The 1153433-nt window shown below is 46.3% G+C and overlaps 8 protein-coding genes and 1 pseudogene across 22 annotated transcripts; 5 read left to right on the top strand and 4 right to left on the bottom strand.

Annotated features, from left to right (window-relative positions):
- Window positions 1-228490: 228490 nt before the first annotated feature.
- C9H1orf94 (chromosome 9 C1orf94 homolog) lies at window positions 228491-263896 on the bottom strand. Its single transcript, XM_033115474.1, is given in 8 exon segments — window positions 228491-228728; window positions 234084-234280; window positions 238295-238372; window positions 243311-243486; window positions 244511-244768; window positions 248065-248753; window positions 263569-263872; window positions 263875-263896. Coding segments are annotated over 8 exon segments (1800 nt in total). The 3' UTR covers window positions 228491-228652.
- Window positions 263897-279403: 15507 nt separating this feature from the next.
- CSMD2 (CUB and Sushi multiple domains 2) lies at window positions 279404-859321 on the top strand. The gene is made up of 71 exons (XM_033115124.1): window positions 279404-279590; window positions 340638-340854; window positions 385219-385331; window positions 470225-470419; window positions 489995-490202; window positions 558049-558161; window positions 572955-573032; window positions 578140-578227; window positions 578922-579046; window positions 588250-588371; window positions 605120-605223; window positions 608403-608515; window positions 623466-623648; window positions 645858-646184; window positions 650114-650308; window positions 661871-662009; window positions 662956-663143; window positions 663967-664155; window positions 664354-664470; window positions 669728-669943; window positions 671361-671549; window positions 676517-676686; window positions 690460-690616; window positions 692414-692605; window positions 695964-696090; window positions 715771-715973; window positions 721228-721419; window positions 726153-726291; window positions 729992-730179; window positions 738991-739185; window positions 740162-740278; window positions 743087-743200; window positions 756812-756907; window positions 758373-758576; window positions 759035-759159; window positions 760037-760133; window positions 761666-761770; window positions 765668-765786; window positions 766259-766328; window positions 768342-768458; window positions 771367-771576; window positions 776621-776809; window positions 779277-779454; window positions 780814-780959; window positions 791662-791742; window positions 792226-792339; window positions 793536-793724; window positions 796125-796271; window positions 798936-799124; window positions 803675-803860; window positions 804675-804869; window positions 806475-806648; window positions 807926-808099; window positions 814896-815069; window positions 817784-817972; window positions 826154-826327; window positions 830321-830503; window positions 834032-834208; window positions 835431-835610; window positions 836017-836190; window positions 838731-838904; window positions 839223-839296; window positions 841267-841378; window positions 841945-842124; window positions 848796-848858; window positions 850144-850305; window positions 852111-852223; window positions 854021-854108; window positions 855654-855792; window positions 855973-856188; window positions 857407-859321. Exons 1-70 carry the CDS (start codon window positions 279404-279406, stop codon window positions 856130-856132), a joined length of 10821 nt encoding a protein of 3606 aa, XP_032971015.1. The 3' UTR covers window positions 856133-856188; window positions 857407-859321.
- LOC117027399 (60S ribosomal protein L9-like) lies at window positions 337370-337896 on the top strand (annotated as a pseudogene).
- On the bottom strand, window positions 539949-540657 carry HMGB4 (high mobility group box 4). The gene has a single exon (XM_033115123.1). The coding sequence runs from the start codon at window positions 540537-540539 to the stop codon at window positions 539949-539951; it is 591 nt and encodes a 196-aa protein (XP_032971014.1). The 5' UTR covers window positions 540540-540657.
- A 16562-nt stretch (window positions 859322-875883) lies between the features above and the next one.
- Window positions 875884-893018, bottom strand: ZSCAN20 (zinc finger and SCAN domain containing 20). Of its 6 annotated transcripts, none has more exons than XM_033115817.1 (9): window positions 892906-892952; window positions 889973-890303; window positions 886747-887273; window positions 883200-883386; window positions 882648-882724; window positions 882277-882361; window positions 880091-880777; window positions 878587-879015; window positions 875884-878018 (listed from the first exon to the last, which is right to left on the bottom strand). In XM_033115817.1, the coding sequence occupies exons 3-9, from the start codon at window positions 887161-887163 to the stop codon at window positions 876766-876768; spliced, it is 3135 nt and encodes a 1044-aa protein (XP_032971708.1). In that variant the 5' UTR covers window positions 887164-887273; window positions 889973-890303; window positions 892906-892952; the 3' UTR covers window positions 875884-876765. The 6 variants fall into 6 exon arrangements, with proteins under 6 accessions (XP_032971708.1, XP_032971713.1, XP_032971709.1 ...); XM_033115822.1 differs by having other exon boundaries at window positions 878587-879012; XM_033115818.1 differs by having other exon boundaries at window positions 892910-892945.
- A 26471-nt stretch (window positions 893019-919489) lies between these two features.
- Window positions 919490-1017793, top strand: PHC2 (polyhomeotic homolog 2). Of its 6 annotated transcripts, none has more exons than XM_033113636.1 (15): window positions 919490-920005; window positions 969174-969380; window positions 972330-972488; window positions 973565-973642; window positions 973889-974053; window positions 975830-975982; window positions 977137-977449; window positions 989472-989887; window positions 990171-990336; window positions 1007623-1007825; window positions 1009531-1009660; window positions 1010557-1010671; window positions 1011638-1011779; window positions 1012701-1012977; window positions 1016352-1016653. In XM_033113636.1, exons 2-15 carry the CDS (start codon window positions 969228-969230, stop codon window positions 1016504-1016506), a joined length of 2625 nt encoding a protein of 874 aa, XP_032969527.1. In that variant the 5' UTR covers window positions 919490-920005; window positions 969174-969227; the 3' UTR covers window positions 1016507-1016653. The 6 variants fall into 6 exon arrangements, with proteins under 6 accessions (XP_032969527.1, XP_032969529.1, XP_032969532.1 ...); XM_033113638.1 differs by having other exon boundaries at window positions 919495-920005; window positions 975896-975982; XM_033113641.1 differs by lacking the exon at window positions 975830-975982 and having other exon boundaries at window positions 919541-920005.
- Window positions 1017794-1020082: 2289 nt separating this feature from the next.
- A3GALT2 (alpha 1,3-galactosyltransferase 2) lies at window positions 1020083-1031095 on the top strand. 2 transcript variants are annotated; one of them, XM_033115916.1, is made up of 5 exons: window positions 1020083-1020206; window positions 1025956-1026039; window positions 1026245-1026334; window positions 1026619-1026756; window positions 1029042-1031095. In XM_033115916.1, exons 1-5 carry the CDS (start codon window positions 1020184-1020186, stop codon window positions 1029727-1029729), a joined length of 1023 nt encoding a protein of 340 aa, XP_032971807.1. In that variant the 5' UTR covers window positions 1020083-1020183; the 3' UTR covers window positions 1029730-1031095. The 2 variants fall into 2 exon arrangements, with proteins under 2 accessions (XP_032971807.1, XP_032971808.1); XM_033115917.1 differs by lacking the exon at window positions 1020083-1020206 and adding an exon at window positions 1025330-1025385.
- Window positions 1031096-1036094: 4999 nt separating this feature from the next.
- On the bottom strand, window positions 1036095-1075577 carry ZNF362 (zinc finger protein 362). Its single transcript, XM_033115420.1, has 9 exons — window positions 1075370-1075577; window positions 1060841-1060966; window positions 1055592-1055655; window positions 1055177-1055423; window positions 1051341-1051662; window positions 1050355-1050579; window positions 1041490-1041568; window positions 1041210-1041368; window positions 1036095-1037899 (listed from the first exon to the last, which is right to left on the bottom strand). The coding sequence occupies exons 2-9, from the start codon at window positions 1060876-1060878 to the stop codon at window positions 1037783-1037785; spliced, it is 1251 nt and encodes a 416-aa protein (XP_032971311.1). The 5' UTR covers window positions 1060879-1060966; window positions 1075370-1075577; the 3' UTR covers window positions 1036095-1037782.
- Window positions 1075578-1120870: 45293 nt separating this feature from the next.
- On the top strand, window positions 1120871-1151805 carry TRIM62 (tripartite motif containing 62). 4 transcript variants are annotated; one of them, XM_033114967.1, is made up of 6 exons: window positions 1120871-1120960; window positions 1121396-1121930; window positions 1135003-1135098; window positions 1139643-1139899; window positions 1140704-1140819; window positions 1149488-1151805. In XM_033114967.1, exons 2-6 carry the CDS (start codon window positions 1121523-1121525, stop codon window positions 1150036-1150038), a joined length of 1428 nt encoding a protein of 475 aa, XP_032970858.1. In that variant the 5' UTR covers window positions 1120871-1120960; window positions 1121396-1121522; the 3' UTR covers window positions 1150039-1151805. The 4 variants fall into 4 exon arrangements, with proteins under 4 accessions (XP_032970858.1, XP_032970861.1, XP_032970860.1 ...); XM_033114969.1 differs by having other exon boundaries at window positions 1120873-1120960; window positions 1121399-1121930; XM_033114968.1 differs by having other exon boundaries at window positions 1120874-1120960; window positions 1121496-1121930.
- Window positions 1151806-1153433: the final 1628 nt, after the last annotated feature.

Raw genomic sequence — 1153433 nt, 5'->3', positions numbered from 1 at the left:
AGCCCCTTGCCCACTAGGCAGTAGGGCTTCAGATCATTATTTGCCTTTACATCTGGTGCACCCAGTGCATAGGGGTATTTAGCTCTCTGGGTACCCAGGGGTGCATCACATGGCAGCTTCACTAGCCTGCACCTTGAGTCTAACTGCCCTCTGTCCAGCTCCCTGGTTCCTGATTTTACCCTAGGGCTGTAGCTTAGGTTCCTCATGTCTCTATCTTATGCACCACATATCTTATATATAAGATACAGCATCTCTCTGACCTGCATATCACATCGGCTGGCACTCGCACTTGTTCAGATGTCCCTCTCAGCTCTATGACTTAGATGCTGGTAGTTGGCAGAAAGTGCTGCTATGTAGAAAACCCATCCAGAGCCCTTGGAGATGATATAACACAAACCAGACTACATCTAACTACACCTGGACTTCATGGTTCGGGCTGCTAGCCTCTTCCTCCAGGAGCCAGCTCTCTCGTTTTGGATGGTTTCTCCAAGAAATGGCTCAGAAAACGCTTCTCCCTAACACAGGATTTTGGAATTCCTCATGGCCCTGTCAAGACATATAATTATACCATCTCCTTAGATGGGGCCTTTTTTTGGATGATTAAACTGTCAAATTTAACAAGAATGGGACATCAAATTTTATCCATCAGATTGGCAAAAATGATCATGATTGACAATGCTTGGAAAGGGTGTAGGGAAACAGACACTCTTGGACAGCAGTTGTGGGAGTGTATATTAGCACACCTTTTTCTGTTTTTGCAGGGCAGCTTGAAATATTTACCTCAACAATATTCTTTCTAAGATTTTATCAAAGGGTTAATTGAAAAACTTTTCAAAACCATATATGAGAGACTGCTCCTTTCAATAATATTTCTGATACCAGAAAAAGACATGGGATTTGTTAAATAATTTATGTGACGTTCATACATAGGAATATAGTGCAGCTGTTAAAGAGCTTGTTATAGAGCCACATGCATTAATACGGAAAGACACCTTATTGCTGAGAAAGAAGCAATTTACACAATAGCTTGTCTAAGATAATCTCAGTAAATGGATTTCATATATACCGGTGTGCCAAAAAAAAATGTATGCACATGACTTGTATTCGTCTTTTGTTATCGGTATATATTGAGTATGACAATTTGAATACAGTTTTTTCCTTTCTTAAAATATATATACATTTTTGGGCCCCCTCTGTATATGTGTGTGCATGTGTGTATATGTGTGCTTCAGGAAGCTCACAGTCCACTGGGAATGGTAGACACATGCACAAAAGATAATTATGAAACTGCGTGTGCCATAGGTCATCAGATAAATGCAGGGAGGAGCATCTAAGGGACTCAAAGAAGCTTTTCCAGAGTGACAGCTAAGCTGGGAACTGAAGGAGGAATAGAGAGGTAGGCAGGGGAAGACGCAGAGATCCAAGTCGAGGTGCCTGGTAAATGGTTTGGTCTGTGGGCCTCAAACCATAGCCATGGCCTAGGCCGAGGGAACCTTCTGCTCTAACCACTGAGTCCACTGGCCACAGAAGTTACAGAAAACCTCATTGAAATGAGTTGCATAGCTGGGCCTTTGGGCAAAAGGTAGACTAGGATGGGGACATTGACCTTCAGCCCCATGGTCACTGTCGGAGGCAGAGAGAGGCTCCACCTTCTGGAAGTGACTTTCCAAGTTCTCCTTCCCTTGCCTGCCCTGCTGTGCCCTACAGCAAAATGACACTTAGTCACACAATCCATTCCATAGTTAAACTTGCACTTTATTAAAATTGCTCTGAATAACTCTGGGGGGAAAATTGTATCTGTCTCCATTCATCTTCAATGGCTTTTACACCTCACTCGACATAACTGTCTCCTTTGATTAAATCTCCATTAGGGCTCTGTTCCATATTCAGCAGCTCTATAAGCCAATTAACCCACCGTTCCATAGGTTAAGACAAAGAGCAATGCTTCTTCAGAGAGAGAGAGAGAGAGAGAGAGAGAGAGAACGAGGAGGAGGAGGAGGAGGAGGAGGAGGAAGGGAGGGAGGAAGGGTGAGACAGGGAAAACATATCTTCCCTACTAGGGCTAAATTAATCAGTGTTTGTCATCATTGTCATCATTTCTTCACATTTAATCTAAAGGAAACAGCAGGGGCATTGCCAGCAAGATGTAACCTCAGGCCACGGAAGTCCAGCTTGGCTGACCCATTATGCCAGCCGCAGTAGAGGGAACGCAGATTTCCTGAACTGAGGGGTGCTTGGGGGTATTCGTGTACCTCTCAGTCCTTTCCTCTTCTTGCTCAGCCAGAATCCCTGAGGGTGCTCACCCCTGGGCTCAGCCTCCATACCCTGCCCAGGTCTATGTGTTAGAAACCCGACATCCACTAGCGTAAGTCTAGTCTCGTTTTATGACCCTAAGCCTTGGGTCTAGAGGCAGAGGGCTGGTTGTGCATGAATCACCGAGTGACTGCCTGTCCATGAATCCCTCCTTCATGCCCACCTTCCTGGAGCAGAGTGTGGGCCTGGCTTCCGTCTCAAGGCTTGTCTAGTGCTCTAATCCTCTCGAAGGGCTGGAGCCCTTATAAGCCTCTGATTCCCTGACTGGTTATCGGGGGCCACGTCCCCTACCTCATTCTGCTAGTTCCTTTCCCTAAGAAATGGACCCAGTTTCCCGCTCTGGCCATGGGAGGGAGTTCTGCCCCCAAGAGAGCATCTGTCTACATCTCGGTGTCACCTGAAGCTGGGGAATCCAACTGGTTCTCAGTGCCACACTGACTGCGTGAACACCTCTTAGTTGGGACCCTAAGCATCTCAATAACCTGAATCCATGGCTAGACTGAAGAAGTCACCTTGAACAAGAATTCATGTCAGCTCTTGCACTGAGCCCAGATGTTCATGAGTAAGATGAGGCGACTCAGAGTCAAAAGACAAAGGTAGGATTGGAGGTCAACCCAAGCCCAGGATGAGAGAAAAAGCTGATTCAGACATGAGTCTGTCCAGCAGGTTGGAAGGGATCTGCCATCTGCCTACCTTGCATCAGAGATAATGGGAGAAGAATCTATCTAGCAGGCTGGCCATAGCAATCTGTCCTTTAGCAATGGCCTTGGAAATATGCTTTCAGCCGTTTTGTGTAGAGGTGAGGTGTTAAGGGAGCCAAGGACCTGAACGGCTGGTGGTGACATGTGGTTAAATCTCCCTGCCCTCCCCGGAGGAGCTGGGTCAAGGGGGGTGGCGTAGGCATCTGAAATCCTCAGCCTAGTCCTCTGACTCCATGGGGTAGCCCAACAAGTGTCCCTAGCCCTGCAAGGGGCCAAGTACCCTCTCAGGGCCACCCAGCCCTTTCCCCAGGACTCCTTTGACTTATGCCTGCAGAGGTGTGGCTCTGCTCCTGGTTTTCTGGTCACCTCTGCTCTAACCTTAGGTTCTGCTCCCTGGGCTGTCCAGACACTGAGTTTGTCTGCAGTTGAGGACTTGTGCATGACCCTTTCCTTGGGGCTTGGGCATTTGTGTCCCTTCACTGGGATAGCACAGAAACCTCTCTCCCATTTCAGTGTTAGCTCTTCCCTCCCCTTGCAGACCTGATGACTTCTAAATATCATACATATCATACAGCACCTCCAGGGCTCAGCTCAACATCTTCCGGGGACCCATTCTGTCTGCTGTGGCTGCCCATGAAACCAAGGAGTTCAGAGGCAGCTTTAGAACAAGTACAGCTTCTGGAGTGAAGGAGATGACTCTCTTCATGCTGAACATTCCTGCTAATGGCTTGGCTGTCACATGTACCTAACTTTCCATCTCAGCTGTGCTGCACACCCGCCGTGTGATCTTGGGCAGGTGTATTCATCCCTTTGAGCCTCAGTATTCTCAGCCATAAAATGGGAGGAATAATATCTGCTTCACAGGGTTGTAGAGAGGGTCAAGTGAGGTCATATACATTATCTGGCACTTGGTAAATGTTTGGTAAGTGAGTCACTACGGTGGGGATGGCAAAAAGACTCAAAACCATTTTTATTAGAAATGTTTGGAAGGACTGGGATGATCGGTCTGGAAAAGTCCAGGGGGAAGTGATAGAGATATTCAAATACTGAAATTGTGCTCAGAGACAGGGATTAGAATCAGTGGAGTGTCTGGTCTAGTTGACATCCAGAGAGGATCACTGTTTAACAACTCTCTCCTCCATACAACAAGATTATTTTCAGTAACAAAATGAAACAAATAATAACAATGCTCACAAAAGAAAAGCAGACTGAAAATTTTCTCATATTAAACTTCATAGATATAAAATCATACCAGTAAAAAAATGCAGCACATACTACAGAATAAAAAAGGAAAAAAGCAATGGATTAATATTTGTTATTATATTGCTGTAGCTTTTGAGAAAAGGGAAAACATATCTATAGTGTTACAGTAATAAATAATAATATTACAGTTTTATTTTCGTGATTGATTCTTCATTTCAAAAACAATTAACTATTACAAGCGAAGGATGAAATCCAATATTAAGGATATTATTCAAATGCAAAATGCAGATGAATTAAAAATCACACGTACCAAACAAAAAACATTGCACTTTGCAGTTTTCAGTGTTTCCCAGTGTTAAATTTTAAATGCAAATAAAACTTCACACGGCCACATAGAATGTCAGCATAGGAGTAGCTCACTTTTTTGTTGTTGTTGTCTTTATCACTACTATGCTTATTTCTAAAAATTTACGATTTAAATGCAGGGCTATGCAGTGCCTCCGGGGTTGGAGACATGAACTGTGCTGGCAGAAAACTGGAATGAATCCAAACTTTAAGAATTTACTCTTGAAATGAACACGTGTAGCTGACTTTCCATGAGTTGGGGGCCAATTGTAAAACTGGGACGTTTCCAAATGAATGACCATATAGAATGCAATATTTGTTAAAGGATGAGGAATAAAAAAATATGGTAGCAGAAAGCTTATTACATACGTGTCATTGTTATTAAAACTCAAGTAACTGGAACAGTTGTTTAGAACTTGATCAACAAAAGCTTTTGTCAAAAAGGAGTATTTTACCACTTATGTTATTTAGATTGCTGGTGAGTGGCGAACGGTGATAATAAAAAGCAGATGGACTTTCAGCTGGTTTTATTCCTGTTTTTCTAGTCTCTCTAGACAATGTTCCCTCTTACTGTCTGCACCTGGGGCACCCTGCCGCCCTTGATGTGCTCTGATTAGAATAGGGGCCCCAATGAAGAGAAAAGCGCAGTTTGGGCAACGTGTGAGGAAGAGGTTCCAACTGTCATAGCTCTCCGAGATGGAGTGGTCTGCCTCAGGGGCTAGTAAATCTCCTGTCACAAAAGGTGCTCAAGCATAAGATGACCTTTAAGGTCTTTCCAACTCGAGAACTGTCACTCCATGAATCAGGAATGACAGAGCCTCCTTCAGTCTTTGGGAGAACTGGGGATTTAGGGGTGTCTGAGGCTTGTGTACCAGCTACATCCTCATAGGTATGACCCAAAACTCTAGAGTTGTTTCCACCCCCTCCCCCACCTCCAACCTTTGATTGTGTCAATACTGGCAATGGTGCCCTAGGGCAGAGACCAGACAATTCCTGAGTCCTGGTCAGAGAGAAGTGGGACACGCCAGAGCCTCTTGAAGGACTGTCATAACAAAGATGGCAAGAGGAAAGGCCTGGATGGGGCCTTCTTCTTGACTTAAGTTCTTCTGTCTGGAGCCCCTCCTCCCAGCCTCGGCCTTGGAGGGCTGGTGTGCACCCTGCTGTCTGCACCTCGGGGGATAAGGCAATTTGGAAGGAGTATGGACCCTAAGTTCTCGTCGTTCTTTACTCCCCCTGTGGGCGACTCCCATTATCTCTCTAGTAAAAAGTACATCATTAATGGATTATGCTTTCAGCAGGTGAAGGTCATTTTTAAATGCTTTTAGTGATTCCAACCTGGATTTTCTTTGCGGAGATAGTGTTTTCAAGGCTGTCATGCAAGGTGTCATGCGGGGTCTCTGGTCCCGCTCTCCACACAAGAACGCAGGATATGGCGAGGCCAAAAAGGAACACGCACAGAGCCATAGATAGGAGAGTCATACCACTACAATCTCGCTGTTAGCTGGGTTGGAGATGCAGGAAACAGGATCCACATGACCTGCAACCTGCTGTCTGCTTCTTTGTCAACCAGCCAACCCCACTTGCTAACTGCAATTCGCCCTGCCAACTGCAATTCGCTTTTGCTAGCTCAGCCACCATTTTCTTGCTAGCCCCCATTTGCTGCTAGGGTAGCCACAGCAGTTATATTAGTGGCCCATGGCTCACTGGTTACAGCTGACGGCCAACACGCCACGGCTGATGGCCATCCAATCACAGTTGATGGCCATTTACTACCCAAGTGAGCAACTTTCCACGTGAGGGTGAGAGCCTGGAAACTGCACTCCTGGCTCTGTCCCCACAAAGGCTCTGGTTGAGAATATCAGTGGACAGAGAATAGAGCTCAAGCAGGGGAGACACCCAAATCTGGCAGCCTCACCTTGGGGAAACACACCCATCCAGCGTTCACTTGGCAGGAGTTGGCTGACCCCACCCTGAGTCACAGGCAATGCTGGGCACAGAAGTCCAGAGATGCAAAACCAGCCTTTACACTCAAGGCACCCACAGCCTGCTAGGCGGCAGTCAGACCTGTGAACAAACAAAAGACCATATTGCAAACGGATAAATGCACAGATGAAGGTGTGGGGAAATGCTATAGGGGCTCACTGTGTTGGTTAAGTTGGCTTTATTCATGGAAGGAAATGAGAACGATATTGGAAAGAGTCAGTGAAGACACTGGGATATCTTTTGGAAGTTAAGAAAGGTCTTGATCATTGAGCGTATAGGACAGAATGGCTCTGGGGAACTCCACAAAGGGAATTCAAGAATTCCTCTGTAGAGAACTGCAATTTGTGGATTCTTTTCCAATGACCCCCCCATCCCACCCAGTGGCTGCGTCACTCAGTTAAAATCCCAAATCCTTGGAGAAGGAATCTGATCGGTCTAGCTGGGCTCAGGTTTTCTCCCCTATATACTGGAGCAGTTCTCAGAGAAAGCACCATTGTTGTGAGCAAGGCAGCCACCCCAGGGGTGAGAGAAAGCAGCAACTCATGTTTTCTGCAGGGTCAGAGAAGGCTGTTGGAGGTTCTACCATTGGCATTAAACCTTGAAGGACTGGACCAGGCAAAAGGAATAGTATGTGCAAAGCCGTAGAAGAATTAAAGATCATGGTGGGTGTGTAGAACTTTGCACACCCGTGTATTAGAGGAGCTACCATAGCAGAGTGCTTAAGAGTACACGAGACTCTGAAGTCACACGGCCTGGGTTTGGATCCTGCTGCCACCACTTACCAACTTTGAAAGCTTGGGTGAGTTGTTCAGCTCTTTGTGCCTCAGTTTTATCAACTGCGAAAAGGGATGGCAATAGGATTTATTCCAGAGAATGGTGGTGGAGATTGAATTAATCCATGTGAAGGATGTGGATCAGTGCTTGGTACATAGTAAGTGTTCGTTAAATGTTAGTTATTGTTATCATGATGGAGCATGAAGGGGAAGAGAAGGAAGGGGAACACAGAGAAGATCAGCTAATAGTTAGGACTTGATTTCTGTAGGCCAGTGGTCTCTGAAGCACCAGATGTCCTCTGGGATATGGGGAGAAAATAACAGAACCTTTCTTTGTTGTTAGGTCTCATTTTGAAAATGACAAAGACATTAAGCATAACTAGTATTTAATAAATGAAGTGACATTGTTATCCTCATTTATCCTTTCACCAGACACTTGTGTGTCTCCAGGGTACATGAGGTCTCCCGAGCAGGAGTGGGAGTTCCCCCATGTGGAAGTCTACGAAGGCAATCCTCCTCATTCACCTTCAGCTTTATGAGCCATGTAGCAGTTGCCATGGGCGGGTAGGGTATAATATTTTAAGTGGTAGAATCTTTCAATATTTTGTAATGAGAAGGGGAGTGATCTTGTGCCATCCAGCGGGTCTTGTGCCAGCTTATTGAACTTAACAATGAGAGATATAATTTTCTTCTACAAAAAGACAAGTTTTCCAAATTTGCTGACCTTTCCAGCGATGACAGTTAGCTGTTGCTAGTAGATATTTTCGAAAAGTAAACATCTGTAATCTGCCCTTTCAAGATAAAGGTGACGTTTTTAACAATGAGAGAGAAAGAAACTGTTTTTTGAAAGAGATTTACATGAGAGAAAGTACATTTAAAAACGGATGTTGGAAGTTTCCACCATTATGTGATCTTATTGCCTAAAATATTGCCAGTGTGTCTCTACAAAAACTGTCATATCTGCATTCTTTAAAAACTTGGAAACAGAATTTGCTAAAGTTTTTTTAAAAAATCTCCTAAATACAATGTTTTAGAGGACTTTGAACCCATTTGTTCAAAATATAAAAATGCCACACCTTCTGATTTGTTTGCCAAAACAGCTGATTGACATGTGGAATATGGAAACCCACTAGCCAAATGCCCACAACATCTACTGTGGAATGGGTAGGTGGGATTGGAAAACGAGTCTCATATCTAGAAAATGCAACTAATAATATACTTTTTCCATTTTGATCTCCATGTCTTTGGAACACCTTTCTGTCAACCTATGGAGTCACTAAAACCACGTACAAAATAAAGATCCTCTCAACTTGACCTTAAAATGATTCTATCAAAAAAGTGCTGAACTAAGAATTTTAAAAGTAATGAAGCATTTACAATGAACGATTCCTGTTCTCATTATTTTATTTAGTGGTACAAAATTTTTATATATAAAGTATATTTTATAATTTTCAACTATACATATTTTATCTTTGAACATTGTTCACATATACAAAATTTCCACAATGTATTATCACAGTACAGATATGGAATTTGTAAATGAATAAATGACTACATTTATGGTGAAGTTGCATTCTCAAGAAGTTTTTACTGGTGAGGTGTTGATCATAAAATTTGGAAACTTCTCCTAGAGGCGATGGGGACATCTTAAGGGAAATTCACATATGAGGGTGACGTGAATATATGTGTGTTTTAGAGAGGTGAATTTGGCAGCAAGGGTGGTGAATGACTGGAATCAGAAGGACGAAGGAGAAAGCTGCTTTGAGAACTCCAGTGCAAGATGATGAAGGACAGAAGCAAGGCTGAGAAAGTGGGAAGGGAGAAGGACGAGAGTTGGACAGCCCTTCCCCTTCAGTTCTGCCTGCCTAAGTCAAACAAGTTCTATTCATCCATCAAATCTCAGTTCTTGCCAGCTACTCCAGGAAGCCTTCCCTGATTCCCTGGACAGACATGGGTGCTTCTCCTCTGTGCACTAACCATACCTGTCCTTTTTACAGTATAGCTCTTATCACGCTGTTTTGAACTGTCTCTTTCCTTGTCTGTGTGCTACTCTGTCCACCATTGGTGGCTACTGGAACACAGAGATGGTGCCTGACTTTTATTTCCAACTCACTTCTTCTGAAGGAACAGCGTGGGATTTGACAGGACTGACTGGCTATGAAGAAATAAAGAAAAGTTGGGAATTTCTGAGATGAAATCCTTCAAAACAGAGGGGTTACACTGGTCCCATAGATACTGTTTTCTTCGTCTTCATGATGTCCTAAAATATTTTTAATTAGCTGCCAACTTCAAAAATTTGGAGGTTCTATGCGAATGTCTGGATTTCCAATTTCTTTTTTTTTTAATTTATTGGGGTGACAATTGTTAGTGAAATTACATAGATTGCAGGTGTACAATTCTGTATTACATCATCTATAAATCCCATTGTGTGTTCACCACCCAGAGTCAGTTCTCCTTCCATCACCATATATTTGATCCCCCTTACCCTCATCTCCCACGCCCCACCCCCCCTTACCCTCTGGTAACCACCAAACTATTGTCTGTGTCTATGAGTTTTTGTTTCTCATTTGTTTGTCTTGTTCTTTTGTTGTTTTTGATTTACATACCACATATCAGTGAAATCATATGGTTCTCTGCTTTTTCTGTCTGACTTATTTCTTTTGAAAACTCCAAAGAGCAGGTGACTGGATCCTACAAGACAGCGTCACCGGGCGTTGTTGCGCTGCTGCCCCTGTGACTGGGGCTTGCAGGCTCCTGTCCAACTCACCTTCTATTCCTTTGAGTTCGTTATCCCGCCCCATAGGGCTTTTAGTTGGTGATGTCAGCTTTCTAGAGGTGTACCTTGAAAAAGCGGCATTGCTTAATCCAAGAAAGAAAACTACTAACCAGGACATTTTAGGCACCAGTAGGAAAAAGGGGCCTCTCACTCCTAAAATTGCACTACAGAGATGATAACTTGTGGGTGAGACGAATCTGTTGATACGTATCCTTATGGTTTGTAACTACCCTTGCTTCTCATGGGGCCCCCAAAATCAAAATTGCTTCCTCCCTCCTAAAGAGTTACCTTGTCTAAATTGTTTCTCTCTACTGGAGTGAGCTGGTCACTCTTGGAATTCTCTAGTGGTGTGCGATCTCCCAACTCCAGGATTCCCATGCTTCCATCCTGACAAAAGAGAACCAAAGTCAGGGAAAGAAGACTGTCTTCTTCATCATTATCTGGTCCAGAGATGTCAGTGACCCAGTCTGGTTTTCAGAAAGCAGACCTTGCCATATAGGATTATGTATGTGGGTCCTTTCTCGAGGAATGTGATCCCAGAGAGCAGAAGTGAAGGGCAAGGAAGGGAAGCAGGGAAAGAGAGAGAGTCAGGATAAGGATGCATTATTAAGTTGCCATCACCATGGTTTACTAGTTGGTTGATCCTCCAAGATCATCAACAAACCATATGAAATACATCCTAGGACCATGTCCAGGGATAGAAAGAGGGAAGTATTTCACATTATGTTCTTGTCACCCGTTGGTTGAAAGTTGGCCCCACACGACATTAGCTCTGCCACACTTCTGTGTTGCACATGCGTAAGTACTGAGCACGGCCCCCCACTATCCCACACTGCAGCATCAAGAGAGAACCCCTGGATGGGAGGCAGAAAGTACATGGTGTGGGCCTGAGGTAAAGCACCCTTAAGTCGCGCTGTGTAAAGCTGGCTAGGTTCTGTGGGGTATCAGGACACATATGATCTCTTCTATAGGCAGAGATGCCAGTGAGCCCGTGAGCCAGTGACTGTCCTGCTGTCATAGCACAAGTGCACAGGTATTGGTGTCCTTCCCATCTAAAGGCAAACTGCTTTGATCACCCTCACTGATAAATATCCAGAATAATTTATTTGACAAATCAGTAATCATGTGCTCGATAACGTGTCGATCTGTGCAGTAAAGATACCACATGGCAGCTGTGATTGGGGCAAACTTCTGGATAAGTTTACGGTAGTTTACTTTCATCTGCCGTGATCCATTTGCTCTTTTATTTATTTATTTATTGTTTTAAATTAAAGTTTATTGGGGTGACAATTGTTAGTAAAGTTACATAGATGTCAGGTGTACAATGCTGTAATACATCATCTATAAATTCCATTGTGTGTTCACCGCCCAGAGTCAGGTCTCCTTCCATCACCATATATTTTGATCCATTTGATTTTTGTAGGAGCCATAAAATAGAATTGCAAAGGGAAACTCCTTTCAGTCTTTTGTGGTGGCACTGATCTCTGCTGTTCCTTCAAGGATGCAGGGTGGCATCTGATTTACGATCGTAACCGAGGAAATGGGGCAACAGTTTTAGGGGCTTCCACTTTGTCTTTCTTACCAACATGGCAGCTAATTTACAAGCTTGAGGACCAATGGGAGGACTAGTTCAGCTGCTAAGTATTCCAATTATATACTTGGGGACTGGGGAAATAATTAGATAGTGGGTCCAGGATCCAGGGTCCATTGGACCCTCTAGGAGGGAGACTTAGACCAGAATTCCATTGATCACCTGCCTTCTAATGTTCCCCACTTTAACTGGAGGGCCTTAATGGTGTTTCAGGTCATGTGTTAGTATCGCCTCAGCTTCCCAAATAGTCATCTAAAGATCTGGGAAGTTTCCTTTTCCTCAGTGCACAGCTACACTGACAACTAGCCACAAGTCCTTTAAGAAAGGATCGGGGATATATTTCCTGTATGTATGTTCAAAAGCATTGCACCAACCTTTCTCAAGGGGACCCAGCCTCTCCTTCAGTTAATAGATCCTGACTCCATGAGCTAACTCGATCTGAACTGAGTTAGACATTTGATTTTTCCATGGCAGTGGCTGATATCAGCTTTCTGTTCATAAGCTCTTGATTAAACAAACAAACAAAACCTCCCAAACAAACAAATAAAAAACACGTACAAATGAAGGCATACCTTACCCGTCTGCCCATCTATCTTGCCCCTTAAAAACACCTTGATATATTAGGCATCAGCACAGATCCCGATGGGTCAGGTCACTTTATTGCCTGCCCGGCCTCGCTGCCCATAACGGAGTTAACATTCATCTTGCGTCTGATGGGTAAGTGTTGACACCTGGCCTCTGATGCTGGGATCTCCTCAGCCTCATTGGTCCCAGGGATCCAAGTTCCATGACATTATTTCTCGCTGCCCACTCAGACTGAAAGAGGAAAACCACAGTATCTCCAAGATGATGATGCTATCCTTGCCCCAGGCATTTCTCATTGCTCTACTGGAAAGAGTGCCTGCTGGCCCACCCGGGGGCCAGGGCAGGTTCTTACTTGTCACATCATGTGGGAAGCTGCGGTGTGTGTGTGTGAGTGTGTGTGTGTACATGTGCATATGGTGGAGAGGAGAGAGCAGACGCAGAGGTCTTTAAAGGTGCCTTTGCCATGTGTCTAAAAACCCAATCAGAAGGAGACCTACAGAAGGAGGCTCATTAAGGGAGGCCTGTTTCCTACTAACAGGATCAGCCAATCGAAGTCATTTAGCCAGCACAGGGAGAACCCGTTCTTGTCTGCTGTTGCTGCTGCAGCAGCTGCTTTCAGAAGCTGAGTGACACTTTAGCCGTTTTCCTCCTGCCTGAAGCAATTAATGATAGTTGGGAATAGAACCTGGCAGAGGAGAATGGACAGAAGGTGGTCAGCTGTTGATGCTGAATGCTTTTCCTGGAAGGGTCATGAGATCCGTCTCCTTGCCTCCAATCATGCAGATACTCCAGAAGGGCAGCAGACTTCGGTTATATGCTGGATATACTATTGGCTTGGTGGTGGGAGAATAGGGGTGGGTGTGATTGAAGAACAAGATGCTGCCTGATGGGAGGTGTGAGCCCCGGACTGAAATCAGGAGCATGTCTTGAGCTGGACTACGCTCTTATTCTGGCTCAGCCACCCATCCATTGTGGGGCTGTCGCTGTGTCATTCTCCAATTTGGGTGGCAGTTTTCTCATCTATAAAATGAGGGTGTTGGTCTGTGTCAGTGGCTTTGTACCCTTTCTTCCCAGTGGCAGTGTGACACGATTTCTCAACACTCACGTAATAATAACAATCAGAGATCTACCCCTTGTGGAGTAGATCTTCCTTTGTCTGAGTCAAGCCCTGAGCTCACTTTGCACCTTATCTCATCTAATAATCACAGCAACCTTTAAAGAAATAGTCGGCTATCGTCTCCATTTTACAGATGAGAAGGCTGAGACTTGGGTAAATGAAATAGCTCAAGGTGAGTGTACTAGTTCAGGCTGAAGACCGTAGACTGGATGGCTTAAGCAATAAACATTTATTTCTCTCAGTTCTGGAGAGAAGTCCAAGCTCAAGGTGGGGGCAGTGTCTGGGGGCGGGTACTCTTCCTGGGCTGCTCGTCTTCTCATTATATCCTCACATAGTGGAGAGGGGTCATCTCTTTCATGTCTCTTTTATAAGGGCACTAATTCCATTCACCCCATGACCTAATCACCTTCCGAAGGCCCCACTTCTCAATACCATCACATTTGGGATTAGGCTTCAGTATACAAACGTGGGGGATAACAAACATTTAGTCCATAGCAGTCAGAGAGCAGGTAAATAACACCAGTAGGATTCCTCAAGCTCAAGTCTGTCTTGAGAGGCTCAGACCCTTTGACACTGTGCCAGACTGCTATGTCAGAACTTTGGAAGGTTGCTCATGATGCAATTGGCCAGTGTTTTTCAATCTTTCAAAACCCACTGTCCTTTTTTGTTAGATGTGGAAATTTCACACTGCTCACTCCTCTGAGATCCTTACAGGTTTTCCTAAAGTGGAGTGCTGGCTTGGCCAGAAACATTGGGCCAAATAATCTGTAAAGTCCATTTTAAACCTAATAATTCAATGAGAGAGTTTGCATAAAGCACACAGTCCTTGATACATAGTAGGTTTTCAATATCTGGCAGCTTTCGTGGCCTTTGCTGGCTGCCTCCCCAGCGTCTCTGCTCCCTCTTCTTAAAAGGACCCTATATCTTCCACTTGTCCATTTGTGGTGTATTTAACCCACTCCCACCTCAGGAGTTAAAATTAATAGTGTGATTTCATTCACATTTGCACATCACCCTTTTCCAGTCAGTTATTTGTTTAGGGATGGGCATGAGACCTAAATTGGTCAGAGAAAATCCCAGGATTTTGCTAAAAATCTCATGTTTGTAATATGAGTAAATATTATATATCATGATGAAATCTCTAAAGGAAAGATCAGAAAAACATTAGTGGGGCCCTTTGCTACTCAAATGGAAGGCAATGAACCCATGAGGAAATAACATGGGTCTTGCAGACCAAATGGGAAAGAGCCAGTTGGTGGGGGTGGGGGTGTCTTTTCCCTCTACCCTCTGTGTGTCCGCCGTCGCCCTCTGGCTCTCCTGAAGGCTGAGCCCACTGGTCCTCGCACGTACAGGTGCAGTGCTCATCTCTCCCAAAGTTCCCAGGCCAGTCTCAGCTGAAGCACGAAATATTTAAGAAGCCTTGGTTTCTCCTCACTCCTGGGAGGAGTGTGGGGTTGGAGTGGGGAGCAATAATCACGCATATCTCTCTTAGGCCACCTTCTAAGTTGGATTCAGAGACCCGGCGTTCACCCAGAACCCCTGAAATGTTCCCAGAGTTCCAGATCATTTCCTCTGGAGATCTCAGCTTCCCTGCCATAGTTAATAATGCCCCCCGCCTCCCCCCACCCCACCACAATGTACAACAAGGCTTCCGCTTGGAGCTCCTTTGAACTAAATTTCCTGGGGTTTTCCAGTTCCCCAGGCCCCGAGGGACTTGAGGAACGGCCTTGCCTAAGGCCCTGGTCCAGAACTGCGCCCAGTGCTTGCAACACGTGGACTAAGCTCCTGACGGTGGATGCCTGTGTGGATGTCAGCAACCCCTACCCAGTGCTTCTGGGACTCTCCTGATACTTGAACCACGACTGGACATTGCTATGCCCTGAGCTGTTGTATTGTCCCTCTTCCCCTGTCCCTGCACCCCAACATCTGTGGTTCCAAACTCCCTGCCCCCGCCCCAGGCCCTCAGTATCTCACTGTGGACACTCACATGCTTCCCCATGGCGGTGGGTGATGGCAACAGGTATAACCTGCCTAGAATGCACTGAGATGGGGGGTGGGGTGGGTTCGGGCATTTCTAGGTGAGCATGGGGGAGCTGACATGGGAAGGAGAAATGCTTTTGAAAGGAGGTGATAGATGCTGGTTTGGGGCGCCGGGGTGGGTAGTGTGGCAGCCTGTCTGAGCCGACAATAATTTTTCCTATTCCCCTGGCTTCAAGATGACAGTCTTGAAACATGGCCTGACACAGTGGCTGGTCAGCTTGAGTGCTTTATTTTTGTTTCTTATTCCCAATCAACAATTGTACCACTTTTATTAGCAATCAGTGCCCTGACGGGAGTGCTGACAGCAAGAGGCCCGGGGTGTGTGGGAGGGTCAGCTCTCCAATAGCCAGTCGGCTGATGGGAGGAGGAGGCAGGATGATAAGGAACTGTATTCCATTCCAGGAGGCTGAAGAGAGCCAAGGCCTGTGGGGCTGCGAGGCTGGGAAGCTGGACGGGGGCCTGGTGAGTGGGGTGGGGCTGGAGGGACAGCCTGAGCATCCACCCCACCATTTCCCCCAATGTCGGCAGTAGGGTGATGGTTCTAGAATGATCCCTTGTTTTCTTTTCCCAGAATAGAGGAAGGAATATGGACACATTCTGATCAGAGACAACAAAATCCTGTTCATATAATTTGAAACGGAAAAGCTAAAGGGTGAAGAGGATATAACGCCTCCTTCAGGAGCCTGGGGCCCAGATGATGGCAAATTCTTAATGGGTCTGTTAACTTATTTTGAGGTCACAAATGGATCCCTAATTCTGGTTATAGCCCAAAAATGACCACTTGGGGCCTGCACAGAAATTCCTATTTTGCTGTAGAGCTGTTAAAAGAATGGACTCGGGGTTAGGCCCACCTCTGTGTGAATCCTGGCTTGTCCCTCACTAGCTGAGCGACCTTGCCCAAATAACTTAAACTCTCTGACCTGAACCCCTTTATTAGGGGAATGGGAGATTAAATGAGATCCAGGGGGCAAGCTGCCAGAAGAGCCTTGCGTATCCATGATTCAAAGACTGGCAAAGTTCCAAATCCCTACTCTGCTACTTAGTGGTATTGTGACCTTGGACAAGTCACCTAGTCACTTACTCTCTAGGCCTCAGTTTCCTTACCTGTAGAATGGGGCTGATAGTAGTAGTACCTCCCTCCTAGGGTCCTCGTGGGCTAAATGTCTGTGAAGCACTCAGGGTAGTGGCTGGCTCACAGTAAGCTCTGTCTGAGTTTAGCCAATTAGTAATCTCCTAATACCACTTCTGGCACGGTGGATATATGGTGGGTGTAACAGTAGCCATGGCATCATTGTCTAAGGCATTATGACCTAGGCTTAGCATCAGGAAGGGAGAGGCCAGCTGTCCTCAGTATAATGTTCTAGCGGCAAAAATCAATCAATCAACCAGTCAATCAATCATCAATCAATCAATCAATCCGCTGCCCCGCTGCCCTAGAGATTTACATCACTGACTGTTAGAAACGGTGGTCTTTTTAGAAATGCAGATTCTCAGGCCTTACTCCAGACCTACTGAATCAGAATCTGCATTTTAATAAGATCCCCAGGTGATTGGGTGGACATTAAATCTTACAAAGCACTGAACTAGAGCCTCTCAGAGGGAAGGCTCAGACATGTCAGTTTCCGGCACTCTCTATGAGCCGGTGCCCTTCTATGAGTTCCCATGGCACCTTCCATGCAGATTTATCCCACTCCGTCATCACTGCCCGTTTATTTGGCTGTCTACTCTACAAGCCTGTGGCCAACTTGGGGACAAAATCTGTCTCAGTCACCACAGAGATGTGGTAGAGCCAAGTGGTTAAGTACACCAGCTTTGGAACCAGACTGCAGGGCCCCAGTCCTGGCTCTGTCACTTCCTACGCGCACGACCTTGGCTGAGTTCTTTTACTTCTCTCTACCTCGGTTTGTTTATGCATAAAAAAGTGAAAAATACTAGTCTCTGTCTCACAAGGTTGTTGTGAAGATTAAAGGTTTAACTGAGAGCCAGGCATGTGGTCAGCATTCAATAAAAGTCCCTTCTACGGTTGCCTGTTGTCCTCGCCGTCCTGGTATCCCCATAGCACCTGGCCAGGCACACAGTGGACATTCAATAAACATTTATGGAAGGAACAAATGATCTCAGCTGGATGCACTTAATGTGTTTCACACCCCTGACATTGGCAAAGCTAAGATATCAGAAACTGAACTCTGCTTCTGTTGTGTGACTTGAATTCCCCAGAGAAGATGAGCGATTGGAAGCAGATTCTCAGCGTTCTCTGAAAAATAACCTGCTGAATGTGCAAGAATACATTGGCTTCTGTCATCAGGGCCAGGTTCAGAGTAGAGAAGCATTTTAAAAAATATGGTGATTTTGGTTGAAAAGGCAGACCTTTAGAGCCAAGGAAGTATGATCCAGGGAAAACAAATGCTGTTCATTTATATTTAAGGAGAACGCACGGGGCACAGTTTTGACCCAGCTTCCGGAAAGTATCCTCTTGCTCTTGAACAGATACTATTGTGCTTTCAAAACTTTGTCCTTTTTCACCCAGGATCAACAGCTGGAGAGGGGAAATAACAGGATCTCCATATTGAGTCCTTGGCCTCTATTTCCACTTCTTCTTGAGGTGATTGGAAACACAGATTCCTGATTCTGTGCCATCAGGGAATAGCACACAGCATGTTACAGATGGTAGAGGATGTTTGAGGCACACCATTTCTGGACAAAAAACAGTGTCTGCATTGGGGCGGGGTTGGGCAGGAAGCACAGGCATTGATGTCTACGCTCTTGAGTCGTCCTTGCAAGCTCGGACTTCTCTGTTCCTCCTAACTTGAGACAATGGCCACCCTGGACCTGGTTTTGCAAAGAACTTTGAGCTGAGGTTTCTTGCTGTGTCCTCTAGCTGGCTGTGAGAGCTTTGAAGACAAATAGTCTATCGTATCCAGCACTGTATTCCCAGAGCCCTGGATGGGGCCTGAGTAGGTGTCAGTAAGTGATATGAATTGAGTTTAGCGAGGATCTGCAGCCTTGAGGAGAGCGGGTACTTCTTGGAAACCACTGTGGGCTACGTTGAAAGGCAGGGACTTGACGATGGGATTCCAGAGTTACCCACGTTGTGAAAGCCTCCACGTGCCAGCCTCTGAGCTGGCCCATAACATGCATTACCTCTTGTCCCCACTTTACATATGAGGAAACTGAAGCCTCTGAGAAGTTAAATAACTTGCTTGAGGTCAAACAACTCAAAACATGGTGGAGTCAAATAAATGCATGTTGTTTTTTTTTTTTTTTTTGCATTTCCCTCATTTACTCTGCTCACGATAGTACTTAAACTGTAGACTAGAAATTAAAATCAAGGCAACCGGACTTGAGAGGGAAGAATGCCTGGTTCTGAAGGTGTGAAGTCAGTGGTGGGTAGAAGGAGCAGCCTTGTTGCAGAGCTCCAGGAAATGGGAGGCGCCATGAGCAGGTGGGCTTCAAGCCACTGTGAGAACTTTCCAGTAATGAAAGCAGGTCCACAATGCAATCAATGGATGTTATTGAATAACTTCAAAAAATTTGTGTTGCTAGGGACTCTAGACCTATCACATCCCTGGAAAAAGAAGTACAGTATAGGAGAGACGGGGAATTCTGCTATCAAATAGTTTGAGAAGCTGAATCCAATAATCCCTCTTGACAATTCACAACATGCGTTGGGCTGCTAAATACTCAGAGAAATCCTGCAGGAGAAATGATTGCTTGATCTTCTTGAATCCAGTGTTCCTCACATATATTTGACTAGTGAACATTTTTTTTCAAGTAACATTTTTTAAACATCTCATGGAACTACTCTTCCACTGAACATGTGGGGGAAACTCAGCTCTAGCTCTACACGTAGAAGCTTGGCCTGGAACACGCTCACCCTCTGCATTCCTTCTTGCTCTGTGGTTGAGTGAATATGCATAGAGCCCAGCGACAGAAAAGTCCCACTTAGACAATTTGTAATGATTTCCTAAATTGGGCAAATAACCTCATCCAAATGGCCGAGGTAATAAGCTCACAGGAGGAGAAGATGCCAGAGGAAGCGTGGTGTGCCTGGCTGCACGTGGGCAATGCGTCACCTCCCAGCAAGTCGGTGCTGCTAGCACTGTTTTCTTTCCTTGGGTGTTTGAGTTTCTCATCCCGCAATCATGTCTTAAGCTATAGATAAAATTCACATCCATATTTCATTCAAGATAAACCTAATATGACGATAATAATAATAATAATAATAATAATAATAATAATAATACAAAAAGATTAATTCTTTGGGGGAAAAGAGAAGGAAAAATGGCCTCAACTTAACGAGAAGTCAATACTCAAGAGCTGTCGACAGGCATACTCTCTGCACCGTACTCCACGCTGCACGTTGACACAGGAGCAGGCATGCAGTGCTCTTAGCACATACGTGTCTATGCATGTGTTACAACATGCATCCACCGACAGCCACAAGTGTGGCTGATAGAGGTCCACTTTTAATACCCCTCACCTCTAAGTCCAGCCCACTGTTTAGGACTCATTGCAGTCTTTTCTCTCTGAAGTCTTTTTTGACCTCCTAGGCAATTCTAACTTTTTTCTTCTGTGATCACCTTGGAGGGTGTGTCAGTTAGTTATTACCGTAGTCATGCTGCATAACCACCCTCTCCACCCCTCCACAACTCGATGGCAAATTATAATAAGCATTTATGACTTGCAGCATGTCATATCTACAGGTCAGCGGGGGTGTGGCTGATCTAAGCCGGGCTTTGCTCTACGTCATGGGTTTGGTTCAGATTTGCTTCACATCTCTCTCATTCTTTTGATGCCAGGAGGCTACCTTGGGCGTGTGTTTCAGGATAGGATTCCTCTTAAGGCCTGGGCTTTGACTCCTAAGCTGTTACTTCCACCCATGTTCCATTGACCAAAGCAAGTTATAACCAAGCCCAAGATCTGTGGGGTGGGGAAGAGCATTTCTCCCATGGAGGTCAAGGGGAAGGGAGGTAATGTATTTGATGAACCACATGTGATATACCAGAGAGGGTTTGTAGTCAGGTCCCTGATTTAGACACTTGCTTGGGTACTTCTGTACTTTGCAAACTGTGTCTCTGAGTCTGTCAGAGGTGGTAACATTAGAGCTGAGCCTTGAAGAACTAAAGTTTCCTCCAGCACCTCTGTGGTGTCTTATGTTCCCCACAGCAGTGCTGAAGGAAGGATGAAATAAAATGTAAAGCGCCAGCTGTAGATGTAGTCATGCATTCTGGCTCTGCTGTGTGCAGTAAAGATGACCCTAGCAAGCCCTTTATTGCCTCTTAGTGTTGGAGTTTGTAAGAGTCCTAGTTAATCATATTACTCTGTCCTCAAAGTTCTGAACCAGTTTAGAATTATACACGGGAGTTTGATGAGGATGAAAATATTGACTTCAAAACTTGCAAAGCTGAATTTGAGAACAGCTTGGACCTGAAGCTGAAGTGGTTTTCTTGAGACCTTCCTCTATATTTGGACTCTGGAGCCAACCTGAAGGTAGTTCTGTGTCTTCATAGCAGATGCATGAGGAATTGTGGCCAGGAGAGAGGCCACACCTGGGAGGGGTGTTACACATTTAAGAGACATGGACCAATGTGTGTCAGCCGCGTTCCATCTTAAAACTCACGCCAATCTCTTTCTACCCACATGAAAGAGGGAGTAAAGGGTGCAAGGAAAGATGGAACCATCTCTTCTCCTCCCTACCTTCTCTGATAGGGAAGCTATTTCTGTTGCGTGGCACAGCAGGAGGTGGGAGAAAGGAAGAATGGCTCCAATCACCCATAAAACGGGACCGATATTATACAGAAGGGGCCACTACTGAGTCAGAAGGCACAGGTATCTCTATGCCACTTGCTGTAGATGGGACATCAGTCCATTTCTAGTGTGTCTGGAGCAGCCCTCTTCTGCCAAGCCCAGAGGGGGAATATCCTAACTCCATCCCAAGTCCTAACCACAGTCTTCACCCATTTCCAACTGGACGAAGTCACCTGTGTTTGGGTGAGTTCCTCTGCATGTGCTCAGCAGCTCCTGGGATGGAGCATGTAAAGGGCAGGAGACTTGAATTCATTGTGCAGAACCAGATGCCGTCTTACATTCTCCCTTCTTATCTTGGATGCTAATTTGTTCTGCAGCTAATAAGAAGTTATAAATAAAGCATGGTGACCAATCAGAGATGAGAGAGGTTGTGGTTAGGCTGAGAGTAAACTTTCAGAGCTTACAAAAAGCTGCACCCTTGGTTGGGGACTGACAGTCATTCCTCCCAGGCAAGATGAGGAGTGACGTAGAGCTGGAGGGAGATACTGCAGAAAGGAGCTTGTATGTACGAGGACCATGGTGTCATTATTTACAGTGTCACATCTGTTCCTAGCAATAATCTCAGGTTTAGTGGTTAAGAGCACAGAATCTGGAGCTGGCTTCCAGGCTTCTTCATGTAACAGTTATATGACCTTGAGAAAGTCTCTGTGTCCCAGTTTCCTCATTTGAAGAATAGTGATATTACAAATATTAATGGAGGATATTAACAATACCTCTCACATAGCGCTGCTGTGAAAATAAAGTGACCTAACGTAGGTGGTGGGCAGCCTCCGAAATGGCTCCCAGTGACCCCCGCCTCTGGGCATTCATGCCCTTGTGCAATCCCCTCCTCTCGAGCGGGGGCTGGACCTAGTGACTTGCTTCGAATCAGAGAATAAGGCAAAATGGATAGGTGTCACTTCAAGATTAGGGTACAAGAGACCGTGACTTCCATCTTACTTACCTTCTGTTGCTCTCTTGCTTGTCTTGATGGAGACAACTGTGTGTGTGAGCTGCCCAGTGGAGAAGGTCCCCTGGGAAGGCACTGAGGGTGACCTCTGGTCAATCTCCAGCTAGGAATGAGGCGCCCAGTCTACCTGCGCATGAGGAACTGAATCCTGCCAACACCTCTGTGAGTGAGCTTGGAAGCTGATCCTCCTCCAGTGGTGCCTTGAGATGACTGCGGTCTCGCCTGACACCTTAGCTGTGGCCTGTGTGAGACCAAAGCAGAGGACCCAGCTAAGTCATGCCCATATTCCTGACACACAGAAACGGAGATAATGAATGTTTGTGACTTGAAGCCACTCAGTTTTGTTATTTGTTAGGCAGCAAAAGATAACAAATATAATACATGTACAATTCTTAGAACAGTACTTAGTGTATAATAAGCCCTCAATAGATATTGCCTATCTTTATTAATAGCTCCATGTCACAGATGAGAAGAGTAAGGGGCAGAGAGAGGTGATTTGCCCAGAGATATACAATTAATATGTGGCACAGTAGTGTCTCCACCCTTGTTCTATCTGATCTCAAAGCATTACTAATCGGAAGATCCAGCTCCTGAGGGTCCCTAGATGGAGATAGGGAAGAATAGAAGGCAGGTTTCCATGGGAAACTTCAAAGAGGAGAATAACCTCCTTAGGCTGCAGAGGGCCCAGCCCTGGACTGGAGAGAGCCATAACCAGCCCTGCATGGGGGAGAAGAACTAACCCCTGCACCCAGACTTAGCTAGAGGCTAGGCCTTTCCAGCATGTGGGAGAACCAACACATGGCTGAATCTGTCCCAAGTGTTTGCTAGAACCTGTGGACTGAGGGATAGAGCTCTGGTCTCTCCCTGCCTGTCTCATTTCCTCCAGGAGCTCATGCGCCAGTGCCTGAGATAAGCCCCACCCAGAGAGGTCCCATCTGTGCCAAGAGCATTCTCACTGCCATCTTGTCATGGTCCCAACAGTGATGATGAAGCATCTTAGTCGATTAGAGGGTGGTCATCACCACTTGGGACAACATGTTCTCTGAGCACAGGGCCTGCTGGGAACATCAGTGAAATCCCTAAGGATGTACCGTATGAGCAGCCAACACAGGGAGCCCACAGGGAGGCCGGTGGAAGAACTGAGATTTAGGGGGGTGGGCGGCAGGAAGGGTGCAGATTCAAGCATTCAAGCTTTGCCACGCAGACACCCAAAGAATCAGTCAGCTACATGGAGACACACAGACACCTGTATCAATATAATATACTCCCAGACACACAGCCACAGAAAAACACACATCCTCAGATATTCAGAGAGAAAGACAAAAATGCTCAGAGAAATGCCCCGATGTGAGGGAGGAACATTTATACCCCACGACTTGTGTCCATGGAGGGGAGGACATTTCTACTGCACCATCCAGGCGAGAAAAGTACAGAAGGAACTCTTCTTGCTTTTGTCCTTCTCCTCATCCATTTCTCTCCAGAGGATAAGTGACTTACCTGATTGATGAGCTTGGGAGAAGAACTGAGCATGCTCAGCTTAGCCCCTTCCAGGTCTTCTCTGTCTTCTGCTTTGGCCGCCTGCAGAGAGGAAAAAACATTCTGACAGTTCTCGGGTATTGGGTAACCTCTCAGGGCTGGCATTGTCTCTCTGGAGACTTGTGTGGTGTGACCAGTGCTGAGTGGATACGTCTGTCTAATTCGATGGTGAATGATTTGCAAACACATTTGGCTACAGATCTAAAGCCACATTCTCCACTTGACCTTACCTTATAGAGTTGACATTTCGATCTCCAACTTCTGTCTCCTGGGTCTTATTTCTCAGTTGGTGTCAAATCAGAATTCCCAGTCCCAACACCAGATATTCCCACTAAGAAAAAAGCAGAGACATGGACAGATATTCAAAGACACAAGCATGGGGACATAGATGAGATGGTACATAGATGAGATGGTACACCCCTCCTGGGTGGAGGGGAAGAAGTTAGAAGAGCAATTCTTAACCCTGCTGGGCATTAGAATCACCTAGGAAGATTTATAAATGTGTACTGATGCCTGGGTTCTACCCCCGACAACTGAATCAGAATCTACTGGGGTAGGGCCTGCAAAGTGGTGATTTTTTAAAGTTCTACAGTGATTCTAACAGGCAGCCGTCCCACCTCTCAACACTCAAAGGCTCATACATACTTTTCCCTCCATCAAGAACCTTAGTGCTCCCCACATCCTAATCTGTCAGCTGCAGACCTCTCTCTGACATCACTTGCTCTAAGGTACAGACATTCTGCAGATTCTGGCTGAATGTTGAGGGCTGTTTACTAAGCAGGCAATTGCAACTGCCTGTGGCTGCTGCTATTCCAACTCCCGTTACTCTTCTGATGGACCACAAGGGCCTTCTCACCACTCTTCAAACAGAGGTCTCCCTATCCTTGCCCCAGGTCCCCACCACACATGAATGCTCAGAAAAAGTTTGTCTTGTGGTTTTTCGCCTCTTGCTTCAGCCCTGCTTCCCACTGTGCCTCTGCCCTGCTACCCCCAGGCAGGGCAGGTGCACAGGATGCTAAGTAGAAAGCAGGCCCCAGTGACAGTGCTACAGCAAACACTGCTCTTCCCACAGCCAGCGGCACTTTCCTTGCAATGGATGGAGGCCAAACCGCTCCTCTAGCAGCAGAAAGGGCAGACCAGGATGTTGTCGCTGGACCTAGAGCTGCCCAGATTTTTTCTTTGCCTCTCTCTATGCATCAGAGGAAGCCGTTGGCCTTCCCACCAGGAATCTAGACTTCTCTACCTTCCCCTTCGCTCTAAGCTCAGAATTCTCAAATTTATGTGCATCAGAATGACTTGGAAGGCTCATTAAAATATAGATGGCTGGACTCTGTCTCCAGAGTTTCTGATTCAGCAGGTCTGGGGTGGGCCTGGGAATTTGCATCTGTGACAAGTTCCCAGGTGATGCTAAAAGTGCTGGGCCGGGAACCCCACTTTGAGAACCGCTGCTCTAGAGTGCCTCTCCCACTCTTGAGCCAGCTTGGTGGTACTTTTTTCTCCTGTCACCTGAGGGTCCCGGGTGTAGGAGGATGGCACTTAGGTCACTGCGTCTACGATAATGATTACGACCAAGCTCCTCATTCCTGGCCCTTTACTACAAGCCAGACACTATGCTGTTTTGCATGCATTATTTTACAGGGAAACTCAGGTTGGGTAACTGACCCAGGGTAACAAAACACAAAGGTACTAAGTATTAGGGTGGTGCAAAAGTAATTGCGGTTTAAAGGTAAAAAATAATGGCAAAAACCGCAATTACTTTTGCACCACCCTAATAGTTGAGTTGGGATGGGAAACCCACGCTACTCATGGTCTTAAAAAATTCATTCATTCATTCATTCACACACAACACATATATTTAACAAAAATATATTAAATATCTTCTATATCTTTAACGCTGTTCTAAGTCCTAATGACACAGCAATGAAACAAGGCCAGAGCAGATAATTGCTCTCGTGGAGCTTAAATTCAAGAGGGAGAGAAAGAGAGAACAGCTAGGAAAACAACAAATGCACGTGAATTTGTGTCAGCTCTTCCTTTGTGGCCCACAGTGAGGAGGACCTGACTCAGAGTGTCTTCAGGGTTTTGGGGGGGGGGTTTCTGGTGGGGGTGCAGGCCGTGTGGTCCTCAGTGCCTCTCTGTGTTCCCAGCTGAGGTCAGTGGGAAGGAGCCTATGGTTTTTGGAAGCGGGGCACAGCCTGGGGACTAGCAATTATCACCCCAAGCTCCCACACAACTCCACTGTGGGGACAGAGCCCAGAGAGCAGTTTCCAGGCTCTCGGCCTCACGTGGAAAGGTGCTGGCTCGGGTAGTCGATGGCCATCAGCTGTAACCAGTTAGCCATAGCCACTAATAAAACTGCCATGGCTACGCAAGCAAGCGTGGATCGCAGCTATCCAGTGGGGTTGGTTGGCAGAGAAGCGGACGGCAGATTATAGCCAGCAAGTGTGGTTAGTAAGAGGCTTACCTTGTGGATCGGGTTGATCCTACTTCCTGTATGTCACCCGGTCGCCAGCGAGACTGGGGTGCAGGAAGACCCCTTGTTGGGGTACTGGTGGAAGTTTGCTTTTGTATCTCGACCAGCCACCCGTGAGAATATAGTGGTTATAACTCCCCTATCTATGGTTCCGTTGTTGTTCCTTTTTGGCCTCACCATATCCTGAGTTCTTGTACGGGGAGCGCGAGCTGAGTCCCTGCATGTCACCCCCTTCCCCAGGGAGCCCCTCGGTTCCCTCCAGACTCAGGATACTTGTGCTTGGTAAGCAGCAGCCTCCGTCGTGGCGGGATAGCTCGGTCTGGGCAAAGATCACCTGACACTCCCTGTACAAAGGGAAATGGCTTATTGAGCCGCTTCACTGAACTCATTCAGGGTGAGCAGGTGAGGGGGCCTGACGTGCAGCTTATTATAGAAAGCAGCCAGCAGCCTAATCTTTATATAACTCATACTGAATAGCCATGCAGATGGCACGCGAACTGTCTCCTATCGGTTACACACACCATCGTCACAGCCACCGTCTAACTCTCCCCATCATGTATCGATACATGTCCTCAAGCTTACTGCACACTGTCAATTTAATTCAGTGGTAAGAGTCTGATGCTCACTGTTAAGAGTCTGGGGCTCCATGAAGGTACTGAATGGATCTGAAAAAAATCTTAATCTCTACACTACACAGCAGAGTGCCTGACACTTAGATTTCAGTAAAGGTTGGACGCACGGATGGGTGAGGAGGTGGTGAATGATACTCCCTGCCCCTCCACCTGTTATTGCTGGTCCCAGGCCTGCTCAGCTGCAGACACTAAAAACCTCCAACACATGGCTTCAGCCTCCTGACTCAGCCAGGCTGCATGTGACGAGCCGAGTTATACCCACAGCAGGAACTGGGGTGGCCTCTGCTGCTCCCGAGCGGTTATCTGGAAGGGGAAGGCGTGGCTGGACCTGAGTCCCCCTGAACCCCGAGCTGCCGCTGCTCTCCTTATCCACTGTACCTCCTTCCCCCAGCTAAGCCTTCTCTATAGGATTGCAGGCCTGCCTCCATTTCCTAATTGTCAACCAGTCCCCTGCGTGGACTGGAGCTTGCTTTGAATTTTCACCTACCTCTCTAGGACCCTACCACCCTGCCTAGCTCTTTCTAGCTCCCTCTCTCAGGGGTTGAACCCTGCCTCCTGGAATTCCAGCTGCTGGCTGGCCTGGACCTGATGTTTCTGCTCTTCTCTCTCTGGTCACATTGGATCCATCATCTATTAATACCTCCAGCCCAAGTTTGCTATGCTCCTTCAGATTCTGGCATTGGGACTTGCCTGCCCTTGCCTGCCAAGTTAGGCACCCAAGACACAGCTCCATGTGGTCCAGCTTCTCCCCTTTCCTCAATGACTCCCTGAGCCATCAGCCTCTTGGGTATGGCGCCAGTACATGTCAGGATGCCAGCTTTTCTCATCTTTAGCCTCTTTCATGAGTCTCCACTGAACCGGAGGGTCTGATGATCGTCTCCTTCTCGCTTCCTGCTCATTCTGGGCCGAGCCCTCTGCCTACTCCCTGGCCTTATGCTTCTGAGGCTGTAAACCATTCTCTTCTATCCCTCCCCCTCTTCTCCTCCTCATGGCACCTTCTCGAACCAGACCCCCATGGCCTCCCCGTGCAATAAGCCATTTCAGACAAGAATCTCATCTTCCCACCGTCTAACAGTATTCTACTAATCTGCTCACAGGTGCCGTTGGCAAACCCAGTGAGAAAAAGCTTGCTTTAAATATTTTAAGGAGAGCAGTTAATGTGTGCGTTAACAGCCCAACTTCTGGCATCAGACTACGAAGGTTCAACTCCTGGCTCTGCCACTTTCTAGTTGTATATCCTAAGGCAAGGAGAATGAGCCTCACTAGGGATTGGTTTCCCCATCTGTAAAGTGAGGATAATGGCAGTACCTGCTCTTAGAGGTTTTGTGAGAATAGAATAAATGAGTCAATATGTGTAGAATGCTACAAAGAAGATCTAGTGCATAATAATGACTGTGGCCAAAGAGCTATTCATGCATTCATTTATTTAAGATATAGTTACTAAGAACCTACTATGTGTCAGGCCCTGTGAAGCAGTCAAAGATGAATAAGACATGCTCTAGAGCTCCCAGGATGAAGGGAAGCAGGCCCGGGCCTGAACCAGAGAGGTGAGCGTGGGTTGTGTGAAGCGGAGTGGATGGGGCAGGCGCATAAGCCACTTGGAGGGTTGCACAGGGGGCTGCCTGGGGCTGGGCATGGAGGTCTCAGTTATACCCTGTCCTCGAGGGCAGTCACGAAGGTAGAGGAGTCCCCTCTGGGTCTTGTGACAGGAAATCAGGCTGGACTCAACTGTGACACATGAAGCACTGTCCCAGGGCTCCAGGATTCATAGATCCCACCATGTCACGGAGCCTCAAGCCACGGGGCATCTATACTGGTAGGAGCTTGTCAGTGTCACAGTGGGAATGTGTAGAATGGAGCCTCCTGGGGACAGAGGACCATCTGGTGTGCGGTTCTGCTATCCCAGGATGGGCTCCTTCCTCACCAAGGTTTTCTTGCGAGGGGCACAAACACATCCTTCCCCTGCTCTCACCCTCCCAGCACCAACGCTGAAAGAGGCTTTCTTTTATTTGCTTCTCATCCTCTTCGTGGAAGCTTCAGGTCTTAGAAGATTTTTGTTAGAATTTAGTGGGAAAACTATGACTATTGCTCTGCCTCTTCATTGTGTTCATGGTTTCAGTCAGATTGTTCCACAGCCTTTACTTTTCCCTGGCCCATTTTGTTCTGCCTTCTTGAGTCAGCCTACTCTGTTTCATCCCCATAGCAACCCCACGCCTGGATTCCTTTAATGGGCCTGGTTCATCTCAAAGAGCTCCCAAGAGAGGCTTGGAGAGTTACTCTACGTTGGGGCTAATTTCAGTTACCCACAAAGCTCCATCTTAGCTTTGTGGTTAAACTGCTACCTCCAATTTATCGAGAAGATACAGGATGTTAAGCACCCAAATAAACTCAGTAGACAGAACGCAAACATCTCAACAGACAGCTCACAAACACTTAAAGACTTCATTATCCTGAGATGTCCTGAGAGATACCAGACATCTGGTGGGAAACAGTTAAAAGCCTGTAATCGCCCATTGTCAGCAAATGAAGCTTGTAGTCAAGGGTAGACCACTCTTTCTAGAATTTTCTCTAGTGGAAAGAGGAGAAGAGTACGGTGGTAGCTTAAAATAAAGATGGAAAGAGGGTTTTCTTTGTGTAGGAAACTTAGGTCTGTCTGGAGACTGAGGGTCAGGATGCAGAAGAGAGGGAGATACTGAAGATACATGAATAGGGGTGGGGTAACAACGGAGGGTGGGCTCCAGGGCGCATGTGATGGACACCATCCCTGAAGAGGGGAAGGGAGGGCCGGCCACCGTTCTCATAAGAGGCCCTATTTATGGAGGGGTCATTATGCCCCAGACACCATGCTGAGAACTTCACGCTGATTGTGTCCTGTCACGCCTCAGACAGGTACTGTCATGTCCTCATTTTCCAGATGAAAAATCCAAAGGTCAAGGAGGTTAAATGACTTCCTCAAAGTCCCAAAGCTAAAAAGTGACACAGCCAGGACTTCAGAGTTCTCTGGATTTGCATGTTGGGCTGCTGCATACATAAAAATCCTCCTCCTCATCCCTTACATTCCTCAGTACACACCCTGTGAGAGACATTGGTGTCTATACGCTAACTCCTCCTTCTCTCCTCAGCGGAAGATACTACTGCGATCCCATTTTGCACATGAAGCGAGTCGCCTCAGGTCACAGAGCCAGTTAAGAGGCAGGATCCGCTCTTGACCCTGATGGACTGACTTCAGAGCCCAGGACTTGACCCGTGCTCCACTTCCTTCCCTGTTCTTTGAAAAAGAGAGATGGGGTGAAGATGGGCACAGAGAGGGGGAGTTCCCATCTAGTGGCCTTGATATCTCCTTGAAGACAAAAGTGAGAGAACGTGCGGGAGATGGGTATGGGGGTTGCGGAGATAGGCTGAGGGGGATGGAAGTGGTAAGACTCAGGAGAGTAGACGAGATATGGAGAACCCACCCCAGGACGTGTGAGTGGAGCGAAGGGACAAAATAAAGACTGGGCAATGAGGCACACCTAGTTGAAATTGTCCTGACTATCACAGCTTGAAGTTCCCTTCAAAGACCCCAGGGGAAAGCTCAGCTGAGATGATGCCCCTGGGCCTGAGCTGGGAGCCCAGGGCTGGAGCTCATGTGGTCCTGATTCACAGACACTGCTGGCTGGTGAGCCTCCTGGGGAGCTTGTGTTTGCTTTGAGAGTATCTGAGGGACACAAGGGCCTCCGCACCGAGAAGAAACCTGCTGTAGACTGAATGTTAATATGTTGAAGTCCTAATTCCCAATGTGATGGCATTTGGAAGTGAGGCCTTTGGGAGGGAACAAAATCGTGAGGATGAAGCCCTAATGAATGGAGTGAATGCCCTTATAAGAAGAGATGTGAGAGAGCTGAGCTCTCCCACCACGTGAGGATACAATGAGAAGTCAGCAATCTTCAAACCAGGGAAAGCGCACTCCTCAGAACCCAACCATCATGGCACCTTGCTCTCGGGCTTCTGGTCTCCTGACTGTGGAAAACACATATTTGTTTAAGCCACCCAGTCTATGTTGTTTGGTATAGAAGCCTGAGCGGACTACGACAAGACTCCATGGAATACAAGAGGCTCTTAGTTCAGAAAAGAGATCCCAGTAAGGTGCCCTTGAGGTTATGAATGATGGAGCCACTGAGCGGGTGTTTATCTTGGCGGAATCCATCATGGTCACCTCCAGCCCCAGGGAACCACCTGGGCATAGGCTCCCAGGCATTTTGAAACTGAATGCTTGGGGTGCTAAGTGTGAAAAATTTATTGTCTTTAAACCCTTAGGAACAAGAACAGACCCTTCAGAAGAGGCACTAGTAAGAAAGGTCCAGAGTTAGTCAGATGAGCACAGCCCCTTCTCCTATGTCCCACGGACTCTATTTCTGCCTTAGTTCTTTCTCCAGAGGCTGACCCCTGGATCTTGATCTTGACTGGTGCACCTCTTGGTGTGTCTGTCTCCTCTCTTCTCTCCTCCCGTCCCTTATTCTCTCTCTCCTCTCCCTCCTTCTCTCACTCCTCCTCCTCCCTCCCTACTCTCTCTCTCCTCTCTCTCTCTCTCACTCTCTCTCTTCCTCCTTCTCTGATTATTTCCTCTTATTGTGTTTGGTGGTTCCATGACCCTGATTTTAGAATTATGAACTGAACCTTTTTCAGAATTGGCCACTTCTTGGCTTTGATCTGACTCACCACAGCCATGCAGTGGCTCTGTATACCCTTTGCAACTCACTTCTATCAGTGTCCCAAGATACAACAAGCTGTGGGGGTTCTAAGAAAGGCTCAGGAAAGCTCTATCCAATAAGATGCAGCCTGTGGAAGTGCTCTGTGGACAGATGCAGACAGATGTGAGGACAGCGACTTTTCATTCATAGCTGTCCCCTAAAGTAGGAGGCTCGGGAGTCTTGCTCAGCTCTTGCCAGCTGGGAGGAAAGCCGAGCTCAGCCACATCCTTGAAAGAATCTCAGATGTGATGGCCAGAGGAAGCTGTGCTCAGGGATGTATCCGGATAGCTCAGAGGACTCATTAAAGCATCATCTTGCTCTTGTTAGTTAAAAGTTTACCTAGAGGTACTTTTATTGCATTCCACTGAGATTTCCTACCTCTTGCTAGGAGTGCATATTGAGAAGGAGGAATTTCATAGATGGTATAAATAGCTAAACATTCTAAGCATTAGTTATTCAAGCCGCACATAATTGTGCTCTTTGGACCTATAGAAACCCAACCCTGTGCTGACGGGGCGGTGATCACAGGAATAATGTTTGGGCAGAATTGGGAACAAACAAACATTGTGATGATAGTAACAGTAATAAAAATAGTGGCAGTAATTTATGAAGTTTCTATATTCCAGGCACTCTGTTTAGCACCTGCAGTAGGCTGAATAATAGTTCCTCAAAATATCCAGGTCCTAATCCCTGGAACCCGTGAATGTCACCTCATTGGCTAAAGGGATTTTACAGATGTGACTAAATTAAGGATCTTGAAATAGGAAGATTATCCTTGATTGTCTGGATGAGTCCTAAATGTCATCACGAGTGTAGGAAGGCAGAGAGAGATTTGGCACAGATGAGGAGAAGGGAATGTGACAGTAGAAGCAGAGAGACTGGTGTGATGTGGCCACAAGCCAAGGCATGCCAGCACCCACCAGAAGCTGGAAGAGGTAAGGAATGGATTCTCTTCTGTGGCCTCCAGAAGGAACCAGCCCTGCTGACACCTTGATTTTAGCCTTGTTTCAGGCTTCTGGCCTCCAAGACTGAAGAGAATAAATTTCTGTTATTTTGAGCCACTAAGTTTGGGGTAATTGGTTACAATAGCAATTGGAAACCAATGCAGTGCCTTGTATATTTTAGCTCATTCAATCCTTACGCATCCTATAAAGTAGGTACTATTATGATCTCTCTAAATGATGAAACAATAGCTCAGAGGGGCGGGCTGAGTGTCTTCTTCAAGGTCCCAGAGCTAACAAGTCGAAGAGCAGACAATCAAACTGAGGTTTCTCTCTTGAGCTCGTGTTCTTCACCCAGGCAGGGTACAGCCAGGGGGAGCGGTGCTACCCGTCTTGAGTTTGCTACCCCTCAAAAGGGTGACAAGCATCAAAATCTCAGTGGCCCTCTTGGCTACGACTGAGCCAGTGGTAAAGGTGTTGTTCCCAGGGAGATCCCCCCTTGGGAGGGGCTGGGCATGTGTGTGACGGTAGGCCTTTAAGTCAGCCAGGCACAGTGCTTCTCATCCAGAGGGGGCATGGTTCAGTCCCTGCCTGAGGGGGGATGGAGGCAAGACAGCAGGGCCAAGACCTTGGTAAAGGGATTGGAGGGAGGGCCCTAGTGGCAAGGGACCTGAGGTGCTGGGCCAGCAAAGCAAGGTTGAACCCAGCGACTAAGGCTGAACCCGCTCTGCAGGGGCCGGGAAAGCTGTGCCTCCCTGAGCAGGCAGATGCCCAGGGCTCATCTCAGGCCACCAGACTTCCCGGGCACCATATCGAGTTCAGCAGCGAGCTCCGCCAGCGAGGGAGGGGCTGGAGCTGGGGTTCTTCACGGGTTCGCAGCTGGGCTCAGCTCAGCGGAGGCTGCTGCAGTGGAGTGGGGAGGGGGCAGGCTGACAGCAGAGTCCCCTCGTACCAAACTCCTGAGTGTGACCGTTCAGCAAAGTTCCGGGCACTGATTCTTACAGCGGCCTCCCTGAGCAGCAGCGTTGGTCGGCGTCACTTGGGCATTTGTTACAAAAGTGGGTTCTCGGGCCCCACCCCACTTAATCAGAAACTCGGGTGGGGCCTAGCCACCTGTGTTTCCACAAGCCCTCCAGGTGATTCTGATGCATGCTGGAGGTCAAGGACCATGGGTCTAGACCACCAACGAGAATATCGTTGGGTTCCCCTAGGAAGATTAGGGTCACGGCCCAGTCCTTTGCATTTTCTCCCCCGTCCCCAACCCCCATGCCACGTACATTCGTAAGTGGCAGATTTTCCAAAGATGTTCACAGCTGTATCCAAAGCAATCCTCTGCATGAAAGGAGCCTTTTCTCCCCTTTTAGGGATGTGAATTCCATCAGCAGATGAGTGCTATTTTCACTGGGGCTTTTGAATTATACAGGACGCTGGGAGGAGTTCAGGGGATCTGATATTAACTAGATTTTGAAATATATTTTTCTTCCTATGGATGTGTAGTCTTTATTTAAGTGAAATGAATTTCTGGCTGAATTTGGTGGCTCATTTGTAGGAAAACCAGCAAAAAATCTGACTTCTGGGAGTCTGGATGATTTAAGGCCTGTTAATATTAGCTGATTCACAGAGAGAAAATCGACAGATTCATTCTCTTGGGAGCAGGGAGGCGAGGGAGCTCCCAGCTGAGCCAAGAATCTGCAAGTGCGCAGCTCGCCGATTACTGGCGTCAGAGCACGGTGCCCTCTTAGTGGTCCAGCCAGTGGCCTCAGGGAATCTTGCAGCATTGGCTTGTTTATATGAAGCAGCTCTGGAGCTGCTGCGCTGGGGATAGGATGTAGTGGGGGGTTAGGGAGGAGACCGAGGGGAAAGAAACCATCTCCCAATAAACTTGAATGTAAAAAAAAAAAAAGAAACCATCTCCATGTTCCCTCCCCAGCCGAGCTGCCTGCGGCCTCATGCACCATGAAAAAATGATGACTTGACTTCATTAAAGCCTTGTCATCTTTCCCCTACTGACAGTTTGAAAAGAGTGCTTTCACCGAGCAGAATGGGATTCCAGAGGCCACCTGGGGCACAGAAATCACAGACTGAACTTTCAGAAAGAAAACTCCTCATGTTCATGTTAAGCAAATGCTGATTAGGAAAACGAAGGGGGTGGGGAAACCTGTCCTCTGAGTTTAGGCAGTTCTGGGGCACGTACAGCAGCTGCAGCTGCGATGGTTTTAAGTATGTCCAGTCCAAGGGAACACCCTGCCATCAGGCCTGTCTCCTGCTCCGGCCATTTAGTGAGCGTCCTTGGGCATGGTCACCGTGAGAGGGAAGCCCCCAGGAGGGAAAGAGAAGAGCAGTTACAGGTGTCATAAGCAGCAAAAACCTGCCTTAGGTCTTATCTGGCTCTCAGCTCTCTGAAACCTGACCCTATCCCACCTGTTTCTATCTGCTTTCCCACCCACCCAAGTCATGGATATTTATTGAGCACTCAGAAGGCTCTACGGTGGGCACAGCCCGCAGTGTGACCCCTTGATGCCCCCGTTGAAGGTGGTATCACTGCCTTCATTTTAGAGCGGCACAGGCTGGGAGACGGGTAAGAGAAGTCATTGTTCAAGGTGATTCCATGATGGGATCAGGTCTGGCCTCCAGTGCCTCGCTGACTGTCACTCAGAGGATTAGTTGGGGGACAAAACCAGAACTCAGATCTTAGTACATGGCCTAGTGACCTTCTCATTTACTCATTCATCAACTTAAAAATATCTTAACTTCTAAATGTTAAAAAAAAAAAAAGCAATATATACCTGTGGTTAAAAATAAATAAAATAATAAAAAAAGGCTTATCATGAATAAAAACTGTCCCCGACCTACCCCACAATCTTCCCAGAGGAGATCATTTTAAACTCTTTTAGTTTTATTTTTTATGTTTTGTATTAACTGCAATTCTGTATTTCTACATTTATGCCTATTTGTCTATTTCTTGATTTGTGGGGTGGGAAAATGTAGCTTTCTTATAGCAGTTTTCCCCACCTCCACCCCGACATCTCATAGAGGCTTATCATTGTTTTTCTTTAAATAAGTGATCAGAGTTTACTGTAACTATATTTCCCTTCTTGAACCGTTATTGCTTTTCTTTAGAGTTAACAATTGCCTAGTTATTTCACTTGTGTATTTTTCTACACACACATATATATATTTTAAGTTTTTGAAAAAAATCAATTACACCTATTATCCACTTATTATTAGTTTTTTTTAAATCAAAATTCTATAATCACACTTATTTTATCATCTCCCCCTTTTTATTCCTGCAGACCTTCATTGTAAGGCATTTTTTTCTTTTCCCTTCCAATCGTACTGATTAATTTGTAGGCCTCCTGCACAGCTATTCTCCAGGGATTTCTTTCTCCCTGTCCTGGGTCAGGTCCACCCTTTCTTGATCCTTGTTTTTTTTTCTTGGATTGCTCCCTGATTTTTCTGGAGCATACCCTCCAGTAGCTTTTTATGGAAGATTGCATGAAAAATTTTTTCTGAGTCTTTATGTTAGAAAATATTTTTATTTTATCCCCATTAGATTTCTAGTTTGGCTGAATATAAAATTCAAGGCTGAAAATAGTATTTATTTCAAAATGTTATAGCATTCATTGCTTCATTGTCTTCTAGCTTCCAGTTCTATCCTTGGGAATTTAAAAGCCATTCTGATTATCTGTCTTTTGCATATGATATTTTTTTTCGTCTTTGGAATCTTTTAGGATATATTCTTTATTCTTAATGTTTTAAAATTTATATAAGCCCTAATGTAGAAGATGCAGTCTAGTTCCAGGAAATATTCTTAAATCAAGTTCTTTGACAAATTTCTTCCTCTCCTTTTTTCTCTGTTCTCTCTATTTTTCCTGTTAGCTAGATATTGAATTTCCAGATTGTTATGAAAAGCTCTTTGTATTTTCTTGTATATTTTCCATCTCTACCATTTTTTTCTGCTTTCTAATTGATTTCATTATCTTTATCCTCCAAACCTTTTATTAAATTGTTTATTGTTTTCTCTTTATTCTAAATTTCTAATAGTCCTTCTTGTTTCCTAATTGTTTCTTTAAAAAAAAAATAAACCCTATTCTTCTTTAATGGAAGAATATCTTTTCTTATGGCTCTGAGCATACACATTCAATGTTAGTTTTCTTCTGAGTCCTGCATTATCTTTATTTCTTCAGTTCTTTTTTTCCTATTTTGATTTTGGTGTTGTTTTGTTTCATTTATCTTATTCTTTCTATGTTATGTTTATTCTTTCTATGTTGGAGTCTTTTCTCAAGCGTCTAGTAATCCTTTGTTGTCCACTCATGAACCAGGCACTAAATAGATGATTGAAATCTCTGTGTGTGGGGCTGAAGCAGGAGGATTATCAACTGGGAGGTTTCACTGTTGAGTTATCAGACTCTGAACTGTTCCATTTGGAGAATCTCAAATGACAATGCGTGAACTCTTCTCTTTAGGCCATGCCATTTACTCAGATAAGAACTTTTCAATCTCTTGCTTGGTTGGTATAATCCCGGCTTCTAAAGAGTTGGACATGGGGCATGGAAGGGAGTCAGGGGATATCAACTTTCCATGTGCAGATTAAAAAATATTTTTATTGAGGTATAATTTATACATAGTAAAACGTAAAATCTTAATTTTACATTAGATGAATTTTTACATTCTCCTCCCCTGAAAGTTCCTTCATGCCTCATTGATGGGCAGAGTGTTACTTCCTGTTTTCGGTCTTGTACCTAGCTCCTCCCCTCCCCTAGCTCCTCCCCTCCCCTAGCTCCTCCCCTCCCCTAGCTCCTCCCCTCCCCTCCTCCTGATGCCCATGAGTGCCGATCCTCTTCCGTTTGCCTTCTCCAGAGAGTAATGCTCCCCCATCCCAGGGTGTATCTATAATCGACAGAGCCCTTGACTTTAATGGCTTAAGCAAAACTATTATCGCATATAACTAGAAGTTCAAAGATAGGGAGCGCTCCAGGTGTGGTAAAGATCAGCGGCCCAATGATGCCATCAGGGTTTGTCACATTCTTTGTTTTGCTTTCCTCAATATCTGATTCAAATGAGTTGCTTCCCTGCGCGACAATAAAACTGCTACTAGGAACTGAGCTATGCCTTTGCTATTCGAAGTGTGGTCCTTGGGCCGGAGCATGAGTGTCATCCAAAGCTTGTCATCGATTGCAGGAAGCCATGTCCTGTCCCAGAATCTACTGATCAGAATCTACATTTTAATAAGATCCCCAAACGATTCATATGCACGCGAAAGTTTGAGAAGCACTGGGCTGGTACAATTTCATGTCCATATCAACTGAAGAAAGCAAGAGAAGATCTCTCTCCTATGTACTTCGATTTTACTGGTCAACTTGGATCACGAGCCCACCCCTCGAGCCCTATGAACTTAGATATGGGGTTTCGAATCTTCCTTTGAAGCACATGCTTTGCGGAAAAGGGGTTGATACTCTAACAAAGGCAAGGTTCTGTTACAAAGGAGGGCGATAGTGGAACTGAAATGTAGGTGGACAACCCACATAGTCCACCAGAGAGTTTGGTCACTCAATTTATTGACTTGCGTCTCTGTAGCCCTGAGGTTCACCCCCTGCTCTCCCCAGTATCTAGTGCCTCCAAGTTCTGAACCTCCAGGTGCCCTGGAGCAGAGCAAGTCAGCTTTCTTTCTCTGCTCTCATCAGTACCTACTTCTGGACGGACTTTCAGGCATAGCTTCCTTCTCCCTGATAAAACAGTTACCGTATTTCCTGATCCATCTTCTAAAAATTGTTGAAATCTTTGTTTGTTGCTGTTTTTCTTCCTATTCTCTTTGTCCCTCAAAAAAAATGATTACTCTCATTTTAGTGGGGTCTGGGGAAGTAGAGAAAATAAACACGGTGGTTGAGCCACCATCTTCAACTGAAAAAATTCAACATGCATGGTGTTGATAGAGACAGTATTCCACATTAACTTTTCTGATTCAAACGACAACAAAAAGGAGACTGTGTAAAGATGGTGTGTGTGTATGGAGGGCATTGGATATGGAGGTAGGGTGGGGGGTTCGGGAGGTTTTAGGGAAGGCACAGAGAAAGAGAGATAAAGAGAAGGAGAATAAGGAGAACAGGAGAAAGTCTGAAGCTTACTTGCCGAAGTGTGGGCTATTCCATGAGCAGAAGAGATAATAGCCTTAAAATTGAGGGTCTAACTGCCTGAAGAGGGTCTGCCAAGCAATCGGGGCAGTTGGCCTGGGTGCTGATCCCTACCCTGTACGAGAAGAAACCAGCGAGAGAGTGGCACACTACCTAGCCACAGACCAGCAGGGTCAGGACCAGAGCAAGCAAGGGGCGTAGCTGACAGCAGGCCCCAGGGTACACGGGCACGACTGCAGACCAAGCCAAATGGGCCCTGCCCCAGGGGCCCCTGAACCACTGCCCTTGAAGGCCATTGCTAACCTTCTTTACATCCCTGCCTTGCAAATCTCAAAACCACTCTTCTTTCAAGTGCTTCAACCAAAGGAAATGTTTAAATAAATTATGCTTATGCACATATACGAGGAATAAGATTCATCTGTTAAAGTGGCAATGTTCATATCTCCTGATATGGAAAGACACGCGATCCATTGTTGAGGTGGTGGTGGGAAGCAGCTTTGGAAACAGCAGGTAGAGCACATTTCTACTTTTGTCAAATGTCTATTTGTAACCAGGATGTCTCAGACCATCACCAGCCTGTGGAGAACATATTTCTACTAATTCATAAATTACAAAGGCTCCACATCTTGAGCTGCTTGATTACAGGAAGAGAGCCTCCCTCGAAAGATCATCTGGTCAGTTCTGAGAGGTCCTGTCGGCCACTGTCGGCTCCCCTTGTCCGCTCACACTCCCCAACAAGCACCAGGATACAGGGCAGTGTCCTGTCTGATCCGGGACTGGTGACCTTCCACCAGCCCGAGCTGGCATCTCTTGGCTGGCCGTCAAAGGGCTACCATTGCTCTCTTGTCACCATTCTACGGTAACTCAAACACAGTAGAGACTCTTCCCTCAGTTATTCCTAATACAGCTAGCGTTAGTCCTCTGCCTTTTGACGAGATGTGGGGATCACTGAAGGAAGTACCGCCCAGAGCGACACTGACAAGCCCTACCAGAAATGACTGCTTTTGGAGTCTCCAGGCCCAGGGCTCACCCGTGGGGCTCCCCAAGGGATCCTCACTGCCTTGCTGCCACCTCGACCGAGCTGGAGGCCACCCCCCCACCAACCACAAGTCTTCTGAGATAGCTGGGCTCTTAGGTCCGCCCAATACTGTAGTGCTTATTTATACATACATTCTATACTTAGGCAGAGACTAAGTACAGAAAATTTGCACAAAAATGTTAAAAAGAGAGATTTTTTTTTCAGAATAAATAAATAAATATTGGGATGAAGAGTAATTTTTTAAAATTTTCCTTTGGCCTACCTGCTTTTTCGTAATAAATAAATATTATTTGTGAACATTTTTAAAAGTGAAAAAGAGATGAGAAGCCCACTGTTCATGTTCCTTCAATCAGATCCTTACTGAAGATGCTAAATGCAGCGAGGCTGGTCACTGCCTCTCATTAGCCCTACAAGAATCCTTTCCATTTCCCCACCCGTCACTTTGCAGGTAATTTCAGTCCATTATCATGTTCCAGCAAATACGAATGCATTTTCAAAGAAGACTAATATCAGCAAACGTGTCTAATATCTGAGTAGGAAGAGGGCCCCTAAGATGGAAGCAGTTTCCTCTCATGAGACCCCTGGCTCACTTCCCTGCCTCCTTGCCACCCCTGTCTTGGGAAGAGCCACTACTGGTGACGCACCAAGCCCTAAAGCAAGGACCCAACCTCGGGAGAGGCCCAACTCAGGCAGGCTCAGGCCTGCAACGACACAGGAAGCAAAGCAGAGGTGGCTTGAATGCCAGGAACAGAGCTGAGCCTTGTCGAGTCAGGCTCACAAGAGGCTGGAGGAAATGGCCAGTATTGCAGAAGAGCTTGCAAAACCTGGGACGGCAGAAACAGACAGAGCCAGAAGCCTCTGTACAGTTGGCGGCGGGGTGGGCCTCAGTTTGTGGGATCAGAGGATGAGTGTAATTGTGCTCCGGTGCTTGTGCTGGCCTTCCTCTCCCAGCCCCTTTGGGGGGTGGCTCAGAAACATGCACTGTCACTGGTGCCTTAGAACCTCGACCCCTGGGGGTCTCACCCCTGCAAAGGGTGGCTAGAGGGCAGTTTCCCAAGGCCCAACGCTGGTGTCTAGAGAGGTCTGGACAGTCTCACCTTCCTCACTGCTTCTGCTGCCCTTGGCTTTTTGATGTGAGCCGAGCCTGATGACATGGACCCGCATAGGACTGGGTCATCCAGTTTCCTCGTTCTGGGCTGACCAGGCCACCCAGCTCTGTGTCTGTAATCAGGTTTGCTTAGTTACTCTGAGCCTCAGTTTTCTCATCTTAAACATGGGAATAATACCACCCTAGGCATCACTGGTTTCTCTCTTATTTGCTTGTGTGCTCTTGGTTTGGGGTTCGAGTGCAGAAATGTTTATGGATCCTTGCTAATTATCCTTGCACTAAATTCAGTCCATCTATTGTTCCATACCTTTTGGGTCCCATGCAGAAGGGACTATGGTGGAGTGATATGAACAAATGAGATCGCCAGTACTAGGTGATACTAGAAGGTAGATGGGTACCGTCTCCTTGGAGCAGGACCCCAGCACAGTCTGGGAGTAGATTCAGTGCACCCCCACCCCGCCCAGCAGAGGGGCTGGTAGAGCTCAGGGTCCTGCCAATGGGGCCTGGGAGCAGGGGGACAGGGCAAGTACCCACCTTGAGTGGGTATGAAAAATGGGCAGGACACACAGGCAGAAGCTGGTCCTAAAGATCGCTCAACAGGAGTGGTAGTTACAGGAAGGGAAGTGACTGGGAGGTTTCTAGGAGCTGAAGCCCTTCCAAGGGCTTGAGGTCTCTCCGACTTAGGGAGGCCAGAGTCTCCTGGGTTTCTTGCACACCAGGCTTAGGGCATTAAGAATGATTCCAATCTCAGGCTGGCCTGGTGGCTCAGGCGGTTGAAGTGTCGCACTCCTAACACAGAACACCGCTGGTTCGATTCCCACATGGGCCAGTGAGCTGCGCCCTCTACAGCTAAGATTGTGAACAACAGCTCTCCCTGGAGCTGGGCTGTTGTGAGCAGCTGGAGGTTGGCGTGAGCTGCCGTGTGCTGTCGTGTGCCGCCATGAGTGGCTGGTGGCCAGCGTGAGTGGCCAGCAGCCGGCAAGAGCTGCCGTGAGCTGCTGTGAGCGGCCCACCGATGACTGGCGACAGCCGGGGGGAGCACAAGGCTCATAATACCAGCATGGGTTAGGGAGCTGTGTCCTACACAACTAGACTGAGAAACAAAGGCTTGAGCTGGAGGGGTCGGGGAGGATGAAGAAAGGGTGGGGAGGGAAGAGTGATTAAAATCTCTGCACCATTCATGGATGGCGATGAAAGTTCCAGTATATGCTTAACCCTATGGACCAGATAGAGCTGAATCATTTACTGAGCACTTACTATGTGCCAGACACTGTTCTAACTGCTTCACACGTATTAACTCATGTAAACCCACACCAACCTCATGGCATAGGGGATGTTATTATCCTCACTGAATAGGTGAGGAAACAGGGTCAGAGATGAAGAAAATGATTTCCTGCCCAAAGCGACTGCAGATAGACAATTCTGCCACCATGTTCCTTATAGTACATCTTCGCTCTCCTCAGTTCCCAGAGCTGGAATTAATGATGCTGGAGTGCAACCATCTTGGGGTAGCAGACATACCTGATTCCCCACCCTACCCCCCTTCCCCTGCAGTCACCATTTCCTTTTCTGGTAACAGTTTTCTACTGTGAGAACCTGGTCCCTCTACCTGCAGGTGTTCTGTTATCAGAGCAGGCTTGGCCACAGGGCAGCACTGCCAGGGAGTGAGCCCTGGGAACAGCCCTCCACCAGCCGCTGGAAAGGATTAGTAGATAAGAATACCCAGCTTCATTGCCCTCGGGTGTGACAACTTTAAGGCATGTTCTAAAGTATCCTAGGGCTTCCCCACTGGGCTGAGTCCCAGCTGCCAACATGGGAAGAAACCACAAAGACTTTCTTCCCTTCTCCACTCTTTTACCTGGAATCATCTCCCACATAAATCACTTACTTTCAAATCCTTGTCTCAGGGTCTGGTTCTGGGGGAACCCAGCCCCAGCTGTGTCTTCCTTAGGCCTGCCCATCAAAACTTCTTAGGTCACACCCATTGGAGTTGTCCTCTTTCTTTCCAGGAGCATTCTTGGGGGTGTTGAAGGATGGAGGAGCACAGCTTCTGGGGACCTGTCAGCTCCTGTCCCTGAGTTGAAAGGAACAATGGAACATTGTGCTGTCAGAGAGAGCTGCTGCTTTACACTTCAAAAGACAGATGCAGAAACGTCTCCATCTTCACTTGTCTTTTAGAAATACCAGTTCACAGCTGATTGAGGTGGTCCGTGAAAGATGTGTAAAGATGAGGGTGTAAAAGGTCTGCTCTGCCATTCAGCAATTTGGGAACGGTGAGCCGCCTCTTTACTGTGCATAACTCTCCTGGGACTCAGAATGACAAAGCCCAAAGCACTGGAGTTGGTCTTCTGATTTGCACGGGAGCTGTGGCATAATAAAGAAGGAATTATGGCTGCTTCTTTACTCTGGCCTCAGTTTTCTCATCTTAAACATGGGAATATGACCCACCCGAGAGCATTGTTTGATGGAAAAGTACGAGAGCATTTGGTAGATGGGTCTGTGTGTGTCGTTGTTTTTGAGACAGGTAAACAAGGTTGTCAGTTTATTTTGGAGGTCACTACAGGCACTCAGGGTCAGCTGGGGTTGCATGGGTTTGTGGGGTGAGAGAAGAGGGCTGTGAAATTGAAACCAGTGTTGTTAAAAAACCTCTGTAACTGCAGTCGGCTGTCCCTGAAGTTAGTTAGCAATGACAGGACATGGAAAAGCCACTCAAAGGCTCCTCATGCTTCAGTGTGATTGTTGCTTGCAAGGTCAAACCAAGAGAGTGGCATCAGTGTGTGTGTGTGTGTGTGTGTGTGTGTGTGTGTGTGTGTAGGAGGTGGTAGGAATCCTGGTCCTGAGCTTCCACTCATGGATTGTCTGTCTGGTTACCTAATACCCATGTCCCTCTTGTCCCCCCAGAGAGTCTCTGGTGGCCCATACATTTTTCTCACTGGCCATGGAGTGTTTTTTCCACTGCAGCCTTTGGGTTTAACTGGCGCTAAACCCATCATGACCTCGGCTGAGTCATCAGCATCTTTCTCATCCCCTCCGACGGCTACAGGGATGCCCAGCTTGCTCTCACTGGTGGAAGCGCCCCTTAAGCTCCAGTGTTTCTACTGGTCTTGCACTCATAGGTCCGGATTGGCCCTTTTCTTCGGGAACTTGGGGAAATTCCATCAAGGGCTGTGTTTGAGGACAGTCTATGTGGTACCACACCTGATCCAAATGCCCTCTCCGTGTTTAGCCAGAAACAGCTAAATTTTAAATGGCTTCCTCTTCACATAAAATCTACACACCCATTTGGAGATATACATTTCTAGGTCTAGTTAATATCTGACCCTTCGAACGCTTGTATAGACCAAAGTCGTAGTGCATGAAGATACTCTGTTCCAAGATTCCCACCTCTGTGCCTGGGAGGGTGACCTGTGTGAACCACAAGGGTTTGCCTTCTGACTTCCAGTTGGGTTTGGGCGGTGAGGAATGCCAGCAGGAGATCCCAGGGAGGGAGGAGGCTGAGGACAGGTAGTCTTCCCTGCTTCCTGCTTCTCTCCTTGTGCGGTCATCACGAAGGGGCTGACACCATGAAAGAAAACCACAGCTCTGTCTCCAGGTTCTTTTATGTGTCACCTCCCCTTTCTCCATCAGGCACAGCCTCCTGTACCAGCCTTTGTGAGGTCCCTACACCCTGCCCACCTTTTTACAAACTCTCCTAGCTTACCCAAGCGCAATGTGCCACCTATTTTCTGCTGGGATCCTGACTGATACACAGAGCTCAGACATTTTGACTGATTGAGAATCTTAGTGATAGGACTCAACCTTCAGTCTCAGTAAGGACACCATTTCTTCCAGAAGATTCTCCATTAAGAGATCACAAGTCCTGTGCCCCAGCACCTGAGATGGTATGAAAATTAGATCCTGGTGGCATAATTAATGAAATGACATCTTTACCATTTCATAACCATTTAGAGCTTTCAAAAAAAATAGTATTAATCATTTTGCTTTTTATTTGCATTTTCTTCTTTATAGATGTCAATTTTCAGGAAAGGGAATGTGCTAAGTCTTAGAACCTGGGAATAAGGATGCACTTTTTGACATTTTTATAACACTTAAAATGAATGGCTCTCTGTTAGTATTTTCAATCAATTTTATTTACCTTCTTGTATGTCTGTTTGAAAAGCCTCTTTTTCAAGATTGTTTTTCTTTTGCTTTCTTTTTCTTTTTCTTTTCTTTCTTTCTTCTATTTTTTTAAACCAGAATTGGACTCCCGAGAGTCCAGAATCTGGCTGGAGGCTGCTTGTGAAATTGGTATTTTTCTTTTTAAAATGTAACTTTTAAAAAATCAATATACCCATTGTAATACCTTTACGAGAGATTACACCAGCTTTTCTTTAATAAATATCAGCTTTTACCTCAGGATGCCTCAGAGTGATATTTGGACGTTGTACGGGACATGGACCATGTACCCTGTCCTGAAGGTCCTGAAATGTGCAGTGGGTCCCATGTGCCATCTGTAGACTCATGTCGGGCTGGGATGAAGTCTCACCAGGCATTGGCATCATTTCCTGATACCTTCCTGACTGTTCTGGATTGGCTGATCTGTGCTCCAGCTTGCATGGCCCTGGCTGTAAGCTGGGAGGGCCCCTTCCGGTAGCCCTTATGAGTCCACACACTTGGGCAGCCTCTAGCAGGGAGAAGGCAGAAGCCTCAGTGTCCCCATTGCACATCGGGGCTACTGTTTCCACCTCACAGGTTGTATCTTAAGGAGATAAGTCTTGACAATTACTGAGCATGTGACCCTCAGTTATTACTCAATGGATGTTTTCTATCATTATTGCCCTCGTGTTTTGAGTATAGATCCTCAAGTTGACACATTTATATTAAGAAAAAACATTGTCATGTGACATCATAGAATAAAATTCTACATTGTCATTTTCTGCATTCAAAAAAAAATTTATTCATAGACCGTGTAAATATCTGCCTGATCAACATGCTAAAGCTGAAGTAGAATAATATTGAATGTCAACTATAATTACACACACACACACACACACACACACACACATACACACACAGACACACGAGGTCAGACAATTAAGTTCACGTACTTGTTGCAACAATGTTGCTAACCTTTTTTGATATCAGAGGGATTATTCATTATGAATTTGTACCAACGGGATAAATAGTTAACCATGTTTACTATTTGGAAATGCTGAAAAGGCTCTGTGAAAAAGTTAAATGAAAATGACCTGAACTTTTCACCAACAATTCATGGCTCTTGCATCACGACAAAGCACCAGCTCACACGGCACTGTCTGTGAGGGAGTTTTTAGCCAGTAAACGAATAATGGTATTGAAACACCCTCCCTACTCACCCGATCTGGCCCCGAATGCCTTCTTTCTTTACCTGACGATAAAGGAAATATTGAAAGGAAGACATTTTGATGACATTCAGGACATCAAGGGTAATACAACGACAGCTCTGATGGCCATTCCAGAAAAAGAGTTCCAAAATTGCTTTGAAGGGTGGACTAGGCGCTGGCATTGGTGCATAGCTTCCCAAGGGGAGTACTTGGAAAGCTACCATAGTGATATTCAGCAATGAGGTATGTAACACTTTTTCTTTTTTTTTTTTTTTTGACAGATTGCTAGGCTCCCACCCAGGGTTGTTGATTCATTAAGTCTGGGATAGAGCCTAAGAATCTGCATTTCCTTTTTTTATTTTTTAAGGAGGGCACAGCTCACAGTGGCCCATGCAGGGATCGAACTGGCAACCTTCGAGTTACTAGCACCACACTCTAACCAACTGTGCAAACCGGCTACCCCTGTAACACTTTTTCTAGGATGAGTTAACGAACTTAATTGTCAGACATCATATATATCTATCTCTATCTCTATCTCTAGCTCTAGCTCTAGCTCTAGCTCCAGCTCTAGCTCTAGATATAGCCACAGGATGTAGAGTACAGCATAGGGAACAGAGTCATGGAATTGTAACAGCTACATACAATGGCAGAGGGGTAGTAGATTGGGGGAGAAAGGTTATCACTTTGTGAGGGGTATAAATGTCTAATTATTACATTGTTTTGTACACCTGAAACTACTAAACAAAATTTTAAATCCCAACTTTTTTGGGGGGATATGTTAATGTATGTTTGCCAGCTGTTTGTTAGTAGAAAGGACTGTTTATTCTGATAGTGTGTCCACCAGGTTTTGCTATTAAAATGTCCTTTCTTTGAAGAATTCATAACAGTAGCTGATTTTTAAAAATATCCTTGCTTGTCAAAATAAAATAAAGTAAGTGTAAGTCACCCTATTTTTAAACTTCTGATTTGGAGGGTGGATGTGTTTGAACTTCTGCAGTTGCCCATGAAGGGAAAAGAAAGGAGGTGGCCACAGGCTGCTGCATGTGAGTGGCTATTCTCAGGAGTGCGTATAAGAATCCCATACAGCCTTGAGCTGAGCCTCCGGCATCTTGGGCACAGGTGACATTTCAAACTGCTGTAGAATGTGCCTATTCACAATGGGGAGAACTATGGAAGGAAACGGCATTACCACATTCATTCACACCATAAATATTTATCGAGCACCTACTATATGCCAGCCACTGTCCTAGGGTTGGAGCAGTGAACATATCAGGCCAATTCTCTGCCTCCATGAAGCTCACATTATAAGGGGCCTGTCTCTCTGTAAGGTTTACAGTTCAATTCTCCAACAACCCTGGTGAAATGGGTATGAGGCCTCCATTCTTAAGTGAGAAGACAGAAAGTGAGAATTTGAGTCACCCGTGTCTCTAAAATTGTGTTCTTCCCAAGAAGCCAGTTCCCTCCTAGCGGTCACCACTAGGGGTGCTGTCTGACACCTGGACACTTCATTTCCCTTGTGAGTGTGGACAGTTTGGCCTTAGGAACTGAACTGCACTATGCACTTTTCACTCCAGAGCTATTGCATCAGCAGAATCATGGCCCTAATGAGAAGTGCATACTCCATCCCTTGAACTAAGCTTTGGTAGCCACAAAACGATGGAAAAACTCCTGGCTCCAACCACAGTTCTACCACTGACCTTGCGCCGCCATTTACCTTCCTCATTTTCACTATGGCCATGATTTTGCTCACTAGCAAAGCTTTTATAACTGTTCATAAAATAACATGTGGAAGCACTGAGCTCATTGCCTGGCAAATATAGTTGCTCAATAAACGTTAGTTGAATTAGAATCTGAAAAATTGAGTCAGAGGCAGTGAGCCTAATTCCTGAGCCTAGAGACTTCATTTGGCTCATTGATTTGCCCTTAAGCGATTGATTTTATATGCCAGGACACACATCAGGATGGTGCAGTTCAGGAAACACAATTTAGCAGGCTGGTTTTATCTGATGTGGATGTGATCTGGGATTGAAATAAGAAGTGTTTCCACACGGGGCATCCGAAAGCTCTATAAATGGATGGCTCAGCACTCACACCTGTGGACTGTGAGTACCTCAGTGCCAACCTCATTGGTACTTCAGTGCCAGGTGGGCCCCTCCCACCGCTCCTCGAGGAGTCAAGTACCTTCTCATCTTTGCTGCCTTCGCCACACTTAAGATGACAGCCTGATGCATTCAGTGAACGGAGAGCTCAGTACCTTTACAGATATCCCTATTTGGATCAAGGAGCAGGTTAGTCAGAAGCAACCTCCCTGGTCATTTTTTCAGATGTCAGAGAGGATGGCAGTGATGGTGCCAGTGGGGCTCCCAGCCAAGGTAGTGGACTTCATTGTCCTGATGCAAAAAAACAGGGTCTACTGTGCTACTGCTGGGTCAATCAGGAGTATGCAAAGGGACTGTATTTTTGGAAAAAAAGGTCACCCCCTGTTTCCCAATGGGGAGGCACATAGAAAACAGGCCCAGACAATCATTCCTTCAGGCAGACTGGAAAAAAGGAGTGCTTCTTATACACAGCTTTGGAGCTTGGGAGCGAGTACCAGAATGGAGTCTTAGGAGAAAGGGTCCAGGCTAGAGACAGGTGTCCAGAATGAGTCATCAAGCAGGTGTGCTGGAGGTGGATGTCAGGAGCTGAGGGAAAGAGCTGAAATAAGGAAGTGTGGGTGAGTATACCTGCACCTGGAGATGAGATGTGCCTATTCCCAGCTCCTGTCTGCCTCAGGGCATTAGGCGGGACAATGTCTGGCCACTGACCCGGACACAGGTCAGAGTGGGCATGATGGCCACACAGGCTGGAGGGGGAGGGCCCTGAGCTCCTGAACCAAGGTCCCCAGACTCCCCCTCATGGAGATCTGGATGCAGCCTGGGGGTTAGGCTGCTCACAGGGCCCCGGCCAAGGGGACAGCCAGGAAGTGAAGACCTGACAAATCAACAAGCACCGTGTCGGCTAAGGATCCTGTGAATTGTGGGCCCTGGTGACCTGGCCACCTCAGGAAGCTAAGGGGCTGTGGGGACAGAGTCTCAGAGAGCAGTTTCCAGGCTCTCGGCCTCATGTGGAAAGGTGCTGTCTCAGGAAGTATAAGGCCATCAGCTGTGACTAGTTGGCCATCAGCTGTTACCGGTTAGCCATTAGCCACTGATATAACTGGCTAAGCTAGCAAGCGCGGATTGCAGCTAGCAAGTTGGGTTAGTTGGCTGGTTTGTTGGCAGAGAAGCAGACACAGGCTGCGGATTGTGTGACTCCTGCTTCCTGTGTCTCCAACCCAGCCTCAGCGAGAATATAGTGGTACGAACCCCCTATCCATGGCTCCGTGGATTTTCCTTTTTGGCCTCAACATATCCTGCGTTCTTATGTGGGGAGCAGGACTAGAGTCCCTGCATGACAGGGGCCCACTTTCTGGGCCTGGCTGGAAGCCAGTGTGCTCCAGCTCCTGGGTGGCACATCTCCCCACCTGTCAGTCTCAGGCTTCCAAAACATGAACCCAAACGACGGATGGCTTATGCCAGCTTGTGACCAGACGGTGTGCTCTGATAGACTGGCACCTACATGACTGGTGGGTTTGGAAAAGCCTATGGCAAGAGACGTGTAAGAGGGTAGCTGTTGGTAGACTCATCGTTTGTCTATTGTTTGAGGCCAGTGAAAAGGTAAGATTCCCATTCTCCTTTGGTGCCCTGGGATCCCAGCAGGAGGCCCCTTCCTCACTCAGCCTGAGCAAACCAAAGAACTGAGGCGATTACTCAGATTATTCAGGCAAAAGTCTCACAATGCAACTATTAATATTAAAATGGGAAAGTCTAAGTGGCACTTTCCCTTTAAAAATCCTACCTTCTCTATTTCAGTTGCTTAAAAAAAAAAAAAAAAAAAAAGGAACCCCAAACCACCTATTGTATTAAAGTAACTTTCGATGTTGACTCACCTGGGACCTCATTGTGCTCCCCCAGGATTCCACATCAGCGTCAGCCTCCCCGCTCCTCCCAGGATGATTGCAGTATTGAGTGAAAATTGAACAGATTAGTAAATAGATTTCCATCTTGGTGCTCCACAATAAATAGCTTTGGAGAGAACACATGAAAGGATTACTGGATAAAAACCCTAGTCAATCTAGTCAGGAGGGAAGGTGTCTCCTGGACGGCAGCAGTGTCAGTAAACATCTGAAGAAGAGTGGCTACTGCTGCTCAAGGCCCCACTGGGAGCCACTGGGTCACCCCGCCATGAGCTGCAGCTCTTACTGGTCCCTGCACCTCCCTTTTCGGACCAGCAGCACACGCTGATGAGCTGTCCCCAACGGACCATGTGCACACTGACCATGCCCATGCTGACTCTGAGCTCACACCACCCATCCTGGCCTGGCTGAGGTCCACCAGGCGGCGAGGCCTAGATTCAGGCTGTGTTTCTGAGCGTGTGCCTGTGGAGTGGCACCTTCCGCTGCCTCAGCCTGTGTGCCTGGCCCGCACAACTGGCCCCTGCCTTGGGTCTCGGTAGACTTCCACGTGTCCCAATGTGTCTAGACTGGTACAGAGCACAGAGTAATTTTCCTTTTTGGATGATAGAGGGGGCTGCCTTCTCAGGGGACTTCTCTGTGTCCCTGTCAAGCCCCAACACGGGAAATCCTTACATTCCAAGCAGGTGGCCAGGGTGCTGGGTTTCAAACTCCATCCTAGGCACACAGGATCCTGGGCTGATCCAGGGGGGTTGACCCTGGATCCACCTGCTTGTGGGGTTCTCACTCAGGCTGGGTTGGGTCAGGATGGGCTCAGGTCCTGAGCAGTCAAAGCCTGCAGGGTTATTTGAGTCTAAACATAACTAGGAAGGTGGTGGGCAGGAGGGGACAGACCTGCCTGGGGATCATACAGGTGTGACCCTGTGGACCGCAAGCAGGACTTGAGCCAGCGTTAGTGACCCTTCCCATCCCAAAGTGCTGGCCCACATTTACCTCTCGTCACTTCCTCACAACACGGGAGCGTCATCCTAGACTCCTTCCAGCTTGTAACTCTGCAGACTGCGTTGGTTGAATGTATTTCTAGTCATCATTTTGTTTGCTAATTCTGGAGGAGTCCATTTTCCAGTACAAAAATACAAATCTTTTACTAGTGTAATAAAATTTAACTCAATACGACAATCCCCAGCCCAAAGCAAGCATTTCCTCTCTCTAACCCACAGATCTCATAAGCAATTGATTGGAAAGCGTGTCCCGGCTTCGGCTTCGGAGTCAGATGCTCAGCCTGATGCCTACCTTCCGCGTGACCTCCCCACCGGCGGGCGGGCATGGCCGGCAGAGCACAAACAGGATGCTGTGTCAGCACAATAATGAGAGAACACCGTCCTGTTGTAGCCTCCTAGAATCACCAGCTCATTGTCAAAGTGAAGCAGAATCAGGCCGTAGGTGATTCTACCGTTTTGTAAAAAAAGGGTCTCTGTGTTTCAGATGGAGCTTCTGGTTCACACAAACTGCAATTCTGAGGAAGAAGAGAGGAGATCAATACAGAGGGTGATCCCACCCTGCCTCCTGGGGTCACTCACACGGCTCTGTCCACGCCTCCAGGCCTCTTGCTCTGTAGTCGCAGCTCTCCTGTGGGAGTCACTTCCCATCTGTTGTTGGCATGTCACTCTGACAATTGTCAACCAGATGGGTGTCTAACAAGGGAGTAAGCCTAGCGGAGCAGACTAAGCAGTCTTGGAATTGGACTGTTTACCAGATGGAAAAACAACTTCTTCACTCCTATCCTAAACATTTATTTCAATACCTGCTACCCACAGGGGTCAGCTCAAGGCCAAGATGCCAGAGCTGGCAAATGTCTGCAAAAGAGGGAGCGTCATGCATTTCACGAATATGTACTGAGCACCCGTGATGCACCAGACTTGGCCAACAGCAAGCCTTTGATGCCACTTCCGGGATAAGGGGCTTATCCAACAGCAAACCTTTGATGCCACTTCCGGGATAAGGGGCTTATCCAAAATCTCATCCCTAGGCTGCCTTCCCTCTGGCCCTAGGCAAGAATTCTGCAGAATTCAATTTGCTTCCTGATGGAAGTGGATTTGAGGCCTTGGTGAAATAAACACACACATACACGCACCCAATACAATGCGCTTTGTCCTGTCATTCTTGGCTCTGCCTGGGCCTGGCTTGGGCTGTACAGATTGAGTCAGCTTTAAAATGACACGTGCAGTCCTGAGATCCCAGAGATACACTGGCTGCCCTAAACCTCGTTGGCAGGGGAGGCTCCCCGGTACTAGGAATGACGGGTCTTGCCATGTCTGTACCCCCTCTCTCCCACCCCATTTTATGGCCTGGGTTTGGACATCATCATCCTCACTCTGGAATAACCCGCAGGGCTCCATCCACTGGAACCTGGAAAAGCTCTTCGTTTCTGAGAGATGTTAAAATCTAGCTCACATAAGGCTCATCAGCAGTAACTGACTGCCTGTCCTCTCCCCATTTGGGCAACAGGAAGAGCAGGCCAGGTAGAGAAAAGATCTCCTCTGCCTGCACATCTGGGCGTCTGTGGAGGTCCATACCTACTGCCCAGCCCCTGCTGCCTGCCATAACCAGATACAGCCCTGTCCAGCCCACTGATAGGATGGCCGAAGCTTCTGTCCCTCTAGCAAGCAGGCTCTGGAATAGTCAAATGCCTGTGTCTGAGCCCCTGTTAAGCTGTTAAGCCCCTGTGTCCTGGACTAGGTGTGACCAGCCAAGCCACCTGTCAGGCCTCTGGCTAGAACCCTGTGTCCGGCCTTCCTTGCACCTTCCCTGCTCCGTCTTCCCCAATGCAGACTGGGGATGGTGGCCTCTTCTGGATCCTGGTGGCCCCTCTGCTGGAACTGGACTCCATTTTCAGGCCCTTCATCTATCTCCCAGTACACACTTAGCAGAGTAGAAATGGTCACCTACCCTACAATGAGTCCAAACACTGCCCAGAACTCTGGAGACCTCCCCTCACCCCTTTTCATCCCATCCACTTTGAACCAGAATCCTTACAAACCAAGGCTGAACTGAAGCTTGCCCTAGGTCCCTACACATGTAATTAGGAGGACCACAGCCATCTTTACGCTCCTCAAAGACCCAGTCCTGACTCAGGTTTCCCTGAGCTCTGAGCATCTGTGTAGGACCCAGTCCACAACCCCCACCCCTCCCATACCAGCTCCGAGCTACGGCTAGGTCACAAGTGCCAGTTAGGAAGGTGCGTCAAACCTCAGGAGAACTCCCCCCCCTCCCCCCGATTTGCCAAATTGCCCCCTGGCATTTCCCTTCAGAAGCCCCTGTGTCAGTGAAGTGGGGGACGTTAAGACTGTATGATTGGAGGCGTGTGGTGGTTGGGGCGGGGAGAGGGGCAAGCACGGATTTCAGACAGGCGTCTGGCCCATGAGATTTCCACAGAGGATAGATCACACCTTCCAGGGGAGCTTATGCCAAGAAGGAGGGGTCCTCCCATGAGGAACTGCATAGATGTTTCAGACTTTGATATAAAAGGCACACAGAATTTACACACGTGGATCGAAATGCCCAGAGGGCAAGAGTCCTGTCTTTCTTCAAAGAAAACTAGTCAGGTTTCCACCAACATGGGGAAACCCCAAACTGTGACATTATTTGTAGGAAGCAAACTGAACAGGTGAATGGCCCAGTGCAGGGCACTACCTTTATGACTGAGGCTGGAGGTGGGTACCTCTCTGTGGGCAGGTAGGGATTGGAGGGGATCGTGGCAAGCATTAAGAAGAATGGGCTCTGGGCCTCCATCCTGCCTGATCTTTCTCTGGTCTTTTGAGCTCAGGACATCTTCCCATCCTCTCTAGCCCTGCCCCCATCCCAATGCTCCGGATTGATAATTTCCATACCTCACTCCACCCTCACCGAAGCTGGCCTGACCTGTGTGTCCATGGACTGCAGCCTCCAGGTCTGCCCACCTCCGGGGTGCTTCCGCCAGGCCTCCCGACCTGATCACAGGCATTCACTCCTGTCCCACTAGTGGCCCCAGAAGCTGCTGACCTAGTGCCTTTCCCAGCAGAAAGCAGCTGGCCAAGAAACATGGAAATGAAGTTACATTTTAGATTCTGAAAACTAGTGGGGTTTAAGGCTCCTGGGTGAAAAATCCAGGAGAATAAGAGTGGCTATTTATGAAGCCAGGCACTGTGCTACCTGCTTTGTAGGCATTGTCTCATTTGATCTTCATAACCCAAGTATTCTTATCTCTGTTTTATAGATGAGGAGCTGGAGGGTTGGAGAGTTAGTGACCTGTCCATCTTTGTGGCACCATGTCCTCCCATGATCCCAACAGCCAGAGGTGAGATTGTCCCACTCAGCAGGCTCATTTGAGACTAAAAATCAACCAGTGAAACAAACAAACAAAAAATGGATCTCAGCTATAGAAATTACGTTAATCCTACTCCTCATGTCATAGCTTATTGTCAGAAAAAGTTTGTGCAAAGCCTTCCATTGCTTTATGGGCTTTTCCCACCTCATCCTCAGTCCTCACCCTTATTCCTTTTCCTCTCCCAGGTATTCACTCCAGTGTATTTGATATACAGCCTAATGTGGTCATGGATCCTTGTTAAAATCGAATGTTATTTTGCGGTGTGTATGTGTTCTTAATTTACACTAATGGTATTGTGCTATAAATCTTGTTCTATTCCTTACTTTTTTTCACTCTGCACTATGTTTTTAAGATCTATGCCTGTTGCTCTTTACATAGCTAACTCATTGCTTCAGATGCAGCCACCATCTTATTCTTATCCATTCTACCAGCTTCAGTTAACCCAAACCAGCACCGGGATGGTCATTCTGGTACCTGTGCTTCATGCATCTGTTCAGGAATGTCTCAGGCTCTATAACCAGGAAAGGATTGCAGGATCATAAAATTTATGCAAACTTAATTTCATGAAATATTTTCATAACACCTTCCAGAATGCCTTTACCAATTTATGCGGTACTAGCAAGGGTTCTCATCTCTCCATTTTTTGGGCCAACACTTGGTTTCACCCACCTTTCTAATGGTGTAACTCCCTTGAGATGGTTGGCACTCAATGGAGGGGATTACAAGACCCCAGGGTTAAGCCAGTCCCCTGCCTCCTGGCTGCGGGCATCGAGAACTGTCTAAGCATTGACGCTGCCATCCTCTGTACAGTGCATCTGTGACTCCCCCTCTTTCTCTGTCTGTCCTGATGTTCCTAGCCCTGTTTAATCAGTCACCCATCAGCATTGGGCAGAACTCAGAATTAGTTGAACTGTCTGGTGTTCTTGTGTCTGGGGATGTGCCACCATATAAATCTTCCTCTCAGCCCTTGCTAAGTTGGCTCCAATCATAGATGGGCTTTTTCCTCATTTCTAGTTCCAGTCCCACAGGGCCAGACCTACCACTGCCTCAGTTTCCCTAGTCCTCTCAATCTCAGCTACTTACCCTCCATCCTCCACTCACCTCAGCCTACCTAGGTAGAAATCCCAGCATTCTCCTCTCACATGATGCTCATTATGATTTCATTGACCAAAGCAAGCCAAGGGCATAGAAACAAGGCAGACGTGAAGATTTGGGGCCATTAATGCATTCTACGTCAGAACTTCCAGTTCCTGTGAGGCCTCGGTGTACTCCCTTTAGCTGAGTTTATTTGAGTGGGTTTTCTTTTCCTTACAACCAAACAACTCCCAGTTAAGGTGAGACTTCAGGATAGCGCCACGGTGACCAGCTTGACTTGTCCTTTGCTTCTTTCCTATGGCAGAGGGCATGAGGCCAGAGCATACTGGACACTTGATAAGGAGAAAGTGATGAATTTGATCAGCCTGGGAGAAACGGCTGAGAAGGGAGGGTTGTTCTTGGAAACTTGCCCAAATCACCACATCCTAGGAAGCCTGATACAAGACGGTGCCTGTAGCCTCTACTCCTGACTAGGCTGTTTTCAATGAGATTGTGTGCAGAGGTGGGGTATGGTGGGTACGGCAGCAGGGCTCCCAGGTAAGGGAGTTCTCCACATCAACTGGAGTGTCAGACAGGGAGGTCTGCATGGGCCAGTGTGAAGGACAACACAAGGACACTTGTCTCAGGGAAGGAGGAGGGACTGGCCTGAGGTAGACCCAGGGGTCAGAGTTCAGCTTACCAAGATGGAATTCAGCTTCAAGTTCAAGTCCAACAGAAGGCTGAAGTGAAAGCCAGGCACCAGGTCCTTGATGGCAGGGCAGTCACTGCAAAGGGAAGAGCAGCAAGAAAGGTTCCAGGTCCAAGCTCCCACAAGCATCTGAAGCTTTGCCTGCTCAGGCGTAAGAATGGGGCAGCATATTGTTCTCAGACATGGGGAAGCTCCAGATTTCCTTCCAGACCTGCTTTCCACTGGGCATGGTGTGGAGCGTGTGAGTGTGTGTGTGAGTGTGTGTGTGTGTCATTGTACTTGAATCGGCCTGGGACATGTAGGTGCTACAGACACAAGCATCCAGAAGCCTGAATATCCAGGCATGCACTTCCTCTCCCTTCTTCCCTTCCTCCCACCTTCTAGGAGGATGGGAGCAGTCTGGATTGCCCCTGCTGCCTGCTAATGCTCCTGCAGAGTTATTGGTGGTCCCAGGGGCCCCATCCTTCACTTACAACAACTGCTCAAGAGCCAGATCCTTGGGACTTTTATGGGTGATGAGGATGTATGAACCAGAATAAGTTTGACTCCCTGACCCTCCATTGAACTGGCAACAGGAGAAGTGAAATCAATTCTGGTAACCTGAGCAGCAGGAGAAAGCCGGCAGGAGTAACGGGAAACTGTCAAGGTCATTTTCTAACCTGCACAACAGGGAAGAGGATGGAAGAAAGAGCCTATCACACACGATGATTGTATATTGATGACTGCTACATGGCAGGCCCTGGGCTGAATAATGGGATGCAAAAGCACATGCGATACGGTTCCTGGTCTAGTCGATGTTGTAGGGGCACGCGTGCAACCATGTGAATAAAACAGGCAATGATGGGAGAAAAGACTGAGTGCTGTTTGAGTCTAGAGCAGGTGAGGCCAGCCAGCTCGGTCAGGGAGTATGTATCTGCCAGTATAAACTAGCTAATGCTGCAGTAACAAACAACCCCCACATGGTAGTCGTTTAAAACAAAGGTTTCCTTTTCCACTGGGGGTTGGCAGGGATCTCTGATCCACATTATCCTCCTTCCCCTGGGATCCAGGTTAACTGAGCAGCTGCTATCTGGGATGTTGCTGATTGCGATGCCACAGGGATACGAGGAAGCCGGAGTCTCACATGGCTCAGGCCCAGAATGGACACGTGTCACTCCTGCTTATGACCTATTGGCCAGAACTAGGCTCACGACCTCAAACACAAGAGACCCAGAAATGCCATCCTATCATGGGCCCGGCATGTGGGAAAAATGAAATCTCTGATGAATGGCACTCGTGACCACCACAGGATGTTGGAAATAAAATACTTCACAGCAGAGGAGAAGCTTCAGATGCTGGAGGGGCTTGAAGAAGAAGTCAGCGATGAGGCAGGGAGTAGGGAAGGATGATCCAAGCTCACAGGCTTCACAGAGACATGAGAGTGTGAAGCATGTTCTGGGAACCCTGAGGACACAGCAAAGTTGCAGACCAGGGGAGTGGGTGCTGGAGGGAGACGAGGGTGGGGCGGCCTCAGCATGAAGCTGCTGGAGCCTTGCGTGGGAGTTAGGAGTTTCTCCTCCAGCAACGTGCAGGCAGCAGCCATCTTTCAGCAGCACAGCACTGGGCGTGCTTAAAAGGGAAACACCCAGGAGGATTTGGGGAGAGCTACGTTGGGCACTCAGCTTCCCAGGCAGAGGTCTGCAGTCAGCTGGCCTCAGCCTTCATTGTCTTTGTTTCCCTGGATAATGCTTTTTTATAACTCTGCACTTGCTTTTATTTTAAAGGTTTTTTTAAACCTGCTGTTATGACGGGGGTGCAGTTAGACTGCCTGAGCTGGGATTCTTGGGGTGAATGAAATCATGATTTTTGTGGGACTCTGGAGACAACATATATAAACGCGATCATTGATGCCAAGAGCTTGGGATGTATTAGAAGTCGTTCCCTGTGCCCCGGTTAGGGCTGTACATCACAAATCGCCCTGAGACAAAAGAGGGCAATACGATTTTGTGATGAGTCTTCTGAGGACAAATGTCTGTGAAGAGGATGTACCACTGCATTTTCCAGTTGCCATCTCCCGTCTCTCTAGATAATTTCCCTGTAACATAAAGGGCAGAGGCTGGATGGAAGGGAATTGTGAAAGAAGTTGCAATGTGTGGAGGGCTTAGCCTTTAAATACCTTTGTCAAAGTTGAGTCCTTGGAACCATGTTTGAGGCATTGCACTGCGGCAAAGGCATGTTCACAGATGACGCTCCGTGTGGGGGAAAACTTTCTCATTGTCCCTGTGTCTGGCCTGCACAGATAGAAGACTTCATTCCTGGCTCCTAAGAGGGGTGATTGCTGCAGGAAGCACTCTTGGGTCCTCTTCCCTTCATCACCATGCTTCCTCTGGGAACCGCATTCTTTCTCCCGGTGAGCGTGACACCCACTGGCCACGTTTACTGGGGAGCAGGGTTGTTGCATTGCACAATGACATTGGTCTCTCACACAGACATGGCTTGCCTCAAAGATAAATCAGAAGACCTAGGCCCCCTGTTTTCTTCCTCCATGCCATCAGCTCGCCACAGTAGGTCTTCCCCTCCAGGAATAACATCTTCCATTCTGGAACCAGATCGAAAAATCAGATTGGTCCTTTGCGGTGGAGCTGGCTGTCTTCAATGAACAGGGAATTCATAGGGAATAGAACACACCATTTTGGCTTCAGGTCCACATCATCTTTTCCAAGGGAGCTGCTATTAGAGAGCCCCCAATAAAGCTGATAATTGGTTCCCCACTTGACAATCTGTTTTCCTTTTTCTGGAATTTATGAGGAAGGGGGAGTGCTTAGCACTTTTAGCCACCAGCATGCAGCATAAACAAGTTTCCTGAGGCCTGCAAGTCACAAGGTTCTGTCTTCTGTGCATTAGCCTTGGCAAACCCTCATCATGACTGTGGTAAGAACTGGAACCGAGAAACATTAGATTTGTGTTTAGAATGGGCCCTCTGGCCAGGCAGAAGGATGGATTAGAGGAGGAGGGTTACATACAGAAGCCCCGTAGAAGCCTATGGCAACAATCCAAGTCAGAGACGTTGCCTGGGAAAAGTGTGACTCGGTCAGAGTTCAATGAGAAAAGCAGAACCAGTAGGAGACGTACATGAAAAGATGTATTACGAGGAACTGGCCTACGTGATGGTCGGGGCTAGCTAGGCAGGAGAAGACCGAGAAGCACCAGCTGGCGCTCTCAGGCAGAGAGAGGTAAAGCTGTTGCCCACAGGTAGACTTTCTTCTTCCTCAGGGAAGCCTCGACTGCGCGTAAGGCCTTTCAACAAGTCACGCCCAACCAGATTATCTGGGGTAATCTTTCTTACTTCTAGTCAACTGCTTATGGATTATGAATAACATCTATAAAATACCCGGGGACCACTAATAGTTCTCACAGCAACACCTAGATTAGTGTTTGGTTGCATAACTGGGGACTGTAGCCTAGCCAAACTGGCTCCCCCAAAGGTCTTTGTTTTCCTTATAGCAGAGACTCCATTATTTCAGAAGACTCGCTAGAGAGACACACACAAGCCTTAGGCTTTGCCTTGTTCCCGGCCACGACAGCGTCACAAGCTCCACAATTGGCTTTTTATCAACTGTCACCTGAGACAAGGAGGAGGCTGGCTGAGGGAGCCTGGATGGCGTGTTGTGAATCCACCCAGAGTCTGAGAGGAGGACTCCTTATATCGCCTCCAGGCAGAAGCCCCCAAACTCAGCTTCCACGTTGCCTCCAGTGTAACATGGGGATCCTGATACTTACTTCAGGGGGTGTTTTGAGGATTAAATGAACTGGCAAAGACTTGTAAGCTGCAATGCACCGTACAGATGTAGCAGAGTTTCTTCCTCATACAGACTGAAAAATAATTTATCAGTACCAGCTTGTAGTCCTCACCGATAAGACAGGCGTTCCTCACCTGTGGCCAATCATCTATAGTTGTGTTCACATGCTAGATACCAACAACATAAACACAAACTTCAACTTTAAAAAGCACAAATCAGTATTCTAGAAAGTTATGTGATGCTCTTTTAAGAAGTGTGACAGAAATGACATTTATGTGACTCGTTCTGTATATAATCTTGGAAAACGCCCACTTACCTTCTCACATGTAACTAAAATGTCACCTCCTCCTTGGTGAGGGCTGCCCTCATCTTCCCAAGCCTGGTTATGTGCTTCACCTGAGGATGACCACTGATGCTGGAAATCCAAACACAGCCTCAGCTGCCTGCCTCTGCCATCCCTACCTACCACTTACCCCCAGGCTTCATCTCCAAACACTCCTCTGACATACATATTCCTGCCTGTCAATCTATTTGGAGCACTTCTTTCGTGGGTGAAGGGGATCTAGGAACCTGTTCCTATCACACCTGATCTCCACTGTCCCTGAGAAACTGAGTTACTGGGCACCTACGGCAACACTGGGCTGTACCTACTTCTCTTCTGTGGGTTGTCTACCATGTTTCAGGCCCTGAGCGGAACGCTTTACATGGACTATTTCAGTTATTCTTTAATACAATACTAATAGCAACTGATGTTTATATATTTATCAATGGCCTTCTGTATTTCAGGCACTTTTCTAAACACTTGCCATATATTAACTTACTCAATCTTCACAATAACTCTACGGATGGGTACTATTATGATCCCCATTTTATAGATGGTAAAGCTGAGTTTAAAAGACTTGCCCAGGGATCAAATATATCGTGATGGAAGGAGAACTGACTCTGGGTGGTGAACACATAATGGGATTTATAGATGATGTAATGCAGAATTGTAGACCTGAAATCTATGTAATTTTACTAACAATTGTCACCCCAATAAATTAAAAAAAAAACACACAAAACAAAACTTGCCCAAAGTCATACAGATTGATTAGTGACAGTCAAGTTCAACTAACTCCATAGCTGATGTCCTTCACCACTACCTTATATTGCCTCCATTAAAACAGCTTAGAAGTTCCTGTTTCTATCGCATTCTTTGCCACCTCCACTCCCCAAAACACACACACACACACACACACACACACACACTCAGGCCCTTAAGATGTTACAGTTAGCTGAAGTTTGTGGTAATCCCAACTTTGCAATCTGGGCCCCTGAGTCCTCTGGACCAGCTCAGTTAACGCCTTATCTTCTGTTTTCCTGTCTTAGCCCCACCCCCATCCCATCACCCTTACAGGAGCCACAGCCAAGTCCATGTGCCCTGCGACATGTGGTCCAGGCTTCTTGTCTATCATTTACTCCACTACACTGTCTTTATCTGACTGTGTCTCTGTCTCTTTACTGGTCTGTGGATTCCTTTAGGGAAGAGATTGTATCTTATTCACCTTCCTCTCATCAGATCCTGACTCGAAGTAATGAAAGAGTGAGTAGATCTGTAGCATTAAAACCCCTTTTCTGGAACAGGGTGGAAATAGGACCAATGGGGATAGTTAAGGGGATTAGACAGGTCTGGATGAGCCCCGTAGCTGCTGGCTAAACGGAGAGCAGCAGTCACGTTTACACTGAGAGCTGGAGGGACGTAAGGGGCTGAAGAATTCATATCAGGACTCTGGTTCTGCCCCGAGTTAGGGGAGCGATGAAATGGCACGGACAGGGCTGTCCCCAGCTTTTGTTCAAGTATCACTTTCAGGATTTCTCTGCCATTTGCATTTATTGAAATTCACTGTTATTTCCAGGGAAAGAATGACAAAGATAAAACAGCACCACTTTAAATAGCTTAGAGGAAGAAAATGAGGGGAAGAGATCCAAAGGAAGAAAGGGGTGAGGCAAGAAGAAAGGAAAGAGGACGGAGGAGAAGATGGGAAAAAAAGAATCACAGAGATAAATGAGAGGCAATATTTCAAAACAGACTTCAAGAGGCTCCATGGCTTGGCTGTTCAAACCAACAATCACAGATTAGTGGGTTCTAAACCAATCTCTACCATCTGTCTCCAGAGCCTCAGTTTTGCCTCCTGTGAAATGGGCAGTAACACTCTACATTCTGCCATGAAAAAGGACTGAGATATGATTTCAAGAATGTGGTGATTCCACAAGACCTTCCTCCCTTCCCAAGAATGTCACAAATCTTGTAAAATTGTTTTGCCAGATTTGAGAGAGCTTCGGACTGAGATGGAGAAATAATTATTCACCAGACTTCTGGGAAAGGGGGCTGTGGAAGTCAGATCAGCCTCAGACTGCCCTTGGTTTGGGAAGCAATTGGAGTAGGGTTCACTGGACCCCCCTCCCAGGGGACTGAATGGAAGGGCGAGGGTCTCTCAGCCTGAGCAGCAGGACCCGAGAGGATGCATTAGAGCAGTTTGGTGTCTTAGAAATTATCAAAGATCCCAAAGAACTTTTGTTTACATGCATTACATTTATTGATATTTACCATATTAGAAATTCAAACTGAGAACATTTTAAGACAACAGAATACACACTCCATCAGCCCTCAGAACGGTGACATGATCAGACATTATGTAGGCGCTGGAGAACTCCACTGTACACTTCAGAGGGAACAAGAGTGGAAAGGCAAATCACATCTTAGTGTGGTTATAAAAGGAGTTTTGATCTCAGAGATACCCTGGAAAGGCCTCAGGACCCCCGTGGGTCCCTCCTGGACCACATTTAGAGAACCTCTGAACAAGGGACACACGATGCTGTACGTGATGGAATTCCTGGGGTACCTCCTCAAGCCATCAGACAAGACAATGAACGATGGAATCACAACTGTGATTGGATTTCTTGAGATGTGTATCTGTTGATATGCAGACAAGTCAGGATGGTTCACCCAGGGAGAGGAAAAAAATCAGAGGGACCCAGGAAGAAGTATGGTGAGGAATTTGCATAAATCACAGGGAGAATTCACGTGAGCTGTGAAATTTGGGGGTTTGGACCCCATTTGTGTAAATCTGCCAGAAGCAGAAAGGCTTCATGTATCACTCAGGTTCAAGCTTGTTGTGAGGTCAAAAATGTAACTCCACTCAAAGACTATGAACCTACAGCAGCACCTGTCCCCCCTGCCCCCACCATGAGGTCAGTGTCTGCCCTCAACACCCCACCCCCTCCCCTTTCTCAGTGCTAGAGGGAGCAAGAAGCTGCTGCAATCAAAATGAAATGTCAAATTTTTTAAAATCTGAGAAATAGCTGTAATTTGCAAGGAGACAGAATGCAATTAGCATACACTTGTCACAATGGGAGAAGGTCCTGTGAGCCCTGTGTTGCCTCGGTTTTATTAAGACTGGGCTGATTCCTGCAGTTCCATTTGCTTTTTGCCCCAATGCGGACCAAACCAGTCCAATAAAGAAGAAATCAGTGGGGAGCATTTGTGAGCAGCATGGCATGGTTCTTGAGCATTTCATGGACGACGGAGAGGAATTAAGTGCCTGCATGTGCCTTTTTGCTTGGAACAAGGGGAACTCGGGGCCCCAGCCCCAAATCCTTGTGTAACCTTTGCTTTCCAGGTCACAGTGCTATGGGGCAGAAGGCAAGAAAATCAGGGCAGATGGTAAATAATAACAGTGTTAGTCTAGTAATCTACATGAGGCTCTGGGTGGGTGGGAGGGGGCGGGGAGATTACAGCTCCTCAGCAAGTTCCAGGGTGGCCTTTAAGGTGTTTCTGCTATGTGACATTGCCTTCCCCTACATGGCCTTGGGGTGGCCCTCAAACCTGTTGCTTCTCTGATCACTGCTGCAGCCTCTCCTGTGGGCTCTGCAGATCCCTGGGTCAGACCAGATTCCCTGGGCAGGGAGTAGGGATTGCCTGGCTGCTGGGCCCTCACGTGTGTCCACAGTCCTGCTGGGCCCTCTTCCCTGGGCTCCATCAACGGACATAGATCCTGCACGTGGAGTGAGCACGACCCATGGATCCAACTGAAGCACAGTTTATGTTTGCTCCCATTCTTGCTTTAAAATGTATCCAGTAAGGACCATTTCTCCCTTGCCTGAGGATGAAATCTGTGTCTCAGGCTTTTATCTCGGCTTTTCGGTAATAAAAAGATCTCTGGTCACTTTATACCACAAATATAGTCTCAATTCAGTAATTAAAATGGTCTAGTCCTAGATAATAAAAATTCAGAACCTGTTTGAAGGCTAGCTCTCTTCTACCCCCACCCAGCTCGGCCCACCCAAAGAAGCCTCTGCAGCGGGTAGGGGCAGGGTCTGTGTCCAGCTGCAGAGCTCAGCATTTCTCCTCTCCCAGCTGGACTGGTACTTCTGAGGTTTGTGACCCTTTCAGAATCTGGCTCAGGAAGAAAGGGGTTGGGGGAAGGGCGTGTTTTTTACAGGGCTGGAGCAGTCCATTCTCAGGCAGACGCCCCAGCCTCTGGTTTTGCAGTAGTCTCTGCCACACAATATCAGCTCACGGGAACCCCTTTGCCTGGGCTGATATTGGACAGCTCCAAGCCAGCACTCTGCTTGGGGAATGGTACACAGACATTTTGGGGATACCACCCTACCTCCTTCCTTAGCCATGTCTCTGGATAAGAGTTGACTTTATTCCAGCTCCAGCAGTGGGTCCTGCGGTCTTACGCCAATCAGCTTATTTGTCCACAAGGACTGGCTCAGCTATGGGCACCTAGCCAATCAGAGCAGGGAGGGAGAGGAGACATGCTGGGGATTCTGTACTGGAAAACGTGGTCTCTGTTCTGCACAAATAACCAAAAAAAAAAAATCCCCAAAAAACACCCACTTCTCTTCTCCTGGAGAGTGGAGTATGAGGCTGTGAGGTCTAGAATTGTGACAGCCATTTTGTTATAAGGATGTGGAGCTCCAGGGGACCACCAAGTGGGCCCTGGGGTTGAAGCCAAGGCCACAGAAGGCAAGTGCCTTGACCATGAGAAACCAAGTCCTGGTGACTTCATTGGAGTCACTCACTAGATCAGCTTTCCTAAATAAAGTAAGGTTTCTCGATAAGTGCGTAGGGATGGCAATTTTGCCCCCTGGGGGACATTTGGCAATTTCTGGAGGCATTTTTGGTTGTCACAACTTGGAGGTTACTACTGGCATCCATGGGTAGAGGCCAGGGTTGCAGCTCAACATCCTACAAAGACAGAGCAGGACACCCACCACGAAGAATCATCTGGCCCCAAACGCCAGGTGTGCTTGTCGGTAGTCAGCTGAGAAACCCTGGTCTAAAGCCAAGCTATACCTGGACATTTCCATGTGTTTCTTTTATTTTTTGAATGGCTTTGTGTGGGTTTTCTTGTGAGTTGAAGTTGAGAGGACCTTAACTCATGCTTTTAAAAAACAATGTGGATGGACCTAGAGAACATTATGCTAAGTGAAATAAATCAGACAGAGAAAGACAAATACCATATGATCTCACTTATATGTGGAATCTAAAGAAAAGAATAAATGAATGAACTAATCAGAAACAGTCTCAGAGACATAGAGGAAAAACTAAGGGTTGCTAGATGGGGGAGTGGGGTGGGGATAAGGGGGAAGGTGAGGGGATTAGAAAGCACAGTCGGTAACCACACGATTGCCACGGGGATAGGAAAGTCAGTTTGGGGAATATAATCGATAATGTAAAGATTTTGTAGGGTATCCGATGGACACTTGTCCCATTAGGGAGACCACCTCAGGGATGATGTAGCTGCCTGATCACTGCACTGTACACCTGAGCTGAAGCTGAACAATAATGAATGTCAACTATAATTACACACACACACACACACACACACACACACACAAATTTACAAGAAGCGGATTACAGCATTAGGAATAGAGACAGTGGAAATGTAATGGCTGTGTGCGATGTCAGAGGGGTAGTAGATGGGGGAGGGGGGTTATCACTGTGTGAGGGGTATAAATGATACATGTCTAACTATTACATTATTTCGTACACCTGACACTAATAAAAACAATTGCCCAGCTAGCAAACAGTAGTGATGTAAAAAAAAAATAAAAGAAAAATATGAATAGTTGTTAAGAACTCCTGATTTTCAAGAGTTTATGGATTTTAATGCGTGAGCTTTCTTCATGATTATTCTTCAGTTGCTTATTAAATAAACAAGTGAAGAATTAAATAATATGTACCCCACATTAGCATCAATCTTTAATTTTTGAGAAAAAATAAATATCGATTGACTAGAAAAAACAAACAAACAAACAAACAAACAAAACAATGCTACCCCTTCTTTCGTCCCCCAGGGCTCTCCTCTGTGCCTCTCCTCAGCCTCGCAGATTTCCTCCTGGGTATATTGACATAGCAGCTCCTTCTACCTCCTGGTCAGTCACCTTTGAGAAAGTGTCCTGTCCACCCCAGAGTTCCTGTCAAGAATCGCATCTCCTCAAGTCCTAAAGATAGTTGGGTGAAAGCAGCTACAATTTTGCTTAGAATTTGCAAGGTCAGCATTAAAAATCGTGAACTGTTTCAGACTGGAAAATGAGTGATATAATGAGCTCCTTCATGTATTTACCTTCTAGCTTAATACATACGTCTGCTGCCCCAACAGCACCTCCGTCTCCTTCCCAAAGAGAAACTGGTGCCCTACGTTTGGTGTTTACCTTCACATGCAGCTTTGTATTATGTCACCCATCTCGGTATTCCTAAACGGTGTGTAATGTTTCTTTGAATCTTTTACATGCGCTTATGTGAAACGATATCATATTTTATGTGTTCTCTCGGGACTTGTTTTCTTTGTGATGTTTCTCAGAATCCTGTAGGCTGTGTTAGACAGCTTTGGGTCTGCCAGGTCTGTGTGGTGTTCCATTGTGGGAATGTTTAAATCCACTTTCATGGAGAAACACATTCCAATGTTTTGCTAGTAGGAAAGATAGCCTACGTTCTAGGGCACACGTACGAGAGCTCCGAGCGGAGTCACCCAGGAGCGGAATTACTGAGTTGTAGGTATGTGCATCCTCAGCTCTCCAGTAGCCCCCTGCTTATCCGCGGTTTTGCTTTCTGTGGTTTCACTTACCAGTGGCCAACCGCAGCCTGAAAACATTCAATGGAAAATTCCAGGGATAAGCAATTTATAAGTTTCCAATCGTGTGCCATTCTGAATAGCATGATGAAATCTTGCCCTGTCTACTCCATGCCCCTCAGGACATGAATCACCCCTTGGAGTAGCATTTCTATGCTGTAGAGGCTACCTGCCTGTTGATCGCTGAGTAGCTGTCTCAGTTATCAGATCAACTCTAGCAGTGCTTATCTTCAAATAATCCTTATTTTACTTAATAGTGTCACATTGACATAGCTTTTATTACAGTATACTGTTATAATTGTTGTATTTTATTACTAGTTATTGTTGCTAATCTCTTACTGTGCCTAATTTATAAATCAAATTTTATTGAAGGTATGTATGTAGGAAAACACATTATATATATATATATATATATATATATATATATATATATATATATATATATATATATAGGCTTTGGTACTATCTGAGGTTTCTGCCATCCACTAAGGGTTCCTCTGGATAAGGGGGACGGCTATAGGTGTATTGGAGGTCTCAAATATTGTTGTTGGCCTTCATCCATCTCAATCACTCCTGAGATTCATGGGGTCTTTTGTACAAAAATTATATGAATAAGTGTGGTAGAAAGAATAACAACCCCCAAAGATGTCCACATTCTAATCTCTGGGACTTGTGAATATGTTACCTTACATGACAAATGGGACTTTGCAGATGTGATTAAGGATCTTGAGATGAGAACACAATGTCATCACAAGAATCTTCATAAGACAGAGGCAGGAGGGTCAGAGTCAGAGGAGCGGGGGTGGCGTGATACGAGGAAAGAGCCATTAGCCAAGAAAGGCCTCTTGAAGCTGAAAAAGGCAAAGAAACAGTTTCTCCCCGAGAGCTTTCAGAAGAAACACAGACCTGCCGACCTATTTTAGACTTCTAATCTCCAGAGCAGTAAGGCAATACATCTGTGTTGTTTTCAGCCACCAAGTCTGTGGTAATTTGTTACAGCAGCAATAGGAAACAAATCAGCAAGGCCAGCTCAGAATAAAATCGAGAAGGCAAAGCTGTCTCTAGTGACCCCACACACCCCCTCTAGTGCCTAAATTATAGTAGACATTTCACAAATGTCTTCCCTTTCCTCTTCCCTTTCTCCTCATTTTTAATCCATCCCCACTGCTGACCCTTCAGACTCACCTTTAGGTTCTATCAAAGGGGAAGCCTTCTAGTACAATTCTACTATGGGAAAGTCTGGGAGAGCCCTTAGCACCCTGGACCCAAGAAAATCGTATTTATTACATGTCAGGCACTACCTAAGGTGCTTTCTCATAGTAGCTCATTTAAACCTCACAGCAATAATAACAACAGCAATAATAACAGCTCCTTATTATTGAGAACTTGTTATTGGTTGCAGGATCCATTCAGAATCAGCTTAACCATTCTTCTAGGTGTGGTTGTCTCTTTTTTGCTGAGGAAGAAATTGAGGAAGGCTAAGTGACTTAACCAAGATCCCTCAGAGCTGGCATGTTGGGGAACAAGAATTTGTAATCCAGATCCAGGTGATCTTGAAATCTCTGCTTCTTTTATGATTTCTGAGAAGATAGCTGTAAAGTGTTTCCCTTCATGGCAGTCAGCTCTAGCCCTTTTCCTGCGCCTGTCCATGACATATGTCCACCATGAATCTCATCCTCTCCAATCCCAGGGATGCCTGTGTTCTGTGTGTATCTGTTATATTTGCTGAAAGAGGAATGTGGACCTGCTATCACTAAAACATGTTGGTAGGACACCCCAGGTGAATACAGTAGTGACTGCAGAAGATGGAACAGCTCTTCCTCAGTTCCAATTCCCCTGCAAACATTTCCTCTTCCATCCTCTCATGATAACCTCTGGTTTGCCACCTCTCCTATCAGAGGCAACTACCAGAGGGGATCTGTAAGCATTTCTGATGGGTTGCTATCCCAGGTTCCTAAATACGTGTGTGTGCTTGTGCATGAACACATGTGAGCGCTTGACTCCTGTGTGAGCCCTTGAATGAAGGCTGGGTGTGACCAAAGATCTCAAGCATGGACATCACTGCAGTCTTTGATCTGTCGATGAAGCCCGGAGACGAGAGTGGGGCTGTGCATGAATGAAGAGGCTCCAGTGGCCATTCCATTTTCCTGGGAATGGCAGTTTTGTGGGCCAGGAAAATGTCTCATCTCTGCTCAGGAAGGAAGTGGGCTTCAGTGGCAACTCAGGTTCCCCAAAAGAGGCAGATTTTTAGTTATTACCTCCCCCCCAATTCGCTTTCCTCTTCCTTCAAACTTCATTGCCTCCTCCCCAAATTTGTTCTCTTCTTCCTGAACACAAGTGCACTCGGAGACTATTTCCTCTTGCAGGTAAGTGTGATCACATGACTAAGTCAAGGCAGTGAAATGTGAGCAGAAGTGATAAGTGTGACTTTTGGGTCATCTCCATCCGAAGGTAAGCTGTTTTTCCTGGATGTGGTTCTGTTTTCCTTCCTGGAATCTGGAAGGCCAGGAACCCGGCTTTAACAGTGCAAATCAGGGGAAGATCTAGGGCATAGAAAAGCACCAAGACAGGTCCAGGATCCTGATGGACTTCAGGGAGCGGAGCTGCCCGTCAGCCTACAGTGTCTGGACTGTTACACAAATGGGAAATAAACTTCTACGTTATTTGGTAAGCCACTTTGTCTTGGGGTGTTTTAGTTATAGATGCTGAGTACTTTCACCTTAATTAATATAGCCACACTGGACACAGAACCAGGATTAAAATTATTTGGGGGAATAAACCCTGGTTTTTGACAGCATGGATTACAAACTGGATCATCCCGCCATGTCTACTTCACTTTTTGACTACTTGGTGGAATTGCATCTTAATTTTGGGCTAATCTCTAAAGTTGGAGCATAAAGTAAGAATGATTACTATTCAAAATACACTTTAAAACTCTCACTAAGTCCAATGAAGCAGAGTTTTCTTCCAGCATTGCAATATGGTTGTGTCTTTGGTTGAGCTCTTGATGAGGACTGACATTTAAGGACCTTATTTTTGAAAAATATGTTTGAAAACATGCTTAACTTTTCCTTTCGCCCCCAACTTTTTATTTTTGTCTAGCAAGTAGAGTTGAGTTCACTTAAGTTTAACGTGTGTATGAAGCAATTCAATATAAATACTGGTGGCCAATAATATATGGCTGCCGGGAAGGCAATGGACTCAGTGCTGGAGGCCAGAGAACTCGCAATCCATCTGGTTTGCTTCAGGTGCAGTCCTGCCTTGGGTTAGGGATCCGGACACAGTAATTTAGTGAGATTGCTTTGAGCAAAGACAAGCAGTCCCAGGAGTGGCAGGGGAGGCAGTTGCTTGCTCGGGTAATTCTTTCTCTTTTCTCATCCTCTCCAACATTTATCCTAAGTATATACTGATTTACACTTAAAATTCCACCATTAAAAGTCTCCTTACTTTGACTTAATGCTTTCATAGATGTTTCAACACAAATCCTCACAGTATTTTCTATTTTCATCATTTACACATCATTTTTGCAACCTGAGATCATTTACTAAATGTTCACTATTGGCATTTGGTAAAGGAAAAAAATAGCACTCAAGCTCCCATTGTCCTGCCCCAACTCTCTTCATTTTAGCACAATTCTTTTTAGCCTCTGTCCATATGGATACATTTTTCCTTATTTGTAATTGTATCAAACATACTGTTTGCTATTGGGCCTTTTTATTTAAAAACTTATTACGAAAATCTTTCTCTGTAGCTACATCTTTGTAATAATTTTGAGTTTTACAAAAGCCTATTGAAGTTGTGAACTGTATTTTACTGTACAGCTGCCACAATCCATAATGGAGAGAAGAATAGTTACTTCTCAGAGTTGTTGAGAGGATTTCATGGACATGAGGTGCTTATCCCAGTGCCTGGCATATCACAGGATTGGGGGAGAGCATAGCTTTTGAACTCATACTTCCTGGCTTGGAATCCCAGCTTCACCTCTAACTAGCTGTATAATGCTTGAGAAATTATCTAACCTCTCTGTGCCAGTTTCCTCAGCTATAACATGGGGATGGTAGTAATTTTAGATTATAGGTTTGTTGTCAGAATTAAATAAGTATTAGAATTAAATAAGAATTAAATAAGAATTAAATAAGAATTAAATAAGAATTAAATAAGTACATGTGTTAGTTGTTGTTGTTAGTATCATCGTTTTTATTCCTCTTCAATACACTTGGTCTTTTCCAAAGCCTGAGAACCAATCCTTTCAAGTAATTCAATTTCATGTCTTATTGCTTTATCTGAAACTCCCACAATAATAATAAATAATTATAAGGTTATCTGGCATAGTTGTTCTGTTTCTTATTTTAAAGTTGATAAGATTTTAGAATTATCATTAGGCATACAGTTGGGTTTTTATGTACAATGAGTATTATTTTTTATATAAAAGGGCATATTTCTATTTCTTTTTTTAAAAATCCTTAATATAAGGAATAGCTGTTAGTTTGTATTAAATGTTTTGTATCATCACCCATTGTAACTGTTGTGTTGTTTCTTACTTAACTATTGAAATGATGTGCATTTTTTCTTAATTAAATTTACTAGGTTAGGTTAAGTTTCCTTATCTTACTATTTTTTTTGTTATTCTCTTTCTTCTAATTTCTTGTGGGTTTTTGTTCTTATTGTCCTTTTCCTGCCTCTGCCTGTAGCTTTCATACATACATTACAAAAGCTTAGACAAATTTCCTCTAGGCACTGCAGCCATGAATGGACAAGGGCCAGGTGATGACATGAAAAGCACCCCTAACTTTTCAACATTTACATTGATAGATGACTAACAAGAGGTGACTAGTTAAAATAATTTAATGCATTTTGAGTGGTTATTTACTTAATATTTGAAAATTAATCTTAGCATTCCTACAATGTGTAACCTACTTAAATATTTAATTTAAATATTTCACCTATTTTGAACTTAAAAGGATTTCTTATATGTGGTTCTCTAACTGTTATAAGGACAGACTTTTGACAGAATCTGCTTATATCCTTGGAAATCTGTATTTAGTCACAGGAAACATTGCATGAGTCTCTCAGGAATTTTTTCCAGGACTCATTAAGTGTTGTATCTGGTAGAAATACAATTATTAATTGTGTTTACGATGGAATATGTGCATAAATAATAAAATAGGCAATATTAATAACTACTAAGATCTTCTAGAACATCATATGTTATACCAAGTATGGCTGATATAAACAGATTTTCTCATTATAAACCACTTTATTTTGCTGGAATAAATCATATATGCTTCTGGCATATTCTTCTTTTTCTGATTTTGCTTACTGATAATTTATTTAAGTACTTTACATCTGTACTGAAATGCAGTGTGTGTATAGATTTTGTGTTGTTATAATATCTTTATCAGATTTCAGGCTTTGTATCATACTGATCTCAACCTGAAATTCTTTTCTTTGTTTGGGAACAATTTATAGCACACAAAAATCATTTGTATTAGGAATAATTAGCAGCACGTTTTTATGGTCCTCGTAAATAATCTTCTATGAAAGCCTAATTCTGCTTTCCATTTTTCCTTGCATTGAGTTTGGAATGACATGTTTTTAAAGACATTTTTGTCCTATTTTATTGAGGTTTCAAATTATCTGACAATTTGGCATAATATACCTTCATAATTTAAAAAATTGTCTTATGTGGGTTGTTACAACAGCTTTCTGATTTTAATATTGTTAATTTGAATTTGTTTTGATTAGCTTTACTAGTTTAGGTTTCTTTATTTTGTAATTTACTTCAATTTTTCCCTTCTCACTTCCTTTGGGTTTCTGTTGCTATTACTCTTGCCAATAGCCTCCCTGTCCCATGTCACCCTAACTCCTTACTCAGCCACAGATCTTTGGCTCGTGCAAGCACAGGTCTTCCAAAAGGTAGGATTAACCATTCGGTTCTTACTCACTGGATATGCAATGACCAGACCCAAAGACTGACTGTTAATTATAGGGAACCAAGTTACAACATCAGAGAGGTAGAGACCAATATTGTCCAGCAAAGCCACATGCAAACTGAAATTAAGGGGAAAAGGGATACCAGCCTGCGCTGTGTAAAGCTGGTATGGAAACATATGTAGATGCACAGAGAGAAGCAGACATCAGGGACCATGTAACCACAAGGAGAGAAAGACAGAGACTATAGCTGCCTTTTGTCCTTCCAGTTCCTGCCTCACCATGAATTTCCATGAGGATACCCTCTATTTTTATATGAATCCATTTTATCCTTAAGCTAGAGTTTCTGTTTTATGCAACCAAATATGTCTTAAGATATTTTCTTATGTTTTTAAGCTTATTTGACTTGATTTTTTTAAATAATAGAAGAATTAAAAATAATTAAAAAGCTAAAGCGATGCAAATTCATGACTTCTCTCACTAATTGTTCAAAAGCATTCAGAACGCCTGATTCTTTGATAATCTTTGCTTTGCCCATTGTCCCATATGCCTAGCAGCCAAAACTAGGACACGGTTTATTCTCATAACGGTTGTCTTAAGTTTCTCCAAAGTAAGTGAGTACAATATCTCATCTCAGTCATTCTCTCTCTCTCTCTCTCTTTCTCTCTCTCTCTCTCTCTCTCTCTCTCTCTCTCTCTCTCTGAATTACAAACCCAAGTTAGGCAAAAAACAAATCCATATCTCTGTGAATATATATGTATATCTACATAGAGGGAAGAAAGGGAAAATAGACCAAAATATTATCAGTGGTTATCCACAGTTTTTATTTTCTTATTTGCTCTTTCCTGTTTTCTAAAAACAATGAGAGTGCATTATTTTATAATCTGATAAATGCAATTATATGATACTAAAAATGAACCATTAATTTTCTCTGAGTTTGCCTCAGCTGTACCGCAGAGATTTTTATATGCAGTGTTTTTATTTTCATTGATTTTCAGATTTGCTAATATTTGACTTAAGTGCAACTTTGCAAAGGATTTTTTCTCTGACAAGCTATAAAAATGTTTTGTCTGTTCTAACTTATATTACTAATAGAGTGTTATTTACCTGATCACCTGACTTGGAGGAAATAAGTCACCACACTTACTGTCGATTCTGCATCTGCTCTGCTAACTGGTTCTGACCTGTCTTTCCCAGGCACTGGTAGAATATAAAGGGTTGATGTAAGTACATTTATTCATTCATTGTTTTCAACAATTATTTTTATAGGGCTTATATTGTGCCTGGCACTGTTCTAGGGTCTGAGCACACAACTGTGCAGAAGACACCTAAAACCTGTTTTCATGGAGCTGGCATTCAACTGCCGGAGACAACACCATGAATCATAACGTAACAGACAGAAATAAGAGTGATCCAGAGAAAAAATGCTTCCAAGGGATATGATAGAAATTGGGTTTTCGGGAAGGTATCTTTTCAGTGGGCATATTTACAATGAGATCTGAAAATACAGAGAAATCTCTCCAGGCAGCAGGGGCAAAGGTTCTAATGCAGAATGAGCCCAGATATTTGAGAAAGACAAAGAAGGCCAGTTTGGCTGAGTAGACGAGAAGTGTGGTAAGAGATGAGCCTAGAGACGTGAGCATGGGCAGTTCATGAAGATGTAGACTAGGGGAAGGGGTATGGATTTTGGTTTAGTTTTCGTAGGAAGCCACTGAAGCATTTTAAGCAGGGAACTAACATGATTTGTTTTATGTATTATAAAGGACTTCTGCTCTGGGTGGATGGAATACATACACTTTTCCCTATTCCGTCCACTAAGTAGACATAAAAACTCTGGACGTGCTGTATACAACAAATATAAGAAGACTGAAAGGCATAGAGAAGTCAGGCTGGCTGGGGACTTCGGACCCAAGGAATGACACAATGGTGAGTTCCTTGTTTTTTCATTTTTGACTCATGTATCCCAGACATGGAGCTGAAGAAGCCAGCCATTCAGAAATTGCTTACTAGTTTCAGTTTTTGTTGAGTCTTTGGGATTTTCTACATAAACAACCATGTCATCTGTGAACAATGACACTTTTATTTTTTTCTTCCCAATCTGTGTATGTTTTATTTCCTTTTACAGTTTTATTTCATTAGCTAAGACTTCCAGTATGTTGTTGTATTAGGAGTGGTGACGGGAAATCCTTGCATGAAAGTGTATTGGATTTTGTCAAATGCTTTTTCTACATCTACGGATACCTGTTGATGTCGAAGATTACATTGACTGAGTTTTCAAATGCTGAGCCAGCTTTGCATACCTGGAATAAATCCCAATTGGTCATGGTATACAATTCTTTTTATATATTGTTGAATTCAAATTGTTAGTATTTTGTTGAGGATTCTGCATCTATGTTTGTGAGATATACAGAGGATACCAAAAAAAAAAAGACAGTATAAACATTTTTAGAAAGGAAAAAACTATTACAATTGTAATACTCAATATATACTGATAACAAAAGATGAATACAAGTCACATTTGACTTCTGCAATTACAAGAGGTGCTCAAAGTGGTTACCATCAGTGTCCAGACACTTCTGATTATGGTGAACTACTGCGTGAGTGACGCTGATCAAAGTGTCCACTTGTATACATTTTTTGGCACCCCTGGTATTTGGTCTATAGTTTTCTTGTAAGATCTCTATCTGATTTTGCTATTAGGGAAAGGCTGGCCTTATGAAATGAGTTAGAAACTGTACTCTTTGCTTGCGTTTTCTGGAAGAGATTCTAAAAGTTTGGTATCATTTCTTCCTTAAAAGTTTGGTAGAATTCACAAGTGAAACAACCTAGGCCTGGGGCTTTCTGTTTTGAAGGTTATTAATTATTCATTCAATTTCTTTAGTAGGTGTGGATGTATTAAGATTATATATTTCTTCTTGTGTGAATTTCTGTAGATTGTGCCTTTCAAGGACTTGGTTTATTTCATTTATCAAATTTGTGGGCACAGAGTTCTCATAATATTCTTTTATTATTCTTTATAGTTCATGGGCTGAGTACTGATGGTTCTCTTTTACTTGTCATACTAAGTAGCAATTTGTGTCTTTTCCCTTTTTTTTTCTTGGTTAGCCTCACTAGAGGTTTATCAATTTTAGTGATGTTTTCAAAGGACCAGTTTTGGTTTTGTTCTTTTTCTCCATTGTTTCCTATTTCCACTATTACTGATTTCTGCTCTAGTTTTTTTTTTTTTTTTTTTTTTTCCTGGTTGCTTTAGATTTATATTGCTCTTCTTTCTCTGGTTTCTTGAAATGGAAGCTTAGAAAACTGATTTTAGATATTTATTCTTGTCTAATATATACTTACAATGCTATAAATTTTCCTCTATGTACAGCTTTTGCTACATCTCACAAATTTTGGTAAGTTACAGTTTCAGCTTCATTTAGTTTATACTTTAAATTTTTCCTTTGAGGTTTCTTTTTTTGTGTCATTTTCAACCATGTGTTATTTAAAATTGTGTTGCTTAGTCTCCACATATTTTAAGATTTTCCAGCTATCTTTCTGGTATTGATTTCTAATTTAATTGCCAGCATTGGTGAACAGAAAGGGCCCAGTTCTTTTCCATGACAACACCTGACTGCACCTTACACCATCAATCCTTCAAAAGTTGAACGAATTGGGCTACAAAGCTTTGCCTCATCCGCCATATTCATCTGACCTCTCCCCAGCTGACTACCACTTCTTCTTCGAGCATCTCGACAACTTTTTTCAGGGAAAACGTTTCCACAAACAGCAGGATACAGAAAATGCTTTCCAAGAATTCGTCGAATCCTGAAGCATGGATTCATGCTACAGGAATAAACAAACCTATTTCTCGTTGGCAAAATGTGTTGATTGTAATGGTTCATATTTTGTTTAATAAAGATGTGTTTGAGCCTAGTTATAATGATTTAAAATTCACAGTCCAAAACCACAATTATGTTTGCACCAACCTAATAATTTTCCTTGTTCTGAAGTCTGCTTGTTTGAAATTAATGTAGCTACTTCCGCTTTTTTTTATTTGTGTTACCATGTATATCTCTTTATATATTCCTTTATGTTTCTCCCCTGGCTTCTTTGAAGATTTTCTCTTTGTCTTTATTTTCTGCAGTTTAATTACAAGATGCCTATGTGCAGATTTTCCAGTATTTATCCTACATGGTGTTTTTTAAGCTTCCTGGATCTGTTTGGTGTCTGTCATTAATTTTGGAAAATTCAGTTATTATTACTTCAAATTTTTTTATGCTTCTTTCTCTTTCTTATTTCTCATTTCATGTATGTTACCATTTTTTAATTTTCCCACAGTTCTGGGTAGTCTGTTAAGTTTACTTCATTTCATTTCATTTCTTTCCATTTCAGGTTTGGGAGTTTCAATTGACTTCTCTTAAAGTTCTTTTCTCAGCTATGTCCAGTCTATTGATGAGTCTATCAAAGGCTGTGATTCACTGTATTCCCCTGCCTCTCCAGTTTTTTGGGTTTCAGTTGACCCTGTGACCTTAATTCCACACAGATCTAAAAAAAGTTGTTGATTTTCAGGTTTTCTTCTTTTCAGCTTTTATCTTACTGTGAAGATGGGAGTGGTAACTTCCAAACTCTAGATGTTGGAGCAGAAAATGGAAGTCCCAGAATTTTTTTAAAAAAATTATGTTTACATGATTAAAAAATAATATGTATATAATCCATGAATATTGAAGGAAAAATTTTTTTAAACGGACAAAATTAATTCCAATTGTTTATTTAGTTAACAAGTATTTATTGAGTGTCTACTAGGTTCCTGACCCTGTACTAGACACTGGGGATACAATGATGAATTAAGCAGACAACCTTTATCCTCAAGGAACTAACATTTAAGTGGAGGGTGTACCTGATGAACCAAATTACATTTATTTAAATTATATAACGCCAGGTATTGATAAGTGCCGTGAAACAAGATAAGAGGATGGGTGGGGGGAACATGCTATTTCAAATTGAATGATCAGGAAAAGCCTTCTCAAGGAAGTAAAATTCAAACAGAAGTATGGGGGACTTTAGGCTATGACTTTAATGCTTCAGATTTTATTGTTAGTGTGATGGCAAGCCACTGAGCTTTGGAGCAGACAAGAGACATGACCTCACAAACCTGTCGAAAGGATCACCCCGGCTGATCTATGGAGAGTAGACTGAAAGGGAACCATGGACACCAGTTAGAAGCTATCACAGTCATCCACTCCAGAGCTGATGGCAGCTTGGACCAGGCTGGTAGCCACAGGGTGGTGAGAAGAGGTCAAATATGGGATGTATTTGGAAAGTTAAGCCAGTTGGAAAAATACAAACCAAGGAAAATTTAAAAATACTTCTAATCTCTTCATTCTGAATAAAAACTCTTGTTACCAGTGGTTTATCTCTCTTATTTTTTAAAATATCTATAATACTTTATTTGTTGATTTATCACTGATTACAAACATTTTTCCATACAAGTGAATTCTATTCTAAAATATAATTTTTAATAAATACATAATATTTGATTATGGAATGCACCAAAATTTACTTAACCTATCTTGTAATGTTGAACATTTCAGTTATTTTCCATTTTTCACCACTTTATAAACACTTACCACAATGTTTATTGTACTGGCAAAATGCACACATTTTTACTTATTTCTTTAGGATTCTTTCCTAGATGCACATAAAGGGTTTTTGTGTTCTTCAGGATTTTAATATGCATTTATTAATCACCCTCCAAATTATCCAACTACCAGCAGTTTATGAAACCCTCTCCATAGCATGTTTATTGAGCATTATCTATCTAGTTGCCACAGAGTGTTATAATTGCATTTAATCTTTGCCAGGTTGCTAGGCAAACAATGCTATCTCATTGTTTTAATTGGCTCTTCTTTGATTATAAGTGAGTTTGGACATTTTCTTGACTACATCAATTAACTCTTGCCTAGTCATTACTCTGGTCACGGTTCACCTGTGCTGGCATGAAGGCTGTACTAGTTGAGGGGGGAGGGGCATTTCTATTGCAAATGACAAACAACCCAACACACATAATTGAAAAGTCCAGGGGTAGAAAAGCTATCCGGGTTTAATTGGATTCAGGGCTCAACAGATACACATGGGGCTTCATTTCTCACTGTTGTCCTTAGTTCTGTTTTCCACTGTGTGGTTTTCTTGGTCTCAGGCTCCTTATGGTAGCTCCACGGTTGCAGCCTCTCCAGAGCTTACTACGCTCATTAAGCACAGCTGGCAAAAACACCTGTCCCTGCCCAGGAGTTACACCAAAAGCCTCAAGCATCCCATTAGTTCAGAGGGCCAACCCGCCCATTCTGAGCCAAGCCGGGGAGTGTGGGGCTCTCGAGCCTTGGACCTGAATCATGTATTCTGCCCCTGGCACTAAAGAGTCAGCCTCTTCTGAAATGGACTGAGAGGAGGAAGTGGGAAGCCTCAGCTGAACATTGAGATACTGTTATCCCTTTGGGGCAAAAATGGGAAACTTCCACAACAGCTTTTTATCACAAAGGAAGTAAATAACCCTTTTCTCTCTCTCTACTCCCTCATGTTCACTGAATTCAACAAGATTCTTTTTCTAATATGTATGGCCCTTGGCTGGACACCCACAGAGAATGGCTAACCAGACTCGTCTTCGGTGTAACGCAATGCAGTACACATTAATTGATTACATACAATAGGTAAAGAAATAACCAGGATGCTAGAGAGGAAAGAGGACGGTATCAAGAGGGTTTAGACGTGGTCTCACTCTTCAATGCGTTTTCACGGAAAGAGACAAGCAACCGTAATTCAAAGTAAAACCGAAGTGAGGACTAAATGCAGATGAAAAGACCCAGGGAGACTGGTTAAACTGGGGTGGAGGAGGGGCATTCCAGTGAGGCTCTGCAGGGCAGCACATGAGCTGCGCCCTCAAGACTGAGTCGGTTCTCCATAGGTGGAGAGAACGATGATGACACCCCAGAGCCCAGAGCATTCGATATACGGTTTCCAAACCCTTTCTCACAGAGCTCTGCGCAAAGGATGACTTGTGAATTATAGGGAATTAATAGCATCATTTATATTCCCTCCAGATCCAAGCCAGAGCTGGTCTCGGCCTCTTTAAAGCAAACAGCATGGCCACATTTCTCCCCTACAGCAGATGCTGTTTCTTTCCATTTTTGAAGCTCATTTGGACCCAATGCTGGGGTCCAGCCAATCAAACAGGCACTCTGGCCCACACCTCAGGTCACTAAGGGCAACAGGAAGGAGGTCAGGCAGCACCAGAGTGGCCTCAGCTGTGTTCAGTCTGATTCTAATCGGGAAAGACTTGTTAGTAAACAGCCTTCCTAATGGTCACCATTTTTAATTTCTCGTGAAATATTGGCAGGAGAAGGGCCCACAGAAGAAAAATGAACCTTGAGAGACTACTCCCTGACATGAGGTGCAGTCATGCTCACAGGGAAGCCAAGGTGCCTTATCAAGGGCTGCTCTATCCATTCCCTCTCCCAATTTTCCATCAATAACTCACTAACAATAACAAATTGCTACATGACACCCTCACCGTGCTGCTGGAACTAACCACCTGATGAGTGTTTGCAATAAATCCACCTCCTCTCCTTTCCTTTCCTAGTCGTATTTCATAGAGTCCACGGATATTTATGGTGTAGCCACCTTGTGCCAGGCATATAGTGAATAAGACTGGGGAGGACCCTCGCCACGTGATACTTACATTCTCTAAAGGGACACAGACCCCCAGCAAAAAATAAATAAGTAAACTCACGATTTCAGACAGTGGGAACTGCTACAAAGGAAACAAAACGGGCTAAAGTGATAGGAGGTACTTGGGAGAGGACTGTGTCCTACTGAGTGGTCAGTAGGAAGACCTCTCTGGGGAGGTGACATTTGAGTCACAATCTGAATGATGAACAAGAATCATCTATGTGAAGAACTGGGGAAAGAACATTCCAGAAAGAAGAGACAAGCCAGAACTATGGAGGGTAAAATCTGTAGGGCTGTAGGGTCATGAGCTGGGGGAAGGGTGGAGGTATATCTAAGTGCATGCTGTCTCTCTATCCGCTCTTTCTTTCATTTTCTCTCTAACGCCTCTTCTTGTCCTTGTTCCCTCCTTTGCCCAAGCCCACAGGATTTCTTTCTGTCAGCTCCTCAGTCTGGACCTTCCAAACTCATAGATTTCCAGAAGTCCAGGATATTGTGGTTTTTTTAAGGTTTGGCTCTTGGCAAAGAGCCAGTACTATTTCCATCTTGTGTGGAAAATATAGAATTACCATGAATTATATTGAAAAATTAGATTCATTCACTGCTGTGATAATTTATCTCCCAATCTGTCTCAGAGAGTTAGCAGCTGGTGAGAAAATAAAATGTAATTTAGGCAAAAAAAAAAAAATCACTTTTAATCTATGTCTGGCAGGGAGAGAGCTTATTAAGTGAGTTTACTCTTTGCCAATCAGGTGGTTTTCTGTAGCACACCCTCAAATGAAATGTTGTGATGGAGACTAATGGGTAGCTTGCTCTCCTTGGATGGGCCCTGCCAACCATGGGGTGAGAAGTCAGACCCCACTTAAAATGCAAAGCTTTCTAACTGGGGTTCCTCCCAGGGCTCATCCCCTGAGAGCCTACTGGACTTGCTGCTGCTCAGAGAAGGATATACTTTATAGCACTGGGGTTTTCCACAACAGTTTCTGCCTTGAAAAACAAGGAGAAACAGCCCCAATATTAAGCCTTATTGATTTAAGGTGTTTAAAACATTCCTCTCCGATTGGTAATGATGGCCATTTTTCTTCTCCAGAATGTTTGATTATGTGCCCTGGAATTGCCCTGACATCACTGCATGAGTCAGAACACTGAGCTAATGGTGATCTGCTCAGTCGAGTCCAAAGCCTGCCTCTGTGAGTCAGCCCCTCACAGAAACAAGACCAGCGAAGCCACCTCAGAACACCAGGCTTTATGCTGTGCCTTTGACTAGTGCCCCTCCCCTCGCTGCATCTTGCAGTATCTGAGCAGGCTCCGGCTCTCTCCTCGCAAGGGGTCCTGGTCTTGCAGGGCAGGGGGAATCAAGGTTAGTGTGGCCCACCTGCTTCCTGGGGAACGAATTCCCTGGTGGCCATGCTGGAGGAGTGGGGTGGCAGGCACGTGCTGCTTTCCATTCTTCCTGGCTTAGAATCCTGCATCTTTGGAAAAACTGAGGCACAGTGGAATGAGAATCCCCCAGAGTGGGGATGAAGTGGAGGTTCTTCTATTTGCTTAACATATGACCTTGGGGGAGGAGGGGCGGGGTTTCTCTTGGCTGGAACTGCTTTGTCTATAAAGTGGAGCCTGGGCACGTAGGCACATCCCCTCCAGCTCAGAGTTTATTCATCTGTGACTTTGGAATTCAGGAGACACAGACACGGTATGTGCTCAGCTCGTCTATACTCACTGGGCAGTGCGTAGACATTACATCTGGTCTTGAGCCTGCCCGGAGTCCTTGCTCAAAAGATGATGTGTCAGGTGACTTCAGAGAATGGCTAGGGGGGCTCTGATTTGGGGAGGGTACCAAGTAGAGGGTCACATCAATTTCTCATTGGTTACTTACACACCGGCTTCATCTGATTGGATGCCTAATCATGTAGCTAGTTGGCTTCTTCAAAGCTACCTGGGGACTCCCCTGCAACAGCTGATGGGATCCTCCTGACTGAGAACAGTAACAGGGAGCCCGGGTGTGGAGGGTCCCCGTAGAAGTCATCTGGCCCACCAGGTGTCATTCTAGGCAGAACTGTGCCTCATCCAATTCCCCAAAGATCTCTCTGATTTCTTTAACATGACCTCTGAGGTCAGGCAAAGAGAGAAAGGGTTTGATTTAGATTCAGTTTGAACTTCCAGAAAAGCCAGAGCTCTCATTAAAGATTCCACCTGTCCCTACCTCCTTCCCTCCACCTCTGGTCAGGTTAAAATTACCAGTAGAATATAAAAACAAGGAAGAGCATACACTCGCTGGTGTTGTAAAGTAGGCAAGGCTGACAGAAACGTAAGGCGATGTTTGAAAGATAGAAGGCAGGCTGGCCTGATGGAGGGAGGGCTGACTGCCTGCAAAGGAATGGGTGACATCCAGTCACACACCCCACAAGTACTTAACTGTGTGCCCCGCTCTGCTCTAGGTACTGAGGACACAGAGGACAGAACAGGAAAGATATGTTCCCTCTTCTCATGAAGATTACATTCCAGTTTGAGGAGACAGACAGAAAACTAATAGACAAAGACAGAAATCTAATAGACAAAGATGTAAACAAGAGATTTCAGAATTAGAACTGCGAGACTTAATGCAGCGCATGCAGGGGCAGGCAGGGGGCAGCAGGTTATCTCTACAGGTGGTTAGGAAAGCCTTTCAGGTGGTTAGGAAGGTGAGCTCTGAGCTAAGACCTGAATGATAAGGAGCCAGTTATGACTACAGCAAGGGGGAATCTTCCTGACAGGCCTTGACAAGCTGGGCAAGTGGGAAGACGGGCAGTGTGGCTGGGTGTGGGTAAGGAGGGGTGTAGCAGTACAGGAGGAGGCACGAAGGCTGCCAGGCAGGTCACGTAGGGCTCTGCAGGCCACAATGAGAAGTCTGGATTTTAAGTGTGATGGGGACACACTGAAGGATTTAAGTAGAATAACTTCACGCTGGTTGTTGTATTTTTAGAAGCACCCAGTCTATGGGCAATGGACTTTGGTGCCCTCCGAAGTTAAAGAAAGAGATCCTGGGAGAACTCCATTCTCACCAGCCCCTTCCGCCATCTCAAAAGAAAGGCCTGGAGGTGAGGGTGGGCTGTGGGCACATCAGGTGTACATATGGATCCTACCAGGGCCTGAGGAAGCATGGCGGGGGCACAGGACCCACGGAGCTGGGAGACACAAGTGACATCCATTCCTGACGGGCCAGGGGAAGCAAGAGCACTGCCCCACTGCTTTGGGACACCTCACCAGAAAGAGCCAGGCCACCTTTTGGTGCTTAGAGTCCAGAAACACCTGCCTCCCTTTCACCATGCGTCCTCCCTCAAACTGCTGGGCCTATGGGTTGTTCAGTGCATCCACAGGAAATTTAATCTTTCCTCTTCTCCCTTTTGCCTAAACCCAGCAGATATGAACAGTGGCCTATCCTGACCATCTCAGTTGGAACTGATTTGGACTCAATACTGATGGAACCAAATTTGCCCCAGGAGGGCAGAGGGGCAGAAAATAACCTGACATGGGGAAAAAAATAAAGTTCAAACATAAGGGGTCTATCTGCAACATCAGATAACATGTCTTCCTAAATAGATAAATTATGGAAAGAAGCAGGAGGTAATTTTGGACAACTTTTAATATTCCTCTCAACGAGATTCAAAATATCATTGCATTTATGAATCTAAAGCATACGCTCAGCCCTGAAAGTATGAAGAAAGGACCAGTTAGGACAAACTGGGCCGGAAGACCAGTAGGGTGAGGGTGAGGGTGAGGCGTCTTTGCTGAACGTCGGCTCCACACTCTCTGGCTGTGGTCCCAGGCAAGTGCGAGAGCCCATCACTTTCTTATAAAAAGGGGATTTAAAATAGTGCCTTCTTAACAGATAACATGTGTTGACAAGGAGTGGAGCGAAGGGAACCCTTATGCACTGTTGGTGGGACTGCAGACTGGTGCAGCCACTATGGAAAACAGTATGGAGATTCCTCAAAACAACTCATAACAGATTTACCACATGACCCAGCAATTCCACCTCCAGGAATTTATCCAAAGGAACCAAAAACATGAATTTGACAAGATATATGCACCCCTATATTCACTGCAACATTATTTACCATAGCCAAGATATGGAAGTAACCTGGGTGTCCACTGATAAATGAATGGATAAATGAGATGTGATATATCTATATAATGGAATATTACACAGCAATAAAAAAGAATGAAATCTTGCCATTTGTGACAACATGGACAGACCTAGAGTGTATTATGCTAAGTGAAATAAGAGACAGACAAAGACAAATATTATATAATTTCACTTATATGTGGAATCCAAAAAAAACCGAGAAAACCCCGAACAAACAAAAGACTCACAGAAACAGAGATCAAAGGGATGGTTACCAGGGGGGATGGGTGAAAAAAAGTGTAGGGGAATATAGTCAATAATACTGTGACAAGTTTGCATAGTGGCAGATGAATACTAGACTTAGTGGCATGATCACACTGTAGGGTATAAAAATGTCGAATCACTATGTTGTACACCTGAAACTAATATAACTAATATATTATTGTATACCAACTATACTTAAAATAAAACAGTGCCTTCTTCCCAGAGTGTCGCAGGCCTTAAACAAGATATCAATGTGTGATCAGTACTTAACACAATGCCAGGCACGTGAGAAGCACCCAATACACATTATTCTTCTGGAGAAAGTGCGTGAAAATGGAATGCAATGGCTAATTTACAGATCACAATGAAGGCAAAGAATAGCCAGTGAGATTCTTCAGGAAACCGAGAGCAAAGTGGAAATAAAGTTTGGGAAATTCTCCCCAATTTCCAAAGGAAAAAAGTAAGAAATGAAAATAATCAGGTTAAAAAGAAAAGGAGGCATATATCACACGGGCAGTAACTTCCAGACAGATAAAGGAAGTTGAATAGGTGAAAATAGCACAAATACAATTGAATTAAATATTTTTATAAAATAGGAAAACATTTTCTGCTATATCTGCAAATTGAAAGGACTGACTGAACAATAGGAAAGGAAACAAGACCAACCATGAGAAACATCCTCGTGAAAATTTTGAATCACAGGGGTGAGGAAAAATATTTGCCAAATGTAAGAGAAAATAAGTTTACTGCGAAGGGAGAACATCAGGCCAGCTTTGGATCCCCCCACAAAACCAAACACCAGAGGAGAAGGAGCAATACAACAGGAAATGCATAATGGAGAATTCTGATCGTCATCCCAGATGATCATTCCCGGGAGGGTAGCAGAAAGGTCTTCTCACATGTGAAAAAGCTAAGAAGTACATTTCCTGTGGGGCTGTGATGAAAAAAAAAATCACTTGAAAATATGGCTCAATGCTTAAGAAATGAATTAAATACAGAATTTAAGACTATGGAAACTGTAATTTAAAGAACTGAAGAATAAACTATGAGATGGAGCTCAAGCTAAATGGTTATCTTTTATAGAGTCTCATAATGTGCAAATATTTTTTAAAAACTTAAAAAAAATTAATACTAACCGAGGTGTAATACCCTGCATTTCTTTTCTTTTTCTTAACTGACAAACGGAGGTGATAGGACAGAAGCCAAAATTTACTAGATTTTTACTCTTTCACAAGGAGTATTGATAAAAGCTTCTTTTTGACATGAAGTACGGAGAATTTGGTCAGTTTTTAAAATTTAAAAACAATATTTTAGGAGAAAAATAGGATATAAACTTCAACTTCATCAGGCAAGAAGAACGGGAAAATTGCATTTCCAAAGAGCAGCAACAACAAAACAAAACAAAGAAAATAATAAGTAAGCATAAGAACAAAACCTTAAAATAACAGAAATAAAAGTCACCTATTTTTTCCACCTTTTTAAAATTGTGACAACAGATATGAATAAACTACTAAGTAAATAACCTCCCTTGTTAGAATTAAAAGACTCAATTAAATGATGAATTGAAATCTATTCAAGTGTATATCACAGGAAAGTTAAAACCTCACTCGAGGACATAGAAGAAAGTGAATTAATGTCAAAATAGACCATGTTTCTGAAAAAGAAGTCTCAACGTTTTAAAAATTCAGTTTAATTCTAATTAATTTATGAATAAAAGATAATTCTAATAATCATTCAAATAGAGTTTTTTTTGAAACTTGGCAAAATGGTTTTTAAATTATTCTAAAAGAAAAAACATAGGGGAAATCAAAATAAAAATTGAAGCAGTGGAAAAGAGGAGGCATTTATTTTTTGATGTTACAATGTATTTTAAAGGTGCGTTAAGAGAGTGTGGTATGGGTACGAAAATGAAGATATCACTGCAATATACTAGAAATCCCCAAAACTGATCCACATAAATAAGGTAGCATCTTATGCCATTGTGTAAAGAATAGATTATTCAATACATTGTGCTGAAGTAACGTGTTAATTTTTTGGAAATTAATAAAATTGGATCACTACATCATAACGCATATCTACATGAAGACCAAATTGATTTAAAAAATAAACGTAAAAGATAAAACCATAAAACGACTAAAATAAAGGTAAGGTAAAACAAGGATACATATTTGAGTTTTGGGCAGAGAAGGGATTTCTAAACCAAAAAGCAGAGGAAGAAAAGATGCAATAGAAGAAAATGTGGGACTTGACTACATCAATATTCAAAAAATAATAATAATAATCTCTCTCAAAAAAGTTCATAAATCAAGTTTAAAGGAGACAAACAAAACTGAAAACTGATCTCTCTCTCTCTCTCTCTCTCTCTCTCTCTCTCTCTCTCTCTCTCTCACACACACACACACACACACACACACACACGAGAGGTTCATGTCCTAACTATATAGAAATTAATATCAACTAGAAAAAAATAAGCCCCTAACAGGAAAAACTGTACAAAATATGCAAACAGATAAATTACAAATGAAGAAATACAAGTGGTCAATATAACATATGAGAAAAAGTTCAAACTTATTAGTAAATGAAGACATTCAAATTCAAACAACGCCTATTAAATGGAAGTAGGTTATAATATATACTAGTCCTGACTGCTGAAGAGGGTACAAGAAACAGGCACTCATGCCCACAGGATTTAGCAATATACATCACAGTCCTTAAAAGGGTTCAGAATCTTGTATCTACGTATCCCATTCCTAGGAATTTACTCTAGGGCAACATGCAAGGATTTACACTAAGATTTAGCTACAAAGATCATCTTTATAGCATCTTTAAGACAGTCAAAATTGATGATAATAAGTAAATCTAATATTCATTTATAGAGCACATAAAATGGCCAGGCACTCTGCCAAAACCTTCATATGCATTATCTCATTTTATCTTCAAACAGCCATGTGAGGTCCATCCAATTATTGCCTCTATTTTTCAGATGAGGAGGTAGAGGATTGAAACAACTCAAATGCCCAGCAAATAAGGATGGTTACATATCTCATGGAACAAAAATAATATGAATGCAGTAAAGCTGTGTAAAACCATATTTTTCAGAGAACATAGAAGGACAGAGTACATTTGTGTGTCTGTGTGTGTGTGTGTGTGTGTGTGTGTGTGTGAGAGAGAGAGAGAGAGAGAGAGAGAGAGAGAGAGAGAGAGAAAGAGAGAGCAGGGTACAAACATGTGGCTACATGATTTGGGAGAAAAACATACAGAGAATAGAATTTATGTAACTTCCTAGGAAAAAAAGGGGCTAGATGGCAAAAGAAAAAGGGAGGGAGAGAGAGAAAGAGCTGTTATAGTGGTCTTTTCTACTGAGGTTATAGAATGATAATAGTCTTAATTTTCTTTTTTAATCACTGTCTTCAAATTTGCTTCAATGAACATGCACTTTTGGAATTAAATGGAATTTTAAATAGAATTTTATTTAAGGGGGAGGTAATTGATGCCATTTCAAAGGTCTTCTTTTTAATAGAGAGGAAGGATTGTTCTCAGGTTTACAGCTGAGCCTGAACAGTTTATCCACAGTTGCAAGGGTCAGAGAAGTTTTCAGAGCTACCCAATCCCAGAAGAAGAACAGGACTGATTTACTTACCTTGGAACAATTCCACCCATTGGTCCAGAGAGACTCTGGCTTAAAAGACATTCCTTAAATCACCAGGTCTGTCCTCTGGCTAAGGGTTTTGTTCAGAGGCTGAAGCCCCTGTTCATTTTCCAGCTAAATATATTCATGCTTGCTTATTGATATGTCTAAGTGCTTCCAGCTCCATGCTAGCCTGGAATAGAGTGACAATTTCCACTGCATTGTCTCCTAAATTTTTACAAATATTTTCACTGATAGAAAAAAAAAGGAATCCTCTGAGTTCCTGGAGATGATTTGGAGAGAGGGCTTAAATGTGGAAGGGGATAGAGGGGTGTCTGTCAAGTATGGCTGATTTGGGGAATGAGAACACAATGATGACGACAGGTGGATGCGTCACAGCTATGCCTCAGCAAGGCCCACAGGCAGGAGGGCTCCGTCCAAAAGGGCAGAACTTCCAAAATCCAACAGGGTCAGGGAAATAAAAGGCTGCCTCTCCCGCAAATAAGACAAAGGAGGACAGAAAAGTCTCCTGCTGGTGGTATAGTTGTGCCTGTTTCTGTTTGATATTTTCATTCACTCTTGATTCATTCATTCATTCAGAAAATATCTATTGAACATCTGAAATGTGCCAGGCACGGGGGATACAGGGCTGAACAAAACAGATACAATCCCTGCTTTAATGGAGGTTTACATCCTGATGAAATTAGATACACAATAAACATATAAACACATAAACGAACAAGTCAACCAGAAAATAGAAAATAAGATAATTTCAGAGAGGGGTAAGTGCTCAAAAGAATATAAAACAGAGTAATAACATTGAAAGGGACTGGGGGACAACTTTTCTAGAGTGCTCATAGAAGACCATGCCAGGTGACAGTTGAGCTGAGATATGAATGAGCAGGAAAAGCCAGATACTCTAAATAGCACAAGACTTCCCTATTTTCCTTAGTCTGGCCACACCTATCCACCACACCCACCTCCTCCAGGAAGTCTTCCCTAGAGTTGCCCAGTTGCCCATTCCAGTACCATAGGCTGCATTTGCTCAGAGCAGGTACCGCTTCTACTGCTTGCTGTGGCCAAGTTCTCCCCTTACAGTGTGATTTTCCCCAGAACATCTTTGTATTCCAGATCACTCAGTATTTTCTCCAACCTTCTCCATTCCTTCTCTGCCCTTCAAGGTCACTCTCAAGTTCACCTTCTTGCAGGAGAACTTGCAGAACTCTGTCACATCTCTTCTGAAACCACAGTGCAGGCCATCTGCACTGCTCACACCTACATGGGTTTTGCCACCCCGTGAGTTTGTTTGCCACCCCGTGAGTTTGCTTGCCACCCCGTGAGTTTGTAAAGACTGGGCTGTGTGTCGGGCTTCAGGGCCTTGCATTAAGCAATGTAGGGATCATGGAAACCTCAAACATGCTGCCTCTCTCTGGGCATGGAATTCTCCTTGTGGCACGGTGTTTCTTAGTGTGGTCTCTGTGCCCGTCTGCATCAGACTCACCTACATGTTCCCTGGCCGCCTGGACATCCTGCATCAGAGTCTCTAGGGAGTGAGTCCCTGAAATGCGAATGACTAAGAACCTCTCAAGTGATTCTTATGCACACTGAGGTGTGAGAACCACTGCTTGCTTCCATTAAATATCCAGAGTAAAGAGAACAGTGAAGTGAGGGCCCAGGCGAAAAGGGGCCCTGTGGACCAGGTGGTAGGTCACTGCTCCTTGGATCTTCCTGGGCACCTCTTCAGCCCTCAGAGGAAGGATGAAGAACTATGAGTGCTGACTGGAGATCTTTCTGAATAAATGCAAAGATCAGGGATCAGAAGAGTATGTGCAATGCTATAATTTGGTGTCAAATAGTTAGGTGATGGATGGATAGATAGATGATAGATAGATAGATAGATAGATAGATAGATAGATAGATAGATAGATAGATAGATACACACACGTTTGTAAGTGCATAGAATATCTCTGGAAGGATACATAAGAAGCTAGTCTTATAGTAGAGTTTGCCTCTAGGACAAAGAACTTGTAGGGTGTGGGGTAGTGGAGAGAAACAGGTTTCCCATATACCTTTCGGAATACCATAGATGTGGGCTTGGGCTACGTATGGGATACAGTAGAGAATACTATAGCTATCAATTTTCGAAATGGCTACAAAATTTCAAAATGTCGCCCATGTTGTCATAGCAAACACTTATACAATGAGTCCTATGTGTCAGGCACTATGCTATGTGGTTTTAGGTATATTAACAAGCCTAAGAAATAGGTACTATAATTATTCCCATCTTATGGGAATTATTCCCATCTTATTCCCACTTCCCCAGCAAAGGAAGTTGCCCAAGTTCATACCAGCTATGAGAGAACGGGCATTCCAGTGTTGGCAATCTGGCTTCAGAAGCCATGCTCCTGACCGCTAGCATACACTGCTCCTCAGGCCTTCGACCCTCCATGGGTCCTTGGGACAAGCGCATCTGTACCTTGACTCTATCAGGATCCATAGGATCACTGACCCAAGCATCATCTTCTCTCTCCAGTCACAAGACGAGCTTGTAACTATTCCAGGTACATAACTCCAACGCAAGAGTGGAATATCGGAAAATGATCTATTGAATGAATGAATGAACCAATCAATCAATCAATCAATGGAGCAAGGGACTAATAAACTAATGAAGTAAGTTCTTTAAAAAGACCTTCAAAGTGGAAAGACCTCTGACAAAGAGGTTAGCCAAGAGAGGGTGAGTGGAATACATTCTGTGTGAAATGGAGGGAGTATAGAAACCAAGAAATGGAGAGAGAAGGTCAACGTGGCTGGAGCATAGTAAGGTGGAGAAGTAGGCAGGGGTCAGATTATACAGACCTTTACAGAGCGTTTGAAATATGTCCTAAGAGCCCGAGGCAGCCATTGAGGGATTTTAGCAGGACAATGACCTTCCCAGCAAAGCCAGCAGTGGGGTGAGGTGTTGGCAGCTGGACACTGCTCTGTTTGAAGGCTGCTTCCACTTCGGAGGCTCTGGGAAAGAAATGAATGGGAATCGTGAATGATTCTGTCCCTGGCAAGCAAGTGAGGAGCCTGGAGAAGGTTTTGAAATAGAATATACTAGAATTCCTTATGTTAACTCCTGTGATGGCTCGGGCCTCCATCCCACCCCTCTTGCCTAGCCATCCGTGACTTGGGACTTTTCTCCAGTTGGGAACTTCAGGCAGTGGCCTCATTCCCAGGGACTCTGAGTCCTGGAGGCAGCAGTGATGGGAGAGGTGAGGAGCCCAGGTATTTGTAGCCGGCACAGATGTGTCAGTACTTAACAGTTCCCTGAGCCTCCTGGGCCTGCTGTTTTTCAGCTAAGGTCATGAGAACAAAGAAATGAAGCACGTGGCAGCCCAGGGGAGGAGCCCAGGCTCCATGCAGCCCTTCGGCATGAAACACTGCACCGGCCTCCGCACTTAACCCAGACTCGTAGCTGTTCTCAAGGCCCCCAGTCATGTCAAAGAGCACCGAAGCCAACATCTTTAGTGTCCTTTCTCCCCGAATCACCTTGCCTGGCTCAGGGAGATGGGACCAGTTGTAGGCGTGTCCCAGGAAGAATTCGATTCAATTTATTGCCATGTCTGCAATAAGTCCCGGGGCTACAAAACACCCTCTCTGCCTCCAGAATCCGCAATCTATCTGAAGGACAGACCTAGGTGCAAACAATGCAGTGTGATGTGATCCTCTAACAGAAGTGAATAACAAGTGCAATGACAACCCAGGTGGGCAGCAAAGAAGTTCTCCAAGCAGGAGCCAGTGGGGGGTCAGGGGAATGTGAGAGAAGGAACTTTTGAACTGGACCTTGAGTAGGATGAGTAGAACTTTGAGCCATGAACAATGAGGGGAAATCATCCTAGGGACAGATGGAGAGCAGTATAAACAAAGGCCAGGAGGCACAGAAGTCCTGATTATGTCTCAGAAACAGAAGAGCAAAGTCATTAAGCCTTAGCATTCTGGAGCCAGTGTGCTCAGGCTGGAACCTGCCTCTCTCTGCCACTTGCTGGCTGTGTGACCCTAGCATATTACTCAACCTCTCTGTGCCTTTGTTTCTTCATCTACTAATATTTAAAAAAGCAATAATAATTGTACTGACTTCATAGGACTGGAGTGGAGATTCAAAAAATTAGTGTACTTAAAGTGTTTACGAGAGTGGCATATTGCAAGCACTACAGAAGCACTACCGTGTTTCCCTGAAAACAAGACCTAGACGGACAGTCAGCTCTAATGCGTCTTTTGGAGCAAAAATTAATATAAGACCCGGTCTTATTTTACTACAATATAGGACCGGGTCTTATATAATATAATATAAGACCGGGTATAATATAATATAATATAATACTGGGTTTTATATTAATATTTGCTCCAAAAGACACATTAGAGCTGATTGTCCGGCTACGTCTTATTTTAGTAACAGTAGTTGTTCTTATTATTACTGCTGCTTTTGTTATCACTGGGCATCTGCAGTGTGAACTCAGTGAAGCTGCAGGTGAATGAGTGATCAGTCTTGAGACTGCAAAGGGAAACCGGAGCCTGCCTGGGAAAGGTGGACACAGCAAGGATTCCAGTTTTTCTCTTCCATGGGTGGATTTTCATAAGCAGAAGCCCTGAGCTGCAATGACGGGGAGGCTTACACATGCCTGTGCCCCAGGTTCAGTCCCTGCTCTGGCCATCTCACAGGCTCAGTGTACACCGCAGAGATGACCGAATCCACCACAAATGCCCCCATCTCGGCCACTTGGGCCTGAAGGGAAAAGCACATATGGCTTTGTCCAAACTGGACAAACTAATGACTTTTCTCACGCCTGTCCTTTTAATCTCCACTTTCCTACCTCTGGGGTGATCTCACAATTTGGGCTGGTCACTCCTTTGTAATTAAGTCCTCTGGTCACTTTCAGGTGCCCAAATTACCACACTTTAATAATTAAAACACCCACTACAATATAATAATTAAAACTCAAAACTTTATTAAAGTGAAAGTTCTTTCCCCAGCTTGGGCCTGCTTCAACATAGTAGGGGCAGAAGCAAAATAGCATGGGATTGTCTTCTCTTTTCCTTCCTCTCCTAGTATCTCCTCTCCTCCTCTCCTACCCCCACCAGGCTGCTTTGACTCCTCCAGGGAGAAATCGGGAAGAGGGAGAGAAAGGAAGGGCAGGCAAGATTGGTTTGGACTTGATGCTGGATGCTAACTCCAGGGCCCCTCTGGGGTACGTTCCTTTTGAAAATGGCTCTAGGCCTGTTCTCACCCTGGATCCACTCAGCCCATGGGGACTGGCCTCCACCTCACTCTGCTGTTGGGGGAAGTGGAAGTAGTCCCTAGTGCAGTCTCACCTCTCTTTCCTTTACCCCATCAGCCAAATCTTGACCTCTTGTTTTAGATTTCTCTGATAAGTGTCAAACACCAAATCATTGTCTCCCCCTGTTTCCAAGGGACCCACATCGAGTTCTTCAAGAGATCCACTCAACGTTCCCTTCCCCACTTGGCTTAAGGTAAAGGGGACATCCCTCCCTTCCCCACTGGGTAGTGGTGGATGCTCAGTGCACTGCAGCTCACTCCAGTACATCACTCTGCCTCTCACCCTGCACGGTTGCAATGGACCTTTGACCTAGATGATGAGCTCAAGTTCTCAAAACTGGCTTGGCCACTCCTTCCCATTTGCAAGTCCCATGTGGGTGATCGTATTCTCTGCCTCCTTAGCAGATTGAGCACTCCTGAGGGCAAGGGTTGTATCTATTCAGAACTGTATTTTTCAGCTCCCCAAACTGCATAGGGCATCTAATTGGTATCATAGTCAGAATAGTGGTCCCCTCAAAAATGTCTGTGTCCTAGTCCTCAGAACCTGTGAATATGTGAAGTTATATGACAAAGGGCAATTAAGGTTGCTAATCAGCCGAACTTGAGAAGGGAAAATGATGCTGGATTTTTTTCAGGAGGGCCCAATGTAATCACAAGAGTTCATAGAAGTGAAAGAGGGAGGCAGAAGATCAGACTCAGAGACGAATTTGAAGATGCAATGCTGCTGGTTTTGAAGATAGAAAGAGACCACAGCCAAGGTATAAGGGCAGGTTCTAGAAGCTGGAGAAGGCAAAAAATGGATTCTCCTTTAGATCCACCAGAAAGAAAAGCAGCCCTGCTCACTGACACCTGATTTAGTCCAGTTGGGACCCATTTAGGACTTCTGATCTCTTGTGAACTTCTGTAAGATAATATATTTGTGTTGTTTTAAGCCACTAAGTTTGTGGTCATTTGTTATAGCAGCCATAGAAAACGAATACAATCAGTGCTCAATCAGCATCGGTTGAGTCATGAAATTATATTGAATCAGAAGGTTGCTCGAATGTGGAAGGAAGGACAAACATCTGGAGGGCTTTCTCCTCAAGGCCATGGTGAGTCTGCTGACCATCCCTGGACACTCCCTCTGCCCACCTCTGTAGGGACAGGTATTCGGGGCTCTGAGCTCAGAGGTGCTCCCCCACGGACAGTGCTAGATAAACAGTGCCAATTCCTGGTTTGCGAGCCTCACCTTTTCCAGTCTGCTTGCAGACCACACTCTTTTCTGCAATTTTGTTGTTGTTTTCAAAATAAACGAATATATGCACCTACTGAATGTTTTTCTTGCAATGCAGATGAGTATTATAACGTGAAAATAGAAGTTCCCTCACCCACTCCCAAGCTCTCATTTCTGACCTTCAGAGATAAATGACTACTATTTCTGTGGATCCTTACAGAATTTTTGTGCACATATGCCAGCACTTACATATTTACATGCATACACACACAAAGTATTTTGACACAAAATGAATCATACTGTAGATATTGTTCTCCAATTTCTTTGTGCATATAATAATATATTTTGGATGTCTTCTATTAGTACATATAAATACACTCCATTCTTTTGAATGGTTGCATGGCAGTCCACTGTTTACCATAATTTACATAACCACTGCCATAGTAGCATTTAAACTGCTTGGCGTACAATATAAGAGATTCTCGAATATGTAATCACAGTCTCTTTAGATCACATACTCACAGGCATTTTATGATTTTCATAGGCCCCAAGCACTCATTTTGGGTGTTTCTACCCCACATCATATCAAACATATTTAAGTATACTACATTCCTCATCAAATATTAATTTTTGTTGTAAAAATTGAAAAGATTCTTTTTTTATGATTTTACTTTTGAGATAATTTGCTCTGAGTAACTTATTTAATTTATGGTTGACTACAGTTTCTCAGCAATCATCATACATACTTAAGAATTCTTGCAAAGGGAGATAATTTAAACTGTAAATAGTTTGTAAGTGTAATGACATTTTTATGAACATTAAATTTATCAATTAATGAATGCAACCAAGTGCTGCACTTCACCGACATTTAAATAAACTTAATAATCTTTACTTTGCTTTTTTCTGTTTGTATTCTGGGTTCAATAGTTGTCTTTCTCAGACATATTTTTCTTAGGACTTTAAAAAGCTTGTAATTCCTAGAGATAGTGGCTAGAGTGCCCAGGGGATAAAATAGCCATGTACCCAGTACAGCCTGGTCAATCCTGGGCTTATTCTTGAGGTGAGTAGGTGAGAGAGTTGCTATGCTTAAGAAGGAGGCTCACCAGGGTCCCAAAACGGGTGTTTCCAAGGTGGTATGAGGCAGCAGAGCAGCGTATGGAACTGGAATGGGTCCAAAAGAAGGGCCAGAGTCACAGCTAAGGAAACAAGGGACATAGCCCAGGGTGGCCTTTTATGAAGGGAACAAGACTGGTCAGCACTTGGGTGCCCCCAAAATCCTCATCCACAGATCCCAAGGCTGCCTCTCAAAGGCTTGATTTTATTGGTTGTTATGAGGAAAGTCTTCCTTGTTTCCCTCCCAAAGTGTGGCTAAACCTTCAAGGTCTGGCAGTCTCTAACTCTGCTTTTATGTTCTGACTACTGTAAAAACAGAGCAGGTGATAGATGCTTAAGCAGAGCTGACAAATGGGCAAATGAGGGGTCTCCGTCAGGAGGTAAATTTCCCCATCTGCATTGCTGCATGTGAAATGTCATACTGATCAGAGCAGTAAGTGCTCAGGAGGGAAGGGCAACATAATGACAGAGACAATTTGGCATCTCATTTGATTTCCTCACAAAAAAAATTTAACATTTTTGAAAAGATTAACTTTCTCCACGGAAATTCCTCTCCAATGTAAGCACTTGCTCAATGATGGGCTATTATAAATGCTTATGATCGTAAGGATGAGGTTTCTATAGCATCTGATGCTGTTATTACTGTGAATGAAACCACTGTGAAGACAATTTCAGGTCCCACAAGCATCTCTTAGCTTTAAGAAGTCCCTGTGGATCCCAACACAATTTCCATAGCTCAGTAATACCGGCAGCCAAGAAGCTGGGGCCGAGTCACGGGGAGGCGAGGGAAGCTGAGGGTGTGGGATGCTATGTGACCAAGAAAAGCGTCAACTGGACAAGACAAAGGCCCGTAACCTTTGTCTCTTTGGTTATCTCCCCTGGGATAAGGAGGAACGCAGGATTGCAGACTCACACAGTATTTTGCTAGTTCGGTCTAATTCCTGACCCTCCTTCGAGGTGGCCTCCTTGAAAAGACTGAGAGCTGGATAGGCTTCTCGTAGTCATGCTGGTCTCCTCCGGCTAGAATTTCACAGGCCAGTGAAGAACACAACCATGGGTGTGGTTCTTTTTCCTGTTGTGACCAGGCAAGTGTGCTCTTGGTCGGTGAGTGCTCCTTGGTCAGAACTCTGGCGGTTAGATATTCATTCCACAGGTGATTTCTCCCTGTCACCCTACCTTCATGAGAGGAGAACAGACCCCCATCCCGAAGATATTAAGCTTGGCCATGACTTGCTTTGACCAAGCCTGTGGCTAGAAGTGACAATACACCAGGTCCAAGTCTTAAGATGAGATTCCTTAGGAGGCATCCCATGCTTATCCCACTGGGAACATCCACCTCACACTATGGAAAGAACATTCTGGGCTTCCGAATAAGGCACATGGAGCTTCTGCAGTGAACCTACAGTCTGTAGCAGGGGTACCCTGGCTGACCCACAGACCTGTGGGCTTGAAAATAAATGACTACTGTGTGAAGTTACCAGGCTTGGGGTGGTTTCACACAGCATGATTTCAGTAAAAGCCTCACGAATACATCAGAAGCCTCTCTTGTTCCTTACAGCATCTCTCACCTCCTCGGGTGGAAAAAGACCCTTCAGATCCCTGGCATGTGAATTCAGACCTTTGAACATGGACAGACGACACCCCAGCCTTTCCTTTGAATCTTGATTTCTCTCTTTCCTGAAAGAGAAAAGGAGTGGGCACACACACCTGCTTGGAGGACGGCCTCCTCCTCCTGATTTGTTGCTGGCTCCTTCCAAGACCCACCATCTCTAGTATGTTCTCTCATCAGCAATAGGTTCGTTTCAAACTCCGCTCTAAAACGTAGCCAGAGCTGTCATCTCCGCTGTTCTTTAGAACATCTTAACCGACCATGTCAGCCCGTGCTCACAAGCCTTCAGCAGCTCTCTATCCGTAGTGAAAGTTCCCATTTCTTAGCTGAAAGGACAAGGCCCTTCATAATCTGGCTCCTGCCAGGTGGCCAGCCCCTCCCCTCCCTGCCGGCCTGCCCTGCAGACTCTAGAGAGGGCCAGCGGTTCCCGAAGGCATCCTGCTGCCGCACACCAGTGCCTGCGCTTTTCACAGCTTGCACGCACTTCCCCCATTCCCTGGGGTCTGACTGTCTCAAGGTAAAAGTGACATGATTGATGGAAAGATGCCAGCAGCCACAGGGAAAGTAAATGACTTCCTTTAATATAAAGTAAAAAATACAGCTAACTACACGGAGCAGGAATCCAGCAGCAGGTCCCCTCTAAATGCACAGTCATCAGGATCTAGTTTAACTGCTGTCACAGAGAGACCTAAATTCCTAAGGCCTCCTTCAAGACCCAGCTCAAGTCTCACCTCTTCAGGCCTTCCTTGGTCTTTTGTGCCACTCGGTACATCCCAAATGAAGGGGCAGCAACCTGTAGCCCCTATATTACTCAACAGCTGACTGTCTAGATACCTTGATCTCTTTGTGGCCAAGGTCAAGAGAGGTTCTAATGCTGCCCCGTTGGGAGTGCCTTCCAGCTGGGGTGCTCATGCCCAGAATAGGAGTTCCCATTTCAGTTCTGCGTTACCATCTGCAAACCATGTTTGGCATCAAGCAAGTTACTTCTCTGCCCTGAATCCATCTGGGCTGTGGGGTCCTAAGATCCACCTGGATAGGATTAACTCCAGGATTGACTCTGGATAGGGGTGGAAGAGCCCAGCACATTGCAGGCACTCAGCAAATGCTAGTTTTCTTCCTTTCCCTCCTAGTAGGTTCACGAGGGCCTCTTTCTTTCAGAGAAAATGAAATGTTAGAAAGGACGTGACCAATACCTGGTCAGCTGGCATAAAGCTATATATTTTGGTTTCAGATCACAACCGGGAAATCCCACACTTTAAAGATGAGAGGGGAGAAAATGTGAAAGTGAGAGAGAGAGACTACATCCAAAGACTTGAGAGAAAGAAAAAAGGAACTGGCAGCAGTGGATCAATCATCAAGGTGAAAACTTAAAAGACGATTGATTTTCCTCGTTGATGTCCGCATTTCAAGGACCTTGTTGGATTCCTCCTGGGAAATCAACTTTGAGGATTGTCTGCCACAGAAAGTCATTTCTTCTGAGCTCTGTTTTCAGTGGTTCCCCGGGTTCTGGGCAGGGAGCAAACCCCAGTGTGCTCAAAGATCAGCAGCTTGACCTTGGGGCTATCCGTCACTCTTTCCCTATAGCCCAGATGGTACCCACAGCACTGGGCTTGGGCAGCTGCTCCCGGGTTCCATCCAGCTGCCCTGGTTGTGCGACATTGGGCGAGCCGATTAACCTGTCTGACAATTGCCAGATGACCTCCAGGAGGCACCAGTACGAGTCTTGAAGGTAAGTGGACAGGATGCGGATGAGCCAGATGATAGAAATACCGTATGTGTCCTTGGGACACTCAGAGTCAGAACAGAGCCATGTTTCCCAGGGCAGAGTTTAAGGGGTAAGCAAGGTAAGAGAGGAAGAGGTGGGTACGGAGTAAGAAAGGGTAGGATAAGGTGAAGAGGTCCATGCTGTCTGGGAGCTGGGGAAGGCACAGGGTGGAGGGTCTGGAATGCCCAAGGTCCAGAGTTATCTGTCCCTGGTTGAGGTGGACAAATCTGGTTTAAAAGCCCAGGGTCGAGGTTGACAGCTGCAACTCTAACCCTGCAAGGACGGCATGAGGGTTCCATGGGGTAATGGATGGAAAGCTCTGTCACAGAGGGCTTGATCAATGGGCTGAGTCAGCGGAAGAATATGAGTCAGGCAAAGCACAAAGGGATCAAAGTGAAATCTCTCTCCCCTGCCTCAAAGACCTGGGTCCCCACTGGACTCCTGGCTATTTCAGGGATCCCATGACAAGTGTGGCCAGAGCTAAACTGCCCCAGGCAGCAACGCAAAAGAAAGCCTTCCCCACCAGCAGCCCCTGCAGCAGTGTTGGGCTCTTCCTCTGCTTTCCTAAGGCCAGAAGACCAAATCTAACCCAACGCCTAGTTTTGCAAATAAAGTTTTATTGGAACACAGCCACACCCATTTGTTTACACACATACAGCTGCTTTCTCGATACAACAGCAGAGATGAGTCACTGCAACAAAGACCATATGGCCTGCAAAGCCGAAAGTATTTACTCTCTGGTCCTTTACAGAAAATGTTTGCCAGTCCCTGGATTAGATACATAAATATTGTCAGTGAGGCCAGACTGGAGACTTCCTATGCTACTCAGTTAAGTGTCTTTTTTTCTCAGAAGCCTTTGAGAGATGGCAGCTGAGATTTTGTTTCTCAAATCAGAGAAACAAGGAAAGAAGGAGAATTTCAGGGTTAGGAAGAGGAAACTATAGAGGTGGTAGAAAGATCTATGCTGGTCTGATAAAGACCCTCTACTCTGCTTTCAACGTGAGGGACATCTGGGAAAAGAGGCAAATAGAAGCTAATTGTTAAGAGCAGGCTGATCCACATTCAGTTCAGTTCTACCTCCTCCTGGCTGTGTGACCCTGGGCAAATCACTTAACCTCTCTGAGCCTCATTTTCATTTCCCATAAAATAAGAATAGTAAAGAATGAGAATAATAATTCTCTCAGACAAAAATTTAGAGAGATCATGCATGTGACATATTTAGCATAGAGCTTGGTAAGCATTTATATAAATACCATTATTATCATTATAAACAAGATGTGGGATGAAGAGGGGGACCTATGTCCCCTTCATTCCCAAAACCCCAAAAACAAACAATGTTTAAGTGTCAGAAACATGATAAAAATTGTTCTGGGTACAAGAAACCTGCTACAGAAATTTCAAAGCAGAAATTGTGCATCTATATATTCTACAGTAGTATAAATATTAATAACTGTCCATAATATTCCAAAATACATGTTACATCTATGTCTACTTCATTGGTGCCACTTGCTTTACCCCATTTTTAAAAATTGGCCTATGACAATTACTCAGCTCAGTTCTCAAGCTTGGGACTTCCTGGCGAGCACCAAGTAAGCTGCCTCAGTTTCTACTCCAGTCCCCACTCCAGCTCACGTTGGAGGACAAGGCTTTGTCCTGCCTGCCTTGTCTGTACCAGTGTCACTGCTATTGCTAGCTCTCCCCGGCCTGGCCCCGCCCCCTACACACAGGCCTGGCCTCTGGGATGGAGGAAGGCTCCAAGGCCTCCACATGTGGTGAAGATGATGGCGTCTGGGGGACTAGTCTGGAGTCAGCCTCTCTCTCATCACTTCCTCCCCACACTCCACCCTGTGATGTGCTGCTTAACTAGCTCTCTGGGGGAAAAGAAAGAACTCTGACTGGTAGCATTTGCCCATTGCTGTGGTAGATACTCCCACCGTGGCCAATTTCAAGCTGCAATGGCTTACAAAATTCCTGAGCCAGTATGAGCGGGTTCCTGGCCACCATTGTCTCCTCCTTACATGCTGTGCTTATCCCTGTTTTCCAGCTCTGGGTACCCTGTTTGATGGCACCTCTAAGCTATACCTCTGGGGAACTCCCTCCTGGCCCTGGGGTCCCCAGTGAGTTCCCCAAAGGGTCTGGGCTGTTGGGGAGTATACGTTCACCCAGGATCTACCCTTATACCACCTCTGCCCCTGAGTCTGGACGGGTCCTTCCTGTTCCTTACACCAGACTAGCCTCCTCTGAGACCGATCAGGTAACCCACCTGCTCACAGCCCACCCCTTCCTCACAGGTTCACTTGTCCCTCCCTGTCTTTGACTCCACCCTACCATGACCTTCATTCAAACCTTGCCATTAACCAATGGACTTGGCTGCAGCCTCCTCATCAGGCTCCCTAGCCCCAGACGTTCCCTCCCCCACCCATTCTCCACAGAGACACCTGAGACATGATTCTAAAACATAAATAAAATTTTATTACCCTCCTGCTTCAAACAACAAAAAATTGTTACGTGTCCTATCACTTACAGGATAAAACGAGGACTACTTTCTATTGTTAGTGTGGGAATTTTGCTTTGTTTTGTTTAAGGATCTCTTTTGGATCTCACATACAAAGGATCAAGCTGTTACACTCCTTGCTCAGTGGGATACTAACATTGTGATCCATACACAACCCTTCGGATTTAATTTATTTATGTGCATTTTCCTTGCTTACCATTCCTCTCATCAGAGGCAACCAGACAAATGTGTTGCATGTATATTCTTAAATTCACATATACCCTTGGGAAATCAGGATTGTTTTAATCTCCATAAATGGCACTGTGCTGAAGCTCGTGTCAGGTTTCTAATCTTTTCACTAGCACTGTGTTCACTTTGGTCCACTCTTGTGTGTGCCGTTGGTTTCATGGCTACCACTGTTTGGCGAGAGCACCTGCATTACTTCCGATCCCTCATCAAGAAGCCACGCTGCCAGGCGTATTCCTCTGGATATCCTGTGGACTGTCGGGAGAATTTCTTCGGGGGAATCGTGGGGTCATAGGGCATATGCTTCCTTACTGAACAAGTGCCACCACGTTGCTCTCCCGGGTGGCTGCCCACTTCAGATCCCAGCCGCCCAAACCTCATCACCACGTGACCCCTCCCCACCTCTCCAGCCCCGTCACCTGCCACCCCCATCCTAAGTTCTTGCCACTAAATGGACTCATTCATTCATTGAAAGTGAGTGTTTTGCAGATTGTCTAGTCCAACCCCCTTGGTTTACAGAATAGGGCGTTTGGATCCAGACAGGGGACAATAATGGCTCAGATTCACATAGCATCGACTGGCTTACTCAGAAAAGCCTGGGTCTCTTGACAGTTTGAGACTCTTTTCACTTTCCTCCAAGGTCAAATTTTACTCCCATTTTGCAGAAGTAGAAAAGAGAGTTCCAAACTTTGGGTTACATGGAAAATCAGAAGAGGGAAAAAAATCATGGCTCTTTCGTCCCTGAAATTATCTGCCTCCCGGATGTGGATCCAACCTAGAGAATAAGCAAGAGCCAGACACGTAAGTCAAAGGAGCCTGAGGGTTGTGCTGGGCTCACTCCAAATCAGGCAAAGTAGTGAGTGATTTCCAGGGCTCAGACAGCCGCCCCACCATGCTCTCCCACTCCTGGCACCAGCCTCTGTGGCCTGGACGATCAAATGGGTCTTTTATCAGCCTGATCTTCAGCCAGGGATAGTGCATTTAGAGCAAAGTTTGTTTGCATGTAATTGTCAATTATTCCAATGGATCGATGTTGGTTTGGGAAACCCGAGGCTACATTCAAAAGTCAGTTTAAGCTTATGAAATTGTTTGGGGACAATAACAATGTAAACAAGCAGGCTTTTTAATACATTTTAAATGAATTCATTTCATTTTTCATGGGATTTTCATCTCCTCTACCTTCTCCACCCCTCGGGGCATCATTCTTATACTGAGAAAAGGTTTGGGAGGGGGAAAATGGAGTAGAAAACAAAGTGATAGTGTGTCTGGCTTCGGGGAGGGGGTGGGGGGCTCTCCAGTCAGACCAACCCACAGGACACCCCCGGAGAGTGGTTCCCCCACTGAGTGAGGAAGGGAACTCCCATCTGGACCTGAGGCCAATGGGTGCCCACAGGCTGTACGCCCAGCTTCTGCTGTAGGAGTCAGGAAAGGGTCTCCTTTGGTACCCAGCGTATGCAAGAACAGCTACCTCTCGCCTCCACACCTCCACCTCCCCTTGGCTCCCCAGATCCACAAGTTACAGCCAGTTTAATAGGCAGATCTAATCTCACCAAGGTTTCAAAGCCATCCAGTCAATGCAGCCTAACCGGCTTTTCTCTGCCTGTCCTTGCCCTCCTCTTCCTCCTTCCCACCCTCACCCCCGACCACCCCCCCTCACCCGGTTAGAGGGCCCAGAGGCTCTCCCCCATTCAGTTTTGGTGCCTTCCAAAAGAATTCACAATGCAGGACTACAAAGTCTTCAGTATTTCTGATATAATGCAGAGTGAAGTGGCTGAGAGCATGAGCTTTGGAGGCAGGAAGCGTGGATTCTAGACTAGCTGTGCAAACTGGAGCAAGTTACTTAACCTCTCTGTGCCGAGGCTCCCCGGACAGCAAAATGGGAGCACTAATATGTATCGACCTATTCGTAGGATCTGCCCGTAGCCTTGTTTGTGAAAATTAAATGTGTTAATACCATTGGCAATATGCTAAGAATACTGCCTGGCTTACAGTAAGCGCAGTGTAAGTGTTTGCTCAAATGAGGGTGCTTGAGGATGGTAATTATGGTGACGATGGTGATGACGATGGTGGTGAACAACTTCGGAAGAGGAAAACAGATGGGAATTGGTTGACCTGATTATTTCCTCATTGTCCTTGCAGCTTAGAGATTCTACACATATATACAAAGGAGCCTCCGGGAAACCAGGCTCCCCGTGAAATCATTCCCGACTGAGGTTGGCGATAGGAAGTTCTGGACAGGTAGGCGCTCACACGTGGACATCTGATACAAGCCTGTGGCCAAGATAGCTGGGCTTTTATCTTCTCCCTCTGCCACATGAGGGGGTTCTAGTTTCTCGCTACTCAAAGTGTGTCCAAGAATAAACATCATGAGCTTCCCCGGGGAAGTTTATCAGATATGCAGAATCTCAGGTACGCCCCACATCTACTCAATCAGAAGCTGCTGTTTAATAAGCTCCCCGGGTGATTTCTATGCATATTGATGTTTGAAAAGGGCTCTTCTGGTCCAAGTGGTGGGGAAGGGTCGGTGGCTGTCTCCGGCAGTCCCGCTGGCCGGGGGCAGTGTGCGGGTAGGCATGTGTCTGTCGTATTCCCCACTGTATCCTCAGCACGTGGCCTCATTCCTATCACATAGGGAGCGCGCGTAAATATCTGGCATAGATCTCTTTGAATGAGTAACTGAACAGGTGCCTGCGTGGACAGATGGCTGCTGGGCTCAGAAGCTCTGTTGACTTGTTTGGGGTCCTCTGTGAAGAGTGCTGGGATCTCCCATCAGGAGGTGAATGGGTGAGTCAGACGGACCCCTGAGCAACAACTAATTTACTGCCGAGGCTAAGCAAGAGGGGCTTGAGGGACGTGAGGCCTTCTGTTTTGTGCATCTGGGCAGAGCAAGGGCCTGCAGCGCCTGACTTTGTGTCGACCACGTGTCCCCGTGCTCATCCTCGAGTGTCCCTGACAAAGAAGGAAATCAGGTCAGTCTGACATGACTTGTTCTAAATGTGCTTGTGCAGCCCAGCAGTGAACCTTGAGTCCTCATCTAGGCACTCGGTGTCCAGTCCCTACAGACACATGCTTTCCTGGGTACAAAGGCTTAAAGAACTCACCCTCTCCAAAGCTTTGAAAATATGAATGACATTTACCTGTTTCCAGACTTGCAGCCCCTATCAGACTTGCGTGGTTCCTCAAAGATCAACAAATCATGGTTGGGCAGTCGCCTTGCCAAAGCTTTTTAAATACCCTAGCACGTCATTTGTCTGGGTCAAGAGGTAAGGGACAAATAAAGCAGCTCAGTGTTTGATTGCAGTGACCTCTTCCTCCTCTTTTGGATGTCTTTTGTCCCTACCAATATTTGCTCTAACCTTTACAGCCTAAGGAGTATGCTAAAGATCTGTCTAAAGGAGGGGGGCTGTGTATGACAGGCCCAAGTCTTTGAAGATCTGTGGGCAGCTCAGAGAGAACCCTGCTGTTTAGGGTTCTCTTTATCTTGTTCCCTGCAAGCCCCTTCTCCCGTGATTACTGAACTATAGGAAATGCTTAAAGAATGGAGGCAGAGAGGGCTATGCTCAAGGTCTGTCAAACAGACCAGAGCTGGGATCCCAGTTAGTGAGGGGCAGACCAACGGGATGAGCTCTAGGCACAAGGAGAGGGCTGCTCCCTGGGCACACAGGCATCCTGGTCCCCACACACCTGAGAAGTGTGAGGCTCATCCTCTTTTCACCTTTCCACCCTGCCCTACACCTCTCCCCTGGACTACCTCAAAGCAAAACGTCCTGCTCCCCTTTGCCTCCCGAGCTGGTAAGTGTTTCAGGCATGGTGGTTTTCTACCCCTAACATCCACTTTCACCCCTGCCTTCCTCCTTCCTACTAGACCCCCCTGTTTTGTTGGATAGCCACCTTCCTCAGCTTGCCCTGTGCCCTGGGAGAGGTGGACACAGCCTCGGTAGTGCTTCCTGATGAGGCTAAAGCAGTCTTGGTTGTCCCATCCCGACTGGCAGTGACTGGGGATCAATTCTGGACAGTAAACTGTAAGGAAAATCTGCAGGGAAGCCTCTGGGAGAGATTTACTTTCTCTTGAAAATAGACTCACGGAAAAGATGGTGAATGTCAACAGGTTTAGATACGATGCCTGGAAAGGCTGCTGCTATGGAGAGAACCAGACTTAACACAAAGCCAAGATATGGTGGATGGCAGAGAAAATATGAAAAGGGCCTGGGTCCTTGATGACGTCTATAGACCACAGAATTAATCAACCCAGGGCCTACCCTACTTCTGGACTGGTTGTAACATGAGATGATAAATCTTTTTATAGTCTGGAGCTGTTGAGTTTGCTACAGCCAAATTGAAAAAGCAAAATGTGTGATTGGGTATAGCCATCTCAGGAAGAACTGTGGTGCTTCTGTCTCCTTTGTGGTGACTGATCTGAAGAGAAATCCTGCCCTCGATGTCAAGCTTTATGCCTCCTATAAACAAACATGCACGCTCACGGACACTCACACATGCACATGTCAACACAGCCAAAAAAATGGAAGCAATTATGTGAATATTATTACTAGAAGATTCTACTTAGGCTTAAAGCCTACAGTACAAGGGCCCAGTTTTGTTCAGATCAGGGAAATGAAGCACCACCAGGTGCGATTGGGTGAGAACAAACCAATTAAGTGGTGGCATTTATTAATATCTTGTCATTGAGCTCAGGGACTAATTGGTACAAGTTTGTCTAGGAGACGACTTTGGAAACCACGATTCTGTTGCTAAAGCTAAAACACATAATTTTGATGCTAAAAAGTCCTTTTCCTACTCAGAGCTCATTATGTAATTCAAGAGATATACAATGTCCTATGTATAAAGTTAGCAGGAAGATAAAAAAGAGGCGCCAAGCCTTGCGAGGTGAGCTTTGCCCATGCCAGCCTGCTGTGGCCCCAGGTGTCACCCTCTCATCTACCTATCACCTTCAACCAAGCAGAATCAGGACCACACACCTTGTCTCAGGAGACAGAGATTTGCATACAGGAAGTTTATTGTGCAAGAGTGGGTCATGGAGCGGTGGTGCTCTTAGAAACACCTGGAAGGGAATGAATGAGGGAAACAGATTTGGGCAGAGGGAGAGGTTGAGATGGGATGTAGTAGTTGTGACTGAGATCAAAGGAGATCCCGCAGAGAGATCTAGGAGAGGGGTGGCCCTTCGGAGCTGTCCTGATTAAGACAAGGGGACTGGTCTTTGACCCTACTCGTAGACCAGTTGTGGGATGTGGGCTGACCACCAAGGGGCATATGATCTTGGGAGAGACAGCACCCTTTGAGGGAAGGACGGAAATTCCCAGGGAGGGCATTGTAGCTGTCAGCAGCCAACTTTCCTGACCACTTGGGCAGGGTAAGTGCTTTAGTCTTGCAGGGGCTTTGGGTGGCACGCTACAGCATCCACTACACATCTGACATGGATCTTAGAAAGTGCTGAGCAGAAATGCTCTCCTCTATACCCAGCACCTCCCAGGATGCACATCACACATCACAGGCACTTCATAAATACTGTTGGATAAATAATAATGAACATGCAAAACTCCACTGAGGCAGAGGTGAACGCATCAGGCTCCCATCCTCTCTTTAGTCTACCACCCCATTCAGAGAGATCACTGTTACCTCTAGAGCTGTCAGATATTGTTTAAATTGCCTAGACCTGCTTCAAATAAGGGAAGAAAGGATGACATGGTACTGGGAGGGTATGCTAACTATTGGAAGAAAAAAGTTAAAGCATTATCGCATAGCATACAACAAAATAAAATTCAAGTGGTTAAAGAGTTAAATACAAGACAATTGAAACCATAAAAGAATTAGAGGAATTATTTTAGAGGAATGCTTATATAAACTTGGGGTGGTTGGGCCTTTCTAAGCATCACTAAGCATTCAAGCATTTCTAAGCAAAAACAGTAAAGGAAAAGATTGATGAATTTGATTACTTAAAAATGGAATGTTTGCTAGGTCCAAATAAATACCATAAGCAAAATTAAAAGGCAAATGATACACTGGGGAAAATATAATAAACATATATTATAGACAAAAGGTTATATATATGAAGAGCTCTCAGAAGTCCAAAAGGAAAAGATAAGCACCCCCATAAAAATGGGCAATTGACATAAGTAGGCAATTCACTAAAGAAAAATTACAAATATACAATAAACATATGAGAAAACATTCAGCCTCACTGGGAAAAAAGATATGCAAATTAAATCAATGAGTATGGGAAATTGGGCATTCTTATACCCTGCTGGAGAGAGTGCAAATTGATGCAATGTTTTTTTACAGGGCAATTTGGCACTATCTATCAAAAGTCTTAAAAATGTACATACATATCTTTGACTCAGCAGTTTTACTTCTAGGAATTTATCTGAATGATTAAAACAAATATAGGTGCAACTAGTTATGTATAAATATAGTCAATAAAGAATTATTTATGCTAATGAAACCTGGAAACAATCTGCATATCCAATCATAGGCAGTTGGTTAAATGAGTTATGGAATATTCATAATATGGGCTACTATGAGACCATTAAAACGACGTTATAGAAGACTTACAAACTGACATGTTTGTAAGATATCGCCTAGTGAAAAAAGCAAGGTGCAAAACAATATAGATAACACCATAAATGTGTGTATACTTAGAAATGTGCAGTTTCCAAATATTTACTTTTCACTGCGTGGTAGATAGCTAGGTTTTATCTCCTTTGTATTTTTCTGTGTGTTGTCCAAATTTTATGAATCAACCAAGGACCACTTTTGTATTTAGAAAGTGAAATGTCTTAAAATAATTGGATTTGGTAGAATTAGCAAAATTAATTGCATCGTTAACATTATGAGTATGCTAACAGTGAGGATGGACCCCTAACTCCAAGGTGAGTGAGACAGGTGTGGACCTGTCTCATTTTTGTTGTTTAAGGAGCTCACAATGGCCCCCATGGGGATTGAATCGGCAACTCTGGTGCTATTAGCACCGCACTTCAACCAACTGAGCTAACCGACCACCCCTCACTTTTGAAGTTGAGGATGGACAGTCAGAGAAGCTCACTTGAGTTTCACGGAAGATGCCCAGTGTGAAGCGATTGGTGGTATAAGACCAGCAGTGGTTGGAGCGCAGGGATGAGCCCCGAGGATCTCTGTGACCAGAACAGCAATGATGGTGAGTTGAATGAAGGTATGAATGAGTGCCATCATTGATAAACCTGACTTCTACCCCTCCTCTCTCATGCAAATTTTACTCTGTGTGAGAAAGAAAGCCCTGCTCCTTACTCCTGCAGGAAGCAGCAGAGTGTTCTTGCCATCAAGACAAGCTGGTTCTGAGCAGAGGTTGTAGCCCTGCAGAGGCCACCTTCCACTGAGGTTCTCTTCCCCATGCCTGTCCCTGCCTAATTCTCTCAAGAGACCTTCTGTCAGTCTCCAGGTAGAGACAGTTGACTCTCTACACAAGATGTTTGGTATTAAACTTGGACCTCAGGCACAGCTGCATGAAACTCCTCAGGGACCTGAGCACAGACTGCATTGATTTAGTTTTATGACTGGAATAGGTTGTGACACTAGTTAAACTTGGGTGGGTGGGTGGATGGATGGATGAGTGGATGGGTGGATAAATACTAGGTCAGTTTTATCTAAAAGCAGAGAGTAGAAAAGTTAAAAATTGGAAAGTAGGATAAGTCTGGAAGTGACTGGGAACGCTGACAAGTGAGGACAGAGGTGTTCTCCATTGTTCTCACTTCCAGTGACTTCCATGTGTCAACCCACCCCTTTCTTCAGGACTGAGTGCCCACCCCCAACCCAGACGCAGCCCTGGGAGCTCTGTCAGTCCCTGTTTATGTCCATGAGGGAAGCTACCACCTTCTGTTAGAATTTTGGTTTTTGTTTGCCTCCCCTTCTAGTCAGTGAAGTCTCTGAAGGCAGTGATTTTGTTTCAGTCAGTTCTCTTTCAGGTGCACGTTAAAGAAAACCCAATCCAAACTGGCTTGATTGAAATGGAATTTATGTCTCTTATAACTGTTAAGATTCAGGGAGTAGGGCTGGTTTCAGGTACAGTTTGGTTTAGGGGCTCAAGCATGAATGACCTGGTTTCTCTCTCCATCTCTGTGCTTTTTTTCTTCTGGGTTGGCTCCATTCTCAGACAGACCTTTCCCTGTGGTAACAAGAGGGTTGCAGCAGCTCCAGCAATCACACCCTCTCTGCTTCAAGCCTAGAGAAGGAAACATCCCAGAATCTCTCCAATAAGACTTATTGCACCTAGAGTTTCTGATTGGGCCTCATGCTCATCCCTGAGCCAATCACTGTAACCAGGTGAAGGCAGATTTCTCTGATTGGCTGAAATTTAGATTAGGAAAGGGGTTGCTCAGGGAGAAGCGGGGTGTCTTATCTGTAGAAGGGTGAGGATGCTGATTTGCAGAAGGAACAGGCGCCCAGGGAATACCATGTCTTCTTCTGTGCTGGGTCCCACCACCCAGCATGTGGTCACCATCACTACATGCTACTCCTATGACCCCAGCCCAATAGAAACACACCACGAACTTGTCTTGGAGGCCCTCCAGGACTTCATTAGGCCCAGCAATGGCTCTATGTCCACAAGGTTCATCTACCAGTGCTTCCCTCCCATTTCCTGTGCGCCTTCCTGCCAGCACCCAGCCTGTTATGCCTAAGCCACAGGCAGCTATCAGTGGCCAGCCCCCCTCTCCCCATTCCAGAGCACTGGGACGGAAATGTTTCAAAATGATGCAAACTTAGGAAACTGTGATTTGAGTTTCTCCTTCTTCCTGGCATGGTTTTTGCTCAGTCACCCAGAACTGGTGGCGTCCAACACCTGCTCAGATAATCACATTAGCAACAATAATAGCCACTGTTATTACAACTCCCATTTTAAGGGTCTGCAATGTACCAAGATGTTTCAACATATCATCACATGTCTGTACAAGAACTTTGCAAGGTATTACAACTAATATTACCACAGGCTTTGCCCACCTCTAAGTACAAATTTTTCACATTACTAACCATGACTCAAATTTCACAGAATTGTTGCCTCCCAAAACTGGGGTATAATTTCTACTCCCCCTACAACCATTTCTGCGTGTTCCCAGGAGTTACGTCCTGAGGGCTCATAGGCTCTGCCAGACTCCATGGCTTCCACTGCTGCTGCTTCTCCAGCACTAGGTCCCTGAGACGAGCCACCAGGCACCGGCGCCCCCACTGTGCCATTCTGCATGGTGGCAAGTTGGGGGAAGATGCCTCTCTCTTCCCCTCCATTCTATGGCACATGCTGTCAGTGGGGCACTAAAACAGTTCTGTTTGTGTCCTGGTATGTTAGACAGTTACTGAAATGGCCCCATCACAAATACACTTACCGCTGGACGCTGGCATGGGACCAGTGGGGACTGGGCGGGAAGACGAGTACGAGAGACAGAAACCATGCTGTGCTCACGCATCATACCACTCTGCCTTCCCCTGCCTTTTCCTCTTCCTCTCTCTCCCCCCTCCACCCTGCAAACCCAACCCAAGGCTGTTTGTCTGGGTCAAGTCCCTCATGTCTGATTCTCCTCCTTCGGGAGAGTTTCTCCTGACTGGCTGAGAGTAGGCGTTCAATAAACAGACATACAGATGGTCCCTGACTTACAATGGTTCAATTTAAAAATTTTCGACTTTACTATGGTGAGAAAGCAATGCATATTCAGTAGAAATGGTACTTCGCATTTTGGTCTTTTCCCGGGTTAGCGATACGCGGTACAATACTCTCCCGTGTGTGACGCTGGGCAGTGGCAGTGGCAGGGAGCCACCGTCCCCTCTCAGGCACATGATCACGAGGGCAAACAACGTACTCTACAGAGTAGTATCAAATGCATTTTCTACCTAACAATATTTTCCATTTACAGTGGATTTATTGGGACGTAATTCCAGCATAAGTCGAGGAGCATCTGTATGTTGAAGAGTTGATTGGATGGATGGATAAAATATTGCATCACTTCTGATGCCGACTAGTTCCTGGTGAACTCACTTTACATGTATCTGAATTTTATTTAGACTCAACTTGAGATCCTCGTTAAAGTTGGTGTGATTCTTCTCCATTTTACAGATTAAAGAACTGGGGCCCAGAGAAGTGAAGTCACTTGTCCAAAGTCACACAGCTAGCAAGTGGCAGAGCTGGGACTCAAACCCAGACCTAAGTGAGGTTCAAGTCCTCTCCTCTTTCCACTCCACTCTGCTATCTCCCCAGAAAGACGCTGGAATCTGTGGTGTGACTACTTCATACAGGAACCACATCATTGGGTGTCCCCTGTGGGGTAGGACATCCCAGAAACTGTTGGCATTGCCTGCTTCTCCATCACAGTCCTAGATGTAACAAATCTCGGCTAAAGGTCCCCATGGGTGGCCCACCCCAGCAGCTGGTGTTTGGGGGTGGAAGATGGCAGCTCCATTCAGCCGCGCCTGATTTTGCCTGCGTGTCAGCCACTTGCACAGCTGCATCCGAGAGGCCAACTCTGTTCTATGAGCTCCTCCTGACCCCACCAGTGTCCACATCTTTTCTCCACTCTCTGTGGGTCGGAGGAGCACTGGCACTAAGCAGCTTCTCCAGAACTTCCGGAGAAGATGGGTCAGCCCTTTGGGGTCAGTTCCACTAGTGAGGCAGGAGCCCTTTGGGGTTAGAGGGTCCTGGCCCTCTCGTGAAAGACGGAGTCCTGCCTGCCACGTGAGCTGGAGACAGGACCCATAAGACCCACACCACTGCCTTCTGGTCCTGGGTGTGCGTTCTGCCCTCACCGACAGGCTTCTGACCCGGCCTCTGTGTTTCCCTTCCTCCTGCTAATTCCCGAGTCCCCTGAAATCCCTCCATGCCTCTCCCCAGGCTGGCCTTTATCCCTGTGCTTGTAGCCACTGTCTGTCCCACAGGCCCATACAGTCCATTCTCAGCCTGAGATGACCAAGACCACCCATGGCTGCCTCCTTCCTGCTTCTGGGGCCAACTGTTTGGGAGTCAGCTGCAGCCCATCCCAAAGTCCACTGGGCTCCTTGAACATTGGAGTTTAGACTGCTCCCCCCAGAGTCTCTGCTGTAAATCGCTGCCTGGCACAACCCTAATCTGGGCTTTCAAGTGGACAGAAAGTGAACTGAAAGCCATGGAATTGATTTCCAGCGAGATTTTCGAGATTTTGGAGACAACCTGTTACAGTGGGGTAGGTGGATCCTGCATAAAGCTACAGAGCCGATTTTGTTGACCGGGGCCCAGACAACGCACAGTAGTAAATGCCAGGCTAGAGTTCAGCCCTGCAAGAATCACTGAACAATTGGAGAGCAGTTTCACAAACCGTATGCATGCGCCTGTCTGGGTGCATTTTACTAGCAGTGTTGCCACCGATGTTGTTAATAACAGCAAACATTTACTCAAACTTACTATGGGCCAGGCACTGTTCTACACACTAAGACATTTACATATATTAACTAATTTATTCCTTATCACACCTTATGAGATAGGTCCTTTGTTGTCTTCATTTTATGCATGAAGAAATTAAGGCACAGAGAGGTTAAGGAACATGCTCATGATTACACAGCCAGCAGAACGGGTATCGGAACCCAGATCTTTGTGAATCCCAAATCCACGCTTTCAACTTCTGCATTTTATTGTTAAACTCTCAAAGACATGCGTGGCCCAACAAAGAAAGGATAAGAGCCTTCCTACCAGGAGAAGACGCTGACAAAGTAGTAAAGAACCTTGATCGGATCAAATCGCAGGGCGAGGGAGCATTCGAGAAGCCAGCATCTCCCATGGGGCAGGCGGCGCTCCGCTCTCAGAGCTTCACAGAGTTTTCCACTCACTCCTCATGAGAACAGTGTGGAGCTGGCCTCCCAATCCCCGTTTCACAGATGAGTAAAGCAGCCTGCTCATGCACTGCTTACTACTAGTACATGGTGGTTTCAGATGCAAAGTCAGGTCCATTTAAATCTCCACCTGGTGCTGGGTGAGGCTTGGACTTCTCATCGTGAACTCGCCCACAAGGCACAGGGGTGGTGGTGAGAGGAGAAGGATCCTACGCTCCTCTTTCATCCCATCCCGCCTGTCTTCTTCTCTCCTCTCCTTTCCCCCCACCCGCTCCCCGTCCACCTCACCCACCCCTCTTCACTTGCTGGGGATTAAGTTAGGAAAACAAAACTGAAATGAACACAGCGCTGCCAATCCGTCCCTGGGGACGCCGACTTACACGGGCCTGATGCTGTTGATGATGTTGCATCGATTGCTCCTCTAATTGCTGCAGCTCGATCTATATTCCTTTTCTGTCTCCAACTTCTTTTGTTGGTTCAATCAGCTAAATGAAGGGCCCATTTCTCTCTGCTCCTGTCCTGAAAAGCCGAAGAAGTTTCAAATGAAGAGCTCTCTCAGGAAGTCAGTGAGGTCAGCAGACTGGGGACCGAGAGGGTCAGAATTGGATGACCTCTTTTGAAGACTTGGCAAAGAGCAAGCCTGGAAAAAGGGACCCAGAGACAGACCCGGCTGGCAAGAAGCAGAACTATTCCACCTTGAATTCACAGAGCAGTAGTCCATTCATTCATTCAACACGGTTACTGTGCACCTCGCACAGACTGGACCCCATGGTAAGATCTAGAAATATTCAGGACATAGGTCCCGTCCTCATGGAGTTCAATGTGAGATGGGCAGACAGATATTAATCAAATGGTGTCACAGAGAAATGATGGGTGCTATGGGAAATGTCTAGGTCAACTTCAAGGACCACAAGAGGAAAACAGAATTGGTTCAAGCAAGACTCAGCTTTCCCTTTGTTAAGTCAGCAGTCTTTTCAGATCCACTCAACTCAAGATGTACAATGAAGAGAGCAAAGTGCTGAGGGTGATCTCCAAGCTGGACAAGACTTGGTGCCTTTTTCCTAGATGCTCACCACATTGTGGAGAAGCTAGATGTCGCTTGCCACCTCTTTGAATATGACTTAGGTGGGGGGTGGGATGTATGCAAAATCAACCCTCTTTCTTTGTGATCTGCCTCTGGCTTTGGCCCTTTTGGTAAACCTTGCTCTTGGTGTTCACCCCTGACTGTTCATTGTTTGCTCAGTCCCCATTCTTGAAACTGGACAACACCTTCTCTTTCCAGCTCAGCCCATTGCCAGTTACTGGCCTTCACCTGGCCATTCTTCCCCTAACCTTTTAGTTCAGGTGAGTGTATGGTATACCGGGGCATTAGTCAGCATAGACTAGGTTATGCTGCAATAACAAACAAGCGCAAAATACCAGTGGCTTAACACAACAAAGATTTGTTTCTTACTCATGCAAGGTCTGCAGCAGGTTCAGTAGCTCTCCAGGGCAGTTCCCTTCTTTTTTTTTTTTTTTAATTTATTGGGGTGACAATTGTTAGTGAAATTACATAGATTGCAGGTGTACAATTCTGTATTACATCATCTATAAATCCCATTGTGTTCACCACCCGGAGTCAGTTCTCCTTCCATCACCATATATTCGATCCCCCTTACCCTCATCTCCCACCCCCACCCCCCTTACCCTCTGGTAACCACTAAACTATTGTCTGTGTCTATGAGTTTTTGTTTCTCATTTGTTTGTCTTGTTCTTTTGTTGTTTTTGATTTATATACCACATATCAGTGAAATCATATGGTTCTCTGCTTTTTCTGTCTGACTTATTTCGCTTAGCATCATACTCTCAAGATCCACCTATGTTGTCACAAATGTTCCTACATCATCTTTTCTTATCGCCGAATAGTATTCTATTGTGTATATATACCACAACTTCTTTATCCATTCATCTATTGAAGGACATTTTGGTTGTTTCCATGTCTTGGCCACCGTAAACAAAGCTGCAATGAACATTGGAGCACACGTGTCTTTATGTGTAGATGTTTTCAGATTTTTTGGGTAGATACCCAGGAGAGGGATTGCTGGGTCATATGGTAATTCTACTAGTAATTTTTTGAGGAACCTCCACACTGCCTTCCATAACGGCCAGGGCAGTTCCCTTCTAAGCAGTGTTTTACAGATCTGGTGGGCTTCCATCTTGTGACACTGACATCTTAACATGTTTGCCATAGTAGGGGAGAGGGCTGGAGAATCATTTGGGAGCTTTTTACTGCATTTTCCCACAATCGTGACCAGAATTAGTCACATGGCACCACCTAACTTCAAAATTCCCCAGGGAGAAGAGAAGACTCAGATGTTTATAATTTCTAGTAATATCTACCACAATTCGTCCAGCCTCTTTACAGACATTCTTATCTAGGGTCCCGGCATACTTGTCAGCCAGTAACTGGTACGCTATGATTCAAACTCATGTCTAGGAAAACTCACACCTTTCTGTCTACATTAGACTACTTCCCCTGGAAAAGTCCATGTCTTCAAAGCATTTCTGCTAAGATTGAGACAACAATATTGAGACCTACAATGAAGGTAGAATGGTTCAAGTGCAATGGTGAAGAACTTCATTTATGAGGTGAGGCACACATAGGTTCAGCTGTCAGCTTTGCCATTCATTATTTGAATGACCTCGACGAAATGGTTTAACCTCCAATTTGCACATCTGTAAAATAAAAATGCTAATAGTACTAATTTAGGGTGGTTGTGATGCCAAATGAATTAATGTAGTTAGCAAGGGCTCAAAAAAAGAGAAAAAAAAACACAGTAACTGCTATTAGTATTATTATAGATTTCTAGAAGTCAATATCTAATCAAGGGTTTGATGGCCTATTTCAGACTCAATGCTAGAGATGCTAGGAGAGGAGGGAGGTTGGGAAGCTCTGGCGATTTGAGTTTTCTGCTGCCTCCGTTAAGTTGCTGGACAATTAAGCTGCCAAGAAAGCCAAGATGGTAAAGATATTTCAGGCATGCACCTCAAGAGCAATGGGGCCTGGTGCTAGGGGTCGATAAATCTAAGCGGTTAGACGTATGCAGATACAACCTCCTTTCCTTATTCTGTAGCCTTGAATTTGGGCTGGCTCCAACATTGCTGGAATGAAATACCACCATGCTTGTAAAATGCTCGGCTCAGTCCAAGACCTATAGTTGATGCTCCATAAATAATAATTATTTTGATGTTGCTAATTATGATGGTCATTCCAGCACAGGAAGCTGGCACGTTGACGTGGGAGACCTTAACCGGGCAGTGATCTCTGAAGAGACCTCTATGAATTGTTGATCACCACCACAGCTTCTGCTCAGGCGCAAAACCTGTGAGCAACTAGTGTGAGTTTACAACTCAGATATGCATTGTTCCAGACCTCGAGGAGCTTCTGGGCTAGAAAGGCAGTTGGATACGGCACAATGACAACGTGTGTAGATCATCTTGTCCTACACTGTGCTCATCACTAATATTATCTCCAAACCTCGCAGCAGCGGAACGAGGTAGGTCTGATTCTCCCCGTCTTAGGGATGAATTGAATTAAGCCTCAATTTCTTTAGCCTTAAAATGAGTACAACAAGAAACTTTACTGACTTCCTCTGAAGATTAGAGATAGCACCTATGAAGGGCGTGGAATAATTCCAGGAACAAAAATGCTATGGAAGATAGTAGGGAAGTCTCCAGATAGTGACCAGGATGTGTGTGTTTCGTTGTTACCTGTCCTCAGAAGGTATGTGGGAGGGGCGGATGGTACCTGAGAAGCCTGACAGCTGGAGTATGCTATAGAAGAGCTGTGCTGAGTGAAATCATAGGCGCTGGAAGAGGATGGGGAAAAGAGGGACAGAATGAAGGAGCGAATGGGTAGGAATGAAGTGATATGAAACATGCCGACTCATCCCCAGGAAGAAGAATCTCAGACCCAGCAGCTGCCAGATGAGGGCATAGCAGGGCTAGCCCCGGGTATGAATATGGGATAGCTTGCTTCCTCCCTGTCCCCTACCTCCATCACCCCCAATCAGCTCCAACATAATCCAAAGTCTACATCCAGCCCCTGGCCTGAGATCTAAGGGCAGCGTGCAACTTGGGCATCTTGTGTCTCCCTTAAATCTCCTTTGTAACCAATCAGACCTAGAAGTCAATGTGCCAAAGATAAGCCTAGGGTGAGGGTAATGCCAAGTCTCCCCACAATCTCCCAACTTCTCCCACTGTATCATTTCAGAGTGTGAAGTGGAGGCCCTGGCTGTCACTCCCACGAGCAGCACTCTGGGTCCTGCTCCTGGGCAAAACACACCAGAGCGTGATCTGGTACTATCAGCTTCATCACACAAGTTCTGCTATACACATCTCTGTCCTCTCTGCCCATGAATGTTTGACTCAAGGTGGTATATTTACAGGACCACAAGGTATACCTGTGCAAGAATAACAGAGACACATGCTTCTCAGGATTAGCCACCTGTGGGGTAAACTTTTTGGAAGCCCCCTCCGTCCAAATCACTCCCTTTTATTAACAGACCGTAAATTCCACTCTCGGAGATATTTTATTTTGATTTGGATTAAGAATTCTTTAAAGTGCAAATATTCCTAATAAGGGTAACACATGATCAGAGTTCAGGCAAAGTCTTAAAAGCGGGCAGCTTCTGATGAGGTTGCCTGTGGCGCAGCCAACAAAGTGCTGGAGGTGGAGAAAGCAAAGTCAGTTTGAACTTCATGAGACCAGCACCATGGATAGTTCCTTTCTGGCTTCTAGCAATTTCAAGGAACTTTCCAGATCAGCTTCGTGTCCTGCAGGCACCTTTGCCTCCAGACCATCAGCCTCACTGGAGAAAAATTCTCTAGCAGAGACTTTAGACAGCAAGGCCTTCGTTCCTGAGAAAAGGGAAATACCCTTTCTCTGGACAGTGTTAGAGCGTGGCTTGGAGTTTGTGTTCAAGACATCAGATTGGGTCCTAAGGACACAGGCCATGGACTCTCCTTGGTGGTGATGGAGATGGTAATCATAATGACAGCTAACATTTATTGTACATTTCCAAAGTGTCAGGTACCATTTTATGCATTTCCCATGGATTAATTCACCAACACCCAGAATAAGCTCAGGAGGTGGGTGGTATTATCCTCATTTCACAGATGGTGAAACTGAAAACACAGAGAGGCTGGGCTTCCCCACGCCACTGCACTACACCACTCCAAGGGTGCCTGTCATTGTCATTGTGGTCTATGTGAATGGTGCCCCCTGGAGTTGTGTAGGGCACAACCTGTGCAGCCAGTCTGCAAAGAGGTTAAGTAAATTACCTGAGGTCACAAGGCCAGGAAGGGCGGGTTTAGAACCCAGGAAACGTAGTCCTAGCGTCCCTGTTCTTAACCACTCCACGCAATGGGGTCCTCTTTATCAGGGCTTTCTCTTCAGGTAAGCAAACTGTGGGCACGATGGGCCAAGTTGTATTTTTAAAAACCATTTTTAATGTTATTCCAAATATAGTATATACTCTCGTAGCAAGTGCAAACCTTCTAAGAGCAATCAGTGCCGAGTCCAAGTCTCCTCCCCACCCCTTCCCTGCCTGCACATTCCCCTCTCTGCCCCACATGCTTGCACCAGTCCCCTACGGACAAGAGAGAGGAAGGGAGGAGACGATGCTAGGTTGACTAGATTACTGTATAGGGCAGGGTGACACAGGAGGAGAAGGCACTAAAGCTTGAATTTCCTGACAACTTTTTGGCACTCGGGGTAGAGGTTCTGCCTGGATTTCTCCATCTGGAGGGATGAGATGGGGACTCCATCATACACACGACTTCAGAGTACATTTACAAGAGCTTAATGAATGGGGCTTTCAGAGCCGTTGAACCACCACCGATGAGACCCCTGCCAGGAGGACAGAGTGAGCACCCATATATTGTGTCAATAGCTAGATGCTTTCTGGTCTCATTTGACCGACTTTGAAGAGTGTGTGGCACTTCTAAACACTTTCTTAGCCAATTACCATAGCACCAACTGCTGGGACATTGCTAACCAAGGATTACCCGGACTAGGATAATCCTTTTAATCTTATAAACATATGCATTTATCCTTTATCCAAATGAGATCATACTATATTTGTGAACAGTCAGTTTTTCCGCTTGACTCAGTGTTACATTATGCACCTCTCCCCATGTCAGTACAAAAAAGCCTGCTGCTTCTTTCTAATAGGGGTGTGGTGGACCACTGTGCAGCTCGTACAATGTTTTTGTCAGCTTCCTGTTGATGGATATTTAGATTATTTCCAATTTCACTTTTCTTACTGTTGCAAGCCATTACAAATGTTCTCATACATATTCTTTCACCTCATGCTAATATTTGTGTATAAAAAGGAATTGCTGTGTCAAAGGATATGCAATTGGTGAGTTTTAATGATACAGCCAGATGGTGTGAGAAACAAAGGAGATGTGTTTTAATATGCGGGTAGAGGCATAATGGCTTGGAAGTGGTCATGAGGAGCGAGGCGAATGCTGACCTGAGTTTTTGTACCTTAGCAGAATGAACAGCCTCGATTTGAGAAGACTGCAGAGGCAGCAGTGTCTTCTGGGGAGATCTCATTCTCAGTTCAGGTGGGAGATACAAAGAGTGTTCCAGGAAAAGTTTGGGAAACAGACTGGGAAGGGCTGGGAGGGTGGGGGCTGTGAGTTTGGGTCAGGGGTGAGGGAGAAGAGAACAGCGAGGGAATGAGAGGGCAGGAAAAGATAGAGAGTGACAGAGTGAAGTGAACAGACATGGATGACAAAGCTGTGAGACTGGGGGATTGTCTGACTACAGAGTTCAAATGGATCTCAGGCGATAGTCCCTGAATGGTGGCCAAGGCTTAATGACATTTGCAAAACGTGGTCTTAGCGCAGGGTTTGTCTTAGGTCTGATTCCCTAGAAACAGATCCTGAGGGATTTGGATGCATAGGATGGTAGATAGAGGGCTCTTTAGGAAAAACTAGAGGAAAGCAGGTTGGGGAAGGAGAAAGAGTCAAGCAAGGAAGGCTGTGGCCTCAGATAAAGCCTGGCCTTTTCTCACCCATGGAGTGCTCCAGAGTGTAAACTACACAGCAGGGTGGTCATTCAGTGAGAAAGAGGGGCCAGGTAATTGCGCCCTCCGACCAGCCAGTTATTGGATGCCCCTGGGGAAGGAGTGTAATCCCCAGGCTTCTCCAGACCAGGGCTGGGGGTGGGGTGGTTTTCTATCAGCCAAGGGCAAATCTCCAGAGGTTACAGTCATAAGCCGTTAGCCCCAGCACTTGCAGCAGCTCAGGGAGAGGTGCATGAACGGCTGAAGGGATTTGGGATATCTGAAATGCTGCAAACCAGGGCGGAACTCTCCATGGTCCTGGTATTACAAAGTCCAAACTGATTTTGCCCTCAGGCGACACTTGGAGCAATCTAATGAGGATGCCCCCGAGACACGCAAGTCAGACATGGAGGAGAGCAGGGTGCATTCATTCCCAAGAAACTTGGCCTATAGCAAAACAGCAAAAATGCCAGCGGGTGGGAAGACTCAGACTTCTTCAGATGAACAGCTTGCCAAGGCCTGGCTTGGGCACACTTTTGAGGAACACTTTTTCAGTGGAGGAGTGTTTGTTCTGAGAAACAAGGCTGGTGCTGACTTATAGTATCTTGACCTACCATCACTGTTGCTCTGCCACAGCTCCCCCCAGATCCTTCAGCTATATTTTGTGCACTCAGCTCCCAGTGTTCTTTAACTCTCTCTCCAGCTCCTGCGTCTCTTTCTTGGAGGATTGCTAGGGGTTAGAGGAGCTCACTTTGCCTGTGCACACAGAGAGCCAGAGGAGAGAAACACTTCAGTTCCCTTGCCCTTGACTGAGGCAAGGGCCCAACCTCACATCCTGTGACTGTGATGTGATTCGCATAGTCTGTTCGGAGGCGTCGCTGAGGACAGATGAGGACAGTGTCTAGAAAAGGCCTGCGCAGTGAATCAGGGCCCAGCCAAGAGGGCGGGGATTTAGGACAAGGCTCCTGGCTCCGTGATAACTGTGAAGGAAAGAGGGAAACAGAGGCAGAAGCTTGCGTAGAAGGATAAGGACAGAATCACAGATATTAGAGTGCTGTGGGGAAGAATTATGAGAAGGTGGATTCACATGGGGTCTAATTCCAGCCCATATCTCCCCGGGGCTGAGGAGCCCCTGTAGCCTGTCAGGACGTGCAGGGCTTGGGAATGCTAAGGCTGTGGTTCCAGATACCAGCCCAGAGTTCTCTCTGGGCAGTGCGTGCCAAGGTGGCACAGACACATGCCACCCCAGCTTACCTCACTTCAGAAAGTATCATAGCCAAGAGGATGTCAGCTCACACTGGGAGGCCCAGAGTCTCTATTCAGCCAGAACCACCAGTGTTTTTAGCACTGAGCTTCCACGTAAGATTGCATTTGGACAAAGTGTTGCCAGGGAAGGATAAAGGTTGAAAATCATTGATGTGGTTCCACTCCCTCAGCTGAATCTCCAGACGAGATCAGTTTCTCTAGTACTCTAAAATTCCACCTGCACGTGTATTCCCTGCATTTTCCAACTTGATAAGTGAATCAAGATAAAAATAACACTTCAAGTCATGGCTCAAGGAGCCGTACGATTCAGAGTGGGGACTGTTCTGCAGAAGTGAGTATTCTTGGGTAATTGAGGCGGGATAACTAACCAGTGAAAAGTGTGGGCTCTGGGTTCTTCTTGTACTAAAAATTGTCCTACTGAGGGACAGGGAGTCAGCCTCTCTAAACCTCTGTTTCACCATTTATGAAGTAAGTAAAACCCATAAAATAAGACACATACCTAACAAATATTTGTTTAATGAAGTCTGTGAAGATTAGATGAGATGATGTCTATAAAGCACTCGGCAAAGTGCCTTACACATAGTCAATAGAGATGAAATCCAAAATATTTACCAGCTGCTACGGCCCTAATGTCAACCAATCAGCATGTTGCACTAATCAATCAGAGGAGACGTGCTGACCAGTCAGAGCAGATCCACTGTCCAATAAGAATGAGTGACTACCTGACACTTACAAAGCCATACCCCCTGGGTTCTCGCTATAACTCACGCAGTAGTTTTATAAACGGTGGCCAGCTAGCATGAACCCCTAAACAATTTTGCTTTGTCTCTTGCTATATAAACTCCAAAATGCTCTAGTTAATTTTTTTTTTTTTTTACCACAGTCAGGAAGGACAGAGAACGGCTTTGCTGAGTGAGGGTGATTTTCTGCCTCCCCGTTTCCTGCCTATCGGCCTCCAGTGAAGATGGAGAGGGGGGATCTGGATCACAGCCTCAGGCTCAGGCACGTCCTTGGCTGAACCAGGGCAGTGAGAGGAAGAGCAGCCACAGGAGCGCCCCCCGGGGACTCCTTCAGCTTCTGTGCTGGGAAGTTGACATCTGGATTCAACATCTCACTAGGAACAGTGTGTTCCATCTTGCGTCCTATCTCATGATTCAAGGTTTAGGGAGACAGCGTCTGAAGAGACAGGCTTTATTCATGGGTTTGCTTTTGACTGTACCAAGGCACTGAGTGGGAGGATCCACCAGGAGAGAATTCTCCAAAAAGCAATTGAGAAGGTGTTAGAAACGTGAGATAAACGCTGGTCAGGAAGACAGAGAGAGAGAGAGAGAAAGAGAGAGAGAGAGAGAGAGAGAGAGAGAGAGAGAGAGAGAGAGAGAGAGAGAGAGATGCCAACTACATAAAGAGACATATGACTCGCTCTTTAAGGGTCATCCTCTAAGTTATGACAAAATTGTAATTCACCAACTCCTTAGAAACCTTATTACACATACTGTACACTGTTCAACTCCATTCATTCCAGCAGTGGCGAGCAGGGGAAGGCAGGTAGGTGTCTGCCACCAAGATTTCCTAAAGGTGTTCAGGTCCTTTCAATTCCAGATGGGATTTTTTTTCACTTCTCTTTCAATTTCTGACCCTCTCATCCCTCATAGCTTTCTAAAAATTCCCTTTTTGCTTAAGTTAGCCAACAAACCTTAACTGAAAAGGTTGTAAATAACAATTTCCTTTTTGTTTTTCAATTACAGTTGACATACAATATTATATTAGCGTCAGGTGTACAACATAGTGACTGGACATTTTTATAACTTATGAAGTGACCACTCTAATAAATCTAGTACCTGTTTGACATAACAGGTTCTTTTTTCCCCTCCATCCTCAATGCATTTGCCGACGCTGCTCTCTCCAACCAAATGTCCTATGTCCTTGCAGCAGCCATCTCTTGGGGGGACACCAAGCCCACGATGACCCCTCTTCTTTGGAAAATGCCCTTCAGAGGCTGGGTCTGAACTCCATTAGCTGGATCTTCAGGTCCAGCTAAATAAACCAAGAATGGACCTCTGACTCAAGCTGGACCCATCAGTTTATTATAAGAATCTTCAATTTTGGCCTGAGCCCCAGAGATGAGGAGTTGGTGGAAGAGAGTAATGACCATGTATGCCCTCCAGAAAGAAGGATCATAGATTCCTGAGGCCAAGGTCTCCCACACTTCTGAGTTTTTGCCATTCTTCAGATTTACTTGTTCTCCTCTTTCTTGGATCGCTTGAAACAACACGACCTTTACAGTAACTCTCTTTTATTTAACCTAACCAGTTTATTTTTTTTTTTTTTTACTTATGACCAAAATAACCTTATTAACACACTCCTGATTTTCTGTGTGTTTCCTCAAGACTGCTATGCTGCTTTATCCATGAAGGCGTCTCTGAGTCACCATCCCCTGGCAGGCAAAATTTGCCCCTTTCCTCCTCTGTGTTCTCATAATACTTCATGCTCACTTCTGCTGTAGCATTTTGTACTTTATTGTGTCAATTATTGTGTATTTAGACCATGGGTTCCTCAAGGAAAGAAGCAGCCTTATTTATACTGGTGCGTTTAATGCTGATCTCAATACTTGCAACATAAGAAGTGTTTATTAAATTCTTCTTCATTAACTGATTAAATGAATGAATAATTAGAGCTAAATTGGAGACAGGCTCTGTGAAGAGTTAAACCTTATTCCTTTTTCGTGTGTAGGTGAGTGCTGCAGAGGGAGGTCAGCAGCAAACCAGCTCTGTTCATCTCACATCTCTACCACAACCAACACAAGCTGTCAGAATCCCTTTGTCCTGTTGGAATGTCTGTTTGTTGCATTTGCGTAGAATGAAAGGCCGTCAGACAGGGGGCCAGAGATTCCCATGGTTGTAGAGATTTCTTATTTCCACAGAGGCCTGACCTGGAGGACCTCCTTGCCATCCTATTGACCCCTAGCTGTCTGGAGTAAGTCCCTGAGGAGCAGGGAAGGATGGCTTTCTGACTGAGGGAGGAGGGTTGATGGGGAGCATCAGAGAGCCTGGCCAAGCTCCTCTCCTCCTTCACAGGGGTTTGATTCTGACAGGCTTCAGAGAGACTCCTGGCTCTGACTCTGAGCAGAAATTTAAAGACAATTGCAGCATGAGTGAACATGAAACTCCTGGCAAAGTAAGGATTTCCGGAATGACCTATCTAACAAATGTAACTCTGACCCAAGCTGCACAAAGCAAGTGCAATTATGGAAAAGTAGGGCAAGAGTGGACAGATGAATCTGATGCAGATCAAAGTTCAAGCACTCAGAACACATGCTATCTGAAAAGTCGGGCCACAAGGCCAAAGCTTGGATTTCAATTGAGCTTGCAGCATCTATAAAAAATATATATATATAATGTGCCTCAGGGGATGGTAGTTGTACCATTTGGGCACTGGTTTAGAAAGGTGGAAAATGCCTAGAAGGAAAAGTTCTCCTAACAAAGGACCGAGGCAAAGGATGGCTGATAAGTATGACAAAATAGTAGTGATAATAATAACAATAATGGCTAACATACCAGACATAGTCCTATGTGCTCTCGATGTGTTGTCTCATTCAATCCTTATAATATACTGACGAGATCAATGCCTCTGTTACCCTAGTTTACCGAAGTGCAAGCAGCCCTGGACATCATGGTACTCGCCCAAGCTCACACAGCTGGGCCTGGTGGACTCCAGATGCCCTCGCACTGAGCCTCCAGGGCACAGAGGCTCTTCAGCCACCTCAGCTCTTTCCTGCCTCAAGGCCTTTGCATATGCTGTTGCCGTCCCTGAGACACTCTCAATAACTGATAATGATAGTGTAACAAAATGGACATTTCCACCAAGCCTCTATGGAGCAGACTTCAGATGTCAGCATAGGTTGTGAGACAGACCAGTCAGTAGAACCTTAATAAGTGAAAAAACAGCCAAGTAGTGGGCAAATACATCTTAAACTTTTCACCCTCGTGGAAGAGATAATAGGATGGAGAGAAAAGGAGACTGGGGAAGAGGACACTTTGGAAAGAGAAAACTGAGGATAGTGATTTTCACTTACCCAAGATTACTCAAGAAACAGAAGTTGTCCTTATGTGGCCTGGGTCAGGCTAATGCTGACTTTCAATTTCTCCATTGTGGCATCCACTAAACTGCTAATCTGCAAAACTATTTTCTTTTCCTCCAAGGCATGTGTCTATATGGTATCTCCCGGCTTCCCTTGCTGCTATGTTCGATTCATGTGACTGAATTCGAGCCAATGACATGAGAGCGGGCACGTTTGCCACTTCCAAGCCTGCCTCATACAATCTTCCCATACATGATATTTGCTCTCCTTCTATGTCCACCAGAAGGGGTCCTGGGTGTGTGGAACCACAGGATGCTAGACCTGGGTCACAGAATTCCTTCATGAAAGAGAACCCTCCAAACATCTGACTGGACTTTCCCTGGATGAAAAATAAACTTTTATTTTGTTAAGCCACTGAAATTTGGAGGTCATAGCCAACACTGCCCAACACATCTCTGCCGGGACAAGAACACAGGTCAGCAAGCTCACCGTAATCCTAAAGGGCAATCAATTGGCTAAAATGCTAATTGCAGAGTCAGATGGTGAATCCTATTGCAGAACATCTCCCAGCACTTCATAGCTCTTACATTTTGGAACAATTTATCAACAAGCCTTTAGTATATGCCCAACTCTTACTACAACCACAGCATTCAGGGGAGAGCAGAAAACAAGAAAGTCTCCTTCCTTCCCACCAGAGGACTTTAAGGGAGATATAACATGCCCGTGGAGTAACATTCCACAGTGGTCTGGAGACCTCTGGCAAATGCTTGGTACACATACCATTCATTCATGAACCTTCTCCTACCTCAGTGGTGGTGGTCTCTGGAGTTATGTAAGTAAGACAGAAATGCTGGAATTGCAGAACCTCGGAAGACTTGACTGTCCTCATGGCCCAGGCCGACTCTTACGCTGTGACAGAGGATTTCATAAATAATTTATAAGCTACAATAGGGATCCCACCTCCCAGGTCCCTCTCACGGACCCCGTCACACGGCAGACCAGCACTAGCCTCTGCATGCCCATGACAAGGGTAGAAGTGTAGGTTCATTTTAATGTATCCATTCATTAAGCAAAGATTCTTCGAGAACTAAGTTTGCCAGGTTCTGGGGCAATCGCAGTGAACCAAAGAGATGAGAAGCCCTGCTATTGGGGACGTAATGTGGGGAGCAATGGAACAGAGTAAGATAATTAGGGAGCGACCGTGGTGAAGCAGCCGGAGAAGTTCTCTCTGAGGAGATGACACGTGCACAAAGCCTTGAATGACATAAATCCGGTGGACACCTGGAGGAAGAGCGTTCTAGGGAGAGAGCGTGCCAAAGCTCTGAGGTGGGTGCTTGCTTGATGCATTCACGGAACAGGGAGGCCATTGATGAAAAGCATCAATGTGGACAAGCGTCACAGGAGCTGAGGTCCTGAAGGCAGTGGGAGCCGCTGCCCTGAGAGGCCATTGCAAGGCCTTTGGCTTTTTCTTGAGGTGAAATGGAAAGCTAAGGGAGAGTTTGTAGCAGAGAAGTGCCATGATCTGATGTGTATTTTTAAAGGATCAAAAAGCCTCCTAGCTGCAATGTTGAGACTAGATTAGAAGTGCCATAGTGGAAGCCAGAGTACCAATTACAGATCAGTTTTTGTTTTAGTCAGTTTGGGTTGCTAAAACAAAAAATACCATAAACTGGATGGCTTAAAAACAATAAACATTTATTTCTCATGGTTCTGGAGACTAGGAAGTCCAAAGTCAAGGCGCTGGAAGATTCAGTGACTGGTGAGTGCCTTCTTCCTGGTTCACAGAATGCTGTCTTCTCACTGTGTTCTCGCATGGTGGGAGGGGTGCAGGAGCTGTCTGGGGCCTGTTTATCTTTTTTTATTTTTTTTTCTCTTTTGGAGACACAGTGTAGTAGGGTCTAAAAAAATTAAAATGTGTATGTTTTTTAACATAGCAATTCTACTTCTAGGAATAGAAATCTATTTCATAGAAATACTCACGCATGTTTACACAACTATCTACAAGGTATTTGCTAAAATCTTATGATAGAAAAATTGGAAATATTGATATTACTATGAATAGCTAATACTTACACAAGGCCTTCTCTGGGTCTGTACTTTTCTAAGCACTTTACACAAATGAGGATATGGAGGGTTGAAAGAGAAGAGTTGAGATAATTCCAAGACTTGGGGCCTGAACAACTGGAAGAAGAAAGTTGCCATTTTCTGAGACAGAAAGACTTTGAGAGGAGCTAGTTTGGAGATAGAAGTTAGGAGTTCAATTTTGGCTACTTTAGGTCAGAGATGTCATTAGATATTCCAGTGGAGATGTTCAATAAGTAATGCCTGGGTTGGAGACACACCTTTGGAAGTCATCAGCCTGGATGTGGTATTTAAAGTCACAAGACCAGATAAAACAACCTAGCTCAGACAGAGAAAAGTTTGAGACTGACCTCAACTGCACTTCAATGTTGAAAGGCAAGAGATAAGAAGGAGCCAGCAAAGGAAGTCGAGAAGACTTCTTGCCCAATAAGGTGAGAGGAGGAGCAGAAACCAAGAGAAGGACCTATTTTAGGAAGGAGGGAATAATCAGCTGTGTCAACCGCTGCTGAGAGGCGAAGAACAGTGAGGCCTGAGAACCGACCTGGATTAGGCAGCGGGAAGGCACGGGTGGCCATGACAAGTGCTGTTTGGTGGAACCATCGGAACGGGAGCTGGTCAAGCGAGTGCAAGGGGAATGGGAGGAGAGCACATGGAGCAAGTACAGGCGAATGCTCCTGAAAAGCTTTACTGTAAAGAGAGTGGAGAAATGGGGCAGCATCTGGGGTGAGAGACGTGTAAACAAGAGGGTTTTGGTTTCTTTTTAAATCAACGTTTGGATGCTTCTGAGAATGGTCCGAAAGAGAAAGAAAATTGATGTGAGGGAAGTAAAGGAGATATTTTCAGGTTGACAGACATCCTTCCCAGGGAAGAGAGGATGAGACCCAGCGCACGAGTGGTGGGTCCGCAGCCTAAGACAAAAGCCTGTGCAGATCACCAGTAGGGAGGGTGGCACGTAGGGGCAAAAATGCAGGTATCCATCAGGCTGTTCGCCGAGGCTTTGGGAAACTGTGACAGCTAACCTCTACATGCTTCCATTTGCTCAAGGAACGAGGAAGCGAGGTTATATAGGTAAGAGTGAGGAAGAGGAAAAGGAGGAGGAAGGAGATATAAAATAGTCTCCTAGGAGAGCGGAAGAGAACACAAGCCAGGAGCATGTAGGATATTACCAGGCTGCACTAAGGGCCTGTTTGAGGTTGGTGGACATAAACTGATGGGGAGAGCAGACAGCACGGTTTGGGGGTTTCCTCCAACCACATCCAGCTGAAATGGTGCAGGGGTGACATTGGGCAGGAGCCTGGGTTTCACGTGTGCTGGGCTAAGGCAGACAACTGTGACAGGGGAGGCCACCTCCTCTGAGAGAGAGCTCATCAACGCCCCCTCTGCCTCGTGTTCTTCCAAAAGGCCTCTCGTACTGGGGCGCCTTTGTGCTCTCGGAGTTTTATGAACTTGCATCACAGTAGGAGGGTTGTCCATGTTTGCTGAATTGCTCTGCCAGATGGCATTCTAAACACTTCACACGGATTATCTTATTAAACTTCATGACAACTGTATGAGGCAGGTGCTCTTATTATTCCCATTTTGCTGATGAAAATACTGAGACACACAGCGAGATTAATATACTTGTCCAAGGCCCCACAGGCAATAAATGGTGGAGTCAGAAAGGCGCCTCAGCAGTTACTGCGAATCCCAGAGTTTCCACCACTACCACACGCCTCTCAAGCACCATAAATCCTGCAGAAGACTGGGCTTTTCTGTGTATCTTGGTGCCTCATGCAAAATCTCAGATTCCTAAATTTGGATAGCAGATGGGGAAACATTCCAATTTATTGCCTAATTTATAAAGGGCTGTAACTTAGCTCGAGTTCTGGAGGCATGCTTGTTTAACAGAGGCATTGTAACCCAAATATGGGAGTTGGAAAAAGAAAGAATGATGGCTGGAGATTCACAGCCAGCCTGCCTTAATTGTCAGCAAATGCGGGTGGGAGAAAGTTTGCCTCCATTCCTAAACTTCCTCATAATTAACAACATTGTGACTCAGCATCACATCTACACACGCCCACAAATTTTTGCATTTTGGCATTCCAAGGGCGGATGCCATATCCACCGTGCTTCTCTGTCGGTAACCAGGTAAATAGCCTTGCTGGTCTACCCAAAGATATAGCAGGGAAATACCTCAGCTAAATGTCTAAAAAATCAGTATATTGTTTTCCTAAACCCTGTTTTCTTAGTTATCTTAATCCCCCAGTCCCCATATCCTTTGAGCCCCCAGTCATTCTGCCATTTCAGCAGCTACCCCCAGTCTTCCCCAGCTGCCAGAATCCAGTCCTGGCTGCCTCATCAAGGTAACCTATCTCTCTACCCGTGCATGATAGTTCAGGGTGTGACAAATACCTTTCTGGTGAAAAGCACCCAGGTTCCTCTCGTGTGAATGCTTGGGATTCTTAATTTTGCTCATAAGAGGATAAGAGGGGACACAAGGCCCCTACAGGAGGAACTAGGTCAGTTAGTGAGGGAGGAACTTCATGGAGATGCTTCAGGGCCCAGGGAAGTGCAGAGCCCCAGAGCGAAATCAGTTGGAGATTTAGATGAGATGGGAAGAAACAGGGCTACCTGGAGCGGATCGTTCATTTTCCTCAAGACCTGAGGGCTCTCCTCGGTGAAATGATGGCTAACGGGCATTTCTGAGTTTTAAAAACTCAGCCCCTCTCAATAGGATTGGGGTGCCATCTCCTTTCCTTTCAGGCCTGTGCTGTTGCTAGTGCTGCTCTCAACTTGCACCCTCCCTTGGTCTCAGGCTGTGAAACTGGAGCCCTACAGCCCATTGCTCCAGGCCCCCAACCCCCATCCACCTCCAAGGCCTGGGTTGCAAGCTTGGGCATCTGGGTCCAGTCCTTCTCCATCCATTTCTCGGGGTGCTTGGATGGGGAATGGGGCAGCCCCTAAAAACAGCCACCTCATCTCTCCCCGCCAACACTGACTTCATAGGGACTATTGGGGTGTTTTGAGAAGCAGGAAGAGGAATAAGCCAGTATAGGTGCCCTCGGGGGGAAACAGCCCCATAATGAGGGTCAGGTGTAAACTGCTGGAGTCCCTAAGGAACTCCTGGGGACACACCTCAGAAGCTCATGGAGGAGCCAGCTTCATCAAACCAGGCACCCAGCGCAGAGCCTGACATTAACAGGCCCAGAAACTCTTAACGCCGAGTTCAAGGCCTGCCTGGCACAGGGCATTGGTTCTGAAGCCTGCCTTCAGGGTGACTCAGAGCAACTCTCCCACTGCAATTATTTTTTAATTTAGTTTAGTAACACATTCCATTGTAGAGGAATTAGAAAAGCTAGGATAAAAGGGAGAGCGAATCCAGTCATCTCACATGAAGATAGACACATTAACAATTTTGTCTTTCTACCAAGATTTCTACGTAAATAGAAATATTCACACATAAAGAGTTTACATAGATGGCGTTGCACGATATGTACTATTTTGTAACCTTTTCCACTTGACAATACGTCATGTTCAGCGTTCAGTGTCAGCACGCACAACTCATCATGTTTAATGGCTACACAGCAATCCTTTGGTTCAATGTACTAAATTCATTTAGCCAACCCCCTATTGTTGGATATTTATGCTGCCTTCAAATTTTTTTCCTATTATAAACAAAGCTGCAGTGAATATTTTTGTACATACAGTCAATGCCCTAGAGGAACTTGCAGTATAAGAATTTGGGATGGGGATTCCATTGTTCTAGTTTCTGGCAGATGAAATAATGGCTCTCATTTTTAATGATAATACTGATACTAAACACCACTTTCATTAAGGGTTTACTTCATGCCACAATGGTGCTACGGGCTTTACACCCATACATCATTTAATCCTGGCAACAACTCTGTGAGGTTGGAATTATTAACACCCCTATTTTGTAGAAAGGAAAATGGAAATTCAAAAGGACCAAGTGACTCTCCCAAGGTCAAATGAAGAGTAAGTGGCAGAGACAGAATACAAATCTAGGTCTATAGACACCAAAGCACAAGCTAGAGGTGAAACACCAGACTTTCTCTTGACGATTACTTGGGCCCATGTCCCTGGATCTCAGCCTCAGACCAACTGCTTATCAGGTTCAAGTTGAAATAGTGAAAGAGCAATAACAGACCCCTTGTGGTAGGTGGTTTTTTTTCACTCCCTATATGCATGCCGTTTTGCAAGGTGAGTTCGAAGCTCCTCCCTTCGAGAGTGGATCCTGTTTCCCAGCCCTGGATTCAGCTCTGGCCACTGTGGTTTGCTTTAACCAATAGAATGGGGCAGATGGAAACTTGCTCCAGTTCCAGGCTTAGACTCAAGAGACCCTGCAGCTTCTTCCCTCACCTGGGAACCTGCCTCTGTCCTGTGAATGAGCTCAGGCTAGCCTGCTGGATATGTGTCTTTGTTGCTCCATGTTCCCAGCTGACAGAACCTAGCCCTCTGGCAGGTAACTGAAGCTGCCGAAGTCCAGCATAACCACCCATCCTATCGTGAACTCATAATTCTTACGTTTTAAGTCTATAAATTATACGGTGGTTACGATGTAGCAAAAGCTAATGGGTACCTGAGGAGTGACGTCATAGGAATGGCAGCAATGAGGAGGTCTTCTTGAGTTCTCCTCCTGAACTTACCACAAATGGAACATCTATAACCCATCAAAGGACTCTGCTCATCACACAGAACAGCTAAGAGACTCATACGAGGATTACTTGAAAGTGGGCAAACCGGCCAAGCAGGGGAGGAGGGAAGGGAGCAGAGTGGAGACACAGCCTGACGGTTGCGGAGACACATGGGGCCCCAGGACAAAACAGAGACCACAAGAGCTAGAAGGTGGGCTCTTTCCCTGCATCCCACAGCTGATCTCTCCTGCCGAGAGAGCAGCATATCCAGCCTTTGAGGCAGTAACCTCAGCTGGGCCCTAGGTTGGACAAAGGACGTAAACACCATAGCTGGGCCCCTCCCCAAACTCTCCCAATCCTACCCCTGCCCTTCCAGAGACTCAAGCTGGTCCATGAACTGAGGAGTAGTGTCAGATTACAGAGGAGCTGTAGCACGTTGTAGCACTCAGGATCTGGGAAGACCCAGCTTGCAGTTCAGACCCAGGGAAGAGGATGGGAAGAGTGTGACACTGCTGGGTTGGGAGAAAGAAGACTCCTCCATGCCCAGCTCCCACCTTTGCTAGCCTGCCTAGGGCAGGGCAATTACAAGTTCGGAGACACACCCTGGGGGTCATCGGCAGGTGGGAGAGGCGGCTCTGGGCTTTCAGCAGCTCAGAAATCGCACGCCCTCCACACACCCTACCCCCCGACAGAAGAAGTGCCCTAAGACTCAGGAGACCTGGGCACAAGAATGGCTGTGGTGCTCCCAGTGCGCGTATGTGCAGGCGAGAGCAGAAACTGCACTGACTTTGTAAATCTACCATCCACACCCCATAGCCCCACTCATCTAGAACTGCAGTGCCAGGGACACTCTGGGTGCCAGGTGGCCGGCTCTGCCTGCACAAGACTGTTCGTATAGCAAAGGACAACCTGGAGGTTGCTTAGTGGGCTTAAGCCAAGACTGGCACTGGTTTTTTGTTGTGTTTTGTATTTTTGATATTTTTGCCTGTGTTGAGTATGGGTTATTGGTTGTTTTTACATGTGAGTGTATTTGGTTTTTTCTTTGTTGTTGTTTTTGTGCTTGGTGATTTGCTTTGTTCTGAAATTGACCTATCCAGGGCTCAGCTCAAGAAGCACAAGATTCAACACACCCAGAGGCCAACTCCAGATCAAACCAGAGTATTACCAGGATAGACCTACAAGTGACACACCCAGAGGGAATTCTCTACAGGCACAAGAGCCCATAGGGGCCAAGCCTCATTTGAGCAGTCAACCCTCATGCAGCAGAACACCCTGCAGTGGGCAGAGCCAAGTCTCACAACTAGTCAGCCTAGGAGTCAATCCCACCTACTGACAAGCCAAAAGCAATTAAAGCTCAACTTTAACAAGAGAATACACACAACACAAGGGTCACCTTTGGAGCACACACCCAGGAGAATAGGGAAGTGGTGCAAGTCAAATTTAAAGGACACATACTACATGAGATCACCCAGCAAAGACCAAGAACCTTGGGGAATCTACCTAATACATCGAAGCAAACACAGAGAGTCAGCCAGAATGGGGAAACAAAGAAACATGTCCCAAATAAAAGAACAGAAGAAACCTCCAGAATTGGAACCAAATGAAAGAGAGGTAACCAACCTGTCAGAGACAGAGTTCAGAACACTGATGATGAGAATGTTTAAGGAGCTTAGAGACGACATAAAGAAAGATAGAGAAATCATAATGAACAACCAGTTAAAACTAAAGAGTACAATCACACTTGAAGGAATTACCAGCAGGTTAGATGAGGCAGAGGATTGAATCAGCGACTTAGAAGACAAGGTAGCGGAGATCACCCAAGCGGAACAACAACAACAAAAAGAATAAAAAACAATGAGGATGGCTTAAGAGACCTCTGGGATAACATCAAGCACAACCACATGCGCATCATAGGAATACCAGAAGGTGAAGAGAGGGAGCAAGGGATTGAGAACATATTTGTAGTAATAATGTCCGAAAACTTCCCTAACTTGGTGAAGGAAACCGACATACAAGCCCAGGAAGTGCAGAGAGTTCCAACCAGGATGAACCCAAACAGATCCACATCAAGACACATTTATAGTTAAAATGGCAAAGGTTAAAGACAAAGAGAGAATCCTAAAAGCAGCAAGAGAAAGACAGCAGGTTACATACAAGGGAACTCCCATAAGACTATCAAATGACTTTTCTACAGAAACTTTGCAGGCCAGAAGGAAGTGGCAGGAGATACTCAAAGTGATGAAATACAAAGGCCTACAATCTAGATTGCTTTATCCAGCAAGGCTATCATTTAAAATTGAAGGGGAGATAAAGAGCTTCCTAGAAAAGAATAAACTAAAGGAATTCATTACCACCAAGCCAGCATTGCAGGAAATATTAAAAGGGCTTCTGTAAGCAGAAGAAAGATGAAAACAATCTAACTACAAATAACAAAATGGCAATAACTATGTACCTATCAATAATCACTTTAAATGTAAATGGATTAAATGCTCCAATCAAAAGATATAGGGTGGCTGAGTGGATAAGAAAACAAGACCCTTGCATATGCTGTATACAAGAGATTCACCTCAGATCAAAAGACACACACAGGCTGTAAGTGAAGGGTTAGACTATGATATTTCATGCAAATAGAAATGAGAAAAAAGTTGGAGTATCAATACTTATATCTGACAAAATGACTTTAAAATGAAGAATATATTAAAAGACAAAGATGGGCACTACATAATAATAAAGGGATTGATCCAACAAGAGGACATAATCCTAGTAAACACCCAACATAGGAGAACCTAAATATATAAAACAGATACTGACTGACATAAAGACAGAGATCAACAGTAACACTATCATAGTAGGGGACTTCAACATACTTCTGACAGCAAGGGACAGGTCTTCCAGACGGAAAATAATTATGGAAACAGCGGCCTTAAATGTCACATTAGACCAGTTGGATTTAATCGATATTTTCAGAGCATTTCACCCCAAAGCTGCAGAATACAGGTTCTTCTCAAGCACACATGGAACATTTTCCAAGATAGACCACGTGTTAGGCCACAAAACAAGTCTTGATAAATTTAAGAAAAGTGAAATCATACCAATTATCTTCTCTGACCACAGTGCTATGAAAGTAGAAATCAATTACTGGAAAAAACTGGAAGACACACAAATACATGGAAGCTGAATGACATGTTACTAAGTAATGAGTGTGTCAACAATGAGACCAAAGAAGAAGTGAAAAAATATCTCGAGACAAACAAAAATGAAAACACATGACCCAAAATCTATGGGATGCAGTGAAAGCAGTCCTAAGAGGGAAATTCATAGCAATGCAGGCCTACCTAAAGAAACAAGAAAAATCACAAATCAACAGTTTATCTTTACACTTAAGGCATCTGGAAAAATAACAGCAAAATAAGCCCAAAGGGAGTACAAGGAAGGAGATAATAAAGTTCAGAACGGAAATAAATGGAATAGAGACCAAAAAAACAATACAAAAGATTAATGAATCCAAGAGCTGGTTTTTCGAGAAGATAAACAAAATTGACAAACCTTTAGCCAGACTCATCAAAAAAAAGAAAGAGAGGACCCAAATTAATAAAATTCAGAAATGAAAGAGAAGTGACAAAAGACACCACAGAAATACAAAAAAATTTAAGAAATTACTATGAGCAACTATATGCCAACAAATCAGACAATCCGGAAGAAATGGACAATTTTCTAGAAGCATACGACCTTCCAAGGCTAACTCAAGAAAACAGAAAACCTTAATAGACTGGTTACTACCAGGGAAATTGAATCAGTACCCAACAAGCTCCCAACAAACAAAAGCCCTCAAACAAATGGCTTTATAGGTGAATGTTACAAAACATTTAAAAAAGAATTATCACCTATTCTCTCAAACTATTCCAAAAAATCTGGAAGGAGAGAAGGCTCCCAAACACTTTTTACGAGGCCACCATCACCCTGATCCCCAAATCAGACAAAAACATTACAAAAAAAGAAAACTACAGGCCAATATCCCTAATGAACATAGATGCAAAAATCCTTAACAAAATATTAGCAAACAGAATTCAGCAATACATTAAAAAGATCATACACCATGATCAAGTGGGATTCATTCATGGTATGCAAAGTTGATTCAACATCTGCAAATCAATTAATGTGATACACCACATTAACAAAATGAAAAATAAAAATCACATGATCATATCAATAGATGTAGAAAAAGCATTTGACAAAATCCAGCAGCGATTTATTGTAAAAACTTTTAAGAAAGTGGGAATAGAGGGACCATATCTCAACATAATAAAGGCCATATATGATAAACCCACAGCTAACATTATACTCAGTGGGGAAAAGCTAAAAACCATTCCCTTTAAGATCAGGAACAAGGCAAGTTTGCCTACTTTCTCCACTTCTATTCAACATAGTTCTGGAAATTCTAGCCACAGCAATCAGACAAGAAAAAGAAATAAATGGCATCCAAATTGGTAAGGAGGAAGTAAAATAGTCATTATATGCAGATGACATGATACTATATATAGAGAACCCCAATGACTCCACCAAAAAACTATTAGAACTGATAAATGAATTTAATAAAGTAGCAAAATACAAAATTAATATTCAGAAATCAGTTGCATATATGTATACTAATAATAAAATATGAGAAGGAGAAATTAAGAAAACAGTCTCATTTATAATTGCTTCAACGACTATAAAATACCTAGGAATAAATTTAATCAAAGATGTAAAAGACCTGTACTTAGAAAATTATAAGACGCTAAAAAGAGAAATTAAAAAAGATACAAAAAGATGGAAACACATACCATTTTCATGGATAGGAAGAATTAATATAGTTAAAATGTCCATACTGCCTAATGCAATATACATATTCAACGCAATTCCTATCAAATTACCAAGGACATTTTTCACAGAAATAGAACATATAATCCTAAAATTTATATGGAACCATAAAAGACCCTGGATAGCCTCGGAAATCTTGAGAAATAAGAACAAAGAGGGAGGTATCATGATACCTGACATCAAATTATACTACAAGTCTACAGTATTCAAAACAGCAGAGGGAGGTATCATGATACCTGACATCAAATTATACTACAAGTCTACAGTATTCAAAACAGCATGGTACTGGCATAAAAACAGACACATAGATCAATGGAAGAGAATAGAGAGCCCAGAAATAAATCCATGCCTACATGGTCATTTAATCTACGACAATGGAAGCAAGAATTTACAGTGGGGTAAAGCCATTCTGTTCAATAAATGGTTCTTGGAAACCTGGACACATGCAAAAAAATGAAACTGGATCACCTCCTTACACCATATACAAGAATAAATTCGAAATGGATTAAAAACTTAAATGTGAGATTTGAAACCATAGAACTCCTAGAAGAAAATATAGGAAGAAAGTTTACAGATGTTATCTGGAGTAAGATTTTTACTGATATATCCCCTCGGGCAAGGGAAGTAAGAGAAAAAATAAACATATGGGATTACATCAAACTAAAAAGCTTTTTCACAGCAAAGGAAACCATCAATAAAATAAGTGATTCTACTGAATGGGAGAAGATGTTTGTCAGTGATATATCTGATAAGGGGTTAATATCCAAAATTTATAAAAAACTCATTCAACTCAACTCCAAAAAAAACAAACAACTCAATTAAAAAATGGGCAGAGGACACGAAGAGACATTTTTCTAAAGAGGACATACAGATGGCACACAGACATGTGAAAAAATGCTCAACCTCACTAATCATTAGAGAAATTCAAATGAAAACCACAACGAGATACCACCTCACCCCAGTCAAAATGGCTATTATAAATAAATCAACAAACAACAAGTGCTGGTAAGGATGTGGAGAAAAGGGAACCCTTGTGCACAGTTGGTGGGAATGCAGATTGGTGCAGCCACTGTGGAAAGTAGTATGGAGGTATCTCAAAAAACTGAAAATGGAACTACCTTATGACCTAGCAATTCCATTCCTAGGTATCTATCCAGAGAAATCCAAAACTCTAATTTGAAAAAAAACGTATGCACCCCTATGTTTATTGCAGCACTAAACACAATAGCCAAGACATGGAAACAACCAAAATGCCCATTGGTAGATGACTGGATTAAGAAACTGTAGTACATTTATACAATGGAGTATTACGCAGCCACAAAGAAGAATGAAATCTTACCATTTGCAACAATATGGATGGACCTAGAGAACATTATGCTAAGTGAAGTAAGTCAGACAGAGAAAGACAAATACCATATGATCTTACTTATATGTGGAATCTAAAAAAAAGAATAAATGAATGAACTAATCAGAAACAGTCTCAGAGACATAGAGGAAAAACTGAGGGTTGCTAGATGGGAGGGGGGTGGGGATGAGGGATAAGGTGAGGGGATTAGAAAGCACAGTCGGGAACCACAGGATTGCCACAGGGATACGAAAGTCAGTTTGGGGAATATAATCGATAATGTTGTAAAGATTTTGTAGGGTCTCCGATGGGCACCTGTCTCATTAGGGAGACCACCTCAGGGATGATGTAGATGCCTGATCACTGCACTGTACACCTGAAGCTGAAGCTGAAGAATAATGAATGTCAACTATAATTTTATATGTATATATATATACATATGTATATATATATATATATATATATATATATATATATATATATATAGTCACAAGAAGCATTAGGAATAGAGACAGTGGACATATAACGGCTGTATGCGATGTGAGTGGGGTAGTGGATGGGGGAGGGGGTTATCACTGTGTGAGGGGTATAAATGATAAATGTCTAACTATTACTTTGTTTTGTGCACCTGAAACTAATTACGAAATAAATAAATAAATAAAGCGAATGGGTACCTGGTTGGGTTATGTGTGGGTGATGCAGTCTGGGAGAGAGAGGGCTCCAATGGGGGCTGGGAGCCACGTGGCTGGGAAGACTTCACAGAAGAGGTGACAGCTCGTGTGTCGTGGGGTGTGCAATAAATAGCAAAGCCTCCTGAAGCAGAACAGAGAGGTGGGCCTACATGTACAATTAGATAAACCTAACCGCTGGGGCTGCAGGTTGCTGGGTTGCCTGAGACGTCTCTCCAGAGCCTGAATTACACAGAAACCTCCCTCTGGTCAGAAAAGCAGCTAGATGTTATTTACACACCAATGCGAAAAATGAAACACCTGGCAGACTCCCAGCAGCCTCTCACAGGTCTACCCGGAGGGCTGGCGCACAGATAAGTTGGATGATGGTCTCCCTTTCAAGTGGTCAATTGGAATTCCAGTCTCAGCCACAGGAAAATGTTGCTTCTTCTCCAGTGTTTCCTCCACCTGACTGGGTCTCGGTCCTGAGGCATCCTGTGCCCTGAGAAGTCCCGAAGCACAAGTTTCCTGCACCTCTGACAAGGCATGTAGTACAAAGTGTTTCCCCTACACACGTGGCCAAGCAGAGCAATGCTTAGCAGTGTCCTGATGAAAGAATTGAGCCAAAGCATCTGCCAGGGTGAAGGACTCAACAAGTCATTCATTCATTCATTCATTTCACACATATTCCCAACAGATCTAAGATGCCCTGGAGAAGCACACCGACCAGTATGAAGGCCAGACACAAGTGGAAGCCTGGGGTCCATAAAAATCTTACCTTCATTAGCCATTTCTTTCTTCTTTGCTTTCCCTGGTTACTCCATAAATGCATCTCTTGAACATTCTGTGCCTTGTCTTAACTAAACCTCGGTGAGAAAACAGGAGGTCCAAAAGGTGGACCAGGAGTTGCCCCTACCTGGTTTAGGTTAGTGATGGAAGCAGCGAGCTCTTTTCTCCAGCATCTGAAGGAGCCTGATGGGCTGAGATAGTGAGAAGAGAAAGACAGATGAAGCGGCATGTGTCCGGATGCTGAAACCCATCCACTTCCGGGTTTGGGTGTCACCTAGGAGGAGAGAAGGGACATGGGCAGAGTTGCTGAGGCTGCGTTCTTGTAGGAAACCAAGGTGACAGGTTGGAGTCCCAAAGGCACCGTTACCTGTATTGTGCCATCATAATAACAGTAATAATTTTTCATACCCAAGAGTGTTTTTCAGCACTTTTTTGTTAATGTCTCATAGTACTGGCCTTATGGGAGCTGATAGGGAGCTAAAGAGGACCCTGCCTCCAGGAGTTCCTGGTCTGTTGGGACAGATAGGTCCGCAGACAAATTGCTGCCTTCCAAGGTGACGAATGCTATAATGGAAACAAGCCCAGGAAGCAAAGGGAGCAGAGACAGGGGGCTGGGAGGGTCGGGGTGGGCTTCATGTTGGGCTGGATGAGGAATTTTCGGGTGATGAAGAGGCATTCCGGAGGAATAAAGAATCGAATACACCCAGGTGTCGCAGAATGAAAAAGCACGGAACACTCAGTGTCCCTGAGTGGAAGATGAACAGGTTCCGTGGGCAGCAGGCTGGAGAGAGGCAGGCAGGAGCCAGACTGCACAGGGATTAATAAGCCAGTTGGAGCAACCTAGACTTCATCCTGTGGGAAAATGGAGAGCCCTTGAAAGGCTTTGACCAGCTTTGTGATGTGATCAGAGTTGTGTTCTAGAAGGAGCTCTCTGGTAGCTGTGTGGAGGATGGTTTATAGAAGGGTAAAACCATGTGCAGTTATACCAGCGAGGAGATGTTGCAGGAATCTCAGCAAGAGATGAGGGTGGCAGGTGCAGTGGGAATGCAGTAGTCCAGTGGTTATGTGCAGAAAGCTCTGGAGTCAATCTCTGGCATTTAAAGCCTACCTGGATTCCTTACCCGCTGTGTGATTTTGGACAAGTTACTTAACCTCTCTGTGCCTCACTTCCCTCCTTCATAAACTAAGGCTAATAAAAGCAACTACTTCACAGGTAGTTTTTCTATGAATAAAATGAGATGATCCGTGTAAAGCACTTGAACCATCCCTCTGGTTCATGGCAAATGCTCCATAATTACTGATTATTCTCATTTAATTCATTAGACCTGATGATGATTGGCTGTAGATAGTGAACTAGAGAGTGAGTTTAGATTTGCTTCTACAGAGCTAGCGAGGATGGTGCCATTCCCAGGGGCAAGAAATATGCAAATACTGCAAAAAGTTTATTCCCCTCCAGGAGAATGGAAGTGGTACCCTGTGCACAGAACTAGGCTTCTACCCTCCATTTCTGTCTGAGGATCCCTGCTAATGCTGTTTTAGTTGTGTGTGAGTAGACTAGATTCCTGCTCAAGACGAGTAGCAATAATGTCACACCTGCTTGTCTTCTTCAAACCTCACAATAAGGTTGTAAGTAAGACAGGTGTACTATTGCCCCATTTTACAGAGGAAGAAACTGACACTCAGGGCCTTTGTCAAGGAGAGATGGATAAAAAGGGAAAAAAATCCATGAGTCTGGTGCTCTGGTCTTCTGACTCTCAAATCCAGTATTCTTCCCCTGACCTCACGTTGCCACCATCCTTTGGCTTCCTTGTGGCCCTCCCAAAGTGCATGTGACAGCACAGAGCCCTGCTGAAGCTCCAAACTCTGATTTTCCTGCCTCCCAGGAATAGAAAGGAGACTTCTGAGTACCACAGAGAGGGTGGAGCAGGTGGTGCCCCCAGCTTCGCTTGAGTTCCCCTAGAAGATGAGTTCCCCATTGCAGCCCTTGCTACAAGCCTGGAGATCTCTGACCACAGGGAGAAGAGGGAGGGAGAGATGGAGTACTTAGCCACGCTTTAGAGAGCGAGCCAAAGAAGGGCAGAGAGAGTGCGAAGAACTGTTATTCTTCTCTAAGCTCTGACATTCATCATCTCATTGACTGCTCCCATCCACCATGAAGTAATCAATATCATTTCCATTTTTCACATGGGGAGACCGAGAGCCAGCAAAGTGAGGTGCTCAAATTCTTCATCCTTCTGCTATGACAACCCTGCCTTCAGATGGAGAAATGCAATGGGATTCTGTATTAGGACGGTCTCTTCTCACTCTGGGTATATTTTCTTACCACCCTGGGAAGGTGGGAGTCTACCTGTAATCACTGCTCTTGTGAGGACAACCAGGTGAATTAAGTGCTACTAAAGGGGCCCCATGGAGCAGTCGAAGGGGGAAAGGGGCTTGTAGAGCTCAGTGTGTATCTGTATGTAGCCTGAGGGAACATTTAAATGAAACATAGCAACTGCCAGGAAGTGTGATCAACACTTTATATACGTTATTTCATTTAACACCCGAAAAACTCTCATGAATTAGGTTCTATAATCATCCCGTATTCTAGCCGAGAAACTAGAAGATCAGAGAGGTAGAGAGAACTCTTGTTCCAGGATTATAAGGCCACTAAATGACAGAGCCCAGTCCATGCTCTTAACCGCCTTTGATGCCACTTTCTGAAGAAGAGAACACCCCTGCTAGTTTCAGGACAAGATGGGCAGGATGCATAGACCATCCGTGACACGTGGATCCAGCTAGGAGGCCAGAGGGCAATCTCTGAGGTTAATCTCCAAAATGAGCCTAGAACTGGAGCTCTCGACCTGGGGTGCCCTCCCTGAATAGGGGCCCACAAGCTGAGAACCTTGTGTCATCCCCATAACTGCACTGCACAGACCATAAATAGACGGACAGTGACTGCATACAAACTGACAGCACAGGCCTGGTGGTCTGAGACCTAAGAGCCCAGTCCCACCATGGCTTAGCGCTTTGACTGTGGGCCAGGGATTTGCTTTGTTTGGTCCCAGATTCCCAGCTGTAAATCAGAGCCAATAACAACGCATATTGTTCTGGTTCTTATTACTTTGAAACAAACTATCCCAAAGCGCACATGTTTAAAATAAGCACCCAGGAGTTTGTGGGTCAGGAACTTAGGGAAAATGAGGCTGGGCCGACCTGCTTGGAGGCTCTCATATGAATGGAGTCAGATGACATCTGGGGCTGCTGCCATCTGAAGGCTCAGCTGAGCTGGACAAGCAAGATGCATGCTCCATGGGTGGCAGTGCCAGCTGTAGGCTGCAAGCACAGCTGGGTTTTTCCTTGGAGTGTGTATGCACAGCCTCTCCAGCTGAACAGTCTCAGGGTTGAACTCCTTACATGGCAACTCAGAGCTCCAGCAGAGATTCCCAGCTAACAAGGGGAAGCTGCACCCCTTTGTGGGACCGAGCCTCAGAAATCAGTCACTTCCACTGCACTCTACTGATTGCAAGCAGTCATGGGGCTGCAAGGCTCAAGGACAGAGAATTAAACTCCATCTTGTAACGCAGGAGTGGCAAGGGTCTAGAAGAGCATAAGAAACAGGAGCTAGGTGGTCACTTTTGCAAAGTGCAATCTGCCAGCCTTGCATTATGGTATTATACATGGATTAAATAAGGCATGGTATGGAAAGCACTTCAGACAATGCTGGGCATATAGAAAGTGCTCATAAAAGTTAGCTACTGTTATTAGATACAACATGTTTGGGAAATGTCTTTTAACACATCAGGATGGTGGAAAGGGTTGAGGGAAGAATAAAGGGCGTTACTGGTAGTGAAATGTTGGCAGCTATTGGTTCACAGCAATGGCGAAGACAAGATTTCCCCAAGAGACAGACCATTTAGCAAGTAAATGGGCCCCGGGGAGTGAAAAGGGACAGGACCTCTGGGAGAGTAAAAGAGTGAGGTGTCCGGCTTGTGCTGGCTGAAGGGCCTGAAGTTTTGTTCAGGGGACGTATGATCTGGATGGAGCCAGGCAGGAAGAGGGGAGAACAAAGACTGACCAAGCCTGAGGTGGGTGGAAGCAACACATCCTGGGCTCACAGTGCATAAGAAGAAGAAAAGACAAGTATTAGGAGGGAAAAAGAGCCCACCAAGCCTGGCAGGGGACCAACATGTAGTTTGAGGTCGTACAGCTTGGTCCCTGAAGGCTTCATCCTTCGGGCCTGTGTTTGGGCTGGTCCCTGAAGACCAAGAAATTGTCCTGCAAACTCAGCTAAGACGCATGGACTTTGTCTACTCTGTGGCCACCAAGCTCAGGTAGGTTACAACGTACTGAAATGTTGGAAGTGGTAGTGGCCGTGACCCCTCAGGTAAGAACCTGTGGGATGAGGGGCTGAGAGCCAAGGCCCCTCGAAGGTGGCTGTGCACGAAGCTGAACTCCCTTCCCCGGTGTGTTCCTTTTGAGATGGTTTTCCAGGAAACACTTTTTCTATGCGGATGATTTGAGTGTTTTCTGATCTCAGAAAATGAAAGCTGTCACCCGATGTGCTGCTGTTCCCAGGAACAGAGTCTAATTTATGGTTTGCCACTTGAGATGGGCTTTGCTAAGGGCCTCACATCACCTGCACACTCAGGTTAGACTTCGTTCCTTTGTCCTGAAACGTCCTTTCTTTATAATGAATCCTCGCAGAAGCCTGATTCTTAATTGGCCTAAAAGAACAACACAAATTCATTTGTATACATGCTTGCACACACACACACACACACACACACACACACACACACATTATAAACTCATCCACATGTACTATCATAAATAGTAAGATGGCAAAACTCATTTGACATGAATGCATGAAGCTCCTGCTATATTTGTGCCAAGAACGAGGATGGTTTAGGCCCTTTTTCGAAACAAGAAGACGTCATGTCTCCTGAGGTAAGTTTGCAAATCTACAATTATTTCCCTCCCTGCATCCATGCCTCTTAAAATGTGACTTTGCACATTTTCCCCACCTAGAAGTAGAATCTAGTTCCTCACCCCTTGAATCTGGACTGGCTTCATGAATTGCTTTAGCCAACGGAAAGGGACGGGAGTGAAATAGCACCAGTGCCAAGCCGACCTCTCAAGAGGCCTTGAACGTTTCCGTTCTCTTTCTTGGAAACTCGCCCAGCTGCCATGTGAACAAGCCCAGCTAGGTTTTCCTTCTGTAGAATGAAGACCACAAGAGCCCCTTCTAGACAACTCATTAGACAGCAGACATGTGAGTGAATGCTGCCGCAAGTGGCCTGGCCCGGCCCAGACCAGCGGAGTGGTCTAGCCAACCAATCATAAATGGGTTTTTTTGAAGACACTAAGTTTGAGGTGGTTTGCTACCTTAAAAAGCTAACAGATATACTTTCTACGTGAAGGACCAAATCTGAAGTTTTCCTGAAAGTAATATGACCTTAAAAGTCAGATGTTCAGACCTTGAAGCAATTCTATTGCTGATTATAAAGCCCTAGAGGATGTGATCAAAATGGCACTGCTTTGGAAGCAAGGAGACCTAAACCCGACTCTGCTACCAACTGCCTGTGTGACCTTGGGCAAGTGACTTGACATCTCTGGACTTTGATTTCTTTATCTATAAATTAGAAGAGTAAGTTTAGCTACTTTTAGGCCCTTCAGGCTCTGACACACATTCGGTGGTCCTGTAATTCTCAGTTTCTGTTTCTTTCATCTATAAAGCAAGAAAAGATAATTCCCAATTCTTTCTGTCTTGCAGGATAATCCAAAAGGTTGAGGTGCTATTTCCTGGGTGGTACCTCTGCTTCCAGACACTTTCAAGAATTTGAGTGTCTATACAGCAGGACAACCTTAGATGCTGGCTTTGTGGTAATTCACTGGGTTTCACTGACACGTGTGAGCACCCAGATGTTCGGCTCATATTAGAAGTTGGGATAGAGCAGGTGATTGTGACCCCCAGGCAGTCTCTGTCACATCTCCTAAAAGAAGGACAAGCACCCTATTCAAATGTGCACCCTGGCCCCCTCTTCTCTTCTCTCGGGTTCTCTCTGGAGGTTAATAAAACTTGATTTGTGAGGTGAGATTGGTTTCCCAGGCTCAAAGAGGTTCTGGACAGGCAAAAACATCTGTGCATACACAGTTCAAAGAGAAAGTTACTTGGAGCTGTTTGCCTAGTTCTGACAATACACAGATCACTATAAATGTTGAGTGGAGCGAAATTATTCCTGTGGATGATTCTGAATGAGTTCTAATAATTTTATTGAATTTTTTTCCAGATGTGGAATCTAGGGACTGCCAGGGTAGAAACCAAAATCTTGAGTCTGACAAGACAGAGTTGGTGACTCGGGAGCCAGCATTGCAGGTGGACTGTGGGATTGTGGGATGAGAATCAGGCATTCCCATGAGAGGACACCAAAATCAAACCCAGCAGAAAGCTATCACTCCGAAGTCCACAGGAAAATCGGAGTCAAGGACCATGCACAGCAGGTCAGCAATAATGCCAGCATACAACAGAAAACAAAGCAAGTAAGGAGACTTTTGCTGGGAGTGTTTACAGACAAAATAAATAGTAAATTCAGGATATTTTTGGCTGCAAGTCATAGAAAATCCAACCCCAAATGACTTCATCTGAAATGGAATTTAATGGATCACAAACTGAAAACTTCAGGGGATAGGATGGTTTTCAGCCATGGCTTCATGCAGGGTTAAAACAATGTCATCAAGACCCAGTTTTCTCCATTTCTTGGTTCAGCTGTGATCCCCTCGATGTGTTGTCTTTGCAAGATTCCTTATTTACATGCAGAAGAAGGCTACAGCTGCACCAAGATCTTTCGTCCACTGCAATCTATACCCAACAGGAAGACAGAGTCTCTCTCTCTCTCTCTCTCTCTCTCTCTCTCTCTCTCTCTCTCTCTCTCTCTCTGTCTCTCTCTCTCTCAACAGTGTACCCAAAGTCCTGAGTCTGACTCTTATTGGTCCGTGTGGACCATGTGATCACACTTGTATCAATCCCTGGGCCTAAAGTTATGCCGTATACTGATTAGCCTAGGCTGATTAGGGCCAACCCTGATGGCTGGCAGGGGTCAACCCCACCCAAACCACAGGAACTTAGAATGGAAAAAGAGTAACTCCTCAAAGGAAATTCAAGATTTTTTTGTTTTTTAAACCAGAAGATAGATCAATGGATTTGGGGGAAAAACAACCCACAGTTGTTCACTACAGGCAGCTGTGGATAGAAATATAGAACAAGAATCAGAAGCCTTCCAGCCTGAAAGTCAAAGGTTTTCTGAAAACAAAGAGTAAAAGTTGTTGCAAGCAGGCAAGTTTCTAGACAATAAATATTAGTAAAATAAGCCATATCCTTGCTAGAGATGAAGGAACAGGCTTGTTGGAGGACTCCTCCTGGGCTGGAGGGCTCTTGGGTTATAGGAGTTCAGCTCTCCTGGATATGAGATCCAGAAGACGGATCTGCCAATACGTCTGTTAGATAATACATCTGAAACTGTGAAACCAATCACGTGGGACTAATGTTTTCAGGACCAGGACTCAAAGTAAAGATAAGCTGCCCTGCAAGGAAACAGGTTGGAATTTTTAAAAAATCTAGACATATTTTAAAGCATATCAAGCAGAGCTCTGATTCTTTCATTCATTGTATATACCCCAAATGTAGCCTGCAGACACAAAGGAGGTCCCATTTAATGCTCAAATTGCCATAGCTCCAAGCTTTCACCTGGTGGATTACATTTATAAAACAGGATCACAGTCTTCTCTGTTGTACCCTGTCACCGAGGCCCAAAGCAGTTCTTCTTATTCCCCGGCTCTATGACATCTCTCAACAAAACAACTCAATCAGCTGTTGGTTGTAGCCCTCTAAACCAGAGAGGCTTAAACCTGGCACCTGGAATTAGGAACGAGGGAGGAACAGGTAGTACGGAATCTCTCCCTTCAGTTTCTCCCATCTCTATCCTGTACCTAGACTCCAAGAAACCGCCATGCTCCTCCTATAGCTTCTCAATAAGTGGAAATAAATATAACTGGGAAACAGTTCATTCATTCAACTAGTATTTATTGAGTACGTACATAGTAGGTGCTGAGTTTACAGTTCAGTGGGGACGACAGAGAATAAAAGGGGAACACAAGTGTGTGTGTGTGTGTGTGTGTACATCCAGTGATAAGTGCTATTCAAAACTATCTGGATGAAAATCAATTGATGTAATCCATCACATCCACAGGCTAAAGAAGAAAAACCATATGATCATATTGATAAATGCAGAAACACATTTGACAAAATCCCAAACACACTCGTGATAAATACTATTAGCAAACTGTAAATAGAGGGGAACTTCCTCAACTTGATAAAGAACATTTATAAAAACCTACACTTAACAATTACTTAACAGTGAGAAACTAGCTAACATCCTACTAACATCAGGAACAAGGCCAGGATGTCCCGTCTCACCACTCATTTTTAACATTGTACTGGAAGCCCTTTCTAATGCAATAAGACAAAAGAAGAAAATAAAATGTATACAAATTGGGAAGGAAGACATAAAACTATGTTTGTTCACAGATGACATAACTATAACTGTCAATACAGAAAATATCAGAGAATCAACAACAAAATACTCCTGAAATAATAAGTGATTACGGCAAGGTTTCAGGATACAAGGTGAACATACAAAAGCTTTTATATAGACAAACAATGAACAGCTGGAATTTGGAATTAAAAACACCGAATTGTACACCTTAAATCTATGTAACTTTGCTAACAACTGTCACCCCAATAAACTTTAATTTTTTTAAAAAACACAGTATCATTTATATTAACACTCAAAATATGAAATACTTTGATGTAAATCTAACAAAATATGTATAATATCTATATGAAGAAAACTACAAAACTCTGGTACTAGAAACAAAAGAAGGTCTAAATAAGTGGAGAGATATTCACATACATAAATAGGAAGAGTCAGTATTGTCAAGATGTCAGCTCTTCCCAGTTTGATATATAGATTCAATGTAATGCCAACCAAAATCTCAGCAAGTAATTTTGTGTATATAGACAAACTGATTCTAAAGTTTAGATGGACAGGCAAAGACCTAGAATAGCTAACACAATATTGAGGGAGAAGAACAAAGTCAGAGGGTTGACACTTTCCTCCTTCAAGACTTACTATAAAGCTACAATAAATGAGACACTGTCGGATTGGTGGAAAAACAGACAAATAGATCAATGGAACAGAATAGAGAGACCAGAAATGGACTCACACAAATAGTATAGTCAATTGATTTTTGATGAAGAAGCAAAGGCAATACAATAGAGAAAGGATAGTCTCTGAGACAAATGGTGCTGGAACAACTGGACATTCATATCATATGGGGGAAAAAAATGAATCTAGATAGAGATGCTACACCTTTCACAAAAATTAATTCAAAATGGATTATAAGCCTAAATGTAAGATGCAGATCTATAAAACTCCTAGGAGATAACATAAGAGTTTGTAAGAAATAAAAGATATATATTATAATCTTCAGGGAAATCACTATAAAATACTACATAAAGACATAGATAAAAAGCCAAAAGAGTAACAAAAATGGATTATTAAAATATTTAATTAACCCAAAATGACAGAAAAAAGTAACGGAAAAAAAAAAGATGAGACAAATGAAAATAATTAGCAGGACTTCCTGTCCACATACGAGTAGATGGAATAGACCAATTTTTCCCTGATCCTTCTCACTAAGTACAACCATAAACCCAGGAAATGGTGCAAGAGATAACCAAAGGAGAACTCTAATAATAATGAATAATTAGGTAGTAAAATAGTAAGAAGAAGGTGAGCTGGTATGCCATACCCCAGGACTAGAGGAACAGCACAATGGCAGGGTATCTTGTGCCCCTACCCCCACCTGGGACTCAACAAAGGAAGGCCATGCAGCCCAGCATTTCCTGACCTCCAATTTAACAACAGAAGTAAGTCCAGGTAGGCTCATTCTTCCTCTGGATTGAACAGAAGTCCCCTTGGGCAAAACCAGGTGAGCCTCACATCTTCAATAAGGGAGATTGATTGGCCAGGGAAGGAACTCTCCTAAATGGGTCGAAGTCTACCCTTTTCCACCAAAATATATTGACACCAGTGAGTAAAACATGGAGGAGAGATGAAGATACAGCAAGCGGAAAGCCTCTTTTCCCTTGGGTTGGAGATTCTCCTTCTCAAGGGTGGGCAGGCGGCACTAAAAAAAGGACTGAGTCATGGTGAATGGTGTGGTCCAGGAAGTCTCATTTCCCCCACAGGACCAAAACTCTTCTCACCTTCCCCCCAAAACCAGGAAGTTGGGGGATACCTGTAAAGGAATGCCACCACATCATTTCCTCACTGAAAGACACCCAGAGTGACCTGGGGAAATCCCTTTTTCCCCATCAAACAGCACCAGTAGGAGCCCCAACTGGTGCTGTTTGATGGGGAAAAAGGGATTTCCCCAGGTCAGTGGGAGCCCCAACAGCACGGAATAAACCAAGCAGACCAAAATACCACCACAAAGACTCTGCCAATTAAATTGCCATTGGAAGCATGGTCCAAAAAATAGGCCAAAGCCCACATGCTAACCCGAAATAAAGTGACTACCTGGTGAAATAAAACAGTTAAATAGGATCAAGAGTCTCCTAACATACTGGAAAAAAAATGTCTAAAATACAAATGAAAATTACCCATTAAACAAAAACCAAGAATATCACAACTTGAATTAGAAAAACCAACTGACGCCAACCTTGAGATGAGCTGTTGAAATTATATGAGGAAGATTTTTATGTAGTCATCAGAAAAATGCTTAATAATTAATCATAAATTTTCCTGAAACAAATGAAAAAAAAATCTAGGCAAAGAAATAGAAGTTAGAAAAATAACCAAATAAAAATTATGAAACCAAAAAATATAATAACAAATGAAAAACTTGCTGGATGGGCTCAACAGGATAGAATTCATGAACTTGAGGACAAAACAATAGAATTCATCCAATCTAAACAAAAGAGGACAAATAGACTAAAAATAATAATAAACAGAGCCTCAGTCACCTGTGGGATAATAAGATCCAACATCTGTGTGTGATCAGAGTCACAGAAAGAGAGGAGAGAGTTGTGTTGAAAGAGTATTTAAAGAAAAATTGACTGAAAACTCCCCAAATTTGGATAAATACACAAACCTACAGACCAAAGAAGCTGTATAAACCACAAACAGGATAAACCCAAAGAAATCCATGCCAGGGCACTTCATACCCACACTTTTGAAAAATTGAACAAGTCTTGAAAACAGCCAGAGGAAAAGGACACATTACCTATAAGAAAACACCAAATCGAACGCAGATTCCTCATCTGAAACCATGGAGTCCAGAAGGAAGTAGCACAATATTTTTCAAGTGATGAAAGAAAAGCACTGTTAACCATGAATTTTATAACTGGCAGAACTATTCTTCAGGAATGAAGAGGGAAATAAAAACATTTTCAGAAGGAAAATTAAAATGATTTGTCACTAAAAGACCTACCCTTGTAGATTGGAAAATGAAGTTCACCAAACAAACAAAAAAATATATTAAAAGAAGGAATTTTGGAGTATCAGGAAGGAAAAGGGAACAAGGGAGAAAACAGAATTATAGGCACACACAATAGACTACCTTTTCCCTCATATATCTTATAAATAATATATGATGATTAAAACCAAAATTATAACACCTGATACTCAAGACAAACATATATAAAAATAAGAAAGACAAAGGGACCTAAAGGAAATTGAAGTTTCCACATTTCACTCAAAGTGGTAAAATATTACCAGTAGACTAAGTCATGTATGTGTATTGTAATACCCAGAGGAACCACAAAGAAAACTATATAAAGAGATACACTTAAAAGCACTATAAATGACCAAGATGGAATCCTAAAAAATGTTCAAGGTCAAGAAGGAAAGAAAGAAAAAAGAAATAGAGGAATGAGAACCAAGGAAATAAACAGATAATAAAATGGCAGAGTTAAACACTAATTTATCAATAACTACCTTAAATGTAAATGGTCTAAATACACCAATCAGAAGATAGACAGAGATCGGTAGAGTGGATAAAAAAGACACGATCCAACTATGTGGTACTTATAAGAAACTAACTTCAAATTCAATGACATAGGTAATTTGGAAGTAAAGGCATGCAAAAAGTTATACCATGAAACACTAATTTTTAAAGGCAGGAATGGCAATTTTAATACCTTATAAAGTAGACTTCAGAGAAAAGAAAATTATAGAGACAATAAGGAAGATCAGAATACCACTATAAATGAACACAATTTAATTGATATCTATAGTACACTCCACTGGACAACAGAATACACATTTTCTTCAAGCATCCACAAGACATTCACCAAGATGGACCATATCCTGGGTCATGAAACAAATCTCAACAAATTTAAAAGAACTTAAATCATATAAAGAGCATCCTCTGACCACAATTGGAGAAAGGAAAATAATAAAGACAAAGGAAGACATCAATAACGTTGAAAATACCAAATGCTGGCAAGGAAGCAGAGAAATGATCATTCATACATTGCTAAGGGGAGTGTAAAATGCTGCAGCCACTCTGGAAAGCAGTCTGGTAATTTCTTTAAAAATTAAACATGTAACTATTATAAAACCTAGCAATTGCTCTCTTGGGCATTTATCCTAGAAAAATGAAATTTTATGTTCACACAAAAACCTATACATGAATGAACATAGCACCTTTATGTTTAATAGCCAAAAATTGGAATCAACCCAGATATGGTGTATATATAAAACCTGTAAGATTTTAACTAGATGATACTGCCAAACACTTTGACCTAATATGGAAGAAAACACATAATATTCAGGGCATGTACAATGTTCACCAAGATAGATAATATATTGGGCTAAAAACAAACCTTCAAAAAGTTTTGAAATATTGAAATCTTACCAAGAATATTTTTAACCCACATTAGAAATAACTAATAATAAGAGATCTAAAAAAGCCATAAAATATTTCCAAATTAAATAATACACTTCAACATTACCTGGATGTCCAAGAAGAAATCATAAGAAAAATTAGAAACTAGTTCACACTGAATGATAATGAAAACACAACCGATCAAAATTTATAGCATGCAGCTAAAGCAGTACTTAGAGGGAAATCTATAGCTTTACGTGCTTGTATTAGAACGATCAAAAATCAATTATCTATATTTACAATTTTAAAAGCTATAAAAGAGGTACCCGTTTGGGGTAAGATGGAGTTAGCACCTCCATCATGCCTCTCCCTCTGAATGCAGCTATGAAACTTGGGCAGATTATATCGAGCAGCAATTTGAGGACTCTGAAAAGAAAATAGTAGCAAGCAGATTGGGGAAGAGGACACGAATTCAAAGTACTACTGAATTGATGGTGAGTTTACCAGATTTTTTTCTCTTCTAGTATCCCCTGACTTAATCTCAATGCAACCCCCAAACCCAGAAGTGAGCACAGAGGTGCAAAAAGGGAGAGTTCCCAGAGAAGCTCTCTAGTTCTGGCTCAAAGAGGGGGGAAGGTAACTTCTAATACTCAGAATGAGCAAAGAAAGAACTGGTTTAGTCTCAGGAGGGTGGGGCAAGATATCACTGCTTTCCCCATTGTCTGTCTGTTTGTCTTCATGTACTTTGGCCTTGGATGTTGGTGCAGTTATAGAAGCATGTCGCAGAGTGGGATAAATAAAGCTCCAACTTGCTGGAGAACCAAAAATGAGCCTCAAATCATAGAGAGGGAAGAGCTAACAAAAGCCATCTCATAATGTTGTTTTGAACTCCAGGGCTCACCTGCAAATTGCACATATGTGAATCAGATGGTAACTGATCTGATCAGTATATCAAAGAATTTAAGAACTAAACTGACAAATAGACCAAACTCCAGGTCCAAGACTAGCCTCTGGATGGCACACATAGGGAGAAAGATTCAAATAGTACTGCCAATGTTTTGAAAGCTGAACTAAATTGGAACAACAGTCCACGTTCAGAAGGCCTGAATTTGAAGCCTGAAGTTATCCAGGTTAATTGCCTGCTAAAACAATAATATCAACATCTGCATAGGATTTAAATAAGATTCAAAGTCTAATAACATAATATTCAAAATGTCTAGAATATAATCCAAAAAAGCATTCATACAAAGAAAGAGGAAAATCTCAGATTTCATAGTAAAAGATAATTCACAGATGCCAATATTGTGAAGGCACAGATGTTGAAATTATCTGACAAAAAGTAGCTCTTATAAAAATGCTTCAACAAGTAATGTAAACACTCTTGAAACAAATGGAAAAACAAAAAGTCTCAGGAAAGAAACTTTCAACTGAAAAACATAATAACTACAATGAAAAACACAACAGATGGGTTCAATAGCAAAATGGAGAAGACAGGGGAAAGAAGGAAATTTGAGGATAGATCAATAGAAATTATCTAATCCAACCAACAGGAAGAAAGAAGGTTTAAAAAAAAATAAATAGAACCTCAGGAACCTGTAGGACAATAACAAAAATGTCTAACATCTGATACATACTATGATATACTTAATAGAAGAGCAAAAGTTCAAGATTGAAAACAAAATACTACCAAGGATATGAAGCAACCAGAACTCTCATATATTGCTAGTGGTGATACAAAATAGTACATCTACTTTGAAAAAAATTTTTGACATTTCTTATAAAGTTAAGCCTAGAACTTCCCGATGACCCACCAATTCCACTTTTCTTTACCGAAAAGAAATAAATGTCCATTCAAAAAGTTGTTCATGGAAAATTTATTCTAATAACCAAAACCCAGGAATAAAACAAATATATATCAGTATAAGAATGGGCTTTAAAAATTGTGATATATTCAAACAATGGAATACTAATCATCAATAAAAAGGTATGCCACTGATACATGCAACACAGATAAAAAACATAGATATTATACTGAGAAAAAGAAGTCAGACACGAAACTTTCATATTATATTAGCCTATGTATATGAAGTTCTAAAATAAACAAACCAATGGTGAAAAAGTCAGAACAGTCTGAAAAGTCTGAAAAAGTCAGAAAAGGTCAGAAAAGTCTGGGTTGGGGATAGGAATTGATGGTGAGAATACATGTAGCAACTTTCTTGATAGGGGTGTGGGTAACATGGATGTATCCATGTGTCAAAACAATACAGCTTATATTTGTTAATTTTAATGTATGTAAATTTTATTTTAAGAATAAAAACTATTTTAAAAAATATAAAGAAAACAAAAAATAAGGAGCCAGCCATGCAGAGTTAGGGGGCAAAGCCCGATTGTAACAAAGTACTTGTTCTGTTTGAGAAGGTAAAAGTTCAGTGTGCCTGGAATAGAACTGATGAGAAAAGAATGGAATGAGAAAATAATTGAGTTAGATATAGTCCAGGTCACATAGGCCCAGTTAAGTCCGCAGAAGGAGTGTTCATTTTATCTAAAGTGTAGTGGAAAGCTATTGGAGGTTTTAAGCAGGGAACATGGTCCAATTTGTGTTTTTTGAAAGATTACTCTCACTGCTATTACTCTCACCGGGGAATAAATTGGAGAAGCCAAGAGCCAAATCAGAAGAGGCCAGTGTAAGAAATGAAAGTTACTGGGACTAGTGGATGACAGCAGCAGAGAAAGGAAAGTCTACTGTTTCAGCTATATTTAGGAGGGGAAACAACCGAACTTGATAACGGATTGGATGTGGAGGAAGACTGAAAGAGAGAGAGAAGCAAGGATGGCCTCCAGGTTTCTGAACTCAGAAATTATGCAGAGGGTGGTGCCATTTGCAAAGATGGGAAGGACTAAGAGAAGTTCGGATGTGTGGGGAGAGAGGAACCTGAGGACATTTGGACAGGTTAAATCTGAGAGTCAAATGGAGGGATCAATGAGGTTGTCAGACATGCACGTGTGGAAGTCAGAGGAGAGTTTGGTGAGCGTATCAATTAGGGAGTCACCAGCCTGTGATGCGATCAACTCTGGAAATGGGTGAGAGTGTGAAGAGAGTGAAGAGAGAGCAAAAGTGCCAAGGTGAGTCTTGGGGACACAGAGAAGACCACACAGAAGTTCATCACACAGCAACCGGACTGAGAAGGGGAAACCTGTGAGAAGACTTAGAAGTAGCCAGAGGAATAAGGGAAAAACAGGAGGGAGAGAGACATCATCGATAGTGTTTGGAGGAGGAGGAAATAATCAACGGTGTTAAACGAAGCTGAGAGGCTGAGTAAGAGTAAAATGAGGCAGTGGTGTCTGCAGGATTTGGTAACAAGGGAGTTGCTGGTAACCTGGACAAAACTAGTTATAGTTGGAACAGTGGTAGCTAAACCCAGACTGCTCTGAGTAAAAGAATAAATGGGAGACGAGCAAGCATAGTGTATTATGTGGTCATCTCTTTCTAGAACTTTGCTAGGAATGGGAGCCAAGAGAATTGGAGCACAGAAGGTTTGCAAGAGGGAAAGCATGAAGCCAGCCTCTTGGAAAGTGGGAAATGAGGTGTCAGGAGAAGTGTGGGATCGCTGGCCACTGATGAGGGTCCTTCTAAAGACAGGCTGATTTTCATGTGGGATCAGTATATTTCTTAATGTAAATCTCAGTGAAGGAAGGGGTCAAATTAAAAATGAAACAAAGCATGGATGTGTTATGTGCTTAACCTTCTTGGATGCAGGCACGGAGAAGACACATGGCTGAGTTCATCCATAGTTGAAATTTCTCAGAAGAGTATAACAGATAAGAGATGAGCAAGGGAGTTGAGGCTCTTTGCAAGGATGTGGTTATAGCAATGGACCACAAAATCTCAGTGATAAAATCTCAGTGACAGAGGGATGCTGACAGAGGGTGGAAAAGTATGTGTGTGCTGGGGAGTGAGAATCAATAATTGGGTTTCAGAATAAATGAACAGTGGGGGGCACTTGAGAAAGTAAATGTAAGGATAGATTGTAATCAGAGGGCAGGGTGCTGGAATTATCATTTTGGAAGTAGCAGGTACCATTTGGGGTGATACTTTAGAGTCCAGGGGGAAGCTTGAGCATCAGTTTTGGAGTGGAAGAAAGTGTCTTTGGAGGATGAGGAGGTATAAAAACCCAAAAGATAGGTGTATTAGTTAGCGAGGGCTGCCATAACAAAATACCACGCACGAGGTGGCTTACACTGCAGAAAATTATTTTCTCATTGTTCTGGAGGTTACAAGTCTGAGATAAAGGTGTCAGCAAGGTTTGCTTTCTTCTAAGTCTGCTCTCTTTGGCTTGTAGATAAATGGCTATATCTTCACTGTGTCCTCACACAATCATTCCTTAGACTATGTGTTTATGTGTGTGCGCTCATCTCTTGTAAGGACACCGGTTATACTGGATTAGGACCCTTTCACCTGACTTCCTTTTAACTTAATTAACTCGTTAGAGGGCCTGTCTTGACAATGCGTCTCTCCTTGACCAAACTCTCGTTAGCTACTCTGAACTCTGTTCTCAAATAGGTCCTAGTTTTTGGACTTCCACATCCATCTCTGCATTGTCAAGTTTAGCAAGGATCCTGCTAAGTCATTTTTATCAGCATCTCCCACTCTCGACATCTGATCTTCCTCGATATCTGATGGGTTCCCCATCCTCCACCATCCCCCAGGTTGCCTGCAGCAAGAATCTCGTTAGGTCGGTTTAGACACGTGCCCCCCTTATCCCTGATGCTTCACCTTAGTAATTTTCCACCCACCAATCCCCCTACCTGGTTCCTTGGCTATAAAATCCACACTTTTTCTTGTATTCAGAGTTCAGCCCATTCTCTCTCCCCTACTGCAAAACCCCACGGCTCTTGTCCCTGTACCTGTCATGTAGTCCCCTTAAATCAAGTCTGCCTTATCATTCTTAACACATTCGTGTCATGAATAATTAATTTAACAATCTTCAAATGAGTCACATTCTGAGGTACTGGGGGTTAGGACTTGAACATGTGAACTTGGAGAAGGTCACAATTCAGCCGATAACAACTGGCTACGAGATGAGTCATTTATGTGGACTTTAGGGTACTCAGCCACTAGGACATAAAAGAAGATAAAGAACCAGCAAGTCTTCAGTAAAAGGGGGGAATCACCAGGCCAGTGGTAGCAGCAATGGGGTATGTGAGGGGAGCTGGGGATACCCTGATGCATGAGTCTCAAGAGAGCAGCCACTTTCGAAGAGAGACAGAGAGAGGTAGTCTAGAAGCAGCCCTGAGAAGTGAAAAAGACAACCAGATCTCCCTCCCTGGTCCCAAGGCCTTTGGAGATAATATTTTCAGGGTTGTAATAATAATAAAAATTAGTATTACTATTATTACAACAGTGAAAATACAGTTCCCAGATGAAAGAGATGCCTCAGCAGTGATCTCTTCGGGCAATAGCCATGTGTTTCCAAAGGCAGGAGGTGGATGGGATCTTGGGAGGAGAGGCTGAGGATCAGAGGAATTTGCTAATCAGAGCGGGAGTCTACGTCTACAGTGCCTGGGCCCCGTCCCTGTGTGCACCTGTGTGTGTGTATGTACGTGAGCGTGTGTGTGCGCGTGCATTCCATCTATTTCAAGGCTATCATTCACTCTTTCCCATCTCCAAAGCAATAACTCGCCCTGTCTACTGCCCACGTGGGATATTTTCACGACTTTAAATTTGTGGCTAGCAGAACCACGCTTACTCAATGGTAAGATTAATGAAATCTGCCACCTGTGAAATGGCAGCTGATTCGCCAATTGAACTTTCAAATTCATTTGTCAGTTCGTTCCTGGTGAGTAGTGCCCCCAAGAGCTCCCACAGTCAGCTCGTTCTCTGTTACTCCAAGGACAGCCTGAAGTTAAAGAATCCCATCCTAGGATTTGGTGTCTCTGTTGGCCTCTCTCATCAAAAAGATCGGATTAAAGTTCCAAGGGCTGAAATGCCTCCTTTTTTGATTCACGTAAGGCCAGGTGATTCCTCCTTTCAGCGTTGTATATTAATGTTCAAAATAAACAGTCAGCTGTGCAGTGGCTTAAACTAATCCTACAAGACACATTTAGCCAAATAAGCATGTGCAAATGCAGAAATGTGGGTTTTGAACTGGAACATCTGAAGGACAGGATGTGCCTGCACGTTTAGTGGAAGGAGCCAGGCACTTTAGGAAGATGATGCATTGCTGAAGACTGTCTAGAAACAGAAAAATGAACCCGAGCCAGGGCAGGCTCCCTCAGCTTAAGTAGACAGGAATCCATAATGAGGGCATTAAGGAAATGGGTTGCATTTGAACTATTTTAATCACTAAGAGGAAAGGAATCAGTACTTTTGAAAAGAAATTGAATATGTGAGACTATTTGGGCATCTCACTTTCAATAATAATAAATTCATCATGTAAATAATTTTATTTTCATTCATTCGACCAGAATTTTTTTAAATCTATTTTGTCTCATGTCTTATGCTAGGTGCTGGGGATATAAAAAAGGCGGGACATCCCTAAGAAGTCTCAGTCTAGGGAAAGACAGTCACAGATGGTATCAATTCCTATTAGAAAATGGCCTCAACCAGAACCTGACTCCCAGCTTGTAAACTCAGGAGCCCAGGGCAGAGGGCATCCAAATTTGCAAAGTTTTATTGCATCAGGTATTTTCTAGAAAAACATTTATTTCACATGGATGTGAGCTATTTTAAAGGAGAGTGAATAAAGTTATGATTAACAAAAAGAAAAGAAAATTTCAAAGCTTTTCTGAACTCATGGAGCTCCTAGCCATTGTGTACTTTCTCAGTCAATGGATACCAAAAGTACAGCTACATCTGGAAATCCAAGCATTATTTTGAAGGTTAAAAAGGGGCTTCAAACTAGAAAGAGCTGGTAACCACAGGTCTAGTCCCTGGCATGGGATCACTGCTTCCGAGTATAATCCCAGCCCAGTGGGAGTGCAGGACTAGAGGTTTCGTCTGACCCAAGGCTGACCCTCCACCTGGGTTCCAGATTCCATGCCCTTTTCCTCCTTGGGAACCACACTCTACCGATGACCTCTTCTCTTTGATATTTTCACTGTCGTCTTCTCTACTAGATCTTTTTCCTTTGTCCATATACATGCGCAAGTCTCTTTCACCTTTAGAAGAATATTCTCTATTGTGTCAGTGGTACAGAAACTTATTGGGCTTCTGTATAACTTTATCTGGAAAATCCTTGATAGAATAGCTGAGAAGGGGAAAGTTTATCTCAGAATAATGAGTAGGCATCGGCCAGCAAATATAGGAGCAGGGGATCCAATGGGAGTTCCAAGCCTTTTATCTTATCTCCTAAAATATCTCTTAAAACCATTCGCTTTTCTCCATCTTCAACATCAGCTAGCCCAAGCTGCCATCAGCTCCTGCCTGAATATTATAATGTTCTCATAACTGATCTAACTGCAGTTACTCTTACCTCTTAGTTGTCTGGTCTCCATACTACAGCCAGAGTGGTCTTTTCAAAACGTGACTCTTCCCAACTTCTTGCCACCACCTCTTACAAAGCTCTGGTGGTGTAGCCTCTGCCTAACTCTCCTGCCTCACTAAACATCCTTCATTCCCTCACACCTTCCTGTCTAACCCACATTGGCTTTGCAGTATTCCATATTTGCTCTGCTCCCTCCTCTTGCATTTTTCCTCAGCCTGAACTCAGTGTTGGGGAATTCGATTTCATTTTAAGAGCAATGGGAAGTCTTTAAGGATTTTTAAGCAGAGTGACAATATGTGATCTGACTTATATTCCTAAAAGAGCACCCTGCTTACTGCGTGAAGAGTGGATTTGAGGGAGCAGAGGATGAAGCAGAGAGACCAGTGGGGAGGCTATTTTAGAGGCACAGGTAAGAAATAATGGTGGTGTGGACCCAGGAGATGGCAATACAGATGGAGAGAAATAGGCTTACGAGATATTGGGAAGAGGAACCGATAGAATTTGCTGATGGATTCGGTGACAGAGAGTGAGGGAAGTGGGGTAACTTAAGGATGACCCTCGCAAGAGTTTTACTTTCGTGCTTGAATGACTGCTAGCTTCATTTACGGAGGGTTGGCTGTGAATGGTCACTGTCCTATGTCTACTGATCACCTGCTCTGTCCACCTCTTTATGGGCTGTGAGTTGTTAGAATAATTGGGGTGTAAAATGCTTGATTAGGAGCAAACTGAAAGATGCCAATGTATGGAGAAGATTTAGGAGCATAGCCTATTTAAAGCATCATGACGTTCACTCCTTAGAGATGAACTTGAGAGGTTACCTCGCTGGCCCAGGAGCCAGCATTCATTTATCTCCATGTGTCAGCCACTCCTGTCTGTACTTCCTGCCCTGGCCACTTTGATGCTATTTCTTATCACTTCAACCTCTCTCTTACCAATACCCTTGCCCCAGTGTTCCCCCAATTCAACTTCTGGCAAAACACCAACTTCAGATGAATCCAATTATTGTTCATATCTGGTTGCTAATCACTGCTGGAAATCCACAGATTGGTGCCACTATAAATCAGTAGTGCCACTCTAAATTTACGGTCTCCAATTTCAGATGGACCCTTAGTGCTTCTCTATTTCCCTTGTCATCTCTCTCTCATCCTCCAACTGGCTATTGCAGATTTTAACCCTCTCTTAAGCCCACTTCCCCCTTTCTCTCAGCAGATGACTTCATTCCTACTTCACAGAGACTATTCAAGCCCTCAGAAAGGAGAACTTCCTCAGCCTTCTTCCATCATTGATATCCTTACTCAAGTCTAAAACTATCCTTTCTGCAGGAAAAAAACACAAATAGGTGAAGATTAAACAACATGCTTTTAAAGAACAACTGGGTCAAAGAAGAAATAAGAGGAGAGATCATAAGATACATAGAAACAAGTGAGAATGAAAATACATCCTATCAAAATTATTGGGATGCAGTGAAAGCAGTAATAAGAGGGAAATTTATATCATTACACGCCTATCTCAAGAAACAAGAAAAATCCCAAATAAACAACCTCACGTTACACCTTGAAGAACTAGAAAAAGAAGAAAAAATGAAACCCACAGTCAGCAGAAGGAAAGAAATAATAAAAATCAGAGCAGAACTAAATGAAACAGAGAACAAAAAGATAATAGAAAAAACTAATGCAAAAAAGAGCTGGCTCTTTGAAAAGATTAACAAAATGAACAAACCCTTGGCTTGACTCACTAAGATAAAAAGAGAAAAGACACTAATAAACAAAATCAGAAATGAAAAAGGGGAAGTTATCACGGATGCCACAGAAATACAAAGGATCATCCAAGAATACTATGAAGGACTATATGCCACCAAATTCAATAACCTAGAAGAAATGGACAAGTTCTTAGAAACATATAGCTTTCCTAGACTGAATCATGAAGAACTGGAAAATCTACATAGACCAATAACAGTAAGGAAATTGAATCAGTCATCCAAAACCTTCCCAAAAGCAAAAGTCCAGGACCAGATGGCTTTACTTGTGAATTCTACCAAACATTCAAACAACATCTAATATCTGTCCTACTCAAACTCTTCCAAAAAATTGAAGAAGAGATAATACTCCCTAACTCATTTTATGAGGCAAACATTACACTAATGCCAAAACCTGGTAAGGATAACACACAAAATGAAAATTACAGACAAATATTGCTGATGAATACAGATACAAAAATCCTAAACAAATTTTTAGCAAATCGAATACAACAATGCATTAAAAAGATTATAGATGACGATCAAGTGGGGTTCACCCAGGGGCACAAGGATGGTTCAACATATGCAAATCCATCAATGTGATACATCACATAAACAAAATAAAGGACAAAAATCATATGATTATATAAATAGGTGCAAAAAAAATTTGACAAGATGCAACACCTATTTATGATTAAAACACCTAATAAAATGGGTGTAGAAGGAAAATACCTTAACATAAGAAAGGCCATATATGACAAGCCCTCAGCTAATCTCATAATTAACCGTGAAAAACTGAAGCCCATTGCTCTATGTTAAGGAACACGACAGGCTGTCCCCTATCACCACTGCTATTCAACATAGTGTTGGAAGTCCTCGCCAGAGCAATTAGGCAAGAGAAAGAAATAAAAGGCACCTAAATTTGGAATGAAGAAGTTAAATTGTCACTTTTTGTAAATGACATGATGCTATATAGAGAAAATCCTAAAGACTCCACCAAAAAGTTACCAGAAACAATAAACGAATACAGTAAAGTTGCCAGCTACAAAATCAACATACAAAATCCATTGTATTCCTATATACGAACAATAAAATCTCAGAAAAAGAAATAAAAAAGAAATTCCTTTTGCAATTGCAACAAAAAGAATAATATACCTAGGAATAAACTCAACCAAGGACGTGAAGGACCTATACACTGAAAACTATAAGACATTTTTTAAAGTCATTGAAGAATACACAAAAAAATGGAAAGACATTCTGTGTTCATGGATTGGAAGAATCAACATAGTTAAAATGGCCATATTACCTAAAGCAACATACAGATTTAATGAAATCCCCATAAAAATCACAATGGCATTTTTTAAAGAAATAGAACAAAAAATCATCAGATTTATATGGAACCACAAAAGACCCCGAATAGCCAAAGAGATCCTAAGGAAAAAGAATAATGCTGGAGGTATCACACTCCCTGACTTCAGCTTGTACTATAGAGTAAAACACCACGGTATTGGCAGAAAAACAGACACACAGACCAGTGGAATAAAATTGAAAACCCAGAAATAAACCACATAAATATGAACAGATAATTTTCAACAAAGGAGCCAAAAACATACAATGGAGAAAAGAAAGCCTCTTCAATAAATGGTGCTGGGAGAACTGGAAAGCCACATGCAAAAAAATGAAACTAGACTGCTATCTGTCACTGTGTACCAAAATTAACTCAAAATGGATCAAAGACCTACACATAAGACCTGAAACAATAAACTGCATAAAAGAAAACATAGGTACTAAACTTATGGACCTTGGGTTCAAAGAGCATTTTATAAATTTGACTTCAAAGGCAGGGCAAGTGAAAGCTAAAATAAATGAACGGAACTATATCAAACTAAAAAGCTTCCAATTCCGCACAGCAAAAGAAATCATTGACAGAATAAAGAGGCAACTAACCGAATGGGAGAAGATATTTGTAAACAATGCCTGTGATAAGGGGCTAATATCCAAAATATGTAAGGAATTCATACAACTCAACAACCACAACAAAACAAACAATCCAATTAAATCCTTTCTTTTCTCTTTCCAGTTACATGTTTTTTCTCCAGTCTCAAAGTAAAATTCAACTTGGTTCTCATTCCCTTCCACTTTTCAGGACTCTTCTTGATGTATCTCTTGTATTCCAATATTATTCAACCACTCCTTTCCAGGGTCCTCCCAGCTGCACTGAAACTTGCTCAGGTTCCTCCATTAAATAATAATAATAATAATTAATAATAATAATAATAATAGTAATTTGAGAAACCTATTTTTCCCTCTACCAGATCTCTTCCTTTCTTATTGAAATTTTCTGAAAATAGTGTCAACACTGTTTTTGTCTCCAATACTTACTGCTCACTCTCTCCAAACACCACTGTAGTCTTGCTTTCACCATGAGCCTGCTCTCATCATTGTCACCAACGACCTCCACTTGGAATTCCAATGGTCACATTTCAGTCCCTATGCCCCTTGGATTCTCAGCAGCCTTGATGCCGTTAACCACTTCTCCCTTCCAGAGACTCTATCTTCTTTGCTCCGGGAACCAAGCTCTCCTGGTTTTCTCATGACCTCTTAGGCTACTCAGTCTTCCTCTTCTTGACCTTGAATGACAGAGTTATATGCTGGGCTTTCTTCTCTTTTCCTTATATATCTTAATCTTAGATGGGTTCTGTGGCAGATTACTTGTAAAAATGGTCCCAATTATCTACCCCTCCTTGTGTCTATGTTTTTTGCAAAGTAACTTTGCAACTCATCCTATCAAGAGGTAGAATTTGTTTCTCTACCTCATGATTCTGGACTGGTCTTGGCTTACTTTGGCCAATAGAAGATGGCAAAGCAATGTTGTGCCAGTTGCTAACCTGGGCCTTACTGCCATGTAAGCAAGCCTGGGCTAGCCTCCTGGATGAGGAGAATCCTATGGCCCAGTCACCTCAGCCAATAGTTGATGAAGCAGCTGGCGAGTGAGGCTATGGGAGACCAGCCAGCCTCAGCCAACCTGCCAGACCATAGACACGTGAGCAAGCCCATCTTAGACCAGCGGAGCCCGGCCCAGATCACAGAACTTCTACACTCATGAACAATAATACATGGTTGTTTTAAGCCACTAAGTTTGGGGATGATTTGCTCTGCAGTAAAAACTAACTAATATAGTTTTACTCCCACCCATGCTTTAAATGGCCATTTTTATGTTAATCATTTCCTACACTTCATCTCTAGCATAGTTCTACCTGCTTATGGCCAGACTCACATTTATACTTGCCGACTAGACAATAGCATTTATTCAGCTTTTTATATGGTCCAGATGCAATACTACACACACATCTTCTTCATCCTCTCACCCACCCTATGTGGTGGATTTTTTTTCATTACCTTTCATTATCTTACAGATGAGAAAACTGAGGCAAAGAGAAGTTAATGGCATGCCCATAATCACACAGCAGAAATTGGTAGATTTAGGATTTAAATCCAAGTCTATCAGACTCCAAAGCCTTTGATTATCACCACTATATTCTCTAACCCCACTACTTGCAGGTGCAAGTACATATCCCACTCTCATGCCTGTAATTTTACTCATGTTGACTTTTCTTCCTTAATATGTTCTATTCACCTGCTCTTCCTGGCTAACTCCTACTCATTCTTTACAACTCTGCTTGGCTACTACCTCCTTAAGAAGTTCCTCTGACTTTCCCTCCTTCCACCAGAGTGGATTAGATGATTCTCCTCTCTGTCATCATAGCATATACTACATGTATCTACCTACTCTCACTGTATTATATTAAAGTTATGTCTCTCTCCCTAGACTGAAACTCTTAAGGACAGGGACTCTGGCCCCAGAAATGGGACCAGCGTGTACTAAGTGCTAGGTGCTGGCTTTACCCGACCAGGCACCATGACCCAAAATATATCGAAACAATGGTTGCTCAGATATCATCATGGCACAGCCCAAAGTCAGAGAAGTAGAGCTGGAGTACCCAAAACTGCTCAAAACACTATATGCCCATATAGAAATGGAAATTTCAGTCCATTTGGCAATTTCTAAGGTAATGGATCTTAAAATGAACTTTTTGCAACAAGGAATTTGCAAAGCCACTCACCCCAAACTCCAATATGCGGGCTTGATGAGAAACTGCAAAGTACAGTGTTCCAGCTCTTCCTTCTTTATTTCATTAATAGACACTTTATCATGAAAAACATACTCTAAAAGGTGCTAGAAATGAGAGATTTAAGGAATGGAACCAGTAACCCCAGCCATATCTCAGAAAACACAAGATTCAGATGGTCCCCAAAGGACACATTGTTTTTGACGATGAAAGCAGACCCTGTCTACGATGGGCGGGGCTTCCCCAGAGCACCTTGCTCAGAAGCTGCTGTCACCCAACTGGGGAAGAGAACATGTTATATAGTACAGGGCCATCCATTCCACTTCAGCCATCATTGATGTGATGAGACAGTGATGGAAAAAAGCTGCCTTCAGAAGAGGAGAGATTTTAGAGAACAAAATTCTGGGTTCCTGCAAGTGTCCCAAGCAATTAAAAAAAACCATTACAAAGTGCACAGGGAGTGAACACTGATATGGTGATAAGACATGTCTAGAGTACATTTTGCAAAGTGTCTCAGAGAAACACCAGGGAATCTTTAGCCATCTACCTTTTCAGAGCTTTCTCTTAAAAGTCCTTGATTCTAAAATTAAGTGCACACCAGCGAGGGGTTATGGAGCTAGCCCAGTCATGCGGGGCCGTGGGTAGTTGGTCTTTGAATTAGTGGTGTTTGCATTGTAATAATGGTTTGTTATTATTTTGGAATGTAGATACTGTTGTAACTAAAAGTGAGAAAAACTAATAAATTTCACCAAAAATCCATGTATTTCTTTTCTTGGTTACACAGCTATACTACATCTCCCAGTCTCCTTTGCAGTTAAGTGTGGCCATGAGACTAAATTCTAGCCATTAAAACATGAAAGAAATGATGTGTACCACTTCTAGGCTTGGCCCTTAAAAATTCCTACACATCAGTTTTACAAGATAAAAATAGTTCTAGAGCAAATGGTAGTGATGGTTGTACAACAATGTGAATGTACTTAATGCCATTGAACAGAACACTTAAAAATGATTAAAATGGTAAACTTTATGTTATGTATATTTTACCACAGTTTTAAATAAATTTAAAAAATTTTCATGCTCCATAACATTCTTGTTTCTTTCCAACAAGCTGAAATGGAGACAAACAACTTAAGGGGAATCTTGGAAGCCATTGAAAATGACTGAGTCTCTGTAAGCATGGTTACAAGTACTAGGAATAACCTTCTATTGTATCTGAGCCGCTGTAGGTATTGGGATCTATATTAATTATTTATTACAGTGTAACAAATTGTCCCAAATCATAGTGGCTCAAAACAACACTTATTATCTCACAATTTCTGTGGGTCAGGAATTTAGGTGCAGCTTAGGTGGGTCCTGTATTTCAAAGTCCCTCACAGGCTGAAAATAAGGTGTCAACCAGGGCCACTGTCATCTCCAGCCTTGACGGGAGAAGGAAGTATCTGCTTCCAGGCTCACTCATGTTTATTGGCAGAAATTAGCTCATTGTGGGCTGTTGGCTGGAGGCAGCCCTCAGTTCCTGGCTATGTGGACATGTCTAAAGAGCAGCTCACATGACAGCTTGCTTCATCACAGAAAGAAAGCAAGAAGAACGAGAGAGAGAGAGAGAGTGTGTGTGAGCAAGACAGAAATCACCATCTTTTATAACCTAATTTCAGAAGTGATCTCTCATCTTTTTGCTGCATTCTTTGCATTAGAAGCAAGTCACTGGGTCCAGCACACACTCAAAGGGAAGGAATTACACAAGAGTATGAAAGCTAGGGGACAGGGCTCATTGGAAGGCATTTCAGAGGCTTCGTACCACCAGGTCTATTTTTTACTGCAGCTAGCCTACCCTAACTATTACAACAAGTCTAATGGAGCAGTTTGCAGCTTTGGTATTGGTGAGACTTCAAAAGTTGTTTGAACATTTTACCCCATGCATTCTGTCTATTCCCTGGGAGCAGAGGCAGAAGTACCCAATTTCAGGTTATTCGTAACTGAAGAGATAAGTGATGACATTTCAAAGTGGACTGAGTTTCCTCAGCAGGATTAAGGTAAGCTTCATGACCATAGCTGACCAAATCCAAGACCAAATGAAGAATTAGTTCCCTCTCGCTGCCAGATGTGCCCAGTGACTAAAAACCATGGCACAGGACTTTCCCACAGTGGTGGTTTTGTCACCATGTTCTCTGAAAGGTCGGTCAGTTTCTAATACTTCCGAGGGTGGAGAGAGAGCGTATTGGTCTGGATTTCACAAACCATAGATTGAGGAGGGGCTGGCCAGACAGCTGTCAGATGCAAAGATCCTCGCTTTGTATATAGCTCAACTTAATTGCTCATCTGGCTAAGGCCCATTCCTCTCCAGATGTTGTATCACGGCACTGCTGGAATTGCTGCTTTCAGCCTCCTCTCATCACCCTAATTAAGCCAAAATAATAAGGCAACATGTTAGACATGATGATCAAGTTTTAATTAGACTTTGATAAACCCAATGTGAATTTGGTCTCATCAGGTGCAACATTTCTGATGAGCAGTGAGGTCAGTGAATCATGAGATGGTTTGGGTATAAATAGCAACTATAGTCTCAATCTCATCTGTGTGGAGGGAGGCCTGGGATTGGGTATTGTGCAACCATAATAACCCTTTACATCTGAGGAACACTTTACAGTTTGCAAAGTTCTTTCAGCTCGTTGTTATATGACTGTGTGAGCTGAGGCTCATTTGGCAATACGGTATCCAGGCCCAGATGGAGAGAAGAAGGAAGAAGCTAAGTTTCAGTTAATTCCTAAGACATGCCAGGAACTGTGCTAGGAGCATCATATGTGGAGTAAAAGTCAAATGTCTCACCCAGAGTCTCAGGACTTAAGAAGTGTCAGAGGGAGAACTTCCACCACATCTGTTCATTTCGTCTACACGATTCTCTTCTCCAATTCCTGCAGTCTTTCAAAGGCGACTGTCACAGAGGCAGAGCCACAGAATTAGGGCTGAAAGTGACCTTAGAGAGAGATCCAACCTCTTAACTGTACAGATGGGGAAACTGAGGCATAGAAAGGAGAAGGCATGCACCCTGGTTATACAATAATTTGATGGCAGAACCAGACAAGAGCTTAAGGCTAACACTCTCTCTAATTCATTTAATTCAATTTGATTCTACAAATATTTGTTGAGCATCTACTATGTGCCAAGCCCTGTTTTAGGCATGTATCAACAGATTAAAAGAGATAAAGAGCCATGTTCTAGTGGATTTCCGTTCTGGATAGTGAATGATAAATAAGTACATTATACGGTATGTTAAGAGAGAATAAATTCTATGAACAAAAAAAAAAATAAAAGAAAGAAAAAGCAATAGAGTAAGAGCAGGGTCCTGGAGAGGAGCAGAGCTGGGTGAGCATAAACTTAAAATAGGACGATTAGGGCAGGTCTTATTGAGACTGAGAACGCTTCTTAAAAGCAAAGTTTCCATTCATTTGTTCATTCACTTCTTCGTTCTTTGAGAATTTACTGAATACTCACATGTGCCCAGACTTGACAGAGGTGGGCAGTAATGTCAGTAGAACCCAGCTGAATTCCCAAGAACACTGCTGTGGTCTGAGCTCATGTTTCCTAGCAAATGGCATGCCCCAAGCTCCCTACCAGCCAAGTGGCTCCAATGTTACTGACCACTTCCATGTGGCAAGGAACCTGTGGACGCAACATGAAAAATGTGATAGCCAAGCAGTGGTCAGGCGCGGAAGGAAACAAGCCATTTGTCTGCAGAGCCCTTCCTCCCCTCCCGATAACTCACTACACATGGTACCTTTACAAGTTTCCTTTCCTGGAAAATGTCCCACCTAACTTTTGCCCACCTTTCCCCTCAAGGTTTCCCTGGACTGGAGCTAACCTCATGATCAAAGCTCTGTGTGAAGCCCCCAGGTGCCAACTAGTTACCCCATAAGCTAAATGAATCTGTAGATGCCTGTGTCTACTCCAGGCTGCTAATTGGGGTCTGCTGACCCCAGACCATTAATTTTCTCCTTCCTTTTAATTTGTTGAAGCAGCATTCTAGAGATAAGTGGTCTCTGCCAAGAGCCTTCATATTACACTATGTGAGAGCAATAACACTTTGCATTTGCTAGAATTTTACAATTGACAAGGCACTTCCACATCCATCATGTTATCTGAGCCCATGAAAGTGCTGGTTCATTATTCCTTTGTTTCCCCTAGATTGGTCAGCCTATGCTCTTAGAAATGAAAGATTTGTCCAACACTGCACATTGAAACACAAGTAAACGTCCAGCGCTCTTTTTAGAGCTCCAAGCTGGCTGGCCATGTGGACATTTGTTGACAGGCCGGATGGACAAAGCAGAGGTGACCCAGCCTCAAGTTGAACAGAAAAGTAATAGAGAGAACAGCATAAAATCCAGAAGCAATAGAGGGTACTATTTCCCGAACTTTAATGTGTCCCAAAATCCCCTGGATCTTGTTCAAATGCAGATTCTGAGTCCATAGTCTGGATCAAACGGCATTTCTTTAAAACTCCCAGGTGATGCCCATGTAGCTGACCCTCAGGTCACACTTTTGAGTAGCAAGAGGAGGAGCAAGTCCACACACTGAGTCGTTTGACTGCAAGGAACTCAGATCACAGTTCTGCCCTTTCGTTGCCCTGTGACTTGAGCCAACTGTTTTTACCAAGCTGAAACTCAGAGTAGTTGTTTTTTCCCCAAAACTTGGCAACAGAGAAATGCCATGGTGGGCACTCAAATTTATCCCAAACAAGACCTTGACTGACCAATGCCCAGAGACTGTCAGGTAGGGTTATCAAGATGTGCCCTGCACAAAGGCACCCACACGTGGGGGTGGGTGTCAGCTGAGAATGCTGACTCACCACGCAGCACCCCCTGCACAAGGCTATATCCACTTACAGGAAGGGGCACCATTTCTCTCAGTTACAAAAAGGCACCTCATGGACCAGTGGGGGTCTTACATACCTTCTCACCATTCTTGACAACTGCTCGTGGTCTAATTGATCTGCCTCTATAGGGCTTGATCTAGTTGCCAAGCTGCTCATCTATACTTTGTCTCCTCCTCATTCAAGTAATGACCTCTTTGCCTCCTCTTACAGGACTCCACTGAGTTCCACCCTCATCAATAGCTTTGTGGTAGGGCCCGTGTTCATTTATCACCATTCATTCATTCATTCAATAGCAAATGTTTATGCAGTATCCTCTGTGTGCCAAGCATGGTTTCAACACCAAGAATACAGTAGAGAATAAAAACAGACAAAGCCCCTGCTCTTACGAGTTACCATTCTCAAAGGGAAGAGACAATCCATAAATAATGTTTAAGAAAATGGCAGTAATACGTGTACTGAGGAAAATGAGGCAGGAGGTGACATCTGAGCAGAGACCTGAAGAAGGCAAGAGAGTAAGCCTGTGGGGTGGTAAAGAAGTGCAATTCGGGCAGAGGAATGGCTTCTGCAACAGGTTCTGAGGCAGCCACGTGCTTGGCATGGTCAAAGGAGCAGCAAGAAGGCCCACGTGGCTAGAGCCGTGCATCAGGGGACCATCCCATGGAGAACTTTGGATTTTATTCTAAATGTGACAGGATAATGCTGAGAGCTTTGTGCCGAGGCCATTGCTGCTGCTACAGTTATGCTCCCCTTGTTTCCAGTAATATTTTAAGGGGGTGGGCTGTGGCATAACTCATTCAACAAATCCTACAAATATATCTTGAGTCCCTAGCATGTGCCAGGCACTGTTCTAGGCCCCAATCTAGGTCCTGGGATAATTAGCATTGAGCAAGATCAGCAAACTACACCCTCTCTTGAGGGGCTTACATTCCTATCAATGGGAAGATTAATCTCCATGCTGCTCTCTTCTTGATGAGATCCACATGGGGATGAGGTATGCTGGCACTTTTTTCACGGACCCTACCTCTCTTTGGATTTGCAAGCTGGTTTGGGGTGGGATAAGCCAGAAAGGGTTGAGGGGCCTGCTGCTACCTATACACAAATGCTTTGTGTTGGTGACACTTGGGAAAAATCAAGAATCAGAGGCTGGCACCACATTGAGGTCCATATGAAGCAGAGGGAAAGGATAGGCCCAGAAAGGAAATGCTTGTGGGGCTGAGATTCCTGAAAGAGCTGGAACTGACCTTGAAAATAAACATAAACCTTGGGAATGCACTTAAATTCTGGGGAGAAATGGAAATGGTTTGGGAGGCTTGACCTTGTTTGTATTTTACATTCATGCACAGAAGCATTGTATTTGCCCAAATTGTATTTGTCCAAGAGCCAGTTTATAAACCATCTCCTTTATAGGACCATTCTTAAAAACCGCCGTTACTTCTGCCTTCCAACAATGCCTTGCCCTGTACCTACTGCAGTGCTTCCAGCGCCGATTACAGAACTGCGCTCACAGTAGACACTCAATAAATACTTGCTGTGTAAGTCAATGGATGGATGCATGGCTGGGTGGATGGATGGAAGCATGGATGGGTGTATGGATGGATGGATGGATAAGTGAATGGAGGACATAATGCCCATCTGGGTATAGTTTTATCTCAGACTAGCTTGTTGTCTCCAAGGTGTATGCATGTGGACGTGAGGGAGCCTGCAGGAAATATCTGAGACTGATTAATTAATCTATTTTTCTCCTGTAGCACCTAGACTGTGGCCTTGTACATAATAAGTGTCCAATAAATGTGCACTGAATGAAAGAAGATAAGCTTTGACCAGAAATATGAGTCTACGGGTTCAGTTTTTTCCATGAAACTTTAATGCCAAAAAAGGATTTCTGCATATGAAATTTACCCTTCTCTGCTCACCTTTACATAATTCAAGCAGCATGAGGTCCCTTGGGGACTTCTTTGGACATTAAGTTCTCTCTCAACAGTCCGAGGATTGAACAGCTGCATTTAAGCAATTACCATCGATTTGTCATTATGAGGGGGGTATTGGAGCAGTGGGAGGAAGGGCATGGAGACGAGACAGGGGTGCAGAAAAGCCCAGGGACAGAGGGGCCCAAGGACCAAGAAACATAGAGATTGCCTTTGTGGAGGCCAGGAGCTAGGAGAAGGCAGTGTCCCTGGAAGAACTGAATGCCAAACAAGGCCATTCATTCCCCCAGGGCATGGGAGCCTTGAAGCCGGTCCCTGATGTGCTTATTTCTTTCCCCTTGAACAGTGTCCAGGTCATGCCCCTCAACATCAGCTTGACAAGCACATCGCAAGGCAAGTCAGCCAAGTGAAGAGGCTGTCTTTGTTTCACAGCGAAAACCCAGGAGATGGTGAGGAAACATCAAGGTGCTCTTTGAAGATGGGAGTCTCCCAGGAGCTGTCAGAGGAGTGGGAAATGTCTCAGGCAGGGTTTGCAGGCTCTCCCACCCTTGGCTCCCAGGAAATCTGTGCTGATGACCTGATAAGAAGAGATGTCTGCATAAGGATAGGTCCCCATTGGAGATGATCAAGACTGCAGTGGGGCAACTGGCTGGGACCCTCGGGCAGGAAAGGCAATACATGTCTCCTGCATGGGTCCCAAACTCAGAAAGGGGAAGCCCTGAGAAAGAGGAGGAGACAGTTCCCTCCCCATTTCCTCATTAAAAGGAAATTGCCTCCAGTAGTGGTGGAGTGGGAGAAGAAAACCCTCAGCCCCTCCTGCGTCATTGTGAAAGCCCCGTAATGCTAAACCCTCTGCAGGGCAGCGACACCTGGAGAGAGAGGTGAAGAGAAAACTAACATTTAGCATCCACACCACTCTGAGACAGGCACATTTACACAGCTTGCTTTATCAAACCCTTACAACAAGTCTCTGAGAAAAGTTCTCTGATGCCCCTGTAGTGGGTCGAATTGTGGTCCTCCAGAAGATATGTCCTGGTCCCCAGAAAGGTATGTTATTGTGATGTTATTTGGGAAAAGGATCTTTGCAGACGCAATTAAGTTAAGGATCTTGAGATGAGATCATCCTGGGTTATCAGGTGATTCCTAAATTCAATGCCAAGTGTACTTATAAGAGACATCCAGAAGACGCCAACACCATGGAGACGGCCACGTGAAGATGAAGGCAAAGATCAGAGCAATGCCACTACAATCCAAGGGCTGCTTGGAGCCACCAGAAGCTGGAAGAGGCAGGAAGGAGTCTTCCCTGGAGCCTTCAGAGGAAGTGCAGCCCTGCTGACACTTTGATTTCATATTTTTGGCATCCAGAACTATGAGAGAATAAATACTTGTTGTTCTAAGCCACTACGTTTGTGGTAATTTATACAGCAGTCCTATTACTTCATTTCACAGATGAGAAAAATGAGGTCAACAATGAGCAACCTCTCTAAGGACACCTGGCTCGGAGGAGACAGGTCTGGGTTACAGACCTAGAAGCAGAGCAAAAGATTAGCGTTTGCCCCAGAGCACCTGCAAAAACAAGTCCAGAAAGACCACCGGAATGGAGTTCCATAGTCAAAAAAGTTGGGAAACACTCTGCCCTGTCCTCTCTGCTACCGTGCCTGGTAAAAGCTCTAAGAAACCCGCTTCAACTTCACTTCTTTAGCAAGACCCGTCCTCATGCTGGAGAAGGTTAGGTCCTTACCTGACCATTCATTCTCGTAGTACCTTCCCTGGGCTTCCGTCCTTTGCACTTACAATCATGAGCCCGAGGAAATGCATATTTAGAGTTTGTTTTTGTGAAACATCTTTCTCCCCACCTAGGTCATAAGCTCCATGACCGGCAGGACTGTGTCCGATTTCTTCCCTGTGGTACTTTTGGCCCAACACTGGGTATATGGCAGGTGCCCATGAATAACTACTAAATGGATGATCAAGAAAAAATTGTTTAACTTTAACACAAGGTTTTCCAAACTGATTTAACCATTAAACTCTTCCCCTATAACACTTGAGAACATAAGATTTGAAGAGAGGTGGGGGTCTCTGGCAACAAGTTTTCCCCTGAGGCAGGCTTGAGTTCAGACCTCTCCAGGCAGGAGAATCTGCTCTCTACTTGGTAAATCGAGATATTCATGAGGCCATGTAATCCCAAGGAGCATACCTACAGGATTTGGGGGATGGGGTGGGGTTAGTGAGGAACAGACAAGCTGATTTAAAGGCTACATGGGAAAACCAACATGTGATACTAGACAGAAAAATTCTGAAATTAAAAAAGGAATAAATAAAATGACAAATCTTGCCAGATATTAAAACATAATAAAAATCTACAATACTTAAAACTGGTACTAAGACAAGCCAGTCGAGTAAAGGAAAATAGAATCCAGATAGAAATCCAAGAATACACAGGAATTTCATACATGATGAATATGGTATTTCAAATCAGGCCAAAAGGATTCTTCCACAAAGGGAGTTGAGACAACGAACTTGCCATCTGGAAAAAAGTGAAGCTGGATCTTGTCTTCACTTCTCACATTAAAGCAAATTCCAGATGGAATGAGGATTTCAATATAAAAAAATAAACCCATAAAGATACTAGAGAGGAACATAGAAGGCTTTTTATGGCTATGGAGTAGAGCCAGACTTTCTAAGCAAGACAAACTCTAAGCTGAAAAAGTAAAGAATGGATTCATTTGAGTAGAAAAATTAAATTTTCTGAACTTTAAAAAGTACCAAAAGTAAATTCAAAAACCAACCAAAAAATTGGAGGGAAAAAATCTGCAACTCATGTGACAAACATAGGCCGAATCCACTTAATATATCAAAAGCTCCTAGAGATTGATAAGAAAATGACCAATAACTCAACGGCAGGAAAAATGGTCAAAAATCAAACCAAAACAAAAAACACAGAAAATTCAGAGAAAACACATGCAGATAGCTAATAACATATTTTAAAGATATTTAAACCACCTTTCATAATTAAAGAAATACACATTTAAAATGATAAATTATTTTTCACCTAGCAGATTGGCAAAATACAGAAATTTGGTAAGACACAGTAGCAGCATGGGGTAGGGAAATAGACACCCTCGTGCCTGTTGGTGGAAACATAAATTGGTGCAGGTTCTTTTCCGGGGAAATTGGCGACATCTATCAAAATGAAAAGAGTGGGTCAGATGCTGAATGGAAGCGATTCCTGCTTCAGGAATCCTTAGGTTGAGCCCTGGCCAGCCCCTCAGTGTCCCCAAGGCTACCTCTCCTCCGCCACCTGCCAGGATGCCACAACCACCTTGAACAACCACGAGCACTGGAGACCTCTGTCAACCCCACACCAGCCTGGAGCTCTGCGCCTCCTGCACCTACTGTCCACGTCTTACCACTTTGACAAGAATGATGTGGCTTTGAAGAACTCTGCCAGATGTTTTCTGATCAAATCCCATTGAGAGAGGGAACATGCTGAGGAACCAACGGCACTGCAGAACCTACAAGGTGGCCAATCTTCCTTCAGAACCCAAGAAAGCAGCCCACAGCCGATGGAGGGGGGATTGAATGCAGTGATGTGAGTTACACTCGAAGAAGAGTATGACTGGGGTATTATGGAAATTGCACAAACTAGCCACTGACCCACGTGACCCCACCTTGTGGTTTCTCTGAGATCCATTGCCTGATGAGTAGATATAATCCATTAAAGAATGGGGTGACCATGGAACCAGCTTCTTCACCACGGAACCAACTTCCACAAGATGCTGGCCCAGGACTCTGGCATGGTGGAGTATCATTTTGGCTAGCACGTGCTGGGAGATGGTGACAGTGAGAGCTAAGCCCCAGGCTGGCTTTCTCATAACCATGAGGATGGCTTCCCAATGCAGCATGTGTGTCCTTGGGTTACCTTTCACCTTTCTGTGTGGGGTACCGAAACACGTAAGTTTTCTTTGAATACTTCCACTGCTCCTTCTATAAATAAATCTTGTACCCAAAGAAATATTAAAACAGTACATATATTTTAACCCAGCAGTCTGTCATTTGGAATTTATCTTTCATATATGCTCACACCTGTGCTAAAGATATGTACGATTATAGGATTAGTAGTAATAGCAACAGACAAGAAATAAGTGTCAATAAATCAAGAACCAGTTAGATAAAGGATAGGAAATCATGCGATGGAAAATTTGGTACCCATGTAAAAGGATGACACAGCTGATATAGATACAGCTGAGCTACATCAATTTTTTAAAGAAAAAAACCAAGGTACTAAATGTTCCATCATTGATGCAGAAAAGGATTATATATACAGAGAATATTTCTAGAAGAAAAATTGTCAGTACAGAAGGTATAACAATAAGAAGGATTGCATCTCCCCATTGCAGGCCAACCTCACCCTAACTCTAAAGCAGGAAGGTGTATTCTCTGAAATGTGAGGATCTTCAGGTGTGGTCCTTCTCTCAACCCAGCAATGCAGATCACAGAATTGGCCACTCGTTCAGGTTTGTCATCCAAAATCGGCTTGACCGACCAGGCCCTCAGCAAGGGTGGGTGGGGTTGCTCTGTTTTGGCCAGGCCCCTGACATCTAGAAACTAGACACATTTCAAGAATATGTGTCTCCATGAACAATTGCCCATGACGTGTGGAGTATGTGGAATACCCAGCACCGTCTCCTGGAGTCCTGAGTCGTACGTCCTGCATGAACACTGCCTCCTGGAATATTTACAACTACACCTGCAGTATCAGGCACTGCTTCCTGAAGAGCTGGGCTTTACCCTCAGGAAAACCCGGTACTACCCCCTGGAGTCATCAGCCCCAACAGATGTCCACAGTCCTCAGTGCTACCTCCTGGAGTCCTGAGGGCTCTGCCTAGAGTGCTGATGGCCGTCTGTCTGGAGCACAGAGCACTGCTTACCTGGAGGTCAGAACACTTCAGCCCTGAGCCTTCGGTGCCAGAGACCTGGGCAGGGCCCCCACATGCTAAGGACCATGTGATGGACCATGGGTTCTAGTGTGGTGAGGATTTTGAGCACTGTCTTTGGAGATGCGATCATTGTGTCTGGCTGATTGGGAGGGATCCCCACCTCCACCCGCACTACCTCATCACAAATCACTACTGTCTCAGACTAGGTGTTTTTTCTTCCTGCAATCTGAGCTCCTATTCAACATCTTCCCCAGGATAGCTCTACTGTGCAACAATCGTAACATATTCATTGAACATTGTAGTGGGCACAGTGGTAACCTTGACCCCTACTGTGTGCTGGTTATGGTGGAAACTTTAACACCTACTCTGTGCTAGGCATGACAGATGTCATCTGGATTGGTAGTAATAGCAAAGACCGTCACCTGCTTCCTTGACCTTGGTCATGCTCAGATGCATGCAGGGTGGTCTGGCAGTTTTCTGAGCTGCACAGAGTGAGTTTAGCAGTCAGGATACAGATATTGGTTGGCCAAGTTCCCAGAAAGCTGAGGGCTAGAAAGATGGATTGACTTCATTTCAGGAGTGGCCAAAAGATCGGAGATTTGTTGTGAATGCTGATAGATTGGAGCCCAAGGTGTGCTGCATGAGACTCAGGATAGATCAGGAAAACCCATGTATGCCCGTTGAGTCAGAGATTAGACCAGGGGGGCCCAGGCTACTTGGCCCCTGTTTGGGGTCCACCCTTCTCCCCATCACCAATTTGGGCATAGTTATAGTTAAACCATTCCAAGTCATGAGAGCAGAGTTTGCCAGATGCTCCCTAGGAGATGGCATCAGCAGCTGGTTTGCCCCTGGGCTGCCAACCTGGGCACATGGTCAGTGGTTAGTAGTCAATTTCTGCCAGGGGTCACTTTCTCTCCCACTTTTTCGCCATGCTAATCTGTATCCCCAGTGCTGGCTCAGGCTTTCTGAAGAAAGATGTCTCCAGGCAGTCTCATTCCTGCTTGAGATACATCACACATTATAATATCAATCAGAAAGTTCTGCAACCACAACTATCATGTGTGACATCCTCATGGCATGCAGTGGTAACTAAGTATATGAGCGCCGAAGCCAGAGCACCTGGCTGTGAATCTCAGTCGCACGTTGCTTAACTTCTCCATACCTTAGTTTTTGCACTGGCAAAAAAGGATAAAACTCGTGTCTATTTCATAGGGTTGTGGTGAAAATTAAATGAATCAATATACCTCAAAGCACTTAAAACAATGCCTGACACACACTAAATGCTTAAAAAAATATTAGCTAATACCACTGCTAACAACGATATACTACTGGACATCAATAAGGTCCTTCACATGTGTTCTCTTATTTAATTCTCACACAGTGTTCAGAGGCAGGTATTGTCACCACCCCCTTTCATTGACAAGAAAACTGAGTCAAAGAGAAGGAAAGAAACTTGCCCAGGATCTGATGTCTAGAACATGGTCGGGCTGAAATGTGAACCCAGGCAGTTGGGCTCAGAGCCCATGTTGACTCTAAACACTGTACACACTGTCCAGCAGAAGCAGCCTTCTCGAATGGGTTTGTTAGACACATCATTGGACCCCAGGTTTTTTTTCAGAGACAAAAGACCCTGCAAAGCCTCCTACAGATATGTCAGGGACCTTTCCTTGTGGCACAGAAGGGTACCTGGCTGAGGTCACTTAGCAGTCGTCCTTGGTATAGGTGAGCTGGCTCCATGCAGCAAGTGCAAAAAAATCAGCATGGGAGTCAGCATTCACAAGAGCTAGTACCTACCCAGCACTGAGTTAAATACTTCATGCTCATTCAAGCTTCAAACAGCAGCCCTATGAATTAGGTCCTAATTTATCCCATCTCATAAGTGAAGAAGCTGAGACACAGACAAGTAATTTGCCCAAGATCCCATAGTTCAGAAGTGACAGAACCAGCATTGAACGCCAGACAATCTCGCTCTAGAGGCTATGTCTTAAACACTAGCCTAAACTGCATCGAAGTTGGTAGCCCAGAGCACATCCACAGAAGGTTAAGGGTTGACCCCGCAAGACTTCCTACACTTCAGCAAAGCGAGAAGGAGCCCAAACCCAGGGAGATCAAGGAAAATCGGACAATCCCACGGGAGCATATATTTGGAACGTGTCAGGAGAGGTGGGACTCCGGTCACTCCTACGTGTGGCTCCAAGAGCAGCGGGAAGGAGGCTGCAGAGCACAGAAGGACTATAGGGCTGGGGGGCGGGGGAGCTGGGTTCTGGCTCCAGATGCATGACCCCAGGCATCAGTTTCCCTCTCTGGACATCAGCATTTTTGTTTGTAAATGAAGGTGACCAGTTGATACGAATGCGAAAACTCTTTTGTTCCGACCTTCTTTGTTATGTCAAAAGAATTGTGTGGGTGACCCACTTGAGGCTGACACCTCCCAGAGGGTGGGGACTACCCCTCTACTCATCTTGGGAGTGGCCTGACTGGGTACAGCAAATGTCATTCGCACTGGCAGATGCTGAGAAGGTGATGTCTTCACTGCTGATATGAGTGGTCCCTCGAAAGAACCGGGAAGTGGAATGAATCCTGGGTCGCCTCCCAGGCCAAAGCTTAAGCCAAGGGCAGAAGCTGAAGAAGAATAGTACTCAGCTCTGTACAGGACAAGCAGCGTAATGAGTTGTCTTACGGAAGAGGGACTCCTCGTCACTGAAAATGTCTGTGCAGAGATACATGTTCATCCACAGGGGCTTTGGAGAGGGAGCTCCTTCCTGCCCCAGTAGATTCAGGATGTGCCACATTTTGGTCCATTTATGTATTGTCCACGTATTCACCCCGTGGGGAGTTAATGATCACCTACTGTGTCTCAGACACTGGGCTAGAAACAACTGCTATACAGATGAATAAGACGCAGTCTTACCTTTGACCGCAGAGGTGTCTTGTGATATCAGGGGTATTGAGAAAGACTCTCACCCACTGACTTGTGACATTTTGTGCGTCATGGACCACTTGAAGAAAGCTTTTTGACATGCTCACCTACGTAATATTTTATATCCACATTTGAAGACCACAAGGAAATGAGAGATTGTGTCCTAGAGTCCATGTTTCCAACCGATTAGCTCCCATGCCCATCCAGCTGAGCAGAGACTGGCTGGCTGCTGGCCGTGCTGGAAAGATGGCAGACACATCCAGGGACAAGGAGACGGGCTAGCAGGAATGCAGGGCAACTGCGGATTGAACTAGCATCATGGGAAGCCAGCCATGGTGACAGAATCCAGGCTCAGGGAGGGCGTGGGCAGATCTGCTGCATCAGCGCAGGGTCCAAGAGCAACGAACGCTTCTGGCAGGCTGATCAGGGAAAGATGTTTTGAAGAGCAGGCCAGCGACTAGGGGAGAATGAGATTCAGAGCCAGGTCTTTTCCGGAATTCCAGGAGGAAAATCAAACTAGGCTCATTCTGGGAGATAAAGTTAAAGAAGACCCAGGCAGAAAGCAGGGTACTGTCAGTCGCCCTCCAGTCCTTGGAAGGATTAGATGGGTTAGGTGTAGAAAAATACAACATATCCAAGGAGTCTGGTCAGAGAAGCACCAGGCAGCTACCCCAGTTTCCCACAGGGATTTCTCTGCTTTTGCTCTGCAAAGAGCAGCCAAGACTATTTCTAACTTCACTACTATTTCCAGGACAAAATCTCTTGCTGTTGGGCTCTGTGGGAGGTTAGGGCTGACTGCAGATCAAGTGTGTCCAGAGGGGTGGAGACTGAATGAGCAAGCGCTGCCAAGAACCCTCAGAAATGCCACTAGAATCTAGACCCCAGGGTCGGCCCAGGTCATGTGGGCAGTGGGGCTAGGGCCTCAACTTTCTCAGGGTCAATCCTAGAGAACAAAGGGGCTGAGACCTCCCCTGAAGAAGTCTTAGATGGCAGAAAACTAGATGAAAAGTTGGGATTAGAGGACCTCCTGCCTCTGAAATGAAGCTGACCATTGATTCATCTTCCATCAAGAAGGGGTTCAAAGAGCTTCTCCCGGGTGACATTTTCCCCAGCAGCGGGCTTTCATGATAAAAGCCTGAGGTAGCTGTTCTCATTGGCAGGAAGGCCCACGGGACAGAGGCGGCCTATCTCTACCCAACTTCCCATTAACTTAAAAAAGATGGAGCCCACAATCTCCTCCTACCGTGTGCCAGACACTTCTGGCCACATTGCCTGCACACCTTCTATAATCCTCAACAATCACCATTGTCTTTTTAGCCAGGTAGGGAAAAAAAAAAAAAAAGCTGGGATTTGGAGAGTTTCAGTAATTGTCCAAGGTCCCAAGTTACTAATGGTAGAGTTGGGATTCAGACCCAGTCAGTCTGGGAGTTGCACACGGGGCAACCCTGTCCCCTTGTCACTTGTCCTGGCCCAGCTCCTTCGGTGATGCCACAGAGGCATCTTCTTTCATCGCCTTTCACACTTTGGCTCTTCAACATCCCCAACAACCACACTCCTTGTTGGCGGCAATCTGGACTCAGCTTCTGGTTGGTCACCTCTCTGGCTTTCTCCCTCTGACGGCAGCATTAGCTCCAACCGGCTGGCACACCCACACTTCCACCTCTGTTCTGGCAACTGGCACCTCCATCCACGGCTCCTTAATGCCAGTGCTCCTCCTTTGGTAATATTTTACCAAACTTCTGCCTCGTTCTCACTCGCGTATCAGCTCGCCCACCACTCAGCCTGCTGAGACACTGGAGGCAGGCTGGCTGGACCTGATGCCATCCACTGTCTGCACCCCACTATGACCCCTCCATAAATATCTTCTGATTATTTCACAGGCTTTAAGCCTGTGCCTCATCCACATTTAGTGCAGCTTTCCTCAGCCACAGAAAATTATCTTTCTCCAAAACTGGTTCTGCCAGCTGAGATTTTCTGTCCTAAAATGGTCTTGCCCAGGATGTCCAAAAATCTGTCTCTAAGTTAACTGAGGTCTGTTCCATTACATCTCAGCCTAGGATAGATCTGGAAGTTCAGCAGATTGGCCACCATGATCGACGGGAGAAGCTGGACCCACTGCTCCATCTGGCCCATCTCTGAACAAGCATTTGGCCCTTAAACAAATGCCATCATGAGCCATGACTTAACTGTTTCTTGTCTTCTCTCCCCAACTCGACTCTAGTGTCTCACAGTTAGTCTCACATTACATGGTCAAAATAATTAATTTAATCAATAAGCGGAGGAGGAAGAGAGGGGTCCTCTCCTCCACTGGACACCGACCTTGAAAAAAGCACTAAGGAGTGGCCATGTACTGAATGTGTCCCCTCCTAAATTCAGATGGTGAAGCCCCAAATCCCACTGTGATGGCATCTAGAGATGGGGCGTTTGGGAGGTGATTAGGGTTAGATGAGGTCATGAGAGTGAAGCCCTCGTGATGGGATTAGACGGACACTGGACAGCTTTCTCTCTCTCCACACGCTCACAAAGAAGAGGTTGTGTGAGCACACAGAGAGCTCATGGCTGCCTGCAAGCCAAGAGAAGAGGCCTCAGAATGAAACCTACCGTGCTCCATCTTGGAATTCCCAGCCTCCAGAACTGTGAGATATGAATGTCTGTTGTTTGGGCCACCCGGTCTATGGTGTTTTGTTATGGCACCCTGAGCAGAGTAAACCAGGGCTTTCTGTCTTTCACTCTAACAACCTGTGAGGCAGTGGAGCACACACCTCTGCTTTCTACCCCAAGCCATTTCCCCTTCTTCCTTAGTTTAAAGAATCCCAGGTTAGCCTCTGTAATAGGCATGTCTAAGGCACTTGGGAAGGTAGGTCCCCTCTCCAGCCACAGGACCCCACCTTATGCTGAACAAGTGAACGTAACCTTCATTCAAACTCGTTATAGAGTCTGAGCGCGATAGACAAACTCCTTGGAGTTTGTCAAATTTCACCTCTGACGATTAATTACCTGCTGAGTAGCTTTGGGCAAGTTTCTTTTTTAACCTCTGTGCCCCTTAGAAATAGCACCCATTTCTTGGTATTGTTGTGAGTATTTAGTAAGGGAACCCACGCCTGCCATGCAGTCAGTACTCCATAAATGCTACCATCGTTAGTATCCTCATTACTACTGTGGTTGTTACCACGAGCTATCACGGGGAAAGCTCCTAGGTGTTCTAGGCAACATCATGCTCCTTGATAAAAAGGGAGGTGACAAGGAAGGCTGCCCCCTTCTTTTTGCCCTGAATTTGATTGGGATTGGGAGTTTAGAACAATAACCTAAGGATGAAGAAGCAAACGTGCTGGTACGACAAGACAGAAACTTAAAACAGCCTATTTTCAAATTTCTCTTTACGTGCAATAATGACTGGCATTCTATGTTATTGGTAACCCATTGTACCAATGGGGAAACTGAGGCTGGGGCTGGGTGCAGAGTGATTAAGTGATTTGCTTAGGATCACACGGCTGGATGGCCCATGTAGCCCAGGCTCTTCCCTTGCAACCAACAGGCCTGGAGGCTTGGAGAGAAGAGTACACACTTTGGAGAGGAAGTGAGGGAAGGGCGGCTTTGTCTGACTTCGTGCTTCCTTGGAAGAGGTGTATCGGAGCAGGTGCCTGCCTGCCTCCAGTGCCTCGGCTGTCAATAAAACCCCCAGCCTGGCTGTGGCAAGCTGCAGATTCATGCAAATTCAAGGCCTATATTTAGCAGTAATTTAGCTGTCATCAGTCAAAGGGAGAAGAAAAAGCCCTCCCCAATGTAATGGTTATTCATATCGACTACCTACTCCTCAGATGCCTTATAAATCCAATGGAATCTGACTCAAAGCAGCTGTGGCATGCAGGGGGGCTGGCTGACTTGGATTATTCTACCTGCCCCCCTGGGCAGAGATGATGGGTCAATGGCTTGAGTACCAAAGGAAGGAAGGTTCATTTTTCATGGAGGGTGATGATAAGGGAGAGAGATGGAGAAAGATGAGTCAGTCATAGAAATCTAATAAAAAACCTGAAATAAGAAGGATGCCAATGAGTCAGAGGATGTGGAAGCTGGGAACACCCTGGGAAATCAAGCAGGCCAGCCCTGAGGAAACTGAGACCAGAGAGGGCAGTAATCGTAATAACAGCTATCATAATTACCACTAATTGAAAGCTTGCTCTCCACACCAGGCACTGTACTGGGCACATTACAGGTGTGCGGTCCTTTCGTTCTCCCAGTAACCCTACAAGATCAGCATTATTGTCTCATTTTACAGACCCGAGACCTGCGATACAAAGAGATTTAGTCACTTTCTTTCAGTCCAAACACAGCAGAGTCAGGATTTGAACCCAGGTTGGTCTGACACCCTAGTCTTTGCTCGTAACCACTAATAATATTGTGAGATTTGTCAACCATTATTCATAGTTAATAAATGTCAAAGATGGACACAGCTTGACCCACTCCTGGTCCATTTTATTTCTCCTGTATCCTCCAAGTAGTAAAAAATGATGACTAGAGAATGGAAGAAGGAAAAAGTGAATGTGCTAGATGGAAGGGAGAGTGGGTTTGTGCTTAAGGTGGTTGGAAGTTTTTTGGGGAAAAGTGAATGTACTGCTTTCCCCCTCTAGTGTGCACTTATCGAGTTTATTTAAGGATGTTTTGAGGTGTCTGGAAAACTAGGAGGAGAGGCTGCTTTGGAAAGAGGTGCGGGGAACACGTCTGGGGAGGCATGATGATAGGGGATTTGGGCACCACGAGGGCATGCAGACAGTGGAGAGCTGGACACAGAAAGGGAAGGCGATGGAGTTAACTCTGCCTACCATTGCCGAAGAACTGCTCTCTTGCCTAAGGCAGACCAGGAGCCACTTAGCACGAAGAGCCTTCAGGAAAAGAAACAACCCCAGAAGGGAGTGAAATTCAGGCAATGTACTTGATCTAATAAGGGTTGGGCCAGGAAGGAGTCATGCCCCTGCTTTTGGCCCACAGAACCTGACCACAGATTTCAAAACAATTAAAAGAACCTCCTGAGTTGGTGCCAGAACCCCTCACAAACAGCCCCTCCAGGACTAGGAACATGGACTCTGGGACCAAAATTCCCTGGGTCCAAATCCTTATTAGCTATGTAACCTTGGGTAAGACACTTAACCTTCCTATACCTCAGTTTCCTCATCTATACAATGGGAATAATAATGGTCCTTACCTCTTAGGGTTGGTGTGAGGATGAAATGAGTCAGTATACATAAGGCGCTTAATGGTGCCTGGCAGAGCCAGTTCTGTGTAAGTGTTAGCTATTACTGTTGGTTTTGCTGTTTGTTCTGAGGTGTTTTTGTCTGCCAAAGCAGGTCTACAGGACTGAGCATTCTCCTTCTGAATACTCGGGATGATTAAATCACCCCCAGCCATGCCACAGAAGGTACGCACCAGTCACTCAGATAATATGCAAAAATATATTTCTCATCAGCATGTCCCCCAGCCTTCCCCCACACCCTGACACATACCACCTCGTCACAACTACATTTATCTGGATAATAGAGAAATAAATACCTGCTTTGTCCTCAAACTGTTCGGGGGTCTTAAGGCCAGTTCATTTGGGAATATTTTGGCCCAGGAGTAACTCTGGCCAGGCTCCTCTTCCGCCTGTCCCCCCACCCCCACCCTAGCCCCACCTGGGCTGCTACTACATCACATCCCCCCTGCCCCTGCCTCATGCTGCTCTGGTCCCCTGGGATAGAGACCATTATGTCCCTCCTTTCTATCCTGGATGTTTCAGACATCAAGTGCGGCTTCACCTTCAGCACTTTATATCTACCCTGAGAAGCCAGGAAGAGACATTGCCACAAATAAGTGTGCTAATGGAGGTAATGGAAAGAGGGACACTGATGTCTCCAGGTCACAGGGGAGCTGGTGGCACAGGCTCGCTGAACCAAGCCCCACCTGAGCACTTCCCCCAGCTGCTAGCTCCTTAAAGAAAAACACTGTGGACCAAGTTACCTGACTGCACCTCATGAAAGAGTCCCATGGGCCTCAGGGCTGGGGAACACGAAGAGAGGGCGTTCTGTTTATTCTCCTGCCTCCGAAAGACCAGCCCCAACTGTCCCTTTCAAAGCCCTTCACAGGAGGGAAGTGCACAGAGAGCAAATGGTATGGTCATCAGTGGCTCTCTGTTTGCAACCTTTGTCCCAGCAGCAGCAGCAGCAGCAGCACCTGGGAACTTGTTAGAAATGCAAACTCCCAGGCTCTACCCCACATCTACTAAATGCTGAAATAGAAACTCTGGAGGTGAGTCCCTGCAAGCTGAGTTGTAACAAGCCCTCTGGGGAATTCTGCAGCACGTTCAAGTCTGAGACACACTGGTCCGGTCCACTGTTCTCAAACTTTGCTGAATAGTAAAATCACCTGGGGAGCTTTTAAAACTCTCAATGACCTGGACACACTCCAGCCTCTTACATCAGAATCCCTCTGGGTGGGATCCAGACGTCATTGTTTCTAAGTTACTCTTCTGATAGACGTTGAGGGTGGCAAACCACCGATCTAAATATTTAACAGACAAATCCAACGATCTCCTTTTCCCATATCACTGTGCTTAGCGAAAGCCATAAGGACATTTTGCCTCTCTGCAAGCAAAAGGAAGTTAAGTTTATGATGCCTCTATTCACACCAGGATGTTTCTGTACCTGTTTTATCACGGAACAAAGGAAGGCATACATAATTATTAAGCAGCTTGTCCACAATCAGATGCAAGGCCACTATAGGCAGACTACACAGGGTGTAACCTGAGGCCTCAGGCTCGATCCCGGGCTGGGTCTGGAGCTAGACTCCAACACCCCATGCCGTGGAAAATGTGCACACCACTGCTGTCTCAACAAAAGCAGTTATTTCAAGTCTGCCTCAGCTCTTGTGAGTGACATCACCAGCTGACACCCCTCCAGTACATTCAACCAAGGGGAATTCAGCAAGGCCAAGATCACACACGTCAGACACACAGAGTCATTTGTCTACAGGACGGAGATTAGATTGTAGTTGTAGAGGGCGCGACATACTATATGAAACGTTACCTCTGGGTAGTACCTAAAAACAGAAATTAGAAATTTTCAACCACCACAAGTGGAAGACATCATGTCAGGATAAGAAATCTAAATCAGATGATGCAACAAAACCAAAACGGTGATTTAGTCATTGATTTCAGATACTTTCTGGCCTTGGGTTCCCCATCAGGTAAGTTTCAGAGCCAGAATTTGAATCCTCCTATGCCTGATCCTGAAGCTCAGGCACTTAACACTACTTTGGAGGATTAATCCTTAGGGAAAATTTCAATAGAAGTAAAAAACAAACAAAACTTCTATATAAAGATGTTTATTAAAGCACTACCTGTAATTGTTTAAAAAAAATCTGAAAACAAAAATGGTAACAATAATGAGTGTCTACCCTTACTAAGTGCTCCCATGTTCCTGAGACACTGTGCTAGGAACTTCACAGGTATTATTCCATTTTAATTATACGAAAGGTCAGACAATTAAGTTCGTGAACTTTCCACCAAGTAAGTGCACAGTGGGAAGTTCGTGAACTTAATTGTCTGACTTTTTTTTTTTTATGTTGTGGAACTAAGTGTAACAACATATATGTAATTCCACAATCATATGTTGTGGAAATTATCAAATGTTTCTAATTCTCCCTTTCTAAGACACAAGATAAGATTATACTTCTGGTCCCCTTTGTTGGTGGGTGGGGACATGTACTTCTGTCAAGATAGTTGTAAAACAGGTGACACATGGTTGCTTTGTCAGCCTGAGTTTCTAAGTAACTGGAATGAGCAGAACCACACGACCACCAACCCCCTTCCCCCACCAATTACCCATGATGCTCACACTAACATGAGAAAGAAATAAACCTTTGTGTCTTAAGCCACTGAGACTTGGGGGGTTGTTTGTTACATAACACACGGCCTATGCTGACTGATGCTTACATATTATCTCATTTTAACCCTGACAACATCCCTCAGTGATTAGTATTGATTCCATTTTTGTAGATGTAAAAACTGAGGCTCAGGGAGTTTAAATTACTAACTTGCCCAAAGTCACAGAGCTGGTAGGCTTTAAATGAGGCAGGCTAAGCCTGAGACCATGCTCCCAATCACTGCCCTAAGAAAATAGTATATCCACTACACAGGACTAGTATGAAACCATTAAGGGATCGATAATTTTAAAGATAATGCAAAAATAGAGAGAGAATGTGTCTGATGGAATAATAAATGAAAGCAGCAGATTACCACACGGTGGGAATACTGTGTGTGCAATTCTATGTATACGTGTGTGAGATGAACCAACCCAGGAAGGAAATCGGCAAAAGTGGAAGTGGCTGATGAATTAGAGCAGTGGGATTATGTGGGACTTGTCAAAACTTTCTCCAGTGTTATTTTAACCGCTTTTTCATTAATAAAACAAATCAGTCTTCTTTTTCAAATGCCTCCAGATCTGCACGATGTCAAACATGTGGGTGGAAGGTGAAGAAGTGCCATCCGTCAGCAGCATGCATCTCTTGCCCAACATTAGACATCTGGAAAGTCTGAATGAGCCAAATGACTGAAGTTTTCGTGCTTCACTGAAGGTTTTGGGGAGTGGGGAGGACAGCTCTCTCTGAATAGCTTGTGAGCGTCATGGAGAAGCCGACTTAGGTGGACATTGATATTGTGCTGAGGAAAAGTGTGGGAGGGAGAGGACACAGTCTCCCCAGCAACTCGGATGAAGGACTTTCCTGTTCAGCCACCTCTGCCTCAGCTCCTGCAGAAAAACATGGTTAGTGGGGAAACATGGTGGCTGGTGACAGATGCTGGGGTTTGTGGGAACAGGTCCTGCCTAGCCAGACCCTGTGAACCCCTGAATATGGGAAGCTCTGAGGATTGTTTCAATCTAACTGAAGGAAATGATAGCTAGGTCAATATTCATCAAACTACAGGCCAGCGGCAGTCTCCCAACAGTCATGCCCACGACTCCCATCCAGTGAAGTCCTTCTGCAAAAGTTGTACTGCTGATAATATGTGACCATCTCACAGATGCCACCACAAGAGAGCACCTAGGCCAAGGGGCAGGCAAGTGACAAGCTTGCCCATGGCCTCTGACTTGGTCTAGCCAGAAAGCTCTACTCAGAGTGATGCTGGAGGCTCCCAGGCGTGTCCCGAAGCAGACTCAACCTGGAGCAGAAACCAGGTTCTTGTCTTCTTGCAAGAAAGAATTCAAAAGCAGGACAAATGTAGGAAAACGTAGGGCATTTATTAAAGTGAAAGCACACACTTGAGAAGGAAGTACGGGCAAACTCAGAGATCAAGTCACCCCAAGAAGGTCTTGTTTAGGGTGTTCATCTCTCTTAGGGGCAAGAATTTGGGGACATCAGCCTGTCTCCTCCTCTCTAGGGACAGGATCTCTGTTTTCCTCCTTTTTGGCCTTATTTGGTTCCTCTGGAACTGTCATGGCGTCAGGTGCCTGGTGGGAGTCTCGGTAACCACAATGTAAATGAGATTATAATGACATTAAAATTAGCAAAACGTCAGGCATGAGTGATGGATACTGGCCCTGCCAAATGATACAAGTTCTTGTTTATCTCTAGCCGTGGGTGTCGGGTGTAGGTCCTCGTTTTACTTCCCTGAAAGGAGGGACCTCGTTCGGTATCCTGGAGGGGGTGTCGATGCCCTAGGCCATCTATCCTGCCTCATAAAGACAATGTCATCTCACAAGACCAACTGAGGCGGTAGTAACACGAGGCAGAGTGGGCAGGTGATAGCAGGAACCGAAGTGGGAAGACACACAGGGAGAAACAGAGATGCGCTTCCTGGTCCCCATCACGGTGGAGCACGGGACACGCTCTGACTTCTAAGGGGCAGACGGGCAGTACTAACTGACTGGGTGGTTTAGCAGTGGTGGAGCCTGGACGATCTTCCAGTTCCCTTTCAGTCTCCAGGTTCTGAGGCTACAGGGCTGGTCCTAGGATACTTTGTTTGAGAGTGTTTCCTCGGGTCATTCCTATAACATAGGGTCTCCTGGAAGGACAAGAAGCTTTGTCCAAGGAGCTGGGAGAGGGATGCCAGGGCAGCAATAAAGGGAAGTGACCACACAGTTCTGCATACATACTTCCAGGTCTAGTTGAATGGTCCGGGAGTCTGCAAAATTTTTCTCTAAAGGGCTGTCTAGTAAAGATTTTCATATTTGAGAGCCAAATAGTCTTTGTCACAATGATTCAACTCTGCTGTTGTGGCTTGAAGTCAGTCATAAACAATGTGTAAACAAATGGGTAAGGCTGCGTGCCAATAAAACTTCACTTACAAAAACAGGCAGCGGGCTGAATTTGGCCCCTGGGCTGTCGTTTGCCAACCCTGGGTTGGACCATCAGGTTCCTCAATCTGGTGGTGACATGTCCACATGCATCTCCAGGAGAGCATGTCCACAGAGCATTAAATGTCTTCCTACACACCGCAGCTGGTAATGGAAGTGGAGGGATTAGCTCAGGGGAGCAATGGCATTAGTCTCCAGCTAATGTCACCTTCTCCCCCTCTGTGACCTGTATGTCTTTTGAAGCTCCTGGATTCCAGGGGAAGCCTGATAATGAGAAGATACAAGGATGACAGAGGGCCCAGCTCCAGCACCCTGCCTCTTCTAACAACTTCTCTGCCTTCTGGGGAAAAACAGCCTCCTAAGGTGTGAGGAGACGGTGACTGTTTCAAGAAAAGAAAACACCATCTGTGAAAATAAGAAACCTACTTCTTGACTCCACCCATCTTTAAATAAATCCTCTTGCTCGTGGAAAAGCAGGTTTCTAACAAGGCCCAACCACTTCTATACCAATCATTTCTCCCGGGCACGCCACACTGTCTGCTTTCAAAGCCTCTGCCCTGAGCTCAAGATACGGGTAGACAACTGTCTCCACTTGGGTGTCCAGTTTCCATCTCCTGATTTCCACTCCCCATGGGCCCAGATCTGTTCTTCCTCTAGTTTTTCCACATCATTAAAATGTCACCTTCAATTACTCAATTGCTCAGATCTAAATCTGAGGAATTCTTGTTCCCTCTTACCTCATACATCCAATTCATCAACAAGTTTGATCAGTTTCACCCCTAAACGTTCTCAAATCTTTTCTCCTGCCTTCTTCCCCACTACCACTTCTGGAGTGCAAGCCTGACCATCACTCCGTGGAATAGCTTCAAACGTGTTCTTTTTACTTCTCTCCCTGATCCCTATCATCCTCTCCATTCATCAGCTAGAGTGTTATTTTTTATAACAGAAAGATGGGACTCAGGTTTTTATCCCTCAGCCCCCCGCTCAAACTCCCCCCTGGAATAATCTGACTCCTGCCCACTTCACTAATCTCATCCTGTAATATTCTCCTTGCTTACAACACTCCTCCTGTACTGGTCTCCTTTCTGTTCTTTGAATGCAACAAGGCTCCTCTAACCTCTAGACATTTACACTTGCTGTTCCCTCTGCCTGGAATGCACTTGCCCCAGTTCTCTGCATGGTTGGCTTATTTCCAGCCCTCAGGTCTCAGTTCAAATGCAACTGTCTCATAGAGGCTGCCATATCCACAATCCCACCCCAAGTTACTGTCATACCCTGCCCATCTATTTCCTTCACAACCCTTATAGCCTGAAATGATTGTTTGGGATGTTTATTTACTTGCTTATTATTGCTTTCCCTATTAGAATCTAATTTCTAGGAAGACAGGAATCTTATCTGTCTGCTCTGATTTTGCCTGTGTGAATACCTGGCACAGAGTCTGTGTTTAGTAAATACTTGTTGATTAAATGAGGAACCTCACTCCACAACATATGGGGGAAATCCAGTGGTCCTCCTCTCCTCCTTGTCCCCACTCACTCAGGACTCTTGGTCTTGATTACTTCAGCTACATTTCCAGCTCACAGGAGAAGGAACTCTTGTGTGTGTGTGGGGAGAACAGATAACACAAGATCTACTCTCTTTCCCTCAGGACTCTTCTCTCAGTGTCCAGCACAGTGTTGTGTATTATAACCACAGTGTTGTATAGCAGATCTCTAGAACTTGTTCACCTTGCAGACCTGACACTGGATACCTACCTCTTGAACAACTACTCTCTGTTCCCCCTCGCCCCCAGCCCCTGGAACCACCATTCTACTTTCTATGAGTTTGACTACTTTCGATTCCACATGTGAGGGGAACCATGCACTATTTGTCCTTCAGCAACTGGCTTATTTCATTCACACAGTATTCTCAGAGTTATCCATGTTGTCACGTATGGCAGGATTTAAGAAGGGATTTGTTTTGAAGTGCGCTCAGTCATGGGGGGCGGGAGGGCTGTACAGAGACTTTGCCTCACAGCCAAGAGCGGAAGGAGTTAGACAAGTGAGGACGTGTGAAGCACATGAGCCCAAAGGAGCAGTGGTCCCGCATCAGACTCTGATATCCTGTGCTCTGAGGGAAGCCCTTGACTGAGAGTTTCAGTCTCCTTGCTCTGAGATAGGATCAACAATAGCTCCCTCACAGGGTTGTTGTCAGGATCAAATGACAGAACACGCATGAAGCTAACTTAGTACAAAGGAACTCCAGAAACCGGGGGGGGGGGGGGGGAGGGTTTTAGAGCACCGCCTTCGTGGACATGTTGACCAGTGTCACATCAGAGGAGGACATCCAAAGACCCTCTAGAAGAACACAAGCTCCATGGAGCAGAAACTATGTTTTCTCATTGCTGTCTACCCGGTGCCTAGAACAGTGCCTGGCACGTAGCAGGCGCTCAAGATTCCAGGTGAATTTGTCAGTGGAGGCCAAGCGTTGTTGCTTGTTGTTAATCAAAAATGAGAGACACAGGAATCAGACAAATTAGTCTGAGTTAACACAGATGAAATCCTTTGTTCTTAGTTATAATTTTAAAAAGAAAAGAAATTAAAAATGAAAGAAAAGGGTAAAAAGTGTAGCTGGACATGGTCAGGAGGGTAATGAAATATCTTGAACCTGTTTGAGAGTTAACTACAGGGTTTAGCACTCAGGAACTTTGTTCTACTGGACTGTTATTTTGCCTCTTTCTCATCTCTCTCCTATTTGGACTCAATATATTTCCCAGCAGCAAGCCTTCCATATTACTTTTCTACCATGCTTCACTTCCCCCAGACAGACTCTGGGATTAACTTGGCCAATCCATTCTGTTCAGATGAGGGAACTCTTCATTTGGTCTGATGAATGCAGAAACAAAAAGTAAATTATTCACTCAGAATCAGTCACTCTTTGTCAACCGTGGTGAGAAGGCAGCAGCCTGGGTTCCAGCCTCTCTCTCCTGCCTCGGTGCCTGAGGCTGATGGTAGCAAGGCTCCTCCAAACTTATTCAGTCCCAGGACCCTCTACTTCCCTCCTAGGTCAGTTCCCAAAGCAAAGCAATTCACTGTAATCATTTGGGTGCCTAGACAGAGCCCAGGGCACCAACCAGGGGCTACTATTGACTTGAGGCCGTGCGTCTGAGCTTTCTTAGCAGAGTTCAGAGGATGGATGAAATTGAGAATGGAAGGAGCAGATTCTTAGAAGCCATCTGGTCCCAGCCCCATCCTAAGCAGCTCTCAGTTTGCCATGAGCCTCTGCCTGGGATGTTTCTTCTGCAAGAAAAACTTTCCTTCTGCCATTTGGTTTATTTGTCCCTTAAGATTTAGCACGGGTACCTCCAAGGAGTCCTTCATGATCTCACTGATGAGTCAGGGGTCCTTCTCCCAATACTTGTGCTGAACTCTGACCCAGACCTCAACTCCTATCTTCCCCACTACACTGTACCCAATCAGCTCCCTCATGGCAGGAACTTGCCTCATTCCTCTTTGATTAACAGTGTCCAAAACAGGACATATCACATAGTAGGCATCAGTGAATGATGGGGCGAATAAATGAAGCAACTCTCTGAAGATCACATAGCCCAGAAGTGGTGAAGACAGGTATATGGGGCAGCTTTAAAGTATAACAAACAACCCCCAAGCTCAAGGCTTCAAACAACAGACATTTACTTTATGCTCATGTTGCATGTCGGCAGCAGCCTGACAGCTATGGTTCTTCTTAGCTCTGCTTTATGTATCTTCTCATTCTGGGACCCAGGTGGAAGAAGCATCCTTTGTGTGACATACACCCATTCGCATAGTAGAGGGGAAGAGCAAGAGGCTGACACAAGCCACACATTTAAAGCTTCTGTTCAGACAAAGCATATGTCAACTTGGCTCACATTACTTTAGCCAAAGCAAGTAACATGCCCAAGCCTAACGTAAGTGGGCTGAGGAGATATGCTTCTCCTTCAGAGAATATTTAAGTAGAATGTAACAGTCTACCACCCCAGGACTGTATGTCCTCCAAGCGGCCCATCTTTCTTTTGTTGCCTGCCTTCTAGCTTAGAAGCCCCTTCCTAGACTTAAACCTTAGGAAATAAAGGATGGGGAGGGATCCAGATGTAGAGAGGGAGGCTGGTGGTGAAGAATCATCGGGGCACCTTTCTGAAAAAGTTGTGTTTATCTTCCATTTTGATGACAAATATGCAATGTTTACACCATCGTGGCACAGGTAGAACCATGACTTCCACAACTGACTGCATGCATTTTAGGCAGCCCTATCACGTTTCAAGGAATCATAAACTTTCTTTCTCCTCTGGGAACCATGTTTTCAAAATACAATGCTTAGAGAAATAATCATAGGAAACACATACAATATGAGCTCAATTCTCTTCCCAAGTCTACATTTATGAATCCCAAAATATCAGCCGATATAAGAAAGAGCTATACTGAGTTGGAGGCTGCATTTCAAGCCAGGATCATGACAATATCTGCCAATTGTGAGATGACATTTCTCCTCAGGAATATAGGCCTGACTTTCCCTCTTCCCATAATGCCCTGCCTCTTTGGGGCCCATGTGGCATCTGGGTGCCATTTAAACTTCCCAAGGAGCTGGGAAGGAGAAGAAAGTCAGAGAGAGGCTGATGCCTATTTGCAAATTAGACTCCAATTAGTGACAGGCAACACGAAAAAAAATCTGGAGATATCAAAATTCTATTATAATAGAATCAACCCAAAAATAGTAAAAGGAAGGAAATAACAAGAAGAACACAGTTATTAAAATTAGAAATATGTACAATAGAGGCAATCAGCAAAGTCAAAAGTAAATACTTCAAAAAGACTGAAAGAATTATCAAATATCTGGTAAGATTCTTACAGAAATTTAAAATACTAGATATATAAAAGGGGACACATCTAGGTATTACACAGAATTTAAAAGGCAATAAGAAACTGTTATGAACAACTGTACAGTAAATTTGACAATGTAGATAAAATGAAGAAATAACTAGAAAAAATGCAAAGCTTATAAAAAAAATAGATAACATGAACGGTTCTATAACAATTAAAGAGAGTCAGTAATGTAAAATTGTTCCATGTAGAAAATATAGGGCCAGAAGGTTATACCCATTAGTTTTAACAATCATTTAATAAACAGGTCATTCCAAAATTACACAAATTCTTTGAGAGACTACACAACGAAGGAACACTTCCCAAATCATATTATGAGGCTAATATCCTTCGATACCTAAAGCTAACAATGTCAACAAAAGAAAACAAAATCACAATCCAATGTCACTTATAAACGTAGATACAAACTTAAACAAAATATAAAATTACTATTGAAATATTATAATATCAATGGATGTAACTTACTCATTAACAAGTTAAAGGAGAAATAGCACATCATCTCAGGAGATGCAAAAAAGCTTTCAATAAAATTCAACATCCATTGATTTTTTTAAAAAAACATATACTGTTACCAGCTCAGAATAGAAGGAAACTTACTTAAACTGATATAGGGTTGACTATAATAACCTTATAGCAAACAGCATATGATTAGTGTACATTTTAAAAATTCTCTTTAAAATTAAAAATAAGTCTCCAGTCAAGATGGCAGGGTAGGTAAATGCTGTGCTCACCTCCTCTCAGGACTACATCAATTACAACCAAACTGCAGAACAACCATTATTGAGAATTGCCTAAATTCTAGCTGAACCACAGTCCTACAACTATAGACATACAGAAGAAGCCACCTTGAGACTGGTAGGAGGGGCAGAGATGCAAAATGGGCTGGTCCCGTACCCATGTGTGAACATTAAAAACTGGGAGAGATATCTCAGCTGCGGAGGTGCCCCCTCCCTGAGGAGTGAGGGGTCCCAGCCCAGGGTTTCAGTGCTGGGGAGAGAATTCCCCATAATCTGGCTGTGAAAACCAGCAGAGATTGTAGCTGAGTGAGACGGAGGGCAGCTTCACTCCCAGGTGTTCCTCTTAAAGGGAATGTGCATGGACTTACTCGCTAATGGACTCACTCACTCTGAGCTCCAGTGCTGGCGCAGCATCTTGAAAGGCATCAGGGACATACGGGAAGGAACTGAATTTTCTAGCTTCAGGGTAAGGACTGGAGGGGCAGCTTTCTTCTGGCAGAAGGAACTGGCAAAAGCCATTGTTTCTTTGCTGAGCCCTCCCCTTCCCTGCATGCAGATACAGGCAGACACCATATCTGAGTCTCCATCAAACTGGCTATCACCTTTCATCTGCCTCATCCTAGTTATTCCCTCAGACCCTGTCCCACCTAATTTCAGGCACACCCAAGCCAGTGGCTTTCCCATAAAAAACAGCCTGCCTTGGCTCATGCTGCACACTTTCCTAAAATCTCTCAAAGGTTCACAAAACCCAAATAAGCAGCATCTAGCTTCAGCATTTTCCAAACTCTGGCTGAGCAGCCCTAAGCCCAGCACTAGTTACAGCTGGCCTTGGTTCGTGCCTTGGCCTCTCAAGACAACTCCAAGTACAGTGCAGGTGGCAGCCATCTCTGGATGGTCCTGTGGCTCATGCCAGGAGGCTCCAGGCAGGGCACAGACTGTGGCTGAACTTGGCCTTTAGAGGGTGCCCCCTGGGAGGCCCAGGGCTGGCAAGCTCAGTGGTCAGCTTCAGACTGGGCCAGAGCATTACCGGCCACCTCCAAGGATGACACACCCAAAGGGTACACTGGGCAGGCACCAGAGCTCCACTAAGGCTAATTTTGCTCAGTAGGGTCACTCCTGCACAATAGCTCTTCCACTGTAGTCACAGCCAGTCCTCACAACCAATCAGCATGAGAGTGTATCCCTCCCATCAATGTACAAACAGCAATCAAGTCTCAACTACAAAAGGAGGGCACACACAACCCACACAAGGGATACACCTGGAGCACCCAGCTCTAGTAACCAGGGAGACTGTACCACTGGGTCCCACAGGACACCTACTGCATAAGGCCACTCTACTAAGACCAGGAGGCATAGCAGTCATACACAGAAACAAACATAGGGAGGCAGCCAAAATGGGGAGACAAAGAAACATGTCCCAAATAGAAGAACAGAATAAAGCTCCAGAAAAAGAACTAAACAAAATGGAGACAAGCATCCTTCCAGAAGCAGAATTCCAAACATTGGTTCTAAGGAGGATCAATGATCTCAGGGAGAACTTCAACCAAGAGATAGGAAACATAAAAATGGAGATTGAAAACATTTAAAAAGTCAGAAATGAAGAATACATTGGAGGCAGTCAACAGTAGATTAGGTGAAGCAGAGATTCAAATCAGCAATTGAGAAGATAAGGTAGCAGAAAACGTTTACCCAAACAAACATCTTAAAGAAAAAAAGAATCCAAAAAAAGTGAGGAGAGTTTAAGAGGTTTCTGGGACAACATCAAGCATACCAACATTTGCATCATAGGGGTACCAGAAAGAGTCGAGAGAGAGCAAGGAATTGAAACCTATTTGAAGAAAGAATGACTGAAAACTTTCCTAACCTGGTGAAGGAAATAGATATACAAGCCCAGGAAATGCGGACAGTCCCAAACAAGATGAACCCAAAACGGCCCACACCAAGACACGTCATAATTAAAATGCCAAAGGTTAAATAAAAAGAGAATCTTAAAGGCAGCAAGTGAAAAGCAGTTAGTTACCTATAAGGGAGCTCCTTGTAAGACTGTCAGCTGATTTCTCAACAGAAACTTTGCAGGCCAGAAGGAATTGGCACAAAATATTCTTTGTGATAAAAAGCACATTTGCTGGGTAATCTTGGTTGCAGGTCCTTACATAAGCACATTTGCTGGGTTGTAGCTCTACCCAGCAAAGCTATCATTTAGAATCAAAACACAGAAAAAGAGCTTCCAAGACAAGAAAAAGCTAAAGGAGTCCCTCAACACCAAACCAGTATTAAAAGAAATGTAAAAGTGACTTCTTTAAGACATAAACAACTTAATAAATAATAAAATAAATAAAATGAATAATAAAATGGCAATAACTACATATCTATCAACAATTACTTCAATAGTAAATGGATTAAATGTTGCAATCAAAATGTAGCATGGCTGAATGGATAAGAAAATAAGATCCTTACATACGAGGTCTGACAATTAAGTTCATGAACTTGGTGCACCGATGTTGCTAACCCTTTTTGACATCAGAGGAATTCTTATTATGAATTTGTACCAACTGGACAAACTGTTAACCAAGTTTATTATTTGGAAGTGCTGAAAGACTATGTGAAAAATTAGATGACCTGAAATTTTTGCCAACAATTCATGGCTCTTGCATCATGACAATGCACCAGCTCACCCGACACTGTCTGTGAGGGAGTTTTTAGCCAGTAAACAAATAACTGTATTGGAATACCCTCCCTACTCACCTGATCTGGCCCCAATGACTTCTTTCTTTACCCAAAGATAAAGGAAATATTGAAAGGTAGACATTTTGATGACATTCAGGACATCAAGGGTAATACAATGACAGCTCTGATGACAATTCCAGAAAAAGAGTTCCAAAATTGCTTTGAAGGGTGGACTAGGCACTGGCGTGGGAGCATAACTTCCCAAGGGGAGTACTTCAAAGGTGGCTGTAGTGATATTTAGCACTGAGGTATGTAGCACTTTTTCTAGGATGAATTTGTGAACTTAATTGTCAGACCTCATATGCTGCCTACAAGAGACTCATTTCAGATCAAAAAACACACAGAGACTGAAAGGGATGGGGAAAATAAACTTTTTGAAAATGGAAACAAACAACAACAAAAAAAGTTGTGGTTGCAATACTTATACCAGACAAAATAGATTTAAAATATAGGTTATAACAAGTGACAAAGAAGGACCCAGTAATCCCACTTCTAGATAATTATCCAAAGAACCCCAAAACACTATTTTGAGGGGATATGTGCATCCATATGTTCACTACAGCGTTGTTTACAATGGTCAAGATGTAGAAGCAGCCTGGTTATCTGTCAATGGAAGAATGGATAAAGAGGTGGTGATACATATATACAATGGAACATTGCTCAGCCATGGAAGGGAATGTGTTCTCACCACCTGCAGCAGCATAGATGAACTGAAGGGTATTGTGCTGAGTGAAGTATGTCAGACAGAGAAATATAAATGCAATGTGATTTTACTTACATGTGGGATCTAAAGAACAAAATAAACAAAGCAGAAACAAAGTCATAGAGAATACTTTGATGATTGTCAAACAGAAGGAGGGTTAGTAATGGGTAAAAAAGGGGAAGGGATTAAGAAGTACAAATTGGTTGTTAAAAAGTAGTCATGGGGATGTGGGTATAGCATTAGGAATATAGTCAATAATATTGTAATAACTATGTATGGTGTCAGATGGGTATTACATTTATTAGAGTGGTAGATGGGAGGAGGATTGAGGAACAGGGTGAAAAACATGAAGTAGTTATGAAATTGGTATCTACAAAATAATCATGGGGATGTAAACTAAAGCATAGGGAATATAGTCAATATACGGTAATAATTATGTGTAGTGCCAGTTGGGTACTAGACTAGTCAGGGGGATCACTTCTAAAATTATATAAATGTCTAACCACTATGCTGTACACCTGAAATGAATGTAAAATAATATAGACATCCAGACTGATAAAACCCTGAAGATTCCAAATAGGTTGAACTTAAAGAAGTCTACACTGAGACATATTGTAATTAAATTGTCAACAGTCAAAGATGAAGAGAGAATTTTGAATGCAGCAAGAGTAAAGCAACTTACCACATTCAAAGGACCGTCTATAAGACAATTAGAAGATTTCTTAGAAAAATCTAGCAAGGCAAGTTAAGAGTGGCACGATATATTCAAAGTGCTAAAAGAAAAACTACAAACCAAGAATACTATACTGTAAAGTAAACGTAATGCGAGTTAGGCGCCCCTTTGTGCCTTCCACTTGTTGCATCAGGGGAACTCTCTGCCCGGGTGGCACCCGGACATTGACTCCCCCACCAGTAGAAGTAAACTTGGGAAGGCCTTGTCAGCCTCCCTGGTTGGACAATAGCTGACCCACCAGTGGAAAGCATGAATAGGATCAGGTAGGTTGCCCTGTGGCCATAGTAACCTCATGTACATTGTGAAACTGCCGGAATCATGTCCCCTGCCTTCTACCCTAGATAATTACCCTGAAACTGGTGATTCATTGTCCCTACGCTTGCTGATTATAATCGCTATGGCCTAGCATTCTTTCCTGACTGGTAATCTGTTGAGAAAAACCCTATATAATTAGTGTCCTGGGGATTTCATAGTTGGAACTCTCCGACGGGGATGCTTGCTGGACACACCTGAAGCCAAGAGGCTGTCTTGGTTCCCCAGCGCCTTGGAAATGCTCTTTGGGTGGTGAGAACTCACTGTTGCTCTTTGTCTTACTTTGCTTTATTCTGTCTATCTTACTTATTGCCTCACTTAGTAAATAGTGTTTTGCTGCCTCAACTCCGTCTCAGTGTGCATGGTGAATGCGTATTGCACACCCAAATTCTGTGGCCACTTAAAATGTAGCTCCTTGCTGCTACATAAACCCAGCAAAATGGTCCTTTAAAAATGTAGGAGAGATAAAGACTTTCTCAGACAAACACTTGCCTTAAAAGAAGTGCTAAGGGGAATTCTTCAAATTGAAATGAAGGAATTCTTTAAAAAATACAAAAACATAAATCTCACTAGTAAAGGTAAATACATAGACAAATATGCAATAATGTAATATTGTGATGGCACTGTATAAATCCTTTTAACCCAAGTATAAAATTTAAAAACCAAAAATATTAAGAATAACTATAGCCACAAAAATGTGTTAATGGATACACAATATAAAAAGAAGTAAATTCTGATATCAATGACAAAGTGTTGCAAAGTAAAAATGTAGAATTTTTGTATATGATTGTTATCAGCTTAAAATAGATTGTCATAAATATAAGAAGTTTTATGCAAGCCTCATAACCACAAAGAAAATACCTATAGTAGATACCAAAAAGGAAATAAAGAAGAACGAACCAAAGTATGTTTCTACCAAAAAAAAATCACATCACAAGACAGCAAAACAGAAACAAAATAACCACAAAACAGAAAACAATGAACAAAATGGCAATAGTAAATCCTTATCTATCAATAATTACTTTAAATTTAAATGGATTAGACCATCCAAGACATATAGAGTGGCTGAACGAATTTTTTAAAAGATCTAACTATATGCTGTCTTCAAGAAACTCATTTTAGATTTAAAGATATACATAGCAGATACTGAAGGGATGGAAAAAGATAGTCCATGCAAATGGTAACCAAAAGAGAGCAGGGATGGCTATACTTATATGAGAAAAAATAGATTTTAAGTAAAAAAGTCACAAGAAACAAAGAAGGTCATTATATAACAATGAAAAATGCAATTCAACAGGAAGATATAACAATTGCAAATGTTCATGCACCCACCATCAGAGTGCCTGAATATATAAAGCAAACATTGTCAGAACAGAAGGGAGAAATAAACAGCAAAACAATAATAGTATGTGATTTCAATACCCCACTTTCAATAATTGAAGGATTACCCAGACAGAAAATCAGTAAGGAAACAGCGAAATTGAACAACACAATAGACAAATGGACCTAACAGACACAAACAGAACACTTAACCCAAAAGAAGCAGAAAATACACACTCTTCTCAAGTGCTCACAGAAAATTCTCCAGAATAAATTACAAGGCAAAGTTACCAAAGAAGTCTTAACCAATTTAAGAAGATCAACAGCATTCCAAGTCTCTTTCTCAACCATAATGGAACAAAACTAGAAACCAAAACAAAAGGAAAATGAGAAAACTAACAAACACATGGAAATTAAACAATGCACTCTTGAACAACCATTGGGTCAAAGAATAAATCAAAAGAGAAATTAGAGGGGCCGGCCCAGTGGCTCAGGTGGTTAGAGCTCCATGCTCCTAACTCCGAAGGCTGCCAGTTCAAATCCCACATGGGCCAGTGGGCTCTCAACCACAAGGTTGCCGGTTCAACTCCTCGAGTTCCACAAGGGATGGTGGGCAGCACCCCCTGCAACTAAGATTGAACACGGCACCTTGAGCTGAGCTGCCTCCCGGATGGCTCAGTTGGTTGGAGTGCGGGCTCTCAACCACAAGGTTGCCAGTTCAATTCCTCGACTCCGCAAGGGATGGTGGGCTGTGCCCCCTGCAACTGGACCTGGAGCTGAGCTGCGCCCTCCACAACTAAGACTGAAAGGACAACAACTTGACTTGGAAAAAAGGCCTGGAAGTACACACTGTTCCCCAATAAAGTCCTATTCCCCTTCCCCAATAAAATAAAATTAAAATTAAAAAAAATTTAAAAAAGAAATTAGAAAATATCTTGAGACAAAGAAAAATGAAAACACAAGATTCCAAAACTTATTGGATACAAAGAAAGCAGTGCTAAGAAGGATTTATACTAATAAATATTTACATTCAAAAAGAAGAAAGACCTCAAATCAGCCTAACTTTACACCTCAAGGCACTACAAAAATAAGAACAGACTAAGCCCAAAGTGACCAGAAGAAAGGAAATAATTAAGATTTGAGCATCAATGAATGAAATAAAGAATAGAAAAACAATGGGGGGAAAATCAATGAAACTAAGAGTTGGTTTTTTGAAAAGATAAACAAATCAACTAACTTCAGCTTGGTTAACTAAGAAAAAAAGAGAGAATAATCAAATAAAATCAGAAATGAAAGGAAGTTAAACTGACACCACAGAAATACAAAGGAACATAAGATACTACTATGAATAATTAGATGCCAACAAATTGGATAACTTAGAAGAAATGGATAAATTCCTAGAAACATACAACATATCAAGATTAAATCAAGAAGAAATAGAAAGCCTGAACACACCAATAAGAAATAAGGAGATTGAATCAATAATCAATAACCTCCCAACAAAGAAAAGCTTAGAGCCAGATGGCTTCACAAGTCAATTCTGCCAGGAATTTAAAGAAGAATTAATTCAAATTCTTCTTTAAATTCTTATGAAAAATAGAAGAGGGAATACTTCCAAACTCATTTTATGAAGCCAGCATGAGGCCCTGATGCTAAAACCAGAAAAAGACACCACAGGAAGGAAAAAAAAACTACAAAACAAATCCAATATCCCTGATGAACATGGATGCAAAAATCACTAACAAAATATTAGAAACCAAATTCAATAGCACATTAAAGGGATTATACACCATGACCAGCGATTTATCCCTGGAATACAAGGATGGTTCAATGCACACAAATCAATCAATGTGATACACCAAGTTAACAGAATAAGGGATGAAAATCACATGATCTGCAAACACACGGATGATATTTAAATGCATATCACAAAGTGAAAACAGAAAATTTGAAAAGGCTTCATACTGTACAGTTTCCAAAAATATGACATTTTGGAAGAGACAAAACGATGGAGACAGTAAAATGATCAATGGTTTCCAGGGGCTGTGGAGTGCGATGAATAACCAGAGCACAGAGGCAGTGAAAATACTCTCTATAATATTAAAATAAATACATATCACTATATATTTGTGCAAATCCATGGAATGTATAACACTAAGAGTGAACCCTAACGTAACCCACGGGTGTTAGGTGATTTTGCTGTGTCGATGTAGGCTCATCAGTTGTAACAAAGGTATCACTCTGGTGCTGGATGTTGATAATGGGGAAGGCTATACATGTGCGAGGGCAGGGAAGATATGGGAAACACCTGCACCTTCCTCTCAATATTGCTGTGAACCTAAGACGACTCCAAAAATTGTTTGTTTTTTTTTAAATAATAATAATTATAGTCAGAATTGATGAAACTTAGTGACCACTGGATGTTGGAGGTGAAGGAGATGAAGGAATCCAGGACGGCTCCAGGTTTTTGTCTCATAGTTGCTGAGGCCATTTATCAAGACCATCTACAACATGGCCTGTAATCCTATGATTAACTCCATTCGGGAGAAGCACTGGGCTCTGCATTTGGAAATAACTCAAGTCTGCATTAAAACAAAGAAAAGAAAAGAAAAAGTCATAAAACCTGACCAAGTGTTTGAGACAGAGGAGTCAAATGGAATAAAGTAAAAAGGTGTAGCTACTGATGAATCCTTACAGAAGAGCAAAGATTGAATGATACAAGTTACTAAATACAGGTGAGTAGTCATTATCTGGGTCATGGCCAAACAAATAGAAAACACAATAGCCAAACAAAATAGCCAAACAAATAGAAGGTTTGTCTTTTAACTGGTCCTGTTTGCTCATTGGAATGAATACTCTGCTGCAGGGTGACAGGAGGGTAGTTTTGAAGCTGGAGCTTAGATTAAATCACATGCACAAGGTTTCACAGGTGGTAAGTGGCAGGGAGAGGATTCAAATAATAGCTACCACATAGGGAACACTTTCTAAGTATCGAAAACTGTTCTCAGTTCATAACATGTATGAGTTCATTTACTAAAACTCCTAGTTCTCTAAGGTAGGAAATATTATTATTCCCATTTTACAGATAAGAAAACTGAGGCCTACGGAGGCTAAATAACCTATCCAAGATAGCACACATAAAAGGTAGGAACCAGACCCTGGCAACTTGGCACCAAAATTTGCTCCCTTGGTCACTACCAATATCCCAGGCCTGTCTGTCCAACGCTGGAGACTGAGTCACTATGATTTAACTATTGATCCATACTGTCCTGACATGGGAGGGAGTCTAAGCATAAGGGGAGATGGTTAAGAGTGTCTAGGTTCAGGGTAGTGAGAGGCTGGAAAAGTGAAGTAGGTCTGTGTGGGCTCCTGAATCCAAGAGACCTGGGATAGGGAGGGGGCAGCAGCAGGATTAATGGATACAGGCCACTCTGGACAGAGGCAAGTGAGGGATTGAGGGATTGCAAATTTCCATCCAGGCTGCAGTCAAGGCGTGGTGGTGGGAGGGCCTAGGAGACTGGAGGTACCAAAGCTCGGAGCTCGTTGAGATTCTATGAGGAAACCATACAAGAATCAGCCTTTCTGGGTCTTGTGAAATTGATTTTATTTTAATGTCTTAAGTTTGTGCCAGGATGTTATTTCTCAATTGAATTCCTTTGACTACTTCTATCTCCAAATTACACTCTCATATTCCTCCTGTAACTGTGCTTTCATTCCCACGTCCAACAAGGACTCTGCAAGCAGACAAGCCTTGTTTCCTGTAGCCAAGTATGTTGTCTGCATGTTGGCCGTGACCCAGAAAAGGAGCTCTTTCCGAGTCTAGTAACCTGTGTTAAGTCAGATTTTCTCCCTTAACCATCAGTGACTGGTTTTGTTTTATTTTCTTTCTTTTAGAAATGTTTTATTTACCTTCCCTTTTTTTCTCCAGGGTCCCTTTTTTCTCTTTTCTTTTTTTAACTGTAGAAATTCAGTGACCACCACAGTTTAAAAGTTTAAAAGTACCAGGAGCACTATCTTTTGCTTCTTGCCTTTGGCGCCAGCTAACAGGCTCCATCTCAACTTCAGTGCCCTTGGGCAAGGCTACGTCCTACTTAAGATTCTACTTTCCCCAGAGGCTCTTTCTGATAGAAGCATCCTCAAGAACAAGCAGAGGGGAAGGGGGTGGGGAAGCACGTGTACTGAGCCCCAATTCTGTACGTTGCAAATACTGGGCATTCTCCAGTTTAATACTAGGTGCCAGACTCCATGATAAGTGCTTTACAAAACCACGGCGGTCTTTAAAAATGCACATGCAGGCCTGCCACCTTCCTGCTAAAAACCATTTAAGGGATTCCTCTGAGGATGGCATTCAAAATGGAGTTCTTACCAAGGTCTACGAGGCTGTCTGTGGTCTGGTCCCTGACTACATCTGCAGCCTCGTCGCATCACCCCTTACTCCTTCATCTGCTAACTTAACTCTGCTATTCTTCCTCCAGACCTCAGCTCGAAAGCCTTAGTATACGGTAGGGAGGGGAGCCCACGGTTTCTGGGCGTGGTCTCTACAGCCAAACTGTCTGGGTTCAAATCCCGTCTCTGTGCCTGATTGGTCTAATTTGGATTATGTGCCCATCAATAAGCCAATCACTGGCCCAGGCAATGGAAAACTCAGTGCTGCCCCTGGATGGCCAGGAGTGAAATCAGCTTTCCTGGCAGCAGGTTGGGCTGAGAGTGGAGAACAGATGATTCACCACAACAAATCAGGAGGTATTGCCCAAGAAGGCAAAGCAGAGGCAGGAATGACGTATGTCCACTTCACTGTCATGCCATATTGTACAGACTTTGACTACTGTGTTTTTTCTCCATGATACTTGTCTTACTCATTTAATTAGCATTTTTTACCACTCCCTTTTTGTACTTAGAGCTTTATTTTAAAACAAATGTATTTATATCCCTGCTGTAAATGAAAACCAAGATGACTTGCCATAAATAGGAGGTAATCTCAAAGTTTTTAACAGTGAAAACAAAACAGTGTTATTAAATGCCAGCTAGAGACTGTGGCCTGCTAAAAATGCTCCAAAATTGTGGCCCTGTTCTCTCTTTGTTAAAAAGAGAGATTATCAAGTGTTCGAGAGGTGTAAAGACATGCTAACACCAAACGGAGCTTTTCTCCCCGATGTAATCAGAAGGCCTAAGAAAGAATTGAAAAGGAAATTACTTTCTCACTATGTGATTCAATGTGATGTGAGGCCGTATCCATACAGCATGGAAAAGTCATTTTCCATGCCACTTGCAATCATCTGGTATGCGACTAGGGTTATCTGCCCAAAGCTTTAAAGAACACTGTCTTAATGTTTGAAATTGGTCAAAATTGTTGAATGAATGGCCAAAGACAGAGAGTCTGAGGACCCGTTGCTTATTAGAGAGGGTGGGAGGTAAAACAGCCAGCACACTTTTCAACAGAAAATTATCTCTTTGTTTAATCAGTTCTTTCTGAGGAGATATGAAAGGAATTAGCTCAAGTCATCTTGTTTGCTCCTTGCTTCCCACTGAGCTGCCCCTCCTCTATGTCAGACACTGTCCTTCTAAGCTGGTGTCCACATAGACTTCCCAATGAATGACCCCTCCTTCTGCCCACTCAGAAACCTGGTGACACCTCCTATTCACTCAACAATTTCCCCAGCATATTCAGTCATTTTCACCTCCTACATGTGTTCGTAAATCTGTCCATTTCTATTCCTTGCTACTGCAATCACTGTTGTTCACACCAGCATTATCTGGACTACTACAATGGCCTTCTGTCATTCTGCTTCCCCAATCCACTTTCCACCAATCATCCAGAGTGATCGTCTCAAAAAGCGATTTGGAATGCTCCCTCCCCTGCATTAAGTCTTCAGTGGTTTATTGAGGGGAGAATAAAAGCTATAGCAAGGCCTGCCTGACTGTGTCATCTCGACATGCCTCCATCTCACCTCTCTCTACCCTCATCCCTCCCTGCGCCAGACACCTTTCATTCTCCTTCCTCGGGTCCTGGATCAGGGGGCTCCCTATCCCTGGAGCCATCACCCTACTCTCTGCCCCTGCTCCGACTCTGGTACGTTCCTTCTTATCCTTCAGTAATGCCTTTAATGCCTTCCCTGGCCTCCAGTACAAAGTATATCTCCTCATCTAAGGACCCCATTCTCTGTTTTCGTAGCACTTTTCGCTGCTTAACCTATTTATATAGTGTGTGCTTGCTTAATGTCGTTCTCCTCCATCAGACTAAAAGCTTCACAAGAGGAGAGAACAGTTCTGTCCTTCTTATTCCCTGATACATCCCCAACAATTAGCCTGGAGCCTGGCAATCATTCGTGTTTGTTAAAAAGCAGAAATACTTTCCATAAAGCAAATAATGTTTTTAATGTCTAAAATTCCATAAAGCAAATAAGGTTTTTAATGTCTAAAATTCCATAAAGCAAATAAGGTTTTTAATGTCTAAAATTGACTAAAAGGGAAATGCATTGCATTAGAAGAGAATTTGTAGTTTAAGCATTAAGTCTATTGACTGTATTTGGTAAGAGGTTTGGTAGCGGATAAAATAAAAATATGTAGCTAAATATGTTGAGGGATGACTTGTGTTTTATGTTTAGTTGGTGGAAAATTTACAAAGTCTATTAAGTTTTGGAATTCCAGAAACCCTGAAGAGTTCATTAAGACATTGGACAAAAGAGGCAGGACAGCTCAGAGGATGCTACATGTTCGTCTCCTTGAGGCCACAGGAGTGAGCTGAGCCGTGCTCATGGCCGGGTTCTAAATAAAGAGAAAAGAGGGTCCACCAAAGGCTAAACCATGTAGCCATCGCTCCATTTGCCCTGCTCCTCCTATTAATTACACCAGAAATAGAAAACTTGCCTGCAGATGGGGCTGGTACAACATGCAGTCAAGCTAGCTCGCTCCGCCTTGGAAGGCATTGGGTAGAAAGAGAAGGGGTTTGGGGAGAGGCTAAAATGTGACATCCTGTGGGATGACACTTCGGGGTGTTCAACAAAAGAATATACTGATCCTTCGTGCTTGAGAACACCTTGAAGAATTACCTTCCTGCACGTTTCACCTGCAAGCGTGTGGCGGTCGTTCATGAAGGATTTGTGAAGCCACATCTCCTCCCGTCCTGCTCTCCACCACTGCTGCTTGGAGCCGGGGAGCCGGGAGCCAGGCAAGGAAAAGCCTATAGTCTCCACCAGATTTTAAAAGTCAGATATCTTATTCCTATTACACTGCTAAGGCCAATAGCACGGGGAGACATGAAAGGTTGACAGGATGGGCTCTTAAGTGATCAGTACATACATACTGTATGTGTATGTAGTCAGTATATAATCCCCAGAACTTAGAAGTAACATAACTCTTTGTGAGTGAATCTGTCAAAAGTGTCTACTAGAAAGTAAGTCTGACCATCAACACACGGCTCCAACTGGGTAAACCAGTGGTGTGCTGGAGCCAGCTCACACCAGTTCTCAAGAGCCAATTAACTGTTAAACTTTCCCGAATTTGTGAACCAGCTGTTAGGCACAGACATTATTAAAATTTCTGTTTTGAAACCTACAATTAAAATACATTTTATTAAAAACCAAGATAACATACTCAAAACTCATCACTTCCTAATTATTTTACAACGTTTTGCTACAATCTATGCTCTTGAGGTTGTTTACTTCTATGGTATCTGTATGGTGGAAATACCACGTAACGGTGTACTACTGCGTACACATCTCTTCCCAACTCGGTATTCAGCGACATCACATCGGTGGCTTGAAACCGGCCAAGGTGGGAGTATTTATACCACGGAAATCAGAAAATGCTACAAATCAGGACTTGATGAATTGTTTTGTTGATTGTCTAGACTTAAGAAAGTGATGGAGGAAGCGTTAATGATGCAGATTAAACTTTAAAAGCCTGTTGTGTCTGTAAATGTTACATTGTGAATGGCACAAAAATTGAGGAAATATTCTTCCAGTATGTGAAAGCTATTATCTGGTTCAGCAAAGCAGTCACTCACGTCGCTGATGAGCAAGTGGAATTCCGGCATGCCTTCGTGGTCTCGCTTTTATTTTACTTGTTAATGTAAAGGAAAATATCAGCCAATGTTCATGTCAGAACTACACTCATTCACCAATTGCTTCTTTAGGTTGGCTGTAGGTACAAGTGCTCAGCAAAATTCAATGAAATCATTCTATGAGTATCAATTGGCTATATATGCAATTTATAAAAATATAGCGCTACGTATATTATTATTTGCAAATTGTCTGATATATCAGTGAAATTTCTATCAGTGAAATTTTAACAAACTTATGTGTATATGGACAGGACATACATATCTTTTTGAAAGCTAAGTGTTAAACATTGAGCACCATACCACCTGGTACCTCCCAAACCAAAGCAGGTGACTGAGCACAAGCAGTCACTGGGTTCTAATCGATGATGTTGATAGTCTTGCCAAAAGAAATGCCAGTGGAAGGAAGCTGAACTTTATGAAGCCCTGAGAGGATCCAGCAAAGGGAAATTTCCCTGTTTATTCAATGCTGCCCAAGTGAAAGAACACACGGAGGCTGAGGGTAACAAGCATTAGAGTCATTTTCTGCTGAGGAGAACAAAGGTTTCATCAGATCTCACCACTGTCTAGATCAGTTTCTCAATCTTGGCACTATTTTGCACCAGATAACTCTTAACTGTGAGGGTTGCCCTGTGCATTACAGGATGTTTAGCAACATCCTTGGCCTCTACCGATTAGATGCCAGTATCACCTCCCCAAATCAGGCAACCAAAAACGTCTGCAGACATTGGCCCTGGGGGGTAAAGTTGCCCTCGGTTGGAAATCACTAGCTTGGATGAAATATCACTTCAGTACCATCCAACTCAACAAATAGCTATTATCACCTACTATGTGTGAGGCACTGTTGCAGGCACTTGGGATCCATAGTGAACAAAACAAAGAGACCTGCTGTCATAGAGCTGCCAGGCTACATGCTTTTGGTGACCTCTGAGCTGATTTTCTCCCCCAGACTGTGAGCTCCTTGAGAGCAGAAATTGTGTCTTATTTATCTCTGGACCTCCAGCCTTTCATGGCACAAGGCCTGGCACCAAGGTCCTCAGTAAATGTTGAGCTGGAGTGATCTGAACACCTTGGCTGGTTGAACACACTGCCTACCTCTGGAACTCACCCCTGTTTTCTACACTGTGCTTTAGCCATGCTGAGCTATTTGGTTTCCCAATGTTCTCATGCCTTCTTTCCCTTTGAGATTTTTCTTATTGTTGTTCCCTGGGTGTGTTAGTTTTCAATTGATGCATAACAAATCACTACAAGCATAGCAATTTAAAACAACACCCAGTTATTATCTCACAATTTCGGTAGGTCAGAAGTCCAGACACAGTGGTGCCTGGGTTCTCTGCTCAGGTTCTCATGAGTCTGAAATCAAGGTCTCAGCTGACTGCATTCTCAGCGGGAGCTTGGGGGTCTTCTTTCAAGCTCATTCAGGTTATTAGCTGAATCCAGTTCCTAGCTGACTGTGGCGGGGGGGTAAGGGGGTGTAGAGGTCATGCTCACTCCCAAGAGGCCACTCTCCTGTCCTTGTCACATAGGCAACTCCATTTCCAAAACTAGCAATGGAAAACTCTCACATTAAATTTCCCTCATGCTTTGAATCTATCTGAGTTTTATCTCTTTCTCAAGAAAGGGTCTTGTCCCTTTTAAGGGCTCATGGGATTAGGTCAGGTTCACTGAGGATAATCTCCCTTTCTTAGTCAACTATGCCACAGAACATTATGGAAGTAACATCCCATCATACTCACAGGTTCCTTCCCACCTGGAGATTGGGGGCATTATACATGGAGTGGGATCTTGGAGATCATTTCATAATTCTGCCCACCATACTTGGACTCTCCACCATCCCCAACTCCACTGCGTCAGCCCTCTTCCCATTTAGATCTCGGCTTAGGTATCACTATTTAATAAAAATAGTAGCTTACTTTCGTTATTTCTAAAAGCAGTGCACCATGCTCTATGTATGAGATTGTATTTACATTTCACAACAATGATATGAAGTAGATTTCATTTTTATTCTTTGCACTTAAAGAGTTCTCTCTGCCTAACACTCTTCCACCTAATTTTCGTATTCATTCCTTCACTTCTTTTTGGTATCCACTCAAATAGCACCTCCTCAAAGAAGCCTTCCTTGATGACTCTATCTAAAGATAGCTCAGGGGCGGCCTGACGGCTCAGTTGGTTAGAGCGCGAGCTCTCAACAACAAGGTTGCCGGTTCAACTCCTGCATGGGATGGTGGGCTGTGCCCCCTGCAACTAAGATTGAAAGTGGACTGGACTTGGAGCTGAGCTGCGCCCTCCACAACTAGATTAAAGGACAACGACTTAGAGCTGATGGGCCCTGTAAAAACACACTGTTCCCCAATAAAAAAATAAAATAAAATAAAAAAATAAAGATAGGTCATAGTATTGAGAGATCCAAGATGGTGGAGTAGATAAATGCTGTGCCTGCTTCCTTCCACGAACAAATTAAAATTACAACTAAATTATAGAACAATCAACCTGGGGAACCATCTGAAGTTTGGCTGAACAGAAGTTTTATAACTAACGATATAAAGAAGCCACATCGAGACTGGTAGGAGGGGTGGATTTTTGAAAGGACTGGCCCCAAACCTCTGTGTGGCAGTTGAAAATACGGAGGGATATCTCAGCCACGGAGGTTCCCCCCAGACAAGCGAAAGACACCAGTCCCACACCAGTCTCCCCAGCCCAGAGTACTGGTGCTGGAAGAGGAACACCACAATACCTGGCTGTGAAAAACAGTGGGGATTCCGAACCTCTGGGTGAGAGGGAAGGCTGCGGGAAACCCAGAGGGCCTCCTAAACGGCCCACATACAGTCTCACTGGCTCGCAGGCACTCACCCTGGGCTCGCAGAAGAACGGTGACTCGGGGGGGCATCAGAGGCATACAAGAGGCAGGCTTAGATGTGTGGCTCTGAGGCAAGTGCTGGAAGGCCGTCGCCAATTTCCCTGAGACAGGTTCTCTTTCATGCAGCCGGCAGGCAGCCGCCATCTTTCCTGTGTTGAGCCCGCCCCCCACAGGCCAAATCTGAATCTGATTGGCCTGGTGAGCTCCACTGGGCCTCCACCCCAGCCAGCTCCCCCAACACCAGAGGTACTTTCTCATAAGCAGCCAGCCCTGCTTACATTGCACTCTTTCTTTGAAAACTCTCAGAATTTGAGGGCCCCAGGCAGATGGCAACTCACCTCTGTGTGCTCTGAGACTTCTGCTGAGTAGCTTCGGGCATAGCACTGCCACCAAACCAGAGTCTACATTAACCTGGCAACCACAGTTCTTCCCACTCCAGTGACTCAATGAGACCCTGCAGCACCCAACTCACATACTGCACCAGGCTTTATCAGGGGCTGAACCTTAAGGGAGCTGGCAGGTGGTAGCAGGCCTTGGGGTTCCTGGCTTTTTTTGGAGCTACCCCAGGCCCGGTACTGGTGGTAGCCATCCCCGGTTTACAGTGTAGCCTCTCCCATGTGTCTCCAACTTTAACATAGGCAGTGAACAACCATGGATCACTTTGTAGCTTCTACCAGGTAGTCCCCGATCTGGTCACAGGCAGTGGGTGACTTGGGCCTGTACCCAATCCCCTCCCAAGAGGCCCCAGAACAAATATACTTGGAGATTGGCTTCATACCACAGCAGAGCACCACCTAATTAGCGACACAAGCAGCATACGCAAAGGTGGTCTCAACAGGCACCAGAGCTCATTGGGGCAAATCCCACTCCATGGGGTAAGCCCTCCATAAAGCAGCCCGTAAGCTGTGGACGTGGCCACAGCCCACGGCCAATCAGTCTGAGGGCCAATGCCAAACACTGACGTGCCAATGGCAATCAAGGCTGAACTATAACAGAAAGGCACACACTCCTGGAGCACGTAAAACAGGTGACCAGGGAGACTGTACCAGGGCCGCACAGGGTACCTACTACATAAGACCACCCGGCCAAGACTGGGAGATATAGATACATCCAATACATAGAAAGAAACACAGAGAAGCAGTCAAAATGAGGAAACAAAGAAATACATGCTAAACAAAAGAACAGGAGAAAACTCCAGAAAAGGAATGAAATGAAATGGAGGCAAGCAACCCACCAGGGACAGAGGTCAAAACAATGATTATAAGGATACTCGAGGAACTTAGTGAGAACATCAACAAAAAGGTAGGAAATATAAAAATGGACATAGAAACCATAAAAAAGAACAAGTCAGAAGTGAAGAATACAACAAGTGAAATGAAGAATGCACTAGAAGGAATCACCAGCAGACTAGATGAAGCAGAGGATCGAATCAGAGATTTGGAATACAAGGTAGCAGAAAACACCCAATCAAAACAACAAAAAGAAAAAAAATGAGAATAGTTTAAGAGACCTCTGGGACAACATCAAGTGTAACAATATTTATAGGTGTACCAGAAAGAGAAGAGAGAAAGCAAGGGATTAAGAAGCTATTTGAAGAAATAATGACTGAAAACTTTCTTAACCTGGCAAAGGAAATAGACATACAAGTCCAAGAAGCACAGACTGCCAAACAAGATGAACCCAAATAGGCCCACACAAAGACATATTATAATTAAAATGGCAACGGTTAAAAACAAAGGGAGAACCCTAAAAGCAGCAAGAGAAAGGCAACTAGTTATTTATAAAGGAGTCCCCAGAAGATTGTCAGCTAATTTCTCAACAGAGACATTATAGGCCAGAAGGGATTGGCACAAAATATTCTATGTGATAAAAAGCAAAGACCTACAGCCAAGGGTACTCTACACAGGAAAGCTATTATTTAAAATTGAAAGACAGATAAAGAGCTTCCCAGACAAGAAAAAGTTAAAGGAGTTCATCACCACCAAAGCAGCATTACAAGGACTGTTATAGGGACTTCTTTAAGATGGGGTGAAAAAGATCAAAATCATAAATAATAAAATGGCAATAGCTACATATCTATCAACAATTACTTTCAATGTAAATGGATTAAATTCTCCAATCAAAAGACATAGGAGGGCTGAACGGATAAGAAAACAGAACCCTTACATAAGCTGCCTACAAGAGACTTACTTTAGATTGAAAGACACAGAGACAGAAAGTAAAAGGTTGGAGAAGTTATTTCATGAAAATGGAAATGAAAAAAAACCAACCAACAAACAAAAAGCTGTGGAAGCAATACTTATACCAGACAAATTAGACTTTAAAACAAAAGCTATAACAAGAAACAAAGAAGGACCCAGTAATCCCATTTCTGGGTAGTTATCCGAGGAATCCCAAAATGATACTTCAAGGGGACCTGTGCATCCATATGTTCATTGCAGCATTGTTTATGATGGCCAAGATATGGAGGCAGCCTGGGTATCCATTAATGGAATAATGGATAAAGAGGAGGTAGCACATATATACAATGGAATATTGCTCGGCCATGGAAGGGAATGGGTTCTTCCCTCTGCGGCGGCATGAATGGACCTGCCAGTTACTATACTGAGTTGAGTGTCAGACAGAGAAATAGAGATGCAATGTGATTTCACTTATATACGGAACCTTAAGAAAACTTATATATGGAATCTTATATATGGAATCTTAAGAACAAAACAAACAAACAAACAGAAGCAAACTCATAAATATAGAAAACATTTTGATGATTGCCCGGTGGAAGGGGGTTTGAGAATGTGGGTGAAAAAAGAGGAAGGGATTAAAAAGTAAAAAATGGGGTCAGCCCAGTGGCTCAGGCAGTTGGTGCTCCGTGCTCCTAATGCCGAAGGTTGCCGGTTCGATTCTCACATGAGCCAGTGCCAGATGGCTCAGTTGGTTGGAATGCGGGCTCTCAACCACAAGGTTGCCAGTTTGACTCTGGCAAAGGATGATGGACTGTGCCCTATGCAACTAACAACAGCAACTGGAGCTGGAGCTGAGCTGCGCCCTCCACAACTAAGATTGAAAGGACAACAACTTGACTTGGAAAAAGTCCCGGAAGTACACACTGTTCCCCAATAAAGTCCTGTTTCCCTTCCCCAAATAAAATAATAATAAATAAATAAATAAATAAATAATGAATAAAAAGTAAAAATTGGTTGCTAAAAAGTAATTATGGGGATGTAGAGTATAGTATAAGGAATATAGTCAATAATATTATAATAACTAGGTGTTGGATTGATAGTTGGGAGTGTGTAAAAGGTAGGGTGAAAAAGGTGAAGGAAATAAAAAGTACAAATGGGTAGAGTTACAAAATAGTCATGGGGATGTCAAGTAAAGCACAGGAAATATAGTCAATGATATGGTAATATCATTGTGCCAAGTGGGTACTAGACTAGTCAAGGGGACCACTTCTTAAATTATATAAATGTCTAACCACTATGCTGTACACCTGAAATTAATGTTAAATAGCATTAAATGTCTATTGTAATTGAAAAATTAGAAGGGGGGGAAGGTGAAGGGGAATAAGAGGTCCAAATTTCCAGGTATAAAACAAACAAGTCATGGGGATGTAATGTAAAGCATGGGGAATATAGTCAATGATATTGTGATAGCGTGGTACAGTGTCAGATGGTTGCTGGACTTACCATGGTGATCACTTCTTTAGGTATATAAATGTTGAATAACTATGGTGTACCCCTGAAACTAATGTAATATTGTATGCTAGCTGTATTTTTAATAAAAATCTTTAAAAAATAAAGATAGCTCGTAGTAAACTGCCAACTAATAGACTCAAAATGAATAATGGAATTAGAAAATCACCATTTTGCATCCATTACCATTGATTCAGAAAGAATCATCAATGGATGCTAAAACTAATGGGTAAAAGTTTGTTGAGAAACAGGATAATTATATAGGTTTAAAGTGTCTCCCCCCAAAAATACTTCTTAGTTGTAAAAGAAAAAACAGTGGCTTTATGATGGAGAAAGCTGGCAAACACTACCTTAATTAACGTCACCAGTAATGAGATAAAGCTACCCCACGTGTCTCCTAATATGATGATCTGAAACGGACACATTACTTGCATGGTTTTCCGTTCTCACCAGCTATGCCCAAACTGAGGGATCACTTTACAAAATAACCAGCCCGTCCTCTTCCAAAAGGTCAAGACAAAGAAAAGCTAAACAACTCTTCCCAATTAAAAGAGATTACAGAGACATAACAACTAAATGGAATGTGTGATCTTGATTGGATCCTAGACCAGAAAAAAAGGTTCTTTTCTGTTTTTCTTTTTCTTTCTTTTTTTTTTTAGTGTAAAGGATATTATTGGTATAGCTATTAAAATTTTAATAAGGCCTGCAGAATAGATAATAATATTAATTTCCTGAGTTTGATACTTGTACAGTGACTGTGTAAAGAAAATGTCTTTGCTCTCAGAAAATACACATTGAAGTATTTAGGAGGAAAGCGGTCTCATACTCGTAGCTATGCAATAAATATGTGTTGAATGAAACACCTCCATTTTGAAGAAGAGACTTCAGAAAAATTGTAGGCAAATTGCTTCCGAACTACTACTAACGACGATGTTCTACTGGCCCTGTTGTTCTAGGAAGTCCCCTAGCCTCCGCGTACTCCCCTCCCCTGGAGGGTGGGCTGGGCCTTGTAACTCAGCTAATGAGTAAAATATAGCAATCGTGATGGGATGTTACTTCTGTGATTGGGTTACTTACAAGAAGACTGTGACTTCCATCTTGTTCGTGGACTCTCACTGGCACTTTGTCTTGCCCTCTTGCTTGCCTGTCACCATGTTGTGAGGTGCTTTATGTAGAGGCCCATATAGCAGGCAACCAAGGGAGGCCTCCAGCCAATAGCCTGCAAGGAATTGAATCTTGCCAACCAACACAGGAGTACTCACTTGAGAAGTGGATCTTCCCCAGATCTTCTGATGAGACAGGGGCCCCCGTAGACACTTGGATTGCAGCTTGTGAGAGACCTGACTGAAGCAGAGGACCCAGCTGAGCCACAGCCAAGTTTTCCACATACAGAAATGGTGTTGTTTGAAGCCACTACATTTTAAAGTAATTTGTTACACAGCAAAAGATAACTAACGCGACAGCCCTCTGTATCTCCACAGCTAAGTTCTACTATTGTAGAAACAGTTTGCTTTATATTTATCTGTATCTTCCACTCTCTCTGTCACCCATACTGTAAGTTCTTTGTGGCCATGAACTGATTTGTTTACCATTTATTCCTTCTATAGTTCATAGCACAGTGCCCGTTTCACAGTTGGACCTCATAGTAAGTCACTTACGTGACTTAAATCTCAGCAAGGAGTGCCTCATTAGATATAAATTGTAGTTGGGTTTATACATCAACCTATGAATTTGGTCAGATCTAAGGATTCTGATAATGTTGTGAATTTGCAAAGCTCAGAAGCAGAGCCTGAACTGTGGGCACTTCACCAGGGCTTTGCCCGCTGTGAGGCCCCATCTAGGTGGCCAGTGGGTCCCCTAGACGACGTCTCTATCTCAGCTTCTTCACCATTATAATTCTTGAAATTAGAGTTTGTAACACTAAGCCACATGAGAGGACAAAGTGACCTGCCCATCCACCTATTCTAATTAATATACTTTTAAACCTTGCAAGGAAAATCATTTCTCTTCCTTACTTTTCACCAAACAAAGATTTAGCCATAAAATTTCAGCTTAGAGTAATCACATCCTGAATCGATGGATTCTTTTTGAGTTAAGAGGAAAAAAACCCTTCTAACATGTTCATTTTAATTTTAAAAATGCTATTTTAAATGGTAGGGAGCCTTTTAATTCTCTACTCTGGGTTATAAAAAAATAATAGATAGGCAGAAATGTGTTATTAAAGCTATTTTTCTTGGCGTTCTGGTAATTTAATAAACTGCTGAAGCTAAGCCTTGAGACTTTATGATGCAGCAAGAAGGCGACTTGCCTGTTGATTAATAGTTTCTGATCACCCCCCGCCCTCCCCCTCGCCCCCCCTTCACCCCCCCACCCCGTTCCTGGGATGATTCCTGAAGGACAATGGGTGATTTCTGAAGAATGAAGATTAGGAAAAACATTCTGTAAAAACGTCTTGTCCAAGGAATTTTAATCTCCAAGGATACCCACTCTCTTTTCTCTAAGACCCAGGGTTCTGATGAACTGGTTGCGGTTAGTCTCAGAAGATAACTCTTGAGGTGGCCACTTCTATATTTGACAACTTCCGAGCATTTCAGCAACCTTGAAAATGTAGTGTGTCAAGATCATCAGGGGTGTCTTTGTCTATTCAGGCTGCCATAAGCAACAGAAATTTATTTCTCACAGTTCTGGATGCTGGAAAGTCCAATATCAAGATACCAGCAAGGTATATTTTGTTCTGAGTCCTCTTTTCTTGGCTTATAGGTGGCTGCCAACTCTCTATGTGCTCACATGACCTCTTGTGTGTGTGTGTGTGTGTGTGTGTGTGTGTGTGTGTGTGTGAGCTCTCTGATATCTCTACTCATAAGGGCACTAATCCCATCATAAAGGCCCCACCCTCATGATTTCATCTAATCTTAATTACTCCCGAAGGGTCTCATCTCCAAATACCATCACATTGGGGGTTAGAGCTTCAACACATGAATTTGGAGTGGCGGTGGACACAAACATTCAGTCAATAACACGGCATATTCCAGTTCTGCCTCCATCACATGGCTTCAATCCCACACCTAATGATCTTGAAACTCTGCGAACCATATTTCTAATTTGCCTGCTGGCTCTCTCTTAGGCTCTGTCCACTAGGGGCACTAGAGGGAGACCCAAAGCTGGAGGAGGAAGAAGGGACCTGAGCTCTCCTGCTTGGCTCCCATTCTAGTCAGCCTTACCTTCGCAATGCCAATGTTTTTCAATAGTAGCAACTGTATCCAGTTTGCCATTTTCCAGCCCTTACAGAACCAGCCTCACTGTGCCTTCTTACAACACCCACGCCAGTAGGCTGGTGTCTCCTTCACAGACGTCTGCTACCCCATGGTGCCCCTCCTCTGAACCCAGAGACAGGGACCAACATCAGCCAGACAGTCCCCGCTCCCCAGCTGCAGATGTCTGAGATTCAGCTCCTCCAGGATTCTAAATTTTAATAATTCTTCCTTCTTCTCTTTGGATGGTAGCTTCTTTCTGCAGTGACTACTTCTTTGTTACCTTTGGGATTCTTTGCCTTTTCAGTTTTTCGATGTACAGTTAACAATTATTTATTTATATTAAATTTTTTTCTGTTAAAATAATTGCCTGAGCCATGACTAATAGTGAGGACTTGGACTCATTCATTTAACAGACAGATGCAATTCCCAAATTATATATAGGCCGCTTTTGAATTCTCGAGTCCTATTTCTCTCATTGTAAAGTGAATCAAATGGTGTGACAACATGGATGGTCCTAGAAGGTATTATGCTGAGTAAAATAAGTCAGACAGAATGACAAATACCATACCATTTCACTAATGTGTAGAATCTAAACAAAGTAAATAAACAGAAACAAACTCATAGATGGAGAACAAACTGATGGTTTCCAGGTGGAAGGGGAGTGGGTGAAAAAGGTGCAGGGATTAAGGAGTACAAATTGGCAGTTATGAAATAGTCATGGGGATGTAAGATACAGCATAGGGAATATAGTCACTAATATTGTAATAACCATGTATGGTGTTGGGAGAGTACTACACTTATGGGGGGATCATTTCATAACTTATATGAATGTCTAACCACTGTGCCATACACCTGAACCTAACATAATATTGAATGTCAACTGTAATTTAAAAATAAAAAAATAATAAAGTAAATCAAATGGTTTCATGTACAAGACTGACCTCACTAAGCCAATAGTATTTTTCTTTTGGTAATGTCTGGGCTCTAGGGTTGTTTATTAAATTATCAACCTTCCTTGTTGATAAGTTTTCTTCATTTATAGATAGACAACTCTATGAAGAAAGAGAATATGATTGTCCAACTATGTAACTCAGGACCTAGCCCAATGCCTGGTACAAGGAAGGCATTCAATAAATGTCTACTACGTGATGAATGAATACATAGAAAGATGGATAAATGCAGGATAGATAGGTGGATGAGGAATGCATGATGGATGGATGGATCGATGGATGATGTTACCTGATCTCAAGAACATCTAGTAGTAAGAAAAAGAAAGCCTTTTTGAAGGAACGGTTGTTTCATTTTTGAGGATGTCAATTAGGATCAGGTTTGACTATGTAGGAAAAAACCCAAATAACAATGACTCTTAAAAGGAGTTCACTTTCTTCTCACATAAACGTTCTCCTAGGACGGGCACTCCAGGGCTGGCCTGGCACCTCCACAATCATCACAGGCTCAGTTCTTTCCATCTTGGTTGCTCCACCAGCTTCATAACATAGCTTTGACCTCCAGAAATTACATAAAACACTTCTGCCTACATCTCATTTGGCCAGAAAGAAGCCACATATTCTAGGTGGTCATGTGCCAACCTGAAAAGTGGAGTCCTATTACTAAGGAAAAAGGGAGAAATGCATAGTTGGTGCAAAATCTGTCATACCAAGAAACAGGTGACACAAAGCTAGGGATAGGGATACCTTTCTGAAGGAGGGAGGCTTGGAGGAGAACTTAAGACCTGCAAGAGGAGTTTGAAGGTGAAGAACTGATCTCTTTTCTCCAGAGGACCCATCCTTTTCCTATGGCTCCTTTCTTCTCTGTCCTTAGCCCCTGCCTCCCACTGCTTGTGACAGTGGCTTAACACTGGAAAATGACTTAGAGGTTTTCATTGTCTGAAAACTTAATAGTCATTAACCATTTGATATAAGTTTCAACAAAGTTCATTCACTCTTTGCTGGTTACTAGAAAGAGGGAAGTGGGAGGAAAAGTGGGTAAGAATATTGACTTTGAGCCACTTACCATGTGACCTTAAATGCGATACTTAATCACTCTGAATCTTCGTTTCTGTATATGTAATAAATATATATATCACAGAGTTATTATGACCATTACGCTATATGACAAAGGTGATGTATACAGCACTGTGCCTGCTCCATTGTAAGTGCTCAGTGATTGGTAGCTGTTATTTGATTAAGTATTTCTGGAACCCACAGAAACATGCTACTCCTCAGTTTTGTTGCTTAAATCACACACATGGACTATTATTAGTTTTGAGATTTGCAAATAAAGTAGACTAGGTACTTGCAACTTGAAAACACATCAGATGAGAATTAGATGCAGGGACCAGAAATGTTACAAGAGCAGACATCACTTGTCTGACACTCTGAACCGGGGTGGGTGTCCTGCCATGTGCTCTCATATATCCCTTTAATGACCTCATCACCTTCCATCTGACTGTGATTTAATGTCTTAAGCTTAAAACCCGTGCCTTAATCTTCAAAGTGCCCACTGCTGTGACACTAAGAATGAGTCTCAGTGAGTATGTGCTGAATAAATGGAATGGAGAGGTGGTTGGAAGGAACAGAGGGAAGAGCTGGGGATTTCCAATCCCTTGTGAATCTGGACAAGCTCTCAGGATCCATGTTCCCACTGCTCCCCAAGTGTTTCTGGAATTCCCGGACAGGCGAGTGGAGTCAGGGAGTGCAGTGTGTTGGAAAAGCATTGGGCCTTGGCTCCAGCCCTCCCTTAACTAAGTTTCCCCCTAAAGAATTTTTTTAGGGAAAAATATTCATAGAGCGTCTGAGAATCTTGATTCTCAGACAACCCAAGAGGTGGGCTTCGGCGCTGGGCTCTAGCTGTGTCAGGATGCAGTGCAATAGGATGCACCGAGCATTTCTGACACCACCAATACCAGGTGCCCTACTAGACGGTGTTCTACACGCGATTTTTTTTTACATAAATGCTTGTTTTTATTAAAGTAATACATGCACATGGTCTAAAAGCCAAATAATGCTGAAAGGCTCATGAACAAGGCAGCGATCCTTGCACCACCACCCCTCACACACCCATCCTGCTTCTCACAGGCAATTCCTTCAACTCTCTTGTCTCTTTACGTGGGGATTTACTTACGGATTTCTACATAATTATGGGAATTCCACTTCCATTATCTCTCGAATCATCCATTTTAGATATTACCTAGTGACTTCCTATTAGGATAAATGAAGATTCTAGCTCTCTTCACACCCCTCTTCCTACTATAGTTATAATGCCATTTAGGTGAAATCCATATTTGTGCTTTTTATTATTATGGTCACATAAACATTACTCACTGATGAGTTAATAACAATTGTTTCATTTTATATTTGAATTTATTGCTAAATCTTCCCACCCCCACCAACCACTATAAAAGAACACTTGAATTTTCCACATAATCAACTCTGTCAGAATAATCAGTCATTTTCTTTTTGTTCCAGCCCCTTCCGACACCCCCCTGACACACCTCCTTTCTGAAGTCTCCAACTTCCTGCTCCATCTGGACTGGCGGTGCTTACTGGCTTTCCAGTCTCTGCTTCTTGGTTCTGTTCTTGAGCTAAGAACTTCCTGTTTCATCCCCTCAGGAGTCTCCTCAGCCTCCCTCCTGCTGAGTTTCCACTGGGTATCTACTTCCTGCACTCCGTGTCTCCTATCTTGGTTTCTTTGTCTTTGTAGAGCATCTCCTCCTTTAGCTTCCAAAGTTGTAAGGAGGTAAATTTTTTAAGACTTTGCATATCTGAAAATATCTTCATTCTACCTTCACAGATGTGAGCTTACTTTTCGAATTCTAGACTGAAAATCATTGCCATTCAAACCGATGACAACCCTGTCCCAAGGCCTTCTAGGTTCCCATGTTACTGTTGAGAAATCTGATGCCATTCTGATTCTCAAACACTTGTATGTGAGCCGGGTTTTCTGAAATTTTTAGAATCTTGCATTTATCCCTGATATTCTGAAATTTCACAGCGATATGCCTTGATGTAGATATTTTTCATTTATTTTGCTGAGCACAGGGCTGAACTGTTCAATTTGGGAAATTTTCTTGTGTTTTTCTGTTAATACTTCCCTCCCCTGTCCTTTCTCTGTTTTGCCTAGAACTACCATTGGCCAGATATTTGGCCTCCTGAACTGATCCTCTCATTCTCTTACCTTTTATCTCATAATCCATCCCATGTCTTTTTTGAATTCTCCTTTCCATGAGATCTCTCTGATGTTAGCTTCCAACTTTTCAGTGAAAAAAAAAAAAATCAGCTATCACTGTTTTAATTTCAAAAGGACTTTCTTGTTCTGATTTTTTAAAATAAGCGTATAACATGCTGTCCTTATTTTTAAAACGTACCATCTTCTCTTATCTCCCTGAGAGTATTATGATCTGTCTCTCTCTTCTTAGTTCCTTTTTTGTCTTTGTTTTGATCTGTTTCTTGTTGGAGGTTGTCCATTCTTATTAAGCATTGCGTCCTAAGAAGTTGATGGAAGCTGTTTGTGAGAGGGCATTATCCTACGGTAGTTTTTATTGGTACCTCTAAGTACCCTTGGGCAATTAAGTTTCTTTGGAGGACCCTCCAAACTCTTGCCTCTTGGTTAAAGCCTAGCTGCTGGCATTGGAGTGTGTGTATTTCATCTGGGCCCGCATCTTCACAATTCTTATGCTTACAACCTGTAAATTTGCTCCAGAGGAAATGCTTCCTAGCTCCTGTAGAACTCTCCAAGGTCTCTGGCTTTGTGGGCCAGGACAGAAGCTACCTCTTACATCAATCCCTCAATTTCATCTCTCTCCAGACCCACCTTCCATGGTGTCCAGCACCTGGCACTTCCGGTTCCTGAGAGCTTCAGGGCTCTGCACGGGAAAATGGTTTGTTTCATGTTCATGTATCTCCTTCAGCCGGCATTTCAAAGTGATCTTCCCCTGTTCTTCTAAGGCATTTACCATTTCTCCATCCTATTTCTGCTTTTGTACATAACGGAAGGGATTGCTGGCTTCTCCTAGTTTCATTGAGAATGAAGTTTGTATAGGATGTCTTGCTCTCCTTGTCATTTGAGGGTAAACTTTAAGAGAAGAGGGACAGCGATATCTTTATCCCACCGTCTTAAAACCACAAGAATACATGAGGTAGGCACTAAGTCTGTAGTAAGCCTACATTACCTTTTAATCTTCACAGCTATTAACATCAGTGGAACTGACCAAAGTCAAGTTGGGAAGTGGCTAAGAACCCGGTCTTGCCAGGAGGAAATTCATGCTCTTTTGCTTAGTCTTTTTTGCCTCCAAACACTCTGAGATCAAGAGAGGGTGGTAAACTATGGTCCAGCCTGGGTTAATGCCTGAAGTTATACTATGGGTGGGGGAGAGGGGTCCTTTAGGGAATAAAGGGTCTCCTGCATTTGTGAGAACTTCTAGGTGATGATTATCTCTCAGAGTCCTTGGAGACTCTAGACTGTTAACCAAGGTTAACAACAAGAAACATGCTATACCAAAAGTAGGGTCAGCCTTGGAGAAAGGGCTGAAGGACTCAGGGGGAATCCCAGACTTAGATCATGGAGAAGGAATACGTCCTAAGAGAACTTGAGAGAGAAATTGGTTTCCAGGGACCCAGAAAAAAAGGCCAGTGAGGCCAATGGTGTCACACTGTGAGGGCAAGAGAGATGCTTTTGTGGGCCCTGGACTTAAGCCAATCCCGAGACACTGGTGACTTCTAAACCCCAGCTTTTCATTGCTATCAGGATTAGGGCTCCTAATGTTCCCCAGACCTGGCTCTCCCCTCAGCCAGGCTGGGATTGAGCTTTCAGGTGACTAACAGGGTTGGGAGTAGAGTAACTTAGACCTGAAAACATTGGTCCCTCTGTATGTGCATAGCTCATTTTTTAGACCCAGTAGTAGGTCCTTACATTAACCCTCTGTTTAATTTCATCTTGTCAGAGTTTGCCAAAGGACGGCACATGGGTTTCATTTCACAGAGCGGCCCTGATCAGTGGACCACCGTAGAAAGAGTGGTTCTGCGGCTGAGGGTAACAGCGGCTTGGGGATGCCTGCCATGGCTGGAGAACAGGAGAGTTAAAGTACATGCGATCACTGATTCAGGTCATCTCCTCTTTCCCGATTTGTGTCCTCCGGACATGTGATCAGGAAGCTGTCAGTGGCCTTATTCAAGTCGCTGATAAAAGTCGATTGAAATGGATCCAAGGGGGGTGCCACTAGGTGCAGTTGTGAGATTGACCTGGAGCTTGGCACTGATATACAATCACTGGATATAGTCTGTCACATTTAGGATTATTTTTGGAATTGATTTCCGGCAACATTTTCCCATCTTGTGTCCAAGAGACAGTTTTCCTGTAAAACCACCACCTGGATAGGATAGAAGAGGGTCCACTTCTTTCACATCCATTCATGAGGGACATAAACTGGATGTTGAGAAGTGAGTGGATCACAGAAAAGAAGAGATAAGCCCTCAGAGGTAGGATCTCTGGGGTCCTATATTTAGAGAGCAGCACTCCAGGACTCCAGCCCGTGGTCTGGCTTCATGTTCTCAGTAAACACCGAGCCCCGTGGGGAAAACAAGCAGTGAAGATTATGCAGAACGTAACAAAAAAACCAAACAGGCACACTGCATTTCAAGCAGCTCATACTTTTATCATAAAATACAAACTTTCTAAAATTAAGTGTCTTACTTCTATTTTACCGACAACAACAACAAAAACAAAAACCACTCATGTTAGCTAAATACAGGTGCATAGGCGGTTGAGCAAGTGAGTATGAATCTGGGGGGCAGGGGAAGGGGTGTGCTTTGGGCTGTTGGTCAATAGATGAGTCTGGTCTTGCTGTCTTCTGTCCGTGACCTGATTGGAACCTTGGTTTTCCAAACTTCATGCCAACCTGTTGAAGAGTCTAGAATTCCAGAGCTAAGGCAGGAGGAGGGAGAAGGGAAGGAGACCTAAAAATTTATGCCATTCCCACTGGAGGAAAAATAGGGGCTATTCATCAGGGGCCCACCAGACGTTGAGCTGAACCTGGAAGAGAAAGAAGATGGACGTCGTGATGAAATTCCTGATATTAGAAGAGATATTAGGAAAAGCAACGTTTTAATTTTGCGGCTGTCAGAAACTGTGAAGGTCATGACAAGATTGGAGGCTGAAAGCCCTAGCATAATACAAAAAAAGCTTTGGCTCTGGGAAAATCAAATATTAAAATGATACAACTGGAGGACAACAAAGAGCTTCTTTCTGTCACTAACTTAGGTCAGGAAACCCCCGGCAGCCTGTAGGGATTATTTCTATGGGGCCTACACTCTCACCAGGTACAGGAACACAGAGCAGGGAGCTTCTCTGGATCTGAGCAACTCACCTGTGGGCCTGTGGCCACTCTACCTGCTTTAGAGGACCAGATGTGTTCTCCAGGACATTCCACAATATCAGAGAACTCAGTGCCATGTCCCAGCACGAGTCTGGACAATCCCAGGGCTCCTCCCCTTATCAGCACCAAGCTAGCTCAGGCTGTTTGTTTCAATGCCAGTGCAAGAAGCAAGCACTGAGACATCACTGAATGCCTGGGACTTAGCTAAGCCCTCAGGGATGGAAGAGCCAAGGAGATCTGAAGCTCACCCTCCAAGAGCAGAAATACACACGCTGCTTTTTCTCCCTGGCACACTCCTACTCATACTTGAAAAGAGAGTTCAAAAGCCATCTCCTCTGTGAAGCCTTCCCTGACCTTTCCAGATGGAATCATTTACTCATACTTCTGGGATCCTATTGCAATTTCGCCACCCATCTGCTAGGATACTTGGAATGAATGAGAGCAGAATTCTGCACAAATTGCAGCAGAGCAAATAGCAAGATTTAGTCTAATCCAGGGATTCTCAGTCACTTTTCAGCAGGGCAGATGCATCTTACAGATGCTCACGTTCATGGCACCCTCCCCTGAATTGATAAAATGAAAAAGGAGGGGCAGGGGAGGGAAGAAGCCATGGGAATAAACCACTGCATTAATTTGTAATGCGTCAGCTGGGGATCCATATCTGTTGCTCACTGAGTGTCTGGGGACAAACCAGGCTTCATGTTATGTTCGATTCCCTTCGCACCAAAATAGATTCTATGACAGCAGGGACATTATCTGGACTGTCCACCATTTTACACCCAGAGTCCAGCCCAGGACCTGGCATGAGGTAGGTGCCTGATACGCAATTAATGCCAGCAGTAACTCTACAGCTTTTTCTCTGTTTCAAAAATAGTATTGGGATATAAATGATTGAGAGTGATGTTCCTATAGAGATACCCTGGATTCCACTCTGATTTATAAAATAAAGGCCATAACCCATACTTCATATCTAGTAATTCCCAGTAACAAATTACTCAGAGCCTGCCTGTTATGTGATTACCATACCACAGGCCGCCGGGCCCTTCAGGTTGAGAACTTCTGATCGGATAAACTGTCAAGGGCATGGTCTAGACGGGATGAACACTAGAGGGCCGGGAAGAGGGGCAATCCATGTGGACCAGAGTTATCAAGGAACGCTTCCTGGAGGAAGAAGGTGGAGTTTGATCTGCCTCTTGAACATGGTGACCTGTTTTGCTTTGCCCGGGACAGTTTCTATACCGGGATTTCCAGTGCAATTATTATTTGTGCTCCTTTTAATTCTCAAACTTATTATTACTTGGAAGATCAATTCTGTGGTTTTCCTACCCTGATGAATGTATGCACATTGATTTGGCAGAGAGAAGAGAGGGCTACCCTGCTTCTTCCCTGAGGCCATGGAAGCCAGCTGCTCGTTCCTCTCCCACTTCATATATCGTCACTCGGTTCTCTCCTCTGCTTCTGACCCTGAGGAGGCACTGACCCTCCTTGTCTCCTGGACTAAACTCTTTCCCTGCTCAGAGAAGCTTCTCCTAGACCTTGTTCCACCCAGCACCACGGGTAATCCCCGGACCCAATGCTGCTGTTGTGCACAGTGCTCCCCGCATTCCATCCGACAGGGACTGGGTTTTCTTGCCATCACCCTGTGAGCCCTCCTTCTCCGCTCTCCACTTGGCTTCCTGAATTCTATACTCCCCTGTTTCACCTCCCACCTCATAATGCTCCTTCTTAGACCCTTTCCTCCTCATCTCCCCAAGCTCTCCACACGCTGGAGGCCCAGGGGCCCCAACCTTGGGTCTCCTCTCTTCTCTATATACCACACTCCCTGGGTGACCTCGTTCCATCCCAGGCCTTGAAAGGTCGGTCATCTATATGCTAATGACTCCCAGATTTATATTACCAGCCCCAACCTCTGCCCTGAGCCCCCGACTTACACATCCACCTGCCTCTCAACAGCTGCACTTACATGTCTAACAGGCATCTCAAATTTCACATATCCCAAACCAAACTTTTGATCAACAGGTCTTTGCTCTAGTCTTCGTGACCTTGGTGTTTGGACACTGTCACTTATCCAGCCATTCAAGTCCCAAACACCTAGGAATAAGGTTTTTTCCTTTCTTCCTCATTCCACATCCAGTGATGACAAAGTCCTGTCGATTCTGCCAAGACGATAAACACTCCAGATCTGTCACTTGTCCTCTTTCCCATGGTCACTGCCGGTGGTTCACACCACCAGCCTCTCTTGCTCAGACGGCTATAAAGGCTCCTACCCTCCTTCCCTGCATCAGCTCTGCATCCACAGTCCACTCTTCACACCTCAGCCAACGTCATCTTCCCCAGATAGAAAGTTGAAACATGTCCTCACCAGCCTCAAAGTCTTAATGGCTTCTCACTGCTCGTAAAAAAACAAAAACCTCCGTATCATGCCTTCCAGGCCCTATCTAGTCTGGCCCTGGCTACTCCTCTGATTTCAATTCCGCCCACTCTCTCTCCCCCACTCATTGTGCTCCAGTTATATTTCTCATCTCGGGCCACTGCACCTACTATTCTTTCTGCCCAGAGTGCTCGTCGCCCACATATATGCCTGGTTCATTCTCTCACATCATTTAGATCCTCAGCTCAAGAGACTTCCCTTCATTCCCTCTCCCCTTTCTCCCAGCACCTGGCATGTATGCTGCTTGTTTATTTTCTTCTTGTCTGTTTCTCCCCTTGGAATGAGAGAAAAGAAACTTTGTCTTGTTCACTCCAGTAACCAGTGCCTAGAACAGTGCCAGGCACATAGAAGGTACTCAGTGAATACTTTTTAAATCACTAAGTCATCCTTTCTTGGTGACACAGGCCTGTACCCCTTGCCTCACTTTTCTGACCTCACTTTCCTGGTCTTCTCAACCTCTCAGGTGACTTTTCCACCCTGCTGACTGCTACCACTCCTGTCACTCTCCTCCTTTGCCCATGTTGTCTCTGGCTGTTCCCAGGCTCCCTCCCACTGTCAAGATGGCTCCTTCCCGCTTGCTCCTTTTCCTCTCCCTGCCATTGCAAACAGCCAGAGACCAGGTCTCAAACCCCACCCTTCCTGCTCCCCAGGAGGACTCTCAGCTCCTGACTGATGAGACCTCAGGACCGTGCTCCCTCCCAAGTACAGCCAGTTTGAGCTTCTGCAGTGAGTCTCTATTCCCTTGAGCCCAGAGTCAGAGCGTCAAATGTGGGGAGTTTGCCTGCCTGCAAGTCGTCTGTCTTGATCTGCCTGCAGTCTCAGTTACTGCCACTTCCAGGGAGGTAAGAACCTCTCACAGCGACCCCTACAGTCACCTCCAGACTACACCTTCTTGCTTCCTGTTTCTCTCCCCTCCAGTCTTATCAATTCATCCTAATATGCACAAATCTGCAATGGATCCCCAGGCTAGCAGTCAGAAGCCTTTAATAATCCAGGTCCAAGCTCCTTTTTTTTCAATCCTATTTTCTACCTTTTTGGGGGACAAATCTAATAATTCAACCAGATGTCATTATTCCCCAGTTCTCAAGCTTGTCATGCATCTTCGCATCTGGGGCGTCACTTCTACTGCCTGAAATGCCCTTCTGCAATCACTGCGCACGGGGACCTCCCCACCCTGCAGTCCCCTCACTGTCCATTCAGCGGGCATCCTCCCTCTGTCCTCAGGCCACTTCCATGGTCTTTGTCACGGCGCTGCCGCTCTAACGTCATGATGCTTACGTCTCTCCCCCTCTCAGCTCTTTGAAGGAAGGACCCATGTCCTAATCATCTATGGCCCCCGACAGGCTAAAGTCAAGTGAAGTATGTAAATCAGTGCAGCGCTTTCCAGGGTGTGTTGGGTGGAACACACCATGATATGCCCTATAAGAGAAAGGAAGGTAAAAGGTGGAGGGAGGGAGGGAAGTGGGAAAGAAGGGAGGGAGGGAGAATAAAAGGGAAGAAGGCAGGGTAAGAGAAAAAAGGAAAGCAAGAGAAAAATATGGGGTTGTGTGTTTTATGTTCAAATAACACTATCGACCACCTTGGACATTTTCCTTGCATCCTTGGAAATTAAACGACGAGAATTCCAACAGTTAAGAAATGTGTTCATCTTTGTTTCTCAGCTTTTCCCAAACAGATCTCTCCCTAGCATGTATCCTTTAAATGAGACACTTTGGCGGTTTGGGGGGATGAGAGTTTGGGGACACACACCCCACTTCGGCGAGGCTCTGTGATGGGGAGCTGGGGAGGAGCGGAATCAACGTCAGGTTGGCACTTCTGGCCCTAAGTCTATAAACCGATTTCTCAAACTGGGGCACAGGTGTCCCAGTGTGTGCTCAGAGACTCGGAGTCACAGGAATGGCACACCTGCCTCTCGGAGCTTCATTACTAGTTGAAGATTTGGTGGGCGGGAATGAGCAGCTCTGCGTTGTTACATTAAAACAACAAACACTAAGTTAGGACTGACCAGCATGTAAAGTTTGTGTGGAACTTTCAGCTAAAATGTCGAGTGTGTGCTGGCTGTTTGCTGCTAAGTCCCTCTCCTCTGTTTGGGGTACTTGGGTGGAAAAGCGTGAGCAGCCCTGATAAGCAGCGGCAGGTCCTCCTCCAGGGCCGACCAAAAAGTCAGGGGGATGTTCGGGAGATTAGGCTGGCCCGGAGCTCAGGGGGCAGTGGGCGGGGGGACAGCTGTAAGAAGATTACCTGGCCATGTCCTGTTGTAAGCCAAGCAAGTGGGTAAAGACAAATATATCATGCTCTGCCACCTGCCACCTGCCACGATGGAGTGCCACCCACTACTGACTGCACAGTGGCATTTCTGCAACCAGACTGTAGGGCCCCAGCCCCGAAATGGGCCAAAAAAAGGGGCCCACCAGGGCCCAGACCCTGTTCACCTCACTAGGTGTGACCATGATGTACACAGCCTCCAGAAACGGGCACAGCGCCCTCCCTTCCCACAGCAGTGATGCCCCGCACACCCGCCCCCCACCCTCAGCAGCTCTTTGGACACAAGCTGGGTTTCCAGTGCGGGCTGAGGACTCACCTGTATGGCTGGGGGAAGAGGAACTGTGGCCCATCTCCTGCCATGGGCGAAGGCTCTCGGGGGTTGGTGGACAGCTTTGGAGGTGTCCTCTGAGGGTACGAATAGTTGGGCTGGACGAAGGGGATGTAGTTCAGCATGGGGGTGTAGGAAGAGCGGAAAATCTGTTGTCCCATCTGCTGTGGATTGTATGGTGTCACCTGCAGGTCAGACAGAAGAGAGGGGCGAGGTCCAGCAAAGCCCACTGCTTCCAAACACCACGGTTCCCCAACCCTAACTTTAATCCCAGGCCCACCCCTCAGCCCTGGGCCCCTCAGTCACTGTGGGGTACCTAGAAAGCAACGTGTTGGAATGGAAAAAGCACAGGGCTCAACTTTATGTGATAGTGACAAGTGACTGAATTCAGCTGAGCCTCAGTTTCCTCATCTGTAAAATGGGCAGATACTGTCTCTGTTATGTGGGAACTGAGTCAACTGATATAAAGAGAGTGGCACATGATGAAGAGCTAATAAATATTATTTCCATTTTCTTCCCTGCCTCCCTACCTTTCCTTCTGTCAATGACTATCCTCAAAGCCCCTTCTTAATTTTTAAGTCTTTTACTATCTCAAAAAAAGCTGTTGAGATTTAAACATCCCTGGCTTGTATCTCAGGATCTCAACAGGTTCCATGTCCAAGACAGCCCTGCCCAGGAAATTCCTGTGATGGATGGTGGAAATGTCCTTTATCTTCATAGTCAGATATGGTAGCCACCAGCGACATGTGGCTAATGAGTACTTGAAATGTGGCCAGTGTGAATGAGGAACTGAATTTAAAATTTTACTTAATTTTAATTGATTTAAATTTAAATAGCCACCCATCACTAGTGGTTATAGAATTGGACAGTGTGAGTCTAGGAGAAAAGGCGAAAAAAGGCATGAGATTCAGCTCAAACTCTAGAGAAAAATAGGAACCCAGTGTGGTTTCAGAGACCCCCTGGATCAGACTCCCACCAAGAACCAGAGCTCCCATTATCATGCCCCTGACAAGGCAGGAACCTCATCTGTCTTATTTACTGATGTAGTCTCAGCCCTAAGACAGTGCCTGGCACACAGTAGCTGCTCAATAAACATATGTTAAATGAACAAACGCAAGAAATAAAGAGAGAAGGGGCCGGCTCGGTGGCTCAGGCGGTTGGAGCTCCGTGCTCCTAATGCCAAAGGCTGCCGGTTTGATTCCCACATGGGCCAGTGCCAGATAGCTCAGTTGGTGGGAACATGGGCTCTCAACCACAATGTTGCTAGTTCGAGTCCTCGACTCCCGCAAGGGATGGTGGGCTGCACCCCCTGCAACTAACAACGGCAACTGGACCTGGAGCTGAAGTGTGCCCTCCACAACTAAGATAGAAAGGACAACAATTTGGAAAAAGTCCCAGAAGTACATACTGTTCCCCAATAAAGTCCTGTTCCCCTTCCCCAATAAAATCTTTTTTAAAAAAAAAAAAGAAGAAGAAAGAAAGAAAGAAAGAGAGAAAAGGAGGAGGAAAGAAGAGATCATTAAGTGTCTGCTTGCATACTTAAAATGACGGGGAGCTCATTACATTATGAGCATTGTATTCCAGCACTGACAGCTCCAAATGTCAGAGAACCCTCTCTCATGTGGAGCTGACATCCATCCTCTTGTGTGCTGAGGGGAGTTTCAGTCAAAACTGGAAAAGCTTCTGGATTTCCACTTTAACAGCAAGAGTCTGGGGTCTGAGCTGCTCAGGGATTCAGCACGCTGACAGCCTTCTCTCACCCTGCAGATCCTTATCTAATACAAAATTCACAGAGCCTAGTACTTATTGCTTGGGGTGTGCCAGGCCCTTCATATGGATTCTCTCATTTATGCTCCGAACTACCCTGTGAGATAAGACCATTAGTATTCCCGTTTTAGAAATGCGGAGACTGAGGTTCAGAGAAGTCAGGCAGCTTGCTTAGTGTTTCAAGCATCTGAGTTGTGGTCAGGACCCCAGCAGGATGAGCCCAGAGCCCGTGCACCTATGCTGTACTTTTGCGTTTGCTCCCCCTGGAAGCCGGAGCCCCTCCCCCTAGGCCCTCCCTATATTTCCCCCATTGGACATACGTGTATAGGATCTGGTGGTGCTGCACATAGGTATCCAAACCCCAAGATACAGGGTAAAAGGTCAGAAAGAGCCAAGAGCTTACAGAGCGAGCCCAGGAAGGCACCCCCTAGGACAGACGCCTGTGGGTCAGTGTGGCAGAAAATATCCCTGGTTTTCATAGTGGGGAGGTAGAGGGAGGGTGGATCTGGGAGTAGACTGACGTGAAAGAAAAGATTCGGGTCCTAGAGCTTATACAAGCTTTATTTAAAAATGCACCCTGAACTGCATGTAATGGATAAAAACCATAAAATAGAGCTGTGTATACTGTTCTGGAACTATCAAGATAGACTCCCTGCTGACAAAAGCAGTGATAGAGCAGTGTTCCCAGGATGCTACGTTTGTACAAAAACGTTTGTATAAGTACACATCGCTAGAAGGCTACCCAAGAAACCAGTAACAATGATGGCCTCTAAGATTCGTGTTGTACCATGTTCTTACATTACTTTTTCAAATATATGCACATGCATAAGTTTGTGTAAAAGCATTCTTTCTGGAGCTAGGTGGACGGCATCACTGTTTATGGGGTGGAGGTGAAGTGAGGGGAGGTGAAGTGAGGGGAGGTGAAGTGAGGGGAGGTGATGCCAGGGGAGGAGAATCTCCCCTGAGATTCGATGAGCCAGACTGTCACTCATCTCTCTTTCATCTTGGGATGCAAAAGCTCCCACTGCTGAAAAAGCAGCAGTCCTGGCCCACGTAATAAAGTAACCTATGGTCCCTTCTTCACCCTCTGCAATATTCTAACATACTTCAGATCAGAGGTGCAGTTTGCAGAGAAAGGGCGGGGCTCCCCGGGGAGCGAAAAGAGGCTGAACAGTCTGAGTCTGGGGCCTGTCCAGCTGTGTGTGAGGGTGCAAGTCCAGCCTAAGGAGGTAAGCAAGTCCTCAGCTCCTTTCCTTCCACCTCCACCCCACCCCAAGATACTCAATATCTCTGAGCATGCCTCTGTTTTGTGAGCACCTGCGGGCACACGCAGCTTGGTGGCATGTATATAACTGCATCTTTGTGTCTGTCTATGTGTGTTTGTATTTTTGTCTCTGCTGCCTTATTTCGATACTGCACTTTTGTGTATCTGTGTAGAAGGGGCAGTAACACACGGTGATTGGGTTCATGGAGCCTGAAGCCAGGCTAACCCAAGATCAAATCCCAATTCTGCTGTTCTGACATTGTCAAGCAGATATTCACCCCTAGCTTCCCAAGGGAGTGGGAATGCCAGATTTAGCAAACAAAAATACAGGCCATCCAGTTAAATTTGAATCTCCTATAATTTAATCCCAAATGGAACAATTAACAGTAAATATAAATATTTCCATGCAATATTTGGGACATACTGATACCAAAACTTTATTCACCGTTTATCTAAAATTTGAGTTTCACTGGGTGTCTTGTATTTCAACCGCCACACCGACGGGAGGAACATGATTCCCCGCCCCACTGATGCTGGGCAAAGCCGTGTGATTTGCTTTGGCCAATGGAAGGCAGGCACACTTCACCATATACCAGCTCTGAGCTGAGGTCCTAGAAGCACTGGCTGTTTCTGCTCACCCCTCCCGCACTCCTGCCGTCCGCTGTGGCAAGAGCAAAAGCTACTGTACCTTCAGCACATGGGACAGGCTTGCACACAATCCGAGCCCAGCTCGGCCAATCCATAGACTATAAGTGAAAAATAAATATTTATTGTTGAAAGTCTATGAGACATTGAGGCCGTGTGTTGCCACAGCAAAAGCTAACTTGTATATTAACGTTATGACCTTGAGCAAGTTATTTAACCTCTCTGTACCTCAGTTTCCTCATCTCTAACCTCACCTCCTAGGGTGGTTGCGAAGGTTAAATTAGTTAATGAGGTAAAGACCTTAGAGAAGGGCCTGGCAAACGGTGCGGGCTCCGTAAGGGCCAGCTGTTATTATCACCTAGGGACACTGGTTTATTTCTACACATGTGTTGGTATTTGTGTGGACTCTGGGCGAAGGGTGGGCCAGAAAGTTTGTCTGGTGACCAGGACATGGGAGCAGATGTCCTTCTGACCCAAAGGGCTTCGTGGAGCTGGGACAGAGGTGAGGGGGTCACCTACTCACCTGTTGGGAGTAACACCCCAGCTGGGGGTTCAGGGCCTGCTGATGGGGCATCCTGGCTGCCCGCTGTGGGTATAGGCCCTAGGGAGAGAATAGAGAACTCACTGCCATGGGGCAAAGGCCCTCAGCCAGAGAGTAGCCACAGGACTCAGCTTCCAGCTCACGTGCCTAGATCTCCAGACACAGCCATGTCCATCCCACTGCACTGCAAACCAGACCCACCAGTTGTCAGGTCCAGCTGGCATCAGGTCAAGCCAGCACATCTCACTCCACACAGGAAGCCTCTGTTTAGCAGGATTTACAGCCTTTTTCGTGAGTGTTTAAGATAAGAGCTTCAGGATCCTGACTGCTTCTTGAATCCCAGGTCTGCCCCTTACTGGCTGTGTGACCTTGGGCAAGTCACTTCAACTCTCTGAACCTCTTTTCCTTTGTCTGTGAAAGTCTGTGTCCAAGACTGCAAAGCCTGTGAAGGTAGCCAGATTCTCTTTGTTGCTGTCTACACCCCTTCTCTAAATTCCTTTCCCCAAACCCCATTCGTTGCCCCAAGACGTGAGGTGACCATGTACATCTATACGTACATGTGTTAGTTTGTACCCATGTTTATTTAATCACATCTGCACATGGACTGCCATTTGTGTCTGCAGCTGTGGGTTTCTGTGTACAAATATGCAACCGTGAACCCAGGTGCTTTAGTTTGGGCCTCTGCTGCTGTGGGTGTGTACGTCCACACATTCACTTGTGTCTGTGCCCTACGATGAGGATTGATGTGAACATAAATGAGTTAATGCATCGAAAGGGCTTAGAACAGTGCCCAGCACATAGCAAGGATTCTGCAAACGTTAGGCGTTATCAGTATCTCTCACTGTGCCCCCACTCCTTCTCTGGTAGCTCAGCCAAATGAGAAGTAAAAATTTTATTCACAACTCTGTCCAGGGTGGCCTTGGGTGCACACACACATACACAGACACACACACGCATGCACGCACACACATAACAGGATGGCTGCGGTGGGTGGGCTCAGCCTGTGACCCTTCAAGTCTCAGATTGTCTCTCCCTGCCAATCCAGAGTTACCTCCTAAGATGTAGTTCAAAGCCCAAAACACCTCTAGACCAGAAGACCAAAGTACCCCTACGTTTCTAGAAGATTCTGCACCTGAGACACTGCCTCGAGTCTGGTCATCAGCACAATTATCAAAGTGCTGATGGCTGACACTGTGCCCTTGATGACTTCCTCAGAGCCATGAGCTCCTTGTAAAAGACTCCGGATCCCTGACACAGGGTCTGGGGAAAAGTCTCCCAGCTTTCCTAGTGCCCCATCGTCCAGGTCCCCAAGAGCACACATCCGCTGAGAGCCCTTCCTTGCTCTCTGCTCCCATGTAGCTGACACTTGACTGTGGTGGGGCCCTTCCCACTTATACCAACCCCTTCACCTGAAACCAGTGCACCTGCTCCCCTTTTCTCCAAGCTCCATAACCCAGGACAGCCCCACTCACCACCATGACCACAGCCTGGTCCCTGCGACTCCAGCTGGGGCCCAAACCTGGCCAGAGAAGTCAGACAGATGGGGGCCGCCCTGCCTGTTCCCAGCCCTCAGTGAGCTCCAAGACCAGGGTCTAAATGTCACTCCTTTGTTTCACTCCCTCCCCCCCCCCCCCATTAGCACTCAGCTCTGCTTTGCACAGCCAACTCCCCCGGCCGCCATCCGCCCCCGGCCTTCTCCGGATCTGTGCAAGATAAACAGCTGCCCATCCCTGCTCTGTCCTGGGGCAAATTTTCAAGAGATGGTGCCATATTCATTAGTGTGAGCAATACTATATGACTGTAAGGACATTTCTAGTTGTTCCAAATTGCAATTCTGTAAAATCACAAGAAAGGGTAAATAAACGTTCATTCTTCTTTGCTTGCAGCCACAGCCTTCTCCCATGTACCCTCCTCCCTCCTTAATTGGGAGCAGAGTTTCTTTATGCCAAGTAGCCCAGGAGCCTCTGGGGCTCCTTGGTGCTGGGGACCTGGTCTTCCATGGCCTGTGTCCCTCCTCAGCGGAGCTCTGAGTAAATTGGATTTCAAACCTCATCTTTATTCCTCATGCCAAGCAGGAAAAGAGATTAGGATAAACTGCTCCCCATTTCTCTTCTCTGTCTCCTCAAGGTCTGCGGAGCTCCCTGACCCTGTTTCCTAGGAAGGTCAGGGCTAAACAATGACAAAAATCCACATCTGCATCATGCGTTAGATTTTACGAAGCCTTTTCCCACCCGTGGACTCGATTAGCCTTACAACCGGATCAAACGGATGCTGTTGCTGCTGTATTTCTAATGAGCCCATTTCACAAGTGAGGAAGCCAGGGCTCAGAGCATTTGGCTAACTTGCCCAAGGCCACACAGCTCGGAAGCAACAGAAGTCTGCTGATTCCAAAACCTGCCTTCTTTTTATTTTCCTAGGCCCCTGGATCATGAGAAGCTGGGAGAAGGAAAATTATGCCACTCTCCTTTACTACCTGGGAGGGTCAACATCTACCGTCGACTTCAGCTGGGCCCAGTCAGTGTCTAAACTGCCTCCCAGGACCCAGGGGTGCTACCAGCCAGGGCCCTGAACCGCTTCTGCCCAGAGGCCTGGGAACCTGGGAGTCACGCCCCGGATGCAGACACTGGCATCTCTTGAGAAAAAGGACCTCCTTCATGCTTAAAAGAAGCCAATGATTTCACTCATATGTGGAATATGAGACAGAACGCACCAAACGAAGGAGCAAAACAAACTCATAGACACAAACAGTATGGTGGTTACCAGAGGGGAAGAGGAGTGGGGGGAGGAGAAGGAAGAGGGTAACGGGGGTCAAACACGTGGCGATGGAAGGAAACATGACTCTGCGTGGTGAGCACCCAATGCAATATACAGATGGTATATTATAGAATTGTACACCTGAAACTTATATAATGTTATTAACCAATGTGACCCAATAAGTATTTTTAAAATATCCAAATCTCACCACCTCCAAAAAGTCAAGTCAGAAGAATTAAGATAGCAGAGAGATATTATCCCCTCTTTATTAAGCAAACCACTGTGAAGTAGCTTTACGTGGTGAGCCCTAGGAGTGCGTTTTACAGGGAATTGGTTTACACTAAATACAAGTATGCAATTGTTTCTCTTTCAGAGGTGGGCGTGCCCGTAGTGTTGGTCTGGGGTTCCTTCCTGGCTGGTACTGGACTCCAAGCTCCTCAATTACCTTTGAATCCCCTCAGCTAGCCAGTGCTCGGCCTATAGTCAGTGCACAGCAAAGGTTTTTCAAATGACTTAAATGAATGAGTAAATAAATAAATAAAAGAGAGGGCATCCGTGAGTAGGTGACTAGATGGCTGAATAGTGAATGAGCAAGTGCAGACATGGAAGGGTGAATCCGTGAGCACGCGAACGGGGCACTTCTCTCCAGACCGGTGTCGGGACAAGATATCATACATATGGACCGGACAGACTTTGATTTCCCCTTCGATCACGCTTCGTGACCCCCTGTCACCTCTGTGGCGGGGTGTGAGAACAGGGTGGGCACTCGTTCTCTTTCGCAAACAAAAAACGGCTTGGAAAGAAACCTTTGGAGAGCAAAAGAGATTTCGCTAAACTCCTTTAGCTCCTGTTTAAGATTCCGGGGCTAAGTCTGGTGGGCCAGCTCAGAAAGGCGTTAGATGGAGTAGAGAAGACAGCTTAATGCTCGGTTGTAAAGGAGGAAATGTATGGACTGAGGAGTGGTGGGAGGGGAAGGAGCACAGGGACAGGACAATAAAACTTTCAGGTGAAGGTCCTTCTCTACTCGCCCTCTCCCGGCTTTGCCAGGCCAGGCTGGGGCAGCAGATTCATAAGGACCTGGCCCCACAAGTTGGTGTGTGTTCTCGCCCTTCCTTCCATTCCCCTACATGCCCCCTTGAGAGGAGCCAGGGAGGGGAATAGAAGACAGAAATCTTTTTTTGTTGTTGTTAATTTATTGGGGTGACAATTGTTAGTGAAATTACATAGATTGCAGGTGTACAGTTCTGTATTACATCATCTATAAATCCCATTGTGTGTTCACCACCCAGAGTCAGTTCTCCTTCCATCACCATATATTTGATCCCCCTTACCCTCATCTCCCACCCCCCACCCCCCTTACCCTCTGGTAACCACTAAACTATTGTCTGTGTCTATGAGTTTTTGTTTCTCATTTGAGAAGACAGAAATCTTAGACACTGAGTGTCTGCCCTGGAGAAGCTGAGCACTACCTAGAGGGACTATTAAACTATTGGATTAGACAATGGTTTAAACCAGAGTGGACATTTATTTGATTTTTTTCTCCTTTCTACCCAGTGGGCAGCAGCTCTTCGGGGAGATTAAGTTGAATAGACAAAGTACAGAAAGTACATTTTCCCTGCATAAGTAAGTTCTGTGAGTAAAATTTCTAACCCTGCTGTAAGTGTTTCATCATCCCTTTGTGTCTGGCCACGTATTCGCTTTCAGCTATGGGCCCAAGACTAAGAATGAGTACCAAGCCACCTTAGGCAGGACAAGCTAAGACTGCTCAGATGAAGTTTAAATGAAGTTTAATTTGTCATCTACAGCAGGACACTTGAGAGTGAAAGAGGTGCTATTAATAATTATTCTGAGACAAAAGGCCTAAACTGGGACTGTCACAGGTAATCTAGGATGCATGTCATGTAACTATAAAGGAAGCCACAGGAGGAGGTGGGTGGGAAAGAAGGACTATGCCATCCCCCTATCCTGGGTGTCCCAGCCCTAGCAATGCAGCTCTGGAATGCACGGCTCAGAGTGCCCAAACAAAGGATATTAGAAATATATAAGCACATGCATGTGTGTGCCTCCGTGCACATGTGTGAATGTGTGTACCAAATAGTCGGTGGGATGTGGCCACAATGGAGCAATTAGGTAATGATTCTCAAGGATCTTTGTGAATTAGGCTCCCTGACGGCCACAGCTCCTCCGTAGCCAGAACCAGGTAGATGGCCTCTGGGGAGCCAGGCCCGGGACCCGGTCACTCACCTGGTACTGTGGGAAGGTGGAGTGATTTGTGAACACTGGCGGAGGTGGATAGTTCAGGTTGAGCCAGAGTGGCTGGTTCAGGGATGCTGAAGTTACGGCGGTGGCAAAGCGGGGGGTAAAGACGTTCCCTATGTACTTGAGGTTGTTTTTGTCGGCCACCGTCACAGGTGGGTTATCTGTAAGTCACAGGAGAGGTAGAGGAGTGAAGTGACAGAGGAAGGGAGAGGCGTCTTCAGCACCATGACTGCCCCCAGGGTTGATATTCTCAGAGCTCAGGGCTTGTAAGCTCCGAGAGTGTTCTTCAAATTCTGGTGAATTCCCAACTACAGGAAAATGTCATTAGCTCACACCTTGCCAGTTTGGAAGGTGAGAAACTCCCAGCAGGGCCTGCCTTGGAGCTTCTCTCTCCATCATTCACCAGTAAAGGAGGCAGTGTAGCAAGAGAATACAATAAACTAGATTGCTAGGGCTATATTTCACCTGCATTCAAAACCAAGTTCTTTCAATTGCTTTAGAAAAATCCAGTTTTGTACAAATAACTGGTATGCTATTAGAAGTCATTCTTATCATATTATTAAAGCAGCCCCCTGAGGATGTATGCTTGGCAACACCGAGGACCTTGCATATACTGATGTATCTGTATTGGAATCATTTCTTTAAAATAAATATTTGAAAACATTATATAATTCACCGTGTTATGACTCAAACTTAATCTGAATGAATGAGATTTAGTTGAGTTGTTTTAGGATATGAATCCTGGATCCTCTCCTTCGACAATAAGTCTTGTGGGCTTATAGATTCAGAGATGGGGCCTTAATTGGGATCCTTTTTGGGAAAGGAGGTTTGACTCAAACCGTTGTAGGAGGGCAAGGGAAAGAAAGCATGATCGTGAATAATTGCAATATACAAATAGTCTGAAGCATGGATTTTTCTGTGGCTTGGGCGGTGTTCAAATTGACCACAAAGAATGCTCGTGTGACCCCTGATAGCTAACATTTCTCTAGCAGTTGCATTCCCAATAAGGGACACAGGGAGAAAGTCATTTCTGCCATTTTATAGGTTTGACAACTGACACCCAGAGAGACACAGTGACTTGTTCATGGATGAGATGGCCATTTGATGGCAGAGCCACTCCCAGGGCCTGTGAGGTTTTCTGACACCCCTTTTTCTACAGACTCTCTCTAGGCAGGGTCAGCTTACGTTTTAGCTCCGGCCCATCCACCTCTTTGCTGCAAAGCCTCAGCTGCCCGCTTGGGTTCTTGGTGGCCCCAAGAAACTCACAGAGCAGGTTCTTTTCAGCTGGCCATGCAGGCTTCTTGGCTGGCTGGGCTATGGACATGGAGCCCACTGGGTCACTGCAACCCTCCTCACCGCAGATGTCCTTCCGGCTCTGGGGCCACTGACTGAGAAAGAGGCTCTCTCGACTCTTGGTTGGTTCCTTGGTGCCAAGGTTCCGTTCTACAGCAGGAGAGAAACTGAGTCAACAATTCTAGAAGGCCAAGTGTTGGATGCAGAGGGTACTTTCTTATGGACTAAGCGATGGATCTTCTACACACCTCAGGCTCAGACCACTCTGGGGTCTCTCTGCCAGCCAAATCCAATCCCAATCTCTTCCCTGAGGCCTTCACTGACCACTACCCATTCTGGTCTTCCCCTCTCATGCACCCATCCATGCATCTATCCGTTCTTTCCTTTCTTTCTTCTTTCCTTCCTTCCTTCCTTCCTTCCTTCCTTCCTTCCTTCCTTCCTTTTTCCTTCCTTCCTTCTTTCCCTCCTTCCCTTCCTTCCTTTTTTCTCTTCTCCCTGCCTCCTTTTTTCATCCCTTACCTTCTTTCCCACCCTCCATATTGCCAGGCTCCAGATAAGAGCAGTGGACATTGTTCTTGCCTCCAGGGAGCACCTGGAGACCCCATTCCCACAGACACATGGTTTAAACCACGTTCTGGTTCTTCAGCATAGACCAAGCCTTGGTGCTCACGGGCAGTTTAACTCACTCATCCGTGCCAGGCCCTGACCTGAGTACTGGGGACACTGCGATGAGTCAGAGCCAGACCCGGCCCTGCAGGAGCTCACAATAAGGAGGAAGAGAGAGACAGACCCAGAAATAGCTCTGGACAAAGCAGATGGGGACTGTGAGGGGACAGTGGGACACAATGGGCGAAGGTGGCTGTGACAGCTTCTATCCGAGAGGTTCAGAGGGCTTCCAGAAGGAAGTGGCCCTTCAGCAAGGCCTTACATCCAGAGGTACGAGGGAGGAGGGGATGGCAGGAAAAGGGTGCCTGTAGGCCAAGGCAGGGAGGCATCAGAGAGACAGAGTGAGTCATAGGATGTGGTCAGTGCCAGGCTCAGGTCTTTCTCCAAACAGACCGACTGTTCCCCCAGTGTGAGGACACTGTCTGGACACTCATGGGACCCTCCACATCAGTGGTTTTCACCCATATTTCCTTTTTAGCCATGGAACTCTTTCTCCAAACAAAATTAAGAAGGCACTGCTTGGTTGAAGGAGGGAAGAGGACTGGGCACCCCCAGCACCCTTCACTCCGTCCCCAGCGAGGAGGTCCTGTTCTCCATGGAGATTGGCTGGGAAATGGCACTGGACATACCTCAGGCACCACGGATCATTTGCAGCAGGCAGATCAGAGGGCCTTTGTCCACTTGCTGATCTCTACTTGTTGGGAGTGGATCTGATCATACCAGCTCTTGCCACATGGCCTTGGGGCTAAGTCTGGGCAGGACTGGACCTGCCCACCTAGCATCATCCCAGCAAAGGAAAGAGCTGCTTTAGCTTGAGCCAATTTAGGAGAAAATGACATTTTTAGCAAAATGTGTCCCTAGACTCTCTTCCAAGAGTTTCTCTTGTTGCTGAGTTTTGCCCCCAGCTAGTGTGCTGAAATAACAGTACACACTAATAATAACCTTTTCCCCAGAGACCCACACACCTGCAGTCTTTCACACACACCTTCAGTCACCCTAAACATGCTTGCCACTTACTCATTTCCAAAGCTCCCTCTTCCAACATCTGTGTACACAGTACACGCACATTCTTGCCTGTCATTCCTTTGACTCACTCACACGTACACAACTACACACACAGGACGGACACACACAGAAACATAGACACATAGACACACTCAGCTGAACCCACACCCACATTTTCTCTAGCAAACACACTCACACCTGTAAAGCTCCCTTTGGCTCACCTTTGCCCACACATTTGGACACACAGACACACGCAAATGGTGGTGAGGGTGGAGGAGACAGGACTAACTCCCAGCAGCCCCACTGGAGAGAGATATCCAGGCGTGCTTCCTGGAGAAGGAGGTGGAAGAAAGTGCCCTCCTTCAGGCAGGCTAATCCCCAAAGGGCCCTCTGGCTCCTAGAGGCCTGCCTGAGACCCAGAGTCCAGCGTGGTGTCCGCAGCTCTGATTCCTTGGCCTTCCCATAAAGCTCCGGCACACAGATTGTTCTCTAGGGTGACTCTGTTCCTATTTCCTTAGGGACATGGATTTGGGCTCTCTCAATAGAGGCATCTCTCAGTTATCCATCAACGCTCACAGACTGGGGGTATATTTCCTTTTGGTTTTCTCCTAGTGACAACTGACTATAGGCAAATGCCACTGCCATCAGTCTGCTTTCTTGGAACTATCCATTCTGAGTGGCTAAAGAAGAAAAGGCACAGAAATGCAGAACCTGAGGGTGGGGTAGCAGAAACTTGGGAGTGGTTGGATCTCTTAGGAAGGATGTGGGCTCCTCAGTTAGGGGATGGAAATATACTTTCCTAAGGGCTTAGAAGCCCCATAGTCTGAACTGCACCTGGAGAATTTAGACATTCATCCCCTGCCCCAGAGAGAGAACCAGGCTTCATGGTCAGAACAGGCACCTCCATCAGAAGCCAAATGACTCCAGCTGTCAATCAAATCTCTCTGCCATCCAGCTTAAAGTTCCCATGTTGCATTTCTACCCAGGACTCAGCTTGGGTAAATACTTCTTTTGGTGTACTCTGGATACCTGGTGGATTAAAAAATGAGCCAGGGGGGCTGGCCCGGTGGCTCAGGCGGTTGGAGCTCCGTGCTCCTAACTCCGAAGGCTGCCATTTCGATTCCCACATGGGCCAGTGGGCTCTCAACCACAAGGTTGCCAGTTCAACTCCTCGAGTCCCACAAGGGATGGTGGGCTCCGCCCCCTGCAACTAAGGTTGAACATGGCACCTTGAGCTGAGCTGCTGCTGAGATCCCAGATGTCTCAGTTGGTTGGAGTGTGTCCTCTCAACCACAAGGTTGCCGGTTCAACTCCTGCAAGGGATGGTGGGCTGCACCCCCTGCAACTAGCAACGGCAACTGGACCTGGAGCTGAGCTGCGCTCTCCACAACTAAGACTGAAAGGACAACAACTTGACTTGGAAAAAAAGTCCTGGAAGTACACACTGTTCCCCAATTCCTGTTCCCCTTCCCCAATAAAATCTTTTAAAATAATAATAAATAAATAAATAAATAAATAAAAATGAGCCAGGTACCAAATGTGCCTGCCCCTCTTCTCAAAGCAGGCTGGGATCAGCTGTGCTCTGTAGATGGGCACCCAGCACAGGGGTCCTGCAAGCACTGAAAACAGCTGCACCTAGGGGCTGCATCCACCAGAGAGACCACCTTGTCCTCTGCACAAAGATGATGTACGCACCACTGCAGCCCAAGTGGTTGTCTGGTAAGTTTCTACTCCCTGCAGGCCCTCCTGCTAGCCCTGCTCCCTGCCCCACTCACCTATCAAGTGGTGGCCCTCCACAGCAGGGTCTGTCTCGGATTTGGAGCAGATCTTGGCAAACACTGGGAGCTGCCTCTTCTGAGCAGGGAGCTCAGAGAGCTTATTGGAGGGTGCGGAGGGAGGCGGGGGAGGCAGCAGCAGAAACGGGCCCTTTGCCCCGGGCTCCCGGGGTCGGGAGCCGCTGAACATGCTGTTCTGCAGGAAGTCCTTGATGACCCTTGTCTCCTCCAGCATCACCTTGTTGTCAGCAGCCTTGGACATTTCCATGGACTTCAGCGGGAACTGGGCCAGGAGCTTGCTGATCTCCGAGTTGGAGGCACCGAGGCTGTGGCCCCCATCTTCTCTCCCCTTGGCACTCTTGACCTTGGTAGCACGCAGGATGCCTGTGACTGTCGACATGGCAGAATTGCAGTCCTGCCGGCTGCCGATAGCAGACACGGCCACATTTGGCTCCAGAAGCTTGTCACCGACAATGACAGAGGCTCCTGAGCACTCATTGCTACCTGCCACCAGAGGAGGCATGAGAAGGCAGGGAGCTGGTTGTCTAGGCCCCTTGGGAGAGCTGCTGGGTGCCTCTGGCTCCCCTGAACTCTCTGTGACCAGGATGAGGTGTTCTTTGGTCAGGCTCAAGAACTCCTGCTCCACCAACAGGGAGATCTCATCTTTGCCACTGCTGAGTGCCAGGGCTCTGTAAACAGGTCAGAAAGACAAGTGGCTTTAGTTCCAGCACATGAAGGGTGGCTCTGCAGCAGGGCCTAGGCCCCAAGGTGGCCCCCAGAGGAGCAAGGGACCCCAACCCCACACCAGTCTCCCCAGCCCAGAGCAGCAACACCCACAACATCTGGCTGTCAAAACCAGGAGAGATTCCAAACACCCGAGTGGGATGGGAGGCTGCAGGAACCCCAGATGTCCTCTTAAAGGACTCATGCACGGACTCACTCGCTCACAGGCACTCACTCTGGGCTCCAGTGGAGGGACGGTGATTGGGGGGGAGGGGGCATCGGAGACATAAGGGGAAAGACTGAGTTTTGTGGCTTCAGAGTCTGAAGGGACAGTTGCCATTTTTCCTGGGTGGATTCCTCCTCCCATGCATCTTTCCTATATTGCACCCCATCCCATACCCATGGCCAAATCTGAATCTGAATTGGTCTGGTGAGCTCCATGCGCTCCACCCTAGTGACTCACTGAGACCCTGCCACACCCAGCTCCCTACCACTCAAGGCTTTATCAGTAGCTAAACCTTATAGAAGCTGGCAGCTGGCAGCAGTCCTGGCTTTTTGCAGAACTACCCCAGAACTGGTACTGGTGGCAGCTGTCCTCAGTTCACAGTGTGGCTCTCCCCTGTACCTCCAGGTCCAGCACAGGCAGTGACCAACTGTGGATAGCTTTGCAGCTCCTACCAGGTAGTCCTTGGCTGGTCACAAGCAGGGGCTGACCTTGGCCTACACTGGAGCCCCTCTCAGGGAACCCCAGAAACAACATACTTGGAGTTTGGCTTCAGAGCACAGTAGACTATGACCCAATTAGCCCCACAAGTGGCACACCCAAAGGGTGGTCTCAATAGGCACCAGAGCTGGCTGGGTGAATCCTGCTCTGTCAGATAAGACCCCCATACTGCAGCCCATAAGCTGTGGATGTGGTCTAACCCTACAGCCAGTCATCCTGAGGGTCAATCCCACTGATGTGCCAATAGCAATCCAGGCTCAACTATAGCATGAGGGCACACACCACCCACACAAGGGACACCACTGAAGTACCCAGGACAGGTGACCAGGGAGACTGTGCCATTGTGCACCCCACAGTGCACCTACTACATAAGGCCATCTGGCGAGATTGGGACACGTATCTCATCTACGTGATACATAGAAACAAACACAGAGAGGCAGCCAAAATGAGGAAACAAAGAAATACGTCCCAAATGAAAGAAAAGGAGAAAACTCCAGAAAAAAGAACTAAACAAAACAGAGGCAAGCAATGTACCAGAGACAGAGTTCAAAACACTGGTTATATGGACACTCAAGGAACTTAGTGAGAACATATCACAGAGGTCAATGGGCCTGTCAGGAAGCTGGCATTCCCAGAAGGGACAGTACAATACCAACAATGGAGGACACCACTTTGGCTGTGCATCCTCCATGTGCCCCTGAAAGACTGCCCAGAGGACTTGGCCCTCCCTGGGACAGACTCTACAAAATTCTATTTCTGTGCATCTGCCACAAATCCACTACAGGCCAGACAGGAAGCCAGCATCCACATGCATGCTTGAATGCAATCCTCTCTGCACCCCAGGACAATAGACAGTATCATCCCTACTTTACAGATGGGAAAAGTGAGCCCGAAAGAGGCTAAGGACCTTGTCACTGAGAAAGTGAAGAGGTTGGTGTGGGGATGTGGGTGGGTCCAGCTGCCATCACCCCACCGGGCTTTCTGTCCAGGGATATCATCCAACGAGGTCTCCGAGCTTGCCCTGAGGCTGGGCTTTGTTCTCCAATCTGAATGCAGTCAGGGGTAGCGCTGGGCTCGTCCCATCACTCCAGCCTATGGAGGATCATTGCAGTGAATCCCAATACTGTTATCCGTGGCATTAGCTGTCCCTTACAGCTGCGTATCAGCTGCACAGCTGATGAACATGTCTTCTGGGTCTCCCACCAACTTGTGGATAGAAATGTTGAAAGGGAGAGAATCCAGGGCTGAGCCTTAGCGACTCTGCTGGAGACCCTCCCCGCAACCTAACGGTAATCCTGGATCCACACTTTGAGGGAATAAATCAATCAATTCAGTCACTATCATCCCATCTCCACTTCTCCAAAGCAGCCTTTGTCCAACACCTCACTACAATCAAGATTCAACACAGTAATTCTTGATGAAGGGTCTTCTGAACTGCCCCCTCCACCTCCAAGAAAACAAAATTCATTTGTTCTTATGTGTTCTAGAAAATCGTATATCCACAGAGCTAGGGCATTCTCAGAACTCTGATCAAACCATTTCCCCATTTAAACCCTCATGTGGATTCCCATTACACATAGAATAAAATACAAACTCCTTTTTGACCCCCAGGGCACTATACAAAATGGCCCGATGGTCCCCTCCCACCTTGACTTCCCCTTCTTCCAGCCACTGTGGCCTTATAAATATTTCTTGACATGTCAAGTTCATTCCAGCCCCAGGGCCTTTGCACATGGAATGCCAGCTCATTCCTTGACTGGCTCCTTCTCATCATTCATGCCTCAGTTCGAGTTTCATACTCTCAAGTAGCCTTTCCTACCTTTTTTTCTAAAAGTGTCCCTCCCACCCCGCCTTCCTGGGCACTCTCTGCTCCATCAATCTGTTTATTTTCCTCCTATCACCACCATAGAGTATCTTTCTTTTATGTCTTTATTCCCCGCAACAACATATCATCCCTGCGCAGGGGCTGTATCTCATTCACAACAGAGGCCTTGGGGACTAGAACAGGGCTTGGCACATAACTCCAGCTCAGTAAGTAGTCATTGAATAAATGAGCGAACTAGTTCATGAACTTGCCTTTACCCTTGTCCATTTCCAGAGCTCTTGATTTCAAGAGCTCCGTTGCCAAAGACTGCCCAAATTCTTGCACTAGTTACAACCTGTCTGGCTCTGATTCCATTTTCTGTCCTCTCGTCTCATGTCCCACCTCTGGCCTGGCATCCCCAGGAGCTGTTCACTAACCACCCTGCTAGGCCCAGTCCTGACCTCTGCAAGGCAGTCAGGTCCCTGGCAGACCCCACACAGAACCGCCTGACTGTTAGTAACCACGCTGGGGCTCACAGAAAGATTGTCCATTCTCCCTACAACTTTGCTGGGTTCAACATCAAGCCTACTCACCTGCATTTCCTGGAATCAATCATGTTTTCTCTCTTCCTAAGAAGTTTTGCCAACGTTGGCACGTCTCTCGTGCTACTTGCTTTCTCCTTTGAGTAGGTAAAAACCATAAAGTCTGCCACAGACTACCACAGTGAATCACTCAGGGAGGTTAACCCAGCTGCCGGGCGCTGACAAAGGAGCAAGAGTCAGAACCGGTGCCGTGGCTCTAGCTGCTGCCGCCACCTCTGCTTTGTCCAGCTCCAGAAATGAGAGGTGTCTGATGGTGGCTCTGTGCATGGGTGCTGGGCATTATATCTGTGTTCACAGTGTACAGAGTTATATAAAAATAAAGGCTATTGACTGGCTGGCACCCCTTCCCAGAATAATGACTAAGCAAGCATGCTGTTAGCTCCCCGACAGCAGTTCTGTGTACATGATAACACAGAGCAAAGATGAAAACTGCTATTCATTTGAGCCAAACAACAGAAAAATGCAAGCAGAAAATTGTTAGTGCTGGAAGAGGACATCAAAACAAATATTTTCTTCTTGCTATGGTATTTCAGACCATCCACAAACAGGGTTCCCAGGCCTGGTGCCCAGGCCACACGGCGGATTGAAGAGTAAAGCGAGGGAAGGGTTCAGAGTCCCGCACAGACCTGGGCTTGAATGGCGGTCTGTCCGCAGACTGACCTCATGACTGTGGGTGAGATTCTGACTTCTCTATGTGCCTGCATGGGTGGAACAGCAGAGCACAATGGCTAAGAGTTCAGTCTCTGGAAGGAGGCAGAAACTGGATTCAAATCCCCAGTGCTTCATGGAGGCCAGACCTTAAGTAAGCTGCCTCAGGTCCTAGCTCACAAAATAGGAAGAAGGATTCGCATTTATTGGAGTGCTAACCAGCTAGCCAGGCACTTTCCATGCAAAACTCTGATTTTCACCCCCACAGCAGCCCCAGTGGGGATTATACCATAGGAACGGCCCCAGATTATCACATCTTTGTCTTCCTGGATCCAGGTCCTTTGGTAATTCCCACCCATCTTAACTCAAGTAATAAGTAAAGTGCTTGGGCAGTAGGGCTTACTCCCATGTTTGTCTTGGGACTCATTTTCCTCCAGGTGAATGAACCCAGGAGAGTCCACTGGAGGATGACACATCCCCCAGAGGGAAACGAGCAGTGGGCCAGACCCAGCTGACTGCAGGCGTTGGGCGAGTATCAGCCACACCCATCCAAGCCCAGCCCCCACCAGAGAAAACACCCAGCTGAAGTCAGCCCGGACTACTGAACTACAGGAATGGAAGCTAAGTAAATAGCTGTTGTTTTGAGTCACTAAGCCTTGGGGTGTTTTGTTGTACATCAAAAGCTAACTGACACAGATAGATACCATTATTCCAGTTTTTAAAATGAAGAAGGCAAGGGGCAGAGAAGTTAAAGAATTTTCCCAAAGTCACAGAATTAAGTAGAGACAAAGTGGCAAACTTGCTCAGATGTCACTCTCTTAACCACTAGGCTACATGGCTCTGAAAACCCAAGTGAAATGCTGTATGTAAGAATACCAGGGGTACATACCTAAGTTAGAAGTGCGAGAAAGGGCTCTTTGAGGAGGTGTCATTTCAGCTGGGGCCTAATGGACAATAAGCATTTAGCCAGGTAAAGAACGCAAAGAAGAGCTTTCCGGACACAGGGAACAGCCTGTGCAAACACTGCAGGATAGGCAAGAGCTTGGTACATGGATGGGATTACGCTCAGGTGGGTGGGGTACATCGATTGGGGGTTGGGACGGTTCACAGCAGATGAGGTTAGAGATGGTAGAAGTCAGAAAGTGCCAGTTCTTAGAGTGATGCTAAAGGATTTCATTCTGAAGGAACAGGGAAGCCATTGGAGAGGTTTCAGCAGGGAAATGTCAGACTCTGATTTCTCCCAGGAAGCAAGCAGTCCAGAGAAATGACAGGAGGGGACTGAGGCCTGAGCCAGGACCTGTGCTCTGCCCGCCAGGTGCCAGGTGTTATACTTGGCACTTGTCTCCACAACCATGAGGAAGAAGTAACATCTTGATTCCCAATTTAGAAAGAGGAAACTGCGCCTCAGGAAGTATGAATGACAACTTCAAGTTCACCCAAGAGAATAAGTACTGAAGCAGAACTGGGTCTCAAGTCCACATGGCTCCAAGCCCCTCCTCTTAGCCACTACCCTACACGTCCCACAACAGGAGAAGTGGGAGAAAGAGCAGGGCCTTTACACTCAGGAGACTTGCATTCAAATCCCAGCTCTGTCCTTCCTGACGGGGTGACCTTAATTCACTTCCTTTCTCTGGGTCTCAGTTGCAGGAGGGCCAAAAACCAGGAACCAGCCAGGAACTAGGAGAATGAAGCAGCAGAAGACAGAACTTGGTGGGCAGGTGGGTGTCCAACTCAGGGATTTGAAGGAGCCATGGCTGTGAGTGAGTAAGGGTGGTAAGGAAGGATCAAAGGGCCCCAAACTAGGAGAGGCTTTCATCTTGGATGCAGAGGCTGTAACGCTCAGCCTGGCACCGGCCACCAGGGGGCCCAACCTTCACTTGACCCAGGCTGGTGGACATTTCTGGATCTTCCTGTCTGCATGGGACCTATCTTCTATTCCCCTGGTGCACGTCACAGCACCCAGGGTGGCCCCGGACCAATGTGGAGGGAAGGGACACAGCCATCTCTGTCAAAGATACCTTGTGTCTTCCTCCATCTTCCCTCTCTTCCAGATCCGTGATTCACTGGACTGCCCTGGGTCCTCCTTCCCATATACACACCACACTATGCACACACACACACACACCATACCCATGCACACACACCCCAACCTATGTGCACACACACACAGCACCGCTATGTACACACATGCCAAACTCATGAACATACACTCACCCATGCACACACACACACCAAACCATGTGCACACACACACACAGCACAGCCAAGCACACACACACTACACATATACACCACAGATAGGCACACACATGCATACACAGCACAGCCATGTACACACCCCTCAAACCATACATATACACCCATGTGCACGCACATGCATATACACACACGCATACACACATACACACACCCCACTATAGCCTTATGGAAAACCAGCAGGAAGAAAAGGAACCAGGGAAGGAGGGTGGATTTCACCTGTCTCCCAACCTGAGGGGTCTGGGCGGAGCTTTTTCATTTTGCAGATGGAATGGGCAGTTGAGAGAAGCTGCAGATTCAACTGCCATCCTAGGGCCTGTGCACCTGTGTCCTAAAGGTACCTGGAAACCCTCTGAGCTGGGACCTCTCTAGCAAGGGGTTGGGCAGAGGGCCTTTAGAAAGCTCTGGCCTTCCCAACCCGCCCCTCTCCTCCACTCTCTAGGCTGTGGTGAGGATTAAGTGAGATGATGAACGTAAAAGCAGTTGGTAAACTGTAGCAGCGCTATGCAAATGTTAGCAGCTCCGACTGAGAGAGCTGCATGGTGTGGGGAACCCAGCCTCTGACAGGCTTGGAGCCCCACTGACCCTTCAGAGCCCAAGACCGGGCAGGTTAGGGGTGGAAAGTTGGGAAACGTGCCAAAACCTTCTGGGGATGGTGGCACTACCGGGTGGGGTTAAAGGAGGTAATACTGTAAAATCCCTCAGCTCCCCCAATGCCAAACCTGGACTTCGCGTCCTTTACATTTTTTAGCAAAGGCCTTCATAGAAAGTAGAGTCAGTTTTTACACTGTCACTGGCATACACTTAGAACTCAGGAAAGGTCAGTCTCCTTCCTTCATGCTTTTCTTTGGAACAACTCCTTCTCAAAGCCATGTTCCTGTTAAGCCTGAGGTTCCATCATCTTTGACCCTCAAAGTATCAGAGAACTTCCTGTGCATATGCACACGAGTTACCTGCAGGGCTTGTTTCAAACACAGATTCCTGGGCACTTTGGGGGAAATGGCAGTTCAGCTGGTCCAGAACAGGGCCCAGGTACATGCATGTGAGCAGGTCTCTCCTCCACTCTCTGCTCCCTACTCCCGAGGTTTTGATGCCAATGATACTCTTGGAGGCACCCAGCCAAGTACTAATTTTCCGCCAGACATTCCAGCTTGTCCCTGCCTGTCTCTCAGGGGAAGTGGGACAGCCTTAGAAGGCAGATTGGCAGGTAGAAGTAAGACACCAACCACTCCCCTGACCCCCCATTCTCCTGGAAGGGAAAAGAGAGGCTGAGGATACAGGCTGCAGGTGTGAGTTGGGCCAAAGGCGGGAAGGGTTGAGGGTGTCAGGGATTCAGTGAAATGGGGAAGGAGACGGAAATACGGAGGAATAACTACAGCAATAAAAGAGGTTCGGCTGGGAGCTACAGAGTGATTCTTATTGTTCAAATTATCTTTAAAACTTTTCATTTGAATCTGTTTAATAAGAGAAGGCTTACCCTAAGGAAGAGGTATTTTTTTTAATGTGACTTGGGAGCCGAATTGGAAAGAACGTTGCAACCAAGATATTAAAAAGGGGATTAAACCAAACCACTGGTGGCCTATCTCTGCAGGCTTCCACAACCTGCGACACAACTCCTGAAACCATAAAATTAAATTAAAAAGGGGGACACGGGACATGGGACGTTAATCATGATTCGTCTTCCCTTCACTGCTCATGGTTCCCAGTGCTAAGCAGACTCGAAAGGGCTATTGTAAACGGCTCCTGTTGTCTCAGGGCTCTCGTCTTGCAACTCCACAGCATTCCCATTTCTGCTGTGCCCTCTTTGAGCTCCACGACTCTGAGCACGTTGCCTAACTTCTCTGAGCCTTGGCTTCGTCATCTGTAAAAGGGGAGTAATATCAACCATCTACTGGAAGGGGTTGCTAAGATGATGAGATAAACAGAAAATTAAACAGAGCCTGGCATATATCAGGTGCTCAAGAAAATGTTAGTTTCCTTCTCTGCGGCTTAAGGCAGGAGGGGGGAAGAAACCCCTGCAATGTGTCGGCTTATTGCTATTCTGTCCTGATGTCACTCAGTGCTTCCTCTGATGACTGTGACTCCTTGCTTGGATCCTGGCCACCTCTGGGCCTCACTCACCCTCCCTGCAGTGCCATTTTTATGGTTCATCCATCACTCACGTCCTCATTCATTCATATACACTGCATAGCCACCAATTGCCAGGAACTCAGCTGGGTGCTGGGGAAATGAAGATGAGTAAGACACAGCCCTTGCCCTTAAGGGGCCACGGTCAAGTGGGGGAGGAGAGTTGTTGCCCCAAGGCAGGGTACTTGTGCCAGGTGACTACCTCATCAGAAATCCCATGCCAGAACTGAGCCAATAAATCCAGTTGGGATGTTATGTCTTCCCCTCTGGCTAACGGTCAACTCAAGAACTGGTCCTAAACTGACTCTTCCATTCCATCACCCTCCACGTGGCCCTCAGCGCTAGGGAAGCATTTGTCTGCCCTGACGAGCTTGCCTGCTTTCTCTTATTAGATAATAGGAGTTACGGAAACAAACTGTTATGTTCCCTTTTTGCCCCAGCTGCCAAGAATCTCAAAGCAAAATGCTGTCCTCAGCTAAGTAGTTTCCCTTAGCTTAGGTTTTCCGGATACATAAATCTCCTCTCCTCATACCATTGTTGATTACTTAGCCCCTGTCATTTTATCCTTGATAATAACAATAATGATGGTGGTGATGGTGATGGTGGTGATAATGGTGATGATGATGAACTTGGAGGTCTTATGCCAGGTGCTGCGTGAGCTTTATAGACCTTATTTCATTAACCTCCACTATAATTCTTTAAGGTGGTCACTATGACTTTTTCCATGTTTCAGATGAGGGAAATGGGGCACAGAAAGTTTGAGTAACTTGGTTATAACTAGGAAGTGTGTTGGGATTCTAATTCACTTGTCTCCTTATTTTAGTGTTATCTGATATTGATATTGTTATTGCCTTTAAACCTTCGGGAAAGAGAGGGGATATAATTGCTTATTGCAATTGAAAAGAGGAACATGGAAGAGGGAGGAAGGAAAAAAATGCCAAATGGGGTGAGCAGCGAATAATTCGGAGGGTACCGCAGTTATTCCAGGTCTTTAAGGATAGGTCGGATTCAGTAGACAGAGTTCTGGAAGAAAGGCATTCCCGGTAGTGGAGTAACCTGAACAAAGGCAAGGAGAGGTGGCCCTGCTGGGACTTCATCTTGGTTTAGAGAGAGTGTGGGGAAGAGCAGCAAGATGTGCACTATGATAAAGGCAGGGCCAACCACCGAGACCCTTGAAACAAATCACAGGGTTCAGAAGACAATGAGGGAGACCTGGAAGATGCCTGAGCAGTGCTGTTGATGTGCTTCAGGAAGAAGAAGTTGGTGAAGGGAGAAGGCCATCCAGGAGGAAAAGGAACCGGGTGAGATGTCGTGAAGACGGCAGGAGAGAGACAGGCAGGGGGCAGGTGACTGGAGGATGTGAGGAGACTGGAGGAGGGAAGGGTCAGGGACCTTGGACTTCTGTCTGCTGGCACCACTTCATTCACTAATTCACTTGACCACCAGGATGGCGATGCATCAATGTCAGCGTGATTGGGGTCATAGCAGAGGCTGAGACCCAGCCCTGTGAAGCTCAAGGGAAGAAGACACTTCAATGCTGGATCCAGGAGCAAAAGGATTCCAACCTGGAGCCCAGGGGTCTCAGAAGTCATTCACAAAGTCGAGGGATGTAAGGACATGTTTCAGGCAAAAGGGTGCATAGCAGCTTTCCTCAGAGAGGCGTTTGATGCCTCAAAGGGGAGAAAACACACGCCTAGAGCATTAGATTCTGTTCTAGGGCATCAGTCTGAGTTTCCAACTGTGAGTCTTGTCTTTGCCACTCCTATCACCAGGTTTCAAGTTTTATTTTGTTTTGTTTTTAATAAAAGTGGGGATATAGCCCAAGCAAAGTATTCCAGATATATTCCAGAAAAGTGGAACTCATCCATTTGTTTAAATACCAGCAGCACAAAGAATTGGTTTGTTGCCTGGCACCGAGAAGGCAACTGTTGGTTGAATGAATCCATAAATGACGAATGAACAAATTTGGTCGGGGCAATGGAGTCAACAGCAAATCTAAAGCTCCCGCCTGAGACTGTGCGATTGTAGGGACCAGGGGAATGAATGAATAAGTAAGCAACCCTACAATATGAGTCAGTAAGTAGCTGGCCATAATTCTCTAAAACCAAATTTAAGACTAATTAAAAGATAACTGAACACGATTCTGGAGTGTAATTGACACTAGACGGAACTATTGACTTCTCCCCACAATTTTTCCCTGTTTCTTCTCCACCACTGTAAATGGCACCACCGCCCAACCAGTGGCTCAAGCCAAAAACCTTAAGTCAGCTTTGATGTTTCTGTTGAGTGCCCTGAAACCATCAGCAGGTCTGTTGGCTCCTCTCAAATACACACTGAGTCCCCTACTTTCTCCAGCCCCTCTGCAATCACTCTGGTCAAGGCACCACCACAGTTGTACCTCTCCTGGACTATTGCAGCATCTTCCAAGAGGTCTCCCAACTTCTCTCACATACTTACAAACTATCTCCACACAGCAGCTAAACGATCTTCAAAAATTACTGAATCTGACCATACTACACTCCTTCCCCCAAACACCAAGGGTGTGTGTAACATTAACAAGAAAGATCTAATCTATACAGATTGGATCATCCCTGGAATACCGTTCCTGGTTCTGGTTGCTGCACCACTACAAGGACCAGCGGTGTGGGCAGGAAATTGATCCAGTTGGCACATGAGGGAAAACTTAGAAAACCAGAGGTGTTTAGCTTGTAGAAACAAGAAATCCTGAGGAATATTGTTGCCACCTTTTAATATCTAAAGGGCTATAGAGAGAAAGAGGGGATAGACTTGGTTTGGAGCCCTAAGGGCCAAATCCAGATCAAGGGGTATGAGTCTGATAGAGACAGATTTCCATACAGGAAGAAAGTGGTCTTTTGACAGTCAGAGTCCCTAACAAGGGAAGGGACTACTTTATGAAGTGGTAAGCTCCCCATCTCAGAAAGTGTGCAAGTGGATAACCACTTGGCGAGGATGTTGAGGAGGGACTCAAGCAGCAGCAGATGGCCTCCAACATCCCTTTCAGACTTGAGATATCGGGGTTTCTAAGATATATAGGGACACAGCCCAGAAAAAAATGTCTGACTAACAAGAGTTCTAGAACGTACTGATGAGTCGCCTCATAGCAGAAAACATCACCAAACCAGGTCTACAATTAAGCAGAGGAAAGGTTAGCTGAGAGGGGTCTGTGGGCCTGAAGCCATCCCAGAAACACGCTGGACAGCTCCCTGGATTTAAAATCTGTTATTGATGTGTGATCATTCAGAGTATGGGCCTGCCAAATATTGGACTATCCAAAAAGATGCCTCAGTTCCTAGGGGAAGATTGCCACCACTATTGGGTAGAAGCTAAGATGGTCCTGGGTTTGCTCTCTGAAACTCCACCGCTGCTGCTGCTGCTGCTGCTGCTGCTGTATCTTCTTCTTCTCTTCTTCTTCTTTCTTCTTCTCTTCTTCTTCTTCTTCTTCTTCTTCTTCTTCTTCTTCTTCTTTTCTTCTTATTATTATTATTATTATTATTATTATTTTTACTACTACTATTATTATTAGTTTCAGGTGTACAAACCAATGTAACAGTTAGACATTTACATCCTTCACGAAGTGATAACCCCCCTGCCCCAATCTATTACCCCTCTGACATCGTATATACAATTCCATTGACTCTATTCCCTATGCTGTACTCCACATCCTGTGACTATATATATATATATATAGTAACCACAATATTGTCACCACTTCTTAACTGTAGGGCCTCGGGCAAAGAAATTAACCCCTCCAAACCCGTTACGTCCTGTGTGGAAAGGATTTCGTTTAAAAACAGGGGAGGGAGGAGCTGAAACAATAATGGCACAAATTTGATAATTAGTGAAAGTCAGCAACAGACACATAGACGTTGACGATACTATTCTATTTGCTGTGTTTGAAAATGTGCATAATAAAAGTAAAAAGAGGGGGAGTTCAAAATAGCACCTGCCCTGTTCATAATAATTGTAGGGCTTAAAGAAATCATCATCATCATTCCGAGGAATTTTTACAAATCTTAGTTATTATCAGGAGTGTTGAAATATCCCATTTAACCATCCCAACAACCCTGGGAAAAGCACAGTAATCATCTGCATGTGGCAGATGAGGAAACTGAAGCTCGCGTAAATTAGACAAACCCCACAGCTGGCACAGGGCTGAAGCGACATCTGACACCAGCTCTCTGACTCCATCATCACAGCTGCCTTTATTTCAAGAATAGCTTGTCGTGGGCCGGCCCAGTGGCTCAGGCGGTTAGAACTCCATGTTCCTACTCCAAAGGCTGCCGGTTCGATTCCCACATGGGCCAGTGGGCTCAGTCCCGCAAGGGATGGTGGGCTCCACCCCCTGCAACTAAGATTGAACACGGCACCTTGAACTGAGCTGCCTCCAGGATGGCTCAGTTGTTGGTTGGAGCGCGGGCTCTCAACCACAAGGTTGCTGGTTCGACTCCCGGTGGGCTGCGCCCCCTGCAACTAGCAACGGCAACTGGACCTGGAGCTGAGCTACGCCCTCCACAACTAAGACTGAAAGGACAACAACTTGAAGGTGAACGGCACCCTCCACAACTAAGATTAAAAGGACAACAACTTGACTTGGAAAAAAGGCCTGGAAGTACACACTGTTCCCCAATAAAGTCCTGTTCTCCTCCCCCAATAAAATCTTAAAAAAAAAAAAAAAAAAGACTAGCTCATCGTGCTCGGCTTGGTTGATACCTACATGATTATGATATCATGTGTGCATCTAAGTCAGTGGTTTCCCAGCTCTTTTCTCAGGAGTGAAGCCCCTTTTTTTTTGGTTTTCAAACGTAGCCTTTACTCAGAACTCCAGTAAGTAACACCCATAAAAGGTCTGGCTGAAGTGAGGGTGGGGGCCCAGCCAGCAGGCCACTTGAATGCAGGGTGACCCCTGAAGTACCCCAGGGTCTATGAGCACAGTGTGAAAACCCCACATGGAAGCCAACAACAACAACAACAACGACGACCAAAAAAAACCCCCAGCCCTGAGAATTACATTTAAGGACAGCCTCATTTGTATAATGCAGCTCTCAGTCTCCTGTCTCCCATCACATCTGATACCCATTATCAGCTCTGAGGTGTACAAGGCAGGGCATATCATCCTCAATTTGCAGATGAGAAAAATCAAGGCCAAATGGAGTTAAGCAAACCGGCCAAAGGTGCTCCAGTTCACTTTTCGGCCAAGTGCAGACTGGAAATCGAGTCTGTCTCCATTAACTTGGTGTGACCTGGCAGAGAGGGTGCCATCTACTGGAATTGACACTGACCCTGGTTCACAAAGTGGACAATCAGCTCCTTGGCCATTGAGAGCCTGAGCACAGCCTCACGGGCCCCCTGCCAAGACCTTGTCCCAGAGCAGATGGGATAGGGGAGGGGAGCGGGGCTCAGTGCCACTGGACGGCCAGACAGCAAGATTTTGGCACTAGTCAGGTCATTCCCATCCCAGCCATGTCACGCTGAGCACAGGGAAGAGGAAGCAATGAACAGCCCGTGACTTCCACCTTCCTCTGCAGCCCTAAAAGGGACAGCAGGCAGCGCAGACCTGGGTAGCAGATCTGCGTTGCCTTTCTTCCTACCTGTTGTCTAGCGATCCCTGAAGCCAGATGCAGCTGCTAAGTGCCTGAATGGTTCCCCCACTCCAGAGCAGCTCTGAACTGAGCTGGAGCATGTGTTGGAACAGGCAACACTTAATTATCACTTAGTCTTTAATTAAGCCCTTAATTATTAACACTTAATCCATCTGTAAAATGGGGACACTAATACCTGTCTCATAGGGACTCTGGAGGATTAATTAATGTGTGCAGCCCACTTTGAAGATGCAAAGCATTGAACAAGTACTCACAGTGGCACTGATAACCACGGCAAATTTACTTGCTTTTGCTAACAAGATCCCTCCTTCCTCTCCTTGTGAATATCCACCGCCAACAATATCTGAATAATTGCCCTGGTGCAGAAACATTTAGCTCTGTGTTTCCCAGAAACAGGATTTCCCATCCCGGAAACGGGCTATTTCCACCCATCTCCTCACTCTTCAATTTTCTATTATGTCCTCTAAATATGTCAATGCCTTTCCAGTAAATATTTTGATGTGTGCTCTTGCAGCAGCTTCTGTGGAGTCTGAATGGGACAGCTGCTCCCTATATTAGGGAATTCCAGATGTGGTTTAAAACCACCAGACTTATGTGCCAATGCCTAGCCTTTGGAGATGGGAGGGAGCAAGAATCTCCTAGTTACCTTTGGGGAAGCCATCGGCATCTAACTCTGGGCCTGCCTGGCTAGGGTGGTTTTTCAAGGTCCTCAGATCCACATCTGGTTGCCTTTAGGATGAGAACTGTCCACTTAGTGGGCTGGTGAAGAGGCAGCAGAAAGACAGCCCTTGATTGGCTCTTCACCCAGGTTACTCCATAGGAGTTATATAGTTATAACTCTCCTATAAAGATTGGACAAAGGACATGGAGGGTAGAGGAAAAGTACATAGCATTTAGGGTTTAACCATACCGAACAATGGGCCAGAGCCTTCCCCCAGAAGGTCAGACCTCATCTCCTCCCTTTTCCCTTGGTGCCAGCCATGGAGAGGGAACACTCACTCTTCTTGGAGGCTGAGCCCATTGTCTCTTGGAGTCCCAGCCATGGGGGCAGAGAGCTGTTCCTTCGAGGTCCTGGGCTGCAAGGCCTCTGGCAGGCTCTGAACTCTCTTCCAGATTTCATGACAAGTCTTGTCTAAGCTGTCTTGGGGTGTATCCTGGTGGACCCAGATGTATCTGGGGAATGGCCCCAGGGCAGACGGACGCTTGGCCATCAGGGCCGAGGACGAGGGGAGCCCATTTCCACTGGCCATCCTCCTCCTCTCTTTGTGGAAGCCCCTTTGTCTGCCCAGGGCTGGAAGTCGGGGGACCATCCACCACCACTCTTCATTCACCAGGAAGGGAGATGAGGATGGGGCAGAAGCTGGTCAGTTCTGTCCGGCTGTTGCTCCAACGAGGTGATTATGTTCAGAGGCCTCTGATTTGTGTGCCAGTGGTGGATGGAGGTCGGCTTTCTTTTGGGGAGGCGGAGCTTATTTTGATTTGTTTTTATTTGCTCTTTCCTAACTTTTGCGCCCCTCCCCCTCTCCCTGAGAAGAAAATATTTAAAAGTCAACAAAAACCAGTAGCTTAGTAACCTTGGAATCCCCCTGAACTCAGGAACCAGGCGCCTGGGCGGGCAGAATGACATCTGGGAACAGCTGGAGGGGGAGGGCTGGCTCTCCCCACGGTCCCTGGCAGTCCCCCGTAGCTACAAGCCCCTGACAGCCTACGGAGCCTGGGGCTCAGCCCATTCTCACCATCGAGCCTCGCGGATGACTGGTGAGAGCCTGGCACGGTGCTAGGCACAGTTGGGGCAGGAGCCGGCCATTGGGCTCTCACTCAGGCCTTCCCAGGGACCCCAGCGCACGCCGAGGGCCAACGGCCCCCCAGAGCTGGCCTTGCTCCGCCTTGCTCGCCCCACTCCCCCCTCCTGACCCCTCTCCAGCGCCTGGCAGGAAAGTGCCCCAGTGTCCAGCGCCTGCTGCCTGTCTAGGATCCCCTCGCCTTAAAAGGGTGCTGTCTTTGGTGGGGGGAGTTGGGGGGGGGTCTTGGGCAGATTTGCTTGCTGGGGGCTCCACACCCTTTCCGGTCCAGCGCTGGAAATTCCTCTGTGCGTTTCAAACGCAAACGGCTCGGCTCGGTGCGCTCGGTGCGCGGGGTGCCCCGGGTGGGTTCGGTTGGGCCGGGGTGGGGGCCGCAGAGGGTCCCAGCGCACTTTCACCTCTTTGAAGTCGTGGCACTGCACGCCTGCTTGTCGCCACTCCGCAGGAACCTCAGGGCCTGCCTGCAACTCGATCACCTGATTTTGCCCTAACTGCCGTTTTATTGGGCCCTTACATTTTGCCAAGCGCTGGGCTTTCTGTGTTTTATATTCAATCCTGACAAGCTCACAGGAAGTTAGTGCCATTGTTGGAAACCGAGTCTCAAAGCCACAAATGGGCGTGTCCAAGGTCCATTAGGAAGGGGAGGAGCTGGATTCAAACTCAGGCTCCCCAGGCCTGATCCCGTGCTTTCAGCCACTGAGAAAGACTGGTCCTTTCTGCGCCAAGTTTACGGGTCCCAGGGGTGGGTGGGCAGTGGGTGGGTGGGAGTGGGGGGCTGGCGAAAAGGTGCAGAGAGAAGGGCTCAGTTAGCTGTTTGCTGCCTGGTGAGCTCTTCCCCTCACGCTAGATTCTTCTTAAAACTCAGAATTGGCATAGTTCCTCTGCCTGCAGGAGATCTCTAGCCCAAGGCGCCAGCGGTTGTACCTCCACTATTTCTCCCAGAAAAAGAGATGGAGAGGGCGGGAAAGAATAATGGGTGTGACTAGAGGAGATGGCAGTCCATAGATGAGAGTTGAATCCTGACATTGCCACTTCCTGTGTGACGCTAACAACTTTCTTCGCTTCTTCCATCCTCATCCATTCATTTGCCAGATATTGATGAACACTTCCTCTGTGCCAGATGAGTTGCCGGGCACTGAAGAAGCCTGAAGGTGATCAAAATTGGCGGGGTCCCTGCTGGAGCCTATATATTCTAGTGGAGGGAGAGAGGTCAAAGCACGCAAAACAAGTAAATAAGTAGTGATTACAGATGAAATAGAACTCTGATGGAAACTTACCAACAAGGTGAGGCAATGGGGAGGGGAATAGTGGCAGCATACAATGACGGTCCAGGCAGGACTCTTTGAGGAGATGAGGTAACATTTGAGATGAAACAGAAGGATGAGAAGGAATTCTTTTCTGCAAAATGGTGTAAATAAATGATTATAAAAACCACATTTCTGGCACATAGTAGGCACTCAATAAATATGTGTTGGATAAGTTAATGGTATACTGTATGGAAAGGGCCTGGCATATAGTAGGTGCCCAATACACAACCTTGCTCTTTACAGGAGGGCCTAAGTTCCTAGAAATGTTGACTAAATTTGAAATCCAACCTCCATTCCCTTTTGATTTTCATTATAAAATTGAAGATGTGTTCCTTTGGGGAAAACTCCGAGGACCTGGACTGAATAAAATTATAGTTAAGAATGTAGAAAACCATTTAAAATAGTGTATTTAAAGGAAAAGTGATCATTTCTGATGAAATATTAATAGTTCTGAAAATGTCACTCAGTGTTTGTCCTGCTTGGCATTTGGTTGGCTAACACCCGTGCTTACAGCAGAATGCCTAGGACCGTGCACTGCCCAGGCCACAGCATTCTGGAAAGTTAGGCCAGCTCACTACAAAATACAGCAGGGATGGGGAACCAAGATAGGGGACTTTTCTTGGAGCACACAGTGGAAGTTTCTAGAAGATTCTACAGAACACTTAAGTGATGCACTTAGAAACAGTATAAAGCTATGTCCAATATTGGCCACTAGCCACTTATTTTTCATTTAATTTTAATATAAACAAAATTTCAGTTCATTAGTTACATTAACCACATTTCAAGAGCCACATTTAGCGTGTGGCTACCATACTGGACATACTGGAGAACATTTTCATGATCTCAAACCAAATAGACTATAGGGCCAGACTAGCCGGCTCAAATTCTGAGTTCATGTTTTCTGTTAATGCAGGCTTAGGTACTCTGTGCGTTAGTTTGCTAGGGCTGCCTTAAAAAGGTACTATAGACTGGGTGGTTTAAACAATAGAGATGTATTTCCTCACAGTTCTGGAGGCTAAAAGTCTGAGATCAAGGTGTCAGCAGGGTTGGTTCCTTCTGAGGCCTCTCTTGGCTTATAGATGCAATCTTCTCCCTATGTCTTCACATGGTCTTCTCTCTGCGCATGTGTATTCTAATCTTATAGGACACCAGTAGTATCGGGGTCCTCACTGTACCTTAAAACCACACTTTAAAGGCCCTATCTACAAATAGTCACATTCTGAGTCACTGAGGGTTAGGACTACAACATGTAAATTGGGGAGGGGGCAGCACTCAACTTGTAACACTTGGTCTCCTATCTGTAAAATGGGATGATGATAATAAAAACTTTTAAACAACACCTGTTGTGTAGACTTGCCGTAGATGTTCTATTACTAAGCAATTACTTAGCATTTGGAAAGTCCCTAGAACAATACCTGGCACATAAGAACACACAAAAGTGCTATCTATTAGTTTTCCTTGTCAATTACATTGAAATGTGTGCCACTGGAGTTTTTAAATAACAGAGTTTGTGCTATGTGTAGGGAGGGAGAACTTTAGCTGGACTGGGAATTTGTCCTGTGATGGAGGAATGGACTCAACTCATCAACTAAACCTTTCCATGAGCACCTACCACGGGCCAAGATTGTGCAAGGTGGCAGGGTTAGGAGATGAATAAGACCTCTAGCCTGGACATTGGCCACAGGCTAGTGAGGAAAGTAAAAACATTCCGTAGGTGCCTGGTACACAGCAGGTGTGGGAAAACTGAGCTTAGTCCAGTCTCCGTTCAAGCATGTAGTTTGGTTCTCCAGCACATATATACCTATGTGCCCAGTACCGTTCAGGTGCTGAAGACACAATAGTGAAGAAGATAGACCTGGTCGCTGCCTTTTTCAGAGCTGAAGTGAAACACTGAATGGCCATGGCCACCATTTCAGCTATGAATTATTTTAGTTGGAAAATTCTTAAATTACCCCTCATTGTTTAAACCTCTTGGACCTTAGGTAGGTTGTTTAACCTCTTAGACCTCAATTTGTTCATCTGTAAAATAGGGATAATAAAACACTGACCTCATAGAGTTGTTTTTGTGACAACGGACGCAATATATGTACAGTGTCGAGAATAGGTCTGGCACAGGCTTTGTACCCCCATGAATGCTAGCTATATTATTTAGGATTCTGGGATTCTGGCTGTTTTTTATTCAGAACCAGGAAAGCCTCAGGAGGGGGCAATTATCCCTACCTTTGTCTTGCACCAAAGCCTCTACTCACCTGGCTTCCACCGCTGACACAAACACCGGCTTGATTGGGGAACTCAGAAAGGTGAGCATGGGATAGGGCTCTTTCAAGATCTTCACAAGCTCTGAGTCAGCTTATTCGTGTAGGCCCTATCTTTCATCTAACATATTTAAAATATACCCATCTCCCACCATAAATACAGCTTTTCGGCTGTAAAGAAAATTGAAAGATTTTGCCATTTTGCTTTTGAAATTTTTGGCCATGAGTAATTTATTTAATTTATGGTCCACTCTGATTTCCCACCAATCTTGATGCCTACCCCGGGAAAACTTGCTCAGTGAGAAAACTCCAACCTACAAACTGTCATTAAATGTAGTAAAAATTTTATGACTATTAACTGCAACAGTTAATGGAGTTGACATAATGTTACATTTTGCATTTAATTAAATATTTACCGATTTCAGTGTTGCAGTTTTTTTCTTTGGATTGTGGAGCTAATACTATTTTCAGGCCACAGACTTTTTGTAGGCTCCTGAAAACCACAGAGACCTCTGTTACTGTGTTGCCCAATGGTTCAAAATGGCCAGAGGCAGACCCATGAATAGGGAAATCCCAGGCAATTGTTCTTCAGGGACTAATTATCAGAACCGGAGAAGAGGAGGGTGCAGCCATGAGTCATGGGAATGCGCCTCCCCTGGATTGTCCTAGCAACTGAATGAACCTCTCTGCAGAGCAGCTAGCCAATTCCAGGACTTTGAAAAGCACACTGGTGCTCTAGAAGCAAAGCTGTGACTCTGTGGCTCCTCTTTCCTGGCAACACCATCAGCCATCCGTACCATTTCCCAAGGATTTCAGCTCTTATTACTGCCCCCATTCGTTGTCCGTGTGTGAGGAGATTGCTAAGAGTTTGGGTGATAGCCTCTGACACCCTCGGACTTGAATTCCTGCTCTGCAACTTAGAAAGGGTGGCTTTGCACATGCTTAACGTCTCTGGCATTTCACCATCTGCAAAGTGATACAGACAATGGACAGGTTCGAAGAGGGAGAGGTTCAAAAAGGACATCCATGTAAAGTTCTCAGCACAGGCCCTGGATCACAGTTTGACCCCGTAAAAGATACCTATTACTGTTGTTTTTAGTTGTTAATATAAAATGGCAGCCTATGCGATCTCTATTTAAAGTTAGGGATCCAAGATCCAAGATGGCAGGGTAGATAAACACTGTGCCTGCTTCCTTCCATGAACACATTAAAATTACAACTAAATTACACAACAATCAACCTGGAGAACCATATGAAGTCTGGCTGAACAGAATTTTTTTAACTAAGGGCATAAAGAAGATACTTCGAGACTGGTAGGAGGGGCAGAGATGTGAAATGGACTGGCCCCAAACCTCCATGTGGCGGTTAAGAATCAGAAGGAATATGTCAGCCACAGAGGTTCCGCCCAGAAGAGTGAGGGACCCCCAACCCCACAATGGCCTCCCCTGCCCAGAGTACTGGTGTTGGGAAGAGGAGCCCCCACAATACCTGGCTGCGAAAAACAGTAAGAATTCCAGCCACCTGGGTGGAATGAAAGGCTACAGGGAAAACCCAGACATCCTCTTAAAGGGCCCACACAGACTCACTCACAGGCACTCACCCTGGGCTCCAGGGGAGGGATGGAGACTCAGAGGCATCAGAGACATACTGGGGGCAGACTGAGGTGTGTGCTGTGGGAGAGGGCTGGAGGACAGTCGCCATTTTCACTGTGTTGGATTCTCCTCCCATGCCAGCCAGCAGGAATGATTTTTCCTGTCTTGATCCCTCCCCCCACGCCCATAGCCAAATCTGAATCTGATTGGCCTGGTGAGCTTTGCTTGCTCCACCCTGCTGACTCCCCTGGGACGCCACCCAATAAACTCCTAAAATGCCAGAGGCACTTTCTATGTGTGTAGCCAGCCCCGCCCACATTGTACTCTTTCCTGAAAAACTATGAGAATTCCCAGGTCCCAGGCAGGAGGCAACTGGTCTCAGTGTGCTCTGAGACTCTTGCTGAGTAACGCCAGGCTCAGCACTGGCACCAAACCAGAGTCTACAAGACCACAGCTCTTCCCATTCTAGTGACTCCCTGAGACCCTGCCTCATCCAACTTACATACCTCACGAGGCTTTATCGGTGGCTGAACCAGAAGGGAACTGGCAAGTGGCAGCAGGCCTCAGGGTGTCCTGGCTTTTGGGGAGCTACCCCAGGCCTGCTACTGGTGGCAGCCATCATCGATTTGCAGCGTGGCCTCTCCCACCTTAGCACAGGCAGTGAACAACTGTGGATCACTTTGTAGCTCCTACCAGGTAATCTCCAGCCAATCATAGGCAGTGTATGACCAGGCCTACACGAGAGCCCCTCCCGAGAGGCCCCAGAACATACTTGGAGGTTGGGTTCAGACCACAGAAGACCAATTAGCCCCACTAGTGGCACACACAAAGGGCAGTCAAAACACGCACCAGAGCCTGCTGGGAGCAAATCCCATATAGTGGGGTAAGCTCCCACACAGCAGCCTGTAAGCTGTGGATGTGGTCAAAACCCACGGCCTGTCAGCCTGAGGGCCAATGCCATCCACTGACATGCCAATAGCAATCAAGGCTGCCTACAAGAGACTCGCTTCAGAATGAAAGACACACACAGATGGAAAATAAAAGAATGAAAAAAGTTATTTCATGAAAATGGAACAGAGAAAACATAAAAGATCTGGGATAGCAATACTTATACCAGACAAAATAGATTTTAAAACAAAGGCTACAACAAAAGACAAAGAAGGACCCAGTAGCCCACTTCTGGATATTTATCCAAAGTAACTCAAATGCTACTTGAAGTGATCTGTGCATCCATATGTTCATTGCATGTTCATTGCAGCATTGTTTATAGTGGCCAAGATGTGGAGGCAGCCTGGGTGTCCGTCGATGGAAGAACGGATAAAGAGGAGGTGATATATATATATATGATGGAACATTGCTCAGCCATGGAAGGGAATGGGTTTTTGCCATCTGCAATGGCATGGATGGACCCGGAAGGTACTGTGCTGAGTGGAGCGTCAGACAGAGAAAGACAGATGCAATGTGATTTTCCTTATATATGGAATCTAAAGAACAAAACAAACAAAACAGAAACAAACTCATAGACACAGAAATCATTTTGATGGTTGCCAGATGGGAGGGGGGTTGGAAGTGTGGGTGAAAGAAAGGGAAGGGATTAAGTACAAATTGGCTGTGACACAGAGTCATGGGGATGTAGGGTACAGCATGAGGAATATAGTCAATAATATCATAATAACTATGTATGGTTCAGCTGGGTACTAGATTTGTTGGGGTGATAGATGGGAGGGGTGTTGGGGGGCAGGGTGATAAAGGGGAAGGGATTAAGAAGTACAAATTGGTTGTTTACAAAACAGTCATGGGGGTGTAAAGTACAGCATAGGGAATATAGTCACTAATATATTAACTATGTATAGTGCCAGGTGGGTACTAGACTGGACAGGGGGACCACTTTTTAATCATACAAATGTCTAACCACTATGCTGTATACTTGAAATTATATAAAATAATATTGTATGTTAACTGTAATTGAAAATTTAAAAAGGGAGAAAAAGGTGAAGGGGAATAAGACGTCCAAATTTTCCAGGTATGAAACAAATAAGTCATGGGGATGTAAAGTACAGCACAGGGATATAGTCAATAATATTGTGATAGCATGATATGGTGTCAGATGGTTGCCTGACTTATCATGGTGATCACTCCTTTAGGTATATAAATGTTTGAATAATTATTGTGTACACCTGAAACTAATAGGATATTGTATGTTAGCTATATTTTTTATAAAAATCTTAAATAATAATAAGTTAGGAAAAGGAAGGCTATAGTTGGTGGAGGAAAAGAATATGATTTGGCAGTAAGGACAGCAACCGAGTCCGAATCCAGCTGGTCTTTCACTTCCTACTTGGCCTTCCTGCCAGACCCCTTCATGAGAGGCACCCCAAGAAATTCCTGGAGAAACTCTATATGGGGTCCCCCTCACCTAGAAGCTTGGTTTTCTGCCCTTCCTTCCATAACTGCCATGCCAGGACATTGGTCACCAACATGCATTCCTTTAAGATTTATACTAGCTGAGACTGCTGAGATGATTTGAGGCAGCTTTCAGATTAAAAAGTAAAAATTATGGTATCAAAGAATAAAGCAAAAGCTGCCTAAAGAAAGCAGAAAGAGTTGTGACTTTCAAGCACCTGAATTGGTCAGAATGCATGGTAGTAATAAGGTAATAAAACTGGGCATCCCTATTTGTCAGCGAAAGCAAAAATGGAAACACATTGAAAGGCAGAGTTTTTATTTTCTGACGGCAGAAAATACATGTCTTCATCTGCAGAGACAAAATGTTTCCTGGAAATAACCCCAAGCATGAATTTATTATGAGTCCTTGTATAAAGGACACTGAGTGACATAGTGGGCAATATATTCAGCTCTGTTTTCATAAAGACAGAAATGTCATTAAGTTGGTCAGTTTCTCACATCAGGGTTCTCAGAAGACAGCACAACGTTAAATCATAACTCAGAGAAGGCATTTCTTTAAGGAACTCAGACAATGAAGTCTAGGAGAGACACCTTTGGGTCCATTCCACTAATGTTACTGAGTACCTGTCAAGCATCCATCCATCCATCCATCCATCCAGCAAAGATCTACTGATGCCCACTATGTTCCAGGAACTCGGAATGGCACTGGTGAATACCGCTTATAAGAGCTGATACCTGGTCTGAGTTTTAAAGGACAAATGGGAAAATACCAGACACAGAAGGAGAAGGAGATTGTTTTAGGCAGAAGGAGCAGCATACACAAAGGCTCAGAGGGAAGGGAGAGAGAAGGCACAGCTCATTTTGGGAGTGCATGGGCCTCCAAATCCTGGAGCACAGGGCCTAGGAAGTGTGGAAACAGGAGGCTGGAGGGGCAAGTAGGGGCCAGTAATGGGGGCTCCTGTAGAGAGAGTCTAGCAGGGAACTTGGATTTCACTCCGTAGGCCATGGGGAAAGGCTAGGGAGGGCAACGGAACTGTAAAATCAGGTTAGTGCTTTAAAAGATGACTAGTAGCAAAGAGGATACGTTGACGGGGGCAAGAGCAGAATTGGGGCACTTGTTATGCAGTTGTTACAAGGAACCATAGAGACGATGGGGGCCCTGGCTAGGACCTGGGAGAAGTTAAGGAGGCAGAATTTAGAGGACTTGAGGACTGCCTAGATGTGAGGGATGAGGGAGAGGGGAGTCCGAGACCCCAAGGTTTCTGGCTCAGGAGTCGGGTAGACAAGGAAACCGTTTCCTGAGATGAGGGGCTGAGCAGAGAGGCGGGTTGTGACGAAGGGTTAGAAGTGGGTGAGTTCAGCCACGAGTAGGCTGGCACAGATGGTCTTGTGGGACATCCAAGAGGAGAGTATGCCAGATACCACACAGGCTCTAGGGATTCAGGAAACTTCAGGAGAGAAGTTTTCTGCCATTTAAGGAGCTCCAAGTGTGTGGGGGGGGCAGGGGGGCTAGCAAACAAGTGAGAAAGGCCACAATTACAGAGAGACTGGAGAGTCAAGAGAACAGACGTATAGTGTCCGTCCCGCCCTTCCGCCAGCACCCTGGGCCTCTGAATGCTGTAGATCATTTTCCCCGAATCTACCTCCTTGCACTTGACTACACTGCTTTTCTTCCTGGAAAGTTCCACTTCTCACCTGCCCCCTCTCCCCAGGTTGAGCTAGGAGGCCTTCTCCTTTCCATCACACCCTGAATTTCTGCCAGAGTAATTAATCATGCTCTGCTGTGAAACTCTCTTCTCAATAAACTGTCAGCCCCCTGAGGGCAGGGACTACTGGCATCGACTTGTTCTTCTTTATATTTGTTTCCTCAGCACCTAGCACAGAGCCTGGCATGCAGGCTAATGTTTGTGGCATGAACAAATGAATGAGTGAGTGAGGAGTAAGCGAATGACGACACGGGACACTACAGAATAAACATGGAGGGGTGAATAAGGGCATTGCTAGCGGTTGTAACACACCCTAGCGGCTTAACGGTGGTAAAGGCCATTTCTCATGTAAGGGTCCAGTGCAGGTGTCCCTAGTTGGTAGGTGACTTTCCTCCACAAAATGCTTTGGGATCTGGGCTTCTTTCATCTTAGGGCTCTGCCATCTCCTAGGACCCCAAATGCTCTGTATGCAGGCAGCAGACGGAGGAGCAAGGATGGGAGGATTTACAGGATAAGCCTTGAAGGCACACATACCACTTCTGCTTACATTCCATGGCTAGAACCTTGTTTTAAAAATGTACTCAACTGCAAAGGGGATTGGAAAATGTGGTCTTGGCTGGGTAGCCACTTCTCAGTGATAGTTCAGCACTATTCCCATTTTTGGCCAAGTAATTCTTTGGAGTAGAGGGGAGCTTCATTGGGCATTGCAAAATGTTTATCCATCAGTATCCCTGGCTTCTACCCCCTAGATGGCAATAGCACCCTCCAGCGGTGACAACAAAATTGTCTGCAGACATTGCCAAATATCCCCTTGGGGGTCAACATCAGCCCTGGTAGAGAGTCACTGCTCTATAGTATGGAAGGGCAAGCATATATTTTTGATGTCCAGCTTAGCTGTCCATGCTGTAAGGGGCATCTAATCCTGCAGGAAGTGCGGAGAGGATTTAGGAGAGGCTACCTGGGGGAGGTGACACTTCACTGAGTGACGATTAGGAATCGTTTACTGCACACATTACAAGAGGGAATGGTACTGCAGAGGAAACAGCCCTACTAAAGGCGTGGAGGCATGCTGGCTCAGCTGATTGGAGGGGCTTCAAGTACAGATGATAACTTAGGGTAGCCCCCCTCCTGTGAACTATGGCCTCTGACAAGCAGAGGAAATATTCAACCTCTCTCCCACCGACTGAGCTCTGTCCTTTTCCTTGTTTCACAAACGGAGAATGTTCTGCAAGATCTGTCAGAATCTGATGGCCTCCGCCTTTGGGAACCCTGGAGGAATGGTCCAGACTGGGGGCCTTCTCACTTTTCCCTCCTGGTTGTTGAGACCTACAGACTCCCTGTAGTTTGTTCGGTCTGTTTCTTCCTCAACCCCTTCTGTCACCTTTCTTTGGGAGGCAGATCCTTGTCATCTCTACAGTGACAGCCTCGCCCTTGGGAAATACTAGCTTCTGTCTGATCTTGCTCAGGATTTGAAATCTCCACCCTCCACTTGTACCCCACGCTTTTCCTTTGAACTCTGACCTTTGCTCTGTTTCCCTTCTCTGCACTCTTGCTTACCCCTCAGCCTCCGTTCCTGCCCTCATTGCTACAGCATCCCATTTGCTGGATCTCCCTCTCCCTCTCCTTCTCCCTCTCCTTCTCTCTCCTTCACAAAGCTTTTATTTTCTTCTTGAGTCAGAATAAACATTTCAGGGCATCAAGTCTACAGCCCCTACTTGAATCAGGCCAAGTTCTCCAGAGCCATCAGGCCTTGTTTTCTTTCTGAAACAAACTCTGATCTTATCTGGATATTAGGCTTATCTTGGTGAGTCACTATACCTCACTGGGCTTTTTGCAGTGTGCTGTGACCCTGTGGCTGCCTATTGCTCCTGGGGAGAACGGAAGGGGCAGGCAGGGAGCCAGCCCTGGGGGCTGGGCTGAGAGCCACATTCTCCTAGGCAAGGTTATCATCTCTTGGACTCCTGCCTCTCCCTTGCCCTGAAAAACTTTCCAGGGCTCCCATCTATACCTTTGCCCACATCACTCCCAGCTGAGACTATTGCAGTAACCTCGCAAGTGAGCTTCCCTTTTCCTGCCCCTTCCTTTCCTATCTATGCCCCACAGAGAAGTCAGAGTGTGCGTCAGGCTGTGCCACTTAGCTCCAATTTCCTGGAAATGAAAAATCCATGTCTCTTCTACCCACCTTTCCAGAGTCTCTCCTGCTAAAACAGTTACACTATACACAGCTTTAACAGATATCTTTTACAATATAAATTTTGACTATCATGCATTTGCTCTCTCTCTTCCACCTGAAAAGTCCTCCTTTCCTATTATGGGCTGAGTTGTGTACTCCCCCGCCCCCTACATTCTTATGTTGAAATCTTAACCCCCAGTACCCCAGAATGTGACTATATTTGAAGACGAGGTTTTAAAGAGGTAATTAAATTGAAATGAGATTAGGGTGGGCTCTAATCCAATATGACTGTTGTACTTTTCAAAAGAGAAAATTTGGACACCGACATGTACAGGGGCAACCATGTGAAGACACAGGGAGAAGACGGCCATCTACAAAGAAAGGTGAGAGGAGTCACAAAGAACCAACCCTGTCAACACCTTGATCTCGGATTTCTGGCTTCCAGAACTACGAGGAAATGAATTTCTGTTGTTTAAGCCAGCCAGTGAGGTGCTTTGGAACGGCAGCCCTAGCAAACTAACACACCTCCTATTCCCCACTGCCTAAGACTAAAGTCCAAACTCCTCACCAGCCCCATGAGACCCTTCTGCTCTGGCCCTGTGCCCACCCTCATCTCCTGGGTATCCCCTCTTGCTCATGTCCTCTAGCCCCACCCACCTTCTGTTGGTCCCCTTCCCTTTTCAGGGCCTTGCCCATGTTTTATATACCAAAAACCCTTTCCCCAACTCTTTGTGAGGCTGTCTTGTTTAATTTTCAATCCCCCCTTCAAGGTCAGCCCTCAGAGAGGCCTTCCCAAACCACATAGTTAAGGTACACACCTCCCCGTCCCATTCTTTCTCCCAGCACCATTAACTTTTCCTTCCTAGCATTCTTAATTAGTAACTTCATATATTTATTTATCTCCTGCCTTCATCAAGCCAGGGACTGGTCACTTGGGGGTATATTCATTATCTAGCAGAGTCCAGCACGTCGTGATCCTCAAGAAATATTTGTTGAGTAAATCAATCTTCACTTAGTCAAAGTCTCTACCTAGGCCTCAGGGTTCCTTCAGCCCAAATCTTACTCCCCTCCTTAAATTAGCCCTCGATGATCCCTGAGTCCAGGAAAATCTTACTGGCTTGATACGTCTCTCTGTAACATGCCCCTTCTGTCATGGTGATTTTCAGTGCCGGACTGTATGGGTTGTGTGGGAGGTTCCATTTCTGGCCCACATCCTCCCCAGCCAGACCATACACTGTGCATCTCTGCATTGCCCACAGCAGAGGCTGGCACAGGGTCCAGAGCCCAGGAGGCCTCAGTAAAGGTATGTGGACCCAAATAGATCAGAGAAGGAGAAATGGTGGGGGAAGTGAGTAATTGGGTCCTTTACAAGGATACGAAGGGTACCCCTGCCTTCCACAGCTCCCAGGGAGAAAAATGACAAATGTTCCTTTTGCCAGGGAGACTTTTTCCGGGGTAAACATCAGCTGCTGGTTATAGCCACACAGCAAAGTTCTGAGGCTGAGAAGGTGGTGGGGGAAGTCCACTGGCCTGGAGCCCCAGAATTATAGAGCAGCCCAGACTCTCTTATGCCCAGCTGTGGGCTGCAGGGGAGGGCTGGGCATCTCTGTCATCTCCTTTCTCTGGAGGAGGACTGGGACTGCAGGAGATGGGGAGGGCCCAAGCTTGGGAACCTGGGGGCCCACCCCAGGGAAGATCCTACCAACAGCCCCTCCCCAAGTCCACCACCCACTCACCACCCAGCCAGTCCCTCCACCCTCCCTCCTCTTCAGGGCTGGTAGGTCCTAGGCCAGTCGTGGCTGGCTGAGCCCTCACTTTGGGGGCTGGGCCTGGACAATGGGAAGCGACAAGCCCCCTCCCCGCTGCCCCAGGGACATAAAGCAGGCCTTTCACACTGGAGCTCTGGCTGCTGCGGTTGGTTCTTGGCACCCAGCGAGGCGGCGTCGGGAGGGGCCAGAAAGCAAGTGTGTTGGGGGTGGGAATGGGGCCGGCGATTCTGAAGCAGCTTGCGGGCCCAGGGGCCACCGGACCTGGTCCCCAGTTGTGGGGTGAGCTCTCGCAGGGCCACCGGAACAACTTGGGGTGGAGGAGGGAGAAAGGCATCAAGGAAGCCAGCAGATCGTGGCAATGGCCCTGCCGCGCCACACTCCTCACCCGGAATCGGCAACTCCTAGCCCTCTCCTCGCTCTTGCCGGGATATCCCCAGGCCCCTGCCCCCTGGGCTCACAAACTCCCGAGCCCCGGCTTGGCCAAATCCCAAAGTCCTGAGCGTAGCCGCTCTAGGGTGTCTGTGGCAAAGGTGGTGGGGTGCTCAACGGCTAATGCCTTTCCGCTGGGCGCGCCAGTGGGGGTGGGAGCTCCTCCCCGGGCCTTGCCCCTCCGGGTTCCCTCTAGACTCTGTCCCCCACCCCCAACAGCGTCTCTTTCCTCTCGCCGAGAGTTTGGCGTTGACAGCGAGGGAGCCGTCGAGACTGACGGAGGAGCCTAGAGGAGACGAGACAGAGACGGCGACCGAGTAGGGGTGGGGGATGGGGTGGGGACCGACGCTGAGCCCTTGGGGCCTGGCGGCAGCCGCGACGCGAAAGAGGTAGAGACCGGCTCTCGCCTTTGGGAGAAACTCGCCTGGTTTGGGGCCAAGGTTGGGAGGGTGAGGGTAAGAAACAAGCTCTGGTTATTTAATTTTGAGGATAAATTGTACAAGTAACTCTTGCACGTCCTTCAACAACCTCACCCGCCCCCACCCCCTCACCCCAGAGCACACATGCACTCGTTCCATCCTGAGATTTTGTCTTGGTAGGGGTAGGACAGTTCGGAGCCAGATGAACGGGTCCCCCACCCCACCTACCCTCCAATTCTCCACCCTGGGTCTACGCACACACGCCCATCTTTTGGGAAGGGTAGGAGGCTGCGAGCGGGGCTGCGTCGCCCCCAGTCCCAGATTTCAAGTTCAAAGCCACCACCCAGCCGTGACTTGGGGATCCGCGTCCTTCTTTGGTTACCTTTTCCCAGACTGTATTCCAATTTCCAAACGTGGAAGAGACGTGTGTGTATGTGTGTGCGGGCGCGCACCGCCTGTGTGCGAGTGCGTGTGCCTGTATCACTGTATGTGTATGGGGGGGGGTGTATTAATGGGTGATCTTATAAATGGAAACCAGAGAACTGAACTTAAAATAAACCGGTCAATTGTAAAACAAACAGGAATAAACAACCCTTTAGATGTAATTTGCGGTTTATGTGGAGGTGGAGGTGGCGCTGAAGAGGAACACCCACCTCCCAATATTTTTTCCTTTGCTGCGCCTCCACCCCCAGCGTTTGGAGCGGCGGAGAAGCGGCTCTGGAGTGATTAATCCGGGGATAATTCACCCCCCACCCCCCGGCGCGAACCCCGCGAAGCGGGATTGGAGCGAGTCATTTCCGAGAGCGCAGCGCGCCTCTCCCCGGCCGGGCGGACACTTGGTTCATTCCAGCCGCAGAAGCTCAGGGCTCCCGCGTACTGGGATTTTTTCCGACCAGAAAAAAGCTCCAGAGCTCTCCTGACCTCCTTTCTCCTCAGCGGCGAGTGGAGCCTCTCCCTCGGCGCTGCCGGCCGCGCCATGCCGCGCTCGCGGGAACCGGAGCAGGGGCGCTGCGGCTGCCCCGCGGGGAGGGCTCGCAGCGAAGCCGGGATTTCGGCGCTCGTGCCGGGCGCGGGGAGCCGCTGGGGCCGCCCGCCGCCGCCAACGCCGCCGCCGCTGCTGCTGCTGCTGGGCTGGGGGCTGCTCAGTGCCTCGGCCGCCGCGGGTAAGTCCGGCCGCGCCTGGGAGCCGGCGGCCTCCGCGCGCCCCACCCGAGCCCCAACTCGGTCCCTGTCCCTTTCCCCTCCCTCCCCCTTAACCTTCCACCCCCTCCCCCAGTTGCCCACCCTTAAGCTCATCTCCCCCCTCCCCTTCGCCCCAACCGTGTCCTCACCTCCACCCTCACCCTCACCCTCACCCTCAGTGCTGCCCACAACCCCAGCCGCAACTTGGCCGCATCTGACTGGTGTGGGGGTCTGGGAGACAGACATCCCTGCCCGGCGTTGCAGGGCACCTGGACCTTGGCTTCAGTTTCTTCAGCCTCCTAGCCCCCAAGGTGCCAGGCTTTTCCCCGATAAACTTTCCCGGAGCCCTTCCCCTTCCTCCCCATTCTGATGGGCACATCGGTCCTGGGGCCTGGAGAGGAATGGCGCCCCCTCCCCATTTCCTAGTCTGCAGGGTCTGCCCTGCCCTGCCCCCGCCCATTTTCTCGCGACTGAAGCCCGCGTCCCCGCTGGAGCCGCCCGGAGACTGCGGCCGCCATCCCCTTCCCCAAGAGTCCACCTCCCTCAGCGCTCTGGGTTTGGAAAGGGATCTGGTGGGCGCGGGCCCGGGGTGGGGGTCCCGAGCAAGCTTTGCCAGAGGATTCAGGTGGGGGCTGTGGGGGGCTGAGCGACGGGGAGGCGGGGGCGGGGGTTGTGCCCGGGGGCGGGGGAGGGAGTGTCACCGCCAGGCTCCGCGCCGCCACATTCCCCTCGGTTCCCACTCCGCGCCAAAGTGCCCTTTCCCGCGCCCTGCTGCAGCCGAGCGCCTGGGCTGCGGCAGCAGCAGCGCGGGCGGCGGGACCTGCTCCCGGTGACCGAGTCCGGGAGGGCGGCAGAGCTGGCGGGTGCGGCGAGTCCCGGAACTTCGCGGATGTCTGGCTGCAGCTTGCGGAGCCGGGAAGGCACGCGGCCCTTTGAGAGAACCCAGTCCCCAGTGGGGACCACTGGCTTGGACTGGTGCCTTCCCATTTTATCCCTTGTACTCCTCTGAGGCTCAGCTCTAGCCACAGCCTAGAAAGTTCCGTGTGACCGGGTGGGGACGGGTCCAACGGGCGATGCCCACATTTTTATTTAGCCCGGAGTATGACACCCGTAACACCTGCTGCCCAGGCCTGGACTCGGGGCACCTCCGGCCTGGAGCCGTGTTGGATTTTTCTGTTGTTTTGTTTTGTTTTTAAAACCACCGATTGAACCTCTGAAGGCTTCGCCTTGGCTACACCAGAATCCCAATGCTCCCTTCTTGGAAAGTGCGCCCCTTCCCTGGCGAGCTCTCCGGCCCCCTCTGGGCTCTAGATCTTGTGAGTGGGTCCCCGCAAACCGTGTCGCCAACTCCTTAGCCGGGAGTGCCAGGGTTGCTGGTCAGGGAGGGCGCCCCGAGCCTGCCCAGTTCTTCCGTCCCTACTTGACTGACTGGACTTTCTCGGGTTCTCTAGGAGTCATAGCGGCGGACACCCAGAGAGGGGCGCCCACGGTGCGCTCGCCTAGGAGCTCCGGCCTCGCGTACACCCACCCCTACTGGGTGGCTATGCTGTTCACATCGACGCCGCTGGTCATCCAGACTTGCTACACGGGCGGTGGGGGGACCCTTGCTACTGGCTGTCAGGCCTCTCGACCGTTAGTCCAGGTGTGGCCCCTGCTCTGGCTTAGCAGGTCTGAGATTGCCCCTGATGTGATCGAACTAATTTTCTCGCTCGATTTATCCCAGCCCCCATGGCTTATCCCCGGGGCTTGCTCACTGCTGGGCGCTGCTAGAATCCTGCTTTGTGGACATCCATCTGCCAGCAGCTCTTTGGTCAGTGGAGAAGTTAGGGTGGTGTTGGTGAATGATTTGGGGGAGCGGTGCTTGCTTTCTGGCAGGCCTGCTCTGGTTTCCGGTGCTTCCATTTCATTTCTTTTTAAACCTTTCCCACATTTAGATGTGCTGTTTGGCCTTGCAAACAACAAAGATTTCGAAATGGACTTGGTGACAGATAATTGCAAGATTTGGCACATTCGAGGAGGAAGCACATTCATTTTGTATTCTCTTCACACTGTTGACTTTAAAAGACGCTCAGGACTGAACTATCTCCCTTCCTTGGCCCAGTGATGACTGGATAAAATGAATATAAGGATTGAAAAGAGTAGCTTCCTCACCCACCTGTACTCAACCCCTCCCATCTGGGCCCTGCTCCCCCTGCACCCAGCCTCTTTGGAGACCTCCCATCACCTCCTCTCCCCACTGTCAGTCAGTCATTCTCTCTCAAGTTTCCTCTTGGCCTATAAGCAGCTTGACAGTTTAACATGAAACTAGCTAACCCGACTTCTTGGCCCTATTGACCTTTTAGTTACCATCCCGTCTCTTTTTCTCTTTTACAAGTCAGCTCTCTTCAAAGAGGTCTTCAACTCACTTTCTCTGTTACCATTCACTCCCTACAGTCTACCTTCTGTCCCCAGAACTGGAACTCTCTATGAAAGATCACTGATGACCACCCTAATTGCCAAATCTTTCTGTGGCTTTCTTTCCCTTCCCTTCCCTTCCCTTCCCTTCCCTTCCCTTCCCTTCCCTTCCCTTCCCTACCCTTCCCTTCCTTTTCCTTCTCTTCCTTCCTTTCTTCCTCCCGCCCTCCCTCCCTTTCTTCCTTTCTCTGTCTTTATCTTCCTTTATCTCTCTGTGACTTTGAATGTGTGGGGTTTTAAAATTTCTCTTCCTTGAACTTCGGGAACACTGCTTTGCCGGTTTCTCTCCTGTCTCCTGGCTGTCCTTTCCCAGTCTCTATAGTAGCACTGATCCCCTCCCTCTTGTAAGTATGGTTTCCTGCAGTGTTCCATTCTTGTGCTTTCCCCTTTCCTTTCACCACTGTCTGAGTGAGCTCATCCAGGTCCATCTCTTCCATGACCACACTCTGAAGCTTCCAGACAGATCTCCTGCCAAGATGCTTCTCCTGATCTATGTCTATTGGCTTCGTTGTCTCTGGAAACTCTGGGTCTAGACAGCCCATATATCCTGCAGACTCTTGGACATCTTCACCTCGATGTTTCCTTTCCAAAGTAAACTCCTTAGCTCCTCTTCTGAGCCTCCGGTATTCCCTATGTAGGCTGGTGGTACCACAGCCTCCCACTTAACTAGCTCAGAAAACTTAATATCGTCCTCAACTACTTCCTTATCAGGTGGTCATCGAGTTCTGTCAGTTTCACACTCTGTTGTTCTAAAACGTAGCTACTTTTTCTGGATTCAGAGGCTCTGAGCATTGATAAGCCTGAAATGCCTCCATCCCTTTAATAAGTAATTCAAAATGAAAACATTCTTAAACTATAAGTATAAGGAATTCTGACAAAGTGCTGATTTTCCCCCACACTACCTACATCGTTGCATTTAAAAAAAAAATCAAATACCAAATTATTTAAAAACAAAAATTCTCCCTGCTTTGCTTATTCTGTAAGTACTTGTTTTCAGAGGCCTCTTGTAGGCTGGAGCACTGACCATACTCAGTGTTTGATTGTAGTACTAACTGAATTGTATTCAAAGCTCGTGTTTATCTGCTCCCCCTGTATTGAACTATGAGCTTCCTGAAGGCATGGACAGTGCTTTGTTTCTCTTGTATCTTCAGCACCAGCTCAGCGCCTGGTTTAGAATTGGTGTCTGATAGATGGTTGTTACATCAGCGGATGATTAAACATTTTCTGTCCTCTTGGAGAGTTGACAGGGACTTGATAAAGTTAAACGAAGAGTCTCAGGGGTTAAAGAAGCCAGAGATGAAAAGGACACCTGATCTCCAGGTGCCTTCTCCCCAGACCTAAATGTTCCAGATTGGAAGATAGCTCCTTATTGTCTAGAAGCAATGTAACAACAAGCCCTCAGCATACAAACCCGCTTCCCCACCAAGAAAAGGCATTTAATTGCTCAGGCACCAATGTATGGATTTGAATTTCCATTCACAATTGAGCTATGGGTTTATGGTTTAAAAAGAATAAGTTGACTATAGCAGCCAATGTTGGCCATGTCTTGGGCTGGTGAGTGTGTGGCTTTGTTTCAGCCGAGGCCAGAAGCACGTGGCAAGGGGACTGGAGAACCAGACTGTGGGGTCTTGGACACTGCAAGGTTTGGGTTTGTCCAGAAGAGTCCAGCAGGTAGGTTTGGCAGTGACACCTTGACTCATGTATCTGACCTGCCCCTGTTTCGTCATCATTATTATGCCAGCAAATTAAGGAAGTCTGATTGCTCAGCAGAGCCCGATGTTCCTTGTTGGAGAACTATCTGGTAGTCAGACCTCTCTCCAAGGCTCAGGTTCCCCAGCTGCAAAAGGGACAAGTCCTTCCTCTGTTGTGGAGAAGATTAGACATCAGAGAATCAGTAGGCCCAGCACATACCTACCTCATTGAAGGTGCCCATTAAGTAAGTGGAAGCTGGGGTTGCAAAAGGAACACTGAGGACAAAGGACTCAGCCAGGAAATCTGTGTGCCCTCACATGTCCTCCCCCAGCCACTGTGCTCAGAAAGCTGTCTGGGTGCCTAGAGGAGTAACACTAATAGCTGATGTTCGTTGATTCCTCACCATGTGTTGGCCCTGTCCCAAGCACTTGCATGTATTAACTCAAACCTCACAGCAACCCGGTGAGGCCAGCGATAGACGATCCCCATTGTATTCATGGAGAAATAGGTTCAGAGAGGGCCCAGATCTTCCCTACGCAACAAGTCAGTGGCCCAGCCAGGATTTGAACCTAGTCCTCCTGACTCCAAATCTCTTACTCAAAACTGTTCTCTGACTTCTCAGGGGACCCATCCAGCTGGCATGAACCCGTGGAATCCTTCTGCCTGGGCTGCCAGCCTCTGCCCTGCTCTTCCACTGGGCCACCCCTTATCAGTTCTGCTGTTTTGCTTTTAGCACTTGAAGCCTGGATCCCAACCTTCCAACTCCTCAAGCAGCCATGATCTATCCATCTCCACCACAGCTCCTGGGGTGGGGGGGAGGGGGTGACTGCAAAGTCATCCTTGGTTTGCTTCTGGTCCCAAACACCCACCAAGACTGAACTCTGCTGTGGACTCTCCAACTCCCCCTGCTATAAAATCATCAGGACACATCGGAATGTCTTGTTTGATGAGGTGATGTCCGTCTTTATTCCCTAAAGGTCTGTAAAGTCAGGCAGGGCAGTGCAGCCCAGACCACAGCACATAGCAGACACTCAGTAAACACCTGTTGAGAAGATCAGAGGCAGTTTCTCTGGAACCCCAGGTGCCCTTTCCCTCAGACTGCCCCATTGGACATTCTCAAGATGGGGGTTTGGAGGAGAGGGAAGAGGTAAGGGGTCACCCCAAAGTGGGAGGTAGTCCATATTATGAATAATAGCTCTCCTTTACTGAGTGTTGGCTAATGCTTTATAGACAGTGCTGTTCTATTTGCACAACAACAGTCCAACCACTGTAATAGTTTTGAAGGGACTGAGGCTCAGAAATTAAGCAATTTGACTAAGGTTATAGAGAAAATAGGTGAAGGAGTCAGGATTGAACCTTAGGGTCACCTGACCCTAGGGCCCATCCTCTTAATTCATGGAAAGCATTTGCCACAGTGCGGACCCATTGTTAGCACCCTATATGTTAGATGCTACCTCTACTACTTCTGTTGCTACTACTGTCTGCTTGCTTTCTGCACTAGCCTCCGAGAATTACAAGAGAAAGAGTTCTAACCCTGTGCCACTCTAAGGTGCCACTATATGCATCAGCAAGAGTGTTTCCTCTTTGCTTCTTCCACTGAAAGGACATCCCTTAGATCCTGGCCCCTAACCCATCAGCTCATGCCTGTTACCTCTTCTCTTCCTAGAGTGGCAGAAGGGGAGGACCCTCTGTCTCCCCCTAGAGGTTGGAGAATGCCACTGACACTGCCTTCTTTGAGTTTCACCGCTTGAGTGGGATATGACCTCCCAACCATCCCCTCTCTGCCAGCTGCAGAGATTTTCCACAATAACTGGGGGACATCTGGATGAATCTGCAAATGGAGAATTATTTCAGAGACACTATCTCAGGCTTCCCTGGCCTCGAATAGAACTTGGCTCTCCCTTGGACCCACAGAAAGCAAAGGATGGCCATGCATTGTGGGGGTTTCTCACATTGAAAATGATGGTGTGGTTCTTAGAGATTTTTCCTGGCCCTTGTAAGTTAAGAGAGACAAAGGAAAATCATGTTTATTTTCCTTCTGGGCACTGGAGCACTCAACCTCCCAGGACTACCTTTTCATAACCCCACTTTAAAGAGGAGATTCTGTATCTCCTACCCAAATACGCACTTAGCCCATAGATCTTTGGGAGAGGGTGAGACCCTTTGTCTTTCTCATGTGGCTCCATGTAACATCAAGAATGGTTGTGTCCCTATATAAATCACAAATGAGAACTTTGGCCAAGCAGGGGATGAGAGGGGAGGGACTGCAATAGAAGATGATGGAGCGGGATGGGAGAAATAGGATAATTTGAGAGGGCCTGAGATCAAGTAGGAAGGAATGCGGGGCACAGGATCAAGAGTGCATTGGGATGGGACAGACAGGATGAGTTGAGATGGATTGAGATGGGTGGTGGAATGGAATGGAATAGGGTGGAGTATAATATGGTTTCGGGTGGGATTGAGAGGGCAGGATTTAGAATATTCAGGGGTTTGACTGGGATAGGATGGGGTGGGTGGTGTAGGAATGGGTTAGACTGGATTGGGATGGGATGGGATAGAGGGGTGGCACGGGACAGGTGGGATACGGTGGACGGGAGGCAAATGTGTCGTGTGGAATGGGGTGAGATGGAGGTGAGTCAGAATGGACTGGGGGGGCTTGCGATGGGGTACTGGGAGATGGGGTGGCGTTACATAGCCAACTGAGTGGGCCCTTGGAGAAAACGGGAAATGAAGAGGCCACCAGAAATGACGTACTTATTGTAGCATCTTCATCTTACTCCCCAGAACTCAGTTTCTTTTTTACCCGAATGGCGGAATCTCCAACGGATAGAAAGTTCCCATTATCCCTTGCTTCCACGCTGGCATGGATCCTAAAATGCTGGAGGCTCCACTCTCCTGCTCTAAAGGGGTCATTCTTCAGGGAGAAATTGGGAGTCCTGTGTGGCCACCAACACAAACCCTATCAGAGAAAAATATGCCGGGCACGTTCCAGGAGCCCCAGTGCAGCCCATGTCAAGCCCAACGTCAGAGAAGGGCTGTGTGCCCACCCTAAAGCTAGTGGGGTGACTGTACCCACAGAAAGCCAAGTCTTGGGGGGTGTAGGGATTCAGCTCTGTGGGCCTCCTCTTTTGGGGCATCTCCCCGCTGGAAATTGCCTTTTACTTTCTACCTATTTGTTTCTGTATTGCCAGAAAATTTTAAACTGAATTGATCTCTAAGATCAATTGTTAGTCCTCTCCTTGATAATCGTCATTATAAGGAACTGTTACAGTGCTAAAAATAATGTATGTATAGTTAAATTACTGAGAGCATCAAGATGACTCTTAGAAATTTATTTGAGAATCTCCCGTGTGGTCCAGAGCAGAAAATAAGGGCTCACATTGCGGCAGAAATAGCCTTCCTCCCTGCCAACGTCTAATTTATACTCAATTAAGTGCAATTATAATCCAGATACCTCAAAAAAAATTATGTGCCCATCTAGGTTTTCAAATAGGAAATAGAATAAGGTCCCTATTAAGTAGCTACACGTATTTATTGAATGAAAGTAAGCGTGTGTGACGGTTGTAACTTTGAAGGGAGAAAGCGGAGACTTTGAAATTTAGACCATTTGAGATACAAGTGTATTATCAGAGAATGCGCAGGCATTTTGTACGGATGATTGATGGCCCATTCTGAGATGAGCAAGCGTGGTAGAGTCGACTCAGGCCTCGGGAGGTTTGTGTACGTGCTGCTGCCTGACTCTGCTCCACCCCAGTCTGAGTCTCACTTGCCACCTACGGACCCTCACTGCTGCTTTCATCACTGTTTCAGGAATGGGGGTCAAGGATGCAGAGAAGCTCAGAAATTGGGTGAGGCTTAGTGATGATGTGTGTGGGCTTCTGGCACATTATTTGGCAATAAGAAGGTGCAAGGTCAATGGAAACAGCCACCTCAGATGGCATCCCCTCCTCCCAGGGACCTGTGTGGCCCTGCCCTCCTGGCCCTTGTCATTTGGGCAGCCCCAGACGGGCTGACCCACGGCAGCTCCATGGCTTGGAGGAAGACATTTTGATACATTTGATTTATGTCTTGAAATTTGGCCTGACAGTCGGGAAACTAGTCTTCCTGCTTTGGTGGTGCCTCTACAGTCTATGTGACATGAGAGAATTATTTCATCTTCCTGGGCCTCCATTTCTTTACCTGTAAAATGGGGATAAGAATACCTACCATGTCTATGTAATGCTGGGCTTGAAACCTCTTTAATCAACAAAACAAAAATGATCCAGCGATACTAGAAGAGGTCACTAGTCTAAGCCTCATATAATGCAAGATCCTGCCCCAGTGAGCAGGCGGGCTTGTTTTTCCAGGAATGTGAAACTTGCTATCTCCCTGAACCTGCCTGGCCTTCAGGGCACAGAAGTGGTGGGTGAAGGAGGGTGGACTCGCTGAACTTCCTGACCCTGAACCATTCTTACTCTCCAGTGGCCTGTGTGGCTGCTCCTGACAACTGGAAAGGGAGGACACGAGTGATTCCCGTCCACAGCCCATCAGACATCTGCCACCCACCCCAGGGTTCAGTTTGGGAGAGGTGACTGCTCAGGATTCACTTTCACTAACACATCCATCCGGGGACAAGACCTCCGTGGAGGCCTTTTAACTTTAGCAAGATGAACATTCCCCACGTTCGAGGACCACTGAGCCTCACATCTCCTATGACATTTTGTTTCAGGAAACTTGGACAGAGGAAAATCTTACAAGGATAATTTCCCTGAGTCATGTGGATGACACATTGGGGTGTTTTTGCTTTTTCCTTTTTTTTTTTTTCTTTTCTTTCCTGAGCTTGGGTGCATAACATTGAATTAATCCTACCCTTAGACCACGACACTTTGTGATCATCCGTCTATGCCAGGCTCCTCTCTTGTTTTATTTTAAATTGTTTCTTCCCATTATCCCCAGTCGTAAGGTGTCAGTACCCACTCTGATCTATTTGATTTATGTCTTGAAATATGCACGGATTCTTATAAAACATGTGAGGTTGTTTTGTGTGCGTGTGTACTTTTAATTCACATAAATGATTGTGAACTACATATTTCATCCAGTTTCTTACTGTTATTTACTCAACATTATATTTTAAGGATCTAGCCCTGCGCCTGGTGTGTGTCTAGTCCATGGTTTCTAACTGCTGCGTTTTATGATGTGTTGTGCATCCATCACATTCTGTATATCCATTCCCCTGCGGATAGACCTCTGGCTTGTCTGTAACACATCCTGGCCACACATGACGTTCTGAAGAACATCTTGTACATGCTCTCTTGGGACCCTGTGTGAGAATAACTCCGGGCTATACAAATGGAGGAATTGGATCCCTGAGTTAATATGTTAATTTTCTGTGTTCTGCCATAATGTTTTCTGGAACGGCTGTGCCAGAGTACATTTCCACCAAGAGTGCACAAGAGTTTCTGTCTCCCTATGTCATCACCAATACCTAGTATTATCTGCCTTTCTAATTTTTGCCATTCTGACAAGTTTACAGTGCCATCTCGTTGTTTTAATATACATTTCTCTGATTACTAGTAACTTTGAGTATCTTTTATGCTTGCAGTTGTTTGAACTTCTGTTTTTTGTAAATTGCCTATTCATAGTCTTTGCCTATTGTTATTTTATTTTATTTTGTTTATTTTATTCATTTTTTAATTAAGAATACAACTAGCATACAATATTATATTAGTTTCAGGGGTACACCATAGTTATTCAACATTTATATACCTAAAGAAGTGATCACCATGGTAAGTCCAGCAACCATCTGACATCATACTATGCTGTCACCATATTATTGACTATATTCCCCATGCTGTATGTTACATCCCTATGACTTATTTGTTTTATACCTGGAAATTTGGACCTCTTATTCCCTTTCACCTTTCCTCCCCTTTTTATTTTTCAATCATAGTTAAAATTCAATATTATTTTATATTAATTTCAGGTGTACAGCATAGTGTTTAGACATTTATCGAGTTTAAGACCTGATCCCCCTGACTAGTCTAGTACCCACCTGGCACCATACATAGTTATTATCATATTATTGACTATATTCTCTATGCTGTACTTTACATCCCCATGACTATTTTGTAACTACCAAATTGGACTTCCTAATGCCTTCACTTTTTCCATCCTGCCCCCAACCCCCTCCCATCTATCATCCCAACAAATCTAGTACCCATCTGACACCACAGTTATTATAATCTTCTTGACTATATTCCTTATGCTATACCCTATATCCCCATGACTACTTTTTAGTAACCAGTTTGTACTTCATAATCCCTTCCCCTTTTTTTCTCCCATACCCCCCAACCCCTCCGATTGGGCAACCATCAAAATGATTTCTGTATCTATGAGTTTGTTTCTGTTCTTTTTTGTTGTTGTTGTTCTTTAGATTTCATATATAAGCGAAATCACATTGCATCTGTCTTTCTCTGTCTGACACTCCACTCAGCACAGTACCTTCCAGGGCCATCCATACCGTGCAGATGGCAAGAACCCATTCCTTTCCGTGGCCGAGCAATATTCCATTGTATATATGTATCCCCTCTTCTTTATCCATTCTTCCATCAATAGACACCCAGGCTGCCTCCACATCTTGGCCATTGTAAACAATGCTGCAATGAACATATGGATGCACGAGTTCCCTTGAAGTAGTGTTTTATGTTTCTTTGGATAAATACCCAGAAATGGGATGACTGGGTCCTTCTTTGTCTCTTGTTATAGCCTTTGTTTAAAAGTCTATTTTGTCTGGTATAAGTATTGCTACCCCAGTTTTTTTATTTTTTATTTTTCATTTCCATTTTCATAAAATAAGCTGGAGCTACTCCGCAAAAGTTTCAGAGCACAGGAGTCCAGTCACCGCCTCCCTGGGGGCTGTGGATTTTAAAAGTGCAATGTGGGCAGGGCTGGCTGTTGCGAGAAAGTGCCTCCAGCATTGGGAGAGTTGGGTGGGGTCAGCAGACCTCACCAGGCCAATCAGATTCAGATTTGGCCTGTGGGGGCGGGCTCAACACAGGAAAAGATGGTGCAGGCCTGCACCTGCCCGCGGGCTGCACAGAGGAGGACCCCTCTCAGGGAAAATGGTGACTGTCACGCCTCAGTCTACCTGCCCCTATGCCTCTGATGTCCCCCAAGTCACTGTCCCTTCGCTGGAGCCCAGGGTGAGTGCCTGGGAGTGAGAGTCTGTGTGCGGGTAGTCTAAGAGGGTGCCTGGGTTTCCCACAGCCTTCAGTCCCACCCAGAGGGTCGGAAGCCCCACAGTTTTTCACAGCCAGGTGTTGTGGGGCTCCTTTTCCCGGCACCAGTAATTCAGGCTGGGGAGACTGGTGTGGGGCTGGGGTCTTTCATTCGTCTGTCTGGGGGGAACCTCTACGGCTGAGATATCTCTCCTGGTTCTCAACCGCCACACGGAGGTTTGGGGTTAGCCAGTTCAGCATCCCTGCCCTTCCTCCCAGTCTCCATGTGGCTTCATCTTTATAACCTCAGTTACAAAACTTCTGTTTAGCCAGACTTCAAATGGTTCTCTAGGTTGATTGTTCTATAATTTAGTTGTAATTTTAATGTGTCCACAGAAGGACACAGGCACAGATTTTATCTATTCCGCCATCTTGGATCTTAGTCTTTGCCTATTTTTAAATTGTACTTCTGTCTTCATTTATAAAAATTTTTGGTTGATTTACAGATTTTTTTTTTTGTTTATTCTAGATTGTGCCCTTTGTCACTTTTAAAGTTTATAGATAACCTCTCCCAACCTTTCATCTGTCTGTTTCATTTATGGTATCTTTCTTTGGACAGAAATGTTTCATTTTAATGTGGTCAGATTCATCAGTGTTTTGTGGAAAGCAGAAGTTGAGACATATAGGGGCTCTGATGAGCTAGGGGATAGGGTTTACCTTCCTGCAGGGCTGGCTCTCTCTGTGGAGGGCTTTCAGGATTTCCAGAACTTTCTTGCCCATACTGGACTTCCAAATCCTATAGGAGGTCTTTCATTTGGCTGAAGGCCCTGTAGTTCCCGAAGATGCCAGTTCAACACAAATCAATTACTTGATGGGTGCCACACTTGGAGACTGTGAGGGCTTACTCAGTCCTACAGCAGGCGTTTACTGAGGGCCCTGCTTTGCCTGAGCTCTCAGATGCACTGGGGACATAGACAAATTCCATAGATAAGGGTACATAAAAGAGGCAACTACATACACGTTCATAGCCGCATTATTCACAGTATCTAAAAGTATCCATCAATGGATACATTGATGAACGAAATATGGCATATGCATACAGTGAAATATCATTTAATCTTAAAAAGAAGGGGTGTCTACATGCCACAACATGGGTGAACCTTGAACACATTGTGCTAAGTGAAATAAGCCAGTCACAGCAGGACAAACACTGTATGATTGCACTTATGTGAGATACCTAGGGTAGTGAAATTCATAGAGACAGGAAGTAGAAGGGGGTTGCCAGGGGTTGGGGAGAGGGGGATCGGGGGAGTTAGTGTTCAATGGGCACAGAGTTTTAGTTCTGCAAGATGAAAAGAGTTCTGGAGCTGGATGGTGTTGATGGTGGCCCAACCATGTGCAAGTACTTAGTGTCACTGCACCAGACACTTAAGAATGGTTAACGTGGTCAATTTTGTGTTATATATATTTTGCTACAATTAAAAATAAAGAGGGGTATTTTATGGTTTCAGATCTTACATTTAAGTCTTTAAGCCATTTTGAATTTATTTTTGTATATGGTGTAAGGAGGTGGTCCAGCTTCATTTTTTTGCATGTGTCTGTCCAGGTTTCCCAGCACACCTGAAATCTATATAATTTTACTAACAATTGTAACCCCAATAAATTAAAAAATAAAATAAAGAAAACAAAAAAAAATAAAGTATGCAACAAATCTTAAAAAAAAAATAAATAAATAAATAAAAAAAATAAAGAGGGGTAACTGTCCAGACTCCAGGGTTTCAGGGAAGGCTCCCAGAACAGGTGATGTGTGAGGTGAGACTTGCAGGATAGGTAGTAGAGAGCAGACGAGGAGAAGCAGCAGGGGGAGATATTCCAACAGGGGAAACCTATTTGCATAGGCTCTCGGTTGCATGGAAGCAAGGCTTGCTCAAGGTCTGGGAGAAGCTCAGTGTGAAGTGGAGGTCTGCTAACTGAATAAGGGCAGGGAGGGGTCTGGAGGGTTTCTGAGCAGGGGCGTGGCCCGACTGGCTTGGTTACCAGGTGGCACAGGTCTCTGAAGGAAGGAGGTGACGATGAGGGCAGGTCCTGGGGCCAGAGCACTGCTGAGTGTGTGTGTGTGTGTGTGTGTGTGTGTGTGTGTGTGTGTGCTTAGAGCTCCACGGAGAGAGGTCAGCAAGATGAGAAGGAGGCAAGTCCTTTCCTTTCCATGTTTTTTCCACCCTGTTTCCTCCTTCCCAGAGAGCGTAGACATCTGATAAGCTGTGAAAAGTCCATGAAACTCATCCCATATACTGTGGGTCATAAAATTAAAGTTCTGTGAATCCTGTCTCAGTGAGAACAGTACAAAACTTTCATCAGGAAAGAAGATGAAAATAGGAAATCTATCTGCTTGGGGATTTGCCATTTAGTGTCCTGACTCGTGGGGAGACCGACCGCGTTCTGTCTTGTCCAAAGCACGTGTGAGCCTTGGTCATTCTGCCTCTCCTGTCTTGTCTCTCCTCTTCCAACCTCCTCCACTCACCTCCCTTCTTTTCCCCGGTCCTGTTATTTCCCTGGACACCAGGATTCTTTTCCCTCTGTACCCTCAGCCTCAGCATCCGTGTGAGCCTCTTTCTGCCCTTTGATCTTATTGTCTCCACCCACACCTTGCCCAGGACCCTCCCTCTTCATGGCCTTTCCTTTTGGGGTCAGCAAGGAGGATTTTTAAAGCCTTCGGCTGCTCCCATCTGCTTTGGAGCAGTGGGCCGGATCATTTGAACATCCGCTGAGTACCCAGCAGTGGCCCTGGGCTGGGGGCCATGGATACCAAAACCATTTAAAGCCAAGTGCCCTCCCCCAAAGACAGTTATAAGCTCCCAAAGGCTGAGGGAACTGAATAGAGGAGGGGTTGGGGCTGGCAGGGCAGGCTTTACCCAGAGGGACAAGCAGGCTCTCCATGAGTGAGCGGGTGTCCCTTGGAGGAGGATAATACGGGGTAGGAGGTCCCAGACAGACACCAGCGGCATGGACACAGGCTTAATGCGGCAAGCTACATCTGGGGGATGCCAAGTTTGCATTCTCCCTCCGTCAGCATCACCATCGTATTCACGGAGCTGGAAGCAGTCCTTTTAGGGGACACTTAAAACCCCGGGCGGAGAGCTACACATTCCTCTCCTTACTCCTTTGGACTCCTAACAAGTCAGTCATTCTGCCGTTGAGGAAAGTGATATTTAAGGAGATTAAGTTACTAACCCAAGATCACACAGCGAGGGAGGGGGAGAGCCTGGATTTAAACGTAGACAGGTTTTGGAGTCCACAGGCTGAGCCATGGCAGCCAAGTTTCCGAGTTACACCGGTAAGGCCCTCCCTGGTCTTCTGAGTCAGAGCATCGAGGAGCAGGGTGTGCGTCTGTCTCTCTAACCGCTGCCCGCTGTGATTCTGGTGGTGACGACGGGCGGTACGTGTGTGTGGAACCTCTTAGGTGTACTGCTCCCCAGGTCTGAAGGTGGAGCTCACAAGAGACGGGCCTTCAGCCACCTGTACTCCTTGGCACACCTGCCGATGGACCCTGCTCTTGTCTGCACCCAGGAGTGAACAGAGGCAGGGCCTTGGGCTTGGGTGGCTTGGGAGCAGAGGCTCCACCAGCTGGGCTGCCATCTGCAGCCCTGTCCCCCTGGCTTCCCGCCCTCCGCTCTCTCCTTTACTCTCAGTCCGGCCCCCAGGGAAGCCAGGACCTGTTCCCAGAGGCTGCAACACCCCAGAGATGACCAGATTTGTATCTATGAGGTGGTCCCCAGAGGAGACCGGGGCACTGTGTTAGCCCCCTGCATGAACATTTCTGAACTGCTTAACACACTGAACGAAAGGCCTGTTGGAAAGGATTGGCCTGACAGCTCGGAGCGCCTGAATCACCACCAAGTCCTCCCAGCCCTGGTTTGTTAGGTGAGGGCACTCGGGGGAGTCTTATCCTCAATTTCCTCCACATACTAATTCCCGTGATTCTAGATTTAATACTTGCGGAAGACTAGACACAAAGCACTGAAATGCCATTTTCCTGGGGTCTGTTGGTGAAAGGCAGTGAGCATTTTAGGACAGGCGTGGCAGGCAGGCTAAGGCAGGCTTAGCTGGGTGGGGTCAGGCCAGGCTGGGAAGGAACCCGAGGATGGGGCCCAGGAGTCCATTGGCCACCCTCACTTTGTTCCTGGCTGGAGCAGGACCCAACCCCTAGGGGAGAGGCATTTAGAGAGTCTGCAGTCCGAGGGAGGAGCCAGGGGGCTCAGCAGGGATACTGAGGCAAAGGGCCAGTTATGCAAATAGGGATGATAAGGCAGGAAGTACAGAGACACTGGGAGACCCAGGGTGCATTCATTCATTTATTCATTCATTCCTCCCTCCAAAGAGTTCTTGGGTTCCAGAAGTGAGGTAGGGGCCATTAAATGAGTGCCCTGGAAAAAAAGATTTCATGCTCAGATGAATTTGGAAAACTAGGCCTTTGGTTTCCCATGTGTGGTTCAAGGCCTTCCCAGGAAGCCTCTTAGAAATGCAGCCTCTTTGGCTCCACTGCCCACCTATTGAATCAGAATCTGCATTTTAACAAGATGGCAGGTGATTCATGTGCCCAAGAGAGTCTGAGAAGCACCAGGGAAACATGTTCTGAGCACAAACTTTGGAGTAAGGCCAACCCAGGGCAAATCCTGGCTCTTGTTCATTGTGGGCCTCAGCGGCCACGGGAGTAAAAGGGAGGCAAAAAGCCTGACCTCACAGTGATGCCTGTAAAGGTCCCTGTTTGCAGAGTGTCGGGCTCTGAGCACACATCTCTCCTGTCCTTTGTGCCCGTAAGTCCGTCCGTGCCCCACGGACGAGGGGTTTGGGTTTTTTATCCACCTCTGTGTCCCAGCACATAGGACCGTGTGCCTGGAGCATGGTAGGTGCTCACTCACTCCATCAATATTTGTTGAATGAATGAATGCTCATCAAGGGGTTGTCAGGTCAAGTGGAACACCCTGGAAACTGCTCTCTGTGGCGGCAAAGTCACTGAGGTTTTGCTGTCTGTTTCCTGTTGCTGCCACAGATTATGGCAGCTTTCCCAAGGTGAAGAAGGATTGCTGAGAGGCTGGGGCAAGGGGACGGTGGAAATTTTTGATGCAGATAGCTGCTCTGTGTCAGCCTGTGTTTCAGGAAGAGTCTGTTGTTGCTGAAACCTTTGAGTTGAAAGCCGTTGTTAAAATGAAATATTCTGAGAGGCGCTGGCCCTGAATACCTTAGTACCCACGAGCTGATCTGTCTGGAGAGCGTGAGGTCTGGCAGGTGGTAAAGGGTAAGTTTGTGTGTCCGGACCCACCCATTGTTCCCAGATTTTGAACCCAGAAGTTAATCTGACCCATCTTGGTCCTCCGTTTCCTCTTGCTCCAGCCTTTGTTGGCCCCTTCCGCTCAGCTCAGTCCCTGGGGCATCTTGCCCCTGGCTCTGTGCCAGTCTGAACCAGGACTCCATCTTGGGGCCATTCTCATCTGTGGGGCAGCCTCACCCACTTTCTCTCCTGAACAGCCTTGTTGCCTGCATCACAGAAAACAAATGGCACTAAAGGAAACGACTGCATGAACCTTGTTGCTGGATTTGGGTGGGGGATCGCTGAGGACGCGGGGTCTTGTGCGACCCAGGAAGGTCACCCCTGTAATGGGAGTCCCTGCTCTCCATTCTCCAATCCCTCCCTCCCCTGTTTCTTTCCCATTAGCCCATAAACACACTTTGTTTCCATCTTTAAAACATGAAACAGCACCCCTTCCTTGACTCTGCACCCCCTTTTGGCTGTCACCTTGTCTCTCTCCTTCCCTTCCAAACCATGCTTCCTGAGAGGGTGTCTGCCAACTCATTTCTTAGTGCCTGTCATCTGGCTTTCACTCCTTCCCCCCAGGGGACGTGCTCCAGCGCAGGGCTCCACAGAACTTCCTATTGCCCAGATCCAAGCATCTCTCGGCTTCTAGACCCATCGCGGTCTGGCCTCAGCCTGCCTCCTGACCTTCCTCCTGTCCTTCCACCTCTTCAGCATTTCACGTTGCTCATCATCCCCTCCCACGGAAAATTTGCTTTCATTTCAGTGCTTCCAGGTCTTAGCTCTCCTGTCTTTCTGGTCTACATGTCATTCCTTCCTGTGGCTTGACCACCACTCTTCAAATGCTCGTAAACCCCACATCTCACATTTCGTCCTCCAGTGAAGAGCCGCCCCTGAACTCCAGGCCTCCCCCCACTCCCACGATCCTTGGCCCATACTCCTCATGCCGTAAACAGAATTCTTCCTTTTGTTGTCACCTATATCATCGCCTACCCCACCCCCAGCAATCTTACCATCCCGCACTCTTTTGTGTCCTGCCTTCACTAGTCATACATCTTCCTAAACCGGAAACCTGGGAATCGTCTGTGGCGTCCACTTTCCCACCCACCCCCATTCACTAATCACATCGTGTGGATTCTACCACTCAGAAAGCTCTCCCGTTTCCTCACTGGCATGGCGGTGCCTTGGGCCTCACCCTCTTGGACACTTGAGTCCCACGTGAGTGGGACCCAGCACTTTGACAGCTGCAGTGGTGACGTGTGGTTTCCCACATCCATTCTTGCCTTCCTCTAGTTGGGGCCCACTTGGGTCAGAGAGATGCAGGGGTGTGGCTGTACTGTCTAGGACGGAAGGGGAGGGGCACGATGAAGATCAGGGAGAAGTCAATACCCTCGAAGTGGCAAAGCCTGAAGCTCCTGGATAAGAGTGAGCCTGGGAACCAGCTCAAGCCGATAGACCGTTAACACCTGCCGATGACAGCCCCTCTCTTCTGGGGTTCGCACTGATGGCGTATAAAGACAAAGCACACTCGTGGAATGGAAGGGAAAGCACTGGTTCATTTATTAATAGCTGGGCATGTGCCCGTACCCCTCCAAGCACAGGCCTTTCAGTACATGTGCTGGCGAGCATGGCTCCGGCCTGAGCCCAGTGGGGGTTTCCACCCCGCACTGTGAGGGTACCTGTTGGGAACCGAGCACTCGGGAGCATCTGCAGAATTAGGGCTGGGACCGGGTCTGCAGAGCAGTCAGGGTCCCCTTTCCCAGCCAGCTGTCGGCATGAGAATGGCAGGCTTGCTCTAACCCCCGTTTTAGGTAGAACGGGAGGCATCTGGGGGACACAATTTGCCTTTCAGTTCAGTGCCCCTGTCCCTGGTAGAACATGGCCCAACGAGGGGGGAGGAGGAGACGACAAGCGGCAAACTGTCTTCTGAGGCCCCTCCCTGGTGGGCGGAAGGGAGGTCCCCCCTTCTCTGAGGGTTGAGACTGCCATGGGGCGAGGGGGCAAGGCTCCTAAACGTCTCTCCTGCCCTCAACACGGCCCAGTCTGGTTCTGACGGGACGCGTTCCCAGTCACTGACTTCCTCCCAAGAAGCGGAGGTTTCAAGGCACTGTTTCCAGCAGATGCATCGATTCCGAGGGGCGTGGATTCTTTCCCCCTGTTTTTATTCCTAAGACACATGTGACTGCCAGTTGTTTTCACATCTGTTGTCACTGATCAGCCCTCTCCCCAAATCCCATCCACTATGTAACAGTTACAGGGAGACTTTGCCAAGGGGGTGGCAACAAGATGACCCGAGTTCCCAGCTTCCTTCAGACCTGCCTCCAGACTGAGAAGGGTGAAGCCACATCCAACAGGCAGAAGCAGACGTATGGCCCCTCCTTTCCACCTTTCTGCTCTCCGGTTCCACAACTCCAGCCGCCCTTCCTACCCTCCTGCGGCCTGGGCCTTCCTTTCTCCGCCACATATTATCTGAGTTGAGGCTGTGAGGCTTTCATTTTCCTAACTTGGGTAGTTCTTCTGTTCTTTGGCCCTGGGAAAAGGCATCTTCTTGGGAATTCATTCTTATTCCTTTTATCTAAGGTTGAGACTAACCCCATTCATTCCCTGCAATGCACCTCACTGCAGTTTCCCCTTTCAAAGCAGACAGCCCTGCCAAGGGGCTAAAGTTTCTCATGCAGTAAGCAGAGGGACTGGGCAACCCAGAATCCCTTAATTGTCAAGCCTGTGGGGTCCCTGGAGGGCGGCAGCTCGGTCCTACCAATCAAAATGGACAAAGGGCAGTGTGACCTCACTGACTGGGAAAAGTTCCAGCCCAAACCAGACACTTGGCATTTATTTGGTCAGTGCATTTTGATCGTGGATAAATGCAGTTTCTGTTAGGCTCTTTGAAATATTGAAAATAGCGTACAAATTCTCATTAGTGCCTTTGAGGACCCGTAGGGTTCTGGGAACTCCAGCCAGGGAACGCCGAGCTTATCCAATCCCACCTCTGCATCCTCCTGTCATGCTTTTCTTTCCCTTTCAAGTTTGGAACCAACTGAGTAAAAAACACAAGCGGTCTCAAATGGAGAGATCAAAATGTCAGTTTCATTTCGGATAAAGCTGATTGGAGAATGTGGCTTTGGATGTGCAGGCAAATTGGCTTGTTCATACATCACTTTTGAATGGGAGAGACTTACCCAGCCATTCCTGGTGATAATCTCAGGCCTCCCATGCAGGGGCCAAGCCTGCTGGACAAGTTTAGGGAGATGCGAGGCGGACGGGCTGAATGGAGGTGCCAGCTTCTCTCCCCAAACTCGCTATGTAGACACCTCGCCCCGTACCCCCAGCATGGGGAGAGAGTGAAGGGTCAGGGTGAGAATGGAAAAACACGTGTGTCTGCGGTACTTTGCCCTCTGGGGCATGGAGTGAGAGCTCTCTCCCCCCTGTGGGATAGGGGTGGGGTGCGTGTGTTCCCTGACCCAGCCGTGGTGGATCTGGGCCTGAGCAGCTCGCATCGCCTGCTGCTGAGAGGGGCCTAGGCAGGCGGGACCTGTCCCACTCCCTGGGGGGCCATGGTTAGAGCACCCCCCACCTTGGGTGCAGCTATCGATGCCAGCCAGCCTTGCAGGTACTAAAGCCCGTACCCGAGGGGAGATGGTGACTAAGACGTACATCATCTGGCTCACTTATCTCTGTGATGTATTTAAATAAGAAAATAAATGGTTCATTTTTCCCTTCATTGTCCCCTGGAAGGGTAATGGAGAATGTGGTTCATCCAGGTGAATTGTTAGGAAATGGGACCGCTGTTTAAAATGCATCTGTTCTGGAGTCAGACCTGATTCTTCCTTGGTTAACGCCTTGATAGAAACTGAAGTCGGATTCTGAAGGCATCACACATTTGCTTTGCAGATGAAGGACCCAGATTGAGTGGAATAATAGATTCAAGGCAAGAGGAGCAGGCGGGGGAGGCCAGAAAGTTACTAGCTTTCTAGTAAGAAGCGGTAGCAATGCCAGGACTCTTTCCTTCTTTCCTCTGCCTTCCTTCATTCCTTCTTTCTCGCTCCTCCTCCCTTCCTTCCTTCTTTTTTCCTTCCTTCCATGCATCCAGCCACCCATGCATCCATTCAGCCAAGTTGTATTGAGCTCCCACTTTGTGCTGGGCACCGTGTGAGCTCTGGGATATAGAGCTGGTGACATGCAGGGTATCTGTCCCCTCACCCCCTTCCCCACTCCCTGAGCTCTCATTCTTTCTAACGTATCCCTCCTGGGGAGGTCAGATAATGAAACAGGTAATTTCAGTGCAGTGTGATGCTTATCACAACAGAGTGTAGTGTGGGCTGGGGTGGGGGTTACGGGCATAGAGGAAGGGCAGGAACCCAGCCAGGGGCTCTCAGGGATGGCTTCCTGGGTGTATCTTCAAGGTCGAGCCAACGGGTCCTGCAGATGTTAGGGGAAGACAGAGAAGAGCAAACTGCGGCTCGCTTGGTGGCTGTTGTTGGTAATGGCCCTGGAGGCTGCTTCTCTGGGGTAAGCATGTTGTCTGGATGGGACGCCTGTCCGACTCTGACTCCGACTCTGCCGAGCACGTCGCCGTACCCAGGCACTATGCCAAGTGTGTGATATGTATTATCATATTCCATGGTGACAAGACCCCACTGAGGCTGGTAATATAGTTATTCCCATTTTATAGACCCAGAAACTGAGGTTTAGGAAAATGAAATGATTGTCCAAAGATCACAGAGCAGGTGAGGAAGGAGCTAGGACTGTTGCTACTGCACGTCACTCCCCATGCAGCATCTCCTGATAGAATTCCTACAGCTGTTTCCACCACAGCACACAACCCAGGGTCTCTAGGCAGAGTCCAGCACTGGCACTGTCACCGGCCATTTCTGTAATACTAGCAGCAGTAACGTTATCGTCCTCTTCTACAGTTTCACACAAGAAAATGGAGAAAGGGGGCTGTTCTCATCTTGCATCCTCACTCCCTTCACATATTCCTGCTCCTTTCCAGGCCTCAGTTTCTCATCTGTGTAAAGGGGACAATCATTCCTGCCTGCTTTGAACAGAGACGATGGTGGGCTCACCAGGGCCTGGCAAACGCTGCATTTCCCTGGGCTTCTAAGGCACTCCCAACTGAACTTCAGGGCGCTCGTCTCCCCAGGGCTGGGTGTCTGCTGAGAGGTGACTGAGGGGCAGAGAGGAGCCCGTCGTGGGCCTCAGCTGCAGAGACAAATTCGTTGTCTGATCTCATCATTCAGCTTCGTTGTTTCTTGGAGGTACACACAGCAGATGTGAAGGATAAGAGCATCTTTGCAGACTGAGGGGGCAGCTGGCACAGGATGATCCCTGTCTCTTCCCAGAAGGCTGTGGCAGCAAAAGGAAGGCTCAGAGGAGCTGTTCAGGACATGTCCTGACTCACGCACTCGGCAAACATTAATGGGCCTGGCCCTGTGCAGTGTGGCCGAGGTGGATGGATGCCGTCTCCACCTCCAGAAGCTCCGACTCCTGTGGGGGAAACGCACAGTGGTGTGGTGCCCAGAAACCTGGCATTCATCCTCGATGCTCCCCTTTCTCCTTTCCTCTCCCCCCACATCGAGTCACGAGCAGCCCTGGTTGGCTCTCCCTTCAGAAGACATCCAGGACCCAACCCTCCCCCACCACCTCCGTTGCACCCCCTGGAGTCCCAGCCAGAATCTCCTTTGTCTGAAGGCCTGCAGGTGACCCTTTGCAGCTTCCTTCCTTCCCGTCTTGCCTCTTGCCAATCCAGCCACTGGAGAGCTTTGACCAGTGTTACTCAGATCGTTCATTCCCCTGCTTGGAATCCTCCAGTGGCTGCCAGCGCGTTCAGAAACAGGTTCTCGCCCCTGGGTCCTCCCCGATCTCCTCTCCCCTAAGCCTTGCCCAGCTCACTATGCTTCAGCCGAGTGGCCCCCTGCCGTTCCTCAGACCTCAGGCTGGCTTGTCTCAAATAGGTCCTGGGCTCAGTGTCCCCCGCCCGGAATGCCCCAGTCCATCGCTTCCGTCAGCTCTGGCTAAGAAGTCTCCCCCTCAGAGAGGCCTCCCCAACTTCCTTAGGCAGTTACACCCTCCTGCCCTGCCTCTGCCTTCGGTTTCTTCAGCGTCCTTTTAACTGCCTGATGTAGTATATGTGCATATTTTCCCCCTTATTTACTCCCTGTCTCCTCAAGTAAGTTCCATGAGATGAATGAGGCGGTCTGGTTTGTTCTCCGTGGAATGCCCAACTCCTAGAAGAGCGTCTTACACATAGTAGGCGCTCAGTGACTGTTTATGGGGTGTTAAATGAGTGACTCGAAAGATGGTGCTTGTGGAAGCAGATGCAGCAAACAACTCCAGGGTCTGGGTAGGTGGGGGTCGCTGCTGGGTGAGGTGACATGTGAGTTCAGACATTTAGGTGGGGCAGGCAGTTTTCTTGGGGAGAAAAGAGGGGAAGGATACCAGGAAGAGGCCCCAGACCTCAAAGGGCCCATGTTGACAGGAGCAGAGAAGTTCCGCGTGGTGGGGGGCGCCTTGTGTCGTGGCTGGGGCTGTGAAACGAGCTTGGAGAGGGGCAGGTGGCAGAAGGGAGAGAGAGTTTGGCCGCTCCCTATGGCATGATTGTGAACCTAGACTCTGCAGCCAGCCCAGCCGGGTTCACATCCCAGCCCTGTAGAGAAAACTCATAAGTCACCACTTGAGGTGGCTATTAAATCATAGCTCAGGACCTCGGAGAACAGTGCTGGGTGTTTTCAGAAGCACGTGGAGCTTCAGAGAGACCTGGGCTTAAATCCTGGCCCTGCTGGGTCCTTGCCTGCATAAGACTTAATAATCTCTTTTGGCCTCGGTTCCCATCTCTAAAACGAGAACAATAATCCCTAATTCACAAAATCTTTTTAAGGATGCAGTGAGATGATACATATGAAGAACTCACTTAGGCCTGGACTGAGACTAGGCCATGGTTGCCAAGGCAACAAGGCCTGCCGCATCCAGTGGGTTCAGAACTGGGAGAAAACTTGCTCTTTCAGCTCTTGGTGGGGCCGCAGGTGTTCTCCAGACATTTCCTCAGCACTCACCTGCGAGGGGCCGCACGTTTGCTCCGAGATGCTGCACTGCAGCCTGCTTCTTCCTTCTGGTCCGTAGAGAGCTGTCCTTCCTCTCATCTCGGGGCCTTTGCACGGCTGATTCCTCCATCTGGAATGTTCTGCCTCCTTTCACATCATCAACCATGGCTCATCTGTCACATCTTGGCTGAAGGTTCACTTCCTCCCAGACTCCATGTCTAGATCGTCCTCCAGAACTGTGTTCCTGACCCTCAGATAGCTTATCTCAGGTGATAATAATACATTGGTCAGAGTTACTAACTTACTATCTTCACGTTCCCTCATAGACTGTACGCTTTGGGAGGGCAGGGCCTGTGTGGGGATTTGCGTATCATCCTATCTCCGGACCACGGATGGTCCCTGGCGAATCGCAGCTTCTCCATTAGCATCAAGAATGACGCAGGGAAAGTGGAAGTCATGCACCAGTGTAGCGACCTTGCCTTCTCCTGTTCTTTCCCAAACAAGCTCGGGAAGACCGAAGGAGGCACCATAGCCATGAACGTCTCAGCGCTAGGAGGAATGCCAGTTCTTTTTTATTTATAACAACAACAACAATAATAAATAACACATCCTCAGCGCTCCAGTCGCTACGCTAAGTACTCTGTAGACATTACTTCATTTAATTGAAACGTCATTATTATTGAGTGAGAAAAACAAGATGCCAAGAAGTGTATATAATATGATCCAATTTAAAAAAGATAAACAATGTCAAACCCCTACTATATATGTAAATGTGTATATGGGAGTCTTTAAGTTTATGTTCGTTTCTGGTTTTATGAGCAAGAGTGAAAATACGGAAAGATGCAAACGCAATTGTTAATACAGGTTAGCAAGGGGCGTGTGTTGGCTGATGGGTAGTGTGGGTGAGGGTGGGCAGGGAGGGAGAGAAAGCCAAGTGAGAAACAGAAAACGGAAAAGTAAAAGCACACTAAAAATCCAATATGCATAATAAGATCATACTTAGGTATTCATGCGAGATTCTATACGAATATGTGTGTAAAAAGAGATATAAAAATTGTTCCCCCAAAAGTGCTATATGCTGACGGGTGCAGTGTGATAGGGACGTGCATACTCTGTCTGGGGGAGTGTACATTGTTACAAACTTTCCGGAAAACAACTTGGCAATACCTTGTCCACAGCCTTAAAGAGAGTCATATATTTGGACTCGGGATTCCACTTCAAGGAAGTGGATACCCTGAAGATATCATCAGAGTTGCAGTCTGCCATTTATGTGTAAGATGCGTAGCGTTGTTTCTAATAGAGGGAAAAGTGGAAATAAACTTAATAGCCGGTAATAAGAGAAAGGTCAAACAAACTGTTACATCAGAAAAATAAATTGCGGTGTCATGACAGCCCTGTAGACAGGAGTACTCTTGGCATCTCCTGTTTACAGATGGAGGAAACAGGAGCACCACGGTGAAGGAAGGGGGCCAGAGTCACATGGCAAGCGAGTGCTGCAGCAAGATTGGAACTGCGGTGTATTTGCAAAAACATGAGAATGCCTTCCTTCCCAATAGGTTTGTGAACAGGGCGAGCAACAGTTGTTCACGTTCTTCTCCTGGCGGCAACGGTCGTGCTCCAAACCCTCAAAACCTTGCTGGGCACTGCTCCACTATAGTGTGTGGCGGGACCCCCCGAAGGCTCATCAAAGTGACATCACTTTCTTCTTAATGAAATAATACATAGAAAGTTTTTAGCCAGCCCCTGACATAGTTTGGACTCAGTATATACTATGAGTTATAATTCATATGATGTTTTGTTTTGTTTTAGAGAAGCAGTTACGAAAATGGGGCTTTCTCTTCCTAATCATTCTGATTTCTTCTCTCTGGGTTATCTTGGACATTGTCCTTTAGTGGCAGCTTTTGGGAGTTGGAAAGAGCCAAAGCTTTGGAGTCAGATTTGTGTTTGAATTCTGGTATTGCCTTTTAGCAGTTGTGTGATTTTAGACAAATTACTTACCCTCTCTGAGCCTCTTTGCCTAACTCAGAGAATTGTGGTGAAGATGAAATTAGATGTCAAATAGAAAGTGCCTAACATAGTTCATACCTTGTAGTAGGTGTTCATTAAATGTTAGGTTCCATGCCTTCCCAGTTGGAAGACACAGTATTTGATGGAAACCTCGTTGAGTGGCACTGGATTGGGAGTAGTTTTAGGCCAAGTTGGGCCAGGCCAGACCAGGATATAAACGGAGCCAGGGGCACAGCCATTGTATCATGGCTGGGGATTCACCCAAGGCTAGAGTTCAAAGTGGAGATGGGGTAGAAGGGAAAGGAACATGTAGTTACCTGGGCCCAGGGTGGGCACTAGAGGTTACAGGCAGGTTTTGAGCCTGATGTTTTGGCTTTTGTTTGTACCCAGAAGTCACAGATGATCAAAGACCAGTGGGGAAGTCTAGCCATGAAAAGAAAGAGGAGGGATATGAAGTTTGGATAAAGATTTGCTGTTTCCAGGGCTCAGATGTGTCCTCGGTGAAGAGCTTGTCTAGTAGGTCTTGGGGAAAGTAGCAGGGTTTCAATCACTTTCTTTTTCTTCTTGTGACATCATTTGACCTTGTTTGCTCCAGAGGCATAGCAAGGTCCAGGCTACAAGGTGAGATGAAGAGATGCAATTGATGAATGGTTGACTGGGGATGGATGAATGGATTTATGGATGGCTGGATGGATGAATAGGATGGATAGATGGTAGGTGATGGGAGGACGGATGGGTGGATGAGATGGATAGCTGGATGGGATTGGTGGGTATTTGGGATGGATGTCCAGATGGATGGGCTAATATATGGGGTATGGATGAATGCCTACATGGCTGGGATGGGAAGACGAGGTCGGTTGATAGGCTAGTAAAATGGAGGGATAGATGGCACAGACAGAGGATAGATGACTGGAATGGATGAATAAGGGAAAGATGAATGGAGGGATGAATGGATCCATGATGGCAAGGTTGGCTTGATAGATTATGCAGATGAAATGGGATGGCTGAATGAAAGGATTGAGAGAATGGGCAATGAGTGGATTCATGGACTGGATAGACTTATGAGTGTTTGGATAGATGAAGGGAAAAAAGAAAACCCAAGGATGGGTGGATGGAAGGATGATTGGATAATAGATGAATCAGAGGGTATTCAAATTTATTGTCCACGCAAATCCATTTGGGGGCTGACTGGTCAAAACTGGAGATAAAGACTGGATGGGAGAATAAAATGTATCGGCTGTTTCGAGGGACGGCCTGGGGATAGGAACCCAGACTCGTGGCGTCATTCTCTTATCAGTTCCTGTGATGTCCTTAGTGAAAACTCGTGTTATATCAGGCTTAGAGCACCAACACAGCCCATGTTCACAGACCCTGTGGAAACAGACTGTGTCCTTTCTGATGCACAAACATAGTCTTTACTGACTCTTCCATGCAAATGTGAGATATGTCTACACTGGTGTTTATACTCACATGCAGCTGGTAATGGAAACCACCTGTTTACGTTCTGCTGGAAACCAAATGAGAGTCAGGGGCTCACAGTCCACACTGCGTTGGGTGAAATGGGCCAACAGGAAGGAAAGCAGGCGGCTCAGGGACCCTTGCTTTGTTTAATTGATGTGGGTTTTTTTTCCTTTGTTAAACAAGTAATTTATTTTGAAAGCCACCAATTCAGTGAGAAACAGAGTTTTTAGTTTTTCTTTATCAACCTGGGTGGGTGAAGATAAAGCATAGAAGACATCTCTGAGCTTCTCAACTGGGGCCTGAATAGTGTCCAGAATGCAGCTGCCCAAATGATCTAATTGTCCTCTCCTCCCAGCCATGCTTCCCTCTCTTGCTTGCTCTTTCTCTTTCTTTTAAGTTAATTGGTTTAACTCCTTTTCAACTACTATAAAAGTAACATATACTCAGAGCAAAAATTCAAACAGTGTATCGAGGGCATATGGTGAAAAAAGACCTCCCCTCTGTGGATCCTGAATCCCACTTATTAATAGTTTATTCTGAATTACTCCAGAAAATTTCAAAACTATAAGGAAGTAGAAACATAAGTTCTTTATATCTCACACAAATGAGATCATTCTAGATACATCAAATATACTATTCTGTAACATGCTTTTTTCCCTTAGTAATATCTCTTAATACATCTTTCTGGGCAGGCATATATAGAGTCAACTCATTCTTCTTAATCATTACATAGTATTCCATAAATTACCATAAATGACTCAGTCAGTCCTTTATTATTTAGGCTTTTTCTAGTTCTTGGCTCCCCACAAACAATACCACAATAAAATAAGTGTGTGTGTGTGTGAATGATTTCAACATGAATGAACTACTCGAATAGAGAATGAACTACTAGAATAGAGTTTTAGATATATTGCCTTGGGATATGTGCATTTATGCTGATAAAAATGCCAAATGACATTTAAATACTACTACCAAGAGCATTTTAGAGTTCTTGGTTTCTCTATATGTGTGAATGTATCAGAATCACCTGGAGGAATTGTTAAAGTAGAAATTTCTAGACTGAAGGGTTTCTGAATCATCAGAGGTGGAGTAGGTCTGGCATGGGATTGAGAATTTGCATTTCTAACAGTTTCCCAGGTGATGCTGATGTGCTTGTCCAGGAAGTACTGCTCTGCACCTGTCCCAACAACTATTTAAAAATCTGCCAATCTGATATCTGTCAGAAAGAGAGCTCATTATTGAACCTCTTTCATTATAAATGAAATTAAGCATCTTCTTATGTTTCTTAGTCATTTGTATCTCTTTTCCCGTAAACTGTCTGTTCATGTACTTTGCTCATTTTTCATGGCAGTGTTCAATTTTCTTCTTATTGATTTGTAAGAACTTTTCACATATGAAGGATATTGGTTCTTTATCTGTAGTAGTGCAGTAATTTTTCTCCCCAAGTTTGGAGCTTATCTTTAGACTCTGTGATTGGTTGGCTTATTTATTTTTTTATTTATTTATTTACTTATCTATTTATCTAATTTATACATATAGAAGTCCTACAAGTTTATGCAATTCAATTTGTCCATGTTCTGGCTTTCCAGTTTTATACTATATTTAGAGAAAGCTCTTTCTCACTCTAAGATTATATGAAAGTTAATAATGAATGTGTGTTAATGCTTGTTTTATATTTTCTAATCTAAAATAGGGCAGCAAGTGTTACTATGGCAATATAGTAATTACTTAATTGAAAATGAAAATGTGAAGTCTTCACATTTCTGAATTAACCTGAAGGGATCTTTCAGCTTGTTCATCCCTTGGGCCTATAAAAGAGAAAAGAAACCCCCATTTGATGATTTCCCCCTCTTCAGGCAATTGCTGTGATGAGTTGAGATTAACAGAAAAAGAGTTTGAAGTTTGAGGGCAAAGTGTGTAGGCTGTTTTCAGGCAAACAGATGTTTCTAAAGTGATGGAGGCACAAGCATGAGATGGCATAGAGTACCAAAGCTCCCTCTCCTTGTGCCAGGCTGGCTTTCAGTTGCACAATGCCCTTCTCCAGGTGTGCTCTCGTCCACTGAGCCGCAAGGCTTACCAGTGGAAAAAAGGACCCCAAGTGGGGAATTGTCAAACATAGCCCTTTTGCACAGCTCGTCACAATATATGCACCAATAAATATGGGCTGATTGAATTAATGGAAGCATCATGATTTTGAAAGGCTTGCCTTTTATGTTATTCAGACAACTTCACCTGCAGAGTCCCGTGCTAGAATATCTAGCACAACGTCCTTGACAAGCCACTCACCAGCCTCGGAGGAACTGGCAGTCTAGTGGACAGCTAGATATCATAACAGATGGTATTTTAGAAAAAGGAGAGAGGTGATGATAGAAGGTGCTAGGTGGTATCTCGCTCAGGGACCATGTCTTATCCATTCTGTCCTAGGACCTAGCACAGAACCTGACACTTAGGCAATCAACCAGTGTTTGCCAATTGAATGAATGAGTTTGGGAGCAGAGAGGAGGGCGTAAGGAACTCTGCCTGGGGAAGAGGGGATGTGTGAGTCTTAACAGGAAGAAGGGTCACAGAGAGAAGTGGGTAACAAGCAAGGTGGGTCTCTGTAGCTGCCACCTACTGCTCACCAGGGCTCAGGATGGATTCTACATGTCACATGGCAAGAGTGGAGGTGTAGGCTTTATTAGGAAAAGGGAACATTGACAAAGTCATTCAGCACGATGGGATGGCACGGGTCTCTCATTCTCTCTTACGTCTGTGGAGGGGTGTGCTGGGGCCATGGCCTCCAGCGTGGGTCTGTGTTCCAGAGGAGGGGCCTTCTCCATCTGTTGCTCTTCCTTCTTATAGCTAAGCATATGAGCCATGTGGCGATCAGAAGGGCATTTTATGCCCTTATTGAGCACTTACTATGTGCCATATATCTAGTGGGCAGGAACAGAAAGGAGAATAGATGCCATGTCTGTGCTTGAGTCCTAGGATGGCAGTGGTTTATCCTTTAAACCGGGAACCAGGTGTTGTGGATGCACAGAGGTGGGGACCAGGGAGGGTCTCTTGAAGAGATGGCCTTTGAAAACATGCTCACAGAGACTTAGGAAGCGGCCTCTGTAGTCAGTTATCAGAGAAGTCGTCTTGGGTTGGGAGTCTGAGGATGGGTGGGAGAGGGGGAGACTGTGGGAGACTGGGAGGGCACTGGGGGTCGGGGTGGGTCAGGATGAGTCCTTACAACCCTTTCTGTCTTTCCCCAGGGATAGCACTCCCTGGCTGGTCTTCCTGCTGCTTCTGTGCTCACCTGTGTTTACTCTTACCAAAGCAGCCAGAGAGAGATCCTAAAGCATACGGCTCAGACTGGGTCACGTGTGTGCCCACGTGCACCCAGGAAAACCATCCTGACTTGCTCTGGCCTTGAGTGCCCACCTGCCCCCGTCTGGTCTCCCACCCGTCCCGCCACATTCTCTGCACCCTGGGATTGCTGGCCTTCTTGTTGTTTGCTTGAAAACAACAGGCTTGCTCCTGTCTCCGGGCATTTACACCTGCTCTTTTCTCTGCCCGGAATGCTCTCCCCGCAGATCTCCCATGGCTCACTCTTACTCCCCATCAGAGACATCCTCCAGAGGTGGATGGCAGATGAAGTGCCGTCACATACCTCGTTATATTATTTGCTGATTGCTTACTTGCTTATCATCTGTCTCAGAACCCCCTACGTAGAAACAAGCTGTGTGAGGATGAGCAAAGGGAACCGGCTCCTCTGGTGCCTATGGCAGGTTTGACACACTGTTAGTGCTCAATAAATACTCATCAGCTGCATGAATGAAAGGCACAAGGGTGGGTGGAAGGGAGAGAATGAGTGGTAATCAATGTTTACTGATTTCCCTGTGCCTGGCGTTGCACATCTGTCATCTCATTCAATCTTCCCAGTGTGCCTGTTATTGTAATATGTTTTATTATCCCTGTTTTACAGATGAGGGAACTGAGGCTCAGAGAGGGTGAGCAGGGTGCCCAAGGTCACACAGCTAGCACATGTCGGAGTGGGGCTGTGCCTTCAGGTCTGTCGTCAGACTCTATCGGCCAAGCTGGCTTCTCCCCACGGTACTGTGGGGTGCTTGTGGTGTCTGCTGGGAGCCGTAAACAGGCCGGGTGGCTGACGGCCCGGAATGTGTGCATGTCTGCAGTTTAGGTAGGGATGCAGTGCAGATTAAATTGTAGCTCTCATGGCCTCTTTTAAAATTCCCCTCACACTTACGTGTATCCTTCCATGTATTCTAATCTATATGTGTAAGCACAGGTGCATACACAGGCTTCTATTCACACGTGTTCACACAGACACAATTTCACCGGACATGCACACCACGCTACCACTCAAAGACATAGCACCAGGTGGAGGAGACACCGAGCGCTTTGCACAGATTCTTCTGGGAGGCCGCAGGGGTCCTGAATGGGGAGGGGAGCTGTGGGAGGACCCACAGTCCTCCCTGCAGGATGGCGGGGTGGCAGCATGGGAGTATGGGGTGTGCACTGTGAATTGAAGAGCTGTGTGCATGTGGTAGAACTGTGTGTGCAAGGTGTATGCAGCTGTGTCGTGGACGTGGACGTTTGTGTCTGGAGTTGCTGATGTCCATGTGCCTGTGACCTCTGTGCCAGGGCTTGGGCCTCGAGAGCATCTTGCTTCACCTGGGTCCTGGGTCCCAGTTCCCAGCCCCCAGCCCCAGGATGGGTCAGGCTCTGACCTTGAAGTCCCCTGCCCCAGTCACTGTCCTTCTGAGCTGGCAGAGTTTACGTGTCAGACCCCTCCCAGACCACACTTGATGGCTGTTTTTCCCTCTCCATCCTGCTCTCTGATGGCCCAGGATATGAATCTGTGCTTGGCAACCATGCCTGGCAACAGCCAGGGCCCAGCCAGGCGGCTGCACGGAGCCTGCGGGCCATGAGGGTCCTTCAGGGAGGCAGTGGCCTGGCGCTCTGGGCTCAGCAGGTCGGAGTCTGTACCTCTTCCTGACTTTCAGGCCTCGGTGAGCTCTGGTGGAGCTGCAGCGTCTTTGAGAACCTGCTGGCTTGGAGCCAGTGCTGCCTGTGCTTTCTGGGGGGGAGAGGGGGAGGGAGGAAGGGAGGGGTCGCACCCTCAGGCTGCCTGTGAGTGCAGTCTTTGGAGGACATGTGATTCCCCCAAATTTCTACAAGCCCAAGAGGTTTTCTGCCCCAGTCTCTTCACACTAAGTCTTTCGAATGCTGTAAAGAAGAGGCTCAGAAGCTTCCAGAGCTGGGGTGCGTGGGCCAGCCAAGGGTCTGCTGCCTGGGTTTTATTTACCACCTCTGAGCCATCAGCACTGAGTATGGAGCAGAGCAGCCCTCAGAGAAGTTTGGATTGAGCTCATAGTCTAAAGGGAATGTGGGAGGAAGGATGCCCACGGCCCTGGTGGGGAGCAAAAGTGGGACCAGGGAGCAGCTGAGGCCGAGCTGAGAAGGCGGAGGGAGATGGCACTTCCCCAGAGGTAGGAACCCAGAACCGCAGCTCATTGAGGTCATGGCTGGCTGGGGCCTGGGCGAGGAGAGCCCAGGAGCCAAAAGGCACAGGAGGTGGGTGGAGTGATGGCTGTGGGCAGTGCCCAGCTGTGCAAGGCCCAGCTGTGCAAGGCCTCTTTAAAAGCGGGACACCTCCAGCCCTGCAACAGCTCCACTCTCCCAAACAGCTTCTCCCAGCCCCTTCCCTTCATTACTAAGGCCTGTGGGTCTCTACTCTGCACGCTTTGGATGACTGACCCATTGGGACCCTCAGCCTTTAATCTGCTGCTGCCCCTGCTCTAAATGCTCTGTCCTGGATCCGTTCCACCAGCCAGCTCTTTGCCTCCCTCCTGGGCTGTGCATCCTGCTGCACTGTGTTCTGAGCCCAGCAGAGCTTAGCTCTCTTCCTGTTGGCTACCTGGTCAGCTTCCTGCCAGAATCCTGAGAGTGACCGTTCCAACACACAAAGTCTCCTGGGTCCATCACAAGATGGCCTGGCCAGTACCCCACTGAGAACATTTAGACCATCACGAATGTGCTTGTCTCACATCCTGCCACTCTTTCTGCTGGTTCTCTGCACCTACGGCCACTGCTTCCCCCTCCCCTGCTCCCCTAGGAAGAGGTGGGGTCCCTCCTGCAGTTCCCAGTTCCCAGAGCTCTGGGTTCCTTTCTCCTCTCTCCCACTTTTGGGGTTTAGCTCTTCTCTCCCCTCTGCCTCTCCCATTTTATTTTTCTGTTCCACCTACTTTACTCTTTAAATTTAAAACATGTTCAAAATAACAAGGGGGCTCTCTTTGGGCCCTGAACCCCTCTGTCTAGCTGCTCCCCGTGGCTTATATTCAGCCTTCATTTCTTCCCGGTAACTCACATGGGTCCCTCGTTAGGTGACACCAACAGCCTTTGTCATGAAGCTGAGGGGAACAGGTGACTCCTCTTGTTTCTCACTCTACACCTCTCTCTCGATTGTCACCTGTTCTGTTCCGATTTGGTCTCACTTTGCCTTGTCTCTGTCACTTGTGTCCCTTGGTTACTTTTTCTCTCCTTTTCTGTCTCCCTCTGTCTTTCTTGCAGTCTCTTGCCATGTCTGCCTTTGTGTCTGTTTCTACCTGCCCATTTCTTTTCTGCCCATTTCTTCTTCGAGTCCCTAGTTTTCTCTGTCACTTTCTATCTGTCTTTCTACCTTTCCTTGGGGTGTCCGGCCCTGGATGTGTGACTAAAGGGATCCCGGTGGGTCCTGGAGATGCCGCCTCGAGAACCTGTCCTGGGTCCTGGACAGGAGCAGGACAGGTCTGCTGTTCCAGGGCTTGGCACAGTGGCCCCATCTAAGGAAATGCCTGCTGGGCGAGTCCATCTCTGCGTGGATCTGTGGAGGTGTGCAAACAGCGAGGCCTGGAGTACCTCTAGTTAGTGTAATTACATTCTTCCTGCTGACAGTTCCCACCATGGTCTCAATTGGATGTGACATTCTTATTAAATAACTTCACCAGTAACTAGTAATAATAACACAGTCCTTATTTCCTGACCTAAATTGCTCGATGCTATTTTGGTGAGCAGCCACGCTACGCTGCTGCAGGGCTTCTGCAGAATGGCCTGCCAGATTGCTACCAACATACGAGCGCGCGCGCACGCACATGTGTCGGACGGGCTGATGGGAAGTGTGCACACACTGTCTGTGCACAACCTACATGCATGTGTCTGGGAGCACATGGGAGGCCTGTACTTACTCTCCATCCCGGGTGTCCTGGATACTTGATAGCTCAGCATTCCTGGCAGGAAATACTCTTCAGCCAGCCTGGTTATTACACAGAATGGAGATTTGACTTCCAAAGGGTCTCTTGATTCTGTGTGCCTTTCTCTATCCTGCTCCAGCCTCTGCATTCATAGCTGCCTTCCCCTGTCTCTGAAGTTTCCTTCCCTTCCTTTTCCATCAGGTGAAATGTGTTCGTCCTTCAAGGCCCAGTGCAGATGCTACCTCTTCCAGGAAGTCATCTCTGGTCTGCCGTTGTGGACACGTCACTCCCACTGCTTCATTCTGTGTGGTCCAGCACTCTGTTCTCATTTTGTTAGCTGGATAGAGGGCTGTCTTTTGACCAATAGGCCATCATTTCTTTAAAGGTGGGGCCTGGGTTATAACCATTTCTGACAGCGTACCTACCCACCCCCATTATAAGACCCGTGGGTTTACTGAACCGGAGTGGATAAAGGTTTGTGTGGGGAGTGTTGAGACTCAGTGGTGGTGGCTTTCTCCACGAAGAGGAAACCTTTGTGAGACCCTTCATCTGTCTTTGTTTTTATTTTCCATCTTAACAACAACAATAAAAAAGTGAGATGCTCACTCTCGCAGAACAAATAGAACTGTGACTTTGGTTTCACAATTTACGTGGCTGATTTTGTCAGCTTTTGACAGTTCTGTCGTGTTCCTGACAGTTACAATTTGGTTTCTCTCTGGGACCTCGGGATGATAAGTTGGGATGCCAAGCTTGCATTGATCCATTGGGGGAGCACACAGCCCCTTTGGGTTTCTCCTATGCTGTGCTTAGGAATTTGAAGTTCTGAGTAAGCCAGGCGGAGGACAGGTGGGGGAAAATAAGGTGACGTGAACGTGTGCAAGTGTGTGCCGGGGTAGGGGAGTCACCTGGATCATCTGAGCCAGGAGACTACCTGAGGACACGCGCAGTGCCCGCTTGGAGTTTCCCAGACCTCTTCCCCACAGCTGCTTAGTCTCCCAGAGCACAGGCCTCAGTGGACTCCCCTGCCGTCCTGTGCCTTCTCCTTCCTCCCTAGTCCACCTCCCCACCTGCAGCATGTCTCCGAAAGGTGATGTGAGCTCTTGAACAAATGGATCGTGGCTGATTTCTGTCTGGATCCATAACATGCAGCGTAGGCCTGGCCCTCGAGAAACATCAAGACATGTGTGCTGCGTACACGATGAATGAACGAATGGGTGAATAGATGAATGAACGAATGGTTCCATCTTCTGTGGCCTGTTTTTCTTCCCTAATCCGACTGTGGAATTTTGAGTCTGTCTTACATTTGCGTCCTTGATCCATGGATCACTAGCTGAGTGATTCTGGAAGGTTATTTTGCCTCTTGGAAGCAGGTTTCCATCTGTAATATGAAGAACGGAATCGAAGCCTGCCTGCATTGTTGTCGCGGTGAAATGTGTGGGGGACCACGTCGTGTAGTGGTCTGAACCCAAACCGCCGGGGTTCACATCCTCACTCAACTACTTTCTAGCTCGTGTGACCTTGGGCAACTCACTTTGTCTCTGTATCTCTCTGTACCTCTGTACGTGGGCATAACAGCGGTGCCTGCCTCCCAGGGCTATTGGGAGGATTACACGAGACGGAGCATTTAAAGCAGGGCCTGGCATATAACAAGTACCAAAGACATGTGTGACAGGACATCTTGGCAGAGTCACAGCTGAGATTCCGATATTAAAGCATTTAGGAATCAAGCTATCTGTCCCCTTGTCAGATGTCTCCTTACCTTCATGGAACTTTTGAGGTGACTGACCCCACCACTGGTTTGCATGGGGTTTGAGGAGTTTTATGAGGAAGAACTTGAATCCTGAGCACTGATGGGGTTTGGAAATATGTAGGCTTGTCTAATGGGTGGAGGGAGATCCATGAAAATTAAAATTAGCTGGGCGAGGTAGCAGCACCAGAGAGACAATTCACCGTCACCGTGAACGAGTAACGATCCAGCAGGGCCCATGACCTGAGGGTCCAGAGAAAGCAGGAGGTCTGGATCAAAGACAATCAAATATGTCTCCAGACATTGCCTAATGCCCTGTGGGGCAAGGAGAGAAAAAACTCGGGTGAGAACCATTGTTCTACCAGTGGGAAGAGGATGGCAGTGGGCAAGAGAAGTGAGAAGCGCAAGTCAGGAGGTGGGGAAACGGGAACGTTCTTCCAGCTGTCTGAGGGTTGTAATGCTCTTGCATGTCCCAGGTCAAGGTGGGCCAGTTGTCAGCATGCACTAGCTCTCAGCAGGCCCTCCGCCGCAGCGGGGACCAGCCAGCAGCCCTGCGTGGAGGCTGTGGAGGCCGGTGCAGCCGCTGGGTGAGGACAGCAGGGTCCAAAGCGACGACTCTGCTGCCATGTGGGTCGTGCCTTTGGAGAGTCCCTGGAATGCTGGTTCTCAAGCTCGGCCGCACCTTTCCAGGGTCCTGCTCCCCGACATTCTAATTGAATTGATCTGGGTCGGGGGCCTGGGTGTTGAGATTGTACAAAGCTTCCCAGGTGCTACAAGATTGAGACCCAGGCTCTGGAAGCAAGGCTCTGCCTCAGCATTCCCTGGGAACTGGTTAGAAATGCAGATTCTCAGGCCCCACCCAGGCCTAGTGAGCACCCAGGTGATTCGTATACACATGCAAGGTTGAGAAGCCCTGACCGTGGGTGTGAAAAATGGAAAGACTGAGGACCTTTCAGTCTGACAGATGGAGTCCTTAAAGAAAAACAGTTATAGCAAACTAGTAAAAGCTAACGGGCATAGTCTCTACTCTTTTGCTGAACCAGAAGGGACCAGGGGCAGAGACCCTCTAGTGGATGGGCCTTCCTCATCCCTCATAAACCAGAAACCCCCAGAAGCCCAACCAAAAGACATCTGCTCGTCCTAGTCTGTTCTTGTATTCCTCCTCTTCTCTCTTTACCAAGAAGATTGATGAAGGCAGGACAGAAGCCCCAGACTTCATACGCCCTGTCTCAGCTCTCTCCACCTTCACATTCATTCATTCAGATGTTTATTGTGCACCTACTATACGCCACACATTCTTCTTGAGGATTCAGTAATAAACAAGAAAGAAACAGAAACATCCCTGACCTCAGGGAGCTTGCGTGTCTGGTTATTTGCAGACAATAAACAGCTAAGTAAATAGATCCGTAACCTTAAGTTGGAGGGGGATAAGTGCTCTGAAGAAAAATAAAGCAGAAATAGGGAGGTTGAAGAGACCTCTCTGAACATATGGAGGGGGAGACTTTTTTTCTCCCCTCTGATTGGAAGGGGTGAAATTAAAGTCACCAGTTAGTTGTTGTCCCAACACACGACTCATATTGCTCTCTGTATAAATTGTGCCCAAACCCCTAAGCCTCCTCCCTTGTTCTTTATTGTGGTAAAAAACACTGCATAAAATTTACCATCTTCACCATTTTAAATGTCCAGTACAGTAGTGTTAACCATAGGTAGCTTGTTGTGCAACAGATGTCTAGAACTTTTTCATCTTGCAAAACTGAAACTCTATAACCATTGAACAACAGCTCCACTTCCCTCCCTCACCCCCTTCCCCCAGCCCCCGGCAACCACCATTCTACTTTCTGTTGTTCAGAGTTTGACACTTTAGGTACCTTGTATAAGTGGAACCATACAGTATTTGGCTTTTTGTGACCAGCTTATTTTACTGCGCTTAGTGTCCTCAAGCTTTATCCACATTGTAGTGTATTACAGGGGTTCTTCCTTTTTCAGGCAGAACAAATATTTCATTGTGTGGATACACTACATTTTCTTTATGCATTCATTTGTTGGTGGACATTTGGGTTGCTTCCACTTCTGGGCTATTGTGAATAATGCTGCTATGAATATGGGTGTGCAAATATCTCTTCCAGATCCTATTTTCAATTCTTTTGGACATAGATCCAAAAGTGGGATTGCTGGCTCATATGGTAGTTCTATTTTTAATTAGTTGAGGAACCTCATATTGTTTTCCATAGCGGCTGCACCATTTTACATTTTCACCAACAGTGCCCAAGAATTCCAATTTCTCCACATCCTCACCAATTCTTGTTAGCTCCCCTCCGCCCCCCACCATCCTAAGGGGTGTGAGGCATGTCATTGTGATTTTGATTTGCATTTCTATGATGATTAGTGATGTTGAGCATCTTTTCATGTTTATTGGGCATTTGCATATTTTTGGAGAAATGGTTATTTCATTCTTTTTCCCATTTTCAAATCAGATTGTTTGGTTTTTGGTTGTGGAGGTGTAGGAGTTCTTTATATATTCTGAATAATCACCCTTTACCAGGTGTATGGTTTGCAGATATTTTCTTCTATTTTGTAGGTTGCCTTTTTACTTTGTTGTTTCCTTTGCTGCACTGAAGTTTTTACATTTGATGTAATCCTGTTTGGCTATTTTTGCTTTTGTGGCCTGCGTCTTTGGTGACATATCCAAGAAATCATTGCCAAATCCAATGTTATGAAGTTCCCTATAGTTTCTTTTAGAAGTTTTATAGTTTCAGGTTTTACATTTAGATCTTTAATCAATTTTGAGTTAATTTTTGTATATGGTGTAAGCTGAGGGTCCAAGTTCATTTTTTCTTTTTTTTTCCTTTTTTTTTTTTTACACGTGGGTATCCAGTTTTACCAGTATCATTTGTTGAAGACACTTTATTCTTTCCATTGTGTAGCCTTGGTGTGCCTGTCGAAAATCATTTGACCATATACGGGATGGTTTATTTCTGGGCTCTCTATGCTATTCCAGTGGTCTACCTTTATGCCAGTAACATGTTGTTTTGATTATTATAACATTGAAATATGTTTTGAAATCAGGACATCCAGGATTATTATAACATTGAAATATGTTTTGAAATCCAGCTTTGTTTTTATTTCTGAAGATATTTTTTTTTTTTTTTTTTTTTTTTTTTGGGCTATGGGGTCCTTTGAAATACCATATCAGTTTTAGGATGGTTTTCTCTATTTTTGTAAAAACCATTGGAATTTTGATAGGGGTTGCATTGAACCTGTAGACCACTTTGGGTAATGTGGACATTTTAACAATATTAAATCTTCTAATCCATGAACATAGGATGTTTTCCCATTTATTATGTCTTTAATTTCTTTCAGCCTTTTTTTCTGTAGTTATCAGGGAATAAATCTTCTGCCTCCTTGGTTAAATATATTCCTAAAAATTTTACTTTATTATTTTTGATGCTATTGTAAATGAGATTGTTTTCTTCATTTCCTTTTTAAATTGTTAGTGTATAGAAACACAACTGATTTTTATGTGTTGATTTTGTATCCTGCAACTTTGCTAAATTTCTTTATTAGTTCTAACATTTGTGTGTGTGTGTGTGTGTGTGTGTGTGTGTGTAGTCTTTAGGGTTTGGTACATGTAAGATTACGTCAACTGTGAAAAGAGGTAATTTTGCTTCTTCTTTTTCAATTTGTATGCCTTTTATTTCATATTCTTGCCTAGTTGCTCTGGCTAGGAATTTCAATACTATGTCGAATAGAAGTGGCAAGAGAGGACATCCTTACCTTGTGTTTCTGATCTTAAAGGGAAAGCTTTTAGTTTTTCGCCATTGAGTATGATGTTAGCTGTAAGCTTTTCACATAGGGCTTTTATTACATTGATGTCATTTCTTTATCTTCCTCGTTAGATGAATTTTTTCTATCATGAAAGTTTGTTGGATTTTGTGAAATGCTTTTTCTTCATTGAGATGATCACGTGATTTTTTAAACCTTCATTCTGTTAATGTGGCATATTACATTGATAGTTGTGTGTGTTGAACCATCCTTACGTTCCAGGAATAAATCCCACTTAGTCATGATGTATAATACTTTTAATGTTTTATTGAATGCGGTTTGCTAGTGTTTTGTTGAGTACTTTTCCATTAGTATACATAAGGGATATTGGTCTGTAGCTTTCTTGTAGTACCTTTGTCTGATTTTGGCGTCAGATCAAAATTATAATGCTGGCCTCAAAATGAGTTTGGAAGTATTCCTTCTTCTTTAATTTTTTGAAAGAGTTTGAGAAGGATTGTTGTTAATTATTATTTAATTTGCCAGTGAAGCCATCTGGTTCTAGGCTTTTCTTTGTTGGGAAGTTTTTGATTACTAATTCAATCTCCTTACTAGTTATGGATCTATTTAGATCTTTTATTCAATATTCAGTGTTGGTTGGTTGTATGTTTCTAGAAATTTATCCATTTTTTCTAGCTTATCTAATTTGGGAGCATATAATTGTTAATAATAGTCTTTTGTGATCCTCTTTATTTCTGTGGCATCAATTTTAATATCTCTTTTGTTTCTAATTTTTGTTATTTGAATCTTCTTCTTTTTTTTAAGTTAGAATAACTAAAGTCAAATTTTACCTTAAATCTAGAGTACCATAGAAAGTATATACTGTGTTTCTCCAAAAATAAGACCTAGTCGGACAATCAGCTCTAATGCGTCTTTTGGAGCAAAAATTAATACAAGACCCAGTCTTATTTTACTATAATATAAGACCGGGTCTTTATAATAACATAACATAACATAAGATAACATAACATAACGTAACATAATACCATGTCTTATATTAATTGTTGCTCCAAAAGACACATTAGAGTTGATTGTCCAACTAGGTCTTATTTTCGGGGAAACACAGTAGTTAAGTCTTTCTGTTTTATCTATTCAGCCACTCTCTATCTTTTGACTGAGGAGTTCCATCCATTTACATTTATTTATTAAAGATTTTATTGGGGAAGGGGAACAGGACTTTATTGGGGAACAGTGTGTACTTCCAAGATTTTTTCCAAGTCAAGTTGTTGTCCTTTCAATAATAGTTTAAGTAATTGCTGATAAGAAGGACTTAACTATTACCATTTGTTAATTGTTTTCTGCGTGTCTTATAGTAATTTTGTTCCTCTTTTCCTCTCTTGCTGCCTTCCTTTGTGTTTCATTGATTTTTTTTATAGTGACCAGCTTTCATTCCTTTCTTATTTTCTTTTGTGAATCTTCTATGGATAGGTACCATGGGGACTACATAAAATATCTTACAATTAAAACAATCTATTTCAAACTGATAACAACTTAACTTTAATCATATACAAAAACTCTACTCTTCTACATCTCCCTCCACTTCAAATTTATGTTATCAATGTCATGAATTATATCTACTTATATTTTGTATTAAGTTTTATAGTTATAGTTATTTTTATGCATTTATCTTTTAAATTCTATGCCAGATTTAAAAGTGACCTTGTACCAGCATTGCAGTGTTACAGGATTCTTTACTTTCTATATATTTACCACATATACACTTTTGTGTTGCTGTGTAGTGTCACTCCATCAACATGAAGAACTCCCGTTAGCAATTCTTGTAAGGCCAGTCTAGTGGTGATGAATTTCTTCAGCTTTTGTTTATCTGGGAAGTCTTTATCTATCCTTAAAGTTTTTGACAGTTTTGCTAGATATAGTATTCTTGATTGGCAGTTTTTTCCTTTCATCACTTGGAATATATTTCCCACTATCTTCTGGAATACAAGGTTTTCACTGAGAAATCCACTGATAATCTTAGGAGAGTTCCATTGTACTTGACAAATTGCTTTTTCTCTTGTTGCTTTTGAGACTCTCTTTTGGTATTTGACTTTTGGCAGTTTGATTGTAATGTGTCTCAGTGTGGGCCTCTTTGGGTTCATCCTAGTTGGAGTCTTATTGGAATTTAGATGTTCATTTCCTTCCTTGGATTTGGGAAGTTTTTGCCATTATTCCCTTAAATAAGCTCTATGCTCTTTTCTTTATCCTTCTTCTCAGACTCCTGTAATATGCGTATTAGTCCTCTTGAGAGTATTTCCTAAATCCCTAAGCTTTCTTTACCTCATTTTTTTTGTGTTCCTCTAATTTCATAATTTAAAAAGACATGCATTTGAGTTCACTGTTTCTTTCTTCTGCTGGATCAAGTCTGCTGTTGAACCCCTCTAGTGAATTTTTCAATTCAGTTATATTCCTCAGATCCAAATTTCTATTTGATTTTTATAATTTCTATCTCTGCTGATATTGTCATTCATTTTATTCGTGCATTGTTTCTTGATTTCATGTAGGTGTCTGTGTTCTCTGGTCGTGCATCGAGATTATTTAAGGTGATTGCTTTGAATTCTTGGTCAGTCATTCACAGAACCCCATTTCTTTAGGGTCGGTTTCTGGAGATTTATTTTGTTCCTTTGATTGGGCCATGCTTTCCTGTTCCTCCATGTGCCTTATTATTTTTTGCTGTGATTTGTGCATTTGGAAAGACAGCCACCTTTCCCATATGTATGAACTGGCTTTATACAGGGGAAGATGTTCACCAATCAACCTAGCTAGAGCTCCTGGAGAATTTCAAATCTTGTCCAGGAATATGTCTTCTTTGAGCTTGTGTGTATAGTTTCTCAGAGATCGGCCTTTTTTTTTTCCCCCAGGAGCTTGTAATTTCTTGCTCCTCCTGGTGTCGACGTGCGGTACTGCAGGTTTCCTGGTGCTGTAACAAGCACTGAGCCTCTGTTTTGTTCGTGGCTCCCAAGCATCCAACGAACGCTGGTTCCCTGTTTGCACTCTAAGTCAGGAGAGATAGAAGCAAGTCCTTTGGGCAGTTCCCTGAAAAGCTGGAACATTGGACTTTCATTCTACTCTTGTCTTTCCTTGCCAAGGGAGAAGCTGCTGGTTGGGATTTTCTTCCCAGTTGTGCTGATCTCTGTGCTGGCGTAGAGCAAGGGCTATTGTGGTTGCTGTGAAGTGGCTTTTCTCACCTGTTTCAATGCAACTGTTCTTGACTTTGAGCTTGCCTGGAGTACTATAACTTCTTAAATGGTTTCTAGACAAAGACTTTTTGGGCCATATATTGTTTAGTTGGTGTATCTGTGGGGGGACAAAATCTGGGACTTCGTATTTTGCCATTGTGCTGATGTCACTCCCCAAGCCCCTTTTGAATGGCATCTTGTGCAGGCACCCTTCCTCACTGTCCCCCAGCAGAGACCACTGGACTCTTAGGGGCTTGAGGTGTGCCTGGGCGTTGCCTGCAAAGACTTTGCTGGATCATAATAAACTCTCTGCCATCCAGTAGGTGACCATGGGGTATGTGATAGTCGAATGTAAGTGTATTCCTGCTTTGTCCGCCCAAGTGCAGCCCGCACAGTCTCCATGCTACAGGTGGACATGGGCGTTTAGCCATTTCAAGGACAGACGGGTTTTGAGAGGATATTGCATCTGTGGGATCTGTCGGGAGTCAGAGGTTCTGGTCCCAGCTCTATCACCCTAATAGATATGACACCTCTGGCTTTTCTAATTGTGCATGATTAGGTCCACACTTCCCTCTTGGGAGGCACAAGGAAATGGGTTCTAAGATCCTAAGAATCCCCATGGGAAGTTTCACCAGGAGAGTATAAGAAGCAGGGACAGAACAGGTTCCCTAGCCTGAGCTAAGAGGTCCGAGCTTAGAGGTGGTCCAGCCAGAGAGCTTAGCTCTTGCGGTGGGGATGAACGTGGGTCCTCCCTCTCTCTCCATGTCCCTCTTTTTCTTTTTTTTATGAATTCCCTACCCTTCACTGTTAGGCACTCCCTTTCCAGCTGCCACGCAACTATAAGCATTGTCAGGGAAGCACCATACTCTTTTGTAGGAGGGCCTAGTAAATATCCGTTGGCATAGCTGGAATTCTAGTTCCGTGTTACTCCTCAGGCTGGTCTGTTTCCTGCCAGGAATCCCCAACATTGGGACCAACTAGATTCAAGAGGCCCCTACTAGGCTTTCTTCCTCTTTCTGGATTCTCCCATTGGAAGGCCCATTCATTCATTCATTCATACTTTTGAGTTTTTCTCAAGGCCACCCAGCAGATGGCCCTGGGAATTCTTACCCCTGTCTCTGGCATGGTGACTCAATTTCGACATGACCCTAGGAGAAAGGAGCCAACATTGGCAGGATTTCGGAGGCCCCAAAGGGTCTCATTCATACTCATCTGCAGAGCAGTTCTCTGGGAGGCACTTTGCATGACTTCATGTGCTGAGTGCCAATGGATGGGGCTCTCTGCTGGATCGAGGAGCTACCAGGACAGCAGGCGGGTGTATAGATGGGGGCTGGGACTGACCAGGTGGGAGGAGGCCCAGGGAGAGCGAAGGCCCCTAAGGCCAGCACTGGGTGTCTGTGGAAATGGCCTGGAGATGTCTTCTAAGCAGAAGTCTGAGGTCATTGGAGCAGGTTCTGAACCAGATCCCTTCACATGCCCAGCCTGACTGCATTGTTCATCACAACTTGCATGTGTGTGGGTGAGGGGCCACGGTGGAGCTATGGTGATTGCCTTTTATAGAGATTTTAAGAGGAAGTGCATTTCTCCACTACTCCCTGACACAGTTTTTAAATTATCTATCCACCCACTCAAATATATTTTCCCTCAGTTCATTCAAGGAGAGAGAGAGAGAGAGAGAAGAGAGAGAGAGAGAGAGAGAGAGAGAGAGAGAGAGAGAGAGAGAATTTCAAAGAAAATCAAGTCTCTTTTAGGACAAGATGTCATCTCGATGCTTCCTCTGGCGCGGGGAGATGGGAACAGGGCTGTGATGGATTCATGTCCAGCCAAGGAGAAACGCCCTTAGCTCCAGCCAACTCTTTAGTCCTCCATGCTACGTCTGGCATATGGCTTGCCTCATATTTTCCTCCTTCTCTCCCTCCCTCCCTCCCTCCCTTTCCCCTTTCCTTCATTCTTTTCTTCCTTCCTTCTTTCATCTTTCTGTCCCTTCCTCCTTCTCCCTCTCCCTCTTTATTGCCTTCCCTTCCCACCTCTCTTTCATCCCACTCAGTGGTAGAGAACATACTTTTCGATTTCAGTCTCAGAAGTCAGATGAACCTGTGTTTGAACCTGCTTTGCTATCTATTATTGCATGTGGGAACTTGGGCAAATTACTTAGCCTAACCCTCATTTGTTAAATAATTCCCAGCTCCTTGGGGTGTTGTGACAATAGTGCGGCTAAGGAGTTCCACATTGTGCAGGTCCATAGATAAGTGGTGGCTGAAATCCCTTCTGCCTTGTGCTTCCTGACGTTTGCTTTGACGGGCAGCCTTGTACTAGGCCCTCAAGGATGTATCCATAAAAAAGGCAGACTCTGCTCTCTGCCCTCAGGGAGTGCAGGCCAATGGGGAGATGGCTATGGAAGCAGGGGGCAGTGGCACCCACGGTCCCCCCTCCCCCCTCTAAGTCCACTGGGGTCTGGATCTGTAGGACTCTTCCATCCCAACTGCTTTCAGACAGCCTCACCAGCCGGTTGGGCTCCCAAGCCTTTCAGGAGTGGGGCCCACAAGAGTTATGCATTTGTGAGTGCACTGGGTTATAGTTCATTCATTCGACAACTATTTACTGAGTACCTACTGTGTGCCAGGCACTTGGGATAAGTCAATGAATAAAGCAAAGACCTTGCTCTTGTGAATTCTAGCAGGAGGAAACATAATTGACAATAAACACAATATATAAGTAAATTCTGTAGGGCTCTATAGAGTGATGCATGCTATGGCAAAAAAACAAAACAAAACAAAACAAAAAACATAGACTAGGGAGGTGCCAGAGATGGAGGTGGAGGGCGGGTTATGATTTCATAAAGGGTAAAGTAGACCTTGCTGAGGAGGCAATGCTGAACAAAGATTTAACGGAGGATAGGAGTTTGTCTTATCAGGGAAAAAGAACTTTGCGAGAACAGGGGACAGCAAGTGCAAAGGCCCTGAGGCAGGAGTATGTTCAACTTGTGGGAGGAGGAGAAGGAAGACAAGTGTAGCTGGGGAGGAGTGAGCAGGAGAGGAAGCCCTGTGAGAGCAGTGACTGTCAGGTGGCAGAAGTACCGTGAGTGCTGGCTGAATGAATAAATCCTCGCTGACATCTATGCTGATCGGCTCTGGGTCGGCCCAGGCTTGACCTCCTCACTCATTTGCTTGAACAGAAGAGACTGATTTAAGCTTTCCCTTCTGAAAGGAACAATCTTCAAATCATCAACAGAGCTCATATAGAATTAAAATATGCAGTCAGAGGCATCAAAACACAAAGCCCTTTCCTTGGCGTGTAAAAAGAGCAGCACATCTGCTGAAGAGTGGGAAAAACAAAATGAAATTATAGATGACCTTTGAATGCCTAATTTAAAGGCAAGTCTATACTGAGCTTTCTCTGGAGCTGCTATGAAAGTTTACATGAGTGAGCTGTTTGGATGTCTAGCAGATGTCCAATGTGAAGCTGCTGGAGAAATGGGGGTGGGAAGAAATCTAGGGGTACCCTATGGAGCAAGAAGATGGCCACACGTCATGTCCTTCCTGACTCTGGCCCTCAGGATGTCTGAGTTTGTGTCTTACTCTGTATCTCGAGGCTCCCACCTCCTCCTCTCCAGAGAGCTAGTTACTCACCTGTACTACTCCATGAGGATTGGCTGCTGAGGATTAAGGGCCAGGAACATCTCAGGAATACACTCCTAGGATTCCTGTGTCAAACCACCTATAGTGTGACCTCAGTTCTGTTTGGCCCAAGGCTGGAGGGCATTGTCTCAGGCACTCAGGGCCCTGAGTGCAGCTCCAGTGCTCTCTGCATTCTTCTCCACCCTGTCAGCACCTTTCCCCAGTTCTCTCTCTCTCTTTCTCTCTCCCTCTCTCTCTCTCCCCCCCTCCATCTTGTTCATCTCAGCAACTCAGTTTTTCCTTTCTCACCTGGTGCAGAAATCCTGGGAGAAATTGCACAGGCATCCCCAGTGGTCAGGAGAAACAACCGACCCTGAGGGTATTAATGGTTCAGTACCATGGACAGGGCTCGTTGACTCCAGGCAGCACCAACCATTCACTGGGGTCAGTTAATCAGGGCGTCTGTGTGAAGGGAGCTTTGAGATCCCCCATTTTATAGATGGAGGGGTGGGGGTCTTACGTGACTAAGGGACTTAACAATCTTTCTTACTATTAAGTGGCAAAGCAGACTTAGGAAACTAGGCTTTCTGATTCTTTCCACTGTATGATGTTAAGGTTTTACCTTTTTTTCATTTTTTGTTAATTTTCAAATGTGGGTCACATGAGGGCAAAGGGCTGGAAGTTGCCTGTGTCTCTTAGGGAAGAGGCCAGCTCCATTATGGATGTGTGTATCAGACCAAACCCCAGCTGTGAGCTTTTAATGACTTGAGAAAGAAAGAAATGAAAAGAAAAAAAAGGCACAGATGACAAGTGGAAATACTAATCTATTTACTCAACAAATATTAACTGAGTGTCTTATGAAATGCCAACACATGTGCTGGGGACTTCACCGTGAATCAGATGTGGTTCTTGCCATTATGAAGTGCTCAGGCAGGTGGAAGTGGCAGAGACGTAAGCTCAGTTTCACATACTTTTAACAATTCATTCCTGTGTCCCAAGTGACTGTTTTTGTTTTGTTTTTTGCTCCTGTGAGGTTCAGTGTACACAGAATTCCCCACGTGGTCTCCATTCTGGCGCCATGCTCAGCCTCAACATCGTGGGCTCAGCCCCAGCGGGACAGACAGGATGGCAGAAGCCGAGGAGTTCGAGCTAGATGATTGACACTCAAGGAGAGGGCTCCCCAAGGCAACCATCTTTTTCTATGGGAGTGGTCTAGAGAGAGGTGTGGCTTATCCTATTGGCCAAGTAAACATCTAGCCACACACCCCTTACCCCACCTCAATTCATCTATCCATCTATGGAGTAGTGGTTAAGAAGACAGGATTTAGCACCAGGTCACCTGAGGTTGAATCTTGTTTCCACAATTTATCAGCTGAGTGACCTTGGGCAGTTTACTTAACCTTATTGTGCCTCAGTTTCCTTATCTGTGAAATGGGAATCATACTAGTACCTACCTAAGACAGTTGTGAGGGTGGAATGAGTTATTACACATAAAGTGCAGAAGACGATACTTGGCATAGAAAAATATCTACTAATCTATTATTGCTAGACTTAAACTCCGTGAGGAAAGGAATAGTTCCTGAGACACAATGGGTGCTTAATACTAAGTTTTAAATGAGTCAATGAGTGACTCAGGCATTTTCTAAGCCCTGAACATTGTGTCTCAGCTCCTGTGCTCAGCTAGTCCCCTGGACCAAAGCCACAGCTCAGGTATCTTCTCAGCTGAGGAGTACTCACAGACAGCTCCCTATATTCACTCTGAAAAACCCAGGCAGGAGCAGGACCAGCGTGGCAGAGGCAGCTGTCCCCAGACACCTGGCCCTTTCTCTCGGTGCTGATCCAGGGGATGTGGCACACAACCGAGTGAGTGAGAGGGTCTGCCATCAGCAATGCAGAGATACCTCTGCTGGGCCAGGATTCCCCATCAACATAATAAACAACTCTTGGCTGGTGTTGGCTCAAAATGATGACAAATGAGCTGCCTCTGTGTCGCCAGGCAGGGAAAATCATATTTGGTCCACAGTGCTGGCTTCTGTGTTCAGCATGTGCAGGGGAGTCAGAAAGCCTGGAGTTGGAAATAGGAAGCTGAGTGTCATAGGCTTGATTCCGCAGAGCAATTGGATGTGGTGCAGGGACAGGCTTGCTACCTCACCCTGTCTGCCTCGCATTGTTTTGTGCCTTTGCTGAATGCGTCCCCAACTTGAGAGGAAGAAGGAGACCCTGCTTTGTTTCCAGTCCCTGTGGCATGTTGCACTAAACTCTTTTTAATAAACCCCAGGTTCTGCCCCTAGCACTGGGTGCAGAGTGGAAACAGGACCATAGCTTTGGAAGTGTGTCCCCAGAGGGTGTGTGGAGGAATCCTTACAGCCTGGCAGGGAAAGGGGCCTGAGCTTTGCTTTTGCACAGATCTGGGTTCGAATCCCAGCTCTTCCTCTGCTACCTGTTTGACCTTGAGCACATTCTTCAACCTTGAGGAACGTCAGTGTCTTCACCTGTAAAGTGGTAGGGGCGTTACAGCCACTTCTAAGGGGCATTGCGAATGTCAGGGAGATAATGTTAGTGAAGCATGTGGATAAATATTGGTTCCCTTCTCAGATGTACACAGAAACAGCAGTCCTTCTGGGTTTGTTGTATGAGCTCTCTGCTGTTCCCCTGGGATCCAACAGTGAGGTCTCCCTGAATCACTCGTCAGGTGGAGACATAGTTAGTAAGATGGGCTGTCCTCTGTCTGTCTCTATACTCCACTGTGAACTCCTGGCAGGCATGGACCATATTATACAAAACCCCCGCCTCCCACCTCCCCACCCCCATACATACACACAAGGCCTGGAGCTAGCAGCCCTCCCCAGAATTGCTGAATGGAAGATTGAATTTGGCTTGGACCTCTGGGGTACTTGATAGAATCTAGGGGGTCCTTAACTTGAATGGGGAAAATTGTATCTACCTGTTTGCTAATCTCTGATTGAAACTTAGCATTTCTACGAACCATGAAATGCTTGGCAACACAGCACAGCAGTGCTAGCAGTACCTATGAATTTGTCACTGATCATGGCTATCTTCATAGAACATTATAATACTTGCAGCTGTCTAGAAATAGCATTTATGCTTCAAACTACAGTATTTATCAAGCCCACTGCTAGATCTTGTTAACAAAGTACCTACATGACTATATGACACGTTTTCAGAATAGTTTGAAAACCATATTTCAATATAATTGGTTTTCTTTGTAATTTTATATATTTCATTTTATGCATTTATAAATATCATCTGAAGAAGTCTCATCAGGCTGCCAAAGGGGGCCATGGCACAACAAAGGTGGAAAACCTCTGGTCTGGGAGGTCCATGGATAGCCTTCTTTGGTCTGTGAATCCCCCAAAGTGAATGTAAAAGGTGGGAGGTTAGATGCCTCTGTATATTATTCTGGAGAGATCATTTCTAGCGTCCATTAAGAACTCCAAAATAGCTAAGACTTAGACCAATGGTTCTCAACTAGGGGCGACCTTCCCTCTTAGGGGACATTTGGCCATGTCCGAAGACATTTTTGGTTGTCACACTGGAGGTATTAGTCGTCATTCAGTGGGTAGAGTCCAGGGATCCTGCTAAGCATCTTATAGGCACAAAAAAGGCATCCTGCCCAAAATGTCAGTAGTGCTAAGGTGGAGAAACCCTGGTCTAGACTATCCCATATTGATGGAAATTTCTCTGATTGTTAACACTGCTAGGAAAAAAAAAATTCAATGCATAACTTCATTAGAAACACATGTGATAATTCTCTCATCCCAAACTCAGTGTACATCTGCAGTCTATACCAGGCCTCGAGCTTGACACTGGGATTCCAGAGAGGAAGTCGGACTCGGGAGGAGCCCTGGGTCTGCAATTCAGCAGGATGTGTGACCTAGTAGAGTTGTGTGCAAGGTGCAGCCACTATGTAAATCTCTCCCGGGCACCTGTTGTCCAGGCAACATGCTGGCGATCTGTGTGCATGTGACAGAACATGGTTTCTGCCTCAAGGAATCCGCACCTCCCAGGGAAGACAGACACTAAACGATGCCATGACGTGGGCTGTGTGTGATGATGGAGATGCTGGACGCTGTGAGGACACGCAGCAGCGTGTGTGCTGGAGTGTGTTTTGCAGATAATACACCTTAGTGTACCCGTCAGAAGGGTCTTCTGGGGGTGGTGAAGTTTAAGCTGTGACCTAAAAGATGAGTAGGAGTTGAGCAGACTGGAGGATGGGGAAAGGATGCTTCAGTCAGAGGGAACAGCAAGTCTGAAGACTCAGCAAAAGAATGTGGACGCTTAAAGGAACCAAATGGAGCCTGGCTTGGGCTGGAGTGCCATTCAAGGGAAAGAGTGGCAAGAAGGGAAGCCTGGGGGAGGTGCGGGGGCCAATAGGGGCTCTTGTGCACCACAGTTAGGATTTGGGGCTTGCTCTGGAAAAACCGTGGAAGGATTTTAAGCAAGAGTGGCAGGTGACTTTGGGGGTTTTTTGAATGGTACAGATTGGGAAGGAAGAGACATGGAATTTGGTGGATAGCTGTTGAGAGAAAGAGAAAGAGAGAGAAAGAGAGAGAGAGAGAACACGAGTATCGCTGCCCAGGACACCAGGGGACACTCCTCAGAGGAGGTGCTATGTGAATTGAATCTGGGAATAGGTTTGCTAGGTAGAGGAGGCAGGGGAAGGGCATTCCAGGTGAAGGACCAAGGTAAAGGCCTGGAAGGGCCTGGAGTGTTTGGAGGTGATGAGCTATTTGCTGTGACCGAAGCATGATGTGCAGGGGAGAGGGGCTAAGATGGACTCAGTGCCAGCATCTGTGTGACCGCGCCCTCTGGCCCGCTCTTAAAGGGTGATTGCAGGGCCAAAGACACTGTTTGACCCCTGCTTCTCCCATCTGTCCAGACAAGGTGCCCCTGTCAGAAGGCATGCACGGAGCTGGGCCAGAGTCCTGTCAGAGAGTTGAGGTGCACAGTTGGCTCTCCATGTGGCAGGTGAGATGTGTTCAGCGGGCATGTGACTTACCCTGCATCTGTAGCTGTCCTCTGTGTTTCCTCTTAGGCCCGTGTCATTAATTGCATGGCTCTGACAAACCCATGTCTCCAGACCAGACTGTGCTCCCAAATTCCAGGCTCCAGCCCTAATTGCCTTCTGGCCATCTCCGTCTGGATGTCCCACTGGTATCTCCGACTAAATTCGTCCGAAATTGACCTTAGCAGTCAATAAATATTTGCAGAATTGAATTGAATTTTCCTGCCAAACTTCTCGAAAGAGTTATCTCTTCAAAATTATCATTATTTGTTGACAAGATGATTGTGTACCTAAAACACCCAAGGGAATCAACTGAGAAATCTTTAGAATTTATAAGGGTTCGGGAACCCAGTTGGATGCAAGGTGAGTGTCTAAAAATCAATAGGTTTTCTGTAGATCAGTAATAACCAGCTAGGAAAAAAAGTAATGGGGAAAAATGTCATTCACTAGAGCAACAAAAAGTGCATAAAATGTCGGGGAATAACCTTAACAAGATGTGACTGAGACTTATATAAAGAAAAGTACAAATCTTTACTGAAAGATTCGTTGGTATTTATTGGTCACTCACAGCGTGTCGGGACTGTACTGGGCATTTAGCAATTTACCAGGTATTTTCACATTAATCTGTAAACCATTCTAGAAGTGGGTGCTAATATTAAAGATAGTGAAGCTAACGTTTAAAGAGTTTATATAAATTGCCACCCAAATATTAGGTGGCCAAATGGAAATTTGAACCCAAGACGTTTTGTCGAGTCTCCAAGCATCTCCAGAAGAAACTATACATACACAGACAAATGAAGTCAGTAGGTGTGATCTGAGTATTATACAAAAATTAACTTGTTTCTCTTATCCATAATTTCCAAACATATGTACCGACTGTCTACTGTGGGTAAGAACTGAGTGAGGTAGTGGGATAAAGGGAAGAAACTCTCAAGGAGTTTACTGGAGGAGAAGCCACATAAACACATCATTGTGTCACCATTGGTGCAGGCAGTGATATTCACTAACTCACTGATTCATTCACTGAGGGAGAGAGAGAGAGAGAGAGAGAGAGAGAGAGAGAGAGAGAGAGAGAGTTCCGTGCAAGGAGAGCTGGATGGGCAGTTAATATCCATGAATTAATTCATTCAATCAGCAACTCTTCTGTGAGCCTCTGCTGTGTGTGGGTACAGATCTGGATGCTGGAGAGAGAGAGCAGAGAACAAAATAGGCACCGCTCCCCCACCCCGCTGCTCTGCTGGAGATTGCATTCTAATGGGGGGCAAGTGGAGACAGAGAGTCAACAGGAAAGCATCTGTCAGAGGGTGCTAAGTGCTGTGCAGACAAATAAAGCAGGGACCTGGAGCACCTGGTTTGAGAGGAGGGAGGCTTGGGTTTTCTTTAGGGTGGTCTCTGCTTCTTTAGGGTGGTCTCTGTGAAGGTGATATTTGACTCAGATGGAGGAAGTGAGGGAGTGGATCATACAGCATTGGGGGAAGGGCTTTCTGGCCTGAAGGTTGAGCAAATGCTAGTGTCCCAGGTGTGTGTGTGGTGGGCTTCAGGAATAGCCAGGAGGCAGCATGGCCGATCACAGGGATGAAGGGATGAGAGACAGGACGGGAGGTCGGGGGCAGTGGGTGTCCCTGCAGGTAGGACTTTGGAGGCACAGCAAGTACTTTGGCTTTTCTGTGCAATGAGATGAGAAGCCAGAGAGAAGTCTTTCTAAACATCAAAAAGGAAATATATTACCAAGAAAAAGACAGGTAAATGTGACTGCCTGTACAAACTGGATCTTTTAATCCACATGAAAAATCTAAACAAAACAAAAGCACCTAAGCTGGTAGAAAACAGATATTTGCAGACTGGTGCAGCCATTATGGAAGGCAGTGTGAAAGTTCCTCAAAAAATTACAAATAGAATTACCATATGACCCAGCACTCCCTCTCCTGGGTATCTACCCAAAAAATCTGAAAACATTTATACATAAAGACATGTGTGCTCCAGTGTTCATTGCAGCTTTGTTTACGGTGGCCAAGACATGGAAACAACCAAAATGTCCTTCGATAGATGAATGGATAAAGAAGTTGTGGTGTATATACACAATGGAATATTATTCGGCGGTAAGAAAAGATGATATGGGAACATTTGTGACAACATGGATGGATCTTGAGAGTATGATGCTAAGCGAAATAAGTCAGACAGGAAAAGCAGAGAACCACATGATTTCACTGATATGTGGTATATAAACCAAAAACAACAAAAGAACAAGACAAACAAATGAGAAACAAAAACTCATAGACACAAACAATAGTTTAGTGGTTACCAGAGGGTAAGGGGGGTGGAGGTGGGAGATGAGGGTAAGGGGGATCAAATATATGGTGATGGAAGGAGAACTGACTCTGGGTGGTGAACGCAATGGGATTTATAGATGATATAATACAGAATTTTACACCTGAAATCTATGTAATTTTACTAACAATTGTTACCCCAATAAATTAAAAAAAAACAAAAAACAGATATTTGCAATAAATATGGCAAGTGTAAAATCCCTATTCTACGAAGAGTTCATACAAGTTGAGAAGAAAAACAGTAAGAGCTCATAGAAGATTTAGGTACATAAAATTTAGAAACCTCTGTATGTCAAACAGCATAAAATTAAAAGGCCAAAATGACTACAAAATGTATACAGGAACTGCATGTGATGCACAGAGGTATAAATGTGTAAATCCATAAGAAAAAATAAACACCACATTGAAAAGTGAGCCAAAGAGTTCATCAGATTGTTCCCAAGAGGAGGAATTAAAATCATTAGGAAAAATCTGAAAAATTGTTGAATCTGAGTCACCAAGAGATGCTAAATAAAACAAGGTAGCATTTTTTTTTTTTTTTACACCTATCAAGTAGGGCAAAACTTCTCAGTCAGATAAGGTACAACATTGGCGAATATGTCTGGAGATAGGCCTTCCTGCACATGGCTGTTGAGAATGGAATGAGTGCATGTTTTCTGGAAAGCATTTGGGTGATTCGGAGTCAAAGCCTCAGAAACATCATCCCCTTTGACCAAGTAGCCTGCACTTTTGGAAGTCTGTCCTTGGGAAATCATCCAAAAACAAATGCATGGACAACAACCTGAAGAGTCTAGTTCTCCAGGATTGTTCTTGAGCCTGAGTTGGGTTGGCCGCGTTTGGTAGCTGCACTGACTTGGAGTCGTGGGTGAGAGAAGGCAGACACCATCCTGGGTACCGAGAGAGAAATGAAAGGTGCCCTCAGATGAAAGTCTCTAGCAGCATTCCCGTCTACAGGGCAACAAGCTAAGCTGGCTACTAGAAGTGAAGATCAAGTAGCCCTTTTCTTGGAAGAAACTCAGCATTTCATTGGCATGTAAGGACATTTAGCCACTTTGCATGGGCTCCGACTCTACTAGTGTTTCAATCTGGAGTGGCTGCTCTGGGGTGTAACTTTCTCAACTCATTAACATGCATTTGATTTCAGGGAGACTTCCAAAGGAGTCAGGCTTCCAGCTCTGTCTAACCACCTCCGACAGTGCCCGTCCCAAGGTCAGCCAGCGCAATATGGACAATACCCCCCTCCCCCCCGAAACCAAAGCTGGATGCCACTTCTGCAAAAATGAACATTCGTTCTGGGACTCTGGCCATGGAAAAGAATTTTCCACTGCACTGACCAACATTCTGTCACAAGACCTCACTAAGAGTCCAGGTCTTATTTATAACAGAAAAAAAAAAAAAGTCCAGGAACAATTGAAATATTTAGCAATAGGAGAATGGTTGAGTAAATTCTAGTATAACCATATACTGGAATGTTGTGCATCCATATAAAATGCTGTTTATCAACGGATTCAATATCTTGGGGAAAAGCTTATGTTATAATGTTTACTGAATTGTTGCAAAAGAAAAGCGAGAAATGACCGGAATGGCTGTCAGCAGGGGAGTGGTTGAATAAATTGAGATACATCCATGCGGTGGAATATTACACATTTATATAAAAAATAAGTTAGATACGTATCTACTGACCTGGAAGGTGTCCTTGATAGATTGTTAAGTGAAAGAGCAAGTTGTAGAGAAATGAACTAAACTCCAATCTCATTTTTAAAACAAAATAATAAAAATTCTCCCAGAATGTGTCTATTTGTTTGCATGAAAGAGAAGGTTGCAGAGCGACACATACCTGCCTGTTAACTTCAGTGATTTAGGATTGGGTGGAAGGGAGAGAGACGAGAGATTATTTCTTCTTTATAACCTTTGTGTTGCATATATGCATATCGATGCATATTAAAAGTGCATATCGACTTTATTGACTGAAGAGTAATTTACTGAAAAAAAGAGCATGCAAAAATTATATACCCATTATCTCACCAATGTGAAATACGCATGGAAAAATCTAGAAAAATACAAATGAAAATAACAGCAGTTGCCTCTGGAAGGAAGGTGAGATTATAATCTTTCCTGTTTTTCTCTATTCTTGCCTATATTTTCCAAATTTTCTACTCTGAGAAAAACGTATAAATGGCTGCTTAAGATACAATGGCCTCCACCTTCTCACCACCCAATCTTGCCTTTACCTCTGGCCACCTTGCCACCAGCCACCGGCTTTTCTGAAATTTGTGTATCCATTCAGCAAATACTGAACTCGAGGCATTGGGATGAAGCAGGAGCCAGGACAAAGCTCCTGCTCTCGACGTTTTTACTCCAGAGGAACTGTTTAGACATCAGACAGTGTGACCTTCTCCAAGACCGTCATCTTAGCCTCTCTGTGGTGCTCACCACATCAGGTCACCTTCTCCTGTGCAGAATCACCCTCTGGTTCTCCTCCCACCATGCTGCCTCCCTCCCTGCTCCCTACTCTGTCACTTTTCCTGTCCTCTGTACATGGAAAATGTTTCCCTGGACTCAGTTCTGAGCCCCTTTCACTTGCCTGTGCTGGGCTGAGCCAAGGCAGCAGTCTGGGAAGCTGGGATGGCGCTGAATGCTGCCATCAACTGATGTCCAGGACACGAATGAGACTAGCCCTTAAGATGCGGCGCCTGTGGGATCTGGACCCCAGAATCCCTCTGTGCACCCCATTTGGCAGGGTACTGCCATGTTGTTGTATTTGCTTATGTCTAGGCTGTGATCTGAACCCCATGGCCCATCACAGGGTCTAACCTAGAGGGATGAATGAATGAATGAATGAATGCATGAGTGAATGAATGACATGATACAGTGACACCACTGGGCAGGTTTTGGAACGTGAGCTGAACAGATCTGGTGCTGTTGCCAGAGAGGGGAAGTTTAGGGAAGTGAACGAGGGGGCTCCTTTGTACAGATAGAAGCTTTATTTCATTGTTGTTGTCATTGAATACTTTTCTGGTTTCTGCGCCACTTAGGTCTTTTGTGAACTAAGTTGTGCAAGACCTTGTCCAGCTTTTCAATTCCAGTGCTTGTTGTTTTTCTATCGGTTAGTAAAAGTTCTTTCTATATTAAGGATATTACTTTTCTACCTAACATTTTTATATGCCTTTTGATTTTTGATTCCATTTTTGACATACAATGATCAGTACTTTTTGTATAAAACTATCAATCTCGTAGCATCTTCCACAGCTTTTATGTTCAGAAAAATCATAGTTAGTTAATTACATGCCTATATTTTCTTCTAATTATGTTTTGGCTTGATTTTTTAAAAATTTCGACCGCTTTATTCCTTCTGGAATTTATTTCAGTGTATGGTGTGAGTTGAGGATATAATTCTTTCCCCAAACAGTTAATTAGTTGACCCTACAAAAATGGTTTTCGTTTTTCATTGATGTTTTTAATGTTGTCTTACACATATTTCACTCTTTATGTGTATTAAGGCAATTCCTGCAATAGTGTTTCATATTCTGCCTGTCCCCTCTTGGACCACCTCCACACCATTTTCATGAGCGTCATTTAGTGATTCTGTTTAGTATCTTGTAGGATAAGACGACTATATTTACTACTTTTTAAAAACTTTGTGCTCTTTGCTGCATCCACTGCGAGGATGAAGACCATTCTCAGCAATCAGACTGTGGACATTCCATCACTCTGAAGGGACCGCAGTTATTGGGGAGGGTCCCAGAGGCACCCTGCGGAGGGACTTCAATCACATCCGTGTAGAGCTCAGTCTCCTTGGAAAGAAGATAGGAAGGAGCTGGCTGTTGTCCGCACTATGTAGTCACGTACAGAACATGACCAAGGGTTACATTGGGCGTCCGTTACAAGATGAAGTCTGTGTGTGCTCACTTCCCCATCAAAGTCGTTATTCAGGAGAATGGTTCTCCTGTTGAAATCCGAAATTTCTTGGGTGAAAAATACATCCGCAGGGTTCGGATGAGGTCAGGTGTTGCCTGTTCAGTATCTTGAGCCCAGAAAGATGAGTTAATTCTTGAAGGAAATGATATTAACCTTGTATCAAATTCAGCTGCTTTGATTTAACAAGCCACAACAGTTAAAAACAAGAATATCAGAAAATTTTTGGATGGCATCTATGTTTCTGAAAAAGGAACAGTTCAGCAGGCTGATGAATAAGATCTAAGTTGTCCAGCTACAGAAATACCAAGATGTCGAGTGCTTCCTCAGACTTATTTAGGATATTTTAAAGATGCAATAAAAGTCATGTATTGATTTGGAAAAAATACATAAATAAATAAAGAAAACCTTTGCATTGTCTATGACTATCGATTTTTCCAGTTAAACCTAGGTATTATTTTACTAAATTTAAAACAGGTCATCAAATTTTTTATCGGAATTGGATTAGCTTATAAATTAACTTTTTAATAACTTTTCAAAAGGTTAATACTCTAAATTAACCTTTCAGTTGTTCGTCTTCCCACTCAAGATTATGCTATGTCTCTTTAATTATTCAAAAAATTTTATCCCTCTATAAAAGTTATTTTCATACAGTGCCTGTATCTTCCTTATTAAGTTTATTTCTATTTCTTTTATGCATAATAAACACCTGTTTTCTTTATATTTTTGTCTGTCACTGGCATATAGAAATGTTTTTGATTTTGTATATTTATTTTGCATATGGTTACTGCACTGAAATTTCTTGTTAATTCTAATAGCTTTATAATTGAATCTCCTGGGTTTTCTGGGTATATTACCATATCATCCACAAACCATATTTTTGCTGGCTTCTTCATCATTTTCCTTTCTTGTGTCGCATGGGCTAGCTCTTCCAATAAGGCGTGAAATCTCAGAGGTGATAGTCGCATTTCTGTCTCATTCCTGATCTTAATCAGGTGTTTCACCGTAAGTGTGATGTAGGCCATTGTGGTTAAGTGGTTAAGGAAATATTCTTTTTCTAGTCCCGAAGGCTTATTTTAATCAGGTTTACACGTCTCGTTTTATTAAATGCCCATTTGGCATTTATTCAGAAGACCTTAACTTTTTTTTCTTTTGATGGGAGACTCTGCGTTAAGACTTTTTTTTTTTTCAATATTAAGGTCATTTTAGAGATTAACTGTCCTTTGTCAGTTACTCCCTAAAGTGGGCTTCAAAAAAGTTAGCATTGAGTCTGCTTATCAGCATCGTCATTAAGAAGGTTGATCTGAAACGGACTGCTTACGTTTGAATCCCATCTGTGAGTAATGCTGTGACTTGGGCCCCCTTCCTTAACTTCTCTTTGCCTTATTTCTTCATTGTAAAGGGGAGATGATATTGATAGTTGTGAGAATTAAACAAGTTAATGTATGTAAAGTTCTCAGAAGAGTGTCGAACCAAATCCTCAATAAATACAAGCAGTCTGTTTAATTACTGAGAACGTACTGAGCTTGGTGTGTGGCTTCAAAAATGGGAATACTCACGTAGGATCTGTCTTCTCATGAAGCCTGGCAAGAAGACAGATATTTATACAATAATCAATAATACAGAGTTATGAGAACACATAATAAGGGGTTTAACCTAGTCAAGGAGAGACACCTTGACTGAGATCTGAAAGATAAATATGCCTAGAAAGGAGGGAAGAGTGTTCTAGACAGAGAGAACCACATGTGCAAAGGTCCACATGTGCAGTAAGAGTGGCCGGTACAAAAGACTGAGAAGGGCGGGGCTTGATGCAAAGCGCGTAGACACAAGGCTAAGCGGTGAATGAGGGCCAGAACATGCAGAGACCCTTGTAGACCTTTAGCGACTTTTCCTTATGGAAGAGCAATGAGGAGGTCCCCTAGTAGTAGCATCATTGCGGCACTGGGGAGTGAGTTGCAGGAGCAGACTGTCCGGCCCCAGTCAGGTGCTGAGGATCCAAATGTACATTTTAGCCAGGGCTCCAGGCGAGCCACAGGCACGGTGACGTCAGAGACCTCTGGCCTGAGAGGAATGTTTCCAGAAGGAGGTTGAGTGTGAACAGCAGCTGAAAGAGAGCTCTGTTAAAAGGAAGACTAGAAAATATCCGCCGGACCCATTAGTGACCTTGGTAGACCTGTTGGGGTAGGTTAGTGGGACCAGAAGGCAGGCATGACGGGGCTGGAGAGTGAGTGGGAAGTAAGGAAATGGAGATAAAAAGTAAAGAGAGACTGTGCGTTCGAGAAATTTGACTGTGAAGGGGAAGCCGGAGACGAGGCTGGAGGGAGATGAGGGGAGTGGGGATCGTTTTCTTCACGATAGATTCTTGAGCACGTGTAAAACGGGAAGGCTCTAGTGGAGAGGTAACAAACATGTTAACATGTGCGTATATAAGAGACACATGTATAAGGGTCTTCAAGAGGAGGGAGGGATGGGATCCAATGGGCACATGCAAGGATTATGTTTAGATAAAAGGAATGGTGGTTCCTCCGTAGGACGAGGAAGATAGCGTGGGCTAGATGGCTTTGGAACTGGGAAGACCAGGGATCCCCACGGAGGGCTTTTATTTTCTGTGGAGAGTGAGAGGAAAGGATGGTAGCTGAGAGGAGGGGTCAGAAGCGTCAGGAGGCTGTGGAAGATGGAGAAGGATCGCCATAGTCATTCTAGCATCTGCTGTAAAGGGACGCGCCTGGTCCTGGTTGCCTTTCGCTCACACTCTGAGCCTTACTGTCCCAGCTCACGGAGTTGTTCTGAGGCTTGACTTCCACCATGCACACGTCGTCACTCGGCCAGTGCATGGCGCAGCACACTTGTGCTTAGCCTCACTCACCCATCTTCCCCTCCTCTGTGCCAAGCACAGGGCTGGCCCAGAGGAAGTGCTTGGGAAAGCGGGTTCATGATTCTCTAACATGTTATTCCTGTCTCTCTGGAAGCGTCTAGGGGTTCTTCTAGCCGCACTGAACTGCTCCCTTTCTCTCTCCCAGGCCAGAACTGCACGTTCCAACTGCAGGGTCCCAATGGGACAGTGGAGAGCCCAGGGTTCCCGTATGGCTACCCCAATTATGCCAACTGCACTTGGACCATCACCGCGGAGGACCAGCACAGGATCCAGCTTGTCTTCCAGTCCTTTGCCTTGGAAGAGGACTTTGACGTCCTGTCGGTGTTTGATGGGCCACCCCAGCCAGAGAACCTGCGAACCAGGTACCACCTCCCCCTTCCCTGTATCGAAGAGCTCGGCCCTGGGCCAAGCTCGCTGAGAGGAAGTACCCACTGGGTGAAAAGTTTATGGTCATCAACAAAGACCTCTGTTTTTTATGAAGGCCGCCCTCAACTCCTCCACTTTCTTTATGTTTCCCAGTTTGTTTGTCCTGCTTAGAAGCACCCAGTAGGCAAGGTTAATGAGTAAGACGTTTGGGAAAACTCACTAGAAGATATAAAAATGTTAAAGAGAAATTCAAATCTTTCTATTGAAACTGGTTTTGCATGCATATGGCTGTATATGTGTGTATCTGTCGGTGTGTATTGTTTGCACACACAGAAATGTATTTTATCCTCTTGGGCCCAGTAGATATAAGATGAAGGTGAATAGTAACTGTGTCTTGCATCCTGTACTTGGAAACCATCGATACTTTGTTGGAACTTGCCTTTCATTGCGTGGCCTGGGCTGTGGGTATAGAATCAGGAATTTGGGGAAGTTCCCACTCTCAAACCCCATCTCAGTTGATGGAACGGAAACCAATGGAGAAGGGGAGACTGCTTTTCTGTACCAGAGGGAGACAGGGATGGAAGCTACCACCTCTGCAGAAAGGGCAGATTTTTCTGGGGTAGGTGTAAAGGTCCCAGAGTGATAGCTCTCAGGTTTTGTTGACGGTGGCCTGCTGTGCTCCATTGCAAGCTTTGGCCTGGTCCTGCCTGCCAGGCGTTGGGCTCCCCAGGAAGCCAAAGGGTTCAAGGCTTACCAGCCAGGCCCTGGGCAGCCCCGGTACTAATGAATGGTGCACTAATGAGAGGTTCCCTGCCAAATCCTTAACCTTAAGTCTTTGTGTAAGATGCCTGGAGCAGGGTCACAAACAACACTGGCAGTTCAGCGCCAGTCCTTGTTTCTCTGGCTCCCTGCCCTCTCGGGGCAGTGCAGAGGTGAGGCTGCCAGGCCTGCAGCAGAGGTTTGGCACACAGTAGGTGTTCAGTGAACCGTGGATGAAGGGACTGCCGTCCCTTTCCCTCATTCATTCCACTAATATGTCATGAGCACCTAGTATTTTCCAGACCCTGGCCTGGGTGCTGGGGAGATAGCAGTGAGCAAAACAAAGCTGCTGCCTTTGTGAAGGTTACATGCTAGTGGGACTTGACTATGTGAGGTTAGAGTTCAAGGACATTGGGGCTGGAGATTCAACATTGGGAGACTGGATAGTGCTTAAAACCATGAAACTGCGTGAAGACACAAGAAGGAGTCCTTCCGTCACATGTTGAGCTCAGGTGACACCAGGGAGGGCACCTTCATAGACTTTTGATGAAAGTCGAATGAGATAAACAGTCAATCAGGCTAATGGACTGCTTGGCTGGGGTAAGGATGGTCGGAGGCAAACTGTCTAATTCTGCCTACGGAGTTATTCCAGCTTTCCGTGCTCTGAAAAGCAGTGTCCTCATATGTGTGATCAGATCTCTATTTTCTGATCCTTGGGTTTGCTGGCTCTGGGAGTGATGTGTAGAAGACCCGCCAGAGCTAGGGCTTGCTCTGGCCTGGAAGGGTGGGGGTTTCCATGAGCTGGGGAGGTGGTCCTGGCAGGGGAGGTCCTGGTTTATAGTCCTGGCCCTGGCACTGCCCGCTCTGGCTGACGAGCCGTTTGAGGAGGAGGCGCCCAGGTTTTGTATCTTCACTAGGTCATCCCTGCTTGGATTCCTCCTCTGCCGTCTTCCTGATCTGCTCGTTTCAGTTCACTTCAGAAATAGCCAAGGGCATGCAGGCTCAGCTAGGGGGGAGGGCTGGAAAGGGTGCTGTGCCTCTTAGCACCCCTAGAGCAGAGGAGCTCACACCTTGGAGGGCTCTGGGGTGGAAGTGACCCCAGAGGGCCGTCCACATAGCATCAGAATACGCGCTCCTTGAAGGCTGTGGAATGGTACTTCTTTGGGCATGTAGGGGGGCGGGTAGCAGGTCTGTGTTTGGTGGGGATCCTTGGGTCTTTGCGAAATTTTTTATGTTCCTGCATGGTTATTAGTCTACTCATGTGTTCTTCTTCATAAATCAGTTTCTATATGTATGTTTGTCTAGGAAATCATCCATGTTATGGAGATTGTCAAGGGTATCAGCATAGAATTGTATATAGTTTGCCCTTGCAATATTTCTATCCCCAGAGTATCTGGGGTCACCCCCCCCCCCTTTTCTCGTGTCTGCTCCTTTGCATTTGTGTTTTCTCTATTTTCACTTATTTAGTATTCCCAGAAGTTTGCCTATTTCATTGGTCTTTTTAAAACTCCAACTCTAGGGCCATGACTTTTATTCCTTCCCTATTATAGAACTTACTGACTTCTGCTTTTACCTTTATTCATTCTTTTCTCCCATTCACCTTAGGCCGATGTGGTTCTTTTGCTGATTTTGTGAATTGAATTAGTTTCATTATTTTTGTTTGATAATGAAACATTAAGAGACATTTTCCCCTAAGTACGACTTTGACCATATCCCATTAATTTTGATGGATAGTCGTTATTGCAGAAAGAGTCTCTAATTGCCTTTTTTTCCTTCTTTGACTCTAGGGTTTTGTTTTATTTTCTCTCAAATTTTCCAGTAATTTTTTTTTATACTTAATAAATTATTATGTAGTTGTATTGCAGTATGATCAGATCATGATTTCCACGTTGAAGAATTTGTTGACTTCTTCCCCACAGTATAAGGTTTTTTTATGTAAATGTCATGTGAGTATTTGAAAAGAACATATATTTTGTGTTTGAAGGGTAAAAAAAAATTTATGTTATTAATATTATTTAATGTTTCTACTTTCTTATTTACTGTCTAAATAATATTTGTCAAGGATTAGCAGTGTATTGTTTTTACATTTTCATTATTGTTTTTTGGTCAATTTCTTCTTTTATTCCTATATCCTTAAAAATGTATTTTGCTGCTATACTCTTCAATATGGAAGTATTTTTAAACTTTAGATCTTCAGGGGGAATTATGTTTTTTTTCAATATAAAAATTATCTTTATCCCAAAATGTTTTTGCCTTAACTTGTACTTTGATACGAATGGTCCTGCATTTTAGGTTTGTATTTATTGAGTTCATCTTTGCCAATTGCTCTATTTTTAATATTTCTATGTCATTGTTTTAGGTGTACCTCTTAGTACAGCATATAGTTGGATTTTTAAATCTTTCCTGAGAATCTATTCTTTAACAGAAAAGTTTAATTCACTCACATATTTTTGGTGATAACGGATATATTTGCTCTCATGTTATACTTGTATAATACTTAATACTGTCTGTTTTTAAGCTTTACTACTATTAGTTCCTTTTCTCTGTTTTCAGGGTAAGTTTTCTTTGCCTTTTTTATGACTTTTATTCTACTGGTGGTTAAAATTACTGCTTCAGAACAAATTTTAAACTTTATTTCTCTGTCAACATCTTGTCTAGTTAGCCTTTTTCTTAATCAGGTCTAACTGTCATTGCATCTTCTAGAAATTTCTTAGTGTTTGTAGCATATAGGTGTCTGTCTCTTTTTCCTAGTTTCCAATATGGACATATATAATCTCTCTTTTTATATACCTTAGATTATTTCCAAGAGTATTTAGGGGGTCTGTCGAAGGGGAGCTTAACATGTTGTCTTGCCTCTTCATCTTGAACGGGAAATTTAAGATTTTTATTCTTTTTGATGCTATTGTGAATAGGATTATTTTTAATTTTATTTTATTTTTGGATTATTCATTGCTAATATATAGAAATGTAATTGATTTTTGTGTATTGATCTTGTATCCTGTGACCTAGCTGAACTTGTTATTAATAGTTCTAATGGTTTTTTTATATCTGCAAATCAAAACAGTTTTAGTTCTTCTTTCCCAATCTAGTTGTCATTAGTTAATTGTACTGGACAGAACCTTCTGTATAATATTGAGTACAAGTGGTGAGAGTGGACATCCTTGCCTTGTTCCTGATCTTAAAACATTTAGTCTTTCCCACTAAGTATGATGTTAGCTGTAGGTGTTTGGTAGATACCTTTCTAATGAAGGTTTGAAGCAGAGGATTTGGGCATGATTTGACTGCAGTGTGGAAAATGCACGGGGGTGGGGTCCAGACCTATGACTGCCAGGCCAGGCAAGAGACTGTGGTGGCCTAAACCTTAGCAATGAAGAGAGAAGACGGTGTCCATTTATATGACGCTATGGGAACGTGTTGTCCCTGGAGGTAAGAGTGGATTTATAAGGACTGTGGAATGGGAGTTAGAAAAAGGAAGGGGTGGAGGATGACTCCACAGTGTCTGGCTTGGAAGCAGGGAACAAGCCAGCTGGGGTTACAGTGAATTTCAGTCTCCAATGAAATGTGTTCTCACAGCACAGCAGGGGATTTGCTGCACTGACGATATCCTTCATTCGTCTAGCTGAACAGGTAGGTCACCTCCTCTCCCAGTGTTTTCCTAGGAGACCGTAGGGTACAGTGGGGAAAGGCCTAGATTTATACTCAGCTCGGTTCTCCATTTATTTGTGCTGTGACCTGTGCAAGGTTTGGCTTCTCTGAGCCTCATCTATAAAAGGGAGGTGACACTGACGTGCCTTGCAGGGTTGTTGGATAGGAGCCACCTGCTGCAGATCCCTCAGTGCTCCATAAACATTTGCAGTTTGCCCTGCCCTTTTGTTCTTAGGACCTAGGAATTTGGACTGTTCCAGAGGGCTTTGGTGCCGTCTTGACACTTTGCCTGTGGCTCCACCATTAGGCCTTTTTAGATCAGGGGACTGCAGATGTAGTTACAGACACTGGAGAAGGTATTGGGTGCAATGGGAGTCATGCACTGTGGGTGACGTTACTGATCACGTGGTAGCCCGAGTGGGGCAGGACTACCAAGAAGCCTAGAGTGGATTTCTCTCTGTGTGTATCCCTCAGGGCTTTCTGTGCCTATTGTCTATAACTTGACAGGCATAAGTTTTGCGCTTCTGCTGTCTCTGTATTTTTAGTGCATTTCTCTTTTCTTCTTTTACTTCCAACACTGTTTTATGTTATTTATGGATGCATTCCAGCGAAAGGTGGAAGAGGCCACTCTCCAGCCCAGTCCCCAAGCTCCTTCAGCTCATCTTTCTGCAGCTGCGTTCTCATGGGTTGTATTGACAGCAACAAGCTTCCCTCCTGCTTAGGTTCAAAGCTCCTTGAAGCTGGGAGTCAAGCCTCCTACTAGGTTACACTGTGGCAGAGCCATGTAGTGAAATAAACATCTTGCAGGTGGATGACATGGGTTTAAGTTCCAGCTCTTCCCTGGCCACTTGGCATTGGCAAATCCCTTCCACTCTTATCCTCAGTACCCTCATCTGTGAAGTGGGTGTAGCAATGTCTACCTCATAGGCTGCTTGGTGAGGTTTAAATAATATGTGTAAACTGCTTTGAACTGGGATGAGATGTAAACAACAGGAATACTTGTATGTTTGTAGAAAAAATAGAAAACACAATTAAGCAAACACACACACACACACACACACACACACACACACAGCCCTCTCAAAAAATGAATGTTATGAGGTAGAACAGTGATTCTCAGTTGAAGATGATTTTGAACTCCTGGGGACATGTGACAGTGTCTGGAAACATTTTTGACTGTCACAATTGCGGAGGAGCTATGGCATCTAGTGGGTGAGGCCGGGGGTACCGCTAATCATCCTGCCATGCACAGGACAGCTCTTCCCTCCCCCCCGAATACAAATGCCAGTAGTGCTAAGGTTGAAAGGTCCCCAGGTAGGTAATTGAGGAGTTCAGGCCTTTAGCATCAGACATACCCGGGTTCTAATCCTATTTTAGTGACCTTGGACAAATGAGTCAACACATCTAAGCCTCAGTTTCCTCCTCAGCTCTGAGTGATGTCAAGCTGCACCTGGCATCATCTATGAAGAGGTGCCAACAGGCACCGCACAGCTGGTTCTCTGTACAGGTGCCATTCATCTCCCAGCGACCCTGTTTCTCCAGCAGGAGTTCATAGCCATCTTCTTGAAAGCATCTCACATTTCATCTGGAGCTATTCACAAGCAGCGATATCCCAGGGTGCCAGGAGGCAGTGTCTGGCTGCTTGAAATTAAATTTACAATAGAAGCTGATCAGATTCTTCTCATAATGGATCAGGGTGGGAAATGGGAGTAGAAGCTGGTCCTGAAGGCTGGGGAGCCTGTAAGAGCTTGGAAATTAGCAAGGAAAGAACAAAGAGCCTTCCAGAGAATGCAGTGTCAGCCCTGCCTGGATAAATGACTGCAACAAGCCCCACATCTCTGCTTTCGCACAATTAGATGGCCTTTCTGTGCTGGCAGACGTCCGATTGCATTGCGGTTTAATGTGGAATGAAGTTTTCTAATGGAACACAAGCGAATATAATCTATGGAGACGTTGCTAACAAACTGCATCTCTGTATATTGGAGGGTTTATAGGGTGCTGGTGATGACTGCACCAGTTAAGCACAGCTCAGCATCCTCTAATTTAGACATTTGGGCTCCAGTTAGGAGAAGCACTACAACTCTTTCCCTCAATTACTGGCAATACACATTCTGTCATCGGCCTAAGGTGGAATGCAGTTAGTCATTTGGAGCTGGTTGCAGATTTCACTCAATTGGCGTTAGACACCTGTTTGGAAGTTGTAAAAAAATACATCAATTTGCCAGATTTACTGTCTTCTTATTATGAATATATATCATAGCCCATAAAGGACCTGCATGGTGGATTCCTTAAAAAGTTTGCCTGTACATCAGTGGAGTTGTCCTTGGCGGGTCCTCTCCGCAGAGCGCCTTGAAAATGTGCTCTTGTGGGCAGGAAGTGTCTGGGAGGACCCATCGGGATGAGGGAGCATTTCCTGTTTAGAGAGAGGACGCGAGAACAGGGAAAGAAGAAATGATGACACCGAGGACCTATGATGGGCCAGCCCCTGTGCTAGACACATTCATTCATTCATTCACTTTCATTCATTCAAGATTGATTGACTGCCTGCCAGGAACACCAAGTGTTGAGATCTCTGTACATTCTGATCTGTGGGCCTGGGATGCTGCTCCCTCATCTGCCCTTTGGTTTGGTTACCGCCTCACTCATTCTTCAGATCACAACTCACTTGTCTCTTCCTCACCCAGGGAATCCTCTGAGATACCTCCACTTCTCAACCTGGTCAAATCAGGTGATGATACCCCCGCAGATTGCCTGTATCCGTCCTTCATGGTTTTACATGTGTGTGCGTGCTATAACTTGATTTATGCCCACCTCTCCCAAGACTGTAAGCTCCTTGACTACAGGGGGATTGTTTCTGTTTCACTTTCCATGGTATCTCCAGGGCCTGGCCCATAGTAGGTGCTCAACAAATATTTAAGGAGTGAGTGAATGCTCTTTGGAGGAAGGGATCCCTAATAGGGCATGGAAGGAGAGTGTTTCGTGCTAAGGGAATAGCATGTACACAGGTCCAGGCAAAACTGAGGGAAAGGTGAGGTGCAAATGGAATCGGTTCATTGTGGGTAGGGTGTTGTGGGGAGGTGGGAGCGTGGCTGGGCCCGATCACCAGGGGTCCTATTTGCCATACTTTGGAACTTGTGCTCTATCCTAAGGGAAGTGGAGACACCCACAAAGTTTTAAGCAGGCACTGCTGGTGTTATGTAGTAATTCAGTAACACCCCCATGAAATGGGTAGTATTAATTGCAGAGGTTAAATAAGCATTAAGAGCTCTGAGTTGCTAAGTGGCCAAGGGAGGAGTGGCCCTGGGTCTCCTAGAGCCAGGAACCAGGCTTTCTTCCCCAAGCCAAGAAGCTGCCTCACTGCTGGGGACTTATTTGCATTTGCTCCATTTCCTTTTTAAAAATCGATTCCATTTTCCTTGTTAAGCAGTTTCTTTAAAACAGTAAAAGTAACAGGAACTTGCTACTTTTAAAAAGTTAAGGAGTGCAGCAGTGGATCCAGTAAAAAAACTCAACTGCCTCCTAAAAACCCAGCCCTGCTCCCTGGAGGTAACCGCTGTTAACAGTTTGGTGTGTGTCCAATTTCTTTTTAACTACAGATTCATTAAACTGCCCATGAGGCTTATTGGGACATCCATCAGCCCTTTAAAAATTGTTCTGATGAATTAAGTGTAAACTAATTAGAAACATGGATTCAATTACCCTCGAAACACACAAGGGTTTAATAATTAATAGGAAGAGGGCTTGAGGCCAGAGGCATTATGGATTTGATCAAACCCCGAATATCTGAAAAGTAAATATGTTTGATTCATCCTAAATGCTGGCAGACTTGCCATCCGGAGGCAAACCTGTTGGTAGGAGTTTTGTATTTAATCAGAAAGTTATCTGTGGTTAATCAGGAGTCAGCTGAAGGGTGGAGCGCTCAGCCTGCGACCAAGCAGCAGCTTGTCTGTCTGCGTTAACTCTGGCGGCTTTCCTCATGATTTTCGCCAGGCAAGCTTTGGGGGCTCCCCTGAGGTCCCCAGGGAGATCACTGACACTTACTGTGGGCCTACAGCATCTGGGGAGCAGCTCTGGGACAAGAAATACTGCAGGGCTTTGGGGGGAAGGAAGAACATTCTGTTTAATCCCCTTGAACTATGAACTATTGTGACTTCGATGGACTTAGAGGAGGGTTGGGGGGTTGGAATAAATATTTACCTGTTGTTCGCCAGGTGCTTTATGGACAATATCTCATTTAATCTTCACAGTTATCCTGGTGATAAGAATTATTATTTCCATTTTTATTGCTAAGAAAACTGAGTCTCCCACAAGCTACATGCCTTGGGGCAGCTATATTTAAACTCCCAGATTTGCTTGACACCCAAATTCACACAGGTTGGCACAGCCACACCGTGACTGGAGGGGGTTGTGGAAGGGGAGGAAGCAGAGTCTGCTGAGTTGTGGCTCAGGAAAGCAACTGCTGTGACCCAGGGGGCAGCCGCGTGCTCCATCCCTAATGCCAAAGGGTGGGTGTGGGGGGAGGGGCTGGCAGCCGGTGATATACAAAGCCAGGTGGGCAGCAGTGTCGGGGGCCTGAGCAATCTCTCCATTCAGAGTAGGACCCTGTGATTCAAGGTCAAAGTGAGTTTTTGTGGCAAAGCCTCCCCTTGCTTATTTGCCAAATCTGCTAGTTAATAGCGTGGCCAAAATTTAAATTCCTCTCTTGGACCAAAAGGGCTGTGCTGCCTACACCCCTCCCCATGATGGGTCCTGCCCACAGTGTCACCAGGTGTTGGTCAAAGAGGGGCCATTCCCCCAGAATGGAGTTGGCCACCCCTTGATCCTCATCTCCCCCTTCGTTGTAAGTGGTGGCCAACAGGGCTGTTGCTGACATAAGAAAATGTCTCCTTCTTTATCCTCAACGCTTATTCTCTGAACCTTTGGGACAGCAGAAAGCACTGTGCAAGGGGCCCTGTCACCTGGGGATGGTGTCTGCAGGGTCCAGGCAGGCTTGGATATGTAATTCTAGAAATTACTGTTTCCTTGTTAGCAGATGTGCTACCCAAACAACAGCTCCCAAGTATTGAGTTCCTTGTTCCCTTAGAATTAAATAAAGCAAATAGAAAAGAAAACCAATTCTCAGCTCTTAAGTGAAAAGGAGCCAAGTTATTGCTTCCGTGGGTGGGTCTGAGCTGATGTGGTACCCAGAGCCAGACTGGGGCAAGGAGGCCTGGGTTGTGTCTCAGCTCAGTCACTGGTTTGCTTGTGATCTTCACCAAGTCCTGTTCCCTCTGGGGGCCAGCTGCATTCTCTTGTCTTATAAATTGAGGACTTAAGTTTTAGGAGAACTCCAAAGCATCTTCGGGCTCTGAAATTGTGTGATTGAGTGACGCCGGAGATGTATGTAGAAGGGCCATAAGACACTCCTGATTTTCTTGGATTATTTCTGCCTGATGCAGGTACCGCTTTGGCTCTTTCAACAATTCTGCCATTTGTCTTTGGCATCAGGGTTTATTTTCCAATGGCCTGTTAAACAGTGTGGCAGAGAACGCTAACTGTTCACCATCATTCTTGCTCCTCTTCCACAGTGTAAAGTTGTCCATGGGAAGCAGCTGCCCAGCTAGGAATGATATTTCCCAGACTCCCTTGCATCTAGGTGGGGCCGTGTAGCTTAGTGGTCAGTAGAAAGAGGACAGAAGTCGTAATGTACATCCCTCCCAGACCTAGCCTAGAAAAGCTCCCCTGTCATCTACTTTCTTTCCTTGGAGACAGAATTAAGAAGCCTTGTCGCCTGGATGACTTTATGAAGAACTCAGCCCTCCCCCAACTGCTGCTGATTGGCTGGATTTTACATAAGTGAGATATAAATTTGTACACAAACTTAGACTTCTGAGAGTCCAGGGTTTATCTACCGTGTTTCCCCAAAAATAAGACGGGGTCTTATATTAATTTTTGCTCCAAAAGGTGCATTAGGGCGTATTTTCAGGGGATGTCTTATTTTTTCATGTACAACAATCTACATTTATTTAAACACAGTCATGTCATCTTCTTCTGGAACATCGTCGTAATGTACTAAATGCATCCGTCTGGCCGATGATCTTAACTGGGGCTTATTTTCGGGGATACATGGTATCACTGTAGCTTAGCTAGTGTCCCCTTAGTCATTCAGTCATTGCAAGCTCTGAGTCTTGGTATATAAGAATTATTTTAGAACCTAGAGGTAGGTGAGGATTCCAGACAGCAGAGTCCATTAGAATTGACCCTTCATCTTGTTTACTTTGAGGGAGATGAAGCTCCGGGATTGTCTGGCCTTGGTGCCTAAAACTAGGCTGTTGTCCCATGAGTGCGTTACATCTGAAAGCAACTTTTTGTGCTTCTGACTTTTGGTGGCTCCTCCTTGGCATCAAAATGTGGTTCTGGTTGTAGGCCTGACCCCCGTCCCATCCCCTGCAGCCCCCGCTGAGCACACAGTGTGGTGGGGTGGTTAGGAGACAGGCTCTGGAGCCAGCCTGCTGGGGTTCAGGTCTTTGCTATGCCTCTTCCTGGCTGTGTGACTTTGAGGGAGTCCCTTCTCTCGGAGTCTCAGTTTCTACAGCACCAAGTTGGGATTATAGGAGTATCTCCCTTGTAGGGAAGTTGTGAAGATTCAGCTACCCAGCAAAGCAGGGGTGCGTGAAGACACTGGGCGTGGGGAAATGGTAGCTGTGCTATCGTTACCGTCTTTTCCAAAGCTCACCTCTCCCAACTGCCTCCACTCTGGTCCAGGCCACTGCCATCTCCTGCCACAGAGATCACGACAGCCTCCTTTTGGTCTCCCTGCTATTGCCTTTGCCACCTGCAGAGCGATGCTTAATACCAGAGCTAGAGGGATCTTTTATTCTTCCCTTTTTAAAGAATAAAGTTTTAATGAAAACAAATAGAAATAGTTCTAAATGTAGAGAAAAGTTGTGACAATGATACAGAGAGATCCTATACACCCCTCCCCCAGATTCCCTTATTATTAACACCTTACATTTGTCACAATGAATGAACCAGCATTGATAGATCGTTATTAACTCAAGTCCACGTTTTATTCAACTCAAGTCCACGTTTTATTCACCTTCCCTTAGTTTTTATGTAACATCCTTTTTCTGTGCTAGGATCCCATCCAGGGTATCCCATTATGTTCAGCCGTCATGTCTCCTAAGGCTCCTTTTGGCTGTGACAGTGTCTCCGACTTTTCTTGTTTTGATGACTGACAGTTTTGAGGAGGGCTGGTCAGGTATGTCCTTGTGGACTGTCCTTCCGTTGGGATTTGTCTGATGTTTTCCTCATGATTAGACTGGAGTAGTGTGCTTTTGGAAGGAAGAACACGTTTTCATCACATCCTATCAAAGATACATGCTGTGAACATGACTTACCCCTAGTGATGTTGACCTTGATCACCTGGCGGAGGTCGTGTCTGTCAGACTTCTCCGCTGTAAAGGGCCCCCCCCAAACCCCCCGCACTGTCCTCTTTGGAGGGAAGTCACTCTGTGCGGCCCACACCTACAGAGTAGGGTCTTGTTTCACCCGGAGGGCAGAGTATCTACATAAATTACTTGGAATTCTTCAGGAGAGGTCTGTTTTCCTCCATTTATTGATTTATTTATATCAGTATGGATTCCTGGCCATTTGTGTTATACTTTGGGTTATAATCCAGGACTAGGTTATTGATTTTGTTGCTCAAAGCATCCCAGCCTCGGCCGCTGGGAACTCTGCTCCTGCTGTTTTACCAAAGCTCTTTGGAGACGTGAGCTTCGGTTCCTTTCACTGGAAAATGGTCTCAGGAACCAAGGTGGGTGTCCTCAGTCCTCTTGGGGTGTCATTGGTTCTAGGCCCGCTCAGCCGACAGAGCAGGGCAATAGCTGTGTGTGTACTAACCCCTGGATATGCACATGTCTGCAAGTGCTTTCTCTGTATCCATCTGGGTCTGTACTCAGCTAACCCTGAGTTCATACTGAAGTCCCCGACACTAAGCCAGCACCACCTGGGTCATTCGAAACTCCGCCCCGTGCTTATCTGGAACCTTTCACTCCAACAGTGAGAAACCTGGCTCCTGCCATCTGCCATCCATTTACTTAATTGTTCAGTTCCAGGATACATGTAGAGTGGTGTCAGAATTGTTCATCCGTACCCTAGTGGGAAACCTTTTCAACTAGAGAACAGTGATTATGTGCGGTCCTTTTTGCCTTAGTCTTATGGCTCCTCCTCATTCTGCAAGTTTCTTAGATAAACACCATGAAGAAAAGACACATCAAGGAAGGGGGATGACGTGTAAAGGGAGAGGCTCTAATGGGGGGGCCAAGGAAGCCGTCGCAAACAAGGTGACTTCGGAGTAAAAACCTGAAACAAGGTGAATTTGGTGTCTCCACCTATTTTCAGGTGGTTCCAGGGCACCTGCAGTGCTGGGTTGTGTGTTTACTTATGTTTCCTTTCTCAGGGTCCAGCTGGGTTTATTAAGGAACTTTAAGGGAGAGGAAACATACTCATTGGTAACTTCAGGTGACATGATAGACACTGGCACACGATGGCACCTGTCCCCCAGGAGCTGTGCTGACTGGGGTTCCCAGGGTCACATGATAAAGGCAGTGAAAACTGGAGAGATTAGTCTGGCTGATGAAGCCACAGAAGTGATTTCTGACCTCATGCTGTCCCTGAGCATTGAGAAGCTGACATGCAGTGTCCTGAATCTTGTACGAAGGAGAAGATATTTTCACGAGGTTTATATCAGCAAGCTTCTCTGCACCTGGCAGTGGCTTTCACTGTCCCCTCCTGATTTACTCCGCCCCATCACCATTGCCACTTTCATCCCTTAATAAGCAGTGGTGGTCTTATCATGCAGCCTTATCAAGGAAGAAAATCTCTATATTTGGCCCTACCTTCCCGATTTGATTATTTTGTCCCAAAAGGCTCTCAACTAGTGAGCAGGGGGCTTTGTGATGCCCTAGGCAGTTGGTAGAAGCAGATCCACTCTCCCTCTTCTCCAGGGTCCTACAGTCACATACAGCAGACAAGGTGGATCTGAGACTTACATAAACCCTACGCAGCAAAGGGGAAAGGTGACAGATCCCTGCTCCAGTAGTCCAGCTGTGTTTCCATCATAACAGGACTTCATCATGGTTCTTAGCTAAATTCAGAAAATGAGAGAAATCTGTCCAGACCCTTGGTAGGTGGGAGAAAGAAGACAAGAGGAGTTCTTGCAGTCCAAGGTGGGTTTGGAAATATGTACCAGCCGCAAGGCTCCAGTCTCTAAGAGCCTGGCATTGCTCCTCCTAATCCTGATTGGTTGTTAAAGCTTCCTAGGCACCTGTGTGTGATTTACTTCTCTCATTAATCCAATCAGAGTCTTTGTCTCATTCTACAGAGGAGAAAGCTCACGTTCAGAATGAGGAATAAACACAAGCCTAAGAAGAGGTGGCCAAGTTCTCAGTGTTTTATCCCTGCTTTGAACAGTGCCATCCAGCCGCATGGGCTGCTGATCCAGTGATGGACGGGAGGCAGGCAGCCTGAACCAGGAGCCATTGGTCCTCAAGGGCATCCAGGGGTGAGAGGGAACCTATCAGAGATGGGATTCCTCTTCCACAGCCCACCCTCCACCCCCATATTGGAACTTACTTGAACTTGGGCAAAAAGGAAAGGAGAATGGAGTAACTGTCTTTTCTGTGCTGTGCCCCTCCTCCAGTGTAAACGGGGTGAAGGCCTCGACAGGGCAGATGATTTGCAGAACCCCAAAGGAGTGAATTCCTTCTATTTCGGAGTATGTAGACGAGTAAAGATTTTCTTTAATTAGATAGTGCCGGATAGATTTAATTAAAGCTTCAAACCTGCAATTTTCTTTGTTTGATTGATCAGTTGGTGCTGATTGCCTGGAGTAATTATGAAGGGGAAGGTGGAGTTTTCAAAGTCTGTGGCGATAAGAAGCAGACTGAACCACCTCCCGGATACTTGGTTGTCAGCGTGGGTTCTGGAAAGGTTTAAATTGCGCAAATGTTTGTTAGCTGGTCAAATGAAAAATGAGGTGTCTAAATTACACTTTTGTATACATCTTGCTCCCGGATGATGTGCTTCTGTAGAAAAATTCCCTTGTCCCTCCTTTCTCCAGATGTGACCATGCCCCAGAGACCAGGTGATATTCTGTTATTATTGTCTTTCTTGTGTGAAATAATTGAAGAGCATTGTCGGGAGTGTCTCCTAACGGCCCTTTTAAATTGGTGGAACCCAGGGACAGTCAGGAGAGAAAGACAGCCTCTCATAAGCGCAGCATGAATGTAGGGAACTCAGAAAGAGTTTTTCTTTTTTTTTTTTAATAATTAAAAAAAAATTTCAATTACGGTTGACATGTTTTAGTAGCTTCAGGTGTACAACATAGTAATTGGACATTCATATAACTTCTGAAGCGATCCCCTCTGATGGTCTAGTACCCACCTGACACCGTACCTTGTTATTACGACATTATTGACTCCGTTCCCTGTGCTGTACTTTATATCCCCATCACTATTTTTATAACTGGCAATTTGTACTTAATCCCTTTCACCTTTCTCACCTACCCCCCCCCTCCCCCGTCGACCCCTCTCCCATCTGGTGACCATCAATTTGTTCTATTATAAATGAACAAGCAAAACAGAAACAAGCTGAGAAGGAGTTTTGAAGTCAGGCAGTCCTGGGTTTGCATCCTTGCTCCGTGACCTTTTCCTCACCTGCAAAGAGGGAGAGTTGTCAAGAGGATCGCGTGAGCTGATGTGTGCATCTCTAGGGTCCAGCCTGGTGTGGGGTCTCACTGGATGTCTGTCGCTTCCCCTTCCTGTGCTCTGCAGCCTCCTTGAGGTCACCACCACCATGAAAGTTCCCTGAGCTTGTGAGACCTGAGCCGTCTTAGTCACTCTGACGAAAGAGTTCTTGGTGCACTGCTTGGTACATGGCGGGTCTTAACAAATATTGGTCCAGTGGATGAATAAATGAATGAACACTTTGTGCGTTTAGGTTCCCCCCACAGTGGGTGACACCTGTACAGGGTGGTAAATGTGGCTCCATTCACGAGATCCTGAGGGGCCTTGGTCCCCATTGGGTCCAGTATGAACGGTGTGGTAGCGTCTGCTGTTTGGAAGCATTGGTGGCAGAAACTGTTCTTTTTTTCTTCTGAGCGGGTCAAACCATCCATGGAGACTGAGTTGACTTCTCAGTTATACACTGAAGGGGGACGCGGAAGACAACTGTCAAGACTGTTGCAGCATCGAAAAATGTTTGATTAACAAAACAAAGCAGGCTACAGAATTCCCTGTGCAGTATGTATATCACGGTGTAAGAACATATACTCGGGTGAGAAAGACTGGAGTTCAGCACAGCAGCACGCTGTTAATACAGGTATGAGGGTGGCTTGATCATAAGTGATTTTTTATCTTCTTTATTAAGAATGTCTTGTCACATGGTTGTGTGGTTTTTGCAATAAGGATGCGTTTTCAATTACTACAAAGTTAAATCCAGAGGAAAAGGAAGAAGCTTATGTAGATTCCTGCCCACTCATACCCACAGAGGGACACTGGCGCATTGAAGTGCATCCAAAGGAGAATGACCAGGGTGAAGATTGATTTAGTTTACGTTACAAGATGGAAGTTGAAGGACTTTGGGGTTTCCTTGGAGGAAGGAGACTCTTGGGGGAAATGGGTGTTGTCAAAGGCCTGGGGAAAGGAGTCGAAAGCTGACATCAGACGGCGGCTCTCAGGCTGTGAAATGGAGGGGACAGGGGAGCACATTTCAAGTCAGTTCTGGAAATAACACTTGTACCGATATATATATTATAGAATTGGGACTTTCGCCCTCAGGAGGCCCCGAACTTCCTGCTTCCGGAAGAGTTTAGTGCAGAAGTTGGAACTTCTAGGGCTGCCCCCGCTCTGGGCCACACACCGCCACCCTGTATGGTGAGGGCTGTTCTCTATAGATCCGTGATTCTCCACCTGGGGACATGGCTTCCCTCACTCTGACCCCCGGAGTGCGGGGAGTGGAGTCACATCAAGTATTCCAGGGAGGAGAGGGGGTACATGTGCAGTTTTAAAAAAGCATCTTCAGAATAGCCATTGCTTTGATTAGTTTGCATTCACTTTTTAGGGGGGGGAGGGGGACTTTTAAACCACATTAAAGCAGGAAGTGTTCATTTGATGTGGATCACAGGTGCCCCAGGATTGTAGAAGATTGACAGTAATCTAGATGGGTGCTTTGCAAACTTGAACGTGCACGCACGTCCCCGGGGATTTTGTGGATGTGCCTATTCAGATTCCACAGGCCTGGGGGGTGGGGCCCAACATTCTGCGAGCTCCCAGGTGATGCCAGCGTCACCAGCTCATGGGCTACTCAAGACGCTCCCCATCCCTGAGGCCCTTCCCACAGCTCCTGGGGCTCTGGCTCCCCGGATGGGCAGAATATCATCGGTTGCACATGTACAAGTCCTTGGTCCATCCTTTACAAAGTCTATTAACTGGAGAAGAACCCAGGCACGAATGAATCCAGGCAGGACTTAAGAACTGGGTTTTTGTGCTTAAGAACTAGAACTAGGCATTTATTGTTCAGATTCACATCTGCACATGTTTATCTCTGTGCCCAGGACTGTTGATCGTTTGCAAATAATGCTCTGTTGTCTTAATCCTGCTTCTATGGCTAATGATGTGTGTTTCATTCTGATGAAGCGTATATTTGAGTAAACATACATTTCTCAATATTTTCCCTGTAATCGCTACCCAGGGCTGTGAGTCATTCGAGGAAATCATGTGTGAGGGAGGAGGCTCATTCCTGGAGTCCATCCCCTCATGCAGCCTTCTCTGCCGCCCACCCCGGGCCCGGTGGGGTGAGCCTGTTATCCCCGCATGTGTCTCTGCTGCCAGCCTAGGGAGCCAGCATGACTTTCTCCATGAATCTACACGGGCACAATGGGCCTGCCAATAGCATTGATCGTCGCCGCCCCCTTGGAGAAGAGTCGTTTCACTCTCATTTCCAGGAATTTGTTACGTTTCTAATTTGATTACTGAGTCTCCCTCTCCACCGCCCCACCCCTCCCCACCTGCAGACCCCGTGCTCCTCCTGCCTCAGTCTGACTGCGCAGAGGCCCCGTCCTTACCAGAGAGTGGTTGAGGGCTCAGCGCCCCGGACACGCAGGTGGCTGCTGTGCTGCGGTGTGCGCGGCCCCCTGGCTGGTCCATGCCCTGCAGGGCCCCAGCCTGTCCTGAGCCCTGGGCCAGGCCTGGACGCTACTTGACTCTTGCTAGGCCACTTCTCCTAGCAGCTGACTCTGTTCCTGACACCTGACTCAAGTCAGACTCAGCCCCCAGGGCCCTGCCAGCCTTTAGGTCTTGAGTCTCCAGCCTCACTGCACGTCCTACTCCAGCAGGCTGGATGCTGAACCCCAGACTTTGATTCCTCCCCCTCTCTTCCATCCTCTGCCCCTTCCCTCAGCTGACTGAGAGGGTGTTTCGTGATGCCAGTGAGCAGGGAATGCTCAGGGAGGGGCAGCACCGAGGCACAGAGGAGGAAACAGAAAGGAACGAGCAGGGGGAGGGAGGGACGGGTCAACAACAGGCTTTGCACATCGCTGCTGACAGTAAAAATGAACACGTACACAATTTCATGTATGTTATATACACACGTATGCACACATATAATACATATGTAATCATTTACATATCTGTGTGTGTGCATTTGTATCACACACACGTACACACACACACACACCCCATGTACGTGTGCCCAGCGTTCTTCTAATGCATGTGGATACGCATTATTGGCACTCAGTGCCCCCCACAGCCCTGTGAGGGCGGGTACTATTATTATTTGCCCCGTGTTACTGATGGAAACAGAAGTGAAGAGTAGTGAAGTGACTGCCACGGTCACACAGTCATTAAGTGGCAGAGGCAGGACCTGGACCCAGGAGGTCTTAGCCGCTGTCTAGTGTTGTCCCAAGTTTTTAACTTTGGCAGGGTAGGGGTTACCGACCCCTCTGAACTTCTGAAGATCCCGACCATAGACTCTCCCCTGCAAATATGCACACAATCATTTTCAAACGTGCTTTTAATTTCGAGGGATAGATACATAAACCACTTGGGAGCCACCTTTGAGCCCCAGGGCCCGATCGCCTGCTCCAGAGGCTGTGCACGTTCATGGCACCAGTGGTAACAGAAACTTGCAGTTTGTCGAGCATTGACTACGTACCGGGCACTGGCTAAAGTCTGTGAATAGCTCGTGTACTCCTCATAATTCCCTGAGATAGGCATTGCCGCCCCCATTCTACAGATAAGGAAATTGAGGTTCAGTGAGGTCAAGCCAGTGCCCCAAGTCAAGCAGCTAGTAAGCCCCAGAGGTGAACTTAAACCCAGGTCTGCTGACTTCGAAGCCCGTGCCCTGTACGCTCTGCAGCTGCCCTGCAGAGGGCTGGGTGGTGCCCTTACACTGGGGCCTACCTAACCCGAAGGAGAGAAGCAGAGATATGGGAGATGGTTTCTAATGGGTGCTCCTGGGGCGTTTTGCTGGTTGAAATCATGGGCTGTGTGCACATCAGCAGACTTAGCCCTAGCTTAGAAAGCAGGAAGTTAGTCGGGGGTGGCAGGGAGCAGGAAAGGGTTGGGATACCCACAGGCAGAACTTGGCATGGAAGAGAGGAGGAAGAAGGTGTGTTCCAGGAAATCTGGAAGACCCTTTCAGAGGAAAGAGAACATCATGGGGGTGGGGAGGGGTGGCGAGGGAGGAAGACCGTAAGAAAGGGGAGGGATTCGTGGAGCGTCCTCTTGCAGAGTAGGGTTTGAGCATTGGTCTCTGCAGCCAGTTTTATCTCTGCTTCTCCAGGGACTGTCAGGTGTGGGGTCACACAACAGGGCCCTAGAGACCTACGGAAGCCAGGATGGGGCTGGTGGCCATGGCGCAGGACAAGCCTCAGCAGAGCTAGGTCCAGACACAGACCCCGGCTGTCCTCCCACGCCTGGCTGCTCTGCCCTCTGAGCTGGGTTTTATACTCTGTTTTCATGCTTATGGTCCTGCCCCCTGCCCCTCGCTCTGCCCTTTCCACCACCTTCCCTGTCTTCTGTTTCCCGTCCTGCCAGCTCAAATGTCTATCCTGAAACATGGCCCTAGCGGGACTTCCCAGCTTGGCCACTTTAAAGCATCCACGTTAAAGTGGCAGTGTCAGGATGTACAGGCCACTGTTGTTACCAGGCGTATGTGCCATGGCCACCGCTGATAAACGCCAGCAACAGGTGTGACTTGGTAATAAACATGGACGAAAGTCGGAGGGTTTATTTGAGGCTGAATCCTAATGTTGCTGCCTCAACATGTCACTGCAGCATCCCAGAGGGCCTGGTGGGTGCGAGCTCGGTCGCGCCCCGAGCTGCTGCCAGCTCCTGGGTCCCGCTGAGGTCACAGGCCCTGGCAGTGCTCTGGTTCATATCAGCGTCACCACGGTTAGGAGCGCAGGGTCCGAAGAGCCACCTCTGTCCTGCTGGACTCCCCACTGGAGGGAGTCGATCCCCAACCTGATCCCGTTCACAGACATGGGGAGGCTCAAAGCAAGTTCAGCCAACGAGCTCCTCCCCGGGAAAACGGGCGCATAGTTCTGACCCCTAGGCTGTGCATGTGATGGCAATGGTAGAAACAGGTTCTCAGGCCTTGAACAGGTGCTCTGGCAGCCGGAACCAAAGTGTGCGTATCCCTGTGTGTGGCAGCGGGGCTGTACTGTGGTTCTGGGGAGTTAGGGTGCTCAGATCCATTTTACTCACCTGGGGAATATTCATGGCTACTGTTTATTGAGCACTTGCCATGTGCCAGGCACTGCTCTAAGCATTCTGCACGTATGAACTCCTTGACGGCTTACATCAACCCTATGAAGTAGGTGTCCCCATTTTATAGATGAGGAAGCTGGGAGCTTCAGTGACTAGTAAGCGGTGATGCTGGGATTTGAGTTTGGGCAGTTGGGCCCCTGAGCCCACTCTTGAGGGTGAGATGGGCAGAAGCGGTGAGTGGTGACCCTCGGTGCCAAGGACAAGCCAGGGCATTGTTTTTCACTGTGAGAGAGCCTTGGTGAGTGTCTGGGTAACCTGATGATGGGTCGGGGTCAGAGTCCACCTGCTGCCCTCATGTGAAGGTGCACAGAGCCTGGCACACTGATGAGCAGGTTTTCTCACTGGGGCACTACTGAGACTTGGCACTGGGTTTTTCGTCCTCGATGGGGGCTGTCCTCCACGTTGTACGATATTTAGCAGTAGCCCTGGCCCAGCAGCTCCCCTTCCCCCAGTGAAGAACGGAAACAATGTCTTCAGGCATTGCTGTATGTCCCTAGACTGGGGGTTGGAATTGCCCCTGGCTGAGGACCAACGCTTAGGGTTAGCAGATGTGTGCTTCCCTTCTGTCCCTAGGTCTCTTTCATACCTACAGGTTACAGTGTCCTGTGCCATTAATGAGCTGCCTCCAATTGTAGCCCAAAGCTGGCTTTTCCAGCCCCTGGGGATGCAGGTGGGTGGGGCTTTTGTGCATCTCAGCTTCCAGGCCAGAGCAGGGGTGTGGGGGTGGGAGGGGCACGAAGGTGAGGTCTCGCCAGATGGGGACCGGACAGTGGCTGCTTTCCATGCCTTCATGGCCTTTTTATCCTGTTTCATTAACAAGATACACGGCACTTCTGTTATTCCATTTCCACAAAGAATCAATTCAAAAGAGAAAAATATGGCATCTGGAGAGTTTAAAATTAGATTCTTACAAAATATAAAGTGGAAGAGAGAGGAAAAAAATAGAAACAGGGAGCCCCATGACTTGTGCAAACCCTTGCATTTGTTGCCTGGGAGCTGAGCAGTGTGGCCTCCAGACGAGCAGGAATTCTGGGATGCCAGGGGTGGGGTGCACTGGGGCGCAGGGAGGGGCCTGCCTGTAGGACTCCCCCGTGCCCCTCCGCCCCCCCTGCCTCCCGTCCTCAGCCTCCTAGTCCTTCTCTGCCTTTTCCTTTGATACATAGACTTTTGTTATATCAATATAGTCTAATTATAGACAACTCAGAAAAGCAGACTATTACAAAGCAGAATTCTAGAAAATCAGCTGTAATGTTGCCACTCCAAAAGAACCACCGATGAGATACCCCCGTACACTTATACCCTGAATTTTACCAAAATTGGATTAATCATACTGTATATCCTGTTTTATAACTGTGTTCTTTTTTCTCCACTTCATTTGTCCTAGACCAGTGGAGGAATCCAGCCTTTCTTGGGTCCCCTCGCCCTCAGCCTATCAGCCATGAAACAGCTGCATGGGTGTCCAGGGCCCTCAGTGTTGCGGACAGGGCTGAGGACAGCGCCCCACCCACCCCTGACTGCCCTTGAGTGCTCACAGGTTACACAGGACACAGACCATTCATGGCCTGAGAGTTGTCACAAGGCCGCCTCTTATCTGGGAAGACTCCCCGGGAGGACCCCAGCTTTAAAGAATCAATCAGACGTGGCTGGAAGGTGGAACAAGGGAGGAGGCCTGGGGAAGGGTGCAGTGTGAGCTGTGGCTAGGAGGAGGGCCCCCCCCAGGCCTGTTGGGGCATCTGGAGAACTCCATCCTGCCGACTACACTGAGGATGAGTAGTTGTTGGAAAGGCGGGTTTAAGGCCGGCTGCTGGAGAAATGGGATTTTCCTGGAGGCTGGGAGAATGCCTTGATCCAGTCAGTGGTGCGGGGCTGATCGGTGGGGCTGGAGGGGAATGGCCTCGATCCAGTTCCCGTAGAACTCCCACCAGCTGCCTCCTGAGTCCGTGCAGACATGGACTGGGCACTGCCACTTCAGTCTTGCACTGGCTCCCGTGGCCCTCCCTGTGGTCTAGAGCGCCCTGGTCCCCCATCCTGCATCCTATGCCAGCCCTTCCAAACCTCCTATGTCTCCTGACTTAGTCCACTCTTCTCATCTTTGTGCACAGCAAGGGCCAGTTTCATGGCTGTGTGACCTGTGCAGTCACACAGGCTCTGTGCTTGGAAAGGGCCTACACTTGTCTGACGTTCTGCTGTCACCATCATAACACTTCTAATAATTTTTGAACCTTGCTCTGAATTTTCATTGTCCTTGGGACTCCGTGCCTCACGTGGCTGGCCTTACCCCAGGGGAAGGCCTCGCTTCGCATTTCACCCAGGTCTTCATGGAGGTCCTTCTGCCTCGGACACCTGCCTGGTTCCTACCCATCCCTCCTCCTTTGCGGCCACCCTTCTCTCTGGCTCTCAGATCTGTTCCCTCTTGGACTTTTCCCCACTGATGTCTCTCTCGCTCTGCTCCCCTCACTGGCCCTCTCCCTGCTTCTTCCCTACTGCCTACTCATAGGCTTGGTTATTGTCATTCTTCCCAAGCAAATTAAAAAATCACCTTCTCGCACACCTATCCAGCCCTCCCTTTCCAAGTGCCCACAGTCTCTCCTCCCCCCGCTTCCCTAGGAAATCGCTCCTTGTCCATATCTGCCAGTCTTGTTTCTGAGTCCCGACCCCTCTGCAGAGCGTCTTCCCAGAATGTTCACGCACAGACCATGGGCCTTAGCTCACCCTCCTTGCCGTCTGAGGCACCGGCTCCGCTGGCCTTTCCTGTCCTGGCCTTCACCCTCAGCTCCTGGCCCCTTGTGCTTTTCTGTCCTTCTTTCCCTCTCTTCTCCATCTCACAGAGGGGGTGAAGCAGAAGGGGTCTGTTCTTGCCATGCCCATGGCTTCTGGCAGCCCAGAGGGGGCCCTGTGAAGACGACCCAGTGGTCCAGCATGGCAGGGGACAGAGAAGTGGGCATTTGAATGAACACAGATGAGATGGAATCAGCCAGGTGAGAGTCCAAATGGGGGGTGGTATCTAGTTAGGATTCAGCCCACAGGAATCTGGGGCAGGAAAGCAAGCAATACCCCCCAGGACCGGGATTTGTTGCAGTCCATTCATTCCCCAAATAGTCACCGAGCGCTTATTGGGACCAGGCACTGAGGGCCACCATATGATGTGTTAATTATACTGGGCCACGTGGTCACCCTGCAGGGGTGAACAAGGCTTTGGGAAAGCAGTGGGGGAACAAAGTACATCTCTACCAAATGTAGCCTCTAGTAGGAAAGACGGCTAAGTAAACAAAGAAACAAACTAAACAAAGTGATTACAGCTTTCGATAAGCTTTCTGATGGAAATAAATGGGGTGCCAGAAGAGGGACTTCAGCGGGGGCTGGCATGAGTATTCACAGAAGGACCTGTAGGGATTTGAGAAGTGGGGCAGAGGGTGAGCAGAGCGGAGGGGAGAGGGTGCCAGGCAGAACCACACCTGGCACAGGTGCTGAGCCAGGAAGGGGGGTGGCCTTTTCCAGGCACTGAAGTCCCTGCTTGGACCTCCCAACCGGAGGGGCTCAGCCATTGCTGGTGGCTGGAAGCACCTTGACTCCTGCTGATATTGACAGCTCCGTCCTTTCTCTCCTTTTTCATGTGGAGCAGTGACCTTAGGTCACAATGTCACTGAGTACTTAAGCCCTCATGTTTCAAGCAGAGCCCGGTCCGGCACATAACTGTGGTCACTGCCCGTTTCTTCCTGTCCTGCTGTGACCCTTCGTGCTTCTGTCCCATGGGACAGAGCAAGGAGTCCAGTCTCTAGATTTGCAGGGACCTCCAATATGGGATGAGGTGGAAGTGGGTGGGGGACCAGGGATAGGTTTCATGGCCTGGGACATTCACTGACCAGTGTGCAGGAGTCAGAGAGTCCTAAAGCTGGTTCAGGCTGCTTCACAGCAGCCCCCAAGGTTGAAAGCAAATTGGAATCTAAGAAGGTAGCATTCAGGGCTTCCAGCTTGTAAAAATGCGTCATGTCTGGCAGGGGGTGGGGTACAGTGTAGGGGTGAGGTGTGGGGAGCAGGGTCCAGTCTTCTGGGGAAGGGGACTAACCAGAGCTTGGGAGGCAGGATGAGCGGGGCTGAAGGCCAGGTGTGTGCATCGGGAACCAGGGTGGTCCCAATGACAGGCACGAGTGGACCTTCAGACCTCACCCCTCTACCTATCTGCCGCCCCCCAGACCTCAGGCACAGGTGGCAGTTCTGGCTCTGAACCCGGCCTGCTCCCTGTCCCGTCGACCTCAGCGGGTAGAATCGCTCTGCTGCTGTGGGTCCTTCACATATTCGTTCTGATATCACAGCCTTGCAGACTGTGGCCTGACAGTTAATTCCTTCTCTTTCCTCGGAGTAGGTGTTGGTTTATTTTTCTTCATAAATTCTGTTGGAAGCTGTAGGAACGGAGCGTAGAGGATTCGTTTTTAGAGCATCATCATCATCATAGCAGCCCCTTATTGTATGCCGGCATCATGCTAAGCGTCTTTCCTATGTTAACCCCTGAATCCTCACAGCGATCTTCTGAGGGAGGCACTGTCATTCTACAGAGGAGGAAACGAGGATCGGAGAGGGCAAGTGACCTGCCTAGGCTCACACAGGGCGTAAATGGCAGAGCCAGGGGTCTGATTCAACTGTGCGAGCGCTGTTTGAACCAGCTCCCCTGGGATGCGGGACCCCGGGAAAGGGGGGTCCTTCCTGCTTTCCCAGCACAAAGGCCACCCTTTGCAAAGGGACAGCTTGGTGTCATCACCTCCCGCTGCAGCTGTGCCCACCTCTGCGCCTGACCAGGTGGCTATGCCGAGTGAGCTTCTCCACCTTTCACTCCCCCAGCGCCCACACTGGTCCCCTCTCTGCTGATTTCAGGCCAAGCTTGCCAGATACTCCGGGTTAAAAGAGGAGTCAGAAGCCCCTCTGGCCCATGTCGTTGCCAGCCTAGAGCAGACCTCACCTTGCCCCGGCCCTCAGCTTGCCTACCAGCGCTCAGATGTGTGGTGCTATAAAAAGCCAAGTAGTAATATGCAAATCATGCTGATTATTTATGGCCAAGTTAGTAAATAAGCAGGAGAGACAAGGTGGGATGTTGTTTTTATGATCTCTGCAGTCCTCACAGGAAAATCTATGGTTAGCTGAGTACGGTGAGCAGAGAGCCAGAGCCCATGGTTTAATAAACCCAGCCTAATTACCAGGCACCGGGGACAAAAAGCGAGGGGTTGTGGAAGGAAGTCATGAGCAGGCAGCAGTAGAGCTGGGTGGAGGTGGAGGGGCGGAGGGCAGGAACGGGCAGCTGCATTCTCGCCACCCACCTCTCTTGGTCCCCGCCTCTGAGCTGCCTGCTGGGAGGGGGCAGGGGCCCAGCCACAAATCACTGTAATGGGCTATGCACGTTGCCGCGGGGCCTGCCAGTGTGCCAGGAGCTGCCGGCTGCTAGCGCTGCAGGAAACAAATGTCAGAAGGGGGCCGGCTCGGGTGGCTCAGGGGTTGAGGGGCCTGGGAGAGGGAGAAAGGACGCTTTCTGCCAGCTCTCAGCCTGGCGCTGAGGATGGCATTGGCGGCGGGCTGGTTACCTCAGTCAGTTTTGAGCACTGTTGCATCTCCGTGGTCAGGATGGAGTCCAGGAGAGAGATGAGGCAGGGGTCTAGCGGCATTCGAGGGACGGGGACGTGAGGAGAGGAGGAAGCCAGGCATCCAGGGGCACAGTCAGAAGTCCTGTTGGGCACCTGCCCCCCGCTCTCCCGCCAGATCATGGGGTCCAGTATCAAACGGGAGTGGAGGGGAGACCCAGCAGACCCAGTAGATGCTTGATCATAGCTAATTGGTGGCAGCTCATGTCCCCAAGAGCAACCAGAGACCAGCAAAGGAAGCTCGTTGGTGGATGGATACCCCAGCTTCCTCACCCTTCAATAGGATAACTATTTGCATGTTCTTCACCTACTCCCAGCATCCCCCAGTGGGATTCTCCACGGCAGTGGCACGTTACGTGACCAGGACCCCTGTAGGTCACCTTCCCTTTCCTATCTCACTTCTCTCCCTCACTGTGCTTCCTGGGATCAACTCACAAACAAACTCACTTGCACCCAACTTCTTAACCCAGGTCCTGCTTTTGTGGAAATCCAACCCGAGTGACTATAGCTACCAGGTGCTAAGCACTTTGACAGAAATAATGATAATAATAGCTATTGAGTATGTATGATGTGCCAAGACCTATTCTAAACAGTTTACCTATACTAACTCATTGAATCATCTCAATACTCTATGCAGGAGATACCGCTGTTAATCTCCCATTTGACAAAGGGGAAGATGAGGCACAGAGATGTTAAGGAACCTGACCAAGGTCACACAGCTAGTAAGCGGCAGAACCGGGATGCAAACCCAAGTATTACTAGCTTTAGAAGCTATTTTCTCAGTCATCACACTAAGGGCCTTTCAAATATTCCCAGACACCTCTTCATTCCAGGCCCATGCTTGGACCTTGGGACCTAGCAATGAACTAGACATGGGCCCTGCCCTTGGAGAACTTGAGGTGTTCAGGCAGGAACAAAGGAAACAGGTCAGTTCAGTTTGGAGAGATGTGCCCAGAGCAAGGAGCGTTCAGAGGCATCGCGTGTAGAGGAATAAGGGAAGACACTACTAAGGCGTTACCACTTGAACAAAGTCCTAAAGGAGAAATTGGCATTGGAAGGTGGCAGGGGGTGAACGGGGTGCGAAGAGTCCATCCAGGCAAGGGGAACAGTGGGTGGAAAGGGGCTGGAGTGTGTGTGCCCTGGCGATATTCAGGGAGTCGCCTGATGTCCTAGATGGCTGGAGAGCTGGGGGTGAGTTGGTTTTTTGCTTGTTTGTTGGTTGTTGTTGTTGTTTGGGAGGGGGGCGACGACTGATGGAAGAAGAGGCAGAGGCCAGATTCTGAAGGGTCTCGTCATGGAGGGAGCGCGCCAGCTGTGTTTGAGGGCTTCGTTTCCTAGGCAGGTGTTGAATACACAGGAGCTCGTTGTATTTTTCTCTAGCCTATCTTGTGTTTCTGAAAGATGCTTATTTTTAAAAATGATTGAGAAACATCACAGCTGTTACAAGGTAAACAGACCCACAAGGATAGACCAGAATCATCGCCCTCTCCCTACAGACACCCCAGTCCTGTGAAGGTATCCCCAGGTCTCGTAAGCCTTCTTGGCACCATGGTGCACAGTCAGCGGCAGGCTCCCGCGGGGTTCGGCAACTACTTTTACAGTTTGGGTCTGGAACCCAAGGACCTAAGCTCAGTCTTGTCTGTCTTCAATGCAAGTCCTCTAGATTAAGTCTGAGGGAACCTTTTGGGTTGGGTCTCGGTCAAACCAGTCATAAGTTGAAAGGTGTACCATCTGTGTTCTCACACAAGACGTTAAAAATTACAGCACTGTGTGGTATCCTGGATTGGATCTTGGAGGAGAAAAAACACATTTGTGGAAAAACTGGTGAAATCCAAATAAAGCCTGTGATTTAGTTAATAGTAAAACGCCAATGTTCATCTCTTCATTTTGGTCCATTACCATGGTTATGGAAGATGACAAATTAGGAGAACTTAAGTGAAAGGCATATGGGAACTCTCTGTGCCCTCTTTGCAACTTTCCTCTAAATTTCAAATTATTCCAACATAAGGATTTTATTTTAAAATTATGGTGGTCAGGGCAGGACTGAGGACGGCGCTCGGTCACAAAGCCCTACATCTAGCTGACATGTGTGCGTGGTCGTTGGGCCAGGAAAAAACCCGTCTGGTTGTGATAATGTCTAGTCCACCTTTCCTCTCCTCGTGCATTTATAAATGTCTGTTGAAACCTGCATGTTCCATCCCTGTCACATTTCCCTGATCTTCTCACCCAGTAACTCTTTTCAGGAGGGAGTAAAGGTGATGATAATTCACTTTGCAGAGAGCTTCCCTCTTGATCAAAAGACTCACCAGGGGTGGCTTTGAAATGGCATGCTTTCTGACTACATTACAGGAGCTCATCTAGTACTAAAATTGTATTTTTATTTGCCTTTTTGGATATCTCTAGAGCAGTGCAGACCTGTTTTCCCCAAGGAAGGAAGATAGGATGAGGGCTTCCAGGACAGCAGAACCCAGCCATGGAAATGGACCCACGTTGAACCTACAAATGGCCACTGAATTTTCACCTTTTTTGGCGACATCTTCTCTTGCATTCGCTTGGAGGGACCCGAGAAGGTGGACTAAGGAGCAGTTAGTCACCCATGAAGGTGTCCCATTCTGACCTAGAGGTAGTGGCACCTTTCAGGCTTTCCCACACCACAGACAACACAACTATTTGTCTTCCACTCACATCATTCTAATTGTCCCTGCTGATTAATTAGGTCATTTAAGGTATCAATTATTGTCCTGAAAAGAGAACGAATATCAGACAGAAATAAATGCCTATGAACCTGCTTATTCTATTAAAGTAATGAGAGATGAGGAATGGTGCCCTGAGAGAAGCAACAGGAAGGGACAAGCAGGAGGGAAGGAGGGAAGGTAGAAATGGGCATTTTCTGATTGGGGGCAAAGAGGCTTTTGTTTCACAGTAACTTTTGGTTGACCCTCTTCTTTTCAACACCACTTCTGGAGAGAGCTGTCTAGACTCAGTGCCTCCACTTCCTCCCTTCCTGTTAACAGCTTCACCCACTTTAACCGACTCTCAGTCTTACCACCGCACCAAGACTGCTCTGGAAAAAGTCACCCCTGTTCTCCACATCCACTGACCTGCTCCTTCCTTTACCAGTCCCTTCAAACATGTTTGCTGCTGTTAACCTCATTCTTCCGGAAACAGTTTCTTGTCCTAGCTTCTCTGACACCACCGACTCCTTACGCACTTATTCATTCCATTTCACACATATTTCCTGAGCATCTACTGTGTGCCAGGCCCTGTGCTAAGCACTGGACATATAAAGGGAACCAAGATGGATGAAGTCCTTGCTCTACATGGACTTTACGTCCAAGGAGAGGAAGATAGGTCAGTGAACCAATACACGCATGTCAATACGCCATTCAGTGTTATGAGGAAATAGAGCCAAGTGACTGATGGAGTTTAGTGATAGAGTCCGCTCACACGTGGGGTGTGACCGAGGGGAACCTCTCTCTGAATGCGACACTTCCCTTGCTCTCAAACTTGCTGCTGTCTCTAGGCTTCCCCGTCTTCCTGTGTGTCCTTTCACGCTCCGTGGGATCTGGGGGATGAAGGGATTGAGCTGGATCAGTCCCTGCTCTGCAGAGTGTGGCACCAAGGATGACAGAAAAGATGGCATCCAGGGGGCAAACCCCAATTTCAAATTCAAGCTGACAGTCTTCCAATTCTGAGCCTTCAGGCAGAGAGACAGAATTCAGGAATAAGGTAACAGTTCCGAATCCAGGGCCATCGACTGTGATAGAAATGGCCCCCCTCAGAGTTGGGCAATATGGTAGCTCTGAAAAATCCTGGAGAGTTAGAGATTCAAACAGATACTGGGAACTACAGCCTGAGAGATTCCCCAAACCCCTTGCAAAAAATCCCAGGTGACCAAACGGTCTCACTGCCCCTGTGGCTTAATCCTCTCAGGTCTCGAGCTGAGGGCGCGGGGAAGGGTTCTTTACCATCAACTTCCCATAGCTCTTGTTTGGATGTGATCACTCAGATCGGCCCACCGCTGCTCACAACACCGTCCCCGGTGACCTGTGACCTGGCCTTTGGGACTGTGCTTCATGCTGCACAGCTGTGGGCCCAGCTGGCCCTGTGTCCACAGCCCAGCCTGCCCCTGGACACCCAGGCCTAGCAGATCCCCTGTCGTTCCTTTTGCCCGGAAGGGAATCTGCACGGTGCCTCCGTAAGGCCATAGTTCTAGAAGCTCCTATTCATCCTGGTTCCCTGGAGCATGAGAAAACAATGGACATGGTGCACTGTGTGTCCTGGGCCTGGCCCTGCCCTCTATCTGTGTCCAAGAGGCATTGTCCAATTCACCAGGATCAGACCTAAACTCCTCTGCTTTGTATCCAGCCCCTTTCAGAGGTGGACTTGCAGCTGCTGATCATGATGATAGCTGTCATTCACCTGGGCACAGGTGCTGCACACTGTGAAGTGCTGTCTCTAATAGGGAGACCCAACCTTTCACACCAGGTACAATGCTCAGAACAGGCTCTGGTGGCCAACCGGGAGGGCACCATGGTGCAGAAGCAGGTAGGTAGGGCCGCCCCATTCTCTCGGTACAGCCTCCCCACTCTCTTGCAGATATTTTCAGCATCTTGAGCCTCCCAGAGCTCTAGGGGGCTCCACTTGCTCCCTTCCCAGGGTGGCCTTGGCAGCCGTGAGAGGCTAGGTGGGCACAAGTCCTTGGATGGAGACTCTCCAGGGAGGGACACCACTGACCACTCACTCTTATTTAGACAACTATTGTTTGTCTTCCTGGTACGAGAGGAACAGAAAATGTAGCGTTCTTCCAGGTAGTGCCAATCCCGGAATGGTGCCTGTGAGGGTCCAAGTAGACCCCAGCTGCTCCATGGAGACTCGCGATGCTGCGGGCTTTCAGAGCAGCCTCGATGGAAGGAGAATAGCCCTCATTCCCAAATGCGGGATGTCACCGGTATGATTGGGGACAGGTAGTCACTGGGGCAGCAGTTTTCTGGAACATGATGGCCTCTCTTCCTCAAAGCTCCCTTCCCCATTTTCATCCCACCAACCTTCCTGACCCCCAGTGCTGGAGGTTTCAGCCTCTATCATAGAAGAACCAGTGGGATGAGGGTTTTCCAGGATCCCATGGAAGCAAATCAACTCTGCATCTGCTAGAAGGCTGAGCAGCTTCAAAAAAAGAAGAAAAAAAAAGTCCATTCTCTCGGGGGACTGGTAATTAAGCAGTCATGACAAACACATGGAGGATGAACGGCTGGTTGTATCCATTTGTTCTCCTGTCATTGGCTGGAGAACAATTTCATAAATTACACGTAAAGGTGGATTTTGTCTCTCCTCCACTCATGCCACCCCTTTCCTTGAAATGACCTCCCTGTCTTCCCACTTCCTTCCATGCCCTGTGGGTGATTGGCTAACAGTTTATCTTTTTAGATCAGCTAAAGCTGATAATATCTAATTCCCTGGGTACATATTTGTCACTGCACTTACTGGGTTGCGTTATCATTGTGTCTTCAACCATAATAAAATTAGTTATCAACTCCTACTGTGTACCTGGCACTATTCTCTAATGCCGGGCCTCGACCAGGGAAAAATGGATAAAAAGCCCTGTCCTCATGGAACTTACATGCTTGTGGGGAAATGTGGGCTTAATAAATAAGGGTTAATCAAATGTATAACGTGTTAGATGGTGATAAGTGTTGTGGAGGAAATGCAGGATAGAGGGACAAGGAGCCAGCAACTGAGGCAGGAGAGGGAGAGGGTTGCAATGTTAAATAGAGGGGTCACTGTAGGCGTCCGTGTAAGGGTGATATGTGAGCAAAAACCTGAAGAAGACGAGGGAGCCAGCTGTGACCATGTGGGGGAAGAGATGGGATAGCTAGGGAAAGCTGAGGGAACAGAAAGTGCAAAGGCCCTGTGGCAGAAACATGCCAGGTGTTTTCGCAGAACAACAAGGCGCCACTATGGCTGGAGTGAGTGAGCAGGAGAGACCAATTGGTGATAAAGAGAGAGGTACTGGAGTGAGAGTGAGCAATGGCGGCAGAGGATTGCCCAGGGCCTTTAGTTCATTAGGAAGATTTTAACTTTGTCTTAAATCACGTGCGACACCTCTAAAAGGGTTCTAAGCACAGAAATGACATGGTCTGACTTAAAATGATCATACCAGCTGTTGTATTGAGAATGGTCTGTAGGTGGACATGGGGGAAGTAGGGAGACCAGTTAGGAGGTTATTAACCTCCGAGGCAAGAGATGGAGGTGGCCCAAAGCAGGATGGTAGTAATGAAGGTGATAAGAAGTGGCCAAATTAACAGATAAATTAATGTAAATGCCTCCTTTTGAGAGTCACCTCCTTGAGGTTCATGTCTTAATAAATTTCTATCCTCAGAACCAAGCATAGCACATGATATTTACTAGGGCACAAAATGAATATTTGTTGAATGAATGATTGATGAGAAATAATTTTTAAATGCTGATAATGGGAATAAATAAGCCTCTGGTCTCCTTCTTGAATGTATCAGATCATAGAACAAACCCTGGGTCACATCCACCTAGATTTCCCAAGATTTCTGATATCAGAAAGAAGGCTATTCATGGGTGTGTTGAACCCCGAAGTGTGGGGTATGCTTGCTTCATCTATGTTTGTTCGTTTTTCTTGCTGCAGGACATCTCAGAACCTTTAATACGCTAATGCACAGGTTTCTAACCCTTCTTAGTTTGAGGTACCATGAAGTGCTTCAGTAATGTTTGCATGGTGTTCCATGGGTAAACGAAGTACTTGTCAGCTCCATTTATTGAACAGTAAGTTCCGAGTAGCTGAATAAGTACTTACACCCTAACTACTTTGTAGCTGTTTGAAAAACTAGTGAATATAAATGAAGGGGAAAACCTCGTTTTATCCTTAAATAACCACAATTATTAGGTTGGTACAAAAGTAATTGTGGTTTTTGCAATTATTTTTAACCTTTTAAACCGCAATTACTTTTGCACCAACCTAATACTTCCTAAGGGAATGTGTGTGCTTGTTGGGCTCTGCACAGTTTCTCAAACCTGGGAATCAGATCGGACTCCACCACCCTCGTATCCTGTTCTGCGCTGACTTTCACATGCTGCCGCTTATATCACACCAGGCACCGAACACCCAGCTTTGCAAAAACATGGTGTCGTCCAATGGAACGTAGCTTCATGTTGAAACTGTGAACTACCTCGAGCTAATACTTCGTGTGTCCAAGAGATATGGGGTTATCACGGTTTCCCTTGAAAATTTAAAATATCCCTCAGTGCTCTTGTAAATTTCCTGCAGCACCCTAGGGTACCATAGCACACAATTTGGGAACGGTAGTGCTACGGTGTATGTAGCATTTTCCAAAATTTTGTGTGCATTTTCTCAGGCAAATCTACTAGCTGGATGGTGTTCCGTGCAACGTGCTTTGGGAACTGTTGGGATAGAGCATGGAGCGAGAATACCTAGGACTCCTTGCTGCAGACCTGGAAGCTGCAGTTCTGTGGGTGTTGACAGAGTGAGTGTGCTTGGAGGATTGGCATTCTGAATACAGAGTGCTGCTTCTTTGTTTTTAGACCTCAACAGGTGGTCCTGCTTTGACTCCAGACCTTGCTTCTAAAGCCAGAACATATCCTAGGAAGTGTCTTTGGAGATCTCTACAGAGTTTTGGTTACTGTGGGTTTCAGGGCTTCTGAGACCAGGAGTATCAATGATCTGGTGATCAATGAAGCAACAGAGTGAGCTCGTGACCTGCCTTCTCTGGCATTTCACATCCCAGAGGGTGTTCCACAGAACCCCAGTCCACAGGATGCTCGAAGAAAAAAAGTTTATAATATATATATATACACATATATATATATATATATATACACGCTTGAAAACCCAGAAAGCCCAATTTTTCCAAGTTTCCCAGGATTCGAAGCTCTTGATGAAATGCAAATGGGCATTACCAGAGAGAACATGTGTCTGTAGGGTGTATGTGTGTGTCTGAGTATTGTGTATGATGATGACTAATGTCCATCAATTACCTGCAAATTACTAGATGTTGCCTGTAATGATAGTTCGGTTTTTAGCTTAATGGTTTATGTATCTAACTAGTGGCTGCTGTCTGGAGTAGGGCTGCTGGCAAATCAAAACACTATTTGCCAAGCCTGTCAGTATGACAGATGTTGCTTACATTGACTCTTTTATTCCCAAGGTCAATTGACATGTCTTTTTTAATATCACTGTTTGATGTGCTAACAGCCTTAAATGAGAGGCATTCAATAAAGGTCCAATTTGCTAGATTACTGTTTATTCCTGGATAATTCTGTATTAGTTCAGCTCTTTAAAATTGCAAGGAAGAGACATGCATGGATCACTCTCAGAAACGGGGATTTATCCCAAGGATCTCCAGATCGTGGGCAGCACAAGAGCCATCTCATAAGCCTTTTGGTCACGATGGGTTTCAGGGCTTCTGAGATGGGGAGCGTCAGCAGCCTTCCAGCCAACGTATTAATAGCAAGAGCCTGTGACCTGCCTCCTCTGGGCGTGTTGTTTCCCAGAGAGGATTCCCCAGAACTCCAGCCTCCATGCCACTCTAAGACTAAAGGGGTCTATGCTGAAGTGGGTTGGCGAGCTGATACATAATCTAGTCCTGCCTTGGACGTTTGTTATTAGCTTTTAAAAGTCCCCACAAGCACTTTATTTTGTATTTTATGAAAAATTCTTGCTTCATTTTGTTTAACCCAGCATTGCTCAATTCTGTTTAACCATAAGCACCTAGAATATCCTTTGGAGAATAATCTAGTGTTTGTATTTTCCAGAAGAATCTGGTTGTGTTCATTTGTCACCCTCTGTGTTGGGGACCCCACAGCCAACCTCAGTGATTTGCTAGGGGAACTCACAGGATTCAGCGTACAGTTGCACTCCTGGCTGTGATTTATTACAGTGAAAGGATGCAGAGCAAAACAACAAGGGAAAACCGTGCATGGGATGAGGTCTGGGGAAGACCAGGCGCGAGCTTCCAAGACTCCTCCCCCCATGGTGTCACACAGGGTGTGCTTACTCCTCCAGCGATGTCCTTCTGCCTGGCACGTATCAAAGTTCAGACTCCCAGAGGGAAAGCAGGTGTTCCGTGTTTGTACAAATAGTTTAGGCTGCTCTTCTCAGTTCTGGGAATGGTGGGGTCCCTCATGAAATCCATGTTCCTAGATGCCAGCCAAGAGCCAACCTTCTAACCTGTCCTTTTAAAGAACTTCAGTCAGGCCTTTTCTGTCCACTCTTTAATAGTTGAACATTCATTCATTCATTCATTCATTCATTCATTCATTCATTCAGTAGTTGTCTTAATCAGGTCAGGCTGCTATAACAAAAATTCCATGGACTGGGTGCTTATAAACAACAGAGATTTATTTCCCATGGTTCTGGAGGCTCGAAGTTCAAGATCAGGGTGCCAGCATGGTGAGAATTTGGTGAGAGCCATCCTATGGGTTGTACACTGCTAACTTCTCGTTGTGCTTTCGTGGCGGAGAGCAGAGAATGGAAGCAGGCTCTCTGGTAGCTCTGATAAGGGTAGTAATCCCATGCAAGAGGGCTCCACCTGCACAGCAACTGTTTTCCTGGAGCTTTTCCTTCTAATCAGGGAGACCTTAATAAAATGATCACACAAATAATACAAATATTTACGCCAGTAAGCATCTCGTTAGGAACTATGATGAATGAGAGCAAAGAACAAAAAAGACTATGAGTCAGGATGGGCCATGTTGTGCTGTATTAATCACGCTTTTATTTTCTGTATTTTCTGATGCCTTGACATCTTGAAACCCGGCTGAACCAGGACAGACAGCCCCTCCTGGGATGAGCTAGTAGTTCCAAGAGACCGGAAACTACTTTCCTGGGTGTGAGCCTTTCATATACAAACCAACCAGCCTAACCTCCTTTATTGATCTCTACTTGTTAAGCCCGCCCTACTCATCCCAGGGCCAGGTGTCAGATAACTAAGGGCAGTCAGTCCCTGCACCCTGGAGCTCTGTGGAATTATTCAAACCAGCCAATCCTAAACTTGCCTCGCCTGTTCACCTGGCCTCACCCCTTCCCTCTCCTGTGAAAACCCCAGGAAAGGCTGTTACTCCCCTTTTATTCCTGCTCTTTCTACCTCCTGAATGACCCTAGCGCTTCCCCGTGTCACCCTGGGTGGCACGGTGTGCCCCTCCTCTTGGGAACTACAAGTAACAATCTTTTCAGTGGCAATTGTCTCCTGATGTGTTGGCCTCACCAGACCTGAGTAATAATGAAATCTACATTTTAAAACACTGTGGTAACAAACCCTCAAATCTCAGTGGCTTAACTCTCCACAATTTTCTTTATTGCCATTTTACATGTTCAAAGGTGTTTTGCAGGGACTCTCTACTTAGTAGAGTCACTCAGGGACCCTGCTGATAGAGACCCTGGATCACTGCAGCAGGGGGAAGGGCAAAGGAATTCTGCAAAAGATGCACAGGCTTCTCAAGTCTCCCTCCCAGAAACAACACGGCGCACTCCTCCTCACATATCCTTTGCAGAGCCAGCGCCTTGGCCACGCCTGACCTCAGCAAGGATGAGGAGGCGCCATTCCTCCAGGAGTCTGGAAGGGAAGTTGGAGCTACCTGCTGAAGAGTACCAGGGACTGCCACAGGACCTGTAAGGAGGCAAAATAGATAGACTCGTCTGGGAGCTCAAGAACGTATCTTTCTGAAAAAACTGACATTTGAGACATTTGAATGATGAGAATGAGTTAATGAGCCAAACGGGTGGAGGGGATATGCGAAAGTGTTCTCACAAGGAAACGGCATGTGTAGAGACCCTGAGGATGGCGGCTGGAGGAGTGGCAAACTGAAGGAAGCGAAGCCAGCAGTGTACCAACGAGGAGGGTGGGGAAGAGTATTTTGTCACAGATGTTGGGTGTGCGGACTCAGGGTGGCAGTAAGGAGTGAACTTTTCAAGTGCATTTTATTATTGTTTTCAAATTCTCCACAGGACATGCACCCCTTATTGGCTGCACTCTGGGCTGACCACTGCCCCTGGCCTTGACCAAAGAAGAGTGGAGCGACTGGAGCCAGGCAGGACCTAGGGCAGGGACCCAGCAGGCTGAGTCCTACAGGCCTTGCTAAACTCATAAGGGATTTTGGCCATGAGTGGATTCTGAGCAGGGAGAGTGAGACGTTTGGGGTCCTCGATATCACCCGTTTCTAAGACCCTGGGTTATTCTAGGCAGGGAGACAGAAGCAAGAAGAAGGTGCTTTTTGTTGTATTTTATTTTTTAATTAAAGTTTATTGGGGTGACATTTGTTAGTAAAGTTACATAGATTTCAGGTGTACAATTCTGTATTACATCATCAATAAATCCCATTGTGTGTTCACCACCTGGAGTCAGTTCTCCTTCCATCACCATATATTTGATCCCTTTTACTCTCATCTACCACCCACTCCCTACTTAACCTCTGGTAACCACTAAACTATTGTCTGTGTCTATGAGTTTTTGTTTCTCATTTGTTTATCTTTATTGTTTTCAGTTTTATATACCACATATCAGTGAAATCAGATGGTTCTCTACTTTTTCTGTATGACTTATTTCACTTAACATAATAATCTCGAGATCCGTCCATGTTGTCACAAATGGTCCTATTTCATCTTTTCTTACCGCCGAATAGTATTCCATTGTGTATATATACCACAACTTCTTTATCCATTCATCTATTGAAGGACATTTTGGTTGTTTCCATGTCTTGGCCACCATAAATAAAGCTGCAAAGAACATTGGCGCACACGTGTCTTTATGGATAAATGTTTTCAGATTTTTGGGGTAGAGAGGTATTCAGATCCTGGGTAGGAGAGGGATTGCTGGGTCATATGGTAATTCTATTCGTAACTTTTTGAGGAACCTCCACACTGCCTTCCATAGTGGCTGCACCAATCTGCATTCCCACCAACAGTGTATGAGGGTTCCTTTTTCTCCACAGCCTCTCCAACTTGTTATTGTCTTGTTGATGATAGCCATTCTAACTGGGGTGAGGTGATATCTCATTGTGGTTTTTATTTGCATTTCTCTGATGATTAGTGATGTTGAGCATTTTTTCATATGTCTATTGGCCATTTGTATGTCCTCTTTGGAGAAATGTCTCTTCAGGTCCTCTGCTTGTATCCAATTTTTTAATTGGATTGTTTTTGTTGTTGTTGTTGTTGAATTGTATGACTTCCTTATATATTTTGGATATTAGCCCCTTATCGGAGGTGTTGTTTGCAAAAATCTTCTCCCATTTGGTTTGTTGCCTCTTTATTTTTTCAATGGTTTCTTTTGCTGTGCAGAAGCTTTTAAGTTTGATATAGGCCCATTCATTTATTTTAGCTTTTACTTCCCTTTCCTTTGAAGTCGAATTCATAAAATCCTCTTTGAACCCAAGGTCCATAAGTTTAGTATCTATGTTTTCTTCTATGCTGTTTATTGTTTCAGGTCTTATGTTTAGGTCATTGATCCACTTTGAGTTAATCAAATCATCAGATTTGTATGGAACCACAAAAGACCCTGAATAGCCAAAGCAATCCTAAGAACAAAGGACAATGCTGAGGTATCACACTCCCTGACTTCAGCTTGTACTATAGGGCAACAATAATCAAAACAGCATGGTATTAGCAGAAAAACAGACACACAGACCAATGGAATAGAATTGAGAACCCAGAAATAAACCCACATAAATATAGACAGATAATTTTCGACAAAGAAGGCCAAAACCATACAATGAAGAAAAGACAGCTCTTCAATAAATGGTGCTGGGAGAACTGGAAAGCCATGTGCAAAAGAATGAAACTGGACTGCTCTCTTCACCGTGTACCAAAGAAGGTTCTTGAGGAAGTAGGAAAGAAAACAGGCCTTGAGAAAGTGGAAAAGGAATATTAGCTTACCTCTGTGGCCATGACAGCTGTTTGCAAAAGCTGTTGTCTGCACATTTTAGATTCAACAGGGAGGTAACCAACAACAGTAGGGGCCTGTTGCTTTTCTTGCCATTGTTTTACCCCATTTTCCTAATACATCTGAATTTCAGTATTAATACCTCACTCCTTTCAATAAGGTATTTAGACTTGGCAGATGAAAGATGGGACGATCTGAAAGTTTTATTTGCTTATTTGAGCATGCGACGTGATAATTCCTCCTGACTTGTAGGTCATCAGCTTGTCTAAAAGCGATTCAGTGATAATGAGTAGATGAGGGAAGAGTGGGCAATGGGGCAGGGGGATGATGATTCAAATATACAGACGGGGAGATCCAAGCTCTCACACCCCCTCCAGTTGTAGTACCTTTGAGGATTTCTCCATGTTAGAATTTATCTACCAAGCCTGGGAAATAGCAGAGCAGTGGTAAATATCTGATTAGAGAAAATGCCTCGTAAGCTGCAATTCCATATATTGCAAGTGATAAAACTGTAATTGTTTGTTGACAGTGTACATTAGCTGTTCACAGCTTGTGTCAGTATAGTACCAAGAAACCAGAGTCTAGGAATCTTTAGTGGCAGCTCAGAAATATCATGGAGCTAACTAGGGGAATAAAATCAACAAGTTCTACTTGGTGGGAAGATTGCCATTCCCAGAGATGAGTTCATGGGAGAAGCCTTGGTGAGGTGTGTGATTCCTCCATGAAGCTGTGTGTTGTTGAAGAAGGCTCTCCCCAGACGGAGTGTCGGGGAAGGGCACCCAAGGGCATAATTCTGGTGGACATGGGCGAGAGGCAAGTTGCAGCTGCTGTGCCTTGGGCTCATTTGGAGGTAGACTACCAGGGCCACATAGGTTGGGGCCTGGAGATGAGATACAGATAGAGGTCTGGCCCCAATGGGGACAATTTGGTATTTTCATGCCAGGGTCCTTTGGGGACAGGAATCTGTCATCAGCGGAAATGAAAATCTGGGGGTGGGAGCAGGTTATCTAGGGGATGAGCAAGTCAGCGGGAAGCCAAGGGACAGGCAAGTGTTCCTTCCTCCTCTATTTTGGAGCCAGTGTTATGGTTCTGGGGGTCAGTCCATTTCCAAGGACCCAGCCAGTGCTGTAGGTGTGTGTGAGGGGTCGTGGGGAGCAATGTGGGGGTTGGAATGAACAGGAGGCAGCTGAAGGGAGAGGCCGAGTGGAAGCTCCAGGCTCAATCTAGGTGGACTGAGTTTAGGTCAGATCTAATGGAGGACTGAGGTATTCTCCAATAGAAATATAGTAGGACCATATATATATATTTTTTTTTAATTGATTTTGATATAATTATAGACTCACAGGACGATACAAGGATAGTACACAGAGGTTCCACGTATCTTTCCTCGTTTCCCCTACTGGGTGCATCTGAAGTCACTATAGTGCAGTATCAAAACCAGGAAATTGACATGAGTGCAATATGTGTCTACTTCTGTGTCATTTTAGCACATGTGTAGATTCATGTCACCACCACTACCATCAAGATACAGCTCTGCTCCTTTGCCACAAAGATCTCTCTGGTGCCACCCCTTTAGTCACCCCCATTGCCTTCTTTGACTGTTAAACCCTGGCAACCACGACGGATCTGTTTTCCATCTCTTCAATGCTGTCATTTCAAAGCTGTTATATAAATGGAGTCATCTGGAATGTTATTCTTTGAAGCTGAGCCTTTCCCCACTCCACACATTGACGTTGAGATCCATCCAAGTTGTGATGTGTGTCGATAGCCCATTCCTTTTCATTGCTGAGTCGTATTACGTGGTACGGATGTACCACAGTTGTTTAGTAGGTACATCCTATTGTAGGACATTTTGGTCACTTCCAGTTTTTGACTATTATGGAGGGAAAAATATAAACGCCTGCTATGGACAATTGTGTGTAGGTTTTTGTGTGGACACAAGGTTTCGCTTCTCTGGGATAAATGCCCAGGAGTGTGATTGATGACTTGTATTAGTGTATGTGTCGCTTTTTTTTTTTTTTTTTTAAAGAAACTGCCTAACTGTTTTCCAGAGTGTCTGTGTCATTTTACACTTTACCAGCATTGTGCAAGAGATCCATTTGTTTCACATCAGTACCAGCATTTGGTGGTGTCACTATTTTTATTTTATCTCTTTTAGTGATATGCAGTAATATCTCATCCTGGTCTTACATTGCATTGCCCTGTAATGATGCTGAATATTTTTCATGTAGTTATTTGTCAAACGTATATCTTTGTTAGTAAAATGTCTCTTTGTGTCTTTTGCAGATGTTCCAATTGGATTGCCATATCCTTGCTTCATTGTCAATCTTAGGGGAAAAGTATTCAGTCTTTCACCATTAATTGTGATGTTAGCGATATAGGAGTTTTGTAGATGTTTTTTTATCAAGTTAGGGAGGAAATTTCCCTCTAGTCTTAGTTTTCTGAATGTTTTTCTGTTTTTAAATCATGAATGAGAGTATTGAATTTTGTCAAGTGTTTTCCCTACATCAGTTGATATGATCGTGGTTTTTTGGTGTGTGTTTTTTTTACACTTTTGGCCTCTTTATATGGTGAATTACATTGATTGATTTTCAAATACTGAACCAGCCTTGTATCCTTGGGATAAACCCCACTTGACTATGGTGTATAATTGTTTTTATATGTTGCTGAATCCTCTTTGCTAATATTTTATTAAGGATTTTTGTCTTTATGTTCATATGGGATATTGATATTTAGTTTTCTTTATTTGTAGTATTTTTGGTTTTGGTATCAGGGTAATACTGATCTCATAAAATGTATTTGGAAGTGTTCCTTTCTCCTCTGTTTTCTGGAAGAGATTGTGTGGAATTGGTGTTAATTCTTCTTTATAAATTTGATAGAATTCTCTAGTGAAACCATGTGGGCCTGTGTACTTTTGGGGGAGGGATATTTTAAATTACTCATTCAATTTCCTTATTAGTTACAGTGCTATTCAATTGATCTATCTTATATTGGGAAAGTTATGGTAGTTTGTGCTCTTCAAGAAACTAGTCTGTTTCCTCTTAAGTTATCAAATGTATGTGTGTAATTTGTAGTATTTCCTTAGTATCCTATTGATAACTAACTACAGGATCTGTTTTCCTTAACCCTGGACATTTGTCAGTCTGATAAGTGGAAAATGAGCTGTGGATTCCGTTTTCATATTTTTTATATTAATTAGGTAGATCATCTTTCTGTTTTTGTTTGTTTATATCTTTGCCCTTTTGCTCTTTACCTGTTTACCTTTTTCATATTGATGTATAAGTGTTCTTTATAGATTATAAATACTAACCCTCTTCCTCTCATACGTATCATACATCATCTTCCCACTTTGTGTTTTTCTCTTTATTATTATTATTTTTTTACAGTTTTCTTTTTGCTCACCATGCATGGTTTTAATTTTCATGTAAGTAAATCAATTGATATTTTTCCTTTAAGGCCTCTAGGGTTTCATGGTGTATTCATTAGTACTCAATCAATTTCAAGAGATAGAACCCAAATCAAACTAGCTTGAACAACAACGACAAAAAGATCAAAGAAGGAGGGAAGGAAACAAGCAAGGAAGCAAAGGAATAAAGAACGTTGGTTCATGTAACTGCGCACTGCAGAGGTAGAGCTCTGTGCATGGCTGGGTCAAGGATCTGAGGAACATATCATCAGGGCTTATTTTATCTCTCTTCTCTCCTCGCTGTTCACCTTGGTCTATATCTATGTGGGTATCATTTTCTTTAAAGAAAATAGGCTCTGTGTAGTGATAAAAAGGCTGCTGTTGGTCCCAAGTTTACATTCTAGTGATTTAGGATCCAAAAATAAAGGACTCTCAGAGTTTGTATGTCATATCCCATGGAAGGACTCAGAACAACCCTGCTTTGGTGATATGCCCTCTTCCTTCTTCTCCATGCCTTGAACCAATCCATAACGCTGAGTGATGTGCCATGATCGGTCATTGGCCCAGTTCCGTGCTTATTGAGCAAGTGGGGTACCTGTCAGAACCCCATGCAATGAGAGCTCCCCAGAAGAAAGATGGACAGGTAGAAGCCAAAGGAGTTCTCTAAACATGTCACTCTTAGAAAGATCTTCCCCAGTGTAAGATGATAAAAAAAAAAAAAGTGTTTCCTTCTAATATGTATGGTTTCATTATTTTAAACATAAATTCTGACCCACATGAGAAAGTGAGGGAGCCTGAGAAGGACAGGGGCAGGAAAGGGGAGACAACATGGCATGAGGTAGGGATCCTTTGCTGGCTATTTTTATACCTGAAGAGAAGATGACCTTAAAACTTATTAGGCTACTCGTTTCACAGTTTGATCACTTTTCCTTAAGTTTGTTCTGTGTTAACATGAGTCCTATAATGTGAGGATGATAGGAAGGACACGTGCTTGGTCTAGCACGAGGCTTTTCACAGTGGGCATTAACAAATACCTGATTTAACTTGCCTGGACACAATACTTGTTCCCTCCAGGGGACATCCGGGCATCCAGATATTATATAAAAATGGGAGGTATAGAGAGGGATCCAGGAGCACCACAGATGTCCCAAAGTACTTAAAAATGGGGCAAAGGTAAACCTTGAATTCCCTGCCGGAGCCCTGATGGGGGTTGGGGGAGGCAGAGTGAGCCTAAAATGGGGACAAAGGACACAGGTAGACAGACAGGAGACTGGCCACCTCTCTACCTCCTATCGGTACAATCAGGTCACCTGTGGGGACCACCATGTGTGGACATCCAGCAGTGGACAACTTCTTTCCTAAAATATGTTTCCCAGTGTTCAGTGAAAGCGTCATTATATTATCTTTTTCACATTAGAAGAATCTTTTAGAAATGACTCTTGTGTTAAAAACATATTATATCAGGTTCAATAATTACTTCCATTTCACCCCGTTTCTTTTTCTTCATTTGCAGAAAAAAAAGGAGCATTTTAATTTTAAAAGCAAGTACAGTATGATCCCATTTGTATGAAATTATTTCATTGACTATGATCCCATCTATTGATCCTTCCATCTCTTTGTATATCCGCTGTCAAGAATGATTATTTCTAGATTGCCCTGGGGTTTTGTTTTTCGCTTTCATCTTTTAAAAATAATAAGCACTTAATAGTTTCTATAAAAGCAGTAGACATTCCTGTTAAAGAATAAAGTCTACGATAAGATGCATCCACATTCTGCTACTTAGAATTGGCTATATCTTCCTCGATCCCTGAATAAATATCGTCTATTGGCAATTATTAGTTGTACATTTGTGGTGAAATCTACCCAGAACCTCAAAGGACCTCATCCAGAAGGGGGAGACAGGAGAAGACAACCAGGGATGAAAAGAGAAGAGACATACATGAGGCAGGCCTCCAGGTTGGGGGCAGCCCATGGCGTCAGGGAAGTAGTCCCCCGATGTTTGTGTGACAGAAGATGCCTCGTTTCCACGCCACTTTGAACACCTTGCATATGCCTGGTGTTAGGCTTCTTTCATAGCCCTCCCTGTGCCTAGATCAGCATTGTGCATCCAACAGGCGCTCAATAAATGCATAATGGATGTACGGTTCCCAAGGGGGTCATTTTCCCTAAATTGTACCTCTTTGTCTTTCAGGCTCACAGGCTTTCAGCTGCCAGCCACCATCGTCAGCGCGGCCACCACTCTCTCTCTGCGCCTCATCAGTGACTACGCGGTCAGTGCACAGGGCTTCCACGCCAGCTACGAAGGTAGGCGTCCCCCAGCCCTGGCCGTGGGGGCCTGACGTGTGAGGCCGTAATAGCTGTAGGCAGGGCTGTGCTGCTCTGGGCTGCAGGGAAGGGCTGCTTCGGATTCAGAGCTTGCGCCTGTCCTAACAAGGCTGGTTACTGCCCAGTAACTCAGTTACTTAAATTGCTCAACCGTGTTTCTTGGAAGCTGAGAATTGACATCGGAGCTCAGGCTGCAATAGCTTATCCTGAGGGCCTGATAACATCTACTTCTCTGTACCCTTAACTGGGTTTTGTTGTGTTTTTATTTTTTTAGTTCTGTTTTCTATTAGGCTTAATTATATAAGGTACCTCAGCTTGGTTTTGGAAATAAGAGAGATATAAACCCTAAGTAAAAGAAATAAAATAAGTCACTGAAAAAAAATGTCTACTCAATATAGTGACTGGAAAGAGTCAGTTTTCTATCATTCAGAGAACAATTATTACCTTTTTCCTTAATAGCATGGATTAGGGTTTCTTGGTTTGAGTTATGCAAATAATTTCCATTTCTCGCAGCCTGTTTCAATATGGTGTTAATGTTCGAATTAACACTAATATCTTCAGATTATACACTATTATTATTATTAACTTTATTATGTTAGTTCGGAAGGTGGTACTTCTAGATCTCTGTCATTTCCCTGGGAAATTTACATCTCATTAATAGGTAATTATGCTGCTCTTGGCTAACAACCCACACTGCTATTTCGTGTTGAGATCACTAATAGGCATATTTTAATATTGTTAATGATAATTAATAACAGTAATGACATAATACCTTAATAAAGCATGCTAGTTATTCTAAAGCTTTCTTTCCCTTGCCTCCAAGAACTTAAAGAATAAGGGATGCTTTCTTGAATGAAGTTGTAGCAATACAGAAATAGATACCACCTTCATCTTGCTAGGAATATACCTCGGAAAGAGGGAAAATCCTGCTTTCTGGGAAAAATCCCCCGTAGTGGTCGGGGTGTTGGGGACACAGTTTGATGCTTTAACCTGAGCAGCTGAGGGCTCCTGAGAAGGTCTCAGTTATTTTTAACTACAGCTTCCTAAGAAGACTCCAGAGAAAGTTCCACATGCCGTTAACCGAGGGCTTCTGACATAATCCCACTCACTTTTCACTGAGGGCTCCTGAACAGACCTCCCTGTCTTTAAAACGAGGTCCCCTGAGATAGCCCAGTTTCTCTTGAAAAAGCAGTCAGTTGCTCCCAATATGAAGCCTGTGATCTTGGTCATCCAGGTTACGTCTCCACCTTGAACCTTGGCCCTGCACCCAAACCCATTCTCTCCAAGTTGGACCTACAACCTCCTTACTTAGAGAGGCCTCCTCAGAAGCTCCTGACAGCCTCTCTGGCTGCGAGCTTCTTCCTCAATACGTCGGCCTCGGGAAGATTGGCCCTGTTTGGGGCTGGTTGGGGGAATGAGTCAATGACACTAGAGTTGGTAGCTGCAGAGATCCTGGGAGGGGCTGACGCACCAGGGGACATGGCTGGTCTCTCGTGGTGTCCTCATTCAACAATCCCTGTACATACTTGTCTGAGGCCTGGACTCTCATGAGACTTTAAGAAAAGTGTCCTATTGGGGTGGCCGGTTAGCTCAGTTAGAGCGTGGTGCTGGTAGCACCAAGGTTGCCGGTTCGATCCCCGCGTGGGCCACTGTGAGCTGTGCCCTCCTTAAAAAAAAAAAAAGAAGAAGATGTCCTATTGATCCCTGACCACTGCCCCCTCTCGGGAACAGTGCCCAGTACTTCTCTATCCTCCAGAGCGGATCTGAGGGTACATCCCTACAGCCCTTTTAAAACAGTGGCCCTTGCCTGGAATTCATGGGCAAGGTCTATAGTTGGGCACAAAAGGTGTGTAAACCCCTTGTAATTAGAGGCAAAATTCCAAAAGTATAAGGATATGTGTATTTTTTCCTAGAAAGGGTCTAGAGCAGGGATCTACAAACTGTGACCCTCCGGCTACATCCAGCCCCGGCCTGTTTTTGTAAATAAAGTCAAGCCCATTTGCTGACATATTGTTTATGACTGTGTATGCACTGCATCTTCAGTGGCGAGTTATTGCCACAGAGACCATATGATCTGCAAAATCAGAACGATTTGCTCTCTGGCCCTTTACAGACCGCTTGTCTAGAGCTGTGCTGTGTAATACAGTAGCCATTGACCACATGTGACTATTTACATTTAAATCAATCACAATGATTCCATCTACAAATCAGTTTCTCAGTCACACTAGCCTCATATCAAGTGTTCAGGAGCCACATATGACTTGTGGCAACGGTACTGGACAGCACAGATAGGGAACATTGCAGAAAGTTCTACCGGACAGAGCTGAGCTAGAGTTTCCCTCAGATTCCCAAAGGGTCTGAGATTCAAAGGAGGTTACAAGGTGTTAGCATAATGTAGAGGCTGATGGGTGCTTCCTCCCACCTGCCTGGCCCAGTGGAGGCAGCCCAGACGTGACAGTGCTCCTCATTCCACAGCAGGACTGTCTTCCCTCAGCCAGTAATGGTGTCAGGTCTCTAAGTCATTAGTGCTAAGACAAGCCTTGCGGGCACGTCCAGGCAAAGCCGAGCCAGTGCAGACAGGTTGCTGTAGCTGAACGAGTGCCTGTGCAGTCACCTGTGCAGTTTCTGACAAGTGCACAGTCAGTAGGGCTGCTGTCTTTGTGCTGCCCGGCCGAGTGGCTCACAGATGTCTGTGCTAACACTGGATTCAGGTACAGAGGAGCCAAGGCTGGGGCTATCACCAAGCCCGTGGTCTTAGGACTGGACCACGGGGCAATTTGTGGATCCCGAAAAGTGAGTTGCACAGACTTTTGGAACACCCAAAGTAGAGGGAAAAGGAGGGAAGGTAGGAGGAACCAGGAGGGCAGCCACTGCTGGGGACAGACCGCGTGATACATGTCAAGTACCCACAATGGTGGCCTGGGCCTTCTCTATCACTGGACTTATCAGCAAGACACCGGATAATCCCATATTTGGGGATTTACTGATAAACACTAGCTTCTTGAGCCTATGACTGACTAACTGACCTTGGGTAGATTTTTTAAAACTCTCTGGGCCTCTTTGGGAGGCACAGGGAGATCCAGGAGTCAAAAGGACTCTGAAGATTTGGTTCTCAGGGAAGGAAGTCAGCCCTGCCCTCCATTGCAGAGTCCATTTTAGTCATTTGTGCCAAGCAGCAGACACAGATAGACAGGCTCCAGAGGAGAAGGGGCCCCCTACTGGCCAGGGCACCCCCCCCCACTCAGGACAGCCTTCTTCCTGTCTCTATCCAGGAAGTCACGTACCCAGAGGACATCGGGCCCTGCTGTTTGTGGCCCTCCTTGGCTATTAAAGCGAGTCTGATCCTCCTCTCCTCTCCGCGGGAGAGTGAAAAGTGCAGATAAGCAACTGAACTGCTGCTGGGGATTTGGGAGAAAGGTGAGGTCAGGTGAAGAGTGTCAGCTCACAGCTGCTGCTGCTCAAGGAAAAGATCAAAAAGGCCTGAGAAGACAGGAGATGCTTGATTTATAATCTCTGGGGGCAAGAGCCTGGGCTTCCAGGAGGGAAGGGGATCAACGTGTATTAAGCGCTGACTGTATGCCAGGCACTTTACATACATTACCTCATGTCAGCCCCATGCCAGCTTCCTGGACAGACCTTGCTATCTCCATCTTACAGACATACCGGCTGGGACTCAGGAGTTTTGTGTTCAGCTTACGGCTACTTATTTGATGCCCAGGAGTGGTTTTTCTGGCACTGAAGACTATATGTTCTTCTCTTACACTGTACTCTTTGTAAAACTCCTGGAGTAAGGCAGAGACTGGTGCCTCCATTTCATAGGCTAGTAAACAGGAGTGAAGTCAGAGCCAGAGAAGGATACAGGATGGCGTGGGCCATTCCAGGGAGGCAACCAGAGATGTGTTCCAGAACTCCTCAGCTAGGGTGGCTGCATAAAATACAGGACGCCCAGTTAATTTGAATTTTAAAGTATTCACATTTTTTAAATTTGAATTTTTTTTTTAAGTATAAGTATATCCCAAATATTTCATGGGACATACTTATGCTAAAAAAGAAATTATCTGTTGTTCACTTGAAATTCAAATTTAATGGAGCGTCCTGTATTTCTGTTTGCTAGATCTGGCTACCCCATTCTCAGCACTGAGTCGGCAGGAACCCTCACCCCACTTACCTCCTCCTCCTGATTCCCAGATCTGCTTCTCTCCTGCTCTGCCCAGTTGGGGCTGCCCTGCCCGTCCACCATAGAGGGTCTGGCCTCACCTCTGCCATTGCAGTGAGCGTCCATCTAGACAGCTCTCTGCAGACGCGCGCACACACACACGTGCGCAGACTCAGATCCCTGTGCACTTGGGGTTATGCCACGTGTGCAGTTCTGCTGCCTGGTTAATGAGGCCAACATTTTTCTGTCTTAATAATAGTCCTGCTCTGTCCTTCCTAATGAATATCAGGGAGTGAGCCCTGTGGTTTGCAGATAACCAAAATTATTTAACCGGTCATCGTCTGTGGACATTCGTGTGAAGAAATACCCTTGTACGTACAACTTACACCCTCACCTAATTATCTTCTTAGAATAAATGCTTGGAAGCGCACTTGCTGGTTCAAAGACTGTAGATTTTGTTTTTATACATAATGCCACAGTGTCTTTAGAAAAGTTATACTGATGTCCACGCCCACCCACAGTGCATGATAGGGGGCCCATCCCCCACGCTTGACCTACATTACATGAATTGTAAATCAGTTTCATTGATTAAAGTGGGTGAAAGATGCAACCTCATCTGTGGTTATAGTTTGCATCTCTTTGATGATAGAAAAGGTTGAGCACCTGTCATCCCTTACCAGCCATTGGTGGATCATTTTGTAAATTGCCTGTCCCCGTCTCCGCCTACTTTTCTTTTGGGGTGTTAGGATTTTCTTTCTTATCTTTTTTTCCCTTTGTAAATGGTTTTGCATATTAAGGATATTAATATTATGAGTTTCCTTTTTATGTGCAGCAGTTTTAATTTTTATGCCAGTAATTTAAACATTTTTAATTTTTCCTTTATAGTCTACCTTTGGTGTCATGCTTGGAAAGGCCTTTTCCCTGCCAAGCTCAGAGAAATAGTCATTTCAATTGTTCATCTTATTCTTTCAGGGTTTTATTCTTTCCGTTTTACTTTTAAACCTCTCTGGAGTGCAGTTGTGTTTGTCTTGGTTTCTGTGACTCTCTGTGTGTCTCTGACTCTCTAATGCTCACTCTGTGTCCTTCTGTCTCTCTGAGTGTGTGGAAGCCTCTTACTTCCCAATTTGCCCTCCACGTGTCTCTCTCTGATGTTTCTAGTCTTGCTGCTGTTGGGACATTATTTCTTCCACCCTAGTCCCCAGGCTTCCCAACTTTGCCACACACAACTCTCAAACATTATGTGGGATTGTTTCTGCCTAGTCCAGACTCATCAGCAGGTAAACAAGAGTTGTAAGCAGATCAGAAATATCAATTAGATTAAGAGTCTCTGCAGGTTTTTAATGCCTAATCCTGGTTGCACCTTTGCATATTAGCAGCCTTAATCTTGAGCGGTCACTTTGACACTTTCATGAAGGAGAACCCATCTCTGAGTGCTGGGTCTCAGTCAGTTAGAACTATTTAATCATCTAGGTCTAAAAACAGGCATTTCTGTTTAGCTAAATCTGTCATCTTGGGATCTCACTATTAAAATACAGGAGACTTCCTTAAATATCAGACCTGTTCCATTTCACCTATTATCTCCACATAGAATCTAGAAGGATGAGGAACCCTTGTAGGAGGGGTAGCCAAGTACAATGACTAAGACCTCAGGTTCTGGGTTCAAATATATCTGGAATCAGATCCCATCTCTGGCACTCACTTGGTGTGTGACGTTGGGCAAGCTATTTCATTTCTCTGAGCTCTGGCCTCCACACGTGTAAAATCAGGATAAGACTACTACATCATCTTGTGAAGATCGAGGAAGAGAATACACAGGTCACATGGTGTGCTCAGTAGAGGGCTGGGCAAATTGTCAGAGCTCTATAAATGTCAGCTATTTAGTGAAGTCACCCTCATCCTGACCTTACTAGACTGGGAGTCTTCAGGAGATGGAAGGAAAGCTACGTTGACTCCACAGGTTGCAATTCCAGCCCCATCGCAGCCCCTGGCTGCTGAGTTTGCATAAAATCCTCATCTCACTTGTCCGTGGTATGTCTAGTCTTCCGAACAAACTGTGGCTTCTTTGGGGAAGGAGCAGAGTGTTCTTCATGTCTGTGAGCACTACCTGAGAAAGCGCCTGTCTGATGGGGATAAGGTCTCCGGCCCCGTCACCTGCTGGATCACAGATAATGAGGTCAAGGCCAGACCTCTTTTTCATGGCCTCTTCCCTTCAGATCGGAGACGTTGGCGTTAGAGCTAAAGGTGTCAGGAACACGTTCAGTGGGCCCTAGACTTTATTTTTCCAGACACAAATTTGCACACATACACACACACACCACTTTTCCATATTTTTTCATGTAATTCAGATGCCCTGAACCTAGTCTACCTGAAAAACCCAGAGAGGCTGACATCACACATAAAGTTGTGGTAGAGATTCTTTCATTCATCAAACTAATGTTTGTTGAGCACCTACTGTATGCCTATCCTGATTTTTCCTCCAAGCCTCATCTTCACTGTCACGATGTAGTCTGTCTCTCCCTTTCCACACACTCCCGAAGGTGAACGGAATGGAGAGGAAGCAGAGGTGCTCATGTAGTGTCACGCCTATAAAAACACCTTGGTGTGCTTTTGCTACCGGTGGACGTCAGTAATGTCCTCTCCGCATGGTGAAACAGTCAGACAGTCACGTCTGTGAGGACAGACAGCGAATCTGGAGCTCCCCATTGCCCCTCTACCAGGGGAGGGCTGTTTGGAGTGAGCTGCAGGACAGAGTGTGCTTTCATGGCTTTTGGAGGAGGGAGCAGGGTTGAAGGTGATCATGGCACTGCGCACACAGCGAAATTGGGGTCCAGAAATGGACCCCTCGTGATTTGTTCCTTCCTGTAATTAGATCTGCTGATTCCCCTCTCCCAGTTTCAGCCTCTCAGACAATTTCCTCATTCTGAAAGATTCCCGCAATTCTGGGACATTATGCAGACACCTCGAAATTGGGCTAATGGAAGTTATTTGACTGTATATATATGATATGCAATTTGCACCATCAGGCCACTGCACGCCAGAACGGCAGGCCTGGCGAGACCTCCTCCAGGGTGGGCGGCAATGAGTGTCCTTTCCCTCTGCCCAGGAGGGATGGTGTTCGCTTCCTGAGTGAACTTGCTTCATTTCCGATGGCTCTGCCTTGGGAGTTGGAGAACATTCCTCTTAATCAGTACTGTGGAGTAGCAAATTAATACATAGAGATGTGACATTTGAGACAAATTGGGCAGCACTTCTCAATAAGTGGGGAATCAGGATGAATTTCATATCACGTCCTCAATAAGCCCACAAACAGTTCATCATGGAGAGTGATATTTTCCCCTATGGGGAAGGGTAAGAACATACCTTGAAAATGATATCATACCAAATTCGAGTGACTTGGCTCTCCTCAGGTCAGAGTGTCAGAAGACACAGAGATAAAGGGGAAGGAGCATTTCAGAGGGCTAGGTTACCTGCAGGTAAGGTGTTCATCCGCTTTACTACTTTACCTCTCTGTCCCGGTGAGTTCATTCAGTCATTCAACAAATATGTACCACGTACCTGCTTTACGCCAGGTCCTGAGGCAGACTTTGAGGAATATGAATGAATAGAAGTCGTGCCTACCTTCAGGTACCTCTGAGACCTAAAATTGTTGGCGAGGAGTAAGAGCACAGGAGCGGGGTTCAAACTCCGGCCAGCTGAGAGAATTGAACTATTTTCCCAACCACCCTGAGCTGATTGTTTTTGCAAAAAGAGAATCTGTAACGCCCACTTCAATGGGCTGTAATGAGAATTCAGAGTTAATGAATGAGAAATGCCTGGCACAGAGTCTCTCTCTATTCAGTAAATACTAATTCCTCAACCACAAGGAGAAAATGCTCTCCTGCCTAGTTGGGTCTCTGGAGATTCAGTTTGAGCTCTGCCTTGTCCCTGCTGTGCGACCCCGGGTGAGACACTGAACCTTTTAGCTTCCTCCTGTGGAAAATGAGATAACATTCTCTTCCTTTCAAGGGGGCTGTGAAAATAAGTGATAAGGTATGCAAAGCACCTAGCAGACATTTGGCACATAGTAGGCACTCAGTAAAAGGAAGCTACTATAATGGCGCCTGATATATTTTGTGGGAGTGGGGAAAAAAAATCTTTCCCATGACACAACCTTTGGTCAAGACTTGTGGCTCTCCAAGAGCAAGGAATGTCAGCTATGTTTTGTCTTCTGTCACCGTGGTACATTAGCTCAGGTCTTGGCACATCGTAGGCATACTACAATTAAAGCTAGTGCTTGCCTCTTCTGACCTGGATCCCCGCGAGTCCATATTGGGCTTTTATGCAGCACAGGTGGCCACCCTGAGGGGACACAGCCACATGAGCATATGGCTTAGTGGATGGAGCAGAGGCTGGGTTTTAGTTCCAGCCCCCCTCCGCCTGGGCACCCTTTTGCAGTATGCAACCTGAAAAGCTACACATGGGGGCTTTGCTTCAGAGCCTTCCTCTCAGGAGTCTAACGAAAGGTTCAGAGAATCATTAGATGCTGGGTGCAAGGATCTGAGAGAGCTTTCACTGAAAACCCTCTGGTTGCTTCCAGGATGGAGTACAAACTCCTTACTTGGCCGCTACGCCCTGACCTCCACGCCTTCCTTCTCCGGCCACACTGGACTTTGTCCAGTCTTTAGACTACACTGTCTCTCTGCTCATTCCTCAGACACACTGGGGCCCTTCCCATTCTCTCCGAGCTCCTTGTACGCCTCGTTCCCTCATGTACACAGGTCACGTGCACCACTCGTGTGTGTCCTGGTCTTCGTTTGCCTTCCCCACTCCTGTGTTTGGTTCCCATAGCCGGAACACACAGTAGCACACTGAGGTTACGAGCTCAGAGTCTGAAGGAAGAATCGACTCCCAGCTCAGCCTGTGAGGAGCCAGAGTGGGACTTTGAGTAGGTCACTTAACCTGCAGTGACCTCCCTGGTCGGGAAAGGACAATAATAATAATCCCTACTCCGTGGCATTATCGCTGGGAACAAATCAGGCAACACAGGCCAAGGGTTCCTAACAGTGCCTGGAGTGGAATACACACTCCAAAAGCAGCCATGTGGGTCTAGAGCGGCGTCTGACACATGGTAGAGGCTCAATAAACAATGATGAGTTAAGTGAGTGGCTGAATAAGCGATCGTCTCCTTTGATGTAAAAGACCCAGACAAGGAAAGAGATTCGCTCAAGGTACCCGGGACCATATTCTCATTGACTCTAAGATGCCCTCAGTTATAATAGGACCACTTTATTTGATGTACCACTAAGAAAGAAAAAGTACTGCCAATTAAAACATGACATGCCATCGATTATAAGACACATTCTAATTTCAAAGGTATTAGATTATTGAAAAATATGCACCCTAAAACCAGTGAAATATGGTAACTGCTTGATTGCTTTTGACTATCCCTCATTTGGGGTGGGTTCATCCATCTGACCTCTTCTCACACCCAGGGCTCTCTGATAGTCAGGGCTGTCCCCCTTTTTCAGTAGTCAGGTGGTAGCTCTCGCCAGCCATGTGATCCCCTCTTAATTTATTCTTTCAGCTCCTAGTCTCGATACTTCTCAATTTTCTGCATTGAACTCTATTTAACACCTATTAGCACAGGTCTTCATCTGATAAATGCTCTTTTCACAGGAGGCAGCAAGATACCCCAGTCTTGACCCTTCCTCCTGTGTCTGTGCCCAAGGCAGGGAGCAAATAGATGCCAAACATGGCTTACCCAGGCAACTGCCAGCCCCCTCCCCACCCCTCCCACGAGGGCCCAGGGAACACGGCTGGCTGGGGACCTGACTGATTCTGCCCATTGGGATGGGGGGGTGTGGGAGGGTCAGCCTTCAGCCCCTGTTCTGGCAGTGACTGTAGCTGGACACATGTCTGTCTCCCTCCTGTGGACCTGCTGACCCCGTCAGAGCTGCCTTCACTAACCTCAGCCCTGGAGGTTCAGGGGACGCCTTTTCGGGTGGTGATATATCTCCCAGCCCATGGACTGAGCATCAGCAGGGAGAAGACGCTTCCAAAAGAAATATCAGAATATTTCAATCCTCCTTTTCCCATTAATTACATTGGGGGTGATTTAGACACTGTGTTTTGGCTTATTCTTTCCAGGCCTTCCCTTCATTAGTGTGGATAATCGAGGTGGAAGCCATTGACATTTCATTTTCGCAGCAGGGGAGAAAGCCTTAGGTAGGAGATTCTGATGTGGAGATCCGGCATTTGACGGTTACATCTCTCTCTTTCCCCTTTAAACGATCCCATGAAACAATGGGAATTGTGCCACAGCCCTGTACCCTCATGCAAAGCACAGGATCATAAGCTCAGGGCCTCTGAGATGAGGAAAACCAAGGAAGCAGCACTCGCTGAGCACCTCCGACATGCCCGGCAGTGCAGTGGGAGCTTTGCAGACACCGACACATCACCACTTCTCAAGCAAGACCTTAGGATCCCCATTTGACAGATAAGCAAGTCAAGGCTCAGACAGGTTTGTTACCTGAGGTTATATAGCTCGTAAGGGTCACGCACAGTGTGAAAATCTGTTTGATTTGAAAGCCCACCTCTCTCCACTCTGTGCCACCTCTCAAAGTAAGTCCCACACCGTTCTCCAAGCCTGTCCCTCCTACCTGTCCTGACCCCACAGAAAAGAGGGGGCACAGAGTGCCAGGTGAGCCAGCACATGGCCTTGGGGCATCTCCTAGGGCCTGCAGTCCCTGGTGTGGCCATGTTGGGACATCCTTGCTGCTGCAACCCCGTCGTGGAGATGGCGGCTTTGCTTCCCTGCTTTTCTCCTCTGCCATCCTGCTCCTCCCTAGGACCTTTGTCCACAGGTTGGGCTTGGTAAGGAATTCAGTTACCAGACTTGGTTCTGTGAAGTGGAGGGGACAGAGGAATGGGCAAGCCAAGCACACGTCAGCCTCAGGGTCTCCATACATTCTGTTCCCTTTGTCTGCTCCGCTCTGCCCTGTTGGCCCCATAGCGCGCTCTCTCTATCTCTCTCTCTTTGTTCAGGTCTCTGCTTAAATATCCCCTAATCAGAGAGGATATTTCCTAACCACACTATATAACAGCCTCCCGTGCCATCACTCCCTATCACACTGCGACATATGGTATGATATTGTTTGCTTATTTTATGATCCCGCCCCCCCCACCCCAAAAACGCTCCTGCCAAAGTATGCATTTCTGGGAGTCAGGGCCTTTGTCATTTTTTGCATTATTGTTGTTCTCTGCTGAATCCTTAGCTCGTAGAACAGGTCCTGGCACACATTAGGTGCTCAATAAATGTTTGGTGAATGAATAAATGAATGAAATCAGAAGAAAGAACGAACATATGTATTTGGTCATCAGCAAGAACTCCCGCAGCATTGAAGTGTAGAGGATGAGAAGCGGGAATAGCAGGAGCTGAGCTGGGTGAGGGTCAGGGCCCAGCTCGTGCAGGGCCTGGCAGGCCGTGGGAAGGAGTTTGGGCTTTATTTGCAAAGAGACGCAAGCACCAAAGGGTCTTAGGCAGGTGACACAGTGATATTTATGCTTGAGAGATGGTGAGGAGGGCAGGGGGCATCCTGGAAACCACGGGGCCAGTTGCGGGTGGGGACTATTGCCCAGCACAAAACGTTACAGGACCTTCATCCGCCCTGGGGAGGGTGCCAGGAAAGGGGAGACCTAGCCTGAGGCTAACACCACGCTGCCCACACCCACATTCCCTGTGGATGAGCAGCTAAGCTGCTGGAACAAAAGGACTGCCCTATACGTGAAGCAGCTTGGTTTTTCCAATGGCTTTTTTTTTTTTAATTTATTGGGGTGACAATTATTAGTAAAATTACATAGATTTCAGGTGTACAATTCTGTATTACATCATCTATAAATCCCATTGTGTGTTCACCACCCGGAGTCAGTTCTCCTTCCATTATCATATATTTGATCCCCTTTACCCTCATCTCCCACCCCCCACCCCCCTTACCCTCTGGTAACCACTAAACTATTGTCTGTGTCTATGAGTTTTTGTTTTTCATTTGTTTGTCTTGTTCTTTTGTTGTTTTTGGTTTATATACCACATATCTGTGAAATCATATGGTTCTCTGCTTTTTCTGTCTGACTTATTTCGCTTAGCATCATACTCTCAAGATCCATCCATGTTGTCACAAATGTTCCTATATCATCTTTTCCAATGGCTTTAACAAAAATATTTATGATATTCTTGTCTGTTCTATAGACATTTATGATGTGACTAGAACTGATTGAACAAGTTCACTTTTTAAGAGTCTCAAGGAATGGGTGAATGTTCTAGTGCTTGGGTATCCAGTTATAAGCAATGTGGATGAAACCCTACAGATCACACTTGGGAATTTCACAGAGGATTCAAGAGCAAATTCATTGGACAGTGATGGCTGCAAGGATGATGATGAAAGCTGACATTGCTTCAGCTCTTACCAGGTGTCACATACTCTTCTAAGTGCCTCACATTTTAACATGGCATCCTCACAACAATCCTATGAGGTAGGCACTATTATTATCCCCATTTTACTGATGAGGCACAGAGAGGTTAAGTAACTTGCTTGTGGTCACACAGCTAGTAGGAGGTAGAATGTGGGTTTGAACCCAGGCAGTTTGGCTTGAGCCTGCAAAAAAGAATAAAATAATTTCACACAGCTGGGACTAGTGGATCAAAAGAAAATATTCCAGTATAGTAGAGAGCAATGCCGAGCTTTGTACTTTAAAGAATCTAACAAAAGGAAAAGATGTACTAATCTGACTATATTCAAATGTAAATATTCTGTACAATAAAACCCAGAAATGGAAAGAAAAAGTGACTGTTGAATAACATTATGCCAGATATGGCAGGAAAGGGTCAATCTCCCTAGTACACAGAGAGCCCGTACAAAGTGGTAACAAAGGTGTCTGGGGTTTACACCCAAGGAAATAGAGGCAGCAAGTAAATACACCGGAAAGCTATTCTCTCTTGCTGGTAATCAATGTCAATTAAAACAGAAGGGATGCTTGATCCCTGGTGAAGTGACTTAGGACGATCTGACAGAGTGCTGGAGCCGTCGTGGAGAAATAGGCACCGTCACACGTTTCTGGTGGCAATGTAAAGTAGTCCTTTGGGAATCCAATTTGACCATTGCTATCAAGAGTCATAAAATGCTCGTGTCATTTGACCCAGTAATTCCCCTCCTGGGAATATAATTCAACAGAAGAAGAAAGTTATGTGCATGAAAGTGTTGATTTCAGCATTATTAATAATGATGAAAAATTGGAAACTGTAAAAATGTCCAACAATAGGGGAATGGCTAGGAAAATTATGGTATATCTACCTAATGGATTTATGTAGCCATTTAAAATTATAAAAGCATTATTTAGTAATACCAGAAGATATTTATCATATTATTTGCAGTTGAACAAAGCAGGATGCAAAATGGTTTCCCCATATTTTTTTTACAACCATGTAACGTAGATGTTATAGGGATGAGGGCTGGATAGAAACAACTGATATTGGAGGGCAGTGAGATTATAGGAGATTTTTAAAAACGTTTCTCTTTATGGCCGCTCTAGTGTTGATTGTGTGATAAAGAGCCAACAGGAGAAAAATCTGAAATCAAAGAGTAAACTGAAATCAATAGCAATTAAGTCCTGGCTTATGTGAAAACTACATAGAGGTTTCAACTGGCTTTGAATATAATGTGAGCCAAATGTCACATGGTTCTATTAATAGAAATATAGACTCCAGATCTTGGGAGGTGGGTGTATTCAGAGGAAGAAAACCCAGAAAATAAAGCAATGATCAGTAGCAAGGTGTTTTTGAGGGTCATGGATTGTATCTCCAGTATATGACTCAGCATAGAGTAGGTGTTTCAGAGAATGAATGAGAGAAGTAATAATCTCACAAAGAACAGTTAAAGAGAAGGCCTGGAAGTAACTGAAGGATTTGTGATGTAGAAGACAAATAACTGTGTATTCTGGATTGCTTCAGAGAGCAGAACAATGTCTAATGATAGATGTTAGTGATAAGTTAATTTCAACCAAGAAACAAGAAGAAATTTTACATAGCTTTAATTATCATCAGTTGAAGGAGGCTGCCTGGTGAGGTAGTGAGCTCCCCATCTCCGAAGATGCTCAAGCAAGGGTTTGATGGATTACGCTCTGCTCTAGATGCCATTAACATACTTCTCAAAATGATGTATGTACTGGATTTCATCAATTTAACATCCATCGATTGTAAGATACATCATCATTTTATGTACCACAAAGGAAGAAAAAAACACGGTCAGTTAAGCTATGACACATTCTTGATTGTAGGACTCATCTCAATTTCTGAGCTTTTTAAATGTTAATTGTGAAAAAATGTCAATGAAATACTGTATAGCCTGGGGGGACCAATGGTGTATTTTGAGTGCACAAATCTGTGGGCTAATCCATGGTAGCAGTATGAAAGCGTACACACACACACACACACAGTGAGAGAGGGAGCGGAGATATTAAGGTGAGTCAAATGCAAATGGGCATTTTTTAAAAGACAGAGTGGGAAACATCCGAGGCGCGTCCCGCTGTGGCTGACCACACTACCTTGAGCCCCTAGACCCCAGGTGCACACACACTGCTTTTCCTGCGGCAGATTTCCCTGGTGTGAGATGGCCTGAACTGGACAGGGGGTTTCCTTAGATGCCTTCTAAAATTCATGACCAATCTGAGTTGCTAATTCAATGGCTTTGTGATTCTGTAACTCACTGCTTTGCAGCCGTAACTCCTCATCGATTCATTTGATGGACTTCAACTCTAAAGTGTTTTGTAACCTCTAGTATTGGCCGAGCCCTGCCTGTCAAGCCCCATTGACACTGTGACTGGTACATGACCCATCCCATAACTCCCTTCCTGACCCACATTCCAGCATCCTCGGGAGCCACTGCAGCCCTTTTGTGACCCAGGGAGCTGTGGAGGGCCTGAGAAGGTATGGCAGCCTCACCTGGGGCCTTAGCCTTCCTCAGGCACAGGTAAGCCTAGATCCTCACCCACGTTGCCCTCCGCATACCTCTCACTTAGCTACTGTCTCACCCGCTCTTGCATTTTACAACCACACCGTGCTTGGGTTCCGCTGCCTTTCACTGTGTGTTATCTGGAGAATGCACTATACCATCTCTGTGCCTCAGTTTTCTCTGCTGTAAAATGGACTTGATGCCTAAGCACAGTGAGATAACAGCAGTGTTCCTTTATAGCCATGCCCAGTGGGACTGAGTTTGCTTCCTCCTCCAAGATCCCTTACTGTGGGAGCACATGAGACTCTTCTAAAGCTTCTCACATTGAGGGTGACGGGTGGGAAGATTACATTCCTTCCCTGGGAAATGTCTCTGAAAGCTGTGGTTTTAGCAGCTCCACCCTTCACAAGCTGGGAGGAATGTTCTCTTCCCTGTGCTGCACACCCAGCTGTCTTGGGGAACATTATGGACCCTGCTTAGAGGCACATACGGGCAGGCTGGCTTCTCTTGAGGCGTTTTTGGCTCACAGAGCATATTCCTTAGTTTTTCACTGTGCAGTCAAGCACAGAAAGGACCCCAACATATCTGCTGAGAGGTCCATATGTTGGGGTCCACATGTTGGGGTCCACAGAAAATGTCCCAAACACTGTAAAGGTTATGAAAACCTAGTTTTTTTTGCCCATCCATCCATCCATCCATTGGTAAATATGCCTTGACTGCCTACTCTGAATGAGGTCTGGGCAAACATAATGAGTAAGACATAGTTCTTGACCTTGGATAATCATGATCTATTTGGGAAGACAGATAGGAAATCCAAAAGCTACAATGCAGTGTAATAACTGCTGGAGAGATGAGGGCGTGGGACCTGGTGGTCACTTGCTTCGGCTCCAGGAAAGGAACTCCCTGGATGCACCTTGGGTTCCACACCATCACCTACTGGGGAATCTTCAGGTGCTCAGGCAGTAACACCCCGGCCTCCCAAAGTGAGACTTCGCCTGGCACATTTGAAGAACAGAGATGACCCAGTGTGGCCAGAGTAAAGGGAGTGGTGGGAGGGCGGTAGGACATGATAAAGTCAGAGAGGGAAGAAGGGACCAAGTCAGACACAGCCGTTAGATTATGTGACGGACTTGGCTTTTGCTCTGAGTGTGACAGAGCCTGTTGGTGAGTTCTGAGCAGAGGGTGGGCTGATTTGACCTTCCTTGAAACAGCTGCTGTGTGTGTGCGGGCATTAAAGAAAGGCAAAGTGGGGGCAGGGAGCCTGGCCAGGAGTCTGCTGCTGCCAGCATGTGAGAGCTGAGGAGGCTCAGACCCGGGCAGTAGCCGTAGAGGGGCGGAGAAGTGGGCCTCTCCCAGGTGGATTCTGAAGGTGGAGCTAACAGAATCGGCTGACAGATCGGATGTGGGGTGTTAGAGAGAAGTCAATGGTAAATCCAAGGATGGAGCAGCTAGCAGCATGGAGCTGCCGTTAGCTGAGACGGGGAAGCCCTTGGGTGAAGCAGGCATGGTGTGTGGGGGCTGGGAGCTCAGTTGGGACTCTTAGGAGCGCTATGTCCTCTAGGCATCAAGGGGACCTGGTGGGTAGGCAGTGGGATGGAGAGAGCCTGCCTGCAGATATGTTGGGGTCCTCTCAGAATGTAGACAGTACTTGAAGCCATGAGGTTAGCTGAGATGACTTTGAGCGGGAGGCGAGACAGAAAAGAGAAATTCATTTGACTCCCCAAAGCTGCGTTTGGCTAAGGTATTCAGAGAAAGCCCATCACCCTGCTCTCCGTGCATGCCTCTGGGAACCAGTTATGCCTGTTTCCTGGTTCTTGCAGCAGCTGTAGCTTCAATTCCTTCCAGAGGTCTAGGAGAGGGCAGGTCGGCCCCTGGCAAAGGGACTGGTTCCTGTCCCGAGGGGCTTATCAGCGAGCTCCCTTCCTGTCTTCCTGAAGCAGGTGGCTGAGCACAGGGATTCAGGGTCTTGGGAGAGTGGGAGAGCTGGTGAGTTTTACCCTGAGGTCCTGAGAGAAAAGAGAAGGCCTGTGTTGCTGAGAAGACACCCCCCTGAGCAGTGAGGCAGGTCGTGGGTGTGGGTGCTGGGGAAGGTGGGGGCTGGTGGCAGCAGAGACAAAGGCTCCTCTGTAGCACAGGGAGCAGAAGCTCATCTCTGCCTTCTGCCTGGCGGGCACCTACTGCCTGGGGAACTATGGATTGAAAAAATCCATAACGGGCATGACAGTGATTGATAATACTTGAAAGGAAACCTGCGACGTCTGCTTTCAAAGCCATGTTCCCCCAGAATGCCTGTCTGAGCGCCGTTCCCGCAGCCGTGCCTTTGGAGACAGCCGTGAACACTTAGCCACCTTGTTGGTGTTAGTACACGGAGAACAGTTAGCGAAGGGAACCTGTGGCTTGGGCTTGGTGTAGGGCTTCCTTCTAAAGGCTAATCAGTGGTTCACAACAGTGAGACCTTAGGGCCAGGCTCATCGTGGGTGGGGGCTCCAGGAAACAATGGTGGGTCCTGGTTACAGTGCAGTGCAGACAAGTTTGGGGAGAGGCAGACGTGTCACTTCTGTTCCCAAGCCCTGACAGCTGTAATAAAAGAGCTGTTTAGGATTTGGTGATATTTCACTGGCTTCATTTATGGGACTGTGTGTTCTTGATGGAGACTCATGCGTTCATTCAACAAATATTTACCGAGCACCTACTATGTGCCAGGCACAATTTAAAATTCTGGGCTTAAAGCAGTGAACAAAATAAATGCCCTATGGCACGTATATTCTAGTCTATGGATCAGGTAATAGACATACTAAATGAGTAAATTATACAGTATACAGATGTGGATGCGTGCAAAGCAAACTAAAAGGAAGATAAAAGGGACAGAATGGGTCTAGGAAGGGGACGCTACAATTTTAGATTGGGTGGCTGGGGAAACCTCCTTGAGAAAGTGGTCTCTGTGTGAAGACCTGACGGCGGTGAAGGAGTGAGCCAGGAGGGTGTCTGGGGAAAGACTGTTCCAGGCAGCAGGAATAGCATGTGCAAAGGCCCTGAGGTAGGCCTGACATGTTCAGGGAACAACAAGGAGTCAAGGGTGGCTGGAGGGGATTACGAGGGGTAAGATGAATAGGAGGCAGAATTAGAGAGGCCACAGGGCCAGATGACATAGGCCCTGATAGACTGGTGTGCAACTAGAAGGAAACTTGGAACCATTCAGCCTAAATTCCCATTTTTTTGGATGAGGAAATAGACCCCAGCAAGCAAAGTGTTTGTCCAGAGTCTTGCTGTCAGTAGCTGTCCTGGTTCTAACACTCAGGGCCCTAACAACCAGATTATTCCATTTCATTCAGCTTATTTAGTCTTTCAGAAAAATGTTTATAGACATTTCACTCACTATTGGAAATGAAAAGTAAAACTGGTGGAGAGGCCCAGAGAACTAGGATGGAGAAGGATGGACTCTCATGAGAAGATGCTCATAGATAATCTTTGTTTGTATTTTTTCTCTTGATGAAAGCATTTAAAAACACACCCCAGAGCGAGTGGAAATTGGGACTTGCAATGCCCAGTTTCCCAAGCTGCTTTCTGGATTTTGGTCAGTTTTGATATCAGTCCACCTCCACCCACCTTTACATCTGGAAGTTATTAGATAGTGTTATTAGACCAGGGCTCAGCCTCCAGTGGGAAAAGAAGCCAAGCATGTAGTAATTTGATCAGGAATTACTGGCGCAGTGCAAGGCGGTGGGGATTCACTGGTGATTAAAAGCAGCCTGTGCCTGAGCCCGCAAGGAGCTCCCAGCCCAGCTGGGGGATAGGCCAGTAGTCACGGCACAGTGGTTAGGGCTGTGACGGGGTTGACGGGGGCAGTGGGGGTGCCGAGGAAGGGTATCTGAACCTGACTGAAGGTGGGTGGCTTAGGGAAGCTCTCCTAGAGGAAGCAGAAACCGAGAGGATGAGAGGAGACCCCAGACTTTCCGGGGTCAGAGGCAGACTCAGAAACAAATCATTGAGACAGTCGGGGTGGCAGGCTCTGGCAATTATCAACCTGGATTCAGATCCAGTCCCGCTGGTTATGATTGCTGTGCCCTTGGGGAAGTCATGGAACCTCTCTAAGCCTCACTTTCCTCATTTGTGGAATGGGGATAACAATACAACCTACAGAGGTGTAGTGAGGATAAAACAGGAGAATGCAGGGAAACTAGCTACCCGATTGGAAATGCTCAGTAGGTGGTAGATGTCACTAGAATCCAGTAGGGTAGGGTGTGGTGGACCGTAACTCACTGCCTGGGCTCTGCTTCCTGGAGGTGGGGCCACATGGCTGCATCTTGAAGGAAGAGGGCCGGTGAGTGAGGGACGAGGAGAGAAGTGGAGAGGAAGGCATTCCAGGAGGAAGGGCAGCCTAAACCAAAAGCGTGGAGGCAAAAGCGGCTCGGGGGATGGGACGAGCTCCATGGGGTTCAGGGTGAATGATTAACTAATAATAATTAGAAGGTAAGAAAGGGGGTAAGAAGACACTAAAACCAGGCAGGATCCAGAGCATAGCGGCCGGCGTGAAGGTTAAGCATCGGAATGTCGTCCTATAGACAGTGGAGGGCCAACGAAGGACTCTTAGAAGCAAGGAAGTGGCGTGGGCAGACATTTCGAAAGACCACTCTGGCTGCTGGAGAGAGGATGGATTCCCAGGGTGCACAACGGGAGGCGGGGGGCACCGAGGACAGTAATGCGTGGGTCCAGGTGCGAGCTGAGGAGGCCTGGGCTGGGATAATGGCACTGGCGCAGAGGAAAGGCTGGGGTTGAGTCAGTCGGGAGCGAAGTCAAGCAGGTCTTAATACTTGATTAAATTTGGGGGTTGGGGAGAGGTGATGAAAGAAAAGGAAGATCTAAGACATCCCAGGAGGTCAAGCCATTTTAGGAAAGACATTCCTAGTACATTTAGGAGTTAATGGCTTAATGTGTGTATTAGGGTTCTTCAGAGAAACAGACCCAATAGTGTGTGTGTGTGTACAATGAGGAAGTGGCTTGCACGACTACGGAGGCCGACAAGTCCCACAATCTGCCATCTGGAGACCCAGGAAAGCTGGTTGTGTGATTCAGTCCAATTCCAAAGGCCTGAGAAGCCAGGGGACCAGCTGTATAAATCCCAGTCCGAAGGCAGGAGAAGATGAGATGAAGTGTCCCAGCTCAGCAGTGAGGCAGGAGAAAGAGGCAAATTCCTCCTTCTTCCACCTTTTGTTCCATTCAGGCCCCCAGTGGATTGAGGGACACCCACCCACACTGGGGAGGCCCACCTCCCTTACTACGTCCACCGATTGAAGGCCGACCTCATCCAGAAAGGAGAAATCATGTTTACTCTGGGCACCCTGTGGTCAGTCAAGACGACACCATAACATTAACCATTGCACCGTGGTAGTCAGCACCGTGAAAGGGTGTCAGTCACTCTGGGAGAGGCTGTCCCCGTGGGAAGTACGGTGGGCAGAGCCCAGAGCCCTGGGACACACCCAGGACAGGCTGAGGAAGAGGTTTACCTGGAGGCACCATCCCTGAGGCCCTAGGAGAGTCAGGAGGAAGGTGCACAGAGTCTAAGGTGCCAGGGCCTCCAGGAGGAGGGGGACCCGCAGTGGGAAATGCAGCTCAGCATCCAGGACGCCCAAGACTGCACAGTGTCTGCTGGATTCCGCCCCAGGGGGAGTGGAGTTTGCCAGGGATGGTTCCCTCATCCCCCAGTGCTAGGAGCTGAGTCATGAATGGGGGGTGAAGGACAGATGAGTGTCTAGACACCTCTTTAGAGACGATTGAGTGACAAGGGGAGAGGTGGGGCAAGTGAGGTTCTGGGTTTGTTTGGCTTTGCTTTTACTGTCGGAGAGACAGGGGTGGATTTGAAAACTGAGAAGGAGCTTGCTGGAAGGGAGAGAAGGGGCTGACGAAGTCCTGCGTGGTCAGCCGAGCGTGTGTTTTGTACCCAAACTGTAGTTCTGCTTTGTTCTCTTGTTGACCAGAACAAGGCAATGATAGAGCCCCATGGCAGACCCCTGCAGACCGCCTGCAGGTGGACAAAAGTCCACTCCACTGACTTAATCTAGATCATTTTCCTAGTACTGAGGCCTAACACTTCTCCATCTTGACTCACAAGAAACTTCTGCCCGTCCACAGTGCTCCAGATGAGGCCAGATGGCACAGCACCCCTGGAAGACTTGGGTGTCGGAATCAGGAAACCTGGATTAATCCCAGCCTGGCTCCTCCCTAGAGGGACAAGTTTGGTCGGGACATTTAACCTTTCAGGACCTGCATTTCCTCCCGTATATGAATGGGCTTAATGCTAATACCTGCCATGCCTTCTTCATGCAGAACCTGGTTGGGAAGGTTAAACGGAAGGAACGCGTGGCAAGACGGGTGGTTAATGGGAAAGCGCCGAGCACAGCTGTGGTTTTTCAGGGCTCACCTGTGCCCTCTGGGAGGAAGAGCCACTGACTGATGAGTGCAGAGAACTAGCCAGTTCAGGAGCCTGATGTAGTTTCGCATGCTTTATAAAGCATAATCATTTGTTTAAGTGAGATCCCCAGGCTTTTTCAGAGTCAAGCAATGGATACTCAAACTCCAGCTTGACAGCCCGACTTGGAGGTGCTCATCTGTTTTTCAAAACGACGTGTCTTGCTTTTACAGATTACGAAAGTGCACATTACGTGTTCATGGGAGGAAATGGGCAAAATACACAAAAGCTCATAGAAAAATTACAATCAACTGTGATCCAATCCTGTAGATATGATCACAATTAATATCTTGGTATTTATCCTTCCAGACATATGTGTACATGAAATTGGAATGATATATTCTAATGTTTATATTGCTATAATTATTTAACCAGCCCCCTGTTTGAAATTTAAATTGTTTCCACTTTTCCCTTATGATAGGTAATGCTGTAATGAAAAACTCCTGTACATAAATCATTGGGTGCATCCAATTATTTCTTTAGAATAAATCCATAAGGGCATGGCCATTTCATAGACTTTTGGTGGGTGGTTTCAAATTGCTTTCCAGAAAGATTTATATTCTTGCCAGCAATGTATACCCATCTCCTCACACCCTCCCAACACTGAATATTAACAACGGTTTAATGTTAGAATGATGGTTCACCAATTTGGCAGATAAAAGATGGTTCATCGACAGGGGCCAGTCCTGAGGAGTCACCTGGACCCCAGCAGTTGTAGGACTTCTTGTCGTGCCATGGCCACTGCCCAGGCCTGCCCCTCATTCATCGAGGACCCAGTGAGGGCCTCTGTACATGTGCCCCAAAGTGTGGTACTCCCAGGAGGATGAGGTCAGGCCTGATGGGTAATGATGCTCAGGATGTCTGAATTCTGCGGGGGGGGGGGGGCGGGAGAGAGAGAGACAGAGAGAGAGAGAGAGAGACAGAGAGAGACAGAGAGAGAATTTCAGGTGGGTGCCGGCTAGTCCCCTGTATGTCATCTTGGATGTCCTTCTGGGCTCAGATTCCAGTGCCCTCTTTTGGGCTCTACCCATACTCCCGTATGTTCTCTTGTTCTCTGGGCCTTCCTCTTTCTGGACCAGATGCAGACCTTCTGGAGGCAGTGAACTAGTACAGTGTTCAGAGTATCCATGCTTGGGCCCGTCTAGCCAGCTGCTGCCTGGAGGATGTTCATTCACCTGCTCGTCAGTGCCTTCTTGTTATTCCCTGGAGCTTCCATTCTGTCAAACCTGGGGCAGTGCCCCTCTCCACCGTCAGTAGCCATGTCTCCACCTGCCTGGCTGGAGGCCCATGGGAAAGAGGAGGTGGGTAGCCAAGAATGAACTGTGCCTCGTTCATTTATTCATCCCGTCTGGCATCACGCTATTAGGAGATAATGAAGATGAACGGGACCAGGTGCTTTGGTGCCTCCAGGAGCTCACAACCAAGTGAGACAGACAAGCCTATAAAGCAGCACTCACACACGAGGGGCTGAGAGATAAGGCCCAGATCAGTTTCTTTCTGAGACTCTAGAAGCCCAGGCTACTCACCTATCTTCATCTGTTATTTGCGCCCTAGAAAAAATTCTTCTGGAAGCAGTGAAGGATGGTTAAGTGGGATAGGTGATGAGAGCTGGGGTGGGATGAGTGGGTTATGAGCTCTTGACCTGTTGGCGGCTGTTGGTTGAAAGCTCCTGGAATAATAGGAGCAGGTATGAGTAGGGCCTAGAAAGCACGAAGTTCTCCAGGTGCAATGTGCAGGCTCTCCTCCTAGGAGGCAGCGTCTTTGTCTCCAAGTTAGGGACCAAGGGAATCAGGTGCAGCCTGGGAGGAGTGCCCCAAAGCTGTCTGATTTGACTAGGTCTCAAGATGGGTTGGGGCTGAAAGGGCAGGGGGCACATATGGACTGACCGAAGAATCTGGCAGAATGTGCAAATGTGTCTCACCTTGAATGCCAGTATCAGCCAATGGGCCGTGGGTGCCAAGGACCATGTGTTGAGGCCACATCTAGATTCACTGAGAAGCGGGTGCAGATCAGTTGAGTGATGTCTGCATGGGAGTGGCTGAGAGGAAGGGTGGCATGTTTGCAAGACCACAGAAGACACCGCTGGATGGCAGAGAGGACAGCATCACGATGGTGTGCATGATTTCTGCGTGTCTCCGGGAAGGGGGCTGTGTAGGCCCCCCTGGAATACAAATCCAAGGTGCCAGAGGAGCAGGAGCCATTCAGGGTCCCAGCTGAGCATCCGGGTCTCCGTCTTGGTGAACAGATTCAGGTAAGGTTCCAGTCTTAGAGGAGCTGTACTACCGGTCAAGGAAATTGAGGCAGGAACCCAGTCATATACATCTGGGCAACGTGGTGAGTGCAAGGGAGCTCCAGCCCAGTGGGTTCTCCTTGGCTCTGCTCCTGGGCCAGTGGTCACATAGCTAATTTGTACTCTACCTTCTAATGCCCTCCCGGCCCTATTCAGGACCAAATCAGGACCTGGACAAAATCAAGCCTACAGGGACTGTATGGGTTACATCTAATCATAAACATGTCGTGGATCAGCCACATGTAGGGGAAGGAGGATTCCTGGCAAGTGAGCTTTTAGGAGCATTAGAAAGTCTTCTTTGCTTCCTCCATGAAATCCTCTCCTGTGTGGATTTCCAACCTCAGAGGTGGCCCCTCAAAATGCCCAAGCCAGAAATGAGCACATGACCCATCACTGTCCAGGAAGTAGATTGCTCACCTTCCCTCAGCTTCTTGGCCAAAGCAGGGGGGGCACCCCTAGCGGAAAGTGCTTCTGTCTGGGCTCATTGTATTTTTCTGGGAAGATTTCTCCGTCTCAGATCTGACTAGCTTCCCTACTGAGAGATTCTTTTCCCCCAAACAGGGACTCCGCTCATGGGTGGGCCATATCTAGGGAGGGCCATTTGATGGATGGTGGTAGGAGATTGTGCCCCTGCTACAGCCTCTCCACCTGCACTGTCTTCAGTGGTAATTGGTGACCGACCAATAGTAGCAGGACCTGAGCTGCCCAGCCCAGCCAAGAGAGAGAAAGAAGTATTTGCTGGGGAACACGGAGGGAGGTTGGGGATTGGCTCGCCCAGAGCTAGTCGGAGAACACTCTCTCAAAGTGACGTCAAGCTCCCAGGGGTAGGACAGACTTGGAAATAATAGAATTGAACGGATTAAGATGGTATTTGCTCAGGTCATAATAATACCTGGACCCTACGTCAGACCATCCCTTCCTGAAAAGCCCCCTAGAAAACTCCATATCTCCTCGATTCTAAGGTGTATTCTTTGCCCTCCTACACTCCACCCAATAATTTAACCCTTTGAAATGGCAAATTTTAAAACAATCAACAAATGCAATTTATGCTGTATTTTTTCCAAAAAAAAAACCCCCCCCAAAAAAAAAACCTCTAATTAAATTGACAGTACATGCCATTATGGATGGCATGCATGCTTGAATCAAGGAAATACTATATATACATGTAATACATATATCTATATATCTATACCTATATCTGTATCTATATCTATATCTATATCTATATCTGTATATATATATATCGTGTTTCCCTGAAAAGAAGACTGGGTCTTTTACCATATTTCCCAGAAAATAAGACCAGGTATAATATTAATTTTTGCTCCAAAAGACGCATTAGAGTGTATTTTCAGGGGATGTCTTATTTTTTCATGTACAACAATGCACATTTATTCAAATACAGTCATGTCATCTTCTTCTGGAACACCGTCATAAAGTACTAAATGCATCCGTCTGGTTGACGATCTTAACGGGGCTTATTTTCGGGGAAACACAGTGTGTATATATATATATATATATATATATATATATATATATATATATATATAAAGAATGAAGCTTGCAAAGGAATTCTTGGTTATTACATAAAGCCGTCACTCCAAGTGCTCTGGTGAGCTGGCTGGATTCCAATAAACATGTCTTTATCTCACTTCCTTCCATGATTCTTTCGCTGGTACATGAGAGAAAACCAGCTCAAAGAAACTTGAACACGAAAGGGGACTTACTGGCTTAGGGCCCAAGGAAGTCCAAAGGGTGGATGGCTTCAGGAACAGCTGGGTCCATTATTACTGGGACCCTCTTCATCTATCAGCCTCTGTTTTATCTCTCTTGTGTGGCAACAAGATGGCTTCTGGGAGCTTTGAGCTTATGTGAACCTAGAGAAAGAGAGAGATCCTCGTTCTCCCGACATCCCTATGGAATCCATGTGGGAAAGCTGTGATTGTCCATGCTTGAGTCTTGTACCGCTCCCAGGAGAAATCACAGCGGGCTGGGGATGAAATGCCATATTGATGAGCTAGAGGGCAGGCAGGGCAGTGTGGTTTGGGTGACAGTCTGCACAGAGCACTTGGGATGGAAGCAGGGCAGTTCTCCAATGGGAAGAGAGAAGTACTCAGCAGCTAAAAGCAGTCGCTGTCCATTCTTGGGTCAGCCTGAAGGGCTTAGAACCAGAGTTCTTCCACTCAGAGTTTAATCTGAGACTTGACTCTTTGCCACTTCTGTTTGAGGAAAGGCCAGTCTGGCATAGCCTATCGGACAGAGGACAAGGCGAAGAAGAGGCAGATTGTGATACTTCTCCCGTGCCCGGTTGGTGCAGCAGAGTCCTTTGCAGCTCAGGGGGCTGCTTCTGGGCATGTCCCTACAGAGGGGACATGAGTGTCTACAGAGAAGGAACAAAATAGCTGGAGAGACTTAGGGCAGCCTAAGCCACACCGACAAGGAAGGAAGGGGCTGAGGAGAGCCATATCCGCGGTGAAGATAATGCATGGGGATGCTTAGCTCAGTGCCAGGCACCCGGTGCCCAATCAATACATGGTAGCTATTATTGTTAGCCATTAGGGATCATCCCTCAGCGCCTGCAGTCTGGGCATGATGGATGCAGGCTGTGTGTGTGTAATGGGGATTATTTATTAGTCACCTTGTAAAAAGCAATGACAGAAAGGCACAAAACTATGTTACCACAGAGGGATCTTATCTTGTGGAAATCAAAAGCTTCTGTTTTTCCACTAGGAAACAAGAGCACTTGTTCTCAGAGATTAAATCCAATTCCTCCTTAAGATCTAAAGGGGGAGAAGAAGATGTAATTCCCACATGTCTCAGTGCTGCTTTTAGGATAATTCTTCTTCAGTCCCTAAGTACCTGGGACGTGTGTGTGTGTGTGTGTGTGTGTGTGTGTGTGTGTGTTGGGAATTGCAGAAGGTGGGGGAAGTTGGTGTGGAAAGGCAGGAGATTTCCCTTGGAGCTCACTTAAGCCTTGGCCCCAGCTTTTCTACCTTTGTGGGCTCAGGGCCAAGCCCCTGAGGTGGTGTGTCTATTGGTTGGAAGAGGCTGAAACACCGTGACTGCTCCCCGCTCCTCTTTCACCCCCACCCCTCCGGCCACACTTGCTTTCAGCTGCCTCAGCTTGCCCACTGCTGACCCAGGACCCATTTTACAAAACTGGCCCATTACCCATGGCCATCTAGCGACATACACTATTTTAGAACTACTTAATTTTTTATTTTATTTTATTTTTCCAGTTAACAGAGGTAGCAAAAGCATATTTATACGCCAGTACTCATATAACAATTCAGAGTGGCCATGCAATCCCCTAATGCATGAGATTAGGTTCTTTGCTAATTGCTTGTTTAATAACAGCTCTGCCTCACAACAGTTGCAGACCTAAAGACAGTCATCAGCCACTGTTCCCCAAAGAACACGGGGACATTTTAAATTTATGTGGAGAATAGGAGGAAACGCACAAATCACTTCTTATTAGCATGCGGTGAGACTCTGTGGCCACTCTGAATATGATATTTATAAAGCACTTACAATGCCCGGCACTTTATGGTCATTATCTTATTTACTCCCTCAAACTATTCTCTGAGGTAGGTGCTACCATTGTTGTCCCGATATTACAGGAGAGGAAACTGAGGCACCGAGAGATTAATAGACTGGGGGAGCATTGAACCCAGATAGTCTGAGCTGGTGCCTGCCCTCGGGTGGGGTCTGGCATGGAGACACCACAGCAGCATGTAAAAAGGCATCATGTTTTTATTTTTTAAAAATGATTTGCATCTATTACAAACATTACAGAGATACAACAAAATGATAAATAAAAACCATTTTGTCATCGCACAAAATTCCACCAATCCCAAAGTAAACCACTGTTAACATTTTGAGAGCATTAATCACGACAGCTAGCTACCTAGGGAGATAACAAGCAATTGAGACCGCTGGGAAGATAGAATTTGAGGGGGGAAAAATGGAATTGCTATGTGCTCTCCATTATTTTTACTTTTTGAAAATTTTACTTGGATTCAACATATGGAGAAAAATTGAAGGAATTGTTAAACTTCAGATAAATAGACATTAGTTCTTAAAATATACCTCTCAAGCTAAAAATAAAGTTTAAAGAACACATTGAGAAATTGCAGTTATTATTATTCTTTATTATTGTTCTTTCTATTATTGTTTTTGCAACATTTATTAACCGCCTGCCTTGAAAGATGAGAAGGTAAGTGCATTTATTCTTGTTCTCATTTCCTCAACCTCTTTATCCTAGTTAAAGATTTAAATTTTTTTTTAACCTGGCAAGGTCTGTAATATTATAGTCTGTTCTGTACAAATCACTCTCACAGTTGTGTTATCTTGGCTTCATGTTTATAAAAGGATTTAACACTCACCACCAATCTTCTTAGCACATATTTTATATCCCAGCATTCTGTAATTGATTGATCTCTTGGTTTGCTGAAGTTCACTGTCAAATATTTTTAACACGAAGGGCTCATGGGTGTTGTGTTCTCTGAATTCCTACATGAGCTCTGCCTATTATCTAAATACTTAAATGACAACTTCACTGGGTATACAGTTCTTAAGCGGTAATTCTCCTCCGAGCTCCCTTGGATTGATCTAGACCTAACCGGACATACACCTCTTTTGTTTCGCTTGGTTTTTCTGCCTGGGTGCCCAAATGATTCATCCTTTATGCTTGAAATTTAGTAACGTCATCAGGATGTCTGTGAGTTGGTAGCTGTATGTAAAAGTTGTAGAGGCGTCTTGCCCTTTTGGTCTTCAGATTCAGCTTTCTCTGTTACAGGATGTTTTCATTGATTATATCTTTGTATATTTTTCTCTGTGGATATGTTGGGTCTCGTTTTTTCAATATTCTATGATCTTCTCTATAATCATATTTATATATTTGATCTTTTCCATTTAGTTGTTTAATCTTCTCAAACTTACCTACAAGCCCTTGTTTGGGTTTTCAGACATGCTTGATCGTTCCCCTCCCGCTCCTCCTTGCTTTAACTGTGATCTTTTTTTTTTTCCCGCAAGCTCACCTTTCATGTCTTTTGTTTATCTTATAATTTCCCTTTTAGAGTCTCAAAACTCTTCTTTGAATTCTATTTTTTTTTTTTTTTTTTTTTTTAGGATCTATAATTTCTTTGAGACTAGAGAACTATGTTTTTCTGAACTCATTGTTTCCTTGGATAATTCCTTCTGAGATATATGTTTCTCATAGCCTTTGACTTTATTAATATCTTCCTTTCTTACTTTGTTTATTTATTCTGTGATTTCTACTTACACTTCTCTGGCTAGGTCCCTAGTAATTATCTCTGCTTTTTGAATCGGAGCAAATATTTGCTAAAGAATAGTGTGCAGAACTCTGGGGCCTGGGAAATGAAGGATTATGAACTGAGCAGTTCTGCATTGCAAGTCAGGCTTTATGGCTCAGATATCCTCTCGCTAAATCCAGCATTCCTGTTTACCCTGTGCCAGAGCTTCTCTGTGTGGTGGATTGGGGATGAATGCCTCCCTCATCCACTGCCTTGCTCTGCAGCCTCCCCAGGACAGAGGCAGGGCCATAGATCATTCAAGGAGAAAGCCAGGATGACCTCTCCTTCAGTCTCCGCACCACCTTTTCTGCCTCTAGTGTTGATGGGGTTTCTGTGGGACACGCCCAATCCCCCGCGGGCTGGTTCACATTTGGACATCTTGTCCTCTCATCGAAAGTTCATTGGAGCTTTTCGGGGGCTTAGATATTTATTTTAAGAAAACCTGCATTTTGCTGGAGGTCTGAGGGGACTCTCAACATTCTACCTTGTTAAGGTCCAAATACTGCAGTATTTGTGAATGTGTTTAATGGCTTATGGTTGGACCATTCCCTTGTATCCCTGAAAACGCAGGTTTTACTTCGTTATATTTTGTTCTCTTCGTTGTTGTTGTTGTCATTGGATTTCAAGAGAAATAAAAAAAGGTAAATGCCTTTGCTTGATTTCTTTAAGCAGTCTTTCGTGGCATCGTGGTTGAATGGTTGTATAGAATTTTGTGGTACCAACGGCAAAGTTTAACTTACTAAAATTCTCTGTTGAAGGGCATTTATGTTTCCTTTTTTCTTCTTCTTTTTGTTTTTAATATAAACAATGCTGTGATGAAAATCCTTGGATATTTGTCCAATTGCCCTTACCCACATTTTTAAAAACCAGGGGAAAGCCTCAGAGAAGGTAAAGGGTTTGCCAAGGTCAAGAATCTAGTTACTAGTTACAAATGCAAGCCCAGCTTTGAGACCCATTTCATAGCTGTCTAGCCTTGTGTAAGCCATCTTCTCTTCATCCCAGGAAAGACCCTTCCCATTTCCTGGCCTCTGGAAGTTTACTGCTTCCTCCTCCAGCTTTGCATTCTTGTGGATTTAGCCCCTGTCCTCAGAGGGATTAACTGTAAGAGGATTTCTGTGCTGCTTTTCTCTTGGATTCACACAAAAGGACTTAGATAAGTCTTGGATTATGGGTCCTTAATGTGCCATTAGGGGAAACTGGAGCATCTGGGGCTACCTCTAATCAAAGGGAGGTATCAAGGAGCCTGGGACATGCCTGCCTGCGAGGGCCTTCCAAAGCCTCTTCTTCAGTGCCCTCTTCAAAGGCAGACTCTGGGAGTCTGGGCTGTTTATTCCACCCAGATATTGGGACTTTTCTTTAATTGAGGCTCCACTCTTTGGGGACATTCACTCGCAAATGACAAATAACCGAGTAGCTACCATGTACCCAGGGCTGGCTTCATATGCCTGTGACCTGTATATTGCACAGGGCCCAGCCCTCGGAAGGGCCTGAGTTTGGTGTAATGCTCTGCTGCTGTCCTCTTGAAATTCTCAATCATGTTGAAACAAGGGGCCCTGCATTGTCAGTTTGCACTGGCCGCTGATTAGGTAGCTGTTCCTTCATGTGCCAGATACACTACTTGAGCTCTTTTCACCTGGGCGAGTAGAGGCTGTCAGGGGAAGAAGCAGAGAACTAGGTCTGAGAGCTGCCAGGCTGGGAGTCTTCAAATCCTGTGCACTGCAGTCCGGTAGCCTGGCATGAGAGCAGCAGCCAGGCTGATGCAGCCGTACAGACAGAGGGACACCTGCACAAGGTGACTGTCTTCAGGTCATACTGCAAAGAGCAGCTCGTGGGGGTCTCCAGGCTGGACCTCACGGGCATATGAGATGCCCATCCTGCCTCCCTGGACTGCAGCCCACTGATCGACAGAGGCTGCTAGAAAAGAAGGCGTGCATTAGGTTTGCACTCCATTTTCCTTCTATCACCGGCAGCATCACCAAAGTGAAGGAGCTCAGTTCCACTAGCACTGTAGACAGATTTCAGCATTCCATCCTCACAGGGGCTAGAAGACGGCTTCCCTCTCTCTCCCTGTCCAGGTCTCTCTCTTTCTCTCTTTTCTTTCTTCTGTTTTATTAGCTGCACGAAAAAAAGATTTTTATTACTCAAATGAGCTCTCAGCACGTCTGCTAATACACTTCTAATGGGTTTTAAGACTTAAAAGCAACAGCACGGATCACCATTTGCCTGCTCAGCAAGAATTTGCCTGGTGGGAGGGCAGGATGAGGGAGGAGAGGAAGACAGGGAACAGGAGATACCTCTGCTGGCCAGACCCACCATGCAAATGAGCTGGGATGCGGTCCCAACATATTAAATGGATCAGAGCAGCTTCTTGTTCACATGTGCAAATTAGATTAATCAGCGCAGACGCAGAAAGAGGAGAATAATAATTCTGTTACTAAGGACACGCAGGCTCCCACAGGGACACTTAGGAACTGCACTTGGACTGAAAATCATCTTTGGGCGACGGGTTATGACCTGGCTTCTCCCATCCAGTCCTCCAGCCCGGCCCGGATCCATCAAATAATTTCTGCCTTGCCAGCCATCCAGGTCCTTCCTGTTGGGCCCGGCAGCTTCCAAGGCACCAATGAGCGGGAAATCCAACTCCAGATTCTTCACTGCCTCTTTGGAGTCTGGGTGGAGCCCTGCACACATTCAGGCTTTAGAGAGATGCAGTGTGGTCTGAGGGTTCAGAGCACAAAACCTGAAGTCTGATGAACTGGCACTGTTCCTGACTCACTGCATAACCGTAAGAAAGTGACTTGATGACTGAATTTCCGTTTCCGCAGGTGTTAATGACAGCTCCCTTCAAAGGGTTGTGCTGTGGATTAAATGAGATAATACATGCCAAGCACAGGCCAGTATGATAAATATTAACTATGATTTCTTCCCTCCCTTCCTCCCACCTGCTTCCCCTCACCCCTGTCCCTCCCTCTTTTTTCTTTCCTTTTTCCTTTTCTGATTCATGGAATCAGTTCCAGTTTTCTCTAAGTTGGTTCCTAAAATTGACTCCACAGTTTCTCTAGTTTAATCTTCCAGGAGAGACACACAAAATCCATCCCACCCAGAGATCCCACCCAGAACTTTGGGAAACTCCAGCCGTCTGCCTGGAGCAGCCCCTTGGGCGAGCACCCCTTTTCTTCCAGTCTGTGCACGTTCCTCTGTTTCTTTCTTGGGGGGCTTGGCTCAGCCCAGTTATCTGCCCAGCTCTCAGTAGCCCCAGAACAATTGGAACCCACTGCCAAGACATTGTGTTTGCTCCCTGCGTGTTATTGTGCCCTGAAAGCTGATCTGTACAGAATCTACCTACCTGTGCCAGGATCTGTGGGCAGAGATTTCTGTGGCAAAGCCACAAGCTAGGAGAGAGGAACTCAAAGCTTGACAGAGTGTGGCTTCTCATCATCCTTCCACACTCTTTCAGCCCTCTGTGCCGATTATTTGGGCAGGTACTGTGTGTCCTGGAAGGGGGGAGGGTGGGGATCTAGCCACAGGGCGTGGCCTTGGGACACTGCTCTGATTATCAGGAAACCTGAGCATCTTTTCAGCATCTTTGTATTTCCTTCCCTGTGAATTTGCTGGGCATATCCTTTGCCTGTTTTCTTGGGTCATTTGAATTTCTTTTTCAGTAATTTGCAAGAGCTCTTAATAATATTCGAGCGTTCATTCTTTGTTTATATAATTGCGCATATTTTCTCCCAGTTGGCTGCTAGTCCTTGCTTTGTCAGTTGTGTTTTTCACCAGGCACATCACCCCAGCTGACCTCGGTGAGGCAGGCACCAGCCCCAGGGTGTGCACCGTTATAGATGGTTGGGGTCACCCGTGGGAGTAAGAATTGTCAGGTGTGTATCAACAGAAAAATCCAGATGAACTGCCCGTTCCAGGTTACTGGATATTAGCACGATTGGACTTTGAAATTTTAAAAACATTCCTTTTCCTATTTGCAATAAGTCATTTTCTTTCCCAGGTGAAATGAGAGCTGAGACATGATGAACTCACTCTCACAGCCCTATTGTAGCTGGGAACTGAGTTGGAATAAAATCATTATAGAATAATTCAGGTGTGGGGGCTGGTGAGACACCGCCATGTTTTTCTATTTCCTGAGAGCTAAGCTTGACCTAAGGGCTCTGGGGTCGCGAAGGGTCTGCAGAGGCCTAAAGTAGTGACCAGGAGGCCAATTACAGAACGTAATCCCACAACAGGAGGCAAACAGTGGCTTTTGGTCCTCCATTGCCAGGCTGGTAAGAAGTGCTGTACAAGGGAACCCGGGCCTAAGGCCCTGAGGCATAGACCTGCAGCTGCCAGCCCTGCCTGGGTCAGAAACTTGTCAGCTTCTGGTGGCGACCACATAGCAGCCTGCAGCTATGGGTTTAAAGTGGATGATTCCAGCCTGGGTAAAGTCAAAGCCCTTCCCCCTCCCCCCATGTGTGTACAGCTCAGGGCGCTCATTCTCTGGGGAGCCAAGACAGTCCAGGTAGGAACTTCTGGGGAGTCTACCTAGATCCATGGTGAGAACTCCCAGTCTTAGAGAATGTTTCTTCTTTCTCTTCATCATCGAGAAACACATTCACCAAGCACCTATTGTTTTCAGGACTGGTAGGAGATGGATAATGGAACTGTTTCTTAGCTGTATATGGAAGAGTGTCTATCAGATGGAAAGCTACAAGTGGAATGGCTGTGTCACAGAGCACACAGGCTATGATTTTCCTATTTTCAGTTGCCCTCCCCCAAAGCCATACTCCTTTATAACCCTACAAGTGGCCCGCGTTGATTTCCTTACCCTCTCCCAACGCTACATCTTATCAGTCTTTTTCATTTCTGACAATCTGATTGTCAAATAATGCTATCTCATTGTTGTCTTGATTTGCATTTTCCTGATTATTAGCCAGGTGCCTCTTGTCATACGCTTAACCTCCGTTTGTATTTTTTCCCCCAGTGTTCATATCTCCTGCCATTTTTTTTTTCTGTTGGGTCATTTTCCTGTTTCTTATTGACTTTGAGCTCTTAATATATTCTGGACATCACTGTTTTGTCCATCATCTATGTTGGGAGTTTTTTCCCCCTACTTTGTATGTTCGCTTTGTTTTGAGGTCCATTTTAGTGATGAAGAAACTGAGTCAGAGAGAGCTCCCTTGCATGCCCACGCAGAGCTGTTTTCTGACTCCCAGTTCAGTATTCCTTTTAGGACAACAAAGCTATGTCCTCCCCTGGCTCCCATTCAGGGCAATTTGGGAAACTGAACACATACCTAGGACTGAGCCAAAGTTGTGTCAAGCTGCAGAGCTGGATGAGGCAGAGAGACCCACGATGGTGGCTTCTGTTCAGCTCTGCTCCACCTCTTCCATCTCCCTTCTCTATTCCAGTGGAAGAGTTTCAAAGATTTACCAGCCCAAAGCTCATGTTGGCTTAGGACCTGCTGCTGTAAATTAGAGGGTTTCAAACTGTTCTCTGGAGCCTTAAATGTTCGAGGTTCGTGTATCAGGGCTACCTGGGAAGGGTTGCCAGACTTCACAAATAAAAAATAACAGGGAACCCAGTTAAGTGTGAATTTCAGATAAACGTAAGTACTTTTTAGTATGTCTCAGGCAATATCCTAGTACAAGTATGCTCCATTCAGTATTTACTTATACTAGAAAATCATCCCTTGTTTATCTGAAATCACACTTCAATGGGATCATGTATTTTGTCTGCCAACCCTAATCTGGAGGAGGTCGGAAAAGTGGCGGCAACTGGGTAGACTCAGGATCCCTTCCCCACCTCCCAGCCCGAACCAAAAGGGGACACATTTAAATGTCTTAGATGTTTAGCTTTAGAAAATTAAAAGTACAAAGAGATCAAGTAGCTTGGCAGAGCTGGGATTTGGATCAAGACGTTTCTGAGAGCAGAGGCCCTGATTTTTCCCATGTGCCCTGAATTTGGGGAAGCCAGCTCTCCTCTTTATGGCTCCCCACCATGCTGGGGACGGCCCAGGAGCAGAAAAGGGTGCGAGGAGAGAGAGCCATTTTAACAGGGGCTTCCATGTGGAGAGAGAGTAGTATGAAGGAACCGATGGAGAGAGAGTAATGTGTGTTTTCTGCGAGACTCTCATCACCTTAAATGGAGTGAATCCACATTAATTCAAATTAAATAACTGTTTAATTGGCTTTAACTCCGTCTCCAGGAGTGAGTTCACAGTCATGTGTACATCTTGGGGCCTCTGATGACTAAACATCTTACATTACTACATATCCTATCACTTTTTTTGATTTTATACCTATTCTAAATGCTTTTTTTAAAAAAATCAACCTTTATTGAAATAGATTAAAATACAATAAAATGCACCAATCTTAAGTATATAATTGAATGAGTTTTGACAAGTGTATGCGTCTGCCTAACTGCCACCGCAATCAAGACGTAAGTATTTCCATGACCCCAAAGAGTTCCTTTGTGTCCCTTCTTAGTCCTCCAGGTAACTGATCTGCTCTCTGTCACTTCACATTACATTTGTCTTTTCCAGAGTTTCAAATAATAGAATCATAGAGGATAATCATACGTCAAATACTCTTTTGTGTCTGGCTTTTTTCAGGACGATTGTGAAATTCATCCATGTTGTTACATGTATCAGAAGTTCATTAATTTTTCCAGCTGAATAATATTCAGTTGTATTAATATACCCTAATTTGTTTATCCATTTACCTGTTAATGGAAATATGGTTTGTGTCAAGTTTTGGGCCATTATAAAGAAAGCTGCTATGAATGAACATTTGTATAAAAGTGTTTGTGTGGGCATATGCTTTCATTTCTCTTGGGTAAATACCTAGGAATAAAATTGCTAGGTCAAGTGGTAAGAGTATGTTTAACTTCATGGAAAATTGCTCAGCTGTCTTCCAAAGTGGTTGTACCATTTTACGTTTCCTTCAATAATGTATGATACACCGACCCATGCTAAAATCTGGTATCCTCAGTCTTGTGAATTTTAATCATATTAATGGGTAGTTAGCAGTGTCTCAGTGTGGTTTTAATTTGCACTTCCCTGCTGGCCAATGATGAGAAATATCTTTTCATGGGTTCATTGGCCATTTGGATATTTTTTGTTCAAGTCTTCGGTTCACTTTTTAATTAAGTTATTGAGTTGCTTGTCTTCTTATGAGTGAGTTATAAGATTATATATATATTTAAATATATGTATATATAAAAACATATTTGTGTATTTATATATGTACATATATGAGGTGTGTCAAACAATATAATGAATGTTTAAATAAATAAAATGTATTACAGTAAAAGACACATTGCCATTAATCCCCCTCAAAATGTTCCCTCTCACTTTGAACACACTTATCCCATCGTTGTTGCCATTTTCTGAAGCAGTTCTGGAAGTCCTCTTTCTTGAGTGTCTTTGGTTGTGCTGTCCTGGCTGCCTCCATGTCCTGAGTCATTTTGACTTTGGGGAAGAGCCAGAAGTCACAGGGTGCCAGATCCAGTGAATAGGGTGGATGAGGACACACAGTAATGTTTTTCTTTGACAGATATTGCCGCATACCAGAAGCGATGTATGACATGGAGCAGTGTCATGATGGAGGATGATTTACAGCACACTCTTTAAAACACACCTTCTCTCAACCATAGCTCACACCCGACTGACTGCACCGAACAAGTTGAAACTTGTCACACACGGTTACTAAGGTTTGACGCACCGTTTCTGGTATTGAACATTCCTGCCTTTTCATTGGATGGCACTCGGCAGCAGCATTCACGGTATTGTTTGATTACAACGAAAGACTCCGTGTCACACATCGCTTCTGGTATGTAGCAATTTCTGTCAAACGAAAATATTACTGTGTGTCTTCATCCACCTTATTCACTGGATCTCGCACCGTGCGACTTCTGGCTCTTCCCCAAAGTCAAAATGATTCAGGACATCGAGGCAACCACAACAGCGCAATTAAAGATACTCAGGAAAGAGGACTTCCAGAACCGCTTCAGGAAGTGGCAAGAACCATGGGATAAGTGTGTTCGAAGCGAGGGGAAGTATTTTGAGGGGCATTAATGGTAATGTGTCTTTTATTGTAATACGTTTTTAAAATTTAAACATTCACCATATTTTGTGATCAAACCGTGTGTGTGTGTGTGTGTGTGTGTGTGTGTGGTGTGTGGAGAGCGAGAGAGAGAGAGACAGAGACAGAGACAGAGACAGAGACACCAGGTTCATTCCCCGCCCATATGGATATGAAGTTGTTCCAGCACCACTGATTGAAAAGATTATTAGATCATATTTTGGTGAAGATGCAATATGTATCAATAAGGATTGATTCCTTACCAGCCCTTTCATTTCTTTCACCTTTTTTTTCCATCAACACATTTTCCGTTGAGTTTCCCATTCTGCCATGCATTGTTTTGAGTGCTGGTCATCAGCTGTGAGCAAGGTGGGCAAGTCCCCACCCTCATGGAGGTTATCGTCTAGCGGCAGGAGACAGACAACCAACAACTTAACCAAAATGAATGACAGCAGACCAGGTCCTAGAAAGAAAGAAACAAGCATCAGGGAACATAGAGAGGCTGGAGTGAGCCAGGGAGGGCAGAGACCTGAGGAATGGAGGGAGCAGGGACTCAGCTCTCCGCAGACGGGCATTTAAGGGAAAGCCTCCTGCCAGACACACACCCCATTCATCGCCAGCTCCACTTCTCAGAAACCTCCTTAGGGTCCACTGTTGCGGCAGCGTCCCTCTGCAGAGTCCTTTGTCTTGTCACGTGTCAGGTCAGGCCTCTTGTATGTCCTGGCTGCGCCAGCCACCACTCAGAACTGGATCTTGCGGCAGTGAATGTGCTGCCAGTCCACTAGGAATGGTCTTAGCAGACTTCACTCCTTCATTCATTTCTTCAAAGGCCCTGTATTAAGGACACTAAGTGTGCTTGGCACTGTACTCGTCTGTGGGGAGATAGAGATGAACCAATAAATGGGAGAGGGTTGGGAAATGGTCCTGAGTTACTGCTTTAGCAGGAGCCAGTTCAAGAAAACTCTTAAGTGCACTTAGTACATTAGGTCTGTCCTCTGTAGGCAGGGGAGCTCATGAAATGGCTGAGGCAGTGGCTTCTCCTGCTGTTGTACAGCTACTGGATTTTATTTTGTGGGGGGCGGTGACTGGAGGACAAATAAGGCTACGCTTAAGAGACGTTGCAATAATTCAGGCAGGACATGCTGCAGGTATGAATTAAAGCAGTGGAGATGGAGGTGGGGGCAGGGAGACTCTAGGTGATTCCAGGTTTCTGACTTGAACCAAGGGGATTGGTGGTGCCCTTGATGGCCCTAGGGGACGCTGGAGGAGCAGCTTTGGAATGGGTAGTGGGTGGGTGGGGTGATGATGAAGTCATTTGGGGGCATGTCGGCAGTGAGGTATGCCGGGTAGAAATGTCTAGGAAGGTCTGAAGGTCATGAAGGAAGTCTAGGCTGGAGGTCAAGGCTTGGGAGTCATCCACAGAGAGATCACGGGTGATGCCAGAGGTGGATGAGGGCCTCCCAGGAGGTGTCTAAACACGGCTTGCTCTGTGCCAGCCTTCGCAGCCAACACATTGTTAAATGGGTGTTATAGCGGTTATGACGCTCCCTGGGTTCAAATCTCAGCATTCCCACTTACGAGCCACTCACTCCACCTCTCTATGCTTCTTCTTCTTTGTCTACGAGATGGTGACAATAATATATTTACCTCGTGGGGGTATTATGAGGATTAAATTATTTAGAACATGTATAGCCCTTAGAATAGGGTTCTACTTTGTGACCAATACATGTTAGTTAATTATAGTGCCCTTTAATTCTCACAGCATACCTATAAAATAGGAATTATCGTAACCCATTTTACAGATGGGAAAATCCAGGTCTGACAGGTCCATGCGCAAGGTCATGGAAGCAGGAAGTGGAAGAACCAGAACCTGAACCCAGGTCTGTGTATCCCCAGATGCAAGGCTTGTCCACCCTGGTGGCAAAAGGCCTGGGCATTCATTGGCGTCTTGAATAATTCAGGCCCTCCGGGCAGAGGGGTTTTGATACTTGGTAGAGCCCTCCTCACCACTGTGGCATCAGCTGTTGCCAGCTTCCTCCCATACCCAGCCTGGGCCAGAATACCAAGCAGACGAGCTTGCAGCTCTACGTATGCATGAGTAGGACACTGCCTCTCTTACCTCCTCCAGTGGCCCCCTGCTCATCAGAATCCAGGTCCTGCCACCTCTTCTAGGAAGCCTTCCCTGACCACCTCGGTTTCCAGGAGCCCTCTTCCTCTGGGCACCATTAGCTCTGATGGCCTGACCTGTTCACTTGGGACTTGCACACACACTGCCCTGGGCAACCTTCTGCATTTCATGGCATGATGTTCTTCATGTACCGACTGTGCTGTGTCTGAGGCAGGTGCTGTATGTTCCCTACCTCAGACTCAGGGCCGCGGGAGAGAGGAGTCAACGCTGATGGAAGTCCTGCCCACGGCCCTGCATTAAGCTCCAGGTGCCCCATTTGGAGAAGAGAGCTAGTCAGAGCCCTGGCTGAGAGCGCGTGCAGCCTGGGGCTGAAGCCAGGAGAACAGGCTTGGAAGGACTTGAGGCTATTAGCAAATAAAGCCCAGCTAGAGGCCAGGAGTTCTGACAGGAGCCAGGGTTGAGGATGAGGCTGAGTCGTAGCCCAGCAGGAAGCAGGAAGGCAGCCAGCCCTGGGGAGAGCACTGAGAGCCAGCAGACCTGGGCCGGAGGACTGGCTCGGCTTGCCTGCTCTACCACAAGATGCCCTGCCTACCTCAGCTTCAGTTTCCTCAACTGTAAAATGGGTATGACGTGGGTATATCCCTTTGAAGGATGTTGGGAGAACTCCATGCCGTGCCAAAGGAGTCACACTTTAGCTCCCCTTCCCCTGTCCCTGCCTCCGCAGGGATGGAGACTTCCTGCAGAGGGCAAGCCTTAAGCAGGATCTGGGAGACACAGAAGGACATGGATTGGGAGAGCAGAGCGAGGAGGATGTTGCTGCAAGGGTACGAGTCCCACAGCCCCTGGCAGCAGCTGTGTGGAGGGCTCCAGGGTGGAGGGATTCATGGGCATGCGTGCACAAAGAAGAAAGGAACTGGCAACTGTCACTCTATAATTCCTGGCTGGTGCCAGCTCTGTGCCCAACCTTCAGCTGGACCTGGGTGGTGCCAAGGCGAATGACGTGCCATCTCTGCCCTCAAGGAACTCCCCGGCGGTGGGACAGTCAGACTCAGTAATGGGGCATCTCCATCCAGGGTAGTACGTGATGGTCAAGAAGTGGACCAGGGACACAGAGGTCAGGTGAGAGAGCGATTGCTTCTGCCTGGTTCTTCTGATAGAGCATTCATTGATTGCTGTGGCCTAGAAGCTTGGAAGTGGACTGAGACCCCGGTTTCTCTAAGGGTGGAGGGGGAATCAGAGAGGCTGTGCAGACTGGATGCTAGAAAGGGAGCACAGTTCATACCAGCAGGACTAAGCTGGGCAGTGCCAGCTGGAGAGAAACAAGGGCACCAGATCTACTGGGGAGCAGGGACCTCACAAACTCCCCTGATATACAAAAATATCCTTTTTTTTTTTGTATTTTTTTTCTTGTTTTGTCTGAAGCCCAGAGAGGTCAAACAGTGTACCTAGTGCTACACAGTCAGCCAGTGATAGCACCAAGGCTCCGCCTGGGGTCCTTCTGGCTCCCCTGGCCTGATCTTTCCCACGTGCCCCCTCCTGCAGGCCTGGTGCCTTCTCAACAGATGGCCACTCCTGTCTCTGCCAAGTCCTGCAGACGCCATGACATCCTGCTTCCACGATGTCCTGCCTTCCTCCCGAGGAGCCCGGGCAGCCGTGGGCCTGGCCCACCGCAGTCCCTCCTGCCCTCCGCAGCCGCCAAACCACTAATTAGTGGGCCTGGTGATGTGGCCTCCACTGCGCACTAGCAATTGTTCCTCCCACTTCCCTCTCACTTCCCTAGAAAGCCTGGTCCCCAGCTAGGTTTAGCAGCGCCTACAAGGCAGGGAGGGGCGCGGGGCTGAAGGAAGGGAAGGCTGAGTCCAGTCGGAGCTGCAGGTGGCCACACCCAGAGGCAGACAGGCAGGGCAGCCTAAGTGTCGCCGTGGCCTTGGGGCCGCTGTACACATGTGGTTTGGATACGATGGATGCTGAGGTCCATGTAATAGAGCCATAGAATTCCTGCACAACCGACTTCTGTCGTCATCAGAGCCGCCTTGTTTTCATTGGCGGGATTTGTAGTAAGCGAGCGTCACACATTTGTATGGGTACGCTACTTTTATATTCACGTCACCTGTTTCATACATTGGGGTTCTGTGTGAGGTTTCTTTTGAGAGGGGTTTGTTCCTTGAAAAAATAAATGTTTGGAAATCAGAAGCTTCAGCCTGTAGTGCCCTGCTGCTCAGAGTGTGGTCCGTGGAGTGGGGGCAGGGGCATGACCTGTGAGCTTGTTAAAATGTGGACTCCCGGGCCCCGCTGCAGACCAGGTGAAAGTAGAACCCGCGCTTTATAAAGTCTATGGGTGATTCCTCTGCTATTTGAGAAGCACTGCTTAGTATAGATCGGAACCACCGGGGGAGCTTGTGAGAGGCAGACCCCCTGGCCTCCTTCATGCGCTCCTGACTGAGGACTAGGGGAAGGCCCAGGTCATGTACGTGTTTCTGGGGCGGCCCTCCGTCTGCTCTCAGAGATACTTGTGCTCACGCTCTGCTAACAGCGTCAAGCAGGCAGGTGAACAAACGGCCAGAAACATGCTTCCCTGTGAACGTCTTTTCTCTCCTCCCTGAGCTATTCTTCCTCGAGGTCCCTGAGCCCAGGGGCAGAGGGATGGTGACATCCTCTACGTGCTCAGTCGGGGGGGAAACCCACAGATTCGCAAGTTCTCCCTTTGGCCTTGACCACGTTGACAGACATCTTTCAGCTGTAGGAAGGGAAGGACCGAGGCAGTGGACACCCTGAGAACCAGGCCTGTCCTCAGGAGGAGGCAGCTATGGTCCCAGATCAGAGCTGCAGACTCTTCCAAATTGCTTTCTACATAACCACTCACCAAGGAGCTGCTGCCACTTCCTTCCTGCCCTTCCTGCCCTGTCCAGACCTTCCCACAGAGAAAAGTGTTCCCAAGAAGAGAGATGATGTCCCAAGGGAAGTGGCAAGGAGAGGAGAGACAGGTGATCAGACACACTGGTTTATTCATGTCTTATCCCTGTCCAATCCGGAGCACGAAGCCCTGGATAACTTCTGGGCGCCTGCTAAGTGCTCAAAAACACTCTTTGAATTAAAAACTAAAGACTGTCCGCACCTGGATTGCTGTTGCAGAAACCTTCCAATGAGCTCCTCCTCCCCAGTCTCTCCTCCTTCACGTCATCCTTTGAAGGCCCCCAGGTCCTGCCATTTCTTGTTCTGGGTCCCCTGTGTCTCCCTGGGACTGCCAGGGTTGGATTCAAACACCTCAGCAGGACTTACAGGGCCTCGTGATCTAGGCCCTGCCCACCTCCCCGGCCTGTGTTTCTGTCCCTCCATGTGCCTCATGCTCCACCAGACCCACATTATGTCCAAGGCCTTGAATGCTCCATGTCCCGGCCTCTCTGCCTGTGCACCTGCTGTTCCCTCGGCCAGGGACGCCCTTTCCTCCACCCCCTGGCAGGTCTCCTACAGCTCATCCCAGGAGGCACCTCATTGGTCCATCATTACTCAGTTCTTCAATAAGAATTCAGTAAGTTCCTACTGTGTGTGAGGCAGTCAGCATCCCTGCTACGTGTGAGGCAGTCAGCTGGCGTCTGGGGTATGAACCACAGTTAACTAATTGAAAGTTCTCACAGACCAGTAGCGTTAGGGTAATCTCTCCCTTCCCGCTAGCCATGACTGATAAAGAAGCCGCGGTACAGACTGGTTAAATGACTTGCTCAAGAAAAAGCATGTAGAAGGAAGAGGCCCAGGATTTGAATGCACATCCAAGTTGGAGGTGGCAGCTCAGGCACGTGCTGCTGTGCAGCCCTGTGGCCAAAGCTTCTTCTCAGTGTCATCCAGCCCCTCGACCCCCGTCCTCCCCGCGCCCCTGTCCTCTGGCCCTGGCCCTTCTGGCTCCCAGCTCAGAGAATGGAACACCTGGTCATCCAATAGAGCCAATCAGAGCCCTGGAACCGTCTTGGCCTCTGTCCTCTCCATCACCCAGGCCACTTCTCGCTAGTCTCCTACCAACTCCTGGTCCGAGGGCCCCTCGTCTCTCACCTGGACGACGGCAGTAAGTGCCATTGCTACTTTTACTCTTGCCCCGACAGTTCGTTCTTCACAGAAACCAACAGATTCATGGCCATGTTGACCAGGTCACTCCAACCTGACTCCCGTTGCCTCCTATGCCACCCACACTTTTCAAGCTCCTGTCACCTGGCCATTTGTCCTCCCTGACTCTTGAACCTCTGCACATGTCATCCCATCTGCCCGGAGCCTCTTCTCATCCCTCACCCCAGATCTAATTGTGCCCATTCTTCAGCTCTCAGCTCAAGCAAGATCCATTACCCCAGGGCCGCCTCTGATCACCTGTCCGGCCCCAATTCCTTTGCTGTCTTCATGGAACTGTCTCGCTTATGATCACACACTTACTAGTGTCAATACCTTATCAACACCTGTCTCCTTCGCGAGACTGAAAACTCCAGGAGAGCAGTGACATGTCTAGTTCTGGTCTCCACCGTCTCCCTAGCACCTGGCAATGCTCGATGTATAGTAGGCACGCCAGAAATATTTCATGAATAAATGAAGGGGTTGCTGTAAGATTAAATCAGTGAGCACGTGTAACAGCACATGGTACAGTCGCTAGCCTAAAGCAGGCACTCAATTGTTAGCTAACAGCAGTAGCTGTTGTTGTTAGGTCTAATCCTGAGCAAGCCTTACCTGATGCTCAAAAGGGGGACGGAAATTGCAAATAACTGGGGTGGTGACTGCAAACAGCTGGAGAGAAATTATGGAGAGCTGAAGGTGGTAGCTGCCGACAGCTGGGAAGGTGACGGTGACAGCTGGGGTGGGGACTGGAAGTGTCTGTGATGACTGCACAGCTGGGGTGTTGCTGGTGTACCCCTGAGGATAAGACTGCAAATAAGTGGGTAGTGACTGCAAATAGCTGGAGTGTTGAACTGCAAACAACTGGGAGTGAGAACGGCAAATACCTGGAGAGGAGGCTGCAAATAGCTGGGGAGGACAGCGTGCGCTACGGCCTGTCCTCTTTCCCACACTGGCCCTAGACCCCATCGGGCAGTACGGTATCCCAATCCCTGCCCGCCCTCCTGTCTCCTGACACAGCGGGCTAAGGAGACCCCAGAGGATGTCTCTTGGAGCCCACAAACACATCCAGTCCACCGCCGGTGTCAGGTCACCTGGCTGACTTCTTGTCACTCCTGTGCTCCAGGCATGCCGCCTTCTCTCGGTGTCAGGTGGGCTGTGCTTCCTCCAGCCACTGGCCTCTGCGTGTGCCAGTCTCACCTCCTGGAAGCCCCACCCTATCCTTCAGATCCTACTTCCAATCTCGTTTTGTCAGAAGGACTAGATCAGATTCGACTTCTCCATCTTCCTGCCTTTCTTCTTCCTCCCCGAGAACAATGATTATTATTCCTTGGTTTGCATCTACCTGCACGGTGTCCTGATAAATTCCCATCTCCCTTATGAGACTGTGAACTTTCAGAGAGCAGGGGCCATGACTACACTGTGTGCTTAGTATCTAGCCCCACGCCTGGCGCACAGTTGGTGCTTATCAGTGGGAGATGGTGGGAGGATGGATGGAGGAACTGAAGCAGTGGCCGAGAGGGCATGGAGAGGTCCTAGAAGGCCGGGGCAAAGAAGAGACATACCTCACTTATTGAGTGCCTGCTGTATACCTGGCCTTGGGGTAGGATATCCTTCAAGTTAGTGCTCAGGAATGAACTATTTTATGATTCTCCAGAGAGTCAGAAGACCTTAATTCTCACCTTGGCTCAGCCACAGCTTCACTGGGGAGCCTGGCCTGTGAGGAAGTCTGTTAGGAAAGAACAAAATAGGCCTGCTGGCTGGCACTCCACAGTGACGGCCACCCACCCCTGCACCCTGCTTCAGACATGGCAAGGAAGGGACCAACAACCCAGGCCTCAGCACCCCACCTTCACAGAGGCTCCTATGTGGCTGATGCCTGCAGACTGTGCCAGCTGTGATGGTCTGAGTCTGGGGCTGCCTCAGGAGCTCCTTATGTTCTCATTCTAGAACCAGCCAGGCCCTCCCAAGAGTGTTACTCCCAGACGAGGGTCAAGGGCTCTGGCCACTGTGCCCTGTGCCTTGGCCAGGAAAGGGTCCAGAGGGTAGGCTCTGCCCTGGCTCCAGGTCATGTGTTCCATCCATTGACTTGCCTACAATAGTCTCACAGATTGATAAGCAGACACAGAACCCAGTCTACACAGGCACATAAAACTTCTAAGAGACCCCAAATAATAATACTAGCTAGCCCTTCAAGCACTGTCTAGGTGCTTTAAGCGGAAGCTCAGCGAGGTTAAGGAACTTGCCCACGGTCACACAGCTAGTATGTGTCAGGGCTGGGCTTTGGACTGAGGCAGGTCGGCTCCAGAGTCCTGCTCTCCACTCCTGCATCGTAGTCAGAGACACACAGGCTCACAAAAGTCCACACACACGAAACACCGTCGTGGTTTTTCGGGGAAGCCACCGAAATGGCTCCTATCTTCTTCTTTCCTCTCCTGAAGCACACTTAGGCTCTGTCGGCTCAAAGCTCCACGCAGACCTGGAAAAGGTCTCATTCCCAGCAGGGCTCACTCTCAGATGGATTGGTTTTCCCGGTCTCCCTGCCAGCCAGGCTGAAAATGAGGTTCTGGAAGCACTGAGCCTGCAGTTCCCTTGCATCCTGGTACTGCAGGTGTGGGGAGAGGGACAGGGCTATTTCTCAGTGGGCCCCTGGCCTGGCTTGACAGCTGCTTTGGACCGTAGCTGAAATGTCTCCTTAATCTGTCCCATTAATTCAAAGATACCATAGGAAACCTGTTAGGGAAAAAAACAAAATAGCCCTGCAGATACTCTGTAGCAGTGGCCACCCTCCTCCACTGTGTGTCCGCCCGACGCAGCAAGGAAGGGAACTCAGGCAGCCGGGAGCAGCTGGGACCTGCCCTGCACAGCCAACCTGGGCATCTCATCTGCAGAAGGTGGGGTGTGGGGTGGACAGGGAGAACCTGAGTAAACCAGCAGGAGAGCTAGGCGCGTGACAGAGGGTGCCTAGAGCAACGGAAACGTGGGGATGAAGTCCGGGAGCTTCCAGAAAAGGGTAGGTGGGTCCCTGGGACAGTGGTGCAGACAGTGCAGAGGGGAGGGGAGGCTGCTGATCCTGACTCCGCCCCTTACCTGCTGGCTGGGTGGCTTCGGGCCAGTTACTTGACTTTGTGCTTCAGTTCTTGGGATGTGCTGCCCTCTCTTGGCCTTCGCACATGCTGTTCCCTCCACATGAAGCACTCTTCCCCCTGTTCTCCGGATTAATTCCTACAGTGGTGCGAAATAAATGTGTTGGGAACGACTGAAAGAACTACTCCCGTGTCCGGAATTAGAATTCCGTCCTGTCCGGCCTGCGTGCTTCTTGAAGACCACATTGGACACATCCGTTCGCACCTGGAAGGCGCACCGAGGTGCCGAATGCGATGTGGTCAGGAGCACAGGCTCTGGACTCACCTGCTGGGTTTTAAGTCGTCTCCCTCCTTAGTAGCTGCATGACCTTGGGGAAGTCAGTTAACCTTTCTGTTCCTCAAGCTCCTCATCCACAAACTGGGAATAATAAGAGATGCTGGGGGATCGGCAAGCTAATACACTAAAATTGCTTAGAGTGAGAGCTCTGGGTCGGCCTGAGTCATCTTAGGCTTGGCCATCCTTTCAACACCGGCCCTGGCCACCTTGGCAATCATGTCTGCCCCGAACCTGCCCCTTTTGCTCTTCTGTCGACTGTTTTAGTAGGTTGTAGAAGAGGCTGTCATTTTTCCCTAATTTAATGTTGATACCCTTTTATGTCCTAACCACAAACAAACAAAAGGTGGCAAAGATTTGAAAAAGGGAAATGAAAACCTTGTTGGTTAGGACAGGGCCGGGTCTCACATTTGAGCCCTGGTCGGTCCCCCTCTGGGTGGCTGGGTTGGCAGCGTCTGATGTGGCCCCAACCTCAGCCCCACCAGGCCCAGAACAGCCCTGCTAAGCAGGCTCAAAGCCACCAGGTGCTGGACTGGCCAGGGTGTTCTCAGCCAGATGACCTGTGAATGAATGCTGGTGTGTGTGCGTGTGTGTGTGTGTGTGTGTGTGTGTGTGTGTGTGCTGTGCACAGGGGCTGTGAGGTGTGTGAGGTGGTGGGAGCCAGGCCGTCCCTTTCCCTGCCCCTCTGCCCCCCAGGTGATCTCGGTCTTTGTGTCTGTACACTCTGATTGTCTCTGGTTTCTGGCCGGGAGTAAAGGTCTCCAAACATGGAGTCCTACTGTCCTGCACGTTCTCACCAGCCCCTACCTGAGGGACTGGATCTGCTCTCCATCCTTTCAGCTGCCAGCTGGGCCTGCTTCACATCTGGCAACCTCCCCACCCCAAATTGCCCCCAAACTCCAGATGAATGTCTTACCAGGTCAGATTGAAGATAGCATTCGCTCCCGTCAAGGTCCCAGAATGCTTCAGGGCCACGCCCACAAATGTTAGGACCCAGAATCAAGACCAAAAGCCAGCTGTGGACTCCCAGGTTCTGCAGACTGGGTTCATGCTCACCTCTCGCCCCCCACTCACCAGGCTCCCTCTGCTCTCTGAGCCCCAGCAGCACTGGCCTTCCGGGAAGTTCCTGGAACGCACCACGCCTCCCCAGGGCCTTGGCAGTGGTGTTCCCTCCCCTGAAATGTTGTTCCTCTGCGGCCCTGTCCTCTCATCCTGCAGAGAGCTCAAAGGTCCAACCCCAAGAGACCCCCAACACAAGGTACAGTCCTGCTGCCACTCATTGCTGTGGTTCCCAGAAGCTGTTCTCCATCAAATTTATCATCACTTACTAGTTAATTCGTATTTCTGTTTGATTATTATGTGCCTTCCCAGGAGACTGGAAGCCCCGTGAGGGCCAGGCCTGTGTCTGCTTTACTCATCAGCCAGTGCTCACTGTGAGCAGACTTATTTTGAGCCCCCACTGTGCGCCACTAGGTATTCAGCCACATGCTGCACGTGTCACAGTGAATGAGACCAGAAATTTACTTGCCGTGGAGTAAATGGCACGTGACCCGGCTGCTGGGGCGCAGAGCAGAGGGACAAGCCCCAAACCCCAGTCTGTCGGGGGAAGGCCATGGGGAGAAGGCGATGTCTGAGTTGAGACTTTCAGCCCCACAATCGTAGGTTCTGTTTCTTGACCTCTTGTTCCATAGGGTCAGCTGTGTTGAAAGTGTTGGGAAAGGGTTTTTCCCAACAGGCAGAGGAGAAGGCGGAAGCAAAAGCTGGGGACTGGGAAGGGGATACATAGGAGCCCTGGCAGCTCAGGGCCCTGATGCTGCAGGGGGAGCAGGAGAGGGAGCTGAGGGGTCGGAGGCAGCTTGGTCTGGGGGTCAGGGTGCATCAGGGTGAGGGTTTGGGATCTAGCCTGAAGACAGCAGTGTGCCACCTGGGGTTAAGTAGAGGGGTACTTGAGAGTGATCACCCTGAGGGAGGACTGACCGAGGAATTGGCTGGGTGATGATGGGGGTGTCTTTGAACATCCCTGGGGTGAGTCTCCTGTTTCCGCAGGACCCAGTTCTTCCCCAGTCATCACTCCCCCCCACCCTCTCTCTCTCTCTCTCTCTCTCTCTCACACACACACACACACACAAACACACACACACACTGGGATGGCTGCTAATCTGCCCACTCCCCACGACCCCTATGGCCAGACTGGGCTTCTATGGCAGGATCTTTTCTGCCCGTCTCTTCACCCTCAGCACCCTGGACAGGGCCTGGCCCAGAGCCTAGACCTGTCCTGTTTCCTTCCTTCTTCCTTTTCTTCTTTCTTTCTAACTTCCTAACTCACTTCATCACCCACCACCCTCCCTCTCTACATCTTTCCTCGGAGCCTGGATTCTGAACTGATTTCTCTCGTCTGTTTCCCATGCTTCCTTCCCCCCATCCCATTATCTGCCACTTCTTTGCTGAAAAAGCTCTGAACTTAGTGACACTTGAAGAAGGTAAAGGGAGGGATGGAAAGAAACGTTGTCAGCTGAGCACCTTCTACATGCCAAGAACTATGCTAGGAGCTTTCGGTGGATTAATTCATTTCATGTTTAAATCAATCCAAGGAGGTAGATATTAGTGTCATCTTATAAACGAGGACCCAAGCAGCTCAAAGCTGCCCAGTGTCACATCATGGGAGAACCAGAGACCTCTCCAGAAGAAAGAGTCTGCAGTGGTAGAACTTCAGGCGTTGTGATGAGGCAGTGCGTTGTGCGCAGGACGTGACTATCAAAGTAGCAGTCTCACACACGTTTGTGTCTTTCCACAATGTCAGACTTTATTAGAATAAAGCCACGGATCTAGTCCTACTGACTCAGTTTACCACAGGCATTAACCAAGGCTCCGGACAGAGGATAGTCGAGGTCGAGTAGTTTCACACAAGAGGGTCACACAGGTTTGCAAGCAATAGGGTTCAGCAAGGTGAACAGTCTTACGAAAGAAGGATGAGAGACAGAGTCTGGTGTTCAGCGAGAGTCCCCACAGCGCTGGGGTGCGTGGTGTCAGGCGTCAGGCTGGGCTGGTGAGATGGTCAGGAGGTGAGGCTTCAAGCGCTTTGTCTGGGACGAGTGCAGATACAGCTGTCAGCTCGTCAGCTGAGGCCTGAGCGATGAGCCATCAGAGAGCTCTGATTTTATGCTCAAGACTGGGTGCGGTGCCCCCATCTGCAGTCTGATAAAGCCGTCCAGATGGTCACACTCCAGCCTGTGTCTGGAGTTACCTGGTTAGGGCGTTGACTGGTCACACCTTTCACGGGATCCTCTGGCATGACTGTCACTTTGTGACTGACATAGCTGTCGGAATTATTCGAGTCCATTCTGTGTTCATAATGAGTGTTCTGTACACAGCGGGAGAGCGATTTGGAGCAGAGACCTTCCCAGACCACTCACGTCACACCCAGCAGTGATGCCTCCATCCCTCGGTCTTGGCTCAGGGATGCCTGGTCGGCGCCCTGCCCTGAGCCTGGAGCAGGCGGGTCCTGACACCCCCCTTCACCAGCCGCTCCATTTGGATCCCTATCACTGTCCTTCGTCTGCCCCTATATATATCTCCATGCCCCTGACACAGCCCTCGGTCAGGACTGATATGCTTTTGTTCTGGGCCTCACCGCAGCAGATGGAAACCCAGAGCGGTCCACATCCTGAGCCAGCTTCCTCCTAAGTCAAATCAGTCCATTCTATTCAGGTGAGAAAGCGACCTTGGTCCCTTAGCTCGGCATCAAAGGGCCCAGAATTATCAGCAAGTTGCTTTTGAAAGAGTAGAGAAACGAAACGTGTGAGGCTATAACTTTTAATTTCAAATACTGTGCCCTCTGCATTTGGGTGTCAGGAGGGATCCTGAGTGACATTTGTGGAGCTGCTGGGGTGAGCGTGTGAGGTCAAGCGTACTCATTAGCCATGCTTCGAGGCAGCAGAGGGGGAGAGGAGGGTAAGTCGGTTCTGCCAACCCGCTTTCTTCCTATCAGGAGGGAAGCAGAGCTCAGGCTCCCTTCAGCGTCCCTCAGGTGGGGCCACGGCCAGGCACACACAGAGCATCCATGGGGTCACCGTGGAGCATTGGGGGAAGGGGAGGGAGACCCACAGGTGGCTCTTTTAGAGGTGGCATGTGTGTGGCTTCATCTCTGTTTAGAGAAAACCAGATTGGGGCTGCCAGGAATTTTATCAGTGAAAGAACCTGGATGACCAGATATTGTGTGGAATTCCCTAACCCATGGACCTTAGATATTTGTGCCGCAGTGTGTGTGTGTGTGTGTGTGTGTGTGTGTGTGTGTGTGTGTACTCCTGAAAAGGGGAGGATCCACAGGTAAATATTCAAAGGGGTCCATTCATTTATTAAAAAAAAAAAAAATACCTGTTGAGCAATTACTATGTGCCTGGGACTGCCCTAGGTACTGGGGAGAAGCCGTGAACAAAACAGTCTGTTTATCCTCTAATCCAGGAGACAGAAAGTAAATACATGAACCAACACCCATGGCATGTTTGGTGGTTCTATGTTTGTGCCATGACGAATAAAGCTCGGTAAGGAGACTAGAGACGACGGACAATAGCGTGCGTGCTGGGCGCATGCCTCTAAACCATCAGGAGCCCTTGGCGTAGACAGTAAGTGGATTCCACTCCATGTGAAGGGTGTCCCTGGATCCACTGCACCTTGACGAACAAGTCTGAGGTGTGAGCTGGATGCATCTGGGAGCCAGGTCCGCTGGTGACAGGAATGCACTCCGGAGACACACTGTGCCCCCTGCCACCCCTCCTTCCTGCACCTACCTGTTGCCAGGCCCCTGAACGGGAAGGCTGGAGGTTGCCCAGCCAGGGGCAGGCTGAGTGGAGCTCCTTGCCGTGGAAAGGACCTGGCTTCAGAGTTGTGAGCTGGGTTGATCCAGCCTCGTCCTCCCTCAGATTTGAGGTGGGTGGACACAGCAAGCAACGCAGCCCTGTGTGTGGCCCACTATAGCTCTCGTGGCTGCTCTGTGCGTAAAATGCCCTCCTCCTTTGACCTGTTAGGGACACTGACAGATAAAAAGCGTGCCAGCATCCAAGTGTACTGGTGTGGTAGGGCTAGGAGGCTCCGGTCCTAAGGAGGTCACTCCTTGGAGAAGCTCCTTCTGATCTCGGGGACTCGGCGGCTTCACTGTGAAGGGAGGAGTTGGGTTCTGCCATAGGCCTATGGGCCCTTCTGGCTTCCACGTTCATGCTCACACATCTCCCAGTGTTTTCCTGAAGGCTGCTTTGTGCTGAGCCCTGTGCCAAGATGAGCGACACTCAATCCTGACCTTGGGCCGCTCCCCATCCAATGGAGGAAACGTGCAAGCAAAGCGGCCCTACCACTGACCAGCCTTATGACCTTGAGCACATGACTTAAACTTCCTTGGATTTCAGTTTCCTCATCTGCAAAATGGGGATATGTCAGAGGACCTTCTGGTGCTTTTGCAAGGATTAAATGAGTCACAACATACAGAGCAGTGAGCACAGCTCGCAGGAAAACTAGCTCCTTAGGGACGAGAGGCCTGAGTGGCTCATGTCCGTGCTGTTCATGCCTGGTTCAGTTCCTGGCCTGGAGAAGCATTTCAGAAGAAAGAAATGAAGAATGGCAGGAGGACTTTCTTCTGGGTTATCAGATTTTGGAGCCACGTGAGATTTGTGGGAGCTCCTGTGACCCCCCAGACAGTTCCCGCAGGCTGTTGTAAAGCTTTCACCAACACCGGTCCCTGCAGCCTCTGCATTGTGTATTCGAGCCTTTGATGTACAGGGGGATGTTTGCCAAGGGAGAGAAATGTTATTGGACATTTTTTGTGGTTGTAAAGATTACTTCTTGATGAAAACACACACAAAGAAAGACTTACAAGCCACCCTTAAGGAAGGCACATGAACGATGTGTGTTTACAGCATCCCAGCCATTGCTTAGGGCTGTCAGCTCCAAGTGGCTACTCGCAGGGGTGGGGACAGAGGAAGGGACGCAGCCGTTGGGGCCACGAGCATAAGCGAGGGGCAATTCTGTGCTCACACCCCTGCACCTCTGAACCATCCCTTGACTCTGTCTGCTCCTCTCAGATTGTCTAAGTGTTTCCTATGAAAGACCCAGCCTTTTCCTTGAGGTCTGTCCCGGTTTCTCCCCGCTCCCCTAACTAGAAGGGCCCTTTTGCTGGGTGCATCTACCTGGAGCATCCACCCCATGCTCTGGCACCGTGGGGCTCAGACCCTTCCCATGGAGGAATCCTGTCTCCTACCAGATCCTAAGTCCAAAAAGGCGGGCAGCGTTCCCAGTCCTTTCTCTGGAGCTGAGCAATTGCCGGCTTGCAACAGGCAGGCAAGAAAGGGCTGTGGCCGAGGGGGACAGGGGGATTGGCCTTCAGGCTTCACTTCCTCATTCCACTTCACACTGTTGCCTCCTCACCTGACCTGAGAGTCTCTGTGGGCAAGAACCTTGCTTGTCTCATTCAACCCAGGATCCCCTCAGGCCTTTAGAGCCTGGGGAAGTTTGTGGAATGAATAAATGAGTGAATGAATGAATGAATGAGGGAATAACAGCCACATTTTCTATCTCTTTGCTGACACTCCCATCCATTGCAGACCCCATCTTCTTTGCCTGGAAGCCCCCTGGCCGCCTGGTGGGAAGGAATGTCTCCCCCTTGGCTGGCTACGCAGTTTCCTTTGGGTCTGTTTACTGCCTGGCATTGAGAGTTCTCCTTCCTGCTGCAGAGACAGATTGGTGCCCTTGGCTATAAAAATTGTGACCATGCCAGGGTGCCAGGCAATAGGCCCAGAGTATCCTAAGGCAGACAGAGTGGCTGGGGTGCGACCCAGCAGGGCTGGATACTGGTGGGGCAGGGCTTGGTGTCTGGTTAGGAGAGAGTTAGAGGCACACGGGCCTGGGTCAGGATGGGTGGCTGGGAGCTGGGACTTGGGGTCAGAGGCCAAGATTGACTTCATAGCTATGCAACCTTGGATAGATGGCTTACCGTCTTTGAACCTCAGCTTTCTTCTCAGTTTCTGAGTGAGAAGCCTGAATGGAGACTCTTATAGTCCACTAGCTGTGGGGCTCACCTTCCTGCTCCAGGCCCTGTGCCTGTGCATTGGTTTCCTACTGCCACTGTGATGGCAAATGACTACAAATCGAGTGGCTTACAGCAATACTAATTTCTTCTCGCAGAGTTCTGGAGATCAGAAGTCCAAAGTCAGTCTCAGTGGACTAAAGTCAGGGTGTTGGCAGGGCTGGCTCCTTCTGCAGGCTCTAGTGGAGAATCCGTTTCCTTTCTCAGCTTCTGGAAGCCCTCCCCGCCCCCCCCCCCCCACATATTGCTTAATCCGTGGCCCCTTCCTGGAATCACTCCAACCTCTTGCTTCCAGGGTCGTATTTCCTGTATTGACTGACCCACCTGCCTCCCTCCGATAAAGACTTTTGTGATTTTATTGAACGCACTCAGATATCCATCCATCTCACGATCCTTAACTTAATCACATCTGCAAAGTCCCTTTTACCCTGACAGGTAACATATTCACGGATTCTGGAAATTAGGATATGAACATCTTTGAGGGGGTGCGTGGCAGGCATTGGTAAGCTACCTCAATGTGGTAAAATATAAAACTGAAGCAAATAATCATCACATAAATCTGTTGTTATGAGCACTAACCATACTATGCCACAAAGCAACGCTGTCTTGTGAGAGGTATAATGGGGATCTGGCTTAGCCTACGGGGGACAGTGAGCGCTGAGCCACATTACCCCCCTTTTTCTCAAGCCCTGTCAGTTCTCTCAGCCCCGCCTGCCACCCAGAAGTCCCCAGGGAGTCTCTCTCTGCAGCCACCCTCTGTCCATTGCTCCCACCCTGCCCCTGGGGCGGCCATAGGAGTCAGCAAATCCTCAGAAACTTTAAAACACTTTTCCCTCCTAAGCAGCATGTGACCCTATACAGACCAGCTTTCCTAGGGAGTGTCAGTGACATGAATATAAATCTTATAAATATTTGTCTCCCGGGCTGGAAGAAGTATGAAGCTGGGATTCATTTGGTCAGCTGTGCTGCCTCTCCAGCCCACCCAAATCCTCTGTGAGCAGGAGCCTTTTTGCCTCTTCTGAAGTCCTCTGGGAAGCGGTTTTGTCACTGACCTCAAGGACTCCTGCGGCGTCCAAGAGCCAGGCAGGAAGATGGGGAGGTCGGTCCTTGGGAACGCTATCCCTCACCATCTCCCAGAATAGCGGCCCGGCTATCCTGCTGAAGGCGCTTCAACAATCCCACTCGGCCCTCCCAAAGCTTCCAGAAAAGGCAATGGAGCTAACAGCGACCTCACCACTGGCCTCCATGGGGAAACCATTTCCAATGACCGTGTCTCGCAGAGCTGCTTAGAAGCTGGTGGTTCTGCTTTTGCCCCCTACCCTCCCCCCCCACACACACACACAACAGAAAGGACATCAGAATAAGTCTGGTGTCACACCAAAGCTGACATGATGAGGATCCGGAATAAGGGCCAAGACAGGCCCGCTGCTTCCAGGGGCCCTGCAGACCATCCCTCTGCGGGCAGCATCAGGGCTGGCTCGGCGGTTGTCATGTCCTCGGCTTGGAGGAAGACTGGTGGTGAGTGTCCATGCCCCCACGGCCACCTGTGCTGGCTCAGCCACGCACATGGGGCCCCAGGGACTCTGCAGGTCACCACTTAATGTGGCCCTGGCAGGGCCTTCAGGAAAGACAACCGCCAATACTCATCCACTGCATGTTAATCTTAAGCCATGCTCTGTGGAGAGGTATCCTGGGCCGTGCCAGAAGCCTTGGAGGAGATCCTCTTAACGGCCAGCGCCTTCCAAACAGGCCCTGCAGACACCACAAGGGCCACCATCGTGATGATGGTAATGGTTCTGATGGTGGTAATTGCGCCCGTTTACAGCGTGTCTGTGCTGTGCCAAGCACTGTGCTAAGCTCCTTGCACGCATCACCCCAATGGATCCTCCCAGCAGCCCGGTTAGTATCATCCTGATTTTACTGCTGAGGAAGCTGAGGCCTCGAGAGGAAGCAATGAGGCAGATGGTGGGTTCAGGAGGGAGGCAGCATGGATTATGGAAAAAAGAGCATGCATTTTGGAGTTAAATAGATCTGGATTCAAATTGGCCTGACAAGTCAGTGCCCTGCTCTGAGTTATGGGGAGGCAGGAAAGAGTGAGAGGGTGCATATGGGTCCACCTTCCCAGGGGCCCAGCGCTGGACCTGCACAGGTAGGCAGGGAAGAGCCTCACGGGAAGAAGCCACCTTCCTGGGAAGGCAGAGCTGGCAGGCAGGGCTGCTCTGTCAAGTGGACACCTGCTCTTTCCTAGCAGGCAGAGCAGGAAGTGGGAGTGTGCCAAGAGAGCTTCTGCAGACCTGCCTGCTCTCAGCGCCAGGCCCGAGCTCAGTCTCAGATGCCATCGCAGGTCACCTTGCGATTCTGTAAAATTGTCCTCATGGGAACAGAGACCAGGGGGAGATCTCGTGTGATGGTCAATCAGTAACTGCAGACATAGGGAGGGGGGGCGGGAGGGATGGTCCCTCACCTGTGGTTTTTGATGTCCTCGCAGGAAACCATCCAAGAAAGACTTGGTATCCTTCTGTTTCTGTTATCCCAGAGGATGGAGCCTTTCAAACCAGCCCTCCTTCCTCTATCTTGTGATTTATTCTGCTCAACAGAGGTCCTTCTTCACAGACCAAAGGTCTGAAAGTGGAACAGGAATGAAACAGAGTGTGACCTGGGATCTTCTCAGAGACCCATTGCCCCTAGTGAGGCATTTGCATAGGGTTACTCCAAACCGGTGGTTCCTGAGCTCGTTGGGCATGTCCCATGGGGCATTTCTGCCCAACGTGGGAGCCCTGATTTTCTGGTTAGCATGTGGGGACGTCACAAAGAGTTCATACATTTTCCTCATCGTACCTCTAGAATACCCTGCTGAGTGACTTACGGACCTTTGGCCAGGATTTGACCTGGAGAGTAGAGCGAGGAGGAGGTAGGATCACCATAGAAAGAGAAGGAAGTCGATAGGTAGATAGATCTATGTGGTGTAGGAAAGGGGCATGCACACTCGAGCCTGAGCGCAGGTGTGGTGGGCGAGTAAGTTAGAGGATACCTGCGTATGTTCAACCAGGGTGAGTGTGTGTACCTGTGCGTGTAGATTCTTGCAATTCAAAAAAATGTATATTTTGACGATGTTCCCAAATCTTCAAATATCTTTATAGCATAGTTCCCCTGTTAAAAATCAGTAAAATGTAGAGTGGGGAAAAAAAGGTATTTCGGTGACTTCTTCAGACCTTTAATGATACCACACACATAAGACCATTTGTAAAATATTAAAGTGAGTTCCCCACGAAAATAAACTCCCCTCCACGTTGCCTCTGACCATCATTCGCCTAGCATTCACGTGGAGTGTAAGTAGAGCTGCTAAGCCAAACCGGGATCATGACGAAAGTGAGGCCACGCCCGTTAACCGCCCCCTCAGCTGGGAAATCACTTTGCAAAATGTTTAACGCTTGCCTTGTGCTTCAAGTTCAGTTGGGCAGCCGCAAATTTCCTGGCACCGCATGGAAATATTTTGAGGGGCTCCCAGCTCTACTCCTAGTGCATTTCCATGGGGAATCTTGGGTTCCCTGGGCAAATTCTCACAACGCTCTCCACCGCCTTCTTAGCTGTCACCAAAGTATTCAGTCCCACTCAGTGAGCAATTTTTGCCCTGGCTGAAGCACTTGCTGAAACGATTTCATAAATCATCTTTTTCTTGTTTTCAAACACTCGCAAATCAGAGCCACCATCAAATTCAACATCCACTCCTTAATTCACCCACAGCTTCTATTTTCTCGCTAAACACCATGACTTCCTTAGACTTCCCTCACTCACTTTTTGCTTCCATTATCACCCCGGGCAGTTGGCTCTATTTTGGGAAATGATTTTTCATAATGAAATAAAGAATTTTCGGCACTTGATAAGAGTCGCCGCCTAAGCCCGAGAACAGGACCCCATAGAACTGGAGACGTCGAGTGGTCAGCAAGGTTTCTTCACTAGCCAGCATCTCCCTCGCATGCCAGCCTCCCAGGATTGGCGATTCGGATCTCAGCCTCAGCGTCAGTAGGAATTATGGCCTGGCCAAAGGTACATTGTGTGTCTACTGGGCCTTCAAGGATTTACAGCCTTAAGGCCACAAAACTTGCATGGCCGCGGATGGAGAGGTGCAAGTGGACCGGGGTTGGCCTAGAATAGTGGTTGGGAAAGCTCTTCTGCTAGCAGGTTGGCTGGAATCTGGGGTCAAGACCAGAGCCTGAGGATTCCATGGATCGGCAAACTTCCTGGGAATTAGGGAGCCTTGTAGGTTTCCTGTCCTATAAACTTCTGAGCTTGAATCATTTCTTCCTGGAAGCCCTCCTGACCTCCCTTTTGCCTCTGCAGAGCAGGACAGCTACTCCCACAAGGTTCGTGCCCCCACCCCATTGTGCCGCGGCCATGGGACCTGTGGCTGTGTGCCGTCCTTACCAGCTGACCTCTCTCTCTGTATCTCCCCTTAGACTGGGAACTCCCGAAGGCGAGGACTGCCCTCCCTATCCCCCTCCGCCCAGCCTGCATTCTGTTTCATCATGGTTCGTGGACAGGATGTACCCTTTATGTAGCTCCCTACGTTCAGGACGAGCGCTGTGGGTGTCTGACCTCTGCAATCACACAGGGTTTCCTGCTCTGCTGCTGCTGCTGCCTTGACATTCTTAACCAGTTTTTGAACAAGGGGCCCTGGATTTTCAGTTTACACTGGGCCCTGCAAATTATGTTGTTGTTTAACGCTCACCTTTAATGTCTTGGTGAACAGGAAGTGTTTTTGGAGAGTTGATGTACCTAGAGGTCTAGTGTTGGTGACATTAGATGAGAATCTCTGAGGGGAAGGGTCGCCGTTTTCCAGCACTTTCTGACAGCACCCAGCATCGGCTCAGGCACAGGGGCATCCTTTACCATCATCCTTACCCAGGCCTTGAGCGGGGCAAGTTGAAAATCAGGAGATACTCAGCCTCCAGGAAGACTTTTCAGTGAGAACCCCAGACTTGCTCCTGAAGACTCTGTTTATGGCAATAAGCATGGGAGGTGTTTGTCCTCAGGCGGAATTTTAAAGCCAAGGATGACGGCTCTGATGAGGCCTCACAAATCAGGTGGGGCCAGCACCTTAAGCCAGAGCTTTCTGTCAGGCCCCTTCCCAACCGTCTTCTGTTGGTGTGGGAAGCAGGGGGCTGCTAGCTCCATGGTCAAGGGATGAGGATGAGTGGTGAGAATTCTAACTCTATGTTGGGTGACTTTGATTCAGATTCCATGAGGCTGACCAAGCGGAAGCTTGCTGGATAGAGGTGACTGAGGGACAGTCTCCGGCTCGGGTGTCAGGCCAAGCAGCCCTCTGCCTCTGTCCCCTGGAGGTACAAACAATAATAGTGAAGGTTTCCTAAGTGCTTCTTATGTACCGTTTGTCACAGGGCTGAATGTGTTAATGCAGATTCTCATTCCATCCTCCACAAATCTATGGGGATCACTGCTTTATAAATGAGGAAACTGAACATAAAGAGATCTGATGGCCTAGCCACAGTCTCCTGACTAGTTAGGGGCAGGGCAGGGATGTAAACGTCTACCCCTCGTGCTGCGACTCCCTGCCCCTCATCCACTGGGGCCCAGGAAGCCCCTGCTCTACCTCTGTGGCCTCTCGGGACTCGGAGGAGGGGCTTTTGTATGAGGGGAGGGGGTCGTGCATCAGTCTCCCTGGACAGGGGCAGAGGAGAGAGGACGTTTGGGTCCCTATCCTCAGGAATAAAACAGAAAAGCAGAAGTCTTGATGGGAGTGGGAGGGGTGAGTCCCCAAATTGTATCAAAAAGTGCAGGAACCAGGAAAGTGAGAGCCTTGAGGATTCTAGAACTTTGGCATTGGACCACTCCAGTTACCTATTTGTCCGTCTCGCAGTCATTCCAAAGGGCCCAACCTGTGCCGGGAAAAATTTTACGAGGTACCAGAAGTGCAGAGAATAAGAGATAATTACAAGTATTTATGAGCTGCTAACCATGTTCCAGGGTCTGTTTGCAGCATATTCCAGGGACATCCTCACAATAACCCTAGGAGGCAGGTGCTGTTACTGTCATCCTATTTTATAAATCAACAAATCGGGGCATAGAAAGGGGAAGAGCCACACGTAGTTAGTGGTAGAGCTGGGATTTGAACCAGGCAGTCTTGGTTCAGTCTTCCAGAGTCATCTCTCAATCACAACATGACACCACTTCAGTCTCAAAGATCTTTTGATCTGCTCAGAGCAGTTGTTCTAAAACCCAGCTGCACGTTAGAACCACCCAGGGAGAGTTTTTTAAGTCCCCATGCTCCCCGAGACTCTCAGACAGTGTGGGTGAGAATGCAAAATGATACAACCACTTCGAAAAAAATATTTGGCAGTTCCTTACAAAGTTAAACATATACCTACCATGTGAACCAGCCATTCCACTCCCAGGTGTCACCCCAAGAAAAATAAAAGCATATGTCTACACAAGAACTTGTGCCCAAATGTCTACAGCAGCTTTATTTATAAGAACGGGAAATAATACAAATAATACAGTATTTCCATACTGGAAGTAATACAAATGTCGGTTCACAGGTGAATGGATAAGCGAACCTTGGTATATCCATTCCCTTCCCAGAGAATACTACTCAGCAATAAGCCAGAACAAAGTGCTGAGGGATATATCGTGGATGAATCTCAGATGAATGGTCCTGAGTGAAAGAAGCCAGAGCAAAAAGAGTGTATGCTCTGGTGCCATTTACATAACACGAGGAATTGTGAACTGACTTAGAGTGAGGGAAAGCAGACGAGTGGTTGCCTGGGGAGGGGATAACGAGGGGTGGAGAGAGACTACGGAGGGTCACAGGGGACCCTCACGGGTCATCCAGACCTTCATTGTCCTGACTGTGGTGATAACTTAACAAGAGTAGATGCGAAAATTGACTGAAGTGTGCACTTCCGGTATGTGCAGTTTACTGTGTGCCAACTAGACCTCAGCAAGGCTGTAAAAAAGACAAAACTCATAAACACCCTGCTCAGACCTGATCTCAGAACCAATAAATCAGTCTTTGGGAGAAGAAGTCAGACATCAGTATTTTGAAAGCTCCCCAGAGATTGCAATGGGTTTCAAAGGTGCAGAAGGTCCAAGGCAGTGGCAGGACAGGTGTGCGCAGAGGGAGGTGTGCTCAGAGCAGGGCCGCCCAACCCAGCCTGGGCCCGGGAGGATGGCTCAGCAAGGTGACAGCTGAGTCACGCGTGAGATGACAGCTGTTTGAAGGCTGAATAGGAGTTTTCCAGAGGAAGGGAGGTAGGAGAGGCTGGGACAGGCCAGGGAGGGTGGTCCAGGCAGAATGGGCAGCACCACACCACAGTCAGAGGCACGGAGGACGGAGAGAACGGCCTCTGCGTGGGAACGGCATGGCGACCTGTTGCCTGCAGCTTAGGAGTAGGAGGTAGTGTTGGTAGAGACAGGCCAGGGGCCTGTGGAGGACTTTGGCCTCTATCTGCAAGGTCCCCCTGAGGATGAGGAAGAAAGTCCGTCCAATAACGACACTACCCTTTTCCAGATGTGACTCTCCCTCTCCTGGGAAGACTTGGGTGCCCCGTAGACGGTTGGGTGAGGGGATCAGTTAGGGACTTTAAGGAGTAGAGTGACGTGGTCAGGACTGCATTTGAGAGGCCACCCTGGGAGCCGGGGTGAGGAAGACGGGAGGAGGGTCTGTGCTCTCAGGCGGGTGTTGCTGCTGCCTTCACTTAGTCATTCAGCCTATACTGACCGAGGACCAACTCTGTGCCGGACACTGTTCTCTGTGCTGAGGATAGAAAGGAATGAGAGAGACAAACCCCTTCCCTCACAGAGCTGACATTCTAGAAAACATATACAACATAACTAAATACTATAGAATGTGTTAGATGTTCATAAATGCGAGAAGAAAAAAGCAGGGAAAGACATGGGGGGCTAAGAGTGGGGCTTGCAGCGTCACACAGGATGGTCAGGGAAGATCTCACTGAGAAGCTGCCACTCGAGGAAACACCTGACGGAGGCGAGCGACTGAACCTTGCTCATCTTCGGGATGAAGACCATTCCAGGTAGAGGGAACTGCATGTGCAAAGGCCCTGAGGCAGGAAGGGGGAGGCAGGGGGAGAATGGTAGCGAGGAGGGCAGAGAAGGAACAGTTTATGTGGGGCCTTGCAGGCCCTCGCGAGGACTCTGGCATTTACTTGAGGGAGAAGGGTAGCTGTTGGAGCATTTGAGCAGAGAAGTGGTGATAAATCTATTCCTGCAGGGTTGTTTGTAAATCAGATGTTTGTCAAGTGAATCCAGCTTAAAATCCCCTACAAGGACCCAGGCTGCCCCGACAGTTCTTGCTTGGAGGTGGCTGGTTTCCACAGAACATTTGCAGAGATGTGCTTTCCCCAAATTAAATCTTTACGTGATTCCCCCCACCCCACCCGAAACCCTCTGGGTGAGAGACCAAGCCCTTCAAATAGCAGCACTGCCCATCTACAAAGCCCGCTTCTCTTCCTTGGAAACTGCTTCGAGGCGGATCTGCTCACCCTCATGAAAAGTGGATGAGGCCTGCAGAGAGAGAAGGAAACCTGCAAAGAAGATGTCAGTTGTGAGAGTGGGGCCGCTGGGCCCTGAAGTCAGAGCTCCTGAACAAAGGAGTTCGAACATTCTCTCTCTAGCCCAAACTGCATGAATTTGCTGGAAATACTTACATTCTAGCCAGCCTAAACAGCTACATACTATTTATTGAGCACTTAGTATGTGCCAAGATCTGTGATCAGTACTTTACATGACCGAACTCATTTAATTCTCTCCACACCTCCCAGTCTCAGTAACTTCCATTTCACTGATGAGGTACCTAAAGATCAGAGAGAGAAGTGCTGTGTCAAAGTCACAGCTAAAGTAGGAGCCGAGGTCTGTCTGACTCCAGAACCGTGGTTGGAATCACCATGTGTGTGACATTGCCTCCCTCTCCCAGCTGTCACTGAAATATTGGCAGCCACTGCTTTCTAAACAGGACAGGCCATGCTAGGCCAGGAGGCCCCGTTCCCAACGAGCACAACTCTCCAGCCCTCCATGGCACAACGGGACATCGGTAGCAGGCTGTAGGGAAGCGGTGGGGTTTGAGCCCAGGCTGGGCTGGAACTTGGGGGAGTGGCCAGACTTCAGATCCTAATGAGGGTGCTCAGGAACATAGCTAAGGAGCCCCAAACCTCCCCTGATATATTTGAGACAGTGGGTGAGATCAGGCAGGGAGATTCTCCAAGCCATGGAGTTTTGGGTGCCCTGTCCTTTGAAAGTGGGACTCCAGTTGGCCAGGAGGGGTTGGGAGGGAAGGGGATTGCTGCTGTCTGTCACCCTGGTGGGCTGGATTTAGTTCCAGGTCCAGTGCTCGCTGGGAATGGGAGAGAAGTTCAGTCGATGGAGAGACGTTAAGGACCCCTGCCCTAGGGTTTCCTGGGCCAGTACGAGGATCAGAAAAAGGACGGGAGGTCTGGCCCTACTCCAGCCCTGCCCACCATGGGCAGGCTCCCTGGAGCACTGCCTCCCAATACCTCACCAGTTCAGGGTTGCCTGCAAACCAGATTGGTCCCCCATCCGTGGGTGCTTTCTAAGCAAGTCATATGCGTAGACTTCTGCAAAACACCTAGAAAGAACCGCGAAATTCTCATCTTCCAGGGAGATCCTGTTCACCGGGAGAGGAAGCACCTGACTCCTGAGCTTAGAAAGGTTGTCAAATGAGCGTTTCTGTTTCCATGGGAAGGACGCGTGGCCCCAGCTCCCTCCCAGGGCCCCCGGCGCGGCATGCCACGCCGGCACCCCTCGTCTCCCTGTAATTATTTGTTTACACATCTGTCTCCCCCACAAGGCCACGGGCCCCTGGAAGGCGAGGTCTGCATCTGATCCCATTCCTGTCTCTGATGTCTGGCACAGGCGGCTCTGTAAAATTATAAAATAAATTAATGAATAATTAGGAAGAAACGGCTGCCAGAGAGCACCAAGGTTCCGAGTCAGTGGTCTGATAACGTCTGTGTGAGGGAATCCGGCTCCCATGGACTCTGTGTGTTGAATAATTGAGGGAGGTGTGCCGGAGGCAGAGCAGATGTGAGACTGCTCCAACCTGACAAATGAAAGACAGTTTTTCACAGACGAGGTGGACGTGAGCCCAGACCCATTCTGGGGGTTCATCCTCTGGCGCTCCCCCGGGAGGCTGACCTAAGGAGGAGGAAGGAAGAGGTGTGGGTGGGGGCCCAGCTCTGGGTGGAGGAAGGCGGACAGTGCTGGGAGCACCAGGGATGACAAAGGCCACTTTGGTCATCTCTCGTGCTCCCAGCGCTGTGCCATCCTGTCCCACCTCCTGATACACAGAGGGCTTCTGTCACATGGGGACCAAGATTTGGAGAGGAGCCGAAAGTCCAGGTAGGAGATAAGGCTTCACCCAGTCATTCGACATGTGTCCTGGGTGCTAGGACCCAGCAGTGAACAGGACAGCCGCTGCCCTTACGGAGGTGGACTTGTGGTGTCTGGTAAATAATCTCATTTCAGCTTGGGCTAAGTGGCGTGTGGAAACAAAGGAAGGCCAGGGAAGGAGAGGGTGAGTTGAATGGTTTTGGACAGGGCAGTCCAAGAGGACTTCTTTGAGGAGCTGACACTTTTGTGGACACCTGAATGATGCAAATGAGGTCACTTTGGTGGCTCAGCTTGGCACGTTTGAGGAGCTGCCTGAAGGCCCGTGTCGCGGGAGTCAGGGGCACCGGGAGGCCAGGTGACCAGCTGTGCTGCTGTGCCCTGACCTAGGGGTTCCTGGGACACAGGACTTGTCATACTAAACCGGGAAACATCCTGGGCAAACTGGGATTAAGTAGGTCACCTAGAGGTAGAGGATGTGAACAGAGGGGCCAGGCTAGTACATGCATGGCCACCTCTGAGGCCGTGCTGAGGGGACTGCTTTTATTCTATGCTTGGTGGGAATGGCAGACAATGACTTATTTGTGAGTTAGCAAATATCTCTGAGTACCTCCTTAGTGCCTGGACAGTAAGCCAGGGTGAGGCATACACAATCCTGCCTTCCCAGAGTGTCGGGCTTTCATATTCCCTCACATGGGCAATTAAGCCAGCGGTGGTACATTGTCACCACACGCCTTCTTTTTGACATTTTCCGACGAGACTCAGGGTAAACAAAGAAACACGTCCACAGCCATCAGAGCAGGTGCTCCTTTTCCATCCAGATCCAAAGGACTGCATCATGTCATTGTAACAGAGAAGGAAGCACATGTTATCTGATCCTAGGTGGCAGCCCAGGTCATCCTGAAAATCAAACACTGGCTCACTTTGCACACCTGAGTTGGAAGGTCACAGGGCAGCTGGGGAGGCAGAGATGAGTGGGCAGACTGACGGCAGCATGAGGAGGGCTGTGGTAGCTGCGTGGGCGGGGAGGCGTGGCACCAGCAATCGCGAGTATGCACTAAACCCTGTCAGCTTCCCATTGCTGCGTAACAAATTGTCACCAACACAGTAGCTTAAAACACCTTCATTATCCTGAAGTTTCTGTGGCTCAGCAGTTTGGGCACAGCTCAACTGGATTCTCTACTCAGGGTCTCACAAAGCTGTAGTCAAGGTGCCAGCTGAGGATGGGCTCTTCTCGGAGCCTTGGGGCCTCTCTCAAGCTCACGTGACTGTTGGAAGCCCTCCTTTCCTCGCGGCTGTAGAACCATGGCAGTTTGCTCCTTCAAGATCAGCAAAAGAATCTATGCTGCTTCCAGTCTCTGACTGTCAAACCCTTGGGATCACCTGATTTGGTCAGGTCCACCCAGAATAATTTCCTTTTTTTAATTAACTCAAAGAGTAATTACATCTGCAGAAATAAAAATTCTCTCACCTTGCCATATAACTTTAATCATAGACAGACATCCCATCATATTCACGGATCCCACCCACACCCAAGGGGAGGGGATTATGGGAGTGGGACCAAAGGATGGGAGTCTTGGGCACCATCTTCAGATTCTACTTACCATACCAGCCATGTAAGAAGTTCTTTACCCCCACCAATTCCTGTGATTCACAGAACAATCCTATGAGACACTGTCACTGTCCTCAGTTTACAAATGCACAAACGGAGGTAGACAGAAGATAAGTAATAAGCCCAAGGTCCCCAGCTAGGCGGAGCCGGTGCTTGGCTAAGCACAGCCTCCTGGAGCCAGGATCCCTGTGGCAGGCAGGGAAGGAGGAGGGAGGTGAGGGGAACCCACCAAAGTTTCCATTGCTGTTTCATAAAACGTTGCCATGGAAACCCTGCATGAAGCATCACTTAAAGAGCTGTTTGATAATTTTTTCAGGGTGGTATCTGCAGGCACATAGCAACAGCACCAGCACACACACACACACACACACACACACACACACACACGCACCCCTTGGTTGAGTTAATGGGTCTGGGGCAGCACATGGCGGAGGTCTGGAGGGTCCACTGATAAATTAACATGTTCATTGGCTCTCTCAGGGCCTGGTCAGTGTTCCTGATGCAGATAACCCAGCTCTGGGAATACATTCAGGTCCTGACGGTCGGGGTACTGTCCGTTTTCACTCACGGTGGGCTTGGAGGTACTGTCTCCCAGGTGCCCCCCTCTCCTCTCCCACCAGGCTGCATTCCTGGCCCCATCTCTGCCCTGCCCTTCCTGGGCCTGCTCACAGCAACTGTCTTGGTGCCTTTGCCCAACCAGGGAAGGAGCTAGGACAGTGTAGAATCCATGGAAGTCAAGCCCGGACAGCAGACCTGGGAAACACCAAACCTGCTCACTGAGCCCTTTTGATGAGTTGCAGCTCCCATCGTGACATAGAAAGTCCTAGACATTTACTCATCTTGTCTCAAATCTTAAAGCTAGGACTGGCCTTGCAGATCATTGAAGCCGGCAGTCCAGGGTAATAATTAGGACGACAGTCATCATAATGACTGCCACGTAGTGTGACTTCTTGCCAGGCCCCACGTGAAGTGCTTTGTATACATTAGGCTTAATTGATCATCTGTCAATTCGTTCAACAAGTATTTATTGAGCAATGACTCTGTGCCAGGCTCTCAGTACACAGCAGTGAAGCAGTTAGACATGGAGCTTACGTGCGAAGGGAGGGAGATGACAATAAACAAAAGGAGAAAAATATGCAGTTGTGGTAATTGCCATGCAAAGAATTACAATAGGACATCGTTGTAGGGAGAATCTGGGGGCCTTGTTTGATTTGTGTGGTGAGGGGAGGCCTCTCTGAGGTGATAATTAAGCAGAGAGGTAAGCAGACAGCAGAATAAAAAGCTGTTCCACAGAGAAGTTACAGCTATTGCAAAGGCTCTGAGGTAGGAACTGGCTTAGCGAGTTTGAGGTGCAAAAAGAAGGACCAATGTAACTCAAACACGGCAAGTAAGGAATAGACAGTACAAGCAGAGGTTGCCCAGGAGACTTTGTAGACCCAGGTAAAGAGTATAGGTTTCATGTGAAGGGAGATGAGAAGCCTTTGAAGTGTTTTCAGCAAGAGGGATACATGCTCTGACTTGTGTTTGAAAAGATCACTCTGGCTGCTGTGTGAAGAATGGCTGTGAGCGGGGAAAGAGTGAAATCAGGGAGTCCAGAGTGAAGCATGCTGGTGGCTTGGGCCACGGAGGTGGCACTGCAGCTGGAATGAAATGTGTCAGCAGGACCGGCTGATTAATGATTTGGATGTGGGGGTGGGGAGAAGGATTCTGGAATATTGCTAGGTTTTGGTCTGAGCAACCGGGTAGATAGATTCCATCCTCAGGACAACTCTAAGGTGCATTGTCTTCTGCATTTCAAAAGAAGGCCCTCAGTCATCTGACAGATGCCACAACGTGGATGACCCCTGAGGACATTATGCTAAGTGGTAATAAGTAGTCAAATTCTTAGAGACAGAGAGTAGAATGGTGGTTGCCAGGGGCTGCCAGGAGGGGGGAGGAGTCAGTGTTTAATGATTGCAGAGTTTCAGTTTTGCAGGATGAGAAGAGTTCTGGGATGGATGGATGGATGGTTGGATATAGTACAATGTGAATGTGCTCAGTACCACGGAACGGTGCACTTCAAAATGGTTAAGATGGTAAATTTTATCTTATGTGTATTTTTCCACGATTAAAAAAAAAGAAAACAGAAAAAGAAAAACAGGCCCAGGATCACACTTGTTAAGAGGTCAAGCCAGGTTTTTCCTGGCCCAGCAAATTCCAGATCTGGTGTCTCTATCTGCTGTATTACCTGCCTCAAGGAACACAGGGCGCCAGGCTGCATGTGAGCTCACCTACACCTAGGTGAGGATCAGCCCCGCCTTATCCTGGTGTGGACACCAACCTCAGAAATGGCTGGTTCAATACCTGTTTGGGGATTTGGAATGAAGAGGGACAATAGAAAGCAGACCAAACCCCAGTACTCAATTTCGTCTAATAATAGTGTTGATATATACAAAGCAGGCCTTTAGAGGTGATGATGACAATGACGACAAAATGACAAAAATATCAGCTCCCACACATGGACGTATGTGTGCCAAGCCCTTTACATGTAACATTTTATCAATGCTCACCATAACCTTACAATGTAGGTACTTTCATTATCCCCATTCTATAGATGAGAAGACTGAGGCTAAGTGATAGTAAGAGACTGGCCCAAGGCTGAACGTCAGTAAGTGGAGGAAAAATTCAAAACCTGGCCTGCCTGTCTCCAGATGTCTTTCTAGTAATGGCCCATGTTAAGTAAGGGGACTATAATTAAGAAGGCATAACAGTGCTGCTTCTTAGTGTTCTGTATTTTGGGCCAACTTAAAGGGACCTAGAATTATATCCTGGAATGAGCATCTTTTGTGCAGGCTGCAGAATACTCCACACTCGGCCTCCCATGTGGAAGCCTTGGCGACAAGTCACAACAAGGCTCGACACACTCCCACCCCACCCATTCAGGCAGCACCTCACGGTAAAACAAGATAAAACAAAATCAAGCTGCGCTCCTAATTCACATTTCATCTCCAGCAGCTCCTTGATGATAAATAATTCTGGAATTGGAAATGAGGTAGGAGGGAGGTGGATGGAAATCCTGGTGGTGCGGCCCGGCAGACTGTTTCCAGGGGACTGTCCTCTCTGCTTCTCCCGGCGGCCAGTGAGGCAGAGCCTCCAGGGGTGAGCGGGCACCATCTTTTTTTGAATTATTATTTTTAATCATGGTAAAATAGGCATAACAAAGTTTACCATCTTAACCATTTTCAAGTGACATTAGGACATTCATATTGTTATAGAACCATCTTCCCCAACTCTGTCCCCAGTAAATACTAATCCCATTCCTCCCTACTCCCAGCCCCTGGCAACCACCATTCTACTTTCTGTCTCTATGATTTTGACTACTCTACGTACTGCATATAAGTGGAATCATACAAAATTTGTCTTTTTGTGTTTGGCTTATTGCACTTAGCATAATGTCTTTAAGGTTCAGACGTGTTGTAGCACATGTCATAATTTCCTTCTTTTTTAAAGACTGAGTAATATTCCATTGTCTGGATATGCCACATGTTGTTTATCTATTCATCCCTTGATTGATGGACACTTGGGTTGCTTCTACCTTTTGTCCACTGTGGATAATCCTGCTATGAACATGCCCCCTTCTTTACCCCCGCTTGACCATGATTGTGTATAATTAGGGCTTTTAGGTGTTGGGTTAAGTCAGCATCCCCCATAAGACTGCCTGCTACCCTGCACAGTGCCCCCACATACACCTCACCTCATCTCACTCACCTATCCTGACTCACCTCACTTCACCTTCCCTCATCTTACCTCACCTCACCTCACCTCACTCACCTCACCTCACCTCACTCACCTCACCTCACTCACCTCATTCACCTCACTCACCTCACCTCACCTCATTCACCTCACCTCACTCACCTCACTTCACCTCACCTCACCTCACTCACCTCACTTTACCTCACCTCACCTCACTCACCTCACTCACTTCCCTCACCTCATTCACCTCACCTCACTCACCTCACCTCACCTCACTTCACCTCACTCACCTCACTCACCTCACCTCACTCACCTCATTCACCTCACTCACCTCACCTCACCTCATTCACCTCACCTCACTCACCTCACTTCACCTCACCTCACTCACCTCACTCACTTCCCTCACCTCATTCACCTCACCTCACTCACCTCACCTCACCTCACTTCACCTCACTCACCTCACTCACCTCACCTCACCTCACTCACCTCACTTCACCTCACTCACCTCACCCACTTCACCTCACTCACCTCACCTCATCTCACTCACCTCACTTCACCTCACTCACCTCACTCACCTCACCTCACTCACTTCACCTCACTCACTTCACCTCACCTCACTCACCTCACCTCACCTCACTCACCTCACTTCACCTCACTCACCTCACCTCACCTCATTCACCTCACCTCACTCACTTCACTTCACCTCACCTCACCTCACTCACCTCACTTCACCTCACTCACCTCACTCACTTCACCTCACCTCACTCACTTCACCTCACTCACTTCACCTCACCTCACTCACCTCACCTCACTCACCTCACCTCACCTCACTCACCTCACTCACCTCACCTTACCTCACTCACCTCATTCACCTCACTCACCTCACCTCACCTCATTCACCTCACCTCACTTCACCTCACCTCACCTCACTCACTTCACCTCACCTCATTCACCTCACCTCACTCACCTCACTCACTTCACCTCACTCACCTCACCTCACTCACTTCACCTCATTCACTTCACCTCACCTCACTCACCTCACCTCCCCTCACCTCACTCACCTCACTGACCTCACTCACCTCACCTGAACAGATCTCAATGTAGTCCCCGTAGGTTTCCATAGCAATCCTGGGTAGTTAGCTGGGAAAGGTGGTCAGGTATAGTGGTTTGAGGCTGGGCTGTGTCACTTACCATGTTGGTGACTTTGGGCAAGTTATTTCATGACTATGGTCTTAGTTGCTTCACCTGTAGACCCGGGATCACACCAGCACCTACTTCACAGCTGGGGGAGGGGTTTGCAGCAGATAATACAAGCCCTCCTTCTGTGCCAGGTGTCATGCGAGGTGCTTGGCATGGATTATCCAACTTGGTCCTCACAACTACCCTAAGAGGTAGTTATCCCCTTAGTTGGTATAAAGTTAGTATAACTTCATAAAAGTTATTCATTTTCTAGCTGAGGAAACTGAGTCTCAGGGAGGTGAAGGGCTTGCTCGAAGCCCTTCACCTGTAAGTGGTGATGCTGGGAAGCTGAGTGCTGCTTGCACTTTCACCTAACACTTCATTCCGCCTCCTGTGCAGGGAAGGCACCTAGCGTGGTGTGTGATCCCCAGGAAGTGTCCAGCCAATGAGGACCAGTCTGATAAGTTGTGGACATGGCCATAGCTGACTCCTGTTTTGATGAACTCTGTCTCCCCCAGGGAGCAGAGTTGGCTTTAACAGGCAAGGTCCTTGTCTGGCTTGCATTTCAAACTTGAGGCTTGGGGCATGACAGATCTGCCCTGCTAGGCAAATCCATGAGTGATCTCGAGGGTCTCTGAATCCTGTCTTCCTAGGAAGAGGGTCCATGCGTTCCATCATTTCTCAGAATGTCCCTGACTCCACAACAGTAAAGGCTTGTATTTTAAATCCATGGATCTCAGAAAGAGCTGCAGGCTCTAAGGCTTGTGAGCGGCAGGGTCTGTGTTGTGCTGAAAGCTCAGATTGGGGTAAGTTCCTGGGACAGCGGAGCTGCAGTCATCATGGAAACAAGGCCAGTCAGCACAGGTCATAGCTGCAGGACAGACAGAACCAGCCAGGACTCAGGGTCATGAGAGAAGCTGGTATTGGCTGTAGGGATAATCAGGTGAGAGCATTGAGCATGGCAGGCGCGGCCACGGTCTCCGCGCATGTGGCTTGTTCCCGAGAACAGCTGGGGGCCAGGTCTGCAGGGAGGGGCAGCTCTCTTGATTTCACTCAGGGAGGGGTGGCAGCTGGTTAATCCTGACGCCCAGGCCCTGCTTCCCTGAAGTTGTCAGGTGCCCGGCTTTGATATGAACATCAAGTCTTGCCCAACTGTGCCAACCACTGGCTTCCCAGTTCTTCTCCTAGCTCGCCATCCTCAATAGGCTCTCCCACCTAAATACACATGACACACAAATTTACACACACACACACACACACACACACACACACACACACACACACACACACTGTGCTGGAGGAGATGCAAGGAGTGCAGTGTTGCCGGGACACTGGCTGTGAAGGGAGACAGTGAGGGTTAAGGTTGGAGGTGTGGCCGGGGCCCGCTGGGGGAACACCGCGAGTGCCCTTTGAGGGAGTTTGAGCTCTACCTGCAAGTAATGGGGAGCCACCAAAGGGCTCTGAGGGGGGAGCAGTGTGGTCCTGTTGGCTGTTTAGAGAATGGGTTAAATTGGGACAAGTGTAAAGACAGAACAGGGAGGAAGGGACTGTCTCCAAGTCCCTGAGGAGAAGGTGAGATTGCAGGGGAGGCTGGGCCTTAGCAGTGGGGGTGGGTAGAGGGGACGAATAAGGGGATGACAGGCAGCCATCTCAAGAACTGGGTGTGAGAGCAGACGAGCTTTCATCTCAGGTGGCTGGAGAGACCACAGGCCAGTCCCAGACACAAGGGACCCACGAGGAGAATGGGTTTGGGGCAAGGACAGGCGTTCAGTTGGGCATGTGTAGTTGTGATCCTCCGTAAGCCGTCCACGTGGAAAAGCCTAAGGTACTAAGACTTGGGGTCTGGAGTCGGGAGGAAGATCTGGGCTGGCACTTTGGCTGCAGATGGATTTAGGAATCAGTGACACAAGGGACAAAAGCCTAGAAAGCAAGAACACACATGGGGGCTGTGTGCTCCTGGACATGTGCCAACAACTCTACCTGGAATGTCCTCCCTTCTCTGCCAAGACAATATTGAATGTGTCTTCCAGGAAAGTTCTCAGAATTATCCCTTCCCGCCATCCCTGAGGCTGGTGGGCCAGGGCAGCATGGGGCAGCCGCGGAGGACAGAGAGGGGACAGGGTCCTGGGCCTCTGTGTCATCTGCATTTCCCTAGTTACTTTGCAGCTGGGTAGGACCATTCATGAATTATTATTCTTAGATCTAGGGAAGGCCTTTCACACTACAGACAGCAGGCCCCTGCCTGGCTCGGTAAAAGTGGTGCGAGTCCCAGTGATGCCACCTGACTGGCAGAGCAGGGATAGCCTCCCATGCTCCAGCTCCGGGGGCCCATCTGCTCTCTCCAGCTGTTGTTCCCAGCGTCTTCTCTTTATTTCCACTCCGGCCTCTCCCGCACTGCCCTGGTACCTTCTTCTGCAGGGACTTGTATGTAATCACATCCCAAATTTATTGAGCATTTACTATGTGGCAGATATTAAGATAAACCCTTTGCCTGGTTGATCTTACTTAATCCTCTCAACAGATCTCTGAGCTGAGTGCACTAATGGCCCCCATTTTATTGATGAGGAAACTGAGGTGCAGGGGGGTGAAACAACTCTATCGTTAAGTAACAGAGATTTGAACCTGGGTCATCTGTCTCCAGAGTCCACTCTCCTAACAAGTGTGCTCTGCTACCTGTTATATCATAACTGCTAACCCACAGCCAGGAGGGACACAGGCGGAATTCAAAGCCAGGTCTGTGGGACGCCAGAGCCATTCTCCAAACCATGCTACGCTGTGCCTCCCGGGCCCCAGTAGCCCTCGTTGCCCACGTCATAGATCACTGAGCCAAGAGCTGCTTGCAGAATCTCCAGGGGCAGACCTGCATCCCCACCTCCCTCACTACATTCCATGCTGTGCCAGGAGGACAAGCTTACACACGCGTGCCAGGCAGGCCCCCCCAGTGTGGGGGACAGTGACATTGGCCTCCAAGGGGTGCTGTGCTTGTAGAAGGAGATATCTGTCAGGAAGGGTCATTAACCCATAAGAGGCTCTCCAAAAGTGGATGGTTATTTTGATACCCAAACATGGGTAGTTTATTTGTATATATGGGAGAGTGTGTCTGCTGTCATATGTTGGAATGCAAGAGCTATGTACAGAAGCATTCTGGGTTTGTCTGTCTTTATAGAGGCATGTATGTGAGAATGTATGGGGGGGGCGGGAAGCGTGTGTGTGTGTGTGTGTGTGTGTGTGTGTGTGAGAGAGAGAGAGAGAGAGAGAGAGAGAATGGGTGGATTTGTGCATATTGGATGTGAAAGTTTGTTGGGATGTTTGTGTTACCTATAAGAGATTGTGCCCCCCCCCGCCAAGTGAGGAGCTTCTCCAGGGGAGAGCCAGTTCTACCTCCTGCCTCTTGGCCCTGAGATGGTCTCCACCTGCACCGGGACTTCCACGAAGCCTTTGGATTTGGGACTTCAGAGATGAGTAAAATTGTATGACAAGCAATAGGCAGGACCATCCATTTCCCCCTGTTCCCGATTCTCAAGCTACAGAATGTTCAGGGGGAACTGTCTCTGGCCAGGTTGGGGGCACCTGTGGGAAATGACATTTCTGCTTCACCAACCCATCCTCTGCCTTGTCACGGAAATGCAGCAGCTAAGGAAGAAGGTGCACAGTCAGGCTGACCAGGTGTACACCGCAGCTGCCTCCCCCAGCGCCTCGTCGTGGGAATGTGAGCACCTTAGCCTCCCTCATGTTCTTACCTGTAAAATGGAGATGGTGCCGAACTCACAGTGTTATCAGGAGGATGAAATGGGACAGGATTCAGTGTCAAGTCCGCCCATAGTGTGGTCAGCACGTGATGGAGCTAATGATGAAGAAGAAGGGGACGAGCAGGACTCGCAGACATCCTGCTCAGATGCACTTTTAATCAGCGTCTTCTGTAGTCGCTGTATCCACCATCCTTTGCAGAAGGTACAAGAAATAGGGGGATGATGGTGGCTGGAAGCCTGACTTCTTAGTCCCTCTCCATGCTCTTCCACCTAATTCTTCTAGAGAGAGGGAGCCAAGGGGTCTGGAGCTTTGGAATATTGCGCTTTTCCCAGTGGGATGCGGGTTAAACTTTCCTGCTTGAAGAAGAGAGATGGCTGCAAGGTATGCTGGGGCTTCTGGGCCCTGGACAGGCAGCCAAGTGCAGGAAGTAGGGGTTCTGAGGCTCTGCTGTGCCCAGGGCTGGGGTTGGCGGGAGGGGCATCCCCACGGGCGACCAAATGGTGCCCACGCTCAGAGGCGGCACTTCCCTGCTAGCCAGCAGGAGACAGGGGACTAAGTCCCAGCCTTTGAGCGGGGGCTTCAAGGCCTGGACTGGGTGCAGAGCAGGGCTCCCACCCTGTGGGAGCTTAGGGAGCAAACAAGCCAGCTATGCAGCCGTGGGACAGCCTCAGCAAGGGACAGGATGGCCTCCCACGTGGGCGGCCTCACCCAGGGTTACAAGTCCCAGGCTCACGGCAGGAACCCCTGCCCAGCCAGGTCAGGTCTCTGCCTTTTACCACTCCTTTGCCAGGACTGGTTCAGGACTCATGACTCCTAACTGCACCTGGTGCTGAGCTGAGAGCCAGACATGGCTGGCCCTGGCCACAGACCTCTGGAAGTCGGGCCCGGGGGTCATTCTTCCCAGCCAGACTGAAAACATACCTGCTGGAAAAGTTGTCAGATGAAAAGAGAGAACCTAGGCCTTTGCCCTTTTATAACACTTGCTGTGTTTATTTGGAAGAGCTAAATTTCCTTCTTTAGTAAGAATTGATCCCACTCCCCAAAGCTACCTCAGGGACGGGGAGACCTCAGGCCATTCCAGCCCCCAGAAAAACATAGGTTTGGATGTGCCAAAGGGGGACATGTTTGTAAAAACAATGCATGTTAACCTGCAATACTCTATATAAATGTCAGCTATCCTTGCTATTATTCTTTGATGATGATTAAGATTTTAAAGGAAAACAGCCGTTTAGGTTTATCTCATCCTGGAATCTAGCAATCCCCAAAGTGTATTCCACAGAACACTTCAGAAATTAATAGGTATTTCCAAGGGGGATAAAAGAAGGAGAGGAGAGATTCTGTAGTCAGATTTCTGGAACTTCTGGATTAAGCAGGGTTAAATGGTTTCTCTCCTGCAGAACTTCTCAGATAAACTAACCTCCTGAGTGTTGGTTTCTTCGCGAGGAGGGAATTTCTGCAGTGTTTTTCAGAATTACTTGACCTACTGAATGTTTTTCTCATGGAATTTATTTCTCAGCCCGTGTTGTATGGACATACTTTGGAAAACATTTCTAGGTTCTATTCTGCCACTAATCAGATTTAGCCCCCAGTTGCATAGTTATTCTGTGCTTAACACTGACAGTACTTTGCAGTGTTTCCCGTTGGGTACCACGGATTCTCCACACATTGCTCTGTCTAGACAAGTGGGAGAATCCCTGTGCTCGGGTGTAGTGGGGGTAGGGAAGACTGAATGGGGAGCAGCGGGGCTTGGGGCTGCAGAGATCAACAGAGGCTGCATCACGGAGGACCTGGTGCCTGCCTGAAGCTCTTCATTGGAGGGCCTGAGACCCCAGTCTCCTAAAACAGGAGAGGGGCACGTTGGTGCAGAAAAACACACTGAGCATCCTTAGAGATTGCCTGGAGGAGGGAGAAGGCAGTACAGCTCACCACACCCCTGGAATCCTACTGTACCCCAACCTCCACAGGCCCCACCCTGGAGGGCTCTGAAGCTCCCCGTCTGCAGCCTCCCCTCAGGCTCAGTGCTGTGTTCCTTACAGGCAGGCCTGGCTCTCCCCTTTCCCCAGAGGAATCCCCAGTTCTTTAAGAAGCTCATGTTATTGATGCGAAGGAGACTCCCCTCTGGGGCAGGGTTGCCAACACTGGCAAATGAAAATACAAAACGCCCACTTAAATTTGAATTTCAAAAAACAAACAATTCTTAGTATAAGTATATCCCAAATATGGCATGGCATATACTTATGCTAAAAAAGTATTTGTGTTTCTCTGAAATTCAAATTTAACTGAGTGACCTGTATTTTTATTGGCTCTATTCCGAGTCCCAGGATGTTACCTTTTGAGTGTTGCTTCTAAAGAACCTCAGGTGAAAGAGAGGAGGCCATGGGGCGCTGCGGATACGAATCATCAGGAGACTCTGCACTGACAGCCCCTCTGTGGCCCCTGCTGGTGGGATGATGGATGTGTGTGCAGCCCCAGCTAGTCAGGGTGGGGGAAAGGGGCTGACGAGGGGTCTAACGGGGTCTGGGTTGGTCATGCAGTCACACAGGGGAGGGACTGTAGACGCCCAGAGCACTGACTGGGATGCTGGGAAAGACCCCGAAGGCTGGGAGGTCAAGGCTCCCGCTGATACAGGACACAGGTAGGACCCCAGCGGGGGCGTGACCCAGGGTTAGCGTTAGCCTTGCTGTTCCTCATTCCCCGTCTCCACCCCACATACAGGGGACAGAGTTCCTCTTCCAGGGTAAGATGAAATGGAAGGATGCAGGTAAAGTACTGAGCAGACTGCCTGCCTCATGTGAAACACTCAGAGGTGGCTGTCATTGTTACTCCTGTGTGACCCTTCAGGTCTCTAAATTCAGCTCTTTTTGGTAAAATGGGGTTCATAATTCCCCACTTAAAGAGGGGCTATGAGGACTAAAATAAATCCTGTTTTAACGGGAAGGAGTGGGGACTCAATACATACCAGCCCTTCCTGCAGCCAGCACAGTGCCATGTGTCCCAGGGCCAGATTTAGGGGAAAGGGAATTTGAGTTTGATCTCAGTCCTCAGGTGCCAACTTCCTGTCTTTTCCCTGCCCCCTTCCTCCCAGTCACTTTCTGTTCAGGACCGTCACCTGCACAGCCCGCTGTCCCCTCAGCCCCTTTCCATCCTTGACTCCCAGTAACACTGATCTTTCTCTATTTTGGGGTCCTGAGATGTAAACTGTACACCCAAGATAAGTACAGAATGGAATATATAGTACAGAGTTGCCGAACTGTGGTCTGTGGGCCGGCTGCCTGTTTTATAAGTAAAGTTTTATTGGAACATGTATTGTCTTTAGCTGTTTTTGCACTCTGGTGGAAAAACTGAGTCATTGAAACAGAGACCATATGGCCTACGAGGCCAAAAGTATTTACTACCTGGTCCTTTAGAGAAAAAGTTGGCCAACTGTGCACAAGCTTATTGTCATTATGTGTATATGATTCATTTAATACATTCCAACAGGACACCCTCTTCCTGCCAGGCATTCAATCAAACCCGAGATATGTAAGGAATAAATACAGCGTCATTCCTGCCCCTGGGTGGACACCTAAACAAACAGTTATGAGCAGGTTTAGCTCCTGTGTGGAAGGTAGGGTATTATAAAGTAATGGATGAATGAATTGCAATGTTATGTGACAAGTGCAGGAATTGAAGTGCAAGGAAAGCCCCAACATGACTCCATAAGTGGGGTGCCAAAAACCCATGGGATTGTGAGATTGTAAAATTAATGAAACGACCGAGAACAAGCCCGTGTAGTTAATGGGCTGGGAGTTTCAGAATTCTGGGAGCGAATTGTCAATCACATTATGCCTAAATTTACATTCTATCCGAGTGTGTTCTTGTGGGATTTTCCAGTTTAGACGAGATATCAAGGGTATCAAGGAGGGTTTCACAGAGATAGTGACATTTAAGTGTAGCCTTGAAGGAGGTGTAGGAGTTTGCCAGCTGGAAAATTTGGGAGGACCGCGAGGTGTGCTTGGGGAGCCTGTGGTTTAGCATAACAATGGTGGAGGGACCAGACTGAGGAAGCAGGAGATAAGGCAGAAAATGTCAGCAGGGTTCAGATCGCAGAAGAATGGGGCTGTGTGAGCGGAAGATTTCCTTTATCCTGCCAGCAGTGGCAAGGTTCACAAGTTTTTCTTTTCTTTTGTTTATTTTCATCAGTCATTCAACTCATTAGTATTCTTGTGTGCATCATGCAAAAGGGCCGGCATTTGTGTGCGCCATTGTGGTAGGAAACCCACTTTTGTTTGGCACGTGTGTGCCTGAAGAGTGAACAGGGCAGGGCTGTGGTGAATATATCATTCTGGACCGTTTACTCTGGCATCAGTAGGGCAACTGCATTGGATGAGGGCAAGGCCAACAGCAGGGAAGTTAGAGGGGGGTGCCGAAGTCCAGGGGAGCGAGGACAAGGGTCTTCAAATGAGAAGGAAGGACAGGGCGAGTGGGATTTGTAGAAGACAGGGAAGTCCCAGCGACAGGCTGGCCTCACTGCCCCCAGGAGTCGGAGACCAGCAACCAGAAAGGCCCTGGACACAGAATAGTTCACAGCTCAGAGAGATGAATGTACCTGGCCTAATGGAATAACTTACGTGAGTAGGTTACCATGCGTTGTTCTCCATCTCAGCTCTGCTTTGTAGTCACCTAGAAGAGCCCAGGGCCAGCCTCTGAAATTCTGATTCAGTAGGTTTGGGAACAGGGTCCAGGCATCGTTATCTTTATAAAACTCCCCACGTGACTCTGATGCTGACGGTTACAACATCGCAAACGTGAGCCCACAGAACGGGCTCACAGTGGCGAGCTTATCCCCAGCGACCATTAGGGACAGGCCTGGGGACTCGGGGTGGCATACCCCATACCCTGGTGCCCCTGCGTTTGTTTAACAGGTGGCAGGAAATGTACAGGACCAGGCTAGGGGTTGACTTGCCTGGTTGTCCCCCGAAATCATCCCCCCAAGGAGCATGAGAGTGAGTCCCTTAGGAGGGTGTTTTAAGGTACCCCATGGACTCTATGTGGAATGGTCAGTGTAAGAACAGCCCGGTGCAAGCGGGGACTCCATGGGCTCAGTCTCTGGGCACTGCTGTGGAAACCCAGCTCTACGCTACACGGAGCTGTGCAGCCTTGGGTAAAGGCCCCTGCCTCTCTGCAATTCATGCTCATCTCACCAAGAGATAATAACAACATTTCTGTCAGCGGGTTGTTGGAAGGATTAAATAAGGTCATTAAGTCATTCAACAAACGTTTATCAAGGTGCTATTATACATTAGGCTCTGTTCTAGGAATTGGGACAGAGAAGCGAACAAAAGTGAACAAAAACTATCTGTCCTTATGGAGCTTCCAATGTAGCAGGGTGAGAAAAACAACAAACAAATGAATGTACCAGGTATACAATATGTCAGATGGGAGGAGAGGAAGCGGAATGAGTAAGGACAGACAACTCTTTGGGGATGGATAGATACACAAAGCACTTGACACTGGGGATGCACAATGAATTATGTGTCCAAGGCCAAAGAGCTAAACGTAAGGGACTGATAAAGATTAACTAAGGTCATGTGTGATGCAGCCGTGCCAATCCCCGTGCAGGCACTCGAAAGATGGTGCTTTTTATTCCTTACTCCGGAGACCGTGCCCACCCCCCTCCATCTCACACATGTACACACATGCATGTACACATGTAGTGCCATCTCCTCTTTCCATATTCAGGGTTGTGGCACACTAACTCCTTCTCCCTGAATCCTTCTTCTCAAACATCCCTCCACTTTGTATCAACCGTCTGGCCGTAGAGATGAAACAAGTTACTTGATGGAAGATAAGAAATCAAAACATATGGAGGGTGCTTGTCCAGAGCATAAACGCCTCTTCATTATAATATGGGAACTAAAGTCTCAAATTAAAAATAAAAGAAGGCAGGATGTAGCTTTTGCTGCACTCCAACCACAGAGGAGCTTCATTGTCATACAATCACTGAGAATATTATGCTGATTGGCAAGAGCCAGGCTTTGTAGAAGGGACAAAATTCCCCACTGCTAATCTACAATGGAATTGTTCAATGTCAGGCACAGCTTTAATAATATTGTTCTGGGCTGCGCTGGATGTAAATATCCCACTCTTCATTTTGTAAGCAATCAAAGGGAAGTTTTATAGACGAGAGAGCATGCACAGTTATAATATCGCTGCCAAGAAACACACGGGCAAAATCGAAAAATCAAAGAAAACTGTGCCTTAGAAAGGTTTTGCTTTGTGGTTTATCTCCGATCTCTTCTGTCTGTCCAGCAAGTTGTGCATCCGACACATTACAAAAGACCGTACTTTAAATGTTGCCCTTGACATTATTAAAAAGTACAATAATGTCAAATCAGACTGGAGGGAAAAAACAGACTATTACATCTCACAGTGAGGTTATCACCCTTTGTCTTATCACAGTGCGTAGAATGATCAAGAAAGGAAGGGAACTCTTGTTTATTAAGCACCCACTATGTGCTGGGCACTTTGTTATCCATCAGAAGCAGTATTTCATTCCAATTAGGAGTGCTGAACATGGAGTCAGAAAGACCTAGATTCACAATGTAGCTCTTTCATTTTGTAGCTGTGTATACCTTGGGCAAGTTACTTAAGATCTTTGTGCCTCAGTTTTTCCATTTGTAAAATGAAGATAATAGGTATCCCACAAGATGGTTTTGAGGATTAAACAAAATAGACTTGTAGCCCAGGGCCCAGAACATACTAGGCACTCAATAGTGGATATTATAAATCTAACTTAATTTAATTTGCACAATGCCCTGTTATAGGTTGAATTGCGCCCCTCTCCAAATACGTTGAAATCTTAACCCCCAGTAGTTGTGAATGTGATCCTATTTGAAAATAAGGTCTTTGAAGATGATGAAGTTAAGATGAGCCCAGTAGGGTGTATCCTGATCCAGGAGGACTAGTGTCCTTATAAAAAGGTGAAATTTGGACATAGACACACAGTGGGAGAATGCCATGTGAAGACGAGGGATTGGATGATGCATTTAGCAGCCAAGGAATGCCAAAGATTGCAAGAAAAATACCAGAAGTGAAGAAGAGAAAAGGGTTCCTCTATATGTTTCAGAGAGAGCCTGGCCCTGCCGACACCTTGATTTTGGACTTCTAGCCTCTAGAACTGTGAGACAATAAGTATCTGTTGTTTTATGTCAGCCAGTTTGTAGTACTTTGTTACAGCAGCCCTACGAAACTAATAGAGCCTCGCCATGGGAAGAAAAAGTGTCTGCATTTTTGGATGAAGAATTGAAGCCCAGAGAGGTAGAGTTTACAGCGCAAGAGCACTCAGCTAGAAGCAGATGAGCTGAGATTTGACCCCGCCCTCTGTGAGCCTCGTTTGTCCTCTCTCCATTTACAGTGTGACCTCTCAGGAACAGACGTCAAGATGCAAAGAGTGGTGGGGTTGCAAACGAACCCCCATTCATCCCACCCAACTCCTGGTGGAGGTGCCAGGTCAGACCGGTCTGATTACGAACAGCTCATTAAGTAAAAAGCTAGCGAGCATTCGAGAATGACTTTTTAAAAAGAATCGGCTTTTATTTATAGCGACGTTCCAGTCATTAATTTTGAAGGAAGAAAGCCCAAAGCAGAAGCAGGTTCATTAAAAATTTGACATTAGTAATTTAATTAAATTGGGTCTTTGCGTCCCGTTGCGGAAAATGAAACGTTAGTTCTACACCAATTCTCAGCCCATTTCCCCTGGTTGGCTCCCTCCCCTAACCTTAGCTTGCTTGCTTCTCCAAATGTTTACCTGACCCACCTCTCTAACCCCCAGTACCCACAAACACACACACATCACCAGTCACTACGTCTGCTGCAAGCCAGCAGCACAGGATCATGGGAAACTCCAAGCAAGCCAGCAGCACGGGATCATGGGAAACTCCAAGCAAGCCAGCAGCACAGGATCATGGGAAACTCCAAGCAAGCCAGCAGCATGGGATCATGGGAAACTCCAAGCAAGCCAGCAGCACAGGATCATGGGAAACTCCAAGCAAGCCAGCAGCACAGGATCATGGGAAACTCCAAGGAAACCAGCAGCACAGGATCATGGGAAACACCAAGGAAACCAGCAGTGTGGGATCAATAAGAAATGCTAAGCTGAACTAATGGATAGGGTCAGTGGAGGTAAATTCTTTCCCTTGGGTCATCTCACTTGACAGAGGTAGAGAACTGGGCAAGGAAGAGCTCTTCCTTCCTTAAGACGACTCATGAAAACATAAGCCTCTTGAAGGCAGGGACTCGCTTTGTCGAATTCACTGCTGTAGTCCCAGCTCTCAGCACAGTAGGTCCACAATAAATGTGTGTTGCATGAAGGAATTAATATATGAATGAGTAACTCTCCCAAACAAGTAATTAATGAACACACAAAAATATGTCCCCACAAGTGCCAGGCTCTGTGTTAGGCTCCCAGGATACACCCATGGACCCTTCCTTCATGGTTCTACAGCCCAGTGGAATAACACCTGCCATGTTTTGAGCGTCAGTTACGTGCTGGGCACAGTGCCAGGCGTGTATCATTTATTATCAGCAGCTTCCTCAACCACTAGTGATTCCTGTCCTTTCTCAGTCGAGGAAACTAGGGCTCAGAGAGATCACATGACTGAAGACCACTGAGTAAAACAGTAACAGCGCCTGCTTTCAGACCCAGATCAAGCTGGTTCCAAAGGCTATCCTTTCCCTCTACACCAGGCTGCCTCCACGTGGAAGGAGAGGAGAAGACGGGGAGGGAAAGCCTTCTTTCTGCGGGTTCTGAGAGCATCAGAGCTGGCAGAGGGGCTCCTGGCAACATGGGCAGGAAGAGGGTACTGCAAGGGCCTGGGAAGCCCTCTAGAATCCTGGCTGGCCATGTCCACTGCTTCATCTTTATTCCTCATCGTTGCCACCTGTACCTCTCAGTCCAGGCTCCCTGAGTTCCTAGGTTATCTCTAGCCTCAGAGCCTTTGCACAAATTTCCTCTTCCTGGAACACTCTTGGGCCTAGCTAGGACTTCTTACCAATCTCTCATGCTTCAGCATAGATGTCACCGCTTCCAGGAAGCTGTCTCTGACCCATCCAGACCAGGTTTGGCCCCTGCCTGGTCCCTAGCTCATCATAACACGTGACATATCTTGAATCACTCACAACTCGCACTGCACTTGTGTTGTATTCACTGACACTGTCCTATGCACTTTACATACCTTACCTCGTTTAATTTTCACAACAACCCCATGAGGGAGGAAAGTACTGTTGTGATCCCATCTTACAATGAGGAAACTGAGGCATAGAGGTTGAGAGACTTGCTCAAGGTCCCCCTAGCTGTCAGACAGGGATGCAAACCCATGCACGGTGGCTCTCCAGTCTGTACAGAACCCCGCTCTGCTCTCCAGTCTCAAATAAATCATCACCAGATGAATTAATGGAGATGTACTTGGGTGGGAGTCTGGATGTGGCTGTGACTCCTCACTATCGCCTTTTGGGGACCTCCTGGAATGGTGGGAGGCAGTTTCTATGCTCTGGAGAAAGGCAGAGAGTAGGAGGAGCTGCGTCAGAGTGCACGTGACTCAGGCCCAGAGGAGCTGTGCTCTCTCTCCCTCCCTCCTGATTGGTTGATTTCCTCGCACCCTCACCAAGACTTTTCCTCCGGATGACAAGAGCACACGTGCAGCTGACCGTGATGCCCTTGTCTCAGGTCACACACTGTACATTGTACTGGATCAGAACTCAGGCTGTCTTCCTGCCTCACTGCCTATTCCAGCACCGATGACCCCTTCAATTCCCCCAAAGCCCCTGGGCCAAAGGACCCTTTTGGCTGCCAAAACAGACACACATGAAAGAAAGCAAACTGGGTTTAATGAGCACCTACTCCATGATCTGCCCTGTATCTTCCATGGTGTTTATAAGGAATGTGGAGTCTGAAATCAGGGCAATCAAACTCGAGAGAGTAAAGTGATTTCCCTGGGACATCCTGAGTGATGGGATGGGGTAGTCCACACCCAGGGCTGTGCACGAGAAAAAGCAAGAAACCTGATGTTCAATTATAAATGGCAGGTGTGGCACCTCCTGAGCACGTGACCTCTTAGAGCAGCCTACAGAGGGCCAGCCCCTTCCCAGAGGAGAAAGGAGACGCAGGGAGGAGACGTGCCCCGGAAGCGCTGCTTGGAGGCAGGTGTCTGGCCTCCAGCCCCACTCACAGGCTGTGTCTCTTTCCCTCCTCACAGTGCTCCCCAGTCACACGTGTGGGAACCCTGGGCGGCTGCCCAACGGCATCCAGCAGGGCTCAACCTTCAACTTGGGCGACAAGGTCCGCTACAGCTGCAACCCCGGCTTCTTCCTGGAGGGCCACGCTGTGCTCACCTGCCACGCTGGCTCCGACAACAGTGCCACGTGGGACTTCCCCCTGCCCTCCTGCAGAGGTAGGTGGCCCGTGAGGGTCTGTCAAGTGGGTGGCAACTGGGACGGGACGCTGGACCTTGCAGTGGGACCCAGTCTCTAGTGGGGAAGCTGCACCATCCACTCCAGCAGGGTGTGGGGTACCCACTCTGGGGCACCACTGAGGGTCTTCAGGGCCCCCAGGCATTCTAGGGTCTTCTTAGCCTCGTCTGACGTCCTCGTCCTCAGGTATGCACTCTCTCAAGCTCTTTCCGCTACATGAACAAACATTTTTAGCCAGTTTGCCCTCACCTCCTGACCTCCTGTCTCAGAATAAACATGGTTTCTCTTCCCATTACAGGCCACGTGTCCTCTTGTGCGTGGATCTGTCTCCCAGCTGCTTTCCTGCTGACCTCACCCTGGCAATTATTCTTTTCTCCTTCCTACAAATCTAACCTCTCTCCCTATTGAATGGTGCCCTCATCTCAGTCTCCAAATATGCTCAAAACCTCTTTACCCCAACAGTCACGCCCCCCCACAAAAACCCTACTTCCCTACAATGCTACATCAGCCTCAGCCTCCCAACTAGGGTGACCAACTTGTCCTGGGTCCCCCGGACTTTCCCATTTTTAGCTCTGAAAGCTCCAAAACCTGGGAACCCCCTCAGTCCCAAGCAAACTGAGATGATAGGTCATTCTCTTCCCGGACTACTTCTTACTGCCCCGCAACAAAAAATAACCACGCTTATTTCTAAAATAATTTCCCGTGCTTCTTATCTGATGATAAAAATAACACATGATCCTTTATAGAGGATCTTAGAAAATATGGAAAAGAATAAACAAAATGTACCCGTTTTAACCATGACTTTCATGTATTTCCTTCCTATTTTCTTTCAGTATATATGGCATGTATGCATACGTTAGGAATATGCACATATTTAAGATTATAATGCACACAGATATTTTTTCTTTACCTTTTAAAATTGCCACCGCACTGCCGGGTTTCCCCACACCACCAGCAACGCCCAGCATCTTAAAAGCTTCATGCAGCCTGTCTCCTCCTCGGCTCCCATTTTCCGCGCTGCGGGCTGACCTTTGCCCAATATATTCTGCATCTTGTTGCCAAATCAGATGGGAACTGTGTTGGCCCTTATATTCTTTGAGTTCTCAACAGCCTTTGCACAACTGACCACTCTTTTCCTCTTGAAACTCTCATCTTTAAATCCTGTGGGTCTCAGAACTCCCAGATATAGGTCTGGGAGGATCATTTCAAGAAGTTGAGAAATAATTGGAACAAGATAGCTCTCCAAGGGTTTCATTTTACCTTTCTCTTAGAGGAAGACTTCCTGTAATTACTCCCACCGTATGCACACACCCTTTTCACCGTCTACACCAGGGATGGAAAATACTTGGCGTGTACATCTCTCCCGCTTCTTCCCACTCCCATGGCAGACAAAATTAATTTTTTTTTGCCTGCTTGCACCCTTTCTGCTTGAATCCAGACACAGCTGTGAATTTCTCCCCAACAGGCAAGCCACCAACGACCAGTCAGGATTGCCACTTGACTCCATGTTTGTTTAGCCCTCCTCAACTAATAGCGTAGGCCGCAGCCCTGTTGGTTCTTCTTGTTAGCGTCCAAGGGAACTAGAGTCTCCTTTCTTGCCTTCAGAGGAGTCATGCAGGGCGGCAGGCGGGGTCTCAGCTCCCGCTCTCCACATAGGAACGCAGGACATGGTGAGGCCAAAAAGGAGCACCCACAGAGCCATAGACAGGGGAGCCACTATAGTGTCGCTGACGGCTAGGTTGGAGACACAGGAAGCAGGAGCCACACGATCTGCAACCCGCCGTCCACTTGTCTCTGCCAACCCATCTCACTTGCTAGCTGCAATCGACCCTGCTATCTGCAATCCGCTGCTCTTGTTAGCTCAGCCACCATCTTCTTGCTAGCCCCCATTTGCTGCTAGCGTAGCCACAGCAGTTATATTAGAGGCCAATGGCTCACTGGTTACAGCTGACAGCCAACTAGCCACAGCTGATGGCCATCCAATCACAGTTGATGGCCATTTACTACCTGAGTGAGCACCTTTCCACGTGAGGGCGAGAGCCTGGAAACTGCACACCTGGCTCTGTCCCCACACTAGGTCCCCCCCTCTCAGGCCACATTTCTCACTTGGGACATGCCTCTCACTTGGAACATTTGTATCGGGAATGACCAAATCAGTCACGTGGTTGATATCGGGAATAACCAAACCCATCCGGCCCCTACGCACAGCTGTGTGGCCCAGAGTGGCTTCACCGTGGCCTGAAGCTGCTGTATCCCCTTTCTTACAGCATCCGTACCCACCACCTGCCCGGAGGATGTCACAGTTTAACACTCTGACCTTCCAAGGAGGGATATGAGAGTGGTGGCAAGATAATAAAATATAAAGCATGATAGTAAATGCGTATCTATGCTGTGAAACAAAAAACAACAGTTCTTTCTTTTTTACGGCACTACAAATCTCGTACATTCTTAATCAACACGAAAACTCCAAACCAATGTAGCCCAAGTATCGGGGCAGAGGGATTGTCACCCTGTCCTGTGAAGTATGATTCACATCAACCTCCCATCCGAATGTGGTGGAAACCGCTACCCCTCCCCGTATCTTCAGAAGCTTTGTCCGCTTTAGCTTTTTCTCAACCTTGTACTACTACTGTGTCTCACCTCCCTGGGTTCTGCTCGGCCAACTTAGGTCAGGAATTGGCCCATTTTTCTTTATTCCCCCGAAAACAGAAAACAAAAACCACTCACAGAGGTGTCTGCATGTACACAGCCTTTGTTGAAGATTTGTGGCGACGCAGGCAGTCTGCATCTCAGCAACGCAAATGGCTTAAGATGAAAGTTGGACGATCAGGAGCCTCCAAGTCTTTTGGCCCCTTCTCCCTGGCTTCTGCCTCGGCGCGCTCTGGCTTCCCCTGTGGTGCGTGTTGCACTCCCTCTTCTTAGCCTCCTCCACTTTGCTGCCTCTCAGCCTTGCCCCCCTCTGGAATTCTTAGGCATGGAGCCCAGTTGTCCCTTGGCTTTGCCATTTCCTTACAGGCTAATGTCTCCCTTCCCCACCCAAGCAAGCTATTTATGTATAGAATGGGGTTTTTGTTTGTTTGTTTTGTTTTGTTTTTCCTTTTCCCACAAAAAGAGCTTTTTCCTGAAAGAAACTCTGGGGCTGGCTGTTCCAATATCTTGTTTTGTTAACCCACTAGTGAAAGACAGGTCGTGAGGGCCGCAGCTTGGACATCTTCCTCCCGGTGGGATCAGGACTCCGTAGGTCAGTGTCTCGGCGTCTGGGCATGGCGAGCAGTGAGGATGGCCTTTCAGTGGACAGAGTGAGCTGGGTGATGCTGCCCCCCTAGCGTTCACGTCACAGCAGGAATTCATGGCCACCGGTGCCTTTTTGTGGCGAGACTCTTAAGTGTCTCATGATCCTCTTCCGGCTTCCCAGCTGATGATGATTCTTCTTAAATGCTAGAAGGCCCAGCGTGTCCTCTTCTCTGGGAAATTCATGCATCTCTTGGAATTTCTCATCACTACCTGGCTTCTAATTGTTGCTTAGGGGCAACTCTTTGGTCTCTCCCTCCAGCCCTGCCCCCATCCTAAGCTCCAGGCCCATATGGAGACCAGTTTCTACTGAACTCCTTCCTGGAGTGCCTCAAATGGGGCATATCCAAAACCCCACTCTTTCAGTTTTCCTAAACCTGCTCTTTTTGCTGCCTTCCTCAGCTCGGTGAAGAGTGTCACCATGTAAGGTGGCCCAGCCAGACACCCCAGTGGCACCTCACTCTCCTCACCATGTTTGTCCTCTGCCTTATCAGTCACCATGCCCTGGCCAATCTCCTGCCCTCTCCTCCATGCCTCCACCCCTATTCACGGGGCCCCAGCTGGTGACAGCCCAGGCCTGCTCATCTCTCTCCTCTCTCACGGCAAAGTGTGCCTCCCTGGGCAGCCGTCCTCTAGGCCCCCACCACACACATCCAGCCCATTCCCCACTGCTGGAGCGAACTTTCTAAGACGTAGACCAGACAGAATCTGTCATTACTTAGAATCTTGCCTGTGGCTCTTTATCACTGACAGGGTCAAGTTCAGATTCCTTAACACAGGGCACGAGATCCTTCTGGAAAGAGTCCCAGGCCAACCTTTCTGAGTCATCTCTCAGTAGCTTCCTGTTTAGCCACAGCAGAGAAGGCTCCCTTCCGAACACACCGGAGAAGCCAGCCGAGGATGGCGGGTCTTGCTTTCAGAAGGACTTGGAGCCCCCCGGACACTCCCTTGTGCCTGAGGGGACTTTGATGTGGCTCTCCCACTCTCCAAGCCTCCAGTGTCTCCCCCACCCCCATGCTTCAGGTCCATTTCTCAATTCTAATTTGCCACCAGCTGTAAGAATAGCCTGAGAAGCACCCTCACGAATGGCAGTGATTTCCTGAGAGCGATTTTGCAAACTGCCCTTCCTTAGGAAGAGGCTAAGCTGAAAGGAGGGAGGGTACACTAAGTGCCACGCCGAGCCAGGAGCTGCCGTCATGCCAGAATTCACGGTTTCATACTCGGGAAGGATTAAAGCCTTTTGGCCTTTCTTTCTCTCATGTAGAACTCTCAAGGGCTGGCATGTGTGAGTAGATAAACCTCATGCACGGGGCAGTGGTCCGTAAATATTTGCTGAATGAACGGATGGCTGGATAGGTCTAATTCACCATCAGGATTATGTAGACAGGCATACAAGCCCCAAAGGGAAATTACTGGCCTGGGTTAGCCCACCTGCCCAGCAGGTCTGAGTGGCACACGCGGTCTTTGAGTTCAAGGCTTCCAGTAGCAGGTTAGTGTGCCTCTGCTTCACACAGGAAATGCCATGTGCTTGGCTGAAAGGTGGGCTGGGTCTGGGGACATAGCCGAGATGAAGGGGGAATGGAGACCAGCTAGGATCAGGGGTCAGAGTAGGTGTGAGGCTGACCTCGGCTGGTCCAGCGGGCAGAGGGAAGAAGGCAGGGTTTGTGCCCTCCCTCTGCTTTGTGTCACTCTGGGCACATTTTCAAAGGCTGAGGTCCCTGGGGGTCATTAAGCTCTGTGCAACCTCTTTGATCCACAAGAAGGAACACCATGTAGTTTTCAGCCACGCGCCTTTGACTTGTGAGGGACATTGGCCCTGGATCAAAGAAGACGACATGGGGAAGGAACAGGGTTCACATATGCTGGGGGCTGAGAGGCGGGTGGTGGAAAGAAAACAGCCTGAGCAAGAACTGCCTGGCATCTGAGGCTCAAGCCTAACTCTGCAGGCTGCCCCAGACCCAGGGAAACGGGCATTTGCTCCACAGAAGCTCGGGCTTCCAGTGCTTCTCCAAATTTCCTGGCCCCAGGGGAGGAACCTGCGGAACGTGAAACAGAAAAGCATGGAGTCACACAGGCCCAAGTTCAGCTCAGAGCTATGGGTGGCCAGTGTGCTGCTAAACCCCTCTGAGTTGTAAAAGGGGTGCACGAGCCACAGCCTTACAGGGCAGATTGCTTACTCGTGTTCATTCGGGATTCAGCCACTTTTTATTGAGTGCCTACTGTGTGTCAGACAGTCACTGATTCAGTCATTACGTGGTGACTGCCTGTTAAGTACTAGATATTGTTCAAGATACAAAGAATTGCTGTGATGAACAAGTCAGACCAAATTCCATGATCCTGTGGAGTTTACATTCTAGCAGCTGGGAGGCAGAAGACAGATAAAAACCGAGTAAACATATTTCAGATCATGATAGGAGCGATGAGGGAAATAAAGGAGCGAGTGACAAGGAAGGCTACTTTAGATGGCACTGTCAGGAGAGGAGTGTCTGTGGAGGTGACATTTGAACTGAGTCCTGAATGACAAGGAGCCTGTTATGTGAAGACATTGGGAAGTGCATTCCTGACAAAAGGAATAGCAGGTACACAACCTGACATGTTAAGGGACAGAAAACAGGTCCATGTGGCAAAGTAGAATGGGCAGGGGATGGAAAGGGCAGGGCTGTGGTGAAGCTGGGCAAGAAGCTTAGGTTTGGTTCTAAGTTCAGGAGGGGGCCAGGGAAGAGTTCTAAGCAGAGCTCTGGTGCGATTTAGCCTAACTTTTTAAAAGATCACTCTGGATGCTAGAAGGGAGAGGGGTTGCAGGGGGCACTACCTGGAGACCAGTTGAGAGGCAGCTTTTGCAGGCATGCAGGCTGGAGATGATGCATCTTGGTGGAGGGTGGCCATGGTAGAGATGGATGCAAGGGGGTACATTGGAGCTGTGGTTTTGGGGGCACAGCTGATAGCCTTGATGATGGATTGGATGTAGGTGCTGATGGAATGAAGGGTCAAAGTTGACTCCTAGGCTCTTTCTGGAGTGCTGGTCATCTGGGGATGCCAGTGAGCGAGATGGGGGTGCCCAGGACAGGGAGCAGGAAGTATGAGCCTGGAGACTGAAAAGAGAGCTTTTTGTCCAGGGAAAATTCGAGATGCCTGTGAGCTTCGAGGGGGGTATTCATACTGTGGCTGGGACTGTTCTGAGCTAGAAAGAGATCGGGAGAGGGATAAGAGACCCGAAGGTGGGGATGTAGGTGGCAAACGGGGTCTGGGCACTGCCTGCTGGGCCCACTGTGGTGATCAAATTCGACAACGTGCAGAAAGCACCAAATACCACGACAGGGGGTGTGGATCTTGAGTGACTCTGGGCATGGGACCTTGGCGTGGACCACAGCTCCCAGAAACTCCTAATGACGGGGTTCCTGCTGCCACAGGAATCATTGGTCTGTCTCCTTGTCGACATTATAGCAGCACCATTCGGAGCACGGCTCTGAAGTCCGAACACCTGGATTCGAATCCTGGCCTTGCCACTCACAGCCACTAGCTGAGTGACGTTGGGCTAGTTACTTGGCCTCACTGTGCCCCAGTTTTCTCATCTGTAAATGAGAATAATAAGAGTACTTAACACCTAGGATGGAAGTGAGGCTCGAGCTGGTAAATGTTATACACACAGTGTAATGGCTCGATGAGAACTAGCTGCCGTTGTGATTCTGACTGCCCCGGCCACCACTAGCTGGCAGTTATCAAACACTAACTGTGTGCCAGACCCTGTATTACCTAATTTAATCCTCCCCAAAACCCTAGGAGGTTAAGATATTGTTAGTCCTGAATACAGGTGAGGGAACTGAGGCCCAGGGAGGTGAGGTATTTTGCCTGTGATCACACAGCTAAAGGGTGGTAGAGCCAGGATTCCACCCGAGACCGTGTGCCTTCCAGCCATGATCTTGACCTCCACTGTCTACTGTGGGCAAGGACGACGGCCTGTGACCTGTGGCAGGAGACCCATGATGACACCGTTACTTCTGGGGCTCCTCCAGCGTTGTGGTCCAGGGCCTGAGAGCTTGGTCCTCTTGCAGGTGCATCTCCAATGCACGTCCACCTGGCCAGGCACGTGCTTCCCCACTTGGTCTCTTTAACTTGCCCCCTGAGCTCTTTAGGAGAGAAGACTCAGGGAGAGGGCTTGACGTCGTTCTGCTGGTTAATACTGCTTCAGGGAGGGGCCAGGGGCTGCTTTCATTCTCAGGAAGAATCCTAACCCAAGACTCATCCCCTCCAGATGGGCACGGGTATCTGGGCTCAGACTTTGGAGGCCACACAAAGCCTCCGGCCCCTCAGGCAGAGGAAAAGGAGCAGAAGGAGACTTCTCACACCTGGGAAACCCCTCTCTATGGCCTGCTGCTTCCAGGAGGCTGCTCTGTTCTGTGTCAGGAAAGGCAGACAGCCACCGAGGCCTGAGGCAGAGAAATTGGGTAACGGTGTGGGTCTGGAGTCCGTGTCCTGGATTCGAATCCTGCCTCCAATATTTAGTAGCCATGTGACTGCAGGCAAGTTTCCTCATCTGTACTGTGTGGTTGATATACTACTTATTTCTACAAGTGGCTTGAGGACTAAATGAGAAAATGCAGGTGAAGCATTTAGGACAACGCCTGGCCTATAACAAAAGCTCAAATGAGGAATAGTTATATAACCAAATACCGTGCCTGGTCTATATCTCCTCAGGAGACTACCTTGTGTGGCGGTGCAGTAGGACCCCCTTATCCGCAGTTTTGCTTTCCATGGTTTCAGTTACGTGTTGTCAACTGCAGTTTGAAAATAGTAAATGGAAAAATTCCAGAAGTGAACAATTCTTAAGTTTTAAACTGCGCCTGTTCTGAGTACCTCACCTTCCCTCCTCACGTAGGCACTGATGAGCTCACATCCTCACAAGCAGAAGAAGGGTCGTACAGCACAATAAGGTATTTTGAGGGAGGGACAGAGACCACATTCACATACCTTTCATTACAGTGTATTGTGCTAATTGTTCCATTTTATTATTAGTTGTTATTAATCTCTTACTGTGCCTAATTTATAAAGTCAACGTTAACATAGGTCTGTATGTGTAGAACAAAACAGTGTATATACAGGGTTTGGTACCAGCCATGGTTTCAGGCATCCACTGGGAGTCTTGGACCATATCCCTCGTAGATAAGCGGGGAGTACTGTCTCTGTGGGAGGAGTCTGGAGGTGGCGGAAATAGTGCTTCTCTTAGGCAATTAGGAATTTCTTGATTTTAAGAAGGGGAGTGCTTGATAAAGCGAAGGATAAAGGGACCGAATCCTGAGCCGCCAGAAGCGGGGACTGATGAGGTTGAGCAGGTCATTGCAGCCCCAACGGGGACACTGAGCTACACAGCACAGGAAAAGGGGGAGCACTGTGGTTTGGGGGCACTCGTGCCCTGACTCTGTCAGTCTTGCACTTGAGTTGCAAGGTGGCCTAGTGGGATTTTTATTTCCTCAGGGACTGGGAAGCCCCGTGGACGCGGGCTGTGGACGGAAGCTGAGGCCCTCAAAGCTCCCAGGCATCCAAGAGTGTGCCGTGGAGTCGGAGGCGTGGGGAAGATGATGCAGGTTCCTCCATCCCTCCCTGACGTGTGAATCATGGGAGAGTCCACAGACGTCCAAGGGGGCTGAAGGATAGTTCTCTAAAATTATAGTTAATTGAAGAAATTTCAGTGAAACTTAAAGTCGATCATAAATAAAGTCGTAAACTTGGAAAGGCAACTATCAGCTTAACACACCTGCACCTTCGCATAACACGGCTTAATGGCAGTGCAGAATGCCCGTTGCCAGAGAAGGAGAAAGTGTAAATTAATACTTTAGGACTGTGGTGTCAGCTGAAGGTTATGTTTTATGACTCTGAAGTTGTAACTATGAAATACGATGCCTTATTTAAAGTGTGAGAAAATCTCCAAACAACTTTTACGGCATCTTCAATCAAAACAGGACAGTGCAGGAACCAGGGTGTCAGGGGAACGTGAGAGGCAGGGATGGCATAAATGGCAAAGGTGCCATCTTTGGGGTAGACTGGTGGCTCTGGCCAGAGGGACTGTGGCTCCCGAGTCCCCATCTCCTGCATGGTCTAAGAGTCATCGACTGAAACTGGTAAGCTTGAAGATCTCAGGATGGCTTACCAAACTACTTTCAAGCAGGGAGGTGTGATGTCATACAGAAGACCGCAGTCCTGGTGCCAGAGAGACTCAGCTGGAATCCTGACGTGGCCACCTACTGTGTGACCTTAGGAAAGTTACTTGGCCTCTCTGAGCTTCAGTTTCCTGGTTTATTTATTTATTGGTTCATAAGGTGTTTATTGACTGCCTGCTATATACCAGGAAATGCAGTAGTTGCTGGAGACAGAGAGATATGGCTCCTGCCCTCATGGAGTTTACTGTCTGGACATTAAATAAGTGATATAATTGATTAATTAGTTATGGGAAAGAATTAATTATGGGAAAGTATGTGGTGCTCTGAAAATGTATGATGGGGCGGTGGAAGGAGTATTATGTTTCCAGAAAAATCCTTGAGGAAGTGACGCTTAAACTGGGACCTAAAGGCTGAGAAGGGGCCAGCCAGGCCCAATGAGATAAGGAAGAAGTTTCCAGAAAGAGAAAATAGCATTTTCACAGGTCCTGGGACAGGGAGATACTTGACCTTGTAAGGTCCTTATCATCCATGGGATATTCTACTTTATCCTGATAGTGGGAGTGTCTTGCAGGGTGTCATGCAGGGTCTCTAGTCCCGCTCCCCACACAAGAACGCAGGACATGGTGAGGCCAAAAACGAACACCCATGAAGCCATAGATAGGGGAGTCATACCACTATAGTCTCGCTGGCGGCTGGGTTGGAGACACAGGAGGCAGGAGCCACACGATCTGCAACCCACCGTCCACTTGTCTCTGCCAACCAACCAACCCCACTTGCTAGCTGCAATCCGCCGTGCTAAGTGCAATCCGCGCTTGCTAGCTCAGCCACCATCTTCTTGCTAGCCCCCATTTGCTGCTAGCGTAGCCACAGCAGTTATATTAGTGGCCAGTGGCTCCCTGGTTACAGCTGATGGCCAACTAGCCACAGCTGCTGGCCATCCAATCACAGTTGATGGCCATTTACTACCTGAGTGAGCACCTTTCCACGTGAGGGCGAGAGCCTGGAAACTGCACTCCTGGCTCTGTCCCCACAGGGAGTTATTGAAGGTTCCTGTAAGACGAGCGCTTTCTGGGATGACTGGGGCCTCCGTGAAGAGGGGGTGGGTGGAATGGGAGGGAGGCGCCCTGGCAGGGGTGACGTGGAACACGGCTGGTTTAGAGGAGAGCAGTAGTGAAGATGCGAGACAGAATCGAGCCACTTAGGAGGACGGATAGGATTTGGTCACAGGCTGGGTGCAGGGAGTGGGAGTTGAGGATGTCCCCAGCCCCTGGCACGGGGCACTGGCTGAATAGTGCTGACGCTCCCCAAGACCGGAACCTCTGGAGGAAAGCAGGGTTTAGTGGGAGGTGAGGGTGAGGAGGGTCTTGGTGGCTGGAGTTTGAGAACAACGTAGGATGTCTAGTTGGGTTTCTAAGACCAGAACTAGGCAGGAGGCTGTGGGGTCGTTCTCTTTCCCCCAAGACCTGCTTCCCGTCTGGCATTCCTGGCTGCTGTGTCATCCACCTAGATGCCACGGTGTCGACTTCCCCATGCACAGGGCTGGGCCTGCTCAGATCCCAGCAGCCCAGAGTCCCTGCGCACCTGACACCACTCTCTCACCTTCTCTACCCCAGGAGATCACCGCCCGCCCCTCCCGCTGCTCTTTCTAAGCCTCCTCTCATGTGCCCTTACTTCTGCCTGCAGCTCATTAAGTGTCCCTTCTATCCCCAGCCTTCTCTGCTCTCCTGGAGCCAGCTCGCTCTTCATCCTGCTGCGTCCAGACCTTGCAGGCTCTGGGTCCCGGGGCCTCTTGACTTGGCTCCAGACCTGTGGGCGTGGCCACCTGTTTATCACTCAGGAATTCACACACAGCCTGGGAGTAGGGAGGGCAGAGGAGGAGCGGCCATCGCTGTCCTGCTTCACTGTCAGCCCGGTCGCCCTGTCGGAGACCTTGGCTGCGTCCTCTTTCCCTCCTCCTCTCCTTCACTGCTCACTCCCTGGGGGAGATCACATCCTCTTGCTTCTACCCCAGCCTGGCACTTGAATTTCTCCTTCACTTTCTTCTCTTCCCTCCCACTGCCATTGCCAGTCGTTCAGGCTTCCGTGATTGGGACACCCTCTTCACTGTTCTCCTTGCTGCTGGTCTCCCCACTTGCCACCCTCGCCGCCTCCAAACCACAGCACCCATTTATCATGCGGGGACCAGAGGCATCTTTCTAAAACAGTCCTGGGCTTTGCTCCCCGCTGCAAATGGCTCCTGACACCTGCAAGGTAGAATTTAAACCTTAGCATGAACGTCAGGCCTTTCTGAGCCGGTCTCTGCTTCCCTGTCCATGTGGACCTCACACCTCATCTCCTGCATCCTGCACTTTCACGGTGGAAAGCTGGCCATTGCCCAGGCACGCCACACCCAGCAGGCCTCCCGGCCTTTGAATGCCTTATTTCCTCTGCTGGGAACCTTTCTTTTTTCTCCCTCCAGCACACTCCTCCTTTCTCAAGGTCCAGGCTACGTGTCCCTTCTTTCACCATGATTTTTATAACCTCCAGTGCAATCGAGATTAAGCTATTGTGGCCAGGGGTGTAGATAGCTCCACCGGTGTAGACAAAGCCAGAGAAGGGCTGTTGGGGATGCAGGCCCAGCGCTTTCTGGGAACGACATTGACAAATGTACTGCTTGCTGATTGGCTCCTGTAGCTAATCTCTCTGGTAATGGTCATGGTGAAGTTTTTATATCAGAAGCAGCCTCTGGGACTCTGCCTTGGATGTCAGACTTCACAGCCTCCTTCCAGAGAGGTACCCAGGGCGGTCATACCGTGCAACTTGATGCAACAAATAAACAGCCCTAGCAAACTGGATTTAAAGCCCAGCAAAGCAAATCTGCCTACCTCCCCTTCCCCCCTCCTTCCCGAGGCCTGGGCACCTAGATTCGGGGTAGCTAAGGAGGAAGGGAGGGAGGGGGAGGAGAGTAGAACCACAGCTCTTTCACTTGGCATCCAAGGCCCTTCACAGTGCAGCCCTCATCTTCCTGCCAGCCCAGCTCCGCCCTCCCTACTTTCCCTTTGAGCTCGGACAGCCCTAACTAGGAAGTCCCCAAATACGCCACACTCACCCACTTCAGCTACCTTGCTCTTGCTGGTTGCTCTGTGCAGGACACGCTCTACCCTGAGGCCTACCCGACAGTCAGCTCTCAGTTGAATTATATCCTGCCAGCCTGGCGTTTAAAACATAGCTCAACTCTGACTGCATCTCACGGGTGACACCGAGTCCAGGTCACCATCATCTCTCACCTGGCTCATCACGGTAGCCTCGGCGGGCCCCCGGCTTCTTCCCTGGCCCTCTCTAGTCTGTCGTCTACGCAGCAGCTGGAGGGATCCTGTTAATACACAGATCAGATCCTGTCATGCTCTACTCAGTATGCTCACTGGCTTCTCATTTCGCTCAAGTAAAAGCCCAAGTCCTGTCAGTGGCCTGGAAGGCCCTGTGTGGGGCCTTGTTCCCTCATGTGGGGCCTTGGACTCTCTTCGCTTCCACTGCCCCTCGGGTCCTTGATGCTCTTCCACAGTACCAGGCCTCTGCACATGGTCACCTTTGCACTTGCTCTTCCATCTGGAGTGTTCTTCCCCCCAGATAGCCACATGGCTTCCCCTCTCTCTCCTTCAGGTCTTTGCTCAAATGTGAACTTGTTAGTGAGGCCTCTCTGAGATGTCCATAGCCCCCCTCCCAGCACAGGACGCTCCTGTTCTCCTTCTGTATTTATCACTACCTCATTCACCATAGAGGTTACTTATGTATCTTCAGTATTGTCTCTCTCACGGGAATGTAAACTCCATGAGGGTAGGGATTTTTTTAAATCATTTTTTATTTTTCAATTGCAGTTGACGTACAATATTATATTAGTTTCAGGTGCACAACATAGTGATTAGACTATATATTTTATGAAGTGATCACCCCAATACATCTAGTACCCGTCTGACACCATACATAGTTATTACAATGTTATGGACTATGTTCCCTGTGCTTTACTTTATATCCCTATGACTATTTTGTAATTACCAATTTGTATCTCTTAATTCCTTCCCCCCGTTCACTCATCTCCCTAACTCCCTTCCCATCTGGCAACCATCAAAATGTTCTATGAGTTTGTTTCATTTTTGTTTGTTTATTTATTTTGGTTTTGAGATTGCACATATAAGTGAAATCGTGTGCTATTTGTCTTTCTTTATCTGATTTATTTTACTCAACATGATACCCTGTAGGTCTACCCATGTTGTTGCAGGTGGCAAGATTTCATTCATTTTAATGGCTAAGTAATATTCCATTGTACATATGTACTACTTCCTTATCCATTCATTTGTTGATGGACACTTAGATTGCTTCCATATCTTGGCTATTGTAAATAATGCTGCAATGAACATATGGATGCATGTGTCTTTTTGAATTAGTGTTTTGTGTTTCTTTGGATAAATACCCAGAAGTGGAATTACTGGATCCTTCTTTGTCTCTTGTTAGACTCTTTTTTTAAAAGTCTATTTTGTATAGCATGAGTATTGCTACCTCAGCTTTTTATTTTTATTTCCACTTTAATGAAATATCTTTTTCTATCTCTTTACTTTCAGGGTGTGTGTCTTTCCATCTGACATGAGTCTCTTATAGGCAGCGTATGTAAGGGTCTTGTTTTCTTATCCATTTAGCCACGCTGTACCTTTTGCTTGGGACATTTACATTTAAAGTCATTGTTGATAGATATATAGATATTGCCATTTTATATGTTTACTCTTTTTCTTCTTAAAGAAGTTCCTCTAACATTTCTTGTAATACTTGTTTGGTGGTGATGAACTCCTCTAGCTTTTTCTTGTCTGGGAAGTTCTTTATCTGTCCTTTAATTCTAAACGATAGCTTTGCTGGGTAGTGTAATCTTAGTTGTAGGTCCTCACTTTTCACCACTTTGAATATTTTCTGCCAACCCGTCTGGCCCTTAAAGTTTCTGTTGAGAAATCAGTTGACAGTCTTATGGGAGCTCCTTTGTAGGTAACTAATAACTGCCTTTCTCCTACTGCTTTTAAAATTCTCTCTTTGTCTTTAACTTTTGGCTTTTTAATTATGATGTGTCTTGGTGTTGGCCTCTTTTGGTTCATCTTATTTATGACTCTCTGTGCTTCCTGGGCTTGTGTGTCTATTTCCTTCACCAGGTTAGGGAAGTTTTGTCATTATTTCTTCAAATAGATTTTCAATTCCTCACTCTCTTTCTTCTCCTTCTGGTACCCATATGATGCAAATGTTGGTATGCTTGATACACAAATCAGATCATGTCATCCTTGATGTAGTCCCAGAGGCCTCTTCAATTATTCACATTATTTTGGATTCTGTTTTCCTTTTTGCTGTTCTGATTAGGTGTTTTCTGCTACCTTATCTTCTAAATTGCTGATTTGATTCTCTGCTTCATCTAATCTGTTGTTGATTCATCTAATGTATTCTTCATTTCAGTTACTGTATTCTTCTTTCCTGACTGGTTCCCTTTTATATTTTCTAGCTCCATTTTTATGTGTCCTGTGTGTTTATTGAGATTCTTACTGAGATCATTGAGTATCCTTATAACCAGTATTATAAACTCTGTATCTGGTAGATTGCCTGTCTCCATTTTGTTTAGTTCTTTTTCTGGACCTTTGTTCTATTCTTTTATTTGGGACATGTTTCTTTGTCTTCTCATTTTGTCCACCTCCCTGTGTTTTTTTCCATGTAGTATGTAAGGCTGCTGTTTCCCACTCTTAGTAGGGTGGCCTTATGTAGTAGGTGTCCTGTGGGGCCCAGTGGCACACTCTTCCTGGTCACCTGAGCAGTGTGCTCCAGGTGTATTCCTTGTGCAGGCTGCATGTACCCTCCTATTGTAGTTGAGCTTTGATTGCTATTTACATGTCAATGGGAGGGATTGCCCCTCAGGGTGACTGGTTGTGAAGACTAGCTGTGACTATAGTGGAGGAGCTATTGTGCAGGAGCTGGTTCTATGGAGCAGGATTCGCTTTAGCAGGGCTTGGTGCCTCCTGAGTCTGCCCTTTGGATGTGTTGTATATGGAGGTGGTTGGGTGATGTGATCTGAAGCTGGCCAACAGATGTGTTGGTTCTGGGGCCTCTTGAGATGTGCTCTAGTGCAGGCCAAGTTCAGCCGCTACCTCTGCCTTGCCCAAGGACACTTGGTATGAACGACAAAGTGATCTACAGATGATTGTCACTTGTGCTAGGCTTAGAGGTGCCTGGGAAAGGCTAAGCTGGGAACTGATGCTGGCTGCTGCTAGTGCTAGGCTTGTGGCTACTTAGCAAAAGGTATGGGGCATGCTACTTGTTTGGGGTTTGTGAAACTTTCAGAGATTTTAGGAAATTCCACAGCATGAGCCAAGACAGGCTGTTTGTATGGAAAATCCACCGGAAATGGCTTAGGTAGACTCCCAAGTTGAGTGGGGCCGGGACTCAGGGAATCACCAGGGTGGGATGAATTATGTTAGCTAGGTTAATGAAGACTCAGATATGGCTCCTGCCTGCATGTGCAGGTTGGGTGGAGGGAGGGCTCAACAAAGCAACAGTATTTTCTGCCAGCATTTCTGTCTTGGATAAAGCTGCCCCTCCAACCTTCTCCCTGAAGCCAGATAATTCATTTTCTCCCTGTATGTCCCTGGTGCCTCTTGACCTGATGCCCCAGTGCTGAAGCTCAGAGCGAGCGAGTCCATTAGTTTGTAAGTCTGTGCATGGGCCCTGTAAGAGGAGCGCCTGGGACTCCAGAGCCCGCAGACTCATTCAGCCACAATCTCCGCTGGTTTTCACAGCCAGAAGTTGTGGGGACTTCTCTTTTCAGCGCTGGAACCCTGGGCTGGGGAGCCTGGTGTGTGGCTGAGACCTCTCACTCCTCAGGGGAGACCTCCACAGCTGAAATATCCCTCCTCATTTTCAACCGCTATATGTTGGGGTGGGAACAGCCCGTTCCACGTCTCTGCCCCTCCTACCATTCTTCAGGTGGTTTCTTCTGTATGTCCTTAGTTGTAGGGTTTCTGTTTAGCTAGACTTCAGGTGATTCTCAATCTTGGTTGTTCTGTAGTTTAGTTGTAATTTTCAGGTGGTTGTGGGAGGAGGCAAGCACATGATTTACCAGTTCAGCTACTCCACCATTTTGACCTCAGCAAATACATGTTTTGAGTGTATGATCCTGAGCACCTAGAATAGAGCCTGACACATAGTCGCCACTCAGTAAACATTTGTTGAATGAATAAATGAATGAGTGAATGAATGAATGAATGTCTCAACATAAATGTTGCCTCCTCTGTGAAGCCTTCCCTCAGTCCTGTGTGCTACCACTGTGCCTTGACTCCTCAGTTACAACAGTTCTGGGGAGCCACTGCATGTTTGCCTGATGCCCCCACTCTGAGAAACCCTTGGGGACAGGGATGAAATCAAGTTTTTCCTTAATGCAGTACTGGCCTTAGCCCAGTGTTTGGCACACAGTAGGTGCTCAGTTAGTGAGTGTGGGAGGGAAACATTCACGAGCACCTACTGAGTGAGGCCCCTTCATGACTGTGCTCATATGTACTTAAGAGTTGGCATTGAGAAATGGGCTCATTCTCTTGAAGTAGACCTTGACCCTGTAGAATGACATCGAGAAGAATAATTCAGGGCTCCTGAATGAACTCACTTTTGTCTCCATCCCACACCACTCCTGTGTATCCAACTATCATCTCCATCTCTCTACCAATGTGTCCCCCCCACACACCCAGCCCTGGGGGCTAAAACTGCACTCCTTGTGACCTGCCACACCACAAGGTACTCCCCTCCTGGGTTCCGTGCCACAGGAAATGGCACCTTTCATCCATCCATCCATCCATCCATCTATCCACTTTCATGACAGAAATCCAGAATTCATCCTGTCCAGTTGCTAAGCTCTGTGTATTCTAATTCCTAAATAGTTCTGAAATAAGTCTCACATCCTCCTGATGGCCCAGCTCAGATCTCATCTGGCTTCATCTGGACGGAGGTACCCATGGCCCACCCAAAGCATCCTGCCCGCTCCCCCCATTCAGACTTTTTCTGTACACAGTCCCAGTGATCCTTCTAAAATTCAAATTTAATCATATTTCTTCACTATCTTTGCTCCTCAAAATGAAGTGGAAGGAAAAGGAGAACTTAGCATTTGGTGGGCATCCATAGTCACTGGTGAATGCTAGGTACTGTCACATTAATTATCCCATTTAGTTATCACAAGTAACCATTGTACAGAGAAGCAAGATGAGTCTGAGGGAAATAAATCACCCAAGGTCACATGGCTGAGAAATTGTGAAGCCTGAATTCAAATCTAGACCTCCTGTCCTTAAAATCCATTTTCTTTCCAATATACTCCTCTGCTTTCAAATGCTTTTGGCCCAGTATTCTCTGTCATGTAGCCCCTTCTACCTTTTTGGTACCAGGACCTATCATTCCTCTCTAGTTACTCTGTGATAAGCCATCTGGAGCTACTTATCTTAGGTAATACCTATGCTTTCGTGCTTTTGTGCTTACAATTTTGGTTATCTCTTAAATGCCTTTCCTTTCTCTATCTAGTGAACTTCTATTCATCCTTCAAAACCCAACTCTAATGGCACCTCCTCTGTTAAGCTTTCCCAAATTGACTTACCCAAGCAAAGTAATTGTTTCTTTACCTATGCCCTGAAGGTGTGAAATGTACTCCTGGGAGACAGAAGAGTATATTGGTTAACATAGGCCCTGGAATCAGACTATAGTGCTTAGAATTCTAGCTCCTTTCATCACTATGAGCTGTGTCACCTTTGGCAAATAGCTGAATCTCTGTGAGCCTTGGTTTCCTTACCTGTAAAATGGGAATGATAATTCACAGGTCCATAGTAAGGATTAAGTGAAATGTGTGGAGTAGTTAGACTAGTGCCTGTTACAGTAAAAGTGCTCAATACATATTAGGCTTTATTACTGTGACTCTGCTGCCTCTGATACACATTTGAACCCGGATGTTGCATTTTTCCTTTCTGTATGATTTAGTCCAAATCTCTAATATAACATGTGCTAAGTGTATTATAATCACTTACTTTCGTACAGGCTCCAGGAGGGCAGGTGACCCAGCTAGTAAGCAGCAGGAGAAGGATTCAAACTGAGGTCTGCAATAATTCAAAACCCAGTGCTCTTAACTATTACATGTCAGAGCTTGTTCCTCGAATCATTTTTTCTGAATATCAAGTCTCAGCTGGGAGCAGCGAGACTACACCAGGTTATGTTGCAGGAATGAGTAAAACATGGTCCCTGCCCTTGGGGACTTCCAGTGGAGCTCAGAACCTAAGTGGAAGACAGATATGTGAAGAGGTCATTCAAACTGTGCGAAGCACCAGGTCTGAAGTCGGACACAGAGGAGAACACTGAGGAGAGCAGTACTAAGTGCTTGGGGAATACGGCTTTGCCGAGAGGTGGCATTGGAGATAGGTCTGCAAGCAGAAGAAGAGCTGCTGTGGACTAGGGACCTCCTAGGCAGATGGAACGGTGTGAACGAAGGCCAGGAGGTCTGAACATGTGTAGCACTGAAACAGAACTGGCCTGGGAACAGGGGTGGAAGGAAAGATTGCAGAGGTCTGGCCCAGCTGTGATGGACCTGGGATGCCCTTTGAATTTTGCCCCAGGGTATAGAGTTGAGGTTTTGTTCTGGGCTGAACTAAAACCTGATGGGAAGAAATATCCTATTCACCACAGTTGTGACCATGGAAATAATGTGACGGCTGACTTCTCCATACCTCCTTGTCATCATGGAGCTGTGTGGTGTAGTAGTTAATGTGCTCTGAAGCGCATAGTTCCAATCCCAGCTCATTGGCTGTGTGACTGCAGGCAGGTTACTTAACCTCCCTGTGCCTTGGTTTCTTCATCTGTTCAGTGGGAACAATGATATCTAAAATTCTCAGGACAGGGCCTGGTATGTGGTTAGGGCTATAGAAGAGTTTGTAGCATCATTATTAGTTCAATTCAGACTAGGATCTTAGCCCATCCTGTTTGTGTATCAGGTTCCAAGACCCTTTCCACTTCTCACAGTGAAGGGCTCAGTGAGTACCAGGGCCTGTGAACAGGACCAACTCACAGGAGCCTCTCGTCTCTTGCCCACAGCGGACGATGCCTGTGGCGGGACCCTGCGGGGCCAGAGCGGCATCATCTCCAGCCCCCACTTCCCTTCGGAGTACCATAACAACGCCGACTGCACCTGGACCATCCTGGCCGAGCTGGGAGACACCATCGCTCTGGTCTTCATTGACTTCCAGCTGGAGGATGGTTATGACTTTCTGGAAGTCACGGGGACCGAAGGCTCCTCCCTCTGGTAAGTGCTGTCCCCACCCCCTCTCCTGTCCCCTACAGCAGTGGCTCAGGGGGATGCGGTCTCCCTGATGCCTGGACTCTTGGCCACTTCTACCCCCACCACTGGAGAGTTTTCCTCTCATCATAATGGGGCATCACTGTATTTTTAGAGTTGGGGTAAATTTTTACACGGATTTGGGTATCTGATTTGAAGCATGTCCTTGCTGAAAAATGGCATGATCGGTTTCACTTAAGTAACTTGCATTTAGACTGAAAATGTTCTGGTCTCAGGACACGAACAGAGTCTCGGTGAAATTATCTGAAATATTGTTACATTTCTAGAAGTCATATTCATAGCATCCAACAAAGGGAATAGACCCTTACATGGCAACTGCTTTCCCATTCCCCGCTCTGAGGCGGCAAAGGTGTGATGTCTGGGTTTCTGAAGGGAGGGACGAACTGCTCCCCTTCCTTCTGGCTTTACCAAAGAGCATGGGCTGTTCTGTGGTGTGCTCCACCCGCCGTGAAGACTCACTGCTGACGGACACAGGAGGGGAGGGATGACAAAGACTTACCGGCTTGGTGCCTGTCGTCTTCCAGACTTGGGCCCGCGAGACATGCGCCGTCTGAGGTTGGCTTCAGGGCGTGTCCAGCGTCCTGTATGGGTGAGGAGCCTTGAGAATGGCCGTGTGGTGTTTTGAACGCCCTCTCGTATTGTCCTTGGGGTGGTGTTATCAGGGCAGCAGGGGTTCCTGTGTCAGCACATCAGGGGCCAATAGAAGGGTGTGTCCAGATGTGCTTCAGGCCAGATGGGCATCTTTGCACAGTGCCCAAGAAAGGCAGGGCACGGTGCCTGTGGATGAGAACAGAAGAGGCGTCATAAGGACTCTGAGGGAAACAGAACATGGGTAACTGCTAGAGGCAGGGATGGGCAGTGCGTAGGAAAGCACAGTGGTCAGTGGGACTGAGGAGGAATTGGAGGGAGGGGGAGGAAGAACACGGGAGGCAGGGACACGTGCATTGAACACCCAGGTGTTGTGCTGTGATAGAAACACCAGTTGAGTAGCACAGGGTCCTTTGAGGGTGAGAAAATCAGACACACCCACACTAGGAGAGAGCCAAGAGTGACTATTTGGAAGGGATCAAGTGGGAATGGACTCCTCCCAAATACGGACTTCGAGATTTGGGGACCAGTGTAGCCCGGAGAAGTCTCCTGGTGCAGTGGAAGGCAAACCGACCCAGCAGTCAGAGGACCTTGGTGTTGTAAGTTGTCCGTTAACTTGGTCAGGCCCCGATGGGGTGTTGAGAGAAGCACGTGTGAGCCAAAGAGTTAAACTGCCCAATGGAGGTTGATGTTCTAGTCTGTGGGCAACGGCTGGATGTTTGGAGCTGAGTCAGGTTGAGAATCTAGATGATCCTTCACTGAATTGGAGCCCCACTGACTGGCCCAGCCTGAGGACCCTCTGTCCCTGGCCTCTTGTAAAATACCTGTGTTTCTGATTATAAATGTAATATACTACATATGCTCCTTATCGAAAACATGAAAAATACAAAAAGTTATAGAGAAATGAATAACAGGTGTTAAACTTTTGTTGCACTCCTCTTTGGCTTTTTGCTTTACCGATCAATCTAGCTGGCTACTTATATGTATTTTTTAATGTTGCAAAATTAGGTTCTTAACATATCTATAGCTATGTGTTTTTAATTTAGCATTAGATCATGAAAACTTTTCTGTATCATTACAGATGCCTGCAAAATATAATAGGTGTGAGAATAGTATCGTGTATTATCGACATATGGCAGGCTGGTTCTAAGCTCTTAGAGCTCTAATTTCATCTCATCTTTATAAAAAGTCTGTGAAGTAGGTAGCATAATTTTCCTCCTTTTACAGATGTGGCAAATGAGGCCCAGAGAGGTTATGTGACATGCTTGAAGTCACACAGCTAGTAATTAGAAGAGCTGGGATTCATCCCCAGGTTAAGTGATCTTGAAAGCCCATCTCCTTAGCCATGACAGCACTGAAGGATTATCGTGGCTGTGTGGCATCCCTTGTCAGAATGTGCGTACTTCCCTCGTCAGATCTCTTGTTAGGTTGTTCCCCAATTTTTACTTCTGTAAACAGATGCCAAGATGAATATCCCTGCCAATTCCTTTTCCAGTCTCAAGGCCTCTTCGACTCGCTTGTTTATGGGCCAAATGGTCTCCCACAGCTTCTGCTGTCCAGGTGTGGGGCTACACGTTGTCCAAACTTCTGGAGTGAAACAAATCTGAAAGAGTATTCCTTTTCCTATTAAGTCACTCAGTGGGGAAGGAATTAAGCAGAGGAAATCGTTAGGGGAATCATTCAGAACTCTTCTATAAGATTAAATTATAATTATTTACAGAGTTGGTGTCACCACTGCCAGGCGGTGTGCATTTCTTGTTCTAATTTATCCTTGCATAGCAATCACGGATAAACAAATTTGGAGGCAGAGGACATATGTGCAAAGAACCCACTCTCTCCCCTGCCCCTTCTTTTATGGATCCCTGGATTCTTGTGAAAATGCGATGCTGCTGGTTTATGAGTGTACGGCTTTCATCAGCTTACATTAAGGTTTTAGGATGTTCTCTTCAGTTCTGTGCCAAGGCACAGAGAGACAGCTGATCCTGTTAAAAAAGATGGATTTGAACAACTGGGCATCCCTTCCCCTAGTGAGAAGGCAGAGACACCTCAGAGAGAAAACAATCCACTCCTGCCCTCACTGGACAGTAGGTTCCCACTGATTTGAAAGAGGAGGTGGCATAGAATGTCCTGACTCAGTTTCCACACGCCTCTTCTTCCCCAAGTGGGAGAACAACAGGAGAGTTTTAATTAGGGTTCTAGTCTGAATTTCATGGACCAGTAAAATTTCCAAACAAGTGGGGAAACATAGGGTTGATAAGTTTTTATTTTGCCAAGTAAGGGTATTAGAAAAAAAATCCTGCCAAGTCCTCAGAACATTATTTCATAAAACAAAGGACAATAATTCAAAGCCAAGAATGTGGCAGGATGGAATCCACTGGTAGCCTTGGGCTGACGTAATGAGAGACGAGGCTGGGAGGAGAACAACTAAATAGCGGTGTGTGGCCATAACTGTAGAGAGTCTGGTGATATTAGACGTCAGTGCACTGGTACTTCCTGTTTGGGGTCCAGGACCAGCCCTTGGGAAGCCAACATACATGTTTTGAATAGGAAAAGACTGCTGTGGTGAGCACGGAATCCCGCACCTGGCGTGTTGAGAGAGTCCCAAGTATTTCAGACTTACTCTCCCCAAGTCAATTGCCGTGTGTGTGTGTGTGTGTGTGTGTGTGTGTGTGTGTGTGTGTGTGTGTGTGTTATTGCCATGAGCAAAAGCTGGGTTTGAATCGACTGAGATTGACAGTCTAAACAGTGTATTTGGTATTATTCCCTCACCACACACACACACACACACACCCAATCACCCCGACACCTCTCCAAGTCCCTGCCAAATCAGCCCCTTGATATACACATCGCCAAGTCAAACCCCTTACACGAACATACGTCCGTCTCTAGTTCACTGAACTCAATTCAAGGGTCAAATTTCCCCTCACTGATCCTGCTGGGGGGCGGGAGGGAAGTAGATCTTTGTTCTGCTCTGACCCGGTTAGCTGGCTATGACCTTCCTGAAGCCCCATCCTTACCCTCAAGTTCTAGGAAAATGTTGCCGAAGTGACTCATGAGACTTCTGGACTGTTCCGAGGGCTGGGACGGAGAGATGCCGAGACCCCTTTAAAATCCTGGGTTCTGGGTTCCTGGAACGTGGCGGTCCCTGGAGGGTATCAGATTCCTGTTATCGTAATGAGTAGAAGGGATTGCCAGCTCGTTACAGAACTGGCCTCCCCATTGTGGAGCAAATCAGGGTCTGAAAGTCCACTGAGAAGTCACTAGACCCAGAATCTCTCCCCTCCTCCTTCTGTCTTATGCTTGACGTACTCCGTTTGAGTCTCTCCAGCCTCTTCCTCTGGGCTCCAAAGAAGGAGAGAAAGCCAGAGAACAGGGAGTGGTCTGTGTAGTTGCTGCTGGATGAAGCATTGAGCCTGTGTCTTGGCACCTAACTGGGGAGAGAGCCAGCTTGGGAGTCAGAGGCAACTGGGCTTGAAACCCAGATCCACCTCTTAATAGCTGTGTAATCTTGGGATATTTACTAACCTCTCTGAGCCTCAGTTTACACATCTGGAAAATGGGGCTCATCATATCCACCTACAAAACACGTTCAAAGGGCTGAACAGGAGAACTGCTGCCTAGCTCCTGGTGGGCATAATGCTCCTAGGTGGGCACCAGTGTCAGGGGCTCACTCTAGGAGAGGAAGAGGGTAAGTAAGATGAGGCGTCCCCAGCATCATCCGCCCCATCCTTGGTGCCCCCACTGAGGCCATCTTCCCAGGCTGCCAGCCCAGTGGCTTGTCAGCAGGCAGAGAGGCTCAGCCTGGTCACTCCGACTGATCTAGCCCCCACGGGAATTACCTGGAAACCCAGGTGGGGTGGGCGGGAACAGAGCCCCTGGGTCAGGCTTGAGGATGCCCTTGGAAAGGTCAGAAGCCCCAGAGCTGTCCTTTATGAGCACGTGGAGGGCAATATCCCCTCTTCTCTGCCTGGACCCAGCCCCAGACTGGCCAATCGGCCACTTGGTTAGAAAAGCAGAAGAGGATCTGACTAATTCAGTGGCCACTGGCTTTTCTGTGCAGGACTAGGAGCTGGGGGTACTCCCCGGGGAGTCAGGCACAGCCCCTGCCCTGGGGGGCGCATAGAGTAGGGGAGAAGGGGCAGACAGGATGGTGAGATGTGCAAAGAGGCCACTGTCCAAGACAGAGATGGAAGGCCCTTTCTGCCTGGGACCTCTCGCTGTCTCTGGTCGATGAAGTGTGGGTGCAGGCGGTGTCTGTGCGGGTGTCTCCGGTGGAGGGAGTTCTGAGCTCCGTCCCGTACATGGGGATGCTGTGCACATCGTGGAACCATCCCCCATCTTCTTGGTCACCCCTGTGAGTCACGTCTCTGCGATGATTCCTGGCATCTCTTCCTGCCCCCTTCACTCTGTTTCACTCTGATCGTCTGTCTGTCCACCCTCTGTGCGCTCACACCTCCACGCCCCCCACCGTACATGGAGCTGTATGTGACAAACTGGCCTCCACCAAACATTGAAAGTAGGAAACGAAAGGACAGCCTCTCCAGGGCTTCAGAGGATGGCGGAGCCCAGGGCCTCACGACAGAGACAGCATGTGAGACAGGCTTTGAAGGGTGGGCACCGCATGAGATGGGACAGGGCGGGGCAGGAAGGGCATCATTTTAGGGTGCTGCCGGGGCCTCCTGGATAAAGAGGGGGCCCACCGATCCCTGAGACACAGGTCCAGTCAGTGATTCCTGGGGTTCTCAAGGGAAGATTCTGGCCACCACGCACCCCCGCCCCTGGGGCTCTGAGCCGAGGCTGCCCCCGCACCTGGAGAAGAATAGAAGAAAGTGCGCTTTAATGTCTGGATGTCCTGGGTCCTGCCCCCAGGCCACCTGATACACAGCATTGCTTTTCAAAAGAGAATTTCCCTGGAAAGCAGCTTCTCTCTGGATCCAGCTTGGGGGGGCGGGGGGGGGGGTACTTCGTTTGTTTGCTTTTGTTTTTGTAGGTGGGGATACAAAAACTTCCATCTACTTTACAGTCACTTTGAAAATTTTGCTAGCAACACTCTTTCTCCTCTTGAAAGACCTCGTTTTAATTATTAAGCATTTTACACATGGAATTGGAGCCAACTAGAACCATTTGATCTCAGTGACTTTTAACTAGATATTTCATTCAAGAGCATTAGATTCAGATATAATTAGAATGAGAACAGCATGCCAGCGGGGATTTGTTAATAATAACTATTCGCTTATTTTTTTCATTCACATGTACTTTGTCAAACCATTGGTTTAGATCATTTACGTTCTTTGTTACTTTTCCTCTATTTATTTCCGGCAGTCATTTATTGAGAGCCTCCTATGATGAACTAGGCTTTCCTAGGTGCTAAGGAGACAAAGACACAGTACCATTCCCAAGGGAATATTTGTTCGCTCCACAAAGGTTTATGTAGGAGCCATGCACTGCGTTGGATGGACCCCTGGGCTCATAGTCTAGGCAAACAGGCAGAATATAACTAAATGCTTTACAATATCAGGTGTCAGGTACTTTTCTAAGAGGTATAAAGAAGTTCCCCTAGGGACTGAAAAGAGAAATCTAGTAGCTAGGATTCTTGTGGTTCAAGAAAGAGAAACCCAACTCTAGCTGACTCAAGCTAAACCGGGAATGTGCACGCTTCTGTAACTGAAAAGTCTAAGCGCTACCTTCAGGCACTGCTGGATCAAGGTGTGCAGATAATGTCATCTGTTTCTCTCCCTCCCAGGGCTTTGCTCTCCTGTGTGTTGGCTTCATTTTCAGGCATGCTTTCCCCATGTGGTAGCAAAGGTGACCGCCATGGCCGGCTCCCTCTGTCCTACAGGTTTAGTGGTCCCAGAAGATAGGAATAACCTCTTTCCTAGTGATGCCCACAAAAGGCCCCAGATGGACCTTGATTGGACTAGATTGAGGCATGTGGCTGGCCCTCAACACCAGTGTAGCCAGAGGGTGTTCTCATTGGCCCGGCCCAGGTCACGTGGCTATCTGCCTTGCCCAAATCTCATGCCTGGGAATGGAGGAGGGGTGGTTCACCAAAGGAAAACCACATCACTGGGAGACAAAAGCAAAAAAGATGTCCTCCAAAAAAGTTGTCAGTCTTCTTATTATGATGGAGGGGAGGACTCAGATAAACAAGTCCCAGAGAGGGTGACTTTTGAGTTGAACTAAGGAGTGAATAAGAGCTTGCTACCAGCATGGAGCAGGAAAGGACCTCTGTGTGTTTGGGGCATTGCAAGTAGGGTGAAGGGTGCAAGAGAGCAAGGGCAGTGTTTGAGGCCTGAAATGAGCACAGGAAGAACCATGCCTCCATGTTAATAAGCTGAGAGAGGACTCCATAGACTATAGAAGGCAGGGTTTTAAGAAGAGAAGTCACAACATCAGTCTGAATTTTAATTGGGTCCAACCAGAAGACTGAAAAACCAGCTACAAAATTTTTTTGTGACCACACAGTCAAGAGATGATCCAGCCTTGAATTATGGCAGCTGTGAAGAGATGGAGAGGAGGGGGCGATATCAAAAATCATTCTCAGGCAGAATCAGCTGCTTTTCAGGACCCAGTTGAAAGGAGGCGTGAAGGCAGGGGAGGAATCTGCGAAGATTTCCAAGTTTCTGGCCAGATGACTGTGGTAGGGTCTTTTACCAAACGGAGGAACGCAGGAAGGAGCAGGACTTGGGTAGAATGGGGGATGGTGACAGTCACTGGCCTCCCCAGCACAAAATGGGCCCAGAGAGGGACATGAAGGTCACCGCAGGGAAAGAGATGAGCCTGGATACAGGGACACAGGTGCCCTTGGTTATGTCAATCTGTATAGTGTTTCAGATAAGACGGGGGAAGGTGGTCAGGGAAACCCATGCCTGTGCCTGAAGAGTGTGGTGTGCAGGTAAACACTATGGCAGGGCCTGGAGAAGGCGTCTTCAGGACTAGCTCCAGCATCATCTGTAGCAGCAGTCTCTCCGGCATTCCGCCAGCCTTACCATCTCCGTATTTATTACCAACATTTTCTACCATCATTCATTCATTCAAAAACTACTTAGGCTCTTCTGTTATCTGACATTGGGCTTGGCACGGGGAATACGATGATAGAGGAGACAGATAAAACCTCTGCCTCCGTGAGACTTCTGGTCTCCTTGGGAGGGACTGCCATTAATCAAATAAATCACAACATAAATGTAAAATAGACTTGTGATGATGAGTGCCAGGAAAGAAATGAACAGGATGGGCAATAATAGCAGTGGGGAGCCTGTTAAGAAAAGGGGTCAAGGGGAGGTCTCCCTGAGTGCGTAGGATTTAAACTGAGGCCTGACTGTTGAGAAGGAGCTGCCATGGGAAGAACCTGAGAATCAGCATTTTAGGCAGACGGAATTGCACCTGGAAACGCCCATCATCACAATTGCCCCTAATTTGCCCTTGAACTTCATACATAGAGTGGCATAGGCCAAATGCCTGTCTTCTGGGGTTTCAGCCTCTTGGAATGTCAGGGGCAAGGCAGGGGCAAGGATTCAAGCTGACAGACATGCCCAGGAAGCAGCTGAGGGGGTGCATGACAGGCTGCTGACCCCGGTGGCACCTTGGGCTGATAAGGGGATGGATGTCTTCCAGCCAAGGCTCCCCCTGCCTTCCTCGGGTTTGTGACGCCCTTGCTTCCCTCTCCTTCCCTGCCACATTACCATGCTTTAAGCCACCCCAAGAAGCAGTTCTCTTCTGATGGAGCCTATGAAATTGCATCTGTTGTAGCCATCAGGAGCCAGGCCATAAATAACGAGCCCTTTTAAAATCTCATCTTCCCTATCTCTCAGAATTGGAAATAGCATGACAAGCTCTGCAGCTGAGCGGTAGGAAAGAGTTAGTGCCCTGGCATGCTGCTGGCACAGACATGTCTGGAGGGCCAGGGCCACTGCTCCCACACACTCGGCAGAGTATCGGCATGACCCCCTGGTCCTCCAGGGCAAACTCGCTTCCAGAAAGAGGACGAAAGCCACAGCTGGACGGAGAAGGAAGTGAGCCTGCTTGTCCACCGTCAGCACAGCAGCTCTGCGAAAGCCTGTGGCTTGGCACAGTTCTACGCGTGGGAAGCTGAGGTTGGGCAGCGGATGCAACAGGTTTGTACTAAGTGCGTTGTCTGTGCTGGGGCCCGGGCCAGGCTTCTGAAGGTCACCAGACAACAAGATGCTGTCGTCGACCTCTCTCGAGGAGCTGCCTGACGCCTGATGGTGCCACGACGACAGATGGAAGGAGCTGTTCTGGGCCCTTCTGGAGGCCCCTCCGTCTGGAAGACCTGCCTTCCCGAATGACGCTAGTTCATTGGGAACGTTCAAGGCCCCGACCTGGTCTTTGCTTTCACTCTTGGCCACGAAGCTTGTTCCACTCACACGTGGCTTCACCCAGCCCATGTTTCACACCGGTTTTACCTACTGCTTGCTCCTACAACCCCTACTGGCTTCCTAAGACTGACCTAAGCCGTTGGTTCTAACCCTGAGCCTATACTTTTAATCCCAGCTTCTCCTCATCCAGCGGCTGGTGTGTGACGCCTGCAGACTCACCGAGGAAGTGGGAGTCACGTAGAAAAGTAGCATTTGACAATCTGATGAAATGGCAAGATGATCACTATTGAACTCAACATATTTCGTCCTTTAGGAAGGGAGAGGGCAGGGTTGGTTTGAACAAAATGGGGAGGCGTCATGGAGGAGCAGAACTCGAGCATCTCTGGGAACTTCTCATCAAGTTCTTAGAAGAGTGGTCTACACTGGCTGCCTTCTGTCTCCCTGAATTCTTCACCTGCTTCACTATGTCTTCTACCCCCAGCCTCCCCCTGAATGCATTCACATTAAGAACATACTCAGAGAACTACCCCCGTTCCACCCACCCCCAAATACTGCCACTTCCAACAACAGACATACTGTTTAGGTCTCATCTCACTGGACATGTCTGCATTCCTTTACGTCATTGGTTATTTTCACTCTCCTTTCTCTTTGCCTTCATGCTACTCTCTCTGATTCTTCTTGGGCCTGTCTGACCATTCCTTCTGCTTCCTTTGATGTCTCCAAGACTCTGCTCTTGCCTTACTGTTCTGCCTACTCCTTTGGTAATCTTACCCACTCTCTTGGTTTAACGTACCTCCTACTTGTGTATCTCTCCCAAATCTGGCCCCCTAGCCTGGCCTCCCCTCTGAGCATCAGACCACAGAGCCAGCTACTTGTTGGGCATCACCTTGATGCCCCACCAATATCTGCAGCTCAACAGGCCCCAAGTTCCTTCATAATTAACTCCTAAAATGGTCAGAGTTTGTTTTCTACTTTATGGCATTTCCCTCTACCTAGTTTTCCAAAAATCTGGGAGTCATCTCTGTTTAGTCCCTTTCTCATTAGCCACATTCGATTAATTGCTAAATTCTGCCAATATACCTCCTAGCACGCACGTATCTTTCCATCTTTACTATCACTCCCCCAGTTCAGGCCATCATCTTTTCCTCTTTGTGGGTTGTAACAGCCTCTTTACTGATCTCCCAGCTTCTTGGCACTGTTCAATCCATCCTCCCTACTGATACCAGAATGGTTTAATTAAAATGCAGATCTGACATGCTAAGCCGCAGGCAAAAGCTTTCAATCATCTGCCATTGTCTACAGAATAAAACTCCAGCCCTTAATAGGGCACAGGAGGCCCTTCTTGATCCAACCCTTGCCCACCAGCCCTGCCTCATCTCTTGCCACTTCCTTCTTTGAACTCTCATTACCCTAAAACTCAGTGGTATGACACCACAAAGGTTTATTTCTTGCTCATGCTACATGTCTGTGATGGATCGTTGTAAATGGCTCCGCTCCACATAGCCATGCAAGTGGGTGTCCAGGCTCAGGGAGGTGCTACCACCTTGGAGCCGCAACATTGGGGATATGAGGCCTTCTTGAATGCCATGGCGAGGAAATAGAGTAGAGACTCTAGCATGGGCTTTTCACTGCCCCAGTCCAGATACAATACACATCGTTTCCCACACCCATTTCTCTGGCCAGAAAGAAATAGTTACATGGTGCAACCTAGCCACCAGGGAGCCAGGAAATGGGATGAGCAGATGAAATGGCTGGTAAGCCCGGATCTCTGCTGTACTCGTACCTCATGTTTCAGTACACAGGACGCCCTGGCTCCTGTCAAAGGCCAGCCCTTCCCGTTATGCTCCAGATCTCATTGGACCCAAAGATTGTCCTACGAAATTCATCTTTTTCTTGCATTTATTAATGTTTTCTTCTCTCTTGAACATTGTTAACAGCTTACAGACATGTCCTAATACCTACCATCTGAAATGAAAATGAAAGCAGCAGGCACCAAACTCCCCCGTTACTCAGCCGCATGCAGAGGCCACCAATTGCTGAGACAGGTCCCATTCTCAGTTCTGCCCTGCCCGCCCCTAACACTGACCTTGCTGAGATTGCCAGTGACCTCCAGGTCGCCAAATCCAGGGTCGCTCCTCTATCTGTATCTGATTTGGTCTCTTAGCAATACGTGACTCCAGGTCATCTGGCCTTCTTGAACTGTTTCCTTTTCTTGACTGACGTGAAACCACAGAGCTAGCTACCTATGGCCATTCCTTCTCAGTCTACTCCACTGCTAAACCTCTGTCCTACCTTTACATGTGGACTGCCCCAGTCTCTTCCCTCCCTACCTTCTTTCCCAGGTAACCTCGACTAATCACATCATCTATATGCCAATGGCTGTCAATATAAATGTCCAATCCTGATGGACTTTGTGAGCTCTATATACCAGGGGTGCCAAAAATACATATATAAGTAGACACTTTGGTCAACGTTGCTCAAGCAGGAGTTCGCCATAATCAGGAGTGTCTGGACGCTGATGGTAACCACTTTGAGCACCTCTTATAATTACAGAAGTCAAACGTGACTTGTATTCATCTTTTGTTATCGGTATATATCAAGTATTACAATTTTAATAGTTTTTTTCCTGTGTTAAAATGTGTGTACATTTTTTTGGCACCCTCTATATAGTAACAGGAATCTCAGACTGAAATCTTCCAAGCAGACTTTTTTGTTGTGGTGGTGAAATATACACAATGTAAATTTTACGGTTTTAACCACTTAAGTGTACAATTCAGCGACATTAAGTACCTTCGCACTGTTGTGCACTCACACCATCCATCTCTAGAACGTTTTCCACCTTCCCAAACTGAAACTCCACACCCGTTAAATAATAATTCTCCATCCCCCTCAATCTCTGGTAACCACTAGTCTCCTTTCTATCTCTGCTACTCATGTAAGTGGAATCCCACGGTATTTGTTCTTTGTGTTTGGCTTATTTCACTTAACACGTCTTCAAGGTTCATCCATATTATGGCACATATCAGAGTTGCCTTTTAAGGCTGAGTAATAGTCCGTGGTATGTATCTACCACATTTTGTTGATCCATTCATCTGTCCATGGACACTGGGTTGTTTCTCATCCCCTTCTCCATCTCTGTCTACTGCCCAGAAGAAGCTTCTCCTGTCCATTGGACGCCACCAGCATCTCCAGCCGCTCAGAGTGGCCTTGTTTCCCAGCTTCTACCCCTTCTGCGATCCATTCTCCATATAATACAGCATCTGGGCTGACTGATGTTTATATATCAAACCATGTGTCCCCCATGTAAGGCTTGCCAGCAGCTTCCCATCACACATAAAATAAAATCCTACAAGACTCTACACTCGCTTTGACTTCCGTCCTACCACTCAGGCCCCTAGCTGGGCCTCAGCTACGCTCACTTTCCACCCGGCCCTGGGATGGGCCAAGCAGGTCCCCTTCTAGGGCCTCTTACTAGCTGCTCCCAGGGCTTGAGATCCTCTTCCTTCAAAGTTTTTTAAATACACACACACACACACACACACACACACACGCACGCACGCACGCACACACGCACGTCGGTTTTCACAAAGACCAACGTTGTGAAATGCAGCGTTCAATTTACATTTGCCCTCCTTAGACAGGCCTTCCCGCCCATGGCATCTAAAGTGACCTTTCACTATCATAGCATCTCGTTTTTTAGGCATCTGTCAAGACCTGACATTTTCTTACCTGCTTAAGTATTTGTCTTTTTTCCTGTGCCTCTCCCCTCCCCCACCGCTGCCTGCAGAAACTTGAGACGCCTCAAATGCAGGGCTTGGCACCTAGTCGATGTCCAAGGTGGGTTTGTTTGGAGGAGAGACCCGCCTCTGCCTGCCGGCAACAATGGCCTGTGGCTAATTGCAGAGGTTAACATGGAGCCTCTCCACCAAATATTTTAAGGAATAACCTTCCTGGGGAACATTTACAAATTAGCCCTGACTCTGGCTGATTACTCATCCTAAACTCATTCTGATTAATAATTAATCAGCAAACTGCTTGGCCAGAGCAGGCTGATCAGTGCGAGGAAGGATCTCAAATTATGCAAGTCGCTTGGCCAGTTTTAAAAAATAAAAAGCTCAGCAGTCGATGGAACTGGAGAGGTTTGATTGCAATGTGAGTGAGGTAAGGTTTCGCAGTTGTTTGTTTTTTCCTTTTGGTCTTTTTTTTTTCTTTTTGACTAAGAAATCAATTAGGCTCCAACTTGCAACCTCAGAGAGAGACTGTGTAACACAGAAATAGAAATGTGTTAAATATCACTTTATTTTTATTTTTATTTTTTTTTCTCTTCAAAAGAGTTTTGGTCTGAGAGACAGAGGTTAAAATTAGCCAGTTTGTTAAGCAAATGCCTGTCTGGCACCCACTGTCAACTTCTGCAGCCATCAGTTTCCTCCACCCCTTCACTTCCTCTGAGCAGCAGCCCACTGGGCCTGGCGGTAAGGAGGTGAGAGATTTGATGGGCACTGCTCTCTCTGCCTGCCCCACTGCTGGGCACAGTCAATTTGCCAGCAGTGTGAGCCACCAGTAGTCTTTAGAGTACTCTTTGCCTCCTGCCTACAAACCCCAAGGAGACAGGAGAAAAGGAATCAGAGGGTGATGAACAGGCCTCCCACTGCCAGGAGGCCACCCGGTACCCCTTCTTAATCCTCAGTCTGCAGTCTCCATCCTCACAAGCTGGTCCTGCAGGAGGCTTCATCTTCATCCAGATTCTTCTTCTGGCCCCTGGAGATACGGCTGAAGGGAAGACTGAGAAAGCACAGGTGTCCATTGACGTTGATCTCTGGGCCAGAGAAAAGGTGCAGGGATGTAGGATTTAGTGCAGTTAGTGCAACTCTGATGCCCATTGGCTCTACAGTGAAGGCAAGGCCACCCCCAGACCAACTCAATCACAATGCCCACGGGTGGGACCAGCCGTCAGTATTTTTCAGAACTCCTCACAGTGTCCCAGTGTACACCCAAGTGGAGAGCCATGAACTGATGGAGTGTGATAGGCTTTCGAAAAAGAGATTATGAAGGACATCAAAGAGTGAGGGAGAAAATGGGATCTTCAGGAGATGATGGTCTTCCCCAGAAATGAAGGGAGGTCTGTCTGTCTTGTGACAAGCAGGGTGAGCGGAGAAGAGGCAGCCAGACACAGCAGCTTCTACAATCCCCAAAGTTTCTGATCTATCTCAGCTATACCCCTATGTTAAAAAATTACGCTTTAGAACTCAAGAAGACTCACCTGAAAGGTGTTTTAGGATTTTTGTGGATTCCTGGTCCTGTCCTAGATGACTAAATCTGGAATTTCTGAGGATTGGGCCCAAAGTCAATATTTTTAACCAGTATCCTGGGTGTTCTGAAGCGGATGAAAGTTTGAGAGCCACACTGGACCTAAACGGAACTCTTTCCAGAGCAGTAACATGGAGGGGGTGGATTTTTGCCCATTATGACATGATCCATCTTCTTATGAATCGACCCATTATTGAATTTCTTGGCACAGAAATTCCCAGGTTATATTTGACTTATATGTTTGGCTATGGTTGGTGCACAAGTTTGGGCAAGCACGTCTATCACACAAAATGAAGCGCACGGACTCCTAACGGACTTTATGAATTTATTGAACGGATGTTTCTGCCTGCCTCCTCTGCACCAGCTTCTGTGATAAGCCCCGTGACTGTGATGCTGAACCAGAAAGTCTCAACCCTCTGGCTTTAAGGTCTCGCCTCAACTTGTCTACCTGGTGTAGACCTACGCAAAGGCGGTCTCCTTTCTGAAACCCTGAGATGAGGCATCTCTGTGCTCCCTCAACCCTACCCCACCCGGCCCGGGCTCCTGCTGCACCAGCACAGGCCACTTAGCTACTCTAGCATCCTCCTCCCTACACGAACTCCTGAAGAGCGTGAACTTGTCGCAACCTCTCTGAATCCTCGATGCTCAGCCGAAATCCTGGCAACAGACAGGCATAAAAATGTGCGGACGATTTGTTGAATAAATGAAGCCCCTGAGGACTGAAGAGTCCCAGCACCTTCCTTGCAGCCCCGTCTCACCACCGCCACAAAGAAAGGCATATGGTACCTTGCCTCCCCTTGCCCGGTCTCAGAGCCCTTTGGCAACAGGACAGATATCAAGATGAAGAAACCAGAAATAGTGTCTCTTAATTGCCTTTGTGAGCCGATTGGATCCTACGCTGAATGACCTCATACATCTCGTCTCACTGAACCTTTGCCACCACCTGTGAGTTAAGTATCACTATTGCCCATGTTGCAGATGAAGAAATTGAGCCTCAGAGACAGCTTCCTCCTCCCCGGCACGCTCTCCTCTCCAGCGGGGTCCTTCCCACTCCACTCCTTCTGCAGACCCTGGCCAGCCACTCCTGGGACCATGCCTTGCCCTTTGAGCAGGCTCTGGTGCAGTCTGGTCTCTGATTACCTGTGTCCCGCCTGCCTTGACATACCTTCCGGAGTGTAATAACCTTTAAGAGCTACCGTGTGTGGGACACTGTACTGTGTCACGTGCATCACCTCACTTAATCCCTACAAAACTCATCCCTGTTTTTCAGGTGGAAAAGCTAAGACTCTAAGAGGTTAAGAAACCTACCCAAAGTCATACAGCTCGTAAGTGCCCAAGCCAGGAGTTAGACCCCGTTTTCTGGGCTCTAAACCCTGGCCCTGGCCTAACCCCTCTCTCTTCTGCTCCTCTGAGCTCTGACTCATTTTCTGTCCTGACCCCGTCGTTCATGACTCTGGTTCTCTCTTCTGGAGTTGAGACCCTCTGTCCTCTACCCATCGGCCTGTGATGAGTCAGTCCTGGAGCCTAACCAGCAGAGAGCGGCCCCCGCCCACTCTGCACGGTCTCCAGAAGTGCAGCTCCCACCCAGTCCTTCTCGTGTCCCAGGATAGTCTGAGCTGAGCCAGTGCCTGGCCCTTGAATCAAACATTTATTTCGTTTGGCCTAGAATTCGACTGGTCTCATTCTGTTCCTAACTGTCCAGCGATGCTCGCAGGCTGCTTCGGGTAGGGGGTGGGAGGAATACAGCTTCTACCTGCTGCTTCTCCCTTCGCCCAGTTTTCCCTCCTGGCAGTCTGTATTGCCAGCTCTGTGAGGTAGATGTGAAACCCCCTTGGAGGCTGTTTGTGGCAGGTGCATATGGGCTGCTAACTCCCAAGCAGGATGCTGACCAGCCCAACCCCATACCTGGTCCGAGGAGGCTGGATCCTCCTCTGTGAATGCCTGTAGCTCTTCTCCGTGACGTGATGACTCTACGTGTCCATGCCCAAGTGGAAGGTAGCAAGGGTTTGGCCTGCTCTGCACCCCATTCTCATCCCTGAGCCCAGGTCTGCAGACCTTGCTGAGAAAGGGACCCCATATCAGGGTCTCCCCTCCTGCAGCCTAGGAAAGATCCCCAGGACTCCTGCTCATCTGGAACCATGGAAGTCAGTGTGGAGTAAGGGACAGAGCACGGCTTTAGGAGTCAGTGTTGGGTTCAAATATTAACTCTGCTGCCAACTAATTGTGTGACTTCAGTTAACTTACCCTATCGGGTCCTTACATAGAGTTACAAGAAATACTAATATTTGGCCTAAAAGCCTTTGAACAGGTCCAGCTTCCCAGCCTTTAAATCCTGCTCGGGTTCTTCCTCTGACCTTGCGTGACTGAGGGACCTGGAAGGGCCCCTGCCCCTCCCCCAGCCCGCCCCTTTCCCAGCCCCTCTCGCCCCACTCATGGAGCCTCCCAGCGTGTGCTCTGTGCGGACAGCTGCACACGGCTCCCTTCTAGGATCCCAAGGTGCTGTGGGTCTCAGCTTCTGCAGCTGCTCGGTCAGGAAGACATCTGTGGGCTGGCCCTGAGCGGGAGGCCTCAGCAGGCGGTTGTCATAACCCTCTGGGCCAGGCAGCTCTGAGATCCCAGGGCCGTTTGGCTATACCCTCAAGGGCACACGGAGAAAGACAGGGATGGGTAATATGGCTTTTTGACTCTTTGGTCTAAGCAAGACACTCGACTTTCCGAACTTCAGCTGCTCCAGTTTTATAAGGCAAGTGGTGGGTTCCCCCCGCCTTTCCCCCACCCCCAGCTTGGTGCACAGAGACTTTCTCAGTTTTCACATGTCAACATAGCATCACGGATTCCCATCCAGCAGGGTCCACTCCCTGAGGTGATTTTTCTGGAACTGGGAGGGTTTGAGGAAGAAAAGTACAGTTGACCCTTGAACAACAACGGGCTTAGGGTTGCCAACCCCTGCAAAGTCTAAAATCCACGTATAACTTAAGCTGGCCTTCTCCCTCCATGGATTCCCAACCTCAGATGGAAAATACTATTTTTGATCCATGTTTGGTTGAATCCGCGGATGCAAAACCTGGAGATACGGGGCCAAGTATATTTATTGAAAATTACCCGCCTATAAGTGGACCCACACAGTTCACACTCACATTGTTCAGGGGTCAACTATACTCTTTGTAGGGTGCCAACTACATGCCAGGCAATTACACGGATGATTTCCTTTCCTAATATTGCATATTCAAGTAACTGTAAGAAACAGACTCAGCCAGGTCACGCGCCCAAGGTCACAGCGCTGGAAAGGTACAGACTGAACCCAGGGCTGTTTGCCTGCCAGCCCTTGGGCTGGCTCTGCCCCACTAGATTGGGGTGGGGATTCCAGGCTGGAGAGTCTTTGGGTGTCCTGGAGGATACTCCACGGCCTACCCCTCAGCTCGCCCTCTGTCCCCCTCACGCTGCTTTTGTCCTTCGGCCTGTGCTTGGCTGGAGCTGTGGGCTGCCTTCCCAGGCAGCCAGGCTCATGGAGGCCTCGTCTGCCACGTGCTGCCAGCTCCCTAGAAGACACCCCGTGAGCGCAGGGCAGCCTGCCAGCAACCTTCCCCTGCAGGAGTGTCCTGTCACCGCAGACAAATGGCTCATGTCATTCAGCCACATCCTTCTCGTTGCTGGACTGTGGCCTGAGTTGTCCAGATAATCCTTTTCATTTAGTGTTGTCTTTATGGATGCCGTGAAGGTCCCCAGGCAATGACAGCCCAACCTTTGCCCCAAGCAAGAGGAGACGCAGGGAGGCCTGCTTCCTGGCTTCTGTGCGCTGCCGGTTCAGCTCTCACAATTATCAGAATCTGTCAAGCTGCATCAACGGACGAGTTTTGCATAAAGGCAGTTGTTCCTTAGGCCTCACTGCGAGCAGAAGACATCCTGGGTGCTCACGTGGCCTCCATCCTTCTACCAGCGATTTCCTTCGTGTTTGCCCACCTTCTCCCAACCCCTGCCCAGTGATGCCCTCCTAAGCGCCCCTCAAAACTCCCCCAAGCTCTCTGCTTGTAACTACCCTCCCCCAGCTCCACCTCCTCCTGGTACCTTGGCAAGTAATTACCTTCACAAGGAAGTTGACAAGTCTCCGGTGACTTCTAGCCCAGCTGGAAAAGATTCATTATTCTGTATCTGGAAATAACCAGGCCCATCAGCACAGGACTGAGATAACACCAGTGGAGAAGTTCTCTATTCAGGGGAATTAATTAGGATTCCTTATTAAAGATCCAATTAGGCAAAAGGGCATTTTTATCTGTGATAGTCAGCTGCTCCTATTTTTCTAAAGCTATAACTCCAAGTTTAAACAAAAGAAAAAAACCAGGGGCTGTGTTTTCTTCTAAAACAATTCACTTTTTCAACGTCAGTTATGTCTTCATCAGGATGTGAAAATAGATTTTCTCATTCAATTTGCGATGCTTTATCTCTTCAGAGCCTGGTAAGGACTTCGCTGTATCCCCTTAGCAAGAATCACAGCGCTAGCCGGGTACTGGGGAGTGGGCTGTTGGGTTAGGAGGGCTGTAAGAGATACAGCATTCTTTTAGCAACCTGAGGCGTGGGCTGGCAGGAAATGCTGGCTGTGCCACATACAGCCCGTGTGACCTTGGGCCAGGTGCTTAACCTCTCTGAGCCTCAATTTCCTCCTCTCTAAATCGATCTCCCAGGGCTGTGGAGAGAAATAAGAGCAAAACGGTGCAATATAAGAAAGTGGCTAAGAACCCAGGCTCTTGGTTGAGATTATCTTACAGCAGCACATGTAAGCCAGGGGTCCTTGGACCAGTTAATCTCTTGGAGCCTTGATTTCTTCATCTGTAAAAGGGGAGGGAAATCCCTCCCCCAAGTCTCTGGGAGGATTAAGAGGGAGAACAGGTGGAAGTACCCTGCCTGTGCGGGGCACTTCATACATGTCTGTCAAACCTGAATCCATCCTTTTGGGTGGACTGAGAAAGCCCAGTGAGCATCTACCTCCCACCCTGCAAGCACTGAGCTCATCTGTCCCGGGTGGGGCCTGGGGCCACGTTCCCGGGGTGATTCTAAAGCCGGGGCTGAGACTGCCACTGGCTCTGCATCATCTCGGTGAGCTCCATTGATTGACACGCCGTGTCCTTCATGGCCCCAGGAAGCAGTACAGGAGCGAGGGGTCACCTCTTGTCCTGCTTCTCCCTCAGCTTGGGGTGTGATGCCCAGATACCTACGTGAGTATGTGACATGGGCAGGCTGGGTGTAAACGCCACAGAGTTTTATTTGCATTGTTTAAGAGGGAGGCTGCAGTGTATGTGTCCCAGGGAAGAGAAGACCGGGAGGAGTACCAGAAGCAGAGGCTTCCAGAAAGTTCTGTAGAAAATGCGTTGTCGCCCTCTGGCCTCATTCCTTAGCGGAGGACGAGTCCCAGCATCACTCAGCGAGCGTGTGGCAGAGCCAGGGTGGGAGCCAGCCTCTCCAACTCTGACTCACACCTGTTTCCACCACCTCGACTGTTTCCGGGCTACCTACCCCTGGACCAGCCTTTGCCAGACTTCACGTGGGAGAGTCACAGCAGCGTTGTCTTCTGAAGATCTGTATCCACACAAACCGTACTTCACACCATGTTCCTCTCATGTCTGCCTGTCCTGACTCCCACAGTGATTGGGCCTCAGTGCCTCAGTTTACCCCACAGACAGACCACTTTATCTTTTGGGGCCTCTTCTTACCTTTCCTTAACATTGTGCTGACTTTAACAGCCTCTTTTAAAGCCCCTGCACCGCTCCTTCTCTCATGACCTCTGACCTCACCTCCTCCTGCTCTCTCTCTCTCTCATCCACTTCTGTAGACACACAGGCCTCCTTGCCAATCCCTTCGATACCAGGCATGCTCGTCCCACCTCAGGGCCTTTGCACTTGCTGTCGCCTCCACCTAGCATGAACTTCTTCCCGGACATCCACATAATTCATTGCCTTGCCTCTTTCAGGTGTCACCTCTAAGGTGACATTCTCAGCGAGGACTCCCTTGTCCACCTGTTTAAAATGACAAGTGCCTTTTCCCCCACTCTTTAGACCGTCCATCTATGTCTGTTTTCTCTCTGCTGGCTCCTCACACCTGAGAGTGCCTAGCACATAAAGAGCGTGAAATTTGTGGTTCCAACCCCATCCTTGGTTCCATCCCTGGAAGCTCTGTGACTTAACAGACATCATCTCACTCTCCAGATGAGGAAAGCAAGGCACAGGGAGGTGGCACTTGGCTTGCCTAAGATCTTCCAGGAAGGTGGTGTCCTAACGGGGCAGTGTGGGGTGATCTTAAACAACCATAAATAGATGTTCTCTCAGGTGACTCATGTCTGTCCACGTGGTGTGGTGTGCGCTGGGCCTCAGGGCCTGGCTTCACTTGGTGGGGCCCGGAGGGCGTTCCCTGGGCCTGGCTTCACTTGGTGGGGCCCGGAGGGCATTCCCTGGGCCTGGCTTCACTAGCTGGGGCCCTGGAGGGCATTCCCAGGGCCTGGCTTCACTAGGTGGGGCCCGGAGGATGTTCCCAGGGCCTGGCTTCACTAGGTGGGGCCCAGAGGACATTCACCAAGGCCTCCAGGATGGTGCCGTGTTCAAGTTCCACATCAAGGAAACAAATGTCCTGCTGCAAAATTGTGTTGCTGAAAGAGAACACAGTCTGGGCTGAGAACCAAGAATTCCTCTTCCCCTTGGCACTGCTCTCCTCACCCTCCATCCCCCCTGCCAACTCCCCCATCAAATAATTCCTGATAATGAAGTTAGGATGATTCATTGGTTTTCTGATGAGCGTGAATTCATCATCAAAATCTACATATTTCAATCCCCTGATATGTGCTCTCAGATTCCTAACCTGATTAATATGTAAAGTACTTTATCCTGTGACTTAACAAGAGAAAACCGAGCTTGGTTTTAGGGGCCCGCCTGGCCCCCAGCCTCTGGCGTTCTAGAGAGTCGGAGTTGCTGCTGGCTCCATGTCGGGGATGGTCCAGTAGCTCCTCAGGGATGGGGAAAGGTGTTAGTAGGCACCTCAGCTGAGAGGATGTTGGCTTCTCAGGGGCAGGCCCTGGGATGCCCAGTACTACAGCTTCAGACCTGCCGTCTCGTAACCCAGAAATCCCTGGATGCAAAGTGGTTCAATAGTCGCAGCCCCACAGACTTGTAGGGAATAACCACACCCCACATCTGGAGACCTGGAGGAGATGCAGCCTTCTGAGCCCTTTCTGGAGGGACAGCCAGTGTGCCCACTCACCTTTCAGCAAAAGGAATCTAAGCCTGATCCCTGCACACGTCCCCAGGCCTCTCCAGAAGGAGGCCTCCAGTTCAACAAGCAGCCTGGAGCCTGCCTTCCGCAGCCCCAGCCCCAGCCCCGGGGCTGGCCTTGCTTCTGCTCACCTCTTGTCATATCTAAGATATGACAAATTCTAGCCACCCCAACCCTTTTCACCTCGCCCACCATACAGCCCCACCCCTCCACCACAGATTCTGTTGGGGGCCCAGACTGGACCCATTCAGGTCCATGCTCCCTTGGCCTCAGACTGTTGCCACATGTCCCCAGGTAGGGTCACCCGTGCCTCCCTCAGACTCCCTCCTCCCTGACCACAAAACCGTATCTACCCCCACAGCACTCGTGGGATCTCCTGCCAGGTGCTGTGACCGCTGAGTCCTTGACAGGCTGTTTGCCTAGAGTGCTATAGAGTCAGACATGGGTTCAAACCTCAGTGCCAGCATTTAGACAAGATCTTTCACCTCTCTGAGCCTCTATTGCATTATCTTTAAAATAGGGAGTCAGAAACAATCGTGTATACTGCTGAGGGCTGTTGTGAATTTCATATGAGCACTAAGGAGCACGTCTAGCACGTAGGTAGCACTCGGTAATGTCGCTGGTAGTGTTGCTATTCATTCTCACCGCCACTGACTGACGTGGGCTGATACTCCCATCTGTCTAATGTGGAAAAGGTGTTCAGGTTGGGATGGCCTTGAGGGGAGCAAAGCAGCACCTGTTCTCCACAGAAGTGTGTAGAGCTTCTGGGAGAAAAGGATTTGAGACCCTGTGGAAGAGGGGAGTTCCCAAGACGAGACCTGCCCTGCAGGAGATGACGGCCCAGTAAGGGACCTGGACAGCCCAACAAGATGGAGAGGGGCCAGCAGAGGGGGGCTGCTTCTTGGTGCACCATGTGCCTGATGCTGGAGTCCTTACCCTGCCCCTGCCCCCCGCCGGGACCAGGGTATTCGTCCTCATTGGGATTTTCCCAAACGCAGACCTCAGACAAGGTTTCCAGGGCAAGACGCTTATCAGGAGGTGCAGGTGACACCAGTGGAGAAGGGGGACGTGATACAGGAAGGGACAGCGGCCGAAAAAGGGTGTGTGATCACAGCTACCACGGTGGGGGCCCAGGACATCATCCCACGGCAGATGCTGGGAAACCCAGATCTGCAGAACGCAGGTCTTAGAATTATCCCACCACGAAGGGGGTATGTATACACCAGTTCCTGTTCCTAGGGGGTTAGTGGTTTCCCAGCTCCGCCAGCCTGCTGTGCGTGTGGCAAAGTGGCCTTCTCTGGAGAAAAACATGGCCCTGTCACCGGGGGTACACATGCTGGCAGATGGCAGTCAGGTGGCCCACTCTGAAAGATCAGGGCACTAACAGCAGCTGCTACAGGTTTAAATGTATAAGAGGGCAGTGTGGACGTGCACTGAAAGAGCTGTAACATTTGGGGCCTAGGCAGATGTTACGGGAACCCAGCTCACTGGACATGACCTTGGGGAAAGAGCATCTTCCCTTAAGCCTTGAGGAGCCACTGAGTCTGGGGCAAATACATAGAAAACTGCAGAAGGTCCAGTGGCTCTGGTGAGGACAGCAGCACTTCATTGTCCAGGTCGCCCCGTTGCTGTGGCACTGAATCCCTCCCCTACCACTGTCAGACAGGAGGAGGTGTAGGCCCAGGGGAGGGTGTGTTTGGATCTGCTGCCCTTCCGGCACCTGCAGCCAGCCAGCAAGGGAACCGCTTCAGGGGCCAGTGTCTACCACCCTGAAAGTCCTGGGAACGGGCTGGGCTGCCTCCTAGTTGGCAATCAGCTATTGACATTTGGAAAATCGGGGACACAAAACCTGTCTTGTCCTTAGGGATGGTAAGTTCTGTGGATTTAAGTCACACACACGTGCACACACACACAGTCACACAAACCAATTATTCACTGATCGCAAGAATCTGCCGTCAGCATTCAGGTATTTTGGGCAAGTTTTGCTTTTTCTGGCTGTGCCTTGAGTGAAGTCGTGCTTCTTCCCCAAATTGTAGGCACCAGGGGTGACGTCACAGAGAGCTCATGCATAGTTGAGCAGGTACCACCCACCTCGGGGCTGTATTTAGACACACTCCAGCATTCCTGTCGTCATTTCTGGAACCACCAGAAGTTTCACAAGTCAGCGTGGGGAGAAGCAAAAGGACTCTGAGTTCAAACACATTCATGACCCATTTACCCTTCTAAAGTACGTGGGTGAAAGCTCCTACGCGCTTTATTTTCACATCCTTCCTCCTCTTTCCTTTGGAAGGCCTGTGGGAAGAGCCTGGGACCTGGAGTCAGATAAATTGAGTTCCCCGGGGCATCCTTGGGCACGTGACTAATCTCTCAGTATTCCCATCTGCCAAGTGGCCAGAATAGTGCCAGAAATGGTGCTCCAGAGACAAGTGGCATATAGTAGATGCTCAGTAAGTGCAACTTGTCCCCCTTTCCTTTCTTGTAAGTGATGTTAGTTCCCTCTGTGCTTTAATTTCTCCTCTCCCTTCCTCAGCCATCCAGGTTGTGCCAGGCAGAGCTGTGTCCCGGATGTCTCTGTTGATGTGGAGAGGAGAAGGATGACCAGTGTGATCATCTCTGTTCATAATCGTGATAAACAGCACCTACTTGCTACACAACACTGCTAGGCTAACAACAGCCCATTAGCCATTTTTAAGGGAACAACAGAACCCCCTCGTTCCCATCTCATCTGGGTCACTCACCTCCTGCTAATGCTCTCACGTCTGCACGTGGGGGCCTAGAAATGCTGAGGCCCCACTTTCTGCTTCAAAATCGGCCGACCGGCCTCAGTGGAATGAGGGAAAGAGCAATTATTTTACCGAATTGGTTTCCAACAAAAAAGGAAACAGTTTAAAAAGAGACTATTCGTTTTTTTATTTCCACTATAAATGTAATGCATGGTCATTAAAGAAAATTTAGAAAATAGAGAAAAGCTAGATAAATATAAAAACTCTAATGCATGAACATTTTGATGTATTTCCTTCCGTTCTTTTCCTAGGCATGGCTTTGTTTTTAATTTAAAGAGCTGTGTTCTTGATATATATATCCTTTTTCATTATTTACAAAAGCAATTTATGCTGATTGTGAAAAATTCAAAATGTACCCAAGAGCACAGAATAAAATGTTAAAGTCTGCTGTTTGTCAACCCCCTACCCTAATTCCATGCTCCTCCCCAGAGGCAAATATAATTACAAAATCAGTGTGTCGACCTGTCCCTATGAATTCGTACACACACACAACACACACTCACAACTGGGAGTTCAACATAAGCGATTTCACAGCTTGTTTTCTCTTAAGCCTAGATGTTAGGTATTTACCATGTCAGTATCTATGTCTGTCATCATTATTATTATTGTTATTATTTAGTGATTGCATAATATAGCATTGTTCACCATTTCAAACAATGCTACAGTTAACACTTTCATTTCAAATAATGCTACAGTTAACTACAGTTAAATCTTGGAGCGTATGTTGGAGTATTTATAGGATAGTTTCCTTAAAGTGGAATTTCTGGGTCAAAGTGGTTTTTGTTTGTTTGTTTGTTTTAATTTAGATTCTGCCAAAGTATACTCCAAAAGAGCTGTGCCAATTTAATGTTTCCATCAGCCTTGTATGAGCCTGGGTATTTCCCCCGTTATTCCCAAATTAACGTTTTGTTATTCTTATCCATCTCAATGGGTGAAAAATATCACCCCTGTCTTCTTGTGATTTCCATTCCTTCAATTATTTGTCGTTGATAATCTCTTATGTGTTTATGGTCATTTTTATTTTATTTTCCGAATTACCTCTTTCAAGTCTTTACCCATTTTTCTATTGGGTTGCATGTGTTTTTCCTGCTGATTTTTTAGGAGCTCTTTGTATATTTTGAATATTAATATTAGATCTGTCAGAGTTCATCGAGGCTGCTATAACATAAAGACCACAAGTGGGTGGCTTATAAACAACAGAAATTTATCTGTCACAGTTCTAGAGGCTGGAAGTCCAAGATCATGTGCCAGCACACTCGGTTTCTCCTGAGAGCCCGCTTCCTGATTCATAGACAGCAGTCTTCTTGATGTTCTCACAGGACCAAGGGGGTCAGTGAGTTCTCGGGGGTCTTTTCTATAAGGGCGCCAATCCTATTCATGAGGGTGGAGCCCTCATGACCTGATCACCTCTCAAAGGCCCTCCCTCCAATACCATGACATTGGGGGTTGGGTTTCAACATACAAATTTTGGAGGAACCCATACATTCAGTCTATAGCAGTCCATCCTATATGTGGTAAACATTTTCTATCAGTTAATAACTTCTTTTACCCTTGTTTTATTCTTCCTCGCAGAAGACATTTTGTATTCTTCTGTGATCCATTCAGTTTTTTGTGACTCCTGAGTTTTTTGTCAGCTCAGAATAGCTCCCCACTTGGAGATTATAAAAAGAGTCTTCTCTATTTCTTCTAGAACTCTTAGAGATTTATATTTTACAGTTAGCTCTTTAATCTACCTGAATTATATTTTGTGCCAGGTGTGAGATGTAGATCTAACTTTTAGTTCCAAATGAATAATGAATTATCCCCAAACCTGTCCTTTCTGGTTTGAAATGTCCCTTTGATCATAAACTAAGTTCACATCTATCCATGGTTCTACATTTGGATTTTTTCTTCTGTTTCATTTATCTGTTCTATTTATGTGCCAGAATCACATAATTTCAATTGCCATAGCTTTATGGTAATTTTTGCTCTCCAATACAAGAAGTCCTGCATTATTATTTTTAAATATTTTATTACCAATTCTTGTGCATTTACTTTTCCAGATATATTGTAGAATAAGATTTTCAGATATCCCCCAGAAATTCCCCTGTGATTCTGGTTATAATTTCATGGAAATTTGTAGGTTAATTTGGAGAGAACTGACATTTTTACAACAGGGAATCTTCTTTTACAGGATCATAGTATGCCACTCATTTTTCAGATCTTTGTTTATGTTCTTTAATAAAATTTTATAGTTTTCATCGTTTAGGCCTACTAAATTGCTTGTTAGGTTTATTCCTAGGTAGCGTTATAGTTTTTATTGTTATTAGGAATAGTATTTTGCTATTGTGTTTACTAATTGTTTGTTGCTGGTAAATAAGAAAGCTATTGATTTTTGTGTATTTCTTTTGTAACCAACTATCTTATTGAGCTCTCTCATTAGCTCTAATAGTTTTAAAGTTAATTATTTTAGATTTCCTAGGGTAGACAATCATATTAGCTTCAAGTAATGCAATTGTGTTTCTTCCTCTCCAATATGTATGCTTTTTTTTTTTTCGGCTTACATAACTATTGCCTCCAAAACTGTATTAAAGAAGAATGAGTGATAGGATAGGTTTAGCAGTCCCATGATTTCTGCATAGTAGAGACTTGAAGGCAAACACAGTTCTTATTAATTCTGTGTTACAGATGAATAAAATTGCCACAATTTCTACAGATGTTTTTATCCCCATTTTATATAAGATTGAGAAATCAGATGTTGTCCATATTAAGTAATGCTGTTATTTTTTTAAAAGCTGGAGTGATTTAGAAGGGGCTGATGGCGACTAGAGGGGAAAGTGCCCAAAAAATGGAACCCCCAAGTGGCTCTACGGCACCATCGTATAGTTAGATGATACTTTGCACCACCGTATAGTTAGATGATACTTTGTATAATTTGTATCCTGATTATTTTGCACTTATACCATTGGTGTTTTCCCTGTTATTATAAACCTCGGCCCCAAAATATTCCATTAAGTGGGTATATCACAACTTCCTTAACCATTCCTCTTTCTGTTGACATTTAGATCGACTCCAGTTGTTCATGTTATAAATATTGCTGTGAAGAACATTGTTGTGTGTAAATCTTTTTTTTCCCCTCTGAATTTATGATTATTTCTTTAGGAGCGATTCCCAGAATGAATATTTTTTAAGACTCTTGATTCTTATTGCCAAATTGCTTTCCGAAAGCATTCAATCATTTTATGCTGCCACCGGCAGTATGTGGGTATCTAAAGAAATGGGGCTTTCAAAATTAAAGATTATGAAATATGTTGTAGAGGAGAGACAATGGGATTTGGAATCAAGTAGTTGGATTTGAATCCTGGTTCTTCTGCTGACAATCTGGGTCAGATTAAAAACACACACACACACAAAAATAACCAAACTTCTCTGAGCCTCAGTTTCCCTATCTGTAAAATTTAAAATCAGCAGCTGATTCTTTCTGCAGTCATATTGAAGGCTGAACGAGAACAAATAGGTGATGGCCCTTGACACCAAGTAGCTATCAACAAGTGAGAGTCACTTTCCCTTTTTTTGGACTCTTTTCAGAGGCTTTTACTTCCTGACCAGTTTTGGAGACTTCCCCTAAAAAACATGCTATAAAATTAGGAATGACTTCTCTCCCTTAGCTGAGGCTGTCTGCCAAGCGGGAAACCCTTTCCTGCAGCTGGACCCTGGCTCCAGCTGTCAGCTGAGGGCCTGTTATGTGCAAGAACCTCCTCCTATGGGCTGCCCGCCATGCCCCTCTCTGTGGATGGGCCACTCAAGCCTCCTGAGCCTGGGGACAAGAAAGAGCAGCAAGGCCAGCATTCCCAGTGGCGACAGTGGCCAGGGCTTCTCCCCTGATTCACTAACTGGATTCTCTCTTTCGTGGGTAGTGCACAGAGCAGGGCAGTTGTCACCTGCTCACTTCTCTGGGTTGCCAACCCCTGTCCGTTCTACCTCCTGAATAGCTTCCCAATTTGTCCCTTTTTCTGCAACGTCAGTACCCCGGACCTCGTTCAGGTGCTCTCACACCTGGAACACTGAAGCAGGCTCCTCCCAGTATCCAGGATTTCTCCTTCCTGTTGGTGCTTTGTCCTGGCCCAGGCGGATCCTTCTAAAAGCCCATACTCGGCCTGCCACTTCCGTGCTGGAAACCTCTCGGTGGCTGTTGTCACCCACGGGGGTATAGTTCACACGCGTCCCTTAACTTAGCGCCCAGGGTCCTCCAGTTGGCTGTCACTCCTAAGCTGTGCCTCACACTGATGCTTTTGTTTATTCAAGAGATTTATTAAGTATCAGGTCCTAGGCAGGGTGTCGGAGTTACAGTCAAGCGCCACGTAGCGACGTGTATGTATTGACTACACTGAATACTTTTTATCATTCTTTTAAAGTGTACTCTTTCGACTCACATATAACAAAAATTTTGCTGTAAAACAGTAGGGCACATTATGCGGGCAGCAGCCTCATACATCTCGTGTTTGCCGTGTCTCTTGATGGCATCATTTTCTCTTCTGCTTGACTTAATCTCCTGTTGTTTTATAAATTGAGTGTAGCCTAAGTGCAGTGTTTATCAGTTACAGCAGTGGACAGTCCTAGGCCTTCACACTCACTCCCCACTCACTCACCGCCTCACCAGAGCAACTTCCAGTCCTGCAAGCGCCGTCATGGTAAGTGCCCTATGCAGGTGTGCCATGTTTTAATCTTTTATGCCATATTTTTATTGTGCTTAGATGTGTTTAGTTACACAAATACTTACCCTTGTGTTCGGGTTGCCTACAGTGTTCAGTCCAGTAACGTGCTGTACAGGTTTGTAGCCTGAGCAATAGGCCGTACCATCTGGCCTAAGTGAGTAGTAGGCTATACCACCTGGGTTTGTGTGGATGCACTTTATTATATGATGCTCGCACGATGAGGAAATCACCTACTGACGCGTTTCTCAGAACGTATCCCTGTTGTTAAGCGGTGCATGACGGTAATTATGATTTGTTTCAAGCTGACCAGTCCAGAATAAGAATTGTATTGGCTACCAGTTTTTGTCCTCTTTCTAGGCACTTGGTGCTGTACTAAGCGCTTTATATGCATAATCTCTCTTAACCCTTTCAGTAATCCTTTGAGGCAGGTATTATTTTCATCCCCCTTCACAGATGAGGAAACTGACGCTTACAAAGTGGACACAGGCTGCCCTAGTTGGCCCTGCTAGGAAGTACGAGAGCCAAGTTCTCTGTCACCAGAGCCCTTGCCTTCAACCACCCATCAAGCCCATTTTCCTTCATATGTCTTATGCTTGAGAATTCCTATTAGACTAAACTGGTGGTATCTTCTCTGTACATTTATCTTATAGGAAATGTGGGCATAGAATTCACAGTTCTAATTAGCAAAACTACAAAACTCTCCCCTGACCAGCAACCAGCACAAGAACTTGGCATATTCTCTACCTCCTAAGTGTTCCAGGGCTGACCACAGGATTTCTGCATTGAACCCCAGTTCCCAGCACCCCGATTCCTGCCTCTGCGGGTGGCACCCCTTGCCTGGCTTAGTCGTGACTTCCCAGGAGGGGCCTCTGCCCTTCTCTCTGGACCTTCCGTAGCCGGGCATTACAGGGTGCATAGTAGGCCCTTGATAGCTGCCCTGAATAAATTGGATCGGCTTGAACCAAATTGGATTCAGAAGCAGATATTCCCCAATAGGGGCTGGGATTTCAGTTGGTTGTTGTCCTGACCATCTTGGGGTGGACAGCACTGCCTTGTCCATAAGCAGGCTAAGCACTTAAGTGTTTGAGGGGCCTGTCCAGACAGGGTAGCTTTTTCTGCATAGACCATTGGCAATAGATCTGAGTTGTGTATGTCCTTTGATGTCATTTTCTGATATGTCACAGACGTCAGACAATGCGGGCTTAAGAATATTCTGTACCACTTGGGCTGCTGCATGATCTTGGGCAAGTTACTTAACCTCTCTGAGCCTCTGTCTCCTCATCTGTCTCTGTCATGGGGATTTTGTGGGGATTACAATGAGAAATTAAATGCAAAGCTCTTACTATGCATTGTGCATCATGAGAGCGCACAGGTTTCAACAATAATTATAACTGCTCTTTTCTCCTTGTCTCTCCTGTGGGCTGAACTGGCTTGGGGGCAGCTACAGTAGGGAAAGGGCAGAGGTAGGTGATCTTATGAACTTCAGGGAGTCCCGTCAGCCTAGGAGCTCTGGAAGAAGGGGGAGTTCCCAGGATGCACTGGGGGCCCCAGCTCCATCTGAGGGTGGGTCTCAAGTTGGTTACACTGACATCCGTTGTATCAGGGAAAGGCCTGTGGTGAGCCTGCATGGAGCTGGAGTGAGCCCTGAATATCAGTGTGTTGAGCTGGTCCACGAGGCCCTGTTCTGTTCCGCTTCTTCCCTTCCCAAGGGCTGATCCTCGCTTTCTAGCTATTTGAAGGTTATAGAAATAGTTTAAGCACTGATCTACATGGGAGCACCTTTCCCAATCCCCTCCCACTTCCACATTCCCAATCCCATAATACACAGGGAAGGCCTCTGACAGTGAGCATAAGAGAGACACTCTGACAAGGGGCTGTGTCCCAGTCCAGAGGCGTGTGTCCCTTTGGAGCATGTCACCAGGGACCAGATGGGGCCTTGAATGTGGACCTCCTAGAAGTTTTGGAGAGTTCCCATATGTGCTAAGACCTTCCAACTTCTTGGCAGATGGATGCAACTAAATAAATAGACGTTTCCAGACTTCACTCTCACAGAATGTGACTCAGTATTTTAGGACTATGATCCAGAAATCTACATTTTAAATACCCACCCCAAGCCATCTTGATGCAATAGGTCAGAGATCACCTTTGAGAAATACTGACAGAAAAAGACAATTGTGAGGTGATCCAACATCTAACAACACCCACTATTTGCCATACTATTCACATTTCATTTACTCTTCACTACTCTCCAGTGAGGTAAATGCATCATCATTTATGGTCCAGGAAATCATTTGAGACACAGGGATATTTAGCAACTTGCCCAAAGACACACAGCTGGTTACCAGCATATTCAGAAGTGGAATCCCAGGTCTGTCTGACTCCAAAGCCTTAGACATTTATACTCCAACACCTGCTAAGAAGAAAATGGTACCTATTTTCAGGTACTTAAATACCTATCACATGGAAGAAAGTTCAGATAATTGGCAGAAACAGAAACAATGGGTAGTTGCAAGAGTCAGACCTTGACTCACTGCAAGATCTCACAGAACAGAATAGCTGTCTGCAAGGGACCACTGGAGTTAAGTAGGTGCTGGACAAATACTAGCTGGAGGTGTTGCAGAGGGGATTTATGGAGTAGGCTGGAGTGTGACTCTGAATCCCTTTCAAGCCTTTAATGTGTAAAATATGGTGTTTTGATGAGATAACTCCTCATGTTCACCCTAGACTTATGTTATTGCATTTGTGGCCATGAAGGGAGCGGGGGAGGAAAGGGAGGCCGGGAGGGAGGGAGGGAGAGCAGAAAGAAGGCAGCTAGTAGTTCAAGGTATTAGGATTGAGAGAGGTGTGGATCCTGAATCTTTTCTTCCTTATTGAGCCATTTCTTAATTATGAGACAACTGAGAAAACATGTCGTGGCCTCAGAGAGCTGGGTCCCTCTGATTTCCTTACGGCTGATTGATGGATATGCCCAGTGTTGACTTGTTCAGTAAACCCAGGGCTTTAATGAGGAATCCTCCTGGGATCGAACTTAAGATGACCAGGCAAGTTTTCACATGTGCCATTCCCGTGAATGCCAGCTCCAGGTCTAGGTCTGCAAAGGAATAATAGAGAAGAGAAAGGTAATACATTTCATTTCTCTGTGGTCTGAACACACACGTGGGAAGAGTCGTAACACAGGCAGCTTTAGCGAGAGCACGAAATGACGAGTGTTGTCCATGGAACAGCCCGTCTTTTGCAGCATCTCATTAGGCCGTCTTCACCGGAGTCAGTTTCAGTTCTCCTGACTCAATTACCCCTGGCCACCCCACTCCCCGTCTCTTCACCAAAATCCTGCCACGGCCCTGTGGATACCAGTGCCCACATTTGATTCCCAGCCCGCCATTCACAAATCGTTTAATCTTAGGTAAGTCATTTAACCTCTTTGAACCTCATGCCCTGTTGGTGGGATTATAAATTGGCACAACCTTCGTGGAAGCTAGTTTGACAGTAGTGATTAAAACATAAAAGGTGCATGCCTCTTTTAGGAATTTTTCGCAAGGAAATAATGAGAGGTTAGTGTAAGATGAAATATACAAGGATGTTCCTTGCAGTGTCATTTACTATAGTGGGGAAAAGGAAACAGTGTATGTCCAACATCACAGTTCAATAAACTATGGCACATGTGGCTGAGAAAACATGTAGCAGTTAATGTCAAAGAATGTTCAGAGAAATTGGAAAAAGCTTAATATGATATTAAGTGACACATCAACATATAAAACTGAATATATAGTAGGAACTAAAATTTTTACACACATGCATTTATAATAGTCATTAAAAAAAGACATGAGCTCAGAATGGAGTGTTAATACGTGTTTTTAACATTCTTCTGTATTCCCTAAGTTTTACATCAGCATATATGACTTCCTGGGTGCAGAAAAATCAGTAAGTGTGAAAATACATTTTGATAGCTCCACCACATACAGGATGGAGAACAAACTTAGCAGGATTTTCATAATCTGACCCCATCCTAATGCAGCAGCTTCATCTTCCACAGATTCTCTCAGCAGCAGTAGCAGTAGCAGCTCCCCACACCATTCCACGTGCCTTGCTCTGGCCACTCTAAGCTACTTGCCATTCTCTACATATACCATAGCCATTCATCCTGTCAGACCTTTATTCTTCCTGCGCTCTCCATCTGGAATGATCTCCACATTTTTCAAGAACCATTGCAGGTATCTTTACCCCTTCCTTGACATTTAATTATTTCCTGTTCGTTGTACTTGCAGAATTTTTGATATATACTTAATCGTTACTTGTTTAATGTATGCCATCCCCGTTTTCCCTTCCTTCAAGATTTTGTGGGAACTCTAAGGAGGGAAGACTAACTCTGTCTTGGAGAGTCAGGAAAGGATTCATGGAGGATAGGACATTTGATTGGGTTCTTGAAGGAGTTTGTCAGTGAGACAAAGGACAGTAGACATCCCACACAGTTCTGGAACAAGCTCTCAGCTGGCCAGTTCTTGTACCTATTCCTATCACAACCCTTATCTCACTGCATAGGATACTGCATGGGGGTATGTGTCTCCCCCACGGTACCTGACACATGCCAGGTATCATAAATCCATCTGTGTCCCAAAGTATGAAGGTCTGAAATTACCAATCCAGTAATTACCTGTCTCCTTATCTTCATGCAAATTGGGAAAAGATCTTATCACTGGTTTCAAGCACAGGCTCAGAGACGCTGAAAGTACTCTATAAATTGTCTGCTGCTTTGAACCAAATTAAAGAAGTTGCTCAGCTGGTAGGCATTAAGAGGATCTCCTGCAACATTTGGACTTCATTTGAGCATAAAAATCCCACCAACATGAGCTTTGCTTCCCCTTTAAACAACAAGCCACGGTTTCAGAATGATGCCTTTGAAATAAATCCTATTTGAGTAATGTTTCTCTTGGACTCATAAAATCTTTATGGCAATCTTTTCTCATCTCATAGACTATACGAAGGGAGAGAGAGCCAGAACTACTGAGCTAGAATTGGGGAATGCGGTATTTTCTCATATATGGGTCACACATTAATGTAAATAGTTTTTAAATGTAAATCCAATACTAACTAGATATTAGCTGAAAACTCCTGGCTCTGTCCAAAGTGCTGAATCTATGAGCACTCTGATTAAAGAGTAGCTGGTTTGGAAATTATGTATCCATTCGGATAGAAGGTTTGAATGTATTAAAACATCCCGTAACAGCCACACTGGGGATAAGAACACAAATACCGGCAGAAATAAAACACAGATGAACAGCTTAGTGGCCCCCACTGCAAAGAGAGAGCGCATGAGAATAAGTTGATAGAGCCGAGCTCTCAAACTAGTTACGCAAAGGAGCCCTGATTTGGGAGCCATGCATGAATTCAACACACACTTTTTGAGTGCCTGCTATATCCGAGGCATTGTATTAAGACATTAAATGAGATAAATCATCATCTTTTGTCTTCATGAATCACAAGTGCTTGCTCCACCACAGACCAGCTGTTGACCTTGGGCAATTTACTTAACCTCTCAAGCCTCAGATTTCTCATTTAAAAATTTGGGATAATAGAATGTCACAAGATCACTGTGCAAATTAACTAAGGTAATGCAAAGCACTATGAACAGAAGTTAACATATTGTAAGCTCTCAATGAATGTTCCATATTAGTATTGTGTGGTACATTATGCTAAGTTCTTTATATCCATTATCTGATTTATGCTCTCATTTGCTCTGCACCCGTCACGTTGGATAGGTTTTAATAGCCCCTTTCTGCAGGTGAGGAAAATGAGGCTCAGAAGAATGGAGTTAGTTTACTTGCCCAAATTCATACAGTTGGTCAGCAGTGTGGACACAATTCAGGGCCCGCTCTTTTTACTCTAAAGCCAATGCTCGTAATTATGGTGATGCTTGATAACAGATCAACTGTCCAGATCAACAACCAAGGAAATTTAAGGCAAACTCTATCCTTATCTGAGCTGGCATTTTTGAAAAGGCAGATTCCAAGGGAACGAGGTGGGCACATGACCTCAATACTTGTATGAATTTTAGGTCAGGGACATGTGTGGGTTGGTGGAGATGGGAAGGATAAATTCCAACTCTCGGGAGAATGGGGCCAAATCCCAGCCATCCAGAAAGAGTTTCACCAAGCTGCCAGCCCAGGAGGGAGCAAGAGTTGGGACCAGAGGCTGGAGTGGACTAGTTGGGCAGATGTGTCAGATATAGGTGGAGTGGTTAACTACGAAGGCTACAGGGATTCTGGTCCCTGGTTCTAAGTCCCAGAGGGTACGTGGCACCCTGGATGGGGGAAGAGAGTGGGCCACCGACTATTTCCAGAATCCACTTGACAAGAGGAGAAGGGGCTCATGATGAATTGACTGCTGGAGACTCACTGGCACCAGAACAGGGCAGGTTGACCCTGAATAGGTGGCTGGCAAAAGTGGGCATCACAGAAGCCACTGTCTCACGTAGTCTGTTTGGAACCTTCAGCCGAGAGAAATCTGTGATTGTGCTGGTCTGTGCCCTGTGGAGCGGTGGCGACGGGGGCTTCTGAATTAGTGACAACACATTGCTCGGTGGTAAGCATGTGCTTCTTCTTTTAGTACAAAGCTTATGATTCAGTTCTACAGACACATAAATATATATTCTCGTTGCTTTCCTCCCTGTGGGAGACATAAGGCTGCGAAGCACAACAGTCCTCACCACCCCCACCCCCCAAACTGCCTAATAAACAATGGGAGCTGTTTGGATTCTCTTGATTGAAATCAGAAAGGTCACTTCTCAGTAGTGTCTTTGAGGCTGGCTTTTCCCATTTGTGACAATATCGGGCTGTCCCGGGGCCTCCCTAAGGTGCCTTTCCAGCTCTGACCTTCCATGGGTATCTTTTAAATGCAGAGAATCTGGCCAGCCATCAGGCAGGTAAGCGGATCAATGAGGGCTATTCATCAAGTTATGCTCTCAGGGCTTTTGTGTCTGTTGCTTTCCGCTCCTGCTGCCACTGTCAGATCAATGGGGGGACCAGATGGCTGTGCTGTGTCAGAACAATGGCTCCTTTGCAGAGACTTTTCTCAGTCCTTCCCCTTTAGGCTGGAGAGGTCAGAGACAGCCATGCCCCACACCCAGAAGCTCTGGGGAAGCTCGTGTTGTCTTCTGATCAAGGTCGGCAGGGGTCTGGAATGGACCACGTGCTGGTCTCCCACTCACCTGTTGTGTCTGGTTTGTCTCCATTAGTGGGAAAGTGTAGTTGCTTCTGTGTCATGTACATGGAGCCCATGGGGCCTGGCCTCGTCTTCCACTGAAGCTGAAGGGAAGGCACACTGTGTTAGAGAAAAGAAAGCAGGAGTTTCAGGTCATTTCCAATGCCTGACCTTCATGCAGTCATGGCTTCATGGGATGGCTCCTGGCTTACGAATGCAAAGGGTTATGGAACAGATACACGGGAGAAGTGCTGGAGAGCAGCTTTCTCTGGCGCTACGTAGTCTATTCCCCTTCTCTCTGCTTGTTAATCAGTACGTGTGGTCACTCCAACCCCTGAGTCTGCCTCACCTTCTAGCTCTAGAGACACAACTGGCTCCCAGTTTCTGTATCTCGTGATTCAGATTATCAAGAGAGAGAATCTGATTGGCTCAGCTCATTAGTCAAGTGTCAACTTCTTGTCCAATCAGCTGATACTAAGAAGGGGCTCGCTCAGCTTGTACAAGCATAGATGTCGGGGCCCCTCCCTTCAATAGGAGCTGTGCAGGGAGGGGAAGGGCAGTTCTGAGAAGAGGGCATGGGCTGGGCGAGCAACCCAAGGTATGTCTTCTACATCGGGTTCACGTCCCCATCTTCTCTTTGGCCTCCCTCAGGAGGGAATGGAGAAAACGACTTGAGCTGAACAAAATGAGCTGGGCTAAGGGCCTGGTGCTCTGAAGAGAACTTGAGAGCAATTTCAGGGTGTCCTCACCACTACAATATCATCTGTCTGGATTTCAGTCTCAAAAAGGGAGTTCTGTAAATACCAGGGATTACTGTGATGATTACAAATCCTCTAAGCGGCTGCATTTCCCAAATTCTCAGAGTTGTGATGCCTTGGGATTTAGAGATATCATTAAGAACAGATGAGCCTCAGAAAGGTTGATGACAACGAGCTGGGGTTGTATCAAAGTGCAGAGAATGTTGACGTGAGTTCCAGCATTTTGTCTCCCAGGTAGTGGTGGGACGTGGACAGGAGGGCGGGAAGGACCGTCATCCGTCATTCCTGGAGTCACTGGGCCCAGGAGTCCTTGCCCCCCAATCTCCCAAAACTGCTGACACACATATAAACCACGCCTCAGATTAGAACTAGGCCATAGTGAGGTGGCCTTGGATGGTGGCTTCCTGCTGTTATAGGACAGAAGGGTCATGGCTGGCCCATTTCCTCTTGGGCAGCCATTTCCTTCTGCCCGCACATCTTGCCCCAAGAGGGCTTTTGCTACAGCATCGGGTCCTTCCTGCACTCCCTTTAGGTTCTGCTCATTTCCCAGTGTGTTCCTCTGACTTCAGCACTTACTGAAAGGCCCAGAGATACCAGTAAGGCATTGCTATATTTTATTTGCTCTGCTGAACACAACGACCTGAATCATGCCAAGAATGTTTTGACCTTCTGAAAGGAAATGAGTACTCTCCGAACCAGAGCCAAGCAAGCAGCTTAGACCCTTCCACAAGCAAAAGTCTGGGACCGGGGAGTCCCAGGGCATTAAACTGCCATCAAAATATGACTCGTCTTGAAGCCCTTGCAGCAGGGGAGGGGAAGGAGCAGTGATCCAACAGCTACCAGGAAAGGTGGTAGAGTGAGGGTGCTGGAGACAGAATGCCTGAGTTCTGCTACTTGATGGCTGTGTGACCTTAGATAAGTTGCTTAACCTCTCTCTGTCTCTGTCTTCTCACCTGCTAACCAGAGGTTATACCGTGTTTCCCCAAAAATAAGACCGGGTCTTATATTAATTTTTGCTCCAAAAGATGCATTAGGGCTTATGTTCCGGTGATGTCATCCTGAAAAATCATACTAGGGCTTATTTTCTGGTTAGGTCTTATTTTCAGGGAAACACGGTAACAGAATTTGCATCATGGGGTTGCTGTATTAGATGAATCAAAACATGCGCAGTACTTAGAACGGTGGCTGGCATACAATAAGTGTTTCGAGTGCTATATTGTTTTCGGGTGTTTTATACCCTGTCTTTTTATTTTATTCTCACAATCACCCTGGGAAACAGATTTTTGTATTCCCATTATGCAGAAGACAAAATTGAATGTCTGATGTTCACTAAATTGTCCAGAGCCATGTAGCTAGTAAGTGGCAGGTGCAGATTTGTGAAGTGGAGCACTCTGGCTCCAAATCCCATGTTCTCTCTCCTGCGTTATCATGGCCAGTCCCTCCTGGTCAGCCTGGCTTCCTGTAATCATACCCGGTACCCTCCCTCCCCTCTGTTGAGTCTCTTGGCACCCACCCAAGCTTCATTTCCCCTGGAATCACAGTACCACTTCCTACCTATGACAACTCTTCTCTGAGCCACAATTTCTTTATTTCTGTAAACTGACACACTAATGAGGCCTGCTGAGAAAGAGAACAGTGGCCCCTGAGGGCCAGAAACTGGCCTGGCATTGCTGGCAGCTGGCCTGGCTCCCACGCCGAGATGGGCGTCCTCTCCTGTTGAACACGAACATCAACACCAGACAAGGCCACGCTATGACTGTGATGGATGCCAGTCAAAAAAAGGACCACTTCCTGATCACGTCCAAACTCAGACCAAAGCAAGAACATTACCGAAATACAAAAATGAGCACGCGTTCTTGCTCCTGCATCTTGGTAACATGAGTGACAGCTGCCCTTTACCAATTAGAACCTTAGTCTCGCTTCATGCCTCCCACCTTCTGGATGAAATTTACTAAGTAACGCACAGTAGAATCACATCTACTTCCTGACAGCATCCAACCCGGAGCCAAGTGCCCTTTCCTTAAAACCTCCCCCAAGTCACCTAACACAAACCCAGCTCCACAGAAAGTTCCTTGCAACCCCCCGCGAGCCTCTCCACAGTTCCTGTAGTGTAGCAGCCTCCCTCGTTGCCAAGAGCCAATAATCCCAACTTTGTTCAGCTTCAGGTAGATTCCTGGTGGTCTCTGGCTGTGGGGGATCCATGCGTATCCACACTGCCTTCTGGAATTAAATGCCTAGACAGCACTTAGAAATAGGGCCTGGTACATAGTAAGTGCCCAATGTATGCTAGTTATTAACATTATATAGATTACAAAACACGTCCTTATCCTTTGAACAGAGCTGGTGTGCACCCATTAACTCTCTTTTTTCCTGAAACACATGCCCACCCCTCTTAGGCCCTTTGCATTTCACAGATCTTTACACCCCAAGCCTATGAAGACCTTTACTGCCCAAGATATTCGGGGCTACTGTCTGCCCTTTGGGCCCCCCTTGGAGGACATCCTTTCAGAGTGTTTAGACAGTCTAGACAGGAACTCAGGTTGGTGGAGGAGTGACAAGCAGGCTTCAGTACCCCCTTTCCACTTCCTGGCAGAGCAGACACGCACCCACTTGCTAGAGCTGCGCAGGCTGGCGGAGCCTGGCCAGATTCTTCTGCACAAATGTACTCACAGCTGCATCCGCAAGGGGCAGCCCCAGGGACCGCCGAGTTCTGCCATGCCCACTCCTGCTAATTGCATTAAAAATACAGAGCCCCATCTGTTCATGGCAACATGAGTATCGAGGAATTTACGTGGTTTATAATGACAGGGTGTGAGGGGAGGAAAATGCGTGTTCTGCCTGTGGGCCAGAGGCACAGCTGTGAGCAGGGAGCTGGCAGTGTGGTTTCTGGCACCAATAAATTCTCTGGGTGCCGGCCAAGCCCTTCCTCAGAGGCACCAAGGGAGAGATCCAGGTATTTCTCTGGATCCAAATTACATAAGCAGTGAAGCACAGTGTGTGTGTCTGGGTGCCCAGAAGGCCTTCTGGCCCACTCTGCTGTTTGCAGGGTTCCTGAGAGAAGGGTACTGACCACAGCCAGGCACAGGACAGAAGCAGCACGCCTCCCATGATTCCATTGCCCCTTCTCTAGCACGGGTGCACTGGGCACCGAGCCTAGAGTCTCAGTTCCTCATCTGCAAAATGGGGGTGTTCGAAGTTCCTGCCCCGGTGAATTCTTTAGTAAATCAGATAGTTACATGTAAATCACCTCAAACTGTACTGAGCATGGCATAGGCATTCAATAAAAGTTGGCTGCAGCAATCTCCCCTTATCCATGGTTTCCCTTTCTGTGGTTTCACTTACGCACAGTCAACCATGGTCCAAAAATATTAAATGGAAAAATTCCCAAAATAGACAGTTTGTAAGGTTTAAATTGTGCACCGTTCTGAGTAGCGTGATGAAATCTTGTATTGTCCCGCTCCATCCTGCTGGGGCGTGAATCATCCCTTTATCCTAGGTCTTCACTCTGTGTGCACTACTCACGCCTTGGTTGCTTATCATTCATCTCGCTTATCAGATCAACTGTCGGCGGTATTGCAGTGCTTGTGTTCTAGTAACCCTTATTTTACTTCACATGGGCCCCAGAGGGCAAGAGTAGTGAGGCTGGCCATTCGGATATGCCAGAGCAGCCATAAAGTGCTCGTTGCATGTCGTCAGGAGGTCAGTAATAGCCTAGCCATACATCGCAAGGCCTACGCCATCCACCTCGCTTCATCTCATCACGTAGGCATTGTATCATCTCATCTCACATTGTCACTAGAAGAAGATAAGTATGATATTTGGAGAGAAGGACCATGTTCACATACCTTTTATTACAGGATATTATTCTATCTTATTATTAGTTATTGTTCATCTCTTACTGTGCCTAATTTATAAACTTTAACATAGGTATGTATGTGTAGGGTTCGGTACTATCTGTGTTTCAGGCATCCATTGGGGTTCTTAGAAGGTATCCCCTGTGGATAAGGGGGCGGTGTCTACTGTATTATTATTTTACTGTGTCAAGCATTGCATTAGATTTTAAGGCTACCAGGATGAATAAGGCAGGCTCCCTGCCCTCCGCCACACGTCAGAGAGAAAAACAATAGTTAGAGCAGTGATATACATGGGATGCTGATGGGTTATGGTAGCACAAAGGAGGCTGGGAGAGTCAAAGGGCACTTCCTGGAAGAAGGGACCCCTGACCTGAGTCCTGTAGGTGGGAGTTTACCAAACCTGAATGGTAGGAAGTTTGATCCCAGCCTGGAAGCTGGAAGAGCATGTGCAAAGGCCCGGAGGAGTGTGAGAATATGGTGTTCCTGGGGAAGATTCTGTGTAGCAGGACCTTAGGGTGGGTGCGTTCAGTGTTGATTGTGGTGTAACAAAGTACCCCAAACCGAACGGCATGAAACGTTCTTCATCTCTCACATTTTCTGTGTGTTAGCAATCTGGGTGTGACCCACAAGCTCCTCTGCCCTCTCACAAGGCTGCACTCAAGGGAGTTACCAGGCCTGCAATCATCTCAAAGCTCAACTGGAGAAAAGGATTTGTTCCGAGCTTATTCACACGGTTGTTTGGAGGACTGACGTCCTCAGGGGTGTTGACTAGTTCCTTTCCACAGGGCCGCTTTCAACATGGCTGCTTACTTCAGCATCGCAAGCCAGAGAAAGAGAATAAGACAAGAGCCACAGTCTTTTAAAACCTAAAGTGACAAGCCATCCCGTTTGCTATATTCTGTTTGGTAGAAGCAAGTCCCTAGATCCAGCCCACACACCAGGGGAGGGTGTTGTACGGGGCATGACTGTCAAGAGACAAAGATCATTTGGTCATTTCTGAAGGAGCCTACCACAGTGTGCCCTCTGACCCCCACTGATCAGTGTCCTTTCCACATGCAAAATACAGTCATCCCTTCCCAGGGGCCCTCGGAGTCTCATCCCATGATAGTAGCAGCTCCAAGTCCAGAATGTCGCTATTTAAATCAGGTTCAGGTGTGGATGAGACTCTTGGGTATAGTTCCTGAAGTGCAGGTTCTAGAATACTGTTCCCCTGGATCTAGAGATCTGTGAAACTAAAGACACCAGTTATGTGCCTCCACACGCCCAATATACACACGCCCAATATGCAATGGTGGGATAGGTGTAGGGGAATGGCTGTATACTTTCCTACTCAAAAAGGGAGGAAATGTGAGTCATCAAGCAATTTCTGATCCGTAACAATTCTGAAATCCATCCAGGAAAATATTGTTATGTTGATTTGTTTCAAAATTTGGAAATAATTCTCTATGACTCTTAGCTCCATCTTCTGGGTTCTTGGTTGCTCCCTTTGAGTCATGCCTCTTTTCTCATGAAAGGAAGTACATGTTTGAAGCTGATTTTTCCTCAGCCTGCTTCCCATTGAGAACTTTGGGAGTCCAATGGCCTCTTTTTATCTTGTGCTGTCTCTGTCCCTATCAAGCTGGCTCTGATAAGTTTTCTCGACAACTTTGTGAGTCTTCTATGCGTCTCATTGAGATTCACTCCACTACACAAAAGCCACACCCACAAGTTTCTTTGAACCAAATCCTTCTCTACTTTGGGCTTCTGCTAAGATGGCCAAGGGACAATGCTCTGAGGCTTCCCAGAGTCCCTGTGGCTTGAGCTAGAGGATTTGTGAGGCCCACTCTGATCTCCTTACAGCCTCTGTGTGACAGAATAATGCTGTGATCCCTTGATCTTCCCGAGGTCTTAACCAAAGGCTGACTGAGCATTGTCTCCAGGCCACCTCTTTTCCTGATAGTCCTCGAGAACGCTTTTGGACATTTTAGCATCTTTTGCTGTCTTAGGAGACTGAGGATTTTCAAAACTGTCAAGTCCTGGCCGCTTTTTGTTTAACAGTCTTTCCCTCAGTTTCTCTCTCTTCTCACGGAAGCAGCAAGAAGAAACCTGATAGCACTTTCAACACTTAGCTTGGACATGACAGTAGCTAGACTGCTAAGTCTATTAGGCACACGTTCTGCTGACCACATCACCGCAGACAACATTGTCACTAAGCTTTCTGCCACCACGTGACAAAGACCCTCTCCCTCCAGTTTCCAGTAACGTCTTTCTCATTTCCTTTTGAGCTTTCACCAGCAGCATCTTTAAGGTCCAGATTTCTCCAACAAGCTCCTCGGAATACTCCCAGCCTCTCTTCACTGCCTGGTCTCAAGGCCATCTCACATTTTTAGATATTTTTCATGACACTATCCCTCTCTTGATACCAAAATCTGTATTCATTATCTATTTCAGTTTGTAACAAATTACCCCCAAACCATATCATGCAAAGTGAAATAAGTCAGATGGAAAAAGTCAAGAACCATATGATTTCACTCATATGTGAGATATAAAACTGAAAGCAGCCAATGAACAAACAAGACAAGCAAACAAAAACTCATAGACACAGACAGCAGTATGGTGGTTACCAGAGGGTAAAGGGGAGTGGGGGGAGGATGAAGAAGGTAAAGGGGGTCAAATATATGGTGATGGAAGGACACTTGGCTTTGGGTGGTGAACACAATGCAATATACAGGTGATATGGAAGCCTATATGATTTTATTTATCAATGTCACCCAATAAATTCAATTTTTAAAAAAGTAGCTACCAAAAAACCTACTGGAAAAAAAAAATTACCCCAAACCTTAGTTTGGCATGAAATTACATCTTCTTAGTTTCTGTGGGTCAGGCGTGAGGGTGGGCTTACGAGCTGTCAAAAGGCTGCAGTAAAAGTGTCCACCAGAGCTCGGAAACGATCCATTTCCGAGCTTACTCATGGTTGTTGGCAAGATTCAGTTCCTCCCAGGCCGTTTGAGAGTTTAAGTTCCTCGCTGGGTGTCGGCCAGAAGCCACCCTCCATTCCTTGCCACAGAAGCCTCTCCCTCGGGCAGCTTTCAGTATGCCAGATCGCTTAGAACAAGCAAGGCGCGGGGGCAGTCTGTTACAGCCTAGTCACTTTGGAAGAAGTAATATCCTGCCATGTTTGCCAGATTCTGTCCATTGAAAGTCGCTAGGTCCAACCCACCCTCAAAGGAATTCCCAAGGGTGTGAACACCAAGAGGTGGGGACCACTGGGAGCCATTTCAGAAGCTGAGTGTGGGCGACAGTGCAACTGGTGAGGAAGCAATGGCCTGATTATGCCATGTCAGACTCCCATAGGTGATGGGCAACCACGGAAATATTTCACTATAGAAGGGGCGGAGTCTTAAAACATCACTCAGCCATCCAGAGCAGAGAAAGGACTGGAAACGGAGCGATGGGTAAGGGGAGCTGTTGCAAGGAAACTGTTGTGAGTGGATGGCCACATGAGATCTCTCATTGTGTCCCTGCTAATCTAACCCGAGGTCAAGGCCAGCCTGGAGGGTCACATGATCCCCTCTGGACCTTTGGCCATGTTCCTTCTTCTGCTTCAACTGCCTTTTTGTGTGTTGTTCTCACCTTCCTTAAACCATCCTGTAGACACCCAGGCAGGCACCCCTACTTCTTACACACTAGACCTCATGTACAGTGATGTCCCAGACATGTCATTTATTCTCCCACACACCTGGAGGGCAGGTATTGGCTGTGGTAGTGTGATTAGAGGTGCATGACAGGACCAGCGGGTGCCAATGCCTTTGTGACTTCACCCTGATGACCTCACTCTGTCCATGGACCTGATCCTTAGCCTTAAAGGTCCAGCAACCAGACCTTTATGTTCTCAAATAATTGAGGCGTTGATGGAGGCTGGAACCAACTGTAAGATCCCAAGGCTGCTGTGTGGCCTAGATGCTAATCGATTATTTCCAACTGGGATCAATTTCTCTGTTGGGATTTTGGGAACCCCAATAGATAAGTATACTTATTCCCCCGTCAAGTTCAGAATCGATTGGCAGCTACGGGAGAAAGACAGACGAGGATCAACCTGTCACCTTTGTTACCGATGAACCAACGGCAGAGCAGACCTGAACACACTCTGCAGCTGAGGGAGGGGGTGGGGAAAGAGACGAGCATGGCCAGCTCCTGCTCTCAGACTCACTAGGCTGTCACACCTCCCCTTTGGAGTGAATGTCTGGCTGCAAGAGGGAGACGAATTCCTCTGGGGTCCTAGGACCTGGGAACTTTTAGAAATGTGAAATACAGGTCCAAGTCCCAGCAAAGTGGATTCAAACTCCAGGGTGGGGGCCCAGCGATCTGCATTTTAATAAGTTCAGAGGCGATTCTAATGCTGAGTCACAGTTGAGAACCACGGGTCTAGTAGAAATTGTTCCACATGGAAATATGAGACCTAGGAAGAAGTGTTTCCCTGGAATATTCTGCCTCCTATGATCACCATTCTCATTTCAAGGAAAATGAATCACAGGCAGAGACGTTTCAGAGTTGCCACATTGATTTTTAGCTTACATCTGCTCCAAGGGTTACCAGGTAGTCTCCTGATGAGCTCCCTTCCAAAAGGGAAAAATGCATTGGATTTGGTATTTGTTAGCCTTGCCTCTGTCTCTTATACACCTTGGAGGGGGTAGCATCCCATAGTTGGCCTTTGATAGTTTCTGAAGACTCTAGAATGACCAATAACTAGAAATCAAGATGGAAGCACACATGGCTCCTCCTGTTGAGAACCCCTCTGTAGCTCCCCGCTACACTTAGATTTCAAAATAAAGCCCTTGACTAGGCCTGCCCCTCTTCAGTCTCATTTCACCAGCACACTGACACCTCCTGTCACTCGGGCCTCCCTTCTGACCTTTCAATATGCCAAGCTCGCTCCTGCCCCAGGACCTTTGCACTTTCTGCCTTGCTGTTTGAAGAACTCATCCCTCAGACCCCGGCATGCCTGGCTCCTTCTTGTCCTTTAAATCCAAACCCAAATGTCACCTTCTCTGATTACCCATTTAAGGTGCCCTCAAACCTACTTGTCATTCCTTATTTATCTCATGACCGTCGTTTATTTTTTTTCCAGAGCACTTGAGACTATCGAACAATGGTATGGTATGTTTGTTTGTTGACTGACTTGTCTCCCCGTCATGGGAATGTAACAGATCAGGGATTTGGCTACATCCAGAGCACCAGAACGGTTCCTGGTATATTACAGTCCTAAGATTTACATAAATATTTGTTGAATAAATGAATAGATGAAGGAATTCATGAACACAGGAAAGGGCCCTAGTTGAGAGGGATCGGAGCAGAGCGGTTCCGTCATGAACAACAAGAGGGCGATGGGCCCAAAGGCTCTGCCCCCGTCCTCCCCAGGGCAGGAGCACCCGGGCTCAGCGCCCCACGACCTTTTGCTCCTGCCCGTCTTCCTAAGCCCGGACTCCCCCTCTCCTCCTCCTCCTCTGCCCCCTCCACAGTCATGCTGTTCCCGTCATTAGAAGCCAGCGCATTCACACCCTCCTGTCGCCTTTTTCATAAAGGAAGGTTAATGGAGTCATTTTTCAGCAGGGGTGCTGCAAACTGTTGTCAAAACGCTGATTTGGCCACCCACCCTCACATAACCACACAGGAAACCCAAACCGGGGGGGGGGGGGGCTGAGGGCTGGGGCCCAGCTCCGTGGGGGCCCTGTTCCCAGAGAGGAGTGTGATGTGACACACAGCCCTGCCCACCGAGGCCACAGGTCAGGCTGGAAACGAGACCACCCCGCCAGAGCCACTCCCGAAGAGCTCAAGTCAGGATCCAATTAGGGGGCCTCCTCCACCTGCCAGAGGTTGGTGCCAAAGGAAAGGAAATTAAGCAGCTAGGGTGGAGGCTGGAAGGAGAAATACGGTTAAAGACAGTCTCTTCCAAAATTATCAGGAAGCCAGCACTTGTTGAGTATTGTATGAGTTATCTATTGCTGTGTGACGAATGACCACAGACTTACTGGCTTCGCACAACACATTCTGTTTCCGTTTCTGTGGGTCAGGAGTCTACACTTGATCTTAGCCAAAAGGCCGAGAAGCGATGGGTCAGGAATCTAGTAACAACTTAGCCGGGTCTGTTGCTTGAGGCCTCGGAAGCCTGCAATCAAGGTGGCAGCCCGGGCTGGGTTCTCATCTCAAGGCTTAACCGGGTAAGGATCCACTTCCCTGCTCATGTGGTTCCTACAGCACTCAGTTCCTTGTGGTGGCAGGTCTGAGACCATCAGTTTGTCACTGGCTGTTGGTCTGAGACCACCTTCAGCTCCTAGAGATTTCCCAGCTCCCTGCCATGTGGGCTTCCCCAGCTTGGCTGCTTTGTCAAACAAGTAAGAAGGATCTCGAGAGGAAATCAACCAGCAAGATGGAGGTTTATATATCTTTATGTAATCACAGAATTAATATCCCACCTCTCTTGCCTTATGCTATTCTTTAGAAGCAAGTCACAGATTCTGCTCATATTTGATGGAAAGGGGTTATATGGGGGCAAGGAGGGAGAATCACGGGACAGCCACCCTAGAAGGGGGTCCACCACAGTCCCTATTGTGTGGTAAGGACTGTGCCCAATACTTTTGCATGTGTCGCATCATTTAATCACTGAAACAACCCATAAGGCAGGCATCACCCCTACTGGACAGGTGACAAATCTGACCCACAGAGGAATGAGAACTTGCCTGGGGTCCTGTGAATGCTAAGACGGGAACCACTAGTATCCTGACACCAAGCTAACCTGTACGAGCTTAGAGACTGAAGGGTCAGCATCTTTACAGTGAGGAGGAAGAGTCCGATGGAGGCAGGGAAGGGGAATAGCAAGAGGGTTCTCGCTGTCCCTGAGACGTGAGACTGGGAGGAAAGGATGGGTGTGGGTTACATGTTAAGAAAGAAAACTGAGAACACTTATGTCTGATGGTCTCTGTTTTCTAAGCGAGGCAGAAAAGGAGGGCGTCTCCTGAGAGGGTGGAGGTTGGGCTGGAGGGGAAGCAGAGCCAAGTTGGAATGGCAGCTGTGGGGAACAGGGAACAGGGAACGGGAATCTTGACAGCGTGAGTATAAGGTTGCCAAGTAGGATAAAGCTGCTTCCTCCATGAAGACTTCAGAGGTCACCGTGGTGGCGGTACCTACCCCTGCCCCCAGCACTGAGTAAGCTTCACTTTCCACATCCTGCCTTGTAGTGCTGTGCTTTATGCCCACGTCCGCCTCTCTCATCAGAAGGAAAGCTCTTACAGGGCAGGATTACGTTGGGCCTCCTGGTAGCCAGCACAGGGTCTGGCACGTGGAAATCCTCCATGAATGGCCTGATTCTGGACTCTGAGTTTCTAAATCTCTCTACCATATTGCCTCTCATCTCCTACAGGCTCACCCCATTCTAAAAGGCTTTTCGAAACTATGTAGTTTTACTTTTGTTTTGAAAGTAAAAATTCAAACAGCAGTAGAGAACAAAGTTTAAGTCCATCATGGGATAGAGGTTAGAGATAGAATTAGGGAAGTCTGTTGAATACATAACGTGGTGACGAGCAGTTTTGCATTGTGGTGGAGTCTTTTTGATGTTAGGACGTCAAAAGCCATTTCAAAATATTCCGTATCGATCTATATTGATTGGTATGAAGCATTGCCCACAGTATATTGGTGCCTGAAAAATAATTACCGTGTAGACACAGAACAATCCCATTTGCATCAAATGACCAGTTTGAGTCATTTTAAGTGGCAGAAAACCTAACTCAAACTCTCTTAGACAAAAGAAATGTGTGGGCCCATCTTCAGTGAAGTCTAAGAGCATGTTCTGATGCCGAAGCTGCATCCTCCCCTGGGACTCCTTGCAGGAGTCCTGAGATCCACTCTGATTGGACCAACTTGGGTCACATGCCCATCACTGAACCAATCACTGAGGCCAGGGGAATTCCATCTGCGGAAGCCTTGGTTGGGGGTGGAGTCCGGGTGCTGTGAGCAACAGGAAAAGGAGTGGATACTGGTCATAATGGCCATCATGGCAACAGATCTCCACTGGACCTGTATGTGGGTGATGCTCATATCCACTGAAAAAGGACCAGGGGGTGTCCACCAAAATGTCAACAGGGTTTTCTCCAAGTCGGCTCCTGTTTTTATAAAATCAGCCCCAGGCTTCATCCTGACTAGAACAGGGACCCCCACTGGAGTCTCGTCTTGGCCCACGAATGGTATCTAAGCTTTGCTGTGGGACCAGTTCTGGAAATGGTCCCCTAAGGCCCACCTAAACTCCAGTTTCCCACCCTCTGCTGGGGCCTGAATTAGGAGCCTGACCTGCACTCCAGGCTTCTGACCTGCTTGGTGAGGAGGGTGGCAGGACTTAGTGCTCATGCCTGTGGCCTGGAGTGTGGCCCTGACCCTGGGTGGAGCCTTCTGACCGGGATGCTTCCCACTGGATACTCCTACCTTCATGACGACTAGCTTCTTTACACCTAGCGACTCCCACCCCACCTGCCCAAGCCATCCCTTTGGCTACTGTTGCCACTTCTCTAAAAGCCAGCCCTCCCCTCCCCTCCTCAGCCCTCCGCATCTCACCCCTCCCCTCCCCTCCCCATCCCACCTCTCTCCTCCCCTTCCCCCTCCCCTCCCCTCCCCACCCCACCTCTCCCCTCCCCTCCTCTCCCCTCCCCATCCCACCCCACCCCACCCAATCCCTCCCCTCCCCATCCCTCCCCACCCCTCCCCATCCCTCCCCACCCCTCCCCACCCCACCCTACCTCTCCCCTCCCCTCCCTTCCCTTCCCTCCCCAGATCAGTTTCCCAACCCCCATCTCAACACTACCACACCACTCACTTCCCCACAGCAGCAGCAATGGCCGCCCTATCAGCACACACGAGACTACGGACAGGCAGTGGAGCTGAATGGCATTTTATTTCTAATTGGATCCACTCGCTTTGTCTGATGTAGCTTGCTCGCACCTTCTGCGTTGGTTCTTAGGCAAGCCTTGGCGATTCTTCTTCCTGGCATTGCGTTGTGTGCGATAGACTTTCAGTTCCTCACGGTACTTAGCTCTCAGGAGAGCTGCTCTTTGTTCATACGGCTGCTTCTCGCTGTCTGGTTTTGCAGACCACATCTTCCCTGAGGCCTTTGCCACCTGCACCACCGACCAGTTCGGATTCTCCCTCTTCAGCTGGGTGTAGTGGTCTTGGCAGAAGAGTAGGAAGGACGATGGAGGCCGCTTAGGTGCCTGGGGGTCCCGTTTTCTCCGCTTCTTCCTCTTGCCAATGTAATTCAGCATCTCTTCCTGGTACCGGGCTTTGTCAAGCTTGGCCAGGGCTTCATATTTGGCCTTTTCATGCTTTGAGATGGACCTCCATTTTTCCGAACACTTTCTAGAGAACTCTTTAAAGCTAAGGTAGGTATTTGGTTGCTGCTCCTTGAACTTGTTCCTGCAATTCAGTATGAAGTGGATGTAAGAAGAGACATTAACCTTGGGCCTTAGCTGGATTTCTTTTCCCATGTTCATAAGGTCATTTTCTTTTCTGTATTCAGTAACTTGGACAGCAGAGGCTTTTGTCCCCACACTCCAGGAGCAAATCTAGGAGGTGCTCTGCCTACGATGAATTTTTCTCTCTGCAAGAGCTGCAGTCAGGGGTCGGCCTTTTCAGTGGTGGTGGCATTATTGGGTCAGAAGAGGGGATTGTTACATCACTCCCAAGCTGGCCACTCCTGGCCAGTGCCTGTGGCATTTGCATACAGGTACTCTTATTGGTTGGCTACTTGAGGGTTAGTTTTTGCTTCTCATGAAACATAATCGTTCATCTGGAGAAAGCTCTGGAGCAGCTACTTCCCCTGGAATATTTCTCCTTGGCTTCCTGGAGGCAGTGGGCTTTGCTCAGCTTTAGGAGCTTTTGACTCCTCAGATGCGGTAACAAATCACGAGGTCTGCCTTCCTGGCCGTAAGATTGTCAAGATGCCACATCATCTCTTCCAAAGGCAGGCTGGAAATAATGAACAGGAGGAGGTGGATGGCTCCAGAACTGTCATGATAAAATGTGAAGTCTTTCTGTTTGCCCCGAACACCGGCAGCTCCTACTGTACGAAGAGTTTAGTAGTAACTCTAAAAATAATCAGATGTGACAGCTGTGACTCGGTTCCTGTCAGGACAAAGTTTGTCTAATTTAAAACCCAAGCACTTGGGCTGTAAGTCTAAACTCTTTGTTTCTCTGAAGAAACTTGAGGGGTAGGGAGAGAAACAGGAGAAGCTTGAGATTTTACTAATTATACTTGAGTCCAGGAAAAATGAGATCAAACCCTTGGCATATATCAGGAGGCCTGATCTCAGGGGTCCCCATTTCTTGGGGTTAGAGCACAGTGCTGTAATAGCCGCACTCACACTAGTTGGCCTCTGGCCTAAACGCACGTGCAGATATCCCACCCGCCTTCCAACTAGAGGGAAAGGAGAGACAAAGTGACCTTTGGACTCTGTGGGGTACTTGCTTATATGGTGCAGCAGGTGATACAGCTCAGAGGTTGATGATGGCGCCAAATTTGCAGGGCTAGAAAACTAAGCGTCATGAACATAGAAGTTACCCTGGTTAAGGTCAAACAGCCACTAACAGGTGAGAGTCTGGATTTGGACCCATTTACCTGACTCACACCTATGCTTCCTCCTGCCTGCACAGAACTGTTGCCTTGGGGAGCAAGGGCCCAGGTATGTGGCCTCAGCAGCTGAGCCTGACAAGGAAACTTGCCTAAGGTTAGACCACATGTAGAATGTTTGCCAAGTCCACTGCCAGGGCTCCAAGATTGACTTTAGCTTCTGTCTTGTGTAAAAGAAAGGTGGAAACTGATGCGAGTTCCCGGTCCTGAATTCTAGCCCCAGCTCTGCTGAGAGGTGGCCGGGCTACCGCAGCCAGCACCCCCCTTCCTGTGAGCCTGTGATTTCTCATCTGTAAAATCAGTGTGTAGACTGGCGAGGAAAGATAGTCCCTCCAGGGGACATGCTGTCGTGTTGTGGCTGGATTTGGGAGCCTGTGGATTTGCCAGATGCCTGGCAAGGAAATCTGGGCGAGTGGGGAGGGGTCTGGCCAGTGGGAACGGATTACTCCGGGGACATCTGTCAGCCCAGGTAGCTTTTCTCACTCTGGTGCTTTCTTCTAAGGGGCCAGAGGTTGGCTCACCTGTTTGATGGACTAGAACTGGGCTGCAAAGATACATGGGACACAGCTCCTGCCTGAGGTAGAGGATGTGCTGTGAGGAAGAACTTGGCTAAAGTCTGTATTACTCAGACCCTGCTCAGACTCACAGCAGAACCCAACAGCCTGTCTCTGCCTCTCTTGATGACCTTTACCCTCTGACACTGATAAGATCCACGAAGATGAACCCCGCGAAAACCATCTGGAGCCCAGCAGATCTAGGAAGAGAAGGCAGTAAATGTGAAAGCTATGGCAACCCTTTGTTGTTCAGGCCACACTCCCCGCACGGAGGGGTGAAGCAGGGGAATTCTTTGTCTGAGGACCTATTGGAGGGGAACTACACCTGGCTTTCTGTGTCCGTGCTGTGTGTGCTGGAGCCTGAGCTGTGCCGCTCCAGATCCCCTTTCCAACCTTCTCTGCTCTTTTCTACCCATAAGCTGACCCATGTGGACCACATTAATGGAGCCTGGACCCTCTGACTTCCATTTCAGTGTGGCCAGTGGGGACCCCAACCCCTAGGAGATGAAGGAGGGAGGAAGGTGAGGTCACGGCATTTATTCTCCTGGCTTCCGTCCTGTGGGGTCAACTGGGGCCCCCTGGACTGAAAGTCTCAGCTTCCTCCTCAAGTATCGTCTCTAAATGATTGACTCCTTTCAAGTTCAGGAATTGCTCCCTCTCCTCACCCCCTCCTAGTAAGAGCTCTGCTTTTTACTAGCCTCTGAGGGCTCTGCTGTCTCTTGTGGCTCTCCCACACCTTGCCCTTCCCTTTGTAAACGACCTCTTTATTAAACACTCTGAATTAGTCTAATTTGAGCGCCATCTGTTTTCTGCTGGGACCCTGACCAAAGCACCATGTTTCTAGCCTTCCTCTATGGACAGCCGTGGAGACGGATAAATAAACTGTGGGCATCCGTCCAAGGTAGGAGGATATTGAGCTGGATACCCAAGATCTGGGCAGCCCCACAGCCAGGAGGAGTCAGCAGGGGAAGAGTGCCAGCCCCGGAAGGGGCGGGACAGGGCCACAGGGCCCAGGAGGGTGTCTAATATCCTTGTATTATGAGCTGAGCTCTTGGCAGGGACACTGGTCTGAGGGCCAGATAGTAACTATTTTAGGCTTTGGGGGCCACACAGTTTGAATTGTAAGTACTCAACTCTGCTGTTGTAGCGCAAAGGTACCCATAGATAGTATGTAACACATGAGTGCGGCAGTGTCCCATTAATCTTTGCAAAAACAAACAGTGGTCTGGAGGTCATAAATCTGCCATGCCCGGTCTAGAGATGAGAATTCAGTATTTTCAAACTTTCGATCGCAGTCCACGGTAAGAAATACAGTTTACATCATGACCCACTTATGCAGGAGCATACTTCATAATGATATTTATATAATGCTTAATGTGTCAGCCTCTGTTCTAAGCACTTTCCCTATATCAATGCATTTAGTCTTCAGAAAAGCCCGCTGTGGAGTGCGGTGCAGTGGGGTGCTATTTTTCTTCCCAAGATAAAGGTCTCCAAGCACAGAGTTTCCAGAAACAAAAGTTTTATGAAACCTACATTTCTTTTCTAGTCTATTCTGTTACAGTTTCCTCTACTTTATTTTGTTATTTAAAATGCAACCCACAGACTGATCTCATGGCCCGCTAATGGGTCACAATCTATGGATGAATTTGAAAAACACCGTCTCAGCCAGCTGGGCGGGAGCGTCTCTTTTACTTGATATTAAAATGAAATGAAAATCAGACATGGGTTCAAATTCTAGCTTCGCCACTTACTAGCTGGGTCACGTTGTGCAAGTCTAGCTTGTTACAGTCTTATCCGTACAAAGCAGTGAACTGATAATAAAATGGTGAGGGTTGACTAATTGAAGTGGTGGGAAGAAAAGCCCCTGACACTCCCCCTCCCTCACAGTGGGGGCTGGACTTAGGGACTCACTTGTAGTGACGAGCGTATGGAAAAGGACAGATTCTATCTTCACAGTGGAGGAAGCTGGCAGATCTGCCTTAACCCAGCAATCAAAGCGAACATCAATAATAGGCCACATTGATATCACATCCCCCCCTTTCTATAATGTGATTAATAAGAGTATCTCACCTCTGTGGCATTCTTCCCCCAAATCCATAACCCCTGGTCTAATCAAGAGAAAATATTAGACAAACCCAAATGAAGGGACATTCCATAACATACTTGACCAATATTCTTCAAAAGTGTCAAGGTCTTGAGAAAACAAGGAAAGCCTGGGAAATGGACACAGATGGGAGGAGACTAAGTGGACATGATGACTAAAGGCCATGAGAAATGTTGGATTGGATCCTGGAACAACAAAAGGGCCATTCGTGGAAGGACTGGAGAAATCTGAATAAAGTCTTCCATTGAGCCAATAGCTTTTGAGCCAATAGTACCCATGTGGATTTTCAGTTTTGATACACGTCCCATCGTTATATGACATGCTAGTGCTAGGGGAAGCTGGGTGAGAGGTATACAGGAAATTTCCACACTATCTTTGCAACTCGTTTCTCATTTCAAAATAAAAAAATTTCCCCAGCTGACAGGACTGTGCACCCAGGGATGAGAGAGCGCACTCTGGATCCTTCTCCCTCAGGACTCACAGGGCAGATACCCTCAACTGCAGCAACATATGCTCTCGGCATATCTTCTGTCACCATGTTTCTCAAATTTGGGGGCATGCTGGAACCACCTGTGGGGCTTTTAAACATCCCAGTGCTCAGGTGACAGCAACACAAGAGCAAAAGGACCTGGCCCGGGCATGCGATACATGTTTTGATGCTTCTTCACTCTCCCTCCTGCCCTTCCTCCTCCTACAGGACGGAAATCAATGGCTGTACTTGCCCTCTGAGCCAGCTACCTGTGGTAGGGAGAATAATGGCTCCACAAAGATGTCCACATACTAAACCGTGGAGCCCATGAATACGTTACCGTACACAGCCAAAGGAACTTTGCAGATGTGATTATATTAAGGATTTGGAGATGGGAAGATTATCCTGGATTATCCAGATGGGCCTGATGTAATCACACGGGTCTTTATAAGGGGAAGGCAGGAGGGTCAGAATGAGAGATGAAGATGTGATGACAGACGCAGAGGGTCAGAATGAGAGAGAGATCCCAAGGTGTTACAGCGCTGGCTTTGAGGATGAAAAGACCACAAGCCCAGAAATGAGGCTGCCACTAGAAGCTGGGAAAGGCAAACAAATGGATTCTCCCCTAGAGCCTCCAGAGGGAGAGCAGCCCTGCCAACACCTTGACCTTGGCCCTTGACACCCATTTCGGACTTCTGACCTCCAGAATTGTGAGACAGTAAATCCGTGTTGTTTCAAGCCACTGAATTTGCAGTGATTTGTTAAAGCAACAGTGGGAAACGAACACAGTATCTTTCTCCTGCAACTGGTGGTCTGTAACTTTTCCTGTGCTATTCTTAGCCCCTGCTTGTGTTAATAAAGACGAGAAATTTATGCCGCCACTTCTGGATTAGTTGAGGTGGCAGGAAGCACGAGCTACTCAATTTTACACACTCTTCTTCGCTCACTCACTGACTCATTAAGTCCCTAATTCACTCATTTGCCTACCAATTAATTCATGTATATATTCTTTCAGTTCATTCACTCATTCACTACTCACTACACACACACACACACACACACACACACACACACACACACACACACTCAGTAAATAGCTATGAGTTTCTTATGCAGTGTGGCTGATTTTTTGACGACCAGTTATAAAAATAGTGTTTGAGGGCTGGCTATGTCTCAGGAAGGCCGGTGATACTAGAGGGAGCACCTGAAATGTCCTGGAAGCCAGGCTGCTGGGACAGGCAGGGTCATAAGCAGCCAGACCCAGGCTCTGGGACACCGACCTCATGTCAAGCAGTCACTCAATCAGATGTGACCGTGATATTTTAATAAAAGTGATGGAAATACTTTAGGTATATTATCTTTGGAAACCGAGAGAGAGAGACTAATTTGTCTAAGGCCACAGGGCAATGAGTGGCAGACCCAGGCCTCAAATTCAGGCCATGTCCTCGGCCTCTGCCGATAGACTGACTCCTCTGGCTGGGGGCAGGAAAGGAGGAAGCCGGGAAGGGACAAGGCCAAGGATTGTAGGAGGGTAAACGGAGGGAGAGAATGGTGTCTGAATCTCACCAGTGAAGGGAGTCAAGGGAGACTTTTCTCATCTGGGTTGATCCTCCTCTCAGATGGATCTGGTCAAGTTATCCCAGTTTCTAGGGTACCCTGAGTCCAACAGGTTGACTGACCGAGAAGGGCCACAGAACCATACCAGCATCTGCGGGAACACACAGAGCCTGGCTCCACGCCCAAGGACAGAGGCTGGTCAGCCCCCAGCCCAATGGACCCCTGGAGAGCTGGACAAGGAATGGGTACAATGGGGTCAGCATGGTGGATCCAGGCCTGACTGCTCACTCTGGCAGGATGCAGCATAAAGGGAAAAGACAACATGGAGAACAAGACCACCTGTGGGGAGGTAACCCCACAGTGAGCTGCAGGTACCCCTCACAGGCCTTGACAAAGCCACTTCCTGACCCCAAAGAGTGGGAAGAGTGGCCTCTGAGCACTCAGTCCAACCCGCTGCCACTTTCAACCACAGTGGACGTCTTTTCTTTTGTCTGCCTAGCAAATTGACATTCCTTGAGAACTGTCCTCAAACTAGGCATGGGGTTCTAGTAGAGGCCACGCCTTTGCCCCAGGAGTGGGCACGTCTCCCAGCCACACTAATCCAGGGCCTCCCGTGAGCTTTTGGTAATTGGAACCAAGGGAAGCAATCCACCAAGGGAAGCAATCCTCGTCCTCTCGGGGGATGAAGATGACAGGGTGAATTAGGCAGCTACTAAGGGCGGGCATGGTTCCAGCCTCTAGCAGCCATTTGCAATAGAGCAAATGAAGCCGGCAAACAGAGTACAACAAAGACGGGGTGCAGAGAGACAGGGGGGCCTTGTGGCATTGGAGTCCCGGGTCCTAGTCATCCCGGCCATAGCCCTGCTCCTCCTATGGTTTGGCGACAAGAGCCAATTTCTTCTCACTTCCAGGCTGATTTGATCTGGATGTCTTGCCCCTGGAAACTAACTGCCTAAGACGTTAAGCCAGATGTGATGGGGTGTGGGGTATGAGAGGCCAGGAGCTCTCCTCTCCCCCAGTTTTCACTTCTCTCATCTCCTCCCCTTGCCTTGTTTTCGCTCCACCGTCCTAATGTCTGGGCCTCCGGTTTGTTATGCAGTGTACGTCCAACAGTCACATCATGGCCCTCAGTAATAAGAGCAAATACTTTCTGAGCATTTGCTAGGTGTCGGGCACTGTGCTGAGAGCTTTTATAGCCGTTTTCTCCCGTAAACCTCCTCACAGCTCTGCGAGGTGGCTGCTGCTGCTGTCCTTATTAAGTAGACGGGGAAACTGAGCCCCAAAGCAGGGCAGGTACTTGCCCAGAGTGTGACAGCTGGTGAATTTAGAGCTGAGATTTGAACCCAGGCAGGCTCCTGCTGGGGCTCGTGAGCTTCCTGTCTACCCCAACCTGCTTTCTATTCCGTAAACGTTGGTCCCATTTGTCACGTTAGTCCCTTTAGTCTCTTGCTGCACAGAGACATGACATGACCGAGAATTGTGGCTGCTGCGTCTCGAAGCCTTAGCAAGAGTTTCTGAGCATCACTGAGTCCCCTTTAATTGTCACACATCACACTCTGACATACACACTGGGAGAGAGGCTCAGAGAGGTAAAGCAACCCCCCAAAGGTCACAGAGGAGTGAACGTGACAGGAGGCAGGATCAGAATCCAGCTCCGCCTGACTCGAGGACACCTTGCTCACAGACCTTAGCAGCCCGGAGATGTCTTACCCTCCCATTCCCTGGCCGACTGAGAGGCTCACTCCCTCAGCCATAGCTCTAGAGCTGCTGAATACCTCAGCGGGGCTGGCTAGCTGCCTCCTGGAGTGGGAGAGGGAGCGCTGATGATGCTCAAACTAAGAATGGCAGGTGAGGGGCAGGCAAAGATGCGTGGGAAGCTCCTCGATAAGCCATCTGCAAACATTTCCTCTGGATGAGAAGAAGTACCCTAGTGTAATCCCCGGGGGCCTCTGTGGAGCGTACATTTCCACCCCCACTGGAAGGGGACAGGTCCCTTCTCTGAGTCATGTCTGCCAGTGACAGGCAGGAGATGGGCAAGGCTGAGTAAGCACGAACTGGTGGAGGCCAGGGTGGGGCCACCTGAGGGAGAGGGAAGATGACTACCAAGGGTACCGGCTACGCTCGGTGTCACACAGTGTCCTGTCCTTTCACCCCTGCACTGTTCTATCACCACAGTGGATGCAGGTGTCGTCAGCGCCCCGAGAAAACCTGGGTCAGGCTGCTCTCAGGTCTGCTTAATCCCTGCGTGCTCTGGAGAGGAGGGTTCAAGGCACTGCTAAAATGCTGACCTGTCTCTTCTCAGACCTAAGCAAGGGAGGAAAATAGTTCACATTTGTGAGGCACCTACTCACAAATGTGACTCAGGCACAGTCCTGGACGTGTTACATACACGAGCACGGCTGTTCTGCACAGGTGAGGAAACTGAGGCTGAGAGAAGTCGCAGTGCATGCCCACATTTACACAACTGGTAAACAGCGGAGCCCAGGTTCACATACAGGCCCGTCTGATTCCAGAGTCCCAGCCCTTAGCCCTTGACTTTCTTAAGCCAATTGCCTCTGTGTAGGGGAATAAGACAGGTAATGAACCAGACAGGTGGCATCTCTACCAGACAGAGACCTGAGCTGGGAAGCGGGGAGGGTCAGTCAGGGTCCAAGTGTGCCTTGGTCACCCCCAAGGCCTGCACCCTGCTCCTGAGCCACGCCTGATGGAGACAGGCTTTACCATGTTAGGGCATGGGGACCATCAGGTGTCCGGGCTGGATCTCAGGTCCCATCTGTAGTCACAGAGACTCTGGTGCCGGGAGCGGGCAGCTGAGGGCCCAGCGGCTGGTCAGGACTGAGACTGTTCTAGATTCTTTCCCCGTCAGACGGGAGCAGGACCTGGGGGAGGGGGGGGCGAATGTACAAGGCCCAGCCCGTCACATCATACGAGAACGATGGGGGGCAGGGCGCAGCAGCAGGCATGGCAGAAATGGTGCTGGGACACCCTTGTCCCTAATCTCCTCTGGTCCTGTGGGGCCTTATCCGTAAAGCCAGTGCACTGTCCCATCAGCCGGATTAACCCAGCTTGGGTCACATGGCCACCCCAGTCTAAGGATCACATGGCTGCCCCTTTCAGGAGCTGTGTGTGGAGGCCGACGCAGACTGGTCGTCTAAGGCTTCTAGCACTCAGGAAAACATGGCACTGCCTGATTTAGACCCGGAGACAGAAAAGAAGAGAGTTGGGCACCCCCTGAAAGGTTGTTAAGAACCCACCACAAGCCTCCTCGCCCAGAGCTTGGCACCTGGCACCAGACTCAACCCCATTCTGTTCAGTGACATGGGCACAGCCTGTCACAGAGGCAGGAAGTGCTGCACCCAGGATCTGTGCCAGGTGAGCAGCGGAGCGAGGAATGGAAGGAACTGACACCCAAGCCACTCCCCATCCCTTCCCAATGTGCCATCCCCAGAACGTCAGTGGTGATGCCCTCATCCCAGCTGACAGCAAACATAGCCAGGAGCCCTGTCTGTCCCTCAGCGCTCCCAGGCTCAGACATAGTCCCTCCAGGGTGCAGTGCATCTGGAGGAAAAGCGTTTACCTGATGTAGCTGGCGTGGGTTCCCTGGAGCTACCAATTAGCTGAGCAGGGAAGAGTCTGACCATTTGTTGACTTTATTGAGTTGCTTCTGGGGAAGAAGGAACATTTGCTCACCTTGATCACCAAACTCCACTGGTGCTGTATTGGGGATATGTCAGCATGAGAAGAATCCCCCCACGGGGTACCAGCAGCTGCTGTGTGAATGGGGAGCACAGCAAGGGCTGAGGGACCAAGGGGCGGGGCAGCATGTCTTCGTGGGAAACCCAGAGGAAACCCAGTGTGACCTCCAAGGCTCTTGCTGCTCTCCCCGGGCTCACCTGCTCACCCGCCTTTCCTCTGCTTTGCCCCGCCTAAGCCCTCTGCTTCCACCAGCAGGAACTTGTTCGTTCGTTCGTTCATTCATTCATTCAAGCGTTCCTCCCTCCAGTGAGCAATGTTTACGTAGCCTTTGCACATGTCAGGCAGTCTGCAAGGTCCTGAGGAAAGAACTGAATAAGAAAGAAGCTCAGGGAGCTCACAATTTGGTGGGTGGGGCAGAGCCCTGAACAACGCCTGGTGAGACAAACACTGTGGCACCTTCTCTCAACCAGGAGAAGCCACCTTCATGGAGCCAATAGCTGTCAGATGACACCTGAAGGATGAGCATGAAGTAGCTGGAAAAATGGTGAGAGTAGATCAAAGTGGACAGGGAGAATTTGTAAAGAGGTGACTTCTTGATCTTTGGAACCATTCAGACCAGATCTTGACTGACAATTTGTCATGAATTCTGTAGTTGGGATGCGTACCTAGCTGGGCATTAGACCTAGAAGAGCTCTGAAGCCCTTTGCAAATAAAATTTTCAAATAAGCTGGTTTCCTGTCTCCCGATCACAAGTTAGGAAACATGCCCCACTATTGAAAGCAAGAGACTGCTGTCCGTCCGTTCATTGGTTTATTCATCCACTCAAAAGCCTATAGCTGTTTAACCATCTCCCAAAGCAGCTCCCTGGAGTACCTGGCACTCCCACAGCCTGGATAGGTCTTCCTGACCAGTGCCCTGTGGCACTCTAAGCGCCGTCGCCTGCCTGCTGTCTCCCACTCCCACCCTCAACACCTGTGCGCTTCCGCCTCCCACCAGCTGAGTCTTGCACTTTCTGAGAATCAGATGGGTTTGTTGCCAACTCTCTCGGTGCCAGTCATCCTTGTTATTGTAATTATGTGATTTAAATTAAACATCACATAAACTGATGAAATACGAGTGCGAAAGGAAATACAGTTGCACCTACGGAAACTAAATTGAATGCTTTGGAATGACTCCATGAAGAAGCTCTAAAAGGAATTGCTTCCCAATTATTAGGCGTGCGTGAGTGAGGTCACTGCCGCCCGCTGCGTCAGCTCCATCGCGGCAGGGAGCACATCTGTCCTGTTCACCGCTGCACCCCAGTGCCCCGCACAGTGCCTGGCATGGCGCAGGGGCTTAAGAAATATCTGTTGACTGGATAAGCTGTAGCAAAATTGGACATGGTGAGAGATGCGCTAAGGGTGTAGTTTATACAAGATACACAATGTGGATACAATGTGGAGTTTACACAATGTGGAGAATGAACCCATGATAAAGGTCTTGGTCCTGCATTAAATGGATCGGCAAATAACTGTCCATAAAAGTATTTTATATTGTAATGAACCATTTAAGCTATGTTTGCGTTCATTTACTATTTCCTACTTAGAAAAAAAATAATTTTAACGAAACAACTACATCGTCAGCAAAGCTTCTATGGTAGGTGTCAGTAAACTCTTTCTGTAAAGCGTGAGATACGTATTTTTGGCTTTGTAGCTTCCAGTTTCTGTCACAACTACTCAACTCTGCCGTTGTAGCATGAAAGCAGAGGACATGTAAATGAATGAGCATGGTTGTGAGCCAATAAAACTTTATTTACAAACAGCCAGCATGCTGTAGGTACCCAACCCCTGGTTTTGTGGAAGCGGTTTGTCCTGTGTGCCAGGCAGTGTGCCGTGTTGCTGGACCTGCCAAGACAGAGAAGGCCCTGCGCTTCTGCTGTTGGTCTTATGGAGAGATTACCTTCTAGTCGGGAGATGGTCAAGCCAAAAGATGATTCCGATGTGGTGTGCCCAGTACAATGGCAGGGGCGTGTCCTTGGTGCAAAGGGGACACAGTAGAGGGAACTGCTCCACGTGTGGGCGCAGGGAGCGGGAGAGGTGGAGGAAAGGAGACATTTGGTTAGGTTTATGAGATTAGTAATATGTTCCGGGGTAGTCAGGTGGGACCACAGGGAAGAGCATTCCAGGGAGAGGGAACAGCACATGCAAAGGCATGGAGACATGAAAGTGTCCATGGCTCAAAGGGAGTGTCATTGGAAAGGCAAGGCATTAAAAAGTTTGGGCTTTATCCTCGAGCCAGTGGGCCTTCGCTGCTGGTTTTCCAGTAAGGCAGGGACTCGATCAGATCTCCCCACAGAGTATGGAAGGTGGACTGGATGTGGAGGGCAGGTCAGAAGGCTGTCTCTGTGGTCCCTGTGAGGAATGGTGATGGGTGGTGAGGTGGAGAAGACTTGGCCACAGCTGGCAAGGGGGTGAAGGGCAGGGAGGAGTTCAGGATGATGCCTGGGTTGGGTGACTGGTGGGATGGTGAGAATTATGGGGACAGAGCACTAAGAGCAGGAATGATTGAGGGGAAGCTTTGGTTTGTTGAGAGCATAAGAAACAACCCCAAACACATATAAGTAGGTATCCAGGAGTTGAATCTCCATAGGCCGGCTCAGGTGTCTCGGAGCTGCCTGCCCAAGTCGGATGGGTAGGCACTGCTGGGAACAAGAGCCTTGGGAGGCCAAAGGGCCTCTTTCCAAGATAAGGCTGGAGACTCGGGGACTGCAGCAGCCCATATTTCAAACAGACTTGCTTTCATCCCAGGCATTCACCCAGTTCCTGGAACATGTGTACCATTGTGGGTTTGCCTTGGGAAAAGGGCTTATCTTGACATGACAAGAGTCCTAGGAATTTGGCTAAAGGAAAACATTGGTGATGAGAAAGAGTGTCAGGGTTGAGTCAGTACAGGCTGGCTTCAGGAGGAGAGGTAGCTTGGGTAGAAGGAAGCAGGAGTGGGCCTCCAATCAGGGCCTTGGTGCCCTTTGGCCCCCACCAGGACGTTTCCCTAGTTACATTATTGTGTCCTTTCCACCCCCCAGGGAGGAGCATAGAGGGCAGGGGGGGAAGGGAAGGCGGCTTGGGAGTGGGGGTAGGGTGGCAAGCACCTCACATGTGTCATGTTCTCCCCAGCCAGCCTTGGGGATGGAGGGCTGGTTCATGCTTGGCCCTAGGATGCAGAGATGCTTGAACCCTGAGTCAGGTCCAGGCCATTGCACATAACTTAGTGAAGAGATAAAGCCCACAAGAGGTGCTCTGGGAGACAGCCGATGCTATCGGCCGAGCGCGGAGTCTGCACGGAGAAGGGGACATTGCCGCTGAATCCTGTAGATCATAGGCCTCACCGGGACTCCCCGTATCCAGGGAACCACAGGGCAGTGGCGAGCACAGTTCCTTCGCACAATGTGTGTGTGCTTGCTGAGTAAAGGAGTGAATGAGTATTCTCCTGAGGATGTCAGTTTTCAGGAACGCTGAGATTTAAACCCAGATCTAACATTCCTCCCCCTCAGCTTACAATTAGGCAGCACTTCCTTGTCCTCACTGTTGTCATCTTATGGAGGTGTCTCTCAGCACCCCAACATCCTGACTTTATGAGCAGAAGTACTTAAGCAATCCATGAAGTCTACACTGAGCTCTCCTATTACCAGGAGAAAAGCATAGCTCTTTCTGTGAAGAACTCAGAGCCACTTTTTCCATCAGCAACTACATGCATTAAACGGAGTGATTTTTTTTTAATCCTCCCCAAGCCAGAATCTATTAATGAAGCCCCATTTAACAGAAGTCAATTTACCAAAAAGAAAAAAATTGAGTGTAATTGCTTAAATACATTTTATGTTGTACTGCAGTAGCAATTTCCTGGGTGAACTTGGAATTCCCCAGGCCCCCCATCGTGAAGTTAATATGGACAGAAAGGTTTGAAGGGGAGAATCTCTCTTTGTGTTTCTTTCCTTTAATTATGATTCTAAGAGGGAGCAAAATTAAAGAGGATCCTGGGGGGAGCGGGGTGGGGAAGAACAGGAACAGAATGCAATTCAGCCTAAACCATTCCACTGCCTTCCTTCATGCCTGCATGTATGTGTCAGTACAATGCAGTGGCCGAGGACATCGGCTCCGAGTGGGATGCCACTTCACAGCTGTGTGACCTTGAGCAAGTTACCTAACCTCTCTGTGCAGCCAGGTAGTACAATGAGAAAGAGCGTGAAGAGCAGCAAATACAAAGGCCGAAACAGCAGTGTATGTTCCGGTTCACATAAGGTCTTCTATTTGTCTGGAGAATGGTGTGTGTATATGTGCACATGCACGCAGCGAGGGCAGGCAGGGCGGAGGCAGACCAGGAATGCTCCACTGGGAAAGTGACATTTGATCAAAGTCTTGGAGGAAGTGAGGGGGTGAGCCAGGTGGAGGAGGTCTGGGAGAAGTGCCAGCTAGCAGGCAGAGGGAATGTCAAGTGCAAAGGCCCTGAGACAGGAGCAGGCCTGGTCAGTTTTGAACAGCAAGGAGACCGTGTAGCTGGGGCATACAAAATAAAGAGAGGAGGAGAGGTGACGGCACACTGGTGTTTTTAAGGCCTGTTGGTCATTAGTGGCTTCTACTGTGAGGATTAGAACCGGAACCGTTAAAGATCTGTTTGTTTTTAATTAGCTCTGTTAAGGTACAATTTACATAAAATTGCCCTTTTTAAATGTACAGTTCTCAGAGCTTTGACAAATGTGTGCATCCCATATAACTGCCATCTCATTCAAGATATAAAATGTTTCCATCACGTCAGAAGGGTTCCCTGGACTTCTTCCCAGGCGATCCCCACCTGTACCTCTCTTCCCTAGCTCCGGCAACCACAAATCCGCTTTCTCTTACTGTAGATGAATTTCTTTCCAGAGTTTGATATAAATGGAATAGTACAGTATATACTCTTTCATCACCCAGCATAATGCTTTTGAGAGTCATCCATATTGTTTCATGTGTCAGTAGTTGTTCTTTTTATTGGAGGGTTTTGAGCAAGTCATAACACCATCTCCATGGTAGAATTTCTTGTGATGATTCTGACACAGAAGCCCCTAACTCTTTGATAGATGCCAAGAAAACTCTCCAGCGTGCTATGTTGATGTCCAAGGAGGCAGTTGCAGAACAGGGTAAAGATGCGTGGGCAACAAAGGGCCCCTGAGGTTAATCCTTGGAAATGAACAGCAAGATTCCCAGCAGTGAGTGAAGGTGGGGGAGAATGGGAGGGAGGTGGGAGATGACTCTTGGGGCTTCCCCAGTCTGTACAGTGGGGGGTTAAAGCAGACCCCAGCGCTGGGGAAGCCTTGCCAACTTCAGTGCCAACCTTGATCATGACTCCCATCCTGCTCTTGGGACCGTAGCACCTTCCCTTCGTTCCATTTTGCCTTACACAGCCTTTGGTTTTGAATTATTCAGGTAATTTCTCCCGCTTTTTACTTCCCTTATGTAAATATCCTCTAAGCTTTGTCGTTGAGATAGAATTGAATCTGGCCTGGGGCAAAAAATATCACCCACACTACTGTTTGTGGCTCCTTAGAAAACTTAAATGACTCAGCCTGTAATAAACTATTTTAAATGGGATCTGGTGAAATACAGTAATTGGCTTCTATAATAGCTCTTACCATAGCAATATGGGTTATATTCCTGGAGTTTAGTGTGTGTCAGCATTTTCATTATAGTAAAAACTCAATGTTGCAGGGTGTGAAGCGCCTCGGTTAGTTCTTCTGTTTAATATGTATTCATGGAGACCAACCATGCTGAATCTCTTCCGTTTGCCCTTTCAGATCTTCTCCCCTCCCTTTTCCACCTTATTCCATGCCTAGGAAGACTTAGTTGCATCACTATGCTCCCTTGCCCTCTGGTTTCCAATTGGGCTAGATCAACAGAAACATCAGCAGAAGATGCGAGGAGGGGAGGGAGGGGTGTGAGTTCCAGGTGTTCATTTCTTACTTCTTCCTGGTAGGATTTGCACAAGCTAGCTGTAGTCCTGACTGAAGATTTGGGTCTATGCAGTCCTCTCCTTCAGGGATAACATTCCTCAGTGGAAAGTAGTTTCCCCTTTGTAAAGAGTCCATTCATGAAACTCCTGGAATGATTCTTTTATGACTTTGCCAGCTGTTTTCTGCCAGAATCCTGACATGCCTGCTTTGTACCAAGCATTGTGGTAGGTGCCTGGTACAAAGATGAGAAATAAAAATGATGAGGCAGAAAATAGCGCCTGCCACTTACCAAGAGCTCTGCATTTGCCAGGGACCATGAGAAGGTCTTTTCTGTGCATTATCTCATTTAATCCTTGCAACTCTTTGAGGGAGAGGTTATTATTATCCCCATTTCATAGATGAATTAATGCACATTTGTGGAGATAACAGAGAGCTTCAGTAAGTTTTGTAAGATCACATAGCTGATCCCTCTGCACCCAAGCTTCTTCACCACCAGGTTACGCTGCCCTCTTTAAGGAGTTATCGTAGGGTGACACACACCTAGATAAGTGAATTCTAATTTGAATAAAATGCTGTGACATCACAGAAGAGGGCGAGGAAAATTATACTTACCGAGCTGGTATGTGTCAGGTACTGGGCTAGCTTCTCTGCCTGTGAAGACTCGTTTATTCCCACAAACTCTTCTGGGGCTGGTGTTATTCTCATTCTCAGAAAGGGTAAGTAACCTATCCTAGATTATGCTGGTGAAGCCCAGATCTGAACCCAAGTCCGTGTGGCTTCAAAGCCAGGGAGAGTAGGAAGAGCTTTCCTGAGGATGTGCTATCTGAGGGCACATGACGTCGTCTCCATGACATGGGTGGGCGGAGGGCTACTGGAAACTGTATTCCAGACAGAAAAGGCAAAGCCACAGAACAGGAGAGCGCACGGATTGCTTAGGAGACGTGAGCAGGGTGTCCAGGTGGGGGCTGCCCAGAGTGATGGTACCAAAGGGGAAGCATCAGGAGGTTTGTGGGTAGGAGGGCAGGGAAGACCCTGAGCGTCGAGCCAGCCAGGAGGCTGTGGGGCAGAGGAGAGAAGATGGAGGGGGTTCCTGGGGAACAAAGGAATGAGCAGAGCAAGGAGCTGCATCAAGAGCTTAGGCTGAGCGTGGCAGACAGGGCAGCGCTGAGCAGAGCCTATGCAAGCAGGGGAAGGTGGGAGGTTCAGAAGGCCAGTCTCGTGTAGGTGCAGAGAGCCCTGCAGGCACTTGTGCTCTGAGGAACTACAGGAGGAAAAGTCCGATTGACCTGGAAGTTGGCTCAAGATGGCAGTTGGCCAAGAGGCTGGGACAGTGACCAGTGATAGTGGGAGGTATCCTGGTGCCCCACAATCTGAGCTGGACTGGCTAGAACCCAGAAGAGGCTAATCCGAGAGATGAGGAGTGAGCTCAGCAGGCAGGGGGAGGAGACAGGAGACCATGGGCCGAGTAAGAGACCCCCAAATGGGCCGTCACATTGTGAAGGGCCACAGTGCCTGTACTGGCTGTGCAAGCCCTCACTTCTGACTCCTTAGAGGGCCCGTGGGGCTTGCTGGGGGGTAGCTGGACCTCAGCCTGGGAATGGGGTGTTGAACCTCTGCTGGAGAGCTGAGCACTGGTCCTCCACACGGGGTCTGGGCCTTGCTGGGGCCTCTGGATCTCTTCTGGGAGTGGGTATGTGGACATCTGCTGGTGTGTATGTACGAGGGGGTACTCTGCTGGGAGGGCTGCACCTCTCTGCTGGGGATCTGGTCCTCTGCTCCAGACCTGGAGGATCCACGCCCTCCTTGGGGCATCTCAGGGAAAAGGAGCAGTGGGAAGAGCCCCTGGAGGAGCTACCTCAAGCTGCACAGGCCCCAGGCTACTGCAGGGCGGCTGGGCCAGCACAGCCCTTCCTTCCCGTTGCAGTCCTGGGAGGACGCCCTAGCATGTGTGGGAAGAAGCGAGACTTCTGGATGCCCATTCCCCTGTCCCAGCTATCTGTGGTCCCTGACCCTGCCCATTTCCTGTCCCTGCAGGTTCACTGGAGCCAGCCTCCCAGCCCCTGTCATCAGCAGCAAGAACTGGCTGCGGCTGCACTTCACGTCGGATGGCAACCACCGGCAGCGCGGCTTCAGCGCCCAATACCAAGGTAGGCAGGCCCCGGGCTGCCATGCTTCATCAGTGGGTGGCAGAGGTGACCCCTGGGGGCTCATCTTATCCCAGACTGGGTCTGGTGTGGCTTTAGGGCCTCTGATGTCTCAGAGGTCTGCTTATCTGCCATTGTGGTCTGTTGCCCAACAGTGGGACACTTCTCGAATTGTGTAGGCCTGTAGGCCGAGCGGCCCCTCTTCAGGCCAGGCTAGTTATAATAGTTAACACTGTGCTTTCGCAGAGCCAGGCGTGTGCTAAGCACTTGATGAGCTTCATCTCATTTAACCCTCATCATTACCCTGCGTGCAAATAGTGTCATCACTCCCGTTTCATGGACAAGGAAGCTGAGGTCCAGAGATATTAAGCCAGTTTCTGAAGGCCCTCAGAACTCCTGCCTTTTGAGTCCAGAGTTCATCCTCTTAACCACCAGCCTTTAGCCTACCCCAGCCTAAAGCCGGAGAGCAGCCCGCATTGCAAATCTCTTTCATTTAATGTAGAACACAAATGTATTACAAACATAAGCAAAATAACTTTGGGGAGCTTAGATGCTCAAATCTGTGAAGAGCCATCTCGTGGCTCGAGGTCAGACCAGGAATGGCGGTGGAATTTGCAGGTAAACCGATTCCTGCTCTAATCATGAAGAATTTCCTACCCGCAAGAGCCACCTATAAAAAGGATCGGGTGAACTCTGAAGCGGGGAGCTCTTCACACCCGGAGGAGGACCAAACACCAAGGAATGGATGGGAGTAGACGACGACATTCCTTTCAACTTTGAGTGTATGCATTCAACGTACATGAAAATGATAGACATAAACACCAAAGGCTGGCCTCATAACTTGCCTTTAATGGTCACCAATTATTAATTGATGTTGGTTCTAATTGATTCGATAATGAACTTGGATTGCACACCTATTAAGTATCAGGCCCTGTATGAGGCCCTGAGGGGGGAAAAAAAGAGGAGTGGGCCTAACATTGTGAGAGGGTGAGCGAGTGAGGCAGTGAGGGAGGTCAGTCAGCACGCATAGGACAGAGAGAGTACTGGCCTCCTCGAGAGTGAAACGTGAACTGTATTCACTGTCCCACGGCCACGGGTGTCCGATCTCGGCAGCTTGTCCCTGCAGCCCCACCTCGGAGGCGCCGAGGTTCAGGCCGGGCCGCACAGCGCACCGCCCACCCCAGAGGCGGCACAGGCACCACGGAGCCCCTGCCACGCGGCCCCTGGGCCAGGCTTTCTGTCTGGAAACTGGGATAAAAGCAGCGCTGGAGGCAGAAGCCTTACCTTTCAAATCTGAACCTTTTATGAGCGGCCTCATTTCCTCAGCCTTGGGTCGTCGGATACCTTTGAAATATTTAAAAAATAAACAAGAAACCCACCTGTTCTGACGAGCTTCACAAAGCCTCCGTCCGAGAGCTTTCCTGGAGACGTTTTTTTCCACCCCTGAGGTTGGGCCTTTGTGGAGGTGAAGCGCCTGTCTGGACCTTTCCATGTGTTTTTCAAAATAGAAAAGCAGAAAGGAATGTTATCATGTCATCTGATTAAATAGGTGCCGGGTGTTTCTCATATTTCAAGTTACCGAAGGCCCAGTTGTCATGGTCATAGGTTAAGGTTTGGTGCCAGACAATGGGCAATGAGAACGCAGACCAAGAAGGCTCTGGAAGGTCGGGAGCACACATGGGTTGCACACCTACTGTGCGCCAGCTCCCGTACTAGGCACTATGCGTGTATTGCCCCATTTGAGTTTCCCCACACCGCAGTGGCAAATGTGTTTTTAATTCCCATTTTTCAGCTGACCGAGCTGAGACTCAGGGAGGTTGTGTAACTAGCCCCACATACAAAGGTCAAGCAGACTATGAGTGGCAAAGCTCAAGTTCATTCGCAGGCCTTTGTGCGTTTTCTGCAAAATCACAGGACCTTTTCTGACGGTGCTTTCCTATTTGACTGGTAGCTCCTAAACTTTGTTTTGTTAATCTCCCCCACTGTTAAAAAAATACATTTTCCATCACAACCCAGTACACACATATATCTGTAGAACTAAAAGGAAAATGTCACCCAGTGGTATTTACCGGACGAAACGTGATGCACTCTGAAAATTTCTTTTCCGATTTTTAATGTTAGTTGCAACCCGTAAATGAATTTCTGGAGCAGGCAACAACCCACAACCTGAAAAGCTGTTTTGCCTACGAACCTCTCAGGAGGAGGCCCTATCCTGCCCTCTCTCTGTCTCCCTCAATGCAGCCCAGAAGGGGGTTTGCACTTTCAGGTGTGCCAGTGTTTACGGAGGGCTTTCTACGTCTTAGGCACTTGACATATACCACGTCTTTCCGTCCTCACAGCATCTGTGTGACTAGGTGCCACCATTAGCCCCGCGTGCAGGTGAGAAAGGAGAGGTGCAGAGAGGGTCTGCAGTGGGCTCAAGGCCTCGTCTGTACTATGTGGGAGCCAGGGTTGGAACCCCGACCATGTTTCCCTGCATCTGGCACGTGATAGACCGTGGTGGGAGCTGATTGTGTAACCAGTGATTCACCCCGGGGCCTTCTTTTCTTTAGTTTTGTTCCCGACTGGGGGCACATAGTGCAAAGATATACACTAATCATCTAGTAAGTCAGTCAGTCGGTAGCTCCATCAAGCAGGGTTTCTCCTCCTCAGCACCACTGCCATTGGGGCCTGGATAATTCTGTGTTGTGGGGACTATCCTATGCAGTGTAGGGTGTCTAGCAGCACCCCTGGCCTCTACCCACTAAGATGCTAGATGCCAGTAGCCACCCCCCCACCACCACACACACACATAATCATGATGACCAAAAAGTCGCCAGACATTGCCAAGTGTCCCCTGTGTGCAAAATCAACCCTGCCTGAGAAGCACTGCTCTACAGGAATGAAAACTTTGGAACCGTTAAACACCAATCTAAGTTTTCCTGCTTGCAGATTCCATCCAAAAGAGTGACAGAGATAGGTTTCAGTCAGGGATATGGCAGGAGACAGGGCCTACTGCATGGCATTCACTGAAAGGTTAGTGAAGGGACCCATTTCAGAGGGGAGGGTGGGATTAAAGGAGCCCATGGGATGATGAGGCCCCCACAGATTAAACAGCAGGGCCACCTTCACTATGCTGGGGAAAGGGTCAGGGGAGGAAGTAGTGAGCGCTGGAGCCATTGACGAGGGGCCGCGTGGCAGGAAGTAGTGAGCGCTGGAGCCATTGACGAGGGGCTGTGTGGCAGAACTCAGGAGCCTGACCACTGCCAACCCACAGTGCAGGAAGAGGGAGCCCCGAGAATCAGGAACCAGATCTCTCCCTCCTGCCTCCCTCACGTCTGCTGTGTCTTCCTCCTGCCAACCCCTCAGGAAGCCAGGAACAAATGAACAGAGGTCCTGCTCTGGCCTGCTCTGTGCCCTGGGAGGCCGACTGGCTCTACCAACAGTGTCCCTTGTTCTCCAGCAGTCCACAGAGATGAGCTCCGGGGGCACAGAGCAGGACAGAGAAGTTTGAAGAATGGACCTGAGGAGTCACCAGCGCAGGATCAGTTTCACCCGTGCTCACCTGTATGACTTGAGTCTCAAGTGACGTACGGCACTTCAAAGAGCTAATAATGACCGAGTCCTAATTGTGTCGATGGGTACGTCATCCCAGAGAAACAAAAACTAAATTAATAAATAAGTAATCTACAACATAGCACATTCCATTCTTGCCTCAGCCCAATCAGAATTTAGGGTTGTTCGTGGCCAGACACAATTTTAACTAATCCCACGGGGTATCAAAGGATCTGAATTCTAGTGTGGCTGTGCCTCTAGCTGGCTGTCGGAAGATGGGAAATTGTATGTAATTTCACAAGTATTTTCTGTGTGACAACTGGTATGTGATAGCATAGAAAGATGAACACGGCCCGACCAGTATCTACTCTCAAGGAGAACAGGTTAAATAAAGAGGGGAACAAGCACAGATCTATAACTTCTGTACGGCATGATAAGAGCTATAATTGAGGCCCGATGAAGAAGTCTAGGCCTAGAGATAAAGGAGCAATTAGTTTTGCTGGAGGCACTTAAGGAAAGCCAAAAAAGGATCCATAAAAGAATGGCAGTGACTTCAATGTGGGTCTCAAAAAGATGCCTGACAGACAAAAGAAAGAATCATTCCAGGTAGAGGGAAGGCGAGAAAGCATGCAAGTGCTCGGTTACAACGTCCACACATATTTCCGTGTCTCTAGAGCAGAGATCTGCAAAGCACAGTGCACAGGCCGGATCCAGCCCTCTGCCTGTTTCGTTCGTGTCCTCGAGCTAAGAATAGGTTTTCCATTTTTAAACAGTTGGAGGGAAAAATATCAAAAGAAGAAGCTTTCATGACACGATGGAACTTGTATCAAATTCAAATTTCAGTGTCCATAAATAAGGGTTTATGGGAAGACAGCTTTGCTCGGTGGCTGCTTTAGCGTCCCCATGGCAGGCCTGAGCAGTGTGCAACTGAGACAGACGACCCCCTGCCGGATATATTTACTACAGGCCGCTTGCAGAACACATTTGCAGAGCCAGAGCGCAGGCTACAGTCTAGCTTAAAGGTAAGGAGCGGAGGGTAGCGAGGCCTGAGGCCAGAGGTCAGGTAGGACTCCGTGCAAAGCAGCAGTGAGGTTGGGTTTCATTCCGCGGGTGATGGGCACTGATCAGAAGTTGTTAACAAGAGAGGAGATGTGATCACATTTTCATTTTAGAAAGCTCTCTGCCTGCCCTAGCATGAAACTTGGGAGACCAGGGAGGAGTCTTGGAAAATTGGATGAGGACCAGAGTGTAGGCAGGAGCCGTGGAGATGGAGAGGACACAGACAGACCAGATGAGAGCTTCTCATGGTGCGTCACACTGGACTTGTGACCAGTTCATTTGCGAGGGAGAGGGGATGGGGGAAGGAGGTGAATCTTAGTTTTCTGGCTTGAGTAAGTGAGTAAAACTGATACTATTAACCAGGACGGTCTCGAGCAGAGGCAGAGGGGGATGAATTTTGTTTGGGACCCATTGATTCTGGGGTGGTAGTGTGGTATCAGGGTGAGAGACTATCTGCTAGGTAGCTGGCTATTCTGCTGGTCTGTGGCTCAGAGAAGAAGGGGTTGGGCTAGAAACAGAGATATGAAAGGTTCGAAGCAGAATAAAGGTAGAGACCACCAGTCCTCTCCTAGCTCAGGGGTCCTCCACATGTGTATAACATGAGAGGAGTGGACCAAAAGAGAGGGTTTCCTTAGTGGGTTCTTGGAGGTCCAGGGTTTCTCCCAGCAGCTGTTTTGATAGGGGCTGAGAGGTGGGAGGGACCCCAGGTTTCCACCCAGCTGCAACCAGCACAGTTTCTCTTTGACCTATGTAGCGGGCATTTACCTAAGAGTGTTAAAATGATAGGTTCCTGTACCTAAAGTGTTCGGGAACCCCCGGACTTGATGTTCCTGTAAGGTTCCTCCGAGTTCTGGAAGACCACCGAGCTTGTGTAATCAATCCCTCTGCTCTCAGGCGAGGAATATTTCCAGTCTTTCTCAGAGTGTGAATTGCTGTCTTGGTTTTTCCAAGCCTTCAAGGAATCACAGTGAGAAGAACCTTTCTTACATGCCCCCAGTGGCCAATGATCACAGCTGGTGAGGGGCTTCCCTGGCAGGGAGGACAGCACCCCTCTCTACTGCCCTCCTCGTCTGTAGAGAGAGAATAATATTAACCCCACAGGGCTACTGAAAATCAGACGAGATCCTGGTAACATATCTGGCACATGGTAGGTGCTCAGGAAACAGAACTACAAGGCCTCCCACCCCACCATTGACCTTGACTCCTATTTTATGGGGAAACCATGTGAGAGCAGTGAGAGCGAACTGGTGGCGCTGGCTGCTCCTTAGACATGTTCCCTCTGCCTGCCACTGTGACCTGATAATCCTCACCTACTGCCCGCCCCGCCCTTCAGCCAAATCCTAGCCTGGCCCTGCTGTCCCTCTCACTGTCTCTCTTGTCAAGTCTACCCTGGTGACCAGGAGATGGACGATATTCTACAGTGAAAGCCTTTGGCTCATCTTTCTAGAAGTCCTGCTCTGAGTCTCAGTCGTCTGCAGAATAAACTTTTCTATGTGAAAACAGTTTGTATTTGCTGAGCTGCTTGAAGCTTTTTATAGTGTCTACCTAGCTGAAGCATCTGTTTTCCACATGTTGTGTTCTTGCTTGTGACTGACCCAGAGTCTCGGACCAGAGCAAAAGTGCCTCAGGCATCCCGTGGTCGAAGCTCTGACTCTTCTGTCCTCTTCTTATTGGCCTGCGGAGCTGCCACTCTTACCAGCCTCATTTGCAGGTTCTCCAGCGGGCTTTGCAGGGTTGTTGCTACCTGGCTCAGGAGCCCAGGGCCAGATGTCCACAAAACGAGGCTTCTGAGTTCAATCAAGAATGAGCCTGAACTGAAAAGTGAGCATGAACACAAAACACAGTACCCCTCACCTCCCCAGTGGGTATAATCCATTCCTTTTGCCAGGAAATGAATTCAAAGCACATGTTCTTCTAAAAGTTGGTCGTTAAACCATCTGGTCATCCAACTATTATTGGAAACCTTCTGCATGCCTGGCTCTGTGTCACTCACAGGATACAGACAGAGCAGCTCATGGGACAGATTGCTAGGGGACCACGACATGACGTTGCGGTGCATGAAGGTGTGAGTGCAGGCTTGAGCGGGCGTTGACGTCTCCCTGTGATGTAGAGACAGCCACAGGCAGCAGATGACCTTTGAGTGAGACCTTGACCAACAAGAGGCAGCTAAGAGGAGAAGAGAGAGAAGAACATTTCAGGGAGAGAGAACAGCGTCTCAAAAGCGACTGAAACCCGTAACCAATGGCCATAGGATTCCCTTGCACATCTTTCTTCCAGTCCTTTTCTCCAGCTGACTTATCAGAAGTTGCTTGTGAAGACCACTGCATGATCCATTAATAATGGCAAAGCACTATTCTGGAAATTAAACATGCCACCCCACGCTGCCGCCCAGGTCCCGTGGCAGGGTCCTTCTCTTCTTTAGGAACTCCAGTAGCTACGCGTTTTGCTGTGGCTACCCAAGAAGGCCCACCAGCAGCAACCAACAGAGCACTTCTTACAGCCTATGTTGGGTTGATGATTCCTTTTTCCAACATATTCAAAAAACCAGCCAGCAGGGTGCATATCCAGCTCCTGAGGAACTTTGCATAAATTTCTCAACTATGAATAATCCTTCAACACCTGCATCCTTAGCAATGGTCGTTGCCAGAATGCTGAGTGATCTTTCAATGATTTCTGTACTGATTTTTTACTCTTCATGCGCTACAGCAGTGAATCCAAGTCTGAAATGCACCAAAGCAAAGCACCTAGACGATGGCTTTTTTCAACAGCAGTGCTTGTAGCATTCAATGCATCTATGACTATTTCTTTTCCTTCTCTTTCATGTCACTTGTCCTAGCCATCTTCAGCACAATGACTCTGTCTGATGTTTCACCAGATGTTCATTTAGTTGTTTTCTGTCCCTATCACTAGTCATAATGTTCTAACTGCTCAATGGTTTCTTTCTTTTTTCTTTCTTTTTTTTTGATGAACTTAAATTTTTTATTCTGTATTCTGTAGCATATATGTGTTGTGCGTTTTTTTATTAGTTTCAGGTGTACAAAACAATGTAATAGTTAGACATTATACCCTTCACACAGTGACAACCCCCCTCCACCATTCTACTACCCCTTTGACGTCATATATAGCTGCTATAGTTCCACTGACTCTATTCCCTATGCTGTACTCCACATCCTGTGACTATATATATATATATATATATATATATATATATATATATATATATATATAATTATAGTTGACATTCAGTATTATTCAGCTTCAGCTTCAGGTGTACAGTGCAGTGGCCAGACACCTACAGCATCCCCGAAATGGTCTCCTTAATAAGACGAGTGTCCATCTGACACCCTACAAAATCTTTACAACATTATTGATTATATTCCCCAAACTGTCTTTCGTATCCCAGTGGCAATATTGTGGTTCCTGACTGTGCTTTCTAATCCCCTCACCTTCCCCCTTATCCCCACCCTCCCCTCCCATCTAGCAACCCTCAGTTTTTTCTCTATGTCTCTGAGACTGTTTCTGATTAGTTCATTCACTTATTCTTTTCTTTAGATTCCGCATATAAGTGAGATAATATAGTATTTGTCTTTCTCTGTCTGACTTACTTCACTTAGCATAATGTTCTCTACGTCCATCCATATCGTTGCAAATGGTAAGGTCTCATTCTTCTTAATGGCCGAGTAATATTCCATTGTATAAATGTACGACAGTTTCTTAATCCAGTCATTTACTGATGGGCATTTTGGTTCTTTCCATGTCTTGGCTATTGTGAATAGTGCTGCAACAAACATAGGGGTGCATAAATTTTTTGAATTAGTGTTTTGGATTTCTCTGGATAGATACCTAAGAGTGGAATTGCTGGATCATAAGATAGTTCCATTTCCTAAAATCAGACAAAGACATTACAAAAAAAGAAAATTGCAAGCCGATATCCCTAATGAACATAGATGCAAAAATCCTCAACAAAATATTAGCAAACAGAATTCAGCAATACATTAAAAAGATCATAGACCACAATCAAGTGGGATTCATTCTGGGTATGCAAAGTTGGTTCAATATCTGCAAATCAATTAATGTGACATACCACATTAACAAAATGAAGAATAAAAATCATATGGTCATATCAATAGATGCAGAAAAAGCCTTTGACAAAATCCAGCAGCCATTTATGATAAAAACTCTTAAGAAAGCGGGAATAGAAAAATCATATCTCAATATAATACAGACCATATATGATAAACCCTCAGCTAACATCATACTTAATGGGGAAAAGCTAAAACCATTCCCCTTAAGATCAGGAACAAGACAAGGTTGCCCACTTTCTCCACTTTTATTCAACACAGTTCTGGAAGATCTGGCCACAGCATTCAGACAAGAAGAAGAAGTAAAAGGCATCCAAATTGGTAAGGAGGAAGTAACCTGGTTCCTTGAGTGTGTTTCTCAACTTGAATCTTGCCACCTTTTCCTTGTAAGAATGTGGCATCATCGGCATCATCTTGGGTCACAATAACCTCTCCGACTTTTCTTAAGTCATGAAGTGAAATATCTTAAAGATTTAGAGTCCAGCTCTCTTTTCCAAACCCCTCACCACGAGTAGCACCAGCTTTGTTGCTTCTTTCTGGGACACCAAAACCTGGAGCTTAGACTGCTGTAACCGTAAGCCAACCATCTTTTATCCTCTTTGAAATGAGTGTACTGAGAGCGTCCTCACCTATGACAACCAGAGTCTTTCATTGAGACTCGGCAATTTCAAGAGTGGGTACAATGGACTGGACCCTGGAAATCCTAGGTAGCCTGGCATTTCCATTTCTGAACTTTTGTTGTATCATTCAAGTAGGGGGCTATGGAATCTTAGCTGAATTCTGGGCCTCAGTTCCAAATTCATCATTCAGTGTTTTTCTGTCCTGGGTTGTAAGGACAGCCTCCAGACCCTTGTGATTACATCAGAAGTGATATTGCTGATTTCTCTGTCTCCATTCGCAGAAACTATGGCAAAATGAGCAGTCTCTTCAGGGGTTATCATGGATTTAAGCTTCTTCTTCAGTTCAGCAGTTACAGCATCAACAGGCAACATCACAGAGTTTTTTTTTGTTTTATTTCCACTGGATTAACACCTTTGCTAATCTTCTTGAAGCCTCCTATGGCAATGGGGCCTGTCATTACAGGAACAGTTGGTGGTACTAGCCTCTTCATTTGTGTGCACAACATCTTGATCAAATCTGGTGCAATGGTTTTATGTTTCTCCCCTAAGTCAACTGATCTGGCAACAGACGCCTCGTCTTTTGTTGCTCTTAGGCTTCCCCAGCTCTGTTTCATAGCCACAGTTCTTCCCACTGTGCTTCTCCAGAGTGAGGGCTTTGGCATCTGCTAGGAGGTCGGTACCTGGAAGCATTAGGTCTTAGGCATCTGCACTGAATTTTACATCTTTGGCATCAGTCTGAGTAAGATGAGGAGCCAGCATGCTAGACACCTTTGTCGAGCAAAGGACTGTGGGTAATCGAAGCATTTCTGCAGGGCTGGTGGCCTTGCTGGGAGACATGTCCTCAGTGACAAAGGGGGACAGATCTGACAAGTTTTCAAAGGGAAGATCAGATTTCAGCTTTTAAAAATTACCCTCTGCAACATTTTTAAAGATGGGTTAGCATGAATCAGTGAACAAAATCCAAGCAAAAAAGGATGAGTTTATGGCAGGAGTGGCTTAGAACATTGAAAAAAGGCTACATATTGGGCACATTTTCGAAGGTTGAATGAACTGGATTTGGTGAAGGAGTGGCTGTGTGGGGAAATGAAGAGATGCCAAGTAGTGGGGAAAGGGGAGTGCTCAGGGTTAACGGAGGGGCTCCCCCTTAGCGAGGGAAAGGCTGAATCCGTTGGGATGGGAACAAACTGCACGTGCTACCACTTCATGATTCCCAGAGCCTTGGAGACAGGTCAGGCCTCCTTCTCTTTCCTCCACTAACAGGTCCTTGTCCCCTGCTAGCTCTGCCCAATAACTCACGATGCAGACTGGAGAGGCATTTGTATTGCCAGATTCTTCTAGCTAAATGTGTACCATGTGTCCCGCTAACCTTTACAACAGCGGGGAAATGTCTTGTAATTAACCAGAATATAAAGGATGAATGGAGCAGCCTGGCAGTCTCCTGTAGTCATTATCATTCGGAAGAGATGAATGTACCTAGGAAGATTTCCATCAACCCGTTAAAGCCAGCACTCTTCTCTTGGGAGTCCTGACTTTGTTCACATACAGTGCAAAAGCATGAATGAGTGTGAATTGTATTTTGCATGTGAATACTTGTCGGCATGGGTACACAAGTGCACAAGTGTTTCTTGTGGGTGTGCTTGTTGTGGACATGAGTGTGTATGTATGCATGGATATGTGTGCATCGGGGGTGTGCATTCAAGTGTAGCTGGAACCATGGAGCCGGCTCCAGGCTCCATTTCATCTCTAGTGCCTCAGTGGTTCCAGCATCCTTTTAGAGACCAGTACCACAGTATGATATCATCAGCCCTACACTGGTGGGCGTTCCATGAATGAATGAATGAATGAATGAATGAATGAATGCAAACAACATGAGTGAACACATCCCGGAATGTTCTAGGTCCTTGCTATTTGGGTTTTCATTGCGGATTGGGTCAGTCAGTGGTACCCTGTGGAGATCTAGAGGGAGACGTGCCCTTGTTCTCGGAGCCTTCACACCCCGTCTTCCCTGGTCTGTCAAGCTAAGTCTTCCATGAGCTCCTATGGTGGCTCATTTCCCATGGCGCTCCCCATTGCATGATCACTCAGCCCCGCTTGGTCAGACTGTTTAAAAGACAAATTAGCTGTATGTCATCAGGGTGTGAGCGATTCCCTGGGGTTGCTCAGACACTGAGGGCTCAGCCTGTGGAGGTGGCTTCTTGATGCTGATCCCCCTGGATGTGGGTCTCGCCCAAAGCTTCCTGCCCGGCCCACCACACTTTCCTGATCCATTCATCAGCGATGGTGCAGACCCACCGTGGGTTCCACCTTCCCTGAGCCCGGGCCTGGCCAGCTAGGCCTAGACACACACCTCTTAGAGAATGTATTGTTGGTAGAAGGAACCCCTGCCCATGGAGCTGTGGCCTTGCATTCTCCAGGCTGCTGTTTGCTGCCCAGAGACCACATGGCGACACAACCTCTCAGACCCCGCTAAGAGGAGTAAACAGTCACAATGTTTCTACGTCATCAAGGAGCCCCCTGTAGTTTCTCAGGTCCTTTCTCATTCAGTTCTTCTCATCACCTTAACAAACTCTGTCCTGTGTAACTGGTATAGAGGAAAGGAAGGAGAACAGAAGTTAGTTCCTGCTTGGGGCAGGTGACGATGGCATCTACTGCTAAAAGTGGCCCAAGGAAGATGAAGCACTAATCTGTCAGCTTAGCCAGCCCTCTTTGAGGAGGATGATTAGACAGGATGGACACAGAAATCGGAAGGATTCTTTCTGGGGTCCCAAAACGGGAGGGTAGCAGGAACCTCTTCCCATTGTAACCTTCAGAAGACAAGAAGAAGGGCTCTCTCTTAGCCACACCCTCTTGTCCACCTGCATCCCACGATCCCCCTTCAGCAGTTACAAGGAAACCCCAACCAGCATTTGCCCCTGGGAATAGCATCCATGGTGCCCTGGCCCCCTGCCCCACCCATTTCCTCCAGTGGACACTACAACCTGCAACTAGGGGATTGGCCTGGTGCCCTAAGCCATCTCCACAGCCCTGACCACGAATGGACCATGCTGGGTCATAGAGACCCGCCTCTCCACCCCTGCCCCAGTGTGGAGGCACCAGGGAGAAGATCTCGGACGATTCTGATGGGGCTGGATTCAGCCCTGCTCTCTGACGGATGACGGAGTCACAGGAATGCTTTCTCTGCCACACTGTATCAACTAGGCTTGAATAATGCATCTTCCCCGACTAACACCCTCTGTTTAATAATGGGTCCATGTTGGTGTTCATTGGAGATTTTCCTGCTGGATACACATGGAGAGTAATGCACATTTATAAAAAGGGTTTGGATGCTTATTGGGAAGCAGCGACTCTGGTAGTAACTGCATTCTATCAGGCATTCAGCTTAGACAGCAGTTTGGCAGGGGACAGATCCTTGGGGAGCTTTTGGATGTAGGCAGAGAGGGGGGTGGGAGGGACTGGGAGATGGCTCCCCTGTGCACCTGGTCTCTGTGGGCTTTAGTTTTGGAATTGGCATGTTACCTCTAGTACAGAGTGAGTACCTGAGTGTTCAGGGCCTGAGCTGTGGAAAGGAAGCTGCTGGAAAGGGCCACTGGTGTCTCAGGGATTGCTTTGGGGCAGGTCTCAAGAGAAGATGCTGAGACTGAGTCAAGAGAACAGCTGCTTCCCGGCTCTGTGACCTACAGCCGATCACTTAAGCCACTTAGAACCCTGATTTTATTATCTGTCAAGTAGGTACAATAACTACTGGTCAAGGTTGTGGAGCATAGAAGGACCAAATGAAAGGATTATTCGGGGCCCAGTGCATCTCAGGTGCTATTCTAGGTATCGAGGATACAGCAATGGACAAAACAGGCAAAAATCCCTGCCCTCATGGAGCTTACATTGCAATGCCGAGTGACAGAAATCACTAAGTAAATGATGCCGTGTGTTAGAAAGTTAGGGAGATAAAGTAAGGATGGGGGTCGGGGGCTGGGGTTGGAGGTGTAGGTGTAGACGGTGTGGTCAGAGAAAGCCTCCAGGAGGAAATGGTGTTTGCACAAAGGCTCCCGGGGCAAAAAGTAGTGAGTCATGAAGATTCCTGGAGGGGAGCATTCCAGGGAACCAGCAGGCGGAAGCAGGACCATGCCTGGCATATTGCAGGAACATTGGGGCGGCCTGTGTGACTGGAAAAGAGTGATTGAGGTCACGGGCAGGGCAGGTTTGTCTGTGCGGGCTGTTAAAGACCGGCTTTTACTCCGGGAGAGATGGGTTGCCTCTGAAGAGTTTTAAGCAGAGGTGTAATATGGTCTGACTTATGTTTTAAAAGGATCCCTCTGGCTCTTTTGTTAAGAACAGACGATAACGGGGCACGGAGGGAAGACGGGAGGCCACGGCAACAGAGGGCAGCAGTAGTGGAGAGCGGGACATGGAGATTGCATTTGGATATATTTGGAAGGATTAGCTGAAGGATTAGCAGCGTGTGTGGGTGTGAGGGAAGAAAGGGGTCAGGGATGCTGATCTGAGTAAAGAAGTCATGAGACGCTTGGCCCAGGGCCTGGCACATAGGGCGTGCCTGGTCACGATTGTTGCTACCACTGCTGGGTACCAGGCTGAGTGGGGCTGAGTCACCTGGCAGGGCCCAGCTGAGAGATGGCACGGGCATCTGGGATTGGACAGATATACCAAGCCACCTGACCAGAGACAGGATGAAGCCTTTGGAGGCCGGCAGAGTGCCTCGGGGAATTAGGGTACAGACATGGGGAAGTTGATGGATTCAGAGGGAATAATAGCCTTTGCAGTTGTGGAGTTTCTGGCTGTGCTATTTGGCCAAGGCCTGATGAGCTGTAGACTGGACTTAGTGTTGGGATCAAAACCCAGTTCAATCCATCAGGCCACCACCTGCATGAGGCTCCATCTCCCAGAGGCCTCCAGCGTTCAGCTTCTCCTGCCCACAGGAGGTCAACTGGTATGGGCTGGGCTGATTGGCTCCACAGGTTCCCCATGCTCCTGCGCCAGCCATGACTTCTCCCAGTGATGGCAAAGATGCCAGAGGGCACGCCTAATCCAATAGGCACTTTTCAAATCTTTGGATTTGTCAAGGCTTCCAAAATTCCAATGTCTAAACCCAAAGTCAAGGCGTGAGGACATATATTCTACCTGTTTCATGGGAAGAAGGACAAAGTCACATTGCCAAACGTGTGGATACAGAAGGGTGACAATCTAACACACCCTGTCAGGGCCGGTTCAGGGACGGAGCAGGCCTGAATCTGCAGGGGGCAGAAATGCAGGGCTTCACGTGTAGACGGGAGATCACCTTGTCTGCCTCGCCGAGAGGACCGGCAGTGATAGCAGCTCATTCTCCACGTCTGAGACCCTGCTGCACTTGAACGCTACCCTTGGAATAGCCTTGCCAGAGGTGCTTCTGGCTTTCACCCGCCGTAGAAGGTCCTAAGCCAAGAGAGAGGGATCATTCTAGAGAGACCCAGTCACGGGCAATAACTTAAACTGTTTTCTCTCCTCTCTAGTCAAGAAGCAAATTGAGTTGAAGTCTCGAGGCGTGAAGCTGATGCCCAGCAAAGATAACAGCCAGAAGACATCTGTGTGTAAGTGTCCACCCGCTGGCCCGCCAGCCGGGCCTCTTGCTCGAGGTCAGAGCTACTGGCGCTATGACCGTGGGGGAGCCATATGATGCTGGAATGATTTCCCTTCAATCCTGCTTCCCTCCATCCCGGGCTCTGCGCATGGACACGCTGACCTCGTGGCCAGTGAGCAGCCCCCGGGCCTGTCCTGGGCCTGCTGCTCCTCCCATTTCCCTCCTTTCTCTTTATCCCTCACTTCCCATTCTACCTGCAGTCCAGGGAGTCATTACTGCTCCATTTCTCTCTTTATTTTTCCTTTTGAATCACTTCCACCTGCTAAAACAGTCCTTTTCCTGGCTCCTCATCTAGGAGTCAGTAACCTCCAGCTGGGACCTTGGAGGCTGAGGGGCCCCAATTCCAGCTCCCAAGGCAAGATTGGGAAGGGGAGAGAAGGAAATGCCAAGTAACCTCCACTGGGGTCCGTGGACCTGGCTGGGCAGAGCGGACTAGAGGATGGGCGTCCTGCCCCTCGGGCCAGTGGGGCAGTGCTGGGCTCTCTGCTTAGGCATGGGGAAGATTATCTCTATGGGAACATGTTCCTGCTATTGGTGTCTGAAAGATTAAAAGGAGGACATCCAATGCTGGGGAATGGGCTGGAATATCACCCCAGAAATACCTGATTGGAACCTGTGCTAAGGGACTTTGGGGCTAGAGCACAGGAAGGGGTTCGGGAAGGTTCTGGGCCACTCCAGAAGGCTGGTCTTGAAAGCAGAAGAGATTTTCTCCAAAATCCCTGTTTTCATTCTGGAAGTGAGTATGGGGAGCCTTCCTTGGTCCCCGATGACTGGCCTTCGGTTCACTGCCTCCTCCCCTCCCTTCCTTTGCCCTCTGCGTCTCTCATCCTTCAGTCTTTCCCTCCACTATTCTCCCTCCTTCCTCCTCACCCTCTGCTTTCACCATTTCTCTTCTCCCTCTTGACCGTCTCCTTCCATCTCACCTCCACATGCTCACTTCTCTTGAGGGGCTGGAAGTACTTCCTGAGAGAGACAGAGAGCCGCCCCCGCTGGCTCCAGAGCTCTGTGCTGTGTGCCGTGGGGAGCGGGGCTGGGGGCCAGGCAGGTCGGTCCTGAGGCCCCAACGGACCCGAGCCTGAGTGTGAGATTTTCTCATGTCTTTCAAGTCCTCCTGTTGAGATGGGGCACCACTCCTCACCTCTGAGGACCATCATCTCTGGTCAACGCGCCCCAAGAGGCTGGATGGCAGAGGGCAGCCAGGGGGCCCTGTATCTGTGCTTGACTCGGGGGCCAGGGGAAGAAGCAAAGAGCAGGGAGAGCTGAGGGTTAGGCCAGGAGTCTGCAGAGAAGGCTCCAACCGTGGCCGTGGCCCTCACAGGCTTTCTTTCTGTAGCCACAGGAAACCAGGTGAACGGAGGCAGGCACAGTTTAATTTCAGAGTTCGCGCTGGAGCCAGAGGCAAATTTTAAGGAAACGGCCTAGATTGGAAAGAACAAATTTTTATCCCAGTGTGTCTTTAGGTAACTGTGTTACCCAAGGCACTAATGTCTCAGTTTCCACATCTGTTAAATAGGGATGCAAAACTTTACTCTTCCTTCCTCCCGAGGATGCTGTTGAATCTAAGATTGGCTTCCTTGACCTAGGACTTCAGGAGGTCCATGAACTCGATAAACGTGACATGTGATGTTGTGGGTGCATTTTGTGGGAGGAGGGGGTCCATGGTTTTCGTTAGCTACTCAGAGGTGCCCAGAGCTCCCTCAGAAGGATGAAGAAACCTTATTCCTTCTAATGAAATAATGCAAAATTCCTTTGAAACAATATGCGTCTCTCTATAACAAGGTACTGATCTCCATTTTGAGATTTCCTCAGAGAGGGATGGATATGTGACTTAAGCTGCCTCAGAGGCAAGTAACCAAATGTCTGCAGGTGTCTGGCCCTTTGTGTTGTGCCCAAATTCCCTGTGAACAGATGTCCTGAACTTCAGGGAAGGAGTGGTCCACACTTCCATATCCGGGACCCTGCTCACTGCCTTCACCAGACGGTGACCTTGCACCTCTGGCCACCAGTTCTGAATGCCCACGTGCCATGCCTGCCTTCCTGTTGGGTAGAAGGCATTGCCTTTCTGAGCATGTCGTGGTTTCTTCCTTGCCATAGGGATCCTCATGGGATAAGTTTCACCTTTCCTTCTCTTCCTTCAGTCTGTAGCCAACAGCAAATTAATTCCACAAACATAAACGGCTGGTTTTGATTAGGCAGCGGAGGTTGGAATTAAAGCAAGAGAGGGAAGAAAAGCTCTTGCCTCCGTAATTCAGGCAGTAAACTGCTCCCTACGCCTTAAGTGTCCTTGTTTCCCGGGGAGCCTTGAAGTCCACATGGAGCTGCTGTCGTCTGAGGAAGACAGGGCACTGGGGGGTGTGAGTGGCTCACAGCTGGACTGATAACTTCCTGGATGGCACCTGAGCCTTACTTCAGGCTGGCTGATTAAAAGGGAGGCAGCGGGTTTGCTCTGTATGTCAGGGGCTGTGCTTCAGTGGGTGGGTTATGCCATGGTCTCTCCTCTCTGGTCCAGATGCATCCACATCCGTCAGCCTCCTGCTCTGTCTGCTTACTGGGTGGTGTCAGTACCGAATGAGAGCAAGAAAAGGGGGCAGGACATTACTGTCCATTGTTAACGTGCTAGCAGGAGGCTGTGCAGTTCCCATGCGGTGGTCGGCAAGGACTTTGGGATGGGTGTGGTCGGTGGGCAGGGTGGCGTAGGCAGTGCCTAAAAGCTGAGACGTCCTCAGTGGAGATGGATCACGTGAGGCTGGCTTCCCAACAGAGGAACCTCAGGGACAGCACAAGACTCGCCACATCATCTTAGAGCAGAGGCTCCTCTCTCTTTCCCACCCCCCTGGAGATCCTGGAGACCCCCGTTACCTCCTGCCTTCCCACTGCTTTGAAAACACTGAGGCTCCCGGAGGCAGAAGCTTGCTCTGCTTTTGGAGATGGCACTTCCATCTTAGCCTAGAGGCCCCTGGACTGGTGGGAATGGTGACGTTGTTAAGTTTAGGATGTGAAAGCTTCGGAAGTAGAGATGTGGCAAGGAAGAGGTTGGGCATAGGGGACAAGCGCCAATAGGAGTGACTGGATTCAATCTGGCCATGTGGAATGTTGGAGAAAGGGAGGCTCACCAAGACGCCTTGAGTTCATTGTCACACACCCAAGAGGGGACCAGCCGTCCGGCGTGAGCATACAGTCTGTCCAAAGCCTCAGGCTCCCTGGGCCGACCACACCCTGGGGTACCCGGAGGTTTGAACAGAGTCGACACCAGGCTTCTAACTGTAGAAATGAGCGTCAGACTCAGTGAGTCTAAAATGGGACCCTCACAGGTCCCCGGGCCACAAACTCCCCTGCTCCTGCGCCCCACACCCTAGTCTTACATGAGCCCAGTTGATTCTTTCTTTGCCACGCCCATTTCCACAACCTCATGTCTGTCCCCACTTCCAGGCTCTTGTTGCTCTTTACCTGGCCAGTCACAAAGCTTCCTAACTCATCTCGCAGTAACTGGCCTCCCTGGGAGCCATCCAGATCTTCCCATGCCCTTCCCCCTCTCAGGACTACTCTTCAGTGGTTCCCATCATTTTCAGGAGCAGACTCGAAGCCCTTAAGAGTCTGACCTCTGAAACCTCACCTTCTGATCACTCAGCACCGTCCCTCCTATTCCGGTCACACTGGGCAACCCCAGTTCTGTTGCCATGTTTCCCAGTGTCTATCTGTCTGCCTGAACTCCCATTCCTGTGTCACTACGTATACAAACCCTACTATCTCTGATGATCCATGTTGAATGTCACCTCCTCCAGGCAGCCTTTCATGCTTCTCTCAGCAATATGAAACGGGTCCTCCCTCTGAATTTCCCTGTACCTGCATTTTTCATTAGTTCCCCATTGTGGTTTTGTAGTTTGTTTCCGTGTTTCATATCTTTACTCAACTGGGGGCCCCTTGAGGGCAGAGGTCATAATCTGACATCTGACATTGGCATCTCCCATGGTATCCAAAATAGGGTCGTGTATACAGTAGGTGCTCAATTAATGCTTGTTGTGTACTCATGTGCGGGAATGAGTGGGTCAATGAGTGACGGAGGACGTTCCTTATATTGTGGGACATTGAGTGGGTGGGGTGGAAATGGGCCAACTCAGGGAACCTCAGACTTCCTGTCATCCCTCGTCTCGAGGGTGCTGTTGGGATCATGGGACTGGTCCCCTGGAATCCCCAAAGCCAGGAGTCCAGAAGTGTGAGGGGGTTCCAACTTCATGAGTATGAGCACCTTCAAGAACAACGCACCAGCAGGGGCCAGAGGAGAAAACGAGCTTTGTGTATGTCCGCCGCCCCGACCAAGCTCCTCCTTGAGGCGAGATGACTGTGCACACGGTTTTTGCAAACAGGACCCTGGGGCTGGCGAGTGTGAGAGCATCACAGCACCTGCCAGAACCAGCGCAGGTGCCATCTCTGCTCGGTGCCCTGGGCCGGCGGCGTTGAGCGGCGGGGATGGGCGCTCTGGTTACTGCTCACTCTGGCTTGAGAAGTGTCTGACGGGAAGAGGTTTCTCAACAGAAATATCCATGTTGAGCTAAAGTTCCTGCTTTGAGCTTCTTCAGACTACCGCTTTCTCTTACATTCTTTACCGTTTCTGATCACGCATTCACCTTTTGTTTAACTTTCTTTGAGGTCATTTCTCCATTTGGGGCTGAGGTTGGGGGGGGGGCTCATCTCATCTAGAATCGCCACCCCAGGATTTGAAGCTCAGCGTGGGGAGGTCACTGGGAGCTGTTGGTCGTCCACCTCTGGCCATTGGTGTGGGACGAGGGAATGGGGTGGTTGTTGGTTTGGGGTGCCTGCCTCTGAGCCCACGTGCTCTTGATGAATTTCACTTGGACTTTGATCACAAAGGAATTTGTCAAAAGCAGCTCCCCACCTTTGACACTCAGGAAACCCAAGTCTGATAGACCCCAGCAGCACGGCCCATCATAGCAGGGCCTCATTCTGTCTCCGCGTCCACCTCCCACCCTAAGACACTGCCCGGGCTGGTGCCTTCCTGCGACTATCCATCTCTATATATGCTGTTTTTTGCCTTGTAGTAACTCAGGTTGGTGTGTCCCAAGGGCATAATATGTGTCCAGACCCTGGCATACCTGAAAGGGGCAAAAGACTAGGCTCGGATTTCAGGTAAGATCTGTTTGGGAAACTTCCTAATTGCAAGAAGGGTGGGATGCACTGTTGGGGGAGAGACAGGGGCTGGCCTTCCTGGAGGCAGAATGCAGAGGATGGGGAAGACACAGGACAGATGCCTTCCAGAGAACAGCCGTTCTTTCCTGGGCCAGTCCTGGGGACAGTGCCTGTGCCCGAAGGGGAAGGGGAGGGCTGTGGACTGCCAGTGTCACTCGGCACACTTGTACCCAGGTACAGAGCGCTGCTGTCATCAGCAGTGACGTGCCAGCAGGTAGCTCATGACACCGATAATCTAGGAGACCCTAGGGCCCTGAGATGGTGCATTTTGCAAAGTTTCTAACTATCTAGCACCTTCCCATAATCCTCCATTGTCATTCAAGTTTATGTGTATCATCCACCCACTCTTAGCTGTTCTAATTGGTACTTACTTCAGAGGATTGCTGTTTTGCTCACAAAGTCACCTTTTAACTCCATCCTAAAATCAGTGGCAAAAAAAAAAAAAAGGTTAAGAGCAGATATTCCTTCCAAGGGAGGTTTTAAGTGATAACATAGTAGAGATTCAGGGCCAGAAGAGAAATAAGGTTGGTGTGGTACTTCTTTCTGGAAGCAGGAAGGATTCAGGTGGAGGGGGACGGGGTGAGGGGGCCGGGAAGGCCTAGGGGTTGAGCTCCTAACACACCTTGTCTTCCAGGTTAGGCTCCAGCGTCCAGTTCACCTGCAATGAGGGCTATGACCTGCAAGGGTCCAAGCGGATCACCTGTATGAAAGTGAGCGACATGTTTGCGGCCTGGAGCGACCACAGGCCTGTCTGCCGAGGTGAGGGAGCCCCAGGAAAGGGGAACTGGCCAGAAAGTTGGGCTGGGCCTGGAGGACAGAGCCCAGCTCCTAGAGCCTGGGGTCGGGCTCTCATCCAGACAGGCTCACCCCACTCTCACTGCTCCCCAGACCTCGGATTCTGCATTCATTTACTAATTCACTTACATTTATTTACCACCTTCTCTGTATCAAGGCTTTTACTTGGATGAGGAGATCTAGAGGTGGGGCCCCTGCTTTACATGGACCTTACAGGCTAATGGGGAAGCCACATAGGAAGCAGGTTGCTAGCTCATTGCACAGAGGAAGTCACCCTTATAATGTCACCTTTAATCCCTCCATTTTACTACATGTACATCCTGAACCCTGAATCTCTACGCCCTTGTTTCTTTCCACATACTCAGCAATATAAAGATCTGAACTTCTAAAGACGCTCTTAGCTAAGCAGAAGTATGTGGACCATGGTCTCAAAAGCTCCTCTATTCTAACCCCACACTTGGGCGTCTTGTTCTCAAGGGCCGTGCAACCCACGTATGTCCCCAAATATCACATGAACCAAGGCTGGTCTGGCTGAGCCCCCGCCCCCCAGAAAGTCTCAGCAGACCTGCGTGTGTTCCATCGTTAGGACAGTGCAGCAGCGGCTCCTGTGGTAGCCTGGCCTCATCCTCCAGGGCACCGGGAGACGGCTTTTAGTTTCCTACACTCTGTGCGCATTGCTCTTCTTCCACTGTTTGCACACATGACCAGGTGTCAGTTCTGGGTGCAAGAGCAAACACTCACTCTGGAGTTTGTAAACAAAACGAGCAGTTGCTATTTCTGGTGCCCCTTTGGAAGGGAAGGTACATTGCTCACTATAAAGTTACATTCTGGATCCTTTCCATTTAACAAGGAGGTTCTTTGACTTTCTCCACGCACGTGCATCACAGTAAAATTCATGCAGAGTAAGGGGTCCAGGACAACTCTGATCACAGGCTACACTGAGGAAGGGACAAGGTTGGAGCTGAGACCCACTCCCTTCTTGAATGTGTCGATAGGTAATCTGGAAGAGGGTCATGAACGTCTTTCAAATAAGCCTTAGATTTATTCATTCTCACTCAACTTTGAAGTGGCCTTGATCCACAATTAATATAAAATACTTTGAGTTCCCACTGATTTTAGATATATTATTTCAAAGATGCTACTTAGCTAATATTTTTTAAAAATCAAATAAAAGAAGAATTCTTGGGTGGAACTGTCAGCTTTGCCACTAGCTGGCCACCAGCAATTTGGCAAATCACTGATTTCCCTGGGCTTATTTTCTTACCTGTAAAGGTAGGTAATGGTACCGACCCTACCCATCTTGTGTTCATGTGAGGGTCAAATGAAGTTGTGGATATGGAAGCACTTTTTAAATTTGGGAGTGCTAGACAAGAAAAGAAATATCCTGGTGCTGGAATATAAGCTCTACAGGGCAAGGACTTCTGTTTTGTTCACTGCCTAGAACAGAACCTGGCACATAGTAGGTCTTCAGTAGCATGCGTTGAATGGATGATTGAATGAATGAATAACTGAATAGCACGTCACTCTGATTCCAGGGAGCCAGACACCAGCCGTGTAGAGGCATAGACTTACCGAATCTGAAGACCAAGGCACCCTGTGTGCGACCCTGTTATTTTAAAATTTGTTTTGAGGAGCCAGAATAACAGTGCCTTTAGGCGGTGATGAAGTCTGACCTCTGTCCGTGATTTTTCCATAGGTGGTAGATTGTTCTCTTAGTAGTAGTGGAGGTTTATATGAATATGCCCAGGGTGAGGAAGGACTGGTATTTCGAAAGGAAGTTCACAGTTGAGTAATATGCTTATCTTTTTCTCCAGAGGTGTCATGTACCCCATTCAAGTCCCTTTAGTGATTTTGACCCACTGGACTCTTGATTTCTCCGCCATACTGTTAACTGAGCCTTGGGCTAAGCTTTTTCACATCCATTCTCATTCCATCCTCTGCCACAGTGAAGCGCAGAAAAATCGTGGAAAACATTGCCAGGCAGAATTGGGCTCCAATGTAGCCATCACCACTTTTCAGCTGTCCTTGGGCCAGTTTCTTCTCCCCTCTGAGTCTCTTTTTTTTTTTTTTTCCCTGCTAAAAGCCTGTTATTGATGAGGAACCTGGAAGAGGGTCATGACATTACTTCATGACATTCGGCGAGGACTAGATGAGGCAGCGGACCTGAAAGGCTCCTTTAGAAACACCCCAGCATGTCTGTGAGGCTTACGTGCACACCTTTGGTTTAAACTGCTCAGCACTGTCGCGGTACAGTTTCCCCAAGCCTGGCAGCACACCCACAGCCTCTAGGGGCCACGGGTTCTTTTAGATGCCTGTTCCCTCACTGTCTTGCCCAATCATTTTATAATCACCCGGTTTGGGAGGCACACAGACTTTGATCTGGATCACAACTCTGCCCCCTATTAGCTTGCCAGCCCTGGGCGGGTTCCTTCATCTTTTTTAGCCACAGGGCACTCATTAGTGAACTGGGAAAACAAAACCTCCTCTGCCTAGTGATGGCAAAATTCCAATAAGCCATGTGATAGGAAGTGACCAGCACTGACTGTGGTGGAGAAGGGATTTTCAGTTCAGGTTCATTGCCTGCCGCTCACCCTCTCCCTTGTTCTCTCCCATAGTTCATTGCGAGGGAAGGAGGGAGAAGGCAAAGGCTCCTGGTCTGGACTTGGGTGCTCTGTCCTGGGCTCCCCTGAAGGCCAAGGGCTGAGATAGACATTAGATTCAAGGGTCCTTTTATTTTGGCAGTTTTAAAAGTTTTTTCTCTTAAAACCTCTTATTTTGAGTTTTCAGTGAACTTCACTTTAAAAATAAAAAGGGATAAAACTCACTTCCAGGACAGCTCCACTACTAAGCTGGTTACCAAAAGATCACGTTCTTAAAAGGATTCACCACCATACACAGTGGTATTACTTTTCCTCTAATGCATTTAAATTATGATTTGATTTTAAATATTCATTTTCAACACAGTTAATTGCACTAAAATATGAGGCCTGGCAAATAATAGGCCCTCGACAAATGTTTAAGGACGACCTGAATGAATCAGTGATTGAAATGAATGAACAATATGGCGCTGTGCCCTCATTTTGGAATTTGAAATCAGGGATTCACAGGTCTTTCTTTTGTTACCCTCCCACCTAAAGAAATAAGCTTCTGATTTGACTCCTAGAAAATTCCGATCATTCAAAGGAGATTGAGGGCCACTGAAACACTGTTAGACGAATTCTATTTCAGCCTTAGATGGAGGCAGAGTAGTAAAATGTGGGGCTTACCAGGCTTGTTTTACATGTGGAGGCCAATATTTTAAAAGAAGCTTTTTCAGAAGCTCAATAAATAAAACAGATGCAAGTGGAGTGTCTCTCATTGAAGCAGGGGCTGGGGACTTGGAGTTACCCTTCCCCTCTACTCTCGCAGCCGCTAAGCCCCCTCTGAGGAACCCTGAGGCTCCGGGGAACACTGTGTGTAAACCATGGACAGAGTGAAGAGGAAGAAATTGACAACCAGGAGACCTGGTTTCTTGTGACCACAAATTGAGGTTGACAGAGGGTAGAGACTGAGTACCCGCCCCAGGTGAGACACTTACAGTTACAAAGTAGATAATCAACAGAAAACAGCAATACATTATGTTTTTTCCTTTGTGGAGAAACCCACTATTGGCTGTATAAATATATATGTTATATATTTATTATTTTTAATATATATATATATGTATCGGTGTACAATTAAAGATTGTTTTGGTGGCTAGAACTCCAGCCTCAGCCCTGAGACCTCAGTTCAAGTTTCAGCCTTGCTATTAACATATTGTGCAGCACAGAGCAGATTACTGAAATGTTCTGAATCTTCTCCCTCCTCATAAAATAGTGAAACGTGGGAAATATGGCACAAACTGGCTGAATTAAATGCCATGAAAATTACAGGTGACTGTCTTCCTTTTTGGTGGCCTTCATAGGATTAGCTTCCTGAGCCTACTCCTTAGACACTAACGTTCAGAGTTTGGTTTTCATCTTCCTCCCCTTCCCTCCCCTCCCATCCTTCTCCCTCTTCCCCTCCCCGATTCCCATCTCTGCTCCACCCTTACACCCACCCTCCTCTCTCCTCCTCTGTAGTTATTCTCTCTAGGTGACTCATTGACTATGCTACAATACATGCCCCATGGCTCCCTTAGTCCCTTACCTACATACATGTACTAATGATAAAGCTCCCATTTGTTGAGCTATTTATACTTGTATAAAGCATGGCAGGAGGCATTTTTTCATAATTTCTTTATGAAGAAAGTGGCAATACCCATTATTTTATGTTTAGCTCAGGCTTGGACTGGTCAGCCAACTTGCAAAGGGCACAAAGCGAATCGGTTGAGCTGGAGTTCAAACCCTGATTCCAAAGCTCTCCCCTACTTCTTGAAAATTACACCTGGACATCCTTCAGAGTCAGTATACTAGATGGAACCACATAGAACAACTCCTCCTCCGCCACTTTTTCGTAACTTTTATTTTGATTTGAAATTGTAAACTCACAGAAAATTTGCAACAAGTGTGTAAAGAACTCCTGTATACTCTTTACCCAGATTTAAACAACTACTTTTAAGGAGTTAATGGCCAGTCAGAGAGGTAGGAGAAGAGCCAAGAGGCACTGTGGAAGCCTATGAATGTGAGTTTCACCAAGGGTCAGCAGGGTCATGTCCTCCAGAGAGGTCAAGTACAACGAAGATGGGAAAATAACCACTGGGGTTACATGGTTCAGAGCAGTGGAGAACGTTTGAAGTTTTCCCCGTAAGGAATTGTTGAGGAAACTGAACAAAGACACGGGAGAAGACTTGCTTGGGCCAAAGTTTCAATTACCATGGTAAGCCATGACTGTGTAGTGGTACCGTATTCTCCTGGCAGGACCCTGGCACCCGGGATGAGGGCTAGAGAAAGCGGGAGGTAGAATTAACCAAAGGCAGATAATGAGAGTGTTACGGTAGCTATCAGTTAGGGTCTTGAGGTCCATCCTGGGTAGTGAAAGAAGGGTCAGCAGGGAATCGATATATGGCGAGAAACGAGAGAGCCAGAGGGCTGGAGGGCCCTGTGATTTAGGGCAGCAGGTACACCGAGACCAGAGTCACTCTGCTGGGTGCATAGGTGGCAGGGGAGCGAGTAGGACGATGGAGTTTAAGATCTCCACGATGGACTCTCCCGGTCTCAGAACAGAAGACGCCGGGCGTGGCTGAGGCCGTGGACATGGTTGACTTTGGGCAGGGGCACCGATCTCATGAGGAGGGTCTTGCCTCTAAACAGCGAAGGGACTGAAGGGAAGGAGATGAGCACATAAGCACAGGAATGGGGAATGAGGGCGAGGGTGTGCCTGCCACATGTCCCCTCTTTCATCCAGAAAGACTGAAGCAAAGCCCACAAGGGAGAGTAAGGGGCGGGAAAGAGGTCCCAGGGGCACGTGGAAGGCTGGGAGGAGTCTTTGAGCAGAGTGGGGGAGTGACTTAATAGAGCTACATGTCAGAGGCGCTAGGGAATAGCCAGGATTTTCTGAGGGGGGTGATCATGCATTTGTAATGATGTCTGCCTTCCTCCTCATGTGATTTTTCTCCAGAAAAGCTCGACTGTAGGGGGGCAGGTCTAGAGAGTGTAAATGGAGAGGTTCATCCACAGTTGATGTCTTCCAGGCAAATGATGAAAGGAAAACGGAACAAGGGTGTGTGGCGGCAGGTGGATTTGTAAGAAAACGATCGTAATGGTGGACCATGGGATCTACCGTGTTTTCCCGAAAATAAGACTGGGTCTTATATTAATTTTTGCTCCAAAAGACACATGAGGGCTTATGTTCAGGGGATGTCATCCTGAAAAATCATGGTAGGGCTTATTTTCCGGTTAGGTCTTCTTTTCGGGGAAACACGGTAAGTTGAGTAAGGACCGAGAAGATGGGGAACTGAAGGGTGGGGAGAAAATGTTGGTATCAGTGGAGTGAGATCTAGGTGAAGGTCAAAGAAGAGTTCCTCCAGGGGTTGAGCAAGTGTTTTGCAGGACAAAATACTGGATGGAGGGTGGGAGAAAGCTCTCCACTCCAGAGGGCTACAGAGGAGGCAGTGGCCTGGGAGTGGGAGACGGGCTTCAGTCACGGCAGAAGTTGGAGCAGGAGGTACTGAAAGATGTTGCAGATGCAAGTCAGGTCTGTTTGCCTGAGAATTGGGGATGAGGATGTGGTTCCAGAGGACGGGAAAGGATGAGGAGGCAGGTAGTAGGAGGAGAAGCAAGGCGAGGCAGCAGGGAACAGTGTGGAATAAGGTTTGGGGAGCAGACAGAAGACCAAGGCGATTCCATCTGGAGCAATTTCCTGTTTGGTACCAAGTTGTTTCGGTGCCAGAACTGGCTGTGGGTCCAGGTGGTGACCCCCTAAGGTCCCCTGGAATACTGATACTGTTCTATGGTGTCATGATGTCCAGAGGAAGAGAGACAGTGGCTGCAGAGCTTAAGGGTGGAAGGGCCCAGAGAAGTCTCCCGCCAGTTATCCAGCAGAGCATTTCATGGGAAAAGGGAAAAAGAGCAACGTAAACATGTGTCTATTCATTTATTCAGACCTTGTCTGAGCATCTGCCATGTTGCCAGCCCGTGTGGGTTGCAGCCATGAGCTAGTTATCCATCTGTTGGTGGGATCCCAGGAGCTGGCTGTTCTGGAGAAAGTCTGCCTGTCCACAGACTCCCTGACCTGGCCCAGAGCAGAGGGAAGAAGTAGCTGATACTCCATTCTGAACCTATTTGGAGGTGCTCCATGCAGTGGATGGAGCACCTCAAAATATATGAGGGCCTCGAAATAGTTGCAGATTATAATATTTTAATGAATTTCCTCTAAGCTTTTAAAGTGGTAAATGCCTTTTGGACCTGTTTTCTTTAATTACCTTCAACATATTTCAACAGCCTGCAAATACCATCTAACTTTTGGAAACAAGTCCAGGATAAATTGAGTCTGAAGCTGAGGCCTTTTAAGGCAGCAAAACCTGGCTTTGCAGAAGAGCTGTAGAATGTGCTGGTGGAGGTTTGTAAGGATTCCCTGCAGGGCTGGGGTTCTGAACCCACAGGTCCTCCGCAAAGGGGGGCTGGGATCATGGTTTGGGTTTTGATGATCTTACTGTAATTTGTTTAGTAATGCTGTCAGTCTCACGTGTGGTCACAAGAAAAAACATCCTACATGAAGAAACTTCAGGAAAGGTAGAAAAAAGATCTTTGGCCTTGAGAGAAGTCTCGGGCATAGTGAAAGGAAATGAACATGGCATTGGGAGTCTGACCGTCCCGGCTCTGACAGTGAAATATGTTGAAGGTAATTAAAGAAAACAGGTCCAAAAGGCATTTACCACTTTAAAAGCTTAGAGGAAATTCATTAAAATATTATAATCTTTGTTGAGCACTGATGATGTCCCACGTCCTGAGTGAGCCTTCACGTCCGTTATCTCCTATAACTTCATCCTCACCATGCCTCGACGAGGTGATATCAGTAGCCCCATTTTACAAATGAGGAAGTAGAATCAGAGTGGTTTTCTAACTTACCCAGGCGTAAAGAACCAGCAAGTAGACTTAAAACCCAGAAGACTAAGCGGGTAAACCCCACAGCCGGTGCTCTCCTCACCTGGTTGTCTCATCAATCTGTGAATCTAAGTGTTTCTTAGCACAGGATTCCAGGAGCAATCAGATGCCCACTGGAGCAACGGAGGACAGGGTTCCCCTAGGGCTTTGTTCAAACTTGATGCAACCGACATTTGAGCTCAGGATGAGGGAGAAGGTCCTTTAGGTGCAGGACTGGGGAGAGCTCCCAGCAGAAAGGTCCTCGCTGAAGGAGATGAACTGGAAGAGAAAAAGGAGCACTTCTGACCCAGCAGCCTCTTGCAGAAAACCCTCTGACAACACTTGTTCTCCTTGATTCGAACTGTTTTCATACCTATTTCCTCCTCTTGCCGGTGGCCCTTCAGAGAGGAGCGTTGTGTCTTAGACATTTTTCTCCCGACGCTCTGCCCGGCCCGTAAGCAGCACTCAATAAATGCTGCAATGAGTGAGCGCAGGAATGAGCTCATGAAATGAGAAGAGATGAATTATATCTGGGAGCTGTGGGAAGTGCTTCCCAGGCCCTCCCAGAAAAGGCTTCGCAGGACAGGTGTATCATGGCCTACCCACACACCGAGAGGAGCTCTAGGATATTTTGCCCCATCAGAGGAAACCAGGTTTGACACCACTTTCATTTTATCTACTTAGGCGTGTTGAGTTTGCTCACTATATCTTTATTGTTGGGTCCTTTGGCTACAATTAGGATGAAGTGCCATGTGGGCAGCAACGGAACAGGCTGATAGAACGCTTTATTAAAATAGCGGAGCACTCAACGTTGAAGAATGAAGTGGCTAGAACTAAAGAACACGGTTTTAAAGAAGGCAAACACCTAGATACAATGTAGCACCTTAACTGTTATCAATCACTACTTAATCTAATTAGTTTGGAAGCTATTTTAAAGAGCTTAATTAAATTAAGCTGTGATTGATAACACTTTATATCTACTTGAGTAGAGCACTTCTTCTAATTGACCTTGAATCTTTACGCTTCCAGTCAAAAGCCTGTTTTAGGCATGTGCTGAGTGTGGGGAAGGAACTGGGAAGTCCTTCACTGGCGCTGAGATCACCCTGGGTGCCTGGCACTGGGCTGAGCTGGGGGCCTTGGCAGAGTCCTTGGGCACAGACACTCTGTGACCTAATGGGCTAAGGACACCCTGAGATTCAACTTCAGGAGACCTGAGAGCAAATGGGGAAACACCGGCAGGTCAGCAGAACAAGGGGTGGGCAGCTTAGCAGGCCCAGAGGTGCCTGGAGCCCACCTCGCTTTTGCTCAATAGAGGATTGCTAACCTACACCCTCTGGGTGGACATGAGCCGCTCGGTCCCAGGGACTCACGGGACGGAGGTTGCTTAGCCTGACCGTGGAAGTTCACCATGGTCTACAGAGCAGAAGGTGCACACCTCTGTGCTCCAGAAACTGTGACTTCTCTTTGAGCTTGCTGAGAACTATGGGGGAAGCAAACAGGAAGCAGAACGTTATGTCTGGGGTGGGATTGTACAGATTTCAGTCTCCAGTGGGCTGGGTGGGGGTGGGAGGTAGGGATGGAACTGGACCTAGTGTGAACTGAAAGGCGTGTCCTTCCTCTCTGCAGCCCGCATGTGTGATGCCCACCTGCGAGGCCCCTCGGGCATCATCACCTCCCCCAACTTCCCCATTCAGTATGACAACAACGCACACTGTGTGTGGATCATCACAGCACTCAACCCCGCCAAGGTAAGGCTCGTGGGGAGGGTGCGGAGTGTCCTGTGGCCAGGGCTGGGTGGGGGACTGTCGGTCTACCAGGAGTTTCAAACCCAGCATTTGCTTTGGGTAGATTCTCTGCAGACAATTCTTAAAAATTGTTTTTTATTAAATATCGAGTCAATAAAAAGCATATTTGTAAAATATCAAATAAGATACAAAGAACATCAGTACAACAGATACCTGCATAGCCAAATCACAGCAGACTTCGTGATGCGAGTCTCTCACCAATCCCATTCCATTCCCTGTCCCTCAGGTAAACACCACCTTGAGTGTATGCTTGTCATTCCTCTGCTTTTCCTTATACTTTCCATGTAAATGTGTCTCCTTAAAAACACATTGTTTAGTAAGCGAGCATTTGAACTTCATATAAACGTCATTGTGTCGTTTATGTTCTTCATCAGTTACACTCAGAATTTTGTGTTCCCCAAGATTTCTCTTTGATGGGATGTGTACTTCTCCACTGCTATGTGCATCTTTTCACCTGTTTATTTCACATGTAGTTATTTTTCCTGTGACATGCCCTTTGTTCTCTCTCATAAATTTTACCAAGATCCACAAAATAACCTGTTGGAATATTTGTTTTAATTACACCAAAACTATAGATCAATTGGAGAAGAACTGATAGGCTTGTAACACTGAGTTTTCCACTCCCCAAGTGTGGTATATCTCTCTCTATTTACTTAGAGCTTTCAATAAACTTGTGTAATTTTTTTCTATTACAGACCTTGTACGTTTCTCAATATATTTACTCCTAGATATCTGCTATTTGTTGTTGCTGATATAAATCATATCTTTCAAAATTTTCATTTTTTACCTGCTTCTTGCTGGTGTTTAGAAATACAACTAATTTTTATTATTTGATTTTTTTATATATAGCAACTCTCTTGTAATAATTTATCTGTGAATTATCTTGGGTTTTCTACAGAAGACAGTTATCTGCAAAAACTGATGGTTTTGTTTCTTCCATTTCAATCCGCGTACCATCTCTTGATTCTCTTTCTTGCCCCAGTGTGCAGGCTTGAACCGCCGGTGTAATGTCAGATCATGGTGATGAGGGCACATTCTTGTCATTGTTTGATGTTATATCGATGTTTTCACTTCTTCATCATTGAGTATGTTTGCTGAAGGTTTTCTGTAAAATGTATAGTTCCTTTCTAATCCTAGTTTTCTAAGAGCTTTTATTGTGACTGGATGGTGAGTTTTATCAACCAACTTTTCTATATCTATTGATATCATCATATCATCATATGATTTGCTCCTTTATTTTCTTAGTGTGGTGAATTACATTGGTTGATTTTCTATTGTTTAAACCAATCTTGCATTTCTGGGATAAACCCAACTCAGTCATTGAGTATTATCTTTTTTGTACATTCCAATATCTGATTGACTAATGTATTCTATAGTAGTTTGCTTCTATTTTGTTAGTGAGATTAGTTTTTGTTTTGTCTTGTTTTGTTTTCATATTACCCTTGCCAGATTTTTTTGTCAAGATACTGCTAACCTCATAAAATGATTTGGAGAGGGTTTCCTCTCTTTTTGTCCTATGGAGTTATTAGTGGAAGATTGGAATCATTTTTGTCTTAAAGGTTTGGTGGAACTTTTCAGCAAAACTGTCTGGGTCTGATGTTCTTTTCTTGGAAGATTTTAAACTATATATTTAATACTTTAATAGCTAAAGAACTATTTAGATCATCTATTTTTTTCTTGAGGCCATTTTATTAAGTTATCAAATTTATTGACTATAAAATTGTGTATACAATCTCTTATTATATATTTTTATTCTCTGTTTCATTTCTTATTTTGTATCTTTTTATAATCAATATTGCCAGAAGTTTCACATTTTATTATTCTTTGTAAAAAAAAAAAAAAAACAGTTTGGATTTTGTTAATACTTGTTTTGATATATTTATTTTCTATTTCATCCCCTTATGTTCTCATCTTTATTTCCTTCTTTCTATTACATTTGAGTTTATTTTGTTATTCTTTTTCTAATGTCTTAATTTTGATGCTTAATTCTTTATTTTTCAATCTTACTTAAGCATCTAGTACTATAAATTTCCTTCTAAGAACTATTTTGGCTACATTCCCACAGGTTTTTACATGTAGTATATCTGTTATAGTTTAATTCAGAATATTTCCCAATTTCTATTATTCTTTCATCTTTCATCCACGACTTATTTAGAAGTAGTTCTTAATTTCAAAACAAAGGATTTTTTTCAGCTGGTTTTTCGTTACTGATTCTAAAGCTTGTAGTCAGAGCTTGTCTGTATTTGACTCATTTGAAATTTATGGAGACGTGCTTTTTGGACTAGAAATGCTCATTTTTCACATATATTCTGTGTGTGCTTAAAAAAATAAACTGTGTACTTTGCTGTTTTTGTGTTCTAATGTGTCCGTTACATCAAGCCTGTTAATTGTGCTTATATCATTTATATCTTCATTGATTTTGTCTTCTTGCTCAGGCAACTGCAGAGGAAGGTATATTAACACCTCCCATTGTGATGGTGGATTTTTTCTGTTATTCCTTGAAGTTCTCTCGGTTTTTGCTTTATATATTTTAGGACTGTGTTAGTAGAGCTTGCAAGTGGAGAATTACATATCTTGCTGATGAATTGAACTTTTTCAAAAATGATTGTGTAATGACTCTCTTTATCTCTTTAAACATTATTGTAGTAATGTTTTGATCTGAAAGTTCTTTTCCCAGCTATTACATCAGCTTTCTTTTGGTTTTTGTGTAATAAATCTTCTTACTTTCAACCTTTGCACTTCTTAATGCTTTATACGTGTTTTGTGTATAGCTGGATTTTTAAAAACCAATTTACCTTGTAAGGGGACATGTTAGACTATCAAAATTATACAATCATTTCTATTATTTTAGGGTTACCCTAAAATATTAATATGCATACTTAATAAAGTCTAATGTAAATAGTAATTTTATGTTGCTCCTGAAAAGTCAGAGGTCTTAGAACACTATGACTTTAATTAATCCTTCCCAATTCATATTCTGTGATATGTGTATTTTCATGTTTGCTCACAAGTCGTTATTGCTTAATAAAACCAATATCCATTTAGATTTATTGACATATTTACTGCTACTTTGATCACTATTCCTTCTTGCATTTCAGTTCTTCTCTTTGGAATTACTTTGTTTCTGTCCAAAGCACATGCTTTAAAATTTATTTTCCTCTTGATGACAAACTTTCTTAGTTGTTATTTGTCTTAAAATGTCTGTTTCCCCTTGTTCTTGAAAGAACACTGTTATTCATTAGATATCCTATTCTTGGTTATTATTATAAACTCTCTGCTTGTGGAAATATTATTCCAATGTCTTCTAGCTTCTCATGTTGCTGTAAGTTTATTGCCATTGCTTTGTATGACAGTCTTCTGGCTGCCTTTGTGGTATTTTCCTTATCTTTAGTATTCTGTAGTTTCACTATCATGTGTCTAGTTGTGGGTATTTTGGTATTTATCCTGCTTTATTTTATTAAACATCTTGAATCTATGAATCGTTTCTTTTATCAGTTTGGGAAAAAATTTAGTCATTATCTTTTCAACTGTTCCCTCTCCTTTATTCCCTCTCTTTTCTGCTTCTGGAAGTCTAACAAGGCATGTTAATCTTTCTTACTCTATCTTCTGTGTTTCTTCTATCATATTTTCTCATGTTCGTTCTGTTCACTAATTCTCTGTTCAGCTATGTCTAACCTCGGTTGAGTTTATTCACTGAAGGTTTCTTGTAATTTCAGATATCATAATTTCATTTTTATGAAGTTCTATTTTGTTCTTTTTCAAATGTTTTTCATCATATTTGTAGTCTCTTTCTCCTTATATTTTTAGATCCTTCTTTATTTCTTTAAATATGTTAAACATATTTATTTTATAGTCTGTTTCTGTTAAGCCCAATATCTGAAATCTTTGCAAGTTAGATTCTGTTGTCTGTTGTTCCTCACCTCTTGCCCCCAGAACCATGTTTCCTTCTTTGTTGTATAACTTTTGACTATATGGTTAGAATTATAAACTTTTGGGGAATTATTCGAGACCTGGTAGAAGGTGGTTTCTTCCAGAGAGAGTTTACATTTGTATCTTCCCAGTGCCTGGTGGCATTACCAGCTGGAAAACTCTTCAGACTAAATTCTCAGTATGAAGGTTTAAAACCACCCAATTAATCTGAAGGCTGCAAACCCAGATGAAGGAAGACTTATTGTAATGGAGTCTCAGGGGGCATTTCTGTTTTCTATCCAATCAGTCTCTAAAGTTCTGAGATAAACAATCAGCCTCCAGATCCTTCCAGAGGGTAGTAATAGCAGATGAGAAGGAAGATAGGCTTATTTCTAGTCCACCCTCATACTAAGAATACATCTTTAACCAGCCCAGCTTTATTCAGGAGTGTCATATTAGAGTCTCCCACCTTGGGGGCCCATGACCTTTGTCTCTTTTCTACCAGGGCCTCTCTCCATCAAGGTCCTGAAAGCCAAAACTCTACTTCACCAGTTTTTTTAAAAATGCTCTCAAGGCCAAAGCCAGATTCATGCTCTGAGTTACATTTTGGGTCCCTACAGTAACTGGGTTTTGGACCTGAGTATTCTTACCATATGAGTCGTCTGCGACTGCCATGACAAAAATATAGCAGACGGGGTAGCTTACACAGGAGACATTTATTTTCTCACAGTTCTAGAGGCTAGAAGTCTACAGTCAAGATGCCAGCAAATTCAGTTTCTGGTGAGGACTCTCTCCTCGCTTGTAGATGGCCTCCTTCTCCCTGTGTCCCCACAGGACGAAAGGCCATTTCCTCTGAGCACATGCAGAGAGAGACTCCCTGGTGTCTCCTCCTCTTCTTATAAGGGCGCCAATCCCATTGAGTTAGGGCCCCACCCTTGTGACCTCATTTAACCTTAATTGCCTCCCCAAAGGCCCCATCTTCAAATACTATCACATTGGGGGTTAAGACTTCAACATATGAGTTTTAGGGGGACATAAGTCAGTTTATACACTAACTGATGAAAACCATTTTTTTCTTTTAAAGTTTTACTCAACATTTTAAAATTGTTTGGTCAAGTTGCCTAGGACCACAATGCTGGAAACACTGCAGATTTTCTCTGCAAAGCATTTTACAAAGAAAGATTCAAACCATTTGATGATGAACCTAGTCAAGGGAGAGGATGTCCCAGCCATGTGGGGGCACAAATAGAGCCTCGACCAGAAGAAGGACTTACTAACATGAGGTTATGAAGTTGTTGACTAGAGGGCTCTTTCTTGGGCTTTGTCAAAGATGCTTGTCTCTGTTTTCTTTCAAACCTGAAGGAGGGGTACATGGGGAAATGTAGGCAAGGCCTGAGAATTTTCTGAGAGATCACTTGATTCTCTCCGTAGAAGGCCTAGCCTTGGCTGGTGTTTGGATGTTAATGGCCCCATATGGGTCACTCTTCCACATGTCCTGCAGGAGGTCACAGCAGCCTGGGTTCCTGAAGCCAGCCCCTCTGTGGGGGACTCCCTCAGCGTCAAGCTGTACAGAAGGGTGTTTCTAGCATTTCCACAGGTTTTCAGTGGGCTTTAGATAGTCCTGGGGGAGCCTAGAAAGGCTGAAGGACATCCCTTCCTGACACCAGATGGGAGAAGAGCCATGAAGCACCCAATGCAGAAAGTAGGGTGTAAGTATAGAAACTCAGTCTATGACTTAAGAAGCAGAGCTGCCTTCCTGCAAACCACAGGGAAAGTGGATAGTGTGTTCCTAACTAGCCCACAGGAGAGATACATGTGTGTCCAAGGACTGCCTGTCCTATCACATTTGGGACACCTCCTTCAGCAAAAAGCACAGCCTCTCCAAGTTCCCAATATGTTTGATGAGATGAGCATCCATTCATTCCTTGACTATAGCTATGATCTCTCCCTTGAGGAACGTGCACAGAGGAGAGAAGACAAGTATGACAATAAAAAGCCAAAGTACAGATAAGTGCCAATGAAGGTGTATCCCGAGTGCTATGGGAAAACCTAGGAAGAAACCACTAGTTGGAAGGTCAGGGAAGTTTTCACAAAGGAGGTTACCTTCGAGCAGGGTTTTGAAGAATACGTAGGCTTGGAAATCAATAGCTCAGAGTGGACGCATGTGCAAAGGCACTGAGGTTTAGAATAGCCTCTTCGAACTGAAAGTAATTTACATGCCTGGATCAAAACGAGGATGGAAAGGTGAGCAGGATCCAGATCATGGTGAACCCACATGCTTGCCGTGGAAACTTAGGTTTTATTCTGAAACAGATGCTTAAGGATAGAAGTGTTAGACTGTTGGTAATAACAGTAATAGCCCTCTTTTATTATATGCTTATCATGTGCTGAGCACTGAGCTAAGGCGCCTGTATAGATGGGCTTTTTTCAGTCTTGTAATATCGTGATTGACTCAGTTTTAATAGACCCATTTGATGAGTGAAGAAATTGAATCATGATACGTCAAAGGTTAGTACATTTTTCCATAGTACATAGCCAGTAAGTGGCAGTGCCGGGATTTAAACCCAGTCTTTCTGGCTCCATTGGCCATGCAATTAAGTAGCTGTCTTGTGCTGCTGGGTGGAGCAAGGTCTAAGAGTAGAGGGCAGGGAGTGGGATTGACAACATTGGGGTCAGCCTTGGGAAGATGAGGCCATTCTTCTTCTGAACCAGAGCAATAGCAAGAAGGCCTGACTGTTTGAAAGATTGCTCTGGCAGGAGTAGAGAGGGTTATAGAGGGGGACTAGCGGGAGCAACACCAGTAAGGAGGCTGCAGCAGTTACCCAAGTAAGGAAAATGGGGCATCGACCAAGGCTTTGGAAATGTGGAAGGGGAGACAGATTTGCAAGAGATTTAGGGAATGGGATGGCATTTGGTGGCTGATTGGATGTGAGGAGTTCAGGCAGAAGGAGGGGTCTTATTCCACATTGTATCCCAAGTGACCAACATGTGCCTGGCACACAGTAGGCACTCAGTAAACATTGACTCAATTAAGAAATGAATGATGCCTCAATGCTTTCTGACGTGGACCACTGGGAGGCTGAAAAGGAAATACAAGAGGAGGAACCTAGTTTACAGTGGTCAAGAGGGAAATATGGTACATTTGAAGTGTCTGTGGTTCATCCAATGGCATTTGGATACACTGGTTGGAAACTGGATAAATCTGGGTTCGAGAGAGAGAGAGTTGGGTGTTATCTCATCACCACAATGAGTGGGAAAAGAAAACTAAGGAATGGACAACCTTTCCTGGAGAGAGCAAAGAGAATAAGAAGATTCAGAATGGATCGGGGAGCACCATCCTTACAGGTGAAAGAGATCGAGTGAAAGAAATAGAGAGCAGTCTGAGTGGTAGGACAATCGTGCTATAAAACCAAGAAGAGTGTCCAACCAGGATATGTCTGACAATGGCAATGAGAAAAGTCTAGTTGGAAAAGGACTAAAGAGACCGTTGGCTTTGGGCCTTGGAGGACGACCTTTCAGTCGAGCTCTTGGGGCAGAAATAGCAATGAGGTGGAGGGTGAACGGATGGGAGGGGAGGCCAGGAATGTAGACAGCCCTTTTGACAAGTTCCGTGGTAAAGTGAAGGGAGGAGAAAGGGCATGTGAGGGAGGTATGGTGGAGAGAAGTTTGGGGCTACTTAGGGGGGGGTGTGTGTTTAAAATATTGGAAACTTGCATAGGTTTGTAGGCTGAGGGCAGAGCAAGCAAAGAGGGAGAGAGTGAAGATGTAGGAGAAAGAGGATGGTGAGTGAAGGGGGTTCTGAAGTGAGAGGCCAATGGGTTTGCGAATACAGGGCCTCCCTTTGCAAGAAGTGGGTGAAGAGGTGTGCTGTGAGGAGACGGTGTTGAGAGGCTTGCTTGCAGAAAGGTAGCACAGGACACACGTCCCTTGGTCTCTTCATAATCAAGGAATGGTTATGCATCCCAGGCACCTATATATGTGTGGATGCGAGGACCCTTCCTGGAATTCCACCCCCCTTGTAGGACCTCTGCTGCCTGAACTTGGGAGGGAGATGGGGATGTTCCACTGCCCAGGTCTCCCCCCGACCCCGAGGGCAATAAGAGAGTCCAAAGAGAGAAACAAAATGATGTGGTGTGAGAATGGCCAACAACCTATGTCCCGATACCAGCAGTGACCGATCGCCTCCAGCTGTGCAGCCCTAGCCCTGTGGGAACAAGGACTTACTGTCTTATTGGGGATGCAGGTGATGGGTGTGTCTCTACTCAATAAACTAATAAGAACCACTAAAAACATCCCAGTCCATCATTCTGGAAGTTTGGCAGATTCAGGGGAAAGGGCCAAAAGAAGACTCAGAGCAAGTGACGCTGGCCTACTCCACATTCTCCCTTTGATTGGCTCACTGTGGGAAATGTAAACCCCGTCTTGGCCATTTGGGCTATCTTAGACCCTGTAGTGATTCCGCCCACAATACTATTTCCCCAATTTGGTTAATTATCAGAAATACCTGGAGAGACTTTAAAGACACAAATTGCAAAACTTTTTCCTCAAAGATCTGATTCAGTGGATCTGGGATGGGTATCCCTGGTGGTTCTGACCAGCCAAGCTTATGTGATAAATAACAACCCCTTCCCTCCACACACACCCCACTCAGGAAACCCCAGCTTCAGCCACACCGAACTGCTTCATGGACCACCTGGCCCTTTAAGACCTCGTTCTGGGTACCTCCTGACCTTCCCTTCTCCTCCAGGCAACTTCCTATCCCCCTTTGCGACATAGTCCAAATACCCCTCGTCTGAGAAGCCTTCCTAACTCTACCAGGTCTTGCTCCTTCCTCTGTTCCCAAAGCACCTTTTGTTTGTGTGTGTTTCACGTTGTGCTGTGTTTAGATGCTCTCTCCCCATAGCTCAGGGGCGCCCCGAAAGCAGAGTGGAATTTTATATAGTATTTCTTCGGCAGTTAGCACAGTGCTCAGTACTGAGGAGGAGCTCAGCAGATGTTGGAATGTTAGTAACTGAAGAAGGAGACCTGTTTCTGTGTCAGGTAACTTCTCAGATATAGCCCCACCTCTGTTTGGCCCCAGGGCCTCCTCTTGTTAGGACCTTTCAGCTCAGCCTTGTGAAAGAAGATCGGGCTGCTGAAATTTCTGTGGTCAGGACTGAAAGCCAGACCAGTGTTAGTGCCCCCTACCTGCACCAAGCTGCCTTTCTTTCAGTTTCTCAGTATGAACTCAAGACATTGGATTCAGTGTGCATATGAACAGCACTGGATTTGATCAGCAAAGTTCATTTACCTTTGCTAGAAAAGAAGTAGAAGTGAGGCGGGAGAGGCAGAGCGAGACAGGCGAGGGAGGGATGAGCTCGTAAGGGAGAAGGAGGGGGCATGGAAGGGAGAGAAAAAGGAAAGCTCATTTCATGAACTTCAAAGCCAGAGATAATAGAGTTTTGAGTATTCACTCCTTGAGGATTATCAGTGTCGCTCTTCCCTTTGTAGACCTGAAGAATTAAAAAAGAATTCTCCAGGCAAGTGATCGCTCAGTAGTGCAAATGTCAGGAACACCTTCGTTGGCCCATTTGTTCACTCACTTACTCATTCAGCAAGCATTTCCTAAGCCGTCTCTATGCTAGGCTCTGTGAGAGATGCTAGCTGGCCATCAGAGAGGTCACGTGTCCCCACAGTGCATTTTTCAGAACTATGTGGCTCTAGAGGGACCTTTTAATGGCCTCTTCTAAGTCTTAAACTTGATTCCTTTTTTCTGTTTTTTTCACTTCACCTCTCCCCTGGCCATTACCCTTCCTTAGACCTGGCTGTAGCCCTCGTGTCCCCACACTCCTTCCTCTACTCTCTCTCTCTTTTTTTTATAAATGTATCTTTACTTCTCAAACTCAAAGCTTTATTTCATCAAGTTCTAGCACATTTTGTATTGACAAGTGATTGCACCTGCATCACGTAAGAAGGTCAGTGACCATTCTACCAAAGAGGAAATCTCACACCTTTAGGCAGCACTAAAAATTACTGTTTCAAAGGCTATGCAAATCTCAAATAACAAAAAAGGCTTCCAATTTACTCTGAGTATCTTACTTTTTACCTATGTTAATTTGGAAATTAATAGATAGTTTTCCTAATGCAGCTCTTTTTTAATCCATTAAAAAAAAAAAGACGGCTTGAGTTTTAAAACCCCCACAGATGCGTATTATTTAACTTCCTCTTTAGTGCATGGTCTTCTCACCTTCCTGTGCAAACACACAGGCCAATTTGCACCAACTCTCAATAAGCCCTCCTCTGTTCTTAAAGAGAAGCCCTGCCCCCTCCTCTAGTTCGGATTTTGTGCCCCTTGTGTTTACCCCATCCCCACACTTCCCTGATTTCAGCACCGTCACACTGTGTGTGTGTCCACGTGCGTGTGTGTGTGTCTCCTCTTCTAGGCTGTGAGCTCTCTCAGGGTGGCAGCCATGTTTATCTTGCCTGTTGTTGCCTCTCCAAATCCCAGCACTTGGCAAGTACATGTGAACTGTTGAATATTCGAATAAGGGAATAAATGAATCCATCAATCAATGAGTGGATGAGTCATAAGTAGGTGAAAGGGTTTACTACTCTTAGAACTACCAGAATTCAACAGAGACAGTGACCAAAGGTCCAGAACCTCTGAAAGTTCTCGGTCTCTACCCCTGGGCTTTGTTCCCAACCTCCTCAAAAGCCTTCCTCATCCAAAAAAATGTGTCTCTCATACAACTCAGTAACAATAACAACAACAGAAAAAAAAAATCCAATTTAAAAATGGGCAGAGGATCTAAATAGTCATTTTCCTAAAAAGACAGGCAAATGCCCAACAGGTACATGAAAAGATGCTCAACATCACTAATCATCAGGGAAATGCAAATCAAAACCACAGTGAGACATCACCTCACACCTGCTAGAATGACTGTTATCAAAAAGACAAGAAATAACAAGTGTTAGTGAGGATGTGGAGAGAAGGGAACCCTCGTGCACTGTTGGTAGGAATATAAATTGATGCATCCATTATGGAAAACTATATGGAGCTTCCTCAAAAAAAAAAAACCAAAAAACTGAAAATAGAACTACCATATGGTCTAACAATTCTGCTTCTGGGTATTTATCTGAAGAAAATGAAAACACTAATTCAAAAAGATATAGGGCCCCCTATATTCATTGCAGCTTTATTCACAATAGCCAAGATATAGAAACAACCTAAGTGTCCATTTATGGTTTAATGGATAAAGAATATGTGGCACATACTCATATAGGCAATGGAATATCACTCAGCCATAAAAAAGAATGAAATCTTACCATTTACAACAACATGGATGGACCTTGAGGGTATTATGCTACGTGAAATATGCAGAGAAAGACAAATATCGTATGATTTCACTTATGTGTAGAATCTAAAAAACAAACCAAATGAACAAATAAAACAAAACAAATTGTATAGATGCTGAGAACAGAGTGGTGGTTGCCAGAGGGGGAGGGCAGGGGGTTGGGTGGTTAGGAGTAATAGGTGAAGGGAGTCAAACTTCCAATCCTAAAATAAATAAGTCATGGGGATGTACTGTACGGCTTGGTGACTATAGTCAATAATATCGTGTTGCATATTTTGTAGCTTTATATGATGATGAGGAAATAGACATATTGTGATGATCAGTTCACAGGGCAGGCAGGTATCGAATCATTCTGTTGCACACCTGAAACTAATATAATGTTATGTGTCAATTATGCCTCAATTTAAAAAAAAAAGCATTGCTCAAAGGTGTTGGAGGCCTCTCTGCTTGAACTCGAGGGTTCAGATCGGCCTTCCCACTGGCCTCTTCTCCTGCCCACCCCAAGAACCAATTCTCCAGCCCTACCCTGGGCCCTCAGCAAAACCCAGGCAGGAATCACCATGCAGGCCCTGCCCCCAGCAAAGGGAGTTCCCTTCCTTTCAGGAGCTAACAGTCAAACTGTAAGGGATAGTGGGGCACAGAGTTTTGGGTCCAGAGTGAAGGAAGACCAGCTAGCAGGCTGTAGTAGAAATACAGTCATTGGACAAAACAGACTCCATCTAGATCTCTTGGGGCTCCAGCTTCCCCCACAATGCCCGTCAGCTGTCAGATCCTCTGCAGCTTCACTGAGACTGTACATGCTGGAAGCTCCGGATCCTTTGGCTGGTCCTGGACGGTGCTCAGGAAGCGAGAAATGTCCTCTGGGACCCAGGGCGGGCATCCTCTGTGGTTTCACTCCCGTCTGCCATGGTTCTCTGGACAGGTGACTCTGCTGAGGGTACAGTCCCCAGTACTCCCTCCACCCTCCCACCCTCTGCAGTGAACACAGACTCAGACTCCCCTAAGTCCTCCCCCTACTTCTGGACCCTACACATACCTGCTCCTGGCAGGTCTCTCTGCCTCCAGCCATCCCTTCATGCTGAGTTACAGCTTCCCCTCATCTTCACCACCAAGTCCACACTGCTTGTTCTGGCCTGCCAGACAAAAGCCAACTGCACACTCCACCAGGCTGCCCTCCCGTCCCCCTCTCCCGCTCCCCCCAACCCACCTTGGCTGCTCTCCCTGCTCCTGGTTCCTCTGTTTCCTGAACAGAGCATGCACCCTTCGTCCCATGAGGGCCAGCGTGCCTCCCTCCTGCTCGTGACCACCTTGCATCTCTCCCTTTGTGGTCCTCCAGCACTCCCTGTCTGCATCGTGCCCTTGGCATTGAGATTCTGCCCTCATTGTCAGGCAAGTGAGATGATAACATGGGAAGCACCTAGCTCGGTGCTTGGCACGTAGCAGGTGCTCCGTAATTATGTCCTAGATCATGGGTTTGTTTATTCATGTATCTAATGGGTATAAATCGGGGGTCTGAGCCGTATACAAATGTCACTCTTTTCTCATGCCTTTTTTATGTGTTGCCACTTTCCTGCCTCAGAAAGGCGTTTTGTGAGCTTAATTGATCTGCACGTTAGTTAATGAGTCATTATAGGATCCTGTCTTTAAACAAAGTCCAAAGAAAGTGGGGGAGAACAGAAAGCATCAATATATGGTGCACTGGGACCTGTCGCAAAGCTGCAATGTCGTGTGTATTGTACTGTCTACTTTGTGTAATTAGCTCCTATGTTGGGGTCAGATGCTCTTAAATGCAGTTCGCAGCAATGGCTGCTCCGACCAGTGATGTGAATCCCTTCATGGCTCTGAGTTCTGGCCTGCGAAGCAGTATTTTCCCATTATCAGCCTAGTAATCACATGTTCTCTCTTTTGGAGGTGGGGTGGTGCGCCAGTGCCCTCTGCTCCAGGGCTGGCTGGAAGGGGGTGATGGTGGCAAGAAAGTGCAGCCAGGACCCTTAGTTCCGGCAGAAGCCAGGCCCCTCCTGCAGAAGGCTCTGCCGGTCTTACAGGTATTTTATGTGCAACAAGTCTTTGCTGAGCTGCTGGGAACCAGATAAAGAGCTCAGCGGAGGTTTAGAGGATAAGTCACGCCCTCTACCTCGTGGACCTGAGGCCTTGCTGGGAGACTCTGAGGTAGTAAAGCAAGAGCAGCAGAGAGTCTAGCCTCTGGCTGCCTGGTGAGGCCCAGTTCTACCACTTAGCTGTGTGGTCTTAGGCAAGTTGCCTAACATCTCTGTGCCTGAGCTTTCCCATTTGTAAAATGGAGGTATTCACAGTAGCGCTTGTCATTGAAAGTTTTACATAGTTGATGGATGTAAAGTTCTCAGAACAGATTCGAGCACATTGTAGGTGTCATCTCACTCTTGTAGTGAAGAAATCTCATAAGAGAAGATGATCAAAACTGTGATTGAGTGTCTCAAAGAATCTTTTAGACCAGAGTTGGCAAACTACTGCCTGTGGGCCCAATCCAGTTTGTTGCTTGTCTTTGTAAATAAAGTTTTATCGGAACACAGCCACGCCCTTTCATGTACATGTTGTGTATGGCTGCGTTCGTTCTACAATAGCAGGGTAGTTGTAACAGACGTACGGTCTGCACAGGGGGAAATATTGACTATCTGGCCCTTTACAGGAACAGTTTGCTGACCTTTGTTCTAAATGATAACTCCTGTGAGGGAGCCAAGAGCCTAGCAATCAGTCCATCTGGAGAATCGGGGAAGGGTTGGACAATGTTCTCCCATTCAGCACTGCCGGATCCCCTGGCATGTGCCTGGCAGCCGACAGGCAGTGGCAGTACAGAGGCAGTGAAACCTGGCCCCAGCCCTCCAGGAAGTGCATGGTATAGTGGAGTACCAGGTAAACAGATCAGTCACAGTACAGCAGGTAAGTGCTGACACAGAGGTGAGAGAAAGGGTCCTCAGAGAACACGTGGAGAAGACGGCGCAGGAGGAGCCGGGGTCTGTGCAAACCGCAGTCATGAGTGGGCCAACGGCGGGGGGGTGCTCAGGAACTCAGCAGCCCCCCAGGCTGTGTGGTTGGGAGGGCAGCAGGGAGTAGATGCCAAGCGCTCCTTCTTGTGTATCATTCTATACAGCGGGACCAAAGGGTAGGAGATGGGAAGGAGATTGCAGCCTGAGCAGATGGTCTCGTGAGCATGACGTTGGCCTTCAGACAACATGGAAGGCAAGCTTGGCTGCTCAATGAGAAAGCCAGAAGGAGCGTGGCCTCCCCACGCACTGCTGGACAGTTACATTCCATCCCCTCTCCTAAGGACCCCAACCACTAAGTGCGAAAGCTAAAGCCCACGTCCCCCCTCACCGACACTATGGCTACAGCCCAGAGATCAGTCTCCTAGTATTCCACCATCTCTCAGTGCTGTTGTCCCTAAAACAAAACTCTCATACCTTTGCTGACAACTCTTCCATAATTCCCGCTTGTCTTTAGGACAAAGCCCAACTCCTTAGCATGACAGAGAGCCCTTCCTAAGTTGGCTTCTCCTCCTCTCGCATCACCCCCCACCCCCATTGAACAACTCCAGATGGACCAGGGATCTGGACGCATCGTCGGTTGCACACCTTCGTCCATGCACCAGCCCTTCCCTCTGGCTGGATTGCTTTCCCTTCCTTACCTGTTTATTGAACACAGTTCATCTTCCAAACTTAGCCTGGGTTTCCTTCCCTCCAGGAAGCCTGCTTTCACCTTTCTTCCAGGCTGTGGCACCCACGCCCTCCTGTGTCCTATCTGCCCCGGCTCAGGGACAATCTTATACAGAGATGCTCCCCTCTGTGAATCCAATGTAGTGCCGAGGCCCCGCGTGAATGGTACCCAGGCTCATGAATGAGTGCTGGAGGTTTGCTTCTGAGGCACCTGAAGGCCCTTTGGCGTGAGGTTCTGCTGGCCCCTGGCAGTATGTAGGTGCTGGGTTGTTTGGTTTGGACAGAGGAAACCTGCACAACGAGGGAAAACTAGGAGCCCCTTCAGCTTCCCCTTTGGGAGACTGAAGATCTTCATCACATTAAAACCAGACTGACAAAAAGAGACCCGATTAGAGATAGGAGTGGTGCCTCTGTGTGCCCTGTCTTCGTGAATGACACCACCACCCACCCCGTTGCCCACGCCAGAAACCCACACGTCGTCCTAGGTCCCTGTCTGTCCCTCAGCCCCCACAGCCATCCAGTCACAAAGCGCTCGGTAGTGCCAGGACCTGGTCTCTGCTCCATCCCCTCTGTGGAAACTGTGGAAACGTCAGTTTCCACATGAGCAGCCAAACTGATGTTTTCCCAAAGACGGGGGGGGGGCCCAGTCACCCACTGTTTAAAACTCCTCTCCTGCTCCTCCCTCAGGATGAACCCCAAATCCTTGGGGCAGGGTTATGAGACCCTCTGGACCTAGCTCCAGGCGAACTTCTCAAGTTCTGGCCTTTCTTGACTCACTTCCTTGCACTGAAGGCCCAATCTCACTGTCCCTCCCCCTCCCTGCTAGTGAGGCAACTAGCAGGTGTGCTCAGTGTGTGGTCCTGCCACGGACAGACACTAAACACTTGTTCTGGAATGTTCCATGTCTGCCACGGCTCGGGCCTTGGGCAGCTGAGTGTCCCATCTGAGGGGGCGTCGGAATGTCCCCTCCATCTCCCAGCATCCCCCGTGGGCCTGCCAGGCCTCCATAGCCTGCAGAATTCTCAGACCCCACCATCACGAAGAGCCTTCCCTCCTGCTACCAGCCCAGGCCTCTCTGTGCTCCCCCAGCCCTCACCAGAGTGGCCATCGCCCAGTGTTATAGTTATCAGTTTGCTTTTCTGTCTCCCCTGCTCACTGAGGGGACCATGGCGTGCTCACTATTGAAACCCCACCTCCTAGCCTGGCATAGGGTGGGTGCTTAGTAAATGTTGTAGAAGACAGGACCAAAACAAGTTAAGAGAGAAGAATCTTGTCAAAATCTCCTTCTTGGAACATTCATTGATTCAACAAATAAGCAAAGAAGATGGAGAAAAGCAGGCAGAGGAGAAGCTGAGAGAGAGACATCTGTAGGTCCCTGGGGGCAAGAAGGCTGAGATTCCACATGTGGCCTGAAAAATTGCCACCACGCCCACGGGGATTTCTGTGCATTAAGGCGTGAAGAAAGAGACTAATCATCTCAGAGTCGGCCAGATGTGCCTGGTGTTGCCATAACAGCCCCCGGAATTGAGCAGATGTGCTGTGAACATCTTTGGAAAACATCAGGGGACCCCAGAGACTGTGTGGCCTGGAGAAGAATAGTTCACACTCAAAAAGGTGGCATGGAAATGCTTCCGTGGATTGAGGGTCCTGTAGGATGGTGTCACGGGGACTGGGCATCGGGACAAAACAAGGGAATGTCTACTCGCCTGCCGTCTCCGGCAGTCCCTGCCTGCTCCCTAATTCCGTGCTCCCTCCCTAGGTGATCAAGCTGGCCTTCGAGGAGTTTGACTTGGAGAGGGGCTACGACACCCTGACAGTCGGGGACGGAGGCAAGGACGGGGACCAGAAGACGGTTCTCTATACGTAAGTGAAGCAGAGCGTGTGGTCGGGAGGAGGGGAGCACGCAGACCTTGGCGGAGGGTGGGGGGATGGGCTTCCAGCTCCTGCCTGGTCCCCACACCCCGCTGTGACCAGGGCAAGTGTCCTGCAGCGCTCCTGGTTTCAGGAACAATCCCTCCACCTCTCTCGACTCCACCCAAGGGAAACAGAACACTGGACCGAATTCCTACTAGGAATTCACAGGAAAAGTGTCCAGAAAGAGCAGTTGCCCAGGGAGCTGGGAGATAGAGGTTTGGCGTGTGTGCCCGGAGCGTACCACTTGGCTGTCTGCTTCTATGCAGACCCTGCTTCTGCCACCCACCAGTTTTTCCTCAAGGCCAAGTACGTCTTCAAACAGAGACAATAAAAGTGTTTTGCTAACCCTGCATGCTGAGAACTATCTGGGAAATGGGTGGTTTCAGGGAGTTGGGACCACACGGACATAGCAGCCACGTTTTCTGAGCCCAGAAAAGCTAGTATGACATGGTCTAGTTAAGGTACAAGATAATATCCGGCTGTCCTAAAATTCCATTATGTCGGGTCTTGGCTCTTAGGGGCCATTTAGTTCCTCTTTTGCCCACCACCATGAAGCTGGACAATGCTTTCATTCAGTGCACGTGGCCCAGCGTCAGAGAGACAGACAGGCCTGACCCCATCCATCTCCCCTGCCAAAAAGGAGGGGGGATTTCACATACATTGAGCACCTACTATGTGCCCAGGCACTATGATGGGAACTTTCATGTCAGTTATCTCTTAATTCCCACAACAGCCCTGTAAGAAAGGTATTATTATCCCCATTGAGCAGGTGGGAAAACTGAGGACCCGTGGTTGCAAAGATGGTTGGTGGCAGAACCAGCCCCTGCGTTCATGGCTTCTGATTTCAGTTAAGGACAGCATCCCATGCCATACCTCCTCCCAGCGAGGCTGGCTCCAGGCAAACGTGCTCTGGTTCTAATGATGGATGAAAAAGGCCCATTCAGTAACAGCTGGCTTGTCTCCTAGCTGGTCTGTTCCGGGAGCTTCCCACACCATCTTCACACCTACCTGGAGAAGCTCTTGTCATGATGCTACCCTCTGAGTCAGGTGACATGGCTGGGACCTGGGGTCCCTCAGGAGAAAGGAATGGAATGTGAGCCTAAAGGGCACCTATGCCCCTGCCTATTCCACTGTATTAATCAGGGTTCCCTGGAGACGCAGAACCAATAGAATGTATATGCAGAGAAAGAGACTTATTGTAAGTCTGACAAGTCCCAAGACCTGCAGGGTGAGTCGGCAAGCTGGAGACCCAGGAGAGCTGGTCGTTCTAGTGTGAAGGCCAGGAGGCTCAGGGCCCAGGACGAGCTGCTGTTTCAGTTCAAGTCTGAGGCAGGGAAAAAAGAAAAGCCAGTGTTCCAGCTCAAATTCAGGTAGGCAGGCAGGAAGAAATCTCTTTCACTCAAGGCAGGGTCAGCCTTTTGGTTCAATTCAGGCCTTCAACTGACTGGATGAGGCCCACCCACATTGGGGAGGGCAATCTGCTTGCTCACTCTACCAGTGTAAGTGTTACTGTCACCCAGAAACATCCCCAAACATAGACAAACCCTGAATAATGTTTGCCCCGAGAGCTGGGCGCCCCAGGGCCGAAGCAAGATGACAGCATCAAATTAGCCATCACATCCACCTCTCCCCTCCGCTTGGTCTATCTTCGTCACTCGCCTGCCCTGGTCTGCTGACCTGTGTGGTACATCAGCTCAGTGTGCCCAAGAGGCCAGAATCCCACCTTTGTCTCCTCCCCTGACCCCAGGATGCTTTGCCATAGAGAGATCCTTAGAACAGCAGAACTGAAAAGACTCTTGGGGAATCATACAATCGTCATTTAACATGGAGTGAAAAAGCCCAGATAGGCTCAGACACTGGCTCAAAGTCCCACAGCAAAGAATGGCAGAGCCAGGGCTGGTACCCAGGTCTCTGGACCAGTCTAGTGTGAGTGAGCTCCTAACAAGTTCTGCAGCAGCCCTGGGGCCCTCTCGCCACGCCCAGATCTCTGTAGGCCAGCAGCAGTCTCCCACCGTTAGGGAAACACGTGCAAAGTGGTCAGGTCCTTTGTTGTCCCAACTGGGTCACACAGGAAAGCAGCGGCTTTGGCCTTGTGCCTTGCTCACTGCTGCCCTGGGGTCAGGAGGCAGCCCTCTCCTGGCCTCAGTCCTTCCCCATTACAGAACGTCAGAGCCCCTGGCCCAGGATGTCACACAGGTCAGGCTGATGCATCCGAGGTGTTCTGTCCCAGCTTCACTCCCACAGCGCTCAGGATGTGCTGAGCATCGTTCTGCAGCCATCTCCACCCCCTTCTCCCAGCTTTGAGACCCCTACGGCCCCCTCCACAACCTGCAAGTCCCCATCTGTGCTGGTTATTTGCCCAGTCGCCACAGCAACAGGAAGCCAGGTTTCCTCCAGAACCCCCAGCCGCCTGTGCAGTGGACTCTTTCTGACTCTGCCACTCTCCAGCAAGCTGACCATGGGAAAACCACTAAACCACTGCCCACTTGTACCGCTCTTCTCATCTGTACAATGGGGACAACACAACCCCAACCTCACTGAGCTCCCTGGGGCATTAAATGAGATAATGGATGGGAGTTATGTCATTGGGGTAGGTGTCTGGTAAATGTGGGTTGAATCAGAAGCTTCTCCATGCCCCAACTCTCTTCTTCAGAAAAAACATGGCCCTGAGATGACAGCTGTTGCTTAAGCCTCACTTCTCATACTGGAACAGGAAGAGATGTCTTATTGAAACAATTGGCTGGGTCCCAACCAGGGAAATGGGTTTCTGTCTATGTCTTTCCTGAAGTACACAGTTCACACAAGAGAACGAAGGGTGCTGGAGTGTAGACACCCCTTGATTAGATCTGGCTCCAGCTAGCCCTGGTCCCTGAGCTAGCAGAGCTCTCTTGGAGTCCAGGAGTCTGTGTGAGGGAGTTGAGTTCAGGCTCTGTCCGTGGCCGAGGCGGGAGGTGCTGAGTCTCCCATCACTCGGGGCACATGTTCCAGTGTCAGAAACACCGCAGGGCTCAGAATTTGCCTGACTGAGCCTGGTCCCTAGACACTCCTTTAGATGTCGCAGGTTGGGCTGCCATTCTGTTGGGGTGCCAGGGCTGGGTACAGGCCTCTAAATCTCTCTCTCCTGACAGCCTGACCGGTACGTCAGTCCCGGATCTCATTGTCAGCACCAACCATCAGATGTGGCTCCTCTTCCAGACCGACGGCAGCGGCAGCTCCCTGGGATTCAAGGCGTCGTACGAAGGTAACTGCGCTGGGGATGCCGATAGACTGGGATCAGACACTTGGGGTCTGGATTGGGAGTCAGCGAGCCCTGGGTTCGAATCCTGGTTCTGCCCCGCACGAGCTGCCTTAGAAACACTGGAGTTCTTGACTTTTCTGAGCCCCAGCCTCCTCCTTTGTCCAGGGGTCTCCTAGGTGGTTTTGAGGATTATCTGGGCAAATCACTTAAAATGCTAGACACACAGCACCAGGCACAACATCAGTTTCATCCCCAATTCCTACACGGCTTGTGGAGGCCTGTAAGGGGCCCCGTAAACTTTCTGAGCCTCCTTTTTTTTTTCTATCTTTAGACTGGAGATAGTAGCTTCCCCAGCTGCCCTATTGGGGTGTCCTAGTGATGAGTAACTATGTGCACAGGGCGAGAGACAGATCTGAGGAGGGTCAGACGATGGTGGCTTTCATCTCTTGTGGGAACAGGCCTGAAGGGAATGGCAGACTGGGGGGCTGAAGAGACGCCACCCTCGTCACCTTCTGTGCACTTCCACACCTCCTGTTAAACAATGACTGCTCATGCCGATCCCCGCAAAAGGGGAGCAGAGGCCACCCCCCAAGGATCAGTCAAGGCCCTGTTATGTATCAGACCCTAGACCAGCCTAGGGAACCCATGGCTCAGACCTGGGTCCTCGCTGCAAGGGACCGGCACTCTCGCAGTGAGACAGAAAACAAATGAGCGCTCACAGGAAGGGAGGTGCAGCAACCAGAGCCAGTGGGAGCACAGAGGACGGCCGTCCTTTCTGGGGCGTGAGGAAAGGCCTTAGCAAGAAAAGGGGCCTTAGCCTTTAAAATGACAGGGCGGCCGCTGGAGAGACAGGAAGCAGGGGAGGAGGGAGAGAAGGTACCCTTCCCCCATCCCCACGCAGAGACCTGATGGGTGTACAGGAGACTAGGTAGGGAGAGCAACTCCAAAGGACTCTTACTCTGTGTCGTGTGTTTCACGACGCTACTGGTCTAAGGGTTCTTCCTGTACCAGGCCCTGCACTCTGTCTCTAAACTGGGTACACAGGACATGTAGGAGTATCCTAGGACTGCCCTAACAAAGTACCACACACGGGATGGCTTAAAGCACCAGGAATTTATTCTGTCATAGTTCTGGAGGCTCCAAGTCCTACCCAAGGTGTCAGGAGGGCCACACTCCCGCTGAGCCTCTGGGTAGAATCCTTCCTTGCCTCTTCCTAGTTTCCATGGCGACCCTTCCAGCAATCTTTGGCATTCTTTGGCTTGTAACTGCAGCACTTTAGTCTGTTGTCACATCCCTGTGGTCTCTCTCCCCTTCTTATAAGGACACCAGTCCTATTGGATGAAGGGCCCATCCTACTCCAGTGTGACCTCATCTTAACTTGATGACCTCTGTAGTGACCCTACGTCCAAATAAAGTCACATGCACAGGTACCAGGGATTAGGGCTTCAATATATCTTTCTGGAAAACACAATTAAATCCGTCAGAGGAAGCCAGCCCACATTTCCTGCCGTAACACTGTCATACCACAGTGCCCCGTGGGGTAAGGACAGTGTTCTAAGAATAGGAAGCTTGTGTCTAAGTGAGACAGAACAGGCAGAACACCTGCTGGGGACAAGTGCTGAGTTCAAATCCTGGGTCTGTCACTTCCTAGCCTCCTGACAGGCCAGGGAGCCTCTTTAGGGCTCCGTTTCTTCCTCTGTGAAATGGAGATAATAACACAACCTAGATCCCAGGGCTACTGGTAAAGATTCAGTTTAGGTGAAGAATGTGACAATAAGAAGTGTTACCAACTGCAAAGCAAAGAGTAACTGAGCGAGTACATAGGTAGTTAGCGGTATGGGCTCTCCTGGTACATGAAATGACACGCAAGCTGCTGTGGGGCGTTAGAAAGAGCACCAGACGAGAATCGGGAAATTCTGATTCAGGGCCACGCTCCGCCACTCACTACTTTGAAAACGGGAATGGACCAGGACATGAAGCTTCCACGGTTCCCTCATTTCTGAATTTCCATAGACGTTCAGCAGTGGACGTTTCCAAAAATGGGGAGGAGTGATCCCGTGTCATCCACAAGCCCCTTCATCTGTCCATAGTTTATCAATGGTTCGGAGAAGCTGTAAATGGCATGAGGGATGCCAGTACGCCAGTTAGCGTGCAGAAGGATCTCGATGGGAGCGGCCGGTGGGCTCAATTCCCAGGATCGGATGAAGTGGGGATAAATAGCCAGTCTGTTTTAAGGTTCAAAAAATTAGCTACTAGAATTTACCCCGGGGAGTTAGTGAGTATCATTGTGTTCTGATCAGGCATCAGAGACTGGGGCTCAGACGTGGGGACCTCAGCTTGAGACAGAAAAGGCGAGGACGTAAGTCACGCCCAGTGAGGAAGGTTAACAGTCTCCTGAATGTTTATTAGGGGGAAAAGTGGACTGAGGACAGACTTGAGAACTGTGGCCAAATATTCGAAGGGTTGTTATGTGGGAAAGAGGAATCAAGAGTTGTTTGGTGTGATTTTGTTGGTAAAGCAAGGGACATACGTTTGGTGAGAGCCTACTGTGTGCCAGAAGCTTTATGTTCATTATCTCAGGGTTTTCTGTGTCAGACAAAGACGCGGGGTACCCTCAGGGACCACGAAGGTGGGATAGGGGATGCCTAGCAGGGAGTCTGACCCTGCCTCCATTTCTTCTCTGTCCTGCTCTGTTCTTTGTAAGGCTTCTTTTAAGAGGGAATTTAAAACTTAACCCTAGTTTGAAAAGCACTGCTCCATCTCATTCAGTGTTCACAGCTATATGATGGCTGCTCATTTATAGATGAGGAAATGGAGACTCAGGAGGGTGACGTTACCTGCCCGGGTCACAGAGAAGTCTTGGGGCTGGGCAGAGCCTACATTCAACCCCACGTCTCCATGGCTTCAAAGCCCATGATTTCCTCCCTACGCTGAGAGCCTCCCAAAGTGACAGAATTTCCATTCCTAGGAAATCTTTATAGAAGCCAAAGCTTGACCCAGTCATACAGGCCATATATCATGGGCCCGGACTCCTTGTCTCTAGAGGCTGGGGTTTTGTTCATTAGTTCTGGTCCGTTTCACTCAGCCTGTATGGATTAACTCCTGTACTATGCTGGGTGCTGGGATTACAATAACTTAGATGCAGCCTGAAAACATACACTGTGTGACTGCTGGGCACAGACTAGGTGCCGGCAAGACTTCTCCTTGGACCCATAACAAATTAGGAAGAGAGCCTGGGCATTTAGCGACGTCACTAACCCGCAGGGGCTACATTAGTCCTGTACACAGAGGCAGCAGGTTCTGTGAAGGTAGAATGGACTGTGCAATTAAATCCTACCTGGTGAATCCCAACTTGGTCCCAGCTGTGTGACCTTGGGCCTCTCTGAGCCTCAGTTCCCCACTTGTAAAATGGAGATAATAATGCTGACCTTGTAGGATTATTGTCAAGAAAGTGAAATGAGATCACAGAAAGCTCCTTATGCGACACCCAGCATAGAGGCGCCTTCCGCTAGGAGCCACTAAACTACTTCTCCACCCAAACCTTCCGTGATTTACACCCCTCAGAAAGTGATAACCCCCCTCCCCCAATCTACTACCCCTCTGACATCGTATGTAACTGTTACAGTTCCACTGACTCTATTCCCGATGTTGTACTTTACATCCTGTGACCATATATATATATATTAAATTATAGTTGACATTCACTGTTATTCAGCTTCAGCCTCAAAACAGAGGAAACTTCCCGTGATTACCACTGCTCTCCACCGGGGGCGTTCTCCCCCACGGGCATGCATGTGGCTCCGTGCCTGTCCCTAGGTGGCCTGTGCTTGCTCTGATGGGCCCCAGTTCTAGATCCTCGCCCCATACCTGCAGGCCTCACCTGGGGCCCTCACTCCTCAGACTGGCTGAGAAACGGACAGAAGGCAGATCCAGGTCACGGAGAGCCCTGAGGCCTCATAAAGAGTTTGCACCTCGTCCAGCGGGAAGCACCTGTGAAGATCACATGTAGGGATGGTCCTGCCTTTTCCTTCTTGTCCCTTCCACCTTTGGCCTTTCGTTTGAAGAGTGAAACCCATCATCTCACACCTCCGTGGTGAGGCGCCTCCTCTCCTCTAATAAAGGAAGGTGATTGAGTTCCCTGGCCTCTGAAATGCCCTGTCCCTTCCCATGCTCCCCTCTGGGTTCCTCTCACCTTCAGCCTCCTGGTTCTCCTCCAAGCTCTGGCCGCTCCCTCACCACTCCTGCGTGGTGCCTCTCTGCCCTTCAGGCAGGCACTTCTTAGAGTCTGTCCTCAGCCTTCCTCCTCTCTTTCTAGAACCTTCCACAGTTGATCACATCCACTCTCATGGCTTCAACCTCAGCCTACACACTGGTGGCTTCCAAATCTCTTCCCCACCTGCATGTCAGTGCACTTGTGACACATTTTAGATAGCTTTCCCCTCAGACATCTCAAATCCAACTCACTTGTATTAGTCTGCTCCGGCAGCCATAACAAAATACCATAGGCTGTGTGGCTGAAACAGAAATTCGTTTTCTCACAGTCCTAGGCCAGAAGTCCAAGGTTGAGGTTCTGGCCGATTCAGTTTTTGGTCTAGGCCCTGTTTCTGGCTTGCAGACAGCTGCCTTCTCACGTGGCCTTTCCTCAGCATACGCACACGGGGAGAGAGAGACAGACAGCAAGCTCTCTGGTTTATATTAATTCTATAGATCAGCACCCCGGCCTTATGACCTCATTTAACCTTTAGTACTTCCTTAGAGGGCCCATCTCCAAATACAGCCACACTGGGGACGAGGGCTTCAACATATGAATTGGGGGGGACACAAACGTTTGGTCCATACACCATCGCAAACCAGATTCTTCATCCCCACCCTAAACCCCCTGCCCCCGTACCCCCACCTGGATGAGCCTCAGCACCATTCTGCCATCACAACAGCCTCCGCTCCACCTCCTCCTTCTGCCTCTCCACCTCTGAACCTGGTCCCAGATTCTGTCAGTCCACCTCCTGCGGCGTCCCAGCTCCTCTGCCATTGCTGTGGCTGACGCCCTGGTCGCCTCCCTTGAATGACAGCACAGTCTTCCGACCCCAACTCCAGCCCCTCCCCCACTCCCCACCCGTCTGCCACATGCAGCACAGCAATCTTCCCAGAATCCAAACCTGGCACGGTTTCCTCCTACTTAAGAAACTTTAATGACAACTTCTCATTGCTTTTAGAGTAAAGCACAGTCGTTCATTTGATATCCAAGGCTCTCCATGATGGTAATTCCAAGCCAAATTCTGGTTCCTACGAATCCGTTCTGAGCAGAATTCCAGTTCGTCCATCTCTCTAGTCCAAAGGGCCTAGCCCAGTGCCTGGCACACAGCATGTGCTCAGAAAAGCTCGCAGAATTCAACTGTAATGACTTTTTACACAGGATCAATTGGGCACCCTTCCTCCCATCCAATCCCCTTTTCGCCCACTTGCCCATCTCCCAGCACTCAGGTGCCGAGAGCCCCCACCATCACTGTCCCCATAGGCTTGGGGGTTGGACAGACCCACCCTGTAATGGAGTTCTGTCATTGGCTCTGTGCATGATCTTCGGCCAGCCCATCCACATCTCTGAGCCTGAGTTTTCCCATCTGTGCAGAGGAGCTGATAAACGTTTTTCTCACACGGCTCTTCCGAGGACTCGGTGTAGTAAAGCACCCAGTATAAGACCTGACATTTAGTAAACACTCAGTTAAAAGCCTGCTCCCCTCCTGTGCTCCCCGAGTCTTGCAGCTCCTCTCCCGCCTGCACCCACAACCCGAAGCCTCCACACCCTCTTAGCCATCCTGTGATCCCCGCTTCTGGAGCCTTCCATACAGCGTAGACTTCTTGGCTCAGGGGTGGGAAGGTAGCTGGGATACAGATACTCCACAGGGAGCATGAGACTCCTGAGGGCAGAGACCTCCCCCAGGCATACCTGGCCCCAGTTCACACATAGAGAAGCTCCTTGGGGGCAGGCAGGTGGCACTGCAGTATCAGCCCTCCCCGGCTTGTTAAAAGTGTGAGCCCCTGAGTGGGAAAATTGGAAGATTTATTTCCCAGAAATTCTTCCAGTTCTGCATGTCACAATCCCAGGGCGGGTTGGGGGAAGGGGACTCAGGCTCCATCAATAAGTGAGTGAATACTCTGAGCGTAGAAGCTCGTCCCCTCCATGGGGACAGCCAGCTGTAGGAAATGCATTCATCATTGCAATTGCTTTGCTTCCCAGTAGAAAAAGAAATATTTAAGGCACAGGCAATTAGCACTTACCAGAAACATTATAAAATTACATACAACTTGTTAACAAGTTTTAGCATCAATCTGGGAGTCTCCTTGCTTCCTGACTTGGAGCCTGGAATCTGGCAGGCTAGTACTAAATCTGGGGTCTGACCCAGGGAAGGAAGGAGCCGGGAGCCTGACCCTGAGAAAGGGAGGAGCAGGGTGGTACACATTGTGCAGGAAGGATGCCCAACAGTCCACGGGATGCATGTTGGAAGTGGGTCCTCTGGGCCCTCAGTGCTACCCAGGCCCCTATTATGTGCTGCAGACCCTGTTCAGGACATTGGGGCCACAAGGACAACAAGAGAGTCTCTGCCTTCACCTAAGTCATAGTCTGTCTTTACTAGAGTCCAGGAAGTGCAAAAAGATGAGAAATATCAAAGAGGGGCAGCTAACCTTGCTGGAGGGCCCCGGGGGGCGCTTCCTGGAGGAGCTGGTGTCTGAAACTAAGACTTGCTTAAAGAATGAGAAGGAGTTAGACATCCCTGAGAGGGAGAACAGGTTGGCTTAGGAAGCTAAAACCTGCACAGAAATAAAGTTTGAGAGCAAGGAGGGAGAAAATGGGCAAGACTAGCCCTCTGCCAGCAGTGCCTCCATCCCCTTCTGCTGGTGGGCACAGGTGAGCGCCCTGAAGATGATACTGAAGCTGGGCTGGAACGGAGGCCAACGGCAGCGGACCAGCATCGTTGACTCTACTCCTTTCCAGACACTGCCTTTCTTCCTGTTAGAATGTCAAGCACGTAACCAGTTTCATCCCAAATCTGCTACTGTGGTTCCCCGAAAATAAAACCAAGCCGGAAAATCAGCTCTAATGCATCTTTTGGAGCAAAAATTAATATAAGACTTGGTCTTATGTTAGACAAGACACGGTCTTATGTTACAGTAAAATAAGACCTGGTCTAATATTAATTTTTGCTCCAAAAGATGCATTAGAACTGATTGTCCGGCTGCGTCTTATTTTCAGGGAAACACGGTATTTTCAGGACACCTCTTCCTCTTCTTGTTTCGTCCCCATAAGCTTAGAGGACCAGACTTTCTAACTTCAGTCAGTGGCACCAGCATGTTCCTGAGGCACTCACTGAGTTTCCATGGTACCCTAAAGCTTTCTCAGGCACTGGGAACTAGAGTTTACCTGGATCCAGCCAGCAGCTGCCTCCTCTCAGGAAAGCGCAGAGGAAACCATGCTGTGCCCGTGTGTCCTGGCCCCTGGGGGCGGAATGGCAAACAACAGAGGATGCTGTAGCATTAAAATTTGGCAGGAAGTAATTTGTCAATGAGATGTACTCTCCAAGTACATGGGCTTTTGCAAATGACAAGCTCCAGCTTTGGACTACTGCAGACAGCTTGGAGGCATTCTGATGCTCTCTGTACATGTCCATACTCACCCCTTTTCCCAGCCTCCTTCAGCCTGTGACATACTCAGGACAGTGCTGTGGAGAAAGGAGATGGAGAGGAGAAAATGTCACCCACTTTATCCACCCACACCTCCATCCTGTTCATGAAAATCGTGTGCAGAGAGCAGAGCACAAATACCCAGAGATTCACATGCAGATGCACTGCGTCTTGGCCCCTGTGCACGTCCCACCAGCAGAAGGAGAAAAGTGGAGTGGGGTGTGGTTCTCAGGAAATCCATGAGGTCCAGATAGCTCAGAGGTCGTCTTAATGCACCAAAGGAGCCCTGGTCACTCCCCAGGAGTTTGTGCCAATCGAACAACGCATCGGTGGCGCTTAGTATGCATAAGACTGAGTTTGATTCTAGAAAGTGTCATCAAACCCCGGCTTGGAGGAACTGACAACATACAAGAGAAAGACTAAACGACTTCTCAGTCCTTGAACCAGGCTCTCCATGGTCTCCCCCAGACCATTTCTCCATCCTCATCTCTCTTCACCGTCACTTCCCATCACATTGAACTTCTAACTATTCTCCAGACATTACACTCTTTTACTCCATTCCTTCTTTCCTGCTTTTTCCCTTCCATCCTCCGCTCTGTCTTCCCTTCTTCACTCCTCACACATTTATTGAATGTCGCCTCTGTGTCCTGCACTTTGCTAGAAGCTGGAAGCAGAGACATTTCAAAAATACTGTCTTGGTCCTCAAGAAACTTTCCATTTAATAGGAAGAAACATATGCCAAAAACTGTAGCGCTGCAGTGATGACAGGAAATTGTCTCAAAGGGTCCGGGAGTGAGAGAGAAAGAACTCCTAGGTCAGCCTGGACGATTCAATGGAAGATCTCAGACCGGGAAGCACTTGAGCTGACACTAAAAGATGATGTTTTGTCTGGCAGACAAGCAGGGGGTGTTCATTCAGAAAGAGAGGACAGCAGGTGCCAAGTTAGAGCCATGCAAGAGCCGGCTGGGCTCTGCCAACAACAGGACAAAAACAACAATGGCGAAACACCTGCTGGTGACTGGTTACGTGCCACGTGCCAGACGTTTTGACAATTGTCTTATATACATAAGCTCATTTAATCCTCAAAACAACCCTGTAAGGTAGGTGTTATTACTACCACTTCCGTTTTGCAGATGACAAAACTAAGGCTCAGAGAGAATGTGTTCAAAGTCTACGACTTAGCGCAGAGCCAGAATTTACGTCCAGGGCTTTCCAACCCCAGAGCCCTCCCTCATCACCATCACGCTATCTTGCCCCCCTATTGGTCCCTCAGTTTTCTGGTGTATAAATCTCAAGGTCACATGAGGCTGGGGTGGGAGTGGGTAGGCGAAGGTCCTGCCGTGCCTAGGAGTTAGGGTTTTCATGTGTGGATTTTAGGAAGGCAGGAAAGAATCCATGGGAAGGACGTAGTCATGACTGAATTTTATTTCTAAGTGGTGTCACACTGCTTTGCAGGGTACAGCATAGAGGGAAGAGGCAGGGGACCAGGTCTTGGCTGGTGCCACCGTCCAGGTGAGGTATTGGGAGCGGTGGACTACGGCAGTGAGAGAAGGGTTGGGGAGCAGAGCTGGCTGACTGAGCCGTAGGAGGAGGACCCCTAGGAGGAGGGTAGTGAGGACTGTGGGGGGAGGGGAAGGCGGAGCCCAGGCTGAGTGGTGTCTGGCTTGGGCGACCTCCATGAAGCTTTTCTCAGCACGAGGCCTGAGCCGCCTCCTCTGCCCTCCCACGGGCTGTGAGGTCAGGGGCACACCTCCTCTCTGGCCCTCAGCATTGACATTGTCGTTATTTCTATGTCGTTATTTCAGTCAGGTGGGAGAACCCACCTGACTGTGGGTTCTCCAAGGGCAGGGCCATGGGTCACGCAGCTGTATCCTTAGCTCTGAACATGGCATTTGGCACAGTTTCCATGCAATAAATATTAGCTGAACTCACACACTAAACAATATTCTGTGTCCCAGGCACGGTGTTAAGTTCTGAGTACACAGTGATCAACAACACGTAATTGGTGCCCACCTTCGCCTTCATAGGACGGACATTCTAGCAGGTGGGGAGACAAGAAACAAGCTCAACCTGGCAGCCAGAGGGGAGCCAAAGGGGCTGAGTCGGTGAGAGAGGGAAGAGGCAGGTGAGCTCCACAAGGGCAGAGGTGTTTGTCCTTTGTTCCCACTGCTGTAGCCCCAATGTCTAGCATATTAACTAGTGAAATACACAGATGAATACTTGCAAAAGGCAAGCAGTGCTCCAAAGGAAAAGAAGGTTCCAACAGAGAAGAGAAAAGGAGAAATATCTGAGATACAGGGTCAGGAAAAGCATCTCTGAGAAGGTGACCTCTTAAGCTACAGTCTATCGTGTAAGGAGTTGGCCAAGTGAAACAGGAAGTTGAGGAAGCCACAGCTCAGGGTGAGGGGACAGTGCATAAATGAAGGAAGACATGAAATGCCACCCATTTGGAAAAGCAGCAAATTGCAGCCCAAGCTTGGGACCCCCTTCTTCCCCCGAGGGGCACCGTCTTTCTTGGAGCAGATCAAATAGTGAATTTATAGAGACACATGATGCCGTTCCCTCGGTGCAGACATTGTCATAAAAGAGGATTTCAATTTGGAATTAGAAATTGAAAAACCTGGGGAGACGACAGTGAGGTTGATCACAGACGATAGGAACAGAACAGAACAGCCAAGAAAGGGGAAGGCAAATACACTAAGCGGCATAGTCCAGTCGTGATGGAATTCAGAAGCGTCTTTGAAGCACTCATCTCTTGTTTCCCAGCTTGCTTTTGGCAGGCAAAAGGGGACAGGGAGAGAGATAAACATTCTAAGATGGAATTATATTAAACCAGATAACAGGAAATTGCATGCACGATTTTCTCCAAGTCGCAATTTGGTTTCTCCATTTGCAATTCTGGACCCTGACATCACACTTGGTTAGCACCTGACCAGGAGGGTCAAAGTCACGTGCCTTTCAGGGAGGGCAGTGGAGCACAGGGAACCCTCTGCAGCAAAGGCAGGGGGCCTGGGTCCCTATGTTCCCAGAGGGGTTGACACTGGGCTTGGAGAGAAGGCCCAGACTGGGACAAGGGGTATTGAGAGGACAGAAACAAGCCACCAGCCCCCTCTGCCTTCCTGGAAGGAGTTCCCCAAACGCTCAAACCACCCTCCACCCTCGTCTCTTCTTCTCCCCCTCCATCCAATCCTGGTTCAGTGGTCTCCGCATCCCCCTCGCCAATGCCTTGGACCTCTTTGCCAAATACCCCTTCACCTTGACTCCTGTGAGGTCACCGTTACCCAGTGGCTCTTGTCCTGAGACCCATGAACTTCCATCTGAGAGGCAGGCTCGTGTGCTCACTCTCCAGTGCTGTTCCACCTCTGTGCAAACCCTTTCTCCTTTGACCTTCTGCTGTCTCCACCTCCGCCACTTTCGACCCCTCCTCATCCAGGCCATCCGTCTCTTCCTCTCTGCTCCAAGCCTTGCCATCCCCTTGCCTCTCGGTTTCCTGACCTTCTCACTTGCTTTCAGTGCACTCCACTCTGGCTGCAGCCAGACCCTGTTCTCCAGCACCTCTGACGTCTTAACTTCACCCCTCTGCTCTGAGACCCTTTGTTCCTTCAGCTCTTCCACTCATTGCTCCCCCTATCCTGGACCTCTTGATTCTCCATCCTGCTCTTCTCACTTCTTTCCTCCTTTTGCCTGAGTGACTTGGATAACACTTCACTCATCCTTTTAACAATATCCTCAAATCCTTGCCCCATTGTTCTTCCATTTTCTACACCCAACCCCACCCCTCCATCAGTCCTGCTGCCCTTTTCCACTCCTTTTTTTAAATTTATTGGGGTGACAACTTCTACGTGAACCAAGTTACTGGGGGCCTCAGAGACAAGTCACACAGCCCTGTTGTGGCACCCCTGTCAATGAGTCACCTCCACCCTCCGTGGGCCCCAGAAGGGCGTAGCTGTTTATCCAGCCATGATTTCCTCTTCTCCAGAGTGATTGCTTCAGATACTCCTGTCCGCGTCAAATCCTTTTCCTCACGGCTGTTCCATCACCTTCAACAAAGATCACAATGTCGTCCTCCACTTAGAAAATGGAGCCTGTGTCGTCACGGCAGCTCCTTCAACCCCCTGCGATCCTACCTGAAAGCTCATTGTGACCAATCACCTCGTACCTCTTCCCGCCTAGAGAGTTGCCAGGTCTCCAAGGCCAGCCCCACCGTGTGCTCCGGGTCCCATGCCTTCTGCCTTCTCTAGAGCCTCATGCTGTCCTCCGCATTTCTCCTGCATGTCTTCAGTTAACAATTTAATATCTTTCGTTCTCTCTATCTATCTCTATCTCTATTTCTATCTCTATCTCTTCTTCCCTAGCATTTAAGATGGATTTTCCCATCTTACAAATATTTTTAAACTGCCCCCCTCAAGGCTGTACTCCTCAGGGGGTACCACCTAACTTCTCTCTATTCTCACGAATGGCATGACTTCCTTCCTGTTAATGCTGAATAATATTTTATTGTACACACACGCACACACTACCTTTTTTTTGTCCATTCATCCAGCGACAGACACTTAGGTCGTTTCCATGGCTTGGCTATTGTAAACGAATCTCACTTATCCTTTTACCTGCTCATTCCTGCTCAGCCTTCAGGCCTCAGCTTAGACATCACCTCCTCCAAGAAGCCTTCCCTGATGCCAGGGCTGGGACTGGGATACGGTGAGAAAGGGACTCGCCTTGGGTGTAAAATTTAAGGGAATTAGGGAATGCCAAAAATCTCAGTAATTAAATAATATTTCAATGCAATATTAAAAAAAAAACCAAAGTTAATGTAGAATATCCATGTTAAAAAATATCAACATGTTAAATGACAGCAGGCTCTGATGGCCATGACTAGGGTCAGACAGATGAAGTGAGTCACGCAAGTGCTGGTTGGATCTGGTCGTTGCTAAGTTTTGGTCTTCTTTTCATGTTGGATTTGATTTATGTGCATTAATTTTGATTTTCTAAAAACAGTGCACTAAGATACTGTCTCAATTGCAGAGTTTTTGATGCCCCCTAAAATTTTGTGCCCAAGGGTAGTGCCTCACCCCTTGCACCCTGTTTCCAGCCCCACCTTCCAAGTTTGAGTTAGGTGCCTTTCTGGGCGCTTCCACAGCACGAATCACCCTGTGTCATAAATATCTGTTTCCTTGTCTGTGTCATGACGAGACTGTTCCATCCCTGAGAGCGGAGCCCATACCCACACCTCAAGTGTCCTGCACAGGGCCAGGCACACAGCAGGTGCTCATTAGGTACTTCTGCTCCCATTGACAGCAGGAGAAAGTGGGTGGATGTGTGCATGTGGGAAGGGCCTACACAGTGAGGAGGGCTGGGTGGACTCCTTCCTCCCTCTAAGGACACTGGCTCTTGAGCTGATGACACCCTCAGACTAGCTGCTGTGGGCAGGGACATAGGAAGGTGTACCCCACATTTATATCTTCAACAACATGGTGGGGTCTCACTAGGACACATTAAATCTGTGTCCCATCCTGGGCAGTAGGATCCAGCTCTGTCATTAAACACTGGGTAACTGTCACCAGGTCTCAGAATGCCTGCAGGGGCAGGCTGTGCCAGGGTCTTGCATCCCAGAGAGAGCGTGGTCGGGGATACCTGGAAGAAGGGGGGCCTTGCTGCTTGCATCTCCAGGTTCACTCGCCGCAGGGGCCCCTTCTTCCTTTCCTTTGGATACCCTGGAGCTCTGGGCCCTAGAGAAAAGGGGCCCCCTGCCCAGGAATGCTTCAGGACAGACCCTCCCCCAGTGCTGGATGAGGAAAGCCAGCTTCAGAGGAGGGCTCGGTGTGCTTTCTGCAGCCCCACCTTCCAAGTTTGAGTTAGGTGTGTGTGCAGAGGGTGAGGCCCAGGGGACGAGAGGTGGGTGAGCTAATCTGTACTAGAGACCTTAGACCTGGCAGTGGCATGGTCGCACAGACCCGCCTTCCCCCCGACACCGAGGACCTGAGATGTTTGACTTAGATCACACCACACAGTGCCAGCGATAGCATGTGTGGTTCTGCCGGCTCTCAGCAGAGGGCTGGAGGCGTCCGTTTGGAGTGAACAGGAATGTGACAGTCAAGTACCTGTTCCCACAGGTTAGCCTGATGAGCCCACAGAAGCCCAACAGCTGTGGTAAGAAAGCTTTTGCAGAATGATTTCTGTTAGGTCACACATGGCAACTTTGGGGACTATGGCTCCTGACAGCCCATAATGGTCTACAGAAAAGCCAGGGTCCCTCTGCCTGACAAGCCTGGGAAGGTGTCCAAAAAACGTCCCAGTACTCCAGTGTATTCTCTCCCAAATCATAGGACACTTACAGTCCTCACCTCAGCATCTGTCACTTCATTCATTATTCCCTGTCTTTCCCACAGGGCACCTCCTTCCCTGGGAACAGGGCTCCTCCTCCCCTCCCGCCCCTCGTACCCCTCTCCCCTCCTTTACCCTCACCTCTCGCAGCACCAAACCCAAGGCTGGTGGGAGTGGGCGTGACTCTGGAGGAAACTCGCGCTTCGGCCAGGACAGATGCCTTTCCTGAAGCATCTGCGTCCTGATTGACTCTCCCATGGGTCAGCCAGCTGTCATGCCCTCCGAGTCCAGGCCCCAGAGCTGCCTCAGGGAACCCACTGTGTCTGACTCGCCACTGTTGAATCAAATGAACTTAAAAGCATACCTAATGAGTCATTTGTTTCATTTTACCTGCTACCATCTCAAATTGAATTAAGAAAAGAAAAAATACCCTCCCAGAAGTGTTTCCATATCAGAAAGCAGCGAATATTGATTCTCCCTTAACCTCTGGTTCGGGGAAAGGCAGGCAGCAAAGTTTCAGCCTCCTTCTCGTCTTGTGCTTGCCTTTGCTGCTCAGGAATGGACTGCACTTAAGGTCTATCAAGTGGCATTAGTAATTTGAATGCACAGTCAAGTTCAGTACAAAAGTCCCTCAAACTTTGGAACTCGTTAGTAGCTGGGACAGGTATCCCACAAAGAATGTAGACCCAGCTTCCCACAATGAGACTATCCAAGCACCTAGAACGCCTGGGTGGACACAGAGCCTCAGGCATTTTGTAGCTGGAAGGCCCATTGCACCTAGGATGCTGTGTTTACACCGGACATTCATGATTTCTCATTAGAGATCCTACCTGCGTCACTCTGAGCACTGACTCTTCATGGCAGAGGAGCTGCAGAGCATGTCATATGGGCATCCAGCTCCACAAGAGGAATTAGTCACCTTTTGTCTCTGTGTTCTCGTCTTCCTGTCTTTCAGAGATCGAGCAGGGCAGCTGCGGGGATCCTGGCGTACCCGCCTATGGCCGCAGAGAAGGCTCCCGCTTTCGCCACGGTGATACACTCAAGTTTGAGTGCCAGCCTGCCTTTGAGCTGGTGGGGCAGAAGGCAATCACGTGCCAAAAGAATAACCAGTGGTCGGCTACGAAGCCAGGCTGCGTGTGTAAGTGAGCGGGGAGGAGGCCACTTCGGGGTGTCCACCAAGAGGCAGGGGGCCCATTCCCTAGCTAATCCAGGGGCCCCACGCTTGGGAACCTTGCAGATCATAACAACAGTGTCACTCTGGTTGGTTTCTTCTATTCTTCACAACGTTGCTGGTCGGGTCCTCACGTCGGGCAGTAATGTAGACTAGCATGAGAATGATTGCTCTTGACATTGGGGAACCTTCTTCAATGCCGTCTTACCCTCCCTGGTGCTGCTGGAGAGCAAGGTCGAGGCCACTGAGGCTTGGTGCACCCAGCTCCGACCCAGGCGTCTCCTCCTCACCCATGTTGCCGCCAGTGCCAGGCAGCCAAGCCAGAGTGGAGAGGACTGGCGAGTTGGTCAGATTGTAGACTCTGTACCCGCCTCTGGCTACTGTGGGAAATCACGGCCTTGCTCACAGAGGGATGAGGATCGAGCTGTCTTTGGATTGGTGATCTTTTGGAGAAAGGGTTGGAGTCAAGTGCTCTGTCTACAGAGATGAAAAGGACGTTCCTTCTTCCTTCCTCGTAGGTGGTGTGGCCATTCTTTTGGCGCAGATAGTACTTGAAGTCCAGGGTCCCAGTGGGTTTGGCAAGCATGAGGGGGTCTGTGTGTGGCTAAGGGTGGAACAGGCTCGGTCTCTGTTGAGAAGTCAAAGGTGCCAGCTTCTCTGGGCTATCACTTTCCTTCTCCCAGCCCTCACCACCCAACCTTCTCCATCTCTTTCAATCTGCTTCTCTGAGGGAAGGGCCGACAGCCTGACCCTCTGCTCCTGTCGCCCACCTCAGCGGGCTTCTCGGGGCCTCTGAGTGCTGACTACTAGAGAACGGTAGCCCCTTGGGGCTGAGGGGGGAATAACCTGGGACATCAGTGTTGACTGAGAGTTCGGTGTATGAGTTGGTGAGTTGGGTCACATCACAGTGATTATACTTTTCAAACAAAAAAAAAATCACTTTGTTTGGTTTGACAAAGCATTTTTGATGACTTGTGAGTTTATGTAAAAATTCTTGCAGAGGTTTAAAGATCAAATCGCTCTTAGATACACATTAAACAAATCACCCTTATTGAAAACAATACACTTTCAGGAAATCTGCCCATCTCTGCGGTCTGACGTGGCTAGAATGTAGTGCCTGACAGCGTTAGCCTTGTAGCACACAGGGCTCCAAAGGGCCCAGAAGGGGCAGAGGGGTTAGCAGGCAGCAGTTCAGGGAAAGCAGGAACAAAGGGTCTGACAGTTGTAGAGACTGAGCCCAGGCAGGAGCAGGTGGGTGGAGTGGAGCTCTGCAGGGCAGGTTGGAGGCAGCACCTCAGAAAGTAGTGGTGCAGGCTGTGAGAGCCTCAGGTACCACAGGGGCGTCATCTCTGAAATCCATCTACACAAAACAAGGCAGGGAGAACTGGAAAGGGCTGGGCCTCTGGGGCAGAGAGCTGGTGGGAATGAAGTGGGTAGCAGAACCGTCAGCTATTTCGGAGCAGGATAAAGTTCCCTGCCCCACAAACAGAATGCTACCTTGGGGGGCTGTCCCTCACGTCCTCCCGGAATTTGCCTGACCCTTTGGCTGTTAGGAGTCGTTTTAGGAGACCTTTCTAGAACCTTCAGTAAGAGCAGAGGACCATGAAGTGCTGCTGGCAGCCTCCAGCGAGCTGGGCACTGCTAACAAACAGTTGAGAGCTGTCCTGGCACATACCGAGCAATGTTCTCTGTGGTTTAAAATAAGGAAGAGGAGCCTGGGTCTCATGGATGAGGGTCCTCGGGCTGGGGGTGGCGGCATGGCATTTCTTCTTCTGGATGATTGTGGCATACACAGGGGTAGCGTCCCCAAGGCACTCCCCTCACTCAGGGTTTTCTGGTCATTTGGATGTCACAGAACCCAGCTTGAGTCTCAGGGATGCTGGCTTCGGTGGAGGAGGCCAGAGAGCGCCAGCTGGCCCCGTGCCTTTGCACCACATAGCAAGGTCGCCTTTGTATTTCATGAAGGTGAGCGGACGCCATCTGTCAGCTCTCTGCTGATACCCAGCCCCTCAGCCAACGCTGTTACAGGCTCTAGGCTTTGCCCTCAGGGAGCTCACAGTCTAATGGGGGGTAAGAGGTGGTGATAAGAAAATCTCGGGGCACTGCGGAGACTTCAGAGATGCGTTTCTCTGTCCTAGGTCAGGTTCACAACTGTGGCCAGCACATCTACTGTCTGGATTTGGCTTTACTAATCCACCCCAGAGGGTAGCGCTCCATTCTGGCTCCCCAAATCCTAAGCCTCTCTGATCATATTTACAGAAAAGATAACTGCGACATGAACCGCTCTCACATTTTCCACAGTATAAATGCTTGGATAGCCCTTCCTAAAGTAGCTCACTTACACAGCAGGTCACACTGTGATTGCGGGATAATGTTCAGTGTTGGTGGTCGGCTCCTGACCCCAGCTCAAATATATTGTAGTGGGTGGGCAACAGAAAAGGGACAACATCTATAAGCATCTGTCAAAATACAGACTATACAGTCACCCTCTATGTTTTATCAAGTGGCCATATGTAAATACAAAACCACATCTAGCAAAAGTCAGCTTAAGTGTCCTAAATTTTACCACACATTAGTCACAATAAATATTAATGCAGTACTTATCAAACAATACCGTTCTTTTCTTCTGAGAATTAAAAAGGGGGTTGGGGAAATATTTTGATGGCTCAAATTTCTTTGAACAGTTGTCCAAAAAAGTGCAAAGCCGCGCGTTGCTCTTCTCTTGAAACATTTTCTTCAAAACAACTCCTTACCGGGGAATTGCCCGCTGAGACTACACAAATACACTCTTTCCTTCATGTTTCAAAACATGTTCAGTAGCCAGCAGAGACTTCAGAATCATTTTGCTGGCTTTTGAGCTGCCCTCATAGTAGTAGACGCTTCATAGATGGCCTTTTTTCATCTAGGTTTTAAAGAAGATGGTGTTTCTCACAGCGAAAAGTGTTTTGAAAGAAAAGGTGGAACAGGCTTCTCTCCTCTTACTCTTTTCCTCTTTGGTTAATTCACATCTCCAGGGATCACTGCTCACAGCCAGTTGGAAGTAGGACCACTTTCCATCCATTCAGCAGTATTCACTGAATGGCTACCCTGTGCCAAGCACCCTGCCGAGGAAATGTGCTTGGCTTGGTGTCCTGGGGAGGACTCTCTGGCCAGGTGGCACATATTCTTCACCTTCCCAGAAGCTCTGACACTTCACCCCCTTCCAGCAAAAGAATAGAGAGCCTTTCCTGTACAACCAGGTCCAGTGATTCCCCCACAACAAGAGATGCCATGAGGAAGATACAAGTAACTCTGATGGGGGTTTGTGCAATCCTTGATGCTTTGTTGACAGGCTAGCAGAATGCTTCACACTTCCTAAGGAAGCCGGGAAACCAATTATCAGTCCATTAACAGCCGCTTTCCAAAGAAGTTTCAAAACAGCCTTCACCAGAGCTATAGGCAAGGCAGTGCAGATGCAAGCTTGCCTTCGCCATTTTGTGAGCCGCCACAAGAAGGTGTGAATCCTAATTGCTCGGTCCCTAATGCACGTGGCATATGTGTGAAATGTGAAGGCAGGGCCTCCTGGGATGCATACAGAGAAAGTTACAAATCAGCAGCTGAGCCTTGAGAGACCAAGAGAGGGAGAAGTGTGTCCTGGGGCGCTCACAGAAAGTGTCACAGAGGATACAGGGCTTGAGCTGGGCCTTGAAGAGTTGGGAGGTAGAGGAGGGTGTTCCACACAGGGGTGCTGTGGGAAATGGTCCTCGGCTAGTATCCTCCCGACCCTTCCTCCCTCACTTCTTCCCCAGCACCCCCTTCTGGGTACACGCACACATTGCTGGGCAAAGGAGCAGATTGGGTCAGAGGGTCATCGGGATTCTCAACACTACTGACATTTTGGACCAGGTCATTCTTTTTGTGGGGGGGAAGCCTTGTGTCTTGTAGGATGTTTTAGCAGCATTCCTGCCTTTTACCCACTAGAAGATAGTAACACACACACACACACACACACACACACACACACACACACACTCACTCACTCCTCTGCCTGTTGGGACAATCAGAAATGTCACCAGACATTGCCAAATGCCCCCCCAAGGGGAGGGGGGGAAACACCCAAGACTGAGTGGTCTAGGATAATTGAGTCTTGTCAGATTCTAAATAAGAAGAAGTCTGGGTATGTGCATGTTAAGTGGAACTACCACGAAACTGGAGGGTCAGTGGAGTTAAGGCCATGAGAAAGCGTGGGGCGAGGGAGGACGCCGGTATTTATTCATCGTTTTATGTCACACTCTTCCCTGCAACTTTATGGAATATTTATTCTCTCGTTTTACAGATGAAAACAAAGTTCAAGGAGACCAGGTGTGTAGCTCAGGGGTTCTAGAACCATTAGGTGATGGGCTGGAATTTGACCTGTTAATGGACAGACCAGGCTCCCGCTCCAAACCCTACACTCCCTCCATGGCATCCGACTTCCAGAGTCCAAGGGGTTGTCTGCAGCAGGAAGGACACGGAAGCCTTAGGACAGAAACACTAAGCCAACTGTTGGCTGAATGACTCCCATGAAGCAACAGAGACTGGCAAGGGTTTAATTCATGAAGGCTAGATCCGTGACCTTTGTTGGAACTATACCAGTGTTGTATACCAACGAGCAACGTACCGGTGTTGGAGCCTTTTCCTAATCTTTACTTTTTCTCATTCCTTCTACTCATCCACTCAGTGATCCATCTTTGATTTATTGAGCACCTACTATGTACAAAGTCAACTGTGAGATTCTAAACTATGGGGCCTCTGGGGGATGATCCTGCTCAGGTTAAACAGGACGGTTTCTTGGTGTCAAGTCCAATATAATGTGACAACTCTTATTTCAAGGAGTATCTGGAGCTAAAGGGCCAATACCCAACACAGGCTGTTGGGACATGCTATTATTACAAAGCTTAAATAAGTTTAAAGGGTTAATAAATAAAATACTCCTAATTTCACTTCCTTGAACCAGAACCAGTTTCAAAGTGGGCCACCTTTGTTGAATTCTTACCCATGTACACACACGTTTCATGTGGTTTTCATCTCGTATTCTGTGTATTCCAGTTCACGTTCCGTTGCATGTCTTGCCGTGTTACCACCGGTGCTCCACAGTCATGATCCGTAATATCTGCGGAAGATTCCGTCTAGTGACTGGCTCATAACTGAGTGAACAAATTACGTTGAATTATATAAGGCTGTACTGACCATGCTCATGGATATGGCTGGGGTTTTTTTCCTTCTCGTGAATTATTTCCTTAAGATACATTTTCGGGAGTGAGGTTGTTGGGTCAGGGTATGAACATTTTTATAACTCTTGGTGTGTGTACTTTTATATTACCCTTCCCCCAGTGTTGTGCCATTTCATTATGCCAATAGCAAAAGTTCTAAGGTTAAGAGTAAGCTTCCCATAATGTGTGTTCTTTCCATCCCCTTCAGAAATATGGCATATTTCTCTTTTAGACTCGTCTGCTTTCTAAATATAGCAACTTGGTGCTTTTCTTCATAGCGGTCGCATATATCACTTGTAACCTTGATCAGCTGTTTCTGTATTGTGGATAGAAACTCTTTGTGGTCCTTGCTGTCTATCGCCAAACCTCAGGTATTTGGGTGGCCTTTTAAAAATTGCTAATTTAATAGGTATAAGTTGAGTCTTTCCCTACAGCACACCCTGTCGACTTCTGCAAAGTGCCAAATGTTACAATCAGTGCCACAAAGCCAGAGATGACCTGGGCCTAGTCCTTCACCTCAAAGAGCTCGCTCTAACGTAAAGACAGATATAATTATGTAAATGAAAGTGGGCTTTTGTGGTTCAACATTGAGTTTTTCACCCAGAAAGCACTAGTGATGCAGATGCGTTTAGGATGACCCCCGTGAAGGTTTGTTCTTTTATTTAACACATGCTCACTGAATGTGGGCGAGGCGACAGCCCCTTTTCTCGTAGACCATAGACATATGTCATCATTGTTAGAATAGTTGGGCCTGAAAGATGAGACGACAGATTTGGGGCGCTGGTGAAAAAAGAGACATCCGAGTGGCAGTACTGGGTTCTGAGAAGCCAAGGGGTTTGTGTCTGTGCAAAAGGGGGGTGTCCATTGGCTATATTGATGCACACATACACACATGCACGCGTGTGTACACACACACGTGCACTGCCAGTCTGGGTAATTGGTTTGCAGTGGGTCCTAGAAGAGTTGGCTGCTGCCAAATGTATGTGAGGGAGAGAAGGGAGGTGGGGTCCGTGGAAGTAGGATCTGGAGAGAGACCCCTGGGTACCCATGCACCAGACATATGTCCCTGTTGGAGCGAGAAGTATGAAAGGGATGTCAGGATTTCCATCATAGGACCCTGCACAGAAACTCCAGTCCTGCCCCTTCTCCAGCCATCCTGGGTCCAGCCCTGTCCGGCAAGGTCATGGGTCATTTGCTATTTGCAATCCCTGTGTAACAACTGTCTGTACCAACATGTCTCTATGAGAGTGTTGTGTTGGCATTTTCTTTTCCAACTAGGAGGCGTTCTTCCTATATTGTCAATAGAAATTCTTTGTGATATTTGATACACATATTTTCCCAATCTCTTGTTTTCCATTTTTTTGTTTTTTGCTATTTTGCATTATACAGTTTTACGTTTTTACATAGACACATCTCTCAATATTTTTGACTTCTTTTCAAAGCTGACAAAGTTATCATTCTGCCACAGATCTGAGAAACAGTTTGTTCTGTTTTTGGTTTTTTCTCGGTAATTTAATTTTTAAAAAATATAATTTCTTAATCCATCTGGAGTTTATTTAGATGAATGTATGATATTGTGCAAACTATTATGCGGTTTTCCAACACAGTTTATTAAGTAATTCACTTCCCTTTTAATTTGAGGGAAATGAATTGTTTTATCACATACTGAATCCTCAAATGTAGTTAAGTCTATTTCTTGAGTCACCACTTTGTTCTGCTGCTCTATTTCTATCTTAGCACTCACAGTGAATAATTTTAATTGTTGTTTTATAATATGTTCTAATATCTGGAAAAGCTGGAAACTACTCCTTCCTCCCTTAATTATTTTCTCTTTCAGAACATTCATTGTTATTCTCATCTGTTTGTTGTTCAAGATTAATTTTAGAATCATTTTGTAAGAGTAAAAAAAAAATCCTATTGGGATTTTGTATGTGCGGTCCTATTAAACTATAAATTAACTTGAGAAAATAGGCATTTTATAATACACAGCCTGACCATCCAGAAACATGGCGTGTCACTCTTTTTGTTCATCTACTTTCATTTTTCTAAATATAACAACTTTGTAGTGTTCTTCACATAGATCACATACACCACTTGCTACCTTTATTTTTAAATAGGCAGGTACTTTTTTCACTCCCCTCTCACCGCGACCTCAATGCCCTGTGCACAAGTGAAGTATGTCCCGTTTTCTCTCCTCCCTGTGGTCGAACCCTGGTATTCCCTGTAAAAATATAATCCCAGATTTTCCAGGACAAGTGCAATTTCGAGCCGCCTTTCCTTTGGCCCAGAAAATACGATCACAATAGCTAGAGTCCTTGGAAATTGCCTTTTTTAAATATTCAGAGCCAGAATTGGGATCAGCAGAGGTTTGAAAGCTTCAGCCTCAGTGGAGGTATAAGGATCCTGGGAGCTGCTTGTGATCAGGGGCCGCAGAAAGGGCTGTGGGAGCTTCCTCTGCTGATGTGATGTTCTCATTTTTCTAAGCTTCCTTAAAGGTCCCATTAACCCACAGGTGGCCCCAGGAAAGAAGCAGGGCACCTGGGCATGGCTTTGATCCACATTTATGTTTCAGGCCAATTGCTGGAACTTGAAAGGCAGCATGTGTGTTTCCAGGACCCCCTTCCTCTGTTAACCAGTTCTCGTGAACCTGGACATTGAAGACCTGTGGTTTTACTGTGCTAGTTTTGTGCAGAGCTGGAGAGGGGGCAGGGCACCTGTTCTGTAGAAGGACCTCCAGTGATGGAGAGGGTTCGTCTCCTTGAGCAGAAAGCCTGTGGTGGAGACCTGCAGGTGGAGAGGCTGTGATTCTTCCTGCACTGGGGAATGGGCAGTGCAGTCATGGCTGGGAAGCTTGCCGGACCACACGGGAAGCCTGGGAAGGGTAAGAAATGCTGACTCAGCATATCTGGGATGAGGCCCAGGAACTATACCTCTAAAACATTCCTAGGCCATCTAGGTGCTATGCCACATTTGTGAACCACTAATATGGAATACCTATTGTGTGTCCATTGCTTGTAGGGGAGTTTTGGCTCATTCCTGAGGCATTTGGTCCCCTGACAAGATGGCAGCCCCTGGAGGCACGGGGCTGTGACACATGTGGTGATGTGTTATTGCCATGAGGCTGGCCAGGCTGAGGCTGCCATGACTCGGTTGTTAAGATGGCAGTGGCCTTCTGGGGCCCAAGCAGTGTTAACCTCCATGATGATATCCCTGCGAGGCCTGGGGTGCAAGGTCTTGGACTCTGACATCATAACTGGATGTTGTAATTGCCTGCCTCTCATTCATTTGAATGCAGCAAAATGCAGAGGGGAGGGGCTGCTGCACACTGGGCACCATGCTTAGCACTGGGAGAGTATCAGGCATGACTCTAACATGGTTCTTGCCCTCCAAGACATCATAGTCGAGTGAGTGTGAGAAGCACATGCTTTCATTACAAAGCAGTCTTTGAATTATTGCAGTGATAGATGTGGCCACAAAGTGCTACCAGAATGTGAGGAAGAAAAACGGATTCCAACTGGAAGGCTCAGGTTTCTCAGAGGATTGTAGCACAGGCAAAATTTCAACCCAGTCCAACACAGGAATCTGTGCAGAAAAGCTGTGAACACAGTTTAGCACAGCAGCCAGTTCAAAGGCTGTGTTCCTTCAGCTAAGTGTCCTGGTCCAAGGCTTCTTGGGACCATAGGTACCTGGGTGGAATGGGGGCTGGAAAAACTGACCAAGCTTTAGGGATCTAATCCTGGGCTGTGACTTCTGCTTGTGGGGGAGTGGAATATATCTGCCATTCTCACTTCAGCTTTCACCTTTGGAATTGGAACGAACAAGTTCTTTCCTCTCTGTAAAATTTTCAAAGCCGTGTGTATGCCAAGTGTGTTCCTGTGGCTTGAACACAGACTGTGCCTTCTCCACCGTGCTCTGTCGTGTCTGACTCAGAGAGCGATCGAGGGGACACAGAGTTGCACTAACCAGGATCTGTTGTCACGGCTGCTGGCTCAGGAGCTGGGGCTTGGAGCTCTACCAGTACCCCTCCCCCATTCTGTGAGCCTCTGGGCGAATTTGTCATCTCTCTTGGTCACAGTACACCTCCATCAGTGGGATGCTGTGGGTTCCTTGGGCTCTGTGGTTCCTGGGGAAGGCAGCGCTCGCCTTTTCTAGGGCTTGGCTTCCTAGGAGAGCCTGGGGCTACACCTCTTTAGCTTATGGCTCTTCCTCCGGTCTCTATATACAAAGACGATTTTTGTGGGGGGCTCAGGAAATGGACTCAGGAACTGGGCTGCTGCCCTAGGCTACCTAGTTAACTTCTGTCTTGCTCTGGGAGTGAGGTAAGGCTTCCCCATGGTCTTGAAGGTAGCTCTCTCAGGCTAACTACAAACTCCCTTGGATCTTTGTGGATTTTTCTGGAAGGAAATCCACACATACTTCCTCATTCTCATGGTGAGCAGCCACTAGGTGCTTGTTTCTAGCCTTCAGTGGCTGGTGGTCTGAGGTATGAGTGGGCTTGAGGTGACCACGGCCGTGGCTGGCTCTAGAAGCCCTGCGTGAAGAGGGTCTGCTGAAACAGCCGTAGAGGAGATGGTGAGGCTCTCTGACACCTGCCCATCCGGGGCTCAGGTGAAGAGGACAGGCCCTGAGGGCCTCAAAGACCCAGTGGCCGGGACCTGCAGTCCTGGGAGCACCTTCTGAGCTGTTGGAGATGGAGTCCATTCTCTTTCTTGAATTCCCCTGGGTTAATGGGATGGCCCTGGGGCTACATCATGACAACATACTTTCCTCCCCAGCTAATTCCTGGGTCTGGCTGACCGGGTTAATAAGGACAGCTGAACGCTCACCCCTCAGGGGGCACAGGCTGACTGAGGTCTGCCCCTGTGGCCAGGAGAGAACCCTGTGACTGTCCCTTGGGGACCCTGGGGCTGGCCATGGGCAGCTGTGGGACCTCGCAGCAGTGAGAAGCACTGTTGAGTCGCTGTGCGTGGCTCGTGGAAAGATGGGCAACCATTATTCACCCCACATGGCACAGCTCGTCAGAATCCCAGATGAAACTCAAGAGCTCGAGGTAGCCCCTTGCAGCTGACAGACACGTCTCCTTCCATAAGCTGGTCTTCCCACAGAAGGTGGCACCATGTATTAGTTAGCAACCGAGCGGTCAGTCACTCCTGCAAATGAGGACTTCAGTCAGGATCTTCTGGATTTGGAGTTACACACTTGTTCATGGAGGAGAAGAGGGACTGGGGAGCAGAGAACTCCTGTTGGTCTGGAGTCTCGCTTGGCTGAGGCATGGGCGGTGCTGGGGGAGAGGGGAGGGGACACCGCTCTGTGCCTCCGTAGGCTCGTTGAGACCAGGAGGTACCAGGAGTGCAGAGCAGACTTTCTTCATGCTTCGTTCCGTAAGGTACCAGACCTGCTCTGGGAGCTGGTGACACTCTCAGAGAACATGAGAACTCAGTTTAGAGCTTGGATTTGGCCAGGACTTTGGAGCAGGTCTGAAGAGGTCCAAGGGCTGGGCTATGCATCGGGAATAATTTAGGTGGGCATTATCCCAGAGGTGTGGCAAAAACCGATCACGGCTGGAGGGTAACTTCAGGCAGTGCTCGTTCCCAGAGGTTGGACAGGGGATGGCATTCAGCTGATAAGCAGTCAGTTTATACTAATAACATGGCCAGCCTCAAGGGGGTACAGGGACCAGCGTAGGAAGCGAGAACTTAGCAACGGTCAGACCCCCACCAGTGAGCTTCGGTTTAAGATTCCTGCGGCAGAAGAGGATTAGTTTGTGAATAAGGAGCTTGAGGCAGAAGCTCCTCCCTCAGAATAAAGGATACTTTTGAGGAAGGGAAATAAAAGGACCATGAGTGGGGGTGACCATACCTCACTGTTTCCTTAGGACAATCCCAGTTTTCATCTTTTGTGCTAAGGTAATTATTCGTAGTACCATCTTTCATTCTCGTAAGTGTCCCAATTTAGGCACTATATTAAGTGGTCACCCTAACTATGACCCCACATACGTTATGTGCCAAGAAAGGGACTGGGCCTCAGCCGAGGGCTTTGGGCGCTGAGGGTCACCTCTGAGCAAGAGCTCCATGAGGCTGTACATGATTGACAGCTTCCGACCTCTCCCGTCGTCCCGTGCCACTCCCCCCTCACCTACGCTGCCCAGACACACTGGCCCTCTTTTTCACAGCCTCAGACACTCTAAACTCTTTCCCACCTCAATGCCTTTGCACTTGCAGTTCACCATATTGGAAGGTTCCTCAGGAGGCTGGATCCTTCTCATTGCCCCTAAAACTGTCACCTCCCCAGTCAGGCTTTCTCTAACAACCTTTTCCCAAAGAGCAATCCTTCACTTTCTGATTTCTTCATATCCCCTTTCATAAGCAGAACGTCTTATTTTTGCTTTGGCATCAGCAGTCCAAAAATCTCAACAGATTGCAACAACAAATATTTATTTCTCGCTCGCATCCCATAAGGGCTGTAGGTCAGTTACATCTCAGCAGGGCTCAGCTGCACTCTACACAGCCTTTCGTTCTGGGACCCAGGGTGAAGAGTTGTAGCCAAGGGTAGCTTAGGCACTGTCTGAGTCTGTTTGGGCAAAATACCACAGACTGGGTAGCTTATAAACAACACAAGTTCTGGAAGCTGGAAGTCTGAAATCCGGGTGCCAGCATGGCTGGGTAAGGGCCTCCTTCCAATATGCAGACTTTTCCCTGTATCCTGTCATGGCAGAAGGGGCCTAGGGATCTCACTTTTATAAGGCACTATCAAATTCCTGAGGGTTCCACCCTGATGACTGAAGTAACTCCCAAAGCTCTCCCCTACTAATGCTGTCTCCTTTGAGGATTACGATTTTAACATACGCACTTTGGGTGGGTACAAACAGTCAGGCCATAGCAGGCACTGAGTGGGACGAGCCTGGTGTACAGACTCTATGACTGCAGCTAGGAAGGATAAATGAGGGCGGGAGGGACCCACGCCACTCAACAGAAATGATGCTCAACAGAGTTTTCTAGATGGACAGGAGAAAAGAACATTCTAGAAAGACAAAATAGCCTGGCCAAGACATGGGTTTACCCTTGCACATGGGTAGAGCTATAAGTAGTCTAATGTGGCTGGAATGTAGAGGACAGTAGGAGATGGAAAAATAAAGATAAAAGAGATTATCAAGGGCCGTAGGTCTTTGAGGGTCCTTTGTGCCCTTGTGAGGGGTTTGGGCTTTATCCTTTGTGCAATAGGGAGTCTTTAAAGAGTTCCAAGCAAGGATGTAACGTTATGATAATTTGTGGTTTACAAAACGGACTCTGAAGCCAATATTTTGGATGGATTCAAAAGGAGTGAGATTTAAAGCCAGGAAACCAGACAGATTATTGCAGTAGGAAGAGGGCCTCAACTTAATAGGCGTGTGATGAGGATGAGACGAGTCCCAGAGATAGTGAAGAGATAGAATCAACAGAAGTTAGTTGCTGATCGGATATGGGAGTGAGGGAGAAGGAGCTAATACATTTTGCCTAGGCAACTGGGTGTTGTCATTCGTGGAGATAAGGACTGAAGGAGGCTTAGGACAGTAGATGAAGTATTCCAGTTGGGATACGCATTCGAGGTGCCTGTGGAATCGCCAGTAGAGGTGTACATCAGTTTCATACCAAGTCTGGAACACGCAGGAGGGTCTGGGCTACTCACATGGATGTGGGAGGCTGTGGCATAACAGACGGGCGGCTGGGGGTGAGCAGAGGGCTGAGGGAAAGCCCGTAACTCGGCGATTGCAGGGCTGAATCCTTCACTGCTGCCAGGGAGCCTTCCAGATCTAGAATCTAAGAGAACCAGGTTTGGGGAAGAAGACAAGGAGTTCAGTTTGGGACATATTTAGTGTAATTGTTGTGATAAAATCCAGACTCATTGTCTAAAAGGCTTTGCCATCCGCTCCAATTCAGCTCTTGTTCCACGTGTTCAAGGTGAGCTCCACGGCTCACCTTGCTTCTGCCACTTGGGCCTCCCTCTGTCCTTCACATACACCCAGCTGATTGCCACCTCAGGGCCTTTGCACCTGCAGTTCCCTCCACCTGGACTGATCTTCCCTTAAACTGGCTGGTTCCTTGTCAGCAGGTCTCATCTTCAGACAGGCCATCTCTGACCCCCTTCTTGGGAGTAGGCTGTCCCACTCCAGTCATTCTTTTTCCCTTCGCCCTATGTTATATCCTTTGTCACTTCTTAGAATGTAAACTTCATGAGGCCTGAGCACTTGCTTATCTGTCTTGTTGGTTGCCATCCCATACCTAGAGCAGTGACTGGCACACAGCAGGTGTTCTATTAGTACGAGTACTTGCATTAGGTGGAGACATTTCAAAGACCATTGGATATATAGGTCTGGAGCTCGGAAAAAAGGTCTGTCCTGGAGGTGTACATATAGGAGTCGTGTGGGGCGGGGTGCTCTAGAGAGAATATGTAATGTAACAAGACGCCCCTGAAGGAGATCCTTTCAGGGTCATCTTCTTACATTGCAAAAGTCAGGTGGAAGGCTTTCAAATGACTGCAAGGGGGCAGCTAGAAAGACAGAACTCTGGAACACAGAGTGAAAGTGTTTCAGGAATGAGGAAGGGATCAGCTCTGTTGAATGCCCTGCTAATCTAACTCAGGACACCAGCACCCAAATAGTGCCTGTTTGGGTGGTGGGGATTGGACCCCCCCGAACATCCCCCCCAAAAAACGCAATGCGAAAACTGAAGCATAATCCACAGCTTTTGGATTGGATTACATCAAATATGCAATCCAATAATAGGACATAGTGTGCTTAGGAAATACGTAGCCGGCATTTTCCATTTATCCCCGATACTCCTTTTGGAATGTATATGAGTTTCTAGAAGGCATCCTCAGTGTTCTCCTCAAAGAGAAGCAAACCTTAACTTAATCTTATTTATAATAAGGATGAGCCCTTCTGAGTGACCCGTTTCACCCCTTGTGCATGTGATCTTGAGACCCTCACACAGCTTCCTCGGGCCCAGTGAAGTTAAAAGATAATTTCCACCAGCACCAGTGCCAGAGATGATGTTAAGATAATTCAATTGAAAATTGACATACACTGAGCTTCTGAGCAGAAAGAGGCGAAAGAAATTCAGGGGTGGGTTTGTAAAGCCTCTGCTTCCGGCTCAGCTATAGCATTAATCAGCAGAGCTGCCTCAGTTTACGCATCTGGAGACACACAATGAAGCAAGAACAATCTGATTGGGCCTCTCCTGCTTGGGTGAGCAGTGCTGGAGAAAATCACCCAACCAAGCAAATTGGAGCTGCTGCAAATTCATGGTCACTGGTCTCAGTCAAGCCTGCCACGGTGCCTAGCAATCCATCTGTGTTTCTCAAGTCAGTCTGTTCTCCTCTTCTCCGTGGAAGCTATCTCAAGCATTCTCCATTCTCCAGCCCCCTGTCCTCACCCTGCCCTTGAGAATGAGCTGTCTCCCACCCGGCAGGCAACATTTTCAACTTCCAAATACCAGAGACACTAAGCCTGCAGATAATCCCCATTCCCGTCCTTCCTCCGTCCTTCCCACCTTTCATAACAGAGACGCTCACTCGTCTCTCCCATCAAAAACCAACCCCTCTATAGGCTGTCCACCCCATTTAGGCTTTCGATCAGGGACCTTCAAGCATCTTTAAACTCACAGTAAGAAATGCAACGCAGTGCACACTCACACATGATTGCAACATACGATTCACAAACAGTGCTTAATCTTTACTTCTATACTATATACTCAGATGTTTTCCATTCTCTTCCTTTTGTTTTTGTTTTTCCTTTTTCCTTTTAGCATCCAGCTCGAGACCCACCACATCCCTTTCGTGACCAGTCACTAGTGGGCTGCAACCGACTGGTTCAACAAATTTGCGATAGCTTCTCCCTCACCTCCCACCCTCTCGGAACCTCACGCCTGATGTGATTCATCCTCCTTCTGCTGTCTCTTCAGCCTCTCCCCTCCGGCCCAGCCCTCCTACCAACACTTACACTTTCTCAGGTCTCTGATACCTTAGAAGTAAAGTCTTTCTTCACACCCCACTTCTCCTTGCTCACTCTCTAATACTCTTCTTGCACATCCGGACTTGTTTAGCAGGACGTCTTCCCTTGCCGTGTCTATTCCTCGCCTCCCGTCCGTTCTCACCTCGGTGTCCACCACACCTGGAAACTGCTCTCACCATGGTCACTAATGAGCCTCCTGTTGCTAAAACCCAGTGGGTTGTTTTCCGTCTTCATCGTACCCAGATGCTCAGCTGTATTTCAGAACAGATAGCCCTTCCTCCTTCTGGAAACCACTCCTGTTTTTCCTCCTCCCTCTTGGCTGCTTTGTCTCCATCTGCCCTGCCAGCTTCTCTCCATTCTCTTACAAGTTTCCATGTGGTGTTTTTGTCTTTGCCAACTCGATAGCTCTGTTGTTTGAAATTTTTGTTTCCTAATAAGACTGTACATTTCCCCCACATCTTTATAGACCAACTTTATTCTTTTTGAAGTCACCTCTTAATTTCCTTAGGCCATATTTCTATGTAGAGTATTATCTTTTTATGAAATTGTAGTTTGTTATATGTTAAACATAATAAATATTTAACTGTAATAACTTGCAGATACTTTTTCTCCATTTGTTCCTCACTATTTAGCTTTTATTTATGGTGATTTTTGAAATCCAAATGTTCTTCATGTCTGTACTTAAAAACATCATTCCCGTTATGATTTCTAACTTGGGAATAATGCTAAGGAAGTCGTCTCCCCACCTCTAAGATTATACACACATTCCTTGTATTTTCTTCTTCTACTTCTGTGGTATGCTGAGTGAGGTGTGGATCTAATTTTTCCACGACTGGTTAGCCATTTGTCCAAGCATCCTCTATTAATCAATCACCCTCTCCCCTGCTAATTTGAAAAGCCCTCTTCATCATAGACTAAGTTTTTAGATATCCGTGTCTGTTTCTGGACTTTCTTTTTTTATTCCATTGATCTCTCATTTGAAGCATACAATACAGATTTTGTTTTTACAGCTTTATGATATTTTTTAATATCTGAGTTGGCAGGCTCAGTTTCATTATATAGTTTGTTTATTGTTTTAGGGCTGAATTTGACTTGTTAGCACTTTGTATATAGGATGTTTTTTATACTGTAGGTGTGTCGGTGTGTGAGTATGTGGGTGTAAATACGTGTATAATACATACTATTAATATTTTATGGGAGTATTTGTATGAAGATTAATTTACATAGCATCACTATTATAGTTTAAAATTTTAAAGCTCTGGCCATGAAACTGCCAACTAAGTATTTTCCAGTTTCCTCGGGTTGTTTCTTCCTTCATACAATTTTGGTAATTCAAAATTTCTGGGGGATTCTCCATTTTTGCCAAGATTTCAAATTTATATATTATACATACTATTCTTTTATAATTGGCTTATCTCCTTAATTTTATTATCCTATCTGTTTCTATATCATCTGTCTTTTTAATTTCTTCAATAGACCAATGGATGTTTATCTTTTATTGGTCTCTTCAGTTATTTTCTTCTGCTTTTATCTTTACTAAATTTATTCTCCTTAATCTTTTTTAGTTGTTTTCTTTGTAACTTTTTGAGTTGAAACACTCATTTCACTTATTTCATTTCTTTATTATTTAATAATGAATAAGGCTATGAATTTGCTCTTAAATATGGCTTTGGCCTAGTATCATCATCATTATTCTAAGTAGTCTGTGTTGACAGCTTTTGTTTCTTCTTTGAACTCAAGAACTTATTTAGGAAAAGGTTTTATGAATTTTCAAGTGATTAGGATTTTCTGTATTATTTTATTATTGATTTCTAGTTTATTTGCACTGTGAACAGAAAATGTGTCCCAACAGTGTTTGCTTTGTGGAGGGATTTATGGAGAGTTCCTTGCAGCCTAATATAAAGTCCCTTTTTGTAGTATTTCATGGGTACTTATAAACAAGGTAATGTTTCTTGTTTGAATTTACAGAGTTTCGTATAACACATGGACACTTGTAGTATTTTACAGATCCTCTTTATTTACTTTTGACTTCAGATGAGTATTTTTTTCTGATTCTTATCTTTTTTAAAATAGTTCATTTTGTCTTTTACAGTACTTTGGGGCATAAAGTATCATAACTGTTATATCTTCATTTTGGAATGTGAGCATCATCCATTTTTTAAATATCACTTTTGGATTTTGTTTTGCTTCATCAGGTAAATTATCATCTTGAAAGCAGTGAATCTAGCAGTGACGAACGACACCAGAAAAAAAGACAGTAAAAGAAAGTTTTTCAACAAGCCCCTTTTATTTTCTACTCAAGATCATATTAAATAGTCTGATATTATGCACAATAATTATGCATCTATATTATTTTTGAGTTTTCCACCCAGTATTATTTTTCAAAAGGCTGAGCCATGTGAGAGCCCTCTGATTTAAAGGTTTATCCAAGATTAAGGTCCATTTGCACAACCTGGTAACTACTTCCAAAAGGGGAAGACACCTCATCTCCCTTTTTTAACCTGGGTGATTGATAGTGATGAGATCCAATCACAACCCTTTTTGTTTTCCTCATTTGTACACTGAGAAGCAAACTGTATTCTCTAACAAAAACATTCCAGTGTAACACGCAAACATAGTTTTCCAGAGCCAGTAAGATCAGACCTTTATAGGACAATGCACACTCCCTTTTCCTGGCCTTGTTGCAACAAGTCTCAGTTTTCTCTTGGCATAGAAGACCCAGCTTTGTAGGGCCACGTTCTTTTTCTATTAGGTCAGTTTTTCAGCTCTATCTCTTTCCAGGTGCAAGAAGACATGTTTCCTGGTAGCTATCTAGAGGACTCTTGGCCTGAAAAAAGGATCATCCAAGAGTTTGGTGTGATGTTAATATATCCAAGAGTCTGATATTAATATTAAAATCCTTCTTTTTGTAGTTTGCATTTGCCTCCACCAATAGTTCTCAAACCCTGGCTGCTGTACATTAGGATTACCCGGGAAGCTTTTAGAACCTACAATGGCCTGGCCATTGGTAAATTTTCACATTCTCCTACTGTGAAGTCTGAGCTATCTTGGCCCATTCACTTATTTTTGACTATTCTGAGTCACTTCGTTTAAGCCCTGTGTCTAGTCCCAAAGTGAGGGTTATTTTACCAGAATAGAGGAACCTGTATACATTTATTGTTATAAATGATTTTTGTCTTCTTTTTAGTGGCTTACTTTACATTTCCCCTTTTTATGCTTCCTTGTTATTTCTTTTGAATTCATTTTGTTTGTTTTTTGTTTGTTTGTTTGATAAATTGACCACTATGCTTTTTCCCTTTTGGTAATTTTGAAGATAACTTACTTATAATCTATTACTAATTATACATAACGGCTTTAAAGACATGCTTTAACCTCTATTTCTCAAATTAACCACAGAAACTATATAACAGAATTTCTTGCAAAATGAGGAAATTAGCGTATCTCCTTGCTCCCACGTTACTCTTTATATCAATATAAACTGCAATATTTTACCCTGGGGCTTAGGAAGGAGTGATATCTTATATCTTCTCTTCCAAAGAATAATTGTTATACTTGCATTCTGATTTATAACTATGTTTATAGGAATTATTTAGGTAATTTACTATATGGTTTATTTGTTGCCAGTATTTTTTTTTTCAATCCATAACCTTTCCATACTTGGGTTCTTAATTTTGATTCATCTCTCGGTTCTGTAGCAAGTATCTTCAAGTGGCTTTTTATGAGTGTCACGTGAATAATATATTTTTGAGGACTTTGATGTTGGGAGCTGTTATGTTTGTCATGAACAACTTGGCTAGGTCGTACTCTTTTCTATTCTAAATTATATAGGGACAAACCTGTACTGTGTGTAAGACAAATGCATTAAGGATCATGGCACAGTATTTTTCCCTCATTCCCAGAGCTGAAACAGGTAGCCACTTATTTTTATAGACTTTGGTCAATTCTGTTGGTTGAGTCTTGGAACGGGATGAGGACGTCAGGCACATCCCACATGTTCATGTCACCATCTTTTCATATGTCACCAACCATTAAATGCTCAGTGATTCATTCAGCAAATATTGATTGAGCACCTACAGCATGCCAGGCATTGTGGGAGCCATTAAGAATTCAGAGTAATCACACAAAATTTCTGCTCTCGTTGGAGTATATGCGTGTGTGTGTTGGGCAGAAAGAGGTAACCAAACAAGGGAACAAGATAATTTTAAAGAGTGATAAGTAGAGCTGCCATATATACCTGCTCAAAATGGTGTCCCTGGAGCCTTCCCACATGGCAACACTGGAAACGTGTATAAAGAAAAAGGAACAAAGGGATAGAGTGATGGAAGGAGGGTGGGGACTCACGGAATGTTAATTAAATTCTCCTCTGCAGCAAATCTATTTGTTCACCTGCTTACAGTACCGTGATGATTTTCCCTCTGAAACTTTAGCACTTTTCTTTGTCTTTAGTTTGCTATGATGTTGTTTTACTAATAGGCCGGCCATGTAATTTTTTCCCGCTTCTGTCTTCAAGGTAGTTGGCTCTGTGAAGTTACGATTCCTCATTATTTACATTATGCTCCCCGCTGGATGACCACAAAGGTGGAGATGGGATAGCTGTGTGAGGGTATCCACGTCCAGCCTAGAGCCCCCCAATTCCGTGTAGATGTAATGGTTGGAGTCAACAGATGTTATCTTTAGCAAGTTCTAAGAATACTCCCAAGGACTCCACTGTTAAACATGGGCCCAGTGTGTAGTACTAGCAGTACTGGGAGACAATTTGGAGGAGCAGCTAAGAGCTTGGCCCCCGGCGTCACATGGATTTTAATTTGCATGGATTTGCATCGATTTGTGTTTGCTGTTACCATTTACTGGCATCGCGACCCTGGCAAATTACTTAACCTCTGTGTGCCTCAGTGTCTTCATCTTTAAACGGGGTTAATGACAGTACCTACCTCATAGTGTTATCATGACCGTTAAATTGAGTCATTGATGAAAGTGCTTAGAACGGTGCTCACATTTAGCAAACCCCCAATAATGTATAATAATAATTATTAACTATCTTGTGCTGCCTGAAAGTTTTTTCATGTCCTTCTCTCCCCTTGGCTTAAATTCTTCCTACACTTATAAAATACAGAGATTATAAGGGATAATACTGAATATTGAATGTGTCTGGGGACCAGGTTCGTTGCTGAATTGGATGGGAGCATTTTGCGTAGCAGGTTGAACCTAATGCAGAAAAGGAGAAGATGGGTGGAATCAGGGAGAGGAATGAGACACTCAAGGAGTCAAAAAAAATTCCTTTGTTTTGTGTTTTTCCTTTTTTGCAAACATGATTTTATTATTATTTTTTCACTTTAGTTTCATTATAATTCACAAGTCAAATATTTAATTTACTTAAATTTCCATTTTGTTAATACCAGACATCAATATAAATGTTCTCAAGGGAGTGAAGTGTCCATTTGTTTTTACCTTCCTTATACTTTTATATATTAAAAATGTTTAGAATGAGCATATATCATTTTTGCAGTCAGAACAATTAAGTGTTGTTTACATTTTGAAAAACTGTCACTCAGAAACCTATTACTCTAATACAGTTTTTATTTGGGGGCTCATGTCCGTGTTTTATCCATATGTAAACAAATATTCAATAGCTATAATCAAAAGTGTACATGTAATTAAATGATCTACCATTTTACTTAAAGATGTTTAACATTCTTCTTTCTACAGGGTCATATTCATCACTTTAATAATTACGTTCAAACTGCTTCTCATTAAAGGCTATAATATACGTCACATTAATGAACTAAACATAGGTTGTTTACATTTTTTCTCTCCAATAAAATTATGTCACTATAAACATCTTCGTCCATGTGGCTCTTTGTCTTTTGAATTAATTCCTAGTGTTTACTGAGTCAGAATATTTGAATAGTTTTTTGGCTGTTGATAAGAATTCATATACTCCCTTCCGAAAGGATTATATCAACTTTACACTCCAACTGGCAATAAATACATATGAGTTTCTGTGAAGCCTCAGCAATATTCTGTTCTTTATTTTTTTTCCCAGTGAAATGGACTGTGTTTTCCTATTAATTCTATTTTCTCTCATATGAATCCTCTGAGCATACTCTTTGCTCATCTTGGTAATGTTCTCATACAATTAAAAAAGCTCTAATTCAGTACTGGTATTTGCCCTTTCGCATACTTGTCGCAATTATTTTTTTTCATTCTGTTATTTTTCTTTTTAATTTTGGTTTAGTGTTTGTTGGTTTTTTTCCATTTATTGCACTTACCTTGCTTCAACCTCATTCCAGGGTCTGTTTGTCACTGACTGGCATGAAAAGGGTTTAAAATGAAGATTTTTCAGAAGAGTGGATTCTTAGGGTAAAGTAGGAGAGAGAATAGGAAATGGACAGGGCATCGAGAGGAGGCACTGTCACCTCTCTCCCCCAGTTTCTTCCAAAGCTTTGGTCTCTGAAAGATGGTGCTTACCCAGCCCCTCCTTAGCATAGTTTTGTAGCTTTGAAGTTGTCAGAATCCCCACCCAAAATGTTTAAAGCAGAAAATAATCTCTCCACCCTGGTTACCACCTGCGGGATCACCACCCTGGTTACCACCTGAGGGATCACCACCAGCTGAGAGGAACTGGGCACGGAGACCACTTACGCTTAAGTGATGGTTTCTCCCCCAACACAAAGGACCAGGAGCATGAGACACTGGGGTAAACACACTGAAAGAGGGAGATGGGGCCAGGAGAAGAGTGAGTCTGCAGTGTTGGCTGTTTGCCAGAGAGCCATGCCCAGCATGGAACCCAGCATGTCTCCCACCTAGAGCTCAGAGCCCAGCCAGTCCAGTCCATCTCTTGTCTCCCCCTTTCTCTCTATTGCTCTTTAGACTAAGGAAATGCTCCCCTGCCAGCCCTCAGTGGCCCAGGCAGAATGCCAGGGACGCTTACTGACCTGCGCTGCTCTTCTCTTGCAGTTTCCTGCTTCTTCAACTTCACCAGCCCCTCCGGGGTCGTCCTGTCACCCAACTACCCTGAGGACTATGGCAACCACCTCCACTGTGTCTGGCTCATCCTGGCCCGGCCGGAGAGCCGCATCCACCTGGCCTTCAACGACATCGACGTGGAGCCTCAGTTTGACTTTCTGGTCATCAAGGATGGGGCCACCGCTGAGGCCCCAGTCCTGGGGACCTTCTCAGGAAACCAGCTCCCCTCCTCCATCACCAGCAGCGGCCATGTGGCCCGTCTCGAGTTCCAGACTGACCACTCCACAGGGAAGAGGGGCTTCAACATCACCTTTACCAGTGAGTCCTCCCTCTGTCCCCAGCTGAGCACCCTTCTGAGTGTCGGTCTCTGTGGATGGTCAAGGGTGCCCCCGAGGAGGAGCTGATGTGGGGGAGCCAGTTGTAGGGCACTGCAGGCTGGAGTGCCTAGGCCTTCGGCTCAAGCATGAGCAGGAAAAGCATAAAGTGCTGGCTGCTGACAGGGTGCTCTCTCCTGGGGAGTCACTCTCTTGAGCATTTATATCCTGTAGGTGTGATACGTAATGTAAAAGGAGCCCGGGACTCACTTCTCCCTGCCACCCCCTCCCAGCTAGAACCAGGAAGGGCCCAAGGGAGAGCAAGCATCTCATCCTTTCATTAGTTACTGATCCTTCTCTGGTGCGCTCCCCCCACGGCCTTGAACGCCTACGTACTGCTGGCTTCGAGTATTCCAGCGGGGCTGCTCACACTTGACTTTGCCGGGTTCCCATTCCCACAGTCGAAGCAGAAACGAAAGTCTGGAGCAGTGTTTCTGTTTGGCTCTGAGGCTACTTAGAACCAGCTCTTGGGGTCCTTCCTCATTGCCCCTCTCAGGGCCACACTCCAAAAGCTGTCACCTCCAGTTTCAATCCTGGGCCCCTTCTGGAAGCAACCTGAAGCTCGGCGGTGATTATTTTCACTTCTGTGTCTCATGGGGTTCCAGTGAATATCGGGGTAAGGACAGAAGCTTGGAGACTGAAAATAGCAAGCTGCCAAAGGCAGCAAGAGTGCTTATCAGGTGATAATAAGTTGTCAACCTGGTGACCTTGGCCGATGGCAAATAGTCAAATGGGGTTAAAGCTAGGTCTGCCCAAGCAGTTAACCGGATCCTTTCCGAGACGCTGCTTGCGAAACACAAGTCCCCAGTTCCAGCTCCACCCCATGCACACAAACACACACGTAGAGCTGGTGTCCCTGGTGCTTTTTGACAGAACTGATCTCCCGCATCCCGTCCCCCCATCCTGGGCATAGGAGTCTTGCCTCCTTGTCCCACCTGTCCCTGGGGTCTAGTTGAGCTGAAGACAATAGATACCAAAAGGTGGGCCACTGGGGACCCCAGATTCCAAGGGAGCACCCAAACTAAAGCCCTTCCCTGACATTCCCTGCAGCACCTTCCTCAGGACCCCAGACTTGCTTGAAGCAATCAACTTTCCCAAGGCGTGCCTCCTCCAGGGAGAATATTTCTGTTACCTTCCTCTACGGGCAGGAGGAAACAGAGCCCAGTTCTCTCCTCCCTAATCTTGCCAGTCTAGCAGCGCAGCTCTGGCTTTTCACTTCTCTGGCCTCACCCCTGTTTTCCCGTGAGACCACGAGCTCTGGAAAGGTGGGGAAATGTATTACTTATCTTCCCATGCCCTCTGCCCACACGGGCTGGTCCGTGGTAAGGATCGGTAAATGGTTATTGAATGGGAAGTTCAATGAATGACTCAGTGCTCTTTCTTCCCTGGTGAAGTGGGTAGAAAAAGGGTAAGAGGGACTCAGAGAAGCCCACTTGCCCAGAATGGTGATGCCTGAAAACTCTGCAGGTCCGACTAGGTGTGGACACCGATGGGTCACCTACGGCAAAAATGGGTGCTCATAGTCTCCTAGGAAAAGCACATCCTAGTAAGTTACCACCTTCCAGTAAAGTAACCACTGTGTCCTCGGGAGGCAGAGGCAGACGGCAGGGGACCTGACCTGAGGACCAACCTCTTACCTCGCATTTCTCTCCACCATTGTAAAAACGATACACGTCCAATATGTAAATACTCAAGAAACGGGACAGGCCAAAGAAGAAATGCTACCTACACCCAAAATCCCCCCACCCAGGAATGATTCTTGCCAACACGTTATAGACAGATATTTTTCTGTGCATTTATAGGTAGACAATTGGGTGGAGACATAGGAATAATGTTTAAAAATCTGGGCCCCATCCGAGGCCTGCTGAATCCGAATCTCTAAGGAATGAGGCCCCGGAATCTACATTTTTTACAGGTTTCTGATGCAGTTAGTGAAACAATAGTGCACGGACAAGTGTTTGAGAACTAGTGTACTCTCCCCTGCAGGATATTCATCTCTTAGGTCACATCCGAACTGATGGACATCTGGGCTGCGCTAGTCTGCCCGGTGTCGGGGAGCTCGCCTCCCCAGGCAGCTTTCTCCATAGCAAGAGAGCACGTGGAGCTTCCCCTTACGATGACTTGAAATCTGTGTCCCTGTAACAAGGACCAGTGACCCCGTTTCCACCCCTCAAGCTCCTTAGAGTAAACCTAACCTTTCTTCCACGGGGAGCATCCTCAATGGTGATGATAATAGCTAGTTTCCTGAGCACCTACTGTGTGAGCCCTCTGCAGTCGTCACTGCTGACCCCACACCAAAAACTTCCTAAGCGAAGATCTGTCGCTTTTCACACACCAGGAAACTGAAGTTTGAATGGGTCCCCAGGAAGAACTGGGCGCTATTTAAACCCTGACTTAGAGCTTTTGCTCCCGGATGTTGGAAATAGCTCCCTACCCCTTTTGTGTGTGTGTGTGTGTGTGTGTGAGAGAGAGAGAGAGAGAGAGACAGAGAGAGAGAGACAGAGAGAGAGAGACTCATACAGTTTTGAACAGACAATCGCCTGGACGTCTGGCTTCAAGCACCACTTTTCTTCCCACCCCATATTTCTCAGTGTCAGGGCAACCTCAGGTTCCTAATGAAGAAAGGTGGGGAGACTGAAGTCAGAGCGAAGGGTATTGGGGAATCTGTGAAGATTCTGCAAGGTGTCCTCATAACCATCCCCATGTCCGATGCTCCCACAGCTCACCTGCAGTAAGAAGGATCGCCAGGTTTGCAAGCTCCTTGCCTCCAGCAAAAGCCAGCAGCTTCCAGGGCTGCTGCTGTTTCTGGCTGTGCAAGGGTTTCGGTCACTAGGGAATTTCAGAGGCTTATAAACTGAGTTCTTTAAAGCGGCACTTGCCCGTGCAGCCATGGAACCTGGATTCCACTGCAAAACCAGTCCTTCACACAGCAGGATTGCCAACGCGGGGTGGCTTCAGAGACTTGCGTGTGAGAACTGTGGTACCCAGAGGGGGGAAGGCTGGGAATGTGTTTAGTGGACATGGAATTAGAGCGGGAAGAAGGAAGGGAACTCAGATGTAAGGGGTACTTACCATCTCTCAGGAGCTGTACCAAACATTCTCCACTTCCCTATTCATATCGACTTGCATTTTATTTCTATCCCAGAGTGACCCTGCCAGTGAAATATCTCATTTTATAGGTCAGGAAACAGAGGCTCAGCAAGATTACGTAAGTTGCCCAGAACCATGTAACTAACAAGAGGCAAAGCTTGATTAAACCCAAAAGGGTTCTGACTCTTTCCTCCCGACTCCCCTGCTGCATTGTCAGTTGCCTTGGAGAGTGAGAGGCAGCCTGACAGAGGAAAGCCAGTGAAGGAAATGGGTTCGGACAGGGCTGATTCCAGGGCACGTCCTCTGTGGTGCTCGGTGTCTATTAGTGTCAGGGGATGTAGAGCCCAGCTCACCTGCCATGTAACGGATCCCATCATGGTGTGAAGTTAGGAAAGCGTGGGATCCATTTGACATTGAAGAGACAGATCTGCTCCTTCGCCTCAGTTTCCTCATTTGCAAGCTGGGGTAAGACTATCTCCTTTGTGGAATCATTATATCATGTAAATGAGCTAACATGAGAAATGCTTAGCCCACTGCCTGATCTACAAATGTGCATTAGAATGAAATTGGATTAGGTGCTCAGAAAGGCATGAGATCAAGTGTAACGGTCACCTGCCCTGTGCCCGACGTGGCATGTCAGGCACGTCAGGCCAGGTTCTAGGCTATCTGGCGGGTTCTTGCGGAATGGTGGAGGTCTAGCGTTCACCGTCATAATGAAGCTGATATTCTTGGGGGGTCCATCTGTACAGCATCGCTGCCTAATCACGGTCTTGACCCCCACAGCCTTCCGGCACAACGAGTGCCCAGATCCCGGCGTTCCAGTAAATGGCAAACGGTTTGGTGACAGCCTTCAGCTGGGAAGTTCCATCTCCTTCCTCTGTGACGAAGGCTTCCTCGGGACTCAGGGCTCAGAGACCATCACCTGCATCCTGAAGGAGGGCAGCGTGGTCTGGAACAGCGCAGTGCTGCGGTGTGAAGGTACGTGCCTGCCGGGCTGAGGGCCACGTCTGTCAGCGAGTGGCCTGCACCACGACGGTCCATTTTCGTATTGCCACCCTCTTGCCCTCACACTGGAATCTCAGGAGCTTTATAGTACCGCTTTGCATAGAAATTCGAATTGTAACCAGAGACTAAACTGGAGAAACACTAGTTCTAGACTCTCAGGCATCAAAAACACCTTCAACTGGGAACTCTCTCGATATCACAGCCATTAGGAGCCCTGCTTCCAGCTCCTGCCCAGGGGACTCCATCAGCCCAAAAGAGTGTTGGCGGTGCTGTGAGTTCTCGCATCTCCAGGCTGCCTGCCACACTTTCCTTCTCCACTTCTGCTTTCCCCCACTGCCCTGGGACATCTCCCAGGCTTGGCCTTTGTGCCCCCGTTACATGCTGCCTTCTTATCTTTGTGGTCAGTCTCCAGGAGACGAAGGGCAGACCAGCCAGAAGAAACACAGCTGGAAGCAAGCACAAGGGTTATTATGGTGTCTCCTTAATCCTGCCTTGCCACCCAGAACAGGTTGTGACTCAATTTCAGAGACCAGCCATCTGTTCCACCCAACTGCAGGCATTTAAAACACAGATTCAGCTTCTCGAAGGCAGGATCATATCAGATCTGGGTGCCAAGCACAGTGCAGGATAGGCCCTCAAATATTTGTGAGCCAATGGATGAAGGGAGTGGATCCCACAGGCCCTTGGAGGAAGTGACAGTGTCCGAGGACGTAGGAGCTGTGCTTCTGTCCTTTTGGAAACCAGAAAGCTTGTTCTTCTCATCTCACTTGATGGGCAGAGGTGGAGACCTAAGAGACCTCTCTATGTACCCCACCCCCAAACCCAAATCTGAGCACCCCGGCCAGCAGGAGGGAAGGACAGGAGAACAAAGAAGGGGTGTGCCTTAGGGGTGTGCCCCAGAGCTGACAGGTGGGGGAAGGGAAGAGAGGAGAGACCACTGAGAATACAGTGCACGTGGCAGAGCGTCTGTGGGCTTTCAAGTCAGAGGGGCCTCGGCTGGAATCCTGGCGGGTCACCTTTTCCCTCTGAGTCTCTGTTTTTCCATCTGAAAGACGGTAGGGGTAATAATAGTATTAATAAGATGTATATGTAAAGGGCAGTTCCTGGTATAAAGTAAATACTCAAAAGTCCTAGCTGTGCTCGCAATGGTTTGTAAGCTCCATGAGGTTAGAAAATCACCCTTGGCCTTATGTTCCCACAGCTGGCCTATTGTTTGACACTTAGATTCTCAGTCAATCCTGGTTGACGAATCACTGAACGAATGAGTGAATGAGTGAATGAATGACCTTTTAACTAGGTTAGAGCCTCCCTAATGGCCTCCAGAGCCCTGACTCACCAGACTGCCTTTTGTCTCCACCCTGAAGTTTACCAGCTGAGTCACTCTGGGCAAGTGACTTGACCTCTCTGTGCCTCAGTTGCCCCATCTGTAAAGTGCGGTTAATACTGGGAATCTCCTCGTGGGGTACCCGTGAGCAGGCCCTGCTCTTGCAGCAGGGTCTGGCAGAGGCAGCACTCAATGTGTGTGGGCTGTGAGCGTTATTTACCCTAATTTTAACCATTTCCTTGTCAGACCAATCAGATGAGTATTGCTTCACTTGAGGTCAGATGGAGCGTTTCTATCTTTCCGGATGCTTGTCTCAATCATGACATGAACAGACTACTTTCTGCCCTCCGGAGTCCCACAATGAGGTCCACACAACCTCACTGGCCATTTTTCCGCAGTGGAGTGAGCACTTTTGGAAATTACATAAGCTTTAGAGTCAGAGAAAGAAGGTGAAACCCACAGCTTCACCTCCTCCCAGCTGTGGAACTGTACATTAGGTAACTCCCTCGTTGGCAGCAGTGGGACCATCGTGCATGTATGATGAGGATGTTTGCAGATAAGCAGATGAGCAAAGCCGTGCAGAGCCCAGGGTTGGAGGTTGTCATTCGGCGGTCATTCACCTTGCCTCAGTCTGGCCCCTCATTCTCCCTCATGCTCGTCAATCTCCTCTGACATCTCTGGGTTTCCTCACATTCATCCACCTTGTCCAGGACATTTCCCTGCAGTCTCTTGCTCATGTGATCCCTCCTTTCTCCTAATTCCTGTTCTTCATGGCCCATCACCGGACCACTTATGGGACACTTGGTCTCACCAAGTGTATTCACTTTTCTTTACCAGTTCCATGAGCCTGGTCCCATCTCCCCACCAAGATTCTCCGCACTCCCAGGGCAGAAGCCCAGGCCCCACTACCCCTGAGCCTGTGGGGATTCAGTCCCAGTGGAGTTGACTCCCCTGAAGAGGCATCAGGACCTGGAAACTGCAGAATCCTCTTTCGTCCACTGCTACCTCCTGCAGGTGTTCCCAGACCATCGTTCTGCCAGTGTAGTGAAACATGCAAGACCGTGAGAATGCCGGAGAGAACCCCACCTTTGTTAGTGGGCTTTAACGTGGCTCACTATTTCACAGGCAAAGTCCTAAGTTTGAAATTAAAACAGTCTCATTCATCCTGCCCCTGGGAAGACAGGAGGCAACCAAAACGAGGGGGCAGCCTAGTGGAGAGTCCCTGACTTGGCACAGGGACGAGCCCGCTCGGTTTTCTCAGAGTGATGGGCGTTTGCTGCCAACCTGGTTTCCGGGGATCTGGGGAGCAGCACATCAGTGGGGCAGAGTGAGAGAGGCCGCCTCGCGTGGCCAATCCCAGATCTAAAACTGTAGAGCAGGCCAGGTAGAGACACCCTGGGCATCTGACCCCTCTGTGTCCCCTCGCCCCCTTTATGTCCCAGCCTTGGGAGAACCCTGCTTTGTAATCAGCATCTTTGTCTTTTTCAATTTGCTAGTTTTGTTTTTGATTAAGTATCCCCACCTTGTGGACAATTAAGTGCAGGAGCTAATGGTCTTTTAAAAAACCTTTTAATATATGCTAAGAGCCACTTAGCTTTTGAGAGGCTGTAATGGGACAAGGGAGAAAATGGCTTCTTCTCCTAAATTTAGAAAGAGGGATGATCATCTGGCTAATCAAAGGCAAAAGCCAGCAAACTTTTCTTAAAGGGCCAGCTGGGAAGCGTTTTCGGCTGTGTGGGCCCTAAGGTCTCTCTCTGCTCTGCTCTGCCATCGTTATGTGAAAACAGCCCCAGACAACACATAAACGGATGGGCCAGATTTGGCCCCTGGGCTGTAATTTGCTGACCCCTAATCTAAAGAACAGAGGACATAAGGGATCTTCTGTTTAAAATCAGAAATTTCCTAAGACTTCCAAGTAGCAAAAGCATCCACAAAGGACTGCCTGGTCGTGTCCCCTTCACATTCATCCTTCCTTTGCTTTTAAGAAAGAACCGACTAATTATACTCTACTATGATAAGTGTTTTACTCGCTCATTTCAGCCATGCAGCAGTCTAGGAAGTAGGTGTAGTTATTGTCCCCACTGGGTTAAGTCACTTGCCCAGGGTCCTCCCAGCTTGTAAGTGACAGAGCCAGAATTCAAACCCAGGCTTTGGCTACACTGTTACTGTTACTTTTCTTTTCTTTTTTTTTTAGTTATATCACTAGAGAGAATGTCATTTCAAACATGTTTATGAAAGATTTAAAAGCATGCACAAATAGGATGAAAAGCAGGTTTTCTACTTTCCATATCCCAGGAGAAAAATAAAACAAAAGGAAACATATTGTCTATTGCAAAAGACAAAGACCGGACACCACATAGAAGCATCATAAATTGTCAGCATAAAACAAAATGACAGTGGAAAGACAAACATATCAGTTATGATGATGAAGGTAATTAAACTCTATTAAAAGACAAAGACTCAAACTGGATTTAAAAAAAAATATGTCACTTATAAGAAATACATGAAAAAATGGAGATAAATTATCTACAGTAAGTATATATTTTCATTTTTAAAGTAATACTTGGTGGTTGTGAAACATTTGAATAATATACAAGTGCAATAAAGTTCAAAGTGGAAATACTCATTTCCCAATCCCACTCCCTGGAGGAAAATGGTTGAACAGTTTGGTTTGATCACATCCACATTTCTCTGTGTCTATACCAAATGTGTTACTTTTATAATCAGAAAATTTAAAAAATCCTGTAAGAAAGAAAGAAGGTCAAAGGGATCTAATATATGGTGATGGAAGGAGAACTGACTCTGGGTGGTGAACACACAATGGGATTTATAGATGATGTAATACAGAATTGTACACCTGAAACCTATGTAACTTGACTAACAATTGTTACCCCAATAAATTTTAATTAAAAAGAAAGAAAGGAAGGAAGGAAGGAAGGAAGGAAAGAAGGAAGGAAGGAAGGAAGGAAGGAAGGAAGGAAGGAAGGAAGGAAGGAAAGAAGAAAGAAAGAAAGAGAGAGAAAGGAAAAGAAAGGAAGAAAGTCAGTCAATTCTCCCCACTCCTACAAGAGGAATCTAAGTGATGGTTGTAGCTCACTTAGGCCTCCAAAGAAGAAGTTAGGGTAGTTATTGAGTGTCTAATATTCTTATTTAATCTTCTCGTCACTCTTGTGAGAAAGATATTATTATGCTCTATACATGAGAACTCTGCAAGCCAGTGAGGTAAACTGACTTGCCTGAAATCACCCAGCTAGTAATTAACTGAGCAATTACTATGTGCTAAATACTAGGCCAAGTGCTTTATGTACACTGTCCTATTGAATCCTCCTGACTACCCTATGAGGTAGGTCCTGTTATTATCCTCACTTCACAGATGAGGAAACTGGAGCACAGAGTGGTTAAGTAACTTTCCCAAGGTCACTCAGCTAAGTGAATGGAAGAGTCAGGATTCAAATCCAGATATTCTGATTCCAGAACCATCACTTTTAATCACCAAATGTGGTCCGTCTGACTCCCAAGTTCCTTCTCCTTTCATTCTACCACAGAACAGTGGAGGATGGGTGGAGAGGGGTACAGGTGGGTGGTGGGGAAGCAGGGCTGGAGGGAGAGAAAGCCAGGGGAAAAGGCTTGTACTACCTCTGGTCATTCACACTGGACACTTAGTCAGTCAAAACCCCTTCGAGGGCAGCAGTCAGGGTGGGGATTCCGAAGTCCACTCTCAGTGATTAGAAATGTGGGCTCTGGAGCCAGACCACCCAGGTTTAAACCCTGGCTCTGCCACTTCCTCGCTGTGTTTCTGGACGAGTTGTGTAACTTCTTTGTTTCCTCACCTGTGAAATGAGGCTAATACCATTCAAGGCCGTTGTGAGGACGCACATGCAGGAAAAGGAAAGACACACATAAATTACCTTCTTCACATCATTCTGTTGTGTCACCACTCCCAGTTGCCCCCTGCCTTGTGTAACTTTAGCATCAGAGGTCAGGAGAAGAAGGGTCATCCATCACAGGGACACCAGCCCTCATGGGGAGCCCGACATACCGGTATTAATCACCGTATGCCGCCATAACAAAATACCACAGACCGGGTGGTTTAAACAACGGAATTTTGTTTCCTCACAGTTCTGGAGGCTGGAAGCCCAAGATCAAGCTGCCAGCAGGTTTGTTTCTCCTGAAGCCTCGCCCCTTGTCTGGCAGGTGGCTGTGTCCATCTGTCTTGCTGTGGCCTCACATGGCCCTTCCTCTGTGTGTGTGTACTTCTAGCGTCTCTTCCACTTCTTATAAAGACACCAGACCCATTGGAAGAGGGTCCACCCTTATGACTTCATTTAACCTAATTATCTTCTGTAAAGGCCCTCTTCTCCAAAAACAGTCACATTAGGGGTAGTACTTCAACCTATGAATTGAGGGGACACCATGCAGTCATGACACCCAGTATGTCTACCTTTCAACCAGTATTTCATTTCTTTGACAAAATATTTGTTGAGCACGTACTGTGGGCCAGGCAATGGGTTTGACACAAAGTCTCTTTTGTCTTCTTGCTGAGCTCTTCTCCCTTTTCTGTGGTGCGTGCGTGTGTGTGTGTGTGTGTGTGTGTCCTTTTTTACTCCCAACATTTTTTTCTTCTTCCAATGTTATTTATTGTAGTAAAATACACATAACAAAACTTACCATCTTCACCAATTTTAGGTGTACAGTTCAGTGGTATTTAGAACATTCATATTGTACAGCCATCACCATTATCTGTCATTGGAACTCTTTTCATCTCGCAAAACTGCAGCTCTGTACCCGTTAAACACTAACTCCCCATTTCCTCTTCCCCCAGCCCCTGGCAACCATCACCAGGACTGTCTACGAATTTGACTCCTCTAAGTTCCTCATACAGGTTCCTCATGAGTGGAATCATACAATATTTATCCTTTTCTGACTGGCTTTATTTCTCCTAGCATAACATTCTCAAGCTTCATCTATGTTGTAGCATATGTCAGAATTGCTTTCCTTCGTAAGGCTTAAAAATATTCTGTTGTATGTATATACCACATTTTGTTTACCCTTTCATCTTTCACTGGATATCTGGGTTACATCCACCTTTTAGTTACTGTGAATAACGCTGCTATGAACAAGGCTGTACAAGTATCTGTTTGAGTCTCTGCTTTTACTTCCTTTGTTTACCCCAACATTTTTAATGGAAAATTTCAAACAAAGAATAGTGTAATGAACCCCCATGTACCCATCACCCAACTTCAACAATTACAAACCCGTGGCTGATTTTGTTTCATTTTACACCCCCACCCACCACCAGCCTACTCTGGGATTATTTTGAAGTAAATTTCAGGCAAAATATTTCATCCACAACATTTCAGTGTGCATCCCTAGCAGATAAAACAAACTCTTCAAAACATAACCACCACACTGTTGTCTTAAAAAAATAAAAATAATTGCTTAATATATTCAAATGTCCATCATTACCTAATCCTTTCTTTCATGGGATTTTTTTTAAAAATCGGAATCCTAGTTAGGTTCACACATTATAGTTGGCTTCTATCTAAGGTGTCTACTCCCACCCCTTGCGAATTTTTTTGTTGAAAAAGCTAGGTCATTTATCCTGAGGCGTCTCCTGCACCCCGAATTTTGGCAGTTACATCCCTGGGAGGTTGTTTAACGTGATCCTCTCTCTCTGATAATTCTTTTAGTTGGCCACAAGATCTAGAACCCAATCAGATTTAGGTTTCATTTTTTTTGGCCAGAATATTTTATAGGCAGGTCTCTGTGCTCCATCAAAGGCACATAATGTGTGGTTGTCTCTCTTTGGGGATGTTAGGAGCAATCGATGAGCTGTAGCCTATGGATTGCAAAATGGTAACATGCTATCATTTCTTCTTTTCTAAGATGGAATACTTAAAGAAAACTTGCTCACATCAACTGTTTGGTTACCCTGAGGTATAGTTAGTTCATAAAGGAGATATACTCCTTTATTTATCAGTTTTCGTATTGATGAATTGATTCCCTAACATCTTCCAAAGTTGAGCATTTTTTAAATATTATTACAGTCCAATGGATTTAAGCATATTTTAGGTACTTAAATCCATTGGAGTTATTATTCTAATCAACATTCCAATTGTCCCATTACCCAGTGGGATCATTTTGAAATTGGCCCAGTCTCATCTTGTATATTTTCTGTCCGTGACCAAGACTCATCCGTTTCTCCAAGGAGTCCTGGTTTGTCTTCTTTTTGTTTGTTTGTTTTTTTAAGTGAAAAATGATATTTAGAATCTGGGCACTGAAGGTGCTTATTACTATTGAGCAGGTCCTTGTTTCTAAGACTTTTCAGTGAACAGAGCTAAGAAATTGGTTTTTAAACATAAAATGTATCATGGGTTTATTTTATTTCAAATGTAAAAACACTTTTATTTAACTTCCTTGATGTCATATATGTATCTCCTTTCACTGTTGCTGGAAATCCCTGTTCCCAACACCAATATAATTCCATAATACATACCCAATAGCCTCAGAATTGTAATACCATACTACCAACAACAATGTGATTACTGGAAAGAGTTTAAGTCGTTTTTCTTTCAATTCTTCTTGTCCCCATGGCCTACAAGGGGTGGGCTATCAAATTACAGTGTTTTAAAATCTCTTTAACTAGTTTCTTCATGTGTGATTATGCCAACTGATACAGTATTGTATTCATTTATTTCCTCTGCCTTTGAGTTTTGAGAAACGGCTTGTCAAATTTAAATCTTTCTTTTTAATTGTGTAACATTTTTACCTAGTTCCAAAGTTAAACCTCGAAAAGAAGGTAACTTATGAGCAAGTCTAGCTTCTATGCCTATCCTTTCTAACCTCTTTTCTTTCTCTCTCCATAGATAATCTTGAGTTTTAGGTTTACTCTTTCATTAATTGTTAATATGAGTAAATATGTGTGTGTGTGCGTCCCACTGCTTTCTTAGATAAATGGAATCATACTATACCCTTATTTTTACCTCTATACCTTGCTTTTATTCACTTAATTATATATTCTGGGGATGCTCTCCATGACATTGTATAGACTATTCCTCACTTCTTGTTTTATAGCTGCATAAATAGTCCATTTTGTTGATCACCCTACTTCATTCGGTTCCCCATTACTGAACATTTGGGCTGTTTCCACTCTTGCTATTACAAATAGCACCACCATACATGTGTCTTTTCATATTTTTGCCAGTATATTTTTGCAATAGAAATCTAGAAGTGGAATTGCTGGGTCAGGGAGTAAATGCATATGAATTTTGCTGGACATTACCAAATTTCCCTTCATAGAGGTTGTATCATTTTGCATTTCTACCAGCAAGGTACTAGAATACCTGGTTTCCCTCAGTCTCACCTGTCACCAAATGTTGGGTTTTGCCTAGCTGATGATGAGAAATAATTTCTCATTGTAGTTTTAGTATTCATTTTCTTAATTAGAGTGAGGTTGAGCATCTTTTCAAATGTGAAAGAGACATCGCATTTAGGAACCCTGCCCTTTATCTCCCTGCGGGGCACTTGCCCCCCCTGGAATATGAATATGAACTAGAAAGAAAGTGAAGGATTGAATGAACAGAGGGATTGCTTGACCATCACGTGAGCAGGAGAAGAGACGCACTGGCCAAGGTAATAAAACAAAACGGCAGAGAAAGGAAACAAAATGATGACCACCGAGGACAGGATTTGAGTTTCTCTCTCTGGAGATTTTAGATGGGGTTTTGTTGATATATATGAAAAATAGCCGAGGCTGGCAAGTGACCGTGTGATCTGTGGCTTATTGGAAAGTGAGTGAGGAGATCACAGTCCAGCAACCAAAGAGTCTGGGCCTGTGCTGAACTGGAGCCGAGAGAGTCCCTATTTCCGCTGAGGCTCAGTTACTCGCATGGGGACCCCGGGATGTAGCAGTAAGGCACGCCCCTCCCCACTTCCAAGGTCGCACATGTCCCTTGGAGAAGTAGAGGGAAGCATTAGTAGTTTCAGTGAGATGAATGAATGGGTTCTGAAAACTGGGCTTACCCAGGAAGTGGTAATACCCATAGGCAATTTACTCTCAATGTTTGATATAGGTTCTATGTAATTAATTAGTTTCTCCAAGCCTCAGCTTACTGGAAATGGGTAATAATCCCTGCCTATAAAATGGGGATAATAATAGCATCTGCTTTTCCGTGGTGCAGTTGTCACAAGGATAATCCAGAAGCCCCGACACGTAGAAGGCTCTCAGTACCTGTGAGTTCATCACTGTTGGCCGTAGTGGCAGAACTATCATGTGCCGCCGGGGGATTTGGAGACATAAGGCTTAGGGAGAAATCTCAGCTCTCACTCCCTTCGCTCTTGATCTGATCTCTTAGCCTATTTAGCCTTAGTTTTCTTTTCTGTAAAGTGGGGATGATAAAGCAGTGTCAGCGCCATGTCATCAGTATGAGTTGTCTACTGTCATCGTCCTCAGCATGTTTTGATCCTCTTTATTAATCAAACTTTCTAATATAACTTTCTGTTAAGAATGCTGGACGATTAGATATTTCCAAGAAGTTTATAGAATTGAGAGAGGAAAGGTGTGCTACATTTAGCTATATTTTATGAAACTGATTGCCTGGAGGAATTTGCAGAAATGTGCAGAGAGAGAAGTGCTGTGTAGCTCTTCGTCCCCTTCCCAGTGCTGTTCAGGGCCTTTTTGGCATCTGGTAGCCCCATAGTAAGGGAGTCGAAAGGAAGCAGGGGTTCCTTTAAACTGCGAGGCTGGTTAGCTTCAGATCTCTGTGTTGATGCCATCCTCCTAGGTCTGAGTCTAGGTGCTACCACTTGCTAACCCAGAGTTAGTTGCTTAACCTCCATAAGCCTCAGTTTTCTTAGCAGTAAAATGGAGGAAATATTATAACAGCACCTCACAGGGTTTGTGTTTTGTGAAGAGTGGATATGACTCTCTCATGTGAAGCTAAATGCCTGGCATGTGTGAGGTGTCGGTCCATGGCAGTGGTGGTGACACAGTAGCAGCCGCATTGGGGGTGATTGTCCTCAGCGGTCTGGAGGAGCGAGGTACATTAGTCAGGGTGGCCTAGGTTACACTGTATTAACAAGTAACCCCCAAATATCAGGGGCTTAAAAACAGGAGTTTATATCTCACGCAAGCTATTCAGGCTACATGTATAACATGGTCATCAGGGACTCTGCTCCTCAGGGTCCCGTAAAGGCCCAGGCTGACGGGACGTCCATCTTGACTCTTGTTCCACAATCACCAACGCAGGAAATTTTGCAGACTATGCACTGGCTCTTAAAGTTTCCCCGTGCATGGGACACGCATCACTTCTGCTCTCATTTTATTGGTCAAGGCAGTCACGTGGCCTAGCATAACTTGTAAAGGAGTGGACAGTGAAATCAGCTATGGACCCTGAAGGAGGAGGACTGGAAGAGCTCGCTGTCATGACCACCACAGGGACCAAGGGTCTGGGTGCAGGAAGAGGCAGGAGTGATGAGAAAGATATGGGTGACACTGAGAAGCTGAGCAGTAGGAAGAGTGGACAGAGAGACCTAGGGACTGAAATAACAGGCTTGGCTATATCAGAGTTATGCGTGGACACCCTTCCCCCCCCAGTGTCTGGTGGAGTCACGGACGTGGCCGGCATTTATTCGTCTTTCCGTCCATTCACTGATTCAAGCAATAATCACCGATTTGGGGCACAGCGGGACAACTATGTGCCGAGCTCTAGGCCAAATGCTGGGGATTCTGTGTTGTGGGAGACAAATAATAGGGTCCCTACCCTCACAGAGCTTACAGTGGAGCACGTTGTACTGGTGCTACCAGCAGAGCACGAGGGCTCTGCCCACTCTCCTGCAGCACGGCGCTGGGTGTGGGGAAGTGGGCTGGGTCTCTGCCTCTGCCACAGGCCTGACAACTGAGTGAGGAACCGAGGAAAAACCAATTTGATCCAAATAATAGCTGTACTCCAGCCCTTCTAGAATGGCAAAGGACTTTGTTTAAAGGATTCTTTTCATTTCTCCCCTCCGGCCTGTAATAAAACTCCAAATGATGCAATTGAACATATCCGTAAGGGTCCCAATAGACGGAACTCACAGTTATATAGTTTATGTAATTTTCCATAAAAACAAAACCAATACTTGTTGGCAGACACATTTTATAGAGAGGTTTTTTATTTGTTTGTTCATTTGTCCCCTCAAGAAATGTGCTTCTCTCCCTTCTGTCCCCCCAGCTCCCTGCGGTGGTCATCTGACTTCACCCAGTGGCACCATCCTGTCTCCAGGCTGGCCTGGCTTCTACAAGGATGCCCTGAGCTGTGCCTGGGTGATTGAAGCCCAGCCAGGCTACCCCATCAAAATCACCTTCGACAGGTGCTTGTAACCAGAGCTTCTGGGGAGGTGGGGGAGAGGTGATCTCTACGGAGTGGTGTGGGAGAGGCCCTGAGGGGGTGGGTGCAGCACTGACGCTGAAATGTCAGCAAGGTCAGAGAATACTGGAGCAGACTGGCCTGGGTGGGGCAGATGGCACTGGCTTTGGCCTCAGCCTTGGTTCCACCTCAGTAGTGGGTTTGTGCTATTTAAGGGACTCTGACTGGAGGGGTGAAGCAAAGGCTGGGGGATGTCAGAGCCTGTTTCTCCCCACACCCCCAAGGAAGCAGAGTGGGCAGATAGATACCATGACATGTTGAAGGAGGCATTAGAATCCGTAGACCATAACCCTGAAATTTCCAGTATGGGAAGACAGCTTTCCTGACCTCTGACCCAAATCCTGTTCCTATGTCCCCTTTCCAGCTCCCACCGACTTCGAGACAGAGCATTCATGGCCTAGAATAGCAGTCTGCAAGCTTTTCTGGGAAGGGCCAGAAATAACTATTTTAGGTTTTGTGGCCCACCGGTGGATATGTTACATATCCTTTACTTTAAAAAAAATACCCCTTTAGAAATGTAAAAACCATCCTTACTCTCAGGCCATGCTGTAAACTAGAATTGTCCCTGGGCTGTAGTTAGCTGACCCCAGTATAGAACATTCTGACCCCTGTGAGGCTAGTCATTGTGCTTCTAGGTCTTAAGATGGGTCATGGCCCAGGTCACAGAGAAGATTGAGAGAGCTGCGTCCACCATGGGGGGAAGAAGAGGGGTTAAATGCCGTGGAGAATGTCCTTCCACATCGCTAGTGAATGTGTGCAAATGACATTAAAATATTCCAGCCTGCCAAAATCTGATTGTTCTCATGCCCGAGGTCAGACAGGGCCTTTTATCATTTGCAAATGACTAAGCCTTGGGTTTCTCAAGAAGTCTTCATCTCCGTGTCTGGCAGATTTAAAACCGAGGTCAACTATGATACTCTGGAAGTGCGAGATGGACGGACATACTCCGCGCCTTTGATTGGGGTTTACCACGGGACCCAGGTCCCCCAGTTCCTCATCAGTACCAGCAACTACCTCTACCTCCTCTTCTCCACCGACAAGAGTCACTCGGACATCGGCTTCCAGCTGCGCTACGAGAGTGAGTCTCAGGGAGGCAGATGGCAGGGTTGGCCCGGGTCGGGGAGAGGACCCGGGACTGTGCTCCCACAGTAGGCTCCAGCCTGGCCCCATCCCCATGGCATTCTCGGTCAGGCTGCGCTCCTCGGGAGACCCTCCCTTGCTCTCAGCACGTCTCAGGACTCAACCTTTAGAGATGATGAAAGCTTCTTTCTAAAGAACCTTTGAAAAGGGTCAACCCCTTGGAAGCAGTGAAAACTGATGACCGGCACACTGACTTCTCGTATGCTCACCAAGGTCCCCTCTGTGTGCAGATGATTGGTGCCACCGTGCTGGCACTCTGCGAACAGAGCATTGCACAGAGCACGAAGTTGAAGTGAGATGGCCTCTCCCACTTGCTCACCCTCTTCGTCACCTTCTGCATTCCTGGCTGGTGCCTCAATGTAATCAGAAGAGATGGATGTCAGTTCAGTTCTTTGCAGATCACGGTAGAAAGTTTTAGTTGAGAGCACCATGAGGACAGGGTCGTTTTCTTACTCACGTTTGCATCCATAAGGCTTAGCATGGTGTCTAAGCCAGAGTGGACACTCAGCTTAGGTTGAATGAATGAATGAATGAATGAACGAACAAATGAACAAATGATCAAGCCAACTTGTTTTCTCTGATAGGTCTTCAAATACCCTCTCAGCAGATCTTGACAGCCACATTTGATGTGTGGGTAAATGACAACTTCAGCCTCCTTTAAAGCAGGGCTCTCTCCTCCCTCCCTCCCTCTGTGAGTCAGCTGGGGTCCCTTTATGGTGATGGTTGAGCTGTCTGTTCCAGCTGTGGGCTCTCTTTTCCAGCTATAACCCTGCAATCAGACCACTGTCTGGATCCAGGAATTCCTGTCAATGGGCAGCGTCATGGGAATGACTTCTATGTGGGTGCTCTGGTGACCTTCAGCTGCGACTCGGGCTACACATTAAGTGATGGGGAGCCCCTGGAGTGTGAGCCCAACTTCCAGTGGAGCCGGGCCCTGCCCAGCTGTGAAGGTGAGGCAAACCATAAGGGGGCACTCAAATACTGGATTCCTTTCCTGACGTGAAAAACCAGACGCTGGAAGGGGCACTGACTCTCCCAGAGTCAATGAGGGTTTGAGAGGAGATGGGGGGGTGGGCTCTCAGGAGGATTGTGGGGGGAGCGCCTTGAGCCATTCCAGTCTCTCACTGCCCTCTTCACTCCTTCTGTAGCACTCTGTGGTGGCTTCATTCAAGGCTCCAGTGGGACCATTTTGTCACCAGGGTTCCCTGACTTCTACCCCAACAACTTGAACTGCACCTGGATTATTGAAACATCTCATGGCAAGGGTGAGTGTTTTGGGTCCATAGCAGGTATTGGGATGTGACAAGGTCAGGACCCCACATTCCCCGGATCAGAATGACCTCAATGGGGATCTCCCTGCATAGTGACCTGTGGGCTTAGTCTGAATTTTTCTCACCAACAAGAAAGCTCCTAGAACCTTTCCATCTCTTTGATCACAGAACTCATGAACAGAATATTTAAAAATAAATGTTTTTGAGAATCATGATCTCCAGGCTGGAATTGATCTTAGAGATGACCAGCTCTCAAATCCTTAATGCAGTAATCTTCTCTAAACCACTCCCCACAGATGATGACACACCTTCTGGCTAAATAGACACCCCCACTGGTGAGGAAGTGGCCAACCCATTCAACCCGTGGGCACCTACTGTCAGTTTCTGATAGATCTGACCCCTTCTAATAGTCTATTAAGTGTCCCTGAAACTTACTTCTTGTTCTGTGTTCTGGGGAAACATAGGATGTATTTGCTTCATGTCCACCCTTCCAGTATTGGACATAGCAACCCTCTTCACACATAACTCAACTATTCCTCACCATGCTGGACTGCTGCCCACCTCTCCTAACATAAATGATTTTGGGAGTCCGAGTTCAAAGTAAGGGTGCTAGTTACAAATCAACGTTAATTAATATACTCTTTTGTTCAACAAATATTGACTGAATACCAGATGTGTGGTAGGCACCGGGCCTGGGAATAAACAGTGTCCAAGGAGATCTGGCCTCTACGCTCAGCAGCTTATTCTGAAGTTCATCTAGAGTCATGGTTCTTAACCCCTCTGCACTTCGGCAAATACATTAATGCTTAGCTCACACCCTCGAGGTTTTGATTTTCTACACTGTAGGTGGAAACCAGCCATCTATGTTTTTAGAACACTTCACTAGTAATTCTGATGCATGCCCTTAAATAAGAACCACTGATCTAGAAGAATTAACCTGTAGAAAAGACAAGGAAAAAAAATTTAAAGGAAGAGTAACTCTTCCAGATATTAAAATGTTGTTATGAGCTACATTAATTTTGCAGTGTGGTATGAGTATAGGAGTGGACACACAAATCAGTGAGGGAGAATAAAAGTCTATAAATAGATTCGTGTGTGTGTGTGTGTGTGAGAGAGAGAGAGAGAGAGAGAGACTGTCTTTAATATATTATTAAAGTGTCATTTCCAATCCATTGAAGAGAGAATGGATTATTTAATAAATGGTTTTAAAGCAATGGGCTTAAACATTTGGAAACAAAGAAAAAAATCATACTGCACACATTTAACCACATAAATTCCAGTACTAGAACATGAAAATCTAACCTCAGGTGGGGACTTACTTTAAGAGTCACACCGAAAGTAGAATCTGTAAAGGCAAAGACTGTTAGATTTGATTAAATAGAACTTTGAATGGATTTATGTAAAACAAATCCGTAAAATATTCAAATAGTAAATGGACAAAAATATTTGCAACATCTGTAATCAACTAAGGATTATCAACCTGATACAGGAAAAGCTCTTAAAAATCTTCAATAAAAATATGTCTGGTCTACAGGCCTATAAAATGAGCAAAGCTATAAACTAATTCTCTGTAATAGAGGAAATACCACTGAAAAGACATCGACCCCACTGATAAGTGCAAATTCCACCAGCAATGAAATTTCCCTTTCCAAGTCAGTAAAGAAAATCATGACCATTTAGCAGACTGTAGAGACATAAATACTCTTCTTCAATGCTGACATTTGTGCAGTGGGTGAAACTTTCCCGAGGTTGATCCAGCAATGAATCAAAACCCTTAAAAATACACATGCACATAAGGAACTCAAGAAATATGTATGTGAATTGAATTAAACTGAACCCAGACCCTTTTCCACAGGGCGCCGCTTGTAAGAGTATCTCAGATTAACAGACATATGAGGCTGCTGGCTCTTTGCTCCCTAACAGACAGGAGAACAATGGGAGAAAATCAAAACTCTGGGAAATTCAGAATTTTCACACTTGCCACCGCCCAGCCCAAAGGAAGGGCCAAGAGAATGTGTTCTTGCTGAGACCCCAGGACTGGCATCTTTTGTAAAACCCACAAGGCTGTCTGGGAGTTAGATAAGCTGAGCAAAGAGAGCACCTACTATGTGCCAGGCACTGTGCTGTGCACTCGCAAATGCTACTCCAATTGTTCCTCATTCCAAGGATTATTAATAAATGCCACCGTGTGGGAGACACTGTCATCCACATATCACAGCTGAGGAAAGTCAAATTCAGGGCGTGGTGAGCGACTTTGGCCCATATCCTTCCGCGGGTCGGTGGGTTTTTGACCCAGGTCTGCCTCCCTCCAAAGCCCATGCCTTTCCCACCGCCCTGTCTTTCTGCTCCAGTGTGGTAACCCTGTCCTCCTCACGATTTGGAGTGGCTCACTCCAGTGAAGTATTCGTTTGTGTGTACTTCTGTCACACCAAATCTGGGTTCATACTTCAACCCGGGGCCTATTTCTGTGATAGTGTCTTCATTTTCTCACAAGGGCCAGAAGAGCCCCGGAGCCATCAGCACAGCTGGGAAGCCCAGGGGTTTCATCTCAGTTGTTTACTCATCCTTAGGACCCCAGCCAAATGCTCCCTCCTTTGGAGGTGCTGTATTTGCAGGCAGAAGATGAGAATGCCGTACAGAATGCTTCATCCACTCCATTTCCCCTGTTTCTGGGTATGACCCCCTCTCCACCCAGCCCTGCTTTCCAGCTAGGAGGGAAGGACCTATATTTCACCAAGCTTTCTCCCAAGCTCTGTACATTGAGAACTCTTTCCTCATTGGCACACGTGTGTGTGTCGGGAAGATAGGAAACACTCAAGCACACGTGCCTGAGACTCTCCAAGCATGCACACAGCCATCATGCCAAGGCCTGTGAGCCCTGTGAAGCCTTCCCGACCCTCACGACATAATTACCCGCTCTTCCTCTGTGCCCCCACTCTGGGCTCTCATTACTGATGGTCTGTCTCCTCCACTAAACTGGGAGATCTTTCTCAGTACTTAGCACAGGCCTGGCACTTAGTAGGTGCTTAGGATCTGTTTCTTTGGGCACGTAAATTAACGGATGCATCTTGGTTACCTAGGCATAGGGCATTTACAAGCTGCATCCTGGTCCCACTACTGCTTCTACCCCACCCCTACCCATGGAATCCCAAATGCTCCTGCTTTGCCAGCTTTTATCAACAGAGAGACAAGAACATGAAAACATCTCAAATGCTTTAGCATTAAGAGCTTGGATCCACCCATCTTTTATCAAAAACATGTAATTATCTTGAGAAGTATTTCTCAAACTTTTATGTGCCTACAAATCACCTAGGGCTCTTGTTCGCATGCGGATTCTGATTCAGAAGGGCTGCGGTGGAGGCCGAGATTCTGCATTTCTAACAAACTCCCAGGCGATGCCCTGCTGGTGGCCCGTGGACTTTGAATAAGTGGGTCCCGCACCCCTGGTGTGCCCAAGTTCCTGCCCTGGCACATGCGGGGCACATATTCCCATGGGCACACGCACTTGTGGGTGAGCATGCTGCCCCATAACCTTCCTCACCACCTGACCCCTCATACCTGCTCGTTTTCTGTAGCGTGAGAAGCAGTGTCGTGCCGCTGATTATTGCACAGCCTCTGCAGTCAGATCGCCTCACTTCCGAGCTCAGCTCTACCACCTACTAGCTGGGTGACCTTGGACACATGACTTTCATCTCTTTGTGCCTCGGTTTCCTCCAGGTGTAAAATGGAGATGAAAATAATTGTACCCATGTCATTGGGTCATTGGCAGGATTAAATGAGTTTTCATATCTTCCCTTCCAAAGGATAGGGGCCAATTACAGGGCAACTAAAACACATAGGACAGTAACTCACCAATAGTCAGTGCTCAAATGTGAACGAATATTATTGTTTTTTGTTTAGTGCTCTTAGCCCTCCCCCACAGGGGAGTGCTCACCTCCCTTTTTCTTCCTCTCACGGCTCCTCCTTCTCCCTGTCTCCTCGATGCCGTTCCACCCCAAGCTTGCATACTGCCGCTTCTTTGAGTCTCACGCTGCCCTCCTCTGGCCCTCTTGCCCATGCTTCTGGCCGATGCGTGGAAAAGAAGGCCTATTTGTTGGTGACCCCCAGACCTACCTCCGCAGTCCAACCTTCATCCTGAGCCCCACAGCTATGCTCCCAGTTGCCCACGAGCTATATCCCTGCTTAGATGCCGAAAACAGGGGGTGTTCAAAGCTAACTCCATTACCTTCCACACCTGCTCTTCCTCCTGCATGTCCTACCCTGCCGAGCGAAAGCCATCACCTTCCTCTCGGGCAAGACGCTTCCTTTCACTTCTCCTTTGCACTCACTGCCTCTGCCTCCTGTCCACTCTCCCTCCCTGAGGCCTCCTGTCCACTTCCTGCTCTCACCCCCTCTGCCAGTCCCCACCCCCTCAACCATGGCATGACTGCTGTATCCTAATTATTCTCTGCCTCCTCTCCATCCTCCTCACCACCACCAGCGTCTCACTAAGTCTGAAATGTGATCCATTCTGGATAGGCTGGCTTCTCATTGTCCCCGGAAAAATACCCGGCCTAGCCCCAGCCTGCCTTTCCAGATTTTTCCTGCTGAGTGCTCAGCCACACCGCGCAGTTCTCTGCGCCCTGGACTCCACAGCTCCTTTACACACACCAGCCCCCTGTGTGGGATGCCTTTTCTACCTCATTAATGCCTAGGCATCTTTTTAAGGCCCAAATCAAATGTGCACTCCTTGGTGAGGCGTCCTACTCCCCCCTCCTCCTGCTGCAAACGCTTCCCGTTCTGCTCCCCCTGGCACTGTGATCTACGCTGTTTACAGCAATCATCAATCTGTACTGCGGCGACTTGTTTAATGTCTTGGGTATGCCCTTGCACCTATCTGGCCCTGGGTTCTAGCCCAGAGGAAGCACTCCACAGATACACAAATACTTGTTGAGTGAGTGAGTGAGTGAGTGAGTGAGTGAAAGACTATGAAGCATTGTCACAGAACTAGCCGTAAATAAATCTCCCTTTCCCGTTTTGACAAACGAAAAGGGGTGTGCTTCTCCCTGACTGGACCTGTGAGCCATGGCGGGAGGCAGTTCATTCAGGTCCATGCACTCAGGTTCGCCCATGTGGACTCAGCAGTGCATGTTTGTACCTCTACACCCATCGGCAATTAGAAATTGGAAATGTCCGTGGAGATCCCATCTGGCAGTGGGGCTGCTTCAGCCACCTCACCGTCGTCACCCTGACCCTTCTGGTCTCTTGTCAGGTGTGTTCTTTACTTTCCACACCTTCCACCTGGAGAGTGGCCATGACTACCTCCTCATCACCGAGAACGGCAGTTTCACCCAACCCCTGAGGCAGCTGACGGGTTCGCGGTTACCAGCCCCCATCAGCGCTGGGCTCTACGGCAACTTCACCGCCCAGGTCCGCTTCATCTCCGACTTCTCCATGTCCTATGAAGGATTCAACATCACCTTCTCAGGTAAAGCTTGTGAGGGTCCCTTGGGGGAAGGACACTCTATCTGTCCCTCTGCTGCCAGCCTCTGGTCTTCCTAGCAGATGGTTGTTGATCCGTTCTCTGGTCTCTGGGAGAAGGGAACTTACTACTGCAGCAAAAGATCGCTGAGTTAGACACCAGGGCGAACTTCCCTGTAATGGGCTTGGAAGGAGTTAGCAGATATGTAGGGGAACCTCCTTTGAAGGTGTTTAGGTTTCCCTCTGAACTTACCCAACTGGTTCACCAAGAAGAATTCAAAGAAGTCCCTTCCTGCCCTGGCAACAGCAGATTCTTAGCCTGGTCCCACCCACATCCACTATTCACAACCTCAGAAATTTACAAAAAAAAAAAAAAAGGAAGAGGGTTTGAAGTTAGCATACTAGTAGAGTGTGTTTGTCTCCTTTGGAGCTTCTTCATCAATGCTAATTTAACAATAATAGATGTTTATCTCTGTGTTTAGTAATCCTGAAAAGAAAACTTTAATTTGACATTCAGGGAGAAAAGGGGACCCTTCATTCCTCTGGTACCAAGTCCCCCTGCCCCTCTTGTCCCATTGCTCCCCAGTGTTCCCTCCTTCCCAGCCAGAGATATCAGATGGACTCACCCGGGTTGGGCAAGAGATATCTGGCCTCTGGGAAGTGGGACATGGCCCGTGCTGCCCCGGTAACAGAAGCCACCTGCCACGCACCTGGGCTGGCCTCCCAGGTGGGACATATCCAGCACTGGGCCTCCTCCTCACCACACAGAGCCCTGGGGAACTGTGTCTCAGAGGGAGATGCCCTCAGGGGCAAGGAATGGTCACTTCTGTGCTGCCACTAGAGGTACCAGGCAGGTTCCTCATCCATACATGGCGCCCTGTCACATTTGTCATCTGCCTCAAGTGCCAGCATCACTGAGATATAGCTTTGAGTGAAGCATTTAGATTCTTCTTCCCCGTATAGGTTGCCCTCGGCTGGGTCACACGTTCTGACCCTCTAGAACCCTGCTGATTGGGTCTACCTGGTTCAGTGCCCTAAGAGAAAGAGGCAGGAGAGTCTGCGAGCCGTGAGGCTTGAGGTTAATATGGAGACGAATGGAATAGAGGAGGAAGGGTCAAGTCATGAGGAACCTCAGAAACACTCCCAGGAAGCGTGTTTCCAGAAGCACTGTGCCCTGTCCCCCTGCTCAGTCAGAGCGCATCAGACCACCCAACACACCGTGCGGCCTGCTCCTCTCCTCACCGCTTGTCTCTCGGCCTCTGTTTCTCTCGGGCTCTCTCGCTTTTCTTGTTTCCTGTCATGGGTCAGTGTGTGCGTGTTCTGTCCTCTGTCTGTCTTTACCCCTGACTCTTTTCTCCCTGGTGTTTCTGTCTGTGTGTTCCTGTCTTCTGTGTCTGACGCCGACTCTCCTGCTACCTTTCCAGAATATGACTTGGAGCCCTGTGAAGAGCCCGAGGTCCCTGCCTACAGCATCCGGAAGGGCTTGCAGTTTGGCGTAGGCGACACCTTGACCTTCTCCTGCTTCCCCGGGTACCGTCTGGAGGGCACGGCCCGCATCACGTGCCTGGGGGGCAGACGGCGCCTGTGGAGTTCGCCTCTGCCAAGGTGTGTTGGTAGGTGGTCACGTGCTTTCATTTTGCTTCACTAATGGGGTGGGCCAACCTTTAGTCAATTGACATGAGATAGTGGAAAAGCACATAGGCAAAGAGGCCCACGGGCCTGGGTTTGAGGACTGCCTGAGCATACAGTCACCTGCAGTGGGACCTGGGTGGCCTAACCTCCTTCTGCTCCAGCCTCATGGTCTGTAAAGATGGCGGTACCCAATTCATGGGCTGTTCTGGAGCTTTACCTACCTTTGTAAAGTGGATGCACAGTAGGCACATGCAGTTGACGTCTGTACTCTTCCCTCCCACCCCTACCACATGCTTCCACAGCTTAGGATTTCTCTTGCAGAGAAATCTGGGTGGGGCACTGGGTGGACCTATAGGAAGGAGATATTTGCCCATGGAGAGACCATGACCTTTGCCCGTGGAGAGACCCAGTCTGGTGGAGTAGAGGGTGCTTTCACTAGTCCAATGGGGGTGCTAGCCTTTGAGAATCCCTAGAAAGACTTCATCCATTCAGCTGGGGAGGAGAGAGGGAAGCAAAAGAGTTGGCTTCATTTATGGAGTACTCGTTGCATGTCAGGCAGGCTTCTGGGTGCTGGGGATCCAAAGGTGACCAGAACAGAGAAAGTCTCTCCACTTGTGGTCTCACATCCTGGCGGAGGATATACGCTGTAAACCCACAGATATGTAGTATGGCAGGCAATGTTGAGGGTGGTAGAGAAAAACAAGGTCAACAGAGAAAGTGCTGGAGGTAGGGTTGCTCTTTTAGAAAGAGTGGTCAGCAGAGGCCTCGCTAACGAGTTAACATTTTAGCAGAGAGCGGAAGGAACTCGAGGAGCTAATCCCTCCACTGTCTGGGAGTGCCAAGGCCCTGTGGGGTGAGGATACAAGGTGTTTCGGGAGCAGCTCAGGTCAGTCTGGAGCAAGTGACAGGGAGAACCGTCGACGATGAGGTTGGAGAGTTGGAACTGGGAGCCCTCTGAGCCAAGGCCCTGCCTGCCACGCTGCCAGAGCTCTAGAGAAGGCTGTTCAGAGCTCCAGGCCTGAGGGGTGAGGAGATATAGGGTCATACCGCAGAGAACGGGGATAACTGTTGGCTGTCCTTCGTTTAGAAGGTTGACGGCTCTGCTTGCTCAGAATTTGCCCTGTGGGACTGGACGGAACACAGGCAGGATTAGTGACATACTTGCCATGCTGGCTATTTGCCAAGGAACTCGTGCTTCAAGTGAAGTAGAACGTAAAACCTCAATATACCAAACAGATAAAAGCAGCCTCGCTCTGACTGAGACTGGGCCAGCGTCTTAGGGCCTGTGAGGCCAGCCTTGCCCGAGACAACACCATGGAGCCCTGCGACTCTGCAGAGGACAATTGTAAACAGCCTGGCAAAAATAGGCGGGGCTCAGGCTGCAGTCACAGGAGCTCAGGGTTGGGTCTCTGCTCTGCCGTTTGCCAGCTGGTAGATTTGGGCAGGCCACCAGACCCCTCAGCCCCAGCTTCCTCATTTGTAAAACAGAGATAACCATATCCACGTCACTTTATCTCAGAGCAGATGAAACATTTACAGTAAGTCAGGAGGTAACCTATAATTATCGTCATTTTACCAATAACCTTTTTATTGTTACTTATCGACGACCAATACCTAATAACCTTTTACAGTCTCACAGGGGACACGTTAAGACAAACAGATGCAGAATTCCATTTTTGACCAATTAAATAATCCTAAGGTTTGTCCTTTCTCCTGCAAACATCCCCCAGACCATCCAAAGCCCTGTCCCAAGGCACACATTCAGACACATACATTCTCCCCCTGTGGAGGTTCAGTTTGTATCTGGCTGCTAGCAGCTCTTGTCTTCTCTGGGAAAATATCCTCAGCTCAGTGGTTCGGGGGCCATTTTCCCTGAATGGATTATCCAGGGCCATCGATGCACACACTCCTTAAGCTTTTGCCACATTGATCTCATGACGTGAACTCATTCTTTAACTTATTATTCCAGTTGCTGTTTGTTCATGACACCTCGCAATATTTTCATGATTACATTTGTCTTCTGTTTCACGTGTTATTAATAACACACAGCAATTACAATCACCTCTCGTGACCACTAGCCCTGCCACAGAACCTCGAGCTGGAGGCATGATGGAGAGGCCCACTGGGGAAGGCTCGCTGTTCCCACATGCACCGCAGGTGTAAATTGAATGACTTAGCCCACACAGTGTTTCCGGGAACATTCCCAGCTGAGAAGGAGATGAATATCCCTGGGCTCTGTGTCATGGTGTGATGGGGTGACACAGCCCCTGACCTCAGGGACCCTTGAACTTGATGTGGAAGAGACAGTCCTGACCCCAGGAGACCCGGTCTGCAGCAGGAGACACGGCCCTGTCCTTGGGAGCCCCAGTGTGATAGAGAAGACCTAACCCTTTGCCTCGGGAGCTCCCGACTGACGGTTTAGACGCAGCCTCTGCCCTTAATGAGCCCTCTTCTGATGGGGTGGACAGAAGTCATAGATGACTGAGCCAGAAGCAGCACTTTCCTGGTCAGAGGGCTGTTTGTTCCTCTGGAACATTTATTTGTTTCCATTTATGCTTGTGTTTGGCTTTTCAGTGCATCTGCTCACCTCCCCTGTTACTTTGGAAACTCTCCCAGAAGCAAACGCCATGTCTCTCTACCTCCTGTACCCTCCCTGATACCCTGGCAGGGGTTCAGGACCTGGTGATTGGCCGAGGACTGGCCCCATCTAAGGCCATCAACCCCGGTTGCCTCCTCATAAAGATGTGGGAAGAGGAGAGGGTCGTCCTGGGGCAGAGATGGGCATATACCTATTGTGCTGAGAACCAGGGGCCGGAAAGCCGGGGGGTCCAATAATATGCCCCAGCCCAGGGTTAAGGGAAAACAACCTTTAGGAACTCGGCAGAGGGCAAGAGGCATCGGGAACGGTGAAGGTGCTGTGAATCTCGGACAGCTAACACATGCTTCCCAAAAGCTTCTCGGGCTCCCTGCCAGTCCCAGAGCACGGGCAGTTAAGGCTCCAGATGGAAGAAGATAAGCCTCATAGATTCACTTGGGATCAATGAGGAGAGAAAGGAGGAATAACACCTGTCGAGGGCCTCCTATGTGCTAACCACTCCCCATATCTTCACCTATTTTGTCGTCAAATCTCATGCATCTGTTTTCCATAGTCTTAAGGATGGTATTAGCGTACAGATGGAGGCAGTGAAGAGGCCGAAGTTCAGAGAGTTGCTGTAACTTTTCTGTCTGCCTCCAGACATTCAATCAGTGGTGATGACTTCTGTCAAGTCTTAGGAAACTAAAGCTGGTTCTGAACTGGAAAGAGCCCAGAGAGAAGGGCCCATTGAAAAAGTTGGGGCTTGATGGTGGGACATGGTCACTGACTTCAAAGGTCTAAGGAGCAGCCTCGGGGACCAGAGAACACAGAAGGGCACATCTAAGCCCCTGAGAGGCTCAGCTCTGGATGTTCCTGTGTCACATGCTCCGTCTGCACTACTTTAGCCAAGTACACTCCAGGTTTAGGGTAATTAGGGTTGAATGTGTAGTCAAATCCATGGCCCCTTGATTGACCACAGGGTGCTTCCAGCCAAGGGCTATGCCTAGAAGAGGGACACTGAGGGACGGTTTAGAGAAAGCAAGCTTCATCAACCTCAAAGATTCAACACATGCTCCAAACTCCCCAAACGTCCAGACGAGTAATGGGCCTGCCATCTGGACTTGTATTTGACATCCTTCCAGAACCTAATGATTTTTAGGACTGTACGTCTTCTGAGGTCAGTGTACTCTATATTCATTCATTCTTTTGGCAAATATTTATTTCACAGGTGATCTGGCCTAAGCCTTGGCAATTCACAGATTCATTAAGCGTGACATTATCCTCAAGTAACTCCCAGTTTGGGTGGGGGATACAGGCAAGTAACCAGTAATCGGGGTGCAGTATTGTAGGTGCTGTGGTACAGGGAAGACCAGGAGGCTTCACGACTATTAAAGAGCCTAGAAAGCCAATTGCAGGGTGCGTCAGCACGTGTCCTGCCACTCAGCTACTTCCCCTTTCCCTTTCGTCCTGATGGCCGCCCTGCCCAGGGACTGAGTGGGTGTTGTGGACATAGAGATAATACCAGGCCCTAGAAGATTCTCAGTGCAGTGGAGTAGACAGAAATACGTCAAGTAAAATGTGATAACTGCTATAAATAAAGTTATGGGAACAATGCGGAAAGAATGACTAATTCTGGAGGAGAAGAAACAGGTTTTGAGAGAACGGTGTGAATTCATTAGCTGTTGAAAGAAACAGGGTTTCAGTGGGTCACGCTAAAACTTTCCCCAGAGCCTCAGTTCCAGGACCAAGAGGTTCTCAGCCCCCTCCTCTTCATGAATTGAGGGACTAGATCTGAACTGTGAAGTACTAGGTTCTTTTCAACAGGGATGGTGATTCTGCCCACCTGTGGAGTTGCTGGTCATGACTAGTGACCGAAATGCTCCTTGTGAAGCAGGGAAGATGCCAGCAATTACGATGCGATCTTGTCCCCTCTTAGTTTCTATGCTCCAAAACTGAAAGGCTTCATCTCTCCTCACTTGGCTGCCACCGTCCTCCCCTGACACAATCCTCAGTCTTTTCTGTTGCTATGATACTGTGTGAACAGGTGTGGGGAAGGGCTGCTTCTGAATGCTGTGAAAGTGAAGGGTTCCTAGTGGGTTTGTTTCTGTTTCTGCAGAAGACAGACAGACAAACACAATGAGAGAGAGAACGAAACCAAGCAGAACGATAGGTGAGCAGATGTTTTTTTTAAAAAAAAAAAAACTTTGATAAGCAGTCCTATAGACAAGCAGACAAACGGACAGATAAACAGGCATTTTAGCAGTGAGAGAGGCGAACAGCTTTTCATCTTTGTAAAGTTCTCCAACACTGTGACTTGGTTTCTGGATGTAGCTAATGGGGGTTAATCTATGGTTATTATGATTCTCTTTCCAGCTGAGTGTGGGAATTCAGTCACGGGCACGCAGGGCACTTTGCTGTCCCCCAATTTTCCTGTGAACTACAATAACAACCATGAATGCATCTACTCCATCCAGACCCAGCCGGGAAAGGGGATTCAGCTTAAAGCCAGGGCATTTGAACTCTCTGAAGGAGATGTCCTCAAGGTAACACTGATAGATTTCTTAGCGTATATATGTGACAGTATGCGAAAGTGTGGTCATCACTCACTCATTTATCTCTGTGTGAATGGCCCATATTTTCATCTTCCCTCCTGATTCCCAAGATATTGTCCTCACTCACCTGGGAGAAAGTGAAACCCTAAAAGAGAAAGGTGTGTGAGTGCCCAGTAATGCGGCTTTAGAGTTTACTTAGGCGCTGACTACTCTCAAATACATATGTGATTGAGTATGGGTTGACTGCATAAAAAGTAATAATAATAAATTCAGTGGGAGTGGCCAGTGGATCAGGTTTTCCACTGTGAACTCTGACCATCAACCTGGATAATGAAGAGCTCGTAGAATGTATGTGTGTGCGTGTGTGTGTGTGTGTGTGTGAGCTTGTGTAGATATGTTTGTGAAATAGATACTTTTATACATATGTTTCCACATGTGTGTGAATCTGTGTCTATGTATTTGGTTTTTGGATCTGTGTCTATGCATACTTGTCTCGTATTGTGTGTGTGTGCACTTGTGTATGTTTTGAGTATATGTTTCGGTCAACTGGTAGGCTATTTTAGTAGCTTTCATGTGTCTGGTGATGGCCTCTGTGGGGCAGTGGGATTAAAGAAAATAGATTCAAAATCTATATAAGAAAGAAATGATAGGACTTGGATTATAAACTTAGGGAGAGGAAGTTGTTAAGACACTGAGCATACATATGACTTGTGTTTCTTTGTGTGATTAAGTGTGTGTCTCCAATAACATGTGAAGTGTGTAATCAAGGAGATGACTCTGGAGAATTTATCAAAGAGCTGCCTTATTAAAATGGATTATAAGGAAAGTCACACAGAGTCTGTCCATTTTCATCTTAGGCCAGGAAACTTTTTTTAGCTCATTCTAATATAGTTTTATTCCCTGTAGTCAGAGAAGTCTTGACATTAGAAACAACCAGAGGCTATTGCTCTGGAAATCCAAAGAGAAACCATTAAATAATCCACATCCCTGAGGACTCTCTCTAGATGTGGTGAATGTACCGTTCTTTTTATGTGCAGCTGATACTCCTGACCCACCCTCTGGGGCATGCGTTCTCGGGGGTAGGGGGGTGTGAGTGTGTGTGTGTGTGTGTGTGTGTGTGTGTGTGGAAGGCATCGCTCACTCTTGCCTAATTATCCTTGAACTCACGTTGATGACTACTCATGAGCTGACTGTTTGGAGCTCAGTGTGCCTGAAGTAGAGCAGATTATGGCAAAGTGACCCAGGGGGGATGGAGCCCTAGCGTTGGCTTCGTAAGCTCTGTCGCTCACCCTCTGAGCGCCCCAGACACAAAGAAAACAGTGTGCGTCTTCCTCTAAGTGCGCCGCCCGTAGGCAGGACTTCATCCTTTCTAAGGGCCGTGTCTTCGGGCAGCCCCCTGGACCTCCCTTCTCTCCATCCATTTGTTCGTGATCAGCAGAGCCTCGGGTGACATGGCCAGGGACGCAGGGCCAAATCACCGCCCCTCCTCAGGGCTACAGATGGAACTGGTAAAAGGTGGGCAGTGCACAGGCTTTCTTGGCTGAAGGCTGTTGTTAACCCTTCAGAAACAAGGGACATATTTGAGGCACAACTTATCATGTTCTAGTTTTGAAGGGGGCGTGGGCAGCGGTTCTAGGCGCGTGCCCTAATGGGACACGCAGAAGGGCTCCTGCGTTGCTGGCGTCCCAACGGAATACAGCGAGTACCTGAGAAGCCTCACAAGGGTGGGATCCCGAGTAGCACCTAAGACATCGCTAACAGGAGTGCACACCCACTACACTGGAGGCTCTGCCGCGGGAAGCAGTGAGCAGCTTAGTAATAGACAAGAGACTTTCGGAGACACTCAGAGGAGGAAGGGGGGACATGGGCCACACAACCCAGGGCAGAGGTCAGGGAGGGCTCATGCGAGACACTGGGCCTTAGGTAGCCCTTCAGGGCTGCAGGAAAAGAGAGATGGATTCCGATGTTCCTTAGGGGGATCTTCCCAGGCTTCAGACTTTGTCTCAGCAGCCACCTGCCCAGCTGGCCTGCCACTCAGCTTTCTAATACTGTGCTCAACCTGATTGAAGAACCTCTTCCTCCTGTGTCTAGGCCTCTAACATCTTTCAGAAGGTTGGGCTGTGGCTCTGACCTGGCTGAAAGGCCATCATGGGACCCTGTGATCACCAGAGCTTGTACAGAACCAGGCCCTTGGGAAAGGAGGGCAAGGCACCCAGGGAGATCGGGTGGTATCATGTAGCCCCTTCCTGTTCTAACGCTTCTCCTCAGGCCTCCTTGCCCTTCTGAGTGAGGCCCTAGGATACGAATAGGTTCAGAACTGTTTCAGAACTAAAAGAAGCTCCCAATTATAGTTTCCCAAATAGGATTCAGAATTCCCAGCCACTACCATCAGTGGCAGCAGCACTGCTGTTTGAACTTGTCGCTCCAGTCTGCCTCAGCTCAAATGTGTGCAGGAGGAGCCCAGGGTATCAGTCACCTCCAGGGACATCTGGCCTTTGCCCGGTGTGATTGGCCCATCGGCCAGAACACTGGCATATTCCTAACCTTGAGGATTTTCCTGATCCTCCAAAGAAGCCCCAGTGCACACCTGAATGCCTGACCAAGGAGACCTGTTACCTCCTCCCACCTATGTGTTGCCCAAGATACAATATTTTGTGCGTCTGACCAACCCTCCAAACCTTCTATAGACACGTGTATTTCTGACCCATGAAATGACTGTTTTCTTGCATTTGGGACCCCTGATCTGTTCCTTATCTTTGATAACTACAAATTCTTTACTGCAAAAATCCATACTCCATACTCCAGCTCGTCTCTCAGCACCACCTGATTTCTTTTGGCCTCTAACATCAGCAAGACAGGAAGGGCCTTTAAATGACTTTCGGTTCAAGGTGGCCAGTGAAGCACATGTATAGCTGCTTTGTCTGCAGGTTCCCACGAAAATGACTACAGTGATATGAAAACAGGGGAATGTGATCTTGGCCCTGGAAATTAGGCAAGGGTGCCTTTCATATACAACGTAAAGGAATTTCTGGCGAATAGAATACCCAGAAAAGGGTCCAGATTGAGAGAGGGCCTGATCAAACTACAATTCACACAGGGACGCGAAATCCTGCCTGTGGATTCGTGTGAGAAACCTGAAAGAGAAAATGCATTTAAGACCACGTAGCTTTGAGCAGCAGAATTTAGAGCCAAGGACACAGCACAGGATAGTTGGCAGCGACCAGATCTTAATCCCAGCAGCCCCTCTGGAAGTGTACTACATAGGTCCAAGAGACCACACAGAGCCATGGTACCCTCTCAGCGTGACATTCTGCATTTCATTTGGCTTTTGTTGACAAGCCAGATAAGGCAGGGCAGTGCCATGGATGGTGCCTAATAAGAGTGGTCAGGCTCATTAGAAAAGAGGCTTCCATGATCTCTCTCTCTCTCTCTCTCTCTTTCACACACACACACACACACACACACACACACACTGTAGCACCAATAGCAGGAGAATCTCCTGTTATGGCTTAACTCTTCTGCTCGCCCTTAGAGACTACTGGATATTTCCATTCTCCATTTTTATTCCTCCTTTGAAATGGTGTGCCAACAGGAAAATTAACTGGATATGTGTAAATATTCAGTAGATCAGAAGAAGGAGACCTGTCTGAGGAGTCAAGACTAACTGCCCCTCTCTAAGCAACAAAGAAAAAAAACTTTAAAAGTTCCTAATTTGTATTAACAAGGTTTGAGAGAATATTATAGTTATGACACAAAAATAGGCAATAATGAAAACAGCAATCCGAGATGAGGAAAGATTGAATAGAGATGAAAAATGTGATCATCCAATTAAAAAAATGGAATGGAGGCAATGAACAGAAAATGGTAAACCACAGAAAAATGAAATCAGTTTGTTATAAGATAAATTAGAGAGCTTCTCCCACATCTCATAAGGAAATGAAAAAGAGGATTCTTTTATATTAATAAAGTGTACACTCAAAACACAGTAACATTTTATATGCCAAATAACATAGCATGAATAAATTAAACAAAAACTGCAGAAATGTAAAAAATTTTAATAAAGTTACAGTGATTGTGCAAGATTTTAATACACCTCTCTTAGTCTCTGGCATATGACCTAGGTTAAAATTAAATAAGGATTTAGGTAGCTTGAATAATATAACAGAATAAATCCAAAGAAAGTAGGAGAAAGATACTTTAACTATTACATAGCTTTGTATACCTGAAACTAGTAAAAAAAAAAAACAAAAAATAGTCATAGGAATGTAAAGTATAGCATAAAGAATATAGTCAATATATTGTAATGAGTATGTCAGATAGGTACTAGGTTTATCGTAGTGATCACGTCATAATTTATAAAGTGTCTAATCACTATATTGTGCACCTGAAACTAATATAATACTGTATGTCAACTGTAATTAAACAATAAAATTTATTTTTTTAAAAAGAAGAAAAGATAAAAGCAAAAATCACTAAAAAATTGAAAAATAGCAATTATCAACAAAAGCAACTTTTATTTGAAAACTTTAACTAATAAAATAGACAAATTGGCAGGACTGATCAAGGAATAAAGAAGGCACAAATATATAATATTAAGGATGAGAAAAGGAACATAGTCATAGATATAGTAGAGATTATGAAAATAATAAGAAAATAATTAGGAACAACTATAAGCCAAGATATCTGAAAGCTTAAACGAAATGGAATTTTTTATGGATAAAAGTACTAACATTAAGAAAAGAAATTGGAATAAACCAGTAAATTGGAATTCCCCCATATCCTCTCCCAAAGGCTCCAGGCTTAAACTGTTCTACAGGTAAACCAACAAAACTTCAGGGACAGTTAGTCCCTGAAATAACCAAACTGCCTCAGAAAAGAGAAAAATTAGGATCTACCTCCCAACTCATTTTATTTAAATGAGGAACAAGTGGAAACACTGATATCAAACTGAATGAGGGCAGCATAAGAACAGAAACTATTAGGCTAGTCTCACCTATGATCGTAGATCTAAAACTCCTAAATACAATATATTAAATCTAGCTCAGTATTAATACAAAACTGACAAGTGGGGTTGGTCCCAGGAATGTGAGGATGTGTCAACATTAGCAAAGCTCGTAATGTTGTTTCTTGGGCAAACCCTGTGAAATTGCCATTTTTGTAGGTCAACACTGATTGAATATTAGCAAGTTGATGGGGTTCAACATAATATCCTTATAAACAGAAGAGAAAAATACATGATCCTCCAGTGTACCCCAGAACATCATGTAACGAAATTTAATACTCATTCATGAATTTTAAAAATATATACCTATCGACAGAACTTTCTTAATCTGATAAAAAGTTTCCACCGACACCTCTAGCAAACATTATTCTTAATGACAAAACTTCCTAAGGATCCCCGGTAAAGGCAGGATAACAAGACCAGTAGTTCTACGATCACCAATAGTAGTCAGCATTACACTGCAGCTCCAAGCCACTACAATTATACCCCCAAAAAAGAAAAAAAGAAACTAATAAGTCTTGGGGATGTAATGTACAGCATAGGGAATATAGTCATTAATATTGTGACAGCGTGGTATGGTGTCAGATGGTTGCTGGACTTATCATGGTGGTCACTTTTTTAGGTATGTAAATGTTGAATAACTGTGATATACACCTGAAACTAATATAACATTGTATGTAACCTATATTTTAATAAAAATCTTTTTTAAAAAAAGAAACAATAAAAATTAGAAAAGAATATATAAAATATCTCCAAATAAATAAATAAATAAAATGTCTCTTACTCAGAAAATACAAAAGAATCAACTGATAAACTATCAGAACCAATAAGACAATTCAGCAAAACTGTTGGCGTTTCTATAACCAATTAGAATATAATCAGGAAAAAAGGTCTCATTCATAATAGAAACAAAAGTACAAGACAGCTAGGAATAAGCCTAACAAAAATGTGTGTAATCTTTACTGAGAAAATAAAACTTTATTTTGAAGGACATTAAAATAAGTGCAGGGAGGTTTTATGTTCATGGATCAGCAAAAGATATGAACAGGCAATTCACAGAAAAGTAGGATTGCTGATAAACATACTCAAAGATGCTCAACTTCAATGATAATCAGGGATGTACAAATTAAAATGAGATAATATTTCACACCCATCAAACTGGAAGAAAAATTGAATGCCTGAAAATACCAAGGGTTGGCAAGGATATAATGCAATGAGAACTGTTGTATGTTGTTAGTGAGATTAAATTAGTATTACTCTTCGGAAAGCAATCTGGCAATATGTAACAAAGTTGAAAATGTGCCTTCCCAGCTCTTCTGTGCTAGATGTATGCCCTAGAGAAACTCAAACGCATGTGTGCAAGCAGACATACAGCAGTGTTTGTAGGAATGTTCACATTGTTTGTCACTGTGTGTAAAAAACTATCCATTTATTTATTTTTATTTTTTTTAAAGTTTATTGGGGCGACAATTGTTAGTAAAGTTACATAGATTTCAGGTGTACAATTCTGTAATACATTATATCTCACATTGTGTGTTCACCACCCAACGTCAGTTCTCTTCCCATCACCATGTATTAGACCCCGTTGACCCTCTTCTAGAGCCCTACTCCCCCCTCCCCCCTTACCCTCTGGTAACCCCTAAACTATTGTCTATGTTTATGAGTTTTTGTTCTTTCAGTTGTTTGTCCTGTTCTTTTGTTTTCGGTTTATATACCATATATCAGTGAAATCATATGGTTGTCTACTTTTTCTGTCTGACTTGTTTTGCTTAGCATTATAATCTCAGGATCCATCCATGTTGTCACAAATGGTACTATTTCATCTTTTCTTACCACCAAATAGTATTCCATTGTGTATATATACCACAACTTCTTTATCCATTCATCTATCGAAGGACATTTTGGTTGTTTCCATGTCTTGGCCACTGTAAATAAAGCTGCAATGAACGTTGGAGCACACTTGTCTTTATGGATAAATGTTTTCAGATTTTTTGGGTAGATACCCAGGAGAGGGATTGCTGGGTCATATGGTAATTCTATTCGTAAGTTTTTGAGGAACCTCCATGCTGCACCAGTCTGCATTCCCACCAACAGTGTATGAGGGTTCCTTTTTCTCCACAGCCTCTCCAACACTTGTTGCTATTTGTCTTGTTGATGATAGCCATTCTGACTGTGGTGAGGTGATATCTCATTGTGGTTTTTATTTGCATTTCTCTGATGATTAGTGATGTTGAGCATTTTTTCATATGTCTATTTGCCTATTTGTATGTCCTCTTTGGAGAAATGTCTCCTCAGGTCATCTGCCCATTTGTCAATTGGGTTGTTGTTTTTTTGTTGTTGAGTTGCATGAGTTCCTTGTATGTTTTGGATATTAGCCTCTTATCGGAGGCACTGTTTGCAAAAACCTTCTCTTTATTTTGCCTCTTTATTTTGTCGATGGTTTCTTTTGCTCTGCAGAAGCTTTTAAGTTTCATATAGTCTAATTCATTTATTTTAGCTTTTACTTCCATTGCCTTTGGAGTCAAATTCATAAAATGCTCTTTGAACCCAAGGTCCATAAGTTTAGTACCTATGTTTTCTTCTATGCAGTTTATTGTGTCAGATTTTTTGTTTGTTTGTTTGTTTTTAATTTATTGGGGTGACAATTGTTAGTAAAATTACATAGATTTCAGGTGTACAATTCTGCATTACATCATCTATAAATCCCATTGTGTGTTCACCACCCGGAGTCAGTTCTCCTTCCATCACCATATATTTGATCCCCCTTGCCCTCATCTCCCACCCCCCAGCCCCTTACCCTCTGGTAACCACTAAACTATTGTCTGTGTCTATGATTTCTTGTTTCTCATTTGTTTGTCTTGTTCTTTTGTTGTTTTTGGTTTATATACCACATATCAGTGAAATCATATGGTTCTCTGCTTTTTCTGTCTGACTTGTTTCGCTTAGCATTATACTCTCAAGATCCATCCATGTTGTCACAAATGTTCCTATATCATCTTTTCTTACCGCCATATAATATTCCATTGTATATATATACCACAGCTTCATTATCCATTCATCTATCAAAGGACATTTTGGTTGTTTCCACGTCTTGGCCACCGTAAACAAAGCTGCAATGAACATTGGAGCACACGTGTCTTTATGTGTAGATGTTTTCAGATTTTTTGGGTAGATACCCAGGAGAGGGATTGCTGGGTCATATGGTAATTCTATTCGTAAGTTTTTGAGGAACCTCCACACTGCCTTCCATAACGGCTGCACCAGTCTGCATTCCCACCAACAGTGTATGAGGGTTCCTTTTTCTCCACAGCCTCTCCGACACTTGTTACTATTTGTCTTGTTGATGATAGCCATTCTGACTGGGGTGAGGTGATATCTCATTGTGGTTTTTATTTGCATTTCTCTGATGATTAGTGATGTTGAGCATTTTTTCATATGTCTATTTGCCATTTGTATGTCCTCTTTGGAGAAATATCTCTTCAGGTCCTCTGCCCATTTTTCAATTGGGTTGTTTGTTTTTCTGTTGTTGAGTTTCATGAGTTCCTTGTATATTTTGGATATTAGCCCCTTATCGGAGGCACTGTTTGCAAAAATCTTCTCCCATTCAGTTGGTTGCCTCTTTATTTTGTCGATGGTTTCTTTTGCTGTGTAGAAGCTTTTAAGTTTCATATAGTCCCATTCGTTTATTTTAGCTTTTACTTCCATTGCCTTTGGAGTCAAATTCATAAAATGCTCTTTGAACCCAAGGTCCATAAGTTTAGTACCTATGTTTTCTTCTATGCAGTTTATTGTGTCAGGTCTTATGCTTAAGTCTTTGATCCATTTTGAATTAATTTTGGTACATGGTGACAGATAGCAGTCCAGTTTCATTCTTTTGCACGTGGCTTTCCAATTCTCCCAGCACCATTTATTGAAGAGGCTGTCTTTTCCCCATTTTATGTTTTTTGCTTCTTTGTCAAAAATTATCTGTCCACATTTATGTGGGTTTATTTCTGGATTCTTAATTCTATTCCGTTGGTCTGTGTGTCTGTTTTTCTGCCAATACCATGCTGTTTTGATTATTGTTGCCCTGTAGTACAAGCTAAAGCCAGGGAGTGTGATACCTCCAGCATTGTTCTTGTTTCTTAGGATTGCTTTGGCTATTCGGGGTCTTTTGTGGTTCCCTACAAATCTGATGATTTTTTTTTGTTCTATTTCTTTAAAAAATGCCATTGGGATTTTGATGGTGATTGCATTAAATATGTATTTTGCTTTGGGTAATAAGGTCATTTTAACTATGTTGATTCTTCCAATCCATGAGCACGGAATGTCTTTCCATTTCTTTGTGTCTTCTTCAATTTCTTTTAAAAATGTCTTATAGTTTTCAGCATATAGGTCTTTCACATCCTTGGTTAAGTTTATTCCTAGGTACTCTTTTTGTTGCAATTACTAAAGGAATTGGGTTTTTTTTTTAATTTCTTTTTCTGAGATTTCATTGTTAGTATATAGGAATGCAATGGACTCTTGTACATTGATTTTGTAGCCGGCAACTTTACTGTATTCGTTGATTGTTTCTAATAGCTTTTTGGTGGAGTCTTTAGGGTTTTCTATATATAGCATCATGTCATCTGCAAAGAGTGACAATTTAACTTCTTCATTCCCAATTTGGATGCCTTTTATTTCTTTCTCTTGCCTGATTGCTCTGGCGAGGACTTCCAACACTATGTTGAAAAGCAGAGGTGATAGGGGACAGCCCTGTCGTGTTCCTGAACGTAGAGCAAAGGGCTTCAGTTTTTCACCATTATGATATTAGTTGAGGGTTTGTCGTATATGGCCTCTGTTATGTTAAGGTATTTTCCTTCTATACCTATTTTATTAAGTGTTTGAATCATAAATAGAGGTTGTATCTTGTCAAACACTTTTTCTGCATCAATTGATATAATCATATGATTTTTGTCCTTTATTTTGTTTATGCGATGTGTCACATTGATGGATTTGCGTATGTTGAACCATCCTTGTGCCCCTGGGATGAACCCCACTTGGTCGTGAGGAATAATCTTTTTAATATATTGTTGCATTCGATTTGCTAGAATTTTGTTTAGGATTTTTGCATCTGTATTCATCAGAGATATTGGTGTATAGTTTTCTTTTTTTGTATTATCCTTACCAGGTTTTGGTATCGGGGTAATGTTGGCCTCATAAAGTGAGTTAGTGAGTATTGTCTCTTCTTCAGTTATATACAACGTTTATTTGTCAGTTATACCTCAACAAAGCTGAAAAAAAGAAAAACATCTAATAGAGGGGGGAAAGGGAAGCTAAGATGTAATGGATGTGCCTGGATTCTCCTGGATTTCTCAGGGATACATTCCCGTTACCTGTACATAATGATGAACTAGACTATCAAAGCAATTGTCTTATAGACAAGCAATATTCTGTTAGGAAATAAGTGTATGCAAAGACCCAACTCCCAACAGCAATCAAAAATATAAAAATACCCAGAAATAAATACAGAATTTTACTGAGAGACTTAAAAGACAACTTGATTCAATGAAGTTAGACTCTGTGTATATGGATAGGACAATTTAATATCATATAAATGTATTTTCCTCTAATCAATTCACACATTTAATGTTAATCAATTACACAAGTTTTTTGCGATTTTTTTTTTCCTTTGAGGAGGGTTGTCGTTGCTTTTAATTTGAGAAAATTCTTCTCAAGTTTATCCAGAGGAGTAAATATGTGAGAATATTTTTTTAAGTTAAAAGAAGACAAATAAGGGAGGACTTGCCATCCTAAGTATTTGTATTATAAAGATACAGTAATTAAAACAGTGTGGGTCATGCAGAAGAATAGATAAATAGATTAATGCATTAGAATAGAAAGTTAACAAACAAAACCAAATTAATATAACTATATATGTGATAATGGTGGATTTAAATTTGGTGTTGGATGAAATATTTATAAATAAGGTTTGGTTAAATGTCTAATCAACCAGGGATAAAAGGTGAAATCTTATATCTTGTGCCAAAATAAATCCAGGACAAAAGTACTAGAAGATAACATTGGTTTGTTTATTTATTTATCATACATTTATTGAGTGCCTCTTATATGCCAGGGCACACATTCTGGACAGTGATGTATGAATAATTATATTGGGGGGATAGGTTAATTTTATGATGGAAATTCCTGCAGCTATTTAACTGCTGCTAGGGGAAAATATTTAATGATTTTTTAAAATATGCACATTAGATGAAGCAAAAGAACAGTTACCATATAGTATCTATAGTTTTATCTTGTATTTATAAAAAAATAAAGAAATATATGAGGTAAGATAATTAAGTTCGCTAATCCTAGCTAGAAAAAGAGCTACATTGCTGAGTATCACTACGGTCAACTTTGAAGTACTCCCCTTGGGAAGCTATGCACCGACGCCAGCACCTAGTCCACCCTTCAAAGCAATTTTGGAAATCTTTTTCCGGAATGGCCATCAGAGCTGTCGTTGTATTACTCTTGATGTCCTGAATGTCATCAAAATGTCTTCCTTTCAATATTTCCTTTATCTTTGGGTGAAGAAAGAAGTCACTGGGGGCCAGATCAGGTGAGTAGGGAGGGTGTTTCAATACAATTATTTGTTTACTGGCTCACAGACAGAGAAAATTCCCTCACAGACAGTGCCGTGTGAGCTGGTGCATTGTCGTGATGCAAGAGCCATGAATTGTTGGTGAAAAGTTCAGGTCGTCTAACCTTTTCACTCAGACTTTTCAGCATTTCCAAATAGTAAACTTGGTTAACTGTTTGTCCAGTTGGTACCAATTCATAATGAATACTCCCTCTGATATCAAAAAAGGTTAGCAATATCATTGCAACAAGTTTGCGAACTTAATTGTCAGACCTCGTGTATGTATATACATATATATGTGTGGAAGATATGCATAGAACAAAGCCTAGAGAGTCAGTCACCGAAATGTTATGTGTGCTGAAAGTTGCTTTATTTCCTTTGTGCTTTTCTGTTTTATAAGTTTTCTGCAATGAATATTTTATCATAATGACACAGTAAGAACATTTTTTGTTCTTAACAATTAGGATGAATTATGCTTTGAAATTAAGGAGAAAATCTTGTTCCCATTATACTTTTATTAATTAACAACGGTTTCTTAATACCATTATATATCCAGTGACTGTTCAAGTTTCCAATTATCTCATAAATGTCATAATATTTTTTAAATTTATAGATTATTTGAATCAGGACCCAAAGAAAGTCTACACATTGAATTAGTTGCCTCATGCGGTTTTTAATCTATAGGTTTTTACCTCCTTCTCTTTTTTTTCCCCCATTTACAATTTATTTGTTGAAGAAATCGGGTCATTTGTCCAGTGGAATTTTTCACATTCTGGATTTTACTGAGCACATTCCCAGAGTGTCATTTCATGTGGTCCTCTGTATTTCCTGTCAGTTACTTGATCTGGTTCAGGTTTGGTTTTTGTTTGTTTGTTTTCTCCCAGCAAAATGACGCCATAGGAATGGTACAGCTTCCATCAAGAAGTTCATGATATCTGGTTGTCTCTCTTATTGTGGTGTTAGCAAGCATTAATGATCAATGCCTTAATTAATCCCAATATATGTTTTAATGGGTACAAAGATTTCTATTACAATTCGGGTGCGGCAGTGGGCTAAACTCTTTGAACTGGTGCCCTCTCTGTCTGTTGGAACTCTGGAATTCTCTCAGTCTATCAGTGATATAAAGCAATTGCACATAGACAGACTTGAGGAAACTTGAGGCTCCCGGGGGCCTAAACAAACCTCTGTAATATACAGCACTGTTAGCTTGAAGGATGGCTGCTTTTAGAAAGCTTTGCTTCATAAATAGTAGAATGGAAATATTGTTCCAATTTGCTGGCAGCTGGCACCACATCCTGTGCCATGCACAAATATTCATCACCCACCCATAGATCCCATCTTTGATATTTACCAAAGCACCAGGGGGTCCTTCACTCAATCACAACTTCTGTTGTTATTTGTACAATTATCTGGAAAGGAGCAGCAACCTCAAAACCGAGGGAGTCAGTTCATTATTCTGATGATTGTTGACTTTGCTGGTGCTCAGAAGTTCAGGGCACAGATGGGAGTCAGCAGAGCCAGATGCACGCACCGTTCCACCCCTGGCAAGCCCAGCAGGCCCTCATTTTAGGAGGGAAGGGGCAGAGGCTGAGCTTGGGGAAGGGAAAGGCACCGTGACACGCTGGTCATCTTAACTCCATCCTACCTGGATCCCAGGGACCATGTCCAGCACAGTGGTCAAGATCAATACCACAGTGGGGTGGGTTCCAGCAGGAGGAGGATTGTCTCATGGATTGAGTGTTTCGCAATGCAGAGATACCGAATGCTTTCAGCATTCCTGTCTGCAGAAACAGATGGCTTGGGCAGTCAGGCGGCCCTAACCTGGCCTCCCCAGGCTGCTGAAGAGTAAGCTGGTGCCATATGGGGGTTGAGGGGACAAGAGCAGATCTCCACTGGAAAGGTTACAACAGCAACCAGTTTTCTAGAGACCAGATTCAACCTGAGATGGGCTGAGCACCGAACTGCCACCAAGTGGAAACGAGAGGGACCGATAACTCAACTCTGTTGCTAGGTCCACTCTGCGATCTCCCTTCATCTGATGACTCAGTGCCTCTCTGACAGTCATCAGTGCTAAACTCTAGGAGTGCGGGCTGTGGGGTGAGAAGCTGTTGTTCGAAATAAGGCCATGCTGCTGACGTTGGGTTGGGGTCTCTCCTGTGTTCAGGTCTATGATGGCAACAACAACTCCGCCCGTTTGCTGGGAGTGTTCAGCCACTCGGAGATGGTGGGGGTGACTTTGAACAGCACATCCAGCAGCCTGTGGCTTGATTTCATCACAGATGCAGAGAATACCAGCAAGGGCTTTGAGCTGCAGTTTTCCAGTAAGTCTTTCTTGCATATCTTGACGATAAGTCAGGCTTTTCCTAGTTCCACAAGCAGGGAGGTTGGGCTCTGGGACATCGTCCATCACCAAGCAGGCTTCCTTTGCTCTACCTGGCGCATGCGTACCTGGTTGTTTCCGCTAAGACCCTGTGCCTGCGATTTGGATAAGCTGGCACTTGGCATAAATCTCTGTGGTTGAAACTTGCGGTTAATTGAGTTGACAGCATACCTTTTACTCACTAATACTTTAAAAATTATAAATGCCGAGCCTTTAATTAAAGCCACCAAAGACAGCCTTTGTTAATCGTGGCATTTATAAAATAATATTCAGCTACAGCCAGATGTAAAAAATGCAAACACTAATGTATAATTATGTTCGTTTTTTACTACTCCCTAAAGAGTTGAGTCTTGATTCTTTTCCCTCTTTTTTTTCATGGTTTTAACTCTCTCCTTTAGTCCTGGGAGTTTGAAAATGGAAAGCACCCCAGTTTGTATGCAGCTCCCTGGGGTACTTGGGATGACCTCCCATACTTTGGTTTCATGACCATTTATTCATTTATTTGAGGTTCTTCTTGCCCAGTAAATACCAAAAAAAAAAAAAAAAAGTGCTTTTATAGACTATTTTAAAATCTACTGAGTATCCATCAACTGATGAATGGCTAAACAAAATGTGTGTGTCTGTCCATACAATGGCATATTATTTGTCCATAAAAAGGGATGAAGTTCTGACTTGTGCTTCAACATGGGTGAACCTCGAAAACATGCTCGGTGACCGAAGCCAGTCACAAAAGACCACGTATTATGTGATCCATTTATGTGAGCTGCCCAGAGTAGGCAAATCCATAGAGACGGGACGAAAACTGGTGGGTGCCCAGGGCAGAGGGAGCTGGGGGGAAGTGTGGATGCGGCTCCCTTTGGAGGGAATGAAAATGTCCCGACGTCGGTTGTCTTGACAGGCCCACAACCCTGCGAATGGACTAAAGGCACTGACTTGTACACTTTAGATGGGCGAATGCTTAGTATATGAACTCCTTCTCCGTAAATCTATTAGAGAAAACAAATCCAATGAGTCTACAAAAGATCCCTCTCGCCTGGGCGGCAGGATGTCTGCTGGAGGGATCGGTGCCTGTCACAGCAGGCGGGTCAGCAGAGCTGTATTAATAGAGTCATTTTCAAATTCTATTTCTGTCATCTGAGATTGTGTGACTTTGGAACAATTTATTTAACCTTTCTAAGTCGATGTTCTCAGTTGTAAAATGGAGGTAATTACACCTCCCTATAAGACTCCTGTGAATAACAAATGAGAGATAACCCAGGTGACGCACCATATGATACAAGTTCTGTATGAAGTCTGCGGCGGTTTCCTTCCGCAGCCTTTTTCAATAGAGTACGTTTAAGCAGGATATAATTGAGGTTTGAAACATACATTTGAAGAGACTTTTCCATATTACACTATCCCATCGGAATGTCTCAGTGAGCAAAATTGAACACACAGCTCCCACCAACAAAATGTTATGAGGTCAAACAAAAGAAATGGAAACTTCAGACCCTGTGCCTGAAAACTGTTCAAAGCTGTCCTGGCAGGAATAACCGAAATCATCTACATAGAGCAATGGGGGAGCGAGTACGTGTACTACACCCTCACCCGCGCACAGCAAAACGGCGGCCCCCAGCACCGCGCCCATCAGAACGTGGAGGCACAGGGCCCGTCAGCTTCCTCGAGGAAATGGGTTTGGAGGGAGTGTGGTTTCTGCCACAGCAGGTCCTGCTCACCCTATCTCTTCTCTCTTCACCAGGTTTTGAACTCATCAAATGTGAGGACCCAGGAACCCCCCAGTTTGGCTACAAGGTTCATGACGGAGGCCATTTTGCAGGGAGCTCTGTGTCCTTCAGCTGTGACCCTGGGTACAGCCTGCGGGGCAGTGAGGAACTGCTGTGTCTGAGTGGAGAGCGCAGAACCTGGGACCGGCCTCTCCCCACCTGTGTTGGTAGGAGGCCTCTTGTTTACCCGTGTCGCATACTTAGCAGGCGGGACCAGAGCGAAGCCTTGCCCTCAGAAGTGTAGTGCTGGTGAGAGAGGAGAGGGAGGAGAGTCAATTAGAAAGGAAGAGGTAGAGCTTTTGCCTGGGTTCCAGGGGTTCCTTGAACAAACACCAAGGCTCAGATGAGTCTTCAGCTCACTCTGGGCCTCAGTTTCTCTATAGGCAAAACGGGCCTCGTGCTCCCTTTTCTGAGCAAATGTTGAAAGAACGAGTAAGATCAGGAACGATCATCTATCTCACTCTTAAAAAAGGAATACAATAATGAACTGGCATTTTCTTAAGCCTGTGATGCTTCCAGAATGTCAGCAGAGGCTCTCTGGAAACTTTATGTGTCACAGAACAAGAGAAGTCTGGTCCAAGAGAGAAGTGTGAAATAGGCAACACCCGTCATTCTGTCTGTCTGGCCTTGCATCTCTCACCATCCACCTCACTGCACGTGTTATCCTTCCTGCTGATCAGGACTCCCACAGCACTGCTTTGTCCTGCTTCCCCGTCCCCAAACGCCAGGCCTTCCCCTCTCTCCATCCCCTTCCCCGTGTCCTGCAATCTCAACGTGTCTGTGCAGCACTGGCCAATCTTATAAGAACAGAACACCTACTGGGAAAACGTTTAAGTGCGTGCCAAATGCTAAGGGCCAGATTTGGTGCCAGTGTATGTTTGGGTACGTGCAGGGGAAGAGAAATACAAAAAGAAAGAACAAAAGCATTTTCCCTGCCCTTGGGGAGCCCATATTCTAGCAGGGAAAATAAACACATAAACAGAACATTAATAATACAAGATAAGCTCTGTAATAAGAGTTATATGCAAAGTGTAGGGGAGGTATGAGAAAGTTTTGCACAGGAGGCGATATTTCAGTTGAGACTTGGAAGGCTGGGTAAGAATTCACCAACAGGGATGTCGGGTGGGGAGGTGACCTTTCTAGCCTGAGCAGGTACAGGGGCTGAAGGTGTGAACCAGCATGGTGGGAAATGTCAACAGCCCATCAGCTCTTCCCCTAGACAACTCCACTTTAGCAGGATCTTCAACACTGACACAACAGAGTGTCTGAAGGCATGGATTTTACGTCTGAAAGTGGATACACCAGGGTAGTGGCCTCCAGTAGCCTCTAGAGTCTTCCACTCTGTCTGTGTTTAAGGCTGACTCGATCTGCAGTCATGCCCCTTCCCTTTCTCCCTGCATCCAGTTTTTCTCCCCTTCTCTCATTCATGTGCCAGGCCTGTGCCAGGCCCTAGGAGTACAGAGGAGCGCAGATCCGAGGCCAGTGAGGGAGACACGTGCATAAACTGACAGCGGTATAATGCCATAGGCAAGCCAGAGCAAGCGAAATGTGAAGGAGACGATGATTCACAGTGTAAGACAATGATTTGCTTTGCAGAAAGCGTGCACTGTAAGGTTCTTTTGAATATCAAATTTGCCAGTTGGACTGAACTTGCAGTATCCACTCCAGCAGTGCTAGCAAGAATGTGTGTACACTTTGACACTCAGAGGCCTTCCCCGCTGAGGCTCCCGCAGGCCCCGCTGAGGGGCGTGAGGCTGTGTATTTGGGATTCTGTGTGTGTGTGTGTGTTTATACATGTCCTGTTATTGTGGACTCTATCACGGTCTGTCAGGAGTGACTACTATACCTGGAAACATACAGATGTTTTCTTCAATGGTCAGTGTATGCTGCAGCCCAAAGGAAGGAGCCAACGCTCTAGCATGCGAGGAGGGAGAGCGCCAGGAAGAGTCTGCAGGTCTGACCTTGAGCGTGCTGCAGGCTGGCCTCTTGGCCCCTCCGGCACCTGCCAGGCCGTGGATAAAGTGAGCCCTAAGAAAAGAAGCAGCGTGTCCTGGAGCAAGTGCCCCCAGTGCTGCTCCTTCAAACGCTCCCTCTCTGGAAAGCAAAAAGGGCTCCTCCAATCTGGACGATGGAAAGACGCTTTAGCCAAGGACACGGATAACGTCCTGCTGCCTTTCTATGTACCGCCTCTATCTGTGAGGCCAGGCAGTCTTCCTCCCCACAGCTTAGCGGTCATCCTCTCCCAACACCCTGCTCCCTGCCTTAGGCGCATTCAGCTCTGCTTCTTTCAATCAGGCTGGCATCTCCCATCTCAATAGCACCACAGAGGGAGGACTCACAGTGAGACCTGAGCAAAGGATCTGGTCTCATGAGCAGCCTTACTGGCAGACAGCCCCTCCCCCAACCCTGCCTTAGTGGACCCACGTCAAGCCATGGGGCCCAAGAGGTTCTGAATGGGTCCTTTGTAGCAACCGGTGAAGGTCAGTTTTCCATTTGTGACTCTGATCCCATGTTCTCCGAGCATCTTGTTTATCAATCATTCCCTTTCCTAAAAAGCTTTGCAATACATCTCCTTCCCTTTCTTTTCACTCATGCTCCCTTGATCCAGACCGTTATAGTAATTTGCCTGGGAAGCAATAAGCTTTTCTCATTCATTTGATCATCCACCCATGTATTCATTCAATACACATTTATGAAAATATCTACAATGTGCCAAACACTATGCTAGGCACTTGATGTGCAAATATGAGGAAGACAAGGTCCCTGCGCCCAACGAGCTCATAGTCTTGTGAAGGAGACAGACGTGATATGTGATAGCATGTTACGCATGCTGTGGTCAGATCTGTTCATGCACAATACGGATACACCACATGGGTTTCTCCAGTCATCAGTTGGAGGACATGTGGGTTGTTTGCATTTTTTGGTTATTATGCATAATGCTGCTGTGATCAGTCATGTTCAAGTTTTTCTGTGAACGTATGTTTTCATTTCACCAAAAAGCAGAATTGCTGGACTCGTATGTTAACTATGTTTAATATTTTGAGGAGCTATGAGACTGTTTTCCAAATCAGCTGCACCATTTTACATTCCCACCCGCCATGTGTGAGGCTTCCCGTTTCTCCACATCCTCAGCTACACTTGTTAGTGTCTGTCTTTTTTATTTTAGCCATCCTCGTGGATGTGAAGTAGTATCTCACTGTGATTTTAATTTGCATTTCCCTAATGAGTGGTGATGATAAACACCTCTTCATGTGCTTATTAGCCATTTGTGCACCCTCTTTGCAGAAATGTCCGTTCTGATCCTTTGCCCAGTTTTAAATTGCACTGGTTGTCTTTTCATTGTTGAGCTGTAGGAGTTCTTTGTAGATTCTGGATATAAGTCTCATCCAGGGACCTTCTATATACTATGCTCAGTCACCTGGAATGAATGAAAGGGACTCAGGGACACCGACAGGAGAAGCCACCGAGGTGTCGCTGGCGGCACAGGCCACCCCGTGAAGCTCACTCTTTTGGGATTTCTTTCAGCTGAGTGTGGAGGGACAGTGAAAGGAGAGGTGTCGGGGCAGGTGCTGTCACCCGGGTATCCAGCTCCCTATGAACACAATCTCAACTGCATCTGGACCATCGAGGCTGATGCCGGCTGCACCATTGGGTAAGTGTCAGGGCCGGCCAGGTACCACTGCCAGTCTTTCAAGAGAGTCATCACCAGCATCGTCACCCGACCACCCAGCTGGGAGCTGGTCCCGCCCACCTCACCTGGAGGACCCCACTGTGATCGGCAGTGCTTGTGAGGACCCCAGGCTTGGGCCCATGGAGAACCTGGCAAGGCCAGTCTCCACCTCACAGGGCTGCACTCCAAGTTCAGACAACTCCCTGGCCTAGGGAGCAGTTACAGCAGAATAGCTGAGGGTATAGACTTGAAGTCATACGGACCACAGTTTGAATTCTACCCCTGCCATTTACTGTTTGCAGGACCTTGGATAAGTCTTTTTTCCTTTCTGAATATCACTATCTCCTTCTGGATTATGGGTTATAATACCAGCTTCTCAGGACAAAGCACTTAAGTGAGACATTGCATGTAATGTGCTCAGCACAGCACTTGGAACATAGCAAATATTTAACAAAGGTTCTGTGAACCGATGGTTCTGTGGTTCTTACTCTTACAGCTTAGAACTATGAGCCCAAATTGCCTCCCTTTCTCAGGCTGAGTTTCCTCATCTGTAACACGAGGACAAAAACTCGTATGGTTTGGGGATGTGGAGGGCATAATTACAAAAGTCCAGCAGTGCTTCATACATACACCCTCAAAACATAACGTTCTTTCCATATAAGCACCTGACTAACAGGAATTACTTATTGGAGTTCCAGGGAGTCAGAGAAGAAAGGAGCATCACCATTAATCCAGCACAGGGCCTGGCACATATGTTGCTTATTAACTCTTCCCAATAGCCCTGTTAATATTAATAGTAAGCCCTAATAATAAATAGACATTACAGTAGTCCCCCCTTATCCAAGGTTTCACTTTCCTCAATGTCAGTTACTCATGGTCAACCACAGTCCAAAAATATTCAATGGAAAATTCCAGAAATAAACAATTCGTTAAGTTTTAAATTGTGGGCCATTCAGAATAGCGTGATGAAATCTCGCAGCGTCCGGAACATCCCGCCCAGGACATGAATCATCCCTTGGTCCAATGTATCCATGCCATATCTATTCCGTATGCATTACCTGCCTGTTAGTTACTTAATAACCACCTCGGTTATCAGATGGACTGTTGCGGTCTCACAGTGCTTGTGTTCAAGTCGCCCTTATTTTACTTAATTAATGGCCCCAAAAATACGAGAGTAGTAATATTGGCAATTCAGATATGCCAGAGAGAAGCTGTCAGGTGCTTCCTTTAAGTGAAAACGTGAACGTTCTCAACTTCATAAGGAAAGAAAAACATCATATGTTGAGGTAGCTCAGATCTGCAGTAAGAATGAATCTTCTGTCCATGAAATTGTGAAAAAGGAAAAAGAAATTTGTGCTAGTTTTGCTGTCACACCTCCGACAGCAAAAGTTACGGCCACAACCTGTGACAAGTACTTAGTTAAGATGGAAAAGGTATTAAGTTTGTGGGTGGAAGACATGACATTGTTATGGCTCTATGATCCTCTGACATACTGTCAGAAGGTCAGGAGTAATGAAATGCTATGTCACACTGCCCGTGTCATTCACCTCCCTTCATCTCATCGCGTAGGCATTGTATCATCTCACATCATCACAGGAAGAAGGGTGAGTACAGTACAAGAAGATATTTTAGGAGAGATCACATTCACATAACTTTTATTACAGTATGTCGTTATATTTGTTCTATGTTAATATTAGTTATTGTTGTTAATCTCTGCCTAATTTATACATTAAACTCGATCCGGTATGTGTGTATAGGAAAAACAGAGAATATATAGGGTCTGGTACTATCTGCACTTTCATGAATCCACTGGGGTTCTTGGAACATGTCTCCCATGGATAAGGTGAGTAAGGGGGGACTACTGTGTTGTGATTCCCATTTTATAGATGAGAAAACTGAAATCCCAAGAGAATGTACATGGTATCTACATTTGCACTGAAAGCTGGGATGTGAACCCAGGTGTTTGTGTCTTAGTGCCATATCACATGGCTGGCACAGCTGGGCCTTGAGTTGGGCAATTGAGGAAAAGAGCAGGTGGGGTGGTAGGAGGAATGGAGGTGTGGAAGGAGGATCAAACAAGGCAATTGGAGAGGAAACCGCCGGAGTGGAGTAGGGGATGCATGTGGACAAAGAATGGGAAATAGAGAGGGTTAGAGTGTGAGCTGGTCATGGAGGATCTTAAATGTTGGTGAACAAGAGGAAGCCATGACAGGTTCTAGAGCAGGGGTGTTCCACCAGAGTTATTTACAGTGGAGAGAGAGCTCATGGGAAGAAAAGCAGTCGGGAGACTGTTGTAGTGATCCAAGAGTGAAGTGTTGAGGCTTTGGAATAAGGCGGGGGGAGGGGGCAAGACAAGGAGCCAGAGTGTAGCTAGGAGAAGACCCCTGCCCGGGGAAGTTCTCAATGAAGGGGAACTGAAAGAGATACAGATGTATGTATACGAGCTGATGTACACGTGTTCTTAAACTAAACGTGTTGAGTATTGGCGATAGGCCAGTTTTTGAGCTAAGCCCTGTGCAAAATGAGGTCATAATCTTACTCAGTTCTCCTCCCCACACTATTGATACCCGTTCTACTTTGTATGCCAGTATTACATAAAGTAAATGCAACAAACATGATTTCTAAAGCAAGATCATCTCTATGCATGGCTCACGGACTTGCTTTTTGTTTTACTCTTTAATCACGTTATCATCTTATTATGTCAGTGTAGATAGATAGATAGATAGATAGATAGATAGATAGATAGATAGATAGATAGATAGATAGATAGATCTGTCTCATCCTGTTTAATGGCTACAGGGCATTCTGTTGTATGCACAAACATAATTGATTCAACTACTCCCCTATTGATAAAGTGAGTATTTTCCATTTTTCACTCCAGTAAACATCCTTATACGTGAATCTTTGAACAGTTGTCCAATTATTTTCTTAGGATACATTCTTAGAAGACAAATTTCAATGCATGACCTCAGGTTTCCCTCGAGATATTGCAACAGTTGACAGGTTCACCGAAAGCCTACTTCTCCACTCAGCATCACTAGATGCTGCCAGTCCTGTCACTGTTTCCTGGTTTGATGACAAAATGATATTTAATTGTCTTATTGTCTTTGCTGCTTCAAGTTCTTCATATATTTTTCTTTTGGAGAGTTTATTTTCATATAGAGTGTTCAACTGGGTTCATTTCTAAACAGTCTATAATTTCAGTTTATAACCTGAGTATTTAAGAATTTTTAAAAAATTACTAAGTGGTTATATATCCTGTATGATCTTTTTTATGCTTTTTATTTTTACTGCATTGTGCCCTTTTTACTTTTTGAATTTTCGTCTTATTTATGTTTTATGAATGTTTAAGGAAAAGGAAGAGTGCAGGGTTTTGTATATTTCTTTTACATCAAATGTATTATGCTTTCTTTCATACAAGCATATTACGCTTTTTTATTGCTTTCCTTTATTTTCTACTCTTCCTATTGTTAGCTGACTTGATTTATTTGATTTGTTTTTCTCCAGTGATTTGAAAGTTCTATTTTTATTCTGCCAGTGATTATGTGTTTTCATTAATTCCATTTTCAACAGTATTGATCCTGTTATATCTTTCTCTGTATTTTGGTGATCTTGTTTTTATTTTCATTTCTATTTCAAGGAAGCTGCATGTTTTGTTTTCTGATCACTCTTGACAGCCTACTTTTGCTTTTATCAGTGTATTGTCATCTTGCATCTCTGAAAATTCTATTTGTGTTTTGTGTTATACGTCTCCTGGTTTTCCCTGCATTGACTGAATTTTTGCAATTGGACCATTTGGTCTGAATATTCAGCTGGCTGCTTTTAAAAAGCTAATTCTCTTCACATCCTAGGAGTTTCTGTCATTCATTCAATATCAAGTTGTAGCTAAGGCCTGGACTCTGGCACCAGACGACCTGCCACTCTTACTAGCTATGTAGCTTAAGAAGCTCTTCAAGCAGGTACTCTAATGCCTCAGTTCTCTTGTCTGTAAAATGATTAAAAATAGTACCTACCACCTAAATTCGCTCTGAGGATTAAGTGAATTAACAAACAATAACAAATTACATGCCTGGCACGTAATTCCCAAGTGATGAGTGCCCCCTCCAGGAACCAGGTAAAGAGTTGTTCGTTTTACCCAGACGGAGCATCCCCTGAGTACAGCAGGTTGTAGGTCACCCCTTAGAGTCACAGGCGGTGGAGGCCAGGCTGTTGGTGGGAATAGGTATCCCCTTGGGTGTACCAAATGGGAGAGGATGTGGGACAGCCCACAGGCTGGTCCACGAGACGGTGCCCAGGGCACAGAGAGGAGAAGGCTTGCAGATGCCTCTCCCCACCCTGCCCCAGCCCCAAACAAGCACTGAAGGTGACCAGAGGGATCTGTGGTCAACCTCAGCCCAGCAAGCTGGGCAAGGGGAGACCCCCTACAGGAGTGCCCAGGAGGGACAGTGGGTGGATGCAGGGATCAGTGTTAAGGCTGACCCTTGGGTGGGGTCCCAGCAGGAATGTGGGCTCTTCCTGGATGTGCATGACAAGAGTGGGCTGGCAATCAGGCCCTGTCCTTGAACACAGGGGACATCTTGCAGCATATTTTCTCTGACTGCCAAGAATGAGACAGGCTGGTTGATGAATTCCATACAAGCCTGACAGCTAATAGCAGGAGGGCAGACCAGTAAGCTGCATCTTTCATGTCACTCTTTTCTTACGTCGTCAATATATAGAACATGGATGTTTCATCCCATTTGGGTGGGACCCCTTCTCAGTTTCTAACATTGGGCCAGAGTTTCCTTTTACATAATTAGTGGACTAGCTCAAACGATAAGTAAAGAAGAGAAGGAAGCAAAGCCTTTTGCTCTTGGTCTTGCCCTCTACCTAATATTTATTAAATATCTATAGTATACTAAGTTCTGAATCAGTTATTATTGTCCCCATTTTATAGATGAGCTCATTGAGGACCAGAAGGGATGAATATTTCACAATTACCCAGTGCGGTGGGTTTTAATCCGATTCTGTCTAGCTCCCATCTTTTCTCTTCCCAATTGGCCATTCTGACCCTGGTTTAGTTCCATTTAACCAAACGCACGTTGAACGCCTTCCCCGTGCCAAAGTGCATATGCTGTGCGGTGAGAAACATGCAGATCTACCGCAGGCCAGCTCTTGCCCTCCAAGGACTCACGTGCTTGTGGGAAATAGTCAAACAGCTACTCCAAGACGAGGTAGATACTGGAAGCAAGTGAAAGTTCAGTAACGGAGAAGAGAGAGAAGTTCCGCCTGTAGGTGTAGAGGCGAACATTCCAATTGAGGGGAGGTAGGGTGGAGACACGAACACGGGAGAAAGAGGGTCTGTCCACAAAAGAGTACCCACTTGATGTGGCTGGAGCCTGCGTGGGGGTGGTGAGGTGCGTGGGTTAGGACCCTGAGGGCCAAGATGGGAACTCCGAATGGATTTCTCACTCTGATGAGGAGCCATTGGAATGTTTAGAAGGCAGTAATGACATTCCGTTCAATTAAAAATCCTAGAGCATTTACTCAGAGCCAGGCATCTTGCCAGACACTGAGAATACAAATATAAATAAGAAACAGTCCTTTCCCTTGAAGGCTTCAGTCTCCTAATAGACATTTTAACAGTTAGGAATGGAAATAGAAAAATGGACTAACATGGACTTTAACAGATGGAGGCTCGCTTTTCTCCTGTACCAGCATCTGAAGGTCCCATCCACACCTGTGCTCTGGATGCCGTGACCTTTCTTGTCACTCTGCCGTCCTTCGGCTCTCATCTTCATGGTTACCTAGTCAGCTCTACAGCTCCAAGCAGTAGGTCTGTGTTCCAGATTAAAAGAAGAGGGAAGAGGAAAGGGCACAGCTTTCTTCTTGTGAGAGTTTGTGTGTTTATTCGGGAAGAACCCTATCCTTAGAGACATCATCCTACCTCTTGTTAGTCAGAACTCGCCGTGCATGGCTTAGGGAAAGTAGGAAATCAATTTTGTTTCGCTTTTACAGTTTGAATAGTAGAGACGACAAGAGATTTGGAAACGGAGTACAGATAAGCCAACTGACAGTGTCTGCCACAGATTCTAATATAATGTAATAAATGCTATCATAGACGTATGTACAAAGCAATAGAAAAGCATTTGCAAGGACAGTTCATAATTCCAGGTGGCAATTGGGGGGAGGGTGTTACAGAGAGAAAGAACTATTCTAGCTACACTTTAAAGAATAGTGGTCATTCACCATGCAAGGCGAAGGTAAAGACCTCCCAGGCATGTAAAAGAGAGGACCGTGTGAACATACACAGCTGCTTCTGGAAGAGCTCGTTGTCTGTTGTGACGTAATGATATCTCCACTGCAAGAAGATCAGTGGAGACAATTCAGAGGATACATTGGCTGGGCAACCAGAGGGGAGTCTAGTATAACCATTTGAGGGTCCTGGTAACATTCAGAGGAACTGAGTTTTATTTCTTGAGTGCAGGTTTGGTTGGGGTTGAGAGCCACACGTGTCTGGCTACATGGAGGGGAAGGCAGGAAGGGAGGAGAGACGGTCCTTTGCAGGTGTGCTTTCCCTAAGGAGAGCTGGGGCCCTTTGGGAGGATGGAGATCCTATTGTTCCGGGAAGTTCTGATTTCTGCTTCTAATGCCCATTTAGTCGTAAATCTCATATTTAGCTAATAGTCCTAGATTGTTGATTTTTTAACCGTAGGGATGCTTCTTAATGATTCAGAGCGCAACCTGGAAACACCATTCTTGGCTATTGGTCACTAAGCAGTGGGATTACAGGGTGGGGAGAAGGGGCACAGTTTTGATTAACCAGGACCCCTGCCCAGTGGAGCTTGTCTTCCTGGCAGGATGCTGGACTAGACACAACATCTGGCTGTGCCTGAGGCCCAGATTCCCCTTGTGCAGTTTCATATCCATCACAGGGCAGCAGTCCCCCCACTGCCATCAGTGTTGCTCCCCTTTAACCAGCAAATGGGCAGCTGGCCCAGAGGAGGCAGGAGGCACCAGACGTAATGCTTCTGTTCACAGCTCTTGCCAGGAATTGTGACCACAGTTTTAGCAGCTTCCAGAAGGTTTATTTTTGAGCAGTGACAGTAAGTTAAACTTTCAACAGAGAAGGTCCATGTACTTACACGAGCCGACCTCCTGAAGGAGCTGAACAGACGAGAACATACACAGTGGGGTGTTCCTTTGTCAGAGTTAAGGTTTCCACAATCGGGGGATAGTCAAAAAGAGCTCAAAAGATTTTTGAAAGAGTGGATGTGGATAACCTGGTAGGGATAAATGTAGGTTTTAAGAGTGGTGTTGCGCTCTGGCAATTTAGTGTTTCACAGATGACCTCTAGAAAAAAGAAACACAAACGACTACAAGTTATCCGAGAATAATAACCCAGCTGAGCTACACTGGATAGTTACATTGGCCATTTATCAACTTGATTGTCAGTTTACAACCCCAGAAATAAATTCCGACACCTCTTAGGAAAAAACAAACAGTTTAACCAAAGAAATGCAGACCTCGTTGGCTGGCCACACTGGACCGGCACATTCCCTTCCAAAAAATAAGTAAAAAAATAAGCAAAATATAAGTAAAAGAAACTTGTGTTGGCACTTGCAACATACCAGTCTCAAAAAAAGAACCATTACCCTAAAGAAATAGGGACATCTTTTTCTGAAAAGAATTTTCCCTGTGGTAGACAGAAGAAAATTTAAATGGATATGTAGGTGATATTGTCATTTAAATATAAGAAATAGGGATGATAAGTAGCACAAGATGGATGATGAAATGGGGGAGGGGAGTGCCTAAGATAGAAAGACAAGGATGGAGACAAGTCAAGAATGCAAAGAAACTAAATATGCAATTAACAATTAAAATCAATGCAATAGTAGCATTTGCTTGTAAACAATACAAGCATTGAAGTAGGAGACAAGCTGGAGAATCTCTCTGAGACTGCAGAAAAAAGTTATGAAGGTATGGAAGTAATGAAAGAAAAGTTGCCAGCTGTGAAAGACAAAGTACAAATCTAGGCAGAATGAAGGGGAACAATGAACAAATAGAGCAGAAGGTATACATAATAAAATACAAAATGTCAGCTAACTCCCCTGAGATGAAGGGCAGAGGGACGGAGTGAGCAGTTCTAAAACTTCCTTGGTGAATTAAAAGGACTCACTGAGTTCCAGGCAAAATGATTTAAATACAACTTAAAGAAAAATAAACTGTTCCAAGGATTTATATATATTTTAATCCCTAAAAGCATTTGACAAAACACACCCACACAGGTAAACACGCAACCAGCCCTCATCAAATAAAATAGTCATTTACGAAAAACAGCACAACTAATCCAACCCTCCTAAAATGTCTGCTCCAAGATGTCAAAGGCCAAAGTAAGTGGTGTTATGAAACCCAACAGTTGTCAATTCAACCAGGATACAACATAAACAAAAGCCACAGAAAATTGCCTTTCGGGTTCCTTAAAGAACTTGTAAAGACCTTGTAGCAGGCTGAATGATAGGCCCCGAAAATATCAGGTCCTAATGCCTGGAACCTAATGCCTGGTCCTAATGTCAACGTTACCTTATTTGGAAAAAGGTTCTTTGCAAGATGTGATTAAATTAAGGATTTTGCTACATTATCTGGGTGTGTTCTAAATGCAATCACACGTATCCTTATAAGAGGGAAACAGAGGGAGATTTTATACACACAGAGGAAAAGGTGATATGAAGACAAACAGAGGTTGCAATGATGCAGCCACAAGCCAAGGAATGCCAACAGCCACCAGACGTTGGAAGAGGCAAGAGTAGATTCTCCTCTAGAGACTCCAAAGGGAGTGCGGCCCAGCCGACACCTTGACTTCAGCATAGCGATACTGATTTCAGACGCCTGGCATCCCTTTAGGATATTGAAAGAATGTTGTTTTAAGTCACCAAGTTTGGGGTACTTTCTTACAGCAGCCACAGGAAACTAAAACAGATGTATAATTTTTAGCCTACTAAGATGTTTAGGAAAGATGATCTTTAATTTGAGTCTGTAGTCCCCGGTGACACATTGTCAGTGGATGGATAATTGGGGCAAGACATAGGGGAAAGTAAAATCTTTTTAGATGTTCTGTCTTACGTAAGGGAGAGTGACATGGTATATTATTTTTCTTAAATTTGATAATTAAACAAAAATGCAAGTTTAGGAGTATTTTTGAAAATGTTTAACGATGCTTCAAGTAGAATTGAAAACAAAATGTATCCTTTGCAAGTCACTGAAGGAAGTGTGAAGACTAAGAAATGTTGCAAAAAGAAAAAAAGGAAATGCAAGAAAATATAATAGATAACAAGCATAAAATAGGAGGATGGAAATAAGCCTGTATTCGCGGTCATGGCTAACGGACCTAAGAAATAACCCCCGGACCTCCATGTTTTAACAGTCAGGGTTGATTTTTTACTCACTTCACAGAATGCCAGTCTGCAGTGGGGCAGGGCCTCTTCCACAAAGTAATTCAAGGCTCTAGGCCCCTTTCATGTGAGAGCCTCACAGTTCTCCTGTGCGTCCTCACATCGGGCCCACTGAGGAGGGAAGAGAGAAAGCCTGAGATCATGGAACAAAGTTTTTTAAGAGTCGGGTCTTCCTCCCACACCCCACCGACCAGAACACATTTCACAGCTCACCTAATTCTAAGGGAGGTTTGTCTAGAAGGAAAAGGAAATAGGAGTCGGTGAACATGTAACATCCTCACTGCCACTAAGAACAAACATGTCAGTTCGGATAATAAGTGTATTCACTTTTGTCTGGCCACCCTACTGTGTGAGGTAGAAAGGCAAGGGAGTAGAAGAGGCAGCCCCGGAGAGGCCAAGGTTACAGGAGCTCAGGACGGTCAGGGCAGTGGGAAGGTCCATGGACACACAGCCCAGAGCAAAGGAGAGCTGTAGTCTGAGACCTGGTTGAAGGATCAACAAAGACCCAAGGTCAAGTGGAAGAGCAGAGTGTAAGACTCAGATGCTGGGCAAAGGGTCTGCCAAAAGAGTGGGCAGAAGGATGTGTGGGGCATCCCAGAGACAGGCCCCAAGATGGTGACACAGGGAAAGGAAGCCTCTGTTGTTCCATGTGGGGCAACGACTAACCCACCTGTGGGCAGGGAGGGAGCCGTAAGGGACCACTAGCTAGTGCCCACAGGTTAAACCTCCATATTGCAAGGAAAAGATTCTCAGGTTAAGTAAAGGGGAAAAAAATACTGCTAAAAAACCAATAAAATATTAAAAATTAAAGTTTGGGACAAAGGATTAGCATGAACACATAAATAAAAAGCAGGGTCATAATATTGCTTTTCTTTAAAAAGGTAAGATTCCAGATAAAAAAGAGAAACATTAAATGGGACAGAAGGGATTATTTTGTGTGATAAAATGCATCATCTGTAATACTAACAGTCATGAACCTTTTTGCACCAAATAACCTAACAAGAAAACATAAAGCAAAATCTGTTGGACATACAAGGAGAAACTGAGAGTCGTAGAGACTTGAACATATCTCTCTTAGTCAAGTGAAAATAAATAAATAGAAACAAAATGTAATTTGTTTTAGTGATTTTACCATTTATTGATTTTATACTATGAATCAGGATCAGTGCTAGGCACTTTATATGTGATATCATTTGCACTAAACCTCTTAGTTACGCTACTGGGTAGAGGATCTTACTGCCCTTTTATCAAGGAGTAAACTGAGGCTCTGCAAGGTCTCCTGATTAGCTGTCACAAAATTGGTATTTGAACCCAGGTTTTGCCTCCACAGCCACTGTTTTTGCCACCTTTTTGTATAGACTCTTCAGTCGGCAGAGCCTTTCATTTTATAGAAAACATTTCTTCCAAGAAGGACAAAGATACATCTGCCTCTCAGAATCCCTGGCACCTTCAGGGCAGGTTCTGGCTAATGAAAGGCAGTCATGGAGTTTTCATTTACAGGGTGATGATGAAGAGAAGAACGCTGGTCCAAGGTCACCCAGCAAGTTCAAGTGAAACACAGGCACTAGCCTAAGTCTTGGCGTTTGTGCAGTGTCCTGACCTCCCGGACGGCCAGTCACTCCACAGCTTCTTCAGTGACCTGAAGCCCAGGTTCATTCTTGCACCTATGAACATAACAAAAGAAGCTTTTTTTTCCCTGCTGAATACCAGCTGGCCCCAGGAAAGAAGACCCTCTAATGTTGCTCTGGACACCAATGCTTGCTTTGGGCTTTGGGCTGTCTTCTCAGTTTTTGGTCTTTGGATAGCACAATGCTTTAATTATTATTGTCCGTTATTATTGTCCGCTATTATGATCGTAGTTTAATTGTTAGTTTGCAGCTCCATGACTCAGAGTGGGGTGCATTTTGTAAAACAAGTATTATTTTCTTATTGTCATGTCCAATGAGAGATAAGAAAATTCTCACAGTTCCAGTGCCTAGAAGTCCAAAATCAAGGTGTCAGTAGGGCCGTGCTCTCTCTGAAGACTCTGGGGAAGAACCTGTCTCATGTCTCTGAGGTTTTGGTGGTTGCCAGCAATCCGTGGCATTCTTTGGCTTGTAGACGCATCTCTCCAGTCTCTGCCTGCGCCTTCACGTGGTCTCCTTCCCTGCTTCTCCTCAGGGTCTCTTCCACATCATCCTCTCCTTTCTCGTATAAGGACGTGAGTCCTTGGATTCAGGGCTCACCCTAATCCACTGACCTCATCTTAACTTGATGACATCTGCACATTCACAAATACTAGGGGTTAGAACTTGCACTTATCTTTTGGGGGGGAGACAGTTCAACCCACTGCAGGTGGTATGAGGGTATGTGCAGAGTAGGAACCTTCCAGGCAGACGGAAGTCCCCCAAGCCAGAGAATAAGAAAACGGGTGAAGGGTGAGAGGAGCGGGAGAAGGTACCTGAGCCGCTCATGAAGACTCGGTGTGTCCCCTAGGAAGTCTGTTGGGAAAGAGAAACAACGACTAGCTCAGATATGTGGTTCCAAAAGATGACCTTGGACCAGCTTCCTTCTCTTCATCATCACCCTGGAAATGAAAACTCCGTGGCTGCCTTTCATCAGCCAGAACCTGCCCTGAAGGTGACAGGGATTCTGAGAGGCAAATGTATCTTTGTCCTTCTTGGGAGAAATGTTTTTTATAAAATGAAAGGCTCTGCCGACTGAAGAGGCTATACAAAAAGGTGGCAAAAACAGTGGCTGTGGAGGCAAAGACCTGGGTTCAAATACCAATTTTGTGACAGCTAATCAGGAGACCGTGCAGAGCCTCAGTTTACTCCTTGATAAAAGGGCAGTGAGATCATCTACCCAATAGTGAAACTAAGAGGTTTAGTGCAAATGATATCACATATACAGTGCCTAGCACTGATCCTGATACATAGTATAAAATCAATAAATGGTAAAATCACTAAAACAAATTACATTTTGGTTCTATTTATTTATTTTTCACTTGACTAAGAGAGATGTATTAAAGTCTCTACGACTCTCAGTTTCTCCTTGTATATCCAACAGATTTTGCTTTATCTTTTCTTGTTAGGTTATTTGGTGCATAAAGGTTCATGACTGTTAGTATTACGGATGATGTATTTTATCACACGAAATAATCCCTGGTGGGAAAGGTGGATGGAAAATGTGAGAGCGACTTTGGATCCAGTGACACATTCTATGCCTCTCTATATGCTGGTCCCTCTATTGGGATCATCCTCCCCTCCCAATTTCCTCATGCTTTCCTTTTCTTTCTTCAAAACGGTGTCAAAGACACCTCCTCCTTGAATTTTTCCTTGCCTCTCTCAATCAGAAGAAGATGTTATAAGAATTAAGGCCTTTGGTACCCGGCAGACAGTTTAAATACTGCCTCTGACCCTTAGTCTCTGTGGACTACCCCACCCCAACCCACTCCCTGTGAGTTAACCCCCGGGGACTTCAGTGCCCCCATCAGCAAGATGGAGAAAATAGATTCTAAATTGCAGGGGTTTTATAAGGCTATTAGACCACATACATAAAGTACTTGGCATACAGATTTTTCTAGAAATGTTTAGTTCTCTTCCTCCTCCAGTTATTTCAATAGCATTTTATGTATCCACTCTCTTAGTACCTATTGCACATAGTATTATGTTTTATGTGTCTCTTTCAATAAGCAAGACAGAGCCTCCCATATTTCCACAGCTCTCGACACAGAGCTTGACACACTGCACACTTCATCCCTCTCGCCTGGCCTGTGTTGTATCTGTGGCCCAAAGAAACACACACACAAGCAAGCAGGGCATCAATAGGAAGGAACACCTTGTCATGGGTGGTGGGTCCTGAAGTACCGTTTTCAGTGCTTCAAAAGCCAGAAGAAGACCAGATGGTCAGCTGCAGGAGAGCTGCTCAGGCAAACCCAAATGTCTGTTTGAGCCCAAAATTATCGCTGTCCGTCAGAACGTCTAATTAGCATTTTATAGACTTTGACTTCTATAAGATGAGAAAAGTCATCCATAAGAGTCTGCAGAAATGCAGTCGGTGTGGCAAAGTAACTCTTCACTGGCCATCATTAAGGATTTGTATTATAACAAAAGGGGTCACTAGACTCCGCCTAGCTAACCTCCCTGCGTCCATTCTTGCTCCTGCCAGTCTGTTCTCATCTGGGCAGCAGGAGTGGTCCTCGTTGTAAATCGGCTCCGGTCCGGCCTCAGCGCACAATTCTTTAATGACTTACTTCCCTTAGCCCGTAGAATGAAATCCAACTTTTCCGCGACCCACAGGGCCCCTCCTGACCTGGCCTCTGCCTGCCTCTCTTGGCCCAGTGACAGCCTCGGGGGCCTTCCTGTTGCTCAAATGCTCCAGGTTGTTTCCCTGGGGGCCACCTCTGCACATCCTGCCCTTTCCACACAGAAAGCTTCATCTCACCTCTTCCTCCGCCCCGCTTGTCACATGGCTGGCTCCCTTTGAGCCTCTCATCTTCCTTAAATGTCACCTCCTTAGAGAGGTCTTCCCCGGCCACTCTGTCTAACAGTTACTACGTCTCAGCTGCTGTTTCCTTCACTGCATTTGCCACGGCTGATAATCTCTTAATGGGTTTGTGTATGTGAGAGTATTGCCTATGTCCAGGAACAACTGGAAAATGACACCCTGTCTGTCATTTTCACCATTATCTCCCAGCACCCAGCGCGTAGGCGTTGTTTACATAAATGAATGTATTAGGGGGTCTGGAGGTTGTAAAAGGAGAGTCTATGAAGACTAAGTGCAAATGAAAGGAAACGTGTGGATAGAACCACCACTGTGGACCAGGCCCTCTCATATTCTCACACGGTCCGTCCTTCAGTTGCCAAGGTGCATTGTTTCTTCGTGCAAAGGACCTCGGGCTCCCTCCTCTCACCTCCTGCCACATCTCGTGACCTCATCAATGCCATGCCTTTGACTTTGTCTGATTACCAGGTTAGCTAAGCTGAATGCAGTGCCGTGGCATTTCTCATTCACGGTCTTGATCTCAGCCCTTAACCCTTGTGTCGGACGCACCTGTAAACGACTGATTACAGATGAGGTCTGTCCAGCATATGCCTGGCTCTTGGCCAAACCTCCTCCTTTTGGAGGTGTGGGCAGCACTATCAGGGAAGCACTAACGTCTGACCTGCACTGTAATTACATACTGTAATTCCAGTTCGCTTTCCAGCCAGGCCTGACCTTGGGCAAGTTAGGGAACCTCTCTGAACCTCAGTATTCTCATTTCCGAAGATGGGGATGATACTACCCACAAAATAAAGGTGTGGCGAGGACTAAATGGGATCATGTGAAAGTGCCTTATGCACAGTGGTTGTTTTATGAACATGTTTTCTCTTATTTCCATTTAGTCTTGATGGAAATAAGACTTTTCACAACTTCCCATCAGACTGGTCCTCCTGGGATTCCATTCATTCATCGACTCATTCATTCAATTATTCACCCTCAGGGACTTCAGTCAGCCTCTAACTGGAAGAGGCTAAAACCCAAACTCTTGTAGCTAATTCTGAGGCCCTCATTATTTTCCCTCTCTCAGTCCAACTCTGTTCTCTACGCCATTCTAACAGTATCTGAATTCCAGTGTGGGGGTCACCTTTCTTCCCAGGCCTCTTCACCTCTGCCTCCAGGTCTTGTCTTATGTTATTAAATCCAAAGAAATCACACTTCTTTACATGCCACCCAAACTTCAAGTCTCATTTCCTTCTTCCTTCACTGACAAGTCCAGCCCACACGAACCTGTCTTGTTCGTGCATGTACAGCAGCAGGGCAGCGCTTACCGCTTGGTCTGCTCCTATGGTTGGCTGCCGATTTCACAGTGCATCGAGCACCATGGAGAAAGCAGAGAAGGAAGGGGGATGCTTGGCACGGCAGTGAGTACTCTTGTTTGCTCGGATTCTTGGGGAGCTCCTTCTCCCCCGTGGGGGGCCCCAGTCTGCCAGGCTGTTCCCTGCTAAATGCCTTGAAGAGAAGCCCATCTGTCTTCACTCAGTTGGAAACCCTCAGAGGAGAGGCCTGCCAGGGGAACTAGAACACAACCATTGAGAAAACCCACACAGCTTCTGGTGCTGAGGAATTTCCGCCTGTATCTATAACAGGGCCCACCCAGGAAATCCAAAAGAGTCACTTGAATCCTATTAGAATTAACTGGTGACTGAAAATAAGAAATACACACACATATGTATGTATATCCAACAATAAGTATGTAACTAAAAATTAAATCCCATTCACAATGGAGCCAAAACCAAAACATGAATAAGAAGTGTAACAAAGAAAAAAGCCATAAAACTTCACCAAAGTACATAAACTAAGCCCTAAATAAGGTAAGATATCTACAGTGTTCCTGGCTGCGGAAAATAAGTAACACAGAGATATCAACGTGCCCCAGTTAATCAATCAATGTGTACAATCATAACTGTAAAGCTCACCTAACAGGATGAATTTGGGAAATTCGCTAAGAAATTCTGGGGAAAACATATGAACGGGCACTTGCCCTGTACGAATATCAAAATATGAGACTGTGACAATAAACTGCGTAGCTGTGTTCCTGGTGCCACAAATAGAATCCAATAGAGGCAAAGGAGGGAGCCCTGGAACAGAGAAGAGAGTCTACAGTCAGACCCCCAGCCAAGGTGACATTTCAAACCACTGCTGAGAACCTGGATTATTCAGTTCCCAGTGTCTTCCCACAGGTATTCATGTGCACCATCCAAAGTGTCAGGCATGTCCTAGGCACTGGGGCGAAAGGGAACAACACTTGGGTTCACACTCATGACCATTATCTTCTAGGTGGGGAGATGAGGGGTCACCCAACGAATGGGTGAAGCACAGACTAATACATGCCCAGGAGGAATCAAATGTATGAAGATAATAGATAAAAATAACGTAGAAATAGAATTTTAAAAGACAAATTACTCCATTGAGATGGATAAAGGAGATGAAGAAATACAAATGGCCAATAAATATATGCAAAGATACACACCCTTACTACATTATCTAAACTTAAAACACAAAATGGTGAGATTCCATTTTGCTTTAGCAGATGGGCAAGATTTTAATATAGAATATATTTACAACGTGGGATTTGATGCTGCTGAGGTGAAGTTTAGAGAGAAGAGGCACATTAATACTGCTCAGTGGGAATGTAAGTTGATACAGTTACTTATGAGAACGACTTATCGACATTTAAAAAACGTATACCCTTTCCTCCCAAATAAAGTATTTCTCCAAGTCAACTGAAATATTAGCAGAAATGTGCAAAGCTACATAAAGATGGGAGACTGAGGTAAATTATATCAATAGTGAAATATATAACAATGTCCATTGCAGTAGGAAAAAAATGAACGTGGATGTCTATAATATAGTATTGAATGAAAAAAGAAAGTTATAAAAAATACGTAAAATATGGTTCCGTTTGCGGGGGACACTATGTGTGTGCACATTGAATAAAAGTCTGGAAGGATATGCACCTAAACTATTAATAATATGAAGTGAAAAGCACTGGAGAACAGATTGGTTTGTGTGAGAGAGACTTTTTAAATATCCAGTATATCTGTATATTATTTGTATATTATTTGCCTTTTTCTGCCTTGAACACGTCTTATTTTTATAATTTAAAAAGGTATTTTTAAAAGGAGATAGTGATGAATGGATTGGAGCCTGGGGAAAGGACATCAGTGGGAAAAGTGGGGAAATCCAAATAAATTCTGGAGTTGAGTTCACAGTGAGGTACCCGTGTTGGTTTCTTAGCTGTGACAAATGTACCAGAGGAATGTAAGATATTAACAGTGGGAGACACAATGAGGGGTCTATGGGAATTCCCTGGATTATCTGTGCAACTTTTCTGTAAGTCTAAGATTATTCTAAAATACTAATTGATTAGAAGAGAGAGAGTTACAGGGCTCGTAAACAAGGCAGCGTTGGCAGCTAGAACCGTTTTGTTCTGGAAGAATTTAGGCTCCTCCTGATCTCAGTCTGTGGCCAGCAGGCACCCCACACCTGGAGATCCCTGCCTGGCCTCTAGGTTGTCAGGGATTAGCTAAAGCAAGCCTGTGCATAGCGAATGTTCCGAGTTCTGCTCTGGGAAACTGAGGTGTAAGCCCACCCTCGCCCCCACTGCAGCTCGGCCAGCTTCTCAGAAACCTCGCCGCAACCCTCACCCTTTAGCCGCCTCCTCACCACTCCTTTTTTTAATCAGACTTAGTTTTTTTAGTGTAGATTTATGTTCACAACAAAATTAAGAGGAAGGCACAGAGATTTCCCAGATACCCCCACCCCCACACTTACGCCGCCCCCTCCATTGTGAACTTGCCCTACCAGAGTGGTACATTTTACAGTTGATGAACCCCCACTGACACATTCTTACCCAGAGTCCATAGTTTGCATTAGGGTTCACTCTCGGTGTTGTACATTCTATGGGTTGGAACAAATGTATAATGACACGCATTCACCATGGCCGTGTCCTAAAAGTATTTACACCTCCCTAAAAGTCCTTTGTGTTCCACCCATTGACCCCTCCCACTGACCCAGCCCCTGGCAACCACTGATCTTTTACTGTCTCTGTAGTTTTATCTTTTCCAGTATGTCATGTAGTGGGAGTCATACAGTAAGTAGCCTTTTCAGAATGCCTTCTTTTACTTGCTAATAGGCATTTAAGGTCCCTCCAGGTCTTTTCACGGCTTGATAGCTCATTTCTTCTTAGCGCTGAATAACATTCCATTTTTTTGGATGTACCACACTGTATTCATCCATTCACTTACTAGAGGATATCTTGGTTGCTTCCAAATTTTGGTGATTATGAAGAAAACATTACAAACATCCAAGTGCAGGTTTTTGTGTAGACATAGTTTTCAGTTCATTTGGATAAATACCAAGAAGTACGATTACTGGATCATATCGTAAGAGTATGTTTCACGTTGTAAGAAACTGCTCAACTGTCTTCCAAAGTGGCTGTACCATTTCACATTGCCACCAGCCATGAATAAGAGTCCCTGTTGTTTCACACCATTGTTAGCGTTTGTGGGTGTCGGTGTTTCGGTTGTTGGCCTTGCTAATAGGTGTGTAGTTATATCCCATTGCTGTTTCAGTTTGCATTTCCCTGATGACATGTGATGTGGAGCAACTTTTCATATACTTATTTGCCTTTTGCATATCTTCTTTGGTCACGTGTCTGGTAAGGTCTTTAACCCATTTTTTAATCAGGTTGTTTGTTTTCTTATTGTTGAGTTTTAAGAATTCTTTGCATATTTTGGATACCAGTTTTCTATCAGATGTGTCTTTTGCAGAGCAGAAATTTTTAATTTTAATGACTTCCAGCTTATCAGTTGTTTTTTTCATAGATTGTGTCTTTGGTGTATCTAATAAGTCATACCCTACCCAAGGTCATCTAGGTTTTCCCCTGTGCTATCTTCTAGGAGTTTTCCTTTTATGTTTATTTTTAAGTATGTGATTCATTTGAGTTAATTTGTTGTGAAGGTTGTAAGGTCTGTGTCTAGAGTCATTTTTTGCATGTGGATGTCCAGTTGTTCCAGCACCATTTGTTGAAGGAATTATCTTTGCTCCTTTGTGTTGCCTTTGCTCCTTTGTCAAAGATCACTTGACTATATGGGGATCTATTTCTGGGCTCTCTATTCTCTTCCACTGATCTATTCGTCTGTTCTTTCCCCAATACCACACTGTCTTGATTACTGTAGTTTGATAGTAAGTTTTGACATCAGGTAGCGTCAGTCCTCCAACATTTTTCTTCTTCAACACTGTGTTGGCTGTTCCGGGTCTTTTGCCTTTCCAGATAAACTTTAGAATCAGTTTGGCAATATCCACAAAATAACTTGCTGGGATTTTGATGATTTGTTTTTCACCTCTACCTTCGCCCACTGGGGACCCAGCATCCGCCTTCCCGTCTAGAAGGATATGGATATGGACACAAGAGTGAGGTCTGGGGCTGTGTAGAGTTGAAGGGACAGGTGGGATTTGACGGTGGCAACATGAAGCTCACGATAACAAAAAAGATGCACACAACCCATGCCCTTCACCCTTGTCTCCATTGCTGGTCACCGCCATGGGAGGAGCAGGCTGGGTGGGAGTTACGAGGATGCTGCCAGACAATGCCTGCTCTTCCTTCCTGCAAGCCTTTCTGAGGTTTAGGACCTTCCCTGCCCAGAAGCCCCTGGAAAGAAGGGGTTGAGCCCCATATGACTGCCTGCCTCTTCTCTCCGTGCAGGCTCCACTTCCTGGTGTTCGATACGGAGGAGGTCCATGACGTGCTGCGCATCTGGGACGGGCCCGTGGAGAGTGGGGTCCTGCTGAAGGAGCTCAGTGGCCCGGCCCTGCCCAGGGACCTGCACAGCACCTTCAACTCTGTCGTCCTGCAGTTCAGCACCGACTTCTTCACCAGCAAGCAGGGCTTTGCCATTCAGTTCTCAGGTCTGTGCCTGCCTTCTGCCAGCCCCTCTCCATTTGTCCTGCTGCATGACACCAGCCCCACTTCTGCCTCCCTCGAGTCCCTCCTTTCCTCCATCTCTCCACTCATGTAAAGCTATTTATCGGACATCTGCTATGTGCCTGGTACAGGATAAGTGCTTGTTCCTGTATTCGTGCTTCACATAGTCGGTGGTGGGGGCAGCAGGGAAGACAGGCAGGGTACTAGACACTCACATACAAATTGGTAAGTGTCTGGAGGGCAAAATATAAACTGGCGCTCACCTTGGAGTTCAAGGAAAGGTGATGCCCGAGCTCAGACCTGCACATGAGTAGAAGTTATAGGAAACAAGACAGTTTTTCAAGGAGTGAGTAGTCAGCTGTGACATGGAGTTGGTGTGGCCACCGAGTTGGACTTTGGAGCACTTTGTGGACCCCTTTTAGGTGAAATAGAGAGAAAAGGGCATCGTGGGTGCAAAGAGCACAGGAACAAGAGCAGAGGCAGGATGACGGGTTCAGAAGTGGAGGGTTGCCCACTGTGGCTGAAACACGAGGAGCGTGGAGGGATGCAGGGGACATACAAGTCAACGGGTGTGGGGTGCAGTTAGGGAAGAGCTGAGCTGACAGGGCATACGCTCTGGTTCTCAGCTTAGTAAAGGTCTGGAAGCCAAATGTGAGTAATCTAAATTCAATTAATTATGTACCGCCGTAGCCAATTATGGAGGAGCATGACAAAGAGCTACCAAAAATGGGCAATGCTCAAACATCAAGTCCCAATATTAGATAATTTATATGATTGGTCCTGCCTCTCCCTGCGATGCATAATCTCATCTCCTCTGAAGTGCCTCTTCCATCACTCTTCTCCCTGCACAAGTGACTCTGCCTCGGCTTGGGCTTATGTTTATTATACAGCAGCTGTCTTCATTACCATCTCTTTACTCCACGGTCTGTTTGTGTGAGGGGGGTTTCCATGGTGATTCCAGAGCACATCCGCGTGGCACCTGTGCTGTGCCTTTGCCGCCACACTCTCACCAGGTTGGTGTATCAGCTAAGGGTGATGGGGTGTATCCCTGGCACGAGTGAGGCTGCAATGGGGTTACAGACCCTACCTCTGGCTATTTTATGATCCATCTAATCCATAGACATGAGCATTTAGCAGCGGTGGAGGGGGGCAGATGGGAGTTTCCGGGATCAAGTTCCTTTATACTCATTAATTTGCCCACTCGCACTCATGCAGGCTTTCGGCCTAGCGAGGACTAGCTCCTGGTAGGGTTCATTGGGAGTCTTCTCACTTGAAATCCTGACACCCATTCTACCGTGAAGAGAGTCCCTGGCGACCACTGAGTAACGCTGAACTCGTCTCAGATTAGGGTCCTGGCACGGGACAACAAGGGAGTCATTTTTGATAAGCATTTCCTAACCTCTGTTCCCTGGAATTCCATAGGCTGTTCGTTGGTATTGCAGGAAAAAGAAGTTTGCATGATCAGGTAATATGGGGAAGGTGGCTTAGGTTGAGGCAGACCTACGGAGGTCATCTGTCACTTGGGACTTCTCAGAACTTTGGGTCTGCTAATGCAGATAGATTCAGAAGGTGTTGGTAGGCCACAGTTCCCACACAGATTTGGCTATGGATGACTTATTTCTGGGCCATCTCAAGAGACTGGCATTTCACAGAACAACCTTTGGAAATTGCTAGGTTAAGCAATAGAAGGATCTTCCAGCAATAAGGAGGGTAGAATGCTAAAGACATGGCTCAGTTCACTCTCTGAGGAAAGGACTGTTTTGAATAATTAAACTAGACAAGTATTTTCCCTGACTCTGCTCACGCTGATGAGTATGGCTTTAACACAACCACAACAACAAAGCCCATCATTGTTTTGACAAGTTTCTCCATGGATTTACATTATCTGACCTCCACTGTGTCCTTCCTCAGTGTCGCCACGTGGGACAGAGTCCCTGGGCACCCTCAGGAGCCGCACCTTGGCCCAGCAGCTTTGGCAGCTTTCTCATGCACATCCCAGCTCCTAGAAATCCTATTCCTCCTTCAAGCTTCATCTCAGGTTCCACTTCTTCCTAATATCCCCATTCAGAAAAAATTGCCGTGGCTGTGGCACCCCCGGCACTTTACTTCTGTTTCTTCAGCACGTTATCAGTTGCAGACACTCTGCTTTCTGTGGGAGTGGGCCACCGGCTCGCATCCCCCACGAAGCTCCCAGAGGGCAGGAGCCACATCGTGCCGGTCGGACGCCGCCACAGACAGTGCATGCAGCCGGTGCCCACTCGCTGCTTATTAAACAACTGGGCACATGAAGACATGAGCAAATCAATGGATGGTTTTCTCTCACACAGGCTTTCCTCGGGCAAGCCACACTGAGGGCTGCTTAGATCCACCAAAGGGGGAGTGGGCAAAGCTACATGGCCTGGACTCCTGCAAGGCCGTGACAGCCTGGCCCAGTGTTCTGGGTGTATCCGAGGTTCAGGAAAGGTCACCTTCCCTGTTGCTGTCATTGGTTAACAAATACCAGGACTACTCTGGGGAAGAGAGCGTGGCTCACCCCATGTTAACTTTATAGTGTGTATTTGACAGGGGATTGTACCGAAATGCCAGGGACGATTAGTGCAGGCTGGGCTTTATTAAGTAAACATGACTGTGTAACATCTAACATCCTGTCTGTACCACGTGGATCCAGTCTTTCCCCAGGGGCTTTGCCACACAGCTCAAATACAGGAGCATTAAAGAGAGAAAACGAGAACAAAACAAGGTGAGGGGGAGCACCAGGGAGAGGGAAGCATACTCACTGCCATCTATTGAGCAGGCACCACGCTTCGCTCGCTACTACATTCTCTCTTACACTTTTCACAGAAACCTTAAGGTTTGGGCACCACTATTAATCCCGGTTGCCAATGTGGGCTCTGAAGCCCAGAGAAGTTTCTCATACAAGGTCGTCTAGTTAATAAGTAGCAGAGCCTGGATCAATATCCCTGTGTCTGATTCCCAAATCCAGACTCTTAATCATTGCACTCTATTGCCTCCCATATAAATAATCTTTCTGAGTACGGTCCGAACAGGGAGCTATTTTTCTTCCAAGGAATCATTTGCATGTGTACAGTACACTGGAAAGCTAGAGATGAAAGCTAAGTCTGTTTTTAATTGGGAAGGAAGAAGATTGATTCCTATTTGACTTTATAAATAAATTCAGTGTCAGATGGTGATGATTTGTTCATTTATTTATTCAATCTGCAAATATTTCCTGAGCACTACTGTGTGCTGGGTACTGTTCTGGGCCCTGGGGCTGCCGTTGGAAGCAAAACTGCCAAGGTCTCTGTTCCCGCAGAGACACACAAGTGATATGCAATAAAGAGGCAAACCAATAGATTAGCGCGATTATTACAGGTGGTGCTATGAAAAGAACAAAACAGGGTAATGTGGTAACATCTATGGACGGGAGTTCAAGGGTAAGCCCAGGAGAAGGTGACCAAAGAGGTCTGTGTGAGATGATATTAGAGATGAAAACTGAGTAAGATGGAGCTGACATAAGAAGATCTATATCAAGATCATTTCTGGCAGAAGGACCGGCAAGTGCAAAGGTCCTGGGGGGAGGGGAGGAGGGGACTGAGCTTGCTGTGTTGGAAGATTTCTACAAATGTGGCTGGAGCAGAGTGATAGCAGATCATGGATAGTGTTAATCATGAAAAGTGGATAAAAGCAGAGGATGGATTTTAAAATGTGATCTCAAAAGAGAAGGGCTTAAGATAGGACACGATATACCGGGAGACAACAAACTCTTTCTGTAAAAACCCAGATAGTAAATATTGCAGGCTTTGTGGGCCATATGATCTCTGTCATAACAACTCAACTCTGCCATTGTAGCCCAAAAGCAGCCACAGACCATATATAAACAAATGAGCATGGCTGTGTTCCAATAAAACTTTATTTACAAGAACAGGCATAGAGCCAGATTTGGCTGTGGACCTTGTTTGTTGTATGCTAGTGTAGTGTATTAGATACTATAACTCCAGACTCATCTTCACAATCCTAGATCTTACAATTCGTGATATGAGTGTGTACAATTGCCCTAGGCTGGTGCTTCTCACTTTTCCACCGAAATCCTCCTAATAGCAGAAGAAAGTGAATAAATGAATGCATATTTTCAGATCTGGAAGGTTTAGGACGCATAAAATCTCTTTGAGGCTTCATGTTTTTGCTTAAGAACAATATGAATTTTACATTCTACTCCGTAATAAATTCATTTGTTTTAGTGTAAGTTATTTTTCCCAAAATTTTAAGAGACACTGACACTCCAAGCAAATGAGTATGACTGATTCTGTGGCCTCCAGGACTTCCTGTCCCTGGGGCCGCCGACCGGTCTGTGAACAATGACAGAAGTGGGGATTGTGGGTACTGTTGCAGCTGCCTCAGAATCCTTTCTTTGGATGTTCTCTTGTACCATGTCCTTTTGTACATTTTCTCATGCTTCATTCACTCACTCACTCTTTTATTCATCTATCCCTACCTTCCATCATTCGTCTGGTGTTCCCTTTTAAAACACCTGCTCTGCATTACATTAGCTTAGGTCTTAGCCGAGACACATCGCCCAAATTCCTGAGTTTTTTAATTTTTAATACATCTCAGATACATATATTTGTTTTGAACTCTACTTTGTTACAAGCATCAAATTTTTCTTTGGTTCCAGTCTGATAGATCTTTGCTTGTTTGCCATGGGAATAAGAATATGGCTTTCACCCGACTGAGTGAGTCCATGCAACTTTAGCTCAGTGCTCAGGCAGCTGACTTCCAAACTCCTTTGCAGCCCCTTCTAATTGAATCTGGAGTTTTTACTTAATTATCTTGTCACTCCCTCATACTGATCATGTTAGCCACATTATACAAAATTGTAAAGCTTATGTATGGAACAAGGCTTGTCTCGTTCAATCAAACTGAACTCAATTCTGCAATCATAGCCGCACGATCATGCTTCACTCGTAGTAGTTTCTCACGACAGGTGGATGACGGAGACGGTGAAGAAACTGGTAGAACGGGTGGTGGGCCAAGTGGTGGTGACAGTAGTGACAGTAATGGGGGTGAGAACGGAGGTGGTGGCCCTGTTGCCACAGCTGATGGCACTGGTGGGAGGTGATGGAGATCCTGGCAGTGGTGCTGGTGACGGAAGTGGTGAACTCAGTGCGGGTGATGCACTGAAGCCTCATTGTCCAGCAGACAGCTAGGCAACCCCTCTTCCTCTTCTATTTTTTGTCTCAGTGTCCACAGCAACATCATGCAATGACCCTGGGGTCCCACAGAATGGGAGCCGGAGTGGTGACAGTTGGGAAGCCGGCGACTCCACGTTGTTCCAGTGTCACCCTGGCTATGCCCTGCAGGGGAGCGCAGAGATCAGCTGTGTGAAGATTGAGAACAGATTCTTCTGGCAGCCCAGCCCGCCAACGTGCATCGGTACAAAGCAGCTACCGCGTGAACCCTGTCCTCTGGTCCTACCACTTGGGTGCTCCGGGTCCCCCACCCATATAAGTGGCATCGTGAGCTGGGCCAGGAGAATCAGAACAGCTAAAACTTGCAGAAAACCCAAACTTGACTCTGCTTTGCATGCATATGTACACACACACTCACTCACATTCACACACTCACACTCTACACACTACAAATTCTTCACTCTCCAAAAATGGTCCCTAAGATTTCTAAGCCAGACCTGTCTGTTCCTTTTCTCCTGGCCCGGGAGGTATAGATTAGAACGGGGACAATGGGTTTCTCTGAGTAGCAGGGTCAGCACGTTCCAAAGCGACCTTTCCCTTCCATCCCTGAAACACTAGAAGGGGAACCCACAGACTCAGGTATGAAGGAAAGAACTTTGTTTTTCCTCTCGCAAGAAAATCTTTGGTTACCTGGATGTTGGTTCTCTAGATCTGTCTAGATGAAGAAACAGAGACTCTGAGATGTGTCCATAGGTCATGTAGCTTGTAGGGGTTGGGTCTGAATAATCCTGCTCCCTAGCAACTCGAGACTGGGGGGAGGACGGAACTTGAAGGGAAAGGAGGACAGGAAAGGAAGAGAGATAGAAAGAAACATTCTAGGTGCTCCCTTCCACCTGGCAAAATATTGAATGTACTTCTCATGTCAACAAGGGGTGTCAGAAGGGAGCCAATAGTCACTGAGTCCTTGCCGTGTGCCAGCCGCATACTAGACATTTATTTATACAACCTCATTTAACTTTCCCTCTAGCTCTCTATAATTGAGCACGATTCCCTCATGTTACGGTTGAGGAAAGGGAGACTTACACTAATTTGGATATCTTGCCGCAAATCACAGAGCTAGGATATCTTTAAATGCAGAGCCTTCCATTTTCCTCCCTCCCACACTGACTCCCACGCTGCAGGTGGGCTCAGGGGACGTCCTGAGAACATATTCCTTGGCAGTGTCCGCCCGGCGACGCCTGCCCCTCTTTTCATACAGGCTCAATGGGAGACGCTGTCCAGGCATATGAGAAATGGCCTTCGCTGGTCATGCTCTGAAGCCTGGCATTGAAGGTGAGACCTTAAATCCTGTCCCTCAGTGGTAATTAGGAGTCACTGGGGTGTGTGTGACAGGAGCATGGTGCATGTACAGTGGACAGGAAGTTGAGATGTGGGTTCCAGAACCAGGTCACTTCTCAACTACAGGTTGTGACATGTTGGAAAGCGTATGGGAGAGTGAAGGAGACAGATCGGGATTAGTTCTTGGCTCTGCCACTTACTAGGTCAGTGGCTTTTGGGGAAATTGCTTCAGGCTCCCTGAGCCTCAGTTCCCGCATCTGCGAAGTGAAAGTACATATACGTCCCCCATGGCATTGTGCGGTGAGCACACAGCTAACCGTAATCTCAAGACATACTCATTTCTGTCCTTCCCTCCTTCCTTCTCCTGTCCTTCCGTCCTTTCTTTGTTCCCTTCTTTCAAGTTTTTAGACTCACTTCCCCTCCCTGAGCCAGAATATATGGTCAAGGGAAGTCTGGGGAGGCCCTGGAGGGAATCAGATGACCTCTGAGGCCTCTTCCAAATTCAGCATTCTATACAGCAGTGATTCCTTAGGCTTCTCTTAGAGAAAAGCGGGTCCTGAGACAAGACTGTCCCAGGTGGCAAAGGAGGGCTGCACGGTGTAACGCTGCTGAGAGCAGTGAGTGGGCAGCCAGCAGAGCGGAGAGGTTCATGCAGCTCTCATTGCCCATTTTCTGCACTCTGAAGCCCGGGGAGTGGTCCTCGGGCAACAAAATAGACGTCTTTGCCTCTTCTCCCAGATAGTCTGGAAATCCCAGTCACAAACCCCGGATTTCCAGCTCCCCTGGCCATCTGCCATAACAGGCCTGGCTGGGCTTGACATTCCTTCTTTGTAAGGAGGAAGCAAAGGAAGAAAACAAACATTTGTTGAGTCTCATCTCCACGATAGGCACTGGACTGGACATGGTAGCTCCATGATCACCACATGGGAAGTTTAGAGCCGAGGTTGGAATCTGATTTCACCACAGGAAGCTGTGTGGCCTTAGACAAATTATTAGGTTGGTGCAAAAGTAACTGCAGTTTTTGCAATTACTTTTCACCTTTTAAACCGCAATTACTTTTTCACCAACCTAATATTTCATCTCCCTGTGCCTCATTTTACTCCCCTGTGAACTAGGGAAAATAAAAGTACCTGCCTCGTGGGGTTGTTTTGAAGAGTAAGTAAGATAATACCAGAAAGCTCTCAGAACTCTGCCTGGTCATAGTAAACACTGAATGCATTAGAAGTAATGCATAGTAAACACTGAATGCACACACCCGTTACCATCATTATTTTTTTTTTATTGTATAGATGGGGAAATGGAGGCTCAGAGAGGTGGGATAGCTTGCCCAAACTCACAGGCAGTAAATGGCATAGTCAAACTGGAACCCAAGACTATGGAGCTTCAAAATCAATGGCCTTTTTCACCACTCACCCCTCAGGAAAGCCTGCCCAATTCTTAGCCAACTTTGGGGGTTGGAGAAAGAAAAATGGGGATCATTTTTCTTCTGGAATGATCTTCTGCCAACTTTAGGGGTTGGGAAAAGAAACGGGGACCATTTCAGAAACTCCCAGATTTCCCCCATCTGTGGCAAACTTAAGGGAAGACATCCCTGAGCTGCAATGGAAGGCTGAGCCTGGTAGCCTTTGCCCGAATGGGGGCGTCATTGAGGCCTTGGAAAGATTCCCCCAGGGAGCTGGGCAGCTGACATGACACTGGCTGCATCACACTGTGTTTCTATGTGAGCCTGAGTACTGTGGACTGGACAGTATGGTCTTGCTCTGGTCATTTCAAGGTTTTATCCTGATCACACAGGTCTCCAATCTGTCCCTTTCATCTAACCATCTTCTCTAGAGAAGGCTCAGTGGAGAAGAAGCGAGTGAGATACAAGCAGACCTGACTCAAAGTACCATCCTCACTCATAGATGCTCTGGCAACCGGGGCTTCTCCCTGGCCAGCCTGCCTACAGGTAGGAACAGTCCTGTCAACCGCCACTGCCACCAACGGTTCCGCGGCAGTGTGGAAGAATGGGAAAGGACGGACTGTGGAGTCAGAGCCTGTGGGTTTGAGTCTCAGTGCGTCTGGCCCGGTTACTTACCCTCTCTGAGCCTCACTTCCTCCTCTTTAAATCAGGAAGAAGAATCCATAGCTCACTGAGTTGCTAGGAGACATACATAAGATACTGTATCTACAACTGTGTGGGTCATGTCGAACATTTACTAGGTACCCACTTGAGTGTTTCTGGTACTCACGTTGGTATTTGAGATAAATTTTCCACGGAAAACACACACTACTCATGACCACTCGGGTTTTATGTTCAGCCATGTCAGGGCTATTATGGACTGGCTTGAAGACCTCCCAGATTCTAAAGAGACCCTGCTGGGGATTGATCCAGCCCTTTAAGCGTCTCTCTGAGTAAAAGCAATACCGTGAGGCAATAAAGCTCAGGTCTGACAAGCCGGCAGCGGCTGTTAAGTTCAGTCTTGGATACACTGTTGGCTCCTACCTCCATGTCCAGTCTTGAATTTTCTGGCCGCCTCTGGAATGGCTCTCCATACTCCAGTGGGCACACTACTTGCCTACTCCACCGCCAACCTCTGATGATGCCCTGTGGTTTTCAGACCAAGCCATATTTATAGCCTCGGCCGTCTTTTCCTGTTAATGACCCCATCTACTTCCCAGCTCCACTTTATCCAACCCTCGTGCTGCAGTGCAACAACCCAGCCAATTAGGGAAGAGCCTGATGCAGGATCTGGGAAGTGGCCCGGGGGTTACTCGTGAGCAGCTTGCTTGCTGTCTCCCTGGCCACCTTCCCTCTCCCTGCCTGCTGGAAAGACCTGTCATCTCAGGGGAAGGGGACCACCATGGACTAATTGGGGATTTGTAATATCTCCATGCTACTGAGGTTTACATGCTCTCTTGGACAAGGTCTTTTGGAAAATTGGAAAATTGGAAGGTGTCTGCAGCCCTCAGCAGATGCCAGGAACACTGGCAATGGAGGAGGCCAGAGCACTTGGCAGGTGAATGTGACAGAGTTTGCCACTCCTCCTGACAGCGAGTGTACTAGAACTCCTGGTAAATACCCACAATGCTCACCTGGAAATGGGATGTGAGACAGTAGGGGGAGACCAAGTATTTCACGTGTCTAAGACTGATGGCTCCAGGTATTAGCTGCTTATGGTATGCCAAATGCTTCAACAGCCATCTCCAAAATCTTTGCAACCACCCCAAGAAGGAGATAGTATCTGTTTTTTGCAATACAGGAAGGACACTGAGGTCCAGAGAGGTTACGTCAATTCCCTAAGGTCACACAACCAGAAGTGGCAGAGCCAGGGATTTTGTTTTTGTTTTTGAATAATTCCTTGAGGTGAAATTCACAGAACATAAAATTATCCATTTAAAAATGGACAATTCAGTGGCATTTAGTACACTCACAACGTTGTGCAACCAGTACCTCTGTCTAGTTTCAAAACATTTCCATCACTTCGGGGTAAAACCTCATACCCGTAACACTCCCCCGCCCCGCCCCGTTGGCCCCCAGAGCCACGTGTTCACTCAGGTGTGTCAGACTCAGTCCATCCTCCGTTGTGTCTGTGAATACCCACTAAAATGTGGCCCGATGCAGGGGACAGTCTCAGCCTCATCTTCCTCTCTCCTCAGCTCCGTGCGGGGGAGACCTAACAGGGCCATCAGGAGTGATCCTGTCTCCAAATTACCCAGAACCCTACCCACCAGGCAAGGAGTGCGACTGGAGAGTGACCGTCTCGCCAGACTACGTCATCGCCCTGGTATTTAACACGTATGTACCTCGCCCCTGGGTGGGAGACAAAGGGTTTGGGGCAGCGAGGGGGTGCAGACTCAGGTCTCTAGATAAGAATACGCAGGTCTGCTGTGAGTGGGTCTCCACTCCATGGAAGGTGTAGGTATCCAAAAAACAGGGAGAGCAACTAGCCTTTGTGGAACGTCCCCTATATTCCCATCACCATGCTCAGTGGTTTCACATATATTATCTCATTTAATCCTCATCATAATTTATGAAGTCGCTATTATTATTATTATTATTATTATTATTATTATTACTACCTCTGAAGATGCTGAGATTCAGAAAGTAGGGCTTTGTTGGATCCTTTTCTTCTGCCCTCCTGCGTTTTCCTCCTCTGCTCTCAGCTGGCTCCTTCCAGAATACTTCCCAGCGTACAAAAAGGCTCAGGTTTTTCTCAGGTGCTCTCCCATCTAGCTCCTGCACTTTTCTTTATTCCTTTTAGAGGCAACCTCTTCAAAAGACTTGTCTCTGCCTTTCTCTCCTTCTTCCCCCTCTTCTCCTGTTGACTCCAAAACCACTGAAATCTGATCTCTCCCTCCACGGTTCCACTGGCAACTCCTCTGATAAAAGACACCAACGAACTCCTGGTTGCCAAACAAAATGGAACTTTCCGTATTTTATCCTTCTGCACCTCTTGATCGTTCCCTCCATCCTTACTCTGCTTTTCCCCTTGAGTTTTGTGAAGTTCCTCCCCTCTCGTTCTCTGACTGCTTTTGTGACTTCGCGCCTTCCTTTTAATGCCCCTGTTCCCTCGCCAGGCAATCTCACAGGCCTTTTCTCTTCCACACCTCCTTCCTGGACACGCTCACGCACTCCCAAGACTTTTCTCTGATAAACTGGAGACTCCCCTCTTCCACCCGCCCAGACTTTCTTCTGAGCTGCAGTCTCCTATACCCACCTGTTGGAGATCTGTACCTGGAGCCTGCAGGTACCTCACCTGCAACACGTGAGCATATTACTTCTTCCCCCAGACGAGCTCTATTCTGAACACTGGGGACTGGCACCATCGTCCACCGTCACTGCTTCTCCTATAGTGACCAAGGTGTGGAGCCCCTGCTGCTTTAGCACTCCTCATATGTCCCCCTCTTCTCCACCCTCCCAACCACTGTCTTGGTTGCCACCTTGTTATTAGTAATTCTGTCATGGTCCCCTGACTGGTTCCTCTGTTCCCCTCTTGCCTTCCATGCCAGTCTCGTCTTTAGCTAGCTGTCAGAGTGATCATGTCACGCAAAAATGCTAAAAGAGCCACCTCGTTTTCCATTTTAACAGACGATAATGTGCTACCTCAGCAATAAAAAGGAATGAACTGATGCTTTCCACATCCTGGGTGAATCTCAAAAATATCACGCTGAGCCGAAACAGGCAGACACACACACAAAAAATGTGTGATTCCACTTACATGAAGTTTTAGGATCAACAGAGCTAGTGTATGGTGCTAAAATCTGTGCGGTGGTGGCTTCTGGGGGTGGGGGACATTGGCTGGGGAGGGGCACCTGGAAACTTGGGATGGTTGAAATATTCTGGATCTTGATGTACAAAACTTAACAGCTGATCATTTTACAGTGTATAAATTATACTTTGATTTAAAAACAAATAGCAAACAATTAAATCTCTGATTTTAAAATCCTAAGTGCTCCTTCTGCCCCATAAATTAAAGTCCAAACTTTTGAGTTTCATTCCAAGTGATCTGGCCCCTGCCTGCCACCCCACTCTGTCCCCCAACCCTGTCCTCACCCCACCCCACCCTCACCCCTGAGCTCCGCCTGACTGAAGTCCTAGCAGTTTCCAAGACTGTTTCATGCCCTTGGGCCTTTCCTCAGCTTCTCCCTTCACAGCGACTTCTTTTTCCCTCCATGTCCAACCACTGAGGATCATTTTATCTCCCAAGACTCAACTCCAGCTTGGCCTCCATGAAAGTTTCATTTCCTCCCCGAGGAACGTGTTCTGACCCCAGATGCCCGTACAGACTTTAAACTTTGCTGTGTTGTCTTCACATCCGTCACTTCCTCCGTCCCATCACCACCGTGAAAAAGGGGTGATGTCTGACATATCCCATGTCCTGAGTACTTTGCACAGTGCCCGGCATATTAAGGGTACTCAGATGAAATCTGACAATGGAAGGAATTCCAGCAGAGGGACCGATAGAAGGCAGGAAACGGTGGAGCCATAATTTGTGACCAAGACTGACCGACTCCAAAACCCTTCCCGGGTGACTTTTAGAACAGCAGATGGGTGGAAGCTGAATTAGGGGAGCAAGAAGACCATACCACCCAGCAATGATGGGGTGACCCCGCAGCTGACACCAGTGTGAGAGGGTGCCATGAGGAAGGAGACCAGTGCACATCTGGCTCTAGCCCCCATCCCATGTCTGCCAGCCCTGCCCTCTTTGTCCTAGCGATCCCACGGCCCCCTCTCTCCATCATATGTCTTAGCCAAAGTGTAGAACGGCATTTCATTCTCAGTCCAGCCAAATGGAGTATCTGAGTATCCCAGCCTATGGCTGGGCTAGAAATGAGTTTGCATAAGAAGTCCATTCTCTGCAAACTCGCCTACTTTTGGTCTGTTGTTTCCGTCTGCATACTTGCTTAGTACCGATTGCCTTTGTTGAATATATACCTAAGAGTAGAATCACTGCATCACAGGACAGGCAGATATTCAGATGTAGTAGATATTGTGACAGAGTTTTCCAAAGTGGTCGAACCAGTTTACACGCCCCCAGCAGGGCTTGAGAGCTCCAGTGGCTCCACATTCTTGCCAATTCATGGTATTTTTCACTATTTGCACTGTAGCCATTCCAGTGGGATAAATTACATTCAAGAACTCTAATATTCAATTTACTAAACTCAGATAGTTTTTAAAATGGATTTTTTCCCCCACATTAGGGTCAGGACAGCTAAGAAAGTGGCACCGCTGTGGGTGCCAGGGGTGGGGTGGTAGCAGATCCTAAGGAGAGCTGAGAACTTGCTCAGGGATACAGGAATGCAGCGAGGGTCCTCGGAGGGAACCGGTCCCTTTTTGCCTGGGAATGGCTCCTTGGGTGGCTCTTTCTCTCTTGGAAAAGAAGATTCTGCATAGCACCGTACAAAGATGTTAGAGGCAGGGAAGAGACTGGGTTCTGGACCTACTCTGGCTGACCACTGAGCGTGCAGAGCTGGTAGCTCATTTTCCCTTCCGTGTGCAGCATATTGAATATAGACAACGATATTGTATTGTAATCACCAAACTTGCGGAGACTAGATCTCAATTTTTCCAACCAAAAAGAAGTGATCATTGTGACGTGATAGAGGAGCTAATTATCACGACAGTGTCAATCATACTGCAGTATAGAAATGTATCAGTCAACATTTTGTACGCCTTAAAACTACACAATGGTCTATGTCAAATATATTTCAATTAAAAATTTTTTTTTAAAGACGATGTCAGTGTTTCAGCTTCAGCTTTCTGGACGCTGACCCTGGGATCTGCCTCCTCTGCCCCTGGATCCCGCCTTATCCATCTTTTTGTGTGACTGGGAGGTTGTGGGTTTTCATGACCCCCTTCCCACCAGGAATCCCGGGGGTTGGGCGCCAGTGGGATTGGGGAGCTTGCTGTCTGCGAGGCCCTAGCCTTTGGCTGAGCCCAGCACGAGCGTGTGTCTGACCTTAGTGGGGTGGGGGTGGGGTGTTTTTTTCCCCAGCTTTAACTTGGAGCCTGGCTATGACTTCCTCCACATCTACGACGGACGGGACTCTCTCAGCCCTCTCATAGGAAGCTTCTATGGCTCCCAGCTCCCAGGACGCATTGAGAGCAGCAGCAACAGCCTCTTCCTCGCCTTCCGCAGCGACGCCTCAGTGAGCAACGCCGGCTTCGTCATCGACTACACGGGTAAGGGCAGAGGTTGCCGAGGGCAGGGCCAGCCAGCCCTGGCAGGGCGCAAGCCAGCATGGAGTGAGGAGAGCCCTGAGCCGGGTCCCAGGGGGCCGACGCCAATGCTGGTGCCTCCAGGTGGCTTAGCCTTTCACACCCGGTGGTGCCCAGGCCTGGAACAGAGGGGACCAGCCTTCTCCTTATACCTCCTTCCTCTTTCCACATCATTACTCTTCTCCCCTTTTTCATTCCTGGCTCTTCTTCAGTCCCATAACCTCAGCCCATACATACTGTGTTTCCCTGAAAAGAAGACCTAACCAGAAAATAAGCCCTAGCATGATTTTTCAGGATGACGTCCCCTGAACATAAGCCCTAATGCATCTTTTGGAGCAAAAATTAATATAAGACCCGGTCTTATTTTCGGGGAAACACGATATCCACTGACATCTTCCTGTTCACTCTGCTGTAATTTGAGGGTTCCAATATGAGGCTCAGTCTTCCTCTGTACCCCAAAGCCTCCCATCCTCCTGGATCACTTCAGCACCCATGTGGACAGCCCATCCAACTCCGGGGTCCCAGTGCTGGGCCTCTGTCCCAAGGACACTTTCTGATACGTACTGATTATATTTTCTCATCCCTCCCGCTCTCGCCTTCTTTAATTCTCACTTTACTGCCCTTTTGGATTAATCACAACGAGTTGACTCGTGTAGGGCTCAAAACCAAGGGTCAGTAAATTGTTTCTGAAAAGACCAAATAGTAAATATCTTAGGCTGTGAGTCACATCGTGTCTCTCACCACCACTCAGCTCTGCCATCGTAGCACTAAAGCAGCCAAAGACAAAATACAAAGGAGCAGGCATGACTGTGTTCCAGTAAACGTCTACTTAACAAAAACAGGCCCACGTCCCTGCCTGATCAAGACTGAGATGAACTGGGTTCAGGGCTTGTGTTTACCACTTAGCAGTTGTGTGGATGTGGGCAAGTTAATTTAACCTCTTGAAAACTCCATTTTCCCCATCTATTAAATGATGGTAGAATAATTCCTACCTCACAGAAATATAAAGATCAATGAATACATGCATCAAAGCTGTTGGTAGAGTGCCTGGCACATAGCAAGCTTCCATAACGTTCCAACAGAAGTAGTCTTAGTCATAAAAGTAGTTCCAGGCTCAAGTACTCCCCTTCTCAAGCACTGATATTCTTTTTGACCTTTTCTTCTTCCCTAATTATCCCAGATACCATTATCCAAATCCTAGCTCCATTTCTTGCTTGATTTGTGAGCTTGGCAAGTTATTATCTCTTGGATCCCATTCCTCCAGCCAGAAAATGGTGGAGAAAATAATTACATTGCAGAAGGTTCAAATTAAAAGATATTATATACATACATATTATGTATTAAAAACTAGTATGTGCACTCATAGTATATGTATGAATATAATATTCAGTGTGTACTGAACACTCTAGAGATACTCTAGAGTTGATCGATTTTGTTATTGTTGCTGTAACCCAAGTTCACCGCTGCCTCGTCAGCCTGTGGGTACAAATGGAGTCACATTACCAGTTAAAATTAAAAAGTTTCTGGCTCATGTCCCCATTTGCATAATGTAGGACCTCAGCAGCCTTTTAAAGTGCCCTTTAATTAAATATTTTTGGCAGCTCCTGGGAATATCTCACATGAGATCACAAATAATATCCATCTTAATAATAGCTAACTTAGCGTCTACCAAGTGCTGGCACTGTCTTAAGCAACTGAACATCCATTGACTCACTGAAATCCTCACAACTATCGCTTGTCTGCTATTTGTCAGATAAACAGTTCTAGAAGATAGTTGGTGCACAGATTAGAGAATGTTTTGCTTGTAGTCTTCTTTCCTTGTGGGGCTGCGTTAGGAAATGGATATTTTGTTATCGTCTCTTCCTCCAGATCCCTGCCATGTGATCAGGCTTCTGTATTCAAACCCTTCTCCACAGGCTGGTAACAGAACACTGTCAGACGCGGTGGAATTCTAACAGAAGGCACAACTTAGACCTGGCATGGGAACCCCTTGCTCTGCCCACTGCCATCCCCACGGCCATATCATCACCACCGTCATTTTTCTTATTATTCGTCTCTCTAATCACACACTCATCAGGACCCTTAGTTTTTCTGCCCTGTGATCCTTCTGTTGGGTAAATTGTGCAAAACTGCACCCTTCGTTACACCCACACCCATGTGGCTGAGCACAGTCTGGAAAAGTCACACAAATATGGCACGTAGAGCCACCTCAAATGTCCTTTAATCCCAGCCACGCCTTAGCAACCACCAGAGCAACTCCTCACTTACCCCACCAAAGTCTTCCCCTTGGTGGAGGTTCCAGAATTTCACCCCAATGGCACCCCTTTCAGCCTCCTTTCAAGATGACTTCATTTCCCCATCCCTGGATATAGTAAGTTACTGGGTAGAAACACTTTCAGCTTCCTCCCCAATCACCTTGTTCATGGTAACCTGGCTGTCGCCACCTCTCCCATAGGGGCTTCTCCACTGAATCCATGGGCTAGAGCCACACCTCTGGGTCCTCGTTCCCAAAGAAGCACTTCCCACTTCCCAGTGTTGGCGCAAGACCATATCGAGAAGGATCTTCAGGTCCCAAACACAGCCCCAGGAAATAAGGCCTACCCAGCTGCCAGCCAAGCGGCTGAACCAGGCCAATTACTGGGGAGAGGGGAGAGGTGAGGCCTAGCCCACTGTGCACCCTCTATCCCTTGATAGGATCCGTGGCACCAGCGCCGTGATAAGTGTGGCTGTTTAGGGAGGAGCTATCTTCTGTCCTTAGATTGCACGCCCCCTAATATTAGTCACCCCTCTACTACCGTGTTTCCCCGAAAATTAGACTGAGCCGGACCATCAGCTCTAATGCATCTTTTGGAGCAAACATTAATAAAGACCTGGTCTTATATGTAAGACCAGGTATTATAGACCGGGTATTATATTGTTATATCATATCATATCATATCGTATATTATATTATATTATACTATACTATGCCGGTCTTATATTAAAATAAGACCGGGTCTCATATTAATTTTTGCTCCAAAAGATGCATTAGAGCTGATGGTCCAGCTGGGTCTTATTTTCAGGGAAACACGGAATGTCTCCCAGTCTCTGGTCAGATAACCCATTTACTGAGACCCAAAGACCCCTGCCTTACCCTATGGTCTCCTTTTCCCTATCCCAGGATTCCTAGATTCCTGGAATGGGTCTGCTCTGCTACCAGATCCCATGCCCTCAGTGATATTCCCCTATGCTTAATATCTTTATTAAATTAAAGATATTAATTAAATTAAAGATTAAATTAAAGATGGTGGCCTCCATCACTTATTAATTGTAAGGCGTTAAACAAGTTGCTTAACTTCTCTGAGCATCATCTCCTAATCTTTCCAAGAGGGACAGTGGTACTTTGTGAAAGAGTGGTTGTGAGAGTTGGTAAATGGGCACCGCGCCTAGTAGAGTGCCCGATGCCATTAGGTACTTGGTGCAGTGATCCACCTTCTTTCATCCCATTGCCTTTTTACCTGTGTAATGGCTGTTTCATTGGCTCTGCCCTCGTTTGAAAGGGAGAACGGTTTGTACCCCCTCTTCATCGGGCTAGGCCAGTAGTACATTTTCCTTTCTGATTATTGAAAATTATAAAGTATGATTATGATGTTTTGCATGCATGTGTGCATGAGTGTTGAATGCAGGCACACCTCAGAGGTACTGTGAGTTTGGTTCCAGACCACCGCAATAAAGTGAAGGTCACAATAAAGCAAGTCACAATTCTTTTTGTTTCCTAGTGCATAAAAAGTTATATTTACACTATACTGTGTGCAATAATAGTATTGTGTCTAAAATAACAAGGTACATACTTTAAAAATACTTTATTGCTAAAAATGCTAACCGTCATCTGAGCCTTCAGTTGAATCATAATCTTTCTGCTAGTGTAGGGTCTTGCCTCGATGCTGACTGATCGGGGTGGTGGCGGCTGAAGGTTGGGGTGGCTGTGGCAATTTTTTCAGATAAGACAACAATGAAGTTTTGCTGCATTGATTGACTCTTCCTTTCACTTAAACACTTAGAGGTTGTACGGTTAATGTAGGGTTATTAATTGGCCTAATTTAAATAACGTTGTGTCTCGGGGGACAGGGCAGCCTGAGGAGAGGGAAAGAGATGGGGGAACTGCCAGTCCGTGGCGCATTTGTCGATTCACTGTCTTATATGGGTGCAGTTTGTGGCACCCCCCAAAAAATTACAATAATAAAATTCAAATAATACAGAAGCATGTAAGAGGTACTCTAAAAACTTAACATCCTCTCTTACTACCATCATCTGAGTACCATTAATAATGGTTTGTTATCTCATTCCAGATACTTTACATGAATATAAAGTAAATTCTAGACCAGGGGTTGGCAAACTTTTTCTGTAAAACGCCAGATAGTAAATATTTTAGGCTTAGCCCACCAGATGCCTCTGTTGCATCTGCTCAACTCTGCTCTTGTAAGGCTAAAACAGTTGTACACAGTATGTAAACAAATGGGTGTATCTGTGTGCTAATAAAACTATATTTACTAAAGCAGGCTACGAGCTTGTGAACCGTAGTTTGCCGATCCCTGTTCTATATGAATGGGATCACAACATTTGTACTAATCTGTAATATGGGTGGGTTTGTTTTGTTTTGTTTTGTTTTGCTTTGCTTTGGTTGTTTTTTTTTTTTTTTTTTTTTTGCCCAATAATAATATAGACCTTGGACATCTTTCCATATCAGTATTCAAATACTTCCACTATTCTTTTTAAAGGCTTATATTTCAGTGGATGGCTCTAATTCAACCTTTTTAACCAGTTCTTTACTGGTTGACTAGTTTGGGTTGTTGTTTTCAGTTTTTTGTTGTTACAATGTGTGGAAATGGCCCTCATCTATTAGGACAAAAAGAAGCTGGTTCTTTTAATTTTTCCATTTTGGAGGGCTTCGGGTTGATTTATTATTATCATCATGATGTTTTAGTCATTTAATTTCATCATTCACAGCTGAGTTCTGGTTTGGCAGGCTGAAGACCTGATTTTGGTCTCTACTGCTTAACAGCTGAATGGCTTGGAATACTTATTTAGCCTCTCTGATCACCGCATTCCTCATTAATAAGCTGAACAGGAGTATACCTGGCCCTGCTGCTCCAGAGGCCATTGTGATACACAAATGAGATAACAGATTGGAAAGTGCTTTGAAAATTATGAAGTGATATTCCTGTGTCAGAGGCTATCATCATCATCATTATCATTAATGTGATAATGTGGGAATGGTGCCATCTTCTTGCTGAGACATGTGACTACCTATAGAATAGAGTGTGTAGTTGGAATTATTGATGTGGTTGTCGGTTTTTCAAGCCCTGAGGTGTTCAGCCAATCAGGTCAGCGTCCATTTATTACGCCATATTATGTACCAAATAGAACCAGCCCTAGTGCCAACTTCTGTGCTAGTTGCCTGGATTATGAGAAGGGCAGGTGATGGTTTCTGTCCTCTAAGAGTTCAGAACTCACTGGAAAGAAGTACACTTACCTACACTACCAAGATAATGTCAGACATGCTATAATCAAGGAAAGAAAAACAGAATTTTGCCACAGGTGAAATTCAGGAAACTTGCTCGAGAGAGGGTGGCATTGAACAGTGTAGGAATTTGCCAGAGAGAGAAGGGAGGAAAGGGTTTTCTGACATAGGACACAGTTCTGCGGCAGTCATGTCTAGCTGGGGTCCAGTGCCAATTCAGCAGCTACCTAAAAGCACAGTTGCTTTTATGAGGTCGAAGTTTATTCTCCTTCCTATAAAAGAAATCCGGAGACTATCATCCAAGGCTGATGAGTTGGCTCCACCTAGGCTCCCTTGGATCTTTCTGTGCTACCATGTTAATACATAGCTCCCACCCTCAGGATTGTCTCAGGATCCAAGCTGGTGACTGGAGTTCCTGCCGTGATGTCTGAGCTCCAGGCTGCAGGAAGGAGGAAGGAAGGAAAAAAGGATGGGCCAAAGAGCATTCTCTCCACTGAGTCACCTTCCCTTATGCAGCCTTTTTAGAAATCCCACAATTATCCATTAAATCAATATTTATTGAGTGCCTACCGTGTGCCAGGCACTGGACAAGAGCAGTGAACAAAACTGGAAAGATGTCCACGTGGAACCTACATTCTAGTGAAGAGAGAGAGAAAAACTAAGGTCAATATATAACACATGAGATGGTATTGAACCCAGGCAGAGAAAAAAAGCAGAGAAGCGTGATGGGGAGTGTTGGGAAGAGGAATATTGAATTTTAAATAGCTGGTTAGGGAAGTGTCACTGAGAAAGAGACATTGAGTTGAGTCCTCATTGAAGTGAGAGAAGGAGCTGTGCAGATGGGGGACGTTCTGTGCACACAGACCAGTGTGGTTGGAGCAAAGTTAGCAAAGGAGCAGTAGGAGTTGAGGTCTCGGAGGGGAGGATCGGAAGCAGAACGTGCAGGGCCTTGTAGGCAGGTAAAGATTTTAGCTTTTACTCCTAGTGAGACAGGAGGCTAGTATCTGACCTGACCGTGTTTACATCTCTTTGGCCAGATCTGGCTGTCCAGAAGGCTGGAAGATGTCGGTTTTAGCTGGTGCCCTGATACTCTGCATGAAATCTGGGTTCTGTTATGTAAGGATGGGGCGGGGGGGGGGGGATGGATATTGGGTGCCACAGCTGCTTTTGCCTCTAAGAAGCTATGTGAATTTGGTTCTAAGTTACTTAATTTATCTGAACTTCAAGTAAGATTTGACCCACTTGGAATTTATAAAAAGGGCAGATGAAATGCAAGACCTCACGACAGTTTGCTGTATGTCTGTGATACTAAGTTTAGGGGGGGACACATTGCATGTGGGGGGTCAAGTGGACACATCACAGGGCACAGAAGGAAACCACTGAGGAGCCCTCTACTAGGTGAGGGACCATTCTCTGGGTTCTACTTGAGTTTAAATTTAGTCGTATATCTGGGGCTGCTCCACCCCTTGATATGAGCACAAAGAGCAGGCTCAGTGCAAGAGTGAATAGACTCGGCAGGATCCTAGACTCTCAGAGCCCCATCCCATGAGTCAGCAGGCTGATTGGCAGCTGAACGACACTCTCGAACCATGGCTGCCTCTTGTATGGGTAGCTTGAAAGGCACCCAGAGGACGGTGACAGCCATCAGCAAATTTCCTCCTGAGCCATTCATCTCTGAACTCTGACCCCTTCTATTCTGGTTCTTTCCTCCTTAAATTTGCTGTTTGAGTTTCTGAGTCCTTCTGCCAGGTTGTCACCTCTTTGTGAGCCCCCATCTCTAGACCTCTCTGTAGTGTAGGCTCCAGGGCTCTGATGGAAACCTGATACTCAGCTACTTCTCCCTGATACTGACTGGCCCTGAGGACAGGCCTCCTGACCGTCATTGGTCCTGAAACAAGGAGGATGAGGAAAGGCAGCAGTGGATGTTAGTAGACGTTGGCTCCTAAGAGCTAAGGATTCCCAGCTGATGGGGAGGGACGCTGTGTGGGGAGGGGCGCTGTGCGGGGAGGGGCGCTGTGCGGGGAGGGGCGCTGTGTGGGGAGGGACGCTGTACAGTGCCTTTCTCCAGGGATTCAAGTCCCCAACTAGTCCTCTCACTCGCTTAGGCCACATAAAGTTCACTCTTGTCCAGTGCAGAGGGACAGAGTGGATGCCTGTTAGGTGCACCATGGTATTATGCCCATCGGGAAGACATACACACAGTAGCCAGATGAAAAAACACTGCTGTTTTAAGGAACCAGCAAGCACCCAATACCCCAATGCAGAGCCCTGGAAAACTGTATTGGAGAACTGGCCTTGTCACAGAGGTTGAAGTGGGGTTTCTACTTTCTTCCTAAATCTATGTATTGGTCCCCAGGCACTAAGAAGTGCCTGCAAGGTATGGATATGACAGCCTGCAAAGCTGATGCCAGCGCCACCTGTCCAGCCAGCAGCACACTTGTAGGCAAAAGAGAAGAAAAGAAAGCAGTCTCCCAAAGCTGGCCCTGCTTCCCACAGGAAGTTAGGAAGCTGAGGAGGCCTGCTGTGCTGGGTGTGGGAGGTCAAAGATGAGCTTCATGGACGGTGTAGATGCCTGACCACTGCACTGTGCATCTGAAGCTGAAGCTGAATAACATTGAATGTCAATTATAATTTTTTATATATATATATATATATATATATATATATATGGTCACGGGATATGGAGTATAGCATAGGGAATAGAGTCAATGGAATTGTAATAAATATATACGATGCCAGAGGGGCAATAGATTGGGGGAGGGGAGTTATCACTTTGTGAGGGTTGAAATGTTTAACTATTACATTGTTTTGTACACCTGAAACTAAAAAAAAAAAAAAAAAAAACAAACAAAAAAAAACCTGAGCAAAGGGATGGGCTGTGCCTCAGCACAGGCCTTCACCACAACGATTCTGTCCACGACTAAGATACGATCCGAGCACCCACTCCCGCCAGTCAGAGCAGCACGTGCCTCCCCTGGGAGATTGAGTCAAGGGATAAGAAAGGACCTCAAAGGTTTAGCTGTGACTCCCTCCTTTGTGGGTGAAGGCAAGAATGTGGGGAGAAGAGGAGAAACTTCACTCTCCAAGGAGATTTTTAGGCGTAGATTTCTAACCAAAGTTAGAGAAGTTTCCAGACCCGAAAGGAATAGGACCAGCAATGTCGTATCCCCATGTACTCTGTGGCCAGAGTCAGGGTCTCCTTACGGGTGCTGCACCAGAGAATTAGGTCACTAATGAGTCCTTTGTGTGTGTGTATGTGTTTGTTTTTCTTCTAGAAAACCCACGAGAGTCATGTTTCGATCCTGGTTCTATCAAGAACGGCACACGAGTGGGGTCCGACCTGAAGCTGGGCTCCTCCATCACCTACTACTGCCATGCGGGCTATGAGGTTGAGGGCTCCTCCACCCTGAGCTGCATCCTGGGACCTGATGGGAAGCCCGTGTGGAACAATCCCCGGCCAGTGTGCACAGGTGGTGGAGGCGGGGGTGGCGAGGGAGTGAGCGTGTGCCAGCAGGGAAGGGGCTGTGGGCTCGGGGAAGGGGAGGTGGGACAAGCTCGTTGGGTTCCCTGTGACTGGGAGGGGCTGATAATTCACCAGGTGCACTAGTCCCTTTCAATATGTCATCTCTCTCATGTCATGTGGTGTCCCCACCCACACTTAGATAGATGTCCTCAGCAGTGGCCCCCAGACATGCCAGCAGCTCATACCAGGGAGAAGGGAGTTAAAGGTGACCCGGCTTGTTCCTGGGCCTAGGGAAAATCACTGAGAGGCCAGCTGTGTAAACTAAGGTTCATGGGGTGGGCTGACCCGGGGGTCTGGGTTAGCCGTGGAATCCTGACGAGTGGATAGGATGGAGTGTCAGAACTTCAAGAGCATGGTGGCCACCTAAGTAGAATAACGAGGAGGCCCCTTTGCCCAGGTGAAAGAGGCTTGCTCTGAAGTCCACCCCTTGTGGACTTGAGCACCATGAGTGGGAACAGAACGTGGCTGATTTCATGGGCTGGCCTCGCCCAAGGGCTACTCTGGAGAAGCTTCAGCTCTGTATTCAGTGTCTGTGCAGACACTACCTACCCAGGTGCAGACATCAGCCATGGGGGCAGCAGATGGGTTCTGGTTCTACTTATAAGCAGACAAGGTTCCTAAAATGCTCCTCAAGCCTATGCCGCCAGGGACCAATGCCAGTTAGAAGGCAGGGACTGACCTGTGCCCAGGAGGGTCCTTGATAGCACGAGGGTGGGTTTCCGGCCACATGCCATGCCAGGGATGGATGTCCTTGGGCAGGGTAGGGCAGTGTCCTCAGAACCCCGGTCCTCATTAGTGACTGTGCACCTCATGGCAGCCCTACCAGGGCCAAAAGCTCGGACTGGGGGTGAGAAGAATGGAAGATGGACAGCTGATGAGAGGCCCACATGGTTACCTGGCCCTCTATCTGATTTGTCTTTCAGCCCCCTGTGGGGGACAATATGTGGGTTCAGATGGAGTGGTCTTGTCTCCCAACTACCCCCAGAACTACACCAGTGGACAGATCTGCCTGTATTTTGTCACCGTGCCCAAGGACTATGGTATGGGTTTTTGTGTGTGTTTATTTGTTTTCTGATTCCTTCCAAGCCCTCAGGCCAATTGTGTCCCAGTCCTACTCCCAGTGCTATCCACTCCCATTGTGGGCATGGGCAGAATAGTCTCACAGACAGGACAACTGAGTGAGGTGCCATGCAGCGGGCTACAGGATACACTCCTGACACATGAGGGAGGAAGGGCACACGCTGGCCAGGACCAAGAGGATGGGGTTAGTGATGAACTAGCCAGGCCTGAGGAGAGGCAGGGGGCACTGGGCTATCCGGTGCAGCCCAAGACTGAATAGAGGTCTGTAGATCCAGGGGTGATGGCCAAGGCACAGGTAGAAGTTAGGAGTGGGATGGAGCTGGGTTTGCAAGTACAGATGAGGGAGCTGGGAGCCACATCATTCGCCATCCCATCTGAGACCTGCAGCTACAAGTAGGACGAGCAAGAAAACAGTGAGGAGCAGGCCCATGCCCTGGGGAGACAGAGAAACCTCCAGATTCCAGGAATCCAAGGTCAAAAGAAGCTGGGCTTATCACCTGGTTGGCAGTGGGGACAGTCAAGAGTCTTGCCAGCTCTGGAGGATTCAGGAAGTTTCTGAGGGGCACAGGCCAGTTGTACCGGGGCAATCAGGTAACCAGCCTGGCTGCTTTCTCCCTGGATCTCCTCTTTATAGGACAGTAAGAACTGTTTGTAAACACTGTTGGTGTTAGATGGGGCAAAGGGCACGGATGTATCCTGACCACATAGGAGAGGGACGGGGCAGCGTGCAGAGAGCTGGCTGCTTCCTCCCAAGAGATAGAATGGAGTGAGCACCGGGCAAGGCCTGATATCATTCCCCAAACATTTATTACGCATCTGTTAGGGACCATGCACTCTGCTGGACACTAGAGCTGCAGAGATGAGAGACATGTCCCCTTCCCTCTGTGAGCTCCCAGTCTCATCTTCCCCCACAGCTGCAGCCAGCGTGCCACTCTGGCCGCAGCCTCTCCCTGCACACTCGTGCATTGCACACACTCCCCAACATACTTACGTGGCAGGAGCTGTGGACCTGCGGAATTACAGTTAAAGTCCTGAAAGGCTGTCCAATCCAATCTGCCATCCAGGGCAGAATCCTTGATAAGAGGGCATGCAGTTTGTGCTTGAATTTCTCCAGTAATAAAAAGCTCATGCCTTTGCAAGCAGCCAACCCCAAGGCTGCTCAGTTTCACTGACCTGAACCCTGTGTATGGAGAGCGGGTTCTAGGAAGGGTGGTGATCTGTCCCAAGCATCTTCTCTTTGACAGCGATACGAAGCCTGGGGAATACGGGCAGGTTTTTCCTCTCAGTCAGGAATGCTTGTCCCCCAGCGCAGGTCTCAGCTCTAACATCCTCTGCTCATAGGTCTTTCTTTGATCCCCTCTTTAGAGTGGCCTGCCTCGCCTTATCGCTTTTTCCTATTGCATCTAAAAACTATCTGAAATTACTTTGTTTCTCTATACGCTTCAATGTTTTTATTTTTTCCTTTTTGACTGTCTTCTCACGAGAACGCACACTCTGTGAAAGCAGGAACCTTGCTGTCCTGTCACCTCTGTAAGGGAGAGCACGAAAATACTCCTGCCACCACCCCTAACTCAGTACCCATTTTCAGGGTCCCGAAATGTGCCCGTCCTCTGACCTTGACTTGAGACCTAAGAATGTTTTACTCCGTTCACTACTATACTCATCATTGCAAATCCTTTTTTCTCAGGCAGTCAACTCCCTGGCCTGAATCCCTTCCTGCCCCAACACGTAAGACACACACACACACACACACACACACACACACTCAATGTCCTACATGATCAGAGTTTAAAGTAGTAGGTCTGCCCTCAGAAGCACCTGGCCAACTGGTAGACCAGTACAGGCAGGATGAACCAGGGTCTGGCAGATGGCTGAATGAGATCTGCGCCTACCATGGCCCAGCAGTGTCAGTGACCCCAGCTCCTCCAGCAGTGACTGGCCCAGAGGGGACAGCTGAGGAAATCCCATCTGATTCATAGCTGGTGGCCTGAATAGCCTCAAATGGCAGTGCCCTTAGACCTTATCTGATGGGTTCTTCAAGACCAGGCCCACCAGCTTTTCCTTCCTTGAGCTTCTGAATGGCCTTGGGGGACTCTCTTATCCTCTGAGCTTCAGTTTCTTTGTTTATAAAATCTGGAAGAGTCATGGTCAAAGATGATGAATACACGGCAAGCATGGTAACTGGCACATAGTAGGTGCATAATAAATGTCATTTTACCTCTTCCCTTTGAGCTTTGCCAGAAGAAAATGAGGTAGATATTTACCTAGACAGTTGCTCCTTCCTCGCATACAGGCTGCTACTCACCACCCTCATTCTTAACTGTGGGGGATCTTGTATCCAGGGACTGCCTCAATGGCTGGATCTTTGAAGAAAAAGTAAGGGGAAATATAAGATTCTGAGATCACATAGAAAATAGGAGAAGTTACCCAAAGCCCTTTCATGTCCTTTTCCAGCTGCTATCTGGAAAAGGAATAAGATTAGCTCGGTGCTATCACCACCAGCCTGACCACTGGGTGCTGTCCTCAATGTTACCTTGACCTATGTGGGAGAACGCCAGCGTATATTCCCAGCTCCCTTCGTCCCTGTGCCTGGTGTCTGGCCAGTGTGCCAATCGGCCAATAGAAAGGCTCAGCAAGCAGCCCCATGAAGCAACAGCTACCTCTGAGGTTTCCCTCATCCTGGCCTGGGGCCCCCAAACCTCCCGTCCTTGCCCCTAACAGAGCTGCCCAGTCTTCCCCACTGAGATCTCGCCATGTCTCCTCCACAGTTGTATTTGGACAGTTCGCCTTCTTCCACACAGCCCTCAACGACGTGGTGGAGGTGCACGATGGCCACAGCCAGCTCTCGCGTCTCCTCAGCTCCCTGTCCGGCACCCACACAGGTACCCCGGGCTCAGCCAGCATTGGGGAAGGTGGTGGGCTGGGGTATCCCAGGCCAGCTGACAGAAAAGAGGCCCTGTAGCATGGCTACAAGTGGAACCCCACAGCTTTGCGTTTCATGCACTGGTGCTGTCTCTACCACCGAACAGTCAGCTCCTGATCAGCCATACCTAGAAGGGGGCTTCAAAAATTACTCTCACCCCAAGCTGTGTCTACACCACCCCCAAGGGGTGTAGCATTTCCTGTTGTTTTCCATTTAGCCCCAACATGTTTTTATAGTTATAAACATACTGCATTTTCATTGTAGAACACTTAGAGGCGAGAAAAACATAATTATAGAGAGAATTAAAATAAAAACCACCCAGAAACAACCACTGAAAAGATGGAGTGTATTTCCTTCCATTCTTTATATCTACTTAGACTTAATCTTTTACATATTTTATTGAACAGAGCAATACACATATTTTTATTGAAATGTTCATTGTGAGCGTTTCTTTATCATTTTTTTATTCTATAATAGGATTTTAAATGCTGCAAATAGTCTATCATATAGTTGTTTAAAATTTATGTAATGAATTCTCTATTATTGAACATTTAGATTGTTTCTAATTTTTCACCCTTATGAATAGTATTTAATTCAGTGTATTATATATATCATTACACACATCTCTATTACCTTAAATATCTAGAAGTAGAATTGTGAAGTGTAAGGATATGTGAGATCCTTACTTCTTTTCATACAGATTGTCACATATGCCTATAAAAAGTTCTTGCCATTTTGTTCCTCAACAATGAATAAGAGGGCATGTTTTATCCTCACAAAAATTTAGGTAATTAAAAAAACAAAAGGTTATCAATTTGAAAAGTGAAAATGTTACCTCATTTTTTAATTTGCTTTTTTTTATTACTAGTTAGTTTAACCTTTTTGTAATGTAATTATGGCCCATGCATTTTTTAATTTGTGAATGTACTTGTGCATTAGCCAACACTAATTTTTCTGTTAGCATTTAGTTTCTTATTTATTTAGTGGAGCTCCATATTATTATAAGATATTTATAATAATCTATAAAAATCTCTTGTCTATATTATATGCTGTAAAAACCTTTCCTCTATAGTTTGTCATTTGCCATTTAATTTTCTTCAGGTTGTGTTTTAATGTTAGAAAACCTAAATTTCCCATGATAGCAAATCTATCAATGTTTTCTTCTATAGTTTTCTCCTTTACTTTTATGAAATAAATATTCCTTTCTGTTTCCTTTCAGTTCTTTTTAGTTTCATTGTTTTGCTTTAGTAACTTTGGAATTTATTTTCATTTATTATTTGATATAGGGAATATAACCATATTCTTTCAAATTTAATTAATCAGTTGTCCTAACAGAATTTTCAAAATGCCAAATTTATATATTTTAAATTTTTATGAAATTAAGGGTATGTTTCTAAACTTTATATCCATTTCCTCTAAGTGTCTGTTTGTTTTTGTATCAGTATCAAAGAGCTTTAATTATTGTAACATTACAATAATGTTTAATATTATAATAATTTTAAACATGCAGTAAGAATTCCCTATAGATATTGTTTTGAATTTTTTGTTGGCTTTTCTTGCTTACTTTTGCTTCCAAATAAATTTTAGAAATATGTTGTCAAGTTAAAAAAAAATTGCATTGAAATTTTCATTGGAATCCATTAAACTTATAGATTAATTGGGGGAGACTCACATCTTTATAATAGTAACTCTTTTTTCCCATTCAGGAACAGGATGTGTCTCTCCATTTATTTGTCGTTTGTAACCTTTGAGAAGGTGCTGTACTTTTCATTTAGGCCGTATGAATACTTTGTTAACTTTATTCCTAGATATTTCATGGCAATTTTTGTTGTTTTTGTTGCTACTGTATGGATTTCCCCATGTTATATTTTCTAACTGGTCTTTGCCAGTATATTAGAAGACTGGCATTTTGGGTATATTCATTTTGTAAAGTCACTGAACTCTCCATAACAATTCTAACACTGCCAGCTGATTCTCCTGGGTCCTTTAGGCAAGAAGCAATATCATCTGCAGACAAATTTGTGTTATTATTTTATGTCTTCCTTTTCAGTGGTTTTTGTTCCTATACTTTCTTCCAAGGTTATTTATCTATTCAGGTATATTACTTTATTATCAATGCTGATGATTCATATTTTAGTAAAAATTTCATTTTGTAATTATTTTAAATTTAACAACACAGCTTATATAATATACTATGGTGATATTTAATCTCCTTTCTTCAGTGGCTAGGTCCCCTACCTTTACAATGCTGAATGCTATATCTGTAGTTCCCCCATTTTACTCAGCCGGACCAGAGGTTTTGTGTTGTTTGTTTTGTTTTATTTTGTTTTTTATTGCTTCTACTTATGAATTCTTCTGTGGGGTTTGGTATTTTATAATTAACCTCTGCCTTTATTTCATAATGTCTCTCCCTCTTTTTTCTGCAGATTAGTTTGTTATTCCTGTTCTAACGTCTTGAATTGAGAGCTTTGCTTGTTATTATCTCTATGTAATAAAGAGCATGTTTACAGCGAAATATATTCACCTCTAAGCATAGATTTGACTTCAAGTCATAATTTTTTTTTATTTTATTGGAGAATATTGGGGAATAGTGTGTTTCTCCAGGACCCATCAGCTCCAAGTCGTTGTCCTTCAATCTAGTTGTGAAGGACACAGCACAGCTCCAAGTCCAGTTGCCATTTTCAATCTTTAGTTGCAAGGGGTGCAGCCCACCATCCCATGCAGGAATTGAACTGGCAACCCTGTAGTTCAGAGCTCGTGCTCTAACCAACTGAGCCATCTGGCCGCCCCACCAAGTCATAAATTTTGATATGTACTATTTTCTTTTTTTTTTAGTTAAAATTTATTGGGGTGACAATTGTTAGTAAAGTTACATAGATTTCAGGTGTGCAATTCTGTATTACATCATCTATAAATCACATTTTGTGCTCTTCACCCAGAGTCAGTTCTCCTTCCATCACCATATATTTGATCCCCGTTTTCCTCATCTAGTATCCCCTCCCCTCTTACCCTCTGGTAACCACTAAATTATTGTGTATGTCTATGATTTTTTGTTTCTCATTTGTTTGTCTTGTTCTTTTGTTGTTTTTGGTTCATATACCACGTATCAGTGAAATCATATGGTTCTCTGATTTTTCTGTCTGACTTATTTCACTTAGCATTATAATCTCAAGATCCATCCGTGTTGTCACAAATGGTCCTATTTCATCTTTTCTTACTGCCGAATATTGTATTCCATTGTGTATGTATACCACTGTATTCCATTGTGTATGTATACCACGACTTCTTTATCCATTCATCTATCAAAGGACATTTTAGTTGTTTCCATGTCCTGTTAGTCTTCTTGTTGTATAGTGCCCTTTACCATTATGAAATGTCTATCTTTGTCTCTTGTTACCTTTTTCACCCTAAAATCTGTTTCATCTGATATCATTATAGCTACACCTGATTTTCTCTGGATACCATTTGCTTGGAGTGTCAATTTCCACCCTTTCACTTTGAGTCTATGCTTGTCCTTGTAGCTGAGATGTGTCTCTTGGAAACAATTTACGGTTGGGTTTAGTTTTTTGATCCAATCTGATACTCTGTGCCTTTTTATTGGTGAGTTCGGTCCATTTACATTTAGGGTGATTATTGATATGTGAGGATTTCCTATCATTCTGTCTTTAATTTTCTTGTAAGACTGTGTCTCCATTGTTTTTGCCTTTTTGTTGTTGTCTATTATTTCTGTGTGGTGGTATTCTATGATTTTTCCCTCTGTTTCTTCTTTAATTACAGTATATATTTCAGTTCTGGATTTTTTTTTTTTGAGTGGTTACCATTAAGTTTATGTAAAAGAAAGTTTGATATTTGGAGTATTCCATTTTCTTCAGCATGCTTACTTTCTCCATTCCCATGTTCCAGTTCAGGCCTTTACTCTCCCCCTTTTTATGTTTTGGTTGCCACAAATTGTCCCTGTTGATGGTGGTAAAATAGCCTCCTTTAGTGTTTCTTGTAGTGCAGGTCGTGTACTAGAAAATTCCCTCAGCTTCTGTATGTCTGGAAAGGTCTTTATTCCTCCTTCATATCTAAAGGATATCTTTGCTGGGTATATTATTCTTGGCTCATAATTTCTTTCTTCCAATAGTTTGAATATTTGTTTCCACTCCCTCCTGGCTTGTAGAGTTTCTGCTGAAAAATCTGAGATAATCTAATGGGCTTTCCTGTGTAGGTTACTGTCTTCTTTTCCCTGGCTGCCTTGAGGATTCTTTCTTTGTCGTCGTTTTTTGACAGCTTCAATACAATGTGTCTTGGAGAAGGCCTGTTGGGGTTGAGGTAAGAGGTAATTAGGTGTTCTATTTGCTTCTTGGATCCAGTTCTGTCCACAAGTTTGGGAAGTTCTCATCAACAATTTGTTTGAATATATTCTCTGTTCCCTTCTCTCTTTCTTGTCCTTCTGGTATGCCCATTATTCTTATATTGCTCTTTCTGATGGAGTAGAAAGTTCTTGTAGAGTTCTTTCATTTCTTTTAAGTCTCAAGTCTCTTTCTTCTTCCATCTGTGTCATTTCCATGTTTCTATCTTCGATATCACTGATTCTTTCCTCCATCTGGTCAGCTCTACTACCTAAGCTGGCTATTTCTTCTATTGAGTTCTTAATCTCCAGAAATTCCATTTGGTTCTTTTTTAAAATTTCAGTCTCTTTGGTAAAATGTTCATGTTATTCTTTGATTGTGTTTCTGAGTTCATTAAACGGCCTTTCTGTGTTTTCTTGCATCTCATTGAGTTTTTTTAGAACTGCAATCTTGAATTCTCTGTCATTTAAGTCACATATTTCCTTACCTTTAAGTTCATTTTCTGGAGACTTTTCATTTTCTTTCTGAGCTATCTTGTTGCCTTGGTTATTCATGGCAATTAATGATTTATTATTTCTCTTCCTAGACATCTGCAGGAGTGAACTCTGTAACAGGCTGATAGGAAGAGGTCTTTCTTTTGTTTTTCAGTACATGTTGATAAAGTGTTTTATCTTCTCTCTGACTGCAGCCTTTTTTTCTCTCTCACACTGTAGTGTTATGTTTTCTCTGCACTATTCCAGCTTCTCACACAGTCAGGGATTCCCTGGAAGGTGGGCTTCTCCTCTGTTAACAGTTAGCCTAGGTCATAGGATGCCGCATCCATGTGGGGATGCGGAGAGCATATGAAGTTCCAAAGCTCTTCCTGCATCAGATTCAGAGCCCATGTGTTTCAGCAGTTCTGTTTACTCCTGCAGGGATCTGCCCAGATAGGTGGGGACAGGGGCGGTGTGGGTGTGAGAGGTGGCCCAGAGCAATGGCAGCGACTTCCACCACAGCTGGTCCTGCTTCCATAGCTCCCTCCCTTTGCCGGAACTAGTTGGGCTGCGAATCTGTGTCTGCGGACTACAGGTCTCAGAACTGTAAATATTCTGTTCTTCTGATCTGACACTGCTACTGTTCCGCTTCTAGCAGCGGGCAGGTGGAGGCAGGGCGAGCTCTGAGAGGGTAGAGAGGGGGCGGCTAGTCTCAGTGCATAAGGCTTCCATTCTCTGTGGCAGTGAGTGCTTAAACCACCGTTTTCAGCCTTCTTCCCTCAGTATTTGCTCCAAGGTCTCTGCCATGAGTGTTGGGTTCAGCCGTGTTATATGCTATCCCCTCAGCCCTGTGGGCCATAAGCAGAGCCCTAGCAGTCCGAGTTCTTCCCTCTCCCGCAGCTGCGGTAGTTCCAGGATGCAGCGAGCTCAGAGCACTGAACTACGTCTGCGTCCTGTGCCCGCGCAGCCCCGTCTCTGCACTTCTACCTTCCCTCCTCCCCTGCTCGCGCTATTTGCCCACCTTTAGGTGAATTCAGTAGTGAGACTCTTCGTCTTGCCTGTCTGCTGTGCAGGGAGTCCTTTGTGGAGTTATAGTTGTCAAATTTGTTGTAAATTCATTCCAGGGGAGACTTCCAGAGGCTCACCTCACACTGCCATTTTGATCTTTTATGATATGTACTATTTTCATTATCATTTCTTTCTAAATAATTCATGATCGAGTTTTACTCTTTTCCCAAGAGTTGTTTAAGAATGTCTCTTTTATCCCTCCAGGAACCTGGATTTTGTTCTTTTTTTTCTTTTCTTTAAATTAAAGTTTATTGGGGACAACAATTGTTAGTAAAGTTACATAGATTTCAGTGTACAATTCTGTAATACATTATATCTCACATTGTGTGTTCACCCAGAGTCAGTTCTCTTTCCATCACCATATATTAGACCCCGTTTACCCTCTTCTAGAGCCCCACTCCCTCCTCCCCCTTACTCTCTGGTAACCCCTAAACTGTTGTCTATGAGTTTTTGTTCTTTCAGTTGTTTGTCTTGTCCTGGATTTTGTTCTTGTAACATTTGTGTTCATTTCTATTTTTATTGCCATGTGGTTAGAGAATGCAGTCTGTAACATTCTAATTTGGGGGATTAAATGAGGTCCTCTCAGTAGCTAAGGATATTTTTTTTAATTCCCTAAGTATCTGAAAAAAACTATGGGTTCTCTATAGGGTTAAGAAGCCATGTTAAGAAGAGAAGGTGCTGTGCATGCCCTGCAGTCTCAATGCCTAGAATCTAACCTATGCTTTTCCACTTGTTTGCTCGGTGTTTGCAGTCACAACATGACCACTCAGAGTTTCAGTTTCCTTATCTGTAAAATTCAGATAGTAGAAATTCTACCTCCTAAAGTTATTGTTAGGATTAGATGAGCTTTCTAATAGCCATTAGACCAGTCTTACTCAATTTTGTTTTTCAAATCTGTTATGTCCGTGGTTCTCAATGAAATGATTTTTCTACACCACAACCCCACACGTGTACAACCAACTGGGAGCATAAGTCAGGATCTCTTGGGGTAGGATCCTTTTTCAAAATCTCTTAGATAGGTAGGAAGAAAGATAGATAGAGGTACAGGTATACATATAGATATAGAAGTATAAGTAGAGGTAGAGAGAAATAGACAGGTATACATTTAGTACCTATAGATGTAAATATGGATATAGATGTAGATATAGATGTATAGGACCAATGGAAATAAAAAGAAATAGGGCTTCCAGGCAAGATGGCAGAGTAGGTAAATGCTGTGCTCACCTCCTCTCATTACCACATAAAAATTACAACTAAACTACAGAACAAACTAAACTACTGCCTAATAGCTTAAGGAAGCTTTATAACTAAGGACATACAGAAGAAGCCACACTGAGACTGGTAGGAGGGGCAGAGATGCGGAACAGGCTGGTCCCACACTCACGTGTGGCAGTTGAAAATCAGGAGGGATATCCCAGCTGCACGTCTCCCCTGAGGAGCGAGGGGTCCCAGAACCACACCAGGCTCCGCAGCACAGAGTTTTAGTGCCGAGAAGTTTCCATAGCATCTGATTGTGAAACTCAGCAGAGATTGTGGCTGAGTGAGACAGAGGACTGCTGGAGTCCCAGGAGCTCTTCTTAAAAGGCCTGCACACAGACTTACTCACTGAAGGACCCACTTACTCTGAGCTCCTGTGCCGCGGCAGTGGCTGAAAAGGCACCAAGGACATACAGGGAGAAACTGAATTGTCTGGCTTCAGAGTGAGGGCTGGATGGGCAGTTTTCTCCCAGACAAACGTGCTGGCAGAAGCCATTGTTCCTTTGTTTAGCCCTCCTCCCCCATCCAACCTGCACATGCAGGCAGGTGCCATACCTGAGTCACCATCAACCTAGCTAACACCATTCACCCTGCCCTGGTGATTCCATGAAACCCCACCCCATCCAACTTGGGGGCCTGCCCAAGTTACTTCTCGTGGCTTTTCCATACAAATGGTCTGTCTTGGCTCATACTGCAGACTTTCCTAAAATCTCTCAAAAGGGTCACAAACCCCAAACAAGCAGCATCTGGCCTTTGTGTGCCCCATACACTTGCTTAGCAGCCCCAAGCTCAGAGCCAGCAGCAGCCAACCTCAGTTCACAGCTTTCTCTACCAGGCACCTCTAAGCCCACCACAAGGGGCAACCATCTGCAGATCACTTTGTAGCTCATACCGAGTGGCCACAAGCAAGGCATAGGAAGCAGCTGAACTTAGCCTGTACCAGAGCCCCTCCCAAGAGGTCCCAGAACCAGCACACCCAGTGTCCAACTTCAGATCACACCAGAACATCACCCAACCACCTCTACAAATGACATGCCCAAAGGGCAGACTTGGCAGGCATGAGAACACTGCTAAAGTGAATTCTGCTCTGTAGAGTCAGCCCTGCACAACAGCTCCTCCACTGTAGTCATGGCCAGTCTTCACAACCAATCAGCCTGCGGGTCAATCCCTCCCACTGAAGTGCAAATAACAACCAAGGCTCAATTACAACAGGAGGGCACACACAATCCACACAAGGGACCCAGCTGGAGCACCCAGCTTTGGTGACCAGGGAGACTGCACCACTGGGTCCCACAGGACACCTACTACATAAAGCCACCCTACCAAGACTGGGAGACATAGCAGCTCTACCTAATACATAGAAACAAACACAGGGAGGGAGCCAAAATAAGGAGACAAAAGAACATGTCCCAAATGAAATAACAGAACAAAGCTCCAGGAAAAGAACTAAACAAAATTGAGACAATCTACTAGATGCAGAGTTCAAAAGACTGGTTATAAAGACGCTCAATGATCTCAGTGAGAACTTCAACAAAGGGACAGGAAACATAAAAATGGAGATAGAAAACATAAAAAAAAAGAATCAGTCAAAAGTGAAGAATACAATAACTGAAATGAAGTAGATTGATGAAGTAGAGGATCAAATCAGCACTTTGGAATATAAGATAGCAGAAAACACCCAATCAGAACAGCAAAAAAGAAAAGAATCAACAACAACAAAAATACATAAAGAGAGTTCAAGGAACCTCTGGGACAACATCAAGTGTACTGACATTCCCAACATGGGGTACCAGAAGGAGAAGAGAGACAGAGCAAGGAATTGAAAATCTATTTGAAGAAATAATTGTAGAAAACTTCCTTAACATGGCAAAGGAAATAGACATATAAGCCCAGGAAGTGGAGAGAGTCCAAACAAGATGAACCCAAAGAGGCCCACACCAAGACACATCATAATTAAAATGCAAAAGGTTAAAGACAAAGAGAGAATCTTAAAAGCAGCAAGAGAAAAGCAGTTAGTTACCTACAAGGGAGCTCCCATAAGACTGTCAGCTGATTTCTCAACACAAACTTTGCAGGCTAGAAGGGATTGGCAGTAAATATTCAAAGTGATGAATAGCAAGGACCAACAACTAAGATTACTGTACCCAGCAAAGTTATCATTTAGAATCAAAGGACATATAAAGAGCTTCCCAGACAAGAAAAACCTAAAGGAGTTCGTCACCCCCAAACCAGTATTACAAGAAATTTTAGAGGCACTTCTTTAAGAAGAAGAAAAGATCAAAAATATGAATAATAAAATGACAATAACTACATCTCTATCAACAATTATTTTAAATGTAAATGGATTAAATGCTCCAACCAAAAGACATAGAGTGGTTGACTAGATAAGAAAACAAGGCCCTTACATATGCTGCCTGTAAGAGACTCACTTCAGATTGAAAGGCACACACAGCCTGAAAGTAAAGAGATGGAAAAATATTTCATGAAAATGGGGGGAAAAAAATCTGGAGTAGCAATACTTATACCAGAAAAAATAGATTTTTTTTCCTCAGACAAAATAGATTTTAAAGCAAAGACTGTAACTTGAGACAAAGGACGCAATAATTACACTTCTGGGTATTTATCTGAAGAAATCCACAACACTAATTTGAAAAGATATGTGCATCCATATGTTCATTGCAGCATTATTTATGATAGCCACAATATGGAAGCAATCTAAATGTCTACCAATAGATGAATAGATAAAGAAGAGGTAGTGCATATTCATATATACAATGGAATATCACTCAGTCATAAAAAAAGAATGAAATCTTGCCATCTGTAACAACATGGATGGACCTAGAGGGTATTATTCTAACTGAAATAAGTCAGACAGAGAAAGACAATTACCATATGATTTCACTTATATGTGGAATCTAAAAAAAAAATGTACAAACAAAACAGAAACAAACATAGCTACAGAGAACATTTTGATGGTTCCCAGATGGGAGGTATGGGAGTATGAGTGAAAAAAGGGAAAGGATTAAGAAGTACAAATTGGTAGTTAACAAAATAGTCATGGGAATGTAAAGTATACCATAGGAAATATAGTAATAACTATACATGGTATCAGATGGTTACTAGATTTATCAGGGAGATCACTTCGTAAGTTATATGAATGTCTAGTCACTATGTTGTACACCTGAAACTAATATAATATTGTATGTTAACTGTAATTGAAAACGTTATTTAAAAATAAAATACAAAAAGTGAATAGAAAGAAATAGGGATAGAGACAGATGATAGATAGATAGATAGATAGATAGATAGATAGATAGATAGATAGATAGATAGATATTGAATCTATAGATATCAACATCAATATACTCAGATCTTATCTTATTCCTCATTTGGAGAAACACTGATGATGAGCCATCAGTACTGATGGGAGTGAAGTGTGTCCCTAAGATGTGATAGGAAGGAATAAAAAAGCTTGAGGACCACTAATGGACAATTTCATTTTTTTTTCTATTTTATATATCAGTGATTTGGAATGTAATGTGAAAGTATCTCCCACTACAATTGTGATATTTTATCTTCTTGTGTTTCTAACAATTTTTGTATCTGTGTTTGCCTAACATATGTTTTCTCTTAGAGTCTTTTCCTTTTAAGAGGAAGTTTACTTACTTATTTTACAAGAGAAACATCTGGTCTGCTGTCTGTCATCTTGTTTTGTTCTTTCTGGGTTTTGCTTGTCTTGTTTTGATTTTGCCTCAGTCTTCCCTTCATGCCTGACCCATCTCTAATTTCCAAGATATTTTTTATCTATTTGGACTTTAATGTCAATGTCATTAGTAATCCTTTTTAAATTAGGACTCTTTCCCCAAGAACAAGTTTTTTTGTTTGTTTGTTTTTGTTTTGTTGATAAGAACAAGTTTTTATGTTTGCATTTAGTTTTGTTACCTATTCACAATAATTATTTGGGTTTAATTATATTTTCCAGGTTGTCTTTATCCCTGATAGTCTGTTATTTCCTTGTTTTCATTCATTTTTTAAAGTAGGGCTCATAACTGTGGTACTTTTTTTCACCTTGCATGTATGAGAATGCATTTCCTTTCATATAAATGACAACTTGATTGTAAATCAAGTTATGGGTCACAAATTTTTTCTTTCAAAACTACTTCAGTTATTCCACTCTATTGCAACAGCTAATATTACAGATGAGTTGGAATTCAACCTGATTATTTTTTAGGTAACCTATGCTTTTCTTTCTAAATGTCTTTTAATTAAATCCCACTAGGATGTGTTGTGGTGGAAATCTTTTTCATTAATTAGATCTGGCACTTTATGAACAATTTTAGTCTGAAACTCAAGTTTTTCTTAAGCTTAGGAAAATTATCTTCTTTCTTAAATCATTTTTTTCTCTTTCAGTTTCTCTTGTTTTCCCTCTCTCTAGAATTCTTGAAATATGCTGATTGGATTTTTTTTCCATTCATCTTCTATGTCACTTGTCATTTCTGTCACTATTTTAATTTCTTTATCCTTTTCCTGTGGATTCTAGAAGAATTTCCCAAATTTAATCTGCATGTTGCTGTCCAATTTCTGCACAATCCAGCTGTCGTGTACTAGCATTTCTCATCTCTTTGAAGCCTTTATTATAATCTCAGATCTTTCCTTTGGCATGGCTTCCTCCTCTGATTTCACAGGTGCAATGATAGATTTAATCTTGTGACAGCTATCATTGACAGTCTTCTGAGATCTGCTCTGGTTTTTGTTGTAGTTCATATAAAAATATTTGCTTTGATTTCTCAAAGTGGTTTCCTCCCTTAAAACTTTGAAACCTTTTCTCAGGTCCAGTGATTTGACTACACACTGAGCCATGGAAAGGGAGGTCTGCATATGTCCAGGACTGGAAGTCAAAAGGGGTTTGGTGAAAGATTACTGGAGTCCTAATCCACACATCAGCCCAGATGATAGGAAGATGGAAACGTAGAGTTGTGTTCTGCTCACATCCATTGAGAGAAGGAGCTAGAGATGGCCGTGATAATGAAGACAGGCTTTGTCTTCATGAGTTTCCTTTTGCTTCGGCAGCCAGGAGTTAGCCGGGACAGTGACTCCTAGCCAGCGTCAGCCGTCTGGGTCCCATGTAAATTTAAGTGTGCTGTTCTAAAGGCTCTCCACCGCCCATGGCCAGTAGCATCACCTGGGCTTTCTGGAAACACATGTGGGCCCCAGATGTGACTCCCAGTGGCTCCTTGGCTGGTTCCAACTCCAGCGCACACTGCAGTGGAGATGTAGGCTGGCTTTCTGTAACCCCTACTTCCCTTCTGATGGTGGAGTCAGCAGCCATTCTCAGGGGTCCCTAAGGGTTCAGAGGGGCATCATACAGAGTGGCCATGCCACTGCCTGCCACTCCATGTTCTCTCGGTTTCACTGGAAGGTGATGATGAGCAGGACTACACTGCTGCAGGTCCAGTTGGTGCTATCTTTATTCCCGTCTGCCGCTGCCACATCAAGCAGAAGACATACTTTTATCTTCTGATATAAAGGCTGTTGGGCTCCCCTAGCTTCCTGCCCATTCAGGTTTTCACCAATTTTTGTGTTATCGGTTGGGTGACATGTCCTGCTTTGCCGGGGATGATCCTAGCTTTCACTTGGTTCTTCCAGCATAATTTTTTTTTTTTTTTGCTATCCTTGCCTTTTTTTTTTTTCCAAATTTATTGGGGTGACAATTGTTAGTGAAATTACATAGATTTCAGGTGTACAATTCTGTATTACATCATCTCTAAATCCCATTGTGTGTTCATCACCCAGAGTCAGTTCTCCTTCCATCACCATATATTTGATCCCCCTTACCCTCATCTCCCACCCTCCTCTCCCCTTACCCTCTAGTAACCAGCATAATTATTAATCGTATGCCTTTTTACTCTCAAAAGCGTCCTAGTATGAGCAATAAATCATATGATTGCTCTGGTTATTGATCATTTCACAGAGAATCTGGGAAAGGCCAGTTACTCTCAAAAGATCACAGCACCCTCCTTCTCAGAAGCTGGAGCCATTTTTCTTCTATCAGATTGATGGCCGTTTCCCTAGCAAACCCCCAGTCAGTTTGGTAATGACCATTATCCCCGTCCTTGTGGGTCACCACATCGTTAGAAGCTTTCTCCTCTCAAGGCAGGTCATTTAATCATTCTGAACCTCTCTTGATCTCTTAACTGGGGGTATTGAACTCTTGTCATTCCAACCTCCCGTTGATCATGGATCAAGATAAGTCCGTAGATGCGAAAGCCTTTTGCAAACTTTAAACTGAAAAGTGTGGCAAAAATGTGAGGTCTCACTCCAGAAGGACCGGGGATGTGGAAGGTATGGGCAGCCGTCCTTCCTGGCTAGTATTTAATCTGCTGGGCCTGACTGCTAGACTCACTGTCTTCCTCTCCTCCCCGCCCCTTATCTCGGCAGGAGAATCGTTACCCTTGGCCACCTCCAATCAAGTTCTCATTAAGTTCAGTGCCAAAGGCCAAGTACCAGCCAGAGGCTTCCACTTTGTCTACCAAGGTATGTAGGACATGGATGTGGAAGGGACAGAGGCAGTCTCTGTTCTTCAGTGACTCAGTGACTGAAGGAGCGGCAACGTTTGCCTCCTAATCCTCATTCTTAGGCTATTTCAGCCAGTTACTAGTTTGTGGAACAGTTCCTTGAAATTCAGTTGAATTTTATACATTCATTTACTCAACAGACAATTCTTGGACCAAACTCCATGTTGAATGAAGGGAAAAATCAAACATGGAAGCTAATCCCCTCCCTGTACTGTCTGGTACAGCCGGGATAGCATTGGGAAGGCCAGCCCAAGCCTTTTTCCTAGACTCTCTCCCATGGAACTTGGTTTTGTCTACCAGGCCCAGTAAAGGTGTGGGAAAAACACAGGCTTGGGAATAAGATTAACATGGATTTGAATCCCAGTTCTGCCACTTTCTAACTGGCCACACCGTGTTTCCCCAAAAATAAGACCTAGCCGGACAATCGTCTCTAATGTGTCTTTTAGAGCAAAAATTAATATAAGACTCGGTATTATATTATATCATATCATATCATATGTTATGTTATATTATATTATATAAGACCCATTCTTATAGTAAAATAAGACCAGGTGTTATATTAATTTTTGCTCCAAAAGATGCATTAGAGCCAATTGTCCTGCTAGGTCTTATTTTTGGGGAAACACAGTAGTTAGCCTACCTCTCATAGACCCAGCTTGCTCACCTATAAACTGAGAGTAATAATATAACCGCACTGATGGGATTAAAAGATAATTCACAAAGTAACTGGCACCAAGTAGATCTTCAATGTTTGTTCCCTTCCTCACTGGCCCTGAAAGGCAAAGTCTTGGAGCATCCTGGCTTTCACCTGCAGGCTCCAATCTTTTTACCGAGGAGAATGTCCATTTTTGTAGGGCCCATTCTAAGTGTGGTCCTGTTCGTTCAGTTGCCCAGAGTGAGTTGCATTTCCCTTTACAGGGGTAATCCTGTTACGGGGTATGCCGTGTCTGGGTCCTAGGTTAAAGGGTCCTGTTTAACATTCTGGGTAGGGTTACAGGAGATTCAGATGATGGACAGCAGGGCCCTAGGCAGGGTTTAAGGCACATGGGAAAAGAGGCCAAAAATGGTGAAGGCACTGAAGTAGAAGAGGAAGGGCCATTCTCCCTGTTAGGAGATATGGGACCCTGATGGGTTAGGGGCATCGTTGGGAAGGCAAAGAACACAACTGGGCCTGAAGTCTGGACCCAGGGGTTCACACTGCCTCTCATGGTTTCCAGAAGTTCTGCTGCAACATTGTGTGTCCAGCTATATTTCAATAAGATAGGCATCATCCTAGAAATCCCCCTACCCCTGCCCTGAAGAAAAGTGCCCAGAGCCTCTCAGGATCCCCTCCAGACTGTCTCAGCTCCATTCTGTGTGTGTTCGTCCCCGGGCTAGTTTCTAGAGGGGAGAGGCCTGCCCCTCAGTGCCTGTGTCCCCTGCAGCGGTGCCCCGAACCAGCGCCACGCAGTGCAGCTCTGTGCCGGAACCCCGTTTTGGAAAGAGGCTGGGCAGTGACTTCTCTGTGGGGGCCATCGTCCGCTTTGAATGCAACTCCGGCTATGCCCTGCAGGGGTCCCCAGAAATCGAGTGCCTCCCTGTTCCCGGGGCCTTGGCCCAGTGGAATGTCTCAGCACCTACCTGTATGGGTGAGTACCTGGACAACCAGGACTTGGGGAGGGGCACCCAGCAAAGAGTCCTTTCTCTCTGGAGGAAGCAGCAAGAACAAGCGGCTGCACCAAGACACACGGCAGCCCCTGTCCGCCGGCATAACTTCAGTAGGGTGTCCCATGCCAGCTAAATCACTAGTCCTGCCTGTGGGTTGGATGTGAAGACAGCAAGGAGGAGCTGCGGTTGCTTGATGGGTGGAGATGGGGAAGGGCAAGAATATGTGTAAAGGGAGGACTGTGGGTCCTGGCCCCTGAGGAGGGTTGAGTGGAGAGGAATCATGGGAGAAGGTGGGACTGGGGCCCTACTGGAGAAGCCAGCAGGGAAGGAGTCACAAGCAGGCTGGGGAGCCCTGAGAAGAGTCTGTTGGGGGAGGTTCGCATGGGGGACCCGTGAAGACATGCGGGAAGCACCTCTGACCAGAGTCGCCTCCTCCCAGTGCCTTGTGGCGGCAACCTCACGGAGCGCAGGGGCACCCTCCTGTCCCCCGGCTTCCCGGAGCCCTACCTCAACAGCCTCAACTGCGTGTGGAAGATTATGGTCCCCGAAGGCGCTGGCATCCAGGTAGGGGCAAGGTGACACCTCAGTGAGGCAGGTGGTCGGGAGGAGACATAGCGCTGTCCCTGCCCTTCAGGCCAAGTGTGAAGGTGAGCCCCACAAACATAAAAACACAACAGCCTGGGGCCCTGGAGCTTCAGGGTGCATGAGGAGAGGGCCAGGTAACTCAGGAAGAAGGAAGGGGCCATCAGGGAAGGCCGGAGGAAGGAAGTGGGCCCAGAGCCGCAATTCAAAGACTGGGGAGGATTCATAGGATACGTTTGTCAAATGGCTTGAAGGGGTTTTTTCCTTCAGACTGTGGGGCGTCAAAGAGGGGATGTTGCAGGAAGGGGAAGGAGCAAACCGATAGGCACAGAGCATGGAGAAATACCAGGCACATACGTAGGGTGTCACAGCTGCAGCTTGAACCGTAGGAGCAGAATTAGGGCCATAACAGGTGACAGTGGTCAGAGCCAAGTATAGGAGACCCCAGAACTTGTGCTTTGGCGTGGAAGAGGCAACACAGACAGCAAGCAGGAACTCGAGGTGGACAGGTCCGGCCAGGAGTGGGTCCTTGCTGCAGGATGTCTGATGCAGCCCAGACAGGAAATTGGGGGAACCCAGGGAATGTTCAAGAGACACAGAGAAGGCCAGTCAGACTGAAGTACTCCCACTTCCCGGAATTTCCTTTCCCCATTCATTTTCTTATAATCATTCGTTTCCCATCTGTCTCCCCCATTGGACAAAGAGCTCCTCGGGGACAGAGACTGCATCTTACTTTTATTGGAAGGATTGAACACAGTGTCGGGCCTAGAGTAGTTGCTCAACGACTGGATTAATTACCTGAAAGGGGGGGCGGGGCTCAGGCTGTCTAACCAACTGTTGAATCCCTCTGCCCTCTCAGATTCAGGTCATCAGTTTTGTCACAGAGCAGAACTGGGACTCCTTGGAAGTGTTTGACGGTGCAGACAATACTGTAACCATGCTGGGGAGTTTCTCAGGTGAGGCAGGGCTTCCAGGGACCTTTATTATTATTATTAACGAGATAGAATTCACATAACCATGAAATCCACCATTTTAAAGCATGTAGTTCAGTGGGTTTCCGTATATTCACCAAGTTCTACCACTGTCACTGCTACCTCATCCCAGAACATGTTCATCACCCCAAAAAGAAACCAGGTCCCTATTTGCACCCACTCCTCATCACCCCCTACCCCCACCCCCTGGCAACCACTAACCTACTTTCCATCTCCATGGATTTGCTTATTCCCGACGTTTCATAGACAGGGGATCCTACAATATGTGGCCTTTTGTATCTGGCTTCTGTCACTGAGCAGAATGTTTTCAAGGGCCACTATGTTGTAGCACGTATCAGCACTTCATCACATGGATAGACCTCATTTCATTTATTCATTCATCCGCTGATGGACATTGGACGTTTCCATTTACTGGCTAACGATGAATAATGCTGCTATGAATATTCACATACAAGTTTCTATGGAGATATGGTTTTCAGTTTTCTTGGGTATATGCCTAGGAGTGGAATTCTTGATTTATGTGGTCACTCTATGTTTAACTTTTTGAGGAACTAACAAACTGTTTTCCAAAGTGGCTGCACCATTTTCCATTCCAGGGGTGGACTTCAGACTGGGTGTAGAGTATGTTTTTGCCCAACAAACAGGTCGATTACCATATTTTGCCTGTATAATGCACACCCACGTTTTTGGCCCAAATTCTCAGGGAACCATTTTAATTTTTTAATTCAAATTTTTATTTACCAGCAAAAAGAAATTTTTATTTACCAGTAAAAAGAAATTTTATGTACCAGTAAAAAAATTTACGACATTTATACATCATAGAGGGCCAAGAACTCATTGTGTTGCCAGCTTGGTGTAAGTTCAACAAAACCGATTATCGCATTCCAGAGTATTATGTTGCATACGATATCGTTATTGATTTTCTAGAGTTACACTTTTAACTTAAGTATAAATAAAAGAATTAAAAACATTTATATAGATATGGAATTAATACTACCCATGTATAATGCGCATCCTTATTTTTTTCTCACAAATTTGGACCAAAAAGTCGTGTATAGTTATACACGGCAAACTATAGTATTGGGGTCTTCTAGGCTCCAGAACCCATGTTGCCAAGATATAAAAAGGAGTCATATGCCCCATATAAACTTTCTACACTGCTTGGATTACCCAGATAATGAGACATGTCAGAGTCATTTTGAGGGTGGCTGGAAGGGGGAACCAAACTCATAGGCCAGCTGAGGAACTCACCCTACTGCTGGCATGAGACTCTGCCACAGCTCATTTTGCAGGAAGTTGTTTGAAGTCTCCCCCCTCCCTTGGACATGGGAGACCCAGCACTCTGAGAAGTGCTAATTTGTCATTTTGTGAGTGTGATAATTGGGGACATTTGGGGGCCTTGGGAGCAGAATGTCAGCAGGTAGCAAAAGCAAAAGAAAAAGGGAGCTGGAGCACTGGGGAGGCTAAGCCTGAATGGTCCCTCTCTCTTGCCCTAGGAACAACCGTGCCTGCCCTTCTGAACAGCACCTCCAACCAGCTCTACCTTCATTTCTACTCAGATATCAGCGTGTCAGCAGCCGGCTTCCACTTGGAGTACAAAAGTGAGAATCCAGAGTATCAGCTGTGTACAGGGTTCAGGGTGGGAACTGACAGGTACTGAGTACCCACAATGAGTAGGGGTCACACTGGGCTGTATTTCCTCCATCCCACTTAAGCCTTGTCACAGACCTGGCCAAGGATGCTAAAGCTCAGCGAAGGTCCAAAATCTCCTCAAGGCAGCACAGCAGCACAGCCCATAAATGGTGGAGATGGGATTCTCACCCAAATGTCAGTTACTCAGAAGCCTGTATGCTTTCTCCATGTCCATACCAGGAATGAGAAGGGGGCCTGGTCACTGGCCTAGTCCCAGTATACATCCTGGGATATGAGAAAATAGAGGTGTTCTCCAGTCCTACAAACTGGCCTCTCCACCCCCTGGTTCTGTGATGCAGTTGTCTTTGGAAATGTGTGAAGGCAGGATTGGATGGGCCATCTTTGACAGCATGGGCCTGTGCACGGGGATGGAAGCCTCACCAGGTGCCAGAGACCTGATAGGGTCAGAGGTGGATGCTATGCAGATGCCCCGCTGGTCTCCAAAATGAATGAGCTTTATCCAGGTGATGGGGAGAGGATTAGCGGGATCCCAGGATGCTCCTGGCCTGAAAGAACTGAAGAGCGTACCTAGTCTTTCCTAGACCTGGGACAGCTTGAAGCAAAGACCCAGACGGGTGGAGAATAGAACAGGGACCTCTGAGATCTTCCTCCACAGACCTCCAAGGCTTCACTCAGCTGGTAGAGGGACGTGTCCTGGGTCTCTTGAATAATTCACATTTTCCCCCTTTTACCCTCTTTTCTTTGTTCTTTCCAGTTTTGTGTCCTTATCCAATATTTTAATTTGAGTCCTTAAATGTTTCTTAGAATCTTCTCTTTATTTTTTTCTTCCAAAGATATACTTCCTTCCTAAATCTCTTTGTCATTCTACTGCCTCATTCCCAGAGAAAATTTACCTCTTTTGTGTGTGTGTGTGTGTGTTTTTGTTTGTTTAAGAGAACTGGTAGTTTTCTCCCTACCTGATGTCTATCAGCACTGTCTTCTTATAGTGGGAAGAGCTGGGGAAAACACAGGCCCGGGGTTAGTATATGGAGACTGAAACTCCTAGGAGCCAAGGCCCTGTAGTTACATTTTTGTTTTGTAGGTAATCTACAAAGAGGTGCAGAAGGGGAGAATTAATTGCTGTTGTAGAGGCAAATGGTTTTGAAGGGTACTGAAAAGTCATATGTACTGCTAGGACTCAGATTTAATGCTTATTTAATTGAAATGGAAATGGAACAATATGCTTTCAAAAGTAGTAAATTGCATACGATAAAAAAATAATTCTCCCTTTGTTGCAAGCATGGCTTAAATAAAATCAAGCTGTGCAATGTAAGAGAAATTAGAATGGACTTTTGTCTGTATCCCTCCTTCTTTCTCTCTGGCCTCACTTTTCTCCCCATTCCATTTTTAATCCTACCACCCTCTCTTGCTCTGGCTTTCTCTCTGCCCCTCCTTCTCCTTCCCTCTATTACTGCCTTTCCAGTCAATTGGTCTTGGGTTACTATGCTGTGATCACCCCACTAAATACTGAGTTGCATTCTTGAAGTGCAGGGAGGAGTGGGGAGAAATAGACATGATGACAGCCAAAATGAAGTACTTCAAATGCAGCTTAATGATTGTTTTAATCCTGCCTTTAAGGTCTTTTGTCCCAGCTGCTCAGATTTGTGGACATAGCTCCAAACGTCCTTCATTCTCAAGCATCACATTCGCTTCTTAAATGCACATGTAGGACAGGAGCTGCCTGGGAAGGGCATGAGGGAACGTTCTAGAGTGACAGTAATGTTGTGTAGTTTCAATAGGGGGTTGGGTTATACAGGTGCATGCATTTGTCAAAACTCAGCAAATGTACACTTAGGATTTGTACATTTTGTTATATGTAAATTACCCTTAGAAGAAAACAAAAGCACGTGTGGTTATCTCATGCCCCTGTAGAATCTCAGCTCTGAATACGGCATGAGGATTCATCAGCTGCTGCACAAGAAGATGGGGCTGGAGTGTCCTAGGCTGGCCAGTTCTTCCGATTCCTTTTCCACAAGTGCCTGGCTCCCTGCAGGCACTGCATGCTCTGGGTTCCCCAAGGGACCTGGGATCTACCAGGGGGTTATCTACCAGAAGTTCTCTATCAGAAATCTAACAGGAGTGCTGAGGCTGCCCTCTGCCAACCTCTCTGGTCCATGCAGGTACCCAAGGTCGGACTCAACCACAAATTTTCTAAGCCCATACACCCTCCTGCCATCCTTGGTGAAAACAGAGTGCTTCCGAGTAGGTGGAGTACTCAGTTTACAGCCATCCCTTTGCCTCATCATGGTTCTTCCAGCCCTTGTCCCTGGAGAGGTGCATTCCAAGTCCCATCCATCAGTAAATTCACAGGGGTTTCAAGCATCTTAAGTGCCCACACCTGCACATGGGCACAGGCGAGATATGGAGCCCACCAGTCAGGAGATGCTACCTACCTGTTTGCTGTGGGAGTCAGCCAGGACAAGATTCAAAGCAGATGAGGATGATTTCAGGAGGGGAGGCGAGGAGATCGGGACCAGGGTCGGACGTGAGCTCATGTGGCCTCAGGGTTTGGCCTCCATTTGAGCAGAGCTGGAGTCAGACTGGGTTTGATTTGCATCTCAGCTCTGTGGCTCACTATGGGCACATCTCTGGGCCTCTTGGCTTACATCGTCACCTGTGAGATGGGATGTTGAGACCTGCTTCAAGGGGATGAGATGATGTGTGTGACACGCTCGCTCCAGCCTTGCTCATGGGATGTGCTCAGCGAGTGCTGCTTCAGTGATGATGGTATGGTGGGCAGGGAAGAGAAGGTAGGGGAGGAAGAGTAAGAGGGATGCCCTAGCAAAGCACTGTGTACAATGCTGGGTGTATAATAAGGAGTAAGTGAGTGCAGGTTGAATTTGAAAAGACAAGAAAGGAGAGTGAAGCAGGAGGTTGGACAGCCTGCAGAGGTGATCTTGAAAAGGACCAGGCCAAGACCATGAAGGTCCTAGAATGTGAGCATGATGCGATTCCATATAAAGGTGGTGGGGACCTACTTCAAATTATTGACCAAGGAAGTCCCATGATTCAAGGAAAGAGATGAACAATGTAAATTGCCTGTGAGTGAAGGATGGACGGGAATAGCAGTGGCTTAGGGCAGGGGATGAGAGGGCGGCCACTAGGGGTCCAGCAGTGAGTGAGGGGCCAAGCTGACCATGGGAGATAATGTGTGGGGTGCCCCAGTACTGCTCCCAGAAAGAAGCTGGCCTGACCTTAAAAACACCACAGGAGAAAGAAGGCAGTGGAGTGAGTGTCTCATCTGCTGGCAAACTTCTCTCTGGACAGTCTGTCCCAGAGAGTGGGACTCTCTGAGCCCCCAGCATCACTGAGATGACTCTCTGACAAGTGCTCTCCTTTCCTCTTGCCCTTCCTTCACCTCTGTCCCAATTTCTTAGCTCTCAGGAATTGTCTTCTTAGGGCAAGGCAAATGGAGGGAAGTTGGGAGTCGGAGGCAGGAGTGACGTGAACGGAGCTCATGCAGAGGAGTCTGGGGGCTTACAGCCACGGCTGGGGCACCTCCCTAGCCTTCCTGCTCCAAACGCCTTCTGGAGAGCCCAGGGGGCTGGCGGCAGCCAGAGTTCCCAGATGGTACCCACCTACCCCAAGGAGCTTTGGTCTGTGGGGCCTCTTTGCCGTATAATTCTAATTTTCTCTGTGCACTGTGAGGTGAAAGGGTTTGGAAGTGCTAGCCGAGAGGCTGAGAGCAGAGAAAGCCCAATTTAGAGGCACCCTTCTCCCAGCTGCCAACATCACCTTCAGCCTAGGATCGCGGTGACCTGCTGGGCTGGTCCATTCTCCTTTCCATCTGTCTCTGTCTTATCTAGCGGTGGGCCTGAGCAGTTGTCCAGAACCTACCGTGCCCAGTAACGGGGTGAAGACTGGCGAGCGCTACTTGGTGAATGATGTGGTCTCTTTCCAGTGTGAACCGGGATATGCCCTCCAGGTACCTCCCCTTGGCACCCAGGGCAGGAAACAGGTGTCACCTGAGATGTGCTTGGCCAGAGAACAGGAAGCAGCCCCCAATTACCCTGGGAACCATTATCGCCTCCTGGAGCTGTTCATGCAAAAGACAAACTTTGCTGACTTCAGTGATTTGGCACAAGCCCTCCTCGAATATGTTCCTGCAAAGTTTCAGTTTGATTGGACTTTAGGAAAATTTAATTTTCCTTTGAAGGCCATGAGGGACTCTAGCAATTAAAGGAGGCTTACAAGGAAGCTTGAGTCATGAGAATTCTGTAGTAATGGCAGTGATACGAGTAAGCATCCTTCCCAAAAATCCCTTTCCCACTGCCTCACTCCCCAGCCCACAGTCTTGTTCCCTAACACAAGGCCCCTGAATGAGCCCCTGTTCTGGGTGGTACATATAATTGTGCCTGTGGGGGCAGCTGGCCCACCCCTGTTCCTGATTCCTCCAGGGCCACGCCCACATCTCCTGCATGCCCGGAACCGTGCGGCGCTGGAACTACCCGCCTCCGCTCTGTATTGGTAAGAGAGCCCAGACTTTTCCAGTTCCTTCAAATGCACTTTCTCCCCAGGATTTGAGCTCAGTGACACGTCGTTAAGTGTAAACCAAAAGGCGGTTTGGTATTCTGGGTCTGTTTGAAAGCAGTAGTTTTAGGGTGATGTTTTTGTAAGCACTAACTCTCACTTGAGGCTGTCATGGCTTTGGGAAACCTTCGCCCACCAAATGAAAAATTACAGGAGGCTTGCCCATTTGAAAAGGTTATGATGACCATTCTCATTCCATGTCATCAGCTAAATGGAACTTCTAGGAACTTCTAGGCAGTTTGGGCTTTCCCCCTGACTTTTTATGGGACAGACAAGTAAAATCCACTAATAGAGAAGTGCTGAGGGTCACCTGTGAAATGAGAACTTGACTTGGTTTAGTTTCATACCCCGTGCGAAGCAATGATAAAGAGATCAATGGATACAAGAAAAGATGGGGCATTCACCCTTAGAAGTTTCTAGTCAGGTTGAGGCAGGGGGGAAACTAACGATAATTGCTGAGTGTCTACTATGTGCAAAGCACAGAGAGAGCCATGTGTTTCTTCAGAGGTGGTTATTATCCTCATTTTTGCAAATAGGAAATCTAAGGCTTTCAGGATTAAAAGGAAAGTGGTAGAGTCAGGAATGGAAACCTAGGTTTCTCTGATGCCCAGGCATCTGTAAAGTACCTTCAAGGCTGACCTTGGGATAGGAAAGCAGCTATGCTCACCACTATACCACCAATGCCTTTGACCTTGGGATAGAAAGCAAGGTGAGTTGAAGGAGTGTCACTTGGGCATAACAGAATTTCCCTTCTGTGATCTCCCCAGGTACAGGGCCTGGTACTCCTCTGAGCAGTCAGAAATGTGACTGGTCAGCCCGAGGCGCTTCCCTCCATGACGTAATACAAAAGCGCCCCCAAGGAAACCACACCCATTAACAGTAGCTGCCATTGGTTGAGGGTTTACCATGTATGCCAGCCCCTGTTTCAAGTGAAGTACAGTCCTCTCTGTTGTAACCTCATACCAAGCCTGTGACGTAGGTGCTGTTGTTAGTTCTGTTTCACAGGGGTGGAGAACTGAGGTGTGGAGGGGTTTAGAAATTGCCCAGAGCCACACAGGAAGTGGAAGCCTTGGGATTGTGACCCAAGCGGTCAGTGCCGAAGCTTCTGCTCTGAACGCGGGCACTGTTCTGTTCACATCGAAACAGAACCCTCTCCCCAGAAGGTGTTTCCCTAGACACTCCCGATCCCTGCCCTCTGCTCCTTGCCCTGGGATTCCATGACTGAGTAACCCCTTTCTGCTCACACAACCTTGTCCTAATAAGATGAGAAACAAAAGTATTGATACAGACTGACCAGGCTGTAGTCACGGCGCAGCTCTGCATCCTCACATGACTCTGAAGTCACCTAGATTGGAGTCTCAGATGCCCTAGCCCCTTGTGGCCGGCTCCCCATGGAAGGCTAATCACAGTCACTTTGGCTGAGGGCGTTTGTCAGTTCTGAGGGCGGGCTCGTGGGAAGTTTCATCTGTTGACCACCCAATCCCAAGGAGTATAAATTTATAAAGAGCCTGGCACGGTGCATGGCACAGAGGAGGGACTCGGTGCAAGCCAGTCCCCTTCCTTCATTTTTTTACTTCAGTCTTGAAGCGTTGATTGGACGATGAGGAGAGGAAGATGTAGGGGATAATGTAAGAGATGATCACACTTCTCTGGGAGCAGACTGGTACTGCGTGATCTCACTAAGGGAACCGACCTGAGAAGGGCACGCTCAAGATCAGGAGTCCACAACTTGGGCGGTCCTGGGGTGCTGGGCAGCCCTTCCTGAATTTACTCAGTTTTTCCCATATGTGCAATTTTTTAAAGACAGGAACTATAAGTTCCTCTAGATTCTCAAAAGGGTTTATGACTTGGGAAAGGTTCAAAATTCCTGCCCGAAGGGGTCGTTCAAACATTGGCATGTCCCTGGACTGTCCTCAATGCTGTCCTAACCCTCTGGTCTCATTGTCACAGCACAGTGTGGGGGAGCAGTAGAAGAGATGGAGGGGGTGATCCTGAGCCCCGGCTTCCCGGGCAACTACCCCAGCAACATGGACTGCTCCTGGAAAATAGCACTGCCTGTGGGCTTCGGTAAGTCTTCATGCCCAGGTCTCTGGACTTAAAGCAACTGTCTGCAGCAATCACTCAATAATCATGGTCGAGGCAGTTTAGCTCTCTGCCTCTGTTTCCTCCTCTGTTGACCTCCTATACAATCGTGATGGTCAATTAAGAATGGTAGAGATGAATGCTTTGAGAACATTAAATGTATGTGGAGGGAATCTTAGGAATTGCCATTATTATTATTATTATTATTATTGTCATTATTATTATTATTATTTGAGTGAGCTAAAATCCAGGACTGTGGAATGAAAAAAAACTCAGAGACGGTTAAAAAAAATGGGGGGCGGGGATCTATTTTATAGAGACTAGACTTTACGTTGTACTTTTAACTATAATATCCATTTTCTCATCTTAATTAAATTGAGCCGAGGTCCACATGAAATTGAGTTTGCATTCTTCATAGGCACATTCTGGCTAGCCTTAGAAATTGGGAGATGTTTCTTTTGTGGAGATGGAGTATGCCAGTAGGGAGGATAGTGATCTGGGTACAAAATTGAATTGCTGATGATTCATGTATTGTGCCCTGGGAATATAATTTAACCCCAAATGTTGATGAGAAAATGACTTGTGTTGACATGGAACTGATGGGCTGTCCACATAGGTCATCTTGCCCGAGTCATTGCCCAGCTCCTAGGAACAAAATGTCCCAAGGGGATCTTTCCTGCACAGAGCTGTAGTCACCTCCCAGTCTGCGACCTCAGGAATGAAGACCACTTATTTTGTCCCTTATTATTCAACCTAGAATGGGTCTTCTGCTGGAGAAAGCAATCTAAACTGGCCTTCTTTATGTCTGTTCTGAGAGGTGGAAAGAAATTGGTGACCCTCCAAAAGATGGAGTCTTATGTTTAGTACCATCTTCTGAAGGAAACCAGGGACAGATGATCGGGGGCAAAATGATGATGACGTCGGCAGCCTTGGGAAAACTCAGATGTTGGGACACTGAGGAAAGAGGAGACAGGAGACCCTGTAGCTCTGCATCCAGGCATGGGCCAGAAGGACTTCAGATGATAGAGGGATGATAGAGGAGGGCAACATCAAAGGAAAACAGAAGTTGAAATGTCACATCACTGTTCTCTCTAAGTCCTGGTGTTCGATCACTAGAGTTCTCTATCTCTAAGTCCTGGGTGCTTATTCAGCCCCTGGGGAATAAGCCTCCTGCAGGGTCCAGTTGCATAAGGAACAGGATCCTTTGCTTTCAAGTGAATGTTGGACTCCAACACAGTCCCTTACGTGGTTTCAATGTGTAAAGAGCCACTGCATTTACAAGCTGCTGCCACTAGATAACAGTGGTCACATCCAGTGCTTTCCAGAAGCTCAATTCAGAATTCCTGCAGTATTTAAAGAGCCCCTTTGATGGACGTGTAGCTCACAGTGTTGGGATGATACATGGGCAGAGGAATGTAAAGCACAGGTTTCACGGATGATGTGCATAAAAGTGCTCATTGCAAAATTAGCCGCAGTTTGGAAACAATCTACATGTTCATTAGTAGGGGAGTGAATAGTGTTGTTGTATAATTCATAAAATGGAATTAATATGTCATTAAAACCAATCAACTATGTCTTTATGAGTATATATCAACATGAATAGACCTTGAAAATTGCAATGTTGAATACAAAATAAGTTTAAAAAACTGTATGTGAAGTATATCAATGATATAGTGATGTGAGTGTTTAAAACAAATAAACCCAGATATTATTTAAGAATCTTAAAAACATGAGCTAGAAGGGTACCTTCCAAATTCATGATAGTGACTGCCTCTGTGGAAGAAAGTGGGGAATGGAAAGGGCAGGAGACATGAAGTGTCTTCAACGTTATATGTCAAGTCTTATTTTATCCTTCAAATAATCGGATGCAAAATCATCACACACATGAGCTCATTCTAAGCAAATTAGGAAGTACATATGAGCAAATTTAAAAATGAAGATTACCTGTAATCCCACCACACATTCACTAACAGCTTAGTCCTCACCTTGGAAAGGTAACCCCATGAAGACGAGGACCTCGTTGGTCTTGTTCATCCCCGGGCAGTGCCTACCACAGCCCTGATGCATGGCAATATTCAATAAATATTGTCAGTGAACCAATGAATATTCTTCTAGTTTTTAAATACAAAAATGAAAATTATATACAACCTACTATTTTGCAATCAGATTTTCACAACTAACATTGTGGACATTTTCCTCTGCTCAGTAAATATATTTCTTCAATATGATTTTAATAGTAACCTAATTTTAAGAAATCTTATCATAAGCAAATATTAATATTCCCACCTCCATTCTCCAAAGAATATGTTAATATGTCAGTTAAGGATTTAATTAGTCATTTAACCTGTCAGGTTGTTAGCTCTTGATTAATCCAATAAGATCCCCAAAGTATAAACTTCACTTCTTAATGGAGCCGATGGGACAGTGTATTTTCCTAAGCCTTATATTTCTGAATTATCATAAGTGTTCTAGAAAATGCCAGTCTTGAAGTTCATGTCTTTCAATTGGGTGTGGAGGGGATATTATTTTTAAGTAAATAGTTTATTTTAGCAAAGCTATCTTTATACTGACATTAGACATAAGAATCACAAATTTAAAGCAAGTGTTGATTCTGAACTTTGTTTTCAATACAATAAAATGGACTTGAGATAGAGCTCTGAAATGACTAATGTCTTTCCTTTTGAGTGAACAATATATTTTCAGTTCAGTCCTGCCGGAAGACAAGAGACTGGACTGGACTGGCAACTCCCAAAGTCTGTTCTGGAAATTCTCATTGGGTGGGAAGTCAGTCGTAGGGACACGTGGGCTCTGGCAGAAAATGCTTTCACAAGGTGGCACATTTGAAGCAGGACTGTATTGCTTTGGGCACTGTCTGCCTCTGTCTTGCTCCCAGGAGCTCACATCCAGTTCCTGAACTTCTCCACGGAGCCCAACCATGACTTCATAGAAATCCGGAATGGCCCCTACGAGACCAGCCGCATGATGGGCAGATTCAGTGGAAGTGAGCTTCCAAGCTCCCTGCTGTCCACGTCCCACGAGACCACCGTGTATTTCCACAGTGACCACTCCCAGAACCGCCCAGGATTCAAGCTGGAGTATCAAGGTAAGGACAAGGAGGACCCGTTTGCTCCTCTGTCCATCCCATCCGTTACCCACAGTCTCCCATCTTCCCCACCTCCCACGTAGGGGAGAGAACACAGGAAGGGCTGAGGGTGGCGGCAGGCCTATCCACAGAAGCTTCTTTTCGGTGGCGTGTCTCTCTGGCCCAGCGGAGACTGTCTAACCCTGTTTGACAAGCCTTTTCCAGGGTGGCAACCCAACATCGCCCTCAGAGGCTCGACCTCTGTCCACGCCCATTAGCCAACAGCTTTCCCAGAGCAAGTGTTCCATCTTGGGAACCTCTGAGTGTCCAGCCAGCGACTTGCCTTGGCCTTGGTAGACTTGCTTACCCCCTCTGGGTCCTCCCCTGTATGTCAGGCCCAATTGCATTCTGCAAAGCTATGACATAATGGAGAATTCCAGTAACAATCCCAGGAGAGCCCACTGAGCCTTCACAGTTGGACAGGCCCCTGTACTCCAACTGAGGATTTTCCTGTGTGAGGCCCAAGCGCACTCACTGCAGCGCCCCTTCCAGAGGTGAAATCCTGAGACAGGCCCCATTCTTTCCGGCACATTTTCCCTGGAACAAGCCTCATCCACTCCAACTCAGGCTCCCCCTGTGTGAGGGGCCATAACCTGTGACTAGGCAAATTTTGCCCAACCTGTGCAGTTGTACGTGGTGGCCCTGGATAGGCCCAACTTCTCTCTCAGATGCTTCCCTAGTGTGACTGACTGAACCATTTGTTCTAAGTTATTTCTCAGATTCTTCCACTGATTTTTTCACACTTTTAGATTTTTCCAATACTAATACATGCTTATACAAAATTAAAATATTATAGGTGTTTTTATGAGTGCATCATAGAAAATCAAAAGTTCTCCCATAATCCCATATCCAACCCCACCTGATGCACGGCTGTCAACTCTCAACGGTTTGATTTCCCCATTTTTTTCTACATATATTGATGTAACTATATTATTATGTCTTAACCCAAACTGCATCGTATTACAAATACTGTTTTGCATTTTTCTTTTTTAAAGTTAATGTTTAATTACACACTTTACAAACACACTCACCTTGTTAAAAAAGAGAGGAAGAAATAAAGACATGAAAACATTACAGAGAAAGCCAAGCACTCTTTGTCTGTAGCCTCCAAACAGTATTATTCCTCAGAAATAACCACTATTGTTTTGTTGTGATCATTCCAGATCTTTGTGCCATGTGTTGACATACATGTTATATGTACCTGTGGAAAATAGGTAATGTTTCATGAATTTTGGGGTTGTGTGTCCTAGAGAATATGGAATATTCTCTCTATATATATAATGTTCCGACATTTGGCTTTCTCATCCCTTATCAGAAATGAATGCTGGTGTGGATTTGGGCTTGTCATTTAGGGAAGGCCTGCAGGGTGTTCCACGGTGGGCACATTGCACCAGTCACACAGGTGCTGCCTCCTTGAGTGCTATGTGCACTCTGGAGGGAACTTCAGTGAGCGTGCTTGGGCTTGTCACCACAGGGGAAGCCTCAGGAGGAAGAGCCGGGCCTCTCACACCACTGAAGCAGTAAGGGAAGCTGTGCCTTTTACCCAAAGAGTGACACTTCGTCTTCATCGGTAGTGAGGACGCCGCCACACCCAGTGAAGCTGTGTGTGGGCTTGTCATAGAGGCCAGCCTTACTTAACGAAGCTTGCCTCTGTCAGTTAAGTGCACACAGCCTCGGTGGGCGGTGTGGGGCTGTCAAATCGGCCACAACACATCAGACGGCTCCAGTCTGTCACAGAAGAGGCTCAGGCCCACATTCGTGGTCAGCGTTCCTCTGTGGGACAGATGCATGTCCCTCTCAGTCTTCCCCTGTATATGAGTTTACTCAGGCTGCTATAACAAAGTACCACAGACTGGGTTGGCTTAAACAACAGAAATTTATTCTCTCACAGTTCTGGCAGCTGTAAGTCCCAAAATCAGGGTTCCCTCTGAGGGCTGTGAGGAAGAATACATTCCATGCCTCTCTCCTACTAGCTTCTGGTGGTTTGCTGGCAATCTCTGGCATGTCTTGACTTGTGGAAGCATCACCCCCATCTCTGGTTTCATCTTCACATGGTTTTCTCCCTCTGTGTCTGTCTCCAAAGTTCCGTTTTTCATCAGGACACCGATCGTATTGGATTAGGATATGACCTCTTGTAATTTAGGTAAAGAGAGTAAAGGCCTTATCTCCAAATAAGGTCACATTCTGGGGTACTGGGGGCTAGGACTCCAATATATGAATTTGTTGCACCCTCTGACAGCCGCAGTGCTCTCCCGGAGGCTTCTCTTCTTGGATAAATACAAGTAGTGATGACACCACCGTTGTGATAGGGATAGCTGCTCTGGGGCCTACCCACAGCCCTGCCAACTGAGTCAGTGTGATGGAATCAGACACTCTTACCCCGTTCCCTGTGTGAGAAGCCCACTTGTCCTTAGAAGACTCCGTCAGCTCCCTCTTATAGAAGAGACCTACCTACGTCCACGGAGCCCTGGTCTCGGGCTTAGCCCCTCCCAGCCTTCACCTTTGTGACGTACTCCTGCTCAGGCTTCCCTGCACAAGGTCCTATACGGAGGCTTCTGGAACGACAGGCCAACACTCTGAGGTAGCGTTCCTCTGTGATGTGCCCATTATACCCACTGACGGCACATGTTCAGAGGCCCAGTCCCCTGAGGATTTCCCCTGTGTGTGGTGCGGGGGGAGGGAGCAGGAAACAAGGTAGGTTCTATGTATGTCTTCAGAGGCCCAACACCTGCACCAGGAATTGGCCCAGCCGTGTGAGAGGCCCAGCAATGCCCACTGAGGTTTCCAGCCGTGGTGGGCCTACCTCCTCCCGCTCACATTTTCCCAACATGATTTGCCTGAATGTTCCCCTTCAGGCTTCCCTTGGGTCACAGGCCCAGCTACTCCCTCAGTGCCTGCTGGTGGGCCACGGTCCTGATGCTACATAAGGAACCATGCTTGGTGTCAGGGCAGCTGCTCCCCCTCAGACTTGACCTCGACTTCCATTAAGGCGTCTTGTTTGATGGCCCCAAACTCTTGGACTAGGTTGTCTCTGTGCCCAAGGCCCAGATACTCTCACTGAGGCCTTGCAATTTGTCACAGACCCAAATTAATTTTTCCTGCCCGATAGGCCCACGCTCTCCACTGACACCTTCCTTAGCCCTATGGAGTTGTACCTTGTAAAGAAGCTCTAACCGCTCACCCCAGGTTTTTCTTTTATGGAAAGACCTGCTTCTTGACAGAGTCACCTGTCACCACTGAGGCTGTTGGTAACAAGCAGGCCTAGCTTCTGTGGTCCCTCGACTTTCTCTGGAAGAACTCCAACTCCTTACTTTTACTCACACTTCCTTCTGTTAGATACTCTGACTTTCCTAGACTGGGGTTTTTCTTTCCCTTCTTCAAGTAAGTATTGCCCCCAAATTTTTAATAACAGCATAAGCTACTCCTACCCAGGTCTCCCAATCTGGCAGGCTTAACTTATTCTATTAAAACTTCTCAAGAGGTTGTATTTATAAAGAACTTAGCAGAAGGACAAGGCATAGAATTATTCCAAAATATGAAGCATCATGATTATTAATGTTTTTAGTTATGACACTTTGTTTGAAATTGTATCTGTTTCCACTGTAGTGTCTCCTGTGGGACAAACCCAGCTACTCTCCCTAAGGAGCCCTTCTTTAGGGAAGCAGAAGATTCTGCTTCTTAGGGTGCGTTTCTGCCCTGTAGGCCCAATCTCTCTCTTTGAAGCTTCTCCTGGCAGAAACGGGCTCTGAGATTTTTCTCAGTATGAAAGCAATCTAGGTACTGTCACTTAAATGTCTCTCTTTTTGAAAAGTCCACCTTCTTCCTATAAGAGAGACCCAGACACTCCTTAAGGCTTTTCCTGGTTCTAACATGGGCCCCCTCTCCTTAGGCTCCTCTCCATCAATGAGTCCACATATTCCCACTGACACTTCTCTTTAAAGGTTCCTCCCATCCATTCGGTCACCTACCTGGGCAAGAGGCTCCCTGCTTCTACTGTGACGTTCATTTGCCAGATCACCCAAACCCTCTGCTGCTGACAGGGCCACGTCTCTTCTTTGGCTGACCATACCACACACTCCCAATTACCGTGATGATTTTTCAGTGAAACCTGCCCAGTTCTTCCCAGTAAGACGTCTTTGTACATATCAAACGGAAATGCATAACACAGCCACCGTCACAGAGGGCGTGCTTAGGAAATGGCAGCTTCACGAGCATTGTTCTTTATATTGTCATGACTTGTGACGAATATACCCACTTCCGTGGAGCGTTCGTGTGGTTTCCACTCCTTCCACTGAGAATTTCCACTATAGGAATGTTCCTTCTGCTCTCACTGCCAATGTCCTGTGTAGGCTGGGCCCGATTACTGCCACAGAGGCTATTCTTTGTCCTGTGGATCCAGTTAATAAACGGCTATGCTCTGTGACACACGCTCAGCACGTCCCTCAGCCACCTCTCCCTGTGTGGCAGGCTCAGCTGTTTCCATCAAGGTGTCAGGTTTTGAGTCAGACCCACCCATTCTCAGGAAGCAGATTTCTGGCTCTTTGGAAGGACTTCTTTGTATGGCAGTCGCATTCCTTTTAACCCAGCTATTCCCTCAGAATAGTTTCTCTCCTTGCCATAGGTTTGGTGTGTTTCCTCCAGGTTCCTTCCTTCCTGATAGGCTTCTCAGGGTGGGAAAGACCCCACTCACGTTCTCGCTGCTTCCTATGTTTGTGATCTTGATCACTGTCATCATGGTTAAATGAGAGAAACACATGAAAGAACCAGGTCAACACCGGGCCCCAAGGAGGTGCTCGAAAACAATGGCTCAGTCTAGCATTGTCTTCCTTGAGCCTCCTTTTCCCATGGAAGCAATAATAACACATACCATTTATTGAGCTCTTACTATATGCCAGTACAGTCCAAGTCTTGATGCTTTATCACTGGTAACTCTGCCACTCCTCTTCTGGCTGGGGAGAAAATACCCAGAGAGAATAAAGTAGCCTTCTCTCCTGATCTTTTCCAGCCTATGAACTTCAAGAGTGCCCAGACCCAGAGCCCTTTGCCAATGGCATTGTGAGGGGAGCTGGCTACAATGTCGGACAATCAGTGACCTTTGAGTGCCTTCCAGGATATCAACTCATGGGCCACCCTGTCCTCACATGTCAACATGGCACCAACCGGAACTGGGACCACCCCCTGCCCAGGTGTGAAGGTATGTCCCTCCCTCATCCCTTGGTATTTTTCTTGGGCAGATTGATCTAGCATAGTCCTACATCTACCTGCCTGTACCCTGGGATCATTCATGCTGGGTGGTCCTGGCAAACCTTGTCCATCTGCTTTCATATGGATGGGACCCAGCCTATCCAGGGAGGGGTCTGGGGGTCAGAACTCTGGGCCAGTGCTAGGGAGGACCTGGAGGAGGTATGGGGCACAGCCAAGGAAAAACATAGTCAGGGAATATCCAACCTGATGGGCTAAATGTCTCCGATCAGAAGGGAAGACTATACATGAGGGTGTAGGAGCCAGCGGTGTGCTGAGGGATAGAAAGGTAGAGATCATGGCACCTTCCCAAAGGGAGAAGAGAAAAAAGCCTTTTTCTAGGAAACTTCTTATCTCCCTCTTCACCTGCCCTGCCCCATCATTCTCTTCCTCCTACATGTGCCTAGAGAATCTGAGTTGATAATACCAGGGAGCTAGAGGTGGCACTTTCCTGGGTCTTCATTCACCAGAACCAGGATGGAAGAAGACCTAGACGCTGTGCTGCCTCTACCCCATCTGCTCACCTCCGTTCCATTTTCCTTCATTTTTCACTCTTGGGGTTCAGCATTTTCCTAAAAGAGAAGCTGGGATTTGTCTTAAAAGGGGAAAGCTGGACAGGAGGACAGCACAGTCCAGGAGAAGGTACCCCAGCTCCTGGGCTCCATCCCTGAACCACTTTGCCTCTCTGAGCTTTAGTTTCTGCCTTAGTACAATGGGGCTTCTCATCTCTACTCTTAAGAGCTGGAAGGGTTTCAAGATGACTCCTGTGAAGTGCCCAGCATGGTAACTGGTTTACAGACAGTGAGCTTGAAGTATTAACTCTCCATAGAAAAACAGGCCTTGTTTGCAGAACTGAACTGTGCTGGTATCAGAATATATGATTGCAATTTCTAAACTATTAAACCCCTAGTTTGTTTTTCAGATGTTCAGAACTATCCCCAGGCATAACCCGTCCATCATGAATTGTTGGTTGATCATGTGCTCTATGACCAGCTTCATTGTGGACTTTCTTCCTTTTATTCCTTTTTCCACCTTTTTTGTCTTTTTATGGCATCACAAGAGAGAGAAAAGAGTGGTGCTCAGTTGGATATCTTGAGTCAGAAGCTCTTCTCCCTCCTGAAGAAGTTCTTCCCTTGACTTCTTTGATGCCTTATTCTCTTCTTTTCCAATTACCTTTCTATCTGCCAACCCTTTGGTCATCTTTCTCTTCACTTATCCTGAGACATGTAAATTCCAACATATTCAAAATTGAACTCATTGTCTTTCTGCCATTAAACCGAATCCTCATCTACTAAAGAACCTCTAGTCACCTGGTTACTCAGCCCTTAATTAGGGCATCTTCCCTCTCACTTATCTACCATGTTCACCAAGTCTTCCTAATTCTACATCCTAATTATCTTTCAAATGCATCCATTTCTCTCAAATGCATCCATTGCCTCTACCTTAATCCAGGCAACCACTTAGATGAGGTTCTCCCAACCTTCAGTTTTGCACCCCTCAATCCATTTTTCACAATGTAGCTGGAGTGAGTCTTCAAAACCATCAATATACTCCTGACACTCCCCTACTCAGAAGTTAGCCAGGCATCCCCATCTTCCTTAGGGCAGATTCCGAACCCCTTAATGTAGCATGCCATGTCCCTCAGGACCTGCTTCCCACGTGCCTCCTGGTATTCTCCACTCTCGCAGACTTTGCACTCCAGCTAGGCTGAAATACTTTCAGTTTTCCCATGTGCCACGTTCTCTTCCCTCTGGTTCTCAGCACATGCTATTCCTTCCTCACAGAGCATTGCTCTCCTCTCCTGCTTAGCCCTTGTCATCCTTCAGGTCCGAGTGGAAATGTCGATTCTTCCAGAAATCCTTCCCCACCATCACAAAGCCAGATGAGGAGCTCCCTAAATGTTGCTGTGGTGTTCCACACTGATGGCATGCAGCCCCTATGCTGTAGATGCCAGTATATGTGGCTGTACCCCAGTGGACTGTGAGTGCCATGCCACAGAACCATCTGCTGTGATATCCTTACTCCCTTTTGTCTCTTCTCAGCAAGAGTACTGCAGCCTTGACTCTAACATCTGCTCCCCCACCCCGATTTCTAGGCAAAGAGAAGGGAGAGCTTTCATGTGTCCTTCCTTCTGGGCAGGTCTCATCCATGAGAGAGAGAAAGAGGGAGGCCAGAGGCTGAGACAGGCCCATAGAGGCACCTGCACTGAAGATCAGGACTAGACGGGGCGTGGTGTGTTTGGACTGACGGAGAAAGCCAGGCCCGGCCATCCCCAGCCCCGTCGCCTCTCCCCACCCACCCTGATCTCCTTGGACAGGATGATTTGTGCTGGGAGCTGGGACTTCATTAGGAAGTCATCTGAATTCTCGGGTGGGAGGGGTGGTCTCCAGCACTCACGTGTTCGTGTTCCCTGCCTACAGTGCCCTGCGGTGGGAACATCACCTCTTCCAATGGCACTGTGTACTCCCCTGGCTTCCCCAGTCCATACTCCAGTTCCCAGGACTGTGTCTGGCTGATCACCGTGCACATTGGTCATGGCATCCGCCTCAACCTCAGTCTGCTGCAGACAGAGCCCTCCGGAGACTTCATCACCGTCTGGTAGGGCCACACGCCATGTCAGCAGCCAATAAGAAAGGGACATTAGCTGGGCTCTAAGCTGGATTACCCATCTATTTGTTCAGAACACCAAGAGAATGGAATTACATGACTGCCAGCCCCCTGGGTTTCAAATAGAGACGGTGGAATGTGGGGTCAGCTTCAGTTAGCCCTTATGACCCCTTGAAGGGAGAGTCATGGGAGAGCAGTGGTTCCCAGCCTGGACTCCTGCTGGCGCTCCATGGAAGTACCAACGGGTGTGAATGGGAGTGGTCATAGGTATGCAGACTTTTCCCAGTATTTCCAGAGTCTAAACCAAAATTCTGCATTTCCTAAGATAAGCCACCCAGACTAATGAAAGAGCTTTGGAGTAGAATTTTGTGAAGTCCCACTGGACATCTCACGCTGAGCCAGCACAGCACTGCCCAACAGAACTTTCTGCAGTGATGGATATATTCTGTATCTGTGATTGCCAATATGGCAACCACTAGCTACAAGTGGCCGTTGAGTACTTGAATATGACTAGAGTGACTAAGGAGCTGATTTTTAAATTTTAAATTTATTTAATTTTAATTACTTTAAATGTAAATAGCCATATGTGGCCTAATGGTTACAAATTGGACAGCTCAGCCTTGAGTTATATAGTTAGAATATCTTGAGTTCATTTTAAAATAGGAAAACAAATTATTAGTTGATAAGTACAGTTTTCTAGACAGTTTTTTCCAAACCCCTTGATCTTTGGACAAAGATGTAATTTTTAAATTCCTTTGTTTGGAGATTACTACCATCCTGGGAATCAATAGGGGACAGTGGGAATCTCTTTCCCAAATTCCCAGGTATGGATAACTGTAACCAGACTTCCCTGGATTAATTTCTAGGCACTAGTTAAGAACAGTTGGAAGGGACTAGATAATTTTCCAAGGAAGAAATCCTTTGCCCAGAAAGGTAACATGGTTATGTCTCTTTGCCTGGGGGCAAAGAAATGGGCTGGCAGACATAGTTGCATGAGCTTCCCGCACCTCTTCCATAGCCCTGTCCCAGTGCTGCCTCGGATTGGCTAAGACCCACAGCCCTGCTCCATGGCTTATGCCTCTCTGGTGGCAGTGTTGCCCAAGCGCCCGATAAGGAGACTGAGCTGGTGAAGAATCAGGTGAATAAGAAATAAATGTGGGCTTTACTAACTCTGTCAACTTTGTTCGGAGACCAAGTTCGGAAAAATTAAAGAGAGGCGTTTAGCGGAAAGACAGTATTGGGTGCTAGAAAAGTTATAGCCACGCACTCCAGGTTTCTCTTAGATCACTGACGGCACCAGGTAGAGCAGGCAGCCATAGTAACATGCCAGGACCTTCTTTCCTATTGCAGGGATGGGCCACAGCAGACAGCTCCACAGCTTGGAGTTTTCACCAGGAACTTGGCTAAGAAAATACTGCACAGCTCAACCAACCAGGTCCTGCTCAAGTTCCACCGTGATGTGGCCACAGGTGGGATCTTCGCCATAGCCTTCTCTGGTCAGTATGGAAGCCTGGCCGGTGGCAAGAGCCAGGCTCCCCAGTCACGGCTGGGCTTGACCCCTGGCTCCACCGTTCCCAGTCATGTGACTTTGAATGAGTTACATAGCTTCTCAGCCTCAGTGTCCTCAGAGTTATGAGAATTGAATGTGTTAGGTTATGTGAAATCTCCCAGCACAGGGCTCCATAAATGTATCTTTTTCTCCTCCTCCACAACACTAGGGCAGAGAGGCACGTGCCATTGCTCCTTGGTGTCAAGTCCAAGCTTAGAGGCAGCAAAGTGAGGCTTCTCTTCCCACTCATTCACATCAACTTGCTGGCTGGTTATCCATCTACCTGTGCCCTAGCTTGTCCCTTAAAATCATCTAGACGGTTGTTCCACTCTAACGGAATCCAGGACCTCTGCTGACGTCACAGGAAGTACTATGCAGAATTGAATTCATGGGGGAATTCAAGCAAGAGGAGCATGAATGATTGAGAGTGGGTTTGTCCTTATCGGCAGACAGTTTTCTTCTAAGAATCCAAAGTTATGGACCTGGATATTTCCTCATTTTTATTCTAGTGAACACAGCTTAGGAAAACTTATAGAAAGTTCTCAGTGAGCTTTCACCCATCTATGGAATAATCCTCCATGTGTACAAGTTTCAGAACATTACATATAGAACTGGAAATCAGGAAAGCTTGACTTTATTCCTGGCTCCACCTTAAGCCAGATGTGTGACCTTGTGCAGGTCTCTCCCCAACTTGAGACCTCAGTTTCCTCACCTGTAGGATAAGGGGCTGGGAGTTTGTGACTTATAAGAATTCTGAGGTAATAAGGCAGATATTATTACCCTTGCTTTACAAATAAAGAAATGAAGGCCAAGGAAGGCTTGAGGACTTGCCCCAAACCACACACTGGGATCCCAGTTCTGTTCCCGGTTCTTTCAGTTCTGCACTTTCTGCTATGGTGGGACTGTACGGTGTTATTACATCATAGATGCATTTATAGAACCATGAACACATGCAGCCCTAAGAGGTAGTGGAAGAGATAGTGAAAGAGACAAAGAAAAATAATCACGTTAACAGCATACGCCACCATGGCCATAGCACAACTCTAACTGCCATTCCCAGGGAGCTATGGCCCAAGATGAGTGCGATATGGTTTATAGATACCATGTCCCATGAAAAGGAACTATGGCTCCTTGAAGAAATGGCTAATTCCAAAGCTGGGACAGAGAAAGTACAAGGTAAGCCTGAAACAGTTTATGGCAGAAAGCAAGGAAGTACTAAGGAATGATGGAGACACGCCAGAAGGACATAGAGTTGACCTGAAAGAACTCCCACTGACCAAAATGGCGATAATTTGAACATCAAAATAATTAACATTGGTAATAAATGGTAACTTGTTGAATTAACCAGGACACCATGTGTATCCATCCAGGTATTAACTAATTAATTACTTAATTAAATAAAGGTGTATGAAGAACAGGATGTTTACATAGCCCCAAACTACCTCCTCACACAATGACTACAGAGGGAAAAAAGGCTAGTTTTACAGTGGAGCAGTCTGGAGGACACCACCGTAATCAGGTGACTCAAGTGAGTATCAGCAGTAGTGGGACAAACTGGAATCGTACCCCAGCTGGTAGGATGCATTGAGAAGAGCCCAGCATCACATCTGTGGTAATCCTGTCCAAGAGGCACAGCTTGAATGTAATCATGAAGAATCAGACAAACCTAAATAGAGGAGTCGTGGAATATAGTGTTACATACTGTAAATCGACTGGCATGTAATTTTCAAAAGTGTAAAAGTCATGAAGGTCAAGGAAAGACTTTGGAACTGTTCCAGACTAAAGGAGACTAAAGACACATGCCAGTGAAATGCAACATATGATTCTGAACTGGATTCTTTTGCTATTAAGGACTTTATTGGGACAAGTGGCAAAACTTGAACGGAATGTGAGGATAAGATGGTAGCAGCCCATGACTGTTTATTTCCTGCTTTTGATGGATGTGTTGTAGTTATGTGGGAGAATGTGCTTGCTTATAGGAGACACACACTAAAATATTCTGTGGATATGGGGCATCATGTTGGCCACTTACTTTCAACTGGTTCATGAAAAAAGTTTGTTGTACTATACTTCCATCTTTTCCTATAGCTTTGTGATTGCTCAAAATAATTTTAAAAGGATTGAAAGAAATGCAGTGCCCCAATTTAAATTGGCATAAGAATCAGCAAAGAGCAGAACCAATACCATAGAAAAGCAATCCAGAGATGTGAAGGACAAGCCTGAAAAACTCAAGACAAAGACGGAAAAGGGCAGACTTGAAAATGATGGGGGAGAAGATGGTTAATAAAGAGATCCAGTGAACAAAGAACAAACGTATTGAGAAAAACCATTTATGGAAAAAAGAACCAGAAGGTTGAAATAGAAATTTTTTATGAAATGAAGAAAAACCTGTGCGTAAACAAAAGATATACTGTGAAAAAGAAAAAAGAAAAAAAAAATCCTCTGCATATAGAATAAAAGAACTTACTGTATACCAGGAGACTTTTTTTTTTAAGCCTGACAAATTTTCAAATTATAAGGATGACGGGTAGAGAAAATCTACTAGAATCCAGGCTGAAAAAGTTAACTACAAGGAGCCAAAAGCAAAAATTCTCAGACTAATTATTTTTGGCATTTGATTCCAGAAAATAAAGGAAGCATTTTTATAGATGTTTAAGGAAAAAATAGTTGGGAACTTCACATGTGAAGGCAAGAGACAGTCATTTGCCAATATCCAAGACCTTAAAATTAGTATCACCCATACTCTCAATTTGAATTGTTTCTCAAGGATGTAACTGCCTGAGGGATGAGTGAATAAGTCAATATAAAAATACATAAAAGACAAGATAAAAATGGGAAGCATTGACTAGCTAATCACAGATTTAAGTCTAATAATAATTGAAAATATAGATTCAAAACAAAATGCAAATACAGTAATTCTTAAAAGTTTAAAAATAATAATTTTATATTAACAAATGCCCAAGTTGTTAGAAGGATAGGAGAAAGGGAATATCCTTGTGTTTCATTGGGAAGAATCAATAGATATTGGATTATTGACTTTGATAATCAGAAAAATAAGAGTTCCAATAGGTAAGTCTTCATCAAACTGGTCGTCACCTTTCATCCACCCTGCCCTAGTGATTCCCTGAGACCACACCCCACCCAACTTTTGGGCACACCCAAACTGCTTCCAGTGGCTTTTCTATACAAACAACCAGTCTTAGCTCATGCTGTGGACTTTCCTAAAATCTCTCAAAGGTTCACAAAACCCAAAACAAGCAGCATCTGGCTTTGACATGTCCCCTACCTCTGGCTGAGCAGATTTAAGCCCAGCACTAGCAACAGCCGGCCTCAATTTGCAGATTGGCCTCTCGAGACACCTCCAAGCCCAGCACAGTGCCGGCCACCTGCAGATTGCTTTGTGGCAAGGCAGGGCAAAGGCTGAGGCTAAACTTGGCCTGCAGCATATTCCCTTGCAGGAGGCCCCAGGGCTGGCATGCCCAGTGGCCAGCTTCAGACCCAAGACAGAGCATCACACGGCTGCTTCCTAGGATGATACACCGAAAGGGCAGACTGGGCAGGCACCAGAGCCCTGCTAAAGCAAACTCTGCTCTGTAGGGTCAGCCCTTGCACCACAGCTCTTCCACTGTAATCATGGCGAGCCCTCAGGATGAATCAGCCTGATGGTGAATCATTCCCACTGACATGCACACAGCAACCAACGCTCAACTACAAGAGGAGGGCACACATAACCCATACAAGGGGCACACCTGGAGCACCCAACTCAGGTGACCAGGTAGACTGCAACACTGGGTCCCACAGGACACCTGACATAAGGCCACTCTATTAACACTAGGAGACATTGCAGATCTACCTAATACATAGAAACAAACACATAGAGGCAGCCAAAATGGGGAGACAGAAGTACAAATTGGTTGTTACAAAGTAGTTATGGGGATGTAGTGTATAACATAAGGAATATAGTCAATAATATTATAATAACTATGTATGGTGTCAGATGGGAAGGTACTAGATGTATCATGGTGATAGATGGGACGGGGCTGGAAGTTAGGGTGAAAAAGGTAAAGGGATTAAGAGGTACAAATTGACAGTTACAAAATACTCAAGGAGATGTAAAGTAAAGCATAAAAAATATAATCAATGATATGGTAATAACTGTATAGTGCACACAATTCATTGATTAATGAAAATGTTTATTTTGTATTATAACGTAAACAAAAGCAATTGATTTTGGGAGTTCAGTTGATGGTATAACCAAAGGATATAGTAATTCTGGACTACTAACCTAGACTGCAGCCATCCCACCTTGTGAGGTTCTTGAGAGAGATAAAAGGAACAATGGTCAAAAAAAAAAAAAAAAAATACCATTTTAATATTATCTGGGCTTGGACCGCAAACCCAAATGCAGAGCCCTGAGTCATCTGGTGAATGGAACTGAACAGTGTGAAATGAATCACACTTTTTTTTCCCTAAATTAATTTGGCTTTAAAAGCTTCAAATGAGAGGCCAATCCAGCACAGCCATCAGCATGAGAAAACATATCCAGAAGGAGTCAGTAAGAAAGAATACAATATTCTTTCTTACACTGGTCTGCACTGGTTATTGTTGAGCTGACTGCTACCTGATGTAAAGCAATGAGCCCTCCCCACTAATTAGCATGTTAACATACTGGAGTCTGGCTCAGCTATACCAGTGCCTCACCCCCAAGGGGAGTAAGGAGGATAAGGACAAAATGAAACGGAGGAATCTTAAATGTCCCCTGCCCTGGAGTTCTGCAGCAATAACGTGGTAGATGCAGTGTGTGTTTGGGGGAAGGGAGGTTGTCTATAAAAGATCAAAGGTTATACACCAAAATGCTAACTGGTTATGCCCAGGTGGTGGGATTTGGGGAGTTTTTGTTTTATTGCTTTGCAGTATTTCACCAGCTTTCTCACTGAGCAAAATTTATAATTTTTTTAAAGTGTAACTTTTAAAATATAATGGGAAATCACCTGATTAAACTAGTAACCACAAAATATAAAATATCCAGGCTGTATTTAGGTGATTTCATTTTATTGATTTTTTTCTGGAAAAGTTAAATATGTCTTAGAAGTTTTTCGAAGGTATGTTTTAAAGGTAAACATGAGGCTGAGAATGGAAGGTATCAAATTTTTAAAAAGCTCTATAAAGCAAATCATTGAAAATGTCACCCCAATAAACTTTAATTAAAAAAAGAAAAGAAAATAGACTAAATAAAAATGTAATAATTCTACAAATCAAGAGTGCCATGAATAAATATAAACAAATGATAAATTGGATAAATATATTTAAGAGGCAAAAGTCAGTCTTTTTTTTTAATTAAAGTTTATTGGGGTGACAATTGTTAGTAAAGTTACATAGATTGCAGGTGTACAGTTCTGTATTCCATCATCTATAAATCCCATTGTGTGTTCACCACCCAGAGTCAGTTCTCCTTCCATCACCATATATTTGATCCCCCTTACCCTCATCTCCCAACCCCCACCCCCCTTACTCTCTGGTAACCACTAAACTATTGTCTGTGTCTATGAGTTTTTGTTTCTCGTTTGTTTGTCTTGTTCTTTTGTTGTTCAGTGAAATCATGTGGTTCTCTGCTTTTTCAGACTGACTTATTTCACTTAGCATTATACTCTCAAGATCCATCCTCTCTCTCCAATCTTAAATATACATAGAGTCCTTCAAATGTGTAAGAAAAATAGGAGCAAAGGACATGAATAGAGAGTTTTAAAAAGAAATGCAAATAGTCATTAACATATGAAAAATGTTTAACCGAATTGGTTAACAAATGCCAACTAAAAGAAAAGAAATTCTGTTCTTTTGGTTGTTTATCAAGTTGACATAGATTAAGACTGATGACTGTTTCCCCCAATGGGCTCTAAATGTAGTGAGGGCAAGACTATGTCTAGTTGCTCTTCCATCCTCAGCAGCTAACACAGTGCCTGACTTAGAGTCATTTTCAATAAATGATCATTAAATGAATCTGATGAAAGAAAAATGATAGCAATTTTGATGGGGATTGCATTAAATCTGTATATTGCTTTGGGTAATACGGCTATTTTAACTATGTTGATTCTTCCAATCCATGAACATGGAATATCTTTCCATTTCTTTGTGTCTATTTCAGTTTCTTTTAAGACTGTCTTACAGTGTTCAGTGTATAGGTCCTTCACACCCTTTGTTAAGTTTATTCCTAGGTATTTTATGCTTTTTGTTGCAATTGCAAAAGGAGTTATTTTTTCATTTTTTTTCTGAAATTTTATTGTTAGTATATAGGAACACAATGGATTTTTATACATTGATTTTGTATCCTGAAAATTTGCTGTATTGGTTTATTGTTTCTTATAGTTTTTTGATGGAGTGTTTAGGCTTTTCTATATAAAGAATCATGTCATTTGCAAAAAGTGACAATTTTACTTTTTTATTCCCAATTTGGAAACTTTTTATGTCTTTCTCTTGCCTGATTGCTCTGGCGAGGACTTCCAGGATTATATTGAATAACAGTGGTGAGAGTGGGCATCCTTGTCTCATTCTAGATTTTAGAGAAAGAACTTTGTTTTTCACCATTGAGTATGATATGTTAGCTGAGGGTTTATCGTATATGGCCTTTATTATGTTAAGGTACTTTCCTTCTATACACATTTTACTGAGTGTTTTAATCATAAATGGATGTTGTATCTTGTCGAATGTTTGAGGAAAAAGAACAAAGCGGGAGGTATCACACTCCCTGACTTCAAAATATTCTACAAAACAACAGTAATCAAAATAGCATGGTATTGACAGAAAAACAGACACATAGACAATGGAACACAATTAAGATACCAGAAATAAACCCACATATATACAGGCAAATAATTCCGACAAAGGCGTAAAAAATATACAATGGAGAAAAGAAAGCCTCTTCAATAAATGGTGTGGGGAAAATTGGAAAGCCACATGTAAAAAAAAAAAAAAAAAAGTGAAACTACTCTGCTATATCTCACCATACACAAAAATTAACTCAAAATTGATCAAAGACCTAAATATAAGACTTGATACAATAAAATATAGAAGAAAACATAAGTACTAAACTTAGAGACCTTGGTTTTAGAGAGAATTTTATGAATTTGACCTCAAAGCCAAGGGAAGTAAAAGCAAAAATAAATGAATGAATGGGACTATATCAAACTAAAAAGCTTCTGCACCACAAAAGAAGCCATCCACAACACAAAAAGGCAACCAAACTAATGGGAGAATATATTTACAAACAGCGCCTCCGATAAGGGGTTAATATCCAAAATATATAAGGAACTCATACAACTCAACAACAAAAAAACAAACAGTCCAATTAAAAAATAGGCAAAGGACCTAACAGACACTTCTCCCGAGAGTCACTGTCTCCCAAGAAGACATACAAATGACCAACAGATATATGAAAAGATACTAAACTTCACTAGCTATTAGGAAAATGCAAATCAAAACCACAATGAAATACCACCTCACTCCTGTTAGAATGGCTATTATCAACAAGACGAGTAATAACAAGTGTTGGCGAGGCTGTGGAGAAAAAACAAGCCTCATACACTGCTGATGGGACTGTGAATTGTTGCAGTGTCTATGGAAAACAGTATGGAGAGTCCTCAAAAAATTAAAAATACAGTTACCATGTGACCCAGCAGTCCTTCTTCTGGGTTCTACCAGAAAAATTTAAAACATTTATTCAAGAAGATATACGTACCCCTATGTTCATTACAGCATTAGGCACAGTGGCCAAGACATGGAAACAAAGAGGATTGGATAACAAAGATGTGATACATACATACAAAGGAATACTACTCAGCCATAAGAAAAGATGGAATACTGCCATTTGTGACAACACGTGAAATAAGTCAGACGGAAAAAGTCAAGAGCCATATGATTTCACTCATATGAGGGAAATAAAAATGAAAGCAACAAACGAACAAGACAAACAAACCAACGAAAACTCATAGACAGAGACAAAAATATGGTGATTACCGGAGGGAAAGAGGGTCAAATATATGGTGACAGAAGGAGATTTGACTTTGGGTGGTGAACACACAATGCAATATATAGATGATGTATTATAGAATTATACACTTGAAACCTATATAATTTTATTAACCAATGTCACCCCAATAAATTTAATAAAATTTTTAAAAGCGGGGGGGGAGGGGGGAAGAAGAAGGATAGTGCCCAGTGTTGGAGAAACGGATGCTGTGTTGCTGGTGTCTGTTGAAGCAATTTTCCTGAACAGAGAAATGGAAGCATGCATCCAATGCAGTCATGGTTCTCCCTGGTTTATGTTAAATTAAAGTTAAACCTGCTTGGTTACCCCAAGGGTGCCTCTTGGTTTTAATATCCACACTTCATAAAGCTTACGTATCTTTCAATACGTTTTTCTCCTGGCACGGTTGTAGAAAAAAATTAAAGTTAAATCCTCGAAACATAATACAACAGTTTAAATAAAACTATATGCAGATAACATCCTGAGTTACATTCCAGCTACAGTCAGTAAAATGGTACAATCCCTTGTAACTATCTGGAATGTGTGTCCCAGATGCTGCTGGCCCTGCCAGTTATCACAGACCATGTTCTCTGTGAGCTGTACTCTACCACCTATAGCTGTCCTGCACACAATCCCGTTGTCTTTCATCTGGAGCCCTTGTTTCTGCCTAGGGCTTTACAGTGTCTCCAGCCGAATAGGTTCACATGGTGCACTTGTTTCTGGTGCAGTTTGCAAAGTGTCTGTGTTACAGTGCATAGACCTGCTGTTTTGTTACAACTGTATTAATTGTTGGGTGATCATGAAGTGGTGTTTTCAGTATATCATTTCTAGCATGATGGTTTGTTGCATATATACAGAGGATGCCAAAAAAATGTATACACATTTTAAGAAAGGAAAAGACGGTATTAAAATTGTAATACTCAAAATATACTGATAACAAAAGATGAATACAAGTCACGTTTGACTTCTGCAATTACACGAGGTGCTCAAAGTGGTTATTATCGGCGTAATTTTAATACACTTTCTTCCTTTCTTAAAATCTGTATACATTTTTTTGGCACCCTCTGTGTGTGTGTATAAGTGTATAAATTATGTATATATACACACATATATGTATATATATATATATACACACACACATACAAATACACATATACATATATGCATTTGTATATATATGTATGTATTTTATTGTTTTAAAAACTTTTTGGGTTATACATTATAATTTTTTCCCCATTCAAAATAATTGGAAGTAGGCTCCTCCTTAGCATCTTTACAGAGAATATCTGATTTCCAGGAATGGATTACTGACATTCAGTAGGAGATGCCTATACTTTTAAAAGTTCATACACTTTAATCATTCCTCATTTAAAAAGAGAAAAGAAAAGACCATCATGAAAGATGTATATACAGTAGGATGTCCATCGCTGCGTTATTTTACACAGCAAAACTTTGGAAACCTAAGTGGTTAACGATAGAGTGTTTGTTATATAAATTTTAGTAGATCGTATAATTATATCCTATAGTCATTTTAATCATGTTTTTGAAGAAATTTAATTGCATGGAGAAATTCTTGCAATAGAATAGTAAGTACACAAGAATCAACAAAAAGTATAAAACATGATGCAACTTTTGTAAGAGAAAACATTTGTATGTGCAGAGAATAAATACTCTAAGAACTTATAGGAGAGTGTTAGTGGTGATCTCTAAGAGGGCTATGGATGAGTTTTATTTTCCTGCTGCTGTTTTCTTAGAAAATCTCATATTTTCTTTAATGACAATGTATTACATTTGTCATTTTTTAAAGGAAGAATGCTATTGTTTAAAAAACATAGCAGGGATTGAGGTGACTTTGAAAATGATAATAATAATAACAGCAACCGCAGCTAACACTCATGTAGCGCTTAGCCATGAGCCAGGTAATGAATGAAAACCAAGTTATGAGTCCACACAAAAATTTCCCTCACACCATCCACACGCAATTTAGTCTCCGCCCAGAGGATGGTTTCCAGTTTAGAAAATCCACTGAAGCCAGAAGTGTTTAGGCGAAAGTCAGTAGATAAACAAGCTGACTTCCGCGGGCACTCACACAGGCCACACACAATATTTAGATGCTGAGTAGTGCAAAGAATACGGGATTTGAGAGCAGCCAGAGCTGGATTCACATCCTGCCTGTGCCACTTACTTCCTGTGTGGTCGGGAAGTAACTGAACCCTTCTGAATCTCAGCTTCCTCGTAAGTACAGGAAGAACACCTCGCAGGGGGATCCGCTATTGTGAGAATTCAAGGTGGCAGCGTGTGAAAGTGCCTGACACGTAGTAGGTGTTCAGTAAAATTGTTTCTCCCCTTCTCTTCACTGCCAGTGACTGTCACTGCCTTCTTAGATTCTCTCTCCTTATTTGTTAGTCTTAATATATGGTTCCTGGTTTTTGCATTAATAAACAAGGATGACAGCAGATAAGCAAAATAGTGCTTGGTTAAACTTGCTCTGTGTACAGATAAATACTCATTAATATCTGCTCTGTAAATGAATGAAGAGTCAGAAAGTGAAGCACTGAACAATGAATGACTCACTACATGCCCCAAGAAGGATGTTCTCACACTGACTTACCTGTTTTTGTCTTTTCAGCTTATCCACTCACCAAATGCCCTCCTCCCACCATCCTCCCCAATGCTGAAGTCGTCACAGAGAATGAAGAATTCAACATAGGTACCACCTCCCAAGCCAGCAGCAGGGGGCTGGCCAGGAGGGGCCAGGTAGAGGTAGGGGCTAGCCAGCGGGGCTCACCTCTCCCTCCCATCCATGGAGAGAAACAATAGGCCCAGTGCAAGAGGGTTGGTATTATGCCAGCTACACTCACTCTTCCTCCTTGCCATACCCGGGCAGAGGAGCTAGGAAAGTCGCCTTCTGTGATTCAAGTCAGTATGTTTTTGAGAAATAAACCCATGCAAGACATGATAAAAAGTTCCTGGAATGGGAAAACATTCTTAGGCTCAGCAAAGCTGATCTAGAAGAGGGGAGCAGCAGTTGTCTGGGTCATTGGATTGGAGTTGCGCTCGTTATTTAAATCTGAACAGAACACAACCTGCCACTAATCGTCTTGCCTGGAAGTGGGTTTGCTGGGCTAAGGGGTGCTGTTCAGCCCTGCCCAGACCTCTCTGGGGAATCCTCATGTTGGTCTCTCTTTGACAGGTGACATCGTACGCTACAGGTGCCTCCCTGGCTTTACCTTGGTAGGAAATGAAATCCTGACCTGCAAGCTTGGAACTTACCTGCAGTTTGAAGGCCCTCCCCCAATATGTGAAGGTAATTGCACTGAGCCATGCCTCATGGGTCTGGAGTTCCCCCCAAACAGCCCTCTCTTCATTCCCAGTCCCTGGCCAGGAAGGACGAGGTCACATGGTGAATGTTTGTTTGAATGAATGAATACATGATTGCTCTAGATAGGTTCTCTGCCCTGCTCCTACGTCCAAGCCCAGGAATTAGCTATCGTGGCCACATTCATTTCTGTCTTCCATTTTTCTAACTGACATTCCCTGGAAGTGACATACTGATTATTCGAAGGAGAGTGTTCTGGGACCTTGGGGAGGGGTGGTCACAATACACCAACCTTTCCCTACTGGGCTGTAAATGAGCTCGAGGTCCTGTGTGCCGAACCAGGCAACTGAGAGACCACAGCTGTCTTCACTCCAGGGTGATGCCTTCCTTGGCAGAAGATGACTTCACTTCACCAGTTTATCCCAACTAAGACCAAAAACAGTGCTCTCTTCTCAGGAGGCATCTGACCTGGGGCAAGATACCTACCTGTCCTGTGCCTCAGTTTTCTCATCTGTCAAATAAGGATAATGATACTGCTTATGCCATAAGCTTATTGTGAAGAATTAAGTGAGTTAATCATGTAGCTCTTAGTTAATAGTGTAACACTTTAGAACTGTGCCTGGCATGTCCTAACTGCTCAGCGATGGCTATTTTTATTGTTACTGGCCCGACTACTGCTTCTAACACTATTGCTCCCAACAAATATTTAATAGTCTATGGAGGAACAGGTCAGATTCTTCCCCATCTTTTGAAAAGCAGGAGTAGAGAGAATCTGCAATGTGGATTCCTAGTGGGGAAGAGAGAAGCCACAAGCCCCAGAATTAGGCTGCCCCAATACTGAATTGAGAAATTCAGTAACTGTTTATTTCAGTTGAGCTGATCGGCCCATCACCAAAAAAACCAGCCCCAATAAAAGTGAACTTTAACCTGCATTCGGCTCCAGAAACTCCTTGATTTGCTCCAAGGAGACTCTGGCCAGGCCTGAGTCTCAGCAATGTGGTGACATTGACACAGAATCTGAAGTCACCTCCTGCCCTGGAGGAGTATGATGAATGTTGGGGTCTTTTTGAATGCTCAAATACTGACTTTCCAATGGTTGTCTTTTGTACCACAGAAAAGCACAGGTTTGGGGCCTCGTTCCTTCTCCATCCCATGTACCTGGTATTTCTCTCTCTTTCTCCAAGTGCACTGCCCAACGAATGAGCTTCTGACAGACTCCACAGGTGTGATCCTGAGTCAAAGCTACCCAGGAAGCTATCCCCAGTTCCAGACCTGCTCTTGGCTGGTGAGAGTAGAGCCCGAATATAACATCTCCCTCACAGTGGAGTACTTTCTCAGTGAGAAGCAGTATGATGAGTTTGAGATCTTTGATGGTAAGTCATACTCTGTATCATTCCCTTCTGCTTAGGAACCACAGGGGTCTATGCTGCAACGTACCAATGAGACCTCTCCAGAGGCTCCACACATCTTCTCTACCACAGAAACCCCAGTACCATGGAAGCTACTGGGTAGTATGGCCCAAGCAGCAGGGCTGCTCTTACTGCAGCCTGGGCCCATACAGAACTCTTTCTTCATCTAACTCCTACCCAGAGCTAGCACTTTGAATGTCAGCCAATGAGTGGGTCATACCGGCACCCCCTAGGGAGTCCACAAACATCATGCTTCCTTCTTGGTCGTAGGAGGAAAAAGGTGCAAGAACTTGCTCTTTAATTTGGAGGAAATGTCTCAGCATGGCCCAGACCCCTGGACCCTAAAAATTTCACCTGAATCTTTGTGGGATTGCTCTCTTCCCGTCTAGAGTGCATGTGTCTTGCAAAAGCATCTGCACTAATTGTCCCTTCTGGCTCATCAGATACAATTAATACAATGTCATCAATATAGAGAACCAGTGTGTTCTATGCTATAGGATGTCCAGATGGCCTACATCTCTGCATAGTCTATAAAGGCAGAGAGCAGAATTAACATAGCTCTGAGGCAAAACCATAAACGTATGCTCTCATCCATCTCACGTGAATGCAAATTGCTTATGTTCCTCCTTTCTGACCAGTATGGAAAAGAAAGCATTGCTAGATCAGTAACGACATCCCATGTAACTGAGGCTGTGTTAATCTGCTCTAATGAATAGACTACGTCTGGTACCTCAACTCTGGTACCTTAACGACTTGGTTAAGTTTGTACTGTGAGGTGGACCTGGGCCGGGACTCCATTTACTACCAACCCCAGCCCTCAGACAGCCCTGCTCTAATAAAGGAGCCATGATAGTGCTTTGGGTCCCCAGGTACCAGCATCAATTCACACTCTATCCAAAAGTCTTCGAACTAACTGGACATTCCTTTTTCTCCAATATTCAGCTAGCTGAGTAAATAGTGGTAGGCCTTCTGCGGGAAGGACTGGAGGAACCACTGCTATACAACTGATGTTGTTTTGTAGGGTCCTTTTTCACGGGCACCCAGCCTCTCGTTCAACCAAAGTGTTTTGGAGTAAGAAATGAAACTTGGATTATGTCCACATTGGGCAAGGGATTGTAACTTTCCACTGCGTTAGCTTTCCTCCTCACCCTTTTGGCTATATATTCTGACCTGTTTTGTTCCTATATTCATACTTTTTGGCTGCCCATCCATCTTGCCCTTAGGAGTATGTTGTTCTGTGAGTCATCTCCTTAGATCCCGCAGGTCAGGCCCTCCCAGCTGCCGTTCCACCCTTGCTGTATATTTTGGTAATTATGCCAACCTCCCTTCTGACTGCTAGGTGCTTCCATCTGGCCTCTGTATTCTAATGCCTTCTCATCCCCGTCAGTACTCGGAAGCCAGGTTCTGTGGTGACATCTCCTCCCATCCATTGAGGACAGCCATTTCTCAGCTTGTCGGCGATGCTGGCTCTCACCTCTCACCAGTGTGTCCCTTGTCGCTTTTGGAACTGGCATGTCCTGAGGGACATGGGCAGCCAGTGGGCGTTCTGGTCTCACACGGCAGACCTATCCTAGCATGTTCCTTCCCTGAGCCTCTTGACCACTTCCTTCATATTTTGTCACAGCCGTTCTGATGGCTCTGCTTTGTTTCGTGGGGTCTGTTACTTTTGCCAAGCTTCCAAGAGCTCCCTCAACAGCATATTAGAACCATCACTCAGGGCTGTTTCCAGGGTGATAAATCCTGTGTTTCGGATTGTCCAGTTTTAGATTCCGCCTCCCCTGAACCAACCCCCTCAGGATGTACTCCCAGGCATTGAAGGTAGGAAAAAAGAAGAGGGAGGCCTTTCTGGAAGAGCCTTGGAAAGGAATGTTGGGGAGCTCTGTTATTTATGATATTAAGACCTGATGTTTTCTTCTAGCTTTATTGTTATATATTCATTCATAAATATTTTCCTATATGGAAGGTACTAACTGTTTTTAGTACGTACAAGAGAAGCAGGGTGGCAAGGTGGAAGAAGTTCCCAGGTTGAAACCAACTCTTCCATTAACTAACTGTGTGTTTGACTTTGGGAAGACCCAAGATGGCAGATAGATTTCATCTCAACCGCCAACTCCTGTGGGTTGGCAGTCACTTCATGGAGCACCGCTTTAGGGCTCAGAAGGAACGAGCACCTAGAGCGGTGCCTGTGGGTGCAGAGAGAGGAGTGGAAGGACAAAAGCATGTGCTGAGTCTGACCAAGTCAGCCCGCCATTCCCAGCTTCCGTGACTTCACTTAAGGAGGGGAAATTGGAGGCGGGTACAGGAAAAGGTTCCAGTCTAACGTCTTTGACAGTCTGTGTCCTGTGTCCTGCACTCTTATCCCAGGTCCCTCAGGACAAAGTCCTCTGCTGAAAGCCCTCAGTGGGAATTACTCAGCTCCCCTGATTGTCACCAGCACAAGCAACTCTGTGTACCTGCGCTGGTCGTCTGACCACGCCTACAATCGGAAGGGCTTTAAGATTCGGTATTCAGGTGAGTAAAACATAAAGATTCATGAGAAGGGCCAAAGCCCATGAGGCCCTTAAGTTTATCACCCCAAACACCCAAATAACCATGGGCCACACCCTCCAATGGCAGAGCTCCTCCATGGGGACTGGCCAGCCTTCTCCTCCTCTAAGCCTCTCTGACCTATAGCTGCACAAGGATCCTTGACATTCTCCTGCCTCCCATTTTTCTTCTTTCTCCCCCGCTTTTAGGCTCTTCCTTCTCCTCTGCTTATACTGCCAACCTGTGTCTTTTGGATAAGTTTATTATATATGATCTACTAATGGCTCAAGATGACCCTATCCTCACCCCTGTTGAAATGTTAATAAAAGTTCCTTAAAACTGAAACACCCTAAGACCTGGGTTTGCAATTGGCAAATGTTAACCAGGCAGCCCAGAAATGGGCTATAATTTAAGTCCTCTCTTCTGCTCTGCAAGCTGTGCCTTATACACAGAGTCAGAGCAAAAAGGCCAAGCCAGATGGCTGACCAGGGCAACAAAGAGCAGAGAAATATCCCTGGAAATGCAATGAGACAAAGAAAACGGAATTAATCTGAACCCCCATCATGGAGATTATTGTCTGTAGTTGGAAAGAAAACTTGATAAGCTGCTGGATCCCACTTTGAAGGGGAATGTACCTAGTGAGTTGCTGGCTGGGCTCTGCAAGCTTGGAGGCAGAGATGAAGCAGGACCATGAAGTAGGACCGTGTACCAGGTCCCCTTCAGCACCCTTTCCCCTGGTGGCATTTGGCCTGCATTCCAAGCAAATGTTGGACAAAGTTTTAAAGAATATGGGTTAGAAAGAATGTCAACTTACAGCCAGCCTGAGTTTCCACGTGTCCATCTCTTCATGGGCCACCTACTGGGAAGACAAGCCCTAACTTAGTGGGCCAGTTGAAGGTTTAAAGAACTCTTAGGTATGGCTTCAGGAAAAAGCCAACCAGAAGAAGCTGAGGAGAGCTGGAGAGGAGAAGGGTCTTTACCATCAGAGTCCATTTCCTCTGCGAGATCAACCCAAAATTCCATTCCCCCCATGCTCACAAAAGAGGGGGTGGCTCCACAGCCCCCCAGGGTCAGGGATCAGCTCTGTCACTAACAAGCTGAGTGATTATTAGACAAGGCCCTTAACTTCTCTAGGCCTCAGTTTCCTCATGATGAAAAAAAAAACCTTAAGGTACCTCTCAGGGAAATTCAAGCTGAGTTCCTGGCAGCTGCTCATGCGAAAGGGAAACAGAGCTGTTGAGCAGCATTTCATTATGCTGGTTGCTAAACTGGGAACTACAAGCCAGTAAGGCGTTGCCCTTTCCTTGATGTTTTTGAAGACGAACCACATGTTTGGGGGTAATGAGTCAGTTGTAATTACAATACATATGCCAAGTGGAAAGTGAATTAATTACATGGCGAAACAATTAGTACTTAATTAAAATACCGTAGACGCATGTAATTTGCAAATGCCTCTATCACTGTGATTAAGTATATTTTATAACTGAGAGTCTTGTTCGTGGCCAAGACAGGCACGGAAATATAATATTCACAAGACACAGGTGGCAAAGCAGAAGCAAGGAAAGACATCTGGCTTGGGAGGGGGGTATTGAAAACACGAACTTCACCCACAAAGCGATGTGATCATCAAGTAGAAGCCAGAGGACCTCACGGTTGGAGGATGCGATAAGAGCCTGGTACCCTCATTCTCCCTGAACCCATGCCTGTCTAGGAGACCCAGCGTGGACGTGCAGGGCAATTGGGGGCGTGCTCTGCATGTTCCTTTGCTCTCCCTCTTTCTCAGCCTCACGGAACTTCCCTGAAGATCCCTTGGCAGGAGTTTCTATTGCAAGTTCTCTGAGGCTTGGACTTGTATCTGTTTCTTCATTGTTGTGTTCCCAGCCTTAGAACAACACCAGGCACATAACAGACACTCGATGCCTATTTGTTGAATGAGTGAATGAGATAAGTGGAAGTGATACATTGAGGGGGAATTAGGACTGTGGATTTTGTGTCCTGGATTGCCACAGCTCCCTCTCCCTCCACACCCCCCCACCATGACAGAAAGAAGGAGCAGGACCATTTGTTAGGCACTGAGTACCGTGGGCCGGGCTGGGAGCTTCCCAAACACAATCGCATTTAAATGGTCCAGAAACCTATGAAGTGAGTATTACCAATCCCAGTAGACAGGTGAGGAAAGTGGAGTCGAAAGAGCTTCAGGAATGTGTCCCAAGTCACAGACCTGAAAAGGTCAGAAATCAGACTTTTGTGCAGCCCTGACTGACTCCAGAGTGATTCCCCTGCAGTCACACCCTTCGAGAACCATCCCCATTGGGTTCTATTGGGAACTGACAGGGTTCGAGAGCCTGAACTGAGCTGTATAACTAGTGCTGCCTCCAGGCTACAAAGGGGACCCAGTTCTTCAAGTTTTTCCTCTTCTTTTCTTTTCTTTGGTTTTACTAAACTGATTGGCCATTTTTCAATGTCAACCATTCATCGCTTCTCGGCCTTTTGGCTAAGATCAAGTGCAATGTCAACCATTCAGACCTTCCTAAATAGCAGTGGACCTGGAGGCTGCGAAGACCAGGAAATGGGGGGCGGGACATGCAGGAAGGAGCACGTCTGTCCTCCTACCTGTGCGTGGTTCCCTGATCTCCTCTTGTTGTTCAGCCCCCTACTGCAGCCTGCCCAGGGCTCCACTCCATGGCTTCCTTATGGGCCAGACCAGCACCCAGCCCGGAGGTTCTATCCACTTTGGCTGCAACTCCGGCTACCGCTTGGTGGGACACAGCATGGCCATTTGTACCCGGCACCCCCAGGGCTACCACCTGTGGAGTGAGGCCATTCCTCTCTGTCAAGGTGAGAAGCAGGTCGGAAGGGGATAACAGGTGGCTCGGAACCTACTCACATCTTGGGTTTGTCCGAAGACCAGTCATTTCTAAATGTGGGTTTCATCACTGATCATTCCTTCGTTCTTTCAGGAGGTGTATGTTGAGGAGCCACACTAACCCCAGCCCTGGGGATATACATATGCATGAAACACAGTCTCGGTGTTGTCAGAGCAATGAGGGACATGGGTACTGGCCACATAAATGCGAAATGACAGAGGAAGGAAGTGCTGTCTGAGGAGTATAAACAGTGTTGGGGGAGCCCAGTCGTAACAAGGACCCTACCTACTTCCTCTGGGCAGCTCGCGAGGGCTTCCAGAAGAAGCATGCTTGGGCCTGGGCTCATAGAACAAGGAGAGTCCGGCACCAGGCATTGACAAGGCAAACATTCTAGGCAGCAGCAAGAGCATGTGTAAAAGCACAAGACTGAGAGAGCAGAAGACGTGCACAGCAGTTTGGGCTGGCTGGAGCACCAGGCTGGAGGAGGTGAGGGAAGCAGGGTGGAACAGGGACCACCACCGTACTCAGTTATGCTGTCAAGCCCGTGGTGTATACCGGACAGTTTGCATGCATTGCCTTTGATAATCTATGGGATTTTTTTCCTCAAAGGAATGTAAATTCAGACTAGAAATCTGGGGGGAGAAAAAACAAAACTAGATGATACAAAAGAAAAAAATGAAAATGACCTATAATCTTATCAATTGAGGTCGCCACTGTTAACATTTCAGCACATTTCCTTTGTTTTGTTTTTCACATATTGTTTACAAAAGTGGCATCATCAGTATACAGAATTCTCAGTATTAACATCTATCGTGTACTTAAATATACTTCCTCATCATATTTTCAATGGTTGCGTAGCAGTATAGAAAAGCTCGTTTATTCAAGTCTTATCCTATTGTTGGTCATTTGAATTTCTGTATGTTTTTACTACTGTAAACAGTGCTGCTATTAAAATTTTTATAATTCCATCATTATGAACGTCCATATTTATTTCTTAAAATAAATGACCAAGCATGAGATGTGGAATCATAACCTATGCAAAATCTACAGCTTTTGCTACTTAACGCCCTCCTGAAAGTTTATCTTCATTTCCACCAGAGGCCTGTGAAAGTTATCTTTTCCTCCATGTTCTCGACATGATGACTGCATTTAGAAAAAGGAAAGAACTTTGCCAGTTATATACACAAAAACAGGAAATCACATTGATATTTGATGTTTTTATTCTTTGGTCCCTCGCGTGATGCCTTTGCATCTCAATGACATCTGTCATCTCTGACCCTCACAACATTCTCGTCTGTGCCTGAGCTTTCTCAAAGAGCAGAAACAATATGTCATTAATATTCTGTTGGATGCGCTCAGCACAGGTCACAGAGAACTGACTGTCCATAAATGGCAAATGTCATTTGGCTTTGGTCTTCATTTCTCTAATTCTGTCAACACAGACAATAAGTCTTTTTTTTTTTTTTCCGGAGCTCCAGTTGGAACCCCCCCATGCCACCCATCTCTTTTATCTGTTGTCACTTCCCCAAAGTAAGCCCCTGTGGGCTCTGTTCACTCATCCTCGTATTGCTCTGTGCTTCTTCTTCTCCCCATCCCCACCCCAAGCTTCCCTCTGATGCCCTCCCTCTCAGCCATTCCCTCTGTGCTCTCTGGATGCCTGGTTCCATGGCCAACAAGCATTTACCCGTGGTCACCACCCAGAGGATTCTCTTCACTTCCTCCTTCCACAGAGCCTGTGGTTCTCATCTGACAACACGGATGTTGTGGCCCTTTCAAGTGGAGGGTGTTAATCCCCCCACTTCCCACGTAATCCAAGGCCAGGAAAGGCCTGGCATTCTTCTCTTCCCAATTGCTGCTTCCAAACCGAAAAATCCCTTTGTCTCCACCGAAAAATATAATAAATATATAAAAAATATACTAAATCCCTTTGGAGATTCTATGCCTCCTACGGCTCCCTTGCACCTTCCCTGAGACCATTCTCTCCATACGTATTCTCTTTCTCAGAGATCACATTCCACCACAAGCTTCAAATACTTTGTGATTCTGTCCCCTCCTCCTACCCGCAGGAAGTGTCCCTTTTCCCTTGGGTTTGGGGAGACTGTGTTTTGAGATGGAGATCAGGAGACAGGCTTTTAGTCTGTCAAGTCTGGGAAGTTATCTGTTGTCCTCTGAATTAGCCACAAGGAAAGGACCGGAACAGGGGCAGTGAGAAGTGGCTGCTGCCCACTTTCTTAACCTGCTGTCTTCACGTTGGCTCCCCATGCAAAACGTCAGGGGGGATCTAAGTATTTCTTCCCAAGGGTTCAAGGAAATGGGGCAGTTAGTCGATCAGATATGACCATTTGGCTAATCTAGTGCTACTGAAGGAGCTCAAGGCTTGCTATTCAGGCAGTAACATGGTATCATATTCAAATACTCCCTTATTTCTTCATTCCTTCTGTTCCTGATCCTCCTCTTGTGGTCCCACGTCCAGTCTTTGAATCCTTCTTCCATCTTGGTATCCCAACCCATCTCCCTCTATAAAGCTCATCTTTCCCCGTATAATGGAACCCTAGTCCTATGCCTCTTCTTGGTTCTGGAAATTCTAGTGGCATCAAGCATCATTGTTAGCCAGTATGGATGGGACTTTGCTCAAGCTTATTCTTGCTCTGAATGAAGGAGATCTGAGCTCTAGACTAGTTACAGAGGTGGGAATGGGTGAGGGACAGCAGTTGGTACTCTGATTAATTTCTCTCTATCTGTAATTGCTCCTGAACTTCAAAGGGCAAGCATGGTTTATAAGTATTAATTTCTTTCAAAGACCACACAGGCTACTCTTACCTAAGTAATATATATTCCTCCAATAAACATAGCATTTACCCCACTCCTTATCAAATAACGACCCTGGCCATGTTGCTGCATACCTTTCCTGAGCTGTCACCTTGAGATTCCTTTATTCATAATCCTGAGTTTGTTCTAGCTTTTTTTTTTTTTATATCCCACCTTGCCCTTCCTTGGTTTTCATGCTCTTTTGATGTATAGTCTTAAGTAACTTCCTCAGAAAGTGTTCATGAGAGATGAATTTTCTGAGTCTTTAAATGTCTGAAAATATCATTATTTTTGCCCTCATACATGCTTGGTAGGTTGACTAGGTAAAATTCTAGGTTACAAATCATTTCCTTCAGAAACTTAACGGCATTGTTCCATTATCTTTGAACATCCATTGTTGCTGATGGGAAGTCTGATGCCAGTCTGATTCTCACTCCTTCACAGGGATGTCATATTGTTTTCTTTGTTTATTTATTCATCTTTAGTCTCTGGGAACTTGTAGGAATTCCTGTGTGTCTTTGGTCTTCTGATAGTCCATGATGGTGTATCTAAGAATGGTTCTCTTTACATCCCTTTGGCTCCTTTTCAAGCTGGAGACTTGTGTTTCTCTTCAGCTCTGGGAAATTTTCATGTGTGCTAATTCCATCTCTCCACTTTCTCTGTTCTCTCTTTCTGGAACGCTGACCCGGTAGACGTTGGACCTCCTGGACTGATCCTCTGTGCTTTCAGTCGCTTTGGTCTAACATCCTGGGAAATTCCCTTTAGGTTTCATCTCCAGCCCTTCTATTGGATGCTTATTTGGGCAATCATGTTTTTAATATAAAAGAGGGCTTCCTTGTTCTTTTCTGTTGTTCTTTTTTCAAAGCACTCTGTCCTCAATTTATAAATACGTTACCTTGGTTTTCTCAAGATACTACTAATCAGAAGTTCAGAGGTTATATATCTTCAATTTCCTGAGTTAGCTCTGTTTTCTAAAGGTGGCTTTTTCTTCTATTTTTAATCTTATGTTTATGTCTTTCATGCTGCTGGTTTTCTTCAAATGCATGGTGATCCTTGATTGGTGACATTTTAAAGTAAAAGCTAGGTTGATTTTTCCAGGTAGCAAATGTGGGTTACCTTTGTTGTTATTACATACAGATATCTTTGCCCATTTGCTCTTTCCTATGAATAAGAAGGTGAGTTGACTGTGTTGCAGAGATGAGCAGGAAGAGGGCCAGCCTTTAGGCTGAGGGCCCATAAGTCCTAGAATTAAAAAGAGCTGTACTCTGGGATACAAGCTGACACCTTAGCAGCCTGTAATCTCCCAAGGGAGTCATTGCAATTTTGGGTTCTTTTGTTGTTGTTTTTTCTCCTCAAATGGGAAAGAAAACTCTATTTAATTTGGAGAACAGATGCCTGAATGTCTCTACACTGTATTTATGGGGAGGGATGGAGAAATGGTCTCACCCCATATACATATTTTGGTCTGCAGCTTCTTGATCCATTTAATTCATCAACACACTTCTATCTGCATTTCATCTTCCAAAGTTTTTTTTTTGACCTCTCCTCTGTTGGTGATCCTCATATTTTCTTTTTAGTTACAAAGATTTTTCCTTTTATTAGTCTTTACTATAATTATATTAGGGTCTCAGGGAAGAGAGAAGAGAAAAAGTATGTTCTCAGAACGCCATCTTAAAGCAGACATGCTCATGACATTTTTTTTCCCTTTCCTAGCTCTTTCCTGTGGGCTTCCGGAGGCTCCCAAGAATGGGATGGTATTTGGCAAAGAATACACGGTGGGGACCAAGGCTGTGTACAGCTGTAGCGAAGGCTACCACCTCCAGGCAGGTGCCGAGGCCACAGCAGAGTGTCTGGAGACAGGCCAATGGAGCAACCACAATGTTCCCCCTCAGTGTGTCCGTGAGTCCTTGGGCAATGGAGGCGGGCGTAAGGAGGGGCTGGGTACACAGCTGAAAAGGTCCCTGCAACAAATGAGCTAGAAAGTCAGTAATGAGAAAAACCGTGTACGTGGAGGTTGGGGATTCAGGGAGCAGAGACAGGTGAGTGGTGTCACCTACCAACTTAGGTTCCCATTTGAAATTGCTATCAAAGTATTGTAGACCATTGTGCCCTGAGATGTTTCCCTAAATCATCATAGAACTTAGGAATGACCTGTTCCACTTCTGTTTGGATGGAAAAGCTATTAGAACCAATAGTTAGCCCAAATGTCCTTTGATCACAAAACCCTAAAATGACAGAGGTATAGTTCAACTTTTAGGCCAAAGTCACAAAGTGGCAGCTTAATAGGCCATATCCAGTCTGAAGATATAGAGTTTTGTTTTTCTTTTGTTTTGTTTTGTTTCTTTGGCCTATGGTGTGCTTTATAAAAATTTTGAATTGCTTCCCAACATTAAATTCAGGAAATTTTATGTAAAAATCCACATTCCTAGCTTTTCGTGAAAAGTGAAGATCTGAACAAATAGAATTTACAGTCTCATATCCAACAAGCAGCATTGACTGAGTATTACCTCCCTGTTTTTTTTGGGGGGGACAAATCTGCACACCCCAGTTTGCCACATTCCCCACCCAGCCCACTTCATTCATTACCAAACCTTCCTGGGGATTGAAGACTCCTGGATTCATCATTACTGCGTTACTGACCGCCAGCCCCCAGACTCTTGCAGTGTCTTCCAGAATTAACTGACTAAGCCTCCTTGCTGCTCCGTCTCCCCAGCTGTGACCTGCCCGGATATTGGCAGCATCAGTGTGGAACACGGCCGATGGAGGCTCATCTTTGAGACGCAGTACCAGTTCCAGGCCCAGCTAATGCTCATCTGTGACCCTGGTTACTACTACACTGGCCAAAGGGTCATCCGCTGTCAGGCCAACGGCAAATGGAGCCTGGGGAACTCTATGCCCACCTGCCAAAGTAAGCCCAGGAGGGTGGGCAGGTTTGGCGCAGTGCCACCTACCGGGACTGGGGAGGGGGAGACCAAGGGGATTGCCAGGGATTGCAGCGTACCCCGTTTGGAACGTTCACCTAGAATCAGGAGCTGGGGGGATGCCTACTCCTTTAAGGAAGTTCTTAACATCTTGTCATCTTATCAAAAAGCTGCCTTTGTCCAGGTGACCATCCACTAATTCATTTATTCAACATTCGTGCCAGGGATTGTGAGGTATAAAGATAAAAGGTTGTGGTTCCTGCGGCAAGGAGCAGCAGACGAAGAAGGACCCAGTGAGAACGGGGTGTGATAAGATCCGTAATGGAAGTGTGTGTAGGAGGGATGGGTGGAGCACAAAGGACAGGCCACCTAAGTGTGTCTGCCTCTCCTTCTCCATTGCCAGTGGTTTTTCTTTGGCTCTTCAAAGTAGTTTCAAAGTTCAGGGGCCCAGGGAAGCACCTCTGAGACAGAGGTTTATTAGGGAGTGCTCCCGGGATCATCACCTGTGGAAGGGAAGGGAAGGGAAAGAAGCAGGAATGAGAAAATGGAGAAGCTGAGCTCTGATGCAGTAGCCGGGAAGACCTTGCCAACCCAGGGAGCTCTGAAGCTGGGATGGCCCTTCAGAATTGTGACAGTTGGGGAAACGGGTCTTTCTACCTCCACACTGACCACACATTGGGTGCCGGCTGCCCCTAGGAAGAGAGCACGACCGTAGATGGAGGACTCTTCAACCAAGGCAACCTGAGGAGGGCTAGCAACGGAGGGTGGTTTGCCAGAAGCGGGGGAAACAAGTTCTTCTGTCCTACATGGGGGTTTGAGTAGCTCACCAGAGCATCCACTACGATAGGAAATACTCATAATATTTACCTAATCGATAAGGATGTGACAGAAGAAGTAAGTGTTTGTAAAGGGGTGGAAGGAGATACCTTGTCAATGAGTGTAGGAAGTTTGAGACGGGGAGGAATGGTAGCCTCCCAGCACCTGTCGTCCCAGACACTGTTGTCGTATGCATCCGAGTGCAGACTCCACAGTGAATATAAGCGTGTGTGGCAGAGTAGGAGTCACAAGCATTTAACAGCTTGTTACAGTGAAGGCACTCACATTTCAATGCAGCCTCAGACCGTATGTCAGCCAGTGCTATGTACAGTGCTCCATTGAGAAGGGGTGTGAGGGGCTGCTGGGCTCAGCAGAAAGGACAAGGGCATTGATTTGCAGTGTCTGCCCTGGACACGAGGGACATGCCTCAGTACTGCCATCTCTGGTGTGGTGGTTCCTCACCAGGGAGCACAGCTAAACCACCTGAGTTTTTGAAAAATGCACATGTCTGGGCCAGAGATTGTGAGTCCTGGGTCCAGAGTACAGCCTGCACATTCTGAAAGCTCCTCAGGTGCTTCGAGCAGCACCTCCAGGTGAGAATCACTGCTGCAGTGTAGTAACATCACGCGAGTCACTGTCATGACCCGTATTCTGGTTATGAGTCCCAGTAGAGTAAGTTGAACAGGTCTTCTTTTTGTCACTATTCTTGCTAATCAGAGGCAGCATGTGTCCCCCCACTTGGGGCTGGCTTACTGAGCGTTTTGTGATCTTTTTAGTCATCTCCTGTGGAGAGCTCCCCACCCCACCCAATGGGCATCGCATAGGAACGCTGTCTGACTACGGGGCAACCGCCATCTTCTCCTGCAATTCCGGGTACACGCTCGTGGGCTCCAGGGTGCGGGAGTGCATGGCCAATGGGCTGTGGAGTGGCTCCGAAGTCCGCTGCCTCGGTAAGTGACTTCCCCAGGCCTATCCTGCCCGTTTTCCGCTGCTCAGGACAGGTTCGCTCTTTCCAAAGCTGGATCCCAATCTTTGAACAGTGTCATTTTATCTACTTTCATAAACTGCTTAATCCAGACACCAGCTATTGGGCACCTACCACAAGTGAAACCCTACACTAGCTTTTCTTGGGGCACCCAAAAGAGTGAGAAGAACATAAAGTCTGATGCCACAAAACTTTGAGGGGCTCTCATTCTAATTAAAAAACACAACCCTTTCTTACTGGCCCTTGAATGCTGGGTGAAGCCCCAGTCTCCACCTTCAGGGCAATGGACAGAGTCACATACCTACATTACCTTTTAGATTATGTATTAGCAAATTTTACGTATATAGGTGTATTTTACATATATAATATTTTATATATAATATATATTATAATACGGAACTATAATAAATTATATAACAGAAATATATTTTTGTCACTTGCTTATTATATAGATTAAAATATATATACATACATATATATGTATATACATACATATATAAATAAATAAATAAAATAAGCTATAATAAACCCTTTTAAAAAAAAAAAAAAAACCTGGCTTACGAAGGACAAAGTTATCATTTCCCCCGTGGCTGATCCATCCCCTGCCTGCACGTAGATTCTAAGGTTCTCTCTCCCCGCACTCCTTTCTTAGACCCCTCCAGTCCAAAGGAGAGTCACAACTACACAGACCTAATAGCGTAGATTGCATGGTCTGCTCCAGAGTGAACAGTGCTGCTCTCCCACTATCTCAGGTCTCCGTTATTTCCACAAAGCTAAAGGATGCTCGTGGAAATGCTAGGAATACACTCTACCCAAACCCCATTTAATAAGAATAACTCACCTGGGTTTACACTGCCTGTGTGCCTTGCCATTCAAAGAGAAGGGAGGATGAATTTAGCCAGACCACCTGTTTTTACATGTTTATTTCCAACACAACTAGCCAGGTAACAGTGATTAATTTCTCATGTAGGAATAGACACAGCGACTAAAGCTCAGAGATGGATAGCCATTTGGGATGCAACCTTGGGATTTGGCATTGCAGTCTTCAACACTATTTGCTAACATGTCTAGGATTCCTAAAGCCACTCCTGGATGGCTCCTCTCAGAGGGAGATGGGAAAATAATAGGTGGTTGGGTACTTGGTCCTTTACCATCCCTGTCTTCCTTCACCTTGACCAAGCCCCACCACATTTTCTATAAGCTCCTGTTTGATTTACATTCTTTCCCCATCCCCCACCACAGCTGGACACTGTGGGACTCCTGAGCCCATCGTCAATGGACAAATTAATGGGGAGAACTTCAGCTACCGGGGCAGCGTGGTGTACCAGTGCAATGCTGGCTTCCGGCTCATCGGCATGTCTGTGCGCATTTGCCAGCAGGATCATCACTGGTCGGGCAAGACCCCTTTCTGTGTGCGTAAGTATGTTAGCCACTCTCCCTAGTCACGGGCTCAAATTCAACATGGACTTGCTCCCTTGTTCGCTTGCTTAGGTTACCTAGAGGTTTTGCATATTTTGTTAATTTTTTTCAAAGATTGCAATCATTACATCTACTGATTTCAGTTTTCTGCGTATCACTAATTATTGCTTTTACCTTTATTAGTTCCTACCTTGTGATTTCTTTTGGGTTAACTTTTTTGTTCATTTTCTAGCTGTTGAGTTGGGAATTTAATTCATTTATTGTCTTTGTTACTGATTGTTATGGATATAAGTGTTTGAGGCTATGGAATTTCTTCTGACACTACTCTAATTATATCTTATAGATTATAATAATTAATGTTTTATTATTTATTAGAAATTCTGTCATTTTGCTATTAATTTTTCCTTTCACCTAGAATTTTTTTAATAGAAGAGGTGTTTTTTTTAAAATCCAGGTGGAAAGACCTTTTTAATTTTTATTTTGTTATTCATTTCTAATTTTATTGCATTATAATACTATTACTACTTTGTAGAATTTACTGATGCTTTCTTTGTGGCATAATATTTGATCAGTTGTTATGAGTGTTCCACGTGCATTTGAGAAGAAAAAGTACTAGGGTGTAACGTTCTGTATATAGTCATAAAATGTGCCTTTTTGATTATGTTGTTTATGTCTTATCTACACTTATTTATTTTTTGTTCACTTGATCTGTTTTGTTCTGAGAAGTGTTTTTTTTTAAGTTTTCTATTATTAGTGTGCGTCTATTTTCCCATACATATCCTGTATTTTCTGCTACATAAAGATAGTCGCTGTGTTATTTAGTGCATAGATATTCATAATTATTATATCTACATTGCAAATTGTGGTTTTAGCCTTTTTAAATGTCTCTTTTGTCATTTTAAATATTTTTAGCATGAATTGTACTGTGACTGATATTAGGCTTACAATCCTTACTTTCATCCTTAACAACATAATAAAGTACATTTTGTACTTCTAAAATTTTAATACTCTTCATCCCCCATTTTTTATTTAAAGTTTTATTATGTAGTTTCTCAATTTTTAATAGTATCCTTTGACTTTCACCTATTGAATGTACAGCAATCAATGAGCTTATTCTACTTTCCTTGTTCTTTTCTCCTTCCATTTTTAGTTGTATTACTTCTACTTTGTCAGAACATAAAATGTTCATTATAGTGTTTATATAATATCATTCTGCCTTTTCCCTTACCTATAGTTTACTCCTAGATCTACAATTAAATATATTAAAAGTTCACCAATGCAGCTGAAGTTTTCCCAGTTACCTCTTAGTTGGGTCAATCTCAGTGTCTAGTGGATTCCTCAGTAGTGTCTCCTTTGCTTAATGTTCCCCAAGTTCTTCCATGTTTAAAACTGTTTTTCTGAACCTTAAAACTTAAAGGATAGTTGGATTGTATATAAAATCCTTGCTCACTATTTCTTTTTTTTACTTTCTTAAAAATGCTCCTCCATCATTATTTTGCTTTGCATGTTACTCTTAAGAATTCAAATACCATGTTTCCCTGAAAATAAGACCTAACCAGAAAGTAAGCACTAGCATGCTTTTTCAGGATGACATCCCCTGCACATAAGCCCTAATGTGTCTTTTGGAGCAAAAATTAATATAAGACCCAGTCTTATTTTCGGGGAAACACAGTATTAGTTTAATTTTATTGTTCTTATGAGTTATTTGGTGACTTTTCTGAGGGCCCCGATGATCTTTTTTCCTTTATCCTTGAAGTCTAATATTTTTACTAGGATATGCCTGAATTGACTCTTCCAAGACCATTTCCCCAGGTACACTGTGGACCTTTGAATTTGTAGATTTAAGTCTTCTTTTATTTCTGAAACATTTTCTTCGACTATAGTTTTAAACACTAATTCAAACCCACTGTTTTGTTTTCCTTCTAAATCAACTCCAATTATGTGTATGTGGAATCTTCTTTGCCTGTCTTCTGTTGTAGCTTCTTTCTTTCTGATCAGTTTTACTTCTTTATCGCCTTTCAATTCCCTTGGTTGTTTACCTGACTTTCTTCATTACCTCTCAGTAAATTATCATGTGATAATATTCTCCCTCTTATAATCTAGTCTTCATGTCTGAGATAATTTTGTCTTTTTCTTTAGTTGTTTCCACCATGTAATCATTTATCTTTTAATTTCTTCCCACGTTTTGTCCATTTCTTGTTTTAGTTGGCTTTCATGTGTTTTGTTTTGGTGAGGAGATTTTCATCAGCTGAGATATTTCGATTGCTTCCTATTTTCTTCATATTGTAGCTTTGTATAGATTTAGGCTGATGCTGTTTATTCATTTTGTGTCTTTAGGGTGGTTTACAAGAGTACCTTCTGTCAGTGTAGCAAAGTACGGTCGTTTTGTTTTGTTTTTTAATAGAAGGCTTTCTTGTATGTGATAGGGAGAGTTGTATATCCTCTGTTTTGTTTGTCTTTTGTCTTGAAGAACCCTGAATTTTCCCCCTTTTGCTTCTTTTTCTCTTTGTTAACCCATCTCCAGAGGATATCTCTTCTTTATCTGTGTGTCCCTCCCTCCATTCTTCTCTCCCTCCCTTCCTTCCTTTATTTACCTTTCTTTTCTTCTAGAAGCAATGAGGAGAATCACACACATTTTTATGTCCCTTCCCTGTAGTCAGTGCACCCTGACATACCAGAATCCTTTGTCAATATGTTCACATTTAAGATGAATGTTATCTTCTAGCTGTGATTTTAGATCAATATTTGGCTCTTCCCCTGCTTTTCTCTTCTCTTTCCATGCAGTCTTGCTCTCCACAAAGGTTTGCATCAGAAGCATGAGAAATAGTTCTGCCTAGGTTTAGTGTTTATTTTTCTCCTTACACATAATTTAAAGTTTATACCATAGCATTCTCTGTCTTCCGCTGCAGGCCTAGGCTTTCTACAGTTTTATTTGTTTTTCTTGTTAATCGGTATTTTTTTGGATTTAGATGACCACCATAATTCTCAGCTGCCAGGGAGTAATTTGGAAAATTCTTTACTTTTTAACACTCCCTAAAGTAAGCCTTTATGTAAAGTGCAGGGTTTTGTTCTTAATTTTTGTAATGCCAATTTTTGTTTTTAATACTTCTTCTTTATTTGGCTTTTCGTATATAAGATGGAACAATAAAATAATGAGATTTACTCAATAAACAATGCAAGAAAATTAGTCTTAATAGCTACCTAAGTATTAAGTTTACAGAAAGCAAGACCCATCTATATTCAGCCCGTCGTCCAGATGTGTATAAACAAAATATATTTAGTTTCATCCCAGAGACAAAAATTCAGATGCCTTCGGGAAATTGGCACAGAATAAGTGTGAAGAGATTGGGTTATAAATAATAGGGAATATTGGAGTCTAGAATTAAATGGAGAATATCTGCCTGACCTAAAGATATTTTAGACCTGCTCCATACTGAAAGACTGTAAAGTAGTTAGACACTCGGACCCTGAACCTATAATAGATTGCCTGGGTTCAAATCTCAGATCTACCACTGTATATCATACTGCTGTATGACTTTAGATGAGTTAGTTTATCTCACTAGGTCTGAATTTTCTCATCTATAAAACACAGATACCTCAAAGAGTATTACAAGGATTAAATAAATTAACACATCTAAAATGCTCAGAATAGTGCCTGATACAGATGTTAAGCAGATGCTGCCGTTGTTATCGTGTTTCCCCGAAAATAAGACCTAGCTGGACCATCAGCTCTAATACGTCTTTTGGAGCAAAAATTAATATAAGACCTAGTATTATATTATGTTATACCCAATCTTATATTATATTAAAATAAGACTGAGTCTTATATTACTTTTTGCTCCAAAAGACGCATTAGAGCTGATGGTTCAGCCAGGTCTTATTTTCGGGGAAACACGGTATTGTTGTTGTGATGATAACAATGATGATGGTGGCTGTAGCGATGCCACCACCCTGTCATCACAGAATCCAGGATCTCTTATAGCAAGCCCCATTCTCTCCTAGAGCACAGAAATTTGGGATGTGCCTGAAGGAGGAAGGCAAAAGTGGAAGAACAAATGTTTAAAAGTGCTAAGTCTGTGGTAGGTGCTGGGTTAGCTGTCATCACATATACATGCGAGGTTTCCAATATCAACCGTTATCAAAACTTCCCCGCCATCCTTCCTGCCATCTTTCTTGCCCATTCCCATACAGCTAGTTTACAATTTCACCTCTTTTCTGAAGACTTATACTCCCCCATACTATATTCTCAGCAAATAGCTAAAGCAAATAGTTAAGATGCCCTGGAATCAGAGCAGCTGGGTTCAAAACCAGATAAGGCACTTGGAAACTGGGTCCCTTGAACAAGCCTCCTGACTCCTCTGAAATTCTGTTTTGCTATGAGGATGGTGACATACCGCACAGAGTTGTGGGGATTAAATGAAATAATGCATGTAATCCCCAGCAATTATTAGCCAATTCTATACTCTTACCTTCCAGTTTGCAGAGATAATAATAGAAGCCATCAGACAATAACTCCTTCCACTTCCTGCTTCCCCACCCACACACCTGTCCTTTCCTGCATTCCTCCTTACCCCTTCCCTCCCACCTCAGTGGAAGAGTTTCTCTTCAGGCCCAAGGCTATGCCCTCCGCTGAGTCTCTGTGTCTCCCTCCCTCCTGCCTCCTTAGTGAGCTTGGTCTGTTTGTAACTCTCTTCTCTATACCGCTGAGTTAATTTCTATTAATTTCCCTCAGCCTACAAGACCATATTCAGTAAACACTTCCTGAGCACCTACTATGTGCCAAGCCCTGTGTTAGGCATTGTGGATAAAGATGGATTGAATATGTCATGGTCTCTGCCCTCCGGAAGTGTGGGCCTAGTGGTGCATGTGTTCAAGCCCCAGTTAAGTGCTCAAGCCCTGAGAGGACCCCTGTTTTCCTTCCTAGTGATGTTTCTCCTTTTCCCCTTTGCAGCCTGTGTCAGTCAAGGTTCTCCAGGCAAACAGACCTATCTGGGGTGTCTGACATTTCTTGAGACTCTCCCCGTGGCTTCTGTGACGTTCTCACCTCCTATCGAGCTTTGTTTTGCTGACCACCCTCAGTTTCCTTTGCAGGTGTTTTGGTGGATCTTCTCTTCAAAAGGTGGTATTCCCAAAAGTTTTACTCCTCAGCACTCTTCTCTCACTTTATACGAGTGGCTTTTAACATTGGGGAGGGGTGTCCTGACCCTTTGTGAACCTGGTGAGAGCGATGGATCCTCTCCCACGCTGACTGCGTACATACAGTATTTAGCAGAGAATTTCAGTGGGTTCACAGATCCTATGAAGCTTATCTGCACTCTCCCACCAGCTCATTGACCTGGCCAAGTCCTAGTCACCCTTGAGATCCAGCTCAGATGGCATGCCACCCCCTCTGGGAACCCTCCTTAACCCGCTGTGTCCCCAGTGGAGGGTGGAAGCTGCTCCTGAGCGCTGGCCTCTCTCCCAGCACCAGCCCACTGTGTCAGAACAGTCTGCTTCCCTGCCTGCTCTCCTACTAGACTGTGGCCATCTCGTATTCCCCCTTGTTTATCATCAGCACATAGCAGACTTCCTAGCATATAGAAGGCACACAGTAATGTTGGATGAAAAGTAAATACATGAGTCTATTTTCAAAGCAACCCGGTCAATACATATTGAAATCCTTCCTTTACAGAGATAGGCTCAGAGAGAATAGTCCAAAGTCAGGGAAGGACAGAGCTGAGTTGTGAATGCTGGTCTGCAGACCTCCATAGCCCATCCTAGTGCCACCACGCCAGACTGTCTTGAACCCCTGTAATTAGTCCACTAATAGCATGCCTCCCCCTCCGCCCAGTTCTTTCCACTTGAGTCAGGAATGTTACAGTTGAGATTTACAAAAAAGAACTGACCCAGAAAGATATCAGAGTTGACTACAGGAGAAACTGGGTCCTGCCTACTCTTGCTCCTCCCACCCCCATTCACACCATTTGGGTTTGGGATGGGGTCCTCATGGACCAAGGAAGCATTCTGCATGATCCTCAGCCAAGGGAGAGACCTCACAAAAGCAACAAGTGGGAGTTCCATCCAAAGAGACTAGGGCACTAGGCAGGTCCTAAACAGAACTAAGGACTGTGGAGCAAAGCAGAAATCCAGGCATCGATCCATTCATGCACTCACTCACTCATTTGTCCATTCGCTCGGCAAATATTCATCAAGCTCATTCCTTCCAAATCACGCAGATGGGCTCCTCCACATTACCTGGGGCAGAATAAGTAAAAGAGCCCAGAGAAAAGCCAGCAGTTACACCAATAAAAGCCCCTTCACATGGAAGGAGTGGCAGGGGAGGCGTAATGCTCTCCCAATAACCCTGGTGCCCGGGGGTTTGCCTCGGCCACTGGTCTGGGAAGGTGACCAATCTCTCCATTCAGGCTTGGTTAATATTGACCCTGGCTCTGTCAGGATTGGCCCAGGAACTAAGATGGGTCTGAATTGGCTGACGGGTAGTCATCAGTATATCTAGCAATGAAGAGTGGCAATGGGGAGACAAGTGGATGGCGGAGAAGTACAATCCAGGCCTAACGCCCTATGGGGAATCACAAACGATTTCTCTCCAGTTGTCCAAGCTATGGACATGCCTTCAAAGAAGAAGGAATGTCGCCATGATGATTTCAGGAAATAAAGGTTTTGCTGCCGAAGAGACTAAAGTTAGACTCATGGCTGACCTTCACTGATGGGCATGATGCCAGGTGAGAAGAAGATAAACATTTTAGGGTGTGGAATAACAAGAGGGCTTATGTATCTCCTGTTTTGTTTACAGCAATTACCTGTGGACACCCAGGCAACCCGATCAATGGCCTGACCCAGGGCACCCAGTTTAATCTCAACGATGTGGTCAAGTTTGTTTGCAACCCTGGCTATGTACCCGAGGGGGCTGCTAGATCCCAGTGCCTGGCCAGTGGGCAGTGGAGTGACGTGTTGCCCACCTGCAGAAGTGAGTCACCCTTCTTCTCCGTCTCCACCCCCAGCGCCTCTGCCATCTGTGGTTAGTAACCCCTGAGCAGAAGCCAATGGACTCAGTCCCGGTGTTATTTTGACTCAGGTAGGGAAGGCTCAGAGCAGTGAAGTATCATAAATGGGAACTTTCTCAACCCCTAGATACAGCCATATAAAATTCCATCATTGGTTGCATAAAGAAAGCAAACAAAGTTTAATCTTTCAAATCAGAACTCAGAAACAATCTTGTTTCCGTATCATAGAACCAATGATTCGTCATTATCATGTAGAGCCCTATTCTTGATGAAAGGAAAAAAAGCAGAAGGGTTCGAATGAAAAATAAAAAGAAAGGAGTCTAGGGGTTGGGGTGAAGAGGGTGGGAAGAGAAGAAACCAAGGACTCAAGGACTCTGTAGAGGATATTCCGGGCCCCATTTGGCCTACTTGGGCAATAGCTCCGAAAGCTTTTGAAGGCTGTTCACTGTTAATGGCAGTAAACGGCAGACGGAGCGGTCTGCTTCTTACCGAGAATGGCTGGGCAGGCTCAATGACATTCGAGTGGAGAGTCAGGGAGGGCTGAACATGAGCAAGGCCGGCCCTGATCTGGAGGTTGATGGAGTCCTCGTAGCTCTGAGGGCTGAGATTCCCTGGGATGATGGCTCCTCCTTGCAGTATTGGGAGTGCACAGTGATTGGCTGTGCAATGTGTCACAAGTCATTTGTAACTGATATTAAAGGACCAAAGTGTCAAATAGTTTTTAAATAAATCAGGATACATTCACAACTAACCTTAAAATAACTTCCCTCTCTTAACCTTTCAAGGTGCCACATTGAGTGAGAGAAGGTTCTAGAGACACAGGGAAAATTGCCATGACCTTGTGTTGGCCTGCCTTTGATCATCTATTCAGACAGGAAAGAGTTGAGAACGCTGCTTTGGGGTGTTAGCCCATGTCCCCTTTTCCTCAAGAATTTTGCTTCATTTCCCCAACACAAGATGCAAATTCTTCTGTAACTTCCGCCCCCGCCCCACCAGCCCCTTCCCAGGGTACACACTTAAGAGCAGTCTCAAAATCAGAAAGCTAAGGTAAAATCCTTAGAAACCGTGGCCTCCAGTCCTGATTCCCACCATCCCATTCTCTACCCGGACAGATTGACCTGTCTAAAATGCAAATTAGATCAAGTCACTCCCTGTTTAAAATGCCTTCCCGGACTTCCCACTGTTTTAGGAGACTGGTACTCTCCTCTGGTTTATAGGGCCTAAACGACCTGGCCTAGCTGCCTGTCCAGCCTCATTCTTCTTCATGTCTGTGTTGGGTCCCGGCCACAAGAAACTGCGTCCATTTCCTCACCCCCTGGGCACTCCCACACAGGTTCCTAAAATGCATTCTTCTCTGTCCCCCGCACCACCCCTTCTTTGTGTGACTTGTGCCCTGTCATCAGGAGCCAGCTCATATGTCACTTTTCCTTGGATGTCTTTCCTGCTCCACCCCCTGCACTGGGCTAGATGCTCTGCTTCCATGAGCCAGATGCTTCCAGAACATTCTCTGCTGCCCCTATCAGAGCGCTTATCAAACAGGATAATTGCTTGTTTGTTCTTTTCTGTCTAGACCAGCAGTTTTCACCTGGGGGTGATTTTACCTATTCCCCTGCCCCAACAGGGGACAGATGTCTGGAGATTTTGGGTTGTCACAACTGGAGGTTTTCTATTGACATCTGCTAGGCAGAGGCCAGGGATGCTGTTCAATCCTACAACGTGCAGGACCGCCCCCCACAACAAAGAATTATCAGCCCAAAATGTCCATAGTACCGATGTGGAGAACCCCTACTCTAGATGGCAAATTCTGTAGTATCCTTACTGCTTGGCACTCCATATACCACAATAAATACTGTGAATGAATAAATGCTTATTTTGTGACACCAATCTCTCTGAGCCTCAGAGAGGCTCATCAAAGGTTAAAATACCTCATACTTTAAAAGCTTATCAAAGATTTAAAATACCTGCCCTGCCCACCTCATATGATACCTATGAGATTCAGGCAAGATAATGGATGTGAAAATGTTTTGAAAGCAAAAGTACACAACATGAGTTTTGAATAATATTACCATTATTTTAAAATTGCACTCTGATTTTGAGTTAAGCCGCTTTGGAAACACTTTAACATTTAAAAGTCAAATTTATCCCCCAAGATATTAATCTCTCCCTGAAAAACTCATAAAAGTGATTAAAACCGTTTCCAAAGGAGCCCAACCCCTGGTCAAGTCGGCCCATCGGTTTCACAATTGATGAGCTTTGCTGCAGGAGACACATTGTGCCAGGGAAAGGAGCGCACAGATCAAGGCATTCATGCCCTCGAGGGACTCAGGTATTCAAATAAATTGCTGATACATTCTGCAGTAGAGGTTTGTGCAAGGGAGCACTGAGGAGAGGTTAGTCAGTCTGGGAGGAGGTGGGAAGACTTCTCGGAGGAGGTGATGTCTAGCTGGATGTGCAAAAATGAGTCCCTTAACCAGGTCATCAAGGTGGGGTCAGAAGTACCATCACAGGACCAGCTCACCCTCCCAGGCAGGATCTGCCTCATGTCGTTGCCTATTTTGGTCTAGAAATTTTGCTGTACTAGAAATATGTGCCTGTTTGGGCTTCTGGATTCTCATCTCAAAGCATCTGGATGTCCTCAGATCCAGGTGCCTGCATTAAGTGTCTCGTTCCATTGCAGTCATCAACTGTACAGATCCTGGGCACCAAGGCAACAGCGTCCGTCAAGTCCATGCCAGCGGCCCCCACAAGTTCAGTTATGGCACCACTGTGTCTTACCAGTGCCACCACGGCTTCTACCTCCTGGGCAGCCCAGTGCTCAGCTGCCAGGGAGATGGCACATGGGACCGTCCCCGCCCCCAGTGTCTCTGTAAGTAGACGTCATCTACTTAAAATGATCACCTGTGCAGGCTGGTGGGATGTTTCATGTCAAAGAACCGTCCTCCCTTCTGTGGGGGGTGTGTGTGTGTGTGTGTGTGTGTGTTACTTCACCATGACTGTCACTCTGGCTGCTCCTTGGATGTCAGAGCCCTTCTCCGGCCCCTGTTGGGTTATTGCCATACCAGTTCTCTTATTCTCTTTCTTCCTAACTGGAGGCCTGTTCCTTTTCCTGTCTAGGATTGCCACCAAGTTCTTCAGTCTTTGGGGCTCCCTTCCATCAGAACTGGCTGCTGGCAGGACACTGTCTCCCATTTTACCCCTTCTTTGCTTTTCCAGAAAGACAATACACGCACCCCTTTCCTTTGAAGGGCTGAAGCAGAAATGCCCCAGACTCTTGAGGCAGACAGACCTGGATTTGAATTCTGGCTTCGCCACTAAACAAGCTGTGCGGTTTGAGAGAAAAAAGTCCACTAACCTCTCAGAGTCTCTGTTTCTTCACATATAAAAATGACGCTAATACCTACTCCACTGGGTTATTTGAGGATGAAATAAGGAAATTCTTAAAAGTGCCCAGTATAGAATCTAGTACTCAGTAAGCAATAACTGCTTTAACTATTATTAGAGAAAAAATATGGGGACATCGTGTTTTAAAAAAAGGGTGGGGGAGGTGCTCAAAATCCTACCATTTGGTTCTAGCCTTACACATCTTTATGACAAAATCAGTCCCTCCATCTCTTGCTCTCTGCTCTTGTTCCTCAAGCTAAATCCTGTAGATTACTTTCCCCCATCTTCCTACTAGTAGAGGTGAAGATGTATTCCAGAGGGATTATGGGTAGTGAGTTTTGGCCACTCAGCAATCCACTTACTTTGGCGAATCATATACCTTTCGTGGTGCCCCCACACCTCCAGTCTGCGTGACTCTATTTCCTTACATCCTGTGCCTCTAGGTCGGATAGGACACTATACAGCTATTCACGGCCCACATTTCCCTTATTTGAGGACCCCAACCTGTCCATCCAGCCCATTTATGACTGATAACTTTGGGGGGGCTGGGAAATGGACAGTCACCCATGTACAGTGGTACCAGGTAAGATTCAGAGAGCATGGTGGTTGCAAATCGTATCTTCTGATAAAATGAAGCTTTTTATCATAATAAAATTATTCTATCTGTATTAATTTTTCGCCCCAAAGCTTATTTCACCTGATGTTAACATTGATATTAAAGTAATTAACACATAATTACATTAATATAATTTATAACCAGCTTCTTTTGGAAGATTTAATCTATTTGCATATCTCCTCTTTTTAATGAAATATGATTCACATGCCATAAAATTCATTCTTTTAAAGTCTCTAATTCAATGATTTTAAGACTGTGTTTCCCCAAAAATAAGACCTAGCTGGACCATCAGCTCTAATGCGTCTTTTGGAGCAAAACTTAGCATAAGACCCAGTCTTATTTTACTATAATATAATACCGGGTCTTATTTTACTATAATTTCTAAGACCGGGTCTTATATTAATTTTTGCTCCAAAACACGCATTAGAGCTGATAGTCCGGCTAGGTCTTATTTTCAGGGAAGCAGGGTGTCTAATTGTAGAGCATTTTCATCATCCCAAAAGGAAACCCTTCAGCAGTCACTTTCCATTCCCCACCACCACTCTATCCCCTGGTAATCATTAATCTACTTTCTGCCTATGAATTTGCCTGTTCTGAACACTTTATATAAATGGAATTAAATACGTGGCCTTTTGTGACTGGTTTCTTTAACTTAGCATAAAGTTTTCAAAGTTCATCCATGTGATTGCATGTGTCAGTACTTCATTCCTTTCTATGGCCAAATACTATTCCATAGTATGGATCGACTACATTTTGTTATTCATTCCTCAGTTGACAGACATTTGAGTTGTTTCTACTTTTTGGCTATTATGAATAATGCAGCTATGAACATTTATGTGGACATATGTTTTCAGTTCACTTGGATATATATCCATATATCCAACTTGGCAGTGGAATTGCTGGGTCATATGGTAACTTTATGTTTAACTTTTTGAGCTTAACTGTTTTCCAAAGTGGCTGCACTATTTTACATTCTCGCCAGCAGCATACGAGGTTTCCAGTTTTTTCACATCCTCACACTTGTTATTGTCCATTTTTTTATTATAGCCATTCTAGTGGGTGTGAGGTTGTATCTCATTGTGGTCTTGACCTCCATTTTCCTAATGTCTTGTGGTGTTGAGCATCTATTTATGTGCTTATTGGCCATTAATATCTCTTCTTTAGAGAAGTGTTTATTCAAGTTCTTTGCCCATTTTTTAATTGAGTTGTTTGTCTTTGTACTACTGATTTTTAACAGTTCTTTATATATTCTGGACACTATGCTCATGTCAAATACATGGTTTACAAACATTTTCTTCCATTTTGTGGATTATCTTTTCACTTTCTGGGTAATGTCCTTTGATGCATGACAGCTTTTCATTTTAATAAAGTCCACTTTGCCTAGTTTTCCTTTTGTTGCTTGTGTTTTTGGTGGAATACTTAAGAAATCGTTGCCTGATCCAATGTCACTTCATGATCCAAGATCATGTCATCTGTGAATAGACGTAATTTTACTTCTTCCTTTCCAACTTGGATATCTTTTGCTTCTTTTTCTTACTTAATTTCCCAAGCTAGAACTTCCAGTACAATGTTGAATAGAAGTACCAAGAACAGACATTCTAGTCCCTGGTCTTTGGGGAAAAGCTTTCAGTTTCTCACCATTAAGTGTGATGTTAGCTGTTGTTTGTTTGTTTGTTTGTTTGTTTGTTTGTTTGTTTGTTTGTTTGTTTGTTTTGGGTAGATTCCCTTTATTAGATTAAGGAAGTTCCCCTCTATTCCTAGCCTATTGAACATTTTTATCATGAAGGGTGTTGTGGTTTCTTAAATGCTTTTGCTGAATCTATTGAGATGATCATGTGGGGTTTTTTTCCTCATTCTATTAGCATGGTGTATTACATCGATTGATTTTCATATGTTGAACATTCTTGTGTTCCTGGAACAAATCACACTTGGTCACGGTGTGTAATCCTTTTAATATGCTACTGGATTTGGTTTACTAGTATTTTGTTGAGGATTTTTACAACTATGTTTATGAAGTCTATTGGTCTGTAGTTTTCTTTCTGTGTGATGTCTTTGTATGCCTTTGGTATCAGAATAATCTGGCCTTATAGAATGAGTTGGGAAGTGCCCTCTCTTCTAATTTTAGGAATAGTTTGAGAAAGATTGGTGTTGTTTCTTCTTTAAAAATTTGGTAGATTTCAGCAGTGAAGTCATCTGGTCCTGGGTTTTTCTTTGATAACAGTTTTTTGATTGTTAATTGATTCTATTTATTTGTTATAATTCTATTCAGATACTTTATTTCTTCTTGAGTCAATTTTGGTGGTTTGTGTGTTTCTAGGAAGTTGTCCATTTCACCTAGGTTATCTAATTTGTTGGTATACAACTATTTATGTTTATAGTATTCTCCTGTAAGCCTTTTTATTTCTGTAAGATTGGTTGATAGTAATAGCCCAACTTTCATTCCTGATTTTTAAAATTTGAAACTTCTTTCTCTCTTCCTTTCTCTCCCTCTTTCTCTCTCTCTTCAGACTAGCTACACATTTGTCAATTTTGTCGATCTTTTCAAAAAAATCTTTTGGTTTTATTTATTTTCTCTGTTGTTTTTCTGTTTTCATTTGTCTCTATTATTTCCTTTCTTCTGTTAGCTTTGGGTTTAATTTGCTCTTCTTTTTATAGTTTCTTAAGGGGGAAGGTTAGGTTCTTGGTTTGAGACCTTTTTTTCAATGTAGGCATTTATAGCTATAAATTTTCTCCTGAGCATCACTTTCACTATATCTCATAACTTGGTAAGTTATATTTTTATTTTTGTTCACCTCAAAGTATTTTCTAATTTCTCTTCTGAGTTTTGTTGTTGTTATTTTTGACCTATTGGTTATTTAGGAATGTGTTTTTTAAATTTCCATATATTTGTGAAATTCCCAAATTTCCTTCTGTTAATTGATTTCTAATTTCATTGCATGTGGTTGGAGATCATACTTTGTATGATTTCAGCCTTTTTACATTTATGGAGACTTATTTTGTGGCCTAGCATACAGTCTATCCTGGAGAATATTCCATGTGCACTTAAGAAAACTGTATTCTGGTGAACACACAGTGTGATTTATGGATGATGTGATACAGAATTGCACACCTGAAATCTATGTAATTTTACTAACAATTGTCACCCCAATAAATTAAAAATAAATTTAAAAAAAAAAAAAGAAAACTGTATTCTGCTGTTATTGAGTGCAGTTTTCTATGAATGATTGTTAGGTCTAGTTTTATAGTGTTGTTCCTTGTTTGTTCCACTGTATTTCCTTTTTGATCTTCTCTCTGGTTGTTCTATCCATAATCTAAAGTGGGCTGTTTAAATCTCATACTATTGTTGTTGGTTTGTCTATTTCTCCTTTAATTCTGCTAGTTTTTTGCTCCATGTATTTGAGGTGTCTGTTTTTAGGTGAATATATGTTTATAATTGTTGTATCGTCTTGATGGCTTGACCCTTTTGTCATTATACAATGTCCTTCTTTCTAGTAACAATTTTTGTCTTAAAGCTTATCTTGTCTGATATTAGGATAACCACTCCAGTAACTTTTTTTGTTACTGTATACATGGTGTATCTTTTTCCATTTTTTTACTTTCAGCCTATTTGTGTCTTTGAATCTAAATATGTGTCTCTTATAGACATTATATAGTTGGATCATGTTTATTATTCATTTTGCTAATATCTGCCTTTTATGTGTTTAATTCACATTTAATGTAACCACTGATGAGAAATCACATGGAGATAGGGACCCTGTGGAGAACAATCACGATGCCTCAGTTGACAGCCAAGACCAAGCCATTGCAGAAGGGAGTCAACTATAGTACTTACCAGTGTGGCCTCTTGGATTCACCCTGCCTGGTTTCAAGAACTAATTATACCATTGAATAGGTCTGTGACCTTGGGCAAGTTACTTCTCCTCACCATGCCTCATTTTCCTCATCAGTAAGATAGAGATAAGAATGGTACCTACCTCCACGGGTTGTCTTAATGAATAAATAGTATAATCCTTGAAATTCACTCTATCAGTTATCTATTGCTGTGTAACAAGACATCTCAAAACTTAGTGGCTTAAAGTAGCAACTGTTTTTGTTTTCTCACAATTCTGTAAGTCAGAAATTCAGGTAGGGCTTAGTAGATATATCCATCTGGATTTACCAGAGAAACAGAGCCAATAACCAATTGTGGAATTGGCTCATGTGATTATGGAGGTTGAGAAGTCCCAAAGTCTGTAGTTGGCCAGCTGGAGACCCAGGAGAGCAGATGGTGTAGTTCCAGTCTGAGTTTGAAGCCTGAGAAGCAGGAGAGTCAATGGTGTGAATTCCAAGTCTGAATCCAAAGGCTGATGTCCCAGCTCAAAGACCATCAGGCAGAAAGAGAATTCTCTCTTACTCTACCTTTTTGTACTATTCAGGCCTTTAAGAGATTGGGTGAGGCCTACCCATATTGGGAAGGGCAATCTGCTATACTCAGTCTACCTATTCAAATGTTAATCGCATTCAGAAACACCCTCACAGAAAATGTTTGACCTAATATCTGGGCATCCTGAGGTCCATTCAAGTTGACACATAAAATGAACCATCACAGCAGGGATAGCTCGTCTGTGCTACATGTAGCTCAGTTAAGACTAGAGGATCCAAGATGGCCTCACCTACCTGTTTAAGGCCTTAGTACCGGCTGTTCTCCAGGTGGCATCTCTCCATGTGGCCACTCTCTCCAGCAGAGTGGCTTGATCTTCTTTACTTGGAGGCTGCATTCCTAAAGCAAAAAAAAAGGAAGTTATAAGCACTCTTAAGGCCAGAGCTCAGAATTCCCAAAACCTCATTCCACTACAGTCTGTCGATCAAAGCAAGTCATAAGACCAACCCAGATTCAAGGGGAGGGCAAATAATAGACTCCATCTCTTGGAGTGTAAGGAGTCCAGGGATGGGAAGAATTGTGGTGACCATCTTTGCAAACAATGCACTACAGTCAGCCCTTTGGCGACTACAGTTCATATCCTTCCCATATGCAGCATACAACCCCTCATCATCAAGACCTCCGAAGTCACATTCATTGTATTGTAGTTACCTGTTGTGAAACAAAGCACCCCAAAGTGTAGAGGCTTAATGCAACCATTATTTTATTGCTAATAATTAGTGAGGTTTAGTGGAAACGGTACATTTCCACTAAACCTGCTAATGGCTCCTGTGCCTGGACTGGGCCTAGAAGATCCAAGATGGCCTCACTCACTTGTCAGGGAACTTGGTCCTGGTTGTTGACTGGGGCATCATGATTGTTCTCCACATGGTCCCTGTCTCCATGGGATTTCTGACCATTCAGCAGTCTAGGCCAGACTTCCTTACATGGTGGCAATTCCAAGAAAATGAAGGCAAAAGCTGCCAGGCCTCTGAGGTCACAACTGGTCGAATGTCATTTTCACCACGCCCCAGTGGTCAAAGCAAGTCACAAGGCCAGCCCAGATTCAAAGGGGAGGAGAAACCGGCTCCACGCCTTGATAGGAGGAATTGCTAGCAGCAGTCTCGGCCAGTAATCTACCACAAGTACCTAGAGCAGAGTTGGACACACAATAAGACCACAGTGAGAAGTGGAGATACACAAAACCTATTCATGCCATCCCTGTGCCTGCCCAAAATTCCATCCTTGGCGACAGCGTTAACCCAACTCAGATTTTATCCCTTTAATCACCAGTCCTGGTCATTATCCACACCATGTCCTGTGCCTTTTCTGGGTATAAACAATGGCTCCAGGGATCTTCCAACATACCCTAGGTTTAGTCCATCCAAGTCATTGTCGTCTCTTCTTGAACTGCTGCAACACCCTTCTCATTCTTGCCCCACTGGAATGTTCTCCACACAGGAGCCAGAAGGATCTTATTAAAACGTATATCAGACCATGTCACTCCAGTAGTATTCCATCATGCTTACGGAATAAGCATAATCTGGCTCCTAGCAACCTCTTCCACATGTCTTCTTCCATTCTTCTGTTCACTTTCTCCCAGCAGCCCTGGCTTTCTAGCTGGTCCTCAAGCACACACAGGGTGTCCTTTTCACCCAGATCTTGCATGGCTGTCCGATTCACATCACTCAAATCACTGCTCACATGTCACTTCCTCAGAGATATCTTTTCTGACCACCCTCCTCAAAACTAGCATCCTCATCCCAGCCCAAACACCCTTTCCTGACGCAGATTTATTTTCCGTCATAGTACCCCTAGAATTACCTATATATTTTCTTATTTATAGTATCTTCGCCCACGAGACTGTAAGCTCCACGAGAGCATGGGCTTTATTCTCCCAAACACATAAAACAGTGCCCAGCACCTAATAGGCACTTAGTAAATATGTACTGAGTCAACGACAGAACCTGGGGTCGACCTGTGGCTAGAACAACGGGGAGGCAAAGGGCAGTGACCTTGACAGCATCACCCTGCCCTAACCTGTGCACTTCAGCTCAAGTATTCTAATCGTATCACTGGTTTTCACAGTCACACTGTGGTGTCTCAGGAAAGGGAACTTGCAAACTGAGGGAACGTGTTGGGGACAGTGGATGTGGGGAACTGCATGATGCAGTGGGGAAGGGACTATAACTGGCCCTCCGTCTGGAACCTGTGGTCAATGCAGACAATCCTAGGGTGACGATCGCCCATTTTTGTCTGATACGTACTGTGTGTACCACCTTTCTGCCAGAGACATCTCAGTTATGTCCGACAGCAGTGAGGAAATAGGGAGAGGAGATCACAAGAGGCAAGGAAGTAAAGAAACATATTATTGCATACCTACTTCCTGCTGAGCAGTTTCATGCATATTATCCCTTCAACTCTTAAAACAACAGGTATTACTCTCCATTTCACTGACACGGAAACTGTATAGCAAGATGAGTCGGTATTGTCTGCGGATGTCAGGTGGGTGTGCCAGAAGAAAGTTGGCTTCGATAGGTACCCGGGGTTTCTCTTCCTCTCTGCTTGTCACTGCAAAAACCCTACTGTCTGTCCCGTGATGCCAACCTATCCCTGTGCCGAGTTGCTGAGATGTTTGCTCTTCCTCACAGTGGTGTCCTGTGGCCATCCGGGCTCCCCACCTCATTCCCAGGTGTCCGGAGACAACTACACTGTGGGGGCGGTCGTGCGTTACAGTTGCACCGGCAAGCGGACTCTGGTGGGAAACACCACCCGCATGTGTGGGCTGGACGGACACTGGACAGGCTCCCTGCCCCACTGCTCAGGTATGGGGCCTGGCATGGGGGAGCGGGGTCCAATGGAACACTTAGCTGATGGGAGGTGGATAGGCTCCCAAGGTGTGAGTATGACAGATGGACAGGAGGGAAACAGACCTTTTGGACCCTCATCCCATCCCTCATGGGCAGAGAGCACAGCGATTAAAGGTCCCAACTAGACTTCAGCCCCTGGTAGTCTGAGCCCAGCTTCGTCCCCTTAACTGTGGTCAAGTCCATACAGCCAAGGGATTGCAAACTAGGGAGGATACAGCTATTCTTGCAGTTTAGGGTTCCCAGATAATCTCGTCTCCCAAAAGTAAGGGTACTGCCGGCCGGCCCAGTGGCTCAGGCGGTTGGAGCTCCATGCTCCTAACTCCGAAGGCTGCTGGTTCCCACATGGGCCAGTGGGCTCTCAACCACAAGGTTGCCAGTTCAATTCCTCGAGTCCCACAAGGGATGGTGGGCAGCGCCCTCTGCAACTAAAGATTGAACATGGCACCTTGAGCTGAGCTGCCGCTGAGCTCCCGGATGGCTCAGTTGGTTGAAGCGCGTCCTCTCAACCACAAGGTTGCCGGTTCGACTCCCCCAAGGGATGGTGGGCTGTGCCCCCTGCAACTAGCAACGGCAACTGGACCGGGAGCTGAGCTGCACCCTCCACAACTAAGACTGAAAGGACAACAACTTGAAGTTGAATGGCACCCTCCACAACTAAGACTGAAAGGACAACAACTTGACTTGGGAAAAAGTCCTGGAAGTACACACTGTTCCCCAATAAAGTCCTGTTCCCCTTCCCCAATAAGATCTTTAAAAAAAAAAAAAAAAAAGTAAGGGTACTGCCAGAATATTGAACCAGATGTTAATTAGGTCTCCCCAGAAAGGAAAAATTCCCAAAGTACTGGCCACTGTTGCACAGGACAGTTGGCTTCCCAGGGCAATCCCAGACGTATAATTCTATTTCCAGAAGGAAATAGAATGGCCCCTCCCTCCTCTACACCCCATTAATCACCCAGCTCATGAACTGGGCAGGACTAGGTATGAACCACGGGACTCCATTAACCTGGACTAGGAAGGCTACTCATTCTGTTTGGACCCCTAGTGGAAGTGACCTGGGGAGGATGACATGGGGAGGACGCCTCATGTATATTGAGGCATCTTCAGTCGTTCACAGGGCAAGTTCCAGGAGGAAGAGGCATTCCAAAGAGCAAAGGCAGGCATTTCTGATCCAAAGGCCCATCCCATGGATCTTGAGATTATAATGCTAAGCGAAATAAGTCAGACAGAAAAAGCAGAGAACCATATGATTTCACTGATATGTGGTATATAAAACTGGAAACAACAAAAGAACAAGACAAACAACTGAAAGAACAAAAACTCATGGACATAGACAGTAGTTTAGGGGTTACCAGAGGGTAAGGGGGGAAGAGGGCTCTAGAAGAGGGTAAACAGGGTCTAATATATGGTAATGGAAAGAGAACTGACGCTGGGTGGTGAACACACAATGTGAGATATAGATAATGTATTACAGAATTGTACACCTGAAATCTATGTAACTTTACTAACAATTGTCACCCCAATAAACTTTAATTAAAAAAAAGAAAAAGAAAATCAAAGGCCCATCTGAGCCTACATTTGCCCCAGTTCTCTTCTGTGAATAATCCCTTTGCATAAAGTTCCCCTCTAGACACTTCCTTAGGACATTAGGCTAATGTTGCTCTTAAAGTCATTTGATCTATTTTGGGGATCTTTGTTCCCCATGGGAAAGGGAAGTAAGTGCAGGGTAGAGGAGACAGAACCCAGAGAGAAAGCCCGGAGCATACATAACCCGTGAGCATACGTACCCAACCACACAGTCCTTCTCCTGGCCCACGGCATGGAATCCGTCTTTTCTCTCAAACTAAGTCTGCTAAATCTGAGGAATGAATGAATCTTAAATGCCTTGGGTAAGAAAATGGGAGATGAGAAGAACAGGTAATTAGAAAGCAGTGCTGGGTGTGTACCAATGAGAGGGTATTATCTCCCTCCCTGAAACTTACAGATGTCATTTTTGCAACAGCATCTCCTGCCAGTCCTAAGAAATACACATTGAAGAGTTCCAGAGTCAAATTTTTGAACCTCATCCTCTAGAGCCCTTTCACCCAGATGATGCATAACAAAATATCCTGAGTCCTTCCTTGAGTCATAAGTCCCTGGACCATCAAGGACATGCAGAGATTTCCTGAATTTGAGACGTACTTTGGAAAGTTCATTGCCCACGCTTCAGGGTCGTCATCTTGCTAATATGCTTCTTCAGTAAGAGTCAACAGTTGCCATCTGCCCCCGTGGTACAATATTCTGTCCCAGACTCCCTTGTATCATTGAATTAGAAGCTCCAAACACTGCAGCAGGACGGGCCATTCTGTCAGATAATCGCCAAGACTAGGAAGTTCCACACTCTGGCCTATTTTACAATATTGCTGGCTCCAGCTGAGGTCAGCTAGCCAGTGTGGGAGTCAGATACTCACCGTTAGGGCTACCTTCCAGGGGGCCCAGTACTGCCTGTTCCATGAGCTACATCCTGGAAAACTTCAAAAGATAAGAAAACCTGGCCAAACGTCACAGGGCCTCTTTTGTCAAATGTTTGAGTTGAAGGCTGAATGATCCCCCTCCCTTCATAGGGAGCAGAATGGGGAACATGGTGTTTTCATAGTCTGAGATTAGACTAGAAAAGTGTGTAATTCCAGGATTGAGAGAAAGAGACATAAATGGTAAATGGTGAGGTGTACATGACTTAAACGTTTCTTGACTCCAGCAAACTAGCTGTGTCGCTCCGATGTACTTCATCTTCTCGTGCGGTTGCCATTTGTTCCCTAATTTTCCTCTCCCTTCCTCACGCGAACCACAGCCTACTCTGATCCAGTCATGTCTCTTACACATCTCTGTATTGTGACATGGGTTGGCTCCCGTAGGCACTAGTTCTTGTGGCTTTGTCTCCTCTCCTGTTCTCTACCCTCCTCCATCTCTTGGGTAGGTTTGTACAATACCAGAGCCCAGATAAGTGCAGAAATGTAGCAGGAGGCAGAAAGAATGAAATGAGGGAGTCTACAATATTTAATCCAGAGCTCACCTGTATTGGGTAATTTGTGAATAGGGACTCCTCCACTAAAGGATCAGAATTCAAGCTGGGCTGCTGAGAAGGTGAGGCTATGCAAAGGAGTTGGGACTTTATCCTGTAGATCAGGGATGTCCAAACTGCGGCCCATGATCCATTGTTAATTGGCCCACAGCAAATTCCAAAAATATATGTAGTTTACTTAAATAAACCAGGTGAGGCAATACGTACTTCACCTCGAGTGAGTGGCCCGGCTATTTGTGTATTTTACCGCATATGGCCCTTGGTGAAAAACATTGAAAAAAGTTTGGACACCCCTGCTGTAGACACTGGGAAACCAGTGGAGATGTTTCAGCAGGAAAGAAATAAGATCAGATGGTGATTGTTCATTGTTAAGATTGAAGGATAAAATGGAAGACAGGTTGGAGGGAGACTTTAAGAAGGAAGAGACATTAGTGAGGAGACTCTTGCAAGAGTTCAGGCAAGATAATGCTGAGCACCTGAGCTAAGACAGTGGGAATGGGGAGGGGACCCGGGAAGCAGCAGATATTGGTGGGAAAGGGGCAAAAAGGAGAAGGAAGAGATGCGGCCAGCTTAGACCGCTGGCACTCCACCCTGGCACAGGCAAAGAATGGAGGCATGGTCCACCGCAGAACCTTCCCTCTGCCTTCTTTCTTCCCTTGCTGTGTGGCCCTCAGGGACTTACCTGTGACATCGGACCTTTGTGTTCTTTGACCACTGAGTAGTAAGGCAGGAGCCTGTCCAGGTAACTCAGACTGGACACAGTCAGTTTGCACCCCCCTAATTCGTGGGGCCCACAGCCTCCCCTTAACGGCCGATATCTTTCCCCTAGTCCTCCCCTCTCCTTTCCTCCATGCTGAAAACAATGGGGTTTATTTGGTTCTGGTCCACAGGAGTGAGCACGGGAATTTGTGGGGATCCTGGGATCCCAGCCCACGGCATCCGTTTGGGGGACAGCTTTGCCCCAGGAAGTCTGATGCGTTTCAGCTGTGAAGCTGGCCACACACTCCGGGGATCATCAGAGCGCACCTGTCAAGCCAACGGCTCGTGGAGCGGCACGCAGCCTGAGTGTGGAGGTAATGTATGTGACCCTTCTGCTTTTCCCCTTTGCCTACCCTTGTTTCCCCATGCCCAAGCACCTGCTCTCACCGGCACAGATAAAATCCATGGTCCCCTTTGAACCCTCAGCCTTGTGGGTAGTGGACACCAACGGAGAGTTCACATGCATTCTCATTAGTAAGGTAAAGACAATTGTATTCCTCACCCTCATCTAAGGAGGGAAGAAACCAGAATAAACTAAGTTTAGACCATTGTGCACTTTTTACCCCATATAATGTTATTCAACAACTATGTGCCGAATACTATAGTATGTCCGAGGGACACAGCGGTGACAGAGACAGACACATCTTGCTCTCTTGGAACTTACAGTTAAAGGGAAGAGACAGTGTTAAACAAGCATCCAAAGTGCCAAAAGAAAGAGAAATCCAATTTTCAAAAACCCTTTAAAAGTAATATAAACTCTGAATATTGTTCCCTGAGGTAGCCCTGGCAGGGAAAATTATATTTCTCCCCACACTCCTAAATTTGTGAAAAAACTCTTTCTTAGAACTTCTCCTCCCAGAGTCCAACTTTTTGTAGCTGCGCCCCAAATCCCTCTGTCTCTGAAAGACAGCCTGCATAGCACTCTCCTATTTAGGTCGCAGTTTAACAGCTGAGAGTAAGATAGTTGAGAAGATGTTGAAAGAGGAAGGAGACAATATGAAATCATCATCTAACAAGAGAGGAGTGGGAATGAAATAGGGAAGTACATCTTTGCCAGGCAGCCTCTAGGGCTCACTCCAAGTAAGAGACCATTACATGAAAGTGAGAGTAGCAGGTTATTGCTGCATAGGTACAAGCACAGGGTAGGTGAAGCATTAGGTGTAGGACTGGGGTTTTATCAGGCAACTAAGACATCAGCAGAAAGTGGCACGGGAGATGAGGGTATACGCAAAGCAGGGTTATGATTGTTCTTGGCATCTAAGCTGAATGGGGGGGCAGGTTTATGAGAGGAGTAAGAGGCAGGGGCAAAAATGGTAGAATCAATGGATTATACGTCCCCGTAGGACCAAGAAATCACCAGAGAATGAATCCCAGAGGGCGTGAGCTGAAGAGATAAGAGGCAGTGGCTAGAGAACCGGATGTCTGAAGTTGGGGTGGCGGAGTAGTCCTGCAGAGCACAGAGAGATGTTCTGGCCCATGATCAGAGGGCACCTGCCCAGGAAAAGATACAAATGGAGTCAGTGCCCTCCCCACTTGTCTGCCCAAAGTCTTTCGGGGGAGCAAAGTTAGTTTCTATAGAATTTTGTAGACATAGTAAGAAAGAGCTGTGGTAGTGAGTGTGTTGGCAAGGAGAAAATTTAGTATATTTTCAAATATCCACTGTGACCCAGGTCCCCGTTCATGCCACTCAGATTGCAACATGGAGTTAGTCAACTTGTAGGGAGTGTTTAGGGAACAGAAAGTAAGTGGCTAAGAGTTTGGACCTGGAAGCAAATGTTTGTTGAATGAATTTTTGTTTGTATGTGACATGTACACAGCTTTTTATGCCTTCCCTTGGTATGCTCCCACTTATCCTTGAAGGCTCTCCGCAAATGCTTATCTCCAGCCCCAATGAGTAGTGCTTTTCCTCCCATCAAGTATAATACTTATTATATCATATTTTAATTCATCTGTCTATAGGTAAGTTTTTAAGATAGACTCAGCTCCACAGGGCAGGGGACCTGACTTGGTCATCACTGCATTCCTGGGACCTAAGTGCACAAATACTTGCTGAATAGATGGATATTAGCGCTTATCTATTACGCTAATCATATCATGCTATAGATTTGACTTTGGGACCGTGTAGCGTAGTTACAAAATAAAATGAAATCAAAGATTAGAAATAAGTAATCTCTAAGTATCAAAATCAAAATGGACACAGTGAACTTAACTATGTATAAAGTTGGTGATATAAGAACCCACAGAATAACTTCAACTGACTTGAAGGAATGAAATTTGACTATGGTATCTAAGGATACAGATACCTAAGGACAAAGTGAACTGCAATGCCATTTTAAATTGTTTTCAGCAATCACATTGTTAGTAATAACATTGGTATTACTATTCTGAAACTACTACATGTATAAAATACCATAATGTGTGTGGATAAAACCAATTTAAATTATTTATTGTCACTAGGAACGAAGAGTTTCAGCATAAAAAAGATACAATACAAAAATTTAAAAGTTAAGGAAAAACTTTTAATCCTAAATTTGGATTGGTAATGTCAGTATAAACTCATCATTTATTTTCAATTTGAAAAGTTATTTTCCCAGCTCTGTCCTCCCTAAAAGTCTCAAATCAGTGACCAGCTCAGTAGCAATGAGTACCCTTCACACGCAGATTGTGGTTTCTACATTTGTTCTCCACTAAAAGCAGCCAGAGCTTTTTACAGAAATGGCTGGTTCCAACTCTGGGGCAGGAAATACACAAGAGGAGCTTAGAACATCTTGTCACTCCAACAAGGAATTAACCAAAGACAAGTGGAGTCATGTCAGGGGAACTCAGAAGCCAACCTAAAGAGGCTCCCCCTAGCCAAAGATGGGACACTTTGGGCATCAATAAGAATAATGGTGGCAATGAATGGCAACATAGTAAATAAGTTTAAGTCCATGAGTTCAAATGAGTGTCAGTCACCTTTGGAGCTTGCTATGGAACCAACTCATCGTTCTGACATCTGATTTAAAAAACAATCCAATATTATCCAGTCTTCCTGTATGAGTTGTAATTCAGGGTAAGCAAATAGTTGATGATGGACAGGTTCTTTATTGAAGAAGTCTAGTGAATGCAGAGAGAACTATAGAATTTTCTATCCCCTGATGAAATAATGAATCTAGTCAACAGTCAATTGCTGCTAAAACCATTAAGTGAAAAACTAATGGGAACTTTGTAATTGCCAGATTAGGCAGGCAAACCTCAATCCATTGATCACACATCAGGAACAAGGAAACAATCAGGCATTTTGTGCCTCCTGATGTGACGTAATAAGACAGAAAACCGCCTATGAATGAATTAACCCGACCAGAAAGTAGCACCTGACTACAGGACCCACAGGGGACAGAGGCAGGTGTTGAACAATACCTCCCTGGTGCAATTAGCAAAATCCAGAAAGTGGGAAGTTCTACCAGATAAAAGAGGCTTAGAGACATGCCAACCAAATATCATGTGTGGGCCTCTTTTGGGTCATGATTCAAGTAAATCAGCTGTTAAAACAGAGAAGAGACAATTCAGGAAAATTAAGCACTGTTTAGATATTTGGAGATATTAAGGAATTGTTTAAAATTTTAGGTGTGATAATAAAACAGATATAGTCCTTATGTTTTAGAAATTAGAAAAAAGGTTCATACAGGTCTCTCTCTCCCTCCCTTCTGAGGGTGAGATGATCAGACATGAAAACAGGGTGAAAGGCATTTCAATCCACAGGGTCCTGATATAGCACATGGTTTCCACTGTGGGCACATCTCAGTCCCCCAGGTGACACCTGCGTTTGTTCTGGTGAATAATGTGCTCTTTTGGCTTCCTAGTGATCTCTTGTGGGAACCCTGGGACTCCAAGCAATGCCCGAGTCATGTTCAGTGATGGCCTGGTTTTCTCCAGCTCCATCGTCTATGAGTGTCGGGAAGGCTACTATGCCTCAGGCCTGCTCAGCCGGCACTGCTCGGTCAATGGCACCTGGACAGGCAGTGACCCAGAGTGCATAGGTGAGAAGGCCCTCTGGGCTCCGTGGCAAATGGTGGCAGAAGCAATTGGGCGTCTCCATGTCAAAGAAAAAAGCTGTCCATGGGAGATTGGGAAGGCTGGCTGGAGTCGGGGAATGAGAACTATACAAAAAGCCTCTATTTATTGAGCACATACTGGGTGACAGCCACTTAGCTAAGTGCTTTATTTTATATGCATGATGTCATCTGATTGTCACCACAACCCCAAGAAATGGCTACTACTAGCCCCACTTTATATGTGAGATGACTGAGTCTCAGAGAGGCTGAGATATGATATATAGGTTTGCTGTTTCTCAGGCTCTAGCCAGCTCCTTGGGCTTTCTGTTTCTGTTTTAGAGCAAACCCCCAGTTCTCAGCCTGACTCTCTTTCCACACAGTCATTATCCACTATCTCTGTTAGGTACTTCTCTCCCTTGGACTCATCCCCACCCTGGTCTGGCTCTCAGGCATGGCGTGGTCCCACTGCTCCCCTTTCTTGCTTCTCTCAAGGGCTGCCCCAGACCCTTTCCCTTGGAAAGCGGGTAACTGTGGGGCCCAGAAGGAGGGAAGTGATAAGATGAGGGACGCTGACAACATTCTCCCTTTCTAAGTCCTCATCTTTGATTTCAGGCTCTATCTGAAATCCCATGTCAAGTTCACTTTTGTTCTAAGGCCAGAGTTCACCAACCCCCACCCTCACTTGATACCATAACGTAGGTATGACCATTGCATATGTCATAAGACCCTGTTCTAGACCGCTGAGCCACAGAGGCTCCCGGGCAGAACAGCAGGTGAAAAGATGTACCCCCGCCCCCAGCAGACAAATTGTCCGTGTGGTCCATTAACACATCTTAGACTCTTCAACCTGCAAACATTCCTTTCCCTGAGCCCCAGCCTCATTTAGGAACTCTGCCCTCGGGGTCCTTCTTCTTAGAGGGGTGGGTTTTGGATAAGAAGGATGGTCTTCAGAGCCCGAGTTTCTGGCGTGCATAAGGATGGTGGAGGCAAGGCGAGTAGGGATGCAGGAAGACCCTTGCAGAGAGACGTGGCCCAGTGGACATTAGAATGGGCAGTGCCCACTGGGAGCCTGTGAGGGGACAGGGCATTCCTGATCTGACAGTTTCTCTTCCTGGGCATGTGCAGGGAGTGATAGGACTGGTATTAGAACTCTGGGAGAAAACGGGAATGGACCGGGAGTGAACAATGCTGTATCTCCCCAACCTAGTCATAAACTGTGGTGACCCTGGGATTCCAGCCAATGGCCTCCGGCTGGGCAATGACTTCAGGTACAACAAAACTGTGACCTACCAGTGCGTCCCTGGCTACATGATGGAGTCACACAGAGTGTCCGTGCTGAGCTGCACCAAGGACCGGACATGGAATGGTACCAAGCCAGTGTGCAAAGGTGTGTCAGAGGGCTGCGGATGTGGACAGAGGGCCGAAGGAAAGTCAAAATTGAGACGTGGGCCTTGACCGTCTAGGAGGGAGGGGTGAGAGCCCTGACGTCTTAACGGGGTGTGTGAGGGGAGGACTGGTCCCTGAACATCTGCAAGGAGGGGGTCAGAAGAGACCAAGGGGAGGCCTGGGCTGTAAGCATCGAGGAGAGGGCTGTGCAGAGAGGACTGGGCTGTCACACTTGAGTGAGGGCACTGTACGGTGCATAAAGGCCAGAGCTTCCAAAGTAAGAGGGGGTTATTCCTGCTTCCTCCTGCTCAACCCAGACTCCCAGCCGGCCGACATCAGTGCTGGTGACTGGGGCCTGGTTTCCTCAGGATGGCGCCAGAACTCAGCCTGCTTTGGTCTCCCCACAGCCATCATGTGCAAGCCACCTCAGCTCATCCCCAACGGGAAGGTGGTGGGGTCTGACTTCACGTGGGGCTCCAGTGTGACGTATGCCTGCCTGGAGGGGTACCAGCTCTCCCTGCCTGCGGTGCTCACCTGTGAGGGAAATGGATCCTGGACTGGAGAGCTGCCTCAGTGTTTCCGTAAGTTGCTCGAGGACCTTTCCTGCATCCTGTCGGCTGGCTCCCTCCCGTTCCCTCCTCAGCACTCTGCTACTGGAAGGTATAGAATAGATAGTGCTCCGCTCCCCAGAATCATGGGGAGTTTTGTCAAAGACACTATTAAAGATGGAAGGAAGTTTAAGGAAAGAAAATATGAATTGTCTTAATTGAGCCCTGGCTATGGACTTTGTATGGAGTCACAGTGGGTGGAAATTGTGCCAGAGATGAGGGAGGAGTTTCTTAACCTGAAAAGCTGTGAACTGGATGGAATGGTACCCAAAGAGCTGCAGGGGGCCCAGTACTGGAAACATGGCTGTCTTCGTGGAAAATTCCCTACACAGAAAAGACTCCTAGGAAGCTCATGCTTTTCTGGTGAAAAACTTTATTTCTTATCCTCCTGGCCCAATGTGTCCCAAAGAGCCCCAAGTCCATTCCAGGGCTCATTTCTTATCGAGTTCCCCCGAGAAGCAGGCTCCAGGTCACTTATTCTTGTCCCAGCCTGTGAATTGGCTCTGGAAGTTTTTCTCTGTGTCCAGGCTTCGGACAAAGACTAGGACCTATTTTTTTCTTTCTACTTGGCATTTTTCTAATTCTGCAGAAAGCTGTCAACATACTCATGACACTGTTTGGGTACCTCTGAAAATCTGCTGCCGTTAGGGGAAGTTTCAGGAGAGACAAGGGCCAGCCATTCAAAAGTGGACGCAGGAAAAGCAGCGTTTGGCATGAGGTCAATCCATCAGACCGTCACATACCCCAGGATAACAGCAGGAAAGGCGCAAGACTCAGGGTTGAGTCTGGTCTAGAAACCTTGCTTTTCTTCTTGAGAAATAGCTTAGTTGTCTTTTTTAGCAATGAATTATAGTTATCATTTTTAAAAACTGCATGATATCTGAAGATGCAAAGAAGAACGTAACGATCCTCTAAACTCTCAATTCCCAAAGACAACCACTGTTGTGCTTCCACCTCAATCACTCTGCAGTTTGGCATTTGTAGCAACGTGCATATGATTTTCTATCAATGGTATTGAATCACGCTACACGTACTAGTTCATAACTTGTATTCGTTGATAGGCCAGCAACACCTTCTCTATCAATACATACTGATCGACACATCATCATTTTTAATGGCTAAAGAATTTCCTTATTGCAGATGCCACAATTTGTCTGATCTTCTCCCTGGTGATGAATTTAGGTTTCTCCAATTTAATCATGTTCGAAGCAGTTGTGCAACAAAAAGCCCTAAAAAAGGCATTTCTTTACCCTTGTGATAAAATCCTAAGAGTGAGAAAGAAGCTGGGCCAACGTGCACTCTATTTTTTTTTTTGTACATGTTGCCAAACCGCTTTCTAGAAAGAGTATCCCAATTTATGCTCCCACCAGCAGTTTATGAGAATATTTCTTGACTTTTTCTCTCATTAACCATGGATTTCTGTCAATATTCTTAAATATTTACCAGGCTGAGGAGTTTAAAAAGATGTGCCATTATCCTAACTGGCATCACATTACTTATTAGCAAGACTGAGTCGCTCTTTCTTTGTCATCCATTTGTATTTCTTGCCTTTTGAGTTGCCTATTTCTAGATACTGGGACTTCTGATCAACTCAGCGTTTGACTGACTTCTGATGGGTCAGGGTTGGGTGCCCCAGGTCCCAGGGCACCTGCTTCCATTTATTTGCATATGATTGTGAACCTCAAGATTCTATGTACACACACACACTCTCTCATCATAGCAAAAAAGAATGTTCTTCATGCTTAAAGTGATGTCTTGGGGAACTTAGCCTTCAGTAGTCCAATTTTGATGATAATCTGATGATCTAAATGACCTGAGCACCCTGCACACACCACCCATCCCAGTGCAAATGCACACCCTTTGGAAGGACATTTGGCAGTACACATCAAGAGCTGTGCCGCACTCAAACCTTTAAAGATAAGTCCACTCCCAGAGAATTTCCCCTAAGAAAATAATGCAAATGAAAGAAAGGCCATGTGTAACTTTAGACTAATAGAAAATGCCAATATAAAAGTTACGATGGACAGTAATTATGGTACAACCAGCCACTGCAAAATTATGTAGCCAATAAAGGATAGGGATGTCATAAAGCTGGGAAATGTTCACAGACTATTAAGTGAATGAAACAACACTTCGACAATGGGTTTGCAGCCTTGCACAGGTGTACATGCACCGAAACCAAGACTAGAAAGGAATGAGCATGAAAATGAGGGTTGGCAGGGAGTTTTGGGTAGTGGATTAGAGTTGGTTTTTGCTCGATGTTCTAAACTTCCTATAATGTTACTCCATTACTTGGATGATCATTAATAAGCATTTTGAACGAGGAAAGGAGAAGAAACAGCCACACTGATGTTATCATTTACTCAGGGCCGCCTCCATTTCCAGCGTTCCAGTGGATGCTGGAGGAAAGCAGCACAGAGAACAAAGGCTAGGGTGGGGGTGAGGGACGATGGGATCGCAGCCTGGCTTCTACAAAGCAACCTGGCCCTGCCTTTCTCCCTTCATCTTCCCAGCTGTGTTCTGCGGAGATCCTGGTGTCCCACCCCATGGGAGGAGAGAGGACCGAGGCTTCTCCTACAGGTCATCTGTCTCCTTCTCCTGCCAGCCCCCTCTGGTGCTGGTGGGCTCTCCACGGCGGTTCTGCCAGTCAGATGGGATGTGGAGTGGCACCCAGCCCAGCTGCATAGGTGAGAGGTGATCTGGGGAAGAGTCCCAGCTGTGGGCATCTTTCTTTTGGGCCGAAGATGATGACTTTCCTTCCCTGTTTTGAGGGGTCTCATCTGCAAAAGGGAACAAGTCTCCTCAGAGCAGGATGAGAACTAGCCTGTAGTTAATGTGCTACAGAGAGCGTACGGTCAGCGAAGGGTCTGACTTAGGTGGAGATACCCAGAGGCGGGGTAGTCAGGACATAGTTCCGTTTTCTTTTCTGCTTCTGCTTCTCAGAGTGAGCGGAGGCAATGAAAGCTCCCGTGACCGTGTGGTCTGTTTTTCTTTTGGCAATGCAGACCCGACGCTGACCATGTGTGCGGACCCCGGCATGCCGCAGTTTGGGATACAGAACAATTCCCAGGGCTACCAGGTAACGAGACCAGCCAAGGTCGGGCCTTCCTGCGTCCTGTCACTTTCTATCACTGTCAGCCTCGGAGGGCCCGGGGACCTTCCTCGGGACAGCACTAGAGAGGGACAAGACCTTAGAAGCTGGAGAAAGGAAGCACTCAGCCTCTGAACTGTGCCACAGGAGAGCACCCTTTCAAAACGGGAAGGCATTTACACCAAACCAAGAAGCTGAGGTGGAAAAACAGGTCTACCTGGAACTCCACAAACACGTCCCAGCAGTAGTTGGGGCAGGGCAGGTGTGGAAATACGGGAATGAGTGAGACAGACAGACCTTCTGTCTTCAGGGCCCCCAGACCCTACCACAAAGACAGGGTTCGACAGGGTGGAGGGAGAGATGCCACATGGGGGGCAGGCCCTGCCCGCGGGCCCATCCCGGGAGGATACAAGCCTGGTGGACACAGCTCAGAATGAGCTTCAGGAAAAGGAGGAGATCTGGAGAGGCTGGGATGGGACACTGAACAGGAAGCAGGAAAGTAGGGGTGTGTTCAAGGCAGGACTATTACCTGGAGCCCGAGACGTGCCCGGGGGAATATCAGGGACTGACCTGGAAATGGCAGGTTGGGATCCCATGTCTGTATATGTTCCATATATTCTTTTGTATGCAGCAAATATCACATAATACTTTTTGAAGAGAGAAAGGCATGGGCCGAGTCACGTAGGACCTTGAGACCAGGATACGCATTTTGGATTTTATCCTAAATGCTATGGGACACCATTTGAAGGTGACTCAATCTGATCCACCATTTGAACTGTCACTCAGGATGAAGAGAGAGTGAATAATCGGGGGTTAAGAACAGAGGCACTTATTCAAGTAGGACACGATCGCAGTGGCTCAGGAAAAGAATGAACGTGGGACTGGGCGAGGCTGGTGACAGCGGGCGCGGAGAGATGCAGAAGGGTCAGAATGTATTTTGTGGGGAGAACCAAGAGGGCTTGTTGGTGGATTGGATTGAGGGGTTGAAGGAAAGGGAAGGAATACGGATGACTTGAGGTTTTCAATTTGCACAACTGGGTGGAGAAAGGCGCCAATTGCTGAATGAGACGATGAAATACAAGAGACAAACAGGTCAGGCATGGAGGAAGGGAGTAGAAATTAAGAGTTTCACTTTGTTTGAATTTGCTACTATGGGTCATAGAGACACGTGAGTGTTTTGAGCTGGGAGATGGTATCATCCAAGTTGCAGTCCAGAAGCTGATCCGACAGCATTATGGCCAATGGATTGGAGAGCGAGAGATGGAGCTGGTAGTGGTGGCAGGGGTGTCGAGTTAGATGGTGAAGGGCTGGTGAAGGGTGAGCATGAGGAAAACAACTGAGCAGAGGGAGAGATGGAGGGAGGACAGCACTTGTGCTGAACAGAGATTTACGAAGCACGGTACCAGATTCTCCAAGGAACACGTCAGTAAGGGAGACAAGTCTCCCGCCCTAAAGGAATTTACAGTTTCGTAGAAGAAAGAGACACGTACACAAGTAATAATTCTATTTTGTACAGTTCTTCACATCTTATAAAATGCTTTCAAATCCACCAGCGCCTTCGAGTGTCACAACATTCCAGTGCAGTTTGGCAGGGTTGGTCGTCCCCACTCTGTACACAGGAGGACCGAGGTTAGAGTTTTGTGCAACCTGTCATTCAGGGCGCCAGCATCGCAGCCAGCCCTGAGATCGGGGTCTTCCGATTGTGAGTCAGGCTCTGTCCACCACAGCAGAGATCTATCTGGCTCGGGGGATTGGGCGAGGTCGTGCGGAAGCCTCGTAATATAAGCTGCCTCCACGGACAAAGAAGATTTAACCAGGCAGAGAAGCGAAAGGAGGGTGTGTGGGTAGAGGCAATGGCGGGGGTAGGAGTTGGAGCGTGGGAAAGTGAGCAGGCAAGTGACAGCGATTGTGAAGATTTGCTGGACGGAAGGTGATCATGGGACCCTCCGTCCCCACAGGTGGGAAGCACCGTGCTCTTCCGCTGTCAGAAAGGTTACCTGCTGCAGGGCTCCACCACCAGGACCTGCCTCCCCAACCTGACCTGGAGCGGAACCCCGCCCGACTGCGTCCGTGAGTACCGACTTCACCTGCATCCCATCACGGCTCCTCCTGACTACACACCGTCTCTCCCACTGGCACCCGAGACATGCTTGAACGCTCTGAATGGCAGGGAGCTCACCCTTCTCATTGGGACCAATATTGGTCTCTCCTCCTCACTCCTTGGGGCCTCACAGAAGACACATCTGCACAAAAGTCTTCCTGATGTTTGAAGGGAATTCCTGTGCCTTAGCAAAGGACAAAAGGAAACTTTCCAATGGCAGCAGAAACTAACAACTACCAAAGCCAGCCCTCAGGAGGGAAGATTTCAGCCTTTTAACCACCGTTACTCCTCTTCCTTCAGGGAAAGTGCTACAGGCTTAGGTTCCACCAGGGGTAATAAGCCAATCCCCACGTGAGCTCCGCCTTGGCCATTCCTGTAGACGTGGAGGCTGGGGTGTGGGAGGGGAGGCGGGGAGGGGAGGCTGGACATGAAAGGGTCCCACAGGGGAGAGGAGGGGCGTGTTCCATCTAGGAGCGGGAACGGTCCTGAAGACCCTCCTCTCCCCAGGTCCAATAGTGTCTTTCCTCTCATCCAGCCCACCACTGCAAACAGCCAGAGACGCCAACCCATGCCAACGTCGGGGCCCTGGACCTGCCCTCCATGGGCTACACGCTCATCTACTCCTGCCAGGAGGGCTTCTCCCTCAAAGGTGGCTCCGAGCACCGCACCTGCAAAGCAGACGGCAGCTGGACGGGCAAACCAGCCATCTGCCTGGGTGAGTGTGCCGCTCGGTGAACCTCCCCAGGGTGGGAAGCCAAAGGTGGCAGCTGAGCTTGAGTGAAAGAGGGCAAGAGAGAAGGAAGAAATATGATTTCCAGGGGCTGGATCCCGCTTACGATTTTCTGAGGCATTGAGTTGCTAGGAGATGAACCCAGAGGCACCCAGTGAAGCCATCCCAAGTGTTATTCTGCTGCCTTCTGCCTGAGCTTAAACATTCTCCCAGGATTATACTTAATCATCAGGCAGAAAAAAATCTCTTCGTTTCACCTAATTGGATTAATGCATTGTGCATGTCATAACCTTGATAAAACAGCACCCCCCCACAGATCCCTTGGGGTTACCAAGATGTCGCAGACCTCCCTCCCCCCTTCTTAATTTATTCTGTATTTATTGAGCATTATCACTGTGCATACCTGCGCTGGGCATGGAGGATTAGGTGAAAGACACCAACCCTGCCCTAAAGAAGCTCACATTTAGCTGCAAAAACAACACATGATCAATACAACGGTACCTTCAGCAATGTAGAAATAGGCTGCATGCCGTGGGGGGGAGGTCAGAGGGGGAGGAGAGAAGTCAGGGAATGCTTCCTGGAGAAGGTGGTCTGAGTCCAGTCTTAAGTGAAGAATCCAGCAAGGATAAAGGATCGGCTTGGTGCTAGGATGACATTAATTTTTACAGATGATGAACTCACCACATGCCAGCCATTGTTCTAAGTACTTTGTGAGTACTGACTCATTTAATCCTCTCAGTCATCCTGCGAGATAGATGTGATTCATATCCCCACTTAATATATGATGAAACTGAGGCACAGAGAGGTTTAGTAACAAGCCTGGGGTCACCAGCTGGTAAAAGGAGAGAGCGGAGATTCAAACCCTGAAGGTCTAACTTCAGAATCCAAGCTCTTAAGTACTTTGCTGTTCTGCCCCTCAGAGAGAGAAGGCTTCAGGTTCAGAGCCTTTATCAGAGCTAGAATTGTCATCGTATGAATTGTTGTAAATTTCTTTTATTTATGGAAAGTAACATTTGTTTTCCACATATGGTAGTGAGATAAGGTTTCATTTTGGAGAACCATTTATATACATTTTATTGTGGTAAAATATACGTAATATAAAATTACCATTTTAACCATTTGTAAGTGTACAATTCAGTGGCATTAAGTTCATTCACAATACTGTGCAACCATCACCACTATCCATTTCCAGAATTTTTCTCCATCTCAAAAGAAGTTATGTACCCTTTAAACAATAACTTGCCGTTTCCCTTTCCCGCCAGCCCCTAATAACAGCTATTCTACTTTCTAGCTCTATAAACGTACCTATTCTAGGTCCCTCATTTGAGTGGAATTATGTAATATTTGTCCTTTTGTGTCTGGATTATTTCACTCGGCATAATGTTTTCAAGGTTTATCCATGATATAGCATGTGTCAGAATTTCATTCCTTTTCACACTTAAACAATCAATATTCCATTGGTGGATGTGCCACCAATCCATCTGTCCGCTGATGGACATTTGGGTTGTTTCCACTGTTTGACTACTGTGAATAATGCTGTGACCATAAATGTAGATATTTTCTACGGAATGTTTTTAATTCTCGGGTAGATATCTAGGAGTAGAATGTCTACTTAATGTTTAACATTTTGAGAAACTATCAAACAATTTTGCACAGTGCCTATACTGTTTTTACATCCCCACAGCAATGCACTAGGGTTCCAATTTCTCTATATCCTTGCCAACACTTGCTATTGTCCTTTTATTTATTATTATTTTTTTTTGAGTAAAGCCATCCTAAGTAGGTGTAAGGTAGTATCTCACTGTGATTTTGATTTACATTTCCCTAATGGCTAATGATGTTAAGCCTCTTTCTGTGTTTTTATTGGCCATCTGTATATCTATTCAAATCCTTTTTCCATGTTTTAATTGGGCTATTTGTCTTTTTATTATTGAGTTGTAAGCTTTTTATAGACCTCTTGATTTCCTTTTTCTGGCTTCATTGAGGTATAATTGACAAAATCATAATATATTTAAAGTTTGCAGCATGATAATTTGATATACATATGTATTGTGAAAGAATTCCCACCATCAAGTAAACACATCCATCACCTCACATATTTACCCTTTTTTGATGAGAACACATAAATTCTACTCTTTTAGCAAATTTTAATTATACAATGCGGTATTATCTACTATAATTACCATGTTATACACTAGATCCTCACACCTTATTCATCTTATAATTGAAAGTTTGTAGTCTTTCACCCTCCCCCTAGCCTCTGGCAACCACCATTTTACTCTCTGTTTCTATGTATGAGTTTAACTTTTTTCTTTTCAGATTCCACATGTAAGTGGTACCGTATGGTATTTGTCTTTCTGTGTCTGGCTTATTTCACTCAGCATAATGTCCTCCAGGTTAATCCATGTGGTCTCAAATGTCAGGATTTTCTTCTTTTTTAAGGCTGAATACTATTCCAGTATCTGTATGTGCATCACATTTTCTTTATCCATTCATCCATTCATTGGCAGACACTCAGGTTGTTTCCATTATCTTGGCTATTGTGAAAATGCTGTAATGAGCATGGGAGTGCAGAGAGCTCTTGAAGGATTTCATTTCCTTCAGATAGAGACCCAGAACTGAGATTGCTTGATCACATGTTAGTTCTATTTTTTAATTTCTTTTTCTTTTTTTTTCAACTTTTATTTATTTAAATGTGTTTTTCCAGAACCCATCAGCTCCAAGTCCAGTAGTTGTTTTAATCTAGTTGAGGAGGGCGCAGCTCACAATGGTCCATGTGGAGATCGAACCAGCAACTTTGTTGTTAAGGGCAGGGTGCTCTAACTAACTGAGCTAACCGGCCGCCCCCTATTTTTAACTTCTTTAGGAACCTCCATTCTGTTTTGCATAGTGGCTGTATGAGTTTACATTCCCACCAGCAGTGTACAAGGGTCCCCTTTTCTCCACCTCCTTGCCAGCATTTATTTCTTACCTTTTTGATAATAGACATTGTAACAAGTGTGAGGGTGAGATATCAATGTGGTTAGATTTGCATTTCCCTGATGATTAGTGATGCTGAGCACCTTTTCATGTACCTGTTGGCCACTTATATGTCTTCTTTCGAAAAATGTCTATTCAGGTCCTTTGCCCATTTTTTAATTGGGTTATTTGTGGTTTTCTGCTACTGAGTTGTATGAGTTCCTTGCATAGTTTGGATATTAACCCCTTATTGGGTATGTGGTTTGCAAATATTTTCTGCCACTCCATAGGCTGCCTTTTTGTTTTGTTGATAGTTTCCTTTACTATGCAAAAGCTTTTTAGTTTTGTGTAGTTCTGTTTATTTTGTTTTTGTTACCTTTGCTTTTGGTGTCAAATCCAAAAAATCATTGCCAAGACCAATGTCAAGCTTACTCCCAATGTTTTCTTCTACGGTTTCAGGTTTCATCTCATGTCTAATACATTTTTATTTGTTTTTTGTGTATGGTGTAAGATAGACAGGGGTACAGTTTAATTCTTTGCATGTGTTTCCCAACACATTTATTAAAGAGACTGTCCTTTCTCCCATTGTATATTCTTGGCTCCTTGGTTGAAAATTAATTGACCATATAGGCATGGGTTTATTTCTGGGCTCTCTATTCTGTTCCATTGGTCTATTTCTCTGTTTTTCTGCCAATATCATACTGGTTTGATTGCTATAGCTTTGTGAGATAGTTCAAAATCAGGAAGTATAATGCCTTCAGCTTTGTTCTTTTTTCTCAAGATTGCTTTGGCTATGCAGGGTCTTTTGTGGTTCCATACAAATTTTAGGATTATTCTATTTCTGTGAAAAATGTCATTAGATTTTTGATAGGGATGGCAGTGAATCTGTAGATTGCATTGAATAGTAGGTGGCAGCCTCAAAAACTGGGCTGTTATAGCTGTGTGGTCCAAGCCCTTCACTCTTCAAGGAGAAGCTGGGAGTTCCCTCCTGATCCTATGGCATTGTGCCAGGAGTGGGGTGTATGGCAAGAGTATGTCTCAGCCTTTCCTCCCTGTTTCTATGTGGGCATTTTCTCAGTCACCCAATGTGTAGGGGTCACTAGGCTAGTTTCTGGATTTCTCTCAGAGGGAGTTTCTCCATGTGTAGCTGGCTGTACATTCAGTGCATTCATGGGAAGAGGGAAATTCAGCAGCCTCATATGCTGTCATTTTGGTCAGGAGTCTCTTCAAGAGTTCTTTTATATCTAGAATATAAGACTCTGAACAGATACAAGATTTGCAAACATTTTCTCCAATTTTGGGGATTGTCTTTTCACTTTCTTTTTTTAAAATTTACAGTACTTTTTGATTTCATTCATCACCTAAAATGAAATTAGACTGTCACCTTTTAAGCTCAGTTTTAGTCCTGTGTTAAATTGTTTTTCTTTTTTTTCAGATGGTAGTTTTTACAGCCTTATTGATATACATAAACTACACATATTTAATTTATACAATTTTATGAGTTTTAATCTTTTCACTTTCTTGTTGATGTCCTTTTAAACACAGAAGTTTTTAATTTTGTTGTATTTCAATTTTTTTTGCTTGCTTCTGCTGTTACTATCATATCTAAAAATCCATTGCCTAATCCAAAGTCACAAAGATTTATGCCTATGTTTTTTTCTAAGAGTTTTATAGTTTTAGCTCTTACATGTAGGTCTTTGATTCATTCTGAGTTATTTTTTATGGCGTTAGTCTGGAGTCTGCTTTTGCATGTGAATAGCCAGTTGACTCAGCTCCATTTGTTCAAAAGACTATTCTTTCCTCATCAAATTATCTTAGCGCCCTTGTCAAAGATCATTTGACCATAAATGTGTGAACTTATATCTGGATCCTCAATTCTATTCCACTGACCTGTATGACTGTCCTTATGCCATCACCATACAGTCCTGATTTCTATAACTTTATAGTAAGTTTTAAAGTTGGGAAATGTAAGTCCTCCTTTTTGTGCCTCTTTTCAAGATTGTTTGGCCATTCTGGGTCCCTTTTATTTCTGTATTAATTTTAGGATTGGGTTGTCAATTTCTGCAAAACAGGCAGCTGGCATTTTGATAAAGATTGTGTTGAATCCGTAAATCAATTTTGAGAGTATTACCATCTGAACAATACTAAGTCTTCCAATCCATGAGCATGGAATGTTTTCCATTTATTTAGAACTTTAATTTATTTCAGCGATGGTTTCTAGTTTTCAGTGTACAAGACTTGAACTTCCTCGGTTATATTCATTTTTTAAGTATTTTATCCTTTTTGATGCTATTATAGGTACTTGTATTTAAAAACACAAAATAGATTCAGTTAGATCTCAGTTCGACCCCTTCCTGTATGACCTTGGGCAAGTCTCTTCACTTCTCTGCCTTTTAACAAGTTTCTCTTCTATAAAATGGAGACAATAACCTCGACCTCACTGTTTTGAGAGAAGGGCTAAATAAAATACTATAAAGTGCCTAGCACAGTGCTGGCACAGAAAATGCTTTCTCCCTCTTTGCTCCCTTCATCTTATAAAACCTAAGACAATAGCGGTATTTTGTTCAGTAATATACCTTCCTTGAGTCACTGTGGAAATTTTTTTCTGCAGCTTTCTCTATACCAAAACATAAATTGACCTCCAGAATTGGAAGGGGCAGCTAAAACTCTGTGGCCTCCTGAAGGAGACAGGAGGGACAGGTCGCCCTTACGTGGTGACAAGGCAGATCTTTCTGTTGTTTCTCTGCAAACGGAGAAAAGACATTAACATTTATGGACCGTGACTTTCATGTTCATTAGCTCATTTATTCAGCATAGACCTGTGAGTTGTGTTTTAGCCGGAGGAGACAAAGACTCTGAGTAGGGAAGTGACGAGTCAAGGTCACGCAATCATTCAGTAGCACTGTTGAGACCTGAACCTATGCCGTCTAACTCAGGCTCCAAGCTTTTGCCCTTGCCTTCGCTGGGAGGGCCTCTCAATCTTAATATCGTCGCTTCAAGAGGGGGAAGCTCTGCATTGAAACCCCCATCAGGACTCAAGGGATTCACTTTTGATCAGTGGAAGGCCCTCCTTTGGGCCGGGCATCTGGGAAGAAGGCAGAGTCCAGGACAGGCCATTTCAATCCAAGGTCCTCAATTAGGGACATTCAGGGGATCTGTGTAGCAGGCTGGAAAAACAGACGTCTTTATTTTCCTTTACTTCTTACTGAAGTTTAGCATGTCTTTTAATTTAGAATGTAGACCAAAACCCATAGTCGTGTTAGCAATACTTGTAACTTCGTCACCCATAGAAATTGCAGATTTTCATACTATATTATTGGTTGTTACTGATATCGTGAAATACTGTTTACATTCCTCCCGACTTCAAGATGATGATAGTTCCTGGACCCGCTGCTAGATCCTGTAATTTATTGCAGTAATAAAGAATCATATATAATTGTATCCTAATTCCTCATTTAATATGCCTGTCATTGATCTGATGGGTTTCCTTTGTAAATCTTCAGAGTTTATTGTTCTGAGAGGGACCCATAGCAGCACCAGACCGTCGAAGCAATCCACCTCCTGGTCTAACAGCACAAGTCCACAGCAAGAGCTCAAAGAACCTATTGACCTAATGTCAAAGAGGTGGCCATTGTTTTTCCAATAGAATGTAGACCAAAGGCTGATCCTGTTTTTCTCCCATCCTCTTTCCCCAGCAGAGGTCCGGCCCAGTGGAAGACCCATCAACACTGCCCGGGAGCCACCCCTCGCCCAAGCCTCAGGTGTGTACGGCCCGGATGTTTGGTTCAAGAAAGGTGCTGCTTCCTTCACCTAGTTCCCCAGAAACATGCACATGACTTTCTGAGTATCCAATGGAAGGGCATGAAAACTATAGAGCCAAACAGATTTTCACACCCACCTCCCAACCCCAGGCCGACTTCAGGAAGAAGTGAGCCTGAAGGAAGCAGAAACCTCATCCAGAAGAGGGACTGAAGGCTTTCCAGAAACATATCCAGAGCTTTGAGCTCTGGAGCCACTGATTACCACAACCCCTCGATACAGCAACAGCCAGTGTGCCGTCATACAGACACACAGACCCAGGTCCAGCCCAGGGAGCTTCCTGGAAATGCTTGCGTTTTAAGACAGGTATTAATTCTTTCAAAGGGTGATGTCCAGAACTGGACCCAGAACTCCCGGTGTGCCTGACCAATGCAGATTTATCATATACTTTCATATCCTTTTTCGAACCCTATCGTTTTACTAGTATATGCATTATATAGGAAAGAAGACGAGACTTGGTATCAGAAACTCAATATGCGTTCCATTTTGGTCATTGACCAGCTATGTCCTTGGAAAAATGACCTTCACTTCTTGAGCTTCAGTTTACTTATTGGTAATATGGAGATTATAACCCTTGCCTTAGAGAATTATTTTAAGGATAAATAACAGCTTTGGTAGCTACCACTCATTAGGTGCTTTTGTGGGCCTGACATGCTGTGACGTACAATTTGCAACATTAGATCATTTAACCCCTACAATAACTCGGATGAGGTAGGTGGGATGGCCCCCATTTCCAGAACTACATGTATGGCCTACAGGTGAGGTCGTGGAGGCTCTTTCACTTGACCAAATAACTGATAAGTTACAGCCAAGATGAGCCTCCAGACCTGTCAGCCTTCACTCGCTCATGCCCTTCCTGTCTGCCACACGATCCTGATGTACTGCTTTTCTCTCTTCTCTTTTTCCCTTTCTCCATCTTTTCAACCTCCTCCTTCCTTTTGTGTTTTCTTCTTTCTCCTTCTCTGTCTGCCTCTTGTTCCCCCTCTCTCTCCCTTTCTTATTGGTTTTCTCCTTTTTTCTTATCCACCTCCTCTCTCTCTTTCCCTCCATCCATCCGCACTGAGACACAAGAGGATCACCGGATTGCCAGAGCACTCCACCCCCTTTCCCACGTTAGAGGTTCAGGGAAACGATCTCCCTGAGTGAACTGGGATCAATCATCAGGTGGCCTCCATCCTACCTGCACACGTGAAAGTCCCTCGCATGCCTATTTCTCCATTCTTCTAGTGCCTGGGGATGTTTTTGCCAAGAATTCCCTATGGAAAGGGGCCTATGAGTACCAGGGGAAGAAGCAGCCAGCCATGCTCAGAGTGACTGGCTTCCAGGTTGTCAACAGCAAGGTCAATGCCACCATGACTGACCACAGCGGCGTGGAGTTGCATTTGGCTGGTAAGGAGCAGGCCGCTTCCATGAAAGCCAGGGGCGTACAGGTGACCAGGCATGTGCCTTTTTAAGGACGAGTCTGCCATCATCGCATTGTACTGTCATGCAAGGCTTGTCTGGTGGGCAGGGGGAAGAGGAAGTCTCAGTTCATCTTTGTTCGTATGATAAAAGCGTCAGGGACTAAAGGAAAATGGCTGGAAGACAAACTAATAACTTGAACGTACAGAGGACTGAGAAATAAAGAGAAAAGAGACTCGTATCCCTAAACCTGAACTAAAAATAAGAGCAGAGAAATCCCAGAAGCCAAAGTACAGCCAGTCAATAAACAAGAAAAAAATATTTTTCAGCAGCAATCAAAAAACTCAAACACAAAATGTCATTTTCCACTTTACCCACTAAGATTTTTTTTTTTTTAAGTGATAAGCGTTAAGTGCTGGTTAAGGTCCAGTGAAGGCACTGATGCAGTGCTGGTGAAAGTAGAAAATAGCACAGTTCTGCAAATGAAGAAGCAAAAACTCATAGACACAGACAATAGTTTAGTGGTTACCAGAGGGTAATGGAGAGGGGCGTGGTAGATGAGGGTAAAGGGGATCAAATATATGGTGATGGAAAGAGAACTGACTCTGGGTGGTGAACACACAATGTGATCTATAGATGATGTGTTACAGAACTGTACACCTGAAACCTATGAAACTTTACTAACAATTGTCACCCCAATCAACTTTAATTTAAAAACAAAAAAGATTACCCCAAATCCATCAAATTAAGCAAAAAAGAAAATAGTACAGTTCTAAAAAACAGTTTAGCAATTTGTTTCAAGATCCTTGAGGACGATTGGACTTATTAATTACACTGCTAAGAATTTTTATCATAAGAAATAATTATGGAGGAAGTCAAGCATTTATGAATGAAAGATGTTCACATTGCAGGGCTACCTGTATGACATAAAAATTGGAAATAGAAAATTATCTAAAAACAAAGAAATGGATATATTAAGTATAGTGTATCTGCTGGATAAATTATTATGCCAGTTTGGGAAGAAGTACACCCACTATCATGCATTTAAAATGTGACTCCAGTTTTTTAAAAGAAAAAAAATTATATACATAAGAAAGAAAATTGGAAGTAATTACGTGAAAATGTTCACAGTGGTTATTTCTTAGTAGTGAGATCAAGAGTGATTTTTTTCCTTCTTGCATCTCTGCATTTTCCAAAATTTCCCCAATTTCAAATCTTTCTACAATCAGAAAAAATATATATCTTAGAAAACAAGTGTCTATTGAATAGATGGATAGCTAAATGAACATATGAGGGAAAGAATGGGCACAGTGACGCACAACCCCACAGGCAGTTACATCCACTCATTCACACACACACACACACACACACACACACACACACACACGACTGAACGTTCACATTCGCTCTCAGACAGCCCCAAACACGTTCACATCCTCCCGTGTACATCCCTCATGCATTCCTGCACCCACTGAATTGGAAGCATACCTACGCGTCAGCTAACACATTAACATGTACAAAACCTCACACGTGCCTGTGTAAACAGGGTCACAGTTACAGGCCAGTAATCTGATTATTTGTTAACACACATGCACATTCTTGCCATACTCACCATCAGCCTACACAAACTCTCTGGCTGCACTGTACTCACCTACTTACACTTATGCATGGAGTGTTTATATCAACCTCTACACGTGAGAGTCCACTCACACTCACATCCACAAACCCACACATTTGGATTTTGAAATTTTCCCCGATCTTTCAAGTATATCCTCTGAACTTTCTTTTCCCAGGAATTTACAAGAAAGAAGATTTCCATCTCCTACTCCAGGTTCATCAGATTACAGGGCCTGTGGAGATTTTTGTGAATAAGTTCAAAGATGATCAGTGGGCTTTAGATGGACATGTAAGTTCAGCAATATCTCACTCAGTCCTTGACCTCCCCGTGACCTTGCCCCATCCCAACTCCCCGATCACTGGCAGGGAAGAGGAGGGGAGAAGAGGGTGGAAACTCCTAGGATCCACATGGAAACTTGGAAGGAGGTTTTCTGCAGGGCCAGGACTGGGAGCAAGGGAGTCCTCGTCTGCTAGTGAAGTGGGCAAAGGAAAAGATAAAAAGGGCCAGGAGGCTGAGAGCACGGAGGCTCAGCACGTCTGAGCGAGAGGGAGTAGGTTCTGATGTTAGAGCGAAAGCAAAGAATTGGAGGTCAGCAGAGGTCAGCAAGTTGAAGGTCACGGTGTGGGGGTGGGAGCTGGGAGAAGGTGGTGAATCCCAGATGAGGACCTGGAACATCTACTCACATTTGAGGGTACAGATTGTGGGTGACTGGGCCCAGCTCAGGAGACCAAGACATGGGGGAGGGAATATGACTTCCTTACATTCCCCGGTGGGAAAGACCTGTTACATTCTAGGGCATTGTTGAGATGGAAGCCAGGTCCCCAGTGATGCTCCTCTGCCCACACGTTCCAAGCTGACAGGTAGTAAAGTTGAGCATGGTGTCACCTGTCGTATCCTCAGCTTCCCTGTCTTAGAAGAGGCAGGGTGGGAAGGAGGGAGAAGTCATGGTGACCAGAGTAGCAGAGAGCTAAGGGTCAGGGTGCAACCTCCTGGACAAGACCAGCTGGTACAGGACTGTGGCTTTAGGGACTTTGCTTTATAAACACATTAGGAGAAGCACGTGGCCTTTCCAGGAGCTGACATAGCCAGTTAGTTCCTTGGTTTTTCTCTAGAGTATCCTATGGACTCCCTTGGGTATCCAAGTCCTGGCTGGCTTCCATTGTAGTAGTCCAAAGTAGTCCTTTGCAAGGACAACAGATTCCACCATGCTAGGAAAATTGCCAGAGGTGAGAGAACAAGAGTCAGATATGGGAGATGGAGCTAGAAGTACAGGCCAAGGGTTAGATGAGAGTGGAGCTCTGGAGGGCTGGGAACTGCTGGAGCAATTGCCTAGGATGACAACCAGCCATCGGGCCCATCCAGGGTGTGTTTGAAGGGACAGGTGGGGAGGTCATCCCAGAGCACAGGAGACAGAGGGGACAGAGCATGAGTCGGAAGGGACACCAGAAGCACGAGCATCCTCAGCTAAGTAGTCCACACCTGCATGTCTGAGTGTCTGGGCAAGTGGCAGAGGGAGCAAGGAGGAGTCATGTCCCCAACCACCCCCACCAAAAGAAAATTAATAGCTACTGGAACCGTGATGAACTCTCCAAAGTACATTAAATCCACGAGGTACATTTTAATCATAGTTGGGTTTGCCCCTTGGTACTCTAAAAGTCAGTTTTTCATCACAGTGATAATAGCTAACACTTATCTAGGGCCTATTAAGTTTTCTCAGTGTTTTGTCTATATTAACTTATTTAATATTCACAGCAACCCTAAGATACAGGTACTGTTATTGTTCCTGTTTTACAAATGAGAAACTGAGGCACAGACAGATTAAGTGAGTCGACCCGTAGAAAAGGGAAATGCCTCTGCCTCCTCCAAGCAGCTGGTGTGTGTCCCCACCTCACACGTCAGTCATGCTCCGCCATCCCTTACCTGGGTGTGGGCAGGTCAGTACCTGTGTGTCAGGGTAACGGGCAGGCAGAGGAAACCAGCGTCTGTCCACATGTGCTTATGAGCTTGTCGCTGGCCTGCTGGCAGGGCTTCCAGCTCCTTCTAGCACGTCTCCCAGCTTATTCTCTCTGCTCCCCTCCACCACAGGTCTCCTCAGAGTCCTCCGGGGGCACCTTCGTCTACCAAGGCTCCGTCAAGGGCCACGGCTTTGGGCAGTTCGGCTTTCAAAGACTCGGTAACTAGCATTTGTCCCCCGAAGTGTGAGCTCATGGGGCCGGAGGAGAAACTCGTATATTGGGGTTGAGAGCAGGGGGTTGGTGATGTTCAAGTCTCAGACAGGGGTTCTGAACCTTTTCTGGGTCAGGGACGCCTTTGAGATTCTGATAAAAGTTAAGAACTATCTCTCCAGAAATAAGCACGATACATAATACACTTGGCCTTTGCCAGTTTCGTGCTCAGCCCTTGAGTGGAGATCCTCAGCGAAGGGACATCGGGTCTCAGATGCAGCCCCCTCCAGCGCTGTCTGGCCATCCTCAGGCATCACCCACACCTCCCTTAGCATTAAAACATGGGGGACTCAGGGGTGCTTTGACCCATGTTGCCCTTCCCTCCCCACACGTCCCAGAGGTTGGTGTTACAGTCCTCGTCCTCGTCGTACAGATGAGAAAACTGAGTGTCGCAGAGGCTTCCCTCCTTGCTCTTCCCAGCATCTTTACCCAGCATGCACCACGTCATCAGCGTCCAGCGTCCTCACTGCCAAGATTGGCCTGGACCCAGAGCCTCTGGGTGCCGAGCCTCAGGCACTAATGGGGGGAGGGGTCCTCATTTCTGGGAAGCAGTGCATGGGGATATAGGAGGCAGGCGTGGTGCCAGAGAGCCACCAGCTCTGACACTGGTGCTGACACATGGTGCTGACACTGCCCGTCTCCAGGGACCCCTGCCTGCCCAGGAGGAACTGCGTTTTCTCACAGCTCTGACCCTCAGAAGGCTTCTCCTTGTCTTAAGCAGAAATCTGCTTCCCTGTTGGGCCCATTCCACCCTGCTCCTCCCCCAGAGCTGTTGTTAGCTCTGCCCTCAACAGCTACACAGAGTAAGACCCCTCTCTCCTCCATGAAGCAGCCGTTCAAATACTGGAAGACAGTTCCCCTGGCCCTTCAGCCTAAAACACTGCAGAGACCGCAGGCAGCCGGAGTTCTTGTTCTGGCTGCACAGCTGACACCCTGTCTCCAGAAGCAGACCCTCCCCTCTCAGAGCCTCAGCCCCCTCAGCTAGGTGGGGGACTTGACAGGGGCGGCAGTGTCCCTAGGTTCTCCTGAGCCCCACAGTCTTGGGGGAGGGGCAGGAGAAAGAGGGGAGACCCTCCAGAGGCAGAAACTGTAGTGCCCCCTCTCCCATTTCCCCCAGAGCAAGTCCACATTCATCCGTTTTCTGTTTCGGCTTCCTTGTGAGGTTTTAGCTGATAAGAGGCTTCTACGACCAAAAGAAGTTTCAAAACTTCTTCACCTTTTGGAGATTTTATTTCGCGACACAGTTTCAGGTTCTCCCACAGACTGGCGTCCCCAGGACTGCACGCTGACCTATGGACGTGATCTGAGCAGTACCCGTGGGCCCCTTCTCCCAGCGCGTGTCTGAGTGCGTGGAAGGCAGGTGGTGGGCTCTGGGCACCGCGCTGGAGAACAGGAACATCCCAGGCGCAGCCTCACTTCCCAGCAGTGACTGCGAAGGGCTGTACCCCAGCCTGTGTCTCTGTGACCTGACCTTTATGCTCTGGGACTTGCAGACCTCAGGATGCTGGAATCAGACCCCGAGTCCATCGGCCGCCACTTTGCTTCCAACAGCAGCTCCGTGGCAGCCGCGATCCTGGTCCCTTTCGTCGCCCTCATCATCGCGGGCTTTGTGCTCTATCTCTACAAACACAGGTACAGGGAAGGAGGCGGGCGCGAGGCGGGGCCCAGCCCGACTGACCCACCCAGAGCCTTCCTGGCTCCGGACAGCTGTAAGCTTCTGAGAGGAAGAAAGGACTCCTTTTCCCTCTGCGCCTTTAGACCCCTGGTTCTCTCCTCTTTTTATGTCTCAGTCACTCTCGCTCTTATTCCCAGGAGAAGACCGAAGGTTCCGTTCAATGGTTACGCGGGCCACGAGAACACAAATGTTCGGGCCACATTTGAGAACCCAATGTACGACCGCAACATCCAGCCCACAGACATCATGGCCACGGAGGCGGAGTTCACAGTCAGCACGGTGTGTACAGCGGTATAGCCCCCAGGCCTGGCTGCCACCGCCACCGCCACCGAGAGCCCAGCCGCCAGCAGCCGGTGAGAGGGGCTGTGGGAGGCAGACGTGTACCTGTGCGAGCGTCCTTTCACATCTGTCCTAGACTAGTGTGTAACGAAGTGGGGCTATTTTAACATGCCAGAATAGTTCTGAGGTTTCATCTTTATGCTCCATCTTTCCTTGTTCCTACCTGTTTCATCCTCAGAACTCTTACAAATAGAAAGCAAAAGAGAAAAAGTAAAATCTCGGGCAGCATGAATGAGGCCTGACAGGGGATCAGGAATGACTCTGAACTTCGAGTTGCAGAACTCTGGAATAGTGTAGGAAAGAAACAAGAGTGTCCCCAGACCACACACACCCTGGCTGCATGTCTGGGGCTCCACTGGGCCCCAGGTGCCTGTGTGCATGACGTTCCACCCCATGTCATCTGGGGTTGGTGGCTCCCAGTCTAGACAGCCCTCAGCACTGCCTCTCCCCGGCATCCAGGGCCTCGGGACGTTCCATCCGACCCACATCTCCAGCACGGCCCCATCTCCCCACTTCCAACCTACCCAGTGCTGGAGCGCAAAGAAGGTTCTGCTTGGCTCCGGGAGGGGATATGTGAAAAACCACCTTGAACAGACACACACACATACATTTAAAATGAGTGATGAGGTAAAAAATTCAAATTATAAATTTGAAAGAACAGCTGAAATTAAAATCAAAACCCCCCATAGGGAAGTCAGAGAAGCCTGTGGAGTTAGTGAGTCAGAGGCAATGGGGCAGGGCTGTGTGGTGACTTCCAAGGACCCCTTCCTCCATTAAAATATATACCGAAGAAAATTGATACTTGATAACTCTGTTGTTATAAAAAGTCAATATAATTCAGTCTGGATTCATTATATGTCCAATATTATTCTATTCATTTTTTTCCTTCTGGTTTTGAAAGAAACTGAAATTAATGCATTTTCTTGGTCCCTAAAAGTATGGTGGCCCCTAGGCCCTGGGTCTCCTATGCCTAATGGATAAGCGGCCCTGCCAGGGAAAAAGACGACATCAGGAAAATATATGTTCTGCCATGTACAGCCAGGGATCCCTACATCCCACCCTCAGTTTAAGAAGATTAAAAATCAAAGATAAGGATCAAAGCAACTAATTTTCTTTCATTCGTTCCCCTTTATTCCTTCCTTGCTTTTATCTTACCTTCCTTTTCACCCCTCCCGGCCCCGCCCACTGCCTCTCCTGTTTGACAAGCTCTGCTATGATCTGTTTGTTCCCAGTTCTCCAGGGGACAGAAGTACACTCCCCTGAGCACAGTGCCCAGTGCCCATCTTCGTCTGTCCCTCCGCCCGTGTCTGCTCCTTCTGGGACTTGGGCCCTCACCCTGCCGCCGTCTGCACCCGCCACCCAGGAGAGGAGTCCCACTGTGCCCTGACTTGGCGCCGTAAAGCAAGAGAGGCTGCAGACGGAGGAAGGAAGCTGATGGATTTAAAATAGCAGAGCACCTTGTGGATGTGTGAGTGGGGTGTTGGCCTGAGTGCACACACACACACACACACACACACACACACACACACCTCCTTCACTGGAGTCTATGGAAGAGCTTAAAACAGAGAAATGGGTGTGAAAGAGGCCCCATGCTCTGCTCCCCACCAACACAGAGAAGAGGTGAAGAGGAGGCTCCCACAGCATTGAAGCCAACACAGCCCACCCGGTTTGTCAAGTCTCAGTGAGTGTGTTAGCAGGATGTACCCACGGCGGTCAGCGTGCAGAGACCAGCCATCTGTGAATGAACGATACCACCTGCTGAGTAGCAGCAAGGACTACCCCAAGGGCAGAAAAACATCCTAAGAAATCGTTTGGAATCAGTTTCTTTATTTTTTCCGACATAATTTTATTGCATTCTAAACCCAGTGAATTAGAAAGTCATTCTGGGCCCCTAGCAGTGCTGCAAGAGAAGGGTGGGTGAGGGGAGTTAAGGGCAGGAATCTGGCTACAAGCCCAAGGTCAAGTCTGGCTGTCAGCTGACAAAGAAGAGACACAAGTCTGTGGCCCAGACAGGGACACCAAGTCCGCAGGCAAGGCAAGGTGTTGGAAAGGACGGGAGAGGAAGCCCACCCCAGTGTCCAAAAATTAATGGCTACATGTATTGAGTTCCTTCTCTGTGCCTGACACTTGAGGTGTATTATTTCTAGACCTACAACACCCCAAAGCATAAGAATTATTAATCCATTTTATAGATGACAAAATAGAAGCCCAGAAAAATGAAGAGATGGAAGCCACAGTTAGGAAGTGTGGAGTCAGAATGCAATCCCAGATGGCTCTGACACCACCAGCGCCAGAAACCCCGGTCTAGAAGGGGCACCAAGGATGGGGAATAATAGGTGCATCTCTACAGCTGAACTGTGGCCAGGACTGGTGGGCCAGGCTGGGGATACATATGTCCGCTCTGCGTTCTATTCTCTCCACCGGGGCAGCCTCAGGGGAAGGACCCAGTACCTGCCTCCTGAAGCTGTTGCCAGCCCCTTGGCTCCCAGCAGCCCTTTGCCACAGCAAACAAAGGACCTGGGAATTCCTGAATCCAAAGGATGGAGCGGATGCAAGTCACATTCTCTCGAGCTCCTTGCAAGTGGGTTTGATTTATTTTGAGTTTCACTGTGCTTGGGTCATTAATAAATTCTATATAAATACTGTTGGGAAGCTAACAAGTTTAAGAATCAAATTATGACATGTAGAGCCACTTTCTCTGTCTTTGGGAAGGTCCCCATGGGCTTAGGCACGTGTGCATGTGTGGCATGCTGGCCTCAGATGTTCATACCACATATTGAAATGACAAATAGAAATGTAGGGGAATGGAGTGGCAGGGATACCTGGTTCTTAAGCAAATTCTGGGTTGGAACAATGAAAAGATCTGACTAGTGTTAAGATTGGCTGGAGTAAAATGAGAAGTGAATTTCCAGCAGGTGCGACTGGAACTGGCAGTGGCGGGGGCCCAGCGCTGCCCGTACCTGCCCTGGGTCACAGCATTCCCAGCGCTTCACGGAAGAGGGCCAATCCAGACAAACATGCACGCTCATCTCTCTTTCCCTGGAAACAAATGCAGGAAGCTCGTTGGCTGCTCCCTTCCCCCTTCTTACGTTCCTCTCAAACCAACCAGTGGACTCCTCCTCCAGCCCTGCCTCTGCCCCTGTCCTGTGTCCCAGGAGATGCCCCCGGAGCACATGCTGGTGAAGTGTCCAGTACTCTGCTGTGCGTTGCCCTTCCCACCTCTGGCATTTTCCCTCCACCCCCAGAGGCTTGGAAGGGACGAGGACATACTAGGCCCTTCACCCACCATTCGTATCACACACCCATTGCCATCCCATGAGGGACAAAAAAAAAAGTAAAACAAAAAAATCTTTTGTACAGAGATATATTTTTATTATACAAAGTTTGTACAGGACCAAAAAAGAAAGAAAAAAAGGTGTAAATTTTTTTTCATTATTGTAGGTAAACAGTAGTGGAAGCCTTTTTTGTAAATGTAACAAAATATATAAATATGGTTTTCAGAAAACATCAAGTGCTGTAAATATGTAATCTACACACCTTGGCTTGTCTGCAGTATATACGTTTAATTTATCTGTCTCTGTATATGAGGCTTCCCCTTGGGGTCCTGCATTATGGTACTTTCCTGAATTTGAAAGCAATTTTAAATTTTTTGAATTCAAATAAAATATAAATTTTTGCATTTGTTTTCTTACATTTTTATGTCCTTTTTTATGGCGAGGGACAAGTATTTATTGGGGAAGGGGAGGAAAGACATATTTTGGGCTGAAAGCCTATAGTAGAAATGTGGAAATCTCTTTTTTTTAATTTTTATTAAATTTATTGGGGTGACACTGGTTAGTAAAATTATACAGGTTTCAAGTGTGCAATTCTATAATACAGCATCTACCTATGGCCTTCTGTGTTCACCACTCTCTTCCTTAAACTGCTTTGCGTTGCTTCTGCTACATGTTGGGAACTCCCAGCAAAAATTATAGTGGATACACCATATGCAAGAATTAACTCAAAATGGATCAAATACCTAAACATAAGACCTAAAACTATAAAAATCTTACCGGAAAACATAGGAGAAAAGCTTCATGACATTAGCTTTGGCAGTGATTTCTTGGATATGACACCAAAAGTACAAACAAAAAAAGAAAATATAGATAAACTAGACATCAAAATTTAAAACTGTGCATCAAAGGACACAATCAACAGAGTGAAAAATTGGAGAAAATGTTTGCAGATCATATTGGATGAGGAATTAATAGCCAGCATACATAAGAACTATAACTGAACAACGACAAAGAAAAACCCTATTTAAAAATAGGCAAAGGACTTGAACAGACATTTCTTCAAAGACCATATACAAATGGCCAGTAAGCACATGAAAAGACGCCAACATCACTAATTATTAAGAAAATGCAAATCAACACCAGAGGGAGATAACACTTCACACCATTAGGATAGTTACTATCAAAAGAAAGAAGGTGTTGGTGAGGATGTAGAGAAATTGGAATCCTTAAGCACTGTTGGTGGGAATGTAAAATGGTGTAGCCGCTACAGAAAACAGCATGAAGGTTTCTCGAAAAATTAAAAGTAGAATTACTATATATGTGATCCAACAATTCCTCTTCTGAATATATACCCAAAAGAATTGAAAGCAGGGTCTTGGAAAGATATGTGTACACCCATGTTCATATAGCCCAGAGGTGGAAGCAGCCCAAATGGCGATTGACAGATAGATGGATAAACAAAATGTGGTATGTACATAAATGGAATGTTATTCAGCCTTAAAAAGGAAGGAAATTCTGACACGTGCTGCAACATGTATGAACTTTGAGAACACTACGTTAAGTGAATTAACCATTTGCAACAGACAAATACTATGTGATTCCACTTACAGGAAGTGTCTACAGTAGTCAAACTCAAAAAGCAGACTGGTAATACGACAGATCTGAAAAGAAACAAACCATTACATCATTAAATGTAATTAGGTTTAAGTCACCTATTAAAAAGGTTTTCAGGTTAGCTCAGAAAGTAAAACTCAACTCTGTGCTAACAAGAGTCATACCTAAAACAAAATGCTTCAGAACAGCTGAAAACAAAGGAATAAGCATTTCTTCTGGATGGTTCAAGACGTTCATCCATTCTGGGAAACTGAACCTTTAGCAGGGGAGGCGGGAGGGACAAGCTCTTGTGCCCACACTGTGGCGTCAGATATGGACACGCTGGGGCTCCTAGAGCCAAGTGGACATACCGTTACCAAATGCATGGCTTGAAGCTGAAGTAAAGAAACTTAGTACCAGCTAGAGTTGTTAGTTTTCCAAAGAAAAGAATCATAAACAATAACAGAAGCATGGGCAGAGGAACAGCAGGTATATGCAAACAGGAAACCAGGGATCACCATCTTAGTATGAGACAAGTCCAAATTCAGACCAAAGCCATTAAACAAGATGAAAAAGGACACTTGATAACACTCTATCAGTTATTACCATTCACCAAATAAGAAGCAGTCACTTTCATAAAACAGAAACGAGGAGACACAAAGAAAAAGAAAAACACCAATAACAGGAGCTTGAACTCACCACTCACAGTCCACGGTAGTCCAAGGTCACAAAAAAATTAAGGTTGTAGGAGACCTAACAAAATAATCGTAAGGAAGTTTTTATGAATATGTGTCAAACTCTGCAACCTAATATTAGCAAATGTACTTCCTTTTGAAACAGACATGACATACTCCTGCAAATATCCCTCATACATAAAGAACTCTTAAAAACAGAGAAGAATAAAAAGACCAAAAGTAGCATAAGCAAATAGTCCAAAACTATGAAAAGAAAGATATGCAAAGACTCTTAAATATACGACAAGTACTCAGTTTCACTCCTTGGAGATATCATTTCTTACCTATTAGACCAAAATTCTGAAAGCTCCACAACACACTCTGTTGATAGACATGTGGGGGAAACTGGCTCTCTCAGGCACTGCTGGTCCAACTCTTATGGAGGAGAATTTGACAACATATAACAAAATTTCATAATTATTTACCCTTTGACCCAGTAATCCCACTTGTAGCAATTTTTCTGAAGACATACCTCCTCAAATATGAAATAACATATGCGCTAGGTTACTCACAGCAGCATTATTTATAAAAGCAAAAGACTAGAACAACCTTGGTGTATATCAAATGGAAGACTTGCATAAACCAGGGTACATGCATGCAATGAAATATTATACAGCCGTTAAAAAATTCAGGGGCGGCTGGTTAGCTCAGTTGGTTAGAGCCTGGTGCTCTTAACAACAAGATTGCCAGTTCTAATCCCACATGGACCACTGTGAGCTGCGCCCTCCACAACTAGATTGAAACAACTACTTGACTTGGAGCTGATGGGTCCTGGAAAAACACACTTAAATTTAAAAAAATAAAATCTAAAATAAAATTTAAAAATGAGGAAGCTCCCAAGAGCTTATATGGAATAATTCTCAAGATAAAATATTATGTGAAAAAGACTAAGTGCAGAAGAGTGTATGTTTCTGTATTCTTTGTATAATAAAGAAGGAGACTAAACTTATGATCTCAAAGCAAAATGAAATAAATACACCTTGTGGACTTAGAATGATCACAAGAGAGAAACCATTTTAAGTGATTTTGAAAATGCAGTAATTGAACTGTATATCCATAGCAGGATACAACTAAAGACAAAAAGAGCTACAAAAATTAACTGTTTTCAGAAATCATATTGATGATGATAGGGTCAGTATTTTATTTTGATACCGTTTTGTGTATTTTGAGAAAAACCATATGAATAACTTTGCTAGTGTCATTGGGAACCAGGATTTTTCTCAGGGAAGAAAGGAAATTCATGTTAGATGAAGTTAAGTGAAACCCTTTAGTCCTGAATTTGAACTGGAAATATCACTATGATCTCATGATGTATTTTATCTTTAAAGTACATGTATGTATGTATGTACATACGTATGTATATATTTCCTGGCTCTGTCTACTGAAAAGACCTAGAAACAATGAACAATCCAGTTGCACTGAGCACGTTCAACACCCAGATTGTGGTTTCTAATTATTATTTTTTTTCAACAGAAGGAACCAGGGCTCTTTGGAGAAATAGCTGATTCTAGGTCTGGTGCAGGAAATGTATAAAATGAACATGGAAAATCTTATCCCAGAAAACAAGAAAACTACCAAAGACTACTTGTGTCATGTCGAAGGAAGTCAAGAGGCAACTTCAAAAGGCTCTCACTAGACAAATATGGGGAAATGGAAGCATTAATAGTAATAATAATAATTAATAATAAAGGCAATGGAAGGAAACATAGTAAATATGTTTGAATCTATGAGTTCATAGTAACATTTTTTAAAACTCATTGGTCATCTATGAAAACTATTCAGGAACTACCTCATTACTTTGACAATCAGTAAATACAAGGCAGAAAAAAGCAAGCATTTCTCCTGCTTTTCTTGTGTGCAGTGTATTTCAGAGTAACCAAATAGTTAAGGAAGGGACTTTTCTCTTTATAAGAGTAGCTAGTAAATGAATAAGAAAAGAATTGAAGTATCACCATTTTGAAACTCTTATGAGAATAAATCCTGGCAATCATCGTCAATGACTGTTAACAGCACAAAAAGAGAGGCATTGTGTGTCTTCTGATGGAAGTACATAACAAACCTATGAAATATGCCTGTAAAAAAAAGTCCAATCTGAAATCAATCCAACCTCTAGATCCTGATCATTACCAGCTTATAGATAATACAGATGACAGAGAAACAAGTTCAATGATATCATAGGGATGCAACTGACAATACACAGACTCTGGAAAACTCATCAGCAAAAATGACCTAATCCTAAATCTAATGGCAGTGTATGACCTCATCTGAATCCTGACTCAAACAAATTGTTCTTAAATTTTGAGACAATCCATGAAATGTGAACACTAACTGAATAATCCTATTATATTAACAAATAGTTTTTAACTTTTAGGTGTGATAAGGGTATTATGGATATCTTTACGGTTAAAGGCGTCATTATCTTTTTTTTTTTTTAATTTATTTTTAATTTATTGGGGTGACAATTGTTAGTAGAATTACATAGATTTCAGGTAAAGGCGTCATTATCTTTTGGAGATACATTCTGAAATATTTATGAATGAAATGATATGACATTTGGGGTTTGTTTCCAAGTAATATTTACAAGGAGTGAGTGACAATATACATAAAACAAGAATAGCCTTGAGTTGATAAGTATTGAAGCTGAAAATTCATTAAACTTTCTACTTTTGTATGTTTAACATTTTTTCGTAATAAATATTTTTTAAAAAAAGAAAGGCAAATAATATTTGCTTTTCTTGCAAAAAAAAGCAGAAAGGATTAACTATCATTACCGATAGAGAATGAGTTAGGAATGGGGTAAAAGGACAGGAATGGGAGCAAAAACCTTGAGTACAACTCTCTTTGTAGAATTTATAACTTTTATACCAGGTAAAATTTACATATTCAAATATTTGAACATTATAAGATTTTTTGAATCCTTAAATACAAACAGCAAAAAATGACCTAAAGTTTTATCAAATTGATAAAAACCACAGAGAGAAAATAGCCATTTTAAGTCACTTTTGAACACAGAACCCTGGCTTAGTGATATCTCGTCTAAGGTTAATAAGACTGCAAAAAAAAATCTTAAACATTACTTAGTTTATTGTTAATAGTAATATTGGTATTGTAATTTTGAAACAATTTTATGTATGTTGTATGATAAAGCAAATAATATGTTGATGTCAATTAACACCACAATATTATCTGTAAGATACATAAATGATAGCCTTGCTGGGTAGAATAGTCTTGGTTGTAGGTCCTTTCTTTTCATCATGTTGAATATTTTGTGCCAATCCCTTCTGGCCTGCAAAGTTTCTGTTGAGAAATCACCTGACAATTTTATGGGGGCTCCCTTATAAGTTATTAGTTGCCTTTCTCTTGCTGCTTTTAGGATGCTTTCTTTGTCTTTAACCTTTGCCATTTTAATTATAATGTGTCTTGATGTGGTCCTATTTTGTTTATCTTGTTTGGGACTCTCTGTGCTCCCTGGGCTTGTATGTTTATTTCCTTTGCCAGGTTAGGAAAGTTTTCAGTCATTATTTCTTCAAATAGGTTCTCAATCCCTTGCTTTCTCTCTTCTCCTTCTGGTACCCCTATGATGTAAATGTTGTTACACTTCATGTTGCCCCTTAAACTATCCTCATTTTTCAATTCTTTTTTCCTTTTGCTGTTCCAATTGGGTGTTTTCTACTACCTTGTCTTCCAAATCGCTGATTCGATACTTTGCTTCATGTAGTCTGCTGGTGATTCCTTCTAGTGCATTCTTCATTTCAGTTATTGTATTTTTCATTCTGACTGGGTCTTTTTTATGGTTTCTATGTCTTTTTTATGCTTGATATCTCTTGGTTGAAGTTCTCACTAAGTTCCTTGAGTATCCTTACAACCAGTGTTTTGAACTCTGTCACTGGTAGGTTGCTTGCCTCCATTTCATTTAGTTCTTTTACTGGAGTTTTCTCCTGTTCTTTCATTTAGGATGTATTTCTTTGTTTCCTCATTTTGGCTGCCTCTCTGTTTGTTTCTATGTATTAGGTAGATCTGCTACATCTCCTGCTGGGTGGCCTTACGTAGTAAGTGCCCTGTGGGGCCCAGTGGCACAGTCTCCCTGGTCACCCTCTATGTGGGCTGTATGTGCCCTCCTGTTATAGTTGAGCCTTGATTGCTATTGGCATATGTCAGTGGGTGGGAATGACCCTTGGGCTGTTTGGCTGTGGGATTTGGTCATGTCCATAGCTTATGGGCTGCTATGCAGGGGGCTTACCCCACTCAGTGGGATTCACTCCAGTGGGCTCTAGTGCCTGTTAAGACTGCCCGTTGTGTGTGCCACCTGTGGGGCTAATTGAGTGGTCCTCTGCTGTGGTCTGAAGCCAATCTCCAAGTATATTGTTCTGGGATCTCTTGGGAGGGGCTCCGGTACAAGCTGAGGTCATCCACTGCCTGTGACTGGTTGGGGAATACCTGGTAGAAGCTACAAAGCAATCCACGGTTGGTCACTGCCAGTGCTGGACCTGGAGGTGTGTGGGAGAGGTCATGCTGCAAATTGAGGATGGCTGCCACCAGTACCAGTCCTGGGGCAGCTCCACGAAAAGCCAGGAGCAGGGAAGCCTGCTGCCACCTGCTGCCAGTTGCTGGTTGCTGACTCAAGTAAGGTTCAGCTGCCGATAAAGCCTCATGTGGTACAGAGTTGAGTGAGGCAGGGTCAGAGTGAGTCAGCAGGTTGGATCTGCAGAGCTAACAGGCCAATCAGATTCAGGTTTGGCCATAGCATAGGGAGCGGGCTCAACACAGGAAAGATGGTGCCCGCCTGCCGGCTGCATGGGAGGACAACCCCACACCAGGAAAATGCCAACTGTCCCCCAGGCCACACCCTGAGGCCACACACCTCAGTCTTCCCCCTGTGTGCCTCTGACGTCTGAGTCACCATCCCTCCGCTGGAGCCCAAGGTGAGTCCCTGCAAGACAGCAAGTTTGTGCGCCGCCCTTTTAAGAGGCTGTCTGAGTTTCCCCGCAACCTCCCGTCCCACTTGGATGGTCAAAATACCCACTGTTTTTCACAGGCAGATGTTGTGGGGTTTCCTCTTCCCAACACCAGTACTCCTGGCTGTTTCTTGTTCCTCCGTGGGGAACCTCTGTGGCCAAGATAGCCCTCCCAGTTTTCACCTGCCACATGGAAGTTTGGCGCCGGCCCATTTCGCGTTTCCTCCCTTCTCACCAGTCTTGACGTGGCTTCTTCTTTATATGCTTAGTTATAAAACTTCTGTTCAGCTAGACTTCAGATGGTTCTCCAGGTTGATAGTTCTATAATTTAGTTGTAATTTTGATGTGTTCACGGGATGAGGCAGGCACTGTGTTTATCTACTCCGCCTTCTTGGATCATTCGGCCCAGTTACAGTATCTTTTTCCTGTGATGAGAACTTTTAAGATCTACTCTTTTAGCAACTTTCAATGTACGATACAGTATTATTAACTATAGTCACCACGCTTCCATTACATCCCCAGGACTCATTTATTTTAGAACTAGAAGCCAGCTCATAGTTTCTGATACCATCCCCCACTAAAAGGAATCAAGGCTTTGAGAAATGATTGATTCCATATCTGGGAGAAGTTACACACAAGCTAGGACTGGGACAGCTTGTCATGACCAAAAGCAAGGGAGCTCTCAAAGACTGTGGATTGAATATTAGACAATATCATTATCAGACCCTAAATTAACTGTTAGAAGCTTTTCAAAATAAAAAGTTAGGAGAAAAAAAAATCAAGCCTATACTATTTTACAGAGGAATTTCACCAAACCTTCGAGAAACATATAATGCCTGCCTTATACAAATTATTCCAGAGAACAGAAAAAGGAGGAAACTTCCCCAAACCCATAAATATGAAAAATAAACAAATCCCCAAATTGAAAACCAAATGAAATAAATGAACCTAACAATACATCAAGTTGGTAAATAATTCTTTCAAATTACTGCAGACATAGGACGCTGCCTACACATCTCTGGTGGGGTGTGTTTTAGAAGCCTGACATGGACTCTAGACCACCTCTGGTTCTCGGTTTTATTTCAGAGAAATGTAAATAATTTTAAATTGTGTGATACATTTCTACTGAGCAGTATATAACAATCACAAAAGAACACCATAAAAAAATCTATAATGTCAGCATGCTATATACGCTTTCAGAGAGTTTTGGTGCCCACACACACTTTTGTAATATTACTCTTGTCAGCTAACGATTTATTGTGGGCATATTTACATGCAGTTGTGTGTATGTATTTTGTTTTTCCCATTTGCAATGCCTGCTTGGTTTTCTCTTGCCTGCCGGCACTACAATTTGCATAACATTCCCCTTTATTGGCCATTTTGATTATAAAATGTTTGTCATCATATCACTGCCATGAACCACCTCAGAGAGTGATTGTTGGACATTGCCTAGGACGTAATTGACCATGGATTTATTATGGTACCACTCTTCCTGATAATGTGTTTTGTCGTGGGGTTTTTTTTTTTTTTTCCCAGCAAAAGTCAGTAGCATGAACACAGATAATAGAGAAGTTGCATTACTGGATTCTTAAATGATTGAGATTGTGCCAGGCAGATGTAACAAAAGACAGCAGGAAGAAATGCAAGGATGTTGGTAAGAGTGCTTGAAATTCTGAATTTTGGCATCTAAGCTGGGTAGGAAGGGAGATGAAGACAGAAAGGAGGTGATAGAGGAAAGAGGGGACTGGAGACCAATACAATATAGAGATGACGTATTACAGAATTGTGCACTTGAAACCTATAAAACCATTGGTTTTACTAACCAATGTCACCCAAATAAATTTAATAAAAATAAAAAGAGTGCAGGCCCTGGAGCCAAATTCCCAGCATTGGAATCTGGGCTTTCCCACTTAACAAACTGTTCACAACTTTAGGCAAGTTATGAACCTGAGCCTCTGGGCCCCCAAATGGGCATGCCCACAACAGTATCTCCTGGAGCCGTGGTGAGGCTGAAATTACATCATCCATGGTCCTTAGCTCAGCGGCCAGCCCTCAGGTACTTAATAAATGTGAACCTTTATAGCTATTAGCTCTCAAGTACTGCTCACATGAACAAGGAAGAAAAAGAAGTAACAACGTGGAGGCAGCAGCAAGGAGTGAGGACAGCAGCCCTGCCTCCGCACCAAGAGGAGCTTGGGTCATGAGCAGGTGAGCAGCCTCTGTCTGAGAGAGCTGCCAGGGGCAGGGTTCTCCGCAGAAAGGCAGGCTTCAAATACTTTGGTCTCTATGGAGTCCAGGTCGTAGGAGACTCGAACAGAGGGAGGATAGAGAATATTAAACCAAGCCACCCAGCCTTCCATTTCTAACCTGGGAACCCGGAAGAAGCTGCCTCCTGTTTTCCTGCTTCACTTCCCCTCCACCTGCTCCAATTCCTACTCTCCCCTCTTCAGTTCTAGCTGTCCCATCCCCCACCCCACACACTGGACACCCAGGACAGCTGACACCTATTTCTACCTCCTACTCTTCCTATCTCCGAATCCCAGTTGCTTCCTCCCCGTCTGTCCCTTTATTCCTTCTCTCCCCTTTTCTGTTTCTCTGCTCTTCCACCCACCTAGCATCCTGTCAGACTTGCCCCCCTCTCCTCTCTCAATCCTTCCATTGCCCCTGATCTGGCTCCTTCCTCAAGCTTCCTGGGTTCTGTAATTTTCAGGTCTCTCATGCCTCCTCTTCAGACCTCAACCCCAAGGATGTCTAGGTCTTACCTGGTGATTCCCATGGCCAACCTGGGGACTAGGTGCCCCTGCCAGTCAGATTCCTGGCTCAGCCCAGAACTTCTGGCAACATGAGCGCCCAGTGGTCTACTGACATGGGGGTCAGCGGATAGCCAGCCCCAGGCCACAGACATCTTCCTCAAATAGGGTTTTTCTCCTCGTGGTACTTGTCTTGGCCAGTTCTCTGGCTATCCAGACTGATGAGAGTTCTTGTTCCTGCCTGGGTTGGCTGGTCACCCTTAGTGGACCTGGACATTTGTAAGTGAACTCTGGGCCCCGCTGTACATGTGAGCTAACAGCAAGAGCATGACAAGGAGGGGCCCGTGGCCTGTCTTGTCTTCCAGGAAGGTAGACCCTGTGGATCCGGCACTGTTGAAGAGACGCCTAGAAAGAAGTTACATGAAAACATGTAAACACAGACCCAGAGCTTCTCCTTCAGGGAGACCATGACTCATTTCCTCCCAGATGTCATCTTTGTCCCAAGATGTGCAGACCATTAGTGCATTCTAACCACTACTACAACCTACACATGAGATACTGATCCCTACAGGAAGAAACAATTTGCAGTGGATTCTGATCAAAATCATATCAAACTCTGAACTCTGAAGTCTCTCTGTCTTTCTCTCTCTTCACAATCAGAATTCCAGGATAACAGACTCTAGAATCTAAAAGACTGAGTTACTATACCCCATTCAACAAAGATAAAGAGTGAAAGTTTATTAGGAAACTTCAATCTTGAGCTAAAAAGTCTTCTAGATATTGCCAGATGGGAATGTGTGGAGGAAGAAGGGGGAAGAGTTCCGATAAAAACTCTCCAGCTCTCCCCTCCTTTTCATGTCCAGTGCATCAGCTCTCTTCCTGAACTGGCAGACAAATCAAGAGTCAAGCAAGATTCAGCCCTCTGGGAATGCCTTTCTTTCTTTTCATCCATAATCATCCTTGTATTACTTGGCTCCCAGATACCTCAGATTTCCTAGCATTGAGATTCTGGGGGATATATCAAAGTAGATGTGTGGAGAAGGCCAGCAGACTCAGGAGCCATCTGTTATGGACAAAGGGCAATGACTTATGGGTTATGTACATCCAGCCATCCACGTCTGCATAATCATAAACAGCAGCAAAAGGAAGATGCCATTCCAACACAAGGTGTGTGAGCTCTCGGGCCCTAACCCGCCCTGACAGCCTCACTGCGCCTCACCGATTTCTGCACCCCCTGCTTTCCTCCCAGCTTGGTGGAATCAGGAAGATGCAGAAGACTCCAAAACAAATTCCTTTTTTTTTTTTTTTTTTTTTGCAGTTTAATCTGTATAATTTTTAATTATCAGGTCACTTCATCTCAAAATAGGAATTTGACTAGCTTTAAAAGATGTACATAATATCGCAGGAAAATAAAGGTTAAGGAAGTGAAAACAAAGCCAAATCAATTGAGGCCAGGGATTGATGTGCAAATTGCAAACCGAGAGCCTGTTCTGTTTTTAAGAATTGGACCCTAAATCTCTGTGCCCCCTGGTGGCCAACATTTAACCCATTTCTAATTCCACAGTCACTAAGAGGGAAGCAAAATCAATCACAAATGTCTAGCTTCCTAAGAAATCAGTTGCTCGACTTGGAGCTGAGCTGCGCCCTGCACAACTAGATTGAAGGACAATGACTTGGAGCTGATGGGCCCTGGAGAAGCACACTGTTCCCCTATATTCCCCAATAAAAATTTTAAAAAGAAAAAAGAAAGGTTCCTGAGACAATACCTGTGTTTCCTCTTTCCCCCAGGATGCACCAGAGGGGTTTAGTGTGGCCGATAGACCAAGTAGCCTCACCTCCTCCACCGATTTCTTGGAAACTTCAGGAGTGGTGTTGGGTTGAGGTCTTCCTTTGTGGTCATGAACAAGGCCTTTCCTTCCCAGGTGCTGTCTGTAGAGGTGTTCTCTGGCCCTGGCCCCCCAGGTCGAATATGCAGGGATGGTTTCAAAGAAGCTTCTCACCGCCACCTTCAGGGCACCCTCTAGACCCACCTCCTGCTGGTTTTCGCCACTTCTAAATACACAGAAGCTATTCTGTGGTCTATGAATTCCCAACACTGAAGCTAAGCCATGTTCTAAGTGGAAGGAGAGAGAAGAGCCCTGTCCCCTTTGTGTCACATTTGTCACCTGCCACCAAAGTAGAGCTCCCTGAGCCCCAGTGACTCTCAAGACAGCTCTGTGACAATGGCGTTGCCAGCCCCTGCCTGTGGCTCTTCTCCTCCTTGGGCTCAGAAGAACCGGCAGTGCTGATCCAGAACCAGACTTAGAGACAGACTTGTTTTCTTATCCTTCCTTCCCGTGGCCCTCACCCTCAAAGTGGCACGATTATGGGGTATTTTCCTATAGTGACAATGTGAAAAATAAATGTGACTTTAGGAATAAGTATTACGGAGTGGCAAACATCAGAATCATCTTCACAAAGAGAATCACTAACTGCGTCCTGACTGACATATGTGTGGATCCCTATTCTACTGGTACAGGAAGTTTAGGCAAAATCCTTAATCGGCTTCTGCCCTTGACTGTTCTGATGCTCTTGACTTAACCCAGCGGCCCTTAGAAGAAAGCGGCTCTCAGCCTTGAGAAGTGGGAGAACTGAGAAGAGGAGCTCGCTGCGTCTTCCTCCAAGCCGCACGAGGTCGGGTCTGGGATGTGGCTGCTTCTAGGCTTCCTGACAGACCAGAGATGCACCAGACGGAAAGGAGAGGTCATTGTCCAGCCGCAGCATGGGGTGGCGGAAGTAATGGGAGGTGAGGAAGAGCATGCCTTCACCCCACAATGTGCATTCGGAGGTAATGCCAGATTTGCCTAAAATCAGAGTGAGGGGGAAATGATGGCTAACAGGTATGGTAGTGGCAATACTGACGGGAGTGTGAAGGCAGCCGGGAGAAAAGAGCGTGGAAGACGAAAATGTCTGTCACCCCAGACTCCAAGGCCCCGCTGGAACCCCACGTGTCCTGCAAAGCCTTCCCTGACCTCCCGCTACATGTAGCCGGGACTTAACATTGGTGTTTGCTGGGGGGTGTGGGAGGGCTAAGTGACATCCAAAGGAGGACAGGATCAAAACCGAGGTAAGGGGGTGTTTCACACGACTGATTCTGACTGTAGGGACTGGCTCCACTCAGATAAAGCCTTCTCAGGCAGCTGGGGAGCTGCAGCCCAACTGGGAAATGCCCTCAGAAGGAAGAATGTGTCTGAGGCACGGAGACTGAGACGAGTCTGAACATGTAAGGCTCACTGGGGCTGTGTGAAGCAGCTCTGGGGAGCCCACTGAGTACACACTGAGTGTACACACGGAGTGTGTACGTAAACGCGTGTGCTGAATGAGTGGCCAATGATGGCAGCAGGTGGACAGACATGGTGGCTGGACAGCCCACAAGTCACCCAAGCAGGGCTGGCCACAGGCAACTGGGCTCCTAAGAGGACAGCCCAGGGCAAGGGACACATCTGGAGGCCATCAGCAGTGGTAAAAACGCACATGGAACGAGTGTGCGGAGGGAGGGAGGCGGTGGCCTAAGTGCTGAGCCTGGGTAACAGACACAGGGCAACGTGGGTGACGTGAGCCCACCCACGACACTCACACTGACCTGCATGACTTCAAAACTTCCGTGCCCCCGTCCCCCAATTGTGTGACTCTTCTCTACAAAGCGACTAAACGTAAACTCTCTTCTGCAGCCTGAAGGTGGAGAGCTACCTCACTGGGGGCCCCAGCACAGCGAGCCCAGGATCCTGACTGCTACGTTTTTCAGCGTGGGAAGACCCCAGCTGTCTTACAGCCCTTCAGTAGGGGGCTATGGGGCACAGTAAGGCTGAGGCAGCCACGACCATGAGCTCAGCGGCGGGGGCGAAGGCCTAAGGAAAAACTGGGTATCCATCTAAAGCAGCCGGGGCCCCACCTTTCCCTGCCCCTACCTTTGAGTCTACTGCCCACTGAGGAGTCTGTGGGAATCCTTTTGGTGCCTTTTAGTCACCTCAGAAGAGCCAATGCCCTTCTTGGGGTGGAGGATACAGAAATCAAACAAGGGGATGCAGGCCACATGTAACACCGCCAGGATAGCACTCACGGCTTTGGTGTCCCGTGACCACAGCCTGGCCTGTGGCCACGCAGGCTGAGTGCACAGCTGCCCACCCACTCTGCACGGGGATCTACTTCCCAAGAGCAGACGCGTGTGAACAGAGCTCAGGATGTGTAAAGCCTGGTGTCAGAGACCTGCTAGAGGACGTCTGGGTGCCCTGGCGAAGGCATGGGGAGGGCCCCAACACGGAAGCCACCTGAAAGAGACTTCTTCCAAAGGAAGAGTCAGGGATACCGGGAAGGAGCGTCCACCTGGGCCATATCCTCTCCGGGCCCACGTCGCCCTCGCCTTCGTGGCTGAACCTCCAGTTAAATGAGTTGAGGAAGGGGAGAGAAGTAATAAATATCAAAAGTGTTCCCTGAACACATGAGGCACTACACTTCCAAGAACAGGGGAACGGGGACACTCGAGGTGGGGAGAGCGCTATGCCTCACTTGTACACGGAGCTCAGCTTGGCTTCCGCAGTGAGGGTTCCAGAAGACTCAGGACGACCCTGAGAATTCAGGTGTTGGCAACGATAGAGGCCGTGTCCAAAAGACAGGCATGTGCAGGAGGAGCGAGGAGTGCGCAGTGGTCTAGAGCTCCTTAGAGGGGACTGACTCTTCCTCTGCATTTAGTGCTTTTCCAGTCCATCCTGTTTCTGTCCATCCTACCTGTGTTTCTAGGACTTGAACACAGTCCCTCTCCCATGAGTTTGACTGCCATGCATCCACAGATAACTCTAGTCCCACCTTCTCCCCCAGCGTCAGGCCCAGCTATCCCGATGCCTACTGCATACTGCCACTCGGATGTCCCTTAGGCACGTCAAGCACGAAATGTCCTAACCCAAACTTAGAATCTTCTGCTCTCCCACCCCATCGGCAGCTCCCTGTGTCCCCAACTCTGAAGGATGACATGCTCCACCCCAAGGCCTTCTGTCTTTCCTCTGCTGTCCTCAAGTCTGCCTCTGAAACCTCTCAAATCCATCCCCTTCTCTTCAATGTAACCACTCCTCTAGTTCAGACCCTCCCTTTTAACTGGAATATGGCAAAACTGCCCCAACAGGTCATCCTAACTGCAGCACATCCAAGTTTCATTCAGCTGATTTTGACAATGCACCTCTGACCCTGTCACCCTCAGCCTGGTGTCCAAGCTGCAGTCAGACATAAGGTTCTCTGTGATCCTGACCAAGCACCCCTCCATCTCAGCTCCCACCACTCCCCTACTCCCATTTATACACCAATAGTGCTAAGAAGCTAAGGTCCCTACCTTCACCTTTAATCTGTGCTTTTCACACCCCTGTGCTTTCCCTGGGACTCCGATCCCCTCTTTTGGGGTCCTCCTCTCGGCTCATATGCTTCCCTGTGTTTCAGCTTATTACTGCAGTTACGGGCACCTGCTGGTTCCAGTCCCGGCCCCTCAGAGATAATGTGAGCCAGGAGAGGTAAGTTGGGAAGGAGTTGACAGGCAATGATCCCAGGAGAGCTAGGAAGTAGAGGAAGGGGTTAAGGAGTGATCACAGGAGTGCAAATCTCTCTGACTTCCTCTTATGTGAATAGAAAGTTCCATTCTTCAAGGGTCCATCGCATCCGCTCTGACAGGTACTTCCCAAGTCCATGAAATAACCAGGGTATGAATGTCACCCCAATGTCATAGGCAGATTCAGAAGAGGGGCTTTCCTTTAAAATCATATGGAAATCGAGTCCTTGGTCAACATTTCTAATCCCTTCTTAGGAGAAACTCTGGAGGACCAAATGCTGAAAATGAGAAAACCATCCTGTGTGAACCTTTCTGATTTAGCCTGTGAGGGGGGAAGGTCTTAATGGCCAACGTTTAGAAAGCACAGGGGAGACGTGGGACAAGATGGCTCGGGACACAACCACCGTGAACCTAGAAAGTAGAACCATGTTCAAAGCCCTCAAGAGCATACCCCACACATCCCAACTCCTTCCACCTGCCTTAGAATGGGGAACTGAAACAAAGCTTCTGCCATGCTGAGCAGGAAAGGGCCAGGGAGGCAAAAAATCACAGCGGGGAGCGAACACTGGTGAGGAAGCCCAGATTTCTGTAAGGTTTAACCTAGGACCCAGCCAAGGGTAACAAGAAGCAGGGCTGACTACCTGAGAAAAGGGAAATTCTTAAACCCTGTTTCCTTAGCCAAAGCAGCATCTCATCGGGAGAAACATCACTTCAGCTACAAATTTTTCCCAATCTCAACCCACCTGTCTCTCACCCATATTACTGTAAAGATGAAAATTCACATCAAGTGCTTTGGTAATCATCGCTTATTCTTGCTCAAAGGACACTGCCAGTTCTGAGTATCTCAAGACCTTTAATCTTTAGGCATTCTAGGTTTCCATACTTGTTAAAAGAATTCATAAAGGAATCTTAACAGGAAATGTGGTCTACAAAGTGCTTGCTTTGAGATCCTGGCACCTGAGTTACCTGTCCTAATGTGAAACGGGATTCAGTATGACAGGAAGAGCTCCTCAGGCTCTGTAGACAGACAGACACGGTTGAATCCTGTCTCTGCCATTTTCAGATGTGAGACCCAAGCAAGTTACTTGTTTCCCGAGCCTCACTCTTCTCTTCTGGGAAATGGGGAGAATGTTTTTACCTACCCCCTGGTGCCGTTGTAAGGATTAAATGAGATGATGTGTATAAAGTGTTTAGCACAGAGCCTGCTGAAAAACAAATGCTCGATAAATACTGGCTATTTTTGCCATTAACAATGATTTGTTAATATGTCACTGTTCCTACTTTTTACTGAGCTCACAGTGGCTTGCTTTAGGCCAGTGCTTCTGAGTTATGCCCCTCTCTCACCAGAGTCTCCAAGTTCTCCTGTGAGGATACGCCCCAACTGAAAACTGCCAGGTAGGAGAATTTGCAACGTGTGCCAATGGGGTGTGTGTACATGCGGACAAGTGTGAAGGCAGAGTATGGTTTGGAATCACTGCTCAGGCCAGAGAGTAGGTTTTTTACACGAGAAAAACAAATTACACTTAGGAAAAGTGCCTTCAAATCCGTATCCTTAGCATTTGTATTCACTACCAAATGACCTGGATTATATCAGGATTACTCCCCTGGGTATGCACAAGCTTGAAAATTGGGAGTGTTTCTTTCTACCATAAATCTTATGATCTTGGGAGACTTAAATACACGTTTATCTCTTTTGTTGTTGGGGGAGTTGTCTCCTACGATGCTTTCCCTCCTGCATGGGTTCTCCGGTGGGCACTGAAGTGGGAGCTATTGTTAAAGTCTTTGCCACACTCCATGCATTTGTAGGGTTTCTCCCCAGTGTGGATTCTCTGGTGAATAATAAGACTGGAGCTCTGGTTAAAGCATTTCCCACACTCTCTGCACTTATAAGGCTTCTCTCCTGTATGAATCCTCTGGTGAGTAATGAGGTTAGAACGGTCACGGAAGAATTTTCCACACTCAAGGCATTTGTAGGGCTTCTCTCCTGTGTGCACTCTCTGGTGTGTGATGAGCTTGGAGCGCTCACTGAAGCATTTCCCACAGTCCATACACTTATACGGCTTCTCTCCAGTGTGGGTCCGCTGGTGGTTAGCCAGCGTGGAGCTCTTACTGAAGCTTTTCCCACATTCAGCACATTCATATGGTTTCTCACCTGTATGGATTCTTTGGTGACTAATGAGGGCAGAGCTCTTGGAAAAGGTTCTTCCACATTCAGAACACTGATAAAGTTTCTCCCCTGAGTTGGTGCTGTGCGGTCCAGGGGAATTCAAGTTCTGACTGGCACTTTGAGGCTGTTCAGGAGACGTCGCCTCTGTCAAGCTCCTCCAGTGGGCACTAAAGGATGGGCTCGGGCCAAAGTTTTCCCCGGGCTCACTACAGTGGTCAGGATTTCCTCCCAAGTGGATCTTCTGATGTTTCAGAAGGTTTGAGCTCTGGTTGAAGCTTTTCCAACATTGCCCACATTTATAGGGCTTTTCCCCTGTGTGGATTCTCTGGTGGGTGATGAGATTTGAGTGGTCACTAAAGCTTTTCCCACATTCGAGACATTTATAGGGCTTCTCTCCAGTGTGAATTCTCTGGTGTGTATTGAGGTTGGAGCGGTCACTAAAACTTTTCCCACATTTGAGGCAACTGTAGGGCTTTTCACCTGTGTGTGTCCGCTGGTGGGCAATGAAGCGGGAGCTCCGACTGAAGCTTTTCACGCACGTGTCACACTTGTAGGGTTTCTCTGCAAGGTACAATCCTTGATGGTCAATAAGTTTTTCTAAATCCTCTTCAGAAGAACATTCTTCCCACTGTTCCTGTGAGGGATTTCCCCACTGCTTTTCATTTTCATTTTCACTGTCTTCCCCCCAGTCATGAGGGTGGCAAACAATTTCTGTGGTACATTTTGATAAAGCGCCAGGCAAATCCTCAAAAATATCCTGCTCTGAACTCTGGTCTTCATCTTCATGCCTCATCTCAAAACCTGAAAGAATGGACAGAAATGCAGTTTTTGCTCATTCATTAGTTAGTGTCTATTTGTGTTTGTATCTCATGTCTTGTGAATTTGGCTAACATGAATTTGTATCTTGTATCTCACATCTTATAAAGGTGACTAATGTGAAATTGATCAAGTTGCAGTGCATACATGCATTTCTGAGCTGCAAAGTTCAGGAGCAGAGTCTAGTTACCCCATCAAGGGAGCCATGCGTGCTAACCACGCAGCCAGCCAGTCTCCCTGGCCAACTCGCCTGTCCCACTATTTGACAATGAACACTTCTTTCTTCTAGTTCAGTCAGTATGTCCTATGTCATAGGAGATTGAATAGACTCTATAATTGCCCAAATGAATCCCAGTAAAATCTAGACCTCACTGCTTGTCTCACTTGAGGGATTATATTAAGCTAGAGACTGGATAATCAGAGCAAGGCACACATCTTTTTCCAATCCAATTCCATTCTCTGTTTTAGTTCAGAGAGAAGATAATGAGCCTGACTCCCTCACTCTGTCTGCGTGCTTGCAGATTTTGTGGACATGCAATGACTCCAGGCTTACCAGTGTCTGGGGTTTTAGGGCATGGGGTTGGAGGTTTGATGGCATCTTCGTCTGCCGTCTCATCCCAGGCCTCCTGCTCATCAGCCTCAGTACTGCTCTGCCCAGTCGTAGGGAGACCCGCTGCCTCCCCGACGGTCCCCATGGCTCTGACCGCAGTCCGCGCCCTCACCAGCGAGTCCAGCTCCTCATAGAAGGGGCACGTCCCCGGTGGGTGGCTGCTCTTGGCTTTCCGGTAGCTTCGAAGGAGGTTTTTGAATCTGTAGCGACACTGCTCCAGTGTCCGCAGGAAGCCCTGTGCACACAGCCGCTCTGCAATGGCCCGGTACACCTGGCTGTTCTGGTGACAGGTGCGAAGCTTTTCAGAGAATGGGGACTCGCTGAGAATGGTCAGGAAGGCCTTGGTCTCCTCGTAGCCCCAGTGCACACCTGCTGTCAGGAGTGAAGAGTTCAGAATTATGAGACTTAATGAAACTTGCCTAGGTCATCGGGGTCACCTGCCCTGCTAAATGCCTAGAACATGGGCACCTCAGAAATTGTCCAGGTGCCTGAGGCACCAACAAAGAATATGCCCTTGCTTCTCAGGGCTGTGCCACCCCCTTCTAAGAGATTCTATTAACACTTAAGAGTCTTGCCAGAAGGGGAGGACTTCGGTGGCCATATTACACCAGGTGACCCCACTCGCCTGGCTTCAGCTGATTGGTTCAGGGAAAGGTCTATAGGATACAAGAGACTCTCTCTATATCCATTAAACACTTGTTCTCTACTTACTTTTATGAATTTTCCTTTTAACAAACATGGGAATGGAGAATCCCTAAAGACATGAATGGACTTCAAATAATCCTGCAATAGAGCCCAACTGAGAATGCCTTTCCCCTTTAGTGGAAGAAGGAAAAGGAAGTGGCCCATTGTCAGTTCCTCTGCAGGTGAATGATGCAGCCAGGGAGGCAGCATGGTGGAGGAAAAACCACAGGAAAGGGAGCTGAAGCCCTGGGCTCTGATCCTGACTCTGCCCCCTGCCTCACTGTGAACCTTGAGATAAGATGCTTCATCTCTTCGGTTTCAGTGTTTCCACTTTTACAATGACTGGGTGTTTCCTAAACACTGATTGTTCAACTATATACTGTCATGATTTCTGCTCTATCTATTAAGTATTTCACTCAGTATTTCTTTACCTAAATTTACTATCTGTGAAATCCCGGTTGATGGGTTCATACACATTAAAAGTTCACTCATCCCACTACTACCAGCAACACACTTTGGGAAATACTGAATTAGCTCTTTAAGGTCCCCTGGGGTTTTAAAAGTGCTTGTTTCTATAACTAGTAAACTTGTGCCAGGAGAACTGAGCATACGAGAAGAGAGTGGGAGTCTGAGGATGACCTAAGGAACTCAGCGCCTCACTCCGGTGGCATCAATCCAGACTTCTGCGCCCCGAACTCAGGGAGCAGAGGGTTTGGCTAGTAGGAGGGTTGGAATCTGGATCCAATTAAACCCGTGTTCTTACCAATACGACTTTGGAACAGAGCCGGGCCCCCTGGAATCCTGGGCCCCTGGGCGGACTCATCAGTGGCCAGATCATCACCATTACAGACTTCGGCTGTTTCCTCAGGCTCCCAGCCCCCTTCCTCCTGCTCTTCCATCTCTGCATCACTATCCCCCAGCCTGGGAAGTGTCACAGCCTCTCCCACTCCCTCTGTGGCTCTGATGGCTGTCCGAGCCCTCACCAGGGCCTCCAGCTCCTCGTAGAAGGGACAGGTCCCCGGTGGGTGGCTGCTCTTGGCTTTCCGGTAATTCCGCAGGAGGTTTTTGACCCTGTAGCGACACTGCTCCAGTGTCCGCAGGAAGCCCCGTGCCCTCAGCCGCTCGGCAATGGCCCGGTACACCTGGCGGTTCTGGTGGCAAGTCCGGAGCTTTTCAGAGAAGGGGGACTCACTCAGAATGGCCAGGAAAGTCTTGGTCTCCTCGTAGCCCCAGTGCACACCTGACACCTTCGTGTCCTCCACGTCCCATTGGTACTGTTCTTCCCAGGCTCTGGAGTCCCTCCAGACCAATGCTGGAGCCGGTTTTGTTTGCTCAACATCCAGGCTATAATCTGCAGTGTTCCTTTTTCCAGAATTTATAAGACTTGGACCCAAAAATTCTGGTCCTTGCTCTCGCTGGGAGATGATATTTGCTTTTGAAACTGGAACTACTATATAAAAGGAAGGAGAGAAATGATTAAGTAGAAATGATCTCTTGAGCGGAGTGCCTGTCCAAAATGTCCCTGAAACATACCATTTCCCTGTGAGAGGCTAATGAGAAAGTCCCACGCTAATCCCTTCAAATGTCTGGTGGGTTAGAGAGGTAACTGGAGTTAACAGAGTCACTTCACCAAAAACGTTACTTGAGCTGTTTGCTTTGTTCATTTGCTTTTTTAGTTCTTGTTATGAAACATATCACACAAAAGTGTGACTGTCATTAGTCCACAGATAGGCACACGACTTAAACTGGCCCAATCAGAATTAATTCAATGGTTGGAGGAAAGGTCTGTCTGTCTCTCTCTCTCTGCCACCCCCACCCCCCACAGCCCCATTTCTCTCTCTCTCTCTCTCTCTCTCTGCCGCTTTCTCTGTATGTGTGTGTGTGGTGTGAGTCCCTTGCTAGGAAACTTGTGGCCTCAATTGCACTGGCATCTATCTTTTGATTCTGACACAAAATAGCTTTAATATGAAGCTGAGACTGAGGATGGCAGAGCAGAGAGAAAGAAAGAACCTAGGCCCCTTATGATGTTGCTGAGCCACTTTGTACTGTGGTAGGAACATGCTCTCCTCTGGATTTCCAAGACGTAACGTCAGAAAATAAATTTCCTTATTTTTTAAAACAGTTAGCTATGTTTAGAGAACTCCTATCCCAATAGCTCCCAAGCCTAACAAAACAGAAGCCTTTAATTAAAGGAAATATTTGAAGGAAACTAGATGAAAAAGAGTTTAGAGCTAAAAGAGGCTTAAGGATTGTCCAGTTCAACATTTCCCAAAGTTTGTCCCTTTGAATGCTCTTTTCCCCAGACACCACGTGTAAAGAAGGGGTTACACAGACAAGCAAGTAGCCAATGAGGGTCTAGAATCTTACCTTACTGACGTGCTCAGACCTGTCATTGCCTCTTCTACTTTATCCCACTCATGTGTCTAACTGCCCTCATACTGATCCCAGACTCCACAGGGAAGTGGTTCATTATTATTTGACTTCCCGTGTAGATGTGCCTACAGAGAAAGGAGTCTGTGCTGGTCCTGTGCGCTTCAAGTATTTTCAGCCCTGTGATAAGTTTCACTGTGGTTTAGTGCATCAGTTTCATGGGCTTAGTTCACTTGAGTCCACCCCTGAGAGATGGATCCGGTTTGATGCGGAAAAGACAGGATATCTGAGACGGCAGGCGGGGCCCAGCCCCTGCACCACAGTGAATGTACTGAGGAAATGAAGGTAACGAGCCCCTAGAGGGCGGGCTGTTGGAAGCCATCTGCGAGCCTCCACCCAGGCAGACTCCATTCCCATACTCCGTCCCAGCCTGTTGGCTACAGAAAGCATGTCTTCTTCCTATGTCTGAAATTCCACAGACTTCACAGAGCCCCAGTCCTAAGGGAGTGATGAAACACTCTGCGGGAACTGAGTGCACCAGAAACCCAACACCTTCTTCAGAGGGCACTGTTTCCTTACCCAGGGACACGCCATTCCCACAGTTGTCTCCTGGGGGGTTCTTGAGAAACTCCTTCTCAGCATGTTTGCCAGGGCCCAGGGCTTCCTGTGAGATGTACAAGAGAGGGACCTCAAATGTCACCGACCCTTGACAACAGCTGGGGAACCCTACCAAGAAAGATAACGGGAATACAGGAATACCGTGTGTGAGGCTAGCATCGCAGGGGGCAGTATGACCAAGTAGAGGCCCAGCAAATCGGGGGCAAGGAAGAGGCTAACACCTGAGTCTTGTGCCCTTTTGCTAAGGTGAGGCCATGGGAAGAGAAGAGGAGCATAGGGGCAAGAGCACAGGAGAAGTAATGACAGGAAAGGGAGACCAAACAGCAGCTTACCTGAGACTCAGCTGTCACCTCCCAATCTCCAACGCTCCCCATCTTTGGGAGAGCAGGGGCTCGGGGAGTGAGGACAGCTAAGGAGAAGAAAAAGTCTCTGAAACCAAAGCTCTGGTTCCCAGAAAGCCACCCCCTCTCGGGTCCAGCTTTCCAAAAGCCACACGTGGGTCAATCTGAGACTATCCCTGCAGCCAGTGCCGTTTTCCCCTTTTCCTTCCCTTCGAGAGTATCTGCTCCTAGAGTGATGTGCCATATGAGAAATGCCAGCCTGAATACCTATGATCACCACTTTGCTTCAGTCACAACTGGAACGTGCATGACTCAGCTTTGGGGTGGGGGATTGGGGGAAGGGGGGTTGTTGCCGAGCTGACATCGTTGGGCGCTTCATATTCTTTTAGAATGCTTACCTGCCTTACTTCTTAGTGTGTCCATCGCTAAGATGTGTCCATCTATCCCTTGCCTTGATATCTGTACATCTCTTCTCCCCATGTACCCTTCCTTACCAACTCACTCACCCCTCTTCCCTGATGTTCCCTGATTCTTGGGACTCACCACTCTCTTTCAAGGTCTGGGGCACCATCTTGGTGTCTAGATGCTTGGGAAGGTCAGGGCATGGATTCTTCACCCACTGCCTCTGGGACTGGCCCTTGTGCCAGTGATCCGTTGGCTGCAGCTGACAGCTCTGAGATTCCTGCATTCTCTTTAAGGGCCTGGTCTCTTCTGCACACAAGTCCAGTTCCTACAACAGATGGTCAAAATTCCCAATCGTCACTTCAATAAGACCAATTTTAGTAGGGCAGGCAATTTTCTGTTGAGCATAACTGTGACCCAGAAGTTAAGCTCTTTTTAAGACCTGAAGACGGCTCAAAGTATGACGACAAAGCCATCAGGCTGACTTGAGAAAACAGACTATAAATTATCCCACCAATGACTAATGTCTTGTTCAACACAAGGAGGCTGTACAAGTGTCTCAATGAGGCAACGACTATCCAAAACATTTTTTTAATCATAAAGACATAAGTTACGTAAAATTTTTATGACATTAAAAAATAATCTCTAAACATCAAAAACAGGGAGTATAATTTTTAAGTTAAAAAAAAAGAGAGAAAAGTTAACCAGGTTTACATTAAAAAGCAAAGGGAAGCATAAGAACAGATACAATTATAACTCTAAATGTAATTGCTCTAAATACTCCTGCTGAAAGGCAAAGAAAATTCAAAAATAAATATAAGAAAAAGGAGAGACAAAGAATGACAAAGAATTGAATTTTAAAATGAAAAAAAAAAGTACGTGTTGTTTCAGAAAGGCACATCTACTCTTAAAACAGAAGGATAAGCAAAGATACGGCACTGTAACTCAAAAGGAAAACAGAAGTGGCGATTTTAATTTCAATGTTGACGTTCAGGCAAAAAGTACTCAGAGGTATGAACAATATGTACAAAATAAAAGGGAATAATCCATTAAGAGATGACATTACCCAATTCAGCATTATCAATCATAAAACTAATTTCTCATCTCTACCTCTCAGTTGGTTCCAAATGCAGAGGTAGAGGCCGAGATCTTATTTCCTGGCCCTAAATCCCCCAAAATATTACAATCTCATTGCCTTACAGAAACAACTCACTTTAAAAAGTGTATTTCAATTTCTTCAATAGGTATTTTCAATACTCACATGGTTCAAAAATAGAAAATATATATAAGGGGATAGTCAGAAGATACCCCATCCCCACCCCTGAACCATGCCATCTGCCCGTTTCTTCCCCTACTCCTCCCCACAGGTAACCAGTACTCTGCATCCTTTCAGAGTTTCTTTATGTTCAAGCAACTGTAAATATATATTCTTATTTGTTCCCCATGTTTACACAAGAGGTAGCAACTATATATACCAGGGGTGCCAAAAAATATATACACATGACTTGTATTCATCGTTTGTTATCAGTGTATACGTATTATTACAATTTTAATACAGTTTTTTTCCTTTCTAAAAATGTGTACACATTTTTTTGGCACCCTCTATATTCCTCTGAACCTTATTTTTTGACTCAAAATAGTAACATCCATCTTCATCGACTTATTGCTTTTGCCAAACTTATTTCCAAAAATCTTTTGGCTGATCTCAAAAGGAGGATGTTTCCCATTAAGAAGATATATAGGAATGCGCCATGAGCATCAAAAGCCCTTCCAAACAAGGAGCTCCACCAATCCCCTGTGTGGTTCACAGGGAGAAAACATCACTTATCAATATTCTTATACGGTTAAGGGGAAAAAAAGAAAAAAAGAAAAAAAACAACTCACTGTTATAGTTACAGTCTTACAATCTACAGCAGAACTGTGTGGCCAGACTCCACAACAGTCCTCAGTCCCAGCCCTAGCTCTTTCAACCACTGCCATGCCTAAGCGAAGATTCTGATTCCATGGATGGTCACATGGACACAGGAAGAATTGGCTTCAAGTGACAATGAGGAGGAAAGAATCAGGAGGATACTGACTGGGGTCGGGGTGAAGAAAGAATCCATCTAAAATGCCTGTGCACCACACAAAAATCTGCACATGGAAGTTTCTAGCAGCTTTATTGATAATTGCCAACTCGTGGAAACATCCAAGGTGTCACTTGGTAGGAGAACAGAAAAACTGTGGCACATCCAGACAATGGAATATTATCCAGCGCTAAAAGACAGAGCTGTGAAGCCATGAAAAGACACGGAGCAAAGTGAAATGCATGTTACTAAGTGAAAGAAGCCACTCTGAAAAGGCAAAACTGTGAAGACAGTAACTGTATCAGTGGTTGCCAGAGATCGAGGGGAGGGATGAATATGCAGAGCGCAGCGGAGTTTTAGGGCAGTGAAACTGGTCTGCATGAGACTGCAATGGTGGGTCACGTCATTGCACAGAATGTACAACACCCGGAGTGAGCCCCGCTCAACTACGGACTCTGGGTGACAATGAGGTGTCCGTGCACGTTCATCGATCGTAACAAAGGCACCACTCTGGTGGGTGCTGACAATGAAGGAAGCTGTGCAGGTGGCGGGGCAGGAGGCGTGTAAGAACTCGCTGCACTTTCCACTCCAGTTTCACAGCTCTGCTGTAAACCTGAAACTGCTCTCAAAAATAGTCTGTTCATGTTTATGCACCTGATGGGGAGAGGGGCTCTGCAAACGGGTGGTGACATCATCAAGCTAAAAATTACCGATGGAATCCTTCAGCACTAAACGATGGGGCTGTGGAGCCATGAAAAGACACGGAGCAAGTGAAAAATAGCAGAGCAGGAAGATCTCTTTAGGGAAACTATCTCAGAGGCCATTTGGCTCAGTAGGTATCAACCTTTTTCGGGCGGATGCTCTTTGAAGAACATAGTTAATGTATCTGATTCCACTATTAAGACTTGGAAAAATTTTACTTGCAGAGAACGTAACTAAGTTATGTACCTTGCGATGTAAGATCAGAAGCCACAACATATATGTCTGGGGAAAAATAAGCTCCTGTGCTATGTACTTATCCAAGCGTTTTGACATTTGTGAGCCCTCAGGAGCAGGTAGGAAAGTGCAAAGAACGATGAACTTGGAACCTGAGCTTTGTGAAGCGCCTGACTTTTAGCGCCTTAGTTTAATCTATAATAACGAGGACAATCATGCTATTTCCATCTACCTGTATTACTGCTGTAAGCATCCAAACAGATCACACACGGAAAAAGATTTTAAGTATAAAACACAATACAAATCAACCATACTGTGAATACAGCATTGCTAGGCAGTTTGGAGCAGTGGTTATAAATGCTGGCTTTAGAGTCAAACTGCCTGAATTCACATCCTGGCTCTACCACCTCGTAGCTGTGTGACCTTGAGCCAATTACCCAGCTTTACTCTGCCTCAGTTTCCTCACTGGTAAAACTAGGATAACAGTACTGACCTCGTTCAATTGCTGACCGGACTAAATCAGTTAATACCTGGAAAGCACTTAGAACAGTGCCTGGTACCCAGGAGTGCTCCATACATGTCAGCTGCTCGATAACAATAATGACTATTATTTTGGCAATTATTAACCTAGTCACAGCCCCGCTGCCTTGCCAACCCGCTCCTTGGAGAAGAGACCGCTTGCTCACCCGTTGTCCTGACGCCCGGGCCTCTCGGTGCCAATCTTCCACCAGCGCCACGGCCTCCTCGCCGCTCTCAGGGTGGCGTGCCTGCACCCAGGCCTGGGCCTCCCTGGGTAAGATGGTCAGAAACTGCTCCAGCACCAGCAGCTCCAGGATCTGCTCTTTGAGGCGGATCTCCGGCCGCAGCCAGCGACAGCACAGCGCCCAGAGCTGGCTGAAGGCCTCGTGAGGTCCAGCTGCATCCCTGTACCGGAACTGCCTGAAGCGCTGGCGGGAGGCCTCAGGGCCACGGACGAGGTCATGGTCCTTCTCCCGGGGTCCGGATTCTGATCTCCACGCGTCCTCCTCCAGTTTCACAATCAGGAGTTCTTCAGGCTCTGGGCGGGGAGACGCCTGGCCCTGGGATTCCAGCGCTACAGCCATGCTCTATCCTGGACGCCTCACATCAGCTGGGCTGTCCCCATCCCACGTCTTTCTGCATCTATGGTGTGTCCTTCAAGGGGCTCCTGGGAGAGGAAATGCTTCCCAAGGCTCTGAAGGCAGAAAGACAAAGGACAGAGTGAACAAGCGGACCCAGGAACCTCGCTTTCCTCACTTCCCCCACACCCACCACTGCCTCTACACGGGGTGGGGGTGCTAAGAGATGCCCCTTTCCCATAAGCTGGAACTTAGACCAGCAGCCAGCACACCGGAGGAAGACAGCAGTGTTAAACCCTCTGGGACACCTACATGCCTTAGCCTGGCACCAAGGCCTCCACAATCTGGCCCCAGCGTGGCCTTCCTCCCTCTACACATGTCCAAAGTCTGACCTTCACTCAAGTTGGATCCAAGCATCCCCCCTCCAGTAGGCCTTCCTTCCTGGGCCTTACAGCTTCAGTCTTCCTCTCTAAGGCTGCTCTTCTCCCAAAAATCCCTCTCCCTCTATACCTGCCTTGATCATCCTACCCATTGGGCATTGTTCACCATCTCTATGATCCCTAACACTCTAGGCAGGACCTGCCTCCAGACCCCAAACTCCAGCCACCTACAGGACATTTCCACTTGACCGTCTCTCAGGCACCTCCAACTCAATGAGTCCAAACCGGATTTCGTCACATCCTCCTGTAAACCTGTCCGTCTTGTGGAGTTCTCCACCCAACGAAGGCACCACCTTCCGTCACGTTCCCCGTGCCGGAAACCCGCTCCTCCTTTCTCCATGCTCCCCCACATCCAATTCATCACCCAGCTGTGTCCACTTGGCTTTCCAAGCATCGACATTCCCAGTACAGCCGTGTCGGTCCAGAGAATCATCATGTTCATCACGTGGTCAGCCTCCTAACTCGTGTCCCTGCCTCCACTCTCCTCACCCAACCCCTGGTCCATTCTTTGCACAACAACCAGACTAGAGCAAAATCTGACCATGTTACGTCCCTGCTCAACACGCTTCCGGACCTCCCGTTTCCCTCAGGATAAAGTACAAACCTTGCCCAAGTCTCCACCTCTTTTCTTTACCGTGCTCCCTCGAGTCACGGTGTTTCAGCTGCATAGCTTGCAGCTCCTACATGGCGATGCCCTCTGAACCCTCGCACATGTTGGGGTCTCCTTTGGGAACAGTCTCCTCCCTGTCTTCACCTAGCGAGGACTCAGCTTAAATTGTATTTTTTCCAAGAGGCCCTCCCTGTGCCCTGAGACGAGATCCAGTCCTCAGCCACAAGCTTCATACCACCTTATGTTTTCTGTGTCATTACCCTGATCATACTTTATTATAATTATCTACCCACGAAATCACAGGCTTCCTAAGGGACCCAGCACAGGGCTCAGCACACACAGGAAGCATTCAGTAAACAGTGAAATAATGGTCAACGAATGACGCTGATGTGTCATGAAGCAAGGATTATAAGTAATCCCTTTCTGTGCACACTGGATAAAAAAAGAATGACCTTCTTACTCCTGCCAGAGGAATTGTTTTCTCCTCTTTATTTCCATCTCTGTGACATGTGCTACTTTCCAGGTTGTAGCAGAGGGGTGTATGTATAGATGTGTGTCCCAGAGAGATTACAGCCTCACTAAAGGCAAGAATTACAGCTTACTTCTCTTTTTTTCACACCTTTCCCAACCCCACACCCACATTAAGCACGAGGAGGCTCTCAGTAAATGTTTGTTGAGTGAACGTCTGGAGCTGCTGCTTTTATACAATGAAGACTCTGACAACACTCATGCTGGGTTATCTAGCAAAATGAGCTCTTTGTGTCATTCCCAGCAATTCTAGATGACATGAAAAAAATGCCTGCTCAAAGGAGGCTATTAGCTGCTTCCAACTGGGAATAACACAGCTGAATTGAGAATGGATGCAGGGTAGTATTTTGATTTTAGGCCATCTGACTGGACTGTCTAGAAATAAGACAAGGGTGATGAAAAACAAAGGCTTAGCCTAAAGACCTCCACTTACTTAGGGAGAGGCTAGGAACACAACTCATGACCACCTGGCAACTTCCTGCTTGTCCTTCAGGTATCGGCCCAATGTCAGGTCATCAGTTAAGAGTTGCCTGACATGTTCCTGTCACACTGCCCCCATCCCTGCTCTCCAAGAATCCCCTCCTCAAGCCTGTTTTCCCAAAGCAGCTGGCACATATCTCTAACACAGGTGTTATCCCACACTACCATAGTTGTCTGTTTTCACATCCAATGGCCCCCATTAGATTGCATTACGAGATTGAGTACTCTATCTTACTCATTTCTGTATCCATAGTGCCCAATTCAGTGTTTGACAAATAGCAGGATCATTGGAAGTTTCGTTGCCTTTTATTAAAATAGTACATCTGGTACATTAAAAACCTAATGGGCTATGGAAAGTCCATCATTTACATTAAGCGAAAGAATTAACCTTTCATGAAAGTTCGTTTTTAACCACAACCTTAATCATGCACTAGTCCAAACACATTTGTGTCACTCTCTCACACAAGGACTAATTCACCAGTCATCTAGAGGGTGCCACCACGTACCCTGCACTGTACTGGGAGCTAGAGAGCCAACAATAACTAGGACAGACCGTCTCCACCTGCATAAAAGTTACAGTCTAACGAGAGAGACAGTCAATGAGCAAGCGAAGGAGTCTGCCGTCCTGCACAGAGCGACCACCACAACAAAGCGGGCTGTTAGGAGTCCCACCAGACCCAACGCCCAGAGTTTCAGATAACAGGTATTTTCTTGTGGGGAGACTTCAAAGTCCCAGAGGTTATTTTCAAACACAAACCTGAAAGATTTTTCTGCTACTCTCTTAGACAGATACGAACAGCAGCCTCGCCACAGAGGGAGGTCAACACAGCCGGCCGACAGCAGGGTGACTTCACAGAGGTAACAGGACGAACGGACGAGGGCACTCCTCAGTCCTGAGATTCCCAGGAACACCGGGGCCTCGCTGGGATCAGCAGCCTCAGAGCCACCACTTACTGAGTGCCCGTGAGGTGCCAGGCCCGGGGCTAAGTCCTCCACATTCATAATCTCACTGAATTCTCCAGGCGAGCGACTGAAGTGTCGTCAGTGTTGAGCTGCATCACACTGCTCTGTAACTTACACATATTAAACTACACACAAACACCAGGAAGAGAAAGAAAGGACATCATTTAAGTGGAGCGCCGGTTCCATTCGCTCTGTGTCTATTTCAGAGTGAACACGTGGTGAGCATGCCCGTGATGTGCTGGTGCCCAGGCTGGTCTGTGTTCCCTCAGCCTTTAACCACACCACATAGCCTCCCCTATGATCTAACAGTCATCCAAACTCTTAAGAAGATGGTACGGAGCGTAGAAAGAACATTAAGGCAGGAGTGACCAAATCAGAGTTCTAGCTCCACTCCTGCCATTTATCAGCTATGTGACTTTGGACAGGCCATGTGGCTTTGGCAGCTGCCTACCTAGACTGCAGCTTATATATCCTGACCCTCCCTACTCAGTTGCCCAAATAGTATAATGGGAACAGAGCAAAGGGACAGATAGACTAGAATCAATGGCTACCAATTTAAATGGTTACAGAGGCCAGGCAATGTAAATGAGTAAATCCAGGAGTGTGGCCACTACAGAGCACCCAAGGGAACACTGGCCAGTGTCAGCAGACGTTCTAATTATTCTAAGAGAAGGTAAAATTCTGGATTTTTAAGTTAATCTCTTTCTGTGCACATTGGATAAAAAAAGAATGACCTTCTTACTCCTGCCAGAGGAATTGTTTTCTCCTTTTTATTTCCATCTCTGTGACACTTGCTACTTTTAAATGTAGGCAACCAAATCAAAATTGTTTCAAACACCATTAGGATTAAACAGAGCATGATGGTAGGCTTCGTTCAGCATGGGCTGTCACTTCGCCACCTTTCAGCTGAATGAGCTCAAAGGTCTCTTCCAATATCCAGGAAGAGCTAGAAAGGGTACAGATTCCCCTAAATAATGAGGGATAGGTGTTGACTGCTGTCAAAATCAGGATCCCTGTGCAAACACAGGGAAGCTGAGAGGCATCCTGCCTTCTGGGATAGTGAGTGTGGACGTGGACATGAAGAACCACCCAGTGAACAGTGGGATGGGAAGAAAAGTCCTATGGGAAAGGCCAAGACTGGTCTGTGACCTCCAAAGAGAAAGAAACTGGGCATTCCCAAAGGCTGTCAAGCTCACTTGGCTGATGGTCCAGGCTGTTGCTTAAGCAGCCTGACCTCACACTTAAAGGCTTAAACCAGGGAAAGCAAACAGGTTTCATTTAAATCACCAGTTTCAGTCAAGCGAGCTAAGGACTCTGAATCCCACGTGAATATGTGCTGTGACCAATTAGCGGACTGCCAGACACAGGAAGGGGAAATGGTAGCATACATTCCATGTATCTGCCACCCCTAGTTTGGCTTAAATGCCCATAGGCATTGAAATAGCTTCTTGCAAAAACAGCCCTGATAGGCAGAAGACTAAAGCTCATGCCCCTGGAAATCCACTGGAACAGCAGTCTTCAAGCCTGGTAAAACAAAACTCACTCTGGATGGTCTTTATTCACACATTCATCAAGTATTCACTACTCTGGGCTGGGCAATGGAGAAAACTGAGGTGACTCAGAACCTGTTCCTGTCCTGGAGATGCTTACAGTCTAGTGAAAGAGACAAAAAAAAAAAAAAAAGCACTAAAAGAAAGAGGTCTGTGGGAGCTGGCGGTGGGAGGGGTGACTTTATCTGCTTAAGGCAATTGAACAAATATTTGAGTTGGTTCTTGAAGAAAGAATGGCTTTCTTAGCAGAGAATAGGGGGTGGGGGAAAGTGCATGATAAACAAAGAGAACAGCATATACAGTGGTGGAAAACCAGCCCCGCCAAGAAATGGGGAAAACCTGGACAGCCCTAGAGTGCGGGGTGCACGAAGATTAGGCTGCAAGGTAGCTCATAAAGGGTCTTGAATATCAGGTTGAGGAGTTTGGACTAAATTCTATAGCTGACGGGTGCTTATAATGAAGGTTTTAAAGCAGAAGGCATAATCAGATTTGTGGGGTAGCAAAAACCCTGACAAAGAAAGGGCAGATTCAAGACACGTTAAGGAAACTGAAAGATCGGAAGATCCCTGGATGTGGAAGAATGCAAGAGGAATCGGAGCGCACCTGGGTAGTGTGGGTGGTGGTGCCACTCACTTCCATCAGACATAAGGAAAGGGGTGCAGGTTTGGGGCGGAACAGGAAGCCAGTCCCACCCAGTGGGTTCCAGAAGTCACAATCATTAGAGGAAGTGTAAGGGGATATCAAATCAGATGTTCGTTCTAGGTTAGCTGGTAGAGGCTGCAACAGTATTTTTAAGGTTGGGGTTCAAGCTCAGGCCCTCTTATCTTTACTTGCCAGGGCCCCAGAACCCTCTATTCTTTCCTCTGTGGTCTCCAGACCCTTCTATGACTCTCCCACCTCCAGAATCTCTCTCGGGGTCCTCACCTACAGACAGACCTAAGACCCTCCGCACTCCCAGGGCCCTCTATCTCCCTCATCGTCCCCCACCCCTCTATGACCCTTCCCATCTCCGGACGCTTCATCCTCTGACCGCCCCTCACCCTCCCATCCACACATAAAAGCTTCTTTCTCCCCCTCTCACCTTCCCTGGCCCCCTCTGACACCACCACCTCCTAAGTCTAAGTCTCCAGCCCAGAGTCTGAGACTCAGCTGCCCCCGCCCCGCCACCCGGACTCACCCACCGAGACACCCACTTCACAACGGGGCGGAAGTGCTCCAGGGTTGCGCAGGGAATGCTGGGACGCGGAGTCCGAACGGCGCCACCCCGGGAAAGGAGCGTCTGAGACTACAACTCCCAGAAAGAACCGCGTGAGGGCCGGTAGGCGGCCCCTCCGTTTGCTGCTCTTCAGATATCGTCAGCCAATAGCTGTGTCATCTTATCCTGGTCCCGGCACCGGAACAGATCGGAACAGGTTCTAAGCGTGAGGACGGGGCCTGTTGCTATCTCCATCCTTTCCTCAAGCTCCAGGATAAGGGCACCGCCCAGTGGGCGGTACTCAAGCCGAAGGGGCGGGGTTTGATGGAGGGGAGAAGCTAGAACCTTAGGCCTGGGAAAGATCAAAGCAAAAACAATAAGTAATAAGGAGAAAAGGTGACTGGACATGACCAGACTGGTGAGCAGGTGAAAGTTGGACAGTCGTGGGTTCGATTGCCAGCTCAGGGTTAAGCTGCGTGACTGTGTATCAATTGTGAACCTGGCTTTCTTCACTTGTAAAGCAAGAATAATAATAGCATCCGAGTCTCCCGATATTATTTCTTTTATTTTTTTTTTATTGGAGAATACTGGGGAACATGTGTTTTTCAGGACCCATCAGCTCCAAGTCAAGTCGTTTCTTTTAATTTAGTAGTGGAGCACGCAGCTCAGCTCCAAGTCAAGTCGTTGTTTTCAATCTAGTTGTGGAGGGCGCAGCTCACTGGCCCATGTGGGAATCAAACCAGCGACCTGGGTGTTATGAGCACTGCACTCTAATCAACTGAGCCAACCGGCTGCCCCTCTTTTTTTTTTCAGTTAAATTTATTGGGGTGACATTGGTTACTAAAATTACGTAGGTTTTAAGTGTACATTTCTATAATACATTATCTATATACTACATTGTGTGTTCATCACCCAGAGTCAGTTCTCCTTCCATCACCATGTGTTTGACCCCCTTTTCCCCTCTTCTACCACCCTTCTTCCCCTTTACCCTCTGGTAAGAGCTTTTGAGAGGCTTCAATGAATAATACACCTAAAACGATTAGCTCAGAGCCTGGATCCTAATAATACTCAGCGAATGTTAGCTTTTATTATGTAAATCAGCCAGTACAGAGCTTGGCACTTAGTGGTTATCAGAAGAATGTTCATCATTATTGGAATAATCATAATCTGAATAATTTTAATATAAATGCAGTTGCTTTGTACCATTGTAAATACTTTGGAGTATGAGCGATCTAATATGGGGTTGAGAATGTGGTTTTGTAGTCAGACTTGGATCCAGATCCCAACCCAACTACTTCCTAGCTGTTGAGGCCAGCCTTGAACGCATTACATCTTCTTTTGTCTTTGGGTTTTTACATCTTTAAAATGAAGGTAATATAATATAACCTATATTGCAGGTGTTGTGAAGATTAAATGAGATAATGCACGTAAAGCATGAACTCTGGATTTAAGCTGCTTGTGTCTGAAACTTCTTATTTTCAAATGCAGGATGCAGGCCTTGCCACTAACTAGTTGTGAAACCTTGGGCAAATTACTTAACCTCTTTATGCCTCAGTTTCCTCTTCTGTGAAATGGGAATTAAAATAATGGCATCTGCCTGATAGGGTTTGTGAGAAATGAATGGGGAAAAGTATATAAAGAGTTTGGCACATGGCTAGCAGAATGAGTTTAACAATTATTAGCTATTATTATTTTTACTAATTGTTATGAGACTTAAAGGAAATTGATAGTTCCTGGCATATAGCAAGTGCTCACTCAATACATGTTGACTATTGTTAAATTAGGGGAATTCTTAGTTTAAAAGACGTAGTTCAAAGTCCTCCTCTGTGAAACATGTTCCAACTTATTTACAGTATCTAAGAACTCATGTGATTTTACTCAGTGAATGGAATAGCGACCTACTGGTATAAGCATTCTGTTATTGAAGTCTTACAACAGCCCTATGAGGTAGGTATTATTACCTCCAATTTACAAGGAAGAAACAGGGCCTTGGACAGATGAAGTGACCTGCTCAAGATCACATAGCCAATAATTGCCAGGGCTGGGATTTGAACTGCTGGACATGTGACTCCAAAGGTTTCTTCTCAGCCCCACATCCCATAAGGAAAAGATGATGGCGTGGGAGGTGTGGGGTGGCCGTGGGTTGTGACTGGGGAGAGAGACAGTGCAGCAGTGTGAGGTGCGAGAAGGGCTGGAGACATTTGAGAGAGTGTCAAGATCTGAAGCTGAAAAGGCAACTTTTCAGGGTCAGGTAAGGACGTTCATTTCAGGATCATCTGCCCTGAAGAGGAGCAATGGAGGTGAGGATGCAAAGAGAAAGAAAGATTACATTAGGACACTAGAGGGCGCCCCTCGCCCTAAATCCAGCCTGAAATTGTTCTATGGTTTCCTTCAGACTTTGTCTAATTAAAGCCTGGCATTTACAGAAGAGGAAAACTAAGGCTCCAAGAAGCCAAGTGCCCCTGCCCAGTGTTGCATAAAAATAAACAACAGAAGATTGTGTTGTTTATTTCTATATAACAGTTTTCTGCTTCAGCACCCATCAAGATTCTTTTCTGTCCACAGTTGTCTATCAAGACCTTCTCTGTGCTGGGCCAGCACTAGGCTCTCAGGATGCAGAAATCAATCAAATCGGGTCCCTGTCCTCAGGGCATGATCTCCAAACTTCCCCAATCAAGTTTCCTATTAGTAAAACATTTGTGAGCACATTCTCAACATATATGCATTTACTTACTTATAAATAATATGCCCGTGCATATATAATGGCGTGAAAAGCTAACTTTGATTGAACGTTTATAATGCATTATTAGATCCTGCTCTCAGTGCTTTATACATGTTATCTCATTTAATTCTCACAAAACCCTTTGAGGGAGAGTCTAATACTATCCCATATTACAGAAGAGGAAACTGAGGTACAGAGGTTAAATAACACAACAAAGCCATACGGCTAAAAAGCAGGCAGGCTAGCTTCCAAATAAAATAAAATATAAAAAAAATAGAAACAGAAGTTGTAACATTAACTTCCTAAACCCTAGTGCCTCATCTCGTGCATCCCCCTTTGGCAACCACTGCTCTATGGGCCCCCAGACCTGTGAGGGCCAGTACAGTGTGATCAGTACTTTGAGAAAGAGAAGTGCAGGAAGTTGTGGGAACCCAGAGGCTGGGAAGTCAAGGATGGCTTCTGGAGAAAGTGGTGGCTGAGCTGAATCTTAAAGAATACGTAGTAGTTCCCCAGAAGAAAGAAACTGGGGGAAGGAACAGCACATGCAAAGGCCCAGAGGCAGGAGTGTATGGGGGCTGCAAGTAGTTTAACCACCACTGGGGCACAGAGTGCCAAGGGGGTGGGTTCCCATCCCAGTGCTGCTATAAGGCTCAAACAAGACGATAGACATGACCACGCCTTCATGTTTTTATTGAGGGAACAGACAACCAGACGGCTGCCTTCTGGTCGTCATCCCAGCTTTTTGGTCCTCAGCTGCCAATTCTTCTATAACCCAGATGGCAAAAGGGACCGCTCTGCCACATGAAGATCTGGTTGAACTTGGCCTGGACCCCACTCCATAGCTTAGGAGTACTCAGAACCCTCCTTCCTTTCTCATACTCATCCTGACTCCCCCCACTTTATTTCTTCCAGGCTACAGTTTCCGTGACCTCAGCCTCTTTGCCCTCTTCCTCATGTGTGTTTCCCTCAAAACAGAAAAAGTCCAACGAAGCCAATCATTTCATGGATTTAGCAACTTTACTAAGTATCTGGATATCTTGAGATTACATCCATATCACAGGGCCACCTGCCATCCCCCAAATTTTCTCATTCAGCCTCCAGAGCCTTTCCAAAGCCTGTGTTCACAAAGCCGCCAGCTGCTCCTCCCTACATACCCAGAACCCCCACAGCCCACCAGAAACTCAGTTCAGTCTCATGCATTTTTAAACAATTTTTGTATTTTCCAGTTACAGTGGACATACAACATTATATTACTTTCAGGTATACAACATAGACATTTATATAACTTATGAAGTGATCACCCCAATAAATCTGGTACCCATCTGACACCATACATAGTTATTACAATATTATTGACTATATTCCTTATGCTTTACATCCCCATGACTATTTTGTAACTATCAATTTGTACTTCTTAATCCCTTCACCTTTTTCACCCATCCCCCTGAAGGCCTCCTATCTGGCAATCATCAAAATGTTCTGTTTCTGTGAGTTTTGTTAGTTCATTTATTTTGTTCTTTAGATTCCACATATAGATATAAGTGAAATCATGTGGCATTTCTCTTTCTCTGTGTGACTTACTCCACTCAGCACAATACCCTGTAGGTCCATCCGTGTTGTTACAGATGGCACGATTTCATTCTGAGTGATATATTCCCTTGTATATACGCGATCTGACAATTAAGTCCATGAACTTGCTGCAACAATTTTGCTAAACTTTTTTGATATCAGAGGGATTATTCATTATGAATTTGTACCAACTGGACAAACAGTTAACCAGGTTACCTATTTGGAAGTGCTCAAAGGGCTGCATGAAAAAGTTAGACGAAAACAACCTGAACTTTTCGCCAATGATTCATGGCTCTTGCATCACTACAATGCACTGGCTCACACAGCATTGTCTGTGAGGGTGTTTTTAGCCAGTAAACAAATAACTGTATTGGAACACCCTCTCTACTCACCTGATCTGGCCCCCAGTGACTTCTTTCTTCACCCAAATATAAAGGAAATATTGAAAGGAAGACATTTTGATGACATTCAGGACATCAAGGGTAATACGAGGACAGTTCTGATGACCATTCCAGAAAAAGAGTTCCAAACTTACTTTGAAGCATCAGTGCATAGCTTCTCAAGGGGAGTACTTCGAAGGTGACCATAGTGGTATTTAACAATGAGGTATGTAGCACTTTTTCTAGGATGAGTTCATGAACTTAATTGTCAGACCTTGTATGTATCATCTCTTCTTTATCCTTTCATCCATTGATGAACACCCAGATTGCCTCCATATCTTAGTTATTGTAAATAATGTTTCAATGAACATATGAATATACACATCCCCTCAAAGTAGTGTTTCGGGTTTCTTCTGATAAATACCCATAAGTGGGCTTACTAGGTCCTTCTTTTGTCTCTTGTCATATAACCTTTGTTTTAAAGTCTGTTTTGTCTGGTATACGTATTGCTACCCCAGATTTTTTTTTTTTCATGAAATAACTCTTTCCATCCCTTTACTTTCAGTCTGTATGTGTCTTTTGATCTGAAGTGAATTTCTTGTACGCAGTGTATGTAAGGGTCTTTTTTTTTCCCCATCTATTCAGCTACTCTGTCTTTTGATTGGAGTATTTAATCCATTTACATTGAAAATAATTATTGATAGGTATGTAGTTATTGCCATTTTATTATTCTTTTTTATCTTTTTTTTTTTCTTTTTCTCCTTAAAAAAGTACCTTTAACATTTCTTTTAATACTGATTTGGTGGTGATGAACTCTTTTAGCTTTTCCTTCTCTGGAAGCTCTTTATCTGTCCTTTGATTCTAAATGATAGCTTCACTGGGTAGAATAATCTTGGTTGTAGGTCCTTGCTTTTATCACTTTGAATATTACCTGCCAATCCCTTCTGGCCTGCAAAGTTTCTGAGAAATCAGCTGAGAGTCTTATGGGAGCTCCCTTGTAGGTAACTAACTGCTTTTCTCTTGCTGCTTTTAAGATTCTCTCTTTGTGTTTAATCTTTGGCATTTTAATTATGCCGTGTCTGGGTGTGGGCCTCTTTGGGTTCGTCTCGTTTGGGACCCTGTGCACTCCCTGGTCTTGTATGTCTATTTCCCTTGCCAGGTTCGGGAAGTTTTCTGTCATTATTTCTTCAAATAGGTTTTCAATTCTTTGCTCTCTCTTCTCCTTCTGGTACCCAAATGATGCAAATGTTGGCATGCTTGATGTTGTCCCAGAGGCCCCTTAAACTATCCTCGTTTTTTAATTCTGTTTTCTTTTTGCTGTTTTGAGTGGGTGTTTTCTGCTACCTTATCTTCTAAATATTTGGTTTGAACTTCTGCTTCATCTAGTCTACTATTGATTCCCTCTAATGTATTCTTCATTTCAGTTATTTTATTTTTCATTTCTGACTGGTTCCTTTTTATGTTTTCTGTCTCTATTTTTATGTTTCCTATCTCATTGTTAAACTTCTCCCTGAGATCACTGAGCATCTTTACAACCAGTGTTTTGAACTCTGCACCTGGTAGATTGTTCATCTCCACTGTGTTTAATTCTTTTTCTGGAGCTTCTTTCTGTTCTTTTATTTGGGACATGTTTCTTTGTCTCCCCATTTTGGTTGCCTCCCTGTGTTTGTTCCTGTGTTTTAGGTAGGGCTGCTATGTCTCCCAGTCTTGGTAGAGTGGCCTTGTCTAGTAGATGTCCTGTGGGCCCAGTGGTGCAGTCTCCCTGATCACCTGAGCCAGGTGTTACAGGTGTGTCGCTTGTGTGGATTGCATATGCCCTCCTGTTATAGTTGAGCCTTGGTTGCTGTTTGCACATCAATGAGAGGGATTGACCCTCAGTCTGACTGGTTGTGAGGAATAGCTGTGACTACAGTGGAGGAGCTGTTATGCAGGGGCTGACCCTATAGAGCAGGATTTGCTTTAGCTCTGGTGTTTCACCCATGGAGGCAACTAGGTGGTGCCTAGGGTCAGGGAAAGGCAGACATATACTTGTGGCAGAAGGGATCAAAGTCTTACTTCTCTGTTGTGAGGAAGCAAGCAATGTTTCTGAGCATGAGATTTGGGGCCAAAAGTCTAGGATCCCACTCTGCCATGGTCCTGGGCAGTGCACTTTCTCTCTGAGCTTCAGTTTCCTCATCTGTAACCCAAGCATATTAATACCTGCTTCATAGGATTGCTGCAAAATACATATAAATGTCAGAAGGGGGTTTCTCTCTTCATCATTCCATTTACTACTTCCGCTCCTTACTCTCATAGAAAGCAGGTCTTGAATAAATCGGGATTTTTTAAAAAATAGATGTTTTATAAGCAAAATAGTACATCAAAATGATGCCTTCGTGGACATCTTGTAATTTTCCACATGGAATATTCCAAAAAGCCCAAGATTTATCCAAGAGGACTATAGGAATCCATTCCTGCCCTTCCAGGCTGGGGCTAAGAAGAATGGTCTCCATGACCTTGACCTTGATATGCACTATCAGGATGGAGCCTGGCCCCAAGGGAGAGCAGAAAGAGAAAAAGAAAGGGACTTTATGACGATCTCAAACAATACAGTAAACTATTCAATACAAATCAATATCTGATCATGATTTAAAAAACAACAAACTCAGAGAGAAGGAACGTGCCTTGACTTATAAAAGGATATCTAGGGCCGGCCTGGTGGCTCAGGCGGTTGGAGCTCCATACTCCTAACTCCGAAGGCTGCCAGTTTGATTCCCACATGGGCCAGTGGGCTCTCAACCACAAGGTTGCCCGTTCAATTCCTCGACTCCCACAAGGGATGGTGGGCTGCGCCCCCTGCAACTAACAACGGCGACTGGACCTGGAGCTGAGCTGTGCCCTCCACAACTAAGACTGAAAGGACAACTTGAAGCTGAATGGCACCCTCCACAACTAAGATTGAAAGGACAACGACTTGACTTGGAAAAAAGTCCTGGAAGTACACACTGTTCCCCAATAAAGTCCTGTTCCCCTTCCCCAATTAAAAAAAAAAATCTGGAAAAAAAAAGACAGGAATATAACAAAATTGTTTAAAAAGGATATCTACCCCAGATGTACAATAAAAACAATTCTTTTTTAAAAATTAAAGTTTATTGGGGTGACAGTTATTAGTAAAGTTACTTAGGTTTCAGGTGTACGATTCTGTATTACATCATCTATAACTCACAATGTATGTTCACCACCCAGAGTCAGTTCTCCTTCCATCATCATATATTTGATCCCTTTTACCCTCATCTACCACCCACCTCCCTTTCTTTTTTTATTTAAAGTTTATTAGGGTGACAATTGTTAGTAAAGTTACATAGGTTTGAGTTGTATAATTTTGTAATACATCATGTATATATCACATTGTGATAAATAAAAATCTTAATGGTGAATCATTCATTGCATTCAATTTAAAGCCAGGAATGAGACCACTATAATTATTTTTGTTCAACATTGTAATGGAGGCCTTGGTCAGGAGAATAAGAAAGAAAAAGAACAGAAATTAAAATTATAAGTATTTTAAGAAACAAAAGGTTCACCATTTATAAGATGTTATGACTATCTACATAGGAATTCCAAGAGTTCCAAGAGTTTCTAAAAACAAACTGTTAAAACTAAAGAGTGTTTAGCACAGATGATGGATACTAGAAACTTTTTTTAAAACTTTGTGATACACCAGCACCTTGGTCAGAGTCGCAACAGGAAACAGTACATTCAAATCAGGGTTTCTCTAAGAGGTTTGTATGCAAAGAGACTAATCACAAAGGTGTTAGAAGAGTTTACAGGTACCACATGGGGTAGTGCAGGAACCCGGGGCCAGCAAGGATAGGAGCTGTCACCACTCCTAGAACTGAAGGAATAAGGACTCAGAGAAGTTACCAGAACGTGGAAGGAGAGTTTTGCAGGGTCAGCAGCCTTAAGGGAAGCAATGAGATTGGTCAAGTCACAAATCCAACCTAAGGGGGCTTCACAAGAAGGACTCAGTCATAGTTATCTGATTGGCAGTTCAAGGGAGGTTTAGAATGCAAGTCTCTGGGTTTTTTATTCCCTCTGGTGAGAAGCAGGCTCTCCCTCCCTGTTGGTGGGTGAACTCTCTCCCCTAAAAAGTAACTTAGAAAAAGGCTCGGATGCTGGACAGCCAAAAAGATGATAAATATCCACTACACTGTATGAAACTTACTGAGTTCTTGAGATGTGCCTAGAATTCTGTGGTTTGGGGAGAATGCTTCTTACTCACACCTGAAGGGTTTTTTTTCCACGTAAAGGAATTTCCATAAATGTAACCCTCCTGACTTTTTTTCACCCCTTCATGCCTCCTTCTCCTCTGAAAGTAGGACTTCCGTTATTGATGGCTTTGAAAAGGAACATAGGGATGTGAAGCTCTGTGCCTTCCTCTTTCCTTTCCCTTTGGGAGCACACATTTTAATCTGTTTTATGCCTCAAGTTTTATAAGAATAGACCTCATGTGGGGAGAGCTGCATACTCCCTGCACTGTCTGCAACTGGAAGGACAAACCTAATTTAGGGTTCACTATTAGGAAACCCACATATCTGCAGCTCTAAGTCATAGTCTCCAATATCAGCTTTACAATAGTAGAGATGAGAGTTTATTCTTTGGCATATTTGCCAACTGGTTCATAAGTCAAGATATAAAAGGAGCCACCTCAACCCTCTAACAGTTATTAGTGTTATGCAGCTAAATGTGGCATAGCCTCTGCCCTTGGAGCGCTCTCGGTCTAGTGGGAGAAGGATGCATAACAGATCATTATAACACAGTATGACCCCTGGGTCCATGTGCAACTGTGTCGTTTCCTAGAACAAAATCCACAGTGTTTAGGGAAAGAATGCAAAACTATAGACTTTACCCTTGCAGTTGCTGCCCATCTGGATTTCACTTACTTAAAAGTAAGAAGAGTGATCAGCTTGTAATAATGTCTAATCATTAGGTTGTTTCGTATGCCTGAAACTAATATTAAAAAAAAACTTAAAAAAATAAAAATAAATTTTAATAAAAGTAAAAATCCTTAAAAAAATAAAAACATAAAACTAAGAAGAATGGAATTTGCAGTCAGGTAGAAAGGAAGGAAATAGTAGAATGGGACTGTTTCAGTTTCCCTTTGTTAAGGTAACCAGGAGATTACCTTGCTTTACCCTAATTCCCCAAGTGGCAGTTTGATGGGAATCTCTGGGATTCCTGCCCATCTCTTTCCTTTCCCCGGTCGTTCAGGGACCTGAGAGACTTACAGACTGCCTGAGCTAGAAAGGCCCTCTGAGTTGGTCTAATCCCACACCTTCCCTTTCAGATGAGGAAACAGACCCAGAGAGCAGAAAGGGTTTTTCCAGGGCCAAGCAGAGGCCAGATGGCAGAGCTGGGATCAGTGCATCCGGTCATGGTCAGGCCGGGTGGGGGTGGATTGCTGACGGCATCAAGCAATCTCCATTCCTGACCATGGGAAGTGAACTGAAGCTCTTAGAGCCCAGAAGATCCTCCTGTCACCCCTTCTGCCAACTGCACCCCACATGCAGTCAGAAGACAGGAATCTCACCCTCCCCTCCCTGGGCTGTGACGTGAGGAGTTTCTGGAAGGACGCTGAAGTCCAACCGATTCTCATATGTAGTCTGCTCAGGGCTGCCCAAGTAACTGCTCTGGAAAGAAAGAGAACTCAGAAACCAGCTTTGCAAATAAATAAAAGAATAAATAAAATGAAATAGATGCCTTTGCTTTGGTCAGGGGGCCACATTTTGGAGGGGCTCCCTCCTTCGTGTCTCCATTCACCCCAGTCTCCGCCTCCATGCTCAGTACTTCCTCTCTCCCCACTCTTTCTCTTGATGCCCTGGCTCCACCACCTTCTTTTCTCCCCAAACCCAAGTGATCGCCTTCTCTGTGAGTTGTTAACTGGCCAGCAAGTACAATCTTTAATCAAACAAGGTTTCAGTGATGTCATTGTATAACCATATTCAGGTAATATCACTAGAATTCTAAATAAAAAGAAGAAACACTTGACCCACGACTCCACCACCACCAAATGCAATGGCTTTTGATTTCTTCAGTTCGCTTCAGTTCTTGCCCCAACATTAAACATTTTTCATATAACTACCGTTTCTACACCTTCGTATGTGCCACGCATCCTGAGAAGAAATTTAAACAATGTAAGCCCAGAAATGTTTTATTTTCCAGAATCCCCCCCCTTTTTTTTTTGGCTATCCAGAATTCCTTTCGATAATAAAAATAACTAACAGTTGTTGCAAACATACTACGTGCCAGACATATGCTCTTTTCACTCTAATGACCCAGTTTTTGTGTGCTTTTCCCCCACCTTCTCCAGATGGAGAACTGTGACCCAAGGAAGTTCAGTGGCCTGTCCAAGGGCCCCGGGGTAGTTAGTTTCTTCCTCTGTAAAAGGTGAGAATGTCCTAGTTATTACTTCCCCATTTGGGTTTCCGGGGACAGTTGGGGTTTGAATGTGAGTCCCTTTGTTGTTATTGCCTCTGTGGCTTTGGTGGTGGAGGTGTAATTCCCAGAAAGCCTGGAGTAAAGGATGCCTTTGTTTCCTGTTAGGTTGAACATCACAAGGACAGACAGAGGAGTCTAAACAAGGGCTGCAGGGTGAGGACATATTTTCACTGATACACAGAACAAATGGGAATCCGGCCAGGGGCAGCTGGGCAGAACTTTCAGAGAGGAGCTCCTTGGAGTTCTGCAACAGCCCCTCTGAGGAAGTGAAAGAGGCCAGGCTAAGAGTGGTCCGATGTCTTTGTTGAGGTTGTTTTTGTGATGAGGAACAGAAATCAACTCAGACTCCCCCAGGAACAATTTGTAGAGAGGCTGTAAAGGTACATCTCCTGGAAGCCTAAATCAGCTGGGCCTAGGGAAGGACTGAAGCCAGGGAGTAGAGCCATCAGAAACCTGCCAGGGGCTCCGCTCTCTCCCCAATCTGCTTCAACTTTCCCCTCTCCTGCAGCCCTCTCTGCTTCTACGTTCTCAGGGCTGACAGAAGGCCACCTCCTCCCAAGGGAGCGCCAGGCCAGCTTTGGACGGTGCAGAAGCTGCATCCCTCCCACTCTAGTCTGTTTACTCCCTCCCACCCCCTCCCACCACCTGCCACATCTGCTCGAGGTCCCTCCTCCCCTGCTAATTTTGATACTCTTTCTCCACTTCCCTTCCCAGGGATCCACTGAGGGAGCTCAGAGGGAAGGAGAAGCCAGCATCTTCCTTCCTTAGGGACTTCTGAGAAATCCCTTTCCATATGGTTCCCTGTCTATGTTGTGACCTTGCTGGCATGATGTGCTTGGGGATCAAAATGTTTCTCCACAGTTCTGAGGACAGAAGCAAAATTTTCTCTTGCTCAGGGCAGCAGCAAAGCACACCACTGTTCCATCCCCCAAGAGGGCTCGCAGTTTGGGCTGTTAGGAACAATCGGGTCTTGTTTCTGGGTGCCTCCTTTCCTTTTGGCCTGCAGGTTCTATTATTTAGACAGTCTCCTTTTTAGACAATGTGAACAAGGCCTGTTAGACATTCACTCTGTTCCCTCATTCATGCCAACGCTATTCTGAGCTGGGCATGGGGTACAGAGGCCAATGAGGCAGAGTCCCTGCCCTCAGGAGGCTCATGGTAGGTGGGGGTGACAAACCCAGAGACAGAGGAGTGACCCAGACATCCTTTTGTGTCTCCTGCTGGCAGCCCACACTTCCCTTTAATGCGTGTGCAGCAATAATCTGAACCTTCCATCTCCAGACTTCAGGAAATCCTCTTCCCAGGCTTCCTTTCCCAAGGATCTCTGAGAATTCTTACACGTATCTATTCGTTGTGGTTGTCATTTGTCACCTCTGTCTGCCCTGCTGTACGCCTGGTCTGGAACCCGGGAAGGCCAGTTCCCGTCTCTCCTCTACACTCTCTTCCTAGGTTATCTCATCACTCATGGCTACTAAGGACCGTCTATTTGCCAATGACTTTACAAATCTAAGTCACCACCACTGACTTCTCCCCTGAGCTCCAGACTCTTGTACCCAACTGCCTATCATCTTACATGGAGGTCAAATAGGCAACTGAAACTGAACTGAGGCAAAACAAACTCCTGATTTCCTGCCCTGCCATGTCCACCCCAACTGGCTCCCCTCTAAGTGTCTCCTTTTCGGGGGACATTTCAGTACGTAGCACTACACTATCCGCTTAGTTGCTCAATCTGAAAACCTGAAAGGCAGTCTTGATTCTTCTCTTTGCTCATCCTCAGCAGCTAACCCAGAAGCCAGAGCAGAACCCATCCCAGATCTGCCCACTTCTTTCCATTTCCATCAGTAGGCTCCTAGATCATATAGCCATCTTCTCTTGCCTAATAATGGCAACGGTGTCCTGACTTGTCTCTCTGCTTTCACTCTTGCCCCTACAATCCCTCCCTGAGTTGGTCCCTGCCTACCTCTCTGCCATCGTGGAATATCATTCATACCTCTCTCTCTCATTCTCTCTTTCTCTCCCCCACTACCCCACTTCTTTCTCTCTCTCATTCTCACATTTTTTGTAACTTTTTTTTTTTTTTTAATTTTTGTTGGGGAACAGTGTGTTTCTCCAGGGCCCATCAGCTCCAAGTCATTGTCCTTCAGTCTAGTTGTGGAGGGCACAGCTCAGCTCCAAGTCCAGTTGCCATCACCGATCTTTAGTTGCAAGGGGCACAACCAACCCACCACCCCGTGCGGGAACCAAACTGGCAACCTTGCTGTTGAGAGCCCACACTCTAAATCAACTGAGCCATCCAGCTGCCCCATTCTCACTTTTTGTTCTCTCTCTTTCTCCCAACCACACTTGGCTTTCTCTCTGTTCATCAGAAGAGCCACGCCCACCTCCACCCAAGGGCCTTTGCAATAGCTGTTCCCTTTGCCTGGTAAGCTCTAAGCAGCCTTTGAGGGTTGTGTATGTGTGTGCATGGGTATAAGTTTGGGGAGATTGTTTTGTAGCAATGTGTGTGTTTGTCTATTTTTATTAACCTTGAGTTAATGTGCTGCAAAACTAATGGCTTTGCATATAGGTCAGCATTTTAGGAACTTCTTGCCTGAGAGAAAACAATTCCCGTAGGTCATTTAGAGGTTCTTTTCTCCCATCCTATTTTCTTAACAGATAACATGATTGTGAACCTAAAAAACCAGCAACAACAACAAAAAACTTTGAAGTCTTTCCAACAATGGGGGAAAAATCACCGTAACTTGGTAAAAAGAAGAAAATAAAAAGAGAAAGAGGAAGTGGAGGAGCAGGAAAAGAAGAAAGAAACAAAATAGAATGTAAGACCAAATCATTAAGTAAGATTAAAGAAGATCATGTTGAAATAATAAAAGTAATATTACCAGAGCAACAAGGCACCTGAACCATGGTTTCTAGAAAGATAAGAATTTGTCAGAATCGCAACAGTGGTTTTTATTAATATTTATTCACCCAACAAATGACAGCCTACTATGTGTAGCCAATGTTTTAAGTGGTAGGGCATAAGCAGTAAACAAAACACATAAAATCTCTGAGCTGTGGAGCTAACTTCTAATGGGAGGGAAAAGACAACATTTTAAGTAAATATAGAATATTTATTGTAATAATGAGTTCTAGGGAGAAAAATAAAACAGTGAATGGGATTGGAGACAACTAGAGGTGGGGATGGAATTGCAATTTTAAGCAGCATGGTCCAGGAAAACCTCTCTAGAGTGACATCTGAGCAGAAGCCTGAAGAAAAGCGAGAGAACCATGCAGCTCTTGGGAGAAGAGCACTCAAGGCAAAAGAAAGAGCAAGTGCAAAGGTCCTGAGGTGAGAGTGTGCCAGGCCTGTTAAAAGAAAAGCCCAGGACCCAGGACCTAACTTAATCTATACATGGATGCACAGATTCCTTCTTTCCTGATCAGCTAATACCTCTTCTGTGCCAGGAACCCTTTCCCCTGGCTTACTGAGAAAATGGAGCCATCAGTCAGGAACTGCGTTACTCCCCACCCTACCCCACCCTATACCCACAAATATACCCGCTTCATTCATTCTCACCGCCTTCCTGTCATCTCAGAAGAAGGGTTTCTCTTTCTGTTCAAGGCTCATCTCTACATCTTTGCTCTTGGTCCCCCACACTCTGAGTCTGCTCTGAGATCTGTCTCTATCTAGTACAGGGTGCTAACTCCTCTTTCCCACATCTTAAAACTCTCTCTACTAACATAGTTCTCTTTTCCTATAAATATTCTCAAAGTTCTCCCAACTTAAAAAAAAATCTGTTTTGTTCTAGATTTGGCTATTTCTGCCTCTCTTTCCTTCCCTTCTCCTAAAAATAACCTAAAGGTATTGTCTTACACTTCTGGCTCCATATCCCCACTTCTAATCCTCAACCCACTCCCATTTGACTCCTGTCCCTCTGGGGCCATAAAAACTTTAAATGCCAAATCCAGTGGGCACCTTTCATCCTCATCTTACTACACTTCCCTACTATAGTGAACTACTCAGTACCACTGGAGTCTACCATCTCTTCCCCCCAAGTGCAGAGCACCTGAAGCAGAGACTTTGAATTGCCCTCAATGATCTCCTTTCCCTCTTTCTTTTTCTTTTCTTTCTTTCTTTCTTTTTTAACACACCCTGGAGTTGTAACAAAGAACATGGCTGCCCAGCTGGACTCTACATTCCCTGGACCCAGCCTTCCCTGTAGCTAGGTGTGCCACTATGAGTTCTTGCCAATAAGTTGTGAGCAGAAGTGATGTGACAACTTCTCGGTCTTACCCTTGGTGCTATGCACCCAGAAATGGGAGCCCCACTCTAGGACAGCAGCCTTAACCCACTAACCTGGGGCCTAGACAACTTGAAACAGAGCTGACCCTGCCAGCCACGGATTACTCATGTGAGAAAAAATAAACTTATATCTCATTTAAGCTGTTGTATTTTTGGAACTTTTTGTTATAGCAGCTTAGCCTGCACTCTAAGTAACATGGCATTGACTTAAGAGCAAGCAATCCATAGACCTTATAAAATCTACCCACCCTTGGTCTAATTTTGGTCCTCCTGTTACACTCTCTTAGCACCTGTACTTCTCCTGCAAAGCACATATCACAACTTGTGATTACATCATTATTTGTGTAATGCAGTGGTCACTACTGATTGCCTTCCCAACAACTATCTCCCCTCCCTTCTTCTTATCTCCCAAGATCCTGGTTTTATTCAGGTATTCATGTCTTCCTCATTCAAACTCATGCTGTATAAAAAGATGAACTTAGGCCAATCAGATTCTCTCTCTTAGATTTTGAACTAAGAAACAAATACTTCGCCACTTACCAAAAGGATCTAAGATGGAAAGTTCACAATGTAGTGAGAGCCCATGAGGCTACAACAGACCACGTTGCAAACCAAGGTTCTTGGGAAACCAGAACTAAGCATGAGAAGGGCCAGCAGGCAGGAAAGACGCAGGTGTGTGAAGAGTAGGCAGGTTGCACCAATGATGATCTTTGCCTCATGTCTGCTGCGGACCTGCAGCCAGCTGGATCCACGATTCCCTCCCAGTTCCAGGCTCTTGGCTTTCCACAGACAGCATCTACAATGACCTCTAAACTACACCCACTTTCCCTGGGCTAGCAAGAGTGTTTCTCATAATCAAGCAGTAACTTTGGGTGAGCTTATTCCACAAATATTTTTTGAACACCCACTGTGTCCTAGGTCCTGTTGTATGCACTGAGGCGTAAGGGAGAATAAGATGGACTGCCTAAGCATCTCTCTGAAAAGAAAACTCAACCCCATAACTCCTCTACCTGTTTATAATTCTTTAGTTACTTCTAATTGACTTCAGAATAAAGCCCTAACTCTTTATGATGGTTTACAAGTCAACCTTGCATGATTCAGCCTCTGTCTACTTTTTGAATCTCAGTTCTCAGTTACCTCACCCTTTCGTTCATTTTCAACCCATATCGTATCACTTCCAGGTCCCCAACGTGCTGCTTCTCTCACGCTTGCAGGCCTTTACACACACTCTTCCGTTTACTTGGATGCAGCGAGCAAAGGCAAGAGGCAAGGTTGAGGATGGTGACAATGATAACACAGCCATTTAGTGAGCACTTCTATATGCTTTATGTACGTGATTCTTAATCTTCCTAACAATGTCACAAGGTCGGTTCTGCTTTTCCCATTTTACAGATGAGAAAACTGAAGCTTCAGAAGTTCAGATTACACAGGATGCGGCAGAGCCAAGATCTGAACCCAAGCCCATTTGCCTCTGAAGAACAGGCTGTCCAGGCCTGCTGTCGCTTCAGAGCTCATCGTCTGAAGGTAGACAGTCTTGGGTTTGAATTCGGGGCTCCACCACTTCCTCAGTGGGTAACCTTGAACAAATCACTCCATCTCACTGAGCCTCAGTTTCTTCATCTGTAAAATGAGGCCAGCAATGGAACCTACCTCAGAGGATAACTGTGAGGTTAAAAAGAAAGAATGCATGTAAGTGCTCGGCATAGGACTTGGGCCAGTGCATTTGGTGAAAGTAGATGTTGTTTCATTATCATCGGTATTACCTTCTTCACACAGGCAGATAGCTCTCTCTCCTTTGCCCTGTCCAGGTAGAGCTCTGCGTCTTATCACAGACACAACCTAGGAGCTGCTTCTCCGCCGGGCCTCCTGGGGCCAGGCGTGCACAAGTCTGTGGAAGGAAGCTCGGGCAGGCAGGGGAACAGCCTGTAATTGATCCCAGTTAGAGCTGGGCAGGCCCTGTCTTCTTCGGCTGGGGCCTCAGGAAGCAGGGTGCTGCCTGATTTATGTCCCTGCTGCACCGAGCATGACCTGGTGCCCTCGCTACATGTTCCAGCATCAGATGAGGCCATAAAACGGAATTGGTGCCGCACGTTTGTTCCTCTCAGGGCCGACTTGTGTACTGTTGTACTCAGCTTAGTTCAATCCCCTACTGGACCCTCCCTGACAAAGGTTGGTGTGTCTGGCCACCCTGTGCGGTCCGGCCACTGGGTGTTCAGGGATAGTGGAGAGAAGGAAAATCACAGTCTCATGTGCTCGCAGGCTTCAGTGACCACATACTGTGAATGACCCCCCAATTCCCATCCTGAACCTCAGACCCAGCTATGCAACGGCCTCCTGGATGCTTCCTCCCACGTGTCCTACAGGCCCCCATCTGAACTCACCATGTTCACCTCTTGGCCTGCTCTTTTGCCCTCACTTGCTGGCCTACACCCAGGCTGAGGAAGTCACTCCCTCCCTGGCCTGGTGCAACATCTTTGGACACCTTCTTTATAGCTCTGACCACCATTTTTTGTAATTAGGACAACTTACCACAGGTTTTACCATTATCTGTCTCCTCCAATGGACTATGAATTCCTAGAGACAAAAGACTGGACCTGATTCATCTGTATATCCACAGTGCCTAGCACAGAGCCAGGTGCTGAGGACATGCACCTTTGATGAATGAATGAGTGAATGGATGGATGGATAGATGAATTAATGAATGAATGAACAAATAAATGAACATAGATGGGTATGTTCCAAGGTTGGTTTTAAATAAAGAACAGGGCTTCTTAAGAAGGACTCATAAATTTCCACTGGGAATAACGAAATTAGATATTAGCGTCTTAGAGCCAAGATTAACCTTATTTATTGCATACTCTGAGCTCTTTCATATATAGAAAATTGACACCCCAAGAGGTTGAATAACTTTCTGAAGTTGAGCAGTGTTTTAGTGGCAAAGCCGCTGGACTAGCCCCCAAACCTCCCAACTTTATAATCTACAGCCTTTTCTTCTTCTTCTTCTTCTACATGCTGAGCTTCAGCAAGCTCTTCCCAGACTCCAAGTTTGGCTTCCAAAAATAGACTATAGAAGGCAGAGGGTATTCTAGACTATCCACAAGGTTTTAATAACAATAATGTGATTCAGAGCAGAAAAATTAAGTGAGCTTCCTCAGAAATTTCAAGTTCTAAGAGTAAGTATAAGAATATATGAACTGTGGTGGCCCTTATCGTCTCTAAGCCTCAGTTTCCTCATCTGCAAAATGGGAATAATGATAATAGCAACCACCCTGACATGATGTATGTTTTTCTCTTTCATCTCTTTTGGTAGGTGGTATTGTTATTCCCAACCACTTGCTGGATTCTCAGTAAAAGGATTCCCCATCTCTGCCCATTACAATGAGAGCTGCAGTGCCTCTGGAGACAGGGGAAGAAATACACCTCACTGCCCCCATGGTGTCAGCCTAGGGGGCAAAACCATTGGAAATCCCTAGGAAAACCCATTGTTTTCCTTTGGCCAATGGAATGTAAATAGAAGTGACCTATGCCATACCTTAGCAAAAGCTTTCAGAGCCATTGCAAGCTTCAACCACAGCATTTTTCCCTCCATCTCTAAACTGATATAAGGGCTACTTCTTCCGTCTGAGACACAGACTGTGAAGACAGGTAGAAGAGAACCTCAAATGACCTGACGCTGTCAGTCTAAGCTAAGTGAGAGGCTAAGTGTCAGTCTAAGCTTTGCTTAAGTGAGAGGGCTAAGTATTAGTTAATAGTCAGGGTAAGCTGCCATAATAAAGAGACTCCAAAATAAAAGTCTTAAAGAAGATAAACACTTAGTTCGCTCATAAAACAGAACAGAGGTAAGTGACCGATGCAGGGTTGTTAGGCAGCTCAGCTCCATGACGTTGCCCAGAGACCCAGGTTCCTTCCAACTTGCTGCTCCTGCTTTCTTCTACGGTGCTATCCTCATCTACACCATGTCCACATTCCAGCCTGCAGGAAGGAGAGAGAGAGAGAGAGAAGAGGGACAACCAAGGTTCCTTTTAAGGATGTGCAGAGAAGTTGCCCACACCACTCACAGTCCATTGACCAGGTCTTACTTAAATAGCCAGAGCTAATATAAGGAGGCTGGAAAAATAGTGTCTAACCAGGTGACCATGTGCCCTGATAAAATGCAAAGTGGGCTTCATATTAGTAAAAGAAAGAAGGGAATAATTTGCTGATTTACTCACAGGAGCCAGTTGCATGTATATTTTCGCCAGTTCCATATTCATTGACATGACTTGAAATTGGCTTTCATGGGAGTATTTACACCACAGAAACTGGCAAACACTACAGATCTGAACTCCCCACTCCGCTATCCCAACTGGCCAGAGAGCCAGTTGTTAAACATTGACCAACACTGAGGGTGATGGCTACTGGGAGGCAATTAGCGGTCCCTGTCACCCTCAGGCCACATGTTCTCAGCGTCTCTGCTGCCTTCCTCTCTCACTCCTGGCAGCTTCCTCACCTTCTGCTCTTCAAGAAGTCCTCTTTGGTTCAAATCTGTGAGTGCAGCTCATCTGTTTTTGCCCTAGATGTCCTGCCCTGGAGCCAAGTGCCCATACTTGGGGCACTCAGCTACGTCCAGGGGTGGAAGAGCTGGATGGGGGATCATGCGCCAAGCTGCTGCCTCCCGAGGGGCTGTGAGCAGGACTGGCACCGAAGGCAGACACCATGTGCAGCTGAGCAGTGAAAGCTCTTTTTCCAGTCCTAACACAGAGTTTAGCTTGTAGGGGACTCTCCTTATGCAATTTTTTCTAATATTTCTTTTAAAAAAATGTTATTGTGGTAAAATACACATAACATAAAATTTACCATCTTAGCCAATTTTAAGTGTGCCATGCAGTGGTACCAGATACATTCTTAAGATCGTGCAGAATCACTGCAAATCTAAGGAACCTGGCTCCAGGGCCTCCACACTTGACCACTGCACCATACAGCCTCTCAAGACGTTGGCAGACCACCCCAGACTTAGAGAGTTGGACTCTCTTTGGATGGGTCCTGGGAATCTGTATTTGAACAAGTTTAACAGGTGATTCTGATGCACAGCCAGAATTAGACTAAAACTGTGAATCTAAAACTTAGCAGTAAGCCTAGGGCCATGAGACTAGAACAAATATGGCTGCTTCTCTGATCATGTGAACATAAGACCTGCCAAATAATGTTGACTGATTATATCCCCTGTGTGAGGATATACCCAAACCCAGAACAATTACAAAGAACCCTCAAGGGACCTGCGAGCAGAAGGCCAGCTCAGGGGACCGGCCTAGGAGACGTTTTCCTAAGGGGCTCCAGCCACAGGCCACATCCTCTCCAGAGCTGGGACTGACCATGTACCTGCCTAGTTCCTGGACTTTGATCTCCCATCTGACCTCCTTCTCACCCCTGCTCTGATCTGACAACTCCTGCTGGGTTGACCCCATCTCTGACCCCAGCCTGCCCCAGTTTTCAGCCTCACTCACTCCAGGCTGATATCTCACATGATGACAGTTCAAGGCAGGACAATATTCGTATCAGCTAGTGATAATGGGAGCAAGACACCATCTCTTCTAATGATGTAGTGACAAATGGACATGTCAAAAGAACTGTGACTTGCAGAGTGGAATTCAGGTAATATAAAACAACGCTGCAACCATCACAGAGTGTGTGATTTAGAAACAGTAAGAAATAAACAGCCCTTGGTACTAACTAGGGCAATGCTCTTTCATTCATTGAACAAATGGTTAGGGAGAGCCAATTCCACAGCCAGTGTCTGTGTTAGCACTGGCGGCAAAAGAGATGAGCGACATTGTCTCTGCCCCCAAGGAGTTCCCTTATGCCCAATTCTGCTATGGCACCCAGAGAAGATGATGCTTCATAGATTAGCCAATCAGTTGGACCAAAATGCAGGATTGCATTTTCAGAGAGGGGATGGTTCTAGCTTTGTCTGAGGTTCCAAAGTCTCTCAAATACTGGATGACCCTTGGAAGCTTAGGAGAGCTGGTAATAAGCCTCAGAACACAAACACCTTTAAAAAAAAAAACCCTAGATCCGTCTGTGCACCAAAGGTGCAGGCCCAGGGGTGGGTAGCCTCCTGGTGCAGGATACCCCATTCTATTCCTGCCTATACTCCAATTTGATGCGTCATCTTAGACCATTCACATGCCCTCCCTGGGCCTCGCTTTCTTCAGACCGTTTCTTTTCTCTTGGAATACCCAGCTCCTCAAAGAGTGTTCGATAAATGTTTGTTGAATGAATGAACCTTTACAGTCCCTTCCAGTTCTGACATTTTGAATCTATGAGTTGGAGACATCTTTGGGGAAGAATGGGATTGGCCAAGAAGAAAAAGTGTAGTCCCACTCGGAGGGACCCTGAATCACACTGCATTATGCAGCTATGATCTGTCCCTTATGGACCACCTCTCCTTTCTCTTCATCTTCTTCCTTCATTTTCCATCTCTTCTGCACTCCCTTCTACCCCAAACATATTATTGTGGGTTGAATTGTGTCCCCCAGAAAAGATATGTCCAAGTCCTAACCCCCCGTGCTTGTGAATGTGATCTGATTTGGAAATAGAGTCTTTGTAAGATGTAATCAGGTTAAGATGAAGTCATACTGGATTAGAGTGAGCCCGACTCTGATAGGACTGAAGAAGTGTCTTATTAGAAGAGGGAAGTTTGGACACAGACACGCAGGAAGAATGCCACGTGATGATGGAGGCAGAGATTGGAGTGATGCTGACACAAGCCAAGGAATGCTGAGGATTGCTGGCAACCACCAGAAACTAGGAGAAAGGCACTGAATAGATTCTCTCTCTAACCCCCATGAAGGGACCAACCCCACTGACACCTTGGTTTTGGACTTCTGCCCTCCTGAATCGTGAGAGAAGAAATATGGGTTGTTGTAAGCCACGCAGTTTGTGGCATTTTGTTACAGCAGCCCTAGGACACTAATACAGTTGACCCTTGAAAAATGCAGGGATGAGGGGCACTGACCACCCTCACAGTGGAAAATCCATGTATAATTTAAGTCGACCCTCCACATACTTGGATTCCCAATGGAGGATCGAAAATACAATTGACCCTCGAACTTATATTTGGAAAGAAGTGGACCCGCACATTTCAAACCTGATTTGTTTAAGGGTCAACTATGGGAGGCCATTATGTGGAAATCACCCCACTGATGCATGTTCACAGAGCCCTAAAAAGCACCAGTGGTCCTAACAGCTCTCCAAATGTTCGCTGAAGATGAGTCATCTGCTGTGCCTATTGTGGGTCTCTGAAACCAAGAAGCCTGACTTCCCTGTGGGGGAAGGAGGAAGGCCTCCCGCGTGATTATTTAGCAGGAAGAGAATGCTAGGGGGTGGGGAGGAGGATTGTAGCCGCTTTTATTCCCCACTGGGGACAGCACCAGAAAAAAAGGGGCTTTCATTACTGTAAGAGGATGTCACAGTCATTTACTTTCACGCATTCAGTAAATATATGTGGAGCATTTATTATGCTGGGCACTAGTGGAGAGCACGTGTGTATGGATGGGGGAGGAATGGTAAAGAAATAGAACGCACATTCCCTGAGTTCTGTGAGCCAAGCTGGCGTCGGAGGCCTGTAGCATGGTGGGTTATTAGCATGGAGTCAGGCAGTCCTGGCTTGAATCCTGGCTCCGCCACTGACTCCCATTGTGACTTAGACAAGTTACTTAATCCTTCTGGGCCTTTGTCTTATTGTAAGTGTTTAAATAAGATGAAGTATATAGCACGGGGCCAGAGGAAGTGCTCAATAAATGTTAGTTATTTTCATTATTGGAGAGCAGAGATGTTCTCCAGAAATAGCTCAGTAGAAAAGCAAGGTGATGATGACCAAACAGGACCCCTGTCCAGTCCAGGCCCTCATCATCTCTTGCCAGACACTGAATGCTTAGAACAACTCCAGGATGAAGTTAGTCTGATTTTACAAATAACATAACTGTGGTTCAGGGATATAAAATACTTGGCCAAGCTCACAGACAAGCAATATTGCAAGAGTCAGAGTTCAAACTAGAGCTCCCAAGCATATATCCTTCGTATTTCTGGGCAACGTTTATGCGTAAGTCAGAGAAGGTGGGGGGCAGCGTATGGTCTGGAGAGGGCCTAAAGCACCTCACTTAAGGTCATGGTTTCCTCTGTAGAAAGCACATTGTACTAGACTTACATGTTTATTTTGTTTTATTAGCAAATACACACCTAGTTCTTGATATAGGGTGTTCTAAGCATTTTATGTTAATAACTCATCTTCACAAGGGCCTATAAGGTGGGCACTGTATTATTCCCATTGTGCAGATGTGGAAATTGAGGCATGAAGACATCAACCAACTTTCCCAAGGTCACACAGGTTGTGAGTAGTGGACACAGGATTCACACTTGCTTCTTCAGCTCCAGAGACAATGCTCGTAACCACTGTTCCATACTGCATTATCTTTTGAGGTGGTGGTGAATTGGCTGTTGAAGGGGGAAGGAGTAACACCCCCACATGTAAGCTACCCTTTGGTGCTATTGCTGCAATAAGACCATGAGTAATTTGACCCTATAAGGAAAATGGCAGGATGGGGGCTGTTTAGCCCTGGGATTCTCTGAGTCAACAGTTTCTCATCCCATGCCCACTTCCTGAAAATGCTTTGCGCCTCAGCTTTGGAAACCTCTTTGAGCACAAAGAGCTCATTTCCTGTGGCCAGGAAGGACAGGACGGGTTCCTGATGACAGCTCATCTCCCTCATTAAGACACTCATAAAAGTGTTTCAAGGAGCCTGACTTATGGCTCCGCTGTTTGTCAAGATCCCCTTCTGCAAGGAGCCAGTCTGGTAATTTGGTGTGAGGAGATGTGCAGGGGAAACCAACTCCTTTGAGTCCAGGAATTATTTATGATCCTAAGAAGAGAGAATGTCATTTGGAAAGATAACAAGCCTTCACCAGCACAACAGTCTGTTTAATATGCCACGAAAGATGGGAGGCAGATTCAGCGTTCCAAAGCCAGCTAGAAAACTTTGAGATTCTGTGCATGTGGGTTGTCTGTTCTTATGAAAGCTCCAGGGTCAATAATAGCTAACAATTACGGAGGTTTTTACCTCTGAGCCAGGGCCTGTGATAAATGCTTTTTATATGTTAATTAATTTAATTCTCACACCATTCCTAGCCTATTTTACAAATGAGGAAATTGAGGCACAGAGAGGTTAACTTGCCCAAGATCACACAGTAGAGAGTAGTCAGGTCAGGATTTTGACTCAAGTAGGTGTGCCTCCACGTTTGTGCTCTTGAATACCAGTCAGAGCTTAGGGGAAAACCAGGTTTTAAGTCAGCCTAGTAAGATGAAATATACATATATTTCAAATTACCTTTGAGAATCCCTTAAAATGCCTATAAATTTAGTATATTTGGTTTGAGGCATATGGCCTTGTCCAATAATTAGAGAACCACTGAGCTAAACTAAAGGAAGAAGCAGAAGGAGTCTATATGTAGATGTTGATGCTTTTAAACTCCTTGGCCTTTAGGTGAACTATTAAATCCCTAGAAGTGAAATGAAGAGGCAGAGAATTATAGAATGTCCTTACCCACTTGCAGGGGTGACTCTATTCTCTTTTTAATAGTCTCCGTGACCTTAACACATATCACTTGACATATGATATTTTGCTGGATGAAGAGAGAACCTTAGGAGAGGAGAGAAAGTTCTGTTAGAAAAGGGGTTCTAAATTCCAAGCCTAGGTTAAACGAGCCTGGTACAATGAGATGTCATCACACTAGCTCTGGAGCCAGGTAAACCTGAATTGGAACCCTAAATTTGCTACTTACTAGCTGTGTAACCTTGGGCAATTTGTTTAACTTCCCAAAGCCTTGGTTTTTTAATCTGTAAAATGGTCATAGCAATACCACTGGGTTGAGAAGATTGATTTTAAAAGTTTATCAAGTAGCAAGCTTGAGTACCAATCAGTTATTAAGCATTAGCTCTTAGTAGCTGTTTGACCTTCGGCAGGTCACATCATTTTCTCTGAGCTTCATTTCTCCTCATTTGCAATATGGACATAACTGTTCTGCCTACTAACCTCAAAGGTCCTCGTAAAGAAACACTAACGCACTGTACAAAGTTTGTATGAGGATTTTCTCAGCTGCTTGGTACAGCTGGAATTGTGAGGAGTTGCTGGGTGACCCCTGCTGGAGAAAATAACTCAGGAGAATCCTGGGCCTAAAGTCAGGCAGAAATGGGCTCAGATTTCCACTTTTGCCATTTAGTGTGGCTGTGTGACGTTGGGTGAGTGACCTAACCTCTCTGGGCTTCTTCTTTCCCTTCCATGAAATGGGATTGACAGTACCGACATCACAGGGTTACCCGGAGAATCATATAATGCAGAAAAGTGTTAAGCACGTGGTAAGCGCCCAATAAATGTTTGCTGAATCTGAATTTTGGGGAGCTGAGCCAAATTTAGTCCCTCTTCTCCTACGAGACGGAGAAAGCTCGCGGTGTGTCCGTGCAGAGCTCAGGTAGGGGAGATGCTCTCGGGTCCACTAGGCTCCAGTGCCTCCCCACACCCCCGCGCTCCCAGACGTTTCCATGGCCACCGGTTCAGGTCTGGAGCAGCACTTAGGCGTGTTCAGGCCAATCCCCGCCTTTCCAAAGTGACCATTGGCTGGAGAGGCCACGTGACGCGCACTGGTATGCTAATATATGGTAATCGCCCCAACGCCCCTCCTCCCCGTGCCGTGTCCAAGTAGCCAGCGGAGTGCGCGGCGCCGAGCCGAGGGGGCGGGCTGAGGGGCGGCCCCCGGGAGAGAGCGGCCAGGTGGAGGAGGAGCGCGAACGCGACCGCAGGTAACGGGCGGGCGCGTGCGCGCTGGGGCAGGCTCGCGGTGGATGGGCTGCGTGCGGGGGACTCGGGCCGTTGCGCTGCCGGCTTAACCCTTTGGGCACCCAGCTGTCACGGTCGGGCCGGGGCGCGGCGGCCGGGCAGGGCCCGCGGGGCGGGGCATTGCGGTGGGCACCGGCAGGCAGGCGGCGGGCGGCCTGACCCGGGAGCCGCGGCGTGGGGCCCGCGCGAGGACCAAGCAGTCCGGCCGGCGGACCAACTGACCGCGCTGCGCCCGGGGCGGGGACCCAGCCGCAGCCGGGGCTGCGGGGCAGCTCCGGAGCTGGAACTTGCGGGAGGCTGCGGGGAACCGGCTGAAGTCCTGGCACTCGCGCGGGTTCTCCCGGGTGACCGAACCCCTCCCGCGCAGAGGCCCGAGCCTCAGCAGCCCGTGGCCTTGCGAGGCCTGCGTTTCCTTCCCTCGTCCCGCAGAGTGCGAGGAGACCTGGGGGTTGGGCCTGACCTCGGCACCCCCTCCGCAGCTGTGATCTGACAGCCCAGCCGCCAGCACTTTTGACCCGGAGTCAAACTGGGGCCCCCTGTGGGACGAAGGCAAGACTGGTACTTAAGGGGGCACTGGCGAGACAACTGGGGATTGTCTGGGAGAAGAGGAATCCCCTAAATGAAAAGCAGGCCCCAAGATATGCCAGGTTTGAGAAGGAGGGATGCCCAAGAAAGGCACTGGCCCCTTGTTTTCTGTGCGGGGTGATGACCTGACACTCATGGGAAAAGGTCGCTGCTGGACACCTGGATCCGCCTGTCATGTCCAGAGGAAGCAGTGTTGTGCGTGAGTTTCTAACAAAATTTTTCTAAGGCCAGGTTTAAATTCATCTTCCTCCCTTACCCTCCTCCTGGGCCTGCTACAGAAGTGCCTTATTTTAATTACCACCCACTCCTCCACCCGCTGCCGCCGCCGCCGCCACCACCGCTGGTGGCAGCTTTAGGCTCACCGTGTAATTTAGCTTTCACTACAATAGAAATGGTAGGATGCGCCATGTGCCACTAATGTTAAGCTTGCCCTGGGAGTTTCTTGGACGTGGGGGGCAGGAGGAATTTTATCACCAGGGCTGATGAGATCCTGGCTAATGTGCCAGTGATATCAATAGAATTTCCTTTATGAGTCTAAAGTCGTTTCTTCTAAATCAAGGAAAAACATGGTTACACCTGAGAAGTACCAGGAACCCATTTGATTTTTGCAAGTGAAGTGCAAATTGCACTATCATGTTGCTCTACGTGTCCCTTATCACACAACAAACACTAGCTGCATATATGCCAGGCACTCTGTGTCTTGGGGACGCAAAGATGAGTAAGATAATTAGTCCTTGTCCTCAAAGAAATAGTGGGAGAGACAAACAAAATTGCCAGTTCAAGTAAAAACGGCATAATAGATGTGTATATAAAGAGCTGTGGAAGCGCAGAGGAGGGACCAATTTAGCTGTGTGAGAGGGTCCAGGAAGGCTCTCCAGAGAACATAATTAAGCAAGGTCTTGGAGGATGAATAGGAGTTTGCCTTGCAGGAAACGACAGGAAGGGCAGCGAAAGCAGAGAAAACAGTGAATGCAGACACTTAAAGAGTATCGTATCTCTAGGCAATGGCATTATAGCCATGGCCTTTTTCCAAAGGCAACCTAGAATCTCTAATTCCCAGCATAGTTTTCCAGTAGTATTTTCCTTCTGGTTGTTCTTCCTCATTTTTTGCCCTCATCAGTTTTTCTGATCTTTGTCCCTGTCTTTCCAAGTAAGAGGCCAACTTACAGAGATGAGAAAGGGAGAGTTTGCAGTAGTGCCAAGGTAGAGGGCCTGAAAACTGGGCAGAATGTGTGGCACTGCAGGCATCCTCCGGAGGGCAATCTAAATCAGACAATAAGAGGAAAATAGCGGTCATAACCAGGGAGGCCTTGCTGAATGGGAAATCTGCCTTTGGTGAAATTGTGAGACCTGGGGAAATGAGTAATAAGCTCAGAAGGCTGTGGAGCAAGAGAAGGTCTCCTGGACTGTGATGTGGGTCAGGGCAAGCAGTTCAAAACTGACCCCATGGCTCAGGCAGAAATGGTAGCGCCCCCTGTTGTGTGGAGCCCCCCACTGTAGGGCTGGGCTAGATCTGACAGCTCAGGCAGCTGTGCAGGAAAGGACAGCACCATCTCCTCAATAGAATATTTCCAGTACTTCTTTCTTTCTATTCTCTCTTGCTCCTCACGATTATCCTCTTTTGATCCCCAATTTCCACCCAGGATTCCCTTTTATTAGGCTTCTTTTACTGAGGTCTTAGCTACCAGAGCCGAGAAAATCCTGTTCTGCTGCCTTATTAATATCCCCCTCTAGAACTGTAAATAGTCTATTTTACCTCATAAGCCATTCACTAGCCAGCCTATTTTTACTTCCTGATCATTTGCAAACAGAGCAAGGATGGGTCCAGAAGTAGTAAAGTGGACATCATTCTCCAAACTCACCTAATGTTTGAATCAGATAAAGGCCTTTCAGCTTTGCTGACACCAAAATTTATTTTTAGAATGGATTGTGGTGAATTTTGGCAAATCCCCTATTTTGAACTATATTACCAATCAAGCCATGTAAAGAAGGTGACATTGAGATGATATACCTAACGTGAACCGCTAAGATTGATAATTCTGTCAGTGCTCGAGAATCAGGGGTGCTGCTTAAGCAATCTTTTCAACCTGTTTTCTGAGCACCTGTTTGTGTGTAAATGCTGTGTTGTATTTGTGCTTTGGAAGAGACAGGAAAACGAGAGAGGTGATGTAAGTCTGGGGATTATTCTCAGATCCCAGTTCTACCAGTTACTTGCTGTGTGATTTGGACAAGTTATTTGACTTTGTTTCTTTATATGTACTAATACTACCTACCTCGTATAGTTGTGAAGATGAAATGAAATCCCACATGTAAAGTAGTAGTTCAGTAAATTTTCAAAGTGCTAAACATGTGGTATTATAGGAGTTAAAAAAAGAGAAATATCATTATGGGCTCCGATTATGAAGGAAGGCTTTTCCCAGAGACATGGTGAATTTTATGATGTAAAGAGAATGAAGGTGGAAGGGAATTCCAGACAGGAAAAATAATGTTCATAAAACATAGGGCCAGAATATCAAAGAAAGTCTTCAGGGGTCAATTGATGAGATAGACCAATCTGGCAAGATCAAAAGGTTTAAGGAGAGAAGTTGTAGGAGTGGAAGGGTTGGTTGAAGCCAGATTTTAACAGGCACTGAACTAAATAAAAAGTTAGGACTTTATCCTGTATGGTGGCTAGTCTAAAGATGCTTGGTTAGGGAAGGGTGGGGTCATGAAAGTAGTATTTTAAGGAGATTCTCAGCAACAATGTGGAGAATAAACTTTAGTAGGGATAAAAAGAGAACTGTACAACCAGTTAGTAGGTTATTTAAATAGTCTAGGTGTGAGGAGATAAGGAATTGAATTAGGGTGATAGCAGTGAAAATTAAAAGAGATGGGGTGAGCAGGTATTATGAAGGAAACGTGAACAGGACTTTGTGACTATGGCAAGAAATAAGAACCAAACATAGCCTTGAACATGGTGACAAGATTAACAGAAATAGGACAGACAGAAAGGAAAACCAGTTTGGGGGAGAAGAAGAGAAGCTAAGTGCTAGCTCTCTTGAGGTGATCCTGGAACTTTTATATAAATGGACACGTCCCATAATAGTGTTTGGAAGGGGGGGGGCTAATGTTCAATGGAGAGAAGTAAGGGAGTCTTATATAGAGAATGTGATCATTGAAGCCCTATGATCAGCTTAGTTCACCAACGGTAACAGCAGAGAGGTAGAAGTGAAGAGGACCAAAGGCTGAAGCTTGGACATTGCCCACATTTAGGGAGGTAGGGAAAAGAAATGGGGTCAGTATGGTAGAAAATAAGGACTACCAGGAAAGCAAAAGAAACAGCTAATTTAGTCATCTAACAAATGTACTCTTTTCACGACCATTTGTGTGTCTGATTATAGACATACTGTTAGCCATGAGGGTGAGTATCTCAGAAGTCAAGAGAAGAGAGGGTTTCAAGTTGGAGGAATTGGTCAGCAGTATGGAATTGTACAGAAAAAGTGGGAAATGTCCATTATATTTACTAACCGGGGTCATTCGTTTTCTACATTAGTTTACTAAATAAGCAGGGGATGGCCCTGGGGATATCAAACGCCAGCTGAAAGAGGATTGTGGCATGAGATGCTGATAAAAAAGTGGAGACAGCATGTGGATCATCCTTTGTATGTTTAGCAGTAAAAGGAAGAAAAGAAATAGGAAAGTGATTGAAGAAGGCAGAAGAGTCAAGCAAAAGATTTATAATCTTCCCTGTCTGCTTCATTATTTTAGTTGTCCTAAGATATTGTTCTCATTCTTTCATATCCTGAATAGTAGTTGAGCAATTAATTTCTTAAACTCACAGCTTTGATAATTACCTGTACATTTCCTTGAACAATAATAGTATAGCTACCATTTGTTGCATGCTAAGCACTTTGTACACGTTCTATTCATTATCTCATTTAATCTTCACAATGCTGAATTACAACCACACAACCTCTTGGAAGCATGGAGAGGCTAAATTAAATTGCCTACGGTCACACAATTAATGAGTGGCAAGGATGGGATTTGGACCCAGCTCTGACTCTAAAGCTCTTCATGTTACACCAAGGGCAGGACCAGCTTCATGGGTGTGCGACCTGTGCAATGTCCCAGGGCCCTGTGTGTTTAGAAGGGCCGTATGCTCGGTTTAATGTTTTGTTGTTGCTGTCTTGAAATTCTTAATAATTTTTTTAACAAGGGCCCTGCATTTTCATTCTGCACTGGGTCCCACAAATTATGGAACCAGTTCTGCCTGAAGGTATCAAAACTAATTCTGAAGCTGGGAAAGCATTTTGTGCTGTATCCTTTGTTTTGGTTGTGTAGTCTAATGAAGGTCCTTGCTGTGTCCTAGTGCACAATTACATTTTCCCGTGGTCCTCTCATTTTGGACTCCTGGTATAAAGGGCAAAAGGGGGATATCAAGGTGACAGCCAGTATGAAGAGAATAGAGAATAAAGAGGCAAGGAATTATTTACCCAGAATGGCTTCTAGAAACTCTTCCATCATATCTTCAGAGTATTATTGGATAGAGTTACAGTCCTGATGCTGTTGTTACTCCGAATTTAAAAAAGAAATGAGTTTATTTCTATTCCTTTTGTAGTCAGATATTTCTATTTGCTTGTGGGAAGCTATGGAGACCATTTTTCAACCTACTGAAACAGAAATTTGGGTTGAACAGGTATAATACGACTTGTCTGTGCTGCTCTGGTGCCTTTTTAGCCAGGCAGATGCCACCCCTTCACCCCATACCAGGGAGGGACTCCCCAGCAGCTTTGAACCAGGTGGCTCTCTTTACCACGTTTGTCTTGAATGCTCACGTTCCACGTTTGCCTTTGTTGCCCACTCTATTCCTTCATCTACCCACATGACTCATGAAAACCAGAAAACCTTAATTGTTTATATTTCTCTCATTTTTGGCTTTACAGTCACTACTTGTAACTGACAACAAATTAAGTTCTTCTGGCTTTCATAGTTATAGCTCTCTCAAAAACAACTCCTGGGAATGACCAAGTCCTGATACCACTTGATCCTAGCTGACCAGTTGACCGTGTCCTAACACCAGCCAGCCTAGATTCCTTTGTGGAGGATATCAGACAAGACTGAGATCGTGTTGCATCCTGTGATGTCATTCCCACTCAGAATGCTTATTCTCACTTTCTCCTCCCAACGTGGACCAGGTGAGCTTACGAATACATGAGATTAACACTATGAAGAGATTTCGAGTATAACCTGGGGTATACGTCACGAAACAAGGTTTAGATGGCCAGGTATTCTCCATGGTCTACTATTTGTGCTGGTGGCATGGTCTCCACAGGCACCGTAGTAATCTGTTGCTGCATAACAAATTATGCCCAAATGTATCGGCTTAAAACAAATTTCTCTCTCTTTTAAGATTCAATTCAAGCATTACATTTCAGGAGCATTTCCCAACTTGCTTTTTTTCTTTAAGATTTTATTGGGGAAGGGGAACAGGACTTTATTGGGGAACAGTGTGTGTACTTCTGGGACTTTTCCAGGTCAAGTTGTTGTCCTTTCAGTCTTCATTGTGGAGGGCGCAGCTCAGCTCCAGGTCCAGTTCCTGTTGTTAGTTGCAAGGAGCGCAGCCCACCATCCCTTGTGGGAGTCGAACGGGCAACCTTGTGGTTGAGAGCCCACTAGCCCACTGGGTGGGAACCGAACCGGCAGCCCCGTTGCCCAGAGCTCGCGCTCTAAACCAACTGAGCCACCCATCTGCCCCTCAACTTGCTTTTGATGAACTAGCATCCTTTCGCTCTGATCTTCCTTTGTAATCTTTTTCATATCCATAGCTTCAATTCCTAAAACCATTCCTTGAACACAGTAGATGCTCAATAAATGGTTGTTGAATATGCTTAAGGATAGGTTGTACCTTTATATACTTTATTCTTTAGAAAACTCATGTGTATTGCAAAGTATCTAGCTTTGTGCGCTATGATAAATACACCCTTCTTCATCTCCCTACCTAGAGGCTCATGTGTCATTGCTGTTGAAAATGTAAAGAAACCATTGTGTCTGTCAAAGCCTTCTTGACTTGCCAACTCACGTACTCTAGGGAGGACTCCTGGAACTTGTTTCTGTCTGTAAGTCTCTGCTCCACCCACACTCTGAAACCAGTTCTGGCCCTTGTAGGGAGTCACATAATGAGCCCCTAGCCCAAAGATATTTGCTTGGTTCAATAACAAAGCCAACATTTGTTCACTATTTAAATATTTGACTATAAGCTTTATGAAGGGAGGATCTGGGTGTGACTTACACGCTGCTATTCCCAAAACAAAGCACTGTTAGATGCTTAATACGTATTTGGTGAATGAATTCATGACACTCCATTCTTTTTTTTTTCTTTTTTTTAATTTATTGGGGTGATAATTGTTAGTAAAATTACATAGATTTCAGGTGTACAATTCTGTATCACATCATCTATAAATTACATTGTGTGTTCACCACCCAGAGTCAGTTCTCCTTCCATCACCGTCTATTTGATCCCCCTTACCCTCATCTCCCACCCCCACCCCTTGCGCTCTGGTAACCACTAAATTACGTTCCCCAGATTAATTTTCAAAACCCCGTGGCCATCTTGTGGTTACTGATTGTTTTCTCATCCCCTCACCTTCCCTCTTACCCCCCCCACCCCGCCCATCTAGCAACCCTCAGTTTTTCCTCTTTGCATGACACTCCATTCTTGATACTCATGTCCCATTCCTGTTAATCTGGGTCCTGAGCTCTGATCACCTAGAGTCTTAGGCCTGAATTCATCGTTTCATGTGGCCCAGACTGTTTGTCTTGGTCCTTGACTCTTCTCTTACGGGTCCTTATCACTGGTCATCTTTGGGAATTTGACCCCTTGCTTACTCAGAACTAAGGTACCACTTCCTCTCTTAATCTTCCTAACTAATACAGCCAGGAGAAAAGTCTTTTCTCTACCTATAGCCAGAAACATCCAGCATACATATTAAGTGTGTCTGAAAATATTTGAACTGAAGAGAATTACATTCACATTTTAAAAGAAAGAGGACAGGCCCCTTAAGACATGTGTTTTGGCCAGAAACCAAGTTCTAAAATTTTGTGAGTCTGTTAAACCGATTAACTTGTAAGCTTCAGCAATTCAATGCAAATTAATTTTTATACCAACCAACAAATCAAAGGAAGGGAGAGAATTAAGTGAGTGTGTGAATATGGTTGCCAGGGAAACTTTTCCTGACAGAAGAGAGACCCTCACAGGAATTTACACAGGCCCAAGAGAGCAATGTAACCTGATCTTTCTCTGTTCTCTTTCCGATGGGGAAGAAAACCATGTAGAAACCATGGGTACAAATAAAGGTGGCTTCAGACCTTTCTAGAGAATTAGGGAATACTCGTTCTGGAAGTAGGGCTGAATAGTAGAGCTCTCCAGGGCAAATATGATTATTGTAAGGAGCCCATTCCTTCTGAGGGAACATCTGGAAATACGGAGCTTCTCTGAATCCAGCTCTGAAAGAATATTCATTCGTTCAACAAAGATTTATTCAGCACTTTCTAACTGACCCATTGCCCAGGAGGAAAGGTGATTAATAAGAGACTGATAACATTTGAAGGTGCTCTATTACACCAAGTAGCTGTTCCTTAACATTTTGTCTAAATTGATTGTTTAAGTAGAGGGTGATATGGACTTACATATTTAATGCTTTTTAAAAAAAAAAAAATTCTGTTTCTGTTAGAAAAAGCTTAAACACAAGTGTATCTTCTGCCATATTTCTATCCTTAGATCATCACTCCTGAGAAAAACCTAATTCATTGATCCATAACACCACACCCCAAGGTGGAGGCTCATCTAGTGACAGTGTCATCCAAATTGTATGTACCAGTAAAGGACAAACCCGTCTTCTTGATGACTAAAATCCTAAGCGACCCTTCATATTTTAATTATAAATGATGGATGGTTTGAAGTCTAAATTCTTGGCTGTAAATGCGTTTGGATTGAAATGTCTAACGCAGCCCCATATCTGAGATGTACCGTGCAATGTCGCCTTTTATATGCTGATGCCCTGGGGTTTCGTACTGTGCATCGTGCTGTCCATGGGCCTGCAGACAGGCAGCAGGAGGTGATGGGTAACAGCGTGGGCACTGGAGCCAGACTGTTTGATTTCCAGCCCTGCCTCTACCACCATTAACTGGGACCCTCACGGCCTTCTTCAAGTCCTCACCTGTCTGTGCTCCAGTCTTCTGGTACTTAATGGGGATAATAATAGTACCTGCCTCGAAGAATTATAGAATTAAACAGGTTAACACATGTGAGGTGCATAGTCAACACTATGTGTGTTTTACCTTTCGTTATTTCCTGGGACCTCCTAGACAGTAGGGTTGGTTCCATTTGAAGGAAGACTGTTGAGAGGAATAGAGGTATAATAACTTCCCTAACGTTGTTCACTAAGTTTGGTCTCAGATGGTTTTTGTCCTTAATTTAGTACCGGAGTTTTCCATTCTATTTCGTAAGAGAGAGAGAACACGAGAATTAGCGTAAGAGAGAGGAACTTGACTTTTGGAGCATTTTGAAATAGGGGTTACTTCACGAAAGATGGCGACACTAAGGCATATGGAAATAAAATTGCTTTCTCAAAGGCGAAATGAGTGTGAGAAACGCCTGGAAATAATATGAGATTGGGAATGGCATACTGGGTCAGGCCAGTGGTGTATGCAGCCCAGCATTCTGTCTCTAAGGATGATAGCAAGGGACAACTGGAGGGAGCATTGTAACTGCCATCTATGACAAAGGCTTGTAATTATCGGGACGGACCTGCCCATCCTGTCTTTTAGTTTCCTGCTGTGTCTTATTCACGCAAGTATTTAAGCTTTACTTCTGTTTTTGGTCTTTAAAGTCTGTTCATTATTCAAGAAACATTTTTAAGGCTTCTGGACCCCTATTCTAGTAGCTAGGGATGCAAAGATGAGTAAAACCCAATGCTGGTACCCCACAAGTTTATAAAGGAAGATAGACATGGAAACATTGATTATGCTATTGTACTTAGTTAGTGCCATAATAGAAGTATGGACAAGATGATTTGAAAGCTTAGATGAAGAATCACTTAGTCACACTTAGAAATGTCACCTTCTGGAAAAAGTGACATTTGAGATGACAACTAAAGGATAAGGAAGAGTTTCTCAGGCAGACAGTGCACCTCAGACAGAAGGAGCTCTGCGTGCAAAGGTGAGATGTGTGAGTGTGTGTGTGTGTGTGTGTGTGAGAGAGAGAGAGAGACAGAGAGAGAGAGACAGAGAGAGAGCACAACATATGTGGGGGATTCCAAGTAATCTGACATGACTGGAGCATAACATGAGTAGGGTAGGGGCAGAAACAAAGTGATGATCAAACACAAAAGGCTTGGTTTGCCAAGCTAAGAATTTGAACTTTGTGTTGAAGGCCATGGGGAGCTTTTGAAACACTTTAGGAGTAATGTGATCAAATCTCCCTTTTAGGAGGGTCCAATCAGCAATGTGGAGGCCAGTTGGACAGGAGTGAGACTAGAGACAGAATCATGCAGTTAGAAGGGAGCCTCTAGTTCAACTTCTCATCCACTGTCAGTATTTTTACTATTGAATATGTATGAGGTGTGATCAAAAGATACGGTGAATGTTTGAATAAAAAAATATTTATTACAGTAAGACACCTTGCCATTAATCCCCCTCAAAATACTTCCCCTCATTTCAAACACACTTATCCCATCGTTCTTGCCATTTTCTGAAGCAGTTCTGGATGTCCTCTTTCGTGAGTGTCTTTAGTTGTCCTATCGTGGCTGTCTCGATGTCCTGAATCAATTCAAAATGTTTACCTTTCATGGTCACTTTGACTTTGGGGGAAGAGCTAGAAGTCACACAGTGCCAGATCCGGTGAATAAGGTGGATGAGGACAGGGTAATGTTTTTATTTGACAGAAATTGCTGTACCAGAAGCAATGCGCGACATGGAGCCTTTCTGTTGTGAGCACAAAATGCAGTGAATGCTGCTGCTGAGTGCCATCCTGCGGAAAGGCAGGGATCTTTAATACAGGAAGCGGTGCATTGAACCTTAGTAACAGTGTGTGACAAGTTTCGACTTGTTCGGTGCAGTCAGTTGGGTGTGAGCTACGGTTGAGAGAAGGTGTGGGGTTTTTTTGTTTGTTTGTTTGTTTGTTTGTTTTTACTTTCTTTCTTTTATTCTTATTAGTTTCAGGTGTACAAAACAATGTAATAGTTGGACATTTACACCCTTCACTGAGTGACAACCCCATGTCCCCCAATCTACCACCCCTCCAACACGGACAAACCACCTCATGGGTCTGCAGGTCAGCTGGAGTGGCTCCGCTTCAGCTTGCAGGCCATGGTTGACGTCTGCTCCATGTGTCTCATTTTGGGATCTGAGGCCACAGTGGTGTGTTTAAAGATCTGGTTACACATAGAGGACAGTGATCACTCAATGAAGCAAGCCACATAGTCAAGCCCTTCCTCAATGGGGCCGGGAACTATACTCTGCCTCAAGGCAGTGTGAGAAGGTGTGTTTTAAAGTGTGCCATCAATCATCCTTCATCATGACAATGCTCTGTGTCACCCATCATTTCTGGTATATGGGAATTTCTGTCAAATAAAAACATTCCGGTGTGTCCTCATCCACCTTATTCACCGGATCTGGCACCATGCGACTTCTGGCTCTTCCCCAAACTCAAAATGATTCAGGACATCGAGGCAGCCACAACAGCACAACTAAAGATACTCACGAAAAAGGACTTCCAGATCTGCTTCAGAAAGTGGCAAGAACTTTGGGGTAAGTGTGTTCAATGCAAGGGGGAGTATTCTGAGCGGGATTAATAGCAATGTGTCTTTTACTGTAATAATTTTTTTTTATTTAAACATTCATCGTATTCTTTGATCACACCTCATGTATGTTCATTCAACCCAGATTTATTGATGGCATGCCAGATACTGGGCTAACTACTGGAAATACTAAAAGAAACAACACCCCGTCCGTATTTTGGAGTTGCTTGCAGTATTTTATTTGCCCTAAACAAAAGCTTTATTGAGTTTTCAGCTTTCCTGTCCCTCTTACACTTCACCTCATTCCCAATACCAGCGTTCTGGTATGTAGAAATGTGCTAGTTTGTGTTTACCTTGTCTGTAAACATGATTTTAGTGTCCCTGTCATAACTCCTTCTCAACCTTCATCTCTCCAAAATGCAAAGTTCTAATCATTTAATGAATTCCTATGGAGAATAAATCTATTAAACCCTTTCTTTAGACTTCTATTTCAATTCTTAATCTTCCCTCTTGTTTCCCTCAAGCCTCAAAGGCTATATGTTAGCACTCTTAGGTCACACATTAAACTCTTTGGGCTCTACTTCCTGTCCTTCACTAGCTTACAAAGCCCTTACTTCCTTCATTCTTCTTTTCTTATTTCCCCAAAGATACGCATACCAGAATTGCAGACTGCATTATTTTCTTAGCTTTTTCTATGTGGTGTTAATGCCGTTCACCCATGAGATCACAGTCCCCAAAGGAAAAACTCCTCCACCCCTGAAAATAAAGAAATTGGAGATGAGATGATATTTCTACTGCAATAGAATAGAAGATAAAGCAATGCTTTATTAGAAGTAGTAGTGTTTATTACATAATACTAAATTGTGGTTACAATTTATTGAGAACTTATGTATGCTAATTGCCATGCTAAAACGTTACGTGAGTTCTTATTTAATCCTCATAGCAACTCTGTGAGGTAAGTACTCTTTATTATTCCCACTGTACCGGTGAAGAAACAGGCTCAAAGGGGTGAAATGATTTGTCCAAGGTCAGGTCACTAAGAAATAATAGAGCCAAATATCAAAGTCAGGCCTGTCTGATTCCTTCACTGCTGTGTAGTGCAGGGTAGATATGCAGGTTCTGAGTGCAGATACCTCTGGTCATCAAGAGTAAGCCAATTATTTTCATCCTTCCTTTATTCACAACTGCCATCATCAAATCTAATTTCTCCCACTTCTCTTGATTCTTATTTCAATAAGCTATTTTATTTGGATCACAAGAAGGCACAACAGGTTTCTAGTAACAACCATTCCCCTCCCCCAAAGTTCGTGATGTTTGTCATAATTTAATTGATTTGACTTTGCATGTTAGCCCTATAGAGGTGTTATAATTCATTGTGAATACTGTGTTTACAGTTTTGGGACCTACTTCCAAGTGAATATTTTGTGCCTTGGAATGTGGCTGTGTATCGTAACAGGTTTGTTGTGGAGAAAGCTAAGTGTCCTTTTTAAAAATGTTGTTTATGTTGTAATTTCCACATAAGATGGGTCTACTCCTAGTGATGAGTGAGGTAGACTGAATAATGGTACCCAAAGATATAGGTATTAATCCCTGGAATTCAAGAGAAAGGGTCTTTGCTGATGTGATGAAGTTTTAAGGATCTTGACATGAGGAGATTATGCTGAATATCTGGGTGGGCCCAAAGTCCAATCACAAAAGTCTTTAAAACAGAGAAGCAGAGGAAGATTTGACACACACAGCAGAGGAAGAGGTACTGTGACCACAGAGAATAGAGTGATGTGGCCACAAGCGAAGGAATGCTGGCAGCCACCAGAACACAGAGGAGTCCAGGCATAGATTCTCCCCAAGAAGCTCCAGAGGAAGTGAAGGCTTGCCAACCCCTTGATTTCAGCCCAGTGAAACTGATACTGAACTTCTGTGAGAGAATAAATTTCTGTTGTTTTAAGCCATGACGTTTGTGGTAATTTGTTATGCCAGCCACAGGGAACTAATACAATGAGAATAGTTACTTCTTGTACTGCTTTGTTCATTTTGAGGGCACATATCATGACTTAATAAAGGTGACAACAAATATAACATGTATGGTAGTAATAATAATAATTTCAGCAAGCACTTATATAGTGCTGACATTGTGCCAGGCACTATTATAAGCATTTGAAATATATTTACTCATTCAATCTTCGTTTACCATATAGGGGATTCTATTATTATCTCTATTTATAAATAGGAACTGTGAAGTACAGAGAAGTTAGGTAACTTGGTCAAAGTTATGTAACTAGTAGTGGGGCCAGAACCTGAACCCAGACAGTCTGGCTCCAGAAGTCCATGCTGTTAAACACTATGCCACACATGGCTTGGCACTTAGGAGACATTCAACAAAGGACATTGTGACAGTGTCTAAAGTTTTTTCAAGCCTCTGGCCACTTCCTCTTCTCCATGTTTTCTGCTGTGTTCACTGTCTTCTTCAATTTCTTGTCCTTAATCCTTAATGTCTTTTCTTTTTTCTAATATCCTTGTGTGATTTTGGTATCTGAGTAATTCTGGCATCATAAAATGAGTAGGTAAGGTTTCCTTTTTCTATTTTCTGGAAGAGTTTATGTGGTATTGGTATTATTTCTTTCTTGAATTTTCAGTAAAATCCAAGCAATTTACCAGTAAAACCATCTGGGCCTGGAGTTTTCTTTGTGGAAAGATTTTAAAGCAAGAATCCCATTTCTTTAATAGATAAAAGGCTATTTCTTCTTGAGTGAGCTCAGGTAGCTTGTATCTTTCAAGGAAGTTTTCCACTTCATCTAAGTTGTTTACTATGTTGACACAAAGTTGTTCATAATATTACCTTATCCTTTTAATGTCTGTAGGATCTCTTTCAATACTATTATTGGTAATTTGTATCTTCTCTCTTTTTTTCCTGACCAGTCTGATTATAGGTTTATCAATTTCATTGATCTTTGCAAAGAACCAGCTTGTAATTTTATTGATTTTTTTCTTTATAGTTTTTCTATTTCATTGATTTCCACCCTCATCTATATTATTTCCTTCCTATGCTTACTAGCATTTCATTTGCTCTTCTTTTTCTAACTTCTAAAGTTAGAAGCTGAAGTTAATGATTTGAGACTTTTCTTCTTTTCTAATATAGGTGTTTTAATGCTATAAATTTTCCTCTAAGTACTGCTTTAACTATATCCCATAAATTTTAATATGTAATTTTTTTTGTTTTCATTCACTTCAAAATATTTTTTAATATCCCTTGTGATTTCTTCTTTGACCCATGACTTATTTTGAAGTGTGTTGTTTTGTTTCCAAATACTAGTATTTTCCCAATACCTTTCTGTTATTGATTTTAAGCATTATTGTGTTATGCACAAAGAATATACTTTGTATGATTTTGATTCTTTTAAATTTATCAAGACTTATTTTATGGTCCAGAATATGTATTCTGTTGCCATTGGTTGGAGTGTTCTATATATCTAAATTAGGTTGGTAGCATTGTTCAAGTCTTCTATATCTATTAATTTTTCTGTCTATTTGTTTTATCAATTACTAAGCAAGGATAATTGAATTCTCTAACTATAATTATAAATTTGTCTTTTCTTCTTTTTAGTTTTATCAGTTTTGGCTTTAAGTGTTTTGAAGCTCTAGTGCTGAGTCCATACATATTTAGAATTGTATGTTCTCTTGATGAATTGACCCTTTTATCACTGTGAAATGATCCCCTTTTTCCCTGGTAATATTTCTTGTTCTGAAGTCTACTTTGCCCAATATTGATACAGTCATTACAACTTTCTTATGGTTGTTGTTTGCATGGCATATCTTTTCCGTCCTTTTACTTTTAACCTATATACATCTTTATTTTTAAAGTGAATTTCTTATAGAAAGCATGTAGCTGGGTCTTGCTTTTTAATCCAATATAAACATTTTTACCTTTTAATTGTAATTATTGTTATGGTTGGGTTTAAATTGACTATCTTGCTATTTGTTTTCTATTTATTCCATCTGTTCTTTGAGTTTTCTTTCTGTCTTGCCCAATTTTGGATTATTCAAGTTTCTTATTTATGATTTCATTTTACCTTTATTATTGGCTTGCCCACTGGCTTGAATAGTTTATGATGAGAAATCTGCTGTAATTTTTGTATTTGTCCTCTGTAATGTGTCTTTTTTTCTTCTGGCTGCTTTTAAGATTTTCTTTTTATCACTTGAGCAATTTCATTACGATGTTCCTTGGGATCTTTTTCTTTGTATTTGTTCTGCTTGAGTGTGGGCTCCTTGGATCTGTGGGTTTGTTAGTTTTCATCAAATTTGGAAAATGTTTAAGCCATTCTATTTTCTTTTTTTTTTCCTGTCCCCTTCCTCCACAGATTTCTTTTCCTTCTAGCATTCCAAAGTCATGAATGTTAGATAGCTTTTCTATTGCTCCACAGGTCAATGATGCTCTGTTCATTTTTATTCTGTCTTCTGTTCTTCTGTGCTTCGTTTTGAATAGTTTCTAATGTATCTTCAAGTTCACTGGTTTTTTTCTTCTGAAGTTCCTAATCTATTATTAATCTAATTGTATTTTCCCCCTTCTCCCTCCTCCCCCCAATTCCGTTTCAAGCCATTGTTTCTCAATCTAGTTGTGAAGGACACAGCTCCCTGGCCCATGCTGGTGTTATGAGCCTTGTGTTCCCCATGGCTGAGGCAGTTGATCGCCGGTCGTCGGTTAGTCACCAGTCGGCCACTCACAGCCACTCACAGCAGCTGCTGGCTGCTCATGCTGGCCACCGGCCACTCATGCTGACCACCGGCCACTCATGGCAGCACACGGTAGCCCGCAGCATCTCATGGCAGCCCAGCCCAGGGAGAGCTGTTGTTCACAATCTTAGCTGTAGAGGGCGCAGCTCACTGGCCCATGTGGGAATTGAACTGACGACCTCAGAGTTAGGAGCTCAGTGCTCCAACCACCTGAGCCACCGGACAGGCCCATATTTTTAATTTTAGGTGTTATATTTTAGTCTCCAGATGTTTAAGTTTTTTTTATATCTCCTTTCTTTCATTCTCATGTTTATGTTTTCTTCTACTTCTTGAATATGTGGAGCATACTTATTAAAAGTGTTTTAATATCCTTGTCTGCTAGTTATTTCATCTCCATCATTTCTGAGTATGTTTTCATTTATCTTCTCCTATTAATAAGTTTCTTTGTGTGCCTAGTAATTTTTTGTTGGACACTTGACATTATTAATTTTATATTCTTGGTCGCTAGACTTTGCTTTGGAATATAGTTAAATTACCTGGAATCAGTTTCATCCTTTCAGAGATTGCTTTTAAGCTTTATTATGGTGGGTCCATAGCAACATTTATTCTAGGACTAATTTAGCCTCCATTACTATGACAATACCCTTCTGAAGATTCTATCTAATTCCTGTGTATTACAAGGTCTTTCTACTCTGACTGATGTGAACAGAAACTATTCCCACCCTATATGAACCCTGGGAACTGTTCTGTTTACTCCTTTCCAGTAGTCTTGAGTAGTTTCCTCCCATGCATGTGCAAATCTGTGCTTAGCGGAAAACTCCAGGGAGGCCCGTCTATAGAAAGAACTGTGGTCTCCCTCTTCCTTTCTCTTCCCTTCCCTTCCCTCTCTCTCTCACCCTTCTCTGGTTCCCTCTCCCACAAATTCTAGCCCTTTAGTCCCCCTAGATCTCTAATCTCAGTGGACAGCTCACTGAGACCACTGAGCTCTGGTTTCCCTGTCCCTGCATTGCATCCTGGAGACTGCCTCTAGGCAGTAAACTGGTGCAATTGTAGGGCTCACTTTGTTTTCTCTCTTTTTTCAGAGCTCAAAGGACTGCATTGTCTGTTGACCAATATCTGGAAACATTGCTTTATGTATTTTGTCCAGTTTTTTTTTAGTTGTTTAAGGCAGGAGGTTAAATCTGGTCCTTGTTTCTCCAGTTTTCAAATGGAGGTCTCTAACATGTTTTCTAGGGAACTTCCATGTTGATAGTGGGTTCCTTTCTTTAAAGAAACTCTGTCACTTTAGACATGGCTTTTGAATATTAAAAAGTAGATCTATATTTAAAGTAACAAAGTCATACACCTAGATAAATCAAAACAGGATGTAGGATATTTAGAGACTAATTTATTGTTATTAAAATAGGGGGTCAAAAAGGAATTTCAAAACAGAACTAAGGCTGCCCAGATTGTGATTTACTGAGATTTCATGGCTGTCCAGAGCTGTAATCAGTTACTGAGTCTTGGCTGTAAGCCCTTTAACTGCCCTACTACCTATTTAAATTCTTTCTTTGTCAATGGTCTTCAATGTTTAAATGTTTAGTTTGATGCCTCATCCCATTATTCAAACAAGGAGTGAAACACTCAGAACCATTGAGACAAAAAATCAAAGCTATACTGAGAAGGTCCAACCAAGAAAATGTTAACAGTGTTTAAACTGTGAAACCCTCCACAAACTACTGACCCCAGAATTAATATTTTTCTCCATGTTCTTGCTGGCCACACTGAAAATAAGTGAGGCCAATTACAACGATCTATCCTTGGGCCAGGTTATGGGGAGCAATAAATCATCCTCAACTATTAAACTTTTGTGTTTGTGTTTGAGAGAGAGAGAGAGAGAGAAATACATGTGCAAGTAAAGCATCTTATATGTACCAGGCACCTTATTTAATCTTTGTAGTAACTCTGTAAATTCAGTTTTCAGGTATTACGTATGAGGTATTCGACGAAAAAGCTGAACTCCAGAGATACAAATGACTTGCTCAAGTTCTTCCACTACACCATGCTACCTCTCTTGATGCCATCTGCCTTCCCTTCAATAGCACCATAATCCAGTTGTCAATAGACACAGCCTTAGGCCATCCATCTTGCAGTCATGTACTCTGGCTCACAAGAGCCATTGTGAGATAGAGCTGGATAGATAATCACAGTGTGTTTCATTAGAAAAAGAATTTGACATTTCTAATTCACATAGAGAAGATCAAGCCAACAATAAGGCAGTGAGGGACAGAACATTATTATCTATACAGGCCAATTTAACTGAAAAAGACTGATATATCCCAATACCATACTACCTGTCATTCAAAGAGAGAGAGACCTTTTCATTTAAGGTTCTAGTCACTATTAGCAAAGTCTGACAGTGTTTGCAACTCGTGTCTTTTGACCTTATGATCTTTATATAAAGAGCCTTTACATTTGAGATTGCTACCATGGAATGATTTTTCTGTGGTGGTTTTCTAGCTATGCTGTATAAGGTCCTACATCAGTCATATAATTTTATCTACTTTGCTAGCAGTTTCCTTGATTTAGCTCATCATGATGAAGCTACCTCAGGCTCCTGCTGTAATTTTTCTCTGCCTATGCCCTGTCCAGTTTTGGTGGACTGGCTGTATTTTAAGACTTCAGTATTCAGTAGTATGCTCAACAAATACTTGTTAATTTAGCAATGCTAGTTATCCTATTATTCATGTTATTTCTGATACACCCTTGATTATAACTACTTAAATATCCACAGATAAAGTCCCAGTGATAACCTCAAGTTTCTTCTATATAAAGACATAAGTGCTACCAGCCTGTACTTTGGCTTGTGGCTAATTGAATATTAGTGCCTTACTTTTGAAGTCTACACTAGTTTTTAAAATTCTGTTTCTGAATTTATCAGTGAACATGCAATCCTTTGTATATAGGAGGGATCGTCCCCATGCATCATCAGTACTCTTTTAAGATTCCTTTTCTAGTATTAAAAATAAGTTGCACTGACCTTGAGCATTTGACATTCATCTGGGCTGTATTAGTGAGGTTTTTTCTGTTGTGAAATGTGCTAGCCTGTATAAGGATTAAATCTACCACTTTGATTTTATTAGGCAATCAACAGTCATGTTTTTTATATGTAGAACAATAATTCAAAATTCACATCTTTTTCTTACTCTTCACCAGATGTTAGGGTGAAGCAAGTGATAAATGAATAGAAGAGAAATGATATTAGTATTTGTGTGTATGTATCTAGTAATGCCTTGATTATTAAATGGCCATATAAGTAATAGTTAAGAGGAAGGCTCCAGGGCCAGACTGCCTGGGTTTGAATTCTTGCTCCTCTAATTACTATTAGAGTCACCTTGGTCAAATTACTTTACCTCTTTCTGATAAGTTTGCCCTAGTTCTAGTAGGTTTTTGGTAGATTCCTTAGGATTTTCTACAAACACAATTATGTTGTCTGCAAATACATACAGTTTTGCTTCTTACTTTCCAATCTTTATGTCTTTTTCCGCCTGTCTTATCTATTATAGAACCTCCAGTATAATATTGAATAGACAATTGAATTGTCATTTCCAGTCTTACGGGGAAAGCATTCAGTCTTTTGATAAATAAATATGATGTTAGCTATAGGTTTTTATTCCTTATCCTTTATCAAATTGAACAAGTTGTCTTCCATTCCTGATTTGATGAGACTTGTTATGATTAGGTATTGAATTTTGTCAAATGCTTTTTCTTCATCTATGGGAATGATCATTTGATCATGATCTTCAAGCTTTTAATATGATTCACATTGACCGATTTTCAAATGTTTCATTTTTTTCTTACTATAACAACAAGGAAATAAAGACATTCCAGTACATATTTCTGTGCATTTATTGGAAACTGGCAATATCTTAAGGTAGTTTAAAATCTCAAGGATTATTCTCTAGTTGTCTCTCAATTATAGAGCTATATGTTAAAGACATAATAATTAACCAAAATATATATATATTGGGGTGACCAAGTGATTATATTGAGTCTTCGTGATTAGTGATTTAAATATATTTTAGTGAAATCTGAACCATTGCAAAGGGAATATAGTATTTACACCAGCTCCCTTATCATTTACTTTCCCCATAATACCCAAAAAATAATTCTTTTGAGATCTTAATTTTTAAGAAATGAATATGCTAGATGATGAAGCTAGCTAGGTAATACATAATTGTTGAGAAGTAGTTCACTGCATATTTAGGAATTATTCTGGAGTAGTAATCATCATTAGCAGAAGTTTCCAGGTGAAGAAAGGCTTGGTTCTTCATCTAGTGATAAAGAAAAGGAGGAACCTAGTAGTTGGTGCCTTGATTTATCATGCTAGCAACTCTAATCATATGACCATAATATGATGCTCATTCTCTTGATAGAAAGTGTTTTTATTGTTTGTTACTAGGCCTGTTTTATTATAGTGGCTGCATTTTTGCAAAGAGGCATTTAAATACTATAGTAAGAGTGAGTCATCTCCCCATTGTCAGTTCCAGTGCTACAAATGGAAACAGCACGGAGGGCGATTTCATCATGCATTAAGGCTCTTCTGTTGGCATAGCCCATGATTTCTCAAGGCTTACTCTGCCCACTGCCTCAACAGACGTTTTGTACAAATAAAATTGAATCAAGCAAATGAGTGAATAAGTGTCTCTGGATAGCAGCTCTGGACTCGCACTACTCTTCTCGTGTGCAAAGCTGCATTTCCCAGCTCTCTCTGCGCACACACAACCTGTGGGGTCAAACCCAATGAGGTGCTCTCATTTACTCTTTTACAGGATTGGCCTTTTCAGCTTCGAGAAGCAGCATGACCTGTTCCATTCAGCTGCCGCTCTCAGCCCATTCTTTAGCTTCTGCTCTTATGTTCCCATGGAGTGAGGCTCTGGGTTTGTCCTGCACATGCTCTCTGAGTGAGTCATTCACAAAGACAGCCTGCTCTCTAAGGAAAAGCAGTGAACCAGTGAGGAAGGAGATGACAAATCGTGCCAGCCGGAGGGGAAGAGGAAGGCATATTAAAAACGACATCAATGCAGTCATCCCACAGAGACTTGAATTGAGCTGGTATTTTTCCTGGAAATTCCAGCTCATTCCAGGCATTTATTTTTGCTATAAAGGAGTGGGGCTAGGTTTGATTCTCTCCATGCAACGGAGACAATTCAGCAGCAGACGCAATTAAGCCTTATTGACCAGCGCGGCACAGAACTGTTAAATACTCGTACAAAGACAGACCTTCCAGGAAAATGCAGGGAATCATAATAATAATAATTCCCCTTTGGGTATTCTCTCAAGATACTTTTATTTAGTTTGGGTATGAGAGATATGCCACAAGGATAGTTTAAACTAGAGATTGTTTGGTAGAAACCACATTTTACGTGATATTCTGTTATCATTATGTGGGGAATTTTCTGGCTTTTAGCAGTCATCAGTTCAATTCAACAAATATATGATAAGCCACCTACCCACTGCTGATGAATGAATGTTACCCTACTCTGGGTGGCCAAAACCTGAGAAAAGCTGTGTATGGACCAAGTGTGGAGAAGAAGACGGAATTAGGAGAATATAGACTTCTCTGCTAGTCAGTGATAGATGGATTGGATGTAGGAAAGGCTGGTCTGAGGTGGCCAATTAGATGTATCCACAGGGAAAGGAAATCTTTTTAGTTTATTTCATAATCAATTTTTTTCTTATTATAAAGCTAATATATTTTCATTACAGAAGATTTGGTGGGGGGGAGTATTAATGCCAAGGGGGAAAAAAACAACATTACACCACTGCCCCAAAGTAATGCTGTTCACATTTTATTTTAGGTTCTTCTAGTTTTTATGAGTATATAATGGATCTTGCCATATGTGTTCTTTTTATATATATAAATTTTATTGGGGAATATTGGGGAACAGTGTGTTTCTCCAGGGCTCATCAGCTCCAAGTTGTTGTCCCTCAATCTAGTGTGGAGGCTACAGCTCAGCTCCAAGTCCAGTCACCATTTAGAATCTTAGTTGCAGGGGGTGCAGACCACCCTCCCATGCGGGAATTGAACCAGCAAACCTGTTGCTCAGAGCTCATACTCTAACCAACTGAGCCATCCGGCCACTCCCATATGTGTTCTTTTATAAACTGCTTTTATCACCACATTGTGAACATTTTTGTGTCATTAAATCGAATATTCTATTATATGAAGGTACAGTCACTAATCCCTTTCTGATGGGATTTTAAGTTTTCAATTTTCCCTTTTATAATCATTTAGGTAGCTGAATCTTGGGGAACACCCATGATTATTTTTTAAGAAATTCATAAATATGGAATTACTGGATCAAAAGATATACAAAATATGGCTCTTGGTGCGTACTGTTAAATTTCCCCCCAATTCATACATCTGTCAACAGTGAGTGGATGAGGAAAATCTGACTTCTAAGCTGGACATTATTGGACAGTATCAAACTCTGCATTTGTAATTTATCTCCTTGTGTGTCCTAGCACTCGGAGTAAATCCTCAAACTTGATGCATTTGCAGTGCTCTCAGTATTCAGCTGATGCCTTGTCACAAGTAGGTGGGAGACGAGGGGAGATGAATTCTTGAGAGTCTAGTTCTCCTCAGGGGTCCTGAAGCCCCAGAATGATGAAAAGAAAAGGCAGGAAGACTGCCATTTTATCTTTTTGTCCTAGGTCCTCGAGAAAGGGCCTTGTGAAATAAGGGCCTTATGGATACTTATGAAAAACAGAAAGGATCTCTAATCTTCAAGAGCTTACTGTCTCATCAGGAGAAAGATAACACACATCCATGTAAAGCAGACATCATGCAAGTGACAAATTCACATAATTGAAATTGTTATTTTCTTTTTGGTTAATGTTTTAAATATGTTATCCCTTTGCTTATAAACAGAGTCTGACAGAATGTGACCAAAATAGACTAGTTGATTACTTCTCTCCCATTTAAAAGTCATCTATTGGTTTCCCATCACACTTTATCTAGGAGCTTTCATTTCTGGAAATGGTGAGCTAGGTAACTAGGACCACTGACGACAACTAGAAAAGTTGAGAGAAATATTCTTTTTAATTTTCTTCAATGTGTTGAAGAACTAACAAAACAGTAAAGTAGTACCTGGCCAAAATCTAGGGTAAAACAAGAACCCAGAGAGATAAACTGAGTGTTCAAAGCCTCTTTTTCTCTAAAGGTATTTGCTGCTCTGGAAAAAAGATCTGTGACATCAAACTGAGGTTTTGGTAGCCTTCTAGGGCAAAGGACAGAGGAATCAAAACCTAGAACCTAACCTAGGTAAGAAATCGAATAAACCCTCCCCTTCTTTAAGCTGGGACCCTAAAGAGCTACAGCTTCAGAGTGAGAGTAAACTGGAAATAAACCAGCCATTAAGGCAGGTCAGATTTATGTCACTTATATGGTCCAGGGAACGTCAAACTCTTAACTTAGACCAGAATGTTTCCATACTAGCAGTGTCCCCTGATGTCTGGCAGAAGCAAAGGAAAATCCTTTCTAAAGTATGGTGCCATTATCCTGGGACTCGAATTAATCTTAAAAACACTTATTTTCAGATATAATGTCCAGCAGTCAAATATAGTCAGTTCTACAAAATAACAAGATCCCATGAGTAATAACCAACAGAAACAGCACAAAATCTCTCAAAAACTTCAGATACTGCAAATACTAGACAAACTATAAAACAGCTCCGCTGCCTACATTTAAAGAGTCATTTTTTAATGAGCTTGAAAATACCTGCAGGAACAGGAATCTATAAAAAGTTTTGTAACAGATTTGAAAAAGAACTCAATGGAACTTCTAAAACTGAAAAATACAATAACCAAATTAAGAACTCAGTGAACATATTTATTAGCAGATTATACACAGCTGAGGAGAGAATTGAAAGATGGAACTGAAGAAATTGTCCACAATGCAGCAGAGGAGATAAAATGATAGGACATCTATAAGACAGGGTAAGAGACATGAAGGATAGGATAAGAAGACCGAACATGCTTTTAATGAGAGTTCCAGAGGTGAGGAGAAACAGTTTGTGACAGAGGCATATTTGAAGAGATGATGGCTGAAAATTTTTTCAAGCTGATAGAAAACACCAACCCACAGATTCAAGAAGCCTAACAAATCCCAAGATGATAAAAGAAATCCACACTTAAACATCTCAAAGTGCAACTGTAGATAACCAAAGACAAATCTTTAATAAACAAATAAATAAACAGATTACCTTCAAAGAAGTAACCTGTAGGCTGGTGGCTAACTTCTCAATAACAGCAATGGAAGCCAGAAGACCGAAGCTTCCACAGTTCTTTCTGCAGACTGTTTTACAAGAAAGAACTTTGCCCTCCTGCCAGGGGGTGAGTGGTGCCAAAATCAAGTCCTCACTCCAGTTGCCAGAACTTGTGCCTGGCTCTAGGCTGTTTTTGCCTAGAGAAAAGGGTGCCTTTTCTAATTCCCATGAAGATATCTTCCACTTGCCAAGCCAAGTGCCAGTGGGGCAGCTCCTGCCCAGAGAAGGTACCCTTAATTTGTATCAAATAACCGAACAAGCAAGCAGCAGTTCTATGGAAGTGAGTAAAGTGACTTCAGCATGTCTCTGCTTGTTTTGAAGTTACACATTCTTTCTTCCCATCAGTGGGTCCAATCAGAGGAAAACCGAGCTTAGATGGATATCCCAGAAGGAAAATTAAAGCCATTTTGAGACAAACAAAAACTGAGTTTGCCACTATTATATTAAATGTAAATAGACTTAATTTTCCATTAAAAGACAAAAATTGTCACAATTTTTGCATAATAATTCCACTTGTCTGCTGTTCACAGAAGGTACACCTAGAACATAAGCCAGCAGCTCAACTGGGGATGATTTTGCCGCCAAAGGAACATTTGAGAGTGTCTGGAGATTTTTTAGTTGTCATAACCTGAGGGTGGGGCAGTACTGTTGGCATCCAGTAGCCTGGGATGCTGCTAAACTACAATGCACAGGACAGCCCCCTACAACAAAGAATTATCTGGCCCAAATGTCAATTGTGCCAGGGTTAAAAAACTCCAATATAAGTAAACAGAACGTAGGAGAAAGAAAAAGTGGAAAAAAGAAATATCATGAACATACATACCAAACGAAAGCTGACATAGCTATATTAATGATAGGCAAAACTAGCTTAATTCAGAAAACATTTCTAGAGATAAAAGGTGTTACTTCAAAATAATAAAAGTCTCCATTTATCAAGAAGATAGAATTTTAAAATTATATACACCTAATAAAATGGCATCAAAATACATAGAGCAAAAATTTGCAGAACTCTGAGGACAGACAATTTTATAATCAAGGTGTTTTTACGTTTAGATTTCTCTTGAACTATTGGATATTACAAGCAGTCAAAAAAAACAGTAAGACTATGTAAGATTTGAATAACAATTAACAAATTTCACAGATGGACATATATATAGAACATTGTACCTAACAACTGGCAAATGCATATTCTTTTCAATAACACATGGAACATTTTTAAAAGTTGATCATATACCAGACCATATAGCTAATCTCAACAAATTCCACAGAATTAAAATCACACATAATTATGCTCTCTGACCACAGTGTAATTATGTAATTATATTAATCAGTAAGATAAAAGTGAGTGGAAACACACACTCTGCCCCAAATATGTAGAAATTAAGCAGTACGTTTCTATATAACCCAAAGAACAAATCACAGTAGAAATTAGAAAATATTAACTGAATGAATGATAATGAAAAGTACTATATATAAAAGCTTCTGAGGTATAAATAAAGCTGAGTTCAAGGGAATTTTTTAGCTTTAAACTCATCCATCTCAAGAAGCTGGGGGAAAAAACAGCAAATGAAACCTGAAGAAAGTAGACAGAAGGAATAAGAAAGACAACAGAAATTAATGAAATAGAAAACATTCATAGATCATTAAAACCAAAAGTTAGTTCTTCGTAAGGACTAATAAGATTATAAGTCCTTATAAAGACTGATCAAAAAAAAAAAAAGACACAGATAACCACTGAAATGAAAAAGAAGGCATGCCCCTAGATCCTACAGACATTAAAAAGAACACATTTCTAAAAGAATGAACTCCTGAAACCTATCACTTGACTAACAATTGTCACCCTAATAAACTTTAATTAAAAAAAAAAATTGAACTCCAGCTCTTACGCTGGGTGATCTACTCCCTGTATTCCTCTCATTTTACACCAGTGCTTTCTTGTCTACGAGGCAGCCATCAAACATGCCACATTTGTTTCTATCTTACGGACTTCGCATGAACTAGTCGTTTTTTCTGGGATGCAATGACTGTCTCCTTGTAGTTTCATCTCAGTTTTAATCATAAATCCTCAGCAAGGAACATCCTCAGGAAGGCCTTTCCTTACCACCAATCTAAAGTAGCCACCAGTCATTTTCCATCACAGTTCCCAATTCTAATTCCCTAGTTAGCACATATTACTATCTGACTTTTTGATTGTCTTCTCCCTGTCCCAGATACAAAACACATGAGAGTAGAAACCTTATCTTGCTCAACACTCTGTCTCAGAGTGCTGCTCACAGTAGGTGCTCAATAAATACTTGTTGATTGAAATACCATCAGAATACACCTTCTGATTCAGTCACGGAGAGGGGGACTGGTGGAAACAAGGAAAAATGTAGAAACAGAAAATGAAGAAAAATCAAACTATTTTAAGAACCTGTTGTGTACAAAAATATAGTATAAAGAAAGGTGGAAAAAAGAGAAGAAAATGTACACAATGTGTTGAAAGGAGGAGAGAGGAAAGTAATTACGTAGTGCTATTGTGGTTCAGTAAAACTGTTATTTAGAAGGAAAGGAACCAACTTTATTGAGCTGCCTTTAGGTAGGAAGCCTAAATTGCCAGATGATTATTTTTTTTAAAGGTTTCATTCCTACTAAGAGCTACAACCAAAATAATTTTCCTTATTTTCAACACTTTCTTAGGAAGAAAAGAGAGTGAGTTCTTTTATTCTATAAAGAGGGGAACGGAGTTATTTGCTTCCATGGAGTAATATTTGTCCAGAACTACTGATAGTGCCCTTCACTGAGAGAGAATATTAGAAAACCCATTTGGAGGAAAATCATGAGTTTCATCTTTAACAGGGTAAGATTTAGAGACTTTTGAAACACCTGAGTAGAGATGTTGAATAGATAACGGGCTGCATCAGCCTGGAGCTCAGAGTGGTCTGAGCTGGAGATCTAAATCTTTGACGTACAGATGGTAATTGAAGCCATAGGTGTAGATGTCAGTGTTTAAAGAGGGAGAGTAGAGTATGAAAAAACAAGGTCCCAGGGATGAACCTTGAGAAACTCCAACATTTAATGGTGGGGTGGTAGGAGACAAGCCTTTGAAGGAGATTGAGAAGGAAGGAGCAGGAGAATATGGTTCTGTGAAAGCCAAAGTAAGACACTTTTCAGGGAGGGATGATGGTCAGCAGTGTTGAATGCTGCTGAGATGTCAAGGAAAATAAGGAATGAAAATGTTTATCAGATCTAGTGACATTACAATCTTTGACCTCCGTGTAAGTAATTTTAGCAGAGTGAAAGTGGAACCTGAGTCAGTCTTAGCTTTGCATCTGCAGTACCTTTGCGTAGGTATACACTTGATATATTTTTTCATTTGTTTTACTGTGAAATGTTTAATTTGCAGAAGAATATATAACATAGACATGTAGAATTTAAGGAATAATTATGAAGCGAGCAACATTTACTGATCACCCAAGTTAATAGAACCTTAGAAGACACCTCCCTGGTTGCATCAACCTTCTTCCTCCATCCAGAGATCTCATTCTGCCAAGTGTAGTGATAAGTATTCCCTTCCTTTTCTCTCATAGTTTTACCACAGATGAGTGATTCCCTAAACAATATATTATTTTTACAATATACTTTTTAGTTTTGACTGTTTTTGAATTCTGTGTAAAGGGAACCATACTTCTGGGTCTTGCTTCTTCTGTTGTTCAACATTATGTTTTTCAGATTTGTCTTTGACGATACATAAGACCGTATGTCATTCATTTTCATAATTCTATTGAATTAATTTACCACCATTTATTTTTACTTTCTGCTTTTGATGGACATTTGGGTTAATTTCCAGCTTTTGCTATAACACGCAACACCACCATGAATGTGATCATACGTGTTGCCTCTTGAATTTGTGTAGGAGTTTTTCTAGGATGGGTGTATACAGAGAAATAGAATTGCTGGCTCATAGAGTGGGTATGCTCAACTTCATGATGAAGTGCCAAACTGTATTCTAAAGTGATTGTATGAATTTACACTCCTACCCGGTCTTATGAGAGTTACCATTGCTTCACATCCTCCCCAGTGTTTGATATCGTCAAACTCTGAAATTGCTGCCAGTCTGATGGGTATAAAACTGTATCTTGTTGTGATTCTAATTTGTGTTTTCCTGAATATCAACAAGGTGAAATTTTTTCTTATGTTTATGAGCCATGTAATATTTTACAAAAGAGATGTATCCCATTTACATATATTTTCCTATTGTATCCTTTTCTTATCGATTTATAAGTATTCTTTAATATTTTGGATACAAATTCTTTTTCGTTTATGTGTGGGTTGGGTGTGTTGGAAATATTCTTTTCAGTGTAAGGCTTGAATTTCACTTTCTTTATTCAAGGCTTGAATGTCACTGTCTTTTAATCAACAGAAGTTTTTAATGTAGTCAAATTTATTGATCTTGTTTTAAAAATCCTTTCCTACTCTGAAGTCATTATGATTTTCTCCCATCTTTTCTTCTAAAAGTCTTAAATTTTTGCCTTTTCCACTTGAATATTTAATCTACCTAAAATTAATCTGGGGGGTTTGGTGTGAGGTGGGGAATCAGTTTCATTTTTTCCATATAGATACCTAATTTTTCCAGCTCTGTTTAATGAAATGTCCAGCGCTTCCCTATTGATTTGATATACTCACCTGTCACGTAAAAAGTGTTCATCAATGTGTACATCTGTTTTGGGCATCTCTCCCTGGTTTCATTGAGTGGTGTGCAGGTAAATGTTTAGCAACCAGCTCTTCCCTCTCCTCTCCCATACACACACACAAAAAAAGCCCTGATTTATAATATCTGCCGATTTATATGGTATAAATATTCCCACCAGGACCAGTTTCAAGCTAGCAACATGAAGACACAGAATACAAAGTTGTAAAGAGATACTAACAATTGGCCTCAAGAACAGGGTTTATCCCAATGCTAATATCAAACTTTTTTAATTACTATAGCTTGATATACCCCCTGTAGACGGGTCCAAACTTTACCACCTCATGTTCCCATCATTGTTATAATCTCCACATATGCTCTTCCTACGTTTCTGCAGCTTGTTCTGTCCCTCACACAGCCACTGGAACCATCTTCCTCAAAAAATGTAATCATATCGATCAAGTCTTTTTATAAACAAATCTACAGTGGCTCTGTCTTCCACTTTAAATGTAGACCTTAGTTTGGCCTTCAAGATTCAGTACCAATTCTCTTACCACCCTCCTTTCATTCTTTCAACTCTCATTGCCTCACTATACTAGGGAAATAATTTAGTTGAGGACAACACACCATTAAAATTTGAACATCCCTCTTCCCAGACAAAAATGGTTGTAATTTTTACATTATGAAAGAATTTATATTTGTACTGAAATCCTTTAATTTTCAGACAATTCCCCCTTATGTTTTTATTTGTTATTTTTGAAATATAAAGAATATTATCATGATCCATCGATATATCTCTTTATTAACACAAAGGGGGCCACCTAAAGCACGTTATTCCAACCTGGATCTTTTCAGTTAGCAATATATCTTAGCGATCTTTCCACATCAATGTGTATAATTCTAACTAATTCTTTTTTAACTGATGCAGAATGTTCGTGTGTGTGTGTGTGTGTGTGTGTGTGTGTGGTGTGTGTGTGATAGAGCATGAGCTCTGGAGCTAGACTGCCTCTCTCAGAATCCTGCTCTGCCACCTATTGTGTGGCTTTAGACAAGTTTCTTGACTTCTGTGAGTCTCATTTCCCTCATTTTAAAGTGGGCAAGTAACTACCTACCTCAGAGCTGATGTGAAGATTAAATGAGACAATGCATGTAAAGCATCAGAACCTACCCGCCTCATAGTAAGTGCGCAGTAAATATTAACTACTACTATTTTCATTCTTATTATTGCAGATATTGTTATTATTCTTGCTATGGCACTGCTGATGAATGCTCAGTTTGTTTCTGGGTTTTGGCTGTGATAAACAGTACTTAGGGAACATCCTAGTATTTCTTTTTTTTAACCTTTTTTTATTAGTTTCAGGTGCACAAAACAATGTAATAGTTAGACGTTTATCATTTCTATCCCTCACACAGTGACAACCCCCTTCCTCCATCCACTATCCCTCTGACATCACACACAGCCATTACATTTCCACTGTCTCTATTCCTAATGCTGCTAGTACATATATCTTAAAATACCTTGGGGATAAATATCCTGAAGGTAAATTTCTATAAGCAGCATTGTTGGGTCAAATGGGATGTGTTGATATCTATTGCCAAATTGCCCTCCAAATTTCATACTCATCAGCCATGAGAAATGTATGTATCCACCTTACATGAGGCCTGGTTATTATCAAATTTATAAATGTTTGCCAACCTTATAAGTGTCATTTTGATTTTCATCTCTTTAAATATTAGTGAGGTTAAACATCCTTTTATAGGTTTATTGCTTGTAATTTTCTTATAAAGGGTAATGAACTCCTTATTCATATCCTTTGCATATTTTCCTACTAAGTGATAGTATATATTTTTTGTATTGATTTCTATGAGCCCCCAAGGCCTTATATAGAAAAATATTAACACATCAGTTTTAAGAAATAGTGTTACTGGGAAAATCAGGTGTAAGTACAAATTAGTTACATTCACTTAGAACTATTTTATAAATATTTTAGAGCTTACTTCTCCCTTCCCCTCACATATCCCAAGCATTCCCACCTAAAGTTTCTAGGGGTCAGGGTGTGACTTCTATTCCTTTATTCTCTCCTGTCCCTATTCCCCCAGTAGCACCAGCGTCTTTGCCAAAATCAATGACTGGTGGAGGGGACTTGCTGTAGAAATTTCAGAAGAGTGGACTGAGTCACCGTCCAGAACACAAACCACCCATTGGGTCATGGAAGGCTTGGGAAACATGAATAGCTGTCCAGAGACTGAGCAGGCTCCTTAACCTACAAAGGCAAGCATGTTTAAGTCTCTTGCAGCAAATAAGTAGATCGGCCTGTTTGTGTGTCATCAGCCATGAAAACTTGGAACCAATAACTCAGCTTTTTGGTGTCCATTCATCTATAATTGCATGACTCCATGAAACTTTTCCTAAATGGGGACAGTTATAATGATAATGCGACTATATATTGGTGTGACAACGAAGTTCGCGAACTTGTTGCAGTGATGTTGTTAACCTTTTTTGATATCAGAGGGATTGTTCATTATGAATTTGTACCAACTGGACAAACAGTTAACCAAGTTTACTATTTGGAAGTGCCCAAAAGGCTACGTGAAAAAGTTAGATGACCTGAACTTTTCGCCAACAATTCATGGCTCTTGCATCACGACAATGCACCAGCTCACACGGCACTGTCTGTGACGGAGTTTTCAGCCAGTAAACAAATAACTGTATTGGAACAACCTCCCTACTCACCTGATCTGGCCCCCAATGACTTCTTTCTTTACCCAAAGATAAAGGAAATATTGAAAGGAAGACATTTTGATGACATTCAGGACATCAAGGGTAATATGATGACAGCTCTGATGGCCATTCAAGCAAGAGTTCCAAAATTGCTTTGAAGGGTGGACGAGGCGCTGGCATCGGTGCATAGCTTCCCAAGGGGAGTACTTTGAAGGTGACCGTAGTGATATTCAGCAATGAGGTATGTAGCACTTTTTCTAGGATGAGTTCGCGAACTTAATTGTCCCACCTCATTCGTTGCTTTCATGGCCCTTGTTAGCTCAGTGTCCAAAGTAATAATAATTGCAGTACCTTTTGTGGATGCCTGCTGTGTGAGCCCTATTCTAGAAGTTTTACAGGCAGCCTGTCTATTCCTCACAGGGTCCCTTCAACGGTTTTCTCCATTTTATAGATGAGGAAATAGTGATTCCATCAGGTACAACACCTTGTCCCAGGTCACACAGGTAGTAGATGACAGAGGTGGATCTCATCCCAGGCCTGTGTAACCCCAAAGCCACCGCACCAACCAGCTTTGCTCTGCTGTTCACTTTGTACGTCCAAGTAGAATTTTGCACCTTTTGCCTCTCCTGGTTTGGAGGCTGTAAGTGTGAGATCAGGGTATCAGCATGGTTGTGTTTTGGTGAGAGCCCTCTTCTGGGTTGCAGGCTGCTGACTTCCTGTAATGTCCTCACGTGGCAGCGAGCAGAGAGAGGAAGTCAGCTCTCTCAAAGCTCTTACAACAGCATTAAGCCTATTTACAAGGGCTCCATCCTTTGACCTCGTCTGATCCTAATTACTCCCAAAGGCCCACCTCCTAATACCATCAGCCTGGGTAGGGTTTCAACATAAGAATGGGGATGCGGAGAGGACAAAACCATTCAGCCCCTAACGGGATAACTTAAAACAGTGCTTATCAAGTTTCAATTTGTATATGAATCACCTGGGAATCTTGTTATAATGCAAATTATGATTCAGCAGGTCTAGGGGTGGGGCCCAAGACGTTTTGTTTTCAACCTGCTCCCAGCTGTTGTGATTCTGCGGGTCTGATGGCCACGTCTGGAGAGGCCAGGACCTGAGCTGGCCTGACTAATGGCCGAGACCTGTTCTAGGGACTAAGCACCTGGGTATTTGGAGTAATGAGTACTTTGAATCTGAGCTGCTTCTACTGGGGAACTCTGGCATCCAGTTGCCTAAGATTCTTCTTTGCTGAAGAATGCCAACATTCTGCGAGCTGTACTGTGTGCTGGGCACTGTGCTAAATGCCCCAAAAACCTTCTCTCTCAACTCTCCCACCTACCAATGAAGTCCGTGCTGTGATTATCCCCATTTTATAGATGAGGTTCAAGTGCTCCAGGTTACACAGCTGGTAAGAGACAGAGCAGGCATTTCAACCAGCTCATCTGATTTCAGACCCCTCATCTCACCACTAAACCAAAGAGCAGAATGGCATTCTCAGTTCCAGCCTTAGAAGAGGACACCACAGAGATTGCTGCATCACAGGGCCTCCTTCTGTGTGTATGTGGTAGGGGCCCCTCCTGTCCGTTAGCTCAGTGTCTCATCTAAGGAAACACGTCTCAGCTTACAAACCTACCCTCTGCCTCAAATTTTCTTGCTAACTCGTAAGGGGTTGTGACTGGGCAGTATCAGTCCTGGAGTAGGAAGGAAGGCTTCTTCCAGGAGCCTTCCCTCTCTCTCAATAAGAGGGTTCCTTGGCTGTGAATGGCACTTAGATTGTGTCATTGGAAGGCCATGGGCCTTAACAGGCCACATCCATTTTCATTTACCTTCTGAAAGAAGATTAAGGAGAAAATTCAATTTTGCCTAATGCCTCCCCCAAATGGCTAATTTATATGCTAATTAGCAAGATAAGAATCGATGAAACTGGTAATCAATATGATATCCAAGGCACCAGTAATGAAATTCATTTTGAGATGCACTGCCAGTGGAAACGAAGCAATCACGCAGAATAAATGGGGCAGCTCAGGGAATAGTGGCTCCGTATTGCACTTGACTGTATTATTTCCCCCTTTTTTACTCTCCCCTCACTCTTTCCCCACCCCCTTGAAGTCAGCTGCCCATTCAGATCCTTTGGGATCACACACCAGCTTCTTCCTCTATGTTTAGAGACCTGCATTATCCCTGTGGATTTGTGGTCTGCTAGGGGAAATGGAACTAGGGAAAATTAGAGCGTCTGAGACTATTAGTTTCAGGTTTTTCAATTCTAGAGCATATTACCCAGATTTTCCAGAATTGTCCTGATTTCAAATATGTACACCATCAGACCATACATCAAATGATGTGTCCTATGTAAGTCCTGTGTGAAGTAGACCACAGATTTAGCCTAATTCTAAGAAGTTTTGTTTCAACTTGGACACTGACTCCAGGATTTCAGAAACTTTCTTTTCATATGTGTGTGTGTGTGTGTGTGTGTGTGTGTGTGTGTGTGTGTGTGTTGGGGGTTAGTGATTATAATCATCTCCGGAGATTAAGGCCACAGCATTGTTCATTTCATACTTTTCAACTAAAATAATTGAAATTTACCTTTTATCTCAATGTCTGCTCATTGGGGGGGAGCTCTTCCCCCAAATTTTATTATGAAAATTTTTAAACATAGCAAAAAGTTGAAAAAATTACACAGTGAACATTATATGTATCTTATCTAGATTCTACAATGAGCAATTTATCATGCTTGCCTCATCACATACCTGTCCAACTATCCATTCATCAACCCATCTTATTTCTTTTTAATGCATTTCAAACTAAGTTGCAGGCATCAGTATACTGCTCCCCTAAACACATCAGCACGCATATCATTAACTAGAGCTCAACACTTTTGAGGTAAAATTTACGTACAGTGAAATGCACAGATCTGAAGTTCACCATTCTATAAGTTTTGACAGCTCCATACACCAATAAAATACAAACCCCTATCAACATTTAGAACAATGCCATCACCCCAGAAGTTCCCTCATGCCCCTTTCTAAGCAAGCCCCACCCCCACCCCCCATTTCTAGAGACAATCATCGTTCTCACTTTTTTCCACCATAGATTAACTTTTCTATTCCTAGAACTTCTTGTAAATGGAACCATTCAGTTTGTACAGTTGTGTAAGGTTTTTTTCATCCAGCACAGCTTTTTTTTTAATTGATCCATGTTGTTTCATATATTGATAGTTTGTTCCTTTTTATTTCTGAGTAGTAGTCCATAGTATGGATATACCACAATTTTTTAGCTACTGTGAATAAAGCTGCCAGGAATATGTTTGCACAAGACTTTTTATAGACTTACATTTTCATTTTGCTTGAAGAAATTACTAGGAATGGAATTTCTGAGTTATAGGGTAGGTGTGTATGTTTAGTTTTATAAGAAACTGCCAGGTCATGTTCCAAAGTTATTGTTCTTTTTCTGGGAAGCTTAAAAAACAAACAAACAAACAAAAACCCACTGCCTCCCTGCTCACCCCCAGAAATTCCTAATTAATTAACTGATCTGGTCTGGAGTGGGACCCAGGCGTGAATATTTCTGCCATTCTCATCTGGTGGTTCTAATGTGTAGCCAGAGGTAAGAGTCACTGAGGGTTTAACATTTAACTCCAGATAAAAAACCTTTAGATGCCTATAATAAGTGCAAAAGTCTGATTTTTTTTTTTTTCACTTTGCAAAGTAGCTTTCTGTTGTCCCCTTTTTGCTTTCTTTTTACTGCTATAAAGACTTGGGCATGGTCTAAGATGATCTGGACGCCACAGTGCAGACTTTATAGAAAAAACACCTGGTTTTCAATCCCAGTTTTACCAGTTTGTAACTGTATAACTTGAGCAAGTTTCTCTTCTATAAAAAGGGGTTTACGAGGTGTGATCAAAACTACGGTGAATGTTTAAATTAAAATTATTACAGTAAAAGACACATTGCCATTAATCCCCCTCAAAATACTCCCCCTCACTTCGAACACACTTATCCCATCGTTCTTGCCACTCTCTGAAGCCGTTCTGGAAGTCCTCTTTCGTGAGTGTCTTTAGTTGCGCTATAGTGGCTGTCTCAATGTCCTGAATTGATTCAAAACATTTACCTTTCATGGTCATTTTGAATTTGGGGAAGAGCCGGAAGTCGCATGGTGCCAGATCCGATGAATAAAGTGGATGAGGATATACCATAATGTTTTTATTTGACAGAAATTGCCGTACCAGAAGCAATGTGTGACATAGAGTGTTGTCATGATGGAGGATGAAACCATTTGCCCATTTCATGTTAATGCATTGTTCGTGATCCATGATCTATGGCACACTTGAAAACACACCTTCTCTCAACGTCGCTCACGCCTGATTGACTGCACCAAACAAGTTGAAACTTGTCACACATTGTTACTATGGTTTGAGGCACCGCTTCCTGTATTGCAGATCCCTGACTGTCTGTTGGATGGCACTCGGCAGCAGCATTCACCGTGTTTGTGTTTTTTTATCACACCTTGTATAGTGTGTATTCCTGAACAAAGGCAGATTGACAGTTCCTTTCTTTGGTTCCATAATATGGCTCTGGGTGGTGAGACTGTGAGTGTCAGAGGTTAGAGAGCTGTCACATTTCTGTAATGATTGGAGTAGAATTATCACTTGTCTTACAAATATATAAAAGCTACAAGTCGATAAAATAGGGGTTTTGAATGTTTTTCATGCCTATCTATTCCCTGTCCCTGTATCACCAACAATCCACCTTTGCAAGACTGCTGGCTAGAGAGTCAGAACTTAAGAGAACAGTGAGGAGCTATCCAGCAGCTGAGGTCACAGTATTTTCTTGCCTTCATGCTGATTACTAAGCATTTGAGCCAACAACAAAAACAACAAAACAAACTGCTGATATCTGGTCCCTACCATCTGAAGCCTGGCTCACTCCCCCAGAAGAGACAGATCTGGACACTCTATGTCGTTTGAGTCCACCTTTTATGGTGCCAGTCCAGGTCTGAGGGAACTGACCCCTGGGCCTTACAGAAAGTTGGTCTATGTGGCTCCTGACAGTGTTTTACATCAAATGTTCAGTACTTGTTGGAAAAACAACATCGCTTGAAGGGTCTTATGAATGATGTGGCCTCTCTCATTGTTCAACCATTTGAATGAGGAATTGCCAGTTGGCACCAGGAAGAATGTAGTTGTAAACAATGGGGTTCCCCATGTGAGATCGGCCAGTGTGGGCATACATGAGGCTCTTAAATCAGGCTGGAAGCGCCAGGTTTTAGCTTCTTTCGCAACAGAAGGGCTGTGGCGGATTCTCCTTCATGTCTTCCACAGACAGTTTACTGAGAATGCAGCATTCTTTGCTTCCCCGGAAGGTAGGGTTTCCAGAGTATCAGAGTTTGCTCTGGGCTCCAGTTACCAGTACAGAGATCCAGAGTAAAGAATGGGTACTAATGAGCCTCTTTTCAACTTTTTGGTGTCTGTCTGTGGAACCCACATGCTTTCGTTAGGGGGGTGCAGGGCACAGCGGGTGAAGGAAAGAGATCACATGGCCTGCTGCTATCTGAGCCACGTGCCTGGCTTCAATAGTCCCCTTCTGGGTTGGTTTTATTCTGTAATGTGTCCCCTGAGAAAACAGACTAAGCAGCCTGGGTTACCCTGTAATTTCTCCAAACTATTTGCATGAAATACTGCAGGCAAAAAGCCCAGCCCCTGATTGGCTGTTGCTAGGTAACAACATAATCATCAGGAAATTAGACTGTCCTTTTTTTTTCCAACCCGGAGTATGTGTGTGATTGCAGCGTTGTGCAGGAAGAGAGAGGGAGTGGAACAAAGAGAGATAAATGGGATGGTCTTGAAGGCGGGGACACCACAGCCACAAACCTGCACCCCACGGTAGGACAATCTGCTTTGGGTTGGGCTCTTTCCTTAGTCAAGCCAATATCGGTACATTTTCCTTTTTTATAAGAATGACAGAGCTGGCAGATCCTGCAGATAGCAGGAACAGACGCTGTAGAAGCAACATTGACATTGGAAGTGATTTTTAGAAGCAGGAGGTAGTGCTTACTGTCTAAGAATGGCTCCAAGTGAGGGTGAATAAATGAATGTGTCTGGAGAACATGTACAGGCAGATAAGAATCCATTAGCCTGGCTGTAGAGTGCCTGAGAGGAACAGAACGTGAGAATGTGCATGTGAGTGAGGGGTGTGACAGATAGGAAGCAAGCGTGCTTTCCAGTGTGGAAGGAAGCCCCATAAGCTGAAGTTTAGAATTGTGTCTGTTAAAACTCTGCCCATGTTTAGACATGTGGACCTACTGTTCTTCAACCAGGCAATCCTCAGCCTATGTTTCTGCCTGGTTAGACTTGGCAGGTTGACGAAGAGTAATCTGAAGAGAGCAAGGGGGTGTGCGTGTGTGTGAGTGTGTGGGCTCATGCGCGTGCATACACACTAAAGCACCTAGTTTATTTTCAAGATCGTACGTAGTGCACAACAGCAGGTAGAGCTCTGACAATTGTACAGCTACACCTGGACACTTGCACTGGGTGATGAGTATTCACGGAGACCATGGGCACTTTCCTTTCCCTTCCTGCTAGCCCCAGGTGGCTTTCCCACCTCTAACCTCCCTTTTCAGTCCTCCTTTAGAGTTCCCTAGCAGTGACTCTGCCCTTACACTAGACCCTCAGTTGCCATACTGCATACTTCATTGACTTGCTACAACCCCAGGCAAGCTAATTGCCTTTTGCCATTCATTGTCTGCCAGATTAATGACTCCTCCCGCGTCTGGTTGCCTGTAGCGTCCTCTGAGATGCTCTGTGTACGCTCTCCCTTCTACACCCTCCTCCGCTCAGCCTCTCTGAGCTCTACATCTGAATTTTTAGAAGTCATTCAATTTAAATGCTAAAATAGAAACACTGTCTTTTTTTTTCTTGATCAAAGGAGGTGGTCTCCAGCATAATGCAGAGGGGACCATTTTGTAGCAGTGGCAAAAACACACATCAAGAGCAAGGTATGTTAACAAATGAGAATGACTCCCAGTGAGGATGAAAATATGAATGTGTCTGGAGGTGTCAGGAGCAAGACAGAATGGGTGCCAATAACCTAGACTCAGAAGGGAATATCCTCCCAACCAAACAGCCCCCCACAATGACTTGCTGCCTCCAGTGGGTGAGCCTAACAAGGCTCAGAGCTCCTACCCTGGGAAAAAAGTCATCACCAACTTACAGTGGCTCGAAGCCCCTATCTGAGTACGTGCGCTAAATGGAATGGACCTGGTGCTCTGCAAAGCATCCACGCCTTGTGTACAGATACAACAGATATTCTCCAAGACAGTGATTCTCAGAGTGTGGCCCCTGGACCAGCAGCATCAGAAATCTGGGGCTGGGGCCCAGCAATCCGTTTTGCCAAAGGGAGGCAGGTGCTTTTCATGTATGTTAACATGTCTGAGAACCACTGTGGACCTGTGTAGTTTTAGTAAGTCTCCAGATGATACTGACCACTCTCTGAAAACCTCTATTCTAAGACTAGAAAATGGAGGACAGTGTTTAATTGTCCCCTTTTGCCTAGAATACCCCTTCCCCATTTCCGAAGTCCCAATCAATCCCATCTTTAAAGACCCACCCCAAATGAAACTTGTAGCTGATTCAACCGAAGGTTATTACTTTATACCTTATTACATTTTCAGGGGTCAGTGAACCAGGGACCATGGGGCGAATCCAGCCCACATCCTGTTTATTAGAGTCCTGGAACTAAGAATGCGTTTTACATTTTTAAATGGTTGAGGCAGGGGAGGACCAAATAAGAATATGCAACAGAGACCAGAAAACCTGAACGATCTACTCTCTGTCCCTTTACAGGAAAAGTTTGTTGACTCCTGTTATATTTATTTATGTACCTTTTTTCCTCCTCTTAAACTGTTAACTCCATACGAACAGAGTTAATATCTGAATCATTTTTGTGTTCCATTCAGTACGAAGCACATAATAATTGTTCAATAAATATGTAAAGGGTGGGTGGATGGATGGATGGATGGATGGACGGATGGATGGTGGCTGGGTGAAGTAGTTGGGTGGTTAACCAGTGTTCTGGGACTCGAAGAGATCAACTTTTCTACTTAGCCACTTTGTAGCAGCCCCATTCAGGGAATAAGAACAATAGTTGCCTCTACTTTGAGTAAATGATGAGAATCAGGAAATTCATACTAATGGAATTTACTCTTTTTGTCAGTAACTAGAATGTTGAAGACATTAGGAGCTGTGCTAGAGCTTGAAAAACAAGATTAGCATTTAGAATGTTTAAACATACTAGTTTAAAAATAAGCAAAAAGCTTAAAATTTCAGTTGGAGTTTTGGCATCCAATAAAAGATTTTCATGGAACAATATACTACCGGTGCTAAGGAGACCCGGGAGGTGACACTGCATGAGTCACACCTGCCACATGGCTGTTCAGCCTCTGCTCAAACGCTTCCACTGACTGGATATTCGCTTCCCAAAGCAGTCCACTCCACTTTTTAACAACTCCCATTGTTAGTAAGTACTTTTTTCTGTTGATTTGAAATCTATCTCCTTCCAATTTCCACTCTGTCATCCTACTTCTGCCTATTCTAGCTGTCAAAATTAGCAATCTAAGTTTCATAAATATAAGGAAAGAAGTAAGGTAAAGTTATACTTGACTGGAAAAGGTGGAAGATTAAAGGGGATCTGTTCCATTTAGATAGTTTTCCCCTGCAAACAGTAACAGAATGGGTTAGAAATACAAGAAGCTAAAAGCCAACAGGTATGCTAAGAGAGGAAAAGCAAATGTACAGATATAAAATGGAATAGAACATAACACTGCAAATACCATCAGAAGCAGAAGCCTGGTGGTCCCAGCGATCACAGGCTGACCACAGGCCTACAGTGTATTTCTGGTGGAGAGGAATGTTAATAGCAATTAGAGGCCATTATTTGGGACAAATGAAGGAAAGAAGGCCCAAGAGCTGGGCCTAGGGGACCCTGGAATTGCTCTGTGATTCCAAAGCTCTGAAACAGCTACCATGACAAGTTGCTAGGGCAGAAGCAAAGCACGAGAAAACCTCTTAGGAATGGCTGAGTCCTCTAAATGGTGGGTTGGGCCAAAGCAGTGAGGACCCAAAGAGGGAACTGCCCCAAAGAAGGTGGGGGGAAGAGGTGGGGAAAGGAAGCTACACTCTCAAGCTGTACGTCTGTTCACAATGTAATGTAGTCTTAGTATTAATCCAAACACTTGGAGAACTGACATAGAGCTCCAACAAGAATGAGCACTTGCTTTCTGGGTTTCTAAAGCACTTTTACTGCACACAGCTTGGAGTTAAATGGAGAATTAACCTAGTAGTAGCAGTCGCTCAGTAGCTGCTAGTCTCTTGCTTCCGCGCCTCCCTTCCCAACATACATACATCCATGAGCGCACCTGCGTGAACCAACCCCTCACACCTACACACACGCCATAGTTAAGTCTACTCTGGTTATCACGTCTTCCAGTTACACCTGCAGGTGGGTTTCTTTTTTTCTTTTCTTTTTTTTTTTTTTTCCTCAGGAAGAAAATGCTAAGATTTGAGAATGGGGCTTTTTGAACTGAAAAGCTTATTTTCACACCTGGCCTAAGAGTATGTTCGATAATCGAAAAGGATTAAAAGCCCAGAATTTTGAGTCTTCCCTTCTCCACATTCAAGTCATTCCCACATTACTCCTGGGGCATAAGTTCTAGATTCAGACTGTTCTGGTTTATGCCACTTAATAGCTTTATGATCTTGGGCAAGTTATAGCTCCCAGCCTGTTTCATCAGTAGTTACTACTCCAGAATACTGCTGTAAGGACTAAGCAGGAAAGGGAGGCTGGTAATTATTAAATGCCTGTTCCGTGCCACACACTGTGCTAGGGATTCTGCTTGCGTTTTTTCTTATTTTTCCAATAACTCTTTAAAAATCTGTATGATTAACACTGTTTACAGATGAGGAAACTGAGGCCCGTAGAGGTTAAGTAACCTGCCTAAGACCTCCCAAACTTCTCTGAATACAAAGCTCCTCCTCTCCTAAGTTCCGCTGCCTCCCTGGGCCTGTGCCCAGCACACAGTAGGTGGTCAGGAAAGGGAGGTGTCCTTCATCTCTTCCCGCCAAGGGACTCTGGGGCAGTTGCTTTTGTTTTGTATTATTTTTCAGTTAAATAGTTTTAAATGATTTTGTAAACCCTGCTAACAGCACTGGCCTGATGTATAGATAAGATATCTGAAAACACTAATAAACAGGAAAGGCCTACAAATATTAGGCGCGCCCCAACGATTACGCCAAGTGTGATTTCTGGGCTACAAGGCAGGCCCCGGGAGAGTTATAGTTGACAGGTGTGCATGGACTGACCCCCTGCTTGAGATCACTCTTGTGACATAGTCTATCAGACAGAAGGCAATAGGGGCCAAGTTACCCTCGTAAGAACTGACAGGCCGAGAGAGACCTCGACTGGAGAGAGAACTAGTAATTCTGCGTCTTGTGCCTGGACTTGCAACCGTCATTTCAGATCCTACACCTGCCATAGCTCTTTGGCCTCGGATAAGTTGGACCTCTTTGAACCTCAGTTATCTTCCAGGAAAAAAATGAGGAAATAACCCCTGTGTCATAAGGCTGTTGTAAGGAACAAACGAGATCGTGTCTGTGAAGCCCTTGCGCCTGAGCAAGTAACCCACGAAGTGGCAAGAATTATCCTTTGCCAGCACCAGGCCCCCTTATGGATAGAGATCACGTGCATCCTGAATAGAAGTTTCGTGCAGGGAGACTTGTAGCCCAGGCAATCTGTCTCTTTATAACCTACCTCAGTCTATAAAGCCCCATTCCCTTACCTCCTCATAGGGGATGGAAAGGGAAACTCTAAGGGAGGAAAGCTACCATCTGAGAATAAGCTCAGGTAGGAGCAGGAAAACGGCACCCAGTATAGCCCCTGCTTCTCCAAGACACTCTCGGCTAGTGGTCATTCAAGTAAACAAACTCCTTAACCCCAAGTGCTGCAGAGTTAAGGTGGGTCTGAGGTGTGTCCCAGTTTAGAGGGGTAGAACAAGGTGAAGTGAAAAGAAGGCCGCTGAAGAATTTATAGATACGTTTCCATGCCCTTGAACAATGATTTTGAAAGCCTGGCTGTCTCCTATGATCCCTGTCCTGGCTCAGCTGTGCTTGTCAGGAAGTAGCAGTGGCAGAAAGACTAGCCTACCGTGGTTTAACTCAGTATCAGGCCAGTTCAAGGCTGGCATGGAGTGGTAGCAAATGATAAGCTCTAAAAATGGTAGTGGTATGGGTGACACACGCGCGTGCCGGCAAGCTTTGTGGAGAGACTTAGTATGGAGAGAATTTTTTTTTTGGATGTATAATTAACATGCAACATTATGTTAGTTTCAGGTATATAACATAATGATTGGTTATTTTGTATTGCAAAATGATCACCACAGTAAGTCTAGTTAACATCCATCACCATACATAGTTACAGAATTTTTTTTCTTATGCTGAAGAAATTTTTAGATCTACTGTCTTGGCAACTTTCAATATACGATACAGTATTGTTAACTATAGTCACCATGTTGAACATTACATTCCCAGGACTTATTTATCTTATAACTGGAAGTTTGTACCATTGGAGAGATTTTTATAGAGCTCTTTTTTATAGCCGTGGCTACTGAGATTTCTATGTACAAATCCCAGGAATGCATAGCTCTACTAAAAATAAACAAGGAATAATTGACTGAAACCATAACATGAAGAATTTACTCTGTCACCAGATCCAAGAAAAAAAGGTTTTTCTAACTTTGTGGTTATTGATGGGAATAAAGGTATAGTTTTCTCTGGAAACTGGTTCTTCTTCTACCCTACCCCAACCTAATCTCTTTCCAGTCTGTGCCACAAACTGAGTGGCTTATACACCACAGAAATGTATTATCTCACAGTTCTGGAGACTGGAAGTCGAAAATCAAGGTGTGAGCAGAGCCCAGGCTCCCTCAGAAATCCTTCCTTGTCTCTTCCTAGCGTCTGGTGGCCCCAGGTGTTCCTTGGCTTGTGAAAACATCATTCCAGTCCCTTCCCCCGTCATCCTGTGTACGTCTGTCTCGTCACATGACATTCTTTCATAAGGACACCAGTCATATTGGATTAGGGCCCACCCTACTCCAGTATGACCTCATCTAACTAATTACATCTGCAGTGACCCTATTGCCAAATGAGGTCACATTCTGACATATTGGGGGTTAGCACTTTGACATATCTTTTTGAGGGGACACAGTTCAGCCCATAACGGGCAGTATTCAAAGTGGAAGACCAAAGGGTATGGATATAATGTGTGCGGTCTAGCTGGGAAATGAAAGCAATGATGTGTTAAAGTTAGACCCCGACTTAACATACTGATTGGGTCCAAATTTGTGTACGCATTTGTCTTCTGGGAAACCAGGAGAATAGCATTCCTCCTTAAGCCCTGAAGCAGTTCTTGCTGAAGAATCTTTAATAATGTCAATGATAACGATGATGACAATAATAAAAATAGCAGCTAACATTTATTGTTTACCAAGTGCCAGGCACGGTTCTAACTGCTTTGCCTGTATTAACCCGTCTAACACAACACCACCACACAATGGGACTTTCGTCCCAGTTTTACAGTTGAGGAGACTGGAGCCTAGAGACTGTGTAACTGGCTTGGAGTCACACAACTAGAAAGCTAAAGTTGGAGCCAGTCGGTCGGGCTCCACAGCGTACGTTCTTAATCACTGTATAGAGACTGACTCTCTTTAAATGTTATAGTCCTAAAGGGCCTTCTGGAAGAGCTGCCCTTTAAGAAAAAAAAAAAAAAAGCCAAATTTTAGACAGGTGAAAATGGACCATAGTGCTTTATAAAGAGATTATTAAGTGTAACTGTGACCGGTGACCAGTGATGAGAAATAACGTATGGGATCCTCACTACTTACTGTGGTTAAAGGAATCATTTTCCAAACCCCAAATCAGACTCACACCCTTGCCATTTATCACATTCGTGCTATTTGCTAAGTGTTATCTCGGTGCCTTACCAACATCTTATTTAACCCATAGAACCACTCCATGAGGGAAATGTGATCTCATTTTACTGCTGAAGAAATTGAGGCCCAAAAGATGACATAATTTGCTCAAGGATACAGGGCTACTGTGTGGTTAGAATTTGAACCCAGGTCTGTCTGACATGAAAGCCTATGGTGTTAACCAGTAGGTACAGTGTCGGCCACATGGCTGAGAGATAAAAATGGGTTTGCCACAGGACAGGGGTCCCGGAAACTCCAGCCTCCAGACCAAATCCAGCCCACCCCCTTTTTTGTAAGTAATGTTTTATTGGAGCACAGCCACACTCCACTCATGACTTGTCTATGGCTGCGTTTGCACGGCAGCATTGAGTAGTCATGGCAGAGACCGTATGCCTGCAAAGCCTTTGCAGAAAAAGTGCCAGTGCTTCCACAGAAGGTACAGGCTGCGTAGTCGCCCTGTCTTAGAGCAATGAGACTAAAGCTGCCTGAGCCTCCGCCCCGAAACACGGGGCTTTAACTATATGTTCCTTCCAAAAGCAATCAAATCCTCCTTTTCCCTCTTCATACTCTTCAGCCAACCAGCACCAGCTTGTTAGAGAAACACTTGACATAGTCTGCCTTCTATAAATTACAAAGAAAACAATGAGGTTTCAGAAAAAGTTTAGCCATTTAAATGTATGAGGTTCTGTTTCACAATGAAATCATTCTATCTTGATGGCTAGGACAGCATGATCACTGTTAACTTCTCATCCTTCATTTCTATCTCTGTAAGCCCTTATGTGTTTCCTTCGGTTTCTAGAGACACTAAAGGAGGCAACAGGCAGAGGATTGGAGAGAGAGGGGACTTTTTGAGGAGGTTTGAGCTGAGTCCATTTGAGCTGCCTGCAATGTATCAGTAGCCTCAGACAGCTGCCAGAGGCATAATTAGATTGGTGCATATCAAAATATGTATGTCCGTGCAGCTACCAGAGGTGTAAGGAGGTCTCCCCTCTGGCCCCAAAGTCTAGCAAGCCTGAACACTGCTCTCCTATTATTGACTTATACCTCAGACAGGGAAGCAACCAAAGAGGCGAGGCAGAGCCATAGCAAAGGAAACCCATCACCCTGCGTTTTCAGTCTCCATACACGAGCCTCTATAGGAATGATGATACTACCAGTAGCCTTTGCAGGGCAGACTAGACCTCTGATTTCCTGTCAGTCTCTGATTGCTTTCAGAGAAACCCCACCCCACTCTACTCCAGGGCTTTAAGCTCCATTTGGAGAGCTCTGTTTTCAGTATCTTTCCCCTCTACTTCCCTGGAACCTCTGTCACAGCTGTAATCCGCAGCAAATGGATTTCCCTGACCCTGGGACAAAGGCCTAGTGTTCCCTAGACTTGGTGGCTCCTGGGAGGGCAGACCCATCAGCGTTTCTCCAGCTGCTGGTCTCAGGCCCTGTGGGCAGCAGAGACCTGTAATAAGATCACCATCCAAGCCTGTTACAGTCAGCGCGTCATTCAAAGTGGTCCCTTGAGGTTGGGAGGGGAAAATTGACTAAAGTAAGAATCAGCGTTCAGAGCTTGAGCTCACACAAAACCACACAGTAAGTTGGAACTGAGAGAAAAACAGACTTCCAGTCTGGACGTTAGCCATTAATCAGATTTGGCTGTGGTTCATAGTGGGAGTCCACAGGGGTGGGTGGCCTTGCGGAAGAAATAAGGAACTAGTTAGAAGGAGAAGAAGAGAACAATAAGAGTGGGTATTAAAAGGAAATTGAGTAGGGGTGTGTAAAATGCTGAAAGCCTAGATACCATGGAAGTTTAAGGGTTCAGATTTTATAAGGTGGGGCCCCAGGATTAGGGCATAGTGGGAGTCCACAGATACCTCAGTAGCCCCACTGAGACTTCAGAACCTTCTCCATTCCCCATAGACCACAGCTCTGAGGCTGAAGGAAGGTGGGAGTGAGAAGGCCCTAAAAGCTTGGGTTCAAAGAGGAGAACTATAGTAGAAAACGTTTGAAAACTATATGGGCCCATGCTTCCTAATTAATTCTGTTTCTAACTCAAGTTCCCTTCCACCGGGAAACCAATGAGAAAGTGATGTATGGCACGACCCTAGCTTCAGATTTCTCCACAGGGCAAACTCTAAGTCTCTGGTTGAATAAATCCCCACCGTGAGACCAGTAGGTTTTCTGAGAGTGCCTTCGTGTTCACACTACTGCAGGAGAGTCAGAGGGGCCCTATCTCCTTGAATAAGCCACATCCCCAAAAACCTGGACCTCAGTGTTTATACAGGAAAAACAAGGGAGATTATGTAATGTTCGATTTCTTAAACCAATTGGTGGGTACACATGCACGTTATTCTTTATGCATACATCATATAGAGAGAGGTTATTTGGTAAGTATAAAATATTTAATAGACATGCATTAATAATTGGGGGATTAAATTCAGTGATCTTAGTTCCTCTGAAAATCTAGTATGATCTGATATGGACTTTGCCCAGAGTGTCATTAAAATAATAGCTCAAGGTGAGATTATAGGTGAAGCCACAGAGAATGTAGTTTGGGAAGAACTCTGGATTTGGAATCAGACCTGGTTTTGAATCCTAGTTCTGTGATGACCTTAGATAAGTTACCATGATAAGTTCTTCATTGACAAAATTGGAACAATCATACCTACCCCATGAGGGAGGTCGTGAATCTATATAAAGCATCTGCTATAGTGCTTGACACGTAGTAAGTGCTAATAAATAAACACTATTATTAGTATAGACACCATGGATGGAAAGTACTGAAATTAAATCACCAGCAGTATACATTTTAAAGTTGTTGGGGAGAATTCTGCAAATGAGCTAGAAATTAAGTGAGACGTAGGATAGAATATGGTGTATTTCAAGCTATTCTGTTCAACAAACATTTATGGAATGAGACACCAGGTATATATGGGGAAATGCGATGTGATCCCTGTTCTCCATGAGTTCAGAGTCCAGTAGGAAGACAGAGACATAAGGAAATCATTGTCTTGTAAAACTACATTATAAGTGCTAGGAAAGAGATAAGCACAAAGTGTTGTGGAGTAGCCATCCAACTGGATGACTTAAAGGAAGAAATTAGAACCTAGTTTGGAGGAAGCAAGAGACATGTTAGAGGAGGTTGCTTTCAGTGAATGTTTCACAAAAGAGACTCAATTTGTTCTGAAGATCTAGGGAGCTGGTTAAATGAAAAATGGAAGGCAGGCATTTCAAGGGAAGGGAGCAGCATAAGTAAAACCACAGAGGTGGGAAATAGAAAGATGTCTACAACTTCAGGTTGTTTGTAATAATGATGAGCCTCATGAGAGTGTTGTGTGCAAATGGGGTAGAAAACGAGGCTGGGGAGGCAGGCAGGGTCAGTTCATGAGGTGGGATGTCACATGCCACACTGAGAAGCTTAGTGGGGGGATTGTGGGGGCCCAAGAACAGCGGTAATTCCACAAATGGCGCAGGAGACAAGAATATCCACCTGGAAAAGAATAAAGTTGGAGAAACAGTTTGGTGGTTCTTCAAAAAGCTAAGCATAGAATTACCATACGATCCAGCAATTTCACTCCTAGGTATATACCCAAAAGAATTGAAAGTGGAGATTCAAACACATACTTGTACACCCCTGTTCATAGCAGCATTATTCACAATGAGCAAAATGTGGGAACAACACAAGTGCACATTAATAGATGAATGGATAAACAAAATGTGGTATATACATACAACGGAACATTATTCAGCCATTAAAAGAAATGAAATTCTGTTATATGCTACCACATGGGTGAACCTTGAAACGATGTCAAATGAAATAAGCCAGACACAAAAGACAAATATTATATGATTCCACTTATAGGAGATAGAACAGACAAATTCATAGAGACAGAAAGTAGATTAGAAGTTACCAGGTGCTGGACATGTGGGGAGAGGAGAATGGGGAGTTATTGCTGAACTGGGTGGTGAAAAGTTCTGTAAATAGAGTGGTAATGATTTCACAGCATTGTGAATATATGTTTTATATTTGCATTGTTTTCTTTTTACCACAATAAAAAAATTAAAACGAAATAATGAAGTCGTACCCCTACCTCACACTACATACAATGATTAAACCAAGATGGATCAAAGACCTAAATGTAAGAACGAAAACTATAAAACTCTTTGAAGAACATGTAGGTGTCAATCTTCATAACATTGCATTGGGCAGTAGTTTCTTAGATATGGCAGCAACCAAAGAAAAAATAGATAAATTGGTCTTCAAAATTAAAGAACAGGGTAATCATAAATAAGTGGTATTTGGGAGAAATAAAGCAGAGCCACCAGACGAGAGCATCGTAGAATATAAGGTTAGAAAAGTAGAATGAGGCTAAAGATGAATCCTCCCGTGCATTCATCACCACCACCCCAAATCGGTATTATTATTATTACCCAATTTGGTAGATTAGGAAACTAAGACTCTGAATGGTCAACAGTCCATATAGTCTTATACCTGACACAGGGTTAGACAAGTGTGACTTGCCAAGGTTTCCCAGCTAGTAAGTAACAGAGCCAGGACACAAACCCAAGTCTTTCTGATCCCAAAACCTGCGATTTTAACCAAATGGCTTACCCTGCTCAGCATTAGATCAGAGAGCACTCAGTATATACTTCATAAAGCAAACAGAGGCTCCAAACACACTCGAAGCTCTTCCAGTTTTGAAAACAAAACAAAATGAAATAAACACTTCAGTCTACTTTATTGCCTCCTTATTTGCGTTGTTCTCTCTTTCTCTTCTCTCTAGATTTTTAATCCCCATTTCTTTCACTAACCGGGTGTATAAATACGGATGATTAGTTTTCTAACGTTCATGGTCTCCATCCCAAAGATGAAGAGGTGGTTGGAGTGAGAGATGATTCTAAGACCACTGCCAGGAAGAGCATTACAGGAAATCTGCCTCCCTTGCTGGTCTTACCTCCTCCAGCAGAATGCACAGCTCATAGACTTTAGAATCAGGCAGACCAGATTTCAACTCTTGCCCAGTGATCATGCTGGCCCTGTCCTCTGATGACAGGTGGGACCTCAGTTCAGAAGTGGTCCCCCCAGAAGCTGATGGAAAACTCCTGCATACGTGTGCCTTCTCTAGTAATTGTTTAATGTTTCTTTTCTGCCTCCCTCCTCCCAGCATCCACCTACCCTTCTGCCATCGGAGTGCCCTGAGTGTGCCATCGTATAGGCCATGGAGAATGAGCTTCCAGTCCCCCACACATCCAGCAGTGCCAGTGTCACCAGCAGCACCAACGGCGTCAGTAGCAGCAGTAGTGGAAGTGGCCGCCCCACCGGCCCCCAGATTTCTGTGTACAGTGGCATTCCCGACCGGCAGACCGTGCAGGTAAGATTCCAGCTGTTCTAGGGACTGTGTTCCTGGATCATCTCTACAGGGCTAGCCGGGCGGGTGTATCGATGTGGTGTGATGGAATAATCGGGGTACTGAATCTACAACAGGCATAAGAGAGAGTGTTAGTGGATCCTATCTATCTGTGCATAGTTACAGGAGAAGTGGTGCTAGATGGATCCACTCAAGGAAGTTTGGGGAGAGTGCAAATACTGAGAAGATCAGAAAGATTCCTTTCTAACCTGGTGATTCAGATTCCTGAGTGCTGTTTTGGGAAGATAGGTGTGTGGAAGTGTAAGGAGAAGACAAGTAAAAACAACAAACAGAAAAAAAGAAAGGGAGCTACTGAGCTCCCAGTATCCAGCCCCACTATCTAAATGACCATCATCTTGTAACAAAGTTTCTTAAAGACACGACCAAACTGGAACCCCAAAACAACGCTTTGTCGTGGCAGCTTTTTACCTTCTTTCCTAAAGCAGCAGTTTGCAAAGTTTCATCCCTGAGGCCTTCCAGGTGATTACACACTGATCCAAAATGCAGTCGTGACCATGAATTGCCTGCCATCTGCTATGTGCCCAGCACTGTACACAGCCTTTTGCCTCTTTGTCTTCTCCTCCAGCTGAGAATGGTTGTCAATAGGCACAATTCTATAGTTGAGAAAGCAGAGCCGCAGAGAAGGTAGTAACCTGTCCAAGGTCATGCAGGTACAGACAAAAATGCTGAACCTAATTCTCTCCCCAAACCTGTGTTCTTGATCACTACAGTATCTGTTTGAAGTTCCCGAATAAAAGACCCAGAAAGAAGAGACTGCAGCCGAGAAGTGTTTGCTCTAAGCAACTTTGCTGTTATAGCTCGGGTGTACTAGACAAGTGACCTCATCCTGCATTGGCCCTAGGCCCAGATTAGGGAATGGAGGAGAAACCCCAGCAGTGAAAGGGCCTGAAAAATCTAGTTATAGAAGGCATCATCAGATACTCTAGAATCTTCCCTCTCCCAGTTAGCTCTGCCTCACACTTAATAAAACCATTTTTTTTTGCACCCACCCTTGCCGCTCCCCAGCCCCCACCCAGCCTCTTTCCCTGGCCCCTTTGCACATGAGTAGTTCATCTCTAGTTTCTAGCAACTGACAGGAGGATGTGCGGTCCTTTTGTCCCTCGGCACAACTCTAAGCTAAAGGGATTTGCTGTTTCTGCTCTGGCAGGTGACATGACCCACAAACAGGAAAAATCACTGGGAGCTGCTCGGCCACAACCTAGACCCACTATCTAAATGACCAGTGCCCTGTAACAAAAACCAACCCTAAAACAACGCTTTGTCGTGGCAGCTTTTTACCTTCTTCCCTAAAGCAGCAGTTTGCAAAGTTTCATCCCTGAGAACTTCCAGGTGATTACACACCGATCCAAAATGCAGTCGTGACCATGTATTGCCATCTGCGTTGTTTTCTGCACCAAAGCGAATTCTCTAGTGAGGAGGAGTCACAGTATCTCTACAGGAGTCTAAGAAAAATAGAGAGGCCAAGGCAAAGGGAATAAGAAGAAAGGATTCTGGGGAGAACAGGAATAAAAAGAACTGAGTTCACGTAAACCGGGCCCCTCAGAGGGGAGAGTACACTGTGGGAAGTATGTGAAAGCACTGGGATGGGGGTGCAGGTATCTGGGGAGACCCTAGGGCCCATGCAGAATCTGTTATCAGCCTGTTTTCACAGAACCCCAAATCTGAGCCCAGTGGTTGTTTTGTCCTAGAGTATCAGCCCTAGAAACCTCACTAAGCCACAGAGATCCAGACTGCAGGCTCCCGTGCCAGGGGGCAGGACCCAGGGCTGGGAGCAGCCCTGTGGCCAGGGATTCAGCAGAGATAAGGGCAGGAAGTAGGTCAAAGCCTGACCAGGGCTCAGGTAGGGCATCACGGTGGGCAGAGATGGCAAGAGGACAACCAGGTGAGCGGAGGGAAGAGAAATGTCTCTGCGGCTTCTGAGAAGACAGGATCTCAGGGCTAAGGAGAAGGCATTCACTTTTTCCTTGTTCCTGAGGGTTGGGAGAGGCTTTGAGGGGTTGGGAGTGAAGAATGGGAGTAGATCAAAGAGGCTTTCCTTGTTTTCTAGAGAATGTGGCTCAGCCAGTCCCATCAGGAAAGGGAATGGCAGTAAGGCCAAAGAGGTGGGAGATGGTGGCTCCAAAGAGGGAGCAATGAGGGAGGCGGGGGAGAATAAAAGAGAAGTGCATCATCTCTGTGGCAACGGCCTGCTCTGCAAGGCCAAGGGGACCTTCTGCGAAAGGAATGGTGGGACTTTCTAGGCAGCGAGGGGCAGACCCTAGGATGCAGCCCAAGTCAGCTCTGAGGCCCCAGCCAGCAGGTGTTGCCCTTGGGTAAGTTGTAGTTTGGCTGGTGTGTAGCTAAAGCTGGAATGGGTCCTGCTCTAAGTTGTTTTTCTTCCCACCCCTCCTCTCTCTGCCTTGTTGAACTTTGGTTCCCTCTGTTATCATCTTCCCCATGTTGAATCACCCTAATCTCAGGCTGAAGAATGCTGGGGAAGCGGAGAGTCACTGGCATGGGACACAGGTCACTGGAGGCGTCAAGGACTTCTGTCTCCCTGAGCCTTCCCACCGCCCTGAGGGTGGGTCAGAGCAGGGGTGGGCTGCCTTGACTTTCCCCCGGGGAGGGGAGGGCAGCTGATACAGGGAAAGAACAGAGGAGCGTGTGTGCTGAACAGATGCAAGATAGACCAGGCAGAAACGTGTACAGCTTTGCAAACAGTTATCTTCCCACTTCCCCGAGAGTGACGATTGGTTGCGGTGGTGCCCACTGACCTGGTGTCCTTCTCTTCTCTGAGCAGGTGGGGAGAGATGGGCTTGACCAGGTGTTGTTGCAAGAGGGGTGGGTCTGCAGCAGGTGGGTTGTATGGCCCGTCCACAGCCCGGGCTCTTCCCCTCTCTCTGCCCTGCTCAGGTGATTCAACAGGCCCTGCATCGACAGCCCAGCACCGCAGCTCAGTATCTGCAGCAGATGTACGCGGCACAGCAGCAGCACCTCATGCTGCAGACGGCCGCCCTCCAGCAGCAGCACCTCAGCAGCGCCCAGCTCCAGAGCCTGGCCGCTGTGCAGCAGGTAAGGATTAGAGGAGTGCCACTGATGCCACCCAGAGTCCTAGTAGTTGCAGAAGTGAGAGGAGAAGCAATGGGCACTGCACAAGCGTGCCCATGCATTCTCTCACTGGATCCTCATGGAACCCTGTGCAGGAGGTACGATGGTCATCGGCGCCCTTGACAGATGAGGAAAGAGGCTCTGGGAGGTTAAGCACCTTGCCCAAGGTCACACAGCTCATGAGTGGAGCAGCTCTCAGCCCGCCAAACCCAAGGGAAGAGTGGGAGAGGCCTTCCTCACCGCGTCACCACACCACAGGGACGGGACTGACGGTCAGGAGGTGTCCACAGGAGAAGGCCATTGCCTATTCAGCTTGCCTGTCTGCTTTTAGTGGCTGAGGGAAAACTCATCATTCATTCATTCACTCATTCGTTAGATAGAATATTTTATGCACCTACTGTATGCCACGGTTCATGTCAGGCACTGAACATACCGTAGACCCTGTATTCTTGGAGCTAATAGTGGGGAGACAGCCAGTAAACAGAAACCCAAATAGACAAAGAAACAAAATACCTAAATATTTCCATTGTGATAAGCTCTGTGAAAGAGAAGAGCAGCCTGCTGTGACTAAAGAACGAGGGTGACCTTAGATAGGGTGGCCACGGAAGGCCTCTCTGCTGGACTGGCTTTGGTGCTGATACGTGAAGGATGAGAAGAAGCTGGCCGAGGGGAGGGGGCAGGCTGGACATCCCCGGCAGTATGTGTAAAACTCTCCCCTTGGGAGCCAGTGAGCCAGGTATGATGGAGTGGGGCGGAGCAGAGGGCTGAAGAGAGCTGGAAGCCTTGCTAATAACCATCGCTGACAATTTGAGTGCTTATACGTAAATGCTGTGCCTTGTGTAATCCTTTCAGCAGTCCTACAAGGTAGGACTGTTATTATCTCTCCTCTGTAAAAGAGGAAACTGAGGCACTGAGGAAACTGAGGTTACACAAATAAGGCGGAATGGGGGTTTGACTCCTTACCACTGCCCTGTAGTAATTTCTTGGGGCGTGATGGGGGGAGACCTGGGACTCTGGTGATTAGACTTGTTCTTTTCTAGGCCAGCCTGGTTGCTAACAGACAAGGGAGCACTTCAGGCAGCAGTGTGTCTGCACAGGCCCCAACCCAGCCATCCTCGGTGAGTAGGATGGGGAGCAGTAGGCAGAACCCACAACTCTTGGACCAGCTCCTTCCTTCTTGCCCAAAATGCTCGAAGGCTCCCAGACCCAGTTATGGTGACTCTTTAGCCGAGTAGAATCAGGTGGTCCTAAAGAAGGCTGAATCCACCAAGGGACAGAAGAGGGGGAGAGAAAGAAATGGATGCAAGGCACAGAGTCAACCCACAGAACCTCTGGTTTCCTATTAGTTGTGTCTCTCTCATCAGATAAATCTGGCAGCCTCTCCAGCCGCGGCCCAGCTCATCAACCGCGCTCAGAGTGTCAACTCAGCAACAGCCTCGGGCATCGCCCAGCAGGCTGTGCTCTTAGGCAACACATCTTCTCCGGCCTTGACTGCAAGCCAAGCACAGATGTATCTGAGGGCACAGATGGTGAGTACCCAGCCTGGGCCAAGGGCAGAGAAGGCGGGAGCTGGGAGATTAGAGAAGTGTGGGGATTAGAGAAGGGGGGGGCAGAGATAAGGGTGGAATAAAGGGGGAGGGGGACTGAAAGGCTGCGGGAGAGCTTGGTATAGGCTGAATGACTCAAGGACAGGTGGGGTTCCAAACTGAAATAAAGTTACCCATGATGCCTCCTTTCCTTCCCCTCCTAGAGTGAAACAAAACTGTCCTCTTATCAGAAACCATTCCCTAAAATTAGAGTAGAAAATGCAGGAGTCCATGCCCAAATGGTCTGTACACTTAGCCACGTAAGATAAACAAGTGCACAAACATCCGCGTCCTCTACAGAAACGGCGTCTTACCTCAGTGTGACCGTCCTTGCTAATGCTCAAGGGCCAAAGGTCCATTCCAGCTCAGAGGGTGAAGGTGGCAGCCAGCTTCAGGACATGTGCTGCCTCCACTGCCCTCCGAGCCAAGTCCCCAGTGTAATCAAGGTCACCCTATCCACTGTTAATCAGATGGGCTCGTGTGGGCCAAATGGACTCAGAACGGCACCGGCCCTGGACATGCACACCTAGACTCTCCCCTTTATCCCTGTCCCTAAGGGGTACACAGATCCTTAGGAACCTAACAGTTTCCTAAGAGTTAGAAGAATTTTCTGGAAAATAGCAGCATGGGCCCTAGGAGGCAGTAACATCTGGCTCTAGATGCTGGGCTTGGATCACTGTGAGTCCAAGCTCTTATCTCCCATCCTGGAGATTTCTCCCTGGAGCTCTTTGACACACTATCCTGACGACAGTAGAGTCCTACCCTTCCCTTTGCTCCTGTGGCCAGAATTTGACACCTGGAGCTTTTCTGGTCTTGCTCCAGCACTTCCATTCCTGAATCTGAGTTCATTGTTTGAGATACAGCTCCACTTCCAGGGACTAGCCTCTAGACAGACAGTATAGACTAGACTTCTACGCCTCATTGTGACACCACGCAAACCCTCCTTTGTCTTCAGTTTGCTCATTCTTTCGTCCTACTCAACTGCCCCAACTGGAGTCCCGAAGCCTGTCTGCCTCCCTCCCCAAAGCAGGACATACACGCACAGAGGAGCTAGCGTAGGTACGTCACTCAGACACCAGCATGTCCACAGTGACACCAAGCTGGACCTGCAGGGGTGGAAGTGTCATGCAGAGACCATTGTGTAGCCTGCACCCTGTGGAAGGAGATGCAGACACGAGTACAGCTCTAGGTGCTCTGCTTCCTCTACCATTGTTGTCTCTACACACACACACACACACACACACACACACACACACACACACACACGAATCTAAATTTGACTGAAAAATGACCAAATGACCTTTCTGGAGTTGAGTCCTGTTCTGACCCCGACCTGGACACAGGAATGGCTTAGACTTTCACAATGGTCGTAGGGCACCTGTCCCAGTCCAGGCTCCTTGCTCCCCAGGATGCTGTGGAGAGAGTGATTATAGAGTGTCCTGTGAATGTAGGTGCCCTCGAGGATGAGCTCCTCACAGAGGCTTCTGCAGTAAACCTGACTGGGGTGCAGTCCCACAGTGGCTCTGCCCCAGCACCCCTTCACGGCTCAGCCTGGGTAAGGACGCCACGAGCCTCTTGAGATTTTCAGGTGATCCCCTTGGATTCCTTCCCTTTCTTGCCTCCCTATTTCCCCATATCTGCTCCCTGGCTAAACTGTTCTGTCCTGTGGCTGAGCCCACATGGGGCAGGTAAAAGGCGCCTCGTTTCCTGTGATTCCAGGCCCAGCCAGGTAACCTGGTGCAGGTAGCTAGGAGCCTAGGCGGCACTGTTCCTTTGTCCCCTCAGCTCATCTTCACGCCCACGGCCACCGTCGCTACTGTGCAGCCTGAGCTCGGCACTGGCTCCCCCGCCCGGCCCCCCACCCCCGCCCAGGTGAGGATTCCATGCTTGTGGGAGGGCAGGGGGGTGGGCACCCCCCTAAAGGGGTACTGACACTGGGTATGGGCCCAAGCCCTGGTGGAGCTTTAAATCTTTGGAAAGGCTGGGATCTTGTAGGAAAGCAGGTAGGAGACAGGACTGCCCGGTGCTCCCAGGCTTGCTTTTTCATTCCCCGTTGGGAAGACCTCAGCCACTCTTCACTCTGTTCCCTCACATAGGTCAGGAGTCAGAGAGTAGCATGCTGAGGTAAGCATGACTGCCAGGAGTGAATGGGTAGTCACTGCTGCCTTACAGCCTCCCTAGGGTAACTTCTGCTGCTGTTGCTTTTTAAGTGGAAAATCCCACTCTGGTTGCACACGCTAGCACCTCTAGGAATCAGGGAAAATGCCATGGAAGAGGGAGCAAAGATGAGTCCTAGGTCTCTGCCTTTTGCTGTGAGCGCACAGAGACTGCAGTGTCTGTAAAGAGTCTGAGGACAGCCTGGGAGAGGAACACGTTCTCACCCCCATCTACCCCTCCCCAGCTACAGAACAGGGACCACAGGGAGAGCATTTGGTAGGAAGATTCCAGGATTTGTCAGATGCGAGCCTGGCACAGCCTCTGTGTGTCCAGCAGAGGGCACCAGGGACCAGGTTGAACAAGCGGCCCAAACCCTTGTAAACTTGATTCTGAGAACAAGCTAATCCTTTGCTTGGTGGCCTTGCTGGTCAATTAACTTTCACATTTGCCCCGGCCTTTTCCAGTATGGGAAGCCCCATGTCCTGTTGTATCTGGAAATTCTTATTCTTTCTAAGGGGTATGCATCCCATCCTGACAGTTTGGGGGGCGAGGGGAGGTAACAGAAGGCGGAGGGAGCCAGCCTTCCTGCCCAAACTGCCCCAGCCTGGGCAGTCTCCCCTTGTTAGGTTTCAATTTCTTCTGCTGATGGATCCAATCACTAGCACTCGTTCTTGTGTCCTTTAGAAACTCTAGCTGCTGTTGGTTTCTCTTTCAGCCCCTAACTCATTCTCTCTCTCTTTCTCTTTGATTGTACAACCATCCTGTTCAGCCATTCCTGGATCCATCCCTAACTCCTTCCCTATCTTAGTTGTGTGTTGGCATTGCTCCTAGCCACATTCTCTGGGCTCTTATAGATCCCTCTTTTCCAGGTACAGAACTTGACCCTCCGAACACAGCAGACACCAGCTGCAGCAGCCTCGGGCTCTACCCCCACTCAGCCTGTCCAGCCCAGCTTGGCCCTGAAACCCACGCCAGGTGGTAGCCAGCCTCTGCCTACCCCATCACAAGGCAGAAACACTGCTCAGGGTTCCCCCGCAGGTGCCAAGCCCGGCATAACTGACAGTGTGATGGAGCCACTCAAGAAAGGAGATGGCAACAGCAGTGTGCCAGGGAGCGTGGAGGGCCGGGCTGGGCTCAGCCGGATGGTGCCTGCTGTGGCTACCCACCCCCTCATTGCACCAGGTAAGGGCTCCAGGAAGAAGGATCCTATCCCAGAAAACTCAGAAGGACTGTGGGGCAGGAAAAACTTTCAAACTTTTTTCCCCCGTGGACATGCTAAGATGCTAGCCGTATGTGTGTGTCTCTCCCCTCTTCCAACCTTGAGGTGTTCATCAGCGCCTGATTCTGTTTCATGCTTCTAGTCTAGCTTTAAAGAAAGAAGCCACATCAGTTGGAATAAATGAGTCCTTCTTCACAGTGGGCAAAATGGTGGATCTCAGAGTTACACAATCATAGCTCTTCACTTTGAATGAGTGGACATTGGCAGGGGGGCTACTTTGAAATTCTCCAAGAGTCAGCGAAAGGGATAAGGGCTTAGCCAGAGGCACGTAAGAACCACACAGGGAGATGAGGAAGTGGGAAGTTTATTTTCTCATCGTTCAACACACATTTGTTGACTAATACTTGACAGTTTTGGTTATGCCAAGATAAATAAGACTGGGGCCTGCCCTCCAAGGAGGGCACAGTCTGGAGAGACTGATGAGTACAAATGCGGGTATAGTGTGACACGTGCTATAATATATGTGAGCTCTGAGTGCCATAGGAACACAAGGCACTAGCTGGCCTTGGGGAGAGGAGCCAGGAAAGGCTGCTCTGAGGGTAACACGTGAGAATAAATCTAGCAGATAAAAAAGAAAAAATCCAGCTGGTTACTTGTGAGGCAAGTTCTCTGAAGGTGATGAATCAGTATTCCCTGGGGCCAGACTCCTTTCCCTGTCTGCTAAAACTCTCCCAGAACTGCCTCTTGTAGGCCATCTTTAATGAGAAAATCTGCCAAGAGCCCTAGAAGGCTGACTTATCAGTCTAAAGAACAAGACCAAGCTGTGATAGCCCAGACATAAATATAGTGGTGGACCACACGGCTTTGCACTAAAGAGAGAAGAATCACCCTGGTCACACCCGTAAGACAACCACTGATCCTCTGTCTTCATCCGGACCATCCACTCTATTTTTTTTTCCTGAAAACCTACTAGATGCTTATTTCTAGATTAGCCAAGATGGTGAAAATATGATTCCTTACCTAGAGTGCACAGTCAAAAGGAGGGAGCCAGATATATAAGCAAATCCATTCGGTTTCATAAATTCTATTATAGGAGGAAGTATGAAGTAAGTGTGAGGACAGATGGTCCTCTCAGCGCCAGGCAGGATGGGTCAGAGGTGCTGCCCCTCCAAAGGATGGCACATGAGTCTTCAGGTGTGAATAGTTTACTCTCAATAGACAAATGGGCGAAGGTATTCAAGACAGACAGACAGACGAAAGCGCAAGTCGAGTGTTATGACAGTGAACTGGGAAGAATCTGAATTAAAGTCCTTCATTCGCCTTTTTGAGGTTTCAAGGACAAAGGGTGCGTCTCTGCCTCCCAGTAGTCACTACATTGCTGAGGAAGGCACCGCCCTGCAGAGATCTCACTGCTCTGTGGCTCCAGGTGTCTTTCCCTCTCTGGCACTGCTTTCTCCAGAGATTAGTCCAGCCTCTTCCTTTTGTGGAGAAAGAAACTGAGGCTCAGAAGGGTAAAGACTGGGGTTCTTACAGTGAGTTGTCGGCAGCGTGGACTAGAGCAAAGACCCCAAGTTAGCATTTCTTCTACCTTCTCATTCAACCTACAACCCCGACAGCAGAATGAGAATCAGTTGCATGTCTGGCTGAGTCCGATCCTGGCTCTTTATCACCAAGCCATACTTGCCTCTCTCAGTTCTTACAGTAATTTGGGGCTTCCTAGGCCTTTCTTATTCCTGACCCAAACGAAGCTCAAAGAGTCTGATGGTTCTAAGATTGTTCTGGGGTCTACAGGGTCTAGTAGAGAGCTCTCTTCTCTTGAGCCTGGAAAACGTGAGCACCGGTGAGTTACAGGCTGGAGTCCAGGGCACCAGGTGTGGCCTGGAACTAATAGTATGTGGCTATACACAGTACAAAGACCAGTGGTTCCATAGAAATTTCTATGGAGCAGCTGTGAGTTGCAGACCACAAAGACCCTCTCCCCAGAGACACAAATCAGTGGGCTTTGCATTTTTTCTTACTTCCCTTCATCCCCTTCTATTCTTCCTTTCTTCTCCCACCCCTTCCTCTCAGTAAACCCTATGGTTCCACTCCCCACCCCACCACCTCCCAAATGGAAGGCAGTGGGAGGTTTAGGGTGCTGCAGATTCTCTCAGGGCCTCTGAAACAAAAAAAGAAAAAAGACTGTAATAACCCTCACTGCCTGATGGGGAGCAGCCTGGAGCAGCACCTGCCCTGGGCTCCCCAGTTCCCCAGGCAGAGGTAACTCCTGGCTTCCTGCCCAACCAACCAACCCACTGTAAATGGACTGAGCGGTCAGAGCGTGTGCGCATGCGTTGGGGGGGCACTTTTTTTGTTTGTTATTGGAGCATTTTTTGAGCTGGCTGGCCGGTTGCCCCCAGGGAAAGTAACCAGTGGAGACTTGCGGTGGGGAAGGGGGGGTTTTGGGGGGAATACAGCAGAAGGGAATCTGCTCTCCTGAGGGCTGTGTCCTCACAGAGCAGGCAAATGCTCTAGTCCCAGCTGGGACTGCTCCCACTGACAGCTGTTTGGGGGCAAAGCCCCTCCCCCATGGCAAGCTCCCTGCTGTTCTTGCTCCTGTCACCTTGGCAACCAGCTTCTTTAGGCTCTGCAAATAGAAAAGGTCCCTTATGCCCTGAAAAAAGGGTGGGTTGGTTGGTGGGGGAGGGGAGTAAGGGGCGGAGAGCAGAGCCTAAGAGGTTGGGCTTCTCAGTGACAAGGGACTGAACAACGGAGGGCAGAGGAGAGGCAGGCAGCAAGGTCCCATGGGCCTGGCCGCCTGGGAAGCTGAGTCCTGACGGAGCTGGCCACAGCTCCCGATAGGAGGCTCGGTGGTTGGAGTTCTCATTCTAGTGGATCCATTCGAGGCCTGGGGTGCACACTCAGGCCCAAAGGTGAGGAGAAAGTTGCTGACCGGGAGAAAGATGCTGTGATAAAAGTGAACTTTCTGGTCATTGAAAATCCTGGGCCCTTTTCACACAATTGTGCCGCAGATGCAGGTCTTTGTTCTGTCTCCTCATCTCTCCGCGGGTCTCCTGGAGGAGAGAGAATTCTCAGTTGGGAAGGCCTGCCACACAGCAGCTTTGTTTGATCCCAGAGGGGGTTTGTGTCGGGGAGTGGTGGTTTCTGTCTGCCATAGGCTTCACAATGGGAGGCGGGCTTGCTGGTTCCAGGGATCTTGGGCACTATATTCCCCTCCCAAAGCAGCTGCCAAACTGTGGGGGTAGACACTTTTACTTAGAGAATCCAGGAAAAATCAAAACATGCACGTGGGCCTGTTATCTAACAATTTTGATGTTAGAATCATGCAACCAGCCGTGAAAGTCATTTCAACCATCCACTGTAGGACCAAATTTAGATTCCTAAGAATCTCCTCCTTATATTAGGGAAAAACCTCCACAGGGTATCTATCAGTGGAGCAGTTTGATATTTTGCTTAATACTATCCGTCACCAAGGGTGTGTACGCATGCATGTGTGTGTGGGGGGGGCAGAGAGAGAGAGAGAAAAGGAGAGCCAGAGAGAGAGAGAGAGAGAGAGAGAGAAAAGGAGAGAGAGAGCGTTGACTTGATACACAAAAGGTCTTGGAACCGCCGAGCGTTCTTCTTTCCTGAAATTCTTCACCCTAGACTTCTATTATGCGAGTGTATATTACTTCCATGGTTACTGACAGCTAATAATAGTAATTACCAGTTAGTGAACAACCATATTGCAGGCACTGTACTAAATGCCTTACCTACATATCTCATTTAATCCTAACAATGATTATTCCATCTCACAAATGAAGAAGATATGGCTTAGAAAGAATAACTGTCATCCACAAACAGTTTTTCTCTCTTTAATTGTTCAACTCGACAAATATTCATTTAGCACCTATTACGTACCACACATAATGCCAACCACATGGGAGTTACAGAGATGAACAAGTTTAAATGCCAGTAGGGGTTGTGGAAATTTGAGTTGCACCTTGAAAAAAATGAGTAAGTTTCAAGAACTGAACAGAAGGAGGATTATCTCAGCTGGCACTGGGAAGCACCCACATCCAGAGAGGCCATGTGTGCGTGTGACCATCTGTTCATGTAGGTGGGACCTGCTCCTCCTTCCTTTTCCCTACCCCACTGCCATTAGTTGTCAAATGCCCAAAAGACCTTCAGCCATATCCCCCTTGTGTTTCATTCCAACACTTACTTATCCCCCAGAGGAAGCTTGTCTGTTCTTACGTGTCAGACCCCTACCACCTTTCCGCAGATGACTTCTCCATAGGCATCCATCGCTGTCCTCACCTCCTCCCCCCTAGATGGCCACCTGTCTTTAGGATATTCCCAGTTGGATATCATCCCACCTGCATAGACATGTTTAAAATTTGGACAATTCATAAAAACAAAAACCCAGAAGTCTTCCTCTACGGAAAAGTCCCCTTTCCTACTTCCTGACCGCTGCCCACATTCGTGGGGTATTCCTGTACCCCAGGCTCACAATCTCAGCCTTATTTTGGCTTCATTTTCCTTCACCAGAGAAGCAGAGTGTTATAACGGGAAAAGCATAGGCTTCTGAGTTAGACCCGGTTTCAGACCCCAGCTTTGTCACTTTCTAGTTTTATGACTATCATCAAGTTACTTAATCTCTGTAAACATCAATTTCTTTGTAAAACAAAGATCGTTGTATTTACCACACTGCAAAGATGAATGAGATGGCCCGCAAAGGTAACCGGCACAAGTAGGCTCAGGACAGAGGCTTAACTGATCGCCAGGTTGTGCTGCTCACAACTGCTAGAATCATCTAACTCAGAAACATTATTTCTTTCTCATTTAGAAACCCTTCACTGTGTCCTTATTTCCTACTTTTTCAGGAAATACCAGTTCCTACTTTGCACTGCCTAGTCCATAGGAGAGACGCAATAAATAGCACCGTTAATGGCTTCTGATAGACTGACCGACTCAATGGGAGCCTTCAGGACACTCTCCACATTGCCCGTTGAACCCCTCGAATTGCTCATGGCTTCCTCACACAGATCCCCTGCCTCTTCTCCCCCACTCCGACCCCTTTGTGACTTACTTGACCTGTCACATACCTTTTACCTCCCACCTTCTGGCATAATACTGCCCTTTTGTTGTCTGTTTCCCAACATTACTTTTAAAGGTCTCACCAGTCTCCACTAATCCTGCAAGGCTTGCCATTTTCATGTGTGCTTACTGACTTCTGTTATTCACTTGCCCGGCGGCATTTTTTGAGCATTTGTTATATGCAAGCCACCGTGCCTCATCTGTCAAATGCATTCGATTTTTCCTTAACCTACGGCACTGTAGAAGTCACTTGGAAACTACTCTCAGTTCTTGCTTGTAAAATGGGAATACTGCCCATCTGCCTCAGAGGCTTATTATAAGGAACACATGAGGTTCAAATTATAAAACTGCCTTGAGGATTTCAAAGCAACATACAAATAGCAAGTAGTATTTCAAGACTAGCTACCATTTGTTGAGCGTCTACTAGGTATAAACAAAGACAGTGAATTTCTTTGTGGTTTAAACATAATAGTTCATTTGATACTAACAACTACTCTATGTGGTATATATCACCATTTACAGAACTGGAAATGAAGATTCAGAGAGGTTAAGCAATTCATCTAAGACTGCACAGCCTAAAGTTGGCAGAACCAAGATTCAAACCAGATCTGTCTGACTCTAAAACCCATGCCTTCAGCTACTTATGCTGTACTATCATCCCTCTGCCATGGGTGAGGTACTTTCTTTCTTTTTTAATGCTCCAAACTGCCTAATAAGGAATCCTGCTCACAGAGGATATTTGGTAGTTTTGTGAGGTGCCTGCAGAGCAGCCCTAAAGACATGAAAGCGTAGGTAGACCACCATAGAATGCAGTTGGCAACCCTGTTTTTATAACCCAGTTTCCTGTTACAGGGAAACTTCCCTTCACTCTACTTCCCCTCTCATATTCCTCCTAATCCTCAGCCCGCAGGGACTGCATCATGGAAAATTTATGTGGCTGTGGCTTTCGGTTTTCCTAAAAGGAGCTTCCTTGTCTATGTATATCACACTCTGACCTTGAGAGTCAGCCTCAGTTACTCCCTGAGGCTCCATCAGATGAGACACTTTTGGAGATAAGCAGCCTCCTGAGGGTGCTAGCTTCATTTGGACGCAACCTAAAATTGCCTCCTCTTCTGGTTCCTCTCCCATAGACACCCTGGGTTCAGCTGTACAGGATGCCCTGTAGGTTCCTGAAGGCACCACGGTAGTTATACCTCCAAGTCTACCCACACATGCTGTTCCTTTTATCACCTTCCTAACTCTGAATCGTGCTAAACATTTCCCCTGGGAAGTCTTCACTGCTCTCCTCCCCAGGCTGAACCCCTTTTCTGTGTTCTCAGTATTGTCTGCTTACCTCCCATCATAACATTTACCAAGTTAGGCTAAGAGAATCTGTTTACCAGCTGTCTTTTTTACTAAACTGTAATCTATTCTAGGGACCATGTTTTAGCCAACACTAAACATAGTGCTTGGTCTGTAGTGGGTGCTTAGTAATGTTTATTGAGTGAATGAATGGTTGAAAGGATCTCTTCACTTAACTTTCTAAACCTTGTAGAGTAGTAGGTAGTAAAAAGTTATGCCATTCCTCCCTCACAGCCATCCTCCTCTCGCCCATATTCCAGTAGCTCCAAACTCTAGTCAATGATTGCCAACTTCTAGAAAAATAAGTATAAAGGCAAGCCTGCAACCTATGACTGGGACGGATTGGGGGGCTTGCAGCTCCCATATACTTTGGGACAAGAGTCCCAGCATTTCCTGAAGAGCGAGCTGTTTCCTACATACTTAAAGCTTTGAGACCAATAGAGATCCATTACTGATAAGTGAACAGTGGACGCAGTGAAGGGGGCATGTCAGTAACCCCCCTCAGAGTCAGCCCTCCCACTTAGGGGACCTCGATCCTCTTGTTGCTAACAACCAGCCTTTTGGAAGCAGTGAACTAGCCTGTCTCATTATAAGAAGGCAGTTCAAGGTTAGAGCACCACACCATTGCCTGGAATCTCTCCTTTTGGCTGGGCCCTAATTCATGCAGGCCCCAGGCCAGCCCCTCCTCTGCTCCATAACAGAAAGAGCTGATGAGGCCTTCCCAAGCTATGGGAGAGATCCCTTTTGTTCCTTAGAAGCCATGAACTTTCCAGCAGCAAGGCATGGGGGAGCCACCATGGGTGCAAGAAAGAAATGAAGCGCCTGGACCTTAGGAAAAAAATAAGAAGAAAGGTCCGGAGAGATTTCTGTGCATTAATGTTTCATAAACTGATGTGCCATCCTAGCTACAGGGAAGAGTGGCATGGCCTCCTTGGTATCATGGCTCAATGGGAAATGCCTTCTTTCACCCACCACCCAGACCGAGCGGGGAGGGCTGCAGGAGGGAGAAGAGTTCACTGATCTTACCACGATCAGCAGCAGACATTCGCTAAGCATCTACAAACGGGTAGAGTGTTATGTTGGACAATGTGGAAGGTAAAACAAACACAAAAACCTTCCAGTTAAATTAAAGCACATCTTCTAATTAAAAAAGTGAGAAACATAAGACATGTCTTTGACTCAAAAGCCATATCATTTGGTTGGATAGACAGGAAATAAACCCACAAAAGGAGGAAAGTAGTCCATTTAATTTAAGCTAAGACACCACTGATTGTAAGATTCACCATAATTTTTTTAACTCTAAGGAAGAAAAGCACTGCCAATGAAACCATCATCATCAACTGTATATGCATCCCAACTCAGAAGATGTTAAAATGGGGGGCATAAGAATCAGTGAAATATATATATGAGATAGTACACGTTACATCACAAATGAATCAAACAAACAAAACCATTCAGGAATTCTCAGGGGAAAGCCCATCCCTGAGGGTTAAGGCAAAGAGGGAGAAAACAGGAGCTGAGCCTGGGCCAAAGAAACTTATGGCTTAGATCACTAAAGCAGAAGGAGGGCACTCCAGAAAATGGAAGCACTGAAATTGAAGCCCCAACATCACGGGATGTGATGTTTCATGGACAATGAGCAGAGCAGTTAGGGTGGGTTGAGGATTCGTGCAGGAAGGTAGTGAGCAGAGGTGGGACAGGAGGAGGGTCTCCAAGAAACCAGAATGCCGATGAAACCCAAATGGTCTGTGGGGCTACACCCATCTCATCCATGTCCTGGCTCTGGAGAGGACAAGTTTCATGGGACAAACAAGCTGGAGCTCTACCATGTTGTTGTTCACTCATTCATTCATTCATTCAGCAGTACTATCTACTAAACGCAACGTACTTTGGAGGAAACAAATGAATCGCATCAATTCAGCCTACTAAAGGAGATACGCCATTTACTGAAATAACTATGAGATTGGCATCATCATTACCCCCATTTTAAAGATGATGACACAGGTACAGAGAGGTCACATACCGTGCCAGCATCCCACTGCTGGTCAGTGGCAGAGCGGGGATTCAAATGCCAGCATTTTGACCCTAGAGCCCACACTGCTGGCAACGCTACATTTCTGAGGGCCGTGCAAAGCAGACACCTCCAAGCAGCTCAGAGAAAGAGCAGGGAAAGAATGACAAGGAATTGATTTGTGACACTCTAGACAGTGTGAGATAAGGCATAAGCTCTGTCCAGGGGACAGTGAACGGTAAAGATTGCTTGGCTCAAAGAAATAATAAAATTTAAATGTTAGTTTATGTTGTAAAAAGGTCTTGAACACCAGGGCTCCAGCCAGCCACAGACAAAAGAGAGCCCCTGATGGCTTCTAATCAGGGATCAGATCTCTGCACCAGGAAGATTGATTTTCAGTCATCCTAAGGTGGATCACAGAGAGAAGAAGCTGCAGTCAGAAAGACTCATTAGGAGGTTATTGCAATATTTTAAATAAAAGGACTTTCGACCCAGCATAATGCTGGAGTTAAAACATGGTACTTGCTTTTCATTAACCTCAAAAGGTTAAGGATGTATACTCTACCAAAAATACCTTGGGGTCTTTGACCTATGAACTTACCTAAGCTTTCATGAGCTTTGTTTCCAGCCTTGGCATATGCTAGCATCATTTGTTCTAAAACAATTGCCTTCGGTTCCCATGAGCCTTACATGGTGGAGGAGAAAGTGGGATAGGAGGCCTGGCACGGATAGAGAGCCAGGGGGCCAGCAGTTGCCTTTCCCAGTCTTGCTAAACAAATGTGTATTGTCCCTAACTATACTCTTTTTTTTAAGATTTTTTTTATTAGGGAAGGGGAACAGGACTTTATTGTGGAACAGTGTGTACTTCCAGGCCTGTTTTTCCAAGTCAAGTTGTTGTCCTTTCAATCTTAGTTGTGTCGGGCGCAGCTCAGCTCCAGGTCCAGTTGCCGTTTTCTAGTTGCAGGGGGCGCAGCCCACAATCCCTTGCGGGCGTTGAACTGGCAACCTTGTGGTTGAGAGGACGCACTCCAACCAACTGAGCCATCCGGGAGCTCAGCGGCAGCTCAGCTCAAGGTGCCTTGTTCAATCTTAGTTGCAGGGGGCAGAGCCCACCATCCCTTGCAGGACTCGAGGAGTTGAACCCGCAATCTTGTGCTTGAGAGCCCACTGGCCCATGTGGGAATTGAACCGGCAGCCTTAGGAGTTAGGAGCATGGAGCTCCAACCGCCTGAGCCACCGGGCCGGCCCCTGTCCCTAACTATACTCTTTATGTTATAGAGATCTAGAACCTTTTTCCTCATTAATCTTTCTTCATTTAAATCCAGAATTTTAAACTATCTTCCTGTGATAGTCACCCCATCGAGTTGTAAAGCTGGAAGAGCCTTGAGTGACCACCTGGCCCAAACCTCTTGTTTCATAGGTAAAACTGAAGCCCTGAGAAGGCAAAGGACCTGTCTCAGGCCACGCAGCCAGCGAGTAGTGGGACATGCCACCAGTCCTCTTAGCTCCTCTGACCTGCACCATCTCCAGCTTTCACGTCGGATGGGCAGCCTCTAGAATGACTGTTTCCAAGCCAGGAATACATGATTTTATAACAAGGGAGAAAAAGTTTTACTTGAGTTGCAGTAAGGATGCCCATCATTCTGCAGGTCTTTTGGCTGCCAGAGCCTAACGGCACGGCGTGGCATCTTCAGTATTTCTTAGGTGCCTTCTCAGCAGTTTGCCTGATTAACAATATTCGCCTGGTTGTGAAGTTATGAGCTTATTCAGCGTGGAATTAGAAGGCAAGGCTTAGGTTGGGGTCAGGGGCAATTTATAATCACCAAATGCCTGCTGGCAATTTCCACTTGGACGTTCCACCATCACCTCAAACCCAACACATTTTTCTCAAAACCTCGTCACCATCCAGCTTTCCCTCCTCTGTCATTGACTGGCAGTGTAGCCCTGCGGGCCGTCCATGTTCCCTCTTTCTCTGCCCACAATAGTCAGTCACCAAGGACCGCTTCATTTTTCCTTAATGCCTCTTATTTCTGTCCTTTCCTTTCTGTTCCTCTTGGTGTTCTGCTTGGGATTCCCTGTTGGGCTGGGATGAGATAGTTGGAAACTTGCATGTAAATGGATGAAATTCCACAAGGGACTTCCCTTGACTCAGTTTGAAATCTGTTTACTTTGCACCTGTAAGCAGCACAGTATCCTTTTAAAATGTTAGCTCGGGACCCAGAATTTGCCTTCATCCTCATCAGCCCAGAGCCTTTGGTTGTAAAAATCCATTTGTGAGCTTCCTGCTGTGACCCTTGGTGCTTCTCTCTGCTGGCTCTCCAGCTGTGGGAGTCTCTGTGCAGGGCCACTTTTAGGCAGGACAGATTTAGCTGAGCTGTCCTCATGCTAAGCTGGCCTGGATGCCACTAGACAGAGTGAGCGGTGTTAGGAAAGTTGATCCCTGAGCTGAATTTCTTGGCTCCCTCACTGTATACAAGGCATGAGGTAGAAGCTGAAGGGATTACTAAAAAGTATAAGAATCCTCACCTCAAAGAGTCAGTCTGGTTAAAATGGAAGAAGAAAAGCCTAGCAGCAAATGGCTACAAATGAATTCCACTCCAGGACAATGAATTTACTTACTTAACACCCATTAACATCAGGCACGACGTGAGATGCTGGAGAAGGAGATGTGTGATAGTTTTGACCATAAGGGGTTCATAATCCAGAAGGGAAGATAGCTAAGAAACAATTATAGCCCACTGTGAACACGTTGTTATGATAAAGGTAAGCGCAGGATACTTTGAGAACCCAAACCAGGACTGAAATAATAATTTTAATTGTAGCTAGAAATGATGGAACCTGACTGTGTGCGGGCACTGTGCTGTGCACATTAGGTCATTTTTCTCCCATTTTATTCACATAATTTATTTCTTATTTCATCCTTACAACAACTTTCTGGGCAGGAACTATTCTTCTTTCCAATTTTTAGATGAGGAAGCTGAGGTCTGGAAAGGTTAAGCACCCAGAGCCCCAGGTGCCCCAGTATGTAACAGAAGGAACTGGTCCAGCCCTGGTCTGCCTCCTGCCAGAGTCTGAGGACCACTGTGTGTAACTGGCATTTCCGGGAGGAGGCCAGCCTGGGCAGAGCCAGAGGGTGACTGAGAACCAGACAGACAGACCTGGCTTGGGCAATGGGAGGCTGCACGTATTGCAGGCATAGAGAAAAGTGAGCAAAGGGCATGGAGGAGAGAGCAAATGCGGTGCACTAGAGAATCCAGTGTTTTTCAGCACAGCAGGAATGATCAAGGAAGGCTTCACAGAGGAGGTGAGTTTTGCATTGGGCTTTGAGGGATGGCCAAAGGCCTAATGTTTCAGCATAGGAAGAAAGCAAGAAAATGGAGAGAGAGAAAGTTGGGTCATGGCAGTGACCAGGCCAGGCTCCAGGTGAAAGATGAAAGCAAGAGACCCTGAGTTCAGGAAGCCTTCTTTATGTGGATGTGGGAGGGATACAGTTGGGGGACACAGCAGAAGATGAGGTCAAGCCATGCCACCTAACCTGGCCTTTTCCCCTTCAGCCTATGCTCAGCTACAGCCACAACAGCTCCTGTCGCAGCCATCCTCAAAGCACCTGCAGCCCCAGTTTGTGATCCAACAGCAGCAACAGGCAACGCAGCAGCAGCAGCCGACCCCGCAGTCACGGCCCGTTCTCCAAGCCCAGTCCCACCCCCAACTCGCCTCTGTCCCTCCGAGCGTGGCCCTGCAGCCCAGCCCCGAAGCCCACGCCATGCCGTTAGGCCCAGTGACGTCCACCCTGCCTCTCCAGTGTCCCACTGCCAACCTGCACAAGCCTGGCAGCACTCAGCATTGTCACCCTTCCACGCCGGACGTGGGGCCTCACAATGGATATCCCGAGGGCCTATCCCACACCCCTCAGCGCAGGTTCCAGCATGCCTCAGCTGTCATCTTACAACTACAGCCTGCTTCACCAGTGGTGAGTAAGGCGATCCCAAGGTTCAGGGCACAAACGGGGCAGGGGCTGGTGGGGTACACAGCTCAGGAAATCCCACAGCCCCCACTGGGCTGTGTTTCTGGGTGGGCTGAGTGGTGAAGTCCTCTCTGGGTATTCCAAGAAAGAAAAGGGGCCTCTCTCTAATTTGGGGCTGGCTGAATCTTCATGTCCTTGCCTTCTACCCAAGCTCCACGGAAACAAGGGACGTGTCCACAATGTAAAAGGCAATTCATGAGCAGATCGTCTCTGTCCTGTCCCTTAACAGCCACAGCAGTGCCCCCCAGATGACTGGAAGGAAGTGGTACCTGGGGAGAAGAGTGTGCCTGAGACTCGGTCTGGCCCGTCGCCACATCAGCAAGCCGTCGTCACTGCCATGCCTGGTGGCCTGCCTGTACCCAAGAGCCCTAACATCCAGCAGTCCCCAGCTCACGGTATGAAGTGTAGTGGGGCCCTTGGGAGAGGGGAGAGAGTCGCCTTGCTTGCCATCCCCTGGCGCACTTCACTTGGACATCTAGAATGGGAACGGAAACTATTGTCCAAAGAGGCAGCAAGGAAGCTGGGTAGGTAGAAACAGGGGGAAACGAGATGAACCAAAGATAAAGACCCGGAAAGTATGAGGATAAAAGGGGAGAGCAAGAAAAGGAGACTTGAAAGTTCTAGGTCCAGACTCTAAGGCTTACATGTCATTGTTGTCAGATGCATCTACATATACATATGCCAAGTTGAGAGTTCAGGCAGGTCTCCAGTTGTCTCAATTCTCTGCTTCATTTGGTATGAGAAGAAGTTCTTGAAATTGGAAATATGACAAGATGGCTGCGTAGATTAAAATAAGGGAAATGCCTAGGGGAAGTACAAGGCGATTCAGAGTGAGTTCAGCTCATGGAAAGCATCTCTGAAGCAACAATGCTCAGCTCTAGGATCCCCATCTGTCTGCCTGTCATGTGAGTGCCATGACAAGTGGACTTTTCCATGACCTGGGTTTCAGGAGGCTCTGCTGGGTCCCTCCATCCTGAGGGGAGAGTCACAGCAGTATCTCTGCCTTTGCAGCAATCCATTTGCTTTCCTTCCCCTCTCTGCCAGATCTTGGCCCAGGTCTCAGTGACATTCTGAGCCATGGGCCCCCTACAACTCAGGAAGGCAGTTCCAGTCATTGGACTGTGCTGGGGTGGGGGTGGGGAGAGCCAAGAGAAAGAGAGTTTGGAAACTGAAGAAGGAGAAATGAGAAGAAAATTACTTTAGGACAAAGGAGGGCGGTTATATATGTCCTTTAATCAATGGAGGACGGGATCAAGGAAAAGGAAAAAAAAATAATATGGAGAAAGAACATTCGAAAAAGTAAAACACAAGAAAGAGATCTTCCATTTTCTTGGCACACTTGCAAGATAAGGGGTTCACCATTTTTGAAAAGCGGCCATTCCATTGTGGAATTTCTCTAATTATCAGAAAGCCACTCTTCAAGTTAAGCCAATCTGCTGTCCTGGAACTTCCACCACTGTTTGTGATTCTGTCTTGTGAATTGTAACAGAGTCCATCTCCTGTAGTATTTGTAGACAGTTATGTTTCTTTCCTCTCCCTCCCGAGAGAGAGAGAGAGAGAGAGAGAGAGAGAGAGAGAGAGAGAGAGAGAGAGAATGAGAATCTCCAGACTAATTATCTGAGAGTTTTTTTCATTTTTTACCTATCATATGTCAAAACCTTCCATTCCTTCCATTCTGGTCATTCTTGTCGGGTCATGCTTCCACCTTTTCATTAATTCTCTGAAAGTATGATCCTCAAAATTAAGCACATTAATTCCGAATATAAAAAGCCACTAGTCACCATAGGAGGGCACCTGGACCTAGCTAGCTTTATAAGCCCTTCAAGGGGCAGGACCATTTCCAATATCTGCATGATATGGTAGGGAGGAACTAAACTGTGTTGAACACCTACTATGTGCCAAGTACTGTTCTAAGTTTTCCTTTAGTTACTCATGATAGTAACCCTGAGAGAGAAATTGTCCCCGTTATTCAGAGGAGGAAATGAAAATTTCGAAGAGCCTCCAGGTCACACGGCTAAGAAAGGGCAACACCATGACAGGCTCCAAGTATAACTCCCTCACCTTCCTTCGTCAGGACATTGTACTCGTGGCTCCACATCTCATGAATTTAGCCCATAGGTCCAGACTAGCAAGAAAATAGTAATAGTTAATAGCTAACATTTACTGAACTCTCTCTGCCAGGCTTTACATGTATTTCCTCATTTAATCCTTATAGTAACCTTCTGAAGTAGGAACCATTTTAAAGATAAGAAAACTGAGGCACAGAGACACTACATAATGGGGCAGGAATGCTTCATATCTAAATTTTGTTATTCATTATATTAACTCTTCCGCTTAACTTTGCCATCTATAAATTATATAGCATGTTTTCTCGGGTCTAGCCAATTTGCTGATAGAAATATTCAATAGGACCCGTACTGAGGACTCGTGCCCTGTCTGCAGGTTGGTGATAATCAACATTCTTTGTTCAAATATTTGTTATCGACAACCCCTAAATGAACCGACATTTGCCCACCTTTCTCTATCTTGTTTATAAAGCTCTCAAAAATCTCTTCCTGAAATCTAATCAAGATGATATACACAGAACAATCATTCTGCTCCCGCAGTACTATCTCATGAGAGAAGTAAGCTTTGCACGGTGGAAACAATTGTCAACTACCTAAGACTTAACTGTATATCCATTCTGTACATGTTTGAATGCCTGTTCTGTGCAAAGCACTGTGGGATGGTAGGTAATGCAAAGAGAAATAAGATCTGTGCCCACCCTTCAAGGAGCTTAAGGTCTACTGAGAAAGATGAGAAATGAACAGAAAAAAAATGTATAGTAAAAACTAAAATGTGATAAATGCCATAGAAGGATTATGGGTAAATGCTATAAGAGGGAAAAGTTATTACCGAGTAGAGAGTATCAGGATAGATTGCAGAGAGGAAGTAGCATTGTTCTAGAGCAGGGGTTGGCAAACTGCACCCCAAGGGTCAAATCTGGCATATCACCATGTTTGTACAGCCCAGAAGTTATTAATGGTTTTCACGTTTTAAGATGTTTAAGAATCAAAAGAAGAATAGTATTTCATGATACATGACAATTATATGAAATCCAAATTTCAGGGTCCATAAATAAAGTTTTATTGGAACACAGCCACACTGATTCATGTACGTGTTATCTGTGGTTGCTTTCCTGCTACAACAGCAGAGCTGAGTAGTTGCAACAGAGACCGGATGGCCTGCAAAGTCTAAAATATTTACTGTCTGGTCCCTTAACAGAAGAAGTTTGTCGACCACTGTTCTTGAGTCTAGACCTTGAAAGATAGGTAGGACCTGGACATGCAGTATTGGGCATTCCAGGAGAGAGTAGTGGAGGTAAAGGTAGGGAGGCAGGAAAGTGTGGACATAGAGAGAAGTTGAGTAGTTGATCCCATGTTAGCTTCATTTATAAAACGTAAGTGTAAGAAATGCAAAGGCAGAAAGGGGAGGAAATGTGAATATTAATGAAAGAAAGCTTTAAATTTTTGAAAAATACTAGAGGGGAAAGAAGGGAATGGGGAAGAGAAAGGGAGCGAAGTAGACAATCAAGAAATATAAAATAAATGTAAAATGTGGAAAAAAGGAAAAGGGATGAGGCTGGCCTGAAGGGGAAATGCGGGGGTGGGTGGATATGAATGCTAAGAAAAAGGCAAGGAAATGGGGAAATGTTGGGAATAGAGGGAAGCCAAGCATGGAGAGATTCCTGCTGTCTTACTCAGCATAAAGCCTGGGAGAGGGCAGAGGGGTGGGAGTACTTGAGTCATTTTGTACGTCTTTTGTAACTCTACATCTAGCATTATCTACTGAATGAATGTGCTTTGCCACAACAATTCAGTTTAAACCAGTGTAGTTTAAGAAGAGGAGTAACATTTATTGGGCTCCAACTGTATGCCAGGCAGTACCGGCAATTAGTATGTCCTCAGTTAACTTTCACTGTAAGCCTAAAGAGTAGGCATTATCCCCGTTTATGGAGGTGTAGCTGGGTCACTTTGGTCATTACTTAACCTTTCTGATCCTCAGTTCCCAGTGGAGTGTATAATGACTACTTGTAAGGTTATTGTGAGCACTGAGAGTGCGTGCATGGAGGGAGGTCTTGACACATATTAAGCACTCAATTACTGGTGGTCGTTATTATTGCCTCTGAATTGGCCGAGGCGGGAGTCCCAGTTCTCCAAGCCACTGGGGACTTTGGACGCGGCAAGGGCAGACATCCCCGTGGCGTCGCGTTCGCCTCCCAAACCTAACCCTGACCTCCCTAACCTGCGGCAGGCCCGACAGCGCCTTGGGGACGGCACGGGGCGGGGCCAGTGCCGCGGCACAAAGGAAGCGCGTGGCCGGGCTTCCGCGCCGGCGCCCCGCCTCCTTGAGGCCCCGCCCCGCGCGGCCCAGGCCCCGCCCTGCGCCTCACCCCGCCCCCGGCGGAGGCGGCCGCAGGAGCTCTGCCGGGACGCGCGGCATTGTCTCCGCGGCGGCTGCAGCCCTCGAGCGCCAGCCGCGCGCGCGCAATCCGGCCGTTGCTCGCGCCCCCACTCGGCCTAACGCCTCCGCCGCTCTTTGTTGACGCCGGTTAGGCCGGTGCGGTCGGATGCGCCGCGGCAGCCCCGGGCCCCGGCTCGGAGGCTCCCGGCGGAGAGGAGGCGGCCCGCCCGGGCCCGGGACCCCGCGCGAGGCGGCGCCCGGCCGAGGGGCTGAGTAGGCCCCGCCCGGCCAGGCCCAGCCGGGCCCTGGACAGGTCAGTGTCCGTGGCGGGGGAGGGGTTCTCGCCAGCAGGGAGTCCGCGGCCCGCGCTCGTCGCGCTGGAAACCGGGCACCGCCCTCCGGTGCCACTCACGGCCCGGGCCTACTCGGCTGCCAGGCCGTGCCAGCCCGCGACTCTCGCCCTCGGCGCCTGGGAGGTGTCCTGCGCCTTCCAAGTCCGGGACCCTGCCTGCCCCGCACTCCCCCGGAAGCCGCTGTGTCAACCGTGGCGTGCCAAACGCTTCCGTGCGTCCCCGTCCCTACCCGGAGTCCCCGTACACCCCACCCCCGCTTCTGTCCTCCCGGGACGGCGGTTTACCCGGAGATGAACGGTCCGTTTAAGGGGCAAGGCTGCTGTACACCAGCAGTAGGGGGACTTCTATCTTGGAGGGCCTGCGGCTTCGCTGGAGTTTTGTTTTTAATCTAGTTCAGTCTCACGAGGTTTTTAATTGGATGGAAAGAGACAAGCTGTTCTGTATCTGTCCTCTCTTCCATTTTTAGAAGAGCAGAAGCGCCTTTTCTCTCCCATGCCAAATGCAGGTATACTATATTGTTGATTCTTTACATTAAACTCGGGATTTTGAGGTTATCCGTTTAAATTGAAGCCCACAGAGGGAATAATTTGCCCAAGGTCAGGTTGTAAACTAATGGTGAAGCTACAATCTGAACTCCTATCCCCCCTACACACTCCAGGATTGTTGGATGCCAGTCTATGCCTGTGACACCCTCATCCATCCCTCCCCCACCCCGGCCTGAAGAGATTTCACTGACATACTTTCAGTTCTGATCAACTTTCCTTTTCTTCCTATTCCATACCTAGAATGTTTACCTTCTTCCTGTGCTGTCTAGTCTTTTATTCTTCTTCCTGCTTTACAAATCGGTGACAGCTTTCCCCTTCAATATCTCCCATCCTAGATCTGTAATCCCCTCTCATTAGCATATTGGGCCCAGAGGCTCCCTTGTTGTGAAATAAGCTACCGACCTCAATCCACGGCCATATGTCCTCGATTTTTCTAGGACAGCCCCAATTTAAAATACTCCATCCCGTTGTCTGTCAGCACAAGCATCTCGATTTTTAGTTTAGAAAATAATGTCACTTGAACCATCTAATTTAACTATCAGCTGTGCTGTCCTGGCCTTTTTCAGCCAGTTGGCCCTGGGGCATAACTGGGTAATCCAATTATTATTCACCTGGGATTTTCCTTCCCCTCCTGAGTCAACCCAAATGTTGGAACTGCCAGGATTTCTAGGTGAGTCTGAAAATTACAGGCTAATTAGGCAAGGAAATTCCTTCTTACTCCTTTATTTCTGCCCCCCTGCCATCCCCATCTTTTATTCTAGTACAAGGCAGCGCACTTGTGGTAGTAGTGTCTGTTGATTAGGGCTTAGGTTTAGGTCACAAAGAATGCAGGCCCTGCATAACATTTTTGACTAGAATAGAAAATAACTTAACTGTGTTGGTTATACGGCAAGAGATCCTGTCTTAAGATAACTGCACAGCTAGCTAAGTAGTTTTGGTTTCATTCAGATGTAAAACACCTTTATTTGGCTTCTGCTTCATAGAAAGCACTGTCTTAGGCACTGTGGAGAAAGAATATAAAAATGATTTTGCCACACAGCCCCCGACATCTGCATCTATATTTGGAAATATCCACACTTTTGAATCAGCTGATAAACTGTTTTCCACTGTTTCTGTACCTAAGTTCCAGTCCCTACAAGGCGGGAACCAGAGCTTCTGGTTTGGCTCATTCACAAGGGCTGGCTTGTTTCACAGAGGGTCCAGCAGATGGGTAGTGGTGTTCTTTTGGCACCTGCCCTTTCCAGGCCCTCTTCATCACGTGAGCTCTGCCTTTCAGCCCACCCAAGATCTGTTTCCAGGCTTGTCCATACGCACTGAGAAGAATAGATGCCTTTTTTTCTCCAGCCTTAATCTTGAGAAAGTAGGCAGTTTCTTAGTCCACTTTTGTGTTGCTCTTGAGTTGGTTTCTCGGTTGTCCAACTGCGTTTTCAGGAGCAATCTCCTGTCCTCACTCCCTTCTTCCTTTTTTTTCTTTTCTTTTTTAGCTGTTGTTTTATTGATGGCACATATATGCTTATTGACTGTTGTTATTTGATCATGTACTCACCCCCCAGCCCTCTTTCCATGTCTCTTCCAGGTCCTGGCTTAATTTCTAATTTACCTTTCTTTGTCAAGTACATTCAATATAATCTCCACTTTCCTTAAAATAGAGGAGTGGAAACTCCAGCTCTTCTTTCTGTCCCAGTAATGATTCTCCTGGCTGTAGGTCTCTTCGGCCATCTGCGTTTCAGTGGAGGATAACCTTTTTGGAAGGTGTTACGCTTCTCCAGACATACCTTCTCTGTCACTCACTTTCTAGTCTAAACCGATTGACCCTAAGACTTCTCTTCCTGCCACCAAGACCCCTTCCCCCATCTATGACCCTGTGCCTGTTACTTGCCCTGGCTCAGCCCCAGAATCCACTCTTTTTCAGACCACATCCTTTTTCCTGCCTTACTCATTTCCTGTCTTAGATACTTTGGATCCCTTGGTTCTGCTTTTTCAGAGGGAGAGAGAAAAAACTAAGAGGAATAAATGGATAGGTCATCTTACAAAATTGGACTCTTCTTGCCTCTGGTCTTGCATGCTCTCACATAGCTTGTCCCCTCCCTAGGTTTTCTTATTTAAGGAAAACAAAAAACAATTACTGATTCAGAGTCAAGAACCTCTACCTGTGAGTTCATGAATGCCTTTTTATCTCTATTTTTTCCTTTTGTGAATGTATGAAGAGAATGGCTTGACTGTTTTAGACTCATCCTCTAAGTCTCTGCCCTCATGCCCGGCATTCCGTAACCATTTGTCCAATAAAGTTCATCCACTTCCTATCAAAGTCCTTCACTGCAGATAGCATGGAGCAGTAAGCCCAAATAAAAAGTTTAATTAAAAAAAACTAGGAAATAGGATGGTGGTTCTGCTCCATGTTAGTATGATGTTTACCAAGGGTTTGGTTTTCTCCCCCTCTTCTTGAGTCAATCTAAACTTATATTAAAGTTCTCCCGTGTAATATCCAGAAGATTGAGTCCCACCCGCAAAAGATTATCTTCTGAAAAGATACATCTACTAGAGATGAGAGTAGGGAAATGAGAATAAGGAGTCTTCATAAATGATGGTGTTTCTCTTTTATTCCTTTTATGCCATTTTCCAACTGGAAGATGAAGATGATGGTTTTCTGTGATCAGGAGGAATCTCACAAAAGTGTTGTAGAGAGATACTTTTGTGTTTTCCACCCCCGTGGAAAAGCAGGGTGAGGACTGGCTGCGTTATGCAATCAACTCTGATGAGTCCTTTGTGCCAGTAACAGAAATGACTCTCTCTGCAGTGATTTAGCAACTTGTTTGATGGAAATCAAAGCTGGATTGCCCCTCAAGGTAGAGGTCTGAACATAAGTACATTTATGTTTTAAATGTTTTTATGGGCGTGGCTTAAACTACAATGTGAGTCACCAGTTAAAAAAACTGTATGTTTTCTGTTAAAAAATAAAGTGTGCCTGTTTAAGATAACTTTAATCACAACTCAAGTCGGTGCAGGTTTCATTTTAAGCATTGGCTTATTTTAAAATTTCAGTTTGAATTACTAGCTACATCAGAACACTGATTTGATACATAAAAATACTCAGAGGCAAATCATCTTTAATTCAACTTTATGACATTTTGGGAATTGTCAGAAAAATAATCAACCTTTTGTTCATCCAAGACGGCAGTCTTACAGATTTCTGGACTTTTTTCTCTGCCAGTAACAAAAATAGAATGTAATTAACATCAAAAAATGCTGTTTTATAATCAAGAGTTACACAGTTAAGAATGATCAGTTTTTAAAGATAAAAAATATAGTAAGAAACATAGCATTAATTTAAGTAATAAATTGTTGCTCTGTGTCTCATTGTAAGACCATCAAGGCCAGTATAGTAAACTTAATTTTGTTTTTTTTCCCCTTCCAAATTATTTATAGTGAGAAGGGATGTGCGTTCTTATTCTTTGCATTTCCAAGTGATTTTTTACTTTAGATTAAGTCCAAAAGAAGAGACCATTAATTCTACATCTGTTAAATGATTGTGATACAGGGATTACCAGTTTTCTAAGATGAATCCAGATGTTGAAGAGTCCCAGTTTGCTATTACGATTTTCTTTAAAGCAAATATGTTTCTTGAATGATTTTCTTAGCAGTGAAAGTGATTACAGTTTCTCTTAAGAAAAGATGTGTATTAGATGTCATAACCAGCTCTTCTCTAGTGCTTTAGGAGGACCAGGCCTGAGACTGAATATGAGACTGTTGGCAAGACAATGAGAGTTCATGACTGCTGTGAGTTATTTTTAAAGCTTTAGTTGCATGGTTATTATGTCTAAAATGCTATGTGATTATCCCTAGTTAGTGATGTCTTTAGCATATTTGAAACCATCCTTATGGGGCCTAAATCCACACAGCTATATTAAGACATTTTTAAATAATCAAAGCAAGTGACACTTTAAATTAATACAGAATTAATGTGAATCAATAATTTTTAAAAATTGATTAAGTCCACATTTCCAGGTCTCCAGTAATCAATATTAATCTGTTCCATCAGTTGATTGGTAGCAAAATAGGGTGATGGAAAGCTTAGACAGTGGTTACAGGAAGGAAGGGAGTTGTGTTTTCCAAGAGCAGAAATTATCAGGATTGATTTGCAAAATAAGTGTTATCCAGCCCATTACATAGACAAGACAACTGAGGCTTAGTGTTCTCCCCCCCACCATTTATCTAAGAATGTTAGTGATCCTGCAGTTGGTAACCAAATAAATAAATAAGGCATCATATTGGGCAACATGGTTGCCTTTCCTCGTTATCAACCTGAAGATAATTAGGGAATTTACTAAACATTTCTAGGTTTTTCTATAAACTTTATAAACCCATCTGCCATGATTTTATCTTGAGCTTTTTAAATGAATTTCTTTTCATAGGCTAAACCTCCTCTTGGCATTACAAGTTTCATATACATTTGCTGTTCTCTAGGTAAAGTGATTTTTCCTTTTATTCCAAAGTTACCACTTTTCTGGTTTCTGGGATTCTTCTGCGCTGTCTGTGTGATTGGCTGCGACTCTTTATGAAAGAACTGAATACTAGAAACGGAATCGGGGTTGTCTTGCCCTGTTGAAGGTGAATTAAGATGTTTGGTGTGCCCTGAAGGGCACAGTGCATTTCTGTTCTGATGTAGTCATATGATGTAGTCACTGTCAAAGTGGAGTTAACATTTCTCCTGAAGCCTGACCTCAAGTGCAAGGACAGGACACCCTGAGTAGACCGAGGCATCTGAGGAACACGAATGATACCTGAGATTGGGCCGGTGAAAGAATAGTTCTGCTCTGGGGCTGTCAGAGGCCCGGCTCCGTGAGAGAGTGAGATTAGGGTGGTTTCCTACTGAATCTTCTCTCAGAGCTCAGTGATGTTAACGCTCCCGTGTCCAAGTCAGGCCAGTCCCACTGTGTTGTACCCGCATTGTCTTACTTAATCCTCATCATCGCAGCCATGTGAGACAGCTGTAAGTACCCCATTTTATAGATGAGGCAACTGAGTCCTAGAGTACTTGCCCAGGATTACAGACTGGGATTTAAGCCTAGAGTTTTTCTGATCCCAAAGTCTTCACTGCCATGTAGCACAGCTTCTGAATCAATGCCAGGCGCTTTACATACATCAACTCTAATGTTCACTGTAGCTTTGCAAAATAGGCAGTCTGATCTTCATTTGTATAGGTGGAGAAACTGGCTCAGAGCAGGTACCAAATGCTTGAAGGTACATAGGTAATCCAAGATGGAACCAGAATATGAACCTAGGCCTGACCCAGAGCCAGTGCTCTTTCCACTCTGCCATTCTTCCTTTCCTCTCCTGCGATGGTGATGTCTCTTAGTGTAGAGCTTCTTCCGTTGGTTCCATTTTCCTTTGCAACCGTAGCATATGCCAGCGGATTGTGACGTGACAATATGTGGGGGCCCTCCACCTCAGCATGAGATACCATAGGACTGTCCCCATTTAAGTAGGAACTCGTTTTGAAAGTTTCCCTGACTCCCTGCAGTCTGAGTTAAGTGTTCTTCCCTGGGGCGCTGACCTGTCAGAAGTCACCGTGTGGTCCCGTGTGCTGCTGGGAGTTTGATCTGGTTGCCCGCCCTCCCAGTACTCCCCGTGGGCTGGGAAGCAGTTCCTGCAGCTGTGTGGAAATCCCCCACCACTCCCATGGTTCTCATGTGCGTGGGGGAGGGTGGCTGTTCGCTTCATTGAGTCCTTCCTTCATAGCTGGGGGTGGCAGCTTGGAAAACATTCAGCTGTTTACAGTTCAGCTTATGCACACAGTTCGCTGGGGGTTGTGGGTCAGTCAGAAGGGTGTCCTAAGAGACAGCATGAAAGCCAGCTGTATGGTAATGGCTGCTGGCCGGCCGGTCGGGAGGAAGGGCGCTCCCTAACAGATGCTGTAACCAGCGTTGCTCAGCCCAGAAGCTTAAGATCCAAGAACCATGTCTGCTCGCCAATCCTCTTAACCCAAACTCAACAAGGCTTTTTGCAGTGACCCTGAGGGCAGGTCTGGGGCCCCCAGGCGTGGCCTCTCTTTCATTCTGCTGGCCAGCTGCCCTGCAGGAACCCGGGTGTGGAGCCAGGGCCTCTTCTTCCTGTGCCTTTAAAGCTCACCTCTGCTCCGCAAAGTGCCCCAAAGGGATCCTCCTGTCACAGCCGTACTTCCCTTCTCCGGAGAGGCCCTTCAGAGCAGGCTGTTTTTGTTCGCAGATCCAAGGAAGGTGCTTTGAGGAGCAGGATGGTGATGGCATCTGTGTGAGAGCCACAGCCTGCTGTGTGTCCTCAGGGCAAGGACGTCTTGTGTGTCTGACAGCTCGGTCTTTAGCAGGATTGAAAAAGTTACCAACACTTGACATTGGTTCCTTCTGCCTTCTGGTACTCAGGGGACCCCAGGGTGGGAAGGGGCCTACAATTTTCCCACCACGAAGAGCACCGTTTGTGTGTATTTTAGAAGGTACTGTCTTCCAAATAAATGGCATCCACCCTCACCTTGATTCTAAAATGCACGTTGTTGTTAACTGCACCCTTTTCCTCATCTGGAAAATTAGGATGTTATACTCAGGGCCCTTCTAACTCTAATCATCTGTGATCTAGCACCCATGATCCAAAATGATCTCTCTCCACCTCCACCCCTCCCACTGAACCTTCTGTCCCTAAATTGGGAGGAAAGCTATTTGCTTATCTAAGCATTCACAGCGTGGTGTGAATGACCACAGGTATATGTTTGCATTTTAAAAAAGGTTGTTAACCAAATCAATCTCTTCAATTGACGGACTCTGTCAGGATCCCCGGATAGAGCCTCCATTCTCCCCGCCTACCCTCCCCTTCCCGCCCTGGCTTCTCTTCTCCCCTCCTCCCACTCCCTACCTTGTGCTAATGCTGCCCCCCCCTTCATTTGCCTACCCTCCCCCTGGGGAAGAGGGGGAGGAATGCCCACAAATTGGTCCTTAATGAAATATCTTACCTCCCTCACTTTCAGAGTGGCACTGATTTCTTTAGGGGCCCACATATAACTAAGGAGAATGTAAATGGTGGCCCGCAGACCTTTCCACAAGAACTGTGTTTTCTGCCCGTGCTTGCTGTGCTGAGGTTCCTCCCGCTACTCTGACCAGGTACAGTCTGTATCAGCTGCTCTCCTGGTTATGGTTTTCCTAGGGGTCACTTTGCAGGTGTTCCACTCAGGCTCCCCCTAGAACAAGAAATTCTTTAGAAATCCTGCTGTCACCCATCCTGGCCACAAGACTGGCCTGCTAAGCTGAGGCACAGTGAGCAGGATTTCAGAGCCAGGGAGGGGCCTGGAGAGAATGCGCTGTGGTTTAGGCAGCCTTGTTTTACCGTTTCCCCGAGAATAAGACCGGGTCTCATGTTAAGTTTTGCTCCAAAAGACACATTAGGGCTTGTGTTCAGGGGATGTCATCCTGACAAATCCTGCTAGGGCCTCTTTTCCAGTTAGGTCTTCTTTTCGGGGAAACGCGGTACCCTTCATTGAGCAGAATTTGCTGCAGGTAAATGAGCCATGTTCTCGCGTATTCTGCTTCCTTCAATTTTTAGCTCCATCAGCTCCAGCTTTCTCCTTCCTGCAAGGGTAGTGAGAAGTCTTGTAGGTTAAAAGACTGCTTAACGCCCACCCACGCACCCCCACCATTTCCTCTGAAGTCAGGTCTTCAAGGCTACTTATTTTAGGAGCAAATAGAATGAACAGTGAGGCCATCTGAAATAGTCACAGTTAATGTTAGTACTAAACCATGTTCCAGAATAACTGATGCCTTTTGTCTTATCTGTGCATATAAAGAACATAAGAACTGGTTCTGAAGTGGCCCCGATTTTGCATAGCTGGGGCCTGCCTGACCTCACCTCTGTCTGCAGAGGGCAGGAGAGCTCAGCCTCTCTGGACACTGACCAGTACCAGGGAGTCTTGAGGGCTGGGCCATTTTGATAGGCGCCTCCCAGCCTCTGCCCCTAGAGGTCATCATGCCTTTCCAAGTAAGTGCCTGGAGCTGGCGTAAATGTTTTCTTACTATAAGAGGAAGAAATGAGCAAAGGAATAGCTCTTAAACTTCTTTATAGCCAGGTACCTAGAAGTGCCACTCTTACAGGCAGGCGTCAGCCTCACTGCTCTCAAGTCATAGCCTCAGCAAGTAATTTACAAATCTCAGCAGATGGCAAGTCGCTTGTTTTGAGACTAGGGAGACCAGTACCCTACATCCACAGTGAAGACTGAGACTGTGGGTTCCATACATTCCAGCTGAGCAGATACTAAGTATCTGTCGTACACTGGACGTTGGGTTAGCCCCTGAAAATATAGAGATGACTAAGACATAGGCCCCTGCCTGACGAAACCCTCTTTGCCTCGCAGAGGGGGCCAACCTCAAAGCAGATCATTTCACAGACAAGGCCCCTGGCTGGTCCTTTTTCATCCTGGCCCCCTATAAGGGCTATTTCTGTCAGAGCCTATTAATGAGACCAGAATTGAGAAGCAGCCTACAGGTTGAGACATACCTTATGTAACAACTCCCCCAGAACTTACTGTTTTATTCATTCTGGTCTGAATATTTGGGCCTTTGTGGTCAGCTTCAGTTAAAGGCTAGATTCTACCTTGCCCCAACACCACTGAAGTTTAGCTTTACTGCCCTCCTGCAGCCTCTCGAACTCATGGTGTCCTGGCCATCACCTTTCAGATTTAGGTGCCTAACTCTATAAAAAGATGTTCGAGACCCCTGGGAATTCCTGGCATCCCTTACAGCCGAGGATTGGCCAAGATAATTGAGTAAGGAAGAATTCCAAAGATAGAGTATTGCTTTGTCTCTGTCTTTTATCTGGCCTCAGGGTCAACGGGGCAGGTTTCTGCAAGTTCCCCTATTAAGCTGCTTTCCCCCAAGCAAGCCGAAAAGCAGTCTGGGAGAGCTGGGAAACAGATTAAATTAATCGCAGTGTGCTGAGCCTGGCAAGGGGCGAGATTGTGTTTGGTCATTCCAGAAATAGCCCAAACTCCTCTGTTACTAAAGCAGATGATGAGGTATTTGCCTACAAGATGAATGCAAAGCGCAATAGTTAGAACCTTGGTATATTCATAAAATAATCTCCCTTCTGTCCCTTGGATTCTGTCTCCTGTAACCTGCCCCAGACTTACAGTGGGAGTGATAGTTTCTGATGTTATGATGAAAGGGTTTATCCGTGTGTTGGCTCTCTGGCCTATGAGCTGGTGAATGTATCTGTTCACTACTGTATTTGGCATGAGGAAAGAATCTGACCTTAAGAGTTATCCCGCTCGCAGTGTGCGTTAACAGGCACAGATCTGAGACACGGGAAGGAAGGGATGGAGGGGGAAGGAGAGGAGTCAGCAAGGATAGAGAGATCCCATAAAAGGAGACGGGATCAGAGACGATTTGGTGAGGAATATCAGCGAGAAAAACAGGAGGTGGGAGTGATCCCAGAATTCAGGGAAGAATGGATTAATTCCATAAAGGGATGATAAACTAAAGCCCCTGTGCTCTGTCAGGAGTGTGACTGTTTAAAAGAAACAAAACAAAAATCTTACCAACCTGATCTCTTAGATCAATACACTTGATTATTATGTTAGCATTGAGTGGGTAGACTTTAAAAAAATGCAGGCAAAGAAGACCTAGGATGATGATGAACTTGAAACCTTTTATATAGAAATAGGTAAAAGAACAGAGAGTTTGGCCTGGAGGAGAGAGGATATTCTGGGGTCATTAGTGACATTCTTCATGACACCACGAGCATTTCTTGAGCATTTCCTAATGTGGTAGCACTGTACTGCTAATCATTATCTCATTTAGTCCTCAAAGTGACTCTGTAAGGAAAGTATTATTATCGTCCTTATTCTACAGCCAGTGAAACAGGCTTGGAGAGAGATGAGGACTTGCCCCTAATTCACTTGAGTCATAGAGACCAGTCTCTAAGGCAGGTCTCAGCTCGTGTTTTTGCTCATTATGGAAATATGATTAGCCTTGTTCTGTGTGGTCTTAAGGAACAGAGCCAGGATAAGTGGGCAGAAATTAAACAGAAGATGGATTTTTGCCTCATTATAAGGAGGAACTTTTTGATTGAACTGCCCAAGGTGGTAACAAACTACAGAGGTAGTGAGTTCCTTTATTACTAAAGGTATTTAAACAACTGCCAGAAAATCATTGAGTTGTGGGTGTTACAGAGCAGGTTCAAGCATTGTAAGAGGTGGAACCCGACTTTATACTTTTGATGCTGTAATCTGTAATCAGAGAATATTTTACTGGGCTCTAATTAGAAGGAAATAGCCATCATCTAAAAGAAAAATTTAACTTACATAATAAACTTTGCATTTTAACATTTATTTATTTTAAATAAAATATGTACTTGTGTCTTTGAATTTTTACAATAGTTTTTAAAGCAGAGAAAATGCAGTTATGTCAATGCAGACTTAAATATGTAACATTTAAAGTCAGAGAAACTTAATTGATTATGTAATCAGCTCAGTCCTCCTAGTTATTCGTGGGTTGTGAAGCAAAGGTTTTTGTTGTTGTTGTTGTTGTTGTTTCAGTTCCCAAACACCTTTACAATTTAGAAAGACTAATTCCAATAAGGGCAATGGACATTTTTCATCTTTGCAGAAAAGCCAAAGCTGTTAAAAATTTTTTTTCAAATGACTCATGGGACTTTTTTTAATTTGCTGGTATGATTGTCACAAACAATACATTTTTAAAAAATTTCATCAATCACATTTCTTGAATGACTTCCACTCAGCTCTGAAGTTTATTATAGTTAAATTATGAAGATCTGAGTACTGCAGGCATGTGTCATTGCCAACTCTTTTTTTATCAAAAAAGATTTATTGTGGTTTGTTGAGCATTAGTGCAACTGGTAAGAAAATGCACCAGTTATAAACTTTTCCTAAAACGAGTTTATTTTGATTTCTCCATGCTGCATAATTAGACACTATGAATTCCTGTTCCATGGTGGGATTTAGTTGGGTTTGTTTGTTTGTTTTCTTGTTTTTTTCCCTCCATGGTGGGATTTTGGATCTTTAATATGAAATAAGAGCATCTTCATATAGTTTTATGAAAAAAAGTACTTAACTAATAAATTTACTGAAATTGTTTTAAAAGTATGTTAACACACACATACACACTGGGTTATACTTAATAATCATAGGTTTGTTGCAATAAAGAAATGGCTTTTTCTTCCTCTTTTTTATTTTTTTAGGAAGTTCTGCATTAAAGGCAAGCTCAGCTCACTGGGCAGTTGGTGGTGGTAGAGAAGGAGAGGGTGGGGAGAGAGTTACAGAAGTGAGCTGATGAAATCCACCTCTAAAACAACTCATGAGAGGTGCTGTTTGAAGTGGAGGCCCATTGTGGTGTGGTCCTGTGTAGACACTTCGTCAGCACTGTTAGGTCGTTCAGAGGAAGGTGGGGCACCAAGACGGAGAACTTAGGAGAGGTTGTCCACAGAGGGATGGAGGCAAGGAGTCTAAGGTTGGCTGAGCATCAGATTGGATATAGAGCTGAAAACTGGACAAGAAGCTTGACTGAGAGCACAGGACCAGCAGTAACAGCGTAGAAAACCTTAACTCTGCCTAGTAGCTTCCTTGGTGGAAAAACAGAACACGTGTATGTTAACACAGTGGCTGCAAATAACCAGTCTCTGAATAGTCAGATCTATTAGGTTGGTGCAAAAGTAATTGTGGTTTTTGCAGTAATTTTTAACCTTTTAAAGTGTAATTACTTTTGCACCAACCTAATATGTTACTATGTTTACTTGGGGTTTGGCCCTCAAATTCCATTTGTATTGCTAGCTCGAGGTCAGTACTTTGACATTTCACAAGACACTTAAAATCAAACCCTGTTCCAAGAAACATCACAGAAGTTTCATTTAGCCTTCTCCCCCAAACCACATTACACCCCAAGCCTTCTACCTAGTTCAGCTTTTCATCCTGGTTTTAGATACCACCTTGAACACAGTTTTTCTCCCTTGAACTGAATGTTACCGTATTTGTCCATATCGATATTGACCGAAGCCTTAATTCTTCAGAGGCCGAATTCTTGTCTGTTTAACCGGGTTGAACTATTCTTTGCACAGTTGGGAAATTAAGGAACGCTGCCAGCTGATTAGCTGCATGGTTGCACAACTGATTGCAGTCACACGTGGCAGTGTGTCCATTGACACTGCACCGCTGTTAAGTAGGTCATTGAAGGAGGGGACTGCTTGGTTTGCATTGTCTTTGGGCATCGCGGAAAATGCCAGGCATGTGCTGAGTCCCTGCTCGCCTTCTCCTGGCCTAGACCTGGTTCTCACCTCCCTGGCTTGTGTCTCCCTACTCTCCCTTGTACAGAGACAGGGCAGGGCATTGTTCATGCACTGACCGACCTCAGCAGCCCCGGCATGACCTCAGGGAACGGAAATTCTGCCTCCAGCATCACCGGCACTGCCCCCCAGAATGGTGAGAATAAACCACCACAGGCCATTGTGAAACCCCAAATCCTGACGCATGTTATCGAAGGGTTTGTGATCCAGGAGGGGGCGGAGCCTTTCCCGGTACGGACTACTTCTTTTCCCCTCTTTTTTCTTTCTTTTCTTTGTTTTTTTTTTTTTAAGTATATTTTGGATGTGTATTAGAATATTTTTACGTTTCCATGTAAAATTTCCAAAAATGTAAAAAAAGTTGTTCTTTTCTTGCTAATTTTCCCCCAAAGGAATGTCAGAACCATTTTCTTTCTAGGATTATCTTCCTAAGGTCCAGAAGGGGGTGTGATTAGGAATAATTGGCAAGACCCCTTGGTTAGAAGTGTCCACATACAGACTCAGCTGTGTACCTCCTGGTGATGTGTGACCACCCTGGTTAGAAGGGAGTTCACCTTGGAGTGTTTGGTGCAAGGTGGTGGACTTTGGGAAATGAGGCCCTGTTCAGTTTTGAATGCCAGAACCTCCGAATGGCAAAACTTCGGCCGGTTAGAGAACAATAGGAACCTATGTAGAAGAAAATTCTCAAGACATAATCTGAAATGAAGAGAACAGGGATGTAGCCTGAAACTTCTTTCCTGGGAACAGAGCCTCCTTGAAAAGGAGTGAATGAGAACGAGGGGCACTTCAGAAAGGGTATAGCCAAGTGTCTCCAATTAAAGCATAAGACCAAAGGGCAGTATTAAAGAATCAAGAAAATGGCTTATTAGAACACAGAAGCCAGAGCTGAGTCTGCTCGTCGTGGCTTGCTGAGGACAGGTGGTACTGCTCTGTAGGTGGGGGGGGCCCTGAGCCAGGTGCACACTAGCCCCTCTTGTGATAAAATTATCTGGCTGTTAGAAGCATCCTGTCTTCGTGGGATGCCATCTGCCTTTGTCCATTCTTTGGATCCACGAGTGGTTTGACTAGTCAGCAGAAGACTGTAAGCTTGATTAACTGAGAGGGGTGACCTGCCCTTCTAAAATGTCCTCTTTCCCTCTGGAGGTTGTTCAAGGCCTGTGGCAAAGAAATCTACCTGGAGCCACCTTAGCTATAAGTAGCTCTAGCCCTGTCACATCTCTTCCCTCATTAGGCCAGGTCCTGCCCTTGGCCTCCTGGAGAGACACCAGAAACCAGCTGATCTCCCAGGGGTGATGCAGATTCCAAAGCATCCCCAGCATCGCTCTAGAGATCTGGCCACCAGGCTGCCTGAACAAAGGCAACGAAGCGAGGACCAACAGAGTGAATTAGCCAGTTTGGGATCCTGGCAACCACAGAGGGCATTTGCTCTGTAGCCCAGAGTCCATTTTTTCCTGTTCTCCTCCACGGCTGCCTGCACCTATGGCTTGGGTAGGGCAGTAGTAAGGTAGAGAACAGTCAGAAATCAAAAAGTAGTTGCTCAGTCTCTCTGTCTCATACATAAACTCACACATAGCCTCAGCTGTATTCCTGCTTGGTGACGTGTGAGCAATGGGTCCTGGCACCTGTTCTGGCAGTGTGGGAAACCTGATCTCTGCCTCCATCTCTGCCCCTTAGACACTTGGGAGAGTAGATATTTTCCTAACCTCCTAAGCCGTCTATTGGTCCTGGACTGAAGCCATCCCTGTACTTCGGTATCCACTGGCATCTTGCCTCATGAGCTAAACAGCAAAATAGGCCTTGAGCAGAGCATACTGGGATGATGGTATAGGGGCTGGCATCTGTATCTGGATGCTTTATACATGTAATTTTGATGAGGCTGGATTGCAAGGAAGCATCACCCACCTAATCCTCATGGCCTCCGTGTCACCTTGTCCTCTAGGTGGGACGCTCGTCCCTGCTGGTGGGGAATCTCAAGAAGAAGTATGCACAGGGGTTCCTGCCTGAGAAACTTCCACAGCAGGATCATACCACCACCACTGACTCAGAGATGGAGGAGCCCTATCTGCAAGGTAGGCCTCAGACCCTGAATGCTCTGGCCTCCTGATTTGGCCGGGCAGGAAGTCAGCCAGGCTGGCAAGGCAGGCCTTACACATTTCCTTTCGTGGTGTCCATGAAGGAACTCTGAGCCAGGGAGTGTGTAAACATGTCAGCCTACTAAACATTTCCCCCAGTGCCTTCTCAGCCCTACCGTTAGGAAACTGACAGGAGAAGTCCCTGCCCTTGGGGAACTGTTTGTCCCCTGCCTCTCCTCCAGCCAGCCACAGGATTCCAAGAGTTCCTTTTCCTCTGTGAGTCATTGGCAAGTCGTAGGACTGGAGGAGTGGCATCAGGCAGGTTGTGCCCTTCCTTCACTGCCCCAGGAGCCTGCATTCGACTGGAGCCAGCTCTGAGGCACAGTGGCAGCCAGGCATCGACTGCACTTGCCACATGAGCCACTGACTAAATGGGGGGGGGGGGCCTACGTAAGTTACAGAACTCCTGGGTTCTGTTATCCGGGTCAGCAGCTAACTAACAGATCAAGGTAGGGTGGTGGAATTCCAGGTCAGTTGTGACAGCACCCAGAGTGTTCCTTCCCTCTGAGCCTCCTGCTCTCTTCCAGGATCTGAGGGGTGCTGATTCTTCCCCACCTGTGTTTGCCTCAGCCTCATAGCGCTTAAAAGAAAAAACATCAGTGTCCCAGGTGCATCCCCAGACACCTTTGGGTACTTTCCAGGAAGGGAAACAGCCCTCCCAAAAACAGTGACAAAGGAGGTTTGGCATTTCCAAGCTAGACTGCTGCTGCATGTCACAGCTATGGGAACATGAGGAGGAGGCAGAAGAGAGTCAGGAGGCCCCTCGGTGGGGCTGTCAGCAGTCCTGTGGGAATTGCTCCTTCTCCACACTTACCAATTTCCATTCTTTTCAGAATCCAAAGAGGAGGGTACTCCCCTCAAACTCAAGTGTGAGCTTTGTGGCCGGGTGGACTTTGCCTACAAGTTCAAGCGTTCAAAGCGCTTTTGTTCCATGGCTTGTGCAAAAAGGTGAGTGGCCTCAGCCTGCTGCGGTGCCCAGCCCCTTCCCTTCCTCAGGATTGCACCCTGGTACCCTGCTCCTGTCCCACCTCCCTTCAGTGATAGAGGCCCCGAGAGGCCCTCCGTGCGGCGTGTCCAGCTCCCTATGTCCTGCGCCTCCTGAAAGCAGCGTCGTGACACTGCTTCACAGAAGAACCCCTATGAGCTTTAGCTTGGCTGGCCCTCTGGGTCCCACTGGCACCTGTCCTCCTTTCCTGCCTACCTCCTTAGGGCCAGCCCTCCACCAGGAGCTTCACCCAGAGCACTGCGCTCATGTACATGTTGCCTTCATGAGCTTTCAGCCAGCTAGCTGGCGAATGATCGTAGTGAAAACCAGCGTTTTTTACCGAGAGCCTGCCATATGCGAGGCAGTTTGCTAGACAGTTGATGTGCATTATGTCATGAAATCTCCAAAATAACTGAGGCAGGTATTGCTATTGTCCCCTTCATACACTTTGGGAGCGGAGGCACAAAGGATAAGTAATCGTGCCTGAAGTCATAGAACTGGGGGTTTAAACTCATCTGGCTCTAAAGCCCTATGCGATCTTGGTACCAAGGTGGAAGAGAGGGCTGCCCTTGAAGCTCTTAGCCCCCAAAAGAAGAAATCTTTACGCCCCCAGCAACAGGTGCTGTGCAGGCCAACTGGAGTCGGGCTGTCCTTGGCCCTCATCCCCTCAGGTGGTGCTGGAGGCAATCGGCACCTTTGCAGAGATCTCCAGCAGGACAACGGACAGTAGTTTGTTCGCACAGGTAGTCCCTGTAGTAGAATGTCAGCGGTGAGTTCTCCCCAGTGACCCAACTTGTTGTGTCAAGTGAGGGATTTAGGATTAGAGCAAATAGACTAGGATTTTGCCAGATAGCTTGGCTGCACTCACTCTGCCTGGAGCCCATACACCCTCCGACTGCTCTGACTTCCCTTGTCCCCGACTCTGACAGGTACAATGTGGGATGCACCAAACGAGTGGGGCTTTTCCACTCGGACCGAAGCAAGCTGCAGAAGGCAGGAGCCACAACCCACAACCGCCGTCGGGCCAGCAAAGCCAGTCTGCCCACACTCACCAAGGATACCAAGAAGCAGGTGAGAAGGCTGGCGGAGCCTAAAGCTCCATCCTCACAAGCCCCCTTCTTACCACCACCCAGGACACCCACATTCCTTTTCTGCTGCTGACATCAGATTTCTCCTAATCTGTCACATCAAGTCTTCCCTATGTCCTTCCTTTAGACCTGTGGATGCTTATGAGATTCCCTTTTCAGTGACCTTGTCCCAACATTACCCCTCCCCTTCCAGTTTGCCTCCATCCATGACTTCTGGAGCCATGGAAACGAGGTCTCCCCTGCCTGGCTCTTCTGGCTACTTCCTGTATTATGTGGTGAGAAGGCAGCCTGTGCCCTTCACCTTCCCACTGTGTTGCTTCCTTGAACATTACAGCACTAAGTTCTGGAAGGTCTCTGCCAGGAACATGGGTGTTCATTCATCACATATTTTTTTAGCACTAGCTATATGCCAGGAATTCTGTGAGGCGCTAAGGCTCTAAGTTGCACTAAAGAAACTTACAGCCTTGTGTGCTGCTTCAGAACCTAATGCGAATTTTGCCTCTTGTTATTTTTTTGGTGTACACTTCTTTAAGAATCTGGTAAGATTCTACTCGTATGTCCAAACTATACACACACAGGAAATTTCACACGCTGTTTCTGGTGATTCATTGACCACCTCCTGAAACCCATAGAACTCTGGTTTAAAATCCCATATCTAGAAGGAACAATGGACAAATAGTCAGATAATTACGCTCAAGTGTGATACATGCTCCAATACTAACTAGAGGGACTAACTCTGCTTGGGGTCAGAGAGGGGACAGCAGAAGGTGCTTTATGCTCTAGGAAGTCAGATAGGTGGTGCTAGGCCAAGTACGAAAGGGGAAATATTCCTGCCTTCGCCCATCACTGTGCTAGAGACGACTGATTCTCCATCCTAAAGAAAACTGTTTCTCTCTGCTCCCAGCCAACAGGCACTGTACCCCTTTCAGTTACTGCTGCATTGCAGCTAACACACAGCCAGGAAGACTCCAGCCGTTGTTCAGATAACTCAAGCTATGAGGAACCCCTGTCCCCCATCTCAGCCAGCTCATCCACCTCCCGCCGGCGACAAGGCCAGCGGGATCTGGAGCTCCCTGACATGCACATGCGGGACCTGGTGGGCATGGGACACCACTTCCTGCCAAGTGAGCCCACCAAATGGAACGTAGAAGATGTCTACGAGTTCATCCGCTCTCTGCCAGGTGAGGCCCTTGGAAGTTCTGTGCCTGCCTGGAGTAGGAAGGAGTAAGGAAGGGAGAGATCACACTTCCCACACCAGGAAAGATTAGGCAACTCAGTTCTTGACTCAGCTTCCGGAACGGGGCTGCGAGGTGAATAAGATGAGGTTTCTGCTTGTAAGAGCTTACATTCTAGCACGGGACACAGACCGTAAATAATATTTTATAGCTATAATGTGATATATTTATTGGCACGGTAAGTGGTTTGTGTGGAACGCAGAGGTGATAATGTAATTAACCCTGGGTGTCCGGCAGCAGGTTGGGAGGGGAGTCAAATGGGCGTGTAGGAAATCTGTCAGGGAGAACATCAAAGTGAAGAAATTTACACTGAATGACAGTGGACAAGTAGGCCCTTGCCGGATGGAGAGAGTGCCTCGGGGAGCCGCTTGAGCAGAGGCGTGAAGACGTGAAAGCGCATGACGCAGATGAGAACCCCACATAACCCTGTGTGGTGGAGTGCAAGTGGTTTTGAGGGCTAGAATCTAGAAACGAACCTTGAAAGACAAACCTCACATCGTTCATGGATCCTTTCAGTGGGATTCCAAAGCTTCTCTACTGTTTTTCCTGCCAGTCTCACCCAGCCACTGGCCAGGTCCCGTATTGACTGGAGTGGTGACGAGTGGGTAAGAGCTTCTGATTCAGAACTAGGTTCAAATCCTAGCTCTGCCGATTAACCCGGTGTATTAATTACCTATTGCTGCATCCCCCAAATTTGTTATCACACAGTTACTGCGGGTAACTCAGGAATTCGGGAATGGCTTAGCTGGGCAGTTCTGCCACAGGGTCTCTTATGAGATCCTGATTAAGAGGTCGGCCAAGGCTAAGGTCATTTTAAGGCTTAATTGGGGCTATAGGATCCTCTTCCCACTCATATGACTCTCAAGTTAGGGTATGGCTGTTGGCAGGAGGCCCCAGTTCTCCGCATGGGCCTCTTCAGGGCACTCATGCTTGAGTGTTCTCATGACATGGCAGCCAGTTTTTGCCACAGGTGGTGATCCAGGAGAGCAATGTGGGAGCCACCGTGCCCTTTATGATCTAGGCTCAGAAGTCACATGCAGTACTGTCACTTCCACAGTATCTTATTGGTCACACAGGTCAACTGAGTTCATTGTGTGAGGGGACTCACGAGGGCATGAAAGGGAAGCAAGGATTATTGGGATCTATGTGGACGCTGGTTACATAGTTCACCACTGGCCCCCGGTGGTTCATGTTCCTCCCTCATACAAAAATATTCTCACTCCCTAACCAAACTCCTCTTGAGTCTTATCCCAGCAGTTTGAAGTCCAGGATCTCGTCATCTAACTCAGATCCAAGCACAACTGAACCTCCTTGGATCCAGCTCCTCAAATACAGTTCCTGTCAGTTTGAAGACCAGAGAACGAGTTAGGTTATCCAGGCCCCTCCACCAACCCAAGATACGGTGGGATAAGTAAAGGATAACCATTGTAGACATACCAATTCACACAGGAAAAAAACTGAGAGGATAGGAGTCACTGATCCATACCAGTTCTGAAATTAACAGGGCACACGTCAGCATTTCCTTGATTAGGGCTCACAGCCCGGGAGTGATTCTTTTTCACTCTTAGTTCCACCCTCTGTGTTGTCTTCTGTTCCCATGAACGCTAGCCCTGAGTTTTCAGTCATTCCCTCAGCCTACTTCCAGCTGCTTTTTGCATTGTATTATCTTACCCTTTCAGTCCAAGCAAGCAGTGTTTCTGCCAACAATTGTCTTAAAATTTTTGTGGGTTTCCCGTGTATCATATAGGGGCTCATTAGACAAAACCCATACTTGAAAATGTCTTCAAGACAAGCCTTCCTCTGCGTTGGGCTGCTTCTGCAGCTGAGGGACAATGTCCTTGATAGTCATAGAAGCCCTGCTGTTGAATGGAGAGAATCTATGAAGCACGTCCATAAAATCCTTAGAGAGCCTTTTGATTGAATAGTTCTCCGAGGCAGCACCTTAGATCTTTCTGAGATTTTAAAAAAATTTAAGTAACACCCTTAGTGTCATCTGTAGGCCGTCGTCTTGACCATGCTCTGGATTTGATTTTTGCCTCTAAACCATTTGTTCATTTTAGCATCATTTGCGATCTGGAGAGGCTAGGGATATTCAAAGCCAGCAAATCCTGGCTCCTTGATATTTAACAGTCTTCCTTTGTCTCACTCCTCTCATTTCGCTGTAAGGAGCTGAAGCAGCCAGGCAACACCTTCAACATTCTGCCTAAAAATCTCTCATTAGCCAGATCACTCAGTTCGTGAGGTACATCAAACTTAGTGTGTTTCCACCAGCAACAGGTTGCTGAGTTTTCTATTTCATAGCAAGAATCCATTTCTTTCCAGTTTCTGGTAACAGTTTTCTCACTTTCCTTTAAGGCTCCCCAGGAGTTTCTCAAAGGCCATCAGACTTCTACTTACTCTGTCAAAGTACACATGCGACGTTCACTGACACTCTCCCAAAGTCCTTCCAGCGCCTGGCCACTGTCACTTCCAAGGCTATGCCCACATTTTTTAGGGTTGGTTATGGCAGCACCCCTCTTCCAGGTACCAAAATCTACATTAGGTATTTTGTTGTGAAACAAGTTACCCCAAAACACGGTGGCTTAAAACAATAATTATTATTTCAAGGGTTCTGGGGGGTCAGGAACGTGGAGTGGCTTAGCGGGGCAGTACTGGCTTGGGGTCTCACGAGGCCTCAGTGAAGATATAGGCCGAAGCTGCCGTTGTCTGAGGGTTTGGAGCTGGGGACTCACTTCCAAGGTGCCTCGCGCACATGGCGTGGGAGGCTGGCTGTGCGCCAGAGGCCTGAGTTCCTCTCCACGTTGGCCTCTTCAGAGAGCTGCTGGAGTGTCCTCATGACATGGTAGCTGGCTTACTCCAAAATAAATTATCCAAAAGAGCAAGGTACGCCCGTAATGATCTAGTCTCGGAAATCACATACTGTCACTACCACAGGTCCTGTTGATCTCCCAGGTCAGCTAGTTCACTGAGGGGAGGGGTCTGAGCAGGTACATGCATGGATAAGGAGGTGTGGCTCCCTGGGGACCGTCCTGGAACGTGGCCACCTTGGGCAAGTCACTTAACCTCTCTCTGCTTGTAGAGTAAGAACAGCAGCACTGGGGTGGCCGGTTGGCTCAGTCGGTTAGAGCGCGATGCTGATAACACCCAGGTTGTCGGTTCGATCTCAGCATGGGCCACTGTGAGCTGCGCCCTCCTTAAAAAAACAAAACACCAAAGATGTGGTTGTGATGATTCAATGAGATGATGTGTCTAACGTCCAGTGAGTGCCAAGAGTGAACACTGATAGCTCTGGTTGATACTGTCTGGTGCTATCCCCCCAGGCTGCCAGGAGATAGCAGAGGAATTCCGCGCCCAGGAAATCGACGGGCAAGCTCTGCTGCTGCTCAAGGAGGACCATCTGATGAGTGCTATGAACATCAAGCTGGGGCCCGCCCTGAAGATCTATGCTCGCATCAGCATGCTCAAGGACTCCTAGGGCTGGCCAGGGTCGCCAGGATGCGGGCCCAGGACGCCTCCTCCCAGCTGAGCAGAGCCAGACAGACATTCCTAAGGGGCCCAGACATGGGGCCAGTCGGAGGGCAGGGGCTCTCCCTATGGGGCGTGGCTGGTGAGGAGGTCTTGGCACCTCCTCGATGGCTCTCAGGGGCCTTTCTTTCTGTGGGAGGGGCAGAGAGGTAGGTGGCACAGAAGATGGGGCTTTATGCTTGTAAATATTGATAGCACTGGCTTCCTCCAAAGTCCCAATACTCTAGCCCTGCTCTCTTCCCCTCTCTCTGTCCCCCATTTTCCAGGGGGTATACGGTCAGGGCTCCCCAACCTGAGTTGGGTTATTTCCAAGGGCAGCGTCAGGCCTGGATAGAGGCCTGGAAAGCCCTTGCCTGCCTTCCTCCCACTTCTTTCTCCAGGCCTGGCTAACTCCCCTGCTGTCAGCTTCTCCCCTTCAGCTTGTTTCTGAAGCCGCCAGGTGTTTTCCCCTTCACCTTCTGCAGGTGGAGAGAGAGAAGCTGGGCCCAGTTTGGCCATGCCTGCTGGCGCAGACGCCTTAACGCTGTGTGTGTGACTGTATGACTGTGTGGGAGCCTGGACTGACAGATAGGCCAAGAGCCACCCTCTGGCATCTGCAGGTGTTTTGTAGTGAACAGCCACTTAGTGCTTTGTCCTGGACTCCACTTAGCCTCAGGATGGGGAACAGAAAAGAAGGGCAGAGGCAAGGTCAGAAAGCGATGGAGATGTTCCTTTCCCGACTTGTCACAATGTCTCTGAAGCCCCTTCCCCACACTGTGAAGTCCCCCTGACTGCCCTGCTGTGTCACAAATAGCATTAAGGAAGCTGCCAGTGGGCTGAGCACATAGTCCAGTGGATGGGCTGGGTCAGGCTGAGCCTCCTGTCCTCCCCACCCACCCACCCTGGGAGCCCCATTGGTGGGGGCCCAGAGAACATCTGACGGGACACAAGAGCTGGAGTGACCACTGACACGAGGAAGGCAGCCTTTGGCCTCCCACTCCCACACGTTGCCTCTCGAACTTGCTAGCAGCAACTTGAGCTGCTGCAGAGGAGGAGGCAGGGCAGGTAGGGTGAGGGCCTACCTCTGACTCACTGTCCTGCGCAGGTTCCCGGGGAAGAATGGGCCTCTCCCAGGAAGAAGGTGGGCACCTTTCTCAGCTGGTTCTATTCCCCAATTACACCCCCAGGCAGGGTTGGAAATGAAGGACTTTTTTAACCTTTTGTTTTTGTTTTTTTAAAAATAAATCTGTAAAATCTGTTTCTTTGTTTGTCTTTCCTGGGCACGCCTGTCTGCAGGTATAGATCCTGAATGTCTACAACTCACCCATAAGGAGGGGGTAGTGCCTGGGTTGGGAGAGGGATCACCCCCTTAACCAGACTCCGCGCTTTGCTGAGGCCAGAATATTGGAGGGCACCCTTAGACCCTGTCCTCACAGGAGCGGCAGATTCCAGCACTGCTCTTCACAAGGGTGTTTCTTGGAGTGGGAGGGTCCAGAGCCCCTTCAGCTCTGAGGTCTACCCCCCATTCCCATGATGCTATTGGGCCAGGAATATCGGAAACACCTGAGGCAGGACCCAGACTGCCCCACCCCCAGCAGATACCTCCTCTTGCTGCTGCTTAGCGTCCAGAATAGTCCTTGGAATGGCTTTGGTTCACTCAGCACTTTCTGAGCGTGTTTTGGATTCTGTACTAGCAAATTATGAGAAGAGCCACTCCCCAAGGAAGTGACCTCTAAGCCTTGAAAGGAGATAGGGCATTATTCCAGATCCAAGCCGCTCGGGCAAAGGCGTGGGTGTGAAGGTGGGAGTGCAAACGAGGGGGACATGAGCTGGCTGGGTGAGATGTGTGCGCGGCCAACAGCGGCTGGCGTGCCTCTGTGAACCAGGCCTTGTGCTGGAAACGAGGCCTTGGCGGTCGGTGAACCACTCTGCCCTGCTCGCATGGAGCTTAAAATCTCCCTGCATATCTCCCAGGGGAAGGGAAGAGGAGGGTAACTTGATGGTGAGCATTTTTAGCAACACAGTATTTTTAAATGAAGGTACAAGTATGTACGTTAGGTATGTATAATGCTATTGCACACTTAATAGGCCACAGTACAGTGTAAACATAACTTTTCTATGCACAGGGTAACCAGAAATTGCACGTGACTCACTTTATTGCGATTCTCGCTTTATTGTGGTGGTCTGGCACCGAACCAGCAGGATCTCCGAGGTCGGCCTGTAGTTGATCACCCAGAGGGTGGAGCCAGGACTGGACAGTCTGGTTGTTCCAGAAGGTAGCGAATGGCTGGGAGAACAGGTCCAGCGCAGGACCCTGAGCTGAGGGGGAAGTGGGAGGGCATAAAGAACCTTGGGGAGGGTGCATAACAGAGGGTACCAGGGGGAGCCCCCCCCTTCCAGGCCATGTGGGCGGGTACACTGGCCTGGGCGGCTCAGGGCAAGGCTGCACTCTGGACCTCTATTTTCCCTTTCTGGAAGACAAAGCCAGGCCCCACCCAAGTTTGTTTTTGTGTGCCTGGTGGAGAAGGAGGGAACCAAAACTACTCATAGAAGGAGTCATGGTGAACTTGAGGGGACTGACTTAAGCAAATATTTCTTTACTTTGGGTGAAAGGCCCCACCTATCGTAAGTTTGAAGGGTGCGTTCTTAAATGTGTATTTTTCCTATTTACACTTCACACAGAATTTGTTTAATTAGCTTTTACTATCAAATGTACTTTTCCTCTATCATAACATCATTTAATTTTGCCTCGTTTATATGCTACTGAATGCGTCTAATTTCCCTTTAAAAATACTCAGAGGCCTAACATCAATAAAGTCTTTTAACGACAAGTTATAAACCTTTTTTGATCAAGACCCACAGTTTAAAAAATGTTTCCAACCTTCCTATCCATACTTACATATAACTGAAACAAAAATTTCACAAAACTATACCTACCCTTATGCACAATACATTGATATTTTTTGAATTCTCTTCCTGTTCATACTTTTGAAATCTTGGTCATGAGCCACGAAACTGATTTCATGGTCCTCTGATGGATCACAACCTGCATTTTTGAAAATCCTACCTGCCCAGTGTAAGCTTTCTAGAACTATTCCACACCCACTGTCTTGTGTGGCTCTTCTGTCCTGAGTGAATATACACCCATTTTACTGAGGAGGCAAAGAGCTCCTGGAGGTAAACTGTCCAAGATAACAATCACACAACCATTGCCCTATGAAATATGGCTGAAGCTCTGTGCAGAACAGGGTTTTCCCTGCGTAGCCTGACCCAAGGGCCTTTCTGGGACCAGACCAGAAGACAGGGAAGAGGGGCACAAGGGACTCTGGCGAGGAAAGAGGAGTCAGTACAAAACAGCTCAGAGTCTCTGGCCAATCAGAGCTGGCCTTACTCAGATCCATTCTCTTCCAGGTGATTGGCCTCAAAGGGGTTCCCAGCCCCCACCCCATCCTGGAGCCAGCTTCCTCTAGCAGGCGCTGCGCCCAAGCAAAGTCCCTCTCAGTGCAGTTCATCCCTGCTTGCTCCTGTGGGTGTGGTTCCAGATGGCCTGGAACTGCTTTGTCCCGGCCACCGAGAACAGGTAGGTCATTCCTTCCCCGGCTCTGAGCTGAGAGGGTTCTTGGAAGGCTGTCCCACCGGCTTCTTGACATGGCTCTCAAAGAGGGACTCAGGTGAGTGGGGACACTGCCACTGTGTGTGGGAAGATGGGGCTGGACAGCTGACCTGAGAGGAGCCCAGAAGAGTCGGGGAAGAAGCACCAAGGCTAGCCTACTTAGTACCAACTGAGCCATAAAGGTCCTGCAGGAAGGTGCCCGAGAGGGCACATCGCCCAAAGGATAGAGACAGATCTGGGAGATCTTGGAGCCTGTGAAGATTAGGGTAACTCCTCCTGCTTCCCTTAACTCTGAGCCCCTTGGCGAACCAGAGAACAAGACCTAGAAGCTGCATCCCCCTGACTGTAGCTGAGAGCTCTCTATCCCCATGGGAGTGCCTGTCCAGGGCTGGAAGCTAGTTCCCAATGAAGAACTAATGACTGATCCTTCACCCCTTCTTGAAAGCAAGGAGGGTATGGGGAACAGGACGTGGGGTGGGTTTAAGGGAACACCTTGTGCAGGTGGAGATGGGGTGGAGAGTCATTTTGAAAATACCTGAGCAAGTAATGCGGTGGGATGGGTCAGGCAGGGAGCTCTATGGACTAAGGACTCCCAGGCTGGGGCATGAGAAGGGCGGCAGGAGGTGCCTACCTGCCGGTGCCTACCACGGTCTGGGTCTCAGCACCCTCCCAGACCTGACAGTTTGAGCTCACCTGAGCCACTTGGGGCCAGCTCTGCCTGGCTGCCCTGGCTGAGGTCCAGTGCCCAAGATAATCATCAGCTTCCCCTGTCCTGCTTGAGGAGGTCGGGGCTGGCTAAGAGGGTCAGGACAGCAGTGAGGGCAGGGAAAGGTCCACTCCAGCCTTTTCCTGCCCTGCAGCACAGATGGTACCTCCCACAGTGTACCTCCTGGGCAGCCGTGCTTCCGGGAGCCAGAGAGGCTCTGATGAGCTCAGCATGGAGCTGAGAGTGAGGAGAGAGAAAGGTTCCTTGCAGGAGAGACATTGATGGCAGGGAACATGAGAGGCCTTGGGAATAAGAGCAGGGTCAGGGACCCTTGGAAGATGAGCCACAAGGTTGAGCTGGGACCAGATCATAGGGAGGCCTAAACGCTCTGGCTTGGGAGTCAGACCGACCTAAAGCTCCCCAGCTCTACCACTTACCAGCTGTGTGACCCTGAGGAAGTGACTTAACCTTTCTGAACCACAGTTTCCTCATTTATAAGGTGCAGATAATCATAGCATCTCCTTCAAGGGATTGTGATCCAATTTCAGTGAGATAGGGATATAAAACTCTCTCGACAGAGTGTCTGTCTCCGTAAACGTCTGGGATTATTCATACAGAGTGCAGACTTGACCCTGAAGAAAAAGGAGTTTTAAGCAAAGGAGGAACCGTTTAGGAAAGGGAATGAAGACAAGGAACCCATTGATTGCTTCATTTATTTACTGAACAAATAATTATTACTAATACTACCGAGTATGAGGCAGACTCTTGGATTTGGCACTGAGAATACAGGCTAATAAAACGGGAAACTCACAGCCTAGGAGGGCAGACAATTACCATCTCATCCGGCAAGTGCTAGCTGGAGTCGAGGTTTGCACGGGTGGAGGAGCTCTTGGCAGAGCAGGGTGTTGGAAGGTTGAGGCAGGTGTCACAAGGAGGAAGCTGCGTATTGAGGAATGATTCAGAGCTTGGTGGTGATTGTAGGACAAGAGCAATCTGGGCAGAGACAGAAAGATGGGGAGAACACAAAGTGGAGCCAAGTTAGGAGACAGTTGTCGTGAAAAAATGAGGCGTGAAGAGCTCAGTGGGGTGGAGAGGTGGGAGCTCCTAGGCTCCATGGAGGAGGCAGATGCAATGGAACTTGGTGACTGCCGGGCGATGGGGGGAGGGAGAAGGTGCCCCACTTGGGTAACTGAAACCAGTCATGGAGAACACAGAAGGAGGAAGGGGAAATACCAGATGCAGCCTGAGAAGCCCTGAGTTTGAGGTGTCTTGGGACATCCAGGTGGACACAGCAGTCCAGGAGAACCACGATACCGGAGTCCAGTGCTCAGCGAGAAGCTGGGCTGGACACAATTACTTCAGAGTCACGGGTAGAGAGAAGCCAAAGGGTGAAAGAGGGTGCACAGAGAATTGTAACTGAGATCTGAATGACAAGAAGGGCAAGCCACAAGCCACACAAAGCTGAGCAAGGCTAGGGGGCTGGAGCGCAGTAGGCGAGCGCACGAGAGGTCAGGTCGGCCGGGGCCAGAAAGCACCGAGCTTTGCAGATCAGACTCCAGGGTGCAGGTTTCATGCTCAGAGCAGTGAGAAGTCACTGGAAGGTCTTGAAGAGGAGAGAGGTGTGTTCTATGTTTTTGAAAGATCATTCTGGAGAATGTATTGTTGGGGGTCAAGAGTAGAAGCAGGGAGGTTGGTTAGGAGGCTATGAAATTTATCCAGACAATGGCCTGGAGTGGAATGAGAGGAAGTGAAGGCACGTGGGCGGACTGGAGTGTGTTTGTGGGAGAGTCCACAGGGCTTGCTGGTGGACTGCATGTGGGGCATGAGAGAAGAGAGGAATCAAGGGGGACTCCTAGGTCTTCGGTTTGAGAAATGGGATGTCATAGCGATGTCATTTACCAGGATGGAGGAGACCTGAGTAGGGAGAAGGTTTCCAAGGAAAATCCAGAGTCCTTTTCTAACTGTATACGTTTGAGATGCTCATGAGACATCCAAGTGGGGAGATCATGTGGCACCAATGCTCCCAGGTGTCCTCTGTCACTGTACTAATAACGCCCCTATTCGTCTTCTAGAAGGGAAGTCTGATGAAGGGTGTGGTATCACAAGACATTTGGTCACTTTTGCACATTGTTGCTTCCTTTCCATGGGCCTCCTTTCCCCCTCCACTGCCTTCTTTATTGGATAACCTCTAATTCCTCAGATCCTAGCTTAGAGGTCACCTCCTCCAGGAAGCTTCCTTGATTTCCTCCCTACCTGTCAAGACTCAGGTGCTGCTCTCCCATTTACCCTCATAGCATCTTGTATCTGTATTGATCATAGCCTTCACTGTGCTATGTTCCATTCATCTGTTCACTGTCTGTCATCCGACCCATTCCCTCTCCTCATGGCCACTCACATCGCCTGAAGACAGGTCCGTGTCTCACTCCCCTCTGAATCCTTGACCTAGCACTCTGCTTGATTCTGAGCTTGTGCCCCATAAATATAGGTTGAATGAGTGAACAGAAACTAGTGAACATCTGGATGCATCAACTTTTTCCATACTGAAGATGATCTCCTTTGAATAGATGCCCAGAAGTTGAGGTTATTGGATTAAAGGGGATGCAGACTGAAAGCTTCCATTCCCTTAGCTAAGTAACATTCCAAACAAGCTGTGGCTTTCTACACTCCCGCCAGCAAGTGTAAAAGTGCCTGTCTCACTGTATTCTTGCATCGTGGCTAGTTTTCTTTCTTTTTAAAATGTACTCATTTTATAGGCAAAACATACTGCCTTGTTCTAATTTGTATGTCTTGGATTACTAGTGACCGTTTTTCCATGTTTGACTACGACATGCATTTCTTTGATTATTTATCTGGTCATGTGATGAGGAAACTGGTAAGGCCGGTTGGCCTCTGATGAGATGCCTTTGGGGACTGTGTGGGGAATGACGGGAAGCAGGGCAGTCGCTGTTGGATTGGTCCTGGTGAGAGACGAGCAGGCAGGGTCGCTATAGGGGGTGGAGGGCAGGAGGGGCAGGGAGTGGGGAGATCAAGGAAGTTAAGTCAACCCAACCCGTGCCTGATGGTAGGTGAGGCAGTGGGAGGAGTCGGGTCGCACCCAAATTTCTTGCTTAGCCCACTGAACAAAAGGAGGCGTGATGCTCTGATATGGCCCGCAGGTAGATACATACACCCAACTGCAAGATACCTCTGAACGGTTTTACACCTGGTGAGGAGCAGGAAAGGCAGGGGCAGGAGGGTCTGACCAGGCAGGCTTCCTGAAATGGATGGGGGGGGGCGATTTTGGAAGAATTTGTAGGGCAGGGAGTGGAGTTGGGGGGTTGTCTGGGGGATCATGAGGATCTGTTCAGGAATACTAATAGCTAAAGTTTACTGAGCATTACTATGTGGGAGGCCTTGTTCTAATTGGTGAGCATGTATGAACTCAATAAGCTCAGCAGGCCTCGGAGGTGGGTATACTTACTGCCCACATTTTATAGCTGAGGAGCTCAAGTGCAGACAGACGTCTAAAACCTTGCCCGAGCTCAGACAGCTAATAAGTGGTGGAGCTGGGATTCAAACCCGGAGGTCTGGCCAATGTCCACACTCCTCACCACATGGGTCCAGCCTCTGTGAGACCCGGGCACACAGAGGGGATGGGCAGAGCAGATGAGACCCCTGGGAAGAACTTACTAAGATTCTTAACTTTGGGGGCCCTTCCTGGAACACAACCAACCACGGACAAATCCGAGTCCACCTCCTCTGAGCCAGGAATGGGGCTGCTGACCCCTCCTGGAGGATTCCAAGGTGACTGGAGCCACCCCCCATGCAGCCCAGACACTCAGATCTAAGTCTCAGATAGCTCTCCGCTTCCAGCCACCAAGCCATAAACTTCCCTGCCTCCCCTCCCCGACTCTCCTCCGTCCAAGGTCAGTCCCACCGCCTTCTCACGCTAAGCACCCCTCACCTAATGTTACCATCCCCTAAACCTGCCCAAGTTCATGCCCCCAGCACTACTGAGAAAACCAAAGGATATACAAGGTCGGACAATTAAGTTCACGAACTTGTTGCAACAATGTTGCTAACCTTTTTTGATATCGGAGGGTTTATTCATTATGAATTTGTACCAACTGGACACATAGTTAACCAAGTTTCCTATTTGGAAGTGCTCAAAAGGCTGCGTGAAAAAGTTAAACGACCTGAACTTTTCGCCAACAATTCATGGCTCTTGCATCACGACAATGCACCAGCTCACACGGCACTGTCTGTGAGGGAGTTTTTAGCCAGTAAACAAATAACTGTATTGGAACACGCTCCCTTTCACCTGATCTGGCCCCCAGTGACTTCTTTCTTTACCCAAAGATAAAGGAAATATTGAAAGGAAGACATTTTGATGACATTCAGGACATCAAGGGTAATACGACCGCAGCTCTGATGGCCATTCCAGGAAAAGAGTTCCAAAATAACTTTGAAGTGTGGACTAGACGCTGGCATCGGTGCATAGCTTTCAAAGGGGAGCACTTCGAAGGTGACCGTAGTGATATTCAGCAATGAGGTATGTAGCACTTTTTCTAGGCTGAGTTCGCGAACTTAATTGTCAGACCCTGTACATCTCAATGTGCATCAGAGGGGCCTGGTTAGGTAAATTATGCTATCGCCAACCAATGGCAGATTAGGCAGCTGGTAAAAAGGATAAGGAAGCCCTCAAGTACTGAGATGGAATAACCTCAAAGACATAATGGTCAGTGGAAAATGCAAGGTGCAGAATGGCAGATCTACTGTGCTACCTGTGGAGTGGTGGCGGGGAGAGAGACAGAGAATTTGCTACCGTATTTATCACGTTCCTGTATGTGCACAGACTCTCTGGAAGGACACAAGAAACTGTGCACCCTGCTGCCTCCATGCAGAGGAGCTGAGTGGGACAGGAACGACCTTGCATTGTACATACTCTTGTATCTTTGAATGTCTGTATCATATGAAGAGAATATATTTATATTCAAAAAACCAAATAAAATGGAACATTAAATTGCATAATTCCTCATATGTGTGTCTAGATGTTTGTGTGTGGATATAAATGTAAATATAACATATAAGTGTGTTGCTGACGCCCTTCCCCACCCCCCAGGACCTGGAAGAGACACTTCCGACTGCTGTTCCTACTTATAGTTGGCCTCTCAGGGCTGCTCCTGTACGGGATCCCTGGACTCAGGTACAACCCCCTTGCCCCCAACACTCAAGGTGGGACCCGCAGGGGCAGGGTTCAGTGGATCTTCCCCAGCGCCTCCCTAACGGACGAAGGGTGGTGGCTACTTCAGCCACACAAGTTTCCTTGTGGGCTCTCCCTCCTTGTACGGAGCAGAGCGAGAGGGCTCTAGGCAGGCTGGCATGCCCCTCACTGCTGCCCCCACCCCCAGGCATCTGGAAATATTCATCCCCATGGGCACCTGCCCTCCGGCCAGAATGCTTCTGCTGAGAGACAACTTCACGGGGCTCCTGCGTCTCTGGTAAGGAGCTCCCACCCCTCCCACTCCGAGCTCATCTATACCCCCTACAGTGTGTGCTCCAGTATCCCTGCCCTCCTCACATCCCCCACCGTGGCAGAGCCAGGCGCTCTGCCCAGCGGCCCTGCGGGTCGCGTATCTCCTGATTCTCTGTGTTGGTTCTGGGCTAGGGATGGGGTCTGACCCATCGGCGCGATTCCTAGGGCCCAGCCCGGGGAGACGGCAGTGAGCATGTACAGAGTGGGTGGATGAATGGACCTCTCTCTCCCCACCCCTACCCTGGCCAGGGCCCGGCCTGAAGTCCTGACCTGTACCTCCTGGGGGGCCCCCATTATTTGGGATGGCACTTTTGATCCAGATATGGCCCAGCAAGAGGCTATCCAGCAGAACCTCACCATTGGGCTGACTGTCTTTGCTGTAGGCAGGTAAGACCCAGGGAGGGGAGCAGGGCGTGGGAGGGGTGTGCATGTGATGTGGGTGGGGGGGCACCTGCTCCCTTTGCCCAAGGACCCCAAGGTGAAGCAGAAGGCAAAGACGGCACCCCTGTCTCAGAGTGAGGGCAGGACCATCCTTTCCCGTCCCCTCCTCCCTGGGTACCAGCACTGGAGCCCACCCAACATAGGCAGCCAGGGGCTCACAATGGTGTCTTAGAATGAACCTGCCCAGGGGCTAGGGGTCTACCTGGAGGCATTGGGTTTGTGGTGAGAAAATGATGGAGTCTTTCAGGTGAGGGTGGTGAGACAAGGGGAGAACGTCGGTAAACAGAGAGAATGGCCCAGCCACAATAAGTGCGCACTGGCGGTCAGCAGCTCAGGTGCAGGCATACAGTGAGGGGAGGGAGGCAGGCTTGCTTGGCAAGCCTGCTGGAAGGAGAGGGGCTGGGGAGCTGAGGGTTTCTGCAAGGGAGTGAATCTGAGCTGGGCAGAGAGGGAAGTACAGAGAGGAGGGAGATGATGAGAAAGTGATGGTGGGAGTGGTCAGCAGAGCAGAGCTCTCAGTGGGATAGGAGTCCTGGGGGGAGCGGGGTATCATAGGAAGTGGGCTGGAAGGAATGGGGGCTCACAGAGTGGGACAGACTGATGATGACCAAGCCAAAGGAGTGGCCATAGGGACAGGTGACTGAGAAGGGTGGAGGACACAATCACTGCAGGAGAGGAGAGGAACTGAGGGCCCCCAGGTATGGAGAAGGAGCGGGAGTGGCAGGTGAAAAATCCCACGGACTTTTCCCCATTCTGGGTGGCAGAAGTGTCCAAGCTAGGTGTCCACTTTCCAGATGCAAAGGGGACTCCTGGCTGAGAGTGGCAATCTAATCCTGTAACCCTAAGGTACACAGAGGTAGAGTTCAGGGCAATTATAGGAAGAATTTCTAATAACGGAACAGACTGCTTTGAGGAGGCAGTGAGAGTTTTGTATCCAGGAAGAGATATCTAAAAGTGTGGGGAAGGAATTTTGCCATCAGACACCCTGGAGCTCCCCCCAACTCTGTCCCTCACACTCTAGAAGGGGGAGAACGCCAGGAGGGCCCCTGGGGGGCAGGAACCAAACAGGACCAAGGGCTGACCCGTGGGCCAGGTGGGCGGAACTGCTGGCTTCTCCCAAAGACTTGGAGGCCCCCCATTCCATTCCGGATGCCAAGGAGGGTGTTCCTTTACCAGACCTATGAGTCAGAATCTCTGGGTCCAGAAATTCGAGGGTCCTGAAGTCCTGAATTCCAAGGTTCTGGGATGTTGAGGCTTCCAAGGTCTCTGATTCCAGTTTCTCACAGATCCACCAGGAATAGAGCAAGTGCACGTAAAGGTTTGGGTTCCAATGTCAAGTGGGGTTCAGATCAAGGCTTTACCACTTCCAACTGCGTGTATGCTTGCACCAGTTAATACAGCTCTTTGTGGCTCAGTTTCCTTATCTGAAAAATAGAGATAATAATAAATGGTGAGGATTAAATGCGATAATGCACATTGAGTTAGAGCACTGTCTGACACATAATAAATGTTCACAAAGATATTAGGTATCGTTACTATTATTTCAGAACCCTGGGATCCCAAAGTCTGTTACTACAAAGTGTCTAGTATTACAAACGTTCTAGTTATCTATGTAAGGAATTACCACAAACTCAGTGACTTAAAACAGCAATTTATTATCATCATAGCTTATGATTTTGTGGGTCAGGAATTCCGACAGGGCTCCACAGGAAGGGCACCTCACTGCTCCCCAATGCCTGGGTCTCCACTGGGAGAGCCCACCGCTAACGACTGTCGGGGCACCTTTCTCCATACAGCCCCTTTGCGTGGCTGGTTAAGGCTTCCTCATTGCTGCAGCTCCAAATTCTGGGACTTACTAAGCGAAGGCTCAGAGCTCTGAAGAGACACAGGCTAACGCTGCCAGCCCTTCAAAGGGCCAGCACGGCCTCACTTCTTTGGTATTCTATAGGTCAAAACGGTCAGGAAGAGCCCATGTTCTAGGGAGTAACACAGGCCCCTCAGGGCAGGAGTGGCAAACAATTTGCAACCATCTTGAATCTGCTCGCACGATTCTGGGAATGGAATGGAGAGTTCAGGAGCTCCGGGGACTGACATTGAGGATTACGCGGGCGGGATGCTGAGGAGCAGGAAGCCCACGGCGGGGCGGGGAGAGAAGGGGCTCTGGGGACGGGGAGAGCGCTCCAGGCAAAGCGCCGCGGCCGGGCTGACCCGGGACCCCGGCCCGCCCGCAGGTACCTGGAGAAGTACCTGGCGCGCTTCCTGGAGACGGCCGAGCAGCACTTCATGGTGGGCCAGCGCGTGGTCTACTACGTGTTCACCGAGCGCCCGGCCGCCGTGCCCCGCCGGCCGCTGGGCCCCGGCCGCCAGCTGCGCGTAGAGCGCGTGCTCCGCGAACGACGCTGGCAGGACGTGTCGATGGAGCGCATGCGCACTCTGCACGCGGCGCTGGGCGGCCGGCTGGGCCGCGAGGCGCAGTTCGTGTTCTGCATGGATGTGGACCAGTACTTCAGCGGCGCCTTCGGGCCCGAGGCGCTGGCCGAGTCGGTGGCGCAGCTTCACGCCTGGCACTACCACTGGCCGCGGCGGCTGCTGCCCTATGAGCGCGACGCGCGCTCGGCCGCCGCGCTGGCGGTGGACGAAGGCGACTTCTACTATCACGCCGCCCTGTTCGGGGGCAGCGTGGCGGCGCTGCGCCAGCTGACGGCGCACTGCGCGCGAGCCCAGCAGCAGGACCGCGCGCGCGGCATCGAGGCGCGCTGGCACGACGAGAGCCACCTCAACAAGTACTTCTGGTTGCACAAGCCCGCTAAAGTACTGTCGCCCGAGTTCTGTTGGAGCCCGGAAATCGGCCAGCGGGCGGAGATCCGCCACCCGCGCCTGCTCTGGGCGCCCAAGGAGTACGCCTTGGTGCGAGACTAGGAGGCAGGACCCGGCCTTGCCCCACAGGCGGAACACCTTGGGCACGGGAAGGATGAGGTGTGGGCCTAACTGCAAGGAGAGAGACCCAGAACAATGGGAGTCCCTTCTGGAAGCAGCGTGGCAATTTGGAGGGCAGAAACAGATGGGGGTGGAAACAGTCCCACCACCACCACCTGTGTGTTCCCATCTGGGAGGAGGAGGTGCTGGCCTTTGAAAGTGTTTTGTGCTGGTCTCGGCCTATGAATAACCCGTGTTGTGGTTGGACCAGCCCAGGTGGTTCTTTTGTGATTGCAAGATGCCTTTCAACAATAACTATCAAGGACACGTTGAAAAAAATTCAGGTTTAATCCTTACTGGACCTGGAAATTACACAGCACACCTCGGGCCACACAACAATGTCGCTGGTAGAGTGAGAGGTCCCACCCCCAGCCTGGGGTTCTGCTTTTATTAGGATCCAGGGAAGGGTCCTAGGGCTTCCTGGGCTCACTCTGTTGGTGAATTCAAAATATAAGAACAGGAATTTAAAGCTCAGGAAGAAAAAGAAAAAAAGAAGTGGCCCAAATATTGAAATCAACCAAGATCTCTAAACAAAGGAGCCACAGTGCGAGGGAGGCAGCCTGGCTCTTTAGTAGCTAGCAATGTGTTTATTCCAGACAGCCCTCTTTGAAGTGGATGCGTTGGCAATCAAAGCTTAAATCAGGCACTTGCATTACAGGAAAGAAAACAAGAGCTGCCAGGGTTTACATTATAGGGAGCTTCTCACTGGAAGAGAAAGGTCCCCTTTCTCTCACTTTCAACAGGGACTGAAGCACATAGACCTCTCACCTCTAACCTTACTGAATCCAGCTAATTAATCGCCTCCAGAGGAGATGTTTTAGCCCTCCCCCACCTGCCCCCCTTTTTTTTGATAAGGAGACTGAGGCAAAAAAGGGAACATAACTGCCTAAAGACTAGATCAACATGAGTCAGTCTGTGAGCAGCTGGAGAGCCAGGACTGGTGCTCAGGCCAAATAGAGCTGCCTTTGGGCATTAGCCACAGAGGGAGAAACACCAGTGACATCCAGTTCCTTGGCTTTGTGTTTTCACCATCATTGCCCTCAAGCATAGTTTGTACATATTTAATTAATGTCATTGAGAACGAAACAGGAGCTATGAAATAAACCTGACAAGCTCAGGGAGGTCACATGGCAGTCCTGACAAGCTCAGTGACCGACACAGGACCGGCTGATCATAAATTCCAAACTGGGCGGGTCATAATGGACAGTGACCTCCCAGACTTACAGCTTCCTTAGCAAAGGTCAATCTTGACCTTAAGTGAGCTTTGTCCATCGTTCTTATGCATCTAGGATAACATACCTTTGAGAAGGCACAACCACAGGCAACAGAGCACGGGATCACAGAACCCCTCATTGTTATCTTGTTCCCCGAATACCATCTCTATGTGCTGTAAATGTTAATTATTATCCTGTACCTACCAATGTAAAAGAGGTATCTTTCTCCAATTTGCTTTTTATCCAGTTCTAGGGATTTCCCTGCTTTGCTTTCTCCCACTTACCTAATCTACCACCAATGGATTTCACGTACCTTCCTTACGGTTTTCTCATTTAATTCTAAACGGGTAAAAGGAACTGCAAAACTGCCATTCTCTAGAGCATTTTCTCAGTCAGTTGAGATTTTGCTTCCAGGCATGTCCTCAAAATTTGGCTCAAATAAACTCTTTATAAGACTTTTCTATAGGGTGTCCTTTCATTGACATTGTAATAAGTTATTCCCATAGTATCCTTACGGCCTTTTCTCCTGGAGAGTCCAAGTCCGCAAAAAGGACATTTCTTTGTTCTGGAGCCCAGGGGGCTGTTTGGCCACGGTATCTACAAGAGAAGTTTCCTTCTCTATGGCTGCTGTCCAGACTCTTCATCAACAGGGAAAAACACAGGCTCTGCATAGGAGCGTGAAGTCATCAGGTCCTCTAGGAAATGTGGTCACAGATCCAAGGAGACAGGAAAAGTAACCACTGGAAGCGCCTGACATACTGTCTGATGGTTGGGAACACTGAGGCCCTGAGAGGGTAGGATTTCACTCCAGGTCTCCTAAATCGTTTACCGTGTTTCCCTGAAAATAAGACCGGGTCTTGTATTAAGTTTTGCCCCAAAAGACGCATTAGGGCTTATGTTCAGGGGATGTCATCCTGAAAAATCATGCTAGGGCTTATTTTCCGGTTAGATCTTATTTTCGGGGAAACACGGTATGTAGTGTTCTCATAGGCCTTGCTTTCTTAACAGCCTCCACTATTCCCAGGTAGAGTAGCAATTCTGGCTATAAACCAACCCTGATGATTTTTATAATCTAGTAATTTTTATAAGCAGGTTTCAGTTGAGATAAGAGATCTTTCCCCTCTCAAAAGCGGTTCAAAGTTCCCCAGTGCCTCCTATCTAGATAAACAAAACCCAGAAGGCTTTTTGGACTCCAGATTAGAGATGACCACAGGCCTAGTGTGCCAAAGAATGGGTATTGCTTGATGATGTTGAGCTGGCACATCCCCTCCTCTGGTGGGACAATGTCCTCCATCTTACCTTATTAGGACATTCACCAAGCATCACACACAGGACCTCTGAGGCACTAGAGACCTGAGCACGAGCTGGTAAGACCTGGATGGGAATTGGCTCCTCTAACTCCGTGTGACTATGGACAAATTCCTTACATTTGCTGGCCTGAGTTTTCTCATATGTAAAGTGGGGATACCGATCGCCCTCCCTGCAGGGGTTTTTGTGGTGCTCCAGAAAACATGACTTGCCTTCTCCCTCTCCTTGCGTGCCCCTTCTCCAAGTTCATAGAGTGCAGAGAACTCACAAAGAACAGCCGTTTTCTGTTTTAACGAGGAAATGATGGCACAGTGAGGGGTTTCCAGGTGCTGGGCTCCAGCAGCCTCAGGCTGTGGGTGAAGACCTTCCTGAGGAAGGGGAGAAGTCAAGGAAGCTACCGCGTGGAGCAGAACCACCTCTTGGGAACAGCTCCCTCCTCTGTCCTATGCAGAGGCCTAAGGTGGGAGTGGGGGTAGTAGATGGGCTTGGGCTGAAGCAGGAATGACAAGCAGCTACTTCTCTGGCCATCAACACTGTCTTCAGCACCTATGCTGGGGCCCTTGGGGACAGTGGAAGCTCCTGAGAGTTTCCAGGCTAGCAGGTGAAAATCAGACTGTGGGGACAGAGCCCCAAAAAGCAGTTTCCAGGCTCTCAGCCTCACATAGAAAGGTGCTGGCTCAGGTAGTAAATGGCCATCAACTGTGATCAAATGGCCATCAGCTGTGGCTAGTTGGCCGTCAGCTGTAACCAGTGAGCCATTAGCCATGAATATAACTGCCGTGGCTAGGCTAGTAGGAAAAGGGGGAGCTAGCAAGAAGATGGTGGCTGAGTTTGCAAGCGGCACAGTGAGGGTTGAGAATTGTGTTGCTCCTGGTTTCTGTGTCTCCAACCCAGCCACCAGTGAGAGTATAGTGGTATGACTCCCCTACCTATGGCTCCGTGGGTGTTCCTTTTTGGCCTCACCATTTCCTGCGTTCTTATGTGGGGAGTGGGACCAGAGACCCCGCCGGACGCCCTGCACGACACAGACCCATTCCCGAGTGTCACTGCTACCGTACCTACAAAGTCTTCGCCTGCCCCTGCTATGCCAACTGAAATTCCCATCTTCAGATGTCTAGTCAGGATTCATTGATCATAGGAGACAGATCCACCAGGGCTACATCAAATAACAATAGCAACTATATTTACTGGGTACTAAGTTCTCGGCACAGTTCTAAGCATTAGACATGTATGGATTCATTTAATCCTCACATCTATCCTATAAATTGATTACTATTATATCCCCCATTTTACGTATGAGAAAATCAGACACAGAAAGTTGAAGTATTTACCCAGTGTCAGACCACTAACAACTACATTCACTGATGTGGGAACAAGCAGATTAAACTTGGACAGAAGATGGAGACTGAATGTCAGGAACTGACATTGCCACTGGCTCTCAGTCTCCTCTGACTGTCTCTGCTTCTCTCTGCCTCCTTTGTCCTTCTGCTTATGTCTGACCCAGCACAGCAGCTACTCCAATCTCCAGTCCACAGGGTTTTCCCATTCAGGTGCCCACCATCTCTTAACTTCTTCCTGATTCACGGAATGGAGAAACAGATTGGAGGATTAGCCAGTCGTGTGCTGATCAATGTTCAGCAACTGGCTTTTGTTCTCTTTTTTAAAAGATTTTATTGGAGAAGGGGAACAGGACTTTATTGGGGAACAGTGTGTACTTCCAGGATTCTTTCCAAGTCAAGTTGTCCTTTCAATCATAGTTGTGGAGGGTGCAGCTCAGCTCCAGGTCCAGTTGCCGTTGTTAGTTGCAGGGGGCACAGCCCACCATCCCTTGTGGGAGGAACCGGCAACCTTGTGGTTGAGAGGACGCACTCCAACCAACTGAGCCATCCGGGAGCTCAGCTGCTCAAGGTGCCATGCTCAATCTTTAGTTGCAGGGGGCGCTGCCCACCATCCCTTGCGGGAGTCGAACTGGCAACATTGTAGTTGAGAGGACACGTTCCAACCAACCGAGCCATCCAGGAGCTCAGCGGCAGCTCAGTTCAAGGTGCCGTGTTCAAATCTTAGTTGCAGGGGGCGGAGCCCACCATCCCTTGCGGGAGTCCAGCAGTTGAACCTACAACCTTGTGGTTGAGAGCCCCCTGGCTCATGTGGGAATTGAATCGGCAGCCTTCGGCATGAGAAGCATGGAGCTCCAACCACCTGAGCCACCGGGCTGGCCAGCAACTGGCTTTTTGAGGAAGAAAGCCCTGATCTGTAGCATTTGCCAGTTTCCATGGTGTAAATCCCACCACAGCTGATTTCAAAGCACAACAGTCATTGAATGTACAGTTAGGAAGAGGTGTGCACAGTCTGCTCTCATGAACCAGGACAGCCAGTACAGCAGGTCTTCGAATAGAATAACATTTCTTTATAACATTCATGAGATGCCGTGGGAACTTGACTCGTTATTATCAATTAGCCTATGGTAAAATTGGTTTTGTTATGTCATGTTTCGCTTAATGTCACGGAACATATCACATTGAGGACTTACTGTACACACTACTGGCACCTTTGTACCACTAGTCTGAGGATCAAGCCACTGAGTCAGGTGTCTACCCCTGGCCAATCAGCAGTGGCTGGGGTAGGGTCATGTGACACAAATATGTCTGCCATAGCCCACCTCTTCATGGCACAGCAAGCTGAGAAGTCAATTTCAAAGAAAAAGATGAGACCTCTGAGATCACTCAAAACGTTCTTGGTTACTTGAATCCATCTCCCCTTCTGATGGTTAACAAATTCTGGTTTCCTCTTGGGGAGGTATACATCAAATGGAGGTTTCAGCCTCTGCTCCAGGCATAGAGCATGGGCTCTGGGCCTAAGCCAATCAAGTACAGACATTCTGGTCACTGACTAGAGGTTCAGGGATGGTACCTAACCCAGTTCAAACCAGGAAAACCCAACTAAACTTTTGCTGGGGCTTCTGGGAGAGACAGAGGCTTGGCTGCTGGGAACCTGGGGGCTGTGAAGCTGGAGCTGCTGACTCCACAGGAACGGGAAGATGAAAGTGACTCTGAGAACAAAGCCAAGTGGAGAGCTGGAGACACGTCATTGAACCCTGAAGCTGGCCTGACCCCTACAACGTCCTGTTCCATAAGCCAATTAATCCTTGTTTGCATTGGGTTTTCTATCCTTTATAGCCAAGTCTCCACACACAAGGACTGAGGGCTCAGAGCGCCATGGTGGCTCATGGCTGAATCACTCGTGTCTCCCACAGTGCCTAGCACAGGGCCAGCCCTGATGAACTTTGAAGGGATTAATTCCTGCATTTCCCTCTTAGGCAATCAAAACATTGACGCCCCACAGGGTGAACATATGTGAACGGGACTTCTTGGTCCCTTCAATCACTGGAATAACTTCCACAAATCAGGGCTCTCATGATGGACCCCAGAGACGTGGAATAACCAGATGTGGCTGCTCCTCTGGGAGAAGGGGCAGTGAACCTCACTGCTGGACCCAGTACCTCTAATAAGCCTTCAGAATTAGACAAACCTAGGTTAAATTTATGTCCTTGCCACTTAGTTGCAGATGATTCTGGGCAAAAAAACCTCTTGGTTTGCTGCCTATTTCATAATGGATTGTGAGGTTATCAATACCAGATATTCCGCTAAGCAGCTGGATCGAGACCTGCCCACAGTAAGCGGCCATTTCCCTTCCTGTCCAAGTCTGGGGGGCGGGGGAGGGGAGAGGAGCAGTGGAAAGGTGCCCCCCAGCCCCGCCCTCGCACAGAGCACGCCACACACCAGCGCCACCCGGGTGCAGGTACAGTTTATTCTTCACAACAGAGAAATACAAAGAGCAGAGGGTTTGGAATTCCTTTGTGTCTTGTTTTAGTGTTTTCCCCCACATTTGATTTTTTCTTTTGCTCCTCACCCCTTTTCTTAAATATAATGCAGAATTCTTTACCGAAGCATTGAGGAGCTCCTGCCCTCACCTCCCTGCCACCAAGATGCAGACTGAGAAGCCAACAGACTGTTTTCTCTTTTTTAATAAGGTAACTAGTTCTAAATACGGTGGCTTGGAGGTCCCATAGAAAAAAGCAAAGGGTGTTAACAGTATGTATAACAGCGTATTTACAGGGTAGTAACATGCGGACAAAAAGCTACAATACTGAGTATCAGACGACGCAAGTCAAACAAAGGGGTGGGGGTGGGGGCAGAGAACCCCGTGGGAAAAGAAACCCCAGGAAACGTTAAACTGGTAAAATCAATGGTGAGTTAAGGCTTAAAAAGTGTATAAAAATAACACAGTTAATATTCAAAACGGAACTCCAGATACAGAATATATAGATGAGTTTCTATTTTTTTTTCCCCGGGGGGCTGGAGGGGGGCTTCTCCGGGCTCTGTACATAGTTCCTATATACACGGACACGCATGGCTTTCAGATTGGGGTGTGTCTATGGGGGCTGAGGGCAGGGATGCTCTTGGGATCCTCCTTTCTGAGGACCCCTTCCCTGCCCTGCCGAGGGGCCTAGGGCCTGGGCTGGGGACACCCCTCCATGGCAGGGAAGACAAATAACCCCTCCCTGGGTACTGCCCCATCTGGAGGAAATTATGGAGGGGGTCACAGCCACAGGCCCACTCCCTCCCCATCCCCTGCTCACAGTCTGGGATGGTGGGAGAGGTAGCCAATAGGTTTCCTGGCCAGCACCGAGGTAGACTGGGGTGGTCTTCAGGGCAGCAAGGGGGTGGGGGATGGGGGCATAGGTCTCACCCAGCCCACACCCACCCCATTTCCCTGGGCCAGCGCCTAGCCCAACACTGCACCCTTTGGTCCTGCGGGTCTCCGGGCCCATCTTGTTTCGCCTCCTGAAGCCTGGGCAGCTCTGGTAGCTGCTGCCTCCCTCTGCTCAGTGATGCCAAGGGTGCAGCTCAAGGTTCAAGCAGGGCACCCATGGTGAGTGGCTCCCTCCAGCTGCCTCCTGCCCCCTCCCACCAGGGGCCCCCTTTGCAGTCCAGAAACTCAGGTCTGAGCCTTCCCTCAAGACCTGAGGCTGTGGCAAGAGAAGGTCCCATGCTGCCCTCTGGTTCTCTGTGTCCATCTGTCCAACTCTTAATTTCTCGGTCTTAGCAGCACCAACTTCTTGGCCAATAAATATCTTTTTTGTTATTTCCAAAACAAAGTTAAAAAAAAAAAAAGAAAAAAAAAGAAAAAACAGTGAAGCAAGTGAAGGGTGGGGAAAAAAAAGAAAACCCAACAGAGAGGTTCAAAGTGCTCTGAGATCATCTTTGGATGCCACCAAACAGTCCAGAATCTTGCAGTTGGCCTGGCCACCCCCGGAGCTGGACTGGGCAGGGCTTCTGCGGCCCAGGCTTTCTGGAAGGTCAGGAAGGTCATGAGAGAGCTCAGCTGTTCCTGGAGGGCCCTGGAGGGAGTTGGGTCCTGGTGCTGCCTGGGTGTCTGCCATTGGGCAGGGCGGGGCGGGGCCTCAGGTTGGCTCAGATGAGGGAAATTCGCACTGGGATGCCGGGGGACTCGGTCCTCTGGGGCGAGTGATGGCTCACCAGGTGCTCCACCACCGTGTGTTTGGACATGTGCTTCATCAGGTAGGTCTCCTGTGGGCAGGGGTGAGATTCAGAACATAAAAACCACCGCTGGCAAAGGAGGCAGAGAGGCTGAAATTCCCACAAATGGCCACTGGAGGGCTCCCTGGCAGGTGAGCCAGCTAGTGGTGAGCAGCCACAGCTTTGAAGGGCAGATGAGCAAACCGCGTGGGTTCTGGGGATGCTGCATCGTTGCCAGGGGTGGGGGGCGGGCTCAGTGACCACAGTCTGAGCCCACAGCTTGCTGGCTGTAGAGCCAGCAGGCACCAGGCTCACCCTTTAGCAGTACCCATCTGGAACTCCGCAGGCCCAGGCCAGCTGGCTGTAGCAGCATATGCTGGCTGCACTTAGCCTGCCTTCCTGCTCCAGCATAGCTTCCCCCACCTGGCTGGGACTGAGCAGCAGGCCTGGGCTTTAGCTTAGTTCTGGACAAGTCATCTCACCCATCCGAGCCTCAGTTTCCTCCTCTGCAAGCAGGAATGGGGCAGGAATAATATCAAAGAGTTGCTAGGATGATGTGGATCAAGTTCCTCGCATGCAGTAAGGTTTGAGGGGACCACTCCTTCCCCAAACTCTGGATTTCACTCCAGGTGGTGGTGGGAGCCCCAGCCTCTGCACCCCTATACTCAATCCTCCCTTAGGGAGAAACGGGGCCTGATCTGACAGGTGACTTTGGAAGCATCATCCCTTGAGCACTCCCGCACAGGCTCTGCTAAATCGGACCCAGCACCCAAGAATGGGTGGGTGAGGTGACCCAAGGCTCACCTGCAGGCACACAGGCCCTCACACTAAGCTGCAAGGTGGTGCTCTCATTCCCACCGGCCATTCCTTGGCCTCGACCTCAATTTGCTCAGAATCCAGCAGAGGAAGCCCTCAAATGTGGTGTCCACATGCTATCAAACAACACCAGAGGGAGGCAATCAGCAAACTCCAAACTAGGAAAACTATTCTCCAATGAATAAATTACAAAGGAAAAAAAGGGAGGGGTGTGGGGAACCAAGATTAAAAGATATATTGACCCAGTGCAATGTAGAAATCTTATTTGGATCTTGATGAAAAAATAAAATTGTAAGTAAATAAAATTATGGCATTCATGAGACAAATGAAAACACGAATGCCGAATGGGCATTTGAAGATATTAAGGACTTACCATGAATTATTTTAAGGTATTATATAACTCTTGTGGATATGTTAAAAAAAAAAGGAGTCGTTATGTTCAGAGACACAAAGTGAAAATTTTCAGATGAAACAATGTCAGTTTTACTTCAAAAAATAGGAATATGGATGAAGCAGGAATGGTTGATGGTTCTGGGGGCTGATGGGAAGGAACATAAGGATTCACTATTCTAAAATGTTTCTCTTATGAGTAAACTAATTTAAAAATCAATCAATTATTAAAATGTTAAAATAAAAAAACTCTGTAGAGTCCAGTCAGGCCCAGTTCAGGGTGGGGCCTCAGGCCGGGTGAGAGCTGACCACCCCTCACCCCAAGTTCAGACAGATCCCCTCTAAGACCCACAGCTGTGAACACTGGCAGCCCCTTCTCTAAGAGCGGGTGTGTGTAAGAGGGTCTAGAACTTGAGGCTGGGACCGACTGAAGGTCGCCGAATGGGGCTCCTTGGTCTCTGCGGCTCCCAAATATCCCGAGGGCCTTCGTCCCTGCAGCTTCTGCCCGTACACTCTCTCAGTTCTCCTCTGCCCTTGGAACAAACCTAGCACTCAGCAAGCTGGAGCACTGGCTGGCACCTGACAGCTACTGCTGACCACCCCACCAGCAATCCCTGCACTCCCTCCAGCCAGAAGGACCTTTCAAAAATACCCTACTGGACTGTCCCCTCCCAATGGCTTCTCATACCGCCTGGAAAAATATCCAAACTCCCTAACAGGCCCCACAGCCCCGTGTGACCCATTAGGTTGGTACAAAAGTAACTGCAGATTTTGCAATTATTTTTAACCTTTTAAACTGCAATTCCTTTTGCACCAACCTAGTAATTGTCTTTCAATTCCTAGACTACACCGTGTTTGTTCTACCTCAGGGGGTTTGCATTCATTGCTCCCCTGCATGGCATGTTCTTTCCCTTCCTCCTCCTCCTCCTCCCCTGGCTCATTGTCCTTCAAGGCTTCATCTCAATGTTACTCCCTCAGAGGCCCTACCTGGACCTCTCTCTCTCCCAAATCCATTCCCAACTCCATGTCTTCCCTGTGGCTCTTTCAAAACATACTTTCTGCACAGCAGAGGTTCTCAGTCAGAGGTGATTCCACCCACAGCCCCCCAGCCCCCGGGGACATTTGTCAAAGCCTAGAGGTTTGTTCGGTTGTCACAACTTGGGGCGGGGGGGGGGGGTTGCTAGTGGGCGGAGACTAAGGCAGTTGCTGATCCGACAATGCAGAGGACAGCCCCCCAGCAGAAAGGTATCCTGCTCAAAAATCACCAAGGGCCGAGGCTGAGAAACCCTGCTCAGAGCACTTACCACAGATTGTCATTACATATTTGTGTGGTGACTTGTTTAATATGTCTCTAGCAGATCCTAACCTCCCTGGGAGCCAAGAATATACGTGTCTGATTCATCCTGATTCCCAGGTGCTGGCACAGTGTTCAGTAAACAGAGTGAATAAATAACTGTGTTAGTTAAGGTGGATAAGGCGCCAACTCTGCCAGCCCTATAAGAACTATCACTTCCTCCATTTTACAGATGGGAAAATTGGGGCTGGGTAATCTCTGTGTATACACAGGTGTCTGTTACTCAGAATATTTGATTAGCCTGAAGCACACACAAGTGACTCATCTCAACTCCCTCTTCTGGGTGCTGAGAGGCCCTTGTTTTGGGAAATTCCCACCCAGGGACAAGGGACTGGATTGGATCACCCTTCTGGCACTGTGCAGACCTTTCTGAGATCCGAGGCTGGCTCCGGGCAAAGTCACTGTGCCACCTTGTGGCCATGATGAGGGTTGCACCTTTCCCCCATGGGGTAAGGCCCTTCTCCCTTTCTCCCTCCCTAGCTCTGGACAGCAGGGTGCCAGGCCCCCCCCCCGCCCCCCCCCATCCACTGCCTGGAGTGTTCCTGGGCCTGGAGGGAACCACACCTCAGAATCCAGGCTAAAAAGGCCACCAGGGAGCAGGGAGCAAGGCCTGGGGCAGCCAAAAAGAACTGGGAAGCAGAAGCCCTGGCTCTGCCACTCGCTATGATCTTGAGTAGTCACTTCCCTTCTCTGGGCCTCAGTTTCCTTGTCTGAAAAATGGGGAGAGTCAGTACAGCTCTGAGGAGGAGGAGGAAGCTGAGGCCCGGGGAGGCCGAGGCCCGGGGGCCAGCAGGCACTCACCGAGGTGTAGGCCCGCCCGCACATGCTGCAGCAGTACGCCTTGGCGTGCTTGATGGCGTGGGCTGAGAGGTGAATCTGCAGGGACGCGGAGTCCGAGTAGGCCCGGTAGCAGTTGGGACACTTGTAGGGCTTGTCCTTGTTGTGCTGGCGCTGGTGAGACTGGGGAGCACAGCACAGTGTCAGGAGCCAGCAGGCCTCCCCCAGCCCCAACCCCTTCTTATGTTCCCTTTTTGGGAAGGCAACTATGCAGCTGGGGGGCAGGACACAGGTGGCCACTCACCTGGAGGTTGGAGAGCTGAGTGAAAGCCTTTTCGCAGCCAGGATGCGGGCACTTGTAGGGTCTGTCACCTGTGTGGATTCTGCAATGGGGCAGACCAATGAGATGGAGTCCCTGACAGATACCACTAGGCCAACTGCGGCCCCTACGCCTCTGGCTGGCCTGCTCCTCACTTTTGGCCCCCAAGCCTCCCAGGCTCCAACGCTTTCCCCAGACTGAGCCCCAGGCAAAAGCTGGGGGCTTCAAAGTTCACCCCTTCTCCTTTCTCTGGCTTCCCACTGACAATCTGTGACTACAGCCTTCCTGCGCCCGTGTCCCTGCTGAACCCAACTCTCCACTGGCATACACTCAGAGACCTGGCCCAGGTCTCCAACGAGTCATGGAGGCCTTGCCCCTCTCTTCTAAAAATCCTACCTGCAGACCACCCACTGAAAAGAACACAGATTCAGATTCACAGCTTTGCCAGGATCTTCCCTGCCCACCTGCTTCTTTCCCTCAGGAGATATATCCCTCTGATTGGCCCCCAATTTCTATTTCTTACCGCCTCCCTATGTCAGGCACATGTCCATGATGGCTACAGGGTCACCTCAGGTACTGAGAGAATTCAGGACTGGGTGGCTCTGACGCTCAGCCCCTCTGTCCTCCCATTCCTGGCTTCTCCTCCTGGCTCCACCATTTACTATCTGGGTGACCTTGGGCAAATCACTGAGCCTGTTTCTTTATCTGCAAAATGGGTATAAAAACATAGTCCCTTCCTCCCTGGGCTTCGTGAAGATACATTAGATAATGTGTAAAGGGCTTAGCCACGTATTGGCACAAAGTCAGCACTTACTTAGTAAACACTTGCCAGTGTTATTATTCATTCATTTAACATTGATTACATCAGGTACCCGTGTGCCAGGCACCAGCCTAGGTACTTGGAATGAACAAAACAGACAATCAGCATGACCTAAGTCACACGTGGGATGTAATAAGAGCTATGAGGACAAGGTGAAGGGATCATGAGTGCCGGGGGGAGGGAATCGATTTTAAATAGGGTGACCAGGGTGGGGCTTCATCGAGAAGGTGACTTTGGAGCAGTGATTTGGAGGTTGATGGCAATATTTTCAGTTAAAGTCTGTGGCGCAGCTCAGGTTGGTCCAACAGCCAGATGAGGTGCAGAGATGTGCTGCGTAAATGGGGCTCAGGAGCCCAGCACACACGGACGGGAGGCCCTCCCTGCTCTCCACGCAAGCCTTCTAACAATCACCTGGGCTTGTCTTATCCGTTCCAGTGAAAAGTCTGTGCCAAGCAGGTGGGCACTGAAATGTCGGTTGGGCCTGAACCTCATTTGCCGAAGTTGCTGACGAGCATTAGGTGGAGGGAGAATCCAGCTCTGGCCGCCCAGTGTTGGCTCCCTCCCTAAGCCCCAGCCCACCCCACTGACTGGGTTTGCTCTGCTGGTTAACAAGCTTATCAAACAAGCTGAGGCCCCTCTGGCCAGGCCCCTCTGGCCAGGCCCCATGCTAGGCGGGCTTGAATAAGCAACACGCCCTGGCCACGACATGGACTGCCCACTATCAACGCCGATCAAGTCCAAACTCCTCAGTGTGCTGTTCAAGGCCTTTCGCTGTGTGGTCCAGCCTCAGCTCCCTGTTCCTGTGCACCCTACGTCCTGGTCAGAGAACTATTTCTCATCTGGCAACCATGTCTGAGGGATGGTTCTGCCCACCACGCCTGGGCCCTGGCCACTTCCTCAACAGGATGGAGGGGAGCGGTCACGCCTCCTCTGTCTTCTCAACTAGACAGGAATCTCAAGGGCAGGGACAGCCCAGTCTCAGGTGCAAGGCCAGTGGAGCTGGGCTGGCCCGGTTCTGAGAACCCCTATCCTGCCTGCACACTTCTGGCTGTCACATGTTTGCGGACATGATCTCAGGCACCGTCTCTACATTGGAAGGACCTTAAGGGTCATCTGGACCGACTCCACCTGATGTCAGAATCCATTTCACCACATCCTCACTTCCCTTCAGGGCTGTGACATTCATTCAGCTAGGGGTCCGGTGGCAGAGGGGACTAAGGGGCCCCAGAACATGCGCCGATTTTGCTTTAAACCCCACAATCCCCACCCAGAGTCCTTGCCTCCCACTACTGCTCAAGTCACGCCTTTCCCCCGCCCCAAGGCTCCAGCCCCACTCACCTCCCACTAGCTCCACTAGCACTGCAAGTTCCTTCCTACCTCCAGTCCTTTATCTTGTTTCCTCTTCCAGCCACATGTTCCCTCAGCTAACACCCGGCTAAAACCACACTCCTGTCCTCAGTGTAAAAGACCCTTGTTCGGGACAGCCTTCCCTGCCCCCCCCACCCCGACTCAGCCCAGCCCCTACAGCCCACCCCTCAAGCAGAAGTGTGCGTTGTCGCTGTCCAGTCACTGATTTCTGGTTGCATCCTGAGAGCAAGTGCTTGGTCTCATTCACCACCATCACTCCAGGGCCTGGCACGGCTCAGCAGAGAGGCCTCAATACATAGACTGAATAAAGGAAAGTGAGTTCTTTCTCTCTGAAGTCAGTCACTGACAACAGTAATATACTCAACATAATCAACAACGTCCATTCTTTGGGTGTATTTCACAAGTGTTTGTTGACTGACTGATCGATGGTCCTCCGGGGACTACTTCAGGTCCTTCCTCAGGGACCCAGCCAAGCTCTCTTGACCAGGAAACAGCCCCTATGGCCTCCTCTCCAAGTGCCACAGCTGCCAGGCCTCCTGCCTGGACTCCCAGCCTCAGTCTCTCCCCTCCTGAGCACCACCACAGCAGTGGCACAGAGATCTGACTTGTCATGGCCCTGCTTGCAGCCTCCACTGCCTCCCCCTGCCTGAGTATTCAAGGCCTTGGTCTCTAAAGCCCGACCCACTCTGCCACTGCTCTCCCCAACAGGGTATCTTACCAACCTCCCCACAACACATGCAGACACATCCCCCAGCAAGCCTCTGAGCCTTTGCTCACGCTGTTCCCCCTGCCAGGAAACACCCTTCCCTTCTCACTAGGCCCTGACCCAGAAGATTCTCCCCAACCTCCACCACATACCTCCCTCATGGAAGTTTCCACATCTACCAGCCTCCCATATTGCGGTGGGAGCTCGTTTGGGCCAGAGCCTGCCTCCAACCACTGATCTGTCACTGTGTGTGGCACCCAGCACTGAGCTGGCTCAGAAGAGGCTTCAGGGAGCAACCGTTGGGTGAATGAAGGACCAGGCTGCCTCTTCTCAATGAAAACTGAACCCAAAGCTCTTCAGTCCCTGATTTTCAAATCAGGACCAAGCCCTCAATTCCAACACCAGAACCCTCTTTATGGGGCATTGTCCCATTGGGGAGCACCCAGCCCTGGCTCCCACACCTGTGGTAACAGGGAGCTCACCACTGACTCCAGGAGCAGGCAGAGCAAAGAAGCCGAGCTGAAATGGGTGCCGCTCCACCCCTACCTCAGCCCCACCCCTGGGCCCCAAAGGCTTGCTCTGCTCTCCTTCCTGTACCTCCATCCCCGCGTGAGCGGATTCTGCAGCCTGACATTCCAGCCCCTTCCTTCCTCTGAGCCATAGGCTGCTCCTTGGTGCTGTGGGTTCAAATCTCACTTCTGCCTCCTCTTAGCGGGGTGACCTGAAGCAAGTGACTTTGCCTCCCTGAACCTCCGTTTCCCCGTATCTACAACAGGGATAATAATAATGATTGTAACGACTGTAAGGATTAATGACTTATATAAAGGATGTTCATAAAACTTTTGCCGTGTTAGTTTTTAATACATTCATTTCTAGTTAAGATAAACTATTTACGAAAAACAACAAAAAGGGAATTTATTTAGTGTTTAAATACAATTATTGAGGATTCATTAGTTATCATTTATCTTTTATTTCCCAGGTGATAAATGGCACATCGGATGGACTGGCTTCAGTCATGTTGTGCTCTGTAACTAAAACAATGGTAGCGACAGTGCAAGTTAACCTTCCTTGGTCCTTCATTCTTAGCTTGAAAGCTAACCGTTCCTCTCCATAGCATTTTTCAGATTCGTTATGTCTCATTTAGAAACACAATTCACACTGTATAAGGACTTTATGGACGCCGTGTATGGAAACACCGATGCAGGGCCAGGTACATAGGGGCTTTCTGACAAGGAATAGCTGTTATGATTTTATTACCATTACTATCATCAGATTTGAGAAAACAAAATGACACCAGCCCCTGCCACAATTATTATTATTACACATGTACACAACACCACAGTCAGGAGAAGAAAAACAAAGGCAGAAAACAAAGGCAAAAAACACTCTGCAGCCTGAAAAAACCAACAAACAAAAACAAATCCAGAGTCATTCTGTTTACCCCTCCCAAATTTGTTCCTCCCCCAAAATAAAACTTTGAGCCCTCTCCGGTACCTTATTAACTAGCTCCCTGACAAACCATATTCTCCCTGACTTCTACATCGTGATATCTATAAATATGTGATCTTATAATATGCTAACTGCATGAGACCACTACTATTTTTCTACCATGAACAAACTCACTACCAAGTTCTGTTAACTTTCTGTTTAAATGCATGTGGTATTTATTATTTACTGAGCTGATCCTTCTGAAGTCTGGACTCTTGTAACACTTCACAAGTCACCTGCTTATCTTTATTTGTCGTGCCTTCCTTGCACAGATGGAGGTCTCACCATGATGCCCCATTGTCACCCACACCACTAAACACATTACCCCCAAAATGCTCCCAGGCACATCTTTCTCAACAACCAGGGTGAGTCTTGCTCAACCCATTTCTAACTCCACTTATATTTCTTGACCAGGGCTGGTTCAGTTTGGGACATGTCCTTCTTTTATTCCCCTCATTATTGGCAATAACGTTGAGAAGATGGATTTGATTATATGCCCTGATTGTTGGGTTCTCTATCGAGGGGCAAAAAACCAGAAACGGTAGAAAACAAGGAACCTGTAATCTGGTTGCTTCTTTACGTTTGGCTTTTTTGGTTTGTTTGTCTAAAGGAATCTGGGACCGCTGGACATCTGGGGCCCCCACCTCTTTGTCACTGGGTTAGGACACACTGGTTTAATTATATGTGCCACCACCTAATGACTAGTAATTTGTCCCTAAATGTTGACAGGACCCTCATGTCGCATATTTGGTTTCTCACCATTAAGAACTCAAATCACTGAAAAGAAAAACACGCTATGCCCTTAGGATTGGAGAGCAATCCCAGGGTCAAGGAATATTCTGATGAAATACTCTCCTTCAGGGCCTATTAATTTCTTGTTGCTTGTTTCGTCACAGTCTTAAGTAATATTTTAAAGCAAAAGTCTACTTCTGAAAAAAAACGACAACACAGGAGTCTTAACAATTATCACTCTTTGCTACAGTATTTTTTACTAAACTGATGAGCATGTCTCGCCCTCCTCTGCCAACTTTGGGTTATAGCCTTTCTCAAATTCAGAAAAATAAAATTACCAAGGTATCTTTCACACCCACAGGCTCTTGGAGTTTCCAGATGGCCGCTGGGTGATACCAAAGATTTTCTCCTTCGCTTTATTAAAAAAGGGGTGATCCAAATGATTGGGCATGTTTTGTATTCTCCATATATTTAATAAGCCTAACACTAGAATGAGAGCTGTCCTATGAAGTTTCCAGTATACAAGAAAGTTGGCAAAGCAAAAGAAGAGAAATTCAATCTCCCTGAGTTAATTTTATGAACATATGTAATTATATATAATTTATGTAAATATAACATACAGTAATATATAATATACTTATGTATGTAATTAATATAAATATATATATACACATATGTATATTTTTTAAGATGGGGGAAAACCCAGCAACTTATTTCACAGAGACTAGCACAATAAGTATCAACAGACAACTATCTTTAAAAACATTTTCTTCTAGATTTAACTACACTTGTCAGTTAGTGCCAGTCCTAACACATGCTTTTATGAGATAAATTAAAAGACCCTGAAGACGGGTCAATGCCTTGCTGCCTATAATATTTTCTTAATCTGAGAAATTGCTCATACATTATACCTTAATAGAGGACTCCATTCTCCTCCGTTCTGATACTGTTGATTGTTATAACAAATAGACAAGAGTCATTTAGTCTTATCAACCGGTCTGATTTTCCCCTCCCACTTGTCGAAAGTCCTCTGCTTTGAGCTGCAGGTCAGAGACTGAGTCTTTTGAAGGAAACATCAAGAGATGATAGCCTCAGGAGAGGATGGTACCACGTGCACTTGGCTCTTTATACTTCAGGGGATGGACAAATCAGCACAGACTTCAAGCTGACACCATCACCATGACCAGACACTGCCCGAGGCCAAGGCAGGATCGAAGAGTCTTTCGGTCAGAAGTAGACAACTTTGCAAAGCAGACTAACTACCCAAGATCAACAAGACAGGAACTATAATCAAGGATTGGATGGAAGTGATTTAATCGTAGCTAATGTTCTCTTTTCTAAAAGGCATACGAAAGAGCCCTTTGTTCTTTTCTTTTCTAAATCTCCATCCTCCACTGAGGACGCTATATTTGCACCAACTGGAATAAAATATTCCTTAAATGGTGCCTTGTTCCAACTAACCCTTCAGAATTCTGGAGGGGAAATGCTATAAAAATTTAATATAGATATAAACTAATGAATTATCAAAGAAATTTTAAAATAATTCTGTTGAAAACAACATATATAATTGCCTTATCTACAACACCACTCAGAACAATTGCTAAAGAACATTCCAAGTGCCTTTACTGAGACGCTTTTCTTTTCCTGATCATTAACAGTTCTGTAAGCAGGTTCAATAAAAATGTGTCCTCCTTCCTAATAGGATATAATCGGGTAAATCAAGTTTGTAACCGTGACCATGCCAGAGAGGTCACGTTTAAAGACAAATTTCATTTAATAGGCACGACAAGCCTGATGGTTAGAAACAAAGACTGGACTTCACATGTGGGAACGTGGCCTCCCCAGGCGTCCAGGAAACTGGATCATGGCTCATGGAGTCGCAGCCCTTCACATTGTGGAAAGTCATTCTTGCTAGCCCAGAAACGCTGGCAAACTTGGGGATTCTCCAAAAAGAAGGTACCCTACCATTACAGGTTGTAGAGGCAAACCTAACAAGAGGTAAATTGGATGGTTCTAGGTTCCTGATCTTAGATAGTAAGATAAGAAAACATAACACACACACGTTAAAGTTATGACCCAGACACTTTGCAGTCTCTTGACAGAAGTGAACTCTCAAACTTTAGTACCACGTGCTCTAATTTTAATAGCCATACAACCAGGGGGACGTGATTAATCGGTACCTCGTTACATACACCTTTATGTACATAAAACTGGCCAAACTTTTAAAACTCAAAGTAATGGCAAAAATCAGAAAACTGCTGGAACAAATTTATGGGGTCAAATCCATGGCTTAGGAGACACGGGAACAAGAAAAACAGACTGACGCCTTGTCTTGCTGCCATTCTGCCATTTGTTTCTTACTATCCAACCTACACATCATGCCCCAAAGTCTGAGAAATAGATAAAGCAAAACATGTTGCATCCTGGGATAAAACATACAAAGGCAGTGGAGAGAAATGAATAAATAATGATAACAAAACAAATAAAAAATAAGGTCCCTTTGTCTAGTGTTCGTCCCCAAAATAAAGAAAATCTTGAGCGCTTTCTGTTAAGTTACAAACTCCATGGCAAAAACAATTTTATCCCTGACTTTTACAATGCGGATACTGGCAAACACATACTGTGTTTTCCCAAAAATAAGACCTAGCCGGACACTCAGCTCTCATGCGTCTTTTGGAGCAAAAATTAATACTAGACCCGGTCTTATTTTACTATAATATAAGACCCAGACTTATGTAATATAAGACAGGGTCTTATATTAATTTTTGCTCCAAAAGACACGTGAGAGCGATTGTCCGGCTCGGTCTTATTTTCGGGAAACACGGTAGCAACGCCTATTGATATGAGTCATCCTGTGAGAAAAGTGCTATTTTTTCCCCCTCTGAAGAGATGAACAGCAATCTTGGTAAACTTTGGTTTGTTTACCTTTGGTTTCAATTCCTATGGTATTTTTATTTGGTGAGCCAGTCTTCCTGATGTCTGTACTCCCCTGCAAACATTTTTCTTTCTTTCCTTTATATCTCTGAATCTCCCTTTCACACACTGGACTAGACCGTCAGCCCCACGAGGGCAGGGGTTTTTGTCTGTTTTGTTCATTGCTGTATTCCCAGCACCTAGAATCACATCGGGCTTATAGAAGAGGCTCTGTAATTATTTGTTAAATGCATGAATCGTATGTCCTACAAAAGCTAGTTCTATTTATTCCACAAATATTAAATGCCTCGATGCTTGTGGCACAAACCGGGGATGTGGAAATGGAGGAGACCAAGCCCTGGCCTTCAAGAGTTCCCACTATATCTGGGGTGGTGGGCGAATAACCAGACAAGTACAAAACAGCCTACCACTGCTGTGACGGGGACCACAAGGCCTGTGGAACCAGCTCAAGGGGGCCAGGGAGGACTTCCTGCAAGAAGCTGGACTGAGGGATGGATAGGAGAGGGCCAGAGAAAACAGGGTAAAGGAGGGGAAGGGTGTTTCAGGTAAAAGGCACGTACAAAGATCTGCAGAGGAGAAACAGTGGGAAGGGTAGTGCAGTAGTGAGAGCTGAGGTCAGTGAGGTCCACGAAGGCCATATCCTAAAAGGCCTCGAATGCCAAGCAAAGGAAGTTGGTCTTGACCCTGAGGACAATGGGCACCGAGAGAAGGTCCTTGCCCCTCCTGGCACCAGGTCTGTGCACAGGCACAGGTGCTGAGCTGAAACAGGCTGCAGTAGGGCAGCACCAGGCAGGCCACTCACCTGGTGTGCTGCTGGAGGTGGGAGAGCTGTCGGAAGGACTTATCACAGTAGGAGCAGTGGTAGGGCTTGACACCCAGGTGGATGCGCAGGTGCTGGGCCAGGTAGGAGGCGTTGGCAAAGGACTTGGAGCAGTGCGGGCACTTGTGGGGCTTGGCCTCTGTGTGCGACTTGGAGTGGATCTGCATCTCGGACTTGGTGAAAAAGGTCAGCGGGCATACCTTACACCTGTGGGGCAAGAGGCAGGTTCACACCTGGGAAGATCCCTGCACCCCCCTGCCTGTACAGCTCAGGGGATACCTTCTGCATCAGACACTGTCTGTGAGGGGCAGAGCTGTCCTGGGAGAAGTGCCAAAGGCAGAGGTCTGCCTGGGAAAGTTAGGGGCAGGCTCCTTGCCTGGACAACCTGCAATCTGGGGGGGAAGCTCTTCCACCTGGGGACACGTTTCCAGCAGCCTGGGGAGCTAGCTCACACCTCACAGGGAAGAGAGGCCCCTGACCCTTGTGAAGGTTTGCCCACAGCCACACCCCACAATTTTGGGGGAAGGGCTCTGAATCTAGGAGTAAGTACTTCTTAACCGGGCTGCACCTTCGAATCATCCAGGGAGCTTTCGAGAAAGGCTGACACCTGGCCCTCCACATTCCCCTCCTAACAAATGAAATCAGAATATTTGGAGGTGCCGCCCTAGTACTGGCATTTTTTGAACGCTCCCCAGGTGACTAAAGTTCAAGGCTGAGCACACTGGTTGAAGGGAGGAGGAAACGGACTCCCATGACCCCAGACTGTGGTGGGGCAGCCCCCACCCCGCACTGCCTCTGAGGGGATGTGGGCACAGCTTATCAGGAGACCCCGCCCCCCTGGACCTTGGCGCCCACTGTCAGCCCCTGAGGCCCCTCTTTCCAATTCCCATCGCGGGGCTCCTGGGGGCAGCCCTTGGCGTGAGCCTCTGCCCCAAGCCCACCTGGACCCCTCCCGCCGAGACCCCCACCTGTATGTCTTGCCCTCCTTGGCAGTCTCGCCTGAGGCCAGGATGGGGTAGGGGACTACAAGAACAGGCGGGCCCCCTGGGTTCTCCGCCTTGATCTTTTTGCGGCCGCGCTCGGACTTGGGGGGGCCAAGCAGGCCGTGGCCCTGGATTGTCTTGATGGAGTCCAGGAGGGGGGGGCTGGTGATCCCTGAGATGAGGGTGGGGGACGAGGCGATGAGGCGGCTCTGGCTGGTGGTGGTGGGTGTGGACGGGGTGCTGGTACCCGTGCCCGCGCTGGACTCGGATGTGCTCACAGCCGGGGTCCGGGAGGAGAGCCCCAGACCTGTGAAGACATGGGGTGGGGGCAGGGGTGAAGGGCAGCTGCAGAGACCAGCTCAGCCCTGGCCACCCAGCTTGTGTGACTTTGGCGGGTTACCCACCTTTCTGAGCCTCCCCTTCTCTTTGTAAATTATTACCCCGGGGTAACTAAATGTGAGCTTTTGTGTGTAAGATGCCCCAGATACCTAAGGACTAAACTGAGTTAGATAACAGACACTTCGGAAATAATTCAAACCACAGGAAAAAAAAACTGATGCACAAAGATGTTCACTACCGTGTTATTTATAATAGCAAAAGCTAGAGGCAACTGAAATATGCAACGTTAGGGAAGGATTCAATGAACTGCAATCAATCCCCTGTACTGAACATTAACTGCCCATTAAAAAGGTTATGTTTGGGGGAAAAAAGCTTTTTCAAAGGCATATATATGCACAGAAAAAGTAAGTAGAAGAAGGAGATGTACCAAAATGTGATGTGGGGGGTGGCCAGATGGCTCAGTTGGTTAAAGCGTGAGCTCTGAACAACAAGGTTGCTGGTTCGATTCCCACATGGGCCAGTGAGCTGCGCCCTCCACAACTAGATTGAAGACAATGAGCTGCCGTTGAGCTTCCAGAGGGGCAACCGTTTGGCTCAGTTGGTTAGAGCGTGAGCTCTCAACAACAAGGTTGCCGGTTCAATTCCCGCATAGGATGGTGGGCTGTGCCCCCTGCAACTAAAGATTGAAACGGCAACTGGACTTGGAGCTGAGCTGCACCCTCCACAACTAGACTGAAGAACAACTACTTGGAGCTGATGGGCCCTGGAGAAACACACTGTCCCCCAATATTCCCCAATAAAATTAAAAAAAAAAAAAAAAAAGTGATGTGGACGGTAGAATGAAGAGTAATTAAAAAAAAAACTTTTTTGTTGTTTTTGTTTAACCGTACTTTCTGATTCTTTGATAATAATCATTTTGTTTTTACTTCTGTAATAAAAGTTACTCTTTTTAAAATGAGGGGACTAGAAATATTTACAATTCAGGTTAAGGAGCCAAAAAAAAAATGAAAATCGTATCTATCATGTGGTGAAAACTATGCTCTTTAAAAAAAGAAACCAAAACTCTGTGCATTGAAAAAGATGATATCCAGAGTTGTTACAAGTATATTTTGAGTCACACATGCTGGTGAGAGTGTGCATTTATCAACTTTAATGGAGGGCTGTTTGGCAATAATCATTAAAATGTTAAATGTACGTAACTTCTGACCAGGCAATTCTAGAAATCACCTAAAGAAATATTTGCACATGAACACAAAGACTGTGTACATGGACCTTTCATACAAAATTGTGCTCAGACAAAACTGGACACAATCTTTGTCCTCAGTAGGCTGTGTAAAGAGATGAGGTCCACCCTCATTATGGAGGGCCGGGCAGCCACGACAACGTGACACAGAGAAGGCCAAAATGTGCTGTGGGGTGAAAAAGCAAATCACAGACAGTACAAACCCATCTATTTCTTTAAAAACACACACCCAAACTATGTATATAGACAACATCTATGTGTGCAAGTGCACAAGAATGGATCTGAGAAGATACACACCCAAACTAAATTGTGTGTAAATTGTGGTTCTCCTTAGGGAGGAAGAATTTATTGGTAAAAGGAGATTTTCATACTTTGTCTATCTGCATCCATATTATTTGAATTTTTTACCTGATGAATTCATCCACTTTTTACATCTGTGATTAAAGGATAAAATAAAATAAATTATAGAGAAAACATATGAAAATGCTACCAACAGTAGGACTAGGACTAATCTTTTATCCTTTTAGCTTGTCTGCAATTTCTAAATTTTCTGTAATGGCTAGCTAGGTATTACCTTTATCATAAAAAAAAAACAATGCACTGAGTATGTTTATGACAGAATGGCGAGTAGCAAAAGCAGGTTCAAGTCATGGGTACGGTCCTACCACAAGCTCAGCAAAACACACACGCATATTAAAAAACAAACAAAAAAGATGGAAAAGGAAGGAAATAGACCAAAAGTCTTTCTAAACTACTGTTAGGAGCTGGGGATTAGGAGTGATTTTTGTTTCTTTGTTTCTCTTTTTTTCCAAATTTCCCTTAATACGCTAATATTACTTTTTTTTAATATTACTTTTATAATAAAAAAAAATTTAATAAAATCATAACAGGGCAATGCAGAGTGTTGTAGGGCCCGGGGGAGGTTCACTGGGCCCCATAATTCTTAGGCATCTCTGTAAGGAGGATGGAGAGGGGAAGAGAAGCAGGGGTGCCTGGCTGGCAGCAGGGGTGAGCCAGGGGAGGAACAAAGGCCCAGCCGCAGAGAAAGCCTGTCCACCAGGCTCTGAGGTGGATACCAGGCACCTCCAGCCAGATGACATCACACCAGGAGGTCCCCATGGCACCCCAGCTTCAACCTATCCAAGACTGAGCTTATGACTCCCCTCCCCCGCACCCCCACGCTTCTTCCTATGGTTCCATCTCTCTGGCAGCGCCTGGGAGACTCCCTCACCTCTTCCTATTCCTCACCCCTACATCCAGTCTAGCACCCAGGCCTGTCCGCTCTTCTCCCCAACGTTAATTCAGATCTGTCCACTTCTCTCGGTTCCCACTGCCTTGCCAGGGACACCATACTCCCCTGTAGATCTCCCTGCCTCCATGCCTGTCTCCCACCAAGCCAGTTTCCATCTTGCAGCCAGACCCAGCTTTCTAACGCAAATCTGAGCATTTCCCTTCCCTACTTAAAACCCTTCTATGGCTCCCCACTGCCCCAGGCCAAAGTCCAAACTGCACAGTGCAGCCCACAACCTAGTGCCTGCTTCCCTCCTCTCTAGCCTCAGAACTGGGGAGCAAAAGGGTTAGAACTGGGTTCTGGAACCACACTGCCTGCCTCTGCCTCTTCCTGGCTGTGCCTCAGTGTCCTCATCTATCAAATGGAGACATTAGGGTGAATGCATGAAACTGCTGTTTTTTTAAGTCAAAACGGTCCATTGTTTAGCCTAATACAGTACCAACCACACAGGACTGCTTGAGAGGAATAAAATGAATATTGGTGAACATATAAGGTGCTCAACTGGAGTTAGCTGTCGTGTACGACTATCAGCCTCATCTCCTGGCCTTCCCCACCTAGACTGTCCTACTCTTGCTTTCCCACTTTGCACATGCTGTTCCCTCTTGCTGCTCCATGTCCCTAGTTAACCACCAACCTTTCCTTGCTAATCAGCTCCTCCAAGGAACTCTTCCTTCTCCCCGCCCCCAGGTCTGGTCAGGGTTCTTCTCTGGATTCCTAAAGTTCTCTATGTTGACTTGACTTCCCTGGTGAGCCCCAGGTGCGCCCACCCTCATCCTGTTGATTTAGTGGGGGTGGGTCCCCCCAGTACAGGGATGGAGCACATCTGATGGCTGTCTAGTCCGACTGGCACCGCCACCCAGAGCTCGCCCCCAAAGCCCCACCTGCCCTGCCTTTTTCACCAAACCACACGCCATCCTTCCCACATTCCCCACCCAGGCACCACCGTACCTGTGACAGTGCTGGTGGCTGGCCGCGCATGCAGCGCCACGTCGGGCTGGGGCACGGCCTGCGGGTGCAGCCCCGGCACCTGCTGCAGCTTAGGCAGTGACATGACCGCCTGGCTGCTCTCGGCCGGTGCAGGCGGCACTAGCAGTGGCTGTTGTGACGAGGCCGACGTGGGCGGCAGGTGAGGGGGCCGGATCTTCTCCGCCATCAGCTGCTCCTTGATCTTGTTGATGAGGACCAGGTTGTCCAGCTATGGCCAGAGGGGAGGAACTGAGAGGGCTTGGGCCCCGCCTGGGCCTTTCCCACGGAGGCCAGTCCACCCGCAAGCCCCTCTCCCGCAAGCCTCAGCCAAGCCCTGGGCAAAGTAAAGCAGCTCCAAGAGGGGGAGGGTGGCCAGAGGGGCGTCACGCTGTCTTACCTGGCTGGGCATGGTGGGAGGAGGGGGCCAGAAGTAGGGGTTGTTAAATCGCGGCTCGGCCATCCTGCGGGGAGAGAGCGACTGTCACAGGGAAGAGGCCCTCCGCACAGGCCTGGGGGAGCTCCCATCAGCTGCCCCATTCAAGTCTGGGCCCCTGTCTGGGATCCCTGCTCCTGTGGGACCCTCACCCTGCAGCAGAGCAGGCCGCCTACCAGGGCCTGGGGAACTATATCTCCAGGATGAAAAATCTGGAATTCAGCGTCTCCCTCAGGGGGCTCAGAGGACAAAGGTCACCTCCAGATCAGAAAGCTTCCAGTCCCTCCCCTACCCCCATCACCCTGAAACTAGCAGACCAATCCCCATCCCCCAGAAGGGCCATAAGCTGCAGGGCCAACCCCTGAATGCATCGATTCCACACAGAAGTCCCCCTCCCTCCTCCACAAACTGAGGAGTCCTGGGGCAACTTTGTAAATGGCCAGAGAGCAGAGGCAACTGCCCCCCGACCAATGACCGCTCTAGTGCAGACGTCCTCATGAGACCACTGAGTTATCAGACATACAGCCTTTCTAAAGGGCAATTCGGCAGGACGACTTACGAAGACCCAAATGATATCGGCCTTTGACCCAAGAAATTGTCCCCTCCGGAAAATTATCTTTAAGAAACAAGCATGGCCACGTGCAACACTTTACCTACAAGAATGTGTCAGCAAACTGTGCTTAAGGAGGTGGTTGAGGAGCCCTAAGGCTGGGGCAGCTTGGGGCTCTTTGGCAGAAGTACGTGAGTCTGTCTGGTGGCCCTCACCTCGCAGGGTTCAGGGTAGGCTTGTGCAGTTAGGAGGCCTGTTCAACCAGGGAAGTAGAAGGATGGGCCTTCAGAGTTCCTTCAGTCTTCCACAGGTTCCCGCCTTCCTGTGCCCCCCACGTAAGTCAAGATGGGACTTTGCAGGGACCAGGTATTGCATTAAGTCTTGCTTCCTATCCAATTTCTCTTACTTACCTCTTTTATAGTCATGAATAACTAAAAATCTAACTGGTATTGTGGCTTAAATGAAAACTTTATTTTAACAGGCAAGGCCAACACCAAGTGTCTTCAACCTCTTTTCCTGGTCCTACAAGCCTGAGAAGCCCCTACTGGAACTGCAGCAGGTTTAAGAAGAAAACCCTCCATAAGGACATATCTAATCTCAACACTTTTTAAGAAAGATCTTTTATATGAATTATCTCTTGTGATCTTTACTTGAGAAATAGGCACAGAAGGTATTGTAACTCCATATTAAGGGTGAAGAAACTGAGGCTTGGAGAGAAGGGAAGAAATCTGTCCAAGACCACAGGGCTAGGTAGGGTTCCAGAGTAAAGACTAGAAATCAGATTTGCACAAGCTGGTTCCTCTGGGGAATTTGCTTTGCAAACCCTCATCCTCAGTTGAGCAAACATCCACATGCAAAAGACTCAATACCTATATACAAAAATCCTGGCCTCTCACTCCCAGCCTGGGGACCGTTCGGGTCTGAGCCTGGCCAGGCTGGGGATCAGAGTATCTTCCTCTGGGGTGGCTGCCCTCTAGGAGCCCTCCTGCTCCCACCTCCCACAGACACCAGGTTGCCCTTCTCTCTACCCCATCCCACAGCCCCACACAAGAAGCACTTTCTGCCTGCAGTTCTCCCTGACTGCTCCCTGGGACTTCTTTCTCAGAAAGACCTCAACACAAGAATAACAGGGAGGAGGCTGTCATTTACCAAGTGCCTCCTTGTGCCAGGCACGCTGACACTGACAGACAGGTACCCCTCATCCGCATTTTACAACTTTGGAAACTGAAGTGCAAAGAAGTGGAGTGACTTGCTCAAGGTCACACAGCAAGTAAGCAGAGAGCTGCGATTCCCACTCTCAACTGTCTGACTCCAAAGTCCAGCTCATCAGTCCTTTAGTTGTTCAGGCCCAGAAGTTATCAATAACATGAGCTGCACGACAGAATGACTAAATCAAGGAATAAAAATCAGAATTATTTTAAGACAACCCCACACAATTATCTAGCACTGCTGATAGTTTACAAAGCTCTTCCGTACCCACTGGCATTCTCGTCAGATCCCTGGGAAGCAGGGAAGGATTTTTACCCCCATGTCACAGAGGCAGAAACTAGGGCACCAGGAGGAAAGCACTTTGCCCCAGGCCACACGGATGTGGAAACAGGAAGGAGTGCTGTGCTGCCACGCTGGGCAGGGGCTCTCTGAGTTTTCTTCATCTGTAAAATGGGGTGAAACAGTCCTGGCCCAGAACTCTGCTCACTGCACCCAGCTGTTCCTCAGACAGTTCTGGGGCAGCTGTCCTCTCCTCCTCCTCTTCAGTTCAATGCCAAGTTCGGGCTTCCCAAAGCCCAACCCTGGTCAGAAAGGTATGCGCAAGAGGGTGACTTACCTAGGGTCCCATAGCTGCACTAGAGCATCTTCTCTGCTATGTTTTGGGCCCCTGGCCAGGCAGGGACTACGTGTTACCCTGGCTGGGAAAGCAGGCCACAGAGGGGAAGGGGCTGCCTTGGGTCATTTAATGTGATCTGCACGGCCTCTGACTAATGTCTGCCTCCTTCTCTGGCTGGTGTGAAGTAACTTAATGATCTGTTCAGTGACCCTGGCCCTGGTGTACACCCACTGTGTGTCAGATTCAGGGAAGGCCCGCGGGGGAGGGAGGGAGCACTTGCTGAGATCCTGCTGAGTGTCAGGCACAGCACTAGGTGTGCACCAAGAGTATCTCACGTGAGGTGAGCCCCCAACAGGCGTGGGAGGTGGGTATCCACCTGCACAACCCCGGGACCTGCATGACATGGAGGGCCATGGCAAGACGGGAGGGGGAAGGTGGTGGCTGGGGCCAGGCTAATCTGCTCAGACACTGTCTTGAGGGAAGGGTTTTAAGCAGGAGAGATCGGTCAGATGTGTGTTTAGGACAGGTGGACGAGGCAGAGGGCATTCCGGGCAGAGGCAACAGCTTGAGGAGAGGCATGGAGATATTACAGTACAAGGCAGGTTTGGGACAGTAAGCAGCCACCCACCAGCACCAAACAGAGAGCTGGAGAGTGGTAAGGGGCTGAGAGACAAACGCCAGTTGGCAAGGCCTTGAATGCCGTGCTCAAGTTTTGGATGGGTGCTGTTGCTAAGAAGGCATCAAGCAGTGTGCTGGGCCAGGGGAGCCATGAAGCCGAGGGGACCAAGGTCTGTGGAAGAGGCGTGAGGACGGCGCCCGGTGCACAGAAGACTAGAGGTGCTGGGGCAGAGTGTCCGTGCCAGGACAGGCAGAGGAGACACACTGGCGGGCTTCACGCCCGGCGGAAGCCTCGATTCTGTGCCGTGAGCCCTGAGACACACAGCCCTGATCTTTGCAGGGGGAAAAGCAAGCTGTCATTTTGGGTTTTTTGTTCTTAAGGGGGGAAAAAGTTGAATGGGTGGATGAACGAAACACCTCCTAGAGCAGCCTCTGGAACCAGCATCCTGATGGCAGCTGGCCCACCCACAGATCCACCCATCTGTCCATCCATCCATCTATCCATCCGTCCATTCTGGATATATCCTGTGAGCCAAGCAGAGGACCAGTGCTGGGGAACCTGAGGCAAAGGAAGAACCCTGCCCTCTGGGAACCCCAAGTTAAGTGGGGGAAGCAGATAAGTGACCCACAAGCTATTGCAAAAAAGAATTTTCACTATGACACCTACTACATGCCCCCAAGGACCTCCATGTGGTCAAAGGCAATGGGGCACCTTCATGGCCTCCCTGCCACCTGGGCCCTTTGGGAAGATCTGTGTGCAGTGGTCCCTAGGTCCCTCATCTTCTCAGTCTCTCAGAACTCCCCCACCCCCAGCTGGGCCCCTCAGGGTAGGGCAGGAACTTGCTCTCTCCCACTGGCCTCAGTCCCTGGGTGGCCCATCTACTCTAGGACTTTAAATAGCAGCCAACCCTCAAGGCTCCGCCTGCAGCCAGCCTAGGCCTCTCTCTGGAGTTCCAGGCCCAGCTTTCCAGCTGCGTCATTAACACGTCCCCCTACCTGCCTCATGGGCTGCTCGGACTCAGCAGGCCTACGCTGGACTTGGTCTTCCCCTAAGACGGGCACCTCCTCTATCCATCCCCAACTCCGAGTGGGCATTCCCATCGGCCCAGATGCTCCTGCCACAGACACACATTGATCCACAACATGTCCCCTCCCTCCCACTACCAGCCACATCCTCGGGATTCCCACTCCTTTACACCAGTCACCTCACCTGGCCCATGGAACAAACTGCTTCACTTGGAGCCTAATGCACCTGGGTTCAAATCTTGGCTCCAACTCACCAGCTGTGTGATCTTGGGCAAGTCACTTGCTCCTGGCCCCACAAGTAAAGGACGAGCAGCCCAGAGCCAGGGACCTGACCCAGGATGGTAAGAAAGGATCAGGGAGGACTGCCTAGGGCAGAGGATGTCTGCTTTGGGTCTTAAAGAATGAGTGGGAGTTAGCCGGGCAAAGGAGTGGGGAGCATTCCTGGCAGAAGCAGCAGCCTGAGCAAAGGCCCAGAGGTGAGAAGCAACACAGCATGTGAGGGCAGGGAGCTAAAGCATTCCGATGTGGACTGGGAGATGGGACATGAGGTTAGAACCATCAGCCGGGGGCCAGACCCAGAAGGTCGATTCCTGAAACCTAGGTCTGGAGTCCGGACTTGAAGCACTGGGTGATGGGATGGAATCCCTGGTTTACAAAGACCCCTCTGACTGCTAAGTGTAGACAGGACTGGAGAGGCCAGAAGTGGATGCAGTGGGAGGACACCCATTAGGACGCCCCTGGGGAATGGAGGTGAGAGGCAGAGATCACACCTGGGCCACGCAGGAGACAGGCCAACGAGGCCTGGCTATCTGATTAGAGCTGGAGACCAAGGAAGCGTGCAGTTGCCCCCGATGGTGTGGCCTGGGAGGTCCACTGGATAGCAACGTGGACAAACACGGCCACAGGAACATGCAGACAGCACCAAACTCAGACACACATGACAGACACAGACCCACAGCCCCAAACATGGACAGATGAGGACACAGCCACTCCCATGAGCAGGAACCCACAGCCACCAGGACAGAGTCACAGGTGTATGCAGTTAAAGTGGGTAGGTGCACACAGCCCTCGGTGCAGACCCAGAGGGAGGCAGTGAGGGGTACTCAGGGAAGCTGGGATGAACACAATGGCTTGAACCCCCAAAGAACAAACCCCTCATTAACAGATGTCAACCTGGAATCACAGGCTGCTTACCTAGAATGTCCTTTCCCACTTGGTGAACTTCTACTCATCCTTCAAGACCCAGCTCAAGTGTTCCCTCTTCTATGGAGCTTTCCCTGAACCCCCAGTCAGCCACTTCCTCTGTGTTCCCAACAGCACCTTGTACATGAGAATAACAATAACAACAATAACAAAATGGGGCTACCATTAATTTCAGGCACTGTGCTGAGTATGTCATATGTGTCAGGTCACTGAATCTTCTCAATGACCCTGTGACATGTGCATTTAATAGAAGAGGAAACAGCAGTTCAGAGAAGTTGACCAACATGCCCAAAGTCACACAGCTAGCAAGTGATGGAGTTAGGACGCCACCCAGTACTACAGGGCCAACCGTGTCCGAATGCAGTTATCTGCTTCCCTGGGTGACTTCCCCACCAGACTACGAGTTCTTTCTAGGTAGGCCTGGTGCTCATTCACCTCTGCCATTCCAGCATCTAGCCCAAGGTGGTCTCAGAAACTCTTTGTACAATGAAAAACTACAATAATATCAACTACCTATTTTTGAGCACTTACAATGGGCCAGGAACTGTGTCTGGGCATTTTACAGCCATTCTTTTACTGTTGCAATAGGCCCATTATAAGGAAACTGAGGTCCAGAGAGGTTGAGTAACTAGTCTGAGGTCACAGAGCCCAGTCTGGATTTGAAACCAGGTCTGTCCATCACTCTCTCCTACGAGGGTGGCCTCTGAGGACAGTCTAGCAAACTCCACAAAGGGGCACTGGGGAAGGGGCACTGCAGAAGGGGTACACTAGGTGCCAGGCCCTGCCTAGACAGACACAAAGAAAACGGGCGGCCCAGGGTGGAATGGGACCAGCCTCGCCCGGTGCAGGGCAGTGGGTGCGGTTGAGCAACTTATGTACCACCCCCATCCCCAGCCTGTTCCACAGACATTACAAAATGAGATTTGCCCAGACCCCATGGCCACAAAGCAAATGGGAGGGAGCAGGACCCAAAACTGTCCCGACACTATGATTACCAGGAGGCAAAAATAAAAACCTGCGTCAGAAAAAGCAAGCGGCAGGGAACCACGCCCAGAGGGAGGCTGGGAGCGCTGGGGGAGGCGGCTGGAGCGGATCTGGCTTTTTGTCTTTGTTTCTCTGATTTCCAGATTCTCTGTAATGTCGTTCAGTTGCTTTTATAATCCAAACAATAAATTTATTCTGAGAGAGAGAGAGAGAGAGAGAGAGAGAGAGAGAGAGAGAGAGAGAGAGAGAGAGAGAGAAGAGAAAAAGAAAAGGGTTGATAGAGGGGTGGGGGAGGGGGAGGAACAGATGGAGGGTCTGGAGGCGTGGAGGACGGGGGAGGTCAAGGTCAGCTAGTGGTGGGCACTCAGTTGACTGCTGCGTGCCAGGCCCTGCAAAGCCACCTCCTCCAAGCACATAGGACCTGGGTAGTAGGTAGCAAATGTTAGCAAGGGCTACCTGGCATTCAGTCTGCACTTTGAAGCTGGTTAGGATTCTACCAGGTGGAGAAAGAAGAGTGTCTGGTCCAGGCCCCCTTCATCTATTGCCAAGAGTCTCCTCACGGATTTCCCACATCCCCCATTCGCGCTGATACTTCTAAAACATAAAGCAGATCACAACACTGCCCTACTTAGTCACTCTGCAGTCACTCTGCAGTCACTCTGATACTTCTAAAACATAGATCACAACACTCCCCTACTTAGAATCTTCTATAGCTCCCTACTGTCCTCCAGGCCAGGGCTGGATAGCTTGGGCTTTACCATCCAGCCCCTGCTGACCTCTTTGGCCTCACTGGTCTTCCAGCCTTACACTCTGCACTGCCAGACTGAGTTCCCCCAGGGCTCCACTCCTCACTTCCTCACCTTCAGTGGGGCTTCCTCCTCGCCCTGTGCAAACCCTCTGCCCTCCCCATTTCACTGGTTAACTATTATACAATGTATCCCTCAGGCCCCAGCTTACAGGCTATTTCCTCTTGAAAGCCTTCTCCAATGCTCCACCTCCACCTCCCACATTGTGTTGGGTGCCTCTCCTCTCTGCTCCCTTTGTGCCCTGCATTTCCATCATCAGACACTTATTGCTCTGTTTTCTGCCTGTTTTCTCATCCATCTCAGCTGTTAGTCTTATTTTCTGTTAGGGCAGAATCATGGCCGCGTCATTTACCTACTAAGTCCCACACAGTACCTGATAAATGTTTGAATGAATGAATGAATGGTCTAGGTAGAGGAACTGAAAATGTCATGGCCTGGATAAAGGAAAGTCCCTTCTCCCTCCTCTGGGTCCCTTCCACGTACTCTGACACTATACATTGTCCCGTGTTACACTGTTCCCTATTTCTCATATCTGAGCCCTATCTTCCTAAACCATCTGAGAAGGCCCTCTGTGCTATAAAGACTAGCAGACCAAAAAGGATGTTAACTGCTAATAAACACAGAAAACGGTTTTGCTTTCCTAGCGGTGAAAATTAAATGAGCGTCATCTGTTAAAATAGCAAAAATAAATAAGAAAATGATGAATATGCAATGCTGGTGAGGATATGGTGAAATTGGCACTCCCATTATTGCTGGGAGTATAAATTGGAACAATCATTTTTTAAGACAATCTGGCAATAATGCATCATAAACTCTAAAAATTTTCAGACTTCCTGGCCTAATGATACCATTCTTGGTCATCTGTCCCTAGAACATTCCCCAGATATAGACAGTTTTATGCACAAAGCTGTTTGCTTCAGTGGTTTCTTACAATGGCAAACACCTGGAACATTCACAGTTTTAAACAGTAGGAGGATGGCTCTGTAAATCATGTTAAACAGTGACACAGTTTGCAGTCGTTAATAATAGTCAATGTTTACTGGCATTGTAATGACTTATTTAACACTTATATCAACTTTAAAAGGAACTGAGGCACAGAGAGATTAGGTAACTTGCCCAAAGTCAAGCAGCCTGGGTCTGATTTGAACCCAGAAAGCCAGGCTCTAGAGCCCATACTTTCCACCCTGACACTGGATCATTAAAAGAAGGATTAAAACCATTCTACAGTTGTTTAGAAAATACTTGTGAGACAACATTAGTCAGGGGAGGAGGAAAGAAAGATTTTAAAAATTGTACATTAGAGCAATGACATCTATAAAAAACTACATGCTGAGAGAAAAGAGGGAAACACCAAGATGAGAACAGTGGTGGTGTTTCAGACTTGTCTGACTTTTTGTAGGGTGGTTACATGACTTTATTTAAAGAATATTTTTAATAAAACTACAAGCTTTGGCCAAGAAAGACACCCCAAGCCGCCCACAGCCCCACTAGGATTCTGGCCTCAGTCCCTGCAGGTTTACCCAGGAGAGAGGGGCTCGGACAAGCCAGGGGCTCAAAGTCCCCCAGGGAGCCTCGCACCCTACCCTAGACCCTAGCCAGGAACACAGACTCCCACTCCCGTCTGGGGGCTTCAGGGAAAAGACCAGGCCAAACAAAGGAGAGCCTGACCAGGTCACTCACTCTTCCCACTTAAATCCCTCTTGTGTTCCCATCACTTTGGGGTACAGTTCAGACCCTTCAGCATGGCACCCAGGGGCTTTGCCAAGGAGGCCCTGCTGGCCACAAGCATCCCAAGAGGTACCTGCCTCCCTCTAGCCTCACTACACTAACTACAGGTTCCCCAAAACTACTTGCTTTCTCATGCCACTGTGCCTTTGCACAGGCTGTGCCCTTCCATCTGGGGTCCATCACCCAGCTGCAACGCTGCCAGGTTCCTATCAACCATTAAAAGTCAGTTCGATGTCACTGCCTTGGGAAACCTTCCCGAAGGCCGCTCCCCTCCAAGGCTATATTTGCAGCTCTTCCCCTGAGCTCCCACAGCTGCCTGGGCTTTCCCCACCAAAGCACTGATCCCACAGTCCTAAAATTGCCTGGTTATTCGTCTGCCCGGTCCCTACATAGCAGGGAGTCTGGTCCGGTTCTTGGTTACAACCCCATACCCAACTCAGCCCCCCAGCTCACCCAGCTCTTCCTCTGGGGCCTAGCTAAAAGTTACTTTCTGCTCCTCTCCCCAAAAGGAATTGGGCCACACTGTTATATACACCCACTGTCCCCTGCATTCTCCCTCCTCCACCTTTGCATCACACCTCTCAATACTCCTCCAGCCCTGACCCACGAGAACAGAGCCACCCCTGCAGGATCAGAGCCAAGTGCTGGCCACACAGTAGGTGCTCAAGTGCCTAGTTCATGCTAGGTGCCTAAGAAATCTTCACTGAGAGAATCATGAGAGGAGAGGGACTGCCCATGTGAGCCTCCAAGACTGAGAAGTTTGTCAGGAGAGGGAGAGTGGAGGGAGAGCCTTCTGAACAGAGGGGCAGTATATGCCAAGGCATGGAAAGCCGCTGGTTTCCTAGGATAGCAAAGGTTCTCAAACACATTCCCTGCCCCAGAGAGGCAACAAGCTACTGCTGGGGTATGCCTGGGCTAGGGTTGGGGTGTTCCGGGGAAGATGAGCCCACCCCACTGAGGGATGAATGAAGATTTCATGAAGGTGGGACTTCCAAATGGGGAGTAGGGGAGATGTCAAGAGAGAGACGGCAGGGAAGGGCAGGCCATGTGGAAAGAACTGCACATGCAAAGACTCAGAGGCAAGAAAGCACGTAACGTCACAGTTGGTCTGCTGTGGGTAGAGTGCAGAAATTTGCAGAGGAAAAAGGGAAAGGTGGCCAAGGCAGTTCATAAAGGGCCAGAATTACAGGCTAAGATGCTTGGATGAAAGGCCAAGGGCCTGGGGGGATGGCGTGGGGGTGGGGAGCAGGGGAGATTCCTGAGCAGGGGAAGGCCACGGTCAAGGTTTTCAATGTACAGGTCATGTGAGGCCAGAAGCATGAATGGCCTGGAAGGGATGAGCAGGAGATGGTCTAGAAGAAATAAGCTGAGGTTTCCCATCTTCCCAGCACCTTGAGACCCCCGTGTGCGCAAAGGTTTCCTCCCACGACCCCTCTGCCCCACTCCATGCAGCCCAAAGCCCTGAGCTCCAGCTGCTGCACCCCACCCCACCCCCCAAGACCCAAGCAAGCCTTGGAAGCTGGCTCCTGGGAACTTCCTGTGAAAAACAGGCTCCCGAGGGTACTGGATCCAATTAGGCTGGGTTTCCGTAGCCCTGCGGGGTTGGGACGGGCTATTTCCATTGTGACGGTGGGGCTGATGAGAGCAGGAGGAGGCTGCTGTCTGTGCCCTGGTCGATGGCAGCAGGGCTGCTGCGCCTTCCCCTCGGTCCCCGCATCCCACCACCAGCCACCCAGGGCAGTGACCCTCTCTGGGAGCCTCAGTGCCCTGGTGTAGGCAATGGGCCATGACACCCCTCTCAGGGCTGAGGGAATGTTCTGCAGGCTTTGAACACATACACGGCCTTCTCTACTTCCATTTCCCCTGGGGACCCCCAGCTCCCCTCCCCACAGGGAACACCTTCTGCCGGTGTGAAATGACAACAACAAGAACAACAGTTACAGAACACTTTTCCACGTCAGGCGCTATTAGATGCTTTGCAAGCATTTCTCACTCACGCTCCCAATGACCTTGTGAGGTAGATACTGTGAACATTTCAAAATAAACACATTCAGAAAGATGTTTAGAACACAAACGAATAGCTTTGTGACTTATCATAAAGTCCACATCCAGGGTACTCTAGACGCCGCCACCCCACGTCCCTTCTCAATTGCAGTCCCCTTGCATCCCCCAAAGATCCCACCCTTCTGGCTCCCATGGTAATCTCTTCCTTGCTCGGGGTCAGGAATGAGGCTCAGAAGAGTATGTAACCTGCCCAAGGTCATGCAGCTGATGAGGGCTGAGGAAGCTGGAAACCTGTCATCAGCGCTGTGACCTTTAGCAAGTCCATTTCTTTTCTGGACCTTCGTTCCTTCCTCTATAAAACAGATTCAACTAAATCACAGCCTGGGTCCCTGGACTCTCTGAGCGGCAGTGTGGCAACTGAGGAGTCAACAGTACAGATTCTGAAACAAGATAGTATGGATCTAAGCCCCAGAGACTGTTACCACACCAGGGATAACAATGATATCTCCACAGTGTTACTGTGAAGATGAAGTGAGTTACTACGTACAAAGTCTTTAGAAGAGTGCCTGGTACATGGCCAAGGACTCCCAGTTAACTACTGCTGTTGCTTGTTGTTAGGTTCTCTAAGGCACAAGGGAGCCTTTCCCAACATTCCAAAGACCCACATGGCAATCTGACCAAGCAGGACCCAGGCTGGGGGATGGGGAGTGCCGCAGTTCTGGGAGCCCCTCAGACCCACAGGGCTACTTTGCTGACTGGAAAGCCAAGTCTAGGATTAACTCAAAGCAGGAGAGCCAGCTGCTACACCCCAGCTGTGGCGTGTACAACGCATGTGAACTTTCGAGACAGGTCCTAAGGACCATAGGCCAGGAACCCCCAGCAGGTGGTCATAGCATGTGTTCGTTATATGTTCTCTGGACCCCTGGGGCAAACAAGCTGTAGGGCAGGTCAGATAGGGCTCAGGCCTGGAGGCCGGCAGACAGAACTGGCCATGAGCAGAACAAGGCAGCAAAGAGAGGGTTCGGCAGTCAGGGACAGTGGTGGCGAGTGCCAGGGGTGGACATGTGGGGAAGGGTAGAGGGGCCGGGGAAGACCTATACTGGCCCTGCCAGACCAGGCCCACCTACCTCCTGGTCTCCTACACCCTCCCCCAGGTCTCATCCAGCGGCTTACCACCTTCTCTACATTCCTTGATTTCCCCCCTCAGGGCTTTTGTCTAGCCGCTCCCTCTGCCTGGAATGCCCTCACCTGGAAAACTTCCGGCCACAGTTCAGATATCACCTCTTCCCAGAAGCACTTTTCCCCTACACACACCATTACTGTTCCTCATGATAGTCAACCTAAAAGCACGACGCTATAGGAAGTCCTCATCACAGAAAATTAGTTCCTTCCCAGCATTTACCCAAATCTGTAATCACATCATCATTTGCGATCTTTTTCTAATGCCTATCTCCCCGACCAGGGCAGGGCCCATGTCAATTTTCCTCACCTCTATCCCCCAGCATGTAGCATAAGGCCTGGTAGTTAGTAAATGCTCAAGAAATACTGGGGGACAAAGGTAGGAGATGGAAATAAGCTTCCTGCTCCACCGCCAGCAGGTCCAGGCAGGATGTGGGCACACGCGAGTGAAGGGTGTGCCTGAGGGATCGCAGGCACAACCCAGACTGTGAGGTGACACCGCATAGGTACATGTGAATGTGCACACGCAAATGCACCTGCATGTGCACACACACATGTGCACAAGTACACCTGTACGCAGATGATCAACCCGGCGTGTACCATGCGTGTGCAAGTACACAAGGAGGGGGAGGCACGCAGCTGCTTGTCATTTCCTGGGAGGGTGCACAGAGACACGTCCCTACATGTGTGTAATCCTGTGGGTGGCAGGAGTGCATGTGTGCCTGTGTGACGTGTGCATCGTGTGTGTGGACGCACACTCCAGCAGACACGCCTCCTGATCTCCTGGCTCCTGCAGGCCCACTTCAGGGCATCTCTGGTGGTGTTTCTGAAATAGCACGGGAGCACCCCAAAATGAGGAGTAGGATCAAAGGTGGAATGGCTGATAGTACGAATACGAGGTATGATCAAAAAATACAGTGAATGTTTAAATTTTTAAAAAATTATTACAATAAAAGACACACTGACATTAATCCCCCTTAAAATACTCCCCCTCGCTTGGAACACACTTATCCCATCATTCTTGCCACTTTCTGAAGCAGTTCTGGAAGTCCTCTTTTGTGAGTGTCTTTAGTTGCGCTGTTGTGACTGCCTCCATGTCCTGAATTGATTCAAAACGTTTACCTTTCACAGTCATTTTGATTCTAGGGAAGAGCCAGGAGTCGCACGTTGCCAGATCCCGTGAATAAGGTGGATGAGGACACACCATGATGGTTTTATTTGACAGAAATTGCCATACCAGAAGCGATGTGTGACACGGGGCCTTTCCATTATGAGCACAAAATACGGTGAATGCTGCTGCTGAGTGCTATCCAACGGAAAGGCAGGGATCTTCAATACGGGAAGTGGTGCGTTGAACCTTAGTAACAGTGTGTGACAAGTTTCAACTTGTTCAGTGCAGTCAGTCGGGTGTGAGCTACGGTTGAGAGAAGGTGTGTTTTCAAGTGTGCCGTCAATCAACCTCCAACATGACAACACTCCATGTCACACATCGCTTCTGGTACACGGAAATTTCTGTCAAATAAAAACATCACGGTGTGTCCTCATCCACTTTATTCACCGGATCTGGCACCGTACGACTTCTGGCTCTTCCCCAAAGTCAAAATGACCATGAAAGGTAAATGTTTTAAATCGATTCAGGATATGGAGGCAGCCACATCAGCACAACTAAAGACCCTCACGAAAGAGGACTTCCAGAACAGCTTCAGAAAGTGGCAAGAACAATGGGATAATTGTGTTCGAAGAGAGGGGGAGTATTTTGAGGGGGATTAATGGCAATGTGTCTTTTACTGTAATCAATTTTTTTTATTTAAACATTCATCGTATCTTTTGATCACACGTCATATGTAAGAGTGTTTGAGTGTGTCTGGGGGATGTGCCCACCCTAGCCAGGTGTCCCCCATCAAACCCCAGAAGCTGAAATGGCTAGATTGTCCCCTCAAGGAGCAAGACTCTTTTGCCCAAAGCTCAGAGAAGGACCCAGATGGTAGGGACAGAGGAAATTAATTCTGTGGCCACATGGATGAGAGAGGGACAAAGCAGGATGCTTTGGGCCCCAGAGACAAATCCCTGGGCCTCCCCACCACACCTTACCCATGAAAGACACCATTGGTCCGCTCCCCCAATCCTACCTAGCCTCCAAAGCCACCTCAGCCCCGGGTGTCAAGAAGTCATTCCCACAGCCTCCAACCCACTTCCACCATGCAATGCCCACTTCCCAAATCCCACCCTAGTGCCAGGCAAGGCACTGGGCCCTCATACAGCCTATGCATCCAGGAGTATGCCGCCATTGTGGAAGTGAGACCAGTGCTACTGAAGGAGGAGCTTCCCCAAACAGGCCTGTTTCTACCTTTGAACTCCAGGCACATACTATGGCAGCCTGTTGGTACCTAGAGAGCGGAAAGTCCATTGGGCAAAGCATTGCACGATGTGAGTGTCCTTCGATAAGGCCTATTCCTCTACCTTCCCACTTTATTTTCCACAATGCACAAAATAAGGTGCCACTGGATAATCTGTGAGGTCTACCTCTCCAATTAGTGCATGACCTTAGACCTTCCAGAATGGGGGACATAAACAGCATCAGATGTAGACTTTCTTGGGGCTACATGGAGAGATACTGTCCTCTCTCCGTAAGTACACCAAGCCTGTCCAACACCCTAGAACAAGTGCCTAGCATGGTGCTACAGAGACAGGAGGAGCTTGGCATGCGTTCTTCGTACACACCATTCATTCATTCATTCATTCACCCATCCATTCATTTATACATACATACATACATACATTCAACACCATGCACCAAGGCTGGCTACCCTCAAGGAGCTCACAACCCAGTCGGGAGAAGGAGGCTACTGCACTCAGAAGCCATAAGGTCAAAAGCAGTGGGAAGCTGTAACGTTCATATCACTTCCCAAGTGTTATTTACAGGGGAGGTGCAGGACTTGACACTTCATTTAAAAAAAAAAAAAATCTTTCCAGCAGTGACAACTGTCTGACCACGGGAGACTGGGGGGCCTGGAGAGGAAGGAGCCCCTCTGCACACCACTCTCACAGAGGTCAGAGGGCCTTTTACCAAGGATGTGGGAAGTGGACTCCTGCTCTACGCAGGGGTGGGTGAGGGTGGGCTTCCCCTCAACAACTGTGATTCTAAGGAGGAGCCCCAGAGTGCTGGGTTCAAATCCCACGACGCCCCTGGCAAGGTCCTTGAACTCCAGCAAGTGACCTAATCTCTCTGTGCCTCAATTTCCTCATCTATAAAATGAGCGTAATAATGAGGATTAAATACATTAACATTTATAACGCTGTTTATAACACGACCTGACACAAAGTAAGCACTCTGTGCTGCTTAATAGGTAAAGCAGTGAGAGTCCCTTTGTAAGATTCTAAATCCCAGATCAGATCATGCAAACACTCCAAGTGTCAAAGGTTCTGAGGCAGAAAGCTTCTCAACGCTAAGGTTCTGAGATTGGAAGAGACTGGGATTCTTAGATCCCGTGATTTAATCATCTCATTATTTCTTAACAACAGCACAGAGCCTCCCAGGGGAGGAGAGTAGAGAGCTCAGTGTCACTTCATCTCCTAGGCACCGCCAGGGCCAGCACCGCACCTGGGCTCCCTAGCATTTCCTCACCTCCACTACACCCCAGCCACACCGTGCTACAGCCACCTGCCTACTCGCCTGCGCGGGGTTTAAGCATATTCCAGCAGTGTAGACAGGCAAGAAGTGCAAATAAACACATGAGAAAATTTTGGATCCTGGTAAGAGCTGCGGAAAAAATAAAAGGGGCTGACATGACCAAGAGTGACAGTGGGAAGCTATTATAGAGCCGCTGGTCAAGGAAGCCCCTCTGAGAAGGTGACATTTGAGTCCAAACCTGGGAAACAAGGAGGTGCCAGCCATGCAAAAGTTCAGGGAAAGCATTCTCGGTGGGGGATGTGCAAAGGCCCTGCCAAACAGGCTTTGTATATTCGAGGTGCAGAAAGAAGCCAGGCTAGAGGTGGTGGGACTGGGGGAGTGTGGGGGGAGCTGAGGTTGAGGGATGAGCAGGCCCGGACCATGAGGCCTGTAGGCCCACACTCCCTTGTAGGTCTTTGGATTTTTGTTCTTTGAAATGCCTAGGAAACATTAGAAGAGTGTCAGCAGGGGAATGACATGGTAGAGCAGGGCTTCCAGGGTCCCCAGATCATTTGGCTCATTCTGAAAACACCACGATGATTTTCAAAATCAAGATAGTGCCTAGGCTGGTCATCAATAACCCTTCTATTTCAGTTGGTGTATATTGAGCTCCTACCACATGTCTGGCCAGGGCTGGGAGACACTGCAGACACTCTTGTTCTCACTCCCAATAACCCATGAGAGACTCACAGAGTATCCCATTTTAAAGATCAAGAAACCGAGGCTCAAAGAGGGGGAAAATGTGCCCAAAGTCACACAAGCCATGCACCACAATGCGCAAACCGTCATGTTCAATTCACAAATGGTACTTGGCCCTGGCACCCAGATCCACCATCGTGACGGCCTGTGAACTCCTTTGGTAGTTGTAAGGCTCTTCTCCAAGAAACTTTCCCTGGGGACTCATGCAGACACCCACAAATACTGCCCTGAATAGTGCTATATGCACTTGTAGTCTCATATCGTTCCCAGTTGGCTTTGGAGCCCCTGAGGGCTGCACTTGTATCTCACATGGTTGTCCAACCTGAGCTAAGTGTGCCAGGGACTGGATGGATGGAAGGATGGACAGATAGATAGATAGATGGATGGATGAGCGGACAGATAGATGGATAGATGGATGGATGGACAGATAGATGATGGGTGGACTACTGAAATAATTAACTAATAAACTAATGAATGAATAATGAAAATAATGGAATGACCTCGCAAACCAATAAATGAATAAACTAATGGATGGCAGATAAATTAACGAATGAAGGAACAACTCTTACTTTACAGAGAGGAAACACCTGCCCAAGGAAGGGCTGGGGCCAGGCCAGCTTCAGACCCAGTCCACACTTCACCCACACACTAGCTTCCTCTCCATCTGGGGCCATCGTACATCCATTCCCCAAGGCCGCAGAGTCTATTCCTCAGTCCCTGGGATAAACCCACGTCTCCACCAAGTGTTGGCCATTAGAGTGCCCACAGTCCCGTCACTACCAGTAGTCACAGCCCTCCTGAGCACAATGGAGCCTGGCAGTGGGTACAGTGGCTCCCTCTTCCCTCTTATTGCCTCACTCAGAAGGGAGACAGGAGACCAGGGCTCTGGTTCTAGCTGGGACCCGAATTACTGGGTGACTTCAATCGAGTGGCTTCCACTCTCTGAGCCCAGGTGACTTCTCAGCGCCTTTTCAGCTCTGGTATTCCATAGGGTAGGGCCTCTAGATTTTTACACCACTGCTGTGTCAGCAGAAGACTTTGTGTGAGAGACCAAAAACTAGAAGGTGAGAAGGAGTCCTGCCCATGAACACCAAAGTCCACCTAGGAACATGCCCCGCCGGACAAGGAACCTGGAAGCTTGAGTTTAAGCCTTCCTCTGCCACTGCTCAACCTCTCCAAGCCTCAGTTTCCTAAATTGTAATATAGAGTTACATATCCCCACCTTGACAGTTTTAGCCCAACCAAGTGTCTGGGAAAGGCTGGTGTGATAAAGACCATGCACCATACTGTACACACTGTAAGTTCCACTCACTCGGGAAGTTGTATGATGGGGGCAAGGGTTGGGGTGGTGAAGGGAGACCACTAGAATGCTGTCCCATTCTAGTCCAGTTCTGTCGAAAATGCCTCTCCCAGGGGTCAGGGCCAGAGAACAGTCGAGAGAGCATAGAAGTGGAGTCTGAACACCTGGGTCCCTGATTCAGCTCTCCTAACTGGCAGTGTGACTTTGGACAAGTCTCTTCCCCTCTCTGGACTTCAGTTTCTCCATTTGAAAAATGCCCGGCCTGGTACCCTCAGGCCCAGGGATGACAAGTTCTACAACCCTGAACCCCTAAATCCCAGCCTTCAACACCTGACTCTGCTCTCAGGGAGCTTACACTAACTGCCCTGTGGAGCCAGGGCAGAGACCAGGAGTGAGACTAGAGGGGTCTCTCCTCCAGGAGACGCTGGGGTAGGAGCCAGACAGGCTCAGGGTCCTCCGAGGATAGATTCTTTCCCAACAGAGGAAAGACCAGGCCCAATGTGCCCTGGTGCCATGGACAGCACCAGCCACCCCTGACCTGGACTTCAGATTCCCTCTGCAGTTTGCAAAGCCAGCTGACCATGACCTGTCCAGCAAGATACTTCATGAACTTCACTTAAGTCCAAGCTGCCTCCAACAGGGGAGCCTCCAGGGTGCTGGCAGGGGAGGCAGAAGCGGGTAGGAGCCACCACAGGAGAAAGGCTCAGATTATCCCCACTAGTAAAACAGGTGAGCCCTCACCACCACCAGGCAATTTCTCCTGCCCCTCCCCTTAGACAGGACCCACTGGGGCTGCCCATCTGCACCCAGTCAAGAGCCTAGGCCCCTGAGCCTTCACCACCAGATGCTACATCCAGGGGCCAGGAGGCCCACCAGGCCGGGGAAGAGGCTCTCCAACTACCAACCAAGCACACTTGCCCAAGGGCTCCCAGAGCCATCCCAGAGCCCAGGGCAGGATTCCCGACTACAAGCCCCCCCACCCGACCCCGACCACCCATGAAGGAGACAGACCCACTCCCCACACACGCTGCTCAAGGGCAGGGTGAGGGAGAGCAGCGTTATTTCCTCATGCCAAGGGTCTTAGTCGGAAACCCTGGCCCCACTCCGAGCCCCTACTGCCAGCCCTCTCCCCTAAATCTGAGACTATAGTTCCTTACAATACCATTTTTATAGAGCCCCTTCCAAAAGACATTTCTTGGTCCCCCCAAACCCCCACCCCCAACCTCCACTTGCCCTCCACAGCTCTGAGGAAACTGGCAGTTAACTTTTTCCCAAAATTCCTGCAAAGGCGACTGGCTGGGGGGAGAAACGGACCCCGAGATCCTTTCGCGGCATTTCACCGCCTTGCAAAAGAAAAAAAAGCTTAAAAAAAAAAAAAAAAAACTTTCGGAGTTAACTTTAAATTCCCAGCTCTCCCCCCAAATCGCCCAGCGGCTTCCTTTTTTTTTTTTTCTTTAAAGTGCAATTGCATTGTGTCTCACCTCCCCGAAAGGCTTGCGGCTCTCGCCAAAGAAAAGGAAAAAAAGCCAACCCTTCGGGTGCCCCCTCTGCTTCCAGCCGCCTCTCCCACATTCTCAGACAGTTTTATTAAAATTTTCAGACAAAAGAAAAACAAAAATGGCAGCCTGGCTTATTTTTAAAACAGGACAGGGACGCCATATTCTGCAGATCTGCAAAAAAAGGGAGAAATCCGGTACTGGCCGCTTCACCGGGCCGGCTGCAAAGTGCGCGAACCGCGCAGTCTGCGATCCGTTTATTTGCATTAAGCCCCATGAATCATTGTTTACCGGAGAATTGCAGCAGGTTTGAATAGCCCGGCTTAAGAAAACACACACACACACACATACACACACACACATACACATACACACGCGCGCGCGCGCGCGCACACACGCACACACACACTCGGAGCAGACCCAGACACGCCGCCGGAGACACTTCCTACCCCGCGCGCCGCCGCCGCCGCCCCGGGCCGGGCCGCAGGCGCAGGCGGCCCCGGGCCCTCGGAGCGCCCCGCCGGCACTGACAGCGCCCGCGCCCCGGCCCCTGCCCCCGCCCGCAACTCGGCGCAACTTTCCCGCGGGCGGGCGCTCGGGCGGGCGCCCGCCGCCGCTGAGCCCTCTCCCCGCGCGCCCCGGGCCCGCACGGACCTGGCTGTGCTGGCTGCGGCTCCGAGACGCGGCCGCAGCCCCGCGCCCGGCGGCCCGAGCAGGGCCGGGCTGGGGCTCCGGCTTCGGGCTCCGGTCTCCGGCTTGGTGCGGAGCCGCGCGCAAACCTTCCGGGTCGCCTGCTGTTCACTTCTGGGTTCTGCAAGCGCCGAGGCGGCGGCGGCGGCGGCGGCGGCGGGAGGCTGGGTCTGCAGCGCCGCGCGGCCCCCCGTGCGCTCGGCGAGCCCCCGCGCCAGGCGCCCGGCTCCGGGGGGGCCGCGTCGGGCCCCCGCCTCTCCGGCTGCGCAGCCCGTCCGGCCCCGGGGGCTCCCGCGAGTGGGCAGCGCCGGGCGCGGGCGACGGCGCGCGAGGGGAGGGGTCCGGGCGGGGGGCGGGGGCGGGCCGCGCGTTGGGGGCCCCGCTCGGGCCCCGGGGCCTCGTCTAGCGCTCGCCGCCGCCGCCGCCTCTGCCGCCGCCTTGCAAAGTTGCGCGGCGCCCCCCGCCCGCGCCGCGCCGGAGGCAGAGCCACAAAGGAACTCCTCGCCCCCCTCCGCCTGCCCGAGCCGCGCGGGGAGGGCACCGGCGCCCGGCCCTAGGCCAGCCCCTTCCCCAGTACAGGAGCTCCCGGGGCCCCGGCGGCCGCGGCCATTGTCCCGCCCAGGCCGGGCCGCCGCCTCGCAGCCCCCTTTCAGGTGATGGCGGGCTGAGGACCTGGGCCTGGCAGGCCACGGCCCAGACCAGGCCTACCCCGCGCAGGTCCAGGTTTCCCCTGGGGGTCTCCTTCGCAGACGGCAGGCAGGAGAGGACCCCAAGAATGGGCCCCCACACCTGAGAACCAACGATCGTGCTCAAAATCCAGGCTGCGATTTTTTTTTTTTTTTTTTTTTTAAGACGAGGACATGGGGATAGGGACAGAAGTTTGGACAGGACGGGCCACCCCTCCCTCTGTAGGCTCCGGCCCTCCCCGTCTCTAGGCCCGAGCCCCCAAAGGGTGGGACCTCCAGAGACTGTCAGCGGCTCTTCTCGCAGAGTCTATCAGAGGTGGCACCGGCTGTCCCCAGCTCCAGACCTTAGAGCCATCTGTGTGTGACTCCTCCTCCCGGCTCACCCTCCCCAGCCAATCAGTCACTAGGTCCTCCGGATTCGGCCTCTCGGGCTGTGTCAGCTTCCAAACTTCACTTCTACCTGACCAGGCGGCCAGTCCCTGGATCCTTTCACCGGCTCAGACTTCTGTGACACTCACTACCACCCAGCCTCTAAACCACAATGAATCAATGCTGGCACTGCACCCAGTCCCCAGAGAAGGACACACGTTAACAATCACCTGCCACCGTTTGCCATCCTCCAGGAAGTATTTCCCGATTTGTAAAACAGTGATTGAGGACCTGCTATCAGACGTTCTGCAGATTGGCTGGAAACAAATTGGACAAAGTGCCTGCCTTCATGGCGCTTCCAGTCTAGCCCTCCACAGATGTCAAGGCTGTGAGAAATTGGAGGAGAGGACCCATGTAGGTCATTTGTTTTCAAGGTCCAAGCTCCAAGCACAGTGCGTAACACAGAGCAGAGCACAATACATAAACGTGGCATACATTAGTTGGAATTACAAACATGGGGAGAACACAGAGGAGGCCACTCTGTTTCCCAGGGCAGTGAGGTCTTTAGAAATTAGATCTGGGGTGAGCAGGGTGGGGAAGAAAGGAGGGCCTTCCAGTTTCCAGAAAAAATGGGGGTGATTAATATCAACCCATTGTTGAGAAGTTCAGTGAGATAATAAATTTTAAAAAGGGAAAAAGAAAAATCTCTATGCAGAAGAATTCAAAATAATTTATGTAGATACTCAAGGAGATGGAGCATAACTCACCACTCCTTAAGTGTGGTCTGTGCATTGAAACTTCCTTCCAAAGTATACAGTATGAAGAAAGAAGGACAAAAGTATAACTTCACAGTGGAAAAACTAGACAACTACTACTTCAGCCAGGTGATCAAGGCCAACATCAACAGTCACAAATCATGTTGACAGTATGTACGTTTGAGATTATGTGACAAAATGACACTTTACCTCTCTGGTCTTCCTCCCAATAACCTATAACCCCGGTCTTCTCATGAGAAAAACACCAGACAAACTCGAATCCTGAAGTATCCTAAAAAATATCTAACTAGTACTCCTCAAAATTGTCAAGGTCATCAAAAACAAGGAAATTCTCAGAAACTGTCGCAGCCCAGAAGAACCTAAAGAGACATAACAATTAAATGTAATGTGATAGCCTAGATGGGATCCTGGAACAGAAAAGAGACATTAGGTAAAAACTACAGAAATCTTAAAAAACTATGGACTTTAGTTAATAATATATCAATAAATGGACAATAAAAGTATCCATCAATAAATAATTACAATATATTATAATGAATATACTAACATAAGATGTTACTAGTGGGGAAAACTTGCTGGCTGATACGTGGGAATTCTCTGTAATATCCTCTCATTTTTTTTTGTACATCTAAAACTTCTAAAAAATATAGTCCAATAAGAAAAAAGAAATCTTTTAAAATGTTCCAACCCAGGTAATTGTTGATGTTATTGTTATTCAATGAAACGATGCTTGACACAACACCTAACATATTCTAAAGGGCCCAACAAATGTTATTGTGTTGTTACCATCATCATCATTGTAATTCTAGGCACTTCGAATAGCACATGCAAAGGCACTGGAATTTAGGGAGATGGGAGACAGAATCCTGAAGGCTTTGACTGCTGAGATGAGGTCTTTATAGGGGAATTATCAGGGGAGAGTACCAGGATCTGACCTACCTCTGCCTCACACGCCTCCTAGCTACCCTCCTGGAAAGCTATGCTCCAGCCAGACAAAGGGAGCTGCCATCTCAGGACTTGCCCTCTCCCTTCTAAGGCCTTTGCCCATGAACCTGGAATACGCTTCCTGTCCTTTCATCCCACCTTTCCTGGTCACCTTCAACTCATCCTTCAGGTCTTAACTTAGATGCTTTCTAAAATGTCTTCCCAGACTGTCCAAGATACTTTCAACACGGTCTGAATTAAGTCGGCGTGGCCTGAGATGCAAGAAGCCAGAGACTGAGGTCATGTCTTTGCCACTGGTACCCAGACTCCTCTCCCCAAATCCAGTCATGCTAGATGCTGCCCCTTCCCTGAACACACTGTACACCTTCATGCCTCCAGGCCTCTACTCATGGTTTTTATTCCCTCTGCTGGGATCCTTAGTCCTTTTCTCCTCATCTCTCATCTCTCTGGTGAACACCTTGTCAAGGCTCACAACCTCTGTGAAGCCATTCTAGACCCTCTGCGTGGGAAGAGGCATTTTCCTCTCTGGTTCCCAAGAGCATCTGGTCCTCTGGCCAACACTGCAAAGCACTCATCACAGGGCATTAGAATATGTGTTTGCTGAATGGATGGACAAATGACGGGGTGGACAGCAAGCTGACTCATCCTTTCCAATTCTTCAACTCCTCCTTATTCTTTTCTAGGAAGCCCTCCATGACTGCTCCAACCCACTGACCTCCCTTCTTCTTCTTTAACTTTTACAATTGAGCCTCTGATTATATTCTAAATGTTGTGTGTATAAGTATCTGTGTCTTGGATTATGTTTAATCTGTGTCTTGGATTATGTTTAATACTTTGAGGAAGGAACCGTGTCTTACACGTTCTGTGTGTTTTTTTCATTCATTTACTCATCAAGTACCTAGTTTTTACAAAGCACCTACTTCTATGTCGTAGTTAGGATCTTAGGCTCTGGAGAGGCAGTGAATAAGACTCAGGCCCTGCTCTGATAGAGCATTAGCTAGGATAATTAGTCAGGATAAACCAGACTATGCTGAAGTAACAAAGAACTCCGAAACCACAATGACATAACACGAGTGGTTTATTTCTCACTTGTGTCACATGCCCAGCCTGAGTTTTCTGCTCTAGTCACCCAGAGACGTAGGCTGAGGAATCACTACCATTTTGAAGCTGCACCCACTGGAACATGTGACCTTCTTAGTTACCATGGCAGGAGAAGAGAGACTGGAGAATCATGCATGAGTTTTATACTGCTTCAGCCAGAAAGAGACACACATCACTTCTCCTCACCATCCATTGGTCCAGACTAGTCACTTGGTTCCACCCAACTGCAAGAGATGCTGGGAAGTACAGTGTTCCTCTGGAAGGAGAAGAGAAGTAGACATTGATGAGTTCTCCCAGTCTGTTCCAGGACACAGAATTTAACAAATAATCAATCAAGTAATTTTCTAATTATTCTTATAAGAGCTACAAAGCATAGGTTTGAGGTGTTTGAGCAGTGGGTAAGTGAAGATCAAAGAGAACTTCCCAGCAGAAAGGATATTTAAACTGAGACCAGGGAAGAGATAAGAAAAGACCATTTCTGGTAGAAAGAACAGAGCGTGAAGGTTCTAAGGCAAGGAGGAGTTTGCTATTTTGAACGGCCAGACAGGACAATGAACCTTGAGTGGAGTAAAGGTGGGCTGCAAAATGACATTGTGGGTTGGATGTGCCAGGTAGGCCCTGGCAAGGACTTAGGATTTTAGCTAAGAGCAATAGGAAGTCATGGGGAGGTGGGCAGTAAGCAGAGAGGTGATGTGGTCAGATTTCTTTTCAAAAGGTCCATGTGGCTGCTGGGGAAAGAATGGACTGGGAAGCAAAAAAGCAGGGAGGCCAGAAGGGAGATTTTCAAAGTCTTCCAGGTGAACAATGCTGATGGTTTTGATCAGGGTAGTACTAGCAGAGGTAGAAAGAAGTGGACAAATGTGGGACATTTTAAGGACTCAGGGTCACCAGGATTTGGTGACTGAGAGATGTGGGGAGTGAGAAAGCAGGTGTCCAGGTGACTCCTGGGCTCTGCAGCCCCCATCACAGCAAGCACAAAGCTGGCTTCTTAGCATTTCATCCCCAGCCTGTTCACAGTGGGACCTTGATGCCCAGAGACTTCCATCTTCCTTTCTTGCCCTCTACTCAAGCTAACCACCTTCTCATCCCCAAACTGGGGTGTACCTCCCATCAGAACTAAAACAACCTCAAGCTTCAATACGTGTACTTTCTAACTGGACCCCCACAGGAGTCCTGGGAGGGAGGTGGGCAAGGATGTTAGCCCCCATTTCAGAGGTTGGGAAACTGAGGCCCAGAGAAGAAAAATCGTTGGCTTAGTCTTGGGGCCAGGCCTTCAGCTGAGGTCCTCTAACTCCTGGTCCAGAGCTCCTTTCACTACAGTGTCCAGTGCATGGTGGGTGCTATGTGGTGTTAGTTGAGTGAATAAATGATTGAACATGTTCTCTTCCCATTCATTGTCTTCCCCCATGCTCATTTTGCTTCTGTCAAGAAGGCCATAGAGTTTAGAGTTCATAGATTAGATTTAATTGTCCAACAGAGCTGCGTTTGAACTCTGGCTTTGTCACTTAATAGGCTGGTGATTTTAGGCAAGTTTCTCCCTCTCTTTTGACCTCAGTTTTCTCATGTGCAAATTGAGCACAATAATACTAACTTCACAGGCAAGTATTCAATGAGATCATGTATGGGCTAGAACATAGCAATGTTGCCTACCTGTACTTTGGGGACCCACCCCCACCTCATCTCCCCTGGAAAATCTTCCCTGAGAACACCAGCTCACACTTCCCCATCCCCAACAGCAACTTCTCAAGCCCTTCTCTTCTGTACCGTCCAAGTTATAACACGGAGGAAAAGTGTCATTTAAATCCTGAACTGGCCACTCTGCCTTCTTAAGGTGGTGACGTAACCCTTATCAGTGTGAAACCAAATCTGCCTGTGCTCTCCTTTCCACTTTTTGGGGGATGGGGCTGGGAAGGAAAAACGTCTACTACTCCCTCTGGAAAGACTGAGTGTTTGACCCTCTGTTAAACAGAAATATTACTGGAGTTTGGGATACACCAAGGTTATCCACGGTTGAGCAGGAGATGGAGGCCTAAATTGCTCTTCATGATAAAATGATGGGGATTATGGCCCTCAAATCTCTACATGGTCTGACCCCTGCCAAAACCCTCCATCCTCCACCAGGACCATTGTCCCCCTTGGCCGCTGTGCTCCAGCCATGCAGGCCTCCTGTGAGTTCTTGGAAGGCACGCTGCTTTCTTTTGCCACATGGCCTTCGCAGACCCCTCCTCTTGGCATGTACCCCCCAACCTGACCACACCCACAATGTCTCATCGCCTAATGAACTACTCACCCAATACATCATGGCTCATAGCCACATCCTTCGGCTACCTTCAGGATGTTCTCATAGTTCCATGGCTGTCTCCTTGCTTGCACACTGGTCCCCGCTATAATTCTGCATGCAGATGTCTAATCCCATGATTTCAATCAGATTGTAAACTAGGTCCTCAACACACATTTGTTCATTCCCTCATCCAATAAAAAATGATTGGGATTGAATATTTGAAAGCAAGGGGACTCAGAAAATGAACAAGCTGAAATACGTGAATATCGTCTTGAAATGTGGGGAAGGCCAGGAAAATGGGAGAGCGTGAAGAGAGAGGTGGCCAGTGACAGGTGGCTACAGGATTCGTAAACATAGGGATGATATTATTCAACTTTCTGCCTTTGCGTTGCTGTGATACAACCCTCACTCTGTTTCTTAAATCTTCAGTAAAATGACACGTGTGCTCCAATGTTCATTGCAGCTTTGTTTAAGGTGGCCAAGACATGGAAACAACCAGAATGTCCTTCAATAGATGAATGGATAAAGAAGTTGTGGTATATATACACAATGGAATACTATTCGGCGGTAAGAAAAGATGATATAGGAACATTTGTGACAACATGGATGGATCTTGAGAGTATGATGCTAAGCGAAATAAGTCAGACAGAAAAAGCAGAGAACCATATGATTTCACTGATATGTGGTATATAAACCAAAAACAGCAAAAGAACAAGACAAACAAATGAGAAACAAGAACTCATAGACACAGACAATAGTTTAGTGGTTACCAGAGGGTAAGGGGGGTGGGGGGTGGGAGATGAGAGTAAAGGGGATCAAATATATGGTGATGGAAGGAGAACTGACTCTGGGTGGTGAACACACAATGGGATTTATAGATGATGTAATACAGAATTATACACCTGAAATCTATGTAATTTTACTAACAATTGTCACCCCAATAAATTAAAAAAAAAATCTTCAGTAAAATGAGCTGCATGCAAAATGATAGGTTGACACTGGGTTGCCTGGACTGGCACTGCGCAGAGAGTCCAGACTGGCAGAGGAGAGAGAGCAAAGGTGCGCTAGGAGTAGCAAGTCAGACTGGAAGTGACCAGGACTTTGTAAATCACTGGGTATGATGAAATCTTGGAGACATCATTAGATGTCGACAAAATGTGAGGTAGGAAATGCCAGCCATTTTCTATTTAAATCTCAAAGGACTAGTCCTTTAAACATGAAAAAGGTTGTGACTGATTCATAATGTCGGTAGTGGACAGTGACAGCCGGTTACACAGGCCAGCCTTATTCAGGGGCTCCCAGGTCTGCAATTTAGCTTAGTGCTCACTTAGCCAGAGGGTCAAGACTAAGACTTAGGCATCTTTTGTGTCTGTACTATCAGTAGTTCGCTGCGGTTTGTGGGGTGCAGGGAGGTGGCAGAGGGAAGAGCAGTGGGGCAGAGCATAGCCAGCAGCAAGTCAGACCTTCCAACCAGGCAGCGCAGGACAGATGGATCCAGGTCCTAACTCTATTAAATAATCTCAGTGAACTGGGGCAAACCAGGTTGCATCTCTGGGCCTCAATTTCTTCAAATGTGAAATGGGCAATAGTACTTGTGGTAAGTTGTAAGTGAAAAGCATGAGTGTTTTGAGATTAGACACACAACGGTCAAATACTGGCTCCCACTAGCTTTAAAACTTGAGGGCATCTCAGTCTTCTCATTTATAAAATGAGGATAAATCCTTATTTCACAGGGAAGTGAGTCAGGATTAGAATATATAGACACCACCATTTACCAAGCAATTTACTATAAGTGAGGCATCTTGCCAGGCTTTTTATGGGCACGATCTCACCTGGAGAAGGTAGCGTGCCCAGCACAGTGCCCAAGACCTGGCCGGTGCTCAGGGAGTGCCAGTTGCTCTTCTCCTGTAGTATCTAAGGAGTTCATGGCTATGGAAGAACTTTATCATCCACAAGTCACCTTCAGAGAGTGACAGCAGTAACTGTATTTACAGTGCTTCCTCCTAGCTGGTCTCCACAATCCTCCAGCCCTGGGCTGTCACAGCAGATCTGGACTTAGCTCTCTTTTATGACTAGCCCTGGGGCTGCCAGAGGAAAAGGGCAGAAGTGCAATAATGAAAGGGCAGACAATTACCTTCCCTTATAATTACCATTTGCAGTAATTAAATAATAATGGCCTTTTGTAGGCCCTGAGAACTCAAAGCAGCCCATGTAGATAACATCTGGTTCCTTTCTCTCCTGCCAGGAATTGTGGGCCCACAGGGATAGAATGGGGAAATTGAGGCAAAGAAAGGACTAAGTCCGGTCATCCTGAATCACACACAAATCAGGGTGCCGGAGTCATAGAAAGATCCTTAAAGAAGTGACTCAGAGTGGCAGACAACTGGGGCTTGTGTTTTGGGTACCAGCTCCACTGCTCACATGCTGTGTGGCTGTGGATAGCTCCCTTCCCTCTCTGGGCCTCAGTTTTCCCATATGCGAAACAAGATGGAGCAAACACACTTGACCTGACACCAGCCTATTGTTCTAGTCTTTATTCCACTCACACATAATATTGAGCACATTTTTTTGCACACTTTGGGTTGCAAGAGACAGAACTCCATCTCAGGCTAGCAATTAAACAGGAAAAGGGGGTTCCTGGCTCACAGAATCCAAAAAATGTTGAACAGCCAAGCTGTGCAACAAGCAGAAGTCTTGGGAAGAATCAAACCAAGGACTGGGACACCCAAGGCACCCCTCCTCTCGGCCTCCCTTAAAGACCAGCTTAATTTTTCCTCCACGTCTCTCCAGAGTGCAAGAGACATGGGTACCACCAGCTATCCCAACCAGTGGTTTAGAGCGGCAGCCACCTAAGGGAGTCTACTCTCATTGGCCCTGCTGGTCAGATGGCCATTCTTGGACCAATCAGCTACAGCCAGTGAGGCAGGGTCCAGAATATCCCGTGGGAATGTTAGGGATGGAGGAAGAGAAGTGGCAAGAGCCGGAAGAAATAGGGGGCACGAGGCAGGCAAAATAATAGTCATTCAGTAAGATAAAACGTGGCCTGCAGGAGTGAAAGGGACATGTCATAAAAGCAAAGCAATGGTATAAATCACAAGGAATGCAGAAATACGAGAGGCTCGCCTGGGAGGGGGCAGGGGAGAGCTGTATAGGTCTGATTTCAGACCCCTTCACCAATGTGGGGAGAAGCAGTTTCCAGGCTTCTCTGTGAACATCAACTGGTGCTGCCTGACAGGCCCCTTCCTTCTGCTGGTGGCAGCAGCTCCCTTCTTTGGAGGAATTGCTGTGCCTCTTATTCCAACCAGGTGGTTCTAGTGGAGATTAGAGGGTCACATGACCAAGCCATGGAAAACAGAATCCTTCTCCCTGCCTTTCCTCAGGCACTTAAGTCCATGGCCCCAGAAGAAGCCACCCAAGAGAATAGAAATCCTGTGCTGAGAGGGGCAGAGTCCAGAGAAGAAGGCCCTGGAAACCTTCCCATGCCTCGACCAGCTCCTCCAGAGTTCAGCCTCACTGCAAGCCTTTTCCTTAGTGGCTGCAATGAACCAGTCAACTTCCCTTGGGGCAGGTATATTAGTTTCCTAGAGCTGTTGTAACAAGTTTGATGACTTAAAACAACAGGAATTTATTCTCTCACGGTACTGGAAGCCAGAAGTCTTCAATCAGGGTGTGAGTAGGGCCACACTCCCCTCTGAAGGCTCCGGGGGAGAGTCCTTCCTGCCTCTTCCCGCTTCTGGTGGCTCCAGCCATCCCTTGGCTTCTAGTGGCATCACTCTAATCGCTGCCTTCATCTTCACGTGGCCTTCTTCTCCCGTCTCTTACACAGACACTCGTCATTGGATTTAGGGCCTGCCCAGGTACTCCAGAATAATCTTATCTCAAGATCCTTAACTTAATTACATCTGCAAAGACTTTTTTTCTGAAAGTCACATTCACAGGTTCTGAGGTTAGGACACAGACATATCTTTGTGGTGGGGGCTGTCATTTAACCCACTACAGCTTATATCCGTGTAACCAAAAGAACCCTCACTCGTACATGCCTCGCGGTTAGGCTGGCGTGGTCCACCTCACGTTGCTCTGATCCTGGACTGACTCTGAAGAACATTTTAAAAAGCGAATTCCAGCTCCTTTCAAGAAATGTGATCCATCTGTGAGCCTGCGTTTTTGTTTTTTACATATCTACATGCGGTTAATACCATCTCTCTGCAGGGATGCTGACTGCATTCCCTGAAGTGTCACAGATCAGACCTGCTGCACGGTTCACGTTCCGTAGGAGGTTGTCTCCTCAGCCCTGATGGTACGTAGAATACTCAGGTCACTGCAAGGGAGTAGCCCTCTTGTTGAAGGAGCCATGTGACACCTGACTCATTCATTGAGTTCCCATGAGTATGACCCCTCGGAACCTGACAAAACCAAATTTCTGCTCCTGCAGAGCTGAGGCCTAGAGCCAAGTTCAGCAGCCTGGTAGAAGGATGGGAATCTGAAGATTCACAATCACGTTGGAAAACCCCAGGGATAAAGAAAACACAACAATGATAGCTGTTCCCTACAGGGTGCCTCCCCCACACTCAGTGCCAGGCCCACACTTTGGCCCTTGACCCCTCCTTTCATCCCCACCACCAGCCTATGAGGCTGCTCTGGTGCTCCCCGTTTCACAGAGTCGCTGAGAGTCACAGAGTCATCTCAGAGAGAGGAAGTCAGTGGACCAAGGCCACACACACGTGAGTTGTGAGGCCTGATTCCCTCCATCTCTTTGTCTTCTAGACCATGGTTCCTCAGCAAAGCTAACTGCCCCATGAGTGTCTGCTCCCCACACACAGAAGTGCGGTGAGATAGCGTTCTGAAATATTAACTGAAGGGTTCTCCCCCCACCAAATGCCCTTGTACCCTCAGTCCTTCCTCCATCTGACCTGGTCTAACTCACTGTTGTATGCTTGGTGGCTAAAACAGTGCCTGGAACACAGTGGGCACTCAGTAAATGTTTGCCGAATGAATGGATTCAGTTAGCGAGGGCATTCCTGTGGTTTGTGCCTCAGAGAAGGGATGACATGATAACACAGATAACATAGCGCTTCTGGTGCTCCGCATGGTGCAGGTGGGGAGGAAACCCCTGCAGGTGTGTCTAGGCAGACACACCTGAGAGCCTCAGACTGCTGCATGTTCAGGGAGTGGAACACAGCTGGGAAGAGCTGGGGGTGGGGTAGAGGGTGTTGGAAGGGACTGAGATGGGCCTCACTGAGGCTTAGAGCACACAGGGGCTGCAGAGTAGCGGTGGAGCCACACTGGCCACACTCTCCAAGCTCAAATCCTGGTTCTGTGTGACGTTGGGCGAGTCCCCTAACCTCTCTGTGCCACATTTCCTAGTCCATAACATGAAGATGATTTAATAATGTTTTCCACCTCACAGAACTAGTGTGAGGAGGAGCTGGGCACCAGGCACTTTGGCCACTTAAGTGGTTATTATTAATGACATGAGCTGCAGAGCCAGTTGTGATAATTTGTGGGGAGGGTTTTTCCTGGAACAGGTTCAGGATTACCTTTCTCCCAGCACAGCAGGGGGCCCATCAGAAACTGGGGGACCCCCAAGGGAGCTCGTCCATGTGCTACAGTGTTGATGACCCTGGGTGCCATCCAGCCTGCAAAGCCTGCAAAATGAGATGACATGATGACATTTGTAAAAGCACTTTGCAAAACAGAAAGTGCTCTAGAAATTTCAGCGATTATCCATAGGAACTGCATTCCTGCTTCCCCCACGATTGACAAATTCTTTCACAATCTCCAAATCACAAACAGTTGTTTTTCGTCTCTCTTTTCCTTTTTTTTCTTTTTTAATTGCATTTATTTTTTCCATTCGTGATAAATACATTTGAAAATACAAAAAAGTCAAAGAGAAAGGGGGAAATCTCCTTTGGGCCCATAACCTAGTGGTAACTAAGTTTGATGTATTCCCTTCCAATATTTTTTTATGGGGGCAGGCATTTTTACGAAGGTGTTTTTACCAAATATGATAATCTTGTAATACACACATTTACGTATAATTATCTTGAATCTTTCTCTATTTTTATTCTAACATATGAATAAAATTAGTACATAAAGAAAAAGAGAAAAAAAAAAGAATACTAACCAGAATCCCCCAATTCAGATGAAATGTACCCTCAGGTCCCTCTCTCCACATTCTGCCCAGTCATTCTCTAAAAACTTGCAGTTTTTGTATGGATTTTTTTAGAGGACTGATGTGGAGGAAGGGAGACAACACTCTGGCTCCCCAAAAAGTGCTCCCAAGCTTAGAAACTCAACTGCCCATTTTTCTGGTTGCAACATACCTTGTTTCTGACCCAGGGGCAGAGAGGGAAGGAGGGAGGATGAAATGTTTACATCATGCACTTTCTATCAACTATCACAGGTGGTTTGCTATTGCACTTCTCCTTTTCTAATCAGTGCGAAGTCTTGATTTTGACCATGGAATGATTTTCAAGCCTGATTTTCCACGTCTTAAAGAATTTTTATCTTTTTCTGAGTCTTCATAGGTATGTTGGTGGGTGTATCACTAAGTTCTTAATGGAATCCACTTTAAAAGTTTGTCCTTATCCTATTTGACATTTCATGCCACTTGTCTCCAGCGACACTTCCTCCTGCTTGATATTCTTACCTCCCCTGACTTCTGTGACACCTCTGTCATTGAACTCTCCCTTTGTCTCTCTGATCCTTCTTTTTCTGTTTATTTTGCTGACTTCTCTCCCAGCCAGCTCTTAAATCTTGGTCTCCCTAAAGTTCATCCTTCTCTCTTCTCTATGTAATTTCTTCCATCCCTCCCATTGCGCAAGGTTAACTCTCCCACCCTGGTTTGTCCCTCCAGCCCCAGGACCATATACCCAGGGGCTTGCTGCATCATCCTCTAATTACCCTTCAGGAATCTGAGATTCCCCCTGTCCACAGCCTCCTTGTTGTCTTTCCCCCAAATCCTTCTTGCTGAAGTGCTATATTATCATATTTATTTTCTCCCTCTCCCTTGCCCTCTCTCCATTCACCTATGACAGGTGGCTCAGTGTCATTGTCTCTCCTCTACTCCACATACCACTGAGTCCAGCTTATCTTGTTTGGAGTTTTGTGTTTGGGCTTTTTTTTTTTTTTTTTTGTAAAGTTTTGTTTTGAAATTATTTCAAATTTACAGAAAAGTTGCAACAATAGCACAAGAAATTCTCAAATATCCTTTACCCAGTTTCACCAATTGTTCATATTTTGCCTCATTCACTCTGTTTTTTTTATCTCTTTCTATACATACATATATCTACACAAACACACACACACACACACACACACACACACACACACATTTGTATGGAAACATCCACTAAATATTTCAGAGTATATTTCCTAAGAACAAAAGAAATCTCTTCAAGAACAGTAATACAATCATCAAAAATAGACAATTTAGCATTGTTGTCGAAGGCATGTTCAAATTTTGTCAGTTGTTGAAATCATGTCCTTTATAACTATTTTTCTCCAGTCCAGGATCCAATCCAGGATGGCACATTGCTTTTAATTGTGATATCTCTTTAGTCTACTTTAATCTGAAAAAATTCCTGACCCTTTCCTTGTCTCTCTTGACCTTGACATTTTTGAAGGTTCATGGACAAGTTATTTCGTAAAACGTCTCTCAATTTCTGTTTGTCTGATGTTTCCTCGTGATCAGAATTGGGTTATACATTTTTGGTCGGAACACCAACAAAAGTTGTGGCCTTCTCAGCGTCTTACCTCGGGCATTTGACACCCAGAACAGATCCTTTTTTTTACTAACACTCCCTTTTTCTATATGGCACAATTATTTTCAGAAATAATTATGAAATGATATGAATGATAATAATAGCCCAGTAAAGAAACACAGAAATGCCGGTAAAATTATGAGAAAATCAAATATTAAAAAATATTATAGGACACAAAGGGAAAAAATAATTGATTAATGATTTTTAATTACATTAGTGTAGTTTTAGAGGAAGGGAGGAAAAATGTATACCTACATATTGTTCTGTCACAGAAATGCATAATAACCTTCGACTTTCTGTTTTTATGCCTTAACTGCTATAAATTTCTCATGCCTTCATCAAAATTGATCTTATTTATATGTTCATGTTCAGTACAAAGTGTAACCAGATTTGTAAATCTGTCTTCATTCATAGTTGATCAAAGAATACTTTTTATTAATTTTAATTTAAAAAAGTTTCTTTCATATGAATCAACAGATAGAAAACGTCATAAACATAGGGGTAAGTTTGGGAAAGACTCATCAAAATCCCCTTTCACAGTAAGTCCAAGAAATTACAGTGCTGCTCCTGGCTTTGTGTCTATGGGATTGCTATGGACTCAAACATCTCCACAATCAAAAAATTTCCACTAAATTACATTCACCAGAAAATTCATCAAACATTTCTAATATACTTGGATAAGAAAAACAACTTCCGAAGTTTTTCTTCATTTGCAAAAACAGACAGAATAGCTGAAAATTGACATTATTTGATCCACTGTCTTTTAAGAGTATCCAGTTTTTGGTGAAAATGACTGTGGCCTCCTAACATTTTCCTTTTATTTCCTCTGGCAGAGTAACCAGCATCTTTTATTTCTCCCAGCAATCTTCTTGGAAACGTGATTATTTTTTTCTATGTAAATGTTCACTTCTTTACATTTGTTGTTACATATAGCTAATGAGCTTCTCCACACTTTCTGTTCACCAACAGGCAAGAAGCAATTTTGAACTTGATGTTTTACTGTACCGTGATCAAGGCTGATTCCAACTGATTCAAATATTTTTGTGTCTGATTGACCTCACCTAAAACTCCACACTTGATAAAAGATAACTCAGGAAAAAATTGTCACATACAGCAGAGAGCAAAACCCTCACTGACCCCCCTTTGCATCACACAGTTCTTCAAAGATTGGGGTTAACTTTTCAAACGTTGTCTTGACTGCAATGCGTAGCTTCATGGGGAGCAATGGTTTTGTCTGCGGAAGTCTTTTTCACTGCTCTTCATTCTGCAACATTTTCCATCAATGAAGTGAGCATGAAAAGAATGACTGTCTTTTTTTCTAAAGTTCCAAAATATGTCACACATGAGGGTGTGGGGACAGAGCCAGGAGTGCAGTTTCCAGGCTCTTGGCCTCATGTGGAAAGGTGCTGGCTCAGGTAGTAAATGGCCATCAACTGTGATCAAATGGCCATCAGCTGTGGCGAGTTGGCCGTCAGCTGTAACCAGTGAGCCATTGGTCACAAATATAACTGCCGTGGCTATGCTAACAGCAATTGGGGGCTAGCAAGAAGATGGTGGCTGAGCCAGCAAGCGAGGATTGCAGTTAGGATGGCAGGTTGTGGACAGTGTGGATCCAGCCTCCAGTGAGACTATAGTGCCGCCAGCGAGAAAATAGCAGTATGACTCCCCTATCTATGGCTCCGTGGGTGTTCCTTTTTGGCCTCACCATGTCCTGTGTTCTTATATGGGAAGCGGGACCAGAGACTCCGCATGCAGGGTCTCCTGCATGACTGAGGGAGAAACTCCAAGTGGTCACATAGAATATCAGAATTAAACTAATTCAAGTTCAATTTTCTTTACCATCACTCTGCTATTATTGCTTATTTGAGCCCACAATTTGAACACAGGGATGTGTACGACCACAGCGGTTGGAAGCACAAACTGCACTCAAGTTAGCTTGAATGGTTAAGAACTGAAATTAATTTATTAAAAAAAAAATTTTTTTCAGAGTCCACCTATGCCAGGCCAACTGTATAACTGGGGATTTTCCAAATAAATAATCACTTTGATTATTTACATATATATATATACACATGATTTATTAAAAGATAAATAATTAAAATATGCTAATTTGAAGCATATATAAGTGATGTATACGTATATGTGTATATATATAATCAAATATATATTAAATACATAATTAAAGATATAATTAAAACTCAAAAGTAATGGCAGCAATTGCTTAGATGTTTTATCACCAAATTGCTGGCACGTGGTGATAATTAAAAGCAAATGAATTTTAGTCAGTTTTACTATTTTTAAATTCTTTAGAAATACAGTTCACCCCTTACTGCCGGGACCTAAGTCAGTGGACTCCCCGTCTCATAGGCCCGCCCCTGGTGTGCCACTGGTCCCATGCATCATATCAGGAAGCACACCATTTCAGCTTAACCCAATGTTGATGATGTTTGCTTCCATCACTCGTTGAAGATAGAGGCCACTGTCAAGTTACCATGTTCCCCTTTGTAACTAGTAAGTAACATGGCGGAGATATTCTAGGATCACATTAGTATCCTTTTCCTCATCAAGCTTTCACCCCCTAGTTCTACCATTTTTTGATGATTTTCTAACTCTCAAATTTTCTCAAATTTAATAATTGCCATTCTTTAGTAAGGAAAAAACATTATCTTCTCCCCTGTTTGTTTATGTGCCTATATCAGTATGGATTTGTAGATTGTTATTTTATTCAGTGGATTATAATCCAATAGCATTTTTTATTATTTTGGCTTTCAGACTGTTCCTGATTTGGCCAGTGGGAGCCTCTTTAAGTTGGTTCCTTTTGACATACCCCCATCTTTCTTTTGATCACTTCCTTACTTTCTGGTGTGTACCAATATGTATAATGCATTCTAATATGTGTCTATAGACCAGTATGTGTATACTGTCCAATGTGTATAAGAATCAGGAAAATGACCTAGGAGACCTCAGAGGGAATGTTGGAGGCACCCACTGGGGACCATGTGTGGGGTCTTGCCAAAAATATTGGCAAGCAAATCTGCAATGTGCTTTTGATGATGTCTGCAACTCCCCACCAGAGTAAGTTTGCACCACTGTTCTGTCCAATGGTATAACTATCCCCGTATACAATACTCTATTGTTATTAGTATTTTAGAATAGTGCCGCAGATACAAACTGGGGGATGAGGTGCATGTTACCTGGCTCATAGTGCTTCTCCCAGTGCTAATTCACCATGTCTATATTCCCCACACGTTGCCCTACATGAGCAACACACACCATTTGGAAAACCATTCCTCCTATATTTGTTTACTCAGACTGCCATAACAAAATACCACAGACTGGCTTAAACAGCAGAGATTTCTTTTATCAAAGTTCTACAGGCTAGAAGTCCAAAATCAAGGGGCCAGGAAAGTTGGTTTCTGGTGAGACCTCTCTCCTCAGCTTGCACACAACACCTTCACACTGTGTCTTTACATGGCCTTTTCTCTGTGCACGAACATGGAGAGAGCAAATTCTGGCGTCTCCTCCTCTTCTTGTGAGGATACCAGTCCTATGGGATTAGGGCCCCACCCTTATGACCTTATTTAACCTTAATTACGTCTTTAAAAGCCCTATCTCTAAATGCAGTGTCACATTGGAGGTTAGAGTTGCAACATATAAATTTTACGCGGAAATAATACAGTTCATAAAAGCTCTCTTTGCTCTGGCTAGGCATCTTTTTATACAACCCTGCCTTCCTGGATGCATTGATTGGCTGAAGGGCAAGCACCTGACTAAAGCTTGGCCAATCACAGCACCTCCTCAATCACTCGCCTCAGTTATAGTGATTGGTCCAGCCAAGGTCACGTGACTCAAATTTTCTTTCCAAAGGAATTAATTTTTCAATTTAGAACAGAGGTCCCAAATTTTTTTAAAAAAATAAAAGGCTAGATAGTAAATATTTGCAGCCTTGGTGGGAAAGGGGGATATAGTGTCTTTTACAACTATCAATTCTGTGCTGAACTCTGTCCTTGCAGGTGAAAGCAGCCAAAGATGATACATAAAGGAATAGTCCTAGCTGGATTTAGCCTGTGGCAAGCTGGAGTTTGCTGATGCTGATCCACAGAATAGAATAATGGATAAAATACGGGCTTATTATGTGACTTTCCCGATTCAAATCACGGCTTCATCACCTGCTAGCTTTAAAACAAAATGTATAATATTTAACATATTGGTGCCTCAGTTTCCTTATCTGTAAAATATGGACAAAAAGTAATTTTGTATTAATCAGGCTGGGCAATGCTGGCTGCTGTAATTATTACCCCAATATCTCAGTGGCTTAACCCAACAAAAAGTTATTTCTTATGCTGTCACACTCCCTTGCTGATCGTCAGGGGCAGTGGTACAGCTAGTAGCAGCTCTGCTCTGTGGAGTCATTCAGAGACCCATGCTCATTCTACCATATGATTTCAGCACCTTTAACACATGGCTTCGAGGTTGGCCTGTCCTCAGCCCATTGGCAGATTAAAGAAAGAGAGCACAGTGAAGGAGTACTCACTCTTAACTGCCTTGGACCACAGGTCACGTCTACTTACGTTCCGATGCCAAGAACTAGTCACATGGCCCCATCCAAATGCAAGGGCTCTGGGAAATGAGGTTCACTTATGGGTCCAGGAAGAGAAAATAGCTCTGATGACCATCCAGCCAATCTCTGCCGTGGGGCTCTAGGTTATCATGAGGACTGTGCCAGAGAAAAGTGTGAAGGCTTAGAACAGTGTCTGGTCCTCATGGGCACACAATAAATGTTAGCTCTGATTATTACTGAAGCTGGAGGGGAGAACGGAAAAGGCTCTTTTCTTTTTGAGTGGTAGAGCCGTACTCATGTCACCTTAGAGCAGCCTGCAACTATGGCTCCTACTGAGTGACAAAGGCCAGCGTAAGGAAGAAATGCTGACACATAGAAAGAGAAGCCCAGGTGAAAGACAGAGGCCAGCAAGTTATCCTGACTGTGCTAAAGTGCCTGCTGCAATCACGCCTGTCCTCTATTCTGGGTTGGTCTGCGATTAACAACAATAATAGTAGCTACCAATTACTGAGGCCTTATTATGTGCCAGATGCTTTGCTAAGCTCTTAATACACCGTAGCAATGCACACTAGCAATGTTTGAACTCAAACTACAACCCATGGCAGGGGAGTGGTCACAAAATCATTTTTAGGAGTTGGTACCAATATGTTTTAATAAACAAAATAGGCTAGTCTAAACTAGAACTAGAACTAGACTAAATGACAGCAGAAAACATTAGACTATATCACACATAATAAGGGCAAATTTTGTTTTGTGGACTTTTGTTTTATACTATCTATGGACTGGGTCATTATATAAAACATCTTCTTTACTGTAGTCACTGCCCCAATTCATTGACCCTTTCCAACAACCCAGTGAAGGAGGTATTATTATCACCTCCGTCCTACAGATGAGGAAACTGAAGCACCAGGAGGTGACCTCACTCCTGTAGGCTACACAGTTAGGAAGTGGCACAGTCAGCATCTGTCCCCCCGTGATTTGGCTCCTGAGTCCCACTCTAAAATCTACCCTAATATCCTTCTAGTAAATCGATCATTTCACTTTTGGCTTAAGCTTCTTCAAGTTGGATTTCTGTGCAGTTTAAACCCAAAAGTCCTGGCCGATGGAAGCAAGAGGGAGAGAGCGTGCGTAAGGCAGGGGACATGGAGAAAGAAGGCCAGGTCCTGGACTGGGGCTCAGCCTGGAGCTGCCCAGAGGCCTCCAGCAGCGCATCTCACCTTTCTGAGTCTGTTTCTTCCTCCTAGAAAACGAAGGTGACAATAATGTCTCCCTCAAAGGCTATTGCCAGGAAGAAGTATCAATTAGTACTAAGAAAGTACCAATACTGAGTCTGGCTATGAGTAGCTGAGTGGGGGAGGGGAGGGCAGGGGCAGCACCTGTGCAGGTATAGCGATAACATTGAGCAGAACATGGAGAGACCAACCAATCAGAACCAGAGGATGGGGGAACAGCCAAAGTAGGTGTCAACAGCCTCAAAGGCCATATGAGGAGTGTGGATGAGGTCAGTTCAGCATGCAGAGTCCTGGATGTTTCTGGAAGGGCAAAGAGGGAAGTTCCCCAGTGTCCTAAGGCACAGACCATCATTTCCTATGAATTAAACTTGAAGAATACACAGTAGGGCATTCGCCCATCACAGGTGGCCTCCATCACAGGTGGCTAACAGAGGAAAACGGAGTCAAGTATCTCAAGCCTATGACTCAGGCCTGGGGGAGAGTGAGGAAGCCCAGTATCCGACCTTGGTTGAGTCCTCCGCCATTCCCAGAGCTGCACAGCAGGCTCTGCGCAGAGCAGGAAGCCCGGAGCTGCTCCAGAGGGCAGGCAGCTGTGAGGCCTCCTCTGGGAAGCTACCCTTTGATCTCCCTGGCAGCAGAGGGGTCCCACTTCCTGCATCCCAGAATGCCTGCTCCAAGAGGACCTCAGAGGTCATGGAACCCAACCTCATTGGACAGATGGGGCCAGTGGATCCCTGAGAGGCACAGGCCCTGCTCAAGGTCACACAAGGAGCTGGGGGGCAAGTCGGGACCATTGTCTGGGTAGCAGTGCTCGCCCGGGGCCCCCCCACTCCTCAATGCTCCTCCTATTTCCCTCCACTCAGTGGGAAGCAAGAAGGGAGGGTCTGCTCTTTCTGATCTCCCTGCTGTGGGGGGTCCATTTCCTGCCAAAGCTGAGTAAGTTCAAAGGCCCTGGAATGGGGGGGGGCAGCTGGACAGCATAGGGTGGGGAGTGGGTCTTTAAATCACAAAGACGACTTTATCCTTTGAGATTTTAAGTGGACAGAAGCCAATTTCCTAACATCCTTTCTTCTGATGTGGCCCTTGGCAAAAATTATGACATGGGGTGGGGGTAAGGAAACTTAAGGTATTTGAGCCCCTACTGTATGCTGGGCTCTGTGCCAGGCAAATCTTTCATAGACATAACAGTCTTTCCTGGTAGAGATTGGCTTCCTCAGTTTACAGATGAGGAAATGGAGGCGTAGGAGGGGAGGTAACTTGCTCGAGGTCACACAGCTGGGATTTGAGCCCAAGTGTGTCTGATTCAAGAGCCTTTGCAGTGTTTAACCTCAGGCCGCATTCGTGCCCAAGGGGCTGTGTTGTGGGCACCCTGAGTTCCACAACTGTATTAGTTAGGGTTCTCCAGAGAAATAGAACCAATTGAAGATAGATAGATGACAGATAGATGATAGATAATGAGTTGGCTCATTATGGGATTATGGAGGCTGAGAAGGCTCATGACCTGCTGGAGACTCAGCAAAGCTGATGGTGTGTCCAATCCAAGCCCAAAGGTCCGTGATCCAGGGGAGCCAATGGTGTCAATCTCAGTCTGAGAGCAGGAGACCAAAGTTCCAGCTCAAACATCCAGACACAGAGCAAATTCACCCTTCCTCCACCTTTTTGTTCTCTTCACGCGCTCTGCGGATTGGATGATGGCCACACTGGGGAGGACAGTCTGCTTTACTCAGTCTATTCAAATACTAATCTCTTCTTGGAGCACCCTCACAGACGTACCCCAAAACAATGTTTAACTAGTTATCTGGGCAGCTGGTGGTCCAGTCAAGTTAACACACAATTAACCATCACAACTACTCCATTAATTAACCCGACAAATACTTGCTGAATGTCTGCGAGGTGCCAAATGCTTTGCGTACAGAGATAATAAACATAGAAAAGATTTATTGAGTACTTGCCATATGCCAAGCACTGTTCTAAGTATTTTACGTGAATGAACTCATTGAATCCTCACAACCATCGTGCAAGGTACAATCTATTAAGTACGGGGAGTGAAATTGAGGCACAGAGATAGGAAAGGAAATGCCAGAGTCCCATAGCTAGAAAGTGGTGAAGCCGGCAGTCAAACAATGGTGCCCGAGTCCATGCTTTTGATCACTGCCCCACACTGCCCTGTTAAACACCCAGAAACTCACAGTCATGACTGCATAACAAACTGAAAAGCAATGGGCGACGGAAGTACAAGACATTATGGGACAGGCGGCGGGGGGGGGGGGGGGGTGCAGAGGAAGGGCAGGCCAAAGCCAGCTCGGATGGTCAGGAAAGGCTCCTGAGAGGGTGTGACAGCAAAACCAATGCCTAAAGAGTGAAGTGTCAGACAGAAAGGAAATAGACTGCCCCAGGCAGAGAGAGTGACACGTACAAGGGGCACACCAAGGGAACCAAAGGAAATTTCGTTTGGCTAGAGCTCGGAATAAGGGGCGTGTGCAGAATGGTCAGACTTGAAGCTGAAGACGTTGGGAGGAACAGAGTCTCCTCAAGGGCACTGAATGCCATGGCTAGAAGTCTGGGTTTTCTGCTGTGGGCAATGGGGAGTCTAGATGTAGGGCCCTGGGCAAGTCACTTTACCTGACTGCACTTCCGTTTCCTTGTTAGTAAACTGGGAATAAAAAAACCTACTCTACATGTCTGTTGTTATTGAGTGAAAGAAATAAGACAATTGCATTTGTAGTAGTAACCTCACGAATGTTATTTTCCAGCCTCCACCACCCCTAAATGAGGGATCCAAATGCAGAGAGGCAGCTGAACAGGTAGACGAAATGCCACGGAGCCAGAGGTTCCTTGCATGCCAATCAGGAGGCTTTGAGCAGCAAGGAACAGAAAGTCTAAACCATAAAAATGTGGTTTAAGCCTTAAGTTCATTTTCTTGCCTAACAAGGGAGAGAAGGTCTAGGCTTTGGAGATTCAGTGGCTCAATGATGTCTTCAAAGAGGTGTCAGCTTCCTTCTTATGTTGGCAGTGGCTTGCCTCGTGGTCACAAGATGGACGCAGCAGGACCTGCCATCATGGGCAAACGTGACAATGTTCAGTGAAGAGGGCATTTCCTCTTTAAAGGAAGAAGACCTTTATTGGAAGCCTCTCCATCAGACTTCCCCTCAGGTCCATTGGCAGAGCTTGGATCATAAACCTTTCACTAAACCAAGACTAGCAAGGGTAATATAATCCCCAGGATTGACTTAGGCCAATCATGATTCATGCCCCAGCTCTGAGGAGGGGCTTGTCCCCTGATTGCTTGGCCTCAAGGGAGAAGGGGCCAAACAACGCAGGTCTTTTCCAGAAGGAAGAAGGCGGGTGGAGTTGGCTAGGCCATTAGTATTATCTATGAGTCCAAGGACCTGGATCCAAGCTCTGGGCAATAAAGGCAATTCCATTCCCTACTTGCTGATGGGTTCAGTTGGTGAGATCATTCTATGACCCTGGAAGTCAGAACAGACTGAGCCCAATGCCCCGAGCCTTAGGAACTGCCTCAGCGGGACTGAGGGAGCTGGAGTGTTTCCCCTGCGCCCTGTGGGTCTAGCTCAGTGCTTCTGGCAGACTCCATCATTCACACATTTAATCCACACATATTAATTGAGAACCTACTTTGTGGTGGGGACAAACAATGAGCAAAACTCAACATGGACCCTGTCCTCACAGAGCTTACCCACTACCTGGGGAGACAATCAAATGACAACTGTGATTAGTTATGGACTGATGGGCACATAATGCTGGGAGAGGAAATAGCAGGAGGACTTGACCCAGGCAGGAAGGGCAAGGACTTTGGCTTTGGCAAGTGTCATTTTTGAGCCCAGGGCCAGCCACTTATTAGCTGTGTGACTTTTCAAAGGCAATTTGCTGGACATCTCTATGCCTTGGTCTTCATTGGGAAAGAGCAAAAATAGTGGTAACTGTCCCCTGGGATTGGTCAGAAAACTAAATGAGATAATGTGACCCATTCAACTATCATGCAGGACTGTCAGCAGTCCAGGACAGTGGTTGAGGTTTCTGGCTCAAGCCAGACTGTGCATGTTTGAAGCTCAGCTCTGCCTCCTTCTAGCTGTGCAACATTGAGCAATTGTCTCATCTCTCTATGCCTCAGTTTCTGCATCTGTAAAATGGAGCCAATAACAAATAGAGTTGTAAAGATTAAATAGATCGTGTAGGTAAAGCTCTTAGCACAGAGCCTGAAACACAGTAATGCTCAAAAAGTGTTAACAAAGGTTATTATTATGTATTGTTGATTTTGAAATTAATCATAGAAACAAATATGAAAACACGGTTGGATTAGAGATTTTCAGTCTAGCAATTACCACGTCATTTTTCTTGCAGGTATTTTAATAATAAAGGTATTTGTCATAGCAATATGTGTACAGCTATGAATGTTAAACATCTCTGAGCATTCCTGGGTTTTGATTACATCCAGATTTTCCTCCGGAGTACTGGCCTGTCCACTTCTATCACCTCCAGCGCCTACAGTGACACACCTTGAGAAGCAACCATTGTTAGGATAAACAAAGCGAGACCCAGCCAGCAGCCACATGGCAGCCTAGCCGCAGCCTCCAGGCTGCTTCCAGCTTGCAGTGGTGTCTAACCAATCGCAAGCCGCAGGATGCAAATTGTGTTCCCTAATTGATCCATCAAGCTATGCACAGTTCAGGTTATGAAAACCGGCACAGCGCGAGGAATGCTGGCGCATGCAAACACTCAGCACTGGGCCTAACGGATGTAAAGTGTTTGGAGAACACCAGCTATTGTGTTTAATATTATGTGTCCTCCAGATGGTGGGAGCATCTGACTCCTGCAAGCTGGAGAGAGCCATCGCCAGCTTTGCTTTCCCTTCCCTTTGTAAAACCGCTGAAGCTTCTTTAGGTTATCATGTTAAGTTATAACCACACCTACTTTATGAGGATTACATGAGTCAGTGCATGTAACGCATTTGGAATGGTGCCTGGTACAGGGTAAGCGCTCAGAAACAAAAACTACAGCAACAACAATAATAATAGCTAACACTGAGCACTTAGCAGGTTCACTTTCCAGATTTAATCCTCACACCCTACCAATGAAGTAGGTATTCATATCATTCTCCTATTACAAGTGAGAAAACTGAGACATAGAGAGGTTAAATAACATGCTTTAAGTTATACAGCAAATTTAAAAACCAGCTGCTATGATTATAGGTTTTTTCAAAGTAGAGTATTAATCTGAAGAGTCAGTAGATGCACGGCTATATCTAATAAACATAGTAGCTTGGGCAGAGGGAAAGAGGCCGGCAGGGAAACACTTCAAAATGTAAATAGTGCTTATCTCTAAATGGTAGGAATATTGGTGGTGTTCCCCCCCCCCTTTTTTTCATTCATCTATGTCTTCTAAGTTTTCTATTAGCAACCTGTATCACTTTTATATTGGGGGAACGTAATCAAAATTAATGTTTTAAATGGCTGTGGCAAGAGCCTAGATGGATCAGGAGCAGGGCTGGGGGGCACTGGTTAATAGACAATTGCCAATAGTCGAGGAGGGAGAAGGTGCGGTCTGAACCAGCGTGCTGAGTGCGGGTGTGTGAAGCGGGCAGTAGGTACAGTTAAGAATAGAAATGACTCGTGACTTATTGGACATGGATGAGGGAGCTGGTAAGGTCCATTGCCTCATCCCACAGATGACTATTAAGGCACCTACTGTGTTCTAGGATCTGTTCTGGGAACTAGGGGTGCATAAGACAGATAAATCCTTAAGCTCATGGAGCTTCCATTCAACTGGGAGAAGCCAGATATTAAACAAGTCAGTGCATGATGAGTCAGGTGTTAAGTGTTAGGGAGGAAAGCAAAGCCAGATGAGGGGAACAGAGAGTGCCAGGGCGGGGTGGAGGCCATCGAGGGAAGGCCTCTCCTTTAGAAACATTTGAATAGAGATGGAAGGGAATGAGAGAAGAAGTCCTGCGTATATCTTGAAGAAAATTATCCCCTGCACAGGAAACAGCAATCACGAAGGCTTTGTGACAAAAGCATCTTGGGTTTTTGTGGAAGAGTAAGGAGGCCAGAGTAGCTGAAGAGAGGGAGGAAAAGAAACCGGAGTAAGAGATAGAATTAGAGAACCAAGGTGGGGGGTAGTCACCAAATGATGTCAACCATTCTCCAGACTATGATTCTTATTCTGAGTGAGATGAGAAGCCAGTGGAGTTTTCAAGCAGAGGAGTGACAGGCCTGACCTTCCTTTTCAAAGGATCACTGAGACTGTTATGTGGCAAATAGATGTAGGCAAAGTTGGAAGTGGGGGACCAGTTAGGATACTTTTGCAATAATTCAGGAGAGAGATGACAGTGGCTTCCAGGGTGGTAGAGTCACACCGAGCAGTGTTGGATTCTGAACGTACTTTGAATAAAGCCAACAGCAAGAGGAGTCAAGGGTAAGCCCAAAGTTTGTGGCCCATGCAGAGAATGGAGCTGACATTTCCTGAAAAGAAGAAGACTGCCCAAGTACCAGATTTGTGGAAAGCAAACCAGGAGTTGGTGTTGGATCTGTTAAGTCTAAGATACCTTTCAGACGCCCATGTGGAGATGTCAGCTACACAGGTGAACATACTGGAAAGAAGTTCAGAGGAGAAATGAGTGCTGGAGATAAAAATTTAAGCCATCAATGTACAGATGATATTTAAAGCCTACGTACTGGATGAGAAGGTCCAGTAGTGAGTATAGAAAGGGAAGGAGGATTCCTGGATTTCAGGCTTCAGCTACTGGAAGGATGGTTTTCCTTCTTCAGAGATGGAGGACCCAGGAGGAGGGTGGGGTTTGAAGGGAAGATGATATGTTTGCTTATAGACACACTGAGTTTGAAGTGCTGTAGTCCTACAGAAGGATGGAGTGCCCTGGCAGGCAGTCATGTCTCAAGATCAGGAGCTCAGGAGAGAGGTCTGTGCAAGAGACAGACAGCGAATAACCAAGGTCCCAGCAAGAGTGTAGATTTCATTCCAAGTGCAGTGGGAAGTTACTGAAGACTTTTATGCAAGGGAGTGACATGATTTAGTTCATGTTCTTCAGAGATTACTCTGGCAGCTATATGGAGAAATATTTTTTTGGGGGGGAAAGAATTGAAGCAGAGAGACCATTGATAAGATTATTTGCAGTAATCCAGGTGAGAGATGATGGCCTGGACTAGGGTGGCAGTGCAAATAAAGAAATATACATGGATGTGAGATATATTTGGAGGTAGGATTGACAGGACAGGTTTCTGGTTAGATATGGGGCGGGCAGAAAGGGCTTGAGCAACTGGGTGATGGTGGAGTCCTATGCCAAGATGAAAAAGTATGGGGAAGGCATAGGTTTGGAGGATAAAAATCAAGTTCCATTTTGAAGCCATTTACATGTGACATTAATTTGATGTCTTTTGGTTGCAAGTGTCCAACTGGCTTAAGCAAAATAGGGGATTGCTGGCTGACTGTCTTGGGAAATATAGTCTCATGGACAGCTAGATCCAGGTTGTATCATCAGATCGCTCTCTCTCTCTGTCTCTCTGTCTCTCTGTCTCTCTGTCTCTCTCTCTCTCTCTTTCGCTCTCACTCTCGCTTTCTGTCTCTCTCTCTTCCTCCTTCTTTGCTGGGAGAGTTTAATCCTGGAGTGAATGTAGCCATGCCCCTCTGATCAAGGAAACTATTTATAGCAAGAGAAAAGGCAGCCATCCCGCGGTGCTCCTGTCTCTGCCTTCTACTGCCTCGTCACTCATGCTGTGTGAGGTGATCTATCTATCTGTTTATCCCTCTAGGAACAGACTGGACACCATCTAAGGGTAAGAATTAGATCTTATTCCCTCTGAACCCCCAGATTAGTGAAATGAAAAAGGAATTGCCTTTGGAGTCAGACATCTGGATTCTCTGACATTTAGTAGCTGTGTGGCCTTGGACACGTCACTTAACCTCTCTGAGACTTATTTTTCCTTATCTATAAAATAGTGATTAGAAATACAAAATTGGGTAGTTTATGAGGATTAAACAAGATCTTGAAGAGAAATGCCTGGTACAGTTCAGATACTTTAAGTTTTGATGAAGGAAGACATCACAAAGGCTGTAGCAACCCCTTGGGGTTGACCTTGGAGAAATGGGTGGGGAGTTGGAAAGCTGGAGTGGATCCTGGCAGCAGGGAGGAAAGCGGCTTGGCGCAGGGGGCAGGGATGCCTGCCGCTCTTTGCGTAGTTTCCTTGGCCAGCCCCACCCCAAAACTGGCCTCAGCCTAAGCTTGCCTGATGGGGGCCCTCTCCAGGATGCACACCCACAGCCAGGACAGGCCCTGGCCTGTACCCCACTCCCCTGCCTGCCCATGGGGCTTGCTAAAGCTGCATACATTCCTGAGGGATTGATAAGATTCCAGAAGCCACACCCACCGCCCACTGGTCTACCTGGGGCTGGAAAGGAAAGGATCACCAGGCCTCCCCCTCTATACAGCAAGGGCTGACGGACAGCACCTCTACCCCACATACAAACACCATGTTCCTCCTTCACAGAACCACAGACCAGCACAGCTTTAAGGAACCCCAAAGAGCCTTCAGCACCCTCCTTCAAATGACCCTGACCCTGCCAATCTGGTGGGTACCCCAGCACGTTCCCCACTGAGCACAAACCAACTTCATTCCTTTCCTCCCCCACAAATTTAAGCCTAGAAATTTTTTAAAAACATGCTCAGAATTCTTTGGTGTTAGGAGAACCATGGCTAGGGTGACCTAGTGGTGGGTGAATGTACCTGTCACCCTTGGGCATCTTCACCTTATTATGGCTCCAAGGACTCTGGGTGCCTGGGACGTCAGGTGGGAACGCACTGATCTTGATGGGTGCAGGACATAGTCCAACCACAACTATGGGGTGTAGAGGGGAACAAAGAGGGGGTTCTCAGGCTCGGGGCAAACAGAAGGTTCTGTCCTAACTCCCTGATTTCTCAGTGTGACCTGTGGCAATTGGCTTAACCTCTCTGAGCTTCTGTGACCTCATCTGTAAAATGGAGATTGATGATTAGGTAAATGGGGATTAAATAAAATAACGCCTGTAAAGAGTTTAGCAGGAGACTCAGCAGATAGTAAGCAATCTATAAATGGACCTGCTACTGCCATCATCATTGACATAAACAAAGTTGTAAATATCTATAATCCTGCCTTAGCGCTGGGACCAGGTTGGAGATTGAAGGAAACACAGAGACACCCTCCCGCACCCCCACCCCCACATTGGAGAGTCCCAGGACCTCACCACTTCTTACCTGCCCGCCCTTCCCTCCCCACAAAGCCCACACAATCTGGAGCCGGGGCCCAGCCCTCTCCCCCTCCTGCTCACTGCCCTCCCTGCCTGCTGACTCTGATGATTCATCCTGCCCCCCAGGCCGTAGTCGTGCCTATCAGAAACCCATTTTTCCGGTTTCCCCTCCTGAGCCAGAAGCCCCTTGGGCCCTGCCCTTGTTCCTGGCATAAGAGGGGTGGAGGGTTAGGGGGCCCTAAGTGGGGAAAAAAAATCCCTCTTTGCTCTCTACCCCAAACCTGGAACCTAGGGGGAGTTGGGGGAGTGAGGGGGGAGATGGGAGAGGAACAAAGGAGGAATCAAGGAAGCCAGAGGGATCCCCTCTTGACCTGAATTAGGTCTCGAGCAGCTCTGAGCCCTGGGCAGGAATGGGCCTGGGTTTTGTCGGACTTGGGGAGCAGGGGAGAGGAGGTCAGGCTAGAGCCATGATTTCCCATTGCTGGGAGGGCCCAGGAAGTCCCTCCAGCACCTCAACTCAGCACAATGCAAACAACTCTTCTGCTCCGTGACCAACTGCACCTCCGCTGGCTGTCCATGCAGTCCCTCAGCTAGAAAACCTGCGAGCCCCAGCCGCTTCTGACCAGTGCAGCTCATCAGGCACTAAGTGCTGGTCTGTTCTCCATGCCTCTCACCAGTCTCTCTCGCGCACAAGTCTTTCCCCACACTGGGTCCTCCTCGGCTCCTGCCTCCTCACGGACCTCCTCTCCTGCAGTCTCCCTCCACGCGGCCAGCCCAAAGGGGATCCTCCTTGGACCCAGAACTGATCGAACGTGGGGCAGGCTGGGGAGGAGCAAAGCCAGCTGTGACAGCAAGAGCCAAAACTTCTCTCTGTTCACCAATGAGTGACCCGGGGTGAGGGGTGGGGAGTGGACAGGACCGGACCAGTGCAGGGCTCACAATCACTGAGGACCCACCCATGCCAGGTTAAGACCCCCTCAATTCACGTTCCCTTCTCCACACCCTGTCACAGTGGGTTTCACTGCACCCATTTTATAGATGTGTGTGTGTGTGTGTGTGTGTGTGTGTGTGTGTGTGTGTCCAGCTCCTGGCAGGCCTGTGTCCTACCTGAAAGTGAATCTTGCCCACTGCTGCCCTCCACTGACCAGAGGCAGAACTGCTCCAGTCTCTTGGGAATGATTTCGCTGAGGACCTGGTTGCTTACCTCCAGGGACCCTGAGAAACCAGGTGGTCTGAGGTTACATTCCGAATATACAAAGAGCTCTTAAAAAGCAATAAGAAATGAACAAACATACCCAACAGAAAAATATACAAAGGATATAAACAGGCCATATCACAAAAGAAAACATCCTAAGAGCCAATAAGCCAATGACCAATTTCACTAACAACCAAAGAAATGGAAATAAGAACAATGAAATGACACATTCACCTGGCTCATGCTTTCTGTTAGAAAGGGTATTGAGAGTGAGCACTCATATTGTAGGTAGAAGTGAGAATTGGTCCTGTTTACAGGATCTATAAAACATTTTAATGTTCACATTTTTGACCTAACAATTCCACATCTGGAAATTTATCCTAAATGCAAAAGGATATGTATTTAAAAATGTTCACTGCAGCAGTGTTTATGGTTCGTTTCTTTATGGAGGAAAATAGAGAGCCATTAAAAAGGAAGCGGTGGCTAGGGTTTGCTCGTGTTCGTGCTGATCACATTTATACATTTGTGTAAATTATATGTTACTATGTTTGTACATAATCAAAATAAAAACTTTAAATAACAGGGTAACTATTTTTACATAGACATCCAGTCACATATGAAGGAGTGAAAAACTTAAATTACAATACAGTTAAAATGCTACGATTTCATTTACACAAACTTGTATGTGAGTGTGTGAGTGTGTATGTGTGTGTGTGTAAGAGCCTAGGAAGTTTCTGGAAGACTGTTGCCAAAACCTTAACGGTGACTACTTTTGTATAATAGAATTGCACTTGAATTTTACTTTTTCTTTTATACTTCTCTTACAGTTTAAATTTTTAACAATGAATTCATATTATGTCTATAACGATAAGAATAAAGCTATTTTCATTTTGAAGAAAGAAAGCAATCATAGGGTCTTGCTTCCCCAAGTGGTGAAGCCCAGTGGTGGGGATGGGACGGTGACCCTACCAGGAGGTCATGCTAGCAGGTTGGGACAAAAAGAGGGACACAGAGAGCTGGGGTTGGATCTGCTAGCCCCTTGTGAAATTGTCTGGAGAGAGTCCTGGGCTGTCAGAGATGAAAGGATCTGCTGGTCTACTGCCCTCACTTTGAGGCAGAAATGATAGATGAGATGGTGGCTCAGAGAGGGCAAGAAGCTGGCCAAGGTTACTCAGTGAGTCAATGCCGAATCAGGCACTAGAACCCAGGCCTTTGTGCCTTCGGAGTCTTTCCTCACTGCTCTGACTTTATGATAAGGAGAATCTGTAGGTCAGAAGTTAGGTCACTTGTAAACAGCATGTTTTCACAGATATGGCACTATCATCAATTTGCTACTAGAACACATCTGTCCAACTCAGTCTCCTCATCTTGGAGCCAGGGAGTCACAGCTGCCCAGGAACAGCTTTGTACTGAATGGCCTGTCGCTGATGCTGACCAGGAAGCTGAGGTGTAGGCGAATGGGTGGGGGTCTTCTCTCCAGCCCCGTGGCCTCCCCTCAACCCTCCTCACTGCTCTCCCTGGCACCAGGACGGCCTCAATAATCCATTCTGTACACCAACCTCGAGGAGTGCTTTAAAACACCATTCTGACCATGACATCTCTGCTTTGTAAAGCTTTTTGTGGTTCCTCATTGCCTTCATTCAAGGCCTACAGTGATGTGGCCCCAACTTCCATTTGCAGCATCCCACACACCCTCTTCAGCTGCCTCCACTGAGGTCACATCCTATGTGCTGACTCTAGCGCGTCCTTTTACCTTTCTGGGCATTTGCTCATGCATCCCCCTCTACTTATTATAATATTCCTGCCTTCTCTAGATGAGCACTCATTCTTTAAAGTCATCTTAAATGTTCCCTCCTCCAGGAAGCTTTACTTGATCCCATAGGAATTTTTAAGGGGCTACATTAAACCATTCCTACCTGCTTTCTCGTGACTCCAGTTGCTACGTGCTTTTTCTTTGCTCCACTTTTCTTATTTCACATCTTCTTTTGATTTGATTTTGTTTTTAAATCCCCTTCCTTTGTTCCTTCAGGTAGCAAAGAAGTTAAATATACATAACACACATTTAAAATCTAAAGTTGAACAAAATCCAAGATGGTGGAGTAGATAAACACTGTGCCTACTTCCTTCCATGAACACATTAAAATTACAACTAAATTATAGAGCAATCAACCTGGAGAACCATCTGAAGTGTGGATGAACAGAAGTTTTATAACTAATGGTATACAGAAGAAGCCATGTCGAGACTGATAGGAGAGGCAGAAACTCCAACCCAGCTGATCCCAAACCTCCATGTGGCGGTTGAAAATAGGGAGGGATACCTCAGCCATGGAGGTTCCCCCCAGAGGAACAAAGGAACCCAGCCTCACTCCAGGCTCCCCAGCCCGGAGTAGTGGTGCTGAGAAGAGGTTCCCCCACAACATCTGGCTGTGAAAAACAGTGGGGATTCCAAACATACAGATGGGACAGAAGACGGCCGGAAACCCAGAGGTCCTCTTAAATGCCCCACACACAGACTCCCTCACTCGCAGGCACTTACCTTGGGCTCCAGCAGAGGGACAGTGACGTGGAAGGTGTCAGAGGCATATGGGGAGCAGACTGAGGTGTGAGGCTTTGAGGCCAGGTCTGGAGGACAGTCGCCGTTTTCCCTGTGGCAGGTCTTTCTCCCATGCAGCCAGGCAGGCAGACGCCATCTTTAACATGTTGAGTCCACCCTCTGTGCTTATGGCCAAACCTGAATCTGATTGGTGAGCTCTGGGGATCTGTCCTGCTGACTCACTGGGACCCCGCCCCCAATGCCAGAGGCACCTTCTATGTGAGAAGCAAGCTCTACCCAAATTGCACTCTTTCTTGGAAAACTATCAGAGTTCGCGGGCCCCAGATGAGTGATGAATTAGCCTTGCTGTGCTTGAGACTTTTCCTGAATAGCTCCAGGCTCAGCACTGACACCAAACCAGAATCTACTTTAACCTGGTGAACACAATGCTTCCCACTCTAGTGACTCCCTGAGACCCTGCCTCACCCAACTCACATACAGCACAAGGCTTTATCAGCGGCCAAACCTTAAGGGAGTTGGCAGGTGGCAGCAGGCCTCAGGGTGTCCTGGTTTTTTTGCAGAGCTACCCCAGGCCCAGTACTGGTGGCAGCCATCCTCAGTTCACAGCATGGCCTCTTCCACGTGCCTCCAGGTTTAGCACAGGCAACAAAAAAACTGCAGATCACTTTGTAGCTCCTACCAAATAGTCCCTGGCTGGTCACAGGCAGTGGGTGACCTAGGCCTGCACCTGAGCCCCACCAAGAGGCCCCAGAACCAACATATTTGGAGGTTGGTTTCAGACCACAACAGAGCACTGCCCAGCTAACCCCACAAGTGGCAAATATAAAGGATGGTCTCATCAGGCACCAGAGTCCACTGGGATGAATCCCACTCACTGGAGTAAGCCCCCTCCACATCTGCCCGTAAGTTGTGGACATGGCCATACCCCACAGCCAATCAACCTGAGAGTCAATTCTATCCACTGACATGCCAATAGCAATCAAGGCTCAACTATAACAGGAGGGCACATACAACCTACACAAGGGACACTCCTGGAGCACCCGAAGCAGATGACCAGGGAGACTGTACCAGGGCCCCACAGGGCATCTACTACATAAAGCCAGCTGCCCAAGACTGAGAGACATAGCAAATCTACCTCATACATAACAAACACAGCAAGGCAGCCAAAATGAGAAAACAAAGAAATACATCCCAAATGAAAGAACAGGATAAAATTCCAGAAAAAGAACTAAATGATATGGAGGCAGGCAACCCTCCAAAGGCAGAGTTCAAAACAATTGTTATAAGGATGCTCAGGGAACTCAGTGAGAACTTCAACAGTGAGATCACAAGCATAAAAAAGGACTCAGAAATCACAGAAAAGAACCAGTCAGAAGTGAAGAATACAATAACTGAAATGAAGAATTCACTAGAAAAATCACCAGCAGACTAGATGGAGCAGAGGGTACAATCAGCGACTTGGAAGACAACATAGCAGAAAACACCCAATTGGAACAGCAAAAAGAGAAAAGAATCCCAAAAAATGAGGAGAGTGTAAGAGAGCTCTGGGACAACGTGCACAACATAGGGGCACCAGGAGGAGAAGAGAGAAAGCAAAATAGTCGAGGGGATGTTAAGTACAGCACAGGGAATATAGTCAACAATAAGGTAAGAGCTATGCATAGTGCCAGGTGGGTACTAGACTAGTCAGGGGGATCACTTCTTAAATTATATAAATGTCTAACCACTGTGCTGTACCCCTGAAATTAACACAAAATAATATTGAATTTCAACTGTAATTGAAAATTTTAAAAGGGGGGGAAGGTGAAGGACAATAAGTAGTCCATATTTCCAGGCATAAAACAAAGAAGTCAGGGGGATGCAGTGTACAGCAAAGGAAATATAGTCAATAATGTGGTGATAGCGTAGTACAGTGTCAGACGGTTGCTGGACCTATCATGGTGATCACTTCTTTAGGTCTATACATGTTGAATAACTATGGTGCACCCCTGAAACTCAAATAATATTGTATGTTAGCTATATTCTTAATAAAATTTTTTTAAATCTAGAGTTGAGTAAAACCCTCAGCTTCTTTCTCCCAACCAATACAAAATCAGATGTTTTCAATCCATCTTGCAATTGTTCTCATTATCACTGTAACCACAGCTCATTTAGATTCACCGACACATTTGCCAGTTTTTTTTGTTCACTATTATCTCTTGCTTCTCACACTTTTTGGAATTCTTTTCTAACAGCTTTACTGAGGTATAACTGGCCTGCAAGAAACTGTACATGTTTAAAGTGAACAATTTTGATAAGTTTTGACACATGAATACACCTGTGAAGTCATCACCACAATCGAGATAATGAACATCACCCCCAAGAGTTTTCCTGTGACTCCGTAATTTCTCCCTCCCTCCCTCCATTCCGTTCCACCTCCTTCCCAGGCAAACACTGATCCATTTCCTGTCACTATAGATTAGTTTTAATTCTCTACAATTTTATATGAGTGAAATCACACAATATGTCCTTTTTTTCAATCTGTTTTCCTTCACTCAGCACAATTATTTTGAGATTCAGCCATGTTGCATACGTACATAGTTTATTCATGCTTTTATTGCTGAGTTGTATTCCATTATATGTGTATGCTACAATTTTTTTTATCCATTTACCTGTTGGTTTGAGACATTTGGGTTATTTTCATTTTGGGCTATTGTACATAAAGCAACAGTGAACATTGGTGTTCAAATCTTTGTACAAGAAAAGCTTTCATTTCTGTTGGGTACCAAGGAGTGGAATGACTCGGTTACATGGTAGGTGTATGTTTAACTTTTTAAGAAACTGCTAAACTGTTTTCCAAAATGGTTGTGCATTTGACATTTCCACCAGCAACATAAGAAAGCTTTAGTTGCTCCACACATCGTTTTGGACATCAAAACAGGTACATAGTAGTATCTTATTGTAGCTTTACTTCTATCAAAAGTAAACACAAATCAAAAATAAATAAATAAACACAAGTCAGTAAGGATACAGATTTGAATAATATTATCAACCAACTTGCCATAAGAGACATTTATAGAACACTTCACCCAATATCAGTAGAGTGTGCAATCTTTTCAGCTTATACAGAACATTTACCTCTGCCTCAGGGACTCCAAATACACATATATTAGGCTGCTTTAAGTTATCACATGGCTCACTGATGCTCTTTTCATTTGTTTGTCATTTTTCTTTCTGTGTTTTATTTTGGCTGGTTTCTATTGCTGTGTCTTCAAGTTCACAAATCTTTTCTTCTGCAATGTCAAAACTGTCATTAATCCCACCCAGTATATTTTTCATCTCAAACATTGTAATTTTCATCTCTATAAGTTGGATCTGGGTCTTTTTAAATGTCTTCCATGACTCAGCTTAACATGTTTAATCTTTCTTTTAGCTTCTTGAACATATGGAATTCAGTTATGATAGGTATTTTAATATCTTTGTCTCCTAATTCCATCATGTGTTATTTCTGAGTCAGTTTTGATTGATTGATTTTCTCTTCCTTATAAGTCATATTTTCCTGCTTCTTTACATGCCTGATAGTTTTTTATTGAATGCCAGGTACTGTGAATTTTATCTTTTTGGGTGATGGGTAATTTTTGCATTCCTATAAAACTTCTTTAGCTTTGTTCTGGATGTGGTTAAGTTACTTGGAAATAATTTGATCATTTCAGGTCTTGCTTTTAAACTTTTTTGGTAGGGCCAGAATAACATTTAGTCTAAAGATAATTTTCCCCATTACTGAGGCAAAACCCTTTTGAGTACTCAATGCCCCAAGAATTATAATATTTTCCAACCTAGCTGGTAGGAATGGCACTGTTCCTGGCTGTATGTGAACTCCGAGAATTTTCCCCTCTAATCCTTTCGGGAGGTTCTTTCCCCAGCCTTGGGTCATACCCTCACATGCACGCATTGATCAGTACCCAGTACTGTGTAGCTCTCGCCTCTCTGGTACTCTGTTTTGCCAACTCTAACTTCTTTGGTCTCCTTGGACTCCCAGCTTTGTCTCCTCATCTCAGGAAGATCTCTAGTATATGTCTGTGTTCCTTCTCCCTGCATTGTGACTTGGAAATTTTCTCTAGTCAGCAAGCTGGGGCAATCGTAGGGCTCACCTTGTTTGTTTCCCATTGCTCAGAGATCACCGTCCTTCGTTGCCTGATATCCAGTGCCTTATGAACCACTGTTTTATATATTTTGTCCATTTTTCAGTTGTTCCAGGTGGGGAGGTAAATCTGTTTCTTGTTGTTCCGTCTTGTTCGGAGAAAAAGTGTTTCCTTCTGCATTTAATTTTTTTTTGTTGAAGTTCATCCTCCATAAATTCTTTAGGCAAAATGCTGAGATAAGACTGCTCAGCTCTCAGTCAGTGTATATCTGAAAACTTCTTTATTTTACATCTTACCCTATTTTACATTTTATCCTTAAATGCTGGTTAGCTGAATGTAGGATTCTAACTGTTTTTCTCATCACTCGAGCTATTATTCCATTGGCATCTATTGTTGCTGATGAGAAACTGGCTTCAGGCAGAATATTTATGGATAATCGGTTTCCTCTCTGGTAGCTTTTCAAAAATTTTAAATTTATCTTTATCATTTTTCAGTTTCTCTACAACATGTCTAGGAATGGAATTTTTAAAATCCTACTCAGAACTCAGTGTGCTTTTTCATTTTAGGGGCTCATTTTTCTTGATGTATAGAAAAATGTCTACCATTATTTCTTTAAATGCTACTTCTCCCCTATTTTCTCCTTCTGGAACTACTATTAGATAAATGTTGGAACTTGTCATTTTTTCCTCCATCATTTTTAATTTATCTTTCATATTTTCCATTCCTCTATAATATTACCTAATATTCACTGGGCACTTACTGTATGTTGTAAGGACTATCACCAATTGATAAGAACTGTAACCTCAATCAGTCCTAATAGCAGCATCATGAGGTAGGTACTCATATAGCTCCATTTTATAGATGAGAAAACTGAGGAGACATGTAAGACATGTCTGAGGCCTCTTAACTAGTAAGAAGCAGAGTTGAAATTTAATCCCACATGTGTAGCTTAAGAGCCCATGCAGTCCACTAATATTCTGTACTGTCTGTCATAATTTCATACTTTTGTGCTCCTCTATGTGCATTCTGGGTGGTTTCTTCAGATCAATTTGCGTCCTCTCTCTAGCCTTTATCTAGTCTACTTTTCAAAACATCTAGTGAGTTTTTAATAGTTCATTTCTACTATTTCTGCTGGGTTCTTTTTTCATAAGCTCATAAGCTTCTGCCTTCTAGTTTTAATTTCATCTCTTCTAAAATACTTACAGTAAAGTCTTTCAGATTGTTCTATTATCCTAAGTTTTGGCATGTGCACCACTCAGATTTCCCTTCAGTATAAAACTTGCCATTTAGCCACAAGGAGTGCAGTTAGCTGACAGCCTCCAGCTGGTAGTTCCTTCAGGATCTGCCCCAGCTTTTGAGTTGAGGTCGTGCTCTCCCTTGGCATTTCCTAAGCAATGACTGACTATAAGGAAGGTAATAGAGTCTTGCCATTTCTGCTCAACATGGGACTCTAACAGGCAATGTTGGTTGTAATTCCACTTTGGGTTAGCCAAGACTTCGTCAGATCTATATCACATCTGAGGCTCTCTCTGCCCAATCTTGCTTCCTCCATGTTTATCTTTCACAGGTGTGACCCCTCAATAAACCCCTTGCACTCCTAACTGCATTCCCACATTGACTTCCTGGAGAAGCTAACTAACACAGCACGTGAAATATCCAAGTCATTTCTAACTTGATCGCTTAGAAGTCTTTCTCTTCTCATGCTTTGTAATGTTTGTACTAGCGGGAGTTGTTTCGATAGAACTGTTGTCCTTAAGATACATTTATATACCTTGAGCCAATAGTCATTATATATGCTCTGTATTTCTGTTCCGTAGAATACACAGATCTGGAAACCGAAAAAGTGGTCTCTCTCACCTTTATTTCCAATTGACGCACATGGTAAATTCATGTTTTCTATCCCCAAAGCCTTAGGTTCTGCTGAGCTAGAGATCCTAGCTCCCAGAGGGTGGTGGGAGAACACTTTTACCAGAGGACACCGTCATGGTTTCACTAAAACTAAAATTACATCTGCCCCGTGATCATTCTGAGCTCCTCAGGCCAGGAGACCAGCAGACAAGGAAAGGAGGTCCGGAACTGGCAGGGGAAGTGACCTTTGCTGGCCTCGGTGAGGAGCGTCCAGAATGGCCGGTAGAGAAGGACGATGAGTGTCATTAGGCTCAGGACCAACTATAGCAGTGGAGTCTGTGGCTTTTCCCCTCCCCCTCCTATGTCTTCTTCTTTTTTAAAAAAATAAACTGTGACTGACCACCACCTTGAGGGAGCGGTGGCAGGACATGGAACTTAAGGTGGTGCACAAGTCGATCTGAGCAGCTGTAAGCGGTGGACTGTAACAAACACCCTCATAGTCCTGCCTTTATCCCTCAAGCCTGTCAGTGTGATCCCAAGACTTCCAACTGCCAGCAGCTGCGAGCAACATGCTGAGGATCTTTTCCCTAGAACTGCAGAAAGATGACTGCACACATCGCAGGTCACAAGTGTGGGGGAGCAACTGCAACACTCAAAGATGGTGTATAAATGGCCAGCTCTCTTGCCCTTTGGGTGGGATCATTCTGAAGCATGTGTTTTGTGCTGTTTCCTAGAGTTTCCCTGCAGGAGAAATCTTCAGTTGCCTTCTGTGCTAGCTGGCTTAATAGTGTGGCCCTATGGGGCTGTCTCCCCTTTCCTGTGTCACGTTCTCACGAACCTGGTAGTTTTACTTATACTTCCCAAGTAAACTATTTTCACTCCAGTCCTTATCTCAAGGTCAGGTCTTGGAAGAACCTACGCTAAGACACATGTGGTTCAAGGACCATGTTTTGAGAAGCAATGATGTAGAGAGTGAAACTCATTTCTATTTTTAGAAAATCTCTCTCCTTCCATCTCCCCCTCCCTCTCTCTTTGCCCCCTCCCCCCTTGTGTGTGTCTGTGTATGTGTGTGTGTGCATGCAAGCATGTATAATATGTGAAAAAGGTCTATAGGGATATAAACCAAGTATGAACAATAGTTCTTTCTAGGTGGTGGAATCATGAATATTTCAAACTTCCCTTTAATGTTTCTCTGTATTTTGTTTCTCTGCAGCAGCAACTGTGTATTAGCAGCTATCTTTAGTTGGCAATTAGGAGATTATTAGTGAATTCAGTGGAATGGTGGGGAGCAGAGCCAGGCTGCTCTGGTTGATGAAAGGCAGGGGAGGATGTGCAGACGATTCTTTCAAAAGGCAGGGCTGGAGACAGGCAAGAAATGAGGTGGTCGCTCAAGGTGGGGGAACTGTAGGGAGAGCTGTTTTCAGAGAAACTTGAGCATGTTTATAGGCTGAGGGAAAGTAGCCAATACTGAGGAAGGAGACAAAAATACAGAGTGGAGAGGGGCGTAATTGAAGGAGTGGGTCCCAGAGGAGGCCTGTAAGGATTAGGCCAGAGCCCAGGTGGAGGAATTAGTTTTGAAAGGAAGACACACTTCATCTTCAGACTAGATGAAAGGGGGTGAGGATGAATGAAGTTATAAACGCAATGACTTCATCCATTTGTTTATATTTTACACTTGGCCTCATTTCACAAAGGACTTGAGGCGTTTCTCTGGATAAGTTGATAGGTGGAAGGGGATTGGAATTTGAGAAGTCCCCCCACCCAGGGGCTCTGCTTTCTCCATGAGTGGGAGGCAAGGTCCCCCACTGAGAAAGGAGCATGTCTATGTTGCTTAAGGAGACAAGCAAAGGTTTGGAATGGTGGGGAAGGGACTGAGAAAGGGGACCCAGTTGGACAATTTATAAAGACCATCGGATGGAGCTGAGAGCACAGACTTGACCCAGCTCCAGGCTGCACAACTGTGGAATCTTCTCCAGCAGCTTGGAGTGGAAAAGCCTTGCTCTGGCTTACAAGTCACGTCACCCCTCTGAGCTGCAGTTTCCTCATCTGCAAAGGGGAAAAAAAACGTCAAGTTGTGAGGATTAAACAAAAGAACAGGCATGAAGCACCTAGCATGATGCCTGACACACAGGAGACTCAACCAATTTTCATTTTCTTGCCCCCCACCCCCCCCCGCCTTTCAGCAGGCCTGAGCCAATGTTCCCTGGATGAAAGGGACATGGGCGTTGGTACCTTGTATAGGTGGATGCTGTTAAACACAATAATTTTAAATGCAGTCGACCCTCATTATTCACAGTTCTGTTCTGTAAAGTTGCCTCAAAGACTGAAATAGAGAATACTGAATCATTGTCCCTTGAGGAAATACGGGGTTAGGTTCCTGTGAGCCTCTGGCCACATTTTCACCAACTAATCAATACACAGCCTTGTTTTATGTGTGTTTCTGTTTAAAGACACCTTATTTAATATGTACTGTTGATTTATGAACATTGAACTCATGGCCAACAGCACTACAATTGATGCCTGAATGAAGCTTATCCAACACACATATTTTCTCCCTAAGGCACATCACAGCCTTCTTGCACTTAGAAACACTAGACAGCACTTCAGCACTATGGTCGGGGGCCATTTTAAACAGCAAAATCACCAACAACAAAGCACAAAAATGAGAAAAACATGACACTAAATAGACCATGAAAATAACACTGTTTACTGCACGAGAGCTGAGACAAGATGGCAGAGGCCATCTTGTTCAAACTCAGCTGGGAACATGCATGTTGGGCGACTAAATTTTCAGCACTCTGTGCATGCATATGTCCACAAATGACTGTGAAACCATCTTAAGTACCGACCTGGGGCGTTACAAGTAAGTTTTAAGAGTAAGTAAATTTGCAAATACGGAATCCACGAATAATGAGAATCAACTGTGTCTTTATTTTTTCTGATTAAAACATTAAATAATAAACAGAGCTATACAATGTCAATGATGAAGCCTCCCATAATTCTAAACACATTTAGAATTGCTGAATTCTACAGGGTTTTCGTTGCATATAACCGCCTGCACACCTGTGTATGACTGTGTATGTTCATGTCTGTAAGTCTGTGTGTGCTTGGGTCTTCCTTTTTTTATTCACTCAACAATAGCTCTTGGTTAGTTTTCAAAAAATAATAATAATAATCCTGATGTTATTTTTTAGAGTATGAATAGAAGCGGGCAACATACACTGCATGCAGGGTTGCCAAGCTTTAGACCCCTCACCTGCATCACGTTGGGGAAACACAGATCCACAAAGAGCAATGACTTGACAAACTTAAATATAACCAACAGTTTGAGCGTAGTGTTCCACATCTTAACTGTGTTTAAGAAAACAAAATTCAACTGGCTAAATGTAAAGATCTAATTGGTTTTATTAAGTGATTCATGGATCTGGTAGCAACCACGTAGCAACTAGAAGGGTTCTCTGAGGAGTTGTACAAAATGGAAAGATTTTATAGGAAGAAGGGTAGGGCAAGGGAGCTGTTAGTGAAAGAGAAAGGATTATTTGGGGACCTGGACAACTTTTCTTTGGGTGAAGAGAAGAGGAGGGGTTTTATTTGGTAGATTGCCTCTTCTTTCTATGGGGGATGGAGAGGGCCTATGTGACAGATTACCTTGCTGGTGCTTGACCAGAAAATTCCATACTGGTTGATTAAGATTATGCTTCTGGGAGAGACTAAAACTGCAATTGTATCAGATATTAAATCTAGGTTTGGTACATTGGGCATTTAGCATCAGTGATGCCATTTGGGGCCTGTGGTGTTTTGTTTTGTTTTTTAACAACTGAGATGGGGTAAGGTCAGGAGAACAGCTCAAAGGCTGAAAAGGCTAAAAGCTGGAAAATATTGTGAAAGGCCAAAGAGGCTGTGACTTTCAGCCAGCGAAAACCATATTCTATACACCTTGAAAGAGATTGAAGCTCCATATTAAGAGGAGCTTAGCTACTGAAAAGATTCATACAATAGCATAAATTCATATCAGAGCCTCTTCTCAAAACAGATAAAGTGTAGCGTGGGGAAGGTTAACCTGCCGCCACAGAGACCCAAAACACGATGGCTTGTAGAAAAGGAAGTTTATTTCTCACTCTCCAGTCCACATTGGTGGGTGGCTCCACTTCATGTAGTCATTCAGGAACCCAGTTTCCTTCCGTATCTTTGCTGTGTCAGCACCTTTGAAGCATTACTGAAGCTGGGTCCCTGGGACATCAGTGTTCCAACGCAAGGGAAGAGGAAATGGAGCATGGAAAAGCAAAAGCCCAATGCCTTAAGGACTATTTCTATTTTCGTCATGTTGGAAAGAGTCACAAAGCTACACTCAGTTGCCAGAGCAGCTGGAAAGTGCGGTCTCTGTCAGACCAGTCACTTCTCTAGCTACTATTTTGTTACAGAAGAAGAGGAGGAGGGATTTTTGTGGACAACTAGTAATTTCCACCACATCTCCTTCTCTGAGACTCACTATCTTCCTCTATAAAATGGGGATAATAATATCTACTGGTTAAGAATGCTATGAGACTCAGGTGCAGTAATTTATGAAATTGCTCAGTATACCCTACTGGGCTTGATAAGAATTTCTTATTGTTTTCCCTTTAGACAGAAAGCTCCTTGAAGTAAGGGGTCATACTTTATAGTTTATTCCATCCCCTAGCAAAAGGCCTGCCCAGAGTCAATATCAATAAATGCCTGAAGGGCTGTTTCTATTTACATTGTATTGGAAAGGACTTAGTCAAGAAACCACACTCAGGTGCAAGAGCAGCTGGAAAGTAGGGTCTCTAGCGAACCAGTCATTTTTCCAGCTACTATGTTGCTACAGAAGAGGAGGATGGATCACACGTTGAATAAATGAAGTCCACTGTTTCATCCATGTCCAGCTTTTTTTCATTTCACTTCAAATAATTCAATAATGTCAACCCTGCCCTCTTTACAAAAAAAAAAAAAAAGAAAAATGGGGTTGCATATCAGTGTATCATTTAGAATTATTTTGGTTGCCAGGTGACCGACCACACATGGCTATTAAATTTGGTTAAGTGAGAAGATGGACCGTCTCACATACCCAAAAGTCTAGGCTCTGCATCAGAGCACCAGCTCCTCTTTCCTAGGATTCTCTTGGACGCAGTCACGTGTTGGCTGCATCCTCAGACTGGGAACAAGATGGCTGCTGCAATTCCAAGCATCACCACCAGCTACATCCACACACAGCAAAGGAGGTATGCTAATGTTAGAAGTGAAGAGACTCTTGCCAGAAGCCATAGGCTTCCCCTCTGTTTTTCCAGGCCAGACTTGCCTCATGTGTCCAAGCCCAAACCATCACTGGCAAGAGGTATGCAACCATCGCGATGGACGGGGACCAAATGGGACTCACTCCCAGAGTGGACTGGGGTCAGCCTTCTTTTGGTTGCATGGGGAAGGGGACCACCTGAACAAAATCAGGGCTCTGATTGCAAGGAATAGGTGAGGAATGGCTGCTGCATGGACAACAAATTTGTTTCTGGCAATGATGGAGACAAGGGAGCAGGTGATGGTATGATGGAGGACACATAAACAACAGATTAAACTTTAGGCTGTTTCTTAAATCGTAACTCAATAAAGTTTAACTCCACTGAAGACATTGCTGGAGGAGTCAGAAACTGGGGAGCCACCCTCAATGCCTCCTTCTCTCTCACCTTCACATCCAATCCATTACAAATTACAGTGTCTATACTTTCAACACCCTAGCTTTCTCTCCTTACCCACTGTCATGGCCCCAGTTCAGGTCTCCCCTCCTGTAGGCACTATGACAGCAGTGCCCAGCTTCTCTCCCTGCAATCCATATCTGTGCTACTGTTTTCCAGCTACACACCTTTACTGTGTGAGGAGCACCGTACATATGCAGACACATCAGAAAGGGCCCGTCTGCATCTCCTTGACTTTCTGAAACCCACATGTGACCAGGTCATTGCCCTGTTTGAAAGCCCAGTGCCTTCAGGAAATCTTTTACTGTGACCCTCACCACCTTCCACCTCACCCAGGCCCCTTCTCCACCACACCCCCAACAGTACAGAACTACTGGCACTTCCCCCAAAGTGTTCTCCCCTTTCATGCCTCTGTGCTTTTGCACATGCTGTCCCCTCTGCCTAGAAATCTCTCCATCTGGCATATAAGACAAGGTCTCCTGTTATTCTCTCTCCAGATCTCCTGCTCCACCCGGCCCCCCACCCCACACCACACATACACAAATATGGCACTCCAGAAATGTTTGCTGAATGGAGGCAACTCCTTGGGTCAGACATTAGCCAGGGCCAGAGCTTTCCAAACGTCTCCCCCAAGCCCTCCTTAAGAAAGTGAAGAGAAGACGGGACCCCAGGACTTAGGCATGTGAGGGTCTTCAACTTTCTTTAAGCAAGCAGGGTATTTCTCAAGTTTCGTCTTTATATTTTATGCAAAAATTGTATTCAGTGCAGATTACACAACATATCCTTGTTTGTTTTAATACATTATTTTCCCCAAATCCTCAAATTGATGATCCTTTATTCATTAGCCTCTCAAACTAGCTGACCCGCCCCTCATTCGCAGCAGGAACCCTAAGCAAGATCTGGATGTTGTTCCATGTGAAAACTCTGAAGGAACAGCTGGATTTCGCTCCCCCGGGAGCCGGAGAATGGTAGGGTTACGGAGGGGGTCTAACGATTGGAGGTCCGTCCCCGCCCCTCCTCTGCCTTACCCGCCTGGGGGGCGGAGTCGCTTGGGTCCCGCCCACGGGGGCGGGGAGGGAGTCTCGGCTGCCGGCAGCTTCAGCTCGGCTGGTTCCGGGTTGAGAGGCTGCGTTAGGACCCGAGCAGTGGCCGCTGAGCCGACGGGGGTAAGGAGACGCGCCGGGCCGGGTCTTGGGGCCGGGATCGGGCAGCTGAACATGATCGCACCCCTCCTCTTCTCTGCCAGGCACAGCGGCTCCGCCTGGCTTCACCCCCCCGCCCCAGAATTCCCTATCCCTAGCTTCTCCCCCTCCCCCCACCGCTCCCATCCCGGTATTTCAGCCCCCACCCCAAGGCCTCTGTCCCCCTCCTGGATCCCCTTCTCCCAGCACCCATTCCTTCGGATTATCCCTTCTCCTAGAACCTTTTTGCCAGGAGTCCCTTCCCTTAGATACCCACGGCCCCCTCCCTCCAGCACCCATCGCTCCAGGTCACCCACTGCCCCGAGACCACCTTCCTGGACTCGTATCTCCGGTAGTCTCTACCCCGCACCTCTTCCTCGCGTTAAACCCCCTTCCGAACAGTCTCCCTTCCTTCTCCAGTAGCGCCTACTCCTGCCTCTCCCGGCCTGCTGCCCGCAACCATCCCTCGGTGCTGCCCCCGACAGCGCGGCGGTCTCTCAGCCACCCCCTTGCATCTCAGGCCCCTGTCTCCGCCGCCCCCGGCGCCATGGCGTGCAGCCTCAAGGACGAGCTGCTCTGCTCCATCTGCCTCAGCATCTACCAGGACCCGGTGAGCCTGGGTTGCGAGCACTACTTCTGCCGCCGCTGCATCACCGAGCACTGGGTGCGGCAGGAGGCGCAGGGCGCCCGCGACTGCCCCGAATGCCGGCGCACGTTTGCGGAGCCGGTGCTTGCGCCCAGCCTCAAGCTGGCCAACATCGTGGAGCGCTACAGCGCCTTCCCGCTGGACGCCATCCTCAATGCGCGCCGCGCCGCGCGACCCTGCCAGGCGCACGACAAGGTCAAGCTCTTCTGTCTCACGGACCGCGAGCTGCTCTGCTTCTTCTGCGACGAGCCCGCGCTGCACGAGCAGCACCAGGTAACCGGCATCGACGACGCCTTTGAGGAGTTGCAGGTGAGCAGCCACGCGGGTCTGGGGCAGGGGGTGGGGCCGGCCCGGGGGCGGAGTCGGGGCTGGACCGTGGGCGGGGCCCAGTCAGAATTGTCAGGGGGCGGGGCCGCCGGCAGGGTCAGGGCCCTATCAGAATTGGTACAAGGCGGGGCCTTGGGCGGGGTCTGAGATAGACCAGAAGTGGGCTAGGTCCATGGCTGGGAAGAGGTCACCAATGGAGTGGGATGGCAGGAACAAATGAGATCAGAGCTGGAACAGGTACGGGGCTGGGGCAGTGTTTGGGACTAGGCTGAATCCGAGCTCGTTAAGGGCAGGGCCACTGTCAGGGGTTGTGGGGACTGGACCTGGAGATGGGGCCCATGTATAACTGGTTTAGGACAGAGCTGGGGACAAAGACAGGGATTGGGATGGGAACACGCCAAGGCTATTCAGGGGACGGGGCCACCATCCGAGAATTGGTCAGGACTACATGGAATAGCTGAGCAGCAGGTGTGGAGGCCCAGTGGGGTGGGGCTCAGTCAGGTGTGCATCAGGACCGAGGGGACAATACCAGGACTAGACTGTTGGGCGGGTCAGGGTTAAATCTGAGAGAGTCTAAGTTAGGGTCAGCAAACAGCTGAGAGGGTGGGATTGGGTGCCAAAGGTTAGACCATGGTGTGTGAGGGGTTAAGGCTGGGATCCAGTCTAGATACTGTAAAAACCATTTGGGGTTTAAACCAGAATAGAACCCAGGTTGAGAGTGGGGGTCAGGACTTGAAGACTAAATTTGTGGAATAAGACCCTGAGGTGCAGAAGGGAGGGAGTGGACCTCTAGGACTCCCCAGGGGCTTTCGATGACTGCCTTGGCTCTGTCACCCATATCAGGAGCTTTGAGGAGTAAAGGAAATCGTTCGTGCATGGTAACCTAAGCATAACCAGCTGAGGGAAGCATAACTTTCCCATCTTCACTAACTCCTACTCAATTCTCAAAGCTCTGCTCAAACATCCTCTATGGGTAAGCCTTCCCCGAGCTCCACTGGCCAAAAAAATAGCATTCGAGCTGCATTTCCCCTAATGTTCTCTGTTAATACATAGGATGTTTTAAAAAGTATGTTCCGGGTGGGGACGGGTCACCAAAAAAAAAAAAAAAAAAAGTATGTTCCAAGATCAGCTATGTTAGGGAAATAGAGTATATTCTCTATACACCTCTTAGAGGATTCTCAGTGTATATTTGCATATTAAAGGCTTGGAGAAATCTCATAGCAAAGAAACTCATTTTATAGCCAAGAAACTCATTTTACTGTGCTCAATAAAATGGTTCCCAAGCTTATTGGAGCATGGAATCTTTTTCTTAAGCTAAACCATTTAAATCTAGCAGCCCATGTCTCTGGCCTTGGCATACCAGTCTAGCACACAGTTCCGCAAGAGCAGGGACAGTCTCTTATTCAGCATGTCTATGGCCCCAAAGCCTGGCACAGGCCCTGTCCAAAAGCACGTGTCAGTAAAGACTGAATGAATGACTAACCTTGGCCTGAGCTGGCCCAGACTGTGGAGCCTTTGGAAGCAGGTTTTTGGCTCAAACATTTTATGAAAATGCAGTGGGCTAACCTGGGACATAACCCTCGAGATGCTTATGCACAAGCTAAATGACTACTTTGCCCCATCTTGTAGGGGTCTCCTCCCCCCGCTTACACATGTGTCTCTGCGAGTCAACCTGCACCTAGCAGATGCCCATGGAGATGAGTGCTGGTCCCAGGAGAAATGGCCCCATGTTCACCATCACCCCCTCACTCTCCCATTCATCCCAAAACCACAACTGACTCCTTTCCAGTCTGGCTCTTAGAGGACGGAGAGCAATGGTTGGGGGCTCTGGGAGCTTGCAGAAGACTAATATTGGCCCTCCACCCCCAGAGTTCCTTGTACACTGGTAGCCCCGTCTCCCCATCTATGAAGTCACATAAGCAGGGAAAAGGAGAGAACCTTGGACAGGACTGGGCACAGATTGTAAGAGATTGAAGGGACTCTGTCTGAAACCATCTCTCCAACTTCTTCATGACATATGTGTAGAGACTGAGGTCCAGGCAGGTGATGTGCCTTAACCAAAGTTACCCTGCCAGACAATGAGAGATCTGGGCCAGAAAGCACAGCCTGACCCGGGCCAGATCTCTCCCCTGCCGCTCATCTCCTCTCCCTGTCTGACTTTCTAGCTGGAGAGGCCTCTCTGCCTTTGGAGCTTTGGTTCCCCTGCCTGCAAACCAGGAAATCAGAATTATTGTGTTTTGGTTTTTCATAGTCCATTCCTTGTCCTGGGGAATGCAGGAGAAACTGAATGTATATTTTCTCCAAGTGTTATTGAAACACTTTCATTCTCGGGTGAAAAGAAAACCAAAATTGCCACTCACTTGCCCTCTAGTGTACTGCCCTGGGGTCAGACATATTTTCGTTCCAAACCTTCCTTCAGCACTATCTGTATAACTTGGCAAGTCACTACATGTAAGCCTTGATGCTCCCATCTGTAAACTGGGGTCAGGATGATTCTTTCCTACCAGAATTTTCATGAGGCTGACCTGAGATGAACCTGCTGTTTGAGACGCCTGACATATGGTAGGGGCTGGGTCAGCATGCATTCTCATTCCTTCTCCTTGTACCTGTGAGAACTCATGTGCCCAGCTGGGAGAATGCCCAGACCCACCTCTCTTGCTTGAGGAAGGCTGGCTTCGGTGCCTCCTTTGGGCTTGGCAACAAGGTGGTAGAGAAACATGCCTTCCCACTAGAGAGGTAAGCTCCTGGGTGAGGTTCAAACCACTCCCTCCTCGCACCTGCCTCTCTCTCCTTGTGGGGAAGTCGGGCTCATTAGCTAGTTATGCACCGGGAATGAGGCTGAGCCTGTACGTCACACAGCCTCCTCTCCCAGCTGCAGTCTCCTGGAGCCTGGGGTTGGGCCTCTCTCCCAAAGAATAACAGTCAGAGCTGGCAGGGCCTTGGAGATCATCTGGTACAACCTTCACTTGACAGATGGGGAAATGACAGAGGGGAGGGAGGGACCTTGCCCAAGGCCTCGAGTCCAAAGGAGGCTGCACCTGGGTTCAGCTGGAGACCCCTCACACCCCGCCTAGCAGTTGGCCTGGAGCTTTGACATTTATTATAAATCCTGGAGGCAGCAGAGCAGAAAGGTTAAGAGCTCTGGCTTTGTACTCAGGCAGCTGCAACCCTGGTGCTACCATTTTCTGGCTGTGTGACCTTAGGAAAGTTACTTACCATCTCTGAACCCACATCCCTCATTGATAGCATGGGAGTAATGGGGTTGGATTAATTTGCAAGAACTTCATAATGCACTTGGCACATAGTAAGCACCAAATAAATAATAACAGCTCTAGTATGTTACATCATACTCTGCACTATTGACATTTACAGCCAGATGAGTTTTTGTTGTGCAAGGAAATCCTGTGCATTGTATGTTTACCAGCATCCCTGGCCTCTCTCTACCTACGAGATGCCAGTAGCACATCCTCCCCGGAAGCTGTGACAACCAAAGTATTTCACATCTCCCCTGGAGTCAAAATCACCTTTGGTTGAGAACCCTGGAGAAGTCCTACTCAGCTTTCCAGGCTCAGCTCAAATGTTATCTCCTCCGTGAAGCTTTCCCTTACCTGCCAAGCAGAATTGCTGTGTACTCTTCAGCTTCCATTCTGGGGTCCGATTCTGGCGTCATCATTGAGAATCTGTGTGTGCTCGGTCAGCTCACTTCACTTCTCTAAGCTCCCACCTGCTCATCTATAACACGGGTGAGGGATGCTGTGTCAGAAGAGCCTGCCTGGCACAGATTGGCACACGACAAAATTTAAATATCTTCATTTTTTCTGATTATAAAATTAGCATAATAGACAGAGCTATATGCAGATAATATAAAAGTTAAAATCCTCCCATTGTCCCACCTCATAGAAAAACATGGTTAGATTTGCTTTCTAGTTCTGTGGAATTGTGTAAATAGCATGTGAGAGTGTGTGTGAGTGTATGTGTCTCAGAGTACGTGTGTGCATGCCTTCCCTTTTTTCACTGCCGAGCACTGGACCACAGGGCAAAGGGGAGGGAGGGAGCTCCATCTGGATCAGCAGGGTTTGGGGCTTCTCAGCCAATATTTACTGAGCCTTAGCCCACTGCCTAAGACTGTACTAAGCGCTTTTCTGGTATCACCTCATTTCATCTTCGTAACACCCTGTCCAGTGGGTACTGTAATTTGCTCCTTTGACAGATAAGGAAACAGCGGCTCAGGAATGCAGTGACTTGGTTCAGTCACCCAGCTAGTAAATAACAGGGACAGGATTTGAAGCCAGTCTGACGGGGCCACTCATAGCCTCTGAGGGCTGGGTAGTTGTCTTCCCCCCACACCCTGCTTGTCTTTGTATTTTGAGTACTCAGCACAGGGTCAGGCTAAGGACACAGATTGTCTGTACCAGCTGAGGCACTGAGGGGCTGGTGGCTGGATGTCATCTCGGTCAGGCCTGGCATCTGGCTCTGACCATCTCAGCTTCCTGATCTCCACAGAAGGGATCAGATTCAGACCCAGCCACCCCCTCCAGCCCGCATGTGACCACTGGAACCTTTCCCAAGGCCTCCTTCGTGCCAAGGGAGACAGCGGTGGATCAGCCTTGGATGGGAGCCCTGGCAAGCTGGGCGTGGTGATCCAGAGACGCTAAGGCAGCCACATGGGGAAAGAACAGGGTTAGGCGACGAGGTTCAAATCCTGGCTCTGGCGTCCTCCACCTAAGTGGAAAGTACTGCCTTCTCCGCACGTTTTCCCAGTCTGGGAAATGGAAGTGGCAACGAGACTGTCTATTTCATGTGTAGGAGCGAGAGTTGCTGGCCATCCAAAGAAATAACAGATACGAAGGTACTTTATCTTGTACTGTCCACGGGGAGGCAGCCAGGTTGCCTGTGTCCTGGGAAGCAGCCTCTGCTGTTATTTTTCCCAGAGGTCAGGATTAATGTGCAAACAGCAGCCTTCATGGGGGCGAGGCTGGCAGTGAGTCAAACCCAGGGCTGGCTGCTGGCATCTCCACTGCCCCTTCACAGGGGATCTGTGGGCAGCCAGCAATGACCTGTTCATCCAGGACACCTTGGCTAAGTACAGGCCACAGTGTAGAAACTTAGAGATGAAGTTGGGGGCCTCAGGACTTTTATAGACAGAAAGGGTCTGGTGGGGAGTGACAACAGAAATAATAACTCTAAAAAAACACTGGCCAAAGTTATTGGGCACTTGCATTGTGCCAAGTACTATTAAGGGCATTGAATCCACACAACAGCCCTTTTTCCTTTCCCTAATCCCTGAGCTGGACTAGGATCAGCACCAATGTACAGATAATGACACTGAGGCTGGGAGAGAGGTTCAGTAACTTGCCCAAGATCACACAGGAAGTAGGAGGCAGAGCTGGGATCCAGACCCAGGTCTGTCTGGCTCAGAACTCACCCTCCTCACCAATGCTCTAACTGTCTCAAGGAGGACCAGACAGGTTGGGGAGACACCTCAGAAACCATCCAATTCCACCCTCTCCCCACTTTCCGGATGGGGAAACTTGTCAAGTTTAGACAAGAACTCAGCTCTCTGGACTCTCATCCAGTGGTATTTTCATCACATCAGTTACCTTTGGGACCTTGAGCTCTGCTTGGACACTTGGGGTGGGTGTGGAAGACTTGGAGGTGGGTTGCATTTTGGACTCAGGGATTCATTCACTAACTTCTTCAGTTGCCACTCCTGCTATGGATCCTAAGGCCAGAGCCTGTGCGGGGCCCAGGAGAGAATGGACTGGCCCTAGCCATGCTGTGGTCCTCTCTCCCTCTCTCAATTCTCACACAACCCTATAAGTTGGGTCTCATTGCTCCATTTTTCAAATGAGGAAACTGAGGTTCAGAAACTGCTAAGTGTCACTGAAGGTGGAACTTGCACTCAGTTTATCTTGGTGATCAGGGGCTGGCATGGAAGTGAGCACACGTCTAGGTGACTTGTTGTGGCGTGAGGGGAGGGGAGAATGGGAACGTGAGGCTCCCCCAGCTCAGAAGGACCTCGTATACACCATCCCTCATCCCAAGGAGTTTGGACTTGATCGTGGAGATGCCGGGGAACCAGGAATGGGTCTGAACAGGCAGACCTGTTCCAGTCTGCTCGGGGTGGACTGGGGGGAGAGCCTGGTGGGAAGCTGGAGGAGCAGCCAGGAGAGGTTGCCAGAGACCGCGCGGCTCAGAGTGGACAGGGAGGGCTGGGGCTCAAAGACAGAAAAGATGTACGAGAGTTTAGGTCTGTCGAGAGCAGCAGCGTTGGGTTCTGGGCATCGCAGACGGATTGGAGGGAAAGGAAAAAGGAGAGGCCAGTTCAGTTTTCCTTGTTAAGATTTCTGATATCGTTGGGTCCGAGAAGGGAAGAGAGAGCAGTACAGGGCATGGAGAAGGCGAGTGGCTCTTAAGCGCCTACTATGTGCCAGCACCACACTGGGCCCTTTCACAGGTGCTGTTTCACTGAATCCTATCACAACCCCGGGATTGGCTCTTGTTCCCATTTGACAGATAAGCACAGGCCACAGTGTAGAAACTTAGAGATGAAGTTGTGGGCCTCAGGACATTTATAGACAGAAAAGGATCTGATGGGAAGTGACAACAGAAATAATAACTCTAAAAAAACCCTGGCTAAAGTTATTGGGCACTTGCATTGTGCCAAGTACTATAATGGGCATTGAATCCACACAACAGCCCTTTTTCCTTTCCCTAATCCCTGAGCCGGACTAGGTAAAGGCTCTGAAAGGTGGGCCCTGAGAAGAGAAGCGATCTGCCCAAAGTCGTGCAGTAGGCACTTAAACCCAGACTTTTCTGATGCCAGAGTTCATGTTATCTCCACTGGGTGACACTGATCAGTGAGGGGGCTGAGAAGGGTCCCTGAAGCTGAGGGGAGATGGCTTCCTGTAGCGGCTTTGTCCTCTGGGCTGGGAGAGGCATGGCTTCTCGGGCGGGGAGGTCTGGCCTGGAGGACATGTGAGCCCTGGCTCTGTCCTCCCCATAGCTGCTGTCCTAGTCCCGGCCTCTCCAAACCTATGGGAGCCCTCTCAGGTGACATATTTGCATAATTGTTTTCTTTGGTCTACACCAGCCCTGACTCTGCCCCATCTTCGGAAGAAGAAGTGGAGAGCTGTGACTCCCATCCCCTCCTCCTGCCCTGCCCCAGCTCTGAGGGGCCCCTGCAGAGCCCGGGCTGACCTCCAAAGCCTCCTCTACCGCCAGCCCTCACCCAGCGAGCCCCATGGCCTTTCCAGCCTGTGCCTCCACACCCTGCCACATACGTGGCTTCAGCCATTCCCCAAGTGGCCCTTACTTCTGCACACTCCAGGCAACTCCCTGCCTGACCAGTTCTCTCCACCTGCCATGCTCTGGCCCCACCCTGCAGACTTGAAGGAACCCTGCCCATCTGTCTTCCCTGATCCTTTTCCCATTCAGAAATAAACTCTTCTAGACGCTCCCAGGTCCGAGTCCCTATTTCACATACAATTGTAATTATTGTGATGATAATGACAACAGCTAAGAGTGACTGAGCACATCCTGAGCATCGTGTCAGGTCATGAATAAAGTCACCTAATCCTGACAACACCACTGAGCCAGTGCTGTTATTAGCTGCACTTTACAGATTCAGAAACTGAGGTGGCAGGAGGGTGTCACAAACATGGCGGCGGGACTCATTCCTAGGTGTTCCCTCCATGTTTATCTTGTTCTCCCTGTAGTCTACCTATTCACGTTTCTGCCTCCCCCACTAACTCCTCAAAGGCAAGAACTGTGCCTACAGCCCCTGAAGTGGCCAGCCCAAAGCCTGACCATGGGTGACCAGACATGATGGCTGTACTGAATTGAGTGGGAGACAGAGTGGCTGAGGAGTCAGAGCCCCCTTACGAGTTGTGTGAGACCTTAGGCAAACCGCCTTACCTCTCTGAACCTCCATTTATCCCTCTGTGAGATGGAGGTGATAACCTCTTGAGCTTGTGAGAATTAGGTGGCATGACGCCTGTGAAATTCAAACCCAGATCACACCACCTCCAGCCCTTCTGGTTCTGAGCTCGGGCATCACAAGTATCCTCCACTGCAGTTAGCTCTGTCACTTTAGGAGTTTATCAATAGCTTTCTGTTTCCTGTCTGACCTCTGCTGGGAGTAAATTATCCGGTTGTTTGGTTCTCCTCTGTCAATCTGCGTGGCTGTGGGCCAGTCAGTCCCTTTTCTTGGGCCTTGGTTTCCTGTTCTAGAAATCCAGAGGGTTGAACCAGATGGTCCCTGGGGCCCCTTTCTGCTCTGGCCACCTGAAGAGGCAGGGAGAGGCCTGGACACAGTGAGGGGTGAGGACATGGAGAAATGACTAAGAAGCCTCATGTGGGACATTGTGACTGCTCTGTCTCCTGAGTGCTCAGTGTATGCCACGCTCTGCCCTATGAGGCTAAGTGCTTCTTGCTCTTATCTCATTTCACCTTCCCGATGAGTGTTATTATCCCCATTTCACAGTTGAGGGACCAGGGCACAGAGAAGTTAGGGTACCACACACAGCTAGTGCGTGGCCGAGCCAGTCTCCTATCCCAGGTCTGATCCCAGGCCTGGAAGGGGATGGGTGGGCGTGGGGCTGGGGTGGAAGCAGAGCTCAGGAACCCTGTGGGTTCCAGGGTTTGGTTTTCCTAAGCTAGCTGATCCCTCAGGTTCTGTAGCCCTCCTGGGGACAGCTGCCTGCCTAGAGCTCTCTCCACCTCCCACCCTTTCCAGGTGAGTTCTGACCCAGCCTCTGACCTAGCCTCTTTCCTGGCCAGACTCGTTCTGCAAACTCTTACCCAAGTCACTCTGTGCTTGGCCTTGTCCTAGGTACTAAGAGTATAAAAATTTATCACACACAGTCCCTACACTCAAGAATCCACAGTCTCATGGGGGAGATTGACAGGTAACTTTGTAATGAACATGCAACGTGTGCCGTAATGGTGCACGTGAAGGGCACTGTACATGCAGGACCATCTAAGAACAGTTTGGAGAGTTTGATACAAGGATTCTCAGTGGAGGTGACATTTGATCTGGGTCTTAAGAGATGAGTATGAGTCTAACAAGGGGAGCAAAACAGGGGTGGGCATTCCATAAAGAGGGAATAGCAGGTGCAAAGTCCTGGAAGACAACACGGCAAGATGCCTCGTGCATCTACAGCAGCACTGTCCAATAGAACTTTCTGGAATAATGGAAGGTTGTGCATCTGTGCTGTCTGATACAGTAGCCACTAGTCACCTGTGGCTACTGAGCACTTGAAATGTGCAACCAGTGCAACTGAGGAACAGAATTTTCAATTTTATTTTATTTTAATTTCCTTTGACGTACCCAGATGTGGCTAGTGGGTACTGTATTAGACAGTGCAGGTCTGGACCAAGAAATAAGGCTGGAGAAGAAATCGGGGTGATGGGCCTCGAATGCCACGCTCAGGTTTTGTGCCCTTCTTCCCAGACAACGTGGAAATATGGCAGAAGACGTTGGGGAAGACGTGGGGACACATTGTCCTTTAGAACGGTCACTACAGCTGCTCTGCGGGGCATTTGAAGAGTGCGGGGGGCAGGGAGGAGGCTGGGGCCCCAGTCCAGAAAAGACGTGATTAAAAACCGTACAGGGGGAAGGAGGAGGGGGTACGGAAGATACAAAGAGGAGAAAACAAATTCCAGAGCAAACTTGAAGACTGATTGGATTGGTGGGTGGACAGTGTCAAGGATGACGCCCAGATTTCTGTCTTCGTTGGCAGTGGGGGTGGGGTGCCTTTCACCGAGACGGGGAACGTGGGAGGAGGAGCAGATTTGGGGTCCCCTAACACTTCCAGCATTCACTGTGATGTTAATGTCTGTGTCCCTGTCTTTCCTTCAACTCGTCTGCACCCTTCCTGAGGCATCATGGGCTGGGACTTGTCCCTCATCCCTCTCCCTGTTGCTTACACAGCAGCACATGGGGCCCAGGGAGGCCTCAGTATGTTTGTGGAATGGACAAATGAGTGTTCCATGGCTCCCAAGGTCCAAGAGGAAAGGGCAGGCCTGCTGTTCTTATTCCCCAGCCCTTGAAAGCAGGAAGGCGTTTGTCTGAGTCCCTCAGGTGCCCTGAGCAATGTCGGGAACGTGGCCTCCAGGGCAGTTTTCTCAGAGACCCTGAAGAGCTGCCTGGGTGGCTGGGTCTTTTGTAGACTCACGAGGACCACCAAAGGGGAGGATTGTAGCGCTTGGCCCAGGCTCGCAAACATCTGCATCTCAGCCAGACTGTCCTGAACTGGACAAACCCAAGGCCATCAGGGAGGGCCTGAGGAGCAGTCATTCTGCACTCTGAGGTGAATGAGATCCATCTGCTGCAACAACTCAGCTGTACAGGAATCCATTAGGAATGACTTTCAGCTGTTAGTAATAGAGACTTGACTAAAGGAGCTGAAATTAGATAAGGGTATATTTCTCCTCCATATAAAACAAGTCAATAGGAAAGGACCCTAGGCAGTGGTGTGCTGGAGCCAGCTTGCACCGGTTCCTAAGAGATGATTGTTCAAACCTCTTCCCAGCTCCATGTCCAGTGACTCCACATTGCTAGCTTGACATTGGCTTTGGTGGGAGCATTTACATCATGGTAACTTGGCAGGCACTGCAAATTGGGGCTTCCCCCCAGCCCCTTTCCAGAGGGCAAGCTTCCTAGCACATCACTGAGTCCAGTGGTGGTGTGGCCACCCCGCAGGGACCCAGACTCCTTCTTCCTTCTACTTCTCTGTTTTCAGCTGGTGACTTCCATCTTTATAGTTGCCTTATGGCCTGAGATGGCTACCAGTGTTCCAACCAGTCCGTCTGTGCAAGTTCTCTACTCTCACAAAATAAGCTGTTCCTATTTTTCTATCTAACTGCTATTTTCCTGCTGGTTTCTCCTCATCTTTCTCGGAGAAGCCTTCCCTAACCAACCTACCTGAATTCACCCGTCATCCCATACAGCTTATTTGCTCTAGAGAACACACCATAATAGGTAATTATCTGGTGTTAGTGTTATTTTCCTTGTTCATTATCTGTCTTGCCCACTAGATTGGAAGATCCCTGTGGGCGGGAACTGTGTCTGTCTTGTTCTCTGCTGTATCCCCAGTGCCTCAACAGTGCCTGGGACATAGTAGTTGCTCAATAAGCATTTGTGGCATGAATAATGGATAGTAAGCAAAGATCATTTTTTCTGCATTCTTCCTTTAGCATTTCATCGTGATTATTTTCCCATTTTGCTACCTAGTATGTAAAATTAGTTGGACTAGATGTTTTTTGAGGGCCCTCCCTGCTCCGATGAGATGAATGAGTAGGTAGGAGGTGTGAACAGGTAAGTCAGCTCCCTGGCATCACTCACAGCCCAGGCTGACTGGGAGACCCAGACCCTGCTCAGAGGCTATTTCCATGGCAATTCATTCACAAAGTAAACTCCCTTGAGTTCCATCTCAGTACCAGGCCATTGATGTGTGCAGGGGATATGGAAAGGGACCATTGTAAAGGTCTGGAGGACTCATGGGCTAGTCTGAGGATGGAGGAAGGACAGACAGGACAACACCGAGCTATGATACAATGGGCTAAATGCTCCGTACAGCAGACAGCTGGACCCTGCATGGGGGGCACCCACCTCCACACCGAATTCATTCATTTGACAAATAATTATTGAGGCCCTACTGTGTGCTAGGTACTGTTGTTAGCACTGGGATAGAAGAATGAACAATGAACAAGCCAGACAGGGTTGCTACCCTCATGACACTCACATTCTAGTAGAGGAGATGAGCAATAAACACATGGTCAGATAAATGAGCAAGATCATCCCAGACAGCAGATGGTTCTGTGAAGACCGTGAAACAGGATGTGGGGACCCAGGGTGCAAGGGATGCTGCTGTACGTGGGGGAGTCAAGCAAGACCTCTCTGAGGAGGTGGCATCTGAGTTGCTACATCAATGATGCAAAGGAATCACAAAGGAGAGAATCAGAGTGTTCAGCAGAAGGGAGTGGGGAGGAAGCAGCAAGTGCAAAGTTGTAAGGTCGAAACAAGCTCAGAGTGATGGAAGAACAGGAAAAAGGTCACTTTGGCCGGATGGGGTGAGTGGGGAAGGATGCTGGAGACAGAGGTGGGACCAGGGTATAAGGAGAGAGGCACTTGCTTCAGGCACAAGATTGAAGCAGGCGCCCCAAAACTCAGTCATCAAGATGAATGATATTTAATGCAATTTTTAAAAAATCAAAATTAATGCAAAAAAAACCCACCTATGATGAACAAAATATTTAATTTTTAAATAAAGACAGGATCACTAGCAATGCTGTGCTGAGCCATATTGGAACGTGAGGCAAAGGGAAAAGCAATAATACTGATCCTATCCTTATTTAACATTCTGATATGTCCCATTGTGCATTTCTGTTCTTGTTTATTATGGGTGTCACCACTGCTGAAAACATGGCAGCAGTGATCTCCAGAACCAGACTGCCTGAGTCACATTTCCGGCTTTATGCTTACATGCTTAGCTGTGTGCTTTGGGGCCGGTCTCTTGTCCTCTCTGTTCCAGTTTCTCCATTGGAAACTGGGGATAACAGTAGTGCCCACCTCAGTGTTTTTGAGAGGATTCAATGACCCAATACAAGCAAAGGGCTGAGAACAGTGTCCAGCCCACTGGAAGCACTAAGAGAATGTTGTCAGTTAATCTTAGCGATGACAGTGGTACAGTCTTGGTTCTCCTCAGAGGATTCTAAGCAAGGAGCGCCGGCCACCAGATTAGGGTGGGACAGAATGTATGTGGAGGTTGATTGGAGACCAGGAGACCAGAAGCTCCTAGGATGCCAAAGAGGAGGCTGTTGCAAAATTCCAGATGAAAGGTAGAAAGATGGGGACAGACTCTGGAAGTACTTAGGAACAGAGTCTACAGGACTTGGTGGTTGTCGAACTGTGATGGGAGGAGGATGCTGGAAGAAGGGAAGACAAGGGCGGGATAACTCCCAGCGCCCGCAGCGGTCCAGCCTGGGCTCTGCATCACCACGGAATACCTGGTCTGGCCCGCGCCTCCATCTCGGCCTTGTGTTGTTCCAGAGGGAGCTGAAGGAGCAGCTTCAGGCCCTTCAGGACAGCGAGCGGGAGCACACGGAGGCGCTGCAGCTGCTCAAGCGACAGCTGGCGGAGACCAAGGTGAACCTGGCCTGGGCACCCGAGTGGAACCGGCTGGGTCGGGGTGGGGGCTTCTTGGGGCGGGGCCAGCGGGGAAGGAGAGGGGCGGGGACTCGGGTTTGCTGTGGAGGCGGGGCTTCGAGGGGCCAAACTTCACAAGAGAGGGGAGGAGCCTTGGGGGGGGAGCCAAAGCTGGGGCATCCGCAAAGGTGAATGGGGCGGGACCCACTCCAGGTGACTGAGGTCAAGGGTTTTGGCCTGTTGCCTAGCTTACAAGTGGAGCCCTTTCTCCTTCCCTGCTCCTGCAGGGGTCTTTTTTCCTCTTTCGTTATTAAACAAGACCATTCTCCAAGGAGCCAACCCTGAGCATGTTCCTTGAAGATCTCCTGATGATTTGTGGCCCAATCCTGATATTACCTCCCCTTTTAAACTCAGGCCTTAGGATATTGACTGAAAAATAGGCCGAACCCTGCAGTTTCTGGCTACAATGGTTTAAAAAGAAACACCTTCTTTCTTGACGTGAGAGGAAGGCCATGGGTTCTGATCCAGCCAATAACTCACGGTATGACTTTGAGTAAAGTGCATACTTTTGGGGGGGCCCCAATGTTCCTATCTGTACAGTGGGGACTCTCAGTCTCCTTCCAGCTCTGAAGTTCTGGATCCTAGCACATTTCTAAGGAGCTCCCTCTAAGTTCCCCACACAGATAGCTCACTAACTGGGCAAGGCTCGCTTTGTTTTCTGCCCTGTCTTTCTGGGATCAAGAACTGGGGACCCAGACCCGGCTGCTAAACTCTTGGGTGATTTAAGTCTGGCTCCACTCCATGCAGGGGTGCCGCTGCCAGCAGCAGCTGGAGCAGAGCCTTAGGAATGCTCTGGGCCTCCAGAGGTCATCGGGGGCCCGGAGAGCCCACTGGAAATCCAGATCTGTGCCCTAGCTTGGCCACCAACCCGCTGTGGGGTCTCAGGGAGGTCATGACAAACATTTCTTCAGAGAACATTCCCGAGGGCCTCTGGGCAGGACCCTCCGTGGGCAACAGATGAGAAGCAGTCACAGGACTGTGGTCTATTTGCTTCTCACAGCCTCAGTTTCCCCATCTGCCTGGTGATTCTACACCTCTCAGGTAAAGAGAAGCAATTGGAAGCCTCTATCTGGGTGAGAGGGGAATATTATGGTCTGTTTTTTCTCCCCAGCATTCTCTCCTTTCTCCACCCCTCCCCATTGTTTTTCTCCACTGACCTCTTCCTCCCCTGCTTTCCTGTCCATCTGTCTACCTCTGGGGGGTCCTGTGGGGCCACCTTCCCCTGCAGTTCCCCCAGCCCTGCTTCCTGTCTGGACTGGGGTGTTTATACAAGAAATGCCTATGGATGCTTTGGAGGTCATATTTCACCTGGTGCCTGACTCCACTTTCCTGCGGCGCCTGCCCCTCCAATGGCCCAGCCTGAGGGCCTGTCTGATCTCCCTCCCTGAGCCCAATGTTTTCCTTGGTCGGGCCTGACTGAGTGATGCATTCTTGGCAGGTTGTTTTTTTCTGAAATGGCCCCAGCTTCTCCAAGCCCCCATGTGTTCCCAGGGATGTGGTAGGCTGGGGTGGGGGCTGCTTTCCCAGCTACGGCACCAAAGGGATTGGGGGTGAGGCAGGGGTGGCTCTGCCCTAGGAAGAACTAGAGTAAGTGGGACACACCAGTTGAGCTAAACATTTCTCTGCTAGAAATTGTTTTTCCCTTTCACTGTCTCTCTGATCCTCACAGAATGTCGCCTCCATGACAGCAAGACTCCCAGACAGTACAATGCCTCCCACACAGTAAATAGTTGTAGAACACATGAGTAGGGGAACAAAACAAAACAAAACGTTATGAGGTAGGTAGGAACTGTTATCTCTATTTTACCAGCAAGGAGACTGAGGCACAGAGAGGCTGAAGGATTGGCCTGAGGCCCCAGAGCTAGTAAGTGGCCAATTCGGAGCTTCCTGTCCAATTCTGTCAGAGCCTGGTGCATATTCCAGCCTCATGCTGGGATGTCCTCAGCAAGATCTCTGGGTTTGTGGCCAGCAAACCAGGTAGGTCAGGAAACATGCTTGGGTCTCCTGGGTGGCTGTCACTCTGATGTTCTGCTTCTGAGCTTCCCTCTTCCTGCCTCTACGCATCATCTCTTGTCCTGGAGACCCTGGGCTCCCACCCTAGAAAGAAGATGGAGTCGGCACCCACCTTTGCAGAGCAATTTTGGGCAAGACCCTTCCCTCCTTCACCTCTCAGGCAGGTCTTGACTGCCAGCCTTGTGCCAGGCCCTGGGATGGGCAATGGGGACAGGTGGAGCAGGGCTGAGGAAGACATCACTCCCACCCAGGAGAGGTTGATCCACTAGCTGGGGAGCCATATAAAATGTGGGACAGTGGATTAAGAAGTATTTACAAATGCTCTGGGAATATTTACCTATTTAACTGCCTGAAAAAGTTAGGCAAGATGTCACAGAGGAGCTAGCTTTTGATCTGGGTCTTGCAGGATGAGTAGGAATTTGCCAGTTGAATAAATGACTTGTTGCGGGGAAAGGTGTCTATTCTAGGCAGGTGGGATTACAATGTAATGGCGCCAGAGAGGTAAGCTGGGATCAATTGAGGACGTCGAATGCCAGGCTAAGGAATTTAGCATTTTACTAGTCATCAGAAAGGTTCCTAAATGTCGGATCAGCTGTCACCAGTTTGCGCGTCAGAAGGAACACTCTGGTGATGATTTTGGTAGCCGAGACAGAGTTGACTTGTGGACCCAGAGAATTGGAGGGCCTGTAAGATCCCAGGGATATGTTTGGAGGAGGCAGGTGGAAAGATGAATGTGGTGCTCAGGAGAAATGCAAGGTCATCAATAAGGACTTGGGAGCCATCCTCAAAGCAGGAGGAGCTAAAAATGAGGGAGGGCATGTAGGATGAGAATGAGAGGAGCTGGCGTGGACAAGCCCTGAGGAACATGGTGGCAGAGAGGGAGCAGCCACAGAGGTGGGAAGCAAACCAGAACTTTCGATTAGTAGGTGGTGGCCAGTGGGCCAAACACTGCTGCAGCGTGGTTGAGGAGGGAGCTGAAGTGTGACCATGGGATCTGGAGGCCTTTGGAGGGAAGTGGCAGATGATGCCGGGAGGGCTGGCCCCACCTTCCTCATGTGCGACCTGCCACTGCAGAAGCCTCAGCCTTCCCTGGATGAGGAGCTCAGGGAGGCCACATGCAGCCTGGCTGCTCGTCCCCAGCCTCTCCTCCACCCCTTTGTCTGCCTGGCGCTCTGGGTGGGCATGCGCAGGAGGCTGGCCCACTGCCAGCAGTTCTTCCTGCAGGCAGGCAGCCAAGACAGGGAGGGAACTGGCCCTAATTGAGCCTTTGTTGAGCCTCCCACGGAGCCCTGGGCACTACACACAGCAGGGTCCCTGACTCTGTGAACTCCCAGCCAGAATCCCACAAAGTAAAAGTGCAGAGGCAGGCCCTACACGCTGCTGCAGCCTGGCCGCACTTCTGTGCCCGGTGTCGTCCTGACTCGTGCTGTTCCCTCTTCCTGTTCCCCTCACCCCCAGTTGAGATCCTGCTCATCCTTCAGGCCATAGTTCAGAAGCCATCTCTCAAGTAAGACTTCTAGAACATGCCGGTTAGAACTGATATCCTTTTAATAACCAGGCTCTTTCTCTGCACCTCAAACAATTTGTGAACATTCCCTCATTTAATCTGCACCATAACCCTGCAATGTAGTTGTGTCCCCCTTTTCTCACTTAAGAAAGCTAAGGTTCACAGATATTAGGCAATTAAGGCTGCCACGGCTAAGACTCAAAGCTAGGATCCTTACCTAGGCCGTTGGGCACCCTGGCCCGTGTCCTTAACCACTAAACTCCCTCCGGGGCCTGGCACACTCGTGGGGACCAAAAGAACCATGAACATCCATGTTTGCCTCATTTGAAAATGGTCTTAACCTCCAGCTCTTGGTCCTTGACCAGAGGGTCTCAGGGATGGCGGGACAGGGCAAGTGAGCACCAAGGTTTGCCCGGCACATTGCAGTTTATAAAGCTCTCTGATACCTGTCATCTTTGCTTGAGCCCATGAATGACTTTTTTAAAAGTAAAGACGTCACTGTGTCCCAGGTTGAACTCAACATCTCCCTGCCCCCCTCTCATCCTCCCAGTTCTTTCCCACCCCATTCGCCAGCTTCCCATCCCTCTGACCCCCAAGTCAGAGATCTGGGCATCCTCACACCTTTCTTGCCTGTAGCCAACCAGCCAGTCACCGGGGCCAAAGGTGTCTTTGACACCCTAAATGTCTTTCAAGTCGTGTCCCTTTGCTGATCCTCTAGTTCGAGCGTCATTGTCTCACCCAGACCATCTCGTTGTTTCCTACTGGGGCACATAGAATCGTTTGCAATCCCTGGCCATGCCAGTCCTTTCATACCACCATGCTTTTGCATGTGCCATTCCCCCAACCAAGCATGCCCCTTCCCGCCCTTTCCTCTCTACATGCCAAGGCTCTCGGTTTCCTCCTCTCACCCAGGGATCACCCTGTCTGCTCTCCCTGACATAACCCCTGATGACTGTCCCCACAGTCTTCCACCAAAAGCCTGCGGACCACCATTGGCGAGGCCTTCGAGCGGCTGCACCGGCTGCTGCGTGAGCGGCAGAAGGCCATGCTGGAGGAACTGGAGGCAGACACAGCACGCACACTGACCGACATCGAGCAGAAAGTCCAGCGCTACAGCCAGCAGCTGCGTAAGGTGCAGGAGGGGGCCCAGATCCTGCAGGAGCGGCTGGCTGACACTGACCGGCACACCTTTCTGGCCGGGGTGGCCTCGCTGTCCGAGCGGTAAGTGCCCGCCCGCCGGGGGCTTTCCCCAGGTGTGTACCCTCCCCAGCCCATGCAGGGCGCTGGGAATGAAGGCAGACGGGGTGCTTAGCAGAGAATTCATTCATTCACATCTTCATCAAACATATAGGACATCTGCTGTGTTCCAGAGCCCGGGCTAAAGGCTATATGTCTTAATATATACATATACAGTATATTACTTGTGTTATAATATATTATGTATATTATATTACAAATTTATATATTGTTTATAATAACATGGATATTATATATAATAAATAATAACATTTTTACTATTATAACCCGACGAGACCCCTTGAAGGTAGTTTCCCCCATCATCCCCATTTCACACATGTAGAAACTGAGGCACAGAGAAGCTAGATCAATTGGCCATCTAGTATGTGGGGAGCCAGGATTCAGGTCTCTCGGGTCCCGTAGCCACGTTTAATAATAATAACACTTAATTATTTGTTTGTTGCTGATCAACACTGATAGCTAACATCATGTATTTGGTGTTGACCTTGAGGCAAACACTGTGCTAAGCGTTCTCTATATGGTATGCCATGTAATCCTCACAACCTACAAGGCAGGTGCCATGATAGCACCTATTTTAAAGAGGAAGAAACTAAGGCTAATAGCTAGAGAGGTAGGAAGTGCTATAATCAGGCACTTGAATCTGAGGCTGGCAGACTTCACATGCATGACCTCGTCCTATGTCAGCTGCCCTGAAGGTGGCTGTCGGGCCCCAGCATTGGGACAGGAATCCAGCCCCCAATGCAACCTGCTCTCTCGCTCTCCTTCCAGGCTCAAAGGGAAAATCCATGAGACCAATCTGACATACGAAGACTTCCCAACCTCCAAGTACACAGGCCCCCTGCAGTACACCATCTGGAAGTCCCTGTTCCAGGACATCCACCCAGGTAAGGCCCTGCGTGCCACTCACCAAAAGGCAAGGATTATCGTGGGCTGAAGCTACTTGGGGCAAATCCCAACCCACGCCCTTCTCTACAGCGTGGGGGGAGGGCAGAAGGATGAGAAGAGTGCCTTGCTGAACACTTCCTGTCATTCCGGGCCTGTGCTGGGCACCTGAACAATCGCTCAGCTCCAGGAATCCTCATACAACCCCAGGATGTAGGTTATTAGTATTCCCATTCTCTAGATGAAGAGACTGAGGCCCTGGGACGTTCACTTGTTCATTCTGTAAGCACAGTATATGTAAAGCACCTACCTCCCACGAGGCACGATTCTAGGTGCTAGAGACATAGCAGTGACCAAAACAGGCACAAATCCCTGCCCTCGTGGGTCTTATATCTTAGGGTGTAAGAGAGAAAGAAAACAAAAGTAAATAAGGAAAATACATAGCTTATTAGATAATTATAAAGGCTAAGGAAGGGGTCTCGGGGATGCTGAGGTAGGATAGAGATCTTAGGTAGGGTACCCAGTTAGAAGACCTCACTGAGGAGGAGGCAGGGGAGAAAAGACCTGAAGGAAGGAGAGCGAGCCATGTAGGCATCCAGGGAAGAGTGTTCCTGGCGGTAGGAATAGCGAGTGCAAAGGCCCTGAGGAGGAACAAGCCTGGCATGTCCAAGGAACAGTAAGGAGACTAGTGTGGCTGCAATGGAGTGAGGGAGGGGAGGGGTTCAGGTGAGGAGGTCAGGGAGGTAGCAGTGGCCAGACCATGAGGACCTGTAGGCCAGCGTGAGAACTTCAAGTTTTATGCTGAGTGAGATGGGAGCCATCGGAAGGTTTGGGGTGATGAAGTGACATGAGCTGGCTTAAGTTTTTAAAGGATGCCTCTGGCTGCTGGGTTGAGAAAAGACTGAAGAGGGTAGAGGGTGGAGGCTGGGAAACGGCTTAGGAGACTCCTACGGTAATGCAGGTGAGAGATGATGGCCGCTTGGAGCAGGGCGGTGGCAGTGGAGGTGGTGAGGAGTGATGGGTTGTAGGATGTATTTTGAAGGGAGAGCCGATAGGACTTGCTACTAGGTTGGATCTCAGGTGTGAGAGAAAGAAGACAAGAAGCCTACGATGATCGTGGCGAGGTAACCGGAAGGAAGGAGCTGTGAGCTTGTGAGGTTCGCGATGCCAGTTAGATGTCTCAGTGCTGATGTGGAGAAGGCTGATGTTGGACTGACAAGTCTGCAGCTCGGGAGAAAGGTCAGGGCTGCTGTCCGCAGCACACGGACAGTACGGAGGGAGCCTGAATGAGGTCACCTAGGAAGTGAGGGAGGTGGAAGAGACGGAGGTCCACTCTAACATGTGGAGCCCTGGGGTACTCCTAGAAGTCAGGGACGGGAGGGGACTCAGCCAAGGAGACTGAGAAGGAGCAGCCAGAGAAGTGGAAGGGAAACCTGGGATGTCCTGGAGGCCAAGTGGACGAAGTGGTTCCAGGAGGAGAGAGTGGCTAGTGGTGGCAAAGGCTGCTACGTCACGTGTGGCAGAACCCAGAACCGACTGTTCTCCAGGTCTAGCGACAAGGAGAAGACGTCTTTGGTGACTCTGAAAAGCATTGTTTCGGTGGAGCAATAGGAGCAAGCCCAATGGAAGCATCCAAGGGAGAATGAGAGGAGAGGAAGTGGAGACAGTACATTCAAGGAGTTTTATTTAAGGAAGGAGAGAGAATGTGGCAGTGGCTGTTTGTGAAGACAAGAAATAACAGCATATTTGTGGAGTGAAGAGTGATGGGAAAAGCCCAAGAGGAGAAGGCCGAATTGAGGGTAGAGGAGAGAGAGTTGCTAAGAGCTAAGGAGCGGGATCTGCTGCTGCCTGTGCTGGGAGCTCAGAGAAGGTAGAACAATGGGCACTGAGCAGAAGGGCAGTGGGCGGCGGAGCTCATGGGAATTCTCTGCTGATGGTTCACCTTTCCCAGTGCGGTAGGAAGCAAGCTCATCATCAGCAGAGATGAGGAGGTAATGGGATGTTTGCTGAGAGAGGGGAAAGTCTGAACAGGTTTCTAGTAGAGTTAGTAGATCCTGGGACTAGGAAATCAATGCCTTCCTGAAATCACACAACCCAGAGGGCCTCAGATTCCAGCCTATTGGCAACATGGAACCTCTGCGTTCCTGAGTCAGGCATGATGTCCTTTAGAGGCAAGACAAGGATATAGAAGGGAATATTCCCTAGGAGACAGGCACTATTATCCTCATTTTTTCAGATGAGGAAACTGAGGCAAAGAGCTGTTAGGGACTTGTCCATGGTCACAACCTACAGCAGGATTTAAACCCAGATCTGTCAGACCCCAGAGCCTGTGTCTTTACTCCCTAAACTAACCAGCCATTCTCTGGCCTCATACCAACCCTGGAAGGCTGCTGGAGAGACTGAGGCTCAGAGAGGCTCACTGGGTCACACAGCAGTCAGAGCTCTTTCCACCTGTCTGGATTTATTCTTTCGATGTACAAACATTGAAAGTCCCTTGAGGCACTTAGAGGGTTCAGAGGCGACAGATGGACAAATAGATCCTGACAGTCCAGTGGGACAAGGGCTATGACAAGCAACTTACACAGTGCCCAGAGAGGGCAACAAGAGGCTCTGGATGGGGCAGAGGAGGAACCAGGGGATGGTGAACATCACTGGACAGATGATGTTTGAACTGGGTGCTGAAAGCTGAGAGCTTTGCCGCTCAGGGAAGAGTGGAGCCTGGAGGTGCAGGCAGCCCCTGGTGTTGGGAACTGCACAGGCAAAGGCAGGGGGGAGGGCAGGGTCACGAATGATCCCAGGATGTTCAGGATTGGGCGTTCCCAGGAGGGGTGGAGAGGGGCTGAGGCCAATCACTGAGGGTGTGAATGCTGGACAGAGGTGACTGAAGGCCTCATTACCCATTTGACAGAAGTGAAGACACACCTCCTAGTACTCTTAAATCTGGATCTGTGCCCTTGTTGACAAAGAGGTCAGTAGTTGGGGGGACGGTCCAGCAGACGAGGTGGGGCTCCAGGCTATCCTCCTGGGATGGGGGTCTGTGTGCTCCCAGCCTTGGAGAGACCTCCACATGGGGACCCAGGTGGGTGAGGACCACGCATGGGTGAAGCAGCATAACTCAAGGAGACAAGCAGCACGTCCAAGGGTCCTGCCCCTCCCCAGCCACTGACCCAGGGAAGCTCCTCAAGCACACTGTCTCAGAGCTCTCTTTGTCTCACCTACCACCTACTGCATCCCTGTGACAACTCAGAAAGGCAATCAAGGCACTTCAGCCTGGCAATCAAGGCCCTATGAGATCTGGGCCCTGCCATTCTCTCATTTTCCCCTTCATATCACACTCAGCCACAACTGAACCATCTTCAGGTCTTAAATGAGCCATATCCTCCCACCTCCGCACTTCTGCACATGCTGTTCCCTCTGCCTGGAACCCTCTACACAAACCTCAATCTTTGATGGCTAACTCCTACTCTCCTTCGTTTATAAACACCTCCTCTGGGAAGCCTTCCTGGATTTCTCCAGGTAGCCCTGGGCTTTCCTGGTCTCACTGTTTTGTCAGTGTCTATGTGGCTGCCTCTGTCACTAGACTGTGAGCTCTGAGGGGGTTTCAGTCAGAACAGCCTGGGATCTGATTCGTTACTATATATCCCCAGCAGCCAGTACACTAAATGTCTGTTAATGAATGAAGAAAGAAACGAATGAGTCCTAGTTTCATTTCTGCTATTAGAATAGTGCCTGGCAGAAAGTCGGTGCTCAATAAATATTGGTTGAAGAAACTTGCCACACATCCTTGGACAAGCTACTTCCTCCTTTGAGCCTCAGTTTCCCCTCCTCGGTAAACTAGGGTTGCTAGTGTTCCCTTTTCAACTCCCTTACAAGTGAGCACATGGATGTGGGAACTTGCTGCTTGACCCATAAGTTTCTGCACTGTTGACATTTGGGGCTGGATAATTCCTTGTTGGAGGGGGCTGTCCTGCATGTGGTAGGATGTTTAGCAGCATCCCTGATCTCTACACAACTACATGGCATACCATCCCTCCCACTCAGTGACAACCAGAAATGTCTGCTGACATTGCCCAATGTCCCCTGTGAGGCAAGTCACCCTGGTTGAGAACCACCGCCCGAGAGAAAGCTGCCAGTGGGAGGGGAGCTGAAGGAGCAGTAGTGTGTGGCCTGAACATCCTGCCAAGGACAGAGGCCCCTGAGGAGTTCAGAGAACAGTGACCTGCTTAAGCAGGACCCTTCTTTTGTCCGTAGGGCCTGTGAAGTCACTCTGGTTCCTTTGCCAGCACTAAGGCCTTTTATGTCCAGATGGGAGGGGCAGGAACCCCCAGGGATATAGCCCATGGATTCTAACAGTTTCCGGCCTGCCCCCCTTCCAGCTCAGGCTTCCTGTTGGGTCACCTGAGAACTCCACCTAGCACCTGTCACTCCTCTGCTCTGGAACGTTCACTCTCCACTATCACTCCCCCACCACCCCCTCAACCCCACCCTCTGTCCCACTCTTCAGCTGACATTGGAAACCCTCCTCCAGCTGCCTAGCCTGATTGCCACAGCTCCCAGCCACAAACTTCCTCCCCAGCCAGGCCAGATGGCCATTGTCCCAAAGACACAAGACTCTGCTCCATTTGCTCGTACCACCTCCCTCTCCTGGGCTGCTCTCTCCTCCCCCTGCTTATCTGAATCCAATCATTTTGGGTTCCAGCATGTTCACTGCTTACCTAGCTGTGTGACCAGGGCAAATCGCTACCCTCTCTGAGCCTGTTTCTTCGTCTGTGAAACAGAGATTGGGAAGGTGTGATTTATCTCCCAGGATAGGTGTGAGACTTAAATAAAATCATTTATTTGTGATAATAATCGTGAAACTTAGTAAGTACTTGATACCTATTTATTATTATTATGAATATCAGATGGTTCCTCAGTCTTGCTGAGCAGGCTTTCTGGGATCACATAAAGGAAAGAACATGAGTGAAAAGACCTTAGCTCAAGTAACAACTCTACTTCCACCCCAAATGGCAACCTGAGCAAGTCACTTAACTCAGAGAAGTTTCCTTGGAGCCTCAGTTTCCTCTTCTGAAAAATGGGTACAGTAATTTGTGCTCCTGAGGCTATTGTGGCATTCCCATCAGCTAGTGTGTGGAAAATGTTTCTTGACGGCCAGCACTGTGCAGCTGATGGCCTGAGGAGGAGGCAGGCCTGAGGGACCAGATTTTTTTAAGGGCTGGCCAGAGGAAAGAGCTGATGGTATCTCCTTGCCGGCCTCTGCAGGCTCAAAGCCACTGTCCTTGAGAACAAAGAGGAACACTCCACTTGCTGCCAAAGGATGGTACTGGGCTGTGGGGATTCTCTGCTGCTTGGACCACTGAAGAGTGTGGTTAATGATGGTCTGGAGACATTTCCTGGGGTCTCAGATCCATGCTCCTTCTCAAATGCCTTCTGACCTCAAGGTCTCAGAGAGGCTTAAATGGACGGAGAACCCACCTGGAGACCAGATGGGCTGCCTGCTTTTTGTTTTTATAAAACAGTATCTTGGGACCTAGAAAAGAGCTCTGACCTGTAAAATAGTGAACCCCAGGAGACTAGATTTGTTTTGCTGGGTATGTCACCTCTCCTGAGGATAAAGGATGGTTGGAGGTACCTGACCTCCCAGAGGGGGAAAAGGTGTTGCCATGTCCTCTTCTGGGTCTCTCTCTGACCTCAAGGCTGTTATTCCTGCCAGCCCTTGTCTCACAGAGGGCTGCAGGGAGGCCCAGAAGACAGGATCCTCTGTTTAAGGTAAAGTGGGAGGCCCTGGAGGTGGCCCTCAGTCCACCCTTTGGGGTGTGAAAACCTCCTAAGAGTCGGGCCATGACTTCTGCCTAAGAAGAGCGCCAGGCCCACCCCTCAGCCCCACCTTCACTGCCCTAGGCCCACCTACAGAGTAGCACGTCCTGCCCTCACCCAGTCCCCTGGACTTCTCTGCCCAGAACCTGGCACTCAGTGCAGGATTTCCTCCTTCCCGTAGGCTCACCTCTATCGGCCCAGTCTCAGAACCACTGAGAGCCCACCTGGCTGCCTCCCAGAGCACCCTCCCCACTCATCAGTGGCCCTGGAATCGGCCCACGTTGCCCTACATAGGCTTAAGAGTCTGGGGCTGAGCCCTCCTGCCCGTGTGCTACTGTCCGCCCCCCCACCCCCACCCCATTCCTTCTGCCCTGAGTCACAACTTCTGCCTGTTGCTGGTCTCCTCAAATAATCCTGGGAACCTCAGGTATAAGGCCCAGGTTCCCGTGGGCACTCAGAACTGCTGCCCATACTTTGGCACTGTGCTTGCTCTGCCCCTCTGCTTTAGACCCACATTACATGGCCGGTAGGAGTGGCCCCATCTGTGTCTGATTAAGTTCTTTTCTCCTTAGCTCCCGCCCCACACACACACAGACACACACTTCCTACACCCCCCTCCACCTCTCACCTCCTGACCCCACTGTGGGAATTCCTACATTACACATGGCAGGAGCTGCACTGTGACCAGATGACAGGGTAACACTTTGATTCTCTGATTCCTTCTCATGGCTCTTTCTCTTCAATGTCCCCCCACCCCCAATAGAGAATTATGTTTCCATTGACCCCTCTATTCACAGGGCTAATTGTTTCCATGCAGCCCTCTGAGTTCTAAGAACAGGAAAGAAGAGTGTAAAATGCAAAACGAAATTTCCTCCTGACAGTTCATGGAAGGAGTTTGATATGACAATAGTCAGCTTTGTTAGGGGATGTATGGACAGAAGCACAATTCAGGGACTGGCTGTTGCTCCCTGTTGGGGACAGTCACCATCATTGAGGCATTTTATTTCTGTGCATGTACACAGCCAACAGCAGTGACTGAAGTAGGGGGTGATGCTCCAGCCAAATGTAACCACGTCCCTGCTCCACCGATACGGAAAACACCGGACAGCCAGATAAAGTCCTTCCTTCATTCTGAGGAACTGGTGACAGGATTCCTTCTTCCTATCTTTCCTACCCTCTGTCTTGCTCTGGCCTGGAAATGGTCATCCAGGCCAAGGAAGGCTGCTTCCAGTTCCCCCTTCTTCTGGCTGGGCATCAGCTCCCTCAGGGAGGAAAGAGTAAACAGAGACCTCAGCAAGGGTTCATGAGACTTGGAGAGCCAGACCTGCTAAGCCAGTGTGGCCAGCCAGTTGTGGCCAGCCCAGAGCCAGGTGACCCAGCCTGTACTGCCTGCCCAGAGAGCAACACAAGCTGGCTCAGTTTAATTTGGTGAGTCTTTTCATGAGCTAGGCACACAAGGGAGAGCCTGTTTGGATAGTACACAGTCCTTGCCCTCCTGGGAAGATGTGGGCATAGAAGACTGTTCCCCATATTGGGAGAGGGCACAAACAAAGTAAAGGAATCTCAGAGAAAAGAGTGAGCACACCTGCTGAGCAACCAGGAGGGCTTCCTAGAGGATGAGCCTTGGAATTGAGCCTTGTGATGGGTGATTACAACAAGCAGAGAAGAGGTGGTGGAAGAGTAGTCTGAGTGAAAGCCATGGGCCTGAGTGGGGTAGGGGGTGGCCAGTGAGAGGTAGGCTGAAAGAGAGCTGGGGCCAGATTGCACTTGGCCTTGATTAGTCCTGGCTCTGCCAGTGTTTGCTGGGTCACCTGAGACTAGTCATGTCTCCTCTCCGTTTTCCCCATCTGTCAAATGCGAGAGTTGGCCTAGAATTAATGATTTTTCAGCTTTTTCAGACCCAGCGTCTACTTCTCATAAGAAATAATTTGGAATGTCTGAAAGAGAGAATGACCTTTACACAATTTCAAGTATATACATCCACATACCTATGTATATGCTCTGACTATAATATAAAGGAAAAGCAGAAGGAAATTATTTATAATAAAATAATGTGGCTGCTCACTCACACCGACACTAGAAAACGTAATGACGTAGTCAGGTAAAACCGCATTCTGTCTCAAATGCAGCCCAAAACAGGGAGGTTATCAGTCAGTGGCATTGTTGTTAGAGATGTAGTTTCCAAAAACATTAACAATTCTCAGTGAAGTTCCAAACAAAACAAATTCAGTCATCTCTCAGCTTACATGACAGTTGCATTCCAAAATACTCAGTATATATTAAAACTGTACAAAAAGTATTTCGTGTTTATACATAAAATGGAGTTAAGTTGTATTTTCAGATCATTATAAAATAGATTTTTCATCCACATGTATATGTGGTGGAACTTTTGAAAATTACTGGATTGGGGGGAGCATGTGACTGCCCTGTGCATTTCATTCAGGGCATTTAGCATCCCTCGACCCCATCTAACACCCTCACAAATTTCCAAATCACCCCAAGGGGGATTATCCAGCCCCTGCATAATCGTTAAGCAACCTCCCAGCTCTAAAATTCCCTAATTCTGGACCTCAGTCTAGTTTATTCGACAGACTTTTGTGGGAGTGCCCACTACATCCGTACTGAACAAGCAGCCATAGCTCCTTTAAATCTTCCAACTTTAAATCTGGAAGGACCTCAGCCATCACCCTTCCATTTTACAAAAAGGAGGCTGAGGCCCAGAGAGAGCAGGCTTGTATTCAGCACCACACAGCCTCCTGGGGACCAACCAGAACCCAGCCCTGCGGGAGGCAGCGCAGAACGGGTCCACAGCCTCTCTCCGCTCACTGTCTCGCCCTCCTTCATCCCCGGCAGTGCCAGCCGCCCTGACCCTGGACCCGGGCACCGCCCACCAGCGCCTGATCCTGTCCGATGACTGCACCATCGTGGCCTATGGAAACCTGCACCCACAGCCACTGCAGGATTCGCCGAAGCGCTTCGACGTGGAGGTATCAGTGCTGGGCTCCGAGGCCTTCAGTGGTGGCGTCCACTACTGGGAGGTGGTGGTGGCGGAGAAGACCCAGTGGGTGATCGGGCTGGCACACGAGGCCGCAAGCCGCAAGGGCAGTATCCAGATTCAGCCCAGCCGCGGCTTCTACTGCATCGTCATGCATGACGGCAACCAGTACAGCGCCTGCACCGAGCCCTGGACGCGGCTCAACGTCCGCGACAAGCTTGACAAGGTGGGCGTCTTCCTGGACTACGACCAAGGCCTGCTCATCTTCTACAACGCCGAGGACATGTCGTGGCTCTACACTTTCCGCGAGAAGTTTCCGGGCAAGCTCTGCTCCTACTTCAGCCCCGGGCAGAGCCACGCCAATGGCAAGAACGTGCAGCCGTTACGGATCAACACCGTCCGCATCTAACGCGGCCGAGGGAGACCACAGGCGCCTGGACCCTGACCTCCAGCCAGAGCCCTGTCCAGGAGACACCCCGCTCGGCCACCCTGAGCTCTCAGGCCAGTTGTTTACCTTCAGCCTCCCTTTCCTTGTCTGCAAAATGGAGGCTGTGCTCCATGATTCCTAAACTCTCTTCCAATATTGATGTTCTGTAGCTCTGACCTTGATGGGGATCCAGCTTTGGTCCAAGGACGTGGCACGTCTTCTCCTCAGGGCAGCCCCTGCCCAACCCTCACCCCATCCTCCCAGGGGCAGGGGACTGTCTCACTATGTCTCCCTCCTGCCCACGTGCCCTGACGTCATATTGTGTCAGAGTGTTGTTACCAGCAATTGACAGCCTGAAAGACACATGGAACCCTCTCGTGCTCCCAGGCCTAAGACTTGACGCTGACCAAGCTAACAATGGGCCTTTTTACCCTTGACCCCAGCCCACAGCGGACACAGGCAGTAGCTGGTCCTAGGGTGGTCTGAGAACACCCTCTCCTTCCACCTGTGGTCCAAGAGCTTAGTGGTTCCTGCTTTCCCTCCCCCACCCCAAATCTGCAGGTAGAGAGGCCGCTGTGGCCTGTGGAAGGACCCCAGTAGTTGAGCCTACATGTTACAGTCACTGTGTTACCACTTTCCTACCCGTCGGTCTGAAGGTAGGATGACGGCACATCCCAAAGCTGATGCAGAGCCCAGTAGCCTAAAGGCAGCTGTAGGACAAGCATCAATGGGTGAAGGAGATCCCCCGCAGCTTGGATAAGGGTCCAGCCAGGCCTCCTGGACCAGGCGAGGGTGTGGGGAGGCTGCGGGGAGCACTTGTGTTAGTGAGGACCTGAGTACTGGGAGGGGCTGTTGGCTGGGACCTCTCATCAAGCTTGAAATCTATCTCCGTTAAGATCCTGTTGTAGAAAACAAGAGCTGCTTTAGCTAGCTTAATTAGATAGGATTTATGAACAGGTCCCTGATGGCTTTGCAAAATGAAGGGCTGGAGGAGCAGACTTTTTGCTGAATTTCCAGGAACAGCTCCCAGATGCCAGATTCATCATGTCTCTCCTGACCAGGAACATTGCTCCCAAGTGCAGGAAGCCACCGCTTCAGGAAGCCGCTGACTGCTACTCTCTGTGCCAGCAAATGGATGTCCTGAGGCCTGCCTCTCTCCCGATTCAGTTCCCAAATCCAGATCTCCATGAGGGATTCTATTTGAGAAAACCTAAATCAGATCCAGAACCTTGGCTGGAAGGGGGTCTGGGAAATGTCATTTTCTTCTTTCCAGCCTCAACCATACAAAGGGACCCAGTAGAAGGAAGTTAGAATGGATGTTGGACAAGCCCATCCACGGTGTTTGCCAATGGAGCCTACCTCCAGGCCTTGGCTTTGAAGCAGCAAAGCCTCCAGATGTCCTGCTCTGTGGCTCTGTCCTTGACCAAGGACAGGAGCCCAAGGGATGAGCCTGCAGGGCCAAGCTGAAATGTCTCTCCAACCTTGGCTTTCCTTTCTAGTCCTGGGGCCTAGATTCTGAACTTGGAGTCTCTGACCACACCCATCCCAAAGGAGCCAGAACTAGCTGAACTTGGGGGGCTCCCACCTCACAACTGCTGCCCACATGGGCCTCGCTTGGGCAGGAGGACTTCTCCGTCTCACCCCACCCTTCATCTACCAGAATCTGGGCCACCTCCAGGAGTATTTTTATTTTAAATGTTGCCCATTTTGTGAGTTATGATGAATTTGTATTAAATTAAAGTTACAGGATATCAGTGGTCAGTTCCATTCATTTTGACAAACAAAAAGGCCTATCTATTCTGTGTCAGGCAGGTACGTACATTAGCATGGCTAATCCACAAAGCACCGTACTGGGTAGATACGAGATCTGACAATTAAGTTCGCAAACTTGTTGCAACAATGTTACTAACTTTTTTTTTATATCCGAGGGATTATTCATTATGAATTTGTACCAACTGATCAAACAGTTAACCAAGTTTACTATTTGGAAGTACTGAAAAGGCGACCTGAACTTTTCACCAACAATTCATGGCTCTTGCATCACGACAATGCACCAGCTCACACGACACTGTCTGTGAGGGAGTTTTTAGCCAGTAAACAAATAACTGTATTGGAACATCCTCCCTACTCACCTGATCTGGTCCCAGTGACTTCTTTCTTTACCCAAAGATAAAGGAAATATTGAAAGAAAGATATTTTGATGACATTCAGGACATCAAGAGTAATATGACGACAGCTCTGACGGCCATTCCAGAAAAAGAGTTCCAAAATTGCTTTGAAGGGTGGAGTAGGTGCTGGCATCCATGCATAGTTTCCCAAGGGGAGTACTTCGAAGGTGACAGTAGTGATATTCAGCAACAAGGTATATAGCACTTTTTCTAGGATGAATTCACGAACTTAATTGTCCTATCTCGTAGTATTAAGCCCATTTTATAGAAGTGGCAAAATGAGGTTCAGAGAGGACATGACCTGCCTACAGTCCCATGTTTCACATTGGTAAGTGATGGATCTTGGATTAGAACTGAGTTCTAAAGCCAGCATTCTCATTATACCTACTAGCCAGGAAAACTGGCAGTCTACCTGGAGGAAGGGGTGGTAGTAGCCTTGGAAGCAGAGGTAGCCTTGTGAGACAGTGGCAAGAATCTGGTCTCTGAAATCCCACAAATGGCTTGAATCCAGGCTCTATCACTGTGTGACTTTAGAAAAATGACTTAACCTCTCTGGGCTCAGTTTTCCCACATGGAAAACAGGGATAATAACACAATCTCACATGATTATTAGTAAGCTGCAAAGTACAATGCACTTAGGGAGGCCCTGCCTCTCACTCCAGCTGCCTCCCAGAGCCAGTGCCTGGAACTGTGTATTTTCTGAACTTCTGCACTGGCTCTAACCCTAAAGTCTATTTTCCTCCTTGTGCCTTATGTGGAGTGTGGGGCCACCTAGGCCAGAAAGGTCCTCAGGTCTGCTGTGTAGAAGCAGATTCATTCTGCCTCTGACTGATAGGGAAGCCGACTGGCCAGAAGTCAGGCAGAGCCCTGCATGTGGATACACAGGCTGTGCACACTGTTAAGTGGAAAGGCCGTGGGGCCCTCTGCAGCTGTGCAGTGCAGCAGCCTGGGAAACAGGAGTCTGGGCCTAGTCTTAGTTCTGTGCTGACTCACTTCATATACTGAAGATCCTTTCCTCAGTCTCCTTATCTGCAGAGAGAGAGGTTAGCCTGGATGCTCTGTGAGGTACCAACTAGATCCTCACCTATACCTGGCGAGGGGAGAGAAGAAAGGGAACCACCCCAGTCATTGACTTGTTTGGGATTCTAGAAAGAGGGGCATGAACAAGGATTGGGAGGGGCTGTGGGGAGAGGCAGAAAGGTCTATGGT

This window comes from Rhinolophus ferrumequinum, chromosome 9 (assembly GCF_004115265.2).
Source record: "Rhinolophus ferrumequinum isolate MPI-CBG mRhiFer1 chromosome 9, mRhiFer1_v1.p, whole genome shotgun sequence".
Taxonomy (NCBI): domain Eukaryota; kingdom Metazoa; phylum Chordata; class Mammalia; order Chiroptera; family Rhinolophidae; genus Rhinolophus; species Rhinolophus ferrumequinum.
The sequence above is the reverse complement of the archived record's forward strand: the minus strand, read 5'-3'. Positions and strand labels throughout refer to the sequence as shown.

What these genes read in the sequence shown, in the direction of transcription:
- CSMD2 (XM_033115124.1), top strand. Translation starts at nt 279,404, where the DNA reads ATGCCGCGCTCGCGGGAACCGGAGCAGGGGCGCTGCGGCTGCCCCGCG. An exon ending in CTGAAGGAGATGTCCTCAAG is followed by an intron (nt 676,687 to 690,459) that starts GTAACACTGATA and finishes TCCTGTGTTCAG; the next exon opens with GTCTATGATGGCAACAACAA. An exon ending in CTCAGCACCTACCTGTATGG is followed by an intron (nt 758,577 to 759,034) that starts GTGAGTACCTGG and finishes GCCTCCTCCCAG; the next exon opens with TGCCTTGTGGCGGCAACCTC.
- HMGB4 (XM_033115123.1), bottom strand. Translation starts at nt 540,539, where the DNA reads ATGAACATGGGAAAAGAAATCCAGCTAAGGCCCAAGGTTAATGTCTCT.
- ZSCAN20 (XM_033115819.1), bottom strand. Translation starts at nt 887,163, where the DNA reads ATGGCTGTAGCGCTGGAATCCCAGGGCCAGGCGTCTCCCCGCCCAGAG. An exon ending in CCCGGGCGTCAGGACAACGG is followed by an intron (nt 883,387 to 886,746) that starts GTGAGCAAGCGG and finishes CATCTGTTGTAG; the next exon opens with GAACTGGACTTGTGTGCAGA. An exon ending in CCCTAAAACCCCAGACACTG is followed by an intron (nt 878,019 to 878,586) that starts GTAAGCCTGGAG and finishes CCATTCTTTCAG; the next exon opens with GTTTTGAGATGAGGCATGAA.
- PHC2 (XM_033113637.1), top strand. Translation starts at nt 969,228, where the DNA reads ATGGAGAATGAGCTTCCAGTCCCCCACACATCCAGCAGTGCCAGTGTC. An exon ending in CCGACCGGCAGACCGTGCAG is followed by an intron (nt 969,381 to 972,329) that starts GTAAGATTCCAG and finishes TGCCCTGCTCAG; the next exon opens with GTGATTCAACAGGCCCTGCA. An exon ending in GGCCCCCCACCCCCGCCCAG is followed by an intron (nt 975,983 to 977,136) that starts GTGAGGATTCCA and finishes CCTCTTTTCCAG; the next exon opens with GTACAGAACTTGACCCTCCG.
- A3GALT2 (XM_033115916.1), top strand. Translation starts at nt 1,020,184, where the DNA reads ATGGCTCTCAAAGAGGGACTCAG. An exon ending in TACGGGATCCCTGGACTCAG is followed by an intron (nt 1,026,040 to 1,026,244) that starts GTACAACCCCCT and finishes CCCCACCCCCAG; the next exon opens with GCATCTGGAAATATTCATCC. An exon ending in ACGGGGCTCCTGCGTCTCTG is followed by an intron (nt 1,026,335 to 1,026,618) that starts GTAAGGAGCTCC and finishes TACCCTGGCCAG; the next exon opens with GGCCCGGCCTGAAGTCCTGA.
- ZNF362 (XM_033115420.1), bottom strand. Translation starts at nt 1,060,878, where the DNA reads ATGAGTAGAAGTTCACCAAGTGGGAAAGGACATTCTAG. An exon ending in AAGGAGGGCAAGACATACAG is followed by an intron (nt 1,050,580 to 1,051,340) that starts GTGGGGGTCTCG and finishes CTTGCCCCACAG; the next exon opens with GTGTAAGGTATGCCCGCTGA. An exon ending in GCGGGCGGGCCTACACCTCG is followed by an intron (nt 1,037,900 to 1,041,209) that starts GTGAGTGCCTGC and finishes CCCTGCCCACAG; the next exon opens with GAGACCTACCTGATGAAGCA.
- TRIM62 (XM_033114967.1), top strand. Translation starts at nt 1,121,523, where the DNA reads ATGGCGTGCAGCCTCAAGGACGAGCTGCTCTGCTCCATCTGCCTCAGC. An exon ending in ACGCCTTTGAGGAGTTGCAG is followed by an intron (nt 1,121,931 to 1,135,002) that starts GTGAGCAGCCAC and finishes GTGTTGTTCCAG; the next exon opens with AGGGAGCTGAAGGAGCAGCT. An exon ending in GTGGCCTCGCTGTCCGAGCG is followed by an intron (nt 1,139,900 to 1,140,703) that starts GTAAGTGCCCGC and finishes CTCTCCTTCCAG; the next exon opens with GCTCAAAGGGAAAATCCATG.